At 41.5% G+C, this 1,153,433-nt stretch overlaps 5 protein-coding genes, 1 long non-coding RNA gene, 1 other non-coding gene and 1 pseudogene across 12 annotated transcripts; 6 read left to right on the top strand and 2 right to left on the bottom strand.

Annotated features, from left to right (window-relative positions):
* Positions 1–254,497: 254,497 nt before the first annotated feature.
* Positions 254,498–518,318, top strand: adamts9 (ADAM metallopeptidase with thrombospondin type 1 motif, 9). Its single transcript, XM_080183228.1, has 40 exons — positions 254,498–254,728; positions 254,919–255,274; positions 267,528–267,693; positions 290,482–290,753; positions 291,272–291,355; positions 291,450–291,574; positions 293,032–293,072; positions 293,885–293,990; positions 305,032–305,178; positions 305,631–305,772; positions 306,773–306,877; positions 335,091–335,239; positions 335,466–335,647; positions 335,736–335,872; positions 335,981–336,098; positions 339,151–339,246; positions 353,409–353,575; positions 353,679–353,808; positions 353,980–354,106; positions 356,274–356,484; positions 361,427–361,591; positions 365,781–365,945; positions 371,513–371,632; positions 372,370–372,468; positions 372,705–372,872; positions 377,706–377,984; positions 380,009–380,170; positions 385,964–386,140; positions 448,381–448,548; positions 475,822–475,992; positions 485,387–485,557; positions 490,776–490,976; positions 491,660–491,789; positions 491,926–492,020; positions 492,122–492,216; positions 492,320–492,453; positions 496,438–496,529; positions 498,657–498,761; positions 506,415–506,509; positions 516,068–518,318. The coding sequence occupies exons 1-39, from the start codon at positions 254,647–254,649 to the stop codon at positions 506,502–506,504; spliced, it is 5,730 nt and encodes a 1,909-aa protein (XP_080039354.1). The 5' UTR covers positions 254,498–254,646; the 3' UTR covers positions 506,505–506,509; positions 516,068–518,318.
* On the top strand, positions 470,387–470,578 carry LOC145341667 (U2 spliceosomal RNA). Its single transcript, XR_013886426.1, has one exon. It is a non-coding gene; the product is annotated as a U2 spliceosomal RNA (small nuclear RNA).
* Positions 493,984–494,317, bottom strand: LOC145338824 (large ribosomal subunit protein eL33 pseudogene; annotated as a pseudogene).
* Positions 518,319–523,061: 4,743 nt separating the features above from the next.
* prickle2b (prickle homolog 2b) lies at positions 523,062–804,964 on the top strand. Of its 6 annotated transcripts, XM_080183190.1 has the most exons (10): positions 523,159–523,262; positions 554,483–554,563; positions 563,512–563,597; positions 758,000–758,183; positions 776,737–776,850; positions 780,044–780,181; positions 783,134–783,337; positions 788,281–788,467; positions 801,060–801,914; positions 803,492–804,964. In XM_080183190.1, the coding sequence occupies exons 2-10, from the start codon at positions 554,543–554,545 to the stop codon at positions 804,361–804,363; spliced, it is 2,661 nt and encodes an 886-aa protein (XP_080039316.1). In that variant the 5' UTR covers positions 523,159–523,262; positions 554,483–554,542; the 3' UTR covers positions 804,364–804,964. The 6 variants fall into 6 exon arrangements, with proteins under 6 accessions (XP_080039325.1, XP_080039332.1, XP_080039316.1 ...); XM_080183199.1 differs by lacking the exon at positions 554,483–554,563 and having other exon boundaries at positions 523,062–523,262; XM_080183183.1 differs by lacking the exons at positions 523,159–523,262; positions 554,483–554,563 and adding an exon at positions 539,656–539,688.
* A 120,970-nt stretch (positions 804,965–925,934) lies between these two features.
* Positions 925,935–941,073, top strand: psmd6 (proteasome 26S subunit, non-ATPase 6). The gene is made up of 8 exons (XM_080183165.1): positions 925,935–926,150; positions 928,130–928,335; positions 932,484–932,629; positions 933,283–933,502; positions 939,764–939,872; positions 940,120–940,288; positions 940,593–940,670; positions 940,767–941,073. Exons 1-8 carry the CDS (start codon positions 926,006–926,008, stop codon positions 940,861–940,863), a joined length of 1,170 nt encoding a protein of 389 aa, XP_080039291.1. The 5' UTR covers positions 925,935–926,005; the 3' UTR covers positions 940,864–941,073.
* Positions 941,074–941,202: 129 nt separating this feature from the next.
* Positions 941,203–1,085,001, bottom strand: atxn7 (ataxin 7). Its single transcript, XM_080183152.1, has 11 exons — positions 1,084,836–1,085,001; positions 1,084,612–1,084,680; positions 1,007,127–1,007,231; positions 959,757–959,997; positions 956,786–957,057; positions 954,190–954,272; positions 953,326–953,591; positions 951,047–951,242; positions 950,063–950,184; positions 946,854–947,829; positions 941,203–945,995 (listed from the first exon to the last, which is right to left on the bottom strand). Exons 1-11 carry the CDS (start codon positions 1,084,999–1,085,001, stop codon positions 945,978–945,980), a joined length of 2,514 nt encoding a protein of 837 aa, XP_080039278.1. The 3' UTR covers positions 941,203–945,977.
* Positions 1,085,002–1,088,824: 3,823 nt separating this feature from the next.
* LOC145341375 (uncharacterized) lies at positions 1,088,825–1,117,089 on the top strand. Its single transcript, XR_013886364.1, has 3 exons — positions 1,088,825–1,088,913; positions 1,114,020–1,114,109; positions 1,114,823–1,117,089. It is a non-coding gene; the product is annotated as an uncharacterized LOC145341375 (long non-coding RNA).
* Positions 1,117,090–1,128,866: 11,777 nt separating this feature from the next.
* On the top strand, positions 1,128,867–1,151,133 carry thoc7 (THO complex 7). The gene is made up of 8 exons (XM_080186314.1): positions 1,128,867–1,128,908; positions 1,135,104–1,135,221; positions 1,138,760–1,138,887; positions 1,141,093–1,141,179; positions 1,148,795–1,148,852; positions 1,149,251–1,149,317; positions 1,149,407–1,149,476; positions 1,150,887–1,151,133. The coding sequence occupies exons 1-8, from the start codon at positions 1,128,893–1,128,895 to the stop codon at positions 1,150,952–1,150,954; spliced, it is 612 nt and encodes a 203-aa protein (XP_080042440.1). The 5' UTR covers positions 1,128,867–1,128,892; the 3' UTR covers positions 1,150,955–1,151,133.
* Positions 1,151,134–1,153,433: the final 2,300 nt, after the last annotated feature.

Here is a 1,153,433-nt window from a genome sequence, read left to right as displayed (position 1 = left end):
AGAGAACTGTTTCTCCAGCTAAGATTGATTCAGTCTGTAAAGAGCAAAAATTGATCCTGGCATCTTCAATTTTACAATGCACGATAAGGCCATCAATCAGCCTGACAGAAATACAGTGCATATACATACATTATAACAGTTTGTTTGGAAAGGGATCTGTAAAATATGTTCATCTTCTTATTTATCTTTGAGAACCCTGCTGCTGCCCTTTGGTGTTACTCTCTCACCCGATTAATGAGCCAGATTTTTGTGCCAGGTTGGGAGTGCAGAGTGGGGTGATTTCCTGCATTGGTGAATCTGACCACAGATGTGATTTTCAGTGGGGGTGGGCTGCATCAGTAGTCAAGGTGGGTGCCCTCAGAACAAATTTGCAGTCCATCTGATGTGGAGCCCAGTTGGATGCAAGATTTGCACTTGTCCCAGTGCTGTATCTAAACATATAAAAAGTAATAATAAAACAAAAATGTCCCTGCAGACATCATACTTCAACCCTGCACACACTCACTATGCTGAATCAATGAAGATCTATGCCAATCCCTGCCCCATTACCTCTATATCATTATGCCAACCCATTCCCCCAACGCCCTTTGTCCTTATGTCAACTAAACTAGTATCTTAGACAGTTCCTTGACAGCTTTGACTCTTCATGGATAGCTTTGACAGGCTTTACATAGTTGACATTTCCTTGTTAGCTTTCACAGATCTGACAGCTGGACAGCTCCTTAACATTTCTTTGACAGCTGGGTAGCTGGACAGCTGTTGAAGAGCTGGACAGTTCTTGGGCTATTAGACATCTCCTTGGAAGCTAGATATCTCTTGGATGGCAGGACAGTTCCTGGCCAGCTGGACAACTTCTGGACAGTTGGACAGTTCCTGGGAAACTAGACATCTCCTGAACAGCTGGGCACTTCTTTTAGAACTTGACAGTTCCAATGAATTCTATTTGTAAAAGGTGTGTGATCATGTTCACTTTTAACAATCCAAAAGAGTGCCTTAGGAATTCTAAGTGTGCCTTTCTTCTCCCAAAGGTATCCTGAAACTCTATCCAAAAGGGAAGCCCGGCTATCTCTAAGAATGCACCAAGTTCAGCGTCCCTCTTACCTGTTCTAATCTGCACATTCTGGATTCCATACTCTTGTTCTTCCAAATCTCACATCAGTGGAGGCAGCTGATGACTTAAATAGTCAGTAGCCTCCATCAAACACACGTGCCTGAACCCTGGTTCCACTCCAGCTCCATCCTCCCAAAGATGGGAAATGCCAGGTTCGGAACAGGACTTAGAAATTTCAGCCAATTCCAGGATTTTCGTCAGGATGGAGAGATCGTTTGTCATGATGAAAATACGGGCGGATGTCGCAATTTTTGATTATTGTAAGCACGCACAAACTACAACAAAACGTAATTTGTCCTCAACTCTGTTTTGAATCTGCAACAGCTGATGGCTTGTCTTGTTTATAGATCACAAGCTGCCAAAATAAATTATACAAAATACACCATCACAAATGTTTTAATAAAAGCTTGGTTTCAATGGTCAGTGCTAATAAATTATCCTTTGGTGATGCTTACCTGGACATACAAATTTAAGATGTCCTGGTACCAGAGTAATGTTAGCTACAACAGAGGTACTAATGCCTGCAGGCTATGTTGCACTGCTGGAAGTTCAATGATATTGTGATTCTCAACTGATTTAAGTTAGCAGAACCCAAAAGAGTTTTAGTCTGCATTTTTTTATAGTTGATCATTTTACCATAGCATTTTTCTGCAACATTACTATAAAAAGGAATCATGGGATATGGGGAGATAAGGTAGCTCAGCTGTGATTTTATGGAATAGCAGAGCAGCAATGACGAACTGTGAGGCCTATTTTGGCTCCTATTTCCAATGTTTTCAAAATGTTATCCAAATAATGTCCACAAGCAGACGGATTTTTGTTCTGATAATATATAGCGCATTTCTAATCTCACATAAACAGCTTAAAATGTTCTTTGTTAAATAAATAATTCACACAGAGCTCCATGTCGATTAATTGCCTCCAGAGGAAAGTATTTAATGGAAATTTTGTAAACTGTTTTCACAGGTTTCCACATATTTTGCACAAACTGTGCTTTGATTTTCTTTGCTGTGAGCAATTATGTGAAATGGGCTGAATACTTTGTTTGGTATATCAGTTTTGGCTTTGTGGCAATGATTGAAGTTCTCAGCGAAGTCATTGGATCATGAAGTAAATTCTGTCACCTTGAATAAAATAATCCAAGTGATGGCATCATACGGTTTGTGCATTTCTGCTTTAGATATAACTCCATAAAAGAGGCAGGCTGTGACTAAGAATGCTCAAACATACACATTTTATACATAAACTGCCTGAAAAGCACTATAGGCCATACAACTGACTATAGTCCATCGCATCTGGTCATTTTCTGTAGTTAAAATAAAATCATCTCTTAAAGATTGTAATAAACACAATGGCTGGGATTTTACAACCTTGCACATCCCAAACCCATTAAATCCCACCAGAGGTCAACTGATCCTTCTATTGTCTGCCCCTTGCCCACTCCGATTCCCATGGCAGGTGAGATGGTAAAATTCCAGCCAATATTTCAATGGTGTTTTTTAACACACTCGGAACACTTGAATGTTAAATGAAAGCTCATTCTCTAGGAAACTTATAAGTAGATTTGCAATTTCAGATTAAAGTTTAAAAAAATAATAGTATGATGGTAGTTTGGGATGGCTGATCTGCAATGGTTCAGAATTTATGGAGTAAACTGTCAGGCAGTAAATCAGTGGAGCCCAATCATGCCAACTTTCAAGGGTCAAGCCTTATTGCCAGATGGCTGATGGGTTACAAACACCAAATTGTCGTCCCATTGCAGTCTACTGATCCAGTTTAGGATATCAAGGTATGTTCAGGCAGGGGAATGGGCAGGGGTGATGAAGCAACAAAAGAAATAAAAATTAAAGTTTAAAGCTTAGTATTTCTGCACTAAGTCCTGGTCTTCTGAAGCTGGGGTGTTCAGAACATTGTAGAGTCAAACGAGAGGAAGTTGTCCCATAAGGCAAAAACAGGAGAAGGGAAAAATAAGAATATTTGTCTGAACTGATCTTGTATCGTAAAGAATGGAACACCAGTAAAACAGGGAATTTAGAATACTGGTGCAAACCATTTTTCCTTTCTGCATTTCCTTAACCCAGCCCATGCTGTGAATGCTTCATGATGACAAAGAAAGACGAGGAAATATTGTTCCTTTCCCAGCAAAGACATCCCTTACTGCACTGAGGTGAACAAAACTACAGTTAACATATAATTTAGAACAAGAAATAGCCCGGACTTAATTATACAGAACAACAATCTTCCTTCATCCTTGGTCACCCCTGTAGGCTAATGGTAAATACTGAGCACAACTTCTGCTAACTTACATTACACGCTGCAAGCAAAATTGACTGTGCATCCACAACTAGTATTTGTAGCTTTTGTTGTTTACTGGATGAAATCTTCCCCTGATGACATGATTCTCGTTAATAAATATTGGCAAAATATTTCAAAGAGCTGGAGGAGATTTTCCAGTAGTGCACAAAATGTTGATGGAGTGAGTGCTTTGGCCCACCCACCCCAATCATGGAAGCCATTTTGATGCATGGAACTCAAAATAGCAGGTACAGAGTGCTCCACAGCTTATGGCCAGATTTTGGAGGGAATGAAATTGCTCCTGACTGTCAGCTTGTAATGAGAGGGGGTGGGGGACAGTTGTTGGATTGTGTGGGGGAGTGTCACTGATTCTCAAATAGGTTGACAAGTAGGCTGAACATTTTTGCCCTGAAAAGCATTCCTGCATCAAACATTGAAGGCTTCCTGGGTGATCGTTCAAGTGAACTCGTGTTCAGTGGGAGTGCCTGTGGTGAGGCTGCTTAATTCACGGTCCAACTGAGGGCAGAATGTGCACAGCTTGCTTGTACCTGAAAACTGTAAAACCGAGATGGGATGCCAATTTGCATATTTAAAAAGCCTCCTGACTGATGTAAGCCGGCCAATTGCTTGCCCATTTACAGGGTGGCTGGAAAACTGCAAGTTTCAGCAATAAAAGGACGGTTAAAGTTTTCCACATCTCTGCAGTCTACTAAGAAAATGCGTTCAATAATTTCCTTATCAGTTTTTCAGATCAACCAGAGAGCAAACAAAATCGCAACGTTTCACTTTGGTCTGAAGAGAAGGCCTTAAATCTTTTGCTCTGTTGAAAACCAATTCACTCACGTTGGTAATCAAGCTGTTTAACGAAAATGACTTTATCTTTTCCCTGCAGTGAAGAATGATTCTGAGAATCTTCCTGTGATGGTCTCGCCTGAACTCAATCATCCCCTTTTATTACCAGTTATTACTGTGCAGGGCCAGCTGGCTTTCCTGACAGAGAGGAGAGAAGGTGATTATGCTTGAAGCATTTGTTTGAGGTGCAAAGCTCAAATTCAAGAAAAAAATAAATGTCATGACACAGATAATCATAACCATACCAAAATTGCATGCTGACCTTTTAATGTCACACTGAATAAGTGCTGCATTTACAGAGGTGTGAGCTGAGAATTTAGGTTGTATCTAGGTTAGAAACATCCCTGGGTCAGTACACATTGCTATAACCTGCTGGCACCAGGACCACGGTAAATTGGACTGTTGGTCCCATTAGGTTAGTTTCAGCAAGCCATGGGTAACACACGACTCCAGAGGCAACTTGCTCGTCGCAGGAGAGTTTCAGGGGTTTCCGGAAGGTAAAGCAATTGGAAGGCACAGGACTGTATTGTGGAGCCAGGTAGAGCAATTCTTTTCCTCCCAGCTTCATAATAAGGTAGAATAACTTGAAACTTACATTATGGTTGGCATGCTCCAGTCGCCCTTTAAGAATGGTTGGGTTGTATGGTTCTGCACCATGCGTGCAGCAAACAGTTACAGAGCGATTTCAGAAATTAGCCTAAAGCGAGTGATAAAACCCTGATTTACTTACGCAATGGGCCTAATATCAGTTTCAGGCTCCAGGGCACCTACTGAACTGCCAGCACAATGTGGTGTGTGAGTTATTAATGGTCTGGAAAGAATACGTGCACATTGTAATTCAGAACCAATTAATTATTTTCAAAGTGTAGCCATTGATGTTATTTAGGCAAATATAATAGCCAACTGGGCACAGCAGAACATTCCAATGTCTTACCTATAAATTTAACCGTTTGGTTCCATTAGAATTTAAAATAAAATCCATTCAAAAGCTGCAAAATGAAAGCTCTCAGGCTTTGGATGTGTGCAACTATTGCACTATATTGCAAATGTTTTCTTCATAACAGAATCAGCAGAAACTGATTATCCAAAACAAACTATGGGCTTTACAGACAATCCCAGTTAGTGAAGAATGTAGGAAAATGGGTAATGAGTTGGTGGAGTCCCTTGTTAGATTACTTGGGGTGGCATAGTGGTTAGCTACTGCTGTCTCACAGTGCCAGGAACCCAGCTTCAATTCCAGCCTCGGGTCACTGTCTATGCAGAGTTTCTCCCCATGTCTGCATGGGTTTCCTCCAGGTTCTCCAATTTCCTCCCACAATTCAAAGATGTGGGAGTTAGGTTGATTGGCTGTGCTAAATTGATCCTACTGTCAGGCAGATTAACTGGGTAAATGAAGATTAAGGGAATGGGGTCTGGGTGGGGTTGTAGTTGGTACAGACTTGATGGGCTGAGTGGCCTCCTCTGCACTGTGGGGCTTCTATGAACACTGTATAGTTGAGGTGATTGGCATCTTTGGGGTTAATTTGATTTGGGTCTAAGAACCAGCTCTGCTTTAATTTTACATGCTTTTGTTTTTACCTGACTCACCATCCATCTCTTTATCTATTCATACGCTTGACTTGAATCTATCTTTTCCACCTTTGTTTTGTGTTATTTGGTGACTATTGTCTTATGGTAATTTCACTTTTGCCCATTAACCATCTTCTGGTTTTCACTACTGTGAACAGAGGTTTGTGAATGAAGCCCAGTTCACCACTCAAACCAGCATCCCATCCATTGACTCTGACTACACTTCCCGCTGACCGGAAAAGCAGCCAGCATAATCAAGGACCCCACGCACCCCAGACATTCTCTCTTCCATCTTCTTCTATTGGGAAAAAGATACGAAATGCTGGGTTTACGTACCAGCTGACTCAAGAACAGCTTCTTCCCTCCTGCCATCAGACTTTTGAATGGACATACTATATATTAAGTTGATCTTTCTCTACGCCCTAGCTGTCAATGTAACCGCATATTCTGCACCCTCTCTGTTCCTTCTCACATTTGTTCTCTATGGACAGTATGTTTTGTCTGTACAGTGTACAGTAAATAATACTTTTCACTGTATCCCAATACACGTGACAATAATAAATCAAATCAAATCAAAATGGCCTTCCAAGTTACACTTGAGCAGCTCAAGCTCTGGCTTAGGGTGACATCACCGGGGGTGACAGCTGTCTGGCCGACTGACAGGCAGCAGCAAAGGCACTAATACGATAGTGTCCATGGGAGGAAAAACCTATCATCCTGAAGGTGGACAATGATTTGTGTTTCATGACCACTCCCCTGGGCAAGCCAAGTACAGAATGCTAGCCTGCTTAAGACCCTTTCATGCATTGGTACCCCAAGCCATGATGACAGCAGTAGAACTAGCATGGTAGCTTACTGCATAGTAAGAAGCTGAGATTTACTGACCTCAGTCTGACCTCACACCGCTGCACTAAGAAACTGGGTGGCTTGTGCTGCAGTGGAAGCTAATGTAGCAGTCGTAAAATTCTGCATGGTGCAAGTGTTCTCATGGAGTTGGCAACCAGTTCCATGGAAGCGAAAATGATGGATCCTAAACTTTGCATAAAACCTTAGAACATAAGAACATAAGAACATAAGAAATAGGAGCAGGAGTAGGCCATCTAGCCCTTCGAGCCTGCCCCGCCATTCAATAAGATCATGGCTGATCTGTTGTGGCTCAGTTCCACTTTCCCGCCCTCTCCCCATAACCCTTAATCCCCTCTCTTATCAAAAACCCATCAACCCGCTTCTTAAAAATATTTAGCGAGGTAGCCTCCACCACTTCAACGGGCAGAGAATTCCAGAGATTCACCACCCTTTGAGTGAAGAAGTTCCTCCTCAACTCCGTTCTAAACCGCCTCCCCTTTATCTTGAGGCTGTGCCCCCTAGTCCTACTGTCTTTTTTGAGCGGGAAGAGTCTCTCTACCTCTATCCTATCCATCCCATTCATGTGTCGTGCCAGATTTGTGCTGGACTCTTCTATACTCCTTTGGCAGTGAGAGTAGGCCTTCTGGTAGGCCAACTAATTCACTAAGCATTTCCTTGTGCATTTCCATCTGCCTTTATTTTCATGAAACCCCACTGATGTCCTCACTTGAGCCCTCAACAGCAGAATCTGTGTGCAGCCTGACTCTCCAGGGTCTGGGGAGTTGCCACTTGTGTTACCCTTTCCCCTGCCCTGTCTGGAGACCAATTGTGTCCAGTATCTCACCACATTCAGATTCCCTCATGTTGCTACACCTTAAAGTAAGTGTCACCTCAGTATTGGAGCTAGTGGCTGCAAGTGTGTGATTAAGCAATCATGTTTCTTCATCATCAGTCTCTAGTTCTTCTGGCCATTGGGGTACAGATGTATAGCTTTGCCTGTCCTAGTTTTTACTCCTGCTTCTCTTGCAAGAGACAGGGAAGTACATCAATGAGTGAGATGTCATCTGTTTGGGTGATATGGTTGGCATAGTTGAATAACTGGCAGTGTGTTCAAGCTGTGAGCTGTGTGTATGAAATTTGCTGACATGCTGAATGTGTGGGGGTGAATGTGAAACTATGAATGTAAAGTATGAGTCATTGTTGATAGAAACTGTTAGTAGGTGAGCGTAGGAGGGTGACGAATTGTGCAGTCTATGAAACAAATGGTTTGTTTGTAAGGTTATGGCATTTGAAGATGCATTCACTGACCTTGACCACTCATGTGAAGTTGTAGAACATCCAGGTCCTCGGGGCTGGCATTGACTGAAACAGCTAACTGCTCCTACTGCCTTTTGCAGTGTCTTTCTGGACAGCCCTCTGATCCACTGTAGATAGAGGACCTTGCTTGTCCTGTCCTCATTGACAGCAACACATTCAATACTTCATCACAGAGCCTTGGCACATACTCTCCTCCCTGTTGGGCCATTATTATAGAATTCTACAGCACAGGGGAGGCCATTCAGCCTATCGGAGCTGTACCAAGCACAATCCCACCCAGGCCCTATCCCCATAACGCCATGCATTTACCCTAGCTCGTCCCCCTGACACTAAGGGGCAATTTAGCATCGCCAATCCATCTAACCCGCACACCTTTGGACTGTGGGAGGAAACTGGACCACCCGGAGGAAACCCATGCAGATACAGAGAGAATGTACAAACTCCACACAGACATTGACCCAAGCAGGGAATTGAACCCAGGTCCCTGACACTGAGGCAGCGGTGCTAACCACAGTGGCACTGTGCTGCCTCGCGTCATCTTGAGTTTATTCTGCTTAGGCTCTCTTCCCAGCCACTTCCAGCATCTGCTGCAGCTAACATTTACCTCCTTTTAAGAATTTTATACTGGTTTTAAGCAATACAGGCTAGTTTAAAGTGCTGGTCACTTCACACAAACTTGGCCAATCATGTTGAGGTAGCAGACACTCAACGGTATGCGTGCTACTGTTGTATCAATTATAAAGTTTGTGTGTTGTCTGCATTAGAAGGAGCAGCATAGATTAATTATGTACTATAGTTCCCACAGCTGTTTGCGACCCTTATTGAATTTTTCTACCATAGAATCTTACAGTCAAAAAAAGGAAAATCAACAAATGGACATTTTCCCCTCCCCTTCCCTTTATTCTCTTACTTTATAACTGTTGCTCAGTTGTAGTATCTTCCAATTTTGACAAATGATTCCCACCTGAAATGTTAATTGTGTTTCTCTCGCTGCAGATGCTGTCTGACCTGCTGAGTATTTCCAGCATTTTCCTTTCTGGTTTATATAGATCAGTACTCAGCAAGCATCAGGTAAGGTTGTTGCTTTAGAGCTTCCATACCTCACATTTGAAGTTGAAATAGCCACTGTACTGTACTGTTGTCACTTGGGAAAGATAACCCAATTGTTTTGTCATAGGCATTGGACTGCAAAGTCCAAAAGAAACTGTTACAAAATGTATAACTGTTTGTTTTTAATTGCATGAGATGGCGTGGCTTACTGCATTTGATTTGAACCAAAGTGACCTGCCCAGTCTTACAAACAGTTTAAGAGATTTCATAAATTCAGTTCAGGGGCCAGATTTTTGCAGAGAGAGAAAGAATCAGCAAAGCTTTAAAAACGGTGGGTGGCACCTGGACATGGAAGTCCATGATTCACAAAAGGGGGAAACACAAACTCAGCAGGGCCATTCGTGTGTTGGGATTACCAGGCCACTGTTGCCGTGTCAGAGTCATGAATTGATGGAATAGATGCAAATGCTCTTAAAGGGTGGATGTGGTCTGTAAATCTGTCATGATATTAAGTTTGTTAAGTGCTTTGGTCTTTAAACTTAAAAAAAAAGCTGCAGCTGTCAATGAAAGTTAACAAACATTCTTTGTTGGACTGCTCTGATTGACAAACATAAGTTAGAATCAATGTAGCAACTGATCATGCAATTTCAATAGAGCGCTTTGTTGATATTTCCCAAAATATCATCATGTCTTAAGAATGCTTGGCTGAGTTTCAAAAAATACAATTGCCTCCACAGGGGGTTATAACTTCAAAGTTTGATTGACAGCTTTGAGAATCTATTGGAGGAATAGCTGCCTTGGATGTGGGGTCTTAATGGAAGTTAAGTTTGAGCATCAGGACAACAAATGGTCACACAAAACAGATGGTGGGGCTTTGCACAAGGGTGACTTTTAGACATCTATGTTCAAAAGAAACAATTGCCAAATGGAGCATCTTTACATAATAATCATCCATCATTGCTGCTGGTCTTTGATTTTCTTCTGTAGCATCAGTTTTCTCATCCGGTTCCTCCTCCACCTCTTCTTGTTCTTCGGGATGTGAAATTTGGAAAATGCGGCGCAGGACTGACATTTTCCTGTTAAATTCCATGCAGGATTCCTTGCAGGCAGCCATCAGAGCTACTTAGAAAAGGCAGGACACAGCCATAAGTGATCTCAATACCTACACATATTGGGCGTGAGTCATCATGCTGCTAAATTTGATGATAGCTTCACTGCGCTCACTTCATGCAAGAACAATGGGATGGAATTTAATCCTCTCTAACCGATGCTAGTATTTGTGCCAGCTTTGACAAAGTGTCATCTTGACTCAAAATGTCTAAGTCATTTTCCCTTTTGGGTGCTAGCATTCAATTTTTCTTGAATTTATAATAATAATATTTCAGGGTGAAATTCAATGGTAACCTAATCTTAAAATGTGTATCTTAAAATAAGGTGTGTGGGGTAGCTGAGTTAGCCATGGTGAATGTGCACGGTTTCAGGATAGGATGGAATAAAGGGCCTGGGTAAGACACTCTGTCAGAGGGTCGGTGCCAGTTCAATGGGTCGAATTGTCCTCCTTCTGCACTGTAGGGATTCTATGATATAAATTCTTGACACAAAACAGAGTGGCTACTCTACCAATTGTGGGTGGCCTGCCTCACTCATGGTGCACTCAATGGTGAGTGCATATATTGGCATTCCATCATACAGTGTCAACAACTTACAACCTGTCTAACAATGAGACAGTGGAGCTGAGAGTTATAATTCGCTAATGAAACATCCTTTTTGAGCATCTGTCAGGGAAATGTCACAAACGTCATGGCACAATCAAATTTTGCTTAGACATGATTATTCTCCAATTAAAACCTAGGCATTGGGAATGGGTATTATTTTTTCCTGCAGGGTCTTATCTTGGGTACTCTTTTAAGTTACAGTGACAGCCTTTGTAAGGGAACACCCACATGGTGAGCAAAATATTCTCTTTATCGAAGCAAACATCATTAAAGTATTAGCACTGATCCCTTTTGGCAGCCTTCTGTAAGCACTCAAAAGATGGGATGACTCAGGTTACAGTACCCCATAGGGCAAATTTTGAAAAAAACAATAGGTAGACATGAAGTATATCAGTGAAAACTGTAACAATGTAAGGTGTTAATTTATGTTTTAGGATAAACCCCATCACTATTTCAGGAGCTGGTGGATGTATTGCCAGCACACTGTTGTGCCAGCAAGTTATGTGTAGTGTTAATCAACAAAAAGAACAGCCAAAAAATGCAATCCGCACTATATCAGTGTTCCTGCTGATTTTTCAGGGTATCATTCTGAGGAATTGAGGAGTCTGCCTCAGAATAAGATAGCTATATAAAAGAATATTTTATTGAAATGTAAATAGTGAGCCAGAATATGTTGGAGCAGAACAACTATAATGTCCCCAATTAATTAGATATTGTATTTTCTTGCACCCTTCAGTTCAAAAGCTTTGGCTTTATAAATTGTTGGAAGCGCAAATAGATAATAGCAGTTATTGGGTTTCTTTTTGTTATCAAAGATGGCCATTCCTTGCGTGCACAAGCCACCTGTTGTGCATCCTAATATGGTTGTGGAGCCAGCTGATTATAGAGCTGTATGGCTTTCCATAGCCCCAGTAAGGATGAACTGTTTGATTTTGTTGAGACTGCCTGGTCTTTCTCAATTGCCTTTTGTCTTCAGCTGCCTGTGTTCTTTGCTGTCGAAGGAAGCAGTGCCACTACTTGAGATCTCTTCTCATCTCCTTCTTCCTTATGCATTTTCCTCACATTTCCTGGGCTTCACCTTCAATTATCTTAATCTCGGCTTACATCATAGGCAGCGTCTGAGTCTAAGTCATGATTACATGATGACCTGAGGAATTTTATCATCAGTCGTAAGTACTCCATACCCACTTCATCTGAGCTGAGGTTTGATGAGTGCTTCAATTCCAGACATTTCTGCTCTCTGAAATACTTCACCATTGGGCACTTTAATGCCATGAGGGTCTGAATCCTCCTTCTGTGTAATTGAGCAAATACTAAGCTTGCTTTGGCAATGCTAAACGTTGAGCAGGTCAACATAGACACGCTAGAGTTCCATCAGTTGTTCACAGCATTTCACTTGTATTTGCCTCTGATTTTCATAATCCCACTCTGACTTTCTAGCAGTACATGTTCTGCAATGTGGTTTACCAATCTGTCAAGTAGAACCTTTGCTAGAATCTTACCTGCGATCACAAGCAGTGAGATTCTTCTGTGGTTTTCACACACACATTTATTTTCCTTTTCCTTTGTACACGTGAACAATCGTGGCCTCCTTGAACTCCTGAGGAATGGCTTGTTGGTCCCATGTCCTGTGATATCTGGAGTATCCCAGCTAATTATATCAGGGACAGTCAGCATGGCTTTGTGAGGGGAAAATCATGTCTCACAAATTTGATTGAGTTTTTGACTGTCCCTAATCAGTTCTTGCATTTCTAAATGCATAGATCCTGTCTCTCAAAATACCTTCCAACAATTTACCCACCATAGATGTAAGGCTAACTGGCCTGTACCTCCCAGGCCTTTCCCTGCAGCCTTTTTTAAACAAAGGTTCAACATTTGCCACTCTCCAATCTTCAGGCACCTCACCTGTGACCATTGATGATTCAAATATCTCGGCTAGGGGACCCACAATTTCCCCCCTAGCCTCCCACAATGTCTGAGGAAACACTTCATCAATTCCTGGGGATGTATCTACCTTAATGCGCTTTAAGACTTCCAGTACCTCCTTCTCTATAATATGTACACTCCTCAAGACACCACTATTTATTTCACCAAGTTCCCTAATATCCATGCTTTTCTCAACAGTAAATACTGATGAGAAATATTCATTTAGAATCTCACTCGTATTTTATCTAACTCGCCACAGAAAAATGTTCTCATATTTCTTCATTAACTCAGACAGTCTCCCTTCCCATATTTAGAAGATCTCCATCCAGTTTATCTTGACTACCTTGAGCCAATCACTATTACTACCAGGAGCTGCTACAGGTACTGTGATAATACCTTTTATCTTGATGGTTTCTCCTGTGTAAGTTGTTAGTTTTGCCGTGGTAGCCATCAAAATCAACGACCTGTCTCCTTCTTGTAAATATCAAAATGTGTTTTCTCCTATTACCATGGCAGAGGCTCCAGAATGAAATTCCATCATTTACCAAAAGCATCACAGTGAGGTTGCCTATCAGATTTTAGGCCTGGATCTCACACGCTCTCAGAGTGCTTGCCTTTCTCATCCCCTCCTCCTCTATTCCGTTGGACTGAAAATATTAGCCCATATTCAATGTATTGTGTCCAATCATCCACAAATGCATCAAAAGGATCTATCATCCAAACAAGGGCATAACTGTAAACACCCTTGAGTTTCTCAACATAATCTGAAATTCAACATGACTTCATACTCACAATTTTGGGACCACTTTATTTTCTTTTATCCTCATCGCCAATGTGTTAATTCCTGTTCACCAGTTAGGTAAATAACAACAGCAATGTTTATTGACGTATAACTTCAATACAGAGATCTGTAGCCTCATAGCTGCCAGTCAGCTTCCGAGAAGGTTCTGGAACAGAAACCCAGGTTTACCAGGGTGATCTTTCATTCTGTTCCTCGGCTGGTTCCCTGGATCACGGTAGCCCGATTCTGCAGGTGGATCCTTAAAGAGACAAGCCCCACATCATTCAATGGCATCTGGTATGAGTCAGTCCAAAAATGTGTGCATACATCCTCGAGTGCATCTTGGACACCATACAGTGCCCACGGCATCCAAACAACTGGTGTTATCAATGTGAATGTAACACTTGATATGCCTTTATATGAAAGGAAGGTCAACACAAGGTCATATCCTGAGGTCACATCTAAATGTGCTGCAATAGTTTGGGTTGCACAGATTGGAGAAGGCAGTCCATGGAAGTCTCAAAGAGTCACTCTGTACCACATGCTAATTTTTCAAGGGCAATTTTACTGCAGATTGCTTCTTCCCTGCAGAGCCTGCATCAATATTTACTATGCATGCAGCACATTATCTCTCTTTAAAATTTTATTATATTTGACAGAACAATTCCAATGATTTTTAAAAATTCATCCATGGGATGTGGGCATTGCTGGCTGGCTCAGCATTTATTGACCAGCCCTAGGGAATTTCAGAGTAACCACATAGGGCAGAACTTTCTAAACATGCTCGCCCCAAAACTGGAAAATCCTGCCCGAGGTCACAGACTTTTCCATGGTCTGCCCCTCCACCAGCCACGATTCCTGTGGCGGGCGGGAGTGGAAAATTCCCCCATTGGCTCTTAAATCTCAGGTCATGTGTAGACCAGAATCAATTTCCTAAAGGACACTCGTGAACCTGATAGGTTTTTGCAACAATCGACAACGTTTCATGGTCGTCATTAGGCTTTTAATTCCAGATTTTTTTATTGAATTCAGTTCAAACTCCACTATCTGCTGTGGTGGAATTCGAACCCGAGTCCCAGAGCATAAGCACCAGTCCAGTGATAATACCACTATGCCACTGCCTCCTCATAACCTGTTCAGAAAAATGATTTTGCATGGTAATGTTTGTGAAGTTGGAATAATAACACATCCATCAATTGAGCAGAAACACAACAGGTTGCCAGCAACAATATTATGATAATTGAATAATTAATATGCCTTTTCTGATATTGGTATTTAAGCAATGAATGTCAGATAGGACAGCCAGGAAACTCCCCTGTCTTCTTTGTGATCAACCTTAATCACTGATACAGACAGACTAGACTTACAGTATTTTTGACAATAGAGGTCTGATGATGCAAGGATTGTATCCTTCCCTCTGGGCTAGCTCTGGGTACAAGCCCATTGCCAGAACTTGTCGGCCAAGGAAGGAGCATTCATTACGTCATTCAGTGGGCTGATAATCAACCTGCAAACCCTTCCACTACCTCCCCACTATTCCCCAAAGGAGAAAAAGAATGTGCATGAAGCCCTGGAAAAGCAATTTAGATTATTGGCTCAGATTTCTCAAATAGGACTTCTAGCCACTCACCTGATAACAGGAAGACCAGCTAACCTGGCAATTTGAAATGATGTTCATTTTGCTGCATACCTTTTGACAAACTAATAAGGGATTTAGCCAACAAGAATCAGGAGCTAATGTCTAAATTCTATATTGTTTCTGGACTACCCTAAAAGTATCTTAAACACCAATTTTCACATCTAAAGATAGCCTATTCCCCTTGCCAATAATCTCAGTATGTTGTATTGTTGTTTGTTGGTGTCAGCGCATTGCCATTTAAATTTGAAGGTAGAATTAGAAAACAATATATAAAGTAGCCAAATATATTTTAGAAATCAATCACTTGGCTTAATAGTCCACATTAGTCAAATTTCTAAGATAAAAGCAAAATACTGCAGATGCTGGAATCTGAAACAAAAACAGAAAATGTTAGAACCTCTCAGCAGGTCTGACAGCATCCGTGGAGACAGAATAAAGTCAATGTTTCAAGTCTGGATGACTCTTCATCAAAGCCAGACTTGAAATGTTGGCTCTTTTCTCTCCCCACAGATGCTGTCAGACCTGCTGAGATTTTCCAGCATTTTGTTAGTAGAATTTCTGTTTGCCTGATAGACTGGTACTGACGTGCTTTGTGCTTTCAGCTCCTTTTCCAGCCAGCACCACCATACCCATCAGGATACTGACCGGGAGCTAAGTGAGAATTCCTCCTCTCGGTTATTGGTTCACCCAGCTAGATTGGATGACCAGTTAATCATCAACGGTTTCTTGCTTGACTCAGCCTTTGGACTACAAAATCTGACATAGAGAATTAAGATAAAGAGGTTGTGGAAAGATGAAAAATAGTTTGGGTCCTGAAAAAGCATCTAATTGATGAAAAGAGCTAGATTCTCTGATCAACTTCTTCTCCTTGGTCAATTGTCATGTTTTTTTCACACTCTTTACAACATTAAATGTGTTTTCATTAATAACACTAATGGGATTCTCTTAGTAATCCATTATATTTTCAGCAGAAGTTGGGTGCCAAACACCGAAAGAAAGGAGATAAACTGAAGTTGGAAAAAGAGGTAGAAAGCCGTTGTAGTACAATGTATTCAACTAAAAATGAAGTGTTTGCACTTTGCTGATATCAGCCAGGAGGATTCTTGGAAAGTGCATTCAGTCGCCAAGATGCTTGCTGTTTAATTGGTTTTATTCCAGAATACTGTGGTTTTCTTTGTTTTTTCTGTATTTCCATCAGTGTGTTGGTTTGGATGCAACAACCTTCTGCAGCACAATGGTATTCTTTGTTCTACAGCATGCACATTGGCAGCAGATACTATTCTCTATTTACGTATTCCTGATTTTAAAGGATTTATATACAACAAACCATGTTCTTCTGAATTTACATGTGGAGTTCTTTCACCACTTTCTATCATTAAGGTTTCTTGCATACAAGTGGTTTAAAGCAACACAATGTGATTTGCATATTATGCAAACACAAAAAAAGACCATAATAATATGAAGTGAAATCACTGACCTGAGGCATATCACGTTTTGGCATGTAGAGTGAGAGCGCACAAGTGCTCAGTCTTGCATTGCTTCAACTTTGCAGTGTGATTGCATAGTGGCAAAATAAACTTTAAAAAGAAAATACAATATAAAAATCTTGTATCCATAACTTGGAAATTGTCTTCAATCAGCTAAAAGTCTGCTCTTCACTAATGTTAAAAAATATATATCTGGCATTTGGTTGCCAGTGTGTAGAACTGCACACCTGAGACCTTTCCATTGTCAGAACCGAGGAAATTGTGAAATTGTGTAGCACAGCCTTTACTGTCACTGCACAATGCTCAGAGTGGGCATCAATTTCCAACAAGTACTGCGCCATAAAGGGATTTGAAAATCATACATTATATTCATGATCAGAATTCTAACAATATTTGCTGTACACAAAACATTAAATTTAGTGAAAGCTGAGTAATGGCAATTGCACTTGCACTATTAATTAAATACCCATGAACTCCAGACATACTTTCTTCCATCTTCTTCCATCAGGAAAAAGATACAAAAGTCTGAGGCCATGCACAACCGACTCAAGAACAGCTTCTTCCATGCTGCCATCAGGCTTTTGAATGGACCTACCTTGCATTAAGTTGATCTTTCTCTACACCCTAGCCATGACTGTAACGCTACATTCTGGACTCTCTCCTTTCCTTCTCTATGAATGGTATGCTTTGTCTGTATGGCACGCGAGAAATAATACTTTTCACTATATACTTATACATGTGACAATAATCAATCAAATCAAATCAAACCTTGTCGTTCTCTAGCTGACCCAGGAAAATTTAATGCTGATGCTGGGTGCTTAAAATTCCAGAACATCCCACATCTTGGTGCGCTGAATAATTTTAAAGAATCAAATATTCCATCGGCTACTGAAAGATATAATTAAGTCAAGCTTTAAACAAAATTGCATTGTACAAGATGCAGAACACACAGTCAATCAGAAAATTCTAAACTGAGCTTTGGCTTATGTGAACTCAGGTTTTTAGGCAACTGCTATATATTCTGTTCCTCAGGAGCCAAACCTTCTGCGCATATGTAATATCCACATAATGGTGAATACTTCATAACAGCATGGAATCCAGTGCAAAACATGTCAGGAGATAATATAGTCATCTTCAAATGAAGTAAGTGTGAGGCAAGCACAATTTAGTTTGTCAACATCCAGCTAATAAATAGAAGAATAAAAGTATACTAGTGTGTTTTGAAGCCACAGTGATAGGAACAGTCTTCTTCCATGGAGGATATGAACAGATAGATTTAGAAGGTCTTATCAGACCTACATTGGTTTATTTAACAACTAGACAGTTTTAAAAGAACAAAGGTTAATCAAGATCTTCTTTCCTTATGTGTAGGTATCATATGTATAACCAGGAGGAAATTCCGATCCGTATTGAAATTGTGCCTTTGTGTTGCCTTTCTAGCTATTATCACATAGACGCAACAGATTCTACAGGAAGCATTGTATGCTTCACCAGTACAAGTATTATGAAAAAAATACTCTTGTTTGCCTTTTCAGCATTTAACCTTCTGAAGAAATACAAAGGAACTTTTGTCACAGCTGTTAATTGTTAATAAGAAGCAGATGAAATGCGGAACATATGTATGTAATTAATTTTGTTGCTGGTATCAAACTGTTTCGGTTAGCAGGTGGGGCAACTGAGAATAATACAAAATGTGCAGTAATCTTTGACAGATGAAAAGAATGAGTGAACAGAATACAACACCCATGTCTACTAAGCAATTTGTGTACAGTGTCTGCTACAAGTTTTCCAAACAGCTAGAAACAAACATAAAACCTGGGCATTTCTAACACACTGAAAAACCACAATGAAAAATGTTTATGTTATGGCACACTCCATCCCATAACATGGATCTCGAGGAACGAGCTTCTTTTTATTCATAACAGCAGAAATAATCTTATGATGACAGTAGAGTGTATCCAGAGAACATTGGAATATCCTAGCAACAGTATTATTTTTATATCCTTGTAAAACTAGTCTTCCTGTTACCTGACTGGTATACCCGTTACATTCTCTTGTAAAATTTCTCTCCTCCTGTCACATGATGAGAAGCTGCAGGGAAAAAAAATCACCATTCCCATAGCAACTAGATCTGCATCTCTATGGCAAGTTGGGAGCATCTTAAAGGAAAAGAAACTAAGATATATAAACTTAGATAGTTAATGTATAGCTGTGACATTAGTGGGGGGAAAAGTTGTCACTGTCAAAGTCTTGGGTGGGAATATAAACAATTAAACAGAAGGAAAAACTTGTATTTAGATAGTTCTTTTTACAATTTCAGGATTTCTCAAAACACTTTACAGTCAATGAAGTACTTTTGAATATTAACCACTGATGTAATGTAGGAAAAGCAGTGGTCAATTTGTGCTGAATCCCACAGATAATAACTTAGTAATGTCTAGATAAGTGATTAGCATTGCTGCCTCACAGCACCAGGGACCCGGGTTTGATTCCTGGCTTGGGTTACTGTCTTTGTGAAGTCTACATGTTCTCTCTGCGCCTGTGTGGGTTTCCTCTGGGTGCTCTGGTTTCCTCTCACAGTTCAAAAGACCTGCTGGTTAGGTGCATCGGCCGTACTAAATTCTCTCTCAGTGTACCCAAAGAGGCGCCAGAGTGTGACAACTAGAGGATTTTCACAGTAACTTCACTGCATTGTTAAGTAAGCCTGTTTGTGACACTAATAAATAAACTGTAAATCTGCTTTAACAATATTGATTGAAAGATAAATATTTGCCAAGGTACCAGGCAGAACTCCCTGCTTTTTTTTAAATAATGCCATGGCATCTATCACATCCACCTGAGAGAGAATAGGGCCTTGGTTGAAGCTCTCATCTCAGCACTGCACTGAAGTGTCATCCTAGTTTAAAGCTTTGCAGTGGCCTTGAGCCAACCAACTGGTTTAGAGGTAACAGTGCCATCAAATAAGCCATAGGTGATTTCAACTGTCAAAAATAAATTAATAAACACACAGGCCAGTAATTTCCTCAGGGGGGTGGTTCCCAATTGGTTTCTGTAAATTTGGAAGAAGATTGGTGAAAAGCCTGAGGAAACAGCAGCAATGATCACTGGTACCATTTCTCTAGGGTTCCTGTCGACTCTCCGCTGCAATGGGTTATCAGAGAACTCTGATGGAAATTCAAACACATAATGTGTTCCTCTGACAATTAGGGGGAAATATATTTTGTGCCCCATAATGGTGGAAATGGATGGTAGATAGGCCAGGGAGAGTGGCGCTAAGGGGGTGGCCAGAAAACAATGGATTCTTTTTAGGCTCTCAAAGCCATGTGGGTGATAGGATTGACAAGGGTGAACGTGGGTTTGGTGGGTGGAGTTGATGTGGAAGGTGATGGTGAGGCAGACAAGCTGGATAAAGAAATTGTTGAAGGTAGGAAAGATGATTTCGAGTGAAAACTGAAATCACCAAGGAAGAGAATTTACCCATTGCAAAGAAAAAGGAATTATATTTTACTAAGCAAATTACCTGATGCTCACTTCAATAGGTAGAGTTCCTAAATGACAAATAGGATTTAGGAGCTGCACTCTGAAAGCTCCTGATTCCAAATAAACCTGTTGGACTTTAACCTGGTGTTGAGAGACTTCTTACTGTGCCCAACCCAGTCCGACGCCAGTGTCTCCACATCACAAATAGGGTTCTGTTTGAGGATAAAGTGAGCCAGAGTAATGAGGGAAAATTAGGCTGAAAGGAGATCTTAGAATAAGTGCCATGCTATCAGGATACAATGAGTGCCAAGTAAAGCCGGGGGGGGTGCTTGGTGATGCAAGATATTGAGGTATTTAATTCGGCTTGGAAAAAAGAAAGACTGAGGTTTATGTAGAGCCTTTTACTTATATCTAGACTACAGGATATGCTAAACTACTTTCCAGCCAATGAAGTACTTTTGAAGGGTTGTCACTGTTGTAGAAGATGTAGAAAATACTGCAGCCAATTTACACACAGTGTGCTTACACAAATAGCAAAACAATAATGGCCAGGGAACTTTTTAAATTATATTGCGAGGCCAGGGCACCGGAGATAATAAATACTCTGCTTGCTCTTTGAAATGATGGCACCTACTTGAGGAAGATCAAGCAGAGAATCAATTTAATGTCATTTGTTCTTGATTTAATTTCAGCATCTCCAACAATGCAGCACTCACACAGTACTGCACTGGAGTTTTCAGTCAAGTTCTTTTGTGCTGAGGTCTGAGGACTTGAGCTTATAAACTCCTGACTCAAGAGCTAAGGGTGCTGAAGCTCAAGCTTCCAGTCATCGATGGGAAATGTCTGTGCAAACTACTGGAAATGGTTCTACAAGTTCTATTTCTATACACGCATGGAATTCACGGTTGACATTCACAGTTGGGTGGCACAGTAGTTCGCACTGCTGCTTCACAGCTGCAGGGTCCTGGGTTTGATTCCCGGCTCGGGTCACTGTCTGTGTGGAGTTTGCACATTCTCCTCATGTCTGCGTGAGTTTCCTCCGGGTACTCCAGTTTCCTCCCACAATCCAAAGATGTGCGGGTTAGGTTGATTGACCATGCTAAGAAATTGCCCCTTAGTGTCTAAAGATGTGAAGGTTAGAGGGATTAGTGGGTATAATGTGTAGGGATGTGGGGATAGGGCCTGGGTGGGATTGTGTTCGGTGCAGACTCAATGGGCCGAAGGGCCTCTTTCTGCACTGTGGGGTTCTATGATTCAATGATTTGTGTACAAGGCTGGTTCACAGCTACCTTATATGAGATGATATTTACCCTGATTATCTTCATACATAGAAAGCCATAATTGGTGCAGTCTATTTCCTTTAATCAGCATGTTATAATGATCAAGTAGGAGGGATAGAATGGCTCACTTCTTTCCCCACTCCTCGTTTGACTGCTGCAGGTCTTTTTGAAAGAATGTCCTCGTCAATTCAGTGAGTGTTTAACCATTACGTGCTGTGACTATAAAAGACACACACTGACCTTGCAAGTTTTTTTCAGTGAGAATAGGATTTATTGTACTTCATACAGAATCTACATAAAATAATAAATATGCTATAATTTTCATGCACAAATGCACTCAAGGCTTTACGTGCACACACATATGTACATAATTAAGTTAAAATGCTGTAGGATTGAAGAAGCAGTTTTTAAAATTCATAAAAGTTAGCGATATATGGATCTTGTAGGTGGATAACTTGGCTGATTTTAGCTTAGTCTCAATGGTCCATCAGGATTCAACATTGAGATTTTTTTTGTTGATGGACAATGCACATCTGTTCTTCTTGAGGCAGCAGCTGCTGGGTTCATTCTCAAAGCATTGTTATGTTCTTCTCCTCTTTGTAACTGTACGAATCATAAACAAGAGTCGATGAAACAATGGTGTGGGTGCTATATTTGAAGATAAGACTATATACATATAGAATTAACTAAGAGGCTATGTACAGTACATCTCAACTCTGCCACTGCTGCTTGCATGACATGGAACTAATACATTACATCCTGTCCTGCGGTAGTAATGATTGACAGTAATATAAAGTGCATGCCCTTAAATATGCATGTACACCATGTCACAAAAAAATATTTTTCGAACTACAGGTTTATCTTTCAAGAATTAAACTATTTACCTTAGAGCAAAGGAACATAACATTATGTTTGCATGTTGTCACAGATAGGATTAACGGCACGGTGGCACAGTGGTTAGGACTGCTGCCTCACAATGCTAGGGACCCAGGTTTGATTCCCAGCTTGCGTCACTGTCTGTGTGGTGTTTGCAAGTTCTCCCTGTGTTTGCGTGGGTTTCCTCCCATAGTCTGCAAAACTGATTACGTGCATTGACCCAAAGAGGTGCCGGAGTCTGTTGACCTCAGGCAGGATTTCAGGTTATGTGATGAGTGAGGTCATAAATTCCTGCCTTGTGGGTGGAATTTTACGAAAAAAAAAATTCTAAGTGATGAACGAGCAAAAAAAAAGAGAATCACCTTTTTTTTGGCATGAGCTCCTCATGCAAAAAGAGAGTCAGGACGCAACTCTTACCAGATGGGAGAGGGGAGGAGCCTAAGCTTGCCAGTGAAGCCTGCTGCTTAGTTCTTGGGGCGCCATTGCACAGACATCCAAATTTCCCAGTTTATTGGGAGATTTCCTGCCACACTACCCCCTGCCCCACCCAACAGACATTGGGTCCTCTCCCCATCAATTTCTCCCCATGCCAGTCTCCACACCCACCAACTGACCCACACCCTACCCCAATCGTCCCCTTTGCTGACTTTCATAGTATCTTCATGCCTGGATTGCACATGACTGTATTTTAACAGAGCAGCAAAAGTCCAAGTTTCTGAAACGTATAAGCTTACTTATCCAGTCTTGGTCACAATGATCTTAGCTGGAGGCTGCTTTGTATTTTCAGAATGTTGATTAGGGGTGATTTGAATGTGTTGTGCCTTTGTAATGCCAATAGGACTGCTCAGTGTTCCAGTGTTGCTCTGATTTGCATTTGATTTATCACACTGACATGCCATTTAGTATTTGTACCTACGATTCTTGATTCTGTGCAAATGCTGACAATTTCTGCTGGTTTCCAAGTACCATCAGTTAGGTATCAAACTCAAACTTTCTGTCTGCTTTTCAGGTTGAGCAATTTGTTACCCATTTGCTGGTTGTGGGCATGTTTTACCTTCCCCTGTTTTTCAATAATGTATCAGATACTCCGAGGAGTATCAACAAGTGAAAACTGGGAAATGTTGTCCACTCTTGGCTGCTGAATAATAATTATACACTGGTGCCATTATATGGAGTTTGCAAGTTGGGAATGGGTATACATATTTGGTTCAAACAGTATCGTGTCACCTGTTGGCTGATATTCCGCATTACACTGGCACTTGCAATATCCTCTGGTGTCACAAGCCTTTCACACAGTGTTAAAAGCTGGGAAATTTCTGGGTGCATGTACGAGGCTGCATTTCCCACATTACTTACTTGGCTTGCTGGTACTGGTTATCATGCCAATGGTGGGCAAATTACACATAGCCTGGTAGACTGTGTCTACCTAGTTATATAGCTTTGCATGCCATCTGCTTTGTAGTAATGCTTCCCTGGGCTGGTTCAAAATATCTGTTTGTGCTGCTTCCATTGGGGTAGATGCTATCTCTAAAATGATTATTCTTCGGCTAGTTCTGAAGTTATGCGCTGAAATCTTGCTCATATTCTTGCTGGCGGGATCTTATGTTCCTGTCGATGACATACCCACACCGTGGATTTCCCAGTGGCAAGCGGTATGGTCAATTGGAAACCCTGTTGACAATGGTGGGACTGTAAGATCCCAGCACTAGAAAACATGTGCCATCTATGCAAAAAATGCCACGGAGTGAGAGAAAAAATCCGCTCATTTGGTTATGATCATGCTCATTGTCTCTGCATCTGCTTACTAATTAATCAATGGTCTCTGCTGGTTGTTGTCTGAAAGATATGAATTCCAAATGATGTATTCTGAAGTTAAGTTTCACTTGTAATTGATCGGCAAGTGTCGACTGCACTTATTCTGGATTTCTAAGATAGTCATCGCACAGACTAAAATGTTTAGTTTTGTGAAGGCATTCGTTGCATATAACAATTTTAATGACTTGTTTATCTGGTTTGGAAATACTGAGTTCCAGAAAACATGGTTCACTATGTTGTTAGAACAAGATATATTCAGACAAGATATCCATTGCCTTCCAAATGAGGGTTGAAGATATTGTGGCCATCTTTAGGTTTATTGCAGGATTTTTAATGCTATCCAGAGCTTTGACAGCTATGCAAGTTTCCTTAAGAAGTAGTAATACTTTTAGTGGCCATTGCCTTAGCTGGTCATAGATTGCTGCTTGACTGTAATGCTGGTGCTTTTCAGCTCTTCCTGGTTTTTCTCAAGTCTGCTTAAACCCACAGAGCTGTGATAGAGGCGGGAAGACCTTCTCAAGTAAAAGCAAACAGTAGAAACTAAATTTTATGTTTTTTTTTAGCTGTTTGAAGCTATTATTTGATAGATGCTTCCTCCCAATGCAGTCAGAGGCACCTGCTTTCACTAGATTTCTTGTAGGGACACTAATAATTTCTCCTATCAGTGAAGATCTGCTTAAAGTGGGACATCCTGGAGTCTGCTGTTTTATTTATGTTTCTATTTAAACTTTGTAGTAATAGACTTTAATTATTTAAGCACTTCAATCCTAATGGAACCCAATGCTTGTCCACTGTTGAGGTGCTATCACAGAACAACGAGCCATGAATGTAGCATTCCTATACAACTGCAGAATCACTTACACATGGTAATTTCTTACAGTTGTTTCACTTTCACATCAGTTCTTTTCATCCTCTGAATGTGGAAGGGTTGAGGCTTGTATCTTGCTCAGCCAAATCTTTAAAAGCTGTGCTCCACCATGTCACCATATTATGTTTTTCTTTGACATAAACATACTAGTCATATATAAAGATTTGTGAAGCACTAATGTGGGTTCTTTTTTGAAGATAAGATTATTTACAGACAGAATTAACTAGGAAACTAAGTATAGTACATCTAATCTCTACCACTGCTGCCGACTAGTGTAGGAACTAATACATCACATCCTGTCACAAGGTATATTCATAGTAGTTTAAGATATGCCCTCTTAAAGGCACATGCCCATCATAACACAACATTGCCTGCAGCATGTGGCTGGACAGAACAGCCCACCGGATTTAAGTTTGTAGAATGGGTGAAGGAAGAGAGAGAGTGATCCACTCAGAGTCTTACTTCTTCACTGTCCCTTTTGCTTCTGCTCCGTGGACTAGAGAAAATAACTTCCTTAAGCATAAAAAAAGACAGTTGGTCTTTCACATGATTACTTCTCATCAACTGACCAGTTACCTAAACACGGTCATAGCTTGTTGATTCCAGATTTGTGGTTTACAGGATTAGATTATGGCTGGACAAGTTTCTTTCTCAGCCAGAAGTCATCACCTGAAGTGATTATGTCTAATGCTTGGTCACAACCCAGTTGAGGACATAGGTCTGGGTGTTTTGTGAATGGGTCAGGAGATGGTCCATTCACAGTCCTCTAAGATGATTGTCTATGATGGTGTTTTCATGACAAGCTGACTCCAGCTCAATGGCTTTAGAATTTGTGAGATACAGTCATGCAAATGTCTTAGAAGCCGTTGTTTTAAGTTATATGAATGTTGATTCAGTCCTTTAAAACTCAGTGATTTTCAGCCCAATAAAACTAGAAGTATTTTTTGGTATACAACATGGCTTCATATAACAATATAAGTTTCATGGAAGATGACTCTGACTGCTGATTGTACAGATGAGAAACAGCGTAGCAGAAGGTATAAACCACTTTAAGAAATCTGTGTTGCACTTCATCAGCACAATGTTCCACCTGTAAGTTAATGCTGGGCAACCAAGTACCAGAGATTTCTGCAAAATTGTATTAACTGAAGCTCCAGGTTTATAAATGGTAAAACCTGCAGAGAGGTCTGATTATTCTGCCAGATTGTATCATATTATATTTGAATTCTGACCATAAATAGCAGCTAGGACGATAGCTGGGATTAGTCCTCTCAATTTTGTAAAGAGGAATACATTGAAGTAGCTGTTGGAGACATTCTTACAACGTAGCTGGTTTGTGGAACACTTTGTTTATATTAGATGCACAGGATAATTCCATCTAGTGTATAAAATCGCAACAAGATTTTATTCATTTGCTGTTTTGTACATTAAGCGTCATGTAATCTGATTGCAGTTAGTTTACCTTATATGGAGACGAATGCTTCTATTAATCTTAGAACAACTGATGTTCCTGCTTGTGAATTTTCCATGATCTCTATCTGCTTAAAGAGGTACTCTGTGTTCAGTTAAACCTGTGGTCAGTGTTCATGCTTCAGGCACTTCCCAAGTCATGCTCAAGACAGACAAAAGTAGAAATAATCAGCAACCTTGCCTTCTCTTCAGATCTAGAGTGAAGGATACATAACTAACCATTTAAATGGATGTCACAGGATTTTCTGTAAATAGATTTGACCCACTGTGTAAATATACCATCAAAGCATGAGCAGTTTAAAGCTATACTGCAAATAATCTGTTTTATTTTCCTGAAGAACTTCTCTGCACCCATTGAGCTACCAATTCCAGAAGAGCGAATTAATCATTTAACCTGATGGATTCTGTGCACTGTTTTCAAGAATTCCCTTTGCTTTGAGGCACTGATTGAACTGTGAACACTCACCAGAGCCTTAGTTAGATTTTGTGATCTTCCTGGATGATGCTGATTGGTGGGGTGATTTTCTAGAAAAAAACAAAAAAAAGTAGTCTGATTCAGAACAGAGAACTTGCCACAAGTCTGTGTCTGCATCATAGACATCTGCAAAACAATCAGTTATTATTTTATCAGGAACTTTATAAAACTTAATTATAATTCCCTGATGAAAGGTCATCCTGACTCAAAATGTTGGCTCTATTCTTTCTCCACAGATACTGTCAGACCTGCTGAGATTTCCCAGCATTTTCTGTTTTTGTTCTTAATTATAATTATGTTGTAACATACTATTAATGGGTTGTGGCATGACATCATTCGAAGGAAGTATGTCATGCAATCCAGTTTTAGTTTCACTTTTGCATTAAGAAAATACACAAAGACAGCTCTGCTGTCGATGTGTCTTTCAGCTTTCTACCTTTGTAGCTGTTCTCATAATAAATGAAACCACAATACATATGTGTGATTAGTGCTTTTCTATCATTATAAAAACACAGCAATTCCACCTCTCTCTCAAATGGCTACTTTTGTCGAAAGACATAGACCAGGCCAAAATTATTTTAATCTAGGTGAGTAACTTCAGAAGAATAATATTATCAATGAAGCCCTTACTGTTTTATCTTGACAAGATCAGGAAGCGTTTTCCTAAATTCTTTCCAATAACCCATTCTGTTCATCTCTCTTTTTCTCATTTACGGTGTGAATATTCTGGTGTCTTCAACAAGCACAATATAAACTGAAAAATCACTTTTAACATTGAGAAATATAGCCACAGTACAACAGTATTGGAGAGGGTGAATGTTTAGACAAGTGCAAGTAGGTCCTGGTCAAAGAATAGCTTTGTTCTGGATAATATTCAGATTTTAAAGTGTGACTGCAGTTGTCTCTGAGCACGCTGAGTATAGTCCATCTCTTTCAGACTTAGGTCTTTTAGCTGGTGCAGAGAATTTGAAGAATCATGATGTGAATAATTCACTGTGTAGTCTTTGTCCATCTCTAGTAGTCTTGGTATTTATGTAACTGGTGCAGTTGGGCTTCTTGCTACTGATGGACCCTAGGTTCGTGAAGATGTGGGACTCAGTGACAGTAATACCATTGAATGCCAGGGGCTGGTGGTTAGACTCTATCTTATTGGAGATGATCATTGCCTGGCAAGGGAGTGCCATCAATGTTTCTTGCTACTCTCACTCCAGGCCCAGACATTTTTCAGATCTTGTTCCATTGACCGCTTCATTACACGAGGAATTATGAATGGAACTGAAACTGTTCAATCATTTATAATTTTATGACATTATAGTGAAGTAAAGGGCATGATAAAGTAACTGATGTCAGTTGGGCATTGAACCCTACCTTGAAGAACTCCTGCATCATTGCACTAGAGCTAAAATAATTGGCTCTGATTACTATTGACTTGCAGTTCTGGTCACCACATTACGAGAAGGCTGTGGAAGCTTTGGATAAAGTGCAAAGAAAGTGCACTAGGATGTTGCCTAGTCTTGAGGATGTTGACTATGAGGAGAGGTTGAATAAACTAAGATTGTTTTCACTGGAAAGAAGAGACTGAGGGGAGAGCTGATAGAGGTCTACAAAATTATGAGAGGCGTAGACAGAGTGGATAGTCAGAGGCTTTTTCCCAGGGTGGAAGTGTCAATTACAAGGGGCACAAGTTCAAGGTGAGAGGGGGAAAGATTAAGGGTGGTGTGCAGGGGAGGTTTTTCACGCAGAGAATGGTGGGTGTCTGGAATGCATTGCCAGAGGAGGTGGTGGAGCATTAGCAACATTTAAGCATGGATGGGCACATGAATAAGCAGGAAATAGAAGGATACAGACCAAGTAAGGGCAGAAGTTTTTTTTAGCTTAGTTATGGCATCATGATTGGCACAGGCTTAGAGGGCCAAAGTCTCTGTTCCTGTGCAGTACTTTTCTTTGTTCTTTGTTTGACTTGACTTGTACATTAAAAGGAGGTTGGTAAGTGATAATCAGCAAGAAGTTTCCTTACTTACATTTGACCTGAAACAATGACACTTCATGAAGTCTGAGATTTCCAGGTGCCATGGTGACAGGTTGGGGGTAGGGGGGATTGAAAGGCTGGCAGTATGGTGATGAAGACGTTAGGAGGGGAGCCAATGGGAACCTCAGTCCATCTCAATCCATCAAGTGCTGGTAGCATCCTAGTAAGTCTTCTCTGCACTCTTTCTAGTTTAATAATATCCTTTCTATAATAGGGTGACCAGAATGGCACACAATATTCCAAGTGTGGCCTTACCAATGTCTTGTACAACTCCTGTATTCAATGTTCTGACCGGTGAAATCAAGAATGCCGAATGCCTTCTTCACCACTCTGTCCACCTGTGACTCCACTTTCAAGGAGCTATGAACATGTACTCCTAGATCTCTTTGTTCTGTAACTCTCAGTCTTCCTGCTTCTTCTCAGTGGTACGATGGACCCCTTAGCCAGAAGATTGAATCACTCAATAACGCATTACAGCCCACTTCCCATTCTGCTCCCACTCTCCCACCCACCTCCTCCTGAGATTAATGTACCCAGTTTGCTCATCAGAGCTTAGCTTGCCTTTGAGAACATTCAGCTCCTTCACACTGCAGATTTATTAATTGCTGAGCTGCTGAACCTCTGATTGGACCTTCAGCTCAGGGAGATGGTCTGTGATTCTCAATGGGATGGAGGTAGGATTTCTTCAATTGTGATCAAGTGTGTAGAAATCCCTCAGTGCCATTCCTACATAATGTTAAACCACCAGGGGGGGCCTCATCTCTGGTGGGTTCATTTTGGTCGTGGAATAATACATAATGGTTAATGCAACCAGGAAAAGTAGCATTTTACACAAAGTGGCTTTGAAATCCTTTAGATATTTTACCATGTCCTTAACTCTTGTGCGAGACCAAGGGAACTCTCAAATGGCATACAAACCCGAACATAGGCATTAATACTATAGTTACCAGGAGAAAGTGTGTGCAATTTCAGGGCCAATGTTTCATTTTGATCAGTTTAGCAGTGCTATTTTCCTCATCTTTCACAATAACTTCAGTAGAAAATTGATGGAAGACCTGCAAAAGTGGTGCGATGGTCCTTTCTGCAGAATCTTCTTCTATCCATCGCCAGACCTAGAATGAGATTAGGAAAAATCTCATCAAAATTCTATGTGTTTTTGCTTCACGTACAGAAATCACTCACTATTGCATTAAACCAGCATCAAGTCATGTGGAGCTTCTCAAAAAACACAACTCGCACCTTTAACAACATATTCTTCAATTCACTGCTTGGTGTTAATCAGTTAAAAAAAATGTTGCCAAAAGTACAACAGAGCCATTAGTCAGGAATTTTCTAAATGATGTCAATGAATAAGATCTATGGCACATAATAAATAAACAAAAATCATAACATTTGCTTCCCAGTAATAAATTTGACAACTGGAAAAACTGGTTAACAGCTGAAAACTAAATCTCAAGTGGTAAACTTGCTGCAATTTTTCCCATTGGCACTCAGATCGAAAGCTATTCTGTTGCATTCAAAGATTGCTGAAAAACTGAACAATCCTTCAGCAGCTAACAGATGGCTGAAGACAATTGAATGGGGAGGCGATGGCCCAGTAATATTATCACTGGATTATTAATCCAGCAACTCAGCTCATGTTCTGAGGGACCCAGATTCTAATCCCACCACAGCAGGTGGTGGAATTTGAATTCAATAAAAACTATCTGGAATTAAGAATCTACTGATGAGCATGAAACCATTGTCGGTTATTGGAAAAAGGACACTATGCCCTTTAGGGAAGGAAACCTGCTGTCCATACCTGGTCTGGCCTACATGTGACTCCAGAGCATTAGCAATGTGGTTGGCTCTCAACTGCTCCCGAGCAACAAGGGATGGGCAATAAATGCCGGCCAGCTAGTGACGCCCATGCCCCACGAATGAATAAAGAGAGACAGTTATTGGCTCAGTTATTCCAAATTCTACATTCTCAAAAACTGCTACAAGTGAAGCACTGGCTCCCAAAGTATGACTCGGTCACATACAGGGGTTCATCTTAGTGCTGCTGTGATTGAATTACAGGTACACAGAATGATCTGCTCTGTGGACAGGTACAGCGATTGGCATACTTGGGTATAGAAGTTTGGCAAAAGGGGTTCTGGCATTTGTTGAGATTTGCAGCCTATGAGTTGTAGGTATCTGGCAGCTTGTTCAGCACAAGTATCACATGATTTCTAACCACAAGACTATTCAAATTCCATCCCCCCTGCCACCCACCCAGAGCTTCTCACAAAGTTGGTTACTGACTGCTGATCCAGACAACATCTGTCCAGACTTTTTCCACTGACTAATTCAAGGAACGTCATCTGTCTTTGCATCAAAGCAACTATGGTCCGAATTACTATCTATGTTTCCTGGGCAACAAATGTGTTCTGCTTATATGACTACTCTGAAAAAAAGAAGTGCCTTTCTTAAGTAATGACTAGTAAATACGATGTTAAATTGTTTAGAAACTTCAGAGGACATACTCTTGTTAGTTTATCAGAAAAGATTAGTAATGACCTATAGAACAGACCTGTACTTCGTTTGCTGAAAAACTTCATGCAGCTTGGAAAATCAGTATAAACACAAAATTTAGAAAATGTATAAAGTCACTAATTGAAAATAAATCAGAACCAAGAATTCTCCATCATCATCATCTGTGTGTATGCATGTATTATCCCACTACCTGAATGAACCCACCAGTGATGAGGCCCCCCATGGTGGTTTAATATTATGTAGGAATGGCACTGAGGGATTTCTACACACTTGATCACAATTGAAGAAATCCCACCCCCATCCCATTGAGAATCACAGCCCATCTCCCAGAGCTGAAGGTCCAATCAGAGGTTTAGCAGCTCAGCAATTAATAAATCTGCAGTGTGAAGGAGCTGAATGTTTTCAAAGGCAAGCTAAGCTCTGATGAGCAAACTGGGTACATTAATCTCAGGAGGAGGTGGGTGGGAGAGTGGGAGCAGAATGGGAAGTGGGCTGTAATGCGTTATTGAGTGGTTCAATCTTCTGGCTAAGGGGTCCACCATACCACTGAGAAGAAGCAGGAAGACTGAGAGTTACAGAACAAAGAGATCTAGGAGTACATGTTCATAGCGCCTTGAAAGTGGAGTCACAGGTGGACAGAGTGGTGAAGAAGGCATTCGGCAAACTTGATTTCACCGGTCAGAACATTGAATACAGGAGTTGTACAAGACATTGGTAAGGCCACACTTGGAATACTGTGTGCCATTCTGGTCACCCTATTATAGGAAGGATATTATTAAACTAGAAAGAGTGCAGAGAAGATTTACTAGGATGCTACCAGCACTTGATGGATTGAGTTATAAGGAGAAGCTGAGTAGACTGGGACTTTTCTCTCTGGAGAGTAGGAGGTTGAGGGGTGACCTTATAGAGGTCTATAAAATCATGAGGGGCATAGACAAGTAGCTAGTCAATATCTTTTCCCAAAGGTAAGGGAGTCTAAAACTAGAGGGCATAGACTTAAGGTGAGAGGGGAGAGATACAAAAGTGTCCAGAGGGGCAATTTTTTTCACACTGAGGGTGGTGAGTGTCTGGAACAAGCTGCAAGAGGTAGTAGTACAGGCGGGTACAATTTTATCTTTTAAAAAGCATTTAGATAGTTACATGGGTACGATGGGTATAGAGGGATATGAGCCAAATGCAGGCAATTGGGATTAGTTTAGGGGTTTTTAAAAAAGGGGCAGCAATGGACATGTTGGGCCAAAGGGCCTGTTTTCATGCTGTAAACCTCTATGACTATAATTCTAATTGCTGTTAAACTGGAAGAAGATAATGAGAGAAAGATTCTGATGATCAGGCTAGAAACTGGGATGACATGGGTACAAAAGAGGTCACATGTTGTGAGTGCAGGAATTCTCCCCTGGGTTTGGGCAGATTCATAGCTGCTCAGCATTATCAATAGACCTTTATTGCTTTTAGTCTCTGGTTACCAGTTATTGTAGCCATGTACTCACTTCTACAGGTTGTAGATCTTCAATAATTGTCCGGGCTCTGTTAAAGCTCAAAAGGAAAATAATTAGAGATGTGTGAAATTCTGAATCTAGATTTGAAGAGACCTTCCATGGTTACTACTGCTTAGCCTGGAACTGTATAAGTCAACAGCTGCCATTTTTGTTACATGTTCTCACTTGGCAACAGAAGGAAATGATAGAGCCCTAACTCAAACTTAACATAGAGCAGAAGAGCTATGAAATGGATCAAAATACTATTGCATTTAAAAATATTGTTGGGGGGGAGGGCAAGATAGAGTCAATTGATCTCTTCAGATATAAATTCTGGTGTTTGCCATTACAGTTCCTATGTGAGTTTCAATGGATCAGTGGACTGGAGGGTGTGTATTGGAGATATCCTGAGAGCTCTTACGGTCTGAGGCCCTGACATTTTAAATTTGGTTTTGATTCTAAGTAATACTGCAGTGTATTTTTTAAGCTTCAATTTAGAAATTCTCAACGTTCCTTTAATCTTTAACTTGACATTACAATTTATATACCACTAACACCTAACACGGGCCAGCAGGTTGTGCAATGCAAAGCTATTTAGTTTTGAACCACACAGTTCTATACAACAAATTCAACAGTCACTGATCAAACAGTAAGTATGAAGCTGCAAGAGAGGCTCTCCACTGATGTTCCTTCAAGGGCCAGGCACCCAGATTGTAGGTAAGGTCATTTTACTCAGTGTTCAAAGGATGAACAGAAACCATTGGCCACTCAGCAACAACCCTGTGCTGCTGTTGCTTCTCCCAGCAAAGCTAGGTGTGGTCAACCAAATCCAAGTGAATGGATTCCCAGTCATGAACATTAACCATACGGCTTCCCATTCCCACAATGGTCAAGTGTGTGAGGTGCCCAAAAAATTATGAATGCACTGTTTCCTGGTGACAAACATTCACCTGAGTCAGCACTTGTCTCCTTAAAAAATACAAAAAAATGATGACATGAAATTCATTGCTATAGCATCGCTTTGCTGGGCCTTACTGCATTAGTGGCAACTTCCCACACAGCCCATGGTGTTATCCCAGGGAAAGGACACACAGAGGGATGTCCCTCGTATTAATTCATTCTGAAGCCATTTGGTGAAAACCAGTCACCAATGCTTTTTACTTGATACTAGATTTATTCACAGAATGCAGCATTACAAAGCAGCCAGCATGATTAAGGACACCCACGTACCCCGGACATTCTCTCTTCCAATTTCTTATTGGGAAAAGATACAAAAGTCTGAGGTCACAAACCAACTGACTCAAAAACAGCTTCTTCCCTGCTGCCATCAGACTTTTGAATGGACCTACCTCACATTAATTTGATCTTTTTCTACACCCTAGCTATGACATTTTGCACTCTCTCTTTCCCTTCTCTATGAGCAATATGCTTTGGCTGTATCGTGTGCAAGAAATAATACTTCTCACTGTATACCAATACATCTGACAATAATAAATCAAATTATGTATGTATCTCTCTCCGGACTAACACCAAGTGCCTCAGAAGTCTCTCTTTATATGTGCCTAATCAATACTCTCCACCTGTATATCTTTAACCTTAGCATTACAATTTACATACCACTAACACCTAACATGTGCCAGCAGGTTGTGCAATGCAAAGCTACTTAGTTTTGAACTACACAGTTCTAGACAATAAATTTATCAGCCACTGATCAAACAGCAAGTATGAATCTGCAAGAGAGGCTCTCCACTGATGTTCCTTAAAGGGCCAGGCACCCAAATTGTAGGTGAGGTCATTTTTAAGAAGTTCTGCTATTGCAAACTGGAAGTATCCTGTCGCAATTTTGGAGATGGTGAGCTCCTGGATTTACTAGAGAGTGTGGCTGAATCCTCATAGGGATGGCAAAGTAGGTGATCAATCAAAGTATGGGGTTGGCACTGATAGTGAGATGGAGCAGAGGCAATGGAGAGGATAAGCTCTGCATGGTGCCCTTTGCCATATTGGAGCTAGACTTCTCCATGACAGTGACAGGAGATTGACTGGCAGGCCAGCCAATGCGCCACTCCTTGGACCTTCTCATTTCAGTCCTCCGCATCAGAATCCATCTACCTTGTCACCCTTCTCGCCCCTTTTTCCTGGCCTGCCTTACAACCCCTTTCTAACCTGGTGTTGCACCACGTGCTAATCCCAGCTCTATACTAACCTCATGGAGTGAAAGTGTCTGAGCTGGTGGCTGTGAATGCCTGAACAAATGACAGGGCCATTTTATCAGTAGTGTGGTATTGCTCTCTTTCTTCCTTGTTCTGCTAATGCTGCTTATTTTGGGTGTTTGAAAGCGGGAACTCAGAAGGGGAAGGTTAGGGTTAGGAAGACCAAGGTAGATGGTCAACAATCAATGGCTTGTATATCATGCCTGGTAGCAGCACGAAGGTGAGACAGGACGTAAAAGAGGAACCATCATCCTCAATATTCTGAGCATCACCGGACGCCATGGATACGTTGCAGCCAGCCCTGTGATTCTGAACACCATCTTTCCAGTAGTACTCAGGAGATGCTGTCATCATTGTACCCCTATAATTCAGCTCTACTCCCTCTGTTGTGTGCCCACGTGAGAATGAGAAGCAAAATGTCAGAGGTGGTCTAACATGGTGTTTTGGTGGAGTTTCTGCCATGATTAAATAGCTGGAGGGACGTGAAGACAGTGAGAAATGGGTGTGAACCTGCAGATGGGTAAGGATGAGGTGGTGTATCTGACTGCTGAATATGATTCATGGATACCAGGGGCAGGTAGTGGAAAGGCGATATCATGTGATGATGCATTCATTAACCTTAACCGTGAGCTCATTTTGTTCTGAGGGTGGTCCTTGAGGACCTACTGCCACCTTCCCTCCTCCTTCCTGTAGAACTCTGCTGCTGCTCCACCTACTATTGCCTCAAGTATGGCATCCGATGCCCCAGAATGCTCTGTCTCTACCTTAGCGTTTAATTTTTCAACAGTTAAATCCCATCAATATTATTCATTGCAGCTTCCCTTTAAGAGGGAGACCATCCCTTTAAGAGGGATAGCTTGGTTTTGAGAAAATATTTAGACTAGTCTAAAAACCAGGACACATACATTTCTAATCCTAAACTTTTAGTTCAAATGTTGACATTTTACCACTGGTTGATTTTTACCAATATATTTGTTAGTTTGTGAATAATATGTAAATATTTAAACATTCTATTTGCAGCAGTGCATTAAAAAGATTGATTATGACAAAAACTAATTTGGACTGTCCAAAATTCTAATTCCATTTACGAGTTAAACCTGGTTGGGCTCTCAAAGTAAGGTAATGCAAGGTAATGGGAAAAAAACGAAAACATGTGCATTTTTATTCAGTTTACTTTGAAACCCTTAGGGGAACAGTAACTTTCAGAGGCAATTACCTTTGTTCCCTTCCCTTTTCTGTCAATCACCACAACTTCACATCCAACTACACTGAAAACCACACTCACTTTATTCACGAGAGAGAACTAGTGTGAAATACCACATCCTCCAAAGAATTGTGGAATGGTATTTCTTCCTTTGTTTTTTCTTTCTTCTAATTGTAAATATTGAGATATTCGTTAAGTCCCCACATCCAAAGCAATTTCTGGCCATCTGTAATTCTGAGCTGCTTGACTATGTCGTTGCTGTCATCACTCCTGCTACTCTTGATTCAAATCCATTTAGTCTCATTTGGGTCCTGCTTTCACCATTGAAACCAACTGGTCAATGTCATCAGCAACATTAGGGTGGCACGGTGGCACAATGGCTAGCACTGCTGCCTTACAGTGCCAGGGACCCAGGTTCGATTCCAGCCTCGGGTCACTGTCTGTGTGGAGTTTGCACGTTCTCCTCGTGTCTGCGTGGGTTTCCTCCCAAAGTCCAAAGATATGAGGGTTAGATTGATTGGCTAAGCTAAATTGCGCCTTAGTGTCAGGTGGAGCAGCGGGATAAATATGTGAGACTATGAGGATAAAGGCTGGGTGGGATTGTTGTTGGTGTAGGCTCAATGGGCTGAATGGCCTCCTTCTATGCTGTAGGGATTCTATGGTATCCTTGTGTGACCAATAGCAAAGCACATCTCTCTCACCTTTCCACAACGTTCAACAAGGCTAATTGCTCCATTCTTTTCAACTTTCTCTACTTCATGGTCACTGCCTTATTTAGGTTGTGTACTACTTGTTCCACTTTACTAATGCATCCCTTTTGAAGATTGCAGCCCCTAAATGGTTATCCCCATAGAAACATAGGACTTAGGAGCAGGATCAGGCTACACAGCCCTTTGAATCTGTTCCAGTATTTGATATGATCATTGCTGATCTGGTCGTGGTCTCAACTCCAATTTACTGGCTGCTCCCCATAACCTTTGACTCCCTTGTTTGTCAAAAATCTGCCTAACTCTGTCTTGAATAAATTCAATGAAGCAGCCTCCACTGCTTCCTGAGGAAGAGAATTCCCCAGACTAATGACCATCTGAGAGAAACAAAATCCTTCCCAACTCCATCTTAAAAGGGGGATCTCCTATTTTTAAACTGTGCCTCCTAGTTTTAGTCTCTTGCACAAAAGGAAGCATCCACCTGGTATCCACCCTATCTAGTCCCTCAGGTACACCACTATCTGGAGGTTCCCCTCCAACTCACTCACTATCCTGACTTGGAAATATATCACTGTTGCTGGATCAAAATCTTCGAGCTGCCCCCTTAACAGTGTGACAGCGCATCTACACCACATAGGCTGCAGCAGTTCAAGAAGGCAGCTTACCACACGTTCACAGGGGCAATTAAAGGTGGGCAATAAATGTTGGTCTGGCCAGCAAGGCCCACAATCCCATGAATTAATTAAAAAAAACTTTTACATGTCAACAAGATCAACTCTCATTCTTTTAAATTCCAACGAATACAGACCCAACTATTCAACCTTCCTTCATAAGAAAAGCCCTTGACTGCAGAAATGAGTTGAGTGAACCCTCGCTGAACTGCATCTAAGGTAAATCAATCCTTTTTTCTACTATGGAGACCAAAACTGTGCAAATTATTCCAGATGTGGTTTCACCAAGGTCCTGTACAGCTGCAGTAAAACTTCCCAACTTTTATATTCCCTTTCCCTTGCAATAAACACGATCATTCCATTTGCTTTCTTAATCATTTGCGGTGCCTATATACTAACCTTTTGGTGATTCATGTACCAGAACACACAAATTCCTCTGTACCACAGAGTTCTGCAATCACTCTCCATTTAAATTGTATACCGCTTTTCTATTCTTCCTGCTAAAATCAACAATTCACATTTTCCCAGACAATATCCCATCTGACAATTGTTTGCCCACTTACTTAGCCTATCTAGCTCACCCCACCACCTTCCATTGAGCTCACTTCTATAATGCACCAAAAACAACAGTGCTGCTCACCATATTGAAATGAGCAATCAAGGGTCAGCTAGACTTGTTACCGACACTATAAAATGTTTGGGATGGGCAGTCAGGTGAATGTGGGCAGCCTGATTATTTTAAAAAGTTCTTTGAAGGGTGGGAAAGAAGGGGAGACGTTTGTTCCTTGAGTCTGCCTTTTGCTGAAACAGGAGTGTTCCCCCTGAGATTGAACTCCTCCCCACCCTTTTTGTTCCTACACACCACAGCCTTAAACCCAATATCCCATTCCTGACCTGCTCAAACCCTTCCTGCCCAAGACCCTGGACTTATCTGTTCCAGGGATCCATGAACCTTCTTCCTTTTTCTGCACCCTCAGATATCAAGGCCATAGGAGGTGAGGAACAGGAGCCAATGGGACAGCTCGGTGGCACAGTGGGTAGCACTGCTGCTTCACAGTGCCAGGGACCCAGGTTTGATTCCCGGCTTGGGTCACTGTCTGTGTGGAGTTTGCACGTTCTCCCCTTGTCTCCATGGGTTTCCTCTGGGTGCTCTGGTTTCCTCCCACAGTCTGAACGACATGTTGGTTAGGTGCATTGGCCATGTTAGGTTCTCCCTCAGTGTACTCGAACAGGTTCCAGAATAAGGCAACTAGGGGATTTTCACACTAACTTCATTGCAGTGTTAATGTAAGCCGATTTATGACACTAGTAAATAAACTTTTTAAAAGACTTTGCATCATGTACCCTCCATTTTGCTAATTTTGGTTACCCTGGTGATTCCTGCTCCCATACTTCTCCCTCACCCTCAAATAAGTAACAGTAAAATTAAAGCTGCAGTGCTTCGCAATCACTTTTTTATTCAATTTTCATTACTTCATAACAGGTGAAAATATCCAATAATGCAGAAGCTACGTTTCTTATTCTGCTTTTAGATTGATTCCAGGAACAAATCATATCCATGCTGATAGTCTATGAATCGTCATAGAATCCCTACAGTGCCGTTTGGCCCATCAAGCCTGCACTAACAACAATCCCTATCCCTGTAACCCCTCGTATCCCCCTGACTAAGGGGCAATTTAACATATCCAATTAACCTAACCCACATATCGTTGGAGGGTGGGAGGAAACCAGAGCACACACATGCAGACATGGGAAGAACATGCAAGCTCCATACAGATAGTGACCCGAGGCTGGAATTGAACTTGGATCCCTGGCACTCTGAGGCAGCAATGCAAGCCACTGTGTTGCCCTCTTGGATTACAGGAAGGATGTCCTGGCTATAGAATGAGTACAACAAAGCTTTACCAGGCTGTTTCCTGGGAAAGGCAGGCCTGTCATGTGAGGAGAGATTAAGTCAGTTAGGGTTATATTCACTGGTGTTTGGAAGAGTGAGAAACTTATAAAATTCTAACAGGGTTAGACAGGGTAGATTCAGAAAGAATGTTCCCAATGGTGGGAGAGTCCAGAACCAGGGGTCATATTTTGAAGGTAACGGGAAAAGCTTTTGAACTGAGGTGAGGAGAAATTTCTTCACTCAGAGGGTGGTGAATGTGTGAAATTCATCACCACAGAATGTAGTTGAGGCCAAGACACCTGATTTCAAGAAGAAATTAGGTATAGAACATAAGAACATAAGAACATAAGAAATAGGAGCAGGAGTAGGCCATCTAGCCCTTCGAGCCTGCCCCGCCATTCAATAAGATCATGGCTGATCTGTCGTGGCTCAGTTCCACTTTCCCGCCCTCTCCCCATAACCCTTAATCCCTTCTCTTATCAAAAACCCATCAACCCGCTTCTTAAAAATATTTAGCGAGGCAGCCTCCACCACTTCAACGGGCAGAGAATTCCAGAGATTCACCACCCTTTGAGTGAAGAAGTTCCTCCTCAACTCCGTTCTAAACCGCCTCCCCTTTATCTTGAGGCTGTGCCCCCTAGTCCTACTGTCTTTTTTGAGCGGGAAGAGTCTCTCCACCTCTATCCTATCCATCCCATTCATCATCTTATACGTCTCAATGAGATCTCCCCTCATTCTTCTAAACTCTAACGAGTACAAGCCTAGTTTATTCAGCCTCTCCTCATAGCTCAATCCCCTCAACTCCGGTATCAGCCTAGTAAACCTCCTCTGCACTCCCTCCAGGGCCAAAATATCCTTGCGCAGGTGCGGCGCCCAAAACTGCACACAGTACTCCAGCTGCGGCCTCACCAATGCCCTATACAGCTGCAGCAAGACCTCCCTACTTTTATATTCAATCCCCCTCGCTATGAAGGCCAGCATCCCATTCGCCTTCCTGACCACCTGCTCTTGGGGCTAAAGGGCTCAAGGGATATGGGGGCAAGGGGGATCAGGAGATTGAACTTGATGATCAACCATGATCAAAGTGAATGGCGGAGTAGGCCCGAGGGGCCGAATGGCTTACTCCTGCTTCCAGTTTCTACAGTCTACCAAATGCACAGGAAAAGCAATGAAAATCTGCCAGACTCGACACAAACTATATGATAGCGCTTTCAACATCTGCTGCAAGGATTCAACCAATCTAAATATACATGGCGTAACAACTGCCTTCCATAATCTTTATGTGAGAGCCATGTGTTATTCTTGAGCAATTGTAGGGCAATACAGCTTTAAATGCCTCAAATTATATCTGAATTTTTAAAATGTATATTTTAGCAGTTCTAGCTTGTATAATCCGATTATAAGGAGTGAGACCATATGAAGTTACTTTATGGTTATTGAAATCAGGATTGATGGTGTTTTGATTTACTGTTACAATGTTAAATTTCTGTTTTCATAATTCTTTTTACAGAAGGTTGCATTCACAGTTTTAAAAACTGGGTGATGAGGTCCCAAGACGATCCTTAGGCTATGGTAGAGGACAAATCAATCGATTATAACATATCACCATATATATGACCGAGAGGATTTGCAGTTTTCTCTGAAACGGATGTATCCTGCATAACAGTGAAGATTCCAATGGAATAGAGCCAGTCTTTCATGCAGATAAAATTCTCATGATGAGGATAATAGCATGGATCTATAGAGAACCAATGAGAAGTTCTCCAGATCAGACATAAGCAGAAAATCTTTTAAAAATAGCATTCCACTTGTTAGGTTCAACGTGAGCTCCCATAAGTGAGTTTTTCCCTATCCAAGCTGTTTTTTTTTAACTGGATAAACAAATCTGAAAAGGAATGAAATGAATATTTGAAATAGATGAAGAACTAGCTATTGGGGGAGGAAAGAGCTGGCACAGGTCAGAAAGAATCAGATAACTTTGTGGGAAAGTAGATTAGAGAGTACAGGATTAATGCAGCGATGATACAAGCAGATGGATTGTTTAGTTCTTCAGCCTGTCCAGTTTGGAGTACCCAGCTCTGAAATGGGGTCACTCAACTCATGCAATAGTCAGTTCAAAGTGCTTTTTGAGCGGGGGCTGAGAAGATGTGTGGAAAACAATGTAATAGCTCATTTTTTAAACAGACACATTGATTTTTACTTCATCAGTAATTGGATCCCACAACTTGAATTTTTTTTAAGTTTATTTGTTAGACACAAGTAGGCTTACATTAACACTGCAAGTGCAGTTACTGTGAAATTTCCCTAGTCGCCACAATCCGGTGCCTGTTCAAGTCAATGCACCTAACCAACATGTCTTTCCGACTGTGGGAAGAAACTGGAGCATCCGAAAGAAACCCATGCAGACACGGGGAGAACATGCAAACTCTGCACAGAACTGGGAATCGAACCCAGGTCACCGGAGCTGAGAGGTAGCAGTGATAACCACTGTGCCACCATGCCAAATTTGGTCTGACTTTCCGTTATCTCAGAATGACCCTTTTCCACTTTCCTGTGTGCCATTTGGCAAGAGTGGGTTTTGGGGTATCACTTTGGCACATGGATCTAATGTAGGGAGGCAAAGTCACGTTGATGGTCTGGTGATATTTGATTTGATATTTGATTTGATTTATTATTGTCACATGTATTAGTGTACAGTGAAAAGCATTGTTTTTTGCGCGTTATACAGAAAAAGCAAACAGTACATAGAGAAGGAAAGGAGAGAGTGTAGAATGTAATGTTACTGTCATAGCTAAGGTGTAGAGGAAGATCTCCTCAGTGTGAGGTAGGTCCATTCAAAAGTCTGATGTCAGCAGATCTGTTCTTTCTGTGGACTATTCAAGCATCTCCTGATGCTGAATTAAAAGGCAGAAAGAACTGCACTTCAGTTTAAAGCATTTGTGCTTTAGCACAAGATTAGAAATGGGCTGATGCTGTGTATTTACATTTTTTCTGGCAATTACATGATGCAGCAGTTTGAAGTAATGCATTATGACTGTCATAGAGTTGATAAAATGACTGATTGTAAAAGGAAGCCGATAATAGGTGGTGGTGCTGGCATTGTATCTCAGTCTGAGGGCATTAATCTGGTCTTTTATCCCTTATGGTTCAATATTACTGTACAGAGACACCTCCACCTGAATGGTAAACCAATTTAGGTTTGCTTAAATGAAAATCATGTTTGTTCAGACTGGGTCAGGTACTGAAGTCTGTGGCATAAACTGATTATAACCAGAACTCAAGTTATTTATTGTTGTAAATCTGAAGTGCTTGAGGACACAAAGATCAGTTTCTATACAGTATATAACAAGTTAGCCAATAGGATTATGTTTTAAATGCACACAAACAGGCAAACAAAGGGAGTTTACTTCAGGCAATATATCTGCAGTAGTAATGTCATTACACATTTTACTTTAAAGAAATAGAGATGCATGATGTACTTCAGAAAAGTCACTAAAAGAAACTTTGACCCTGTGAGATTCAACATTTAAGTGTTTTATTTTGGATGTTAATACTTTGGTTCCATGTTACGTGACATGTACACAGATCATGTCCCGATATCAAAGGTCTTGTCAAAGTTCCATACAGTCTTTTCAATATCACTTGACTTTGAGATGAAGATCCTAAATAGGCCTGATAAAAATAACAGATATGGACATCTTCCACACAGCAAGGACAACTTCATAGTCATATTTACCAAATGCCACAAATGTGAAAAATTGACATGATGCAAATCCATGCTTTTCATACAAGCTATATGTGCACTAAGAGGAAATAATCGCTGGAATTCCCAGAACCGAAATCCCCATTGGCCTCGGGCGGGATTTTATGATCTCGTCCGAACGAGGCTGTAAGATCCCAATCTAGAAGTTGCAGTTGGGAGAAAGTGGCTCTGAATAAACTGTTCAGTTTCAGTTCAAAGTATTTGAGGGAAGCAAATTCATTGCAACTATCGTATTGCATTATGTTCTTTGCTGAAATGGAAAATATTGCAAGGCAATACAGAAAGAGCAAGGGAGAGAGAGGTATTAATGGGACTTCTCTTTTATACAGCCAGAACTGGCATGCGGATTGAAAAGCCTCCTGTTGTGTTGTGTGATTATGAAGTACAGAAACAGGGGACTGCTGACTCTGGATGATATCAGGCTATTGAAGTTCAGGTAAATGATTATGGCGGATCTCTTTTTGCATTCTCTGTGATCCTTCGCTTCTATCTGTCTTTATGATGAATGTGTCAACTGCATATTAATTCCTGGGACTTTCCCTGATTGACTGGTTGAAACCTGTAGCCATTTGCCTTGTAGAAGTTTAATTTTTACTGTGATCCCAGCTGGAAATGCAGGTAGAAATATTTAATAATTACATAAAAGAAACAAACCATTCAGTCCAAGCAATCCCTATCAACTGACCAATTCCCAGTTCACTGAAACCCCTTTTCCTTGATCCAATCTAATCTGGAATATCATAGTTTTCGCTATAATCTCTAAGTGAATTCCACAGTCTCACAAGTCTGTGTGTGCTGAAGTGCCCCTTGTTTTCTCTTGTAAATGTCTGAACAGGCTTGTGCTCCACTGGGCGATGACCTATTCTAAGGTTTTAAAATGGTGAATGGAATGAGAGGGTAGACTTGGACAGAACATTGGCACTTGCAGGATGTCTGAGAGCTGGATGTTATGTACTCACTCTCCCCTGCCATATTTGAAGCTGAGTATCTCAAAATAAAGCACTTGGTATTCCCACTCACCCCTGACCTGTCTTTCATATTACAGTGTATAGGGAAGGCATTATGGCAACGTGCCTGCCTATTCTGGCCAGTTAATGGCCACTTGAGGACCTTATTTCACATCTGCGCCAGGGCAGAGTGAATTCAGGTGGGTAGCTCAGCAGCTGTCATTGCGTGGGCAGAAAGGAAAGGTACTCTCCTTGGGGGTATTTCCTCCACCCATCAAAATGACACACCACCTCCCACGAAGATTATACCTGCCCATTATCCTCCCCCCAAATCTCTCTACCCACCCTCACTCCTCCCTCTCCCTCTCCCACTTGCTTGTGTCTGCCAGCCAGACCCACCCAAAATCCAGACATCCAGACACAAACCCAAACCCCAGACATCCGTCTCCGTCAGTCCTGCTCTTTGCGGACTGCCTATACTCTCAGCAGTGTGGCCACTGCTTGATCCTGGTGCTGCTGCGACCAAAGTCTAATAAGCTGGGAACTCTCTAGTTTGGGCACTCCTCCAAGATGGGGATTGAAGTCCCACTCTGAAATAATCATGGCCGCTCCCAGCAAAATCTTGCTGCCGGGCTGCCAGGTTTCTGGTGTATGGTTACAGATGGGGGTGGTGGGCAGGGGAATTCAGTGCCAAAACTGGAGCTTGCCAATATGATATTAATGAATCCAGTAAGGAATCCAGGAGGAACTTCTTTATTTAAGGAGTGATTAGAATGTGGAACTTGCTACAACATGAAGTACTTGTGATGAACAGCAGAATACATTTAAGGGTAGCCAGATAAGTACATGAGAGAGAAAGCAAAGAAGGTCCTGCTGAAAGAGTTAGGTGAAGCAGGGCGGGAGGATGCTGATCTGGAGCATGACAGCAGCATAGAGCTGTTGAGTTAAATGGACTGTTTCTATGTAATTCATATATTTATGGTCTCTCCTTGAAAACCCCTCAACAAATGGAGACAACAAACTTCTATCAACCTTGTCTAATCTTTGTATATCTTTAAACTGTCTCACCTGTTTTGCTCTGATAACAAAGTCTCCAATTTTTCAAGTGTTTCTTTATGTTAATATTTCTTATGGGACTTGGCACTCTCTCTGAAGCTTCAACATCCTGGCTATAGTGTGGAGTCCAAGACTATACACAGTTTTCCAACCAAGGTTTTACTTATTAATTCATTTGGAATGTGAGCATTGCTGGTTAGGCCATTTATTACCCTTTCCCAATTGCTCCTGCCAATATCGTCATGAACAGATGCATTTATGACAGGCCAAGGTCAAGCAGATTTTGTTTTCTTTATGGTTCACTCAATACTTGCCACTGGCCCAGTCAGGCCATTTGTCCATTTTGGTGCGCAGTGAGAGCTTTTTGGTGATGGACACTGAAATTCCCACCTGGAGCATATGCTGTGCCCTTACCACCCTAAATGCCTCTTTGAACTGGTGTTGAACGTGGGAGCACTGATTCTTGAGGGAAGATGGTTGGCGGAAATCAGAAAGAAGCTTTCATGTCTACCATTGGACCTGATACTATGAGACTTCATGGGGGCCATATTCAATGTTAAAAGCTCACATGGTGATGGATGAGTCTGGGACATTAGCATTTGGTGAGTATGACTATATTAGGCTGTTGACTAGTCTTCCAGATGTAGGTGAGGAGGACTTTGCAGTGTCCACTGAGCTGGATGTGCTTTTGTTGTTTCTAGTGACTCGGTCATACTGCATTGTCTGTTTGGTTTTATTCTTAATGAACTTTTCTGCAGCTGTTTGATACACAAATGGCTAGGCCATTTCAGAGAGCAGTTAAAAGTCAACACATTGCTGCGGGTCTGGAATCACATGTAGGCCAGAACAGGTAAAGACTGCAGATTACCTTTCCTGAAGGACATAAGTAAGTCAGATGATTTTTAATCACAATCTGTTAATTTTATGATAATTATTACTGAGACCAAATTTATACTCCAGACCTATTAATTAATTGAATTTAAATTCCCCAGCTGCTGTGGTGGGATTTGAGCTCATATCCCTGTAGCATGAGTTCGGGCCTCTGAATAACTAATCCAGTAACATTGCCACAGTCACCTTGATTAATGTTTTACATAGGCTCATTATTATCTCTTGTCTTTTATGCACTAATAAACCTAGAATTCCATTAGCTTTTTTTTCACAGCCTTATCAACCTGTGATGAAGACTGAGAAGTCCTGTGAACAATAGTCCATCTGCTGCTGCCTCACAACGCCAAGGACCCGGGTTTGATTCCTGGCTTGGGTGACCATCAGTGCAGACTCTGCACATACTCCCCATTTCTATGTGGGTTTCCTCCGTTGCTCCAGTTTCCTCCCAAAACGAGGACATGCTGGTTAGGTGCAATGGCCATGCTAAAATCTCCCTCGGTGTACCCGAACAAGTGTCAGAGTGTGGTGACTAGGGGATTTTCACAGTAACTTCATTGCAGTGTTAATGGAAGCCTACTTGTGGCACTAATAAATAAATACATTAACAGCACTGAGCCTACTTCCATTTACAATTACTGTGGTTTTTATAGTAAAATGGATTATCTCACACTTACTGATATAGAATTCCACCTGCCACAGGTTTATCCCTTTGCAGTTTCTTATAGTTTTCTAAAGAATCTTTTAGGGTAGTACAGCCTAAAAGTTGTCCTCTAGACCAAATCCAAATCATTAATATCTGCAATGAACATAGTTAACTCCAAAATGAGACCAGTGGCCACTTGCCACTGAAAATCTTCTCTTAACACCCATTCCCTGGTTACTTCCTTTAAATCCAGTTTGCTATCCTTCCACAATTCCATACCTTTTAATCTTTACTGATGCCCAAGTTGGAACGCTGTTGAAGGATTTCTTGAAACTATACATCCTCCATCCATTTCATTTGCACCATACTAATTAACTTCTCGACAAAGTCTGGATGTTTGTCAAATATAGTTGTCCTTTTTGAAATACATGCTCATGTTTCTATTTTCTAGTTATCTTGATTAATGATCATTTCATCCTTAATTAAGCACTCCAAGGTTTCTGTGACATATGTGTGTAATTATCTGCACAGGTTTAAGAACTTTGTTAAAAATGGGTAGAACATTGGTTACTGTCCAATCCTCCAAAAGAATAGATCCCTTAAATATAAAGTGCTGGTTCTTGGCAATTTTCTCCTTTCTCCCTCAGGGTCCAAGGACACATTCCATCAGGCCCTGACATCTTGTCTACCTTTAACCAAACTAATTTATCTAAGAGTTTCCATTTATTCATCATTTTGTTGGTCACCTTATTCTCAGCCACTTCAGCTTTACTTCATCCTTAATATATTTCTCATTACTAAAGATCAAAGCAAATTTCTTATAAATAACTCTGCCATTTAATCATCATCATCTATAAATTGGCAATTTTGTCTTCCAGATTGTCCCAGCTTATGTTTAACAATTCTCTTTTTATGTATACATTTATTCATTTTTTTCTGTTTTATTTTCAGAGCCCATTCCAAATTCCATTTCCTAACCACCAATTCCATCCTCCTGTCTAGCAATTATTTAGGATTACATCTGCCTGTTTGTAACATTGGGGTAACGTTTAACCCCAAGGTGAGCTTCTGATCACATCAATAAGATCATGTATATTCACATCTGTAACATTGTCCAACTTTGCTGCTGCCTCAACTCATTTACTGTTCAAACCCTCTGTCATGCCTTAGTTACCTCTAGACTTCATTATGCCAACACTGATCTTCCATGTTTTACCCCTGAGATCGTGCAAAACTCTTCTGCCCATGTCCTTCATCGCACCAAGTTCCATTCACTTATCATCCATGTACTCGCTGACCTACATTGTCTTCCAGTCAAACAACATCTGAATGTTAAAATGTTCTCATTCTTGTTTTCAAAACCCTCCGTGGTTTTGTCCCTGCCCATGTCTGTAATCTCCTCCCTCACTATGTTCTGACATATCTGTGCTCATCTAATTCTGGTTTCCAGATCTCCCTGAATTTTATTATTACGCCATTTGTGTTGATGTCTCAGCCCTAAGTTCTGTAATACAGACGTTTGTGGAACACTACCATCCTTTCTTCCTTTAAGAAGCTCTTGCTACCTTACATCTTTGACCAAGCATTTGACCACCTGACCTAATATTGCCTTATGTAACTCATCTAATGTCACTTGATAACAGTCCTGTGAAAAACCATGAAATGTTTTATTAAAGCTGCTATACGTATAAGTTAAGTGTTACATTGTTATTCTTATACTTCTCATGGGCTCACTTTTAGTGTTTTTACTATACAGTTTTAATTAGCTTTGGACCTGTTTGTTTATCCAGGGAATTCCATTTTTTCAATGGTGTAAAGTTATTCCAGATGGCACAGTGGTTAGCACTGCTGCCTCACAGCACCAGGGATCTGGGTTCAATCCCAGCTTGGGTCATTGCGTGGAGTGTGCACAATCTCCACGAGTCTGTGTGTGTTTCCTCGGGGTGCTCCGGTTTCCCCCCACAGTCCAAAGACATGCAGGTAAGGTGGATTGGCCATGCTAAATATTCCCTTAGTCTCTCAAGATGTGTAGGATGATGAGTGGGGTAAATAATGGGGTTATGGGAATAGGGCCTAGGTAAGGTAAAAAGGTGGGTTGGTGCAGACTCGATGGGCCGAATGACCTCTTTCTGTACTGTCTATGATTTGCCTCTACCATAATTGCCTAATTCTCATTTAGGAAATGGGATCAGCCTAATTCTCATTTACGGCACTACCTACCCCTTGTTCTGCAGTTTTGAGTGTTACTTTCTTTTTCCACTTTACCCACCTCAGCTGGCTCTTATCATTTAAAAATTGCTGCATTCCAATCTGATATTACAGTTTTTATTGACTTTTTGCCTTTCTAGTTGGTCCTTAAATTTTATCACATTGTGAGCATTGCTATCACAGTTAATTCAGTCACCAGACCTAAATTGTAGTCATAGATCGATTTTCAAAGTCTTTGCTCTCATGAGCCCACTAGTTAGTGGAGGAGTTGTATACACATTGCTTTTCTTCACTTACTCCTCTTCCATCGCAATTGATAAATGGATAAATAAAATCTCCCAGAGCAATAATTTTGTTATCCCTACTCATCCTTGAATCCTTTTACAGATTTCTTCTCCCATTTCCTCTCCGTAATACATACAATTTTTACAGATGCATCATAGAAAGCATTCTTTCTGGTTGTATCACAGCTTGGTATGGTTCCTGCTCTGTCCAAGACAGTAAGGAACTCCAAAGCATTGTGAACATGGCCCAATCCATCACACAAACCAACCTCCCAAACATTGATTCTGTCTACACTTCCTGCTGCCTCCGTAAAGCAGCCAGTATAATCAAGCACCCCACACAGTCTGGACATACTCTCTTCCACCTTCTTCTGTCAGGAAAAGATACAAAAGTCTGAGATTACATACCAAGCAATTCAGCTTCTTCCTTGCTACCATCCGACCTATGAATGAACTTACCTTTTATTAAGCAGATCTTTCTCTACACCCTAGCAATGAGTTGTAACACTCCTTTCTGCACCCTCTCCTTTCCTTTTCCTCTATATAAATGAACGGTATACTTTGTCTGTGTAGCACACAAAAAAAAATACTTTTCACTTTATCCCAACGCATGTGACAATGATAAATCAAATTAAATCAAAATACTTAGTTGAAGGGTGAGTCACAAGGGGACACAAGTTCAAAGTGAGGGCCAGATGGTTTAGGGGGACGTGAGGAAAAATGTTTTTACCCAGAAGGAGTGACGGTCTGGAATGCCCTGTCTGAGAGGGTGGTAGAGGTGGGTTGCCTCACATCCATTAAAAAGTATTTGGATGAGCACTTGGCACATCATAACATTCAGGGCTGTGGGTCAAGTGCTGGCAGATGGGATTAAGTGAGAGTGCAGGTGTTGTAATATGATGGTGCAGACTCAAAGGGCTGAAGGGCCTCTTCTGTGTTGTATGATTCTATGAAAATCACCTACTTTTGCATTAAGCCCTTATCTCCTAGTACTGCATAGTTAGTACCTGTCCATATGCACTTCATTTCTGGAGCTTTTTCTGTACAGCGTAGTGTATACCTTCTGTATTCTATCTCTTACCAAGTCGGGTGCCCACAATTTTCTGTACCTTGCCCCTAGAGCTTCCAAATGTACCAAAATCACTTACAGCTGTTTGAAGGGTGCTGGAGAGAGGACAGGATTGGACTGGATTGTCGTGTTATTCATGAATAGTGATCTGCTGGCTCCGATAAAGCATTTATAGGCACAATGGTTGTCTGTAGAACTCTACGATTGCAACTGTAACTTTGCAGGTAAAGTTTTGTTTACTGCTTGCAATCCAAAATTACAGTGCATTGTTTAGCTGCTTTGAACTGCAAATGCCCAGTCAGTTGAACAATTCATAATGTGGAGCAGAGATATGGCAAAGATGGAAATTTTAAATAAGGAACAGAAAATATTGAAAAATACATAATCTGTCTTGCTACATGTGGGAGGCCTACTGTTGAGTGTAATGATGGTTTAATTACATTTTAAATTGGGTGCTCATTCAGTATACGGTAATTGGACTATTGGTTTGATGTGGAACAGACTGGCAGTATTTCACATGTATCATCAGGCAAGTTGTAACAGAAATTCCCAAACGTTTCACTCCTCAAGCAGCAGAAAACAATTGCTGCACATCAGGGGGTTGTACGAGACGATTTCCTCCTTGGACAAGGTGTTGAAAATTTTAGATTACAACTGGAATCTCAATTTTATTTTGTGTAGCACGCAGAGGAGACTTTCCCCAAATGATGTGTGAGTAATACTCTTGCAGCAAAAGCAGATCTGAGATTCTTTTAAAATTGTAACAGAAAATATTTCAGATTTACACCAGTTTCATCAGTCTCTGGAAAGACTGACAGCAGGCTATCATTTCCTGCGAAGGCCATTAACAGAATCATAGAATCCCTGCCGTGTAGAGAGAGGCCATTCGGTCCATTGAGCCTGCACCACCAACAATCCCACCAAGGCCCTATCTCAGGTATTTACCCTGCTAATCTCCTGACTCTAAGGGGGCAAATTATCATGGCCAGCCCACACATCTTTGGATTGTGGGGGGAAACAGAGCACACGGAGAAAACCTACGCTGACACAGGGAGAATGTGCAAACTCCACACAGACAGTCATCTGAGGCCAGAATTGAACCCGAGTCCCTGGCGCTGTGAGGCAGTCGTGCGAAACAATGTGCCACTCAGGGCAAAAGGAAAATCAACTTGAAGGTGGTGTGAAAATTAGGAACTATATCTTCTCTTTTTCAGGATAACCCTTGACTGGACATTTATTTCAGTTGCTGCACATTGGCTACCAGGTTTGCTGCTGACTTCTCCCATTCACGTTTTGCTGAGTGGTCTTCCATTATGCCGCTCTTTTCCTCACTTTCAAAGATATCATGATTGTCTTGGGAATGTGAGATAATTGAGTCACTCTGTAGCATTTAGTTTTGTGCACACAGCATTATTCCTGTAAGCTCTCCGCCCTGTGAGAATCCAGCAGGCAGGCTGGTTGCACCCTTGTGGCCCGTTTGTGTGCATCATGACTTCATCACGAAAATGAATTATTGAAGGGCAACGGCTTAAGAAGACTCGCTGAAAAATGAGCAGGTGGAAAAAAGAGCTTTATATTCTAGTAGTTGTTAGTTTCAACAACAGGGTGATTTTCCGACCTTGCAGTGCCTGGTGCAGATCCAGGAAAATTGTGTGCGGACGTAAAAACCACTTTGTGCCTAACACCAAACAGTTTGCAATCATCCTGGTCCTTTTCTAATGGCACAAACTGGATCGCACCCTGTTTTGGGCATGAGACTAATTAGCATTTTTAAAGTAGTATTTCAGTATGTATTGCCCATTTAACTCAAAAAACATAGAAACTAGAAGCAGGAGTAGGCCATTTGGCCCTTTGAACCTGCTCTCCCTTTCACTTTGATCATGGCTGATCACCTTAGTTCACAGGATCTTCTGACCTTTGGGTGTGGCGTGAGAATGGTGAGAATCATTACTGGCCTCCACCAGCAGGGACCAGACGCAATAGCCGCACGAGGGGACTCGGAGGCCAGTGAAGCCACCAGATGGTCAGAGGTATGGCCGGGCAGGATACTACCCAGCCTTGCCCCTGAACATCCAGAGACATCTGGCAATGCCCACCTGGCACACTAACAGTGCCCACCTGGCATTAAAGAAGCTAAAAGACAGATGCAGAAAAAAACCTTGTTAAATTGGTCAGCAGAGTGAAAGGTTTAATAAAGAAACGTACAGAGTAAAAATAAGAGAAGATGGCTGTGGAGCTGACAGTCAGATGAGCTGCAACTTCACACTTTAAAAACAGGAATGTGAATTTAAAAAAAATGTTTGCCTAATAGAAGGAACTGTTGCTTTAAATGTTTTCAAAGATGGCCGTTAGTTGAAGGGCTGTGCAGTTCCCCACAGCTAAGAATTGCTGCCCGAGCACACAGAAAGCAGTGCTGCAGTGGTCCCTCAATGTTAGAAAGCAAAAAAATCCTTTATGCTGAGTAATGCTTTGTACATGAATCTAGATATCACAGATTAATCTAGAGTATGTGGATGTGTTGAAACTGTGAGAAATCCTCGTGGAATGGGAACATATTGAATAAGCGACGTTGAGCTGGTTCCAAGTGAAAAATGGAAAGAGTTTGGATTGATGGGTCTATAGCAGAATGTCCATTCTTGGATCTTGGGTTTAACTTTAATGTTGTAAACACGAAGGCATTAATATTAATCTGAAGGAGGCTCATTTGCGTAAGAAGGTTGCAGGAGTGGCATTACACGGGGCGGGTAGGGGTGCTTTGCCTGTGTGAAATCCAGAAGTCAGTTTGGAATCTGTGCTCTCTGCTCGGTTGAACCAATTAAGCTTGACTTGTGGGTTTTGCACATCTAAGCGAGATATGAAGGGCACCTGCATGGGTAAATTGAGCTCTATTTAAAGTAATACTTTGCAAATGTAAATTGGAGGTACTCAGGCTGAATAGAGGACTTAGAGAAAGAGAAGGACTTTGACTTGATGATGCTTGGCTGAAATAACTGCTCAGCGCAGCTAGGAACAGGAAGATACACCATTATTCCCCATGATATGGCAGCACAGTGGCACAGTGGTTAGCACTGCTGCCTTACAGCACCAGGGACCCGAGTTCAATTCCGGCCTTGTGACAATCTGCGTGGAGTTTGCACATCTCCCTGTGTCTGTGTGGATTTCCTCCGGGAGCTCTGGTTTCCTCCCACACTGCAAAGATGTACAGGTTTGGCCACGCTAAATTGTCCCTTTGTGTCCAATGACATGTAGGTTAGCAAGATTAGCAGGGGGTTATAGGGATTGAGTGGGTCTGGGTCAGCTCTATCAGAGAATCAGTGCAGCCTTGATGGGCTGAATGGCCTCCTTCTGCATTGTCGGGCTTCTTTAATAAAGAAACCTACTGAGCTCATTAAGAAGGCCTGGTTAAAATGAGCTGAGGAGGTGATTAGCAGTTGCCCAGTTCATGGATACAATCAGTGTACAAAGCAGATTATGACCTAACCAGATCAGAAACAGTGAGTCAGTTTTTTGATTCAAGTACATGCTGTGCTCTTGGCACCGTCACCCCTATCACTCTGTGCTGCTAAGTGTTCTCTATCACATCATTCTCCACACTGGCTCAGCTTACAACAGCACTGTTTTTAGATTCTAGAAACTTCATCACACCTCCCCCCCACACAATTTATTCATTCCCCCAATGACACGTCTCATTCCAAAGCTTGTCAGTGATGCATGTGTTTTAGAATTACTGTCACCAAATGTCCTGCATCCGTTGAATGAATATCTCAGCCTTACTCATTCACAGGCCTGTTTTCTGCCCTGTTGTTGGAAAAGAGAACGATAAACACCAGAGAGAGGGACAGGAATGGAGGTTGACTGCACTAAATAGCCCTGCTCACAGATTTAGAGGATGGTGTGCTGGAAATAAGTGAGTCATCTGCATCTCCCTCAATTGGAGATTGAGATTTAAGAAGCTTGCAGAGACCAGAAGAATTACAAATATCTCTGAGAAGCATACGTTGCTTTTGGTTCAGTAACTGAACTATGAGAATGCTGAATATAGTGGTTGTCAAGAGTTTGACTTTGCCATGATTCACGGTGGCACAGTAGTTGGTACCGTGGCCTCACCGTGCCAGGGACCCGGGTTCGATTCCTGGCTTGGGTCACTGTCTGTGAGGAGTTTGCACGTTCTCCCCACGTCAATATGGGTTTCCTCTGGGTGCTCTGGTTTCCTCCCACATTCTGAAAGACGCGCTGGTTAGGTGCATTGACCCAAACAGGTACCGGAGTGTGGCGGCTAGGGGAATTTCACAGTAACTTCATTGCACTGTTAATGTAAACATTACTCGTGACTGATAAATAAACTTTAAAATTACATCCCTAATTTGTTTCTTTAAAGGGCCGACACAGATATTGTAAGAGTCATATAACAAGTGGCACGGATTGCTTTGGAGAGATTGTGTGAGGGTCACAATCTTCCCCAAGAATTACTCAGCTGGACGCAAAACCTCAGGTGATTTCACTAAGAGGAGAATACCTACAGTACAGAAGGATGCCATTCAACTCATCGAGTCTGCACCAACTTTGGACAGAACATCTTACACAGGCCCTATTCTGTAACCCCACAGCTGGAACCTCACCACTGTTCATGCCAGCATGATTTTCCCATCCTGCCGTAATGAACAGAGATTTGGCTGGCCACCAAATTCTCCAACCTCACTGCAGCGGGGGCATGGCATGAGCAGGCAGTAAGATTGTGCCCCATGTATTTACCTCGCTAATCCACCTAACCTGCATATCTTGTGGATACCAAGGGGCAATTTAGCATGGCCAATCCACCTAATCTGCACATCTTTGAACTGAAGGTACTGACAGATATGCTGTGCATTCCCCCCACAACAGCAAAGTGGATGTCTGATTTAACTTGATCGCTCGGAGTGTATCAGGGAATTGTGTGAATGTCTACCTTTCGGTAGCAATGCCTCCTCAATGCAGCTTTAAACAGGATTCTCAGATGTGTTAATACGGGCAATGACCACAGCTATGCAGAATTTAATTGACTGCTAAGTAGGATGACAGATATCTTATCCATGGCCTCACAGCATGTCACTGATCTTCACCAATCTGGCTACCAGATAGAGCATTTTGTAATACTGTAATGGTGTGCTCCATCTAAAGAGTAAACAGCAGCGACTACACACTGATCCGGAATGTCTAAGTCCTGCTGGATAATGTATAATGGCATCATAGCAAACAGGCCAAATTAGCCAGCCTGTCGACAAGAAAACAATACGTGCTATGAGTTAAGTAAGCTGCAGAACATCTAATCAGAAAACAAAACAAAATAAACAAAAGATAAAAGCACCATTAACATTTTACATGGAGATTAACCTATACATGAACAGAAACAAGGGCTGTCTGAGAAATGTATACAAAACCAATAACATGCAAAGATTGATGCATGGGCAAGAAAATCAGAATAATTATTTGGAGGAAGGTAAAAACTTAGCTAGTCATTTGTACAAGACTGTCAAAAGCTCTACTATAGTCCATGTAGACAACATCCACGACTCTTTCCTCATCAATCATTCTTGTCACCTCCTCAAAAGGTTCAATCAAATCATGTCTCACTAATTTGATCAAGTTTTTTGAGCAGATGACAAAAATGATTGACGAGGGAAGGGCTGTGGATGTTGTCTACATGGACTTCAGTAAAGCATTTGACAAGGTCCCTCATGGCAGGCTGGTGCAAAAGGTTAAATCACACAAGATTAAGGGTGAACCAGCTAAACAGATTCAGAACTGACTTGGCCATAGAAGACAGAGGTTAGCAGTGAAAGGGTGTTTTTCTGAATGGAGACTGTAAGTAGTAGTGTTCCGCAGAGATCAATGCTGAGACCTCTGTCATTTGTAATATAAATAAATGACTTGAAAGAAAATGTAGCTGGTCTGATTAGCAAGTTTGCAGATGATACTAAGAGTGGTGGAGTTGCGGATAGTGTTGAAGATTGTCAGAGAATACAACAGGACATAGGCTGGAAAATTGGGTGGAGAAATGGCAGATAGAATTTAATCCGGACAAATGCGAGGTGATGCATTTTGGTAGAGCCAGTTCAGGTGGGAGCTATAAAATAAATGGCAGAACCATCAGGAGAATAGACACACGGAGAGAGTTGAGAGTACAGGCCCACAGATCCTTGAAAGTGGCAGCACAGGTGGAAAAGGTGGTGAAGAAAGCATATAGCATGCTTGCCTTCATCGGCCGGGGCGCTGAGTGTAAAAGCTGGCAAATTATGTTCCAGTTATATAAACTTTGGTTAGGCCACATTTGGAATACTGTGTCCAATTCTGGTAGCCACCAGAAGGACGTGGAGGCTTTGGAAGGAACACAGAAAAGGTTTACAAGGATGCTGTCTGGTATGGAGGATATTAGCGATGAGGAGAGATTGAATAAACTGGGATTGTTCTCCCTGGAAAGACAGAGGTTGATGGGCGACTGGATAGAAGCTTATAAAATTATGAGGGGTAGAGATAATGTGAAGAGTTAGAAGCTTTTTCCTATGGCAGGAATGATTATTACAAGGAGGCACAAGTTCAAGGTAAGGGGGGAAAGGTTCAGTAGAGATGTGCGGGTAAAGGTTTTTACACAGAGGATGGTGGTAGCCTGGGATGCATTAACAAGTGAGGTGGTTGAGGCAGACACGTTGGCGACGTTTAAGACTTATCTGGATAGACACATGAACAGGCGGGGAATAGAGGGAGAGGGGGTTTGTTCAGACAGGACAATATGATCGGCACAGGCCTGGTGAGCTGAAGGGCCTGTTCAAGAGCTGTACTGCTCTTGAACTGAAGAACGAAGAATGATTTTGGATGTGGTGAATTGGAGAAAATGTAGCTCTCAAGGGATATGCTGGCAAAAGAACAGAGAGAGAGAGAGAGAGAGAGCACAGCAGAAAGCTGCCAGAACACCAGACATGGAGGGATGACAGAATTGTCAAGCAGAAAATTCCTACATAAAAGGCTATGAAACTGGAAGGGAACACATGATTAGTAAAACATGGCTGAATGAAAGGCAGTAGGGAAAGGAGAACAACACATTTTCAGTGAGTTTGAAGGATTGTTATTAATATATATTACCGATTAGATATGGGTTTTATGAAGTTGGTCTCAAATTCATTTTCTTGTGGCACTCAACTTTTTCATTAGGATCATTAGACTCAAGGCAGGCAAGTTGCCACTGTTTAAAAATAATTGGCAGGGGGTCCCTGGATGGGTCAGTGGACAAATGTACTACTTGATGTGAAACTGAGTATATCAATCAGGAAGGCCATAGGATTAGGCTCCAATCTGTATTCATTTAACAGATTTTAACCAGGGTACGAGAATTGGTCTCAACAGTGCTGGAGTGGGAAGGGGTATAAAAATAACTGAGCAAGATTTTCATTCCTCATCACTATCCAGTCATCCTTCCAGTGAAGTGTATTGGTGCAGAGGCAATGACCACTTGGGCACTTTTCCAGACAGATGGTGCCACCCACAGAATTGTATCCAAGCACGCATCGCCATCTTAAAAAGGCATGGGATTAAAAGGAGAGGAAAGTAAGAAAGTCAAACCATTAATGCTTTGAAACAAGCCAGATAATAGATGGATGATTGCCTAAGAGAAGTGGTTTTGAAATATATACAAATGGAATCATGTGATGATATTGTATAAAGTTAGCAAACCACAAAATATTTCTGGTTAAGACAGTAACTATTTATTTCTCTTCTGTCATATTCTGCATTAAACATAATAAGACAGCTGTCTTTATCCTTTGTGTATTCTATTCTATGCTGGTGGTGAAAAAATATTTACAAAGAGTTCCAATTTAACAGCGTACAGTGTTTATGGAGGGCATATGGAGCTGATCCATAATAAGATATCAACAACACATTGTATTGAGAAAGATGTCGACTACTGCATTGAACAAGATGATGTACAACATGCTGGGTACAGCTGTGATTTACAAAGCTAGCATTTTAATACCAAATATATCAGACCACTTAGATTCTCTTACCTGTTATTTTCTAACTTATAATCAAGTGTGTCATATGTGAGATCTTACCAAGCAACATTATCCAAAGAGGACAGCAATGCGCCTTTTAAATGTCTTATTTCTGTGAGTAGCATTTGATCTCTACCCGCTTAAACCCGCTTGTGATGCTATGGCTGTGATCACAACCTATAATGTTGTGCACTCAAGCATTGCCATCCTTGCATTTTTGTTAATGATAATTTCATAGACATTTACTGCACAGAAAGAGGCCATTTTGCCCATTATTTCCACACTAGTCAACAAAGCTCTGACTACACTAACCCAAGTTTCCAATGCTTGGCCCATTGCTCTGGAGGTTATGGCAGTGCAAGAGAACATCTAAGTACTTCTTAACAGTTCCGAGAGTTTCTGACTCAACTATCCTTTCAGGCAACATGTTGTAGCCTCCCGCCAACCTCCAATTGAAAGAGTTTCTCCTCAACTTATCCCCCTTTTTGATTTCTCCTTCTGTCCTTACATCTATGCCCCCAGGTTATTGGCCCCTCTACTAATGTAAAAGGTTAATTCCTATCCACATTACATACGCCCCTCATAATCTAATACATCTCTATCAGGTCCTCTTTTAACCTTTGCTGCTCCAGACTATCTGATCTATCCTCATATCTCAGACTCTCCAGCGTAGGCAGCATCCAGGTAAATCTTGTCTGCACCTTCTACAGTGCAATCACATCCTTTCTATAGTATGGTGACCAAATCTGCACCCAGTACTCTAGCTGTGGCCTAACCAGCATTTCACATAGTTCCAACATGACCTATCTGCTCTTATATTCTATGTCTTGGCTAACAAAAGCAAGAACCCCATATGCCTTCTTATCCTTCAAAACAGTATTTGTATAAAACAGCATTTGTATATAATTTTAAAATACATGAAAATGGAGAAGGCGAAACAAACTTCTATAAAAGACATTCATTGTGCGTTGTTGATAGGGGGAAACTTGCAAAGGTGTTCCCCAAGGATCAGTATAGCGTCCAATCACTCTTAATTTTTATAAATGACCTGGACTCGAGTGTAGGGAACAGCATTATAAGGTTTTCAAAGGTTGTAAAACATGGCAAAATATTAGACAATGCTTAGAATTAACGGGCTGGATAGTGAAATGGGCAGCAGTGTGGTGGATGGAATTTGATAAGGTGCCACACAAGAGACTGATTCAGAAAATTAGATCCCAAGCAGTTGGGGATAGCTTAGTGGCTTGGATTGAGGATTGGCTGACTGATAGAAAGCAGAGGGTTGGGATAAATGGGTCCTTCTCCCAATGGAAATCTGTAACTAGTGGAGTCCCACTGTGTTTAGCTCTCAGCTGTGGGAATAGGCCAGAATTTGGCAGATGGAGTTTAATGTGGATAAACGCGAGGTTATTCATTTTGGCCAGAAAAATAAAAGGGCAAATTACTAATTAAATGGGGAACAGACTTAAAAGGTATCTGTGCAGAGGGATCTGGATGTCCTTGTGCATGAGTCTCAGAAAATGGATATGCAGGTACAGGCTGTTGCAAGGAAGAAAATTGGAATCTTGGCATTTATCGCAAAGGATCTAGAGTATAAAAATAGAGAAGTGATGTTAAAATTATATAAGGTAAGATAAAACCACACTTGGAATATTGCGTTCAGTTTTGATCACCTTTTTTGAGAAAGGATGTGGTGGCACTGAAGGTGGTTCAGAAGAGGTTCATTGGATTGATTCCAGATTTGAAGGGGCTGACATATAAGAAGCAGTTGAGTAGCTTGGCTTTTACTCGCTGGAGTACAGAAGATTGGAGGGGATTTGATTGAGGTATATAAAAACCCAACGGGGTTGATAAAGTAAATGATAACCAAATGTTCCCCCTGCTAGAGCATTCTAGGACAAGAGGCCATAGTTGTAGAGTAAAAGGGGAGAGGTTCAAGACGGAGATAAAGAGAAACTACTTCTCATTGAGGGTTGTGAATCTATGAAATTCAGAATGCAGTGGATGTAGAATCAATCAATGGATTCAGGAAAGAGATATTTGATCAAAAGCGGGATAAAGAGCTATGGGGAAAAGGCAGGGAAATGGAGTTAGGATGAGATGGCGATCAGCCATGATCACATAGAATGGTGGAGCGGGCTTAATGGACTGAATTGCCTACTCTTGCTCCAAATTCCTATGTTCCTATGTCCTAATTCAATGTGGAGAAATGTCAGTTGATGCACTTCAGGAGGATTAATATGGATTATTGTTATATGGATAATTATTAATGTCATAATTTAGAAAAGTATAGATAAGCATAGAGAACAGAGAGGACAGGAATAGTAAAACAAAGAGATTGTGCTAGAACTGTATAAACCACTGGTTAGGCCTCAGCTGAAGCATTGTAGACAATTCTGGGCACCACACCTCAGGGAAAATGTGAAAACCTTTACAAAGGGCACAGAGGAGATTTATGAGGATCGTACTAGGAATGAGGGACTTCAGTTGTAGGGTGGGGTTCGAAAAGTTAAGACTGTTTGCAGGAGAGAAAGGTTAAGATGTGACTTAATAAAGATTTTCAAGATGATGAGGGTTTTTGATAAGAGCCTATAGAGAAAAATGATTCTCTCTAGTGACGAGTCAATAAATAGAGATGATCAAATAATCAGAGATTTGAATTCATTGGTAGCTTCTTTTCACTCAGAGATTTGTAGGGATCTGAAATGCCCCACATGAAAAGCTGGTATAAGCTGCAGTCATGAATAATCTTAGAAGAGAGTTGGACAATTACTTGAGAATGAAGAACCTACAGGATCAAAAAGTAGGAATATGGGACTGAGCATGCCCACTCTTTCAAAGAGCCAACACAGGGACAATTGACTGAACGACCTTGTTAGATGCTGTGGACAGGATTTTATGGCCTCGCTCATCCTGAAACCACAAAATCTCGCCTGAGGTCAACAGACCTTTTCATGGTCGGCTCCTCATCTTCTCCAATTCCTGTGGCAGGTGGGGCAGTAAAATTCCGGCCTCTATGTTTCCATTTAAATGATTTGCCAAAATGGCGGACAAAGAAATAGCAATTCATTTGGACTGTTTTTGGGGCCAACAAAACGGCAATTCCAGTAACATTCACAGAGTAGTTCAGTGACAGAGCACAGCTTCAGTCACAAGACATCTCTCCAAAAGGCAGCTGATAGTTGAGTACAGAAATTGTTTACTATGTGGTCAGAAGATGACTCCTAAAAGCTCTAGTGGCTGAACCTACTATCAGGCACTCACCTTAATGGAGGTGGAAATCAAATAGTGTTATTTTAATCTGCTTTTTGAATAATTGTGTCTTTTTTTTGGGCGGTTGAAGAAATGTTTGAATCAAATGTTCCCAATTTCCCCAAACAGAATTAATATGAGCACTCAAAAAATATATTATTTAGCTCAGGCGTCTACTAAAGATGCTTAAGGAACACCTTATCTGATGTGCTTGTGTGCGCTGTGAAGTTCACAGCTGGAGAACATCCACTAGGCATCCCTGCAGTTGAAGGTGAAAAAGTATCTCTGATTGTTGGAAGCAAGTCACAAGTCAACAAAGTCACAGTCAAAAAGGAAGCAAGGACAACTTCTTTCAGCTGACCGACAGGACCAAGAATCTCCAAACCAACTGCTGAAGTCAGCACCACCGGCATCACCCAATTCAATGGCCATAATGTTTCCTCATCTACTCTTCGTGGATAAGCAAAAGACCTGATTAGTATATCTTTTTTAACTCCTATCTTCGGACTCACTTCTCATTAAATTATGAAAGGAATAGATAAAATAGAAACAGGGTGGTTGTTTCCACTGGCAGGTGAACTTAAAACTAGAGGCATGGCCTCAAAATAAGGGGAGCAGATTTTGGACTGAGTTGAGGAGGAACTTGTTTACCCAAAGGGTTGTGAATCTGTGGAATTCCCTGCCCAGTGAAGCAGTTCAGGCTACCTCATTGAATGTTTTTAAGACAAAGGTAAATTTTTGAACATTAAAGGAATTAAGAGTTATGGTGAGCGGGCGGGTAAGTGGAGCTGAGTGCACAAAAAGAACAGCCATGATCTTATTGAATGGTGGAGTAGGCTCAAAGGGCCAGATGGCTACTCCTGCTCCTATTTCTTATATTCTTCCATTCTTATTTCTGATCTGTGGATGTATGTTGCATTGTTATTATTTTCTTCTTGCATTTTAGTAACTAATAAACTCACTCTTTCTTTAACTCCAGAAAGCCTGGTTAAATTGGCTCCTTTTAAAACATAAACACATTTGAATTGGAAAAAGGTACCCACAAGGGAAGGGATCCCTTTTAAAAATTAAATAAAATTTAAATTACAACCAACTGAGGGGTTTGAATAAAAAGGCGAGCCAGTTTATGCCCCTTCAGCCTTCTATTTGTGTGCGTGTAGTGGGGGGGGGATGGTATGTGGAGATGGGAACAGGGGTTTCATCCAGAATCAGAACACATTGGGAGATCTGGCCTGAGAACCCCTTGTAACACAGTACATTAGCCCATAGCTATATGGCATGTTTATTGTTGCAAACTCTACCAAGGCATTTCACATGGGCATTATCCATCACAATATGACACCAAAACATGGGAGGATATAAGCTGATATTAATTTTGTAATTCCTGAGGAGAGGTGGGCAGGTTTAGGGAAGAAATTCCACAGCTTAGGACCTTGGCAGCTGAAGGCTTGTCGAGCAATGAGGGAGCAGTTATAATCAGGGATTCTCAAGATGCCAGAATTGGAGAAGCACAGATATCCAGCAGGGTGGTGGGATTCCATTTCGTGCCTCAGAGAGATAATGCGACAGGTTTCTATTTTGGAATTTTTCCAAAATTCTTAGATTTAGGAACAATGCCATTTGTTTAGAAGTTGGCAAATGTTACACCGCTTTACAAGAAAGAAGGGAGAGAGTAAACAGTGAATTACAGACCAGTTAACCTAATATCTGTTGTTGGGAAAATGCTGGAATCTATTATTAAGGAAGTGTTAACAATGCACTTAGAAAATCATAATATGATTAGAATAAATAGAAGTGGTTTTACGAAAGGGATATACTTTCCACAAATTGGGTAGAGTTTTGAAGATGTAACTGGTGGGATAGGTAAAGGGGAACCAGTATGTGTAGTGTACCTGGATTACCAAAAGGCATTCGGTAAGATGCCACACAAAATGTTAATGAGCAAGATAAGAGTTGGGGAAATATTTAAGCACGGTTAGAGGATTGGTTAATGGATAAAAAGCTAAAACAAAAACAGGGTTTTTTAAAAAATTGATTCCCCACTTCCTGTGAGTGACCCACTTCGAACCCCACACACCGAGGGCAGCATTCTAACATTCATGCTGGCCTAAAGCAGGCCAGAGCCCTTAAGGTCCAGGTCCACAAGGTCATCTGAGGCAGCAGGACATGGAAGTCAGCAGGAATTTCCAACCTCAGCTGTGGATCCTGGAGAGGCACCTAGACTTAGTGGGAGCGTAAGGAGGGTAGGAAGTTATAGGTACCCAGTTGGCACAGGTGAAAGTAGGACCAAGTGTAGAAAGATCACTATTGTAGCATAGTTATCCACTTTGTTCACCAAGAGAGCTTCCATTATGTCATTTGGTGCCGAAAGCTTTAGAGACTCTTGCACACACCAGGTGCTTCATCCCTGATAAGTGTGAGAATGGCTGCAATATCTCTCCTGCACTGAAGAAAGTATAGATGCCCCACTATAGGCAACCAGCTACTTTCCACATCCCCATTCACTGAAAAGACAATGAATTGGATGTTTTACCTGACACCCTTGGGCAGAGGGGGAGCACTTAACATAGGAAAGGGTGCTCATACTCCAAGAAGCCAACCTCATGAGCCCTATTGAGGTCATTACACAGACTTTTGGTCTCTTGGGGAGTTTAGGGAAATGGTGAATGATTGGGGAAAATGAAGTTGAAGCCTAAGATCGGCCATGCTTGCCCACATCGCAAAGCAGACTCAAACCATATGATATATTCCTGCTCCTGTTGCTTGTGTCTGAAGAGTAGTTTTATTCAGTGTTTTTGAAACGTCTACAGCACAAATTTCCAACATTTTCAGTTTAATTTCTCTTTCTTGCTTGTTCAACACAGGCTTGACTAACAGCGCACAGAGCAGTGACCAATCAACAATCCAAATAATTGAATAATTAAATACAACATAATTTGTGAACTGAAGGGCCTTATTTTAAACTAAAACATCATGAACAACAAGCAACTGAAGATAGAGTCATTTCTTAGAATTCTGCGTGTCAGTTTTCTTGAAGTACAAAAATAGTCTTTGAGATAAGAAGACTGTTGGGATTTATTAACTTGAGGTTGTCCTCCAGCATAATCAGCTTGATTGGTGGGGGGGGAAGATCAACATCGTGGTCACACATCAGAAAAGGAAATGAATCCTTATGATCAATGCTTTCAGATATGCTAGTCTACTTGCCATCAAGCATCTCGCATTCCACTTTGTGCTGTCATCCAACAGGTGGATGACAAATGATTGGCACCAAGGAACTGCTCGACTTGCATTAGTTCAGATAGAGATGATGTGAGCTTGTGGTCACCATTCAGTCATTTAAAGCAAACCCAACCTGCAAATTGAAACCCTGGTCTGCTTGCACATGTTCAGTTGCTGAAGTATCCCTTTGCCTTATCTTGTTGCTTTGCAATTCCTTCCACTTCCACTCTGAAGTCCTCCTTGGATAATGGTTCAAAATGCAAGCAAAAGTTACAACCTGTCACAAGTTCAGTTTATGTCTTTCTGGCCAGAGATTATGGAATGGATCGATAAGTGCGGAGTAGGATATGAATGGATTCAGCAAACTCTTTCCTTTCTGATATGCTTGCTCTCAGACTGTGCTTGAGCACTGTGTTGAATTGTTTGATGCCACCGTTCGATTGTGGGTTCTATCACGCTGTTAGATGGTTCTGAATTCTGTAACTTGCTTGAAACTCTGTGAACTGACTGGAAACCAATTGCAGTTCATTGTCCACAATGATAGTCTCTGGCAATCCCAACTTTATAAACAGCTAGTCTAAAATGTCAGTGACCAAAGTAACTTATTGAATTTATCGCGGTGATTTCTGACCATTTGCTAAGAAGATTTTGAACAACAAGCATTGAATTCTCGGAATGACTTGCACTTCTCTTGGAAGCATAGTGACAGTTTTCTTAGCCTTGGGTTCAGTTATAAAGATGCAGAGCATGGTTGAACAGGTTTTCCACTGACTGTACAAGCTACACAGCTTCTATGTGGCATTCTATTGCTGGCCACCAGATTGCTTCAAGGAATCATTCTTACATCTTAACAAACTTGGATGGGCAAGATGCAATACGTAATCCAGATAACCACTTCAATTCCACATGCGGCACAGCTGTCATCGAACAATGCAACTTAATTGCAAATTCTGTCATATAGGATAAATTTTTTTTCTATTTTGCAAGGCTATCCAGTTTTCAGACGGGTCATTTACTATCTATGTGGAGTTTTCACTTTCTTCTTGTGTCTGCATGGGTTTCCTCCAGTGCTCCGGTTTCCTCCCACAGTCTAAAGATGTGTGGGTTAGGTTGATTGGCCATGCTAAATTGACCCTAGTGAAAGAGGAATAGCAGGGTAAATATGTGGGGTTACAGGAATAGGGCTTGGGTGGGATTATGATCAGTACGACTGGATAGGCTGAATGGCCTCCTTCTGTATTGTAGGGATTCTATGATTCTATGAGTATGCCAATACTGCTTTTAAATCTTCTCACATGACGAGATTCACAGACATGTGAAATCATTGTAATCACATCACCTTTAATGTCGCAAGTCACTTACTGTCTGCAATAATAGATGGTTCAACAATTCAGCTACTCGGTTGTGTGAACCTACGAGATGCTCAACCTTAGTGCTGTAGTGATGAATATCTTCAAACCACCTGTAAATGTGTAAAGATCAATAATCAGATTGTGTCATGGCTAATAATATTGTTACTATTTGGTAATTGGTATGGAGAATGAACTCTCTGTCATAGAAATATATGTGTCAATATGTCAAAATATTGAAACTATTTTCCCAACAGCATTATACCCACACCACGCAGATTGCAGCAGTTCAAGGAGGTGGTTCACCACTATCCTCTCATTTTGGGATCAGCCATAAATGCTGGCCTAGACAAAAACATCCACATCCCATTAAAGAATTTAAAAAATGTTCACAAGCATAGATGCAAACTATTCCATCCCACTCTCCAGTTTATATATTCAGTTTCCCACAATGAGTGTAATGCATAAGTAATTGATGATTTGCTTCCTTCAATATACAGAGAACAACGCCAATTGCATTTCTTGATGAATCTGTTGTTTCCACATTTGCTTGAAATGCATGAAAACTGGCAGAGCTGTCACCTTCATCTGTAAAGTGTCAAATACTATGCGACTGTCCATTTCCAGTATGTATATTTGTATAGTAGTTTTAGAAGAAGCTTTATCATCTCTATATACACAAGAACAAATTTATGATAAAAATTGGTAGTATGGAGGAACAATGCCAATTTTTTCACATTAGATGGGGTTGAAAGTACATGATTAGTCTTGATGTTGTCGCGCGCAGGCTTCCAGTTGCCGTCACTCTGAATCCTAGAAGGTCAATATTGGATGTGGTGAATGTGCATTTGCCCTTGTTGAATGCCAGATTGTGTTGAGCAAGTCAAGTGAGCTCTGTTGATAACCGTTGATCTTGTTCTACTTTGTCCATTCCATGGACAATGATCTTGTCCAGTAGGTTAAGTGTCCCCTCAATATCTGACTAGACAGAAGAAACAATCTTTTAGAGTGTGTTAGGTGCTGAGCATAGTCCACAGGATTTTCTACCATAATGAAATGCACCTCATGAGTAACCTCCAGTTTTAAGATATGGGCTTTACTCCTTCAGCAGTATCTGGAAATAGCTTCGTCCTGTGTCGAGTTTTGTGAAGATTGTGGAGCCGTGAAATGTTGCTGATAGTTCTTTGATTGTCGGAAATAGATATTTTGTCTGGAATGATTGCCTTGCTAACCACATTAAGAGTGATGCATTGCACAAGTCTGCCATTTTTTAAATTACAGAATCACTAGATTGAGATTCACAGCCATGAGTGGCTTCACTCAATGGTATGATTTGGGATTAAATATGAGCTATTACAAAAGTGGAGACTCATTTTTCAGGTGTTAATTGTTGGAGATTTTAAAAAGTTCAGTTTTTTCTCCTTTTCGTTTCTGTCGTTATTTTTCTGCCTTTCTCTTTTCTCTCTCTATTTCTCTCTTTGTACCTGACTTGATATTGAATTCACGAACTCTAATTCCTCCTCAGTCCTTGCGTCACTTATTCCTCAGACCTACAACCTGAATGTTTGAGGAGATACATAGTTGTTTCCCCGGCTCACCCAGCTCCCAGATGCTGTTTCCCATTCTGCCCCATGATCAGTTGGCTGTTTCAACACATTGCCACACAAACACTTCAAAGCCTAAACTTGCAAGGGAAAGTTAAATTAATGCAGCTGGCTTCCGATGCCTTCTCACAGTACACCCTTGGCCAGATTTTTCTTTTGCTGAAAAAATTTACATATGACACAAAAATCTAGAATCTGAGTAAAATAATTTCCATGGGATGTAAGGACCAGAGGTGGCATGCGGATATTTATAGAGTGAATGCTCAAAGCAGTCCTGTGAAGTTTCACTCTCAGGTTTGGTTTAGCTGTTGAGGAAGCTAACAAAAAGATTGGAAATGTTGGCTCGCAAGAGCACTTCTTGGCCACATGTTGCAGTTTGGAGTCCAGGTGATCTTGAAGATGTTTATATTCCAACTGTTTGGGATATACAGTATACTCAGAAAAGAAAAACCTGCCAGGACCTGGGGAAAAGGCAAGGCTGTTGGACTAATTGAATAATTCTTTAGAAGAGCCAGCACAGACACCATCAGTTAAATCACCTCCTCTGTGCTGTCTGATTCTAAGGGCCCTATTTTACCATTTTACTTCTAAGTGCTGGGTGGAATTAAAACTGGGAGTGTTACAGATCCGACTTTGTGACACATTCTCAGGCGCCCCATACTCACTCTGCCTGCAAACATATCAGTGATTCCAAATCGAGCTGCAGAAGCCTGTGGGTGGGGGCCCAAAATCCAGCAGCCCTGATTTGAACCTTCAACTGCGCAGTAAAAGAAATAGAAAAACACTCCCCTGCCACATTGCTTCCAGGCTGGATAACACCTTCCCCCTGGCTTCCAGAGGCATTGACCCACCCCCACAACATTACTATCCCCCTTACCTCCTCACCCCATCCCACAGTCAGACCACCTGCCTCCCTCCTCCCCCACCAATTGTACACAGAGGCTGCGAACTCCCCTCCCCCCCACCGATCACATGCAGATTGGCAGCGGACCCTCCCCGCCGCCACCCCACCCCCCACCAGAGAGCCATCTGACCCGCCTCCCTCCCTTCCCCTCCCCCAACCAGAGAGCCACTTGACCTGCCTCCCTTCCCCCGCCCCCATCCGAGAGCAATCTGACTTGCTTCCCTCCCCAACCTCCCCAACCAGAGAGCAATCTGGCCCCCCTCCCCCTAGCCCCTGCCCCACCCCACCACCACCAGAGAGCCAATTTTAAATGCATTCAAATGCATTTAAATTGCCGTTGCCCCCGTTTTGGGTGTGGTCCCAAACGCAGCCATTTTCAGCCACTGGTAAAGGGGGAATGGCCACAGAGGCAGTCACGGATCATGCTACTCGCCACACGCCCAACTTCACCAAGTTTTTGCATCCGAAAACAGGCGCAACATTATGGTAAAATCGGGCCCTAAGGCTGAATCTCAACAGTAACAAATTTATTCATGGTATTATTTAATGGGTAATATTTGCATTTCTATCTGTTGCATTGTGAATTATTCATAAATTTTAAAAAACACGAAGTTAAGAAAAACTCGAACTGGAAACAATCTTCACATATTTTATATGCAATGAATCACACTTGAATGCTAAACAATAACAAAGGCTCCAATTTGTGAAGTGCCTTCACATAGCAAAGATGTTGATACAGTAAATAATTAAATTCTTTAAATACTTCTTTAAAATGTCCATTATTCAATCAAAATAAATTTCTAAATGAGAACATAAAACATTACATATATATTTAACTTTTTTTTTGTTCAATCAAATCAAGTCCAATTCAGAGTCTCAACAAGTTGAGACATTCCCGATCCAAGCCAACAAGACAGGGCTCTCACCTTCTGTCTTGCAAATTATCTTATTTGCATCTTAGCCAAAAGGCCGAGATGCCGCTTTTAAAAATTGCTTCAAATGAAGCTGAAATGTAGCCTAATGATTTCAACAAAACACAGCATGTCGATACTACACTTGATCTTAGATAAAATATGAAAGTAAAGCAAAAGACAGAGCTAATTTTACTAATGTTAACACACTCATAAAAAACGTAAACTATATTTGGTTGTGGTATAAACTGGTTTAGATAATAGTAAACGATAACATTAAAATTGTCATTTATTTTCTCATGGTAAAATTCCTTTGTTAAAACAAAGACTTTAACTTTGTTGTCTGAAAAGGTTAGTTCCAATGTCAAACCCTCTAAACCACAGCGCATGGTTTGTTATTCCACAAGCTACAAAGTCAGGCATATTTATCACAGATCTGCTTTCAACAGTGAGCCATTTTACCTTGCAACAGCACAGACACTTCTTTTAGTTACACTAATGTGCTTGCACATCTGATACTGAAGCAAGCGCACTAACCTTATCCAAATTTGGAGAAAATGTCATGTTGCTTGGAGACAATTCCTATCCTGGAGACATTCTCCTTCTTTTGGCACTAATTCTGTTATTTATAGGTGTCTCTGCCTTTGCCCATCGATTTTGTGCTCAGGGCAGTGTGTCCTTCTCCTTCACGGTCTTCATCCTTCTCGTCTTCCTTCCTGATGCCAGTGCATTGCCTTTCCTGCATTGGCTGCTGTTCACACCTCCAATGGCTTCACTTTCTGAGAACCAGCCTTCCTGGTGCTCAGGTGAAGTTTAAACACCACTGCCAACTGCCCTGATGCCCAGGTGATACCTGGAGGACGACAACCCCCTGAACTGGCGTAGTCCTGAATTCTGGCTTCTCCCCTGACCTGAATTGGAAATTTAAAACATAGAACAGGATAGTACAGCACAGTACAGGTTCTTCAGTCCTCAATGTTGTGCCGAGCTATGTCCAAACCCAAGATCAAGCAATCCTACTTCCTATCATTCTGCTGTGCTCCATGTGCCTATCCAATAACCGCTTGAAAGTCCCTAAAGTGTCTGACTCCACTATCACAGCAAGCAGTGTCTTCCATACCCCAACCACTCTCTGAGTAAAGAATCTACCTCGGACATCCGTCCTATATCTCCCACCATGAACCTTATAGTTATGCCCCCTAGTAATAGCCACATCCACCCAAGGATATAGTCTCTCCATGTCCACTCTATTTATCTCCTTCAACATCTTATAAACCTCTATTAAGTCGCCTCTCATCCTCCTCTGCTCTAAAGAGAAAAGCCCCAGCTCCCTCAACCTTTCCTCATAAGACCTACTCTCCAAACCAGGCAACATCCTGGTAAATCTCCTCTGCTCTCTCTCCAACGCTTCCACATCCTTCTTATAGTGAGGTGGCCAGAATTGCACACAATATTCCAAATGTGGTCTCACCAAGGTCCTGTATAGTTGCAGCATAACCCCACCGCTCTTAAACTCAAACCCCCTGTTAATAAATGCTAACATGTTATAAGCCTTCTTACGGCTCTATCCACTTCAGAGATCTGTGAATATGAACCCCAAGATCTCTCTGTTCCTCCACATTCCTCAGAACCCTGCCGTTGGCCCTGTAATCCGCATTCAAATTTGTCCTACCAAAATGAATCACCTCACACTTATCAGGGTTAAACTCCATCTGCCACTTTTCTGCCCAGCTCTGCATCCTACCAATGTCTCTTTGCAGCCTACAACAGCCCTCCACCTCATCCACTACTCCACCAATCTTGGTGTCATCAGCAAATTTGCTAACCCATCCTTAATCCTTTAAACTTTTAAATCAGTTTTTGCTTTTACTTTTGAAACTCTTCTCACCTCCATGTTAAGTCACGTGGCTGGTCCGATACCAGAAGCTGATGAACTCTTGGCTGCTTGGCTGAAAATGGAAAAAGAATTGGCTCTTAATGAAACTAAAACAATCTAAGTTGCTTTGTTCATGGAATAGGCCAGTTCCAAGGACTACTACTTTCCATGTTCTTGGGGAAAATAGCAAAGGATGCAAGAACTTCAATCCACACGATCTTGTGGCCAAATTCTCCCGGTTCTTTCCCAGTTCCCGTCATATCAGGGTTGGGGAAACCATCTTGCTGCAATGCTATTGTCAGGGTGTCGAGAGTCTGGGGCTCCTAAGGTCCTTAAAATTATGTGGCAGCCCTGGTGCCACAGCTGGTTTTAAATTTTGAATCTCAAGTAAATTCTCACCGTTTTTAGTGGGACCCTGATCCAAGGTTTGAGTCACTATCAGTAAATAACACAGCGACTGGAAATATGGCAACTTGGGTGTGGGATCCCTGTTGCTAGGAGTTTATTCCTTACCTTTCCTGCCTATTTGGTCAAATGGGCTCAAATCAAGGTCTACAGATCAAAAATTAGGCACATATTACATTGTTTTATAGAACCGTAGAATCCCTACAATGCAGAAGGACGCCATTTGGCCCATCAAGTCTGCACCAACTCTCCAACAGAACATCTTACTCAAGCCCTATCTCCATAACCCCACATATTTACCCCACTAATCCCGCATCCTACACATCTTTGGGCACTAAAGGGCAATTTAACATGGCTAATCCACCTAACCTGCACATCTTTGCACTGTGGAAAGAAACTGGAGCACCCGGAGGAAATCCACACAGATGTCAAGAGAATGTGCAAACTCTACACAGACAGTCACCCAAGGCCGGGATTGAACCTGAGTGCCTGGCACTGTGAGGCAACAGTGCTAACCATGGTGCCACCGTGCCACCTATAACTAGTGCATATCTCTAAATTCAAAGCATATTAAATTGAATCTAAATATTCTGTCTGACCATTGTAGATTTGTGTTTAAAAGTCACAATATGCGGAGCTAATCTGCAAGTTTTTTAAATATATTGCAAGGGGCAGACTAAATAGGCTTTCGTTGTATACCAGAGCTGAAACCTATTTGTTTGTTTTGGAGCTGTCTTTAGTTTAACATCTGTAGTAGCTCATTTTAATATTTAGATTTTAAAGTTGTATTAAAGACGCAGCCATGTTTGGAGTGGAATAGCTTGTAAAATGTCTAAAAATAACTGAAGTGGATGGAGAGGAGTCTGAAAGGATTACAACAGCACTTACAATCAGGTATTTGTGGATTTATGTGACATATTTGGAAATAACTATTGAGAAGGAGAAAAACACACGCCTGTGTGTTTTTCTTTTGTGTGGTTATTTCCAAGGGCATCACAGAAAAATATGTGCGGCAGAACAGGCCCCAGGTTCCTGCTGTCGGTTTCCAACTCAATTTTTGCAGGACATGCATTTTCTCCCCATTTTTTCTCTCCAGCATTCTCCTGAAAGTAGTAACTAATGCTGGGGCATAGTGCCATAGATGCTAGCTGTCGTCCAGTACTTCTTTCTCAAGTGTAAACTATTCTTCATGTGTAAGCCTGGTGAATAGGAGCATTCAACTGTGGAGATATCAGGCTCAAGCCCAACTCCACAACTACAACTGACAATTTCCAGCAACAATAGCAACAGCTTGCATTTATGTAGTAATTTTAACCTGGCAAACTGTCCCTGCGCTGGAGAGAGTTTGTCACTAAACAACATGAGGAGATGTTGAAACGGATAAGCCAAAAGCTTGGTTAACCAAATAGGTTTTAAAGGAGCATCTATAAGTTGGAAAGAGTGGCAAAGAGATGAGGGATAGACATAATGGGCTCCCACCAACTCTTGGAAGCCAGCTTTTCAGAGCTGTTCAGCTCTGCTTAGCAGTGGGCAGGATTTCTGCCTTCCCTTGGAGAACAGTTGACCAATCTGATTGGGCAGCAGCTCTCCAACCTCTCCAGGCACAGCAATACAGTGGATAGGAGAGGTGCTGTACTGGATACAAGTCCCTGGACCATTCCCGAGGTAAATTCTGGGAGTTCCAAGGACAGGGTGGTTGGGGATGCTCTTGGGGGAAGTGGGGGACAGTGGGGGGGGGGGGGGGGGGGGGGGTGAGGTCTGCAGATGCAACATCAGGGGAAAGGCCAGCACAGATTGGAGGGCTGGGGCTCCCAGGTCCTGGAGGAAGGGCATACAGTACTTTGTGAGATAAATATGAATGAAAATTAGCTCCCAGAAAATATAAAGATACATTGCATCTATTTTCCTCTTTTTTTAAATAGCTTCTAAAACATTTATCTTCAGTATTTGAAAGTTCAGTTAAGAAACACAGAAATGTTAAAATCACCAACATCTAGCTGTTTATCTGGTGGCGTGAGATGTGAGAGCAGGAAGAAAGGTCACAAGTCACGGGCTTTTGTTTTGTCTCCTCCTTCCCATCCATGATTAAGAAAAGTTGAAAAATGGATTGCCTGCCTGCCTCTTCTGCCCATGCTGAGACCGAAATATCTCACGGGCAACATAGTATTCTGAGCATTACAGCAGATAAATTTTTCCATTGGCTCCATAATTGTCAGTGGATCCACTGCCAATCCGCGTCTGTACCCACCGACCAAAATATTGTGCAAATGCGGGATTACATCGGGGTGCGTGCCCAACGTCATCATGCACTATTTTACACTTTTCTGATTGGGCACACACCAACCCGGGACAGGTAAAATTCTGCCCGAGAAATTTGTGGAGGAGATTCGAAAGTTTAAGACTTTGGCAGATGACGGCATAGCTGCCAATGTGGCGGACTGATTAAAATCAGGACAATGCAAGAGGCTAGAAGTAACCTAAGTGTAACCTGGAATGGGAAGCTGATGGAAATGTTTCTATTCACCTCATTTGTCTGGGAAACTGAGGCCCATACTACAGCACTACAGATTCGGATTAGCACTTGGGAAACATTTGGGTCTGCACAGTATCATTGCTGCAAGTTCAGTTTACCTATCTAGTTGCAGAAAAGCATACAATCATAGAATGATAAAACAAAGAAGGAGGACTTTCAGCACATCATGCATGTGCTGGGTTTACAGTTGAGTTACTCAATCAATCTCACTCCCCTGCTTCTTTCCCGGAGTACTGTATATTATTTTCCTTTTCAAGTATTTATTCTATCCTCTAAACTTCACATATCAGCAGAAGTGTATGCTATTTTTAATCAATCTTGGATTTCTTCTTCTTTGGTGCAAGCATATTGTGCCTTTTTTCTCTTCAGTGTTATTGGTTGTCAGTTAGAGCCATTACCTGCAATCATAATTACTCTTTGAAGTCAAGATTGCTGTATGTATTTTATTCACTTTGAAATCACTCAGCATCATCCAGAGAATGGCAAGCCTGAGAAATTTGCTACCACAGGAAGAAGTGGAGGCCAAAACATTGAATATCATAGAGTCATAGAGGTTTACAGCATGGAAACAGGCTCTTCGACCCAACTTGTCCATGCCGCCCCTTTTTTTAACTCTTAAGCTAGTCCCAATTGCCTGGGTTTGGCCCATATCCCTCTATACCCATCTTACCCACGTAAATGTCCGAACATTTTTTAAAAGACAAAATTGTACTTGCCTCTACTACTACCTCTGGCAGCTTGTTCTAGACACTCACTACCCTCTGTATGAAATAATTGCCCCCGGGCCCTTTTTTATCTCTCCACTCTCACCTTAAACCTATGCGCTCTAGTTTTAGACTCCCCTACCTTTGGGAAAATCTAGCTGATTTATGCCCCTCGTTATTTTATAGACCTCTATAAGATTACTCCTGAGCCTTCTACACTCCAGAGAAAAAAGCCCCAGTCCACCCAGCCTCTCCTTATAACTCAAACCATCAAGTCTTGGTAGCATCCTAGTAAATCTTATCTGCACTCTTTCTAGTTTAATAATATCCTTTCTATAAAAGGGTGACCAGAACTGTCCACAATATTCCAAGTGTGGCCTTACCAATGTCTTGTACAACTTCAACAAGATGTCCCAACTCCTGTCTTAAACGTTCTGATTGCATATTTTCAAGAAGGAGTTAGATATAGTTCTTGGGGCTACAGGGATCAAAGGATATCAGGAGAAATGAGAACAGCTTATTGAGTTGGATGATCAGTCACAATCATAATGAATGGCAGGGCAGGCTTGAAGGGCTGAATCCTGCTTCTATTTTCTATGTTTCTATGTGGAATAAGTCCTCGAAGGAAGAAGTCCCTTCACCAAAATTCCTTTATTTACAAGATCCAGCAACATTATTCAGAGTGCTCTCAGTATGAGTCGACATCTGGAGTACTAGAGGAACTGACACTCCTTTCAGTACAAGGGATGGAGCTCCCTGATTGAACCATCAATTTGGCCCTTAATCAGGAGGTTCATACTCAAACAGGTCAACCTCCAAAGTCTGATTAAAATCATTACACTATATAAATCTGTTATTAACTGATGTCAATTGTCCCATGGATCTGTTTAGGTTTATGGGGTTGTCAGATTTTAAACCATTTTCCAGATCCCTGAATCTGATAGCTAAACCCTCACAAGAAAACAAAAAGAAACTGAATTAAAATACAAGAATGCCAATGAATGTAAGAGGGAAAAATAATATTAAAAAAAACACAAGCGTTTCAAGGCATTCAAAATCTGCCCTTGACTTTGTCCGTTCTTCCTGTTCTTACACCTCCCCCTACCAGATAAACAACCAGATTTCAGAGATTCTAATGTCACTGTGTTTCTTAACTCTGCACTGCTCAGTAGTGAAGGGAAAATAAATGTTTTAAAAACAATCAAAAAAGAGAAAAATAGATACAACGTGCCTTAATTCTTTTGGGAGCTAAAATTCATTCCCATATATCACACAAAATCCTGTACTTACCTCCATAAGATCCTGTCTTCCCACAAATTTTCAGAGTAAGCATATTGCAACAAATAACAATTGAATAAGATTTAGTATTTTTATGACTTTGCATTTCCCCAATTTCATTAGAAAGGGAATGAAATGAATGCTCTCGGATGCCATAGCCTCAAGGTTCTCTTCAAACATGCCTGCTCTTTATCACTTGTGTCAGCCCTCATCAGCCTGAAATCAGTCTTTTCAGAGACCAAAGAAAGTATTTTTCCCCATTTCACAGAAGGGCCTTGTAAATAAGTTAAACTCATTGCAGATTTTATCCCACTCTGTGTTGAGCTCGCTCCATTGTAGCAGTTCATGTAAAAACCTTAACTTCAGAGGGATTGGTTATGGAAGAAAAACTCAACCAGTGTTCCATTTCCTTTGTTACTCTCCAGGGTACACTTGCCTTGAAACTGTGGCATGTTGGTGTCCAGTTTTATGAATGCTGGTAGACCTCCATTATCTCTCCCGCCAGGGTTGGACAATATTGGCATGTAATAGTTTTCTTGGGAGAAAATCTTATGCTTTATGGTTGGACCCTTGAAGACCTTCCTTTCTCTGAAAGAAAAATTCTCGTTAAAAAATGCTTCTGGTAAATGATCATGTAACCAGGTTGCCTGGGAGAAAAACAATAGGAAAGTAAACAGTCAACAGTAAGTTAATTATAGCAGGACTCTGGTCTCAAGAGGGGTTTAGTTTAGGAAAATCTGACTGTAGAACAAGGAACACCTCTCTCCAACAGAGTTCACTTGAGATTCAGTCACCTGGCTAAAAAAACTTTCTTGTTAATCCTTGTTAATTGATGGACAACTGGCAATGAGTTAGGCTTCTGGGCTAGCCAGCCTGAGAAGAGAAAACAAGAGTAGATTCAAGAGTCTAGAATTAAGTAACATTATAACCAATAGAGTTCTGACCCAAGGTAGTTATGCTTAAAACATTGGCAATGCCTATGTTGAACAAAGAGTCTACAACCAAGGAACCATTGGAGGAGATTTGGAGGGTCAATTTTGCCAAAAGTAAGCACAAATCCCAATGAATCTTAGAACCCAAAGAGAGAAAATGCTGGAAAATCTCACCAGGTCTGGCAGCATCTGTAAGGAGTTGATGTTTCGAGTCCAGATGACCCGTGTCAAAGCAAATGAATCTTAGCCCTTATATCATATTCAAAACACTATTCAGACCAAGAGATTAATTTTCCAATTTCTGAAACTATCTGACTTGATTTATTAGGGTATTAGTCAAGTAGGTGTAGACGTTTCACTAGGCCGATACCGGAGATGAGAGGGCTAGCCCATGAGGAAAGATTGAAAAGACTGGGTCTGTACTCGTTGGAGTTTAGAAGGCTGAGGGGGGATCGTATAGAGACATATAAGGTAATGAAGGGGATAGATAGGGTAGAGGTAGAGAGATTCTTCCTGCTTAGAAAGGATAGCAGAACTAGATGGCACAGCCTCAAAATAAGGAGGGGGGAGGCAGTTTAGATCAGAGTTGAGGAGGAACTTCTTCACTCAAAGGGTGGTGAGTCTCTGGAATTCTCTGCCCATTGAAGTGGTGGAGGCTACCTCGCTGAATATATTTAAGTCACGGGTAGATAGGTTTCTGATAGACAAGGGAATTAAGGGTTATGGGGAGAAAGCGGGAAAGTGGAACTGATCCACTTCAGATCAGCCATGATCTTATTGAATGGTGGGGCAGGCTTGAAGGGCTAGATGGCCTACTCCTGCTCCTATTTCTTATGTTCTTAGGTGTAAAAAGAAAGTTGAATTAAGAAGCTTGGTTAAAGTAAAAGCATTTGAGCTCACTGTGTTCTTAATGTCTTTAGTTTAACTAATTGTTAAAGATAGGAAGTAGTTATTAGAATGCATGTTTTTGTTCTTTTGATGTTGTAAAATTCACTTGAATTAAACTGAGAATGTTGTGGCTTCATTGTTTCGGTGAATACTTTGGCTTTTGGAGTCTAAAAAAATGTTGCTAGTCTCTATTAAAATCATAACAGCAGACTGTGAGGGCATCACACCTTATTCCATTGCTGCATGATCATACTACCACACATATGCACTTCCAGATGTTAGCAAATAAATGTAACTTCTACTTTTATTTCTGAATTGACCAAGAGCAAAAACAATGGCTATTTTTTAATTCCTTCCTCACTAAACCAGGCAAGTTCACAAAAGAATTGAGATAGCATGGAGCAGAAATTAGAAGTTAGAAAATCAGGAGTGATAAAAGGGAAAAGACAGTATTTGTTTTTAGAAGTGGTAATAGCATTGTGGAATGAATTGCCAAGGCAAGTCATAGAGAGAAAATATTGTAATGAGGGATAATTCTGAAGAGAGAAAGGAGATGGTGAAGAGGGTAAATTGAGCTAATATAGTTGGTTGATTGGTCATATCCTGTTCCAAAATTCTTGTCTGCTTATTACACAGGGATTAACTGTAGCAAACTCATTGCTCCTTAAAATGAAGGAAAATTAATGCTTTTAAAGTAACATTAAAAATAAATGAGAAGTTGTAAAAAAAAACATTCAAAATGGTAATGAATCTATTTTTTGTGACAGTAAAATGGAGCAAAAAAATCAAAAGATTTGAAATTCCAAAAAAATCAATGTTCCTGACGTTGTCCCTTAAGAACCACAAGACTGCAGCTCCTTTGTCTAAAAGTTTGCATAGATATGTTTGAAATAGGATAAACTGTTAAAGGACTTTGAAGTTAGATACACAGATGTTGTGGCTAGTGTCTCCCATGGCAAAATTCTAAATAGGATGCACAGAAATGACAGGAAGTTCAATAGACTGCAGAAAACTTGCACCATGGGGACAGCCTAAAGCTACATTATGGTAAAATAAAACCAAATGATCAGACGCATTTTAAACTTTTACAGCTGTTGCTCAGAATTCTTATAACATGCAGTAACAGTTTGAGCTAAACTTAATTTGTAGATACTGTACACAATACTGTGTGGTAACACCAGTTAGGTGAATTCTATGAAATGGTGTAGCCGCATTTATCCGGATGATAGTCATTGTAATGTTTGTATTATTGAGGCACTGAGATAACTGTTTGTGTTTGCACACAGCCAGTAGAATATCTTCCTTTTGTTGCGATCCCATTAAGTTGATCCTTGAAGTCTAGAATCAGCTGGAGAAATCATTTAATGAAACCCAGCTATGCCAAACAGAATATCTGATAAGTTCTCAGTAAACTTGAGAAGTACACCTGGTCCCAGTTGCAGCAGATTGCATTATCTCTGATCTCCTGTGTGATAAGGAAACGAGATTAGGATTCAGTGAACTGAGAAATGTTCATTCAACTTCTGAAGAGCTGCTGCCAATTGTTTACCTTTGAAGAAACCAGGACACCTGTGAGCACTGTAAGGAGACATTCTAATTACTCTTGAGGTTTAACTTAATTCTTCACAAATAAACTCTGTGTTTCTGCTGCAAACTTTGGCTATCCTCGATAACAAGTGAGTCAGCTGACCTCTACATTCACCAGGTGATGACCATTCAATAGCAATAAGACTATATCTTTAAGTCAAAATTTGGATCTTGTAAATTCAAGTTTTGAATAGGAGGGATGCATTCATTTTTCTGGTTATGGGAATGGCAATCATCAAAATCACAATGAAGAATATGCCAAAGTAAGCAGGTGAAGGGAGATAATTTAGAATACTGATAAATGTTGTCATTTTCTCTGCGCTGATTGCACCCTCATATTTACTCCTCTCTCAATTTGACCTAAACATAGAAAAGTATGGTGGCCAAGAAGGCCATTCTACCCATTATGATTGAGCAAGCCGACCTTCAGCTTAAAGCCACTTGCATCTGATGTCCTGAAAAGGTTTCAATTATTAAAATTCTTAGAGTGAGGTCAATAAATATTGACAAATAACTGCAATTTTGTTATGGATTTTTCTATTCTGTTTCTTCTATATTCTGCATGTTTCCAGATTAAGTGGATGAACTTGTGCAAGGGTCACGAGTAGACATTGGAATATATTGTAATAGTTTTCATATTTTTCTACTTATTATTGGCACCATTTAAAATTCTCTTTTGTTTCCCTCTGTATGTATCCTCCTCCACAAATCTAGTAATTTAATCAGTGTTGTTTTCAGTTCATCTTCACTCCAACAGCATCTGGCCCATTGTATTAACTCATTCTGAAGCCAGTTAGTAAAGTAAGAAACCAAAACAAATCTTTTACCTCTCAGGAGAGGTGATGGCCTAGTGGTATTATCACTAGACTATTAATCCAGAAACTTAGTTAATGCTCTGGAGACCTGCCATGGCAGATGGTGGAATTTGAATTCAGTGAAAAATATCTGAAATTAAGGGTCTACTGATGACCATGAAACCATGTTTGATTGTCAGAAAAACCCTACTAGTTCACTAATATCCTTTAGGGACAGAAATCTGCCTTTCTTACCTGGTCTGGCCTACATGTGATTCCAGAACCACAGCAATACTCTCCACTGCCTTCCAAAGGCAACTAGGGATGGGCAATAAATGGTGGCCAGCCAGCAATGCCCATATCCCACGAATGAATAAAAAAAATGAACTTAATACTAGATTTATTTACAGAATGCAATATTGCTTATGTCTGTCTCCTTGCTGATCAACACCCAATGTCCCTCTTTATGCTCTCTTGAGTTAAATCAAATTGACTAATTAACAAACTAAAATGATAGCCCCTTAAGTCTTTCTTTATATGTACTCAAGGTACTCAGTGCGCTTTGTCTTAATAATACAATTTACATACCATTAGCAGATATTAATCAAAAATTTATATACAATTTTTTAAACAATCAAAGAGGAGAGAAAGCGAAAAAAAAGTTCAAATTTCTGTGTATTGTTGGAAGTCTTAAGGTGAAGTTGGTCATGTCCCTGTCTCTAAGCCAGAAGCAGTGGATTCAAGTCCCACTCCAGAAGTTGCTAGTCAAGGATGGTATGTTCATAACATAACCAAACAGGTTGAGTAAATACACTAAAAGTAAAAAATTGCCCAAAATAAGAGCAGGAGAGGTTCCTGATTGACTGTGTGATGGAAAATAAATTGGAACATTTGCCATCACTGTTCATAGCTCTGGACTACAATATACATTTAAAAGTGTATGTTGCCACAGCAACTCAATTCCTTGTGGGAGCTGGTTGGTTTAGGTGACTGGTGTGGATCAGATTTGTTCCAATAGCATGGGACTCGATTTCCATTCTGTCTAGGGAAGGTTCAGGATCCTGTGGTGGAGATCGCAGTGCTGTGAACCAGATCTTCCTTTGGGAAGAGAACTGAAGAAGATACTGTACACCACATCATGATACATTCCCCTTCCAGTCTCTTTGTGCAAACATTCCTTTTTATTCAACTATTTGATAATTGATGGTTTTCACTAACTCATTTTATCCTGGAGATTTTTGTTCTTTCTAGAATCACTTTCACACTAGCAAGGTCAATCTTCAATCTTTTTTTCAATCACACCATCATGCATGTTATTCCACAGGGAGTGATTACCTACGTGACATTCAAAGGCCAAACTATTCTCAGAAGGAATCTTGCATTGAACTTCCCTGAAAACATTTGGCAATTAAAACCTCACTTTCTATCACTTCTATAAAAGGCAGTGTTTCCACATCGAAAGTACTTTCAACCACTCTTTTTATTTCCATAGCTTCCTGAGCCAAGTGACAACATTTTAAATACTCAAGTACTAATACTGAAGACCAGCAAGAGAACTGTTGCTAAAAGGTTACATTTCATGTCCCTTAGTTCCCTCAAAACTTGAGTGTGTACTGCTCTGTATTTATTTTTTGAAATTTTTATTTGGCCTTGAAACAAATTTAATCACAGCTTTACATAATGGTAATTATTTTATTATTTATTATTTTCACAAGTAGGCTTACGTTAACGTTGCAATGAAGCCACTGTGAAAATCCCCTAGTCACCTACTAAAGCACCTGTTCAGGTACACTGAGGGAGAATTTAGCATGGCCAATGCACTTAATCAGCACATCTTTTGGATTGTGGGAGGAAACTGGAGCACCCAGAGTAAACCCATGCAGACACAGGGAGAATGTGCAGACTCTGCACAGAGAGCGACCCAAACTGGGAATTAAACCCAAGTCTCTGGTGCTGTGAGGCAGCACTGCTAACCACTGTGCCACCATGGCCAATCCCCACCCCTTACAGGAAAACTGGCAAGTGATATATAGTCAATTCAATGGTCCAGTCAAGGTTCTTAATTACTTTTCTTTCAATTTTAGCAGTATGATCGTCTTTCTGTAATGACCTAGCACAATTTATCAGGATGCAAGTAATACTTTGTTGATTCAAGCTTACTGCCAACCTATTCCACTTAATATCATAGAAATCATAGAAAACTTACAGTACAGAAAGAGGCCAGTCAGCCCATAGAGTCTGCAATGACCACAGTCCCATCCAGGCCCTCCCTTCATATCTCTACATATTTAAGAACATAAGAATTAGGAGCAGGAGTAGGCCATCTGCGAGCCTGCCCCGCCATTCAATAAGATCATGGCTGATCTGAAGTGGATCAGTTCCACTTTCCCGCTTTCTCCCCATAACCCTTAATTCCCTTGCCTACCAAAAACCTATCTATCCGTGACTTAAATATATTTAGCGAGGTAGCCTCCACCACTTCAACGGGCAGAGAATTCCAGAGATTCGCCACCCTTTGAGTGAAGAAATTCCTCCTCAACTCCGTTCTAAACTGCCCCCTCCCCTTATCTTGAGGCTGTGCCCTCTAGTCCTGCTGTCCTTTCTGAGAGTGAAGAGTCTCTCTACCTCTACCCTATCCATTCCCTTCATTATCTTGTACGTCTCTATAAGGTCCCCCCTCATCCTTCTAAACTCCAACGAGTACAGACCCACTAATCCCACTATTTACCCACTAATCCCTCTAACCTATGCATCTCAGGACACTAAGGGCAATTTTAGCATGGCAAATCAACCTAACCCGCACATCTTTGAATTGTGGGAGGAAACCGGAGCACCTGGAGGAAACCCACGCAGACACGAGTAGATTATGCAAACTCCACACAGACAGTGACCCAAGCCAGAAATCAAACCCAGGTCCCTGGAGCTGTGAAGCAGCAGTGCTAACCACTGTGCTAACATGCCACCCCAATATCTTGGTCCCAAAGACTGACTTTCAATCTTAAATTCCACATTTCTCTTATTTATAACAAATTGCTCAAATTCCACAGAAGCATCCCAAAGAAAGTCATCACCATGCATCACAAAGATGCCTGAGAGTTTTCCTTTGTGGTACTAGAAGAACAGGGCTGGATCTGCTTTGAGTTGAGTACAGGCCACTTTCAATGAGACAAAGCTAATCAAGAGATACAATTTTCTTTGATATTTCATGCAATCTATAAACACGTTTGTTTCATTCCTACAGCTTCCCTTCACCATTGTTTACCTCTTCAAGCAATTTGAAAAACTCTGTTCAGTAATGTTTTCTCCCTGCAAAAATTCAGTTCTTATTTTTTAATGTAGTTTTTAGACCTATGTTCTCATGAGTATGTGCCGAGAGAATTAAGAGCATTTTTGGGATGGCTTTTCCCTAATATCTTGATCCCTTGTGTCTCTTCGAAACACTGAACCATTAGTCTCACTTTAGCTTTGCATCCCATTTGCGAGGACTTTTTTCATAAATCCTATTCCTTCAGAATCAATACCAAATTCCCTCCAGCAATCCAACTCTTTTTATTTTGCCTCTCTTATGAACTTGTCTTCTAATTTGTGGCAGCTACCAAAGTCTCCCGGTCATTAGGGCTTCTACTTTCAGTAGCTGTGCTAGATTGTTCAGTAATCCTTGTTCCATTGCAAAATCTCATTACGCTTCGTCTCTTTATGGTTCTACTTACACTTCCATGGGTCATAACTTCCCAGGTCCCCTTTGTCGGATTTGGGTGATGCCCCATGGAAAAGCTGGGGAAATCGCTCTTGGAACTTCACAGGAAAGCATTTGAATGGTAATTGCCCAGAACTGCCCAGTGCTTGACTCCCCCACCTCCCCAGTTGCCCAGAATCACTTGCTCTGCACTGTGAACCATCCAGAAACGTGATTTAAATTGCAAACTTCAGGTAGTTTCATTCAGGTTCCACTAATGATTACATAGAAAGGAGAACTGAAACCTCTTCTAACTTCTGGAAAAGGATAGTAAAGACCCAGACTGACCCCCTCCCACCCACTCTACACCCGCCCCCCACACACACACACACACACACAACCCTCCGGACCCACAGGTCCCCAGGAGACTTCTCTCATACCACTTAGATGTCACCATCACCACACTCAAGTCGCCACCTCACATGCTATTCTCCATCCACCATGGGGACCCCTCACCACCCTCTCCATGGGCCCATCTCTCATCCTCCTGCTGGACTGGGTCCTCTCTGGCACCCTCCCACCCAATCCAACCCCCACACAGCAGGCATGACTTTATTCCTCCCGCTCTGCCCGCCCAAGCTCTATCCCACACCCCACCCCCTCCCTGGACCCAAGGCCACTCCCCCCAACACACTGAAGTTCAATCAGCTGCTACCTCCTCAACCAAAGCTACAACTGCATCTGCACTCACCAACTTCCAAATACCCTGAGGTCCCACAAACCCCCTGATGTCCAGCACCCTGTCGCCACCCCTCCTGAAGTCCGAAAGTCTGATTCCCCCCCAGCAATGTCTGACCTCCCCCATCCCCAATGTCTGACCTCCCTCAACCATCCCCCAATGTCTGACTCTCCCACCCAGTTACGTTCAACCCTCCCCCCCCCCAGTGCTTGACTCCCCAGTGTCTGAACCCCACCTCTCCCTTCCTTATACCGCTGATGACTGAGCCCTCCCCTTCCCCACCCAACCTCTGATCGTCTCCACCCTACAATCCAACACTCCTATCTGAGGCACTTCTTTCTGGTCTATCAATTTCACTAGACATCTAAACTTACCTGTTTATGGCAGCTAGTGTTGTTTAATAAAAGGTGTTGAGCCTTCCTGCAGTCTGACTCTGCTGAACTGCGACGCTGGGCTTCAGAGACTGCTGCCCTGTCTGGACGTCGCCCAGTCTGAGTCAGATAAACCACGCCTGCCCTGGCGAGGTTCCCAGAACAGAAATCTCCACTAGCCTCAGGCAGGATTTTACAATTGCGCCTGAACAAGGCTGTAAAATCCTGCCCAGAATGTCTGGCGAGTCAGACACGCAAGAAATTTGGCATAGGTAAGTGGGCACAGGATGGCAATCTGGTGCTAATTGCCATTCTGAGCAAGTTATGGCCCTAAGTATTTCTGGTCTACTACCTTGATATCTCTCCTTTGTATGATCAGAGGTTCTATCGCCGGCACAGTAATCATTTCCTAGGTTCAAGATTCTTAGCTGTAGTTGATTTTTGGTAAAAACTTAAAACTAAAACTCTAAAGTATAAAACACTCCAACAAAGAACACTAGACTCTTGCATTTGGCTCCAGGTAATTGCTGTTCTATACAGACTAAAACGTCCCACATTTGGTCTCGGATCAGTTATTGTAGGGAATGATGGTTGGGGTGCTTCATTTGGCCCAGTGCTCCCCTCATTGTTCCTATCACGATCCAGCTAGCATTAATTGCAAATGTGTGTTTTTGAGAAAATGGGCCAATATTTATAAATGGTTGGGGAAGGGGAAATTCCCTGACATTGGCCAGCATGCCAGTTTGCTGGCACATACGCACCTCCAGGCCATTTTAAAAACCGATTGTTGGAGATTGGTGACAACTAAGGCTCTAAAATGGCCTGTAAGGGGCACAGTGCGGGAGCCGATTGAAAAATTCAAGTCAGCAATCACCACCCTACCCACGCTGAGGCTGATCAGTGGAGATGGCCCATGGGAACAGACCACAATGAGGGGGAGCAATACCCCACATGTCATTTTTAACAAACGCCCTCCCACCACTCAAATGCTTCCCTCCACCGTAGAGGCTTGGCACCAATAGATAGTTTTATTTTTTATCGGTTCACATGGTCTTTAGAGGGTACCTGCACCTTGGGGCAACCGCCTCCCTCTTACAGACATCAGCAGTTCCCATCTCTGATGGTGAGCTTGATGATCTCTTGGGTTTAGAGGGATTCCTATTAGCCCTCCAGCCTTGGGAACATACATACCATCCTTAACTAGATGGTTATCTTCGATGCAGGTCACTAATTGGCTGGCTGGTCAAAAATTGACCAGGCCTCATCTGCCAATGCGATAAAGGGTCAGGATGCAGAAATACACTCAAACTCAGGATCCTGACCTTAGAACTAAAATCCAGCCTAATATGTCTGATGAAGACAAGATAAGACACTGTGCTGATAGTTTCTCTGATTAAATATTCAATGAGAACTCAGGGGTACAGATGTTCGAAAGGGATATGTCCAGTTTTCTGGATGTAAAAATGGGTGATTCCAATTGAAAAATATTTTCTGGACATCTGTCATGTTGGATTTCTGCCCATTTTGCATCTGTTCCAATTTTACAATCGTGATTTTAATTGGAGGAGGAAACACCTGGCAGTTTGTGGGGGGAATGAGTGTGTAATGATGTGATGGCATGAGTTCCACAATGTTCTTCCATTTTGTCCACTTCATGGTGTTCTCTGTAGCTGCCTATAAAAACTGGATGTTTAGGGTTATTAGCACTAAGTTCTTTGTGAGGCTCAGATTCCAAACCAGATTGCCACACTTCAAGGCCTTTAATGAGGCTTTTCTTTCTGTTTGTTGCCATGACAGTATTTTAAGAACCTCTGGGACAGCTTCTATTGTGCTGCCTCTCTGACTTCTGCTGTCATAAGCCCAGGATGAATTCTAACTTCTGCACTCTTTCCAGTTCTGCTTTTTAGAACAAGAGGAAAGAGAGGATGGATGGAGGGATGCCAGGCAGGTCAGGGTTCACCCAAAGGTACTCTGCACTCAATCACCAAGACTCCCTGATATACAACCCCCGACCAATGTGAACAGCTGCAACTGCAAGGTTTACAGTTTAGACCCTGACTGAGGGGGTGATGGCCTGGTTGTATTATTGCTAGATTATTAATTCAGAAACTCAGCTAATGCTCTGGGAACCCAAGTTCAAATCCCACCATGGCAGATGATGGAATTTGAATTCAATAAAAAGTATCTGGAAATAAGAATCTACTGATGACCATGAAATCATTGTCGATTGTTGGAAAAACCCATCTGGTTCAATAATGTCCTTTAGGGAAGGAAATCTGCCATCCTTACCTGGCCTGGCCTACATGTGACTGCAGAGCCACAGCAATGTGGTTGACTCCTAACTACTCTCCAAGAGCAACTAGGGATGAGCAATAAATGCTGGCTAGCTCATGTCCCACAGATGAGTAAAATAAAAATTATGCTGCTTGCTCCATCAAAACATGTTGCCAAGCTCCACTCATGATGGTCAAGGTCACTGCAGGAATTCACTGGGATCAACAGCACAAAAAAGCCAATTAGCTGTCCATGAGTGTGTTAAGCTAGTGACTCATGTCTTGTTTGTTGAAGCAATCAGTTTCATTCCCTTACTCATAGCTAATCCACATTAGCTTTCTGGAGTGACAAATTTCCAAATTCCAAAATATATTCAAACGAGTCCACCTACTAGCAAAGAAGCTAGCTTCTTATCAAAATAGCTGATATAAGCTTGTGATTTCACCAGCAGCAATAAGTTAGATTGAGGGAGTACCATATTCTGTGTTCTGAGCAAATATTAAAACTGAGCGAGCCAAGAGGCCTCAGACAATACAAAAATACCAGTGTGAGTATAATTATGGGAAAAAAATCTATGGAAGCCAAACCTAGACTTCTGAATAAAGTTGGCAATAATATTTATAGGTTTTTATACTTTACATTATTATACAGAAAGAAAAATAACATCAAGAAGGGATGGAAATTAGAATGCACTGACACTTCAAGGGCTATATGATTTATCCTTCTCAGGTTGAAGTTGAGCTGTGTCATTGGAGAACGCTTGTGACCCTTGGCAGCACCATTACTCTATCTATGTAAATGGCATGTATTCAATGAGATGATCCAACACTAACATTATGGTATCTGTTGACAGCTCAATTAGCTGTGTGTATGGAAATAGAAACAGCAGATCCACATCTAACCCTGTGGCCCTACGGAGAATGTTTTCACCAGCGAGAAAGGAAAGAGCAAAACTGGGACCAGTAGCAGCAAGATAGGAAAAGTAGACTTTTAGCAATTATTAAAGCGAGGCAGATAGAATATGTGGCATTCCACAAGGACGTCATGACAAGGAGAAGAAGCACAATCAAAGTTTCTCTTGTTTTCACACTACACTCCCATGCAGCCCAGAAGAAGTGGAATTAGTCTAAGAAGGTTCACTCAGTTGATTTCGGGTATGAAGAGATTTTCTTATAGGTTGAGTAATTTAGGCCTGTACTCATTGGTGTTTAGAAAAATTAGAGGTGACCGTATTGAGACATGAAGGATTCTTGGGGGCTTGACAGGGTAGACGTTGAGAGGTTTTTTCCCCCTGTGGGAAAATCTGAGATCAGTGGGCATAACCTCAGAGTAAGGTGTCACCCATTTAAGATGGATATGAGGAGGAATTTCTTCTCTCACAGGGTGGTGAATCTATGGAATTCTTTACTGCAAAGAGGCTGGGCCGTTAAGTATGTTCAAGGCTGAGACAGACTGATTTTTAGTCAGTAATGGAATCAAGGTTATTGAGTTAAGTCTGTAAAGTGGACTTAAGTATCGGGGCAGGATTTTCCAGACGCCTTGGCCCTAAGACCGGACATTCTTGCCTGAACATGGTCCGCTGAATTTTCTGACTCACCCAATAAGGTTCCTGTGGTGGGCAGGTTGGGAAATTTCTGGCCCAAATCAGCCATGATCTGATTGGATGGCGGAGCAGACTCAATGTGCTGAAGTTTTATGGATTCTAAAGCTGGATGGGGAAATCCTGGAAATCATTGTACGATTGGGGACTCTTTGCTGACTAGCAGCAGGTTGGTTTCAAGTCAAAAATAACTTGACGATCTCAGTAACAAAGATTCCAGCAAGTCCCTACCGATCACTCTTTTGGAAATCTTTTAACGTCTAGCTACAGAGCAACATGGGGACCTGAAGGTCATTAATAATTGTTTTAGAAATGATTGAACGTACATGTACCGGTAACTTGCACATTAAACATCCTCAGGACATCCCAAAGTTCTTCACAGCCAACAAAATAGCTTTGAAATCTGCCACTCTAAAGAAACAATTAGTTGCCCTATCCTCAGTCAGGGAGTGATAAAAAAAAAGAGTAAATAAGTCTGCCTGAACAATATACCAGATTTATTTCCAAATATAAATGCTGGCAACTTGGTTAGCACTGCTGCTTCACCAGGGTCCCGGGTTCGATTCCTGACTTGGGCTATTGTCTGTGCGGAGTCTGCGCATTCTCCCCATGTCTGCGTGGGTTTCCTCTGGGTGCTCTGGTTTCCTCCCACAGTCCAAAGACATGCTGGTTAGGCACAGTGGCCACGCTAAATTCTTATCAGTGTACCCGAACTTGCACTGGAGCATGGCGACTCGAGGATTTTCACAGTAACTTCATTGCTGTGTTAAAGTAAGTCTTCTTGTGACACTAACAAATAAACCTAAATTTGGTATTTTTTTGCATTTAATTAAAGTTCTTCTGGAGCCAGATACCAGACTTGAATTTCATTCTGCGCAAATAAAAGTGCAAGACAATGCTTATATCTTCTTGCTATATTTGTGCCCAATATATGGATTGTAGTGTTTGAACTCATTAGGAGGTCCCATCGACTGACTTCAGCACAACCATTTCCAGTACAATTCACTAACAACATGTCTGACTAGTGGTTAGGCCTAACCATAGCATTTTAAGATTTAACCACAATTGACATATTAGCAAAATATGCATCATAGCAGAATACACTCAAGGTCACATAATTAAAAAGCATCTGCTAGATGTGGTGAGGTAAAAAAGCAAATAGCCACATAAGACACATCTGCAACCTTAAAAATGCAAATACAAATCATCCTAGTGCTACATGTGGCCTATAGAAATATATGCAATATAGTATTGTTTAATGCCATATTATTTCGCCATAGCACCAAGGCCAGATACCTAAGCATGGGATGGCATGGTGGCACAGTGGTTAGCATTGCTGTCTCACAGCACCAGGGACCCTGGGTTTGATTCCTGGTTTGGGTCACTGTCTGCGCACAGTCTGCACATTCTCTCCGTGTCTGCGTGGGTTTCCTCCAAGTGTTCCAGTTTCCTCCCACAGTCCGAAAGATGTGCTGGTTAGGTGCATTGGCCGTGTTAAATTCTCTCTCAATGTACCCGAGCAGGAGCTGGAGTGTGGTGACTAGGGGACTTTCACAGTAACTTCATTGCAGTCTAATGTAAACCTACTTGTGACACCAGTAAGTAAACTTAAACTTAAAACTGAGGAGCATCTTCGCTGACATATACATTATTGATGATACAGGAAAATGAGCCAAGTTACAAGATTATTTTTTAACTGGTTTACCAAATTGCCTTCCCCATTTCACAATCCAACTTACAAACTTGCATTGCCTACTTAGTATGGTGCACAGATCAGTCAACAGTTATAAAATATGATTTCTGAATCAGTTGTGAAAAGGGTGTATTGTATTAATTGGCAGATTCAACTAATTGGTATTAATTGGCACAATTACAGTTAATCAATCAACATGCCTAATCTAGATTCAAAAGTTTGGGAACAATGTTATGATCGCTAATGTTGATGGACGACTCAAAGAATAGATGTCATGTTAAAAGTTGTTAATCAGTCCGATTGGCATTTCTTAGTCTTGGCAGATGCTTTTGTTCTGCTAATTCTGGATTGTCAACCAGCACTAAAAATACTTCTTGAGCAGGACATCTAAAATAATGTAAGGATCTAGATAGGCTGGGCGAATGGGCCAGGAAATGGCAAATGGAATTTAATGTTGGCAAGTGTGAGGTGGTCCACTTTGGTAGGAAGAATGGTAGGAAGGACTATTACTTACGTGGCGAAAAACTGCAGCAGGCGACGGTGCAGAGGGACCTCGGGGTCCTTGTGCATGAGTCGCAAAAACCCAGCCTGCAGGTGCAGCAGGTGGTCAGGAAGGCGAATGGGATGCTGGCCTTCATAGCGAGGGGGATTGAATATAAAAGTAGGGAGGTCTTGCTGCAGCTGTATAGGGCATTGGTGAGGCCGCAGCTGGAGTACTGTGTGCAGTTTTGGGCGCCGCACCTGCGCAAGGATATTTTGGCCTTGGAGGGAGTGCAGAGGAGGTTTACTAGGCTGATACCGGAGTTGAGGGGGTTGAGCTATGAGGAGAGGCTGAATAAACTAGGCTTGTACTCGTTAGAGTTTAGAAGAATGAGGGGAGATCTCATTGAGACGTATAAGATGATGAATGGGATGGATAGGATAGAGGTGGAAAGACTCTTCCCGCTCAAAAAAGACAGTAGGACTAGGGGGCACAGCCTCAAGATAAAGGGGGGGCGGTTCAGAACGGAGTTGAGGAGGAACTTCTTCACTCAAAGGGTGGTGAATCTCTGGAATTCTCTGCCCGTTGAAGTGGTGGAGGCTGCCTCGCTAAATATTTTTAAGAAGCGGGTTGATGGGTTTTTGATAAGAGAAGGGATTAAGGGTTATGGGGAGAGGGCGGGAAAGTGGAACTGAGCCACGACAGATCAGCCATGATCTTATTGAATGGCGGGGCAGGCTCGAAGGGCCAGATGGCCTACTTCTGCTCCTATTTCTTATGTTCTTATGTTCTTATAATGATTTAATTTAACCCACTAATGATGGTAATATTTGAAATATGTGGTTGCCATTTGGCGAAGAGTAGATGGCACTGACATGCTGATAAGCCTGCAGTTAGTTCCTAAATAGAGTGTCAGTTGACGCCTTAGAGGATAAAAGACGTTAGAGGATGAAAATGTTAAATTTTCATCTACAGGTTCAGTGGTCTAACTCACCATAGTTGTTATTGAAGGTTGAACATAACAGATGGAGACAGGAATATCTATTGGTTCACTTCCATTGTAATATTATCATCTACGTGATCATTGTTACTAAGGTTGACCACATTGTTCATGGTATCAGCAATCGAATCATAGGATCTAGGCCTGTAGAAAGAGGTCATTTTTCCCATTGAGTCTGCACCAACCACAGTCTTGTCCGGGCTCCATTCCCGTAACCCCATGCATTTACTCTTGCTAGTGCCCTGACACTAAGGAGCAATTTAGCACAGCCAATCCACCTAACCTTTTGGAGAAAACCAGAGCATCTGGAGGAAATCCATGCAGACACAGGGAGAACGTGCAGGCTCCATACAGACAGTGACTCAAGCCAGGAATCAAATCCCGGCCCCTGGTGCTGTAAGGCAGCAGTGCTAACCACTGTGCCACCGTGCCGCTCACATTTCTCTCTGACTGCACAGAAGCAGCTAATGGAGATTGTTGATGGAACTGAATTCTTTTTTAATTGGTTTTCATTCCAATTTGGCATTTTTATGTTTATTAAATGGTTGAAGCCTTGGTAACTTTCATTCCCAGGGAATTGTGTGGGCTGAATGATGCTATGTGATTGTCATAAATAGATCTCTTCAAAAAGGAGGAATACAAACTGACCAAATAACTTGTATATTTGCATGCATTTGTTACTGTATCATTTATTAAAGCCATTTAATTCCATTTTGCATTTCTATAGGGTTAGAATAGCAACTAGCAGCATGTGCATTCTACAGACGTTATGAATGTCTCCAAGTACTTTAGAATGAAACAAAAAACTCCCTGTTGCAGGGAGTGAAAAAATCCATTTGGAATGATGATGGACAAATGTTCCTTAATGTAACAGAGCAGGTGATCTGGAGCTCGACCAAGTCTCTTTAGCATCTGGCAATTAACATGCACCAAAAATAGTGCAAGCAAGATTTTCCAAAGAGGAAACTCCTTACTAGCACTCTTTATTATACCACAGCATTATTTCATCAGAATTGTTTATTTATAAACATTCCTTTATCTTACAAAATGTCATACAACAAACCCCCAACTTCAAAATAGAAAACCTCATCTGTAACAATTTTGCAGCATAACAAAAAGTTTCTATGTGGATGCACTGCATATGAAATCATTCGCAGCCATAAGTGTAACATTCTTTTTGTAGATTTCATTTCATACTTGGCCAAAGTACAAGTACAAAAATGCAGACATGTAGGAGTTAGGTGTGTAAATCTCACTCCTGTGGATTCCACGCAATATAATCTTACTCATAGATTGAAAAATCCCAGTTATTTTATGTTGTTACCTTTTTTGTTAGCTAAAATAAATCTTTTAAATTGCTGTAATTAATCTTTCAACTTGCATTAATGTTATTCCTTCACTAGCTTTCTTAAATCAATTACTCTATTTCAACTCAGTATCATGTTCCTTCCAAAAATGGTGGTAGTCATAATGTAGAAATGCTGGCATTAGACTGGGATGGGAACAGTAAGACGTCTCACAACGCCAGATTAAAGTCCAACAGGTTTATTTGGTATGAGGAGCTTTCGGAGCGCTGCTCCTTCATCAGGTGGGTTCCTTCAGCGCTCTGAAAGATCGTGATATCAAATAAGCTGTTGGATATTAATCTGGTGTGTGAGACTTCTTACTGTTCCAAAAATGAATCGGTGCTATTCCGAACCTAATACAAAAATCAGGTCATTACAAACTTGGATCTGAGTGCTTTCCCTCAGTCTTAATGGTGCAAGGAGAGGCGATGGCCTCATGGTATTATGGCTAGACTATCAATCAGCTAATGTATAATTGACCTTACAAAGGTCTTATAAATTATCCAATCACTGCTTAACTTTTCAGAAAAACATGACAAAGTGTGATCCAGTCTCAAAACATTGGGCAGAACTTTCCCATCCTGCCCGCCATGGGAATCGTAGTGGGCGGGATGAGTATTATGCAAAGGTTCCAGATTTCCGGCAGGATTTTCTGGCATTGAGGTGAGCACGGCTGGAAAATCCTGCTTGTTAACTCCATTCTTTCTCCACAAATGCTACCAGACCTGCTGAGATTTTCCAGCATTTTTGTTTTTCTGTTTGTCAGCTTGGACTCTGATCAGCATTTTCCAACCCATAACTTCCATTTGATTTTGCTTTATTTACAGTTATTATTGTTTTCTTTTGCAGTAAAGTGTTGAACTCTCCTTTTTTTTTCTCACTCTGCCATTTTTGTCACATGATGAATGAAAACTCCCTCTATTGGACAGGATGGACATTCCTAAGAATTATAAGTATGTCAGAAATAAGAGCAGGAGTACACCATTCAGCTCCTCGAGCCACTCATGGCTGAATTTCCCTCCTGCTCCTCATATCCCTTAATCCCCTGAGAGACCAAAGATTTGATTGTCTCTGCCTTAAATATATTCAACAACATACAACCCTCAGCGGTAGAGTATTGTAAAGATTCACAACTTTCTGAATGAAGAAATTTCTCATCACCTAAATGATTGGTCCCTTATCCTGAGATTATGCTCTCACATGTTAGATTCCCCAGCATCTTAATGACTACTGTGCCGTTCCACTTCAGGAATCTCCCCTGCCATTGGGAAGTTAGATGAGATGGTGCAAGGGGAAGCGATGGCTGCATGGTATTATCGCTAGACTATCAATCAGCTAATGCCCTAGAGATCTGGGTTCAAATCCCGCCAGGGCAGATGATGGAATTTCGATTCAATAAAAATATATCTAGAATTAAGGTCTACTGATGACCACTAAACGATTGTCAGAAAAAACCATTTGGTTCACTGATGTCCTTTAGGGAATTTGATTTGATTGATTATTGTCACGTGTATTAACATACAGTAAAAAGTGTTGTTTCTTGTGCGCTATACATACTGTTCATAGAAAAGGAAATGTGAGAGTGCAGAATGTAATGTTACAGTCATAGCTAGAGTGTAGAGAAAAATCAACTTAATACAAGGTAAGTCCATTCAAAAGCCTGACAGCAGCAGGGAAGAAGCTGTTCTTGAGTTGGTTGGTATGTGACCTCAGACTTTTGCATCTTCTTCCCGATGGAAGAAGGTGGAAGAGAGAATGTCCGTGGTGCATGGGGTCCTTAATTATGCTGGCTGAGGCAGCAGGAAGTGTAGATAGAGTCAATGGATGGGAGGTTGGTTTGCGTAATGGATTGGGCTACATTCATGACCTTTTGTAGTTTCTTGTGGTCTTGGGCAGAGCAGGAGCCATACCAAGCTGTGACACAACCAGACAGAATGCTTTCTATGGTGGATCTGTAAAAGTTGGTGAGACAGTAAAAAGTCTGACAACGCCAGGTTTAAGTCCAACCAATTTATTTGATAGTACACTCACTAGCTTTCAGGGTTAGTCCCTTCATCAGGTGATGAAGGGACTAACCCCAAAAGCTAGTGAGTGTACTATCAAATAAATCGGTTGGACTTAAACCTGGTGTTGTCAGAATTTTTACTGTGTTTACCCCAGTCCAACGCCGGCATATACACATCAAAGTTGGTGAGAGTCATAGCTGACATGTCAAATATCCTTAGTCTTCTGAGAAAGTAGTTGGTGGCTTTCTTAACTATAGTGTCAGCATGGTGTGACCACGACAGGTTGTTGGTGATCTGGACACCTAAAAACTTGAAGCTCTCGACCCTTTCTACATCATCCCTGTTGATGTAGACAGGGGCATTTCTCCTTTACACTTTCTGAAGTCGATGACAATCTCCTTCATTTTGTTGACATTATGAGAAGGAAACCTGCTGTCCTTAACTGACCTGGCCTATGTGTGCCTCCAGAGCCACAGCAATGTGGTTGACTCTCAACTGCCCTCGGGCAACTAGGGTTGAGCAATAAATGCTGGCCAGTCAGCGACACCCATGTCCCACAAATGAATAAGTTGCAGAGAAATACTGAGATGGAGGTGCTCCTGCATAGAAGTAGATTGCATGGATCACTGTTACCCAAGCACATGTGTCCATGCACAGAAACAGAGTTCCTTGAGCACGTCAAAGAGATGTGTCTGTTATGTCTATGGGGAGATACTCTGCCATGACATGTTAAAAAATCATGTCACACAGCGTAGAGTCAGCCAGCAAACATTGGGCAGAGGCTGCACTGTTGCATCATTTTTTTCACAGAACCATTAGAATCTGGGTTTCCTGACATTTCATTTATGTCTGCCATTTCTCTAACACACTCATTCTTATCCTTGACAAGGTCTAACGGATATCTAAATTGATTTGAAACTTTATATAGGCTGAAGCCCCAGATGCAGACACCTACCTTGAAATGCACACAGCATTTCCTTTAGTACTGTTGGTCATACATTCTGCCTATCCCTCATTAGGTTTCATCCCAGAGCTGCACCAAAGCTGCACACACACAAATAAATATTTAATCAAATGAGTAAGCCCTGGAAAATGGCATAAAATCAGGTCACCAGCAAGCTGCAACTAAGTAGGTTATGAATAGCTACTTACATTTTATCATAGAAAATATCACATAATATTAGAAAACTGGTAATGTGCAATTTATTCTTCCTCAGGAAAATTGCAAATCTTTCCCTAGAATTTGAATTCAAATTCCCTGTTGCAAATCAGCAATTTTAATAAATACATTTCTATTCTTGTCATTGACCGAAGGAATAAAAGAATGCTAGAATAAAGTTCAAGAATCAAGGAGATTTCCAAGAGTTACTCAAAATTTTTTAATACAATACAACTACACTTACCTCATTTCAAGCAGTAGCACTTCCCAAAAGTTTTACCTATTAATGAGATATTAATCTGATTAAAATTGTACATTCTTGTGCCAATTGTAACTTGGAACAATCGGTTAATGAGGAGACAGCAAGAATCTGGCTTGCTTCAGCTTGCTGACATGGGGCCCGAGCTATTTTAACTTCTGGACTTCAATTAATGTACCAGGCCAGACCCCAGCCTGAACTTGATGTTAATTACATGAGGCAGGCTTGAAGGAGCAGATTGAAATTAGCAGGAGCTGTCATTTGGGACCTGTGAGAATGGTTTCTTGTAGGTTAGTTTCCCAAATTCCCAGTAAATGGATCAGGTGGGTTAAAGAGGTGGAAGCACTTTGCCTATAGTTGAGGGAGGAGAGGAGAAACCTGCTCAAGGGAGGACCCGTTAATTACTCTTACCAGTAGAAAGGTAAGATATCATTCCCTTGATGTTTTGTATGTTGATAATGAACTAAGTATGTGACTGCCTGAATATGCATACTATTATAGAATTCTGACAGTACAGAAGGAGGCCATTTGACCCATCAAGTCTGCATCGATCACAATCCCACCCAGGCCCATTCCTGTAACCCCACATATTTACCCTGTTAATCCCTTGACACCATGGTCAATTTAGCATGGCCAATCAACCTGACCCGCACATCTTTCAGATTCTTTCATATATTCATAATATTCACCTCTAGATTTACCTCAATGTGAAAGAGTTGAAATGTTCACTGTACATTGGCAAAAAATATCGCTTTCGATACTTTGGCCCTTATGCACTGAAGTTATTTACTGTTGACCAGTCAGTAGACCATTGTATCCATCAACCTTAAAATCATTACTAGGTCATATAAATCACATGGAAAAATCCACATTCAGATAATTGCAGTAAGTGCACGCTAAAAATGATACCTATTTTGCAAATGACAATCATTAATTGAAAATTGCAGACTTATTTTTCTGTCAGCAGTGCCATAATTGCATTTACTTAGAACACTTTAAAAGTTGAGTAATGTTTACTTTGAGTAGATCAGTTTAAATTTCAATTTTATGCCTCAAAAATAACAGTAAGCTCTAAATATTATGGAATGGATGTGATGTAAGTTATTTTCAAGCGCTAGAATTATGATCCTTTTTTGAACAGAGGCTGCTGATGTCAAATTTATCTCTGGTAGACTGTTCATATGAGAAGGCGTTGACTGAGACTTTGAGTAAGCTGTTCGGTGAAAGTGAAGAAATGTAACAATACATTTGCATACAGTTGTGGATCAGCTGCCAATGTAAGGTGACTTTTCTTATTTTTAAGAACATTCAGACTTCTGTATTAGTATAAAATGTCAATGTATTTTCTACCCACTGCAATTTGCATATACAATATCAACCTTGATGTTAATAGCATAGATGTCTTTTTCTATGTTAAACTATCCACTTTTGCTCTTTAGTTTTGAAAATCAATACTTAAACCCTATACGTAGCACCACCTCTTACCTTTGATGGTTCCACCCTTGGGTTTTCTTTATCCATTGACCTTCATGGCCCCACACCTCAAGTAGAACTCCCTTCTCCAGTACCAGGTAGCTTACTCTTTTCACTATTACCAATTAATACTTACTTTTTCTCAATAGTGTGCAACTGTTTACAAAGCTCAAGGCTGTGTGATAGGGTAGATTCCATGAGTTAATATGTCTGATTGAGAGCTTCATGCAACAGGAGAGCACATTGGGAATATGGGTGTGGAGATGAATAACCATTCAACATTTTCAGCCCATTTAAATGGAGGTAAAATTGTCTGCGATGGACTGATCTCCATTCCCAAATGCCCACTATTTGCTCCTATTGCATAATCTCTGCAGCACAAGTGCTAATTTGCAAAATCTATTCCTTTGTTCACTTTATCATGGAGACCCCGCTGTCATCTCTCTTGCATTCCTGAACAGCACATAAACCAGGCTTGTTCTCTAATGAGCAATTTCTCTTTCACTACTATCTCATTCCAATCCCCCTCTTACTGCATTACAATCATCCTTATCTTTCTCTATCTTATCAATGCTCCAGTGGCCAGTGCTCTTCTGAACTTTCTTCTCTTCGTTCTACAAATTTTCTTAATGTGTTATTTGTGGGTGCACATTAATTTCATGCATTGCACAGTCTCTTAGCAAAATGTATTTTTCCCAGATTTCAACAGTCAGAAATCCCTTCTCATCATAGCTTTATTAAAGTTTATTTCTTTCTCACAAGTATGCTTATTGCAATTAAGTTACTGTGAATATCCCCTAGTTGCCACACACTGGTGCCTATTTGGGTACACTGAGAGAGAATTTAGCATGGCCAATGCACCTAACCAGCTCGTCTTTCAGACTGTGGGAGGAAACCAGAGCACCCAGGGGAAACCCTACGCAAACACGGTAGAACATGCAAACTCCATACAGATAGTAACACAAGCCAGGAATCAAACCCGTGTCCCTGGAGCTGTGAAGAAGCAGTGATAACGATTGTGCCAAAAATCTTCAGCTATTTAAAAACAATAGCTTGACATCATCATGATTTACTGTGTATTTTCAGCTATTATTCTGAAATTTAGCTTTGGTTGGAATGGGACGTGCTGAATAATATACATTTGCTTTTTTGATCCTTGTGCTTAATTAGTCTACTGAAAAATAGTCCAAATTGCTTTGCAGGTTTTTTTTATACCCATGCTCTGGTTTTCCTGGCTCTTATCAGTTATGGCTGAGGAGATAAGTAGATGGTCTGCATTCTGTGCTCCAGAAATGCCACTCTAAAATGATGCTCATTAGACTTCTGTTTTGTTTGGCTTTTTGCTGGATCAGGGTTGATGGATGTTGAAAGGAAACATTTTGAGTCTTATAGAGGATTCTAAACATGAACATACATTCTACTGATTATCATGAACATACAAAAGGAACTTGCATTGAAGTTGTTATCACGCCATCATGTTAAATATTTTGCAGTGCTCTGTTTTATAAGAAAACATGGTGGCTAATTTGCACAAGACAACATAGCACAGACAGCAAAAAATGAGTGATTTGGTGTTAGAGGGATGAATCTTAGCCAGGGCACTAGGAGAATTCAATGCTGTTCTTCAAATGATGACAATGTTGCGGTTGGTCTTGAGAGCGCAGATGGCATTGTGTTGTGCTTGGGTGATGTTCGGGGCTGTCTTGTGAGGGCGGCTGATGAATTTGATATTGATGCACCTCCTAACGGCTTGGGCATACATGTCAAGTCGAGGGCTGTGGCCTTCCGGGGGAGTCCAATTCAACTCTTTCCTCTTTGGTTGCTGCACCGTGGATCTCTCTGTCGGCTGTTCCGGTTCATTGGCTGTCTCGGTGTGTTTGTTGTTGGCCTCTTGGGGTTTGTGGAAGAACGCCCGCAGCTTCATTCGCCTGATAAATTCCTCTGTGGCTGCTGCGAGACTGATGGAGTCTATTTTGGTAGTGGGGCAGAAATTGAGCCCTCGGCTGAGAACTTTGATTTCACCTGGTTGAAATGTGTAGTCCGACAAGCTGACAGTGGACTTTCCTGCAGTGATACTGCTTTCTACTGTGGTACCGGGGGAGGCTTGGTTGCTGCTAGTGGTGATGCCGAGCTTCTCAAGTTTCCTGTTCTTGGTGAAATGATGTCCTGAGACATGGCACATTGGGGAGACCACGTAGACACCACGACAACGGATGAATGAACACTGCTCAACAATCACCAGACAACAGTGTTCTCTTCCTGTTGGGGAACACTTCAGCGGCACAGACATTCAACCTTTGATCTTCTGGTAATTGTTCTCCAAATCAGCCTTCACAACACACGACAGCGCAGAGTTGCTGAGCAGTGACTGATAACCAAGTTCCGCACACATGAGGATGGCCTTAATCAGGATCTTGGGTTCATATCACACTGTCTGTAACCCCCACGACTTGTCTGGGCTTGCAAAATCTCACTAACTGCCCTGGCTGGGGACAATACACATCTCTTTAACCTGTGCTTAACCCTCTCTCCCCTCACATTTTCTGTTGACTTAGAAGATTTACATTCCAACTATTATTTTGTAAATTGATTTTGTGTCTTTATGTGCCCTGTTTGTGAACTGAAATCTCTCTCACCTGATGAAGGAGCAGCGTTCCGAAAGCTAGTGGCTTTTGCTACCAAATAAACCTGTTGGACTTTAACCTGGTGTTGTGAGACTTCTTACCGTATTAACTACCCTTGCCATTTGCTCCTAATCCCTCTTGAGTTGCATTTGTGAAGGCTTCCTATCCCTTGACAGAAACATGGCCCCCTTCCTGCCATCCACCTTGCTGATCAGTGCATTCAGGATGGTGTTACAGAAGCAGGGCAACCACCCTTTCAAACAGACTGCACCTTTTAAAATGGAAGACTATTGATGGCCTTCTGAATATTACCTAACTCCCTGCACTATGCAGAAGTTGCCAGCGACACAACAAAGACCAGTTTGGAGCAGAACCTATTTGTGACCAGAATGCAATCAGGGAAATGATGTGAATGCATATTTTACACGCTACCCACATTGTTTCCACATGGGCAGGTCACAAATCCTGGCCCCCGCAATCAAAAATTTGGGCAAATAAATTTCTAGCCCAGCATCTTTGACAATGCAGGTCTTCATTACACGGCTTCAAGAAGGAACTAGATATAGTTCTGATTTTAAAAATGGGTTAAAGGGATATGCAGACCATGTGGGAAGGTGGATTTGAGAGCATGAAGAGATCGGCCATGATCTAATTGAATAATGGAGCAGGCTGGAAGGGCTGAATTGCCTACTCTGCTTGTTTCTATGTTCAGTACAGAGCCTAGAAAATGGACGCAAATCTGAACTGAGGCTGGAATACATAACCCCTGATTTGGAGCCAAGATTGTACCAAATGCACTAAATTGACTGTGTATAGTATAGTGAGTATAATATTGTTTTATTAAATTCCATCAATTACTGTGCAGCACAGTAACTTCACAGTAACTTCATTACAGTGTTAATGTAAGCTTACTTGTGACACCAGTAAATTAACTTTAAAAAGCTAATAGAGCCATTAAACTTTCAACCTTTAACGCGTTGTAAAACCTTTCACACAATGGATCATTAACACTGACATTGCACAGCATTTGTGACTTGGTCTTTTCAATGTGAAAGATGGCACATGTGACTCCCTCTCTCTTCAACTCACCACGTCATTATCACCCCTTTCCCGCAAAGCAGAGGCAGCTCTGTGCTCAGCTTTATTCCCAACTCCCCCACCCCACCTGGAATCTGAAGGCCGTAGCCCACCATTTGCATACACTCTCTTTTCCGTATCCCTCGCACGTACTGGCCGGGATTTTCCACATACCCTTGGGCACATGTGTCGCAGCGGCAGAGACAGCCCTCCATTAACCAGTGGTGGGACCTTCTATACCCCATGCTCCCAGGAAACCCATGGTAGGGTTTGACATCAGGGGGACCGGAAGATCCATAAAATTCCGGCCATTCTCTCTTTCCCCCCTACCCACACATATACACTCTTTTCCCACTCCTCATGCACACTCTCTCTTCCCCTTATCCTTATGCACACTCTCTCTTCCTCCCACCCCTCGCACACACACTTTCACACTTTCCCCTCCCCCCACCTCTTGCACACACTTTTTCACTCCACTCCTCGTGTACACTCTCTCTTCCTCTATACCACACCTCTCCACACTCACTCTTCCCTCTCCTCCACCACCAATTGTGTAGTTGAAAATTTTATGATGCGGAGCGCCAAGAAAGTATGTTGGCTTTATACTTTCTCAATCTTCGTTTACATTGTTTCCTATGTAATAATCACTTGAGTTCCCAAAAACTATGCATCTTAAGTGAAAACTATTAGTGCCAGTTGGCATTTTAATTTGAACCATTAATCAATGAATCATTGGTATTTAACATAGTTAAAATACAACAGTTTTATTAAACAGTTCAAGCCTATTGAAACATAAATTAAAGAGCTTTACTTATAGAATAGGGAACAAAGCTGAGTAAACAGTGTTAAGATATGTAAAAGTTATAATGGCAGAACAAGCTCAAGGGGCTGAATGGTCTACTCCTGTTCATATGTTCCTATCTAGATATCAATAAATGGGGTTTGGCATAAGTGTGAAAGCATTCATGCATTTGGCTTTTCCTCCAATCAATTAAATCTAATCTAGATTTCAAAGAACTTTTAGTCAGTTAAATTAATCATAGAATCATAGAAACCCTACATACAGAAGGCAGCTATTTGGCTGGCTTAATACCACTCTGATTTTCTCTGCAGTGTTTGAAGCTAAATGTAATCAGGTCCTGCAACCCGATCAATCTTCAGTGCCTCAAACCAAACTTTATGCATTTGAATTCAAGGACTCAATATCTAAAGTAATTATACCTACTGCTGTATGATCTTCAACAATAAAAATGAATGCAAAGCCAACATTCTTACATTTCAGCAGGCTAAATCTTTCAAAGGAAAAATGTGATTTTTCTGGCCACGAACGTAACTTAGAAAACTTTACCATGGGAATGCCACCGAATCAGTTTTGTTTACAATACATTTTGGCATTCAGTTGTGGTTTTAACAAACTTCAGCTGTATCTGATACCTATACATACAATGTTTTATACTTCATGAAATATTTACTTTTGAGGATACTTTCTGGCTATTTATAACAAATAACTTTTCTTCTTTCTATCACTTATTTCCAACAACCCTCACTCCCCAATCTCCATTTTTGAAGTCTTTCTTTATGTGTGTCAGGATCAGCTCACTGTTGAAGGAACCTGGATATAAATGGGTAAGACACACACACACACACACACACACACACACACACACACACACACACACACACACACACACAGTTTTCATGCCGAGAGATGGAGGGAGGTGAAGGAGGGAGGTGAAGGAAGGTGGTTGGGGGGTGAAGGAGGGTGGAATTGGGAGTGCAGGAGTGGGAATTGGAGAGTGAATGAGTGAAAATTTGTGGGCAAAGAGGGGAGGTGTAGGAGGGGATATAGGGGTGAGGAAAGGGGACTGGGGGATTGAAGGAAGAGGGATGAGGGTGAGGGAGGAGGATTCAGGGGTGAGGGAGGAGGAATGGGTGAGGGAGGGAGAATGAGGGTGAGGGAGGGAGAATGAAGGTGAGGGAGGGAGAATGAAGGTGAGGGAGGAGGAATGGAGTGAGGGAGGAGGAATGGAGTGAGGGAGGAGGAATGGAGTGAGGGAGGGGGAATGAGGGCAAGGGAGGGAGAATGGATGGTGAAGGAAGGGGATGGAGCAGAGGTGGTTAAACAGCTGTGATCCTTGTCCCCGTTGCCCAGGTCTGGGATTTACACATGTACACCTCCAATCCCAGACATGCCCGCTCTGGCTTGCTCTTTCTCAGATTCTCATTCTCGAATGCTGGTTGCCAACCACAGCTGCAGGCATCAAATACAACTCGCATCAGGGACCACGGGCTGGGTCTACCCTGATTGCTCAGTCACTCCTCACTAGGCTGGACAGGGGCACAGTGCCACAAACCACATGGGGAATGCAGTTCCAACTGGTGATTGTGTCAGGAAAGAACTGCCCCCTATTCTGTGATTGATTGACATGTAACTCCATGTTGGAGCCCCCTGTTGTTTGGAGGCCTTGGGTCAGTGCGTGGTATGTTTCATTGTAAACCCTCCCCTGCCCCAAAGAAACATTCCATTTAGGAAAAGAGCAAAACCACTTGATTGGGATATAGTTTGTCCTTCCCATTCTGTTTGATTGAGTGTGTTCATTTCAGCATTTATGTCCCATCACTCAAATGAGCATTAGGCTATCTCGCAGTCTATCGATGCACCACAGTTCTGATATATTTAGCTGACCAACATAAATGGTATGCTTTAAATAACATTGCTTTATTTGTTCTGGCTAGATACTGGGGTATTTGGTTGCCTTTAAAAGTCAGTATGTCCTTACAAATTTGCAAGCAAGCACATATCTTTTGAGTCAAGAAAACACAAATGTCTGCTTGACGATGTTCTGAGTTCCAGAATGAACTAGGCATGCGATAATTGTGGGGTTGATTTTCTTTTCTGAGTGCCTGTCCAATGAACCGTGAGCATATTACTATGGGCTTGAAATGGAAACTGGAACATAGCTAGAAACCTGTGGCTCCACATCATTTCTTCATTCATTTGTGGGACATGGGTGTCACTAGCTGGCCAGCATTTATTGGCCATCTTTTGTTATCCGAGGGCAGTTGAGAGTTAATCACGTTGCTCTGGAGTCACATGTAGGCCAGACCAGATAAGGATGGCAGATTTCCTTCCCTAAAGGGAATTAGTGAACCAGCAGGGTTTCTCCGACAATCAACAATGGTTGCATGGTCATCAGTAGATTCTTAATTCCAAATTTTTTTTAGATTCAAATTCCACCATCTGCCATGGCAGGATTCGAACCCAGAATCCCAGAACATTAGCTGAGTTTCTGGATTAATAGCCTAGCAATAATACCACTAGGCCATCACCTTCCCCAAATCTCAGAATCATGCCTGTACTGGCTCTCCAAATAAGCATTCTGACAGTGCCATTTCCTGCTTTTTCTCTGTATCCCTGCGCATCGTTTCTTTTCAAATAATCATCTAATGCCATCTTTAATGCCTCAATTGAACCTGGCTCTAATACACTAACTGTATGGAAAAGGTTTTCTCTCACATCACGTTTGTTTCTCTTGCAAATCACTTTAAGTCTGTGCGCTTTCTGTCTCGATCCCTTTATAAGCAGGAACAGGTTTACGAACAGACAAATATGTGACCAAGGAGTAAAAGTAGGCCATTCAGCCCCTCGAGCCTGCCATACCATTCCATAAGATCATGGCTGATTTTACAATAACCATAAATCTGCATCCAGCCAACCCCAATAATCTATCACCCCTTTGTTTACAAGAATCTATCGACCACTGCCTTAAAATGTTCAAAGTCTGTTTCCACAACGTTTTCAGAAAGATAGATCCGAAGACTCACGGTCCCCTGAGAGAGGAAATTTTTCCTCATCTCCATTTTAATTGGGCAACTCTTTATTTTAAAAGAGTGATTCTTAGTTCTCGATTCTCCCACACAAGAAACATCCTCTCCATATCCATCCTGTCAAGATCTTTTATATTTTATTCAAGTCGCCTCTTATTCTTTAAACCCCAGTGGATACAAGTCTAGCTTGTCTGATCTTTTCTCGTGAGACATTCCGCACTTTCCAGGTATTAGTCTGGTAAACCTTCTCTGAACTGCTTCCAATGCATTTACATCAATCCTTAAGTAGGGTGACAAATACAGCACACAGTGCTCTAGATGTGTGTGGGGGTGGGGTTGGTGGTGGTGGTGGTGGTGGTGGGAGGCGATACTCTCAGTCCACTGGGAGAAAACCATAGAATCACAGAATTCCTTCAGTGCAGAAGGAGGCAATTCGGCTAATGGCATTAGGCTGCTAAATCCCGCTAAAAAATCCAGCAGGAGCTACTTCCATTTTTATGCAAATTTGGCATTTAGAATTTTTTGGGGAGAAAGACCCCTATGGTCTTGCTAATATTCTGTATAATTTAAGTATAGCTTCTCCACTTTTGTAATAATCCCCCTCACAATAAATATTAACTTTTCTATTCGCTTTCCTAATTACTTGATGTAACTGCATTATAGCCTTTTGCAATTTATGTACTAAAACACCCAGATCCCACTGCACCTCAGAGCTTCTGCAATCTCTCAAAATTTAGATAATATTCTTTCATTCTTACTGCCAAAAGGACAATGTCACATTTTCCCTATATTCTATTTGCCAGATCCTTATCCACTCACTTAAGCTATCTAGATTTTTTTGTAGCCTCCTTATGACCTCTTTGCAACTTACTTTCCTACCTATCTTGTGCCATTAGCACATTTGGCAACCATCCCATCCATCCTTTCGTCCAAGTTACTTACATAAATTGTAAACAGTTGCGGTCCCAGCATTGATCCCTGTGGCACACCACTCAGTATATCCTGCCAACCAGAAAAATACCCACTTGTGCCTACTCAGGTGGGAAGGGTGCGGCAGTGTGGGTCTGGGTATGATACTGAGTCAGTGCACACTTGATGGGCTGAATGGTTTCCTTCCACTGTAGGGAAGCTATGATTCTATGGGTTTGCAGTTGTGTAGTTCTCAGCCCTAAAACATGTAAATGCCCTGCTCATGGCCTGTCTTCTTTGTACTTTCATCAGCAGCTGCCATATAATCCCAAATCTAGCCCTCAAATATTAGGAAGTCTCTGTTGGACTTGCTTGTTCCGTTTCATGTGCCTTTGTCATGGGGAGCCTTGAATTTACAGATCATTTAATTAAAGTCATGGATTAGGACTGAATAGCTGAGGCATTTTGTTTTCATGTGGCACTGTTACTGATACCACATCTTCAACTGATGGATTGGTTGTCTTTATTAATGCTGTGCGGTATCAGTTACAGATATGGAAAAATCTGAAAGGAAAAATACATAGACCATCAAACCACTGAACAAACATAATGAATAGCAAAAACATGAGTGGAAAAAATATCATGGTGTTAGGGTAATGCACAGCAAGGGGCTAGGTTAAAAATAACATGACATTTCCTAAGCATTCATTTTGTTTACTCCCGAGTTAGTTGCTGCAACTTTAATCTGTCAAACATAATGCTGTGACACACACAAAAATCGGTTCACACTGCCTATAGTAATCAGATACACTGATTAGAATTATTGGTGCCACATTCGAATCTACTATTTTTATTTATTTGAGAATAGCAACCCCTTTTCCTAATAACCGAATCAGCTTGAAACAATTGGTGATTCAGGGGTCAGCAGGTGTTACCGTGGTAGCATGTGTCTAAAAGCTATCACTGCTTTAACTGTTATTCACAAAGCCCACTTTCACTGGCACAAAGCACCAATCTACCACCCCTACTATGGCTTTTAGTGCTAAGCCAATCTGTTACTATGGTAACCTTCACACTACCTCATACCGCTCCGCTCTGTACACAGAATAGTTGCAACAATTACATGATGAAAAGGTACAGCTTGTTTTTTAAGATTTAGCAAAATATCATGAATCTCTATAAGAAAAATCTCACAGACCATGGATATAATATTTAATGTATTCATGAAAACGACCTTGTGAGGCTCTAATTTTATTTTCTAGTGAAATATCAATTTCCCACACACAAATTCATTTTATTTGATAGTTTTCTCACACCATGATTATTTTAGGCTAATGCTTTAAATTACCAGATACATTGTGGGAAAATGATTGTTTAAAAAACAAGCTAACCAAATAATGTCAAGCTTGCTGACATGATTACGCCCTACAGAATGTCTGTTCAACTTTACTTTTTTTAAATCCTGAGGAAAAGAAGATGCTTTGCAAGCAATTGTTGATGTTGTTAGCATATCTTCACACCCATTTTTTTTAATCCCTTGGGGAATAATGAAGGAAGTGCTGGAAGGATTTCCGAGCAGATTATCAGCTTGTTAAACTGCGTTAAACGTTCCTTCCAGAGCCAACAAGTCCTGGCACTGGATTTGAACCTGGAAATTCTGGTGCAGCAGTAGATGGTGCTACCACTGTGCCACAAGGCTTCTTTGCAAATAATTAAAACAATGATTTGAATTTAGCCATTCAATTCATAGGTTAGTGTGATACGACATAAACAAGATGGAGTTCAATCATTGACAAGCTTTACTGGTATCTTTTGTTATTTTGTACGTTCCTATGCTAAGGATTCCCTTAGCTGATAGGACTGATCAGATCTGCCCTATGGGTAGTGATATGCATTTGGTGATGATATCATGTAGAATAAGAGTTAGGCCCCAATTTTAACTCCAGGCCAAGAAATGAGGTCAACAGAGAAAACGCTGGACAGTCCCAGCAGGTCTGGCCACATCTAAAAGGAGAGAAAAGAGCTGACATTTGGAGTCCAGATGACCCTTTGTCAAAGCTAAAAGGCATAGGAAGTGAGAGAAATTTATATTGTAGGTTGAGGGAGTGAAAGGCAGCCACAAAAATGAGGGGAAAGGCTAAGAGGTGCTAATGGCAGTCCATAGTGGGATTAGGAGGTGTGAATGACCAAACGGTAGAAAAGCTGAAATCTGAGGGTAAACTGTGACAGATGAAGATGTGTGGGGAGGAGGGAGATGGGTGGAACAGAGATAAAATTGAGAAAAAGGGGGAAAAGGGAAGCAAAGGGGAAAAACGGTAAGAAAAAGGGGGAAAGAGGGGGAGGGAAGAAAAATAAAAAATGAGGTATTTAACTTGAGTCCCAAATCCTTTCCAGTTGGGGAGTGATTGAAAATCATGCAGGCTGGAGATAACTCCCCAGCACGACATCATTGATGGAACTCTTATTCTGGAACTAACTCCCCAAGGTCCTGTGTGTGAGGTAGAAATGGACCAAGTGTATGAATCTGTGACAGGGCCTTGTGTTTTCCAGAACAGAGCCCCACTACAAGATAAAATTGAAGAAAATTAAGGGTCTCTTTTTTAAAAAATCTCTTCTGATATTCTTCACTTCTGGGTTTGCCTGGTGGGCAACTAACTGAATAATAGAATAGAACCATAACATTGTTACAGCACAGTGGAAGGCCATTCACCTATAATACCAGGCTGGCTCACCAAAGTTTATGTTTATTTATTATTGTCACAAATAGGCTTACGTTAACACTGCAATGAAGTTACTGTGAAAAATCCCGAGTCACCACACTCCGGCGCCTGTTCAGGTACACTGAGGGAGAATTTAGCATGGCCAGTGCACCTAACCAGCACATCGTTCAGACTGTGGGAGAAAACCACAGCACCAGAGGAAACACAAGCAGACACGAGGAGAACATGCAGACTTTGCACAGGCAGCGACACAAGCTGGGAATCGAGCCCAGGTCCCTGGCACTGCGAGACCCCAATGCTAACCACTGTGCCACGTTCTGTCACTCTCTCACCTCTCCCCACATTCCCGTCCTTGCAGATAATTAGAAAATTCTGATAAATGTGAAAACATTTATGGCGCAGAAGGAAGCCACTGTGCCCATCGAGTGAGTGCCAGCCAAAAACCAAGCCACCCGGCCTAACTCCATTTTCCAGCACTTAGCCCATAGTGTTGGAGTTTACAGGATTTGAGATGTATGCTCATGCATCTTTTAAAAGCTTTGAGGGTTTCTGTCTCTACAACACTTTCAAGCAGAGAGTTCCAGGCATCTACCTCCCTCTGGGTGAAAGACACTTTCCACAGAGTCGGGGGGAGTTTTCCGTCTGGTAAAACCCACAGGATTATCTAGTAGCACTGGCAGTACACACCCTCGAGCGGGTTTCACAGCGGCGTTTGGTGACATCGATGGGAAATCCCATTGACAGCGGCGGGACTAGAGAATCCGACCGCCACTGAACAGCACACCACCTCCTGCTGCTGAGAAACACACAGTCTGGAATTGCCCTCCTCACCTCCTCTCTAATTCTTCTACCAATCACTTTAAATCTGTAGTCATTTATCTCTCTGCTAAGGGGAACAGCTTCTTCCCATCCACTTTATCCAGGCCCCTCATAACATTGTATACCTTAATCAAATCGTCCATTAGCCTCCTCTGTTCCAAGGGGAACAATTCAAGTCTATCCAATCTTTCCTTATTGCTGCAATTTTTCAGTCCTGACAATATCCCCATAAATCTCCTCTATACTCTCTCCAGTGCAATTACAACATTTCTGTAATGAGCTAACCAGAACTGCAGGCAGTACTCATGATATGAACTAATGATTGCTTCATATAGCTTCAGCATAACATCTCCTGATCTTATATTCTGTGACTGGGCTAATAAAGAATGTATTCCATATGCTTTCTTAATCACCTTGTTAACCTGCCCTGCTACCTTTTGGGATCGATGGACATACACTCTGCTGCCACTCACACACAGTATTGAGTTAAGGTTGTTAAATTCCTATAGCACTCACCAAGCTCAGAATGGAAAAATTATCTCATATTCAAAGAACAAAGAATAAAGAACAGTACAGCACAGGAACAGGCCCTTCGGCCCTCCAAGCCTGGGCTGATTATGTTGTCCTATCTAGACCAACCGCTTATATCTCTATTCCCCATTTGTTCATGTGCCTATCAAGATAAGTCTTGAATGTGGTTAACGTAGCTGCCTCAACCACTTGGCAGTGCATTCCAGACCCCCACCACCCTCTCTGTAAAAAATTTCCCCCGCACTGAACCGTTCACTGAACCGCTCCCCCACTTATCTTCAACTTGTGCCCCCTTGTAATTACCATTTCTGTCCTGTGAAAAAGCTTCCAACTCTTCATCCTATCTATACCTCTCGTAATTTTATAAGCTTCTATCTGGTTGCCCCTCAGCCTCAGTCTTTCCAGGGAGAACAATGTCAGTTTATTCAATCTCTCCTTACAGCTAATACTCTATTCATAATGTCATAGAGTCATACTGTGTAGAAAAGTCCCTTTGGCTCATCGTATCTGCTCCAACACTATCTACCTCTGAAGGCAGTCTGATCTCATTTTCCTGCACTTGTCCCATATCCTTGAATATTGTATTTCAAGTGCTCAACCAAATATTTTTTAAGGGTTATAAGGTTTCCAGCCTTGACTACTTTCCTAGGCAGTGTATTCCAGATTCCCACAACTCTCTGACTGAGAAAGCTTTTTCTCAACTTCCCTCTGAATGCCCTGACCCTTACCATAAAACTATGCCCCTCGTGATTGACCCCCCCCGAACCAAGGGAAACAGCTGTTCTCTACTCACATTGTCCATACCCCTTATAATCCTATACACCTCAATCATGCCCCCCCCATCATTAGCCTTTTCTGCTCTAAGAAAACAATCCAAGCCTATCTAGTCATTCCTTATAGCTCAAATGTTCCATCCCAGGCAACATTCTGATGGACCTCCTCTGTACCGCAGTCCTATCACATCCTTCCTATCGTGAGGTGACCAGAACTGCATAATCAACGTTCTTCACAACTCTAATATTACCTCCTTGCTCTTATACTCTATACCATGACTGATGAAAGCAAGTCTCCCATATGCCTCATCAATTAGTCTACTCACGTGCTCTGCCGACTTCAGGGATCTGTGTATAATTACCCCAGGATCTCTCTGATCCTCTGAGCTTCCTAATGTCCTGCCATTCATTAAACTTTTCCTTGTTTTGTTTGTTTTTCCGAAGTGTATTGCTTTCAAAGTGCATCACTTCACACTTATCGGGATTAAATATCACCTGCCACTGCTCTGCCCATTTAACCAACCCATTTATATCTTCTTCATTCGTAACTACCCAAGAATCTTGGTGTTATATCATTTATGTATATAACAAATTGTATTGATTCATTGTTAGACACCAGCATTCAGTCACTTGCTAACAGCCTTCTGCCACTACCCTTTGAGTACTATTGGGCAATTTTAACTGCCCATATATTTTGCTTTTGTCTGGCTAATAAGAGCTCTAATTGCCCCTTAGCACTTGTAAAAAACACCATGCATTTTATTCAGTCTTTTCACAGGTACTTCCATTATGTTATACCATTGCCCATGACAATTGTCTCAACCCATAATTTAACAGCATCCATTTATCCTGTAAGTATCATATACTGAAAATGTTGATGGCTGTGTGTTGCAACCCACTCCAGGTGAGATTTCCCAAAGCCGTTGATCCAGATGGGACCATTCGAATTGTCATCACCTGGCTGGGATTTTCCCAAATCGTTACAATCCCAGCTAAACAGAGTTGAACTGACTACATTGTCTTTATTCCACATCCTGTATTGGTCCCAACAAAATTCAATCTAAAATGCATTCCTTTTCATTTCCTTGGGTCCTTTTGCTCAGACCCAATAGTCATGTTTTAAAAGGAGCCAGTTTACCCAGGTTTTCTTAAGTTTAAGGTAGGGTGAGTTAATTAATTACTAAAGGCAAGAAAAACATAAAATGTCTGCATGTAAATTCATACAGATTAGAAAAGCTAATTGAGCTCAAAGTAAATAAATGCAGAAAAAGGTATATGGAACATCCCTTGACTCATGAGCAGCAGGTGATTGAGCATTGCATGGTCTTTGCCATAGTCTTTGCTGACTTGGCTGGCTTCTATGGTCAGACAGAGATATCAAGAGATATATCTCCAAAATGGCAATGATTGTGAATATGCTTTCTGGCTTTTAGTTCAATGTCAAACTTCCAGGACTTATTCTCAAAGAGCATACAAATCAATAGATGCCTGGGACAGCTTTATAGCTAAATTTTAACACATGCTTTGTATATTTTGTGGAAGGCAAATCTACAAAGTTCCATCTAGGTATTACACTGGAACTCCTTGGATAAGATGGCCATTATGTTCCATTGTCTCCACCAGAGATGGCAATTAATTTCTGGATTCTTTTAGAAATATCTTATCTGATAAAAGGGTGGGGTTCCATTTTCCCTTACAGAAATGCCATGTAGCAATTCAGCCAGTGACTTGTGTGTCCCATTTTGTTTTGAAAGCTCAGGTTTTATTTAAAATCAAATATTTCCGGGCATAATTCTAAGTTTTTTTCCTTCAGACATGCTATGTAAGTTCAGTCTTTAAGAGGTCATACTGAAGATTGCCAGCATCAACTATGTACCAGTCCAGCAAGCAACAGACTGCAAAATACCATGAAAGATTAGAATCATGACTGATATAAGGTAACTATAATTTAGAACAAAAAAATTAAAGAAATTAGAAACACAGTTTATCGTCAAGAATGACTGAGCATCTGGCAGGGGAGAAAGCTAGTGAACAGAAAATAAAGCTATTAAGGTTGGGTACTGACAGATTAGACTTGGCTGTAATCACTTTCATTGTTGGATTGCTTTGCAGAATGAGGGCCACTTAGATTTAATTTCTGCAGCTTGACACTGGGAAAACTGTATCCCAGTATTTCAGTCAATTCACAAGAGGATGGAAGAAAATAGTTGGAAATAATAGGTCATTATGGTCTTACTACCAATCTAGCATGTCATTCAGAATGACCAATTTTGTCCAATTCCTATTCACTGCAAGGGAATGTTCTATTTCAAAACCGTGTGCATTTCACATGGATATACCAAAAAGAATGAAGAGATATTTAGAATATATTGATTTAAAAGTTTCCTTTCAAAATTGTACATAAGAATTAAAAGAATCTTTGGTTCAATCCTTTACATGACAGTCCTTTCCAGCAACTGGATACAGATTCAACGGCCAGAAGTTTACCATCCAGCCTACCATGCAAATCGGAGCGGGTAAGGGCGGACCATAGTAAGATCTGTTGACATCGGGCACGATTTTCTGGTTTCGGAATGAGCAGGGCCATAAAAGCCCACCCAACATATTAGATTTTAAGAGCCACTATAATATGCAAGAATAACTGGGGCCAGGCTTGGTGGTGCAACTCCCCATTCGAGGGTAGGTGGGGTGCACGAAGAGGCAGGGGGAATCAGAATTCTGAAATTACAGCGTCATTCCCACTGGTACCCATTTTGACCAGCTCAGAAAACATGGTGGGTCATGATCCAACTCACACAAAATTGACGACAAGATTTCCATGATGTCACCTACCTCAATTTTGTACTTCAGCAAGGCAACTTTATCAGGTCGGAAGAATCATGACCCGGGTGTTGTTCTAGAGTTGGGAATCTTCTGTTAAGAGCTGGGGACCTTGTTTGGTAAGTTTAAAATTTGTTGGCAATTTCACATCAGATTTAAAAGCTGTGTGGTAATTTAAGTCTGTTTTTAATGCAGTGATTGATGACAGGGTTTTGTTCTTAAAAGGGAAGTGACAATAGAAATGATTGCATTCTCAAGGTGTTCAGATTCATGAGAATACATGTCCACTGGATAAAGTGCTCTTCCACGTTCAACTGTCCTGTGATTCAGAATTTAATGTATCATTTGGGCTATGTACTTCAATCTTTACGTTAATTGTCAACCCAGCCAACTGTTGAGCCTTTGAAGCAATGGAACAGATCCTTATCTGTTTCAATACTTCAAAGATTTTAATGTATTCATCTCTGAAAGTATTGACACAGCAGTGCAAGCAATCTTATTATAAATACTTGACTGAGCTCCAACCCCATAACTTGGGGCACAATTCTCCCAAAAGTACTGAATTGGTGGGAAAACTGGTCTGGATCATGACAGTTTTTTCAGTGCAACTTCAGACCTGAATCTCCCTGCTCTGTGTGATGCAGAGGTCCCAATCATGAATAGAACCATTGAGTCATAGAGGCTTACAGCATGGCAACAGGCCCTTTGGCCCAACTTGTCCATGCTGCCCTTTTTCTAAACTCCTAAACTAATCTCAATTGTCCACATTTCACCCATATCACTCTATACCTATCTTATCCATTTAACGCTCTAAATACATTTTAAAAGACAACATTGTGCCTGCCCCTACTACTGCCTCTGGCAGCTTGTTCCAGACACTCATCACTCTCTGTGTGACACTTTTGTATCTCTCATTAAGTCTTATTAAAAACCCAGGGGGCAAGGCCTATTTACACAAGAGACTAACAGCTCCAGAACTCTGCGCATGTGCAGTGGCCCCAATCTGTCTATCTGTCCATTTGCTGGCCAGCTCAATCACTGGCCAGTCTGGAACCCCCACAGTGCTGCCCCTCCAGCACCCCCATGGCCCAATTGCAGCTCCCACAACAATTCCTGGGCCAGTCCTCCACCATGGAGCATCTCGATGTCCAGCCCACAACCCCAACGATCACAACCACCCAGTCCCCTCACCTCGGCAGACTCCTACCCCAATGACCCCACTCCCCCAGGGTCAGAACCCCCGCCTGGGCAGACCACGAACCCCCCAGCCTGCCGCAATCGCTGGCCTCCTTCCAGCCCAGACCAATCCTCATGCAGATTAGCAGTGGGACCACCACCCCCTCCTCCCAACTCCCACTGATTGCCCCTAGGCCCCACCCACAATAGGTCCAGCCCCCATGGCACTGCCTGATGCCCGGTTGGCAGTGCCATAGTGACACCTGGGCAGGGGCATTTGCCCCTTGGGCAGCGTCAGAGGGCACAAGCTGGCACTGGCAGGGTGCCCATGCCCAGGGGACACCACCCCCACTGCCCAATCCCCTGGGGGTGTCCCGATTGCCCCCACTTCACTCCGGTAGTGTCCCCACTAGTTCCTTGAGTGTGGGGAGCGACTCTAAACCTCACCAGAATAAAGTACTCCTGGCAGGAAGTCCCAGCATGGAACTTGCCGGCCCAATAATCACATTTAAACTACATTTAAAGTACATTAAAAACAGATTTAAATCATTTACCTCTCTTCCCACCGGTTTCCAGCGCAGTCCCAAGTGCGACTGTTCTCTGGCTCTGGGAAATGAGCGTGGATTGGAAACACATACACTAATTCCGCGAAATGCCCGACACGCGATTCTCCTGACCGGACCCACCAGAAAATTTGTGGGTCGCAATGGGAGAATCACCATTCACAAATGGTCTTATTTTATTTGTTTTTTAGCTGAACAGTGATTGTCGATACAGCTGTCAAGATACCTGTGAACTTTGTTTTGATTGACCGGTTTTTGAATGGCTGTTTGTTTACTTTGATAGTATCACCAGCATCGCAAAGATTTTTTATATTTATTGTAAAATTCAATGGTTCTGTCTATCATGGATTTTAGGTAAGGGGATACGGGGTGGTATGGAACAGGCTTTGAGAGTATGGATGGGGGGGATCTGGGGGTAAAGAGGGGTGATAGAGAATGGGTGAGGGCTAGGATGCCTAACACGCATGGATAGAACTGGGTTGATATCCCAGCTAATGTAGATGAGCCTACCTTCGCTTCCGCCTACCTCCGTTTCCACCTCAGGCCTGTTTCCAGAGGCGGTGACAATGACCCCTGCCTACCAGAGTCCACTATGAAGATAGTTTGGGCACTGCCATTTGGGAGGTGGGATCACAACATCGAAGTGGCACCAGTATCCACCAGAACAAGAAGCTATTCTGCCATGGATTAAAATAATCAAGAAATAGGTATGGATAGTTTCAACTGTTTTCAGGAATAGACATAAACAGGTGGGCATCCTTCCCCTCCCCTCAGTCCTTTCAAAAGCCAAATTGGTGTCCCACTGTGCTATACTCACAATTCCTTACCTACATCTCAAGCCTGTCACTTGCAGATATTCTGAATAAAGTCCAGGCACTTCCCAATGAAGAGGGAGGTAAATGAAAAGACTTTAAGTGCTGCTTTCACACTTTACAATGATTAGTTCAAGAGCAGCATAGGCAAAGTCCTTGAAAACTTAATTCTTAACTAACCTTTGGTTTCAATGGAACAAAAGCACTTCAAGTTAGAGTCAAAATGTAACATAGCACAGGTGTGGAAAAAAGAAATATTTATATTTCAAACATGACCTGTCACTGGGATACAGTCACTGGGAACCAATAATGGAGGTGAAAGTATATTGAATTTATAAAATACTGGAGCATGTTTTTGTATTAATGTGAATGGGATGCTTGTTCTGTGATTTCTATATATTCTCTGGATTTTCTTTTAAGTTTCCAGGAAATTAGTTACCTCAGCACAATAAGCTATCAGCAGAAATTTTTCTTCTGCCACAGGAACTAGGGCCATTGAAGGGGTTGCTTAAAGCGGAAGGAACAAGCTCAGAGTAGGCAATTTGCTTCTTGTGTCATGTTAGAGGGCTTTGGGGAAATGGCACAGAAAGAGAGTTGAGGTCAGCATAGATCAGTCATGATCATATTGAATGGCGGGGCAGGCTTGAAAGGCCTGGTGGCCTACTCCTGCTTTTAGTTATTCTGTTGTAGCAACAGAATTTACAGTTGAAAAGTTTTTATTTGCTGCAGAGCCCTCAGAGAGGGTAATGCTCTCAGTCATATATTGTGTGAGATGAATCCTTTAGAATGTCAGCAATGAACACTCACCCCAAGGCTGGAAAATCTCACCCGAGGTCAGTGCACCCTTGCATGGTCCATGTCCCGCCCACTATGATTCCCATGGCAGGCAGGATGCGAAAACTCTGACCACAATCTTAAGTGGAATAGTCACAAAATGGCAGCATTGCAATTGGGTGTACTAGCTAGCCCTGAGTTTAACTCGTAAAAGTTGCAAGAAGTGTAACGTTGTGATTACCACAACTTAGGGTAATTCTTTCTTTGCCAACTTGTCAATTCTAAATGCCCTGTAATGTTGAAATAAAACAGACACAAACTGGAAGTAAGGAAGCCTCAAAATGAGTCCAGTTTTTCATATATGTTAGCCTCCTTCAAACTAATTCAAAAACACAAAATAATTCCGATCAAGAATATGAAGAGATTCCATCTAATAATATCATGGAATAATACAATCCTGAATCAACTGGAATCAGTTCAGTTTCAGGTGTGCTACACCTAAAAATGAAATGACGTATCTCCAGAGGAGGAAATATTTCAGTGGCAGGTATCTATGACACCTTGTGTGGTCTCCCAGTCTTCATATTCGCCTTTGGTGATTGTGCTTTCATCCAGTTTAATACAATAAAGAGGAGGGACAGCCTACGTGTTTGTATCCGATACCTTGTTGTCTGTTTGAGGGAGGATTATATATTTCATCTCAGGCAGTTTAATGGCAATATATGTGTCTGAGCTGTTGTTGGCCCAGTGACAGGGCAAACCCCAATCTAAGAAGACCTAGTAAGTCTGTCAATATCATCCACTCAGATATTCATCTTTCTGAACTTTATTCAGGATAAGTCCAAATTTCAGAACATGAAAATACAAAACCTGATGATGACCAAACACTCATACATGATATCCATGCAGTTTAAAATAAAAATATGCCTCAATGTTTCCTTACTAAAATTCGTGTAGGAATAGAGGAATATAGGAACTGCTAAACAAAGGAAGGCCAAGGTCCCTGTAATTTACCGACTATCATTCTGCTAGCTGCATGTTACAGTGATAATAAAGTTTTTGGTTAATCAGGGCATCAATCAGAGGAGAGGAAGACCTCCAGTGCTGAAAACCACAGTTACTTGTTCTTCTCAAGTCTGTTAAGGTAAGTGCATGTCATGTCTCAAAGTATAATCAGGTGTGAATTTAAACTTACCCTCCTGGTGGAACTGGGAAGGTAAGCGGTTACATTTGCCCAAGTTACATCATCTCCCATTAGGACCAGACCATTTGAGATTTTAACTTGTGTAATTTGGCAGGCAGCAAGGACAAGCACATAAAGGGTGCTTTGTATTATTTTTATGTAGGCCACTGACTATCAGACCTCAAAACCTCAGAGGATTTCCAGCCAGGCTACTGGGTTCAGATTAGTTTGGGGCCAGAAATGTACGTTTTCTTTTCAATTGCCCAACCACCAGAATTTAGAGGGAAATGTTAAGGCTGAAGAGCATGTGCGTTTGGGGTAAATGCTGGGAACATTAGGCAGGTCAGGCAGGTGAGAAACAGTTAATTAACATAGTTATTTTACAGGATTGTCCTGTCATTGAGCCCACTGTTCCATGTCCTGCAAGCACCAAGACATTTATTTCACATAATTTGGGGCGTGAAATCTCGTGCATATGCATTAAGTGCTCCGCTCCTGTTTTTGCCCTCTCAGAATGCTAGCAGATCATCCCTGCCCTCCCCACTTTCACAGACCTGGGCAGAATACCAACCCCCTCCACCCCTATTTCAGAGTGTTCCTTACTTATGGTCATTCCACATCGATGACCTGTCAAATGAATTGGAACATCGGCCGGGATTTTACTACCTCATGCGGGCAAGGCTCATAAAATATCTCTCGAGGCCAAAAAAGAATTCCGTTCTGCGAACCTCGCCCATCCTGATTTCAGGGTGGGTGTGGCAGTAAAATTCCGGCCATCGATTCTGTCTCCATAGTTGCTGCCTGAGTGTTTTCTGCAATGTTATTTTTCTTTCAGATTTTCAGCGTCTGCTGTATATAGCTTTTGTTTCTGTGTTTGGTGTAAATATCAGTGTATTCAGATGCCAGCTCCAGTGCGGTGAGGCCTGGGTTTAATGCTGGCATGTTCAGCGTATCCCCCTTTGAAGTAAAGGTTTACCAATTTAAATACTGCAATCACTTAATTGAAATAATATTCCAACTGGGGTTTCAAATTTAATAGTACAAGGTTTTTTCCCGCGGTCTCAAAATTTACCATTGAAAACAAATAATAAAAGAACAGCAACGCATAGTTTCATAACAGGCCTTATGGACTCTGACGATGCTCCTGCAACAATGCTGAAGTTTTGTGCTCCAGAACTTTCCATGTCCCTAACCAAGCTGTTCCAGTACAGCCATGACACTGGCATCTGGCCAGCAATGTCAAAAAAATATCAAGATTATTCTGTGCACAGTAAGCAGAAGGCTCGTTCAACAGCATCTTCCAAACCTATACTTCTACTATACAGGAGGAGAAGGGCAATAGATTCATAGGAACACCACCACTTGCAAGTTCCCCTCCAAGCCACACACCATCCTGGCTTGGAACTATATAATCATTTCTTTTTTTTAAAGTTTTATTTATTAATGTCGCAAGTAGGCTTACATTAACAATGAAGTTACTGTGAAAATCCCCTAGTCGCCACACTTTTGTTCCTGGTCAAGTACACTGACGGAGCATTTAGCATGGCCAATGTGCCTAACCAACATGTCTTTCAGGCTGTGGGAGGAGACTGGAGCACCCATTGGAAACCCATGCAAACACAGGGAGAAATTTTAGCCTCCGCACAGTGATCCAAGCCAGGAATCGAACCCAGTCCCTGAGGACCTGTGAGGCCAGTTAGAAGTCTGACAACACTAGGTTTTTAGTCCAACTGATTTATTTGATTGTAAACTCACAAGCTTTCGAGGTTAAACTCTTCGTCAGGTGAATGGAGAGTTACTATCAAATAAATTGGTTGGGCTTAAACCTGGTGTTGTCAGACTTCTTACTGTGTTTACCCCAGTCCAACGCCGGCATCTCCATGCCTGTGAGGCAGCAGTGCTAACCATTGTGCCACTGTACCGTCCTGTCACTTGGTCAAAAACCTTGTAAGCCTTTCCCTAACGGCACTTTCTCCCTAACAGCACTGACACCACATAAGAACATAAGAACATAAGAAATAGGAGCAGGAGTAGGACTGCAACGGTTCAAGAAAGCAGTTTACTACCACCTTTTCAAAGGCAATTAATGAAATGCTGGTCTAGCCAGCAAACCCTCTCGAAGAATGAAAGAAACAAAAATCTTCCTTAAATATGGAGACCAAAACTTCACACAGTGGCCAAAATCTTGCTGCTTTTTACACCTGCGGGATCTTATGGTCCCTGCTGATGGTGCACCCCTTCACCATGGGGTTCCCGGCAGTGAGGGGTGTGTTCAACGGGAAGTCCCGTTGACAACAGCAAGACCATAAGATTCTGCTGCCAGTGAGCAGCAGGCCACCTCCTGCCACTGCAAAACACACCACAGAGGGGGAGGAAAATCCCACCAAATATTCCAGGTGTGGTCTCACAAAAGTCATGCACAGTTATAGCAGTATTTCCTTATTCTAATACTCTCATCCACCTGCCTAAAGGCCAACATGCCATTTGTCTTCCTAATTGCTTGCTGTAACTGCATGCCAGTTTTCCAAGTTCCTTGCACATCCATGTTTCATGTCTTTTAAAAATCATTTTGCTTTTCTATCCTCACTACCTAAGTGAATGACCTCATAATTCTCCACATGCCATCTGACACATTTTGGCCCATTCACATGACCTGTCTGTACCTTTTTGTCCTCCTCAGAACTTACATCCCCATCATGCTCGGTATTGCCAGCAAACTTAGATACCATTACTCTATGTCTCTCATATTAAGTTATGAATACAGATTTAAATAGCTGAGACTCTAGCACTGACCTTTGACGCATATCACTAGCTACAGCCTGCCAACATGAAAATGCACCATTCATTCCTAATCTCTTCTCCTTGCCTGTTATCCAATCCTCTATCCATGCTAGTACATTACCCCAATCCCATGAGCCCTTATCTTGTCTATTAATCTTTTGTGTGACACCTTACAGAATGCCTTTTAGAAATACAAGTATACGACATCTACTGGATAACTGTCTAGTGATAGTCTCAAAAAACTTACGATAAATTTGTCAAACACCATTTCCCTTTTGTAAAATCATGTTGATTTTGTTTGATCATACCATGCTATTCCAAGTATTTTGTTAAAATTTCCTTCATAATAGATTCATTCTCAATGAATCTTAGACTAATTGGCCTGTGGCTCCCTTTGTTTTCTCTCTTTCCTTTTCTTTGAACAGCCGAGTTATATTTGTTAACTTCTCTACCATTGAGACCATTGTAGAATCTAGAGAATTTTGGAAAACCATCACTGCAGCCGCATCTTTGAAGATGTTGGGAAATAAATCATCAGGTCCTCGGAATTTGTCAGATTTTAGTTCCTTAAATTTCTCCCATTCTTTTCCTTTGCTGATGTGTATTTCCTTAAGTTTCTTATTGTATTCAACCCCTTGATTACCCTCTATTTTTCAGAAATGTAATTTGTATCTTTTATTGTGAAAACACGCACAAAATATTTGTTGAATGCCTCTACCAATCTTTCATTCCTCATGATAAATTCTGTTCTCTGCTTCTAAGAGACCAATGCTTATTTTAGCTAATCTCCTCCTTTTTATATACTTGTAAAAGCTCTTACACTGTGTTTTTATATTCCTGGTTGGTTTAATCTCATTTTTATCTCTCTCTTTTATCAAACTTTTGATGCGCCACACCATGCATTCAACACTAAACTTAGAGTAAAAAGATAATGAAAAAAGCTTTTACTACAGCCCAATAAAAATATCAATCATCCAGATCCTTTAAAGGGTCAATAACAAAAAGGGAAACATGCATGGAGCTTCTTTGTCTTGTTAATATGAAATTGACAGCTCTTACTCTCTGATCTGCTCTCATTCAAGCAGTTATTTTTTCTCTGAGATTCAGTTGTTTAGTACTCTAATGGATGCCTGGAATCTCAACTAAGGAAATTATACTGAAGCTCGCTGAGAGCCCAGAAATCCATTAGCCTGTTGAAACACCTGAACCCCAGGAAAGTATTGCTTGATTGACAGGTCTAGCCCTCTGATCAAATAAAAATGAGTCTTTTAAGCAAGTGGAAAGTTGTTTGAGGTTTTCTAAAGCCTTTTTAAACACATCCGACTGTGACTCAATGAAACATTGCTTTCATGTTGTGTATAGTGGGTGAATTGCTATGAAGCTGCCACAGCTTGGCACAAGGCACCATAGGTGGCTAGGGGACCTAGTTTGGATGGCAAGTGGAGGGTTTGAAGAGAAATAAGGAATGTTGGATGGGGCATAGCTTGGCACAAAGGGATATAGGGGCTGTTTGGGTAAGATGTAATACTTAGCATGGGAGCCTTGAGAGTCCATGAGCCCAAAGGGATTGTTTGGGGGGCATAATTTGGCATGGGATGATGAGTGGTCATAGGGGTTACTGGAAGCATATTTTAGCATGGGGGACATGAAGGGCCATAGGAGATGTTTGGGAGGGCCTGCATTTGGGCTGAATGGCCTGCTCCTGAACTGCAAGTGTTCTATGGTTCTATCCTCACAATGAGTCATGTGGGAAATCCAGAGTTCAGGCTTTTGACCCAAACCAGCCTGCACCCTCGAAAGGCAGTCCTGAAAATCAGAATCCAGGAAAGGGGCTAGAAATCCTGAAACTGGTCTCCAGCTATTGCTTTTAAAGGCCTCCCAAGTCATCCCAATTCTGAAAATCTAGCCCCAAGAGTTAGTTTGGGCCTGAAAATTTCCAGTGTTGGGGATTCAGCTTTTTCCAGCAGCAGATGTGCCTCTGTGTTGTTTGTGTATTTTCATTGACTGGTGACAACCAAACAAATTAAATATTTAGTAGCGAACCAGTCGTGTTCAGGCCAGACACAGGTGGTAGATAGAGAGGAGGACCTCACAAATGGTAGGTGGAAGCAGGCTATTAACATTAAAGACTTCTTTTTACGTACTTCCTTCATCACAGAAGTGTTTGAACATTTGGCTAGGGTCCAGCGCTTCAGAAGAGTGAAGTTCAGAGATGCCTTTTTAACTTGCATGGTTTGGTAGAAGATCTGGCATTTATGTAATACTTTCATTATATCAAGCAATGCTTGTTGGGAAAAATAACTTTCAAACAGCAGTCAGTTCTGATAAAAAGTAATCGACCTGCAACATTAACTCAGTTTTGTTCCACGGATATCGCCTAACTGTCTGAGAATTTCCAGCAATTCCTTTTCTTCCATTTAAGGTTAAAAGTAGTGAAATGGGATCTTTTATGTTCACCTGACGGGGTTGACAGGAACTTGGTTAACAATTCATCTGAAAGTCAGCACCTTTAACAGTGCTGTGTTGCCCCCAGGATTTTGCACCGGTGTCTCAATCTTGGATATGTGCTCAGTTTCTGGACACAGAAGTGGCCCAGAAGTGAGGGAGATTAGGGGTCGGACTTTCAGGAAGCAGACTAGTATCCAGAGTTGGGAAAATTTTCTGGCTTCTCAAACTTCCTTCTGTTAGGAAGGACCCTGCCCACCATATCTTTTTTTCCCAGGGTGGCAGGACCAGATGGAATCAGGTCTGTCACTTCGGAGGCAGGCCCAAGGCTGCAATGGATGCAGGCAGATGGTGAGGTTAATGGGCTTTAACACACACTTCCATTTACTGGGACATCAGCCCAGTTGTAATGATGTTTGTCAGGCCCTCAAATCTTCACGTCCACAGGTCCTCCATCCCTTCATGTCCCTTCCATGATCCTGCATATCCTACATGCCCCCTATATCTCCAATGCTCCCTATGCATCCTCCATACTCACTCTCCCAATATTCACTATACACAGAACCAATGAGTCATTGACAAGTGTGGTAACTCTAAAATGCTGCTGAAATTGTCAAAATTAACCTTTTATTTTCTGGATATCCTTTTCTTAAGTTATTTTTGTTCTTTCAATTTCAAGCAGCTCTGTACTTGTTTTATGGTCTGTATATGGAATTTTTAGCATAAATTCCAGTATTCACATTTCAAAGACCTATAGTTTCTTCCACAGATCTTTAGTTATTATTCAGTTTCTGAGGCATACAGCAAAGTGGATAAAATGTAGCATTTTCTGAACTTTTTTCCCTTGTTACAAGATTGAGTTTTCTTGTCGTTAATACATCTTTCATCTTCCCAAAATTACTTCTGGCTATCACAATCCTCCTCCTTATTTTCGTCATCATGTCTACCATCTTCTGTTTGCCCTAAATAGACAAATGTATCTCCTTGTTCCAGTGTCACACTATCGACTTAAATCTTATGTAATACGTGTAACCACCACTGTTTTTTTGTCTTTTTGATGTTTGTAGTTGATCCGTTTTCTATACTTAGAAGGCACAATCTTACCTGCCATTCATACCAGACTGCCCTTCAATGAAGTCGAAGAATTTGGTGGCCAGCCAAATCTCCATTCACTGCGGCATGATGGGAAAGTCCCCAATGACATCAACAGTGGTAAAATTCCAGCTATAGATTTTACTTGATCTAAACTATTTTGTAGGATCTCCTCTCACTCTGCAAGTAATTTATCACCTAAAAGCTGTGCAAGTTCTTTGTATCTTTGCAACTGAGGTGATTCAACTAGGCATGTAATTATCTTAGAGCTTTTCTTTTTAAGGAGCTGCCAGCTTAAGAAATATTTTTCATGAAGTTCCTTCTGAAAATTCCATTCTGGCAAGAGTTGGAAGAGAGGAACAGGGACAAGAGGAAGGAGCAAACAGCTGATGGGTGGAGGAGGCAAGTTCACAGGAGCGGAGATTCTGCCAACAAATGTATAAGCCTAGGCCAGCATACCACAATTCTCTGAAGAGCAGTATGTGAGCAGGCTGTGCTCTTCCATAGAGGCTGTGACAGAATTGTGTTTTCTCCACAAGATTTGCCACAGTTAACATGCCACTACCTGTTGCAGTCAGATCACTGCAACATTAAGATTTTTTGGTCACTGGCTCCTTTCCACAGGGGATATTAGCAACATCAATCAGACTGCAGCTCATGCCAGTACCAAGCAGGTTATTGATGTGAAATCAAACGCTTTTATCACCTCCCCAGTAGACAATTGGAATCTGCGCAATAGATTGCAGACCTGCCTTCCACTCTATTTTCTTGCAATTGTTGTATGAGTACAAGCATCGAGTGCATCATGCTGGTTTATACCCTCTTCCCTGTTTTTCATATCATCACAATCCCATATTTGTAGTAATAAGCCTTGATGGGATTACAACATGCCATTCATTAGAGAGGGAGTGTGTCATGCCATCTAGTTTTAGTTTTGATTTTTGTTTCCAGCAGATCTGACGTCTTCAAGCTTTATATCCACATATATCAGTTCTCATGCGCCAAGTTTTAATAAATGGCCCCACAACATGTTTGTGCAACCCCTTATACACAAATGGTGCCTCTATATCATTATAAAAACATGACAATAGTCAACCCACCCTCCATCCCCAAAGTTGGCTCCTGTACAGTGGTAAAAATCCAACTAGGTAAACATCAGCCATGGTGTAATTGAATGGTAGATCAGGCATGGCCACATGGCCTCTTATATTTGTGCATTATCTCTTACACATCTGGTATGTGACTCCTCTCAAGAACCAAGCTTGATGACAAAACTGTACTACAATCAAACCCATGATTCAAAGCCCTCATCATGGAGAGCTACACTCTTTGTGAACGATTATGCCAATTCCTGAACAGGCGTGGTAACCTATTTTAATTCATGCGTGGGACATGGGTGTCACTGGTTGGCCAGCATTTATTGCCCATCTTAGTTGTCCTTGACTGATATGACTGAGTGGCTAGCTAGGCAATTTCAGAGGGCAGTTATGAGTCAACCACATTACAGTGGCTCTGGAATCACATGTAGGCCAGACCAGGTAAGATTTCCTTCCCTAAAGGACATTAATGAACCAGATGAGTTTTTCTGACAATCGGCAATGGTTTTATGGTCATCAGTAGATTCGTAATTCCAAATATTAATGATTGAATTCAAATTCCACTATACGCTGTTTTGGGATTTGAACCAGGGTCCCCAGGGCATTAGCTGAGCTTCTGGATTAATAATCTAGCAATTATACTACTAGGCCATCACCTCTCGTAATTCAGGAACAGTACAGACAATGAGTGTTTCACATGACTTTCAGTATCTTGCATGAGTTTGATCTTTAATTGGAATAACACAGACAGTCCTAGGTTTTAGTTCCTCAACCCCCATCCAAAGATCTGGGGTCATAATCTGGACTGGCATCACAGTGCAGTACTGTAGGACTGTTGCATTGTCTTTAAGATGTTAAACTGAGATCCTGTTTGACTTTTCAGGTTTGATGTAATTGTTCCCATTTCACTATTCAAAGGAGAACAAGGGCAGTTTTCCAGTTCTTTGTCATCAAATATCTCTCACATACCACACCTAAAATAGATTATAGGTTACTAATCTTATTAGCTGTAAGTGGAACTTAATGGATGCTAATAGCACCACTCCAAACCTTTATCATCACCATTTACATTCCCTTTGTCCTTTAGTCTCTGCCATCCCTCTCACCCTCACAGGATCCTTGTCTTCAGCTCTGACAAAGGGTCATCCAGATTCAAAACATTGGCTCTATTCTCTCTCCACAAATGCTGTCAGACCTGGTGAGATTTTCCAGCAATTTCTGTTTTTGTTTCAGATTCCAGCATCCACAGTATTTTGCCTTTGTTTCATTATACTGCCATGTACAAACTGTCTACTGCATTTGTCTACAAAAGTGACTCTTTGAGTCTGAGCCCGAACTGTGAGCATGTGTATTCTAAGGAAAATTCATTTTTGTCCTCACAGAATCTCAGCACTTGCACACATTCAACAGCAACCACCAGGTAAAAACCGTGGATGTTTTTGTCCTCATTCATCCATTGTTATTAACATTAACTGCAGCATTCTTCCTTCTTAGCATGTAACTTTCATTTCACTGAATATACTTATTCAGCTGTTGCAAATACTCAATTAATATTCTTTTTAAAATGATCTTACTTTATTTCATTTGGTACAACATCAAATGATAATTATAGCTTTCATGTTCCTTATTTAAATAAAATACGCTGGGAACACTTGTGAGACACTTTGTAATGGTAATACCTCTTGAATAACCCTAACATGATTTATTGAATCTTTTGAAGGTGACTCTTACAAAAATTGGGGCAAATTTTCCCATTTTGCTTGCCATGGGAATCAGAGTGGGTGAAGGAAGTGCCATGGAAAGGTCCATTGACCTCAGGCGGGATTTTCCAGTTCCAGGGCAAGCGAGCCAGAAAATCTCACCCAATTTTTCCTAGCTTTTTGGAGTGATGAGTATTATTTACTAAAAATGATTTATTTTGTTCAAATTACTAGCTACTGTTACAGGCCTTCAGATATAGCCAGTGAGAGGTAGAATAAGTCTGGATGCAAGTCTTTTCATTTATTTTCTTAATAAGGGAAGTAGGTGAAAGAATGAAACCAAAAAAAAACACGCGTAAGTGATGGTCATGTTTTTCATGCCTATATTTCTTTAAGAAAATAAAGATTAAAAGTTTAAAGTTTATTTATTAATGTCACAAGTAGGCTTACATTAGCACTGCAATGAAGTTATTGTGAAAATCCACACTCCGGCGCCTGTTCGGGTACACTGAGAGAGAACTTAGCATGGCCAATGCACCTAACCAGCAAGTCTTTGAGACTGGGAGGAAACCAGAGCACACAGAGGAAACCAATGCAAACACAGAGAGAACATACAGACTCCACACAAACAGTGACCCAAGCTGGGAATCCAAACCTGGATCCCTGGCATTGTGAGGGAGCAATGCTAATCACTGTGCCACCGTGCCAGTGTTTTAACTGACAAATATGTTTTCAAATATTCAGAAAATCCTATCTTTACAGCATTTCTTAACACTTTGCAGTGTCAGTGTCTCTTGACTTTTGTAAATTACATGTGAAAGAGCGTTGTTCAGGATAATTGAGTGATTCATATACTTCTATATTTGCGATAATGCATGATTGGATATGGGCCTTTGCTTTTGATTTACAAAAGACCTAGCTCCAAATTTCAGAATGAACTGGCAAATTTGGATGTGTTCGCCACATACAGGAGACTCAACCTCCTGGTGGCACTGGAATGAGAGCAGGTAGACGTCCCACATTTTTTTTAAGTTAGAGAATGGTGCATTGTACAGCAAGAAAATAAATGTTCAAGACAGAATGGAGTTGGAAATGAAACAGCGCTATGTTTTCTCAGACTTAATTGCTGTCTGCACATTATCCAAGTGACACCTCAGCTTTTAAAGAGTTTAAACACTGAAAAGCACGATACAGTTCCAAATAGAGATTCAGAAATAGTCAAAGGATTGTGATTTTCTTTTCAGGCTTCACAAATAAATTCTTTCTAATCCATGATGGGGCAGTTTTGTTGAGTTATTCACTGACTTGCTGCATCCTGTTTGTACAAAATGTCAGAATCACTTACTGTTCTCCAGACCAGGGGAAACACTGTGACCAGAGCAACCTAGATCCTATTTTAATAACCATAAGTTTACAAGCATGTAAAAACAGATGTTGATAAAAGGAGATAAACTGAGCATTCTGCTTAATGTTTCAATGTAAAGCACACAGGAAGAGCATTAAATTGTGTTACTCTCTGTTCATGCAATGGAGATCACAATAACCTGATATTATTTTTAATCTGAACTATTTTTTCCAATCAGCCTTGAGTTGACTAGCTCTAAGAAATGAAGTGTTCCTTCTGTGTTTGAAGACTGTTGCAAGCATTTATTTATTAAAAACTAAAAAGCAACATTCATAAAGGGGAGGAGGAGTTACTGTAGTTTTATTGAAGGCTACAAGTTTTGAATTCACATAAGTCCGTCCTTTTAATTTAAAAGTCAACTCCCACTGACTTCTTAAAAAATTGTCAGAACAAAAGATAATTATGATTTTGAAAGAGCAACAAAGTATGCTTGCTATCATTCTAACAACAGTCAGCTGTGGCCTAACTGTGGCTGTGGCATCACTACATCAACTTGTTATTTTTGAATTAGTTCTTCAGCTGTCCTCACAAACAGTTTTATATTGTTACCACCACCAGTCACAAAGACTTGCATCCTCCAGGTATATGTAGTTCCGAACTCTCAATTTACAATTTTACTATCTTCAGTCCTGATTGTAACTCAGGACAGGAGTGGTGCAGATAGAGCGAAGGCAAGCAGCAAATTGCAAATAGTCACAGCACTGGCAGAGCAACACCCCAAGAAATGGCAGCTAAACGGCAGACTGGAACACAATGTTAGGTGGCGGGGATTCATTACCATGCACTGAAGGAACAGTCCCTGCCACTCAAGCAAGACATGGGAACAGGGTTGGGGTTGGCCTCAAGGCCAAGATATGGCTGTGCTTTCTGCCCACTCAGAAATGGGGGATCAGGAATTGAGGGGTTTCAGAAGGGAATAGAATCTTGGCGAAATCCCATGGGGCCTTTTAATTTGCCCTCCCAGCTGGATTTCACCCCTTTAGTTTAGGCTTTCTCTAAGCTCCTCTTTTCCCCATAACCCCTCCAGCTTCATCTCTTTCTGCACGCTGTTACATTCTCAATCGTTATGTTTTGCTTTCCAGCTATTCGAGTTATTCTGTCATGCTGTTGCTTTTGTCTGTGCTTTAACTTTTACAACTGTTCTTTTGTATCCCTCCCCCTAACATTACACTCTCACCAAAGTCATTGCTTTGTGTTTCACACTAACACTTTCCCACCAGCCACGCAGGTGTTGTCTACAATAGGCTTTGCATTCCTCACCTTTCCACTTTAAATATAATAAAGACCCCGATTGTTTCCATTGACAAATTAATGCTACTCCCAATGGAACTAAGAGAATGCCCCTGTTCTTTTCATTATTCCTGATATAACAAAACCTGTAAAGTAATATTTTTAAGACATCACTTGTTAAACATGAAATAAAAGTTTGCGCGTCATACATGTTTTAAATTTATATTTGTAGTATCCATTTAATCTTATCCTTCTCTGATTTCTTTGCCTGCTGGGCAGTAAGGTCCGTGATTATTGTTTAGAAAAAAAAGGAGGGAACTTTTCCTATATAAGGGAACAAACTGCAATGCCAAATGCTAGTTTGATTCTCAGTATCCTCTATCTGCTTATTCAATACTTAAGTGGATGTCTATATTTCAGTAATTTTTGACAAATGCAGTATGGCTATCTTGTATGATTCTTTTTATAAAAGATATTTAGGGCCTCTGATTTCTGTAAATTTATTTGTACGGGTAGCAGATTATATGCCGGCAGACGTTCCGGGCGAAATTTTACTGTCCACCACGGGAATCGTAGCAGGTAGGTGGTGGTGGTACATTGAATTTGGGCAGGATTTTCTGGTCCTGGGGTGAGCATGGCTGGAAAATCTTGCCCTATATGTGCATACTGGGGGTATGCACAGATCGCACAGAAAATACGGGCCCAGTTCTCCCATCCCGACGCGCATGTTTTTTGGAGCGTGGGGTTGGGAGATGCGCATGTCAGCCATTTCGTGGGATTCATGCATGCATTCCTGACGCACGCGCATCTCTTACAGCTGGAGACCGGGCGCAGTCAGGACTGCACTGGAAACCAGCGGGAAGACAAGTAAGTGATTTAAAGCTGTTTTTAATCTTATTTAAGTGTGGTTATTGCGGCCCGTCATGGAATTCTCTGGGTCCGATAGCATCTCCCACCCCGCCAGGTATATTTTACTCCAGGGGAGTTTAGAGTAGCTCTGTACTTGCAGGGACTAGCGGGAGACCCTGCCAATCAGAGACCCCCAGGGGTTGGGCAGTGGAGGGTGGTGCTCCTGGGCATAGGCACCCTGGCAGTGCTAACCTGTGCCCCCGGCACTGCCCAAGGGCAAAGTGCCCATGCCAAGGAGGCACCTGGACATGGGACAGTGCCAAGTGAGTGTGGCCAAGGAGATGGAGCCAAGAGGCAGGACAAGCCGGGTTAGGGCGTAGGGACAGGGCCCATTGTGGGCAGGGCCGAGGAAATGGGGCCCTGTTCCACTCTGCATAGGATCAGTCGGGGCTGGAGAGTGGCCAGCAATTGAGGTGGGCCGGGAGGGGGGTCTGCTCCCGAGGGCTTCCCCACAAGGGGTCTGCTGGGGAAGGCGAGGGTGATCATCACTGCTGGGGCTGAGGCTTGCTGGAGATTGTGGTTGCCTACTTAAACAGTTAAGGCATTAAATGTGAATGAGTGTAAGGAAAATCATTAGAGTAGCATTGTGGCACAGTGGATGGCAGTGCTGCCTCACAGCATCAGGAGCCTGGGTTTGATTTCAGCCTTGGTATGAAGTTTGCATGTTCTCCCCATGTCTGTGCGGGTTTCCTCCAGTTGCTCAGGTTTCCTCCCACACTCCAAAGATGCGCAGGTCAGGTAGATCGGCTATACAAAACTGACCCTTAGTGTCGAAAGATGTGTAAGTTGGGTGAATTAGCCGTGGTAATTACGGGGATAGGACAGAGGGGAGGGCTCTTTCAGAGAGTTGGTGCAGACTCAATAAGTTGAATGGCCTATTTCTGCACTGTAGGAATTCTATAGATTCTATGTTTCATTTGTGAAGACATTAAAAATGCAGTGGATCTCTCCTGTGGAACTAATGACTATTACTGTCAAAATATCCATTGAAGCTGATATACAATGGCCATGCTGACTTAGGTACTGCAGGATGAAATGCCATAAGACAGGCATGAGGAAAACCATTTTGTCACAAGGAGATACCAAATTTCTAACCTCAATATGTGTCAATGGTAATGCTGTCAGGTTGCATTTCTGTGGACAATGGAAAACCAATACTATAGTCAGCTGACAGAAAGTAGTTGTGGTAAGAAGCACCTTGTTACTTAACATCTGGAGCAGCAACCTATGTCAGTGAATCTGTGAGAAAAAAAGACTAGGGTGATGAGGCCACTCCCAGTAAATGAGAGGACTGTGCCTAGAACCCTAATGGGAAAGGAAGTTTGGGGGACGGGGAGAGGGGGGGCTATCCTTTTACCTACACTATTGATTAGCAGAATGAACCTCCATTTTCTTCAATGAACCAACACAGAAGCGTCAGACTTGCAATTTTTCCAGCTATCATTTCAAAAACAGAATAATAATGATCTTTTGACCCAGTAAAAATCTAAGTGCACACTACTTCTTGTTTTCTTGTGTGAGCACGTGTGTCTTCTATGAATGAATGTGTGGGCACTGCATTGATTACATTCAAAAGTTGAGAAATAAACATTTATTCTTCCTTTTAATTTAAACTTCCAAGAAAGCTTGTGTCCATTCTTGACAGTTACAGCTCTCAAGGGTTTAAATTACTTATTGTTTAAAATACATCTTGTTGCTGTCGGTCAAGAGATAGAAGAAAGGGACACATCACCCCCCTGTCTGGTAACACTCTAACATACCCTTCACTCCTCTTCCTGAGGGTGACAATGCCATCAATCAGTGCTGGAAAGAACATTGTCAACAACTCCTCAACCATGAGTCCATATTGGCAACTGATGCCATCCTCCAGGACACTATGGTGGAATCCATGGGTCAACAACTATCATTGGGAAAGCTGCAACAAGCAATCAAACAAATAAAAAAACAATAAAATCTGCAGCCCTGATGATATTTCAAATTAAGTCTTCAATAGCGGTGGGCTTTTGTTCCCAGAGGTGCCTGCAAAAGGAAAGAGAGATAATTAGGGCAGACGACAGTGAAATAGGAGGCATCACTGACTGTATGGTTGTCGATGGATGTTGTAGTGCAGGATCCTCACTTGGTTGAGTGTCACCGGCTTTACCATCAGCACTGGAATGGTCCACAGCTTAAAGTCAAGGGGATCTTGATTTCAGTGACTCCTCTACCAATATGGGACCGCTTTCTTTTTACTGTAAGCCAGCTTGTCCTGCATGAAGACAGATGGAGAGTGTGAGGAACATGCTTGCGAGAGGAAGAGATTGTGTGTGTGTGTGTGTGTGTGTGTGTGTGTGTGTGTGTGTGTGTGTGTGTGTGTGTGTGTGTGTGTGTGTGTGTGTGTGTGTGTGTGTGTGTGTGTATTTTTTTAAAATATTTTTATGTCTTTACTTTGGTGTTTTCAATCAATAAAATTTAACCCCATTTGATTTAAGCTCAAGAAAGCCTGCCAAAATAGTTTCTTTGAAATCAGCACATAAATGGGTACCCACAGACATTCAGTAAACACCTTCAAGCTTATAAATACACAAAAAACCATGTTCTGGTCAGACTTAGAGTGGTCAGATATGGAAATCATTTTCGCCCTCTTCATCTAACAGTACACTCTGGATTATATTCAGCAAAGTATGTGCCCATATTTTGACAGCCACCTCTCCCAGAAGCCCCACCATTGATAAGGAGATCCAACACTGGATAGCTACACTGGCTCGGTCCTCTATAGACAATGACAGCAATGAGTGTTTGACAACAAGGACTTCTGCAAGTCAACAAAAATCCTCCTGTACAGAGCAGTTGTTATAAGCTTGTACTGTACTGAGATTTGGATGGTGTAGCAACAAGGCATAAGGTTCTCTGACCTCGCCACGCCTGGCGCAGATCGTGCCGATACCAGCGGATAGTGTGTGGGCCTAAAAATTGATTTCACACCTGGCACCAAACATATTGTGATCCTGCTCACCCCCCTTCTAATGGCATGAACCGGAACTGGTCGATTAGTATGTTTAAAATAAGCACAGCCCATTTGACTCTGGCTTTTGGGCACAGCGCAAGAACAGCAAGAATCATTCCTGTCTCCACAAGCAGAGGTCTGGTGCCATGGCAAGCCGGGGGGATAGGAGGCCACTGAAGCCCCTGGGTGATCAGGGCATGGCTGGGTGGTGCCCATTGGGCAGTGTCCACCTGGCAGTGGCCACCAGGCACACCAGCAGTGTTAGTTGGGTACCACCAGTGTACCAGGGCAGTGCCAAAGGGTTGGGGCTGAGGTGGGGCTGATAATGGGGGGGTCTATGAAGGGGTGAGCTCTCTGCCAGGGGTCATGATGGGGCAGCAGGTTGTGGGTCATGGTGGGGAGACCTATCAGGGATTCCCGATGCCCAGATGCTGGCGACACTGCCAGTAAACAGGGACATTGCTGATGAGGGGGTGTCCTGATGTCCATGTGGGTAGTGGGGGTTTCTCAATGCACTGTGAGATCAGCCCTTGCAAAACAGCACCTGATTGCTCTGAAGCCAGGCCATTGGCACGGTTAGTTCACAACGCTGGCATTTCCACATCATGTCTTCCATTTGAGGCATTGAAATTAGTAATGGAAATTAATATCAGGAAGCTTTCCATGGGTGGGCCTCTTCATACACAGTTATCTAACTGGCTAATTCTTTTCTTTGAGTGCATTTGAATTGTCTACTTCCCATATGAGACAACACATCCTGTGGTTCTGCTTTTTATTTTGATGCTTTCCAAAATATTAAAGGTCCACTGAGATAAGTTCATAACTCATACTGACATAATCTTCAGGCTTCTGGTGCCCAGTTAGTCAAAGGTTTAGAGCTTGATTCCAGTCGGTCAGAGGCTGGCTTTTGTCGACTATTCGAACAATGTGTCTCTGAGCAAAGAATTAAAAGATGAATAAAGTTTAAATAATAAATAGAAGTTAAAAAAAACAAACAAGAAAGAATTTGAAGGTGTAGAACCATAGAATCCGTACAGTGCAGAAGGAGGCCACTCGACCTATCGAGCCTGCATCAAAAACAATCCCACCCAAGTTAATCTCCCAGATACTAAGGATCAATTTAGCATGGCCAATCCAGCTACCCTGCACATATTGGAACTGTGGGAGAAAACAGAAGCACCAGAAGGAGACTCATGTAGACACAGAGAAAATGTGCAAATCCACACAGACTCAAGGCCGGAATTGAACCTGGGTCCCTGGTGCTGTGAGGTAACCGTGCTAACTACTGTGCCACCATGATGCCCATAAAAAATATTTCACCTTCTTCACAAGTTTTGATGTGTTTATTTTAGTGGTTGAAGGATATTGCTGCAATACTGAAGTTACTGCTAAAATTCAAAAATCAATATTACAACACGTGCATTTGCCTCAGTGTCACAGAGTGTGAATTACAATGGATAGTCCAGAGCGACTGTAATTTCCTAGAACTATAGGAGTCTTCACTCAGGACAAATGAGAAAGACTATTATTTCTCATGACTTCAGACAAGGGGGCAGAAATCCCATTGGACTGGTTTTCAGGTCTGAAATGGGCACCGTGCGCTGATCATCAACCATAACCAGGAGGCCTCAGGCTGGCTTCAGACTCAGCCTCAAACCTCATTAACATTCTTTAAGTGAGCTGTCAACATACATTGCTTCCTTTCGTAAACGTCAATGTCGGGCTGCTGCCTTATGCTGCTCCTTGTGGATACTGCATCAAAATAAACATAACCTTTTCATGGTAGCTGCCTGCAAGGGCACATCCTTACCTGTTTTATCAGAGGCCCATTAAATATTCTATTTGGAGCAGCTTAGTTTTCCTGAGCAGTCTTAACATACATTTCTCATCAGCCCACACAAAGGTTTTCTTTAGCCAGCCACCCTAAACACTTGAAATTTGCTTTGGTCCAATATCTGGTTGGAAGTTGATCAGATATTCTGGAAGTGCAGGACGCTAGTTCCCAAAATTGGCCCTCATTGCACCCGTTTTAAACCTGCAAATTATATGCAATCAGATTCAATTTCTACCTTATGTCCTATCTATGAGTTCTTTGCCAACTATTGTAAATTCCTGAGGATCAGTCTGCAGAGTTAATCTCTACCTTCACATGCTACACGCCCACAGCTAATTGTTATCTTTGACATTTCAATGGTTTCTGGAGTTCCAGGAACTACAACATTCCACATAATATTTTATTATTTCTGCACTGATTCTCAGAACTATCAATAACAGTTACTCTTTTTTTTAAAGAGTGCTATCCATATTCCATTCCATGGCTCCATGCCTTATAGGGGAAAAAAGTTACTAATTGGAACTCCTTGGAATTCTCTTCCCCAAAGAGCTGTGGATGTCAGTTGTTGTGTTTATTCAAAGATGGGATTGATAGATTCTTGAACTGTAAGGAGTCAAGGAATAAGGGAACTGAGCAGAGAAGTGCCAATGAGGTCGAAAATCAGCCATAACCCTACTGAATGTCAGAGCAGGCTCAAAGTTATTCTTGCTCCTATTTCTTAAACTCATTTGTTCTAAACTCCTTAGTCTCCTTAGGAGGTTTGTTATTTTTGTATTCCTTTACTTCAGCTCTAGCTTGCAGTCCATGGTAAATCTTGTGTGTTAATTCTGTGCTAAGGATCCCATGCACCCCGGACGTTCTCTCTTCCACCTTTCTTCCTTCAGGAAAATGATACAGAAGTCTGAGGTCACGTACCAACTGACTGAAGAACAGCTTCTTCCCTGCTGCTGTTAGCAGGGAATGGACTTACCTTGCATTAAGTTGGTCTTTCTCTACACCTTAGCTGTGACTGTAACACTACGTTCTGCACTCTCTCATTTCCTTCTCTATGAACGGTTTGCCTGTATAGCGCACAGAAACAATACTTTGCACTGTATGTTAATATATGTAACAATAATAAATCAAATAAAATCAAAGCAAAATCAAATCAAATCAATTCAGCTCCTATAATTACCATGGTACATTTGCCTGTCTGTTGATTGTCCAAATGTGCATTTTCAAATCAACTTCCAAATTTCACACTACTACAATGTTGCCCTAACATTATTATACCAAAGAGCTCTTCAGTGTCTCTTCAAATGAGTATACAAGGACTAGGTGTTCTCCCATGAACCAATGCTACCCTAGGCTATGGATATTGCTTTCCTAATCCCAAGAATACATAATAGACATTGCAGAAGAGTCATGTAATTCCCTCAGTACATCTCCAATGTCTGTCAGATCAAGACCCTCTCTTCCTGAAGCTAAACAGAGTTAGCGGTAATAAGATATCTGAATAAGAGGACAGTTCATCCACATTAAGCCCTCATACAATGGATTTCATTTCTCTGCTGTACTCATAATCTTTGGCAAGAAACACATAAGTGACTGGATGGGAAAAAACACACCTCTAATTTAACGAGTGAAGAAAAATAAAAATTGCAATGAACATGCCTGAACCATCTGTCCTCCACTTTCTTGTTGTCTATGAAAGAGGCCTGCGGTGGCCCCTAACTTACTTGGTACTCTAGAGGGATAGTTACACTGGATGCCACTATTTACTGTTGTTATGGTTACAGTCCCTTGAAAGCAAATAATTGACTGCAGTTCCTAAAAAGGCCCATATTGCTGTACAGCTGTTACCTGTGAATCTTGGCTTGAGGATTTTCTTTCCTATTCATTCCTTGACATGGGATGATTTGGAAAAACTTACTTTACTTGCTAGCAAACAATATTGCTGGATGAATTTCTAGTACACCGGCAGAGCACTGAAGAATAGATAAACGTACGTAATATTGGAAGTTTAAAGGGTTATCCTACTTATCAGATTGTTACTCAGCCTCTCTTCCCAGAAAAATAAATAAACTAACCAAAATACTTTCAGGTTGATATTATGTCAGAAAAAAAACTATAAAACTACATTAATCGTGCAGCCATGTCTCTATGGCAGGATGTCTCAAGACTACACACTAATAGACGGTACAGTGGCACAGCTGGTTAACATTACTGCCTCACCGCACCAGGACCTGGGTTCGATTACCAGCTTGGGTCACTGTCTGTGTGGAGTTTTCATGATCTCCCCATGTCTGCATGGGCTTCCTCAAGGTGGTCCGGTTTCCTCCCATTGTCCAAAACTGTGTGGGTTAGGTGGATTGGCCATGATAAGTTGCCCCTTAGTGTCAGGGGTAAATGCATAGGTTTATGAGGATAGGGCCTGGCTGGGATTATGGTTGGTGCAGACTTGATGGGCCGAATGGTCTCCTTCTGCACTGTAGGATTCTATGTCTGATTAGCGCGCAGAAAGATAATAAAAGTTTTCTGCACGATCTACTGTGAAATTTAATGCCACAGCAGTAACAATGATTCACTGGGCCTCACTACAAAATGCTGCAAGCTCACATATTCATTTGCACAATGATTGAGAATGGGGTTAACTCTTGTTCAGTTTTGTCCAATAAACATTAAAGTTGATGTGTTAACCTCGTTGCATACACAGCACCAGAATGATATGCCAGTTTCAAGGGCTCAATTGTGAATATAAAGTTGCATCATTTGGTTTGCATTCCTTTGAATTTAGATAGTTGAAGAGAGGTTGTAAAAGGCACAATATGAATGTAAAGTCTTTCTTTAACCATTCTGTCTCGCAGATCTGTTATAATCATTTTGCTCTTGCCCTCTATTGAGCAATTCTGTATTGAATTACTGTCAAAGCCTGCATCAGATTGCAAAGAGATATCAGAGATGCTTTTAATGTAAAAGATCTGATAGCACTATTCAAGCAGAGTAGGACAGTTCTGATGGCCTGGCCAACATTCCTCCTTCAACCACAGCAACTAAAGCAGATTATCTAGTCATTCATCCATGTGTTGGTTTGTAGGTCTTGTTGTGAGCTAAACTGCCTGGCAACTTACCTTTAAAATGACAATGGGACAGATGTTGACTTTGGATGGCAGGTGATAAAGAGTCGGCAACCTATATAATCTCTCTCAACCATAATCAACGGAAGTAGAAATTGGGAGAGCTGTAAAATGGACAATTGATTTAACTGATTTACACTATGGCACAAAGTCAATGAGCACACATCAATAGAAGTTCATTGGTCACAAAGCTTGCTCTGTTTCCCACTAAGTACATACTGCCTATATATCTGTGAGTACAGTTGAATGGTCAGGCAGTGTTTGCTTTCTTATAAAAATAGCAAAAACAAATAGAATGATCAAAATACTTTTGATTCAGAAAATATGCTGTAAACTTCAGAAGAACCTACAAAGCAGAGAGAGTAATCAAGGGTCCATTAAGAGTAAGGAAATTAAGGTGATTAATATCATCAGCGAAAGTGTACTGGAGAAGTTTCAGGGTCGAAAATCTGCCAGATCTACAGAACTTGATGGCTTATATCTTAGGATTCTAAAGGAGGAAGCTGCAGTTGGTAGATGTGCTGGCAATGATTTTCCAAAATTCCAACAGTTCCAGCAGATTGGTAGTCAGCAAATGTGACTCTGCTACTGAAGAAAGGAGGGAAGAGAAAACGTGAAATTACAGACCAGTCAGCCCGACATCACCGATCCAGAAATTAGAATCTAGTATTAAGGAAATTTTAACAACGCATTTAAAAAACGCAGTATGATTGGAATAAGTTAACATAGTTTTACGAATGGTGAGCAAGCTTTGTGTCCAATGGATTTCTATTGATGTATGCTCATTGCAATAAATCTTGACTTCATGCCGTAATATAAATCAGTTAATCAATTTTCCATTCTACATCTCTCCCAATTTCTATTTTCATTGATTATGGCTGTGAGATTATATAGGCTGCTGTCTCTTTATCGCCTGCCACCCAAAGGCAACATCTGCCCCATTGTCATTTTAAAGGGCAGCGCGTGGCACAGTGGTCAGAGTAGGGCAGTTCTGATGGACTGGCCAACATTCCTCCTTCAACCTGGGTTCAGTTTCTGGCTTGGGTCTCCCTGTATCTGTGTGTGTTTCCCCAGATGCTCCGGTTTCCTCCCACAGTTCAAAGACGTGCGGGTTAGGTGGATTGGCCATGCTAAATTGCCCCTTAGTATCATGGGGACTAGCTACGTTAAATGTATTGGGTTATGGGGATAGGGCCTGGGTGGGATATTGGTTGGTGCAGACTCCATGGGCTGAATGGCCTCATTCTGCACTGTAGGATTCTATGAAATTTAGACAAATTTATTAAGGCTGGAATTCTCTGACCTCACCTGCGATTATCCGGTCCCACTGTCATAAATGGAGATTTGGCTGAACGCCAAATTCTCCACTCTCGCTGGCAGCTGAAGAGGGGGGTGCAAGACTGGAGAATTCTGGCCAGAGTTTTTTGAGGATGTAACTAGTAGAGTTAATAAAGGAGAGCCAGCAGATGTATTATACTTGGAATTTCATAAGGTGCCACAGAAAAGGTTACTACACAACGTTAAGGCTCATGGAATTGGGGTGATATATAACATGGACAGTAGGGATAAACAGGACATTTTCAAATTGGCAGACTGTGATTAGTAGAGTGTTACAGAAGATCAGTGAGTCACAATCTATATTAATGATTTCGACAGACCAAATGTAATGTTACAGTGAGGGCTGTCAATGCAAAGTTAAGTGGGAATTCAAGTCGTGAGGAGGATGGAAAGAGGTTGGAAAGAGAGGTTAAATCTTTTAAAGTTTTAAAGTTTATTTATTAGTGTCACAAGTAGGCTTACATTAACACTGTAATGAAGTTACTGTGAAAATCCCCTAGTTGCCACACTCCGGCGCCTGTTCCGGTACTCAAGGAGAATTTAGCATGGCCAATGCATCTAATCAGCATGTCTTTCGGACTGTGGGGGGAAACAGGAGCACCCGGAGGAGACGCACACAGACACAGGGAGAATTGGCAAGCTCCGCACTGACAGTTTCCTGAGCTGGGAATCAAACCTGGACAACCTGGGGCAGATGGAGTATAATGTGGGGAAATGTGAGGTTATTCACTTTAGTCTTAAGAATAGAAAAGCAGAATATTTGTTAGAAGGCATGACATTTGTAAATGTTGGTATTCAGTGGGACTTGGTATACTTGTACAAGGAAGACAAAAGTTATCAGCCGGTACAGCAAGCAGTTAAAAAAGCAAAATGCACATTGACTTTTATTGCAAAGCAATTGGAATACAGAAATAAAGAAGAATTGTACAAGGCTTTGGTGAAGCCACAACTGATGTATTTATGGTGTCCACATTTAAAAAGGGATATACTTGCACCGGAGACAGTGTAGCAAAGGGTCACAAGATTGACAACTGGGATGAGAGGGGTGTGCTATGATGAGGGGCTGTGTAAATTGGATCTATATTATCTGGAATTTAGAAGAATGAGAGGCGATTGCATTGAAACATATAAGATTATGAAGGGAGTTGGCAGAGTAGATACTGGGGGCAATTCACTGACCTCACCATGTGTTAGTCCTGGAGAAATGCATGCACCAGCCGCCAAACAGTTTGCAAGTCTCCCAGCCCCTTCCTAATGGTGCGGGTCCAGCTAGGGTATTTAAAACAGTATTTAAAAATGCGTAGCCCAGAATTTGCTGGGCTTCAGGCGGATACCTGGTGTAATGGTTACACAGGTGGGCTCAGAGGCCATATTAGCCCTCAGGTAGTCAGGCGCATGGCTGGGTTGTACCCATCAGGCAGTGCTCACCTAGCAGGGCCCATGTGGCACACTGGCAGAGCCAGGCATTGGCCAGCAGACAGCTAGACTATGGCCACTGTACAGCCCAGTGGTGACAATTGGACACCACCAGTGTACCAGGAATGAGCTGAGGATGTGGTGCTGTAAGTGGGGCTATAAGGTGGGGTCTGGTGAGGGGGAATCATGCAGGTGTGGATCATAAAGGCTGTCCCGATATGCAGAATGTCAGCTGTCACGACTTGGGGGGGAGCAGGTTGGACATCGGGTAGAGGGATCCATCAGGTGAGCTCTGATGCGAGTAACCTGTGTCACAGAGGGGGTGGTGAACTTGCTGCTGATGAGGGGTGGATCTCGAAATCCATGGGGTGAGGGAGAAGGTTTCCCAGTGCGCTATGAGGTTGGGGAACCCTTGCGAAACTGAGCCTGAGTGCTCAGAAGCCAGGCTCACTGGCATGTTTAGGCCCCACTTTCTCCAGTACCGAAGTAAAACTCCTAACTCTCCAAAAAAATGACTGAGTATGGGAGGATTGTGTTGAGGTGGGCACCTGAGAGACTGACACAGGTAACTTCATTATTCTTGCTGTTATGCAACTTGGAAATATTTTGGGATCATACTGTTTCTCCTGACCGGGGAACCTAGAACACAGCGGATCACACTTTCAGGATAAGGAGCCAATCATTTAGGTCTGAAATCAGGAGAAATTCCTTCACCCAAAGAGCTGTGGTTCTTGAGAGTTCTCTGTCCCAGAGGGTAATGGATGCTTCATCATTAAATATGTTTAATGTTGAAATTTTTAGTCTCTCGGGGAATCAAGGAGTATGGGGAGTGGGCGTGAAGATGTTCATAGAAATCATAAAATCATAGAATCCTTATAGTGCAGAAGGAGATTATTTGGCCCATTGAGTCTGCACTGACCATAATCCCACCCAGGCCCTATCCCCATAACACTGCTTATTTACCATGCTCGTCCCTCTAACACTTAGGGACAATTTCTTATGGCCAATCGACTGAACGCACGCATCTTTGGACTGTGGGAGGAAACTGGAGCATCGGAAGAAACCCATGCATATATGAGGGGAATATGCAAACTCCACACATACAGTCACCCGAGGTCAGAATTAAAGTCAGGTCCCTGATGCTGTGAGGCAGCAGTGCTAACCACTGTGCCACTGTTGTTGAATTCCAAGATCAGCCATGATCATATTGAATGGTGGAGCTGGTTTGACAGGCTATCTGGTCGTCCTCTTCTCCTATATCTTACCTCCTGATGTTCCATGGTCGGCCTGAATCATTCAAAACCCTTTGAGACAATGGCATTAGACCTAAAGTCAGCTGGGAGGCCAGTGATGTCGATACCCCTGCTTCCCTCCATTCCTGTATCCAGCTATTTAGCAGAAAAGACATGCTTCAGTGATGGTGAGGCCGCCGTGAGAACACTGATTGGAAACTCCGTGGGAATTAAGGTTATGAATGAAAGGGAGGAGAGACTCCTTGGAGCCAAAGATAGTGCACAACCAACAGCCCAAATCAACTCCTGTGGAGAAGTTTTCCTCTGTTTAATATTTGTAGTGGAATTGTAAGTAAAGTTTCTAAATCTGCATTTATGACTTCACGATAAAGCAGCTGGAGGAAGTCTTTTTTTCCAGCAAACTTCAATTAAAACACGTACTCCCCTTTACTTTGTCTGTCCTAAGTTTAACAAATATTATCTCTTCCAAGACTGATAAATCCATGCATAAATTTGAAGTAAGCTTCGTCTTATGTTCAGTTGCATTTGTTTACCATCCAGATTAGTTTGATCTAAAAACAGAAAATGCTGCTACTACACACACCAAATCTCTCAGCTGCTAAATGACAGGTTAATGTTTTAGATAGAAAGACCTCATCAAAATGAGTCTTATGTTGATTTGTGTTGCATAAAATAATTTCTACTCATTATTTGGGAATTCACAATCAATTTATGTGAGGGGGAATTCTCCCAAAGTATTTCAAAGTGCCAAATTTGCGTGAAAACTGGAGTAATTCAGTGGGAGTTCAGAGAATAATCTCCCACACTCTGTGAACTGCGGAGGCCACCAACATGAGTATCATTAAATTTCAGGGGGTGGGACCTATCCCCACTGGAGAGGCTGAAGTCTCTCTGTAAGCGCCAAGATCGACACATGCGCAGTGGCCCCCGCACTGACAGTCTCCTAAGGCCATTTCAATCGCTGGCCAGCCCCGCAAGACTGGCTCTCTGCCCTCCCCCAAGGCCAGATCGCTGTCCCCTGGCCATTTCCTGGCTGAGCCCCAATGACTCCCCATACCCCCACCCCAGCCCGCAGCTGCCCCCTCCCCGATCACCAATAGTAACCTCCCCCAGCAGTAACTCCCCCAGCAGTCCTGACCCACCCCACACATTGCCAACTCCCCTAACAGGCTGACCTCCCCTCCCCCACCGCCAACGTGAATGGTGGTAAGATTTTGGCCATCGTCTTCTTCACAATATTACCATGAAGAGAAGCTTTCCATTATTGGAAGCTATGGGCAATATTATTAATGAAAAATTGAAATACATGAAAAACAGAGGAAACAGGAGTAGGCCATATGGCCCCTCAAGCCTGCTCTGCCATTTAATTAGATGATGGGCTGATCTTACATCCCAATATCATTTTCTTGCACTATTCCCATATCCGTATCACTTTGAGGTGCACAGAAAGTGTGGAACTGAACATCCATTAGGAAGGGGGGTGGTGTAACTGAGCGCCTTTCACTTTCTAAAACAAGTCACTTCACGGTAGCCTGTTCTTCTATTACAATAATATGAAAGCAAAATGCTGCAGATGCTGGAAACTGAAACAAAAACAGAAAATACTGGAAAATCTCAGCAGGTCTAACAGTGCCAGTGTGAAGAGAATTGAACCAACGTTTCAAGTCTGGATGACCCTTCTTCTACACCTGCCCTAAACTCCTAATGGAAGAAAAAATATTCTTTCAAATTCCTTCATAAGAAAGAAGTCTCTATTTCCCTGCTATCAGCTAACTCCCAGAAGTTGAAAGCTTGCACAGATGTGCACTTGGAAATTTATGTGTTCAATTCCTGGATTTTTTTCACGTGATATATTCTCCAAAAAATGCCAAACATTCCAAAAATCCTTTCTGCAACATGTTTTTAACACTATTATTTCTACCAGTTAAATTGCTTATTTGTGATTTCAATCTGTTCCAACCCAGTGTTCTGTCAGTGAGATGGGATTGGGAGGTCAGTAGCTGGGATGGTCCACTAGAAGATTAGAAGCCTGAAGTAACATTTGTTTCAGACAAGAGGGATAAGCTTGTAGCAGCCTTTCCCCTGGAGTGGTCACGGTGTTGGGCATGTATCTAAAGTTACCTTGTGTGCAAACGTTGGAGGGAGCCTTAAGACGGCAGACTCTCTGAGGAGACAATGACAACTGTACTGGCTTCTTGCGGCCCATGGGTGTTGAGCACAGACTCAGGGGAAATCCTGCTAGCCCATCAAGGGAATTAGACAAGCTGAGCTGTCGGCACTGTTTCCCCCCACCAGAAGCTCCTTGAAACCCCCTCCACACAACACACCATCTCACTGATGGCTTTGGGTGCAGGTCAGCAGCCTCCTGCCATCTGAATTTCCATTCCAGGTGATCAGTTGCCACTGCCCACTCTGAGCCAAGGGCTGACTGGCAGTGTGTAAATGAGGCCTGAGTGATAATATTGATTAGGTTTCCTGGTCAAGAGACTGGTGATGGGGAAAGGAGTCTGACGGAGCATTCAACATTCACCCCGTCCCCCAAGCTTATTTTGGTTAAAATTGCCACTCAAGTTGCACTAGGAGTTGATGTTTTACTTAGTAACCAGTCAACAAGCTGTTTCCTCTGTCTGCTTGTGTTTATGAAGTGGAGATGTCGGCATTGGACTGCGGTAAACACAGTAAGAAGTCTCACAATACCAATTTAAAGACCGATAGGTTTATTTGGTAGCAAAAGCCACTAGCTTTTGGAGCACTGGCTGCCCCTTCATTCTGAACTCCCACTCACCTGACGAAAGGGCAGCCAGCACTCCGAAAGCTAGTGGCTTTTGCTACCAAATAAACCTGTTGGACTTTAACGTGCTGTTGTGACAATTCTTACTGTGTTTGTGTTTACACAAGCAAGGAACAATGATGCTGACAGAAAGCTGCAGCAGTCAGGACTCTGGCTCTAGCAGCTCATTTCCCAGTGGATGCCTTCATTTTCTGGCCGTTCACTGTGCCACCCACATCTGAGCCACCGTGGCAAACAAAGGGCGTCTACTGACTGACAAATGTTGTCTACTGACTACAAGGTTCAAGGCTCATGATTCAGGTTCATATGCACACACACGTGCACACATACACACACACACACACACACACACACACGTGCACACACACACACACACACACACATGCATACATACTTGGGCAACATGCAGATAATTCTTGCTGCCATATGAATCATGACAGAGTAGGCCACTGGAATGCCAAAAACACTTCCGCAGTTTGGACTCCTCCAGAGGAACTCTGAACTGCTCAGCAGAGCTCGTGTCAAGATTTGTCATAGTCTGCTGCATGCTACTCAACCAAACCATAATGAGGGCACAACCTCTGCCACCAACTACAGCAGCTAACTAAGGAGGAGGCAACTGACATATCCCCTTTCCAGTCAGTGATTGACCCAACCGACTCTGCTACCAGTAAATATAATCCCAATTCTCTGTTGCCCACACCTTCCCTTTGTTATTGACCATCAGAACATCTTGTTGGCCACAATATAGAAATAAAAGGCAACACACAACAAACACATTTATAAGACAAACCACACCATAATAGGGCAGAATAGTGGCACAGTAATTAGCACTGCTGCCTCAGCGCCAGAGACCTGGGTTGGAATCCTAGCTTGGGTCACTGTCTGTGCGGAGTCTGCATGTTCTCTCTGTGTCTGTGTGGGTTTCCTCCAACAGTCCAAAAAACATGCTGGTTAGGTGCATTGGCCATGCTAAATTTTCCCTCAATGTATCCGAACAGGTACCAGAGAGTGGCAACTAGGGGATTTTCACAGTAACTTCATTGCAGTGTTAATGTAGGCCTACTTGTGACAGTAATAAATAAACTTTATTTGTGTAAAGGGGTACAAACCCTTCCAGAATGACCTGGGGCCAACAAGTATTGACTTCAATCCCCAGCTGGCCACAGAAAGCATAGTAAGAAGTCTCACAACACCAGGAAGTCCAACAAGTTTATTTGGTAGCAAAAGTCACTAGCTTTCGAAGGACTGCACAGAAATCATTCCAGTGGATTGGAATGTCATTTTCTCAGTATGGAAGTTCCAGTATTCTCTGCTCTTGGCAAACCTAACACATAGACACATCCAATGAAGCACACCTGTGAACAGAAACACGCAGTAACATTCCCTTCCAAATAGGTCCTGTCTGGAAATCCGTGCTTTCTTTGGTTTGACTTACACGTGTGCATTTGTGTGCTGGGGTGTTCTGTCTATATGACAAAACTAATAGGTTTTAGTTGTGGCTATTTTAGATTTACAGCGCAAAAAATAAAATGAGGTTAACCTGAGTTTACAGTTGGTGCAATTTTTTAAAGCCACCTGGGCCTGTTGACTAAGATGAAGCTCAGATCCAGGCCGGGAGGGGATGTAATGCCTTGTTTTGTTTTGATCAAGCCCAAGATGGGATGTATATCCCTGTCTTAGCTTGGATCCGGTGTGTCCCTCATGTGGCGACTCTGATTAGACTTAACTGGCTTTTTGATTAGGAATAAAGAGCCAAAAGGTACAAAAAAAGGCATTGTTTTCTTTACCTTTTGAATATAACATTATTATTTAATTGTGCGGAATGAATAATTTTCAGATGCTGAATTTGTTTTGCAATCAAGTGGGTGGGTGACTTAACTGTTTTGAAGCATCTTTCCCCCACCCCCCACCCCCACCCCCCACCCTCCCAATGTCGTTACCCTCCCAGACCGCAGAACCAGCCACTCGTGCCATGATGTCGGGTTTCTGTGACACCAGATAGCTGTGGTAGTCAATCTGACAAATCAGTCTCTGAGAACCTGATGCAATGGCCATGCAAAGAGTGTTGCCAAACCCCTCCTGGTCATATTCCGGGAAACACTGTGGTGGAAATGTTGTCATATGACACTGAGCATCACATCATAGGAAGGACAGAAGGATAGATTGACCTTGGAGGGAGTGCAGTGGAAATTTACCAGAATGTTACCTGGAATCAATCGGGTTCACAAAGTGGGGTTATGTTCCCTGGAGTTGAGAAGGTTGAGAGGTGATCTGATTGACACCTTCAAGATATTAAGGGGAACAGAGAGGGCAAAGGTGGGGGGAGCTATTTCCACTAATCAGGGAGTGTAGAACCAGGGGCATTGTGAGAAAATAGAATCAGACCTTTCAGGAGTGAAATTAGGAAACTTTTCACATCAAGGGTGGTAAAAGATTGGAATTAGCTTCCGCATGTAGCAATTGATGCTCAGTCCATTTTTAATTTGAATATTAAGCTTGATGCACTTTTATTAGCCAAAGATATCAAGGGATATTGAGGAGAAGCAAAATAGAGTCAGAAAATGGAAATAGGTTGCAGATTAGCCATGGCCTAATTGAACGGACTCGAAAGGCTAAATCCCGTTCCCATGGTTCTTTGTTCTGATAAACTTTGACCTCCTGCTGAGGCAAGCAGCCATTCAGCAGCACATGTAATGCTGGCTGCACACAACTACCATGCAAACCAGCAGGCAATAGTCTGTGCATTGCCTGCATTAGAAGCAACAAGTGCAGGTGAATTAGGCATCGCATTACCCCTGCCTGTTTTCTGGCCCTGCCCATGGTGCAGCCGTGATGCTCTTTAGTTCACTATTCCCTGTGGCAAAGTATTCCCTGCTCCACCAGCACTGTGTAAAGAAGCATCTCCTAACCTCTTTCCGTGCAATTATAACTAACCGTCCCTTTTCACTGATTTCACCACTTCTGACTGAAACAACTAATTATCCTTATTTTCACTATCAAATTCCTGCATTATTTTCAAAACCTTTATTAAACGTCCTCTTGGCATTCTCCGATCCAATGTAAATTATTTCAGTATCGTATGACTATTCTCATAACTATAGTTCTTCATCCATGGAGGAGCAACTTCAGTGTATTAGCAGAGCACAGGCATTGTAAGTGCTGTAAATTTTATGATTCTGCAAAGTATTGGCAGTCAAACAATAATTTGGCCTTTGATAGAGTTTTGATGAAGTTGTATTACTATAACATACATTTCTTTAAAATAGCAAACATTGCCACAAATACCAATGTCTGGATGTCAGTTTTGGAAAGTGGAAACAACTTGCATTCACTATAAAGCTCAGAGAATGTTTAATGTTTAAAGTTAATTTATTAGTGTCACAAGTAGGTTTACACTAACACTGCTATGAAGCCACTGCGGGATTCTCCTAATTGCAACACTCTGGCGCCGATTCAGTACACTCACTGAGGGAGAATTTAGTGTGGCAAATGCATCTAACCAGCACATCTTTGGATTGTGGGAGGAAACTGGAGCACCCAGAGGAAACCCACGCAGACATGGGAAGAATGTGTAGACTTCGCACAGACAATGACCCAAGCTGGAAATCGAACGCGGCTGAGGCAACAGTGTTAACCACTGTGCCACACATGTCACTGCAAGTGCAAGTCTTTAAATATGGGGCTTTAGCTAGAATGATGGCTCAGTGAGTTTATCATGTGCGAGTAGATACGTCATAATTTCCAAGCCCTAGGTTTTGTGTTGATACAACTGATGTCATTTGCGATGCTGGTAGAGGCAATACAATTGGCCTCCGTGCCCCTCAATTCAGGAAGAGGCCTAACAGATCAGCTGGATCGCATTTCTGATTCCTGTTCACCAACCTCTTCTTTCAGTGCCTCTGTGTGAATATCACAGTAGAACATGAAAAGCCCCACGGTTCAAGTGACCTTCCTCAAACAGCCTGCTGACACTCACCATTAAAGCTCACACATGAATAATTGTTCCAATTATTCCAATGGATTCCCCAGCCTGTGGATTCACACTGCAGCTCAGAGTTAATCCTTTCAGGAGAAGAAGAGAGAGTCGGGTGGGCCAGAATTGACCAGAAAATTAGGAAGCCTCATAAAAAACAGAACCAGAATGAAAGCTGAAGGAAGAATATTTAACTGGGGCCATAACTGAAGGAGGTTCAAAGTCCTTGTTGCCAAAAAATAATTGTAAACTTAAAGAACTTTGCAACAATGTTACATATTCTTTACTGGGAAAGTTTAATTGTGTTTTAAGAAAAGGACTAAGAATGTCTCCAGTTTGCTCCTATAGTATTCAACAATCAGTAAGACTGATAATCTCTGCAGTAAGTATGTAAGGAATATAGCCCAAAATAATTAGCTCCTGAAAGAAACTCCCTCACTAATCATTGAGCCTAATATATGAAGGTGAAATCTTCTTATTTAGATGGACCCTATGCAAATATTTTTTATTCAACCATGGAACATGGGTGTTACTGGCTGGCCACCATTTACTGCCCATCCCTAGTTAACTAAGGAAAGTTGAGAATCAGCCACAGTGCTGTGGTCCTGTAGCCACATGTAGCCCAGACCAGGCAAGGAGAGCAGATTCCCTTCCCTAAAGGGCATTAGTGAACCAGATGGGTTTTTCCGACAATCAACAATGGTTTCATGGTATTCAGTAGATTCTTAATTCCAGATTTTTGTTTTAAATTCAAATTCCATGATCTGCCGTGGCGCGATTCGAACACGGTTCCCCAGAACATTAGCTGAGTTTCTGAATTAATAGTCTAGTGATAATATCACTAGGCCATATAAAATGTAAAAAGCTGCAAGGGGTAATGTTTTAATTTGCTTTTTATCAGTGGTAGAATTGGTAAGATTATAAAATTCACCACCAAAAAATTGCTGAATGCAAAATTGAACTGTATTAATCCAGATTAACAGGTCTCAGTTACTCATTCAGTTATTCCTTCAGGCTGCCTCTTTGTCTGTGAGTGCGTTGAAAGATTGCAGCTGAAAGCTCCCACCCACCGGCAGTCTGATTCCACTCCCAACAGCACGTGTTACAGTTCCCAATGCTACATATTCAATCTCCTGAATCACTACTTCTGACCTAAAAACAACAAGATGGAACTACCTCGATCAACGGCAGCAATTCATTTTCAAATGCAAGATGGTTTAAGAAAAAAGACAGAAAGTACATTTTGATTAACATTTTAAAACTTGATCGAAATAAATAGGGGGTATAGATACATATTCTTAAGAGACCAATTTAGGCAGAGCAGCTGAGATTTAGAAATGTTAAGAAAAATCATGGAAAGACTATTTTTTAACTGGTTCATAATAAACCACTGAATAAATACATATAAGTACTTGACATTTGGGGAATGACAACAAAATAAACCTGTCACCGCACTGGTAAAATTAACTTCAAATCTGATCAAAGTAAAAAGGTGGAAATTTTATGTTGTGCGTCAATGCTATCATTAATGAAGTAACATTGCTCTATGACAAATTCTTCAGGTTTAGATGACTCATGATCGGATCACACAATTTAGACAAGCAGCTTATAGTCATCTGTAAGCAGATATAGGAAGACCATATTATTCTTTTGACAATTCAAATAACTTTAAGTTATCAATGTAAGTTGAGAGCAAGATAACAAGTAAATATATCCTTGGGCTAGTGGACATTGACCTGGCACATTAGGGAAACAGAACGGAGGATGCGAGTTTGATCATCCCATGTGTTGTGTTCAGAACCAAAATTGCAAGATTGCAGGGGAGTGTCCAGCAAAGCTCAAACACCTTTCACAAAGAGAAGTCTGAAACAACAGAAACTTGCGTACATATAGCACCTTAAATGTAATAAAATATGTCCAGGAACTTCACATGGATAATGTAATAATTTGAGAGCAACTCATTGTGACTTCAAGTTAAGAATGGTTTATTACCACAATATAAATATAAATAAATATTTATATATATATATAAACACACAAGCAAAGGTCAGTCAAAACTAAAGGCACAACTACGCTCAACTTCCTGGCTCCGACTGAGATTCCTCTCTGAACCTGGACGTGGGCCCTTGCTCCAATTTGCTCGGCTTCCTGCCCTTGCTCTCCGTAGGGTCTGGCTCTATCATGTTGCCTTCAAGGATCACTCCCTTAAAGGGGCCACACTACCATACTCCTTCCCCACAACCTCAAAGTTTACCTATGAATGAAACAGAAGGAACGTGATTAAACATCGGCAAGCACAACTCAACAAGACAAGAGGAGGAACCATCAGGAAGATCTAATCACAAATTCAGAGGCTTTCCTGACTCTGAGGTAATATCCCAATCAGGTACTCTGACCTTCAGTGAGTAAGGCATCTGGGCAAGCTGGTGCAATTAATAAACTCATTAGTTGAGGGTCGAGCCCCCCTTCAGTAGCTGTTGTCTCCTCAGTTTCGGCAATCAATGAGTACCCCAGTTCCATACTTATCACAGGGATCCCTGTATCAGCAACTGACAAACTCGAGTCCTCCACAAGACTGCCTGTTGATCCTCAGTATCAACCTCAACTCTCTTTCTCAAATCCATATTTTTTTAGACAACAACCCGGTATTTCTACAATGTAGGAGACTGTGCCAGTTCTTTCCATACTTTTTCCAGGCATCCATGTCAGTCCTGCTGCAACGTCCCTGGCCAGGACTACATCATCAACTTGTAAAACTATATCCTTCTTCCTCGAATCATGGTTTTGCTTCCTGGCACCCTCTCTGCCAAGTCCAGAAGTACTAAATCCAGCTGGGTCTGCAGGCAATGTCCCATCAGTAATTCAGCTGATGTGGCCTCTGTGGTCACATTTGGCATGTTATTGTATGACAGTAAAAAACTTGCTAAACATAAAGACAATGGTCTATTACCTTGCTTTTTCATCGATGATTTGAATGTTTATACAGCTCGTTCTGCTAACCCATTGGAAGCTCGATGATAAGGTGTTGGTGAATACCGTTTGACTTCACAAATTTACAAAATTCCTCTGCTATAAACTCTGTGCCATTGTTTGACACTAAGACTTCTGGGATGTCATGGATGGCAAAATCTGTCTTAACTTATCAATGGTGGCTGTGGCGTTTGTGGTCTTCATTTAATTGGACATCCAACCATCTGGAATGCACATCAACCAAAATGAGAAACGTATGTCCCATGAAGGAGCCTGCAAATCTATGCGTAATCTAGCCCACAGCCTTCCTGGCCATCTCCATGGGTGGCAACAGTGCCTGCTTGGCTTCACAATTTGGGCACTGTGATCATTCTTTTGACTTCTTTATCAATGCCCAACCACCAGACATAACTTTAAGTGAGCGCTTTCATCCTACTTTGTCCTGAGCATGTGTAATGCAACTCCTGTAATAAAAGCATTTAGGTGGCACGATAACATGAACTCCCAAATTAACACGCTGTTATCTCTATTCTATGTTGCTGGTATGGTTCAAGTTGCTTTGACTTATCATATCAGCATCCTTGCATTACCAGCCTCTTAACCTTAGACAGCACTGGGTACAGGATCCAAATCTTTATGTGATTTACTGAAACTGGCAAAGTCTCCATTAAGTGTAATGCCAACACAATTTCTTGTGGTAACTGTGGTGTGGGGAGGGTTTGAAGAAGAGGTAACTGGTTCATTGCATCTACATTTGATATTTGGTTATCTGTTTAAAGGAGTAGCTGTATGCAGTTAGCAATACAGCCCATCTCTGTATCCTCACAGAGACAATTGGTGACACAGGTTTATCTTCTTAGAATCTCTGCAATGCAGAAAAAGACCATTCGGCCCATCAAGTCTGCACCGAACACAATCCCACCCAGGCCCTATCCCATAACGCCATATATTTACTCTTCAAGCCACTGACACAGGGCTCAAGTCAGCATGGCCAATCAACTTAACCTGCACATCTTTGGACTAGGGGAGGAAACTGGAGCACTCGGAGGAAATCCACACAGAGATGGGGAGAATCTGTAAACTCCACACAGACAGTGACCCGAGGTCGGAATTGAACCCGGGTTCCTGGCACTGTTGTTTTAAAGCTGGGAGGAAAGAATTTTAAGTAGATCAATTAAATTGTTAATGTTGTTAGGGTGGCCTATTCTCTGAGCTTTCAGCGTACATGAAGTTCAGGTGCACAGTGTTCTGACAAAGGTTTAATTTGCTTTCAAAAAGACTTATGAGAATTGTATTCTTTTAAAGTGATAATAAACAGAGCCTTTATTATTTTTAATTTTTCATAGAAATAAACTCGTTTTGAAATTGAGGAAGAATCTACTTCATTGGAAATACAATCTAAATGTTATAAATTCAGCTTGAAGTAGCAAATGATTTCTCATTGAAGTATGTAATATTTTACAATAAGTGTTACTGACTTCTTTAATTAATGATTTAAAAGGGTGTTTTGTTACTCCAGAATTAATTACCAAGGTATTTCTGTATAGAATTATAGAATCTCTACAGTGCAGAAGGAGGCACCCCAATCCCACCCAGTCCCTATTCCCGTCACCCCATGCATTTACATAACTAGACCCCCTAACACTAAGGGGCAATTTAGCATGGGCAATCCAGCTAACTGTCACATCTTTAGACTGTGGGAAGAAACCGGAGCACTTGGAAGAAGCCCACACAGACATGGGGAGAATGTTCAAACTCCACACAGACAATGATCCTAGGCCAGAATTGAACCTGGGTCCCTGGCGCTGCAAGGCAGTAGTGCTAACCACTGTGAAACCATGCTTCCCTATGAGATAATCTCATGTAATTTCAGATACATACTGGTTGTGGTATGAAAACAACACAGCTAGCGTTCTTCTGCACTTCTTTTAAGTAAGAAAAATTCCTTGTTGCTAGCAAATTTCCTCTGAAATTTGCTCAAGCAGCAAATTTGACCAAGGGGAAAAAAGGGAAGAAGAAACAAGCATTGATGTCAAATCTAAGCTGTTTGATTGATCCATTACACAGTCACTTTTTCAACCTGAACAATACATTTCTTCAGGCTGACTGTTGTTTCATTTGATTTGATTCATTATTGTCATATAAATTAAGATACAGTGAAAAGTATCATTTTTTTGCATGGTATACAGACAAAACATACTATTCATAGAGTACATAGGGGAGTAGGAAAGGAGAGGGTGCAAAATATGGTGTTGCAGTTACAAATAGGGTGTAGAGAAAAGTTAGTTTAATATACACTAGGTCCATCCAAAAGTCTGATGGCAGCAGGGAAGAAGCAGTGTTTTCAGACTTCTGTATCATTTTCCTGATGATACAAGGTGGAAGAGAGTATGTCCAGGGTGCATAGAGTTCTTGATTATGCTGGCTGCTTTTCTGAGGCAGTGAGAAGTGCAGATGGAGTCAATGGATGGGAGGCCGATTTATGTGATGGTTCCAGCTGCATTCATGACCCTTTGTAGTTTCTTGCGGCCTTGGACAGAGCAGGAGCCATACCAAGCTGTGATACAACCAGAAAAGGATGCATCTGTAAAAGTTATATATTGTCCTACTTTTTGACAGCTGACTTGTCTACTTTTAGAAGGAACAGCCCAAGAGAAGGACATATGATGTAAAATCTATCAGTGAAGATCAGCAGAGTAAAATGCCTTGTGCTATAACAGGTTTTGTCACTCAGACTGCTGACATAGCAGAAGATAAACTGAATAATTATGGGCAGACTGTAAGCTGTTGGTCCTATTTGTTAGATTTGCGAATTAGTTCTCACTGTGTTTCAAGCCCAAACAACTCATATGCGCACTAAGTTTAACGTATGTTACATGTTCTTTTACGGCATGATGATGTCTTGTCAAAGAGCCTTGTTTTCAAATACAATAATTTACAACATTTCCAAATATACACAAACAATTTTTCAGAAGTCTTCGATGCATTGATTGAATCGCTGGCTCAAACATTTAATATCATAGACTAATCTATGAAACAGACTTACACAAATGGTTATTTGAAACTAAAATAATCCCCACTCCTTTTTTATATCACTGTCGTGTGAGACTGCGATTTCCATAGTTCAGGGCATCAATGTTATAAAATTTCCAATCTGTAATCTAACTGGAAATAATTCATTTCATATTTATGATGTATGTAACTTGTTGCAGTGATGTGTTTTTTTTTCTAACTTTTATGCAGCCTTCCATTCTGATCCCTGCTGTTACTCAGAGTTCTGCAGTCTTTCCTCTTGCCTTCCCACCTTCCCAAGCAGATCCGCTCTCTATGTGGTCTCCCCCACTGCCCGCCACCCCCCACCTCCCCTCCCCCTAGCAGCAATGGTCTTTGTTGTGACCATTTATCTGTCTCTGACCACCAACAGCTCTGAAACGTCTCTGCCAGAATGTTTTTTTCTCCCCAGCTGCTCCATGAAGACAGAAACAAATAGAAAAGGCAGAATCAGATAAGGGAGAGAAAACAAGATGACAGAATGTAGACAAAAAGCAAAAAACAGGCATGTATAAAGGCAGAAACAATATTGATTTGAATGTATTATAGTCTGACTGCACACTTATAATAAAAATGAGTCCTGTTATGTTCTTTATTTTCATCCACAATAATGCTGTCATGTGGCTTTTGTGGGCTTTTTTCCAATTCCTGTTTCCTCTCCAGTAAGCCCCAGTGAAAACACCCTTGTAATGTGAAATGAATGATGGATATATTCATTCCCACACAAATTACATGGTAATGTTGTGTATGGACCACTGACTATAGGTGGTACAAGAGCTATTACTGCACAATATCAGCAAAATAGGAAAATCACATCCCAGCAACTGTAAATAAAGCAACTTTAATACCACTTATTCCACCTCACTTACACAACAACATAATAACAAGTGGGGCAGCTTTTTATTGACACAAGATCCATGCATTACAAAGCCACCTTTTGTCTAATAATACACCTTAGAACATGTTCCAACTGTTCAAAATAATTTGTCACAATTATGGCCTCAGAAGGCAGTACTGGATGAATCCCTGAACATTTATGAAAACCAATAAAATCTTTATATCCTTTCTATTCACTTTACCAATATAATCTATGATGTGGAGATGCTGGCATTGGACTGGGGTGGGCACATGAGAAGTCTCACAATTTAAGGTTAACTTAAGGCGAAAGTTCAACAGGTTTATGTGATAGCACGAGTTTTCGGAGCTGAGGACTTTAACCTGGTGTTGTGAGACTTCTACAGTGCCCAATCTAATCTATGGTGTATTTGCAAGTCACAACTTGCAGTGATATACTACTGGGGACGGTGCAGTGGCACAATGGTTATCACTGCTGCCTTAGAGCTCTGGGAACCTGGATTCGATTCTCGGCTTGGGTCACTGTCTGTGCGAAGTCTGCACATCCTCCCCTTGTCTGTGTGGATTTCCTCTGGGTGCTCCAGTTTCCTCCCACACTCCAAAAATGTGTGGGTTAGCTGCTAAATTGTGCCTTGGTGTCCTGGGATGCCTAGGTTAGTGTTATAAATATGTAGGATTATGGGGATAGGGCCTGAGTGGAATTGTTGTTGGTAAAGACTCAATGGGCCAAATGGTCTCCTTCTGCACTGTAGGGTTTCTAAGATTCTAGTATTTTTGTCAGGGACACATCTCAGACCCAGTTTTCAAATGTATTATTTCTTTTGGATCCAATTAAAATTCTTGTGGGAAGATAAGTGAAGAGGTCCAATACACAATATATCAGGGGCGGAAGTCATGGAGCAGGCTACATCCCTGCACAATGGAAATAAGTGCACGCAAGGCTATAATAGTTCAAAACTATGCGCTATTATTTCAGAGGATTTTTAAAATTTATTTTGTTCAAATACAACAGAGTTGAGAAACTAAATTTATATGATTGATTATTGAATGTATATAAGTAAGCTGACTTTGCAAAACGTAAAGGATTCGAGCCAGAATGCTTTTCTCATATGTAATAATTCCTTAATTTTGATGCTCATTTACTATTGCTTTTTGGTCCTACTTCAATGTTATTTAAAAGTAAAGGCACTTGACATTATTAATACATCAAAATGGAAATATGTATTCCTGAAATTTCAGGATCAACAGGAGAACATTTCAGTAAGCCTGGGTGGAATTCTACCATCCAGGGACTAAATCCCGTGGCACGAGCGGGAATGAGGAGTCTTTCCTGTTGTGGAGGCTAAATTTTCCTGCCCCAACCCCATTAATTATGCAGCTAGTGTTTTGCGCCAAATTCCATGGCAGAGCAGGCCTGATGACGTGCAGTCTGCCATCCTAGCCAGGCACCAGATTAAAAAGGCACCCAACATGACTGATCCACTGTTGAAGAAAGAAGGTGGATCTCCAGGAACTTTCTAAGGTGGGAAAATAGATCCACCTGTAGATGCTGCCCTGTGATCTTCTAGGGTCCAGGGTTGCTGGCAACCTTCATGTGAACTCTGGAGGCAGTACCCTAGACATTTTTCAGACAAGAACCAACATCTGCACGCCAACTATTCCAAATGTGTTTTACACTGGTATGTTTTCACGCTAGCGCCATGGAAAATCAGACATGTTGCGGAGGGGCAGTGGTCGGGCAGCCTCTACATGGCTTTCGTGGAATGCAAATGAATTTCACAATGGTCCCCAGCAGGTTTCCTGATCTGTCACGGTGGGTGTCAGAGGAAGATCCTTCAGTAAATTCATGGCAAAATCAAATGAATGTCAGGTTCTCCCAATGAATTCCATTCCCCCCTCAATCCACCATTGACCCACCAGCGGTGGTTTGGGAGAATTCCACCTTTCCTTGTCTCAATTTCAGAGCTGAAAGATAGGGTGCAATTCTCCCCAAAAATTTCTAAATGTCAAAATTGTGGCAAAACTGGAGTAATTTACCTTGTTTTCTTCAGTGGGAGTGTAGAAATTCCTACACTCTGTGCAATGCAGAGGCAACCAGCGTGAATATCATTAGATTCCAGGGAGTGAGGCCAATTCCCACTCAGGAGCCTGAAACCAGCAGGCCTCTGCGCATGCACAGTGGCCCCAAACTGCTTTGCTGACCAGCTCGATCGCTGGCCAGCCTGGGGCCCCTGCAATGCTGCCCCCCACCCCGCCCGCAACTTTCCGATGGCCTGATCGGGACCCCGCGTCCCAGTCCACACCGCCTTGCCCCAGTCTTCAGCCCCCACTCCTCCAGCAATGATGATACCCCCACCAGACAAACCTCCCCTCCTGGCAGATTCCACCCCCGTGCCCTCCCCACCGCTGACCACCTCTCCCCCCAACATGCAGAGTGGCAGTGGGACTGCCTACCCCCATCGATCACCTCCAAGGCCTCTCCCTCAGTAGGTCCTGTCCCCTCAATGGCACTGCCCCTGGCCCAGGCAGCACCTTGGCACTGCCCACTAGGTATGGAAGAGGGCCAGGGGGCACAAGCTCACACTGTCAAGGTGCCCATGCCCAAGCGGTACCATCCTCCCCACTGCCTACCCTCCTGGGGGTCCTGATTGCCCCCTTTTCACTCCAGCAGGGTCATCCCACTAGTTTCCCAAAACTGGGGAGATACTGTAATCCCTTGTGGAGTGAAATACTCCTGGCAGGGTGGGAGATGCTAGCGGGCCTGGAGAAATCAGGCCCCAGCCCGTTAATCACAATAAAATAACATTAAAATAAATTGTAAAGTGCTTACCTCGTGTTCTTGTGGTTTCCAGCGCAAATCAGACAGCGCTGGAAATCTGACAATGGAAGATGTGTGCGCAGCAGGAATGCCCACACGAATCCGGCGTGTGCCTGGACACACAATTCTCCCCTCACGCCGCACTGGAAAATTTGCACGACAGGTTGGAAGAATCGCCCTAATCATAATCTTTGTATTTATCTTTGGTACATATAGGCCAAGCAAGACAAAACCATGGCACATTATATATTTGAAATTTTCATGTACTATGCTTTAAGACAAGTTATTGTCAACTGGGATTCTTTACATTAGCTTTAACTTAATAGAACTGTAGAGATTGAGGTACAATATTGATAAGGAATGAAAACAAAGCTACAAAAATATTTATCAGACAAGAAGAATTTCTGATTGGGATATTTTGGCTATAATAAAAAAAAAGTAAGAAATTGGAAAACCTCCCTCTGTAGCCTTGTGAAGGGTCAAATGAAGCTAAGGATATATTAATGGTGCTGAATTGAAATCACTTGTACACATTCATCATTGTTGGCAAGATGGGCGGCACAGTGGCACAGTGGCTATCACTGCTGCCTCACAGTGCCAGGGGCCAGGGTTCGACTCCCGGCTTGGGTCACTGTCTGTGCAAAGTCTGCACATTCTTAGTGTTTGCGTAGGTTTCCTCTGGGTTTCCAGTTTCTTCCCACAGTCCAAAAGACATGCTATTTAGGAGCATTGGCCATGCTAAATTCTCCATCAGTGTAGCCGAACTGGCACCGGATTAGGGGATTTTCACTTCATTGCAGTGTTTACGTAATCTACCTGTGACACTATAAACTTAAACCATTCTGTGAGCCAATCTGTTTCCACCATCTCCACCCTGGTATTGTAGATTTTATAAAGGTAAAGTCGCCATTGTCCCAGATATTGTGCTCCTCTTTCAGGGGAGAACTGACTGGTGGTGATTTAATCTGAAGGTCACCACACCTCAAGCAAGAGGCAAGGTTGCAAAGGCAGAACCTCGATGAATAATTTCAGTCTGTATGGGAATTGAACCTGTGCTGTTGGTGTTCATCTACATCATGGACCAGCTATCCAGCCAACTGAGCTAAACTGACTCCCAACTAACAGGAGAAAAGGGTGCTGACTGGTTGGCAAGTCAATTCTAATCAGTGATCAAATCAAACACCATGATCGGAATTTTCCAACCGTTCACACCGGTGGGACTTTCCCATTCCATCTGATTTCACTGCAGCAGGAGCATGGCGTGAATCGATGGTAAAATTGCGCTCAGTGTTTCTTCAGTTGTTTGTAATCGCTAAAACACGGACCATATTCAACCAGCCTGTGCTTGCAAATCAAAACAAAACGTTTACTGTTAGATGTAATTCAATGGTTGGACAGTACTTGCTAAATAATACTTGAGAGCACTAATAGCTACAATAACATTTCAGATGGTCAGTTGAGCTCATGATGTGTCTTGTTTATGTTTGCTAGAAGCAACATTTGTTCATATACTGGGACCCACTCTCTACAAACATAAGGAATATGTTCAAGCCTTGCATGTTTTTTGAATTATCCAGGGGCTTGGGAAAACAATAATTCCCAATTGATGGCAAAGAGTCAACTTTTAATAATTTATTTATTCCATCAAAGGATGTGGGCATCACTGGCTCTGCCAACATTTATTGCCCTTGAGTGGTGAGCCGCTGCCTTAAAACTCTGCAGTCTATGTTCTGTAGGAACACCCACTGTGCTGTTTAGGACTGAGTTCCAGCATTTTTACCCAGCAACAGTGAAGGATCAGCAATGGAGGGGAACTTGCATGTGGTGGTGTTCCCATGCATCTGCTGTCCCTGTCCTTCCAGGTGCAGAAGTTGCAAGTTTGGAAGACGCTGTTCAAGGAACCTTGGTAAATTGCTGCAGTGCTTCTTGTGGTTCAGGCTTGTCCAACTTGCTCACACAAGGGGCACATTTCAATTATTTTCTCACTTAAAAGGCTGATGAGCAAATTTTGAAAAGATAAAAAGTTGAGACATGAGGCAAAGCAGCAATTTGCTGACCAAAAATAAAGCAATATCAAAGCAATAACTTGATCATTTAAAAAAATGGAAATTAATAAAGATGACTGTTAGAGTGTGGGAGGGACAGAGTGTCTGTGTCTAGTTCATTCCCAGTCTTAGGGTGCTCACTCACTCACCCATACCCACTGTGTGAGTGGATGCACATCTTGGACAGAATTTTCCTGTCCCACCCGCCATTGGAATTATAGCGGGCAGGATAAAGATCATGCAAAGGTCATTGACTTTGGGTGGGATTGTCGGGCCTTGGGGGCAAGTGTGGCCAGAAAATATCGTCCATTAAATGTGAGGGTGAGTGAGAGCCCTAAGATTAGGAATGAGTCTTTCACACACACACACACACACACACACACACACACACACACACACACACACACACACACACACACACACACACACACACACACACTCTCTCTCCCCCTCATGCGCACACACACTCTCTCTACGTAATGCACACACACACACATATTCATATACACACATCCCCCCTCTCTCTCTCAAATACACACTCCCTCCCTCACACACACATGCACATACACATACACACACACACACACACATACCCCCCTCTCTCTCATACACACACAAACACTCTTTCTATCTAATACACGCACACAGATATTTATACACACACATCCCCCCCCTCTCTCTTTCAAACATACACTCTCCCTCTCTCATATACTCACACACACACACACACACACACACACACACACATGCGCGCGCACGTGCGCACACATAGGGCATGATTTTCTGACCTTGCTTTGCCTGGAGCAGATTGCACTGATCCCAGTGAACAGCATGTGGGCCTAAGACTCAGTTCAGCACTCAGCACCAAGCAGCTTACAATCATCCCAGCGCCTTTCTACTGGCACAAACCAGATCGCATCCAGAAAAGACGCAAGGCCGATTTTTATGAGTTTTTTTTAAGGTATTGAAATATCATAATAAAGTGTGGTTCATTATAGATGTTGTTCCTTTTGGCTTTGGGACTTTGACTAGGATTCCTTGTGCGGACTCTTCTCATGAAGTTTCCTTTGGGATTCAGTCTGCTGGTAGGATCATTAGTTTCCCCAGCAAGCAGGGGGGTGCGGTGTGAATGCTGATCCAAAATTTTCACAATGCCCCCCCTCCTGCCACTTCATGCTGATCTATTCAACGCACTCAAAGTATAACTCCCATCAAGATGGCCAATCTGGAAAGACCCTCCCACACAGGGCTTCAATGCAAATTCCACTTGGACAGATGAATGAGAACCATTGGACATGATAAGCAAGTGAGCAATTCTTCCGATCCTTCTCACAATCACCACTAGCTCAATTTCAGTTTTTAGCAGCTGGTCTTGCAACTGTGATGTAGAAACATAGAAACATAGAACGGTACAGCACAGTACAGGCTCTTTGGCCCTCAATGTTGTGCCGAGCGATGTCTGAACCACAGATCAAGCTTTCCCACTCCCTATTTTTTCTGGTGTGTTCTATGTGCCTATCTAATAACTGCTTGAAAGGTCCTAAAGTGTCTGACTCCACTATCAGGGCAGGTAGTGCATTCTGCACCCCAACCACTCTCTCAGTAAAGAATCTACCTTGGACATCCCTCCTATATCTCCCACCATGAACCTTATAGTTATGCCCCCTAGTAACAGCTACATCCACCCGAGGGAGAGTCTCTACACATCTATTCCATCTATCCCCCTCATCATCTTATAAACTTCTATTAAGTCACTTCTCATCCTCTAAAGAGAGCTCCCTCAACCTTTCCTCACCAAACCAAGCAGTATCCTGGTAAATTTCCTCGGCACTTGCTTCAATGCTTCCAAATCTTTCTTCTACTGAGGTGACCAGAATTGCGCACAATATTCCAAATGTGGCCTTACCAGGGTCCTGTATAGTTGCAGCATAACCCGACGGCTCTTAAACTCAAACCCCCTGTTCATAAACGCTAACACATTATAAGCCTTCTTCACGGCTCTATCCACTTGAGTAGCAACTTTCAGAGAATTGTGGATATGAATCCCAAGATCTCTCTGTTTCTCCACATTCCTCAGAACCCTGCCGTTGACCCTGTAATTCTTATTCAAGTTTGTCCTACCAAAATGAATCTTCTCGTACTTATCAGGGTTAAACTCCATCTGCCACTTCTCTGCCCAGCTCTGCATCCTATAAATGTCTCTTTGCAGCCTACAACAGCCCTCCACCTCATCCAATACTCTACCAATCTTGGTGTCATCAACAAGTTTACTAACTCATCCTTAGGCCCCCTCTTCCAAGTCATTGATAAAAACCACAAATAGCTGAGGACCCAGCACTAATCCGTGTGGTACGCTGCTGGTAACTGGCCTCCAGTCTGAAAATTTTCCCTCCATCACCACCCTCTGTCTTTATGAGATAGCCAGTTACTTATCCAATTGGCCAAATTTCCTTCTATCCCACACCTCCTTACTTTCTTCATGAGCCTACCAAGGGGAACCTATCAAACGTTTTTCTAAAATCCATGTATATGACATCAACTGCTCTACCTTTGTCCACACACTTAGTTACCTCCTCAAAGAATTCAATCAGATTTGTGAGGCAGGACTTAGCCTTCATGAAACTGTGCTGACAATCCCGGATTAAGCTGCATCTTTCCAAATGGTCATAAATCCTATCCCTCAGGACCCTTTCCATTAACTTACTGAGCACTGAGGTAAGACTAACTGGCCTATAATTGCCAGGGGTCATTCCTATTTTCTTTCTTGAAGAGAAGAACAACATTCGCCACTCTCCAGTCCTCTGGCACAATCTCCGTGGACAGTGAGGACCCAAAGATCTAAGCTAAAGACTCCGCAATCTCATCCCTTGCCTCCCAAAGTATCCTAGGATGTATCCCATCTGGCCCAGGGACTTATCGACTCTCAGGTTTTTCAAAATTGCTAATATATCTTCCCTCAGAATATCTACCTTCTCCATCCTATCAGCATGTATCACTCTCTCATCCTCAAAAACATGGCCCGTCTCCTTAGTGAACACGGAAAAAAGTATTCATTCAACGCCTCACCTATCTCTTAAAAGCCTTTGGGTTTTTCTTTATCCGACCTGCCAAGGACTTCTCATGCACCCTCCCCAGCTCTCCTAAGCCCTTTTTTTAACTTATTCCTAGCTACCTTGTAACCCTCAAGCAACCCAACTAAACCTTGTTTTTTCATCCTTACATAAGCTTCCTTTCTCCTCTTGGCAAGACAATCAACCATCTTTGTGAACCATAGTTCCCTCACTCAGCCGTTTCCTCCCTGCCTGACAGGGACATACCTATCAAGGACACGCAGTATTTGTTCCTTGAACAAGCTCCACTTTTCGTTTGTGCCTTTACCTGACAGTTTCTGCTCCCATCTTATGTTCCCTAATTCTTGCCTAATCGCATCATAATTATCCCTGCCGCAATTATAAACCTTGCCCTGTCATGTGACCCTATCCCTCTCCATTGGAATAATGAAGGACACCGAATTGTGGTCACCATCTCCAAAGTGCTCTCCCACAAACAAACCTAACACTTGGCCCGGTTCATTGCCCAGTACCAAACCCAATGTGGCCCCGCTTCTTGTCAGCTTATCCACATATTGCGTCAGGAAACCTTCCTGCACACACTGTACCACCAGACTGATCTCACCAGTGTTTGAATCCCTTAAAGCTGAGTCACACATACCTATCAGGATGCATGTATCTATGCTGATGCTGTGCATGGGATGAGGGTGTAATGCTGTACCCTCTGAGACTCTGTTCTCCACCTTAGAGATTAGCAAAGGTTCCCAGACCTTGTGGATGCTGCTGCCAATGTTTGTCATATGAGGGAAACAAAGACAAGCTGAATACAGGATATCATCATCATTTCAGATGAGATTAAAGAGATAAACATCCTGACAACACACACACATCAGGAGATAGTAGGCACATTTGAACCTGAGGCAACAGTCCTTCCTGAACTGTGCAAGTCTCCAGAGTAGGGCAATACAGTGGCACAGTGGTTAGCACTGCTGCCTCACAGTGTCAGGGACCTGGGTTCAATTCCAACCTTGGGTGTCTCTCTGTGTGGAATTTGCACATTCTCATTGTGTCTGTGTGGGTTTTGTCCAGGTGGTCCGGTTTCCTCTCACAATCCTGAGATGTGTGAATTAGGTTGATTGGCCATGTTAAATTCACCTTAGTGTCAGGGAGGTCTAGGGTAGTAAATACATGGGTTAACAGGGATAGACCCTGGGTTGCATCGTTGTTGGTACACGCACAATGGGCCTAATAGTCTCCTTCTCCACTGTAAGTTTTCTATGATTCTATGTTTGAGTCAGCCTCTCCAGTTTCCAAGACAGCTTGTGCACCTCTCTTTAAGCACAGTTTGAAGGAGAAAGCAATGCACCCAGGAAATCTCACCACATTGGGACCTTCCCCCAACCTTGCTTTTGCCAAAGGAATGGTTCTAGTGATTGGCCTTTAAGTCGAGGTCTTTCTCCTCTAGCAGGGTGAGGATGACCAGATTGGGCTCACTGCCTCTATTACTGGCCCTTTTCCTGTCATTGCGCACTCTCTTCTCCTGGAAATGTAGAAGAACGTTGCAATGACTATGCTGTACTGCAATCATGCCTTTAGTTGCATGGTCATACGTTGTCAGGGCCAACATCAATGCTCCTTGCCAAGCTAACAGGTGTTGCCATGCAGAGAGGCATGATCACATCATCCCACTTACTGCACTTGGGAAATACAACAGGTAACTCCACATCTGAGCCACTTCACTCCATCACACCTTTTCATATAGGTCTATCTCTGTAATGCCTGCACGGTCATCCTGACGGATTGCCCTTTCCCTGCAACACAGCCAGGTTCTCTGGCTGACTCTACAGCTACTCACCTCTGCTGTGACTTCCATCCAGGCTGGTTTTGACTGGATGGAAAGTTTCATCTTCCCATCTTTTAGCATGAGGACCTCCTGCCTGGAGGAGGGCACACAGGGAGTCATCTTCAAACCATGGGGCCTAACTCCTGGCTAGTTGATGGGTCCATTCGGCCCTTCATATATGGAGAGACGTAGAGAGTTATACAACTGAATTGAATCTTCTCACAAAGACTTGCTATTCCAAAGGGGAATGGGCCAGGTGTATTCAAGTGTCCTTTCCTCTCTGGAAAGGGACATGAATGATTCACTACCAGTGCAAGAGTTTTCCATATTTAAAACCAAGCTCTTACCTCCTGCAATAGTTCACAGGATTTAATGTCTTGGGGTTGGGTGGGGGGGTAGTGGTGGTGGGGAGTGGAGAACTTCAGCCTGCAAAATCTGTTTTCCAGCACAGCTGCCATAGTTCCATACCTGGGATGCCTTTAAATGGGTGGCTGTGACCAACATCCAGTTCACTGTCTGCTCCTTGTATCCTGTCTTTACCCCCAGTTGACTTGCTGCCCATTCTAGCACTGGGTTATTCAGCTGCTTCTCTCAGGTAGCCATTAATGGGATAAAAGATACATTATCAGTGTCTTTCAAAGATGGAGGCAGGAACTGGTGATCCACCCACCTCCAGGTCAGACTCCGATCCACTGCCCAGCAGCAGAAAATCCATCCCCTGAAATACAAAGGTACCCCCGACTGCTTTTCATCTGTGGGGAAGGCAGTTTACTTGTAACATTAGTGGTCCAGTGACCCAGACTAACACTTCAGAGAAATCAGTTCAAATCTCACTATGACAACTGGGCAATTTACACTCAACTAGTTAATAAATCTGGGATAAAGTGCTAGTCTCATTAATAATGATCACAAAAATACCAGATTGTTATAAAAGCACATTTGTTTACCAATGTCCTTGAGGAGAGGAAATCTTCTGCTCTCACCAAGTCTGGTCAAAACGTGTGACTTCAAACCCACAGCAATGTGTTCAACTCTTACTGCCTTCTGAAATGGCCGAGCAAGCCAATCAGTTCTAACAAACCATTACAGAAAGGTTTCATAAGAATAAAATTGGGTAAGCCACCCGGCATCGGCCTCGGCATTAGAACTAGCAAGGACACACCTGTCCCTGTCAGCCCTGCCAAATTCTCCAAACATCTGGAGATATGAGCCAAAATTGGCAGAGCTGTCCCACAGGTGAGTCACACTCATTGAATCATACCTTATAGTCAACTTCTTGGACAAGGAGTCCTAATGCATGGTGAACAGATTCACCATGAGTGTAGCCCAGTGATATACAGTTGGGAGGGAATAGTTGTGATAGTGTACTGGGCAGGAGTCCATCAATATTAACTCTGGATCCCATGAAGTCTCATGGTGTCAGGATAAATTATTCTTACTGTCAGAGAGGACTAGGATAGAAAATACATGAGTTAACACAGATAGAGTCTGGGTTGCATTGTTGTCAGCACGTGCATCATGAGCCGAATAGTCTTCTTCTCCACTGTAGGGATTCTATGAATCTATGATTGAGTCAAAAGCCAACAATGCCACCTTCTCAACAGCCTCTCCAGTTTCCAAGACAATCTCTTGGTGTCAGGATAAACACAGGGTTTGAACCTATAACCTTCCAACTCGGGGATGAGTGAGCCATCAACTGAACCACAGCTGACACCAAGTAAAAGAAGCTTACCTTAGACCAATGATATGGATAGATTTAATGCTGATACTGGAAAATTAGAAAAAATTGTTTGCTTTTCACTACTTGATAACTCTCACTTTGTATGCATAAATTTCCACTCCTTTTAACTCTAGGATTACAGCCATGGTAAGCTACGTAACCTTTTCTTGCCATTTCTTTAAAAGTAAAGTTAAAGTTTATTTATTTGTCAGAAGTAGGCTTACATTAAAACTGCAATAAAGTTACTGTGAAAATCCCCTAGTTGTCACACTCCAGCACCTTTTCCGGTACACTGAGGGGGAAATTAGCATGGTCAATGCACCTAACCAGCATGTCTTTCAGACTGTGGAAGGAAACTGGAGCACCCAGTGGAAACCCATGGAGACGTGGGGAGAATGTGCAGATCCACACAGACAGTGACCCAAGCCAGGAATCGAACCCAGGTCCCTGGCACTGTGTGACAGCAATGCTAACCACTGTGCTACCATGACGTCCTATGTGACTTCTTTCATTCATTGCATTAAGATGCCAGAGGAGTCACATTGGGATCTTTGAATGGAGAGAAAACACTTTCACAAAAGACAGTCCTTGGCTGCTCAGCCCGTGGTCCCAGATCCTTGGTGGGTAAATGGTAGAATTTCTGGTCCTGCAGTTTTTGCCCCTTTGACCTTGTCATTTACAAACATGCACCAATTTGGGAATAAGTCCATGCAACTGGTGGCCAGTCATTCTAGAATGCATGGCATAATCTGGAATTACATGACATTATCCTTTCTGATTTGCAGCCCAAATTGCAATGCCTGGCACACGACCAATACCAATTCTTCATCAAAGCAAATTACAATTTTAGAAACCGCATACTTAAAACAAAGAAAAAGATGAAACAGGTAATTGTCACATTGGCATGTGATGCGCTGAATTACAACTTACAGGACAGTCCAAAGCACAGCATTGCATTGAGACCAACTTGACCCTGGTTGTAACAAATTGCATTTATTTCCATTCATGTTTGCAGCTACAGTTTAGCACCATTACATCAGATTTGCTTTGATTTCAACTTCAATAGCTTCACCAGACTATTTAATAAATTGTCAACAATGCAAAACTTACATAAACCTACCACATCAAATTGTCTAAATAAGGTTTTAATTTTCAGATTGTAAAACATGAAAAAATGAGACACTCGAGCTGCATGACATAAATAATCTAACTGGAAAGCTGCTGATAAAGCACAGTAATATGGGACTGTGGAGAAGTGTAAAGGATTAACAAATTAATTCTGTTTGTGTGTTTCAGCGAATTGAAATTGGTGCAGCAATTTGCAAACTGGGAATATTCAATTCAGATACCTTGATATATGCTGAGAAAAATAACAGAACATGTGTTGGTAATACCTTTTGGTGAGGCAGTGAGAATAAAACCTCTTCACTTACAACATTGGTTCAGTGTATTACGAGTGACCCACTGGCAGAATTCCTGCTCTTTAAGAATGCTTGCTTCAAAAAAAAGTTTTAGTCTTCTAATGGTTATTGGCATGGCTTAGTTACTGCTGTGAAAATGTCATCTGCACACAACTAAGGAAGTTATGTTCTGCCAAGTACATCCAATGCAATGCCAGCAGGATTGATTCCAATACTATTCTTGAGAGGAACCTCTGACAGCAAATGAATAGCAATTGTGACCCAGAACGCCAGAGTAAACAGAATGTCACAGAACAAGCAAAGGTTTTGCACAATTGACAGAATGACAAATCTGACTGTGCAACTGCAAAAAAAATGTAGACTTTGAATACATGTATGTATCCTGCTGATGGTATTAAGTTTGTTTGCCTTTTATACAGAGGGCATAGAAATTAAATACATCCCTCAACTTTATTATAAATCAGATTTATTACTTGTGTAAGCCTTTAAAAGTCATTTGTGTCACCTTGACATTGCCTCACTGCTCGATGATTGGATGATAACTATTTAAATGTGAATGTTGTGCTTGTGTCTGGAACAAGCTGCCAGAGGTAGTAGTAGAGGCGGGTACAATTTTGTCTTTTTAAAAGTGTTTAGACAATTACATGAGTAAGATGGGTACAGAGGGATATGGGCAAAATGCGGGTGACTGGGACCAGCGGAGGGGTTTAAAAAAAAGGACAGCATGGACAAGTTGGGCTGAAGGGCTTGTTTCTATGACTTTATGAGTGGTTTGACTGAAATCTATTTAGGTATGTTTAAACAATTCAATCGTATCTGTTGACCATTGTTATTGTAATTGTCATAAGGAGCAGCAAGGAATTATAATCCTTTTGAACTGGTCACTGTTAATTGCAGCCAGTGTGAAAATTGTTCCAGGTAGGCTTCCAGTGTTAGCCTATTTAATTAGAGCAATATTGAATACATCACTTAAAGACTGTCTGTCAAGAATGAAATATGATGCACTAAATTAATAAAAACCAATAATTTAGTAATATATTGTAAATGAGACATAAGTTTATAAATTAAAAAGAAGTCCATAACTCAAACTGATTTCAAACTGTGCTTATTTATCTAATCATAGAATCCTCACAGTGCAGAAGAAGGCCATTCAGCCCATCGAGTCTGTACCAACTCAGCATCTTACCCAGGTCCACCCCCCAACCCTATTTCCATAACCCTGCGCATTTACCATTGCCAATCCACCTAATCTATATATCTTGGGACACTAAAGGGCAATTTAGCATGGCCAATGCACCTAATCCACACATCTTCAGACTGTGGGAAGAAGCTGGAGCACCCAGAGAAAACCCGTGCAGACACAGGGAGAATGTGCAAACCCAAGGCCAAAATTGAACCTAGGCTCCTGGTGCTGCGAGACATCAGGGCTAACCACTGGGGAATAAGATATAATGTATATGTTTGAGTAATTACAAACAGTATTATCTTCTTCTTTTACTAAACCTTCAAACAAGAGATACTCTTTTTTACATTTGAAGATTAATTGCAAGGAATAAAACATTGTCAGATGTGAAGTAGACAACACCATTTCTCAATGGTAGAGTACAATTTGATTTGATTTGATTTATTATTGTTGTCACATGCATTAGTATACAGTGAAAAGTATTACTTCTTGTACATTATACAGACAAAACATACCGTTCATAGAGAAGGAAACGAGAGAGTGCAGAATGTCATGTTACAGTCATAGCTAGGGTGTAGTGAAAGATCAATTTAATGCGAGGCAGATACAATAGATAATAATGTAGAAGTGGAAAGTCTTTTGTACTTTAGAATCTACATTAAAATCCAGACTTAGGAGAGAGGTTGAAAGTCAAATGATTAAGCATTAAAAAGAGGGTAATGCATCTGCTGCACTATCGACTTGCTTGGTGGCTAACTTGGTGTATTACTGGAGTACTGCGAGTAAGCTGTTTTCAACCATTCTGTGGTGCTGAGAAAACATGAACACTGTAGGTCTTTCTTTAAATATACAGATTGGATCCAATGAAACATCCCACCCCAGGCTTCAAAGAAACTCAGGGCACTTACCTGAGAAATGAAATGCTACGCTTCTTGTTTTATTCATTCACAGAATGTGAGCATTACTGGCGAGGTAAGCAATTATTAACTAACTTCTGAAGATGGTGGTGAACTATCTTCTTGCTGGGTTATTTCAGAGGGCAAGTCTGAGTCAGCCACACTGCAGTGGATCCAGAGTTACAACTAGGCCAGGCAGAGCTGATAAGGATGGCAGAATACCTTCTGGAAAGGATAACAGTAAAAGATGGATTTCTATCAAAATTCACTAATTTCATGGTCAGCTTCATTGCTACAAGATTTTTAATTTGAGATTGAACTTAATTAATTGAGTTGAAATTCTCAGCTGTTGTAATGGGATTTGAACTCATGAGTTGGATTTTACTCCAGAGACAGGGAGCTTGAGTCAGGAAATTTCCTGGCTTGGCACACCAACCTCTGGAGAATGGCAAGATCTTCATTCCGGAATGGTGGATGGAATTGTGGGACAAATTCCAGCTTGCCACCCCCCCAAAAAGATCAAAGCCAGCCAAATGCCAAGGAGGATTGTTTAAAAGGCCCATGTCAGTTCTCTGGGGCTTCAATCCAGTTGTTTTGTTAAATGTTAGGCCTTTAAATCCTCACTACTTATACCCCTCACCCTTTATCCACTCTCCATGCCCTCTCCATGCCAACTTACGATAACCAATGCCCCCATTCATCCCAATGACCCCTCACATTCTCTGTGCCAACCATCACCCCCCCACCCATTTGTATGTCTCCTTGGCATATTGGTTAACACTGCTGCATCACAGCGCCAGGGACTTAGGTTCAATTCCCGGCTTAGGTATGTACAGACACATTCTCCCCGTGTCTGCATGGGTTTCCTCTGGGTGCTCCAGTTTCTTTCCACAATCTAAAAGATGTGCTAGTTAGGTGCATTGGCCATATTAAATTCTCCCTCAGTGTCCCTGAACAGGTGCCAGAGTGTGGCGACTAGGGGATTTTCACAGTGACTTCATTGCAGTATTAACGTAAACCTACTTGTGACAAATAAATAAACTTTAAACTTTTGTAGCTACTACGCCAATTTGTCATCAACCCATGACTTCTAACTACTACCTTTATCCTTATACTCTCCATGCCAAGTCACCCATTAGCCAAAATAGGCAGACTTCAAGAGACATGCTGAGATGAAAAAAGTTCTAAATATAAGAGACTTCACTATGTTAAGAAATCACAGTCATGAAAGCCCATTTAATATATTTAAATCTCTTGAAGTACTTACTTCTTTATAAAACATTGATATCCATGACCCCACACTGAGTGTAGCTAAACATTTAATAGAGTACTTGAGCTGTCAATCAAACTGTGAACTCACTGCTTCCAACCATGAAAATGATAGTTGTAGAAAACAGTCAAGCAGTAATAATCCTATAATGCTATCACTGCATATCAACAAACAGCTGTTGCAACTATTAGACCAAATTTTCACAAATACAGATAGATTATTTTCAATTTAAGTAACTGGGCATTTGACCTACACACCTTATCTTAATTTAAGACTCTTAGAATAGAATCCCGACAGTGCAGAAGGAGGCCATTCTGCCCATCAAGTTTTCACCGACTACAATCCCACCCAGGCCCTATCCCCACAAGTCCATGCATTTACCCGAGCTAATCCCCCTGACACTAAGGCAATTTGGCATGATCAATCCACCTAACCTGTACATCTTTGGACTGTGGGGGGAAACCAGAGCACCTGTAGGAAACCCATGCAGGAGAATGTGCAAACTCCACACAGATAGTGACCCTAGCTGGGAACTGAACCTGGGTCCCTAGCGCTGTGAGGCAGCAGTGCTAACTACTGTGCCATCATGTTGCTCTTATCTGCCCAGTAATGTCTCCATCATGAAGCCATGGAAAACATTCCATGGCTTAAAGCTGTTCCTGGAGCTGGTCATCTTGTCCTGTGCACTGAGTTTAAATGATCCAGCCAATCCATAATTCTGGTTTAAATACTTCATCTCTTTCCCCCTTTTCCCTTCCATTGAAAATGGAATCTGCTAGAAATGGAGGCAAGGCTTCCAGGTCTCTGTGCCTTCCACCATTTTTAAATGTCTGCCGAGTCCCCACAACTTTATGCTCATTTTGATTTGATTTGATTTATTATTTTCACATGTATTAACATACATTGTTTCTTGTGTACTGTACAAACAAAACATACCATTCATAAAGAAGGAAATGAGAGAGTGCAGAATGTACTATTACAGTCATAGCTAGGATATAGAGAAACATCAACTTAATGCATGGTAGGTCCATTCAAAAGTTTGATAGCAGCAGGGAAGAAGCTGTCCTTGAGTCGGTTGGTACATGACCTCAGATTTTTGTATCTTTTTCCCGAAGGAAGAAGGTGGAAGAGAGGATGTTTGGGTTGCATGGGGTCCTTAATTATGCTCGCTGCTTTGCTGAGGTAGCAGGAAGTATAGACACAGTCAAGGGATGGGGGCCTGGTTTGCATGATGAATTGTGCTACATTCATGACCTTTTGTAGTTCCTTGTGGTCTTGGACAGAGCAGGAGCCATGCCAAACTGTGATACAGCCAGAAAGAATGCTTTCTGTGGTGCACCTGTAAAAGTTGGTGAGAGTCATAGCTGACTTGCCAAATTTCCTTAGTCTTCTGAGAAAGTTGAGGCATTGGTGGGCTGCCATTGGCGCATATGTGAAAGTTGACTGCTAGGTTTGTAGTGGAATACTTTGAGGACAGCCATGTAGTTAAGGTAGGAGAGGAGACCAAAGAGTTGTTCTTTGGGGACTCTGGAGAAGATAGTACACAATGAGAAGAAAATTAATTGCTAGAGATATTCTGACTATGTCCTCCAACACAAGAAAGGAACCATGTGCAGGCAATCCCACCAAGGTAGGCAACAGAGAAAATGCTTTGGAGGAGAATAGTTTGACAAACTTTATTGAGTATTGCAGAAGGATGAGAAAGAATAATCGACCATGGTCACAATCGCAGAGGATGCCATTTGGGACTTTATTTAGGGCCATTTTGAAATCAGGGGAAGCCAGAACAAAGAGATTCAAACAGGGAGATATGAATAAGATAGATAAGGATTTGGGAGTTGAGGACAAATTCAAATATTTTAAATAAAAAAGAGAATTTGGAGATAGGTTGATGGTTGACAATGACAAAGGGATTGTTTTTGAGGAAGCAGAAGTAATGAATTGGAATTGGGATGATAGCTGATGATAGGGATTCAGTGAAAATGCCAGTTGTCATGGAGGCCAAGACAGGAAATTGGGTCGACTGGAGGTGAATGGAAACAGGTGAGGATTTCCTGGAGAGTTCAGGGGAGAGGTGAGGAGGCACTGCAGAAATGGGGGTAGGTATGAGGGTGGAGAAAGAGAAAAACACATTGGAAGCAATTGTACAGATGGTCTTGACCCTGGAAACAAAAGTGCAAAAAGCTCCTTACTTCTGTAAGAAAAGGAAAGGCAGCAGAATATGGTTTGAGGAGCCAGCTGTGTTATAGGAAAAGGAAGCAAAAATTATTCTTACTGCCCTCGTGATAGCAGATGGATTTTGTTCAGGAGAGTAAGGTGCAAGAGGATTTGATGTGGTAAGGCCAAATCTGGCCCAAGAATCCCTTCAAGAATCCTAACTCATTGCCTGGAGCATTTTTAGCACAGTTATAATTAGGAAGAATACTCTGTAAATGATGGAAAGAGCAACCAAATTTAATAATCAATAATTCAGTCCTACTTATTAAATTGCAATAGTGCACCTTTTTGTGATAAGCTCTGTAATTAATTATATGGTTTAATAAACAATGCAAGCACTACTTTTCTGGCCACGTCATGTTACTGTTGTGGCATTGCAATGATATAACTCCCCTTTCTGGTATCCTATGTTTCTAGTAGCTTCTACTCAGATGAGCGAGAAAGACAATTAATCCTGGTAAGACTACTGGGTTATGTCTGGGCTTTCTCATTCATATACAATCAATTCTGTTCCATTTCTGATAGCTTCATTATAATGAAAATGAAAGGTGCACATTTTATTTCATATTTGCTACTTGTCTTTGGGGATTCTCCCAAAACATTTTCTATGTGTTGAATTCATGTGAAAACTGAAGTAGATCACTTGTTTTTTTCAGTGGGAGTTCAGAGAAGAATCTCCCACACTCTGCACTATTGAGTGCGCTAGTGTGAATCACATTAAAAATGAGTGTTCAGGACATATTCCCACTGGAGAGGTCAGCAACATAGCACTGAGCAGGCCACTGTTCATGCGTCGATCTGTCACTGCCGATCTGTCAGCACATTAGCTCCTGTCTGCCGGCATCCCCATTGCAGGCTAGCTCTGTGACCCCTCATCACTGGCACTCTCACCCGCCCCCCACAGCCTGATCGCTGGCCCTTCAAGCATGCCCGAACCCAATTTCGACACCACCCTTATTCTCCTGCCCCCCCCCCCATTCATCCCCCCCAATGACCCCCACAATGTAGTGCCAGCCCTCCCCCACAGCTCCGGACCCCCCCTCAGCAGACTGCTCCACTACCCCAATGACCAGCCCCGATCACTGACCGCCCTCCCCCACCAATCCCGACTGCAGAGTGGCAGCAGGACCTCCACCCCCACCGATTGCCCCCATGAGGCTCCACCTCCATAAGGCCCCATTCCCCCATTAAGCCCCACTCCTTTGGCATCTCCCTATGCTGCTGGGCATTGCTACTTTGCCCCTCAGATAGTGCCAGGGGCCCAGGCTGGCATTGCCCAGTGGGCAGCCCCCCACCACCCGAACCTCTGAATGGCTCCGATGGCCCCTATCTCACTCCAGCGGGAGTGGCTACCAGCTCCCTGTTAGTGGGGAGCTACTGTAAACCCCGCTGAAGTGAAATATTCCTGGTGGAGGGGGGAGAGGCTTGTGGGCCCAGCACTTAAAATATATTTAAATGAAGCGCTACATAAGTAATGCAGCTGCATGCCTATTTACAGCGCAGAGCTGGGGGTATTGGAAATCCAGAACTGGGAGATGTGCTTGGGGCCAGACGCCCAGTGCAGTTCATGCTAATCCAGCCCCGTCTAAAACTCCCAGCCCACTGTGCTAAAACATCAATGGGATGAGAGAATCACCCCTTTATTTTTTGTGGACAAGATAGTTGAAATAACTCCTCAGAAGTCAGTATCTCTTCACCAGATTCCCTTTGCTTACAAACTTATCTCCACTCCTCAGAGTGTTTCAGGTACAAAGTCAGAATCTGGAGTGCCAGTGGATTTGACACTCCTCATTATATACCCCCGATTAGGCAGACAACCATTACCTCAATCAGGGCACTCATACTCCAATAAGCCCACCTCATCTATTTTTAAACTTTATTTTTGCTCCATTTAGTTCAGCTTCACTAGGACATATACATCAACTGAGGCTGAGAAGACACAAAGATGCCAGCTCCCACCAATCACTGTGAGGTCTGCAAGACTTAGTGACAACATGCTCCATTATATCATTCCCTGAGCAATATGCTGATAGATACCCTCCTTGAAGTTTAGGTAAGAACAGAGATTGAGGTGGTCATAAGTATCAAATGCCTTTCTTTCACTCTTTGATACTGTGGCATTACATTGGTACTCCAACTGCCAACCCCTCTATTTTGTTGCCTTGATAGACATTTTGTGAGATGATGCGTATTGTATAAATGTAGGGATAAAGACTGGGGGGAGATGTAGCACAAAGGATTAACTCTAACACTGAAGGTAAAGTCTTCATAATCTCAGATGACCGTAGGAAATAACTGGTTGTGATTTAACCTGAGGATCACCACACGTCAGGTGAGGGGTAAGGTTGAGAAGATAGGTCTTCATGAATAACCTCAACTGGTACAGGAATTGAACCTGCACTGTTGATGCCACTAACCAGATGTCCAACCAACTGAGTTAAACTGACTCTTTTCTATCTTTAACACTACTCTGATAATAGCTACTGAGCACTTACTTAAGGAGCTTTATCACAATGATGCCACTCAGAGAGAGGCGCATGAGAGAAGCAGCAGCTATGTTCTGTAGTCTTGTATTTAGTTACTTGTGTTCATAAAAGCACTTTTTGGGGAAGATCTTTGGCTCCAGCCATCTCCTACATGTAAGACATGCAACATCTTCCAAGGTAACCCAACAATAATTCTGTTTTTACTTGTCTTTTCCATTGTTATTATTGAGCGGCTCAATGGTAGCATTCACATCTCTTCTGGTTTTGGGTTCAAGATCAACTCCAAACTTTTACCAATGCTGAAACTCAAGTGCAGTGCTGAAGGAGAGCTGCACTGTAGCAGGTGTTGTCTTTCAGATGGCGTGTTAACTGAGCTCTATCCGCCTGCTCAGATGGGTTTTAAGAATCCCATAGCATCATTTCCAAGAACAGCCTGGAATTACCCCCAGTGAGTTCACTAATATTTATCCCTTTGTCAACAGCACAAAAAGAAATGATCTGGTCATGATCACATTGGTGTTTGTGGGAATTGCAAATGGGCTATCATGTTTCTTACATTACAATAGTAGCTACAATTCAGAAGCACACAATTAGCTAGCTGTTAAATGCTTTGAGATATCTGGTGGGCAGCTAAAGTATTTTATAAATGTAAGTCTTTCTTTTCTTTTGTTTTTCCCAACTTATATTTTATTGTTTCTCTATCTCTGCAACATTTTTCTTTACTTTCTAGTTTTTTATCTTCTACTTTCGTTCTATGGGCCCAATTTTACCATCACGTTGCTTGCATTTAAATTGACTCAGTGGGCTGCAAACCCAATGTTACCAGCACTTCCCCTTTTACCACAGGATTCGGCCATCCAGAATCAACGTGAAACAGACATGCTCCACAGAAGTCCAATCCGGGCATTCCATTAGTGAGGAGATAAATGCTGAACATCCAACAGTTCTCTGTTTGAGATCAGTGGGGGGAGAGATTGAAGCTGGGTCTGCTGCCACTCAGCCTGAGATCAGTGGAGGGGTAGGGGGGTCCACTGCCATTCTGCCTGAAATCAATGGGGGGGAAGGGGGGAGGTCCGCTGTCACACTGACTGAGATCAATGGGGGAGGGAAGGGGGGTCCACTGCCATTCTGAGATTGGTGGGGGGGTGAAGGGGCCTGCAATTGGTCTGGGTGGAGGGGGCTGGGGGTATAAGGGGGTCAGCAATGTTGCGGGGTTAGGGCAATGTCTGTGGAAGCCAGGGGGAGGCATTAGCCGGCTCAGGAGGGATGTGGCAGGGGAGCAGCATTCTATCTTTTTTTTCTGCGCATGCGCAGTTGGAGGCACTGATCGGAGCTGCAGGGTTTCGGGCACATTAAGCCCCGCCCACAGGGTTGTGCAGCATGATTCAGAATCACATTTATTTTTGCAGGCAGATTGTGTATGGGGGCGCCTGAGAACAGGTCTAAAAGTCAGATCTGAAACACGCCCAGTTTCAAGTCCCCCCAGCACTTAGAAGAAGATGGTAAAAAAGGGCCCGATATTTTTAAGATTAAAAAGCATTACGGTTGAAGGCATCATCATTTCCATTTGTGTACATCTGAACAATTTGCAAAAGCCACCCATATTAGAGCTTAGCATTCAGTTTCAAGTGGCCGCTTCTTTACTCAGTAAAAGATGAGAAAGCTATAAATGAAATTAGTTGCAACAATGCTATATTTAATAGATGCAATCTGACATTGGATCTGTTTCCTGCTCTATTTATCATACATTTTCTTGAATTACACATAGACTGAACAAAAGAACATTAGAAAAGAAAACATTTCAACTCGGAAAAGGCCCCATATAAGAGACCTTATGAGCTTTGCTCAGATGTTGCTTTCAACTCCAAAAACACAGCACTTTATCCAATAATTACTCCACAAGTCCCAAGAGGGCCAATTGCTTTAAAGAACAGAATGGAAAAAGTGGTGAGCAATCTCTGGAGAAATGTCAAACCAAACTGTTAAATGCTTTGAACTGAAATCAAACTCAAAATATATTTGTGCTTTTTTTAATAATCAGTGTGACCTGAGCCTAGCAATTCTAAAGAACACTTGCATGGAATGTTGGCTGGGATAACGCACAGTTAATGACATAGAGATGTGAAAAATTATTTAATCCTGACAGATTTAATTGAGAAATAACCTTGGAGGAGTAAAGTGAATTTAGGTTGATAAATGGATCCCATGAATTGAGTAAATTGCAAGGACACAATCAAGATTCATTACAACCAGTTATTTTTGAGTGGATTGTGTACAAGAAAGTTACCATTATTGCACAGATGCATATTTCATCCAATTTCTCTGATTTTTTTTTAAATGGCATCACGTACTATAAAACCACGTGGAAAAATTCTTCATCCACTGAGGCTGTTAGGGTAGTATTTTGTAGAGTATACAGAGTGGACCTGTTTTTAACAACATAAGCCTACTTTCCTATGAAAGTTCAGGTTAAAGTTATTTCAGTGCAAGTTGTAAAAAGATATGATTGAAGCAAAAATGTGGAATGAAGGAAAGGTTGTATCGCAGTAGGAACAGCAAACAATCTCTGTCTGCATGTATTCATATTTTCGTTACTTTTCCTTAATGAAAAATGGTTGCTGCTACACATTCTTTGAAAGTCCTTAGTTAATTGGGTAAGTGGCAGAAAACGATGCAGTAAATGACTGTTAAGGCTTCCGCAGTGAAAAGAGTCACTTGTCTTCAATCACCGTCCACTCACATTGACTCCATTTACAAATTAAGCAAATGACTTGTTATCTGAAAAAGAACAATTTGCAGGGGAAAAGGCAGGAGAATGACATTAAGAATGCTCATTCAGAGAGTTGGTGCAGACACAAGGGGCTGAAAAGACCACCTTCTGCATTGTAACAATTCAGTGATCTTACCTTCTTCAGTTACTGACCATCTCTTGGCCAAAATTGGTTGGCATGGTGGCACAGTGATTAGCACTGCTATCTCACAGCACCAGGGACCCAGGTTTGATTCCCGACTTGGGTCTCTGTCGGTGTGGAGTTTGCATGTTTTCCTCATGTCTGCGAGGGTTTCCTGCAAGTGCTCCAGTTTCTTCCCACAGTCCAAAGATGGATCCTCTGCTATTTGTGATTTTTATCTATGACTTGGAAGAGGGGGCTGAAGGGTGGGTGAGTGAATTTGCTGATGACACCAAGATTGGTGGAGTAGTGGATGAGGTGGAGGGCTCTTGCAGGCTGCAAAGAGACATTGATAGGATGCAGAGCTGGGCCAAGACGTGGCAGATGGAGTTTAACCCTGATAAGTGTGAGGTGATTCATTTTGGTAGGACAAACTTGAATGCAGATTACAGGGTCAACGGCAGGGTTCTGAGGAATGTGGACGAAAAAAGAGATCTTGGCGTTCATATCCACAGATCTCTGAATGTTGCCACTCAAGTGGATAGAGCCGTGAAGAAGGCTTATAATGTGTTAACGTTTATTAACAGGGGGTTTGAGTTTAAGAGCCGTGGGGTTATGCTGCAACTATACTGGACTTTGGTGAGACCACATTTGGAATATTGTGTTCCGTTCTGGTCACCTCACTATAAGAAGGATGTGGAAGCATTGGAGAGAGAGCAGAGGAGATTTACCAGGATGCTGCCTGGTTTTGAGGGTAGGCCTTATGAGGAAAGGTTGAGGGAACTGGGGTTTTTCCTCTTTAGAGCGGAGAAGGATGAGAGGCGACTTAATAAAGGTTTGTAAGATGATGAGGGGGATAGATAGAGTGGACGTGCAGAGACTATTTCCTCGGGTGTATATAGCTGTTATTAGGGGATATAACTATAAGGTTCATGGTGGGGGATATAGGAGGGATGTCTGAGGTAGATTCTTTACTCAGAGAGTGGTTGGGGTGTGGGATACACTGCCTGCTGTGATAGTGGAGTCGGACACTTTAGGAACTTTCAAGCAGTCATTGGATTGGCACATGGAGTACACCAGAATGACAGGGAGCGGGATAGCTTGATCTTGGGATTGGACATAGCTCGGCACAACATTGAGGGCTGAAGAGCCTGTACAAGTCTGTACTGTTCTATGTGTGGATTAGGTTGATTGACTATGTTAAACTGCTCTTTAGTATCGGGGGATCGGCAGGGTAAATACATGGGGATTGAGGGGATAGGGTCTGGCTAGGATTGTGGTCGGTGCAGACTCGATGGGACAAATGGCCTTCTGCACTGTAGGGAATCTATGAGGGGTTCTGTGAAAATGCTGAGAAAAGCCGCCATAAAACAAGTGTTTCAAACTAACTTTATCCAGCAAACCATCCAAAATTCATCCTTGTGCACTCTCTTAGTGCCTGCCCTGTGGGTGCCTGTGCTTGGTCTAGTTCCCCTATACTGGTGGAAAGCTGCTTCAGTAGTGAGCCTGTAGGGGGTTTTGCAGAATGCAGTTCTGGCTTACAAGACCTGCCCTTGGACTTCACCATGGGCAGCAGAAATCTGAGCTGGCTGGCTGACAGGCAACAGCAAGGGCAAGGGTGGAGTAGCACTGGTCGGAGTATGAGGATAGCAGGTTTGCGTTCCACTCGGTCAATGCCACTTCCCCAGGACAGTGCCACCACAACAATTCTAATAACCAACTGGAGGACAGGTTGTTGGACTGCTGTGAGAAGTTGCAAGCATCATTGAGCATTGATACCCATAGCCGTGATAGCAGCAGCCTGAGCCTGCCTCACATCAAGCTGCTATAGAATGACTTTAGACTGAACTTCCATGCCAACACTAAGATTTTAACAGCTTCTGTTTGTGGTGGATTGGAAATTGAGACATCAGTAATCTGATGCTGTGCAATAGCAGGTCCATAAGTGTTGTCATGGTGTAAGGTGGTTGTTTTTTTTTCCAGGTCGCTGCAACTTAACCCCTGGATTAACTATCATAGCTATTTGACCCCACATTGTTTAGAAGGCTTTCAGGCTCTTTGCAGTTACATCACACTTCTCCTCTCCACCTCCTCCATCATGACGCCCAGTGCAGAGGCAGAGAACCTTGGAGCACACTCTCCCTATTCCCCCAAATTCTCTCATCTAACTGCTCTGACATGAACAGTTCCAGCACCTGCTCCAGTCAGGGTCCATGTTGCCTTTTAGAAGGGCATACCCAGATCTAAGTGGAGCTAAAAGCAAAATACTGCGGATGCTGGAATCTGAAACAAAAACAGAAAATGCTGAAAAATCAGCAAGTCTGACAGCATCAGAGCTGTGATGAAGGGTCATCCAGACACGAAACATTGGCTCTATTCTGTCTCCACTGATGCTGTCAGGCCTGCTGAGATTTTCCAACATTTTCTGTTTTGGTCTAAGTGGAGCTAGCCTGGCATAAACTGGGACCCCTGCTGTGGCGTGCAAAAACTCACCAGTGCATTTAACACTGACTGCGCATTACAATCATACACATTGGCAGGCAGCATGGAGTGGTATGTTGCCTTCTTCAGAAGAAATGGCTGTGGGTTAATTGTACACCATGAATGCTGCATCTGTTTTTGGAACTATCCAATTTAGCCCTCAATATATCAAAATAGGGTTTCACTTTCTTCTTGTTTCCATTAAATTTCCACTATTAGCCTGGGCTTTTAGTACCAGTTTGAACTTTTCACCTACTGTGTTGCAATCATCAAAATTTACTATTTCCTCAACAGTTTAACTTGATTTTGCTATAGCAATTTTTTGTTTCTGTGGCTTCTAAATCTTCATCTGCGAGATATAATTTAGGCTTGTTTCCCACCACTAAATATATATGTTAAATGCTGATTACTTAGTAGCCACAGTAAATTATGTTTGCTTGTTGTTCCAATAAAATACTTCCTTTGTCCTATCCACTAATCTACTGAATGTATTTTGGAATGCTAGGACTTCCTGTCTGGCAGTGTATAATGATCCTCCAATAATCCCCCCAAAATATTCTTATGTTTCGCACAAAAGCAATCAAATCTCCCACCAAAGATTACATCAAGATAGATCTCTATTGAAACCAATGTCATAGAATAGATACCTCCCAGAATCTTCATTAAAAAGGGTGTTTTCAGGATAAGTAGCATTTGCTAGTCTGTGAAGAGATTTTTATGTCAAAGCTTTTCATTATCAGGACAATTCGCAAGACGCAAGGGGAAACAATTTTTTACTGAATGAGGAAAGAAAATTGTTTCCCTTTGCATCTTGCAAATTTTGGTTGGCAAGTGGTCTCTGATTGATAGCGGTATTGCCATGGAGAATGCACCAGTTGATGGTGACTGACAGTTAACTGTCAATCATTGTTTGGCATTTAAAACAGGCGGTTTGACTCTGATTGGTAAAGGCATTGCCCTGAGGAATGAACCAACAAAATCACTTATTTTGTTTAGCTGAAACAAGCCCAACATATGTACATGTTCTTTTTGTCTGCAAAGAACGAGTCTCTGTGTATTAATAGGAGATTCTGCCTATCACACAAATGAGTAATGTGGTATATAAATTTCAGTGCCAGTGTAATGCTAAGTATGTTGGCCATACATCCCAAAGCCTGGCAGACCATATCAATTAGTATGTCCCTTTCACTGTTTGCAAAGGGCAAAGTACATACAGTACCCAACCAGACTGTGCTCGCAAAACACAGTCTCCAACAATAGATGTGATTCTGCGATTGGACAACATTTGCTAAATAATGTTCAGTGTACTAAGGATTACACTGACAACCAATTTAAAATTGTCAGTTTGGTTCACAGTGTGATGCATTTATTTGTACTGGAAGCTACACCTATTAATAAAGAGAACTGTGTTCTTGGCCAACCAAATATGACACTAATAAATATTAAATTTAAGGAGGAAAATTCACATTCCTCACTTTAACACTTCAGAACTCTCATCTGATACAGTATAAATGTATTATTTCTCCCAACATTGGTATTCTTGCAAAATGTTCTGATAAGTGCAAGACAAAAAACTTCCACAAAACAAAATCTATTTTTCAGCAATACATGAGTAGCATTATTGATGCTTTTATGTCTGCTGCGCATTTCATTCAAACTAATTTCTACAACGAGTTTGTGTAAGATGGTTTACCAGTATATAGATATGAGGGTTTACGGCTGTCATATTCCATACATCTTCTTTACATCCGCTGGACTTTTCTGGGGATTTTCACAATAGCTCATTGCAGTGTTAATATAAGCCTACTTCATAGAATCATAGCATCACTACAGGGCAGAAGGAGACTATTCAGCCCATTGAGCCTGCACCAACAACAATCCCACACAGGCCCTATCCCCCATAACCACACTTCCCCCCCCCTCATGTATTTACTAATCCTTCTGACGCTATGGGGGCATGGCCAATCCACCTAATATGCACATCTTTGGAGTGTGGGAAGAAACCAGAGCATCCAGAGGAAACATCACGCACATGCAGGGAGAATGCACAGACTTCACACAGACAGTTACCCAAGGCCAGAATTGAACCCGGATCCCTGGCGCTGTGAGACAGCATGCTAGCCACTGTGCCACTATGCTGCCCAATGTGACACTAATAAATAAATGTTAACTTTAAGGGGGAAAATTCACAAATTTCACTTTAACAGAGAAACAGGCCATTTGATCCGACGAGTTTGTCCAGGTGTTCATGCTCTGTACATGCTTTATTTTGTCTTTCTGGTCTGTTTTCCCTCATGTATCTACCTAGTTTTCTCTTCAGTGCAGGATTTGGAGAAAACATCATGAAGAATGCCAGACATGTTCTTCCACATTTCCTTTGGCAGTGCTTCAAGCTTAAACAAAGTAGTGTGCAATCTCTGAAATTCAACAATAGAGCCTGTTTTAATAAAACATTTAAACCCAACAAACAGACCAGAATTAAGGTTGCACAGCTACCGAATAAAGACTCGAGTTCTTTCCATCTAGAAAATGAGAAATTAAAAGTTGCCTGGTGGAGGTCTTTGAAATTATGAAGTAGCTCGATAGAGCAGATGTGTTACCTCCTTTGGGGAGTCTAAATCTAGGGGTCATAAATCTTTTATTTCTGCTAAAAGCAGCCAAAGCTAGATTGGATGTCATGCCTCTGACATGCACTTAGTTAACAAACCACCCAATGTTTCCAGGTTTCCCTTAAATTGAGACATGTGTAGAACAAGTGATTTGATATGGGTGACATCTTGCTTATGTCCTCCAGTGCAATTTTCTACACTATGAACTACAGAATTTAACATGCATAATACCAGAGACAGATATCAGTTTCAGTGGATCTGAGCACATCTGGGCAATAACAAATGATTCTCTTTGACTGTAAATTATTTACAATGAAGGCCACCAAAGCATTCAATTGTATTCATTTTCAATGCATCAAATTAGCTTGCTGAGTTAGTTATCACACTGATCCAAAAAAAAGTTGTACTGGTTTATTTTAAGAAACACACTTCTTCTAATAGTAGTTAAAAATCCTTGGTCCTTTAATTTTTATTTCAACGACATACTATCATACCAATTGCAGAAACATCCTCAGCAGAATTCTTATATTTACAACACAATCCCTCTTATGAAGATCTTCGCATTTAGACGTTTATTTTTTCTCCTTTTTCTTTGTTTTACGTAATAATGGTCATCTATTGATATGCAGTTGCTTACTGAAACCCATTATTTATCATAATTTCATCATATTTCAAGGATTAATAATGGTGGAATTATCCCATCCTGCCTGCCACAGGAATCATATCAGGCGGGGGGAGCGGGGGGGGCAGATCATGCAAAGATCCTTTGACCTTGGGAAGGATTTTCCGATTTTGGGGTGAGCACAGCCAGAAGATCCCGTCCAATGTCTTTGCTCATCAGTTCATTGGCAATCCAAGAGCTTTGGATCAATTATTTTCCAAAATTCATATCCTCCAATCTGAAAACTGGGGCCATCCATCAAACCGTGTTCCATGTGTTCTGAGTCTGATATTTCTCAGAACTCTTGAGGGATTTCATAAATCCAGGGATGATCCATGGTGATTAAAACCTATTGACCCCAAATATGTGCTCTGTAGTTCTATGAATATATCTAACTATCTTCCTACTCCCACTCGAAGAGCAGGCGTGTGGTTTACGAGACAGGGTCCCCTAGTCTTCAGACAATCAGGACAATTCCAATGTTACTTTTTTAAGTACCCTATTTATAAAAAATATATATAATCTACAGATACCCTTGAAATAGATCATTCACTTCCCCTCCACCTTGCTTTAAATGATCATTACTTCTTAACAAGCTTTAATCTTTTGCAATAATGACAAACATGAATAAACCTCTTTTTTGTTCTTTGCCTTATACAGATAGACATTAAATTGTTATGACGACATTTAATTCAGCTGTATACAATTACATTTTATTCAACTGTGTTGTACTTACTCAGCGAACCGGGTATTTAAATCCTAGAATAGAAATGTTTTGCAAAGTGAATTGAACAAAAATATATCCAACCAATTCAATCCAAACCAAAAGCAATAAAATAACTTGGCAGTACACTCTGGGGTGCACTGCCAGAGTGGTATCAGTTGTGGCTTTAAAAGGAAATTGAGTCATTATCTGGGAAGGAAAATTGTGCAGAACAATGGGTAAAAGGCTGGGGAGTGGCACTATGCAAATTGCTCCTTCAGTGAGCCTACACAGCCTCAATAGGCCAAATGGCCTCTCCCTGCTGCACCTATTCTATGATTTTATGAATTGTGACATGCTGCTTAGTTATTGTAAGTTGTAACTTAAAATTCAATGCTTAGCATTTAATTGTGCTTTTCATTTATTAGTGGGATAGTCCCATCAAGAAAAATTGTTGGAAATGTCATTGTTCACTTAAAAAAGTATAAAGTATTGAGAGAGATCATGTTGACATTCAGAATCACAGCAACTGCTCACAGTGATGCAAATAACATGAAATTCTGTCCTCGTCCAAACAAGGGGCGGCATGGCGGCACTGCTGCCTCACAGCACCAGGGACTTGTGTTCAATTCCTGACTTGGGTCAGTCTCTGTGTGGAGTTTGCATATTCTCCCCGTATCTGCGTTGGTTTCCTCCAAGTGCTCCAGTTTCCTCCCACAGTCTGAAGGATGTGTGAGTGAGGTGGATTGGCCATGATAAATTGCCCCTTACTGTCATGGGAACTAGTCAGGGCAAATGCATGGGGTAATGGGGCATTGGGTCTGGGTGGGATTGTGGTTGGTGCAGACTCGATGGGCCAAAAGGCCTCCTTCTGCACTGTAGGGATTCTATGATTCTATACAGAAATACCTTGCTAAATAATTCTGGAGGAACAAAGCACCCTTTTAAATCATTTGGTTAAAAAAGCCAAAACCGTCATTGTAAAATATTACATACTTCAGTGAGAAATAATTTGCTACTTCAAGCTGAATTCATAACATTTAGATTGTATTTCCAATGAAGTAGATTTTTCTTTTATTTCAAAAAGTTTATTTCTATGAAAACTTAAAAATAATAAAGGCTCTGTTTATTATCACTTTAAATGAATAGAATTCTCATGCTTTTTTTTAAGAGCAAATTAACCCTTTGTCAGAAAACCGCGCATCTTAACTTCACATCTGCTGAAAGCTCAGAGAATAGGCCACCCAAACAACATTAACAATTTAATTGATCTATTTAAAATTCTTTTCTCCCAGCTTTAAAACAACATTAAAGAAACTCAGTTAACAAATCAAATAACAATGAGACACTTGCTGGCCCCAGTTAACGCAAAGATATTTAACTCAGTTTCACTATATTAGTGCTGTGGTCTCTAACTCAGTGTTAGCCTTGCTCATATTCACACATTAAGTTCATCTTCCTCTTCAGGGTCTATTCCATAGCCATTCTCCAACAACCATAACTCTTCACAAGGGTACAATGTCCAATTTCGAATTCTTACCTTCTGGTCTCTGGCTCCCCTCATGGTATCAAGGAGTAATTGATTTGCTGATTTGCAGACCTTTTTTGCAATTATATGAGAGAGAGAAAGCTTGAATGAGTCCCAATTATAGGTATGAGGATTATGATGTGTGACCAACCAAGCCCGTTCTTGCAATGCTGCCTGCTGATTTAAATGGTAGCAGCAGACAGCACAATACCCACGTACCCACTGAGTGCCTCAGTCGGAGCTCTGTCTAAGATCCACTTATCATAGCATGCTGAGTGGCTGAAAATTGTGTAATTGCAATTGTATTGAGGCATTTCAATGCTGTGTGGGAAGAACTGAATCTGGATTGCGCTTTTGGTAATGTCCAATTGGAAGTGTTACAGATATAGTTGTGCAGTTTTTTATCAGTAAAATGTAATTTTGCAAAAAAATCTGAACTCAAAAAACTGAAAATGGAGCAAGGAGGAACCGAGTATGCATTAAGGGTCTGTGATGCAGCACAGGACGTCTTGATAAAGGAGCTGGACAGGAGGTGACGGCCTCCACCTGCAGTGGGCCAGAAGGCCCTCAGGCAAACACTCAGGAGGCAGTGGAAGGAGATAGTCAACGCTGTCAGTGCAAGCAGTGTAGCCTCGAGAACCTAATAAAAGAGCTTAATCACCTCCCCTATGTGGTCAAGGCCAGCGAATGCATCTTCAAATGTCATTTCATACAAATGAACCTCTAAATGAAGGCTCCTTCTTTTCTCTCCCTCTGTTTTCCCTTCATCTTCCTCCTTCTCCTCCTCCTTTTCCTCCTCCTCAGTTGGTTGCCATAGAACCGGTGGTGTGAACTTGTGCATTATGCAGCAGACCACCACAAAACATTGCACGCATTCAGCCGAGTGGGTTCCTCCAGAACTGTCCAGGCAATGATAGCTTTGCCTCAGCACACCAATGGTCTACTCTATCGCATTTTGTGCAACAATGTGGCTTTTATTGTATGTTCGCTGCCCAAGTCCAGGTGAAATGCACACTGAAGTCATGAACCATGCTGTTAAAAGATAGCCTGACTCACCCAGTGGACACACGATCATTTATTGTTGTGGCTCAAATGCAGCAAATTTGCAGAATGAGGAAGCATGACTGTTCTCAGCATACCAGGCCTTGATCTTCATACTTCACTGTGTGTGGGCACACACTAAATGGATGTAGAGGGCCATGGTAATACATCTCAAAGTTGACATGCAAAACTTGTAAACCAATGTGCGAGCAGTCAATGACACCATGCACACTGGGGAAGCCTTCAAGCCTTTGCTTCTCTCTGGTAAGAGAGAATGAAATATATTCAGCTCTCTCTGGATACATTCAGTTATCTCCCTTGTGTAACAGTGAATGGCAATCTGGTAAATGTCGCAAACATTAGTTGCTCCAGCTCAGAAGAAGACCCTTATTTCTTCATAATTTCTTCTGTTCAAATTTAACAACCTGGCTTCAGATTGTAATTCCTCGCTTTCAAACATGATAGGGGAGATTTTGAGACCACGCTCACCGTGTGTGAGAAAGCCGGCAGGGGCTCAAGATCTGAAAGTTTTAGATCTCACTGGCAAGGCTGCGATCTTGGGCCTTCCCCATGCCTTGCCAGTGATGTCATGCATTCTTATAAATTTTAATATCATTAACCTGCCCCCTTGCCAGGTATTGATGACCCCCCCCTTGAGTTTTTTTGGCAGTGTGTCTTAAGATCTTGTGAGAAAACTGACCAGTTCTCTAAAGGGAAACATACCGGTTTTCTCCCCAGAACAACACTTTTGTAAGATTTTGCCAAATGTAAAATTCTATCACATTCTGGTCATTCATCCTTAAAGGTTCTTTTATAAGATTGTTAATAAATTCTTTCTCGATACACTACACTAGATCGGGAATAGTTTGTTCTCTAGTCAGTCCCTCAACATACTGCTCTAGAAAACACATTCCAGAAATTCATCCTCTACAGCATTAGTGTTCATCCTATTTACCCAGTCTAATATGTGGATTGAAGTAATCCATGATTACTGTATTACCCATGCTACATGCTTCTCTAATCTCCTGATTAATACCATCACTACTGGCCTATAAACAGCTCCCATCGATGTTTGCTGCCCCTTGTTGTTTCACAGTTCCATCCAAACACATTCCACATTTTGCTCTTAAGATTTTTAATCCAGCCTCACAAATGTACTGATCCCATCTCTTCTTATCAGTGCAAGAACATGTCCTTCCCCTTTTTCGAGTGCCCTTCCTAAATTTTGAATATTCTAAATATTCAGTTCCCAGTCTTGATCACCCTGTATCCATGTTTCCACAATGGCAATTAGATCATATTAGGACCAGTCAGGTGGCACCCTGCAGTAGAGCCCCGAGACGGTTTTGTGTATCATTGTGGTGAGCTGCACCCTCAACAACCTGGTATTGCAATGGGGCGAGAAGCTGGAAGAGGAGGAGATGGACAACTGCAGAGGAGGGTGCTGCAGGGGTTCATAGAAATCATAGAATAGAAATCATAGAAACCCTACAGTGCAGAAGGAGGCCATTTGGCCCATTGAGTCTGCACCGACCACAATCCCACCCAGGCCCTACCCCTATATCTCTATATATTTACCCACTAATCCCTCTAACCTACGCATGTCAGGACTCTAAGGGGAAATTTATAGCATGACCAATCAACCTGACCCACACATCTTTGGACTGTGGGAGGAAACCGGAGCACCCGGAGGAAACCCACACAGATATGAGGAGAATGTGCAAACTCTACACAGACAGTGACCCAAGCTGGGAATCGAACCCAGGTCCCTGGAGCTGTGAAGCAGCAGTGCTAACCACTGTGCTACCGTGCCACCCCATTATGGTCTCCATTCATGGCTCTGCCTTTGTAGCTCCAGGGGCTGGCCGGGGTGAGGGAGTTAGGAGGGGGTTGGAGGTGTGGAGGTGGTGGGCAGGAGACTCCTCATTACCAGGATGATACCAGCTTTACTGTGCCCTGTCAGTGAGGGAACCAATCAGCTGACATCCTCACAAACAGGAGATGGAGATGGCACTGGGAGTGAGAATCCAGTCTTTACATGACAGATGGCAGGGCATGCAGCAATCAGATAGAGCTTGCAAAAAGTGACATTTAAGACACAATATAAGTGCTCACATACTGACATAAATGCTCACTATGAAATTGTGCCAAACATCATCCACACTGTGATGCTATACTTTCTTAACCTTCCTAACCACCATGTTCTGGTGTTGCCCCAGGATCCATAGCTGAGGTGGAAGTGGCCTATCTGCTACACCCTGTTGTCTGCAATGACTTTGGAGGATGTCCTCTAGCGGGCCAAGACCTGGAGAGCACAGCCTGCTTTTGGGGTGAAGTAGTGCCACCCTCCTTGGCATGCAGGGCTTGAGATGTGTTGGTCACAGGAAGGGGGAAATCAAATGGGCTGGACACCCCCAGGTTCCCCTGGGTGGAAGACCCTAGTCTATGCATCAGCTGATCTTCCTCCAACGGATGCTTGGGAGCCCCTGGTGTCCTCCATGGGAGGGACAACTGGAGTGGGATCCAGAAGGCCTGCCATCCTATGGCATTTCGCTTGCGGATGCCCACACGTTCCTGCGCCATGCAGTTGATGCTCTCAACCATAAAGTTGACATCCCATGTCACAGAAAGAATTTCACATGCTAAGGTTTTCTCTGTAGATGCCACCTTTGAATGATGGCACCAACTCCTCAGACAAGTGGTGTTGCAGCTATTCCAGCCTGCCTTGAAATTTGGGGAGTGTAGCTGACATCCCCTCCTGATGTTCATGATTCTGCCTTTGTAGCTCCAGGAGCTGAGGAATGACCAAGTCAAGGAGCACATCACGCCTGCCGGATTATTATCCGGTTCCCTTGCTGAAACTGGCACTCAGCCAAAATAACAGAAAATTCCATCCATAATGTAGAACACAGTTGTAAGACAGTGGATTGGCACCTGAGAAGTCACCATGGTAAGATTGTATTAGCTACAGAGTTGAACTATTTTATAAGTTTAGTGATTCCTTTTTATACACGTTCATAACAAAAATTGATTGTGTTGTGATTCATTATCCTTAGAGAATCAGCTTTGAGCCACCAATTTCACCATTGTTACAGTCATTGCCTGCTGCATGCAGTTGCATTGAGATAAAAGCAAAACCAATGTTTAGAATGCACTTTTCAGAATGTCCCAAATTGCCTTACAGCCAACTAAGCACTGTAAACAATGTTATCAAATGGCAGAGCAGGCTTGTAGAGTGAAATGGCCTACTCCTGCTCCTAATACATATCTTCATATATAATTCTGGAAATTTAAGATGAGCTGGGCTAAATGGCCTTTGTCATTCACAATTATCTTGTGAATATAGGCAGGAGTTCAGTTTAATTTGTTGCCAATATGCCCACATTGTATGAGGTGAAATTGCCAGAACAGGAGAACGTAATGGGCTCATTGTGAATCGGTAGCACATTTTACACTGCATAAAATTCTCAAGAGTATTTTCCATTGATTTCATTCTTGTCATTAGATCTACTTACCTATTGTTCCCACTTTATCTTCATGTTTTTAATGAGTTCTTCAGATAATCAAATATTGGGATAAAGTTGTGTTGCAGAGTAGATAATGGGAAGATATTGGAGTGAGAAGTAATAATCAGCAAAGTCAGACTTGCTGATCCAGAAAGCACAGATACAATTGTCCTCAGGATGGCTAAGAGCTCCAATGCTTCTCACTGACATTGAACACCTGGGTTGATCAGACATTCCTCTTTAGATAAAAGCAAAATACTACGGAGGCTGGAATCTGAAACAAAACCAGAAAATGCTGGAAAATCTCAGCAGGTTTGACAGCATCAATGGGGAGAGAATAGAGCCAACTTTTCGAGTCTAGATGATCCCTCTGTCGGAGAGAAGAGCTGTATTTCTTCAGGGAAGGCAATCGTTGGAGAGAAGTGGCAGTGAGTTAAACACTAAGATAAAAGCAAAATACTGTGGGTATCGATGGGGACAGAATAGAGCCAACGTTTCTTTATTCTCTTCCCACAGATGCTGTCAGACCTGCTGCAATGACTTCAATCCGGCCTTTGAGGTTGGCCTATTGGAGTATGAATTTCCTGATTAAGGATCCAATTAATGGGCAAAGGGAGTCTTTGCCTTGTAATTAACCAGGAGTGTCAGTTCCTCTGGGACTCGAGGTAGACTGCTAACTGATAGCAGCTGTGTATTTCGGTTAGAGTTGTAAACAAAGGGATTTTTGGTGAAGGGACTTCTGCCTCTGTAGACTTATTATACCTGCTGAGATTTTCCAGCATTTTCTGTTTTTATTGAACATTCTTCTTTGTTGCTCAGGAGTTTTTTGATCAGCCTGTCCTGTGAGGTTAGTAATAAAATAAAATCCAGTTACACCATTTGCATGAAATAATTATTTTGAAGAATATCATGCACCCAAGTAGAAGAAAGGCTTCTTCTTCTTCGACAGAATGGAAAAGGTCTTGCACATTTTTTTCCTGGGTTGCAAATACTGAATCTTTCCACAAGGATGAATTTATTGCCAAATGATGCAATGTGCAAAACATTTAATGAGGACTGAAGCAGTCACTAAAATCAGTGTAAGATCTGCACAGTGTTATAAATAACTAATAGGATATTTTCCTACCAAATTAACAATATTGTGCAAAGCTGTTGAGGTAAAATTTAAACTCTTTGTTTGTTTAATAGACAAGGTGGACACAAACTAACACTGCATTACATTATTGCTGCTCATAATATCCCAAAATTAGCTGAGAGGCAGGTAGCACAGGGTGATGTTAGAGGTTGTTTCTGTGACTGGAAATCTTTTTCCACTGGGATTCTGCAGGGTTCAGTGTTGGGGTCATAAGAACATAAGAACATAAGAAATAGGAGCAGGAGTAGGCCATCTAGCCCTTCGAGCCTGCCCCGCCATTCAATAAGATCATGGCTGATCTGTCGTGGCTCAGTTCCACTTTCCCGCCGTCTCCCCATAACCCTTAATCCCCTCTCTTATCAAGAACCCATCAACCCGCTTCTTAAAAATATTCAGCGAGGCAGCCTCCACCACTTCAACGGGCAGAGAATTCCAGAGATTCACCACCCTTTGAGTGAAGAAGTTCCTCCTCAACTCCGTTCTAAACCGCCTCCCCTTTATCTTGAGGCTGTGCCTCCTAGTCCTACTGTCTTTTTTGAGCGGGAAGAGTCTCTCCACCTCTATCCTGTCCTTCCGATTTATGCTCTACCTTAATGATTTAGATTCAAATCTGACAAGTTCATAGATGATACAAAATTGGTAGGTTGGTAAATAATGAACAGGATAGCTGTAAACTGTGCAAGGGTATCAGTGGACTGGTCAGGTGGGTAAAGTTGTGGCAATTGGAATTCAACCCACAAAAATGTGAGGTAATCCACTTCGGGAGGGCCAATTAGGCAAAAGATGGTAGGACCCTGGATAGTACTGGATAGGACATCAGAGTGACCTTACAGTGCATATCCATAGGTCCCTGAATGTGGCAGGGCAGGTGGATAATTGGGTTAAGGAGGCATATGGGACACTTACCTTTCTTAATCAAAGTGTAGAATACAAGAGGAAGGAGGTAACACTGGAACTGTATAAATGCTGGTTAGGCCACAGCTGGAGAACTGTGAGCCATCCTAGTCACCACATTGCAGGAAGGGTGTGATTGCAGTGTAGAGGGTACAAAAGAGATTTACCAGGATGCTGCCTGGGCTGGAGGATCTGAACTATGAGGAAAGATTGGATAATCTTTTGCAGCTTTCCTGGTGCACTGAAGGTTCAGAGGGGACCTGATAGGTGTATAATATTATGAGGGCACAGATGGGGTGGATAGGAAGGGGTCAATAACCAGAGTGCAAAGCTTTAAGGTAAGAGACAGAAGGCTAAGAGAGGAGTTGAGGAGAATCTTTTCAACCAGAAGGTGGTGGGATTCTAGAACTTGCTGCCTGAAAGGGTGGTTAAGTCAGAAACTCCCGTAACATTTAAGAAATATTTAGATATTCATTTGAGCTCCATGATCTCCAGAGCTTTGCCCAAATGCTAGAAAATGGGATTAGTTTAGTCAGATCATTGTTGGCTGGTGTAGATACGATGAGCCAAATGGTCCCCTTCTGTGCAGTAAATGTCTATGGATCTATGAATATTAATGACCTCTGCTGCCGATAGATCAGACAATATTTGTCATCCGATGCCCACAATATCTGTTGTCATTTTACTAGGACTTTTCTGTGATCGTATGGTGAATCTTGAAAGGGAAAAAATGTCATGCATGGTCGGGGGAAGGACTTAAAGTGGGAAAAGAGAATAAAGGATGCAGAAACAGGAGACCCACCAGATACCAACAATTTCTCTCCCTGGCTCTGGTTAGTAATGCTAAACTTCAAAATGACACTGCTGGTGTCAACTCAGCATTATGTCTGATTGATGATACTGTCTGCTTACCCAGCATACCTCAGGCAGACATTCCCAGTGCGTACACTAATGCTCCCACTAAAAGACCTCCAACATAACTTGCATCAGAGGTGTTGGCAGGCAACCAAAAAGTTTATTTATTAGTCACAAGTAGGCTTACATTAACACTGCAATGAAGTTACAGTGAAAGTTCCCTCGTTGCTATACTCCGGCGCCTTAATGGGTACACTGAGGGACAATTTAGCATGGCCAATGCACCTAACTAACACATCTTTCAGACTGTGGGAGGAAACAAGAGCACCCGGAGGAAACCCATGCAGATACAGGGAGAATGTGCAAACTCCACACAGACAGTTACCCAAGCCAGGAATCAAACCCAGGTCCCTGGCGTTGTGAGGTAGCGGTGCTAACTACTGTGCTACCATGCTGCCCCAATGCCATTGTAGAGCTAAAACAGCACTCCTAGCACAAATAATTGAGTGCTCAGGTCCAAATTTTGCAGCCCATTAATCCTGGTTAAACAATCTACCTGCCGAGTTAATAAACTAATTCTTCAAATTGTCATTGATAAGTCAGATGGTTATCAATTTTTTCTTCCGTGCAGACAATGCAGTAATTCCTTCCTATCTAATTACCACATAAATGATTTGAAATGATAAATAATCCTGAAAGTAATTTATTCTTCAATAACCGTCATTAATAGCATGTGTTTGAAAAGAAGTGCATGACTTGGCCAATTTCTTCATGACTCTCAGCAACAAGACACTGATAAATTTAGTCTTGCTCTACTTTACCTGTTCCAAAATTTCTCAAGGAATTTTGACAATTTACATCACAACAATAGAAAGAATGATGGGAACTCACTGTCAGATACATTTCAAAGGTATGTGACTCCTGGTGGAAATTTTAAACATTCATTGGAACACATTATAATGCTTTTGACCTCATTTATCTTATTGTACATAGTTTTGGTTTTCACAAACATACAAAGTTAAACAGATAGCACAAAGTTAATATTTCTCATTTTATAATATTTCTCAATATTATCATCATGTTATAATAATATTATTTTGTAGAAGGTGCGGGTTTCCATCTAGTTTTGATTGAATAGCCAGCATCTAATTCAACTCTTATAAAAGACTCTTTAAAGCAATATTCTCTCATCCACAGAGTCCAATGCGACTGTTTCTTGAGTCTAGAACGTTAATACAAATGGTATGTGTGCAACCACAGAGAACCAGATCACTGACACTGCTTATCTCAGAATCCCAAAAGAATAGATAACCAGTATCAGGATATAAAAACAAAATACATTCTGGAAACACTCAGCAGGTCAGGCAGCATCTGTGGAAGGAAGAAAAGTTAACATTTCAGGTCATAGGGTCCAACATATTAACTCATCCTTTTCCCATGGATATTTCCTGACCTTTTCAATGTTTCCAACATTTTCATTTTTGTTATGGGCTCCCTACATTTATATGATTTTACTTATTATTTGTAGCATCACAGTACAGTTGTTTCAACATTCATGGACATCCTATAAACACATCTGGTTTATCACCACGACACACAGAACGTTCCCAAAGAATGTGTCATAATGATGAGGAAACCAGAGTGATCTGCGCCAGTCTGGTCTGAACTGCAATCGTCCCTTTCTTTTGGGAGAATGGTGAGTTGCACACTGGTTCTGGGAAGGGCGAAGCCTAAACACGTAGGTGAGCCTGGTTGCAAAGTGATCGGGCTCCATTTTCAAATGGCGCACTGGAAGACCTCCCCCTCCTCAACCCATGGACATCAGAACCCTACCCCCTCATCTGCGGCATGTTTCCCCACCCACTACCCAACTCAGATCGCCAGCAATGGGGCACTGGAGCCCTCTCAATGGGTTCCCCTTCATGACCCCATTCATGCCCCACTCCTTTACAAACCCCTCTCGATGTCCCCCCTTCATGGCCCCCTTCATGCCCTACACTTTCATGACCTGCTCCTCATAGCCACCCCATCATAGCTCCCGTTCATGTCCCCCACTCAGGTACCAACCTCTTGGCACCAGCGCAGTACACTGGAGTGTCCAACTGGAACTGACAGTGTGTCAGTGGGCACTGTCAGATGAGCACTGCCCAGTCATGCCCCAACCACTGGGGGCCTTCAATGGCCTCCGAGCCCCTGATGTGGCCGTCATGGCTTTTCTCTGTTAGTGAAGATCAGTAGTGATCCTTACTGGATTTGTGCAGTGCCCGAGTGTCAGAAGATTCCAGGAGCTGGGAGAATCTGTCATTGAATGCACTAAGCATATTTAAATGCTACACGCACACTTTCTGTCAGTGATTCAGTTTGCACCAGGAGAGAGACTGGGATGATTGCAAACCGTTTGGCGCCAGGTGCAAAACTGGTTTTTAAGCTCGCATGCTATTTTCCAGGATCAACACGATCTCAGCCAGGTGTGGCGAGGCTGGAAAATCACCCCCTGTAATGTTATACCATGTAAAAAGTCTGACAACACCAGGTTTTAGTCCAACCTATTTATTTGATAATATTCTCACAAGCTTTCGAGGGGTTACCCTCTTCGTCAGGTGAATGGAGAGTTCTGGCCATGGCATGTTTAAATTATTGCATGAGCATGGGCACAAAGCAATGCAAATTGATAATATGAAAAAGCTGCATGGATTTTAGCTCCTTTAACCATTCTATGAAAGAAGATTGTTTGTGCAGTCTGTAGCTCAGTGAATTAGTGATATCATTGGCGCTGGGGGGTTTTTTTCTTACTATATTTGAAATGGTTTATTAGCCTAGATGGGTGGCGTGGTGGCATAGTGGTTAGTACTGCTGCCTCAAAGCGCTAGGGACCCAGGTTTGATTCCTGGCTTGGGTCACTGTCTGTGTACATTGTCTGCGTGGGTTTCCTCCAGGTGTTCCAGTTTCCTCCCACAGTCTGAAAGACATGCTAGGTAAGTGCATTGACCCGAACAGGCGCTAGGCTGTGGCGAGTAGGGGAGTTTCACAGTAACTTCATTGCAATGTTAATGTAAGCCTTACTTGTGACTAACAAATAAACTTTACTTTAAAACTGTTTGGAATCTGAATGGAATAGTCTTTTGAAATGGAAAGAAAGTGGTCAGCATATTTTTGTGAAAATTACACGGACCCCAATCACTAGTTCCATATTAAGAGTAATAGAATGGTGGCCAGTTGAGAATTCCTTGACATCCAACTGCTATTCTGTATGGCCATTAAATTGTCTAATACTGGATTTCACTGAATGTCTGGATGCTTCTGTTTATTTAGAACATAGAACATTACAGCGCAGTACAGGCCCTTCGGCCCTCGATGTTGCGCCGACCAGTGGAACCAATCTAATGACCCTCTAACCTAAACTATTCCAATGTTATCCATATGCCTATCCACTGACCATTTAAACGCCCTTAAAGTTGGCGAGTCCACAACTGCTGCAGGCGGGGCATTCCACACCCTTACTACCCCCTGAGTAACGAACCTACCTCTGACATCCGTCCTATAATTACCACCCCTTAATTTAAAGCTATGTCCCCTCGTGATAGCCATCACCATCTGAGGAAAAAGGCTCTCACTATCCACCCTATCTAACCCTCTGATTATCTTGTATGCCTCAATTAGGTCACCTCTCAACCTCCTTCGTTCTAATGAAAACAACCTCAAGTCCCTCAGCCTTTTCTCGTAAGACCTTCCCACCATACCAGGCAACATCCTGGTAAACCTCCTCTGCACCCTTTCCAATGCCTCCACATCCTTCTTATAATGCGGCGACCAGAACTGTACGCAATACTCCAAGCGCGGCCGCACCAGTGTTTTGTACAGTTGCAACATGACCTCACGGCTCCGAAATTCAATCCCTCTACCAATAAAAGCTAACACACCATATGCCTTCTTAACAACCTTATCAACCTGGGTGTCAACTTTCAGGGATCTATGCACATGTACACCAAGATCTCTCTGCTCGTCGACACTATTTATGTACCAGAGATAAAGGCTAATTCCAAGAATAAGCTTCACTGATGTGAATGAGTCATCATTAGGTCTATCCTGGTATGAGATTTTTAAGATTCAGCAATACTGTGTGCCTTAGTAACTGCTGAATGTTAATGGAATAAAACAACTTATAACAATATTTCAACAGCAGTAATAAGTGTTTGAAAAAGAAAATAGCAGTCTTGGCTACTCCATTAACCTACAAGTAATATTTCAGACCTACTCCAGCCACAGAAAATAATAAATATTGGTAGTCTGACATCTCCTCCCTTCAATATTTCACCAAGATAACATTTTAAATTATTGAACATTAACTAAAAATCAAGGTATATTCTCACAGAAAGTTTGCCTCCGATAGTCAGTTAACTCTTGATTACAATACAGTTCTATTGGTTGCTGTGTAAATGCAACCATGGTGGCACAGTGGTTAGCACTGCTGTCTCACAGCTCTAGGGACCTGGGTTCAATTCCAGCTTTGGATGACTGCCTGTGTGGAGTTTACCACATTCTCCCCATGTCTGCATGGATTTCCTCCGGGTGCTCCGGCTTCGTCCCACAGTTCAAAGATGTGCAGGCTAGGTGGGATTAGTGGCACGACTATGTGGGGTTATGGGAATAGGACCTGGGTAAGATGCTCTTCTGGGGAGCAGGCTCGAAGGGTTAAATAGCCTCCTTCTGCACTGTAAAAATTCTATGAAATTTGTATTTACCTGTATGTTATATCTGCTGATAGCCTGATGACTCACCTCATTAAAATAGTCAGTGACTGAACCATATGAACCAGGAATTAATATGGTTCATGTTTGATCCAAAGTCTATGCTGAGTTAGTTGATTTCTGACAAAGTAGAGCTACCGGTGAGATTTTCCAGCCCCCCCCAGGCATATTTTCTGGTGGTGAAGGTGACTTGCCATTGGCTGCTGATGATATTTTCCAGTCCTGCCATCCTCTGCAGCATTTTGTGTGGCTCATCTATCCTGCCACCAGGGAACCAGCTGTCACATTACCTTCAATGGGACTGGAAGATCCTGCTGGCAGGAAAGGCCGGAAGATCTTGCCTGACAATTGGTTTCAGCAGCTTGACAGGGAGGGTAAAAGTTCAGGATTCTCGTTTGTGTTTGCAGTCTAATGAACCTGACTGAATGCCTCCAAATATCAAGACAGGGCATAGTCTAATTTCTTGCTGACATCCACTGTCTTTGCACACTTGTGAGGAAGGGTCACTTACAGAACCTATTAAGAAGTGTCCCACAACTAAGTGTCAATGCCTTCAGAGGAAAGTGGCAATAGAGACACTTCATAGAAATCATTAAAAAAAGTCATTGTTAATTTCCCAGTTGGGCATTTCAAGTAAGATTCATTACTAGTGAGAATCATTGAATGGGAAATTGAAAACACAAAGAATTGAATTTTCAATCCATTAAAATGAATGAATGAAAAATCAGGCACTCTATTCCCTGCAGGTTATGCTGCTGTCCAAAAGTAGCAATCAGCACTTCTACCTATCACATCTCTATGCATTAAGAGCAAAAACTCCTCAAAAGTTGTAACATTTACAGGACATGCCCTCAGTGTTTCTGACTTGCCCAGGTAACACTTCAATATCTAATTTTATGCTTTATTAAAATAATTAATTCATTCATGAGATGAGGTTATTGCTGACAAGGCTAACATTTATTGCCCATCTTTATTTGCCCTTGAGAAGGTGGTGGTGGTGAGCCACTTTCTTGAACAACTGCATGCATTGTGCTACTAAATAAACCTGTTGGATTTTAACCTGGTGTTGTGAGACTTCTTATTGTGCTTACCCCAATCCAACGCCGGCATCTCCACATCAGAACAAAGACAAGCAGAGTATCAAAGGACAACATGAAACAGATGGGTGAAAAGGGTAAAAGGTGGAGAGCAGGGTAAAAATATGGGATGGGAAAATGTATCAATGGAAGAAACAAAAATAAATTGATGGAAATTTTAAAAATACAATGGAAGTGGTGGAGAGAGTTCATGCTCTAAAATTATTGAACTAAATGTACAGGCTGTAATTGGAGGATTAGTTGATGTTCCTTCAGTTTGTTTTGGGCATTTCCAGCAGTTTCTGTTTTGTTTCAGATTCCAGCATCCACAATAATTTGCTTTTATCCAACTCTGGCTGGACATATTCTGGGAGATGTCATCACATGATGTCTTACCTGTAACTATCCCTTTGAATTGAGTTGATTTATTTTGTCATGTGTATTGGATCCAGTGAAAAGTATTGTTTCTTGAGAGCTGTTACAGACAAAACATAACATTTATAGCGTCCGTAGAGAAGAAGGATAAGATGCAGAATATAATGTAGTTACCAATAGGGTGAAAAACAAGATAAACTTACTGCCTGATAGGTCTGTTCAAAAGTCTGATGGAAGGAACTGTTCTTGAGTCAGTTAGTATGTGTTTTCAGACTTTTATTTTTTTTCCTAATGGAAGAAGGTGGAAGAAAGTATGTCCAGGGTGCATGAGGTTCTTGATTATGCTGGCTGCTTTCCCGAGGCAGTGGGGAGTGTAGATGGAGTCAATGGACAGAAGGTGGGTTTACGCGATGGATTTGGCTATGTTCACAACCCTTTGTAGTTTCTTGCAGTCTTGGTTAAAGCAAGAGCCATACCAAACTGTGATCCATCCAGAAAGGATGCTCTCTCTGGTGAATCTGTCGATTGTAGGTGGACATGCTGAATTAGCTTTCTGGAAAGTAGACGCATTGGTGGGCATGCTTAACATTAGTGTTGACGTGGAGGGACCAGAACTAGATGATTTGAACATCTAGAAACTTGAAGATCTCCACTTCATCACCTTTGATGTAGACAGGGGCATGTTCTCCGCTATGCTTCCTGAAGTTGATGACAATCTCCTTCATTTTGTTGATACTGAGGGAGAGATTATTGTCATCACATCAGTTCACTAGATTCTCTGTCTCATTCCTGTAAGCTGTCTTGTCATTTTTTTGAGATCCGACCCATTATGATGGTATCATCAGCAAATTTGAAAATCAAATTGTAGGGGAATTTGGCCACACAATCCTTGATGTATGAGGAGTATAGTAGGGGGCTGAGAATATAACCTTGTGGTGCACCTATGTTGAGAATGATCATGAAGGTGTTGTTGTTGCCCATCCTTACTGATTGTGGCCTATGGGTTAAGAAGTTCAGAATCACCAACTTCTACAGATGCACCATAGAAAGCATTCTTTCTGGTTGTATCACAGCTTGGTATGGCTCCTGCTCTGCCCAAGACCATAAGGAACTACAAAACATTGTGAATGTAGCCCAATCCATCATGCACCCCATCCATTGATTTTCCCGCTGCCTCGGCAAAGCAGCTAGCATAATTAAGGATCCCACTTACCCTAGACAATTTCTCTTCCACTTTCTTCCATCAAGGAAAAAAATACAATGGTCTGAGGTCACACACCAACTGACTTAAGACGGCTTCTTCCCTGCTGCTGTCAGATGTTTGAATGGATTTACCTTACATTAAGTTGATCTTTCTTTACACCCTAGCTATGACTGTAACACTACAATCTGTGCTCTCTCATTTCCTTTTCTATGAATGGTATGCTTTGTCTGTAAAGCACACAAGAAATAATACTTTTCACTGTATGTTAATAAATGTGACAATAATAAATCAAATCAAATCAGTTGCAGAGGGGGGAGCCAAACCCTGGTCCACAGAGTTTGGAGATTTTGTGGGGATAATGATGTTGAAGGCTGAGCTGCAGTCAATAAAAAGGAGTCTGACATAGGTGTCTGGGTATTTCAGGGTTGAGTCTGGGGCCAGGGAAATAGCATCTGCTGTTGTCCTCCCCCAAGCTCCTGCCATTAGTCAACCAACATGTGTATCATCATGTGGCCCCACCTTCCAAGGCTTAGTTTTGCCTTTTGAAGATCTGTTCACACTGGGTAGCCTTGATGTTGCTAAGAAAATGTAGCACCTTGAAAGTTCGAATGGAAAATAGGAGAGGTCTGAAGTGGTATCTATCTTTGACACTCGTGGTGAGACCATTACATTACTTTCTGCATTGCTGCCAGGCTTTGGAGCTAATGATGCTGTGTTGATTAACATATATATATGGGTGACATAAATGGCAGCTAGATGGCTTTTTTTTAGAAGAAGCTGTGCAAGTTTTAGTCTGAAACTGTAAAGTGTCAAGTTATTGACTTAACACATTAGATGTCCATTGAAGGTTGAAGGACAGGTGAAGAAATCAACAACACATTTGTTCCACCAGCATAATAAGATTCTCTAATTATTAGCAGCAGATGTATTTTAGTTTTACAAAAATATTTAGATGTCCCTAAATAATAGCTTGCAGTGTGAAACTTGCCAAATGCTGATCATACCACAGCTGTTCTAATGCAGCCTGTTACATGAAACTAGAACAGACTTTCCTATGTCTTTGGTTACCTTTAGCATGCCCTATATTATTTGCTTCTGAGGCCAGGGCACTCAACCTGTAATCATTAGGGTTAATGTTACCATAATATTAGACTGTTTATTCAATTAGTGCTTACATTACTGACCGTCTCTTCATTCAGGAAGTCGTAAGTGTCGGAATACTCAGATGCAGCGCTAATTCCTTCAAACCCACTCTCCTTTACAAACTCAGCCTTCTTGTCCATATGCCTGGCAACTCAGACATGTGTCAGTTTTTTTTTTCTCAATCTCTTAAAGATATATCTCTTCCAGCAACTTACTTGGGACGTGCAAGAATCTGTAGTGCCATAAGCATTCAGAGTAGTTTTGCAAAAAATGGTATTTTCAGCAGTAGTGTATGCTTTAATTAAAAAAATCTGTGTGCAACTGTACTTCTATAGTACAAATGTCAGAGTGCTGTGTTTTATCGCATTGTGTAGATGAAGAAACATATTTCAGGAACCCCTGATACTGTTTCCCCAGAACCACCTCTCATTACGGAAAAGTTAAGCAGCCAATCCTTATGGATCAGATTGTCTTATTATTATTCAATTGCACCAAACTAAAGAACTGTTTTATTTGAGAGAGCTATTTTTGTTAAAATTACTAAAACAACAATATAAGGATACTTGTGGCATACTGGAAAATAATTTTCCTTGTGATCGTTGACATTCATTAATTGTAAATCAATCAGATAAACCTGTATTCACATTTTAAAAACATCTTATAAAACTCCTTTTCATTCTCCGTTATTTGCATTGTGTTAATTCTATGAAAGATCTAGGGCTGAATATTTACCTGGGTATGGAGACATGTTTTGGTGGCACAGTGGTTAGCACCGCTGCCTCCCAATGCCAAGGACCCAGTTTCAATCCCAGCTTTGGATGACTGTGTGGAGTTTGCACGTTCTCCTCATGTCTGCGTGGGTTTCCTCCCACAGACCAGAGATGTGTAGGTTCAGTAGATCAGCCATGGTAAATGTGCAGGGTTACAGGAAAAGGCAGAGGGTGGGATGTTCTTTTGGAGAGTCAGTAAAGACGTGATGGGCTGGATGGCCTCTTTCTGCACTGTCGGGATTCTATGGTTGTATGGTTCAAAGGTTCTATGCAATAGCCGCGCACTTTGATTTTGGTTGGAGGAAATAGAATTTTCTTCCATTTCTCCAATCCCGGGCCATTTTCCACTGTCCTTTGCGTAGGTTGGGCATACAAAATCCTGCTAAGGGTAAGTTGGCCATTTAGAATGGGGAATGAAAATAAGATTTTCTCCTGCACACCATTTTCATCTGGTGGCGTAGGTTTATGAAGCCCATTAAAAGTACACAAGCTTAGGAGTTTGTGAAGACAATAGGAAATTTACTGAGGAATTAGGAACATTCCAAAAGATAACTGTAAAGCATTTTCAAATATTAAAATGTCAATATTGGGTACTATATTGTAATTCAGATGTGGTTTAAATGCAATGATTCATCATAAGGATTTGTCCTGTAAAGGTAAGTTGACGCTTACATCAACCAGCATTATGTAATTGCTCACATGCATTGTAGTACTTTTCCAATGGAAAAAATACCATCATGCATTTGAAAAAAAAATCCTCTGCTGTCATGTTTTTGTGCTTTAATATAATTGGACTGGTAGATCCAGCTTTTTTTTTAAATTCACTGCTTCTGAAGGTAAACAAATGTTCTCACACTCTCCAGATTTCACAGAACCCGCAGTATAACTGCAACTGGTAGAAAGCCAAATCTTTGATCTTGAATGTTCTTACATCCTTACATTTTTAATGCTAGCTGCAGCCTAACTGTCCTACTTTTCATCATCATTAAAAATGTTGTTAGAGTATAGGGGAGAGTGACTAGTTCTTGATGCCTGCAGCCCTGATGTTCTGAATTTTTTCAATCTCAAGAGCAATGTGGATCAACAGGGGTGGCACAGTGGCACAGTGGTTAGCACTGCTGCCTTACAGTGCCAAGGATCAGAAATTTTATTTTACTTCAGTCAGTTGTTTCGAACAGGTGAATTAAAATACATTCTAGGAAACTTATAACTCCAGTCCAATGTATATTTGATTTGATTTATTATTGTTACATGCATTTGGATACAGTGAAATGTATTGTTTCTTGCGAGCTATACAAAGTATACCGTACATAGAGAAGGAAATGAGAGAGTGCAAAATATAGTATTACAGTCACAGCTCGGGTGTAAAGAAAGATCAACTGTATATAAGGTAAGTCCATTCAAAAGTCTGATAGCAACAGGGAAGAAGCTGTTGTTAAATCGATTGGTGCATGACCTCAAATTTTTGTATCTTTTTCCCGACGGAAGAAGGTGGAAGAGAGTATGTCTGTGGTACATGGAGGTCCTTGATTATGCTGGCTGCTTTTCCGAGACAGCAGGAAGTGTAGGTGGAGCCAATGGATGAGAGGCTGGTTTGTGTGAGGGACTGGACTACTTTCAGAACCCTTTGTAGTTTCTTGCAGCCTTGGTCAGAGCAGGGGCCATACCGAGCTGTGATACAACCAGAAAGGATGCTTTCTGTGGTGCATCAGTAAAAATTGTTGAGAGTCATAGCACTGAATGCAGTACTTAGAGCAAAAATAAAACATTCACTAAATGTTTATAAATAATTATAAATACAATGGCTTGCACATGTATGTTTCAGAAAGTAGGTTTATATTTCAACCCATATTAGTTCCTTTTGGCCTCTGATTGATCCAGCAAAGAATCAGTCACATGTTCAAAATTGTGACTTAGTAAAATTTGAACCAGTAATTATAATATACTCTTGCTTTTAATTAACATTATTATATAGTCTATTTAACTGATGTAAGTAATTTGTGAGTTGAATCTAAAATCTCAATCTTATTTCAGACCTATAATTTATATGTTGGTTTTGATATTTGCTTCCTTCCCCGTCTAAGCTATATCGAGTGTAAATCCTCAGAATGAGTGTGTTTCTTAAGTATTGCTGGAAAAGGTTTTTACTGTAAAAATCTGACGAAAAAAGTGCCAAGTTCAATTTTTGTAAATTCTCAATAAAAGAGTTAATCACCCAAATTACTTACTGGGAAGTGCAGTGAGGAGGATTTTTTTGGAAGACTTCTTCTAATTTTCTTATTGATTTATTCACATACTTTTTTTTTGGTTAAGTATTGGTAACATCTTTTCCTCACGTTTTCTAATTGGTTTGCTACTTTCATAATCACATCAATCATGTTGCATAAAACTCTTCAAGTCTCAAACATTCCTCCAATCACTTCCAGCAAAAGTGTTTTTTTTATATATAATTCATTCATGGGATGTGGACACTGTTACCTGGGCCAGTTTTGAGAGATAGCTGGGTTTCTTCACCTGCTTCTGAACACTCAAATGTTTAGAATTGCATGTTCTCTCCTAAAACTACCAATAAAGCTGACTTAGTCAAATGATTGAAGTGTTTATAAGATCTACATAAGCAGCAAGCCATTCGTAGTTCATAATTACATCACAGGTAATATTACTCTTCTCACCATTTCTACCACAATTAGGCATGTTTATTAAATTTAAGGTATGTCTTTTAATGAAATAGGAGAAAACTGTATAGAAGTTTTTTGATGATAAACCTCAGTTTTCAGTATGTTATAAGGTTGCCTCAATTGTACATGAACTATTATTACTTTGTAATAATACTTTGTAGCTGTCAGTTTCTGCATGTATGATTCACCTGAAATGTGTGCAAAAGTGTTACATGTTTAACTTTACATAAGACTAGTATAAGCAGCATAAAATACATATAATTTGGTATTTAATAGCATTTTATGACATTACCATGGTGACAAGAGTTACAAAGAAATCAGCTGACACTGAGGAATTTTCTGTCTTGTCCATACTTAATTACTACATCCATTTTTTGTTGATTAGTTTACCAATTTCAAATTCATTGTACATAGTGTATAGTTCTTTCATTCAAGTGGAATAGGATCTCAAATATAACAATGAGAAGGCAAAAGTTAATCCTTGGAGTAAAAGAAAACACTGACAATATTTTTTCCGTACTATACACAAAGGCTTTGAACCCAAAAGCACAATATTATAGCGTGAAGTCTAAGTAAATGAAATTGATTGAAAGTGCTGAGTTCAAAGGAGCATTGGCAAGGAAAATAATTTCCATATTTAATCAGGAATCTTGTTTTTAGTAGTGGCAAACCCTTTAGGGTGTTTCATAGAATCACTACAGTGCAGAAGGAGGCCATTCAGCCCATCGGGTCTGTACCGACCACCATCCCACCCAGGACCTATTCCCATAACCCCACATATTTACCCTCCTAGTCCACCTGACACTAAGGACAATTTAGTCAATGAACCTAACCCGCACATGTTTAGACTATAGAACATAGAACATAGAACATTACAGCGCAGAACAGGCCCTTCGGCCCACGATGTTGCGCCGACCAGTTACAAAAACAATGACCCACTAGCCTATACCAATCCCTTTTCGTCCATAAACCTATCCAGAGATCTCTTAAACGCCCCCAAACTAGACGCATCTACAACTGCAGCAGGCAGGGCATTCCAATCCCTCACCACCCGCTGGGTAAAGAACCTACCCCTGACATCCGTCCTGTAGCTACCCCCCCTTAATTTAAAGTCATGCCCCCTCGTGCTAGCTTTCTCCATCCGAGGAAAAAGGCTATCACTATCCACCCTATCTAAACCTCTAATCATCTTATATGTTTCAATAAGATCCCCTCTTAGCCGCCTTCTTCCCAACGAAAACAACCCTAGATCCCTCAGTCTCTCCTCATAGGACCTCCCCACCATACCAGGCAACATCCTAGTAAACCTCCTCTGCACCCTCTCCAACGCCTCCACATCCTTCTTGTAATGCGGGGACCAGAACTGCACACAGTACTCCAAGTGCGGCCGCACTAGAGTAGTGTACAGTTGCAACATTACACTGCGACTCCTAAATTCAATCCCCCTACCAATAAACGCCAAGACACCGTACGCCTTCTTGACAACCTTATCTACTTGATTCCCAACTTTCAGGGATCTATGTACACACACACCTAGATCCCTCTGTTCATCCACACTATTCAAAGTCCTCCCGTTAGCCCTATACTCGACACATCTGTTGCTCCTACCAAAGTGAATTACCTCACACTTCTCCGCATTAAATTCCATCCGCCACCTCTCGGCCCAGCTCTGCAACCTATCTAAGTCTCCCTGCAGACTATGACACCCTTCCTCACAATCTACCACACCTCCAACTTTGGTGTCATCAGCAAATTTACTAATCCACCCAACTATACCCTCATCCAGATCATTAATAAAAATTACAAACAACAGTGGCCCCAAAACAGATCCCTGAGGCACACCACTCGTAACTGCACTCCATGATGAATATTTACCATCCACCACCACCCTCTGTCTCCTATCTGATAGCCAATTCCTGATCCAACTTCCTAGATTACCCACAATCCCATACATCTGCATTTTCTGCAGAAGCCTACCATGGTGAACCTTATCGAACGCCTTACTAAAATCCATGTATACCACGTCAACTGCCTTACCCCCATCCACCTCTTTGGTCACCTTCTCAAAAAACTCAATAAGGTTAGTAAGGCACGACCTACCTGCTACAAAACCATGCTGACTATTTCTAATCAATTCATTACACTCCAAATAACTATAAATCCTATCCCTAATAATTTTTTCTAAAACCTTGCCCACAACAGAAGTAAGACTCACCGGTCTATAATTCCCGGCAAAGTCTCTGTTCCCCTTCTTAAACAATGGGACAACATTCGCTATCCTCCAATCCTCCGGGACTACACCAGAGACCAATGACGACCTGAAGATCTGAGCCAGAGGCTCTGCAATCACCTCTCTAGCCTCCCAGAGAATCCTAGGGTAGATCCCATCCGGACCAGGGGACTTATCTATTTTCAGCCCCTCAAGAATTTCCAGCACATCCTCTTTATCAACCGTAATACTGTCTATTTTACACCCCTGCAACCCAATGTCCTCCTCAGCTATATTCATGTCCCCCTGCGTGAACACCGAAGAGAAATATTGGTTCAATACTTCTCCAATCTCCTCCGGTTCCACACACAACTTCCCCCTGCTGTCTGTAACTGGCCCTAATCTTGCCCTGACCAACCTTCTGTTCTTGACATACTTATAGAACGCCTTAGGATTCTCCTTAATCCTATCAGCCAAAGTCTTCTCATGTCCTCTTTTAGCCCTTCTCAACTCACTCTTCAACTCCCTCCTAGCCAATCTAAAGCTTTCTAGTGCACTATCTGAGCCCTCCAATCTCATCCGAACATAAGCCTCCTTTTTCTTTTTAACCATCGACTCAACTCTTTTAGTGCACCACGGTTCCCTAGATCTACCAAATCCACCATGCCTGACAGGGACATACCTATCAAGGACTCGCAGTAGCTGCTCCTTGAAAAAATTCCACATTTCAGATGTTCCCAGTCCCTGTAATCCCCTAATCCAATCCATGCTTCCTAATTCACTCCTGATAGCCTCATAATCGCCCTTACCCCAGCTAAAATTGCTGACCCGAGGTTCACGCCTATCTCTTCCCATCACTAAGGTGAACGTAACCGAATTGTGGTCACTATCACCAAAATGCACACCAACTTCCAAGTCTAGCACCTGGTCTGGCTCATTTCCCAGCACCAAATCCAATATAGCCTCACCTCTAGTTGGCCTGTCTACATACTGAGACAAAAAACCTTCCTGCACGCTTTGTACAAACACTGACCCCTCTAGCGAGCTAGAACTATAGCAACTCCAATCAATATTCGTAAAGTTAAAGTCCCCCATAACAATTACCCTATTACTTTCACTCCTAACCAGGATTGTCTCCGCAATCCTTTCCTCAACCTCTCTAGAACTTTTAGGAGGTCTATAAAAGACTCCCAACAGGGTGACCTCTCCTCTCCTATTTCTAATCTCCGCCCATACTACCTCAACTGACAAGTCCTCATCAAACTTTCTCTCCGACACTGTGATACAGTCCTTGACTAGCAATGCTACCCCACCCCCCCTTCTACCTTCTTCTCTACTCCGACTAAAGCATTTGTACCCCGGAACCTGCAACATCCATTCCTGACCCTGCTCTATCCATGTCTCAGAAATGGCCACAACATCAAAGTCCCAGGTACTGATCCACGCTGCAAGTTCATCCACTTTATTGCGAATACTCCTCGCATTAAAGTACACGCATTTCAAACCCTGCTCCGCCCCACCCCCACTATGCCGTGCCTTGCATTCCCCAACTATGCCCCCCTCACTTTCACCCCCTTTCCTCACTATCCCTCCCCCCCTCCGAATCAGTTTAAACCTTCCTGCATCGCTTTTGCAAATTTACCCCCCAGGATATTGATTCCCCTCTGGTTCAGGTGTAGACCATCCCTCTTATAGAGGTCCCACCTTCCCCAGAATGAGCCCCAATTGCTCAAGTACCTGAACCCCTCCCTCCTGCACCATCCCCTCAGCCACGAGTTCAAACTTTCCCTCTCCCTATTCCTCTCTAAACTATCCCGTGGCACAGGCAAGAGTCCAGATATAACTACTCTTTCTGACTTCGCCTTTAGTTTCCACCCCAACTCCATAAATCTTTGCTTAATATCCCCTTCCCTTAATCTCCCTATGTCATGTGTCCCCACATGAACTATAACTTGGGGTTGATCTCCCTCTCCCCTAAGAGTCCTGAATACTCTGTCCGATACATCCTGGACCCCAGCCCCTGGTAGGCAACACACCAGCCCAGAGTCCCTACCCTTACCTCCAACTCTCCTATCCGTCCCCATAACTGTGGAGTCCCCAATCACGAGGCCCACTCTCTTACCCCTAACCACCTGAGGCTTGCCAATAGGCTCACCCCCAGAGACCTGCTCCCTTTGGCTATCCCCAGTTGATTTCTCCTCAACTGTAGCCTCCAGGACCGAGAACCTATTTTGGAGGGGAACAGCCCCAGGGGATTGTCCCCCCAACTGCTTTTTGCCCCTCTTCCTGGCAGTGACCCAAGACTTATTCCTAGGAGTGACTATCTCCTTATAACTCCTTTCTATGTCTGCCTCCACTTCCCGAATTATACGGAGCTCCTCTAATTCCCCTTCCAGCTCCTTTACACGCTCCTCCAGAAACTGCAATCTAACACACTTCCCACAAGTAAAATCACCTGAAACACTGTGGGAGTCCCTCACTACATACATCCCACAGGAGATGCAGCTTACAGCCTGAACTGCCATCCCTGAATCAATTACCAGCAGAAAAGTAAAAATATAAAAAAAAACTTCCCTCACACTTATAATTAGGTTAGAGGAGGTGGAAGGGTGGGATTCTCTACCAGTGTAGAGAATCGGGAATCCTCTCTGCACTAATTTATAGTGTTAGGGGCACGAGAAAAAAAAAACTACAACTACCGGTAAGCGTCCTAGTGACGACTTCCGGTTTCTAACTAATTTAAAAAAAACCGCCGAAACTCGCGACTTAACACTAAAAATAAAAAGTTAAACGGAATAAACAGAAAAATATACCTTATTTTTGCCTCCTCGCACGCCCAAAAATCGCTGCCTCTCGACTCAGCTCCACAGGAACAATGAGGCCGAGACACGGAGGTAGGTGTTTTTAAACCCGAAAAAAAAACTACAACTACCGGTAAGCGTCCTAGTGACGACTTCCGGTTTCTAACTAATTTAAAAAAAAACCGCCGAAACTCGCGACTTAACACTAAAAATAAAAAGTTAAACGGAATAAACAGAAAAATATACCTTATTTTTGCCTCCTCGCACGCCCAAAAATCGCTGCCTCTCGACTCAGCTCCACAGGAACAATGAGGCCGAGACACGGAGGTAGGTGTTTTTAAACCCGAAAAAAAAAACTACAACTACCGGTAAGCGTCCTAGTGACGACTTCCGGTTTCTAACTAATTTAAAAAAAACCGCCGAAACTCGCGACTTAACACTAAAAATAAAAAGTTAAACGGAATAAACAGAAAAATATACCTTATTTTTGCCTCCTCGCACGCCCAAAAATCGCTGCCTCTCGACTCAGCTCCACAGGAACAATGAGGCCGAGACACGGAGGTAGGTGTTTTTAAACCCGAAAAAAAAACTACAACTACCGGTAAGCGTCCTAGTGACGACTTCCGGTTTCTAACTAATTTAAAAAAAAACCGCCGAAACTCGCGACTTAACACTAAAAATAAAAAGTTAAACGGAATAAACAGAAAAATATACCTTATTTTTGCCTCCTCGCACGCCCAAAAATCGCTGCCTCTCGACTCAGCTCCACAGGAACAATGAGGCCGAGACACGGAGGTAGGTGTTTTTAAACCCGAAAAAAAAAACTACAACTACCGGTAAGCGTCCTAGTGACGACTTCCGGTTTCTAACTAATTTAAAAAAAAACCGCCGAAACTCGCGACTTAACACTAAAAATAAAAAGTTAAACGGAATAAACAGAAAAATATACCTTATTTTTGCCTCCTCGCACGCCCAAAAATCGCTGCCTCTCGACTCAGCTCCACAGGAACTATGGGAGGAAACCGGAGAACCCAGAAGAAACCCATGCAGACATGGGGAGAATGTGCCAGCTCCACACAGACAGTGATCCGAGGCCAAAATTGAACCCAGATCCCTGGCGCTGTGAGGCAGCAGTGCTAACCACTGGGCCACCATGCTACCCGTTTCATTGACTCGATTCCATAAGGAATAACAAAAAATTCTGTTTGATCCTTTTCATTCTTAATATTTTTTTCACATCTTTGTTTTTCTTAATATTTGGTTCATCCATTACAGTATCAAGATTGTTAAATGGAGAACAATCGAATGTAAAACGTATTAACTTTTAACACATTCCATTAGTGTAAACTCTTAACATTTCTTCATTGCTTGTATTTTTCAATTTCTGAACCACAGTGTAAAGTTCTTTGATGCTATTGCAAAAATACATTATTTGAAAACTTGTTTCCATTTGTCTCTCATAAAATGTTTAATTTAAATGAACAATGAAACTTTCTTCCCTTGGTGGAGGGATCAATCACCAGAATACATGGACTTAAACCCAGGAGCAGGAGGCTGAGAGGGGTTGCGAGGAAAGACTTTTTCATCCAGAGGGTAATGGGAGTCTGGCATGCACTGGCTGAAAGGTTGGTGGAAGCAGAGACCCTCATAACATTTAAGAAGGATTTAGATGTGCACTTGCGATGCTAAGGCACACGAGGTTATGGACCAACTGCTGGAAACTGGAATTAGAACAGTTGGGTGGTTTCTCTTTGACCGGCACACACTTGATGGACCAAACGAACTTATTCTGTGCCATAGATCTCTATGACTCTGTTTTTTGATGTGATATGTAGAGAAAGAAATTTGTGACCTAAGATACCTTAACAGGAATAAGGAATCCGACTCACCCACACTTGCAATTTTCTCCCACAGCTGTGGAGTGCAGGGTCTTGTTATGGGTACCCTTCTTGAGGTTAAAGACTAGAAAAAGGAGGTAGTGCATGCATGGGGGAGTAAATGTAGCAACACAACAGCATTATAAAATAAATTTAGAATATAAAATCATTTTACCAAGTTTGCTGAATTTTCTGATTTATTTATCAAATGTTAATTATTTTTTATATTTTCCAAATATGACATTTTATAAGAAACACATTAAAAAATAATACTTTGGGGAAAGTCTGACCAAATATTGGCAGAATGCTGGTTCTGGCAGGAAAACCAGGATGTATGTCCCAAACTGATCAGTTTTCTCCAATCTATAGGAACTACTCCAGAGTCTAGGGAATCTTGGAAGATGACCACAAATGCATCCACTATTTCTAGGGCCACCTCCTTAAGGACTCTGGAATGTAGATTATCGTTATGGGATTTATTGGCCTCCAACCATCCCAACTATTTTGAATTCAAACACAAAGTGCTAGAAATACTCAACAATTTTGGCAATATCTATGAAGAAAGAAATAGGGTTATCATGGTACTGCATCAAGCCAAAAAGACTTTCTGCCCATCTTACAAATGAGTAATGAGTATATGAATTTCAGTGCTAGTGTGATGTCATACGTCCCAAAGACTGACATATCAAACAGCATGTCCCTTCCACTGTTCACAAAGGACAAGGTACAGGCTGTCCCCAACCAGCCCATGCTTGCAGAATTCAAAACACAATGCCTAACACTAGATGTGATTCTGCGATTGGGCAACTTTTGCTAAGAACATAAGAAATAGGAAATAGGAGCAGGAGTAGGCCATCCAGCCCTTCGAGCCTGCCCCGCCATTCAATAAGATCATGGCTGATCTGTCGCTGCTCAGTTCCACTTTCCCGCTTTCTCCCCATAACCCTTAATCCCCTCTCCTATCAAAAACCCATCAACCCGCGTCTTAAAAATATTTAGCGAGGCAGCCTCCACCACTTCAACGGGCAGAGAATTCCAGAGATTCACCACCCTTTGAGTGAAGAAGTTCTTCCTCAACTCCGTTCTAAACCGCCCCCCTTTTATCTTGAGGCTGTGCCCCCTAGTCCTACTGTCTTTTTTGAGCGGGAAGAGTCTTTCCACCTCTATCCTATCCATCCCATTCATCATCTTATACGTCTCAATGAGATCTCCCCTCATTCTTCTAAACTCTAACGAGCACAAGTCCAGTTTATTCAGCCTCTCCTCATAGCTCAACCCCCTCAACTCCGGTATCAGCCTAGTAAACCTCCTCTGCACTCCCTCCAAGGCCAAAATATCTTTGCACAGGTGCGGCGCCCAAAACTGCACACAGTACTCCAGCTGCGGCCTCACCAATGCCCTATACAGCTGCAGCAAGACCTCCCTACTTTTATATTCATTCCCCCTCGCTATGAAGGCCAGCATCCCATTCGCCTTCCTGACCACCTGCTGCACCTGCAAGCTGGGTTTTTGCGACTCATGCACAAGGACCCCGAGGTCCCTCTGCACCGTCGCCTGTTGCAGTTTTTCACCCCGTAAGTAATAGTCCTTCCTACCATTATTCCTACCAAAGTGGACCACCTCGCACTTGCCAACATTAAATTCCATTTGCCATTTCCTGGCCCATTCACCCAGCCTATCTAGAGCCTTCTGCAGACTCTCCACACCCTCCGCACAATTTGCCGTTCCCCCAATCTTGGTGTCATCAGCAAATTTCGACACTCTACACTCGGTTCCCTCCTCCAGATCATCTATATAAATGGTAAAAAGCTGAGGCCCCAGCACCGACCCCTGGGGCACTCCACTAGTCACCATCCGCCAATCCGAATAGCACCCGTTGACCCCCACTCTCTGCCTCCTATTTGACAACCAATCCTCTATCCACGCTAACACCCTACCCCCAACTCCATGTCCCTCGACCTTCTGCAATAACCTCTTGTGAGGCACTTTGTCAAACGCCTTCTGAAAATCTAAAAAGACCACATCCACCGGCTCTCCTCTATCCACCGCCCTAGACACATCCTCATAGAACTCCAGTAAATTTGTCAGACACGACTTCCCTTTAATGAAACCGTGCTGCGTCTGCTCTATCAAGCAATTCCCTTCAAGATGCCTCGCAATTTCCTCCTTAATGACAGATTCTAACATTTTACCTACCACAGACGTTAAACTAACCAGCCTATAATTCCCCGCCTTTTGCCTGGCACCCTTCTTAAACAACGGTGTAACATTAGTCGTTTTCCAATCATCCGGCACTTCCCCGGAATCCAGCGACGTTTGGAAAATAACCACCAAGGCATCCACTATCAGCTCCGCCATTTCTTTCAGAACCCTCGGATGCATTCCATCCGGTCCTGGGGACTTGTCCACAATCAGCCCCCTCCAGTCTGTCGAGCACCGCCTCTCTAGTAACAGTAATGTCATTAAGACCCTCCAGTCCTACCACCTTTCCATCGCTAACACCCGGCAAATTATTCACGTCCTCCTCCGTGAAGACAGAAACAAAAAAGTTATTCAATACCTTAGCCATATCCCCATCCCCTACCACTAGGTCCCCTTTCTCATCTGCTAAAGGACCAACATTCACCCTAGCCAGCCTCTTCCTTTTTATATATTTATATTAAGTAATCCACAGCGTGCTTAGAATTATGCTGGCAACTAACTTAAGATTGTGAGTTGGGCTCATAGTATGACACATTTGCAAATACTGGAAGCTGCATATATTAATACACAAACCCCTTTCTTTTTCAAATAGAGAGAACATGTATATACATTGCACTTGTTCTGCTAAACAAAATACATGATAGCCGTTCACTGGTTTATTCCATCGGCCTTGACTGATCAGAATCAAGCTGTCTGCTTTAAATTTCAAACAATGCTTGGCAGATAATTATCAGTCACTTCAACTAGTGCATTCTCCATGGCAACGCCTCTACAAATCAAAGTCAACTTGCCAACAAATCCACACTCGTTCGTCATACAGTATGAAGTTGTTGTTTCCCCTGACATTAGTATTCTTGTGATTGACCTGATGAGTGCAAGACAAAAACTTTGACAAAATGTCTTTTTCCAGCAATACTCAAGTTCTGTACTACTGAATGACTATTTGCTTTTAAGCCCTCTAAAATGTTTGCATTGGAAACCCAAATAAACCTGTAGCAAACAGCACTAGCTTTCAGAACTGGCTGGTCCTTCGTCAGGTAGGACCCACCTGACGAAGGAACAGCCAGTTCTGAAAGCTAGTGCTGTTTGCTACAGATAAACCTGTTGGACTTTAACCTGATGTTGTGAGACTTCTTGCTGTGTTTACCCCAGTCCAATGCCAGCATTTCTACATCAGGAGCAAAATGGGGCAGAATATTCAAAGTACATTCCAAAGACTTGTGCGACATAATGATAATGAGGAGGACGTTAATTTATTTGAGGCAGCCAGCGTTGTGGGATATTCTTCAGTGGGATCAATAAAGGATGCCCCATTGGTGATCCCTGTGACACAGCAGAAGCGTCAGTATGAGAATTAATTTCTCCCTGAATGCGCTTTGCATTGACTTAATGGTTCCAACGATCACAATTTGTTAATGAAGTACTAAGGCAGTCACAAAGGATATTGTTTATTAAACTATGGCGGATGTCATACTCCCCACACTGCTGCCAGCGAGAATGGAGAATTTGCTGCTCAGCCAAAACTCCATTCGCTGCAGCTGGACCGGAGAATCCCAGCCAGTTGGAGGTTGGAGAATTCTGGCCATTGGGTTTATGTTGGAAGGAGAAAGCTTTAGAGTGGTCACAATTAAGATTTTTAAAGATTTCTTCAGACTGGTTAGCTAGGTTATTGTATGTACTGCGATGGCAGGCCATAATTACATAAATATGAATACTGTAGGCGCTAAGATTGAAGTTGAATAGCAGGAAATATTTATTTTCACAATACTCTGGAGCAAGCTACTAAAATATGTGGTGGCTATAAGTTTGCTGCTGTCCTTTAGAAAGAGAAGCTGATAAGTTCCTAAATGAAGAGGTTGTCTCCAGTTATTAATTAACCAGTACAATGATGTTTAATGGCCCACTTCAGTCTCCTTGCTTGATTGCAGCAAACCATTGGATAGAACATTCCCAGAATTCAACTTAAGGCACAACTTTATTGTTTGTTGCCTCGCCTAGGGGACTGCATGATTCAGAAGTGTGTGAATACTGTGTGTGAGTTGTCTTTTCCCGTGTTCACCTATCAGTTAGGTGAAACGATTGAAGGTTTTCATAACATTGCTGTGGTTACTTAACCGAGAGCTAAACAAAAATGTGTTACATGTTGAATTATTGCTTTCAGCTTTAACAGATAACCTAATATTGCCCCAGGTTACACAGGCCTGTTCCAATTCTGTTTACACAAAGTTTCCCTTGTAATTAAAATTGGCATGCTTGCCTTTATTTGTTGGGGCACTGAGTACAAGAGTCAGGATGTTATGTTGCAGCTTCATAAAACTTTGGTTAGGCCGCACTTATAGTGTTGCATTAAGTTCTGGTTGCCACAATACAGGAAGGATGTGGAGGCTTTGGAAAGAGCTCAGTGGAGGTTTACCAGGATGCTGGCTGGATTAGAGGGTATGAGCTATAAGAAAAAGCTGGATAAACTAGGTTTGCTTTCTCTGGGGCGGTGGAAGCTGAGGAGAGATCTACTAGAAGTCTATAAAATTATGAGAGACATAGAAAGGGTTGACTGTCAGAATCTTTTTCCCAGAGTTGAAATGTCTATTACTAGGGGGCATGAACTTATGGTGAGAGAGGGAAAGTTCAAAGGAGATGTGAGGGGCAGGTTTTTTACACAGAGCTGGAATGCGCTTCCAGAAGTGGTGGTGGAGAAGATGGGGACATTTAAGGGCCTTTTGGCACATGAATATGCAAGGAATAGAGGGATATGGACCTAGGGCATGCAGAAGGGATTAGATTAATTTGGCGTTATGTTTGGCACAACATTGTGGTTGAAAGGTCTGTTCCTGTTCTAAGAAATCATTTTGCATAATAACATCCTGAAGGGAATTTTAATTCCAATCAACCCATCAGAAACATGGAGATAGAATGGGTGGGGCAGAGGACTCTTCATTTAACATGGAGGTAGCAACCTTGCGAACCTATTCTTGCTGGAATCTACCGGCCATCATTTTACCTACTGGCTGCACTTTGATGACTGAGTGGCACAGTAGCACAGTGCTTAGCACTGCTGCTTCACAGTCTGTGTGGAGTTTGCACATTCTCTTTGTGTCTGTGTGGGTTTCCTCCAGGTGCTCCATTTTCCTCCCACAGTCCAAAGATGTGTGGGTTAGGTTGTTTGGCCATGCTTAAAAAAAGAATTGCACCTACCGTCCTTAGATACGTAGGTTAGTGGGATTAGCGGATAAATGTGTAGGGATATGGGGGTAGGGCCTAGGTGGAATTGTGGTCAGTGCAGACTTGATAAACAAATGGCCTCTTTCTGCACTGCAGGGTTTCTATGATTCCACTCTTCAGAAGCAGGAAGATGCATCAAAGATTTTGGTTAATTGAAGTCCCATAGGGAGTTGTAATGAAAAAAATGTTACTTTTTATCTGTATATTCCGAATTTTCTATACAGGCATCAGATTTATAATGTCACAATATCTTTTTGTTTGTCCTACATAATACTAATGGTCTGAAACTATTTGGTATGCATGGTTTAAGCAATATACGCTGCAGGACATACATTGTAGGTGAAGCAGCTAGCACTAGAAATTGCTTCGACACTAATCTTCCTGGCTGAATGCTCCTTACACTAATACAATTTGAATCACAAGGTAGTAAATGTTCTACCAAGTTTATCTGTTTATTAAAAATAGGTCAGACTTAACATACCAACTGTAACATTCTGTTCCCTTTAATCAAATGCAATTTCCTTGTATGCATTGAAGTTCTCAATGTCACCTGCATAGTGAACCATGTCACTGCAAACTAGAAACTATTTTGATCAGCGTACCCATCTCCTCACCATATCCTTCAATCCTTTAAATTATGAGGTCATGCTGTATAAGTTTGGATCGTATTCCCTTAAGTTTAGAAAGTGTGGGGTGTGGGTGTGCAGTGTTTAAAATGGATGAAGGAATAGCGATCTGGACATCTAAGTTTCTCCTTGACATTGTTAGGAGGCACAGCACATTATATGGAAAGAAGCAGGAAGTGAAAACGGATACAAAGTACTCACTTAACAAGTCTGCCATTTCCTTAATGTCAATTATAGTCTTGCTTGCATCCGTCTTTAAAAGTTCACATTCTCCTTTACCATTCTTTTTCACACTGCAGTTATAACGGAAATGTTGCTGTTACGTTTGATATCCAATGTATGTTTTTGTTCATACTTCTTTTCATACCTCTCTATACTTTATTTGTCTCTCTTTGCTTTTTATAATTCTTCCAGTCTGCTGGAATTTCATTTCTCACTGAATTTGTGAATGTTTCTTTTAGTTTGATCCTATCTCTTAGCTTGTTACTCACAAATGGAGCCTTTGCCTTTTAGGGTTTTTTTTCATTGGGAAATATTCAAATAAGTATTTCGTACAGTACAAAACCAATGTTTAGCAGTAGATTCACCCATTAAATGTTCTGCCATGTGTGCAATAGTTAATTTATTTCTCATCCCCTCAAAGTTTGCCTTACTTAAGTTTAATTTTGGTTCGTGACCTAATGTCAAATTCAATCATATCAAGTGCATTATTTGCCAGATGCTGTCTTAATGTCAAGTTGTCAATTCATTCTGATGTATCGCTCATGATTAAATACAATATGGTCTGTTCCCATGTCAGTTCAAGAACTCACTGGCCTGGATTTTGTGGTAAGAATAACAGTGAGGCTACTGGCACTCTCCTTACTCAGTATGTATGTCCTTAAAATCAAAAATCAAGCAACTGTGATCCAATGTGCCCTGTTCCTCCAAAGTTTTGCTACACCGTTATCTTATCCAGAAACTCAGTACTCACATAATTAGTGAAAACCACAAACAGAATTTCTCAGTCATCTATAAATGGATTTTTAATCATGTGATCAGTCTTAATTTGGAGAGACAGTGAGACCCAGGGTAATGTTCTGGGGACCTCTGAAATGGCTACTCAGTTACAGGGCAATTAGGGATGGGCAATAAATGCTGGCCCAGCCAGCAAGGCCCAGATCCCATGAATGAATGGGAAAATAAACTACAACCAAACAGCTCATATGGCACAGCAAATTTAATAAGGAGTGGGATCTCACTCCTTCAAACTTAATACTGTGGGAAATTTTTAAAAAGTGAAAAAAAAACTTTACCCTGTCTCTTCTATTTCTTTTTCACCCTTTCTGTGCATGATTTTACATTGAATGCTGAATTAAATAACCTATGAAAATGGGCATGAGGATTGTGATGTGCAATTATCCCTCGCCTGTTTGATGTGATGCAGGCAATGTAGCATTGACGGGGTGCCGGCTCAATTAGCATGATTGCAGCATGGAGCCTGCATTAGCCATGCTTTGACTGCTTGCATCAGCAGGAGACCAAAACAGCTGCCAGCACTGCTTAGAGCTAGCCTGCACCTCTGAAAGGAGGCCTACAGTGTTGTTGGAGAAGGTGATACGAGTCCTTTATGAGCTGAATCTGACCCCAAGGTACCCTCTGCAGAAGCATCCAGGTTTCCCAATGTCACAAGGAAGGTCCTGGTGGTGGAGGTGCAAAGAAGACTCATGCCCTGTAACCAAAGAGGGCCAGGTGGCCCTCCAGACCTAGAGCGAAAAGGCAGTGGGGAGCAGATCGCTGTGCCAGTCAATGTCAGAGATTTAGCCCAAAGAATCAGGATGCAGGGCCACAAGAGTTTTAAGGAGCTTAGACAAGTGCCCAAGGTCAAATAATTCCATCCCCTCCGAATTTCACCATTAGTCCCTGCCCACTGTCCAATGCCTCACATTCCACTGCTTACCTATCAACACTATTATCAATCCAGACTCACATCTTATGGAGATGCTTCACTCCATCCTCAGGTACTTAACACTGTTCCAAGCCTGAAACCCACATATTATAGATTGTACATACTGTCACCAATTCCACCATGACAACCAGATAGCCAAACATATTGCATCACACTCACTGACTTCTCTCTCTTGCTGGTGTGGTGGTGCACAACTGAAGGCTGCAGAAGGTAACCAGTGGGACTTGCTGAGCATCCATACCACCATGGTGACTATGGTACTGGTCATTATTAGAAAGGCCATTTCAATGTCTGTGACCAGCAGCTTAGCAGCATCCACTGGAGATTATGGTATACTCACATCCAACCCTTCTCCTCCATCTCACATCTGTCTATCTTCTATCAGATACCCAAGAACTCTGACCGGGCCAGGAAGCAGAGGAACTGGTGAACTAAAAGAGCAGGAAGACAATGATGAAGGAGCCATGCCATCACTTTATTTCACACTCTCAGCCATCAGCTCAGATACTGACACTAAGCTTTGCTGAGGGGAAATAATAGAGATGGGATCTGCACATAGCGAGACATGGACACAAGAACACTGCAGCTTGGGCAGGAGGCAGGACTAATCCAGGTGCCAGCTCACTGGAGAATGAAGTCGCACATGAGATCGGCTATGCTATAGAAGAAAGCTGAATGTATGTACACATTGAAATGCTTGGTGTATTGAGAACAGGCTTTCAGGTTAAGGAGCTTGAATTAATCCGTTACCAACTTGGCAGAGGACTTTGGCATGTAAGGGGATTTTCTCAGGGCATTCCACTAGGGAGCCTTGTATTCAGCCAATTTCAGCAAACACAAAGACTTATGAAAGATAGTACACAGTTAAAGACATTCTTTATTTGACCAACACACTGGGGAGAGTTAGTCAGAGGATTCCAATTTCTTTCTGAACTTTCATCATATGGATACAACAGATATACATTTCTGAAGATTTGATACTATCACCCAACCAGGCTGGATGGTCCAGTTAATACACTTTACTTTGGCCAATAGCAGTCAAACTTCCAGCAAAATTAAAAATTCATTAGTCAACTGAACACAGACGTTCTTCCCTCCTGTACGTAGTAACCTTACCTACGCAAATCTGGTAAACTCAAGGGTCGCCCCTAACTCCTGTCCTGGGAGCAAAAAGGGAGTCATTCTCCCTATCTGTTTTCTGTCCCCTTATCATGGAGGTTGAATTGCAGTTATTCATTACAGCTAAAAACTCAATCATTCCATTCATTTCAATAACCTTGGCTGCTTATAGCTCCCTGGCCTTACCCCTGATAATAGGGTATATGCTCTTTGCTTCATTGTTCCAAAAGAATATGGTCTGTCTAATTAAAATTATTTCCCATTATGCTCAGAGGTAAATTGCTTGTTGGCCAAAGTTCACAGGAGAATGCAAAAATATAGTTTAAATCTTCAATACTTGTTCAAAGTGATTATATATGTGCTTATACAGACAATACCTTCATATGAAATATAAGTGAGGCACATTGTGATAACTTTGATATATAAGGTACACCATGGTCCCTATTTTAAACTATTCTATTTGTTTTAATAGTCTTAGAAGCAGGTATTTCTGTGTCCCTTGCTGCAGGGCAGAACTTGTACCCATTCTATCCAACATGGAAATGGTGGCTAATTCCATCCACACACATGTGAACCTACCTATGACGCAGAGTCCAGTAGCCAATGTCTCCATTTCCATTACAGTAACTTACACAGGAAACATGAGTGCTGGTGAGCTTGGACTGGGGTCATGCCAGGTCAGAGTGCTGTCATTATGACTGCAAGCATCAGTGTTCAAAGGGGATTGCAGAACTACAATCCACTGCTCAACAGATTACGAGGATTGTTGAGGTGATGTCCTGAGCTATGTGGGAGTGGGGTGGGAAGGAAGGAACAGTATATAGTGACCCCGTGGACGATGGACCTGCTCCCTCAAGCTGTCCGCATTCAGCCTCCCATCCTTGCCACAATACCAGTTGCCAGTCCCCTGACCAGCTCAGGCTGCTGCTGCTCATGCCCAGATGGTGCAGTCTGCAACCAGTTATGCTGCTCTCACTGGGGTAGCACTGTGTAGGAGCACTTGGTCGGGCAAAGTATACAGAAGACAGGCAAAAAGACAATGCCAAGATTGATTAGTTTCCGTTTAATGCAATACAGCAGCCAGAGGCTAGGTCTTCTTGCTGTCCCTTCTGTCGAATCGCTGGTGTCTGGTCCTCCCTCCCTGTGCATTGTTCTTCCCTCATATTTCACTCTTCCCCCACACACCTCACCACCATCACCTGCCTCTGGCAACCAAGCCTGATAACATTCTGGCCATTACATGCATGCTACACATGTGCACATAATTTGTGAACTGGAGGAGTTACAAGCTATGCTTTCAGTATATTGTCCTTATCATTCAGCCACTCTTTTGTTTGTTGTGTTGGCTGAAATATAGCTGATAAGGCAGGCTATAGCAAAATAATGGCATCATGACTGCTGCCAGTATACCACACGTTCACTGCATAACTCACTGGTTAAATACCAAGTAGATGTTGAGTCAGTAGAATTGCTTTTGGTTCCAGAATAGGGCTGAGTTGATAAGCAGTGCCACAAAGTGATGTCTGAGCAGCCAGTGACACTCTGCACCAGGGGGCATCCGTGCAAACCCTCATGCTCACTCTGGCTGCTTATCCCAAATGAAAATAAAAATTGAGTTATTTCTCTTTGAATAAGATAGCTTCAGTGAGCTCTCTCATGCAATAGTGGTTGGAAATTGTAAAGATATTGCTGATATTGCCACAAGCAGCCTGGCAGCGTGCCTAACGTGTAAAAATTCATAGCTGCAGTCATCTTCACAACCTCTGCCCAAGCGGTTCTCGCCCTGCTTTGCGATCGGATTTGTGGCTGCAACAAGCAGCAGATTTCGGTCAAGACCTTGTTACGAAACGTTGACATCTCAAGCATTGGTCAGATGTATACAACAAGTTGTTGATAGCCAGTCTGGAAAGCTAATGGCATACATACACCTGAGCTCAATTTCTTGCCCTGTGTGAGTAAAGATTCTTCAATCTGGTTGAGGAGACATGCTATTGATTACTCAGTTCAGGCAGGTCCCAGGTCCCCTCTTTCAAATCTCTGGAGTACAGTAAATCGCAGTGTAAAGGCCCAGGGAAAGTCTGTGGCTAAGTGTATGTACAATGATTGGCTGTGCAGTTCATTTTGCTGATTGCTAAATCCAAACCACTGTGTTGGATACGTGCTGGAATTGAATTGCCTTTTCCACTTGGAAGTGTTTTGGGCCAAGCCGGGATAAGGTTAGGCTTACAAAACCTCAATGACCGCCACTCCAATGGTGGGAATCACCATTTCCTTTGTCGAGATGCTTTATGCAATCATGTAGCTTGTGCTGCCTCTGGTTACATGTTACCTTGTCCTGTAAGAGGAAAATGTGCGTGACAGGCAATGTGTCTGAGTGATATTGCTGTCATGGGGGCAACAGCTGGCAGTGTGTGCAAACAGTGAATTGTGGGTGTCAGACTAGCAGCAATGTCAAGTCTGTGAGGGTGAAGTGAAACTATAAATGTTAGGTATGAGTGATGATTAATAGAAATTGGAGGTAAATGAGTAATGACGAACTGATGCATAGACAATGATGTAATTGGTGGACTATGGCATTTAATGATGCATTAGTGACCTTCACCACATGTGCAATGTCACTGAACTTCTTGCGGTACTCCATCCAGGTGCTTGGATTTGACTCCTGGCATTGATCACCACAATGTGGCCTGGCTGCCTTCACACTCTTTGCGTGGGATTTTCCAGCTATCCCCGCTGGCTGTATCTTCTTTTCTGGGGGGGAGTCGGTGACGGTTCCTGCTTTTTTCAAGGTTTTTAGGAATTCTAATTGAAACAAATGTCACATTGCACCTATACTCTTGTCGATGCTTTTTGGTCTCAGTCAGAGGTAGGTCAATGGATCTTATTTCTTATCATTTTTTTCACTTTGTTCTTGAGTAAATTTATAAGGTGCTCCATCCATGTGTTTGCACGATTACAAATTTCAAGGTTTCGGGTCTGGATGTTTTCACTAAGTTTTCTGTGAACTGGGTCAAAATCTTGGAACTCGCTCCTTAACAGCTCTTTGAGTGTACCGACACCACATGGACCTGGGGACTCATTACTGAAACAATGTATGCAGATTACTATCCCTGCTTTCGGTCCATTCTCAGTGGTGTCAAGTTGGAGGTTGTGGCCTATATTTTTCAATTTGCATTATTTTAAATTTCCATTGAACATAAATGTGCATTTCCAGTGGTTCACATCATTGCCCTTATGTGCTGAAACAGATGGCCAATCAACTGTTTCCTTCAGTTGTGGTCGGATTTTAAATGGCTTATTTTGGATACAGTTTGGAGAGTGGGATTCGTCGCAGTTCATCCCAAGCAGCTCTGGGATGTTGGACTCTGTGCTTTATGAGCTGTTCCCAGGGACACACACCAAGACAAACATCAACTGCTGCTGGAGGATTATCAACTCGGTGAAAGATGCTCTTTGGTCTGCTAGTGCAAATAATTGTCCTTGACTGAGCATTGCAGACTGGCACATTCCAAGGTCCAGCACTATGTGTTGAGAGATGCACCCAGGCTTGGGGCAGCAGCTGCCAAGGCGCAATGGGGAAAGGCCACTGTACACCAAGGGGCTGATAACAGTGTAAAGCCTCTCCGGGCTGTGTGCTTAATCCTAACGGTATATAACTATAGTGAAGCACTTCAGAGTGCAACATGTATATAATTTGAATAGAATTGTAGTGAAAAATATTGAAAAGTTTGTACTATTCTTATTACTGAATTAAAGCACCTCAGAATGCATCTTGATCTCTGGAGACAATGTGAGTATCATTGTGCTTTCCTATCATAACAATTTGAAATGTCTTGCAATTTAAACTTATAAAATTTAAACTTTTTCTTAACATGAGCCCGGGTTTCAGAGTTACTTTCATTAAGTGCTAACCCATTTGGACAAACTAGAATTGATAGGAAAATAAACATCGAAAGAACTAATAACTATATCAAAAAAGTCAGAATTTTATGTTAATGGAAGTATGAATTCATTTAATAAAGAAAGTTGCTAGTAAATCAGTAATATAATTGGCAATGATCAGTTGGAATTCAGTATGGGAAAAGAGGATCCACACACTATTTCATTGTCCTTGCCATCTAGAGTAAAGTTATGAATGCTACGTTTAGCCTGTAACACTATATTGGTTTAATTATGTGAACTGATTCACCATGGAGAGAAATAATGGACTGCAGTGTGTTGTAAACCAACTATTCCATCCATTAGCCTGCTGCAGAACATTCCTTTCCCCACAGAGAATCCATCCATATTACAGATCAAAAATGTGAATATCTAAGACTGCAATTCAGCTTTTATTCACCCACATGGATGACATCTTATAAAAAAAACTGGTACATCATACAAGATAAATAAAATGGACAAGCTGCTAATGAAAGCAGAAAACAGAAAGTGCATTGGGTAAAGCGTGAATAAATCATTAATTTTCTAGAAACAGTATTTTCTTGGAACTTTGCAGGCCTCACCACCTAGACTTCTTAAAACTATTGTACAAACACTTGTCCGATTCAATCAAAAACACTATAAATGCAAGCCTGGTCAACAACTACTTCCTGCCTTTGTCCCAAATATGGTCGTAGTTCAAAAGCTGCAACGCTGATGCTTTATTTTGTCTTACTCATTTCATTTTCTAATACCGGCATGAAATCAACTACCTCCATTTCCTTCAGTAATAATAACAGTTTAAAGCTTTCTTTGGCAATCTTTTTCTTCTGATGAGGTATTACCATTGTATAAAAGGCTCAATTGTTAATAGATGTCCTGCAATGAAAGTCTAGTACTGAAACTTTAAAAATTGGAGAAAGCACTCCATCCACCATGGAATTTTGCTTAATTCCCGTAAAATCCATTTTTTGATCTATGGGAATAGAAAGAAGCACCAAATATGGATCCACTGAAACAAAAGGGAAATCAAAAAACATTTTACGGGGAATTAGGGGGCTAGTGCTTGGGTGGGAGTTTTCATACAATCATAGAATTATCATCTGTCGGTGCAGGCTCGATGGGCTGAATAGCCTCCTTTTGCACTGTAGGGATTCTATGATTTTGAGCTGCTCTGAAATATCTTGTCATCCTTAAGCAAATTTTAGCAATTATTTTAGAAAAATTTCTTAAGGTGTTTTTATTAATTAACTTAGTTGTCCTTTTTCACTACTTTTTTCATTAAAAACTACATGCGCTATAACTCCTTACATAAAGTACATCATGGTTTCTACTATCTGGTGTCTTAATGGCCAATACATGTTTCTGTATGGGAAGCAACGCATCTATCACATAGCAATCATTCTGCTCAACACAGAGGCGAGCCTTGTGAGCAGTTGACCTTCTGGCTTAGGAATCTCCTAAATATTTTTACTTAAATAAAAGCAAGATACTGGAGATGCTGGAAATCTGAAAGAAAAACAGAAAGTGCTAGATTAACTTAGTAGGTCTGGCAGCATTTGCGGAGACAGAAACACAAGTTTGAGTCCACTGACCCTTCTACAGGACTGAAAAGGAATAGAAATGAGATCAATTACATGGGGTGGCACAGTGGTTGGCACTGCTGCCTCACAGCGCCAGGGACCCAGGTTCGATTCCCGGTTAGGGTCACTGTCTATGTGGAGTCTGCACACTCTCCCCGAGTCTGTGTGGGTTTCCTCTGGATGCTCTGTTTTCCTGCCACAATCAAAAATGTGTGGGTTAGGTGGACAGGCCGTGCTAAATTGCCGTTTAACGTTGGGGGAACTAGCTAGGATAAATGCATGGGGTTATAGAGATAGGGCCTAGGTGGGACTGTGGTCAGTGTAGACTCAATGGGCCAAATGGCCTCCTTCTGCACTGTAGGATTCTAAGATCGGTTTTTGATACTGGGAGGGGGAGCTGAGGCAGAATGGAAAGTGTCCTTTAACTTGTCTCACTTGCTGCAAATTAATTATGAGTACCCACACAAGCCCCAGTTATGCCTCTCTTTTTGTGTGTTATATGGAACATTCCACGTCCTAGTCCTACTCGGACTCAGTCCCACAACTCTTTCTTTGTTATATCAATGACTGCATTGGTGCCACTACATGTTCTTGTCTAGACCTGGAAAAATTATTTTGCTTCTAATTTCAATCCCTCTCTCACCTTCACATTGTCCATTTCCGACAATTCCCTTCCTTGACCTGCTGTCTCCATTTCGGACGATAGTCTGATCACCAATCTGATCACCACAAACCTGCCGACTTACATAGCTATCTCGAATACATATTTTCACACCCTGCTTCCTGGAAGAACTCCATCCCATTCTTGTACCTGATCTGTCAGCTCTTTGCATTAAAGGGAATATATTTGGTTGTGTCCTCAGTCCAGGTAAGATTGCACCACATCTCCGTGTCAACTCTTATGTGGTAACAGAAATTAATAACATTGGCCGAGGTACTTGTGCCCTTGTTGCCACTTCAAAGCCTTCATGCATGCATTAGCCCACTGCCTCAGAGTGACAAATGAGTAAGAGCTGAACAAACATGGGGAAGATTCCATTGCCCAGTGCTTAGGAAAGTGTCTCAGCCCCAGATATGTCACATGGAAAAGTGTAGATAACAAGGGAGAGAACAGGAATGAACTCCCGCATGCTTTCTTGAGATCAACAAACACTTGCTTGTACTCAGAGGCACTCCAGTGAACCAACAAGGGGCCCAGCATACCAAATAGAGGGGAATAGCAAAGCCAGAAACAAAAAAGGCAACCTCAGCCAAGAGGCCCCAGCTAAGGATCATTTCCCCTGAGGACCAGCTTCTGGATTGACAGAAAGCTCTGAAACAAGATTAATCATGATAATTCAAATGGACCGCAAATGGGGTGGACATTAAAATAGTATTCCTAAACTACAAGTTCACAACCTTTATGTTTCTGATTTCCCTCTCTCCCATATTACTAACATCCTCCTGTGACATAACGCAAGTATTTCTTCTGCATAAAAATTAATGATATAATTCAATGTTATTATTGTTTTATTTAGTGTAAAACATACTGATAGTGCTGAACCCAGGCTCCAGCTGCAACAAAAGAGGAATGTTCAAATTTAATGCCTTGAATTTCACAATCTGAATTCAATGATTGTTTGGTCAGAGAATTTTGCAGATTGGAAGGTAATTTTGAGTTTCACGTTCCACCAAAAGCAATCTCCCTTGGCAACAAATGCAAAAACCCACTTAAAAATATGATGCCAGATGGGTGACAAATAGATTCTTTTGTAAGATCATGGATCCCTATAGTGCAGAAGGAAACCACTCAATCCACTGAATCTGCACCCACTCTCTGAAAGGGTACTGCATAACATGCTCTATCTCTGACACCCTTTTTAGCAGTTAATGGATCATTTACCATAGACAGTCCACCTAACCCACACATCATTGGACTGTGGGAAGAAACTGGAGCAGCCGGAGGAAACTCACGCAGACTTGGGGAATATGTGCAAACTCCAAACCCAAGGTTGGAACTGAACCCTGGTCTTGGTGCTATGAGGCAGCAGTGCTAGCCACTGTGACAAACTAGAAGAATTATAGGGAAGATATTCCAAGCTCAAGTTGGCACCTTATAGAAATTATATATATATTTCGTCTCTTCAAGGCAGCCCTAATGACTTGCTTCCTCTCCCATTCGATGAGTTCTGGCATGGCTGATAAGTCCAGTGTGTGACTTTACTGCAAGTAGATCTTGAAGGATTGAATAGACGGACAGTTTTGGATGTTTGTGCATTTTCTGATGCCTCAACTCTCTTTCCTCACATCCCCAATACAATCTCTTAACATGAACAGTATCTTATTGGGATGAGTTTTTTTGTTCGGTTTCAATTTAGAAACTTCCACGAGTCAATGGGGTTGTTTGATCCCTTCAGGGAAGCTTTGAGGACATCCCTAAAGCTTTGATGTACATCAAGAGTAGTCATTCAAGGGTGAGGAGGTAAGAGGATGGTGGGGGTGGATTGTTAGTGTTGAAATTATGATTCAAGAATTGGGAATAGGGATCCTGGGTGTGGGACTATTGTAAAGGAGAGTAAGATTCTGGAAGAATGCCAGAAAAGTTGCGGAACATGAGAGACTGTGAAGATGTTTCAGGATTAATGGGGATGAATCAGTATAAGAAATCTCCAGGTAGAAACTTGAATGCACATGATAGCATTGCATTATGAAGCTACTTTTAAAAATAAGAGGCAATTTAGCCTCTAGACTATGACTCTTGGAGGATTAAAATCTATTACTAAAAATCTAACCACAATTTGATTCACAAAATTACAGAGTTTCATCAGCACAAAAGACAAGCTGGAACATCACACCTGCACTGGCATTTTAGCTTCACTTCCCTGAAAATTGCTCCCCTTGAAGTATTTATCCAGTTCCTTTTAGCAAGTTAGTCTGGCATTTTCTTCCACCATGTTTTCAGGCATTGCATTCCAGATTATATCAACTATAAGTGTTTTTTTTATTCTTTTCCTCTAACTGCTATTTTGTTTTGTTAATTACCTCGAATCTGTGTACCCTGGTTACCAACTTTTCTGCCATGGAAACAGTTTCTCTTTAGGAATTTGAATCCCTCTGTTTAATTTTCCCTCCAGCTTTTTAACTATAATGAGAACAATTCCAGCTTCTCTGGTCCCTCCTTGTAACAGAAGACCCTTGCTCCCAGTACGTTCTAGTAAATCTCCTTCTCTTCTAAGACTTTGTCATCCTTCCTGCAGTCCAGTGTCCAGAACTGATCATTATAGTCCAAATAAAGCCTAGCCTACAGTGTCTAAATGCTTTGCATTGCTTCCTTTCTTTTGAGCTTGATGCCTCAACTAATAAAGTCATACTTACTTGTGCTGCCACCTTCAAAGATTTCACCTATAAACCATCAGGCCAATTGAATCATTTATGTTATATCACCTCTCCTCCTCCTTCCAAAATGCATCACTTCATCTTGCTCTGAATTGAATTTCATCTACCAACTGTCTCCTCATTTCACAGATGTCCCGCTGGAGTCTGCTGCTATCTTCTGCACTGCTTGCTACTTTTCTGAGTTGTGTGCTAATGAGAAAGTATTGACACCCTGAATACCAAATTCAGAAAAATAGCAAACAGCTTATATATAGTTGGACAACGCCTTGGATGAGATGCATTCATTCCTGCAAACTCGCTTGGGAAAACATATTAAAATTATTGGTTAGCATGCTGACTCATTTGGACTCCTACAGGGCATCTTATAGAATCATAGAGCCCCTACAGTGTAGGAAGCCATTCAGCCCATCAAGTCTGCACCAATTCTCTGACACAGCATCTTGCCCGGCCCACTGTCACCCTATCCCTGTAACCCCACATATTTACCCCGCTAAACCCCTTAACCTACACATTTTAGGACATAAAGGGCCAATCCACTTAAACTGCAGCACACAGAGGAAACCCATGCAGACATGGGGAAAACATGCAAACTCCACACAGACAAGTCTGGAATTGAACCCAAGTCCCTGGCGCTGTGAGGCTGCAGTGCTAACCACTGTGCCACCGTGCCATTCATCTAAACCATATTGACAATAAATGTATTCGTATATCATCAAATTATTTTCCAGGAAGAAATATTAAAGTGGATTCAAGTATGACTTTGGCTGAAGGTCACTTTTAATATTGGTTTTAAACTATGATACCTCTGCCTTCCATTGTACAAGTAGAAAATACAATTAAATACAAATTAAAATGCAATTAAACTATTCATCATGCCACACTATTAAATATGTATAATTAACAATATTGTTTGGCAACTAAAATATTTCCAAAATATCACCTACTGGTTACTTCCCCTACACTTACTTCCCTTATAATTGAAACAAGAGTTCTGATATCCAAGATCCAAGTCTATGGTGAAAGTACTTTTACCATTAGCACTGGATGCAATATAGCAGTTCAATACCTTCCCCTCATTTTCTCTTATATTCAAGTGAGCATTGATTGACTAGTGACTTTCTAGCACATGCCTGATGTTGCCCTGAACATAACTGGAAAAACCGTGAGACGATATTGATAGTTAATGCATTGCGTAATTCTTAAATATAATCTCAATGATTTACAAAGACTAACAGACTAACAATTATTGCTTTCCAAGTGAGCCTTGTAATTAATAACAAATTAAAAAATAGTAATTTCAAAACATTTTGTACATTTCAAAAGTACTTCACTGTGAAGTAGCCTGTCGTAGTGAAAGCCTCTTTGTAAATGCAGATAATTATTTTATGGTTTATTATCACCTTATCTGTGTGTAGTTTTTTTATTCATTTGTGGGACATGGGGGTCACTGGCTGGCCAGCATTTATTGCCCATCCCTAGTTGCCCTTGAGAAGGTAATTGAGAGTCAACCACTTTGCTCTGGAGTCACATACAAGCCAGAACAGCTAAGGATGGTGGACTTCCTTCCCTGAAGGACATTAGTGAACCAGATGGTTTTTTTCCCACAATCGACAATGGTTTCATGGTCATCAGTAGGTTCTTAATTCCAGATTTTTTTTATTGAATTCAGATTTCATCATCTGCTGTGGCTGGAATTGAATCTGGTTCCCCAGAACATTAGCTGAGTTTCTGGATTAGTATCTGCAATGATACCACAAAGCTATCACCTCATTATGCCGTATAAGCAATTTGAATGAGTTTGGAAAGTTGTTATTGTTGCACAGTTGTCACAAAATTGCAAGTAAACAATTTTCTACTGCTTTGCCCATGCATTAGGGGTATAATCATTCTGGGAGTACACATCATTGTGACTGAAGCAGAGTGGAAATTCTAAACTTGCGTTAAAGAGAGCTTGGATTTGCAACATTAAATCCACTTAATTGCTGTAAAAGATAGGTTCTTATGTTGTAAACATCACTGAGTTTGTTTTCTCATTGTCAAACTTTCTTTTGTTAATGTGACATTGTGTATTTTCCTTCCAGAGAGCTTCAAAGTTTAAGTTGCATCACACCCTTCTGCTTAGTTTCAGTAAGGTTTATGGAGAAACAATTGGCAAATTAAAGAGATTTGGGGGGAGCTCAATTCCTGGAATGAGCCTCTCAGAAAATTGTTACCGCAGTGGCTCTGGGCCAAGTATGCACTATGGCAGTGATATTTATCTGCAGCAATATAAATTGATGCATTTTTCTGGTTCAGCTGAGTTTTTAAATTAATAATGTAATCAGATTGCCAATGTATCCTTTTACTTTAATCAAAGATACTACCACATGAGAAAAGCCTCCTAGAATGTTTTAGCACAGTCTTGTCTATTTCTAAGTACTGTTCCTAATAATTAAAATGTTCTCAATTTATTAGTTGGTAAATCAACATTACTTGTTTAATATTGTATCTGCCGATTTGATAACCATATCAGAGTCTCATCAATCATTCTTGTTCTGGTGAATCTTACCTTTTGCCGTCTGATATTATTCTGTATTGGATCCTCCCCAGTATTGTTTCAAATGGTTTTGTAATTCATTGCCTATTGTACCTAATTGACCATTTTGTGGCAGCGAAGTAGCTCGGTGTTGATACCACTGTCAATCTCTTTTTCTCATTGCGCCACATATCGTGATAACATTACTATTTATTCACAATGTGTTTCACCTTTTAAGCAGCATATTTGATGTTAGATTATTTTTCTCTTTCACTCCATTAATATCTCAACAGTCTGCCATTTATCTCAATATCTAGAAATCTGATATCTTGTATTGCCTGCTCTGAGGATTACTCATAATGCATTACATAAAGCAGTGACTGTAGACAGTGCACTGCTTATTCGCATCAACGTCTGAAATGTGAAAATACCATCCAGTCTACCCCACTTAAAGATCAAGCCCCAATTGTTTTACCCTCCCATCTCAATTGAGTTGTAATGAGGAATCACACTTAAAAAGGTAATTTCCTTCTGATGGTGTTGAATGAGTTGCTGCAAATTTTCAACATCTCTTGTTTTTATTGTGCTTCATTTACTGCCTTTAATCTGTCCAATTTACCTAATTTCCTAAGAAATGTGGAATTTTAAAAATAAGTTATTTGAAATTTCACCTTCACTTCAGAGAAGCATCCAGATGTTGGTCTAGCCTCGCAATTGGTATTATTCGGTTTTGATTAGATATTTCACACATGACTCACCATGGATATTTTCCGTTCCAACAACATGCCTTCATATCATGCAGTATTTATTAATTGCATTGTGGTATTTAAGAACAAATTAAACTCCTAGCAGAATTGTTCAATGTGTAGAGCAGCAGCAGACCACTGCTGTTTATTGTATTTTTACTATGCCTGCCCACTAAGTCTTGTTCCCTCCTAATTGCTCCCATAATCTGTACATTATTTGGTGTTAAAGTATTCTAACATTATTTTCTCAAGACATTATTCATGGGTGGTCTGGGGTCTGCTTACTTTCAGGCTCAGAAGCACAGTATAGGGTGAGCGAGTGCAGGAGAATGGGACTGAGGCGAGCGTGGAGCGAAGAATAAAACACAGAGGGGCAAGAATTTTAAAGTAAAACCTGCTGGATCTTGACAGGAGTTTTTTTTTTCTAATTATCAGCTCCTGACATGGCAAACTTTTGACAACTGCTCTGCTAGGAAAAAAAGTCCTGGATTTGATTGTTCTGTAACTGGGAGAAAAAGCTTGCTTTTGCAAATCAAAATTTGTATGTGTCATTAAAGCATTTTTTTTTATGATTGGCTGGTCCAGGTAAATATTTAGTCAATGGTGACTTCTTGGATATTGATGGTGTGGGAGTCAGCAATGTTAATACGGTTGAATTTCAAGTGGAGATAGTCATTGCCTTGCACTTGTGTAGTGTGAAGGTTAGATGCTACTGAACAACGTAAGTCTTAATGTTGTCCCAGTATGGTTGCAAGCAGGCATAGACTGCTTCCGTGTCTGAGGATATTGCAAATGTTACCAAACATTGTTCAATTTTTGGCTAATATCCCCCCTTCTTATCTTCTGATGGAAGAGATGTCATCACCAAGTAGCTGAAGGTGATTGGGTTTAGGACATTGCCCTGAGGAACTCCTGCAGCAATATCCTGGAGTCCAGATGACTGACCTCTAACAACAACCTACGTCGTCCTTTGTGCTAAGTCTTACTCTAGCCAGTGAAGAGATTTTCCCCTCCATTTCCATTGACTTCAGTTTGGCTGGGGCTTCTTGATATCACACCTGGTCAAATATTGATATCAAAAGTCATCACTTTCACCTCTAAATTCAGTTAATTTGTTTATGTTTTAGCCAAGGTTGTGATGAGGTGCCAGAAAATGGCAAATGGAATTTAATGTTGGCAAGTGCGAGGTGGTCCACTTTGGTAGGAATAATGGTAGGAAGGATTATTACTTACGTGGCGAAAAACTGCAGCAGGCGACGGTGCAGAGGGACCTCGGGGGTCCTTGTGCATGAGTCGCAAAAACCCAGCCTGCAGGTGCAGCAGGTGGTCAGGAAGGTGAATGGGATGCTGGCCTTCATAGCGAGGGGGATTGAATATAAAAGTAGGGAGGTCTTGCTGCAGCTGTAAAGGGCATTGGTGAGGCCGCAGCTGGAGTGCTGTGTGCAGTTTTGGGCGCCGTACTTACGCAAGGATATTTTGGCCTTGGAGGGAGTGCAGAGGAGGTTTACTAGGCTGATGCCGGAGTTGAGGGGGGTGAGCTATGAGGAGAGGCTGAATAAACTAGGCTTGTATTCGTTAGAGTTTAGAAGAATGAGGGGAGATCTCATTGAGATGTATAAGATGATGAATGGGATGGATAGGATAGCGGTGGAGAGACTCTTCCCGCTCAGAAAGGATAGTAGGACTAGGGGGCACAGCCTCAAGATAAAGCGGGGGCGGTTTAGAACGGAGTTGAGGAGGAACTTCTTCACTCAAAGGGTGGTGAATCTCTGGAATTCTCTGCCTGTTGAAGTGATGGAGGCTACCTCGCTAAATATTTTTAAGACACGGGTTGATGGGTTTTTGATAAGAGAGGGGATTAAGGGTTATGGGGAGAGGGCGGGAATGTGGAACTGAGACACGACAGATCAGCCATGATCTTATTGAATGGCGGGGCAGGCTCGAAGGGCTAGATGGCCTACTCCTGCTCCTATTTCTTATGTTCTTATGTTCTTATGAGGTCTGGTGCAAAGTGCCCCTGGCTACAATTATGTCTAAAGTCAGTCAAATGGTCCTGGCAGAATGCAAACTTAGCAGGTTGTTGTTGTTTGATAGCACGGTCGACAACTTGTTCCATCACTCTGCTAACAACTGAAGGTAGAACTGATGGAGTGGCAATTGGTCAAACTGGATTTGACCCTCCTTCTTTGTGAGTAGGGAATACCAAGTTTTCCAACTTAATTTTTCACATTGTCAGTTATAAACAGCTAATTCTGAAGCACACATCTTTAATATTACAACCGGCATGATGTTGGGTCACATAATCTTTGCAATGTCTAATGCATTGAGTCTTTTCCTGATTTCAGGCAGAGTGCATTGAATTTGGTGAAGACTGGTATGTTGATGTTAAGGAATCCAGGAGAAGGTGGAGATGGTTCATCCACTCAGGCTTGTGGCTGAATATGGTTGTGAATGCTTCAGCCTTGTCTTTTGCACTCATTGAGAATGTGGATGTTCATGGATCCTTCTCTTCCCTTCAGTTGTTTAATTGTCCACCACCATTTCATGACTGGATTTTATAGGACAACACAAGTTTTGATCTGTTCTGTTGGGTTGTGGGATTGTTTAACTCTACCGCATGCTACTCCCACAATTTAGGGCCCGATTTTCCCATTGCATCGTGCCCATTTTCGGGCACGAAAATGTGAAAAAGTTGGGTGTGAGGCCATTAATGCACTCTGCGCCCGCATAGTTGGCCACTTTACCAAGGCCCGGGAATGGCCGCGATCTGATTTGCACCCAAAACAGAATTAATGAACTGCCTGCTCAACTTTATCAGCATTTCCCCCTTTACCACCGCGTTCGCCAATCCGGAATCAGGCCTAAATGGGCATGCTAAATAAAAACCTGTTTCGGGTGCTCCAGCTGCTGTAGAGGTAAGTTCAGCACTTCCAACGGCTCTCTGACTCAGATCAGTGGTGGGGAGGTGGGGGGATGGGCCAGATCATTTTCTGGTATGGGGGAAGGGAGGAGGGCCCTGTTTCGGGGTGGGGGGAGGGCAGATTGTTGTCCGGTTGGGGGGGAGGGAGGCAGGTAGGTCATCCTCTGGTGAAGAGGTGGGGAGTGAGTAGGAGGAGGAGGGTCAGATGTACTTCAGAGAGGGGAGGGATGGGAGGCCGGATGGATCTCTAGAGGGGGTGATGGGGAGGGGACGGGGGGGTCTGCTGCCACTCTGCGGGTGGTCAGTTGGGGGGGGAGGGGACAAATGTTGGCGATCAGTCTGGGTAGCGGGGGGGGTGGGTGGATGAGGGGGACAGTGATGTCTGTGGGGGTCCTCGCTCCCGCTTTTTACTCCTGGGCCGCTTTATCCGCCTTCTGCGGCCTGGGAGTGATCTGACACGGGCGCACTTTTTCAAATTTTCTTCTAACTGCACATGCACAGTTCAGATCTCCGATTGTTTCAGGCGCACTGCGCAATTCAGACTCGCAATTTTTTTTTCCAGACTAAGTGCCAACGGGGGCCCCTGAAAGCAGATTTCCAAGTCGGATCTGAATTGTGCCCAGATTCAGCACTTAGAATGAAAATGGTAAAATTAATATACATGATATGTAGCTTCACCAGGTTGGCACTTGTTTTAAGGTATGCCTGTTGTTGCACCTCGTATAATCTCCTTCACTCCTCTCTGAACTAGGGTTGTGCTCCTGACTTGATGGTAATAGTAAAGTGAGGGATAAGCCAGGACAAGAGGTTAGAGATTTTACTGGAATACAAGTCTGCTACTGATGGCCTGCAGCACCTCATTGGATGCCCAACTTTTGAATTGCTGGAATCCATTGGCCACTGCGGTTGTGCCACAATGTTGGGTGTCTTCAGGGTGAAGATGGGATTTCAGACAAGATGTGGTCACTTCAGTGAATACTGGCTTGGACAAATGTATCTATTACAGATAAGTTGGTGAGGACAAGGCCAAGTAGGTTTTTCTTTTATCACTATTTCATTCAAGGGATATGGCCTTCATTGGCTCATATTAGTCCACATGTCCCAGACCCCGTCTGCCAATTCTGTGTTTCAGACTTGGCCAGCACAGTCAGTAGTGGTGCCACTGAGCCTCTCTTAGTGATGGATATTAATGTTTTCCAGCTGAGAGCATTGTGTCCCTTTGGAACCCTCTGTGCTTCTTCCAAGTGGTGTCCAACATGGAACAGCACTAATCTATCAACTGAAGGAAAGAAGCAGGACACTTTCTCTGTCCATGTTTAACCTGATGCCAACAGCTTTCATGGAATCCAGAGTCATTGTTGAGGACCGCCAAGATTAATCCTCTCGACTATACACCACTGTGCCATCATCTCTGATGCGTCTTTCATGCTAGTAAAACAGAACATAATCAGGGATGATGCTGCAGAGGTCTGAGATATTACTGAATGACACTGCTGCATTCTGAATCTCTGCGGCTTGGTTAAATTTCTTAAATTGAACAAGTCCCAGATGCATAAAGATAGCTGAGAACGCAGCAGAAATGAATCCATGGACTACAGATGAAGTGATAGGTATAAGGACAAAAGGACATAAGAACCAGGAGCAGGAGTAGGCCACCTGGCCCCTCAAGCCTGCTCTGCCATTCAATAAGATCATGGCTGATCTTTTCCTGGACTCAGCTCCATTTATCCACCCACTCATCATAAGCCTTAATTCCTTTACTGTTCAAAAATCCACTATCCTTGCCTTAAAAACATTCAGTGAGATAGCCTCAACTGCTTCACTGGGCAGGGAATTCCACAGATTCACAACCCTTTGTGTGAAGAAGTTCCTCCTCAACTCAGTCCTAAATTCCCCCTTCTTTTGACACCTTGTCCCGCCTAGTTCTAGTTTCACCTGCCAGTGGAAACAACCTCCCTGCTTCTACCTTATCTATTCCTTTCATAATCTTATATGTTTCCATAAGATCCTCCCTCGTTCTTCTGAATTCCAATGAGTATAGCCCCAGTCTACACAGTCTCTCCTCATAAGCCATATGAGAGATGGAAGCTTCTTGAGCGCACCTCTAACATTCTTTGATTTGATTTATTATTGTCACATGTATTGTCATCCAGTGAAACTATACTTGTGCGCTTTACAGACAAAGCATATCATTCTTAAAGAAGGAAACGAGAGAGCGCAGAATGTCATGTTACAGTCATAGCTAGGGGGTAGAGAAAGATCACCTCAGTGTGAGGTAGGTCCATTCAAAAGTCTGACGGCAGGAGGGAAGAAGCTGTAATTTTATGAGTAGTTTCATGAAGGACTGCTAAAATTGTATGTTATATAAATGGTTTTCAGAAGTACATTTTCAGCTGGGTCAGAAGCCAAGTTGATGGTTGAAACAAACTTGGAAAAAATAAACTACATCATGATTGCTTGCATTGTATTTCTTTCAGACAGATAATTTTTCAGAAAAAATGGAGAAAAGGAATTGGTTGCTTTTTCCTGGACTGTTCAACCCTGAAGAAGGTATCTTATACAATGTTATAATCAGAGAAGTATGATTGTTGCATTTTTCTACAAATACTCAAAGTGTGACATAGGCCATACATACAACTTCTAATTATACATATATGTATATTTTCCCATCTCAATTGAATATCAGGTGCATTTTTTTAATTCTGTGCTTATAAAGAGAGTTAAATGTCAATACCTGCCAGGAATTCTACTGCTTTGTTTGAAATATAGGATCATAGGATTTCACATATTAGAGCAGCACGGTGGCACAGTGGTTTGCACTGCTGCCTCACAGCACCAGGGACTCGGATTCAATTCCCAGCTTGAGTCACTGACTGTGTGCAGTTTGCATACTCTCCCCATGTCTGTGGGTTCCCTCTGGATGCTCCGGTTTCCTCAAAGATGTGTGAGTTAGGTGAATTAACTATGATAAATTGTTAATTCATGCCAGGGGGATTAGCAGGGTAAATAAATGGGGGTACAGGGATAGGACCTGGGTGGGATCATTGTTGGTGCATACTCGATGGGCCGAATGCCCTCCTTCCACACTGTAGTGATTCTATGATTCTAGTTTGTGTAATGGCGTCTATATATCATCACTTTAATACATAATTATCATTCCTTTCCATGAATATTTATTATATCACAATTTAGCACTGATTTTTATCCATTTACATCTACCCAACTTCGCATTCCAAGTTGTGTACAAGAGCATTTACACAGTGACCTAAACATAAAGCTAAATGCACTGCATGCTGAAAGGTTAGCGAAAAATAATCTGGCCTTTCTAACCCTTCCTGGATATTAGATTTGGATGTAGTGCATTAAACAAACTAACAAATTCCTAACCATGCAATCTCTTTGAAGAGGCAGGAGTTCTAATTCAACATTTACTCCTGAAATCTATAAAATGCATCATAAATTGCAAGAAATCTTACTGCTTCAATTCAAAACAATTACAGAAGAGACTGTAAAAATCCATTTGTGAGCATTCACAATCTCTGCCTTGAGATGTGTGTGTGTTGGCTTTTTTAAAATCTCTCTGCATTCTTGCTGACATGTTTTATGTATCTTTGTATTTCTGATTTCATTTTGAGTCTATATTTCCCCAGTTACTAAGATATATGCAGCACTTTCACTGTTCTTGCAGAGTGCACAGCATGTATGTGTCAACTGTGGCTCAGTGGCTAACCTCAGAGTCAGAAGATTGTAGATTTATGCCCCACTCCAGAGATTTGTTCGTAAATCTAGGCTACCCTCCCAGTGGCGTGCTGATGGAATGCTGCACTCTAGAAGGTGCTGTCTTTCCAATGATGACTACAACTCATGGCCGTACCTGCCCTATCAGGTGGAGAGTATTTGAAGAGCAGAGGAGTTACCCCAACACCCTGGTCAGTATTTACCCTTCATCCAACTAAACAACAGTCCAATATTTGGCCATTGTTATGCATTTGGCTGCCAAATTTATAACATTACGACAGGGACCCGGGTTTGATTCCTGGTTTGGGTCACCATCTGTGTAGTTTTACACATTCCCCTCGTGTCTGCGTGGGTTTCCTCCAGGTGCTCCGGTTTCCTACCACATTCTGAAAGATGTGCTGGTTAGGTGCATTGACCCAAACCAGCGCCGGACTGTGGCAACTAGGGGAATTTCACAGTAACTTCATTGCAGTGTTGATGTAAGCCTTATTGTGACTAATAAATAAACTTTACTTTGAGTGTAGCCCCATCAGATTACACAATTTGAAACCTAGACAAGCAAACAAAAATATATTTTCATGTTTGATTAATTGGTGGATTTTTTTACCGATCTCACCTTACTTTATGTCTATGAGCATTTGATTTGATTTATTATTGTCACATGTATTAGGATACAGTGAAAAGTATTGTTTCTTGCATGCTAGATAGACAAAGCATACCATTCATAGAGACTGATCAATAGTTAAAAGATTATTTCCACTTATTAAAGAACACAGATTGGCTTTATAATTAGTGTTAGAAACATAATGGTGAGGTAGGATTTTTTTTCAGGCAAAGGTACATTAAAATCTGGAACACATTAGAAGACATGACTACCAATTCAACTAGACCATTTAAGTAAGTAAGTAAACACTTGAAGGGTATATGGGGAAAGTTCAAGGAAATTGGATCTTTTGCTTTGCTAGATGACACAAAACTTGTAAGTAGAGTTAACCGTGAGCAGGATAGTTATAATATTGTAAGAGGACATAGATAGGCTAGTGGAGCAAGCATGTGTATGGCAGACAAAATATAATGCAAAGAAATGTAAAGTAATTCACTTTAGTAGCAAGAAAAAGAGAAGCAATATAAAAGATACAAATCTAAAGTGGGTGCAGGAACACAGAGACCTATGCACAAATCATTGAAGGTAGCTGGGCAGGTAGAAAAAGTGGTTCATAAAGTAAACTGCACCTGGACTTTATAAATAGGGGCATAATGTAAAAATGAGAATGTTATGATTGACCTTTATAAAACACACGTTCAACCTCAGCTGAAATATTGGCCTGGATTTTCATTCCCAAGGCACGTGCCTAGACTCAGCAAATTCCCTCACTGAAATGCCTGCCTCAGTACTTTGGCACTTTGTTCCAGTTGTACAGTTGAACATTTAATTAGGTCCTCTGGTCTTTATCCTTTACTTCTCATCCCCATTCTCCCCACCCTATTGCCCCTCAACCTCCAATGGCCCCTCAAAGCCACCTGTATCCCCACTTAATCCCATGGTTTCTTATAGCCCTATTGCCAACTTAGTACCAACTCATGCCAATCCGTGACTACCACCTTTTGACCTGAAGCCTTCCATGCCAACTCATCCAGTATCCTCATTGGCAGACCTGAGGAGTGATACTGAGGTGAAATAGAAATGGTCTAAGTATCTATTACAGACATCACTATGTAAAACAAAGTGATAAAAGTGCTCATTCAATATATTTAAATCTCCCTGCAAGTGCTTGATCTCTTTATAAAAATAAATATTTAGATTCATAACTTCACAAAGATAACTAATCTCTTAATAATCTCTTGAAGATGTTAATCAAATTGTGAATTTAACACTGTGCCCACCACCCCCCTCCCCCACGATGATCACAACAGGTTGAGACACATTTAAAGTGGTATTAATATGCTAAGATTTGCCTTTGAGGTTATGTCAACAAATAGCTACTGAAATTGCATGGAACATTTTTTCTCAGTCAAGTTTTTTTCAAAATTTAATGGGCGGGGGTTTAAATATCCTGACAGCTTAACTGTTCTTCATACTTATCTGCATTTTGCAAGCATTTACATCTACTCTTAAAAATCCTAACTCACATACTGAGGGATAAGGCCCTTACTCTTGTAAAAATGAGGGCTGTTTGAACTCAACACTGTATTCTAATGGCCCTGCTGGCAGTAACATCCTGACCCCTTTCCCCTACCAGCAAAAGTAGGATCTGTCAGAATGACAAGTGGGAATTCTGGATTTAGGGTCACAATGTCATTTGGATGACGTGTAGAATCTTTAGGAATCCAGAGAATCAAGCCATTGAATCTAATTCTGGGCATAACATTTTAGGAATGATGTGCAGGCATTTGAGAGGGTATGAACAGATTTAGTAGATTAGGTCTATGTACCTTTTCCAAGGATAGGTTGGAAAATGTGAGGTTCATCACCTGAAGGGAAGATTAAGAGGAGATTTTATGAAAATGTTCAAAACCAAAAGGAGATTGCACAGAGTTGATATGGAGAAATTGTTCTCATTGGTAGAAGGCTCAAGACCAGAGGATGCTGATTTAAGTTGACTGGCAAAAGAAACGATGGTGACATGAGGTTTTTTTTTATACCGCGTATTATTAGGATCTGGAATGTTCTGTGTGAGAATGCAGTGGGGGCATTTGAAATCAAGGCATTCAAAATAAACTTTTGTTAATTACCTGAAGAAGAAATACTTGCAAGGCTATGTAGAAAAGGCGGGGAAGTGGGATGAGGTGAATTGTCTTTGCAGAGAGCTGCCATGTATACAATGGGGCAAATTTTCCGGTTCCACTTGTCACAGGGATTGTAGCAGGCAAGGGGGCGGACCATGGAAAGGTCCATTGACCTCGGCAGAATTGTCTGGTTTTGGGGTAAGCGTGGCCAGAAAATCTCGCCCAATGAGAATATAGCTTCCTTTTGAGCTGATCTATGTTTCCATCCAGTAAAACAGCTCCAATGTGCAGCCTACAAGATGGGCCATAATGATCTCCTTCTGGACTGAAGTACTGATGACCCAGTGATCATAGTTTCCATATTTTTGTATTTGTGTTGAGAGCATCGCTGGCTCAAACATAACGATTAGATGTTCTAGTAGCATAACTTCATTACTTACAATTCAGTAGACGCTAATCTGGAAACTTACATAGTGACTCCTGTACATAAATACAGGTTACAATGTAATCAAAGGATATCTAATCAGAGATTAGTTATGCTCCGGAGATAGAAAATTTGTATTTAGGCTATTTGCGGTCTGGAAGTAGTTTACAGGATGGCAGGTTTGCTGAAAACTGATTTAAAGTATAACTTTTCAACAAACTAATTGCTGGTTGTACTGCAAATATGTAATCATTTATATCATATACATGGCAGGTCAAACTGTTTTTTTAGGGCTGAAAGCAGCACCATTGTTAGTAATTAGTATTTTATTAGCAACCCCAGAGCATAATGTTACTGGTGGCAGTTGAAAGAGTGAATTGTCTTTTTTTCTGCATAATGTTTTTTTCTCCCATTTCTTGATATCGATGTGAAGGTTCAACATGAGTAAATACAGCTAATTGCACTTTTTATTAAAAAAATTTATTTATTAGTCACAAGTAAGGCTTACATTAACACTAAAATGAAGTTACTGTGAAATTCCCCTCGTCGTCACACTCCCGTGCCTATTCAGGTCAATGAACCTAACCAGCACATCTTTCAGACTGGGAGGAAACCAGAGCACCTGGAGGAAACCCATGCAGACATGGGGAGAATGTGCAAACTCCACACACTGACCCAAGCCAGGAATTGAACCTAGGTCCCTGGTACTGTGAGGCAGCAGTGCGAACAAGAGTGTGGTGACTCGGGGATTTTTGCAGTAACTTCATTGCAGTGTTGATGTAAGTCTGCTTATGACCATAATAAATGAACTTTAAACTTAAACTGTAAATTATGCATTTAACCGTGTGTAAATGCCAGAAATTACTGTCAGATTTCCCCTGTAACAATGGCGAGTGCTGAAAGCATTGCTGTTATTATTACAGTAAAATAAGGGCCATTGTTTGTCTCAGTGGGACAGTTTAAACATTGTTAAATTGTACAACTCAGTGGGGCACCCTTGACAAATACTTATTACAGTGCCACCTACTGGGGTAACAGGTACTTCAGGCTGTTTCAATGACATTATTAATCACATAGCAAATTTAACATTGGGTTGAATTTTGAGGTGCCAGTCTGGGCAATGCATTCAACGTTCACTGCTACCGTACGCCAAAGATATGACAGTCGGTTGATTCATCGCTAATTCATTCAGATGGTACGCCAGTTCCATGATGGCATGATGGCCAGATACTGGACGGCAGAGAATCCTCGGAGGCATTCCCAGTCACCAATGGCATTAAACAGGGCTGCGTGCTCGCATTCACACTGTTCAGCATAATATTTACTGCCATGCTGAATGATGCCTTCCAGGGCACTGTTGCTGGAATCAGCCTCCTCAAGGAAGCCAAATTCTTGCTCTTGGGATCAGTTTTTCGGCCGTTATACGATAGATAATGCAATTCAGACAGATGCAGATTAGAGCATCATTTAGCACCAAATGGAGGATCTTAGCACATTATATGTATAGAGAGAGAGAGTAAAATAATAGTCAATCCACACTTTAATGTCTGAACTATAGTAACCAATCATGGAATCCCTACAGTGCAGAGCAAGGCCATTCGGCCCATCAAGTCTGCACTGACTCTCTGAGTGAGCATTCCAACAGATCCTATTCCCCTAATCCCATGGATTGAGCCCACTACTCCCTATCCTACACATCTTGGGACCCTAAGAGGCAGCTTGACACTTGGCTGCAAACTCATACCTGCACCTGCCATCTTTCTCTTCAACTTGGCATGGCACTTAGAAAGAATCCCTACTGTGCAGGAGGAGGCCATTTGGCCCATTGAGTCTGCACTGACTCTGAAACAGCATCTTACCCAGGTCCACCATCCACCCCCAATCCCTGTAATCCCATGCATTTGCACTGGCTAGTCCACCTAACCTAGGCATCTGTGGACACTAAGGGGCAATTTAGCATTGCCAACTCACCTAACCCGCATATCTTTAGACTGTGGGAAGGAAGGAGTTTTAGATGTTTCCATTCCTTTGCATTGTACATCTATGTTGTGTGATATCTTTATTTCTAATTCATTTGGTAAAACATATAATAGTTTGCCCATACAGTTACAGTCTTAGTAACATGCTATCAAAAGACAAATGTGATCTTATGTAATATAGGATCTTAATAGCTGTATACTGGCATTACAGATTTCCAGCAATGCTAAATATACATATGTACAAACATAAATGAATGGAAAAATGTCTAGATGACTTGTGCCCTTCCTGGAGAGAAGCAATTATAGCATCGCAAGATACAAAATAGTTGATAATTGTATTGCTCGTGTGAAATGCCTCTATCCAAATGAAGAATTCATTGCTAACTGCGTTCAACACTTTAAATCCATCTCATTAGCAAAGGAAGCAGCTGCATCTGAGAGTGAGGATCCCAAACAAGCGCCAAGGGCTGTTTCTGATGCAGCTAATCTCACTGAGTGTTATGAGTTCTCTATTCCAACCACCAGCAAACATGAGACTTGAATCTGTTGTTGGCGTGGTTAAGGAAGCTCTAATGTACAATTGCTAACCAGTGAGGAAATTGTTGCTGCTGTGTAGGTGGATTCTGCTGCAAGTGGGAGAAAGCAAGGAAGAGGCCCAAGCAAGGAGGTAAAGAAACCAGCTCCCACCATGATGATGGTTTCCAATCTGAGTGACTGCTGAGGAGGTGGTTGGCAGCCAAATCACATCTCCCAGTCAAACTTTTCTTTGTGATAACTACTTTGTAGACAAATGTTCTATAAGCAGGAAGCAAATCACAACATTTTCCAAAATGACCGAACATTACATTTCATAGTTTATTCTGTGCTTAAGTTGTGACAGAAAATGCCACAACAAATGTTAGAACGCAAAAAAAAAATTCTTTCCACAAAATGAATGAGTTTGCTTTTTTTGGGAGTCATGGCTGCAGTTCCCATAGCGTACTCTGTGGTAACATGACTGAAATCTATCCTAAATTCGGGCAAAAACTATAGTTCAATGTGGCAGCTTATTCACATTTTGGCTCTTCCCTGATATTTTCACCTGAATGCAATGGTGTGTAATGATGTGGTTCTATATCTGTTGGTTGCCCTCCGTTGAGTGTGAGCGTACAGTGAATACCGATACTGGAGTTATTTAGGGGACACGTCATTACTGCTGAGGTCCAAGCCTCATCACGTTGAGGCTTCACTTACCAACATCCATCCACCACAGGCTACAATTATTCTAGAATCTACTTCAGGTTCTATCCACCTCAACACCCATCCAACTTTCTTTATGGCCTTCACGAATGAGCTTGAGCTGTACATCTTTGCAAAAACTATACCTTCCACTCTTATGACACTGCCTATTTCTTTGCCCAATTCCTCTGTTTCAGTGCTGCCAACCATTCACTCAGTCATTATATAACCAGCTTTTGAAGCACCACTCTCTCCTAAAATACCCCTGCTCACCATCTCTAGTGCTGATCTGATCCAGCCATTAATTTCCAGATCTGCCAAGATCATGTTCAGCACAGACGTCATATTAGGCTCAACCTCCTACTATTTCAGACCACCCAATAGGGAATGCTTCGTTTATCCTCTATGTCACAATGCCTCCTCAAATTACTTTCCAAGCACCTTTATTCTTCTCTTCATCCCAAATACTAACTGCAAAAATTTTCGAAATTTCCCCTCTCAGATTAAGGCCATCTATGCAGTTGCATCTACCAAAGATGACCAAAGCTACTCTTCCTCCTGCTCTTGATTTGCCACCAGTCAATTGTCAATTCTACCTTTCAGTGCACATTACTTAGCAATTTCTCCCACATCTGGATTTGGCCTCTCAAGCTCAATTCTTCCATGAGACCCCAACTCCTGTTCTTTTGATTTTCCCCCCACTCAGGAACCCCTCCTTGCCCTCAGGTTGCTGTCTAGAAATTACTCTTTGTTTCAGATACCATTCCTTCTCTTTTCAAAAACTACATTATCCTCTTCTGCAGAAAAAAAGTCCATTCTCTCTGGCCACCATCCCATCACTAATATCTCCCTTTCGAAAGGTGTTCTAATACATTGTCACCTTCCAGCCCCCTGCCTATGTCTTCAAAAGCTCATTGTCTGAATTCATTTGGTCCAATGTGTACTCTTTTTGCAGTATCAATACTATTATAGTCAAAGTCACACCTGGGGTTTTTTTTTGTATAGATCCAATTCAATCCAATCAAAGTCCAATTCAAAGTCTCAGCAATTGACACATTCCAGATCCAAGCTGATACTTCCTGTCTTGGACTGATCTACATGATCCGAGCTGATTGGGGCAGATATTGCACCTTCTCCAAGGCTTGACCTCATTTGTGTCTTAGCCAAAAGGCCAAGATGCCGATTTAAAAAATTGCTTCAAATGAAGACTCAGCGCAACCTCGTGACTTCAACCAAGTGCAGGATGCCAAAACTACACCAAAGTCACACCTGAAATTGGGATATGAGTTTGACTGTATTATCCCTCCTTGTCTTCCTCAACTTTTTTTAATGCATTTGATATGGTTAACAGATGTCTTTCTGTCCAGCTCCATAGGACTGTTTTGCATGATTCCATCCCTATTTGTTTGAGTACAACTCATGCTTCTCCATTAAAAGCTTTTGTTCCCATCTTTACGCTCTTCTGAAGATCTAACTTTCATTGTCTTATTTTACATGATGCCCATACGATTTTTGCAACCTCATTTGGTCTGGTTTTTCCATGTGTCCCCAACTCCTGCTCCTTTGAATTTTTCCCTTTGGTCCTCCTGCTCTGGGCATTGATACGTTCCCCCATAATCTTTGCCTCATGTGTAATAGAAATTATCTGGAATACCTCCCTTAAACCCCTCAGTTCCCAAAACCTACTCAAAATTAATCTTTTCAACAAATCTGTCATCACCAAACTCTTCCACACAGCTTGGTCTCAATTCCTTTTAAAATATATTTTCTTTTCATCACAGTATACCCACCTTCCACCTGCCATTAAATAATAACTGCAAGTTGTTGCCATTGTACATGGAAAAATCTTTCCCGAACAAAATGTTAAGTGAGCTCAAAATATATACAGAATTTTAATTCAAAGAGAATGAGGTATCTAATGAAAATATTACTTAGGCAAGTTTATAGACAAGAACTGGCCTAGGGGAGAATTCTACTCAGTTAATTAGTCAAGAAATGAAATGACTGGTTGATTGGTGTTTGTTCCTTGCTTAGTGAAATAAGTTGACACATTAATTTGCGTCTTCATCATTGTTTGAATAGTTATAGGGTACCACTACGAAGTTAGAACCATTTAGTTTTTTTTCATCACCAAGCTGTTTATTGAAAGTTGCTGAACTATTAATTACATTCTTACACCATTCTTGAATACTTTTAGTGAGCCAACCTTGAAATATTGCAAAACTTAATAATTTCATTTTAATTTTAAAAAGCCACTGTTTTTCAAAGAAAATGGCAATGAAGAATTACCCTAAACCCGAAACTCGGAGGTGTGAAAAAGGTGAAGACTGGTGGAATTATCAGGGGAATTAACTTGAAGGAGTTAGAGTCTGACAAATGCAAAGAAAGATAAATATTCCCAATTGAAGCTGAAATGTTCTGAATTAATGATGTGTGCAACTGCTGATATTAATTCAATTCTGTCAGCACCGTGCTCGTTCCAGAACTCCAAAGCAATGACTCCATTGTGATATCATGACAGCATGCTGAAATTTAAAAAAGCAGAAAAATAGAGATAAATGAAAGGCATTGCTATTCATGGTAACGTGGAATGTGTTTTAAAATGGTGTTCACTAATGAGTTTCATTGCAGTTGCTACTTGAACACAAAGTTGGCTTCTTGAACTTGTGCTACCATCCAATTTGTGACAAGTCCTGTTTACAAAGTGCATGATCTTTTTTCTTTTATAATTATCTCCTGATGCATCAAGTGGAGACCATAAATATCAATAGGGGTGGTATACCAGCTATGATGTGATGGAATCATAATCTCTTTAAGTGCATTGGCATTTCAGTTGTATGAAGGCAGAACAGGAACATTTGTTTTTGCCTGCAACGTAACAGATTATTTAATGAATCTAAAATTCATGCATGGAATACTGTAAGATATATAACTTAAGTCTTCTGAAAAAAGAAGTGATGGCAATAGATGGTAGCACTGCTGCCTCACAGCTTCGGGGACCCAGGTTTGGGTCACTGTCTGTGTGGAGTTTGCATGTTCTCCCTGTGACTGTGAATTTCCTCCGGGCGCTCCGATTTCCACCCACGATCCGGAAAATGTGCTGGGTAGATGCACTGGCTATGCTAAATTCTCCCTCAGTATACCCGAACAGGCGCCGGAGTGTGGCGACTAGGGCATTTTCACAGTAACTTCATTGCACTGTTAATGTAAGCCTACTCGTGACACTAATAAAACTTCAAAACCTAACAGATTATTTGATGAACCTCAAATTCGTGCAAGGAATACTGATAAGATATATAACTTAGGTTTCTTTTAAAATAAAAAAACTCACCACTAACTAAACTTTAAACAAAATCCTTCTAACATTTTGAGAAAACAACAGGACCACACTTTAAAAAGTATATATTTTAGGTCCCTCGAGAAAATAGATAACTGGCTCTTTATACAATCGAGGAAGACAATGAATAGTAGTAGTGACCACCACCCACTCTAATCGCATCAAGGTCGTGGTGCATCCTGCCGGCAATGCACTGGAGATTTCAGGCGTACAAAGAGGAAATGATTATTGGGCTGGGAACTGGTAAATTATAAGGTGCCCTTGTTGTGTCCAAGCGCTGGTTCGCGTAACGTATAAGCATTTCCTGCAATGCAAGATCTATTCAGACAAAGTCAAGAGATAACGAACAAGTAAACCGTGTCCTTTGCCATTTTTATTTTGTCTCTTGGAGTTTTAATTACTTATGCATCTATGATCGTTAAAACTCTCGATCTGTTAAACCAAGTGTAATATAGACAGCAGTGTAAAGAAAATGGCACTGTTTCAGATTTTAACCTTTTTAAAGTAGGCGAAATTAAGTTTCTGAGGAAGAAAAGATGCTAAAGCTTATACAAAGTTCTTGATAATAAAGGAAATCCGTATTTTTTTGACAGTGAGAGATAGTGGCAATAGCTAGTTGGGGGGCGGGGAGGGGGCACAGAAAATCTCACTTTAAAATATTTGACTTGGTAAATCTAAAGAATTAACAACTGCCAGAAGTATCCACAGCTGAGATAGTTTCCTTGTTCCAGAGACGTGCAGACTGTTCTTGCATATTTCTGCACTTTTTGAGGCTGGAGAAGGAAGGTTCATAAAAAAAGAGAAGGGGCGGGGGGGGGGGGGCGGTGGGAAGTACCAGCGTTTGATTAGTATCCGCCCGACAAAGGCAGGCTGACATACCATTGGCCTCGATAAGGAGGAGGGGGGAGGTCTCTGGGAGACGTCAATGGTTTTCAGATTAGCAGGGTTGAAACTCTTGAATCCGCCGAGCCGTCACCGCCCCCAACCACCACCACCACCCCCCCGCCCCCCCAACTAAAAAAGATCAAATCCTCGAGTTCACAGGCACTGGGAGTAATGTAAAAAAAAACTAGCCAGCACTGACTTTCACCCCCCCCCCACCCACCCCCCCGTGTACCACCTCTTTTTACATTATGTTCTCTTACCTAATATTACGCCAACGCTTTCGGATGCTACGTTCGCCAAGCACCGACTCTCACAGCACTGCTCAATCGAGGATAAATTGAATGAAAGATCCCGAGTGCTAAGTTACAGTGGTTCTGACCTGTGGTGAGGGCTCTCTTGGTGCACAGTCGCTAATCATGCATCCTGTGTTTTGGGTAGGGGTAACGTTACTTTTCGCCTGCAGTATAGAAGGAACACCAGAAATGTACCAAAGACAAGGTAAATACCTGATTGTGTTTGTGTACCGTGCATTATTTACCTTGCGTTGCAAAAAGAATACTATTAAGCCTTTTTAAAAAAATAAAGGGAACAGCACTTATCAAAGTGGATCGTTAATAATTCTACACATTTAGGCATGACTTTGTGGTAACATCCCATGTGTTAAATCAAGATTTTTATCTTGTTTCAGCCAAACTACGAGAGCAGCTGACGGTCTATGAAATCGTGACTCCCACTCGAGTGAGTGAGTGTGGGGAACCTTTCCCAGACACCATGCATTTTAGGAGGAGAAAGCGAAGCGTAGACACCGATCACTGGGCCTCCGCAACCCACTACAGAATTAGTGCATTTGGGCAATTCTTTCACCTCAACCTGACCGCTGATTCTGGATTTATCGCGCCGATATTTACCGTTACACACCTTGGGATACAAGCTAATGTGACAGACTTTCACCAGGAGGACACTGACACGAAGCACTGCTACTACACAGGGCAGGTCAATGCTAAACCAGAGCACACAGCTGTGATCAGTCTCTGCTCAGGACTGGTAAGTAAGATTTTTAAACCTCGCCATGCTGAACTGTAACTTTTTTTTGGAGTTTCCAAATCACTGTTCTGTATTTTAGTGGTGATTTAAAAAAAACGAAGTTGTGAGTGTTTGTGTGTAAAGAGGGGGACACAGATGATATTTAAAGTCTGAATTTGGAAACATAACGATATTGATACAATTCCACACTGACTGCCAATGGGGAATGAAGTTTGGATTAAAAAGTTCATCAGTGCTACAACGTGCTGACCCTCCAGCAGCCAGCCCACACTGGGAAACACAACGTACTCCTCTGGGTAATATGCGTAAATCGTCATATCACATCCCTCCTCCTCCCCCCCCCCCCCCCCCCAGTGAAAAACACCTTCAGATAACTATCGCTAAATAAGGTTGGATTAGTGGTACAGAATAAGATTGCAGTTTGCTCAGTTCGCACGGTGGAACACGGGGCTCCGGAGATCCTGGGAATAAGTTTTTTTCTTTCTGAGATCGACGTCAAGAGGGTAATAACTCCAGTTGAAAGACGCCTCTTTTTACGTGTACACTCAGCAAAAGGCACCCCCCCAACACAACACTGAACTGAAAACCTACAGCGCCAAGGCGGAGTCAGCACTCTTTCTGGTCAAAATCCACTTGATTTCCCGGTTTAATTCTTTGCCCAGACTGATAGCTTGGGTTTAAGCAGATTTCCCCACAGCACTGAATTACTGGGGAGTGGTTTTGCTTTGTAAAGTTTTTTCCCCCCAAATTTAAAGTAATGCACACTAATCATTCTTGACCTCAGTTGCATGTTGCTAAACTTCAAAAGTTGCCCATTCAAAAGGCACCCGAGTGGAGATGCTTGCTGCTGCTGTAGTTTTTTATATATGTATAGGGGCTGGGTTGCTTACAGTGCCTTGCTTGCAGATCTAGAAGCAACAGTTCCTGGACAAACCACCTTTTTTTTGTTTCATTTGCTTACCTCGTGTTCACTATTTGGGAGTGCTCTCCCCTTGAATTATGTGGGGTGCCCTTTGAATGTGACGCCGCGACCCCAAAGCATTTTTTTTGTTTTGGTCACTTAAATCTCCAACAGCGACGAGTTCTTGAGGTTTTTTTTGATTGGGGGCAGAGGAGGGAAGAAGATTATCGGAGCAGTCTCCATTTTCATCAGTATAACCTGGATCGCCCGTATATATAGGCAGACAGCAGCTAACCCCTTTAATTTATCAGCGTGACAATTGTTTTGCTGGGTTGTGGGGCGGAGCTGGGTTCTTTGCTCCAGAGGGTACGGTCACTTTTCTTAAGGCGGTCGAGAATGCTGCTTGTGCATCCCTTGGCATCTTTACGTCGAACCAAAAAAAAACAAACGTGCACCGTGGATATAAAAGGTAGTAAAAGTTTGAAAGTGCTGTGTGAAGAATAGTGCACTTTTCTTGCTTTTGACTTGTGCCTTTCCTTTATAAAGTTTGGAAAAGGCACCACTGTTGGGATCCACCTTTAAAGAGTGGTGCAGAGAGCCCTGCTACCTTCACTCGGCCAAGAGCATTTGCTATAGAGGCTGAGGAACTCCAGCGGGGTATCCATATACAGCCCCCACCCCCACTCTGGGCAGGAGTGGCGGTGGTGGTGGTGGGGGGGGGGGGGTTATTGCCGACAGCCGTCCTCATCTGAACTTGGCACCGGGGGTAGGGTGGTCGCTTGGCAACATTCACTTAAGGGGAAATACAAATATGCAATCTTATCTGTCAAGATTTCGGCTGCTGTTCTTCAAGTTGTGCAGAAAAGTTGTCCAGCAGTGCTGCACACTGACCCCATCGCCCGAGCAAGCGGGAAAAGTGATGAGCAGTTCTGTCACTGCGAGCTCACTGAGAGTTCCCGGGACTGGGAGAACACCAGGAGGCAGTGAGATTCTCAGGGACATCTCTCTCTCTGTCTCCCTTCCTCCCCCAGCTTCAGTACCTGTCCTGTTACAGACCATTGCAACTCTTGTTCTTCCGTGGCTTGTTACTTTTTCTCTCTCTTGCTGAGGCATTGGTCTGTGACAGTAGCCAACAGATTTTGCAATCTCCCCGAAGTTACAGAACAAAAAGCCCTTTTCTTCCATCACCTGCAAATAACAGGTCGAAAGTGAGTTTTCAGCATCCCAAATGCTTGCTCAGTCAGGGTAAGGATTTTGTAGTGGTTAGCAACCAGATTACCAGCATCTCCAAGAAGTGAGCGCTTTACTTACTCCCCAGGAAAACATCATACAAAGTTCTTGGAAAACATAGACTGTGTTCCATTATTTCTGAGTGGTGCATAGCTAAGATCAAATATAGCATTGCTTCTCTGCCTTTTGACTAAGATCAAGTGTGTCGGATCAAGCCCAAGATGGGGTGTAATGCCTTATCTTGTCAGTTTGGATCTTTGCCTCCCTTGCAGCAACGATAAGCTGGATTCAGTTTGAATTTGGGTTTTGGAGCAAGCAAAGATTTGGGTTTGGCTAGTCCATTCTGAGCATTTGCTATGTAACTGTAAGGATGGAGTAAAGCATTTTAAAAGAGTGCTGCACACAATGTCAAATTTTTCACATTGACAATATGCTTTTGTTAATAGTGCTGATCTCTGCATTCAGTCAGTGATGTGCTGGGGAGTCACTAATTTTAAAAAAATGCTGTTTGAATAGTTTGGAGGTTAATGACTCCTGCAGTGACCCACTTGGGTGTCTGGAGGGCTTCTATGGTATGAAGGTTAAAAGCTACACTGATAATGTGAGTCAGTGCAGAGTAGCTGTTTATTTAACTATTTCTGGATTGCACACCTCATACACAACACTTCTGATAAGCTGTTTCTTTGGAATGCAATTCAGTGACTGTTGCAGTGTATTCCCTTTGTTAATTGGGTTTGTAAGTGCTGTACCCTCAGTGGCCACTCTGATCCCATTTGCCTTTGGTTGCTGGTGAATTATGACACTGTTCCTTCTGCAACTTTGAGATACCTACAAGGTCCACTGTGTGACCTTTTTCTAGGGCAAGCCGTGCTAATACATGCAAATCTTATCCTCCCCTACATTTGACCACTTCCATTCTAACTGGCAGTTTAGGTCACAATTTATTTCCAGAGATGAGTAGAGATGCATTTTTGTAACTGTTTTGTGTGTGTGTTGGAGGGGTGGGTGGGGGGGGGGATGCTTGCTTATATACAATGGTTACAAAAAAAAATTCTCACACAAACCTCTCTTTCCTTTCAATTGAGATATGTGTGTTTTCGCCATCTCTTAAGCTGACATGCTCTGTTGCAAGGATAAACCTTTTGATTCATGATGAGCAGCACCAGAGGGGAATCACAGAGCATAAAAGGAGCCTATTATCTCATTTGATCATTGATATCTCTACATTTGCACTCAGAATGAAATCCGGCAATTAGTGATGTTTCCGTTTTGCAAATGAGATGTGTTACAATAGGTTAAATTCGTAATCAGAACTTTTAAATCAAAGATGCCTTGATCCTCCTGCCTGTACAAATTACCATCCCATCTTCAACCATCCTATCCTTTCCAAATTCCTTGCACATGTCGCTTTACAAATCTGTGCGCATCCTTAACTTCGAAGCATTTCAAAGTATATGTATCTTAATCTAGTGTGTAACGACACTGACAATCCGATCAGGTTTTTGACCTGGTCATAAAATTGAGACAGCCGTTGTTAAATGACATTCTTTATGACTGTAACAATGAAAACTATTCTTCCTCATCTTTCTCAACCTATCTGAAGCCTTCAATATGGTTAACTGCACTAACTTCCTTCCATACCTCACCTTTGTCTTCCAGATGGGTGGAACTGCCTTCACTGAGTTCCATTCATATCAATTGATATGTAGCCAGATAATCATCTACAGTAGCTTCTCCTTCCAGTCTTGTATTACTGTTGGAATCCCCCAAGGATTTATCCTTAGGCCCCCTTCTATTTCCCATTATACTACTCCTCTTCGATATCATCTGAAGATACAACATCAGGTTCCATATGTATGCTTACGCCATTCCGCTCTATCTCACCTCTTTTGACTCCTCCATTGCCCCTGATTTGTCACACTGCTTGTCTAATACCCAGGGTTGGATGAGCAAACATTTCCTCCTTATTAATACTGGGAGGACTGAAGTGATTATATTTGGTCCCTACCACAAATGGCAGTCCCTGCTCAGTGTTTTCATCCTTGGCGTTGGGCCCAGAAATAAGATCGCAACCACATATCCACGCCATCACCAGGACTAAGTGACTGATTTCTATCCCCATAACATTGCTTTATTTTTATTCTACCAAAGTTCATCTGTTGCAGAGTTTTTCATCCAAGCCTTTGTTACCTCTAGATGTAATTGTTCTAATACTTTCCGGGCTTGCCTCCCATCTTTCTCCTTACGTAAGCTTATGTCCACCCAAAACCCATGTGTTAACTCACTCCAAAACTGATTAATCCATTACTCTAGTGCTTGCTGATCTGGTTCCTGACCTGACAAAAACTCCATTTTAATATCCTCATCTTTGCGTTCAGACCCCATCTAGGGTCTTGACCCTTTGACCTTTGTAGCGTGCACCAGTCCTGTAAACTCTTAAGGTCCTTGTTCTCATCCAGTGTTGGCCTCTTGTACATCCCCGATTTTAATAACAGCTTCATTAGCAGATGTGCTTTCGGCTGCATTGGTGACAAGCTCTGAAATTTCCTCCCTGAACTTCTCTGCCTTCTTTTACGATGCTCCTTAAGGCTGACCTCTTTGTGATCATGCTTCATGTCATCTGTCTTGGCTTTTCCTTCTGTGACTGTTTCCCCAATCGATATCGCTCTTGTTAAGTGCCTTGGGATATTTTACTATGTTAAATACACTGTACGAGTGCGAGTTGCTGTTGAGTGTTTTTTATTCTAAATGAACAAATCTTCATAATTGTGCTTATAGTGCAGATAATCAATACTGTCAGTGGGAATGGTGCTAGCATATTCTACTGAACAAGGTCTGGAGACTTGAATTAAAACAGGAATTGCTGGAAAAACTCAGCATGTCTAGCAGCATCTGTGGAGAGAGAAACTGGGCTGACTCTTCTTAGGAACAGAACGTTCTCTATGCTTTTTTTTCAGATATGATCAGTAAGTTTACAGATGACACTATAATAGGTGGTATTGTAGACAGTGAGGAAGGTTATTAAAAATTGCAGCAGGATCTTGATCAGCTGGGGAAGTGGGCCGAGAAATGGCAAATGGAGTTCAAGACTGGTAAGTGTGAGGTGTTGCGTTTTGGAAAGTCAACTCAAGTTAGGACTTTCATGGTGAATAGTAGGACCTTAGGGAGCTTCGTGGAACAGAGGAACCTTGGATTTCAGGTGCACGGTTCTCTATAAGGTGGAGTCACAGGTAGATTGGGCAGTGAAGAAGGCTTTTGGCATGCTGGCCTTCATCAGTCAGGGCATTGAATATAGAAGATGGGATGTTATGTTGCAGTTGTACAGGATGTTGGTGAAGCCACCCTGGAGTATTGCATTCAGTTTTGGCTGCCCTGCTATAGGAAAGATGTTATTAAACTGAAGAGGTTGCAGAAGAGATTTATAAGACTGTCGCCAGGACTCAAGGGACTAAGTTACAGGGAGAGATTGGACCGGCTAGGACTATTCTGTTTGGAGCATGGGTGATCCTGTAGAGGTATATAAGATCGTGAGGGCATAGATAGGGTGAATGCAGTCTTTTTTCCTGGGGCTGGAGAATCGAGAACAAGAGGGTATAGGTTTAAGTTAAGAGGAGAAAGAATTGATGGGAACCTGAGGGGCAATGTTTTTATACAGAAGGTGGTATGTATGTGGAATGAGCTGCCAGAGGAAGTTGTTGAGGAAGGGACTTAGACAACATTTAAAGACATTTGTACTGGTACATAGATCGGAAAGGCTTAGAGGGATATGGGCCAAATGCAGGCAAATGGGGTTAGCTTAGATGGGCTTTTTGGTCAGCATGGACCATTTTGGGCTGAAGGGCCTGTCTCCGTGCTGTAGATTCTATGATTCTGTGATTCAGTACCCGCAGTATGTTGCTTTTATTTTAAAATTTAAGACACTTGCCGTTTGCTGCTGTTGACTGTTGAAGTGTCTTGCAGTCATGCTGGTGATGCAGTTTTGTAGTTTAGTTGGCTCTCCTCTGGTGTTAGTTGTCCCCTTGTTGCTTGCCACATCTCCTGCAAGAAAAGTGCAAGTGTTCGTTTACTTCTGGGCAATGATTTGCAACATGAATGGGCCCATTTACTGTGGTGTTCATGATGAAATGACAAGTGTAACCAAAAGGGAAATGTCATTGTGAGGATGTAAATGAAAGCAGAAAGCATGTATTTATCTGCTGACTCCCATTTTACTGACAATCCTGAGGCAGAGGTAGGATGTTTGAAGAGCTCAGAGAAGTATAGGAAAATTGTGAAGGGAGTTTTACCTTCGTAATTCTGGTGAACTAATTCAATTTTGTTCTCACATTGCAGTCAGGTCCTGATGAAACTCATGACGACATTTATATGTTGTTCGTCTCACTCTGGCCTACATGTGACTCCAGTCCTATAGCAAAGTGTCCACTACAACTCTCACCAATGTTTACAAATGCACCGTAGAGAGCATTCTTTCCACCTATTTCCAAGGTATCCATTTGTAATCTATTTCTCAGAGGAACTGATTCCTCTTGTTCACTTGCACCACCAGCATCCCCATGGCATTCAAATAGTTGAGCATTCTGTCGAATGTTGCCTTACATTCTTGCAGCTGTTTCCCAAAAAATGTACCTGAAGGAAAAAGTTGTTTCAGGAGTTTTTTGATATTTGTTCATGGGATGTGGGCATCATTGGGCCAGCATTTATGCCCATTCCTGAGGCCAGTTAAGAGTCAACCTCTTTTGATTTGACTTGACTTATTATTGTCACGTGTATTAGTATACAGTGAAATGTACTGTTTCTTGTGCGCTATACAGACAAAGCATACCTTTCATGGAGAAGGAAAGGAGAGAGTGCAGAATGTAGAGTTATAGTCATAGCTAGGGTGTAGAGAAAGATCAATCTGATGCGAGGTAGGTCCGTTCAAAAGTCTGATGGTAGCAGGGAGGAGGCTGTTCTTGAATCAGTTGGTACGTGACCTCAGACTTTTGTATCATTTTCCTGACGGAAGAAGATGGAAGAGAGTATGCTCGGGGTGCATGGGGTCCTTTATTATGCTGGCTGCTTTTCTGAGGCAGCAGGAAGTGTAGAAAGTGTCAGTGGGTGGGAGGTTGGTTTGAGTGAAAGACTGGCCTTTGTTCATAATCCTTTGTAGTTTCTTGTGGTGTTGGATAGAACAGGAGCCATACCAAGCTGTGATACAACCTGAAAGAATGCTTTCTACAGTGCATTTGTAAAAATTGGTGAGAGTTGTAGCGGACACTTTGCTATGGGACTGGAGTCACATGTAGGCCAGACCGACTAAGGACAGCTGCATTTTTTTCTCCAAAGGACATTGTAAACCAGATGGGTTTTTATGACAATTGACCATGGTTTCATGGATGCCATTAGACATTTAACTTCAGATTTTTATTGAATTCAAATTTCACCATCTGCCATGGCAGGATTCAAACCAAGTCCCCGCAGTGCTACCCTGGGTGTGTGGATAATAATCCAACAACAATACCACTATATCACTTCCTCCCCATAAATTGAGAGCAGGGATTGCATTGCGGGGTTAACCAGTTCATGTTTGTAGTAACGCAGGCAGCATTCAGTCCCTTCCCCTTCCATACCTGGTAGTGGAGGGAGCATGAAATTGCATGGATGGGATTCTTTCCAGGTTCCAACCTCTCCAACCTGGTTGGCGTTTCCTTCTGGGGCAGGCAGACCCTCAGACAGGAAGCTCATCCTTGCTCCAATCCTTTTCCCATCAAGCCTCAATTTGTAGCCTGGTGGGTGGATTTCCAGGAGGGAAGGAACCTTCTGATTGGAAGTGCCCCACCTCCCTCCCTGAACTATCCCTTGAGACTCTGGTCACCCCCTTCACTAGTCTCCAAACATTCCCTACCCTTCCTCTACTGGGACCCCTGTTACTTACCTGTCCACTTATCTGGACTTGGTTCCAGGCAGTTCCCTGCAGTACCTCCACTGGCCACTGCAGCACTGTGCTTAGAGGGACCGGAGAGCAGATGGCCAGTCAGATTGGCCAAAAACCCTCCAAGGCAGGGCTTGCTCCCGAGGGAGGCTGGAAGACACATCTATGCCAGTCAAAATTCATTAGAGCATAATGTGGCATCAGGGCTGCTGGAGTTGGCAGGGATGTGTTTCCCATCTATGCTTCAGATGGTGGGGCTGAGACCCACCATCCTATAAATTCAGGGCATATTGGTGTGCAACCGAGAACCAAGTGTGATTATTAAGGGGTTGCACACCTCAACTTGGGATTCCAGTTCATGCAAGGCTCAAACCACTTAAAGCCAGCCTGCACCTCCTGAACGCAAGGTGCGTTTTAGCCAGAGCCGCTGCTGGTGCTGATTCAGGAAGAGTGTCTGATCAGAAAAAGAGATGCAAATGGAACAACAACATGTCACTAGGCTTTCTGTAGCCATGGAGGCCTTGATTCAGAAGTTGGACAGGAGGAGAGAGATCTTTCCTTAGGGAGGCAGGTGTGCCCTGCCCACCACAGACACATACTCAGAAGGAAGTGGACAAAGAGAAAACAGACAGTAGGATTCTCAGGATGACAGACTGTAACTAGTTGGGCACCCACGATGATTAGCGCTGGGGCCATAGCTGTATACAATCTGTATAAATGATTTGGATGAAGGGACCAAATATGGTATTTCCAATTTGCTGATCTGGGGAGAGGTTAGAGGGATAAACTCAGCAACAAGAGGCCAGGCAGATGGTGCCCATGTGCTGTGTCTGCCCGGACGCTGTGTCTCACCCACATGCCTGTATGTTGTCCCTTGCCTGCATACCCACGTGCTGACTGCTGCGAACATTTACTCTCTCCCTCTCTCTCCCAAGCACACACTTACTCTCTCCCTCTCTTGCGCTGCCCCTCCCACATGGGCACTTCTCTCTTTCTATCTTTCTCCCACATGGGCATTTACTGTCCCTTCTCCTCTTTCAACTCCTCTGTTGCCCTGTCCATCTCTCTCTCATGTGCACGCTGTTTTCTTCTCTCTCTCTTGTTCGTGCACACTCTGACCCCCCTCTCTCTTGCTCATGTGCACACCATTTCTCTCTCCCTCTCTCACCCTCTTTCATTCTCCCTTTGAGCGAGGACTCCGGAAAGGGATGGTGAGAGGGAGGAAGCAAGTGAGGGAGTTGGGAGACAGAGTTTTAGGAAGCAGAAGAGGCTGCTCTGAAATAGAGCTGATCAGGTTACACGTGCTCCAGCTCTGGTAAGAAAGAAATTCAACCCCTCAAAAATATTACATCCTTTTTTTTTCCCAGAAATTTAGTCTCAAAAAATCTCTACTTGTACACAGTAATTGGATAGATCTACCAAAGAGCTGGCACAGACATAGAAGACCGAATAGCCTCACCCTGTGTTACATCGTCCCAATCTTTGATGAGAATGGAATGGATTCTCTGCTGTTTCACCCAGGCTGATGCCGTTTCTGTCCTGCCCAGCTTCCCCAGATTCTCAGTGAGTGACCACAACAGCTCTCAATGGCTCTTCTTATCAAGAACTAGTACATCCTGCAACTGACAATCCTGTGGGTAATAAAACTGTATTTGTGATGCACATTTCCTGCCAATAACACTTCTGTGGTAAATTGAGATATCTGTCAAACGTTATTTTGCAAATATGTTTTGGAAGGAATAACACTCCTAATTTCCAAACCACCTTCCCAGCCACTTTTTAAAAATTATCAGTCAGAATTCTGAGCTGCAGCCTGGCGAGTAATTAAGCTGCAATCTCATCTAATGGAAATTGGACTTTGTTGTCTTAAAGGTAGACCACTCCGTTTTCCAGCAGAATAACACATGGTGTAACAGTTCTATCCTCGATAAACAGAATATCATGTGTGAGAAATGCCGCAGTCTTATACTGATATGGGCCAGAATTCCCCAACTTTACCCACAGCTGGGATTATCCAGTCCCGCTGCTGAGCACCAAATTTTCCGTTCTCTCTGGCAGCAGTATTGGGGTGTTAGAGCCTGGAGAATTCAGGCCATCATCTGTTTAAAGCATGTTCCAAATATGTATTTCCGTTATGCTTGCAAATTCAGGGAGCTCACATGAATAATAGTACCGGCCTTGACCTTCATTTCCATTTTAGCTTGGTTACTGTACGTGCGCCAAGAACTGTGTTTTAACGGCACATGCTCAGTCTTTTGAAAAATATTTTAAGTTCCCACTGCTTTCCCATCCCCTTGCTGTTTCTCACTCTCCTCTCCCTCCCCCAGCTCACAGCTTCTCCCTCCTGACCATCCTCACTGTTTCCTGCTCGCTGCTTGTCTCTTCTGCCTCATTTGCCCCTCCCTGCTCCTGACTCCTTGCTTCTACCTACTTGCTGACCCACTCCTGATCGTTTTGCTGGTTCCTTTTCACCGCCCTCTCCCTTTCACAGAGTTTTACTTGCTGCCCCCCCCCCCACCCCCCCACAGCTTCCCTCTCCTGAACCCCTTACTTGCTTCCTGCACATTGCCTCAATCTCTGTCCCTCCCCAGAGCCTTCTCTGTGAGCGGGAGGGAAGGGTAATGAGGGAAGCAGTAGAGGAGCACAGTGAGAGGGAAGCACTGAGGGGTTTGGGTGAGGGGCAGTGAGGGAAGCAGCGAGGGGTTTGAGTGAGGGAAGCAGCGAGGGGTTTGGGTGGGGGCAGTGAGGGAAGCAGCGAGGGGTTTGAGTGAGGGGCAGTGAGGGAAGCAGCGAGGGGTTTGAGTGAGGGAAGCGGCGAGGGGTTTGAGTGAGGGAAGCGGCGAGGGGTTTGAGTGAGGGAAGCAGCGAGGGGTTTGAGTGAGGGAAGCGGCGAGGGGTTTGAGTGAGGGAAGCGGCGAGGGGTTTGAGTGAGGGAAGCAGCGAGGGGTTTGAGTGAGGGAAGCAGCGAGGGGTTTGAGTGAGGGAAGCAGCGAGGGGTTTGAGTGAGGGAAGCAGCGAGGGGTTTGAGTGAGGGAAGCAGCGAGGGGTTTGAGTGAGGGAAGCAGCGAGGGGTTTGAGTGAGGGGCAGTGAGGGAATCGGCGAGGGGTTTGGGTGAGGGGCAGTGAGGGAAGCAGCGAGGGGTTTGAGTGAGGGAAGCAGCGAGGGGTTTGAGTGAGGGGCAGTGAGGGAAGCGGCGAGGGGTTTGAGTGAGGGAAGCAGCGAGGGGTTTGAGTGAGGGGCAGTGAGGGAAGCAGCGAGGGGTTTGAGTGAGGGGCAGTGAGGGAAGCGGCGAGGGGTTTGAGTGAGGGAAGCAGCGAGGGGTTTGAGTGAGGGGCAGTGAGGGAAGCAGCGAGGGGTTTTGGTGAGAGGCAGCGAGGGGTTTGAGTGAGGGAAGGAGCGAGGGGTTTGAGTGAGGGAAGCAGCGAGGGGTTTGAGTGAGGGGCAGTGAGGGAAGCAGCGAGGGGTTTTGGTGAGAGGCAGCGAGGGGTTTGGGCGAGGGGCAGTGAGGGAAGCAGCGAGGGATTTGGATGAGGGGCAGGGAGAATGGATGGGTAACACAATGGCACAGTGGGTAGCACTGCTGCCTCACAGTGCCAGGGTTTCGGAGTCAATTCTGGTCTCAGGTCAGTAACTGTGTGGAGTTTACACATTCTCCTCATGTCCACATGGGTTTCCACCCGGTGCTCTGGTTTCCTCCCACAGTCCAAAGATATACAGGTTAGGTGGATTGGCCATGGGGTCAGTGACAGGCATTAGCCTGAGGCCATTAATGGGGCCATTGGCTGGGGTTATGGGGATGAGAGGGATGCCTGGGCAAGATGCTCTTTTGGAGAGTTGGTGCAGACTCGATGGGCTGAATGGCCTCCTTCTGCATTGTAGGGATTCTATGGATTCTCAGAAGTAGGAAGGGGATTCTGTGAGGGGCAGTGAGGAGACCGGCAAGGATTATGACCGGTTGGTGGGAAGCGGCAAGTGAAAGGTAAGTAGCAAAGGTAGTGAGCAGAAAGGGAAATTTTGGGCTGGTCAGAGTCAAGGCAGCCAATTGATTTTTAATGTAAAAACCCAGCTGTATTGCATGATTTTCTTATGGGAAGTGATTTTCATTTGGCATGTTTTAGTTTAGCATGTCGTTTTTTTTTAGGAACATGGATACGAAATGAGGGAAAGCTGTACTGAGTTTAATAAATATGTTTTCAATTTTTCACTACAGCTTGGCACCTTCAGGTCTCATGATGGAGAATATTTTGTCGAACCTCTTGTTCTACCTGATGGGGAAGAATATGATGAAGAGCACAATAAACCACATCTTGTGTACAAACAAGATGCACTGAAGACTGAAGCGACAAGGGAAGTCATGAATATTTGTGGCAACTCAGGTATGCTTTATAACATTTGAACCAGTATATGAAAGCAGCACATGTACTCAAACAAACAACAGGAGATGGAAACGCAGGAGGTGAAAGATTTGTGTTCCTACGTTGCTGGTGGAAAAGTAATCATTGCAACGAAAATGAGAAGTGTTGACATTTTTAAGTAACATTTTAAGGATCTGATTTCTCTCTCTGGAAGGAAAATTTGCGTAAGAACAATTTAATAGAATTTGAAATAGGAAAGCATAATTGCTACTTAAAAATAAGTAGGTGATGACAATTGTGATCAATATGTGTGTGTTTTGATTGTTTTCATGACTGGAATATTTAATTGAATGCACCACTCTAGTTCTTCAAGGCATTTTGTTTTACATTCGTAAGTGTTTAATTTGGTTAAAATGAACAGGACAATGATTTTCAGATTATAATTCATGAAATTAATATTTTTAGTTATGAAAATAATTGTTGGTGCTCTTTAATGTCACTGTATATTTCTTTCCTTTCTCTGCAATATTCTGGACCGTGTCCAGTTTCTAAAAGTGTACAACGTTTTAATAGAAATGAAACTTTTTACTGGGGGAATGTTGTAACTGTACAAGAAATTGGATAGTAATTTTGCTTATGAAAACTGACAACTTTGTTGAAATCTGTGTGGCGAGTGTAACTGCAAAATCGCCTGATATTCAGGCCAACTATTTTAAAAGTTTTTTTTTGTTTTGTTGAAATTCTTTTCATGACTAGTGGAGAACCTCTGATTAAGCGTTGCAAGCTTTTGTAAAAGTTCCAAGTCTATTTTTATGACTTATAGTGAGTGGTGAAAGAGGCTTGGATTAGTGAATATGTTACATTGCAGAGAGATAGGCTTGCAAAGGTCAATTACATTGTGATATATGCACCTATTTTGCAATAATTATAATTCTCAACTGTGGCTTAGATGTCATAATCTTAACGTCAGTGTGTGTCACAAAGTTAATATCAACAATTGTATGAAGTCACAATTCCAGGAAGTAAGCTATGATATGGCCAAGATAATCTTGGTTCCGAGAATTGATTTGGCAATTCTTTGAATATTGGCAATTTTTGGATCATGACCAACATCTACTGAGATGTAATTACAGTCTTGGGAAGAGTACTGTAGCTCTCCGAGCAGAGTGCCAGCAAAGAAGTCAACGAACAGTGCCTCAAAAATTAGGCAACCCAATTAGTTACACGGTTAAGTGAAACAGAAGGCTGCCAAAGGTGTTAATGATATGAGCAGTGACTATCTAAGAATAGGTTATGAGTTCTATTCTTAGCTTTTGTCAAGAGAATATTTCTAAAAATACTGGCATTTTCAAAGTAGGTCAAGACTTAGCACAAAGCCAGCACTGGGGTTAGCCAGGAAAGTCAAACTGGAGGCTGAGTAAGGGGGCTACTTATTGTGAAAAATTAACACTAGATTTATTTTTTTCATGTAAGTTTTTAATCTAGGTGGATGGCTTCAATTTTCGTCCTCAGGTGGAATTTTCCAGTCCCATCCATCACAGGAATTGGAGCAGGCGAGACAGGAACCATGCAAAAGTCTGTTGACCTCAGGCGAGATTTTCCAGTCTTGGAGCGAGCATGGCTGCAAATTCCTGCCCTAGCCCTTCATGCTTGTTATTGCACAAAGAGGATGGAGGGAACAGAAAGGGTGATTTTATGTAGATGCTTTTGTCATCAGGAGAAGAAGCTCTGGTTGTGTTTTTTCCTTTTGGGTCTTTTAATTGGAAAGTTTTGATATTGTTAAGTTTTTTCAGAATTATCTTCTTTATCAGAAAAACTGTCAGCAAGATCCAGGACAAAATGCACCATCTGTATACACAGTAAAACATTGAAGAGTCTTACTCAGATGTTTAAAGGATAGTATTAACCATTATCGCGTGTTTTTAAACTCTGGATCTTTGCCTGTTTAGTCTGTCAGCCAATGTTGCTGAAAACTCTTATCCGTATTTGTCATCTCGAGCGTCAACTTTGTACAATTTTATTTGCCAAATTCCCACTTCCATTCTTCACAAACCTCATCTCATCCTGAACTCTGTGGTGTAAGCCATCTGGCTATCCTCACTAAGCTTCAGTGATCCGTATTCCAGTTTTTAATTTCACGACCCTAATCTTCAGATCCCGCTATATGCTTGCTTTTCCTTCTCGAGGAAATCGTTATCCAGCCCTGTGTCCCAGGCCATATTCTCTCTTCCTGTACCTGTGGATGACTGGGTCTTCCTCATTGACACTGCTCCACCATCATCAGAGGTTAATCTTCCAAACAATATATTTTACCCTTTGATACTTTCTTTCAAATTTACTTGTACAGGTTTCCCACCATTTAAAAGCTTTCTAAAATCACAGTCCCAGATTTTTCGCTTCCTATCCAATGGTCACCTCTTCCCCAACTGCTTGTATTGTACTGTACCTCAAAATATTCTCTCAGGTGATGAGTGCTATTTAAATATAGATAGTAGCAGTTGTTAAGATCAGTTGACTGGTATCATTAAAATAATGCTCAGGTATTGATTTATTTTTCCTAAGCTTGTGCAAACTAAAATGTTAATTACGGGGCCTTAGGAAGTGTCCACGCAAATCTCTTGATATGTTTGGTGCCTGGGTTTGCTAAGCATTGTTGTAATTATGCACAGCTGTTGCGCAGTGAATAGGCCACTGCCAAGTTTTGGTAAAAGAGATAAAACGTTTAGCTTATTATTTTACATGGATCTGCAAGAAATTTCATTGAGGCATGAGTTTTATATAAAAAAAGTCTGGAGATTTAGTTTTAACAAGTTATGGGTTTAATTGCTTGGCAAAATACCCAAGCGTTGCCCGATCAATTTCCAGAACACATGTGAAGCTTGGTTAATGGTTGGGAAAGGGCTAACGTGTTAATAACGGGCATCATTAAAACTTATTATGCACTTTTTAGGTTATAAAAACATGACTGCAATAATTAATAATCCAAGTTACATTACATTAAATGCTGTTAGTACTGCAGTGAGTCCACATCATTAGGCAATAAATGTTGGCCTGGAAAGCAATGTATACGTGAATAATTTTTTTAAAAAATGTGTAATGAGCGGTATTAAAGGATTTCAGGATGTCCAGTATTTTGGCGCTTGTAACCGAATACTCTGCAAACGTGTAGGTTGAAGATATTTAAGCAATAATGTCCAAATGAAAGACAATTTACCCTCCACAGCTAAAATTTCCCTTCAGCTTAGGACAATTAAATATTCAGTCCAATATTTAATTGCTCTACTATGCTGATAAATTTACTTTTGCCAGCAGTATTGGCCACATGAATTTAGCCATCCTGGGAGAGGACAGCACCTTGATACCCAACAGGTCACTGTCACTCTGCAAAGGTGATGTATACATCAGTAAATTGCTGGTACACATCACTGGACTGTTCTAAGACCCAGCATGCCCCTTTGAACAAATGGTGACAGGAGTCTGAATCTGCATGGCATGACTCTCTCCAAGCTCTGTGCAGAACCTAATGCCAAGTTGAAGACAGAATTTCCCATGCTTCTTAACAGTGACAAGAGGCTCTGTAGTAGGCCTGCCAATGTATCCTGTGCGCCAGTCCATCTACATGCTCTTGTACACCCTCCCATCATCAAACGTAAGATAGTTGGACGAGAATGGTGGGAATTGAGAAGGAATATAGACAGGAACGTACCATCATCCTGAAAGTTCTCTGTGATGAACTCAGCTACATCTGGACCCATGATGTGATACATTATCTCCTTCAAAAGGCAGGAGAGATGCCGGCTTGTTTGTTTATTTTGTTCTTCCTCATGATGCAGGTGTTGTGGCTAGGCAAACATTTATTGTGCATCCCTAACTGCCCTGAGGTGTTGGTAAGCCACCTTCTTGAACTGCAGTCTGTTAGGAAGTGAGTTCCAGGACATTGACCCAGCAGCCATGAAGGAATGGCAATATAGCTCCAAGTTATGACGGTGTGTGACTTGGAAGGGAATTTGAATGTGGTCCTGTTCTCAGGCATTAGCCGCCCTTGTCTTTCTAGGTGGTGAGACCATGGGTTTGGAAGGTGCTGCCACAGGAGTCTTGGTGAGTTGCTGCAGTGTGTCTCATAGATGAGATACACTGCAGCTACATTGAGTTGCAAGTGGAAGGATGAATGTTGAAGGTGGTGGATGGGATGCGAATCAAGCACACTGCTTTGTCTTAGATGCTAGCAAACATCTAAAGTGTTGTTAGAACTGGAATCACCCAGACAAGTGAAACTTATTCCATAACTCTCCTGACATGTGCTTTGTAGACAGGCTTTGGGGGGTTCAGAGATGAGTTGCTCACTGCAGAATTTCCAGCTTCTACGCGCAGTATTTATATGTCTGGTCCATTAAGTTTCTGGTCAGTGAGAACCCTAAGGATGTTGATAATGGGGAAGTTAGCAAAGGCAATGCCATTGAATGTGAAAGGAAGAAGATTAGAGTCTCTCTTGTTGGAAGTGGTCATTGCCTGGCACTTGTGTGATGTGAACATTGAAATTTTTCAGTTTTGATGAAAGGCCACAGCCTGGAAACGTTAACTCTGTTTCTCTCCGTCTGCTGAGCATTTCCAGCATCTGCTGTTTTTGCCTCTAGAAACTTTCCCATGTGCTACTATAGCCTGAGTGTAGCTCTCCTTTCAGAGGTCAGGTTGCCTTTAAGAAGTGCAGGTTAACCATGCATCGTGCTCTCCGTGTGTGTACCTGGACCCCTGCTGAGAGGGCAGTTAGTTGACAGTGCATTTCATGCTTGGCTGCACATTGCAATCCGATTGATGAGCAAGCAGCACAAGAGTTTGTGTGCTTCCTGCCTCAGTGGGACAAGGCAAGGAGTAATGTGCATCACTTTCCCACGCCCGAGATGGTCCTAATCAAATCTTTCCTCCTCCATGTTTACGAAAGGGATAAACTAAAGTGAGCTGAATGGCTTTCTCATCCAGATTTCCCTTACAATCTTGGCCAAATTAATACTTTTGAGTTCTGATGGAACATGCTGATTCCTTAATGGCTCCATGTGACATGGATTCAACTAGGCAAATAATGTGCAAATAGTTTCTAATTGAAACTTTTAAAATTACAGAAAGAATGCTACTAAAAATATATAAATCTTCATGATATAAAGATTAAGTAACTGTCCATGTATTGGTATCTGTACCTTTCTGACTGCCTTGCTCTGTGTCAAGTCACCCTCTCCAAAACTGAAGACAGGCACATGGGGTATTGCTGAGAAGAGAACGGTTGTTGGTAAATCTGTTTCTAGCTTTCCTCCTCAAATGGCATCAACCAGAATTGAGTGTCCTTAAATTTGTACATACAGTCACAAAGATAAATTATGAGCATTTTTCTTAAAGATTTGAATGAGAAAAAGGCTATGTGGTAAGGACCAGGGAATGAGACTAGCTAATTTATCCTTGCAGAGAACCAGTATGGGCTCCTTCTGTGCTGCAACCATTCTAGGATTGTATTGTATTTCACAAGGACCCATCCAAGAGAAGTCATAATGATAAAACTAGCACATCCTCGTATAGAAAGTTGTGGTGCTCCCTGCACCCATTACTGCATCGCACCTTGCTACCACCTTCCTGGGCATTCACACTTTGTCTATGAAGATGATTTTCCTGATATTGTTCCTGGGAGACGTAATGGGGCAACTTTCCCCATTGCTTCTCATCTCTCCGTTTTCCACAATGAGATGTGTTTTAGAGGCAGTGTTTTAAATCTTTTTGTGTTGTGATTTTCAATTTTTAAAAAAGAGAATGGCTTTCAGGTAAGTTTAAATCAAAAGATATGATCATGTTTATTCACACAATATCTCAAAATGTAGATGCACCATAACACAGACACACTCCCTCATGCACACAGACATACTCACAAGTAAAGATGGGTTCCAGAGAAAAGGCACATATTTAGGTTATTAACAAAAGAAGTAAATTGTGTGTCCAGGTTTCAGTCCTTTTAAAAATGCACGTGTAGCAGCCTCTGAGTGGCTCTCACTTGGTTATTTGGATTAATGCAAGTTAGAAGCCTCTGGATGCCCAGACAAAGTCATGGCCAAATTTTGGAGATGCAAAGCACTCTTGCTGAAAATGAAGTCATCCCTCTCTCTCACTGCCTGGATTGACTAGTTGTTAGGCATGGTTCTGTTCTTCTTGCTAGAGGACGGCCCTTGTCCTTTTGCTTGGCAGACTGCTCTGTCTCTCACGGGTTCACAGAATAAAATAATGTGTGATCGGAAGTTGGTCTTGGTCATGTGGTCTTACCTTCATTATCCACCTTATTGATTAGCGGTTAGAAGCCACTACTGCACAATGATGTTTTAATGGCGGCTGTTCACGCCTATGTGTGACGAATTGGTTTCTCTGCACCTTTTTTTGTTAAAGATCTAGTTCACAAACGCTGCATCTGGGAGAGCTTTTGATTTATAGTTTTGGTAAATATCCAGTCAATAAGAGGTGCCAGTGCACAAATGGTTTCGCATTGTAAATGTGTATTCCTGGACGGGCATTCCATTCATTCTTATTTATATTTTAAGAACTTTCCAAAATCATGTGCCAACGTGGATCTGTGTGCAAAACTCACATAAGGTCATCTGACCCTTGGCATGTAGCGACACGGTGGCAGACTGGTTGCCTGATAGCGCCAGGGACCTGGATTCAAATGCTGCCTCAGGTCACTGTCTGTGTGGAGTTTGCACATTCTCCCCATGTCTGCATGAGTTTCCTCTGGGTGCTCTGGTTTCCTCCCACACTCCAAAGATGTGCGGGTTAGGTTGATTGGCAACACTAAGTTGACTCTAGTGTCGGGGGACTAGCAGGGTAAATATTTGGGGTTATGGGGATAGGGCCTGGGTGGGCTTGTGATCGGTGCAGATTTGATGGGCCAAATGGCCTCCTTCTGCACTGTAGGGATTCTATTGATTTTGTTTTTGAAATCCGCATTGATTGAAGTCTATATCTTGAGGTGTTGGGAAGATGATATCCTTGCAGGCACAACGTGACTGTCAATGCCCAAAACTTCCCTTTTGCTAGTTTCCACTTGTGTCTCGCTGTTATGAGGCAATGCCCATTTACTTCTGAAAATATAATTTTTTAATTTTCAAGTGACTGGGAATTTTGTAGTTTAAACTGAGATGGTGCAAACTGACTTCAAATGCAAGGGTACGTTCCAAAGTGAACCCTTGGGAATGTGAAGAGAGAGAAAATTCCTATAATCCAGACACCTATCAAAACTTGTCACCATTCTGTTTCCCTTTCATCTCCTTGCAGTGTTACAGGGTTTCATTTCTTCACTCTTTTTGGCATAATTAATTAATCTCTTGACCAGAGTTTGAATCCTTCTACGTGCCTCAGGGACTAGAACTGAACATAATAGTTGAGGTATGACCTGACCAGAATGAGATATAGCTTCAGTAGAACTACTTTACTGATTTGGGAACCTAGTTCAGCATTTGATTAAACTTGTTGGGAATTCATTATAGCTTCCCTGCCAATATTGATTTTCTAACGAATATTTACTACAAGCTAGTTTTCAGGTATTTCTTTACCTTCATTTGGCTTCTATCTTGGTTAATCATTGCTTTAAGTTCATAGAATAGAGTCTCTACAGTGCAGAAGGAAGCTGTCACGTCTGCACCGACTTTCTGTAAGAGCACCCCACTTAAGATGAGAGAGGGAGGCTCAAAGGAGATGTGAGGGGCAAGTTCTTTTACACAGAGTGGTAGGTGTCTGGAATGCGCTGCCAGAGGTGGCGGTGGAGGCAGATTCAGTAGAGACATTTAAGAGGCTTTTAGATAAACACGTGAATATGCAAGGAATAGAGGAATATAGACCAAGGACAGGGAGAAGGGGTTAGATTAATTTGGTGTCATGTTTGGCACATCATGGGCAGAAGGGCTGTTCCTGTACTGTACTGTTCTATGTTCTAACTTTATTTTCTCTGGAGGCAGGTATACTAACCATCTGGCTAGTCAACAGCCACTTGGACTGCCACTTCCTGACCAAAAATATGAAGTTGATAAGACCATAAAACATAAGAGCAGAATTAGGCCACTCAGCCCATCGCTCAGACAGGATTCTCCCTTACTGAAACTATGAATGCTATTTAATAGAATATTCTCATAAGGTTAATCCCTAAAGATCAGGAAAATAATGAAATCAGATGTTGCTACAAGACCTTATCCATAATTACCTAAGTTTATCATTATTTTCAAAAACCTACCCAGTGTAAATGCATTATTCCTTGTATTAATTGATCCAAGATGGCCATAGCAATTTATGGATTTAATCCTCAATGAAAGCTTCAAGTTTTTATGTGTCCAGAACACCAACAACCTGTCCTGGTCCCCCAAGGCTGATACAATAGTTAAGAAAGCCCGCCAACGCCTCTACTTTCTCAGAAGACTAAGGAAATTTGGCATGTCAGCTACGACTCTCACCAAATTTTACAGATGCACCATAGAATGCGTTTTTTCTGGTTGAATCACAGCTCGGTATGGCTCCTGCTCTGCCCAAGACCACAAGGAACTACAAAAGGTCGTGAATAAAGCCCAATCCATCATGCAAACCAGCCTCCCATCCATTGACTCTGTTTATACTTCCCGCTACCTCAGCAAAGCAGCCAGCATAATTAAGGACCCTCCCACACCCCGGACATTCCATGAGGAAAAAGGTATAAAATGCTGTCACATACTAACCGACTCAAGAACAACTTCTTCCCAGCTGCTGTCAGACTTTTGAATAGATTTACCTTGCATTAAGTTGATCTTTCTCTACACCCTGTAACACTACATTCTGCACTCTCTTGTTTCCTTCTCTATGAATGGTATGCTTTGTACAGTGCACAAGCAACAATACTTTTCCCTGTATGTTAATACATGTGACAATAATACATCAAATCAAATTAACGTCACACTCATGTATATATTATCTACGGCCTTGGGATTTATTGAGTTGGTAAGAAGCTCATTATGAGTGATGTTAGTTCTTAAGTTCGGTTGTAGAATCTCTTCTGATGAGTGACAAGCTACTAGTGTCTTCCCTAGAGAGCATTCTCAGGAAGTAATCACTTACCATTTCTACTCCATCCTCTGCCTCAACCCCTTTGTATCCTGAAGCATTCCTTTGATAATCTTCTTCCTACTATAACACGGAAATATGTTCTTCCTGATGTATTTGTTTCTACAACTCGATTCATTTTTTTTTGCTGTTTTGATTGCTTATTTAATTTCTTGAAGGTTTATTGTTTCCTTGTCAGTGGCTTTTTCAGAATTAGTATTAGGTATTTCATTTCACATTGGCTTTGGAGTCACTCACTTGTTTAGTCTGCGCATATAAGTCCTTGCTGTATAAATATGTGTATCTATTTATACCCTGCAGGCTAAAAACAATATCCTTACGGACATTGGGGAAAGATTTGTGGAGTTGGGAAGTTTCTCTCAATCTCCTGCTTTAACTTCAGTGGGAGATGGACAGGAAATTCTGAAGAAGTAATGTAAACAGCTGTTTATGACCTTTCTTCAGTGTTTCCGTTAACATCATGGTGGTAGATTGGAAGAATCCCTATGGGATGCTCTGCCCTCGGATTCATCCACAGTTAAGGTTTTCTTGGCCACTATTCTTTCCTCCAACCACCCCACTCCCCTCAGTCAATTTGATTGAACTGATGCCACATCCTCATGAATTTTAACTGCTTTACACATCAATATTGATTCATTCAAGATTATGCCAAGTTTTTGGGTTGAATTTTCATCCCGTGGCGATCCACCTGAAAATAGCAGCTAATTAAACATTTGAGAGATCATCGCTGGGCTGATTTAAATTTTTCAGGGGAAACCTGTCCAAAGAGATGAAGTGGATGCAGAGCAAGGAACCATTGAGAAAGCTGGGAGCTGTTCCCTGGTGCTGCATAAGTGGTGGAATAATCAGACAGGAGCTTTTGCATTGACTTGTAGTGGTCACTGAGTGAGCAGAGTTTGCAGAGTGCTGTAGATGGAGGAAGGGGGGTAGTTGTGACAGAGTGCACCTGCAGGGAATAGTGGGGCACAGCACTGGTGGTGAGGGAGATGGGGGTCCAAGCATCTGTTCCATTGCAGTCTCAAAACGGACACACATCTACACTTTTATCAGCATGATAATGTCTTGGCTTCAAATTTTGATTGCGGAGCACCTGTAACGTTAGCACCGGCTGCCATTTCGGGCTGCTTGGTAGTGAGGGCACTGGGATTGTGTGTTGGAAGTGTGCAGATTGGGCAGATCATGACATCAGTCAGTGCAACACTGATTTGGTGCCTATTATATGATTTTTGTCTTTGATGCTCCACTAATACTCTTTCTTAACCTTGCACAGTTGAACACCTATTCAGTGGCAGGAAAGACCCTTCATCATCACTGTTAAAACAGATCATCAGGTTTGATTGATTTTGACTGGCTGTTGTTGCATTAGTAGGAAGTGTTTGATGGCTCCTACTATTACACGAGATTGGTGAAATCTATGAGGAGTGGGGTTCCATGTGGGGAAGGCCTTACTTTTCACCTCAGGGATTCCACTCACAACACTTGCTCCCGTTTGTGGGTGCTGTACTTTAAATCCTTCTTGGCCTGCAGTTTAACTCAGGGAATCAGCAGAGGTCACACAGAGGCAGACAATCAGCTTGAAGAGGGAAGAGGAGGAGGGGTGAGGGGCTCTCAGCAGGAGGTCATAGTCAGTCAGGGTTCACAAGGATCAGTTCTCTTACCCAAACCTCAGGGAGGAGTGCTTAAATGTCTCCATTTTATGAAGGAGGTGCTTGCTGGAGTTGACCATCTCTTGCAGGCAGACCTGCAGCATCCATGTAAGAATGGCATTGCCAGTAGCTCTTAAGGTGACTATGTGCATTGGCCTCCTTCCAGACAGTTGCAGAGGATACAGCCAACATCTCAGTTCACCATCCATTGCTGTAACAAGGGAGGTGATGCCACTGAATGCAAAGACAGAGGAATAGGTTGTCATCTCTCTTCCCGGAGATAGACAGGTGGCATCCATGTACCTCTACCAGGAAGTGGGCTTCTCCGAGATGCCGGCTCCCATTGACTGCACGTGTGCTTTGGTGGCATTGCATTCAAGTCCAGAGATGTGGCTCCACTTACTTAATGTGCAGGTGGTTTGTGACCATATTCAGCTCATAATGCTTGTCAATATCCAGTATCCACATAGCAAATATGATGTTTAAATATTGTGCCCATCTGCTGTAAAATCATGAGAGACCAGAGGGTGGATTCTAGGTGATGAAGTCTATTCACTGACCAGCTGGTTCAGGACTCCAGTGTACACCCCATGTAGATCTGGGTAGTGTTCATACAACGTGGGCTCTGCTGCAGCACAAAATATAAGCGGGTAAACCACTGGCGTCCTTGAGCAATATCTGAGCCGCTCTAGAGTAGCCCTGTGATGCTCACTAAAAAGTGTGTTACAATTTGTTCTGGTCTACTGCATCCTTCACAAGCTCACCATCAAGACAGCAGAACCCTAACCACCAGGTATATGACAATCAGCTGAGGAAGAAGAGGACGAGGTAGAGAGAGAGAGAGGAGGAAACCAACTCTTCCCCTTTCTAGCTGGGCTCTCTGTGATTGGCTCATGCAATTGCAATGCCAGTAAGTACAACCCCAATTCCCCATTCATCAAGACTTACACCTCACTGTGCTCCTATACAGAACGTCACTTGGCCTCAATGCCAAAATAAAAGCCACCACAAGACTAACATTCCAAACTAACATTAGATTCAAACCATCCAATATTCTGTACAAAGTCAGCGAATCAACCTCATTTATTCCCTTACTGCCCATCCTCCGTGTGCCTTTGGGTGTGCTCCTACATAGTGTTACCCCAGTGACTGCAAAAGACTGCTGATATTTGGTGAAGTAGACAGTAGATGGCTTTTCATGATAATCTTGAGCAGCTTTGGCCCAATAAGACCTGACTTTGGGCTGTACCACATGCACATGCATAGCATGGCCACTGGGTCACTGGCAGAAGCATGTAGACGAATGCTGTTGTCCTGAGAGAAGACTTTAGGGTTGTGCTGTGCAGAGCCACTGTCACTCCCCTGGTTCCTGCTGCTTCTGAATGTGGGCCACTTTGTCCTGCAAGAGAGAGACCAGTGTGTTAGTGAATGTTTGTTTGTATAATGGGTCTACCGGGGTGGGGGTTGTAGGGGGAATTGTCACTGCTGGAGGGGGGGGGGGCAGTGCTGGAGATTGGGGCGCTCCCGGATTGGGGGCGAGGGGGGGATTGTTGGGGGTGGCCCGGGAATGCTGGTGGGGGCCGTGATCGGGCCGTGGGGTGGGTTGGTAAGGGCAGCACTGTGGGGGTCGGGGCTGGCCAGCAATCGAGCTGACCAGCAAACTACAGGCTGACAGTTCGGGGCCACTGTGCATGCACAGAGTTCCAGAGCTGTCAGTCTCCGGCCCCTAACAACACCCCCCCCCCCCGAGCTTTTAATGATATTCACGATTATGACCTCTGCATTGCACAGAGTGCGGGAGATTCGAGTCAGAACTCCCACTGAGAAAACAATCATGATTTACACCAGTTTTCCCTCCAATTCAGCACCTAGAATTGTTTTGGGAGAATCACCCCCGTAACATTCAAATCAGCTCCGCTCTGATTTCTGGTGTGGAGTTGATGGCAGTGGCAATCTGGTGGCTGGAGGCTCACAGAGGTCGCTACGTGGCCCCTGCTTACGTCTCCCTGCCCGCTGTGCCACTAAAGCAGAGCAGCAATAAAACATTTGCTTCAATTTCTGTGCAGCACTTTGTCAGAGTTTGGAAACAAATTTTATTGGGGATGTACATCCTCCCTGCCTCAAATAGCGTGGTAAAAAGTCTCACAACACCAGGTTAAAGGTATTGTGAGACTTCTTACTGTGTTTACCCCAATCCAACGCCAGCATCTCCATGTCATCAAATAGCGTGAGCAGCCCTGTATTGGATTGTCAAGTTGATGAGCACATTCTCACACACACCGCAGATATTGTGCTTGATATGCAAAATATGTCCCACTGTTGTATCTTATTGACTTCACAAAACTGCTGAACATGTTTAGAATGTAACAATGAACTAGTGGTGTGAAGGAATAAGGAGTAAGAAGGAATAAAATTCCTCCACTGTTGAAAACCTTTTCAGCCATTAAGAAACTTTGTAAGGAAAATAACGTATATGGGCTGGATTTAATGCAGCCAATTGCAGTGAAAACCATCATGGACCAAGTCCACTCGATCACGGGTGAGGCCCTGTACCAGATGGTGGACAGAACCTGCTACAATTGAGGGGGGCGGGGGGAGGTGAAGGGACAGACAGGATATCAGGCTAAGGGGTGGCGGGATGTTAGTTAGAATTTTATTGATTCCTGTATCTTTGTTGTTGGCAGCTACCTGCCAATGTCACTTTAGTTTTAGCTTGGCAGTTCTTATTCCCTCACACCACCAGCTCACTGCTGAACACCTGGGCCAGATTGCCCATCCTGAATCGGGACAGAATGAAGGTGGGATGGTAAAAGGAAGATGGGGTTTGTGGCCTGTGATCTTCCCTGTCCATTCTCGACTCTGTCACCTATCCCAGGGGGGTGGGAGAGCGGGGTCTGGGATCAGGTTGGAAAGTGAAGTCACTCACCGCGTTAGTTGGGGCACGTCGAGGTTATTAGGGAGTTCGTTTAGATGTTGCCTTCTGATTTCCTGGGGTTTTCATGGGGGCAGGTGACCTTAAGGAGCTTTCTGAAGTTGACCATCCACAAGTTGATGGGAACAGAGGCAGCAGCACTGCTGGGGAACAAAGTGAAAGTGAGGACAAAAATGACTACAGAGCCCCATATTAATGGTACGGCAGTCAGTGGAGCTGAATGTCAGAAAGGGCATGCAATGAGTGACTGATCCAGTATCACCAGTTTTGTGATCCCACCCAAGACTAATTTCTGCTTCATAGGGTTGCCATGCCTTATTTCCTAACTACCTTAACCTGACTTTGGCACAAACAATTTTATGTGCATCTTTGTTCCACAATCTCTATGTTACCTAATTTTTGTACATATCTTTGAAGTTTTTTTGTTTCTCATTTCTGTTTCAAGAGTATTTAAAACTACATCAAGGTGCATAAATGGCAAGAAACAAAACGTAGCTCATAGAAATGAGTCCATGTATATGAACTAACCCATCCCCACATTATTGTAGAGTGGGACTGAAGTTGTTTGAGAATGGTCATCTCTATAAATTGTGCATTTTCTGTGTCATCGTTTTAATATTTTTCAATATGAAACACAACCTGGCACTTCTGCCTCTCAGCACTAGGGACCCGGGTTTTATTCTGGCCTCAGGTCACTGTCTGTGTGGAGTTTGCACATTCTATCCGTATCTGCGTGGATTTCCTCCAGGTACTCCAGTTTCCTCCCACACTCCAAAGATGTGTGGGTGAGATTGATTGGCTATGCTATATTGCCCCTCAAAGTCAGGAGGACTAGCAGGGTAAATTTGTGAATTTACAGGGCTAGGCTTGGGTGGAGATGTTGTCAGTGCAGATGAGCCAAATGGCCTCCTTCTGCACTGTAGTGATCCTATGATTCTAAGCTAATTTAACTGTGTAGAGGAAAAATAGCCACCAAGGGACCACCTCAATGGGACTTGAGCCATATTAAAGGGGAAGCAACGTGCAGTAGGGTAAGAATCAACAGTCAAAAGAGGAAGATTTTCATCTGGTCAGGAATTGATTTGTGTTTTTCCTTTGAAGAACAAGTTGTCTAGAGTTCAATTTGCCAGTGTCATACGGGTAGTACAAGAAACACACTATCACCTGTACACCGAGGCAATTGTTGAAAGATGCTTCAATTTATGTGAATTTAGCTTGGCGTCATAAAAGCCATTGGACGGATTTTGTGGAGAGGGTGGTTGATGGTGAAAGGCTGGCGTTGGCTGTCATTATCCTCTCCGAAACTGGCTGCGACTTCAGGGTTTAGGGCATGTCTTAAATCTGCAGCCAGGGTTCTGACACAGGCTGCATGGTGGGCCTTTCCCTGAGTCAGTAACCATGGAGTCAGCAAGAATTTCCACTTCCCCACTCCCTTGTCACTGTTTGAATCCTCTTACACTGTGATTAGTCAGGTGTAACTGTGTTTTTAACAGAAATGTAATTAATAAAATTTGAACAACAAAGATGGTTCTAAAAAATACAGTATTACAATGAGGCCATGCTTTGAAAAGATTAATTAGATATTTTTCAATATTTTACCTTCTAGCTTCACTCTATTTGGTCTGTGTAAAAAAAAAGTGATTTTATTTTAGTGCTTTTAGTTTGTTAGTTTAGTGCCTTTGATGTGGTTATTTGCTTGGACATTCTGTTGACATCCGCTTGTGTTTCATGTTGAAAAATATTAAAACGATGACAAAAGTGCACAATTTATAGAGGTGACCATTCTCAAACAGCTTCAGTCTCACTCTACAATAATGTGGGGATAGGCTGGATCATACACATGGGCTAATTACTGCGAGGTATGTTTTGTTTCTTGCCATTTATGCAGCTCGATGCAGTTTTAAATACCCTTGAAACAGAACAGAAATGTTCATGCTGTGAATGCCTAGTAAAGTACCAATGCACAGCAATAGAAGTGAAGTTTTCACCAGAGAGATCACTTGACCTCTCAGCAATGTTTACACCATGGTCAGCAGGCAACACCTTTGCTTCATCATTGATTGCAAACTCCATGTCTTAACTTGTAGCCCTAAGGAATTCTGATTTTTTGTTTTATTCAATATTGCTTTTATAACATCAGTCACAGTTTACTCCTTATGATATGGTCATGTATCCCAGGATAGCCTGGACTACCTATAAATGAACAATTTTGCCATAGTAGCAATAATTTAAATCAAATGTGTGTGTTTTGGATTATGCATGCATTTGTGTAATTAAAAAATGCTACAACATACACTGTAGGTCAGGCCATATAATTTAACCTTTGAAGTCTCCAACTATCCTTCCAAAATTGGGGTTGACTTGTACGCTAAGTATTAAATGTGAACTGCCAGTGTAGGTGGTTGCCAGTTTCAAAAGTAAAAAAAAACTTGTAATTCGTACTAATTTAACGTTGCATTTTTTTTTGCAGGAATTAATTGTGCAACGACATCCTTAACCGCAAAGTGTTTTGGAACCATCAATTTCATTGTCTTTGGCACCCAATGCCAAGAGTTGATTGGGTTCATCCTGGCTATGGTATCTTTGTAAGGGTACAACCTTCTCAGATTTGGAACTTTCAGCTTCATTGTCGTCCCCTCCACATTCCACTCCATTGATTGAATGGGATATTCTGCATTTTTTGAACGATCTGATTTTAGTGCACTGATGGCATCCCTTGATTTGATAACAGACAGTACGCATACATCCACTCTTTGCAAAGGTTTTGTTTCATCAACAATCCATCTATTCCAATCAACGTGAACATGATCCTTGAATTGCTTGTTGAGGCACACATCCAAAGGTTAAACTATGGATGTTAGATCCTCTGTACAGCAGCTGAGTGGGCGTTATTTCATCTCTTGATCTCATCAATTATTGAGAATCTAAACATCAAGTCCTAAAATCGTAGATTCATAACAGCACAGAAGGAGGTGATTTAGCTCATTGAATCAATGCCAGTTCTCCCAAGAGCAATTCAGTCAGTCTCACTTCCTCACTCTGTCAGTCTATTTCCCTCACGTAACTATCCAATTTCACATTTTAAAATCATTCATTGTCTCCACTTCCATCCACCTTATGGGCAGCAAGTTCCAGGTCATCACCACTAAATGCTTAAAGAAAGGTTCTGCCTCAGATCCTCCCTACATCTCTTAATCTGTGTCCCTGAGTCGTTGCACTATCAACAGATGGGAAGAGCCTTTCTTTGACTATCGTATCTAAACCTGACATAATTTTGGACACCTCCTATCAAATCTCTCCGTTGCTCCAAGGAGAACAAGCCCAACTCCTCAGACTTAACCTTGAAGCTAAAAACCCTCATTCCTGCATCAGGGCTGCAAATCTTCTCTGTACCTTTTTAAGGATCCTTACTCATACCCTTCCTAAAGTGTGGTGACCAGAACTGAACACTATATTCTGAGTTGTGGCTAGCCAGAGCTTTATGCAGATTCAGCATATGTATCCTGCTTTTGTACTCATTGCTTCTATTCATGAAGACCATGAATCCATAGGCTTTGCTAACTGCTGTCTCAATATGTCCTGCCACTTTCAAAGGGCTATGCTCCTGAACACCCAGGTCCCTTAATCCCTGCACATTATTTCGGACTGTGCCATTGAATCAATATTACCTCTCCCTATCCCTCTGCCAACAGCATCACTTCACACTTCTCGATCTTAAATTCCAAATGCAAACTTGTCTGCCCATTCTGCTAACCTATCTTATTTCCAGTTGCAGTCAATTGGTATCATATTCACTGTCAGACACATCTCCAAATTTGGTATCATTAGCAAATTTTGAGATTTTACTCTGTGTTCTAATATCTAAGTCATCCATGTATATCAGTGAAGCAAATCCACTGTCTACTATTCGCCAGCCTAAAAAACAACCATGACTCACTCTTTCCTGCCATTTAAGCCAATTATTTTTACTCAAACTGACATTGAACCGCTTATTCCATGAGCCTCCGTTTTGTTAGCCAGTCTTTCCTTTGTCAAAAACTTGCTTAAAATCCATATGGTTAGCCACCATTGCAGTCCCTTAGTCAATCTTCTCCATTACTTTATCGAGTATGATTTATTCGATTGTCCCATATTAATGAATTGCACTGGAACATCTGTTCCACACGCATTCGATCCATAACTTCACTCTATCCTCATCTAACCGTTGTCATGGACATGGGCAAAAGCTCCTGCGGGGAGCTTAATTTTCAACTCCCTGTTTTGCATTTAAAAATCACCAAAGGCTTTAATCTTGATCCCTTGGTCATGCACGCAAGTCCCACCATGAATCTTGTCTTCTCATTTCCTGTCATTTTCACTAAAACTGTTTTTGAATTTTTCCACTCCGCAGTTTAGTGACTGCGCACGTTAATTCATGGGCATTTCATCCATAATATTGTCAATGTGACTTAATGGGTGCTTGTGTTTTTGCTGTGATGCTGGATCGCTGGAAACTGGTCATTTTGGCACTGAGATCTTTTAGTAGTCGATGATCAATTTAGAATTTTTGCCACAACATTGGGCTGTTCTGTTCCATAAAGTGGCTACACCAACAAGCTGTTGCTGTGAAATCTTTGGAACTCAGGCTTTGATTCGGCTTACTTAAGTGCGCATATACACATTGCATTTGGGCAGACAGAATTCTTTCACTAAATCAGTTATTTGACAAGTTGGCAAATGTTACCACTTTTAGCTTGAAAACAGCTTTGTACTTGTCATTTTGTTGGTGTACCCATTTCTGTTTGGCACTCGTCAGGCCATGTTCTCTCTTAAACTTTTGTGTAAAATTTCGCAGCACAACCCTCTCCTCCATTTCATCCCATGCCTGACTCACAGTATATAAGATAAGTAAAACATGCATTCCTGTGGTGAAAAATTGATGCTGATTATTAATGTGAGTATGGTATTTTGTAGCTGAAAAAGGAATCAACTTATTTGCCAAGTATATGTAAAAGCATGATTTTTGGACCAAAAATGGGATTGTCTTATACACTGGATCAACTTATTACAATCTACAGTATCTGTTATTTTTCTCAATCTGTCAGTGTTGCCCTGTTATTTTTCAAGATCGAACACCTAGAATTATCCAGTGGGCATGCATTTATTTTTCTTTAAATATGTGCCTAATTTACATATTGAACATGGTGACCTGTACATTGGATTTCTATCCATGTTTAGGAAATGACGTATACTTAGCGCTCACATTGTTATGGTAAAACTGGCATTTAAGTAAAAGAAGTTGGTTCTAGGGATAAAGAACATATGTTTGCGTCTGTTGAATGTAAGATATGAACGATTTGTCCTGTATGGGATATATTGGTAGTAGTGGTAAAGAGACTCTGGCTGGACTGTTCCTTATTGGCTTTGTGTCAAGGCATGATAACTGGAAAACATTGATAGCACACACTGCATCAAGAATCTACATCTTTCAACAATTTTGCCATAATGTATCCAGTTATTTGGAAGGGGTCTTTGCGGGAGATAATTAACTCTGAGATAAAGTTGCTAAAAAACTGCTAGCAAGTTACTAAAATTGCTCTCCAACAATTTTAGACTGAATAGGCTCACAATCATGATTAATGTTAACTTTTGTTCTGGTTATTTCAGCTTTTTAAAGATATCTTTTCATGGAGTTAAGTCTCATGTCTAGTATGCATCCATAGGCCTCGTAATGCAGAGGATGATCCTCAGAGAGCCGTCATTTGTATGCATGTTGCTGGAACCGCGGTCTATAGATAGCGCTTTTGCTACCTGCAGATCAGCAAGAACCAATGTCGCCAGCACCTGTGCATTGCAAGGGAGCTTGTCGCTCATATATGCCACCTTCTGCAGGATTTGTCGCGAAGGGGACTTGGACAGCATCCGCTACCAGTGGCAGTGAAAGTAACTGCAATTCTACAGCTATGGTTCCTTCCAGGGGGTCCCCTGGGGGACCAAACAAGCTTTCACTCATAAATGCATCCAGGAAGTCACAGATGCCATTTTTGCTGAGGCACACAACTTGGCCAACTTTGAGAGAGATTAGACAAGCCAGGAAGTAAGAGCGCTGGAACTTTCTGAGATTTTTAATCTCCCACAAGTGCCATCAGCTACACTCATGTGGCACTAAAATCTCCATGGCAATAGCATTTCATTGTGCCAACTGCAAAGGCTTCCATTTGCTCAGTGTTCAGCTGGTCTGTGACCATAACAAATGGATCATGCATGTTTGTGGCAGATACCCTGGAATTGTCCAGAACTCCTACATCTTCAATACCTCTCAGATCCTTGATATCTTCGAGGGTACACACAGGCTGCAGTGTCAGTTCCTTGGGGACAAGGCCTACTCTCAAAGGATGTGCTTGATAACGCCTGTGTGGTGGCTCCAGAGTCCTGCTGAGGGAAGATATAATAAAGCTCAGGCTATGACCCAGACTTTGGTAGGGCACATTATTGGGATCCTAAAAATGAGGTTCTGGTGCCTCATTAGAGTTGGTAGAACACTCCAGTATGCTCCCCAGAGGGTGGCGTGCATCCTCATAGTGATGCAAAGAGATGGGGACTTAGATAAGGAGGAGATGGAAGAGTTGCATGTCAATCCGATGAGGAAGGGGTTGAGAGTGATGAGCTCCAGGAAGGTAAGGTTACAGGTGATGAAGCCATTGCACTGGCTAGATAATGAGACCCTCTTTGCCGCAAGGTTTCATGAGATGGATGTCAAGGTGCAGGGAGGACACTCCTGAGATCATCATGTTGCAGTTGGGAAGACCTGTTAACCATCTGGCTGAGGGCAGTGCCCATATGCTGTGTGAAGTGGCTGATATCATGGAGACGGTGCTAAGATAGAACAGCTATGTGGACTTTAAGAGAACTTGACCTTTTGACAGGCATCATCATCTATTCCCTTCAGCACCACAACTTAACCTGTCAGCAATGCTGGCAAGATGGAGGGGCCTCCAAGGTGCCGAGAGCAGACAGAGAACATCATGGAACTGTGTGACTCTTTGGTCTGAGATTCCTGCAGCAAACACAATTTACATCAAGGTGCAAGCATCTCTGATCTGGAGAGTAACTTTCAAATGGATCACTCACTGTGGTCAGGCACTGGACTGTGACATTTGCCTCCAGTTTGTGCAGCAACCAGAGTTTTACATCTGATCGCCAGGAGCACTGCTCATCGTAACAGGGGACCATAAACAAGGAGACATGATTGGGCATAATCATCAGCATTCTGTGCAAGTGTTAATACCCAAGTTGTGTAACTACACCTTAATTTTCTAAATCTGCCACTACATCTCAGTGCTCCCTAATCTTATGAACATCTGCGTCTGCTCCATTATCTGTTGATCATTCTATTTTATATTCATCTCCATTGACGACCGCAGATAAGGTGGAGGCGACCTGCTGACTGCTACTCCCTGTTATCTATGATGATCTTGTTGGCCATCCTCTGGAGGGCTAAGACTTGGAGAGCCCTGGCCTACTTCCAAGGACCTGCTGTGTGGCAGCTGTACCTTCCTCAGCTTGTGGAGCTGCAGTTGATGGGGTCACAGGAAAAGGGGATTTGGATTGGCCAATAATTCAGTCACATGGGTGGACAGCCCCAGGGTGTTGAGCTACTTTGGCTGACAATTGAGGAGAAGAGACAGCTGGAATGAAAATGAGATGTTGTCCCCAGGTACCTTACATTGACTCAGAGCAAGTGCTCTGAGATGGACTGTAGCTCATGCAGCAGTGAAGGACCAATGTCCTGGACCAAGGTCTCCCCAGACACCACCATCTCATGATCGGATGGCATGCCGGTGCTATCACCTCAGACTGAAGCAGCCAGATTCCTTCATTGTGACTTACAATTTGAGGAATGTAGTCCTTTCTGATATTCCTGAGCTTGTCTTTGTTACACCAGCTGAGGTAGAAACAAGACCAGAGGCTTGTCATCTGACTTGGACTCAGCAGATTCCTCTTCTCCAGGTGTCCTCTGAGTCCCAGCACCCTGGGGTGTCTCTGTCACTGCCTGCTCTGGATCAGAGAGTAAGTTGTGCTCACCTGATTGTGACCTTGAGCCTAGTCTAAAACTAGGTCCCACCTATGTGTATACGCAGGTGTGGATAAGCAGCATGGCGAATCTTCAGTTAGGGTGCCATCACCCAATGACACTGGAGGAATGGCGATATACTTCCAAGTCAGAATGGTGAGTGACTTGAAGGAAAATGTCCAGGTGGTGGTGTTAGCTGACCCTGTTTTTCTCAGTGGTAGTGGTCTTGAGTTTGGAAGGTGCTACCGAAGGAGCCTTGAGGAATTCCTGCAGTGCATCTTGTAGATGGTACACACTGATGGTGAATAGACTTTGGGAGACAGGAGGTGAATTACTCCTCGCCTCTGACCTGCTCTTGTAGCCACAGTATTTACATGACCAGTCCAGTTTCTGGTCAATGGTAAACATCAGGATGTTGATAACAGGGGATTCAGCGATGGCAATGCCATTGAATGTCTAGAGGTGATAGTTAGATTCTCTCTTGCCGGAGATGGTCATTGCCTGGCACTGTGTGGCACAAATGTTACTTGCCCCTTGTCAGCCCAAGCCTGGATATTGTCCAGGTCTTGCTGCATTTGGACATGAACTATTTCAATAACTGAGGAATTGTCACTGGTGCTAAATGTTGTACAATCAATAGTGAATAATCCCACATCTGAGTTTATGATGGAAGGAAGGCAATTGATGAAGCAGCTGAAGATGTTTGGCCCAAGACACTACCGATTAGACATTAAAAAATGTTTTGTTCTTGCGTACTGAATTCTCAGCAGCACAAAAGCCTGAATTGTAGGAAAAAAGATGGATGTACTGAATTAACTTTCTACCTAACAATTGGGCTAATGATTATTCAGACATATTTAAATATGTTTTGACCAGGAATGTAGTGGATGTCATAGAAATATTTTATTTGTTTCAACTTAACTTTCCCCTGTCTTGAAGGTGTTGGTGTACCCTATTTAACATCAGCATAACTAGAAGTTGAGTGTTTTGTATTGTTCTACTTCACATGAAAATTGGTTTAAAAAGTTTTCTTTAGGATTTTTTTTCTCCCTCTCTTTGGATCATAGGTCATAAACATAGCCAAAATAAAAACAAAAGGAAATGGAATAAAGGACTATCCAGCAATATTTTGTCTGATCTGAGCAACCTCAGAAATAGTATTACAATGCACAATTTAGCTGGCATGGATAACAATACCACTGGAGCAGCAAGTCACAAACGAACAAAACGGTTTCTGTCATACCCTCGGTATGTTGAGGTTATGGTTGTTGCAGACAGCAGAATGGTTGAACATCATGGAGCAAATCTACAACATTACGTTCTCACGTTAATGTCCATTGTAAGTATTGCTGTCAGTACATCCTTAAATGCTTTATTTATGTTGATATTTCCTTCAATACTCTATTTCTGTTTTTCATTTTACAGGTACACATTTTGAAAGGCCAGCAGTAGATGCCTTTAATACCAGTTAAACATATTGATCTCTGACGTACTAAATCAAAAAATATTACCTTTTATTGGCTGTTTTGCAATTCCTATTTAATATGTCAACCTGAATCAGCCAACTTGTCTGATTAAGTTTGACACCGTTCCAAAGATCAACCTCTTTGAAACTGTTCCATAGGAATTATTTTATATCTTTTTTTAAAATGTAACTAGTTCCAGATGAAAAACTTCATGTTATTCTGACGTTCTAAAATAGATATATTTTAAAAATCTGGAAAATGCTACAAAACACAGCAGACCTGTCAGCAGCTTGAAACAGAAACTACAGAGTTTACTCATTCAGCTGTACACCCTTTTTTATTTTCATTTAGTGTTACCTCCTGACGTTTAACCCTTTCTTTATTTTTGCAGGTGGCTACTATCTATAAAGATCCAAGTATTGGAAATCTTATAAATATCGTAGTTGTGAAACTAATTATTATAAATAGTGAGCAGGTAACATTTTAATTAGATGCTTGTACATTCAAAATTTAATTAAAGTGCTAAAATAACAACGATTTTCTTGATACTCTTTCTTTATCATCTTTAGGATGGTCCATCTATATCATTCAATGCTCAAACAACATTAAAGAATTTCTGTATATGGCAACAGAAACAGAATAATCCAGATGAAAACCATCATTCTCATCATGATACAGCTGTACTTATCACAAGGTATTTCAAAATATTCTTTGCGTTATTTAAAGTAATGGGTTCCTTTTGTGAAATGGCCTAAGCAGTCACAGGAACATGGAACAAATAAACCAACAGGTTCTGCAAAAATACCCCAAGTTGAACATTGAGCAGGATTCTCCGGCTGCGCTCGCCTCAAAACCAGAGAATCCCATCCGAGGCCATGATCCGCCCCCTCACCCACTACAGTTCCCGTGGCGAATGGGATGGGAGAATTCCCCCCATTATATGAGTCCATAACTGGTATGAATGAATAGTGAAATTTCCGTACTGTATTGGCTGGTGTATTCTGTTGCAATTGGACTAGAGTGATAGTTTGGGAGCCATATAGAGAAAACGCTGCTCAATGTTTAATTTGGCCATACCTCAGCACAAAGTTACGTTTGTGATTGATCAAATTATTTCTCGAAATTGTTTTAATTGTGTTGCTGATTTATCTTCCAACTCCCTTTCTATAGACTTAGGATTCACTGAGGCTCTTTCCTACTTACCTCTTTGTTCTTTCTTCATGCCAGTCATCATCTTAATTTATGAACTTATGACCTTATGAGCCTTCGTGTCTGCCCACTTATCTGTTGATCATTCTATTTTATGTTCACTGACATTCGATGGCATACTTTGAGTGAATACCAACTCCGGCCCACTTCCACACACTGAGGTGGCTGAGTAACTGCATCTTGATTTCCCCCATGGCCTTTGATGGAATAGTGATTGATAAATGAGGTGTACTTTGAAAGAAATTCATTTGCAAATGTTAGGAATATTCAAATTAAACCAGGACACTTTGATTGAAGGTTTCCTGTGTTTTATGCTCCTGTTTTGAAAAGAAGATTGGATTTTTGATGGAGGATATCGTAAATATCGATGTTGTCTTTCTCAATTCCACTGCAAACAAAGTGATTTTTTAAAAAATATTTTAAATTACTTCAAGCACTATTAAGCCACTGAAGTTAACATTTGTAACAACACTTCCTAACTTGATTTAAGGAATAGAAAATGATATCATAACATTGTTTTTTTTCCCCGAAATGGTTTTTCCTCATTTGAAGTGACTTGCCTTAAAAATTGATCAAAAATAAACTAATATTCTGTTTTCACAATCAATACTGTTGCTAGTATTATACAAGCTCCATTATTTTATAAATTTGTAAATGGAGATTAAGATTGAAGACTTCAGAGGAAAAAAATCCATTTTGTGAGAACTATTCTCGTAATCGTGGAGAAAACAGATGGTTTAAATTTTGTACTGGCCATTCAAACAACGTATGATAATGAAGGCCAAATTTTCTTCCCACTTTTTGAAAGTGACTCAAAAACCACTTCAGACGTGCAATAACTTTGCATAAAATTAGTACATGCATTTTGCATAGAGAGAATAAAATTGTTTTTACTCAACCTCTGGGGACACAGTTTTCAATTAAATGTGTGTTTTCCTTTAGGCAAGATATTTGCAGAGCTCGCGATAAATGTGACACTTTGGGTAAGTATTTCTGTCTTTTGATAGAATTCTCTTATTGGTCTTTAATGACTCAGCGAGCTGATCTATTGAATTGCTGATTTGTCTGAACAAGGAAGCTTCCAAGTCTATACTAAATTAGAGGATTCAGCAGGTGAAATAGTAGGGATCCTCTTGAATTATGGAGAGAAAGATTCTCCTGACATTTAATATGGTGGCACAGTGGTTAGCATTGCTGCCTCACAGTTCGATTCCTGGCTTGGGTCACTATCTGTGCGGAGTCTGCACATTCTCCCTGTGTCTGCATGGGTTTCGTCTGGGTGCTCCAGTTTCCTCCCACAGTCCAAAAGATGTGCTGGTTAGGTGCATTGGCCATGCTGAGTTCTCCCTCAGTGTACCCGAACAGGTGCAGGAATGTGGGTACTACGGGATTTTCATAGTAACTTCATTGAAATATTAATGTGAGCCTACTTGTGACACTAATAAATAAACTTTAAGCTGAAGATTCCTATGACTAATGTCCTCTTGGGCAATATCCTGATGGGCACCTGCTTTTGGGGAGACATAACCCAGGAATAGGGTACAAAACCCAAAGAACAAAGATTTTTAAAAAATGTTTTGGGCTCGTTTTCTACATAAGAGAAGCGCAAATTTATGTCTTTAATTTTGGAAATAATTTAAATCAGTTAATTGTCTGTGTAATCATTCACCCATCAATTTTTATTATCTCTGACAAATGCATTTTTTCTTATCTTAAGTTTAAGTTTGGTGCAGTCACTGATGCTTCAGCATGTGGAAGGATTAACAAATAATTTACCTTTCTGGATTTTGTATAGGTTTGGCTGAACTTGGTACTGTATGTGATCCTTATCGAAGTTGCTCCATTAGTGAAGATAATGGATTAAGTACTGCTTTCACAATTGCCCATGAGCTGGGGCATGTGTAAGTCTTACATTGGTATTTTATGCACCATTGATATTGTGATCTGGAAACTGTCTCACTATATCAAATACACCGTAAATGCAGAAGTTTGATATTTTATGTTAGGCTGCATGATTATATATGTGTAGTAACTTGCATACAGATCTACATGTTTTGATGTTTGAATTAACTTGGATTATTCCATTCAATACTAATATTACAACTTTATAACAAATTTTCCCTTTATGCTTATGTGTGAATTATGTATCATTTATTTTAAGTTGCAATAACAATGTGCTTTATATGGGATGGCCTTTACTGTAATATATGCCCTGAAGCATGTCCCAGAGATAGAATTTGAAAAAAAACAGATAACATTATTCACTTTTATTTAGGAAATGTAATCAAAAACTTGGTTAGTGTGGTGGTTTTATGGAAGTCATTATAGAAAGGAAGGCTGGTGTAAAGGTAAAAGAGTTTGGGAATGGAATTCCGGAGTTTAGAATGAGGCACATTTGAAGACCGAGCTAGTAATGTTGGGGTGAAGGGAATATCAAATTTGGGCTGGGGGAGATGGGCATTTGCATTAATTGGATGTGTAGAGATAAGGAAAATCAAAGCCATTTAAACATGAGGATGAAGATTTTAAATCTGAGGCTTTGGGTTTCTGGGAAGACTGGAAGCCAATGTAGGGAAGAAATAATGCTGTGAATGTTGCACAGTAACTTTCCATCTAGTTTTAATTCTTTCCCCAAACACTTTTCACCAAAGTAAATATGCCCCAACAAAATTGGGTCTTCACTCAAAGGGTGGTGAATCTCTGGAATTCTCTGCCTGTTGATGTGGTGGAGGCTGCCTCGCTAAACATATTTAAGACACGGGTGGACAGGTTTTTGGTAGACAGGGGAATTAAGGGTTATGGGGAGAAAGCGAGAAAGTGGAACTGAGCCACTTCAGATCAGCCATGATCTTATTGAATGGCGGGGCAGGCTCGAAGGGCTAGATGGCCTACTCCTGCTTCTATTTCTTATGTTCTTAATAACTTTGTCGTGGTACAGCTGCCATGGCAGTTTCCTATGGTGTAAAAACAAAACATAGAACTCTTTAAACAGCTAGGAAAATGAACCATGTGAGGAACATCTCTCCATTTCCCTGTCCCATCTCTTCAATTGTTTCAGCAACTCATTTCTCCACTTTGCTGCTTTCTTCTGAATTTTTCCTTATCTCTTCCAAGCATTCCTTGAATGTGAAGGCCCCATTCTCTAAATAATTCCTGCTCCACCAACACTCCTTATAATATCAACTCATTCTCAGCTTTGTCTTTCTAAGTGCCATCCCACTCTCAACACTTCAGACCTCTGCATGATCCCCAATCCAATTTAAACATTCCTCCTCATTTATGCGCGTTCCTGATGCTGTCTTTTTTTCTCCCCTCCTTGTTTCTAAAGGTATAATGAATATGTTGAAACTCCAATTTAATTTCAGTTCATCTTGCAAGTGCCCGTAATGAAAATATTCATACAAGTAACCAAAAATACAGTTAATTGCGATTTCACACGGCGCGTTTTGCTCATAAAGGAAGTATAATTACATTGCCTTGAGTTTTCACAGCTTTGTTTCGGCAAGTTACTATTTTTGCAGACCACTTCAAAAGCAATCACCTGATTGCCTTGTGTGTTTTGACCTTCCCATGACTTACCTGCAGAGGCCTGGGCCGTCTCATTTCCATATATTGTAATGAGGCCAGTATCACTTTAGCATTGGGATTTCATGCTTTCATTTAAAAAGCATATGGGTAAGTTAGAATGAGGATTATAAGGAGCGGGTGCTGCAGGGGCATCTGAAACAAGTGAGCTCCAGAATCTGAAGAGTATAAGAGGGATTGAATTGTGACTTATCCAGCCAAGGATAACATTTTCAGTGTTTTATTTACCATTCCTACATGGCCCTGGAGTTGCGTCTATCAGTGTTAAACCACTGGGAGATTATCATCACCAACACCCTCACCAGCCATCTCCTGTCCACAGCAAGAGAAGTCACACTACCAGAAGGTCGTGGAGGCTTTAGCAAGCGAGAGTGCAGAGGAGGTTTACCAGGATGTTGCCTGGTATGGAGGGTCTTAGCTATGAGGAGAGATTGGGTAAACTGGGGTTGTTCTCCCCGGAAAGACGGAGAATGAGGGGAGACCTAATAGAGGTGTACAAAATTATGAAGGGTGTAGATGGAGTGAACAGTGGGAAGCTTTTTCCCAGGTCGGAGGTGACGATCACGAGGGGTCACAGGCGTAAGGTGAGAGGGGCGAGGTATAACTCTGATATCAGAGGGACGTTTTTTACACAGAGGGTGGTGGGGGCCTGGAATGCACTGCCAAGTAGGGTGGTGGAGGCGGACACGCTGGCATCGTTTAAGACTTACCTGGATAGTGACATGAGCAGATTAGGAACGGAGGGACACAAATCAATGGTCTAGTTGGACCAATGAGCGGCACAGGCTTGGAGGGCTGAAGGGCCTGTTTCCTGTGCTATACTGTTCTTCTTTAGAACAGAACAATTTCACTAGAGAGCTGCCCAGGACTTGGAGTATGCTGTTGGCAAACCTTTTTTTTAAGCTTATTCATTAGTGTCACAGGTAGGCTTACATTAATACTGCAATGAAGTTATTGTGAAAATCTCAAAGTTGCCACACTCTGGCATCTGTTCGGGTCACTGAGGAAGAATTTAGCCTGGCCAATGCACCTGACCAGCAAGTCTTTTGGAACGTAGGAAGAAACTGAAGCACCTGGAGGAAACCCACGCCGACATGGGGAGAACGTGCAGACTCCGCACAGATGGTGACCCAAGTCAGGAATCGAACCCGGGTCTCTGGTGCTGTGAGACAGCAGTGATAAGCACTGTACCACCTATTTGGCATTATCAGAGAGAAGGAAGAGCAGCAAAGGTTGGAGCAAAATGGTCATGTAGTATTTCGAGAAATGGAGCCACTGATACCAATGTATACATGCAATAGAAGTCATCTTAATGAATATATATATGTAAGATACATAGATATATGTTCACATACACACTTTGCCAAAAGGACAATTTTACCAAGTACTCCATGTGACTGTGAAACCACAGTCACCTGCCTGCCCTGCTACTTTCATAGTTATTCAACTTATACGGCGCCGCTTATTTCAAGCATCTACGGAGATGGGTGCAATACGCTGGTAAATTCTTCATTCAATGGCATCCACATAATTTTACAAAGTTATAACAGAAAGTGATTCCACTCTGAGAATTAAAGGTTGTAAGTGACAACATTCGAATGGCCTGTCAGTGTGACATCAAATGGAAGTTATCACGATATATTCATCTTTTGAAACTTGGCTGTCCTTTGACACTTCGGGGAGGAAAAAGAGGGATGAATTCTGGGTAGTAAAGCCTTGCCTCTGCTCCCATGAATAATGACCCCACTAAAAGTGGTCTGACCAACAACAGAGGAGCACCACACAAAGGCATAGATCTCTCCAAGATTGCTCACCAAACAACTTCCCTTCACCAAAATGTTTGGACAGTCACATTGCGGAGAGGTGGTCTTACCTACTTTAGAAGCAGAGAAAGGTGAAGGACAGCACTGATGATCTTCACCCAGTGGGATCCCCTGTGACTGTTATAGGGAGCATCAGGACATCACCTATCAGTGATGTTGTCTGTTCTGTATAACAGTCTACCTTTGACACCAGAACACTTCTTTCTAACACTTCCAAAGAGAGGAAGATTCCCTCAATCCTGTTCCCTTGTAACAGCATGCCAACACTTTCACCTTCTTTTAACTTGTATAAATGCACTAATAATCATGACTTAATTAACTAAAACTATCACAAAATAAATGTACTATTTCCTTTCTGTATGTATCCAACTTACATGAAAGCAAAGTGGACATAAGTGCACATCCAATGTAACTACTCCTGGAGTGTAAGCAATGGACTCCCAAAGCTTTGCTATCATTCTCCCTAGCAACCTGGAGTACATGTCCAAGTTCTGTTACATTTGAATTCAAGGGCTGCTGCTTAAATCATTTGGACAAAGCTTTATTTTATATTAATTAAAATGCTTTATTTTAATGTATCTAAATTTCTATAGTCTCACTTCTGATTTTATTTCCAAATTCCGGCATTATCATCCTTGCAATTTGAAAGATATTTCCATTCGATTGATGCACATTTTGTAGGTTCAATAATCACCTAAAATAAAGAAAACATATTTTGCCAGAAATGGTGGCCTTCTAAAATAAATACTCAGACTATTTTTTCAAAAAATTGCTGTCAACTTTCATAGCAGTAACTATATATTTTTTTAAATATCTACTATTTGAAAAGAGGGGCCCCTTGCTCACTTTCCCTTTAAATTAAGTCTCTGGGTACATACCCTAATCCTTTTACTGTCAGGGTCACTGGCCCCACTATTTGCTATCCCTGCCAGGCTTTCAATCTCTCTACAGGCCTCCATTTCCAGTAATATGCTGAAACTTTATTCCATACAGTGAGTGATGCTTTCACATTCATTAGCTGCTTCTTCACCACATCTATTCTGTTCCTGCCACCTCTTGCCAAAACACTCACTCACTTTGGCACTCCCTGCTAGATTTTGCATTGCTTTGCAGGCCAGTTTTGTCACTTATCACATTACTTAATCAAATTGTTTGTTTGTTCTTCTCTGTTTCAGCTGCCCGCCATCCTCCTCCACCCCCCCATCCCCCTTGCACTCCACCCCCACTCCATCCCCTTAAATGGTCAAAAATTCCATATAATGTTTGAGTGAATGAAAATCCCACGTGGCATCATTCCTCCAGAGGGGATCTTTGTTTATGCAAGCCTTGGCTGATCTAGCTGCAGCGGACAGAGGCACACTGCCTGGTGGATCAATCGGGCAGTAGCTTGTCGTGCATCCTTGCATGCGATCATCTTAACTCCCGCAATTAAGGACTGTGGGAGGGGAATAACCTGGGAGAGAAAATTGAAAAATAAGTTTAATGCAAGCTGAGAGATGTCCTTTGAAATAAGGAAACACGGAATAAACAAACATGTTACAGGCAGGATTTTACAGCCTCACTTGGGCAACACCAGAGATTCTCCACTCGAGATCAGTGGAGATTTCCGTTGTCGGACCTTCGCCCGCGTCGATTCCACGGCAGGCAAGGTGGTAACGTTCTGGGTGTTACGTGCACAATTGCAATCAATTACATTTTTGATTGGAATTTATTTGCAGAAGTTGCAGCTTGTATGTTTGCCTTTTAAATTGACCTAACCATTCAGCCAAAACAAAATTGCATTTAAGAACAAAATTGTCTTCAAGGCAACGAACAACTTCAGTCCCTCGGAGATTCAGAATTAGTGCAGGATTTTGTGTGTCTTTGCTGGGCGTATTTTTGGCTTTGAAGGGGTGTGGCCTGTAAAACCCACCACTTTTCCACTCAGCATCATAGATAGGCAGGTGCTGAAATTGGCAGCCTGCCCCCTATATGGAAATAAGTAATTGGAGATCAATTGAACTTGTTAACAAGGCAGTTGACTGATAATGCACCCTCCACACCATGATATGGTTGGCATGGGCAGGCAAGTGGGAGGGGGCAGCCTGTTTTTAGAAAAGGATTTTAAAGGGGGGTGGGGAGTGGGGAGGAAGAGGGGATAATATCGTAAGGGGTCTGGCTGCCACCCCCCAAGATATTATCCTCCTATTTCCTTTGTACCTACTCCTGGCAAACCCACCCTGTTCCCCTCCCTAAGTTGGCCAGTCTCTCTCAGCCCAGTATCCCAGATTGACCTCACTCTGGGATTTACTGGAGTCTTTTCCTTGAGACTGCATGCAGTCCTGGCAGTGCCCACTACTGAGCTGTTGGTGCTGCTGGGTCAAATTGGCCACCAGCTCCTTGTGAAAAGTGGAAATCCCACCATGAGCCACATCACCCTGCCTGGAGCAGAGTTGACCTCTAGTTGCCCTTCCTTTGGGATTATCGGGGGTGGGGTGGTCAGATATAGGTGCTGAACCATGGAAATTATTCCCCCCCGCCCCAGTAAAATGCAGTCCTCAGAGTATTTCATAGGACATGACGGGTACTTTCTTGTAACAATGTCAGTGTGTGTTCTTTACTGCCCCAAAGATAGCACTGCCCATTTTTCAAGAATTAGAAAGTGTTGGAAAATTTATCTGTCTGAGAAAAATAATTGAGGTAGACATTGACTTTACGTAATGATGTGAAACTGGCTGCTGACTCAGTTTTATACTATCTCACATGCAAGACAACACTAAATGTAGGTGACAGTATGTTCCTGTCAGATGTTCCACCTCACCCTCATCCTGCTTTGTGGCCTGGTTTGAGCTGTAGTTGGTGTGACCATGGGTCTTGTTTTCCAAACCTCTTCTGCATTTCTGGCTTCTTCCACCTGGCCAGCCAGTGAAGAGTCATTATGAAGGGAAAGAGCTAGAACTGACTCCTGATTTTATGATCTGACAGTTGCAGTTCACGTTAGTGATACTCTGCAAGCTGTACAGGATTGTACAGATTCAGGATCAGTGGGCAGTGAATCAATGGATACAATTGGGCTGCAACCAGACTATAGAAAAATTGGTGTGCCAGCACACTAGATGGCAAAGACACAGATGAGGTTCTGTCCTAAGGGATTCGGCGAGGACTATTCTGGAGCGGCGTACAGGAGAACTAATAGACATACGCATCTAGATGCTTGGTGCATTGACTGCAATGCCACAGAGCTTACTGTCATTGCCAAGGGGCATGGCATTGTCCAGCTCCAACTTGACACAGGCCTTCACACAGAGTGGATGAGGTAGTTACAGCCATTGTATCACCATTGCATCCATAGGCTGTGGTGTCTGATAGCCAATGTTTCAACTTCCATTGTACCACGGATAGAAACCAGCTAACCTCTCTGTGTTGCACTGGAAGCTCAGACTGAAATCATGAGCTCTGTCTTTGGTGTCATTGTGGTTCAGACTGCTGCCACCATGGCTGTAAATATCAGTGCTCAAAGAGATCCACAGACAGTCCTAGCAGTCCTGCAAACTGTGCTCCAGCAGGGAATGCCAAAGCGCCTTCCTGAGGGGGTGTCACTGGCTATATGGGGCACAAACCTGCTGTCCTCTCTCATGATGATGTGGAAATGCCGGCGTTGGACTGGGGTAAACACAGTAAAAAGTCTGACAACACCAGGTTTAAGTCCAACTGATTTATTTGATAGTAAACTCACAAGCTTTTGAGGTTTCCCTCGAAAGAGAAACCTTGAAAGGGAAAGGGTGTATTGTCTCCAATATACATCTCTTTAACCTGGGATCAGTGCTCATTCCACTCACATTGTTAGCCACTTTAGGACTTGAACAGCAGGTTAGGTGTAAAGATTTGCATTCTAATCAGTAATCTGTAAACTGTCTGTGCTTTATATGCTCTGTCTGAGGCCAGAAATCTCCATTCACCTGACGAAGGGGGTAACCTCGAAAGCTAGTGAGATTACTATCAAATAAGTTGGTTGGACTTAAACCTTGTGTTGTCAGACTTTTTACTCTCTCATGATGACAGCATTTGTACTCCCACCACTGTCGCTCTGCCAGCCAGCCAGCCCCGGGTGGTAGAGAAGAGTCATGAATTAGGTACATAGAGGCATAAAATCTAAGCAGGAGGAGGCCATTCAGCCCTTTGAACCTGCTCTGCCATTTATTGCGATCATGGATGATCATCAAATTCAATATCTTGATCCCACCTTCCCCCCCTATATCCCTTGATCCCTTTAGCCCCAAGAGCTATGTCTAATTTACAAAGTATAGCACACATTCCTGACTTTTTTCTGATGAACCTTCCAACTCATTGGCCCTCCTTGTCAAGACTCAGTATCACTCCCTTGTAAATGCAAAATGCTTAACTCAGTGCTTTGAGTAATTCTGTACAAACAAAAGGAAATCACAAACACTTCCACTGGAACGTAAGAACATAAGAACTAGGAGGAGGAGTAGGCCATCTAACCCCTCGAGCCTGCTCCGCCACTCAATAAGATCATGGCAGATCTTTTTGTGGACTCAGCTCCACTTACCCGCCCGCTCACCATAACCCTTAATTCCTATATTGTTCAAAAATGTATTTATCCTTGCCTTAAAAACATTCAGTGAGGTCACCTCAACTGCTTCACTGGGCAGGGAATTCCACAGATTCACAACCCTTTGTGTGAAGAAATTCCTCCTCAACTCAGTCCTAAGTCTGTTCCCCCCCTTTGAGGCCATGCCCCCTAGTTCTAGTTTCATCCACCAGTGGAAACAACTTCCCTGCTTCAATCTTATCTATTCCCTTCATAATGTTATATGTTTTTATAAGACTTCCCCTCATTCTTCTGAATTCCAAGGAGTATAGCCCCAGTCTACTCAGTCTCTCTTCATAAGCCAACCCTCTCAGCTCCTGAATCAACCTAGTGAACCTCCTCTCCACCCCCTCCAGTGCCTGTATATCTTTTCTCAAGTAAGGAGACCAAAACTGTCCACAGTACTCCAGGTGTGGCCTCACCAGCACCTTATACAGCTGCAACATAATCTCGCTGTTTTTAAACTCCATCCCTCTAGCGATGAAGGACAAAATTCCATTTGCCGCTTTAATTACCTACTGCACCTGCAAACCAACTCCTTGAGATTCCTGCACAAGGACACCCAGGTCCCTCTGTTTGGTCACCAAGCTGGAGACTTAGACATTTAAGTGTGTCACTCGTAGAATGTCTGTCATGCAGCTGAATGACTGTCTAGTTGTTGTTCGTTCATCGTCATCGATGAGGACCTCAACACCATTAGTCATTTTGAGGCTGGTTGAGGTGTGTCCGAAGCTGACTCACTGTCTAGAGAGATTAAGAGAGGGCATTAACTGGGCCTCAAGTCCAAAATTACAGTGTTATATTTCCAGTCTTACAAGTTGTTCAATGCCATAATTTTCTCACTCTGCATGCTTTTGGCACGCATGTGGCATGCTTGCACTAGCAGTTTTGCCATAAGAACAAATGATAACCTGAGTGGCCAAAAGCATTTGAGCTGACAAATTTTGACCTTGTGGTTCCTGTGGTATTGACACCTGGGGCTCTATAGAGCCTAATTTTATGGCCTTTGTCTTTTATTCCCTCATTCTTCCTGTTAGCTCCTGATAATATCACATTAAGTATCTCCTGTTCTCCACCAAAGCACTTTATAGATTATTTTATTACTTTTTCTGTTGTTTTTGCGATTTTTTTTCTTGTTCCCTTCCACTATCATTTGCTGTGTTCTTTTTCAAATCCTCCTCACCGTAGTTTTTGTTCCTGAGGCGGTATTAACTCCTGTTTATCCACAGTTATCCTCTGACCTGCTCGGTGTTTCCAACATCTTCTCTGTTTTTATTTTCAGATTAGCAGCACCTACATTGTTCTGTTCTTTTGAAGGCTGAAACAACTTTTCACACTTCTGTCCCAACTGCTTTGTTTATCAGAGTCTCCAGTGGGAAAATCAAAGGAGGAACTGAAAAAAAACTTGTCATCTGGCTTTAATTTGCACTCATTTGTCAAATTTATCTCGCTTTCTTTGACTACTGAAATTCTAAGCCCCTGCAAAAAAACTTTTGTGTTTCCACTTGGAAGAAGTTAGGAGGAGATTGTTTTATGGAACTATTATGTGACTGATGTATAAGCAAGCACCAATTGGCTATAAAAGTCTTCCAAAATTCCATATAAGCAACATCCACATTGGACATTGGGAAAGATTTTCTTTAAAAAGTGCATTATTTGCATGAATTTCTGTTGTAATACATCTCAATTTGAACTATTGAAGATATTTTGTTCAGAACATGATAGCCCATTTTCTGATTTTGTTGATCTATATACTTTGGGGCTGATTTCTATCCTATTTCTATCCCATTTATCAGCATGAACAAACTTTATTTAAAAACTTTGTATAGATTTTGAGAGGACCTCAATTTAGGCAACCAATGGCCCCATTCAAGACAAGGATGAAAATTCATTTATTTTAAATCAGTGTTCTGTGCTGTGTTTGGAGCCCTAATCCAATCTTTAATCTTCCAGCAGTGCAGGAGAAGCATGAATATTTAATTCAGTTCCACCAAAGAAATCATCCTTTGTCTCCACCACCACCCCTGGCATCAAGGTGTCCATACGAGCTCAGCTCAACTGCAAGACCTCCCAGCTTCCTCTAGATTTGCAAACTCAGTAATTCTCATTGAATGATGTGAAATTTCAGAGAGTCAGTGCAGAGTCAGGCCAAATGGCTTCTTTTTGTATTGTAGGAATTCTAGGATTATAGTGCGACTCTTTGGAAAATCGTTCAGGGCTTCCATTGACGACTGCCCATCCATCTGTTGTCCAAAGTTCACCTGAATTGAAAAGCACTGTGTGTGTGTGTGTGTGTGTGTGTGTGTGTGTGTGTGTGTGTGTGTGTGTGTGTGTGTGTGTGTGTGTGTGTGTGTGTACATGTATACACACATATATATAGATATACATACATACGTATACATATATGTATGTAATTTATTTTATAGTGACTTGCATCAATACTTCGGGGTCGAATTGGGCTTCACATGAAACTCAGGGGTGGGATTTTCCACTGACACCCCCCACCCCCCGTGACGTGCTTCGTGGAAGTGGAGGTGGCCCGTTCACTAGCTGACGGCAGGATCTTCTGGTCCTGCAACTGTCAACATGGTTTCCTTTGTTTGGCATTAACGATGAGAAGACCTCCTTATGAATATCCTGTGCTGTTCGTGTTCAAAATAACATAGCAAACCTGTGCAAACATTTAGTCTTAATATAAATAGTCCTGTCACAAATGTTCATACCACAATCTGATTTAGGAACCACTAATTCAAGAAATATTGCTATATTCCATAAATGGAAACTGTCAACATCAGTTCTGTATAGTATAAGCAGATCTCAAATTTCATAATATATTATGATGTGCATCAAATATGAAGCCTCCAGAATATAACTCAATGATCAGTGTTTAATGGAACCAAGCAGTTTGCTTGAATAACAAAGCTCTGATTTTATTTTAACTAGGTTTAATATGCCTCATGATGACAGCAATAAGTGCAAGGAGGATGGTGGCAAAAATCAGCAACACGTTATGGCCCCTACACTGAACTATTATACCAATCCCTGGATGTGGTCAAAATGTAGCAGAAGATATGTTACTAATTTTTTAGAGTATGTTGGACTTTTGATCTAATAAGTCAATGTTGAACTGTTCTCTGGGCTTCTTCATAGATTTAAATTTAGTGATTGCAAAGTACTTCCCAAGTATCCCATTTTAATTGGGATGTTGTCATATTAAAGTAAAGTTTATTTATCAGTCGTAAGTAAAACTTACATAAACGCTACAATTAAGTTATTGTGAAATTCCCCTTGGAACTTGGGGGGAAAAAGCTGTAGCAAGGCGCCCATCTGGCAAAACCATGTTCTACACAAAATAATGTTGTCAGTCAAGTAATTATCTGAACTTTGTCAATGGTTTTCAATTTAATAGACCTGATTAGATTTGTCAAAACTTCATTTTAATGAGTTAATGACACATTTTTTGTGTTATGATTTTATTATATATCAGAACAATGGGAAAAATGAATGCTAGGATTCTTTTCTTATACTTTATTTCTTTTTAGTACAGGATATGGTGAATGTTTACTTGATGAACCTGTGACAAGAACATATACACTCCCTCATCAGCTCCCTGGTCAGATTTATAACGTTGACAAACAATGTGAATTGATTTTTGGACCTGGTTCTCAGGTGTGCCCCTATATGGTAAGTATAATAATAGTCTCTGACAACTGAGATAAATATTTATGTGCTGCAAATTGAATTGAGTAATTTTTATTTTCTCTGTAAGTTTTTGCAACGTGATTAATCAACATAAGAACATAAAACTAGGAGCAGGAGTAGGCAATTCAGCCTCTCGAGCTTGCTCCGCCATTTCATAAATCATGGCTGATATTGTCTCGGCCTTAACTCCACTTTCCTGCGCGTTCTCCATAACCCTTCAACCCATTACTAATTAAAAATCTGTCTATCTCCTTAAATTTACTCAATGTCCCTGTTTCCACCACACTCTGGGGCAGTGAATTCCACAGATTCACAACCCTTTGAGAGAAGTAATTCCTCCTCATCTCTGTTTTAAATCTTTTACTACTTATCCTAAAACCTCTCATTCTATCTTGCCCCACAAGAGGAAACATTCTCTCCACATGTGCCCTGTCTTAAGCTCTTATTTATTCCTCAGTTAGATCAAATCAAAAGTATTAATTCCAAACCACCAATAAATTTGTTTTCATTTTTACAAAGTATGCAGGCTACTTCAGATCAGATCATAATCAAATTAATAGATTGAAAATACAATTTTGTTTTGTTTTGTTTCATTCAATTGTTTGCCATACTTTATTAGGCTGCTATTATGGGGTAGATTTTTAACCTATTGCCTGGGTGTAAAACTGCCAGGATGGATTTAATGGAAATAATAGATGGGCAGTCAATCCACAATGGCAGCAAATTTAAAATGATTTTCATTGGCGAAATCCTTTTTGGCAAATAAGATAATTGGAAAAAATAGTTCCACTATATTACTGAGAGCATGGTACAAAATAATATGCTCTTAACATTATAAATAGATATGAAACCTTAATGTGAATGATGGACTAAGCTTGAAGGGCCGAATGGCCTACTCCTGCTCCTATTCTCCATAAAACTACATTTCATCACTGTGAAAGTAAAGGCTTTGACAGCATCGAAGGATTTTTTTGTTGTGTAGACTCAATGCAGACGGCTTTGGTGTACAAGCACTGAAGGAGTTCAGAGAGGTTGTAGAACTCAGCATATGCCATGGGCAGACGGGACAGAGTGTGAACCTGGAAAGGTAAGTGCTTCTAAATCCTTCTTTTAATAAAGCCTGGGCCAAGTCAAAATATTTTACCAGCAAAATCAGTTTTATGCAAATTAGACTTGTACTCATGATTTAAGTGACTACTTGTTTTGCAAGTGTAATATGTGACAAGCCACTGTGTTCACAAGTTTTTGCTGTTAAATTGTTGAATTCTTCAGTCTCCAGCATGTTTGCATCTAAGCCAGTTTTAAAGAGGCGCAAAAGGAATGTTTAAGCAATGAGCATTGTTAAACTTCCTGTGGGAGTGGCTCTTCTTACGAGGTCTGAATTGGCACTGTTCAGCTTTTGAAATTCATGTCCCTCCTCCAACAGCTGATAGGAATGTAAGGCAGTAACAGCCTTAAAGCAGTTTTAATGACATGATTCGGGTACACTTTCCCATTCATTATCTAGGTTGGTATATAATTATTACTTTCCTAACCTAAACATGCTGTTAAACTTAATTTTGTTTTGTGTATAGTTCTTCAGCAGTTTTTGAAATGTCATGGTACCTTTTTTCTGTGAAATTGACATATAAAATAATTTCTCTTCCACATAGCATAATTTTCAGCAATTTCTTTCTGAATTTTTTTCTTCATTATCTTCCTTGCCTAGCGTGTAAGGTTACAGATTTCACGGATGCATTACACTTTTAAGGTTTTCAGCCTAATCCACGTAACTACCCATGTCCTGCATCCCACATATGGTGTTCTCATTAGATCATGTTCACTTCCTTTCCTTCTACTGTATTGTTAACATCAATTACATTTGCATTGCTGTCGTAAGTGAGAGAGTAAACCCTGGGGAGGTGGGGGAAGAGAGAAAATGTTGTGACAAGCTGGATAAAAAGAATCCAAATACACGATTGTCAAGAACTTCTGAGTGGATATTGGAAAAGGTTCAGAGAAAAACAGTGACTCAGGGTTTTAAGTTAGGAAGCTAAATTCACAAAGCTTTGCAGGGCAGCATGGTGGTGCAGTGGTTAGCACTGCTGCCTCACAGCGCCAAGGACCTGGGTTCAATTCCCAGCTTGGGTCACTGTCTGTGCGGGGTCTGTATGTTTTCTCTGTGTCTGCGTGTGTTTCCTCCAGGTGCACTGGTTTCCTCCTACAGGCTGAATGACATACTGGTTAGGTGCATTGGCCGTACTAAATTCTCCTTCAATATAGCCAAACAGGTACCAGAGTGTGGCAACTAGGGGATTTTCACAGTAATTTAGTTGCAGTATTAATGTAAGCCTAGTTGTGATGCTAATAAATAACCTTTAAAAAACGGAATGGATGTTCGTCACTGAGTGGGATAATAATGCAGCATTTTTTAAATGTTAGGAAGTAGAGATAATGGAGGACACAATAAGATGTTTGATATTCACAAGAAGATAAAAGCACAACATTAATAAGCATCAAACTTGACTAAAATTTATAAGACCAGGTCACCAGTCCCCCCCCCCCCCGAGGGCTGCATATATGTGCAGCAGGATTCCAAGAGAAGTATTTCATGTGCTGATCAATGTTTGGAGCTAAGGATGGACAAAACAATTAATTGAAATTGAATTTTCACAGTAACTTCATTACAATGTGAACATAAGCATACTTATGACTAATAAATAAACTTTAACTTTACCTTTTTAATTGAAGATCATGCGATAACTAAGACAGATAGGAAATGAGGAAAGAGAAAGGATGAAGTTAGTGTCTGACAGATGTCAAGTCGGAAATACAATGGAGAATCAGGCTGAATATAGAAAGATCAGAGATGTTGTGAAAAAGCTAGAGAGAGCATGAAAAGAGACTGGCAGCTAACATAGAAAGGGATCCCATTGTCTTCTCTAAGCATATAAATAACAAAAGGGTAGTAAAAGAAAGAGTATGGCCAATTAAAGATAACAAAGTTGAGGGAGGAGAAATAGGGGAAGTATTAAATGAGTACTTTGCATCTGTCTTTACAAAGGAAAAAGATTCATTCCCCTGCCCCCCACCCTCCCCCCCCCCCCCCCCAACCCCCAGGCCACAGTGAAAGAGAAGGTAACTGGTACACTCAAAGAATTTATAATTGAAAAGGAGGAGATGTTAGAAAGGCTACCTTTACTTGAAATAGATTAAATATCATGACCGGTTGCGATACACTCAAGTCACGAAGTGTAATGTTCTTCCGGAGCATCAATGCAGACCCTATGGGTCAAATGATCTCCTTCTCCCTTGTAAAGATTCTGTGATTGATAAAAAGCTCCACAGAAAATAATAGTTCCTGTGTTCTCAGAGGATAAAACTTCATAGAAATAGTTTGGAGATTATGGACAAATAATACTAGTGCAAATACTGAGGGAAGTGAGAGTGGAAATTATAAAGGCGGTGCCAGAGGACTGGAGAATTGCGGATGTTACTGCCTTGTTTAAAAAGGGGTGCAGGGATAAAGCCAGGAATTACAACCCAGTCAGTTTGACTTCAATGGAAGGGAAACATTTGGAAATTATTATTTGGGACAAAATCAGTAATCGCTTAGACAATTGGAGGATAATGAAGGAAAGTGGCATGATATCATCAAAGAAAAGTCATACTGAACTGAATTGCTGATATTTTTAAGGAGATAACAAAGATGGTTGAGAAGGGCAGTACTGTTGATGTGGCATATATGGATTTTCAAAAGGCATTTGATATAGTGCTGCACAACAGACTTGTGAGCAAAATTCTAGCTTATGAAATAAAAGAGAAAGTGGGCACTTGGTTAAGAACTTGGCTAAGTGATAGGAAACGAGTAGTGATAAATGATTGTTTTTCAGAAGGTTTATAGTGGACATTCACAGGGGTCAGTGTTGAGACCCTTGCTCTTTTGTTTTCATTCACTCAAATGGACACCACTGGCCAAGCTATCATTTATTGTTCATTCCTAATTTTCCTTGAGAACATGGTGGTGAGCTGCTTTCTTGAACCACTGCAATTAAGGGGAAGTCGTGTCTGACAAATTTACTGGCGTTCTATGAGCATGTGTCTAGGGTGGTGGATAGAGGAGAGCCGGTGGATGTGGTCTTTCGTTTGACAAGGTACCTCACAAGAGGTTATTGCAGAAGGTAAGGGGGCATGGAGTTGGGGGTAGGGTGTTAGCGTGGATAGAGGATTGGTTGTCAAATAGGAGGCAGAGAGTGGGGGTCAATGGGTGCTATTCGGATTGGCGGATGGTGACTAGTGGAGTGCCCCAGGGGTCGGTGCTGGGGCCTTAACTATTTACCATTTATATAGATGATCTGGAGGAGGGAACCGAGTGTATGGTGTCGAAATTTGCTGATGACACCAAGATTGGAGGAACGGCAAATTGTGCGGAGGGTGTGGAGAGTTTGCAGAAGGATCTAGATAGGCTGGGCGAATGGGCCAGGAACTGGCAAATGGAATTTAATGTTGGCAAGTGCGAGGTGGTCCACTTTGGTAGGAATAATGGTAGGAAGGATTATTACTTACGTGGAGAAAAACTGCAGCACGCGATGGTGCAGAGGGACCTCAGGGTCCTTGTGCATGAGTCGCAAAAACCCAGCCTGCAGGTGCAGCAGGTGGTCAGGAAGGCGAATGGGATGCTGGCCTTCATAGCGAGGGGGATTGAATATAAAAGTAGGGAGGTCTTGCTGCGGCTGTATAGAGCATTGGTGAGGCCGCAGCTGGAGTACTGTGCGCAGTTTTGGGCGCCGTACTTACGCAAGGATATTTTGGCCTTGGAGGGAGTGCAGAGGAGGTTTACTAGGCTGATGCCAGAGTTGAGGGGGTTGAGCTATGAGGAGAGGCTGAATAAACTAGGTTTGTACTCGTTAGAGTTTAGAAGAATGAGGGGAGATCTCATTGAGATGTATAAGATGATGAATGGGATGGATAGGATAGAGGTGGAGAGACTCTTCCCACTCAGAAAGGACAGTAGGACTAGGGGGCACAGCCTCAAGATAAAGGGGGGGCGGTTTAGAACGGAGTTGAGGAAGAACTTCTTCACTCAAAGGGTGGTGAATCTCTGGAATTCTCTGCCCGTTGAAGTGGTGGAGGCTACCTCGCTAAATATTTTTAAGACGCGGGTTGATGGGTTTCTGATAAGAGAGGGGATTAAGGGTTATGGGGAGAGGGCGGGAATGTGGAACTGAGCCACGACAGATCAGCCATGATCTTATTGAATGGTGGGGCAGGCTCGATGGGCCAGATGGGCTACTCCTGCTCCTATTTCTTATGTTCTTATGTTCTTATGTTCTAATCCTTATGATGTAGGTCCACCCACAGTGCTTTTAGGGAGGGATTCCAGGATTTTATCCCAGTAACTGTGAACGAACAATGATTTATTTCCAAGTCAAGATGGTGGATGGCCTGAAGGGGAACTTCCAGATACTGGTGTTCCCTTTCTGATGCATACAAATAATCTAGACTGTGGTGCTCAAGGCATGAAAATTTGCAGAGGATACAAACATTGAAAATATTTTCAATAATGATGAGGATAGCACTGAACTTCAAAAGGACATAAATATGTTGGTGGATTGGGAGCCAAATGGCAGATGAAGTTCAATGTAGAAAAGTGTGAGGTGATTCATTTTGGCAAGGAGAATATGGGGGGACAGCATAAAATAAAGGGAGAAATTCTAAAGGCACAGAGGGAACTCCATATATGTTATATGCCATTGAAGATGGTGGGGCATGTTGAGAGTCCAAATAATGGAGCATTTAGTATCTTAGACTTTCTTAATAGGAGCATTGAGTACAAGTGTAAAGAGGTCATGTTGAACTTGTGTAGGACACTAGTTAAGCCTCATCTGGAGTTCTGCATCCAGCTCTGGATACTATATATGAGGAAGGATATGAAAGCATTGAAGAGAGTGCAGAGGAGATTCAGAAGAATAATTCAAAGGATAGAGAACTGTGGCTATGAAGATAGGTTGGAGAAAATAACTTGATAGAGGTTTTCAAGATCCTGAAGGGCACGGACAGGATGAATAGTGAGAAATTTGAGACAGAGTTTTACAGCACTGAGAGAGGCCCTTTGGTCCATCATGCCTGTGTCAGCCTTCAAATAGCTAACTCCATTTTCTAGCACTTGGTCTGTAGCGTTTTGTCGAAGCTTGCTATTTTTGACGCTTGAAAAGAAGTACATTATGTATACCTCGGGGTGGTACGGTAGCGCAGTGGTTAGCACCGCTGCCTCATAGTGCCACGGACCCGGATTCGATTCCCGGCTTGGGTCACTGTCTGTGCAGAGTCTGCATGTTCTTCCCATATCTGCATGGGTTTCCTTCGGATGCTCTGGTTTCCTCCCACAATCCGAAAGATGTGCTGGTTAGGTGAGTAGGCCATGCTAAATTCTCCCTCAGTGTACCGGAACAGGTGCTGGAGTGTGGTGACTAGGGGACTTCCACAGTAACTTCATTGTGGTGTTAATGTAAGTCAACTTGTGACATCAGTAAATAAACTTTAAACAAAAGGTTTAATGTTAAAGCACCAGGCGAAGCAAAGGATGAAATGGAAGTGTGGATCAGGATAGTTTTGAAATGGTGGTACATGGCTTTTGACTCGGGGGCAACAAGAATATCAACTTACAGAAAGATCAATAATCGTTGGTGGATTTCAAACAAAAAGGAAAGGATTTCAGTTGAAATCCGCTTGGAAGGAGTCAGAGCCCGACACAGCCAAGTTTGACTGAAACTTGAGTTGGAAAATAATGAAAATGAAGAAGAGTAAAAAGAGACAGAAATCCAGTCAGAGAGAAGAAAATAACTTCTTTATGTTGGGTATTGCTTGACCAGAAGTGAGAGTGAATTAAACTCCAATGCTACTAAGGCAAAGCACTGTGACTACTGATAAACTGAGAACAATCTGACTCCACTGTGTAATGGCCCAGTCCTCATGCTCAGCAATAGAAGCTGCAGAGGACAGGACAGCATCTTCCAGTAGACACACGGACTCCACCATCAGGACAGCCCCTCCACTTGCTATCCACCATCTGGAATTCGAACCTTCACCAGCTGGCGCTCAAAGATCTACATTGGCCAAATTGCCCATTAGCACTGGGGACTAGCAGGCTTAATGCATGGAGATTATGGGTATAGAGCCTGGGTGGCGTTTTGACGGTGCAGACTCGATGGGCTGAATGGCCTCCTTATGCATAAGGAGGCCATTCTGTGATTCAATAAAAGCTGCTTCATTGATGCCAATGAAGAAACTTGCACAGGTTAGCAGTCTGTAGCATTGCCTTCCCCTGGAAATGGATGCAAGACTGCGTAATGGCTCTTCAGAGGCGCTACTGGATGGATCTTTTCCTCTTTTTAAGCTGAACTCATTACATTGCTTTAGTATCCTCGTACTTCAGCAGTGGAAATATCAGCTGTCACTCCCTGGTGTTTTATTATCTGATGATAAGCAGAGAAAATTGCAAAGACTATATCATCAATATGGGACTTCCAAATTAATAAAAGACAAAGCAGAAAATTTGGAATGATATTCTCAAACTTAAAAGCACAAATGAAATCTGCTATTATTCAAAAAAAAGGATAACCCTGGAGTCTGGATCTTTAAAAATTAAAATTCTTGGCATGTACAACTCTGCGTTAATATTCTTGCATTCTGCTGTATCGGCAACTGAAAACAAAAATCACATTTGACTGAAATAGCAACAATTTCTATTTGATTCACTTCCCTGATATGTAGTTAGGATGAGATTAACATGTACAAATCCATAGTTGCAAAACTGCATCACGTAACTCTGAGCCACAACATGTCGAGGCAACATGGTGAGGCAGGCTGTCTTTTGAATTACAAGCCTCAACACTAAGCAATGGAAGACAACTCAATTCCGCGGGGACTGGTGATGTCAGTGAAGTGCCACATCGGATCCAAGGCCAATTGGTCATGTGGTTCAAAAGCACAGTTGTAAACATGCAATCACGTGGAGATGGCACCCATTTCCTCTAGAACAGCAGTTCCCAACCTGTGGTCTGCGAGGGTATTGCAGGTGGTCCATGGGTGCTAAAAATACCATTATACATGTAGACAAAGTTATATGGAAGTGAGATAAAAGAAAATGTTGCAAAAGTATTCAGTGTACTTAGTGCTGTGTGACAAGGAGAGATCTCAAAGAGTCCGTCGCTGGAGAAGGTAAGCAGGACAGATTGAAAGGCCATCTACTGCAGACTTAAAAAAACGTGAAGTATTTTGAAAGATGTCGGAATGACCTCAGCCTCTAAGTACTGCAGTGTTGTCGTGCCCGGATCTCATGACACTGCTTATCCATACACCTCCCCTGGTTCTGCAAAAGAAACTACAAAAGCCTGCTACTGTGTTCTCACATGTGGAGGTGGTTCCTCTGCCTTTAGTGCCACGGCTGGCTGTCTCTTGGTATCTAAGGGACATGAGCAAACTGAAACCGTGCTGTCTGATTCGAAAGGGATGAATAACAAATGGATGGAAGGTGTGCAGAGCTTCGCTGCAATGGCAGACAACCAGTTATGTGATTTGAGTTGTGCTGCTGGTGGGACCTTGTACAGCACAGAGGATGTAACTGCAGAGAGATTTGACAATTTTGAAGAAATTGTTCCTTATGTAGCCAATACGATTGAAGAACAGAAGCAAGAGCTGCCAAACTCGCTTTATAATAAAGAAATGAGCATGGTTGAAAATGCATCAGTGGCTACTAGGTCCCAGAGGCAGATAGACTTCTCATTTATTACCTCCAGTAAGCACATACAGATAAGCAATGAGTCAACACAGCTCAACTTCCTCAGGACTGTTGACCAGTCATCTGATCAAAATGTAGAGATTGCATATGAACTAGAAGTGCCCACAGTAATGGGGGTCCCTGAAGGGAACAGAACTGCTGGGTTAAATGACAGATTGTTTCCCAGCTTACAGCTGGAAGAAGTCACATCAAGTAAGTACACAGATAAAGATCGTGATGAACCCCCCATCGTGGACCCACAGCTCGATTTCTTCATGGCGTGGATTGAATGGGAAAATTGGTATGAAAGGTCAAAAGAGAATGAGCTGAAAGCAGGTCCAGAACTGACCACAGCAGCTACAATGAGCTCGACCTCCAATAGAAACATAACCTCGTCACTGTTCAGAGTTTGCAGATGGTGTTGAAAGGACCCGCCAGAGTTCAGCATCAATCCACATGTAATTATCAATCCTGGGCTGTCAAACAGTGACTCCCAAACTGCAGAAACCCTCAAGCAATGATCTTATTGCAGAATCAGTGTCAGTTTTTCTAATGCAAGACAAAATAAAGGTGATGATCAAGAAAGTAGTCAAACCACTTGATAAATCAAATTACGAATCCTTTGTCAATCTGCCAGATTTTTTGGCCAAAAGCAGAAACACAGCTTCCAAACGGGGTGCAATGTGACGTCAGAGACCACCTGCAAAGATCAGAAACACAGCTACACGAGCACTTCCCTGTTCCGGACATAAGGTTTAAGTTTATTTATTAGTGTCACAAGTAGGCTTATATTAACACTGCAATGAAGTTACTGTGAAAGTCCCCTAGTCTCCACACTCCGGCGCCTGTTCAGGTACACTGAGGGAGAATTTAGCACAGCCGGTGCACCTAACCAACGCATCCTGGATACAAAATCCCTTGATTTTGAGTGAGCCTTGATGATGACGTCATCTTGAGAGCAAGGCAGCCTTTTGGAGCTGTCCTGTGACAGTGCATTAAAGCTAGAGTTTTCTCAGAACTACCTGACTGACTTTTGGCTTAAATTTGCTTCGGAATACCTGGAACTGTCCGAGAAGGCAGTAAAGTTGCTGATGCTTTTTCCTATAACCTACCTTAGCGAAACTGGGATTTCAGGGCTTGTCACATTGAAGATCAAATATTAGAATAACTTAACATTGAACCAGATCTTCGATTGAGACTGTCATCCCTGTTACCTGACATCCAGTGTTTGACGTCAGTCAAACAGCATCAGCTTTCTCGTTAGATAAATGTTATCTGTTTCTGCTCAGGCCTACTGCAGGTGAATGTCCTGTAATGAGTGCAAAGTACTTTGGAGTGTCCATCATTAACTATTAGAAATAGCTGCGTTTTTAATACCCAGTGCGATATAGTTTTGACTCCTGTCAGCCATATGCTATATAAAAAAAAGTGTTTAAAACAGCTTGTGTAGGATGTAGTTCGCAAAAGCTTTTGATGATCCTGTGGTCCGCATAAAGGAAAGATTAGGAACCACAGCCCTAGAAGAATACTTCATGAGGACGATTCTCCCCAAAAAATTCTAAGTGTTGAATTCATGTAAAAACTAGAGAAAATCACACTGGTTTTTTTTCAGCGGGAGTTTCAAAATGAATCTCCCACACACTGTGCACTGCAGAGAGCACTAGTGTAAATCAGTCCAAAACGCTGGGGGTGGGGCCTATTCCCACCAGAGTGGTGCATGCACAGTGGGCCCGCAGTACCGGCCTCCTGATCACTGGCCAACTCCACAACCCCCCACATTGCCAGCTTGGACCCTCCTCACTGCCCTCAGCCTGCCTCGATGCCTTCCTCCCTTCCTGTAGCCCCATCCACCCGATTTTCTCTTCCCCACACTGATGGCCACAACGATTCTGCTTTCTGCTCCTTGGCTCCAATATCATCCCTTGCTACCACCCTGATGCTATCCTCAATCAGCAGAGCTACGCCCCCCCCCCCTTTTCCCTCCCGCCTATCCTTCCTAAACACTTGATACCCCTGGACATTCAGCTCCCAGCAAAGGGAGGAAGACGCTGGTGGGTGTCGTCTATAGGCCCCCGAATAATGATCTGGAGGTGGGGCGGGCTGTTAACGCGCAAATAAGTGCGGCGTGCAGGAATGGGACGGCCGTAGTTATGGGGGATTTCAATCTGCATGTAGATTGGTCGACCCATGTTGGACGCGGTGGGCTCGAGGAGGAGTTCTTGGAATGCTGCCGGGATAGTTTCCTGGAACAGTGCGTGTTGGAGCCGACGAGGGAGCGAGCTATCTTGGATCTGGTGCTATGTAATGAGGCGGGTAGAATTAGGGACCTTGCGGTGAAGGATCCTCTTGGGGAGAGTGATCATTGTATGGTGGAGTTTCTGGTGCAGATGGAGGAGGAGAAAGTGGGTTCCCGGACGCACGTCCTTTGTTTGAACAGAGGGGAGTATGGTAGGATGAGAGAGGAATTGGCGAATGTGGACTGGGGGAGCGCGTTGGAAGGTAGGTCTGCTGAGGAGCAGTGGAGGATCTTTAAGGAGATCTTTCTTGGTGCTCAGCAGAAATTTATTCCGATGGTCAAAAAGGACAGTAGGAGGAGAGGTAATAAGCCGTGGATAACGAAGGAGGTGAAGGAAAGTGTTAAATTAAAAGCGGAGGCGTTTAGAGTAGCTAAGAGTAGTGGGCGAGGAGAGGATTGGGAGAGGTTTAAATGTCAACAAAGATTGACAAAGAAGTTGATAAAGGAGGGTAGGAGAAACTATGAAGCTGGGCTAGCGCTTAATATAAAAAAGGATAGCAAGAGTTTTTATAAATATATAAAAAGGAAGAGGCTGGCTAGGGTGAACGTTGGTCCCTTAGAGGATGAGAAGGGGGACTTAGTGATAGGGATGGGGATATGGCTGAGGTCCTGAATAACTTTTTTGTTTCTGTCTTCACGGAGAAGGACGTGAATAATTTGCCGGGTGTTAGAGATGGAAAGGTGGTAGGACTAGAGGGTCTTAATGACATTACTGTTACTAGAGAGGAGGTGCTCGACAGACTGGAGGGACTGATTGTGGACAAGTCCCCAGGACCGGATGGAATGCATCCGAGGGTTCTGAAAGAAATGGCAGAGGTTATAGTGGATGCCTTGGTGGTTATCTTCCAGACGTCGCTGGATTCCGGGGAAGTGCCGGAAGATTGGAAAGCGGCTAATGTTGCGCCGTTGTTTAAGAAGGGTGCCAGGCAAAAGGCAGGGACTTATAGGCCGGTTAGTTTAACGTCTGTTGTAGGTAAAATGTTAGAATCCATCATCAAGGAGGAAATAGCGAGGCATCTTGAGAGGAATTGCTTGATAGAGCAGACGCAGCACAGTTTCGTTAAAGGGAAGTCGTGTCTGACAAATTTACTGGAGTTCTATGAGGATGTGTCTAGGGCGGTGGATAGAGGAGAGCCGGTGGATGTGGTCTTTCTTGATTTTCAGAAGGCATTTGACAAGGTACCTCACAAGAGGTTATTGCAGAAGGTCAGGGGACATGGAGTTGGGGGTAGGGTGTTAGCGTGGATAGAGGATTGGTTGTCAAATAGGAGGCAGAGAGTGGGGGTCAATGGGTGCTATTCGGATTGGCGGATGGTGACTAGTGGAGTGCCCCAGGGGTCGGTGCTGGGGCCTCAGCTATTTACCATTTATATAGATGATCTGGAGGAGGGAACCGAGTGTATGGTGTCGAAATTTGCTGATGACACCAAGATTGGAGGAACGGCAAATTGTGCGGAGGGTGTGGAGAGTCTGCAGAAGGATCTGGATAGGCTGGGCGAATGGGCCAGGAAATGGCAAATGGAATTTAATGTTGGCAAGTGCGAGGTGGTCCACTTTGGTAGGAATAATGGTAGGAAGGATTATTACTTACGTGGCGAAAAACTGCAGCAGGCGACGGTGCAGAGGGACCTCGGGGTCCTTGTGCATGAGTCGCAAAAACCCAGCTTGCAGGTGCAGCAGGTGATCAGGAAGGCGAATGGGATGCTGGCCTTCATAGCGAGGGGGATTGAATATAAAAGTAGGGAGGTCTTGCTGCAGCTGTATAGGGCATTGGTGAGGCCGCAGCTGGAGTACTGTGTGCAGTTTTGGGCGCCGTACTTACGCAAGGATATTTTGGCCTTGGAGGGAGTGCAGAGGAGGTTTACTAGGCTGATGCCGGAGTTGAGGGGGTTGAGCTATGAGGAGAGGCTGAATAAACTAGGTTTGTACTCGTTAGAGTTTAGAAGAATGAGGCGAGATCTCATTGAGACGTATAAGATGATGAATGGGATGGATAGGATAGAGGTGGAGAGACTCTTCCCGCTCAGAAAGGACAGTAGGACTGGGGGGCACAGCCTCAAGATAAAGTGGGGGGGGAGCGGTTTAGAACGGAGTTGAGGAGAAACTTCTTCACTCAAAGGGTGGTGAATCTCTGGAATTCTCTGCCCGTTGAAGTGGTGGAGGCTGCCTCGCTAAATATTTTTAAGACGCGGGTTGATGGGTTTTTGATAAGAGAGGGGATTAAGGGTTATGGGGAGAGGGCGGGAATGTGGAACTGAGCCACGACAGATCAGCCATGATCTTATTGAATGGCGGGGCAGGCTCGAGGGGCTAGATGGCCTACTCCTGCTCCTATTTCTTATGTTATGTTAGTCCCAATCGCTGACCTCCCTCACTTTGTCACTCAGCCCAAATGCAAAGTGGCAGTGGGACCCTCCCTACCCCCACTGATTTACCACCCTCAGAGGACCTGCCCCCTGCCCCCCCCCACCAGTCCCCACCCCATTAGGCCCCGCCGTCTTGGCACTGCCCTATGCTCAGTGAGCAGTGCCAAGTCTGCCCCCAGGTATTGGCACTTTGCCCTTTGGAGCAGTGCCAGGAGGCCAGACTGGCATTGCCAAGGTATCAATGCTCAGTGGGCACCCTCCCCCCATGCCCAATCCTCTGGCTCCAGAGAGGTCAGGTCGGGCCCACTAATAGTAGTTAAAATACACACAAATTAGAACTTGCGTGAATTATTCAGCTCCATGCCAATTTCTGGCGCGGAGCTGACGGCTGTGGTAATCTGGCTGTCGGAGACATGTGGAAGAAGTGGCACCCACAAGACAACCTCCGTTCGAGTCCCCTGACCTGTTACGCTACAAAAGCAGTTCAGTGGGATGAGAGAATCACCACCCCTTATCAATGGTACAAAGTCAATAATCAAGCATGTGACAACAAAGAACAACCCAGCACGGGAAACAGGCCCTTCGGCCCAACGAGCCCGCGCCACCGCATCCTCCTACACCTACCCTGCCCTGCGTGTATGCAAGTGGAACCCCTAACTTAGCCAGATTCAGGGGAGAATAGTGTCAATTTGGTAAACCAATCAGCCTAAGAGCACATCTTTGGGGTGTGGGAGGAAACCGGAGCGCCCGGAGGAAACCCACGCAACCACAGGGAGAATGCGCAAACTCCCACAGACACAGGCCCAAATCCATGTATCTGCACAGCCAGCAGTGCTAGTCACTGAGCTGTTGCGGCGCCCGTCTACCGGTCCAGGATCAAGCACACACACTGACATGAAGTACTAGGCCACTCCCGGAACCTCCAAGAGCAGCCCACGCACGACCCACCGTGTGCGTGCCCCTTGTTTGACAACAAGGTGGACCTCCACCTGCGGAATAAAAAGACAAAAACGTTAACATATAAGTCTGCATTTCCAGTGTCTCCCGAGGCTCTGACCCTATTTAATACCCCCTACTATAACCCTCCATCCTTGTTTCGCTCATGTGTCTATCTAAGTAAACCTTAAACAAGTCCAACGTTCCTGCCTCCACCACCCTACTCGGTGGCGTTCCATACCCCCACGACCCTCTGCGTGAAAAACCTTCCTCTCACATCCAAATTATACCTCTCCCCCCTCACCCTTAGATCATGACCTCTCGTAATTGTACCCAATCTAGGGAGCAGCCTATCACTATTGACTCTATCTATTCCCTTCAGTATCTTATATACCTCTATCATGCCTCCCCTTAATCTCCGTCTTTCCAAGGAGAAAAGTCCCAGTTTCTCCAACCTTTCCTCGTAACTCAGTCCTTCCATGCCAGGCAACATCCTGGTAAACCTCCTCTGCACCCTCTCCAGAGTCTCCACGTCCTTCCGGTAGTAAGGTGACCAGAACTGGATGCAGTACTCCAAATGCGGTCTAACCAACATTCTGTACAACTGAAGCATTAGTCGGCAGCTCCTATACTCTATACCCCTTCCTATAAAGGCTAGCATTCCATAAGCCTTCCTAACAACCTTCTCCACTTATGTCGCAACCTTCATAGACTTGTGAACCTGCACTCCCAGGTCCCTCTGTATTTCTATACTCCTAATCGGTCTACCTTTTATCACGTAGCTCCTCTCTGCATTATTCCTTCCAAAATGCATCACCTCGCATTTGTCAGGATTAAATTCCATCTGCCACCTATCTGCCCAATGTACCAACCTATCTATATCCTGTTGTATCACCTGACATTCCACCTCAGTATCTGCCAACCCTGCCATCTTGGTATCATCCGCAAACTTGCTGATCACACCACGTACGCTCTCTTCCAAGTCATTTATGTATACTACAAAGAGAGGTCCCAGTACTGAGCCCTGCGGCACACCACTGGTCACTGGCCTCCGGCCCGAAAAGGTCCCCTCAACAACTACCCTCTGTCTCCTATTGCCCAGCCAGTTCTCAATCCACCTAGCTACCTGACCTCGTATCCCATGCGCCTTAACCTTTTCTACCAGCCTACCATGAGGGACTTTGTCAAACGCCTTACTGAAATCCATATAGATGACATCAACGGCTCGCCTATCGTCAACCGTTTTTGTCACCTCCTCAAAGAATTCTACCAGATTCGTAAGGCAAGACCTCCCTCTAACAAAGCCATGTTGCGTATTCCTAATCAGATCGCAACGCTCCAAATGCTCACACATCCTACCTCTAAGTATTTTTCCATTAATTTTCCTACCACCGATGTCAAACTCACTGGTCTATAATTTCCAGGGTTATGCCTACTACCTTTTTTAAACAGCGGTACAACATTAGCTACCCTCCAGTCTTCTGGGACCTCACCTGTGTCCAAAGAAGAGACAAAGACCTTTGAAGAGTTATTGCAAAGCACTTCCAAATAATAGCATGTTAATTTTAAACATTGTTGGCTGTATGTTTTGAAGAACGTTAAGTAGTTTACCAATATTAATTTGTGTTATAATTAAAACTGAAATACAACTTGTAGAAACTCCCAGCCAGCTAAAGTTTGTAAGAAAATGCATCCTTTGGGGATTACAGGACCATGTCAACTACTGAAACACAGTAGTAATCCATGTCAATTCAGGATTACTACTGTGTTTCGCAAATCCTGTACGCTAATTACCTTCAATTCATTACTTTAAGGCCAAATTGTCGGATCTGACTTCTCGTACTAAACCTTAGGAATACTTGGCACAAAATATAGTTCTCTGCAAGCTTGTGAAACACAAATAATAACAAGGAGATTAAGATCAGTGTTGTCAATACAAGGCAACACTGGGAATAAAAAAAAATTCATAAATCAGTTCAAGAACCATCCAAGTCCTCCCAAAGTTGATACCATATAATTAAATTACTGAAAATCTGTCCATAATTTACTCAGAAATGTATTACAGAGCAGTAAATTAACTTCTGTATCCAAAACATCCTTTTCTACAGGAATAGGGGAAATACGACCCTGCTATGATCCCCATAGAGACCGATAACTTCAAAAAGATATTAGAATTTCCAGTGATTGTTGAAAGAATCATAAGACAAGATTTCAAGTTTTAAGACTCTTACTGGTACAAACAAACTAAAAGCAACTTGGTCTAAATACAGCAACAGGATTAATGCAAAATACTGCAGATGCTGGAATTTCAAACAAAAATAGAAAAATGCTGGAAAGTCTCAGCAGGTCTGACTGCATCTGTGGAGAGAGAATAGAGCCAATGTTTCGAGTCTGGATAACTTTGTCAGAGCTGGTCTACACACCATTCAGTTGGTAACTTTACGCCGAACAACTAAAATATTGCCCAATTTAACTTTTAGAATTGCCAAAAATCCCCCCACCTTGTTACACTTTACTCTGGCCCTTATGTAGACACGTTATTCTCCTGGAACCAGTCGAAAACTGCTCTCCGCCCACTGTAGAATATTTCCTTTTTCCTTTCCAGCTGGTTAATTTTTAATCCCCAACCCGACTGACTTCCATGCTGAGGTTATCTGAAGATTCTTCCCTCTAGCCAGAGCTAGGCAAACTCTCCAGCCAGATTTAAATTCTCACCGACTTAGTATCTTCAATCTGATTGTAAGCTCCTACCCAATCTCCATGTGGTGAATAATAAGGACAGCATTTTCTTTGCTTCAGGTGTAGGACTGGTTGCCTCTCTCTTTCTATTTGCTCCTTCTCATTCAGGCTCTTGAAGACTGAGCTTTCTCTGCCAGTTTCAGTGATATCTTAAAAAGAAACTGCTGCCCACTATCACAATGATTTTTGATTGATTTTCCTTCTAAAAGCCCATTCCCATGGCAATGTGAATCATAGGGGTCTTGTATCCAGTTAGAAACCTAATTGGCTCTCGAGAATCCCCAATTCCAATCTGTCTTGGATGTAAGTAGACAGTGTAACTGTTTATAAAACCTAACTTTCTCATCACCACCTTGTGAGAATTGGAGACTAACCATTGTTATCATGGATGCCCTTGTCATTGTCAACATATGTGAACATCTTTCAACTTCATCCCAGTAAAAAAACCTGCCTCCCCCAACTTAACTGTTAACACCCAAACCACTCAAGCTTGTTGTCGGGCAGAACTTAGAGTATTCCTTCATTCACCCTGAAGTAAAGAACCTGAAAACACAGCAATTTTATAAACCTTGTATTTGCAACAACTCTCAGAAACTTGAGTTGATGACATTAGAGTAGGACTGACTTAAATAATAGCTAATTCAATGACAGGAGTTGAAGACAACATGAAGTTTTTTTTCTCCATTTTTCTTGGTGATGATAATCTATTTCTGAAAATTAAAAGTTACAACTTCTGAAAATAAAATGTTAATTTTGGTGAGCAGATCACTTTTGGCATTGCTCATGATGAAACCATAATATTTTACAGGGATAGTGATTTACCAATGTGTAGATCTGAGAGCACTGCGAAGTCCAGTACCTGAAAAGTTTCCAGGTCCAGTTGGATTTTGGGAATATCAAGATCTAACAATACTTGAGGAAGGCTACCATAATGCTAAGATTATTACAGACTCAAAAAGTACTGGGCAATTTTTCAGATTTGGGAACTTTGATGGGGGATACATGGCCTTGGATGGTTAGAATCACAGAATCCCTACAGTGCAGAAGGAGGCCATTCAGCCCATCAAGTCCACAGCGACCACACACCCTATCCCCTTAACCTCACGTATTCACCCCACTAATCCCCCTGACACTAAGGGGCAATTTGGCATCACCAATCAATCTAACCCACACATCTTTGGACTGTGGAAGGGAACTGGAGGAAACTCACGCAGACACAGGGAGAATGTGCAAACTCTACACAGGCAGTCACCCAAGGCCAGAATTGCACTCAGGTTCCTGGTGTTGTGAGGCAGCAGTGCTAACCACTGTGCCACTGTGCTGCCCTGGTTCTGGGATATTATCCTATGACAGTCATGTTATGCCCGTAAAGTTCAATTGAGAAATGTTGTTCTCCAGGAGAGAATCTTTCAAACCTGCATCATTTTTAAACACCATCTTAAGGACTGAAAGAAGTGACCCATTTCTCTTTTACTTCTAGTGATTTACATCTCTAAAAATCATCTTTTTTTATGTATTTGTCTGTGTGTTTAGGTGTTTGGTGTTTGTTGTGCTTACATTTCAGGTGTTGTGAAAGTAAACATTTATCCTTTCTCTTGATTTGATCTTGAAAGCAAACCTGCCTGTGTCACAGTCACAGCACTCAAAAGGGTTAAAACCTCCTTCACAAAATAACATCTTGCTGCGGTCAGCCCAGCGATAAGTAAAAGCAGAGAATTATCTTTCCCCATCCTTAACAATCCCAACCTTGGTATATTATCCAGTTATCCATATTAAGTAATATTTGCCACCAGCCTGTGCTTACCCAAGTCTTTTGCACCCTCTCTTGTTTGCCAAGCTTACTTCTTTGTTCATTGAATTTTGCTGTTGTGCTCCTTTAATTTATCTGGATAGAATAATAGAATTCCTGTAGTGCAAAAGGAAGGCATTTAGCCCACCAAGTGTACACCGAATACATTCCCACTTAGGCCCTATCCCCATAACCCCACATGTTTACCCTGCTAATTCCCCTGACACTAAGGGGCAATTTAGCATGGCCAATACACCTAACTCGCACATCTTTGGACAGTGGGAGGAAACTGGAGCACCCGGAGGAAACCCACGCAGACACAGGGAGAACGTGTAAACTCCACACAGAGAGTGACCCAAGGCCGGAGTTGAACCCGTGTCCCTGGCGATGTGAGGCAGCAGTGCTAACCACTGTGCCACTGAGCTGAGAAAAGTTGACTTTACACCGAGCTTTGGACATACACTTTTTTCATCCCTTCCCCAGCCTGACGAGCAATTTGCCCAAACTGATTGCTTGTCACACAGCATATCTGTGCTGCTGCATCTTTTATGCACCATTTCCTTTATCATTTGGTTAGCTCTCCAAAACAATCAATATTGACCAGGACACTTGCGAGAACTCCCCTAACTTTTGGGAAGTGTCATGGAATCTTTCCAATCCACCTGAAAGCACAGAGGAAACCTCAGTTTAACACTTTATCCAGGCAATGACCCCTCCAACAATGCATCAATATATTGTTAGCCTGGATTATATACTCAGATCACTGAAATAGACCATCAAACCCACAAGAGAGAATACCATGCAGCCAACACCCATATTGAAAAGGCTAAGACTGAATGAGAAAAGAAAATGCTGGAAAATCTCAGCAGGTCTGACAGAGTCTCTGAAGAGAGAATAGAGCCAACATTTCGAGTCAGGATGACCCTTCATCAGAGCTGAGACTGAATTAGCGTGGGAGCTGAAGACATTGATCAAGCAGTATGCTTGATAGATCTACCTCACCCACCATGAGAATTAATACTTCAGAATTTAGTGGAATTTACATGTGCTGGAAACTCTTAGTTCCGTGAATCAGTTACTTGTGTGAGTAAGAAATGAGACTCTGTGAAGATGTAAATTATTATGTAAACTATTGTCCACATTGCTTTAAAGGAAAATTGTAGGTTAATTAACCGAATAATCCTTGCACCATGCTTTGCGGCTCGGATGAAAGCTATAGTCTGATAGTTATGTTAATTTCTGATTTTTTCTTTAAAAAGTCATATATTCTCTACACGTAAATGTGAGAGATGTTTGGACTGGAAAATTGAGCATTCCTCTGTTGAACCTCAGCAGCGCAGAACATTCCCAGGCCACATATAGAATGACTTGTTAAGAGATCAAAACATGTTCTACGCTGTTTTAATAACGTCGTAACTCCCACGAGAGAAGAGCACCCTCTAGTGTACTTATGTGACATTTCAGTTTCCTGTGCTGGCCTCCCTGAACAGAGTTTTTCACAACTTTCTCAATTTTGTGTTGGTTTATGCTTTGAGAATAGCGACTGAAAAAGAATTGGTTTAAGACTAAATCTGAGTTCATACAAATGTGAAAATGTCAAAGCGAAAAAGTCAAGCTGGCCCATCTAGCATATCCCACATTAAGTGCGTCTCCCCAGGCATCACAATACAGACACTCCCAACTAGATCCATGTAATCTCCCAAAAGATGGGAAAAAAGTAAGATAAGACCAGATCAGATGTTGATGGGGTGGGGGGTGGGGTGGGGGATGGGGAGGTAAAGGAGCCTAGAAAATCCCCCTCATTGCACTTGAAGACTAAACTGAGAGAGGGAGAGTTTCACCCAGTCAGTTTAGATTAAATTCAAATTGCACACCAGAGTTAAATGAGTAACCAGTAGCCCACTGCATTTTGCAGTCTCCATCCTCCCCAGTGCCTTGATTGCAAAGGCAATCCGTTCTTTGAAAAGTAAGTGCTTTGTAAGAATTATGCATGCTATTTGCTGGATAATATGTGCCTAAAAGTTGACGTGTACTATTGGACACTTTTTCAATGAAGATCAGATTCACTTCTGAAATTTCTCACTCTTCCCTTTAACCCTTGTCCTTTTTGGGTTCCTTTTGCAAAATAATTGTGTGATACAGATTTATTATATCTTCAGGATATAATATAATTCACCCATTTTACCAGGTTTATTGTTAAAGTTTATTCACTGATGTTAGGTCAAGCATAGGAAGGGCAATAATGGCTGGATATTTTGTGTGTAGGTGAAATTTAAAAGGGTGGGAACAATTAAAGATGAGTGTCACATGAGATCAGGAATATCAGGCAGTATTCTGAAAGACCTTAGGGTCAAAAAGGATGACAACTCATTTTGCTGCTTTTGGAAAGGATAATGGATCAGAGGTTTAAGAAAACTCTTAAACTGACACAGTAGCACTGTGGTTAGCACTGTTGCCTCACAGCGTCAGGGACCCAGGTTTGATTCCCAGCTTGGGTCACTGTCTGTGTGGAGTCTGCACATTCTTCCCACGTCTGTGTGGATTTCCTCTGGGTGCTCCGGTTTCCTCCCACATTCTGAAAGATGTGCTGCATTGACCCGAGCAGGTGCTGGACTGTGGTGACTAAGGGAATTTCACAGTAACTTCATTGCCGTGTTAATATAAGCCTTACTTGCGACTAATAAATAAACTTTACTTTAAATGAAAGGCAGTAACAAAGACAAAGGAAGCTTCTTTTGCAAGCTGGGAACAACACCTGACTGCTTGCTGTGCTATCCTTATACTACATGTCAGAAGTAATTGTCCTGACAGCAAATGACACAACCTTGCATCTAGATACAATATCCCTGACCATGTTGAGGCACTTCTCCACAGGAATCTACCAAGTGGCTGCTACGGTGCTGAAAATATGATTGGTGCTATCTTGACAGAGGTGACCAAACAAGCTTTGCTGATTGTTGTACTTCATTTCATTAAATGTCATGACTTCATGAGCTATATCCAGCATAATGTTGCATCATTTATGCTTCTATCCTTATCCTCATCCACAGAGTTACAGACAATGATAAACTGAACTTTTTTATTTTTCTCGTCATCTGTAAGCAGAGGTGCTTTGTTTTTTAAAATAGACTGTGGGATGTTTTCCTAAACCCTCTGTCTGTGAAGTGAGATTTAAGATGACTCGCGACAGTCTCTCTTTAGGCTAAATCAAAGGTTCTTTTAATTCATGCATGCAAAGAAGGGAAATGATCATTGCTACTACATACACACATACAAGAAGGAAATGGGAAAAAAAGACTTTCATAGCTAGGGATAACTTTAAAAAGAAAGAAAGAGCCAAAGATATGGATGTTATTTCATATAAATGTCAAAGTACAGTGAGGATTCCATCATGTAGGAGACAAGGTTCAGGTAGGCTCGGCTGCTGAAAATAGGAATTGTAGAATCCCTTCAAGATTGGTGATAAGAACATAAGAACATAAGAACATAAGAAATAGGAGCAGGAGTAGGCCATCTGGCCCTTCGAGCCTGCCCCGCCATTCAATAAGATCATGGCTGATCTGTCGTGGCTCAGTTCCACTTTCCCGCCCTCTCCCCATAACCCTTAATCCCCTCTCTTATCAAAAACCCATCAACCCGCTTCTTAAAAATATTTAGCGAGGCAGCCTCCACCACTTCAACGGGCAGAGAATTCCAGAGATTCACCACCCTTTGAGTGAAGAAGTTCCTCCTCAACTCCGTTCTGAACCGCCCCCCCTTTATCTTGAGGCTGTGCCCCCTAGTCCTACTATCTTTTTTGAGCGGGAAGAGTCTTTCCACCTCTATCCTATCCATCCCATTCATCATCTTATACGTCTCAATGAGATCTCCCCTCATTCTTCTAAACTCTAACGAGTACAAGCCTAGTTTATTCAGCCTCTCCTCATAGCTCAACCCCCTCAACTCCGGTATCAGCCTAGTAAACCTCCTCTGCACTCCCTCCAGGGCCAGCAACAAGATTGATACCCAGAGACATGGTCCACTCTACAGGTAGCGGCTGGAACATTACCAGGAACAAGGCTTCAAAAAGGTTTTGACGTGAAGAAGGCTTTGTTGTCAGATGGAGTTTGGCTTTGGTGTTGACAGACTGGATGCTGAATAGCAGACTACCCTGGGAGTCCAGATATATAACATTAAATCAAAGGAACTTAGATCATGTGGTGACCATTGTTTACCTGAAACTGATTAATTAATCCGGTTTCTTCCCACTGTCCAGAGACGTGCAGGTTAGTTTGATTGGCCCTGGCAAATTAACCTAGTGTCAGGGGTATTAACAGGGTAAATATGTGGGGTTGCAGGAATAGGGCCGGGTGGGATTGTGGTCGGTGCAGTCTCGATGGGCCAAATGGCCTCCTCCTGCTCTGTAGGAATTCTATGAGTGAGTTTCTATGTTTCTAGTCAAAATCCATTGTTCACCTTAGGATATAGATGGTGCCTGTTTGCACCTCCGCAGGTATAACACATTTTGATGGCTCTCTTTGTCATAAGATCACACTGGGGAGACAGACTGTCTGCTGCTTCCTTGTTTTGTTGATTGTAATGAATCCATGCATTGATAGGTGTGAGATTTCACAAGGATTAGGGTTGAGCTTTGTCCTGTAATTGCTGCTAGAGTTTTCCAGCACTGTGGCCAACTTGCAAATCATGTGGCCTGTAGCAGTCATGTTTTTGTCCAGCAGAGTGCAATTTTTAAACCAGCAGAAACTATGGGTTTGATTTGCCCAGTGTATAATATCTTGCATGTCTTATGGGTATGACAACAATGTTCTTGGAAAGTGTGCTTCTAGTACTAATAATGAATGAAGGCCCCACTTTACTGGGTCACAACTCCTTCAGGTTTGGGCTAATGCCGCAGAAAGAGAGGGACATTCTGAGTAAAATCAGGAATAATGCAACTGTAATTTTTTCCTATTGACCTTCATCCTAACCATTGTACATGGAAGATAACAATTAAGAGTCCAAGGACAATTGCATTTTAAAGATAATCCAGTCTTCATCATTGATAATTTTTTGAGAAAATATGTTTCATTTAAAGGAACAATAAAACCAAAATTTGATTTATTTCATTTATTTATTCATGTCACAAGTAGGCTTACATTAAAAACTGCAATGAAGTTACTGTAAAAATCCCTTAGTCAACACACTCCAGCGCCTGGTTGGGTAAACTGAGAGAATTTAGCATGGCCAATGCACATAACCAGGTGTCTTTTGGAGCACCCGGAGGAAACACATGCAGACATGGGGAAAACATGCAGACTCCACACAGACAGTGACCCAAGCCAGGAATCGAACCCGAGTCTCTGGCACTGTGATGCCACTGTGCCACCATGTCACCCTAGAATTTGTTTTAAAAACATTAAGTATGCAATTAATTTTTTTTTTAAAGAATATACTATGGTAGGTATTGTGGCAGTGAACTAAGATTCTTGGTAACACCTGGCTGAATTCAATGAACTGAAACAAGTAGAACTAAATTAGTTTTGCTTTTGCATGTTATAACCGTCCACATCGTCTTGTCTCTGGATGGTCTGAGATGAGATGGACACTGGGTAATGCACGTCAGGACCTGACAAAGTCCTGACACGCAGACATGTATGGGAATTGCCCAGGAAGTTTAAACTTTTAATAGGCTGACTTCCACTGCCAGGGGCTCTGACCCTGTGTTTAGGACACAAACTATGGCTAGATGCACCAAATCTACTTGCATGCTCACCCTCAAAATTTTAGACACTCAAATGGCTGGTCTAGCAATTGTGTAACTCAGCTGAACATGACATCTGCGCCCCCCATGACAAAATCATGCCAACCATCCGACTACCAGCCTCCTCCACAACTTTCTGTCCACCCAATTAACTCCCCCCAACTGGCCTCTCTTGGCCCTGGTTAACCCCGAGTACCCAGCTGTTCCCTGGCTACATCCTGATCACCCCTACACCCCACCCTGATCAAATCCAACTACCCACCCTGCCCCAACCAGACCCAACCACCTAGTTAATCCCCAACCAAAGCCAATGACCTGCCTACCACTCCTGCCCTGCCTGCCCAGCTCACCCATTTGTCCAGAATCACAGAATTGGCACAGCATAAAAGGAGGCCTTTTGGCTCATTTTTAATGCACTAGATCTCCGAATGGGCAAATCATCTAGTGCCATTCTCCTGCGTTCTCCCTATTATCCTGCATTCTTTCTCTACAAAAAGAACAGTCTAATTCCCTGTTGAATTCATTGATTGAACTTTCCTCCACAAGTTTCTCCCCATCTATTCTGTCCAGATCCCTCAGAATGAACACCTCAATTGAATCTCCTCTCAGCCTTCTTTTCTACAAGAAAATCAGTCCCAACATGTCCAATTTATCTTTATTATTGATGTGCCTCATCCCTGGAATGATTTTCATCTATGAAAGTATTTTTTGTGAATCATTTCTGTAAGGTGCAATGTTCTAACACGGTCTTTTTCAAAATGGGGGTCGCGATCTGCAGATGGGTCACAGGATGCTGAAAATTGGTTGCCAGAGGAAGGCGATGGCGTAGTGGTATTATCACTAGGCTATTAATCCAGAAATTCGTTAATGTTCCAGGGGCCCAGGTTCGAATCCCCCCACAACAGATGGTGGAATTTGAATTCAATTGAAAATATCTGGAATTAAGAGTCTACCGATGACTGTGAAACCATTTTCAATTGTCAGAAAAACCCATCTGGTTCACTAATGTCCTTTAGAGAAGGAAATTTGCCATCTTTACCTGGTCTGGCTGACATGAGACTCCAGAGACACAGCAATGTGGTTGACTCTCAACTGCCCTCATGCACTTAGGGATGAATGAATAAAAAAAAACCCTATCAATTGATCCTACTCAAAAAAACATTGGATATTCTGTGATCCTGTTTAAAAAAAAACATAGGATGTTCTGTGATCCTGGTTTAAAATTGAGGGTGTTGTGTTTATAACGCACATTTGTAGAAGGCAGTATGACAATGAGTCCCTCTCAGGTGATGACATAGTCAGCATGAGGATTCTGAGGTGGAGGAAAAGCTTAGTATTGTTTAATACAATTCAAGTGATGTGCACTTTATGAACTGAAAAGATAAGATTTAGGAAAAGGATGTATTTTTAAAAGTACAGTAAATCCCATTTAGATTGTGACTGTAGCAAAAGTGCTGCAGTTTGCCTGGTCAGCGGCCTCTGCTGTGAAGGCTGGTTATAACTTTGGAGTTTGACAAGTTTAGTCATTATCTCACAATTCAACTCATTATTTTTCCCCTGCGAGCATAAAAATATTTTGTTATTGAAGCAATTTCAAAATGAAATAATGTCTGAAAAACAGGAAAACTGTTGTGATGTTTTATTTTTTAAAAAAATGACGGCTGTGAGTGAGAAAGGGTAATCGACATACCAACCACAGACTTCATTGGATGCTGCAAAATGTAAGTTATTGGTGTGACATATTCCACCTGCCAGAGAGGCTTATTGATGGGATGATAACAGGCAGAGATAATTGGCTATTTAAAAGCAGCATGTTGATCTGGTGAGCTCTGCATTCCAAAGGTGCATCTTAAATAAAAAACATGTCACAAATAAACGACTGTCAATTTTCTGTGGATGGTGGACGCACAATAAATGAGTGTATTGTGTGATCTCGGACGTTTGTTTTGAATATATGAGTTGACGACAGGAGTTTGCAAAACCAATTTCTTTTGTGCTGGAATATGGCCCAAATAAATTGGAAAATAGATCTGAAGCTGACCCCCTATGTTTAATAACTGTATAAGTTGGTACAAAATGGAGAGATTGTATTTCATTACACATCCCACGTGATGTTTGGTAAAAGTCAGTCGCTGGGAAAAAAGTTTGAAAACATTATTTTAACATCCTTGTTAAAGTGCTGTGCCCAGAACTGGACTTCAACTGGGTTTCAAGTTTAAACATTATTTATTAGTGTCACAAGTAGGCTTACATTAACACTATAATGAAGCTACTGTGAAAATCCCCTAGTCTTACACTCCAGCAGCTGTTCAGGTACATGAAGGGAGAATTTAGCATGGCCAATGCACCTTACCAACACATCTTTCGGACTGTGGAAGCAAACCCACGCAGACACCGGTCAGATTCCGCACAAACAGTGACTCAAGCCAGATATCGATCCTGGGTCCCCGGTGCTGTGAGGCAGCAGTGCTAACTACTGTAATGCCATATGCAAGTGCAACATAAACCTCATTACAGTCACATTCTATGCCACTATTAATAAAGCCTAGGCTTCATTAACCATGCCTTTAACCTGTCATGCCACCTTCAGTGACTTACGCAGATAAACACCCAGGTCCCTCTGTTCTTGCACTCCCTTTAGAATTGTACCCTTTTTTAAATATTGTTTCTATATGTTTGTCCTACCAAAATGAATCACCTTGCATTTCCCCACATTAAACCTCATCTGCCACCTGTCTGCTGATTGCACTAATTGTCTATGTCCTTTTGAAGTTCTACATTATCCTCCTCACAGTTCATAATGCTTCCAAGTTTTGTATCATCTGCAATCTTTGAAATTGTGTCCCACACACCAAGGTCTAGATAATTAACATACATCAGGAGAAACAAGGGATCCCAACATTGACTGCTGGGGAACTCCACTACAGACCTTCCTCGAGCCCAAAACGTATGCATTAGCCGCTAATCTGTTTCCTGTTACCTAGCCAATTTTGTATCCATGTTGGATCCCTTAGTTGTAACTTTGCTCACAATTCTGTTGTGTGGTACAACACAAAATGCTATTCTCTCACCCACTCATCCACTTGTGCATCCATTCTCTCAACCACTCATCCATTCACTTATTCACTCCCTCATCCGTTTATCCACCTGTTCATTCACTCACCCCTCCATTCACTCCTTCATTCACTCCTCTGTTCACTCATCCGCTCACCCAATTATTTACCCATCTACCCACTCATTCATCCACCCACTCACTCATCCATCACTCACTCACTCACTCACTCACCCACATTCATTAATCAAATGACTTGAACCTTTAAAAACACACCTAAACATGGCAGCTACTGTCGGAAAAATGGGGCCTGCCCTTTCCTCCTCCTGACTCTCCCACAATATTTGGAAATATCCTGCAGCCTCTGAGCTGATGCACATTTAGCCTCACTCAGAATTGGGAGCCCTAGCTGAAAATGGGCAGCATGGAAAACACTTTGAGGATGCTGTTGACCGGAGGCGGTCGGCCACTATATACTTGTTCCCATGTTCTTATTAAAAGTCATTTTTCGTTCATGTTGTGTTGATCTTGCATGTTCTGTCGCAATTCAAGGATGCCAAGCTTTACACTGGCACTGATCGATCTGGGTGGAGTGAGCTAGTGGGAGGTTAACAGCAGAAAGACGCTTTGGGATATAATAAGCAAGTTCAAAAATAATGTTTCTTGCCTCTTTTTCCAACGTACACATTCATTTATGCATCATGGTATCAAAGATTAGGAAAATGGAGTGAGCACGAAACAGGATGGTCAGACTACCTAACCATCCACACCACTCTGTTCATTATGCCTAAAGGCTATGATTTCAAAAAATATATATTATTTTGATTTAAAAAGACAAAACAGCACTTCTAGTCCAGTGCAAATAAAATACTTCAGAAATTTAGAAGATACATTTTGTCTCTAAAAGAAGAGTGACAGTTTGTTTTTGCTAGTGAGCCTGTAACCATTAATCAATCCCATTTGACATTGATAACTGTTTAGATGCTAAATGTGCCCTTTTCACATTTGAATGTTATTAATTGTTTGTGTACCCCATCTCGGTTCAGTGACAGGTAATTTGTCTTTACCCTGTCAAGCGTTAAATGTGTAATGTTCAATATGCAAATGCATTTACTCAATTAAGGGATAGAGCAAATGGTTGTGGTATGTCGCAAAGCATATCAATCCATGAATACCTACACTTATATTTACTTGTAGTATTAGGTCATTAAAATGAAATCATGGTGGCATAGTGGCTAGCAGTGCTGCCTCACAGTGCCAGGGACTCGGGTTCGATTCCCGGCCTCAGCTCACTGTCTGTGTAGAGTTAGCACATTTTCCCCGTATCTGTGTGGGTTTCCTCCAGGTGCTCTGGTTTCCTCCCACAGTCCAAAGATTTGTGGGTTAGGTGGATCGGCTGTGCTAAATTTCCCCTTAGTGCCGGGGAGGGGTCTAACTGAGATAAATGCATTGGGTTATGGAGCTAGGGCCTGAGCGGATTGTGGTCGGTGTAGACTCAATGGGCTGAATGGCCACCTTCTACACTGTATGATTCTATGATTCATTGAGGTTACTTTCTAAAACAAATTTTTGGTTTGTGTACAAAAGACAAAAGTTAATTTCTCTCCAATGATTGTCCCTACAGCACTGTAAGCATGGTGTTTGCATTGTAAAGGATCCTGCGGAAAACTCTGTAGTAGATGGGACTTGGGGACCTTGGAGTCCGTTTGGTTCCTGCTCCAGAACTTGCGGAGGTGGCATTAAAAATGCTGTTAGAGAATGCAACAAACCAGAGTAAGCAAACATATAGAGTGCAATAATTACTTTATCAAATTTCAAAAGATAAATAAATTATTTTTATCTGTTTGTCATTGTGTCAAAATTTGAATGGATTTAACTTGTAACAACATGAAATGTGGTATCTTATTTTTAACGACAACCTTTCGCAGTACGGAAATTGCATATTCAAATTTACTTCTTACGTGGTGGAAATGGAAATGTTTATTACTTTTCATTTTAGGCCCAGAAATGGAGGAAAATACTGTGTTGGCCGAAGAATGAAATTTCGATCTTGCAACACGGAACATTGTCCAAAGCAAGAGAAAGACTTCAGAGGAGAACAATGCGCACAGTTTGATGGAAGACACTTCAATATTAATGGCCTACCTCCAAATGTGCGTTGGGTTCCTAAGTACAGTGGAAGTGAGTATTTCCATTGGGAGAGGGAAAATTATTATATTTTACATTTTAATCGAAATCGTTAAACCAAGGATTTACCTTTTCTTTTCAGTTTTGATGAAAGACCGTTGCAAGTTGTTCTGCAGAGTTGCTGGAACTACAGTTTATTATCAGCTCAGGGATAGAGTTATTGACGGCACACTTTGTGGGCCAGAAACCAATGATGTCTGTGTTCAAGGACTTTGCCGGGTACAAAACTGATTTTAAGGATTTTGTGTGAACTTTTGAAGTTACAATTGCTCTTTCTTGTTGGAACCTTGCAAAGCTGATTAAAATCAATGTATACTTCCCCCACAGCAAGCTGGATGTGATCACGTATTGAATTCAAAAGCGCGAAGAGATAAATGCGGTGTTTGTGGTGGTGATAATTCTTCATGCAAAACTTTAGCAGGCACCTTTAATATTGTTCACTATGGTAAGAATTGTACTTATTACTATTATTGTGAGGGTATAAAGGGTACAAACAGGAACTGTTTAATGCTCATGGAAATTATATTTACTACAATACATTTGGAGAAATATTCGTTGACTGAACTACACTGCTATTTGTTTAAAAAGACTTGACAGTTGTTCTACTTCAGTGAGAAATAACAGGATGAATAAAGGCCAGAATTATTTAACCTTGCATGTGGCTGGAATTTTCCTGTCCCGCTACAGTGAATAGAGTTTTGGCTGAGCACCAGATTCTCCATGCTCGCTGGTAGCACGGGTCAGTGAATGCAATAAGAGAATCCTGCCCAGCATTGATTGCTCTGGTTGAAAGGGACCAGTTGTCACCTATCTAAAACAAGCAAAAACTTGAGTATTTACAAGTGTGTGCCTTTATAAACTGTACTTAAGAGTGTAATAAAACGACACTGAACAGCCATCATTTTTAAATTGTTTTGAATTACTGAAGTAACCACTTCCTGGAAGTTCTTGCTGTTAGTGAATATATTACTCAGTATTTTTGGCTGGCATTCATCTAATGCTAATAACAACTGCCTACAGTTGGTGTGGTGTCACAGCAGTTAGCACTGCTGCCTCACAGCACCCAGGACCTGGGTTCAATTCCAGCTTTGGGTCACAGTCTGTGTGGAGTTTGCAAGTTCTCCCCGTGTCTGCACGGGTTTCCTCCAGGTTTCTGGTTTGCTCCCACAGCCCAAAAATGTGTGGTTAGGTTGATTGCCCATGCTAAATTGACGCTTAGTACCCCAAGATGTCTAGGTTAGAGGGATTAAATATGTGGAGTTATGGGGATAGGGTCTGGGTAAGACACTCTCGCAGAGAGTTGTTGCGGGTGCAGTGGTCTGAATGGCCTGCTTCTGCACTGTAGGGATTCTGTGATTCTAATACTTTGGCACTAGCAAATACCCGATGAAGAAGAGTGCAAGGAAAAAAGTAATGTAAAATTAGCAAAATTATAAAGTTGTCTGCTGATTTTCCATTGAGTTAACGTTTATGCTGTCCAGTGAAAATAACCAGGACATCTGAAATGCAATTATCTCATGGCCTTTAGCTTTGAGGATTATGCACTGTTGGAGCACTGTTACATGTTTTGAATTTCAAAACATAAATTATTTCATCATGCCATTGTTTTAAAATATGACTTTAGAAACTTTTCTCTCCCTTTGCTTTAACAGATTATAAGCTAGAAGTTTTATTATAGGACTGATGGATAAACCCAATGTATTAAAGCAAGATTTTGCACCATTCACATTTCAATACAAACATGCTTCAATCTTACCTCCACATTGCTTCAGTGTAGTTCACTATTTTTATGGTGCTGTTCACGGATGGGTGGTGTCCACAAAGTCCATTATTATTTTGTTACAGTTTTGATCAAAACGAACAAGTGGCTTCTTTATTTGCATTGCTTCATGCAAAGCCATTTATTGCCCTGTTGAATTGATTTTGTGACGAATAGCTGAAGATATGTGCAAATTGAGCGATCACTATAACCTTGTGGCTTGGAACAGTGCTTTGGCATGTACTGAAAATCAACTTCAGCCAGTTAAATAATTCCAATCATTGTGTCTCAGCTGTAATGAGACTTATCAGGGGTGATTTTCCGGTCTCTTGCAAGAAGGTTATAACAGGATTGGCGATGGGGGGATCTCAGTTTGAGATTTTCCCTGTCCCCCTCATCCTGTGATGATGTTATTAGGTTCCCGCCCAGCAAGGGTGTGAACCTGATTACCATGAATTAACAGATATTTAAATATTCAAAAATGGCTTTGTGCCTTTGTTCCTGGTTCATTGTACGCTCCCAACCACCCTCCTACCCCACTCTTCCCATGTTGGCATGATGTCACGCCAGCAGGAATCACTACTGGTTTCCAAAAATGGGGATATAAGGATCAAGGGATATGTGTGGGAGGGGGGATCAGGATATTGAATGTGATGATCATAATGAGTGACGGAGCAGGTTGAAAGGGCAAAATGACCTACTCCTGCTTGTAGTTTCCCTGCTTCTATGTTTAAGCTTTTATGAACGCACCAGGGCTCGGAAGCCAAATACCCCCTACGATGGTCAGGGACATGGCAGGGTACTGCACGGGGTGAGGCATATTGGGGACATAGCCTAAAGGCAATCCCATAGAGGGTATAAGCTTCACAGTAGGGGCCATGGAGGCACCAGTGCTCTGATGCTGGTGAATGGGAGGAGGCGTGGCCCTGAAGACCCGATATCAGAGAATAGGGCTGTGGGAGGGTCTTCAAGGCCATGCCCCCTTCCATTCGCTAGCATCAGAGCACTGGTGCCTCCATGGCCCCTAGTGTGAAGCTTATACCCTCTATGGGATTGCCTTTAGGGCTGTGGGAGGGTCTTCAAGGTTAATTTTAGATCAGGGTGCCCTACAATCCCTGTGGAGCCAGCCTTGCTGTCGTCCTTAGGCCCCACTCCTCACAATGATGGCACAAGACATGCCCACTGTTTTAAAATGGCAAAGTGTTAAAAGATCTGGAGGGAAAAACTTGCCCGTTTTCATTAAGAACCTGATGCTGCCATTTTTGGGAAATATTCCATATATTAAAACCAATAATTTTCAAATGGATATTGTATTGCAAATTATTTCCTTATATCATATTTATGGGGAAGTAATGGCCTCCTGGTATTATTGCTAAACCAGAAACTCAGCTAATGTTCTGGGGTTCTGGGTTTGAATCCCATCTTGGTTGATGGCGGAATTTGAATTCAGTGAAAGAAATATCTGGAATTAAGAATCTACTGATTACCATGAAACCATTGTTGATGGTCAGAAAAAACTATCTGGTACACTAATGTCCTTTGGGGAAGCAAACCTGCCATCCTTACTTGGTCTGGCCTACCTGTGACACCAGAGCCTACAGCAATGTGGTTGAGTGTGCTTTATGGGATCACCTGCAACTAGGGATGGGCAATAAATGTTGACCCAGCCAGCCACACCCATGTCCCACGAATTAGTAAAAAAAAGTATATATTTAAAATTGTGTTTTTCATTTCTCAGGATATAATGTTGTTGTACAAATACCAATTGGTGCTACAAATATTGATGTGCGACAGCACAGCTATTCAGGGAAACCAGAAGATGACAACTATCTTGGTAAGTTCATTTTGAAGCAGTGTAAAGTAAATCTAATTTGATACATAGAATAACATTAGCTGCTCATACTAATTATTCCTCAAAACATTCAACTTTGTTTTATGTGTTGTGTACAGTGGACTTAATTAGTACTCTAACTACTTACCTTCCTCATTACTTATTGAAGTGTGGTGGGCATTGCATAGTCTGCTGACACTTATCTCATCCTGTACAAACTAAGGTAACATCTGTTTATATTTTTATTGTATTCATCTTGACTGTGTGCCTAGGCCATTGTTACTCCTAAGAAGCAAAGTTTAGGCATTGTCAGTTTTCTGTCAATGTCTTTGTACACAGTGGAAATCCTCCCATTATGGCACAAGTTAGAGGTTTGATTGCAAAATAATACATTTTCCTTTCTGGATATTTTAGATCATGATTTTTTTTCTTAGTTTGGGAAGAGAGATCAATATTGGTGAATGCAATATTTTCCAATTCTGAGATGTAGTGCCAACATGACATACATCCTGGATAAGCAAGACTTGAGACAAGCTAAAATGTCAGATTCCAATCTCCACAAAGCTCTGCAGTAAGTGTTGTCACTCAGGATTCATCAAGTTTCCTTCACCAAAGATCCATACATCTGACAAAGAGACAAAACTTTATTTGCATCATTCTGAAATCAATTTGAATCCAGCCCCAGGGAAGACTGCAAGGACTGTAACCAGTGCTATGTGCTAGCTGGGTGATATTGTTAAAGGAGTAATATTGCAATGTTTTCTCCTAATTAAATGATATTCAATACATAAGCTAACAGAAGCAGCATAAAACTTGATAAGGCTACAAAGTGTGCTAACAAAGTTTGGGCTGATATATGGTGCTAATTTATAGGTGAACCTGATTTGATTTATTATTGTCACATGTATTAGTATACAATGAAAAGTATTTTTTCTTGCGCACTGTACAGACAAAGCATACTGTACATAGAGAAGGAAAGGAGAGAGTGGAGAATGTAGTGTTACAGTCACAGCTAGGGTGTAGAGAAAGATCAATTTAGTGCGAGGTAGGTTCATTCAGAAGTATGACAGCAGCAGTGAAGAAGCTGTTTTTGAGTCAGTTGATCTCAGACTTTTGTATCTTTTTCCTGATGGAGGAGGATGGAAGAGAGTATATCCAAGGTGCATGGGATCCTTGATTATGCTGGCTGCTTTCCTGCGGCAGTGGGAAGTGTAAATAGCATCAGTGGATGGGAGGCTGGTTTGAGTGATGGGCTGGGCTTCAATCATGACTCTTTGTAGTTTCTTGCTGTCTTGGACAGAGCAGGAGCCATACCAGAAAGGATGCTTTCTATGGTGCATCTGTAGAAGTTGCACCATAAATCTGTCAAATACAAAGGGAGGAAGGGAATGTTAGATGGAGCACACTTGGCATACTGTGGGCGATTCTGATTGCCACGTAACAAACAGAATATTAAAACACTGGAGAAAATACTGAAGAGATTTCCAAGCAAGTTAGCAGAATTGAGAAATTGTGATTACCGGAAGAAGTTGAGTAGCTGGGTCTCCAATTTCTGGATAAGAAATGAGGCTTCATATGGAGGAACTACATCTACTTAGAAGATGGCCACTAACTGAACAAATAAAGAATAAAGCAGGAATTTCTAAACGTGGAGTGGTGATAATTGGGAAGTTGCTATTACTGTGAAGTACTTGGAGCAGATCGCATTGAGGCCTTTAAGGGGTGGCTTGATGTATACATGAGAGAAAAGGGAATAAAGTTAAGTTTATTGATTAAAGTCACAAGTAGGCTTATATTAACACTGCAATGAAGTTACTGTGAAAATCCCCTAGTTGCCACACTCCGGTGCCTGTTCGGGTACACTGATGGAGAATTTAGCATGGCCAGTGCACCTAACCAGCACATCTTTTGGATGATGGGTGGAACCCAGAGCCCCCAGAGGAAACCCATGCAGACACAAGGAGAACATGCAGACTCTGCACAGTGACTCAAGCTGGAAATTGAACCCAGGTCCCTGGCGCTGTGAGGCAACAGTGCTAACTACTGAGCCACTGTGCCATAAATAAATAAATATAGGGTCGAGTAGGGAAGAGGTAACTACAATGAGAGGGAAATTGTGCCCAGTTTTAACATATGATATGGACTGCTTATGCCAAATGGTTTGTTTCTGCAATCTATATTTAGGAGGGAGACAGTGACACAGTGTTAATGTCACGAGACTTGGTAATCTAGGGGCCCAGGCTGAGGCTCTGAGAGCATGGGTTCAAATCCCACCATGATAACTGGTGGAATAATAAAATCTGGAAATCGAAGCCAATTTCACCAACAAAACAGGGCTGGCACGATTGAGGTAGGTGAGAAACCGGGTCTTGTTTCTCATTTTTCACCTCTCACACAATCGTATCATTTCGTCTCACCAAAAAAAGAACAGGACGAGGTCACAAGGTCGTGCCCAGTTGCTTTGGTTTTCCCAATATTTAATTGTAGAAGATTTCTGCTACTAGATGCTAGATATGCAACCTGACAATTTAGAGATGGGAGGAATTAAGGTAGATGGTAGTGAGATAGAGCTGTTTGTGTGAATATAGGACTTGCATGTTTTTGGATAATTGCTGCCAAGGGGAATATGTATATGAGGAAAAGGCAAGAAGCAAGAATAGATCCTTGGCAGACAACAGACATAATGATGTGGAAGTGGGAAGAGAATCCATCGCAAGTGATTCACTGGTTCCGATGAGATAGATAGGAGGGGAACCAGCTACACAACAATGAAGGGACATTGGAGGACGATGGTGATCATTCATACCTCAGGCTGCAGACAGATCAGAGGACAACGTGCACATTTTGTCTTGTCACAGTTATATCAAGGTCACATTTCGTATAAGAACCAATTTGGAAATGTGGCAGGGTTTGGAAACCTGACTGTAGGGATTAAAAGATGGAGCTTGTAAAGTTGAGGGCCCAGCTAAAACGGTGTAGGAAATTGTTGTTCTAGTCAACTGTGCCACTTAGGCGTTTAATTTGTAACGTCTCCATTATGTCAAACTGCACTGACATTTTATAGTTAAAGGGAAACATTAATATGTAGAGATGTGCTTAAGCAAGTTTAATGCTAGAAAAAAGGCTTGAAATACAAAACAGGAGGCACAGTGGAAACCTTCATTATTACCATTCCCTCTAGATATCAGTAGTCTGGGAATTCAGTTTGTTACCAGGCTTTACTGCCTGCTACTCAGCCTGTTGGGTCACTTGTTCCATGACTTTATCTATGAATGCCTGTTAATGCAGATGCGTGAATAATGGACTCCTGCTGTTTTACAGTTAACTGTTAGATCAACTGCTTTTTATCCCCCTTGTCTGTGTGCACCAATTTGCTTTGATGCTGATCCAAGGTTGTTTGTACCCTAGATTAGGTTGACCCTACTTAAATGACTTTATGTAGTTACATTATACAGCAAAATGTTGTAACTTGCCAACTTGTGGTCTCTCTCTAGGATAGCTTGTTTCCTTTTCAAATCAGCCTGTGGATATTTCCAATTAAGTCAGACTTGTGGTATTCTGCAATTAGATGTATTGATTGTTGAGTTTGGATGCAATGTCATAATGTTCTTAATGTGTCCATGTGTTATGGGGAAATCTGACTCACCAGTGTAAATTTAGTGACCGAATGTGTTTAATCAGAGAATTCTGTTTTTCTCCAAATTAGTTGCTCTTTTTAAAAATAACGATTTATTATGGTACTAAATTCAGACCAATCTTTTTATGGATCAACTTATTTTTGATGCTTAATCTAACTCAGAAAAAATTGAAGCGAAAATGTTAAATGCAAAAGAATGTTAAGTACTAAATAAAAAAACATACATTTAATGCTTGAGATTGACTGAGTTTAAAATCCGTACATTTGCTTATTATTGAAATGTATTTACATGGGCTCACTTAAACTACTGTATAGAATAGGATATTTAAAACTTATACACATGGATGGGAGCAGTGAACTTGCAATAGTCATCGAATATTAAGGTTGTTCACATGCAATAAAGATATTGCAGCAATTCTTAAAATTATTTCATGGGATATCAGTGTTGCTGGCAAGACTTGCATTTGTTGCCCATCCCTAACTGCGTTTGAGAAGTTGGCAGTAAGTTGTAGTCTTGAACCGCACCAGTCTATGTGGTGTAGGTCCACCCACAGGGCCATTAGCAAGAGCGTGCCAGGAATCTGATCCAGCAGCAATGAAGGAGCAGCAGTATAGTTCTAAAGTCAGCCTGGTGTGCGACTTGGAGGGTTTGGGGCTTTAGCCTCTTCTACAACAATGAGCAAAAGAATAGTTTGCCATACCTTAGATTACAACAAGTCTGAGTTCATTAAGGTAGGTGTCGCTTCATCACAGTCTAAGGTGGAAGAGGGGTAGAATCCTATGAATGCCTCTGATGATGTCACAGCATGTCATGTGACTAATCACAAAGCGATGCATTGCTTTACAATGCATAACAGGGGGAACACGCAGGTTGTGGTGTCCATACTTCTGTTATCCTTCTTGGTGTTAGGATTTGTGCTTTTGGAAGGTTCTGTCATCGGAAGTTTGACAAGTTCCTGCAGTACATCTTTTATATGCTGCTGCAACTGTGCGTCAGTGGTGGAGGGAGTGAATTTGGTTCTGACCAAGTGAGCTGCTTTGCCTGGATGGTGCTTAGCTTCTTGAAAGGTGCTGGAACTACACTCACCCAGGCAGGTGGAGAATATTCCATTATACTTCTGACTTGTGCCTTGCACATGGTGGACAGTCTTGGGAAGTCTGGTAGTGAGTTACTCACTGATCTGCTCATGCAACCACAGTATTTATATGGTTGGTCTAATTAAATTTTTGGTCAATGGTTGACTCCAAAAATACTGATGAGGTGGGATTCAGTGGTGGTAATGCCATTGAATGTCAAGGGTAGATGGTCATATTCCCTGTTGTTGGCAATATACGTTACCCTGCACTTGTGTAACATGATTGTTACTTGCTAGTTATCAGCTCAAGCCTGAATGTTATCCCAAAGGCTGTCCACCATGTGCAAGGCACAAGTCAGGAGTATAATGGAATATTCTCCACCCACCTGGGTGAGTGTAGTTCCAGCACCATTCAAGAAGCTAAACACCATCCAGGCAAAGCAGCTCACTTGGTCAGCACCACATTCGCTCCCTCCACTACTGACACACAGTTGCAGCAGCGTATAAAAGATGCACTGCAGGAACTTGTCAAACTTCCTGTGGGCACGGACTACTTCATTATCTGAGGAATAACGCATGGTACTGAACATTGTGTATCAGTGAACATCCCTACTTCTGATCTTATGATGAAGGGAAGGTCATTGATGAAGCAGCTGAATATATTGAGCATAGGATACTGCCCTGAAGGAATCATAGAGCTGAGATGCTTAACCTCCAACAACAACAACCATCTTTCTTTGTGCTAAGTATGACTCCAACCTGTTTTCCCTCTGATTTCAATTCTGCCAGCACTCCTGATGCCACATTCAGTCACATGCTGCCTTGATGTCAAGGACGGTCACTCTCATCTGCAAAGGCAAAAGATGATGGAGGAGGAGTAGGTACAATTCTCATTGCAAAAATTTCAACTCCTCTGCCTGTTTTGGCAGTGGATGGAATTGATTCCGTGGGGTGCAGCTCATGTTCTTCTATTCATTCGTGAGGCATGAGCATCGCTGGCTGGCCAGCATTTATTGCCCATCCCTAGTTGCCCTTGGACTGAATGACTTGCTAGGCCATTTCAGAGGGCAGTTGAAAGTCAACCACATTGCTGTGGCTCTGGAGTTACATGTAGACGGACCAGGCGTGGATGGCAGATTTCCTATAAGATATATATAAGCATATATATTCCTATGTGCATGAATATTTTAAATTTTTGGGTATGTTTAAAATATAGCTGGTTGACCTGTTACTGCTTCTTTGTAGATAACCCAGTTGAATGTAAAGGGATTAGGTGAAGGCATCCATGTGAATTTAAGGAATGAAACTTGCAGTCTGTGCAATAAAATGTAAATCAGCGGCTATATGTTATTGGAGTACTGGCGCTGAGGTCATGGTAATCACCAGTTAAAAGGTAGTACATACAACTTATCAATTTGCAGTGATGGCCCGAATTTAAGGCTGTAATAGAGAAATTGTCAGCATTCACCATCATTGAAGCCACAAAATTGACAAAAAGCTCTGCTGTGTGCATGTACACAGTTAAACTCAGAAAGTGGTTCCTTGTTGCTCGTAGATCATAGAATCCTTACAACGCAGAAGGAGGCCAATTGGCCCATCCAGTCTGTACCAACCACAATCCCACCCAGGCACTATCCTCATAACCCCATGCATTTACCCTTGTTGGTCCCCCTGACACTAAGGGGCAAGCTTAGCATGGCCAGTCCACCTAACTGGCACATGTTTGGACTGTGGGAGGAAACTGGGGAACAGAGAGAAAACTCTCACAGACATGGGGAGAATGTGCAAATCCATACAGATAGTGACCCAAGCTGGGAATTGAACCCTGATCCCTGGTGCTCTGAGGCAGCAGTGCTAATCACTGTGCCACCATGCTGCCCCTCAAGGTAAAGCTGTTGAAGTCTCTGCAAATGGTAATCTTTAGAAATCAGTGCAAACTTTCCCTTTTTAAACAATAAGATTGCTATTATAAACTCCTAAGGAGGTTATGCCTTATTGAATGAGGTGTAACTGCGTTTTAACTTGCAGAACAATCTGACTCTGAAAAACTTCTTACTTTATATTTTTCGCAAGTTTCCACATTGTATAAATTCTGTAGGTTTTTAATTTAATTGATCTTTCACATTTTTGTTCGTGACAATTCAATTTATGTCCTGCACTTCACCTCACTTTCTGTAAATGAGTGAGAAAAAAGTACAATCTAAGCAGTGCATCTTACTTCTTGGTTAGCTGTCTGTGAGAATTGCACAGTGTTATTGGCTGTTTACTCCTGCTTGATGACATTACTGTTGCTGGATGCCTGGAGATCTCCTAGACCTCGCAGCAGAAAATGGAGAGCGATGCCACAGAGATCAGTGGGCAGCATTCAACTGTTGTCACTTTGCTGAAGAGGGCAAAATCCAGGCTATTGAGCCAGTGATGATCCATGCATTACATTAACACTTGCTCATGGACTTTTCATGGGATTTTGCACTCACATTTGCAGAGATTTGAAATCAGTTTTGGTGCAGAGCCCTCCACAATGGATTTGGGACCTGTGTGAACAGGGTAAGGTACTGAGTACCTCAACCAAACAGATTAAAAAATCTTTTGCTAAGCACGCAGAGGATGAACAAGAAAATGTTGGTTAGGATAGTTCGTTCGATGTCAACTCGTATAGAAAGTAAAATAGAGAGAAGAATTATGGGAGAGAAATAAATCTTTAATTTTTGAAAAATCAACAACTATACTTTATATTTGTAGGTATGAGACTCCACACTTGTAAAGGGTAATTTTTGGTACCAGAGCGATTGTTTGACAATAATTATGACTTACCATAGACTTAAAAATCCCTTAAGCTGAAGGACAAACCCTAACTTTTTCTGGCAAGTTTAGTAAGCACTTGTCACACAGCTACAGCACCTGCACACTCTCCAAGGTGATTCAATGCTGACCCTCTCAGCAAGATGCTGCTATAGTGCAACACGAACAATAACTTTGTAATTTCTGTGTGTGTCCGCCAGATTGAATGTCCAGTTTGCTCTTTACGAACAGTTAATGCTGACAACTTCACTATTATTTTTAGTGGAAATTCCAGGCAACTGTTGGGGTAATACCATTTCAAGAAGCGCCATTAACTATGACTTGTGTAAATTGGGGAGGCATTGGTACTATGGTTGTTGCTGGACTAGTAATCCAGAGACCCAGGGTAATTTACAGTTTGTTTCACTCGTGTCACAAGTCGTCTTACATTAACACTGCAGTGAAGTTACTGTGAAAATCTGAGTCGCCACATTCCATCACCTGTTTGGGTACACTGAGGGAGAAGTTAACATGGCCAATGCACCTAACCAGCACGACTTTCAGACTGTGGGAGGAAACCTGAGCACTGGGAGGAAACCCACGCAGACTCGGGGAGAATGTGCAGACTCCACACAAACAGTGACCCAAGCTGGGAATCGGACCTGGGTCCCTGGAGCTGGAAGGCAGCTGTGCTAGCCACTACGTCACTGTGCCACCCTGGGACCGTGGGACATGGGTCCAAATCTGGGTTAAACTTAAGGAGGAGTTAGACTGATTTTTAATTGGTAATGGTTGAAAGGTTATGGGGAGAAGGCAGGAACATGGAGATGAGGACCATATCAGCCACAATTGAATGGTGGAGTGGACTCAATGGGCCAAATGGCCTAATTCTGCTCCTATATGAATCTCTTATGAATCTTACCATGGCAGATTGAGAAATCTGAAATCAATAAAATCTGGAATTTAAAGTCTAATGATGGTCATGAAACCATTGTCGATTATTGGAAAAACCTGTAGCACAATGGCACAGTGGTTAGTGCTGTTATCTCACAGTTCCTCGACCCTGGGTTCAATTCTGGCCTTGGGTGACCATCTGTGTGAAGTTTGCACATTCTCCTGGTGTCTGCCTGGGATTCCTCTGGGTGTTCCAGTTTCCTCCCACACTCCAACGATGTGCAGGTTAGGTGGATTAGGCATCTAAATTGTCCGTTAGTGTCAGAGCAATTACAGGGTAAATATGTGGTGTTACGGGGATAGGGTCTGGGTGGGATTGTTATCGGTGCAGGCTCAATGGGCTGAATGGCCTCTTTCGGCACGATGGGAATTCTATGGTTCTATGTGATTTCAGATCCACAGCAATGTGGTTGATTCTTAAATGCCCTTAAGGATGGGCAATAAATGCTGGTGTAACTAGTAACCCCCACATCCCATGAATGACAAAAAGCACTGAATGAAAAAGCATAATAAACAACAGTTAGTGATATTCAGATTTTTATATTTCAAGCTCTTGAAACTGCTGTGTTTGATTTTTGTATGTAAGTGTATCTTTTGACTTTAGATGTTTCAAAATATTCTCAAAATGAGGTGCTTTCTATGAGATATCTCAGGGTAATATATGTCATTTAATGTTAAACTATGTGTGCTAAAATGGAGTGATTTGCCGTAGTCGTACACAACATTTAGTGTAGTGATGAAAATCTCCTTCAAAATGTCTATTGAGAATAACATTTTACATGCTTATTGACAAGTGACACAAGATTAACTTCCTTCCACTTTGTGCACATATTGGCAAATACATTTCATGCAGTCACACAAGGCCTATTTTAGCAATGGATCATTTTGTGGGTGAGAGGAACAAAGAATGGTGATGACAAAGTGGCCAGGCTATCAACAGGGGACAAAGAACAGGAAATATGGCACCACCTTTGTGGAGTCTGTATTCATTTGGATTGGGCTCACTGATGACACACAGCATCAATACTGAACTGCTGGGGAACGACAGAATACAGTCATAATGGTTATGTGCAGTTGTGGAGGTGCTCGGTCTTCCAGCTGGAAACAAAATCCACAAGTTGATACTGATGTAGAAAGCTGTGATGCAATGAAATCTGATCTGAAGTTTTAATCAGAGCTCCCCTTAAGTTGCACAAGCCACACAGCAACTCCAAACTTCCACTGCATGCCTCACACAACTCAGTCCCTTTAAGTTACTGCACAACACTTGTAAAGGTCTCTCATTAGGAGTGGCACAGTCGTTAAGCATTGCTGCCTCACAGCATCGGGGATCGGGGTTCAATCCCCAGCTTGTCTCTGCTGTGTCTGCATGTTCTCCCTGTGTCTGCATGGATTTCCTCGAGATGCTCCGGTTTCCTTCCACAGTCCAAAACAGGCGCTGGTTAGGTGCATTGGCCAGGCTAAATTCTCCCACAGTGTACCTGAACAGATGCCAGAGTGTGGAGACTAGGGGATTTTCACTGCAGTGTTGATGTAAGCCTACCTGTGACACTAATAAATAAAACAAATTAAATTAATCAGCACATTTCTCCAAAATAAAAAAAAACTTGCCTTTCATTCAGTTCATCCCCCATCTTTGTGAAGATAAAACTGCTGTAATGAAAGTGTAACTTATTCACTGACAGGCTCTGTTCTTTGTTATTCAGTCTGACGAAACAACTGTTTATGTCCCCGTTGGCACAGTTACTTAGTTTGCTGCAGTGACAGAACTGGAAAGAAAGTTACCCTTCCATCATGGCTTTCTATTCACAGTATTTCTGAAAAATTATTTTACCTGGTGGATAATTTTAGCCTAAATCAAAAGACCTCTGAGAGAAATTCTGGTGAAACATTTGATAAAAGGACAGCCTTCATAACAGAAAAGAGTCCAGACTGTAGCCAAAAGGGAAGAGTGAACTTACTGCATTAATCATTGTAAAGCACTCAAAGCCAAGAGGATACTTGGAAAAACATCACAATATGTTCAGTCCTGTAAACTGAATGTTATTAATGAACATCCAGTTAAAGATTCATTTCTTGTATATTGTTCAAATTGGATAAAACTTTGGCAAATGTTGTAATCATCAGAAGTCCATTTTTTGATTTGGTTGGAAAAGTCTTCCTGTATGAATTAAAACTTGAACACTACATCCTAGAAATCCGGGCCGGAATTTTACCATCCTGCCAGCCATGGGAATCAGGGCAGGCGTTGGGAGGGGGGAGCATGGGAAGCCCTGTTGACCTCAGGCGGGATTTTATGGCTTTGGGAGGAACAAGGCTGTAAAATCCTGCTCCAGGTCTCACTCGCTGATGTTAAAGAGTCATGTAACTGTCCCACCTGCTGAGCAGGCAGAGCCCACATTTCATACAAGTTCGCATGCACTGCCAGCAGATTGCATTGGGCAATGCATAAGCTTCAGGATGCATACCAGAACTATCCAAGATTAAAGCCGTGAACTTACAACTTTGTCCCACCAGTGGCACCGTAGCTCAGTGTTAGCACTGCTGCCTCACAGCACCAGGGACTCATGTTTGATTCATGTCTTGGGTTCATACCCAGATTTTCACCTCTCTCAGTCGTACCGACACCGTTTTGTTTTAAATATTAATGATATCGTTTGAATGCCATTAGCAAGTCCCAGATGCTATCATTCAAGTTTAATTACCTTAATCACCTCACTGACTGAGGTTCTCCCTGACGAGGATCACGTGTGGTCCCCACCAAAGGGCTCCAGATGTGATGGCCTCGCCAGGGGGAGTGGAGGCCATTGAAACCCACAAATGGTTGGGGATTGGGCCGGGCAGAGGCCATTGCCTGCCTGGCACCCTGGGGGAGCACTGTCTGGAGTGGCGATCGAGGAAGGCAGGAACTCTACAGGGGGACGATCGACATGGGAGGGTGGCAGTGTCCTCTGGCCTAGAGTCAGTTACAATATTATCCAGATTTGTAATTTAAATCACTTTGAATTAATTCATCTCTGGAAGAGAGTGATCATCGTTGCAATCCAGTGTTCATACTTGCCTTGCTTACTCAATCGAGCTAATGAATTTAATTAGAATGTACTATAAAATTCTGTAAGTATTGTAGTCATCTATATTAGACAATAAATCATATTATACAATAATGAAAATGAACAATGTATTGTGATACAGTAGTTTCAGTGATTAACAAATCTGAGCGCCCACAATTTACTTAACAGGGGCAGGGGTGGGGGAAGGGCGGCGTGGGGGTGGTGCGTTGGGAAATCCTTCCCAGAAGTTCCCATGTAAGGGTTTGCCCAGCAATTATCCACAAGGACTAACCTTCCCTGGACAATTGCATTGGGTTGGTTGGGATATTTTTTGATGTGGAGATGCCAGCGTTGGACGGGGGTAAACACAGTAAGAAGTCTCACAGCACCAGGTTAAAGTCCAACCAGTTTAATTGGTAGCAAACGCCACTAGCTTGACAAAAGAGCAGCGCTCTGAAAGCTAGTGGTGTTTGCTACCAAATAAACCTGTTGGACTTTAACTTGGTGTTGTGAGACTTCTTACAGGGATTTTTTTCCAGTTTTACCCTGATTGTTACTCTGAAAGAATTAGAAGGCAAAAAATCCCTTCCAGCTACGGAGTAACTATCTAAAAGAGTAACTATCTCCAAAGTTATGCAGGTTATATTGATTGGCCAGGCTAAATTGCCCCTTAGTGTCAGGGGGACTAGCAGAGGAAATACTTAGGGTAGTGGGAATAGGGTATGGGTGGGATTGTTGTTAGTGCACAGTCAATGGGCTGAATCCACCCTCCCCCTGCCCGACTTAATGAAACCTACCTACTCCCTTGTCCCTTTAAACATTCCCTTTATGGCAGCTACTGCCATACTTTCCTGGCTCAGCCCCAGTTACCCCACACATCCCGATGCTGCTGGGCTCGTGCTGCACATCTCCTGGCTCTCCCAGCCTGAATGTGGACGTTGGGCGAGACAGAAGCTGTGCATTTTCAGCAAAGGTAAGTTTGCCAAAAGTGGCAGTCCGACAGAGATGGCCACTCTGCAGAGGTTATGGGCCTATATTAGTCAGCCATAACAAGTTGTGTCAAGTTAGTCAAACAGCCGTGTTATTCTGATGGACCTTAAAGCTAAACAAGTAAACAAGGCATGACTACATACAGGGAAATAATCATCTTAGCAAAGCAGGTGATCTTCACTTCATGCACAATCTTTATGGCTTTTCGGTTCTGGGGTTTTGAGATCCTAGTGACATGAGAGCGAAGTGGCGGAAGAAGTGCATGTGCAGGCTGAAGCGTAAAAGGCAAAAGGTGAGACGGAGGTCCAGGTGAATGACTGCTGAAGATGCAGTACTGACCAGGCTTTGTTAAATTTTATACGGCAAATGGACTCTGACGCTTCTGTTTATACATCTTTTTCTAAGACCATTGGTTTAGAGGCACCTCGGATGCTGGTCATGAGAAAATCTTGTACATTGTTCCTGATAGAGGTTTATAAAATGTTGAGAGGAATAGATAGGGTGGATTCTCAGAGGCTATTTCCCAGGGCTGAAATGGTCGCTACGAGAGGACACAGGTTTAAGGTTCTGGGAAGCAAGTACAGAGGAGATGTTACGGGAAGGTTTTTTACTCAGAGGGTGGTGAGTGAGTGGAATCAGCTGCTGTCAGTGGTGGTAGAGGCGAACCCGCTGGGGTCTTTTAAAAGACTTCTGGATGAGTATACGGGATCTAATGGCATTGGCAGTTACAGACAGTTCTATGGCTTGGGAGGTATAGATGTGATCGGCGCAACTTGTGGGCCAAAGGGCCTGTTTGTCCTGTAGTGTTCTATGTCCTATGTTGTGGTACTCAGCCTTATGTACAGTAGTTGCGAAATAAAATGGGATAACGAAAAAAAGCTTTATCCATTTTATGGTGTGACTGTGTGGTCTTTGTTATGGTGAGAATAGTAACAGCTATTTTGAAGGGAATGTGACACACCTTCAATTCCAGAGGCGTAAACACTGCTTTTTTTAGTATTAATGATTTGCACAATCGTGTTTCAGTTGTAAAATCTTTGAACACTTGCTTATTTCTGTTTCAGAAGTTGCTTACATATTTAGCTGCATAACAAGCGCAATTCTGACTGCTGTGAAAGTCACTTGCGTTCAAATGAAGTCGCTTCCTGCATTCAGACTCCAATTGTCCTTATTGGAGCCAATATTATACCTTCCTCCAACCTGTCAGTGGTTCCATTTATAGAAGTGTCAGCTATTCCATTTCTATTTCCCTTCTGTTGTCTCAACCAAAGAGATGGAATTATGCAGCAATTAATGAAATGATAGGGTGCAAACTCAGGAAATTAGCTGAACAATCACATCAGTGTGAAGTTGTGTGGCGTGTTACTGATTCACAGGAAACTGCTTTGTAGGCATTCACACCAAAGCTTTAAGTTCCCACGAGACTTGTTAGTTATTTGCCCCCTTTAATGAAGGTAGAATATGTCACTGGGAAACAACAGACAGGAAATTGTTTAATTGTATCTAACGCTATCAGATCGTATCAGAAACTGCAAATCTATTAACAGGATGTTTCTGAACAAACTGGGGCAGATATGCAGAAAATGCATTAATGTTATACATGGGTATAATAGTTATGGAACCTCTAGGTCCTTTGCATTGAGATTTTGTATATTCTTGTTGTATTTCTTTTTGCAGCTTTGGCGAACAGTCGAGGAGAATTCCTTTTAAATGGAGATTTTGTGGTTAGCATGTTTAAAAGGGAAATCAAAGTAAGAGGTGCTGTAATTGAATATAGTGGGTCTGATAATGGAGTGGAAAGAATCAACTGTACTGATCGAATTGAGGAAGAACTAATCGTTCAGGTGAATTAACACACATGGTTCAATCCTGTGCATTATGTTGTCTTTTGTCATACATTTTCACTAATAATTGATTAGCTTTGTTACGTTACATTTTCCATTCAAGGTTCTGTCTGTGGGGAACCTGTACAATCCTGATGTGCGTTACTCATTCAACATTCCCATTGAAGATAAAGTGCAACGTTTCTTTTGGGATCAGTTTGGCCCTTGGCAGGATTGCAACAAGCTTTGTCAAGGTAATGCGTAGTGTTAGTGGTAAAACAAACAAAGACAACACCAGCATTTGTGTCCCTTTTCTATCGGTTGATACTGGTTGATAGTTTTGAATCATGTGCCGAAAGACACTATACTTGCTGTCATCATACTTTTAGTATTGCTCCATAATGTGATGCTGTGTTTTTAAACAGGTGAAAGGAAAAGAAGACCTATTTGTACCAGAGAAAGTGACCGGCTGGTTGTCTCTGATCAAAGATGTGATCAAATTCCACGCCCAGCTCCAGTCACTGAATCCTGCAATACAGAATGTGAAATACGGTGCGAACCTTTCAAGAATTATTTTCTTCTCAAAATTATTTCCATTTGATCAGGAGATCAGTTGGAATATTATATAAGTTCCTTACTGAAATGATGCTAACACCATTGATTGGCTCGAAACTGATCTTCCATATTTCATGGTTATTAGTTTATCTTGTCTGTGGACTAAGTGTCACACTTCTACCACAATAGATATAACACAGGCTCGGGTTCAACTTTGCATTCCTTATTGTTACTGCCCGTGTGTTTTTATTTCTCACCTATCTTTCTGATTGTGGCACAGTGGTTAGCACTACTGCCTCACAGCTGCAGGGACCTGGGTTCACTTCCTGACTTGGGTCACTGCCTGTGAGGTTTGCGCATTCTCCCTGTGTCTGCATGGGTTTTCTCTGGGTAATCTGGTTCCCTCCCACAGTCCAAAGATGTGTGGATTAGGTTGATTGGCCATCCTAAATTGTCCCTTAGTGTTGTGGATGCATAATTAGAGGGATTAGCAAGGTAAATATGTGGGATTATGGGGATAGGGCCTGGGTGGGACTGTTGTCGGTGCAGGCTTATGGGCCAAATGGCCTCCTTCTGCACTGTAGAGATTCTATGATTATTGCCTAATTATCTAGAGCAATAGCTGCAATTTGCACACCTAGCCACTACCATTGGCATCTCCCAATGATCTGTTCTTTATCCTCTCCATTCGCTCATTGCCTTAATATCTCTTGTTGACATCGTCCAGAGATATGTGGTGGGATGAACTTTTAAACAAAACTTCTGCTGCACTTTTAGCAGCAAATCCAGTCCAGGCTTTTACACCAACCCTTTCTGGATTTCTTTGTTTTGACTGTTCTATAAACTGTTTACAATTGCACTCGATTTCCAGACTGTAGTAAAATTACATTAAATATTTCGTTTAACTCTGTGGTCAGCTGTCCCACTTTAAATCAGGTGACTGCAATTGTCACTTCAACTCAGAACATTTTGTTTACTCTTCCTTGAATTCTCCTGAACAATGCCTTGGCCTCTCTTTACTTAATTTCAGTCATCTTAAGACATTCTTTTTATTGCAATTCCCTGGTTATCTGGACTGTAACCTGTTTCTTTGGAATCCTACATCTTTGCAACTCCCTTGTCCTGTCCAGCTTCTTCTGGCTGAGTTACAAGGTGTTCAGTCTCCAACTATAATACATCTAGCTAAAACTAAGACTTAAAAGCTTTTTTACCCTTAAGGCCTCGAGTTACTAAACAGCGCCTGCATGGGCTATTTATTTTTCACGTCATCGCCCTCTCTAAGCATAATGGAATCACAGTTGGATTAGAAACCAACCCCACACATATAAACAGCTTTATCCAACATGAATCTAACTCTGGGATTTCTTTTACCCTTCCAGGTATAGAAACATTAAGCACACTTAAAACTGTGCCTCATTTCTAATGTTTATCAATGCAAATATAAATCCTGTAAATCCTTTATTTTTCTAACATATAAAATCATAAAATGGATGACTAGCAAACTTGTCTGCAATGGGTGAGCACTTTATTAAAATGCTCCAATCAGGGTTTTGTCCAGTTCTGAGATTCAGATTTGATTTTCAAATGCTAATCTGTTGATTGTTACCATTTGTGGAATGGCCTAACCAGCAGTCCTTGAAAAGAGAAAGATTTGATTTTAGGTAATGTCTTTCACAACTTTAGGACTTCCCAAAATGCTTCAGAGTTACAGAAATACATTTGAAATGTGGTCATTGCTGTAATGTAAGAAATGCGGTAGCCAATTTATACTCCTGCTAAAAAAAATTGTATCGATTGAGGGATCGATATTGGCCTAAACGTCACGAGAGGCAGATGGGACCTTGGTTTAAGTGTTTAATCTGAAACACCATACTTCCAATACTGCAGCATTCCCTCAGTACTGCACTGGAGTGTTAGTCCTCAATTTAGTTCTCAAGCCTCTGGAGTGAGATTTACCTTCTGATTCAGAGATGTGCAGCTTTTCAGGGCATGCTGAAAATATTAAAGTAGTGCACTGTTCTGGCGGCAGGAAAACATTGTAGATTATTGTTTCCTTCAGTCGCAATTGTATAAAAATAAATAAAGAGCAGCATGTACTAGTTTTAACCTGAGTTCAGGAAGGCCGAAGCTCCAAACTTAATACATTATACTTACTCTCAAACAGATGGCATATAACCAGGAAAAGTGAATGCACAGCTCAATGTGGGCCCGGCTATCGAACTTTGGACATCTACTGTGCAAAATATAGTCGGTCAGACGCAAGGACGGAAAAAATAGATGAGAGGTACTGCAGCTATCAACCAAAGCCAGATAATAAAGAAGTGTGTCACGGAGATTGCAATGTAGGGGGGTGGCGATATTCATCTTGGTCAGAGGTAAGCTAGTTCCTAAAATGCACTTTATAAGTATTAACAATAAGGATTCTATAACAATGCAATGCAATGAAAAAAAATCAGTTATATTTAATCTCTTGATATAATAGTTGCTGTAAACTGCAATTTAAAGGACCATTATTTCCATGGATATATGTTTAGCTATCTTTTATGACTTAGTTCGCATAGCGCACATCAGCAGATAAGTTGTATCAAATCACTCATAATTAAAATATACCACATAGTTCTTCTTATTACCTGAAGAAAAGCTTGTTAAATATTTCATCATGAGGCTTTGGCACCATCAGCAAAAGAAATTAGATCAAACCAAGTGTGAATTTGAATCAGTGCTTATCATAGTCATAGAATCCCTACAGTGCAGAAGGAGGCCTCTCAGCCATTGAGCTCACACCAACAACAATCCCACTCAGACCTTATCCGGGTAACCTCACCTATTAGCCCTGCTAATCTTCCTGACAATAAGGGGCAATTTGACATGGCCAATCAACCTAACCTGCACAACTTTGGACTGCTGGAGGAAATGGGACCACCGGGAGGAAGCCCATGCAGACATGGGGAGAATGTGCAAACTCTGCACAGGCACCTGAGGCTGGAATTGAACCTGGGTTCCTGATGCTGTGAAGCAGCAATGCTAGCCACTGTGCCGCTTGAGATAACTGTACCTGTATATCAATGTGTGATATAATTATGATACTGTGCTGTTAATGTGTAGACATAGTTATTTCAATATATTAAGACCATGAGTAAGTTCCAATCGACTTTTTGAAGTAGCTTCTTTATCCAGACTTCAACCTGAAAACAGGTTGCTCATCTTTAAAAGAGTTTGCTGGAGCTTAATGCTGCGTATTTTACCTGACATCCAAGTAACTGATACCGGGGAGCAAATTAAGAGCTCCTAACGTGCAGACTCACTGCAATTTCCACAAAAAGAAATCATGGACAGCAAACCTGCAATTTTCTGATTTGAGTATATTGTACCCCACATCCAGAAAATATACCACAAGTAGAAATTATTCAAAGCTGACATTCTCCACATATCTTACACACAAGACTGAGATCTTAGAATATCCATTACAGCAGTTTTCATATGAAATTTAAATGGAGCAAGCATTCATCCAAAAGTGGCACATTGGTTGCACTGCTGTCTCACAGTGCCGAGGGTATTTGGGTTCAATTCTGGGTTTGGGTTCATGCCCGTCTCTGCTTGGGTTTCCTCCAAGTGCTCCGATTTCCTTCTACAGTTCTAAAGATGTGCAGGTTAGGTGGATTGGCCCTTAGTGTTAGGAGGACTGGCTAGGGTAAATACATGGGGTGGATAGGACCTGGGTTGGATTGTGGTTGGTGCAGACTCGATGGGCTGAATGGCCTTCTTCTGCACTGTAGGGATTCTCTGAATTCTATGGATTATGTGAATTCTAAAATTGCTGTCATCTGCGCATAAGCTACAAATTTCTACACACAACTGCCCTTCTTTTCATACAAGGAATAATATCGGATGCAGAAGATAGCATTAGTTTTTTGTCAAAGAGTCATGCATATTATTAATGTATGCATTTTTCTCTCCCATTGTATTTCTCTCATGCACATTATGAGGGAAAGATTGGATAAGGCCCATTTTGGGGCAAGGGGATGATGATGTATGATTACCCTACGCAACTTTCACGCTGTCTGCTTATTTCAATGATGGTCACATACAGCCAACTGCAAAATGCACTGCTGATTGACTGCTTGTTCAGTAGGGAACTGAACAATGTGAATTGTTGGAAGGAGATGCAGCTAACCTGGACCTCTTTAGCCCACCCCTCTTAAACAGGAGATGCACTCATGAAACTGAAGTTGCTGCAATAGTTTCAGGAAGACTTGGCTGGAAGAGAAAGGACAGCAAATGGAGTAATAGACCAGAGGGAGGACTGCTAGGTTTTGAATGTGCACTGGAGGCTTTACTGGTGCAGCTGGAAAGGAGGAGAGATGCCATGTTCCCACAGATTTTTCAATTCATTCTTGGGATATGGGTGTTGCTGGCTGGCCAGCATTTATTACCCATCCCTAGGGGCGCACAACGGTTCGCATTGCTGCCTCACAGCACCAGGGACTTGGGTTCGATTCCCGGTTTGGGTCACTGTCTGTGTGGAGTTTGCACATTCTCCCTTGTCTTCGTGGGTTTCCTCTGGGTGTTCCGGTTTCCTCCCACATTCTGAAAGATGTGTTAGTTAGATGCATTGGCCACGCAAAGTTCTCTCTCAGTGTACTCAACCAGGTGCCAGAGAGTGGCGACGAGGGGATTTTCACAGTAACTTCATTGCAGTGTGAATGTAATCCTACTTGTGACTAATAAATGAAATTTATCTTTAACTTTAGTTGCCCTTGGACTGAGTGGTTTACTTGGCCATTACAGAGGACAGTTGAGAGTCAACCACATTACTGTGGCTCTGGAATCACATTTAGGCCAGGCCAGATAAGGACAGTAGATTTCCTTTCCTGAAAGACATTAGTGAACTAGATGGGTTTTTTCGATAATTGACAATGGTTTCATGATCATCAGAAGACTCTAAATTCCAAATATTTTTATTGAATTCAAATTCCACCACCTGCTGTGGTGGGATTCGAATCTGCATCCCCAAAGCATTAGCTGTGTTTCTGAATTAATAGCCTAGCAATAATACCACTCGGCCATCATTAAGGCATGTTGCCTGTCTTTTCTTTGGTACTGGGTTGATGGTCGTCTTCTTGAAGCAGGTAGGAACCTCAGATTGTTGCAAAGAGGGGTTGAAAATGTGAGTATCCCGCTAGCTGGTCTGAGCAGAACCTGAATGTTCGTCCGGGTGCCCCATCTGGGCCAGTTGCTTTCTGTGGATTGATTTTTGAGAAAGCAATGGTGATCTCAGATAAGGTTTGTTCAAGGCTTCTGGGATGAAGGGCGTGCTCAAAACAGCCATAGAATATGTTGAGCTCACTGGGGAGAGGTGTGTTGGAGCCGGCAATTTTACCTGTCTTCATCTTGTTGCCCGTTATGTCTTGCAGACTTTGCCATTGTCCTTGGGAGTCCGTGTGGCTAGCCTGGGACTCTAGCTTGGTCTGGTACTATCTTTTGATGGATCTCTGTAGCTGATATCTGGCTTTCTTATATAGGTCAGTGTCACTTGACTTGAACGCCTCAAACCTGGACTTCAGCAAGCAGTGCATAGCCCTGTTCATCCGTGGTCTCCAGTTGGGAAACATGCAAAAGTTGTTCTTTGGCACACTGTCTTCTACACATTTACTAATGAAGTCAGTTCCTGTAATGGTGTACTCGTTCAGGCTGGCCGCAGAGTTTTTAAGTACTGACCAGCCCATTGATTGAAGCACTCCCATAGGAGATCATCCCATTCCACAGACCAACATTGCATGATTCTTTTTGATGGATTTTCCCGTTTCAGTTTTGCTTGTAAACCGGGAGCAAGAGCACAGTCTTGTGGTCTGATTTACCAAAGTGTGGGCGGACTATAGAAGGGTCAGCATTGTTGATATTTGTGTGGTGGTCTAGGGTGTTTGGGCCTCTGGTGGAACATGAGATGTATGGGTGGTATCCAATAGATGGGGCTCCACATCAGGGGACCAGCTGTATCAGACTCCACAGCACTTAGCTACCCTTCTAAGACAATGGTGCATTTTTATTCTGCCATGTTCTGAAATCTCTCTTCACTCTTAACCTTTTATCCCATATGCACTGTAAGCTTCAGGTGGTCTGACCGTGGACCTTTTCACTTTCCATTCCACCCATCTTCCCTTATAACCCGAACCCTACCCATCCACATTATTGTTTTCAAATACTCAAGAACTGCCACCTGACTCACTGGTGCAGCCTCATCATGAAGGGTGAGGCCTGCACCAGACCTGTGATGAAGAAGCACCATTACCTGATCTGATCCTGACAACCACCAGTGCAAACTCTAGCAATGCACAATGTTTAGAGGGTAATAGAGAGTTGTGATTAAGATGCAGTGGACATGAATGGGCCACACCCAGACCAAGGAGGGAAGGATAGTTTTTGTGCCAGCTCACCTGAGGGCCAGGTCACACACATGTTCTGCTGCAGAGGGCTCAGATGAAGACTTTGATGGCATAACACAGTAAAATGCTAATGAATATGCACACAGCAATACTTGGGGCTTTGGGACGCCTGCTACAGAGTCTTTTGTCACTGTCAAGGAGCTTGGAGGTGTCAGTTTCCAATTCGGCACAGAGTTTTTTTGTAGGGCTCGCAGCCTTTTCTTTCCAGCATGGAAGTAGCGGCCAACTTTGCGACAGCAATTGTGGACTCAGTGGTGCAGTAGCCATGGGTCAGCTTCTATAGCAGTGCAGGCAGAAGCCAGTCAACCTCTCAGCACTGCAGTAGGAGCTCAAACTGAAGTCAGCAAGGCTGCAGATACCAATGTCAAAGGAGCTTGCAGGTTCTAACAGAGGTCCAGAAATCTCTCCTCCAACAGCTGACTAGGATTGCTGAGATGTCAGTTGGGATAGTGGATCCATGGTGCTCCCACCACTGTCACTCTGCCAGTACCTTTGCCTATAAATCTGATGCCCGGCCAAACTGCTGCCAGCCCTGCTGAGGGATAGCAACCTGAATCTGGGCCCACAAGACCCAAGACCCTCTTGAAATCGTTCTGCAAGGCCTCTGTAATCCACTCCAGGGAAAGTTGTAAGCAGGGATGGAGGCCAGTTTCACAACCAGTGAATCCTTTACATAGGATTGTGTCATACCCAATTATAGCAGGGCTGTACAAGCACTAGGTAGTAGTTTAGTTATTTATATTAACTGTGCAATTGTATCGTCATGATCAGATGGAATCCTTTTTGAATAGAAATAAGATTAATTTTACTGTCGCTGTGCAACTTTAGAAAAATTAGATTGAAGTTAATCTAATACCTGTTTCTTTGTACAAAGTGTTCAAAGAGTTGTGGTGGTGGTTCAAGAAGGCGGAATGCTGTTTGTGTCAATTCTATGGGTACGGTTCTTGGAGACGGTAAATGCAGTCAGCAGGAAAAGATAATTGTCCAGCGATGCAACGAATATACATGTCCTGTGTGGAAAACAGGTGAATGGTCAGAGGTTAGTTCATTTTGTTCTTAATGTTTTCACTTGGAAAATTAAAGACGGTCACACACAGCTGAATTTTACCATCCCGCCCACCATGGGAATCGGAGGGGTGGATCATGGAAAGGTCTGTTAACCTCAGGTGGGATTTCCTGGTTCCAGGGCAAGCGAGGCCGGAAAATCCTGCCCACATTGTATAAATTTGAAATATTTTGTCCCAATTGAATGGCAATTCAAATTATTAATAAATGTCACAGTGTTGAATGTTATTTGTTTACTCAGCCAGTCACATTCTGAAGGATATATTTTCCTTTGGGGCCCTTGCTGGTATGCAGCGTGCACCTCTGAAGAAAATGGGGGGCTGAATTTTGCCACCTTTGTTCTTGAAAGGGAGACAGCTTTTTCTGGGTCCATAATCCGGAGGTGAGAGGGTCTGCCTCTCCGTTCACCCGTCCAGAAGGCATCCAATTAAGAACCCACCTCTGGGATTGCTGGTCAGTTAGGGGTGAGGGGCAGATTGAAGGGGCAGGAGGCTGAATCAATGCAGATGATGTCCCCAGCAGCCTTCCTAGTGGCTGCAATGAAAGTACCGTTAAGAGTAATGGCACAAAAGTGGTGCAGAGTGAAATGGGTGGGAGATGAGACTGAGCACTAGCTGTGTTAGCAGTTGAAATGAAATACTTCTGCAAATAGCCTACCATTTTCTCCATTTTAAGTTCTCGCTGCACGTCACTTTCGTGTCGTCCGACCTCCCGCTGTGTACTTGCCTCCTATGAGTTGATGGGATCCAAGCGGTGTTCTAGGCCACTGCTATCCGACAGGCAACATCACACACAAGTCACCTCTGGGAAAAGCAGGAGGGTCCTTTTTTCCTGATTCTATCTCCCACCCCCCTCTCCACCCCACCCCCTCCACCGTTACTAAACCTGCTTCAAAACACCTGGGAAAACGTCCCCAAGCGCAGTGTCTCTGACTATCAGGACTCAACTGTTTTACTAGGTCCAGATGAATTGCCAGCAGAAGTCTTCCTTGTGCTGGAAAGCAGGATAGGAAACAACAGGAGCCCAGAGACCTCCAGCTAGAAAGTCCGGTGATCTTAAGATTGTCCTGATCAATGGGAGTAAATGAAAGTATCTGAACAACTTTATCTCAGTCGCCAGTTCCATGATTAACTTGACTACCAGTATTTTATTTAACATCATAACAACAAGTAGCATATTAGAGACAAGAGTCTTTTTGATGCATTTTGCAAAACCAATTTTTCTGGTTATGGCCATTATAGATGATCGGGAAGTTGTGTGATCTATAGAGTTGTGGGCCAATTGTTTCCTTTGTATAGCCTTCATGACAGATTTAAATACAATGTCACTTGATGGAAACTTGACTTTAAAATATTAATGTAAACAACAATTTTCAATGGAAAATACCAGCACTGTTGAAATAGTGGCCAGAATTCTCCGACAGTTCACACCCCGCTTCCGCTGCCAGTGAGAGCGGAGAGTTTGATGCTCGGCCAAATCTCCATTCACTGCAGGAAGAGCGGAGAATCCCAGCTGCAGGTGAGGTGGGAGAACCCCAGTGGATAATGTCAAAGACTACAAATGAAGTCTAATTTTCTTCTATTAATTGAATGGCTAAAAGCATTTTATAGCAGCAAGTGCATTCACTACCTCGGAGCAGTACTGTTCCCCTTTTGTGTTAAATAATGCATTGATAGTCTCTATTGGGCTATAGGAGGACCAATAGAATGTAAACGTGACTATTGCACACACCCAATGACCATCCTCATATAAAGACAAGATCCAGAAACTGGTCCTGTATACAAATGGTGTGCTCTGGTATAGAGTGCTGCTCATCTGCTGCTGATGGCATATTCTCTATATAAACATAATGGCCCATAAATTCCAGGCTGTCCAGCATCAGATTTAGTGGGTACCCCAAGGGTGTGCTGGAGAATCCCTCTCGGAAGTCCCCAGGTTAACAAAGAACAAAGAAAATTACAGACAGGAGCGGGCACTTTGGCACTTCAAGCCTGCACTGACCATGCTGCTCGTTTGAACTACGCTTCTGGGGACCATTTCCCCTTATTCTATCGTATTCATGTATTGTCCCTTGAAAGTCACTACTGTATTTGCTTCCACTGCCTCCCCCAGTAGTGAGTTCCAGGCACCCACCACCTCATACATCTCCTTTAAACCTTACCCTTCGCACCTTAAACCTATGCCCCCAATCGTGGGCAATAGCTTCTGCGTAAGGTTAGGGTTAAGAGCTTGCGCAACAATTGTCAGAGGCACTAACTTCCCCTGGGCAATTGCGTGGCGTTGGAAACCAACGACAAAGCAATTGCAATCACTAACTTTGGATGGTTCTGCCAGTGTTACACCAAGGACAGAATGTTCCCCTTTCTTTCACCTCAGGCCGGAAAAGCAGTGTGTAGCCAGCCTGCTGAATTTTCGAACACTCTGGAAAAAACTCCAGGAGGCAGGTTCCACAATGTCACAGTGGCAGCAGCAACCTCAGCTTTTTAAAGATCAGGGCAACCTTTAAAAATAAAAGGTTAGAGAAAACACAGATCCCACGGAAACACAACCCCCAGCACCATCTCAAAAATCTCAACTCCCCATGGACACAGAACCCCCCTCCACCTCTCCCATGGACCTCGGCACTGCACGGGCCATGGACAGTGTCGGGATACTGCCCGGGCATGACCCACTTCCCACCCTGGGAGTTGAACCTACTTGTGTGTGCCTGGCTGGCCCTGTTCATCAGTTCCACGTTTTAAAAAACCGGTTGGTTGTAAACCCTGCTGACACAATGTCACACGCTGTTACAGCGGGGAGGCCCGCTAATCATATTTCAATGATTTCAGATGGGCTGCCCGTCATTGCGTGGCCATTGCCACTCCAAGGAAGTCTTGGCCCGATATCAACCAACAGACACCATGGGTGGGAATGGCTGGTCTTCTGCCATGTGATTCTCATGGCGGGAGGTGGAGCGCCACTTGCCGGTGGCAGGATCTTCTGGTCCTGTCGCTGTCAGTGGGATTTCCCATAGATTTTACCCCGTGGCACTGGGAAACCTGTGGTGGGGGGGTTTCGTCAGTGGGACCAGAGGCTTCTGTCAATGTTGAATTGTAGCCAGCAATTCAAAATCCATAGTACCATCTTCAGATAATTGTGATGTTGTTGAGAAAGAAGGCAAATAATGCAATGCTCATTTAAGTGAAAAAAGAGATTTACATTTATACAATGTCTTTCAATTCACTGGAAGTTCCAAAGCACTTTACAGCGAATGAATTACTTCTGAAGTATAGCCTGTGTCATAGGAATTGTGCACCACAAATTTCTACAAACAGCAAGGTGATAATGACCAGATAACCTGGTTTTATGATGTTAACTGAGGGATAAATATTGGCTTGGATAATGGGAATAACTTCACTGCCATTCTTTGAGATAGTGCCTTTGGATCTTTCACATCCACCTGAGAAGGCAAATGCGACTTTGGTTTAACATCTCAGCCAGGAAAAATGGCGCCTCTGACAATGCAGCACTTCCTCAGTACAGCACTGGAGTATCAGCGTAAGATTGTTGTGCTGAATCCTGGAGTGGGCCCTGAATCCAAAACCTTCTGACTCTAGTGTGTTATCCACTGAGCTACAACTGGAGAAATGTTTAAGCATGTTAATAAGCTTAGTTCAAAAATTGTTTTAGACAGTGGATTGTCTGACTCAGACAATCTAATGAGCTTTTGTTGTTTCGGTAGATCTTGCTTGTCTGTACATCAGAGGAAGAGTTCCTTTTATATGACACCATATCTGCTGTTGATCAATTTCTTTTGATGGAGATAATGCAAAATACAAGTTGCAAGAATGAAAACAGTTAAAAATCAGCCATCCAAATACGCAGAAGAGTCAGCAGGATGACTCCGAGTTAATATTCGTTATCATTTGTTGTTTGAAGATTGATGGGCAATCTTTATTATACAGCAGTACAAAATAATTTGAGCCAATCACGGAACCATTTTTAGCATTGTCTTGGAACTGTGCAGCAGAGTTCACATCCTTCCAAGTACATTTGCTCGGGATAGTAAATCATTCAGCCACAGAAAGTTCACGAAAAGCACATTCAATTACTTACATGTTCCAATGTTAAAATTGTGTTTTAGTGAGAAAAAATATATTTATTCAAATTGGTGTCAATTACAGTGCTTAGTGACATGTGGGAAGGGATATAAACATCGTCAAACCTGGTGCCAAGTTGGAGAAGAGCAATTAGATAATGGATTTTGTAACGCTGCAACGAAACCAGCTTCAGCTCAGGCATGTCAACAGCAGGAATGCGCAGCATGGCAAGTTGGCCCGTGGGGACAGGTAAAAACATCAATGTTGTTGTGCTATCATTTTGTCAGTACTTTGTATTCATTTCACCATCTATTTTTATTGAATGTCAGACTTTTTGCACAGACTTAAGAACAATTATCCTCATTGTATCTGCAGAATATACAGCAGATGGAGAATTCAATGACTGAAAACATATGATTCACAGAACAGGATAATTCAGGCAGCACAGTGGCTAGCACTGCTGGCTCAGAACACCAGGGACATGGGTTCAATTCCCAGCTTGGGTCACTGTCTGTGCTGCGCCTTGCACATTCTCCCCATGAGTGTGGGGGTTTCCTCCGAGTGCTCCAGTTTCTTCCCACAGTCCAAAAAACATGGTGCTTAGGTACATTGGACATGCAAAATTCTTCCCCAGTGTATCCAACCAGGCACTGGAGTGAGGAAACTAGAGAATTTTCATAGTAACTTCATTGCAGTATTAATGTAAGCCTACTTGTGACTAATAAATAAACTTTTACTTTGCTTTCTAATTTTCAATTGAGAGTCACAATTCCTTGCTTCAGAGTTACTATCACAAGCTCCCAATGGCAATTCAATGCACTTTTAACTAAAGCATACTTGCATACACATTTTTCATAAAGAATCATAGTCCAAAAATGAGCCACCAACTTTGCACCAATGTTCTGTACTTGATTCTTCATCTCATTTGCTATCAACCTTCATTTCTAACTGAATTTAACAGCAGCTTGTGGCAGGGAATTTCCCATTTCAACCAGCATCATGTAAAGGATATGTTTCCTAACCTCCTTTTGATTGTAAGCGTAAGGATGAAAGATTGCAGATTCAGTCAGATAAACACCTAGAACAGAATGTTCAATCTCGGCCTTTTGGCTAAGATCAAGTGTGGTATCGACATGCTGCACTTGGTTGAAGTCATTAGGTTACACTGCAGCTTCATTTGAAGCAATTTTTAAAAGTGGCTTCTCGGCCTATTGGTTAGAATGCAAATGAGATCAAGCCTTGGTGGAGGAGCTATGCCTACTCCAATCAGTTTGGATCATGTGGATCAAGCTCAAGGCAAGAGGTAAGAGCCCTGTCTTGTCAGCTTGGATCGGGAATGTACCAACTTGTTGGGACTCTGAATTGGACTTGATTGGATTGAATTGGAAAAAAAAAGCAAAAAAAAAGAATGTTCAATCGTGAAGCTGTTGGATTTGGAAGCGGGCACATTGGCAATTTTGAATACCAGCTGGTGTACTGATCTGCTAGCATGTCTGTGCTCTCAGTCTTATCTCGGCAAGTGACAATTTACTGTACCATAATCCTTCATAATCTTGAACATCTTTGAACGCCACATTTTAACCTTCTCAACTTGAATGAAGAAGATCTTTTTTAAGAAAGTATGTCAAAGAACAAACAAAGAACAAAGAACAACCCAGCACGGGAAACAGGCCCTTCGGCCCAACGAGCCCGCGCCGCTGCATCTTCCTACACCTACCCTGCCCTGCGTGTCTGCGAGTGGAACCCCTAACTTAGCCAGATTCAGGGGAGAATAGTGTCAATTTGGTAAACCAGTCAGCCTAAGAGCACATCTTTGGGGTGTGGGAGGAAACCGGAGCGCCCGGAGGAAACCCACGCAACCACGGGGAGAATGCGCAAACTCCCACAGACACAGGCCCAAATCCATGTATCTGCACAGCCAGCAGTGATAGTCACTGAGCTGTTGCGGCGCCTGTCTACCGGTCCAGGATCAAGCACACACACCGGCATGAAGTACTAGGCCACTCCTGGAACCTCCAAGAGCAGCCCACGCACGACCCACCGTGTGCATGCCCCTCGTTTGACAACAAGGTGGACCTCCACCTGCGGAATAAAAAGACAAAAACGTTAACATATAAGTCTGCATTTCCGGTGTCTCCCAAGGCTCTGACCCTATTTAATACCCCCTACTATAACCCTCCATCCTTGTTTCGCTCATGTGTCTATCTAAGTAAACCTTAAATAAGTCCAATGTTCCTGCCTCCACCACCCTACTCGGTAGCGTTCCATACCCCCACAACCCTCTGCGCGAAGAACCTTCCTCTCACATCCAAATTATACTTCTCCTCTCTTACCCTTAGATCATGACCTCTTGTAATTGTACCCAGTCTAGGGAGCAGCCTCTCACTATTGACTCTATCTATTCCCTTCAGTATCTTATATACCTCTATCATGCCTCCCCTTAATCTCCGTCTTTCCAAGGAGAAAAGTTCCAGTTTCTCCAACCTTTCCTCGTAACTCAGTCCTTCCATGCCAGGCAACATCCTGGTAAACCTCCTCTGCACCCTCTCCAGAGTCTCCACGTCCTCCCGGTAGTAAGGCGACCAGAACTGGACGCAGTACTCCAAATGCGGTCTAACCAACGTTCTATACAACTGAAGCATTAGATGGCAGCTCCTATACTCTATACCCCTTCCTATAAAGGCTAGCATTCCATAAGCTTTCCTCACAACCTTCTGCACTTGTGTTGCAACCTTCATAGACTTGTGAACCTGCACTCCCAGGTCCCTCTGTATTTCTATACTCCTAATCGGTCTACCTTTTATCACGTAGCTCCTCTCTGCATTATTCCTTCCAAAATGCATCACCTCGCATTGGTCAGGACTAAATTCCATCTGCCACCTATCTGCCCAATGTACCAACCTATTTATATCCTGCTGTATCAGTGCTGTTACACCTCATGCCTCGTAATATCATATAATCACCTTTTCACGCTGATAGAACACAGGAAATAAATATAAAAAATTATCTGCTGAAATATTATCTAACTTGCTTTCTCTCTCTGTCTCCAAATACCCCTCAAATCTTGGCAAGCCCCCAAGGAAAGTTGTTAAGGGAGGTTTAAAAATAAAGCAAGTATAATAACTCCAGAAGTCAGTTGTAAAAAACAATGCTTTATTGTACAAAATTAAGTAAAGCAAAAAAAACCACAAGCCTGTGTTGAACACAAACAATTGGGACAATGAAATAATGGACCCACTCAGGGGCCTGCTTTATACAGGGCTCGGTACATGAGCTCCACCTGGTTAGTTAATTACCAGACCCCAGGGAGCTCTTATTCAATGAGTCCCACAGAGAGGTCAGTCAGTGATTCCCCCGTGCAATAAAATGGGGTTTATCACACCAAGTGACAGTGGAACAAGGAGGAGAGAATGGTAAAATGAGTAGTTCAAAAGAGATCAAGAATTGGATTGTGACAGGAATTGAGATGGTAGAGAGGGAAATGAGTCATATGAAGGGATATGTGATACAAATGGAGGAAAGGAGTGTTGGGAGCCTATGTGCTTGGGATATGGAATGGGAAGGTAGTTGCTGTGGGTCACATTTTCCTTGAAACCGCCAACTCTTGTGCAGTCTGCATTTATGGGTGACTCAAGTTTCCTGCCAATACATAAGGTAGCCATTCCAATGAAATCAGGTGTTTGAGGACAGATAATATGCACGTTCATTTTTATGTGACATTTTGCCAAATTATATTATTTTTAAAAAGATAATTGCATAAAAACATAAATTTGTAATCTTGAAACAGTTTGTATTCTTTTCAAGTACCTTCCATTATTTTATAAGCCCAATGGATCAAATAGAATACCTAAATTGAGAAGCAGTACAAAGTGAAAAAAAAACACTGAATTTGTTCTGACTGCCAATTACATAAAGTACTTATTTCCACACTTTCATATTTTAGATCAGCAGTAAATCATGAAATATTAAACAATCTTTTTGTTTGCAAGGCCAGTGAAATTATGTGTAAATGTTCTATAACTAGACTTGTGACATAGATTTGGTTTGAAATCACATGCCATGATTGCAAACCAACAAAAGAGTAATGGTTTGAAGGCACTAAATGAACCATATGTACAAACCATTGAACTGGCCCTTTCCCAGTACATCCTGGAAGTCAGTCAGATGTGATCAGATAGAAAGAAATTAATATATTTAGCAGGTTTGCAAATGCATATTGTAATTTATGATTAATATTAGATACAATGTTCTGAAAATATTACGTTGGAAGTACTATAGAAATATAAGTTGTTTTTGCTAAGTAAACTGTTTAATCTTTTTGTGCATTGGTTAATCTGAAACCTTCTTAATTAAGATGTGTTTCTAAATCACAGAACTAAAGGGTTATTCTGCAAGCACGCATTTTTTCCTTCTAAACTTTTCACTTTCATCTTTCTTAATTATCTCTTTTAATCGTTTGATCAGTTACATCTGGTGTATTCAGCCTTCACCCTTTTTCAGTTATTTATGTTCAGATTTTTTCTGTTTTGTTGTGATGAACTTTTGCCGTCACCAGCCGGACAGTAATTTGGCGGAACCTGTCCTTTGTAGAATGCACCTAATTTTCATTCCGCTCCAGCAGATTACCACCCAGGCATTGAAGGTAATAATTGCCCCTTTGTCTGTCTTCCTTTATCCATGCATCAGGCAAGGCGACCATTCTGAGACATTCTCCTGCTCTGTCTGTGCTAGTACAGTAAGTGTAAGGATGAAAAATTGCAAATTCAGACAGATAAACAGAACAGAATGTTCAGTTGGTGAAGCTGTTGGGTTTGGAAGCAGGTATATCTGCAATTCTGCAGTACCAGCCGGTGTGCTGACCTGCTAGTATGTTGCCATGTCTGCCCCATTTTGAGGGTGGCTGCATCCGGGGGCGTGGTGACATCTGTCCACCTGCCAGTGACAGGTAGCCAATTAGACTAGCCTATTGAAGGCACTTTTCACACACTGTCTGGACTTGCCGTACGGGCTGAGGCTGAAGTCTGTCTGGTGGACAGATGTGGCCTCCTGGAAGCAGCTTTTCCATCCAAAATGCTGACTTCATAGTTCTGGTCACATTTTATTTTTGAACTTTCTACAGTTTTCAGAAGCTTCTTCCAACTTAAGGAACTCTCTCTTCCTCCTACCTACATCACAGGCCCCACCTTTTCCAGTGGAGCTACTGGTTTCCCTGAACCTCACCAATCCGTTTCTTTGCAGCTATGGACTGGGCTCCTGGCAAGAAGCCACCTTCTCCAAAATTTCCCTCAGAGTCTTGTTGCAGGCAGTGGTATAGTGGTATCGTTACTGGACTTGTAATCTAGAGATCCAGGACGGTCACTATGGACCCGGCTTCAAATCCCGCCATGGCTGATGGTGAAATTTTAGTTCCATAAAAATCTGGAAATAAAAGTCTAATGAAACCATTACTGATTGTCTCAAAAGCCCATCTGGTTCACTAATGTTCTTTAGGGAAGGAAATTGGCCATCCTTACCCTGGTCTGGTCTCCAGAGCCACAGCAATGTGTTTGATTTTCAAATGTCCCCTGGAATGGAGGGCAGTTAGGGATGGGTAATAAATGCTAGCCCAGTCAGCACCATTCATGTCCCATAAAATGAATTTAAAAAATCTATTTCCTAACTTCCATTTCATCACCCTAATGGCAGAATCGAGACCCAGGAATAAAAATCTAGTCCATAGTATTTTGTGGATAGTATTTTGTTTTTCAAATAATAATATTACTTAAGTTTTGATTTTATTGTGGCTTGCAAGAATTAACAACATTTCTTCTTTATAGTGTACGGCGACATGTGGGACAGGCTATCAGATGCGAGCTGTCAGATGCCTTGCAGGCTCATATGGCAATGTTGTCAATGATAATGAATGTAACGCTGCCACCAGGCCTACGGATACTCAGGTAATTATAATGAAGATCTTCAAGCAGTCAAACTAACTGGTCTTTCAGTTCATTGATGTTTATAATATCTTGTGCTACATACCTTATCTGAGGAAGGATGTCCTTGCTGTAGAGGAAGTACAGCAAACGTTTACCAGGCTGATTCCTGGGAAGGCAGGTCTGACATATGAGGAGAGACTAAGTCAGTTATGACCATATTCGCTGGAGTTTGGAAGAGTTAGTGGATAGATTCAGAAAGAATGTTCCTGATTGGGGGAGAGTCCAGGACTAAGGGTCAAAGCTTGAGGATAAGGGGATAAACCCTTCACCCAGAGGGTCGTGAATGTGTGGAAGTCACTACCACAGAATGTAGTTGAGGCCAATACGTTGTCTGATTTCAAGAAGAAATTAGATGTAACTCTGGGGCCAAAGGTATCAAGGGATATGGGGGAAAGGGGGGATCAAGATATTGAACTTGATGATTAGCGGTGACCATAATGAATGGCAGAGCAGGTTTGAAGGGCCGAATGGCCTCCTCCTGCTTCTACTTTCTCTGATTCTATAAACCAGGCACTGCCAGCTTAACACCCAAAGACGTTTGCTGTGTTTGAAGTGCCTTGGACTGTTCCTGAAACGTGTGATCGGGTTCTCAGAATTCAAGTTTCTTTTTGTTATTTGCTAAGTACTTGCATTTTCTTAAAGTGTTTTTAAGACTTGAAAACATTGATTTCCTTTCAACCTTATGCTTTATGTTATAGGATTGTGAATTAGCTTCTTGTCCTGATATGCAGCCGGGGAGAAGAGTACCCAATCCTATGACCTATGGAACAGAATGGAGATTTGGATCCTGGACTCCTGTACATAGATATAATCTTAATATTGATATTAAATAATCATCAAATGACATAAGAAGTAACTATTAATCTGACAGCTTTGAATAATTTACGATACTGATGGTGAATTAGTCATTCCTGCCTATTTAGAATCAATATAAAATATATATCTGCTCATTTTTTAGTAATTGTACTTCAAATTTTATGAAAACATGAGCAATATTACCAGTAAAATATTCATTACCACTCTTATTCAACAGTGTTCTGCCACCTGTGGGAAAGGTACCAAGGAACGTTATGTTAGCTGTCGAGATCTCCAAGGTGGTGTAGCTGACGAATCTGCTTGCTCACATCTTTCAAAGCCACCATCTAGAGAGGAGTGCATTGTCATCCCATGTGGACGTTGGAAGACTCATGAGTGGACACAGGTTAGAAATATTGATTAGACTTCCATCACAGCTATAAATCCATGTAGACATCAAGTTAAAGTTTATTTATTAGTCACAAGTAGACTAAACTTAACATTGCAGTGAAGTTACTGTGATATGCCCTAGCCACCACACTTCAGCGGCTGTTCAGGTACACTGAGGGAGAACTTAGCATGGCTGATTCACCCAACTTGCACATCTTTGGACTGTGGGAGGAAACTGGAGCACCTGGAGAAAACCCATGCAGACATGGGGAGAACATGCAAACTCCACACAAGCAGTGACCCAAGTCAGGGGTCAAACCAGGGCCACTGGCGCTATGAAGCAGCAGTGCTAACTACTGTGCTACCATGCTGTCCCTACAGTGAAATAAACATTTCAGTTACATTACAAGAAGCAACATATTCAATGCATATGTGAACTTCTTAAAATAAACTATGGGCAGGATTTTCCAAGTAAAAAGTCTGACAACACCAGGTTTTAATCCAACCGATTTATTTGATAGTAAACGCACAAGCTTTCGGGGTTAGTCCCTTCGTCAGGTGAATGGAGAGTTCTGGCCTCAGACAGAGCATATAAAGCACAGACTGTTTAGAGATTACTGATTAGAATGCGAATCCTTACACCTAACCTGCTGTTCAAGACCTGAAGTGGTTGACAATGTGAGTGGAAGGAGCACTGATCACAGGTTAAAGAGATGTGTATTGTCTCCAGACAGTACAGTAAGTGAGGTTTTGCAAACCCAGGCAAGTCACGGGGGTTACAGATAGTGCGACATGAACCCAAGATCCCTGTTGAGACCGTCCTCATGTGTGCGGAACTTGGCTATCAGTCTCTGTTCAGCGACTCTGCGCTGTTGTGTGTCGTGAAGGCCGCCTTGGAGAATGCTTACCCGAAGGTCAGAGGCTGAATGCCCATGACCACTGAAGTGTTCGCCAACAGGAAGGGAACAGTCTTGCCTGGTGATTGTCGAGCGATGTTCATTCATCCGTTGTCGTAGCGTCTGCATGGTCTCCCCAATGTACCATGCTTCGGGACATCCTTTCTTGCAACGTATCAGGTAGACAATGTTGGCCGAGTTGCAAGAGTATTTACCATGCACCTGGTGGATGGAATTCTCACGTGTGATGATGGTATCCATGTCGATGATCCGGCATGTCTTGCAGAGGTTGCTGTGGCAGGGTTGTGTGGTATTGTGGTCACTGTTCTCCTGGACCACAATGTCTTCACATTCAACAACCAGTTTTTCATCCAGACACACGGAACAGCCATGGGGACCAAATTTGCACCTCAATATGCCAACATCTTCATGCACAGGTTCGAACAAGACTTCTTCACTGCACAGAATCTTCAACCAATGCTGTACACTAGATACATCGATGACATTTTCTTCCTTTAGCCTCATGGTGAACAATCATTGAAACAACTATATGATGATATCAACAAATTCCACCCCACCATCAAACTCACCATGGACTATTCCCCAGAATCAGTTGCATTCTTGGACACACGCATCTCCATTAAGGACGGTCACCTCAGCACCTCACTGTACCGCAAGCCCACAGACAATCTCACAATGCTCCATTTCTCCAGTTTCCACCCTAAACATGTTAAAGAAGCCATTCCCTATGGACAAGCCCTCCGTATACACAGGATTTGCTCAGATGAGGAGGATTGTGACAGACACCTCCAGACCCTGAAAGATGCCCTCATAAGAACAGGATATGGTGCTCGACTCATAGATCGGCAGTTCCGATGCGCCACAGCGAAAAACCGCACCAATCTCCTCAGAAGGCAAACACGGGACACAGTGGACAGAGTACCCTTCGTCGTCCAGTACTTCCCCGGAGCGGAGAAGCTACGGCATCTTCTCCGGAGTCTTCAACATATCATTGATGAAGACGAACATCTCGCCAGGGCTATCCCCACACCCCCACTTCTTGCCTTCAGACAACCACACAACCTCAAACAGACCATTGTTCGCAGCAAACTACCCAGCCTTCAGGAGAACAGTGACCACAATACCACACAACCCTGCCACAGCAACCTCTGCAAGACATGCCGGATCATCGACATGGATACCATCATCACACGTGAGAATTCCATCCACCAGGTACATGGTAAATACTCTTGCAACTCGGCCAACATTGTCTACCTGATACGTTGCAAGAAAGGATGTCCCGAAGCATGGTACATTGGGGAGACCATGCAGATGCTACGACAACGGATGAATGAACATCGCTCGACAATCACCAGGCAAGACTGTTCCCTTCCTGTTGGCGAACACTTCAGTGGTCATGGGCATTCAGCCTCTGACCTTCGGGTAAGCATTCTCCAAGGCGGCCTTCACGACACACAACAGCGCAGAGTCGCTGAACAGAGACTGATAGCCAAGTTCCGCACACATGAGGACGGTCTCAACAGGGATCTTGGGTTCATGTCGCACTATCTGTAACCCCCGTGACTTGCCTGGGTTTGCAAAACCTCACTTACTGTACTGTCTGGAGACAATACACATCTCTTTAACCTGTGATCAGTGCTCCTTCCACTCACATTGTCAACCACTTCAGGTCTTGAACAGCAGGTTAGGTGTAAGGATTCGCATTCTAATCAGTAATCTCTAAACAGTCTGTGCTTTATATGCTCTGTCTGAGGCCAGAACTCTCCATTCACCTGACGAAGGGACTAACCCCAAAAGCTTGTGCGTTTACTCATCAAATAAATCGGTTGGATTAAAACCTGGTGTTGTCAGACTTTTTACTGTGTTTACACCAGTCCAACGCCGGCATACCCACATCAGGATTTTCCAAGGCAGAAAAATCATGCTGAAGTCAACCAACCTTTATGCTTCATTTAGATTCCAATTTCAAACTATATATTTCAATGAGTACTGCAGGAATAGGGCAGCAGGATGGCACAGTGGTGAGCACGGCTGCCTCTCAGCACCAGGGATCCAGGTTCAATTCCGGCCTCAGGTGACTGTCTGTGTGGAGTTTGCATGTTCTCATCATGTTTGTGCGAGTTTCCTCCAGGTGCTTTGGTTTCCTCCAAGGATGTGTGGGTTAGGGTAATCGGCCATGTTGAATTGCCCCATTGTGTCAGGGGGATTAATAGGGTAAATACATGGGGATAGGGTCTGGGTGGGATTGTTGATGGGCTGAATGGCCTCCTTTCGTACTGTAGAAATTTTATAAAAAAAAAGCACTGCACTTATATCTGTACACTTCCAGCACAATTTATGTTGAGAATGCATCAGCTTCATTTCATACAACTTTATAACATGGTGCTCTGAGCCATATGTAAATAATAAACTGACATGTCTGTGATCGGAAAATAATACAATAGTTGCCATACAATGTGCCTGTTCCAAGAGTACTTCATGTGAGTTGAGTTTGTTTTCCTTAGTTTCACTGTTCTATTTTTCTGTGTTTGATTTTCTGAAATGTAAGCTTCAATTATTTTGAACTGTTTTCTTTGCATAAAAAACTTGTTCCTTATTTTAATTGTTATAATTTGGCAATGCAGTGCAGAGCAGCAGTATCTCACTATTTCTTGGCAAATTCATACAAATTTAAATCTCCGCCACACACTGGGTTCTTTCCAACTGTCCACAAGCAACAAATATATATATTTACGTTTTGCAAATGTACCCTCAAGTTATACGTTGAAGATATCAGATTTGCAAAAATACCAACACAAGTGCCCAGTTAAAAGCTCTTTGGAAATCAATATTAAATCAGCACAGACACAAGCCATTTGATATATCAAGCCTGAGAATATATTTCCTCTTTTCTGAAGCAGCTGTAAAATTCCTTTTTAAAATAATTCATGGACATCGCTTAACAATCAGGACATTACTTCTGGCTTTCCAGTGTCCGATTTGAGGGAGTTCTCTAAAGATGTGCTGGGAAATCCCTCTAGGATGTTCCCAGGTAAGGGTTTACCTTGTAATTGCTTAAAAGGGACTAACTTCCTCTGGACAATTGCACTGGGTCCGTATTCTCTGGAGTTTAGCAGAATGAGAAGTAATCTCATCATACAAAATTTGCTGGGAACCGTATGACAAAGCAATTTAAATTGCTAACTTTTGAAAGTCCTACCAGTGTAGCACTAACGGTTACTCTGAAAGAGTTAGAAAAGTTTCTAAATTCAGAGTAACTATTTAAACTCCCAGACCAAGCTCCACAAACAGCACAGCCTGATCCCATAGGGGACCCACCCCACCACACATCCATGGTATTCCCCACCTATATAGGATTCCCTGGTCACCTTCCCTCCCCCCAACACCTTTGATCCCACACTCCTCCAACCCAAACTCACATGCTTTACAGAAGCTAGAGCAGTAAAATGATGCATGTCCCCCTTTGCTCGGTTCCTTTTGCCCTTTTCCATTTCAATGCTGGAACAGTGGAAGCTTCTTCAGTCTCACCAGCCCTGAGTCAGGAACGTCAGATGAGACAGGCACTTTTCATTTTAAGCACAGGGACGTTGTTCTCTAGTGTAAATCCATGACTGATTCCCATGCGGGGATATTAGGAGCCAATGTGTCAGGTTGAGCATTCTGGAGCAGATTTGTATTTAATTTTAAATTTATGAATGAAAAATACCAATTTGTACTCCTTTTCAATTCTCCTGTCTTCTGGCTGCCCTGCAGCTGAACTCGTTCAATCTGTTTGAATTTCTTGTGACTTCAGACTCTGGAGCTTTTCCTGCCTCTCAGGCAGTAGATTCAGGCTCATCCACTCTACAATGCCTGAAATAAGATATTGCCTGTTGATGTTACTTAGTTTCTGTAAAGATGTAAACTCTTCTATTTCCGTTTTTCCACTGTAGTGTTCTGTGACCTGCGGTCAAGGTAAAGCAACACGTCACGTGAGTTGCATGAACTATAAGAATCAGATTGTGAGTGAGAGTGAGTGTGACCTTGATGATCAGCCACTAACTGAGCAAGAATGTGCTATGCCATCTTGCTCGCCGCGCCGGCATGACTATGATAGATCTGGACAGAGCAATCACCAATTTCCTCGGGCCAAGATCCTGCCGACACACGGTGACTCAGATCGTACCCAAATACCTGGAGGCAGTCAGTGGAGAACTGGACCTTGGGGAGCAGTAAGTGACTGTTGGATTATATTGATTGTTTGAAATTTTGCACTGACTCTAATAAAAGCACACCTCCATTTAGTGATTATTCTTCTTTAATTCATCATTTTTCTTGCTGGAACTTGCATTTTCACTCTTTTTTGGCATTTCACTCATTCCCTCAACCTCAATCTTAACTTCAACAGCCAAATCCTTAGCTGCCAGCGGAACATAAGAACGTAAGAAATAGGAGCAGGCGTAGGCCACCTAGCCCCTCGAGCCTGCCATGCCATTCAATTAGATCATGGCTGATGTGATAGTGGTTTAGTTCCACTTACCCACCTGCTCCCCATATCCCTTAATTCCCTTATTGATCAGAAATCTACCTACCTGTGACTTAAACATATTTAACGAGGTGGCCTCCACTGCTTCAATGGGCAGAGAATTCCAAAGATTCACCACCCTCTGGGAGAAGAAGTTCTTCCTCAACTGTGTTCTAAATTGACTCCCCCTTATTTTGAGGCTGTGCCCTCTAGTTCTTGTTTCTAAGAGGTAGTAATCTCTCCGCCTCTACCCTGTCTAGCCCCTTCATTATGTTATATGTCTCTACAACCTATTCTTTCAGGCCTCCGATTCTCCACGTCTCTTGTACTACAATTTGTTCAAATGTCTTCTGTGTTTATCCTCTCAGTTATCCTCCAAGCTCTTAACTGGCATACACTGGTTACCTAACCCCACTGCTTTCAACGTCACATCCTGGTCCTCACCAATACAGACTTACCTCACAGCATATCTTCAATTGTCTCGAACTGTCAACCCACTTCTTCGTTTCCCCTCTCTTCATCAAAATACTGGTGGCTGATAATTCAGTCATTACAGTTCCACTCTTTGAAGTTCCCTTCATTAACTCCTCTATCTCTACATCTCTTGCTCCACGCTTTAAAAACCTCCTCAAATCTCTACCCTTTGAACAAACTTTCCTTCATTGTATTAATCTTTTCCACTATTGTTTGACTTCAATACAAGATAACCGCAACATCGTTTTCAGTTCTTTGGTCTGAATTGCATTATTTAGAGTCACAGAGGTTTACAGCATGGAGACAGGCCCTTCAGCCCAACTTGTCTATGCCACCCAGTTTTTACCACTGAGTCAGTCCCAATTGCCAGCAGTTGGCCCGTATCCCTCGACACCCATCTTACACATGTGATCATCTAAATGCTTTTTATAAGGCAAAATTGTACCTGCGTCTGCTTCCACCTCTGGAGCTCGTTCCAAACACTCACCACCCTCTGAGTGAAAAAACTGTCCCTCTGGATCCTTTATGACTCTTCGTTTGATATTTAAACCATATCGAATTGATGGTTAACTTCTCATTTCAACACCTATTATGCAACCTGCAAAGACTTTCACGTGCACATTCAGAAGAGCCAAGGAGCGAAAGGTAGCGTTTTGGACAAGTGCACGTTGAGATGTTTCATTTCTGCAGTGTGCAGTTGTTGTCATTGACAGAATCCCTGCCCAGATATGAGGATAATAGGCTTTGTTTCAATTAACAATAACCAACATTTTAAATCACCCCACTGACATAGCAAAACACCCCAAAACACTTTAAAGATGTATTCTCGAACAAAATGTGACACCAAGCTACTTAAAGGAAAAAAAAAGGAAGATTTGTATTCATGCAGCTGTATTCACAGATGCCTCAAAGTGCTTTATTGCCAATGAAGTACTTTTTCACGATAAAGATTGGTCATGGCCACTGAGGTAACTCCCCTCCAAAATAATGCAATGAGATCTTTTACGGGCACCTGAGCAGCCAGCCCAGTTTAATGTCCCATCTGAAATACAACAACTCTGACAGTGCAGCACTTCCTCAGTACTGCACTGGAATTTCAGCCTTGATTTTTGTGCTCAAACCCCTGGACTGCTGAACCAGAAGCAGAAGCCACTGTGTTAACAACTGAGCCACCATTGATAAGTAGACATTGAATAAGCTTGTTGTTATTTGATTGGTTCAATACTGTTTCAATTCCTGTTTTGTTTCTTTTTGTAGTGTTCTAGTACTTGTGCTGGAGGGTTCCAACGACGGGTTGTGGTCTGCCAAGATGAAGATGGATATGAAACCAACAATTGTGCTGAACAGGCTAAACCTCTTGAAATGAGGTCTTGTGAATCCGGCCCTTGTCCTCAATGGATTTATGGCAGCTGGGGAGAGGTAGTGTTACTTCTTCTAATCGTTTTCTTATCTTTTTCTTTGAAGCATGATATCTGACTCATTGACAAAATAGAGATTTAAGTTTTTTTATTAGTCGCAAGTAGGCTTACATTAACACTGCAATGAAATCCCCTGATCACCACACTCTGGCGCCTGTTCGGGTACACTGAGGGAGAATTTAGCACGGCCAACGCACCTAACCAGCATGTCTTTCAGATTGTGGGAGGAAAGTGCAGCACTTGAAGGAAATCCATGAAGACATGGGGAGAATGTGCACAGTCCGCACAGACAGTGACCCAAACCAGGAATTGAACCCAGGTCCCTGGCACTGTGAGGGAGCAGTGCTAGTCACTGTGCCACCGTGCTGCCCATTTTAAGATATAGAGATGCAACGTGCATATAGTATCCTGCTATTAAGTTGCAGAGTAAGTACTGCAAATGAAATTATCTTTGCATTATTAGTTTAATCCCAGTATTAAAGTAAGGAATTAAATCAGATTATATGATGTCCTATCTTTTAAATGGGATTTGTTCAAGTGCTTTCCCAAGTAAGGGCTGTACATTCAATTATATTGGGAAGTTCAGCAAACAAGGACAAATCAAGGAAGCATAATTCCTTCAAGATTGATGAGCCCAGGAAGATTTTCCATTCCTTTTGAAGACATTTTGACAATGAAGTACATTACTTTCTCTGTCTACCATGAATGAGAAACAATATGTTGATATTATTGTGCACTGGGGATAAATCTAAGTCCTGTCTTGGATCACAGCCAAGGGAATGGTCACCAGAACAAAGATAACTCTTCAAGACAAGGGTTTGATAGGAAGTGCAGATGGAAAAAATGGACAGAAGGCTGGGACAGGGAAAGCCCATGGGTTCTTTCTTGAGACCTGAAAGAACTAGATTACCGAATCCTTACAGTGCAGAAGGAGGCCATTCAGCCCATCGAGCCTGTAAAGGCAAGAACGTTGTACCTGCTCCCCTGCCTTCTCCTCATAACCTTGCACATGCTTTTTTTCAGATAGCAGTCCAATTTCCTTGTCTGAACCTGCCTCCGCCACTCTCTCGGGAATTTTGTTCCAGAGTTCAACCATCTCTGGATGAAAAAGTTTTCCCTTGAATCACTTCTCCCTTTGCCAATTATTTTGAATGTGTGCCCTCTACTTCTTGATGTATTCTTGAGATTGAACAGTTTCTCACTATTTTCTTGCCCATACCCGTCCAGATCTTGGATATCTCTATTAAGTCTCCTCTCGGCTTTCTTTTCTCCAAGGTAAACAAACACAAATGCTCCAATATGTTCTCATAACTAAAATTGTTTATCCCTGGAATGATCTTGTTAATCACCTCTGATTTCTTCACATCCTCAAGTTTGGCATCCAAAACTGGATGCAGCACTCTAGATGAGGCCTGACTAGTGTCCTGTACAAGCTCAACATGACCTCCATGCTCTTGTACTTAATGTCCCTATTAATAAAACCTAGGATACTATATACTTTATTAACTGGTCTTTCAGCATGCCCTGCCACCTTCCATGACATGTGCATATACACCAATGTCCCATTGTTACTGTACCTTTAAAAGTTTTTATCTTGATTTATACTGGCTGTGCACTTTTGTCGTGCCAAAATGAATCAAGTCACATTTTTCTATATTGAACGTCATTTGGCACTTTCTTGCCTAATTTGCCAAGTCTATATCCGGTTGAAGTTCAAGACCATCCTCATAAAAATGCTTCCAGTTTTTATGTCTTTGTAATCAGGTAGAGCAAATAAATGATGTAATAGTTAAGGATCATCTAGGGAAGAGTGATCATAACATGCTAGAATTTCAAACTCAGTTTGAAGGTAAGAAAACTGGAGTCCCACACTAGCATGCTAGATTTAAACAAAGGAAATTACTTCAGCATGAGGATAAATGTCACCCTAGTGGACTGGACAGGAAGACTACAAGATAGGATAGCTGATGAGCAGTGGCAGATATTTAAGGAAATATTCAAATCTTCCCAACCAAAATACATTCCAGAGAGGAGGCAAGGTAGCAAGAGGAGGTAAAAGATACCTACACTATGTAAGGAAGCTATGGATAACATAAAGACAAAAACTAAGGCATCCATATTGCAAAGGCTAGTGGCACATTGGAAAATTGAGAAGCTTTTAAAGATCAACAAAGGGTCACTAAAAAAGTAATAAAAGCAAAGGTAAATTATAAAAGTAAACTGGCATAAAATATAAAAGCATGCAGCAAAAGCTTCTATGAGTTTATAAAGGGGAAGAGAGTAGCTAAAGTCAACGTTGGTCCGTTGGAAGATGAGGCTGGGGAGCTAACAGTGGGGAACACAGAAATGGGAGACTCTGAATCAATATTTTGTCTCAGTTTTCATGGACACGAGTACCATTCCAAAAATAACAGCAAATGCAGATGTTTTAGAAAGGGAGGAACTTAGAACTATCATTGTCACTAGGGGAAAAGTACTGAGGAAACAATTGGGATTGAAGGCAGGCAAATCCCTAGGGCCTGATGGCCTATGCGCTAGGGTCTGAAAGGAGAAGGGAATGGTTCTGATGGATTGGAAAATGCTAATATAATGCCCTTATTCAAAAAGAAAGGAGGGCAAAATGTAGGGAACTATAGGCCAATTAGTTTAACATCTATTCTATTAGAATCTGTTATAAAGGGAGTAATAACAGGACATTTAGAAAGTTAAAATACAATCCATCAGAGCCAGCATGGTTTTATGAAGGGTAAATCATGTTTGACTAATTTGCTGGAGTTCTTCAAAGATGTAACAAGCAAGATGGATAATGGGGATACTGTAGATGTAGTGTATCTGGACTTCCAGAAGGCATTTGATAAGGTGCAGCACAAAAGTTTAATACACAATGTTACTCCACATGGGATTAGGGGTAATTGATTAACTTGGATAGAGGATTGGCTAACCAACTGAAAGGAGAGGGTCGAGATAAATGGGTCTGTCTCAGGTTGGCAGGATGTAACTGGTAGAGCACCACAGAGTTCGGTTCTCGGGCTTCAACTATTTGCAATCTATATTAATGACTAGGATGCAGGAATAGTAGGTACCATAGCCAAATTTGCAGATGGTACTAAAATAGATGGGATAATAAGTTACAGTGAGGAAATAAGGCATTTACAAGTGGATATGGATAGGTTCAATGACTAGAGCAAAATTTAGCTGATGGAGTTTAACACATATAAGTGTGAGGTCACCCACTTAGAAAAAATTATCCATCTAAATGGAGAGAAACTTTATAATGCTTCAAAGCAGAGGGATCTGGGTGTTCTTGTGCATGACTCACAGAAAACTAGTATGTAGGTACAGCAGATAATAAGGAAGGCAAAGGGAATCTTGGCATTTATTACTAAAGGAATAGATTATAAAAGTAGTGAAGTGTTGCTGCTACTGTACAAAGCATTAGTGAAACCGCACTTAGAATATTGTGTACAGTTTTAATCCCCTTACTTGATGAGAGATGTGGTTGCGTTGGAGGAGGTTCAAAGGACGTTCACTAGATTGATTCCAGAGATGATGAGTTTGCCTTACAAAGAGAAATTGGATGGATTAGGCCTTTACTCCCTGGTGGTGTTCTGCCGGCCTATGTGGGAGGGTGATATTTTAGCCAACAATTGGTTGCAGAGCCCAGTGATAGCTGATAGGTCTGTGCATGTTCAATGGTGCCCTCTGCTATAAGCTGCTGGTTTTTGGGTGAGCATAGGTCCAACCCTTCCCCTGCAAGCAGGAAACAGATCTTGCTGCATGTTTTTCCTCAGAGTGTGATAAGATTGGATTTTTAACTCGCCCAAAAAAGCAACGTGATTCTCTCCCATTTTCACACTCATTCAGTACTTAGAGTTGTTTTGGTAAGGTCGACTCCAAAGAACCAATTTCTTCAGTGAGGAATCCAGAAGAAGACGATACAGTTTTAAAATTAGGAATGTTTTTGTGCGAAGGACAGAAGAAATTTGAAGCATTCTGTGGATATGGGGTTGAGTCAAATTTTTACGGTAGAGATCAGTTTCTATGTGTTGGAGTAAATATTATCAGGAGATTTAGATGCAAGGCCAGTAAATTGAGATGATCAGCCATGGTATAATTGAATGGCAGATCAGAATCAAGGCACTGCATTACATATTCTTGCTGCTACATTGCTATTTGCATCAGACATTCTTATACACATAGTTCCCTAATGTATGAATATAGCTCACTCCTAATGGGTACATAAATAGGGAGGGAATGGAGGGATATGGACCAAATAAGGGCAGAAGTTTTATTTTAATTTAGTACAGGCATCATAATCAGCATAGGCTTGGAGGGCCTAAGGGGCTGCTCCTGTAATTACTTCACTTTATTCCTTGATCTGTGTTCCCTTTGTATCTCTTTGTATCATGTGTGATAATGAGAAACTTTCACAGCTGATAATAGCTGTTGCTTCCCTTAATTATTGAAAAAAATGTGTTCCTGCATGAATTGTCACATAAATGATTGTCCTTTGAGTTCATTAATTACCCATTCTTAGTTTTGATGGAACAGTCATAAAATAGAAGGTACGTAACAAGCACTAAATTCATATTGTACACGTGATATTGTGAACACTACATTCATCTAAAGAAATGATCTGCCCACTCAGTGTATTAGAACTATTTTGACCAATTTTGAGTAAGCTTCTTTGTGTTTTCTCATTGCACGTTGGGCACCCACCTGGTCTGGGATAGATTGGTTCAAAGTTTATTTATTAGTGTCACAAGTAGGCTTACATTAATATTGCAATGAAGTTACTGTGAAAATCCCCTAATGGCCACACTCCAGTGCCTGTTCAGAGAATTTAGCATGGCCAATGCATCTAACCAGCACATCTTTCGGATTGTGGGAAGTAACCAGAGCATAGAACATAGAACATAGAACATTACAGCGCAGAACAGGCCCTTCGGCCCACGATGTTGCGCCGACCAATTAAAAAACAATGACCCACTAACCTAAACCAATCCCTTTTCGTCCATAAACCTATCCACGGATCTCTTAAACGCCCCCAAACTAGGCGCATTTAAAACCTCAGCAGGCAGGGCATTCCAATCCCTCACCATCCTCTGGGTAAAGAACCTACCCCTGACATCCGTCCTATAACTACCCCCCTTAATTTAAAGCCATGCCCCCTCGTGCTAGCTTTCTCCATCCGAGGAAAAAGGCTATCACTGTCCACCCTATCTAAACCTCTAATCATCTTATATGTTTCAATAAGATCCCCTCTTAGCCGCCTTCTTTCCAGCGAAAACAACCCCAAATCCCTCAGTCTCTCCTCATAGGACCTCCCCTCCAGACCAGGCAACATCAAACCCCCCGGAAGAACACGGGGACAACATGCAGACTCTACATAGACAGTGACCCAAACCAGGAATCGAATCTGGGCCCCCAGCCGTGTGAGGCAGCAGTGCTATCCACTGTGCCACTGTTTATTAATAAGTTAGCCTGTCAGTTAAAAGGTTAGACATTGTTCCAGGTATATTAAATTGCAAAGGCTTTATAACATAGAAGAATATTTGAACCTTTAACTGGGGGATTTTCACTGTATCTTCAATGCAGTGTTAACATAAAGTTACTTGTGACACTAATAAATAAACTTAAAAACTCTTAGCTATTTCTTCACTTCCAACCCTTGACATTTCCGAGTTGCTTTCTTTAATTTCTGAACGCAACTATTTCATCGCACCTTTTCTGTCCTTTATTAATGCAAAATGATCACCTTTTAATGGATGTGGTGTTGGTGTTAAATTTATAGTGCACCCAGCTGTGTGGTGGCGGAGCAAGAACAAGATTAGTTATTTGTCAGCTTCCGAATGGTCAAAGACTAAGTGATCAGAACTGTGAAATTCTTGACAAACCTCCTGATCGTGAACAATGCAATACTCGAGCTTGCCCTACTGATGATGTCTGGCACAGAGGTCGTTGGAGCTCGGTACGATAACCCTTCTATTTATATAACGTAGTTCAACAGTCTGTGGATATGTCAGTTTATAACAGTTCTGCTTAATGCCAGGGTATAGTCTTGTAAATGTTCATCTTTTTGTGAGTTTACATTTATTATTTCCTAATTGAATCCATGCTGCTGTTCATTACATGAAGGCCAGTAATATACAGTACACAGTTATGTACCTCAAATCACAGGCAGTTGGTGCAAAAATATTTATACAAAACAACCTGGGAGCTTGTATGTTACTATATTTAGGAGGCTTAAGGTTCTAACTAGCCCTTGACCTGTTGTTGGACAGGGGGTATTAGATTTATGTTAGGGTATGTAAGGCTTATTTATCTATGACCCTGTCACCAACCTGTGGGGATGAAAATCAACTTCAGGAGAGGAGAAAAATGGGTGGAAGTAGATTGATTTAAATGGAAATGAAAATTGGCTGGATGGAAAACAGGCAGCTGATCCACTCCTGGCAAAATTGAATTTTATCCCTGCTTAGCTAAATGCACCCCTACGTTTTAACCCGGCTTCAAAACCTTTTAGCAAAGACTAACATAATATTTACTGTATGTCATATTCTGAACTCAACATTTCTCTCTAACAAGTATATAGCGCTACAGTAACTTGCAAACATTCCAACAAACTCTGACCAAGCTATTGAACAGGCAGCTTGTTGCTGGACTGGTCTACTAGAACCATCCTTGTGTTGATAGGAAAGAATGCATCAGTTCGATAATCAAGGAAGTAATTTCGAATTGCCTCTAAACCTTTGAGGCGAGTTCCTTTTACCGTTCTCCAGTTTCTTAGCAAAAACCAGTTAGGCTAGGAAGGACCATTAGATTTGTCACTACTCATTCTGTACTTGAACACCAACTGATCACCTCAATATCATTAAAAAAACAGTATTTTAATAAGGGAATTTTCTGATACAATTCTTGGGCATAGCTTAACCTTCTTATTTTTAGGTGCTTATCTGAAAATGTAAATAAGTGCAGTGCTCCTCTTTGCGTTTACATTTAAAACTATGGCGTTAAAATGCTGGTGTACAGCCCCGTTAATGCTGCCATTCAAATTTGTTACTGGTTAATGTGATGTGGGCACAGATAAGAATGTCCACAGCAGGTAAGTGAGTGCGTAGCCAATTACATTTTTGTTTTGTAATCCAAAGTCGCAAATATATGTACTCTTTTTGAGTGTAGGATTGTTTTTTCTTGATCCCATCTCCTGTCTTGGTAATTTCTAAGTTGCCTCAGGTCTGAACAATGTGACATTTGTTGAGTTTGGGGAGAAATTATGCACACTGAGCTTACCTGGTTTCCTTGTTATTTTACTTTATCTATTTAAATTGCCTTTGCGTACTCACAAATAATAAATCAGAACATGATGCCAATTTGCACATATACATTTGAAAATTCATAGGGAGATTGCATTCAAAATACAGGTAAACATGGATAAAATGTAAATATGCCCATGCACCTTACCCTGAACAGTGGAAAGTATTACCCTTGGTGACTTCCAATTTTAGGTCAGGTGGATTTTCTTTTAACCTACATATCGATGTATAAATTCATAAACACTGACCTGTGGCCTCAGTTTATTTCTAGCCAAACTCGTAAGCTACCTTGCTATGATAAGACACCTTGCTATTATCAGATACTTTTTAATGGGTTAGAAACCCTTATTCGAATTACAAAAGTGGGGTGGGTGGAGGGGGTAATTTTGAGTTTCTGCTGCTGGTGAGCCATGATCCCTGACAGCAATGCACACATATTGAACAACCCCTTTACTGTAAAATGCACATTAATAAATAACATACAGGTGCTAAAAAGGAGAAACTTCTTCTGTAGTAAGATAATTGTGCTAACTATTTACAAACAAGGTAGTGTTAATTTGCAGCAACATTTACATTTTATTGCATCATTCTGGCTCCCCTATAAGATTCTCCATCAGTGGTATATATGGATCAGAGACTTCATTAATCGTATTTCTAGTGTTTTACTGTCTTCATAGTTAATAAATTTGGGTAAGAGTATTATCAACACTATTTGTCTTGGATAACTGCTTTTATATGTTAGATACCCTGGCAATTTAAGCATTTACAATACTAAAGAATAATGTACATATTGCTAAAGAGCTTAATTTATTAATGAAGTATTTGCTCACATTTAAAATGTGAAAATATTTTATGGTGCACAGTAAATATTATTATTGTGACATATTCTAAGCAGATGAAATGTTTAATTATGTTTTTTCTTTTGAGAGAATTCTGGTGCTAAATTGCCAACATCCACATAAATGTATCTTCTATATATTTGCTTTAATAATATGTACAAAAGAGTTCTGTACAGTTAACAGGTTTATATTAAACCTAAATATTAAACTATGTTTTACAGTGTAAATTCAATCTTAAGTGCAAAAAAAATCTATTTGTTCATCCTCTCCTGCAGAAATATCACTGAAAATCCAAATCTAGTTTTGAAAGATTTTGGCCATTGCGTGATAAGTGTGAAAATGTTAATCTCTATAATGGATTTTCTTAAATAACATTTTTTTGTATAATACAATTTCCACGCAAATAGAGTTGATTTGTCATTAAGTATATAAATTGAATCTAATTGAAAGTGAAAACAGCTTAATTGCGGATATAAATAAAGGGTTGCAATTACACTACAGACAAATCTATTCGCTCCTTTACCACTGTCTAGTGAACCTTGCTTTATTCAATTATTGTCGGTTACTATCGTCTAAAAATACATTCGGTGCAATGCTGTGCTGCCTTTTTAGATGATATATATTTAAGTAGTGAATTGAATGCAAATGAACACATCAGTGATGTGGCTGAAGACTTTGGTTAGACTTTTGCTGTACTTTGCTGTCACATAATGTGTTGTTACAAGTTATGATGCATAGTGTAATTATTCAAGCAATGAATTATAGAAAGTATTTTGCATCTCAGTGTTTCAAGTTCTGTTGAATGTAGTGTCATCCATTTCATCATAGCTTTAGAAAACTAAAATATTATCCAATTTTCATGAAATTGTGATGGCAGTTTCATTACCAGTACCCATACTTTCTGTGGATAAATTTGCAGTCGTTCTTCACAATATGCAATTGAACCATTCTGATATACATTTGAGATATTATAATTTATTTGCACACTACTTCATTTAAAATTTATTGTCAAACATTGACGCAGAGAAAATGTACTATCATATATTGAATTTTTTTATAGCTGTTTAAATGATGCTGTTTTATCAGTAAGACATTGCAAGCATTAAGGAATTGGATCCTTAGTGTCACAGCAATCTGTTTTTGCTTTTATTTGAGGATTTAGTACTGTAGAAGTGTTTTATGTGAACCACAAAGTAAATGGATGCTTGCAATAATTCAAGGTGATATCTTAAGTATGAATTCAAGCAACTCGCCGTAGTATTTAGTATTGTCCAAATCGCTTAGTCAGAAGTCTGTTAGTTTTTGCATCTTTGCAGGTCGTTATTAACACCCTTACAAACATTATCTAAAAATTAGGCTAATATGAGCCTTCTTAAATATGAAGTTGTACCAGTCTATCAAAACTGCTGAGGAAATAATGCTGTGAGTTTGTTTTCTGTTGTGCTGTTGAATGGTTCTATTTGTATGAAACCTATTGTAGACACAATGGGGTACATTTCCATCTTCGCCATCATGGTAACCTAATGAGCCATATCAGATTCTGCTTATACAACCCATATCAACATCAAATCAGATGCATTATATAGAGAGCATGGGATCCACTATTACTACCCATGTGAAAATAAGAAGGTACTTTGATGTTTGTTGTTCGTGTTGTAAACATCATACAACTAATTATGGGAAGTTGGGCCATCTGCTGCAGAATGCATGTGATAAAAATGAAAACCATTAAGTGGCTTTAATATTTTACCTTTTTTTTGCAAAATATGTCCAAGAAATTGTTCAGTTTAAAAGAAAAAATTCAGTTTATCTTAGAATTAATGAGAAAGAAGAGCTTTGGAGAAATACAGAGGTAGATGTACTAGTGTTTTGGCTGCTTTTGCTTAGCAAATAGAGGAAAAGCAGCTAGGGAGGTTTACACACCTGCAGTAGAGCCTGTCTGAATGTCTATTCATTTAAATTAACCAATTCTGAGCCCTCTAGCTTGTATATTCTGTTGAATAAAATTAATAATTCACTGAATACGTGTTTAATCCTGAGTATTGATAGTTTAACACATAAAATATCATTACTTTAAAAATTATTCTGGATAATGATCATGAATAAACATAAAAGAATTACTTATTAAGAGGTACAGTAGTTATTGGGAATATGATTCAGTTTTCGCAGAGGTACAAAGCTCTGCAAATATCTTTTCTACAGATTAATGCTTACTAAAATTGCCATGGGGAATATCTCTTCTGCTGCCACAATGTAAACGTAGCTTTGAATTTAGAGCAAAGTTGAGTTTTGCTGTGCCATTCTGCACTGCACTTTTAGAAATTAGAGATTGATTTTTACCTCACTATCCCCTCGTCCAGCACGGCCCCTAATGTTTTTATGTTTATTGGAGTTTGAGCTCTTTCTGACACTCACCTGCATTTACAAATCATCATCAGAGCCATTAAATTATGTGGGGAATTCCCTCATAATTTGAAGAATTTGTTCAATATCAGAGCACAGGGATCCTAATTCCTTAATAACAAGTTGAACAGCCTGTTCTTATCTAACGGGACTAAGCTGATGTGTGATGACTCTCCTGTGTGATATGTTAGAAACCTGTTGCGCAGGATATATTCTGTGTGGCATCATGCTAAGAGGTTTCAGTTCCTCTGGCAGTTATTAGGTAGTCAATAGAAATTACACATTTTTTTGTACAAACAACTCATATCCAATGTACTGTTATATCTGTATTATCTGTATTATTGTTATATTGAGTTGCATTCCCACTTTTGAGCACATGATCTTGATGTAACAACGTAGTGCAATTTTGAGACAGTGCAGCATTGAAAGTTAATTTATTTGTGTCACAAGTAGCCTTACATTAATACTGCAATGAATTTACTGTGAAAATCCTCTAGTCACCACACACCAGTGCCTGCTCGGGTATGCTGAGGGAGAACTTAGCATGGCCAATTCACATCTTTTGGATTGTGGGAGGAAACCGGAGCACTGGAGGAAAGCCACACAGACACGGGGAGAATGTGCAGGTTCTGCATAGACAGTGACCCAAGCTGGGAATTGAACCCAGGTTCCTGGTGCTGTGAGGCAGCACTACTAACCACAGTGCCACATTGCCAGCCCATTATTGCAGTTGCATTGTTTGCGTAGTCTCATGGGTCAGGTGGGCGTTGAAGATGCCAAGATACTTTTAATGAAGATCAGGAAGATCTCTTGGAGCAAAGATCTTGCTTTATGCAAAATCAGTAAAAAAGATTAAGTCACCATTTAATTTCTTGCTGTTTGTGATAAATTGTCCAATAAACGTTTAGTTGGTTTAACAACAAGTGGATACTCTTACTTTAAACTCTCTGAACACTGTCTCTGGATAAAACATTCTGCATGAGTCATACAATCCCTGACAATACAGAAGGGGGCCATTCAGCCCATCAGAGCTGCATCAATTCTCCGATGGAGTATCTTACCGAGACCCTATCCCTGAAACCTCACATATTTACCTCTTTAATTCCCACAACCTACACATACCATAAATGAGTTTTTTTTTAATTATCTATACATGACATGTGTGAAGCTTCTAATGGGTGTCCAGGCAGGAAATTACAAACACAAAGATTCCAACAGGACTAGACAGAGTAGATGCAAGAAGGATGTTGCCGATGTTGGGGCTATCCAGAACCAGGGCTCACGGTCTGAGGATGCAGGGTAAATGGTTTAGGACAGAGATGAGGAGAAATTTCTTCAACCAGCGAGTGGTAAACCTGTGGAATTCACGACCACCGAAAACAATTCAAGCCAAAATATTGAGGGGGTGATTTTGCCACTTCCGATCAGCAGGACAAGCCAGTAAAATGGTATGAGATCCGAGAAATCAGGTTTGTGCCCGATTTCTCACATCTTGTGATCTTACTGGCACTGGATATCTGGCGCATTCAGCTTCATACCCATTTCCGGTGAGAGGCTGAATAAATTATTTAAACCAAGTTTGAATGTATTTAGCACTCAAATGGGGATTTAATGAGTCCGGGATGGAATTGTCTGGGTTCACTTGTCTTTGCTGCTTTGTCGGGAAAGGTTCTTTCCAGCAAGGATCACGTATGGTTCCACAAACAGGGCTAGTCATGATGGCCTCACCGGTAGAACCAGAGGCCATTTGAACCAGAGGCCATTGAGACCCCCCCAGGAAAGTCAGGGGCAAGGATGGGGATGCTCCTTGGGCCTGCCCGGGCAGTGCCATGGGCAGGGCTTACAGGGGCAGGACTAGGCCAAGGCAGGCCGCTGTGACTCTACATTGTGGTCGGGAGGGGGGGAGTGATCGGTCTGGTCTGGGGGAGGCGGGGACAAGGCCGGCTGTAGCAGCAGAGGCCTGGCAGATCACTCTGCTGGTTGCCATTGTGCATGTTCAGTCACAAAGGTCTGAAAATGTGCAATAGGGCCTTCTGTTGCTACAGCAGGCTAGCTGGTCATTTAAGCCCCGCCCCTTCCCTTACAGGCGAGGAGTGGTTTAGCCCATCTTTTCATGCACTAAGTGCATAAAGTTCTGAATTTGAACTCGCCCAAGAAAATGGGTGAGAAACTTCCGTTTTCCCACCCGGCCTGGACTTAGAATTTTTAAATATACGTGAGGTTACAGAGATAGGATCTGGGTATGATAGACCCTTGAATCTTTTCGAAAAGCATCTAGAAATAGTACTTGAGGGAGAGGGGATCATAGGATATGGGGGAAGGTGGGATCAGGCTATTGAGTTGAGAGATAAATAACAAATTAACTTTGCCCTTCGGGATTTCATGGTAATAATAACCACTTCCAACAGTGACTCCAGCAATAGTAATAAAAAAGTAAATTCGGCAATTAAATCAGACAGTAAAATATAAAATAAAATAAAGTGTAACATTGTCCCAGTAATATGCTGGAAAGATGTATCTGCCAAACCAAGAATCATACTGAAAACCACACGCAACTATTTTAAAATCCAAACAGTTGGAAGGTTTCCTTCAGCTTTGAGGGTATATTTGAGCAGATACACCATTGGGTGAGCTGAGGCCAGTAATTGGGAAATAGAAGATAATATCTCAAGCTCATTTTTAACATCGTTGGGTTTCACAACTTTCTTCATCGATCATGATGGAGATTTCACATCCGGGTATGGAGTATAACAATATTCTGCTTTGATATGCCTGGAATAGATGGAGCACTTACAATTTCAGAGGAGATGTAATAGCTGCTTCCTTGTGAAAAGCCATTAGTGATAAATCACACTTAATATTATCATTTGGCAATAGCATCCAAAAGCAATAGATCAAAACAATTTTTGTAATGGATCCATATGACACTTCCACAACAAATCATCTGCCAAATCAAAAAGGTCTAATCTTGTGTTTAGATTCGAGGTGGGGGGTTGTTTGGGGGGGGGGGGGGGGGGTGCGATCTTACCAAAAATGTTGGAAGTGCCGAACAAGTGTGAAAACAGGAAAGTTTCTGATCTCTTTTGGGTGAGGCCACAAATGATATTTTTCTCCCCCTATTTCAAGAACTGATGCATGATCTGTTTCCCACCAGTAGGGAGAGGGTGGTGCCTAAGATTGCCAGAAAGCTGGCTGCTCACAGTACAGTGCACATTTGTGCCTGTGCAGATCTCTTCATTCTGTTGCACAGAACTGAGATCTGTCAATCACCTCCGTCCCCTTGATATTGCCTGCCTTTTCCCCATTCCCATGATTGCTGTCCTCCCGAGACAATCATCGCCCCCCCCCCCCGACCTCGTGGATATTGCAAACGCACACCGCCCTTCCCCAACACACCCCCCCCACAACCCGGGTGGGATGAGCTGGTAAGATTGCTCCCAATTTTTTTTTTCCATTTTCCATTGGAAACCGTGACAGAATATTCTTTCTCTAACATATTTTAGAATTGATGAACAGGCATTACAAAGCTTTCTTCATAATTTTTGTAATTTTCTTCTGGTGAGCAACATGGAAGGTAATTAAGAAAGCAAATGGAATTTTGTCCTTTATTGCTAGAGGGATGGAGTTGAAAAACAGTGAGGTTATGTTGCAGCGGTATAAAGTGCTGGTGAGGCCGCGCCTGGAAAACTGTGTACAGTTTTGGTCTCCTTACTTGAGAAAGAATATACTGGCATTGGAGGGGATGCAGAGAACCACTAGGTTATTCCGGAGATGAGAAGGTTGGCTTATGAAGAGAGACCGAGTAGACTGGGCTATACTCATTGGAATTCAGAAGAATGAGGGGAGATCTTATAGGAATAGATAAGATAGAAGCAGGGAAGTTGTTTCCACTGGCAGGTGAAACTAGAACTAGGGGCCATAGCCTCAAAATAAGGGGGAGCAGATTTAGAACTGAGTTGAGGAGGAACTTCTTCACACAAAGGGTTGTGAATCTGTGGAATTCCCTGCCCAGTGAAGCAGTTGAGGCTACCTCATTGAATGTTTTTAAGACAAGGATAGATAAATTTTTGAACAGTAAAGGAATTAAGGCTTATGGTGAACGGGCGGGTAAGTGGAGCTGAGTCCACAAAAAGATCAGCCATGATCTTATTGAATGGCGGAGCAGGCTCGAGGGGCCAGATGGCCTACTCCTTCTCCTAATTCTTATGTTCTTATGTAGTAAATTAACCAAGGAGATATTCTTGCTAAGTTCTAATGCCTGATTCCAGGATCTTGTCACGTGTTCTTTCAAGAAATTCTGAATGTACATGTGACTTTCTCAATTTCTTCATTTCACCTTGAGGCCTAAAAACTACAGTGGGGGATGGTGAAAAGTGGTAATGGCACTGGACCAGTAATCCAGAGGCTAATGCCCTGGAGATACAGGTTTAAATTCCACCACCATGGCAGCTGGTGGAATTTAATTTCAATTAATGAAATCTGGAATTGAAAGCTAGTCTCAGTAATGGTGATCATGGAGCTATCATCAATTGTAAAAATCTGTCTGGTTACTAAGCTCCTTTAGGGAAGGAAATCTGTCATCCTGGCCTGGCCTACGTGTGGCTCCAGACCACCGCAATATGGATGACTCTTAAATGGCCTGATGAGCCACTCAGTTCAAAGACAATTAGTCATGGGCAACAAATACTGGTCTTGCCAGTGATGTCCACACTCCTTTGAAGAATAACAAAGAAATCTCTTGAATATTATTAAAGCAGCGAAAGGGTGGAGAGAGTGACCCCTGCAGCTGAAGATAAAGGATTGCAAAATACTAGTTCTCAGGCCGGTTCTACATAATCAGTTTCAATACGTCAAGTCACCACGGGCAGCTCACCTGATGGAAGCATGCAATGTCAGACAACCTGGGGTAGGGCCTGGGTGGGATTGTGGTCGGCGCAGACTCGATGGGCCAGATGGCCTCTTTCTGCATGTTGGGTTTCTATGATTCTATAAGAACCTGTCTCATTTGCAACAGTCCTCTGAGAAGTCCCAGGAGGAGGGAGGGTAATGGATTGAAGTGTGAGCAAGGAGGAGAGTTGTTGCTTCCCCTGGTTCCACAGAATAGCTTCCCATTTCAATAACAATCATATCTATCTTTTAAAAACACAGCTTGATGTTTGCTTCACTCAAGATAGTTCCCTTTCTAATAAGGATCCTTAAACAGATGTAATGCCCCTCATTAACATATACCTGTTTTAGGCAGCCATTCCAGGTAATTGAAAGGTTGGACTCTTTTCAGATGTGCTTGGGCACAAGATGTTGCATCTTTATATTGGCCCTTTTTAAAGCTGTATTGTGGCAGTAAAAGAAATTGAAGAGAAACGACATGAATTAAGGAGGGAGAAGCAGAAGACAGACTGAAACACAAGAGGAGACACTGAGAGAAAACAGCACAGGTGTCTCAAAAACAAGTAAATTTACAAATGCCATCAACTTATAAATCTTCAAAACTAATAGTTTACTGCACGTGGTTTAATTACCAGCCATCTGAATGAATGAGGACATAAGTCTGACCCTTTTGTTCAAAAGAATGGTACTGATTAAGTAAGAATATTGAGAAAATAAAATCTGATGCCAAGAAAAGAAAGTGAAGTCAGATCCACACTATAGGTTTAATGAAATTCAACTCTAACATTATCCAATTCCTTAAAATTTTCAAAATTAAATATCTTCAAAATATCATAAGTATTGAAAGACCAAACCAATTAAAACATTAGGGCTGACAAAGAACGTGTATTAAAACAAAACATTGTATATTTCTTCACTAAACAGAATATTTTTGTTATTGAATGTTAAATTTATGAAAATTTCACAACCCTAATCACTGATTTGTTAGAAACAAATCCTGGCTTTATTATGATCTCTTAATTTTAGATGACTATTAGATCTATAGGCAAGGAGCAGATAAATATTCAAAATCATGCTATTAAATCTTTTTGGAATTTTGTTTGACTTTGAGAAATTTATATCTGTGTGCACTTGTCGTTATGCCAATGACTGCACTTTGCTGTGGTCATCTTTGATTTTCCTGAGACATATGGCTTGTCCTGATGTCGATAAAGAAAATAAATGTTTGCTTTCTCCAATTTCTGCAATTCTATAAGTCATTCCGATTGTTGTTGTTGTTTAGTCATCTTGCAGCTGACTCAAAAATAGCTTCTTCCTTGCTACCACCAGACCTTTGAATGGATGTACCATGCATTAAGTTGATCTTTCTCCACACCCTTGCTATGACTGTGACTCTTCCCGCTCAGAAAGGATAGTAGGACTAGGGGGCACAGCCTCAAGATAAAGGGGGGGTGGTTTAGAATGGAGTTGAGGAGGAACTTCTTCACTCAAAGGGTGGTGAATCTCTGGAATTCTCTGCCCGTTGAAGTGGTGGAGGCTGCCTCACTAAATATTTTTAAGACGCGGGTTGATGCGTTTTTGATAAGCGAGGGGATTAAGGGTTATGGGGAGAGGGCGGGAATGTGGAACTGAGCCACAACAGATCAGCCATGATCTTATTGAATGGCGGGGCAGGCTCAAAGGGCTAGATGGCCTACTCCTGCTCCTATTTCTTATGTTCTTATGTAATACTACATTCTGCACTCTCCTTTCCTTCTCTGTGTATGGCATATTTTGTCTGTATAGCGTGCAAAGAACAGTACTTTGATTTGATTTATTATTATCACATGTATTAACATACAATGTAAAGTATTGTTTCTTGCGCACGATACAGACAAAACATACCATTCATAGAGAAGGAAATGAGTGAGCGCAGAATGTACAGCTAGGGTGTAGAGAAAGATCAACTTAATGCAAGGTAAGTCCATTCAAAAATCTAACAGCAACAGGGAAGAAGCTGTCCTTGAGTCGGTTAGTATGTGACCTCAGACTTTTGTATCTTTTTCCCGAAGGATGAAAGGTGGAAGAGAATGTCTGGGGTCCGTGGGGTCCTTAATTATGCTGGCTGCTTTGCCGAGGCAGCGGGAAGTATAGACAGAGTCGATGAATGAGAGGTTGGTTTGTATGATAGATTGAGTTACATTCACAACCTTTTGTAGTTTTCTTGCGGCCTTGGGCAGAGCAGGAGCCATGCCAACTGTGATACAACCAGAAAGAATGCTTTCTATAGTGCATCTGTAAAAGTTGGTGAAAGCCATAACTGACATGCCAAATTTCCTTAGTCTTCTGAGAAAGTAGTGACGTTGGCAGGCTTTCTTAAATATAGTGTCACCATGAGGGGACCAGGACAGGTTGTTGGTGACCTGGACACCTAATAATTTGAAGCTCTCGACGTTTTTAGTTTTCACTGTATACTAATACATGTGACAATAATAAATCAAATTTAAAAAATCAATCAAATGTATTAGTGGCAGACTGTACTTCACTGATGGGTAACATGCACAATGTGATATCGATGACAAATATATTGCATCATGTAACCATCACCGTTTTACTGCCAGAGTGGGATTCTCAGTAAAAAAAATTAAAAAGCAACTGTTTTCCATCAGTTGTGAGCAGTGGATTCCAGATGCTCTTGTCTTTGCCATTTTATTATTCATGCAGAGCTTCCCTTTGGTACATCTTAATGGAAGATATAAACATAGTGAATGCTGCTCTGACAACCTTCTCTGTGTAGCACTAGTAGGGGACAACATGTTGGGTGGAATTCTCCAGTCTTGTCAGGTGGCTAATGGGAATCCTGATGCACCCACCGCACCCCCCTACCCACCCCCACCCCCAAATGTGGCATTGGCCAAAAATCGGGATTCCCACCGAGTGTGAGGGCTATTGGGATTTACCCGACCCGTCCCGATTATCCCGACCGGGTTTCTGCCCACAGCGGGCAGCAACCCAATTATTATGCAAACCTGCTAATTGTACTATTGTTAGTGGGTTTGATGGCTCATTTGCTGAATCCCACCATGTACCCAGCACCCCCTCAGCGGGAAATGCACCAGGTGGGCTTTGGTGCTAGTGATGACCAGTGTGGACCTGGTGTCCTGGACACTGAGGGTCCAGGGGGAGCATCACTAACCTCTCAACAAAAAGGGATATCCCCCCATCGCACAAATAACAGGTCACTCCCCCCTCACAAGCCATGCAGGCATGAGGGTAGCCTGACCCGACGTGCCTCAGACCACCACTCAGGCCCACCTTCAGGCACTAACACTCTGGCCTGGTGCTTTGGGCCCCGAGGTGGGTGGGGGGGGGTCAAGGCGGTAAGCCCATCGTCTCTATGCCACTCTGTTGCTGCCAGGCTGCAAAGGAAAGCTTCGTCAAAGGTCCAGGGTGTTGGAATGGCTCGGGCTATGGGGCAAGGGGTTGAGCTTGTCATTATTCCACGAGATGGGCATGTTGTGGCTGCACTGCCACTTCTAACCACCCCCACCAGGATAGCACAGTAGCACAGTGGTTAGCGATAGGGACCCGGATACAGTTCCTGGCTTGGGTCACTATTTATCACTGCTTATGCCATTTGGCACCCAAGTAATCCTGTGTTGTAGCTTCACCGGGTTGACACCTAATTTTTAGACATGGTTGGAGTTGCTCCTGGTGTGCCCTCCTGCACTATTCATTCACTGTTCCCAATTCATCCTTTGGCTTGGTACTAATGATAGAGTCAGGGATGTGAGAAGCCATGAGGTTACAGATTGTGGCTGAATGCAATCTACTGCTGCTGATGGCCCACAGCACCTCATGATTGCCCACTATTGAGTTGCTAGTTCTGTTTGAAGTCTGTCCCATTTAGCATGGTGGTAGTGCCACACAACATGATGGAGGGTTTCCTCAATGTAAAGATGGAGTTTTTCTCCACAAGAACTGTGCAGTGGTCAGTCCTACAAATACTGTCATGGACAGATGCATCTGCAGTTGGCAGGTTGGTAAGGATGAGATCAAATATATTTTCCTCTCCTGTTGGTTCCCCCACCACCTGCTGCAGACCCAGTTCAGCAGCTATGTCCTTTAGGATTTGGCCAGTTCAGTCCGTGGTAGTGCTACATTCTGTGCCCTTGCCACCCTCAATGCTCTGTCCCCAGTGGTGTTCAACATGGAGGAGTATTGATTCATCAGCAGAGGGGGGTGCGCTGGTGCCAGGCATGGCAGTGGTATGTGGTAATCAGCAGGATGTTTCCTTGCTGATAGTTTACCTGATGCCATAAGACTTCATGGGTTCGGGAGTCGATGTTGAGGACTACACCTGGGCATCTCCCTCCCAACTGTATACTATTGTGCCACCACCTCTATCAGTGGAACAAGACATACCCAGGGATGGTGACATGAGTGTCTGGGGAATTATCTGTAAGTTATGATTCTGTGAGTATGACTGCTTCACTTGTTTATGGGACAGCTCTCCCAATTTTGATTCGATTTGATTCATTATTGTCACATGTATTAGTATACAATGAAAAGTATTGTTTTTTGCGTGCTATACAGACAAAGCATACCGTACACAGGGAAGGAAAGGAACGAGTGCGGAATGTAGAGTTACAGTCATAGCTTAATGTGAGATAGGTCCATTCAAAGGTCTGACGGCAACAGGGAAGAAGCTCTTTTTGACTCAGGTTGATACGTGTACCTTTTTCCTGACAGAGAAGGTGGAAGAGACTGGGGTGGGTAGGATCCTTGATCATGCTGGCTGCTTTTCTGAGGCAGTGTCAATGGATGAGAGGCTGGTTTGAGTGATGGACTGGGCTTCATTCATGACCCCTTGTAGCTTCTTGCAATCTTGGACAGAACAGGAGCTGTACTAGGCTGTGATACAACCAGGAATAATCTTTTCTGTGGTGCGTCTGTAGAAGTTGTAAGATTTGTAGAATCTGTACAATTTTGGCACAATCCCAAAAGGAGGACTTTGCAGTGTCGTCAGGGTTGAGTTGGTCGCTGCTGTTTCCAAAGCCAATGCCAAGTGGACATACCAGTTTCATTCCTTATAGCCATCCTAGTGCTTTGATATAACTGAGTCACTTGTTGGGCTTTTTAAAACAGCATTTAAGAGTCAACCACATTGCTTTGTGTCTGGAATCACATGTAGGCCAGACCAGGTAAGGATGGCAGATTTTCTTCTCTGATCATTAGTGAACCAAATGGGTTTTTGCAACAATTGTTTCTTTAATTTCAGATTTTCACTGAATTCAAATTTCACCATCTGCTGTGGTGGAATTTGAACCCAGGACCCCAGAGCGCACTACCATGTGTCTCTGGATTTCTAATCCAGTGACAATAACATGGAGCTGCCGCCATCAGCACCTCCTCCGAAATAAATCAGCATGTGTATTCAGTAGTTTTTCCTGACATGGAGTTTGTTAACTTTTTAATATTTTAATGTTGTGAAGTGCCCATGTAAGGTTAAAAATGTGCTGTTTGACAAATGTAAATAGAGAAAAGAAATGCTAAAACCAAAACAAAAAGTCTCTTTAAAAAAATCATTGTCAGTTTGTGCAGAGTGCAGGCTGCAGAAGCAGGTTTTGCAACATTGAACCAAAGCCTAATAGTCAGTTTTCCAATCTCTCCAAAACAGGCTTTTGAATTTGGACCAGTGAGTTTAAAGCAAGCATGCAGGGACATAGAACTAATAGAATTCAAATGTGAGAGTTGTTGACAGCCTCAAACTGGAATACAGCAGGAATACTGAGATAATATAAACACAGGCAAGGGGGGATAACTTTCAGAGTCTGCTTGCCATCTCTTGAGTTGGAAGGAGGGAAAGGCGAGGCTCTTGTGTAAATACTGCAGTTTCATGTATGTCTTCGTAAAATCACTGTTTAAATAGAGAAAGATACCAACTCAAAGTGTTCCAAACGTGAGCATTACTGGAGAAAGTTCATACTTCTAAGAGCCGCCTGTTTGCATATTAGTTGAGAGTGAATTAGAATCCCTATAATGATTTATTTCATTATTCCTGAAGAAGTCTTATAATATTCGAACAGCATTCTATTGGGATTTTATTCAGTTTGTTGATTCTTTTGATAAGGTTGTCACCAGTCTTAAAGACCTGTTAATTGGTCATGATAGAGAGTGTCAGATCCTGATTTAATTTAACAAAACGCCCGACTCCCTACTACACACTCATACAAGATTACAAGGTGAGGTATATCCCTTTGGGTGGTTGCAAAATCAGGCAGCGAGAAAAACCTCCTCTGCATCGTAACATTAAGTTAAAATGGGGAAAAGGGATTAAACAATATTTAAATATTTTCTTTTAGCACCATTGAGTGCAAACTTTGATATGAAACAACTCTATGAAAGCGAAATTTAATTAGAGATACAGAAATCAATGGCCTAGATTTTACAGTGTTATAGCAAAGCGTATTTATTAATGAGGAAAAACTGTACAGAGGCTGGCCAATATTTAATAGGGTAATATGTTGAACATTTCCAAAATTCCTTCTTGCTATATCCAATGCTGTCTTTTCCGATACATGCCATGTACTTCTGATTTAAAAATAATTCCCTAAATGTGTGGTATTCTATTAGATATAGTCAATGCACACAAATATTTCAAGTGTTTTTCTTACCCTTTTTTTAATTCATTTGTGGGACATGGGCATCACTAACTGGCCAGCATTTATTGCCCATCTCCTGTTGCCCTTGAAATGGTGGTAGTGAACTGCCACCTTGAATTCCACGTGCTGTGAGTTCACCCACAATGCTGTTTGGGAGGGAATTCCAGGATTTTGATCCAACAACTGCGAAGGAATGGCGATCATATTCCCAAGTCAGCATGGTGATTGGCTTGGAGGGGAACTTGCAGGTGGTGATGTTCCCAGGTATCTGCTGCTTTTGCCGTTCCAGATGGAAGTGGTCATGGGTTTGGAAAATGCTTTCTAAGGATCTTTGGTGAATTGTTGTGATACATCTTGTAGATAGTACACATGCTGCAACTGAGCATCAATGGTAAGGGGTTTGAACGCTTGTAGATGTGGTGCCAATCAAGCAGACTGCTTTGTCCTGGATGGAGTCAAGCTTCTTGATTGTTGTTGGAGCTGCACCCATCCAGGCAAGTGGGGACTATTCCATCACACTCCTGACTTGTGCCTTGTAGATGGTGGATAGACATATGATTATTCTAGAATGTTCTGGGTTATTTTTTGGAATTGTTTTTTGTTCATTGGGTGGAAACATGCTGGCAAGATCACCATCCCTAATTACCGTGGAGAAGTGGTGGCGAATTGAACAACTACCTGGATGATTGACACTACTGCAATAGCAGTAGCGCCTACCATCCATAAGATGCACTCCAGCAACTCACCAAGGCTCTTCCCTACTGTGTAACCACAGCAGTTATATGGCTGGTACATTGACATTTGTGGTCAATGGTAAGCCTCAGGATGTAATGCTACTGAATACCAAGAGGTGATGATTCGATTCTCTCTTGTTGAAAATGATCATTACTTGGCATTTGTGTGGTGCGAATCTTACTTCCCAGTTATAAGCCCCAATCTGAATGTTGTCCAGGTCTAGCTGCATGCAGGCAGGGATTGCTTCAGTATCTAAGGAGTTGCAAATGGTACACAGAATGTGTAATGATCATTGAACATCCCGACTTCTTACCATATTTTGGATGGTCATTGATGAAGCTGCTGAAGGTGATTAGACTAAGAACGCTACCTTGAAAATCTCCTACAGCAATGTTCTGGGGCTAGGTTGATAGGCCTACAATAAACACATCCATGTTCCTTTGTGCTGGGTATGATTCATCCTTATAAAAATTCAAAATAAGAGATTTGATCCTATCGTCCTAATGGTGCATCTAAAAATGTATGTTAAATACATGATTGGACAGTTGTGATCCAACCACTAATAGTTTGTGTGTTATGACGGATATTGCCTACTGACAAATTGTACCACATAAGTTGTTAGGTTTGAACTTACTGAATTTAAAATAAATCCACACAAAACAAAACAAACTGCTCCTTTAGTCTTTGGTCTTTGAAGAAATAAAATTAACTATTAAAAATTGCAATGCAAGAATAGAAGTGCAACATCACTAACTGTTATTCCCAGATACTTCTGATCATCTTGTGGAAATAGAGTTTGGTCTGATGTACAATATAAAATAAAAACAAAAAATGCTAGTAATATGTGGAAGGTCAGGCAGCATCTGTGGAGAAGTAGAGAGTTAATGACAGAATTCAGTGCCCTCTCTCAAGACTGGTTTGGTGGTGGCAGCATTGAATAAAATAGGAATGTGGCAGATGGAGCCCTGCCAACTTACTGCCCCCACTCTGATTTAGCCCAAGGCGGAAAGACCCATGGGCAGCCTTTGTACCCACCACCATTTGAGGCCTTTAAATGGACAGAAAATGTCCAACGAGATTACAGGCCTTGTCTCCTTAGTGGCGTTGTTGTACAGTCGATGGGCAGGAATTCCAGCCCCAGAGTGCATGATCCAGGAGAAGGCTCAGTCCAGTTAAATGACTGAGTGGCTCATAATTCCGCAGATCTTCGCACATTCAATTTAAGGACAGGAAATAACGAACTGTTCTATTTGAGTTTAAGGAGTGCATACTTAAATTTCCTTCAACTGAGTTTAAATTTGGAAAATATTTCATAGCCTGTCTCATTGCAACTAAGTGTTTTTTGAATCCATTGGAGGAGACAGAAAGGCCAAAGAGATTATGTGGATGTTATGCCGTGAGCCACTATGTACAACTTAATATTCAGATATTTTGCACCTAATCCACTTCATACTAGAGTTTACCACAGAATGTTTAGATGGCTTGGTTTCTAGGACTCTGAGGTAAAATGGTTAATCCTGTAATACTGAAAATGCACTTTGTGCCACTGCCTTTGTTTATTTCCCAATTTACTATTTACCAAATCTGTTTGACAGTTGTTACCCTAAGGCACATGCCAGTAAAGTATTTATTTTATCACCTTCTGAAATCTAGAAGGATCATGCGAGGCCATGTGAATACAGGCAGTAACCAAAATATCGTGTGGAGGGGTTTCTGTTCAACCTTGAATTGGCTGAAAATCAGGTAGATATTGAGTTGATAAAGGCATTCTCTGGGCCAGAGGGCATGATGAATCCTCAGATAGTCCTGAGAGACTAAAGCGAAGAAAAATATCTCGATTAAAACTCAAAAATATACCAAACTGAAGTTTTCAGCTGAGGCTTGGTGGTGTGTTCCTCCGCCTTTCAGAACAATATTCTTCATGTGAGCACTGTGCTGTCCTCAAGTCGTTGAATTTTTGCTTCATGGTAAAGAAGATTACAATAAATAGGAATGGGATTAATGGAAAATGACTTAGGTGGATTTAGAGCTGGCTTGTAAAGATAAAGAGAAAGGGCTTTGTACGAGGGACAATGACTAGAGAATTTCTGTAAGGGTTTTTTCAGGATATCATCCAATTTACAACATTCATAAGCTTTATTGTAGACGGTAATTATAGTGATCAAGGATTTACTGATTTCTTTAAGTGACCTGTGTAAAGGAAATGGATAACATTCAAAAGGACTTCAACAAATTAAGTAGCTCTGCCCAAGTCAACATTTGCAAGATAATGCACGTCAGTATAGGCAGGCACACAATGAATGAGTGACAATTAGTACGGTAGTAGAACAGGAGAAACAAGTTGGAAATATTTATCATCATTCCCTGAATGTATTTAATCATATGAAGCTGTTACTCACAAAGTCAATTAATCACTGAACTGCTGTTGACAGCATTTGATTGTCACAGCTTTACTCAATAATATTTAGAACCTTTCCACCAATTTTGGATATGTTATTATCTGAAGGATATAGGTGCACTTTGCAGGGTTCAGAAAAGCACAATGTAAACGATTTCAGGGCTTAAAGCTCGCAGCTATTACAGCAGAGTTTACAGCCTAATGCCAAGATCCAGTTCTTTTGAGAAGCTGATAGAAAAGGCTTTCCGGATAAGCAAGTTAATAAACTGAACCAGTGGACACATTGGCAAGTCACAATGCTGCAGATGTTGGCCACAAATCTCCCGAATTGGCTTGAAATGCCCATGCCAGCTGGAAAACCAGAATGTTTCCCACTAGTGTTAGCAGTGGCAACGTGGTGGGTTTTTCACACCAGATCAATGAATACTTTTAAAAGGTGTCCTGACCTCCACGCTGACAGACCCCCTACACACACCCCTTCCCCCCCCCACACATACCCTTTGTGCCCCCCCCCCGACACGCGCACATACACACACACCATGCACACACACATACATACACACACACACGAAGAACGGGTCTTCATTCAAATCGGTAGTTTTGCACTGGGTAGGAGTCTGATCAGGGCCAGCTGGGCAGTCCGTGTGAATGTCGACGTGTTTGATACCCACCAGGAATCTTGTTTTAGCCTCGACACCCCATTCAGTGGGGCACAGGGGTTTCCACCAGCTGTGGGGCTGGTGAATCCCTCCATTACGTACAGATTCCCAACAAAATTGCTTCATACAATCTTAACATTCATGCAAAAATGACTGGAAAATTATTTGACCAAAAATAGGATTAATGGGTGTGTTTACACTGATATGAAACGTTGGTGGAGAAATTGAGTTCATTAGCTTCCATTTTTGGGTGCTGTGTGGGTCTTTGTGACTCTAATGACATGGAATGTACATGTAAATATCAAGACTATTGCAATTGCTTTGAGGCACCTCAGAGTGGAACATGATGTATGGAGAAAAGTTGAATTTTATTGCAGTTTCTGTAATACTCAATTTGAAATGTTTAGTAATGTATTTTTACAAATTTTATGAATAAAGTATTTTTTGGGAAAAGGGATTGAACAAGGTGAGAGGAATGGGGGGATCGGTTAATGAATGTCAGCAACCAACAGGATTGAAAACCTTTAAAATATCATCAACTGATAGCTGCTTCTTCACCTAAATGAAAGGCTTTTGCTCACAAGGCTTGTTCACTTCTTCAGCGGTGGTTTGCAAGTCTTTGGAGGTTACTTGTGCTATCTTGGATTTTATTTTGTCTTCGATCTACACTTCTCAGCTGTCAGCTTTCTTAGCATCATGGGTGCAGTGAATGCAGGTTTACCTTTTGGACCCTGAATGAGAAACAAGAGGGGCAGTGCTAACAGCATCAGCAGCAACACCAGGAGCAGTCATGGCTGCTTTCCCAGCCACTCCACAGGATAAACTTTCAGCTCCATCGTTCAATACCCCCAACACAGGGTTTACGGACAGAGGATGATTAGTCTGGACAGGAGCCTCAGACTTTCTTGTCAGGTCATTGCTGGCATTCATAGCTTCCTGGAACAGTGGCCTTGTTCCAGGTGGGTAAAGTGTATTGCCAGTTGGCTAACCACCGCAGTCCTGAGTTTCAATGCCTCCTGCTCCGTGTATATCTGAAACAGTGGTATGGAAAGCAGAAATTTTGCTTCGTGGTCTATTGATGCCAGTACCCGAGAAAGAAAGAGCTGTTGCATTTGAATGGGCTCCTTTTAAGCTGGACTGAGCTGCAAACAGTTCCTGGTGACAGAGCCAGGAGATTTGACAGGGCTTTAAACTATTAGAGGTGGGTTGGGAAAGTCCCGAAAGAAGCATAATCAAAGCAGCAAGGGGAATACATTTAGCTTGTTTATTTGTGTCACAAGTAGGCTTACAATGAAGTTACTGTGAAAAACACTCTAGCGCCTGTTTGGGAACACTGAGGGAGAATTTAGTACAGCCAGTGCACCTAACCAGCATGTCTGGTAGGAAACCAGAGCACCTGGAGGAAACCCGTGCAGACGTGGGGACAACATGCAGACTCTGCACAGACAGTGATCCAAGCTGGGAATTGAACCTGGGTTCCTGGCACTGTGAGGCAACAGTGCCACTATGCATCCCCAATGTAAAAAAAAGCCAAAGATCTGGAGCAGAATAATATTTTGGATAAAGAAATAAGTTGGGAAGTCAGACAGGGACAGAAAGAGTAATAAAGTTAATATGATAATAGTGAAAATGCAATGTTGGAGAATATTGGATAAAAATTAAAGTTAAAGGCAATGTACCTGAACGCATAAAACATTTGCAACAAATCTGATTAATTAATAGTATTATAGATAGGTTGGATCTTATTAACTTTATGAGGATGTGGCAAAGTGACCAAGGTTAGGAACTAAATATTCCAGGATACAGAATATTTAGAATAGTTATACAAAATGGAAAAGAAGGAAGGTCAGTCCTGATAAGAAAGGATGAGACAAAGGTACTACAGAGAAAGAATCTTAGCTCGGAAAATCAAGAAGTTTAATCAAGAAACAAAAGGAGCAGAAAACATTGTTTTTTTTTATAGATTCCTAATTGTATTTGCAATGCAGAATACAGTATAAATCAAGAGACAGAAATTGTGGTTCATTTCCTATATCTTGGGAACTTCCTCTCGATGAAGGTAGACAGGTGACAAAATTCATCACCTCCTAAATGTCAGCTCAACTTTCAGCTGGCTGGAGAAAAGAGTATTTGAAGATCAGAATCTCAAACATGAGGCTAAGGTCATAGTTTACTGGGCAGCAGTGATCCTCAAGGTTTCTATCTGCTTTGGAGACTTGGATAGTTTACAACTGGAGAAGTACTATCAGTGATACCTTGGTAAGATCCCCCAAACTCAGCTCCCAAGTGTTGTGTGGTGGGAGCTGGTTGGAATTAGTTTTGAAATGTTCTCATTTGCTACAGAAAAGGAGTCAACAATGATCTGGAGCTCAGTTTCTGAGTGAGATTCACTGAACATTAAAGTCATTGACTGAAAAGTAGTTTTGGTTTGGGATTAATCTGTTTCCCATCTGGGTGCAACAAGGAAAATACAGCTGTCATGAGAGACTTCAATCTTCATCTAGACTGGACACACTAAATATATAGTAGTGTGAAGGTTGAGTTTTCCAATTTAGGATGTGGATGAACAACTAAAGAATAGGCTGCTCTGGTCTAGTATTATATAATGTGAAAGAATTAGCTAATAATTTTGTGGTAAAGGGGTCTCTAAGGAATGCTATGTTGGTCAGGTTCAACATGCAATCGTTTGCCTGGTGTGTCCAATGCTGCATGCAATAACTTCTCTGTCCATTGGCCCGACCTCTGCACAAAGATCTCAGACATCATGGCACTTGTGCTAGAGATGAACTCCTCCAATGTTCCTAGAAATGTTGACAGAAGTTATATATTTTCTGCTGCTGCTCCAGAACAGTCTGCCTCTTCAGCAACCCACAAGACTCAACATCTGCACCCTCCAACAGGGACTGTCTGCAGCTGTCCCCATGTTCCACATCTGCTCCTGCTCACTTGTGATGTATGGCTCATCACGTGACAACACTAATTAACTTGGAGACTCCACCAAGGCGTATGCATCAGATCTGGTATAGCGTATGAATAAGTCAAGAGATGGTGCTTCCTCCAATTGCGAATCCTACTCTGAGGAGCCTTCTTCCTCCTCTGCCACTGTCTCTTGGATGACACTCGAAGGAACGATGTGAGACATGAATTAGAAATGACAAAGTGAAAGTGTTCAAGATCATCATTGTGCAGTCATCGTATTTCAGTGGCTGCTGACATGGGGTCAATATGGGAATGTGTTGCGTACCATTGTATGATGCGATTCTGTCACTAGATAGAACATAGAATATAGAACATAGAACACTACAGCACAAACAGGCCCTTCGGCCCACGAGTTGCGCCGATCACATCAACACCTACCAACCTACAGACCTATCTATAACCCTCAATCTCATTAAACCCCATATACTCATCCAGAAGTCTTAGATAGCTTGACGACTTCCATTTCTCCATTGCCAGCAGAGACTTGCCTTAACTCCAGTGTCTCATCCTCCATAATGGTCAGGTTGGTTATGACTGGACCAGCCAACCCTTGTGGCTGTCTCTCCCTGATATTCTGCAGCTTCATTTCCTACAAGGAGAGTAGGAAGAGAGTCATGAAAGTGAGAAGTGGAATGTGCTGAGAGGGATGATGACAAAATGAGGGTGAGTGTTAGTGGTGGCTGGTCAGATGGGGGTATGCCTTGAGAGAGGGCTATGGATAGACATGCAAGATGCGTTGGTCTGATGACTGCAGAACAAGGCTGGTGAAGTTAGTGAGGAGGCTTTGATTGTGACATGCCACTCACTTTTATATGTATATGAGAGAGGGACCACATTCATGCTGCACACCTCCTTACTTCAGCCGCAGGTTTTGAAGTAATCGTCCTCCTCCTCCCCACTGGAGCAAAATATCTTCAACTCTTTGTATTCTGCAGAATAGTGTCTGGGGCTGCCTCAGAGAACCATGGGGAAACCTTCCCCCATTGAGACTCACATCACTTGAGTTGCTGTCTGTCACTTCCCAGTTGTAGAAATGGTTTCATTCGGTCTCTTTAAATACTGAAGCTTCAACAGCAAGGTATAAGTCCTCATCGAATCCACCCCCTCCAAGGGCCATTAAAGCCAAAAATGGGATATGAATACCATGGTTCAGTATAAAAGCTGCAGAAAAACCCTTTGTTAAATCACCTGGATTTCCAGCACTCTTCCATTCTTCCTTGCTTTGAGTGGATTGGAACATTAAAATTCAGCTCATAGTCTTCTTGGTACTCACCTCACTTGTCAGTTCTCAACAATTGACAAGTCTATGACAATTGTTCACCAGGTTCTGAGGAAACCTTCAAGATCAAGTAATCTGGTAGGTTTTGTCAAAGTTAATCTATACAAACAGAAATATATTTGTCATTTAATAGGGGAAGATGGCTCATATTGGTTTCCTGAATCATGTGTTTAAATGAGTTTTAATTGGTTGGTTTCAGCAAAGATATTATTTTTTGATTGGCTGCCTTTTGACCATGAAATAATTCAACATGGTTAGTCAATTGTAAAATCAATGATTTAGGTTCTCTACAATTAAGGTTTTAGACATTGGTTATGACCCATTTTGGCATTTGTAACCAATGGCACACTTCCAACACATGCCCTTACCTGGAAGCTCGCTCCTAACCTGAAATTGAGCCTCCGGCTTCATTGCGATCATCTGGGTGAACTGACAGCACGTGTTGCATTTCAACAGGAAATTCACTAATTTGAAAAAAGATAAATTCAGGCCAATTGCCTCTGTGGTAATCACAGGGAAGTAAATCTGGTCAATCCTGCTCTGACAAAGGATCATCCAGATTTGAAACGTTGGCTCTATTCTCTCTCCACAGATGCCGTCAGACCTGCTGAGATTTTCCAGCATTTTCTGTTTTTGTTTCAGATTCCAGCATCCGTTGTATTTTGCCTTTATCTTAAATAAATCCTGGAGACAGAGGGCAATAGTGAGCATCAGACTGTGGAACTGTGGGAGTGGCTGTGGTCCATGAAGCAAAAATCTGTTTTAAAATAACATCACAGTTCGGAGAGGGGTTTAATTTAAACTGCCCTGATTTCTCCTCTCTCAGCCTATCCGTAAACACAAAGACCTTTTGATTCTGATTTCTCCCTTTTTTAAATGGTGGAATGTTTATAGCAACGCCTCAGTTTCAGCCTGATCCAATTCTCTATTAATTAACTTGAAAGAGGGTAAAATCAGATGGTTAGTTTATTTGCACACTCAAACACAAGAGGAGGGTAGCTTCCTTTTCATTCATACAGTAACCAAAGGCTAAAGAACAGAAAGAGGTATTGGGGCAAAGACAGCAGTGAAAAGAATGAAGGTTTCATGTGAATCAGATCAGAGATCCAATGGTGTATTCCTCCCCAGAGGCTGAGCTGTAGAGATGACTTCCACAATGAGTTGGGCACGCAGAGGCGAATTAGTCTTGTAGACAATGGTATAGAAGTCCTGGTACAAACAATGCAGATGTGAGCCAGGCATTTTAATCCGGAACAGAGCTCTGGTTCTGAGTTGCTGCTTGGTTGATGGAAGATGGCAGACTGTTTTACAACCTAACAAGACTGCTTCTCCCAGCAAGAGGGGTCACTTTAGGAACTGGAGATAGTTTTAAGGAAGTTGTTCCTGTGGGTGTTAGGAGTAAGTTATAGCTTTGAGCGTAAGTTTTAGCTTTAAGTTTAATTTGTATTTGTGTGTTAAGAGAAAGGGAACCTGAGATTTGGTTTTATTTTATGGCGATGCCTGCAAGTCTGTGGGTTTGTTTATTCCCCTGCATTTTTCATGAGGTTTTTAAAAGTAGAAAAACTTGTGCTGTTGCTTAGCAACGGGGAATCAGAGAGAGAGAAAAAAAAACCATCAGAGATGCAAGGTGATCCAGAGGAAGAAACATTCTGCAGAAACTGCTGCAGCAGGCAAGATAGGAACTGCAGACTTCAGATTTCACAAAAGAACAGCAGAAAGGGCATCCAAAGAGGACCTTCTAGTAAAAGAAAACAACATGAATCTCAACATGAAGGTCATGTTAAGTGAAGTGAAGAGTGAGGAGCAGAGGAAAGGGCTCTAAGTTAAAAGACAGAGGTGCAGGGAGCAAACTTGGGCTTGCAAGAAGCCAGAAGATCTGAGGAAATAGGCAAAGGCTGGTGACTGTTTACAGTAGGCCTGTGGAGCAGTGGTGTTCTGCTGAAACCTTTGAATATCTGAGAGTGTGCATGGAATCTTAAATTTGAATGTACACGGGAGAGGAACACCAGAAGGAGAGATTGAAATCCTGGAGGTAGACCCTTGTAAAAGACATAGGGGAGAAAGCATCAATTGGGAAAAGGTTCCAAGGTGAGTACTTTAAGTGTTGAGAAAGTCAAAGTTCAGTCAGATCTGTTGGCTCACTGCGATATGAGCCTGGGGGAATAGATGAGCGATCCATAGCGTCTGGGTGGCAATTGTGACTTGGCTTCAAAGTGTAATGTGTCTTACCAAAGGTCACCTATTAGTACATGGACTGTAAACTTATTGTGAACTCCAAAGATGTGCAGGTTAGATTGATTGGTCATGTTAAATTGCTCCTTAGTGTCAATGGGACTAGCAGGGTAAACACGTGGGGGTATTGGGATAGGGCCTAGGTGGGATTGTTATCAGTGCAAGCTCGATGGGCCAAATGACCCCTTGCAATGTAGAGATTCTAGAATGGACTTTGAATAGATAGAATTTATAACCTGTGCTATCCTTATGAATCTGTATTTATCTGTAAAGTTATAGCTATGGGTGAAGGAATAGTTAATGTACTTTTCTCTTATTTAATAAATGTTTTATTCTTTTGTTAAAACCTCATCAACAGACTCTCATGAGCAGACTGCTGTGACCCTGTTCAGTAGCCACTTTCCACGTTTCTAAGCAAAAAAAAATAAAAGTTAGGATCTATCAAAGCAGGTTCCATCCTAGAGTCTAACTTGTTTAGCCATAATATCAGCTAGGATCATAATAATCATGTGATGTGACTCCCACATCTCCACTTTGGTTTGGACAAGGGATGTATTTGCCTATGTTTGGATTATTGAGATGGTTAATGTTTCAATCAATGATTTCAAAAGAAATTTCAAAGTCTTTTGTCCTACCAGGCGTGTGGTCCTCATTGACCAGGACTGGCCTTACAAATGGAAATGGCAATTCCCTTGGAATTTGTTTTCTGCAGTCATTGGGTCTGTTGCATTTTTTCAGAGATGACAAGGTGGTAGCTGTTCTAAATTCCAGAAAATTCATTTTGTTTGCGTCATAGTCACCAGTCACAGCTTCAGTCATTTTAAAGCCTTTGTCCACTTCTTAAAAGTATATATATGTTAGCCATGATGATAAATATGTATATTTTATATATAGTTTTAAAAATAGAATAATGTCTAAGCCCCTGACAATAATAATTTTCTGGCGGTGTCTACTGCTTAAGTCACGAAGACTCTGCAGTTTGTCTGCACTGTAATATGCAATTTTCCAGCATAGGCATATTAGACTTCATATTTACCCATGTAAGAAGCCTATTTAGGCAACTACCATAGAAGTCTGAAGAAATGGTTTGACCCAGCATTAGGTTAGATGGCTTCCAGGCATCCTTTACATGTAGGAGGTTGGTCCCTAACATGGGCTTTCAATGTGCCTGAGTTATGCAACTGCAGTCAATTTCTAAGCCATACACTGATACATTTCTCCATATGTATGTTTGCTTTCTTAATTTTTCAATAGGATAAATATGTTAATGAAAGTTATTTTGAAGTACAATTCTGTTTTATATTTCTGTTTTGGAATTAGAAACAATTTCAGTACAAGTTTGTTTTGAATAGCTGTCAACAATTATTGAATTCTTCAAGAGCATCACGGTGGGACAGTGGTTAACATTTCTGCCTCACATTACCAGGAACCCAGGTTCAATTCCAGACTTTGGTCAGTGTCTGTGTGGAGCTTGCACATTCTCCTTGTGTATGCGTAGGTTTCCTCCCACAGTCCAAAGATATGCAGGTTAGGTGGTGCAAAATTGCCTCTTAGTGTCAGGGGGATTAGCAGGGTAAATATATGGGGTTGCAGGGATAGGGCCTGAGTGGTATTGTTGTTGATGCAGGCCCTATGGGCCAACTGGCCTCCTTCTGCACTGTAGGGATTCTTTGACCTCTGACCAATATTTGCCATTAAGTGATAAATTACTGGTTAAAATATGAATGGATAGATGGCCAATGGATAAGTTGTTTGCTTAACTGAAGTTAGGTCCCATATAAATGCCTCATAATTGACCAAAGGGGCCCTACACCACATGTTATGTGTCATTTTACTGAAATATTTATGTTTCATGTATCGCCACACAGCTAGTTCATATAAAGCCTGCATGAGAATCGCATCATTAACACTCCCACTGTCAACAGCTGCTTTAAAACCCAAACCATAAATGTGGATAGTGCACTAATAAACTCAAATATTACCGCTTCACCAAACTGAATGTACCCAATTAGTTTTAAATGGACAGTAAAAGCAAAGTGCATCATAAGAATTTTTATGACATTGTTTATCTTCTATTTGTGATGCTGGACACGAGTCAGTCAGTCCCGCGGGATGAATGTCATATTTCACATAACGTCGTGTGTCTTCTATGTATACAGTCAATGGAATTTAAAGTTTTATTTGTTCAAGCAGATATTCACCATAACAGAATCTGACTTTTTAAAAAATAATAAAACATGTCAGTTTGATTCTCCTGGTCTCCCTTTAACGAGTGTCTCCATTTTGTACTGAGTATGATTCTGAAATAACTAATATTTCTCATTGTAAATAAGGCTTGTAAATGGGTATCTGAGGAGAGAGTGGAGGGGTGGGTGGACTGGTGCTATTTAAGACAGAAAAGCTCCACACTCTGGAGCTTCAACTTGATTCTTGAGTTTCTACCCCACAGTGAGCAATTTCTTTTCTTTGCCACATCCTTGCTTGCAAGTTGACCTGAAGGACGAGCTCAGCTTCCAGATAGGTGGCGAACTGCAGAGTGCGCTGCAATCTCAGGGAGGGAAGTTGCAGCCACTACAGGATATTTGGAGGTGGAGTTATCAGATTCCTGACCCTGGGAGGGGAGTGGTCCAATCTCTAGCCCCAGGGTTCTTAATGGGAAGGGAGAAGTTCCGATGTCTGAGCAGCTTTTGGGGCGGGGGAGGTGGTGAGGGGCATGGAAAAATCCCTCTGTTCCTCCTGACTCACTACAAATGCTGTCAAGCAGGGGTAGGGGGGCCAGCATGGTGACATAGTAGTTAGCTCTGCTGCCTCACAGCACCAGGGACCCAGGTTTGATTCCCAGTTTGGGTCACTGTCTGTATGGAGTTTGTACGTTTTCCCTGTGTCTGTATGGGTTTCCTCCAGGTGCTCTGGTTTCCTCGCACAGTCCAAAGATGTGTGGCCATGCTAAATTCTCCCTCAGTGTACCCAAACAGGTGCCAGAGTTGGTGACTGGGGGACTTTCACATTGCAGTGTAAATGTAAGTTTTCTTGTGACTGTTAAATAAACTTTAACTTTTAAGACACTTATCCCGAAGCCGTGCTCATCTCTGTTCAGCTGTTGAGTTTCCAGAGCCTGGAAAACTCTGCCAACCTCAAATATAGTTAAACTGACAATCTGCCTTCTGTACCTTTCTGAAGCTTGGATGTGGATGTATTGGGCAGAAGTAGGGTTGAGGTTTTAAAAATATTGCCAGCTCACTAAACCTGAAACCATCTGTTTTTGGGGTTAAAATTCATCTCCAGGTCTGTGTTTTTTTTCACTATTCATTGCAAGATTCAGATAATTGTGCTGAAGTATTTGAGTGCAGCTTCTCAACGGGAGCACAGCATGACTGAATTTATCCTGCTATGTCTGCTCTTAAAAGAATTACTCCCTCATATTTGTGTAACTTGACTCTCACTTGCTCCTCCTTTATAAACAACTCCTTTATATTGTTCCTATCAATCCCAATGGCTTCATTTTTAAAAATTGGATTATTTCCTTAATGTAGTTTTTTTTTTGCAGGAAGAATTGATTGAGCATCTTTAGCTCTCATAACAGTCCTAAAATCTGAAACAAGTTTTGAATCTTTCCCACTTTCTTTATGCACAAAATCTTGAGGAGGCAACAAGGGTCTTGGCCACTGGATGGAGAGCCACAAGAGACCTGTATTGCCTCTTTTCAGGAAGGTCCGTCACAACTGGTCCCACTTGTGCACTTGGCAGGGCCTTTCCCCTGGATACAGGACCCTGGGAGTGCAAGTTCTGCCAATTGAGAGCCATCAGCCAAGCAGAGCCTAGCAGTTCTTTTGAACAGCAGTGCCACTGGCAAGGCCTAGTACTCTGGCTGGAACCCAGACCAGAGGTGAGTGAATGCAGGAGAGGAATTGCAGGGCGATAGCACTGGGCGAGGGGCTGGCAGCAAGGAAGGAGGGAGGGGCAGTTGCTCTCAGCCCTCCTCATCCCAATGCCAGGTCCCTCGATCAGGCTTTAAGTGCCTTTGGTTGAGGGACACCCTCAACCAAAGCCACCAGGCAACCTCATAAGCGTTTGGTTGTCATGCTCCCCATATGGTGAGCCGCTACCAGCTGCTGGCTTCATACCAGCAGTGGCAGAATGAGGTCCTTATGTGGACATTAATTATCCACTTAAGGGCCTGAATTGGCAGTAAGTTGGGAAAGTCATTCATGGACCCTCCCACCCTGCACTTAATCCCCTCCCATCATCAAACCAGACACACATTAAATTCTGCCCAATGTCTCTGATTAAGGAGAGGGCAGCAGATGCATGCAAAAGACACCATGTATAAGCTCTCCTCCTAGTCACACACATCCTGAATTAGCAATGTATTACCATTCCTTCTTCATTGCTGGTTCAAAATCCTAGCACTCCCTAATTAAAAGCATTGTGGGTGTACCTGCACCCTGCAGACAGCAGTAATTCAGGAAGGCAGTTCATCACCACCTTCTCAAGGGCAATTAAGGATGGGCAATAAATGCTGACCTGGCCATTGATGTCCATATCCCATGAATGACTAAGAAAAACAGAAAGAAATATTATGTTATTAGAATGTACATGTAATTTAAAACTCCGATCAACTTTTGAATAATGAAGGACAAATATTCCCAACAGTTCTAGGTGAACATATTAGACAAGAAAAGAAAACATCTATGGAAATGTTTGGCAAGAAAAATCCCAATTTTTTTTTACTTCTTTACCATATAACATAAAAGATACATTGACAATAAGATAAAAGTAAAATACTGAAGATGCTGGAATCTGAAAAAAGACAGAAAATGCTGGAAAATCTCAGCAGGTCTGATAGCTTTTGTGGAGAGAGAATGAAGCCAACGTTTCGAGTCTAGATGCTCTGACAAAGGGTCATCTAGACTCAAATCATTGCCTCTTTTCTCTCCCGACAAGTGCTGTCAGACCTGCTGAGATTTTCCAGCATTTTCTGTTTTTGATACATTGACAGTAGTTCTTTCCAAAAGCCTTGAGGCAAAAATTCCAAAGAAAAATAAGGCTATTGTTCATTTATTGGGACATGGAGCTGCTTTTATTTATATTGGTTTAGCCTGGTCAATTTGAGAAGCATGCCTTATCTCCCATCATTTTAATTTGTGTAACAAGAATGTGTTCTAAGGCACGCAGCAGCTGTTTCACTAACTTCGTGGTGATGGTGGTTTCTCTGAGCTTGCAGCAATTCTGAAGGATATCTCTGAGGCGCTGATAATCATTAATAGTGAGCTAATGGACTCGAAAATACCAGCCAACTGGAAATAGGCTTATCTGGTGCCCAAATTCCCAGGTCACATAGGCCATCAGATTTACTTTGATTCTGTGTAAGATCAGAGGTTCTCTGCTCAGCCATAGCCCAGAAAACAGCAATTAGCATAACTTTGAAAGACAAAACTCTGCCAAATCAAACCTTTGGGGTTTTTTTTCAAGAACCTGTATGGACTGTGCAAAACAGGACTTAGACTGCTGAAAGGAATTTGATGAAAGATAACTAGCAAAGTTCAACACTTGTGGATATTCAGGATGAAATATGGGTATGAATAAGAAATTGGTCAAAAGGGAGAAAGAGGCTGTCTTTGTTAGAGGAGTGAGGGAAGGTACTAACTGGGATTATCCAAGTTCAGTAATACTACTAATTTATATCAGTGACTCACACTAAGCCATTTAGGAGTGCAATCACTTCCTTACAAAAAGATCATGAAAATTTTAAATTCTCCATCTCAAAAAGCAATAGATACTAGGTCAACTGAAATTTTCAAGACTGTGATGAATTAAATTGTGTGAGAAAAGGATATGAAGGGATCTTGAGCAAAAACAGGTAGATGAAATTGAAGAATGATTCAACTACAGAATTATAGAATGCTTTAGCACAGAGGAGACCACCTGGCCCATGGAGCCCAGGCTGGCTCTCAGCCATCATCTAATCGAATGGCAAAACAGACTCAAAGGATTGACTGGCCTCATGATCCTGTGTTCATAGAATCCTACAGTGCAGAAGGAGGCTATTCGGCCGGTCACTGACCACAATCTCACCCAGGCCCTATCCCCATAAAACCCTTGCATTTATCTTAGTTTGCCCCCCTAACACTAAGGAGCAATTTAGCATGGCCAATCCACCTGACCCGCACATTTTTTTTGGGACTGTAGGAGGAAGTTGGAGCATCCGGAGGAAACCCCTGCAGACACGGGGAGAATGACTCAATGCTCAAGATATCCCACCTATGCAGAGCTGCAATTAACAATAACAGTAGCTGTCAAACTAACTAACTAAATTAATAGAGTGCAAGTCAAAGGAAGTTGTGATCAAGCCATTTAACATGTTGTTGAGAATGTGATACCCTCATAATGCCAAGGACCCGGGTTCAATTCTGTCTATGTGGAGTTTGCACGTTCTCCCTGTGTCTGTGTGAGTTTCCTCCAGATGATCCGGTTTCCTCCCACACCCTTTCCCTTCAGTGTCAGGTGTAGATATTTGGGGTCGCAGGGAGACATGGGACTGATGTCTGGTATCATATGCCTGAATTAGGTGGAAACAAAGGAGGACCTTGTGCTTTTCACTTGGAAATTACGTTTCTGAGAAATGATCGTGTGGTCAAGGGAACAGAAAAGATCCAATCTAGATAACCACTACAAAATAAAATTTTAGTTAAGATGAGGAAAAAGCTGTTCAAACTATAAAAGATAAAGTTAAAGCTGATGTCAGGAAGTTAGAATGGAACACTTGGAACAGATTTCCATGTAAGAGGAGTGGAACCAAAACCACTGGAACTTTTTGAGAAATAATTTAATTAAATAAAGTAAAGCTTATTTATTATTCACAAGTAGGCTTACATTAACGCTGCAATGAAGTCACTGTGAAAATCACCTAATCACCATACTCCAGCACCTATTTGGGTACACTGAGGAAGAATTTAGCATGGCCAGTGCACCTAACAAGCGTGTCTTTGGACTGTGGGAAGAAACCAGAGCACCCAGAGAAAACCCATACAGACACGGGGAGAACATGCAGACTCCACACAGATAGTGACCCAAGCAAGGAATCGAACCCGGATCCCTGGCGTTGTGAGGCAGCAGCACTAACCACTGTATCACTGTGATCAATGTGTGATGGGAGGACAGTATTGTCTTTCTGGATGGATGAATTGTTCTGGGCTAGTTTTGCTTTCATGCTTAAATACCTTGTAGCTTCGTACAGTTTTAATTGGACACTATGGGGGTGATCTTGACCCCACTCCAGTTGTCCAATAAGAACATCGATGGGGGCTCAAGTTCCAGAAGTTGCCGATCTCACCGACAAGATCGCAATTTTGGATCTTCCCCAGCTTTCACTGGGGATGCCATCAGGTTCATGTCCATACATTCATTGTAACACTATTATCATGTCCCCTCGCAAGATATTGACCCACACTCCTGTATTTTCAAAACGCACCGATGTGACATCATGTCAGTGTGGTTTTCAACAGGTTCACGTGTGAATTTATCATGGGGATCCTCCTGGGGGACACCCCATAGGACCCATGGCAACCTGGCAGTGCCAGCCTGTCCCAGGCCAGACCCTGTAGAAGCCTCATTGCTGTCCCAGGGCGCATTGCACCCTATAGAAGCCTCAATGGGGTACGGAGGGGGGAGGTGATCGGAGTCAATGCTGGCTACAATCAAGGAAGAGATGGGGAGAGTCCAAGAGACCTCTGTATTGGGCTAGGGGGAAATTGGGAGGGAGTAGGTTCCTTTAAACATGGCGCCACAATCTCAATGCGGCTGGGTTTGCTGGTGTGTTGAGGCCCCACTCCCATGCATGATTTTTATGGCAGAGTGTTGTTACATTTGGAGAGAAAACCAACCAGTTTCTCTGGAGAGAAACAAACTGCTTTTCTCGCTGAAAACATCACTCTGCCATTTTTTTGGTAAGATTTTAACCCAAAGGCCGCCTTCTCCTAATTTTCCACTGCAACTTCAGCAAAACCTCTGCGGCATGGGGCACAGAGGTTAACACTACTGCATCACAGCGCCAGGGACCAGGTTCAATTCCGACCATTGGTGTGGAGTCTGCATATTTTCCCCGTATTTTCCTCCGGGTGCTCCAGTTTCCTCCCACAGTTCAAAGATACGTGGCTTAGGTTGATTGGCCATGCTAAATTGACTCTAGTGTCAGGAGCATTAGCAAGGTAAATGAGGGTTATGGGAATAGGGCCTGGGTGGGATTGTGGTTAGTACAGATTCAATGGGCTGAATGGGCTTGTTCTGTACTGTAGCAAATCTATGAATACATGGAGAAGTGGCATTTAACATTAAAAATAGCTATTTCCTCTGTTTTTTAAGGGTTTCTTCCAAATATTGAACATAAGAACACAGAAGCATAAGGACTAGGAGCAGAAGGACATTTGGCCCTTCAAACCTGCTCTATCAGTCGATTAGATTCTGGTTCATCTGATCATGGCCTTAATTCCACTTTGCTACCAACTCCTGCCATTACCCCATCTCCCTAATAAATCAACAATCTGTATAAATGCAAATGCTCTGGAGAAATACTTTTCTCCACCAACAACCTCGATAAATCAAGGCTGGAATTCTTCAACCTCTTTTGTGGCTGGGATTCTCCAGTCCCGCTGCTGTGAATGAAGATTTAGCTGGGTGCCAGATTCTCCATTTTCACTGGCAGCAGGGCATGCGTGATCAAGAGAATTCTGAGCAAATGTATTGAAATATCTTTAGTTTAAAGATGAAAGAAACAAATTCAGCAAAAACAATCAATTCAAGCTTGATATTTCTAGGTTAAGATTCCAATAGGGATCTTAAAATTTATTTTGCATATACATGTAGGATTAATATGTTTGCGCCCAAATCTGCTGAAATCTTAACAGAGTGGTGACACAACGGCCAGCAATTGGAGCGTGAAAATATTTTATAAAATATAAACTAATTTATAAAATGGCCCCGTAACATATTTCTGGTATTGCAAATGAACAATCTGGAGAAAAGGGAATAATCCTTGTGGTGAATCTGTTTAGTTGGCCACATAAGTGTACTGAACTTTCTGATTAATATGGAATATGCCACAATTGCTTTTGGTATCATTCATGCATACTTGCGCAAACAAAATGTGTTTTTAGTTTATGTGAATCATGCTGTCAGTTTTTCTCTGGAATTAAATTAACATGTGGGATTTGTGCTATGAAGCTAGTTTAAATATAAGGTCTGCAGGTTCCCCTCCATATCACACAGCATCTGGACTTAGAGCTACATGGACATTCCTTCACTGTCACAGGGTCAAAACCCAGGTGCCCTCTTCCTAACAGCACCGTGGGTGTACCTACACCTCATGGATAGCAGCAGTTCAAGAAGGCACCTCACCACCACCTTCTCAAGAGCAATTAGCAATGGGCAATAAATGCTGGTGTAGCCAGCAGTGCCCACATCTCAGGAGTGAATTTTTTAAAAATTCAGTAACTTATGAATTAATTTTTAAATAAATTTTGCAAGTGATTAACTTTATTTATCAGATAAGGAGGCCTTTTCAGCCTGCCTCATCAAGAATATCACAAGCATTGCATGTATTAATGATGAATAGACTGTTTCCAAATGAGTAATACTGAGTTTCTGATTACATGTGCACTGATAGCTTGAAATTCACCATTGAAATAGGAAAATAGTGATGTGAAAGTTCACAAGAGGGCAGCCTTCCTATTAATAACTCCCCCTCCTGTGTGCGTGGGGAGGAAGAAACTGCAGAGTCAGTAAGTTCTAGAAACTCCCAACCTGCTGGCTTGTGAAGAAAACCAAAGGTTGCGCTATTCATGTTTTCATTTTGGCTCCTTGCCAAAATAATTTCCATGTCATGTCCAATACGGGTGGAAGAAAAATACACCTCATGTGTGTCACATCAATTTTTAAAAAATGTTAGGCTTTCAGTCTTTTTTAATTGACATGAATGGTCATCTCATCCCTATCCAGCAGTAGAGCTGGAACTTTTGTGAAAAATTCCAGCAATTTTTTAAACTCACTTCAACCAAGATTGAATTGATTGTGTTCATTAAGCATTACGGTTTATAATAATCCTTGAACACACATCTTAAGCAGTATTGTATTCGGTACAAGAGTTCTAAGTAAGGCACTACTTTACTTTAGTGCAGGGTAATTGCAAATATTCAATTAATTGATTTGTTTTTCTGTACACCAAATAAACTTGGCTGTTTGAAGTATTGTTCTTTCCACTAATAAAAACTTGTTTAACAAAGTACTTCACACCAAAATTATTTACAGTCACAGTTCAGATTGGTAAAATTAAGAGAATAATATTTATGTTACCAGACTAGTAATTTAGAGACAGAGATTAATGATTTTGAGGCATGACTCAAATCCCACCATTGCAGCTGGAAATTAAAATTTAGTAAATTAAATAGTTCTGAAATCTCGTATCAATAACAGTGACAAGGAAACTAACAGGTTGTTGTTAAATCCCATCTTGTTCACTCATGCCCTATAGGGAAGTAACCATTGTTCCAATTCCTGTAGAGACTTAAAATAATTGCACAATTTCAAGTTTTAAGATTTTTGCCCTCACAAACTAAAATCAAAATTGACTAAACAGTACTTATTCAGCTACGAATACTCTAAACCTCAGAAAAGATATCCCTTATTAGGTTCTTAACATGACCAGTAACTCCATTTCACTTTTATATCTTACACCACATCCTCAGTAGAATTGTTGTCTTTTTAGAAACCAGACCAAGGTCACTCCCAGCGTCCAACAAACTCGCTTCTCCCTGTTTCGTTTCCCTCAGTCTTCTGAGAATTTCAGACTGACCTTCAGCAGCAAGGCCCAGTCCATCTTCCAATTATATCAGGGTGAATCTTCCAGTCTTCCAAATCTCTGCAGATTCCACCTCTTCAACTAGAAGACAAGCTCCCACAAGCAATCTGCCTGGAAATCTTTTCCTCTGCTTTTCACAACCTCTCTTGTTTTCCAATATCTCTTTGTCTCTTCCTCCTTCACTCTCCACTCTCCCCTCTACCCTGCTCTCTCTCTCTCATGTAGATCAAGCCACACAGGTTTATTGGGCAGATCTAGTAGCAGGTTGCATTATTAATCTGTTTTAGCTTGAATTAAAGAAACAGTTTGAAACATAACTATCTTTAAAAATCTAACGGCCATAACAACTTGATGTCTTTAGGCAGTCTAGCAAATACATGACTCCAGAGTGACATGAATTAGATTGATTGGTAACTGCCCTCTGAAACGGCCTAGCAAGTCACTCAGTTGTATTCAAGAAGGCAACTCACCAGCACCTTCTCAAGGACAATTAATGATGACAGTAAATGTTGGTTCTATCATTAACTTTTTTTCAAAAATAAGGAAATACAGTCCCTCAGGTTTTAGGTTTTAACCATTTAAAGATGCATCACTGAGATATGAATATTAAAGAAATGGATACTCAAAATACTGTAGATTATCTTTTACCTATATAAGTACTTACGTCAGGTGCCTGGGAGTAGGTTGCTTTCCAATCCTGTCAGGGTAATGTGCGTGATGCAAAAGTAATCAAAGGACAGAGGAAATAAAATTGAGAAAGTGGATGAGTGACTTTTTTAAAAAGATAAGAACCTTATGAGTTATTCATTGTTTTAGTACCACAACAGACTACAATCTTCTCCTGTACATTTCTAACTACATAAAGTATGCTGTACAGCATATACTGCATGTTATAATGAAATAGCATTTTACAGAATAGAGAGAAAGCATGAGGGCCAACACTTAATCACCCACCTATTCTGTTTCTCATTATAAAACTCAATCCCCTTCTGTCTCCAGGAACAAAGTCTGTTTAGCTCATTATAACCATGCTCTTCAATGATTTTGCCTGGTAACTTATTCCACAATATACGTGGATGAAAATTGATCTCAAATTCTCTTCTGCATCCAACCTCTTAATTTTTGACTAAGGTGTCGTGGTTTTGGAATCCCTTACCATTATAGACCATTACCTTAGATCTATTATGTTAATTCCCTTCATAATGATGGGATGCCTTGACATTTCCTTTGGACCAAGGGAAACAATCCTTACTCAATTAACTTTCCTCTGAACTTAAATTCTTTGTAAACAATCATTTCTGTTTCTTTAGAAGAAATAAATCTTAACTGACTATTCGTAGACATTTTTTTGAGAAGATATAATTTTGTATCGATGGAAGGTACTCGTGACAGCACATTTAGACCTCCAGGGTATGTCTGTCCCCTGAGCTGGACTCGGGGCACTATTTACACAAAATCCCCTGGCACTATTTTGAAGAATATTATGTCCTGGACAATATTTACCCCTCAACCAACATCTGATTATCTGCTCATTAAGATATGGATTTGTGGAAGCTTGCTGTGTGTAAATTGCCTGCCACAACAGTGAACAACATGATTGATTGCCTGTAGAGTACTTTGGGATATCCTGAGGTCATGAAAGATGCTTTGTAAATGCAGTTTTTTTTTCCTTAATTCAATAGCTATTGTGCTAAGACATATATGTGGTAGTAACTGCTAACAAAGAAAATGGTTTGGAAAAGCAGCGATAGGAAATTGTAAATCACTATACAGGAAAGTGGTGAGTGTAGTAATTCATGTCTAAGCAGGAACTTTATCTGTTCTTAATGTAGATTCATGACCTAGAAAGTAATAACGAGAAAGACATGTGTTTTTATGCTGTCTGTCATGATTTCCAAGATGTCCCAAAGTGCTTTACAGCCAGTGAACTACTTTTGAACTGTAGTCACTATTGTTAGATAGGAAACACAGCACCCAATTGCTACATACGCATGCAGCAAAATGAGTTTGATAAGATCATTTATTTTTGGTGATATTGATTGATGGATGAATATTGGTCTGGATGCCAAGGGTAATTTGTTGCTCTTCTTTGAAAGATTTTTTACTTCTACCTAAGAGGACAGGTTTAACATGCCAAAAGAAAAATAGCATTTCCAAAAGTCCAGCACCCATTTGTACTACACTGAAGTGTTAGGTTGGATTTTTGTGTTCAAGCCCTAGAGTGGGACATGAAACCCATTACCACTGAATGCAGTTGTGAGAGCAGTATGAAATGAATAACAGTGAATGCCCTCAATGTAAACTAACAGCTGAAAGACAGGGGTGTGAAATGTGAAATTCACTGGAGGTGGGGGAGAAGTGGTGGGGGTGGGGACAGGGATTAAGAGTAACTGAGTCCAAGAAGTCAGGCAAAACTGGATAGTAAAACACATGACTCACCTGAGGAAGGAGTAACGCTCCAAAAGCTCAGATTTCAAACAAACCTGTTGGATTTCAACCTGATGTGAGACTTCTTACAGTAAAACACAGGCTTTGGAGAGACCTTCAAGTAAGGAGAGATGTGGCAGGATGGACTCACTTTGGAAGAGAATTCCAGAATATAGGAATGCTTAAGGCTCAGTAAGTAATCCAGGATTAAAATAAGAGTATGCACAGCAGGCCAGCATCAGGACAGGACAGGCCAGGTGGATTGTAGGGTTTGAGAAGGAGGAGAGGCATTTTTAAACTAGCATTTTGAATATCAACACCCTGAGCCTTTGGAAGTTGGTGAGATTCGAAAGGAGGTAAAAGTTGGTACAGTAGGAAAAGACCTGTGGGTGCTAACTGACTCACCGGGAAGTAACAAAGAGTTTTTGAGAGTAATGCAGTTGATGTAGTGTATGTGAATGCCCAGAAGGTGTTTAACAAGTTACCAGTATAACAAGTTTCTCAACAAGTTAAAAACCATGGAATAAAAAGCAAAAATGACAGCATGGATGCAAACATGGCTGAGTGACAGGATCAGAGAGCAGCGGTGAGCAGTTAATTTTTTGGTTTGGAGGTGGGTTTAGTGTGAGATGCTCCAAGGGTTAGTATTAGAATCACTGCTTTTCCTGATCTATATTAATGACTTAAACTTGTGTGTCCAGGACATAATTTGACATTTTGCAGACGAAATTTGCAAAACTTGGAAGTACTGTGTAAAGTGAGGAGGATACTGATGGATTTCAGGAGGGCATAGACTGGTGAAATAGGTGAACACGCAATACAGAAAATATAATGCAGAGAAATGTAATTTAAGTGAAATTTAATGTGTAGTGTGCAGTTATACATTTTGGTGGGAAGAATAAGGAAAGGCAACACAAACTAAAGGGTACAATTCTAAAGATAGCTCCTATAAACCCCACTGGAGTGAAACATTCTGGCAGGTGGTGGGAGGGGGAGGGGGGGAGGGCTGGGGAGACAGAGGGGGAGGGAGGTGCTAGCGGGCCTGGAGACTTCAGTCGTGGGCCCGCTAATAGCATTTAAATTATTGTAAAATTAGGATTTAAATACTTACCCTGCCTCTCCGCCGATTTCCGGCACTGAGCGGACACTGACGAGAATGCTGTGTTGGAAGATGTTGTCACAGCAGAAGAACATGCGTGAATCCCTTGCAGCGCCCAAGTGGGATTCTCCCGTCCCACTACTCTAAAAAAACTAGCGCAGCAGGTTGGGAGAATCGCCTCCACCCACAAAGGATCTGGACAGAGTAGTTCAGGAGAAACCAGTGACACTGATTTAAGGTGAATGAAGTGACACTCCACTCGTCTTGATTTACTTTTCTCCATTTCCTTATTTGTTTTCTAAAATCCAATAAGATCACGTCAGACAATTGTTGTTTGCTGAAAAGACTCAATGTAAGCGAATAATCAATCTCCATTGATGTTATTGAGGTGTAAGCCCCATGCCTTTATATCAAGCATTCCTTTCGTCTATTGGAACTAATTTCAAATATTGAATGGAAAAAGCACAGATTATTGAAACAATATCTTATTTCTACATTTTCAATTTGTAAAACTCATCAGGCAGTTAATCTGCTGTACTGGGATTGCTGTTTCTTCAATCAGACTCTGCAGTACAAGGAAATTTACAAATCTACAGATGAAAATGGAAAATGTTGTAATTCCGTCTCCCACGGCAACACAGTGGTTAGCACTGCTGCCTCACAGCATCACGTCCCCGCTTCAATTCCCACCTTGGGTCATTATCTGTGCAGAGGCTGCACTTCCTCCCCGTGTCTGTGTGGGTTTCTATTGAGTGCTCCAGTTTCCTCCCACAGTCCAAAAGACTTGCTGGTTAGGTGCACCGGCCGTGTTAAGTTCTCCCCCAGTGTACTCAAACAGGTGGCAGAGTGTGGTGACTAGGGGATTTTCACAGTAACTTCATTGTAGTGTTAATGTAAGACTACTTGTGACATTAAGAAATAAACTTAAAACATTGATTTCCAGAAGTCATTTCTAAATCAATGTTCATGTATCTGAAAATATGATCAGAACATTACTTATTCATTGAATGCTTGAACAAGAAATTAGGAATTGGTTAATGATTTTTAAGGAGATGTATTAAAAATAGTAAAGAACAAATTGAACCCACTGTCAAAATATGTAGAAGTTTTCAGCACCTGTTTCATTTCCAGTGTCTGCATTTTGTCTCGCAACCCATTCAAATGTTTACCTCTTCAGATTCATTTCTGATGTCCAGGCCAGTTTTTCACATTAAGATTTCTTCATGCTGTGTAGAAAAGGTGTTTCTTGTTCTTGGAACAGCCTAGGTATCATGGTCTCCATGCCTAGGATTGAATACCTCCAAAAGATGTTAAACTTGGTCAGCAATTTATTCTTTTTTTCAAAAGATTATTATAGACTTAGTGGATCAAAGTCAGTGGTATCTACAAATAAACTATTGTTGATTTAGAAATTCATGTCAATTATTATTTGGTTCATGTGTAAAGGAAACGAGACTTTCATGATTGCTCAAATCTGTGTCCGGTATGGTTAAAATATGCAATATAGAATTAATATAGAAATATTAATGTACAATTATGGAAATTTTAGTGCAAGTGCAAACTATCTTGCCTGTGCAAGGTCAGCCTCACAATATTGGATCATTTTAATCCCATTTTATTGAATTTTAAGAATTTTATTCAACTGCCTCTGAAATCTTGTGATTAACTTGGATTTAATAGCCATTTATGATAATGTATTCTACGTTTTAGTTATCTTTTGCTTGAAAAATGTCTTCTAACCTTTCCGTTTCATGTTCCCTTTGCTGATCCTTAATGTATGCCCCCTTTTTACAAATTCACTGAAGAATAGAAATGATCTTTTGTTAGTTATCTTCTCAAATCCTTTAATATTTTCAGTCACATTTACCACTTCTTCTGGTGAATTCAAGTCTCTCATGATAACAATGTTTCCTATCTTCTAAATTGTCCCAGTGAATCTACTTTGGAACTTCTCCACACTTCAGTATCTCATTTAAAACCTTGGACAGAATCATTATTGCAGCCTTGTTTATGAGTTCAAGACCTCTGTTCATAAACCTAGGGTCTCATTTGCTCTTGGTACACCTCTTTCTATTTCCTGCATTTTAGAATTTATGAATCTGCACCTTTATCTGCATCTTGGGGAATAGGGGACGTTTCTTTGGCTATTAATGTAGCTAGTCTGTTGAGATAATTTTTGTCCCCAGGTAGTTAAATGTTTTAGCATTGGCATCAAATAATTTATAAATATTAAAAATCATATATATGAAGGAAGTTCGTGTCCAAAAGTGCTATTTTCTTTCATCATGATAGTTGTCACACTTTTATGTAAATATTTAATTCTCTATATAATTGCTTATAATTGTATTTCTTTGTGTGAACAGTTCTACATCATGTTATTGATGAACGAATCAGATAATTCAAAATGATTTTCTAAAAATGAATTAGCCTTTTTTTCATAATTAACTGAATTTATAACATCTAAAATAGATGTTTAAACAAATGAAAACATTCAAATGACTGACTTCATGTTGATGCAATATTTCTTCATTGAATTGTCTTTGCTTTCACTTAAGTTTTTACTTCAAGCCCTCAGTCTGTTTCAAAACCCACAGCTGCATCAGGGAGCTTTTTTTTGCTTCCAGTCGTTGAAGAGAAATTTTAGCTACATCTTTGCATTGAATGTGTGCAGTTTGGAGAAATTTCTAGCATGCAATCTGTCCAACAGCAGTTTAAGAGCAGCAAGGTTCTGCACATTCTGTGATTTTTGCTTTTTCAAGCAGCTTTGATAGAAATTAGAGAGGGAATTGTGAAAGCTTTTTGAGAGGCTGCACCCCGAGTCAGGCTGTTCCAATACAGCTGCTATAGCATTGGCATCTACCCAACGCTATGGAAAATTGCCCAGGTATGCCCTGTCCATAAAAAGAAGGATAAATCCAATTACTGTCCTGTCAGTCTCTCAATCATTGACAGTGCTACCAAGTGGCACTTACTCACCATTAACCTGCTTATCGATGCTCACTTTTGGTTCCAGCAGGACTACTTGACTCTATGCCTCAAACACAGGTCCAAACACAGATAAAAGTGTTGAAATTCAGAAGTGAAGGGAGAATGATTGTCCATGACATCAAGATACCAGCTGACTAAGTTTATCATCAAGGAGCCATTTCAAAATTGAAGTCATAGGAATTAGGGGGAAAAATGATTGAAGTTATTTCTAGCTGTATAAGGTACTGGTGAGGCCACATCTGGAGTACTGTGTACAGTTTTGGTCTCCTTACTTGAGAAAGGATATACTGGCACTGGAAGGGGTGCAGAGGAGATTCACCAAGTTGATTCCGGAGTTGAGAAGTTTGGCTTATGAGGAGAGACTGAGTAGACTTGCACTATACTCTTTGGAATTCAGAAGAATGAGGGGAGATCTTATAGAAACATATAAGATAATGAAAGGAAATAGATGTGATAGAAGCAGGGAAGCTGTTTCCACTGAAACTAGAACTAGGGGGCATGGTCTCAAAATAAAGGGGATTAGATTTAGGCTTGAGTTGAGGAGGAACTTCTTCAACCAAAAGGTTGTGAACTTGTGGGATTCCCTGTTTAGTGAAGCAGTTGAGGCTATCTCATTGAATGTTTTTAAGGCAAGGATAGATTTCTTTTGAAAGTATAGGAATTAAGGGTTAAGGTGAGTGGGTGGGTAAGTGGAGCTGAGTCCATGGAAAGATCAGTCATGATCTTATGGAATAGTGGAGCAGGCTCGAGGGGCCAGATGGCCTACTCCTGCTCCTAGTTCTTACGTTCTTACATTCACATAAGAAGATGGTTGTGATTGTTGGGGCCAATTATCTCAATCCTAGGATATCAATACAGGGGTACCTCAGGGTAATGCCCAAAGTCCAATCATCTTCAACTATTGCATCAATGACCTTCTCACCAGCATAAAGTTAGAAGTGGGGATGTTCTCTGATGTGTACATGGTGTTCATTACCATGCAAGATTCTTCAAAAACTGAAAATCAATTAGACCCCCAGTTATGAATGTGATTGTTGGAATTGATGGGGGCTGTTAGAGTACAAATTGACATAAAAGCAAATTACTGTGGGTGCTGGAATCTGAAACCAAAAGAGAAAATGCTGGAAAATCTCAGCAGGGCTGGCAACATCTGTTATGAGAGAAAAGAGCTGACGTTTCGGGTCAGGTGACCCTTTGTCAAAGGGAAAAGACATAGAAAGTATGACTTTGGACATGTTCAGAATATACAAATCCTATCATGCAGGGTGGCTGCACATATTTCAAATTTAGAGAGTCGCCGTTGTTTTTGAAGCTGCATCTGACCAGAAATTTGAAAAAAAAACAAATTTTCAAGAATACCCAAAGACTACCAACCACTAAACACTTCAGTAAATGCACTAGGCCTGGCACAGCCATTCTCCATGACACCAGTTAGGCTGTGTAATGGAAGAGGAGAGGAATGGAATCCAAAATCCAGCCAGGAGTCTATCAAAAATATTCAAACTGTTCCCTGAACATTCTCAGCATCAGGAGGCAAGAAAGAGGTAGATGTAGTTGCTACTCCTCTCATACCAGCAGTGACCAGCTAAGAGTGCATTCATGAATGTAACAAACAATGACCTGGATTTTGTGATAATTTGAACAGTGAAACTTCAGTATTGATGTAATCACTTCTGGAGTGAACATCTGTACAGTTAATTGTGGAGATTCAAAAGTTACTGTCAGTGATTCTATGCTTCTTCAGAGGATGCAATGTTGAAATCCCCACAGACTGCAGTCAAATAGAAATCACTGAACTGACAACAATTACCCCTTTATACTGTTGATCCTTCTCTAAAAATCCTTGAAAAAGTTACACTTTGTTGAATGAGCTAAAACAGGGTTTCTAACGATGCTCTAGGTTCATAATTGATGCTCAACATCATGGTCCTAAAACACTAATTTAAACTTCATCCTTTTTCCCATTATGGAACAAATCAATTATTTTAAATAATAGTTTTTATAACACACTTATAATACTTTGCTATTACCTTAATCCCAATTTTTATTTCACTCTCTGAACATTTTGAAATATAAGTGAAAAAGTGTATTTGAACACGTGGGGTAGGATTTTCCAGCCCTTTCTGCTGGTAGGACCTTCCAGTCCTGCTGAAGTTGACAGGTTCCCTGGTGGCAGGACTGGAGATCTCACCAGTGCAAGCCACTTCTGCTGCAGGAAAACCCACTGCTAGGCAGGAATGGAAAATTCCAGCCCTGATTTCTGCATGTCTTAATACTTCAATGCAATTTGCTGCTTATCCTGCTTGCTGCCGTTGTTGTTGTTGAATGCATGGAGATCTCCCTGACTTAGATCCAGGTTCAAACTAATGTCGGGAAGGAGGAATTCCATGCCACAGAGGTCTCTAGATCCTTGTGGACAGCATTCTTTAAGGTCTGAGACCATCCTGTCATTTCACCACTGACTGTGAGATCTGAGCCTTAACACTGAAAACAAAACATAAAACATGCATTATAAAGAACAAGGAAGTCATATAAGTTTTAGCAGGAGTCGGAATAAAAGCAGTCCAGATGAATTAGTTCAATAAATGCACAGAGCAATGCAGAACGCAAAGCCCTCTGCTGACCTAACTGTGTACTTCAGTTAGCCAGTTCATGTATTGCTTTATGCTGTAAAGGGAAGTTTTAACAGTTTCTCCCACTGTTTCTTTCATGAGGGCATTATTGAATACAAAAAACAGAAAATGGCATTGTATTTATACAAAGCAGTGATTAGGTGATGCTTGAAGTATTGCAGAGTCCTGCTCACACCATTATGAGATACTGAAGTATTGCAGAGTTCTGCTCATTCCGTCATAAGACATTATAGAGCCCAGTGAAAATGACAGAATAATACCAGAACTGATAAATTATGGTTGTGAGAAAGGCTTATAAAAGGAAGCATTTTCTGCAGACAGATTTTTAAGGGAATAAATACTGAACCATAAACACCAACAACAAACCTAAAATATCAGCATATTTCTAGTTTGAGGATCTTTTCCAAGCTGCCCCAAAATGTCACTACTAATATTCTGTACATAGACAAAACCATATGTACACAAATACTGACATCTTACAGGTACACATTGCTGCCATGTGGGACACGACATATATATATATTCCTGGATGCATCAATCAGCAGAGTTGCGCGATCAGGTGATATGAGCATGTTGGTCTTGTACACATTCAGTAACAGGCTCGGGTCAGGAATTTATTTTTTGGAAGTCCCAGGATAGAATAAGGCCCACAAAAGAAAAAAATCCAAACATATGAATTAGTGTCAGCTGTGGCTCAGCTGTTAGCGCTTTCTGAATCAAAAGGTTGTGTGTTCCAAGTCATGAGCACAAAGATCTAGGCTGGTTGTCTAGCACAGCATTGCACTGTCAGAGCTGTCATCTTGTAGAAGACATGTTAGTTGGAGGCCCCACCTGTCCTCTGAGATGAATGTAAAAAGTTATATGTTGCAGTGGAGCTATTCTTAATGTGCTGCCCAATATTTATGTCTCAGTCAACATTACCAATAAAACATTTGGTATATCGAGTCTGCACTGACTCTCCAAAAGAACATCTTACCCACATCCGTAAGCCTGCACATTTACATTGGCTAATCCACCTAACCTGCACATCTTTAGACTGTGTGAGGAAACTGGAGCACCTGGAGGAAACCCACACAATCACGGGGAGAATGTGCAAACTCACCACAGACAGCTGCTCAAGGCAGCAGTACTAACCACTGCGCCCCCTAATGCACATCCTTCTTTCTCTCCTCTTGTCTTCTCCATGGAGGTTAATGGATAAGAAAATGGAAACATGTAAAGTGAACAGTTAATTTGATTTGGTCAGTTTTATACTATTGTCAGAAGTTAAAATGACCCCTAGAGAAACTATCTCTCCTACCAGGACATTAAGGAGCAAAATAAAGAAGAACTTCTTCATGCAAAGACTATGGAAATCTGGGACATTTTCCTTTTAAAAAGGTGGTACTTGAGGCAGGTTTTGGGATTCTCTGAAAAGAGGTTGATGGTGAAGTGCAGGCATTTGTCGTAGAATTCCAGAGTAGAACCAGCTGAAGATATGGCTGCACAAGAGCCAGAGTGTAAAGGATAGAGAGTCTAGGGAAGGTTATCAGACTGGAGAATGTTATAGGGATAAGGAAGAGCGGGGCTTTGCAGGTATTTAAATGCAAGGATGATTATGTTAAATTTAAAACATTTGGGGTACCATTGTAGGTCAGCAAGCACTGGAATGATAAGTGAACAAAATCTGGCACATCTAGCGGCACTGCAGTCACAGAGCTTATAATGCACTGACATTTACGGAGGATATGAGCCCATTTAGGATTAATGGAGAAATCCACTAATGGATTCTTCACCACTGGCTACCACATGCTTAACTTCACTGGTTAATATACATGTTGGGATTCATATAGTACCACACACTCAAAGATTGGCCTGATCAACAAGCTTGTAAATAATTCCCTAGCCATTTATTCACTCTGCAGGCTTGACGCAGAAGGAGAATGCATCAATGATTCCCTCTGGGACAGTGACTACCCTGATCAGATTATTGTTCACTATGTATCATGCAAACTCGCAGATGGGTTAAAAGTCCTCATTTGGAACTGAAAAATGCCTGGTCCACCTCAAATTATCCCAGAAATGTAAAGTATCTCAAAACTTTGAACAACAGGCTAAGCAAGTCATTTCACACTGCTGTTATGCAGCGGCTATGCTGGTGGTATTTTTCCCTAACATGATACCTCCAACAGTCCAAAAAGACATTATGTCCATTAACAATCAAGTGACAGCTCCAGTGCTATGCCAGATATGTAGGCCGTATGCCTCAGTGATTGGCTCATTGAATTAAACAGCATGTTCCTTTGATTATTCATAATAAACAGAGTACAGATCATACCCAACCAGCCCACGCTTGTAAAACCAAAGTGTTTAGATGTGATTCCACAATTGGGTAGCACTTGCTAAAAAACATGCCGAGTGCGCTAATAGCTACAATAATGGAGTCCTGCTATGGCCTAGTGGTATAGGTCACTGACCTGGTAAACTCCAAACCTAGAGCAATCACTTTAGGTTCAAATCTCGCCATGGTTTTAATCTGAATTCTAAAACAAAGCAGCTACAATAACAACAAATTTATGATGATCAGTCAATCTTGTAACATGGCCCATTTGTGCTTTCTAGAAGTGGCACCTCCATGTCAAGATGCCCTTGAAACAAGTTGTTTATTTGTGTGCCTTGTGGTTGTGGTTGTGCATCCTCCAGCCAAAGTGCAGCGGTCATGGCAACAGCCATTTTCAATGGGGAGGCTTTTTTGGGCAATAGATCAGCCATGTTCTTCTCTCACTGGGAGCCTTCAGTAAAATGGTGACAGTTTGGAAGTGGCCCTTATGTGGGGACTTAAGTGACTTCATTGGGTGTCTGGTGGGTGACTGTGTCACTGAGGTTCCTGCTTGTAGTAATATCCCATGCCGGCGGGCAGACATTGGGTTTGCCTTCCATCACCATTTTACATGGCATTCCACTTCCCAGTCTATGTCCAAATGGCTGGTAAAATGCAGCCCCATGTTTATGAGTGATGTCAGAAAATAGATACAGGTAGATCGGGAAGAGAAGGGGCCCCTTGCATGGATGCTAGGGAGACTCCAGAATAATAGTTTAGCGGGGGAAAGGAAAGCCACTGGTGAAGATGCAATGTCTAAATTCTGAATGAAGGACCATTGGATCAAGCTGAACAACAGTGGAGGAGTGTTAGAGGAGGATGACACAGTCAGCTGTGTTAAGGGCTGATAAGAGGTTAAGGAGGAGTGCAGAGAGAATGCATCAGAGTCACAGAGATTATTGCTCATGACTTTGCTTGGTGTTGTTTCAGTGTAATGTGAGAAGTAGAAAGTTGCTTTGAGGGATTCTGCATGTGGCAGCAATTTTATATCTTGCTGTTGAAGAAAGATGAAACTTAGCATTCCAACTGTTACAGATATGGGTTTGTGTGGTTGCAATTAACTTTAAACTGTTACTAGTGCTTATTGCCTGGAGTCAGCTTCATTTTAAATGTAAAGTTACCTTCTTTTGGCTCATTTTTCCCAATAAATCAAACATTTGAAACATCTTCAAAAACTCAAACTTGCTTAATCACTGTGCAAACTGCTATGGTATCACATTTTGATCTGAGTACAATGTATACATGCTATCTATTAAATCGTAATTGCCATCATTTTTGATGGTTTCAGATCCACAGCTGGACACAGCCTCAGCAAACAAGGGCCAGCACTCCATGTATGTCTGTAAATGTAGCCATGCCTCTTCTCTGCTTAGTAACTGGCTCCTCCTGCTGTGTGCCACCTTGTCCTGCAAGAAAGAATGAAATGTATCAGAAAAATTTGTACAAGTGGTTTGACTGTCATGATTGGATAGCTAGTAGTGAGCGTGAGATATAGCTGTAAAGTTTGTAGAATCCTAAGTGTGTGAAGGTGGTGCATAGGAATATCAGGTGTAAGCTCTGGTGGGTAGAACCTTTTGGTAGGTGAGTGTTGGGCAGATTTTTTAAAAATCGTTCATGGGATGTGGACATCGCTAACAAGCCAGCATTTATACCTTGTCCTAACTGCTCTTAAGATACTGAGCAGTCTTCTTGAACTTCTGCAGTTAATTGTGGTGTAGGTACATCCAGAGTGCTACCAGGGACCATGCTATTAGGAAGGAAGTTCCAGGAATTTGAACTTCCAGCAGTAGTGATGGATTCAGTGATGATTATGCCTTTGAATGTGAAGGAGAGATGGGTTAGGTTCTCGTTCATTAGAAGTGGTCATTACCTGTCCTTTTCCGGTGCAAATGTTATTCATCACTTCTAAGACTGAATGCTGTCCAAGTCTTGTTGTGTACAGGCAGGGGCTACTTCAGTATCTGAAGAGTAACTAATGGGTATGAACACTATTCAGTGGTGCATTGGGCTGTGTATGCTCGTGGCGCAGCTGGTGAGATCTGGCATGTGAAGATACATGAGTGGTCTTGACCACTCACATGAGGTTGCTGAAATCTTTGCAGCACTGCACCCATTTCCTCAGGGTTTGGTTCCTAGCATTGACCATGGCACAGCCATCTAATCCGAGTGGCTTTGTCAAGTTTGTCTGGAGAAACTCCAGATCCCGTCTGGATAGGTCACATCTTTCCCTCTCTCCACTTTCTGCACCAAGGTGCCCAGTGAACATTAGAAAACCTCAGAGCATCTTCTCTTCCATATTGCATCTTAATTCATTCCTCTTTTTTCTTAGACTTTGCTCCACAACTGTTCCAGTAATTGCTCCAACCGGAATGCACCATTCTTTTCAGCAGTGCAGGTCAGCTTCAGATAGTGCAGGCTAACTTTGAAGTGTTGCCAGTCTGGTACAAAGTTGTGCTGTGGAGATGCCAGTATTGGATTGGGGTGGGCACAGTAAGATATCTCACAATATCACGTTAAAGTCCAACAGGTTTATTTGGAATCATGAGCTTTTGGAGCACTGCTGTTTCATCAGGTGACTGGAGATTAGTTCACATACATGGCATATATAGGCAAAGTCACAATTGCAAGATAATTACAGATTGGAATGTGAAGAGTGGTTGGAATGCGAGTCTTTATAGGTAATCAAGTCTTTATAGGTACGAACAGTATGAGTGGAGAGGGGGATAATCACAGGTTAAAGAGGTGTGAATTGTCTCAAGCCAGGACAGTTCATAGGATTTTGCAAACTCAGGCAGTTTAACTGCGGTTACGTCTAGTGTGACATGAACCCAGGATCCCAGTTGAGGCCATCCTTGCGCATGCGGAACATGGCTATCAGTTTCTGCTCAACGATTCTGTTTTGTCATGTGTCTTGAAAGCCGCCTTGGAGAACACTTACCCCATAAGCTATACAACTATTCGACAGCAGTTGCTGCACACAGTGATCATATGAACTAGCAGGCAACACAAGTTTGGTGTCCTTCTTCATCAGAAATCAGTTAATCGTTTCCAGAATTTTTTGAATTCTGCACGCCCTGCCTCACCACCACCACCAGAACAATTTTGAAACATGATATCCCATATGAAGTCATTTAAAAGAGATCAGTTTAATTCAGGCTACAGGCAGCTTTGGATCCAGATCAAAACATGTTGGTGTATATAGACAAGGGTAAAAAAACATAGTTGGTATAATAGTTAACATTTATAGAGGCATATGCATATCCTTTGCATTAACAAGCACAAGTAGATAAATTCAGAACCAAGTGATCCAATTGGCTAAGTAGCAGACAGTGAAGCACGGTGACAAACTGAATTCCTGATATATATAGGAATGGTAAGAATGAAGCTTTCGGCTGTGCTTCATGCTTCTGTGTTTTAAGCATGCTGCAATATATATTGCTTGGGTATCTGTTGACTCAACCAATCTGGATAGACTGGTTGAATCAAATATTTTTCAAAATAATACATTCGAAAACTACCCCATCATAACCAGAACTACTTAAAAATGTAGGTGTTGTTTCGAGAGTTTTATTTATTTCCAAATTCATTACTCATTTGTTTGAAGATATTTCATTCAAGATATGGGGAAATGTAAATCATCAATAAATTCAGAAAGAATGTGTTTGAATGATGTAGTCCTGGAAGCCTGTTCCAGGATCTTCATTCAAAAGAGGCTGTTCATTGTGATCCAGCATAAAGGATGGCCTTCCCTAAAGTGGACAAGGCTCCTTTAACTTTCATGGTTCTTTGATGCTGAGTTTCCTATACCACATTTAATCCATCATCAACACCTTTACAGCATTGCATCAGTGCACCCCTACTTCATTCTGAATCTGTGCCTTATCATTTCAATTTCTCCACTGTTCTACAGTCTGTGTCCTGTTCTGCATGAATTGCTGCACATAGATTTCTCACTTCCTGCAGGGTCTAATGGCTATGATTTCCAAATTTCTTATTACCATTTTCAGATCTCTGCACAACCACACTGCTGGGTCAACCTTCATTAGGGATATTTGCAAGCCTGCAACTACCATATTTCTGATGCCAGATTATTTGTTGACTCCTTTACTCCGCCACTGGAGGTTGCTATTTCACCTGTTACACCCCCTGCAACCTGTATTTGAAAGCAAATCAGCTGCACCTTTGAGTAAGGATCTATACCCTGTACCCCTCATTCATACAAGAGCAAAATACTGCAGATGCTAGAAATCTGAGATAAAAACAGAAAATACTGGAAACACACAGAGAGTCAGGCAGCATCTGTGGGTTGAGAAACAGAATTGGTTTTTCAGGTTGATGACCTTTTGTCAAAACTGAAAGAGGTTGGCGCTACTTATTTGCAACACAAGTGGGTTGGCCTCCAATTCTAATTGATCCCCTTGGAGAACAAGGCAAACCAATAGTTTGTTGGGAATTGAGTAATTTGATCATGCCTAGATGCTGCAGAGTGATTTTAAGCTATCTGCATTATGTAATTGGATCCAATCATTTCCAGGCAGTTCTCAGTGCTAACACATATTCACAGACTGGGCAGGGCTCACACTCCTTGTCAGGAGCACACACAACATTTATGCTACTAAGTTCAGTGCGGGCACTCACACTACACCCTCAACGTGCCAGCGCCCTCCCCCTTCCCCATCTACACCACCAACCTACCTGCCCTCCCAATTCCTGCAGGGAAAAGTCAGAGTGTCTGACCTTTTCCAGACAATGTAACTGGGCTGGGAAACACTCTGGCTAGGCATGCTAAAGTTATGTTAATTATAATACTAATGCTCAGGGTATACAGGCATTGATTGATGAAGTACCATGAACATACCTAAAGAGAGGCTTCTGGGACACTGGTGTTGATTAGGAAAGAAACAGTCTTATATAATGTTGCATTCCGTAAATAAATCTAGTTTTAAGTTAAAGTTTGGCATCTCATTTTCTTCTCCACCATCTGGCTTCAGATTGAAAAAGCATGGTAGCTGAGAGTGGTTGCCTGAAGGTGAAGATTAGAAAGTAAGAAACATTTTTTTCAGACAGGAGAAGATAAGCTGAGTTGCTCTCAGTTATTTTTGGCAAAAGTAAGTATAAATTGTCAGGGCACAATTACCCACCAATGTTCTCTGAGCCTGAACCTTGTGACCAGTATGGGTGGATATATGGACACAGGTTAAGTCTTCACCGTAGAGAAAACAAAGTGTGGCCTTGGCATTGTTGCTTCCTAACAAAAGTAAAAACAGAAGCAAAGTTTTTTGTTAGCTGGATGCTAGTCAGTTGGATATTGATGAAGACTTGGATCTTCTATTAAGCTTCATGGATGAAATTTAGAAGAAAGATGATCTTGTAAATACCGATGTGACATGGTTAAATTTTAAGCTTTGACATAGGGTCATCTGGACTCGAAACACCAGCTCTTTTCTCCCCTTACAGATGCTGCCAGACCTGCTGAGATTTTCCAGCATTTTCTCTTTTGTCTTCCTTACCTGTGGTTGGTGCTTTACTTTGGGTGGTCACTCATTTTCATCAATTTCTACATGATGTTGCCAGATTCTGGTGAGGGTACTGATGGTTACATGGTGCTTTTGAGTTGCAGCTGATGGTCCACAGGACTCTTTTCTCTATGAAAAGAGAAGGTGGCATCTTACTTTGAATGTACAACAATGCTTCTTCAATTTGTATAGTGCATTATTTTGCATTTGTGCATGGTTGAACAATTCCAAGTAACGTATACCCTGCAAATGATAAAACATGATTGATAAGATATTAACTGTAGGTTATGAGAGGTCCTTTATCTTCACAGACCCAAGGTTGTCAAATATTTCTCCCTATCAAGTCTAGCTTTCATTCAAATCGTGTCACCATAGTCCAATCTATTATATATGTTTTCCTTTTACTGCATGATACTGGATGCAGACATAATGATAAAATTGGGAAAAGTGTTCCACAGTGAAGTGATAGGATTCTTCACAATCACAGTGAAATTGCAATGATTCAAGGAGAAGTTGATGCAGCAAGCGGAATATCATGGTGTGAAATGGAAAGCAGACCTTATGAAGGAGTGAGATTGTAAACTGTGAACAGATTGAATAAAGACTTTTGCACACATTTACTGCTTTACTGTGTTTTCATTTAGCATTTGAATCTGTTGTTTTTGACGTGACTGTAGGCATATCTAATTACATAAACTTGCATTCATGTGGGAATAGGACCTCCTCAATTATCATGATGCTCTGCTTGACACAAATCTGTAGGTTGATCCCTTGGGATTTGTCTCCTCAGGATTTTATTGTAGGTGAGCATACTGTTTATTCAAAGATAAAGAATAAAACGAGTAACTTTGGGAACGTTTTGAGCCTTATCGTCAATTTCCTCTTAAAATCAGTAGAAAGTTGTTGGTATGTCTGTGCTGTCCTGTAAGAATCAGTGTTGAGTGATCTGAACAATTTTTGAGCTCAAACCTCATTTAAATAAAACTGCAGTTTCTGTAAGGCTGCTACAGTTCATCCAGTTGTGGAAGGGCAGAAAAATTAGGCTGCTGCCAAGCTGAGATGGCTGGCAGTTGAAACTAGGAGGGTTGGGGCGGGGAGGTGCAGTGTGGAAGGGTGAGGGCAGAGGTGTGAGGAGTGGGACCTGATCATGACCAGAATTTTTGGGAGTCATGCAGAGGGAAGACTCCTGCTCCTTCTGCTCCTCCTCCCCCCGCCATCCCCCCAAAAATGTAAAGTTTCTCCATTTAAAAAAAAGACTTCTAGCAGCCTCTTTAAAAACCACACGTTGGCCACTCATCATGTTTTACAAAAGAGTGGAGTGTACACCAACCAGCTGTGTCTGAAGATTACAGTCAGGGTTTGACAACCAGTATTATATCCCAATATATATATTTGAGTAGTCTCAAGGCAGGAACATCCAGGCAGAAAAAGCTGGGCAATGCACAGGCCCCTCCAATGTGCATGGGCACTTATTTTATCATATATTTTCATTTTGATTTCAGAATTTGCCCCTTCACTAACATCAGTCATTATGCATAAATTAATATATTCACTCTCATCATGTGTACCTCCTGATATAACTTGTGCAATGGTAACTGGTTTTATTTATGTAAAACTGAAAATCAATAGAGTTGATAACGTCTACAATACATTTTGTAATCACGTGCTGTTGTAAAGACATCTTCCATGCAATGTACAAGTTATATCAGTGACTTTTGTTAAGTCCTAGATCTCTTGAACATAAATAATTTGGTTAACTAACGAAAGTAATGTTTATACACAAATCTGCCACATGAATTTTCATATGCTATCAAATATCAATAAAATATCACCTCGGAGGCATTAACATTTAATTGATATCACCTAAAGGACATTAGTGAACCAGATGGGTTTTGCTGATAATCAGCATGATCATAAGTAGATTCTTAATTCTCAATGTTTTTTATTGAATTCAAATTCCACTATCTGCAGTGGTGGGATTTAAACCCGGGTCCCCAGAACATTAGCTAAATTTCTGGATTAATTGTCCAGCAATAATACCACTAGTCACAGCAATGTGGCTGAATTTCAATTGCCTTCTGAAATGGCCACTCATTTTAAAGGCAACTAGGGATGGACAATAAAAGCTGGCCCAGCCAGTGATACCCATGTCCCACAAATGAATAAATTAAAAATAATATCTAAAACATAAATTTAACTTTCATTATTACAACCTTAACTGTTACAGAATGCAATAAGACATTGAACATATGTATCCAATGGAATTCAGAACTATAGAAGCATCATTTGGTTATATTTTGTACTGCAGCTTGAAATGATTCTTTATATTTACATCTTACCCACGAATCATGCTTGGCCAAGTGGTAATGACCTTGTGGCTAAGCTTATAACTTCCTCTGACTCAAAGTGCTAAGATCATCCATCACTGTGCTAAAGCAAAAAATATATTTACTTATCTTTATCCACTTTATTCAAACAAGACTCACTGCATTTTCTCAATCCTCAATTCTCAACAAAAAACTCCTTAGCACGCAGTTTCAGTGTATCTTTTTTTCTTTGTTCACTTGTCTTGCCTTTCATGTATCATCCCTAGAGTAATGGCAATGGCCTTGATTAATTAGCACTTGGAATGTGAGGCCGTTTGAGAAAAGACATTTTTGAATGAAACCTATCCCTGAGGGTTTCCCTTGACGTAGAAAGAGAATATTACAGTGACAATTAAAAAATAATGTCGGTTATGAAAACATAATTTATTTCATTTCTCAGGAATTCTGCACAAGGTTTATTTTCGGTGTTTCATGTTAAGTCCTTTGATTACAAACAAGGCAAACATTTTGAATGACGGTATTATGCTGGCAACTGGAATTGTAACTTTGCAAATTGAGGAGACTCTGGGCCCGATTTTACCATCGCGTTGTGCCTGTTTTTGGGTGCAAAAACTTGGTAAAATCGAGCGTGAGGTGATAACTGCGATCCGCGCCTGCCTCTGTACTGGTTCCCCCTTTATTAAGGCCCCAAAAATGGCCATGATCAGGACTGCGCCCGAAGCGAGTGCAACGGCCATTTAAGTGCATCTGAGTCCATTTAAATTGATCTAATGGGCTGTACGCCCAACCTTACCGGCACTTCCCCCTTTACCACTGCGCTCGCCCATCTGGAGTTGGTGCAAAACAGACATGCTCCATATAAATCTGGTTCAGGCTCTCCAACAGTGAGGGTTAGTGAGAAGGTAGGTGCTAAGCATCCGACAGCTCGCTGCTTGAGATCAGTGATAGAGCTGCGGGGGAGCAGGGACAGTAAATGGGTCCACAGTACTCTGCTGGAAATCGGAGGGTGGAGACAGGGGGTCCATTGCCACTCTGCCTGAGGTCAGTCGAGGGGAAGGGTGGGGGGTCCGCTGACACTCTGCCCGGGATCAGTGGAGGGGGAAGGGGGATTAGAGTCATAGAGGTTTACAGCATGGAAACTATCCCTTTGACTCAACTTGTCCATGCTGCCCTTTTTTTTAAAACCCCTAAGCTAGTCCCAATTGCCCGCATTTGGCCCATTTCCCTCTATACCCGTCGTACCCGTATAACTGCCTAAATGCTTTGTAAAAGACAAAATTACACCCTGTACAAAATTGAGCCTAGTGGGGTTCACTGTCATTATGCCTGAGATCAATTGGGGTGAAAGGAGGTCCACTGCCACTCTGCCTGAGATCAGTGGGGTAAAAAGGGATCCGCTGCCACTCTGCCTGAGATCAGTGGAGTGGAAGGACGGGTCCACTGCCTCCCTGTCTGAGATTGGTAGAGAGGAAGGGGGATCTGCTGCCACTATGCTTGAATTGTTGGGAGGGGGGGAGGGGAGAGGGGCCCAGGATTGATCTGGGTGTCGGAGGATGGGGGGATAAGGGGGTCATTAATATTGAGGGGGTGGGACAATGTCTGTGGGGCCGGGGGCAGGGTCTGGAAGGATGTGGCAGGGGAGCTGCACTCTATCATTTTTTTTCTGTGCGTGCGCAGGATTTTGGGTACGTTAAGCCCCGCCCACAGGCTTATGTAGCACGATTCGGAATCGCTGATATTTTTTTCAGGCTATGTGCATATAGGGCGCCTCAGGATGGGTCTAAAAGTTGGATCTGTAACACTCCCAGCTTCTAGTCTGCCCAGCACTTCGAATCAAAACAGTAATATAGGGCCCCGTGTTCAAGGAAATTTACAGTTCCTGCTGCTCTGCCAAAGCCAAGCAGTGTGTAGGATGAAGGTGCGACAGATATAGGGATTATGACTTGAGCTCTACTATTCACATTACAGCTGGTGACAATTGATCAAACACTTTGGCATTACTAAGCAAGAGCTTTACATAATAAAATGTGGATGGCAATGACCTGGTGTCTGGCTCACAGATACTTTCAGCAACCTTGTCTATAATTGAACTATGGTCCAAAACTCAATAGGTTGTGATTCTGAGTGAAGAGTAATCATGATGTGACATTTGTTTAAAAAATGTCTTCACTGGGCTCCTCAAAGAGTTGTAGTTTAACATATCAGATCTTATTTGTATGAAGTAATCTCTCTGCAGTCAGATCAGTAGTGCAAATTCCATATCCTTTGGACACCCTGCCTTAGGAGCCCAGCCAACAAACAAGTCAGAGAATGAAGCAAGGGGTTGGACAATCTTCCTGCCCAGCTCCTCAACATTGGTTTGTTGTGCTTGGTCATTTAATACAATCAGGGTTTATTTCTGACTAGTTATGCTCACACTTATAGATACAGGTACAGCAGCTGTGCTCATTAAAAAATATATTTTCCTGAATCTGCACATGTGTGCAGTTGTTCACTGATGTACAAGTATCAGAAAATCAGGGAGATTAGACTTGCACATCTGTGAAGAAACAAGACTGACTTCCCTGTCATCCATTTAAATGCAGATACAGGAATGTCTCCCACAATGCGTTTTACTATTAGCACGCCTTTGTCAACAATAATTAGATTTTACTTTGTTCTCCAATGAGCTAAATAGTGCACTTGTTGATGTTGGTTGACGTTTTCCACTTTCAGAATTTTTTTTTTACTTTTCATTGACATAATGTGTGCAAGACCAGCAATCATTGCCCATCCTTTACCTTTGAGAAGGTGTTGGTGAGCTGTCTTCTTGAATCGCTACAGCCCTGTAGTGCTAATACTGAGGGAGTTCACGGATTTTGGCCCAGTGACAGTGGAGGAACAGCAATATATTTCAAAGTCAGGATGATGAGTGATTTGGGCAGGAAATTCCAGGTGATGGTGTACCCGAGTATCCACTGTGTTTGTCCCTTTAGATAGATAGTAGCAGTTGTGTGTTTTAAAGATGCTACCTAAGGAGCCTTGGTGAGTTCCTGCAGCGCATCTTATAGATAGTACACACTGCTGCCACTGTTCAGCAGTGGGGGGATTATATCCAGGTTGATATCCAGGCTCGGGCTGAGACGTGGCAGTGGGGAGGAGTGAATGTTTGTGAAAGGGGTACCAATCAAGTGGGGCTGTTTTGTCCTGGATGGTGTCCTGCTTCTTGAGTGATAATGGAGCCGCACTCATCTAGGCGAATGGAGAGTAATCCATCACACTCCTGACTTGTGCCTTGTAGATGATGAGTAGGCTTTGGGAAGTCAGGATGTGAGTTACTCACCACTGGATTCCCTAGCCTCTGACCTGCTCTTTAGCCACTGTTTTTATAGGGATAATCCAGTTTGGTTTCTGCTCAATGGTAACCCCCAAGATGTTGAAAGTGGGGGATTCAGCAGTGGTAATCCCATTGAATGTCCAAGGATGATGGTTAGATTCTACCTTGTTGGAGATGGTCATTGTCTGGCACTTGTGTGGTGTGAATGTTACTTGCCACTTGTCAGCCCCAAGCCTGGATATCATCCAGGTCTTGCTGCATTTGGGCCTGGACTGCTTCATTGAATCCAGTTTTTCCAGGGTTCCTTGATGCCATACTTGGTCTCTGAATGGTAATATAGTGTTGTTGACTTGAGGGGGATGTTGGTTTATTTTTTAGTAAAATAATTTCTTCTTTTGACCTGGGTAAAGAAATAATAAAGCTTTCTTCCTACGTTAAGCACTGAGAACTGCTAATTCAGCGCAACCAAGGGAATTAAACAGAATGTTCTTGGTATCATTTTGTTATTTTGCTAAGGACTTGGAGGACATCAGTTGGTATAGTTTCTTCCGTTCTGATTGTTTTTCAGTAGTGTTTTTGCTATGATCTACTTTTCAAGCTTCACACTACTCCACTGCGATAAAGCACTGCCGAATCTTTGACAATCTGAATATGTCAGTAGGATGTATTCCACAGTCCTTCAGTTCTTCGTCTTTTGGGGAAAACATCTTCATTTCTTCTCCTCAAGACAATTACTTTGCTACTTGAATGAAGAACTTAAGTGTGTGAAATTTCTGGAACTGATGTTGAACAATGCCAAGGCATAATAGGCCATCTGATTACAGCACTGCACCAATTTGTTACTCTTCAGGTTTTTAGCTCATGCAGTTTTGAAATGTTTTAAACCTGATTTCTGCAAGGCAGTAAGCTTTTTAATCCTGGAATTCCAATGGTCTGCTGCAAGTTTGATTAGAATGTGGAACTCGCTGTCACAAGACATGATTGAAGCATTTACCTTAAATGCTTACAAAAGGAATCTAGGTGGTGTATGAGAGGAAAAGGAATAGAAAACTATACTGAAAGTCTGAGTTGACGTAGATAGAATGCAAGGTGTGTGTGGAGTACAAACACTAACATTAGTTGCGCTGAATGGCACGTTTCTGTCTGCATATTCTATGCAATTTTATGTATTGAGAATGATGAAATGAAACAGTTTAGTTGCCCTGCTGTGAAATGCGTTGTATTCTGAATACTTGCCATGTTAAATATTTGTCACCATTTCACTCTTCCTTTGATTCTTTGATCTTTCAGTAGTGCCTAATCTGAAATCAAAGTGGGGTTGTCAGATGTCTGTGCTTGAGACGCACTCAGACAATTGGTAGTTCAGTGAACCTACTGTAAGAAGGTTGACATTGGTAGCTTCAAAGTGAGGGCTAAATGAGTGCTATTTTCCTTTATGTTGATACTTAATGTCATTTTTCCCTATGCTGGTCCAAATGGGTGGAATATTTGAATCTTCCTTCTTATTTCCTTGACAGTTGCTGCACCACATATTTGTTTTCTTTAAGGATTTGAAAGTCTATCTTCATTTCATACTTAGTGCATTAAGAAAATGAATCATATTATATCTTTGTGTAGATATTAATTATGCATCAAGGCACATTAATTTTGCACATTTGGGGGAGGAATGGAAAAACTGGAGGGAAGAAAGGGAGGGAGGATGGTGGGAAGTAAAGAGGAAGAGTCATGTACACCTTTCATGACCTTGAAACTGAGTTACACCAGCTTGCCTGGATCCTGGGCAGCAGAGTGGCGTAGTGGTTAACACTGCTGCCTCACAGTGCCAGGGACCGGGTTTGATTCCCGGCTTGGGTAACTGTGGGGAGTCTGTGCGTTTTCCCTGTGTCTGCGTGGGTTCCTTCTGGGTGCTCCAGTTTCCTCCCACAGTCTGAAAGATGTGCTGGTTAGGTGCATTGGCAATGCTAAAATTCTCCCTCAGCCACCAGAATGTAGTGTCTAGGGGATTTTCACAGTAACTTCATTGCACTGTTAATGTAAGCCTACTCGTGACACCAATAAATAAACAAAACTAAGCATGGAATATTGAAATAGTGAACAGGTTAGAGATAGTTCTAAAGAAATGTTCATAATTGGTTTTCTTCCGTTCACAAGACTGGAGGTAAATTGAATGTGCACCCTTCCCCTCTGACTCAGCTGATATATTGACTACACCTAGACGATCAGTGGTTCCAAAGAGCAGGGTCAGGAAAATCACCCCTTCAAACTGTAAAGAAAAGTAAACTCAAACAAAAAGTAATAACTTCTATAATTACTTTATTTACAGTGCTCCATTTCCTGTGGGAAAGGAAGTAAGTATCGCACTGTTTACTGCATGACTAAAGATGGAAAGGAAGTCGAGGAAGAGAATTGTAAACATCTGGAAAGACCTAAAACACACAAACGATGCCGAGGAGGTAGATGTCCGAAATGGAAAACGGGAGACTGGGCACAGGTGAAGTATAAAACTTCCTGCAATGACAGAAGTTGTTTGTTTTAGCACTCGGTTCCTCTTTTCAAGAGGGAGATTTAACAAAATTATAGACTAAGCCAGTCTGTCTTTTTGAGAAAATAAGATGTTTTTCCTCATCATCGTCCCAGTGTTCCAATGCTAGACAGGACAGCAGAACATGAACTCAGTTTCCAGAATCCTAGCTGCTGTGGGCAGATATCAGGATTTCTGACTCCCATTTGAAGGTTGGAGGTCCTGCTTGGATTTTAACATTGGGAGGTTGGAGAAACGCAATTAAAAACTGTTTAGCACAATCCCATAATCCAGGAGATGTTCTGGTTAGAAACATTGGCCATGCTAAATTCCGCCTAGTTGTACCTGAACAGGCACTGAAGTGTGGCGACTAAGAGATTTTTACAGTAACCTTATTGCAGTGTTAATGTAAGTCTATTTGTGACACAAAAAATAAACTTTAAACTTACCTAAAGTTCTTCCACTTTCTCTCAGGCCACAGTGGCTCTCTTGTTGGTTGAGGTAGACTATGGTGGCATCACGCTACCTGTGCAAAGGGTTCACATTGTATTGACACTCCTGGCAGTGATGCTGCTGTAATGCCTTAGTTTTATTTCTAACTCCTCAAGCTATACTGCAGAAATGCTTGTACAACAACCAATTATATTTCTTCTTAAATTCCCATACGTTATGGTGTCCAACTCTAAATCATAATGTAAAATCAAAATAATATCTAGAAATAAGGACAGGATGCATAACTTTAGTATAGGTATTGAATTCCATTTGTGCACCTTGGTCTAATTACAGCCTGTCCACTAACCCCATTTCATCTAAAGATGAAACTTTGGGTTAAAATTTAACGCACTAGAGCATGTGAATTTGGGAATATGTGGTAGGTTAAAATGGGGAAAGTTAACTGCATAGGGCTACATGTGAGCAACCCCCTCAAGAGAGAGATGGGTCATCATTTCCCATGTGTTAAGCAGTCTGATGTTAATCAGATTTTGGGTCTATGGGTTTTCCAGGCTTCCCGGAACTCAAAAATGAAAATAAAACAGCTGAAGACAAGATGGACAAATATGCCAATAAGTACTGACTGCTTACATGTGCCTTCTTGCCTGCTTTTGTGAAAGGCTTTGTTTGCGGTACTTCTGCTGAGAGGTATCTTTGACAATTTGGAGGGTTTAGTCATTTGATCTACAATTTGGGGGATCTGATCTAACAGACTAGTATGGGTGCCCTTGTTGTGCATTTATAATAAGATAAAGACACCAATCACACATGAGGGATTGGGTAAACACTTTGTGGGTTCACTTATTAAGACGAAGCTCATGAGAACAGATATACATGGATATTAGGCTTGCAGATACCAGCAGAGTTGTCCGTCTGCATGCTCTGCTTAAAAGCAAAAACGAAAGTGAAACTAAAACTGAGTCACATGGCATACTTTCTTCTAGTGATGTCAGGCTGCAGCTCTTTAGAGATATATTAACATGCCCTCCTTTCTTTTCAGAAACTTCCCCCCCTTCCAAAGAACTATTTGTGATGCATGTTCATGTTTAGTTACTAATATATAGATCAATTGGTCTGATGAATCTATGGGTATCTAAAGCATGGAGGTAATCTGCTAGTATGCCCAGATCTTGTAATGATAATCTTGTCTGGATGCTTCTTTAATTACTCACAATGATCAGTTGCATTGCTATTGTTGGATGTTGTTACATTTGGTTTCCTGTCCTTAACATAATAAGACTGCACAGTGGTTGAAGAGCTATAATGAATCTGATTTGCCCTTGGTTATGCTTCATCCTTGCACCATTGTATGTAATGATATCATTGGACCTTGGGTGTGAACAAATCCTTGTCACCTCGGCTGGTTGCCACTGGTCTTCAATGGGATTCTGGATGTGAACTTGTTGTCCCAACTGTAACTTGGCAATTCTGTGCCTACTATTTTATTATGCAAGTTGGTCATCTTCTCTTGCAGTTTTAAAAGTTGCTGTCCAACTTCTGAGAGAGTAGAATGGGTTAGATAAATTGGCAGACACTAGTCTGCCAAATATGTGGTCTGCTGGAAATGGAATAGTTGTACATAAAGGTCTCGTTCATAGATGTAACATTGCAATGTTCAGATCTTGCTTGCCCTATCTGTTTGAAAATTAGGGATTCCAATGTGGAAATAATTCATTCAGCTAGGCTGTTCAGCTAGGGTAATAAGAAGAAGTAGTATGATCAATAGCTATATACCACTTCTCACACATCCTGAAATCAGTTGCCAATAAATTGCTGACTGGTATCCGTAATGATCTCTCTAGGTACACCAAATAAACTGAAAATCGGAGTTAGAGTGTGTGTGACATATTGTGCAATTGTCAAATAATTGGTAAAATAAAGGGGTACTTGGTAAATTAGTCAAAACTGCTGATGAAGTCCATGGAAATGGTTCAGCTGCAATTTTGGATCAAGAATGGATAGGAGCCTCCTGTGGAATCAGTGGTTCTCTGTGCTGTTTTAGCATATGTTCTTTACATGCCTCACAATTCTGGACAATGACTTAAATTCACTGTTCAAACCCAACCAATTGGCTGTCTCTCTTGCGAACCTTCTCATTCAGTCTGTGCCCATGTGTGAGTGATGAAGTTGTTGAAGAATATCATGTCGCAAAGATTCTGGTGTGATGACATATCTGCCTTGAAAAATGACCCCCGCCTTCAGGAAATGTATAGTTCATCCCCATAAGGCCAAAATGCTGTCATGTATTTGCGGACATATTGAATCAAACCAGGCTATCCTTCAGTGATGCTTTCCCTCAGTTTCTATAATGTAGAGTCTCTCACCAGTACTTCTTGTCGTTGCTGGCATTTGCATTGCACAAACTGTACCAGATCAATTGACAGGCTTGTATTCTCCTGCAAGTGTAATATTGTAGCTCCCCTGAAACTGCTGGTTGTTTTGAAACATTCAGGTTATTTTGATGATGGGTCATAAACAAAGGTGGTAGGCATAGTTTTTGAGGTTGATCCGCCATGTGAAATCTGAATGATGCCATGAATTGTCACTAGTGTGAGGTGACAGCATGCTGGTAAACCTGCAGTCATCAGGCTTTTAGACTCCACTATGTAGACCATCTGTCATACCCAGGAGGATTGATTGTACTTGCAGTCTAGGACGATGTATCTTGCACATGGAGTAAGTGAACTGTCATATGAAAAATTGCACAGCAGCAGGTTTCACCATAGTTTTTTATGTCTGTAGATACATGTATTTCAAAATCTGCCCCCATGTCAATCTTGGCCGATAACAAATAGTTATCAGCAGTCTTTTGAATTGTGGAAAACATTTTAGATGGTGTGACGCATCTATGTTTTCCAAGTGATTGATAATGTGAAATCCATGTTCATCGCTCTTTGTCTCATTGTGTGCATAATCATCATTATCTGGCTTTGTGAATCACCTTAAATATGTGTTCCTGAAGAGATGCCAGATGGCCATTCTTACAGTTTGAAGATACCCACTGAGTATGGTCAGTGTAGATCAGTGGATGGCTCTATGTAGCTGCATCAGCCTTTGCTCCAGTGCAGTGCTGCTGCCAATGGCTCTTCTGCTACAAACCTTGCAGATTTGCTGGAATTCTGGGGGTTAACTTGGTGCCTGCAGAATGCCACACCTTCTAAATATCTTGCTAGAGTTAGTTGTTCTCATTAGTGTGTTAATTAATAGAGTTGTTTCATGGACCTACGAAGATGGCTTTATGCCAACATCCATCTTTATGTAGCTGAGGGTGGGATTTTTCTACCCCACTGTGCTAGTCAGGTGGCATAGCGGACAGGAAATATGAGCCAGAGCTAAAAAATCTGGCGTGTAAAAAAATCACTTCTCCTGATATTGCCAGCCCCGTTCTGCCAGTGAAATCAGCCTCATGCCTGGGAATTCACTAATTACATTCAAATGAAGTTTGGAATATTGAAATCAGAATCAGTTTCTCGGGTGAAAAGTTGATTTTGCCAGCAAAACAGTGCCGGTAACATTGCAGGAGGTGATAAACTGGTCATGGACCCAATTTTTCACCTCTCACCTGATCTTACAGACTTGCCATGGGAATCAATCAGCGGGACAAGCTGGTAAGGTCAGCCCCAAAGTCTCTCTCCCAACTCCCAACACCTGCTAAGGTAGAGGGGAACAGGCCGTCTTTTGCTGCAAGTTGCCACCATTCAGCCCATAAAAGATCAGCATAACATTGGGATTGGTGTCTGCTATCGGTGGGAGCAATATGTCACCTGAGGTTAAATATATTTACCTCCAGATGGCAAAAGTGGACCCCATTATGCCAGTCAAGCCAATGAAACAGCCTGGACCCTAAAGTTTAGGGGAAAAAACCTATTTTGGAGTAGTTATTTTACAATGTGGAGATGCCGGCGTTGGACTGGGGTAAACACAGTAAGAAATCTCACAACACCAGATTAAAGTCCAACACAAGCCACAAGCTCTCGGAGCGCTGCCCCTTCATCAGGTGAGTGGGAGTTATGTTCACAAACAGGACGTATGAAGACACAAACTCAATTTACAAAATAATGATTGGAATGTGAATCTTTACAGATAATCAAGTCTTAAAGGTACAGACAGTATGAGGGGAGAGAGGGTTAAGCACAGGTTAAAGAGATGTTTATTGTCTCCAGCCAGGACAGTTAGTGAGATTTTGCAAGTCCAGGCAAGTCGTGGGGGTTACAGATAGTGTGACATAAAGATCCCAGTTGAGGCCGTTCTCAGAACTTGGCTATTAGTCTCTGCTCAGCGACTCTGCCCTGTCGTGTGTCATGAAGGCCGACTTGGAGAACGTTTACCCGAAGATCAGAAGCCAAATGCCCATGACCGCTGAAGTGTTCCCCAACAGGAAGAGAACACATTGCCTGGTGTTTGTTGAAGCAGTGTCTCCAGATGCAATTTTACAACTCATCCGCTTCATCCTGAACCACAATGTCTTCACTTTCAACAACCAGTTCTTCATCCAAACACACGGAACAGCCATGGGGAGAAATTTCACACCTCAATATGCCAACATCTTCATGCACAGGTTTGAACAAGACCTCTCCACCGCACAGGACCTTCTACACTAGATACATCAATGATGTTTTCTTCCTTTGGATTCATGGTGAACAATCACTGAAACAACTATATGATGACATCAACAAGAACCATGCCATCATCAGACTCACCAGGGACTACTCTCCGGAATCAGTTGCATTCTTGGACACATGCATCTCCATTAAGGATGGTCACCTCAGCACTTCACTCTACCGCAAGCCCACAAATAACCTCACGATGCTCCACTTCTCCAGCTTCCACCTTGAGCACATTAAAGAAGCCATCCCCTATGGACACGCCTTCCGTATACACAGGATCTGCTCAGATAGGAGGATCGCAACAGACACCTCCAGACGCTGAAAGATGCCCTCATAAGAACAGAATATGGTGCTCGACTCATCGATCGACAGTTCCAACGTGCACAGCGAAAAACTGCACCGACCTCCGTAGAAGACAAACACAGGACATGGGGGACAGAGTATCCTTTGTCATCCAGTACTTCCCCAGAGTGGAAAAGCCACAACATCTTCTCTGGAGCCTTCAGTAAGTCATTGACGAAGACGAACATCTTGCCAAGGCCATCCCCACACCCCAATTCTTGCCTTCAAAGAAATGCACAATCTCAAACAGACCATTGTCCACACCAAACTGCCCAGCCTTCAGGAGAACAGTGACCATGACACCACACAACCCTGCCACAGCAACCTCTGCAAGACATGCCGGATCATCGACACAGATGCCATCATCTCACGTGAGAACACCATCCAGCAGGTACACGGTACGTACACTTACCAACATTGTCTACCTGATACGCTGCAGGAAAGGATGTGCCGAGGCTTGGTACACTGGGGAGACCGTGCAGTCGCTACGACAACAGATGAATGAACACTGCTCGACAATCACCAGCAAAGAGTGTTTTCTTCCTGTTGGGGAACACTTTAGCAGTCACGGGCATTTGGCCTCTGATCTTTGGGTAAGTGTTCTCCAAAGCGGCCTTCACGACCCACAACAGCGCAGTCGCTGGGCAGAGACTGATAGCCAAGTTCTGCACACTTGAGGATGGCCTCAAATGGGATCTTGGGTTCATATCACACTATCTTTAAACCCATAAATTGACTGGGCTTACAAATTCTCACTAACTGTCCTGGCTGGGGACAATACACATCTCTTTAACCTGTGCTTAACCCTTTCTCCACTCACATTGTCTGTACCTTTAGGACTTGATTACCCGTAAAGACTCGCATTCCAACCATTATTTTGTAAATTGAGTTTGTGTCTTTAAGTGCGCTGTTGCGAACCGAACTCCCACTCACCTGATGAAGGGGCAGCATTCTGAAAGCTAGTGGCTTGTGCTACCAAATAAACCTGTTGGACTTTAACCTTATGTTGTGAGATTTCTTACTGTAGTTATTTTACACAGATGGTGAAAGGAAAGTCTGCAAAAGTCACCTGGGTTAAGTCTGGGTGTCCACATGAAGTAAGTGGATGTCCAGCACATGTCCGTGGTGCCACATATACCTCCTTGGCCCATTGTGCATACCCCACAAACACTATCAGGCTCAATGCTCCAAGCACATACCCGGTTAACTCTCTGGATCACAGCCCATTGATCTTTTCAGGGCCAGCAAGTAGATTTTTTTTAATGTCAATCTCATTACAAACAGAGCAAACATTTTTCTTGATCCCAGTGGATGTGTCATTACAGTGTGTAAAGCAGTGCAATTTTTTGAGATGGACTTCTGATAAGAACTGCATTGATGCTGTGTTTAAGACTGTAATAATTTGCTTTGACTACATTTTCCAAATAGTCCAATCAACTTCACAATATCCTCACATTTCTCAAAAGTATTATTCATAGTTGCAACATTAACTTTGTCAATAACCGATAGTTTTAATGATAACTATATATCTTCATCAGTTTAGTTCTGTTACTTGCTTGTGGTTGGTATGTTATGATTATTTCCTTATCTATGTCCATATAGGGCTTCATTAGATGCAAGCAACAGGCAGCTTCCTTTCCTAATCTCTCACGAACAGATAGTTACTCGACTCCAGATTTCTGGGAAGTGCAGAGCACACAAGCAGCTTTCATGATTTCTTCTCTCTGCCTTCCCCTAATACCCTCTTTGAAGTTTCAATGGTATTGGAAATTATAAAATTCAGTCAAACTCATTGAAAATAGAAACCTGTCAACATCATAAACACTACAACTGCCTATGTGAGTAACCTTATACCATGGGAAAGAAAACATTTGACCTTGGAGACTCTGAACAAGGCAGTGGAAAATTAGGATTCTTGCTCCTGATCATTACCAAATGACATTTGCAGGGAGTGCATTAGATTGTATGTAAAGATGAGTTTAACTATGATGCTTTCCATTGTTATTCAACTGACCAACATTCATTGTACAGTGGTTAGCACTGCTGCCTCACAGTGCCAGGGACCTAGATGCGATTCCCTGCTTGGGTCACTGACTGTGTGGAGTCAGCACATTCTCCCCATGTCTGCATGGGTTTCCTCTGAGTGCTTCAGTTTCCTCCCACAATCCAAAGATGTGCAGGTTAGATGGATTGGCCATGCTAAATTTTCCCTCAGTGTACCCGAACAGGTGCTGGAGTGTGGCGACTGGGGGATTTTCAGAGTAACTTCATTACAGTGTTAATGTAAGCCTACTTGTGATTAATAAATAAACTTTACTTTATTGTCTGGTGTCATGTCTCAACTGTGAGTGATTGAACAAAATAATAAAGTGTCACCGGTACGTTTGGAGCCATAGTCAGCAAGAATTGCTACCATCAGAAGTTCAGAAGCAAGGACAGAACATTGCAAAAAAACTAATTTGATAATTTTACATTTCTTGAAAATCTTTGGCCTTCCTTAGCATTTAATCATACTGTCCTGTAAAATTACCGTGTCTAACTCCTTCTAGTAATGGTGCTCTGCTGATAATAGTTGGGGAATTCCAGGATTCTGACCTATCAGTGGCGAAGGAACAGTCTAAGTCAAAATGGTGATCTTGGAGATGACAATATTCTCATGATATTGCTACTCTTGGCTGTAAAGTTGCAGGAGTATGCTGTTGATGTAACTTTATGTGTTGCTGCAAATCACTGTCTGTTGGTGGCAGAGAGTATGAATGCTAAGTCCACTGACAGAGGACAAGATCAATTGAATTGCTCTGTCCTAGATAGTGTTAACATCCATCACACTGTTGGCTTCAGTCTCTAGATAGTGAAGGAGCTTTGAAGGGTCAGGAGATGAGCTATTCATCACAGAGAATCCAGCAGCTGTCCTGTTTGTGTATTTATGATTTGGCATGACTGATTATTTAAGGATTCTGGGTCAATGGAGACTCTTAGGACTTTGATTATATGCGACTCAGCTACTGCAGTGTCATCGGCTATCAACAGGCACTGGTTGAGCTATCTCTTGTTCCAGGTGTTCATTACCCAGTATGAAGTGAATTTTACCTGCTAATTGTCAACCTATGTTTGGATGTTACCTGTTGTGCACTACCTTATTATTAGAAGAGCTGTGAATGGAACTGTTCATGGGAAGTGTCAGCAAACAGCCTGTTCCTGGCCTTATGACACGGTAGGACATTAATTGGGTCTAACATGCTTGTATGAGAGATATTACAGTGGTTTTCCAGGCTATGATGATAGCCACCATTTTCTTAGTTTCAACTATAACTCTGAACACTGGCATTTTTTAATCTCGCCCCATGCCCCATTGACTTCAGTTTTGCTACGGCTCCTTGGTGCAATACCAACTTTATGCCAACTTTACTGAAAAGACAATAACCAGAAGACATTGATTTAAAGTGTTTGACAAAAGAGCCAAAGGTGACATGAGGAAAAACTATTTATCACTAAGTGGCTAGGATTTGGTATGCACTGCTTGATAAGATAGTGAAAACAGATTCAATAGTAGCTTTCACAATTAGCTAAATACTTGAAGGAACAACATTGCAAAGACCCGTGGAAAGATCTGGGCAATGGGACTAACTGGACTGTTCTCTGAAAGAGCTGGCACAGACTCGATAGACTGAATGGCCTCTTCCTTTGCTGTATTGTTCTATTCTTTGACAATTAGTTCTAGATAAATGTTTTGGCAGAAATAGTAGTAGGAGGGATTATTATTTAAAAGGGCGAAAAGCTGCAGCATGCTACAGCGCAGAGGGACCTGGGGGTCCTTGTGCCTGAGTCACAAAAACCCAGTCTGCAGGTGCAGCAGGTGATCAAGAAGGCAAATGGAATGCTGGCCTTTATAGCGAGGGGGATAGAATATAAAAGCAGGGAGGTCTTGCTGCAACTGTACAGGGCATTGGTGAGGCCGCATTGGTGTGCAGTTTTGGTCGCCGCACTTGCGCAAGGATATTTTGGCCTTGGAGGGAGTGCAGAGGAGGTTCACTAGGCTGATACCAGAGATGAGGGGGTTGGACTATGAAGAGAGACTAAATAGACTGGGTCTGTACTCGTTGGAGTTTCAAAGGATGAGAGGGGATCTTATAGAGACGTATAAGATAATGAAGGGGATGGATAGGGTAGAGGTAGAGAGATTCTTCCTGCTCAGAAAGGACAGCAGGACGAGAGGGCACAGCCTCAAGATAAGTGGGGGGCAGTTTAGATTGGAGTTGAGGAGGAACTTCTTCACTTAAAGGGCAGTGAATCTCTGGAATTCTCTGTCCGTTGAAGTGGTGGAGGCTACCTTGCTAAATATATTTAATTCACGGATAGATAGGTTTTTGATAAACAGGGGAATTAAGAGTTATGGGGAGAGAGTGGGAAAGTGGAACTGATCCACTTCAGATCAGCCATGAACTTATTGAATGGCGGGGCAGGCTCAAAGGGCTAGAAGGCCTACTCCCGCTCCTATTTCTTATGTTCTTATGTTATGATGAAGTCTGATGCCAACTGACTGTTGATAACTCCAAAAGTTACTATGATTATGTTCTATATTACATATCTCTGTGTGCAAATATTTATTTAGGACTCAGAGTAACTGAAATATTGATGGCACAATTTTTGATTAGATATGTATTAAGATGCACAAAATGTTGTTCAGGTTTACTCTTTCTTGTGTGTATTTGTACAATTATTCAGCTATTTCAGACATCTATGGAAGTAATGGCATCAGATATCAGGATTTTAAAAAGTCAGCATCATTTAGTCATGTGGTATCGGGGCTATAAATGCAGGATAATGTCTGAACAGCCAATAAAATAATGGGGAAGGTGTCACTGGGTATATCTAATTAAATAGAAGAATGTGGTAAGGGTGCATTCAATTATTCAGCCAACTAAGCTTGGTCCATCATTTGAAAACATGTTTTAAATTTATAATTCTGTGACTGATTCTCATCTCCTGATTCTGTTTGAAGAGTTTGTGCATTCATACCAGTTGTCTTAAGGAGTTCAAAGAGTTTCATATTATCACTTCTGATTTTTAGTTGCAGTTCACACTGGAAAGATAATTTAAAGGTTTCCTTCACTGACCACTTTAATATTTGTGCTGCCACAAAAACCAACATTTTTGTGTCTTATTTTGGGGTTATTCTGATCACAGCCCAAGTTAATCTAGTTTCAGACTAGCTGTTTTTTTGCAAACCATATGTGTTAGTTGCTTGCTTCCATGGGAGAAAGGGTAGGTAAATCTCCTAAGGATGGTTAATTAGAAGAACGGTTGTTCTCAGCCCCGATGGTTGATTGGAGTTGCAGTACTTTCAGGTCGTTAAAACACGTCAATGTACAAAACTCACAAAAGCTGATGAACAACCTACATGAAGTAGAAATAGCCCCATAATATTGGTAATCAAGAAAAACATAGTACAACAGGGAGCACAACCCTAAAGGTGACAGAATATATTATTGTACTCTTTATTGTATTGGATTTTAAGATTGTTATTAGTACTTTGGGATCATTACAACATTTTGTAATTTAATTTATTTTTCTATGAAATCTGAAGCCCAATAGCTTTGTGAATAATATGCAAAAAAAAAATTATTGCAGTGGGAATGTAGTGAAACATGAATTACTTAAACTGCAGTTGTAACCAATATTTCATCAGTTATATTAAAGGGAACCATATTAAATGAACCCTATATCATTATAACTTTACTACTGGGATACAGAAGTACAGTTTTTGCAGTTACAGACGCACATGTTTTTGAAGCAATGGCGATATGATCAGCTATGGGAACAGTCGGGGGTTGGGGGTGGGGGTGGGGTGGTTGAACAAGCTGTGAGAATCAGAGGAGCACAGTGCTCTGGGGCAGGGATGGGGCCACATGTTGGGCCAGGGAATATTGCAGAAAGAGGAAGATGGAAACTTAAGTTGATGCTGTTGACAGTTAATTATTGGGTATGATGCAAATGCCTATCAATTAATAATTATATTTTGAGGTTGGGGTTTGCTTAGCTCAGTTGGCTGGAATGTATTGCAGTATGACGCCAATGGCACGGGTTCAATCCCCGTATCAGCTGTGGTAGTTTATGAATTCCTGCTTCCTTACCTTGCCCTGTGCTTGATATGTATGGTGTTCCTCAAAGTATTTTACCACTTGTCTCTAACAGAGAGAGATGTCTATAGTCTCTTGCGGGCTGATTCCTTATCTACATGTTTTGAGAAACTGCTGAAGGCACAAAATTATCCATTCAGATTTCACCTTGAAATCTGTGGTTCATCCACTGGAATGTAGAAAACTCTACTTAAGGGACGCTGCTGCATCTCAACAACCACAGTTAAAGCTTTGATAGGACACAAAAAATTACTCATAATATAATCTAATCATAGAATACTACATCACAGGAGAAGGCTATTTAGCTGGTAAGTACTGGTGTTGACTCTTTGTAAAAGCAATACCATTTTTTCCATTCCTCTGCTCTTCCCTCATTCCAGACTATTTTTTGCTCAATCAAGTATTTATTCAATTGTCTTTTGAAAGCTATTAATGTACCTCCAAGAGCCGGTTTGTTCAGTTGGCTAGACAGGGCGTGGTTCAGAATGATGCCAACAGCGTGGGGTTTGATCCCATTCTGGCTGAGATAGCCTAACTCCTTGCCCTCCCCACGGTAAAAAGCACAGCAGTAAGTCCAATTGAATGATTTCCATGTAATCGCCAAGGGATCTGAAGAGCACGCATGATGATGATGGATGAATTTTTGTCCACCACCCTATAGGGTAGCACTTTCCAATTCCTAACCACTCATTGCGAAAAGAGATTTTCCCTCTCATCGATCCTAGCTATTTTACCAATCAGTTCTGAAAGAAAACTTAAATACAACAGTTGTTGGAAATCTGAAATAAAAGCAAAAAGTTGGAAACACTCAGGAGATGTGTTAATATCATTATGGACACATAATGGGCACATTCACTGCAATGAAAACAGTTAATGTTCCAACCTTGTTTAAACAATACTAACAGTGCTTGAAAGACTGAGTTTAAACACAAAAAAAGCTGAGAGCTGGCAGCTATAATTTAGTAGAGTATTCATAAGAATGGACAAGAAGAGTAAGTACTTATAAAATTATGGAATCAGATTGGTGACCACAAATCAGAATCCACAATGTTACCTTTCAGTCATTCAAACAGCACCGCTTTCTCAAGGGCAACTAAACATGGCCTGTTATTGCTGGCCTAGCCAGTAATTCTCACATCCCATAAACATTTCCTTTAATGCCTTTGGTGGGGGGGATGTCAGAAATATGAATGAAGGCTTTCCTCAAAGGAAGTTAAGGAGATTGACTGTATTGTGTGGGTCTCTTTCGCACAATCATTATGAAGTAATATTGATTGATGAATGCAGGAAACTTGGTCCTTTCATAGAATGAAAATGTATTTGCATGGGTCGGGGCATGTGCTCCTGGCTTGAGAAAGAGCAGGCAGTTTGAGTCCAGCTTTGCTTTTCATTGAGCCTTGGATCTATGTTCCCACTGGGATATCTGGTCTAAGAGCTGCTATCAAACTATGAAAACATTGAGGCATGGCAGTTGCCATGCTCCAGAAGCTGTGATCTATGCTATCCTCCTTAACTGTCCTTTGTTTCCTCCTGAGCTGTAATCTGTAGTTCCATGACTGATCCCTGGCTGCATCTCTGTTGGCAATCTGCTCTCGATTTCACTCCAGCTGCCGCTGTGGCATTGGTGCCTGTAAGGAAGACAAAGGTTCCTTGATGTTGCTGTAAAGTAGGCACGACAATGAAACAAAGAACCTGAGCCTTTCACACATCCAGACATCCAAAGCGTTTTATATTTTTTTCGGTATTTTTAAAATGTAGTCATGGTTATGCTGTAGTGAAGCATAGCAGCCATTTGTATACAGCAAGGTCCTATAAAATGCAGTGTGATGATGGCCAGATCATCTGTTTGCAGTGGCATTGGCCAGGGCACCGCAGAGAATTCCAGTGCCCTCTGTAAAATAATGCTGCAGGATCTTTCACATCCACCTGAGAAGGTTTGATTTAATATCTCAACTCAAAGGGATTAGCGGGGTACGTATTTGGAGTTACAGGAATAGGGTCTGGATGGGATTATTGTCAGTGCAAGCATCTCTTTGGTATTGCATTGAGATACCATCCTAGATTTTATGCTCAAGTGTCTAGAGTGGGTCTTGAACTCATGACCTTCTAACTTGGTGGTGAGAATGCAACCAGTGAGCCACAACTAACACTTCAAGCAGCAGTTCCATCTGACATTTGCTTCACTCCCCTGGGAGATTGTTCTCTGAGTCTGTAAATATCATACTGACATTCCTCAAGCTCACCTTTCCAGATGAAAGTCCATGAGCTCTGAGTCTCACAACTTCAAAACTATTGGTAACCATCGCTTCAGCCTCTGCTATGAAGGATAGATACCTTTGCGTACTTTCCACTCTTCCATGTCCCTCTTGCTCAATGAATCACATTGTACCAAATCATGGTGGCACAGTGGTTAGCAGTGCTGCCTCAGTGCCAGGGACCTAGGTTCAATTCCAGCCTTGGGAGTTTGTGTGGAGTTTGCATATTCTCCCTGTGTCAGTGTAGGTTTCCTTCGGGTGCTCTGGCTTAGTGTAGATTAGGGGGATTAGCAAGGTAAATGCATGGGGTTATGGAGATGGGGTAGGCTTAGGTAAGATGCTCTTTCAGAGTGTCAGTGTAGACTCAGTGGGCCCAATGGCCTCTTTCTACATTGTGGGGATTCTATGCAATCCCTCATTATTTAACTCCTCATCATGAAAATCACTAAGCTAATCTGTAGGAGCCAAAAAACAAATGTCGCAGGTAGTAACAAAGTGGCGCAGTGGTTAGCACTGCTGCCTCACAGCTCCAGAGGCCTGGGTTCAATTCCTGGCTTGGGTCACTATTTGTATGGAGTTTGCACGTTCTTCCCATGCCTGAAAGGTTTCCTCCAGGTGCTCCAGTTTCCTCCCACAGTCCAAAGATGTGCAGGTTAGGTTGATTGGCCATGCTAAGTTGCCCCTTAATGTCCCAGGATGCGTAGGTTAGAGGGATTAGCAGGGTAAAGATGTGAAGCTACAAAAATAGGGTCTGGATGGGATTGTTGTCAGTGCAGACTCGATGAACCGAATGGCCGACTTCTGCCCTGCAGGGTTTCTGTGGTAAGTTGGAGCGTTAGGACAGAGGAAAACAGGTCAATGTGAAGCAGCTGGAAATGTGAGTGGGCTAGTCTATATTCTCTTCATTATTATCATTAGGTGCCAATAGAGAAAAATCTCTTCTGGTCCTTTTTATCATTGTTATCTTTCTCTTGCTGTGTCCCCGGTTTCTCTAATGGATCCTAAGCAAAGAAGATGGAAAAATGGGTACACATTATTTCTTTAGAATTCAACAGATATAGGTAGGGAATGAAAGATTGTACATTTGTGTGACATTTCAGAGGGTAGCCAGTGTCAATCACCAATTACTAACCTGATTCCGGCAAGATGTCATTGACTGTGTCAACAAAGTAGCTAAACGCACGACTATTAGCTACTTGACTTTCTCCTCAAAATGGATGAGGGATTTCAAGAGGTACCCTCTCTGGCAATCTACCTTCAATGAACATTGTGGAGCAACAAGTCTTGCAAAGAGTTAAGTGAATTAAGGTCAGGCTTGTAGTGTGTGCTACGTGACACTGAGAGGCATAGTAAGGGATGAGGATATTAAACCTATGCTGATGACAAATGTGGCTTGCCATTGGTGGTGTGGAATTAGTGTATTTACCCTGTAATGCATGGCACAGTAGGCTTCAATCAATTTGAGAGAAGACTCATTTTAAAGATAAAGTCAAAAATATGATAAAGTGGAAGAGATTCTTTTTGGCACATATGGCTTCATAACTGCAGTCCTGTAGTCTATCATTTACCACTAATTCATTCCATAGATGTAAAACATATTTCAACACTTTTTTATTTGACACCACAGGAAACATCTTACGTTTTACTGGCTTTGAATACTAGCTCTTCCCGTCAATCATTAACATCCAACCTATAGAGCTTCATTAGTTCTTCAAGTAGAAAAGTGCCATTGAGCAGCTCTTTACACTTGGTTAGTGTGGCTCATGAATCATAAAGAAGGTTTCTACCCAGATTGCTAAGGTTCAAGGATGAAGCATGGTGACAGGCCACCTCACAAAATAGAAAATGAGAAAAGGTTTAAATTTTTCTTCACTTGTCAATGGAACATTTTTACGTCTTTCCTCTTAGGCAGTCCTTCAGGATCAAGGAGTGCTTCCACTCCAGTGCAATGGCTTCTGAGATAGCTGATCAGTCAAGTGTGTGATCTGCGGACTCTGCTACATGCTGGGGAGTTGGTGTTCGGAGGGTTGAGTAGATGGGTTGTTTGGAAGTTTGTCTACTCTCTCTCTCTCATGCCTCGACTTCACCTCTACACACTCCCAAAGAAGTCTTTTGTTGTATTCGGTTCTTTCTCGGATGAGCCTTTTGAATTTTTATTCACAAGCCAGGAACTCCCGTGAGTCAGCGGGCATGTTTGACTTCTTCACGGATGCTTTGAGGACATCCCTAGAGCAGGTCCTTGTCCTCCTGGGAGTTCTCTGCCATTACCTGAGCTATGCAAGTCTGATGCCGGCATACAAACTATAATGTCCTGTGCAATGGAGTTGGTTTTCAATGATTAGCATCTCAATGCTGGACATGTTGACTTGGGAGAGGATGCTGCTGTCAGGCTGTCTTTCTAGCCACTGATTTAGGGGATCTTACAAAGGCAGTATTTCTCCAGTATTTGCTGTAGGTCTAAGTCTCTAAAGTATATAGAAGCTTGGGAATCACTGTGCTTGGCAGACTATGACCTTAACCTCGAGTTTGAGTTTCTGGTCTTCGGCTGTTCTTTTCCCCAGCTAGCCGAATGCTGAGATTGTACATTGGACACGATGATTAATTTTGTTGTCTGAGTCTGCCTGTCTCAAGTGGAGGGTCCCAAGATATGGAAAATGGATCGCATTTTCCAGGATTTCACTGTTGATTTTAATCAGTGGAGTGATGTTGTGTTATGGGAGCTAGCTGGAAGAGAACCATAGTTTTAAAAATGTTTAGTGAATGGCCCATTTTCTCAAATGTTTCAGAAAGGAAGTTGGCAATGACTTGAAGTTCAGATTCTGTGCAAACAAGTGTCTTCTACATGCTGAAACTCAATGACTGATGTTAGGAGCGGTTTTGGATTGAAGACATAGGTTGAACGATTTCCAGTCTGTTTAGACCTATGGACAATTGATGGTGAGGTGCAGTATTGCAGCAAGGAAAATGGATAAGACAGTTTCGTGCGGTGACTCAGCCTTACTTGACTCCCAGTCTTCACTGATGCCAGGTTTGTTTGTTCCATTGGTCAAGATCATAGTTTATCTGTCATCATAGAGTAGGTGGAGGATGCTGCCAAATTTGAGGAGGCTGCACCATGAATCCTAATGGCTGATAGTGTCAAAGGTTTTTGTGAGGTTGAAAAACTCTGTGCATGCCATTCCTTGCGCTGTTTTTGAATTTGCCACGCAGTGAAGATCATATCTGTGGTGCATCTCAATGGGCAAAAACTACATGGTGACACTAGAAGGAGGTCCTCAGCCACTAAGAGAAGGCAGTGGAGGAGGAACCTTGCTACAGGATACTCCTCTGTAGTTACCTGGGTATGGTCATGATCTTACGGCTTACTGAGATTCCCTGCCATGTGCTCTGCTTCCCAGATGTGGAATATGAGGTTGAGCAGCATACTAGGAGTGTATTTCCATTGTTTCAGAATTTCAGCCAGGATTCCATCTACTCCAGAGGCATTGATATTTTTCACTGTCATACGACTTTATCTCTGGATCGGGAAAGTGCTGAGACAGAGCCAGACTGGGTATTCAGGACATTCAAGTCAAAGACAGAGTCCTGATTCAGGAGTCCTTCAAAATATTCTCTCCAGTGAGCACTGACTGGCTCCCTGTCATGACCTCCCCATGCTTGGCTCTCAGCAGGGTGGGCCCTTGAGTGTTAGGCCTCAGATCATCTTGACGGCACTGAAGAAACCTTGCCTGTCATTGGTGTCTGTATGTTGTTGGATGTTGTGCACTCTTCCTGCCCACCATTTGTTGTGTACAGGTTTTATGCTGTACCACTGACTTCAGCCATCTAGGACCATTATTTTTCTCTTGAGCCATAGTGAAGCTTCTAGTCAATCTAAACATTGCACTTACACACCTCAAGAAGGCACTTTCTTCTTTGGACCACACTGGCTATACCATAAGACCTAAATTATGTCTCCCAAAACAGTTCAACTATATCAGTCTACTGCTCTCCTTCCAACAATGCAATGAGTAAGGGTCTTTGGTCTTCTACTTGAGCCTGTGTTAGGTTACCTGGTCAACTGGTTTTCAGCTTCACTGCACTCCTGACCACAGGCTTCATATGCATCTGCACATCATGTACAGAACATGCTAATGTCTCCTGGCAGAGCTTAGCCTCCACTCATCTTGCAATTCCCGAGCCATTGGCCCAGGGCCACCCTCTGCCAAGACCATGTGGTATTTGGGATGCAACACCACCCCATGTTTAAAAATAAATTGCACTCAGCCATCATGCACTTGTCAAAATGAAGTTTGGAAGCTGGAACCTCAGGATCCTCATGGCAATCCCAACAGTGAGAGACCCGTACACCACACTGCCTTCATAATGTGGGCACTGTTGGACCTGGACATTAACAATGCCGCTCTTAGTGGGACGTGATATGTAAGAGAAGGAAAAAGACAGCGACTACACCTTTTCTTGGAAGGGTCTTCCAGAAGAGGAATGACTCCTCCCCAGGTGAGCTTCATCAACAAGCATGTGCTCGTCTGGTACCTCAGCGACTCACCCTCTGGGAAAAACAAGCGACTCATGACTGAACAGCTCACCCTAGCAAGGAATAAGCATGCTACTGTCATCAGTGCACATTCACTGAGTTAACAGAGGAGACCAAAGAGGGGTTCTGCACTGAAGGAACACTTAGCCCAAGGTCCCAGCAAGCAACAAATTGATCCTCTTCGGAGATGTCAATGCCAGATTCAGGAAGGCCTAGAATCTCTAGAAGGAGGCAATTAGCATTGAAGGAATAGGGAAAGCAACCTCCAAGAGATCCTTCCAACTAAACATCTAGGACATGACCTTGTCAGAAGCAACATCTTTTCCCACCAGCGAGATTGTGGTTGTAGAGGATTGTTTTTCAAACTGGAGGCTTGTGACCAGCAGTGTGCCTCAGGGATCATTGCTGGGTCTACTGTTATTTGTCATTTATATCAATGATTTGGATGAGAATATAGGAGGCGTGGTTAGTAAGTTTGCAGATGACACCAAGCCTGATGGCATAGTGGACAGTGAAGAAAGTTATCTCCGATTGTAATGAGATCTTAATCAATTGGGCCAGTGGGCTGACAAATGGCAGATGGAGTTTAATTTAAACAAATACATGATGATACATTTTGGTAGATTGAACCAGGATATGGGACTTACTCAGTTAATGGTAAAGGTTGGGGAGAGTTACAGAACAAAGAGATCTAGGATTGCATGTTCACAGCTCCTTGAAAGTGGAGTCACAGGTGGACAGAGTGGTGAAGAAGGCATTCGGCATGCTTGGTTTTATGGTCACAACATTGAATACAGGATATGGGACATCTTGTTGAAGTTATACAAGACATTGGTAAGGCCATACTTGGAATACTGTGTGCAGTTCTGGTCACCCTATTGTAGAAAGGATATTATTAAACTAGAAAGAGTGCAGAAAAGATTTACTAGGATGCTACCTGGACTTGATGGATTGAGTTGCAAAGAGAGGCTGGATAGACTGGGACTTTTTTTGTGGAGCGTAGGAGGCTCAGGGGTGACCTCACAGAGCTCTATAAAATAATGAGGGGCATAGATAAGATAGATAGTCAATATATTTTCCCAAAAGTAGGGGAGTCTAAAACTAGAGAGCATAGGCTTAAGGTGAGAGGGGAGAGATACAAAAGTGTCCAGAGGGGCAATTTTTTCACACAGAGAGTGGTGAGTGTCTGGAACAAGCTGCCAGAGGAAGAAGTAGAGGCAGGTACAACTTTATATTTTAAAAAGTATTTAGATAGTTACATGGATAAGATGGGTATAGAGGGATATGGGCCAAATGCAAGCAATTGGAATTAGCATAGGGTTTAAAAATAAAATGGCAGTGTGGATAAGTTGGGCTGAAGGGCCTGTTTCCATGCTGTAAATCTCTATGACTCTGAGATGAGCACAAGACCTAATGGCAACACCTCAGTCCAAGCACTGGCACTTACACCACTACTTCACATCGATGTCAACATCGCCTATGTCATGATGGGTACTGCCAGCTGCTGGGCCTTATCTGTTCTATGATATCCCCATCAGTCTAGCTCACAAACAGTGATGGCAACAGAAACAATCCTGCAATAAAATGAACATTGAAGACATCAAATATTCCACCAAGGTGGACCTTCTCAGGCATTGCCTCACTACCAACCTCTCCACCTCCAATCACCAAGAGCTACCTTGTGCCCATAGTGTCCAGTGAAACCTAAAATCCACCATAATAAGCACTTATGAAGAGCCCTTGCTTCCTCTATCAGGAAACATTGTGACTAGTTTGATAAAAATGACCAAGAGATACAGTGCCTAATGTTATTAAAAAACTCGGTATGGAAGCACATAATACTAAAACCAAACCAACTGCGGAATCAGCATAATATATTTTGGGCCAGTTTTTCATGGTTAGCTCTCGGGAAATGCCTGTTCCCAAGTATAAAGCACAGGAAAGAGTACAGTGACAAACGTGAGATGTGTACACCACATGATGAAGAGCATGGGTGGTTCAAATGAACCCACTAAATTGGAAACAGTTTGTGTTCCAAAAACCAGAAACTCAAGCACCAGTTTAATTTCCACATATTAAATTGGGACTAAGTTAGAACATCCTGTTCTGACATAATAACACGTTATTTTCATACATTAGTGCTAACCTTGTATTGGAAACTGATGTTTCATTTTGGAAAACAGATTGCCTTGTGAAAAAAAAAGTTATAATGCAATAAATCCTAACCCTCTGATTGCAAATCAGTTGTGAAATAGGCAAATTTGGTAATTGATAAAGAATATGCACAGGATTGGTATGTGCATTACGTATCTGACAATGTCTGTTTTAGATCTCCCTTGGACATTAGTTATCGTAAATCAGGAGTCAGGCTTGCTCTGCTCTTTGGCAGTTGCCATGGCTAACTCTGAGCAACAAGGGATATGTTCTTTTTTTAAATTGCTGCGAATCTCTGCCATTCCCCCATTTTCAGGTTTGACGGCCACAACAGTTCACTTCCTACAACTACCAAAACCTCTGAAATAAAGAAAATCCAAGAAGGTGGGAGTGAAATTGGGAAACATTTCCGCAAGGAGTGGACCAGGGAAAGCATTGCTGCTCATCCAGGCTGACATGGGTGAGGCGGGGTGGCGGGGGGGGGGGGGGGGGGGGGGGGGTGGATTTTCTGGCTGCGCTTACCCTAAGACCGGAAACTCCTACCCAAGGTCAACAGACTTTTGCATGACCCACCTTCCTGCCCGCTACAGTTCCAGGACAGGAAAATCCCACCCAGGGTTTCTCTACAACACACAGATCTGTTCGAGCCAGCTGCATCTCTCTCCATCAGGTGCCAGATTTCTCAAGCCCTGAAAAAGCCGGCTGGCCAGCAGCTGTACAATTTAAATCAGGCTACCAACTGCACTGTGGAGAGCCTATTTAAATATTGCATGAAGCTTTCTGCCTACCCAGGACAGGGCACGAGCATGCCACACAACTTGCCACATAAAGATGGTGGGTTGAGAACATGTTTCCTGATTTTTAATCCTTACCCAGTGCCCTTATCCATTCCCACCTGTTGTGAGGCGGTTAAAACAACCCTGATAAAGTGAACCTGCTTTTCCAAGTGTTTCCTTTGCAATTACAACAAGTATTACAGTCTAATGTAATGACATCTTACTAAGTGTTGAAGTGGTGGAGGCTGCCTCGCTAAATATTTTTAAGAAGCGGGTTGATGGGTTCTTGATAAGAGAGGGGATTAAGGGTTATGGGGAGAGGGCGGGAAAGTGGAACTGAGCCACAACAGATCAGCCATGATCTTATTGAATGGCGGGGCAGGCTCGAAGGGCTAGATGGCCTACTCCTGCTCCTATTTCTTATGTTCTTATGTTCTTAAGACAGTGTTAAGAATATCATGTGAAATTCACTCTAAATTTCCATATATCATTGGCTAGCGATTCCTGGATCGCTTCTCGGCCTTTTGGCTAAGATCAAGTGTAGTATCGACATGCTGCACTTGGTTGAAGTCATTAGGTTACATTTCAGCTTCTTTTGAAGCAATTTTTTCAAGTGGCATCTTGGTCTTTTGGCTAAGATGCAAATAAGATCAAGCCTTGGAAGAGGAACTACACCTACTCCAATCAGCTTGGATCATGTAGATCAAGCCCAAGACAGAAGGTGAGAGCCCTGTCTTGTCAGCTTGGATTGGGAATGTCCCAACTTGTTGAGACTCTGAAATGGCTTTAATTTGACTTGATTGGATTGGAATAAAGTAAAGAAAACAAAAGTGATTCCCTGGACAGTAACATTTTAACTATTGCCTGGAAGTGATGTTGCACCGTTTTCCTCCCTGAACATTTGTGAGGGACTGATTGACACAAGTTTTAGACCAAATTTTCTTGACTTTTTGCATCACTTTCAAGATCTACCCACCAAACTCTCTCTCTCGTTTACATAATTATATATCCCAATGCGCGAGACCATTTGGGTTTCCTCAATTAAAAAAAGCTAGTAAGTTAGCATACATAAACTCCCTGAGATTTAGGTAGAGTAAGATCTGGAGTCATCTGATAACTGTAACTGAAATTTAAGGCGATTAAAGCCATTTTCACTGCAATGGGGAGGGTATGCCTGGAGGTTTCCCACATGGCAAAATGCCCGCTCACTAGTGTCAGTGGGAAGAGACCCATACGACCTTAAGTAGGCACTTAAGGACCTTGGGCCTAAGGTCAGCCACGCCACGTGCCATCTTACCTGGTGCTGGCAAAATGTGAAATGGGCCACCCTCGCCCCCACCAATTTTACTCCTATGACACCCAGCCTGCTCTGTGTGACCCCATAAAGTCCCAACCCAGCAATCTTTCCAATTCTACCCTGTCCAACCCATTCATAATTTAAAGATCTTTATCAGGTCCATCACCTCTAGGTTTTCAGTTCTCTGTAGTACAAAGCCACAACATGTTCAATCTTTGCTAGTAACTGTAACCCTTCTGGGATCATACTTGCAAATCTTTTTCACACTTTCTCCAGTGCTATGTCCTTTTTTAGCATGGAAACCAGAACTTTATACAGTATTCTTAAGTATAATTCGACCAGCAGACAGTAAAGAAGGCAAATGGTATGTTGACCTTCATAGCGAGTGGAATTGAGTATAGGGATAAGGATGTTTTACTGCATTGTATTGGACATTGGTGAGGCCACACCAGGAGTATTGTGTGTAGTTTTGGTATCCTTGTCTGAGGAAGGATGGCTTGGCTATAGAGGGAGGACAGCGAAGGTCTACAAGGTTGAACCCTGGGATTTCTGGTCTGTCATATGAGGAGAGACTAAATTGGTTAGGACTATATTTGCTTGAGCTTAGAAGAGTGAGGGGGAATCTCATAGAAACTTACAAAATTGTAACAGGGTTAGACAGGGTAAAAAGAATGTTCCAAATGGTGGGGAAGTCCAGAATTAGAAGTTATTGTTTGAGGATAAGGGGTTAACCTTTTAGAACTGAGATGAGGAGAAATTTGTTCACCAGAGGGTGGTGAATGTGTGGAATTCATTACTACAGAATGTAGTTGAGGCCAAAATGTTGTCTGATTTCAAGAAGAAATTGGATATAGGACTTGGAGCTAAAGGGATCAAGGAATATGGGGGGAAGGGGGATCAGGATATTGAATGTGATGATCAGCCATGATCAAAATGAATGGTGGAGCAAGCTCGAAGGATCCAATGGCCTATTCCTGCTTCTGGTTTCTATGTTTCTATGACCAACAACCTATACAAGCTTAACAAAACTCCACTATTTTTGAATTCCAAGCTTCTCAAAACAAATTTCAATGTTCCTTTAGCAATTTTAGTTACTTTGTGGACCTGGAATGCTGTTTTTATTATAATGATGGAAGAGGATGAGTTAATAGCCAAAACAAGATCTCCTAAATGTGAGGCATCATAACAGAACACATCTGCCCACTTGCCATTATCCCAATAAATGGCACAGCATTTACACTCCGTTGTCACTGGTTTCTATGTTCCAGGACAAGCAAATGAGCACTGCAGGAAGTTTTGTTGTAAGTAGAGGTGCAGAAACTAGCGTAAAATTTGGGCCTAAATCTCCTGGTTCCGTCTGCCGTGGGAATTGTCGCAGACGGGTTGGATAATTTGACAACCAGCAAAAGGTTTGTTGACAAGGCGGAAAATCCTGTCCTTAGTGTGATTTCTGCATGAGATTAGGAAATTATGGGCATTACGTATAATAATGGAGCCTTGAAACATTTTATTTACAATATAGTTTGGACTTAATACAAGTTTTTAAGATCGGTTTATTGTTAATTTTTTTTTCAAGCAATACAAAGTTGAATGTTTTATGTCGGGTGCCAATATAGGATTGTTTCTTTGCCTTTTATTTCCTTTTTCACTTCTCTTGAAATCAATTACGTGCAATTTTTCACTTTTCATGGCACAGTTGCTATGACAACCAACGCACTGAGATATTTCACTTTCTCTGTCTAAGCACATAAATTGACATGGAACAAAATGCATGAATCAGAAAGTCAGAGTGACTGCAAATTTCAGTTATATGTCACTGATGGGTGAGGTATCTTTCCACAGGCATAGACTTGGACAATTTAGCATTAAATATTAACATACATTCTGAATGTAAATGCATTCCCTGTGGTACGTGAATGTACATTAGCATTATCATGGCACAGCAGAACCTTCAGAGCGAAGTATAATTATACAAGCGTACAGGTACTGTGGAACACGGAAACAGGAGTAAACCATTCAGCACATCAAGGCTGTTCTGCCATTCCATTAGATCATGGCTAATCAGTACTTTAACTCCCGTTATGTACCTTTGACCATATTCCTTAACAACCTTCATAGAATCATAGAATCTCTATAGTGCAGAAGAAGGCCATTTGATCCATCGAGTCTGCACTGACCATAATCCCATCCAGACTCTATTACCATAATCCCACATATTTATCCTGCTAATCCCCCTGACACTACGGTTAATTAAGCATGGCCAGCCTACCTAACCCGCACATCTTTGGAATGTGGGAGGAAAATGGAGCACCCAGAGGAAACCCATGCAGACATGGGGAGAATGTGCAAACTCCACACAGACAGCGACCTGAGGCCAGAATCGAATCTGGCTCCCTGGCACTGTGAGGCAGCAGTGCTAACCACTGTGCTACCTTGCCTACAAAATGTGAATTGTACAGGGATGAGACCAATTGAGGTCATATTGGTAAACTGAGATTTTCCCAAGTGTCACCAAATCCATCCTCCTCTCCCAATAATGTTCTATAGTTGGATAAGTAAACTTTCCAAACTTGCTGAATTTAAAGGGGAGATGCAGAGGGAGGGAGTGCTGTTGCTCACCCCTGCCCTCTTGCCCTTCAGAAAAGTCAGTCACAACTGACTGACTTTAAATAAGGCTGCCCTGCAGCAGGAACGTGCTGCGGGTGACCTTACCTACTCGAGAGTGGGACTTCCATCCCTCAGTGGAAAGAAGTCTCACCCTCGATTTTATTGATCAGCAGCTTTGTAAATTCCAGCAACGCCAGACCTCAGCAGCATGCACTACTTGAACAGTTCCATGAGAAGACTGATGGCAGCAGGACCTGGGTAAGTCCTGGGCTTTTAGGGTGGCAAGGGATTGGCATTCTAGTGGGACAGGGGTTTGGCGACTTTCGGAGGCTAGGTGGTGAGACACAAAACGCCAGAATTCTACAGCACCACTCGCCATGGGAATCCGTCCAGAAAGGTCTGTTAATCTCGGGCAAGATTTCATGGTTTCAGGATGAACGAGGACATAAAATGCCGTTCAAAGTGTGGGGGGGGTGGGGGTGGTAAATCTTAGGGGATGCCCCTCATGCACAAAGGGCACCCCCAAAGGTTGTACCACCCTTTTATTCCCGCACTAACACTCACCTGCCTCCCACCATCAAGCTTATTATGGCAGATGAGGCATATTAAGATCCTAAGGTGACCATTAATATCCATTTCCCATGTTATGTGGACCAGGTCAGGAAGGGATGGGTGACCCATTCGTCATCTTTTAGGTGCCCCTTTCCAAAAAATACATCCTGCAGGGGCCAGAAAATGCAGCCCCAAACCCTATTGGAGATTCAAAATGATTGTTGCCGTTTCTTTAATGCTACTGAAAACGTATTCTCGGGAAATGCACCTTACAAAATTTCCATGATTTCTTTAATAGTAGGTTGCAAATTACTATGGAGTATAAATACTTCACCCATTATTTGAGAAAAATACACTTGACACGTGGATAGCTGGACACCATATATGAGTTTGAAATTAAATGGCCTTTCTGTTTTAAAATAGAGTTTGGAACAAATCAGTATGGTATTCTATTTACACTTTTAAACATCTTGTTTCAACCTTTCTAAAGAAACCCATGCTACTTGCACTTTTGATAGAGACAAGACTGCTGCTTTCACATGTAGTGTGCCAATAGTTTTGAGGAAAATTACTGAGAAAACAAACCTATCATTAAATTCAAAACATCATTAGTACTTTGAGAAGTAAAGACTACAGAGCATATAATCATTTTAAATCAGAAAACGTAATGTGTTCCACTTGAAACATTTAAGAACAACTTGAATTTTAATTGTTCAAAAAGAAGTTGTGAATTTGATAAGTTTTACGTGGCTGAACAGACTCTTACTTCAGAAACATTTTCCCTGCCCTGGGAAAAAGACCAAAAAGCACTTTTCCCCTCCCCCATGTATTGGGCAGAGTTCCCAGATTCCTGACTGATATAAATTACAGCAGTGATTGCAAGTTGCTGAAGTAATTTAAGTAAGTGCTCTTAAACTATTGATGTAAGTTATTCTAGTGTTTATTAATTTAATTCATGTTGAAGTACATGGTTAATATCACAGAAGTTCGCTCTGCTGATTTTAACGAATTGAATTTTACTCTGCCCAAAAGCCAAGAGTTCCGAAAAAGGGCAAAAGGCTGTGTAGAACCCTGGTCAAACCCATCTTAGCTTTTAAAAGAGACTTCATAAAGGCAAATGAATAATGCTGCATTAAATACTTATACGTAAGGTAGGACCATATAGTTACTTAGACGTTCATACCTCAATAAGATAAATTAATGTATAAATTAATTTTCATAATACTATTTATATTTGTTAATACTGCTGAATTTTCTCAGATTTGTTCTGTTTTCCAATCATTGTTGTCCCTTTCAAATGTTATAACGAGAATAGTAATATAGTATGTCTCAGTAGACCAGATGTACCACATTAATACAGTAAAGAATCCGGAATTTTAGTTTATGAAGTGCATAATATAGCCAATTCACTAAAGAAAAGCTTCAAGTAAGTTTGCATTAAAGTACAATAGGTTTCATACCAACACTTACCTTTACAAATTCCGCAGTGCTCAGTCTTATGTGGGAGTGGAATTCAGCAACGAGAAGTCTTCTGCCAGATCGCAAACCAGAGCATTGAAGATTCTCACTGCAGTCAATCTACGAAACCTGCTTCAGTTCAGCACTGTCAGATGGGAGAATGTTTGCATTATAGCTGGCATGTCGGAGAATGGCAAAAAGTAAGTACAACAGCTGCAGCAGACAGCAAAAGCACTGTTCAGAATAAACAAGAGAAAGGCACTCTTCCTGGCATGCACCACTCTTACTTGAGGTGTGATTTGTAAACTAGGATCAGATGGCTGGCTTCATGTGGTTCGGAGGATGTTTGACATCTGGCCAAGGAGTGAAAAAGTTAGGGGAAAGAAAAACCCTGCCGCAGAGAAATTAGGATAAATCCAATTCTATCTCACTTTAAAGACTATTTAAGTGAAGGAACAAAAAATTACATATTTTTCAGCTTATAAAATTAGTTCAACCTAACATTTCTCAGTTTAAAATTTAATAATATCATGGTACATTCTGAATATAAAATACCAGATTACCTATGCTCATCTATTTAATGAAACATATTTTCAAGATTTCAAACTGTACAACTTATTGGCATGAATGATTGTGGCAAAAACCTTAAATAAGAACTAGTTCCTAGAAAACTGTTAAACTGTGAAAGTATTTTGTGAATGTAAATTACATTTATCATTTTAACAGCATACAAGAAATTGCAGTTCATCTCAAAGTAGGTCACAAACCAGTCTAAAGTCCATATTTTGAATACAAGCTAACTTTTTAAGTGAGCTTTTATCTCCCTCCATTCTCTCCCCTCAGTCTCATTTCGCTTCCAACACCTGGAATCAATTGTGGTGGGGTATGTTAGATGTCACATTGCTTTGTTAAAGAATTCCAGGCTGCAAGCAAATTCATCCAAGCTCTGAACATTTGTAACATCTCACAGGCATATTTCCAAAGAAAGACTTAAAACAGCCATGGCCACAGTTTAATCTGTTTTTTTTTGCTGGAAATTTGTATTAATCTACTGCAGATATGCAATATGCATATAACAACATTCTTAACTAAATTGTTGTATTTATGCCCCATTTATTTGAATAAATTGTATCCTTATCTAAAGATTATTAACAATGCATTGAGCGAATAAGTTAAAAAATACGAAATGCCCATTTTGTGTACAGCCAATATTTTTGGAGAATAAAAAGAATATCAATCTCAACTATAACCACAACATGAAAATTTTCCTGCAGATTCAGGCTTAATCTGTAAGGAAATGATGTATAGGGTTGTGCTTTAAAAATGTTAAAAAATGACATCAAGGTCAGAGTAACCTGACATGCAATGTGATCCTAGGTCTGTTTTTAATTTGACCACACTTAGTTTCTTAAAGAACAGCATCTGACAGACCTCAGGCTTTTAAGGGATAATGCAAAGAGTTAAAATCAAAAGGACTGCAGAAATCATTATTAAAAAGTGAAAAAGATATTATGAGCAAAACTATAAAATTAAATGCCATTTTAATGGCTCAGATAAATGCCAGTAGACGAACAATTATTTGCATAAGAAAGAACAAATCTATTCAAAATAATGAAAGTTATGAGAACAATATTCCTTATACAAATTCGGCATTAAACTACTCCTCCAAAAGCATATCCAGATGGAAAGTAAAAGATGAAAGAGTGTGAAAACATGTTGGGTTCTGTGTATTGAATTTAATGGCTACAGTGGTCACCCTGTCCACTGGCCCAAAGGTTGAGGGCAACCACAAAGCAATCACTTTCAGCAGCTCCAGTGGAATTCAATGTCGGTCAGATAGTTAACTGCCTCCCATCATAGCTCTGTGCCTTTAAGAACGGTGGTCCTGCCTTGAAAGCTGCCAGCCAAACAAACACCAGCAACTCTTCAGTCCTTCCAGGGACTTCAGCCTACTGCTGGAAATACAACAGGTCCTGGAGCTGTCAGAATGGAGGTGGCCCCACAGTGCAGGTAGTCAGGCAGGCCTTGGAGAGGAATGGCTATGGGAGGGCGGTTATCAGCAGAGAGACCCTTATGCCAGTGGGGGCCCTCACCACTGGGTGCCTGATCAGGAAGGCCTTACCCAAGCCCGGAGGGAGGGTGGCTTTTGCCACATATTGTATGCCCAATTAATGGCTATTAAGGACTTCAGTTGAGCATCAGGCCTTATGTGCGAGTGGAATTTAACGAGACGTCTTCTGCCAGATCACAAACCAGAGCATTGAAGATTCTTACTGCATTCAATATAAGCATTTCCTAATTTCAACTTAATTTCCCTTTCTTCGGTGCAAACATGCCAGGCCAGATTCTCTGACCTCGCCACAGCTGGGATACTCCAGTCCCTCTGCAGTGAACGGAGATTTGGCTAGGTGCCAAATTCTATGTTCTCTCTGGCAACACAGTGAGAAGTCTCACAACGCCAGGTTAAAGGTTTATTTGGTAGTAAACACTACTAGCTTCGTTTGCTACCAAATAAACCTGTTGGACTTTAACCTGGTGTTGTGAGACCTCTTAGTGTGTTTACCCCAGTCCAACACCGGCATCTCCGCATCATGTCTCTTTGGCAATGGCAGTGGGAGTGAACAGCAGAGAATTTCAACCACCATCTTAAGTTGTAATTGTACCTTTATATGACTTCCTGAATTATGTTTCAGAAGAGGTGAGTGATTCTGCAAAGTAGTTCTTTATTGCAGTAATGAATAACACTAGAGGGCAAGATATGAATGTATAGTAATTTTCTGCATTCATGGAATGCTATTATGTTTGCTGACAATTTTATAATTTCTCTGGGGAGTATTTTTCTTTGATGAAAGATAAGGCATTAAACTGGCATTAACAGTTTTCTTTCAGTTTGTTAAGAATCAATTAAAGATGAATTTTGTATTTTTGCATCATTGCCCTTTAGCCCACATAATCACAAAACTGCAATGAGCTGCATCTGCTGAGTGTACTCTTGACCCAAAGAAATATTGTCTTATTTTCCCGTTGGTTTTACTGATAACTATGCTGTGTTTATTCCCACTAGTTTTGAATTCTCCCAGAGTGGAAATATTCTTTCACTATTTATCCTGTAAAACCCATTTGTAATTTTGAAGACCTCCATCAGCTCACCTCTAAGTTTTCTCTCATCTAAAGCTGAAAGCCAAATCCTATCTAATCTTTCCTGACGCTTGTACCTTCCCATTCTGATTCCATCCCTGTAAACTTTTTCGTACTTGCTCCAGTATTTTATGTATTCTGTATAGTAAAACGGTGCACAGTATTCCCAAGTGCAGCTTGATCAATAACCTATACAAATTTAACATCACTTCAATATGTTTGAATTCTATACCTCTGGAAATAAATTCCATTGGTCTGTTAGCATTTTAAGTTGCTTTTCTGACCTGTGAGGCTATTTTCGATGATTTGTTCATCTGTAAGCTTTCTACCCAATTTAGTTTATTTTCTGAAGCATTGGTAACATTTGGCCTGCCAAAATGCATCACCTCTCACTTATCAATGTTAAGGGTAACTTGCACTCAATTGCCCAGTCTACAATCTTTCCAATGTTGTTTTGTATTATGTCGCATTCCTCCTAGTAATAGTTTGGTATCATCTGAAAATTCTGATATTGGGTTACAAAGTCCAAATAATTCACGTAAATTATGAGCAACAGTGGTCACAACATGGAGTATGACTTTCTACTTTCCTCTGATCTGAATTACTACCCATTGCCTGTGCTCTCTCTGCTTTCCATTTTCTAGCCAATTTGCTATTCGATTCAGCCATTTGTAGCTTGACATGTCATGAACCTACTGTGTGGTACTTTATCATAGGCCTTTTGAAAACACATGACATCTGTTGCACTACTCTTGTCTATTATTTCCATTACCTCTTAACAGAATACTATCAGGTCAGTTAAGCATGAATTTTGGACTCCATGCTCGCTTTTAAAAAAAATCATGGCCGGAATCTTATCACCATTCATAGAAACCATAGAAAATTACAGCTCAGAAGCAGGCCTTTTGGCCCTTCTTGTCTGTGCTGAACCATTTTTTACCTCATTCCACTGACCTGCAGTTGGACCATATCCCTCCACACCCCTCTCATCATGTACCCATCCAAGTTTTTCTTAAATGTTAAAAGCAACCCTGCATTTACCACTTCATGCCAGTGGGATATTCCTATCCCGCTGCAGTGAACGGAGATTTGGCTGTCCTCCAAATTCTCCGACCTTACTACAGTGGGAGCATGGTGTGAACAGCAGGTAAGATCCCGCCGTGTATTTCTAGTCTCTGCATGCTGTTCTATAGTTTTTTTTTGTACGGATTCTACTTGCCTCCCATTACCTTCAAAGTGACTGCTCCTTGCTTCCCAGGTTTTGTTCTAACTCCTCTTTTGTACATAAGAACAGCATTAGCAGTCAGCCAGTCCTCTAACCCTGGCTGAAATTCCCTGTCTGGTCCCCTCCCTTTGCCCCACTGTGGACTTCCTGGCAGAATGGGGTGGCCTGAATGGAAATTCCCATTGACAGTGGTGGCACCAGAAGATATCACCGCCAGTGATCGCTGCACCACCTCCCACCGCTGGGAAAATTACTGAGCAGTGGTCAGATAATCTCACCAAAATCTCCTCTCTTATGAAATTTTTATATAAAGCAAGTGCCACCATTATCTCCTGCCTATTTTCCTTGAGTTTATGTGGGAATGTGATCTATAAACCTAGTGATATCACCTCTTTTAGTTCGGCTGGTTTGTCAATTACTTTTCTTTTCCCTTCTATCCCAATTTTATTAAAATTCATCCTATTCAGTTTATTTTATTTATTCTCTGGATATGAGTGACACCAGCATGACCAAATTTATTATCCCACATTTGTTGATTTGAGAAGGTACTGGTGGACTTCCTTGAACCACTCTTGTGGTGATATTACTTCCACAATGCTGTTAGAGAGGGAGCTCCAGGATATCAATCCAATGATAAAGAAATGTCTTAAGTTAGAATTGTGTGCAACTTGGAAGGGAACTTGGAGGTGATGGAGTCTCGGTGACATTACAACTCTTGTTGGCCTTGATGCTAGGTATAGAAGTGTTGATAAATAACCCTGATGAGTTGTTGCCGTGCACATTATATGCCATACATAATGTAAACCCAGTGTATCAATGATAATGGATTGGTTCTTCTAACTGTATGGTTTGATCCTCAAGTGTACTTCCTTAACATCTGATGCCGGGAATATCCTATCTCCTGTTGCATTGTTTGATACCTGAAAATGTCTAATCCATTTAATCTGTGCATCAGCAAACTCTTCCATGCTTGACTAATGCCAGGCATGACCTAGGGTTCACTACTCAATTTTCATTAAATAATTCTAGGTTTTCTACACAAGTCTTTCATCACTGGTTTTTAAAAAGTAAATATCTGTGTTTCTTGCTCATTTGCATGAACCAATTTTAACAGTTGTAAATTTTGGAGGAGTGTAAGTGTGAATGAATCAGCTAACTCGCAATGTTTTACCACTATAAATTAGTTTTTGTAAAAATGAGTTATTTGCAACCAGAAAGAAATGTGGTGCCTTGTGCTTACTGACAGAATGCACTCAATTTTCTCCCACTTACTCATTTAGATGAAGGGGGCTGTAGGCCCCTCATGCACCCCCACTGACTGCACATCAATTACTCTAGATTAGTTCCACACAGCTTTTATCTAAACTGAATTTCTTTCATCATTCAGTGTTGTACAAAATAAGGAGTTTAGCAGCACAGCATGCTCATTAATGAGAGTTACTCATTGGTGATTTACTTTACAAACTATGCAGACATTTGTTAGCACTTTGAAGAATCTATTTAAATATACAAAAATTTGATAAATTATATAGTGATATATTGAAAATAAGTTTTTTAATCTAATAAGCACTTAACAATAGTACAGTGAACCTTATTGTTCACAAAGTAAGGATTGGTCCTATTAAATTTAAAAAGATACCAAAGAAAACATTAGCTTGCATCTTTTTTTTATCACCTTTGTCTTTACTGTTAACATTTGAGCCAAGATAGCGTTGTGTGATTAAGACAAAATATTACTCTAAAATCTTTGCAAAGCCCAATACAAAAAAACTATACATTATTATGACAGGTGGATTCAAGTACATCTTAAACCAGAAAAATAGAGGTAAAAATTGTGGACCCTATTTCAATCTGTCTGCAAGAATTTTGATTAATGTGTTACAGGTGCTGGAAGGTCTGTAATTGTTTGTTTAATGAAGACCTTAAGGCTAATGATACCACTCAGGATATTTGAACTCAGAGCCAAACACAGTGGAGTAGTAAGAGGCCTGAGGATTAATGGAAATGTGTTCCTTGGGCCTCTTCTGCAGACTCTGGGCAAAATATTGGCACTGCTTTCACCCCCAAAAGTAGCTTGGCCTTTGGGCCACCTGCTTTGTGGGAAGCAGCTCTCACATAATTTCTGAAAGGGGAAGTGATATTGGTTGGAGCAGACATTGGGAGAATCGGTTGTGTCTCCTTGGAGGTAGAAGAGCAAATCTGCTCCTAGTTTCAAAGACCTAACTTTTAGTTGGTGATCGTTCAAAGACCTCAATGTGCTGAATATTCAAGGAGTCAGGGAGACTCCACAGACCTTAAAACGTGACAAGCAGAACATGGCTCCAGAATTTCCGAGTGCACCCAATTCAGCACATGTTCAGAGTGTGAGCTGGTGTGAGTCTTGAGCCCATACCCTACATTCAAAGGACAAAGAAAAGTACAGCGCAGGAACAGGCCCTTTGTCCCCCACACCCCCCAAGCCTGCGCCGACCATTAAACTACAAAAAAAACCCTCTGCCCTTACTCTGTCCGTATCCCTCTATTCCCTTCCTATTTATGTACCCATCCAGATATCTCTTAAATGTTGCTAATATGCCTGCCTCCACCATCTCCTCTAGCGCCGCTCTAGCAGCATTCCAGGTACCGACCACTCTCTGCATTAAAATCTTCCCCTGCACATCTCCCTTAATCTTTCCCCCTCTCATCTTGAACCTGTGGCCCCTTGTAATTGACGCTTCTACCCTGGGGAAAAAGCCTCTGACTATCCATTCTGTCTATGCCTCTCTGACTTTTGTAGAACGCTATCAGGTCTCCCCTCAACCTCCATCTTTCTAGTGAAAACAGACCTAGTTTATTCAACCTCTCCTCATAGTCAATATCCTCGAGACCAGGCAACATCCTGGTGAACCTTCTTTGTGCAATCTCCAAAACATCAACTTCCTTCTGGTGTTGTGATGACCAGAATTTTGTGCAATACTCCAAATGTGGCCTAACCAAGGTCTTATATAGCTGCATCATGATTTCCCAACTCATATGCTCAATAACTGTAATCATAATGGAACCATTAGGACAGGTTTTCTTTTAGTTTGACAAACCGATTTAAGTAAAAATAATAAAATAAAGTAACAAGAATAAAATACTTAATGGACGCTTGCATGCGTGTGCGCGCACACACGCATAAACACACACACACACACACACACACACACACAGCTTACAGGGTGGAGAAGGATAGGTTGGTCAAATTAGAGTCCATTGAAAGAGTATACTGTCTAGAGTTTAGTAACTTCAAGCTGCATTTGATGGTCTTGATGCTTCATGATTAAAGATGTGCATGTCTGAGTTAGTTGGTTGTTCTTTGGGCGATGACAGTTCTGGGTTGGATTCTTTTAAAAAATCTGTACTTGTAGCAACCGGGACCAGACGTGATGGCCTCACCAGTGGGACTGGAGACCATTGAGGCTCCCCAGAAGGTCAGGAGCAGGGGACAGTACCCCTTGGGCAGTGCCAGCCTGGGACCCAGGCGGTGGCAAGGGGGTGGGACCTGGTGGGGCAGAGCCAGGTGGGGGGGGAACGTAGCAGAGGAAGAAAGGGTGACTGTGCATCATGGGGTAGGGTTGGGAGTGGGGGCTGGTGGTAGAGCCAGCCATCGGGGAGGGGGTGGAGGGGTGTGGGTGTCAGGGCTGGCCATCAGGAAGCCAGCGATATCCGGGGAAGGGGGTGTTGGCTGTAGCCAGCGATTACGATGTTCGGGGATGGGGATGTCAACTGATCTACTAGTACACTGAACAAATGGCCCCCCCTGAGCATTCTGCTGCCAGCCTCTCCAATGGGTTTAGGCTCCATCTGTCCTGCTCTGGCCCTACTACCGGCATGAATCACCTGACTGATGGCCTCTGTGTTGTACAGAGTACCATAAATTCATGAAACTCAGGGTTTTCCTGCCTTTGGACACTTGGATTTTTTGGGGGAAAATCATCTCACATCTGTTTCTTGATTCTGCAAACATTAAGCTACCCTTTACTTCCTTTGTTACCATAACATTTGAGGCAAGTATCTAAAATTCACGTAATTGTTTGTTAAATTGGTTCCTGCCGTTGTTTTAGGCACAGACAGAGTAGAATGTGCTCTGCATGTTAAGCCAAGGACCTCTGAAATTGGTCCAGAGGCCTTATGTTAATAAATGCACTCCTGCAGTTTGCCTATGCTAAGGAAGCAATTTAAGACGGCCTACTTTGCCTGCAATGGCCCTCAAGTAGTTACTGTGGGGGTTTGAGGCTGGCAGTATCTCTCAAATATACTTAGACCCAGGAGGATCATTCCTGTTCATTTTAGTTTCACACCAAGTTATTGTTAGAAAACTAAAGCCATGTTGAACTGAACTTCCCAACAAAACATTTACAGTCCAAATGCTTTTATCATGTATCTCGTCACGTTTTAACCAGACTGGATTTTGCTTTTTTTTAATGTTCTATTTAGTAATACAGTTTTTAGTATTTTATTCTCTTCAGTTTTGTACAAGTTTCTGAGAAACAGAACCCCAAACGATTGTGTGATGTTATCCTTATTCATGGCACTTTGTTTCCTAAAAGATTGATCATCAGTATGTATAATATTCTGTTTAAATATTTAAGTCAGAGATATTTATGTACCATGTACCATTCCACACTATTAATTGTATAGAAACAGGCCCCTTGATCCAACCATGCACATAGTTATACTCCACACAAACCTCCTCCTATCCTTTTTCCAGCCCCATCAGCATATCCTTTGGATCCTTTCTCATTCCTGTGTTTTAACCAGCTCTCCCCCTTAAATGCATATGTGCTGTTAGCCCCAGATATACCTTGTGGTAGCAAGTTCCATATTCTCACCACTCTCTTGGTTAGGAAGGTGTTCTTGGATCCTTCATTGGATTTATTCTGACTATCGGCCATTAGTTCTGGTCCAGCTTGCAAATGGAAAAATCGGCCAAAAATTTCCCAGCCCGCCCACCAGGGGAATCATAGCAGGCAAGATAGAAAATGCAACAGACCATGTCAAGGTCCTTTGAGCTTGGGTGGGAACTTCTGATCTTGGGGTGGGCATGGCTGGAAAACCTCACCCAATTTCCCTTTTTCTCCCCTATCAAACCCTTTCATAATCTTAAAGAACTCTACCCAGTGACTCCTCGGTGTTTTTCTTTCTAGTTAGATATTAAAATGTGCTAATATGATACAATAAAACATTATTTTCATTTGCCTCCTTTACAGTGCAGTAAGACCTGTGGTACTGGAACAAGGAATCGTAAAGTAACTTGTATCAACCAGAATTCTGAAGAAGTTTATAGTATTGAATGTGATGCAAGGAAACGGCCATTAGATGTGGAGCAGTGCAATACTCAACCTTGTGAATACATATGGATTACAGGAGAGTGGTCTGAGGTAGAACATTTTAATTAATTCATGGCTTTGCAAAACTGGCAAATAATATCTGATCCTCATTGGGCTTAAATGCATCAGGTATCAGTGTCACAATTCTTAAAAAAATCAACTGCTTTTAAAGTTTTATAGAAAATGCGTTAAGCTTTAAGGGCTAGTGTTAAAACTAATGTTACCGCTGGAATGTTGTTAAAGTACGTTATTAGCTACTGGTATCCAATGTCAAATAAATGTCTGAGTTTATTTTTCAACCTGTATAGGTAGCAGTTTAGCAGGTCCTCCATTTTTAATAAGGTTAGATTCGGAGAATTCTTGCTCCATTTTCTACCTTCTTTCAGTCTGTCTTATTACCTTGCTGTGGTTTGCTTTCATCTCTCCTGCTACCTTGGTTCTTTTTTTTTGGGGGGTGGTCAGGAAATATTGCTTTCTCTATGTAATTTTGGGCACCATATTATAGAAATGCAGGAATAATTTTTACTTCTCATGACAATGCAAAATGAGCAATACCAGATCCTGCTCTGCTTATAAATCCTACCAAAATCGCCTTTCCAATGAAGTTAATGGGAACCAGATTTTATATTTATTTGGTTATACTTCTGAAAGTTGAAGCTAAAGTTTTAAAGTTTATTTATTAGTGTTACTAGGAGGCTTACATTAACTCTGCAATGAAGTCTCAAGTCGCCACACTCCGGCACCTGTTGGGATACACTGAGGGAGAATTTAGCATGGCCAATGTACCTAACCAACACGTCTTTCAGACTGTGGGAGGAAACTGGAGCACCTGGAGGAAACCCACACAGACACAGGAAGAACGTGCAGACCCCACACAAACAGTGACCCAAGCCTGGAGTCAAACCCCTAGCACTGTGAGGCAGCAGTGCTAACCACTGTACCACTGTGTTGCCCCAAAACGTAAAGGATATCGGACAGAAGTTTCCCCTCGACCCGTTTTGTGGCAGGCAGAGCTGGGGAATTTGGAAAGAGCAAAATTTGGGAAAACAATTTGGAACTTTCCCCTCCCCACTTTCATGACGGGTTGAAGGCAGGTTGGACTTCCTGTTGATCCACATCAGGAATTACCATCTCATGAATGCTCATTAAAAACACCACTTGCCAGAATCATATAGCATCTCCTAAATTGGTGGAAGATTAGACCTGTCTAAAACATGTTTGGATATAAGTGAAATGCAGCTGGCAGCTCATGACTTTGAGGTGAGTGCTATATTCAAAGCCAACCTACAGTAGCGCCACTCCACGTTCTCATTGAAGCCAGGGAGGCAGCAGGCTGGTGGGCGTGTAGGTTTGTGCACTTCACTGCCTTCCACCATTAAGTGGGAGGGTATTATTTGGGGGCTCAGTCATGGCAGTAACCCAGACAGACATCAGCGCCACGACTGGGGCAGGTGGACAGTTGTGGAGAGAAGAAGTTGCAGAGTTGAGGGTGGAGTTGCTGGTAAGGAGAAATGGAAGACAGAGGGCAAAGATGGGGTTGCAGGAGTTGGGGGAGGGGCAGTGGCAGCCTGAAGGGAGATGTGGGAGTGGGGTGGGAGGAAGCTGGAGTCCAAGTTGAAAGACCGGAAGGCAGGCACAATAAGGGGTGGCATGGCAAGAGACCTGCATGAATTGGTGTAGAAACATGCAGACTCAGGAATATGAGGGGAGGTGGTGTTGATTTGTCACAAGGGTAAGGCTTGCATAAAGTCTCATCAGGGTCGGAGAGGGGAAAGGATCGCACATAACGTAGGGCTTGAATAAAAACTCATGGAAGGCAGAGAGGGTGGGGGACAGCCAGGGATGGATGCCATTGCAGAGGAGGGACAGTCTGTCGCCAGCAAACAGGAAAATATGGTAGAGCAAAGTGAAAGGCAGTCATACCCCCTGATCTGGAACCAAGTAGTCAGGATGCCAGAGGGAAGTCAGTCCTAGGCTTTGTGGGCCATGATACAGGGTCATGCATGGCATACATGCTATAGTTCCGCCCCAGGGAGGGGCAAAAGCTGTACTGAATTGCGAATAGACATGGACTGGTGTTCGGTCATGGTTTTAATGTTGCTGGCCATGATCGTGTCTGACTTGGTACTGGGCTGCAGATGGGATGATTAAGGTTAGTCTGGAATCAGCCTTACAAACATTAAATGACCCTGTTTCCACAGCTGTCTGGGGAAGAGAGTTCCACAAACTCACAACCTTCTGAGAGAAGAATATTTCTTCTCTTCTCTGCCTTAACTGAAAGACTCTTAATTTTTAAACAAGCTCGAGTCACTTCCACAAGAGAAACATCCCTTCAACATTCGCACTGCCCAGGTCCTCTCTGGATCTTGTATGTTTCAATAAACCTCATTCTTCTAAACTCCATTCCTCCAGGAATCAGACAAGTGAACCTTCTCTGAACTGCGTCAAATACAATTATGTCTTTGCTTAAATAAGGAGACCAAAATTGTACACAGTATTCTAGATGTGATCTCACTAATGCCCTGTAAAACTGTAGCAAAACATTCCTACTTTTATATTCCATTCCTCTTGCAATAAACAACATTCAGTTTGCTTTTCTAATCACTTGCATGCTAACTTTTTGTGATTCATGTACCAGTAACATCCAAGTCCCTCCATATCAAAATTCTGCAATCTCTCTGTCCATTTAAGTAGTATGCTTCTTTTCATTGAATGTTTTTAAGGCTAGAGTAGTTAGTTTCTTGATTAACAAGGGAGTCAAAGTGGGTGGGCAGAAAAGTGGAGTCGAGGTCACAATCAGATAAGCCATGATCTTATCACATGCCAGAGTAGGCTCAAAGGCCCAGATGGCTTATTCCTGTTCCTAATTTGGATGTTAACTTCCACTTTTTTGGTCTTCATCATGCTGTGAAAACACTTGAAAGAAGAATACCTGTTGAATAGGGTACAGTTGGATTTTTAACCATGTACATGATCATAAACTACTGATAAATACACCCATTCACACTGAAGATGTAATTTTATATTTATTGAATGTCAAATGTCTTCATTATGATGAATTCCATGGAGACGATCTCACCAAAGTGTGAGTTTCAGACCTGTTTCTTTTCGGTGAGAGAAGAAATCAAATCTTATGACACTTAGGAAAAGAACTGAGGCAAAGTGTGACTTTTGCCAGTAAGGAGAATAGACAAAGTCTATTCAGGCCAGGAAGCCAGCTGTTGGATGCTGGAGTATGCTATTGCACATGCACCCTGATCTCCCAGTGTAGTGTGTCAGAAGTACACAGTTCACTGGGAGATTGTCACTCTCCCTGGACATAGCTTCCCCCAACCCCTCCAATCATGGCTCCCCTGATCGTCACCTCTCCGCGCACTGCCCCTGATCACATCCCCCCCCCCCAGCCGATTGCCACCCATCAGCAATTCTCGATGTAGATAGCACGCACATGCTACCTTCCCCCTCAGTCCCCATCTCTCCTCTTGGAATCTGTCCCCTCCCCATGGGCCCTGACCTGTAGCACTGCCAAGTAGACAGTGCCAAGGTGCCTGGTAGGTACTGCTAAAATGCCAGGTTGGCAGTGCCAGGGTCCCAGTGGGCAGTGTTAGGGTGTCAGGCTGGCACTGCCCATCCTTGCCCCCGACCACCCAGGGGGCTTCAATGACCTCCGGTGAGGCCATTTCATGAGATCCCCTCTGGTGATGGACCATACGCGATCCTCACCTGTGAGGAACTTCACCAACGAAGCCATTAAGACAAGTGAGCCTGGACAATTGCATCCCAGGCTCACTAATCATTTTTAAATTAACTTACAAATACTTAAATCAGTCTTGCGCCCTTTCCGGGTGCAAGGCTGTTATGCTGGCTTAACAGAGTCTGGCATATCGTGAGAGCCAGAAACCAGGCGCAAAATCAGTTTTTCGCCTCCCTTGCCATCTTACTAGCTCGCCACGCTGATCGACCAGCGCGATGAGCCAGTAGGATCACTTCCCCCAAAATTGTTAAAATAGTGTTTTCAAGTTTTGTTGAATATTTTTAGCTTCTACTTGTAAGTCATATATATGTCCCAATCATTTGAAGGGATTCAGTTGTATATGCTTCCTAGTTTGCTGTTTGTGGGAATAACTTAATGTGATTAGCTGGTTACCCTGGGCTGAACCTGGAGATCCATCTTAGCTTGGAGCCAGGTTCAAAGTAGGCCAGAATTCTCCAAAAAAATTCTAAGTGTTGAATACACATGAAAACTGGAGTAATTCACGTTGGTATTTTCAGGGGCAGTTCAGAGAAGAATCTTCCACATTCTGTGCACTGCAGAGACCACCAGCATGAGTATCATTTAAAACTAGGAGGTGGTCTATCCCCACTGGAGAGACTGAAATTAGTGCCCTGAGCAGGCCACTGTGTATGCACCAATCTGTCAGCACCGAAATTGATACCTGCACAATGACCCTGCACTGATGGCTTCCCGATTGCTGGCCAACTCAATCGCTGGTGAATCCCGCAACACCGGCTCTTGCCCCTCCCACAGCCCAATCACTGGCCCCCCAACCATTACTGGGCCCAGTAATGAAGTCTCCAGGCCCACTAGCACCACTACCCTTCTCCCCCTCCCCTGCCCCGAAGTGGTGAATGGGCTCCATAGACATATGTTGAACAACAAATAACTAAATTGTTGTCTGGCTGACCAAGTTCATTTCAATTCATTTTCTCAAATTGCTTTGATATTTAACAGTCCAATATAGCAAAGATTTAAATATATCAAAAATTCATAACATTGTAAATATTATACGCTGGAGCTCAATAAACAGTAAGCTAAAATTACATTTTAAACATAACAGACATGAATTATGGGCTAATATATTTCCATTCCACAAAATCGATTGCACACAGCGCTTATTTTAGTTAAATTTATTTTCGTCAAATTCTTGTGAACGAACCTTCTAGTAAGTCTTGCTATAGATGTGAGTATTGGAGAGACCACATCAACAATAAGATCCAAATGAGGAACTCGACATGAGCAAGTCCACGAACCATATTCTGCCATATGATAAAGTAATGTCTTGAAAATCCAAGGTGTTCTCCCCACTGTGCCATACTCTTTAACTGTTATTTCCTCAGCAGACATACAGTGCCAAAAAAAGCTATTAAATACAAATTTGTGGTATGAGATTATAACAGAATTAACCAAAGTCATTTCTCATAATTTTTGAGTCCAACATTCATTATGTTAGAAGAGGAAATCAGATTAACAATTTGGCTTTATTTCCAGTGCTCAGTTACATGTGGAAATGGATACCAACGGAGACTTGTTTCCTGCAGTGAGGTTTATAATGGTAAGGACCTCTATGAATACGGCTACTATCATCAGATAACAACTAACTGCCCTGGGACACAACCGCCAAACATCCGTGCCTGCTCTCTTGGCGAATGTCATATTACTGCCTCATGGAGGGTTGGAAATTGGGGAAGTGTAAGTTCATTTCAAAACTTTATCAGGACACACGCTGTAAACCTGAGCAATTGCATTGTATTTAATTTGATGCAAACTTAACAGCCTTGTAACCTTGTCTTAGTGCTCTAGTGTCAGAATTTTATATAAATTCTTTGAATCATAATGAGGGATTTATTCAGAATATATTTAGCAGGGCAGTAAATTCTACTGCACAATATAACCTAGTTACTTTTCTCTGCTGCCCAATAAAAGAATTTCTACCGTCATAAATATTGTTAGATACTAACAATATGGAAGAACATTCATAATCTATAGGTGAAGAGTTTCTACTTATAGTAACGTTTCCATGCCTCTACTATATTTTCTCTTCATCAAATTTCTCTCTCAATTGCTTTCAGTATCAATAGATCTTTTGTCAAAGAAGTTTTGTGAAGTTAAGTTTCTTTGCAGTTAAATTTCTAGTTAAATGATTTCCTTTCCCATACTTTGACATGACAATAATAAAATGCCATTTGCCTTAAAATATAAATCATGGTGAAAGTATTAGATGTTATTTTAAATTCAAAGTAATAACTATAGCTAATCATCAGATCAATATGTCCATACATGTTTTGCAGCATGAAAATACTGGTTTGATCATGACTGACAGTGATTTACATTTAGTGCTATTTAATTTCCTCTTTTTTCAATTTTCTTGTAAGTGTTCAGTGACTTGTGGAATAGGAGTCATGCAACGCTCAGTACACTGCTTAACGAATGATGGGCATTTCAGCAACTTGTGTAGTTTGGACATTAAGCCAGAAGAGAGGAGAACGTGTCAGAGTGGAAAATGTAAGCATTTGGATTATTCCGTCCATTCTCACATGACCATAAAATATTGCCATCTGTTTCCTGTTAGCAGAGTCTGTTTCTGATTGTTCAAAAGTACATTTTCTAAATTCTAATGAAAAACATATTTTGCATGTAGGTGAATTTCCAGAAAGTTGTAGAGATGTACAGAGATTGAAAGGGTTCATGGAAGATGGTGATCACATTCTTAACATACAAGGGAAGCGAGTGAAGGTACTTTGTTTAATTACTTTAAAAGAGAAATGCTGATTTGTCATAAAGGTAACATATTTCCTTATTTGATTTATTCCATCAATACTCATTTCTCATTGCAGATATATTGTGCCGGTATGCTGTCGGATAGCCCAAGAGAGTATGTTACACTGGCAAGCGGTGATGCAGAAAATTTCTCAGAGGTTTATGGCTACAGGTATGGAAAGGCAAAATATTATTATGTTAACAATGTGTTCACTTTACAGATGGTAATTTTGTAACATCTTGGAAACATGCTTTAAACATTCTGTTTGACTTAGGCTGCATAACCCAGCTGAATGTCCATATAACGGAAGTAGAAGAGATGACTGTCAGTGCAGAAAAGATTATCTTGCTGCAGGGTTTTCAACATTCAGCAAAGTAAGACTGGACATCAGCACTTTGCAAATAATAAGTGAGTAAAATCTTCCTTACTGTTATGCTTTATTAATCATATTGATAAATTTTCCTCGTTTTCTGAAACCAAAAGCAAACAAGGAATTAAATGGATAATTGAAAAAGAATATATCCAGTTACATTTTGTTTTACTTCAGGGGAAATGTTAATTCTCCGTGCCCAACAGATACTGGGCAGGAAGTTAAAATTACTCCAGAAACTTGAAGGCCAACATCCTGTTCTCTTCCCACGGTTTTCAATTTTAACCTGTTCTTTTGAGTAGGTGGGAATGATACTAGAAACTATCCAGTTCTTTCTTTAAATATATGCTATTGGCTCCAATAACATAATCAAGACCAAACTACTATTTTACCTATGATTTGAACAGGTGAAGGGAGAGGCTGAAAAACTGGGAACAAAAATGGCCCAGCGAACTGAATGTTTCTATCCCTGTGTTGCTAGAAGGAGTAGGGCCAAGAACAATATTTTCAAATCATTTTACTTGATGTTGTAACATAACTAGGAAATATAATGGATTATGACTTTGTAATGTATGCAGATACCATAAAAGCACTACAGCAACCTAAGGCTGCCCCCACCAAGGATATTTCTCAAAACTTCAGCATTGTTGGTAGCTGGAGTCGAACCAAGTTTGAGTCATAATGTTAGGATAGGAACATGAATTGAGTTGAGGCTGAAATTGAAACTCTGTTGAATCTCTGACGTGAGCACATCTATGGGATAGAAAAACTGAAAAACAATATATTTGCCACTTCCTCCTTGACCATGCAATTACTGATGCAGTCTACATCTCTGCCCATTTGGCTGCCCCATGTTCTCTCAACCTTTTCTTGCCTACCTGCTTCCTCCTGCTCTTAGGATTGCCAACCCACCAGGATTGACCTGGAGTCCTCAAGATTGGAAGATCTTCCTGCAGGATACTGCTGTATGTGAAACCCTGAAGAAAAATGATAGGAACATTAAACAAAATTTTTTTTTTGTCATTCCAACTCTCTTTACCAGTTACAGAAATATTGGAAATGGGAGGATAAAGACAGTCAACAACATCATCTAGTTGGATAATGCATCTTTTTGCTTGGCATAGGAAGGCAATATGTCACAAGGATGGATATGTTGGCTAATGAATGGCTAGAACATGGAGGCAAGTCATGTGATGAAACCTCCATGAAACTGTTTAATCACAGTTGGTGGCTCTAACTGTTCCAATTACCTTGTTCGCCATTTCTGTCATGCAGTATTTCTAGCGTAACACTCACCATTGCATTAGCCTTGTTTGAAGTAGGTCCATTATGCCAGAGTTTGTTGGATGATGGCCCACTTGTCTCTTGCAGATTATTAAATGAGCTCATCAAGTTTCTCATATTCCAGAGAGTCACCACTGCTCAGGTGTAGTCTGAGGTTTACCACCTAAATTAAACCATAACCTAAAAAACTGCATAATCATTGAAGGATTATAGCTGGTTGGCTGAAGCAGTGATTTTTTTTAGATCATTTTACTATTTATTGTCAATTTATGTACAGCTGCGCTTTAGATCCTTGATGGATGCAGCATCGTACGAATCCTATGCCCAATAGCCTTAGCGGGCAGGTTACTGCTGGCCTTGGCACGCATCATGCCACATTTACTATGGGCATGGGTCACTTTACCCCAAAAGACATGAGTCTTGTTTTGTTTACCGCCAGGAATGACAATATTGTTGTTTGCTTTGTAGATGTAAGCAAATCTCTTGCCCAGGTAAAATTCTGATTTCATCACAGCAATAAATAGTTTCAATTTTCAGGAGAACAATGTGCTCTCTTTGCTTTCAAAGACCTTGTTTATAGCCAGTAAACACAGCTTTGCAGCATAATCTTCTGGGCATCGCGAGAGCTCTTGGGGCAGCCAGATCATCAGTTCAATCACTTGGGCTGAAGGGCTGTATATCTTCTTCAGATCGGTTATAGAGATCTGAGCACAGATCCACTGTGCTCAGATAGTATCCAGTTGATGAAATTTTAACTGTAGCTGTAAAAGGAAAATAGTTGCCATAATCCATTAAAAGATTGCATATATGGTGGGAATTCTAATTCCTTCTATTGGGGCAAGAGCATCATGGATGAGATGCTCATCTGCGAGATAAAATGAAAGAGTTTTATTTCCCATACCATTCATGCCAATCTACAATTTTAAAGCCATTGTTTTTTAGGCAGGCTGAGGTGTCTGCTGAACTCAGTGGAGAGTTACATACATAAACTAAAGCTGGGATCCTGCGATGTGAAAGGGAATTGAGGAGTGTAAGTTGACCGCATAAATCGGAGGGAGGGTTGGGAAGAGAGTAATAATACCAGCTTAAACTGAAGGCATTATTTAACCAAAACCATGTCAGCTTGAACAGGAGCTGGGAAAAAAGAGCTGCAAGTTGAATGTGGGGATAGAAATGGGGGAGGAGGAGAACGAGGAGATCTTGCAATATGATTCTGAGATACTTTTTATAAAACACTTTGAATTTCCAAAAGTGCCATTGAAGGAGCCTTGGGGCTTTGCAGCACTGCTTCTTATGGATGGTGCACATTGCTGCCACAATGCGCTGGTGATGTAGCAGGTGAATGTTAAGGTGGGGTATTGGTGCACAGCAAGCGGATTGCTTTGTCCTACATGACATCAATCATCTTGAATGTTGCACTTATCCGGGCAAGTAGAGAATGTTACAGTACACTTTTGACTTGTATCTTGTAGATGGTGCACAAGCTTTGGAGAATCAGGAGCTGAGTTACATAAGAACATAAGAACATAAGAAATAGGAGCAGGAGTAGGCCATCTAGCCCTTCGAGCCTGCCCCGCCATTCAATAAGATCATGGCTGATCTGTTGTGGCTCAGTTCCACTTTCCCGCCCTCTCCCCATAACCCTTAATCCCCTCTCTTATCAAAAACCCATCAACCCGCTTCTTAAAAATATTTAGCGAGGCAGCCTCCACCACTTCAACGGGCAGAGAATTCCAGAGATTCACCACCCTTTATCTCAGCCTCTGATCTGCTGTTGTAGCCAAAGGGGGTTTCTCCAGGTCTGCTAGCTCTGATCGTGAAATGCAATTGCCCAGAGAACCAGAGGTCGATGGGAAAGCAGCTTTTGTGCCAGGCACCAAACCCGCTGTGACCCTCCCAGGCCGCGCTGCTGGCCCCAATTGAGTTCGGCCTGTAGCAGGCTATTGAAGGAGCCTTGGGGAACCTGATACATATTCAGAAACAAAAATTTAACTATAATTAGTGGAATCTCACATGATCGACGTTGCTAACGCCAGCAGGAAATGCTCCAGGTTTCGTGTTGGTGTGGGCTTTAAGTCCCAATTCGGGAGAATAGTGGACATAAATTCTCCATGCAAACATCCCCACTCCCTGACAAATACATCTGGCAGCTCATATAGTACTAACCCACAGAATGCAAAAGGCATCGGTTTGAATGCTCTGTGCTGAGTAAGCTGATGTCGATGGTAGTTGCCAGTGTGTCCCTGAGCTATGGAGGACAAAATATCAGCCAGATGATTGCTTCTGTGCTGCAAGAATGGATATGAATGGAAGGACAGGATTACTTTATTTATGACACCCCATGTCATGTTTCACCAACAGAGATCAACAAACGTCAGCACAGACCAGGGTATTAATTCCTGGGTATTTTCTGGCCTGTATGATTGAGCACTATCATGTGGTCGTTAAAAGTAATTCTTCAGCCGACATGATTTGAAACTGCTGAAAAGCACAAAAATAGCTTTACTATTTTTAATAATCCCACTGCTCATGCCACTTCCAGCTGCTACACTGGCAGATTAATCCCCATTCATATAAGGCACAAAAGATAAATATCACTTGAAAAGTATATTTTAAGTTTGTATAAATATGGTATATTTTATTCAGAATTTGAATTATCTATGTTATTATTGTATGTTATCTCTTCAACTTGACAATTTTGCACTTTTTCAACATCTTGCCCATTTTCACTTTTATAGCAACAGACTTGTATTTTGCACAGACGCATGAAGGTCGATCAGTTCCATTTGCAACAGCTGGAGACTGTTACAGTGCTGCCAGATGTCCACAGGTGACTTACCTATTTAGCTACTCAATATGGTAATATTACAAAGAGTCAGAAAGTGTACATTGAAAAAGCTAACAAATGAGACTGCTATTATTTAAAGTGTATTATTGTATGTACACAAAAATCTTGTACCATCCATACATTCAACCTGGAATTAATGAGGTGTCTTTACATTATATTCTATCTACACTTTTGTGAGCGATTTGGCTACAGATTTGAAGTGTTGCTGTTGATTGTGTTTAAAGTGGAATTTATTAAATTATAGAAATTTAATCTGCATGTTCTGACATAAGAGTATCAAATACTTTTGGGAGCTAAAGTGCCACTTACCCATTATAAACAAGATGTCAGGATATGAAATTATAATATGATGAGAAAATAAGTGTTAATAATTCAGAATGTTCACTTGGAAACAAATCACACAGAGAACTATAAAGCACAAATGCACAAATTAGCAAAAAATCCAAAGCATGAACTTCTTGCATGTGCGCTACAAGAACTCCTGCAAATACTTGTTCATTTTTGGGACATAGGCATCAATGCCAATGCCAAGGCCACCAGTTATTGTGCATCACTAGTCAATCTGAGAAGGGGGCAGTGGAATGCCTACAATTTCCTGCAGTTGGTTCATACGACTCAATGACTTGTTTGGCTTCCTTTTCTTAAGGATATTATTGAACCAGTTGAGATTTTGTGACAACTCAAGAGCCTCACTGATATTCACCTTTCACAGATTTTTAAAATGGAAGTATAATTTTCAAACTGCCCTGTGAGGATTTGAACTTAGCCACTAGATTATTGGTCCAAGATCCCTGCAAAATAACCATTATACTATTGTGTGATGTCTTTAGGAATAATTACAATAATATTGCATTGTCAAACTACATTATAAAAAAGAAGCAAAATAATTGTATTAGTATTATTAAAGCATGTCTTCTCTAATAAATATGAGTAAAAGACCTACACTGCCATATGCTGAATATATTCCAATGACTATAATTTTTTTTGCAATTTGTTCTGGCTTATCAAAATTTAAATGACATCAAATCACAATTTTATATCAGCAATTTATTTTGAAATATTTTCTCTCATCCCATCAGTTTAGACATTATCATTTGTGAACTTTTGTAGTGTTCTTTCACTTGTTATTGTTTAGATTCCTATTTTAAAGAAATTGGTCAATAACAACAGGAAACTTTAACATTTTGGCAATGAGAATTTTGCATGATGTAACCAGATTAGTATTTCTACTAATACTTTTAGCATAATCAGAATGTGGTAAATGAGCTATAAATTCCAGTTATAGAGTACAAGATTAAATGAAAATAACTTAATTGGTTAAAATTACTGTGCACGTAAATAAGATCCACTAAATTTTCCATGATGATCACTTCAGGGCAAGTAATTGTTTGCTCAGTGAAAAGTGGTCAGTTTATTATGTTGCCTTAAAAAAGAGTTTGTGTGGTACTGTCGATGTATAAAATGTAACTTGTAGGTATTAGTTGAGAATATTTATCTGAACTATATGTGACTATTTGCAAACACAGCAGCAGTGCCCTCTACAGATAGTTCTGAAACAATGCTGTTAAATATCTCCCATATGATTAAAATTACAAATATAATCAGTACAAATTGTACAGCACACACTTTATTTATCATGGATTCGTTAATTGATTATAACTATATTGCTAGACAGATCCAAAATTGCACCATAATATTTACTAAGTACTAACATGGTTATGTAAAATGTTGGCTTCGTTGTTCTACATGCTGAATCTAGATAAAATAATAGTTAAGGATACAAACTCAAAACATAAAATTTTTATGAATAAATGCATCACAATTTATTACCATTATTCACTAATAAATTCATTACAAAGTAATAAAATGAGAAAGACTACTTGTATTAATCTGTAGGTTTTTTTTGTTCATTTTTATCTACAATATCTTATTTCTAGTTTCAGGTGGGCTGAAGTAATGTTTTGTGCATTGACATTAGAGACTTGTGGAAATCAAACTTCCGTTGGCTTATGTGTATTAATGGACCAGCTCTATTTTAGACCATGAGATTTGAACGAATATAATGTGATTTTTTTAAAAACCTCCTATCAATCTGGCATTATTTTTCAGGGTCAATTTAGCATTAATCTCTCTGGAACAGGACTCCGAGTGTCTGAATCAACGAGGTGGATTTCACAGGGAAATTACGCTGTTGTAGAAATACAGTGGTTGCTGGTAAGTACGTGATTGAAAATATGGCTAAATATTATTTAGCAAGAAGTAATTTTACTGAGGTTAATGTTATTTTATTAAAGTAGTTGTGCCTAAATTCTGAGTGATATGTTAACTGGTACAAAACAGATGACCTCTAACCTGTGTACAACTACTTTTCTGTATGATATATGGCTGACATTGTTCCAGTAATGCTGGTAGCAATAATACATATGGCTGGTAATTCTGAAGTATAAAATAATAAACTCATTTTTTAAGGTCTTCAATTTTAGCCAAAGAGAGTGTGGTCTGGATTTCAAGAATCCAACATCTGGAAGATTTCTGTGTCCTGAGCCCATGCCTCAGCTCTGTCATATTTGTAGTGCTACTTTTTTATATGCTAATGCCTCATTGGGCAGGAGGCAAACTCAGCCATTTGCAACAATCTTAAAGAACCGTACATGTAAATAAATCACTCCTGCCCTCTGAAAACAAAAAATAGGAGGAGCATTGAGTGAGAGGGCACACTGAATGGAAACACTCTGAAGGATACGGGTGAGCAGAAATACTTGTAGGTGTTATGTATGTAATTGGGCGTATACTTAGACCTCACACTTAACAAGAAGTTCAAGTGCGTAATTCCTTGAAAATTCAAATGCAGTTAGGCAATTATCAGACCACAGGTTGAGCACTGCATAAAGTTTTGGATGCACTAATACGGATGAATAGTAAATCTATGGAGATCATACTGTACAAATTCACTAGATGATGCGAGGGATGAAAACTATAATTATGAGAAGAGACTTGAGATACTGGGAATATTTCTGCTGGAGAAGAGCAGGCTAAGAAGAGTCTTTGAAAATGCATAATGCTTTGATGAAGGAAATATTATGTTTTCTTGTTAGGAAGTCAATGAGGGATCATCAGTTTAAAAATGACACTAATAATATGGTGAGACATTTCTTTAAGCAGAAGGTTGTTGAATCTTTGCCACAGAAAGTTCATTGTATTTATGAAGGGAAGTGGATAAACACTTAAAGATAAAGAGTTATTGAAGGGGCATGCAACAATAGGATTAGTTTTCGATTGACGTATCAAAGACATGGTCTGTAAACTTTTATGACATAATAGAACATATAAAAGACTATGGTAAAAATAGTGATGCAGAATTTTAAAAGTCTAATTATGCCTCCTTGAGAGTCATAGAATCATAGAGGTTTACAGCATGGAAACAGGCCCTTTGGCCCAACTTGTCAAAACCACTCTTTTTTTTAAAACCCCTAAACTAATCCCAATTGTCCGCATTGGGCCCATATCCCTCTACACCCCCATCTTACCCATGTAACTATTTAAATGCTTTTTAAAAGACAGAATTGTACCCACCTCTACTACTACCTCTGGCAGCTTGTTCCAGTCACTCACCATTCTCTGTGTGAAAAAATTGCCCCTCTGGATGCTTTTGTATCTCTCCCCTCTCACCTCAAACCTATGCCTTCTAGTTTTAGACTCCCCTACTTTTGGGAAAAGATATTGACTGTCTATCTTATCTATCCCCTCACTATTTTATAGACCTCTGTAAGGTCACCCCTCAGCCTCCTATGCTCCAGAGAAAAAAGTCTATTCAGCCTCTCCTTATAACTCAAACTATCAAGTCCTGGTAGCATCCTAGTAAATCTTTTCTGTACTCTTTCTAGTTTAATAATATCCTTTCTATAATAGGGGTACCAGAACTGCACACAGTATTCCAAGTGTGGCCTTACCAATGTCTTGTACAACTTCAACAAGACGTCCCAACTCCTGTATTCAATGTTCTGACTGATGAAACCAAGCATACCAAATGTCTTCTTCACCACTCTGGCCACCTGTGACTCCACTTTCAGGGAGCTATGAATATGTACCCCTAGATCTTTGTTCTGTAACTCTCCCCAGTGCCCTACCATTAACTGAGTAAGTCCTGCCCTGGTTCAAACTACCAGAATGCATCACCTCGCCTTTGTCTAAATTAAACTCCATCTGCCACTCGTCAGCCCGCTGGCCCAACTGATTAAGGTCCTGTTGCAATTGGAGATAACTTTCTTCACTGTCCATTATGCCACTAATCTTAGTGTCATCTGCAAACTTGTTAACCATGCCTCCTATATTCTCATCAAAATCATTGATATAAATGACAAATAACAGTGGACCCAGCACTGATCCCTGAGGCACACCGCTGGTTACAGGCCTCCAATTTGAAAAACATCTCTCTACAACCACCCTCTAGCTTCTGCCAAGAAGCCAATTTTGTATCCATTTAGATATCTCACCCTGGATCCCATGAGATTTAACCTTATGCAACAACCTACCATGTGGTAACTTGTCAAAGGCCTTGCTAAAGTCCATGTAGACAACATGCATTGCCCTCATCTACCTTCCCGGTTGCCCCTTCAAAAAACTCAATCAAATCTGTGAGACATGATTTTCCACTCACAAAGCCATGCTGACTGTCCCTAATCAGTCCTTGAGTCTCTAAATACCTGTAGATCCTGTCTCTTAAAATACCTTCCAACAATTTACCCACCACAGATGTGAGGCTTACTGGCCTGTAGTTCCCAGGCTTTTGTCTGCAGCCCTTTTTAAACAAAGGCACAACATTTGCCATTCTCCAATCTTCAGGCACTTCACCTATGACTATCAATGATTCAAATATCTTAGCTAGAGGATCCACAATTTCCTCCCTACCCTCCCACAATGTTCTGGGATACACTTCATCAGGTCCCAGGGATTTATCTACTTTGATACACTATAAGACTTCCAGTATCTCCTCTTTTTTAAATTCCTTAACTATTTTAAATTCAATTAATTTGAAGTTAATGGATAGTAAAAAGTGCAGGTTGTAAAATGAGCAACCAATCCAATTCTGCTAGGTTTCTGCCATGTGACTTCAGTTAAAATTATCACCCTATGAACGAATGACTCAGTCATGCTTTATCTTTCCTTTCTTTGACTGAAGAAGAGCCTGACATGTACCAAAATACAGGGCTGGGTCTTCAAAGGGTCAGGTGTGGGCGAGATTTCAAAATCTTGGGATCCCAACACCTCCCAACAGATTTGGATTTTCAAAGGGATGGCAATAGGGAGGAAGAGGGAAATGTGCTCCCTACCAATTAATGGCCCCTTAGGCTCCTTAAATGGCTTACATAAGAACATAAGAATAAGAACATAAGAAATAGGAGCAGGAGTAGGCCATCTAGCCGTTCGAGCCTGCCCCACCATTCAATAAGATCATGGCTGATCTGAAGTGGCTCAGTTCCACTTTCCCGCTTTCTCCCCATAACCCTGAATCCCCTTGCCTACCAAAAACCTATAAGAACATAAGAAATAGGAGCAGGAGTAGGCCATCCAGCCCTTCGAGCCTGCCCTGCCATTCAATAAGATCATGGCTGATCTGTCGTGTCTCAGTTCCACATTCCCGCCCTCTCCCCATAACCCTTAATCCCCTCTCTTATCAAAAACCCATCAACCCGCATCTTAAAAATATTTAGCGAGGCAGCCTCCACCACTTCAACGGGCAGAGAATTCCAGAGATTCACCACCCTTTGAGTGAAGAAGTTCCTCCTCAACTCTGTTCTAAACTGCCCCTCCCCCTTATCTTGAGGCTGTGCGCTCTAGTCCTGCTATCCTTTCTGAGCGGCAAGAACCTCTCCACCTCTACCCTATCCATCCCTTTCATCATCTTATATGTCCCAATAAGATCCCCCCTCATCCTTCTAAACTCCAACGAGTATAAGCCCAGTCTATTCAGCCTCTCCTCATAGCTCAACCCCCTCAACTCCGGTATCAGCCCAGTGAACCTCCTCTGCACTCCCTCCAAGGCCAAAATATCCTTGCGCAAGTGCGGCGACCAAAACTGCACACAGTACTCCACTAGTGCCCTGTACAGTTGCAGCAAGACCTCCCTACTTTTATATTCAATCCCCCTCGCTATGAAGGCCAGCATCCCATTTGCCTTCCTGACCACCTGCTGCACCTGTAGGCTGGGTTTTTGCAACTCATGCACAAGGACCCCGAGGTCCCTCTGCACTGTAGCATGCTGCAGCTTTTCGCCCTGCAAGTAGTAGTCCTTCCTACTATTATTCCTACCAAAGTGGATAGCCTCACACTTGCCAACATTGTATTCCATCTGCCAGGTCCTTGCCCACTCGCTCAGCCTATCTAGATAAATTGTTAAGGGCTCTCTGACTAACATTGTAATTTTCAATTCTTTTGATGCTGGGTTCCCCACGAGGCCAAATTTGAGGGGCCAACTTGTCCCAGGATGAGCACCGCACCTAAAGTTGTTGACCATGGCCACGTTCTATCCATTTGACCTCCTGGCCTTCTGGGGAACTATCTACTCTCATCCAATAAGACAGCAATAGCCCCCAACAAAGCTGTGCCTGCGTGCGATATAGAACCAGTTTAAACTTTTAAAGTGAAAGAATTCTAATTGTGAAAAAACGGTGGAATACTAAGGGAAAAACAGACAACATAAAGCTATAAGAAAAATCACACAGTAGTACAAAACATTGCACAGATCCAGTTGACTAGAAAAGATACAAAGAGCAAATGGTATAAGCTACAAAATAGGGGTTTAAAAAGAAACTTGCGAAGGTTTTCAAAATCAAAAATTTTTTATGAAGAAATTAGAAAGAAATGAGTGATCAGAAGCGAGGTGGGCCACTTGAAGATGGATAACGGTAATGTTGTCAAAAATAAGAAAATTATGACATGCTAAATAATTACTTGACATGTAGTGTAGAGGAAGATGTGGACATGCCTGACATCTCAAGGAAACTACTATTGAACTGGGGACCAGGCGCCGTATGTTCATCTGCGTATGGGAAAACCTGACCTGAACTTTGCAATTCACAAGATGCGCACCCACCCATGGTTTGACTGTGAGAAGGATTTTTGTCTTTTCACATAAGTCAGATTTTCAGTGCATTTTGTGAACTGCAATGAGTATAGGTGGGGAGGAGGACCAGCTAGTAAGCTCAATTTAGTTCCCTAACACAACAGCTCAGCTCCCAGCATTATTTACAGACCATTTCAACCTCACCTCTCATTCCCGCACCCTTCCTGTTGTCATCCCATGCCACTTCATGTCCCCAAATATTGTCCATTGCCACTCACTCAGGTGCAGTGGCCTGATAATTAGGTTTAAATTTAATCTAAACCATTGTATGTCAGGAATTCTGTCATCTCACTGACAGGAGAAGGGGCCAATCACAACAGGACTGCCTATTAATGTTAACGTTTTGGGCTTATTGTGAGATTTTGCACTCCCATTGCCATTCATACCTGAGGTGAACAGGAGTGCAAAATCCAACTGTAATCTGTTATTATAAGATCATAACATTTTTGATAGTTCTTGGATCATCTGCTGAACTAAAGCTTTTGAAACTCAGCCAGTCATTCATAATTCCAAAAGCTTCCATCTCTACTGATAGATGTCCATTTCCATTTCAAAGCAGTGTGCCTGTCAATCATTAGAAGGAACAGATGCACATTTATTCCACCTTCAGAAGCAGGGTGTTTTCTAAATTGTTAGATCTGCCATTCCAACTAAATCAAAGCCAGAGAATTTGACAACAGAACCCTATTTTTTTAGTTATTATGGTACTTTTTCCTTTGAAAAAGTACTATAATACAAGCGAACAATTACAGAATGCTGATCAATGTAAGTGTTAGGAAGTCTTTGCAGGAAATATCCCTATGAGGAATCACTGCATTAAAAGCACATTTACATTACAATACAGCAGCCAGCAATGATATTTGAAAATCTCAACACATTTTACATTTGCATCTCAGAATATTCCAGACTCCTCAGCAGACTTTCCATTCTCTAAGCAAACTCTTTAGCCTGTGTGCTTTTAATGGGCTTTGAAACTGTCCACTGCCAGATGAAAATAGTGACTGGGAGGAAATCCAATCTTTGTCCCCATTTAAAAAGTGAACAAATTTCAGTGGGGGAATTTGCACACTAGGTATTACTGACATGCAAGAAGAGCAGAGGAAAAGGGAGCAGGGTCAGGAATGCAGAGGAAAATTGCATTTCTTCAAAATAAACCAATGTCTATCCAGTCAAGCACTGAAGTGCACCTCCCCACCCAGATGAAAATTCAGCCCAGGCACTGAACAAAATGAACTTATGAAAGATGACAGTATTGAAGAAATTAGTGGCATAAAGGGCAAAAAAATCCCCAGGATCAGATAATTTCTATCCCAGAGTTTTAAAGGAAGTATATGATAAAATTACAGACACTCAAAACCATAACCATACGAAGTTCTCTGTTTGGCACCACTTACTTAAAAAGGAAAATTGTATCAATCACTCGGCTATTTATGATAATGACAGAAGGAAACCAGGAAATTATAGACCAGTCAGTCTAGCATCTGTTATCAGAAATTGCTACAGTCTATAATAAGGACCGGATGACGGAACATCTTGAACATTTTCAACTGATCAGAAATAATCAGCATGAATTTATGAAGCTTTAAATGAGTTTGACAAACGCAACTGACAATTTTGAAAGGTGATGCAAGTAGTGGACAGTGCAATGTGTATGGATATTATTTATATAGACATCCAAAAGATTTGTGGTAAAGTTCCTAATGAAAGACTGTCAGCTAATGTTGAATTTCATGGAATTGAAAGCAAATTATTGACCTGATTAAGAAATTGACTGACTGGAAGTAGGTTAATGGGCAGCACTTTAATTTGTAGAATGTGTTCAGTGCTGTTGCACATGGATCTGTGTTGGTGCCTCCATTATTAACTGTATTGATTATTGATTTAGATAATGGGACAATATGCAGCGTAGATGAAAGGATGAAATTACAAAGGGATTAAGTAAATGTGAACAGCTGTGGAAAACTGATTTCAATGTAGGCAACTTGGTAATAGAGAAGCCATTATAACACACAAGATGGAACTATAAAAGCAACTTCTGCACGGGAAGACTGACTCAGTAGGAGCATTCAAAATAGAACTGGTGGAACTGCTAAATTGTCCCTTAGTGTCACAAGATGTGCAGAAATTGATGGATTAGTCATTGGAAATGTGTGGGTTGACAGGGATGTGGGTGGGGGAGAAAGCTTAGGTAAGATACTTAGCTATCAGAGAGTAGGTGCACACTCGATGGGCCGAATGGTTTCTTCTGCACTGTAAGGATTCTATGAGTTCCTGATCCTGTGAGAAATGGAACCATTGTTTGATGTGGTAGAAGTGAGAAGAAAAAGAGTTTAAATAGCAAAGTGAGCTGGAAGGTTTGCATGGTTTTCATTCTTACGTTCTCAAGATCAGATCATGATTTTTTTTGATTGATTCTTCATTATTATCTTTGCGTACATTCCTAAATTATTTTGTATTTTCTTATTGGTGTGCACAAAAAAAGTATGATATTCATCAAATGAGTGATTGAAGAATGTCACATGGTCAGTTTCTTTGAAAGACGTGTACTTATGTATGCTTTTTTTAGGTCTATTTCATATGAAGTTATCGAGCAAGCATTATTAAAATCATTATCATCTGTATATATTGCAGAAAACAGTCACATTGGAATGTTCTTTCATACTATAGATTTAAACAGTTTCATTAACAACTTTAGAGATTATTGTTCATCAGCCATGGTGATGTAAATTCCATTCCATCCACAGAATGGCGCCAAAGTTACTGGGAAATGTGGAGGATACTGTGGCAAATGCATCCCATATTCAGGAACAGGACTACATGTACAATTGCTTTAGCTCAGGTATTTATTTTTTAAGTACTTCCTCAAATTTAAAGTAATTACTGTCGGCTTCATATTCCACAACTACCATCGTGTTGGACCAGTAATGTGAGATTATATAAGCCTCAGACACCAATACTTCATGCTATTAATATCAATGTTTCATCATTTTTCCTTCTCTGAAAGTTACACCATAAAATCACTAGTAAATAAGGCAAGATATTGGCCCAAGTCCTTTTCTGTCAAAAACTGAAATTCCTTGAATCCAGCTCCACTCCCAAAAGTCTGGCAGGGCAGGAATTCTAGCTGCCAGTGAAGCTTTTTTCTGTCTGTGTCACGAATCCCAGAAACCAAATCATCAGCAGAAAAAAAGCAGCTGAAGAGTAAATTGTTTTTGTCAAAAAGGAGCTAATAATTGATCTCTAAGGAAAGCCAATTGCTACACATATGCTTTTGATTGCCTCTCGGAGACCAGGATGAGATCCTCACTGTCACATTCATGAAGTAAGCATGTCTGCTTCCTGCTGGTGTACCATAACATAACTGCATGAAAAGCATAGCTGGTGAGATTTCTGGCAGGGAATGGTGTCAACATGTCAATCCCATTTCTTTGAATAACTGCAGCTGGGGAAGGGGAAGGTATCTGCTTGCCTCCTCCTGTCAAATTTTCAGAAAATAAAACAGGAGTGTGAAGACCCAATCGCGTTAGGATTCATTTCAAGTTTTTGCCATCTCCCACATGACTTGCATCTTCACTGTGTGAGTGCCATGAACTGTGCCCCCCCCCATCCAAACTTCACTCTCTGTCTCTGTGATTGGCATTATTCTTCCATTTGGCCTGCAATCTGAAGAACAATGCCTTTCAGAAAATGCCTCAGCCCTTGTAGCTTTTTATTCACTGTAGCTTTAAAATTGATTTTATTAGTGTCGCAAGTAGGCTTACGTTAATACCACAATGAAGTTACTGTGAAAATCCCCTAGTCGCCCCACTCCAGTGCCTGTTTGGGTACACTGAGGGAAATTTTCTCATGGCCAAATTACCTAACAGCATGTCTTTTGGACTATTGGAGGAAACTGGAGCACCCAGAGGAAACCAACACAGTCATGGGGAGAGCATGCATACTCTGCACAGATAGTGAGCCAAGCCGGAAATTGTACCTGGGTCCCTGGCACTGTAAGGCAGCGATGCAAACCACTGTGCCACTATACCTATAGTGCATGAGTGTTAAGATGATGAACTATGTTTATGGGTCATCAGTGCTGCTGTGCACATATTTCCCTTATGGTCAGGATAGTGCCTTGTTGCCTTAAGATGTCCTTTTCCTTTGCATTCTAGTCACTAGTAAGCAGGAGGAATGCCATCAGGGTCTATCTTTGAACTTGCCTTGCCAGACCTAAGCAGGTCATTAAAACATTTTCTGCACTGAAATCATTTCCTCCTCACCACTCTCTGCTGGTGACCTCATGAGTTGTCACCAGCCAAGCCTTCTGGTCTGCCTTGCAAGTATTCTCATGGAGGGCAACAGATATTTCGCCATGAAGTCTCCCCTTCTAGAAGCACTTCAAGTGAGATGTCATTAAAGGAGGGTGCCCTACTGACCCACTGCCACTTCTCAGTTCCTCCTCCCTTCATTCCTTCTGGGTGATTGGTGAGCACAGCAATGGCTGCTGCTTGCCCTTTATGTTGGACCCACTGCTTCCTGCATCTTCCAACTGACCCATTGCCGTCAGTTGGAAGATGCATGCAACACTGGGCTAATAAAATACATTTTCAAATAAAATAGCAATACATCTGCATTGCCAATGCAGAGCAGGGTTGGAACCTAGAAATGAATGTGACTTTGGGAATCCCTGCCCCAGAAATGAAATCCCACCCCACAGTTTTCTGTTGATTAACCTAATGTGAAGAGGTCATGCATCGTGGCTTTTGGGTGCCACAACCTACATGCTCTATATCCTGTTTTGCATCTGAAAACTTGAAGCTTTTTGCTGTGAATACTTAGTTGGAAAACTTAGTATTCCTATTTACCAAAAGCAAATAACAAGCACTTAATTCAAAATAAAAGTCAAATTGGTGCTTATTAGAGACCAATCATAAGAAAATTATGCACAAGTAAGTAGCTGAGGGGAGTGATTGAAAGGCGATTATTTAATTTTAAGCTAGATCTAGAATTGACAGGTTTAGTGAATGTGATGGTTTTAAAATATCAACAAGCAATGATGGAAGTGAATAGCAGTCAAGAGGTTTTTATGTCATGATAGCTGCGACCTTTTCCACTTCCCCCTCAGTCTGACAACCACTGGAGGACACATCAGAGGTTAATCATTTGGAAATTTAGCTGCAATATACCATTGATCTATCACAATAAAATCAGCTCCCTGGGCAAAACTGAGCGAGGCCTTTGGTCCTTTCTGATAAGTAGGGAATCCTCTGCATAATCCGAACAATGTTTCAATCTTCGGTATAGCATTAACCTCATTAGTGCCTGCGAGTGATGTATAGCATGTTGAGTGGAATCTTCCAGTCCTGCCAGCAATGCAAAGCCCAGTGGCCATCTGCTCCCCAGAACCCTTGATTCCCTTGTCTAACAGAAATCCACCTAAATCCACCTTGAATTAATTCAATAACCCAGCTTTGCCCAGGTGCATCTTCTGAGGCATTGTCCACAGAGGTGGGGTTAGAGCTGAAGCTGTAGCTGGTCTCCGTTGCTGGCCTCCCTCTTTTTTTTGCTGGTACCTGGATTGGGGAAAAGAAAGATTTAGATAATACCTAACAGCCTCCTTAATTAAACTAATGTATTACTCTGTGGGCACAGTGATAACTGCAGACTGTTGGCGTCCTCATTGGCTTTCTGGGGGTTTCCTAACCTTTTTTCAACACAGGAACACCTGCTGTATCTGGAATATCTCAACCACATGCCTCTCATAAGGTTTGAGGACTCTAATGTCCAGAATGCCACCTCAGGTCTTGCTGTGGACACTTTTATCTTGCAGAATGAGAGAAGGATTTATTGTCTTTTTGATGCTTGAGTAAGCGGTTCAGGAGCATGCATGTCTTTGGCAGCTGCTGTGCCCTCCCCAATGAGCGATGAACAAACAAGATGTCCCGCAACTGATATAACATTGAGAGCATAAAGCAGCTGCATTCAGTGCAGATGTCCCATCTGCTGGTTTTTGCTGCAAGTAAATTCCTGTGTGACATCCCTATGCACTCAGACAGCCTGATGCCCTTATGAGTATCACTTACCAGTGTGTAGACAGTGCCACTTACCCTGGTGGCTTGCAGCAGATCATTCATCCTCTTCCTACACTGCTGGGTGTTTCTATAGGGTGCCCACACTTGATAACTTCCACTGTGTCCAAGTCAGCATGATCAGACATGAGAACCTCCTGCTGCCCTTCCAGCAAATCAGTGTCTCTTGCCTTTCCTGGACTGGATGAGAATCTCCAGGGAGGCTTTGCTGCATCTTGGGACCGCACATTGGGTGGAATTTTACTGACATGTCCGCCCGAGTTTCATATGATCCCACCCAAGGTCAACAGCCGTTCTCCGAGCTTTGCCCACCCCTGGAATTGGGGCCAGCGTGCCGGTAAAATTCCAGCCATTGTCTTTGCAACATTCAGGTTGATGCAGAATAGAGAACTCCTAGCCCGCAATGAGTGAATGACTGTCTGGGTGTCCTCCTAAATATGGCACCCAAACCTTTAACCCCATGAGGAAACTGTGAGACTTGGCAAGCGTCTCGTGAATGCGTAAGTAATGATTTGAACAGCAAAAGATTGCACATGATTGGTTGCTACCCCCCCCCCACCACTCCAAGGGAGTCACTCCCACTTCCATGCCTGTGATTGAACTTAAACTGCAGAACAGAAGATTTTGGATGTCGTTCCTCCGTCCTACCTAGCTCTATCCTCAACTGCTACCTTTCAGCAAGAAGCACAATAATCGTTTACGTTTATACAGTACCTTTAACATTGATTAACATCCCAAGGTGCTCAACAGAGTGATCAAAATATGGATGCTAAGCTTAAAAAAGGAGATATTAGAAAGGTGACCAAAGGTCTGGTTGAAAGTTTTGGTTTTGGGGTCTAGGGAGAGGCAGAAAGAAATATGACCTGGAATTTCAGACAGCTTCATTAACATAATATTGTATATACACTGTAATGCCAATCTTAAGCATAAAAGATTATGGTGTAAGTGACTTGCGACTGGTTTTGCACCATGCCTGAATTTCCCTCATCTTTTATGTTAAATGTACAAAACGTCCACCAAAACCCTGTACCATCATTAATATAGTTCCAGCAGCTGACATGAGGGTTTAATTTTAACTCCCAAAAATGGGTGAATTAAGGTTCAGTCAAATATAATGATGCAAGAAATCTGAAACTGGAGCCCAACTCACCCACTTCCAGTTTTAACAGAGGTGGGATGAGGGACAGGCAGCCAATCCATTCATGGGAAGTGGGTAGATAGTTTAAATATTTCAGCGAGGCTGCGAGCCTTCATTTTAACAATCATTCCATTTTTAACCACAGGCAGCCAGGTTTCCCAGGCCTCGGGAAATTTGGCAGCTTAAAGGCGGCGAAAGGGGCTGAATCCATGAGGTAAGCTGCGTTATGGTACCACTGTCGTGCACCAGGAGGAGTAAAAGTGTATCCTCTGGGCGCAACATACTATCCAGTAAGCTCTCCCCTCCAAACTTAAACCCTTCAATCTGTCTGCTCCCCACTCCAATTATCATCAAATTCCCCGACCTGTATCTAACTTCTCCCAACTACCAACTACTCTTCACCCTGATTATTGTTGAAGCACCAAGGGTCCCTTGCAATCCAATCACAATTACTCAGAATCCCCCCCCTCCCCTTTCCCCTTCCCACCACCATTCTACTTCCTTTCTGATCCAGATCCTGTATTCTTCACTGTCCCTCTTCACTCACCACAAACAATGAGGATCACACTCATTTCCGCAAAGCACGTGCTTGATCTCGTAGGCTTCAGCCCAATAAAGTAGGGTTTCTGCATCAAACACCTCCAGCCTGTGGGCAGGAATCCTACTTAAAGGCACCCTGTAATTTAAGTCTGCATAACATTTGGGAAACTCATTCTTCTCGGCTTTCCAACCTTGCAATAACCACACCACACACACACACAAACACACACCACTCATACCCGTACAAAGCTGCCTTCAGGTTAAAATCCAGGTCAGTTCCAGACTATACAGCAGCTTGAACAAGCAATCAATTTATGCCCAAAATTTGGGTGCAGCAAATTCCAAGGTCATTTTCCCACTGCCTTAATATAATTCCTTTGAGTAATCTTTAAATTTCTCCTCATTGATACCTGCAATGTATTTTCGATACATTTGAATGCAAATTTAAGGAAATAGAATGATTCACAGTCAAAAGTTGAAAATATTCTGCAACTTCACTTTCTTAAACAAATTCAGCTTGTTTTATGGCTCCAAAATTTAACTTTCATGCACAAGGAAGGGCTTAAATGAGGTATGTAACGTAAGCTTGATGGTGGGACAAAGGGAAGAGTGGAAGGCAATGTAAATCCACTAGAAGTCAGAGTCAGAGGATCAATGAATTTGAAGGAAGTGTTGTCAGAATTGAGGCGATTTTAGAAATAAGAACAAGCAAAGAAGGATTTAGACACATGGATGAGAATTTTCAGTTGGAGACTTTGGCAGATTGGGAGCCAGTATAGGCTGGATTTTACAGGATGCCAATGTGTGACCACCCCAAACCAAAAAGTCAGAATGCCCAACCAAGGGAAGAATAGTTTTCCATTGTCACTTGATGGTCAATTGTTTGTTAATAGACTGAAGGTAGGATTTCCACCCTTCAGGCAGAAAGTCTTCCTTAAGCATCTCCTTAATTGGGTGCCTCCTGGAAGATATTGGCAGTCCCATTGCTGCAGTAATCAGGGTCATGACTTAAAAATGGTTCCGCCATTACAAAATTCAGCCCAGTGTTCCAAGAAGTAGCAGAGGGTGGAGAATAAAAGCCTAGCCAGGAAAGCAAGGGAATAGCCTGGGGATGACAAAGGCATGGGTGGGAATTCCAGCAGCAGGTAGGCTGAGGGAGACTGGCAGAATTACAGCATTAGAAATAGGCAGACTTTGGGTTGAAACTTCACCTTGAAGTTGAATAGTACAACAAGGATGTATTCAGTTTGCTTCAACCTGAGACAGTGGTAGGAGAGGGGATGGAGTCAATCACAGGGGTGTAGACATGCTTTGGTTCACCTTGTTCGTCCTCAGAAATGATGCTGACAATATCTCTGCAATGTTTGTTTTTGTGCTGATGTCTTTCTTGAGTACAGGTGTTCACTCTTGGTATTCTGTCAAGTGGTACTCTACAACTTCATCTCACGGGCAACTGAATTCTTCTTGCTTCATGAAAGCAGCAGTTGATATATCATGAACACAAGAAATAGGAGCTGGAGTAGATGATATAGCTCATCAAGTTTGCTCTGCCATTCAGTATGATCATGGCAGATCTTGGACTGACTTGAATTACATTTTTCTTCGCGGTCCCCGTATCCCTTGATACCCTGAAAGAACAAAAACCTGTCTATATTAAATATATTCAACAATATAGCATCCACAGCCCACTAGGATAGAGAATTCCAAAGATTCAGCTCCTTTTGAGGGAAGCAATTTCTTCTAACCTCTATCCTAATTGATCAGCCCCTTATGCTGAGACTGTGCCACTTGTTTTAAACTCCCCAACTATTGAAGAAGGCATATGGCATGTTTGCCTTTATTGGACGAGGCATAGAGTGTAAAAGTTGGCATATGATGTTGCAGTTATATAGAACATTGGTTAGGCCACATTTGGAATACTGCACCCAGTTCTGGTTGCCACACTACCAGAAGGACATAGAGGCTTTGAGAGAGTGAAGAAAAGTTTTACCAGGATGTTGCCTGGTATGGACGGTCTTAGCTATGAGGTGAGATTGAGTAAACTAGGGTTGTTCTCCCTGGAAAGATGAGGTTGAGGGACAACCTAATAGAGGTTTATAAAATTATGAAAGGCATTGATAGGGTGAACAGTTGGAAGCTTTTTCCCGGGTCAGAAATGACAAACGCAAGGGGTCACATGTTCAAGGTAAGGGTGGGGGTGGGGGGGACAAGGTTCAATACAGAAAGACGGGGTATGTATTTTACACAGAGGGTGGTGGGGGCCTGGATTGCACTACCAAGCAAGGTGCTTGAGGCAGACACGCTAGGATCATTTAAGACTGATCTAGATAGCCACATGAACAGACTGGGAGTAGAGGGATACAAATGGATGGTGTAGTTAGGAACACATGATTGGTGCAGGCTTGGAGGGCTGAAGGGCCTGTTCCTGTGCTGTATTGTTCTTTGTTCTGCTAAAACAGTCTTTCAGTGTCTAGCCTATCAAGCCCCTTCAGAATTTTGTAGGTTTCAATGAGATCACCTCTCATTCTTCTAAACACCAAATAATATAAACCCAATTTACTCAGCCTCTCATCATAGGACTCTCATTCCAGGAGCCAATTTAGTGAACCTTCGCTGTAACACTTCTAATGCAAGTGTATCCTTTTTTATATGTGGAGATCAAAACTGCACATAGTATTCCACGTGGGGCCTCACTAAAGCTCTGTACAATTGCAGCAAGACTACTTTGTTCTTGTACTTAATCCCCTTGCAGTAAAAGCCAGTATATTATTTGCCTTCCCAATTGCTTGTTCCACCTGCATGCTAACTTTCTGCTTCCTTGTACAAGCACATCCAAGTTTCTTCAAGCATCAACACTTACAAGTTTCACACCTTTTAAAAAATATTCTGCTATTCCACTCTTATGACCAAAATGAATAACTTCACACTTCCCTACATTATAATCCATCTGCCATCTTGTTGCCCACTCACTTAATTTTCTATATATCACTGCAGCCTTTCTGTGTCCATCTACAGCTTACTTTCCCATCTACCTTGGAAACATTACCAAATTATTAATTAACCCTGCTTCATAACACAATACTAGATCTAAGATAGCTTTATGCCTCGTCAGTTTCACAACATATTGCTCACAAATAAATATGTTCACTAGTTCATTTATTTACTGCACAGTAAATTACTGTAGGGGAAGGACACTTTTTATTACACATGCAAATCTTTGATCAACTTGTTTATATAAATAGCATTTGTACTGGTGAAGAGTAGCTTGTTGTTATTTGAGAAGTATACTTCTTCTTGAGTTCTCTGCCCAAAGGCAGGTCCTTGGTGAATATTCATCAAAATGCTGTGATTCTTGGTTTTTAGTACAGGTAGGACACGAAGGAAGGCCTGTACGTACTTCAGCTAAATTAGAGATGGAACCCTGTGCTACTGGCATGAATATCATCTAGCCAACCGAGTTAAGCAAGCCCCTCTTGAATATTACAGGATCATTATTGCATTTAATGAAAATAGTGAATTACAATGCGATGGATTGTTGCCTCACTTTAAGTAATATAATAATGTTTGACAAACCATATAATCCTAAATGATGAATTATTGGAATTTTGTAAATAGATTATAAACTTCAATGAAAAAAAGAGTTTTTCTCTTTCTCTTTATTAGACACTATAAGGGACAATGGGTTGTCTAATACAAATGCATTAACATCACCAAAATTGTGATGGGATGGAGATAGAGAAGTAAAAGATTTCAGCACAATTTCTTAAAACTTTAGACATCCTGAATGGTTGCCATTTGAAAAATGTTTGTGAAAACATCTCTATTACCAGTACGAGAATTGCTGCAACAAACACTAATACAGAAATACTAATGTACTACTTCTGTGACTGTGACCAAAATTTTGCAGCCCCACTGGCATGTTATCCGGTGGTGGAGATGACTTGCTATTGGCCACTGGTAGGATCTTCCAGTTCCACTGAAGTTAATGGCAATTTGCATGGCTCGCCCGTCCTACCATCAGGAAACCCACAACGAAGTCATCTTGGACACAACCAAAAGTTCCTAGTGGTGGGAAAGGCTGGAAAATCTCACCCTTTGTTCAATTTTCACTAGATGTGAAAACTTATATGCTATGTGTGCACCATTTATTTTCCATTTTTTGGTAACAGTTTGAGGTGTACCATTTCTACATGTATTATTTTTTCCTAAATGAGTTTCTCTAATAGTCTATTTTGTAAATAATTTTGAAAAGCTTAGAGTGAGATTCTCCAGCCTCCCAGCCATGTAGTCCCTGCTGACAGGAGGTGGCGCATTGTTTGTTAGCAGCGGGATTCCCTGGTCCGGCCACTGTCAATGGGAATTCGTACTGACGTCGTCCCACATTGGCAGAAAATCTGCGAGCGGGGATGCATTGCCTGTGGGATTGGAAAATCCAGCCAGCGTGAACAGCCAGAGAATTCTGGCCATAATTTCCCAGAAAAATCTATTTTTGTAATATCAGTGCAGATTTTCTCTTAACACATTTCAGGTTATCTTTCAGTGATTTTTTTGTAGACTGTTAATTTTTTCATAATTTTATTAAATGTTGCTGTAGAAGTTTTTAACTTAATGATTTGGCTTTGACTGAGTGATCATTTATCCTTTTTAGTAGGTGTTCATGGTGCGTGGATTATTAAAGAGGTGAAACGTTACATGAGACAAGCTGGAACAAGATGAAGGGCAAATTCATACATACCTCTGTGATCTATGTCTGTAGATAAATCTGGACATTTTGGTGTATAAAATTGTATTTATGTTCCATGTTTATATTTATTTCTCAAAATGTTTTGTGAAAGGATGCTTCTGTGTTTTATCTTCAAGTCTAAGACTCCAGCAGTGTAAAGCACTGTTTGTACATATAGTACACAGTATGTAGCTTTGTAAGATAAGGACATTTTATTGACACTGTTTTTGAATTGTTTACTTATCACTACACATCTGTTAAACCAAAAACCAGCTGAAAAGCCATTTTTAAATGGTGGTGCTATGTACTATATTGTGAGTGTTTTTATCTTGGAATTTACCTCTGCACTTTTTAATCAGGAAACAGATGAATATGTACTGTTATCACATTATAAGTAATTTTGATAAAGGTTATGTAAATATATGGGTATTTGCAGCTTTATGTTATTGCACTGGTTAACTTTCATTAGTCCTTACTAACCAAAATGAGTACACTGGTAGCAAAATGTTAAATAGAAAGAGCTAGATTCTATAAGATCAGTGTGACAAAAAAGGGGGAAAAAATTGGGCTCACAAAACAGTTAATCTACAGTAACAGTGACCTATTTTGTACATTAAGGTGCTACTGCTGGTAATGGTATGCCAAGTATGATTGCATGCTCTGACCATCTTGATGCACCTTAATTTACATAAAGATGTAATTCTGGCTGGTTCACTTGTATTAAGGTGATTTTAAAAGTTGAAATAGAAAACCACTTGTTAATTAAAATAGCAAATGAAATTGCTAAATATAGAGCTAAAGAACACCCAACACAATATGTAAGAAGATTTTTTGTGAAATAGCTGATTGTTTTTATAAAAGATACAGCAACTTACTAAGTTGTTGGATAAAAAAGGGAATATCAGAAATCATATTGATGTTTTAAGGGCATAAAAATCTTTATGGTGCTATTCATGGTGCAAGCAAGTATAGGTTTAAGATATATTGGGAGTATGGTCAAGACACATTAATTCTGTAAACATGCTGCTAATTTTAGTTAGTTTGCCAGTGTGTTCTACCCTGTTATGTAAGTGTATGCATCAAATGATGAATAGGTATAACCTAAACTGTTACATCATTCAAAGCAACATTGCATAAAATATGAACTGAAGTAAATCAGATACAGGTAATTTTATGATTGTGCTAATATATTTGATGTTGTAGCATTAAACATTATGCAGTTTAAGATTCTGTGAAGCTAAACTCTGAAAATACTCCCAAAAATCTACTGCAAAATGCGTACTTTAGCAGGCTGCTAAGGCATGTTAGGTTTATTAATACTATATATCAAATCAATTGACAAATTGCAGCTGTGTATTTTACTACGGATTCGTTTTGTTAAAAATGCACCAACAAAGCATTATACTAACGTGAGGGTAAAACAATCAGTCAACATTAAGGCTACGCTGTGCAATGACAAATAAAATACCATTAAAGAACATCAAAATAAATTTATAGACAGGTGACATGAATACTTTTCAGGGTTTATCAGCTGGGCAAATTACCATTTTCAATCACTATACTAACTTCATCTAATTGTAGTAGTTTCACAGTCTGAGTAGATTAGTTTAATTTTTCATACCAAAAATTAAATAAAGTACGAAAGGTGTTTACCGTTATTGTAAATTACACATCATTGTTAATTTGCAATACCACAGATTTGTGTAGTTTTTCCATCCACCATGTTTGCAATATGTTTTAATGTATTCCCTAAAACCAAAACTCTGCTTACAAGTATTACTTTATGTGAAAGGGAAATTTTGAAGTTTTTGCATCAAATCCAGGGCAAATCTTGCACTATGTGCCTAAGCTTCAATGCATAGGCATATTTTAACTTCACGATATGCAAAACGTCTTGGATATATAGCACCTACAATGATATTAAAGATGTATGCAGTTCAGCCATTTAGTACAGAATATCTACTCAGTTAATATTAATCATAGGTGTTTTAAATTCATTTAGAAATTCCACCGGTTGTACTCATTGTTACTACAAAGAAGAAATTGATGTCACTCTTTAGTAGTGTTTCACCATGCACTACAGTATAGTAAACCAATGTTACATTATTAAAGATGTTATTCATAGTTTAAATGTATTTATGACAAGTATTAAAATATGCACTGGTAACTTAAAAATTGTTCACTCTATAACAAATAAATTATTTTGCTATATGTTATGAAGTTTCAAGTTTTTATAAATGAAGCCTTAATTAGCTTTACCTCAAAAGAATACAGACTTTACTTCAAAAGGTTCTAGAAAGGTGAAAATGCATTCAGTGATGAATACATACAGCCCAGTAAAGAGGTCAGAATACACAAACAACTGTAGAGACATATGGCTTGCACTCTCTTTGAGTGAATTGATGAACCTACCCATTCAATAATGTTTCATTCACAAATCTCAAGAATCCAGAAAGGGGGATTTGTATCCCCATTTTTGGGTGAAATCAGGAACTAGCACACTCAAAAATATAGCATTCAGCACCTCATTTCTGATTGCATCCAAGTCATTGCTATTTAAGATCCTTGAAATGAGCAGCCCAGTAATCCACTGGAACAAATAGGCATCTCATTAGCCCAAGCAAATTGGGTCCTATGATGACGAGAGGATCGCAATGCAATTCTTAAGTACCAATGGATAGAGCATGCCATTACAGGAGATGTATTTCCATCCTTGCTTGAGATCAGATAGTGTCCTGAGATTTTGAACAGTGTGTTTAAGCCTGAAACACTGGACAGAATGATGGTTGGAATGGAGGCAAGGACAAAATCTGTGGTGGGGTTAAAGACAACATTTAGCTGGAGAAAACTGTGGCTCATGCATGATGAGGTGCCAGACAAACAATCTGGCAGTGCAGGATTTAGACAGGAGTTTGCGGAGTAGTGCAGAATGTCACTATCATACAAATGGAAGCTGGCTCTATGTCTGCAATCATTACCATTTGTAAATATATAATCACAAGCATATATACTCAACTTAGTGATCACTAATTTCTGAACATCTTTGAAGTATAAGAGATTGCCTAAAATGCCAGGGAAATCTGTCTGCTAAATCCATGCTTTCACTAGTTAAGAGAAATATATTTTAATTAACTGTTAATAACTTGAAAAGTTTAATGTTGCATACATGAATCAGGATTATGTAACTATTAATTTATTTCTGAGGAAAGATCTACCATCTGGCAGTATTTAACAAATGTGAAACCTAACTTCCTAACTCTCAAAAGGTGTTGTGGACTTTTTGGTAAGTATAAATTCTATACTTCCGCCTCTAGTTAAATCAAAATATATACAAATTAGTTATGACATTTGATTTTTCCAAAACGATGGACTTTAATAATTTCACAAACTCAAGCACAAAAACTGATCATGTTTAATGATTGCCACAAACCACCTATGTCTTAATGTATGGGCTCACACTGAGGCAGTTTGAGAGTGTACTTCTTACAGCACAATAAATGTAGTTGGAATGGACCCTATAATAGGAAGGGTCATAGAACATAAGAACATAAGAAATAGGAGCAGGAGTAGGCCATCTGGCCCTTCGAGCCTGCCCCGCCATTCAATAAGATCATGGCTGATCTGTCGTGGCTCAGTTCCACATTCCCGCCCTCTCCCCATAACCCTTAATCCCCTCACTTATCAAAAACCCATCAACCCGCGTCTTAAAAATATTTAGTGAGACAGCCTCCACCATTTCAACGGGCAGAGAATTCCAGAGATTCACCACCCTTTGAGTGAAGAACTCTGTTCTAAACTGCCCCCCCTTTATCTTGAGACTGTGCCCCCTAGTCCTACTGTCCTTTCTGAGCGGGAAGAGCCTCTCCACCTCTATCCTATCCATCCCATTCATCATCTTATACGTTTCAATGAGATCTCCCCTCATTCTTCGAAACTCTAACGAGTACAAGCCTAGTCTATCCAGCCTCTCCTCATAGCTCAACCCCCTCAACTCCGGCATCAGCCTAGTAAACCTCCTCTGCAATCCCTCCAAGGCCAAAATATCCTTGCATAAGTACTGCGCCCAAAACTGCACACAGTACTATTGGATTGAAATTGGCAGAAGTGTATTTATGGTGATACATATAATCAAGTATTAGCGATAACAGTTATAAGGTTATTCACTGATGAACCATAGATGTGTGATCTTTGACAATTTATCTTTCTTTTAGCCAATGGCATTATGGTTTATTAAGATATCTGTCAATTAGGTTTTCCACTATATTACTTTCCAGGATCAACTCCACTAAATCTTTCTAAGTCATAAGTAAATGAAAATAATCTGTGCTGGGTACTGTAAGTAATCTTTTGGGGTTATAACAAGTGGAATTTGGCCAATAATTATAGCAGTGAGAGAAATATGTTCATGTTACTTATTATAGAGAAGGATAGATATTAGGAATGGTTTCCCCTTCCTCACCTCTCAACTGACTAAAGACAGATGTACTCTAAAAGACGAGGTGTCTTGACCCCCCTTGGTGCAGTAATTGTCCAGTAGATGAATGACAGGTTTTCTTGTATGTTAAAAGAAATACGTTTATTATTCAACAAAAGAGAAAACCAACCACACCCACTCGCACACTCATATAGACACACACATTCAGGAAAATATTTTGAGTACAAAAGGTAGCATACATCCGGGCGATGGAAGTTCAAATAGTAATTCCTTTCTGGTCCACCGAAAAATAGTTTCTGGAGGTTTAGGAAAACAGGTTTGTTCTCGTTCATTGCTTGCAGTGGCAGATCTCTCTAATTTCACTCTTCTTGAAATGCAGTCAAAACCCTGTAGCAGCATACAGGGTTCCTCAAATGGAGGAGTCAAGGCTAACCCGATGTCACTGTCTATCGATGGATTAAACGCAGGGTGGCGTTCCCTCACTAGTCTGGACCATTCTCCTTTTGCTTCTCTAAAATTGTGTCTTATTAAATATCCTTATCCAAAATAGAGTTTTAGTCATGTTACCAAAGTACTTCAGTCCATTGTCCTTATCAATGGTTTCTGACAATGAAGTCATTATCAAATATTGATGTGCGAGTTAAACCCATTCACATTCCATCATGATAGATTAAGGTTTTTTTTCAACACCTGTCCTCTGGATTTCAACTCCAAAGCTGAGAAGTCTGTAGGTAATATTGTGAAACAATTTCTTTAATGATTTGAAGATGGGCAGCCATTAACCAGAGGAAAGGTTTGTTGTATTTAATGATTTCTCAAAGATAGATTCTAAGACGTTGTTCCTATCTTAACGGCTTGGCCAGATATGAAGGTTAGCAAGGGGTCTTATGTCGTTCTATGTGTATTGACAGAAAAAAAAATCACCTGACCTCTCAAATTGTCCGTTCTCCATTTGTTTTAATGTAAATTTCGAATTTATACTCGAAGTCCATATTGCGTAATGACATACTTAAACATGTTTTTAAGTTGTATCTCAGTTGTATAATTTACGTTACTGATTTAATGTGGAACTTTTTTATATAGAGCTCTCGTGGTTATAGCTATGAAAACAGTATGTTAAAACACACAAACAGACTTTCGTCTGTGGTAGAGAAAACAAATATATTTTAAATTGATTGTTTACAAATTACTGAATTAATAAGTAAACGAATATATTTATGATGTACTGTTATTGCAAATTATTAGACGCACTCCCATGTAATTTTAAAAATAGCTATTATCTTTTTGTACTACGTTACTAAACATACTTCAAGTGATTAGTAATCGAGGTAGGGTTAATTTCATGTGCCCACTTGGACACAAAATCGCTGAAGTAAATGTTGAATCAAACATTGGTTTGTTCTGTTTTTGAAAGAGTTACTCCACACAAGGTTGGATCCACCTTTTTTCAGGCACCTGTTCCACAGAGCCTTAAGGGAAGGAACTGTCAAATACTTGGCTTGCTTCTTCATCTTGCGTTCAGTAACCTTAACCCGTTATGATTTATTCAATACACACGTTTCAGTCTGTTAATATGTTATACTTTGCCATGTTGCTTCAAAAAGGCAACTGCAGTTTATTATAAGGATATTTTTATGACTGTTGTCACTCACAGTAAAATGAACAAGAGGCGCCAACATTCAACCAAAAATTAATAATCGAGTTAGAGTTAATTTTATAGGCACATTCAGATTGCCATTATTTTTAATTGGAGAATAAAAAAGAGAACATCAGCTCTTTTTTTTAATTTGCACTTTGTTGGCCAGGCACCTATTGCACAAAGCCAGTGCCTTATCGCACATGGTGGTGGGAAGAACAAGCGCACTTGTTGCTTAATCAGTGGGGAAGGTGAGATGGTTTGAAACAATTTGCCTCAAATCGGATGTGCAAAGGGAGGGGAAAGAGTGTTGCAGCCGTAAGGGTTTCCATAGCACCGGGATTCAGGGGCGCTAAAAGCAATGCGATGGGGCGGGCGGTTGCTTCAAGATGTTCCGCAGTGTCCGGATACCATGCGTGCCCAGTGCAGAGCGTGCTGAATGAATGGTGTGTATTCAGTGGGGGATGCGGGTGGAATGGAGACAAGGAGGTGCCATGGTGGATGTAGGCTGGCAGTAGTGCTATCTGTGTGGGAGCGGATGCAGGTGCTGACTGACAGCTGCAGTGTGTGTGTGTGTGAGATGTTGCAGGTTATGTAACCGGGGGAGTGCAGCGCTGCCTCAGGTGCCGCTCCGTGTGAGGCGCGCGGGGACGGCACGTGGCGCGAGCGCGTGCCTGCCTGCCTCCCTCCCTCCCGGCCGCGCGCTGTCCTTCAGCTCGCGCCGCGCCCACAGGTAGGTCGCGGCCGCTCCGCCAACACCGACAGCTAACGGCGTTCACTCCGAAAAACATTCCGTGTCATATACCTGTCTGTCTGTCTCCCCCCCCCCCGCCCCTCTGTCTCTCCCTTCATTTCCTATCGTTTGCCGGTGGTCCACAGCCCCGTTTATTTTTTTGGGTGGGGGAGAGGAGGTGTCCCTCAGAGAGAAAGAGAGACCAGTCCATCCAGAGAGAAGCTGCCCGTTTCTTCCCCATTCGAGGACAACAACAACAACAAGGTTTCATTTTCTTTTCCGCCGACCGACTGTTGCTGATCTCGGCTGTTTTCAGGTTTGTGTTGATGTTGTATTTCGCTGACAGTCACCTTACAGCCTCGAGGATCTATCTATCTATTTGTGTGTGCCTGTGAGCCTCCCTCCCTCCCTTTCCCCCGTGGTGTCACAGCTAACGGCCCCTACCCCACACATTGGCACCGGCCGGGGTGAGGCAGAGCGCAGCTTTGCACCAGCTGCTACACAGCATGCAGCTGGTACAAGCAAGCTTGTCCACCCACCCATCCACCTTTCACAAACCAGCCGCCCCCCGCCACCTCAACCATTTAAAACACCCAACCTGCATTACCAGAACAAATATTTGTGCATGCTGTAAAGCACGGTTTCCCCCTTTTAAAATAAACGTCTAATGGTGTGATGATTTAAAATGGAATGTAAGTTATTTTCACAGAGGTCATAGAATTCCTACAGTGCAATTTGGCCCATTGAACCCACACCAGCAACAATCCCACCCAAGCCCTAACCCCACACACTTACCCTGCTAGTTCCCTTGTGGACTGCCTAGTGGTATTGCTGCCTCATAGCACCACCTGCTTGGGTCACTGTGTGGAGTCTGCACGTTCTCCCTATGTCTGTGTGGGTTTCTTCCAGATGCTCCAGTTTCCTCCCACAGTCAAAAAGACCTGTTGTTAGGTGCATTGGCCATGCTAAAATCAGGTTTACTAGGCTGATACTGGAGTTGAGGGGGTTGAGCTATGAGGAGAGGCTGAATAAACTAGGCTTGTACTCGTTGGAGTTTAGAAGAATGAGGGGAGATCTCTTTGAGACGTATAAGATGATGAATGGGATGGATAGGATAGAGGTGGAGAGACTCTTCCTGCTCAGAAAGGACAGTAGGACTAGGGGGCATAGCCTCAAGATAAAGGGGGGACGGTTTAGAACGGAGTTGAGGAGGAACTTCACTCAAAGGCTGGTGAATGTCTGGAATTCATTGCCCGTTGAGGTGGTGGAGGCTGCCTCGCTAAATATTTTTAAGACGCGGGTTGATGGGTTTTTGATAAGCGAGGGGATTAAGGGTTATGGGGAGAGGGGGGCGGGAATGTGGAACTGAGCCACGACAGATCAGCCATGATCTTATTGAATGGCGGGGCAGGCTCGAAGGGCTGGATGGCCTACTCCTGCTCCTATTTCTTATGTTCTAACTGAACAGGCATTATATTGTGGCAACTAGGGGATTTTCACAGTAACTTCATTGTAATGTTAATGTAAAGCCTACTTGTGACACTAATAAATAATCTTAAAAAATTTAAACTTGACATTAAGGAGCAATTTAGCATGTCAAATCCCCAAACCTAACACATCTCTGCGTGTCAAGGATTCTTCAGGTTTGCAACTGTCCACTTTAAGGGCACATGGGTTTTGCCCAGGATGCTTTAACATATACTATAATTTATTGCTTTTAAATAAAATGCCCCAGTGTTGTAGAAATTCTCATTTTTTGGTGTTATGAACAATGCCAAGTATCTACTTGAAGTGAATTAGGCACACTTACAGGAATGGAAAATAACTCATTTTCACTCATTCCTCTTGAATAGTTTGAGAAGGTGATGTGGTAGATGGGGTTGTTATCTGGGGTGAATGATGCCCACAGAAACACCAGCATGTATAAAAGTCTCAAAGTTTTGCTAACCACAAGATCAGATAAGTATTTATTCTTCCCTACCATGAAGTGTATATTCTCTTAGAGAATGGTTGCCAGTATTCTATGCTCATAGTCTAGGTAAGATTATGCTACGTAATAGGGTATTGGGTGGTGGAGTTAATTGGAGCCAAGTGATAAGAGCCTCCACTCTAGATGACAGACTGAACCAAGATAACTTCCAATTTTCCCTGCAGATTCACTTGCCTTAGAGAGTTGACTTAATTCCAGTTGCTAAGGCCAGATTTGTCAACTTGAAACCACAACCATCCTCCCTCAAGGAGGGACATTTTGCTGCAGTTGTACAGACCTTGGTGAGATCTTATTTGGAATACTGTGTCCAGTTTTGGACTCGTTTGACAAAAGATATAATTGCATTAGAAACAGTTCAGAGAAGGTTCACTTGACTCATTCTTGGGATGAGGGGCTTATCTTCTGAAGAAATCACTAGAGAGGTAGTGCTTGATAGACCAATGGGACTGAAAGTGGACAAGTCCCCAGGACCGGATGGAATGCATCCCAGGGTTTTGAAGGAAATGGCAGAGGTGATAGTGAATGCCTTAGTGATTATTTATCAAAATTTACTGGATTCTGGGGAAGTGCCGGAAGATTGGAAAACGGCTAATGTTACGCCGCTGTTTAAAAAAGAAAGCAGTCAAAAGGCAGGGAATTAGAGGCCAGTTAGTTTAACGTCTGTAGTTGGAAAAATGCTTGAATCCGTCATCAAAGAAATAGCGAGGCACTTAGAAAAAATGGTTTAATAGAGCAGACGCAGCACGGATTCGTTAAGGGGAAGTTGTGTTTGACAAATTTATTGGGTTTCTATGAGCATGTGACTAGTGCGGTAGACAGAGAGGAACCGGTGGATGTGGTGTTTCTAGATTTTCAAAAGGCGTTTGATAAGGTGTCTCATAAAAGATTGCTACAGAAGGTTAGGGTGGGTGGAGTTGGGGGTAAGGTGTTAGCGTGGATAGAGGATTGGTTGTTTAACAGGAAGCAGAGAGTTGGTATCAATGGGTGCTATTCTGATTGACAGTTGGTGACTAGTGGAGTGCCGCAGGGATCGGTGCTGGGGCCTCAGCTATTTACCATTTATATAGATGATTTGGAGGAGGGGGCTGAGTGTAGGGTGACGAAATTTGCTGATGACACGAAGATGAGTGGAAAAGCAAATTGCGTGGAGGGTGTGGAAAGTCTGCAGAGGGATCTGGATAGGCTGAGCGAGTGGGCGAGGACCTGGCAGATGGAGTACAATGTTAGCAAGTGTGAGGTTATCCACTTTGGCAGAAATAATAGTAGGAGGGATTACTATTTAAAGGTCGAAAAGCTGCAGCATGCAACGGTGCAGTGGGACCTGTGGGTTCTTGAGCACGAGTTGCAAAAACCCAGTCTGCAGGTGCAGCAGGTGATCAAGAAGGCGAATGGAATGCTGGCCTTTATAGTGAGCAGGATAGAATATAAAAGCAAGGAGGTCTTGCTGCAACTGTACAGGATACTGGTGAGCCCGCAGCTGGAGTAGTGTGTGCAGTTTTGGTCGCCGCACTTGCGCAAGGATATTTTGGCCTTGGAGGGAGTGCAGAGGAGGTTCACCAGGCTGATACTGGAGATGAGGGGGTTGGACTATGAAGAGAGACTAAATAGACTGGGTCTGTACTCGCTGGAGTTTAGAAGGATGAGGGGGGATCTTATAGCGACATATAAGATAATGAAGGGGACAGATAGGGTAGAGGTAGAGAGATTCTTCCCACTTAGAAAGGATAGCAGAACTAGCGGGCACAGCTTCAAGATAAGGGGAGGGCAGTTTAGGAGGAACTTCTTCACTCAAAGGGTGGTGGATCTCTGGAATTCTCTGCCTGTTGAAGTGGTGGAGGCTACCTCGCTAAATATATTTAAGTCACGGGTAGATAGGTTTTTGACAGACAAGGGAATTAAGGGTTTTGGGGAGAAAGCGGGAAAGTGGAACTGATCCACTTCAGATCAGCCATGATCTTATTGAATGGTGGGGCAGGCTTGAAGGGCTAGATGGCCTACTCCTGCTCCTATTTCTTATGTTCTTATGTAAGAAATGTTGGAGTTTAGAAGGATGAGAGTCCTCTTATTGAAACGTACAAGATCCTGAAGGGATTTCACAGGGTAGACAGCTGGGGGACAGACAAGAACCAGGGAACACAGTTTAAGGATGAGGTTTACCGTTTAAGGAAGTGATGAGGAGTTTTTTTTCACAGAATCCCTACAATGCTGAAGGAGGCCATTCGGCCCATTGAGTCTGCACTGACTGCAATCCCACCCAGGCCCTATTCCCACAACCCCACATATTTACCTGAATAATCCCCCAGCACTAGGGTCAGTTTTGCATGACCAAGCAACCCACACATCTTTGGATTTTTTTCTCTCGTAGGATTGATAGAATGTGGAATTCTTCCACAGAAATCAGTGGATGCTGGGTCATTTAATTTATTTAAGGTGGAATTAGACAGATTTTTGATAGACGATGGAGTTGAGGTTATGGGGAGCGAACTGCAAATTGAAGTTGAGATCATAACCAGACCAACCATAATCTTATTGGATGACAGAGCAGGCATGAAAGGTTGAATGACTTACTCCCACTGCAAAGTTCAATGTTTGAGCAGAAATCCTTGAAAAAGGTGTAAATGGTCTTTTATACTTTTTTTCTTGGGTTTCCATTGATTTTCTAAATATACTTGTTGTTGGAAAGCCTCTACAGAAATTCTACTTCCATAAGGCCTAAGACTTAGGAGTAGAAGTAGGCCATTTGGCCCATTGAGTCTGCTGCACAACACAATGAGATATGACTTATCTAATGTGAACAAGATCCTCAACTGTACTTTCCCTCCTTATCCCATCACACTTGATTCCCTTACTGATTAAAAATCTTTTTATCTCAGCCTTGAACATAATGATTCAACCTCTACAGCCCTCTGCGGTAAAGAATTCACTACCCTCAGAGAGAAGACATTCTTCCTCATCTCAGTCTTAAATGGGTGATCCCTTACTCTGAGATTATGCCCTCTGGTTCTAGACTCTTCCACAAGAAGAAGTAATTGCTCAATATCCACCCTATTAAAATCCCAAGAATCCTATTTGTTTCAATAAGGTCACCTCTTGTTCTTCTAAACTCCACTGAGTATAGGCCCAACCTACTCAACCTTCCCCCATAGGAAAGTTCCACCATTACCAGGATCAACCTTCTATGTTTTAATATTCTCTTTGTATCAGTTTTTAAATGAAAGTTGATATGAATATTTCAAAGAATACTACACAACTAGATGTAACAATGTAATGTTATCCTGGCCAACTTTTCCATTTTAAATTGTTTTTATTAATTTTTTTTAAATATAAAAACATACTCCACACCACTGTTGCAATTTGCTACCATTTTGTACAAAAAGGCTTGAGCAATTAGGCTTAACATCCTACTTAACCTAACTCTATCTGCATCACATCCCCTGCACCACCACATCCCTTTCACTTAAATACACGTTTCCTTTAACATGCAATTTAACACGTGTTGCGTCACCTTCAGTTTCATAATGTCATAATGAATCCTCCTTTCAGTTCACTGCAGGATTAGTTTATAACATTATTTGAAATCAAAATCTCTCAATATTTATATTGATGTTCAAAAAATTACATAACTTTCCTGTGTTTTGGAAAGATTGCATTGAGTGAGCGAATGCCATCTTTCCACAGACCCATATGCAACCTAATCTTTACCATGCTCGTTTTATTTCCCAAAGGAAGAGTCTGCATAAATATTTCCAACTTAAATCATCAGAATTCTGATACATTCAACAGTCTTTGTATCTTTGTTAACTATGGCCTGTTCATCAAAAATAAAATTTCTGCACCCCAACAGCTTAGGACCTGCAGCGAAAATGAATCTATTTATTCCTTGGACAAAGGAACAAAGAGATCTGTGACTACAGATACATGCATCACAAAAAATATCAAGTTAGATTGATAAGACCATAAAGACTACTAACAAAATACTGGAAATGCGGAGGAGCTGGACACCAAAGCAATGAGGATATTTTAAAATGGTATGGAACCTTGACAAGACCACATTTAGTGTCGTGTCCAGTCCTGGTTTCCATATGAAATAGAAGCAGAAGTAGATCATACCACCCTTTCAGCCTGCTTCCTCGCCCAATAAGATTAGCACTGAACTTACATGTTAACTCTATTTTCCTGCCCTTCCCCCAGATTCCTTGATTCCCTTAGTGCCTATTGATCTCGGTTATGAATGTGTTAAATGACAAAGCATCCAGAGGCCTATTGAGTAGAAGGATATCCAAAGATATACAACCTTCTGAGTGAAGAAATTTCTTCTTGTATCAGTCCTAAATGGTTGACCTCATCCTAAGATTATGACCACTAGTTCTAGATTCTCAACCTGGCGAAACAACCTCACAGCACCTTCACTGTCGAGCCTTTGAAGAATTTGTACATTTCAATGAGATCACCTCATTCTTCTCAACTTTAGAGGATATAGGTCCATTCTGCATTCTTCATGTTGCAGTAGGATATTAACAATGGAGAAAGTGCAAATGCTACCCAAATTTATATGGTGCAACCAGCAGGATAGAATGAGGAAATCGGGAGCTTTTTTTTATCTAAAAAAAAATCAAAATTCATGTTGTATTCCAGGAAGCCAGTTAGTTAAAGACAGGTTTAACATGCCTTTACACACCTTTAAGAGGTACACATTAAGAGGATAGACTTCCTAACCAACCACTACAGTTTTAATCTGTGCCTATTTATAGAGAGATAAAGTGATTGCCCGGTTTGTACCCACTGCTTGCATACAATTAACCAAATTAATATACAATTAACAGATATGATACAACTCAAAAATTAATTAAAGATTTTGATGACGATCTGGAGAAACAGTAACTGTGAGAGTCCAAAGCAAGTGGACATAAATGTAAAATAGCCACAAAACAAATCAAAAGATAATTTAAGAGAATTTTATTAATGCAATGGCAGATGGAGTTTTGAAGGAGATGATCATTAACACATTTAAGGGAGATTTGATGCAAACAAGCAGGAAATAGAGGAATGGATAGAGTAATAAGAACTAACTATATGAAGAAGAATCTTTTCTGATGTATGTGCTGAAACTCCTAGTTCCATGCACAGACTCTATGAAATAATTTGACAAGTTGAATTTATGTCTATTCTGGACCCTTCAGTCAATGCTTCCACCAAGTTGCATGTGCACAGACCTGGCACAAGATGTCTCCTTTAAGATACATAGAAAATAAGAGCCAAGAACTATATTTTACTTCCTCTTGAATACATGTTTTGGAGTGGCACGGTAGCACAGTAGTTAGTACTGTTGCTTCATCGCACCAGGGACCTGGGTTCGGTTCCCAGCTTGGGTCACTGTCTGTGTGGAGTTTGCACGTTCTCCCCGTATCTGGGTGGAATGCTCTGGTTTCCTCCCACATTCTGAAAGACATGCACTGGTTAGGTTTATTGACTCGAACACGTGCCGGACTGTGCCAATTAGGGAAATTTCACAGTAACTTCATTGCAGTGTTCGTGTAAGCCTTACTTGTGACTAATAAATAAACTTCAACTTCATGTTTTGGCCTCAACTGCTTTCTGTGATAGCAAATTCCACAGGTTTATCACTCTGGGTGGATAAATTTCTCCTCATCTCAGTCCTGAAAGGTTTACCCTTTATTTTTAGACTATGACCCCTGGTTCTGGACACCCTCATCTTGGGAAACATCCTCCCTGCATCTACCACGTCTAGTCCTGTTAGAATTTTATAGGTTTCTATGAGATGTCCGCTCGTTCTTTTGAACTCCAGCAGAATAATCTTAATTGACTTGATCTCTCCTCATATATCTGCCCTGCCATCTCAGGAATTCATCTGATAAACCTTTGCTGCATTCCAGCTACAGCAAGAACTTCTTTCCTCAGATAAGGGGACTAAAACTGTGCGTAATATTCCAAGTGTGGCCTCACCATGGCCCTGTACAATTAAAGTAAGACATCCCTGCTGCTATACTCAAATTCTCTGGCTATGAAGGCCAAATGTACCATTTTTTATTTTTACAGCCTTCTGCACATGCATGATCACCTTCAGCAACTAGTGTATGAGGACGCACAGGCTTTGTTGCACATTCCTCTCTCTTAATTTCTAGCCATTCTGCCTTCCTGTTTTTGCTACCAAATGGATAACCTCACATTTATCCATATTATACTGCATCTATCATGCATTTGCTCAGCTTGTCCAAATCACACTGAAGTATCTCTGCATCCTCCTCACAGCTCATCCTCCCACCCAGCTTTGTGTTATGTGAAAATCTGGAGATATTGCATTTAGTTCCCTCATCTAAATCATTAATAGATATTGTGAATAGCTGGAATCCTTATATTGATCCCTGTAGTATCCCATGAGCCATTGTCTGCCATTTGGAAAAAGACTAATTTATTCCTAATCTTTGTTTCCTGTCTGCTAACCAGTTTTCTATCCATCTCAATACACTACCCTCAATCCCATGCACTTTTATTTTACGCGCTAATCTCTCATGTGAGACTTTGTCCAAATAAACCAAATCAACTGGCTCCCCCTCGTCAACTACTAGTTATGTTCTCAAAGAAATCAGGTAGATTTTTCAAGCCTGATTTCTCTTTTGTAAATCTGTGTTGATTCTTTCTGATCCTGTCATTATTTTCCACGTGTTGTGCTATTAAATCCTTGATGATGGACTCTAGAATTTTCCTCACTACCAACTTCAGGCTGACTGGTCTATAATTTTGTGTTTTTTCTCTACCTCCCTTTTAAAATAGTGGTGTTATATAAGCTACCGTCTAATCCCTAGGAACTGTTCCAGAGTCAATAGAACCTTGGAAGGTGCCCACCAATGCATCCACTATTTCCAGGGCAACTTCCTTAAGTACTCTGGGATATCGATGATCAGGCCCTGGGGATTTATCAACCTTCAATTCCATCAATTTCCCCAACACCATTTCAGTCCTAATACTGATTTCCTCAGTTCTTCCCTCTATTAAACTTCGTGTTCCCCAACATGTCTGGTACGTTATGTGTATCCTCCTTTGTGAAGACAGAACCAACCAAAGTATGTATTTAGTTGGTCAGTCATTTCTTTGTTCCACATTATAAATGTCCCTGTTTCTGACTGTAAGAGACCTATATTTGTCTTCAATCATTTTCTGTTCACCTATCTTAGAAATCTTTACAGTCAGTTTTTTATGTTCCCCATAAGCTTATACTCGTACTCTATTTCTCCTTCTTAATCAATCCCTTGGTACTCCTTTGCTGAATTCCAAACTGCTCCTAATCCTCAGGTTTGTTGTTACTTCTGGCCGGTTTGAATGCCTCTTCCTTCGATCTAATACCATTGTATGCCATGGTGTGTCATCTTTCCTGTTTTACTTTTGACTAATCAAAAGTTGGACTGGGGTAAACACAGCAAGAAGTCTCTCAATACCAGGTTAAAGTCCAACCAGTTTATTTGGTAGCAATAGCCTCTAGCGAATACTCTGAAAGCTAATGGCTTTTGCTACCACTAAACCTGTTGGACTTTAACCTGGTGTTGTGAGGCTTCTTACTGTGTTCACTTTTGACTAACCAGGAATGAAAAATTGTTGCAGTTCACCCATACACCTTTTTGAGTGTTTGCCATTGCCTATCCACCATCATCCCTTTTAAGTAATGTTTCCCAATCACTCGTAGTCAACTCTCACAATACCATTGTAGTTTCCTTTATTAAGATTTCAGACCATAGTCTTAGAATCAGCTATGTCACTCTCATCTTGATGAAGAATTGTATCATAATATGGTTGCTCATTGCCAAGGGGTCTTGCACAACTAGATTACTAATTATTTTCTCATTACACAATGCCCAGTCTAGGTTGGCCTGTTCTCTCATTGGTTCCTCAATGTGTAGCTACAGAGAACCATCCCCTACATATTCCTGGAATTCTTCCTGTAAGGTACAGTGATAATTTGATTTGCCCAATCTATATGCAGAATAAAGCCACCCATAAATACAACTGTTCCTATATTTCATGCATCTCTAATTTCCTGTTTAATGCCATTCACAACATCACTACAATTTGGGAGTCTGTATACAAACCCCTTCTGCCTGACTGTTTCTCAGTTGTACTCATACAGATTCCACATCATCTGAGATAATTTCTTTCCTCATTATTGTGTTAATTTCTTCTTAAATCAGCGATGCAACTCCACCGCCTCTTTCTTTTTGTCTGCCCTTCCTAAATACTGAACACCCTGGATGTTAATTTCCTATCCCTGGTCACCCTGCAGCCATATTTCCATCATACCCATTTACATCGATTCTACAAGATTAGTTCATCCACTTTATTGCAAATGTTCCATATGTTAGGGCTCAAAGCCTTGTCCCTTTCCCACTATTTTTCACTGAGGCACTGTTTGATTCTGGCCTTTTATTTATCCTTCTATCACTTATTTCCCCTGCTGACTTTTGTTTCGGTCTTTGATTTCTCCCTCCTCTGACTCCTTCCCCTATCATTTTAGTTTAAACCCTCCACAACTACTGTAGCAAATACTCCCCCAAGGACCTCAGTCCTGAGTCTTGCCCAGGTGTAACCCATTCAATTTGTACTGGGCCCACTTTCCCTAGAACTGATCCCAATGTCCCAGGAATCAGAAACTCTCCCCCTCGCACCATTTCTTCAGCCATGTCTTTATTTGAGATATCAAACTATTTCTATTCTGCCAGCATGTTACATTGGCAGTGTTCCTGAGTTCACTACCTTTGAGGTTCTACTTTTCAACTTACTTCCTAACTCCCTATAGTCTGTTTTTAGGACCTCATCCCATTTTTAACATATGTCATTTGTATCAATGTTTTCCACAACCACTGGCTATTCACTCTCTGTCTTCAGAATGCCCTGTAATCACTCCAAGACATCCATGACCCAAGCATCAGGGAAGCAACATTCCATCTTGAAGTCTCATTTGCAGCCACAGAGATGCGTATCTATTCCCCTTACAACTGAATCACCTGTAACAATTGCAATCCCTTTTTACTCCTCCCTATGCAACTAGAACTAACCGTAGCTCAACAAACTGAGTGGTTGCTGCTCCCCGCTTCCCCTAAACGAGAGGTCATGCCCCTCAATAGTATCCAAAGCTGTGTATCTTTTTTTTGCAGGGGAATAACCACATGAGATTACAGCACTGCCTGCCACATTCTCTTGTTCTGCCTGGTGATCACCCATTCCCTTCCTGCCTGTGGAATCTGAGTCTTCAGTGTGACCACCTCTCTATAAGTGCTGTCCAGGATACTATTGACCTGGATGCTCCACGGTGCCCCAGCTGTCAATCTAGCTCTGAAAACCAGGCTACGGGACCTGCAACTGGAGGCACATCCTGCATGTATGCTGGCCACTGGCACTGGAAATGTTCCTGACTTCCCACATAGAGCATGAGGAGCACATTACATTATTGAGTTCTCCTGCCATGACTTGCCTTTTTAAATTAAACCTTTTGGGAAGATGCTTGGTATCAACTAATATCAATTAGTCTAGGGCCCTTCTTTTCTGATCCTCTCTACAGAATATAGTTCTTAGAAGCTTAAGACCATGAAAAAACTTACAAATTATAAGTGATAAAAGCAATAAATACTTACTCAACCTTACCCACTACTTAACAATTGGCTCTCTCCCTTGTAATCTCCATTCCTGCTGTAGGTAAGATCACTCTGAAGATTAAAAAGTTAGCAAAAAAAATCAAAAAATGACCTTTCCCCACCGCACCAAATTCTGAACACTGCTCCTAATTTCCCAGTTAACCACACTCATTCTGGCTGCCTCACTTAGGATGTGTTCTCTCCCATTGCTTGTCCACATGTGTGGCCACGCAAAAACATTTACAGGTACCACAAAAAAAAGTGGATGTTAGCTTCAAAACTGTTCCCACACAAATATTTACAAACTCCTTTTTGAAGGAATTAATGTATTCAGCCTTCACTATCTTTTGCTGTAACCAATGCCTGCTACTCTGGACAAAAAGTAAATACATTTCTTTAGGTTTATTCATTGTTTTAAGCCTATGCCCTCTAATTCTGTGCCAGCAAAAACCAAAACATTATATTTGAATGTGTCATCAATGCCTCCCAACATTTTAAAGTTCTACATCATTTGTCTCCTGTGTTTTCTGCAGTTAAAATAAAGTTCAATGCAATGTCTTTCCTAATAACTAAAGGTTTCAAATCCCAGAAGATATTGACCTTGCATATCCTGCCATTTACATAGACAAATAATTGGTAGGATTTAAGTCTTGCAGTCTACAGTAAGAACTTAGAGACTGCAAGTAATGCATCTAAGTTTGCTGACTATACAAAGCTAGATGGGAATGAAGCTGTGAGGAGAGCATGGAGACTGCAAAAAGATGTAGACAAGTGAATGGGCAACAGGGTGACAGGTGAGGTATCATGTGTAACTGAGATTATTTATTTTGGCAATAAGAGTAGAAGAACAGAATATAAGGCATGAAACTTGTAAAGGTGGAATTGGGAAGACAAAGTTGGTATGCAGGTATAGCAAGAAATTATGAAAGCAGATGGCATCTGGGTGTTTTTTGCAGGGGAATTTGAATCCAATGATAAATGTTACTACAGGTGTTGATGAAACCACACTTGGAGTGGCGTTCACAGATTTGGTCTCCATATTTTAGGAGGGATATACTTGCATTGTAGGCAGTACAGTGAGGCATCACTAGATTGGTTCCCAAGATGAGAAAGTTGACTTATGGTGAGAGGCTGAGGACTTTTGCTTATATTTCTAATGTTTAGACGAATGAGAGATAATCTCTATGCCTGGCATCTATCCATCTTGGGACATGATGGAGGGAACTGTGATGGGGAAACTGGGACGGAGGAGGTTCGCTCCCAGGTAGGGGAGGACCGCAGGCAGTATGGGAGGGAGGTTAGACAGGCGGTGGAGATGGGAAATGCCCAGACTGAGGGGCTGAAGTGTATATATTTTAATGCAAGGAGTGTAGTGAATAAGGTAGATGAGCTTAGGGCGTGGATTGCTGTTTGGGATTGTGATGTGGTGGCCATTACGGAGACTTGGATGTCTCAGGGACAGGACTGGGTACTTCAGGTGCCAGGCTTCAGGTGCTTCAGGAAGGACAGGGAGGGTGGCAGAAGGGGTGGTGGAGTGGCTCTGTTGATCAGGGACAGTGTCATGGCTGCAGAGAAAGAGGATGTCGTGGAGGGACTGTCTACAGAATCTCTGTGGGTGGAAGTTACAAACAGCAAAGGGTCGAAAACTTTGCTGGGTGTATTCTATAGGCCGCCCAATAGTGACAGGGAAGTTGAAGTGCAAATAGGGAAACAGATTCTGGAGAGATGGTTTAATAACAGAGTTGTCGTGATGGGAGACTTCAATTTCCCAAACATCGACTGGAATATCCCTAGCGTAAGGGGTTTGGATGGGGAGGAGTTTGTTAGGTGTGTTCAGGAAGGTTTCCTGACACAGTATGTGGATAAGCCTACGAGGGGAGAGGCTGTACTTGACCTGGTACTGGCGAATGAACCAGGGCAGGTGATGGATCTTTTGGTAGGAGAGCATCTTGGAAATGGTGACCATAATTCTATCTCCTTCACAATTGCGTTGGAACGAGATAGGATCAGGCAGGCTAGGAAGGTGTTTGTCTGGGGTAAGGGGAGATACGAAGAAGTCAGGAAGTTACTTGGACAAATAAACTGGAAGGAGGCGTTCTTAGGGAAAAGTACCGAAGGAAGGTGGCAGATATTCAAGGAATGTGTGTCTGGAGCTCTGAATGACAACGTTCCGATGAGACAAGGGGGTTTTGGTAGGTCGCGGGAACCGTGGTGCACAAAGGCTGTGTTGAACCTAGTCAGGAGGAAAAGGACGGTGTACAAGAGGTTCAGGGAATTAGGAGAGGTCAAAGATCTTGAGGAGTATAAGGACTGTAGGAAGGAACTTAAAAGGGAAATTAGGAGAGCCAGAAGGGGTCATGAGAAGACCTTGGCGGGTAAGATTAAGGAGAATCCCAAGGCCTTCTATAAATATGTGAAAGGTAAAAGGATAAGAAGAGAAGGGATAGGACCTATAAAAGGTGAGGGGGGAAAGGTTTGTGTGGAACCAGAAGAAATGGCAGAGGTGCTTAACGAGTACTTCGCCTCAGTATTCACAGTGGAAGCCGATCTGGGAGATTTTGTTATGGATTTGCAGCAGATGGAAAAGATTGAGTACGTGAATATTAAGGAGGAGGATGTGTTGGAACTTTTGAATTCTATCAAGGTAGATAAGTCGCCGGGACCAGATGGGATGTACCCCAGGATACTGTGGGAGGCGAGGGAAGAGATTGCAGAGCCCCTGGCGATGATCTTTGCGTCGTCAATGGAGACGGGAGAGGTTCCGGAGGATTGGAGGATTGCGGATGTAGTTCCTATTTTCAAGAAAGGGAACAGAGATAGCCCGGGAAATTACCGACCGGTGAGTCTGACCTCAGTGGTTGGTAAGCTGATGGAGAGGCTTCTGAGGGACAAGATTTACGAACATTTGGAGAGGTTTGACATGATCAGGAATAGTCAGCATGGATTTGTCAAGGGCAGGTCGTGCCTTACAAGCCTAGTTGAGTTCTTCGATAATGTGACTGAACACATTGACGAAGGAAGTGCCGTGGACGTAGTGTACATGGACTTCAGCAAGGCGTTTGATTAGGTCCCCCATGCAAGACTTCTTGAGAAGGTGAGAGGGCATGGGATCCAAGGGCCTTTGGCCTTGTGGATCCAGAACTGGCTTGCCTGCAGAAGGCAGAGAGTGGTTGTGGATGGGGCTTTTTCTGAATGGAGGTCAGTCACCAGCGGAGTGCCTCAAGGATCTGTTCTGGGACCCTTGTTGTTTGTCATTTTCATAAATGACCTGGATGGGTAAGTAAGTTCGCTGATGACACGAAGGTCGGTGGTGTTGTGGATGGTCTGGAAGGATGGCAAAAGTTGCAGCAGGACATAGATAGGATGCAGGACTGGGCGGAGAAGTGGCAGATGGACTTCAACGCGGATAAATGTGTAGTCGTCCATTTTGGCAGAACCAACGGGATGAACGAGTACACTGTCAAGGGCAGAAGTCTGAGTAGTGTTGAAGAGCAGAAGGATCTTGGGGTCCGGGTCCACAGGACTCTTAAATCGGCCTCGCAGGTGGAGGAGGTGGTCAAGAAGGCGTATGGTGTACTGGCCTTCATTAATCGAGGGATTGAGTTTAGGAGTCGGGAGGTAATGCTGCAACTTTATAAGACCCTTGTCAGGCCTCATTTAGAGTATTGTGCGCAGTTCTGGTCGCCTCACTATAGGAAAGATGTAGAAGCTATTGAGAGGGTACAGAGGAGATTTGCAAGGATGTTGCCTGCACTGGGAGGCATGCCTTATGAAGTTAGATTGAGGGAGCTGGGACTCTTCTCCCTGGAGAGACGAAGGTTGAGAGGCGACCTGATAGAAGTTTACAAAATGTTGAGAGGAATAGATAGGGTGGACTCTCAGAGGCTATTTCCCCGGGTTGAAATGGTTGCTACGAGAGGACACAGATTTAAGGTGCGGGGAGGGAAGTTCAGAAGTGATGTTAGGGGTAAGTTTTTCACTCAGAGGGTGGTGAGTGAATGGAATCGGCTGCCGTCAGTGGTGGTGGAGGCGAACTCGCTGGGGTCTTTTAAAAGACTTCTGGATGAGCATATGGGGTTTAATGAGATTGAGGGTTATAGATAGGTCTGTAGGTTGGTAGGTGTTGATGTGATCGGCGCAACTCGTGGGCTGAAGGGCCTGTTTGTGCTGTAGTGTTCTATGTTCTATGATGCATGGTGCCCAGGATGTCATCTGTTTTGGCTGTAGAGGCCAATTTGAGCGTAGCAGTCTCCATGCAGCTAGCTCAGACGAATAGCATTGGATTATATACTATATAAGAGGGGGCTGGAACTGAGTAGAAGGTCAGTGGTTAATGAGAGCTAGGAGAGATTACAATAAAGATGTAGCAAAATTTTAAGAACATGTGACAGATGGCCTGGTGGGGGGGAGGGTGAGCGAGGATTTTGAATTAGGACAGAAATGTTTGGGATATATTTTTAAAAAAAATTAAGATGGAGGACAAGTGTCAGAATCTAAAGTTATTGAATTAAATGTATATATTCCAAACATTTTTTGTTCAAATGCAAAACCCTCTCCCCCACCAGGCCCTCTGTAATTTATTCATAACTTTTGCTACATCTTTGTTGTAATCTCTCCTGGCTCCTAAACTGAGAAAATCTACAGTCCTTTACTACTCTGCTCCAGCTTCTTGAACAGTATATAATCCAACACATTTTTCCCTCTCTTCAGCTCCAAAGAAGTCACAAGGACTTGAAATGTGAATTGTTTGTTTTCCCTACAGATGTTGCCCGATCTGCTGAGCTTTTTCAGCATTCTCTGTTTTTGTTTCAGATCTCAGCATCTGCAGTTTTGCTTTTAAGAGACTAAAGGGTCTTGATTGTTTTCCCCTGGCTGAGGAATCTAGAACACAGGCACGGTCTCAGGCTACAGGACTGTTCATTTAAGACTGAGGTGAAGAGAAGGAATTTCATTGTATTGGCAATGTTTGGAATTCTCTAAACCAAAAGTTTTGGTTGCACCATTGCTGTCTATGTCAACTTTAAACATATTCAGATCTGTGTAATCTTGGGATACGTGGAGCAGGCAGGAAAGTGGAGTTAAAGTCCATGATTGTATTGAATGTGGAACAGGTTTATGAAACTGTATGGTCTACTCCCATTTGTTCTTAAATTTGAAATATACTTCATAAAATGAATTGAGGAAATCTATAATCCTTTAGTAGTGATGTCATTGTCACCGAGAATTCAATAAATATAAATCACTAGATCTGTCACCCTTTTAGTATTAGCAGTCCTTTATTGACACTTTTTTGTAACCAGCACCGTTTAGTGCAGTTGTAACCATGCCCATTAATCATTGACTTTCACGCCTTAAATTATTTAATTGTCTTTGTTTTCCGGTTCAGATTTCAGAAGTTTCAGAAACTGCAAGCAGGCTTCATTCACTGCATACTTTCTAGCAGCCCCTCTGACTCACTCACGTTTTGAGGTAGATTTTGCATTTGTTTTTATTTTCAATTTTTTTCTGTTCCTTGGTTCAGACTGATTATACTCTTAAGAATGGGGAAACTTGCAATTTTTCTGATTTTCCATGAGTACAAATCTAAATTTTCTAGTATCCATAACTTACCTGTTAATTCCTGACATTTTTCTTTGCATGACTGATTTATGAAAAAATTTGCAAATTGCGATCATGGCACAAATTTGGTCACATTGTCTAAATCAATAAATATACACATAAAATATGTGTTATACGGGTAACTACCCTCTTGAATGCTAATACTGCATGTTAAAATTGGAAAAAGTATATAAATCTGAAATAAACTACAACTTTTAAAAGACAAAGGCATATATAAATTTAGAATATTAATTTGATGCTGTTGCTTGTGTGTTTTATTAATCACATTTGGGACACTTTGAAGTGTTTCATAAAATATTTCTTAGGGTTTCCAGCTCTCAGAAGTAGGCAGACTTGTTTAACCCAATCTCAATTATTCCTTGTTTATTTTGGCCTTGGTTGAAGATGTGCCAACCTCATTAATTTTGTACTATACTTGGTTCTGTGCAAAAATGCAAATTAGATTTATTTATTTTAAAACACATTTTTCAAAGTAGCTTTGAAGAATTGAGTTGTGGTCATTTGATAGTCAGATCGACACAATTGTACCATGGGATTATTTTTCTATTTCGTTTTGGTTAAAAATAAGTAGACAAAGAAGTGTTGTTGCCAGCTCAGTTGCCTTCTAGCCATTTTGAATTCACCCTCATATGCTTGAATAATATTCAAAGGCGTTTTTTGTGACTGTGATGACTTCAGCCAGGTTAATGAGGTTGGCTTGCTAGATTATGAACTCCCTGATGAGTCCTAATTAATGGTTAAATCAGGGAATTTCACGCTCCCTATTTAAAGCAGGTGTGTCAGTCTCCCAGCCTGCATTTAGCAGGGAGCAACTGGAGAGCTGACTGTGTACATAAAGTAACTTGGTGATAGGACTTTCGCCTCTGGAGTTATTACAGTGGCAATGAGGAGAAAGGAGTGATCTGAAGGAACTTGCTGAATCACCGCATGTATTGAGGATAAGCCATTGTTGAGAAAATATGCTGCTGTTGGAAAGTTGGACTCACTTGACCCCACAGGGGAGGACTGCGCCCAATACATGGAAAGGATGAAGTATTTCTTCAGGGCAAATGACATAACCTCAGATGAGAAGCAAAGGGTTATCCTGCTGACTGCATGTGGACCAGCAGCTTTTGCGATGATGCGCAGTTTAATTTGCCCAGAGGCACTGGACACAAAGTCCTTCCAAGACCTGTCAAACTTAGTTCAAGAATATTATGACCCTGAGCCACCCCTGATCCTGTGGAGGATGTTTTTACTCCACATTTTGGGAAGTGGGGGAGTCAATCACCAATCTCCTAACAAGGCTAAGATGTCTGGTGAAGGCTTGGGAATTCGGGGGACACTAAATGAGATGCTGCAAGACCAGTTGGTATGTAGATTATTGATATGACTATGCAGAACTGTCTGTTTCTGGCCCAGTTTGACTGTAAACAGGTATTATAGCTGGCTTGTTAGAAAAATTGACAAGGGGAACGCATGAGCTCCAAGGTATCCTGATGGAGGTAGAGGCCAACACCAAGGATTAGGGGTTAGGGGATTACTGCTACAGGGCAGGCCACCACATAGCAGCCCTCCAGAAGGATACAAGGGGGCCCAAGTCTGCCTATAGAACTGCACCTAGACAAGGTCATGTTAAAGCCAGAGTGACAGCAGTTTCTGTAGAGCCCCGCCCAACACAATATTACAATGTTGGTCAGTGACAGGATGCACAGAGGAAAAGCAAGTCCCCTAAACCAACATGGCCAAAAAGAACATGTAGGCCAAGGGACAGGAGAATGCACAACCTCTGCAGAACCTGGATGAAGTTCTCAGGAGATTTGCAGCAACAGGAATGCGTTTGAAAAGGGAGAAATGCATCTTTTTAGCACCACAAGTAACCTACCTCAGATACAAAGTGGATAATTCGGGCCTATAACCTCCTGGAGGATTGGGTGCAAGTGATAAAAGATGTCCCGGCCCCACAACCGTCCAGGAGCTACAGTCGTTTTTAGGACTGTAACGTACTATGGGAAATTCACACAGAATACATTCTGGATCCCCTCCACTAGTTGCTATAAAAGGGACAAACTTGGGAATGGTCGGCCCATCAGGACATGGCCTTCAAGAAAATTACACAGCAACTCTCATCCGACAATGTATTAGTGCATTATGACTCCAAGAAGAAATTGGTACTCAGCTGTGACGTGTCCCCAGATGGAGTTGGCGCAGTCCTGGAACACAGGTGGCAGAATGGACAAGAGCGGCCAGTAGCATATGCCTCCAGGACCTTGGCAATGGCAGAGCAAAGATGTACCCAAATTGAAAAGGAAGAACTGTCAAAAATATTTCACCAGTATTCATATGGGCGAAAATTTATGATCATAACAGATGATAAACCCTTGCTGAGCCTACTGAAGGAAGACAAAGCAGTGTCGCTGATGGCGTCAGCCCGGATCCAGCGTTGGGCATTATTGCTGGCAACATTTCAATATCGATTGGAGCACCAACCAGGGACAAGAGTGGCAAATGCCAATGCCTTAAGCCAGCTACTGTTACCGGACTCCCCACCATTAGTACTCAGAATGGAGGAGACTATGATGACATTAAACTTTCTGGATACCCTCCTGGTGGATGCACACAATATATGCCAGTGGACACAGGAAGACCTTGTATTGGCGAAGGTAAGCACCTAGTGCTAACAGGACAGCTGGAAAGACCAGTCCATCCACAGTTCCACCCATAGTGGAGCAGAAGGGAGCAGATAGCAGCATCCCATCTTCTACTGTTACGTGGAGCATGGGTCATCATCCCAAGGCAAAGCCGTTGGGCCATACTGGCCGAACTACACCATGGGTACCCTGGAGGATCAAAAAAGGAGGAGTTACATCTAGCGGCCTGGTCTCGAAACTGGTAGGACAGTGCCAGAAGGGGCAAAAGGCACCACCGGCAGCCCCACTGCATCTGTGGGAATGACCAGGTAGACCATGGTCGCAACTCCATGTCAATTTTGCAGAGTCGTTTATGGCGTCCATATTTCTGGTGATAATTCATGCCTATTCTATAAACTAAACTCGGCAACACGATGGCAACTGTTGAGAAAGTGTGTACCTTGTTCGCAACACACGGGATCCCAGAGATATTAGTTTCCAATAATGGTTTAGTGTTCATCAGCGTAGAGTTCACAAAATTTATGAAATCAAATGGGATCTGTACATCAAAACAGCACCTTACCACCTGGTGTCAAATGGGCTAGCAGGGACAGCAGTCCAGACATTTAAAGACTGGGTTGAAAAAACAGCCAGAGATCTCATTAGAGACGCAACTCTCAAATGTGGTTATTTGACTATAGGACCATTCCACATGCCACCATGGGAACTGCGCCAGCAGAGCTATTGGTGAGCAGATGGCCCCATACCAGACTGAGCCTGTTGTTGCCAAACCTGGGAGGAAAGTTGGAAAGATACCAGGAAACCAATGCAAAGGCCATAACAACACTTGCTGAGAGAAGCACTTTGAAATGGGGGAGAGAGTTTGGGTTAGAAATTATGTAAATTGACCTGCCTGGGTAAATAGAACAGTCAAATTCAGGACCGGACCGGTATCCTACTGAGTACGGGTAGGCGAGTCAGTGGTAAGGAAACCCCTGGACCAGATCTGGGCCTCAAGCTCTCCACCAGTTCTGGAACCGAGTCCACCCTGCAGCCCTAGTCCCCCTTGATAAGCCAGTACTGCCTTCCCTGCACCCTTGATGGGGACCTCGGGATCCGAAATGGACATGGGATGAAGCTGCAGCGATATTTTTTTTTCTCTACCACCTGAAGTGGATGAGGCACCTCCAGCGTTGGCTGCAGAAGAGACGGGCACCCAACTGTCACACACTGCTGACATCAGAGGCCGAGTTGGAGGATCCTGACCCGGCACTCAAATGAAGGAAAAGACACCTGAGGGAAGCAAACGGAGAGGATTCCTCGGAGTTTGGTGGTGGGGTGGGAGGAATGTAATGACTTCAGCCAGGCTGATGAGGTTGGCTTGCTAGAGAATGAAAAGAAATATCTAATGAGTCCTAATTGATAAATCAGGGCGTCTTATCAGCCATGATCAGCCATGATCTTATTGAATGGCAGGGCAGGCTCGAAGGGCTAGTTGGCCTACTCCTGCTCCTATTTCTTATGTTTCTTATGCTCCCTTTTTAAAGCAGGTGTGTCAGTCTCCCAGCCGGTATTCAGCAGGGAGCAACTGGAGAGTTGGCTGTATACAGAAGTATGACGCAAATAAAGTAACTTTGTGATGGGACTTTTGCTTCCATGGAGTTATCACAATGACCCTTGTAGCTCTTGTACATACCCTTGAATAAAATATACTTTAAATTGTGCCATGATTTTAACTTTACTGGACAATCCATTGATGATTTGGCCAACTATAATGTCATGGGACTGAACTATGAAGAATGACAATTGAACTTGAATCTATTATCCTTGAGAGGGATGGTGGTCACTAAAATGTAAACTCATTAACTTACATTAACCCTGCAATGAAGTTACTGTGAAAATCCTCTCGTTGCCACACTCTGGAACCTGAGGGAGAATTTGCATGGCCGATGCATCTTTAGCTCTGTGGGAGGAAACGCACAGACATGGAGAGAACATGCAGTCTCCGCACAGATAGTGACCCAACCAAGGAATCGAACCCAGGTCCCTGGTGCTGTGAGACAATAGTGCTAACCACTGTGCCACCTTGAGAAAACCACATCAAACTGAATATCACATGAGAACAAATAAATAAAATGCAAAAGCAGCACTGATGTATGAAAAGTAGTATTTGGACAACATAAGTATACAGCTTTAGGAAAAATAGGATGAAAATTGGAGGTTGGGGAAGGTATTAGTGATTGTGAATTTAAAATTGTTCCAACAAACCACAGAATCATAGAAAATTACAGCTCAGAAACAGGCCTTTTGGCCCTTGTCTGTGCTGAACCTTTTTTTTTGCCTAGTCCCACTGACCTCCACTTGGACAATATCCATCCACACCCCTCTCATCCATGAATCCGTCCAAGTTTTTCTTAAATGTTAAAAGTGACCCCGCATTTACCACCTTTATCCGGCAGCTCATTCCACACTCCCACCACTCTCTGTGTGAAGAATCCCCCCCCCTCCCCCAATATTCCCTTTAAACTTTTCTCCTTTCACCCTTAACCCATGCCCTCTTTTTTTTTCTCCTCTAGCTTCAGTGGAAAAAGCCTGCTTGCATTCACTGTATCTATACCCATCAAAATCTTAGAAACCTCTATCAAATCTCCCCTCATTTTTCTACGCTCCAGGGAATCAAGTCCTAACCTATTCAATCTCTCTCTGTAACTCAACTTCTCAAGTCCCGGCAACATTCTTGTGAACCTTCTCTGCACTCTTTCAACTTATTTACATCCTTCCTGTAACTAGGTGACCAAGTACTCTAAGTTCGGCCTCACCAATGCCTTATACAACCTTGCCATAACACTTCAACTTTTATACTCGATACTCCGATTTATAAAGGCTAATGTACCAAAAGTATTCTTTACGACCCTATCCACCTGTGATGCCACTTTTAGGGAATTCTGTACCTGTATTCCCAGATCCCTCTGTTCAACTGCACTCTTCAGAGTCCTACCATTTATCCTGTACGTTCTACTTTGGTTTGTCCTTCCCAAGTGCAATGAACATACTCTGCATGCAGACAGTTTTGACACAGGAATACATTTTAAATTAAGAGGATCAAGTCTAACAATGTCAAAATGTCAGTCACAAAGAAATCACTTAATTCCTGGAAGTCCAGGAGATTTTTTTTTCATTCGTGGGATGTGGGTGTTGCTGGCTAGACCAGCATTTATTGCCCATCTCCATTTGCCCTTGCGAAGGTGGTGGTGTACTATTGCTTTGAACCACTGCAGTCTGTGTGTTGTTAGAACATCCACAGGGTTGTCAGAAAGAGAGCTCCAGGATTTTAACCTAATAACATAGAGAGAATAGCAACATAGTTCCAAGTCAGGATGGTATGAAGAAGATCATGCAGGGTAGTGGTGTTCCATTGTATCTGCTGCCCTTATCCTTATAGTTGGTAGAGATTGTTGCTTTGGGAGGTGCTTTTGAAGGAGCTTTGGTGAGTTTCTGTTGCTGCAGTGCATTTTGAAGATGGTACACATTGCTGCTACTGTGCATCAGTGGTGGAGGGAGTGAATGTTTGATATGGTGGAGTGGCACAGTGGTGAGCACTGCTGCCTCACAGCGCCAGGGACCTAGGTTCAATTCCTGGCTTGGGTCACTGTCTGTTCTCCCCTTGTCTGCGTGGGTTTCCTCCCACAGTCCGTGCTGGTTAGATGCATTGGCAATGCTAAATTCACCCTCAGTGTATCCGGACAGGCACTGGAGTCTGGCGACTAGGGGATTTTCACAGTAACTTCATTGCAGTGTTAATGTGAACCTACTTGTGACCCTAATAAATAAAACTGAATTAAACTTGAAACTTGTGGATGGGTGCCTGTCAAGTGGACTGTTTTGTCCTGGATGGTGTTGAGCTTCCTGAGCGTTGTTGGAGCTGCACTCATCCAGGCAAGGGGAGAGTATTCTAAACACTCCTGATTTGTGCTTTGTAGATGGCGGACTGACTTCAGAGGGTGAGGAGATTGATTTACTCGCTACAGAATTGCTGGTCTCTGACTTGCTGTTGTAGCCACAGTATTCATGTGATTGGTCAAGTTCAGTTTCTGGTTAGTGGTAACCCCCAGGATGTTGAAAGTTGGGGTTTTAAATGATTGTAATGCAATTGAATGGCAAGGGGAGATGGTCAGATTCTCTTGTTGGAGATGGTCATTGCCTAGCGCCTGTGCAGCGTGAATGTTAATCACAACTTATTACTCCAAGCCCGAATATTCTTCCAAGTAGTGCTGCATATGTACACAAACTGTTTCAGTATTGAGGAGATCTCCACCTTATGAGAGAGGGATGGTCATTAACAAAGCATTAAAGATTGTCCACCCTGGGACACTACCTTGAGAGCTTTTAGAGTGATAGCACATACTAGTGGCATCTTATCGAGCAGAATATGGAATATATAAAGTCATTATTGGACTTTCAAATGTTAATGTTACAGAGTTCAGATATAGATTTCATTTAATTTTCAATGCTTCACATTTTATTGTGGCAAATAAAGAATTTTTTTCCAGTTGATTGCTGCCTGTTTGATTATAGAAATGAAGTATAGGTATGGTGATTATGCTGCAAAGCATTAGAGTTCAATGTTGTAATCCATGTTTTTACTTTAGTAATTTCAATTTGAAACTTAATTTTGAAAAACTCTGGTAAAATTCAAAATCATTCCTAACTCAGAGCAGCAGTTGAATCTAAGGAAACAAAATATTTCATAGAATTACACAGAATATACTGCACGTTCGTACAGCATTCGTAACAATCAGTTCTTAGAAATCTTTTATGCTCTCCAAGAACCTGATACCATATTTTCACCATCCTTCCACATTTATCAGCATAACATATCTTCCCTCCACCCTTGTATGCTTATCTTATCTGCCCCTTTAAATGGATAAAATGTCAGTGGATAAATCAACTACAGATTAAATTAAGGCAGGTATTTTAATATAATACAGTCCATGAAAAGGATGACAGCCCATGAAGTTAAGGATTAAGTTGAAGATGAACAAGGTGTTTTAGTAAAGTCATGTTGAGCACTCCACAGACAATAAAATGTTGAGTTTTACTGCCAAACCCAGATGTTAGAGAAAGTCCTATTCAAACTGCACAATGCTCTATCAAAAAAAAACTTTTTATCTGATCTCTGGATGAGGACATTGCTGACAAGGCCAGCATTTATTGTGCATTTCTAATTGACCTTGAGAAGGTGATGATGTACGATATAGTTCTAAATTAGGATGGTGAGTGACTTGCAGGAGAATTTCCAGGTCTTGATGTTTCCTTGGGTTTGCAGTTTGTCTTGTTGATGATACACACTGCTGCCATTGTGTGCTGATGGTGGGACGGGTGCTGATCAAGTGAGCTGCTTTGTCTTGGATTGTATATTCTGGACAGCTTGGATGGAGCTTCTTGAGTTTTTAGGAACTGCATTCATCCTGGCAAGTGGAAAGTTTATTTGGTAGCATGAGCTTTCAGAACATTGCCCTTTCATCAGGTGAGTGAAGAGTTCAGTTCACAAACAGGGCACATTTGGACACAAACTCAATTACAAGATAATAGTTGGAATGTGAGTTTTAACAGGTAATCAACTCTTTACAGGTGCAGACAATGTGAGTGGAGAGAGGGTTAAGCACAGGTTAAAGAGATGTGAATTGTGGCTCTTGGGTCACTCGATCTGTAACCCTCACGACTTGCCTAGGTTTGCAAAATCTCACTAACTGTCCTGGTTGGAGACAATTCACATCTCTCTGACCTGTGCCTTAACCCTCTCTCCACTCGCATTGTCTGCACTTGTAAAGAATTGATTACCTGTTAAGGTGCGCATTCCAGCCATTATCTTGTAATTGCGTTTGTGTCTATATATCCCCAGTTTGTGAGCTGAGCTCTTCACTCACCTGAAGAAGGGCAATGCTCCAAAAAGCTCATGCTACCAAAGAAACCTGTTGGACTTTAACCTGGTGTTGTGAACATGGATTCCAAAAGGGAAAATTTTGCTTGACCAATCTTATTGACATTTTGGGAAGGTAGTGGAAGAGTTGGGTGTAGATGTAGTGGAAGATGATGTAGAAGGTGTAATTTATCTAGATTTTCAAAAGACCAAAAGAAGAATGAGGTCAAAGATTGTGCGTCAAAGGACATATGATAGCTAGCTGGCTTCAGTCCAAACAGTGTGGAATAAAAGTGAGTTATTTAAGGTGGCAAGTAAGGGATAGTGTTCCATGAAGATCGGGTCACTGCTGATTACAATTTACACTAACGATTAGGACTTGGAATCAAAAACACTTTTAAATCTGAAGATCTCACTTTTTTGGGGAGGGGAGGGAAGAGAAGTTCATTACTGAAGAGAATTGCAACAAATTATTGGAGGACAAATGAAGTTTAATATTGATAAATGTGAGGTAGTACATTTTAGTAGCAAAAATAGATCATGGAGCAAAAAAACAAAAGGGATCTTAGAGTATAAATACATCAATCATTAAAAGTGCTGCAACTTAGTGAGACTGTACATAAGTACCATTTTCCCAGAAGCAGTTCAAGGAAAATCTATAATTTCTTTAAAAGGCCTGAAATCTAATTGTTTTTAAGAATATTTGTTTGAAAAGGACTTCAAAAAGTTGCATCAATTGTAATTTTCTTGGATAATCAATAGTACAACGTGATCTGGTAACCATTGACCTGGAAGCAGTACCAAAGAAAAGTAGGTTAAAAAAGCATCCACCTGGCTGGCAGACACAAAGGAGGAGTTGGAGAGTGAAGGTGATCAGACTCAGAGAAAGCAGACAATCAGAAAGAGGAACTCTGAATTCCTGTGAGAAGAAGCAAATCCCGTGCAAGAAAGTCTGTTTTTTGATGCCAGAAAAAGTGACAGGAACTTTTGGAGGTGGCTTAAAAAGCTCTAAACTGAGGAAATCTGTGTGAATAACTTGGAGACACTAAAGAGCTGTGTGTTTTCCCAGAAGTGGTCAGAGCATGAACTGGTATGTTACTAACTGGTCAGTTGTAAAGGAACACTGGAAAGTTATACTATCAGGGCTATTGTGATGTGAAGGAGCAGACCATTTGTAATGATGTGCCTTGCAGATAATCATACCTGCAAAAAGTATGAGCTATTGTCAGTTCGGACTTCTGTCATATCCTGTGTGAATAAGGACCACCATACTGTAAAACAGTGTAGTGCAGCGTCTGTGTGGGTGCGATGAAAATGCTTGTGGTTACATAAGATGTACGGTTGTATTAACTAAAGTGAAATTTACCTTTTTTGTCTGAAGTTTAATTTGTGTTGGTTCTGATTTGTGTTAAAGTAAAAGCTAGAAAAATTGGAAACTTGGTAATTCTTTCCATTGGGGTCTTTCAGTAATTTGATTAGTTCATAGCTTACTTACAAAGATCATTACATTTATTTAAAATAAAACAAGCATGAGATTTTATTTCTGGAAGATAGTTTGATCTCCATGGAGACAAGTTGAAAAATTGAATTTCTTGTGAATAATTCATAGTACATAGGCCATAAGAGCAGGAAGAGGCATCCAACTCAGCCAACGTGCTCTATCATTCGATAAGATCATGGCTGATCTGATTGTGGTATCAACTTCACTTTTCTGTCTGAACCCACCCCCCCCCCCCCCCCCCAACTCTCAACTTCCTTATCTATCAAAAGTTAATTTCAGCCTTAAATAAATTCAATGACCTAGCCTGCTTTCTAGGGAAGAGAATTCTGAGAGGAAAAAAATCCTCCTTTAAAAGAATACCTCTTATTTTTAAACTAGTTTTTAGTCTCTGCCAGAAGAGGAAACATCTACCTCAATCAACGATCATCCAATTTAAGTGCCCTCAGGATCTTAAGTTTCAATAAGATCACCTCTCATTCTTAACTCCAATGGATGCATGCTGAACCTGTTCAACCTTTCCTCATAAAACCCTTTATCCCAGGAAGGAGTTGAGTGATCCTTCTCTGAGCTGCTTATAAGGCAGTTACATTCTTCCTTGGGTTAAGAGACCAAAACTGTGTGTTCTTACCAAGGCGCTACACAGCTATAGTAAAATGTTCCTGTGTTTAATGGAACGCCCCTTCCTATAAATGCCAAAACCAATTTGCCTTTCTAATCACTTGTTTTAAGTGCATCCTAACTACTTGTGATTCACATACCAGGACACTGAAATCTCTCTATACTACTGAGTTCTGCAATAAGAACATAAGAAATAGGAGCAGGAGTAGGCCATCTAGCCCTTCGAGCCTGCCCCGCCATTCAATAAGATCATGGCTGATCTGTCGTGGCTCAGTTCCACATTCCCACCCTCTCCCCATAACCCTTAATCCCCTCTCTTATCAAAAACCCATCAACCCGCGTCTTAAAAATATTTAGCGAGGCAGCCTCCACCGCTTCAACGGGCAGAGAATTCCAGAGATTCACCACCCTTTGAGTGAAGAAATTCCTCCTCAACTCCGTTCTAAACTGCCCCCCCTTTATCTTGAGGCTGTGCCCCCTAGTCCTACTGTCCTTTCTGAGCAGGAAGAGTCTCTCCACCTCTATCCTATCCGTCCCATTCATCATCTTATACGTCTCAATGAGATCTCCCCTCATTCTTCTAAACTCCAGCGAGTACAAGCCTAGTTTATTCAGCCTCTCCTCATAGCTCAACCCCCTCAACTCCGGTATCAGCCTAGTAAACCTCCTCTGCACTCCCTCCAAGGCCAAAATATCTTTGTGCAGGTGCGGCGCCCAAAACTGCACACAGTACTCCAGCTATCTGTTGTTTTTTCTTTATTGCTTTTCTATTCTTCCCACCAAAGTGAACAAGTTTACATTTTCCTACATTATACTCCATCTGCCAAATTTTTGCCCATTCTCTTAACCAATCTATATCTCCTTGTAGATGCCTTACGTCCTCAACAATGTACTTTCCAGTCTGTCTTGGTATTGTAGGCAAACTTAGCATTCATACCTTCAGTCCCTTTATCCAATTCATTGATATAGATTGTAAGTAGTTGATCCTTGTGGCACTCCATTAGTTACAGCTTGCCAACCCAAAAAAGACCTAATTATTCCTTCTCTCAATTTCCTGTTGGTTCGCCAATCCCTTATCTGTACTAGTACGTTTCCACTTGCACTATGATCTTTTATTGAAATTCAAAGGATCGTAAAAGATGTCACATTAAGACTTTTACTGTAACAAACAAAACCCAGTGTAAAGTAAACATAATCGGCAATACATTAAACTACAGAAATGATATTGCTGTTAACTTTCTAAAGCAACTGACAGCTGCATGTCACCTTTATATGCTAAGCGGCACTATCCACTGAATTTTAGTCAATACAGAAAACAGTCTAAAATTACTCCTAGCTTCGAACAAGTGCATTTTGACGAGTTTCACTGAGTTGTATTGTCCAGAATCTGTGGAAAAATCTTTGTCATAGAATTTCTATAGTGCAGAAGGATGCCATTCTGCTGCACCCACTCTGACAGAGTATCAGACCCAGGCCCTCTACCCTGCTCTATCCCTGTAACTGTAACCCCACACATTTACCATGGCTAATCCATGCCTTTGGACAATGTAGCATGGCTAATTAATATTCTGCACATCTTTGGACACTTAAGGGGCAATTTAGCATAGCCAATCCACCTGATCTGACCTGCACATTTTTGGACTATGGAAGGAAACCAGATCACCTGGAGAAAACCCATGCAAACACAGGAAGAATGTGCAGACTTCACACAGGTGCTAAGCCAAGGCTGGAATTGAACCTGGGTCCCTAGTGCTGTGAAGCAGCAGTGCTAACCATTATGCAATTGTGCTGTGCCATGCGCTTCACCAGCAGCATGCCTGGAGGCTAACAGATAACAGCCTTTTTTCCTCTGCTGCTCACAACAGTTGCTGTCTTCCCTCTCTCTGGGGCATATGCACTCTGTTCCAGTCCTTTAAGTTAGTCTGACACAAGATCAAATGCCTCTCTCACTACATTTTACTTTGAATTCAAGGAAACACTTTGTACCCAAGGATACAGTTGAAAAGTAGGAAGGTTATGCTACACCTATATCACACCTTGGTTAGGATGTGGATATGCCGGCGTTGGACTGGGTTAAACACAGTAAAAAGTCTGACAACACCAGGTTTCAGTCCAACTGATTTATTTGATAGTAAACTCACTAGTTTTCGGGTTAGCTCCTTCATCAGGTGACAAAGCTAGTGAGTTTACTATCAAATAAATCGGTTGGACTGAAACCTGGTGTTGTCAGACTTTTTACTGTGTACACCTTGGTTAGACCATGCTTTGAATACTGCATACAATTGTGATTGTCATATAAAGAAGTTGCAGAGAAGATTTACAAGTATGATGTCAGAAACACAAACACACATACGCACCAGGTAAGGAGTGACAGAACATAAGAACATAAGAAATAGGAGCAGGAGTAGGCCATCTAGCCCTTCGAGCCTGCCCCGCCATTCAATAAGATCATGGCTGATCTGTCGTGTCTCAGTTCCACATTCCCGCCCTCTCCCCATAACCCTTAATCCCCTCGCTTATCAAAAACCCATCAACCCGCGTCTTAAAAATATTTAGCGAGGCAGCCTCCACCACCTCAACGGGCAGAGAATTCCAGAGATTCACCACCCTTTGAGTGAAGAAGTTCCTCCTCAACTCCGTTCTAAACCGCCCCCCCTTTATCTTGAGGCTATGCCCCCTAGTCCTACTGTCCTTTCTGAGCAGGAAGAGTCTCTCCACCTCTATCCTATCCATTCCATTCATCATCTTATATGATACATTTCCTCTTTGTAAAGGAAAAGGCTTGGGGATGACCTAAAGAGAGGTCTTTAAAAATCTGAAAAGTTTTGATAGAATGGATGCAGATAGAATTTTTCCTCTTTAGGGGAAGAGCCTAACTCGAAGATGTCAATATAAGATAGCCACCAAGAAATTTAATATGGAATTCAGAAGAAGCTTCAGCCCCAGTGGTGAGAATGTGGAACGTGCTACTGCAGGGAGTGGTTGAAATCAATAGTACAAATACATTTAAGGGGTACCTAGACAAGCATATAAAGGATTAGCTAATTCTCACGGCAAATTTAGATGGAAATGATGGGAGGAGATTTCTGTGGAGCATAAATACAAGGGTGGGCTGTTAGGTTAGACGGAATGGCTTGTTTCTGTGCTGAGTGTCAAATAACTGGCAGCCATTGGTCTGGTTAGCTATGCTCCAGCGCCGCCTTAGAGCCTTTTAGTGCCTTCTCCCTCACATCCGTCCACCATCTTAAAATATACTTTAACGTTAAGTTTGGTCAAGCCCTCCTCCAAGTCTCTGATGCCCTCCAAGTCTCTGATTCGATCTGATTGGCCGCAGCATCAAACAGCTTAATATAGTTTTGACATTTAAGATGTGAGAAATGTGACTTGGTATAATGTAACTGTAGAGCGGGGGAAAACATTTTTTCCAGCCACAGGAGTTTATTACTGAGTAATATGATTTATCCAAGAGAATGCAAACATAAACGGAGTAATGCTAATAAGTTAATTATTTGAGAACAATTCACACAAAAACCAATCGCAGTAGTAACGTTATAACGTACTTACTGAAGGACGGTAAAAGGGCGTATTAATAATATATTTCAGAAATTTGAAGCTACCTTTTGTAAAATATCTCTTAGAAGTAGCCATCTGGTGTGCTATGGAATGACGCACTGCCCAGCTCATACGGAGACACGAGGATGGAAAAGTTTGATAACCAGGTAATCTTCACGAACATATTAACACAGCGTGTGCATCACTGACATCTGCTTCTGTGATTGATGTGAATTTTGATCAACTTAAGTTATATTTTATAAGAATTAAATAATGTAAGTTTAACCATTTTTGTACTTAATCGAGTTCTCTGGCACAGGGGCGGGAAGGCTCCAGTAAAACCGACAATAGGTGTCTATAAATCTTTTTCAGTCGCCTAGCAACTAATACAATGAAATTGAAAGTAAGAAAGGAATCGGTGTCAGTAATTACAATGGTTTACAACTGCAAAACTCTGCATTTCTTAACGCATGTTTCGGCATTTGAAATTGCACGTTATTTGGAAAAGCGTTCACTCCCAATAGTTTATTAATAAGTCACCCTTGCGTGACTATCGGTTTATCCAACAGAAGGTAGATTTCCAAAGGAATTTCCACTGAATTTACCCTCGGCTACTTATGGTCTGATTAAGCTTAATCAGTCCCAATAATCATGTAAAGAACATTTAATGTAAACAGTTATAATACTTGACCGAAAACATGTTGCTATCAAAGGATGGGTCTGACAGTTTCGAGCTATCGCTGTCGCTTTAATCTTGTATATATGTTTTACCAGTGTCCCACGGTGCAATACGCCTGACGACCGTAACACGTGATTATTGACTTTTGGTCTGGCTGCTACCATAATGTAAATATTTTATAAAATTACATAAAGATGTCGCATTTAGAATGAAGTGGTTAATGGGAGCGTCTTTATTTTCAGCAATTAATTGTAGATTTGAGAATCAGTGCACTAGCAATATGCAACCAAGAGGTGTATTAGCAAGGCAATGTATAGCAAATTGTATTTCGAATGAAAAGCGCCACCAGCAGCGTTTACACAACAAATGTCCTATAGCTTCGAGTAGAAATTCTAAATATTTAAGGTGGTGGTGTCTGTTTGAAAAGTTGCTATCCATTGCCGACTCTGACATTTTTGGCTTCACCTTCAATCCATTTTCATATTGTTCATTTTTCTATCTGGTTTCCCTATATTTATTTAATTGCTGAAGACATCCCCAAAAGGCTTTGTTTCCTTTACTGCCTAGCATTTTTCGTCTCAGCAATGCTGATTGTTTGAAATGCAGATCCTCCCACGGAAACATCTCTGCCCTTCCGACTTTGATGGAATAATGAATGGGAAGAACAAACATAAATTAACAATGCATTCTCCCACAAATGTTTAATTTGATTCCAAATCCACCTATGAATTTTATAATTGCCGCTGCCGTCCCTTATTAATTTGCTGTTATATCTCTGTTGCTGTTTGGAAACTAGACTTTGTCATCTGGCAGGTGATCCCCTTTCTACAATCTTCCTCTTTTATCAATGCTGCATAGCGGACTGTGTTTCTCAAAACTTTCCCATGCTGTGCATTCTTAATTGTAACGATTTATTCAGTCTCCGGTTCTAATTCATTATTTCCCAGGACCTCAAAACGGGACCCCATGATTGTCCATTTCCTTTTGCAATCCTAAAACATCAGTTGAGGGAAAATACTTTTCGGAGCACTATTATAAGCCTTGGTCCTTCACTTTAGTTTCTTAATGTAAAGGACATGGGTATTATCTTCTCACTCCCCTATCTGATTCATTTGAAGAATAGCTGTCTACCTCCCGTTGTATATCGAGGAAAAGCAGTTTGCCCGTTACCACAAAGTGTTTTGCAACGATTAGAAGGAAGAAAAGTGAAATCCTGTTATTATTTCAGAGCAAAGTGTAGCACCAAATCTAAAATGAAAATGCCCTTTCTGGTGAAGAGTGTTGCCTCGATTAGTTGCGGGGCGGGGTGAGTGACCGGAAGACGGGGAATTTCCATTCACAATATTGTTGGGAGTCGGTAGGAACTAGAGCGCCGCTCTCAGGAGCAGTAGTTACGGAGTCAGCTAATTTCTCTTAGAATCGTTCCTGACTGCTCTCCGATTAAGCGGCACTGACATACTTTGACATGTTTAGTCGTAACTCGAAAAAGCGAAACTCAGGCAGATGGGTGAGTATGTTGGATCGAGCTGGGTTGTGTGTATTCGGGTGACCACCTTGCGCGTCGGTGTATTGCAGGGGCATCGTGAAACCGCCCTCCCCCCCCATCGTGAACATGACCGGGACCGAAAAAGCCCGCAAAGGTTAAGAAACCGTCCGGTTACAGCACGAAGTCATCGCTGCAGGAATCGATCGCCCTTTTTTTTCGGAAAATATGGGGGCCCGCAAGTGGAATTTGGAAAGCACGAAATAATATTGGGCTGCAGAAAGAGAGCGGCTGTTCAAACCTGCAGCTCTACCTTTCCCTTCTGCTTGCGCTAGCAAGTTTTTTTGACGCCGTGGTATCAACCTTTCATGTACTCACCTTTCACTGGTCTGCCTTTGTTTTGTGTATTGGGTTAATGGGCATGAAATGTGAGTCTAGTTCTAAGAACAGGCAGTTGCTTAGGGAGTAGTACAGTATGTCAATCAGGTTCAGCTGTCGGAGACGGCTTCAGTTGTGGATTGGAACGATCCCATTAAGATGTCTGGGAAGCGGAAAAAGATCCTATTGCGTGCACAGTACGTGCAAATTGTATTTTTGAGATGTAATTACATTATAGTTACATTGTTTGCACTCTTGCTGTGAGCTTTGCAAAAGGATTTTTTTTAAATAAACATACTGTCACTTCATTTATGCCATAAAATGTTGAAGTCGGAATTTTTAATATTAAAGGCTCTGCTGCATGTTGGAAAACTGGTGATTTTTTTTCGGAAGAAATAAAAGTTTGTTGGCTGTTTAGATTGAAACAAGGTTTTAATTTTATGACGATCCGATCTTGCCATGAGTGATAAAATCCATCTTCTTTTCAAGTCATTTGTGTTCATTAATCTAATTAGCCTTTCAAGATGGAGTCTTTGAAGTCAATGTGTATCAAAAGTGAGAGGGAAAAAAAGTTTAAATAATTCGAATTTATCGGCAACACAGACATTGAAATTCAAGACGATAATATGCGGAACCCCAGCAGTGAAGCGAACCTGTACTTCAGTTTTGGCTAAATGCAATTACATCATAATTAAGGCAGTGATATCCCATTACTAAAAAAACAGATATACCTATCCAGACGGACGGTAAAAGCAATTGAGTTACGTCTTTGAAAAAATAATTAGTACGTTTAGTTTATTTCTTGCCTAAATATCTTGCTTTGACAGATAAAATGAGTAATATATTTTGTCTCTTATTCTCTCCAAATTAATCCGTCCAGCCAAGTGGATCTTTTTTGTTTGCTTTGGAGTCTGACCACTATGGTGAAAATCTTAGACATAAATGGCATGTATTGAACAGCTAAGGTTGATCTCATTCGAACTTTTATGATTGATAGATTTTGATGTCATTATATGCATATTTTCTAATAATCCTATCCCATTTAAAATTAGTTCTGCATTTGTTGTGTTTTTCTGATTTTTTTTTTATCCTCACTTCTCAGGAATGTTCCCCTTCATGGGGGCAGAGTTAAGGAATTTTGTAAAGGATATATTCCTAGATCCCATTGTTACCATTTGGTTAGGGACTGTTAACATTTAAATAGAAAGCTAAACATCTCGATGTAACCAGTAAAACTAAACCAGCGATCACAATTCTTAAATGAAGCACAGACTTTATTTTATATAGAACAAATTAAACAAAGTGAATGTGATCAAGGTTAATACTGTAACCTATCACCAAATTTTCCTTTCTAAATTTCCCACTTGTGCTTCCCTCATTCCGTTTTCTATTTTCAGGTTGGGTTTGCCTCAGAAAGACAAATTTGAAAGCGTAGATTTCATCACTGCGTGGCCCTAATCTTTTAAGTAATCAACCCCAAACTTGCTTTAATTGCATTTACTTGCATTTTATAATTCAAAAAACTAAAGGCTATATACTGAAATACATGAACAAAGCACTAAAGGGGCACAGAGGAGATTCACCAGGATGTTGCCTGGGATGGAACATTTGAGCTATAAGGAGAGACTGGATAGACTTGAATTGTTTTCTTTAGAGATGAGAAGGCTGAGGGAGACATGATTGAGATGTATAAGATTCTGAGGAGTATGGACAGGGTGAACAATAAGCAGCTTTTAGGGGTCAGTCATGAAGAGGCAAAGTATTAGAGTGAGGGGCAGGAGATTTGAGAAAAATAAAATTCAGTCAGAGGGTGCTGAGAATCTGAAATGCACTGCCTGGGAAGGCTGGGGAGAATGCAGTAAGAAGTCTCACAACACCAGGATAAAGTCCAACCAATTTATTTGATAGTAAGCTCACAAGCATTAGTTTACTATCAAATAAATTGTTGGACTTTAACCTGGTGTTGTGAGACTTCTTACCGTGTTTACCCCAGTCCAACGCCGGCATCTCCATATAAGGCTGGGGAGGCCAGAAACCTCATAACCTTTAAAAGGTATTTGGATGAGTATTTGAGATATCATTACATTCAAGGATATGGGATAAACATGACTTTACTGGTAGTTATTGATGGTGCAGACTTGATGGTCAAGGGGCTTTTTCTACGATGTATGACTTTATGACTATGAATGAGATATATTTGCAATACCATCAGCATGGTAAGGATATTTGTTCACCTCCAGTCAATTTTTGGTTTAAGAAAGAACGTGAATTTATCAGAGTGGTTACAGCACAGAAGGAGGCCATTTGGCCCATCTGCAAGAGCAAATTGATTAATTTAACCCCCTCATCATGTCTCTCTAGAATCCTAGAAAAGTTAAGTTACAGAAAGAGGCCATTCATCCCATTGTGTTCTGTGCCAGCCAAATGAGAAAATAAAGGCCAGTCATTCTAATGCCACCTTCTGTTATCTGGCCCATAGCCTTGCAGTTTACAGCACTTCAGGTGTAGATCCAGATACCTTGTACCAAATCAGTTGAGGGTTTCTACTTCTTCCAGCAAACCGAGCAGTGAATTTCAGACACACACACCAACCTTTGGGTGAAGAAATTCTTCCTAATTTCACTCTAATTCTTCTACAAATCATTTTAAATCTGTGCCATCTGATAAATGACCTCTCCTCCAGGGAAAACAAAATTTTCCTGTCTATTCTATCTAGGCTTCTCATTATCTTGTACATCTCTAGTATATCACCTCTTCAATCTTTCCTCATTGCTGTAATTTTCTAGCCCTGGCAACATTCTTGTGAATCTGCTCTGTGCTCTTTCTAGAGCAATTATTTGCTTCCTGCAACATGGCGGCAGGAACTGTATGCAAAATTCCAGCTGCGGTCTAACCAGCATTTTATACAGTTCCAGCATTACATCCCTGCTTTTTTTTTCAATAAAGGAAAGCATTTTGTTTGCTTTCCTAATTATCTTTTCCACCTGTCCACCACCAAATTTGTAGACATTCACTCCAAGATGTCTCACTTCTTTTATCCCTTTCAGTATCCTCCTGTTTGTTGCATATTCCCTAGCTTTGTTTGCCCATCCCAAAGCCAGTATGTCTCACTTCTCTGGATTGAATTCCACTTGCCACTTTTCTGCCCACTCAACCGAATCATTGATATAATTCTGGAGTTGACAGCTGTTCTCTTCGCCATGAACTACACTGTCAATTTTTGTGTCGTCTGCCAATTTCCCAATCATGCCTCCCAAGTCCAAATCATTAATATACCACGAACCACAAGGGACCCAACACTGAATCGTGTGGAACACCACCAGAAACTACTTTCCATTTGTAAAACCATCCATCAGCCATTAATTATCCTTTGTTTCCTGTCACTGAATCAATTTTAGATTAACTCATCACATTCCTCTGTATTCCATGGGCTTTTACTTTTTTGACTAGTCTGCCATGTGGGACCTTGTCAAGTGTCTTAGTAAATTCCGTGAACTACCTTCATCTATCCTCCATGTTAATGCCTCAGATAAATGCTTAAGTTAGTAAGACACGACCTTCCCATAACAACAAAACCATGCTGACTATCCTTGATAATCCATGCCTTTTCTAAGTGACACTTTATCCCCAAAATTGATTCTATTAATTCGCCCACCACCGAAGTCAGACTGACAAGTCTATAATTAATTAGCTTAGTTTATCCTTTGCATCATTTTTAAAATAATGATACAAGTTTGCAGACCTCCAGTCCTCTGGTACCTTGCCTGTATCTGGTGAGGATTAGAAAATGATCCTTGGAGCATCTGCTATTTCCTCCCTATCTTCCTTCTTCAGTAATTTATTCACATTCAAGGTAACAGTTCCTCCAGTATTACTTCTCTCATTATGCTGATAGTATCTAATATTTCACAATCCTCCTCTTTAACTAGAATGTCTGTATCATCCTTCTACAGAGACCAAGTATAAGAGCCCACATCTTCTGCAGTGATGCATAAATTACCTTGTGCATTCCTGATGGGCCCTACCCTTTCCTTGGTTATCCTCTTGCTCTTAATGAACTGACAAATCATATTTGGGTTTTCCTTGATTTTACCTATCAATATCTTTTCATATGCTCTCTTTTTGCTTTCCTAATTTCCTATTTTACTTCATTCCTGCACTTCCTATGCTCCTAGGCTTGCTGCAGTATTAAGTTTATGTGACTGTCATAAGCTTACTTTTTCTGCTTTTATCTTATTACGCGTGCATTCTTCTGGGGGCTCTATACTTGGCAGTACCACTCCTTTCCTTTGTGAGGACACGTATACACTGTGCCCGTAGAATCTTACCTCCCACTGATTTGACACTGATTTTCTTTCAAGTATTTATTCAGTTCACTTACACCAGATCACTTATCAATTTTGTAAAATTTACCTTCCCCTGTTCTTTTACTCCTGTTCTGTCTTAGTCTTTTTCCATAATAATGCTAAATCGAACTGTGTTGTGGTCACTATCTCTAAAATGGGCACCCATTCACTTTTTGCCTTCACTCCCACACTCTCAATCAAATCTGCATCTCCCACACTATCAGGCAGTGCATTCCTGATCCTAACCACTCGCTGCATAAAACAAAGTATTTTTCTCATGTCGCCTTTAGCTTTTTTGCCATTCATCTTAATTGGCTTTCTCTGGTTCTTGTGTCTTCTGCAAATGGAACTGTTTCTCTCTTCTCATGACTTTACATAACTCAATCAAATCTCTTCTCAATCAATTCTCTTCCGTAACTAGAAAAGCTACAGCTTCTCCAATCTGTTCAATTAACTGAACTCCAAATTCTTGGAACCATTCCCTTAAGTCTTTTCTGTGCCTTTTCTAAAGTCTTCTCATATTTTTATTAATGCTTTCTTAGGACTAGGGGCTAAATTGATTTACCTATATTTGGAACTATCTTTGCACCTTTTTTGAATAAAGGTGTAACCCTTACAATCTTTCAGTCTTTGGCACCACCCCTGTATCTAAGGGGGATTGGTTTGGAAGATTATATGACTAGTGCCTCTGCATAGTCTCCCTTACTTCCCTTGCTATCCTTGATAAATCTGATCTTGTCATTGTGACTTATCAACTTCAAGTACAGTTTTTTAATGTCAATTAATTTTATTATCAATTTTAGCCCATCCAGTGTCTCAATTACCTGCTCTTTCACAATAACTTCAGCAGCATTATTTTTCTTAGTAAAAACAAATGCAAAATTCTGATTTGGTACCCAAGCTATGTTCTTTATCCCCATGTATAGATCTCCTTTTTAATCCCTACCCCACCTCTTATGACCTATTTATAATTTATACGCCTATAGAAGGTGTTTGGGATTCCATGTTTTATTAGCTGCCAATTTCTTTCCATACTCTCCCTTTGCCCTCTCATATTTCATCTCTCTTCCTCACTGAACTTCATACGTTCAGCCTAATTCTCACTTGTATCTATCAACCTGATAAGTGTCATATACACATGCTTTCTTCTTCATCTTACTCTCTTTTTTGTCATCCACTTGCTTGCCTACTTACTTCTGTTATGGGAATGTACCTTGACTGTACCTGCACAATCTCCTCTTTATAGGCAGTTCATTGTTTTGTTATGGTTTTGCTTGCCAATCTTTGATTCTGACTTACCTGGGCCAGATCTATTCTTGCTCTTTTTTGAAATTGGCCCTCTTCTGAATAAGTATTTTTATTCTAGTCCTCTTCCATAGCTAATATCTAACTTATGGTACAATGACACTGTTCTCTAAATATTTCTCAGATGGCATTTGACCCATCTCATTCACTAGAACCAGATCTAGCTCAGAAACATGCTGATCAAGAAAATTCTGAACATTTTTAAAAACCCTTCCCCTCCGCTCTTCATAGTATTACTGCTCCAGTTTATATTAGAATAATTGAAGTATTTGTGCTCCTTCTGCAATTTCCATGTAAATTTGCTCCTTTTTTCCCATTAGTTTGTGCCTGTAGATTACATATAAAGTACCTTATCTGTAACACTTCTTGCAACCTCAGGATGTTTCAAAGCACTTTGCAGCCAATCAAGTAATTTTGAAGTGCTGTCACTTTCTGCTAAAGATTATAGAATTCCAACTATTCAGAAGGAGGCCATTTAGTCCATTGAGTCAGCACCAACTTGCTGATAGAGCATCCCACCCTGGCTTTATCCCAATAATCCCCCTAACCTACACCTCTTGGGACACTAGTGGACAATTTAGCATGGCCAGTCCACCCAATCTGCACATCTTTGGACCGTGGGAGGAAACTGAAGCACCCGAAAGAAACCCATCCAGACAAGGGAAGAACGCGCAAACTCTCACACAGACTATCACCCAAAGCCGGAATTGAACTCGGGTCTCTGGCACTGTGAGACAGCTGTGCCAACCAAAGGTTCTGACCACATGGGGATTATGGAACTAAACTGCAAATGGCATTTCACGCAATTAAGGAGTCTTCCTTTGCTGTTGAAAGTTTCTTTTAATATTTTTCGTTTTTGTCTTCTATTTCTTTAATATATTGGAAAACTCCTCACAAGCTATATTATTACATTGTACTTTACAGCTCTCTGCAGTGGATGACCCAGAGAAAGGGCAACCCTGTAATGTATGTGGAGACCAGTGTCCTGGGTTAACATTACATAATTGGAGGTATTAACATTTTTGGTCCCTTTGGACATTATTTATAAATAAGCAGCTCATTTGTTATATTTGCATAATAATTTATCTCAGTTGTCTTTTATAATAAAATTCTAATGTTCTTAAAAATCAACAAATGAGGATGGTATGAACGAAAATCATCTTTAAAAAATGAGTACTTCTAATTTTTCACTTTTTTCTGTCCTTGGATTCATTAAAGTGCATCAATGCCACTCTATACTGGAGCTAAATTTGTGAGGAAGTAAGTGGGTGTTCTGTTTAGTGAGCTACAGGAGCTGTATATAGATGGTTGGCTCTTTGATTACAAGCCAAGTTGTGCATAATAATTTTACTCTGCCACAATAATAATGAAAAAAAAATCAAAATTTTAGTTGCATTTCTATCATAGTTTTCAATTTTTTCCTAAAAGTTGTGAATTCTCGGTGATATAATGGGCAGTTCCTGGTCATTCTTTGACACTTTGGCATTTGTGTTGTTTAAGGAAGTTGTATCTTGAAAAGAGCTAATATTGTATATTTGTATTGAGATTTGTTCTGTATTGTGTCACTTCAGTTGTAGTGTGTGGTTTATCAGATACCTGGTAAATATGCATGGATTACTTTGTATGATCTAGATAAAACATGGAGATAAGAGAGAAGAGTGAATATACAGCCTAACTCTAGTTGCCATAGCTATTACAGGAGCAACATGCCCTCCTTTACACAAAGGAAAACATAAAAACAAAAAATAATGCTTTAATGCATTCTACACATGTGAAGGAATCATGAACAAGGTTTTAAATCTGAGGCCAACACATATATGTTTGCTTTACTCTGAGTAAAATTTAATTATTAAAGATATTTATACCCTGTGTATTTTGGTGTACCTTTTGAGAATCTATTTACTTTCTGTATATTGAGGTTGAGAAATGGTTACTGGATTTTAATGGATAACTTTCATAGGGCAAAGAGCAATGCAATGCTACACTAGTCAGCACTATTGACAATAGACATTCCTCGGATGTCTAGGTAAAACAAGTTGTTTGTTCATCATTTCTTTTCCTCCATGACTCATAGTATTTAGAAATTATGTAATCATCTGAAAATTATTTTTGAATATTTGCTCCTTCATCCCAACACTTGCCTCTGTAAATCTTCAAGTATTTAAAATGAATCTTCCAATGATCATTTTATAAAGTTCTAATTTATGCACAGAATAGTGCAAACAAAATGTTGGATTTGTTTTACGCTTCAGTTTTATAATGAGCTTCTAAAGGTCCAATTAAAAAGTATTACCAGCAACAAACTTCTGTTTACTTTTTTATTTCTGCTTTAGTTTAAATCTTTTAGTTTAAATCAGGAGCCCTGGAAAGGCAATGTTATGTTTCTATTTATAAGTTATACCATAAATTTAGAGTATAGTAAATGTATGCTACAGAAAAGATTTGGATCATGATAAGTGTTGAACTGTGCTGCATTATGAAAAACTGATGAAAAATGTACAATTCAGGAAACCAATTGAAAGTGTAATGCTTTTTCCTTGTTGAAAGATAGTTGGCTTTTTAAAGACTTTGAGAGGCTAGTCGGGTCAGTGAACTGATTAAAAATGTAGACTATTGTACTGATTTAGTGTAGTACTAATGAATTAACCTCCATACTGCACTTTTTCGTTCAAGATATTTAGACAATATTGGTGAAATATTGAAAAGCTTACAATGGCAATACTCTTTCTTACCATAAGAGCAAAACAAGAAGTGTCAGATACTTAAATCTCTACTGTGATTTTAAAATCTGAACTCATAACTTACTACAAATCAAGTGTGAATTCTTTTTAAAAAAAACTATAAACATTTTATGGTTATCAATGGACACAAATGTAACACTGGGAGGAAAGCTGCATATGATTAAACCATTTTCCAACTAATAGAAAGTTATGTCAAGCCTACTCCAAAGTCGTTCATGAAAAGCTATACAAATACAGCTTAAAATCAAGTTAATGTCACATTTATGCCTTTAGAATAAGTCTCTGGCCTTTGCATGATTGCATGGATGAAACTAGTGTACAGCTTGTAGGAAATTGTTCAATATCTGTTATAAGAAGATTGTACAACATTGAAATTCTCCATGTGAGGAATCTTGGTCTGGTATGGATCCCCATTACTGGACAAACATGATTGAATAATATTGGTGTCATTTTGAAAATAATTATGTATTTTTCATGGTACTGGCATGGTATGTTATGATAGAGTTGTGCTCATGTTTAATGAGACTCATTACAACTAGTTCTGGCATTAAAAAGTTGCTATTTGATCTGCATTATTTGATAATTAGGAATTAATCTAAATATTTGTTTATAACTAGCTTGATTGTATGTCTAGAAGCATTAGTTTTCTTTTAAACTGTGTGGTCTATTGCATAGTAGAACATAAAGACAGATTATTCAAATATTAATATTTATGTTGGTGTTTGAAGAAAATATACGAGCTATTATTTAAATAGGCCATTATGCAAGTTTGTTTTATATCCCCGTTGTGAAGATTTAACACGTGCTTCTGTGACCCTTTTCTCTCTGATGCAGTGTCAAAATGTCATTCATTTGGAACGTTCCAAGTTTTTTAATCTTAAATGGCATGCTTACCAAAGATGCAAGACACTGTGGTCTACACTTGTGACTGTCATGGTGCCAATAGAAGATTGCGTAGCCTACATGAACAGAAGCAGTTACTATTTCCTGTTCAACCAATATGTGACCAGAGGCAAAAGAATCTGTTGAAGTATCCTGACAGTCATTCATGCATAAATAATGAGGAAATTGTGCAACAAGTTTGATTTGCAAATTCAAGGCAAGTCATTAGATGCCTTCTCAACAATCTTAAGGATTATCCTCCAACTCTGGATCCTCGTAGTCATGCTGAGGAACATAGGAACATATAGGACCAGAAGTAAACCATTTGTCCCCTCCAGCCTTCTCTGCCTTTCAATAAGATCATGGTTAATTGTAACGTTAATTCCACTTTCTGCCTGTCCCCATAACCTTGACTTCTTTAGAGATCAGAGATCTGTCAAACTCAGCAGAGGATTTATTATAACACCGAACTCAACCTTAAATATAGTCAAGCCTCTGCTCTCTGGACAATTTCAAAGATTAACAACCCTCAGAAGAAATTCCTTTTGATCTCAGTCTTAAATGGAACCTCTTGTTTTGAAATTGTGCATCTGACTCTAGATACCTACATAAGGGGAAACATCCTTGGGTGTCACTCCTGAAAAGTCCCCACAGAAGCTTATTTTAACAAGATTAGCTCCCATTTTTCCAACTCCAATGGATACAGACTCAACTTGCACGACCTTTGCTCAAAAGACAATTCCTTCAACCCAGGAATCAGTCCAGTGAATTTTCCTGAACTGCTTCCAATGCAAGTCTATCCCTCCTTAAATACAGAGACCAATCTGCAGTAGATCATGTGTGACCCCAGCAATGCCATATAAAGTTGTAGCAAAATGTCTCTATTTTTTACACTCTTTCTATTTGCAGTAAAGGTCATTTGTCTTCCTAATTATTTGCTACATCTGCATGCTAACTGTTATTCATGTCCAAGGACACCCAGATCCTTCTGAATCTCAGCATTCTGCCATCTCACTTCATTTAAATAACAACAGTTGGCTCTTCCACACTTCCCATCAGAGCAGACAACCTCACATTCTCACACATTATATTCTATCTGCCACATCTTTGCCCATTGACTTAACTGTGTCCTCCTCACAACTTGCTTTTCTTTCCATCTTTATATTGCGAGAAAATATGGCGCACGATGGTAAAGTGGTTAGCATTGCTGCCTCAGCGCTAGGGACCCAGGTTCAATCCCATCCTTGGGTGACTGTCTGTGTGGAGTTTGCATGTTTTCCCTTTTATTTGCATGTGTTTCTTCCGGGTGCTCTGGTTTGATGTGGAGATGATGGTGTTGGACTGGGATAAACACAGTAAGAAGTGTTGAAGGAAACGCAGTAGGAAGCGCTGCTCCTGCATCAGGTGACTAAGTCTATGGATCGCAACTGCTTGTATATTATCTTCTCTTCCCCCCGACTGACCCCATAAAGTGGCACTTTAATTCCATTCGTGCCACTTACTAAAGTATCATTCTGTTTCTAATTCCTCCCCTGGTCACCTATGATGCTGACTGCCTTCTTGTTGTAGAGTCAAATTGTGTTTGTTTTCTTTTCCTTTTATAGATCTGACTTTTTGCAATACATATCTAGTTGCAGTTGTTTCAATAGGAAGCATTACCGTTTGTTGTTGATCTTGCATTATTTAGCAGGGCAGTAGATAGATTGCCAGCTCTGTTTGAGCACTGATATTTTATGAAGTCTATGGACAGCACATGAACTTCGAGTCATGATTGTGTCAAAGGAAGCACTTAAGAGGTGGTGTGTGGAAGACCTTTAGTGGGCTATTTTTATCAAGTTAATCATATTTTTCAGCATTAAATTAGTGATCTGCAGGTTGCAGAGGTGGTACCAATCGCTCCAGCCAGCTGCCCACACCCTTCTGTACCACTAATGTAGCAGAAGACTATGTACAAAAGAATGCTACTTGCCTTGCCCGCTTGCTTCCAGTAGTAGCTGTACTTCACTCATTGTTTAAGTTGGAGGCTTACTTTCCTGTAGGTCATCTGTCATGGCTTTTCAGTTCCTCTTTTCTCATTTTCAAATGCCTCCCTCTTTAAACTGCTACTGGTTCTTAAGCCCTGCAGCAATGTGCCATCAATTTTGGGTGGAGCTGCCAAAATATAGAATAATGGACTGACCTTGGAAATCTATTATGGTTAGTGGGTGGACTGAGGTGCAGTTGCTGTGCGCTTCAACAGAGAATTGGAAAATGGAAAAATTGTGCCTGTAATATTTCAGTATTAATTTGCGATACCCGCATTGTAGAGCATATATTTTATATTGTGTATGTATGCAACATACATACCTCTAACTTCAATTCCAAAATTGGAATGAACAGCAACAAAAGCTACATTAATAGGAACAGATGCACGTGATGTTGTGGATTTGGATAGGGTTGTGTTGAAAATATTCTTCTGGTTTGTATTTCCATACATTTCTCTTGTATCTAAATTGACATTCCTATTACATTTACCCCTGGAGTGTCTCTTAAGTCATTGAATTTGGTCAGTTTATAGGACCAAGTGCTGGTAAGGTTTTTAAACGATGTATGTTGTACTATTATTCGTCTTTTTGTACCTTTTTTTGGAACTTTTTTTTACTTGAAAATAAAGTAGCATCAAAACTGCAGAGAAATCCAGGGTCTCCTACTGGATTTTGTCAGATATTTATTGTGTGCTTTCAGACATTTCAGTTCTAAAGAAATTGGTTGCTTTTATGTGTACTCTGTCTCAGATGACCACTATTGTGTCTTAGGTGACCACCATTTGATTTGGAGATCCCTTGGGCTGATGTTGGTGTCATGTTTACGTAAATGATTTATCCTAGGTTTTTTTATAATCTTGATAAATGTTTTCCTGACAACGATGCAAAGTGTTCTTGAAAGAAAGTAGCACTTCTCAATGCCTGGCTGTTGAAACATGATAACAAAATTACAGTTCATGCAGTTCTACGTGACACACAATCAGGGAATGGTTATAGCACAGAAGGACACCATTTGGCCCATTATGATTCTATTCTATGAAGTTGGTGCCAGCTCTTAGGAAGAGCAGCTCAGTTAGTCCCATTTCTCAGCCTTTTCCCCTGCAAATATTGTTTCTTTATTTAATTATTCAATGCCCTTTAGAAAATCGATCAATCTCCACTCCTCTCAGGGAATGCATTCAAGAAACTAACCACTTGCTCATTAAAAATGTGTTCACATGTTGCCTTTGTTTCTTTTGCCATACACCTTAAATTAGTGACCTCTGGTTCTCTTTTTTTGCCAGTGGGAACAGTTTCTTATATCTACTTGGCACAAAATTGTCATGATTTATCAATTTTCTTCTCTAAAGTTGTCATATGCTTTCTAAAGTGTGTGTAGAATTGAAGATGCTACTCCAGTTGAGGTCAAATCAGCATTTTATAAGATTCACCATGGGCAGACTTTTATGTTCCCCTGCTGGCATTCCTTCCACCTGATCCCCTGCCTGCCTGCACTTTTACTTGAGGCAGCCTCAGTTGTTTTGAGGCCTTTAAGTGTCCAATTATTGACCACTTAAGGGTTGATTGGTTGATTCCTGCCCAGCATCAAATTTGAGGCTGGGAGGAGAGATTCGTGGTTGAAGGAAGACTCCTTCAAGTGCCCCTTTTCATATCCCCCCTTCCTTAGATACTAATAAGTCATGTAGATGATGTATCAGTGACATCAGCAGTTCTCTCTCATGAATGTAATATTCTATACTCGAGAGACTTACCTAGTCTACAACCTGTCTTGAGGGGTAGCATGATGGCAGTGGTTAGCACTGCTGCTTCACAGCACCAGAGACCCAGGTTCGATTCCTGACTTGGATCACTGTCTGTTTGGAGTCTGCATATTCTGCTGTGTCTGTGAGAGTTTCCTCCAGATGCTCTGGTTTCCTCCCACAGCTGGTTGGCCATGCTAAATTCTCCTTCAGTGTACCCAAACAAGAACCAGGGGATTTTCGCAGTAACTTCATTGCAGTGTTAATAGAAGCCTACTTGTGACTAATAAATTAACTTTAACTTTGTACCTAGTGTTAATAAAACAGTTTAAAGCAAGTACCTGAGTAAGACCACAGTGTACTAGGGAAGATCGATCTCATATACCAGAAGCCAGGAACCACACCAAGCGTACATAGAACTTGTGGCAATACAAAGAATTATAGCAGCTGTGAGGAAAGCAATTTAGCCATTAACAGAACCATAGCAAGAACATGAAGGAAAATATGATAGCAATTCATGCTTGCAACCTTACAGGAGGCAAACTGGAAATAAGAACGCTATCCATACCTAGTGAGCAATCACTGTCACTACCCTGCTGTTTAAATGTCACGAGGGCTCACAGAGGCCAAAAGTGGGAGTCATGGACGCCCTTCATTTTGAGCAACATTGGGCCTTCACGTTAAGGAGCAGGAGCACCAAGTCAGTTTGTTTCTTCATGCTGTGAGTTCAATAGCAAATGACATTCTCCTAAGGCAAGTAGGGGAAAAGCTCTCTGCAGACTTCAACACTGTCTTCACAGCCTACAACACATATTTTTGTCTGCCATAGAACCTCACTTTAGATCAAGTGGCTCAATACACAAGACAGGCTAAACTTGGAAATAAACTGAGTTTTATAGGGGTCTGAATGACTCTGTTAACTGGGTAAGTCCATGGGCAGTACTCCCACATTCAAAAGCCTGTTAAAATGGGTGAAAGGACAAGAAACCCGATAGCAAAAATTTTAAGATATTTACATTGTGACGCAAAGAAACAACAGACACCAAAGCTTCCTAGCAGGGCACAAGGAAAGTCTCCACTGTGGGAAGACTGGACATTTCAAGCACTTCTGCAAAGCTAGCAACTTAATCAAGAAAGAAGACGAGAATGTTTATGAGACATGCTCTAAGAAATTGGAAATCAAAACAGAGATGAAGCTACACATTCTCTCAAGGAAGTGAATGCTCTTAAGACTACTGATCAGTTACTGTGCAAATTATAGGTTTTGATGCCGACTTTAGAATTGATAACAGAACTGGTGTTAACATTCTGACTGATATAGAATTGGCTTCAGCCAATAACCATTTATCCATCTGATACCAAATTGCAAGGTCCAGGTGATGCATCTTTCAATAAAAGGCAGGATAATTGCTCCTTTTGGAGCAACAGACTGTTGATTCTCTATGTTGCTCACAATCAACACAAATCTTAATTGAGTGCTATTGGGAATTCTGGAAGAAACAGATGACTAGTTTTCATCAACTCCATATCTTTCATGAACAATCTTTGACGTAAAACCAGTGGATTTTCAGCTTTCATAGAAACGTAGAAGATAGGAGCAGAGGAGGCCATTTGGCCCTTCAGCCTGCTCTTGCCATTTATTACGATCATGGCTGACCATCCAACTCAATAGCCTTATCCTGCTTTTTCTCCATAATCTTTGATCCAATTTGTCCCAAGTGCTATATCCAGCTGCCTCTTGGATACATTCAATGTTTTGGCATTAACTACTACTTGTGGTAATGAATTCCACAGGCTCACCACTCTTTGGGTGAAGAAATGTCTCCTCACTTCTGGCCTAAATGGTCTACCCTGAATCCTCAGACTGTGACCCCTGGTTCTGGACCCCCCCCCACACACATCGTCAGAAATACCCTCCCTGCATCTAGCCTGTCTAGTCCAATTAGAATTTTATAAGTCTATATGAGAACCCTCCCTCATTTGTCTAACTCCAGCAAAACAATCTTCACCTAGTCAATATCTCCTTGTACATCAGTCTCACCATAAGAACGTAACTAGGTTCAGGAGTAGGCCATCTGGCCCCTCGAGCCCGTTCCATCATTCAATAAGATTATCAGCTCCACTTACCTGCCCCCTCGCCATAACCCTTAATTCCTTTACTGTTCAAAAATGTATCTATCCTTGCCTTAAAAACATTCAATGAGGTAGCCTCAACTGTTTCACTGGGCAGGGAATTCCACAGATTCACAACCCTTTGTGTGAAGAAGTTCCTCCTCAACTCAGTCCTAAATCTGCTTCCCCTTACTTTGAGGCTATGCTCCCTAATTGTAGCTTCACCTGCCAGTGGAAACAACTTCCCTGCTTCTATCTTATCTATTCCCTTCATAATCTTATATGTTTCTATAAGATTTCCCCTCATTCTTCTGAATTCCAATGAGTATTGCCCCTGACTATTCAGCCTTTCATAAGCCAACCATCTGAACTCTGGAATCAACTTTGTGAATCTCCTCTGCACCCCCTGCAGTGCCACTATATCCTTTCTCAAGTAGGGAGACCAAAACTATACACGGTACTCCAGGTGTGGTCTCACCAGCACCTTATACAGCTGTAACATAACCTCGCTGTTTTTAAACTCCATCCCTCTGGCAATGAAGGACAAAATTCCATATGCCTTCTTAATTACCTGTTGCACCTGCAAACCAAAGAACAAAGAAAATTACAACACAGGAACAGGCCCTTCAAGCCTGCCCCAACCATGCTGCCCGACTTAACTAAAACTCCCGACCCTTCGGGGACCGTATCCCTTTATTCCCATCCTATTCATGTACTTGTCAAGATACCCCTTTAAAAGTCACTACTGCATCCGCTTCCACTACCTCCACCGGCAACAAGTTCCAGGCACCCCTTACTCTCTGTGTAAAAAAAAAAACTGCCTTGTACATTTTCTTTAAACTTTGCCCCTCACACCTTAAACCTATGCCCCCTAGTAATTGACTCTTCCACCCTGGGGAAAAAGCTTTTGACTACCTGTCTTTGCCTATCATAATCTTGTAAGCTTCTATCAGGTCTTCCCTCAATCTCCGTTGCTCAGGAATCCTTGAGATTCCTGCACAAGGACACCCTGGTCACTCTGCACAGCAACATGCTGCAATTTTTTACTATTTAAATAATAGTTCATTTTGCTGTTATTCCTACCAAAATGGATGACCTCGCATTACCAATGTTGCACTCCATCTGCCAGACCCTTGTCCACTCACTTAGACTATCTATATCCCTTTGCACACCTTGCTCTGCTAGCCATCTTAGTATCATCTGTGAATTTTGACACACTACACTTGCTCACCAACTCCAAATCATCTATGTAAATCAAAAACAGTTGCGGTCCCAACACTGATCCTTGAGGCACACCACTAGTCACTGATCACCAGCCAGAAAAACACCAATTTACTCCCACTCTTTGCTTTCTGTTAGTTAACCAATCCTCTGTCCATGCTAATACGTTACCTGTAACACTGTACACCTTTATCTTTTGTAGCAGCCTTTGCAGCACTTTGTCAAATGCCTTTTGGAAATCCAGATACACCACATCCACAGGTTCCACATTGTCCATTGCACATGTAATGTTCTCAAAGAATTCCAACAAATTAGTCAAACGTGACCACCCCTTCATGAACCCATGCTGCTTCTTACCAATGGGACCATTTATATCCAAATGTCTTGCTATTTCTTCCTTGATGATAGATTCAAGCATTTCCCCTACTACAGAAGTTAAGCCAACCAGCCTACAGTTACCTGCCTTTTGTCTACCTCTTTTTCTTTGAAAACTGGCGTCACATTTGCTGTTTCCCAATCTGCGGGAACCACCCAGAGTCCAGTGAATTTTGGTAAATTACACTAGTACGTTTGTTATTTCTCCCGCTTTCTCTTCTAATACCTTGGGATGCATTCCATCAGGACCAGGAGACTTGTCTACCTTTAGCCCATTAACTTGCCCAACACTACCTCTGTCATGATAATAGTTTCTAGCTTCTCACATTGCCATAGCCTTCCTGTCATCAATTTTTGGCATGTTATTTGTCTTCCACTGTGAAGGCCAACACACAATACCTGTTCCTCGCCTCAGCCATTTTCTCATTTCCGGTTATTACATCCCCCTCCTCATCCTCTAAGGGACCAATGTTTACTTTAGCCACTCCTTTTCATTTTATGTATTTGTAGAAACTTTTGCTATCTGTTTTTATATTCAGAGGTAGTTTACTCTCATAATTCATCTTACTTTTCTTTATAGTTTTTTTTCGTGACTTTCTGCAGATCTTTAAAGATTTTCCAACCCTCTAGGTTCCCACTAATCTTTGCCATTTTGTATGCATTTGCTTTCAATTTGATACCCTCCTTTATTTCCTTAGATATCCATGGATGATTATCTCTTTTTCCACAGTTCTTACTTATCACTGATATACTTTGCCATCCCCGGAATCAGTCTAGTATTGGTACTCCCTCGAGCAAGAACGTCCTTCCTCAGAAAAGGAAACCACAACTACACAATACTCTAGATGTGGTCTCACAAGGCCCTGTATAATTGCAACAACACATCCCTGCTCCTGTGCTCAACCTCTTGCAATGAAGGTCAACGTGCCATTTGCCTTCTGTACCGCCTGCTGCACCTGCAAGCTTACCTTCAATGACTGGTGCATAAGGACACCCAGGTCCCACTGCTCATTCCCCCCTCCCAATTTACAGCCATTCAGGTTGTAATCTGCCTTCTTGTTTTTGCTGAGGAGGTTATTTGATCAGCAGTGATATCCTTTCCATCACAGAGACTCCAGGCAAATTTTGAGGTTATGGATCACTCCATTTGTTATGAAGCTAGGCCAAAGGTGACAGATACAAAAGGCACTGTGGCAGACAGTGACCATTTGCAAGAAGACCATTTGGACATGAGTTGGCTCTTTCCTGAACAAGGAAATGAGGAGAAGACTGTTGTATCACAGAGTGACCTGTTAGAAGATGAAGTCCTTGAAGTTTATTCATTATTCCAATGGACAAAATGCACCATTTGAAGTCTGTTGCCCTTATCAAGGAATCAGTTGTGTTTCTTACAGCAGAACAACATTCAGATCTTCACTCTTCTGAACTTACAAATGAAATACCTTGCATGTTGCTGGAAGAAGAATATGCATAATTCCAGGCTTGAGACCGTAGAGATTATATTGATAATGTCTTTTTCTAGGGATGAAAGTCAGTTGATGCCCATACTTCACCAGCTGAAAATCATCACCCCACTACAGCTATTCTTCACAGATGCTGAGCCAGACTCTTCAAAGCTTCTGAACTTTTGATTCTTCTAAGAAATTTGACTTAATATCATCGTAGAAAATTATCTCATTATAGAACATGGTGTTTCCTCACGTTCCCAGTACCCACAGTGGAACAATCTCACATATAAACAAGTGACAATATTACTGTCTTCAGAATGTAGATATTCTTTCTAAAATGTCAAAAGTGAAAGTCATCATCTCTTTATTTCCTGGGATTATTATGGGAACTTGTTTTTCTTCTCATCACCTGGAAGCAATAGAATCTCAGCTCTTCAATGCCTTTTTCATCATTGATGCAACATGAATGATGTAGTTGTGAGAGCCTTCATTGGAGTTAAAGATCATTTGTCTTCTTTAGTCTTTATTGCGTGCTTTGACGGAGCTGACCATTCCTCAAAGAGTCGTAATTTTTTTGTTCCAGTTCAAGTTGATGTCATTCCATCTTCTCTTGGATCAATCTTTTGTTGATAAAGGACTATTGTCCTTTACAGTTCAGCAGTCCTGAAATCTACATTCCAATTACCCAGCAGTCCTGTGAAGTTGTCCTATTTCGCTGATGATTATGTTCTCCAGGGCAAAGAATACAAAACAGATTTCCAAGACATCTTCCCCAGGGGCCAAGAATACAGTAGAAGATTGAATCTCTCAACAATGGGGCAGGGTAGAATCTGGGACAGTAAAAGGGAGTTACAGAAATGCAATTTATTTGATTGAAACGTATTGTTAAGAAATCGATGGAGTATTTGGAGGGCAGGGCTGGGGAGGGATACTGTAATGGGCCAATAGAATGTAGAACAGTGATGTAGATAATGATGTATAGGAACATGTGAATTAGGAGCAGAAGATTATTGACATAAGCAGCCATGTGCCAGATTCTTGAGAGAGAGCGGTTGGAACATACAGGGAGAAATATATGCTCTGTAGCTTGTCTTGTATATGGTGTTAATAAACCAGTTTAAAGCAAATGTCAGAGTAATGCTATAGAAGGAAGATAGGTCACACATACCAGAGGTTAGGAACCATGCCAAGAGTACACAGAACGTGGTGACCGTACAAAGCCGTTTCAGTCTGTGCAGTCTATATTACGTAAACCTTTTAGCCTTTTCAGACATTGTCTTGAGTGAGGAAATGCAGCTTTACCAGAAAGTTTGAACTATTGTAAATTTCATATTTTATATTTAAATTTGCCATTGCTGTTGAATCACAAAACAGCGTGTTGAAGTCAAATCTAGGCAATTTCTGCTGATAGCTATGTAGGATTAGATGGTTATGGTATCACAAATGCATGTCCCATTGCACGTAGGATAATATATCAGGTAATTGCCTTTGGCAATCAATTTTTCTATGGTTTATAGCTATTTTTTAAAATGTTGCATATGATTGAATGTAACTCTTAATCTCCATCCCAGCCATTTATTTTTAGGTATAAAATATGCCAATTTATTTGGCGGAAGCATTTTATCCCTCCGTTGGCAGCAGTTTAAAATTCTGCATTCATGTATATTGTTTATAAAATACTCACAGATATAGGACTTTTATGATTTCCGGACACCCTAAAGCACTTTTCAGATAATTTTTAGTCATTGTTGTAATGTAGGAAATACAGCTGCCAGTTTGCATGTAGCAAACTCCCACAAACAGCAATATGATAATGACCAGAAAATCTATTTTAGGGATGTGTGACGATACAATGGATAACTGCCCTGCTGTTCTCATACAGTGCCCTTGCATCATTTACTTTCACCTGAGGACAGATGGGGCAGTAGCTAATATCTCATCTGAAGAATGGTCCTTAAAACAATGCAGCATTCCCTCACTACTACACTGGACTATCAACTAGATTTCTGGCCTCAAATCTCTGGAGTGGAACTTGAACCCACAATCTTCTGGCTCAAAGGCAAGAATGCTACTAACTGAGCCAGTGGTTTTCAGCCAAAAAGTCCATGAGGAGGATTCAGTGGATTCACTGTGGAGGAGGGAGAGAAAGTTCCGTCAGCATCCTCACACCATTTGCAAAGGCGTCCCTTGATGGATCTAGACTGCTTCCTCCTGCAACAGTGACACTGCTTTAGCCTGGGTTTCTGCTCAGCATGCTTTTGAGGTTGAGCCACTTGGTGGAGACTAACCTGATCTATGCCACCTTTCCTCATTGTTGGCCACTCATGGGTGACACTGGCACAGCAGTTAGCACTGCTGCCTCACAGTGCCAGTGACTGTGTAGAGTTTTGCACATTCTCAGCATGGGTTTCCTCAGGTGTTCCAATTTCCTTCCATAGTCCAAAGATTTGCTGGTTGGGTGAATTGGCCTTGCTAAATTGCCCCATAGTGTCCAAAGATATATAGGTTAGGTGGATTAACCATGGTAAATGTGCAGGGTTATGGGGATAGGGCAGGGGCTGGGCCTAGGTAAGGCCCAACTTTCCCTTTTGATAGAGAGTAATGCTTTCCAGTCAAACGCACACCATTTTGTGATGTGATCGAAAGGCATACCGGGAACTACGTGGCAGTCGACTTCAGGAAGTGTAGTGGAGGGCGTGCCCTTGTCTATCTCAATGTGGGCGAAGTAGAACTTCAAGTTTTTAAGTAACCAGATCATCAACAACCTGTCCTGATCCCTCTAAGGGGTTACTATAGTTAAGAAAGCCCGCCAGCACCCCTACTTTCTCAGGAGACTAAGGAAATTCGGCATGTCTGCTACAACTCTCACCAGCTTCCACAGATGCACTATAGAAAGCATTCTTTGTGGTTACATCACAGCTTGGTATGGCTCCTGCTCTGTCCAAGACCACAAGAAACTACAAAGGGTCATGAATGAAGCCCAGTCCATCACTCTCATCCATTGACACTTCCCACTGCCTCAGAAACGCAGCCAGCATGATCAAGGACCCCATGCACTCCAGACATTCTCTATTCCACCACCTTCTGTTGGGAAAAGATACAAAAGTCTGAGATCATGTACCAACTGACTCAGACAGCTCCTTCCCTGCTCCACCAAACTTTTGAATGGATCTACTTTGCATTAAGTTGATTTTTCTCTATACCCTAGCTATGACTGCAACACTACATTCTCCACTCTCTCTTCCTCTGTGTACAGTATGTTTTGTCCCAAGAGTGTGCAAAAAAAAACTTTTCACTGTATACTAATACATGTGACAAAAATAAATCAGGTGCTGTCGTCCTACAGATATCTGGGATATGTCAAACATTGTCCACACTGGAACTCTGTGATCCCTGCCTACTGTGTCACAAGGACAAGACAGCAACATCTTGGACAGAAAAACATGCCAAAAAAAACTTAAGCTATGCTGAAGGTTTATTTTTAAGCTGGCTGTGGACAATATTGTTGTAACTTCAAACACAAAAGTGTTAGACCTATTTAACATCACAGTAAGAAATTAAAACAATAATATATATTTAATGGTATAACTAATTCTTATGCTTAAAATTGTATTGCGTTACAGGGGATCCATGGAACTTTTGTATCATGGGAGGAGGGCCTCAGAAGTAAAAAAGTTGGGAACCCTGAACTGAGCCATGGAAGCTTGACCAGATTACGATAATGCTCTAGTATGATTAGTAGTCTTGCCAAAAACTATTGCAACATTTAATGTGTGAGAAATGTATGCAGCACAGCAATAAAAAAATTGAAATATGTAGGAATTGCCAGAGTTCTTCACAGTGCAACTAAATGGATAATTTCTTTTTTGAAAGGCAAGGAATTTTCTTCTATATCAGTAATATTCCACATTTGAGGAGAAACCATGAAAGGAAACATTTTTTTCTAGATTTGATTCATCAACAGTTGGTAAAGAAATATAGAAAAATAAATGTGAAATTCTATGTAAAACAAGCAAATTTGGGACATGACCACTTTCTAAACATTAGATGAAAGTAGTCTGTTTCTTTAAAGAATATGAATAGTCTTTAAGAAATCATTACTTATCGACAAACGACAAAGCTAATGGTAACTTCAGCTGACAGGAGAGAATGTACAGCTTTTTCTTAACATAGCACAATTGGTGTGAATATGCAGATTTCTGGGGTACTGAAAGGTGACAAATGAGAATGTTAATTATGGAATAAAGCTTATCCTCCAGTGAAAAACGGTTTTTATGTGAGTAAGCTCTTGTCCAGCATGCAAAACGAGTTTCAAGGATCCTTTAGCCGTACCTTCAATCCTCCCCTTGCCTGAAGACTTTGCTTTCACAAAGAGCCTTGTATTTGCTAGAACCAGAATAACAAATGTTCAGAAGTATTCATTTCTGTGATCTGATGCTTTTGGAATGGAGCCCTTTTGGCTCTCTCTTTATGATTTTGGTTGGTATTTTTTCATCTTTATTACATTCGGTACTTTAAAGGTACAACACTTTGGAACATTTTGTCAACTGCTTAGGCATTCCCCCCAAATGCAATGGTTTTGTACATTAGTACTGTAATTTCTGTAAGTGCGTACTGTGCAACATCCTGGGATTTCTTTTGAATGGAGAAAATAAATTGAGATTTTAGTTGGTGATTCCAAACTGTTCCAAGATCATTGCTAGTACTGAAGAGAATTTCCTTCATTTTGTCAGTGTCGGCATATGAATATGATATTGTGACAATCACCCTCAACCTCTCACCAAATTTTTGATTTAATGATGCTTTTAAACATAAATTATATTGTGTATTTAATCAACTTTTTGGTTTATTTGTTAATTTTTTTTATTGTAATTAAATCTTTCTAAATGGTCAATTATTTTCCTTATTTTGATCAGGCCTGAGTTGCATTTTATGTTCAGGTTTCATTTGTTAGGTTTGAATATGATGTCCTACCATTCAGCTGTAGTTCTTCAACTATGTTGACCCGCATTTCAGTTTTCTTGTGTGATCTGTGTCGATGAAAGGAGTTCAGTTATACACTTAAGATGGTTTATCTTGCACTACATTTTCAACAACAGATAAAACTTGAATTCTTAGTTTCCTTTTTCAAAAGAAGAACCTTTCTGAATGTGGTCACATTTGCAGGGATTGTCATAGCATTCATAGGCGCTGTTGAAGCATACAGTCACACACAAAGGAGAAATTCATGGGAGACAGTGCTTTGGTTTCTAGGAAATGTATTGAAGAATGTCCCTTTTTAAATGGATCTCCAGGAGGATGCGTAACCAACGTGTAAAATGACGGTATTCAAGCCAGCACAAGGTGATTTCAACATTGTGTTGGTATAGTATTGATATGAAAATTTAAGGTAATCTTTTAATTACTCTGTACACTGTTTACGTCACAATATTGCTGAGAGAGATAGGATATTGCTGTGTGAAATGTTTTCTAGAACTTTTCTCTCTTTTTCTATTGTAATTTTGATTTAAAACTGTTTATTTTTGGCATTACCAGGCTCTGCCATTTTGAGTTGCTTTGTCCAAAGCTGTTTTAGTAGCATGCTTATTTATCTGAATAAGATAATTTCAGCAACAAGGAGTAATTTAAATGCAAGTTAATTTTACTAGCACTCTCCTTAAGTTAGGTAATTGTTTCAGATTTTGTAATCATTGTTTTCATGAATCAAACCCAATATATGAAGTGTCTTAAAAACATGCTGTCAGCAAAAGCAAGTCTAAAAATGGTAGTCTATTTCCACACAATCTGATGCTGTGTTGTCGATCTATTGCAGTGGAAAGATATTTTAAACATGGAATAGGCTGTCGTGAAGTGTTCTCAAACAATGGCCCATTCCTTAGCAATAAATGGTTACTTTGGAGACAAATAGCACCTTGTTTTCAAATCAACTAGTATTTGAAAAGAGGATTCAAAAAAAATTAACATCACAGAAAGTCAGTAAAGGAGCAGAAAGCTGTGACAGGAATAGGGCAGTAGAAAAGTAACATCTGAATTGAGTACAGAGAGCAAAGAGAAAATGGGCTTGACTTTGAAGACAGAAGTGAAGCAACAGCAGTTGTCACTTACTTGGAAAAAAAAGCTTCTGTGATGTTGATTTCTCCTTTGCTAATAACTGAGTCAAAGTTATCGCCAGGTATCTGGCAGTGGTGATGTCAACAAGCCAAGTAAACAGGCAATCTCATTTTCACAGATAAAAAAACCATGAAGTTACAAGCACATTATCCTTCAGTTTGTTTTATTTTTCCAGATAACAAAATAAATGATTCATTTGATTTAAATAGAAACTCAATTAAAAACTAAAGCAAATTATAAAAATGTTGATATTTTTAAAAAAGTGTTGATTTGACATTCCACAAATATAGATTTAGCTTTTCAGTAAGATTGTATGTTGTAGTTATAAAGTTAGTATGCAGCTTACTAACTCAGTTCTATCTCATTCAACAAAGTATACTGAAGTTATTGGAGTATAAGTTGACCATTGAAGCCTCTCAAAATCCCTCCAAAAATGGATCAACTTTTATGTTCTGACTAAAATTGAACCATCGGTATAGGCAGTCGCCATTTTAAAATATTATTGGCATCCAATACAGAGTGGCATGGCCGTAAGCTTCCACATATCTTTACACCATAGCCCATGTTGCCTGCTTGATCACTTGTATCCAGTTATAAGGAACTGATAAATGAAATATGAAATTGTGGGGTGAAAAATTGACTCTCACTACTAATATGAGTATAGCATGGGATGGCTGAAAAAGTGGGGGTCGATATATGTACCAAGTATCTGCAAAGACATAATTGGAAATATCCGGTGGAATTGTACGTTATGATTTGGGATAACTCTTTCATGGGTTTTGTGTAAAAGTGCAAGTGTTTGTGAATTCACTACTTTGAAATTGCATTCTTGAGAGACCTCAACAGCACATCTTCTTGGAGGAGTACAGAATCACTGGCAGCAACTTCTGAATTTCTGCATTATTCTGCACGTGTTCAAACTCCAGAAGCTTCTGTCAATTTCAGTAAAATACTGATAGCAAATGCTGACAGTTTGGTGTCAGTACCAGAACAAGATCCAGGCCTGTATTAAAGGAAGTAAGAATTCCCAATACTTGTATTTTATTACTGGTATCAGAACAGAAATTGAACTGGTGCATTCACCTTATTCTGCTCTGTACATAGAATAAGCAGCTAGTAAACCAAACCAAACAATACCTAATAATATTAACTCAGTCTGCTGTTGGAGGGTTTAAAAGATTGCTTGTGCTTAAGACACCGTAGATCAGAAGGCAGTTTCATTATTATGCTCCTGGGAACTGCTACTGCACAAGCAGAGACAGGGCAGTGGGGATCGAATTTTCTAAAAAGCGCAGGCAACCAGAGTTCTTGAGGAGAAAAGAATTGCAACAGACCTGAATTTATAACTGGGCCCTCTTCCAGAATCAAATTTATTTCCCTTCCCATGGAGACTCCTAATTCTCAACTGTGGAATTAGCTGATACTGCATTTTATTTTCTCAAGCATTTATACATTAAGATCTAGAAACTTGCTTATAAGTCATGTAGTAGGAATTTGTTCAGTTGATAACAGCTGATCAGTTGGTTTTGGGGGAAAGGGAATTATCATCAATACATTCATACTAAAAAAAAGGGTGGCTGCTGTTTCACAGTGCCAGGGACCCAGGATCTATTCTGACCTTGTGTGACTGCCTATGTGGAGTTTGCATATTCTCCCCATGTCAGTGTGGATTTCCTCCCACGGTCCAGTGTTATGTTAATTTCTCATGATAAATTGCCCTTAGTATCGGGGGATTGGCAGGGTAAATATGATGCAGAAACAAAAAGTGAAGATAACTGAATAGATAAACTGGGAGTTAGGTGGGTGCAATACTGTTTGGCTGGACTACAGTGAGGAAATTTGAAGGAGATGGTGTCATTAACTGTGCTGAAGGCTGCCAAGTGGCTGAGAAGAATAAGGAGAGATAGTCGTGGATTGGAGTCCTACTCCGGGACTTGATCTCAAAAATCAAGGCTGATACTTCAGTGCTATACTGAAGGAGTGCGACACAGTTGGAGAAGCCACCTTTTGAATAAGATGTTAAACCATTTGTCCCCCTCAGGTGGACATGAGATGCCATTATTTTGAAAAATGGGTAGTTATCTCTGATGGGCTGGCCAATATTTATCTTTCTATGAATATAGAACAGATTATCTGGTCATTACCGTCAGCCTGTTAGCGCGGGCTTGCAATATTTCCTATATTAGAACAGTGACTAACTTCAAAAATGCTTCACCGGTTGTAAAATGCTTTATAATGTGCTTTGGTCATCATGTAAATGTAATGCTTTCTTTTAGATGGGATTTAGAAGATGGTTTGTAGTAAAGACATTGTTAGATATTATCTTTGCCCTCCAGATGATCCTGGATAATTTGAGTAGTTTTGGCAAATGAGAAAAGGTTTGCTAGTACTTGGTGTTCCAGCCAGACCTGGTGGTGAATGGCTAACTGTTGTGTGTCTACAGCATCTGTTCAATTCTGTGTCCTTTGAATTTCAGCAACAATGAAAGCTATAGCAGGAGCAACACAGGCTGAAAAAGTAGTTGTTTTAATGAGAGTTAGGGCATAAAAGATGGAGGTGGAAGTATGGTTGAGTATATTGTAGTGTCTTGTTGAATGGAAGACCAAAGGCTAGGTGGTTAGGATTTTGAAATTGCAGTTACAGTATAAGTGAATTGGAGGAGAATTATTTTCCATGGTGGGTAGAAGAATTTAATTTGGACAGGAGATATAGGTAGAGAATAATACAAAAAAGTGATTGACACAAAGATATTAGTGAAGGCACTTGAGCTGGCAAGCTTGTGTGGCCTTGAGTATAGGTGGAGAGTTCATAAGGAGGCTGTAATTCTGGGAGATCATAAGGCCAGAGGGAGGACAAGGATGGAGACTGAAATCACTGAGGATTAAAACTTGCTCAGTGCAGAAGTTGAGGGAGCAAACCAGTGAAGATATCTTAGTGAGAACATTTTGGGTGGGTAGTAGAAAATAAGGGTTTTAAAACCCGTTAAATAAGGGTTTTAGCAAAGGCCAAAGAAGCAGAGGCCCGAGAAAGTTATGATTTGTTGCTGAGAGCCACACTGTCAACATTGTGTGGGTGGCGTAAGTGGTGGAAGATCTTACAAGGTGGGGAGGTACATCTACATCATTGGAACCCTTGAAAGGTACAAATTAAAGGGGAAATAACGGAATAAGTGATTTATTCCATACGATTATGCTACTTTATACTTTTGTGGAACTTTTACATACCATCAAAGCAATTATCATAGCAATTGGCAACTTTACCAAAAGTAATGGTAATTTCAATTTTCTGCATTAAGCCAGTTTTCATACCTCTGACACTAGGCCTTGAATATAATGGTCAAAGTGACTCGGTTGTTAAAAATGTTGCAAGCATTAATTAACTACGAGTATCGGGCATTTTCAGTTTTAATATTAGCATGCCATATATTTAGAGTTCACAGATTTTAAATTTTCCCTTTCTTTATTTCCTCAGCGTTTGACCTCATTAAAACCACATAGGTGACACATATATATTGTATACTGTCATTTTCTTACATCTTTGAACTACCAATGCCTCAACACAATTTATGGTGTACATTGCCAATCTTATTATTGCAGGAAAGTATAGGCCTAAGATATTGCACACTAGTGCATTCGCATTTATGTTTCCACTGAAACTGTCTGTTTTTTTTCAAATTTCATTTACCTGTTGTTGCATCTTAATGTGTAGTTCCTAAGTGATCTTAGACGTAGCATAATACAGAGAACATGGGAAAAGTATTGTCGACAAGGCATTAAAAGAGCTTCCCAAATTGCATTTTCTCTTCGTTGTATATTCTATCATTATTCTTGTTTCTGGATTCTATTGAAGCTGACTTTCCATAATGGGTAACAAAACCATATAAATTTACATGGCCTTGCAGGTGTAATGATATACGGTACTTTGAATTTAGTCAGGGTAGTAATCTCCTGGCATTAAGCCTAGTTCACGTTTTATACTTCACTGAAAAGAGTGGGCTGAGTATATACCATTAGCCAGAATGAAATACAAGGGAGCTTTGTGTTCTTCAAATCCTCGTCTTGCAGCACAACCCAAAACAAGCTGATAAAGTTCAGGACTTTAGGTAGCTGTATGATTAAATTGCATGTGGTACACCATGGTTGTACTTAAATGACACAGAAACCTTAAAAACAGTAGCCTATTATGTCTTTTAATAGTACATTTTTCAATATTTTCAAGACTATATTTAGTAACTTTGGTGACATATAAGAAGTTTTATTAGCAGTACCTATTTATGTAAGGAACTGAGCTTTCTTAAAAAAAAGCAAGAGACTGGTGCAGCCAGAAGTGGGAAAGAATGGGCTCTCATAACTTTTGCGTTCAATCCGTGTACTGTTGTAGATTACAAGAAATTTTTTGAAACAAAATCTTGCTTCCATGAAAATTAATGTGGTCAAGCATGCTGCATTATGAAGTATTTATTAGCAATTACAATAACTTCACTGGTATTTTTAAGTATTTACAGAAGAACATAAGAAATAGGAGCAGGAGTAGGCCATCTAGCCCTTCAAGCCTGCCCCGCCATTCAATAAGATCATGGCTGATCTGTCGTGGCTCAGTTCCACATTCCCACCCTCTCCCCATAACCCTTAATCCCCTCTCTTATCAAAAACCCATCAACCCGCGTTTTAAAAATATTTAGCGAGGCAGCCTCCACCACCTCAACGGGCAGAGAATTCCAGAGATTCACCACCCTTTGAGTGAAGAAATTCCTCCTCAACTCCGTTCTAAACCGCCCCCCCTTTATCTTGAGGCTGTGCCCCCTAGTCCTACTGTCCTTTCTGAGCGGGAAGAGTCTCTCCACCTCTATCCTATCCATCCCATTCATCATCTTATACATCTCAGTGAGATCTCCCCTCATTCTTCTAAACTCTAACAAGTACAAGCCTAGTTTATTCAGCCTCTCCTCATAGCTCAACCCCCTCAACTCCGGTATCAGCCTAGTAAACCTCCTCTGCACTCCCTCCAAGGCCAAAATATCCTTGCGTAAGTACGGCGACCAGAACTGCACACAGTACTCCAGCTGCGGCCTCACCAACGCCCTATACAGCCGCAGCAAGACCTCCCTACTTTTATATTCAATCCCCCTCGCTATGAAGGCCAGCATCCCATTCGCCTTCCTGACCACCTGCTGCACCTGCAGGCTGGGTTTTTGCGACTCATGCACAAGGACCCCGAGGTCCCTCTGCACCGTCGCCTGCTGCAGTTTTTCGCCACATAAGAAATAGTCCTTCCTACCATTATTCCTACCAAAGTGGACCACCTCGCACTTGCCAACATTAAATTCCATTTGCCATTTCCTGGCCCATTCGCCCAGCCTATCTAGATCCTCCTGCAGACTCTCCACACCCTCCGCGCAATTTGCCGTTCCCCCAATCTTGGTGTCATCAGCAAATTTCGACACCATACACTCGGTTCCCTCCTCCAGATCATTTAATTGGCTTTGCACTTGATTATGCCCACAATAATGACCATACTATAAGATAGTTAATGCAATAAGTTTTAACATTGAATTTGTCTCTAATTTTTAATAGTGTTTGTATATACACTGCTTCACAACCTCCGTGTGATGTGTCTGCGTGGTGTTCCCAGGCTGCTCTGGAGATTTTGCTTAATATGCCTACTTAGGAATAGGATTAGTCTATTTGGCCCCTTGAATCTTTTCCACCGTTCAGTATCATAGACTGCTCTGCAAAGTACCTCTGTACACCCCCTTTTGCCCCTTAGTACCTTAATACTATTGGTTAACAAAAATCTAAATCACAGTTTTAAAATTTTGGCATCAATTGTTATTTACGGAAGGTAGTTCCAAACTTTTACAACTCTTTGCAAAACACCTCTGAAATGCTTGGGTTGAAATTTTTGATTTTGCCTTTTAGTCATGGACTGCTCAACTGGTGGAAATAGTTTCTCCCAAACTGTCATATCGGTTTTCCTTAACAACTTAGAAAAAACTTTGACCAAATCAATCTTTAACCTTCTAAATTCCATGGAATGCAACCCAGGTTTGTTTAACCTTTCTTTGTGGCTTAACTTTTGGAATCTATGTGTCATTCTAGTAAACCTTCATGATACTGTCTCCAAGTCCAGTACATCCTAAGGTGTAGTGTCCAGAACTTCTCTGTGAACTGTGGTCCAACTAAAGTTTCGTCATAGAGGTTTACAGTGTGGAAACAGGCCCTAAGGCCCAACTTATCCATGCCACCTCTTCTTTTAAACCCCTAAGCTAGCCCTAATTGCCTGCATTTAGCCTGTATCTCTGTATACCCGCCTTACCCTTGAAACTGTCTAAATGCTTTTTAAAATACAAAGTTATAAACCACCTCTACTACTACCTCTGGCAGCTTGTTCCAGACACTATCTACCCTCTGTGTGAAAACATTGCCCCTCTGGACTCTTTTGTATCTCTCCCCTCTCACCTTAAACCTATGCCCTCTAGTTTTAAACTCCCCTACCTTTGGGAAAAGATATTGACTAGCTGATCTGTGCCCCTCATTATTTTGTTTTATAAGTCTCTATAAGATCACCCCTAAGCCTCCAATGCTCCAAAGAAAAATGTCCCGGTCTATCCAGCCTCTCCTTACAACTCAATCCATCGAGTCCCGGTGGCATCCTAATAAATCTTTTCTGCACTCTTTCTAGTTTAATAATATCCTTTCTATAATAGGGTGACCAGAATTGCACACAGTATTCCAAGTGTGGCCATACCAATGTCTTGTACAAATTCAACAAGTTATTCAGTGCTCTGAATGATGAAGCCAAGAATGACAAGTGCCTTCTTCACCACTCTGTCCACCTGTGACTCCACTTTTCAAGGAGTTATGAATATGTACCCCTAGATCTCTCTGTTCTGTAACTCTCCCTAACGCCTACCATTAACTGAGTAATAGTAAAAAGGAAACCAAATGCAATATCATTTAAACACTTAAAAAAAAATGAAGTTCTTATAATTTGACCACATTAATTTTCATGGACATGATTCTGTTTGAAAAGATTTGTCATCTATAATAGTACACTAATTGAATGCAATGTTTCTAGCTTTTTTGACATTTAGAAAGTATTCCATCCTATCTAATTTCACATTTGCATCAGTATTGCTTACAATATCATTCATTTGTCCCATTGATAAATTTGGTTATGTGGCTTTCTTGTCCATTATCTAAATTTTTGGTAAATTTGGTAAATAGTTGACGCCCTAAATCTTTGTAGGACAGTTTGAGTTGCATTCTGCCAATTGGTGTACCTGCTCATCATCTCTATTCACTTTGTGTGTCTGGGACATTATCTGCAAGGTATGATTCCGCAAGCATGATTATGTTATGCTATTGTTTGACCAGTCTGAGAGACAGTACTCCCAATTTTGGCACAAACATGGTGGTCAGTTCTGAGTTTGTTGTTACTTCCAGTGCCAAGGATAATGTCAAGTGGTCCAGTCAGTTTCATTCCATTTTGTTGTCTTTTTAATGGTTTGATGTAACTGAGTGGCTTGCTGGCCATTTCTGAGGATGTTCAAGAATCTACCAAATAGTTATGGATGTGGAGTCATATGAAGGCCAAATCAAATAAGGATGGCAGATTTCCTTCCCTAAAGGTATTAGTGAGTCAAATGCATTTTTTATGACAACAACCATGGTTTCATCATAATCATTGGACTTTTAATACCACTTGCAACTTCCCAGAACGTGAAAGGCTATGAATGCATGTCATTTCCACCATAAGTTTATTCGCAAGTAAGTAGTATGCTATACTTGTATAGCAGTATAACATTTCATCTGTCAGTCTTTTGTCAATTACAGATTTTTGATCACTTTGATAAAGAGGCCCATACAAAATTTCAACTAATGTGGCTCCTGTACAGATAATGCCAGACTTGCTGTATGCATGGAGGCTGAGCAAAGGACAAAATGGTATTTGCTTGTTTTATTCTCTGATTTTGTTCTCTGCAAATTTTGATATTGTTACTTCATACCAAATTTAGTCATGTATCTATGGAGATTTGTAGAAATTGCGTTAACACTACTGTTTAAATCCGTCCTGTCCAAAAACATCTATTAGTCCATACTGTTTTGTCATTTGCTGAACTTTGCATTTTCTGGAAAGATTCAAATCCTTTCTCCCAGTTCCTCTGACTCTATTGTATTTGTCATGATGCCATCTTCCAAACATTTATTTAAAAATGTCATTTTTTCTTTAACCGAAAGTTTCTCTCCACTGTAAAAGACACCTCCTTGCCCCCCTACGTCCTTTTCACCCCTGCCACATTCTATTGAAATTCCTCCTGTTCTTCCTTCCACCCTGTCAACCAAGTACGTAATGGCCCTCGAGCCATAATCTTGACTTGAACAACTTTAAATCTCAACTATAGTTCCAATTTGCCTTTGGCAACTGGTGCTAGCAATGTAGAATAGGCATACTGAATTTTCAAGGTTGGGAAAATGGATAGGTCCTACTTGGGATGAGTACTTTCCATCAGATAGCTTTTTTCTACTATTGTGTTGCTGGAGCCTTCTCTACATGTCTTTTTTTTGCTCTTGATCATCAACTACCTCTAACATAATCCATCTTGTATATGTCTTTTTTCCTGTGAATTCTCTCATGCCTCCTATTATGTCATACTAATTTTTTCCCACTTAAAGCACATTATTGGCCATTTTATTTCCTTTTCTGTATGCAGACATGGGCATGTAAGTGCAAGACTACGCTTGAGTCAACTGGGTTGCACGGTGGCAAAGTGGTTAGCACTGCGGCCTTACCCGAGGGACCCAGATTCAATTCCCGGCTTGGGTCACTGTCTGTGTGGAGTTTGTACATTCTCCCTGTGTCGGCGTGTATTTCTTCCAGGTGCTCCGGTTTCCTCCCACAGTCCAAAGATGTGTAGTTTAGGTGAATTGGTCATACTAAATTGCCCCTAAACGTCATGGGGACTAGTTAGGGATTAGGGCCTGCGTGGGACGGTGGTCGGTGCAGACTCGATGGGCCGAATGGTGGCTTCCTGCACTGTAAGGATTCTATGATAGATTGAATGATGAGTTGGGAACTTCGTTCAGGTGGGAATTTCTGGTAAAGTTTCCATAAATTCAAATTTAGATTGTGTTAGGTTCTTTGTTTTAAGCTTTGTTAGTTGAATAGCCTAGTTAAATGGGGAGCTGCCCAAAGTGCCAGTTATTTGTCACTCATCTGAAAATAGTTGCCCCCAGTAGGTGTTAATTACTGTATCAGAAAGCTGAGCTGCAAATTGAGGCATCAAACACTCTATAAAAGCAGAAAGGTTTTAAATCCACATACACAAGGAAGAACGCCAACATGAAAGTAAAACATAGGTTATGTGAGAAGTTGGAAAATTGGTTGCAAAGGGGAGAAGAGGTGCTCCTTTTCCTACATTTTTTCAGCTTCCAATGGTTGGTGAGTTTCCCTTCTTGTCATCAAGCAAGATGAATGCAACTTTCTATTACTTTACTTGTGTAAATTTATCAACAAATTGGGCAGGGTTTTCCACGCAACAAGACAGCCAGCCATTGGCCAGCGGCAGGATCTTCTGGTCTGCCATTGTCAACGGGATTTCCTATTGAAAGCGTGTCTCTCCACCACGAAATCTGCGGCAGAACTGGAAGATCCTGCCGATGTAAATGGCTGGAACATTCCAGCCATTGACTAACTAAATAAGGTTTGACAGAAATGGCATTCATGTGGAAATCTGTAGAATGCAGTACAATCCTGGACAACTACATCTGCAAAAAGTGTCTGCAGCTTAGGCAGCTTCAGTTCTGAGTTAGAACATAAGAACGTAAGAAATAGGAGCAGGAGTAGGCCATCTAGCCCTTCGAGCCTGCCCCGCCATTCAATAAGATCATGGCTGATCTGTCGTGGCTCAGTCCCACTTTCCCGCCCTCTCCCCATAACCCTTAATCCCCTCGCTTATCAAAAACCCATCAACCCGCGTCTTAAAAATATTTAGCGAGACAGCCTCCACCACTTCAACGGGCAGAGAATTCCAGAGATTCACCACCCTTTGAGTGAAGAAGTTCCTCCTCAACTCCGTTCTAAACCGCCCCCCCCCTCCTTTAACTTGAGGCTGTGCCCCCTAGTCCTACCATCCTTTCTGAGTGGGAAGAGTCTCTCCACCTCTATCCTATCCATCCCATTCATCATCTTATATGTCTCAATGAGATCTCCCCTCATTCTTCTAAACTCTAATGAGTACAAGCCTAGTTTATTCAGCCTCTCCTCGTAGCTCAACCCCCTCAACTCCGGCATCAGCCTAGTAAACCTCCTCTGCACTCCCTCCAAGGCCAAAATATCCTTGCGTAAGTGCGGCGACCAAAACTGCACACAGTACTCCAGCTGCAGCCTCACCAGTGCCCTATACGGCTGCAGCAAGACCTCCCTACTTTTATATGCAATCCCCCTCACTGTGAAGGCCAGCATCCCATTAGCCTCCCTGACCACCTGCTGCACCTGCAGGCTGGGTTTTTGCGACTCATGCACAAGGACCCCGAGGTCCCTCTGCACCGTCGTCTGCTGCAGTTTTTCGCCACTAGGGGGAGTTGCTGAGCTGGAGTCTGAGCTACAAACATGTGGAGCATTAGGAAGGGGGAAAGTTACCTGGACACTTATTCCAGGAGCCAGTCATTCCCCTTAGGTAAGCAGAACCGTTGGTCAATGGTCAGGGACAGGAGCTTCAGCCTCTGTGTCCAGCAAGTACACGGTGCTTGATACCTGTGTGAATGGGAAGGAATGTGAATGGGAAGGATTACAAAATGGATGAGCAATTGACCATGGCACCATGGTAAAGGATGCCAATCAAGTGGAGAGAGTGAAATAGAATATGGTTGTGATTGGTGACAGCATAGTCATGGGATAAATAAATGTTCTCTGGCTCACTTGCCTATGCAGCTTCGCCAGTGAAGGTTCTGTCCGATGAGGATCATGTGTGGTCCCTATCAATAGGAACCAGACATGATGGCCTCACCTATAGGACTGGAGACCATTGAGGCCTCTCTAGGAAGTCGGGGGCAGAGGGGGAGTGCCCCTTGGATAGTACCAGCCTGGCACCATCCACCTGGTACTGGCAGTGCCAAGGGGATGGGGCCTATGGAGAAGGGAAAGGCTAATTGGCTGGGACATGCTGCATGCAACACCGATTGGGGAGGGGGGCTGCGCGCTGTGTAACCAGTGATCGGTCACTCCATATGTGGGGAGCTAGGGGTGGGTATGTTTGGCTGTGGAGCCCCACTATAGTGGGGGAAATGGGGGGGATCGAGTGGCCCATGGGGTGTGGGGGGCGGGAGGGAGCAGTTGGCCATAGAGGCCTGTGATAATTTGGGGGAGTGGGGGCAGTGATTCACCAGAGGCCAGCAGTGAATGACATTTCTGTGCTGCGTGAACACAGATCTGAGCATGCGCAATGACTCCCTCTGCTGCTATCTGCTGGCTTTCAGCGAGCTTCGGCACCATCCCTTGCGCCTGCTGATGGAAAACAGATTTTGCTTCATCTTTTTCAGAGTGACATGAGATTCCATTTTTAACTCTCCCAAAAAAAGCATGATTCTCTCCTTTTTCATGCTGGTTTGGCACTTCGAATTTTTTTTTGGTACGATTGCCCTTCCGTAACTGAATGCATGTGTTATTTGAAACAAAACAGAGGAATTGTTGATGCAAATAGAAATAAATATCTAAGAGCTGTTGTAGAAACATGGCTGTAAGATGATTTAGACTGGACCTGAATATTGAAGGGTAGGTGTCATTTATGAAGGACAGAAAACTGGAAAAAAGTGGAAACGTGGCTCTTTTAATTAATGATTTTCATAAGGGATGACTGAAAGTCATACAGGTTTACAGTATGCAAACAGGCCCCAAGACCCAACTTATCCATGCTACCCCTTTGTTTTTAATCATTAAGCTAGTCCCAATTGCCCATGTTTGGCCCGTATCCCTCTATACTCATCTTACCCATGCCTCCACCACTACCTCTGGCAGTTTATTCCAGACACTCACTACCCTCTGTGTGAAAAAATTGTCCCTCTGGACCCTTTTGTATCTCCCCCCCTCACCTTAAACCTATGTCCTCTAGTTTTAGACTCCCCTACCTTTGGGAAAAGATATTGACCATCCGGCTGATCTATGCCCCTCATTATTGTATAGACCTTTATAAGAGCATCCCTCAGCCTCCTACGCTCCAGAGAAAACAATTCCAATTTATTCATCCTCTCCTTTATAACGAAAGTCATTAAGTCTCGGTAGCATCCTAGTAAATCTTTTCTGCACTCTTCTTTTAGTTTAATAATACCCTTTCTATAATTGGGTGACTAGAAATGTACATGGTATTCCAAGTTTGGCCTTACCAATGTCTTGTACAACCTGAGATCACACAACCAGGATGTAGAAGCAATCTGGGTAGTAATGAGAAATGATAAAGGCAAGAAGTCACTTGTGGGAGTGTTGTACAGGTGCCCCAAAAGTGAGTATACGGTTGGATGAGGAGCTTGTCAGAACGGTACAGCAGCAGTCATGGGGGAGTTTAATCTACATATGGGCTGAAAAAATCAGATGGGCATAGATAGCCTAGATGAGGAATTCATGTTTTCAGGATAATTTCTTGGAACAGCACAGAGAACAGGCTGTACTAGACTGGCATTGTGCCAAGAGATAGGATTGATTAATGATCTCCGTGAAGGCACCCCAAGGTAGCAACAATCATGATATTGAATTTTACCTCAAACTGAGGGAGAGGAGAGTGAGTCTAAGACTAAGATTTTAAACTTTAAACAAGGGCAATTATGACTGCATGAGAGTAGAACTAGCTAAAGTGAACTGCCAAATTAGGTTAAGGGATAGGTCAGTAGAGATGTAATGGTAGATATTTATGGGGATATTTCAGAATACACAGAATAGATAGATACACCTTCCATGGTTCACTTAAAAAGTTAAAGATAATATCACACTTAAAGGAAAAGCAAATAATTGCACAAACTTGGATGGCAGGTGAGAAGATTGGACAGAACATTACAAAATCAGAGAATGACTAAAAGGTTAATAAATGAGTTGGTCTTATTGAAAATTAATCTGGGGAATTAAGAATGGAAAATAAGGAGATTAAAAATAAATTGGACATGTATTTTGCATTGTTCTTTGCCATAGAAGATACCCATTACATCACAGAAATAGCTGTAAATCAGAAAATGAAAGGGAGGGAAGAACTCAAGACAATTATGATCACCAGAGAGGTGGTATTTAGTAAATTGTTGGGGTAGCAGGCTCAAGTCCCTGGATCCTGATGGATTTCATCAGTGTCTTAAAAGAAATGGCCCATGAGATAGTTGATGTATTGGTTTTAATTTTCCAAAATGACCTAGGTTTGGGGAAGTTCCATTTAGTTGGAAAACAGTGCATACAACTCCTCTATTAAAAAAGGGAGGGAGACAGAAAGCAGAAAACCACAGGTCGGTTAGCTCAATAGCTGCCCTAGGGAAAAGGTTAAAAGTTATTATTAAAAATGTTACAGCAGGGCACTTCAGAAAGTTCAAGGTAATTGGGCAGAATCAACATGGTTTTATTTAACCAATTTATTGGAATTGTTACTTTACCACTTAGGAGTCAGACTTAGAGGTTCAACAAAACAGTTTTATTTCAGACAAAGCTTTGGGAGAAAGCGCTGGTATTCTGCAGTATTTGGCAGCTACCTTCTCAACTACACAATGGTAGTTTTAGATAATAGTACGAACATTAGCTGTTAACATATCGTTACAAGTTGAGTGGGCAGATATGGACATCGACAGTTAATACGTTGTTACAAGCAGACAGATACGGACATGGACAGTTAACACATCATTGTACGTAGAATGGATAAATTTATGCAGTTATGTTCTCTATCAATGACTGGTTTTGGTATATACATTTATGTATTTATATCCGCATCAGTGGCTGATCTCGTAATATTTATGCATTTATGTCCCCATCAGTGGCTGATCTTATTATCAAACTCATTGTTCTGGATCTGTTTTTATCTCAAGTCTTAAAGTGCCCCCGGTCTGACCAGTTTCCTGCAGCAATTCAGATACGGCAGATTTTAACTCTTTGTGTAACTGTCTGTGCCCAAAGTCAGTGTCTTTTAATGTCCTTTTCCAGAGTCCATTTTGTGTGCCAGGTAACCATTTTGTGTCCATCGCTTTAGTTTCACCGTAACAGAATTCATTGCAGAAGGAATATGTGCTGTGAGTAAAGGGGAACTGGTGGATGTACTGTACTTTTGATAAGGTGCCACATCAAAGATGATTGCTGAAAGTCAAAGCTCATGGTGTAGGGTGTAACATATTGACAGAAGATTGGCTAGCTAACACGAAACAAAGTAGGTTTAAATGGGTCATTTTCTGGTTGACAAAAAGTAATGAGTGACGTGCCACAAACTATATTGCAAGTGACTTGGATGAAGGGACCAAAGGAACAGTTGCTAAGTTTGCTGGTAACTTACTTTTCTACCTATCTTGTGTTACAAAGAGGCTACAAACAGATATAGATAAATTACATTAATGGGCACAGATCTGGCAAATTGAATATGACGTTGGAAAATGTGGAATTGTCAATTCTGGCAGGAAGAATATGGAGAAGCATATTATTTAAAGGTGGACAACTGCAGAGCTCAGTGGGATCTAGATCTTGCGTATGAATCACAAAGGGTACTTGCAGATTCAGCAAGTAATTGGGGAAAAAATAGAATATTATTGTTTATTGTGAGGGGAAATTGAAGACAAACGTAAGGAGGTTATGCTTCAATTATACAGGGCATTGAGACCACATCTGGAGTACTTTGTACAATATCAGTCTCCTTGTTTGAAGGTGGATGTAAAATGCTTGGAAACAGTTCACAGAAGGTTTACCAGATTAATACTTGGAATTGTGAAGGTTGGCTTATGAGGGAAGTTTGGACAAGCTAGGCTTGTATCCATTTGAGTAATTTGAAAAGTAAGAGGTGACTTGATTGAAACATATAATGTCCTGAGGGGGCTTGACAGGATGGATGGAAATGATGTTACCCCTTGTGGAAGAATCTAGACCCTCAATCACTATTTTAAAAAAGTGTTGCCCATTTAAAATAGAGATGAAGAAATTCTTTGAGGATCAAGAATCTTTTGAACTCCCTTCCTCAAAAGGTGGTGGAAGCAGTCTTTGAATATTTTTAAGGCAGTGCTCGATAGTTTCTTCTAACAAGGGGCTGAAAAATTATAAGGGTAGGAAGGAATGTGAGTTGAGATTGAAATTAAATTGGCCATGACCTTGTTGAATGGCCTGGCAGGCTCAAGGGGCTGGGTGGCCTACTTTTACTCCTAATTATGTGTTATAAACGTGTACTTTGCATTGATGTTTACCTAGGAAGAGGACTTTGCCTAAACAAGGGAGTGAATGTGGAATTGAGGTGACAATCAGATCAAGCCATGATCTTATTGAATGATGGAGCAGGTTCGAGGGGCTGAGTGGTCAATTCCTCCTCATTCATATGTTGTACTTACTAATCACGAAGTCTATATAATTAGTCAGATCTAGAGACTGGCAAGATTTAGATTTTTTCTGACATTACATCTTAAGCTTCAGAAATCAGGATATTTTGCTGGATAATGGGGAGAAGAAATAGAAAAATAATAAAACTTGGTATTGTATGAACTGTTTATAATAAATCAAAAAGTGTAAATGAGCATGTAATATTCACAATCTGACATTTTCTTTTTAGTTTTTCTTTACGATTTCTGTTATTCACTATCATGTTAAATGCTGATGTTCTACCAAGCTCAGGGTAATTTCTTGAATTATTGATGTTCATTGGGAATATGGAGCTATATAACCCGGGAATTAAACAGGCTGAAAATACCGTTACTTGAGTTTGTTTTCCTATATATGATTTGTTTAATTAAATGAAATTAATATGTAATATCAGTTTAATAGTTGTGCAGGAACTAATTATTTATAATGAAATGCTGTAGAAATCAAACTCAATTTTCCAGCTTTAGGATGTTTTCAAAGTTCAAAACAAAACAATATTTTCTGTGGAGTTTTAAAATGCATGTAAGATGCTAATACAGCCTTTGACTTTATCTTCAATAACGTTGAAATGCAATACATACAAAATAGTTTCCTCATGATGTGCATTACTATTGACATAAGCCTGCTTAATCTTCATTTGAATTTCCACAGCTATTTTACTGAAGAACTTGAAATAAAGGCCAAAGGAATTTCATATTGCATTTATCATTAAGATGTGAATGTTCAGTTTAATTTCAAGGCTTTGGAATCCTGAAATAATAAATAATACAAAATGATAGAATTTTCACATTTTTCAATGCATACAAATTGTACTTGGTGCTTTTAATAAGTTTTAGCAATATTTCCAATATCAAAAAGTGTCCAGTTAGGCTTTGTGATAATTTACACCTTTTTCTTCAGAGTGTAATTTGTACTACACAAATATGCTGAACAAACGTATCCAAGCCTGTCCTATAATAGTATATACGAAGTCTCAGGCTAGCCATGTGAATGCCCATCGATTCTGGCAAGGTCTACATGACAGTAGGCTACAAAGTGATGGGGTGTAAAATCACCAGCAACAATGCACCCCTCCCGACTGAGCTCAGCGCATCCTATGCCTATTTTGATCAAGAGGTCAGCGAGATGATGTCATCCACCCCTGAAGTCTTGGCAGAACCGGTATCCGAGGTCACCATTACAAATGTCAGATTGGCCTTCTTGGAAGTCAATCCACGAAAAGTGACTGGCCTTGATGGGGTACCTGGATGAGCACCCAGATCCTGCGCAGACTAACTGGTAGAGATATTCACAAATATCTTTAACCTCTCCTTACTCCGATCTGAGGTTGCTACCAACTTCAGGAAGATGACCATCATCCCTGTACCAAAGAAAAACCAGGCAGCTTGCCTTAATGACTACTGGCCAGTGGCTCTGACGTCCATTATTATGAAGTGTTTCAAAAGGTTAGTCATGGCACACATCAACTCTGGTCTCCCAGATTGCCTGGATCCATTGCAGTTTGCCTGTCATTGCAACATGACCACAGCTGATATCATCTCTGTGGCCCTACACTCAACTTGGAGCACCTGTGTGACAAGGACATTTGTGTCAGACTTGTATTTATTGACTACAACTCAGCCTTCGCCACCATTATTCTTACAAAACTCATCTCCAAACTCTGTGGTGTAGGGCTCGGCTCCTCCCTCTGCGACTGGATCCTAGACTTCTAACCACAGACTGCAATCAGTAGGGATAGGCAATGACACCTCCTCCACAATTATTCTCAACAGTGGACCCCCACAAGGCTGTGTTCTCAGCCCCTTACACACCTGCGACTGGCCAAATTCCACTCCAACTCCATTTTCAAGTTTGATGACACCATTGTAGTGGGTCAGGTTGCAAACAATGATGAGATGGAGTACCGGAAAGAGATAGAGAATCTGGTGAAATGGTGTGACAACAATAATCTCTCCCCTCAATGTCACTAAAACAAAGGATAGTTATCAACTTCAGAAAGCATAGTGGAAAACACCCCTGTCTACATCAACGGTGGTGAAGTGGAAATGGTCATGAGCTTAAAGTTTCTAACCAGCCAGATCACTAACAACCGGTCCTGGTTCCTTCAGGCTATAATTACGAAAGCCCACCAATGCTTCTACTTTCTCAGGAAGCTTAGGAAATTCGGCATGTCCGTTGTGACTCTCACCAATTTTTACAAGTGCACCATATGAAGCTTCCTTTCTGGATGTGTCACAGCTTGGTATGGCTCCTGCTCTGACAAAGAGTTGTGAACATAGCCCAGTCCATCTGCAAACCAACCTCCCATCCATTGACTCCATCTGCACTTCCCACTGTCTCTGAAAAGCAGCCAGCATAATCAAGGATTCCATGCACCCTAGACATACTGTCTCCCACCACCTTCCATTGGAGAAAAGATGCAAAAGTCTGAGATCACGTACGATCCAACTCGAGAACAACTTCTTCCCCACTGCCATCAGACTTTTGAATGGACCTATCATATATTAAGCTGATCTTTCTCCACACCCATAAGACATAGGAGCAGAATTGGGCCACTCGGCCCACCAAGTCTACTCCATCATTCAATCATGGCTGCTATTTTTCTCATCCCCATTCTTCTGCCTTTTCCCCATAACCCCTGATCTCCACATTAATCAAGAATCTATCTTTCTGTCTTAAAGACATTCAGTGACCTGGCTTCCATAACCTTCTGCAGCAAAGAGTTCCACACATTCACCGCTCTCTGGCTGAAGAAATTCCTCTGTTTTAAAGGATCGTCCTTTTAGCCTGAGGTTGTGCCCTCTGGTTCTAGTTTTTCCTACTAGTGGAAAGATCCTCTCCATGTCCACTCTATGCAAGCCTCACAGTATTCTGAAAGTTTCAATAAGAGTCCCCCCACCCCCGCAATCCTTCTAAACTCCAATGAGTGTAGACCCAGAGTCCTCAACTGTTCCTCATATGACAAGCTGTTCATTCCAGGGATCATCCTTGTGAACCTCCTGTGGACCTTTTCCAAGGCCAGCACATTCTTCCTTAGATACAGGGCCCAAAACTATTCACAATATTCCAAATGATATTGGGCCTTGTGGAGCCTCAGATGTACATCCTTGCTCCTGTATTCTAGCCCCCTCGACGTGAATGCCAACATTGCATCTGCCTTCCTAACTACTGACTGAACCTGCATCTTAACATTGAGAAAATCTTGAACAAGGACTCCCAAGTTCCTTTGTGCTTCTGATTTCCTAAGCATTTCCCCATTTAGAAAATAGTCTGTCTCCATTCTCCTTCCAAAGTGCATAACCTCACATTTTTCCACATTGTATTCCATCTGCCACTTCTTTGCCCACTCTCTTAACCTGTCCAAGTCTTTGTGCAGCACCCCTGCTGCTTCAATGCTACCTGTCCCTCTACATATCTAGTCATTCTAGCTGTGATTGGAACACTATATTCTGCACTCTCTCATTTCCTTCTCCCCACGTACTCTGGTGTGTTTTGTTTGTTTAGCGCACAAGAAACAATAGTTTTCGCTGTCTCCCAATACATGAGACAAAAATAAATTAACTATATTGGCTACTGTTTAATCAGTTTTATTTTGTACATTTGAGATTTGTTTGCAAGATACACTACAATGTACACCATAAAGCAGAGTTGAAATCATTGGATTTATCCAGTCTGCATATGATTGACGAACAAATTTTAATTATAAAAACTAGATTGATTATTTTAATTCTTGTCTGTAAGTAAAGTTTAATAGCCAGTTGCTGAACGGTGTGAATAGTGTTTTTTTTAGAAGATGATACTGCAATATGCATCCTGGAGTCTATAGATTTCATTGAGGCTTGTAAAATGAAACCAACTCCTTTTCCAACTGGAATTGTAAGAAGATTTATTTTAGATAGGAAAAATAGAATGGAGCACAATACTTACATGATGGCAGATGGGAGAATAATCTTTATTATTCTACCTATTTTGTGAAATAAATTATTCTGATTTGACAAGCTGGTATTTGTTTATTTCTTTCTGATTTTGAGTACTAGGTGCTTTGTAATATCTACAAATTGAACATTTCTGCAGGAATTCTTTATTTTAAACATTGCTTATGACTCTAAGAGTAAAGCAATAATTTCTCTCTTGCACACCATTACTTCTGGAATCCCTTGTGGATCTATGCTTCGCTAACTCCCCTTAATCATCTACATGCTAATCCAAGACAACACCATCCACTGAAATGGGATCAGTATCCACATTTAAACAGTCACACCCTGTATCTTTTCTCCATCACCTTTCAATTTGCAATGTTTCTTTACTGTCAGACTGCTGGTTCAGCAACCGGTCTTTGCTGAGCGACTGTTTCATCCAACCTATACATTTGGAAGACCAAAGTTGTTACCTTCAGCCCACGTCGCGTGCTATGTTACCTTGCCATTCCCAGTCACTGACTTGGATTGCACCAGACTGTTTGTACTTCCCACATCAAATTTAGATTGCACTTCTAATCCCATGTCTCCCTCTAATTCTCTGCCTATTACTTATCTGAGCCCATCTACTAGCCAAACCCTCAACTGCCTTTGTCATTTCCAGAATTGCCTAATCAACTTGTATTAGGACCATAGAACACTACGGCTCAGAAACAGGCCTTTTGGCCCTTCTTGGCTGTGCCGAACCATTTTTTTGCCTAGTCCCACTGACCTGCACATGGACCAAATCCCTCCACATCCCTCTGATCCATGTACTTGTCCAAGTTTATCTTGAATGTTAAAAGTGAGCCCACATTTCCCACTTCATCTGGCAGCTCATTCCACACTCCCACCACTCTGTGAAGAACCTCCCCCCCCCCACCAATATTCCCTTTTAACTTTTCCCTCTTCACCCTTAACCCATGTCCTCTAGTATTTTTCTCCCCTAGCCTCAGTGGAAAAAGCCTGCTTGCATTCACTGTCTATACTCATCATAATTTTATACACTTCTATGAAATCTTCCCTCATTCTTCTACATTCCAGGGAATAAAGTCCTAACCTATTCAACCTTTCTCTGTAACTCAGTTTCTCAAGTCCTGGTAACATCTTTGTAAATCTTCTCTGTGTTCTTTCAACCTTATTGATATCCTTAATTTCCTAAAACCTTATGTTCTCGTATCTTTAATTTCATAAATCCTTATGTTCTGATCCTTTGTTCACCCTCTGCTTAGTTCAGCATATCTAAATTGTTTCCATAATATTATTTCATCTGTTTGTCCATCATTATATACAGGATGAATCCCAGCCCTTTGCCTCAATTTAAAAACCCATCTTCATTGTAAAGTTCCTTCATGAACTTATTTCCCCATATCTCTAATCTCCTCCATCCTCTCAACCAATATCCTCCTTAAAAAAACACAAGTCAAAAAAGGATTTATGAAAATAAATAATTATACATCACTGATAATTATCTGTCTGAAAGGTATAGCCTGAAATTCTATGATAGTGTTTTGTTTTAAATGCAAAGCAACACACCTCATTTAATTTTTGTGTTGATTGATTGTAAGGGTAGAAAGAGACTTAGGAGTGGCTATAAGTTGGGTTGGAGGGATACACACACTCTTGGTGGAGGGAGGTGAAGTGGAGTGGCTAAGAGGAAGACACTCAAGATGGGGAGGAAGGAAGGGAAATAAGGAAGGGAGGGCAAAGTGATTCACTAATTTTTAAATAAATAAAAGTTGTTGCCTAACACTTGGAAACAATGCCATCATAGAGGTTCAGGATACATTTTTCAACATATATTTGTTAGTGATATATAATTATTTGAATAAACTTTTTTGTTGAATGCTTGTTGCCTTCTACAGGTAACTGGTAAGATATTTATTCCAAGCTATTCTGCCCTGAAGTCAACATTGGATGATTCTCCATTCAATTGAGAATGGGTTACAAATATTTTCTTCCCCTTCTTTACTGAAAAACAAAACCCTTTCAAAACTGAATTGCAGTCAATATAACATGTTACTATTTTACCTACTATATGTTAAAAGAGTGAAGCTATTTTTTAGAGGCACAGCAGAGGGTGCTACCTACTTTTCATGAACTAACCTGAATCACGCTTTGAAAAGAAGAAAAGCTGAGTGAAGGTATCTATTTCCTTTTCATGGCAGTATTTTCATCATTTTTCACGAAGGGGATTTTTCTTTTAATTGCATTGATGATACAGATCTTTCAGTTTGCTTCCATGCTTTGGAAAGCTCTGGCTGGGTTTTTGTGATCGGCTATGGGTTGATGAGGATATTAGATGTAGTCTGTTTTGCAGTGAATGGTTGTAGCCTGACTATTCTTTCTTCATTTTAAAATTGCTGCATTTGTTGATCATTATGACTCTAAGATGGGGTACAGTGAGCATTATTGTCAGGAAAGGTCCAAAATTCTAGAATTGAATAATCGTGAGGTACATGGCATTTATTACCAATATAAAGCTAACAAAGCATTATTTAAGGAATAAAGGGCATATTTTTTGAATCCTTTTGGAAAACTTGCCCTATAATCTTAGAGATTCTTTTTTCTCTATTTTATGTAATCTGAAAAGTCAATTGTACTACTGCCTTAAGATTTCTTGCATTAATTATTCTCCCTGAGGCACTTTAAAACAAATGGGTGTTCAGTTTTGCTAATGCGTAGAGAATCATTAGTTGTAGAGCCTGCACAGAAATAATATTGTAGTCCCACTCGAGACTTCAGCATATAATCTAGGCTTACACTTCAGCTCATTGCTGAGGAAGTGCAGCATCCTTCAGAAATACCGTTTTTCAGATGAGACTAAAAATCAATGTCCTGTCTGCCTGTTCAGACTTGTGTAAAATAACCCAGGGCACTGATGAAAAGCAAATTTCTACAGATGCTAGAATCTGAAACCAAAAGAGAAAATGCTGGGGAATCTTAGCAGGTCTGGCAGCATCTGTAAGGAGAGAAAAGAACTGATGTTTTGAGTCCAGATGACTGTTTGTCAAAGCTTTGCTAGATCTGCTGATATTCCCAAGCTTTTCCTGGTGTCCTGACCAACATTTGTGATCAGCCAACATTAACAAAACAGATTTAACTACTCAGTTATCTCATTACTGCTACAAAAGCCTTGCTATGATTTGTAGTTTACCAAAGAGAGGTTAGGACATGGTGAAAATTTTCCAAACTGTTTGAACCAGTATGGCAAGAAGGCTAATATATACAGGAAATCGTAGTTGGAAAGCAATAGCTGGAGAACTCTATATCCTTGCTCCTGTGCTCTATTGTAACACAGGCCAGAAAGTTGTCACCCTGCAGACTTTTATAAATTTTGAGATGACTAAGGAATAGGTTTCTAGATTTAAAATACATATCTGAACAAATTACAAGCATATAATATGCTAAAAATTTGGGAACTGGAACACAGGAACCTAGGGAGAGGGAGAACTTAAGCAGCATGAAAGTATCAAACTGCTAACCAACTTGAAAATGTACATCAAATTTACATCATATGTTTATCATAAATTTTAACCATTCCATCTTAAACCTAATACCTAAGAATATCCAAGCAACAGGGCAATTGTTATGCAATCTTCCTGCAGTTATAGAAAATGACACTGATAAACTTAGATATTTTTATGTATGGTAATTGCATTACAGGTTATAGCATGAGGTTTCCAGTAAGTACTGGCAGTTTTCTTTGCTTCTGAAGCTTTTTTCTGTAGTTTGTTAGTGTAGTAATAGGCACTTGAATCAGAAAATGTGTGAAACTGATGTGTGACAGGAAATAACAGTGTCGTTTTTATATGCATCAACCCATTTCCCTTCAGTTGGAAGGGGGTGTTCCTTATGGGACATTGTGGAAGATGCTGTGGAAGTATTTCACATAATAGGAAAAGTGATGTGCAGGGAACATTTGGGGAGAATAAAGGATGAGGATGGCAGGCAACCACGAGAACAGTGGATTCTTGAATCTGAAACTGGCAGCATTGGATTTATAGGATTATATTTTGTACGTTGTATATAATTTGTCAGTTTGATAATGCATAAGCAGAGGAAATGTTTTGAGTAGTTAATGTATGAAGGTTTGCAGTTGAATCAATTGTTTCAAAAAAAAATTTGTTTATTTGAGGGGTGACCTTATAGAGGTCTATAAAATAATGAAGAGCATAGACAAGTCGATACTTTTTCCCAAAGGTAGGGGAGTCTAAAACTAGAGGGCATAGGTTTAAGGTGAGAGGGGAGACATACAGAAGTGTCCAGTGGGACTATTTTTTCACAGAGGGTGAGTGTCCAGAACAAGCTGCCAGAGGTATTAGTAGAGGCGGGTACAATTTTATTTTTTTAAAAAGCGTTTAGATAGTTACATGAGTACGATGGTATAGAGGGATATGGGCCAAATGTGGGCAATTGGGATTAGCTTAGGGGTTTTAAAAAAAGGGCAGCGTGGACAAATTGGGCCGAAGGGCCTATTTCCAAGCTGTAAACCTCTGACTCTATCTAACTTTCCTTACCTTCTCATTTCTCAAACTAATCATCTCTCTGGGAAATGATGTTTGTTGGAGGCCTGTTAATGATAGGATAATTGTGAAAGCTTTCCTCAGTTTTATTTAAAAGTCAGAATTTATGTTAAGACTAAGACAATGCTAAGGTCCCTTCCAGGTTTAAGATTCCAAAATGGAATTAATTTAATTATTTCTATAATTAACATAGTATTGCTTTTTAAAGCAATTTTGGCTTTGCAAGTATTTTGATAGGCTTGTCCCTACTGTTTTTGACCTATTTTTGGTGTATTGAACAAAGGCTTTGTGTAATGTTAGACACTGACCTTAGGTTAAAGGACATTAATTTGTCACAATGATGCCACTGTTTGCATCAATAAGTTGCCAAGAGGTCAGTGGTATGAACGTGGGAATCATTTGTGAATTACTTCAGCCAAAGCTGATTTCTGAACTTCTCACAGGCACACTTTATGCTAAGCCTCTGTAGCTGGTAACCAAAAATTCCATTCCATAAAGCTGGACTACAGTACTAACATCTGTTCAGATGTTTAGAAAATCAGGAAGTATATAGTCAGTGATGCAACTAAACACAAAAAATCTTTTGAGGAGACAATTGTGCAGATCTAATGCAATTATTTTAATTTGCTTTTGTAATCTTGTTAGATTCTATTCATGGATTCTGGAGACTATAAGCCTACTGAGCATTGATTCTAAAAGGATGGTTTAACCCCTGTTTGGTTGTGAAACAAATCAAGATTAAAAGAATTTTGCCCAGTTGCTCCAAGTTCAAGTCTACCAGTATCATAAACAATTGCAGATGACATAAAATGCATATGTTACATGGTTTCAGTTACCCTTAGCCTGAGGGACCATCTGTAAGACTTACTGCAGCAAAGATACCGATGGTCTTTTTTGCCGGCTCCTATATACTTGGTGGTCTTTGTAGAGCATCCAGTATCCAGTCCTTAACATTGTAATTACATTTACAGTTGTGCTTTATGACGATCTTTTGTGTATGAATAGAATTCTAATGAACTGAAGAAGTTGATACCACAAAGAAAGGAAAAGTCCTGTCTGGACATAGCTTGAAATTAAGTTATAACAAACTTTAGGACTTGGTTTAGGGAAGTTTTACCTATCTCTAAGCTCCCCAATATTGACATGTCATCTCTCTTGTCATTGAATCCATCCCTTTCCATTACATTCAGACTGAACTAAACATTTAGCAGTCTTGCCAACCTTGTCATCTCTGAAATAGACTTTGAATTACATATCTGATCCAAAATCAGGATTTCTTGCTCCGCATTTCTACAAAAATGCCTGTTGTGCCCTATTTCACTCCCTATACTGCTAAAACCTTCATGTATTTTTCGTTGCCACCTCCAAACGCAACCAACCTCGATGTTCTTGCTGGGTGTCTGTTCTTCAGTTCTGCAAAAGCTCCAACTTGCTAGGACACTCCTAAGTTTATTCTATCATACACGTGTGTAAAATCCCACTCATCACTCATATAGTCATTAATCTATACTGGACCCCTGTCCTATAGTTTACTTTAATCTCAAAATCCTTGCCCTTGTCTCTGAACACCCTACCTTCCCTAATCTGCTCCAAGAACCCAAGAAATAGGGGCAGGAATAGACCATTTGGCCGATCTGACTTGCTCCACCATTCATTGATTCATCTTGGGCTTCACCTTCACTTTCCTGCCCACATCTATTGATACCCTGAAAGATCAAAGGTTTATCTGTCCCAGCCTGTGGAGCATCCACACCCCTGCTGATAGAGAATTCCAAAGATTTAATGCTTTTTGAGAGAAGTAATTTCTCTCCATCCCAGTTCTAACTGATTAGCCCCTTATCCTGAGACCCGCCCCCATGTTTTAGATTGCCCGATCAGTGGAATTAATCTCTCAGCCCTTTCAGAGATTTGTAGGTTTCAAATATATTGCTTGTCATTCTTCTAAACTAAATATAAGCCCAATTTACTCAGTCTCTTGTCTTAGGTCACCACCCCCCCTCAATCCAGGAACCAATTTAGTGAACTTTCATTGTAGTGCAAGCATCTTCTTTCTTAAATGTGGAGAGCAAAACTGGATACAGTATTCTAGATGTGGTCTTGCCAAAAGCTTGTACAATTGTAGCAAGACTTATTTATTCCTGTCCTCCAATCCCCTTGATAAAGGCCTTGATAAAGGCAATTTCACTTCCTATTTAAATGCTGCAGCTGTGTGCTAAATCTTTATCCCCTTCCTGGATGCTTCATTCCCCCAATTCTGTGTGCTGTTTGTTAATGCTTCATGATGTTCAGAAATGTAAAGTCTCCAAATCATCCCTAATCTCACTGGTGGATATAAGACTGAAAATGACAAAGTTCAAACTTCCAAATATGAAGAACAAACTAGAGGAGATTTGGATTAATTTAATGTCACTTATATCCACAGGACATCCAAAGTGGTCCAGAGCTCCCATGATCAGTGTCATACTTTGAAGTTCACTTATTGTTGTTTTGTAGGGTAATGCACAGAGTAAAATCCCCAACAAAAAGCAAATTAAGTATACGATCGGTTAGTATGTTTTGAGTGATGCTGGTCGAAGAATAAACTTTAGACAGGACATTGGAAGAGCTTTCCTGCATAATAATGTGGAATTGTTTAAATCTACATGAATCAGCGCACAGGGCCTCAGTTTAACATCTTGCTAAATAACATTTGGGTACTTCCAGACAGTACAGCACTTCCGCAATGTGCAGAATGTAGTGTTATACGTCATCTTATATGTCATTGAGACATATAAGATGATGAATGGGATGGATAGGATAGAGGTGGAGAGGCTCTTCCCGCTCAGAAAGGACAGTAGGACTAGAGGGCACAGCCTCAAGATAAGGGGGAGGGGCAGTTTAGAACGGAGTTGAGGAGGAACTTCTTCACTCAAAGGGTGGTGAATCTCTGGAATTCTCTGCCCGTTGAAGTGGTGGAGGCTGCCTCGCTAAATATATTTAAGATGCGGGTTGATGGGTTTTTGATAGGCAAGGGGATTAAGGGTTATGGGGAGAAGGCGGGAAAGTGGAACTGAGCCACGACAGATCAGCCATGATCTTATTGAATAGTGGGGCAGGCTCGAAGGGCTAGATGGCCTACTCCTGCTCCTATTTCTTATGTTCTTATGTTATAGTCATAGCTAGGGTGTAGACAATGATCAACTTAATGTAAGGTAAGTCCATTCAAAAGTCTTGACAGCAGCAGGGAAGAAGCTGTTCTTGAGTCAGTTGGTACGTGACGTCAGACTTTTGTATCTTTTTCCCAAAGGAAGAAGGTGGAAGAGAGAATGTCAGGGGTGCATGAGGTCCTTAATTATGCTGGCTGCTTTGCTGAGGCAGCAGGAAGTGTAGACAGTCAATGGATGGAAGGCTGGTTTGTGTGATGGATTGGGTTACGTTTACAACCTTTTGTAGTTCCTTGCAGTCTTGGGCAGAGCAGGAGCCAAACCAAGCTGTGATACAACAGAAAGAATGCTTTCTATGGTGCATCTGTAAAAGTTGGTGAGAGTCATAGCTGACATGCCAAATTTCCTTAGTCTTCTGAGAAAATAGAGACATTGGAGGGCTTTCTTAACTACAGTGTCAGCATGGGGGGGGAACCAAGATAGGTTGTTGGTGATCTGGTCACCTAAAAACTTGAAGCTCTCGACCCTTTCTACTTTGCCCCCCTTGATTTAGACAGGGGCATTGTTCTCCTTTTACGCTTCCTGAAGTAGATGACAATCTCCTTCGTTTTGTTGACATTAAGGGAGAGATTATTGTTGCCTAATTAACCAGATTCTCTACTTTATTCCTGTACTTTGTGTTATAGAATTGTAATTTTTTTTATATATAGATTGAATTCTACAATACATCTATGTATAATCTATGTCCAGTTCTTTCAGAATGCTGATTTCACCTTGAATATGGAGGAGTATTGCTGTTAAGGTAGCTCCAGGGATGATGCACTGTGCCTTGGCTTTGGAAAAGACATTGAACATCTGGGGCTCAGTACCAACTCTTCAAATTTTAAATATCAAGCTTAGTCAAGCATAAATCCACAAGTTCCTCTGATACCTACAGATGCTAGTGTATTGTCAGAATGGTCAAAGTATCAGGTTTTTATCATCAATAACTTTCGTTGACAACTAGTTGGAGGGATCTGCACTGTATTATGAACATCTTGCTTGGCATTGGTTTACAATAAGAGGTAACTCATTGTTGATAAATCCCTCTTTATCGAAAGGACGTTTTCACCTGAGGTTTGCAGACACCTGGCCTTCTCAGGAAGTATGACTTTTCTGATTGACAATCCCTATTTGACATTACCAAAGAGCAGAGGAAAGTCATGCAGCATTTAAAGAGGGTGGACACCCCGGTGCCAACACCCCCCTCCCCTCCACTTCCGCAGAACTGCATTTCTTCATTGAATATACAAGCAGCAGAGATCATAACAAGGACCTTTATGACGAGATGTATGAAAGAATATGTTTCACCAGAGAAGCAATATGGCAGATTTGCCACGTGTTGTATTAATGTGGACCCTGTAACCTAGGCCATCACCTATGAATGTGACAAATGATCAAATTTTATAACTAAGGCTCACTTCAGGTAGCATGGTTTATAGAATCGCATAGTTAATATAGAATCTTATAAAGTAATTAAGCCATTTGAACCATTGCGTGTGTACTGGCTCTTTGAAAGAGAGATCCAATTGCTCTGAGGCCCCAATTCCTTCATACCTGTAATATCAGCCAGGTACAATACAGGAATACATTCTGCAGGTGATTGGTGCAATTTCTGGAGAGCTGGGAGCTCTAATAGCATCATTTATTGGATGTGGGCATCACTGGCTAGAGCAGCATTTGTTGCCCATCTGTAATTATCCTTGAGAAGGTGAGGGTGAACTGTCTTTTTGAACTGGTGCAGTTCCATGTTTTGTAGGAACTTTACAGGGTTCCAGACTTTCCAGGATGCAATCAATGACACCTAAAAGCTTTGAAGAATTATAAATCTGCCTTAATCTCTGGGCATGACTGATAATGGCAAGGAACATTTATATCACAACTGTCAGGCAATGACCATCTCCAACAATGTGTCAGACTACCTCATCTTGACCTTCATTTGTATTGCCATCATTGAATACCCCACTAACAAGTGGCACAATTGACTGGAAATCTGAACGGATAGATCACAAATACTATGGCTGAAAGATTATGTCAGAGGCTGGATATTCTGTGATAAGTGACTCACCACCTGATTCCCAAAAGCCTGTCTACTATCAAAAATACCTTCCCAGCCATAATGTCTTGGTTTGTTGATCTGCAGTGTGGTCTTTCGCCCTGCCCCTGTCCTCACTAGTAGCGACAGGACCAGTTCCTGTGGTGTCTCCTTCTCAACCTCTCTCAGATCCCTGTAACCCAGTTTCCAATCAGTCAAAATGCTCCTTTTCTTGAAACTTTGTTTTCATTTGAGGTGCGAGACAACTCTGGATTAAATTATCCAGAAATTCCTTCACCTCCCTTGTCAGAGTCTTTCTAACTCATTCCAGATTAATAACTGTAAGTCAGGCAGCATTTTCACAGTCCACAAACTCCCACATTCTGCAATTCAGTTACACAACCTGCTCTGACCATATTTTAGACTAACCATATTTATTTAATTAATTAAAGACTTTTTTAAATAAATGGCCATATGAAGTAGCACAAATAGTTCAGTTATAGATTTAGTTTAAAATATGTCCTCGATTAGAGGATGGAAAACTCCTGAACCAACCAATTATCTGCTTAGCTAATTAATGCCTCTGGACTTCAACTCTCCGATCTTGCTATTTCCTATTCCCTCTCTTCGACAACTCCTTATTTGTAAAAGACTAGAATAACACTTCTTCCTACAATGCGCCAAACCCAAAATCTTCTAACTTTGAGGCAGAAACACTACCCCGAATCAAGGCTGATATCCGTAGACTGAATTACAAGGAAGAGAGCAGTCTTCATTGAAACATGCAGAAACGTATGAAACTCCCTGTCCCTCTTTTTTTTCTCTCTCCATATAAAATCCAAAAATGCTGAAAATACTCAGCAAATCTGGCAGCATCTCTGGGGACAGAAACAAAGTTAACACTTCAGGCCAAAGATAGAATCTATTTTGCATTCTCTCTGCCTCTCCCCAACCCTGCTTCACCTAAAATAAAAATCAGTTTCCTGTTAATCTTGCCATCAAGTTGAGTATCAGATCATTTGATTACTAGGTTCTCACAATTCAGAGTGATTTCTAAAATTAATTCATTTGCTTTCTAATGTCAAAAATAAGTATGTTTTACCTTTTATATTTTTATTTTTAACTATTTTGTCTTTTATTACAAACCAATGGTTAATTTCCTCATTGTAATTATATTTCATTCTTTAAGAAATGCATTTTAAATGCTGGCTAAGAGGGCACACACAGGATACTTCCCTTATTAGCTGAGCCAGGAAGGTTAGGCCACAGCTAGAATCTTATGTACTGTTTGAATCACCATTTTACAGGAAGATGTGATCGCACTGGAGAATGTACAGAGTAAATTTATAGGGATGATGCCAGAAATGAACGATTTCAGCTATGATGAACATTTGTGGATAGGCTGGGGTTATTTTCTTGGGAACAGAAGAGGCTGAGGGGAGACTCAGTTGAGATGTATGAAATTGAGGGACCTAGAAAGAGTCAACAGGAAAAACTTATTTCCCTTAGCACAGAGATCAATAACTATAGGTCTTAGATTTGAAGTAATTTGCAGGATTAAAAGGGAGTTGAGAATTTCTTTCACCCAGTTATGGTGGGGATGTGGAATTTGCTATCTGAAAGGACCATAGTAGCAAACCCACGTTGCATTTTAGTGCTATAACCTACAAGACTACAGACTCAGAACTGGAAAGTAGGATGAGGCTGGATAGCTTTTTCTCAGCCAGGTTAAAGATGAGGCCAGATGGCCTCTGTTTCATAAAACAAATAAAGCTGAGGGAAAGTAACAAGAATGTAGAGAGGGAGAGGAAAAGGAGGGTACCTGCTTGAGAGTAATGGAACCTTTAGAAAGCAGAACTGATGTTGGGAGTGATGGGATGCATGGGGAACTCGAGATTGTTGGGAAAAGTTAGTAAGAATTTGTTGAGGTCAAATTTCCTCAAAACCAATAGGGAATGTAAGCTGCAGTTGATGGCAGCCCCTGCCCCCAACTCACCCTCCCATTACTCACACCACATCCCATCTAACAAGAACAAAGAAAAATACAAATAAGCAGAAGAGATTTGAGGGAAATGAACAAAGAACTAAATAAGATATAGGTGATTGGTTAGACAACAACATGCAACAGATGAGTGAATGTATTAGCCCACCTAACATGCAAAACCGTTCAAGATTGACTACTAATGTATTAAAAATCTTACATCGACGCGTATGCTCTGTCAGTTTTTCCAATTAAGCTATTAAGATTAGACTTATAATGTAAACTCTCTTTTGTACATTTGTCATGCTATAAGTTACATTCTCACTCCACTGGCAGGTAGGTGCAGTATTAGGTATCTCAACTTTTTACAATCTATATTATTGACTTGGATGAAGAGACTGGAAATAATGTACCTAAGTTTGCTGTTAATACAAAGCTTGGTGAAATGGAAGCTGTGAGGACAAAGAAGCTGCAAAGAAATATGGTGAATGGGCAACAAAAAAGCAGATGGAGTATCATATGCAGAAATGTGAGGTTAGTAAGTTTGCAGACAATACGAAGGTTGGTGGTGTTGTGGATGGTCTGGAGGGATGTCAGAAGTTGCAGCGGGACATAAATAGGATGCAAGACTGGGCGGAGAATTGGCAGATGGACTTCAACGTAGATAAATGTGTAGTGGTCCATTTTGGCAGGACCAATGGGATGAAGGAATACAATATCAAGGGTAGGAGTGTTAGCTGTGTTGAAGAGCAGAAGGATCTTGGGGTCCGGGTCCATAGGACTCTTAAATCGGCCTCACAGGTGGAGGATGTGGTCAAGAAGGCGTACGGTGTACTGGCCTTCGTTAATCGAGGGATTGAGTTTAGGAGTCGGGAGGTAATGCTGCAACTTTATAAGACCCTTGTCAGACCCCACTTGGAGTACTGTGCGCAGTTCTGGTCGCCTCACTATAGGAAGGACGTGGAAGCTATTGAAAGGCTGCAGAGGAGATTTACAAGGATGTTGCCTGGATTGGGAGGCATGCCTTATGAAGATAGGTTGAGGGAGCTGGGACTCTTCTCCCTGGAGAGACCAAGGTTGAGAGGCGACCTGATAGAGGTTTATAAGATGTTGAGAGGAATAGATAGGGTGGATTCTCAGAGGTTATTTCCCAGGGCTGAAATGGTCGCTATGAGAGGACACAGATTTAAGGTGCAGGGAAGCAAGTACAGAGGAGATGTTAGGGGTAAGTTTTTCACTCAGAGGGTGGTGAGTGAGTGGAATCGGCTGCCGTCGGTGGTGGTGGAGGCGAACTCGCTGGGGTCTTTTAAAAGACTTCTGGATAAGTATATGGGATCTAATGGGATTGGGGGTTATAGGTAGGTCTGTGGCTCAGTAGGTATAGAAGTGATAGGCACAACTTGTGGGTCGAAGGGCCTGTTTGTGCTGTAGTGTTCTATGTTCTGTTCACTTTGATCGTAAGAATAGATGTGGAATATTTTTAAAGGGCTTGTGGAATTTATAAATGTTGATGTTCAGAGAGACTTATGTGTCCTGGTACAACAGAACACACAGTGTGAGCTTGCAGATACAGCAAGCAATTAGGAAGACAAATTGCATGTTGGCCTTTATTGCAAGGAATTGGAGTACACAAATGAAGTCTTTTTACAAATATACCAAGACGGCAATGGAAGCTGCAGCAGATGGTGAGACCACACTTAGGACACTGTGTGCAGCTTTACTTTCCATATTTGTGGCCGCATGGTGGTTCAGTAGTTAAAACTGCTGTCTCTCAACTTCAGGGACCTGAGTTCAATTCTGACCTTGTGTGACTCTGGAGTTTGCACATTCTCTCTGTGTCTGTCAAGGCCGTTCAGAATCTTGTATGTTTCAATGACATCTTCGCTCATTTTTGTAAACTTGAGAGAATTTAAGCTTAATTTATTCAGCCTCTCATAAGACAACCCCCTCATCCCAGGGACCAATCTAGTGAATCTCCACTGTACTGTCTCCAATGAAAGTATATTATTTCTTAAATATAATAGAATCCCTACAGAGCAGAAAGAGGCCATTTAGCCCATCAAGTCTGCACTGACTCTCTGACAGATCATCCTATCCAGGCCCTATATTCTGTAACCCCATGTATTTACCCCACTAATCCCCCTAATCTTGTTTCCTTCAAGTGCTTCAGTTACCTCACACAGTCCAAAGATATGCAGGTCATGTGGATTGACCATGCTAAATTGCTCCTTAGTGTCCCAGGATGTATATTAGTGGGGTAAATACATGAGTTTGTGGGGTTTAGGGCCTGGATAGGATGATCTGTCAGAGTCAGTGCAGACTCAGTGGGCCAAATAGCCTCCTTTTGCCCTGTAGAGATTCTATTATATTTAAGAAATAATATACTTTGGAGGCAGTACAATGGAGATTCACTAGGTTGGTCCCTGGGATGAGAGGATTATCTTACGATGAGACGTTGAGTAAATTAAGCCTAAATTCTCCCACGTTTAGAAAAATGAACGATGATGTCATTGAAATGTACAAGATTCTGAAGGGCCTTGACAGATTAGGCACTGAGAGGTTGTTTCTGGGAAATCTAAAGTATGGGGACACAGTCTCAGGATAAGGGGAATGATCCTTTAGGACTGAGCTGAAAAGTAATTTCTTCATTCAAAGGATTGTGAATCTTTGGAATTCTCTTCCCCAGAAAATTATGGCTACTCCATTGTTGACTATATTGAAACTGGGATAATAGTTTTGGCGTCTGAGAATTGAGAGATATGGGGACCTGGTGGGAAAGTGGAGTTGAAACCCATGATTAGCCATGAAATGGCAGAATCATGCTCTGAGTTGTTCGTACTACTCCTGCATTTCTTATTTTATGTGTTCATTCCGAGTTTACATAGCGGTTTCTATTGTAAGTATGGGCATAGAGATTTATGGTGACATTGCAAAAGTAAAGATAGAATTTATGAATTTAAGATGAAGATTTAATTATGTATGTGTGTTCAAATTGAATCAACCCTACTTTCATCTGTAGACTATTTAGACGTCTTGGGAGCAACTTTGACTTTGGCGTAAGAACTGGCAGTATTAATGTAGTCACCTGTTATACACCAACCCCCCAATTTTAATTTCCACTGATTTAATCAAGAAACAAAACATGTAAGAATATGAGACCATGTAATACTGTCAGTAAAGTGCTAAATGTGAGAAGGTGTAATACTGTCAGCATAGTGCTAACAAAACTAAAGTGAGAAAAAAAAGTAACCCCACCTGTGGCAATATGAAAGGAAGTCAGGTAACTAACTTTAACAGGTTTACTAACTTTGAATTTTAATCCTACAAGAAGGGTGCATCAAATGTAGCATTCCAGGTCACAAGCAGCTCATAGTAATAAAAGAATTTCAGAATTATCAATTGGAATATCGAAGATGATGTTTATATCAATGGTGAAGAAACACTTGATGGTTTTTTGTCGATCTTGGAATTAGCTCAGCCATAACTTCAAACTCTGCAGCGCCGGTTTGTGGGGACCCAAGATGTTCTGGAGAATCCCTCTCAGAACTTACAAGTGAGGGTTTCACAGCAATTGCCCAGAAGCACAAACTTTCTCTGGCAAATCTCCCTTCGCTAGGAACCATCTGAAAATAAATTGCAAACTTCATATGGTTCCAGCAGGGTTACACTAATACTTACAGATAATCCAGCAAGGTCACGTTCTGTTGTTAGTATGGACCTTATCATATATTATATGCACTAACTACATTGAATTTTGAAATGTTGAGATAATTTGGTTATTTTGTAAAAATACATTGCTCCACAATCTTGATGGTAATAGATGGTTAGCAACGGAAAAACTAATGTTCCTATTCACTTGAAGTCTAATAATTTTACCTATTTGGAGTGCCCTAAAAATATTTGCATTTCATTGCAGATCACAAAAAGTACTGTAATTACATGGTTCCTTGTCATACACAAAAAAGAATCAGATATTTTATATTTGGCCACTAATTTTTAGACCTATTTGTCTTTGGCCATACTTGTCTATGGTTTAGTCTCAGTCAGTTGCCAGGGCAAGGGATCGAGTAGGTAGGTGGGAAATGGACTTTGGAACAGGAACCAGAAACAATTGTTTAGTCTTCCCAGTATTTAATTGGACCAAATTTCTGATCATCTGGTACTCAATGTATGATGAGCAGTCTGATAATTTGACAACAATGAAGTAGTTGAAATGTAATGGTGAGTTTAAAGTTGGGTGTGATCAGCGTACATATCAAACTAATGCTGTGCTTTTGGATGATGTCAGCAAGGAGCAGCAGGCAGCACGTAGATGAGAAGTAGAAGTGGCCCAAGGATAGATCCTTTGGGAAAGGGCCAGAGGAGGGGGAAGGAGACTGGCATCAGAGCTTTACATTGCAGAAGCAGGAAGAGAAACCATTTCAATTGAAAGTCTGTCTACAATTAAGTAAGAATGGAACCAGGCACCAGCAGTTCCATTAAGCTGGATAACGGTGGAAAGGCATTGGAGAATTATGGTGTGATCAACCATATGAGCATCGAGAAGGACAAGGAGGGATAATGTACCTTTATCACAATCACAAAAGATGTAATTTGTGATTTTGAAGAGCTATTTTAGTACCAAGGCAGGAGCGGACGCTGACTGGAGAAATTCAAACATGGAGGTCCATGAAAATCATAGATTTGGGAGGCGGCAGTCTGGTGAAGGACTCTGATGGGTTTGGAGATTGTTCAGTAGTTTCCAAGGACAATGAGGGGTCAATGGTCTTTCTTGTGAGGGGAGCAAATTTAAAGGAGAGAAGGACAACACCTGCAGAGAGAGAACCATTAACCATATCAACTAACATGAGAACCAATCAGGATGTCAGCAATATAGTGGAAATCGGATTGAAGGAGCAAGAGGTGGATCTCATGGAAGGATAAGTTTGGAGAGGGCATGAGGAGAGATGAGAGAAAAAAAGGTGAGAGTTAAAGACTAGGGTGGGGGAAGCTTTAAAGGAAGCGTGACCTGGTGGGTTAGTAGAAGGAGGGGACATGACAGTGGCAGCTGATTTGAGGCAGCTAATTGTAGTGTCGAAGAAATCCATGAGCTTCCAGCATTTATTGGAGATGAGGATGGAGGAGACAGAAGAGAAGGGTTTAAGATAGTTTGTAGCAGAGAAAAAAAGCTGGAGGCTAAATTTTACATTCAAGGATGAACCTGGACTAGTGAGCAAAAGAACATAGGACCTGATAGTGTTGTATGTAGTCCAGCGAAACCTGGTGGTGGATAACTAAATCAGTTAGTTGTATGTCATATTCTTTCAGGTGTCTGCCCCTTGGACTAAAGGCAGTAGAGGTGAGACAAAGTAATGGCTTTATCGGAGACTGGAGCATCAAAAGTGGAGATGAGATTGAGTAAATAAGTAGCTACAGAAATGTTGTGGTGAACAGAGGACCAAAAACTAGATGGTATACTAAAAAGTGAATTGCAATTGAAGCCTCAAGGGGGATCTAGGTGGTGAGTGATACAATGAAGAGATCAAAAATGGCTCTTATCTGTGGTTAACATGATGGAACCACCAAGACCACATGAAATGGCAAGGTTGCAAGTGGAAAGCAATGTAATTATGGACCTGTGCCATGAACCTTTATATGGCCTTTGGAGGATGCCAAGTGAGGCATCTTCCAAATTTGTAGGCTTTTTTATATGGCAATCAAGCCTGAGGCAGTAGCGAGAGAGCAGGAAGGTCAAAATATAGGAGTAAGAATACAAGGTTATACTACCTGAGAACAGAAGTGAAAGATAACATGACCAGAGAGGATTAGTAAAAGGAGTGAAGAGGAAACAAAATATAACTGAGGCATATGTTGAATTTGCCATGCCTGATGCCCTAATTCAAAACAATTAATCCAATGAGTTATTGGAATTAAACCTGAATCTACATTTGTGATACACGGTTTCAAAACCTAAAAATACTGGTTTACAGTATAAAACTTTTATACTAGCTGTACATCTCAATCATGTTCTATTCATAGTTAAAAGAATTAATTTGTTTTTAAAACGAAGACTGGTGCCTGAATGGTCAACTTGATAATGGCAGAGGTAATGCTTTTGCTGTTTGACATCTGCTCATGCTAAATTAAATTTGCTTTGTGTTTCTCAGCACTTGTGGCATTGAATAATTTAGCCACCCAGTTTTATTCTATGCAGCACCAAGCATTTGAGCAATGAGCTCCGATTATTGTTTTTTTCATGGAATGGATCTCTGATGGTTCATCCTCTGATCTAGTACAGTTTGAAAGACTGACAAAAGGCTGATAAGATTCATGCCAAATTCAGTGGATATTTATGACCGTGAGTTTAAATTATTGCTTTTCAGACTAGTAACAGCTGAAGTTATTGCTGTTCCTTTTGGGAATTTACATTTTAACCCAATTTAATGCCTGTTCCTCTGATAATCTGAAATACTTCATTCTTTGACCTTGTCATTGTTGCATTACACCCTGTTTTACATTTATTGATCAGCTTTGAATAACATGGGTGAAAAGTTGCAGACTTGTATGTAAACTGTCAGTAGTGATGATATAAAATGATTGATTGCAAGAGATGACCTATCCAGCAGGGTTTTGTTTGGCTAAAGCTCTAGGGGTACAAATCTCACTATGAAAGAACAGTTTAAGCTACCAGATTTGAAAAATGCATCGCCCTAATGTGAGGGGTGTATGTATTTAGCTGACACGTTACCAGATGGGCCTGCCTTACATACAAAAGAGGGAAAAAATGGGAGATTTCCTTTTATCGCCTGTGTGTTTGTCTTTTGTTGCTTGGTGGATGCTAAATCAAATGAGCATCTGATGAGAACAGCATGGTTTTGTTTTGATTTTCATGGGTACTCTTGCTAACTCATTTGATTCTATTGTGCTTTAGAAAAGAACATTTTGTGTCACAGAAGTGGGGGTTGGAAAGTAGTTTTAAACTTGCATCACAGATTTGTTTGTTTCTGTCCTTGCTCTCTATTTTCTTTCTGTCTGTGTTTCTTGTTTTTTTTTCTGAATTTGTTAATCACACGCACACACATTCAAGCACACATGTTTAAAATTATGAAAGGTTTCGACAAATAAGATCCAAGTCAACTGCTGTACTAGGTACAGAATTTAACCGCAGGGGGCAATTTTTGCAAATTAAGGCAAATATAAGAAATACAGAAGAAAATTATTTTACTAAGAAGTGATAAATATGTGGAACAAAATATGGACACAGTTGTTGGATTAAGAGGTCTTAAAAGGTTTCAATATGGAATTAGACAGCATCTTGTCAACAGATGGAAATCAGGGTTCTTGGAAATGTACCATGGGAACACTATATAGGTGGGCTAAAGAAACAAAGTGTATTCTATCGTCTGAAATTATTACTTCGCTATATAAAGATCTTAATTTACAACAATGAATATGAATAATTGTTGTTTACCTCAAAGAATGATAGACTGGTACAGCATCATAGAAAACCATTCAGTTCATTTACTCTGCACTATAGCTTTGAAAAAGCAACCCAGTTGGTCTCATTCCCTGCACTTACCATATCCCTACAATTTTTCTCTCTTTTTGAAGACCACTATTGAATCTGCTACCCTATCAGGCACTGGTTAGCACTGCTGTCTCACAGCACCAGGGACCTGGGTTTGATTCCTGGTTTGGGTCACTCTGTGTGGAGTTTGCACATTCTCCCCATGTCTGCATGTGTTTCCTCTGTGTGCTCTGGTTTCCTCCCACAGTCCAAATATGCATGGAATAGTGGATTGGCCATGCTAAATTGCCCCTTAGTATCAGGGGGATTAGTAGAGTAAATATGTGGGATTATGGAGATAGGACCTGGGTGGGATTGTTGTTGGTGCACATTCGATGAAGCAAAAGGCCTCTTTCTGCACTGTAGGAATTCTATGATACTGTGTTCCAAAGCCTAACACTCGTGACAGGAAAATCTTTCTTTATGTCACTTCTGGTACTTTGGCCATGTTAAATTTGTACTCCTTTGTTATCTACCCATCAGCCGTTGGAATACGATTACTGTAGTTATTTAATCTAAACTGGTGGGCAGAACGGTGGCAGTGGTTAGCACTGCTGCCTCATAGCGCCAGGGATCCGAGTTCAATTCTGGTCTCGTGTCACCGTCTGTGTGGAGTTTGCGCATTCTCCTGTGTCTACGTGGGTTTCCTCTGGATGCTCCGATTTCCTTGCACAGTCCAAAGATATGCAGGTTAGGTTGATTAGCCATGCTAAACTAACCCAAGCGTCAAGGGAATTAGCAGGGTAAATATGTGGGGTTATGGGAATAGGGCCTGGATTGGATTGCCCCATAGAATGGTTCCATCATGGATGTCTTGGACTAACAGGCTCCAAAAGTAAAATGGTTTCCTTTAGGGTGAAATGGTTCCCTGGCACACAAAATGGACTCTGGGAAGGGACATTAAGAGGCACAGACATTTATGCAAAGTTAAAACCTGTAATGTTTAAATCGCTGCAGGAAACTTGAGATAAGAGCAGACCCAGAACAATGAGTTTGAACAAGCAAATGTATATAACAAAACCAGTCATTGATTGAGGACATAACTGCATAAATGTATCTGCTATATGTATAATGATGTGTTAGCAGTCAATGTCTGCACCTGTCTGCTTATAACACGTGTTAACTATTGCTGTCCATATCTGTCTACTCAACTTGTAACAATGTGCTAATGTCTGTACTGTCTATTATTTAAAAAGTATAAAAGATGCTCAGCTACCATTGTGTCGTTGAGGAGATGACTGCCAGTACTGCAGAATACCAGTGCTTCTCCCAAAGCTTTGTCCGAATAAAACTGTTTTGTTGAACCTCCAAGTCTGACTCCAAAGTGGTGAATTTCCCACAACAAATTGGAGTAATCGGGAAGGATCTCACTACTGGTAGTAAGTTTGATCGATTAGCCATGACCAGCAAACCGGGGTAGAGATCATTGAATCTGTGGGCGTCAGATGGAGTCAGTAATACAGTTTAAAAGGGGTAAAATTGAGGGGTATTATAGAGATAAGTCCTGACTGTTGATGGTATAGTAATAAATATTGATTGACTATTACTTGTGCTGACCGACTAGAGGACAAGGAAGTGTCTGTCTCAATCACGCAGCCTTAGACCGGTTATTAAGAAGGGAAATCCCCTGCACAGAGATCAGGACCCTGAAGTGGGCATAGAGGCACCAAGGGCACTTAGGATCGTGAAGCACAAGTGACAAAGGTTGGGTAACATCAAACTCTGTAGTGATGTACAAAGTCATGATGTGGAGATGCTGGTGTTGGACTGGGGTAAACACATGGGTCCATGTCGCACTATCTGTAACCCCCATGACTTGCCTGGGTTTGCTAAACCTCACTTACTGTACTGTCTGGAGACAATACACATCTCTTTAACCTGGGCTTAATGTTCCTTCCACTCACATTGCTGGCCACTTTAAGACTTGTATAGCAGGTTAGGTGTAAAGATTCGCATTCTAATCAGCAATCTGCAAACTGTCTATGCTGTTATGTGCTCTGTCTGAGGCCAGAACTCTCCATTCACCTGACAAAGGGGCAAACCCCAAAAGCTTGCGAGTTGACTATCAAATAAATTGGTTGGACTTGAACCTGGTGTTGTCAGACTTCTTACTGTGATGAACAAATGCAGAGTTTGCCACCTATTTGCATGAAAGTTTGTATCGTTGGGTACTGGACTGTCAATGTTGTAAAGCAGTGTGGAAGAGGATCAACTCTGACGTAGAGCCAGACTCCGAGGTGGTAACAGTGGCTGTGAGTATAAATAGAAACCCTGAAACGGTAGAGAAACACATTGCTAGGAAGTAATTGTGGCCGTACAGTGTATGAAACACCTTGCCAAGGAAGCAATAGTGACTGGGGGTAGGAAAGTCTGAGATGGCAGATAAAGAAGTTAAGAGAGAACCTGCAGGATCTGTTATTGAAATGTACATGACAGACAGACACGCGTTAATAAAGAGGATGGCTGGGATGCTTCTCAGACCTTCGAACAGCAGAGAAAGTGATAGATGGAGAAAAGAGAGACAAGACGAAGAAGGCAGGGTATTATTAGTACATCAATTAGTGGGACTAATTGAACAAGTAGTCGCTTCCATCAAAAAGTGGAGTGAAGATTAAGAGAAGATTGGAGAGTTAGAATCCAGAGTAAGGGAATTGGAGAAATAAAACCAAGTGTTAGAGGAAAATCAATGGGGAGGAGAAACTGTTCTTCTACCCCCTTATGAGTCCACACAAACAGGGACCAACCACCCCTCCAGAGGAATGGGAAGCGCTAGAACACAACTTAGTGCTGGTAACCTGAGGGGGAACAGATGCGCAGCCAAAAGTAAATTATAAACCATTCACCCCAGGTGAAAGAGCAGATAATGGCTTCCCTGGGTAAACTACAACCTAGAAGTGCAAACAATAAATTCTGGGAAGAATTAGATGCAGTTTGGGTAGGACACCAACTACACCTGAGAGACATACACCAAGTAGTCAGGGCAGCCTGTACAGCAAATAAGTGGAGGCAGGTAGCAGGAGGACCCGCCACTCCTCCAGAACACGATTATAGTGGGGGATGTTGGACACTTATAGTCACCCAAACAGCAGAAATAGATGCCCAACCCTTCACCCAGTTTAAGATAGAAGTCCAGAGAGTTTTAGGACATGCTCCTACTAACAGGAGCAGAATTACAATGACCAAGCAGCAAAAGTGGGGAGGAGCTTTTGAATACAGGGAGCAGTTGTTCCAAGTATACCAGGAATGCTCAGGGCAAGGGAACCAGGCCATGGAGATCGAGCGTTCATCCAAGTTTTCAAGGATGGGCTCTCTAGTGCTCACCAAACCATCCTAAAAATGGGAATGATTATGCCCCAGGATTATGATGAACTAGTGGAATGGGCTAGTAGCGTATTGGGAGGCGGAGTGGAGAAATCCCAGACAGGAGTAAGCTAAGAAAGAGTAGCTGCTTACAGTAACGGGAACGGGATTAAGCCCAAACTGACTTGTCACAATTGTGGCTGACAAGGGCACTTTGCAAGGGATTGCGGGGTCCCAAGGAAAGGAAACAAATTTGGAAGCAGTGGGAAATGTTGTAGTCACTGTAATAAAAATGGACACACAGAAGCAGTGTGTTGGGACAAACATGGGAGACCCCTGACCCGATCCATGACGTGGGTATGCCGGCGTTGGACTGGCGTAAACACAGTAAAAAGTCTGACAACACCAGGTTTTAGTCCAACCTATTTATTTGATAATCAAATTTGATATTATCAAATAAATAGGTTGGACTAAAACCTGGTGTTGTCAGACTTTTTACCGATCCATGACCACAGCAGAATCGGAGGAACCAAGGAACCTCTGAGGTCAGCAAGATTGACGGCCTGCAGCCCCTGTTCATAGGGTAAGAAAGAGGGAAGGATTTATGTGCCTTGACTAGGGGGCAATGTGAGATGCTGGTGGACACAGGAGCATTCATATCTGTCACCGACCTACCCTTACCCAGTACAAGTAGGATGATTTACAGGAATGGGAAGGAACAAAACACCTGTCTACCTGAGCGAAACCACGTTAGTAGAAATAAATAATTTGTATATACCGATGAGGTTCTTTGTGTGTAAAAATAATGAGGATACAATAATGGGAAATGATTTAATGAAATAATGAGATTTTGATACTCTGTAGAAAGGGAGAATTAATCTGGCCAAAACGTGACACAGTAAAAAGTCTGACAACACCAGGTTTAAGTCCAACCGATTTATTTGATAGTAAACGTGACAGTCAGAAAACTAGAATAGGGAAAGTCACCTCAACTATTAAGGTTAATAGTTGAGGTGACTTGTAAGGTTAATTAAGAGATTGGGAATTAGAGACAGGAGGGTTCGGAGCCATCTGTGCCTCCATCCCTGGAGTATGGGCTGAGACAAAATTAGATACTGACTTAACCAAAATGGACCCAATAAAGGTACCTGGACCGGAGTGTAAGCCCCACCGACAATACCCAATAAAACCAGAAGCAGAGACAACTGTAGTGGAGATAGTTAAAGGATTGGTGGTAAAAGGATTTGAGGGAAACCACAAGTACCGCTAACTCCCCAACCTGGCCGGTGAACAAATCTGACGGAAGCTATAGGCTCATGATAGATTACACAGGGCTTCGTAAAGTCATGTGTAAGTTGCACCCCATTGTAGCAAGCCCCTCAACAATCCTGAATGGACTGTCATGGAGCACAAAATATTTATGGTATTGGATATAGCCAATGGATTCTGGTCCCCACCCTTGAATCCTGAATCCCAAGACAGTGGGATTTTACAGTGGGAGACAAACAGTACACTTGGACTTGTCTACCGCAGGGATTCCACAATAGTCCCGTTATATTCCATCGAGTAATGAGTGACATCCTGAACAGGATAGAATTGCCAGAGGGTAGCATGATCCTACAACATGTAGATGATATCATAATAGCTTCAGAATCTGAGTCAGGACATCCGGAAGCACTGTACCTAGTATTAAACGAACTAAAAACCACAGGGTTAAAGGTGAGCCCCAAAAAGGCACATATCAGGAAAACACAAGTCCTGTACCTAGGACACTTAATATCCCAAGGGCTTGAAGAAATGCTAACAGACCGAAAGAAGGTGGTGCAACAAATGCCATGGCTTCTCACCATAAGGAGTCAGGAAGGTGCTGGGACTGTTTAACTATAGCCGAAGTTTTATCCGTGAAGGTTAGCAAGCTAATGATGACAGGGAATATAATCCTCCACACCAAACACACCTTGGTGGAAATGCTGAACATGGGAAAGCTAAGGTCCATCTCAAATGTGAGAAGGGCTAAATGGGAAGCAGTCCTCCTATCTCCAAGCAAATCAGATAATAATAAGTGACACAGGAGATAACCCAGCAGAAGGAATTCTAGACACAGGAGAGCCACACAATTGTGGAGATATAAATATGGACGTAGAAGAAAGTAGGATAAAGGATGTACCTTTAACAACAGTTGAGGAGACCCTTTTTGTAGATTTCATACAAATATATGGAAGGATCACCCTAGACAGGGTGGGCAATAGTAAATGACAAATTAGAAACCGTAAGGTCAGAAAGAATTGACGGAGGTCTATTTGCGCAAGTGGCAGAACTAGTTGCATTCTCAAAGGCACTAGAGTTATCTGAAGGCAAGACGGTAAACATATATACGGATAGCCGATACGCATTTGGCGTAATAGATGCCTATGTGACAGCATGGGGTAGAACGGGGTTCGTAACCACGGGAGGAACTTCTATTAAACACCAACAAAGGATTGAGGCATTGCTAAAAGCTAGTGAGAAATCCCGAGAAGCCACAGTAATAAAAATTAAAGCGCACCAGAAAGATCCAGGAAGAGAGAACCCAGATTGGTTACATTTCAAAGGAAACTAAACCACAGATAGAGCAGCACAATTAGCCTTAGAGCAGAAGGCAGTTGGCGAGCTGCCAATAGCAGTAACTGGACAGATAGGAGATGAAATAGATATTCGGGACTTACGTGAAGATACCTCGAAAGAGGAAAAGGGGAAATAGGAAGCACAAGGATTGAGCAAAGGGACTGATAACATTTGGAGATAGGATGATAAGGTAATGGCACCAGAGTGCATAGAAAACACTCTCTTGGAGCTACACCATGGACTCTCTCATGCGGGAAGAGAGCCCATGGCAACTAGTATAGGAAAGGAATGGTGGTGGAAGAGACATAGCCCAGCACTGTCACCAATGTGTGACGTGCACGCAACACAACCCTGGTTGACCCATAAAAATTAAGATGGGACATCAGCCCCGACCAAAGGGACCCTGGGAACATCTGCAAATTGATTTCACAGGGCTGCTAGCACAATCCCATGGCAAAACCTATTGTCTGGTTATTATAGACCAGTTCACCAGGTGGGTAGAAGCGTTCCCTGCTACAAATTGTACTGCTACCACAGTAACTAGACTACTGGCAGAGGAAGTAATCCGTAGATGGTGAATACCCCTACAAATCAATTTGGATCAAGGGACAAACTTCACTGGAAAGGTGGTAAACCAGTGTGCCAATTGATGGGAATAAAACAAAAATTCCACATCCCTTACCACCCACAGAGTTCTGGAATGGTGGAACATGTGAACAGAACCCTTAAGAATGCCCTGGCTAAAGCCATACAAACGTCAGGAAAAATGTGGACAGAAGTATTGCCCACTATATTCATGAGGCTAAGAGTTACCACAAACCGGATAACCAGATTAACCCCTTATGAACTAATGACAGGAAGGGTGATGGAATTACCAGAAACTGATAAAGGTCCACTAAATATAAAATCAAAAGATATGTTTTGGAACTAAGCGCCCAACTAAAAAGGATGTGTAAATTAGTAAAAGATTTTCAGGAAGAAAGATGCACAGAGAGAGCTTGAAATGCTCCCTGTTGTCCCAACAGCAGGAAGTCACGTCCTAGTAAAAACATTACCCGGAAAACCAGGGTTTGCACCAAAATGGAATGAGCCATATGAAGTTGTAATTAGTGGAGACACCTGTGCCTGTCTAAACATAAGAGGGAAAGGTGTATGGAAAATTGGACCCAGCTGAAATTACGCAAAGAAATAAATGAATTAAAGTGACCAGAGTGCTTTCCCCAAAACAGGTGATGGCTGCAAGCAAGACTAACTGATGCATTCAGGTTGATAATATCATGCTTGGAAAATTGTACAACTGAAAGTAATAAGATTGATATGTGCTTGATGTGGACATGTATAAGATCACGTATGTAATTGTATTACTTTGTGTTGTTGCGACTGTAAACTTGACTGTGCTAGAGGATAACCTATGCCTTAGTCCCTAAGAATGATTCCTGTGTATAGACGCAGTGTGTCCATCAGTGCTTTCGGGTAAATAGGGGTCAGTTTAGTTGCACCTGTGATAAGCAGAAATGTCTGAATGTAACTGCGGGGAGGCAGCTCATTTGTGGACAGTGTAATGGGACTCATGTCAGCTCAGCAAAATGGACATACCTGTTTGATACTTACCAGGTGGTGGGATCAAACAGGGAGTCAAGTAAACTGAACAATTGGCAGTACACACAAACCAATAATCAGGACACTAAATGCTACCGGGCTAAGAAGGGATTTGTATTCCTCTTCAATGGCACCTACATGACAGCAACACCAACCCTCCCAATCCTTTTTGCAGTAGGAACAATAGGACCACTCACTGTTCTATGCCCTTAGAAAGGGCATATCTGGAGAAAGATAATAAGCCAGGCCATCAGCCCGGGTTATTGCACAGAATTCTGTGCTCGTTGGAAACCGCGGGCACAATGGGATCATCACTGGGATACAGATTCCTTGGAGCCCTATCTCTGGGATGGGCAGCAGGAGTAATTAGTGCCAAAAATAAGAACCATATTATCTGTGGACTAACAGTCCTGGGAAACAGCACATCAAAAGCACTGGAATCTGTCAACAAAGAAATGGCTGAATTAAGGTTATACACATAGCAGACCCGATATGCAGTAGACTAGCAGTTAACCCAGCAGGGGGTAGTATGTACAATCATAGGAGACAAATGCATAACACATGTCACAGATGAATCCTATAACATCACCCAAGTCATTAATAACATAAGAGTACAGCTTGATAACTTTAGAAAAGGACCCAAGAAAGGGAGTAGCTAGCTGGAATGGCTAGTGAGGGGATCCTAGGGATCCTATTTAAAGCATGGACTGATCATTCTCATTGCGATAGTAATTGTCTGTTACCTAATTGGATGCTTTAATGTCTGTTGCAAAGTAATGGTGACACGAGTTGTGCCAAGAGCCAGTGAAGATATCAAGAGCTACGAGAAAGAAAAAGAGATGAACATCTACCTGTGAACAATGCTGCTGTTGTTGGTCTGTGGATTATTAAATAATAATCCTGACAAAAAAGGGGAGCTATTAGAGTGAAATCAAAGTGGTGGACACAAAATGGTTACCGGGCACACACAATGGACTCTGGGAAGGAACATTAAGAGGCACTGACTTTGGGCACAGACATTGACACAAAGAGTTAAAACCTGAAGTGTTTAAATTGCTGCAGGAAACTGGTCAGACTTTGAGGCACCTTAAAACTTGAGATACAAGCAGACCCAGAACAATGAGTTTGATAATGAAATCAGCCACTGATGGGGACAGAAATGTATATAACAAAACCAGTCATTGATAGAGGACATATCTGCATAAATGTATCTACTCTATGTACAATGATGTGTTAACTATCAATGTCCGTACCTGTCTGCTTATAACGATGTCCGTATGTTTACTCAACTTGTAACAATGTGCTAATGGCTAATGGCCGTACTGTATTATCTAAAATGTATAAAAGATGCTCAACTGCCATTGTGTAGTTGAGGAGGTGACTGCCAGTACTATGGAGTACCAGGGCTTCTCCCAAAGCTTTGTCTGAATAAAACTATTTTGTTGAACCTCCAAGTCTGCCTCTGAAGTGGTGAATTTTCCACACAGTACTGTCCACAATGCCCTGCAGCAATGAAAAGGTGTGGCAGTTGGCACAAGTGAACCTCAAAAGCAGAGGAGTTAGTTAGTTTGGTGCTTTGTCCAAACTTTAAATAGAACATTGAATGAGAGCAACAACGAGAAATTTTGCAGTGCACTTATTTACGTTCCTATTTGAAAATGTAAAGCTTATTGATGAAACTTGGAGTTTCCATACTTTTTTTCTCTAAAACAACAGACTCAATAGACTGAATGGTCTCCTTCTGCAATATAGGGATTCTATGATTTTATTCTATGAACGCCTTATTATTTTAAACACCTCTAGCAACTCTCTGCTGTAAAGAGTACAACTCCAGCTTCTCCAGTCTATTCATGTTAATGTGCATCCCCAGGACCAATCTAATTAATGTCTTCAAATACTTTACAATGTACCTAGTGTGGTTCCCAGCATTGGACGCAACACTTAATTTGAGGCCAAACTAATCTTATGAAGATTTAGCATAACTTACTGGATTTGCTTCCTTATAGAACTATTTATAGATTCAGGATCCCATGTGCTTTATTAACTGCTTGTTATTTTCAAAGATTTTATAGCCAAATGACTCCATTCTCTTTTTGACTCCACTTTAATTTTGGGACTGTTTAAAATGTTATATGTTTCTTTATTTTTTTTTGTCTAAAACAATTTGATGTTGAATTTTATCTGCCATGTGTCCACAGTTCCACCAATCTGCTAGATCCTCTTGAAGACTCTCTCTTTCTCATCCTATCCAATAGTTGCATGTTTCCCCTGCTCTTTCTCCCATCTCTGGAATTTCTTTCTCCTTCAAGCATTTATCTAATTCCCCTTTAAATGTTTGTACCTTCAACTCTTAGCAGGTGATGCGTTATGATATCTAATTATAAAAACGGGAAGTGCTGGAAAAACTCAGCTGTTCAGGTAGCACCTGTGGAGGGAAAGATAAAACTAATGTTTCAAGTCCAACATGACTCTAAAGAAAGGTAGAAACCTCTCTTTATGCTGATGAAAAAACAGAACGGGTGGGGGTAGAGGCACAAGTGTCCAAAATATAAGGTCACTGATAAGTTAGAGGATAGGGGAAATTAATTTACAAAAATGTCATGGAATAAAAGCCAACGAGAATGGTAATGGTGAAGGAACAAAGCGTTGGTCCAGAGTTGGTGTTAATAGCCAAATAGAAGTCAGTGCAGTCCAAAAGCAAAACATGAAAACACAAGGGGAGAAAATACCTCATCTCCCTTCCCAAGGACAGAGTTCATGGTCTGAAGTTGTTGAACTCAATGTTAGGTCCAGAAGCCTGTAAATTGCCTAATAGAAGGGAGCTGGGGGTGATGGTGATGGCTATTCCTCCAGCTTGCTTTGGGCTTTGGAACATTGTACAAGGCCAAGGATAGAACTGTGAGCTTTGAGAGCAAGGTGATGAATTGCAATGGCAAGTGACAGGAAAGTCGGCATTCTGCTTGCAGACTGAGCAGAGGTGTTGTGAAAAGTGGTCACCCAGTTTGTGTTTGGTCTCTCCAATGTAGAGAAGACTGCGCTTTGCAGAGCAAATACAAGAGACTAAATTGAATGTGCAAATTTCATCTGCAAAGAATGTTTAGGGCTTTGGGCACTGAGGATGGCAGAGGTAAAGGGGCACATCCTATGATTGCATGAAGGTGCCTTGGGAAGGGGAATGGGGTATTGGGTTGGTAGAGGAGCAGACCAAAGTGTGGTGTGGAGAACAATCCCTTTGGAATGCTGATAGGGTGGGTGGCATCATGCTGGGTTGGTAGAAATGATGGAGGATTGCCCTTTGACTGCAGAGGCTGGTGAGGTGGAAAGAACAAAGGGAACTCTATCATAATTATGGGCAGGAGGGGAAAGGGTGAGAGCAGAAGTGTGGGAAATCGGTTGGACACAGTTGCAGGGCCGGACAGATACAGTTACTTGGTGGGAGGAGTCCTCAAATGAAGACATGTCTAAAGCACCGTTGTAGAAGTTAGCATTATCAAAACAGATGCAATGGAAACTTGAAACCTCGGAGAATGGACTGGAATCCTTACAAGAGGCAGGGTATGAGGTGGTGTAGTCAAGATATCTGTTGGATTTGGTGAGCTTGTAATGAATATTTGAAATGGAGACAGATAAGTTTAACAAAGGAAGGGAAGTATCAACATTTTGGCATAAGTGGCATAATATTCACTGTACCAGTCCTACTTGAGCATCTCCCACAATGCTTTTCCCAGTCTAGTGACAAATGTATCAGTGCTATTTCATGCTCTCATCTGGAAGTGGAAAAAATAAGCAGTTTTGCTTGCAATATTCTCCCTTCTCTGACCTTCACATATCCTTTTTCTGACATTTCCCATCTCTAACTTCAAGGAGGACTGGGAAGTGTCAGTGGAGTAATGGTATTGTTACAGAATTAGTAATCCAGAAACCCAGTATAAAGCTTTAGGGACTTGGGTTCAAATCCCATCTTGGCAGCTGGAGGAATTATAATTCAATTTTAAAAATCTGGAATTAAAAATCTAATGATGACCATGAAACTATTGCCAATTGTAAAAGCCCACCTGGTTCACTAACATCCATGGCAATCTGCCATCCTTGTCTGGTCTGGCCTGCATGTGACTCTAGACCCCCAGCAATGTAATTGATTCTTATCTGTCTTCTGAAATGGCCTAGCAAGCCACTCAGTTCAAGGGCAATCAGGGATGGGCAATAAATACTGGCCTTGCTATTCCACATCCCATGAAAGAATACAATTTATAAGAAGAGATGTTTGTGCACAGCTTTGTGAATCCCATGGAATGTAGTTTCAGGAGGGAGATTGAACCATTTGGAAACTAAGCTGTCATTGAGGCAGACAAAACCAGAGCGGTTTTAGATGGAATTCAGAGTCCAGGTCTTCAAAAGTGAAGAGTTGAAATCCACCATGTTGGAGACAGGATTTTGTTAAGATTATTTGAGTCACAGTGGTCACTGATGTCTGGGTGGATTGTTGAGAAATCTATGGGATCTCTGGTCACTTTAATGTGCAGTGTGATGTGTTTGACCACCGTTTGCTTATTAATTCATACTTACCTTGCTAATTCTGAATGTTATAATGTGAGATTGGAGAAACAGTACCACCAACATTATGATGTAGTGAGCCAAATGGGAGCACTCAAGTATAAGAGTGAGTCTTGTTGAAGCCAGCATGAAGGTAATCCCTAGTTGGGATTATATTTGTATACATACATACTTATGTATTGTTAATAAACAGCTTTTGTTCAACCAAGCAAGCCTCTCAACGTCTTCATGAGACAATATAACTTGCAACAAATTGTTTTACATTTGACTTTGTATAGTAAAGTTTATTTTGTTTGGTTGAAACCACAGAGTCTTGTGACATTATTTTCCTTGTGGGTAACTGGAATTCCGAACTACTTTAAGGAAAAGATTACAGATCCTTAAACAGATCATAACAATTCCAATTCCTAATCGTCTTCACATTTTGAAATTGTGGCGTGTACATTCACGTCCTAGGTATTACTGTATATTGAAAACAGAATTGGTCTTAGTGCTGAACCCTGGAGATCTTTATTTTATACTCTCTCCTTTCCCCACCCAAAGAAAAAACAGCTATTCACAAGAAGTGTTTCCCATCCCTTAACCAATTTTGTGTCCATGTTGTGACTGCTCCTTTTAATTTTGCCAACAGTTTCATATATTGTACTTCATCAAATATCTTTTGAAAGTACATATATAGAACATCCCCTGTGTTATGACCAATTCAGTCAAACGTAATTTCACCTGAACAGATGTGTGGTGGCTCTCCTTTATTAATCCATACTTACCAAGTAGCTGTTAACTTTCTGCTGGATTATCGCTTCCCATCACTGACTTTCAATTGACTGACTGACTGTAATTGTCAGGTTTCCCATTCTGCCTTGCTTTCAATCAAGAACAAATTTGCAGTTCCCCAGTCCCCTGGCACCATCCTTTAATGGTGAAGAATTGGAAGATTAAGACCAGCACCTCCACAATTTCCACTCTTGCTTCTCTCAGCAAACTGAGTTACATCCCATTTGGAACAAGTGATTTATTCAATTTAAGTACTGCCAACCTTTCTTGTACCTCCTCTTTGTTTACCTCGAGCAGTATCCCAGCAACTTCTTTTTGTTTACTGTAGATTTGGCAAAGTCCTCTTCCTAGGTAAACACCAGAGCAAAATGCATGTTTAAATATTGCAAACATATGAATTGGGAGCAGGAGTAGGCCCCTTGAATGGCAGAGCGGGCCCAATAACATCATGGCTGATGTAATTTTTACTTCAACTTCAGCTTCCTTCCTACTCTCAATAACCTTTAGCCCTGGCTTATCAAGAAGCTATCTACTTCTGCTTAAAGAAATTCAAAAACTCTGTCTTAACCTCCTTTTGAGGAAGAGAATTGCAAAGTCTCTCAACCCTCAGAGATAAATATTTTCCTCATCTCTGCCTTAAATGGGCAACCCCTTATTTTTAAACAGTAGCCCCTAGTTCTAGATTCTCTCAAAAGAGGAAACATGCTATCTACATTTACCTTCTCAAGTCCCCATCTTGCCTTAGGTAAGGGAACCAATATTGTATGCAGTGTGGCTGGAGCATAACCTCCCTACTCTTGTATTCAGTTTCCTTTGCAATAAATGATAGCATTCTATTAGCTTTGCTAATCACTTTCTGCACCTGAATCCTAACCCTTTTGAGCTCTCTGCACTACCACCCAGATCCCAGTGCATCTTGGAGCTCTTTAACTTCTCTTTTAGATAATAGGCTTTTTTATTCATCTGACAACCACTAATTTTCCCAAATGATACTCATTTGCCAGATCATTACCTGCTCATCTAACCTTTGATTTGATTCAATTTGATTTATTATTGTCACGTTTTTAGTATAAAGTGAAAAGTTTTATTTCTTGTGCTATACAGACAAAGCATGCCTTTCATAGAGAAGGAAACAAGAGAGTGCAGAAGGTAGTGTTACAGTCATAGGGCGTAGAGAAAAATCAACTTAATGCAAGGTAAGACCATTCAAAAGCCTGATTGCAGCAAGAAAGAAGGTGCTCTTGAGTTGGTTGGTACGTGATCTCAGACTATTGTATCTTTTTCCAGATGCAAGAGAGTATGTCCGGGATGTATAGGGTTCTTGATTATGCTGGTGCTTTGCTGAGGCAGCGAGAAATATAGGTAGTGTCAATGGATGGGAAGCTGGGCTTCATTCATGACCCTTAGTAGTTTTTTGCATTCTTGGGCAGAGCAGGACCAATATCAAGCTGTGATATAACAAGAAAGAATGCTTTCACTGGTGTATCTATAAAAGTTGGTGAGAGTTGTAGTTGACATGCCAAATCTCCTTAGTCTTCTGAGAAAGTAGAGGCGTTGGTGGGCTTTCTTAACTATTATATCAGCATGGGGGGACCGGGACTGGTTGTTGGTCATCTGGACGCCTGAAAACTTGAAGCTTTCGATCATTTCTACTTCGGCCCTGTTGATGTAGAAAAGGACATATCCTCCACTTGAAATTGTTTTGTTAACATTGAGGGAGAGATTATTTTCGTTGCACCAGTTCACCAGATTCTTTATCTCATTCCTGTAGTCTGTTTTGCCATTGTTTAAGATCTGACCCACTACAGTGGTGTCATCAGCAAACTTGAGAATCAAGTTGGAGGGGAATTTGGCCACACAGTCATAGGTGTATAAGGAATGTAGTAGGAGACTAAGAACATAGCATTGTGGGGCACCAGTGTTGAGAATGATCGTAGAGGAGGTGTTGTTGCCAAACCTTACTGATTGTGGTCTGTGGGTTAGGAAATTCAGGTCCAGTCGCAGAAGAAGGAGCCAAGGCCCAGGCCACAGAGTTTGGAGATGAATTTTTTTAGAATAATGATGTTGAAGGCTGAACCTATCTATATCCTTTTGTAGGATACTTATGTCTTCTTAGAAGTTACTTTTCGACCTGTCTTTGTGTCATTAACACGTTTAGCAACCATTGGTCCCTTCATCCAAATCATTTGTACAAATTGTAAAGAGTTGAGGCCCCATCACTTATCCCTGATAACTCATCACAGTCAGAAATTGACCCATATGCCAACTCTGGCTTACTAGCAGGAAACAATTTTCTCTCCATGCCAGTATGCTATCCCTGATAATTAACTAATTTAAACTTTTCTGTAATTACTATTCCCAAGATGCTGCCTAACTGCGATGTTCATCATTTAACCCAGTTCATTTCCCCAGACTGCATCCAGCATTGCCTCCTTCCTTCCTTGGGTATGAATTGTACAGATCAAAAGAATTGTTCTTGGTACACTTCAGAAATTCATATAGGGTAGGTGAGAAAAATAGCAATATGGAAGTCAGAGAATACCAAGAAGGGGCAGAGAGAAAAAAAGCCTACAAGTGCACCAACAATCAAGATAAATGTTATAAAGGCTCTAAGTAAATGTGCGAAACATTTATAACGAAGTAAGCAAATTGATAACTCGCACTGAAGTAAATAAATATAACCAATTAGCCATTATGGAGATATTGCTACAGGGTGACAAGAATTGAGTCCTGAATATTGAAAGGTATATAGCTTCAAGAAAAATAGAAATTTAGATAGAAGTAGAGGGATAGCACTGTTAGTTAACGGTAGCATTTGTGAATTAGAGATTATCTTGATTCAGGGGATCAGGATGTAGAATTGGTTTGTGTGGAAATGAGGAATGATAGGGGAAAGAAGTCACTCGTGCAAGTCTAAATGTACCGTAAAAGTAACCACAATTTAGAGCAAAGTATACAAGGAGAAATAATGGGTGCTTGCTATAATGGGACCCCAATAATCTTTAATCTACATATAAACTGGCAATTGTAGCCTGGATAAAGAATCCATAGAATGCCTTTGAGATAGTTTATTAGCACAGCCCATTCTGAAACCAACCAGAGAGTAGATTATATTAATGTGATCAGATTAAGTAATGACCTCAGAGTAAACATAATGGTGACCATATGATTCAATTTTATATCCAGTTTAAAAAGAGTGGATCTAAAGCTAGTATTTTAAACTTAAATAAGAACGACTGTATGGGCATGAAAACTGAGTTAGCTGAAGTGAACCAGGATACAATGTTAAGGGATAAATCAATAGGGAAACAATGGCAGATATTAATGAGGATATTTCTGAATATGTAGAATAAATATATTCCTACTATAAAGAAAAATTCTAAAGGGAGGACCACCATTCCAGGTTAACTAAAGAAGTTGAGGAAAGCATCAGATTTGAGGAAAAAACATGTAACTGCGCAAAGATGAGTGGCAGTTCAGCAAATGAAGAATGGCAGAAATACTAAAAGTTTAATCAGTAGAAAGAAATTCAAGTGCGAGAGGAAGATAGTTAGAAATGTAAAAATGGATAGCGAGAGTAAGTAAAGTGAGAGTTTGTCATCTGAAATGTAGGAATGAAGAATTAATGGTGTAATGAAATGGCGGATGAAATGAACAAATATTTTGCTTCTATTTTCACTATAGAGGATAGAAGAAACATTACAGTAATAGCTGTAAATCAGATGATGAAGGGAGAGAGGAATTTGTTGAAAAATTATAATCTTCTTAGGAAGAGTAATGAACAAGCTGCAGACTGACAACTCGCTGGGTCCTGAAGTGATTAATGAGGTAGTAGTGTTAATTTTCCAAACTTCCGTAGATTCTGGAAAGGCTCCATCAGACTGGGAAGTGGCAAAAATAGTCCCCCTGCTTAAGAAAGGAGGGAAGCAGTAAACAAGAAATATAGGCCAGTTAGCTTGACCTCTCATGGAGAAGATGTTAGAATCCATTATTAAGGAGGTTATAGCTGGGCACTAGTCATGGTAATTAGGAAAAATCAGCATGGTTTTGCAAAAGGGAAATCATGTCTAACTCATGTATCAGAGTTCTTTGAAGGAGTAGCATGTGCTATGGATAAAGGGGAGTTTGTGGAAGTACTGTACTTGGATTTCTGATAGGAATTTGCTAACATGACAAAGACAATTGCAGAAAGTAGAAATTCTTGGTATATTTGCCTGGATAGAAGATTAGCAGGATGGCAGAAAACAGAAGGTGGAACCATACAAGAATCTGGCAGTGTGTCAGTTCTAGTAAGAAAACTGGCATGGAACTGTCCAGCTCCAGTAGCCTGTCCCTTTAACTGCAAATAAAAAGTGGGTGTGGTTTGTACCATCACTCTGGCCTGTTCTCTCTGCACCTTACTTTCCTACCTAACATTGTATTATCAGGAAACTTGATATAATATGCCAGGTCCCCACACCTAAGTCATTTATATAGATTGAGGTCCAAGCAATGATCTTTTCAGCAGTTTATCTCCTGTCATCCTTAAAACAAAATTTTCCCCTCTGAGTCTTTGTTAACCAATTCTCTCCTCATTCTATTACCCCAAACTAATTAGCGTTACTCTTGTGAGACACCTTATCTAATGGCTTTTGAAAATCCAAATACACTAATGTACATCTACCTAATGGTTCCCACATATTTGCTCTTTCAGTCTTATCTCAATAAACTCAAATAGATTTGTCAAACACTATTTCCATTTTATCCAAATGTGTCAACTCTGCCTAATTTGTGAAGGGCTGAGTGGATGATCCATCTCGGCCTTCTCTCAAGGTCCCCAGCATCAGATTCACTCCATGTGATATCAGGAAACAGTTAAAGGCCCTGGATACTGAAAAGACAAAACCTGACAATATTCCAGCAGTTATCCTGAACTTGCTTCTTAACTTGCCACACTCATAGCCAGCTCTTCCAGTATGGCTACAGCACTGGCATCCACCCAGCAATGTGGAAAATTGCCTCAATATGTCCAGTACACAAAAAACAGGACAAATGCAATCCAGTCAATTACTGCCCTATCAGTTTACCCTCGATTATCAGTAAACTGATGGAAGGGGGCCAACAACGGTGCTATCAAGTGACACTTAGCAATAATGCAGCGAATGTGGGACTGTAGAGGAATTGTCACTGAACTTGTAATCCACTGACACAATGTAATGCTCTGGGCACCTGGATTCAAATCCAATTTGAATTCAGTGAAAGAAATCTGGAAGTAAAAGTCCAATGATAACCATAAAAACCATCCTTACTTCGTCTGGCTTATATATGACTCCAGATCCATAGCAACATGGTTGACTCTTAAATGCACTCTGAAATGCTAATCAGTTCAAGGGAAAATAGGGATGGGCAATAAATGCTGGCCAAGTCAGCAATGCCCACATCTCATGAATGAATGAAAACAAAACAATCACGAACAAAAGAGCTGAATGCCAGAGATGAGGTAAGAGTGACTTACCTCATCAAGACAACAGTTGACTGAATATGGCGTCAAGGATCTGTAGCAAAACTGATGTCAATGGGAATCGGGAAAACTTTCTGTTGTTTGGAGTTATACCTAGCACAAAGGAACAAGATAGCAGTTGTTGGGGGCATTTCAGTTCCAGGACATCACTGCAGGAGCTCCTCAGAGTATAGTCCTAAGCCCAGCCATCTTCAGCTGCTTCATCAATGATCTTCCTTCCAGCATGAGGACAGTAGTGAGGATGTTTGCGGCTGATTACAGTGTTAAGCACCATTTGCTGCTACTCGGATACTAAAACAGCTTATGCCCAAATGCAGCAAGACCTTGACAACATTCACACAATGCCAGGTAATGACTCTGTCTAACAAGAACAAATCTAACCATCGCCCCTTGACAGCCAATGACATTATTATCACTGAATTCCCCATTATCAACTTCCTAGGGATAACCGTTGTCAAGAAACTGATCTGCTGTAGTAACCATAGTATTTATACATCTAGTTCCGTTTAGAGACTAAGAATCCTGCGGCCAAAGTGGTAGCAGTGTGTATCATCAAGAAGGTGCACTGCAGGTACACCCCCAAAGTTTCTTAGACAGCACCTTCCAAACCCATCACCACTACTATCTAGAAGGACATGGGCTGCAGATGCATGGGCACACCACCACCTGGAAGTTCCATCTAAACCGCACAGCATCCTGACCTGGAAATATATTACTGTTCTTTCACTGATGCTTGGTCAAAATCCTGGAACTCCATCCCTAACAGCACTGGTTATACACTACATGACCATCGATAGTTTAAAATGGTAGCTCACCATCATTTTCTGAAGGGAAGTGAGGGATGGGCAAATACTGGCCTAGCCATCTCATGAATGAATAAAAAAACCATAGCACCGTACACTTATAGCATAAGCACAAGTCTCCAGCTACAGACCTCCACACCCCAGAAATGAATTAAAAAAAAACAAAATTACGGTTAATAAAATATTGTCATTTGTTTAAAATCTGTACATTGATTACATCGTATGTTTATAGTGAAATCCCAAGGTGCTTCATAGATTAAAATGGACATCAGACAGTTGTGCAGCAGGTTATAGAGATGTGAAAAAAGCTTTAACAGATTGTAATTGAAGAGGTTTTTATGTGTCATACCCAATTCATAGACTCCACAATTTTCAGTCATTATTTTTAATGGTGAACATGTGGGCTGTAATTTGGATGCACTAACCTCCTCACCTGACCTTTGATAAGTTCTTCTGCTCTACAAAGTTCTGGAACCAGAAGCGTGAAATTCAGTCCTATATAGTTTAGTTTACATGTTTGGACATATTTGCCAATACAAGGAAGGTATATGTGATATGCCTGATAAAATCATGAACCTCCTAATAAAGTGCTGGCTTACAATCAGTTGTATATAGCTCACAGGAAATGTTTCCACATCAGTTTTGATATTTGAAATACACAGCAAGCAGTATTTGTTATACAACAGGCAAAGCAAGACAATTTTACCTTGCTGTACCAACTTCATAATGGAATTTAACATTTTTGGATGTTGTGAATAGCCTTCAGTGAGTGATTTCATACAGTGAAAACCTATCATCTTTTGATGTTTATTTAAGTCCATGACTTCTTGACGCCCAATTTCATCTATGAAGCACCATGGGTTGTTTACTCCACATGTATGTGCCATTAATTTCTTCCATTAAATGCCTTTGGATGTTTTTCCACACACAGTATTTAAGTGTAAAGCATTATGTACAAGTAACATAGTTCAAAGATGTAAATATTGATTCCCGTTTTGTCTTTAGTACACAACATGTAATTCATCTAAAATCAATACATCTGAAATGTTTGAAATACCTCTGCTCATATCTATAATTTGAAATATAGCATATTCAAACTTTTACACGGAGTATAATAAACCATTTTGGCAGTTTCAATATTAATGTGTACATTATATTAGACATTTCTGAATAAACAGATCTGATGTCAAACAAAGTATTTCGCCTTTCATCATGACAGTGCAAGAACATAAATTTCAAAGTGAATAACAATTTATTCTGGATAAGAAAAAGTGCTAATTTGTTTGCTAGTGGACTCGAGTCAAGGCATTAACATAGAGAACAGTTATTCCCCAAACTTTTGTTCAAATTCAAAAAAAACTTGTAACCTCTTGGGCGAAGTGTTGTCCTGAGGAACGCTGCAAATAATACTTGTCCCCATGCTTTTATATAATAGAAAAAGATGCAATGACTGGGCATATTCTTTCTGTTTGCAAAAAACAGGGCCCTGCATATATGTGTAGCTCTAGCAAGCTAGAAATGAACCACACTGCCAGCTCAACTGTACACTTAAATTAGTTGTTAGCATAATTCTCAGTGTACTCGAAATTGTTCAGTAAATGTTGTCCAATGCCAGAAACACATCTAATATTGGACACTATGTTCTCAGTTTTGTACAGGATGGCAGCATGGTGGCACAGTGGTTAGCACTGCTGCCTCTCAGCACCAGGGACCCAGGTTCAATTCCTGGTTTGGATCACTGTCTGCACGGAGTATGCACGTTCTGCTGTGTCTGTGCAGTTTCCTCCAGATAGTCCAGTTTCCTCCCACAGTCCGAAAGACATGCGGTAAGGTGCATTGACCGCGCTAAAAAATTCTCCCTCGGTGTACCCAAACAGGTACTGGATTGTGCGATTAGGGAATTTTCGCCGTAACTTCATTGCAGTGTTAATGTAAGCCTATTTGTGACACTAATAAATAAACTTTAGGCTGGTTGCAAAATTCAGAACAAAATTTATTTTTACTTATTTGTTTACGGAATTTCAGCATTTATTGCCCGTTCCTAATTGCCCTTGAGAAGGTGGTGACAACTGTCTCCTTGAACTGCTGCAGCTGGGATTAGGTGGGAGTTCAGGTCTTTCTAATGTGTTGGTGTGGACTCGATCGGCCAAAGGCCCTCTTCCGTGCTCAGTGATTCAGTCCATGTGCTGTAGGTACATACACAGTGCTGTTAGCAAGTGAATTTGAAGATTTTGACGAAGCAATAGTGAAGAAATAGCAATATACTTCCAAGTTAGAATAGTGTGTAGCTGGGAGGAGTATTTGTTGGTGGTAGTGTTCCAAACATCTGCTGCTGATGCCCTTCTAGGTGGAGACATCATGGGTTTGGAAGGTACTGTTAAAGGAGCGTTGCTGAGTTACTGCAGTGCATCTTCTGGATGGAACACACTTTTGCCATTGTGCTTCAGTAGTGGAGGTCATGGATGGGGTGCCTATCAAGTGGGCTGCTTTGTTCTGGATGGTGTCAAATTTCTTGAACGTTGTTAGAACTGTAGCCATCCAGAAAAGTAGACAGCATTCCATCTCTGTCCTGACTTGTGACTTATAGATGGTTAACAACCTTTGAGAAGTCAAGGAATAAGTTACTCACTGCAGAATTTGGAGCCTTTGATTTGCCCTTGTAAACACTATTTGTGTGGCTCTTCTGTTCAGTTTCTGGTGAATGATAACTCCCAAGATGTTGATAGTGGGGAATTCAGCAGTGGTAATACCATTGAATGTTAAGGGGAGATAGTTAGATTCTCTTTTGTTGTTAATAGTCATTGCCTGACACATGTGTAGCACAACTGTTACAAACCAGCCCAATTCAGAATATTGTCTTTATCTTGCTGCATGTAGACACAGACTGCTTCGGTATCTGAAAAGTCCAAAATTGCTCTGAATATTGTGCGATCAGCAGCAATGTCCCAGGAGTGAAATGATTGACCGCTAACAACCAGAATCATCATCATTTATGCTAGATATAATCCTAACCAGTGGAGAGTTTCCCCCGATCCCCATTGATTTTACTTTTGCTAGGATTCCTTTCTGTCACTCTCAATCAAAAGTTGGCTTGATGTCAAGGGCAGTCACTCTCATCTCATTTCTGGAGTTCAGATCTTTTGTCATGTTTAGGCCAAAACTATAATGCTGAATGACCCTGTCAGAACCCAAAATGGGCATCATTGAGCAGGTTTATTCCTGAGCAAGTGCTGCTTGGTAGCATTGTCTGTGACTCGTGCTATTGTTTGCCGTTGATCAAGAGTACACTGATGGGACCATAATTGGCTGCATTGGATTTTTGTGGATAGGACATATACTTGATCAATGTTTCACATTGCTGGGTTGGTGCCAATGTTGTAACTGTACTGAAAGGTTCCCCATGGCAGTGCCTCCACTGATCAGAGTCGACATGCCATTTTTGAATTTAAACAAAAGCTTGGGGAAGAACTGTTCCCAGGTACATTCTCCATGGCAATGCTTCACTTGCCAACAAATCAGTATCCTCTTCTCATGCAATATAAATTGTTGTCCCTTTGAAATTTGGTCTTCTTGCATCTGTCCTGATGCATGCATAATAAAAAGCTTGATTGACATCATGTCTCTTTATTTCAGCAATGCTCAAGTTCTATATTACAAACCAAACTATTTATTTCTAATAATTAATATTTAAACTCTTGTGGTAATGCAAATTTGTAGGAATGCATTGTTGCACAGGGAAAATGAGAGTGTAAACTGTACCAGTTTTCCAAGTAAAGTTTGTTCTGCTAATTTATAGGTGTCTGAGTATATCAAATATATATGAATATATATATACGTTCTGCATTTGGTAGAACAGCTAGTAGTTTGTATCCAACATGCTAAAAAAATGTGTACTCTTCAGAAAGAATACTTATCAAAATTAAGTTGGTGCAATATATTGTTAGGTCTTTTTTTAAGACATATAATTATAGTGCTGTTACTGGAGATGGGCCACTGCAAAGATTATAACAAATTCAAGATATCACTCATATAAAATGTCTTTACAAATAGTTTTTCAAAAAGCTAAATCTTGAAAGGCTTTAGCCTGAATTGTAATTTCTGTCATATATACTTCTGCAATAGGTGTTGGAAGAAAATAGCAGGGAACAATATATTTAATCAGCAGAATATGGTAAGATTCATATGCTCAGTTTAATTTCAAATATTTCGCCACAGAAGCAAATTTGTATTGTCTGGTTCAGACAATCTATTAAATTGTGACTGTAATTCCAATTGTATCTATAAACAATCTTTATTGACTTTATGTCTGATAGCCCCATTTCCCTTGTCTTTGCAACACTCCCACCCAAAACAAAGCCAAAAGACAACCAGAGCAATACTGAATGCACTAGGGAAAAAAAGGTGTTCAAATTTAGCTTTTCATAGATTTTGCTTACCCTCTTAAGTAAGCCATTCAAACTTGTTTTTAAATCGTGTGCAGTAAGTCAGTACAGTAGCAGATTGCAATATATGTAACAGGCCCATCAGTAGGGCTATACAACACAACACTGTTGCTGTGGAAACAAAAAAAAGGCACTAGCTAAAACCACAGCAATGCCTTTATGTTGCTGTTGTTGCCTTTTTCATTATGCAAAAAGCTTTAAGTATGAGTTCCTATATCAGTACTGTTTTAACAAGGAAAGGCGGTGGCGCATTAGTATTGGCATTGGGCCAATAATCCAGAGACTCAGGGCAAGACCCGAGGACCCTGGTTTGAATGATGACCATGAAACCATTGTGGTAAAAACCATCTGGTTGACTAATGTCCTTTAAGGAACAAAATCTACCATCCTTACCTGGTTTGGCCTACATATGACTACAGATCACAGTAATGTTGGTTGATTCTCAACATCCCTCTGAAATGGAGGGCAGTTAGGAATGGCAATAAATACTGGCCCAGCTAGGGATACCCACATCCCATAAATCAATTAAAAAACAAAATTATGGTGGTTAAAGCATTGTCATTTGTCTAAAATCTATGCATTGATTACATTGTTGAGGTTGTTTATACAAAAATGCAGATCCCAATCTTGTTAGAGGGCTAAAGTTTCAGAATTAAAGTAATGGAAAACTTCAAGGTGCAAGGTATTTCAGAAACCAGTCTAAAGGGAAGACTCAAGTGTGGATGTGCAGTGGCAGTGGAAGATGCAGTGGTGACAGTCACATCCACAGTCACAAATAATGAGGATATTTTGTTGTCTTCCAATTCAAGGATAAATGAAGTAATAGAGAAAGTGTATTGGTTTGAGAGAGTTGGCTCAGCCTGGTCACGCTTCATGTTAGATAGAGAGAGGCATGATGCAGGCTCTGAGGGGGCAAAGAAATTGGGATTTGGGTCTTGGAATTATTTTGAATGCCACAAGCTAACCAGTACAATAAAAACTGGAATACAGACATTTTCAACTATCAATCTGCCATTTAAGAAGGAGCTTCTTGTGGAACGGTTCTCACATTACCCTGCCAGGATAACCACCTTATAAATCAGCAAGAACTAAAAAGAATAGCTATAATGGGATTTAAGAACATAAGAAATAGGAGCAGGAGTAAGCCATCTAGCCCTTCAAGCCTGCCCCGCCATTCAGTCAGATCATGGCTGATCTGAAGTGGATCAGTTCCACTTTCCCACTCTCTCCCCATAACCCTTAATTCCCTTGTCTATCAAAAACCTATCTACCCGTGACTTAAATACATTTAGCGAGGTAGCCTCCACCACTTCAACGGGCAGAGAGTTCCAGAGATTCATCACCCTTTGAGTGAAGAAGTTCCTCCTCAACTCCGATCTAAACTGCCCCCCCTTATCTTGAGGCTGTGCCCTCTAGTTCTGCTATCCTTTCTCAGCGGGAAGAATCTTTCTACCTCTACACTATCCATCCCCTTCATTATCTTACACGTCTCTATAAGATCCCCCCTCATCCTTCTAAACTCCAACGAGTACAGACCCAGTCTATTTAGTCTCTCTTCATAGTCCAACCCCCTCATCTCTGGTATCAGCCTAGTGAACCTCCTCTGCACTCCCTCCAAGGCCAATATATCCTTGCGCAAGTGCAACGACCAAAACTGCACACAGTACTCCAGCTGCAGCCTCACCAGTACCCTGTACAGTTGCAGTGAGACCTCCCTACTTTTATATTCTATCCCCCTCACTATAAAGGCCAACATTCTACTAGCCTTCTTGATCACCTGCTGCACCTGCAGACTGGGATTTTGTGACTTGTGCACAAAGACCCCCAGGGTCTTTGATCTGGAGGAGGGAACCGAGTGCAGGGTGTCGAAATTTGCTGATGACACCAAGATTGGGGGAAAGGCAAATTGTGCGGAGGGTGTGGAGAGTCTGCAGAAGGATCTAGATAGGCTGGGCGAATGGGCCAGGAAATGGCAAATGGAATTTAATGTTGGCAAGTGTGAGGTGGTCCACTTTGGTAGGAAGAATGGTAGGAAGGACTATTACTTACGTGGCGAAAAACTGCAGCAGGCGACGGTGCAGAGGGACCTCGGGGTCCTTGTGCATGAGTCGCAAAAACCCAGCTTGCAGGTGCAGCAGGTGGTCAGGAAGGCTAATGGGATGCTGGCCTTCATAGCGAGGGGGATTGAATATAAAAGTAGGGAGGTCTTGCTGCAGCTGTATAGGGCATTGGTGAGGCCGCAGCTGGAGTACTGTGTGCAGTTTTGGGCGCCGCACCTGCGCAAGGATATTTTGGCCCTGGAGGGAGTGCAGAGGAGGTTTACTAGGCTGATACCGGAGTTCAGGGGATTGAGCTATGAGGAGAGGCTGAATAAACTAGGCTTGTACTCGTTAGAGTTTAGAAGAATGAGGGGAGATCTCATTGAGACATATAAGATGATGAATGGGATGGATAGGATAGAGGTGGAGAGACTCTTCCCGCTCAAAAAAGACAGTAGGACTAGGGGGCACAGCCTCAAGATAAAGGGGAGGCGGTTTAGAACGGAGTTGAGGAGGAACTTCTTCACTCAAAGGGTGGTGAATCTCTGGAATTCTCTGCCCGTTGAAGTGGTGGAGGCTGCCTCGCTAAATATTTTTAAGAAGCGGGTTGATGGGTTCTTGATAAGAGAGGGGATTAAGGGTTATGGGGAGAGGGCGGGAAAGTGGAACTGAGCCACAACAGATCAGCCATGATCTTATTGAATGGCGGGGCAGGCTCGAAGGGCTAGATGGCCTACTCCTGCTCCTATTTCTTATGTTCTTATGTTCTTATGTCCCTCTGCACCGTAGCATGCTGCAGCTTTTCGCCTTTTAAATAATAATCCCTCTTACTATTTTAATGGGAATGAGAGTTATAGATAGGCCTGCTAGGTATGGATATGATCGGCGCAACTTGTGGGCCGAAGGGCCTGTTTGTGCTGTAGTGTTCTAGGTTCTATACATGTATTTCCAATCTTGTGCCTGCATAATATTTCTAACATATACTGATTTTTTTCATATTAGCTGATTGAAAAACAGAAAAAACAGCTGATTGAAACTGAGTGCAGATGAGCACACACTTACAAACACTCGTTAACCTCCTGGCCCAACAGAAATGAAACTGTAAAAAGATCTCATCTTGAGCAGACTCCTTCAGGATACTGGTTAATTCATTGAATTCTCACAGTAGCTGGGCAGAGCATATGAGGCACATATTTAGCCCAGTTGCGAACCGACATTTGACACTTATTTGCATATGCAGTATACCTAATGCTTATTTTAGGCAAGCAGTGACCACACTTGGAATTTGCAAACTTCTAATTTCCGCCTCACAATGCCAGGGACCCAGCTTCGATTCCCGGCCTGGGTCACTATCTGTGCAGAGTTTGCAAGTTCTCGTGTCTACGTTGGTTTCCTCCCGGTGCTCCAATTTCCTCCCAGAGTACAAAAGAAGTGCTGGTTAGAAGCACGCTAAATTCTTCCTCAGTGTACCCAAACAGGTGCCAGAGTGTGCCAACTAGGGGATTTTTACAGTAACTTCATTGCAGTGTTAATGTAAGCCTACTTGCGACAATAATAAACTTTAAACTTTAATTTGAAATATTCGAGAAAGTATAGAGGTTTGCGAAAGTTAGCTCAGCTTGGTCATGCTACAAGTTAGATCGAGAGAAGCAGGATTCAAGTTCTGAGGGGGAAAATAATCTGGGAGTCTTGGAATTAATTTAAGTGCCACAGCTAACCAGACTGGAGTATAGACAGACGTTTTCAACCATCATCTGTGGTCCTAGGTCTTTTATTCTCTGGGCAATCAGGCCCTGAATTTCATAACCCTAAATTCATACCTTGAATCTCACTTTAGTAAAAAGTGTCATTTACTCCATGCTTGTTTTAATTATGCATCATCAATCATTGCTCACATCACTAAAATAAATGAAAGCATGCGGTTGACTACAAAAGCTAGCAGATTTCTTGGATTATGTGATTCTTGACTCAGATTCAATCAATTTGAATTCTATAAAATGTGTTTGATTTAGATACTATCAGTAAAAGCTTGATAAAATTGCCAAGGAATTGCGCATGATCAAAATTTTTAAATTTTTATTCCATTTTAACTGCACAAACCCTGATGACGCTCATACTTTAACACCCCCCCCCCACCTCAACTGCTATTGCAGAACCTGCTGGAGGAGTGTATACACCTCCAAAATTAGGCCAGTAAAAACGTCTCTGTCAGCGTGTAGCCTAGCAACAGCCAGATGCATATAGGCAGGTCATGTAATACATTACACATAGAGCTAGTACAGTCAGTGGCTTTTTGCCAATCTGCAGACCACATTGCTATGAATCCAGTGATTTAGATCTATACTAGTTTTCCCATGACTGATGTACTTCCTTTCAAAAATGTTCTTCAGTGGTGAATCCTTTGTGGTGCTATGTCTTTCCCACCTTTGATAGGGAAGACTTTATAAATCTTTAACCAAAACACAGTTATGAGATTTTATCATGTACACTGAAATATAAAATAAAATGATACAACAGTTTCTTATTGCCGTGCATTGGTACTAAATAAAATTGCACTGCCATTACATTGCAGAAGCATACACATAGTGGTTGAAACTTTCAGGCCTTTCATTGTCAGCGGAATCTTTGGGTCCTGCCAATGGTGCAACCCCCCCACATTTTTCCCTGTGGCAAGGGTGTATTCAACAGGAAACCCCACTGACAATGGCAGCACCAGAAAATCCCGCCACCAGCCAATGGTGGGCCACCTCCGCATCCTCAAAAAACCTGGCACGTTTCACGGAAAATCCCACCCATTTATTTAGTTTGGTTCAAATTGCATCTTTTTTTTGGATCCTGCTTGGAATGCTCCTTGGTCATGGTTGAGTTTGGTTCTCTTTTTTTTATGTGACCTATTGGCCTTTACAACGTAAAGTTTTACAAGATTTAGCATTTCATAGAATCCTGACAGTGCAGAAGGAGGCCATTCAGTCCATCGAGTCTGCACCAACTCTCTCTGACAGAATACCTTACCCGATTTCTTTCCCTGACCCTATCTTTGTAACCCCAGAGATCTACCATGGATAATCCATCTAACCTGTACTTCTTCGGACACTAAGTGGCAACTTAATATCGCCAATCCACCTAACATGCACATCTTTGGACTGTGGGAGGAAACTGGATTTTGCCCCTTCCGTCATCAAGGAGGAAATAGCGAGGCATCTTGAGGGGAATTGCTTGATAGAGCAGACGCAGCACGGTTTCATTAAGGGGAAGTGGTGTCTGACAAATTTATTGGAGTTCTATGAGGATGTGTCTAGGGCGGTGGATAGAGGAGAGCCGGTGGATGTGGTCTTTCTTGATTTTCAGAAGGCGTTTGACAAGGTACCTCACAAGAGGTTATTGCAGAAGGTAAGGGGGCATGGAGTTGGGGGTAGGGTGTTAGCGTGGATAGAGGATTGGTTGTCAAATAGGAGGCAGAGAGTGGGGGTTAATGGGTGCTATTCGGATTGGCGGTTGGTGACTAGTGGAGTGCCCCAGGGGTCGGTGCTGGGGCCTCAGCTATTTACCATTTATATAGATGATTTGGAGGAGGGAACTGAGTGTATGGTGTCTAAATTTGCTGATGACACCAAGATTGGGGGAACGGCAAATTGCGCGGAGGGTGTGGAGAGTCTGCAGAAGGATCTAGATAGGCTGGGCGAATGGGCCAGGAACTGGCAAATGGAATTTAATGTTGGCAAGTGCGAGGTGGTCCACTTTGGTAGGAATAATGGTAGGAAGGACTATTACTTACGTGGCGAAAAACTGCAGCAGGCGATGGTGCAGAGGGACCTCGGGGTCCTTGTGCACGAGTCGCAAAAACCCAGCCTGCAGGTGCAGCAGGTGGTCAGGAAGGCTAATGGGATGCTGGCCTTCATAGCGAGGGGGATTGAATATAAAAGTAGGGAGGTCTTGCTGCAGCTGTATAAGGCATTGGTGAGACCGCAGCTGGAGTACTGTGTGCAGTTTTGGTCGCCGCACTTACGCAAGGATATTTTGGCCTTGGAGGGAGTGCAGAGGAGGTTTACTAGGCTGATACCGGAGTTGAGGGGGTTGAGCTATGAGGAGAGGCTGAATAAACTAGGCTTGTACTCGTTAGAGTTTAGAAGAGTAAGGGGAGATCTCATTGAGTCATATAAGATGATGAATGGGATGGATAGGATAGAGGTGGAGAGACTCTTCCCGCTCAGAAAGGACAGTAGGACTAGGGGGCACAGCCTCAAGATAAAGGGGGGGCAGTTTAGAACGGAGTTGAGGAGGAACTTCTTCACTCAAAGGGTGGTGAATCTCTGGAATTCTCTGCCCGTTGAAGTGGTGGAGGCTGCCTCACCAAATATTTTTAAGATGCGGGTTGATGGGTTTTTGATAAGCGAGGGGATTAAGGGTTATGGGGAGAGGGCGGGAATGTGGAACTGAGCCACAACGGATCAGCCATGATCTTATTGAATGGCGGGGCAGGCTCGAAGGGCTAGATGGCCTACTCCTGCTCCTATTTCTTATGTTCTTATGACAAGAGTGGGCTGGAGATCCTAATTATTGAATCCAGTGCAGAAAGGGGCCATCTGGTCCATCAAATCTGCATCGACTCTTCTAAAGAGCATTCCACCCAGGCACTTCTCCTCTGTCCTATCCCAATAACCTTGTGCATTTACCCTGGTTAATCCACCTAACCTACACTTCTTTAGATGCTAAAGGGTAATTTAGCATAGTCAGTCCACCTAATCTGCACATGTTTGGGCTGTGGGAGGAAACTGGAGCACCCAAAGGGAACCCACGCAGACATGGGGAGAATGTGCAAACTATGTGCAGACAATCACCCAAAGCTAGAATTGAACATGGGTACCTGGCGCTGTAAAGCAATAGTGCTAGCCATTGTGCCGCCCTAGTGAGCCAGTTCTTCAGAAACCTCATGTTCTGCTATGCCAAGACCATAACAGTTTGTCACGTGTCTAAATGTATCTCTATGCTCATTGTCTCTGGATATGTCACATAATTTATGCATTAGACCTTCACAGGATAGCCTTAAATCCCAACCTCCAACCAAATTGAAAATGCTGAATGCTTCACTTGTCCACTGCAGCTTTGGAGATGTGTTGCCTTATCTTGGAATCACATGTTGACATAAAAATTCAAATTATTAATAGCTTGACAACCAATAATAAAGCCACATCTGTCTTCAATTTAGTTTCTAGCATAGATTGCAGAAAACTGCAGAATTCTGTCATGGCCTGTCCAGTGAATCAAAGGAAAAAGTAATCCTCAAGAACATGGGGTTAGGACTGGGTGGAAGGTAAAAATTATTGATGTTTTAGAGTGGGAGCACAAAGCAAATAAAAATTATTGATGTTTTAGAGTGGGAGCACAAAGCAGCACCAGTGTACCTACTTCCATGATTAATGGGATGTGTTTGGATGCTGTGAGAAACTTACTGATATTAGGAGTTTCCTGGTTGGTTGCTGCCGGCTACCTATTATGGCAACTAATGTCCTTTGGTGATGTTAATGAGGTAATTAATGCTGTTTTTAACTTGGCACCAAGTCTTAGTTGAGTATTTCTGGTTTCCTGGGGCTCGAGAAACTGACAAGGGAAATGGAGATGAGTTTAAGGAGTGCTTCAGGTGATCGCTTAAACTTGTCATTGCCTCATCTGAATAAATTCTAACTTTTATTGTGGTTATTGTCACAGCTGCCTCAGGCAAATATCTGGCAGAGAGCACTTGTCAATTTGAAATCTTCAAACCTAAGATCCAGAAGAAGGGTAATTTAATAGTGTTTAAGGGTGTTTAATAGTGTACAGAAAGAGGAAAACCATCACTATCTACAAGAACAAGAATGTGCTGTAATGGAATTAGCAATAAACAGGGGAAAGCTTTTCAAGAGGAGGAGGACAAAGTGATTCTTCATTCATCTTCAGATGAAGAGAACATAGACCCGTTGCTAGACCAGCCACTTAGATTGCTGCTAAGGATGCCTCAATATTGCAGATGCACCAAGAGTGAGATATAAGTAAAACCACCCAGCTACATTACCAGTTCCCACCCCTGCCCTATGCACAAAATCATCTTTTAATCAGTGATCCCCACCAATTTTACATGCATCCAATGAAACCCATCATTCAGCAGCAAACAAGTGGAAGGATGGAATAAAAACAGAAAATGCTGGAAATACTTAGCAAGTCTAGCAGCTTCCCTGCAAAGAGAGACAGAATTAATGCTTCCGGTTGATGACCCTTAGTACCATTAGTTATAACAAAGGGATTTAACAGTTTTTGAGGAAGGCAAGGAAAGAGAGGAGAAGGGGAGGAAAGAACAAAAGGAAGATCAGTGATAGAGTGGAAAGCAAAAAAGATTAAATGACAAGAAGAAATGAATGAGAAGTGTAGGAAAGGTACTGTAATAATCCTTTAATCTGCACTTAGATTAGGGAAATCAGATTGACAAAGGCACCTGAAAAATGTGTTCATTAATGTATTCAGGACAATTTCTTGGAGCAATAGGTTCAGGAGCCAACCAGGGACATACATTCTAGATCTGGTAATGTACAATGAGACAAAATTAATCAATAACCTCATGGAAAAGGAAACTCTAGGTGACAGTATTCATAACATGATAGAATATAACATTCAGTTTCAAGGGGAGAAGTATGGTCTAAAACCAGCTTTGTAAACCTAAATAGAGATAATTATAAAGGTATGAAGACAGGGTTAGCTAACGTGAACTGAGAAACAAGGTCAAAAGATAGGACAGTAGAGGTGCAGTGGCAGACTTATAAGGAGATATTTAACTCTTAGCAAAGGTTCATCCCAATAAGCAGGAAAGACTCTTTGAGAAGGGTGCATCATCCATGGCAAAATGTGAAAATTAAGTGCGGTTGCTTGGCCACAAAAAGGTAGTCAAATGTGTGACATTCAATTTTCTTATAAAAATATCGAGATAAGGTACAGCATCGCCTGGAGGCAGCTAGTTACACAAGCCCCTCGCGGTGAGGCTAAACTCACGAAATCCTGTGCTACTAACATGACTCGCACATGTTCATACCCACTAAAGACATTTCAAAGGGGAACACGCTTATTATAACACTCTACAACACATCTCCCAATTAATTTCAGTCCCCCTGTAAGGGCAGAAACAATGAAACTTGTAATTCAACTATACGTCATGAGCTTTGCAACTATGCCGTAATCTATGCACTATCACTGGTGACTCCATAGGCATTGGTGAAGCTAGTTTCAGTGTAACTGGACCTGTGGGTCTAAGAGTAGGTTGAGTACCTGTGCATGAATGTCCCTCATCCCCTTCAGGAGGAGTAACACTGGATAACCTTGTACATCAGGAACCATCGAACGTCCACAACAGCACTTCCTTCTACCGTGTTATCATGGCATAGACAAATGTGATCGTGTTGTCTGCGAATGACTCTTGCATTGTCAATTTCACCACTAAAATAACTGGACCCTGGACTCTAACCATCAAAATTCTGGGAGGAGCACATGATTTACCACTGACCAGAACCTGAACTGAACCAGCTAAAAAAAACCTTGGCTACAAGAGCAAGTTACAGATCACAAATTCTGCAGTAAATAATTCACTCCTGACATCCCAAAGCCATCTACAAGGCACAATTTAGGAGTGTGATGGAATGTTCCTCATTTGGCCAAATGAGTGCAGCTACAACAAGCTTCATGAAGTTCAACAGTACCCAGGACAAAAATTCCATTTGATCAACAGCCCAGTCTTCTACACTAGTGCATATTGGGAATGGTGTCTATGAAATGCAATGCAGAGCCTCACCCTGGCGCCTTTTACAACACTTTTCAAAGCTGTAGTCTTTACTACCTGAAAATATGTGTACAACAGGCGTGAGGGAACGCCCCGTGCAAGTTCCCTTCAACTGCATAGAATCTATAAGCTGAGTGCAGCTGCAAGTTGATATGATAGAGAAAAGGGCATGAGGGGTTTAAAGCATAGAATTTATTTGAATCAGAAAATATACTCACTTTTCCTGACCTGGTTAGTTCACTAAATTGCTTTCTACATTTATCCAAGATCTGGACACGTCAATCTTGCTGCTCTCCTCCTCACTATGCTTTCTTGGTGAGCAAAGCAGGCTTCTACCTTGTATCATGGAGGATAATGGGTGAGATTCTCCCAAAAAATTTTCAGTGTCGAATTCTCGTAAAATAAATCCCGCTGTTTTTTCAGCGGGACTTCCGACATGAATCTCCCACACTTTGTGCACTGCAGTGCACTAGTGTGAATATCATTAAAAATTGGTGGGTGAAGCCTGTTCCTGTTGGACAGGCCGGCAGCATAGTACTGAGCAGGTCACTGCGTATCTGCCGATCTGTCATCTGCAGTGCTGGCTTTCCAATTGCTGACCAGCTCGCTCACTAGCCAGCCCTGCAACCTCCTCATCGCTGGCTGTGCAACCCAACCCATCTCCTCTGGCCCTGCCCCCTGGCACTGCAATGCCTGGTGTGCAGTGCCAAGGTTCCTCCTGGGCATTTCCACTTTGCCCCTTGGACAAGGCCAGGCTGGCACTGCCAAGCTCACAATGCCGAGGAGCCATTCCCTTATCCTGACCTCGTGGGGGGCCTCAATGGCCCCCATCACTCCAGCGAGGTCGGGCTGCCAGCTCCCCAATAGTGGGGAGCTATTGTAAACCCAGCTGGAGTGAAACACTCCTGGTTGGGAGGGAGATGGAGAGAGAGACTCTAACAATCTCGGAGACTTCATTCCCAGGCCTGCTAATTATATTTAACTCAGCCTTTAAATAACTAATGCAGCTCTGAGCCAATTTCTGGCATAGAGCTGACAGCACCAGAAATCTAGTGGCTGGAGACAAGCAGAGGCTGTGACGTCCAATAGGAAGCCCACTACACAGCCTTCACCAGAGTCTCCCAACCCACCAGTGGGCTAGAAGAATCGCCCCCAGTACGTCTCCTGCTCCTGACTGCGCACAGCAGTGGTTCCAGCAAGGCATAAGTAAATCCAAATCCTTTCCTTGTTCTATGTTCAACATCCATCCTGAACGTCTGAAATTTCCATTTATGGACTCATCATGCAAGTGTTTCAGAGCTTGGAGATAAAAAGTCTGGTATAATTTGAGTTGAGATAAGAGATTCTGGCCCACTCAGTTGACTTGGGTTTCCCCCATACAATTCCACTACCCCACAGGGAAGCTGCCTTTGTGCAGATCGCTTCAGTCATGTGAAATTTGAATGCCTCAATCTATATATACTTGGCTTTCATGCCTGCACTGATCCTGCTCTCCCCACTCCAAACATAGAGAGATGGTCAGTGGGATAACTGGAAGTGTTATGTATATTGGGTACAATTTCAGTTGCCTTGATAAATACCTACAGATGAGAGAAGAATTACAGCTTTAGAAAGAATCGTCAAGGTCTAGTTCTGAGTGTTAAGTAGGTTCATGGTAAGGTGTGTTGCTTTCCTGCTGCTGCAGAGAGCAAGCCCAGGCTTTTTTTTAACTCTTGGACCTCGTTAACATGCTGCTGATTGACACATCTGAGTTGAAATGACTGCCAGCAGGGAGACAGTGACTGCTTATAAGCTTGATGGAACAGGTCCATGGAGAATCTTGCTGTGGGAGAAAAGGTAGTGTGAAGTCCAGAGAAGCATCCTGACAACTTGGCAACACAAAGTAAAATAGCTAACTTACCGTTTTGGGGTGCATCATTTCCTGGTCGATTTTTTTTTCTGCCTGGTGGGAAATCCACATTGCTTAACTGCTTAGCCTATTTTAAGCTTTTAACAGGACTGGATCCTAATTTTAAAAACAAAAGATTGTCTTTAGCTTTGTACAGATGACTTAGCTGTCCTTCCATGTGAGTCGTGTGATGTTGTGACACATCTGATTTCCAAAAGGACAGCATCATTCTTCATGTTATGGATAAATAAGGTGGTTGTTGTTCGTCCATTGTCATCGATGAAGACCTTGATACCATTAGTCATTTTGAGGCTGGTTGCGGTGTGTCCGAAGATGGCTGATCAGGCCAATTCGGGCACGGAATGTCCTGGCACATTGGACAGACTTGTGTAGGCATTGCAGTTGTTGTGCTGGTGGTTCTGGACTTGCGCAGCTTGTGCTTAAGTTGTGCTTCAGCAATGAACCTTGCTTTGTAAACTTGACAGCCCTTGTGAATATGGCAGCGCCAGGTAGGGTGGTTTTGTGCCGGCGTTTCCCAGGTGGTTGTGTCTATGTCCAACGACTTCAGGGAGGCCTTAAGTGTGTCTTTGAAACGTTTCTTCTGCTCTCCATGCGAGCGTCTTCTAGCAGAGAGTTCTCCAAAAAGGAGCTGCTTGGGTATGCGCTCGTCTGGCGTTCAGATGACATGACCTGCCCACCAGGTTTGCGCTCTCATCAGCAGCGTGTGGACTAATGGTAGGCTTGCTCTAGAGAGAAGTTCAGAGTCTGGTACTTTGTCTTGCCATCTGATGCATAATATTCTGTGAAGACAAATCATGTGGAAATGATTGAGCTGTCTTGCATGCCTTCGATACACAATCCACGTTTCGCAGGCGTACAGTAGGGTAGTGAGTACCACAGCGCTGTGGACCTTCAGTTTTGCTGCTGGGCTGATTCCTCGACGTTCCCATACAGTGGAGCGCAGTCTACCAAAAGCAGAACTTGCCTTTGCTATTCTTCTGTATCTTCTGTATGCAGTTAACTTCTGTATCAATAGTCACTGCTTGGGAGAGGGTGCTGCCAAGATAAGTGAACTGGTCCACTGCCTGTAGTTTTTGCCCTTTGACTGTGATTATGGGTTTTGTGTACAGTGCATGAGGAGCAGACTGGTGCATGATTTCGGTCTTTCTAATGTTGATGGTGAGTCCAAAGTTGTCACAAGCTGTGGAAAACTTGTCCATACTGACTTGCATCTCTGGCTCTGAGCCAGCATACAGGGCACAGTCATCGGCAAAGAGGAAGTCTCCCAGAACAGTCTCCTTCACTTTGATAATAGCTTGAAGCCTCCGCAGGTTGAAGAGCTTCCCATCCACTCTGTACTTGAGGCTTATTCCAGCAACACTGACCTGGAAGGCATCATTCAGCATGGCAGTAAACATCATGCTGAACAGCGTGGGTGCGAGCACACAGCCCTGTTTGACGCCATTGATGTCTGGGAATGCCTCAGAGGATTCTCCGCCATCCAGTACTCTGGCCATCATGCCATCATGGTGTTCCATCTGAATGAATTTGGGAAGGCAGCTGAACTTTGACATGATCCTCCACAGGCTTTGTCAGCTTATAGTGTCGAAGGCTTTCGCAAGGCCAACAAAGGTTGTGTAGAGCTCACGGTTCTGCTCCTGACACTTCTCCTGAAGTTGGCATGCAGCAAGAATCATGTCAATAGTCCCGCGATCTTTGCAGAAGCCATACTGTGACTCTGGAAGCAGGCCCAGCTCCAGATGAGTGACCAGACAATTTAGCAGGATTCTTGCGAAGGCTTTTCCTATGATGGAGAGCAGCGAGATTCCTCGGTGGTTGCCGCATACTTGCTGATTGCCCTTCCTCTTGTAGAGGTGTACGATGGAAGCATCTTTAAGTTCCTGAGGAATGGAACCCTGCTTCCAAAAGGACTGGAACAACTCAGTGAGCTTCTCAGTAAGTACAGGACCAGCAGTTTTGTAGATCTCTGCAAGTATGGCATCTGCCCCAGGGGCTTTGCCACTGGATAGCTGGCTGACAGCTTTCATGACTTCGGTTACTACCAGTGGGTCATCCATGGCACTGTTGATATCAACCTGGGGAATCCTGTCTATTGCCTCATCGTTAATAGATGACGGTCGGTTGAGGACAGCTTCAAAGTGGCAGCCCATCTCTGCAGGATCTGAGCCCTCTCTGTAATGAGAGTTGTACCATCTGTACTCAGGAGGGAGGGATCTCCCGAGAGATTGAGGTCCGTCGAGAGTGTTGAGGGCTTCATTGAACCGTTTCAAGTCGTTTTTGTCAGCATATCCCTGTATTTCATCTGCCTTGGTGCTCAGCCAGGCAACCTGAATTTTGCGCAGTTTATTCTGGACTGTCCTGTGAGCACAGGTAAAAGCATTTTTCTTGGCAGCTGATGATGGGTCGTTCTGACAGGCCCGATGAAGACGATGCTTTTCAACAAGTAGGGCCTGTATCTCCTCATCATTCTCATCGAACCAGTCATGCTGCTTACAGGTAGAGGGCCCGAGCATCTTCAGTGCAGATGTATGGACAGCATCCCTGAAGCATTCCCAGTCATTCTTCGCACTGCTTGCAAGGTGTATGTCAGCAAGCTTGATTTCTAAGTCTTCAGCCAGTGCTGAAGCTATGCTGGAGTTCTTTAGCTTGGCCGCGTTGATTCTTTTCATAACCTTGCCTCCTTGTGTTCATAACCTCGCCTCTTGGGTCTGATGCTGAGCCTCATTTTGGAGACAATGAGCCTGTGATCTGTCCAGCAGTCAGCGCCAAACATGGCCTTGGTCACTCTGACATCCTGCCTGTCTTTTCTCCTGACAGTGACATAGTCGATAAGATGCCAGTGCTTACAGCGGGGCTGCATCTAAGAGGTCTTGTTACGGATAGGCAGACAGAAGGTTGTGTTGGTGATGAGGAGGTTGTATGCTGCACAGGTCTTCATTAAGAGTAGGCCGTTACTGTTACACTTGCCCACTCCATACCTCCCAATGACTCCCTGCCAGGTTGCAGAGTTGCACCCTACTCTTGCATTGAAATTGCCAAGCAAGATCAGCTTGTTGGTACTGCTCACTGCTGACAGCAGGGCGTCTAGTTCTTCGTAGAACTTGTCTTTCATCTCATCTGGGTTGTTCATTGTGGGAGCATTGGCGCTGATCAGGGTGGCTTGACTTCTGTAGCGGAAGCTGTAATGTCATAAGCCGGTCGTTCACACCCTTGGGTAGACTATCAAGTTTCCAAATAAGGTGATTCCTAATGGCGAATCCAACTCCAGCATCACGACGCTCTTTGCTGCCGCGACTGCCCCAGAAAAAAGTATATCCACCTCCAGTTTCAGTCAACTGACTTACGTTGGAAAGACGCGTTTCACTCAGGGCTGCAATGTCAGTGTTATACCTTGCAAGCTCTCTGGCAATCAAGGCTGTTCTTCTCTCTGGTCTGTCTGCTGTGGCATTGTCCAAAAGCGTGCGCACGTTCCAAGTGCCAATGGTGAGCGGTGTCACCTTGTGTTTTATTTTGTTTGTTCGACCACAAGATGGGATCCCCGCCAGCAGTGGTAAACTGGCCAGGGTATAGTGAAGCAGGCAATGTTTAGGGCACCTTTTCTAGCCCCTTCATCATTCTACGGAGGTGAGCAGTGCGTTCCTGAAGAGGACTGCTCAGTCGCTCAGGTAGATGCCGAGTTTCACTGCTGCTTCAGATAAGTAAGGTATCCACTGTATAAAAGCAAGCTACAAATGATGTGGGGTGGTAGACACTTGAGACATGAAGTGCCATTGTTCCCACTGAGCCCATGCAAGTGAAATAATCTCCCACTTACCCTACATATTCTTGCCAAGGTCGTGTAGAAAATTTAAATTTTTATTCAGGAGTGGGAGGGATTTCAGTTTGATGCTCGTTTTACACCCTGCCCGATTTGATGTTCCAATGACCTGGCAGGTTAGTTTAAAATTACCCTTAAGTATCTTTACAGATCTCTCTTTGAAAAAATGGATATAAATATGAAATAACATTATGTTTCTTCTTAATCTTTTTGGCATATTTTCTATATATTTTGAACATTATGTAGAAGCTTACAAATCTAATGTGGCTTCCAGATTATCAAGGTTGGATTACCTATTTATTTTTATTAAGTAGTACAAGGACACTGCATTTGGAAATAGTCAGTTATTCTTTGCACAGTGATCTAATAACTATATACTGCTGCAGTAGCTTTAGTACAGTATCCCTTTGCCCTTTGCAGGGAGAGTGAGTTACCTTTTTTGTGTTGAGCAACAACGAAAAACCCTCTAAAACTGAACCATATGGAAAGTTACTAGTAGTTCCTCTCTTCTTCATGGTATTGTATTTAGTATTGTAGTAGATCAGCAAAAATGCAGGAACTGCATTCATCTGCTGTGGAAATAAAAATATGCCTGTTAGCAATATTGCATGCAGGATGTATTACAACAATTAAAACCAGATGTGGAGAACTGATCACTTTGAATTTAGAACTGGTAAATTATGTGCAGCTGTCAGGATTAAAGGTGCTCATTGCATAGATTTTATACACTTCTAATATTTAAAAAATGAAAAATAAACAGTATTATTGGGATTAAAAACGTGTGAAAGAAACACCACAACATTTCTAATCCTTCTCGTAAATAATATGTGATATTTGTGTCATTCCTGGTTGATTTATGCAGAGTAGGACCTTTTCCAGCTATAAACCCCTCTAAAGCTGAAGGAATCGAGTTCTCTAATAAACCAGTTCTGGATGGAGCAGTGGGTTTGGCTTAAACTGATGACTTTTGCCAATAGGCTGGAGGTTAGCTGGGTGTCTCGACAAACCGGAGGGAGCCTGCAAAATCTCCCTACCAAGTGACCTGACTGGCATTCTTTATTACACAGTCCTTGAATAGCAAAGCCACTGCAAATGGCAGTTCCACAGTCTGTGTGAGAATGCTTCTCCACCTCTTGCTGAGTACCCCACAGGGCCTCGACAAGCAGTTTCTATTTAATGCAGAAGGCAGACTTTTCTTGTTAAAACGACATTGAAAATACTTCCCTGTTTCTGCTACAGTGGTTATTAGATACAAACAATTCTAGTTAAAGGTAAGTGTTTTTTAATTTTACATCTTGTATATGCAGAATAATTTACATTGTTGCCTCAAATGTTGAATTTCGCCACTGTAATACTTGAAGATTTTTCTGAAGCTACTTGATCCTAAGCAATGTGGTGCTGCAGAATATAAAGTAGAAGTTGTCTTTTAAAATCCTTTCCATTAAAATGTAATCTATCTTGCTTTTTAATTTTACTGCTTCTGCTTGTCTTTTGGCATATTAAATTACTGCAGCTAGAGTTGTATAATGGCAATTGTAACATCATTTGCAGTGGGCCCGTGTAACTAATTGGATCACACCATGGAAGCAGATCGGATTTTTATTAATTTTTTGAGTTACTGCACATATTACATGTTCATTAAAATTGGGTGCATGCATCTAGTTTGTATATTCATCTCTTTTTACAAAAAAATGAGCACATTTGATAAGCATATGTGTGGCATTCTAGACACAACTAACCTTTTTCTTTTTTGGGTCAACATGGATCTCTAACGGGAAGCTGAATCTGTGGGAGTCTGAGGTTTATTTAAGCTTCTGAGCAGAGCTGTGTATGTCAATTCAGCTGTTGTTAGGATTTAAGAGAAATGACAGAATGCAAATGGTGAACCTTCTGACACCTGGTATTGCAGTAGGTTAAAGTTTTCTCAAGTCGCTTCACAAAATCTCTTGTATATTCTGTTGCTAATGATCTTTTTAACTGTTTAATTTCAGCAATGTTCTACCTTTTATAATAAATGCTGCGCAAGTGGTGTCAGCAAGGTCAAACTTTAGAGAGCTAACATTGAAGAGGGCAGGAACATTAGCAGTGTATAATCAGCATTGTTATTTGCTCTGTAAACTGAACTAATTAAAGTGCTTTAATGTTAACATTGGTCTATCTTAATTGGGTTTAATTTTATCTTTTGTTAGTATTTATCAACATAGCTTGTTTGCAAAAAGCAAAGTTGCCTGCATGTGAACAGATGTTCTGTCCGAATGTCTAGTAGTTAGGAAATACATTATTGGCCTGTTGTACTCCATTTATACAGCCACTGTGCTTTCTGCAGTAGATTTGCTATGTACTACTCAAAGAACTGCTTTATATCTTTACAACCCTGAGAAGGAATTATGAAATGGCAGTGGTTTATATTCACAGAACAGATTGATGGTTAATATGTGGTTTGAGAATTTCTTATATAAGCTACAAGACATTTTGCTTTTGAATTATTTTGTTTCTATTTTTTCATTAATAATAACTTTCAGAAATGTAACATTAAAAAGCTAATTAACAGTTTTTCAATACAGTTCATATCTTAGTTCTTCAAGGCTAGCATTTATTGTCATGCATTTTTAGATTGATGCAAGCTTCTTGAACATTCAGACTTGATTATGTTACCCAGCGTATAAGGAAACCAACAAAAACATCATGAAGTGGTTTCATTAATAAAAATTAATAATCATATTTGTACAGAGTTTGAGTAATCAGAATATTGCTGCAGCATGACTTGTTTTGCCTTCAGCCATTGTCTGCTATAACATCTGAGTTCAACCAAGTGCTTTGACTTCAGAAACATGATAACACTGCTGGTCTCAGCAGTAATTTAACTCACATAGATGTGAATAGTTTGATACTTCTCCATGGTTCAAAGGGGTAGTATGACGAAAAATAATTGACTAGTAGATCGAAAGGTTTTTGCATCTAGTGAAAGATGAAATAGTTTAATTTGTGCCATATTCTTTTCAACCATGAAAAACATTTATCATATCCAGTTAATCATCTAGGACGCCTTAAGACCAGTGTTCTGTTTCTCTGATTGTGGACTGAGAAGGCACATGTTCTTGAAGCATACAAGGGAGAACAGAGATGTACTACTGTAAGTTTTAAGACTCCTGAGACAATTAACTTCAATTTAGATATCTATAATTACATCCTAACAGAGTATGTGTTTGTAATTGTAAATCAAATTTTCATCATTAAACAGAATAGTGGTAAAGATTTTTGTTGTATTTTAGTAATCTTCTAGTTACACAATGAATCTGCAGTGTAAAACATCTGTTTTGATGTATAATTTAATATGGAATGGGTCAGACAAATATAGATATTAAAATTAAACATAATAACTGCTAAAAAGATCATTTTTGCTATATGGAATAAGCCTTTTATCTCTGTTCTGCAAAGCTCTGTGGATAAAGATCTGCATTTCAATTTGTAAAAAAAAAACTGAATATGTATTTGGCATAGTTTATTCCCTGTTAGTGAATAACTCATGGCTTCATTATTTCTAAAGTTGATGAACGCTCACACTAAGTGTAAGCGGTTGTGTCTGAAAGGCAATTGTCGCTAAACTTTGTAATAGTGCACTAAACAGTGTCTTGCAAGCCACTGCCTTTATCCAGTTGTGCTGAATGTTTGATTGGTGATACACATTGGATAATTTTGTGACTTTCGTTTTGTTTTTCAATTAGTTATTAATTTAACAGTTTCAAGAAGTACACTTTGTTTCATTTATGCTTCTTTTCAACTAGTTGTAATGGGAAAAAACAGTATTTGTTACTCTTATTTCCAAGCTTTAGTTCCATAATTACAGCAAAAACATAAATCCCAAAAACAAAGGAAAATCCCACAAAGTTTATTTTTTAAATTATACATTCAAGCCATGTCTATAATCAAATTATTGCTTTTATATATCATACATATTGGATGACTTAACTACAGTACAAGGCCAGTTTGATTTGCTTACACAATACTTTAAATTTACTCACTGGAAACAATGACCCTGGTATTTACAGTAAGGATACAGGGGTGCATGATAGTGCAAAGAAACCCAAAAAATCTAGAGATGTCGAGGTCCTGTCAAATTTAATAGCAGAACCTCATGATTTTCTTCTGTTTCCAGCCGGCAGACAGCCAGATTCTCAAGTAAGGGATTATGCCCAACAATTACAAGAGAGAAATTGAGGCTTGGGTGGTGGGAAGAGGTCTGGCATGATCAATATTAGTAGAGGCTCTGTTGAGCAGAAGGGAGGCCTAAAGCTTCTTTGATGAGTTGGCTGTATCTGTGGACCTCAAAGTGATATATAAGTATACATACTTGTTGAAGCCTGAAGTTGGGTTTCCAATTACACTGTTGAAGTTTGATTAAATATAATGAAAGGTGTCCCACTTCTTTAAGATGGGACACATGGATGCATGCTGCTGCTTTAAAAAGTGGCAGCACGCTTGTGCATGTCCGAATGGCAACACATTCCTGGAATTTTACTTTTGAATTCCTTGCTCTCCTACCTAGTTTGAAGGGACTAGTATTTTGACCCATGTATCTGTGATATGAGATGATGATACGTTCTCTATTGTGTTCATGAAGCATCCATTTCCCAATATACCCAAGATCATACCATCTAACTCTGTACCTGAATTTTGTTGCAGTTATGAAGTGCACCTTCTCTGTGCGCTTTCACTTTTTCACAATTGGCATTGGGAAACAGTCATATTTGTTCTGGAATTTACTCTATAATACTGTGACCTAGACTTGCAGGTCTGCTTTTTGTGGTGCATGATTTGGATACCAAAATGGTACGTTCTTGACATGATGAAGTGTGGTTGCTGGAGAGAGAACATCAGTTAGTTGTACTCTTGCAATGTAAATGTTTCTTTGGTTTAGTTAACAAGTATGTGCGATATTGCAGGTAATTAAGTAAATACATGTCAGTAAGCCACAAGTGCACAGAATATTCCCTTGATTAAAAGCATAAATTTTTCTTGATAGCATGCATTTGCTATTAGTCTTATTCACATTTCTGGTCCTCTATCTTTGTTGTACTGCTGCCATTGATGCACCTTTAATGCCAGTCCCAGCTTTAACTGTAGAACCACACACAAATGAGATGTTATCAGGAAGGAATCCAAGAGCCACTTTGGAAGGTGCTTTGCCAAGGACAACATCACTGTCCAATCAAATTGATAAAAAGCAAATGTTTTTTTTTGGTGGCTGCACATCTTTTCCAAGACATTTGGGAAGGGCTTTGGCCATAAAGTTAAAGTTATGAATATGATTTTTAAGCATTACTGATGACATATAGAATAACAGAGATTAATTCATAGTACAACAATGGTCAGTGCTTTGATACTCCCTATTGTGAATTCTAAGCAACCTCTTCCCTGATCCTTCAGCATCTGACCACCATTTTCAAAAAACTCATAAAATAACAGCAGCCATCTTAAAGTTTAATACGCCTTGATTTTTCGGAGCTGGTATTAATTTTTAACTTCATGACGTTAGCAACAAGCTTTAATATCTTTTTCAAATTTAGCTTAGCTGTCATATAAAAAGAGAAGCCATTCTTGCTACTTCAGCTTTGTACAGCAAACCATAATTATAGTGCCAGTGCTATGAAAGTGCCTGAATATGGCAGAAGAGTACTTATGTGCATCTCATGGGGAAATAATTGCTGGTATGCTGGCTGATGACGTGGCATCTGTGGAAATCTGATTTTCATTTCCACAGTCAGTAGACCACACAGAGTTACACACCTTTCACCACCCATTTTGAAATGTAGCCATTTGAAATTTCTGTAAGATATCTGTCAGTTACAGTTTAAAAAAAGTTGTATTTTATAATGAGTTAATGTGCCTGTTACTGCTAAGGCTTAGTTGACTCCTTAGTGAATAGATTGTGTTTTCAGCAAATTGCAGCAATCAGTTCTGGGTGATGTGAAATCTTTGTTTGAAATTAGCTTTTGGAATATTTGTAGAAATATTTTAAAGATAGTTTTATTTAAACTACTGAATTCATTGATTTTATGCATTCCTAATTCATGGCATGCCACACAACTCTGAAAAGATCACATAAATGTGAAATAGTGAGGAAAAAAAAAGAGCGGAATTCTCCATTTTTGAGGCTATACGACTCTGGCACTTTTCCCGCTGGCCAGAATGGCAGTTCCTGTGCCAGATTGCACTTGGAACCACATTAATTATGCAGATGTAAGTTCCCCTCCAAATCTCCCGATGGGCAGGGTACAATGGTCCCAGCGCCACATTTAAATATCAATCTAGCACATGCATTTCGCTCTTTCCAGCCCACCTGTCTTCACTAGCAAGCAACTGTGCATTATATGAGCAGCTCAGAGGGAAAAGGCCAACAGGCTTAAAAAGAGGTTTGTTAAATGATTCAACCACCCTCTCCCCAAAGTCATCACCTGTGGGATGCCCGTGCCCCATTTAGATCTCTACCCACCGCTCCTGGGGAGTCTTGGTGCATTTCCTTCCAGTAGATAATGTGGTAGTCTTTTGACTGCCCGTTTTGTTAACTTTTAGTGCAGCGTTGTCCGGGCCTAACTTCCCTCCCCTTGGCCTTCCCTCAGCCTTCCATTGATCATCTTCTTTATCCACCTCCTTGCCGCTCTGCCTGCAATTGCGATTCCTTGCACTTTTCTCTTCTCCTTTTTGTGATGCTCCCCTTGTCTTTGTCAGGCAACCCCACTCCCTGCCCTCACCTCGCACTCCGTTCCCAGTTGTACTTCAGACCTTTTTTGTAGTGGCCGTGTGAGTCCCGTAATCTAGATAAACACTGGTATGTGGCACCAGGGGGAGGGAGATCCCTATACTCCCCAACCTCATGTGCTATAATGATCCAAGGTGGTGACACAGGAGGGTTCATGCATCCAGCAGCACAGTGTGGTCCATGAAGACCAGCTCAGCTTGCAGATGGAGGGCGCAAAGAGGTCTGCTGCGCATCAGAAGCAGCGTGGCACTATGGTAGAAAAGCTTTGTTGCACTCAGCCCGAAGTCTCTTATGAACTGAGACCTGCCTTTTACACACTACTTTTCAGCAGTTGGATTTTAGACTGACATGATTTCACTAAGATTGGAAGACCTGATAGGATACCAGTGGCCAGCTGTTTTAATGAGCATTCATGAGATGGGAATGAATGTAAATGGAATTCCTGTCAACAGCCAGTGGGAGGATTGACTCGCCATTGGGAGAATTGCAACATTTTTGTACGCCAGGAGGCTTCTGACAAGTGGCCATTTTGTTTTGGAGGTCAGGGAAACAGCATAGAGCTGTCTGGCTTCATTAGGAATCTACAACCAATAAAAATTATAGATTTCAGGCTGTAGAATTTTCAAATCCATCAAATTCAGGCAGAAAATGAACTCAACATGTGTTATTTAAATAGCAATAGTGGTCATGTAAATGTTATTTAAAACTACTCCTCATTTTAAAATATCATTGCTCATTCACGTGAGCAGTTAAGATGGCACTCCCTTTAAAAGTGAATCGTAAAGAATAATAGCTCTCTATCCCAATTCAAAATAGTGCAATTAAATATGCAAATATATTTGTGCCTAATTCTGTTTTAGTACTTCTGAATTCTGAAAGATGAATAACTAAGATTAGTGGTCTGTCCAATCACATTTGCTATATTACATTATGTGATAAGATCATCAGTATTTGTGTGAAGTAAATTTTCACTTTCTTCCTTTTATAATGAAAAAAATATTAATTTGGTTTCCCTTGATAAGTTTAACCAGTAAAGAACCAAATCATACAGACCAAGCAGTTCCATGTTTCATCTCTGGTCAGTGCTGAGTTGGTGATCTCACCTAGGGCAGCAGGGGGTTGCTAAAATTGGCCACAACACTGTTGGATTAGGGAAAGGAAAATTAGCCACAGTTGATTGCTATCTAGCAACCCTACTGGAAATGAGTGTGTGGGTGTGTTAGGCTTAGTTCTATCCCCTGTAATCAAATAGCCTGTGGTTAGTGTCAAACTTTGCAGATGCATGATGGTCATTTGGCTGAGGTATGTGAGGGTGAGCACTATCCATGGAATCACATGGAAAGAAGGGGAGAAATTTTTTTATGTTTGGAAGAGAGAGCAATGCCCAGAAACACTTCAGTAATTTGGTTCAATTGTATTATACATTTCAAGATATTTGTGCACAAAACTGTCTTAATTATAACATGTTTTTGAATTCTTTTAAACAAGACAAGTGTGAATTGTGATAATACATACAAATCTCTGTAGCAATATTTTTCATTTCCTTCAAATACCTAATTTTGTCAGGCCGTCATTTTACATGCTGAAGTGGTTACAGCAGGAAGAAAAAATGTTGCTCTCTGGTTTTGTAAGAATCACAGCACAGTAATTAGCAAGTCTGCCTTTCACACATAAGGCAAGTATGATGGTATGTTAATAGCCTTGTGGGGAGCCTGCTGAAAGGAAAATAAAGGCACAGATGCAAAGCAGAATGTTCCAAATCATTCTTAAATATATTTGGTGCAAAGGACTGCATCACCGATGATGCAGACATTCTGAGATCCAAACAAACGTTATGCAAATCCAAAATATTTAAAGCTAGCACAGCTAGAAGAAAAATATGAGTATTGTTAATGTGATGGAATGCATTTCTTTTTCTGCATTGAATGCATTTAGATTAAGCTTTGATAAAGCTGAATTTGCAAGAATCTACACGGTTACGGATGTAGATAGATTATCATTCCCAAATGACTATATCAGCCCACAGAAATGAAGAAAAATTGAAAGACCTTTTGAGTACTGTAAGTGATTCAGTAATCATTTCGACACTGTTTTCTGTCTCTTAGTCCTGCATTTGTCTTCCTTAGTTAGAATTTGTCCCTTTTTTGATGCTATGCTTTCATTGTACAGTTTGGCATTCTGATTAATAATGGTTGCAAGTGCTTAATTGTTTTTGCTTTTCATAACGAAGCAATGGTATCTACGTATTCATGTTAGATGTAACGTTTTCTCATTTAGAGCAAGGGTTACTGTTTAGATTGTAGGTTATCTTGTTTTTTAATTGTTCTAATATTTCAACTAAATTAGTATTTAGTTTTTCAGCTCAGTTTCTTTCGATATTTGGTGGATCCATAGGAATCATAAACATTCTGTATTTGTGCTGTCGAACTAAATACGTGTTCTTTTCGGCCATTGTGGGTCACTTGTGTGTGCAAGTTATAGAGGATTTTTACAAATTAAATACAAGGCAGAACTTACCATAAAATGACAGCTCTGAAAATTCCATACAAAAGCACTGAAATATTCTAATTACTATGTGGTGAAATCAGCACCATACACTGGCAATGACAACCATGTTGTTCACAGCAGAGTTTAGTTGCATAAACAATTTCCATACGACCATTATTTCTTACATTTTTTATCAATTGTTAAGGTAGCCATGTGGAACCCTGAATTGTGATAAGCCATACTGACAGCTACATCCTTAACGTTTTGTATAATACATCCTTTGATTTATGGTGTATTATATTATCTTAGCTGCCAGCTCACCTTTCAGTATATAGTTTCTTGTTACAGTGGCAAATAATCACTTTGACAACACAATGTAAAAAGGGATTTTATTAATGTACAAGTATTCAGGAAATGTTAAAGTAAGAGAATGACCTTGATGGGACTTTGTTTGGAGTAATGCCAGGATGTTTATGGTATCATTTTAAAAGGCTCGCATTTCTGGAATGCTTAAGTATACTTCTTTATGATGAGCCTTGTTTTCACTGTTAGTGAATGTAAAGCTAAATATTACTGTTTATTAACTGCCAGTGTATAATGCCTTCACATGTCTCTGACTCAATTTAAAATTACAAAATAAGGTTGTCTAGACCATGGATGAATCTGGCTATTAATGTGATTGAGTGTAGTGGCATCAATTTAAATTGAATCCAGTTTCTTAGCACTTAAAACTGTGATTTTCTGCGGAACAGTATTGCAGACTTAAGTGGTTCCATTTCATTAAAAAAATTAACATAGTGAAAACATAAATTAAAATCATTATGGAGAAATCTTTTGTAACATGTTAAGTATAATTTAAGTTAGTACCATAATTAAATATAAACGTATTAGTAATTGTGAATTGGTATGGACAGTAATAGAATTGTACTTTAAAGCAGTCCACTCACTTTCTACTTTGCAACAAATTTGAAATTGCCTTATGATCCTGAAGAAAGCAATCTGATGGTTCTATACTGACGTTTAATTCAGATCAGTTTTAAGTTTGGTATAATCAACCCACTTTTTTGCAGCAAAATTTCAATTGGCTTTATAAAAGAACAAATTTTGGATGAAGAGATTGATTGAATGTCTCATAACTAAAATTGTCAGTGACACCAACATAGATAGGAAACTAAGTTGTTAAGAACCTACAAAGGAATATAGAAAGGTTAAGCTTGTGGATAAGATTTTGGCAGATGGAGTATAATGTGAACCTGTCCGCCTTGGCAGGAACAACAGAAAAACAGTGAACTCATTAAATAGAGAGACCTTGCAAAACTTGGTGGTACAAAGGGATCTGGGTGTCCTGGCAGATAAATTGCAAAAGGTTAGCATGCAGGTACAGCAACTGAATAGGAAGGCAAATGGAATGTCGATGTTTATTACAAGAGCAAGGGATTATAAAAGTAGAGTGAGACCACAATCATCCGCCTTGATCTTTTTGAATAGCAGAACAGGCTCAGAGGGCTGAATGGCATCCCCCAGCTCCAAAATCCTATGTGTCTGGATTTGTTCCAATAAACATTACTTTCAAAAACTAAATACTGCTGTTGCTGGAAATCTAGAAACTCTCAACAGGTTATCTGGTATCTGTTGAGAGAGTAACAGTTAACATTTTCGGTCGATGGTCTTTCAGCAGAACTGTAAAATGTTAGTGATGTAAATGATTTTAAGCAAGAGTGGGGGCTGAACAACAAGGCAAGTTTTAAATTGGAAGACATGAAGATAGAATGACAAATGGGATGATGGTGCAATTAAGACAAAACAACAGTCATGGAAGCAAACGATGGTTGTAGAGGAACTGCCCTTGAGTTCTTTTGCTCCCCAATGCTGTTTGTACAATTGCTTTACCTGTTCACATCTGTAACTTTGCCCAGTTTTGACTTGAAATGTTGCCAAATATTTCCAAGCGTCAGATAGTCAATAAAAGAAACGTGCCAGTTCATGAACTGGACAAAATGATTCCAATGTTTTTGAAGCTTGTCACTTTCCAGAGTGTTAGCATGTAACGTTTATCATACCAGCTGCATAAAATTGGCCATGTGGATATTTTCAGCAGTTTTTTTTAACTTAATAGGTGACTAAAACACAATATATTATCAGATTGTTACAGCCTACAGGTAGAAGACACTTAGAATTGTAGAATGGTGATGAAAAGAAGGAGGCCAGTTTCATCCCTGCTAGCTCTCTGTAAGACCAACTCAGATAGTCCCATTCTCTCCCTTTCCCAGTAGCTCTGTGATTTCCTTTTCCTCTTCAGATAATTAATTTCCCTTTTGAAAATCACAATTGAACCTAGTTCCACCACATTGATGACATTTCCTTCAGAATTTGGTCGTGGGTTGTTTGATGATGATTAATACTGAGCTATCTGCATTTGCGACTCCTTCAGGTACTAAAGCAGTCTATCTGCATGGACCAAGACCTGGACAACAATCAAGCTTGAGATATTAAGTGACAAGTAACATTCGTATCATACATGTGCTAAGCAATGACCATCTCCAACAAGAGACAATCTAATCATCTCCCCTTGTTTCCAGGAGCACTACTATTGCTGAAACCCCCATCATCAACATCCTGGCAGTTACCATTACTAGGAACTGAACTGAACCAGTCATATAACTATTGTGGCTGTATGAGCAGGTCAGCGACTGGCAATTCAGTGGCACATAACTCACTTCCTGTCTCTCCAAAACCTGTCCATTATCTACAAGTCCCAAAGTGGAGATGCCGGTGTTGGACTGGGGTAAGCATCAGCAGGTGGTCAGGAAGGCGAATGGGATGCTGGCTTTCATCGCGAGGGGGATTGAATATAAAAGTAGGGAGGTCTTGCTGCGGCTGTATAGGGCGTTGGTGAGGCCGCAGCTGGAGTACTGTGTGCAGTTTTGGGCGCCGTACTTGCGCAAGGATATTTTAGCCTTGGAGGGAGTGCAGAGGAGGTTTACTAGGCTGATTCCGGAGTTGAGGGGGTTGAGCTATGAGGAGAGGCTGAATAGATTAGGCTTGTACTCGTTAGAGTTTAGAAGAATGAGGGGAGATCTCATTGAGACGTATAAGATGATGAATGGGATGGATAGGATAGAGGTGGAGAGACTCTTCCCGCTCAGAAAGGATAGTAGGACTAGGGGGCATAGCCTCAAGATAAAGGGGGGGCGGTTTAGAACAGAGTTGAGGAGGAACTTCTTCACTCAAAGGGTGGTGAATCTCTGGAATTCTCTGCCCGTTGAAGTGGTGGAGGCTACCTCGCTAAATATTTTTAAGACGCGGGTTGATGGGTTTTTGATGAGAGAGGGGATTAAGGGTTATGGGGAGAGGGCGGGAATGTGGAACTGAGCCACGACAGATCAGCCATGATCTTATTGAATGGCGGGGCAGGCTCGAAGGGCTGGATGGCCTACTCCTGCTCCTATTTCTTACGTTCTTATGTTCTTATAGTAAGAAGTCTTACAATACCAGGTTAAAGTCCAACAGGCTTATTTGCTAGCAAACACCACTAGCATTCAGAACGCTGCTCCTTCGTCAGGTGAGAAGCACTCAACTGATGAGGGAGCAGCGCTCTGAAAGCTAGTGGCGTTTGTTACCAAATAAATCTGTTGGACTTTAACCTCATGTTGTAAGACTTCTTATTGTGTTTACAAGTCCCAAGTCAGGGGTGTGATGAATACTCTCCACTTGCCTGGATGAATCCAGTTCCAACAACTTTCAACAAATTTGATACTATCCAGGCCAAAGCAGCACACATGATCAGACCCCTAAACACTCATTCACACCACCTCTACAAGATGCACTGCAACAACTCACCAAACTTCCTTAGACAGCAGCTTTCACACCCTTGATCATAGGCAGCAGACTGATGGGAACCCTACGACCTATGAGCTCCCTTCAAAACCTCATGCTATCCTGTCTTGGAATATATTGCCATTTCTTAACTGTCATTGGGTCAGAAACCTGGAACCAACCTCCTAACACCACTTCGGCTATACCTACACCACATGAACAGCAGCAGTTCAAGAAAGTGGCTTACTATCACCTTCTCAAGGGCAATCAGAGGTGGGAAACGAATACTGGCCTTTCTAACGATGCCCACATCCTATAAATGGATAAAAATAAACACTGTCTGGCAGTTCATGTCAGATCCTAACCATTCATTGAGAAATAAAGTTGTTCTTTGTGCCAACTTCAGTCTTTTTACCATTCACCTTAAATCTATGTCCTCTGCCCTTGACCCTTCTGCCAGTTTACTCTGTTGGCTCAGTCGTGATTTTGAACATACAATTTGAAGGGAAAGGTTTAACTGTGCAATCATTGAAATAGTATTGAACTTTGTTGAGTATGGAAATGTCATCCCGTCATTTTCTAAAATTCATCTAATATTTTGGATAATATAGATTTTATTTTACTGATTTGATCTTCTATAAATAGTGAATAACACCAGTATTGGCCAAGGCCATTAATTTGCAGAGTTCACAGAAAATGCTTGGAACTGCAGGATATGATTGCCAATACATTGCTAAAATTCTCAGCAGCTTCCTGTAATCCGTGTAATGAAAATGTTTTTTGACTTATTCAGCAGTCTTAATTATGAATGGAAGTGATCACAGAATACAATCCCCAAAGCAACAGCAAACGTTTCAGAAGACCATGTAATAAAAACAGAATTTAACTTATTTCACCTCTGTAAACTGTTTCTAATTCATTTCTATGGGTGCTTGTTAGACTTTCTGCATACCATTAGAATGTGAATGTAACTAAGAGGCATATACATAAATTGTTTCAGAATAGTAAGTGATGGACAACCCACAAGAGCCCAGAGCAGCAAAATTAGTGCCCAATGCCATATGTTTGATCGTTGTTTTGTCCATGGAAATTCATGGTAAAATTTGCTGCAGATCTAATTAGTGTGCCATTGCAAGAATAATGAATCAAAAATGGTGAAGTCATTGGCAATTAAACTGATTATTGTTCATAAGTTAGGGTTGCTTTGGTGAAAAATTGGTCTTTGTTGATTTCGTTGTTGTGCTATTGACTTCATCCTGGTCTAAGAAGGCACTAATTTTAGAAAAGGAATTTACTTGTATTTTTAACTGTTCATTGAAGGAACAAAGTTATTGAAGTCATAGAAAACATTAAGCTTCAATGAGAAACATAAATACAAACATATACTTAAGAGCAGGACCCTCAAGTCTGCTCTGCCATTTGAGAAGATCATGACTGATCTGATTGTGGTCTCAACTCTATTCCTAAAGCCCTTTGATTCTCTTGTCAATCAAGATATATCGAACTTAGCCTTAAAAATATTTAATGACCTGCCTCCACTGCCATCTGAGAGAAAAAAAACTCTCCTCATCTTTGTCTTAAAACAGGAAATCTCTTATTTTTAAACTGTGTCCCTTAGGTCTATTTCCTCCCTTAAGGGGAAACATCCTCTCAACATCCATCCTGTCAAGCCATGTCAGGTTCTTGTTTATCTCAGTAAGATCACCTCTCATTTTTCTGAACTCCAATGGATAGCTTGTTTGAAATTATCAATAAATTTATCACATTTAGCAATGATTTCTCTAATACACTGACAATATTTGCTCATTTCATTGCAAGAGAATCAACACTTCTGTGGAGTCAGGTTATTGACCCGCCATTGCTTTGGCAGTACAATTTCCACAAAGACAGTAGGGAAACACCTTTCCCGACCTTTTATCAAGACTCCTTCATAAATCAATACAAAGTATAATGAACTTCCCGCCAACAATCAAATCCAACGATAACATTGGTATTGAAAATGTAATTATGCGGAGTAAAATCAGATACAAGGGATCTGAGGGCTGTGTAATTAATAGTATTTACTTAATGAAACCTTTTTTAAAACTCACACTTGGCCATAGCATTTTGTTTCCAATAAAAGATACATGTTAATAAAGTTAATGATAGATTCACAGCTCCAACCTGATTGATGAAACTAATCTAAAACTCTGAAAGTGAATGTGCAAGTGAACTAGACTGCATTGATGCTCCAATATGTTATGGAGGTATCCCTTTATAATTGTAATAATTGCAATTGTTACTGTATTCGCGTAGATATTTAAAAGGGAAGCAAAAACTCAATGTACTTCCTGATATTTATTTGAAATTACATGAACATTTCTTGCATTCACCTCCTGGGGTCATATAAATAGACTCTTTAAAACGGATAGAACAATGGGCTGTGAAAAACACCACTACCATATCTCCAGGAGCCACCAACTTCTTTATTTCAAAATATAAATGATAGTTATGATCAAACTGATCAAAGTGGCATTAGTTTGGATAATTGACTGTTTTACTGTGAACAGAGTTTATTCACTTTGCAGTCTTCAGTGAAGATCATGGAAAAACAGTGCAGAAGTCCACGAAAATTATGAAATAGTGTAAGTGATGGCGTTTGTTACTTATGTTAACATTTCCTCGAACTTTTGTGCTACAATAATGGTGTATGATAATTTTCAGGAAGTTGTGAGCCAACATGCTGATTGCAAAATTCAGTTCACAGGAACTGGAAATATAAAAGCAAGCATATTGTCATTTCCATCTCTTTATTATTCCTGAGTCATATATACCAACATCATCTGAGGTTCAAACCTCACCTGGTTTGATTTCTTGATGTACTTCAAACTAGCCATGATACAGTTGGTGATCATACAGTTGACCTTGAAATCTCTGGGTTATGAGCTAAAAATTAGCCAAAGCTCATGCTCATGATTTCTATCCACTAATCCCTGCTGGAGTTGTATGCAAGGGATCAGATGAAGACAGAAATGGGTTCAGTTGTGATGAAAGACTGTCCCTCCAATGGAGGAAGGAAGAAAATTGGCAAGAAAAATAAATTAAAACAGATCTTAATTATCACAAGCAACTTAAAATTATTTCTTTCAAACTGACTGAAATTGAAAAGCCTTATGTGTTATTGGGGGAGATGGTGGTATAGTTATTCTCATTGGATTATTATCCAGAAACCCAGGGTAATGTTCTGAAGACTAGAGTTCACATCCCACCATGGTGGAAATTGAATTCAATTTTTAAAAATCTGGAAATAAAGACTAATAATGACCATGAAACAATTGTCAATTGTTGTAAAAACCCAACTGGTTCACCTTTAGGGAAGGAAATCTGTTGTCCTTACCTGGTCTGTGACTCCAGATCAAAAGAATTGTGGTTGACTCTTAACTGTCCTCTGAAATAGCCTAGCAAGCCATTCAGCTGTATCAAACTGCTAAAAAGAAATGAAACCAGGCGAACCATCCAGCATCGATCTAAGCACTGAAAACAACAATGGCAAATTCAGGCCTGTCAACGGTTCAAGGTACTCTTTACTAATATCTGGGGGCAAGTGCCATAATTGGGAGAGCAGTCCCACAGCCTGGTCAAACAACAGCCTTGCAGATAATGCCCCAGACAGCACAAACCCCATCCATGAATGTACCCTATCCCACAAGCAGGAAAAAATCAACAGAGGTGGCAGAACAGTGGTATACAGTCTTGAGGGAATTGCCTTGGGAGCCCTCAACATTGACTCTGGACTCCATGAATTCTCATGGCAGTATCAGGTCAAACATAAGCAAGAAAACCTCCCAACCATCTTTACCTGCTTTATCAGTGATCTTCCTTCCATCACCAGGTTAGAAGTGGAGATTTTTGCTGATGATTACAGCACCATTCGCAACTTTTCAGATGCTGAAGCAGTCCATGTCCAAATGCAGCAAGACATGGGCAATATCCAGCCTCAGGCTGACAAATAATATTCACATCACACAAGTGCCAAGCAATGATCCTCTCTAATGAGAGAATCTAATCAGTGCTTCTTGACATTCAGTGGCATTACCTTCACTGAATCCCTACTATCAACACCCTGATAGTTATCATTTATCAGAAACTTAACTGATTATTCATACAAATACTGTGGCTGCAAAAGCAGGTCAGAGGCTAGGAAACCTGTGCGTAGTAACTCATTTCCTTACTTGCAACACCACTTAAGAAGTTTGACATCATCCAGGCCAAAGCAGCGTGCTTGACTGGCACACCATCCACAAACATTCACTCCTTCCACCATCAACATGCAATAGCAGCAGTATGTACCATCTATAAGATGCACTGCAAGAACTCATCAAGGCTCCTTCAACAGCATCTTCCAAGTCCACAACCATTAACATCCAGAAGTTATAGATGCATAGAAATCCCACTACCTGAAAGTTCCCTTCAAGCCTCTCACCATCCTGACTTGGAAATATATCTGCATTCCTTCACTGTCGCTGGGTCAAATACTGGAACTCCCTGCTTAACTGCACTGTAGTCATGATGTGTACGCCGGCGTTGGACTGGCGTAAACACAGTAAAAAGTCTGATAACACCAGGTTTTAGTCCAACCTATTTATTTGATAATATACTCGCAAGCTTTCGGGTTAGCCCCTTCGTCAGGTTAGGTGTAAGGATTCGCATTCTAATCAGTAATCTCTAAACTGTCTGTGCTTTATATGCTCTGTCTGAGGCCAGAACTCTCCATTCACCTGACGAAGGGGCTAACCCGAAAGCTTGCGAGTATATTATCAAATAAATAGGTTGGACTAAAACCTGGTGTTGTCAGACTTTTTACTGTGTAACTGCACTGTAGGCATACCTACACCATATGGACTGCAGGGCTGGAAGAACACAGAAGTCTCACAACTTTATATGCTCCTTTATAAGGCACTTTTATATGCTCTGTTTGTGATCAGAACTCCCCACTCACCTGACAAATGGGAAAAGCCCCAAAAGCTAGTGGCATTTGCTACCAAATCAACCTGTTGGACTTTAACCTGGTGTTGTGAGACTTCTTACTGTGTTTACCCTAGTCCAACACCGGTATCTCCACATCATGGGATAGAAGAAGACAGCTCACCACCACCTTCTCAATAGCAATTAGAGATGGTCAATTAATGCTGGCTAAGCCAGCAAAGCCCATTTCCCTTGAATGATTAAAAATATATTTTTTTTCATAGTCCTACATCTCAAATTGTTTCTTTGCAGCATAACCAAATGAAAATTTATGCAGATTTGAAAACTTTTGCAATAGTATAAATTTTATGCAAGGCATGTAACATCTGAGTTAAGCTTTTTATCTCTAATTATTTTTATATCTCCGATTAGTTTTGACCAACCATAATGACATCTCCTAAAATGGAGTATATGTGCTCAAAAGCTAAGAGAGGACATCCACTAAGAGGATAATTGACTGATAGTATCACCGATGGCTGCTATTAATCAGTCTATTCAATATATTCATTGTTCATAGCTATGGTATAAATCTTTTAATATATTAGGGCCATAATCTCCTGGTAGATTATGAGACTAATGGTGATTATGTGCAAATGATACAGCAACTTCAAGCAAGGTACATATTTGCAGTTAAACTGAAAAATTCAAAGGTTGCTGTCAAATGTTGAGTAAATCCACTATAACCTTTAAAAAAACGACATCTTGCCGGCCTCACCATTGAATTGCATTTGAATCTCATGAAATTGCTGTATTTGCATTGAATTTAGTTGCTCTAATTTACGCCTCCTCCTCAGTCCTTATGCTGTTCATTTCACAGTCCTTCAACCTGATTGGTTAAGGAGATACACAGTTGCTTGCACTTTTCACCCAGGTCTCAGATGCCCTATTGCCTTCACTGATGTTATCAGCTACATTTTCAGCAACTTGCCATGCAAGGGATTTTAAAACCAAAATGCAAGGACAATCAAATATTAACTGTTAATAGCAGATGTCATTAGGTGCCTGTTGCAGTGCATTATGACCCATTGCTAAATTGCTAATTCCCCAAAACAAATGTAACTGATGCATTGTAATTTGCTAGTGCATCTTCAGAATTGAGTAACCATATTTAAGACTTAGCATTTCTGATTGCCCTTAATGTCTTGCTGCAGTACTTCCCATTAAGAGATAGCTTTTGACAGGCTAATTTATGTTTGTGGGCTATCTGCATTTAATTAGCAAGTGGCAATTTTCATCTAATCATTAGAAATAAAAAACTTGCATTTATACAGCACCCTCAGACCTCAAGGATTTTAGTCTTTTGTTCAAATAACTTCAGATATTAGACTGCTTTCAAATATAACGATGTGTAGAACAGGACAAAGAATGTTGTTAGCAAATTTAAAGAGCAGCATTATCCAGGTGGATTATTATTCTATTCTGTTCTATTATATGGTCCAATACATAATTCATACAGTACAGCCCATCAAAGGCTGCACCAAGAAAACTACACTAAGTCTTCACTAACCCAACTTCCAGCACTTGGCCTGTAGCCTTGAACATTATGTCATTTCATGTGTTCAACCAAATGCTTTTAAAGGTTGTGAGATTTCCCATCTCTAGTACACTCCCAGGCAGTACATTCCAGACTCCCACCACCCTCTGGGTGAATATCCCTTTCCTCAGGTCCATTCTAAACCTCCTGCCCATCACCTTAAAATAATGCCCCCCTTATTATTGACCCTTCAACCAAGTGGAGCAGCCGCTTCCTATCCACCCCGTCCATATCCCTCAATCTTGTGGACCTCAATCTTGTGGACCTCAATTAGGTCCCTCTTCTGTCTTCTCCACTCTAAAGAAAACAACCCGAGCCTTTTCATAGCTCAAAAGGCAAAGCCGTGGTGAATCTTCTCTGCATCCTCTCCAGTACATTCACATTCTTCTGTGGTGAGGTGGCCAGACTTGCACACAGTACTCCAGCTGTTGCCTAACCAAAATTCTGTAGAGATCCTGCTTAATCCCCACCCAACTCCCCCCATCGTCCACCCACTCTTATACTCTATGTCACCGCTGAATAAAGCCTCATAAGCCTTCTTAACTACTGTCTTAACGTCCTTCCACTTTATGGGATCTAGGGATAACAGAATTCCTCTTAGGTTCCTAATGTCCTGCCATTCTGTGGTAATGTGTTCCCTTTAAAGGGGCAATCCTTTGAGGGCCACCTGAGTGGACTAGACCCTATGGAGAGACTGCATAGAAAGTCAAGCCAATTGGGAGTAAGGGCGCACATCATGGCACAGGAAGGAACGAAAGTTATTTGGAACCAGGGAAGAGAAGAAAGTAGGCTTCTGTATTAGTTCTGTCAGACCGTTGAATTTTGTATATCAATATACAATATTATTGATATATTGTTCATTGTTGAACTCACGACTCTCCTCCAATTTTACTACACCTTCATTGAGTACTCCCTTGTCACCTCTTCCAAAGTGCATCACCTTGCACTTTTCAGGGTAAATTCCATCTGTCACTGTTCTGCCCATCTGATCAACCCTTCTACATCTTCCAGCAAACAAAGAGCTCCTTTCTCACTATTAATACCTTCCCAATCTTTGTGTCATCTGCAAGTGTACTTATTATCCCTCCAAAGTTCTCATTTATAGTGTTTATGTGTGTGTATATATATATCATGAACAATAAGGGACCTCGCATTGATCCCTGTGGTATGTACTGGACACAAGCCTCCAATCACACAAAAACCTTCTATCACCACTCTCTGTCTGCTACTAATGAGCCAGTTTTGGATCCAACTTGCCAAGTTACTATGAATCCCATGTGCTCTATTACCACTAAGTGTAGAGAGAGGTAAGAAGCAAGTCCACAGTAGATGCCATCTCACTGGCCCTGCACTCAACCCTGAAACAGCAAGATAATAAGGACACCTATGTCAGACTCCTATTTATTGACTACAGCTCAGCCTTCAACACCATTATTCCCACAAAACTCCTTGGCCTGTGCCTTGGCACCTCCCTCTGGACTACATCCTGAACTCCCTAACACACAGACCACAATCAGTAAGGATAGGCAACAACACCTTCTCCACGAACATTCTCAGCACCGGTGCCCCACAAGGCTGCATTCTCAGCCTTCTACTATACTCCTTACACACCTGTGACTGTGTGGCCAAATTCCCTTCCAATTCGATTTTCAAGTTTGCTGACAACATCACCATAGTGGATCAGATCTCAAACAATGACAAGACAGAGTACAGGAATGAGATAGCGAATCTGGTGAACTGGTGCAGCAACAATAATCGCTGTCTCAATGACAACAAAATGAAGGAGCTTGTCATTGACTTCAGGAAGCATAAAGGAAAACATGCCCCTGTCTACATCGATGGAGATGAAGTAGAAAGGGTCGAAAGCTTCAAGTTTTTAGGTGTCCAGATCACCAACAACCTATCCTGGCTTTCCCCCCTCCACCACGCCAACACTATAGATAAGAAAGCCCACCATCGCCTCTGCTTTCTTAGAAGACGAAGGAAATTTGACCTGTCAGCTATGACTCTCACCAACTTTTACAGATGCACCATAGAAAGCATTCTTTCTGTTTGTATCACAGCTTTGTATGACTCCTGCTGTGCCCAAGACCGCAAGGAACTACAAAAAGTCATGAATGTAGCCCAATCCATCACGCAAACCAGCCTCCCATCCACTGACTGCCTACACTTCTCACTGCCTCAGCAAAGCAGCCAGCATAATTAAGGACCCCCACGCACCCCAGACATTCTCTTTTTCACCACTTTCTGTTGGGAAAAATATATAAAAGTCTGAGTGACGTACCCACCGACTCAAAACAGATTTTTCCCTGCTGCTGTCAGACTTTTGAATGGACTTGACTTGCATTAAATTGATCTTTAAATTAAATTGACCCTAGCTGTGACTATAACACTACATCCTGCACTCTCTCGTTTCCTTCTCTATGAACAGTATGCTTTGGCTGTATAGCACGCAAGAAACAATACTTTTCATTATATGCTAATACATGTAATGATAATAAATCAAATAATTCTAAGTCAGTATTTATGCAGAATGCCACCAATGAGAATTGATTAAATTTAATGATTCGTAAAGATTTGGAGATTATATCTAATCTCTATGCCTAACAAATGACAACACTTCAAAACAATGAACTGGGTGTCCTAAAATAACGATGAGACACAATAGAAACGTTACAATTTTTCCCCCACTTTAGGTGAAGAGAACTACCAAAGAAGCATTCATTGATCTTTTGAATAGATTATCAGGGCAGACTATATTAGGATAAGGAAATGACTGCTGAATTAAATAAATGAAGCAGAGGACGTACCAACTTCATGTCTGTTTTCAGCAACTGCAATATCAAATTGTCCACTGATTTGCTATTGGTTTGCAACAGCTATTTTTATCTAAGGCCTAGGTAGTGATAGAAGCACATACAGCACAGAAGGAGGCCATTTGACCCTTGTGCCTGTGCTGGTCCATCTATTCAATTAATCCCATTCCCTTGATGTTTTTGCATAGCCAAGTAATTTATTTTTCCTTTAAGTATTTATCTAATTCTCTTTCAGGTAATATATCCCAGATCACAACAACTCCCCTTACATAGAAGAATGTTTCCTGATATTGTCTCTGGTCCTTTTGACAATCACTTTAAACCTGCTCTGGTGAAGGGTCATCTAGACTTGACGTTGGATCTATTCTTTCCTCACAGATGCTATCAGCCTTGCGGAGATTTTCCAGCGTTTTCTATTTTTGTTTCAGATTCTGGCATCCACAGTATTTTGCTTTTACTTTAAATCTATCCTCTGCTCACCAACCCTTCTACCATTGGAAACGGTTTGTTCTTAATTGCTGCATCAAAACCATTCGTGGGTTTGAGCAACAGGATATTGAATACCTGTAACAAATCTCTTCTTAGCATCCTTTGCTCTAAGTAAAACAATCACAGCCTTTCCATATAACTCATCTTTGGCATCATTCTGGTAAATCTGTTCTGCACCCTCTGAAAGGTTTTGGCACCTCAAGTGTGTGCTCCATGGTCCCAGTCAACACTGGGGCAAGCTTTACCAAGTGATGGGGAGGAGTGTGATTGGATACATGTGCTGTGCATTTTTATCCCCACAACTTGCATCTTCTTCCCTATAGGACCTTTGCACAGAAACCAGCCTGATGGAGGATCTTTATCTGTCATCCATTGCTCTTTGTAAGGAACTCAGTAAGAGGGAGTCTGAAGGAGGTGTCTAAAACTACAAGGCAAAATGGGAAGGCAGGATGGTTTGGGGAGATGGTGCTGAAGGATGGGCTATGCTGAATATGAGAAGCAGATCACAAGTCAGAAGACTGACAGTATAAGCAGAAACTTTGAAGTCAGTGTCGTTGGAAATGGCCATCCAGCAGTGTTTGGCAAGAATGGAGGTGATAGGTGCATTGGGACTTTGTCCCAAAGAGCCCAATACTATGATTTTTTTTCACTGATTTCCCTTAATCCATTTCTGCTGGAGACTGTTCCTGCAACTTCCTGGTTTGGCAATATTCTCCAAACCATCCAATTTGAATGACCAGGTAGGTGCTGTCCACGTTCCATTTTGTCAGTAAGCAAACTACTAACAAGGCTCATCCATGAAGATTGGCCAAGCACTCTGCTACCACTCCCATATGTGACTGGTCACTTGCTAGGCTGCATTCTTACCCAGGAATAAAATTTATACTTTGGGTTGAATTTTTACCCAGCTGACATACATTGGATTTTATAACAGATACCATATTGCTATGTTGCAATTTGCATGTGGCTAAATTGGATGAATGAATGAATCAGTCTTTGTTAGATGTAATTTAATGAAAACAAGTGCAGTTGGTTATGTTGTTTCAATGGTTCAGTAATTACTGCATCCAATTCTGCTCACCGCAGTACCAGAAGGACGTGGAGGCTTTAGAGAGCGTGCAGAGAAGGTTCACCAGGATGTTGCCTGGTATGGAGGGTCTTAGCTATGAAGAGAGATTGGGTAGATCGGGGTTGTTCTCCCTGGAAAGACGGAGAATGAGGGGAGACCTAATAGAGGTGTACAAAATTATGGAGGGTATAGATAGGGTGAATAGTAGGAAGCTTCTTCCCAGGTTGGAGGTGACGATCACAAGGGGTCACAGGCTCAAGGTGAGAGGGGCGAGGTATAACTCCGATATCAGAAGGACGTTTTTTATGCAGAGGGTGGTGGAGGCAGACACTCTGGCATCGTTTAAAAATTACCTGGATAGTCACATGAGCAGCCTGGGAATGGAGGGATACAAACGAACAGTGACTAGTTGGAACAATGAGCAGCTTAGGCTTGGAGGGCCGAAGGGCCTGTTTCTTGTGCTGTTCTGTTCTTTGTTCTTTGTACCAGGAGGTGTAGATTTAAGGTGATTGGTAAAAAAGTGAGGGGACATGAGGAAGAATCTTTTCACCCGGAGGCTTGTATGCATGTGGAATTCACTAAATTGGTGGTTCAGGTGAAAACACTAAAATCATTTAAAAGGTACCTGGATCTGCATCTGAAGTGCTGTAACCTGCAAGGTAATGGACTAAGTTCTGAAAATTGGATCCTCTTTTGGCTGGCGCAGACACGATGAGCTAAATGGCTTCTTTCTGCACCATAACTTTTCTATGTTCCATTGCGCGTGGGACTAGGAAACTATAGGTATGTTTCGTTAAGAATTTCACTTAAAGTTCATCAGGAAAGAAAGTTGAGGATTCGTGATTAAATACTTTGAGTACTTGTTAATGGTGCACAAAATGTGTGAGTTACAGGAAAGGCAAATAGTGTGTTGGATAATTTTGCAAGAACTAAAAGAAAGTTTCTGTACTTGGCAGCATAGAGCTTTGATATTAGAGTTCTTGTCCAGTTTTGGTTCCAGCATTTACTAATGAAAGTTAAGGCTCTAGAGTGTGTGCAAAGAAGAAAAACCAGGATGATACCAAGTCTTAGGCTACTTATTTATGAAAGCAGGACCCAAAAGTTAACGTTAATTACTTTAGAGAAGTATAGGCTGATGTTAAATGGATTCCTAGCCAGATGGTGAAGTATGAAACTAGATACAAATCCTTTTCTTTATGTATTGAATTCAGTATTACATATGTCTGCCCCCGACCTACTAATCCAGTTTTTTCGCAATCTCTCTTCATAAATGCTCTAATGACATAATTAAACAGTGCCCTTCACCTGGTTATCTTAATTTAATTAACATCCCATTACCAGTAAGACTGGATTTGATTAAAATTATTAAAATGATGAAAACCTTGATTAGAGTTCAGTTAAATAAACTATTTAAAGTTAATCTGGAATGCAAGTCTTGCAGTCATGCCTAGAATCTATTGACAAAGAGTTAGAAGTACACTCAGCATGCTACCAAAGTTTGAATTCAAAGTATTTTTAAAAGTCATTATTGGCATATGCGTGTCCTTATAGCAAATCCCCATTTTAAGTCATTCGTTTTATTGTCAGTCAGTCAGTTAATGGGCCCCATAATCACATTTAGCATTGAGAGTTTTGTTTTTAAAACATTTCCAACCAGGTGTGATGAAAGGTCATGTGACCCTATTGGCAACATTTTGGAGTGACCTCTCATGCTTCCTGACCCTCATGATTGCTGCTGATCCTCTGCCGCTTGGCCTCCCCAGCTCCCTTCTCAGTTGTGTCATTCTCACTGCCTCTGCAGCTGCAGTTGACCTGCAAGTCAAAGTTGATCTTCTGCTTCTTGCCAATTATCTCCTGAGCCATCACTCTCAGCAAGGAAGAGAGAAACGGCAAGAGGTGGAAAGCACAAGGTTCAGTGAGTGGAAGGGTCAGAGAGCAGGATGCGTGGTTAAGCAGGAGATTCAGCAAGCAGGATCGATGGAAATCTGGAGATGTGGGAGCTGGAAAGGGAGGGTCAGAGAGAAGGATCAGCAGTAACAGGGAGGATGTTACTAACATTACCAATATAGGAATGTAGCAATGCATTTTAACTTATAGGTTTTTTTCTCTATAACTGCAGCTTTAACATTGTTTTTAATGAGAAAATCTGATTCACTTGAAATTGGGCTTATCAGGAATGCAACTACACTGTAACTGACAAATTCTTGAGAGAAGAGGATATTGCCAAGTAGATGATTGATTAATTTAGATTGAGATGGGATTTGTGCAACTGATGGAGCCTGATGATTGCAACAGAGAATCAGGAATTTACCAGAGATTCCGTGACCAGCCAACATCTGCTTTTCCCCCTTTTTTACTGCCTGCTCCAAGAGACAACAGAGGTAATTTTTATCTGACTTTCCAAGTGAAAACCCATAGGTTTGAACAGAACCATGAATTTACATCATAGCCATTATTGAAATCAGATATGATGTAAAACCAGCATTGCTCCAAATCCTGTCAGTTTTTTAACTGATGAGTTAGTTTAAAATTATTCCCACAGTTTTGGGTGGGGGCGATAGGTTTTACGTCATTTGACCAATTGGTGTCTTTTCATTTCCTATTTCAATGTTTGGAGATCACTCAATAAGAATTTTTGTTCATATTGGGAAATTAAGTTTCTGTTGATGGTTCTTAGGCATAGCTTATAAGATGTCAATATAAAATAAAGCTGTGCTAAATCTGTGATTAAATTGGCTGCATTATCTGAGAAGCCTTATTATAATATGGGAAGGGTATTATAGTTCAAATTTATTTAAAGACTTTGTTGAAGAGATAGGGAGAGCATTCCATTATAATATATTATTTAAAAAAATTCAGTGATTGTATGAAAAGTGGATACTGTTCTGACTAAATAATTTTGCTTTTTATAACATTTTGTATATTTGCCAGAATATTTTCAATACATTATTTCAAATTAATTGGACTGCTCTTATGAAATACTAGGGGCAGGGGGTCTAGCACGAAGGAGGAACTGAAAGACATCCTTATTAGTCAGAAAATTGTATTGGGGAAATTACTAGGATTAAAACCCGTTAAGTTCCCAGGCCTGATGCTCTGCATCCCAGAGTACTCAGGGAAGTGGCCCTAGAAATATTGGATGCATTGGTGGTGATTTTGCAGCATTCTGTACACTCTGGAAGAGTCCCAGTTGATCGCAGGGTAGCTAATACAACCCCACTTTTTAAAGAATGAAGGAGAGTGAAGATCAGGAATTATAGACCGATTAGCCTGATAGCAATGGTGGGGAAAATGCTGGAATCAATTATTAAGGATGCAATAGCTGAGCATTTGGAAAACAGTGACAGGATCAGCCCAAGTCAACATGGATTCACTAAAGGGAAATCATGCTTGACAAATCTTCCAGAATTTTTTGAGGATATGACCAGTAGAATGGACAAAGGTGATCCAGTGGCTGTTGTGTATCTGGACTTCAAAAGGCTTTTGACAAGGCCCCACACAAGAGATTAGTAAGCAAAATTAAAGCTTATAGTAACGCAGATGATGTATTGATGTGGGTAGAGAACTGGCTGGCAGACAGGAAGCAGAGAATGGGAATAACAGGTCTTTGTCAGAGTGGCAGGCAGTGACTAGTGGGATAATGCAGGGTTTAGTGCTGGAACCCCAGCTATCCACAATATAAATTAATGATTTTGACAAAGGAATTGAATGCAATATCTCCAAATTTGCAGGTTACACTAAGTTGGGTGGCAGTGCGTGCTGTGAGGAGGATGCTAAGAGGCTGCAAGGTGACTTGGACAGGTTGGCTGAGTCGGCAAATATTTGGCAAATGCTATATAATGTGAACAAATGTGAGGTTATCCACTTTGGTGGCAAAAACAGGAAGGAAGATTATTATCTAAAATGTGGCGATTTAGGAAGAGAGGAAGTGCAACGTGACCTAGATGTCATGATGGAATAGTTGCTGAAGGTTGGCATGCCAGCACAGCTGGCGGTGAGGAAAACTAATGGCATGGTGACCTTCATAGCAAGAAAATTTGAGAATAGGATAAGGATGTCTTGCTGCAGTTATACTGGGCCTTAGTGAGGCTATACCTTGAGTATTGTATGTAGTTTTGGTCTCCAAGTCTGGGGAAAGACAATCTTACTGTAGAGGGAGTCCAGCAAAGGTTCACCAGACCGATTCCTGGAATGGCAGGACTGATATATAAAGAGAGATTGGATCAACTGGGCTTGTACTGAGTGGAATTTAGAAGAATGAGAGAGGATCTCATAGAAACATATAAAATCCTAATGGGACTAGACAGGCTAGATGCGGGAAGAATGTTCCCGATGTTGGGGAAGTCCAGAATGAGGTGTCACAGTCTACAATAAGGGATCAGCCATTCAAGACTGAGATGCGGAAGAACCTATGGAATTCTCTACCACAGAAATCGGTTGGGGCAAGTTTGTTAGATATGTTTAAGAACATAAAAACATAAGAACATAAGAAATAGGAGCAGGAGTAGGCCATCTAGCCCTTCAAGCCTGCCCCGCCATTCAATAAGATCATGGCTGATCTGTCGTGGCTCAGTTCCACATTCCCGCCCTCTCCCCATAACCCTTAATCCCCTCTCTTATCAAAAATCCATCAACCCGCGTCTTAAAAATATTTATTAAGAGGGAGCTGGACATGGCCCTTGCGGCTAAAGGGATCAAGGGGTATGGAGAGAAAGTGGGAGTGGAATACTGAAAGCGTATGATCATGTTGAATGGTGGTGCAGGTTCAAAGGGCAGAATGGCCTACTCCTGCACCTATTTTCTATGTTTCTAAGAGAGAAAGTAAGATTACAACACAAGCAATACTAATGTGATTAATGTGATTCAATGTATAGTGAAACCAGTAAATAAAAGGATTAATTTAAATTGAAGACTGGAAATGGCCATAACTGCATCACTATAAACTTTATTTGGAGTTATTAAAGTAGTGCCTAGATATATGATAGACAAGGTTTAAATTACTATTATGTAAATGACGATATCAAATCATTATGTTTCGAATAAAAGTAAGCTACTTATTTACAGCTGTGACTTGTGAATTTTTATTACAAAAAGAACGAGAGCAAGGAGAAATTATAGTTAAGACAAATTAATTTATACCGTACTACTATCCATCTGAGTTTGAAGAATGGTAATATTTTAACCAAACTTGTAATTAATAGCTGTTTCATAGTACACGCTTTTTCTTCACAAAAAAACCTTCTGTATGGCCACAGTAAAAATTGAAAACTTCAGAGTTGTCTTATTCTTGTCTATTGTCTTTCTCCATATAAAAACAAAATTGATTCCAATAAGTGCTGTTGTACTGTTGAAGGGCTGTCAACCTATTTTTAAAGTCACATGGAAGTAGTGACTGTTTGGAACCATTAGTTACCTTCACTTTAAGGGTCAGATGTTTTATTTTCAGTTGCCCCTAGTATTGATACTGAAATTTCAGTTGTACTATATGCTGAGCTGAATTTTGGAATCAGACATTCTTACTGTAAATGGCAATATGTTATAATAAGTAGAAAGTCTTAATTGATAAGTATAGGGCATTTTGGAAAGATTGTTGTAATTTCGTGTTAGCAACAATTAGAACATAGAACATAGAACATTACAGCGCAGAACAGGCCCTTCGGCCCACGATGTTGCGCCGACCAGTTAAAAAACAGTGACCCACTAACCTAAACCAATCCCTTTTCGTCCATAAACCTATCCACAGATCTCTTAAACGCCCCCAAACTAGGCGCATTTACAACCTCAGCAGGCAGGGCATTCCAATCCCTCACCACCCTCTGGGTAAAGAACCTACCCCTGACATCCGTCCTATAACTACCCCCCCTTAATTTAAAGCCATGCCCCCTCGTGCTAGTTTTCTCCATCCAAGGAAAAAGGCTATCACTGTCCACCCTATCTAAACCTCTAATCATCTTATATGTTTCAATAAGATCCCCTCTTAGCCGCCTTCTTTCCAGCGAAAACAACCCCAAATCCCTCAGCCTCTCCTCATAGGACCTCCCCTCCATACCAGGCAACATCCTGGTAAACCTCCTCTGCACCCTCTCCAAAGCCTCCACATCCTTCCTGTAATGTGGGGACCTGAACTGCACACAGTACTCCAAGTGCGGCCGCACCAGAGTTGTGTACAGTTGCAACATGACGCTGCGACTCCTAAATTCAATCCCCCTACCAATAAACGCCAAGACACCGTATGCCTTCTTAACAACCCTATCTACTTGATTCCCAACTTTCAGGGATCTATGTACACATACACCTAGATCCCTCTGTTCATCCACACTATTCAAAGTCCTCCCGTTAGCCCTATACTCAACACATCTGTTATTCCTACCAAAGTGAATTACCTCACACTTCTCTGCATTAAACTCCATCCGCCACCTCTCGGCCCAGCGCTGCAACCTGTCCAAGTCTTCCTGCAAACTATGACACCCTTCCTCACAATCTACCACACCACCGACTTTGGTGTCATCAGCAAATTTACTAATCCACCCAACTATACCTTCATCCAGATCATTAATAAAAATTACAAACAGCAGTGGCCCCAAAACAGATCCCTGAGGCACACCACTCGTAACCGAACTCCATGATGAATATTTACCATCAACCACCACCCTCTGTCTCCTATCTGCTAGCCAATTCCTGATCCAATTTCCTAGATTACCCTCAATCCCATACATCTGCATTTTCTGCAGAAGCCTACCATGGTGAACCTTATCAAACGCCTTACTAAAATCCATATATACCACGTCAACTGCCTTACCCCCATCCACCTCTTTGGTCACTTTCTCAAAAAACTCAATAAGGTTAGTAAGGCACGACCTACCCGCTACAAAACCATGCTGACTATCTCCAATCAATTCATTACTCTCCAAATAACTATAAATCCTATCCCTAATAATTTTTTCTAAAACCTTGCCCACAACAGAAGTGAGACTCACCAGTCTATAATTCCCGGGGAAGTCTCTGTTCCCCTTCTTAAACAATGGGACAACATTCGCTAACCTCCAATCTTCCAGTACTATACCAGAGGCCAACGACGACCTGAAGATCAGAGCCAGAGGCTCTGCAATCACTTCTCTTGCCTCCCAGAGAATCCTAGGGTAAATCCCATCCGGACCAGGGGACTTATCTATTTTCAAACCCTCAAGAATATCCAGCACATCCTCCTTATCGACTGTAATACTGTCTATTCTACTCCCCTGCAACCCAGTGTCCTCCTCAGCTATATCCATGTCCCCCTGCGTGAACACCGAAGAGAAATATTGGTTCAATGCCTCTCCAATCTCTTCCGGTTCCACACATAACTTCCCTCTGCTGTCTATAACTGGCCCTAATCTTGCCCTAACCAACCTTCTATTCTTGACATACCTATAGAACGCCTTAGGATTCTCCTTAATCCTATCAGCCAGAGTCTTCTCATGTCCTCTTTTAGCCCTTCTTAACTCACTCTTCAACTCCCTCCTAGCCAATCTAAAGTTTTCTAGTGCACTACCCGAGCCCTCAAGTCTCATCCGAACATAAGCCTCCTTTTTCTTTTTAACCAATGAATCAACTTTTTTAGTGCACCACGGTTCCCTAGCCCTACCAATTCCTCCTTGCCTGACAGGGACATACCTATCACGGACTCGCAGTAGCTGCTCCTTGAAAAAGCTCCACATTTCGGACGTTCCCAGCCCCTGTAATCTCCTAGTCCAACCTATGCTTCCTAATTCTCTCCTAATGGCCTCATAATTACCCTTTCCCCAGCTAAAACTACTGGCCCGAGGTTCATGCCTATCCCTTTCCATCACTAAGGTGAACGTAACCGAATTGTGGTCACTATCACCGAAATGCACACCAACTTCCAAGTCTAGCACCTGGTCTGGCTCATTTCCCAGCACCAAATCCAATATAGCCTCACCTGTAGTTGGCCTATCTACATACTGACTCAAAAAACCCTCCTGCACGCTTTGTACAAAAACTGACCCCTCTAACGAGCTAGAGCTATAGCAATTCCAATCAATATTAGTAAAGTTAAAATCCCCCATAACAATTATCCTATTACTTTCACTCCTAACCAGGATCGTCTCCGCAATCCTTTCCTCAACCTCTCTAGAACTTTTAGGAGGTCTATAAAAGACTCCCAACAGGGTGACCTCTCCTCTCCTATTTCTAATCTCCGCCCATACTACCTCAACAGACAAGTCCTCATCAAACTTCCTCTCTGACACTGTGATACAGTCCTTGACCAATAATGCTACCCCTCCCCCCCTTAGAACATAGAACATAGAACATTACAGCGCAGAACAGGCCCTTCGGCCCACGATGTTGCGCCGACCAGTTACAAAACAATGACCCACTAACCTAAACCAATCCCTTTTCGTCCATAAACCTATCCACGGATCTCTTAAACGCCCCCAAACTAGGCGCATTTACAACTGCAGCAGGCAGGGCATTCCAATCCCTCACCACCCTCTGGGTAAAGAACCTACCCCTGACATCCATCCTATAACTACCACCCCTTAATTTAAAGCCATGCCCCCTCGTGCTAGATTTCTCCATCAGAGGAAAAAGGCTATCACTATCCACCCTATCTAAACCTCTAATCATCTTATATGTTTCAATAAGATCCCCTCTTAGCCGCCTTCTTTCCAGCGAAAACAACCCCAAATCCCTCAGCCTCTCCTCATAGGACCTCCCCTCCATACCAGGCAACATCCTGGTAAACCTCCTCTGCACCCTCTCCAAAGCCTCCACATCCTTCCTGTAATGTGGGGACCAGAACTGCACACAGTACTCCAAGTGCAGCCGCACCAGAGTTGTGTACAGTTGCAACATAACGCTGCGACTCCTAAATTCAATCCCCCTACCAATAAACGCCAAGATACCGTATGCCTTCTTAACAACCTTATCTACTTGATTCCCAACTTTCAGGGATCTATGTACACATACACCTAGATCCCTCTGCTCCTCCACACTATTCAAAGTCCTCCCGTTAGCCCTATACTCGACACATCTGTTATTCCTACCAAAGTGAATTACCTCACACTTCTCCGCATTAAACTCCATCCGCCACCTCTCGGCCCAGCACTGCAACCTGTCTAAGTCTTCCTGCAAACTATGACACCTTTCCTCACAATCTACCACACCTCCGACTTTGGTGTCATCAGCAAATTTACTAATCCACCCAACTATACCCTCATCCAGATCATTAATAAAAATTACAAACAGCAGTGGCCCCAAAACAGATCCCTGAGGCACACCACTCGTAACCGAACTCCATGATGAATATTTACCATCAACCACCACCCTCTGTCTCCTATCCGCTAGCCAATTCCTGATCCAATTCCCTAGATCACCCCCAATCCCATACATCTGCATTTTCTGCAGAAGCCTACCATGGTGAACCTTATCAAACGCCTTACTAAAATCCATATACACCACGTCCACTGCCTTACCCCCATCCACCTCTTTGGTCACTTTCTCAAAAAACTCAATAAGGTTAGTAAGGCACGACCTGCCTACCACAAAACCATGCTGACTATCTCCAATCAATTCATTAGTCTCCAAATAACTATAAATCCTATCCCTAATAATTTTTTCTAAAACCTTGCCCACAACAGAAGTGAGACTCACCGGTCTATAATTCCCGGGGAAGTCTCTGTTCCCCTTCTTAAACAATGGGACAACATTCGCTAACCTCCAATCTTCCGGTACTATACCAGAGGCCAACGACGATCTGAAGATCAGAGCCAGAGGCTCTGTAATCACTTCTCTTGCCTCCCAGAGAATCCTGGGGTAAATCCCATCCGGACCAGGGGACTTATCTATTTTCAGACCCTCAAGAATATCCAGCACATCCTCCTTATCAACTGTAACACTGTCAATTCTACTCCCCTGCAACCCAGTGTCTTCCTCAGCTATATCCATGTCCCCCTGCGTGAACACCGAAGAGAAATATTGGTTCAATGCCTCTCCAATCTCCTCCGGTTCCACACATAACTTCCCTCTGCTGTCTATAACTGGCCCTAATCTTGCCCTAATCAACCTTCTGTTCTTGACATACCTATAGAACGCCTTAGGATTCTCCTTAACCCTATCAGCCAAAGTCTTCTCATGTCCTCTTTTAGCCCTTCTTAGCTCACTCTTCAACTCCCTTCTAGCCAATCTTCTACCTCCTTCTCTACTCCGACTAAAGCATTTGAACCCCGGGACCTGCAACAACCATTCCTGAGCCTGCTCTATCCATGTCTCTGAAATGGCCACAACATCAAAGTCCCAGGTACTGAATGAAAAAGTTGTGTAGTTAATTCAGTGAAGGACTGTGACAACATTCAGAAAATACATTTAATAAACTTGCAGGATAGTGGTGCAATTGGCAAATTAACTTAAATTGGTTGTGAAGTTGAGTTTGCAAAGTTGTAAAGAATGTTTATAAAGAATGTAAAGTACTAGAAGAACAACAATAGTGCATAGTCCCTTTAAACGCTGATTTTGGGTTCGCTGTGATGTTTAAAATGCAGAGGCATACAGATTGCAATGATGGCAACATTTGTTGCAGAGACTAAAACATCAGGGTTGCCTTGGTAACAGGCTCTGCAAGTTCTTACATTCTGACAGCCTGTGAGTTTAAAGAAGACACTCTGCGATCAGGAACCTATCAAATTTGAATTTGCTGTTGTTGTCAACCTCAGGCTAATTCGGGCAAAGAGAATGGATAGGCCATCAGGAGTATAAACAGGAAATCAACTGTCTGACTTCAGTTCAGTTGAGAGCCAGCCAGAACAGAAGTCCATCTCTTGAGCGGTTTTCCACCCTGTCAGCTGACAAATTATTTCTGAAGAGAATTCTTCATCTATCTAACAACAGATATCAAATCAGAAAGACCTTACGGACAGAAAAATTACCAGAAAAAAACACAAAGCTTCTGAAATACCATCAGACCCGGTTGTATATAGTTTTTGAGAGTAACAAAAATTCTGTTATTACTGTTTTGGTACTGGATGGTCCTTGTGTTTATTTGAACAACATTTCAGTCGAACTTTCCTATATTTAATATGTTCTTTGTTTAATTAAAGTTCTGGTTGGTTAAACAAAATAACTTGTTAATTATTCACTTAAAGCGCATGTCAGGTCTCTGTATTAATGAACTTCTAAACGTTAATAGAATAGAAAACATTCTCCCAAACCAGATTACGAAGTGAGGTAAAGGGGATTAACGTTGGCATCGTAACAATCTAGATAAGTGCAATGTGGCATATTTCGGAAGGACGAGTAGGGAGGGCACATAGCACTTGGAAAATATGTGACTTAATGGGGCACTGGAACAGATGAATCTCAGATACAGATGCACAATTTACTAGAAGTAGCAACAGAACTTAATAAAACAGTTTTGAAAAGCAAACAAAGCATTGGGGATTATTTCCAAAATGTTAAAATTGAAAAGCAGAGAATTTCTGTTAAATCGGTATAGAACCTTGATTTGACCGTGCCTGAAATACTATAAGTAGTTTTAATCTTCATTTTATGTGAAAGGTTTTGAGGCTCTGGAGAAGAGATTTACTGGAATGATTCCAGAAGTGAGGGATAACATCTAGCAGTGAAGATTGAATAACCTGCAGCTCTTTTCTCCAGAAAAAATACTGTAAAGTGATCTGATGAAGGTATTCAAAATTATGAAAAACTTTGACAATGTAAACATTGGGAAGATGCTTCGATTTTCAGGCAAGATTGGAATTGGGGACCAAAAATATAAGTGCACTACTAACACAGAGAATAGGAGCTTGTAGAACTTGCTACCACTAGAACACAAAGTGAATAATATTGATGCATTTAGGGGAAGCGACATAAAAATAACAAGGAGAACCAAATTAAAAACACATATTGATGGGGTTAGATGAAGAAGAATGGGAGGAGGAGGAAGCTTGTATGAAGCATAAATACTGGCATAGACATGTTAGGCTGATTAGCCTATTTCTGTGCTATAATTATTTAATTATTGTACAAAGATAACATCTTCATCAGAAAAATAATTGTTTCCTTACATTAGGCTTTGGATATATTCTATTTCAAGAGAACTACCAAGTTAGGTTTCAGGCACGCGCAATGGGGATTCCCATTCTACATGATCCATATATTGGAAGCAGAGGGTCAGCGGAACATTCAAAAGAACGTTGCAAAAATTGGAAAGATCATGGAGGGATTTGAAGAGATTCCCTTTCATAAAGTGTAGGAAGGTTTTCTGATGTTTCTACAGGGGCCAACCTCTGTGATATGTCAACGATGAGACAAATTTGTTACAGGTATCAGGGCAGCAGACTCCACCATTATGCTATTTGCTGCATATTTTTGGAAGAGCCATGCATGTGTATCTGATATTCTGCTTATATTTGTCTCTTAAGGCAAAGTGCTGAGTTCATCCACAGCTCTGCTAACGTGCCGCATGCAAGCTACCTAAAGAGACTATAGGTCATGCTTTTACGGAGTGGGAAAGCAAAGTGGTGGAGAGGTATCAGGAAGTACTTCCAGAGCTTGAAGCCTAGGCAACTGAAGACTTGCCCACCAATGGTGGAGCAATTATAATTGGGACACTGACTCCCAACGGCACTGATATCACAGAGGGTTCTGGTCTTTGAGGAAATTACAGAACTAGAGAAGGGCAAGGCTGTAGTTGGATTTGAACTCGAGAATGAAAATTTTGAAGCCAAACCATTGCATGACCAGAACCAATGTATGTCAGCAAACACAAAAGTGCTGGACGAACAGGATTTGCTGTGAGCTATGACACTGGCAGCAGAGTTTTGGATAATCTTAAGGTTATGGAGTGTGGAATGTGGCAGAGCAGCACAGAGTGTGTTGGAATAACTGCGCCTGGAGGTAACAAAAACATAAATGAAGTTTTTAACAACAGGTGAGCTGAAACAGCATTATTGAGGTGGAGCAGTCTTAGTGAGCACAGATCTAAAGCTCTTCTCAGGATCAAATATGTCACGAGGGTTCTGAACAGACTGGCTCAATCTCAAGGCCTGATTTTGCTGCTGCTGATTTTAACCCAGCGGCAGAGGTCGTGCTATGTGAGTACCATGACAAGCAAAGTCTGTCTGAATTGCTTGCAGGCTCCTGGGAGAGGGGAGGGCTTTGTTCAAAAGCACGCAGTGCCTTATCAAGGGACCTCCTCAAATCAAGAAGGGGGTGCCTCCTGAGAGTCAACCTTGGCCCTTGTAGGCCTAGCAGATGACTCCTTCACAACCTCCACCCTGCAACACCCACCCCACACCCTGCCATTACTCACCTATGGCCTGTGATTCAGTGACAACACTTGGCGTTGGGGAGTGTTTTATTGGCCATAGACACTGACTCCCAACGGCACTGTTATTCATTAGAGCTGTCAGCTTCTGAGAAAGGCCTGCTGTTATATAAGTGACATGTAATTTTGTAGACCTTCCCTAAAACAGGCAATGTGGGGCTCTCACCAGCTCTCCAGCCATTAGGCGAGATTCCTGTTCCTTCATTAAATACTGCCCAATATGTTTAAACTCATCTATGATTTAATCAGAATTAAGTTGCGTTAATATATTGTATGACCATGACACTGTTGACACCAAGAATGAGTCTTTATATAATTGCAATCAGGGAATAAAAAGTGGTTACAGTGATTTTTAATTATTAAACTGCAAAGCTGCAAGATAACCATGCTGCCATGTTGAATATAACTTTAGCTTACAATGCTCCTACATACAAAGTTTTTAGTCATTTTTGACCTTTTGGCTGCTGTAACCGCCCTGCTTCAATTTGTTCCCTAATTACTGATTTTTTTGTTAAGTAACAAATACAGTGCTGCCTAGCTACAGAATTTGAAATGTATCAGCGTGTCTTTATTCAGAAGTCTCACTCCACAACATGAGTAGATAATCTAGGCTAACAGTTCAATGCAGTAGTCAGAGATGCTGTCATTTTGATGAGATATTAAACTGATGCACCTTGATAGGTAGTTGGTGTTATGGTATCCTGGTTAACATTCATCCCCTAACTAACACTGTCAAAACAGATCATCTTATCATTCATCAGTTTATTCATTTACTATTTGTGGGATGCTACAATGTTCAAATTGGCTGCAATATTTGACAACAAAATACTAATGATTAATCTTGCAAAGTTAATGAATTGACAATGAAACGCTCTGGAATATGCACCCTTCTTCCTTTAAATTTACTTCTTCGTGGGATATGGGTGTCACTGGCAAGGCCAGCATTTGTTGCCCATCCCTAATTTCTCTTGAACTGAGTGACTTGTCATGCATTTCAGAGGGCTGTTAAGAGTCAATCTTCATCTGATGTCACATTGGTGGCACGGTGGCACAGTGGTAGCATAGCTGCCTCACATCACCAGAGACCCAGGTTTAATTCTGGCCTCGGGTGACTCTCCCCATGTCTGCATAGATTTCCCCCCACACTCCAAAGAGGTTAAGTTGATTGGCCATGCAAAATTGCCCCTTAGTGTCAGGGGATTAGCAGGATGATTACGGGGATAAAGCCTGAGTGGGTTTGTTGTCAGTGCAGCTCGATGGGCCGAGTAGCTTCCTTCCACATTGTAGGGATATTTATTCTACACATAGGCCAGGTCAGGTACAGATAGTAGATTTCCTTTCCTAAAGAACTTGGTGAACCAGATGGGTTTTTACAACAATTGCCATTATTGACACTAGCTTCTCAATTCCAGATTATTAATTGAATTTAAATTCCATCAGCCGCTGTGGTGGGATTTGAGTCCTTTTATCCAGGACATTAGCTTGGGCATGTGGATTACTTGTTTGGTGACATTGCAACTGTGCCATGGTCTCCTCTTCTTGCCTTTCTTTATCTCTGTTTTATCTTTATACATATATTTATATTAAGCATGATTTTAGTTTTCATGAAATTTAGGTGAAGTAGATGAGAAAAAGCATAAAAAGGGATGAAATAAAATTATGAAGTTTAGATTAAATGGCATAAAGCTTGTATTTTAAAGACTGATGACAAGAGGAGAAGGAACAATTAAAGAAATTAAAAAATTAGGCAGTTTTGAGATTCTGTGAATAAGTGAGTTGAGGTAGAAAACTGAGCAATCAGTCTTCACTTGTAGAAAGTTGTAGAAAGGAGGACTGATTAATCTCATTGGAACACCTGTTTCTGGAATGCTTTGATGCTGAAAAAGGGACCAGGTCTCTGTTCTGCTAAAACTTGATATGCACTGCTAGCAAAATAATGATGGGGCCAGCAGCTTTATATCTGAGGCCTGAAAAGGCAAATAGATGCATGTTAATAACATTGAATACTGTTTGGCGATTTTCATTGTCTCTTTCCAATTTCAGTCCTGTGCCTGCAGATCAGAAAACAACTCCCACAGTTAAACCTTGAACTTGCACAATTGCTAAGCTTTAACCAGCATAGGCAAATTTATTTAAATGACCAAAAGGAAACTTCCTGTTCATTTAAGGCCATTTGTAGCCCAACTTAATTTTCTTCTTGCAATTTGTTCTGGGTATTAATCCAGGAAAATTAACAACGGAACCAACAGATAATAATAAGAACATAAGAAATAATCAGTTGCTTCATGTATGTATAGCAAGGCAAAAAAAGCGTGGTTCCAAAATTCCTAGGTTGGTGGAGGGCATAAGTCATGCTTCATGCTTTTGTGGGGTTAGAAACATCTGATGAGGCCTGGTACAGAAGCTTCCTGACACAAATTCTGTTCACTTTTAGATTGTGCTGAAGAAATACTTGCCCTCTTAGTGGCAATGACATGTAAATAATGATGTTAGGACAGGAGGATGTCATCCAAAGCAAATTCCATGACATAAATTCTCAAAAATGGGTGTGAAAGCGTGCACTATTATTTAAGAGGCATAATTTATCAGGATCCTTTCATTAAGTATTCTGTTAGAGAGGTACTACTCAATGAGTTGAAAACAGAAAATGCTGGAAGTATTCAGCATGTCATGCTGCATCTATGGAGAGAGAAACATAATTAACGTTTCAGATGAATGACCTAAATGGGAAGTTGGGAGTCAGGTCAGAGGTTAAAATTCAGAAGGAAGGCTAATGGAATGCTGTCTTTTATTTCAAGGGAGCTGGAGTATAAAAGTATAGAGGTGTTCTTGCAGCTGTATAGGGTGTTGGTGAAGCCTCACCTGGAGTATTTTGTGTAGTTTTGGTATCTTTATGTGAGGAAGGATGTCCTTGCTATAGAAGGAGTACAGCAAAGGTTTACCAGGCTGATTCCTGGGATGGCATGTCTTAAGAGGAGAGACTAAGTTGATTAGGATTATATTCATTGGAGTTTAGAAGAATGAGAAGGGATCTCATAGAAACTTATTCTAACGGGATGAGACAGGGTAGATTTAGAAAGAATGTTCCCAATGATGGGGTAGTCCAAAACTAGGGATTATAGCATGAGGATAAGGGACTGGAACCTTTTAGGACTGAGATGAGAAGAAATTTCTTTACCCAGACAATGATGGATCTGTGGAATTCACTACCACAGAAAGTAGTTGAGCCAAAATGTTGTATGGTTTCAAGAAGAAATTAGATATAGCTCTTGGAGCTAAAGGGATCAAGAAATATGGAAGGAAGGTGGGACCAGGATATTGAATTTCATGATCAGCCATGATTAAAATAAACAGTGGAGCTGGCTCAAAGGGCTGAATGGTCTACTCCTGCTTTTATTTTCTATGTTTCTATGTAGCTGTGCAAGTTATTAGTGAGGCCACATTTAGAAAACTGTGTACAGTTTTGATCCCCTTATTTAAAGAAAGAAATATTATCATTGAAGGCAGTACAGAGCAGGTTTACTTGGATGATCCCAGGATTGGAGGGACTGCCATATGAGGAAAGATTGGACAGATTGGGTCTTTACTCCATGGAATTCAGAGGAATGAGAGGTGACAAAATTGAAACCTGTAAGATTCTCAGGGTAAATGTTGGAAGGATGTTTACACTCATGGGAGAGCATAGAACCAAAGGACATAGGCGCGGAATAAGATGGGATACTTATTTAAGATGGATTTGAGGAAAAATTTCTTCTCTCAAAGAGTGGGGAATCTTTGGAATTCTTTACCCCAGGAAGCTGTGGAGGATGAATCCTTGAACATTTTCAAAGCTGAAATCGATAAGTTTTTAATCAAGAAGAGAATTAAGGATTATGAAGAAAAGGCAGAAAAGTGGACTTAGTGAATGTTAAGTTAGCCATGATCTTATTAAATGGCAGAGCAGCCTCAAAAGTGCTGAATGGCATACTCCTGTTTGCATTTCTTAGGTCTTAAATTCAAACCAGGATCCCAAGTTACCTCAGACGTATCCATTTCCAGTTTTAACAGAGCCAGGATGAGGTGCCAGGCAATCATACCATTCACTGGAGATAGTTTCACTGTAATGAGGCTGGTGGGATCCTGATTCCCACCTTCCTCCCATCTTAGCAGGCACTTTTTTAGCTGAGTTTCCCAGACCTTGGGAAACCTCACAAGCAATAGGAGGTTGGGAGAGCTGAATACTTCAGATGAATGCCTTTTCATCACTGCTTGTGAGTAAGAAGGAGCAGGAATATTTCTGTGCACCCGCCCGCCACCCCGCCCCTCGCCACCCCGCCCCTCCCCACCCCCCCCCGCCACCCACCCCCCCCGCCACCCACCCCCGGGCCACCCCTCCCCAACCCATCACACATACCGTGATCTGTTCCACTCTCTCATTCAACCCTCCTGCTTTCAGCCCAGTTCTTCTGTGCCCTGGTGCTGTAGGAATTCCTGCCTGACAGACCTCTAGTGAATCCGGTTGGCTGTGGACAGAAAACATACAGAAAAAATGTAATGATAGACTCCAGGATATTCAGGAAACCCAAACTTCCAGATTTTCCAACCTCAAAAGGGAAATCAGCAAAATACTGCGGATGCTGGCATGTGAAACAAAAACAGAATGTTGGAAAAACTTACCAGGTCTGGCAGCATCTGTAGGGAGAGAAAACAGAGTAAATGTTTCAAGTCCCTTTCACTGTTAATCAGATAAAGAGTCAAGCAAACTCGAAACGCTGACTCTGTTTTCTTTTCGTGCAGATGCTGCCAAACCACAAAAGGGAAACCTATCCGCTCCCATCCCCAGCCTCAAAGGTGAAATCCAGGTTACTTCTTTCTCCACATTACCTGCCCTGCTGAGTATTTTAGGCATTTCTGTTTTTGCTCCCAATTTCCAGCATCTGTAATATTTGCTTTGGTCTTCCTGCGCGACAGAGATTTCTTGTGGAGACATTGGCCGTAACTTTGGATTCACTTCAAATATTAGAAAATCACTTTACTGTTAAACACTGGAAACTTTCCTTATGTTCTGCATTTGCCTTGGGAACCATTATGTTTCCTATGAGTTACTGAATTAGGATCTGAAGATTGGACAATGAGCTTCCCAAAGGGAATGTCACTTCAACTCATCTATATATTGGAAGGAGAGAGTCAGTAGGAATTTATAAGGAAAATGAAATAATGCTCAAAGGAACAATCACCACAGGAAGGTAGGTTAATTAGCCAGCACCAGAGAGTGCCAGACCATCCCAACATTATGAATCCTGCAAGATGTATACAGCCAAGCACAGATTCTGAGACCTTTACTAGGAACTTGGTCTCAGGCAGGTTTGGATTTACAATGAAACCCACCACTCCGGAGCACGGGGCCCTACCAACTGTAAATCTGCCACTGTTATCAAAAGGTCTTATGTTGTCATGAAGCCTTTTTCATTGCCACAGCTAAGATCGATGGCACAGACAATTCAAATTGTGGCAGTGAAAGTGTTCACATTTTAGTGAACTACCATAGACTTTTGCCAGATCTGCCATTTTGCTGTGCATTCTGTTATAAGGTGGGTGTGCTCTCTACCAGAGCACTTCAGCTTATAAAATTTGACAGTGCATCAGGTAGGTAACTGAAAGTGCTTGAGATCTTCTGAAACTGCTGGAGCCCCAGGGTTGGGCACATTGGTTGTATTCATGTGGCATTTCATGCTCCAAATTTAAACCCTCATATTTATAGGAACTGAAATGGTCATATTTTTTAAATCCACAACTCATGTGACCATCTGAAATAAGAGCAAGAAGTAGGTCATTCAGCCCCTCAAGCATACTCCACCATTCAGTAAGATCATGCAGGTCTGTTTCTGTTTTAAATTCCACATTCCCATCTACCCCTGATTATCTTTGATCCCCTTGTTTAACAAGAATTTATCTACCTCCGCCTTAAAAATATTCAGCGACCCTGCCTCCACTGCCCTCTGAGACAGAGTTCCAAAGTTGCATAACCCTCAGATAAAAATTCTCCTCATCCCTGTCCTAAAAGGGCAACCCCTGATTGTAAAACCATGCCCCCTAGTTCTGGATTCAGGCCCAAAAGGAAGCATTTTTTCCATGTCTACCTTGTTGAGACAGTTCAGGATCTTGTATACTTCAGTGAAGTCACCCTTCACTGTTCTAAACTCCAATGGAAGCAAGCCCAATTTGTCCAACCTTTACTCATAAGACAATCTATTGATTCTAGGTATCAATCTAGGAAACCTCCTTGGAACCCCATCGAGTGCATTTATATTCTTAATCCATAGGAATCTAGAATCCTTAACAAAGATTTTATAGCAGAGCACTTGGTAAGCAGTGGTAGAATCAGATGGAGTCAGCATGGAGATACGAAACAGAAAATTTGACATGCTTGACAAATTTACTGGAATTCTTTGAGGACATAACTAGTGGAGTTGATGAAGGGGAATCAGTGGATATAGTTTATTTGGACTTTCAAAAGGCTTTCGACTCATCCCACACAAGAGATTAGTGTGTAAAATTAAAGAGCATGCAATTGGAGGTAGTGGATTGAGATGGATAGAAAACTGGTTGGCAGACAGGAAACACAGTAGGAATAAACAGTTCATTTTCCAAATGGCAGGCAGTGACTAGTAGGGCACCACAGGGACCAATGTGAGGACCCCAGCTATTCATGATATATAGTAATGATTTATATAGCTGGGTGTGAGGGTGAGCTGTGAGGAGGATGCAGAGATGCTTTAGCGTGATTTGGACAAGCTGAGCAAGTGGACAAATGCTTGGCAGATGCAGTATAATATAGATAAATGTAAGATTATCCACTTTGGTACTAAAAACAGGAAGGCACATTATTATCCAAATTACTATAAATTAAGAGAGGGGAATGTGCAACAAGACCTGGATGTCCTCATACACCAGTCACTAAAGGTAATCATGCAGGTGCAGAAGACAGTAAAGAAGGCAAATGGTATGTTAGCCTTCATAACGAGACGATTCGAGTAAAGGGATAGGGATGTTTTGCTGTAGTTATATAGGTGAGATCACACCTGGAATAACGTATGCAGTTTTGGTCTCCTTATCCAAGGAAGGATGTTTTGCTATGGAAGGAGTGAAGAGAAGGTTTACCATTCCTGAGTTGGCGGAATGATGTACGAAGAGAGATTGAGTCAGTTAGGATTATATTCGCTGGAGTTCAGAAGAATGAGGGGGGTTCATAGAAACCTGTCAAATTCTAACAGGATGAGACAGGTAGATACAGGAAGGATGTTACCCATGCTGAGAGTGAGAGTGTCCAGAATGAGTGGGTCATAGTTCAAAAACACTGGATAAATCGTTTAGGGCTGAGATAAGGAGCAGTTTCATCCAGAGAGTAATGAACCTGTGGAATTCGTTAACTCAGAAAGCAGTTGAGGCCAAATTATTGTATGCTTCTATAGCCCTTGGGGTGAAAGAGGTCAAAGGATATGGGGAGAAAGCAGGATCAGGCTGTTGAGTTGATGATTAGCTCTGATCCTGATGAACGGTGAGCAGGCATAAAGGGCCGAATAGCCTATTCCTATTCCTATTTTCTATGTTTCTATGTTAACTCAATTATGAAAACCATATCACCTTGCACCTGAATTCACAACATGCTGTGAGCAATCACACTGCTTTTGTAGTTCATCATTCAAGCATTTCATCTCTGCTCAACAACAAGATGGCTGCTAGGTAACCAGAAATATCCATTACTTCCATAACTTATGAGGCCTCTTTGTAACCGCGCCAGTGTTGAAGGGGAGCATTATAACAATGCAATGAGAATCAAAACTTAGCAAACTATTGGAATGCTCAAAGTAAAGTGTTTAAATGATATGAGCTGGGGTGATGGGTGGGCTAGAGGGGGTGGGGAGTGCGGAGAGGTGCTTGCCACATGCATCGAGTACCATCTCATGAATGATGGAGCTGTGTGTTGTGTGCTTTCTAACTTAGCAATCGGGAAATAACTGATGGCAGATAATATCTGAGAGGATGTCTAAGAACCTGGTGCTGTAAATCCTGAAGACACAGAACATAAAAAATATGAAGTAGCTACAGTGGGATGGCTATTAAACATCATCTAAGCAACTGAGTCAATCCGCGCACCTTCACAAATAAATATTATTTGGATCTCCCAGTCCTTCTTGGTAAGATTCTTGGTAAGCAAGGGGATGATAAGTTATTGGGGGTAGGCAGGATGCGGGTTGCAGGTTACTATCAGATCAGCCATGATCTTTTAAATACCAGAGCAGGCTCAAGGGGCCAAATGGTCTGCTTCTGTTCCTTGGACTTTCGTTCAAGTATCTGCCTGTTCTGATTTAATTAAAATTCTAAACATTTTACTTGTCTAAATTAGGATGAACCAACATTGCTACCATGATATATAAATTCCATTTTAACCACCAACATGGAGTTTTTTTTAGCCTCCGCCTCACTGGGCACAGATGAATTGGTGAACTTGGAGATCAATACCATAGGCTTCTTCATCACTAAGATTAGGACTTGCCATTGAGCTACACCCTGCCTTAGATCAGAACCTGCATCTTTCTCCATTTTCTCTTTTACCTCCTCTTATTCCTTTTCTGAGCTCATCAGGGGTGATTCTCCCATCCCGCTGCCCTGATTTTTTAGGACAGTGGGATGGGAGATTTCTACGTTGGACGTCTGGCCCCAAGCGCATCTCCCAGCGCCAGATTTCCAGCACCCTCAGCTCCGTGCTGGATATAGATGTGGAGTTGAATAATTCATGTCAATTTGCATTTCCATGATATTTAAATGCTATTAGTGGGCCCTTGATTACACCCTTCCCACCCCCCACTCTGCCAGGAATATTTCACTCCAGCAGGATTTACAGCTCCCCACTTTCAGGGAGTTGGCGGCCTGACCCCGCTGGAGTGAAGGGGGGCAACCCGAGCCCCCCCAGATGGTCAGACACCAGGGGGTTGTTCCTTGGTCATTGGCACATTGGCAGTGCCAGCCTGGGCCCCTGGCACTGCCCAAGGGGTAAAGTACCAATGCCCAGGGGGCACCTTGGCACTGACCACTGGGCATAGGGCAGTGCCAAGGGGACAGGGCCTAATAGGGATGGGGCCTGACAGGGACAGTAGATGGGCATGGGCGTCCCGCTATCACTCTGCTCTTTGGGATCTCAAACAGATGAAGGGAGGCCAGCAGTCAGGCCTGGGCATCGGGGTATGGGGGGTTGGGGGAGATCAGGACTGCCAGGGTGGTCGGAGCTGGTGGGTGGGGCCCAGGGGGGTGTCAGAGGGCTGGGCCCAGGCAAGCTTGGAAGGGCAGCAATAAGGCAACAGAGGACTGGAGATGTGGGCAGCAGAGGTCTGGCCAGCAATTGAGTTGGCCAGCAACTGGGAGACTGGTAGACAGAGGCCACTCAGTGCTGACAGATCAGCGCATGGGCAGTGGCCTGCTCATGCTATGCTGCCGGCCTCTCCAGCAGGAATAGGCCCTGCCCCTGGATTTTTAGTGCCGTTTACAGTAGTGCACTCAGCCGTGCACAGAATGTGGGAGATTCTTCCCTGAACTCCCACTGAAAAAACCAGCATGATTTACTGCAATTTTCATGCAACTTCGGCACTTAGAATTTTTGAGGAGAATCTCGGGCCATCTTGTCCACAAAACCCATCTTGACTCTATTGCTACTAAACTGCTGACTATCTAACTTGTCTTGTTTGAACTTGTCTGATATTGTAAGTGGTTCCCACTCCTGGGGCGTTGTCCATCACACATTAAAATATGCTGCCATCTCTGAACCCCTACATCATCTCAAAAGGCCTACTCTTGATCCCTCTGTTATTGCAGTGTACCAACCTATCTCCAATCTTCCTGTCCTTTCCGAAGTCCTTGAACATGCTATCACCTCCCAATTCCATGCCCACTTTCTCTGTAGATTCATGTTTGAACCTGTCCAATTCCTGACTTTTCCCAGCAGTGAAGCAGCACCAATCAAAGTCACAAGTGACATCCCATGTGACTGTGAATATGATATACAGATATGAAGATTACAGCATCAGAAGTGACATACAGAGAAACTGGGAGAATTGGATGGATTTCTTACAAGAATGAGGGTAGAGGAAGTACCGTTGAGGCAGTTGTGGGAGTCATTTGGCTTTAAGTGAATATTTGTTGACTGTCTTCATGTCTGACGATAGAGAGGTTGAGGATAGGAAGAGTTAAAGATAGATCATGTGAAGTTGAGAGAAGGGTGGAAATTGGAAATAAAGTTAATGAAATTTTGTAGTTCAGAGTGAGTGTAATCATCAGTGTACTGGTGAAAGAGGATAAGAAGGAGAGCCTGAATAGGACTGGATCACAAATGTTCCACAGATCTTACAAAAAGGCAGTAATAGTTAGGATCCATGTGAGTGACTATAGCAACGCCTTTTATTTGGAGGAAGTGAGTGGAGTTAATGGAGAATTTACGAAACAGACTTAATCAGACAGTGGAGGATGATAATTGGTGGAGACTGGACTTCAAGAAGAAAGTGGAAGCCATTTGACTGCCATAGTGGGCATTGACAGTGTAGAGAGATTGAGTATTCAAGGCAAAGAGGAGACAGAGCCAGGAAACTGTGATTCACAATTCCAAACAATCTGTATATTTCTGTCGTTGCTCACAATGCAGTCTCTACATCAGTGTGACCCAAGCTTCCTATCAACTGTCATTTTTACTTTTTCATCTTACTCCTATGCTGACCCCTGTGTCTTTGGCCTCATTGTGTTCCAGTGAAGCTTAACGTATGCTCGAGGAACAAGTTAATCTTTCAGTTAGACACTTCACAGCTATCTGGACCTAATATTAAGTTCAACAATTTCAGATTGTAACTTCTTTGCCCTTTTTTGTTTAATTTCCCTTTGCAGGTTTTAATTTTAACTCATTTTTTCTGCTTATTGTTTTCAAACAGCAGCTGTTCAACATCCTGACATTCACACCTCTAGACACTTACTTTGTTTCTTTACTTGTCCCATTACCATTCCCCTCGACCTTGCACCACCAACTATTTTGTAATTTAATTTCTCCTGTCTTCTTTCCTCTCTCAGATTTTTTCCCACAGTCCCCACTTTAATTTGCTTGAAATCTATTGCATTCCTAGCTTTTCCTAGTTCTAATGAAAGGTCATTGACCTGAAACATTAACTTTATTTTGCCTTCCACAACTGTTGTCTAAGGTGCTGAGTACAGTTTTTCCAGCATTCTCTGTTTTTATGTCATATTTCTAATATCCACAATATTTTGCTTTTGTATTGTGTTATTGTGATGTCTTTTGCTGGCAAATACTACAGGTAATTTGCATACTGAAAAGTTTAACAAACAACAATGAGCTAAATGACCCAAAACTTTGTTTTGATTGCGTTGGTTGAGAGATGAAGGACTCTGGGAGAACTCCCCAGCGCTTCAAAATGTGCCATGAGATGTTTTATATTTACCTGAACAAGCAGCCATCACTGAGCATAATGCTTCAACTAAAAGATTGTGCTTCTGACAGTGCTGCACTAAATTACCAATCCAGGTTATATGCTGAAATCCTGCGTGGAGCTTGAACGCATAACATCTTAACTCGAGTTGAGAATCCTCCCACTAAATCAAACTGTCATTTAAAGTGACAAGCCTTTATGACTCCCTGATGCTATTTATTTGTAGTGTTGATTTTTCCCAATATTCTCCTAATTATGAGTTTACTGTAAGAAACACTTAATGTGACAACCTTTCCATAGCAACAAGAAGTACATATTTTCAACAACGTAAGAAACATTAAAATGTCATTAAAGGCCAAGTAAAGCACATTTAGGTTCCCTGTCTGGAATAATAATAGTGGGATTAGAAGGAGAATATTTATTCTACAATTTTGAAAGGAACTTTATCATTTCTTCCAAACATTCTGGGCATGAGACCAATCCAACAGAAGATGTATTGCCTCCTCCAGATCCCCATATCTCCAACATTATGAAAGAGATTAAGTACCCTTACTGTGAAATCTGCTGTGAGCAGTATAAAGTCCATTCATAATCTAAAAATGAAAAGGAGAATATTGTAGATCACACAAGAAACAGTGTAAGTGTGCCTTTACAATATAGCATTGAAGCTTACGAATTATAGTCATCTTAATTTTGAAGGTTTCCATCGAATATGTTAGATTTTTATAGAAAAATTATTTAGGCACAGGTATTGTTCCTTGTCTATTTAGTTTAGGGCATAATGGAAGGGGGAGAGAATTAAGAATTGTGGTAGCTATTTCTATTGGGAATATTAATGTGCATCACCTAGGACCTGTAACCTTTTTCGTGAAAAATTACAAACACTGTACATACCTAGGAGCACCCAGTAACCAAAGCAATTGGTGTTTCCAGGAACATCGACCCAATACAAAGTAATTGACATCTCAGACCTGGATCATCTTTTGAAGGAAAATTAGATGGTATTGTCCAAACCCATAGCATCCACTCAGGTAAGAGGAAGATCTGACAGATACAAGCATTTGTCATTTAAGCTAGAATACAGCATTTGAGGAAACCGGCTAAAATCATTTCTCAAGGAACTGTTAGTGAAAGGAAATGACAGTAGATGGATAACATTGACAATTCAAGATTGAAATGTAAAGGAAAAGTACAAATTTTGATTACATACTTTGATGCACTCTGGGATGCCACAAATATCAACTTCTGAATACGTAGGAAGCATTTAGGAAGCATTCATACCATTACAAATCATAGACAATTTGTTTAAAAAGAGAGGAACTGATGCACCAACTAATCTTTTCTTCTTCCATTTATATCTATCTTGATGTTTAATTTTTATTTGTATTTGAACATTGAGGAAACTTCAATGTTGCATTTGGTGAGAAAGAATTCACTGGGGTCTGTCAGCATGTGCAGATTATTGGGTTACAGAAAAGGATGTCATGGGGATATGAATAGAGTGTTGGAATTAAGGTAATTTTAACTTAGAAGTGTTCAGTAGTTTTTAATTTGGTTAATTAAATGATGGATGATTCATCCTGTTCTTCTGATGCTTCATCATCTTGGATGAAAATCTTAGGCCAATTCAATTCACTTCACTTGATACCAAGAAATGGCTGAGTGCACTGGATAGAGCAATGGCTATGGGCCCCAGCAACAACATACTGGCTGTAGTGCTGAAGAGTTGTGCACCTGAACAAGCCACAAGCCTAGCCAAGCTATTCCAGTACAGGTACAATATGGACATCTAACTGACTAATGGAAAACTATCCAGGTATGTCAATCCACAAAAAACAGACACTCAATCCATCAACCTAATCATCAGCAACGTGTTGGAAGATGTGCTATTGACCGTGCAGTTATTTACCAATATCCTCACCAATGCTCAATTTGGGTTCCAAAGAGCTGAATTCCCAGCGATGAGGTGAGACACAGTCTAGAACAAAGTGGTCCATTTGAGTGGGTCACCATCCTTATCTTAAACACTCACTCCTCCATCACAGACACACTGTGGCTGCGTCCACAAGGTGCAGTGCAGCAACTTGCCAAATTGTCTTCACAGCAGCTTCCAAAATCCTGATCTCAACCACCCAGAAGAACAAGGGAATTAGGTGAATTTGAGAACGACAACTTGCAAATTCCACCCTAAAGTCACAATCTGGCTTGGAAATGCATCACCACCTCTTCATTGTCGCTTGGTAGAGATTCTAGAAATCCCTAACAGAAACAAAAACAGAAAATGCTGGAAAATTTCAGCAGGTCTGACAGCATCTGTGAAGAGAGAATAGAGCCAACATTTTGAGTCTAGATGACCCTTTGTCAGAGCAAAGAGAATCAGCAGAGATTTATATTATGAGGGTTGGGGGGGGGGAGGCGGTTGCGAATGGGGCAAAGGGAATATAAGTAAGGATACAGAAGGCTGAGAAGGTGCTAAAAAGTGTCCATTAAGTGATCAGAATATGTGATTGGCAGTCCAGAGGTGCAGAATTGTTAAAAGGACTGCCTGAGGAATGTGTTGTATGTACCTCTGCCACATGGAGAGCAACAGAAGCCAGCACACCAACACCTTCACAAGGGAATTAGGGATAGGCAATAAATGTTGGCTTTGCCAATACACCCACATCCAATGAATTACTTAAAAAAAACAAGATAGCTTGAATCAAACAAATCAAATTTTGACACAGTAGCAGAATCTAGCCCAGGTGGCTCAGTTGGTTAAATGCTTGCCTGTAAGCTGGATGTGCCTGAGTTCAAGTCCCACTCCCAGACTTGCTTGCTACAAAAATAATGTTTTTGTGGCTCAAATCAGCCTGCAAAATCCTTCCAGGATTCCACAGCACTCCAAGGGAGAAAAGAGTGTGAAAATATGCAAAACAAACACATTACCACAGAATGGTATGTTTTAACATTTTTAATACTGCTGGAAACTTTTGAAAAGTAGACCAGAACTTTACATATGTAGTTCAGGTGCATGCCCAACTTGGATACGTGTAAAATCAAGACTCGGGCGCATATCTCAATGTCATCACACCGTTGCATGATATTTCTATTGGCTGGTGAGCATGAGTGTCTGAAGTGCTCACGATAGAGAAGCCAATTTAATGGGTGGCACAGTGGTTAGCACTGCTGCCTCATAGCACCAGGGATCTTGGTTCAATTCCCGGCTTGGGTCACTGTCTTTGTGGAGTTTGCACATTCTTCCCATGTTTGCGTGGGTTTACTCTGGGTGCTCCAGTTTCCTCCACTGTCCAAAAGACTGGTTAGGTGCATTGGCCATGCTAAATTCTCCTTCAGTGTACCCGAACACGCATTGGAGTGGCCACTAAGGAATTTTCATAGTAGCCTATTTGTGACCAATAAATAAAAAAAACTTTAAGTGATTTAAATACCAATTGACTGGATTTTACATTGCCCATCTGCCTTTACAATTGGCAAGGCAGCCTTTATGTTTAAGTTGCAACCTCGATCCAGGCAGGATGAAAGATCAGGTCTCAAGTAAAATTAATAAATGCGTCTGGAGACTGAAGTCTGTGTATGATTGTATTGCCTAAATACTACGACATTGTTTTAACATGGTTACTTATTTTTCAGAGGTCAGTAGCTCCATGAGATAATTCCACAGTAGCTGTGTCCATGAAGGAACACACTGGAAGCGCCAGCCCACGTTCTCCTTTCTCATGGCACACATCCTCTTCCCATCCTCCTGGCCACACTTAGCCATTTACACAGCACTTTTCATGTTGGATGGCTGTTAGTTGGCTAGCTAGTGGGAACTTGTGCTCCGGGACCAACCGCAGCAGGAATGTGTTCGGCATCCACTTCTAGGCCCGCCGAATGCACGTGCACAATGGGTGAAAAATTCAGGCCATAGTTTTATTATGCTGTGCATCAGGATGGTTCTTATTTTTGTGCCCATTATTGTGAAAGTCAGGTACCCAATGTCAACATCAATTACTCAGCAGTCAAGAAAAGCAAAACCAGAATAAAGCAATACATAATGGCAAAAGCCTCCATTTCAATCACAAAAGAGCACTTAATATACTCCCTGTGTCTTTTTTTTTGCCTATTTAATACAAGCCATCATGTTGCATTACAGATTTGAGGGTTGGAGATTGATAGCCTAGTTTATTATTGTAGTCACTTTCCCATTATGAATTGGACTGATGCTTGGAATATAACAGAAAATGCTGAAATATGCAGCAGGTCAGGTAGCATCTATGGACAGAACAGGGTTAACTTTTTTTATTCATTTATGAGACAAGGAGTGACTGGCCAGCCAACATTTATTGCTCTTCCCAGTTGCCCAAGAGCAATTGAGAGTCAACCACATTACTGTGGCTCTGGAGTTACAATGTAGGCCAGAACAGGTAAGACAAACTGTTTTCCTTCCCTAAAGGATATTAGTGAACCAGATGGTCTTTACTGACAATCAGAAAATGGTTTAATGGTCATCAGTAGATACTTAATTTCATTTTATAAAAAATATGACTTCAAAACTGAAGAAAGGTATTGAATACTATTGAAAAGGATGAGGGGAAAAGAACAAATGGATATATTGGGGAGGTGAGATTAAATGATAGATGTCACAAAACAGAGGGATCTTGCGGGACAGTGGCAGCATCCCCACCTCTTGGCTGGGGGGAGATGGTAGATTAATTTGTATGTGGTGGTGGCCAGGATTGACATAGGAGCTGAGGATGCCAGTGATGGCTGTTTTGGGGGTGAGGGCTGGGTTTCGGCACTGAATGGGGAAGAGGATCCAGTGCAGCTGGGCTTTCCTGGAGTGGTTAGGCCCCGTCCCCCTGCATAACATAGTGAAATCTCCCCAGCTGTTTTTTTGACAGCGTATAAGATCTGGAGAGAAAATCGATCTTTTGCCGGAGTCAACACTCTGCCAGATTCTGATAAGATCGCTCCATGCTGTGCACATCATGTGCCTAAATAGGTTGGTTTTCAATTTGTATATACTTCAGATACACCTGATGACACGCAGCATCTCAGTTTGTTAGTTAAAGCTACATGACAGCATTTGCCACTTAAAGAGATGCCAACATTAAGACTTCTTAACATATCCCAAAATTCACAAATTATCCCAATATATATAAATTAAGAGTTTACACCACTAAATTTATGTACTGCGCAACCTAAACCTTATTAATACACATGCATTATGAGGTGAAGTCTAATAAGATGTTATTATGTGCTCAAGAAGTCTGGAGGCATACTCTGCCCCATTACTATGGCAGGGCAGGGCCTGATAGAACCAGCAACGTTAGGCTCCACAGAGATCGGGGTGTACCTGAGTATGCTTGTATGTGAATCATGCAGCTGACAAGCAGGAAGGCAAATGGTATACTAGTCTTTTTTTAACAAAGGGATTAGAGTAGAAGAATAAATAAATCCTAATCTAATTGTATAGTGCTTTTGGTGAGGCCACACTCAGAGTACTGTGTGCACTTTTAGTCTCCTTACCTGAGGAAGGACATTATTTCCCTACAGGGAGAACAACGGAGGTTAGTCTGGATGTTAGCTTCTAATATGTCTTTTTCCTCAGCCAAAAATTCACCCACCCCATCCCCACTTGCGGGGCCCACTACCATGTCTTGCACATCTGCTGTCACCCCTTCCCCTCTCTCTCCCAGAACCATAATAGATTCACCTTGCCTTCACTTTTCACTCCACCAGTTTCCACATTTAAATGATGATTCTTTCCTTGCCTGCCATTTCCAGCATGATGCAACAACTAAACACGTCTTCCCCTCCCTTCCCCTGTCAGAATTCCAAAGAGGTCATTGCCACCATGGCACACTGGTCCACCTCTCAATCAACCCCAACACTTCTTCCCATGAAATCACAGGAGGTGTAACATCTGCCCTTTTACCTCCTCTCTCCTCAACATCCAAGGTCCCAAACACTCATGGGTGAAGCAGCAATTAACTTTTACTTTTTCAATTCAGTATACTATACACTGCTCACAAACTGACCTCCTCTATATTGGGGAGGTCAAACGTGGATTAGGTGACCATTTTGTGGATCATTTCTGCTGAGATTGCTAGGATGTCCATGAGCTTTTGTTTGCTTGCCATTTTAAGTCAGCACCTTGCTGTCGTATGAATATATGAGTTAGGAGCAGGGTAGGCCATACAGCCTATTGAACCTGCTCTGCCCTTCAGTGAGATCATGGCTGATCAGATTGTGGCCTCAACATCACTTTCCAGTATACCCCAGTATCCCTAGACTCTCTTGATGGTCAAGAATCTATCAATTTCTACCTTAGAAAACCTGCCTCCACTGCACACATTTCTGTCCTTGACCTGTTGATGTGTTCAAGTAAAGCTCAACACAAGCTCAAGGAACAGCAGTTCATCTTCTGTTAAGGCACTTTACAGCCTTCTCTGGATTCAGTATTGAGTTCAACAATTTCAGGTGATGAGTTCAGTCCCCCATTTTGACTTTGCTTGTATTTGGCATGTGCCAGTTCAAATCTTATTTTCTTATTTTTGCATTTGAATGTTGCTATTTATTTTCCTGGCATTTACATTCGTCCTGGACAAATGCTTTGCCTCTTTGCTACAAACATACCACTCCCTTTATCTTTTCTTCCATGACCTCTCCCACCCTCTAACCTATCACAGACTTTCCCTTATGTTCTTCTTTACCGCCCCCTCTTGATGGCATATAACCCATCACATTTCTCCCAGAAGATGCAAATTCAACTCAGAACATTAACTCTGAGCAGATTTCCTTCCCCTTCCACAGCATGTTTCATGTCAGCAGGAGGTGGTGCATGCTCGTTAGTAGTGGAATCTCATGGTCCTGCCATTGTCAACAAGGTTTCCCATTCCCCCCACCATCAGAAAACTCACGGTGAAAGTAGACCATCGGCAGGACCACAAGATCCTACTAACGTGAAAAGCAACATGATTTTTGTTTCTCTGTCCACAGTTGCCACCAAACCCTCTGAGTATTTCCAGCACTTTGTTTTTAATTCATATTTCCAGCATCAATAGTATATTTCTTTTATTTCATTAGTCTGGTTCCTGAGATGAGGGGATTGATGTACAAGGAGAGATTGAATAGACTAGGCCTATATGGCCTGAAATTTGGAAGAATGAGAGAGAGTTGATCTGATTGAAACATGTGAACAATTTTAAAGAGCTTAACAGAGTAGATGCTGAGAAAATGTTTCCCTGGGCTGGAGAATCTAGAACACAGGGTCAGAAATATCTCAGATCATTTAGGATTGAGATGAGGAGAAATTTCTTCACTCATAAGTTTATGAAGCTTCGGAATTCTTTACCAAAGAGTGCCAGGGATACTGTATCACTGAGTATTCAAAGCAAATATATGGATCTTTAGGTATTAAGGAATATGGGGATAGTACGGGAAGAGGAGGATCAAATAACATGAACTTGTTAAATGGCAGAACAGCCTTGGTAAACAAAGTGGCCTACTGCAATGACTAATTTTACGTCATGCTCTTAAGACATGTTGCGTTTTTGTTGTCTTATTACTGTGATCTTTTGGAGGTGGGGAAGATGTAAATGAATATAAATTCTTCATGACTATTTCCACCAAATTGTTTAAACCATTTTTCTGATCTTCAGATATTTATGTGGTCATATTATTTGAAGCTTCTTTCTTGTTAGCCTCTAATCTCATCAGGGAACTTGAATTCCACAGAGTTTGTAGGAATAGAATTTTGGAGTATGGCAGAATTGGTATCACATACCAATAAATTTGTCTAGAAACCAAGTAAGCAACAAAATCCTCACTTATGAAAATTGAATTGAAATTTCAAAATAGGTACTGATTTTGCCTGATATATTTCAGTTTGGTTATCACTGAGCATACTGTTTAGAATTTGCAGGGACAATTCTGGCTTGGATAGAGTTATAAAATATTTTCAGGAAAACAGCATGGTGATTGACTGGGCCCCCAATATGTTCTGATCACAGTTCAGAATTTGCTTTGAAGGCTGGATATAGTATACTTTAGAACATCTGAGCCGTCACAGTGGCATTTATCAAACAGTTGGAATCATTGAGTGGTTTTATTACAGTTTTAGTTCTGAGTAGGGGAAACAGAAAGGCTGCTCATTGTACTGATGTAATGACGTTGACTTGCTGACATCACTATCTGCTTTAGCATTCAGAACATGCATACAGTGTAAAGCCAAGCACTTTGTCTCAGTTGCTCAGCTCACAGCTGTCAAGGATGGCAGATTTCTGCCTTAAAATGTTATGCTTAAGAGTTCATGAAAAGTAAAATAAATGTAATTTGACGTCCAATAGGGGTTATGCCATTGATACAAAGAGTTTGAACCCCCGCTTTCATTTGATATCAGAAGAACACAAGGTAGGAATCAAAGCGCAAACTCTTTATGACTCGTCACAGTTTGGCATGTTCTCTGTTCTGTTTAAACAGAACACAACGTGTATGTCTTGCTGGTTCTTCGCTGGGCAGATTTTCCTTCAGAAAACAGATTGTGCAAGCTTATTTTGTCTCGAAGCATGTCAAAAAAAAACTGCTCTTTAATCTATGTAAGCTACAGCCACAATGTGTCATAGTCTTACAGATGGGTGTGATTAGAATGGTTATCACAAAGCAGCCTGCTGTTCAAAATGCCTGGTGAGGAGGAGTGAACTGTGAAAACTAACAAACTATAGAAAGTATGCCAATTTGGCTGCTGTTCTGGCTATAATAGTGAAATTAGTATCTTCTATAGTTTCATTTTATTAGTACAATTAACGTGACATTAATAAACTATTATTTAGTACAAATGGACTTAAAGTTTGTGCAGTATCTATGAGAGAATAATTGATATTTTATTAAATAAGGAGTTAAAAGATGTACTCGTATTGAAATTAGATGACAAGTGTTTAAATTAGCTCCACAAAACTGTTCAACTTGGCCTAACAAAAAGAGAAGGCACAATGAAAGAAATCAGTTTCCATGGATGGCAGAGGAAACCTAGTTGATGCTTGGGATGAGGAATAGTAAATCACCCCCCTCCTTCCCATCACACCCTACACCTACTGCATCCCCTGTCACTCCGGACTCCTGCGCTCCCTTCACAATTCTGTGCTGGTGGAGGGACTGATCTTTTCCCATTCACCAGCTTCTTGGGCTATTGGATTCTCCTTCACTTTGCCAATTTTTCATTGTTCCCATTTTACTTAATTTGGCTGTCTTTGGCACTTAGCATATCATCTGTCATTTTATATTTTTTATTTTTCTTGCTATGTTTTAATTTGCCACCTTCACATATATTGTCACCACTGCCAACACACTTTCAGGTCATTCTGTGTGTGTTGGAGTCATAGGGACGGGTGGAATCCATATAGTCTATTCTGCCATTCTGTGAGATTGTAGTTGATCCATGATCTAACTCCATTTACCCAGGTTTCCTCAATATAAAGTTTAAAGTAAAAGTTCATTTATTAATCACAAGTAAGGCTTACATTAACACTGCAATGAAGTTACTGTGAAATTCCCCTAGTCGCCACAACCCAGCACTTGTTTGGGTCAGTGCACCTAACCAGTACGTCTTTCAGAATCTGGGAGGAAACTGGAGCACCCGGAGGAAACCCACACATACACGGGAAGAATGTGCAAACTCCACACAGACTGTGACCCAAGCCAGGAATTGAACCTGGGTCTCTGGTGCTGTGAAGCAGCAGTGCTAACCACTGTGCTACCGTGCTGCCCAGTATCCCTCAACACCTTCGGTAAACAAAAATCTGTCCATCTGCAATTTAAAATTAACGATTGATCTAGCATCAGTTGTTGTTTGTGGAAGAGGTTTTCAAACTTAAACCATTTTTGTTCAAGGAGGTATTTCTTATTTAACGGAAAGTTCCAGTTCTAATTTTTAGACTATGCTCCTAGTCCTAGATTCCTCAAATAGCCTAAATAATGTATCTCGATTGCTCTCTGTATCTGGTACCCTTAATATCTTTGATCAAATCACCCCTTAAACTTCTAAATCCCAAGAAATACATCCGTAGTTAATGTAATTGCCCCTCATATTTGGAGTCCAAGTATCGTTCAGGTAAACATAGGCTGCAATCCCTCCAAGGCCAGTATAGCCTTCCTAAATTATGTCCAGAACTACTCACTGTGCTTCAGGTGTGATCTACCCGGGGCCAAATATAGCTGAAGTATGATTTCCGTCTACTTGTTTTCCAGTCTTTAAGCTATAACAGCCAATATTCTCTCAGGCTTTTTGATTATTTGATCAAGGGGGATTTTGATGTGTATTAATAGTGGGTAAACCTAATTAGTACTAATGTTGTGGAAGATAAATCTTTAGAATGTTTGCAAGTGTGTTGAGAAACCAACTAAGGAGGGGGTATTTTACATCCAGAATTGCACAATGAAAAAGGGCAAATTAATTATCTTATTGTAAAAGAGCATTTAACAAAGAATGACCATAACATAATAGAATTTTACATTAAATTTGAAAGTGATGTATTTCAGTTAGAAACTAATATGTTAAACCAAGGCAGAGGAGACCATGAAGGTACGAGTGGCAAATTGGCTATGGTGGAATGGGAAACTGCATTAAAAGGTGTGATGTACACAGGAAATGGCTAGCATTTAAAGATCTAACACATAGTTTACAACAAAAATACAGTTCCGCTAATGGACAAAAACCCAGGCAGAAAATGTTTCATCTAGCTTGTAAAAGAAATGTAGTAGGTCAGAGAAAGAAGCATATAAAGTTACCAATAAAATAGTAAGCCTGGGGATTAGGAGCATTTTAGAATTCTGCAAAAAAAGACAAGGCAAAAAATTAAGAAATGGAAATTAGAATATGAGAATAAGCTAGAGAGAAACATAAAAATGGACTGTAATAGGTATGTAAAAAGGAAAAGATTAGCAAAATCTTTGCTAATGGACTCATTATAAAGTCAATAGCAAGTGAAATCGGGAAAAATTATAATGGGGAATAAGAAAATAGCAGAGAAACTAAACAAATAGTTTGTGACTCTCTTCAGGGAGGAAATCCCCTTGACCTGATAATCTCCACCCCAGAATGTTGAAAGAGGTGGAGATAATAGATGGTTTGGTGGTCACCTTTCAGAATTCTATGCACTCAGGAACAGTTCCTGCAGATTCAAAGATGGAAAATATAACCACCATGTAAGAAAGAAGGAAGGGAGAAAATGGGGAACTACAGACCAGCTAACTCAACATTAGTAATAGGAAAAATGCTAGAAACTATCATAAAGGATATCATAACAAGAACTTGGAAAATAATGGTAGGATTGGGCAGAGTCAACATGGGTTTATGAAAGGGAAATCATGTAATTTTTTGAGCATGTAACTAGCAGAATAGAGAAGAGGGATATTTATGCAGTATATTTAGATTTTCAGAAAGCATTTGGTAAGGTCCCACATAAAAGCTTGATAAACAAAATTACATGGAATTGGGGGGATATATCAGCATGGATTGAGAACTGGTTAATGGACAGAAAACAGTAGGAATGAATGGGTCATTTTCAATTGGCATACTGTGATGAATGAGGTACCGTTAGGATCAGTGTTGGGCTCCAGCTATTTACAATTTAACGCAATGATTTTGATATGGGAATTAAATATAGTATTTCCTAGTTTGCAGATGAAACAAAGCTGGATGGAAGCATGAGCTGTGAGGAGGATGCAAAATGCTTCAACGGGCTTGGGAGAGGCTAAGCAAGTGGCAGAACAAGCTTGAAGGACTGAATAGCTTACTTCTCCTATTATGTTTTTTAATCTATATCACTTTATAATTTTATGCTTCCATCTACACCAACAATATAGCTTATGTTTGTTTGTATTATCTGTAAAGTTGGTTATATAGCATTCAATTCCATCACCTAAGTTAATAAAAACTGAATTGTTGAGGCCCCAACACAGATCCTTGTGGATATCGTACCTCACGCCAGTGAAGCATCTGACCAGTACCTCTGACTTTCCCATGCCTTAGATTCAATGAGTTTCAACTTTAGTTAATAGTCTCTTATGAGATATTTAACAAATGCCTTCTGGAAGTCCATCTAAATATCATCCATGGACATTCCTCCAACCACTAGTTTAGCCACCTTTCAAAAAAAATTCAATTAGGTTCATTTGGCACAACCTGTACTTTGGAAATTCATGCTAGTTCTCTCTGATCTTCTTAAAAATGTCAAGGTGTTCAGCCAGCCTGTCCTTATTTGTAGCTTCTAGCAATTCTGTAACAACATTGCTGGGCAAACTGATCTAATAATTCCCTAGTTCCCTCCACTAGCATTCGCAAATGGTAAAATGATGTATGTAATTTAAGCCTTAGGAAATGATTCCAAAATTAAGAGAGTTTTGGGAAGATTACAATTAGCAATGTTCTAGCTCACTTCCTTTAAAACTCTGGATAAGAAATTACCTGGTCCTGGAGATCTGTTGCACTTTAATAATATTATTTTCTCCATTTTGTTGAATCCCTGTCATTAATTCGATATTAGTTTCCAAAAGGGAAAATGCTGGATAATCTCAGCAGGCCTGGCAGCATCTGCTGAGATTATCCCTTCGGGTCATTTGGACTCAAAATATCAGCTCTTTTCTCCCCTTACAGATGCTGCCAGACCTGCAGAGAATATCCAACATTTTCTCTTTTGGTTTCAGATTCCAGCATCTGCAGTAATTTGCTTTTATTCATTATTAGTTTCCTTAGAATATCGAGCATGCTGCTTCCTTCCACTCCTATAAATATTGACACAAAGTAATTATTTAATGTCTCCACCATTTCCTTATTTTCTTTGCCAGTATCACAATAATCATAAGGAGCTCATATTGCTCTTGATCACCTTTTTTTAAGACGGTGAGAAAATTTGTTTTGGTTTTGATATTCTGTGCAAATTTTTATAGCTCTTACTTTCTCTTTTGTCTTCCTTTGCCCTTCACTGATCACAGTGAACGTGAAACATACAATGGGTGTTTATTTGCTTTTTTTTAATAGTTTTTCTTTTAATGTTATATTGTCTCATCAGTCATTCACATGTTCTTGCTCTTTTGGTTCTATATCATGTTAAATTCCTTTTTCAATTTTTCCCACTAATCTTAGGGAGGTGGAGTCTCTGAACTAATAATCCAGAGACCTGAACATGGGTGACATGGGTTCAAATCGTATAATGATTTGATTATATCAAATCATGGCAGCTGGTCAAATTTAAATTGAATTAATAATTTGTGCAGGACGTGGACATTGCTGACACCCCTAATTGCCCTTAAACTGAGTGGCTTGATGGCCAATTTGGCAGGCATCTAAGAGTCAATTAGCGTCACATATAGGCCAGACCAGGCAAGGATAGCAGATTTCCTTCCTCAAAGGGCAGTAGTGAACCAGATGTGTTTTTTATGACAATTAGATTTTTGATTCCAGATTTTCTTTTTATTGAAATGAGATTCAAACCCGATACTCTGGGCTTTACTCTGAGTATCTGTTGCTAGTCCAGTGACAATATCACTATGCCAGTTCCTCCTCTGGAATTCAAAAGCTAGAATCAGTAATGGTAATCGGGAAACTCTCACTGATTGTCATAAAAACCTGTCTGGTTCATTATGCCCTTTTGAGAAGGAAATCTTACCTGGTCTTGCTCATTTGTGACTCCACACCCTCAACAAAGTTGTTGGCTCTTAACTGCCTTCTGAAATTACTTAGGAAACCACTCAATTCAAAGGAATGGGAAACAAATGCTGGCTTGCCAGCGATGCCCACGTCCCAGTAAATATTTTAAAAACTGTAATTTTACCCATTAATAGATTTACCCAATTTACTGCGGTCTCTGACCCATCACATTGAAGTCAGTCCTACATAAATCTAGGTAATTTACATATTTTCCCATCAAGCATTAGATTGAATTTGATATGATTGTTATTATCATAATCAAGGATCATAATCATTAGCAAATCAAGGACCCCATGCAGCTCCAGACATACTATCTTCCGACGGGAAAAAGATACAATAGTGCAAGATTATCGTGTAAGATTAAAGCACATGGGATTGGGGAAACTGTATTGAGATGGATAGAAAACTGGTTGACAGAGGGGAAGCAAAGAGTAGGCTTTCAAATTGGTAGGCAGTAACTAGTGAAGTGCCACAGGAATTGGTGCTGGGACCCCAGCTATTTACAATTATATTAATGATTTGGATGAGGGAACAAAATGTAACGTCTCAAAGTTTGCAAATGAAAATAAGTTGGGTGGGAAGGTGAACTGTGATGAGGATGCAGAGATCCTTCAGAATGATCTGGACAGGTAGGGTGAGTGGGCAAATCAATGGCAGATGCAGTATAATTTGGATAAATGTGAGATTATTCACTTTGGAAGCAAAAACAAGAAGGCAGATTACTACCTGAATAGTTGTAAATTGGGAAGGGGAGTGTGCAGCAGAACCTGGGTGTCCTTGTTCACCAGTCACTGAAGCATGCAGGTGCAACAGGTAAAGAAGGCAAATGGCATGTTGGCTTTCATTGAGAGTGGTTTCAATTACAGGAGCAGGGATGTGTTGTTGCAATTATACAGGAGCTTGATGAGGCCACATCTAGAGTATTGTGTGCAATTTTGGTTTCCTTTCCTGAGGAAGGATGTTCTTGCTCTCAGGGGAGTGCAGTGAATGTTTACAAGGCTGATTCTGGGGATAGCGGGACTGATTTATGAGGAGAGATTGACAAGGTTAGGATTGTTTTTGCTGAAGTTCCAACGAATGAGGGGGGATTTCATAGAGAGTTATAAAATTCTAACAGGACTGGATAGGGTAGATGCTGGGAGGGATACCTGATTGTGGGGAGCCCAGAACCAGGGGTCACAGTCTGAGGATTTAGGATAGACCCTATTGGAGCAGAGGAAACATTTCTTCACCCAAAAAGTGGTGAGCCTGTGGAATTCATTACCACAGGAAGTAGTTGACGCCAAAACATTGAACGTATTCAAGAGGCTGCTGGATATAGCACTTGGGGTGAATGGGATCAGAGATTATGAGGAAAAAGTGGGATTAGGCTATTGAACTGGATGATCAACCATGATCGTAATGAATGGTGCAGCAGGCTCGAAGGGCCAAATGGCCTCATCCTGGTCCTGTCTTCTATGTTTCTTTGTAAAAGTCTGAGGACACAAACCAGCCTTGCTTCTTCCCTGCTGTCATCTGACTTTTGAATGGATCTACCTTACATTAAGTTGATCTTTCTCTACATCCTAGCTATGACTGTAATGCTACGTTCTGCACCCTCTCTTCTATGTAAGGTATGCATTGTATGTACAGCGCGCAAGAAACAATACTTTTCACTGTATACCAATACATGTGACAATAAATCAAATCAAATATTAGATGAATATTCATGCACCATTACAATGTTAACTAAATCTTGTTTATTTCTAAGTTTAATATGGCCCACCCCCTTATTGCTTCCCATTCAGATTGCTGCTGGAACTGTCTTAGACATGCTGAAGAAATTCACTACCTTTCACTACCTTTCTAACAGTCCAAAGATGTGCGGGTTGGGTGGATTGACCATGCTAAATTGACCCGTGTTTCGGAGGCATTAACAAGGTAACGTGCAGTTATGGGGATAGAGGCTGGGTGGGATTGTTGTCAATGCAGGCTTGATAGGCCAAATGGCCTCCTTCTGTACTATAGGGATTCTGTGATTTTGACATGCTAGTCTGCCTATCCTAAACTGTATGAAAGTTAAAAATTCACCATTAAAACCACTTTGCATGTGCTACATATGTATGCAATTTCTGCATTTATACAATCTACCACCTCACAGCTGCTATTAGGGGGCCAGTGCCTACATCCTCACTGTTAAAGTTGCAATCCTGTCACTATGAAGTGCATGTTCTGATTGTAAGTGAAAGCAACTGTAACTAAGTGGGGAAATGTTAGGACATTATTCTAAAGAGCTGGTTTCCACATGGATGGTGGGGAAAAGATGGAGATGGAAAAAGAAGGGTGTACCTATGTTCTGTGGGTCTTGTGAATTAATTTATGTTGAGGAAAGACTCACTGCAGACTATTCCTTTATTCAGTAAATGCGCAACACAAAATAGCAAAGAGGGTAGTATAGTAGCAGAGAAGGAAATCAAGCACTGGTGGTCAGAAGCTGAATAAGGAATTTTATCTCTAGCTTCTGACAAAAGTATTGCTTCTAGCAACCTCTGGTGCAAAATGGCTGAGGCAAATTCTCAAGCTTTAATTAACCACCAGTTTTTCTGGAGTCTGAACCCTATGAACAGTGAAAAATTAAGTGGAAATTCATTAAGTGGAAATGTGGACTCAGGTCACCTGAACGCTAATTGCAGATGTTAATGCAAAGACAAAGTTGCTGATGGGTGGTCTGAAGAGAGTTGCCCCTTTAACCAGTTTGGCAACCATAGGCATCTGAACTCGAGAAATGTATAGGGAATGATTAAACCCTGTTTTCATTGTGAGGCACAAAATAGGGCCTTTGAAATTGAATGTGAAATGGACAATGATGATGTGAGAATGATGAGGATGACTGACCCGAAGGAATTGTGTTGCTTACTTGAAGCTCGAGTCTAGTACTGAATGGTTTGGATGTTGATACGTTCAAATGTGCGGTGTTGGTTGTACTATTTGAAGTTTGTGGGTGGACTTGCTCAGTTGCTACTTGCAATCCCTTGATAAGGAAGATCAGAATAAGTTTAAAGAGGATGAAAGCTCCACCCAGTTTTGAGGGATGACAATACAGTGACTCTTTCAAGATTGGTCATTTCATGCAAAATAGCTGGGACAAGTCTCTGAAATTCTGAATTGGTCTCCTGTGAGACACCTTTATTGTTAAGCAAGTCCTCAATGAAAAAAGCGCAGATGAAACTAAATATGGAAAATGACAAGGCACTTGTATTCGGCAAAGCTGTGGATTTACATTTCACTCAACTAAGACATTGCATATTATTAAGGAAATAAGAGTCTTGTAGAGTAGCTGAGGCAGTATTGTTGACTTCAGATGATAAGAGTTTGGCTGACAAGAAAAGAATTATTTGGAAATTACATAGGCAATTCCTCACAGAAAATAAAAGCTCTACTGTTTGGTGCTGGGCAGTCAATAGGGAATATGAAACTCTTATTGAGCAAATTACGCCTCGGTGTGTCATTTATGTCAATTATCAAAGGACACCAGCATATCCTATTGTAAGTCTTCAGTTGGTCAGAAAACTTAATGTGGCTATGGATCTAAAGGAATGGGCCAAGGATTGAGGTTCTTTTGTTTTGTTACACTTGACAACAGACCATTGGTGACAAGGTCAGTAAAAAAGTGAATTGTTATTGGACTTGGAACTCCAACAAAATATTTGATGAATAATGGAGGAAAATTCGCAAATTATGTATTTTGAAACATGAGGAATACTTTGACTGAGAGACCATTCAGCAATGGTTTATCTGAGTGGAATCATGCAGTAGTTGATGAGATGCTGCATAAGATACTGTCCAATCAATTGGTTTGCAAGTTGTGAAGAGCACTGGTGTGGTCAGTACATGCTAAAAATGATTTGCAAATGGTTGCAGAGTGGATATAGCTTGTTCCAACTAGTGTATGAAAGGAAGTTGAACTTGCCTTCTGTGCTGTCTGATCCTCCCCCTGCCCTAGAAGAACGTAAGAACTAGGAGCAATAGTAGGCCATCTGCCCCTCAAGCCTGCTCTGCCACTGAGTAAGATCATGGCTGATCTTTTCGTGGCCTCAGTTCCATTTACCCGACCGCTCGCCATAACCCTTAATTCTTTACTGTTCAAAATCTACCTACCTTTGCCTTAAGAACATTCAATGAGGTAACCTCAACTGCTTCACTGGGCAGGGAATTCCACAGATTCACAACCCTTCGGGTGAAGAAGTTCCTCCTCAACTCTGTCCTAAATCTACTACTCCTTACTTTAAGGCTATGCCCCCTAGTTCTAGTTTCACCTGCCAGTGGAAACCACCTCCCTCCTTCTATTCCCTTCATAATTTAGTATGTTTCTGTAAGGTCTTCCCCCGCTCATTCTTCTAAATTCCAATGAATATAGTAGTCTACCCAGTCTCTCCACATAAGCCAAACCTCTCAATTCCAGAATGAACCTATTGAATCTTCTCTGCACCCCCTCCAGTGTCAGTACATCCTTTCTCAAGTAAGGATGCCAAAACTGTACACAGTTCTCCAGGTATGGCCTGGAGGAACCAGTATTAACTATAATCTTCTCTGCCTACTTGAATTCATTACATACAATTAGAAAAGCTTTTATAATTCTGAAACTTCAGAAAGAATTCAAAAAGATTAAAGGCAACATTGCAAAAGAGAACCTGAGATAGACTTTAGTTTTGGTGATCTGGTTGATTGCCAGAGAGAAGGACATAGAAAATGGAAAGGTCCAGGGAAAGTTATGGGATATTTTATGGCCCTATCACAGAAGGGATGGAGTTGGAAAATGTGGCAAGCCATTCAAAAATCCATTGACTTTGGTGGGAGTGGAAATATTGGTGGAAAATTGTATCCATGAAGGGGAAAACAGCGATTGTCCGATATAGGAACCAAACAATAAAAGCCCATTTTTCATGGATCATTGGAATGAATCATAAATTTTCATTCATAAGTACTGACTGTGTGATAGATGATGATGCACTTATGCATCACATATTCATAGATTTTGCCAGGTAGACCCAACAGGACAAACTATGATAGATCAAGGGTTAGATACCAGGAGAGAAAATGTTTTCTTAGGAATGTAGGTCAATAGACATTAAAGCTGCACTTGTGCAGAGTGAAGTGTTTCTCCAACCTAGTAAGGAAACATGAAATGTAGAAGGAAGATTTTGATAATTAAATACTTATCTACAGTTTGAACAATGCTTCCAGTGTGTGGTACTTTTCAGTTAGATCAGTTCTGTGAAAGTTAAGTCTCCAATTGAAGGCAGATCCTGCCACATTTTTATGGTACTATAGCAGAAAATTCTTGGGCAATTTTATTATGTAAATAGATGACTTTTGTATATACTTGCGAGTTCCAAAACAATGGAGAGGATTTTCCAGCCCTTCCCACTGGTGGAATCCACCAGTGGAAGTGCAGGCAAAATGTACAAAATTCCATATACTTCCATGGGAAAGAAGAACCCCACTGATGTTAGATGTGAGGGTATCCCAAAACCTGAAAAGGTTACTTGGAATACCGATTCTTAGGAGTGTTTTATTTTTCAGTTTGGTATAATGTTAGAATAAATATGCAGATCAGTGAGGGAAAAGTCCAGTCTAGTTCTTATCACTGAAAAAGAAGAGGTTTTATTAACAGGTAAAACACACAATGAAAAAGGCCACAATACAAAACAAAGATACACTTAACTACAATAAGGGCTAAATACACATACCTGGAATTAACCCCATTCCCATCTTTCTAAGTTCCAAAATTCTACAAAATGTCCCTTGTCTCAAAATAGTCATCCCATGCAGCATAAACTCTAAGCTAAATCCAGCAAATAGTTAGCAACCATGAATTATCTTTGCATTTACAAAACCTTCTTCAGTTCAGCGTAGTTTTCCTCTGATATTTTCAAATCAGCTGCTTTTAGCCTAGAATTCTGCCTTCTGTTTTCCAGATGGGCATGGCTGTGATCGTAATAGTTTTCCAGCTACTTCTCTTCTTTCTCCTTTCCTCTCTTCTGCCAGTACAGAGCTACACAGCAACTGATGTACCATATTTTCCTTTCGATCTCCTCTCTAAATTACTCGGTTTAGAAGTTAGGCACTTACTGTGAACTGTATCCTCATATCTCCACTTGAACTCATCTGTTCAGCAGTTTTAACACCTAAAATTCTACACTCTATTGTTCCCCACTTCACTTAAGTAAATATCTATTTACCTTGCTTTGAATTTGTGGAGTCCGTGGACTATGTCTGTGTTTCATATCTTAGATTCCACTCCCTTTTTGTTTTCCTGAAGAGTTTTTTATTAATGTTTTGTTTGTACTTCAGTTCCATGCTTCTGATTTACGGACACCCGGTGCAGAGAGGGGCGGGTCAGGATGGCGACCTCCTTGTGAGCCTGATCCTGGGCCTGGCAAAACGTGCCATTTACAGGTCCAGGCAGCTGGCGATCAAGGGGGCAGTCCATCCTGACTGTCTGCCCTCTACTGCGGCTACGTTCATGGCCAGGTGCCTCTGGAGAGGGAGCATGGGGTATCCACGGGCGCAGTTGACACCTTCCGTGCCCGTTGGGCACCACAGGGGTTGGGGTGCATTATCGACCCTAATAATCACATTATAATTTGATGTTTTCAAGTTTCCTTTGTACTTTGATTTTGTTTGGGCTGTTGCCCCTCCTTTTGGGGAGGCGCCCCTTTTACTTTGTCCTGATTTTACTTGAGTTTGTTTATTTGGGTTTGACCTAAAAGAGGCCCATCTAATTCACAAATCCAAACCTCTTCAGACAGTTGCACTCATCAATTCCTCTTCTATCCCATTCTTCAAACTTTATTTTATCTTCTTTAATCTTTATTGTATCCCATTCTTAAATCTTTATACTTTATTCAAGCCCTTGACAGCAGTCAAATGGTGAGCCACCTCCTTCACTGGAAAACATGACATGGGGCAGGGGCTAAAAAATTCCTGGGTATGTTATTAACAGGATTAGGACAGAATTTAAGATTGGGGCCTTTAAATATATTGGATTGGAAATAAGGCATGAGAGTCTGATGTTACTTTACATCAACAGTCATACTTAAAAAGTGTTAACCCTATCACAGTCAATCATGCCAGGCCATTGCAAAAAGATGCAGATGCTTCCAAAGCTGAGATGGAGCAGCTGCAAAGTCTAATTGGTCCATTAAATTGGCTAAACACACAGACAAAACCAGATGCAAGTTTTGATGTTTTAGAACTGAGTACCGTAATGAAATATCCGAGTATAAAGGACATTTGATGGGTGAATAAAACATTAGAAAAATTAAAGATGGAGATAGGTGTGCAGAAATTTCCATCTTTGGGTGATCCTATAACATAAAATTAATTGTTTTTAATGACGCCTCTCATGCAAACATTTGTGGTGAGTTTTCAAGTACAGCGAGTTTATAATATTTCTTATGGAAGAAGGTGAGAAATGTTGTTCCTTAGCTTGGGAAGCCAAGAAATTAAGAAGAATAGTAAAAAGTACCCTGACTGCTGGAACTCTTGCATTTGTTCAGGCAGTTGCCGTATCATTCTTTCTATATAAAATAATAGGGGAAATTCTATATGAGGGAGATGCCAAATAACCTATAGGATGTTATTTGGAATCCTTTTGTTTCATAGAACATAGAACACTACAGCACAAACAGGCCCTTCGGCCCACAAGTTGTGCCAATCACATCGATACCTACCAAGCCATAGAACTATCTGTAACTTCCAACGCCACTAAATCCCATATACTCATCCAGAAGTCTTTTAAAAGACCCCAGCGAGTTCGCCTCTACCACCACCAATGGCAGCCAACTCACTCACCACCCTCTGAGTGAAAAACTTACCCCTAACATCTTCTCTGTACTTGCTTCCCAGCACCTTAAACCTGTGTCCTCTTGTGGCGACCATTTCAGCCCTGGGAAATAGCCTCTGAGAATCCACCCTATCTATTCCTCTCAACATTTTATAAACCCCTATCAGGTCACCTCTCAACCTTCGTCTCTCCAGGGAGAAGAGACCCAGCTCCCTCAACCTATCTTCATAAGGCATGCCTCCCAATCCAGGCAACATCCTTGTAAATCTCCTCTGCACCCTCTCAATAGCTTCCACATCCTTCCTGTAGTGATGTGACCTGAACTGCGCACAGTACTCCAAGTGGGGTCTGACAAGGGTCCTATAAAGTTGCAGCATTACCTCCTGACTCCTAAACTCAATCCCTTGATTAATGAAGGCCAGTACACAACATACGCCTTCTTGACCACATCCTCCACCTGCGAGGCCGATTTGAGAGTCCTATGGACCCGGACCCCAAGATCCTTCTGTTCTTCAACCCAGCTAAGACTCCTACTCTTAATTTTGTACTCCTGCATTCCGTTGGTCCTGCCAAAATGGACCACTACACATTTATCCTCGTTGAAGTCCATCTGCCACTTCTCCGCCCAGTCTTGCATCCTATTATCTCACGCTGCAACTTCTGACATCCTTCCAGACTATCCACAACACCACCAACCTTCGTATCATCGGCGAACTTACTAACCCATCCCTCCACTTCCTCATCTAGGTCATTTATGAAAATTTCAAACAGCAAGGGTCCTAGAACAGATCCTTGGGGCACTCCACTGGTGACCGACCTCCATGCAGAAAAAGACCCATCCACAACCACTTTCTGCCTTCTGCAGGCAAGCCAGTTCTGGACCCACAAGGCCAAAGCCCCTTGGATCCCATGCCCTCTCACCTTCTCAAGAAGTCTAGCATTGGGGACCTTATCAAGCGCCTTGCTGAAGTCCATGTAAACCACATCCACCGCTCTTCCTTCGTCAATGTGTTCAGTCACATTTTCAAAGAACTCAACTAGGCTCGTAAGGCATGACCTGCCCTTGACAAAGCCGTGCTGACCATTCCTGATCATTCTAAACTTCTCTAAATGCTCATAAATCTTGTCCCTCAGAATCCTCTCCATCAACTTACCAACCACTGAGGTCAGACTCACTGGTCGGTAATGTCCCGGGCTATCCCTGTTCCCTTTCTTGAAAATAGGAACAACATCCGCAATCCTCCAATCCTCCGGAACCTCTCCCGTCTCCATCGATGATGCAAAGATCATTGCCAGGGGCTCTGCAATCACTTCCCTCACCTCCCACAATAACCTGGGCTACATCCCATCCAGTCCCAGTGACTTATCTATCTTGATAAAATTTAAAAGTTCCAACACATCCTCTCTCTTAATATCCACATACTCAATCTTTTCAGTCTGCCACAAACCTGTAGTACAACCTCCCAGATCACTTTCCACCGTGAATACCGAGGCAAAGTACTCATTAAGCACCTCTGCCATGTCTTCCGGTTCCACACAGACTTTTCCCCCTTCACCTTTTATAGATCCTATCCCTTCTTTTCTCATCCTTTTACTCTTCACATATTTGTAGAACACCTTGAGATTCTCCTTCATTTTACCCGCCAAGGCCTTCTCATGTCCCCTTCTGGCTCTCCTAATTTCCTTTTTAAGCTCCTTTCTACAAGCCTTATACTCCTCTAGATCCTTAACATCTCTTAGCTCTCTGAACCTTTTATACACCTTTCTTTTCTTCCTGACCAGGTTCACCACAACCTTCGTGCACCACAGCTCCCGCGACCTACCAAAACCTCCTTGTCTCATCGGAACGTTGCCGTGCAGAGCTCCAGTCAAACATTCCTTGAAAATCCGCCACCTTCCTTCAGTACTTTTCCCCAAGAACACCTCCTTCCAGTTTAATTGTCCAATTGTCTGCTTGGTGTCATCATATTTCCCCTTACTCCAGACAAACACCTCCCTAGCCTGCCTGATCCTATCTCTTTCCAATGCTATTGTGAAGGAGATAGAATTATGATCTCCATCCCTGAGATGCTCTCCCACCAAGAGATCCGTCGCCTGTCCTGGTTCATTAGCCAGCACCAGGTCAAGTACAGCCTCTCCTCTCGTAGGCTTATCCACATGCTGTGTCAGGAAACACTCCTGAACACACCTAACAAACTCCTCCCCATCCAAATCCCTTACCCTAGGGATGTTCCAGTCGATGTTTGGGAAATTAAAGTCTCCCATCACGACAACTCTGTTATTACTACATCTCTCTAGGGTCTGTTTCCCTATCTGCACCTCAACTTCCCTGTCGCTATTGGGCGGCCTATAGAAAACACCCAGCAAAGTTATCGACCCTCTGCTGTTCCTAACTTCCACCCACAGAGACTCCGTAGACAGTCCCTCCACAGCATCCACCTTCTCTGCAGCTATGACACTGTCCTTGATCAACAGTGCCACTCCACCACCTCTTTTGCCCCCCTCCCTGTCCTTCCTGAAGCATCTGAATCCTGGCACCTGAAGTACCCAGTCCTGTCCCTGAGACAACCAAGTCTCCGTAATGGCCACCACATCACATTCCCAAGCAGCAATCCACGACCTAAGCTCATCTACTTTGTTCACTATGCTCCTGGCGTTAAAGTAGACACACCTCAGACCCTCGGTCTGGGCACTTCCCTTCTCCATTATCCGTCTAACCTCCCTCTCATACTGTCTACAGTCCTTCTCTACCTGGGAGCTAACCTCCTCGCTCTCAGTCTCCTCATCTCCATTCCCTCCCCCCAACCTTTCTAGTTTAAAGCCCCCCCAATGGCCCTCGCCAATCTTTCCGCCAAGATATTGGTCCCCCTGGGATTCAAGTGCCACCCGTCTTTACTGAACAGGTCACACCTGCCCCTGAAGAGGTCCCAATGATCCAGGAACCGGAATCCCTGCCCCCTGCTCCAGCCCCTCAGCCACACATTCACCCTCCACCTCATTCTATTTCTGCTCTCACTCTCCTGCGGCGCAGGCAGCAATCCTGAGATTACTACCTTCATGTTCCTCTTTCTCAGCTGTCTACCTAATTCCCTATAATCCCTTTTCATGACCCCTTCCCTCTTCCTGCCTATGTCAGCGGTACCTATGTGAACCACAACCTCCGGCTCCTCACCCTCCCCTTTCAGGATGTCTGGGACGCTTCCAGAGACATCCCGGATCCCAGCTCCAGGGAGGCAAACCACCATCCGCGACTCCCATCTGCGTCTGCAAAAACACCTATCTGATCCCCTCAGTATGGAGTCCCCTATTAACACTGCCTTGCTGCTCTTTTTCTTACTTTTTTGAATCACTGCGTCAGGCTCAGCTCCAGAGACCTGGCCACCGCTTCCTCCCCCAGGTGAGCTGTCCCCCCCACCAGTACTCAGACAGGAGTACTTATTTTGAAGGGGGACATCCACTGGCGTGCTCTCCATCATGTGAGCTTTCCCCTTCCTAACCGTTACCCACTTGCCTTCTTCCCGTTGCCCTGGTGTGACCACTTGCCGGTAGCTCCTGTCAATTACCTCCTCATTCTCTCTAATGAGACGAAGGTCCTCGAGCTACAGTTCCAGCTCCTTAACCCGGTCCCTTAGGGACTGCAGCTCCGCACACCGAGCACAGATATGGATGTCTGGGAGACCAGGAGCCTCCATTTCCTTTAGGATAATGTGCAGTCCACAAAGTGTTTGAGTTAGAAGAGATTAAGAATTGTTGTTGCGAATCTGAAACAAATGTTAAAGAATAAGGAAATCTCCAAACTCAAACTCAAGACACAAACCATCAAGAGTCTGATTGTTTTACCAAAAGGAAAGCTTACAGGGGGAAGTTATTGGGGGAATCTTAGACAAAGGATGACTCAAGATACGAGTTGTGAGAGTGTAGTCTGTTTCTGTTGCTTTGCCTTTGTAAAATTGTGTCTGTCAACATGTACCTCATTCAACTTGTTCCTAAATTTCCACGCATTTGGATAAGGGGTGCCTCTTTGAGTCATGCACCATAACTTATCCTCCTGCCGCACTGTTTCCTCATGTTATTTCATACTTCTGGTTTAATTACTTCACATCCTTAATTATTTTACATCCTATCCCAGTTCTGATGGAGCCCATCCCAACCGTACCATCCTTCCTGTTCAAGTACTGGTACCAATGTCCCATGAAGTTAAACCCCCTTTCTCACACCATTCTTTCAGCCACATTTTCAAATGTCTGATCTGCTTATCCCTACACCAGGCTTGTCCAGACACTTGTGGGGGTGGTGGTGGTTGCACTGCTATAATTCAGGTCAGAAACTCAATTGTTTTATGAAGTCTGCCTGAATCATAAATTTTGCAATTTGAATTTGGTTTGGGCAAGCATGAAATGTTTCATTTCAGGTATGATTCAAATGACCTAACTAGGGAGCTTTTATCAACAAAATTAGCGAGAACTTTTATCGATTCCAAACAAAAAACAAAACAATCACTATAATGTATAATCCTTAACAAAGATATTTAATGCATTTCAATCAAACCAAAACCCTTGCTGTAGGCAAAAGCCTTTAAACAGGTTCAATACAGCAGAGTCTACTGCTTATGTGATAATGGAAATTGAGTCCTTTGGTTGAAATCTGTAGTTTTTTGGGTTCACTCTGAATAGTTTGAAGACAAGACATCTTTCCAAAGACTCTGGTCCAGCCCCCAACAACAGAAGATTTTCATCCTTCAGAAAAACAACAGAATTTCCAAAGAAAAAACAGGGAGAGAGAGAGACTTCTCTTTCAGATCGCTGTCCCTGTTAAAACTCAACTCTAACTCAGAACTGAAAATGAAACTTTAAACTCACTGGGAAAAAAACCAGTCCGAAAACACATGGCCATACTCCTAACAATGCAGGATTGTAAAACTAATCCCAGAATAAACACAAACAGCCCCATTTAAGCCACTTAAGTATCAATAAAAGAACATTTCTAGTCAAGCTGGCAACAATGACATCACTGAAACTGTGTGCTAAGAAACCACTGAAGTTGGGAGAGCTGCAGAAATCGTGATTTATTAAAAAAAACTTTTTAAAGCTACGTTAACCCCATGGGTTCAATTCTGGCCTTGGGTGACTGTCTGTGTGGAGTTCACATGTTCTCCACATCTGCCTGGGTTTCTTCCGGGTACTAGTGTTTCTTCCCACAGTCAAAGATGTGCTGATTAGGTGCATTGACCATACTAAATTGCCCATTAGCATCAGGGGGACTAGTAGGGTAAATACATAGTGTTACGAGGATAAGGCCTGGATGGAATTGTTGTCAATGCAGGCACAATGGGCCAAATGGCCTCCTTGTACACTTAGGGATTTTATGATAAACATTTCAATTTTTTTTATTCATGGGGCCAAGGAGTAAATTTTAGCAACATAAGGTTAAGCACAATGTTAAATATGATTTTTTATAAAAATCAATGTCAAAGCAATAAATTGATCATTTTAAAAATGCAATTAATGGCCATTAAAAAGTATCAAGCAGCACAGCTAACCAATAAAACCATAATTAATCTTTTTGCTTACAAAGCAGAATTAGAGAGTCTAGGACCTAATTCCTGGTCAGCAGATTTGGCGGGGGGGGGGGGAGGGTGGGTGTGTGTGCGTGCGTGGGGTGGAGCTTGGTACTGTGTTCGGCTAAGGAGTTGGGTTTAATTAACTCTGGCCTTGTAACACTGATCTTGTGTTAGCCTTGGTGGAATTCAATTTTGAGTTTCTATTCTGTAATTTAGCTTTTAGTTCCTGGTGCTTTTCAAAGTGACCTTTTACCTACATTTCCATATTTTGTCAAATTTGACATGGATCACAACAACTGCATCCTCCCTCTCCTGCTTCAATATCCTTTCAAGCTGGGTCAAGAAACACCTACCCTAACATCAGAAATTCATCAGGAGGCAATGGCGTAGTGGTATTGTCACTGAACTTGTAACCTGGACATCCATGCTTTAGGGACCCTGGGTTTGGATTCAATAAAAATCAGAAATCAAAGATCTAATGATGACCATGGTCAATTGTTGTAAAACCCATCTGGTTCATTAATGTCCTTTAGGGAAGGAAATCTGTCGTCCCTACCTGATGTGGCCTATATGTAACTCCAGATGTGGTTGATTCTTAAATACCCTCAAGGATGGCAATAAATACTGATCCAGCTAGCGATGCTCACATGCCTTGAACGAATAAAAATAATGCGCTCGATCATGCTTACAGGGGTTTCTACCTGTCCCCATAATTATTGTCTTCCCTATAACTACCACATTACACTTTCCCTCTTCCTTCTACTCCTCTTTCTGACAGTCTGCTACTCAAATGTAGCAAGTCAGCAATCTGGCTATACTTCCGATAGTCTTTTGTCTTCACAGAAAGCAACATTTTGCAGATCCTTCTTCTGCATCTCACCTAGGTTTCCATTAGTTTGCACATTATTGATCTCATCAACCCCATTTTGAACCAACTTGTCTCTGTGAGGTATGAACGAAGTATGAAGGCAACTGCCTAAATACATCAAGTCCTCCCTTATGTGCCGTATCATCTCTGCCTTGCATTCCTGCTCAGTTATTCAAGATGGCGATATCAACTGCAGATTTATTTATTTGGGACAGTCACGATGTTCACAAGTTCCCACATTTTGCAGTCCAGACACACAACCTGCTCTGCTATGTCTTAGCCTTGATTATTTATACCTACCTTTCAGTTCTAAGTTTTTTTTCTCTTATCACACATTAACTTGCTCCAAGCACTAAATCACCAAACAAAAACTTTTATACTTAACTGCCCCAAGCTGATTGGAACCACTATAGGTACTGGAGGCAAATGCAACACCTCTTTCCCCCTACTGCACTAAATTCCCATTCTCACAAGTTTTCAACTTTTGTGCTTCTTTTACAACCATTGTTGGATTTTTATTTCACTTCTTCCTTTTCTAGCGTTTTGTTACTTCTCAAATGCTGTTCACTGTAATGCCAGTTCTGTGCAATGGTTTTATAGTTGAAAAATCAACTGTCTCATGTTTTCTCTACGGATGCTGTTAAATATCCCTGATATTTTCTGTTTCTGTGTCAGATTTCCAATTTGCTGTATTTTAGCTTTTTATTCCCAGTGTTTTGTGTTGGGTTAAATGATGTGGTCTCCAGGTTAACCCAATTTTACCCAATGACATGGATAGTGCAGACATGCTAAATCTTTCAAATCTATCACGAGCCATGATTTCCAAGTAAAATTGAGGTCACTTGCAAGAGGGCTCTGTAATTTCTGGATTTTTGATTTACATTGGTCGTTTATATTGGTCGTTCTGTGCATGTCTAGAGCTACCTGGATCTTGAGACCGAGTTGTGCCTGATTCCCAACCCTTTCTCCATGCCGACTTCCTGAACTGCAGCGCAGAGGTGGGGCTGGGAAAGCTTCAAGTGGTTCTGCCACAGTCCCACCACCACCACCACCACCAACAGCCCCCCCAGCCCCCCGCCCCGAGGTGACATACTTGCTTTCTGATGATGACTCCTCCGACTTGGCTGCTCTGGCATTTTTCTTGTGCTGAACTCTGCTAGTAGCCAGTGAACAAGAGCCACCAGTGAAGGCTGCTGCTTGATGGCAGTATTGTAGGTACAAGTTACTGCTGATTCAGTCAGTGAGAGTTGAGCTGTCATTTGAAGTAAGGAAGAAACCAACAAATACATTCTAAAACAAAACAGAGATGCACACAAGTAAATTAAAAAATAACAAATATAAGTATTTTGATAATTAATGCTAGTGTTCACAAAGGCATTGAAACCTAATAGTTACAATCCAATTCATTTAAGCTTCAAAGAGATTTAACTAGCAGGCTGATGCATATAGATGCATTAATCTGATAATGGATCCTCTCCTCTCCCAGCCAGGCACCCAACAAGTTTGAGGTCCAAGTTCTGCACCATGCCTTGTGCTGCAGGTGAATTGGCCCTTGGAAAGAGAATGTGGACAATGGTCATAAATGAATAACAGGATTTGTATTTCAAAGGCTTTTGTAAGGAATTTCCTGACACATTAATGTACCTTTTTAAAGATCTATTAAAGGTTCATTAAGTTATTTTTAAGGTTTCTAAACTGGCTGTAAATCTATATTGGCTGATGTTTGAAAATCTATCAACTTATGATTTTTACATTTCTCTTGATTTTAAGCGTTCATCTATTTTACGGTATTACTGATAGTATGAATATAGTCATTAGCCTATTAACCTCAAATAACATCAAGTTTTGAGATAATTTCCAATTTGAATTTAGACTGGTAAGAATTGAAGCTATTTTACCCTTGTATCTTTAAACATAATTAAATATTAAAAATTTGAAAAATGCAGGTGCTTTCCTATGTATTAATGCATTTGAGATTGAAAATAGTGCAATTAAATTAAAGTCCATCAGGCCTGGCTTCAATTCCCAGCTTGGGTCACTGTATGTGTGGAGTCTGCATGTTCTCCGTGTCTGCATGGGTTTCCTCTGGGTGCTGCTGTTTGCTCCCACAGTCTGGAAGACGTGCTGGTTAGGTGCATTGCCTAAATTAACTCTCTCTCAGTGTGCCCAAAAGGCACCAGAGCGTGGCAATGAGGAGATTTTCACTGTAACTTCATTGGTGTGTTAATGTGACACTAATAAGTAAACTTAAATGGAAAATAATGGGCAAGCTAGACAAGTATTTGCAATATAGCAGGATTTTCAATGATTTTGGAGAGGAAAGAGAAGTTTTTCAATGACAGAAGAACCAAGGTAATTTTTGAGGAGAAAGTTGATAACAGCAAGTTTTGAGAGGAAAGGGGTGAAGAATGGGAACCATTTACAGTATTAGTTAGCATGCAGATTAGGAAGGGAAGTTGTGTCATTGGTGTGGAAATTTGAATATAAAGGATTTGATGCTGATTTATTCAGTCAGGTGATAATCATTGGCTAATCATGCTGTGGCATGTTGGGTTGGTGTTTTTGTGATGTTCTTGATGGACACTCAGCTGAAGGACTGATGGAAGGACAGTGCATGCAGACATATGGAAACATGCAAATTCCCCTCCAAGTCTCACACCTAGACTTGGAATTACACTTATGGCTTCACTGTTACTGAGTCGAAAACCTAGAACTCCTGTTCTAGCAGCACTTTGGTTGCACTCACACCACTTGGACTGTAGCAGTTCATGAAGGTAAATCACCATCACCTTCTCAAAGGCAGTTAGGGATGGACAACAAATGTAAGCCTTGTTCGTGATGCTCACATCCCATGAAAGAATTAAAAAAAGGAAGGAAAATGGAATTGTCTAATGTGCCTCATTATCATTAGTTTGAAGATACAGTTGTCAGTTTACATGTTCTATATATGTGCGAGTGCAAAAGGATTAACGCTATCTTTACTGTGATGAACCAGTCTAAATGCTTCTTCTGTTTAGCGTAGGAAGTAAAAATAATTCACACAAAAATATTTCCTCAAATACATAATTTAATGTTTCCAGGATTGGCAGCACTTCAACATTTTCAAAAAATATTCAGAATAAACTCCAAATGATGAGCCTGTTCTCCACTCCTATTGATTTTATTCACTGATTTTCAAAGTTAGTTTTTAGAATTGGGTAAAATAATTTTAGAATGCAGGTTTGCAAAAGAAAAACAGGGTTTTCACCCAAGCGTTCCAGATTTCCTGTTGGAGAAGGAAGGGAGGGGGTGGGGCAGAATAGAGCAGGAGCCAGATGTTTACTGTTTGAAAGGAAGAACTATATAACTTGATAAATCATTCTGTACACCGTACATTCTCTCTCACTTCCTAATAGCTGATTCACATCTGTTCTCTCATTACCCCATCAAACAATGCCTTATATGATGCGAGGGAACCAGCTAGGCCATACCACCTTGGCAGCATTCTGCAGCCAACCTCTGAGATTTGCAATAATGAGCTGAACATCAACAATAGCCATCTGGCACCCAAGCTGAAGCCACTAGGTGAACTTCTCAAAGGAGTGCACAAATTGGACAATACCTGCTAAATGATCCTGTTTGTGCTAAGAATTACATTGAAAACCAATTTAAGATTGTCATTCAGACTCTCAGTGCTAGAAGCCACAGATATTCACACGCAGGACCCTATACTTTGCAGACCTTTTTTCAACTAAACAAAATCTTAGGGAAGAGTCATTGTTTGGTTCATTCCATGGGGCAATGTCTTGACCAGAGTCAGCCTGCCCAATTTGAATTAGAACAAAGCTGGGCAGTTAACTGTTCCATGCTGCATTCTCCATGGCAAGGCTTCCAGCAATCAGAATCTACTTGCTGACCAGTCAGCACTCTCTTCTTATGCAGAATAATTACTGTTGGAAAATTCTTCTGAGCTATCCTGATGAGTAAAAAATGTTGTTCAGCAATACCCACACTCTACTATCAAACAACTAAGTGCAAGAATATTCAAGAGGTGCTTAGGAAAATATTAAGAGTTAAATACAGGTGAAAATATTTTTTCGCAAATATGTCAGCCATTAAAATTGCAATCATTTATAACTTATGACTTTGTCTGCATTGTGATTCTATTATCAATGACTTTGCACAAGCAGGGATAATCCATGTCAATGATGGTCAACATTTGAAAGTACTTTGCTGTTGAGTGGAGGACTGATAGATCTGGAGAAAAGGAATGTTAATGTGGGAGTGATGGAGTGGTTCAGCTAAAGTATTAGTAGGTAGTAGTGGAAGCGGGTACAATTTTGTCTTCTAAAAAGCATTTGGACACATACATGGATAAGATGGGTATAGAGGGATTTGGGCTAAATGTGGGCAATTGGGACTAGCTTATGGATTTAAAAGGAAAGTGCGGCATGGACAAGTTGGGCCAAAGGGCCTGTTTCCATGCTGTAAACCTTTATGACTCTAGTGTTTCCAAAGTACTCTGCCTGAAAGTTGGTGCTACCACCATCCTGCTTCTGCCACCTCCTCCCTGTCACTGGGACATTCTTCATCAGAGCACACAGTGTACTTGATACTGAGGCCCATCAGCTGTCTCCATTGCAAAGCTGTGCAGAATGCAGCAGATGGCCATAATGTGTGAGACTATTTGTAGACTGTCCTAAAATAAAAATGCCATTACTGTCTAGGCATCGAAAGCAATAATTGAATCAGTGTTCGATGATGGTACTAGTGCTTCAGATCATGTATCACCTTTCCATTGATGTGTCAGTCTTGCAGATGTATCAAAAGCAGGTATAAATAGGTTAGCCAGGCCTTGACATACTGAGAGACATTAAAGGATAAGCGGCTGTCAGCACATTGCCTGAGAGTTGGGATTTATCTGGGAGTTGGAGAGGTAATGGACTGGCAAGGAACTAGCCCGGAGCAGGAGAATACAAATCAGAACCAAGGCTCAGACCTCCACTTACCTGGGAGTCAGTGAGACATATCAGTTCACTGCTTAGAACAGGCCTCACACTGAGGTCAAAAGAAGAGTACAAAAAATAAATGGTGACATCACAACAAAGTTGTTGGTTGGGGAAGAAGCTTGGAAAGTATTTTGTAGACGGTTAAGGTCTATTCCATCGCAAAAGTTTAAAATAGTACAGGAATTGGTGGTGAGAGTTGTAAAGCACTTAAAAAGCAAAATAAATAATTGAGTAGCTATTACAATGCATTAAAGATGGCAGGGAAGGTCATATGTCAAGGTAGCATTAGATTTTTTTGTGATCTAGGGCAAACAGTTCTGCGGTAAGTTTATTGGTTTATTACCTAAGCCATGTGCACATCGGCATATGGCAAATAACATTAGAGAAATTAATGGGTGGTTCAAAGACTGGCATGGGAGAGGTGGGTTTCATTTAGGAGCGCACTGGCACAGTGCTGGAAGAAGTGTGAGCTGCATCGTTGGGGTGGTTTTTACCTGAACCACACTGGGGCTGGTGCTCTAGTGAGCCATATAACTAGGGAAGTAGCAAGGGTTTGACACAAAATAGTGGGGGGCAAGGAATGAAATTTGAGAGAATATGGTAGCCCAAAGAAACAAGGCGAAAAGAAAGGGTATTAATGTTAGAAATAATAAACAATGTGATAGGAAGAGGTAGAGAATACAAACCTAAGAGTAAATCAGCAATCAAGACTAGATGTAACAATAATAACAAAATTAAAGGCTCTGTATCTGCATTCAAAACAAAGCGGATGAACTGATTGTGCGGATGAGTATAAATAAGTATGACCTGTTAACCATTGCAGAGACATGGCTGCGTAGACATTAGAGAGTCATGACTGCATTATGAGGTTGACAGGAATCTTTAGTTTGAAGGTTATATAACATTTAAGAAGTCCAGAAAGCTAGGTAAAGGTGGAGGGATGGATCTGTTAATTAATGATGACTTAGCAAATTAGAGAGAGATGATTTAAGTTCAGGAAACCAGGATGTTGAAGCAGTTTGGGTAGAGATGAGAAATGATAAAAGGCAAAAAGTCACACAGGGGAGTGGTGTACAAGTCAATAGTAACCACTCAGTAGGACATAGTATAATGGAGGAAATAATGGGAGAAAGGTAAAAATGATGATTAAGGGGCACTTTGGTTTACATATAGACTGGAAAAATCAGGGGTGGACTTCTCCCAAAGTGTTGAATTCGCGTGAAAACTGGAGTAAACCAAGCTGTTTTTTTCAGTGGGAGTTTAAAAAAGAATCTACCACACTGTGTGCACTGCAGAGTACAATAGCCTGACTCACTTCAGAATTCAGTGGGTGGAGCCTATTCCCACTGGAGGCTAGCAGTGAGTGGGCCACTGCACCTGTGCCAATCTGTAGGCGCCGAGATCAGCGCATGCACAGTGGTCCTGCATTGCTGGCCTCCCAATCACTGGCCAGCCTCGCAACCCCTGCAAAGCCGGCTCTTCACCCACCAACAGACCGATCACTGGCGCCCCATGCATGTCTGGCTCAGCCTTGACACCATCCCCCCACCCCTGCAGCCCCAATCTCCTCCCCCGTTCCCCCGTCCAAATCATTCCCTCTCACTGGCAATCCTGAACCTCATTCCCGCCCCCCACCTTCATGGCCAGCCCCAATTGATGGCCTCCCTCCCTTTCCCCCAACCCCTCCCAAACAATCCCTATGCAGAGTGGCAGTGGGACAATCCCTGCCCCTTGGCACTGTCCCGTGTCCTGTGAGCATTGCCAAGATGCCACCTGACGAAGGAGAAGTGTTCTGAAAGCTGGTGGCATTTGCTACCAAATAAACCTGTTGGACTTTAACCTGGTGTTGTGAGATTTCTTACTGTGTTTACCCCAGTCCAATGCCAACATCTCCACATCATGTCAGTCATGTAAGACAGAGATGAGTAGAATCTTTTTCGGAGTGTAGCCTTTGAAACACTCTTCCTCAAAGGGCAGTGGAAGCAGATTCTTTGAATATTTTTAAGGCAATGCTAGATAGATTCTTGATAAACAAAGTGGTGGGCAAGAATGTGGAATTCGGATCAAAATCAGATCAGCCATGATCTCGGGCTTGAGCAGCCAAATGTCTACTCCTGCTTCCTAATTCGTATGTTTGATTGTACAGTCATTGTGATAGCAGTCAGGAAAACAGGCATGGACTCAAAGTGAGCATTATGAATCTAATTTTTGTAGGCATGATAAAAAAATCTTACTAATATTGTTGACATCATGTACTGGAACTTGTAAAAGTTGAAATTGAATGGTACACACAATGTTTGGTGAGTTGAAAGTGATTTTCAGATACTGCCATAGAAGAGATCCAAAGTTTTGTCACTACCTTTCTGCAGAAGGGCATACTCCCCTGGCTCTATTTCTTGAGTGAGTGGAAACAGTGAGCAATGGAGCAGAGGCCAGAGAGGTTTGGAACAAAATTAAGAGGTGGAAACTAGAACAACTCAGATCAATGGTACTTGGCCCAGACTAAGGAAAAATGTTCAAACAAGTGAGGGAATGTAACTCTGTTGCATCTTCTGCAGTCCCACCAATCTCCCCAAGATTGGATCTGTCCCTCTAAGCCAAAGGACGAGTTTGAGTCTATAGCATGCATGCCAACCATTTAAATTCCACAAAAACTTCAGCACAGACTCCAGCCTGCGGATGCAATGAGAACTCACTTCATCCTCAACAGAGCTGATAAAATGCCTTGTTCCCAGATAAGCTGCCTGTGCCCCTGCCATAATTTCCTGCTGCTACTTAGTGGTAGTGGGTATGTCATCATGTGCACGAACTTGCTCCCTAACCCAGCTTAATTGCCAATTTCAGTGCTGCTGCATGAGAATGATTCAGCTGACGATGGTGTCTCCTGAAAAGAAATCAAGTCCTGAAATGTTTTTTTCTATAGCTATTAAGGTGGACCTCTAGAAGAAGATTAACATAATGCTGATAACTTGGACAGTAACGAGTGGCATGCATTGAAATGCACATTAAGGCAATTAATGCATAATTGTGCATTTTTCTGAGATCCACATAAAGATCCATATGATGTTATAGAGATCATTTTTGTAACAGGGGAGGCCATGGCCTAGTGGTATTATCGTTAGACTAATCCTGAAACTCAACTAATGTTCTGGGGACCTGGATTCAAATCCCGCCACAGCAGATGGTGGACGTTTAATTCCAGATTTTTTTCTTATTGAATTCAGAATCTACAGATGACCATGAAACCATTGCCAAATGTCAGAAAAACCCATCTCCTTTAAGGAGGGAAATCTGTTGTACTTACCTGGTCTGGCCTACAAGTGACCCCAGAGCACAGCAATGTGGTTGACTCTCAACTGCCCTCCAAGGGCAATTAAGGATGGGTAACAAATGCTGGCAAGCCAGCGACACCCATGTTCTGTGAATGAATAAAAAAGTCTGTTTTATTCTGACACCTCTGACATTCATTGCCAGTATTTGCTTGTCCAACTCAATAAAGTATGTAAAGTTGGCAGGTGCTTTGTCTTTTTCCTTTCCCTTATGTTGTGCACTATCCATGTGAAGTGTAGATATTGGGGCTTCTATTTGTGCAAATATTAAATATTGAATAAAAGCAAATAGAATTAAGTGGGTTGAATGAAAAGCATATGTGAGAATTGAGTGATGAGAGAAGATGCTGATTCTGCAAAGGCAACCACATGAATCAAGAATGTTGCCAATAAAAGGTAAACATATATGTAATGAGATAATTTTCCCCTGTAAGGAAAACAGAAAATTCTACTTTTAATTTCCATCATTCATAGTATTTGGCATTTTTGTTTTCCCTGAAATGAAGGGGAGGGAATTGTTGGGCACTGGAGGAAGAGAAAAGGGCTGTTGCTGTGTGATGTTACAAAGGATGGAGAAATGAGCTACACTCACTCCAGTTCCCTTGTGAGCTCTTTGAAATGCATCCTGTACTACATCCAAATCCAGGTGGTCATATTCTTGCGGCTAACAATCGCATGCCTGGTAGTTTGTGTTTTGAGATCCTCCTCCCTCTGACTGGAAAGAGACTTTGTGCTTCATCCTGATCTGTTCCAATTGGATCTCCAAGAAAGCTTCAGAGAGCCTCATGTTCGAACCCGGTTTCGTCCTGCACCACTGCAATGTGTAATTTTCCAGAAGTAAATGCAACTTTCTTTAAGAAGTACATTCGTCTTTAAATAGATTTCTGGCTTATGCAACAGTAATTGAAGTTTGAGAGTAGGCAGATTTCCCATTGTGTCAGAGAATCAGATGTGAAACCACCTGTGAAATTGTAATGTAACCCAGGAGTTAACATACTCCAGGCCTGTTATCTATCACACAGCAACTGAGTTTCAAATTCACCCCATTTCTAACCCATCCAAAGCCCACTGGAGGTAAAATCAGAGTCACTGTGATGGCTTGACAGAATTATGGCTAGAAGCTAGAAATTAACAGTTCTGTCCTCGCACATGCTTTTCATTCAACAACTCCTCATCTTAATTCTATTTGCCTCTAGTCGCATAAAATGTCTGCACAACAAGCAGAAACTTGTTGAAAAAATTAATGAATCTCAACATTCATTAACAAAACCTTTCCTTTTCTGAAACTACTTCAGTAAGTAGAAGTGTTGTATGGTAAGTCTTTGGGTCTCAGGTTATTGAAAAGTTCTCAACTGTTGTGGAGTTGAAGAAAGCAGATAATGTAGTGAATAATAAAGAAATATCATGAAAATATAAAGAACAAAGAACAAAGAACAACCCAGCACGGGAAACAGGCCCTTCGGCCCAACGAGCCCGCGCCGCCGCATCGCCCTACACCTATTCTACCCTGCGTGTCTACGAATGGGACCCTACTCAGTCAGATTCAGGGAAGAAATAGTGTCAATTTGGTGGAAACCAATTAGCCTAAGAGCACATCTTTGGGGTGTGGGAGGAAACCGGAGCGCCCGGAGGAAACCCACGCAACCACAGGGAGAATGCGCAAACTCCCACAGACACAGGCCCAAATCCATGTATCTGCACAGCTAGCAGTGCTAGTCACTGAGCTGTTGTGGAGCCCGTCTATCGGTCCAGGATCAAGCACACACACCGACATGAAGTACTAGGCCACTCCTGGACTTCCAAGAGCAGCCCACGCACAACCCGCCGTGTGCATGCCCCTCGCTTGACACGAGGTGGACCTCCACCTGTGGAATAAAGACAAAACATATTAGTTATACAGCCTGCCCTTCCGGTGTCTCCCGAGGTTTACCCTATTTAATAGCCCCTACCATATCCCTCCATTCCCGTTTCACTCATATGCCTATCTAACTGCATCTTAAACGAGTCCAACGTGCCTGCCTCCACCACCCTACTCGGTAGCGCATTCCAGACCCCCACAACTCTCTGTGTAAAGAACCTTCCTCTTACCTCCAAATTATACCTCCCCCCCCTCACCCTTAATTGATGACCTCTTGTGTTCGTACCCAGTCTAGGGAGCAGTCTCTCACTATTAACTCTATCTATTCCCTTCAGTATCTTATATACCTCTATCATGTCCCCTCTCAATCTCCTTCTTTCCAAGGAGAATAGCCCCAGTCTCTTCAGTCTCTCCTCGTAACCCAGTCCCCCCATGCCAGGCAACATCCTGGTAAACCTCCTCTGCACCCTTTCCAGAGACTCCACGTCCTTCCGGTAATAAGGTGACCAGAACTGGACGCAGTACTCCAAATGCGGTCTAACCAACGTTCTGTATAACTGAAGCATTAGACGGCAGCTTTTATACTCTAAGCCCCTTCCTATAAAGGCTAACATCCCATAAGCCTTCCTAACAACGTTCTCCACTTGTGACACAACCTTCATGGATTTGTGGACCTGCACTCCCAGGTCTCTCTGTACATCTATACTCCTAATCGGCCTACCTTTTATCACATAACTCCTCTCTGCATTATTCCTTCCAAAATGCATCACCTCGCATTTGTCAGGATTAAATGCCATCTGCCACCTATCTGCCCACTGCACCAACCTATCTATATCCTGTTGTATCACCTGACAATCCAGTTCTGTACCCGCCAACCCTGCCATCTTGGTGTCATCAGCAAACTTGCTGATCACACCACCTACTCCCTCTTCTAAGTCATTTATGTAGACTACAAAGAGGAGAGGTCCCAGTACCGAGCCCTGCGGCACACCACTGGTCACTGGCCTCCAGCCCGACAAGGTACCCTCCACAACTACCCTCTGTCTCCTATTTCCCAACCAGTTCTCAATCCACCTAACTACCTGGCCTCGTATCCCATGCGCCTTAACCTTTTCTACCAGCCTACCGTGAGGGACTTTGTCAAACGCCTTACAGAAATCCATGTAGATGACATCAACGGCTCTCCCATCGTCAACCGTTTTTGTCACCTCCTCAAAGAATTCCACCAGATTCGTAAGGCAAGACCTCCCTCTAACAAAGCCATGTTGCGTATCCCTAATCAGATCGCAACGCTCCAAATGCTCATACTTCCACCCCTAAGTATTTTTTCCATTAACTTCCCTACCACCGACGTCAAACTCACCGGCCTATAATTCCCAGGGTTATCCCTACTACCTTTTTTGAACAACGGGACCACATTTGCTACCCTCCAGTCTTCTGGGACCTCACCTGTGTCCAAAGAAGAGACAAAGATGTGCGCCAGAGGCCCAGCAATTTCATCTTTCGCCTCCCTAAGCAGCCTGGGATAAATACCATCAGGCCCCAGAGCTTTATCCGTCCTTACGCTACCTAAAAGCCCTAGCACTTCCTCTCTCGTAATAACTATATCCTGCAACTGAACCTCCGCTCCCTCCAAGAGACCGCACGATTCCGAACCCCTCTCCTTCGTGAATACCGACGCAAAGTATTCATTCAGGAGCTCCCCCATTCCCTCCGACTCAATACACAACTCTCCACTCTTGTCCCTAAGAGGACCAATTTTCCCTCTAACTACTCTCTTGCCTCTAATATAGGAATAAAATGCCTTAGGATTATCCTTAATCCTACCGGCCAAAGCCATCTCATGCCCTCTCTTCGCCCTTCTAATTCCCCTTTTTAGCTCCCTCCTACTCTCTCTATATTCCTCCAGCGCACACTCTGTACCCATTTGTTTTGACCTATCATACGCCTCCCTCTTCTTCCTAACCAAGTCTTCAATATCCCCCGTAATCCACGGCTCTCTAATCCTACCTTTCCCATCCTTTCGCTTAACCGGAACAAACCTCCCCTGCAACCATTTCATTTTGTCCCTAAAAGCCTCCCACTTGCCAACCGTGGACTTACCAGCTAACAGTCCCTCCCAGTCAGTTTGCTGCAGCTCCCTCCTAATCCTGCCATAGCTCGCCTTTCCCCAGTTCAGCACACTCCCGCTTGGACGGCACTCGTCCCTTTCCATTTTTATCCTAAAGTAGACGGACTTGTGGTCACTGTTTGCCACATGTTCGCCTACCTCTACCTCACCCACCTGCCCTGGCTCGTTTCCCAACACTAAATCCAGTATAGCCCCTCCCCTAGTCGGGCAAGTTACATACTGTTCTAGCGACCCTTCCATAACACATTTCTCAAACTCCTCTCCCTCCGTACCCCCAGCTCCAGGCCCCCTCCAATTCACTCCGGGAAAATTAAAATCACCCACTACAACCACTCTATTCTTTCTGCACCTGTCCAAAATGCCCCTGCAAATTCCCTCCTCCACTGACTTTGGGCTGTTGGGTGGCCTATAGTACACCCCTAGCAGTGTGATCTCTCCCTTTTTATTCCTCAACTCCACCCACAGCGACTCAATCCCTATCTCTTCCATATCGCCCTCCCTCTGCACTACTGTGATGTTTTCCTTGACTAACAGTGCCACCCCTCCACCTCTCTTCAACCCTCCTCTGTCACACCTAAAACACCTGTACCCAGGAACATTCAGCTGCCAGTCCTGCCCTTCCCGTAACCACGTCTCCGTTACAGCCACCACATCCAACTGCCTCACAAACATCAAGGCCCTAAGCTCATCCGTTTTCCCTGCCACACTCCTAGCATTGAAACAGACACAGTTCAACCCACAAATGTCCCTCGGAACCACCTTCTCCCTTATAATTTTCCTTTCACCCGTCTCTCTCCCAGCCACCTCCCCACCCCCCCTCCCTATTAGTTTAAATCATTCCTGAACACCCCAGCTAACCTCCCTGCTAAGACACTAGTCCCCCTCCCGTTCAAATCCTCCCCACCCCTCCTGTACAGTTGCCTTTCTCTCCTAAACACCTCCCAATGATCTACATAAGTAAACCCCTCTACCCTACACCAGTCCCTCAACCATGCATTCAACTGCACGATCTCGTCATTCTTAGCCCTGCTCATACTGGGCAGCAACCCAGACAGTGCCACCCTAGAGGTCCTGCCCTTTAGTTTGGCCCCCAACTCCCTAAATTGCCTACGGACCTCTCCCCTACTCCTCCTTCCTATATCCCCCTCCCCTACGTGTACTATGACCTCTGCCTGGGTCCCTTCCCCTTTCAAAATTCCCTCTACCCTTTCCATTATATCTTTTACCCCTGCTCCAGGGAGGCAGACCACCATCCTGGAGTCGCGCCCTTGCCCACAGAACCTCCTATCAATCCCTCGGACCCTCCCATCCCCTACCACTATCACCTTACCAGACCCTTTCCGTCCCTCTAAATCAGTCTCCCCTTCCTTCCTATTTTTCTGTGCCCCTGCCGACGAACCTTGGGGGGCCTCCGGGGGACCCTGACTACTCTTCTTCTTCCTCTTTCCCCTCCTAACAGTCGTCCATCCTCCCTTCTCTTCCGCCCTTGAGACCTCCTCCTGCTCATGTTTCCCAGCCATTATCTCCTCATTCTCCCTAACTAGAAACGCATCTTCCAGTCGCCCCTCGAGTTGCCTGATCCGGGCCCTCAATCGCTGCAGTTCTAAACATTTACTGCTATATTAAATATAGTTTTGCATGACAGACTAACTCAAAAATTTGGACAACAACAAACCCAGTGTTACTTTGTTTTGCTGGTTGTTAATTAGCACTTTCAAATTGGCATATAAATCATCATGTATACGCTGAAATATTGCACACATTGTGTCTGCAAAGAATATGTATACACATGGTGCCTGTTTCAGCTAAACAAAGTGAGTGAAAACCTTTTGCTGGCTTGTTCTACAGGGCAATGCCATGACCAAGCAGAGTCAAGCTACCTGGTTTAAATTTCAAGCAATGCTTGGTAGTTAACTGTCATTCTCCATCAGCTATTACATTCTCCATAGCAACTGCTCCACCAGCATCTACTTGCTAACCAATCAGTAGCCTGTTCTCATATTGTATAAAGCTGTTGTTTCCCCAAAATTTGTATTCTTGTAATTGCTCTGATGAATCATAGAATCCTACAATGCAGAAGGAAGCCATTCGGCCTATCGAGCCTGCACTAACAACAATCCCACTCAGGCCCTATCGTTGTAACTCCATGTATTTACCCTGCTCGGCCCCCTGATACTAAGGGGCAATTTAGCATGGCCAATCAACCTAACTCTCACATCTATGGACTGGGAGGAAACCAGAGCACCTGGAGGAAACCCAGGCAGACATGGGGCGTATGTGCAAACTCCACACACACAGTGACCTGAGGCCAGAATTGAACGTAGGTCCCCAGTGCTGTGAGGCAACAGTGCTAACCAGTGTGCCACTGTACTGTCCATGAGCAAGACAAAACAGAATGTCTTTTTTCATGTTACGAAATGACTAATTGAAAAATGTTGTTTTGGCCCACAAAAATACATTCTTCTTCCTTTATTAACAACTGGTTCTTTTTACTTTGATTCCGTGTCACACTTTGCTAACATTTCTCAATAGATGCAGCATTTCTTGCACAATATGTCTAACAATTAAATAATACAAGAAAGACAAAAAACTGCTAAGACTGGAAGCTTGTAATAAAAATAAAAGCCAAAAATTTGTTTTCAAAATGACAGTGAAGCTAACAACTCTCCACGTCAAATGCAAATGCCACTGCAACTTCAGGCAAGGACCGATACATAATTGAACCCAAAAATCAAAATGATGCTATCAAAAATGTGCCCCTCTGCTGTTCATTTCATGAGAAAGGATGTCTCTCCATTCAAATGCATTAAATGGCTTAACATTCCTGTGTTTGCACTATAGAAATGAAATAATGTCTCCACATTTCAAGCCAAAGGACCCTTTTAACAATGACATGTCTCTCTGGCACAGAAAATAAAGTATTACAAGAGATTTTTGCAAATATGAAATTCATTGTCTCTTTTAGCTCTCCCTCATAATCCATTCTTTTGTTGCACTCCTTTTGTACCTTGACATTGAATTTATCATTCTAACTTTCTTCCTGGTCCTTGCATCATTAATTTCTCAATCCTCCAATCTGATGATACGTTGAGATAATAGACAACCCGGGATTTTTATTTCAATGCGAGTGCTGGAAAGGAGGCGTGTAAACGCCTAACTCCATCCTTTGAGTCAACGTGCCAGTTCCCTGGTACCAAAGTAAATACAAAGTTTAAAAGGCTCTAGGAGAGTGGGAACAGAACATGCTCAAAACGTATAAATGGCTAGATATGGTGGCTCATTACAAGCTAATTTGAAATTTTCTTATTAAATCATAGCATTCAGAGAATTTGAAACTCAACAAGGAGGAGAAGGCAGTTACATAGCAGTATGTGAGTCTGAAGGGTGGGAGAACAGTGAAAGGCATCAATTTGTAGGGAAGACTCAAAACAGGCTGTCATTCATAGGCAAGCAGTTGCACAGCATCAGGAGAAATGTCTGTAATATGTCTAATAGGGCATTTTGGGGGAGGTGACTTTAAGATTTGGTGGCTCTTTCTGAATACAGGCTTCACGGATTCATGAAAAGGGTTCAAGAAGTCTCCACATTCCAGTTGAAGGAAAGGATATAACTGGAAATGGATTAAGCTACTCCCAAGACACAATCAACTAGCAATGAGCAGCAGGAGCAAAGGCAGACTGCTGGACATCAGGAATGAAAAATGAGAAACAGTAAAGCAACAAAGATAGGAACATAGTATTTAATGCCAAAAGAAAAGCTACCTGCATACGTCAGAGTGTCAGTGCCGCAGAAGGCTGCACTTGTCCAGGCAGATGATTGCTGACTTATGTGCTATCACTGGGAGTAATCCGGGAGCTTTCAATAAGGCCTTCCCATGGCTATAAAAGTCACAGTGGCTTTAAACTTTTTTGCAACTGGTTTGTTCCAAGGAGCAGCAGCAGGTATTGGTGGCATCTCACAGGCAAGAACATGTCATTGCATTAAGGAGGTGACAGGTGCTTTGTTTGAGAAGGCATGATATTGCATGGAAATCAGGTATGTAGTGGCACACTCAAGCTCGAAGGGCAGTGGGATTTGCCTTCTTTGCCGGATTCCCCCAGATGGAGGACATCATTGATTGTCCCTGTGTGGCCACCAAGACATTGACGATCAGCCAGAAAGATCCCTCAACGGGAAAGGATTCCACTCCCTAAACATTCAGCAAGAACGCAACTGTAGCAAGTGTATTATGCAGATGTGTGCACCCTACTCTGGAAATTGCCATAATATCTTTATCCTCAGGCAATGGCAGATGTCACAACTCTTTATCAGAAAACATTGGATGGCTATTACTGGATAAGTCTTCTCCGTTGAAGACTGGTTGATGACACTGGAATGTAGCCCTGCCATGGAGGCTGAGAGATATTACAATCGATGCTACTTGAGCACAGGAGTCATCGTTAAGCAGGTTATCAGCCTCATGAACATGAAGTGTAGGTGCTTTGACTGGTGAGGAAGCACACTCCAATTTACTCCCTCAGTGGTCTGCTGCAATCTCCTGAAAGGTGTGGACCTTGAAGAGAGAGAAGCACTGAAATAGCACAGCTCATCACAGGAGAAAAACTAGGAGGAAATAACTGAAGCAGAACTGGAGAACATTCCAAATGCTTTGTTATAGTGAGCTCAGGAGTCAGAGTGCTAATCAAAATGGCGGGGATGCAAGGGCCATTCTGACTCACATACATTTCATCTGAGTGATACCAGTCAGTAAGACATTTGGAGATGTGAGGCTAATTCATCTAACTGCAAGAATGTCAGGCAGATACAGGAGATTGTGGTACTGATTTAAAAGGTCAGCAGTAGACACTGCTGTGATTAGTTTGTTTCAATAAAGGAGGAGCTGAGCAGAGACCAGTGGTTAGGGAGGAACCTGTGCCAGGGCAGTCTCAGGTGTTATTGGTGGAGTTGACATCATGGAGAAATATTATTTTCCCTGCCATCACAGTGCCACACGTCACACACTGCAAGGCTCCAGAGTATGCTTGTGATACATGCTTCCCTAACACTTTGCGAACACTTATTTTTCATTCTCCTGCCTTTCAACAATATGCCCTGTGCTTTATTGCATAATGGTCTGACATCATTACAGAAACACCTAAGTGACCTATGGGTAGCACGGTGGCATAGTGGTTAGCACTGCTGCCTCACAGTGCCAGGCTTGATTCCCAACTTGGGTCACTGTCACATTCTCCCCGTGTCTGCATGGGTTTCCTTCAGGGGTGCTCCGGTTTCCTCCCACAGTCCAAAGATGTATGGGTTAGGTGCATTGGTTATGCTAAATTGACCCTTATTGTCAGGGGGGACTAGTTAGGGTAAATGTGTGGGGTTATGGGGATAGGACCTGGGTGGGATTGTGGTCGATGCAGACTCAATGAGCCGAATGGCCTCCTTCTGCACTGTAGGATTCTATGATTCACTATGACCCACAAATTGATATCACTGCTTAGTCAGTCCTATGAGTTGCTCGCTCTGTAACTTAGAATGAGGTGACAGCAGACTTCTTACCAGTACCTGAATAAGGTGAAGATGTCAGTGACAGTTGATTTTGATGTAGAAGTGCTGTGTGATTGGAGGATGTGAATGGATCACCACCAAAGGCTGCTGCACGACACCATTGCAGGAGCAGCCTCTGTAAAAGGATATTTCCTCCATCACAGGGGACTTGGACATAGATGGTGATGATCTCTGAGCCCCATGAGGTATGTCTTCCTAATCACCATCATCAATACTGCTGTGGTCCTGTGATCAGTAGAATTCTATATACCCACACGATTCCCTTCTCCCTTGTGTTCTGGTGACTTCTGATCAGGGAAAGTGCCATCTCAATCTGTCATTGGACTTTGCCAGACCTAAACAGGTAATTGAAATATTTTCTGCACTGGAAACATTTTGTTCCTCACTAATCCTCTGCTGCTGACCACATGAACCACCTCCAGCCATACCTCCTTAGTCTGCCTTGCAGATGTTCTCACACCGATGGCAGGGAAAATAATATTTCTCCATGATGTCAACTCCACCAGTAACACCTGAGTCCGCTCTGGCACAGGTTCCCCCCTAACCACTGGTCTCTGCTCAGCTCCTCCTTTTTTGAAACAAACCAATCACAGCAGTGACTATTGCTGATCTTTTAAATCAGTCCCACAGTCTCCTGTATCTGCCTCCCTTGCAAACTCATCTTTACCAATTGGATGCTGAACGTGACTCTGGGCCAATTAAACGATTTTTCAATTCAAATTGCCACCACGGTATGGGGTTAGGACCTAAAATGAGCGTGACAAGAGGGTCCTGACCCTGGAATTAAAATCTCACCCACGTTTGCTTGCCATGTTCACTCAGATTTCAGATATCCTGTAGAGAGAGCACCTTTTCTGCTTCACGTGCTGTGAAAAACACGAATTACATTAAATGAGCAAGTTAAATAAAAGCACGAACAGTTTATTGCCCTGCGTCAGTAAAATGTTTAGTCAATATCTATCTCCGATGCTTCTCCTTAGCTTTATGCTATACCTGAAGTTGTGCGCCTTGTTTCATCCAGCCTTTCAAATGATAGAAATTGAGGCTGCAATTCAGTTGGGCTTACAAACAGTATGGACTGTGGCCTGGAGACCTAAGGCTGGACACATAATAGGCTTCTGGTCTTACTCAAATAATTAGCCAAACTGCTGGTGCCCACCATGTCTTTACAGTACTTCACCTGTTTAGAAGAGGGACTTCAGGCCACTTGCTTTACTGACAACAGCTCACAGGTGTTGTGGGAGTGAGAGAGGACAGTGAAAGTGGAGCTCACTCCACAGAGCTAGAAAAAGAAAACTTACCTTTTTGATGGTGGCCAGTTCCTAGGCCACATCCACATCAGTACTAATGAATGAAACAGACCTAACTCTTGGTCTGCTCAGGACAAGCAATTTTCAGGGTCATAAAACAACCATGAGATCTTTAATCAACTTATGCAAGATGACTGTTGTAGAAAGCTGCCTTGGAGACCTGACTATCATTCAAGCCAAAATAACTGTGGATATATTTGTAAATTCCTGGGGTGCAGAGCATTTTCCTGCCAAATGAATAATTTTTCTCCTTGTCTGGGATTTTATGCACCCCCACTGGCAGGTTTGAAAGTGAGGGGACTTGTAAAATGAAGCAGGTAGCTTCCCTATCATCTACTCGGCCAACCTGAATGGAGTATTATAGAGGTGGTGGAGACGTCTGGTAGACTATTCACCTGTGTGCCATTAGCAACCCATAAGTGACCACCTAAAGCTCTCATCCCACCCCCACAGCAAGTTTACTCATGGTTGGGGAGACTAATTCCAATTGGGTATCCCAGTAGCTTTGGTTTCATGAGCAGGCATTAAGCAAGTGCTGGGGGTGGGGGGGCGGGACGTCCTTCAAGAATCTCCTATACTCATTGGAGGTACACCCCACCCAGGGTCAAGATCACAGTCGTTCATGCACCAACTCCCCCTCAATATCCACTTTGTACTCAAACTGCCAGCCTCTCAAACCCAACCCCCTCCTTCATTGGGACTTGCCAGCCTGACCCCAGCAAAATTACCCCCATCCCCAACAACTTATCTTGATGTCCATTTGCAGTGATGATCTCCATCGGGGACAGCCTGTAGTCCCCAGCAGTGACAATTGCTCCCATCTAACAACGCTGGGACTTCAAAGTAGCTGACCATTTGATTGGCCAACAGCTCTCTGAGACAGGACTTTCCGTGCCTGAGGGGTGGAAATCCCACTTCCAGACAATTAATGGTTTGGCTGATAAATAAAAGCAGAGCAGCTATTCTTCCCGTGGGTAGCCGTCTCCTCGTATTTTTTGCTGGAGGAGCGAGGGCCATGGTGTCCCATAAAATCCAGCACCTCATTTTCCATCTGGGACATGGTTGTAATGATGGCTAATTATTTCCATGTTCTCTATGAGACATTGCTAAGCTTCTGCTGTTATTGCACGAGCTATCCTTTCATATCAAAATGCGTTGCCTGTTTAATTGCTGTGCGCCTTTATATTTGAGAGTCTTAATAGTGCAGTCGAATTCTTCCCTGTTTTTATGTTCTGACATTTTCAGTCAGCAACAATTGAGCATTCTTTAGCTAGATTATCAAACTTTTAGGCAACTATAATGGTTAACTGGATTTGTGCTTGATTATTTATGTTGGGACTGGCTGTTACTTTTTAATTGCTTTTTTAAAAATTATATTCCTGTAAGCAGTATATTTGAAAGCTGTGTGCTATTGTATTATTTTCTGGGAACAGAAATATTTTCCCTTTTTGTAGTGAAATGACCCAGTTTGCAAAAAAAATCTGTTATTTAATAAGAGTCCTCTACTGCATTGCAAGCCTCCAGCTGTTGACCAAAATTTCTGTATTATAACAAGGTTGACTTGACTTTGAAGTCATGATATATTTAAAATTATATTCTTACACTTCAAACAATTAGCATATCATTTAATAGCATGCTTTAATGTTTGTATATAATAAAATACATTCAAGTCTGAATTGTTGTGTTAGCCTCAATTAGACAATTATTAACTCTGAGCACTTAATGTCTTTCTGAGCTTTAAAATAATTTGTTAAGTGCATGTTAAATGCATTGCTGATCTTTCTTTAGCTTTGAAATGCAGTTTTTAAGCAATACCTCCAAATATTTCTATCACTATGTAAAATAATTTGACATTACATTCCTTGTCTATTGAAAGCATTTTATCCAGTACTCTCAAAAGACCTCAGTTTAAGAAGCATTACCACATGCAATTGTTTTTACATTTTTGCTACAATTTAAAGTATATGAAATGTTCATGCCTGCACAGCTGTAGAACTTTCCTTTAGCAACTGTCATTTTAACCCTTATCCTGCCAAAAATAAGAACTCTGTACTGTTAGTAATAACAGATGATGTGACTAGTACTTTCAGGGTTTTAATTAGTTTTGATAATTAAACTTTTTAACTGGGTTCTGTTTTTCAAAAGGCAGGAACTGTGTGCTAAAATGAGTCCCCATGCTGAGTGGATACAAACCAGATGCCCATTGTCTGTTTGGGTCTATGTGCATTCTTGATCTAATGAATAGCAGGAAATTGGGAAAATCTGGCATAAGTCCATAGTCTTAAGATAAACTATTCCCTTCTATGAAGATATCTAATAAAAGCAGCATTGAAGCTGGAAAACTTTTTTCCTTGCAGTTTGCTTTCCTGAACTTTGTCAAATCTACTTGTATTTATTCAAAACCAGGCGACCAAGTGTTTATCAGTAAGCCAAAGAACTGGTTAATTTTTTGCGTTGTTTAAATTAATTCATGAAGAGCATAGTTTTGAGCTTGAACAGCATTGAACATGTCTATTCCAGCAGGGTGTCATTTTTGAAATCTTAGAGCCTTTGAGATTTTTTCACTTGATTCATGCATTGCAATAGCAAGTCACTTCACATTTGTAGATAGACTAGCTATTCAGTGTTTTGCTAATTGAATTGATTGTTCCTGGCAGCCTGTTTCCCTGACAGCAGAACCAACTTAGCTCTGACAGCTTTAACAACCTGACTATAGCCTTAGAGTCCCTGACCTTCTTAGGTTGTGCAACATGTATAGGGCTATAAACCACAAAAGGCACACACGCAAGAATATAAAACTGGCTTGAATGCTGTCAGCTACTGCCAGAGGCTGGTTGCCAAGTATGTGTTTATAGTTAAGTATCCAAGCTTGCAGCTTGACAGTGATCATTTCTGTAGTTTCCCTACTGCAGTGAGCTTACCAATGGCTATTTCACTTTTCACAGAAAGATCTGTCTTCACTGCAAGTGCCCACGCGAAGAACACATAGTGACAGTGATGCCTTTAGAAATGGAGAAGACTGTGAACAAACTTATGTATGATTTTCAGAGAAACTCCACATCTGATGATGATTCTGGCTGTGCTTTGGAAGAATATGCCTGGGTTCCTCCTGGTTTGAAGCCTGAACAGGTATTGCTATTTTGCTACTGACCCCACCACTTAAATCTTGTCTGCAGTATTTTACTTGCTATAGGCCTGAAACCTAATTTGTTTAACCTGGTACAGTATGCAGTGTTAACTGCTTTGCTTAGTTTATACACGGCACTCTGATTTCTTTGTAAATTCTCTTTGTAAATTCATGCTAATGGAATATCACTTTCCAAAAATAAGGTCTCCCTATTTAAAATAGATTTACTACGGCCTTGATTTCCACATCAGAATGCATGAGGAAGGCAGGGGCTCAATATCCAAATTCTGTACAGCTCAGAAACAGTAGTCTCTATTACTCCCAACCATTATCTGGGGATCAATTAAATAAATGTCTAAAATATGTAGTTTACTTTAAAACAAATACAGTTTCTGAGCTTATGTATGCTAGTTACTGTTTTCTATTTTAGTATGGTCATTTCTCCTCGGTGTTAATTAGTTAGTCAACACTTGATAGCTGATTGATGAAGCAAAAAGTCCACTTTGTAGAAATAAGAGCTCATTTTGGTAGGAACAGAATAGTCTTATATCAGCTTCTAGGGCCCCATTGAATACTCATGTTTTAATGGCAAACAAAACTCCAACCTTTATAACAGTGAGTCTGATGACGATGAATTAGCAGCATTCACGCTGCAAGATTTCCACAGTTCTTCCATCAAAATTAAAGCAGGGAATGGCAGAAGCCCTCAAAATTATGTGCCCATCATGATCTATTTCATAAACGTTTTAAATTTAATCTGCCATTCTGTTGAATATGGTGTTTTACAGTAATGCGTACAGTTTGCTAAATTATTCTGTGATGGATTACTGAAAGCAACGGATTGGAGTAAGAGCTACAACCTGAGAAAGTATCAAGGACAAGAAAAGCTTTTTGGCTCATTGAACCAATAGAATGGCAAGATGACTTTAAAATCTGTGTGGGGGTATAGCATAGTTATAGAATGGAATTTCTTTTGATATAAATGCAGATTTGATGATCTCTGTAGTTTAACTGATAGTCTCATTATCAGTCTGCATCTTGACTTTCTCTAATGCTCTTGATTCTACCTGGTAAATCATTCCAAACATTTATCATTCTTTCAATAAAGGATTTTTTTTTTCAAAGATTTGTTTTAAATCTTCTTTTCACAAATTTCAATTATATTGTTTTATTTTACTGGCATAATCGAGTTAATTTTATCCACAACAACATACATTTATTGTTACGATCCATGTGGAGACTGATCACTTTAAAAGGATTTGAATTTCCAGTGACCAACTGAAAGGATCACACAAAATTTCAAGTTTTAAGACTTTTATTGTAACTAACAAACCAAAGGTCATATCGTATTCAGTAGGCAACTATTCATAGACAACTTGTAAATTGCAGACCAAAAATTCCCCCACTTAACTTTTAATGCTACCAAAAATTCCATGCATAGCAAACTTTATGCATCCTTTAAGTGGACATTATTCTCCCAAAACCAGTCCAATATTATTCTTAGCTCTTGATAGCTTGCTTCATTTCTTTTCCTTTTCACTGTTTCGGGTGCAGGACTTGCTGTCTCTGTCTCTTGCTCTCAGCTCCTCAGATTCTTGCATTCTGACTTGTATCTGTGAAGTTCAGTGATACCTTAGAAATCTTGAAACTTTCTATGGACCTTTCCCTTCCCAACATCCATCTCTATGGCAACATGAATCATATGGTCCTTACATCCAGATAGAAATGCTGATCTGCTATCTTCTAGACCCACAACTCCATTCTGTCTTAGAATTAAACTGACAGTTAAAGTATAACTGTTTATAAAGGCTGACATCCTAACACCTTCCTGTGAGATGTAGAGATGACCAGTCTACCCACTGTCAGAATAGCTGCTCTTGTCTTTGTCCACAGGTATGAACATCTTGCACCTTCTTCCCATTAAATCAATCCATGCCCCTCTCTTGTCACCATAACAACCAAGCCACCCAGGTTTGTTGTCAGGCAGAATTTCAAGCAGGTCACATGGTCCCTTTCATTTCTCCATTTCACCTTAAATTAAAGAAACAGCCCAAAACACAACAATCTTATAAACTTCTATTTATAGCATTAAATACCCCTTTCAACATCCATATGAAATCCCATAGCTCCCGCTGAAAACAATCCAGATCCTACAAACTGACAGCTGGCAGCACCTCCCCTCAGTGGTGCACCTCCTGGTTGACTACATGTATCACCAACCACAACCTGGTAAGTGGGCTGAATGGTGAAGTCCCAGTTTTCAACCATTCATGGAAAATCTGGATGATCTTCAATCATCTGAGGACTGGCCAGGGAAGATGTGTCCACTTGTTTCACAAGTGGAACATGAGGAACAACTCAAATTGTGATTGTGGCCATCCAAGTCAGACCATCGCAAACATACTGAGAAATCCAATCCTGTTGGCATCTCAACCATTCACACTGCTTCTCCAGCCATCTGAAATATATAATTCTTTGTAGTGCTTTCCAGGAAAAGTCAGGACCAAGCCAGAGCCAAAATGAATCATGACTAAGAAGAGACGAGCATATTCTGAGATTGAAGTTTTAAAACTTCTGGAAGGATTTTAGAAAGAGAATGGGGCATGATGACCAGTGGCTGCCAGTAGTGGAGCATTGAAAGCAGGAATCTGAAGCAGTCCAGTAGAAGTAAAGTGGGTGATAGGTACATTAACATGCTGCTGGAGTAGATTTCAAAAATGGGTTAAAGGTCATGGAAAGATTTGGACATAAAAATCAGGATTTGAAAATGGATCCATTTGACCAATGGAGACCAGTTTAATTCAGTAATAATTGATTTAATACAATGACATTTAATACTCCTCGTACCTTATAAGATGTTGATTTCACTAGCTCAGCGAGCAGACTGTTAAGCTCTAATAATCTGCACACTCTCAAATGCAAATATTGACCTTCTGAAATGTGGTAATCACAACTGTGTGCAAGATTGGTCTAATCAGTAAAATTGAAACACTGTATTCTTAACCTCTGACATAATCCTTGTTGTAAAATCCAAAATATTGCCATATTTTTATGACTTTACCTATTGTACTCGCATAGATTTAGTTTATTGAACCTCCAGGATTTATTCATATTGTTCAACATCTTGCAATTAATTACTGATATCTTGCACCTAACCGCTGAGTCTGCAAATCTATATGTGCCTATAGGCATGGGTAACAATTTCTCTCTTCCTTCTATCCCAGTTTAAGCCGAGCAATGTGATTTTCTCAAACGTTACTTGACCTCTACTGAAATTTTAAAGTTCAGTTTCTTTAAAGCATTTGTTTCCTGTCCATCAATCAACTTTTTATCCATGCCACTATTTTTCCCTTGTACAGCCATATGGCTAAATATTTCTACCTTGGGAGATGCCTTAATGCATGATTCTAGAAAATCCATGTACACTAAATTTAGTTTATTTCTATTACCCAACCAATTTGTCATCGCTTCAAAAATTCTACTAAATTTGTAAAACACAAATTTCCTTAGAATAGAAGTTGATTATCCTTGATTAATTCCTGCATTTCTGTAGTATAAGGTGAACCATTAGAAAAAGCTCTTCATTGTGGCTAACTCTCAACTGCCCTCTGAAATAGCTGAGTGAGACACTCAGTTCAAAGATAATTAGGGATGGACAATAAATACTGACCAGCCAGCGATGCCCATGTCCCACGAATGAATTAAAAAAACTGGTTTATCACTGTGGATGGAATTTTCTCAATTTTTTTTCCCCCAAGTGCTGTCCCAGGTGGGAAAGGTAGGGATACGTCTACCAATTGTCTTTTTTTAAAATTTTTTTCTGCTATATTTTCGAACACTTGGGGTTGGGTGGTGGGGGGGTGGGGGGGGGTGGGGGAGTGGGGGAGCGGTGTTGGTGCATGGAGTTAAGGGCCATGTCCATAATCAACTGCGATCAATGAGAGATTGCGAAAGATTGGAAAATGGCGCCCTGATCAAAAAACGTGCCCATGACCGCACACCCAACCCCCACCTTGGACATGGGATCCCCCCACATACCTTGAATTATCCCCAGTGGAAGCCTGCTGTCTCGAGCAATGCCCGGGAGTGAAGGCAGTGTTGGGCAGAGTGCCATGGTATTGCCCAAGTATAATCCCCTGAGGCTCCACCTCCCAGCAGGGACCATTTGCCAGGTCCTGTTGCAAACCCCGTCAATGTGATATAATGCTGGCTGGGGTGGGGAATGGTTTAACATGAAGTGATAATACAATGGTGAAGCCCACTAATGAAATGTTGATGTATGGTAATGGGGTTCCTGCCCTTTCGTGGTGGGAATCACATTGCATCGTTGATGAAGAGAGGAGTGGCAAAGACAATCTGAATAGGAAATCCTGTTAGCATTTTGAGGGCTCCCATTGGATTCTCAGCCACAACAGCTTTCCCACCTGCTGCAAACAGAGGCAGAGAATCCCAGCCTATCTGAAGAAAGTATTAGTTGATCTCTTGTGGTGTTGATTGTTGTGAGGCTAACCTTAACTTATCTCTGTGTGCATTGGACAATGACACTAGAGAGCCCAGAGGATTCAAAACATTGAGCTTTATTTACAGATGTGTCTTCTCTTACATGGCTGCTTCTTGTCTGCCTGTTTCCCACATTAGGGACTTGTGATGTCACTTCTGGAGAATCAGCTAATTCAATATAAATGGAGCTAGTACCACCAAATCATAGCTATCTCTTCACTGGGATGAGTGGCTGACCGATGAACTCTGTTGACAATGCACCAAAAGACAAAATTCAGTCTTGTAGTGGAGCTTATGTACAGTTTTCAAGTTAAGGGGAGTTAAAGGCAGAGAATAATCATACTAGAGGTGAAGTTGGACTGCAATGTGCAAAGGGGGAAAGTATAAGGGCAGGAGCGAAAATGTGGAGGCAGTTAGGGCTGGGAGGGCAGAGACTATAAGAGTAAGGAAAGTGAAAAATTTGGAGTGAAATATAAGTCAAAGCTAGGATAAAATGACTTAAGATATCCTGTGGGGTGCAAGTTAGGGAAAAGAATTGAAGGTCACCAAAGGATATTATCAGGGTTGTATTTAAGAATGATAGCTACACTGAACTTGTAACACAAGTAATTTAAGGAGTGAAGAGCAGGGAAAAAGGATGGAAGAAGATGTAGGGAGGTGAATCAAGGTGTGGAGAGGGTGGGATATGCTTAGAAGTATATAAATTGTAATTAGATAACACCCACTGGTCTCTATCTCTTCTCAGGCAATCTCTCGAGTTTGGGGATGATTTGCTTCCATTGAAGCTCAATGACTAAAGTTGGAATGATTTTGGTTTTGAATTGAAGGTGGCATGCAGCAGCCAGGTCATATGAACATAAGAACATAAGAAATAGGAGCAGGAGTAGGCCAACTAGCCCTTCGAGCCTCCCCCGCCATTCAATAAGATCACAGCTGATCTGAAGTGGATCAGTTCCACTTTCCCGCTTTCTCCCCATAACGCTTAATTCCCCTGTCTATCAGAAACCTACCTACCCGTGACTTAAATATATTTAGCAAGGTAGCCTCCACCACTTCAATGGGCAGAGAATTCCAGAGATTCACCACCCTTTGAAGTTCCTCCTCAACTCTGATCTAAACTGCCCCCTCCTTATCTTGAGGCTGTGTCCTCTAGTCCTGCTATCATTTCTAAATGGAAAGAATCTCTCTACCTCTACACTATCCATCCCCTTCATTATCTCATACGTCTCTATAAGATCCCCCCTCATCCTTCTAAACTCCAATGAGTACAGACCCAGTCTATTTAGTCTGTCTTCATAGGCCAACCCCCGCATTTCCGGTATCAGCCTAGTGAACCTCCTGTGCACTCCCTCCAAGGCCAATATATCCTTGCGCAAGTGCGGCGACCAAAACTGCACACAGTACTCCAACTGCGGCCTCACCAGTACCCTGTACAGTTGCAGCAAGACCTCCCTACTTTTATATTCTATCCCCCTCGCTATAAAAGCCAACATTCCATTCGCTTTCTTGATCACCTGCTGCACTTGCAGACTGGGTTTTTGCGACTCATGCACAAGTACCCCCAGGTCCCTCTGCACCGTAGCATGCTGCAGCTTTTCACCTTTTAAATAATAATCCTCCTACTACTATTTCTGCCAAAGTGGATAACCTCACACTTGCTAACGTTATACTCCATCTGCCAGGTCCTCGCCCACTCGCTCAGCCTATCCAGATCTCTCTGCAGACTTCGCACACCCACCATGCAATTTGCTTTTCCACTCATCTTTGTGTCATCAGCAAATTTCGTCACCCTACACTCAGCCTCCTCCTCCAGATCATCTATATAAATGGTAAACAGTTGAGGCCCCAGCACCAATCCCTGCGGCACTCCACTAGTCACCAACCGCCAGCCAGAATAGCACCCATTGATACCAACTCTTTGCTTCCTATTAGACAGCCAATCCTCTATCCACACTAACACCTTACCCCCAACTCCATGCTCCCTAACCTTCTGGAGCAAGCTTTTGTGAGGCACCTTATCAAATGCCTTTTGGAAATCTGAAAACACATTCACCGGTTCCCCTCTGTCTACTGTGCTAGTCACATCCTCGTAGAAATCCAATAAATTCGTCAAACACGATTTCCCCTTAACAAATCCATGCTGCGTCTGCTCGATCAAACCATTCTTTTCTAGGTGCCTCGCTATTTCTTCTTTGATGACGGATTCAAGCATTTTTCCAACTACAGACATTAAACTAACAGGTCTATAATTCCCTGCCTTTTGTCTGCTATCTTTTTTAAACAGCGGTGTAACATTAGCCATTTTCCAATCTTCCGGCACTTCCCCAGAGTCCAGCGAATTTTGATAAATAATTACTAAGGCATCCACTAACACCTCTGCCATTCCTTTTAGCACCCTGGGATACATTCCGTCTGGTCCTGGGGACTTGTCCACTTTCAGTCTCATTAGTCTATCAAGCACTACCTCTCTAGTGACAGTAATCGCATTTAGGCCCTCATCTTCTACCATCCTTCTATCTTTAATATCCGGCAAACTATTCGTGTCCTCCTCCGTGAAGACCGAGGCAAAAAACTTATTTAAAGCCTCCGCCATTTCGTCATCGCCCACCGCTAAATCCCCCCTCTCATCCTCCAAGGGTCCAACATTCAATTCACTCTAGCCAGCCTCTTCTTCTTTATATATTTGTAAAAGCTTTTACTGTCATTTTTTACATTTAGTGCTAGTTTAGCTTCATACTCTATCTTTCCTTTCTTTATCACCTTCTTAGTCATTCTTTGTTGATTTTTAAATCTTTCCCAATCTTCTAATCGCCCAAGGTCCTGGTGGAGTAAGTGGAATGAAGAGCCAGGATCATCAGCAACCTTAAAATACTTACTGAATGACAATTGAATGGTTTTCTTTTGCCTCTCTAGGTAGATCTCTCTCTATCAGTCAATTAAATTATTGATTCCCTTGTTCATTTTGGCACAGCATTCTGTTTGAGTCTCTGCCATGATGATTTCCACTGCTTCTTCAATGAGCTGGAAAGCTTTTGACAGTCATCTTCTTGACAAAATTCAAGGCGGTGATGTTACAATGTGATCTTCCTCATCGCCTTGTTGACTCTCTCGCTGCATCAAGTCTTCATTGGATAATTCCACTACATGGGATGCAAAAAATTCCACGAAGTCAGCATCACCAACTTCATTAAAGCCAGCCTCCCTCTCAAGGTGATAATTTCACACTGAATATCAGAGACAGCATCATGAGATTCTCCTTAGCTACTGGCACACTTGGGCCACAATTTCTGTTACGTGTCATTCAAACACAATGACTTTTCATTCCATGAATCAGCAGTATTGTTGCTTCCCTTGAGGACACTATAGCCACACCAAAATTCCCTGCCTGATGGCACATTCTCATCATTTGCTGACTTGATGAGCCAGAAGAGGTCACAGTGTAGCTTGTAAGCCTTGAATGCTGCAATTGCTCCCTGATTCAAGGGCTATAGTAATGAAGCTGTGGTGGGTGACAGGAACATCACCTTTACATTTTCAAACAATTCATCAAGGCTGACAGGATGATCTGGGTAATTATCCAAGAGGAGCAATATCTTGAAGGCCTCCAGGCAGGGATGGCACACAGAGAGAAACCATTCTTGAAAGAGAGCTCCAGCATCCAGGCTTTCTTGTTTGAACATTAAATATCACACAGATGTTCCTTGGAATAAACCCTCAATGTCCGTGTGTCTCAGATTAGTGGTATGCCAGTAGGGTTTAAATTTAAAATCTCCTGCAGCAATTCCACCAGATGGAACATTCAGATCATCTTTGGCAGTTTTAAGTTCTGGCATTGTCTTCTCCTGTTTTGAAATATATGTTATCTGTGGCATGCAATTCCAAAAGTACCCAATCACATCAACTTTAAAAACTTGTGTCGCCATTTTCTTGAATGACTCTGTTCAAATGGACAGGATATGCATTAGCTGCCTCTGTATAAACTGCTCCTCCAGAAATGTTAATGTTGTGCAGATAGGAACACCAGCTGAAAAACTCGAACCATCCATGACTAGCATTGAAGCTTTCTGACTGAGAACTTTCTCCTTGATCTTTCTGTAAGATTTCATACGTTCTTTTGGCTTTTTCTTGCATGACCATCCAACTAAGGCACCTAGCGCTGTTCTGATCTTTGATCTAGACTGCCAGAAGCTTTTTCATGTTCTCCACTGTGCTGCTTCTAGTCCAACTCACCTTGCTAGCGCTTAAAGATGTGTCATAATTGTGTACTTTGTTTGATTTTGTAGATATTGCTAAAGATTGTTCTCACTGACATAGATGATAGCCCAAGTACTCAAGCAATATTTACTGCTCATTCTACAGCCTCAAGACATTTTAACACATCCAATTTCACTGCTAGTGATTATTATTCCATTCTTTGCAGCACCAGGCAAACTATCACTACTTACCACTCGTTTTTGTCTCACGTTTAAAAGTGATTTAAAAGTCTCATCCGCAGCAAGCACTCCGGGAACTCTAAAACTTAAATCAAATTTAAATCTAGCTTTTTGCTTGGGAATGAAAACGACTCTGACTTTGGATGCCTCTGGGTTTTTTGTTTAAAATTGTTTTTGCCTCAAATACAGTGCAAATAACTGACTCAACAATGGTGCCAATCTGGACCTGACATTACATGAAGGGTGTGATGATGTGCACTGCGCTATCATGACAGGCGGCAATGATATGCATGCAAATGAAAAGGGATGTAATAATTCATGTGCAATGTAAACAAATAGCATTGACATGCAGCATCTACGATGATGACACTAAACAATGCGCAAAAAGATGTTGAAGTGCAAATCTCAACTTAATTCAGGGAAACAGACCTAAAACAAAGATGATGTTAAAAACTTCAAGTGGAGCAACTTAAAATGGAAATGTTGGGGCTGGGGTGAGCAGCATAATCTGAACAAATTGCGGAGAATGTTAATTAGAGTTGTGGGTTTAATAAATTGAATAGACATTTGGCTATCACCAGTATTAGTTAAAGAACTGGGTCTTATTGAATGAAACAAATTAATGATGGAGGCTTCTCTAGGGAAAATTAAATGCAAAGTTGACAAGGTGTACTCCCTCTGGTTACCATAGGGCTATCATAGGCACTGAAGGCAAGAGACAGAGTTACAATGCTCAAAGCCAATGGAGTTGGCACATAGTGAACAATCATGTGAGGGCAGTGAAGCAACCAGCCAGTCCAGCATCCAAAGAAACTTTTTAAAAACTGCTGGGGGAACAGAAGCAGAGTGTCAGGGCCAATATTGCCATGAAATGAAAGTGCTGGTAAACAAAACGGAGGATAGGAGTGGAACTATCTTAACTCTGTAATAAACAGAAAGGTGTATCTCCAGTGAACATAATAGACTTACTTTTACTTGACATTTAATGAGATGTCCACAGTTTCCCATGAGTGCATTTCTACAGCACCACTGTGGCAAAAGTAAAGTTACAATTGATATTTAGTTCAATTGACTGATGGTCACATAATGTTGGATGGTATAACATTTTCCTCAGTTCTACCTGCATGTGCAATTCCATGAGAATGTGGAAAGCACTGACGTTCAAAGTGACAGGCAGGAAAAGAGCAGCTGGTCCACTGAGTCTGCCCAACACTCATGATAGCTAACGTACCATGACTGGACACTTCATGCCCCTCCCCACTCCTATTGCCTCACATCAATCTTCTTAACATTGGCACAGATTGGGAGAGGCAAAAGACAGAATGAAATCTGTGGGTTAATGAAGGAAAAATAACCTGGAAAATTTCTCTCAAGTTCCTAAAGTGATCTGGAGATCAAGTTGACCAGGTGTTATTTGTTAGTTCATTACCTTCCATATGACACAATCTAAGGCCCAGTCAAAAACTGGTCCATCTCCCTTTAGAAGAGATGTACAGTATCAGCACCCACTGCACCAGCCAAAAGCTCATTATTCTCTGGGAAAGGGAGGGACTATCTGACATCCTGCCTATTTCTTTTAATATTTACTTTTGCTTAGTTTAAGCTCTTGCCCCTTTGTCCCTCATCAATGTGTTAAAATGGAATAATCTTTTCAGTAGGCACATGATCTAGCCTTTCATTTAGTAAACTCTATCTACTCTATTCTGAAAGCTTCTTAAACCTATCTAAGTACAGTTCTTTAACCACACAATCATTAACATAGCTTTCCTCTAAACCTTTCCCAGGACCATTCCATAATCTATTTTGTGAGGGGAGCAAATGGGTTCTTGTTACTTGATAAAAGAGATCTGTTCAATTAGGAACAAAATAGCATCTTGATTATTTACATCTCACTCTGTAACAATGTTTACTGTTTGTTCATCTGTTTCATGTAAATAAGACCACTTGTTAGTTCAAAGCCTGTGTCCCAGTTTGGTAAGAGTGATTATTCAGTCTGCAATATAGTAGCACATATATGCTCAGCAGCTTGTATACAGAGCAGAAGTTGTCTGGTAGGATTCCTGGATCATCTTATTTGCCTTGATATTGGACTAATGCACCCTCAGCTTATCGCAGAGGCCAATAGTATTGAAACTGAGAAAATATATTGTGTAGTAATCCAATATGATGACATATCCGGATTCTCTGCAAAGCTTTAACCCTGCCCTACTATACTAATTTTAAAATCACCTCCCAAGTTCAAACGGCTTAAGAACATTTTCCCTACCCAAGATATTGCCACGTCTACTACTATATGAGAAATAATATGGGTCCAAGAATCGAGCCATTCTATATTCTGCTTGACACCTGTCACAAGCTCTGTTTAATATTCATAAAAGTAATGACTTATCTCCATGTCCTATCTGGATTTTTGTGAACTTAGCTATCGTCTGACATGTCGGACTTCCTCATGGACATTCTGGAATTCTAAATAAACTATATCACAGTGAAGTACACCATCTGATTTATTGGTAATATGCCCAAGTTTATTGTTATACAGCTGCTTCTTCAGCCTGTTACTTAGTTTAGTTCCGATAATTTATCTGGTATGATTGTATAGTTAATGGACTTTCTGTTACCTAGAACAAATTTATTCCTCCCCTTAAATACGGGCACCATGGACCACATTTTCCTCTTTGGGGTGAGAATCAGGAGTCAAACCAATACCTGACATTGCTATTTCACCCCGAGTGGGCATGCCTGCTCATCATATTTTCATTCCGCAGAGTTAGGAGTGGCTGGAGCTGGGGCCACCACCTCCTGAAGCAGAACTGAGGTCGGTGGATGGCAAGATGAATACCCGTCTCTGTTCACTTGAACATCAGCCCAGTTCTGTTGACGAGTATAAAGCCCCCTGATTCTTGAGCCCTACAATAATATTGGGACATATTTGGGATGCTCATAAAACTGTTAGGATAAACAAACAGTCATTCAAAATCCACTTTAAAAATGCATCACCTTATTGGTCATAAAACAGTCAAGGTGCACAAATAGTCATCCAAAAGCTACTTCTAAAAACATTATCCTCTTAAGTGATCATACATCAGTCAAAATAAAACACTCAGACAACTCAGTAGCTGCATCAATAACCCTTGTTGAGATGAATTAATTAATGAGGTTTGGAACACAGCCAAGTATTGATAATGGGATTCCATTGTACAGCTATATAAACAAACTTTCAGAGCTGAATACATTAATCAGGTGGGCTGGGAGGGGAGATGTTTGTGGCTGGATCTAGGAATGGTCGGGGAGCCAGTGATCAGGCCGTGGGGTGGGGGGCAGAGTGCTGGCAATGTGGGGGATCGGGACCAGCAATCGGAAGGCTTTTAGTGCGGGACCACTGCGCACGCGCAAGTCTTGGCACTGATGGATCGATGCATGCGCAATGGCTTGCTCAGTGCACTGATTTCAGCAGGACTAGGCCCCACCCCCTGAAACTTAATGATATTCACACTGGTGGCTCTGCAATGCACAGTGTGTGGGAGATTCTTCTCTGAACTGAAAAAAACAATGTGAGTTACTCCAGTTTTTACATGAATTCGACACTTAGAATTTTTTTAGGAGAATTCTGCCCCCAGTGTTCCCCCATTGTTCACAACACCTCTGAACTGGCATGAACCACATTGCCTTCAGAAGCTAGCCTGACTTCAGTCCCACAATGGAACCAGTAATGTCAGGTCTTCTGCATGTGACTTGCAATCCACTCAACTTCACACCCCATTTAAAATTGCCTGTAATGGGAATGAAAGTGAGATTTACATATGCAGGATACACCTGCCTAATGTGAGTTGCCCCATGCTACCTTATTACCAACCATTAAAAGGCAAAAAAAAAGTAGACTGCATCGGGGATACCTTTGAACTGATACTTGAAACTTATAGATCTGATGTGCTAAGTGTAATTTTACAAGATGTATATTTTAAATTTAAACTTTATTAAAACTGGATAAATACAATATCCATCTTCACTGTCATGCCTCCTTTTCATGCACCTTCTCATGTTGCAATCTCTCATTTGTCTCTTGATAGAGTTGTAAGGATAGATGTCCTCAGGTTTCTGTTTATGCCATTGTTAGTATAGAGATTCTTGTCTGTGGCACACCTGGAATCGTCTGAACTTTTCTTGCCCACCCACCTCTTTTCATTCATGTTCTGTTTTTCACCAGGTAACTAGGATAAAATTAAAATGAGTGAACCTGCCATTCTGTATAAGGTGTTCATCTTCGACTGCCATCATTAACATTAATGTTGGGTGTCATGTTGGCACACTGATTAGCGCTGATGCCTCACAGCGCCAGCGATCTTTGTTCTATTCCAGCCTTGGGTGGCTGTCTGTGTGAAGTTTGCACTTTCACTACGTGTCTGCTTGGTTTTCTCCAGATGCTCCAGTTTCCTTCGACAGTCCAAAGATGTATGGGTTAGGTGGATTGTCTGTGCTAAATTGCTCCTTATTGTCAGGAGGATTAATGGAGTAAATAAGTGGTGTTATGGGGATAGGGCTGGGTGGAATTGTTGTCAGTGCAGGCTCATTGGACCAAATAGCCTCTTCCTGCACTCTAGGGATTTTATGATTAGTGCACTAAAATACACCTATTGAGAATTAATATCGCTATCCATCAAAGCCCTGGATCAATATCCTGGAACTCTATTCCCAACAGCACAGGTGTACCTGCACCAAGTGGATGGCAGCGGTTGAAGAAGACAGTGCATAACCACCTTCTCAAGGGCAATAGAGATGGGCAACAGTTGTTAGCCTTGCCAGTGATGTGATACCCACATCCAATGAAAGAAGTTTTAAAAAGTGCTGACTTGCTTATCAGTCCTGTCAATAAATGACTTATCACTCCAAACATTAGTTAATATAGATCAAATGATTATGCCAGGTTCCAAATAATTATGTCAAGGATCATTTCTGTTATTGAAATTTTCTTTGGAACGTCCTGGAGTTCTCTCATTTTTTCTAGAGGTCCTTCTCTGTTACATCAGTAGCTGATCATTAGTATTACTTTATATATTGTGGCATGCAACTCCAAAAATGTGCAGATTGGGTGGATTTGTCATGCTAAATTGCCCCTTAGTGTCAGGGCAATTAGCAGGGTATGTACACAGGGCTATGGGGATAGGGCCTGGGTGGAACTGTTGTAGGTGCAGACTTGATGGGCTGAATGGCCTCCTTCTGCATTATAGGGATTCTCTGAACCTTCTTCACTTGCAGTTTATTGAAAGTTTCTCTGATGCTGGGAGCGCAATGTAATGGCAGTTCTTTCTACTTAGATTTATACGTCACTTTGTCTCAAGATAAAAGCAGGATGTAATAATCAGCAGCTCTTTTTCTCATGACACAAAGAAAACTCACCACCACCTTCTCGAGGGCAACTAGGGATGAAACAATAAATGATGGCCAGCCAGCAACGCTATGTACCATGAATAAAAAAAAAGTGGAGAGAAGTACACAAGCAGTGCTCTGTGGTAGATGAGTGTCATATAGATCAGTAATGTGAAATTTGGCAATTCCAGCTAAGTAAGCTGCCAATAAAAGTCTTAAGGAATTGCTATAACATGTCTGCATCCATGACAGCTTAAACCCATGAAAACAGAAGAAAAACACAATAATGTGGCAATGAAGGGCAACCAAGGTGTCATAGCCATAAACTTAGCTAACATTTGATTTCAGCAATGCAACTCTCATTAAGGTTTGAAGCAATTAAGCATTATCTCAAAGTTTGTATCATAGAATTGTATAAATATTTCATTTCTTTTTTTCACTAACCCCACAAGAGGTACAGATACGAATGTGAAATGACATAGTATTCAACTAGGTATTTGTCGGGTCATGTATAATCAGTTTTGATGATTCTGATTGAGTAGATATTCTTTTGTATTTAATTTCTAGATTTCATTGGACTTATGACTAATTTAGTTTGGATTTGTCATCTGGTTTATTGCATCATTACCAATAATTACCTTTCTGCTACTATGAGAAATACAAACATCTATAAATATGTTTTTAAGCTTAAATGTTGTTTCCTGTTGTTCGGTCAACTTCTTGTACAGTGTCCCTTTAAGGCCACATGTCTTGTTTTATCAAACCTCTGATGTTGCACTTCATAAAGTGCCTTTTGAAATCCACTTGTGGGATGTCCTTTTCATTTCCTTTATAAATGCACTTCATCATTTCTTCAAAGGACTCTATTAATTTTGTCACACACAACTAGCACTTTACAAGCATCATTTCCACTATTCAGTGGTCTGTAATTCCCAGTGTGAATTACAGTTCCTTCTTATTCTTTAATTCTCTCAGAATAAACTCAGCTTTTGCATCCCATTATGTCATTCTTATATTCAATTTAATATATTTTGATTAATATAGTCACCCCTCCTCCCTTTTCCCACATTGATGAACCAACTTAATAGCCCTAAACGAAGCGATGTTTAACTATCCTGCAGCATTTCTAATCTCTTTGCCTCAGCAAAGCCTTTGCAGTCTTTCCCTTAAAAATTCTGATGTTCTTGAAGCTGTCCTCTGAGAGCAAATTTCCTTGCTAGCTTATGCCCTAGCTTCCCAACCAAGAAAAGATTAAGGGCATTGTCATACAATGGATGTAAGGTGTTTTTTTTATTTCTAAAGCAGGTTATTAGCCTGAATATTTACAGTCACCAACATCACAGCTAGCTGTTTGGCACTTGGTCATCTCAGCCTTTTAGCTTACTTGTCTGGATGCTACATGATTTTTAAAAATCCAACATTAAAAGTATCTTTTTATCCCATCTTTTGTATGGAAAATCTTAAACATGTCAGTGTCTCCAACTTACCAATTTTATCCTGAATAGTTTATGTATTCATTACAACTCAAATCTGCCTCTGCCTGTTCAACAATCTTAATTTTATTCCCTCTTTCCTCTGGCCTATTCTTCTATTATTTTCCTTATTTTTCTTTTCTTTCGACGCATCTTTGCCATATTTACTTTGTTCTGCCTTTTGAATTGTTCTTTTGACTGCCATTTGCCCAACATCATTCATGTACCATCTCTCCAGCCATCCAGTTATTTTCTATTTCTCTACTGGTAAGTGCATTACCAGAAGTCATCCTGATGTCAGTGTTCTTATTATCCAGACCTTTATTCTATCTCCTGCTGATCACAGATTGCCACTAATCCCATTCCCCCTTCAGCTGATTAATCAGTACACCTCAATGTTGAACGTCAATTGGAAAAAGTATTGAGCGTAACAAAACCATGGAATATACTCTGGATTGAGGGCCTCAATATCAATCACCAAGAGGGATTAATTAGAACAATCCTGACCAAGCTCGTTGAATCCTAAAGGAGCTAGATCGGGCCTGTGCCTAATGATGAGGGATCCAACAAGAAGGACCGTGTCATCACCAATCTGCCTGTCGTAGATGCATCTGTCTATGAAGGTATTGCTTAGGAGAGCCCACAGCACAGTTCTTACAGAGACAAAGTCCTGGCTTCATATTGAGGAATACCATATATTGTGTGTTGTTGAATTAACATTGTGCTCAATGGCTTAGATTTCAGACAGATCATCTGAAAACTGGGCATTCATGAGGCACTGTGAAACATCTGCAACAGCAGAATTGTGCTCAGCCACACTATGTAACCTCATGATCCATCTTATTGCTCATTTTATCATTATTGTCAAGCTAGGGGAATCACCTTAGTTCAGTGAAGACTGCAGGAGGGAATGGCAAAGGCAGCACCAGATGTACCTAAAATGAGGTGTCAACCTGGTGGAGCTACAGCACAGGACTGTTTGCATGCCAACAACACCCATATCCCATGAAAGAATTTTAAGAGTTCCTCAGTTCCTTATACATGATTCCAATTCTTTTTTTTTCTTCCCTTCATCATTGGTTCAAATCTGAATTACACAGTGTAGTTGTTCTTGTGCTTTCTCCAGAGTATCTTGCACCAACTCCATAGATGATAATTATCGCATTAAAAGACAACATAACATTCTTTTGAGTGCTGCTATGAAATCATGTTACCATTCTCCAAACTATGGAATTTTCTTTCACTATTGCATTACTGCACTTGCTTCAGCATTCAGCAACTCAGTTTCTTCACATTGCCATAATATTGCTCATGGTTTTTGTATAGTTCACATGTCAGTCAAAAACTCTAGGGATACAGAAGGTGAACTGTGGATTTAAATGGATCTAAGTCAATCAGGAATACAGATCATTTTCAGGGTAATCATAAGGTTTTATAATAATTCCATTATGTCACCTGTTGGTGAAAATCTCAATAAATCATGTGAGGTATATCTTCAGATTTAACATTGGTTATGTAAACACTTTCAGAGGGTGGTAAATGAAAGACTTGTAATATGCGTCATCTTTAATCATACAAATGTCAGTTGAAGAAACATTGCTACCTTGCATAGCGCAGCTTGATTTAATTATAGCCAGTGTCAGTGGGAGAACAATTACACATTACGACCATGCCTGCAGTTTTCAGTTAAAGTCTCTGTGGACTAGAATAAATTAAGCAGCCTTTCTTTTTTCCAGTCAGAGGACGTTATTGAGGGTATGCCTTACTTTCACATTTATATTTTTATTTAGTTGCATCTGTTAAATTCAAACCAGCGAATATGCAAAAAATTATTGATAGGAATTATGAAGACCATATAATGATCAGATGGTTAGGAAATATTTGTAAAGCGGCAGTTAAACTGGAGAGGCTACTTACTGAAGAGTTAATCTTATTTTGTGAACAAAGACCAATTCTGCCTGGAATCCCAGTCAACTATATCCATGGGGAAAATTGAGTGTTTCTTTATCACTTCTATTACCAGGAAGTAAAAATGCTTTATGTGCTTCACATGTGTAACGTGGTTTTCCCTCTCTAAGCATTCAATGTTCAAGCGGAGGTACATTTCTACCTCAGTATCTGAAGTGGTAATTTATAATGATGGCATATACCTGTCAAGAAATAGGTGCCGGTAATGATCGAGTCCTGGAAATGTCCTAACATTGATCAAATTGTCATAGGGCAATAAAGCATAAGATAATAATGTTCTGATCATTTAATATTTTGAAACCAGTAACAAAGTATTGTCATGGCATGTGAAATGTACCATGTGTTAAAGATTCCTCTAAATGACCGTACACTCCCAAAAGAGCAATTGTGGCAAAGATTGTATTTAAAATATAAGTGTGTATCTTATTCTTTGAGCTGGATGACTGTAGGATTAGTCATACACTGTAACAATCAGGAGACCTAGATTGAAGGAGGGAAAGAGGATTTGCAAAGATGTATTGTAGAACAAAACTATTTTCTGAGATAAGAGAAAAATTGCAAATGTTACAAACTGAAATTAAAAACAGAAAATGGGGGAATGCACTTCAGGCATTAAAGCTTCTGAAATGAGAAGCTTTTGTTTCAAACCTGTCTTTTCTCTTTTGAAACACCGATTGACTTACTGTTATTTCCATAATTAACTGGTTTATTTGCAGCTCTTCCATTGATTATTAAAAGTACAAATATAACTCTTCTTATTTTGCTAGTATGATAAGAATGAAGCTTAACATTTCTCCTAACCACATTGTCATGTGCAGGTTCACCAATACTACAACTGTCTCCCAGAAGATAAAGTTCCATATGTTAACAGCCCTGGAGAGAAGTATAGAATTAAACAGCTGTTACATCAACTACCACCGCATGACAATGAGGTAATTGTGATATATATAGCCTGGTGTATGCATGCTATTCAATACATTGGAAAGTAACATTAAATGTGTCTTTAAAATATTATGTTTCAAAATTTCTGAGTTCCCTACACAATGTCTTAACTACATTGTTCTGGTGTCAGTTGAACTTCTAGGAATTTGATAGCACCAGAATTTCTCTGGATAGCTACCATTAGTTATGAAGCACACAACGCGCTACCACTATTTGCAAAACTGTTGGGTGCTCCTGCAAGCCCCATCCCCAATGTATCCAGTCATCACTATCCTCCTTTAAGCGTCTCAATGGCTTCCACCTGTATCTTGTCTTCAGGCGCATATCGTAATAGGATTTTTATGTAGCAACTGACGAGCCTACAAAGTGGCATCATGAGTTATACTCATTGCAAGTATCTCCTATCAGCGAGCAGTTTTCCTGCTATTGAAGCAGAAGTACACAACTGAATGGACAAAGTGTAACAGAATCATGGGCATTCCTAGCATATTATGACTTGATGTACAGGAAGTGGTGCCCATAGTCACAGATAATTTGCATATTTAGGGAGTGGTAGTCTTTGCATTTTGTTTAATTGTAGGATTTACATTGTAATTCTGGTGGGATAATTAAATGGTCCCCGCAATCCTGGAGAATTTGGAATTTATTTTAAAATATTATATCATACTCCTATCATACTCATGTAAACTAAGCTGCCTTGGGAACAGAGAATTGATGACTTTCCTTATGGGGAGTATATAGGAAACAGCAAGAGTAGAGTTCCTCCAGAGTTTCATGATTGAAGACAAAAGCTCTGTTGTCAAATGTTTCAAAGCATACTTTGGTCAGTAGATCCATGCTGGATGGCTAGTGCTAACGTGTCCTGGAATCCCCTGGCATTGTCTCATTAAAATAACTTGTCTTGTTGCCTTCTCCTTCCCTGTTCCTCAAATATATTTATCATGTACAGTGGGATTTCCATTAGGAACCTCATTGTGCAGCTTTCAAATATTTGTTCAGTAATTCTCTTTCGAAACAGTGTTTTTCAAGGGTAATACATAATAAATGTAGGGGGATACTTCTTGAACAGTACAGAAGTTTTCTTTTCTCCCACCCAGTGCTTGCAGTAAATCCCAAGATATGGTCAAAAGTCTGCAATCTCAGTTCAGCAGTTTCTTTCCAATCAAACGCTTCCATCTTGGTGAGCAGATCCTGGCAGATTACACTTTTGAAATAATAGGATGTGTTCTTATGGGTGGTTGGGAAGGTGGAAGTCACCAAATTTGACATCACCTCACCCTAAGAATGTAATTTGCATGTGGCTGCAAATTATTTGGGGAAGGTCTCCATTTCTTCATTGCCCTGAAATTCAACAATAACATGTCATTCTGGATCAGAACCTCAGTGATGTCTCACAGCACCAAGAACGCAGTTCAGTTCCGGCCTTGGGTGACTGTATGGAGTTTGCATGTTCTCCCCGTGTCTGCGTGAGTTTCCTTGGGATGCTTCGGTTTCCTCCCACAATCCAAGGATGTGCATGTTAGATGAATTGGCCATGTTAAATTGCCCTTTTGGTGCCCAAAGACATGTAGGTTAGGTGGATTAGCCCTGGTAAATGATGGGGTTACGGGGATAGGGTGGCGGGGGCCTGGAGAAGATGCTCTTTCAGAGAGTCAGTGCAGACTTGATAGGCTGAATGGCCTCCTTCTGCACTGTAGAGATTCTGTGGTTCTAGCTCCACAAAATTGAGTTATACATTAATGCAGGAAATTTAGGTGTATGACACATATACTTTTAATTTTTAAAGAAATGTCAAGGAAAATTGTTACATGTTTCTATCATGAATGTCATTAATTTTTCTTATCAAAACATATTAGAGATGTTTGGAAACTGATTTTATATGGAGTTGGTAAAAATCTCTTTGATTATGGGATAATGTATTGCTAAATTCCTATTGATTAAGAATCAAGCAGTAATATTGAAGAACCAGCTAGATAGCCTTGGCCTATTTTAAATTTATGGGTCGAGTTGCAATTTACTTCAGATACAACATTCTTCATTGAACATTATTCATATTTACAAGTTAATAGAGCTCTGTAACCTCACAGACCTCATTTTTATAATTTTAGCCTTGCATAAACAAGCATACAAAAATAAATAATTCCTTCCTCCGCTACTATGATCTTTCCAAATGATGCAATCTTTCCAAACAAATTCTAAGTGTTGAATGAGCAAGAAAACGGGAGAGAATTTTATCAACGAGTCTCAAATCACAATCTTGCAGCACTTAATGCAAAATAAGAGCCCGGGTGCAATTCAAGTGAGTGGTTGGGGGTGGGGGTGCCTAAGCTCACCCATGAAGCCGGCTGCAGTGCTTGGGGCACCCGATCTCCTAGTCAACTGGGAGATTATATGCCAACCTCCCCTATCTCCAACATCAGCTTCCACCCTCTGCAAATCGCTCCCTGTGCCAGTCCCCCGCCGCCGCCGCCACTGATCACCACCCCTGCAGAGCTCTACTCTTCCCTTGCAGATCTCCCTCCCCTCACCCCTGAGGAGATCCCCCCTTAATGCCCCACCCCCACTCATGCCTAGTGGGCAGTGCTGAGGTGCCCACTGGGCACTATCCGGCCTTGTCCTGACCAACCATGGGCATCCGTGGTCTCTGATTTCCCCCTGCATGGCTATCATGCTTGGTACCCTTCGGTGGGGACCATGAGTGATTCTAGTAGCTGAGGAGGAGAGATTCTGGGAGACTGGAAATGGCTGTCGTGGCCCAGTTAATGTCATTTAAATGATGACATTAATATTTAAATCGACTTGGTGCTGGCAAAACAGGGCCGGGAAAATGGCTTTTGGCATGGGACTGCTTCATGTCCAGTGCAGAATCCTCGCATGCTATCTTCCTGGCTCACTGTGCCAGTCGATGGACAATAGGCCCAAAAGATCATATCCCACAAGTCAATTCAGTACGCTGCTTCTGATCTTGTTCAGAAGCAATGTCCAGTAAGAAGTCTCACAACACCAGGTTAAAGTCCAACAAATTTATTTGGCAGCACTAGATTTCAGAGCCTCAAGCTCCTTCATTAGATGAGTGTTCATCAGAAGCAATGTAGTAAGTTAGACTGAATTAAAAGGGGTTTTACTATTGGGCACAATATTTCTTTCTAACTTCACTTTGATTATCATATGGTCAATTGTCAGGTTCGGTACTGCAACTCACTTGATGAAGAAGAAAAGAAAGAACTGCGTCTTTTCAGTACTCAAAGAAAAAGAGAAAATTTGGGAAGAGGCACAATTAGACCGTTCCCTATAACCATGACTGGTGCAATTTGTGAACAGGTAAACATTTATATTTGAAATGGAGCTCATGCTTAGTAAACCTTAAAATTAAAGTTGTAGTTGATACCATTTCATTTTTCTATTTTTAATAAATATGTTGGGAGGAGACTTGTGGAGTATAAACATCTAGATAGACATTTTCGACCGAAGAACCTGTTTCTGTGCTGCATATTTGATGTAAATGTCATTTTTAAAAATACACGATTTTTTAAACTTTTATAATAACTTTTGGCAGCATTGTAATATTTTGGTCCTTTTCTTCCTCTCTATCTAGGGATAGATTCAGGGATCTAGCTGTATGTGTACATAGATCCCTGAAAGTTGGGAGTCAAGTAGATAAGGTTGTTAAGGTTGTTAATCCCTATTCAGGGATCTAGGTGTATGTGTACATAGATCCCTGAAAGTTGGGAGTCAAGTAGAAAAGGTTGTTAAGAAGGCATACGGTGTCTTGGCGTTTATTGGTAGGGGGATTGAATTTAGGAGTCGCAGCGTCATGTTGCAACTGTACACAACTCTGGTGCGGCCGCACTTGGAGTACTGTGTGCAGTTCTGGTCCTCACATTACAGGAAGGATGTGGAGGCTTTGGAGAGGGTGCAGAGGAAGTTTACCAGGATGTTGCCTGGTATGGAGGGGAGGTCCTATGAGGAGAGGCTGAGGGATTTGGGGTTGTTTTCGCTGGAAAGAAGGCGGCTAAGAGGGGATCTTATTGAAACATATAAGATGATTAGAGGTTTAAATAGGGTGGATAGTAATAGCCTTTTTCCTCTGATGGAGAAATCTAGCACGAGGGGGCATGGCTTTAAATTAAGGGGTGGTAGTTATAGGACGGATGTCAGGGGTAGGTTCTTTACCCAGAGGGTGGTGAGGGATTGGAATGCCCTGCCTGCTGCAGTTGTAAATGCGCCTAGTTTGGGGGCGTTTAAGAGATCCGTGGATAGGTTTATGGACGAGAAGGGATTGGTTTAGGTTAGTGGGTCATTGTTTTGTAACTGGTCGGCGCAACATCGTGGGCCGAAGGGCTTGTTCTGCGCTGTAGTGTTCTATGTTCTATGTTCTATCCTGAAGATATTGATTATTGATCAGGGTACAGCACCACTAGCACTGAGAATCAATTAGAAAATCATTTTCATACCTCCTATCTCTGTTCAATACTCTTACGACAAAGCAGCTAAGATAAGAAACTCAGCAGCATGTTGAACTGAGACGAGCGTTACATTGGTTTTAATATCGTACCTGTTTTCAAAGTACCTGAAACCATAAGCAAAATGTGCCTTGAAGTCACTATAAGGAGTGTAACCAAGGTAAAAATTAATGAATCTGTGAGGGGATAGAAGCAGGGGCTATTGCCTTAAAGAAAATGTTTGTAGGCATTACAATGTAGGGCATGTGAGTGTTTTCTTAGCTTTTACTTGTTTTTGAGATTTAGTGATGCTCAAAATAAAAGACTGATTTTCTTGGAATTCACCGAGCCTTTTCTTCCTGGCATTTTTATGCTAAAACTGAAAAGAAGCCAAAAACTCTTGTGTTTTAAATTAACATTAAAACTGACTTTTGAAGTTCTACGTTCAGACCTGATTTTACCATCTACAGTTAAACACTAGCTTCTAAATTACAAAAGAAACTTGTGGAACTTTTCCTCAATTGGTTAAATAAGTTGGGTACAATCCACGATAGAGCATCTTATATGCTGCCTGTGCAAGGTCATGTGGCAAATCATTTTTTTTCTCAATCTTCTGAGTATTCTTTGTATATTTAATTCTTATTGAATTGACCAATATTTGGAGATTATCCATGACCCAAGCATTATTACCATAGCCTAATAATTTAAGTATAGCAAAATTGCAAAGCTCTAGACTGACCTGAAGGTATAGACTTCTCCAATATATCTCAAGTCAGTGGAAAGCAGATCCCAATACACAAAGCTTCTATTCAGCCTCCTTCCAATGTCCCTTTCTTCTTAAAAGTTGCTTAATTCTTGTGAATATTTCATGGCTTTTGCTATATTTTTGTAAAATTAATTTTGTCTCCAAACAGTTAAAATGATGACAAAGAATGAGATGTTTGCATATGAGAGTAGTCATGATCAAATTGGGAACATTCTAGCCTCCCAGCCTTGTGGGATGATAAATAATTCCACTTATACATGGAGATTCAATGTCTGCTAATGATTAGGAAGTCCATACCTATGGATGGTATCATATCATTTAATTGCCATATACAAGAAAAGAAGAAAGGTCTTTCTGATTCCCTGTGATGTTTTGATCCCTCTGGGGTCTATTAGCCATGTAATCACATTTAGTGGCATTGATCCCAACAAACAGGAAGCCTGTGACCAAATTATAATACTTTTGCTCATCTCCCCATTGATATCTCTGGGCTAGGAGTGACTCAGTTGTAAGTCATTGCTCATAAATATGGAAGTTCAAGTTTTATTGTTCAGTATTTATTTCAAGATTAGCTTAGTTTAAAGAACAAGTATAGAGTCAATATCAAGGAAAAGGCTAGAATAAAACCTTGAAAATATGCTTGGGAGATGGGCTCATAACAGATCGTTCCAAACAAAAGGATTTGTCTAAGAGACTAAAAATATTCAGGAGCTAATGAGCTGTCCTCACTGTCTGCTCTATTTCACTGGCATAAAAATGATGCATAATTAATTTTAGTTAGCAGTACATTTATGACAAAGGCCATAACTAAGACTGTCAGCAACAAAAACACATGTATGAGTTATTATCATAACCAATAAATTACAAATCCATCTCAACAATTGGGAATGTTACTTTTCAAGGGAAAAAGGCACGCAACCAGATTATGTTTACTAAAATGAGTGGCATTTACCAAGGTTGACCACTGGCCACTTCACTTCATTTTTTTTGTTCATTTGCTGAGATTTATTAGATACTCCTCTAAATGTCGAATATACCTTAATTTAACTTTTAATTTTAAATCAGTGCGGAGGACAGATCAATGGAGGAGACATTGCTGTATTTGCGTCACGAGCAGGCCATGGAGTTTGCTGGCATCCTCGATGTTTTGTCTGTGCCACTTGCAATGAATTATTGGTGGATCTGATTTATTTTTATCAAAATGGGAAGATATACTGTGGAAGACACCATGCTGAACGTCTGAAACCCAGATGTGCAGCATGTGATGAGGTGAGTTTACAAAAGCATGGTCCATGTTTTAGTTTCTGAAAATAGAGAACATTAGATTAAAACAAAATAAAACTTTAAATTTAAATATGATTGCATGAATACTATGAAGTTGACATGTTTAACCTTTCTTGTAATTAACAATTACAGGAGAAAATGTCATGCCTTTTCCTGTCCTGTACAACTTCAGAATTCCATTTCTCAAAAGATGTGGCAATTAAGTGAACAGTGTGTCAAAAGGATTTTGTTTCTCAACTTGTAACTTTTTGCAAGTTATATAATATTAAGCTTTTAGCACTTGCTTGACTATGTTTGGTTTCTTCTTTGGGCATTTGCTATATCTAGAAATGTGTTTTGCATGAATAAAATTGTTACTTCATTGCTGTATTCAGTAAAATTCAGTGTTATGGATATTTCACAATTATGGCCACTTGCCTATTGCTTTTAATTAGAAAAAATATCCCAGATTGCAATCAGGAACACTATCAAAAATTGACCACTGAGACCAAAAAAAATAATAGGAAGAATGTTCAAAAGACAGGTCAGAAAAATGGATTTTAAGCGGCAAGGCTAGGAAGAAAATTGTAGAGTATGGGGCAGTGATCCCTCTTGATTATATGGGTGCATAGTCATGGAACAATCTGAAATTTGCCGTGCCATGTAACAAACTGTATACAACAAATAAAAATCAGAAAGTATGTTGGTCTGGAGCCTACATAGCCAAAGTGGTGGGGTAAAAGGATGCGGTTGCACAGTTAGAGGAACAGGGAGTTCAAACCCAAAGTTGCGATCTAACCCATTTCCTCATTTTCTGTATCCTTCACAGTCTCATAAATAGAGTTTTTTCCACTTGCTGGAAAAGAATTTTAAACTTGGAGATGAAATTTATTTTTGATATGTACACAGTGTGCACATGTGAGCGACAGGCAGCTGATACCCTTCTGCTTGCTCTTTTTTGCTCTCATCAAAATTAAATTTTACCCCAGGGAATCTGGTTCTGTCACGTGCCCGTCCCAAGTATAATGGGCTACATTTACCTGCAAATAGAAGCCAGAATTACAATAATTCTTTAAAAATCTGCAATAATACACAAGTATCAGCTTGTCGACATAGTGGATATGATTGCACTTGCATGAATTTAAGCCACATTTCATGGGAGGCTGGTTTTCAACTGAATGCATATAAAGGTGTGAGTGAAGAAACATTTTCAAGAACAGGGTGGGAATACGTGGGGCCCTTCACTGCAATGTGGGCATTTCTTGTAAGATGTGAAAGTACTGTAAGACAATGTAGGAGGAGACTAATGTTAAGTCGTTTCCATGCTTTGTATACAACTTTAATGGAAGATCACAGTAAATTACCTTACCTTAACAAACCTCATTAGATCGTTAAAATTTTTCCTATATTATATCTGTACATGCAAGGTTATGAAGGAGATATTAACATTTGCAACTACATAAGAACATAAGAAATAGGAACAGGAGTAGGCCATCTAGCCCCTCGAGACTGCCCCGCCATTCAATAAGATCATGGCTGATCTGTCGTAGCTCAGTTCCACATTCCTGCCCTCTCCCCATAACCCTTAATCCCCTTGCCTATCAAAAACCTATCAACCCGCGTCTTAAAAATATTGAGCGAGGCAGCCTCCACCACTTCAACGGGCAGAGAATTCCAGAGATACACCACCCTTTGAGTGAAGAAGTTCCTCCTCAACTCTGTTCTAAACCGCCCCCCCTTTATCCTGAGGCTGTGCCCTCTAGTCCTACTGTCCTTTCTGAGCAGGAAGAGCCTCTCCACCTCTATCCTATCCACCCCATTCAACATCTTATACGTCTCAATGAGATCTCCCCTCATTCTTCTAAACTCTAACGAGTGCAAGCCTAGTTTATTCAGCTTCTCCTCATAGTTCAACCCCCTCAACTGCGGAATCAGCCTAGTAAACCTTCTCTGCAGTCCCTCCAAGGCCAAAATATCCTTGCGTAAGTGCGGCGACCAAAACTGCACACAGTACTCCAGCTGCGGCCTCACCAGTGCCCTATACAGCTGCAGCAAGACTTCCCTACTTTTATATTCAACCCCCCTCGCTATGAAGGCCAGCATCCCATTTGCCTTCCTGACCACCTGCTGCACCTGCAGGCTGGGTTTTTGCGACTCATGCACAAGGACCCTGAGGTCCCTCTGCACTGTCGCATGCTGCAGTTTTTCACCACGTAAGTAATAGTCCTTCTTACCATTATTCCTACCAAAGTGGACAACCTCACATTTGCCAACATTAAATTCCATTTGCCAGTCCCTGGCCCATGCGTCCAGCCTATCTAGATCCTTCTGCAGACTCTCCACACCCTCCGCACAATTTGCCGTTCCTCCAATCTTGGTGTTATCAGCAAATTTCGACACCATACACTCGGTTCCCTCCTCCAGATCATCTATATAAATGGTGAATAGCTGAGGCCCCAGCACCGATCCCTGGGGCACTCCACTAGTCGCCAACCGCCAATCCGAATAGCACCCATTGACCCCCACTCACTGCCTCCTATTTGACAGCCAATCCTCTATCCACACTAACACCCTACCCCCAACTCCATGCCCCCTGACCTTCTGCAATAACCTCTTGTGAGGCACCTTGTCAAACGCCTTCTGAAAATCAAGAAAGACCACATCCACCGGCTCTCCTCTATCCATCACCCTAGACACATCCTCATAGAACTCCAATAAATTCGTCAGACACGACTTCCCCTTAACGAAACCGTGCTGCGTCTGCTCTACCAAACAATTCTCCTCAAGATGCCTCGCTATTTTCTCCTTGATCACGGATTCTAACATTTTTCCTACAACAGACGTTAAACTAACCAGCCTATAATTCCCCGCCTTTTGCCTGCCACCCTTCTTAAACAACGGCGTAACATTGGCCGTTTTCCAATCTTCTGGCACTTCCCCAGAATCCAGCGACGTTTGGAAAATAATCACCAAGGCATCCACTATCACCTCCGCCATTTCCTTCCGAACCCTTGGATGCATTCCATCCGGTCTTGGGGACTTGTCCACAATCAGTCCCTCCAGTCTGTCGAGTACCGCCTCTCTAGTAACAATAATTTCATTCAGGCCCTCCACTCCTACCATCTTACCATCACTAACACCCAGCAAATTATTCACGTCCTCCTCCGTGAAGACCGAAACAAAAAAGTTATTCAGGGCCTCAGCCATTTCCCCATCCCCTACCACTAAGTCCCCCCTCATCCTCTAAGGGTCCAACGTTCACCCTAGCCAGCCTCTTCCTTTTTATGTATTTATAAAAACTCTTGCTATCCTTTTTTATATTAAGCGCTAGCCCAACTTCATAGTTTATCCTACCCTTCTTTATCAATTTCTTTGTCATTCTTTGTTGACATTTAAACCTCTCCCAATCCTCTTCTCGCCCACTACTCTTAGCTACTCTAAACGCATCCGCTTTTAATTTAACACTTTCCTTCACCTCCTTCGTTATCCACGGCTGATTACCTCTCCTCCTACGATCCTTTTTAACCATCGGAATAAATTTCTGCTGAGCACCAAGAAAGATCTCCTTAAAGATCCTCCACTGTTCCTTAGCAGACCCACCTTCCAACACACTCCCCCAATCAACATTCACCAATTCCTCTCTCATCCTACCATACTCCCCTCTGTTCAAACAAAGGACACATGTCCGGGAACCCCCTTTCTCCTCCTCCATCTGCATCAGAAACTCCACCATACAATGATCACTCTTCCCAAGAGGATCCTTCACCACAAGGTCCCTAATTCTACCCGCCTCATTACATAACACCATAACTAGCTGCTTCCATTAACTCAGTCTGTACTTAATTGGAATTCAAGAAGTCTACGTGACAAAGTATAGCTTCTTTACCTGTTTGCCTTCCTTAGAAACATGATCTCCAGCTATATCAGAAACCAGGCCTCCCTGTAACCTACTCATTTCTGGTGCACATTCCTTTTGTCTCACAAGTTTGTTGCTTAAATTTTCAAGAAACTAAATGCCTATAAAACTGGCAGCAATTGACAATTTCCTATCCACAGTAATCAATCTCCCAATGAGGAATCTTTTCCATAACTGGAAGGTGACCATTATGTTCAGGTTAGTGCTCTTTGAAAATTTGCATTTAATCAGGGCACTACTATTTAAGTGGATGCAGTGCACCTTTCATTACTAATGGCCAGAATTCTCCAGCCACCACTGCCAGTGAGAACGGAGAATTTGGCGCTCAGACAAATCTCCATTCACTGCAGCGGAACTTGAAAATCCCAGCTGCGGGTGAGATCGAAGAATTCAGCCCAATGTCTGATCAGGCTTGCACCTAACAGGGGAATCAGGCTAATACTTCCCAATTAAATTTGACATTCCAAAAAAGGGATTACCAAGTTTTGCTTAAATTTTAGCTCGATTAGTTTCCATGAAAAATGCCCAAGCCAGCAACCTAATGACCATTGTCTCCCACACCTAGTTGCACCCTAAAGGCAAACATTCAAACATCTGTGGCTTCCAATGAAAATATCATGCAATTAAAATATACAACATTCATGAAATTTATATCTGTATGCAGAGGTCAGAATATACCATTTTTTTTAAATGTGGGAAATTGAATTGTGAATGGTCAGTGCTGATGTAATCATATATATGTAGTGGCTCAGCTACTGTAAAAACTGATTTGGATGTGAGCAAAATAATATTTAAAGATTCAGTCATTGTGCAGTTTGTGTCAGATTGGGAAAGGTGAATTCTACTTACATGTTCAGAAAAATGATTATTGGGAAGGAAATTACCTTAATTTGTTGCGCATTCCCAATTCTTAGCTCAAAGTTCCATAAAAGTTAAAGGTTTATAAATCTTGTGTCGATCCTCCCCAACTGTCAAGCAGTGCAGGATTTGGCCACTCATCAGGCTCTATTAAAAAAATATATTTTTTTCATAGATCATCTTTGCAGATGAGTGCACAGAGGCTGAAAGTAGGCACTGGCATATGAAGCATTTCTGCTGCTTTGAGTGTGAAACTGTCCTCGGAGGCCAGAGATACATCATGAAAGAAGGTCGACCCTATTGTTGTAACTGCTTTGAGTCTCTTTATGCTGAATATTGTGATACATGTGGTGAGCATATAGGTAAGTCTTAACATGCTTGACAAAATAATAAATGCTGGTATGTTTTGTGTTTTCACCAGACTTATTTTGAATATTAAGTCATAAAACTTTGTAAACAGAATATGACAAGTTGTGCTATCGTGTTGCTGATTTTTTTGTATCATAAAATCCCTACAATGGTAGAAGAGGCCATTTGGCACATCAAGTCTACGCCGACTCACAGACAGAGTATCTTACCAGGTCCTCTCCTCCACCTTGTCCCTATAACCCCATAAATTTATCATGGCTAATCCATCTTAACCTACATGTTTTTGGACAATAAGGAGCAACTTAGCATGATCAGTCCACCTAACCTGCACATCTTTGGGCTTTGGGAGGAAACTGGAACACTTGGAGGAAACACGCACAGACACAGGGAGAATGTGCAAACTCCACACAGGAGTTGAACAATTCTAAAGTAATGCCTCTGAGTACACCCACCTCATAGGCCTACTCATTTTTTTTGTTTAAAGTATTCATCTAATTTTCCTTACAAGAAGCATTGGTCTCTGCCTCTTCATGGGAAAACACTGCATACTCCAAAAACCCTTTGTAATTAACTTTCTCCTCCAATTTCCTAGTAACAGTTTTAAACTGTTAATTCCAATTCGCCAATTCTTTAGCTGGAGAAAATAGTTTTTCCCTATTTATTCCATCAAACTCATCATAATTTTTTAAAGTTGAATCTGCTTTTGGTCTCTTCTTCTCCAGTGGAAATAGTCACAGTCTGACAAACCTAGTGACCAATCCCTATATCATTTTGGTGACTCTTTGCTGGATGTTTTCCATTGTTTTCAAGTCATTTTTCTAATAGCTACAAAACCACATACAGCATTCTAACTGCACGTATACAGTGTTTTTCTCATGTATGTCCAATTTATTAAATCCAAATCCCTATTGACCTCCTCACATTCTATCCTCTGTGAACTTGAGGTCATCCAAAACACTGCTGCCCATGTCTTAACTTGCAGCAAGTCCCATTCCCTATCACTAGTGTGCTCACTGACCTACATTTGCTTTGGATCAAACAACACCGTGATATCAAAATTCGTATCCTTGTTTTCAAATGCCTCCAAGGCCTCACCCCTCCCTGTCTTTATAATCTCCTCCAGTCGGAAATACCTGAACTCCTCTAATATTGGCCTCTTTTGCATCTGCATTTGGAATTTCTCCATCATTGGTGGACCTGCCTTCAGTAACCCCACCTCTGGAATTCCCTCCCTGTACCTCTCCACCTCACTTTCCTCCTTTAAGACTGTCCTTAACACTACATCTTTGACTAAACTTTTGATCAACTGACCTAATAGCTCCTTACATTGGTTGGTGTCATACTTTTTTTCATATTACTTCTGTAAAACATCTTGGGATGTTTCATTACATTAAAGGCATTATATGAATATATGGCCTCATATATTTGCATTTGCACCTATCTTTGTCCATTTTCACCCAAATCCTTAATTTTGATTCTTCATTGCCCTTTACTATTCTTATGGAGAGCTTAGTTATACTGTAGTCACTCTTTACTATTTTTCTCCAATTTCGACTTTTGTTTTTGCATCACTTCATTTCTCATAGTTGTTTTAATGTACTGCAAGAAAAATCAAACAGGCTTAACTCAATATATTTTAATGCCATTCACCTCTGGAAAGTAGTTATTTAATTTTAGTGCTTTCTGGGTGCAGACAGCTTTATGGAGGTCTGATGCCATGCTATTCTGAAGCTGCTTGAATGTGTATTGTTCTCTTGAGAAGGGCAGCCATACAGGCAGACCAATGTGCACTGCAAACCTGTGAAGGAGTGCTATCCTGATGTCACACAGTTTAACCAGCTGATGTGATGCCAGGATATCTCTTGTGGACCTCACAGGTCTTGGTCAATTAATTTATGTGTCACTGCAAACATCAAGCACCAAGTTGCAAGATGGGCCCCGCAGTAGTGTTTCTTAAAAGGCCATGCACCTAAATTGCAGCTCAGGTCATTTTGAATAACTTCTGCAATTTCAAATTCTCTGGAAGTACTCTGGAGTGTTTTGAGGCGTTGTGGTGAGTTCCTGGATTTACCAGAACGTTGCTTCATCCTGACAGGAAGAGCAGGGGATTTAGTGCCCTGTCCACACAAAGGCTATAATAGGAATGGCAGCAGTAGTGAGAGTGCATCTGAGCCTGCTGCATGGTAGGTAGGTGGAGTAGAGGCTGTGGAGAGAGCAAGGGCTTCTGCAATATACAATCTTCAAATTTGGAGCCAGATTCCAAACTCCTTGACAGTAACAGGAGATGGGGTCATAATAAGGTCGACCAAGTCATTAATGGATTTTCGAAGGATTCCTCCCCCTCTTTTGCTTCTCTTCTGGCCATTCAATGCACTTATGAAGTTCATGTCCATCAGCACTTTCCTGCATGGTGTCCCATCAAAGTCCTCATCTGAGTTTTCGGCAGCAGAACCCATCTGCGACCTCGCCTCTAGTGAATTGCAATACAAATCACTCTTTCCGCCTTGCCTGGTGCACCCCATTCAAGACTGGTTGATTCACCCCATGCTGATCCCAATTCCATGCTAGCCTCAATATCTAAGCTGATGGCTTGTGATTGTCAAAATAAGTAATGAGGACTCTTCATCAATGCCAAGCAGCTGCTTTCTCCTTCATGTGACTACTATAGCTGAGCAAGTGACAGTTCTTTGGGGTCAGGGAATGGGGGTGAAGTGGAAAGAAAGAAGCACCTGGCCACACCAGCAGCAGCTTGTTCATGATTCCAGGTAGCAGGACCACAGTATGTCAGAATTTGAGAAAGGACATGTTTTCATCCTCAATGTTCTTGGTGACATTGGATGCCAAAAACCTTTGCCAGAACTCTACCACCTAGCCCATCACGGAATCGGAGTGGGTGAGAAGTTGACAATGGAAATGTCCTTTGACGTCGGTGGTAATTTCCAGTCTCGCTACAGAGAGACTGCAAAACCCCATTCCTTGTCCCAGCTAGTCTCATGATGCCAGGAGCCATCTGCAAGGCTTAGGAGATGTAACCAACCTTGTCCTGTAATGATTCTTCTCTGCTCCTTCTATTTTGCACCACATTGACTTGCTTGAAAGAGGACAGAGATGCAAGAGATTGTGTTTCAGTGTATTGGGTAATGTACCTGCCATACCTGAATAGCTGGAGGTATGTGGATGCTGGGTGTGAGACTGGAACCATTGGTAGTTTTATTTATTAGTCACAAGTAAGCTTACATTAACACTGCAATTAAGTTACTGTGAAAATCCCCTGGTCACCACCCTCCAGCACTTGTTCAGGTACACTGAAGGAGAATTTAGCTTGGCCAGTGCACCTAACCAGCACATTTTTCGGACTGTGGGAGGAAACGGGAGCACAGAGAGGAAACCCATGCAGACACTGGGAGAACGTGCAGACTCCACACAGACAGTGACCCAAGCTGGGAGTCGAACCCAGTCCCTGGCGCTGTGAGGCAATAGTACTAGCCATTGTGCTGCTGAGTTGGCAGCATATCAGGAAGTTAGGATCGACTTCAATGCCAGAGGGAGCTGATGGGCATGTTGAACTTGTGGTTTATTCAGTAGAATGAGGGATTGATTGGTATTCGGCACATTGGTATTGATATCATACAAGGATGCCATCCCTATCCCTGGCCACCTGAGTGAGGTCATTACACTTCTTCTGGCATTGGTGTCAGGTGCTGGTGGCTGGGAGTTCACATCCCTGGCCACCTGCTCCCAATCCTTTCTGAGTGGGATCCTGGAGGATCTGCTGGTCCCCCACACAACCATGGCATCTCGCTGTCTGCCTACTCCCACCAATAATGCATCCAGTACTGCAACTATTAGTCTCTGATCTCTACTAACCTAGTATTGCAATTTCCATGCTTTTAATTATAGCAACATTATTCACCGCATCTTCCCTTTAAGAAGGAAAGACTGCTTTCAAGAAGAGCAGACTGGATGCATCATGTGCTATGAGCAGAATACTGATTGCCCCCAACTGAACATAGTAGTAGCTGGCAATACTATGAGGCAGCAAGCAGTGAGGGAAAGCACTTAATTCATGCTACAGTCATGGTAATGACACAGCAGCATCAAATTTGCACCTCCCACAGAGCCAGTGACAAACTGTGACCCAAACCAGGCCCAAAAAATTGGGCAAACACATTTCTAGCCCTCTATGTTGAACTTTATACACCAGGTACATGTATCAGCAAAGATGTTGATTTAAAAATGTGGCAAGCACCCAAGAGTTATATGTTCCTTAGCATGTTAAGCCAAGTGTAAAAAGGCAAAAGAAGGTTTACCCGTGTGCAATGTCAGTTTAAATACTTTTCAATTTAACAACTGTTTCTTGTCTTTTCCCCAAAGAGCAGGACATTAGGCAGTAAAATAGAAAGGTTAAATAAAAATTTACCTGTTCAATGGTTGATTTTGATTTTTATGAAATGTGAGGAGTGCGAAATTATTTGAGATTCCATTTGCACATGCACAGCTGGTCTTAAAAGTGAGGTCAGAGCTTATGAACTCTCGGTACCAAGTATTGAATTCCATTTTGTACATGGCAGTGAATGGTGGCACATGGAATCAGTAACAAAATATACATGAAAACATATACCTGTGACGTAATTCAATGCAACTTGCAAAAATCATGGGAGGAAGTGAAGAGCACATTATCTCTTTCTTCACCTGCTTCATAAAATCAATATTAAACATCAAATGGGTAGGTTCCCATTACAACTTTTGATTTTATTTTGTAACATTGCTCATTCAAAATAATGTGAGATTTTCTGGCCTTGCAATGCCAGCTCTATGAATAACAAATCTAGTCAAATTTACAGTTTGTAGCTGTTTTAAAGCAATCTACTGACTGTTGCACATGTAGCAAAATGGAGACAGTAATGCCCAACACTGTGCTTCATCTGTTTAGGTATTGTAAATCCAAGTACATAGAGAAATTAAGCATTTCACCTCTCCTGAGAATCACGTTGCTTCTAATTCAAAACGTGAAGAACTGTTCAAACCTTTAATTCTAACACAGCACTATTCTTAAATGCTTGTCCCTTAATTAAAGCGGGCACGATTGAAGTTCTAGTCCTACAAACAAGATTGCCATTGAAAATGTATTGACATTATCCTTCATTGGTTTATTGTAAATGGTCTGAAAAGTTTTTTAACTGATCGTGGCTAATGTACCTTTAGATCTGATTGCAACTTTTGTATAATGAGGTTTGAACGCGTAAGTGTCAATTCCAGCTCTGATAATGATATGATGTATCCATTTAGCTATAGTGTCAGTAGTGGTTCTTTGGTAAATGTTTTTCTCACTGTTTTGAAGGCGTTAGTTATGAAGCAAATATTCTGACAATTGTTCATCAACACATAAGCATGATGAAATGCCTTCAACACAAATTGGCAACAGTTTTCCCTGGTTTGTTTTGTTACAAAAGAATATTCACTTGAAATGTAAAAGACAGAGGATAGTTTGCACGTTGTTAGTGTCTAGGAGATGCATGGTCTATTGATGCTGTACAGACACCAAATCAATCAACGTACATGTTTTCATTGACAATTCTTGATGATATAGTGACAAAAACAGATGAAAGTTGTGGGAGGTAGCCTAGCACAGACTTCACATTCCGCATAGTATTTTGTATTGGCACTGGTGCTTTGAGGTTGTACACTCCTCTCATAAAATGAGTGACCAGTGGATGTGAGCCCAAAGTGTGCTTATCTGGCAGCACAACAAAGACAAATCTTACTTTGTTGTGTTCATGGCATTGTAGCCTGATGAAGTTAAAAATTTCTAAACATTGTCGACAGATATTTGCAGTGGATTAATTTATTGTCCACTGCAAAAATCCATCCATTTCTTGATGCAAATAGTGTACTGCTTCCAGGTCGATGGCCGCCAGGCAGATAGGATGATGTTGGCAGTTTCTGCTGAAAACTCCTTGTCTTGTAGGTTTTTTTTTGAAAACCTGTAGAGTATAAGGTTAAGACACTCATAAAGTGGGGTGATATAGTTTTGAAGTAGGTTGAGAAATTAAATTAATTGTTGGGAGTATCACTGGTCCTTGCACTAGTGCAATAGATATGTTGGCCATCTCAGTGCTATCATAAAACCATCAACTTCCTTCTTTCAATTTTCTATAAACATCCCCTAATGAGGAATAAGTGGGGAAATACATAAAAGAAATGGATTTGGCAAGTGATTAAAAAAGCGTCTGTTGCCATGGCATCTACAGTCTGGTAATCAAAACACACAGTATTCTACCAGTGCATTTAAACATAATGCAACAAGATCAACGTCTGATTTCCTACAGCTGTAGATAATTAATCCCACCTAACTTCCATTCCACCTGGTCGTTGAATTTTCTTGATTTTTCATCAGCTATTTGATTGAAGAGATTAGACAAATGTTTTGGAGTGACTCAAATATGTCTAGGTTGACACCATTTCCAGAAAATCTTGACTAGTTTGTTTCATGCCTGTGATTTTGTTCCTCCTATATTATTTATGCATCCCACTGTAGTTATGTTATCTAGTTGCATAGCTGTTAGGTGTACAAAAAGCTTTAAAGGCAAAGAAAGTAGCTTTCAGTTTCAAGTAATTAATGTCACTTTTTTCTGCTCATGCCTTCTCTTCAGCATTCCATCTTTCTCCAACGTGTGTGGGGTACCATTGGATACATCCCATCCTAAATCATTGCTTGTGATGTGTACTGTTGATCCTTTATCACTGGTGCTGACTGTAGTTGACACCAAGTTAGCTCATCATATGCTGCAAGGGAAAGAATCACTTTCTATCAAAATACCTTTTTGTTGTCTTTCAAAATCCATTTTGTTTCCTTTTCGAGCACCATATTGTACACCATAGAAAAGCAGCCACCAATTTGCCAATCACAGAGGAAACTATTTGCATTGATGGTTGATGTGAGGCCAACAACATATTTCCTCTGATTTTTCTTCAGTGAGCCTTATTTTCATTGTGGAGTTCAGGATATAGCTTAAAAAAGTAACACTGTGTACTGGGTCAAGTATAGATCTATATGGGTGCATGACAGAACCAAAGGCAGACAGTATCATGGCTGTTTCTCTGACTGCATCAGATTGCTCCCTATTTTGCTTTGCCAACAAGGAAGGTATCATCTTTCTATACCAGTGCAGTATGGTGATCTTTGTTCCTCATAATTGCAAATAGTGGTGTAGCTCAACCCATTTGGTAAGGCTCTAAATTGCCATTTTATCTCTTTCCATCTGAATTTTAGGTATTTTCTCTGTCATCTTGCAATTGGTATTGTTCTATTAAGGCCATGAAACAGCCATTGGTAAGCTCTTGTACAGCAATGTCTAAATTGTCCATTTTAAAATGATAGTATTTTCTATGTTTAGGCAGATTTAAAGATCTAGAATCATGTGATAGCCACCTTTTTCCCGCTGAGTGAAAATACTTGATACATAGGCTGAAATGTTGCAGCCATTCATGCCAGTGGGATTTTACCATTCCTGCTGCAGTGAACAGAAATTTGACTAGGAGCCAAGTCCTCTGACTTCACTGCAGTGGGAGCATGGTATGAACAGTTGGTAAAATCTTGCCCTGAGTCTCCATGCTCGAGCATAATCTTTTCAAACACATCTTTGTATTGAAAGTCTAAATTTTTTTTCATAAACAGCTTTTATTTCTTCACTGTTCAATTTGTAAAGTAGAGGTATAAAATTTGCTCAACTGAGCCATTTAATTGTAATTCATATCCAGAATCAATGTTTAAAATGATTTGACCCAGTGTTCTTTTTTCCAGCATCTTTGTGGCTGCTCTGTCGACCTCTGATATGCTCAATTTCAGTTGCAACATGAAAATAAGACCGCGTTCTTTTACCTACTTGAGATGCCTCAGTACAGGCTGTTGAGGTTGAAAGTTTTTCTGGCTCAGCTGGAGTTTGTCTGCCAGCTGATGGGTGGCAGGTGGTTTCTGCAGTTGTTTCATGGGGAATCTTTGTACCTGTCCATGGCTGTTCTGCAGATACTTTGACTGGTTGAAAAGATGTTTGTCCCTTAAAAAAGCCTGTGGTTCTTTCCCCTTGGATGGGACCTTGCTATTTCTGATGAGAAAATGCCTGCTTGCAATACTGCAATATATGTTGTAACATGCTTTGAACTGAGTGCAGTTCCTCATCATATGTTCCTTGTCCATTTCTTTCACAGTCCTACTGAGATAACCTCCAAAGGGCCATTGTGCAGATCAGTCATGATAATGAATGGCAGAGCAGGCTGAAGGGACCAATTTGGCTTACTCCTGCTCCTAATTCTTACATTCGCACATGTTATCTTTAAACTCTGTTTGCACCATGTGTGTATCTCAAGCTGTGATCAGACTTTATTAGATTATTCCTGAGCTGGTTCAGCTCGAAGCTTGCATTGGCTAGTAGAACAACAGCATCCAGTTCTGTTTCACTAAGCGAGCCATCATTTGTAGATTTCAAGAATGCTGTGACCAACCACCCCCACCCCCGCCCCTCACCCCTCGCCCCCCGCCCCCCGCCCCCCTTTACAATGGGCCTTCACCACCTCTGAAGTTCCATGTCCAAATTGTGGACTGAGTGATTCTGGTTTTCCCAAATGAAGTGATTCATTCACCTTTGGGCATACTAGATTACAACGACCTGACCTGAGGTACTTCTAGCATGTTTCTAAAATGTACATCTCCTCCAGGGGACTTGTTTTAAATACTCTCATTCTCCACACTTTCATCACTCAGTGGATCTCCCTCCTCAGAGGTGGACACAAATCCCAATGTGAAACCGATTGACTGTTTTTCATGCTGTTTTGTAGTTTCGTCACCAACAGCTGATTGCTTTTCCATGGATGGTCCATTTTTGATCAGAGGAGTACTGTCAGAATCTGGATCTGGACTGCTCCACTTGAGGTCGTGAATGTAACCCAATCCGTCATGCAAACCAGCCTCTCATTCATTGATTCTGCCTACATTTCCCACTGCCTCAGCAAAACAGCCTGCATAACTAAGGACCCCGCACACCCTGGACATTCTCCCTTCCACCTTCTTCCTTCAGGAAAAAGATACGAAAGTCTGAGGTCACATACCAACTGACTCAAGAACAGCTTCTTCCCTGCTGCTATCAGACTTTTGAATGGACCTACATTGCATTAAGCTGACCTTTCTCTACACTCCAGCTATGACTGTAATACTATATTCTGCATTCCCTTGTTTCCTTCTCTATGAATGGTATGTTTTATCTGTATAGCATGGAAGAAACAATACTTTTCACTGTATGTTAATACATGTGACAATAAATCAAATCAAAATTGAGGGTATGAATCAATCATACTCATAATCAGTGCTTTCATATTCCTGTTTAACATACTCATCATAGGAGATTGAGTCACAGTATTGCTCATAATGAAGTCTTCATGCAGGCCTGCTTGAATGTGGCGAGTTCTTGTCCAATGCGACTGATTATGCCATTTGCACCCCCTACTGCCACTGCCACAGTTATTCGCACATAAAATTTCAACCATAGTTTTTCAACAGCTGCTTTTTCTCTTTTGGCTCCAAGAAAATTGCCCCAACATTCCATACGAGAGTCAATGAAAGGGATTTCTGTCTCTCAGAGTTCTTGGGTCTGGCAGCTTTGACTTTAGGTTTCTCACCTGTCTCCATAGGACTGGCTGTTGTGGTGTCCTTTTGTTTCCCTGAGCCAGCACGTGCTGGCCCACCTTGGGGCCTGCACTTAATGTTGCTTGCTGACGTATTGCCGCAGGGTCAGGCTTGCTGTGACTGAGTTGTAATAATATCACTGGAACCCTCGAACTCTGCTTTTTATATAGCTTTTATCTCTCCATCTTTCAGAAACAACACCTCCCAATTATTAACAATATAGCAATGTTTTTCACAAATACTTTGGATGAATTTCTTCACATTAATTGCGCTGACTTAACATGATAGGTTTTGCACGTCAAGGACGAATTGGTTGCACACACCAAACAGGATCTCATCATTACAAAATAAAAATATATTATTAATCATAATATTTGAAAAAAAAGTTGACATTTTATCCTAAGTACAAAACACAAATTTGAATTTTAAAAAATGCCAGTAGTTTTGCTTTTCTGCAGATGGAAGTTTTCAAAGTTTAATTATTAGTGTCATAAATAGACTTACATTAACATTGCAATGAAGTTCCTGTGAAAGTCCCCTGGGAAAGCAAATCAAAAAAAAAATTGCATTAACGGGGCAAAGACAAAAGGCAAATGGGATGAGAGTAAATAGCTCTAATATAGAGCTACTATCATCACATTGGATCTGAAAGTTTTCAGATTCTGGGAAAATATTCATTTTTAAACTAGATATTTAAAATTTATTTAATTGTGTCTTATTATATTGTTTTTGTATGATTTAATAATTATTAAAGTATTATGCCACTTGTATCTTCTGAGCTGTCCAGCATCAGTTTTGGGGTGTACCCCAAAGATACTTGGAACTTCCCAGGCAAGGGTTTGCATGGCAATTGCCCAAAACTCATTTTCTCTGGGCAATTGCCCTATCCTGGGACTTATCTGAAAATGTGATCTAAATTGCAAACTTTGGATGGTTCCGGCTATGTTACATGAATAGGTACCCAGAAAAAGTTAGAAGAATTAAAACTTCCTCTAATCCTGGGTAACTGTTGTAAGGACAGACCAGCCCCATCCCAAGGGGCTCTGCCACACCCCAACCCCTGAAGGGGCACCATCCTCCCTCAGTGGAACTCCCCGACTCCCAATGGGATTGTCCCCATCCCCCAACACCAATGTCCAACCCCTTCCTCCAATGTCCGACATGACCTGACCAGAACCTGCCCCATCTTACACAACTGTACCCCACTAATGTCTGACCACCTCATGTCTACCCTCCCCCACCCCTTGAACACCCCCCACCCCTCCCCTGCTCCTCCTGATGTCCAGCAACACGTAATAATAGACTAGAAAACCCATTAAGACTACTAGATGACTATTCTGTTGGCTGAAACAAAAAAAGAGTCTGCATTTCTGTACAGCCTTTCCAAGCAATGAACATTGTAGTCACTTTTATTATGATGGAAGTAATTAAACCTGGTTGGTGCATCGTCTACATGCAAAATTATAACGAAGGACTCTTTAAATTTAGAATCATAGTGAAGATCTACAGTGAAGAAGGAGGCCATTCGGCCCACCAGGTCTGCACCGACCACACTCCCATCCATGCCTTACCCCTATAACCCCACATATTTACCCTGTTAGTTCCCCTGACACTAAGGGGCAATTTAGCATGGCCAATCCTCCTAACCCACACATCTTTGGACTGTGGAGGAAACCAGAGCACCCAGAGGAAACTCACACAACGCAAGGAGAATGTGCAAACTCCACGCAGACAGTGACCCATGCTGGGAATTGAACCCATGTCCCTGGCCATGTGAGGCAACAGTGCTAACCACTGTGCCACCGCGCTGCTCATAATACAAAAAAGCTATAGAAATGGAAGGTTGAGCCATTTCTTTGGATTCAGTAATGTTGCATTCAATGGTTTACCATATCACATAATTTTACTACAAATCAAAATGTTCATAATATTGGGAGTGCATTAAGAATATTGCATAAATCTGTATTGGTCATATGCTTTTCATAGTTCCAGTAGACTTATTGAAAAGATAATCGACTAATGCAATATGAAATCTGTAAATCTGTCCAGATGCCTACCAATTCGATACGATTTTTGTACAAACCTATACAGATTTACTCTCTGAAAAATCTATACAGGCAATTTAGATTTCCTAGAAATTGAATAGTCAGTAAAAGAGCCACATCGGCCAAGAATGTCTCAGACTCAATCTCTGGCTTGTGCTGGGTTACAGCGAGGGTGATATAATTGACAACATTGCCCTTAGGTTAGGGAAGAGAAAACTCATCCAGGGCTGCCTCTCTTGAATATTATCTAATGATTCTTTCAAGAATTGTGAAATGTGAACGTGGCTTCTGGGTGGGGACTGGACCAGACTTTACTGTGAGAAAAATAGTCATAACATATGCTGACTGTCAAGTCTTACACATAAATAATGGTGACAGAGTGCAGAAAGGCAGTTATGCATGTAGAACCATATTCTATGAAGACGTCAAAGCTTCCAGGGAAGTAGAACAGTGATAGGTAGAAATTACTATATGAAACAGAATTGAAGAATGGCTTTATGCAAATCTTGCATGCTAAGATTTCTTTTGCCTTTTAATTCTGATTATTCAATTGTGTGTATTTTGGAACTTGATTAATATAGTAGAAACTACATTTTATCACAAAAGGAATATTAAAGTAATATAGTTTATAAAGTGAATCACAAAGAATCAGAATTGTGTTCACAGTTCTTTATTTCTCACAATTGTAAACTTTTTACTAGACACGTTATTAGTTGTGCATGTCCTCACAATTGCATTATTCATGTAATTCAATTATGTGATCAAGCAAATAATGTAAGCAGGTTAAAAATTCAAAATTGATGTTAGCTTTGTACAAACCTTAGGTAGTGATCCAATGAAGATTTTCTTTATTTTATTAAGGTATTGACCAAGGACAGATGACATATGATGGTCAACACTGGCATGCTACAGAATTGTGTTTCTGCTGTGCACGTTGCAAGAAGTCATTACTTGGACGACCTTTCCTACCAAAACAAGGACAGATATTTTGTTCCAGATCCTGCAGCATTGGGGAAGATCCCAATGGCTCTGACTCTTCAGACTCTGCCTTTCAAAGTGCACGATCAAGAGAATCCCGACGCAGTGCTAGAATAGGTAGGAACAGCAGTAAAGTAGAAGATAAAGGCCTAAGACCAACTATTTCACAAGCGGCAATGAACAGGTATTCTACAGATATTGATCCACTTTCTCAACAAATGGATATGCTAAGTCTTGCTGGTCAAGCAGCCAGTTTGAACAAAGAAACACTTTGGAAAACCAGAGACGTCTACCAATATGATGATGATTCTACAGAAAGGGCAAAGTATACAGAAAGACCTACTCAACCAATCAGTCAGTACAGTGTAAGGAATGAATTTAATCCAACACAGTGCATAAGCAATCAGACTGATATATGGGGGAAAGAATTCAATACAAAGAGAAGTTCAACTGCTGCCTTGAAAGATCATAGTGATAGTTTTATCCAAGAGGACAAAGAAGATTATTATCCTTCAGCAGTCAGAACTCAAGAAAGCTTTAGCAGTGCATCGAGCCATAGTATACCTGAATCTCGATCAAATCCAACTGTACAAGGATATGAGATGGAAAGAGAATTGATTTCTCATCAATGTCGAACCAGACATCCAATCAGTGCACTTAGTTTTACCGATCAACTCACCTTTCTTGAACAAACCCCAAGGGAATCAATAGAATCTCTTGCACTTTCAAATGCAACAGGTATAGTATATTTGTCATTAACTATTATTTAATATAAACCTGTTAGATAACCAAAGATAGCAAAAGTAGAAAGGCTAGTTCATATCCAAGCCACAGTGCTATCCTAGGTGCGATTTCCGATCCATGCTAAGTTTGGTTATCTCAGCTAAGATGGCTGGAAAAAGATCAGTTGCTACATTCTCCTGATGACTAGAGCATCATGACTAAATACTTCCTAACTCCCACAGCCTTATAATCTCCTGGAAGGGGCATATAAAATTAAGACAAATCTAAGATCCATAAGGAAACAATAAACACTGAAGAAAATGTTTACAGGCCTACTAGGGTGATGGAAACTAGCTCTGGAGATCTTTTCTTTTTATCCATTTGTGGGAATGGGTGTTTTTGGTTGGCCAGCATTTATTGCCCATCCTTAGTTGCTCTTGGAGGTAGTTGAGAATCAAGCACATTGTGTTTGATATTTGTTAATCCATTTACCTTTAATGGTGCAATTTCTATCCCAGTCAAAAACCAGTCTATATAACTGAAGTGGACCAGACATTTGAATACTAAGACAACAAGAGCAGGTTAGAGGTTGGACATCCTGCAACAATTAACTCAGCTCCTGACTCCCCAAAGCTTGTCCACTATCTACAAGACACAAATCAGAATCTGATGGAACACTGTTCACTTGCCTGGATGAGTGCAGCTCCACTCAAAAAGCTTGATAGCATCCAGGACAAAGCAGTCCAGTTGATTGGCATCCCATCCACCACCTTAAACATCCACCACTGTACACAGTGACAACATTGTGTACCATCTACAAGATGCACTGCAGCAACTCAGCAGGGTTCCTTCAGCAGCACCTTACAAACCCACAAGCTCTGTCATCCAGAAGGACTAGGGCAGCAGATGCGTAGAAATACAACAACCTTCGAATTCCCCTCTGAGTCACACACTGTCTTGACTTAGAAATATATCGTCGCCAGTCCTTCACTGTCAATAGATCTAAATCCTGGAATTCTCTTCCTAACACCATTGTGGGTTAGACTGTAGCAGTTCAACAAAGCACCCCTCCACCACCCTGTCAAGGCAGTTAGGGATGAGTAATAAGTGCTGGCCTAGCCAGCAATGCCCTTATCTCATGAACAAATAAATCCATTGATCCTCCCCAATCTGACAAACTAGAATTATCATTACTGCTACTGAAAATATATGTTTTGGAATTATACATTTCAAAATGTGAGTTCCCATCTGCCACTTTCTCAACACTGACAAAAAAAAAGCGGGAAGGAGAATGGTCACGCGACCTGACACTTTGCCACACCATTTTATCAGCCTCCTTACCTTCAAGAACATCCCCAAAGATCTCAGCAAATTCTGGCAAAGGAATACCAAGTCAACAAAGGAAGCCATTTTGGGCGTTCACATTTTAAAACTTGCTTAACATTAATTTGTCTTCTTTGGATTTTTGTCTTTATTTTCAGGAGGAGTTTCTTTTTTTCTCAAACACATTTGAGACTTGTTATATTTAATTTTAAGACCAGCTGTTCTTCATTGTTTTTTTAATCTTGCCAATAAATAATTATATTTTTCAGGAGCTTCTGTGGAAGGTGGTGCCAAACGCCAAGAGCATTTGTCCAGGTTTTCAATGCCTGACTTGAGCAAAGATTCTGGCATGAATGGATCAGAAAAACTTAGCAACATGGGTACACTTAACTCTTCTGCCAGATTTAGAAGCACAGAGTCCATTCGAAGCCTGAACTCTGCCCAGCAATACCAGGATCTGCAGCCACCTTTAGATAGACTCAGGCACCCTTTGCAGTATAGAGAACTATCTAGTCAAGGAAGACTGCCACCAGGATTTGACTGTCCAGATGGAGCCATTAGTAACAGAATGCAAACTAGTATGAATGCTAGAATTGCACCCATGAGTGAACGAACCCAGAGACGTATGCATAATCGGGAGAATAATTCTCGCCATCATCGCCACAGACCAAGGAGATCTAGAAGATCTCGTTCTGATAATGCTCTTCATCTAGCTTCAGACAAACGCTATCAAATGAGAGACAGGTCTCAGATGTTTTCAAGTGAAGATTATGAACAATTAATGATGCGAAGAAGAAGCAGGGATGCATTTGGAAATGGTCAATTGAGAGATCCATATGGTCGGTATCCTCGAACTGCCTCTGACCTTACGTTACAGAACCAAGTAGGTGACAAGTTGCTCAGACCTTATTTTAATGACCATGATGATTGGTGTTCTACCTGTTCTTCCTCATCAGAGTCTGAGGAAGAAGGATACTTCCTAGGGCAACCCATTCCACGCCCTGTTCAACTTCGCCCCATTACTAGTGATGAATTTATGTATGGTTATAGCTCACCTGTTCCTATATCATCCAACCTGAGTGGCAGGTATCAATCACATTACAGGAAGAGACAAAAAAGCAAGAACTGCATTATCTCATAACATTTTGCACAATTTATTTTCAGTAAGAATGTAAATTACAAAAAGTTGCACTCAAATTAATTATTAAGAAATTAACATTGGCAAAGGCAATATAACTTAATCAGTATTTAAAAATTCTTACAATATTCCTGAGTTAAATGAAGGGTTCTTTGCTTGCTTTTTTGGTTAAATTTTTTTTTTGTAATATAATATCATCTAATATACATTCTCCAGTTATAGTCACCGAATGAGTAGTGTACATTTTACTAGAATTTCATCTACATAGCTGTGAGCATGTTTACAACTTAAGATATTGTTTGTGTTCTTATATTGTGTACTGTATTTTTCCTTCCACTGCCACAGAAAGTTATATCAAGCTTAACAATCAATATGTTATACCAAACAAAGTTACAGAACTGCTTATCCTGTCGTGTTTTTAAATGCAAGTGTGTTGTAATTAAAATTGGAAATTCACTAAGTTAATTATATCTACTGTATATATCATGCAAATGGAGGATTTCTAAGAAAGTATTTTTATATTTTGTATTGTAAAAAGTGTTTTGAAGTAGTAGTCCATGCATGTTCACTTTATTTGTGTTGTTTTCAATGGAAATTTATTAAAATGTTGCATCCTTTAACGGAATGTTTTTTAATTCTTTTTGACTTAAAACATTTGAGTGTGTTTTCTACTGATCGCTATCGAAAAATTCATGCTTCTCATGAATGCTAATTTAAATCATAAACTTAGTGCAGCTATACAATTCATGCTGATCCAGCTTGATGAATTTTTTGTTCCTCATGAGAAATTGTGGTGCAAGAGAACCCATAATTATCTGTGAAGATGAGTGGCCAGGATGAGTTTTTCTTTACACATTCTCCTTTACACTTTAATCAAGAACTGGAAACCAATGTTCTAGCACTATTACAGAGAAATTGGGTGAAAAATTAAGTTGTAATATTACAGACATACAATTCTTTAACTGTAGGCTTTAATTGTAATCAGAAACAAGTATTGCATTAAAATGGTGTTCAACGTACTTAAACAGTGAAGCAATCTGAATGATTAGTTTTCCTACAGATTCTTTATCAGTGAGGGAATCAGCTTCAGAAATGGTTGACGGTGTTCTCTATGCTGCATTGACCCTACAATGCAGTCAGGCTGCTCTTATCAGAAAGCAGAGAGTAAAGGATAGCTTCCAGAATGTTCATAATTGAGACTTTGGAATCAAAAGTACAATATCTAAGTTTGCATCTGACACCAGTTAGAGAGTAGGAGAGCCATGGTTGTGGGGAATAGTCAATACTGAGAACTGTAAAAAAAATTACAAATTACAAACTTACAGAATGGATACATAATTGACAAGTGAATTTCAACATAGAGAAATATTAGGTATTACATTTTTGGTATAAAAAGTAAGACGGTCATATTATTTAGAAAATAAGAATCTAAATGGGGTAGCAAAACAAAGGGAACAGAGGACAAATACACAGCTCACTAAACGTGGTGACACAGGTTAGTAACGTTATTAACAAAAGCCCATAAAACCACTAGGATTTATTTCAGGAAAGATAGAATTGAAAAATAAAGTTATGCTAAACTCATATTGAACCTTGATCAGACCACACCTGGAGTGTTGTGTCCAGTACTGGTCAACATTTTATTAAAATAAAATGATAAAGAGACACTAGGGAGGGAGCAAAAATGTTTTACAGTGATGATACTGAAAATATGGGCGTATATCTCTCATGGGAACAAGCTTTTCTCTTGGAAAGGGAGAGCTGAGTGATGACCCTAATAGAGGTCATAGAATTATGAAAGGTTTTGATTGACTTGATACAGAGAGAATATTTCCACTTGTGGAGAAAAGCAAAACTAGAGGCAGTCAGCATAAGACAGCCACCAAAAATGTAAAAGGAAGTTCATGTTATGACCACAGCAGATGTTAACTGTTGAGCAAACAAAATTCCAGAGGGAAACCCTTCCTTGTTTATTCTGAAAACATGAAGAAAGCATACTAACCTTAGCAGCAAGACATTCAGTAACACTTTTGGGATTTTAAAACTTAAAAGTGAAAGGTTTATTAACAAGAAGAAAGAAACTTAAATACACAAGATCACAGTTACACAGTTAAAAATAGTCTTACAAAACACTCCCCCAAAAGATTCCCTACTTGGTCAGACCAACATGTTAACATGTTCCAGGTGACACTCCCTTATAAATGTTTAACTGTAAAAATCCTGTCATAAGAACCAAGGCAAAACTGCTATTGCTTTAATAAAGGTATATCACACAGACTCTCAAACTCACTTACATTATGCTGTGGAAATACAAGAAACATCAGAACAAGAATACGCTTTGCAGCCCAAGACTATTCTGGCTTGAATGGATGGGTAGTTCAAACTTGACCTCCCAGCCCAGAGCTGTTTCTAGGAGGTCTCTCCCATACAGTCAACACCAAATCAGCTCAACATATCTCCTTACGTATCCTTTTTCCTATCATCTTTGATCCCATTGTTTCTTCAACTTAACTTTTCCAAAACATAAAAAATGTTCATGCCTTTCCTGTTGTCTGCACTTACAGGATCAAATAAAATTTAATAATCTTTGCAAGCTGTAAATGCCCTTTGCTCCCCTTTGAAATGTGAAAGCTGAAAAAGCTAAGTCCCTCACTATCTCCTAGTGCAAACTTCTAGCCTTATTTACGTATAAAACCACTTGACCGTATCTTAATTACAAATGTATTAATTTAGCACTTTCACTCCTTTCATCCTTTAAACTTTTCCAGACAAATCTACACATACACAGCCTTCTTTACAGAATAACACAATGTTTCCCAAAAATATTTTTAAAAATAACATCCATTCTCACATTCAGATGAAACTTCTTTTATCAGGTGTGATTAAAGCAAAACATATAGATGCATTTAGGGGGAACACCAGGTAAGCATGTGTGGGAGCAAGAAATAAGAGGTTAAGCTGACAAATTTAGCTGAGGAAAGACAGGAGGTGACTGAAGTGAGGCTTAATTACCTGCATGAATTGGTTAGGCCAAATGGCATAAATCCTATGTACTATCCACTGTACTTTTTTCCAGGTAATATACATTTATTCCAATTTATTTTACAATAAGGTGTCCAATGAACTTCCCCAGAAACACATTTCAGGAAAGCACTTTCAAGTTATTTTCATCAATTGGAGGGATGCCGAGCTCCTTATCAGTCCACTGGGGGGATTAGGATAAGAAAAATGACCAATGACTGCATCAGGATCATGCAGTAGGTGCCAAAAAATCTAGGACCACAGAAAACCACTGAGAAACTCGGAATGTAGTACTTAATTCTTGGTCAGTTGTGGATACTGTCAATATTGAGGTTCAATGTAGGCCCCATCACCAGCTCTCCTGACTGGAGCTTTCCATGAGCTGTGAACCTGGAATAGCTGTAACCCACTCCACAGCAAGGCACACAGCACCCTGACTGAGGACAGTGCATCTTTCGATGTTTGAAATGCCTCCAGTAGTTCAAGTATTACAGTGCAAAGCAAAGTTTAATGAATGCATCTTAGGAAGTTGCAGATGTGGCCATTGTCCATTCTGATGTTAGACATCCTGTGGCCTCTGTGAGTATGATTGCTAATTTAGGAATAGTTTTATGCCATGTGAATGCCCAAACATGCTGGGAACTGCATTTCTACCCTTCAAAGCCATTTCTTATAGGTGCTTTCTTCCTTACAGTGTTTTTGTGTTTCACCAACAGGAATCAAAATTCTATTTCCATTAATACTGTTTAAACACTTCAAATACAGTACAGTACTAGACTAACTCATGTATCTCTGGCTTGTACAATTGCCTTCCTTCTCCCCCAATAGCTCATGAAAACATGACCTAGGTCAAACTTGTGGGAGGTGGAATTGGAGATGTACATGACATAAGCTCTTGGGAGCTTAAATGGCTGAAGGCCTATTTGCCCTGATAAAATGAATACAGCTTTAAATTCACTGATATTACTGAAGCCATAGTTTCTCTTGAAAAAGTTCAAACTCCTGATTATTATTTCTTGAAATGCAAGGAGGCCCTTGTGATTCTGGATAGAAGGAAGCAGATGGAAGTAAGGGAGGGAAGGAGAGTTGGGGAGGGGAGGAGAGAAAGGGTGTGGAAGCAAGGGATGGCGGAGGAATAGAGTCTGGGGAATGCAATTCAATGAATGGAAGAGAGAGCGAGACTAGGGATAGGAGTCTTTGGGCATCAAGCAGGGACGGGAGAGGTGGGGGTGGCGTCTAAGAAAGGGAGAAAAATCAATCCCATAACAAATGGCATTAACTACAAGACCATATGATATAGGAACAGGGTTAGACCATTCAGCCCATTGAATCTGCTCTGCCATTCAATCACAGCTAATGAGTTTCTCAACCCCATTCTCCCGTCTTTTCCTGTAACCTTTGATCTCCTTACTGATCAAGAACCCATCTATCTCTGTCCTAAATATACCTAGTGACCTGGCCTCCACAGCCTTCTGAGGCAATGAATTCCATAGATTCACTCTGGCTGAAGAAATTCCTCCTCATCTGCATGCTAAATCGTCCCTTTATTCTGAGGCTGTGCCCTCAGTTCTTAATCTCGCCTAATGAAAACATCTTCCACATGTCTACTCTATCTAGGACTAAGGAGCCTAACCATTCCAACTTGTGCAGTACAAGAGGGTGTTGGCTATGATTTCCAGGTGAATATTGGTAGTTTTTTCCTTATGCATTAATAAGTTAGCTTACTAATACTTACAAATGATGGTGAGGAGAATTTGAATGTTACTGGTATTACTATGTTATTGGTGCAATTTCAGGAACTTATGAGTTACAGATGAAGTCAAAGTTCCTCCCATCTCTTCGCCTGTCCACAGATCACCTCCCACCCAGTTCTTAGAATTTCTCACACAGCATTGCGGCATGAAACATTGAGCTATTGTATTTATTTCTACACTGCAACAGTAATTATATTTCTAAATTGTAAAACACTTTGGAACATCCTGGAGTCATGGAGATATAAGTTTTTTTTTCCCAAGTGATCAGGCACTAGATGATTAAATCGTCAAGAATGTCTCCAACCAAAGTTGACACTCTAAGCGACAGATTGAGTTTTATCTACCTGAGTCAGTTGGAGCTTTCTCTATTCGTGCAAGCCAAAGCCTTGTGTTAAAAGCATCCTCAAGGCATATTAACCTTCACAAGAAGGTTGGGCCCATGCAGCAGCTGTCCCAACAGCAACAAACTAGTCAGGCCTGCAAAGAGGTTCACAATGACTTTATCCTCTTCACCAGCAGTGAACACAGTAGTGTGTGCCATCTACAAGATGCACTGCAACAACTTGTCAATGCTCTTCGAAAGCAGCGCCACATTTATGCTCTCCACCACCTAGAAGGATAAGGACAAGAAACACATAGGAATAGCGCCACCTGCAAGTTACCCTCCAACTCACACACCATTGTGACTTGGCAATATATTGTCATTCCTTCATTGTTGTTTGGTCAAAATCCTGGAATTCCTCCCCAACAGCACTGTGGGTGGACCTAACCACATGCACTGTTGCTGCACAAAAAGGTGGCTCATCATCACTTCCTCAAAAGCAGTTAGCTCTGGGCAATAAAAGCTGGTCTTGCCAGTGACATCCATTTCCCATGAACAAATAAACAAAATGGTTCTGTGAGCTAAGTTTAAAATTTCCCATTGTGGGGCCAGAAGGCGCAGGTCAGGAAATGTGGCCATCTCAAACCTAGATTGATATACATTGTATAATATTTATACAAAAGCAACTTCAATGGAAAGGTAAAAGACAAGCACCTTCAGCGATGATTCTTAAACATCAGTGTTGATGTATGATTTATAGGTTTCTACTTTTGTCTCTCTGAAGCTTCTGCATTGGAAAGACTGGTTTTTACTGGGATAAAGGAAATAAATTACAATGCCAATGTTATACTCATTCTAGGTCAATAGACAGAAGTTATGTGTGCTATTTGTACAGAAGAAATGCATTCACTGAGATTTTTAAATTGCTATTTTTATCAGTATAATTATAGAAGAAATTATCTATAACTGTACTTTTAACTGAGCCTAATCGGCCCTGTCCTGGCCAGCTAATGTTTCTGACCTGAATGCATACCTACCAAGTGATCCTGCAAATGGAAGGTGCTTTATCGGAAATACCAGATAAAGTAGACAACAGCTGCATTTTGAACTCTCTCCCCATGGATTTCAGTGGACAGCTGTATGCATGATAAACACTCCAAAGATGTTGTGGTTGGCACTGAGTCAGTAGTTATGCTTATCAGATGTGGGAGTTGAAGCTGAACATTCTTTGTAAGACTCAAAGTCAGATTTTTGTTTCAATGCAGCAAAAATCACTTTTTGTTTTTACGTGTAACTATTCTACAATAGCTAATAGATAACCTTCACACTTTCATAAATACATGCAAGACTCAGATTGAAGCATCCTGTAAAATAAAAAAAACCTTTCTACAGCGTGTGTTATCCGGTGCTGCTTAGAAAAGAAGGCACCATGCCAAAAAAAACTCTTGCAACACAGAAAATGCTTACAAATATCAAACAATTTGTAGACATGAATTCCTCTGTAACTTTTGTAATAATTCTGTCATTTCAAGGAATAAAGATTGCATCTTTGAAAGTTCAAGAATGTCCCCTGTGTGGGCTTAAAGGCTCCTTTAATAGTTAATATGCACTAACAAAACTTAACCACTACCTGCATGGGTGCACTGAATCAACTAGTGAAATGTAACAAGGCGTATTTTGCAATGTAATAACTAGAAATAAGTCTGTTGGCCTTTTTAATGGGAGTGTTAAATGTTGTTAATAGATTACTGTCACGAGCCTTCTTTAAGCATGTAACATTTTCTGTTTGCATTTTTCTTTTTCTCTCAAATTTAGTCTTAATTTTCAACTTTCTCTAAATGTTCACGCTTTCTTTAACACTTTGTTTTCCTTTTTTTTCTTACGATTCTAAAATATTCTCATATTGAAATTAACAATTTATCTTCTGTGTTTTGTCAGTCAAAATTCAACCTCATTGGGGATCCTTTAGTCAAGTCTTTTGGTTTAAGAAACAATATTGGGTGAAATATCCAGTGACTCTCGAGTCTGTCCTCCCATTAAGCTGAGAGGGGAATTTACATCTTTCCTTCCCCTGGACACTTACTATCAGCTCAAGCAACACTGATATGAATTTTGGGGTAGTGCCGGTATTTCGAGATGGATTAGTGTTTGCAATTCTGCACTGCTGAGCTTTGATGTCAGCTGCTCGTAAGAAGATGCTGATTGAGGACAAGTGCTTTTCCAGGGGGTGAAAAGGAAATAGAAGGCATAAATTTCCAAACAACCTTTTTTACACTTCCTGGTTTTGACAGGATCACCCTGGAATGCAAAGATGCCCTCCAGCTTCTTTTCTCTACTGTAGATTATCTTGTTAAACCCCATTCCCTGCCCCTTTCATCCTCACCTCCAATAAATGCAAGGAGCTCATGGACTTCTTTCTCACTAAGATCAAGACCATATGCTCAGCTGCCATTAGCCAACTGGGCCGTACTTTCTCTACTGATGCCCTGCCCTAGCCCTGAACTCCCAACTTGTTCCTGTTTCTCCAATTTCACTTCCCCAAGCTCATTTTGTCCATGTGGGCCACCACCTGCTCCCTCGACCCTATTCCCAATAAACTACTGACCACACAACTAATTCTCCTGGTTTTCACATTAGCCAATATTTTTAACAGATCTCAACAGGTGTTGTCCCTCTGTCATTGAAGTCTGCTGTTAATCAACGAATCAACCCTTGACCCTCAGATCCTGACAAGTCCCATTTTCGAGATCCCTTTCTGACAGCCCTTAAATGTGTTGTCATCTCCCAAATCCATGCTATCTTTGCCAGAACTCCATATTTGAACTTTTCCATCTGGTTTTCACCCTATTGCAGTGCTAAAGCAGCTCTTGTTGAAATCACAAATGACATCCTCATGACTCTTAAAAGATAAACTATCCCTCCACATCCTTCTTGACCTCTGTAGCATGTAGCCTTTGGCAGGCTTGATCACACCAATCCTCCAATGCTTCCCATTGTCATCCATCTGGGTGGGACTGTTTTCATCTGGTTCCAATTATATCTATCCTATCATAGCCAAAGTATCATTGACACTGGCTTCTCTTCCTGCTCCCACATTATCTGTCCTTGTACCTCCATCACTATCCCGCAACCAATTCTCATCTATGTACTGCTACTAAGCGACATCATACAAAAGCACAATGTTTGTTTTCACATGCCATCCAGCGTGATCTCACCACCAACTCATAACTCCTTCATTATAACTGACTTAGCAGATTGCTTATCCAAAATCCAGAGCTGGATGAGCAGAAACTTTCCCCCATTAAATATGAAGAAAATCAAAGCCATTGGGTGGGATTTTCCGGCTGCACTCGCCCCAAAACAGGAAAATTCCATCTGAGGTAAACGGACTTTTGCGTGGTTTGTGTCCCACACACTACGATTCCTGTGGTGGACAGGATGGGAAAATTCCACCCATTGTTTTTGGCCCCCCACTTCAAACTCATTCCCCCAGCTACTAACTCCATCCCTCTCTCTGGAACAGACTGTTCATAACCTTGGTGTCACATTTGACTATGAAATGAGCTTCCAACCTCATATTCATCCAGTCACTAAGTCTGCCTATTTCCACCTTTATAACATTATCCTACTTTGCCACTGACTCCACTGCTAAAACCCTCATTCACTCCTTTGTCATCTCTAAACCTGTCTATTCCAATGCACTCCCAGCTGGTTTACCACATTCTAGCCTTGATAAACTTTAGGCCTTTCAAAACTCTGCTGACTAAATTCACATCTAGTCCCATTCACCTATCATCATTTTGCTCACCAAACTACATTGATTCCCAATCAAGTAATGCCTAAATTTTAAAATTCTCATCCTCGTGGCCTTCTCCTTCCTTATCTCTGTCGACTCTTCCAACTCCACAACCTTCGAAGATCTACGAACTCCTCTAATTCTGGTCTCTTCTTCACGCCCAATCAGAACTATTCACCGATGAAGGCCATGTTTTCAGTTACCTAGGCTCCAAGCTTTGCAATTTCCTCCCCATACTGCTCTGCCTCTCTATGACACTTCCTTCCATCTTAAAACATACCATTTTGTCCCAAGTTTTTGTCATCTGTCCTAACATATGACTCAGTGTCATACTTTGTTTTATAAAACCCCTGTGAAGCCCCTTAAGATTCTCATTGTGTTAAAGGTGCTATATAAATGTAAATTACTGTTGTTATTGTAATCTCCTCCAGCCTTCCTCGATTTTTGTATTCATCTAATTCTGGCCTCTTGAGCACCCCAATTTTAATCTCTCCACAGCTGGCAGCTGTGCCTTCAGTTGCCCAGGCCTTGGCGCTGGAATTCCTTCCCTACACCTCTCCTTGATGTCACATCCCTCCTTTAAGACACTCCTTAAAATTGCCCAAGCTTTTGGGCAGCTGACCTAATAGCTTTTTATGTGGCTTGGTGTCATGTTTTGTTTGCATACTTCTATAAAGCACCCTGGGTTTTATTAGATGAAAGGCATTATGTGAATTTAAGTTGTTTTAGGTAAAGATCAGAACAGCCCTTAGATAGGTCAGCCATGGATGATGCTTAATAAGTAATGGACAAGATGGAACTAAAAACAGGAATTTCTATTTTTTTTGTTCATGGGATGTGGGCATCCCTGGCTGGGCCAATATTTGTTGCTAACCCCTGAGGGCATTGAAGAATCAACCATTTTGCTGTAGATCTGGGATCATGTGTAGGCCAGACCAGGTAAGGACGGCAGATTTCCTTCTCTAGAGGACATTAGTGAACCAGACGGGTTTTTACAACAATTGGCAATGATTTCCTGGTCATCATTAGACTTTGAATTCCAGATATTTTTTACTGAATTCAAATTTCATCATCTGCTGTGGTGGGATTCAAACCCAGATCCCCAGAATGTTACCCTTGCTCTCTGGATTAATAGTGCAGGGATAATATCACTGTGGCCACCTACTAAAATGAATAAATCAATAAAGAACATTAAAATATGAAGAATCAGAAAAGCAGCACAATAAAATATATGCTAATAGCAGAGACCATATTAAAGAACAGAGGTCCCCATCAAGATCCAAAGTAACTTACATGAAGGCAGCACAGGTTTCAGAGTCTAGTGACCAGTAATATGTAAAATTAATAGGTGCCCATTCAAAACACATAGATGGCTGCAATATGCATGCATTGGACAATCATTGCAAAGTTTGCTGCCACAATAACAATGCAATGGACAAAGTGCTGGATTCACATCTCAGTTCATAAACCCTGAGATACACTTTCAGTTTGGTGGCTGCCAAAGGAAATGAAAATAGAACTAGGCCATTCAGCCCCTCGAGCTTGTTCCACCATTCAACAGTATAGTTTTAATAGAATTCAGTCCCTCGTGTGGCTGGCCCATTTAAATTTCACCAGCCGTAACTTTCCAGCACGAGTCTCTTGCTGTTTGCTGGACACATCTTGGCAGAGATGCTGGATCTGGCAACGAGAAGAGGCAATCTGTCTAACCCAAATGTACGGAGAAGTTCAGCTTGCATAGCCTTGGTGAGCTTTTCAACCAGATACATTGCAGGAAGGCCAGCAAAAAGCATATTGATCTCTATCTCTACTCCATTTATCTGCCTTAGTTTCACATCTGTTAATCCACTTATTGAACCAAATCTTTGCCAATCACAGTTTTGAAATTGCCAATTGACTTAACCTAACAGATTTCTGAAGGAGAGGTCCAGACTTTCACTACAAGTGTTTTCTGGAATCACCCCTGAACATCCTTCCTCTCATTTTAACATTATACCTAACTTTCCCCACTTCTGATAAAAGATCACTTACCTGTTTCTCGCCATAGATTCTGGAAGACTTGCTGAGTATTTCCAGCATTTTCTGTGTTTCTTTGAGTTTATACTCTCTTGTTTTGGATTCTTCCATCGGAGGAAATAGTTTCTCCGTCCATTATTGCATCTATTAAAAAATCTGACAAGTCTGACTGTAGTAATGACAAGGGAATTTCCCTGCTATTGGCTACAGGGACGGTCATCACAAGAATCCTCATCAATCACCTCCTCCCAATGGCTGAAGATCTCCTCCCAGAGCCCCACTGCTGATTCCGCTCACTAAGCACAATGGTCAGGATCTTCACTGTGCAGCAACCGCGGGAGAACTGCAGAGAACAGCACCAAGCCTTGTACATGACCTTCTTTGACCTTACAAAGGCCTTCAACACTTAACTGCAAGGATTATGGAACATCCTTCTCCTTTTCAGCTTCCCCCAGAAGTTTGCCACCATTCTCCAGCTGCTTCACGATGACATGCAAGCCATGATCCTGATCAACGGATTCACCACTGACCCAATTCACGTTCAGTCTGGAATTGAGCAAGGCTGTGTCATCACACCGATGCTCTTCTCAATCTTCCTTGATGCAATACACCATCTCACCCTCAGCAAGCTCACTGCTGGAGTGGAGTTAAACTACAGAACAAACAGGAATCTGTTCAACCTCTGCTGCCTTCAAGCCAGATCCAAGGTCACCCCATCCTCTGTCACTTAACTACAGTATGCAGCCAATTCTTACATCTGCACCAATTCTGAGGCTGAGCTTCAAGCTATTGTCAACACCTGCAGCGAGACATATGAGAGCATGGACCTTGCACAAAACATCAATAAAACACAGGTACTCTATCAGCCTGCTCTGTTCACACAGTACTGATCCTCCAGTTACCAAAATCCACAACAAGGCCTTGGACAACGTACACTATTTTTCATACCCTGGGACTGTCAACAAGGGAAGACACCAACAATGAGGGTAAACACTGCCTTCAGTGCGCCAGCACAGCCTCTAGTCGTCTGAGGTACCAGCACCAAGCTCATGATGTACTGAGCCGTTGTGACACCCACCCTCGTATATGGCTCAGAAACAGTACCACCATCGCTGCCTCCACAAACCCATTGGCAGGATAAATGCACAACATCAGTGTTCTTGCTCAGGCCAACAACCCCAGCATCAAAGCAATGACCATGTTTGATCAGCTTCACTGGGCAGTACACATCGTCAAGATGCCTGGCACCCAAAACAAGCGCATCACTTAGAGCTTCACCACAGCAAGCAAGCCCCAGGAAGGCAGAGGAACTCCTTCAAGAACACACTCAAGCCTCCTTGAAAAAGTGCAACATCCCACCCCACGCCTGGGAATTCCTGGTCCAAGACTGCCTGAAATGAAAGAAAACATTCTTGAGGGAGCAGAACATCTTGGATTTTGTCACTGAGGGCAAGCTGGAGCCAAGTGTCATCAAAGAAAGGAGCAAGGGAAAAGGAGATAACAAGGATGCGTATGTCAGACTCCCATTTATTGACTATGGCTCAGTCTTCTACAATATTATTCCCACAAAACTCATCTCCAATCTCCTGGGCCTCGGCACCTCCCTCTGCGATTGGATCCTGAACTTCCTAACTCACAGATCACAATCAGTAAGGATAGGCAACAACACCTCCTCCAACATCATCCTCAACACTGGTGCCCCATAAAGCTGTGTTCGCAGCCCCCTACTACATATACACCTATGACTGTGTGGCCAAATTCCACTCCAATTCGATTTTCAGGTTTGCTGACGACACCACCGTAGTGGATCAGATCTCAAACAATGGTGAGACAAAGCACAGAAATGAGATAGAGAGTCTGATGAACTGGTGCGGCAACAATAATCTCTCCCTCAATGTCAACAAAATGGAGGAGATTGTCATCAACTTCAGGAAGCGTAAAGGAGACGATGCCCCTGTCTATATCAATGGGGACGAAATAGAAAGAGTCAAAACCTTCAGGTTTTTAGGGATCCAGATCACCAACAACCTGTCCTGGTTCCCCCATGCCGACATTATAGTTAAAAAAGCTCACCAATGCCTCTATTTTCTCAGAAGACTAAGGAAATTTGGCATGTCAGCTATGACTCTCACCAACTTTTACAGACACACCATAGAAAGCATTCTTTTTGGTTGTATCACAGCTTAGTATAGCTCCTGCTCTGCCCAAGACCGCAAGGAACTACAAACGGTCATAAATGTAGCCCAGTCTATTTCGCAAACCAGCCTCCCATCCATTAACTCTATCTACGCTTCCCTCTGCCTCAGCAAAACAGCCAGCATAATTAAGGACCCCACAGAACCTGGACATTCCCACTTCCACCTTCTTCATTCAGGAAAAAGATACAAAAGTCTGTGGTCACATACCAACCAATTCAAGAACAGTTTCTTCGTTGCTGCTGTTAGACTTTTGAATGGACCTTGCATCAAATTGATCTTTCTCTACACCCTGGCTATGACTGTAATACATTCTGCACTGTCTCGTTTCCTTCTTTATGAATGGTATGCTTTGTCTGTATAGCGCACAAGAAACAATACTTTTCACTGTATGTTTATATATGTGACAATAATAAATCAAATCAAATCAAAATGTGGCAACCCAGGCAACTTAACCCATCTCACCTCCAATCAGCATCTGCCCAACATGTGATGCGACTGTAGCTTGCACATTGGAATCATCAGTCACCTGAGAACTAATTTTTAGTGTGGGGGCAAGTCATCCTCGACTGCAAGAGACTGTTGAAGAAGGTTGTATCCTTTGATGACCTTAAACACCTCAGTAAGATTACCCTCAAACCATGTCAATGGGAGTTTGAGGCTAGCCTATGTAACCTGTCCTCAACATTTGGAATTCTTTGATACAATATTTGTATGTTTTTTTTAAACTAACTCACTATCCTATTACTATTTATGTGTTTTCTGCTCACCCTTTAAGACAAAGTGCAGAGTGGGAGTGCAATTTATTTTACTTCCTAATACTTAAACAGTTTTTTTTTCTTTTTGAAGGAGTTTGGACCATCAGGAGAGAAGTTATCTAGCTTGTGAGCCCAGCCAATCCTCAATATCTCACCCATTGCAAAGTGCAGGCCTTCTAAATAACTGATAGAGATTATCAAGGGAGTGGACAATGGGAAACCTGATAGCTTCATGCCAACCCAACAAGGTAATTGTCTGTTTCTGTGTTATATTCATCCTAATAACTAACAATCAATGACTAATGAGTATCCACTTCTGCTAAAACATGTTAAACTTCTGACTAAATGGGTCATCAGATATTCTAATTAATAGCCAATAACTGATCTTTGAAGTACAGTCACTGTTATGCAGGGAAATGCAGTAGTCAATTTGTCCAAGCTCTCATAAGCAAACTGCAGATGAAATAAAATAACCGACCTGTTTTCATGGTAAAAGAACTCCAGTTTTTCTTTGAATAATGTCATGGAGTCTTTTACGTTTGTTTGTTTGAGCAAGGTCTCAATTTAATGCATCAACTGAAAGCTGGAACATTGCCATTGTCATATTCCCAGAGTGTTGCATGTAGTTGTCAGCCTAGGGAACTGTGCTCACCCAATGCTCAAAGCAATCACTCATATACAAAATGCGGTTGAGCAATTTAATCAGTCCCATTCAGCCATTCTAACCCCATAGCCTTGCCAATTTATTTCCCTTAACTGCCTGAGCAATTTTCTTCTTAAATTATTCATCATTTCCACTTTGACCACGTTCTTACGCAGTGAGTTCCAGATCATTTCCCCTCCTGCATAAATGAATTCATCCTCTGATACTCTACAGTGCTTCACCAAAACCTTAAATCTGTGTCCCCTATTTCTCGTCCCATCAACTAATGGGAACAGCTTGCACCTCTAACAAAATTGCCCCTCAATCTCCTTTGCTTCAAGGAGAACAATCCCAGCTTCCGTAACCTAACCTTGTCATTGAAGTCCCTCATCTCTGTGGAACTGTTCTGGTAAATTTCCCCACATCCTTTCTGAAGTGTGGTGACCAGAACTGGCTGGAATGCTGCATTTTAGTTGAGATTTGACCAAATCATTATTCAGCAGAATTTCCCTGCTTTTGTACCCAATATTTCTATTTATGAGGCTCAAGATCCATTTGCTTGCTAACTACTCTCCCAATAGGTTCTGCCACCTGGAAAGTTCTATGTACAGCACCCCCAGGTCCCTCAGTACATTCTTTAAAATGATGCCATTTATTCCATATTGCCTCTCCCTATCCCTTCTACTAAAATGCATCGCCTTACAATTCTCTGTATTAACTTCTGTCTGTCTCTTGCCTGCTCATTCTGTTAGTTTATCTAACTCCTACTGCAGTCGATTAGTATCAATCTCAATGACTATCGCTCCTCCACGTTCAGCATCATTGGCAAGTTTTAAAATGTTACTCCACATTCTAATATCCCAGTCATTTATCTTTACATATATCAGGTCAAATTGTGACCCTGTTAGTGAATCTTGGGGAACATCACTGTCTACCATCTTCCATTTAAAAAAACAACCACTTACCACAACTTACTGTTTTCAGTCCTTAAGTCACATTTTTATCTAAACTGATACTGTTCTTGGCTTCCTTGTCTCAAGAGACAGTGGGGTGCGTGCCAATGGGTCACTAATTGGTTTGGCACCATCTGGTTCTCTCTCTCCCTCTTTGTGGTGCCATCTTTTTTCTTGCCAGCTGCTGTATCTCTTCACCTCTTTTCACTCCCACCTTCTCTGCTGTCCACCAGCTCTGACAATCGCTGGAAACTTGCTGCCAACACTTATGGTCTATGTCACAGACCTTCATGTCATGTTTGCAGACATCTTTGAAGTGAAGGGATGGACAGCAGATCAGTGCAGTACCAGTGGTAAGCTCACTGTGCAATTTGTCCTTGGGATAGAAACTTAGAAACTAGAAGCAGGAGTAGGCCATGCGACCCTTAGGACCTGCACTGCCATTCATTTTGATCATGGCGGATCACCAAATTCAATATCCTGATATCCCCCCTTCCTCCCATATCCCTTGATCCCTTTAGCCCCTAGAACTATATCTATTTCTTCTTGAAATCAGACAATGTTTTGGCCTCAACTACACTCTGTGGTAGTGAATTCCACACATTAGCACCCTCCAGATGAAGACATTTCTCCTTAAAAAATTTACCCCTTATCCTCAAATAATGACCCCTTGTTCTGGACTCCCCCACCATTAGGAACATTCTTTCTACCCTGTCCAACCCAGTTAGAATTTTATAAGTTTCTATGAGATCCCCTCTCACTCTTTTAAACTCCAGTAAATATAATCCTAACCAACTTAGTCTCTCCTCATATGACAGACCTGCTATCCCAGGAATCAGCCTGGCAAACCTCTGCTATACTCCCTCTATAGCAAGGATATCTTTCCTCAGATAAGGACACCAAAACTGCACACAATACTCCAGGTGTGTCTTCACCAACGCCCTATACCATTGCAGCAAAACATCCCTATTCCTATACTCAAATCCTCTCACTATGAAGGCCAACATACCATTTGCTCTCATTACTGCCTGCTGTACTTGCGAGCTTCCTTTCAACAACTGATGAACGAGGTCACCAAAGTCTTGTTTAGTATCCACCCCTCTCAATTTACATCCATTCAAGTAATACTCTGTCTTTCTATTATTGTGACTGAAGTGGATAACCTCACATTTATCCACATTATACTGCATCTGCCATGCATATGCTCACACATTCAGCCTATTCAAATCACACTGAAGCATCTCTCCATCCTCTTCACAGCTCACCCTCCCACCCAACTTTGTATCATCTGCAAATTTGGAGATAATAAATTCAGTTCCCTCTTGCAAATCATTAATACATAATGTGAACAGTTGGGGTCCGAATACAGATCCCTGAGGAACCCCACTAAACATTGACTGCCAATCAGAAAAAGACCCATTTTGCCATCCTCCATGCAGCTCACATGTCCAAGCCAGCTCAAGCGCTACTGGCTCTGTATGGCATATATGCTGGCAATGTTACCCACCTCAGGGACTTCTGTGTTGGAGATGCAGTCCGCCCACCTGATAGTGAGAAAGACTTTGAAGATGGAATGCGTTGAAGTTCATTCTTGGCAGGGCATACATTGTCCTGGTCTCACTGCCCTAGAGCAAGATACTGAGGATGCAGACTTGAAACACTCGAACATTTGGGTTCTGTATAAGCATGCCATTTTCTCACACCCTCTTGGTCTGTCTGCACATATCAACAGGCGTTTTTCCGATGTACCAATTGATTTCTGCATTGTGCGACAGGTTGCTGGTAATGGTAGAACCCAAATAGCTGAACCATTGAACCATCTCCAGAATGTGATTAATGATGTTATTGGATGAAGCAGTTCTGACATTTCTGTCCCATGATGCTCATTTTCTTGAGACTGATGGTTAGGCTGAATTTGTTGTAAGCAGCACCAAGCCTGTTGATGGGTTTTTGCAGATACTCGTTGGTGTTGCATGTTAGTGCAGCATTGTCAGCCTAGAGTTCCCTGATGCAGACTCTCCATACTGTGTCATCACTCTGAGACAGGCAGGATTGAACATGCCGCTGCCATCTGATCTTGTGTGGAGGAAGATTCCTTCTTCTGGAGACTTGCACAAATGCGAGAGCAGCACTGAGGAGATCCCAAACAGTGTGGGCATGAAAACACAGCCCTAATTCACGCCACTCAAGATGGGGAAGAGGTCAAAGGGTGATCGTTGTGCTGGACTGTGCCTTTCATGTGGTCAAGGAGATGTAATGATGCTTAGAAGTTTTGGTGGACATCAGATTGAAGAGACCATGGTCAAAGGCTTTGATGAGACAATATGAAGGCAATGGAAAGGCATATTCTTTTTCTGTGGCTTTTCTCCTGTAAGTGGTGAAGGGAAAACAGTATGTTGATAATGGCACGAAAACTGCACTGTGCCTCAGGGTAGACACAATCAACCAGTTTCTGAAGTCAGTGTAGAGTGACTCAGACAAAGGCTTTCCTTATTGTGCTGATCAGAGAGATTCCACAGTAGTTCCTTCAGTCACTGCAGTCACCACTGTTCTTATAGAGGGTGATGATGTTGGCATTGAGCATGAGACGTGGGCCCACTTGGTTTCTGCACTCTGTGGACAGGGGTGTTTTGAAGGATGTTTAAGAGAATTGAGGAATTCCTGTGTCAGCAGTGGGTGACAAATTCTGGTAGTGTTAATGCAAGCGACCATTTTGCTTCTTTGGCTCGAATTTGCAGGTCACCAGAGACTTGTCAGTGTTGTGGTTTGTGCTGTGGAAGCAATGTGTAATGAGAACACTGTTTCTAAAGGCTGACCTGATGATACTGAGGAGCAGCTAGTGCCATTGCTTTGATTTGATTTATTAGTGTCACATGTATTAAATACAGTGAAAAGTATTGTTTCTTGCGCGCTATACAGACAAAGCATACTATTCATAGAGAAGGAAAAGAGTGCAGAATGTATTGTCTCAGTCATAGCTAGGGTGTAGAGAAAGATCAACTTAATGCGCGGTAGGTAAGTCCATTCGAAAGTCTGATGGCAGCAGGGAAGAAGCTGCTGTTGAGTCGATTGGCACATGGCCTCAGACGTCTGTATCTTTTTCCCAGTAGAAGAAGGTGGAAAAGACTATGCTGGGATGTGTGAGGTCCTTAATTATGCTGGCTGCTTTGCCAAGGCAGTGGGAAATGCAAACAAAATCAATGGATGGGAGGCTGGTTTGCATGATGGACTGGGCTTCATTCACAACCCTTTGTAGTTTCTTGCAGTCTTAGACAGAGCAGGGGCCATACCAAGCTGTGATACAATCAGAAAGAATGCTTTCCATGGTGCATCTGTGAATGATGATGAAAGTCGTAGTGAACATGCCAAATTTCCTTAGTCTTCTGCAAAAGTAGAGGCGTTGATGGGCTTTCTTAACTATAGTGTCAGCATGGGGGCACCAGGACAGGTTTTTGGTGATCTGGACACCTAAAAACTTGAAGCTCTCAACCATTTCCACTTTTTTCCATTGATGTGGACAGGGGCATGTTCTTCACTATGCTTCCTGAAGTCGATGACTATCTCTTCTGTTTTGTGCATGGCCCCTTGAAATTTAGCCACAGGGTTTGATTTGAAAGAACAAGTTAGTGATGCAGAGGCTGTGGTAAGCACACAACTCCAGCATCTATGGCTATTCTACCCAGTATTCCAATAACCAACTCACATTAATATCTCAGGAAAAGTGGTAATCCTGTGATTGAATCATGGGGAACTCCACTGTCCATCATTTTCCATCTTTAAAAACAACCACTTCCCACAATTTACTACTTTCAGTCCTTAAGTCACATTTTCTAAAGGTTACGTACACAAGGCCCCCAGTTTTCATGTAAATTATTCCATAACATGCTGTTAAGAGAAGCAAAATATATCCTGACACTCCAGCTGAGTGCCTCCTTGCCCATACAGGAAAATTATCTCATTCGGAGCAGGCAGTGAGCATCTGCTCAGCGACTGCTGGTCTCTCACACTGATCATGGTACTCATGCTGCACCACGAGTGATGCATTTGGACAAGATGTCATTTTGTAGAATGAATGCACCAGCTATTATCTATCAAGGTCAGTTCATTTATGTGCAGATGCAAGACACATGCCAGTGTCAGTGGCAGAAGCACCAAAATGGGCTGCTTCATCAGTCCCTTAAGAGAATTTTCATCAGATTATTCGTGTCTATAAACAATACAAGGGGTCTAAAAGCCAGTGGGATTCAGTTGACCAAGGTACTATGGTGCCGTATGGTTGGATCATATGAATGACCAAGTTTCCAAAAGCTGTAGCATATGTCTGTGTTACAATACCCCTGAGCAGATAGCTGTCACTCACAATCACTTTTCAAAGGCTCAATGGACATGAGAGATAATGGCTGCCTATCCATGTCAGCGACTACCCTCCGTACACACACACACCCGTGAGACAGCAAGCACAAACAATGAGCTCGCATCTGCTCTTTTGACACTCTTTGACACCTGCCTGATAAGAATTTTCAAAATGAAATATTTATTGTTCAACAAAGTATGAATAATGTGCTTAGCAGGGTTCCCCAGGCTGTGGAACAATAGCTTCCCCAAGGGAATTGCTAGCTGAAATCTGCTTTAAAACTCCTAAGGCACTGACCTACATAAAATTTATGTGAAAAATATATATTTGTGAAATTCTTACAGTGTGAAAATGGCACTGTCCTCAGGTTTGTCACAATTGCAATTTATGAAGATAGTTTCTAACTAGTATACCGGTAATGCAAGTAATTAGGAAAACGAATAAAATGTTGTCATAGATTGTGAGAGGAATTGATTATAAAAGTAGGGAGTTTGTGCTTCAGTTGTACAGGACATTGATGAGACCACATCTTGAGCACTGTGTACAGCACTGGTCTCTTTATTTAAAGAAAGATGAGTTAGAAGCAGCTCAGAGAAGGTTTACTGGACTAATACCAGGAATGGGTGATAAAAACAAAATACTGCGGATAGTGGAATCTGAAACAAAAACAGAAAATGCTGGAAAATTTCTGCAGGTTTGACAGCACCTGTGCAGAGAGACTAGAGCCAATGTTTTGAGTCTGGATGACCCTTCGTCAGACCTCTAAGTGAGTGGGTTGTCTTATGAGGAAAAGTTGGAGAGGTTAGGTTTGTACATACTGCAATTCAGAAGATTAAGAGGGGACTTTAAGATCCTGAGGGGTTTTGACAAGGCAGATGTGGAGAGATTGTTTCCTCTTGTCATATGTCTAGAGTTAGTGATCGCTGTTTAAGGGGTCTCTCATTCAAAACAGGGATGAGGAGAATTTTTTCTCTCAGGAGATTGACAATCTCTGGAGTTCTGTTCCTCAAAAACCATTGGAACAGAGTGTTTGAATGCTTTTAAGGCAGAGTTAGATAGATTCTTGATTAACAAGGGAGTGAATAGTTACTGGGGGTAGGCAGCAATGTGGGGTTGAAGTTGCAATCAGATCAGCAATGATCTTATTGAATGGCGGAAGAGGTTCGATGGGCTGAGTGGCCTACTTTTGCTCCTAATTTGTATATTCGTATGTTCCTATATTCTGTGGATTTGGAATCCTACACTTCTTGCAGTAAGGTGCAAGTTCCAGCCACCAAAAGTCTTGAGACATTTCACATGGCTGAAATTTCACAGCAACACCTTGCTGTAGATTCACATAGCAGGCATGCTGTAAGAGAAAACAAATATCCTGACACTCACATCTTCCCTCCATATTGGAAAGTCACTTGGTGCAGGGCAGCAGCTAACATCTACTCAGTGACTCAGTGGGCTCCCTTCACTTGATTCATCTGGAAACTGGCATTTGAAGTAGTTGTGGGCCCAACTTCCATGGGACTGGGATCTGGAATTTTAGGCTACTTGTATCATGCAGAGTTACTTAGCTTTGTGAGCAATGGAGAAATATATTTTTCTCCTAGTTTTGACTCTTCTGATGGCATTGGATGTATCATGAATCTGTGGAATTTTCTATCCTAGTCTGCAGCGAAAGTTGGAACACTAAACAAATTTAGGGAGGAGCTAGGTAGGTTTTTATTTAGTAGTGGGATGAAGGGTTATGGGGGGTGGGCAGGAAGGTGGAGATGAGATCAGTCATGATCATATGGAATGGCGCAGCAGGCTTGGGGGGCTGAGTTGCCTACGCCTGCTCCTCATTCTTATAGTCTTATCTATATTTGGCAAAGAAGGTGATTTATCCTTAAAGGCACAAAGCAAAGCTAGGATCCTTAAAGAGTATGCTTTAATCAATGTTTACTAAGGAAGAGGATGCTGACAAAATATCAGCAGAAGTAGAGGTAGTAGTGGTAGTGGATGGGTAAAAATTGATAAGCACTATGAACTGGAAAGGCTGGCTATGTTTAGAATGAATAGGCAGCACAGTGGCACAGTGGCTAGCACTGCTGCCTCCCAGCGCCAGGATCCCAGGTTCAATTCCTGGCTTGGGTCATTGCCTGTGGAAATTTTGCACGTTCTCCCCATGTCTGCATGGGTTTTGTCTGGGTGCTCCGGTTCCTCCCATAATCCAAAAGACATGCTGGTTAGGTGCATTGGCCATGCTAAATTCTCCCTCACTGTACCCAAACAGGTGCTGGAGTGTGGCGACTAGGGGATTTTCACAGTAACTTCATTGCAGTGTTAATGCAAGCCTACTTGTGACATTAATAAATGAACTTAAAAAAAAGTTACCTGGTCTATATGGCCTGCATCGCAGGATGCTAAAAAGGAATGGAGTGGAGATATTGGAGAGGCGTGCCATAATCTTCCAATCTTCCTTACTTTAGCAGAGGTGTCAAAAGATTGGTGAGCGACCCTGTTTTTTCAAGAAAAGTTGTAAAAACATTCCTTGTAACTACAGGCCTGTTAATGTGACATTCATGGTGGATAAGGCTTTGGAAATAATAATCAGTGGAAAAAAATCAACAGGCACTAGTAGATGTTTGAGCTAACTAAGGAAAGTCAGCATGCATTTGTAAAAGGCAGATCATGCTTGATTAATGAATTGATTTTTTTGATGCAGTGACAGAGAAGATTGATGCTGACAGTACAACGAATGTTGCCTATATGGATTTTAATCTTTGACAAAAGGCCTGATTAACAAAATTGAGGCTTATGAAATAGGATAGTCAGTGCAAGCTTATTAGATTGGCTCCAGTTTTGTATGTGTGTTTACTGGTCACATTGTGCTACTTTGGCCTCTTTGGGTATTTTATAGACCTTATGATTTTGATTTTACCTGCCCTTTGGGCATGGGCTGGAAGGTGTGAAGGCTGACAAGATGCCACAGGAAGGCAATAAGTGGTTTGCCCATCGTCTCCTGCTGTATGCCATTTTACCAGCGGTTGGAAAGGTAGCAGACAGCCAGACCACCCGGAACTCAATTGAAGAACCAAAGTGACTTACCAAGGACTAATAAAGGTCCCTTCCTGCCTCCTCTGGCATTTAACCAGCAGCAGTAGCTGTCTGTCATGTAGGGAAACTGCCAGATGAGCTTGCAGGCTCTGGACAGGCCTTCCTTTACAGGCACATGGTGTGCTTTGAAAGACAAGGAATCCACTGGTGGTTGCTAGCTCAAAAATCTTGAAACTGTTGAATGATAGAAGTGTAAAAGTTAACTGAAGTGCAGGTATAAAAACTGATGCTACTTCTGAAAGGTTATTAATAAACGTGGATTAGTAGTTTTAGCCTAAATCCATTATCAGGTAGTATGGTTTTGTTTTGCTAAAAGCCCATTAAACAAGTTTTAATAGGGAAATTCACACTTCCCATCAACTCATTTATTTCCTCATCTATGAAGTAACAATGATAATACTATACAGGGCTAACAATTAATCCTTTTAAGGTGTGAAGCAGAAATAAAATAGGTGGACACAATCCCTACTGTGTAGGAGCAGACCATTTGACCCCACACCAAAAACCCTACCCAGTCCCTATCTCCATAACCCCATGCATTTAACCTGCTAGTCCTCCCCTACACTAAGAGGCAATTTAGCATGGCCAATCAATCTAATGTACACATCTTTGGAGTGTGGGAGGAAACTTGAGCATCTGGAGGAAACACACACAGTCTCCCAAGGCCAGAATTGAACCGGGTTCCGTGCCACTGTGAGGCAGCAGTGCTAACCACTATACCACCATATTGTTCACAGTGTTGTCTCGATAATATTCAGGTTATCTGGTTGTCCCTATTGAATCATTTCTCTTTTGCTGCGAATGCAGCATGTTTTTCATTAAAACACAGCTCTGAGCCAATGCCAACATTGAGCTTCTCGAATGGAACATGACATCAGCATTTGATTTGAGGTGTAGAGAGACTGTTAAATCTGAAGCAGTAACTAGCTGCTTAAGATCATTCAGCTAGCAACTGCATCCAGTCAGATAGAAACTCAATATTTCTTTCGAATCCCAGAGAAAGATTTGTTTACACTCAGTTCAAGCGTCGGTCAGATGAGCCAACTTCTTCGGAGTTCTTTTAGGTGATCTGGGAATTTGGTCAGTGCCCAAGCAGCTATTATCCTGAGAACCAACAGGCAAGCTGATATAATTAACAATTACGCAAAAGAAAAGCAGGATAGCGACAGCAGTCAGTTTATTTTGCCTCCTTGCCAGTCCTTGTGGTTACAATTGGATTTGCCAATTAGGACAATGATGTACTGGTGATGGATAATTGAATTGTGTTGATTGGATCTGACAGGTAGATAAAATTGAATTGTCAGCATATGGCAGATGTTAAGCTGTTACCAATCGGGCCTTTCACTCCGTGAGGAGAAACTCTATCCAAAAGATTCCAAAATCGCCTGATTTAAATCTTGGCAGGAGGAGGTGCCAACTCATGTCTGGAATATATGCCACCATCTGCAGTACAGTATCACTGAAAGACATCCTAGTTGGGGATCGATGCAGACACACTTAATGGTTAGTATTTAACAAATTGGTCACAGGATTTATAAAAACTGCAGCACTTGTAATGGATGACAAATTAACCCGCAGGCCACCAACATTTATACATTGTAAATTTATAATCTGTGTATGTATAAACAATCCTGCATGTAGCTGGCTACCCACAATCTCAGTCACACTGTTCCTGTAAGTCTAATTTCGACAAAATTCAGAGAGAGGGAGAGAGAGGCGGTCCAGGGAGCGATTAATAGGAACCCAACTCGGGTGGTTTCAGTTTTGAACTGAAGAAAAACATGGCTTCAGGGATTATATTTTCGCTGACTGAACAGTTCGACTGTGCTTCATTTGGCGCTTGGTGCCAAGAAAAATCTTTGCTGGAGCCAGCTATGCAACTCAGCTGGATACTACTCTTGCCAACTTTTGACACGAGCTGGAAAATACAGAACGTGTGTGAAAGAGGTGAAAGGAATAAAGCTAATATGCGGTGAGAAAGAGAGACGTATTGGACTCCTTAAACTGAGAGCTGGCAAACAAAACTGGCTGAGGGAAGTGAAAAGCTTTGAAGCAGTAGATGTAATAAGATCCTTGTGTATGAAGAGGAAAATGGTTTTTATCCTGGCAGTTCATATATATCTTCCTCCGTTTCAGAAAAAATGCTTTCCTCTTTTCCTGAAATTCTTGACTTCCTGCTATAATACTGGCTCTGTGGAGATTAGACACCCTTCAATGCCTCGCCAACAATGTTATTCTTGTCTGAGCCTAAACGGCAAAGCCCCAGGATTCAAACTGTGCCATTGCACCATTGGGTCTGAAGTGAGGTGGGGCAAGAGTTCCATTGCCTTGAGGTCATGGTGCTGAATCTGTTAGTGCATTGTGAAATCAGCCAATATACAAAGAAGTACAGGATGTTTAAAGGCAGCCAGGAATGGCTTAGATAAGCCAGGAGCAGATGGGGAGAGAATTCTTGTAGATTTGAGAATTGAAACTCAAATGAGTTCTGAGTGGGAGCTGGGTGGGGGCAAGAAAGTGGATGTAATGGCAGGGGGTAGGGAGAAGGGAGGGTATGTGAGGGGAGATAGAACCAAAGAATGCAGGAAAGGAGAGAAGAAAATTCCTGGAGGAAGTGGCAGCAAATGCTGGAAGGAGGGAAGCAAATATGTGTAAGTGTGGATGGAAAATATTTGACAGACTGATAGAAACAGGATATGACAGCAGGATTCAGGATGTACTGCTGCTTAAAGGGACAATGTCCACACTAGAGGAAGCAGGCACAAAATGGGTATAGATGAGCGAACAGCATCATCTGTGGACTTCAGTGGCACTGTACTGGTATAAGGGTCTGGCACATATAGCGTTAACATGGGGCTGAGTACAGTACCATGCACCCAATGACACCAGAGAACACATGACCTGCACCCAGGGCCAGTGTAGTGTTAGACAAAGCCATGTGCACAAGCAAGACAGCACTTAGTCTGAGCTCTTCTTTGGTTCAGAGTATATGAGCTGGAGGCTGAACTACAAAGATTTCGGTGCATTAGGGAAAGGGAGGGTACATAGATTTGATGTACAAAGAGACAGTCACATCCCTTAGGACAGGGTCTTCTGATTTGGTCAATGATCAGGAACAGGAATGTGTGACTGTGAGTTGGGCAAATAAGGGGATTCAGAGAGTTGGATCATAAGAGCTTCAGGGTTTAGAATCATAGAATCCCTACAGTGCAGAGAAGGCCATTCAACCCATTGAATCTGCACCAACTCTCTGAAAGAACATCTTATACAGGCCCACGCCTTGCCCTATCCCTGTAACCCAGTGAATTTTCTATGGTTAATCCACCTAATTTACACATCTTTGGACTGTGGGAGAAAACCGGAGCACCCGGAGCAAACCCACACAGAACGTGCAAACTCCACATAGACAGTCACGCAAGGCTGGAATCAAACCAGGTCCTTGGCACTGTGGGACAGCAGTGCTAACCACAGTGCCACTGTGACACCCTACAATTGCCCAATAGGTTTGAGGTATTTTCAGCTTGTTTGGCTGAGAGCTGCAGCTGCAGGTCAGTGAGTTAACTGATCACAGCGCTGTAGTAGATGAAGCCATTCAAAAGGAAATGTAGTGGTAATAGGGGATGATATAGTCAAAGGGACTGACACCATTCTCTGTAGCAAACTGCGTAAGTCCAGACAGCTGTGTTGCCAGCAGAGTCCCAGGATTTGGGACATCTGCTCAAATCTGGAGAAGAACTTGCATTGGAAGGGGGATGTACCAGTGATATATGTAGGTACCAGTGACATAGGCAGCTCAAGAAAATAGCAAGGCATCTTGAGGAGAATTGTTTGATAGAGCAGACGCAGCACGGTTTCGTTAAGGGGAAGTCGTGTCTGACGAATTTATTGGAATTCTATGAGGATGTGTCTAGTGCGGTGGGTAGAGGAGAACTGGTGGATGTGGTGTTTCTTGATTTTCAGAAGGCATTTGATAAGGTGCCGCACAAGAGGTTGTTACAGAAGGTTAGGGGGCATGGAGTTGGGGGTAGGGTGTTAGTGTGGATAGAGGATTGGCTGTCTGGCTGTCAAATAGGAGGCAGAGAGTGGGGGTCAATGGGTGCTATTTGGATTGGCGGTTGGTGACTAGTGGAGTGCCCCAGGGATCGGTGCTGGGGCCTCAGCTATTTACCATTTATATAGATGATCTGGAGGAGGGAACCGAGTGTATGGTGTCGAAATTTGTTGATGACACCAAGATTGGTGGAATGGCAAATTGTGCGGAGGGTGTGAAAAGTCTGCAGAAGGATCTAGATAGGCTGGGCGAATGGGCCAGGAACTGGCAAATGGAATTTAATGTTGGCAAGTGTGAAGTTGTCCACTTTGGTAGGAATAATGGTAGGAAGGACTACTACAGCATGCGACAGTGCAAAGGGACCTCAGGGTCCTTATGCATGAGTCGCAAAAACCCAGCCTGCAGGTGCAGCAGGTGGTCAGGAAGGCGAATGGGATGCTGGCCTTCATAGTGAGGGGGATTGAATATAAAAGTAGGGAGGTCTTGCCGCAACTGTACAGGGCACTGGTGAGGCTGCAGCTGGAGTACTGTGTGCAGTTTTGGTTGCCGCACTTACGCAGGGATATTTTGGCCTTGGAGGGAGTGCAGAGGAGGTTCACTAGGCTGATACCGGAGTTGAGGGGGTTGAGCTATGAGGAGAGGCTGAATAAACTAGGCTTGTACTCGTTAGAGTTTAGAAGAATGAGGGGAGATCTCATTGAGACGTATAAGATGATGAATGGGATGGATAGGATAGAGGTGGAGAGGCTCTTCCCGCTCAGAAAGGACAGTAGGACTAGAGGGCACAGCCTCAAGATAAAGGGGGAGCGGTTTAGAACGGAGTTGAGGAGGAACTTCTTCATTCAAAGGGTGGTGAATCTCTGGAATTCTCTGCCCGTTGAAGTGGTGGAGGCTGCCTCGCTAAATATATTTAAGATGCGGGCTGATAGGTTTTTGATAGGCAAGGGGATTAAGGGTTATGGGGAGAAGGCGGGAAAGTGGTACTGAGCCACGACAGATCAGCCATGATCTTGTTGAATGGCAGGGCAGGCTTGAGGGGCTGGATGGCCTACTCCTGCTCCTATTTCTTATGTTCTTATGTTCAAAGAAGGAGGTTCTGCACAATTAATTTGCGGATGTAAGAACCGAATTACAAAGCAGAAACTCAAAGATCATAATCTCTGGATTATTATCTGAGCCATATGCAAATTAGCATAGAACAAATCCGATTAGAGAGATGAATACATGACTCAAAGGCTGATGTAAGAGAAATCGGTTGCAGTTCATGGGGCATTGGCACCAGTACTTAGCAGAGTAGGACCTGTACCGTTGGGACAGTCGAAAACTAAAGCACCTTAGGGCTGGTGTTCTTGCGAGCCACATAACCAGGGGAGAGATTGTTTCATCTCCCAGCTCACTGGACAGCAAGCTTGCAGCTGAAATTTGCTACAGGCTCTCAGATCCCAGGAACTCAATGGCATGGCATTGAAGAGGGCACAGATGGGCATGCCCACCAAGATTCTGGATGCATTGGCAGGTCTATCAGACAGCCTTGTCTTACTGTGAAGGATGAAGGAGGAGTCCAGACCCAGCTTGGCAGAGGTCCATCATGTCGACCTTGCCTTCTCTGCAGCCTCTGCTTCACCTTCTTGTCACAGGGGCTTTATATCGGCAGCCCCTCTATGTGTTGCAGTCTTTGGCTAGAAAGGTTACTGAACCCTCTGTCCTTCTTGTGAGGATGCAGCAACATACCCTGGCACATACCTCAATACCCTCAGAAACACTCCACAATACTTCCACAGACTTTGCAACAGCAGGAGTTCTTGTTCGGTTTCTGGTCCTTTACGTACTGTTTGTGCCGAGCCCAGCTCAGCATTTATAGTTTACAAAATGACAAGCAAATCCATAAGATGGAAATGAAATATCCCAGGGTCACATCAGTTGGTTGGGTTTGGGTTACTCTACTTCAGTGGTTTCAGAAGATGCTGAGGACATGAGCACAAGCATCCTTCTGAAGAGGGAGGAGCCACGTGGCGGTGCTGTACGCCCCAGCAAAATGGCACTCTGCTTGAAAGATAAAATTCTCACCTCTTAGATAGTAATCCAATTTTTTTTAACATCTCTCTCTCTCTCTTTCTGTCTCTCTCTCTATGGCAATAAGATGCTGTGGCTGTACAAGTGACAGTCCTTGGGTGTCTGAAATTGGAAGGGAAAGAGAGAAAGCAATATGCATACACACCACATGCACGCATGCATGTATACACATATGTGTGCACATATGCACATACACCATCCTAGGACTTGAGCAGTTGATAGTGACAAGACTTTTGGGCATTAGGAGAATTAAGGGCTCTGGGGATATTGTGGAAAAGCCGAGTTGAGATAAAAAATCAGTCATGATCTTGCTGAATGACAAAGCAGCCTTAAAGGTCCCAACGACCTAGAGTCATAGAGGTTAACAGCATGAAAACAGGCCCTTCAGGCCAACTTGTCCATGCCGCCCCTTTCTTTTAACAACTAAGCTAGTCCCAATTGCCCGTGTTTGTCCCTTATCCTTGGATAGCCATCTTACCCAAGTAACTATCTAAATGCTTTTTAAAAGATAAAATTGTACTTGCCTCCACTACTACCTGTTGCAGCTTGTTCCAGACACTCACCACTTTCTGTGTGAAAAAATTGACCCTCTGGACCCTTTTCTTATCTCTCCCTCTCACCTTAAACTTACGCCCTCTAGTTTTAGACTCCCCTACCTTTGGGAAAAGATATTGACTATCTATCCAATCTGTGCCCCTCATTATTTCATAGACCTCTATAAGATCACCCCTAAGCCTTCTGCACTCCAGAGAAAAAAGCCCCAGTCTATCCAGACTCTCCTTTTAACTCAAACCATCAAGTCCCAGTAGCATCCTAGTAAATCTTTCCTAGACTCTTTCTCGTTTGATAATATCCTTTCTATAATAGGCTGACCAGAACTGTACAAGTGTGGCCTTCCCAATGTCTTGTACAACTTTAACAAGACGTCCCAACTCCTGCATTCAATGTTCTGACTGATGAAACCAAGCATGCTGAATGCCTCCTTCACCATTTTCCAATTCCAGTTCCTCTTTCATATATTGTTGGCTAACAGTTCAGTGCAATTCCTTCAGTACCAAGGAACCACCATGTCCATCTGAAGAACTACCAGGAGTGCCAGAGATTGTTTGATGCAAGTGATAAGATGTAAGATGTAAAATGATGCATCATCTACTCTCTTGTGTGGATGTTCAAAATCCCAAATTACTGTCTGAACAAGGGATTTCCTCTGGTTCTGGTCCTGATGTCCCTCAACAAACATCATCATCTGATCACCTAGCACCTTGCTATTTCTGATACTCTGCTGTGCACAAAATGGTTGTCACATTTCCCTACATTACAAGTGTGACACCACATTTAAATGATCTCATTCAATAATTTTGAGATTTTCTGAGGTTGTGAGTAATGTATCATATATACTCCTGTAAATGTTGACCCCTTGTCAAGAATATCGGTTTCAAAAATTCAACTTTTACACAAGTAATGTTTTCAAGGAATTTACTTTTGAATAACATCCTCCTAGCACATTTTTAATTTCTTTATTAGTGTCACAAGTTGGCTCACATTAACACTGCAATGAAATTACTGAAACTTTCTTAGTCATCACATTCTGGCACCTGTTCAGGTACACTGAGGGAGAATTTAGCATGGGCAGTGCACCAAACCAGTATATCTTTTGGACTGTGGGTGAGAACTGGAGTACCTGGACGAAACTCACACAGACACAGGAGAACGTGCAGACTCTGCGCAGACAGTGATCCAAGCCAGGAATCAAACCCAGGTCCCTGGTGCTATGTGGCAGCAGTGCTAACCACTGTACCATCATGCTGCCTTTCTAACACATCTAATACAGTTCTCAGAAGAATCCACATGAGACTGGGAGAAACTCTTTACTGTCTTAGCATGAGAAACTTAGTGCAAGAACACTAAGTGGGATCTCTTTTTGGGGCAAGGGCAGTGGGAAAGTACACGTCCTGAGTGAGACACAAGCCAAAGTGTGCTTTGAGAATTTGGAGCACAATGGGAATTGAACTGGTAAGTCTGTTTTTTACATTGTAAGTTCAGTAGTCTTGCTGGAAGGTTGATAAAATAGCTGATTAGCAGTTAATTGTCAATTACCTGGAGACTGATTAGGGCTTCAATAGATATTGATTATTACTGAACTTAACTAGTGTGTGAGTCATCACAGCTCACCTCTGCTGCCCTTAAGAAAGGAAACACATGATCAGTAAGCTTTGTACACAAGCAGTGGGAGAGAGAGCATATCCTGAGTGAGACACATTGGTATGGTTATCTGGTATTTGGAAAGTCAGTGGAGAGGAGAAGAGGCTTTTTTTGGCTTCTGAACTTGTTAATCTTCAGAAAGTGGTCTTATCCTGCTGCAGAGAAGTGGCTACAAGGGAGAGATCTGATGGATAAGCAATGGCAATGGTTCTGTAAGAATTTACCTGTTTTGTCTCTTATAGTTTATAAAGTCCTTTTTGTTGTTTATAGTTTGTAAAGGCTATATTCTGTAGTAACAAGGACCAGGGAAGAAGGGCACTAGAATAATTGATATTAAGTATCTTCCAAAAGACTTAAATTAAAGGGATAAGTCATGGCAGGAAAGCACATAGTTGTGGTGTGCTCTCTGTAAGCTGGGAATTGGGCTGTTGCTGCTTTCCCTTGAGAGGCTGTTCCCACCCCCCTGCAGCATCCAAAATGGTATACCTGTTTTGCAAAGATTCCTGCACTGCCTATCCGGTCCCCTTGCTCTGCCTGGTGGTCACCCATTCCCTTCCTGCCTGTGGAGTCTGAGCCTGCAGTATGAGACCACCTCTCTACATGTGCTTTCCACAATACTTTCTGCCTCACAGATACTCCACTGTGTCCCCAACTGGTGCGCCAGCTCTGAAACCCATGCTCCTGATCCGTGTAGCTGGAGACACTTCCAGCACATCTGCTGGCCCTGGGCACCTTTCTGCTCTCCATACAACTAAGCATTAGAAAACTGGAACTATTTTTAAAGTAATGTAAAACACTCATAGAGACAAAGACCTGTAATCTTCCTTATAATCCCACTGTAACTTTTCCAAAAGAACTTAGAAATGATCCTGATTTATTCCCACTCCCTCCCTCCAACAAGACCTCCCATTTAAGAGCTGGGTGGTGCTGAGACAGGGGCACCTTACAGCTGGTGTTCCTGTACCTCTTGGATTTAAGAAGGTCTTGATGTAAGGTTGTCTAAAGAAGGCCCATGTAACCAAGCACTTCAAGCTTACTGCCTCTGAATAGTGTTTCCCTGGAGATTGGGTCTGTGATTTTTGCCTGGGTCCCCATTCAAAACAGCTGAATTTTTTTTTCAAATAATGTGGAATCCTAATCTCATTACAAAGAGCCACCGGTGTGGAAAATTAACAGTAGTTTCTGAGCACTCCCCCTGCCTCCTCAGATTATTTAATTCCACTGGGCTTTCCAGAAAGATGTGCAGATTAGGTTGATTGGCCATGCTAAAATTGCCCCTTTGTATCCTGGGATGCTTGGGTTAGAGGGATTAGCAGGTAAAATATGTAGGGATATGGTGGTACAGCCTGGGTGGGGTTGTGGTTGGTGCAGACTCGATGGGCCGAAGGGCCTCCTTCTGCACTGTCGGGTTCTATGATCTATAAACGTGCCTGAGAGTTGTCCTTAGTGGTGTGGCTGCCCACCGTTGATTTGAAAAGCAAAGGGCCTCCCCTTGACCACATTAACTTTCACTGTCATCGCATTGGAAGTCCCAAACAAGCAGCTTGGAACCTGTCTTAAGGAATTTTTGATCAGATGGTTTTTGATTCATACATCGCTGCTTCCCAAGCCAAGCTTTTTCAATATAGCAACAAAACTGGCATCTGCCAATGTGGAAAATTGCCCAGGTCATGTCATGTCATGCCTTGTACACAGAAAGCAGAACAAATCCAACCCATCTAATTACTGCCTCATCAAAATCCTGGAACTCCCTTTCTAACAGCCCTGGGTGTACTGACACCACATGGACTACAGCACTTCAAGAAAGCAGCTCACCACCACCTTCTCAAGGGCAATTGGGGATTGGTAAATAAAGGCTTGCCTAGCCAACAACATACATATCCAACAAATTAAATAAAATAACTCTAAGTTTTGTCTTGATGTCCTATCAGCCCAATAATATATTTTAAAAGATTCAGCTTTTGTTGTTCAATGCCAATTAATCCTTGAATGGGTGATTAATTACATTCTTAAATGTAACATTTTCTTTTTGACTGGAAATGCCACCTCTTTGTTTTGAAGCCAAAGGAGTGATCAAGGAAAGAAGTTCAAAGAAGCAGCCTGTTAATATAACGTTGTAAAAATTTTATTAAGTAACAGAACTTCAAACTAAAAAGGGTCATCTTAGCCTAGCTTATCTAATGCAAAATTGCCAGGCTCAGACTTGAAGCCAATGGAAAAATAAAATCGTGCAAGAGGTAAAATGAACAATTGAGCAAAGCCTGTCCACTGGGTGGGAGTCAGCTCATTTTATAGTAACTTTAGGCTAGTCAAAACAATTTACAATATTTATCCTCAGGTCATGTTGTCTTATGTGAATTTTAGTCCAACACCATTTATGTGAACGTAGACACTGTAAAAATACCTTTCACTATATTATCATTTTTTATTTACCTTCTAAAAATGAAACACAGAACACTTGTAGGACAGTACTCAGTGATTTCCTAGTTACATCAGAGTCCTCTGAGGGAGACATCAAAAGGACATAATGTTCTGCTCACACAGAGAATCTGAAGATTTAATCAACACGTACAACTCCGAGGAATGGCTGATTATAGAAACGTAGAAAATAGGAGCAAGAATAGGCCATTTGGCCCTTTAAGCCTGCACCACCATTCAGTATGATCGTGGTTGATCATGCACTTTCAGTATCCCACTCCCGCTTTCTCTCCATGCCCCTTGATCCTTTTAGCCAAAAGGCCCATGTCCAGCTCCCGCTTAAACATATCTAACAAACTGGCCTCAACAGATTTCTGTGGTAGAGAATTCCACAGGTTCACACTTCTGAGTGAAAGGGTTCTTCCTCATCTGAATCCTGAATGGCTTACCCTTTATTCTTAGACTGTGACCTCTAGTTCTATTCTTCCCCAACATTGGGAACATTCTTCCTGCAACTGGCCTGTCCAGTCCCATCAGGATTTCATATGTTTCTATGAGATTCCCTCTCATTCTTCTAAATTCCAGTGAGGACAAGCCCAGTCAATCCAGTTTCCCTTCATATGCCAGTCCTGCCATTCCAGGAGTCAGTCTGGTGAACCTTTGTTGGACTCCCTCAATAGCAAGAGCCACCCGTTCCCAGAGATCTTCAGATGTGTCACTTCCCTGTGAACTGTTATGCAAGTTGGAGGGCGGGCCACATTTCACTGTAGAAATAATAGTGAAACTGACCATGCTCACCAGAATATAAATAGGACAACAACTTTGGGTGACCACACGTGCAGTTATGCATGGATATCTGGAAGTCCCAAGTGTCCTGCTCTTCCAGGAGCTATGCTATACCCATACCTCATCAAGAGATTGACATTGAAATATATGGGCTGAGCAAGTTCCTGTACTTGGGTAGTAGATACTCACTACAGCTCAGCAATTCCAGTGTAAGTAAATTTGTGATTTCATGATGAATCTTAATTACTCTCAAATACTAAGCCAAGAAGTATAAGTGTGACCATTTAATTCGTTGTAACCAAAATCAAAATCAAATTAAAATGAGGAAAAGAAAGATGGGATTAGAAGAGCAAGAGATAAAAAGAAATGTAATGTAATTTAATATTTAATATATCTTTAATATTTAATATTGCTTTGCTGCTCAGCACAAAATCTCAGCCACAATCACATTCTTTGAAGCTCTCCAGTTGTGCCCATGATATATGGTACATTGCCTGAGAAGCAAAGTTGTTTCTATTATTTTTTGATCTAGTCCAAGTTTTCATAGCTCTGTGTGAAGCTGCACATTGGAACTGTTGTATTCAAACATAAAAAATACAATAAAACTCTTCAGGGGTCTCTCAAAGTGGGGTGACGCAGTGGTTAGCACTGCTGCTTCACAGTGCCAAGGCCGGAATTGCTGGTTCAATTCCAATCTTGGGTCACTGTCTGTGTGGAATTTGCATGTTCTCCACATGTCCTGTGTGGGTTTCCCCTGGGTGTTCCAGTTTCCTCCCACAGTTCAAAGATGTGCGGGTCAAGTTGGTTGGCCATTCTAAATTGCCCCTTAGTGTCAGGGGGAGTAGCAGGGTAAATTGGTGGTATTACGGTGATAGGACCTGATTGGGATGGTTGGTGGTGCAGGTTTGATGGGCCGAATTGCTTCCTTCTGCACTGTTATGATTCTAAAAGGATCATCAGAAAAAATTGGTTGGCTGACATAAATATAGAGTTGAAGTGGTTGGGTTGCATCCCAAGGGTCAGAGTGGGATATTGTGTATTCAGTATATATAAATGATTTGGACTTAAATATAGGGAGGGCTATCCTAGGGATTTGCAGATAACACCAAAGGAGAAGTTTTAGGAAACAGTGTGGAGGACTGAGGTTCTTTAGGACAACATGGGTTAACAGAACAAGCAGGGAGGTGGAAGATGCAATTTAATGTGGCAAAGGGTGAAGTAATACATTGAAAAAACAGTAAAATCAGAAGAGATTTAATACAACTGACCTGATCCTGCCAGGTTCAACCAGATGGGTTAGTTTAAAAGTACCTCTAAAGAATGGGAATATACTCTTAATGGAAAGTCATTAAACGGAACAGGGAGACCTATAGGTTCAAATACATAGCTCCATAAAAACACTAGTGCGGTACACAAAGCCATTAAGAAGATCAGTAAAGTTTTGGGATAAAATAATAGAGCATAGAGAACAAGAACAAAGAAGTAATGATTAATAGCTGTAAAGGAATATCATGTGAAAAGAACTGAAGGTGACATGACATTTTTGCACAACGTATGATTAGGATCTGGAATTTACCACCTAAGTGTGGTGGAATGCATATATTCATGGTTTTTGAAAGGGAACTTGGATAATTATCCATGTTTTATTATTTGGCAAAAAATGAGAAACTGGGATTAACTGATCTATTCTTGCCAGCATGGCTATAACCAGTCTCTTTCAGCGCTGTAACTATCCTGTAATTCCACGGCTAGATTGTTTAGTGACTTGATGGGGATGTGGAGTCAGAACCAGAAGTGGTGGTGAGAGACCTCCTGCTCTGACCTCCCCATTCAGAGTGATCCAAGCAGCTGAATCCATTTTGAGGAGACTGAGGGGCGACTCGATCATCTCAACGTGACTCCTGTTATAGTTTTCCTCTGTTTCAGTTCTTGGTTCCTCACTGGTATCAGCAACAAGCTCTTCGGTGGGTAGACATTGCTGGCAAATATCTACCCTTGCAGTTCCCAAAGGGGTTGTGGTACTTGGGAGTAAGCACTGTAAGAAGTCTCTCAACATCAGGTTAAAGTCTAACAGGTTTATTTGGTAGCTCAAGCCACTAGCTTTCAGAGCGCTGCTCCTTCATCAGGTGAGTGGGAGTTCTGTTCACAAACAAGGCATATATAGATAAAGCATGTTAGTTTGTATCTATATATGTGCCCTGTTTGTGAACAGAACTCTCACTCACCTGACGAAGGGGCAGCGCTCCAAAAGCTTGTGGCTTGTGCTACCAAATAAACCTGTTGGACTTTAACCTGGTGTTGTGAGACTTCTTACTGTGTTCACCTCAGTCCAACACCGGCATCTCCACATCATGGGTACCTGGGAGTACCAGAGAATGAAAGCATCCTGGCTGCGCCTGGGTAATGAGTACACATCCATAGGATCTGCTGCTGGTGGCCACTGCTGGACATTGAGGGAGTGAAATCCAGTTGATGAAAACCTCTGTTTGGCCTATGGGAGCTTTGATGGACACATGCATGCGACTTTGCACCTAGAGGAACCCAGCCATCGCACCAAAGCCACTGACTCTCTCAGCCTGACTATCCACACCACAAGTTAATGTACCGAGCAATGTGACTGTCCTCTGTGAAGTCTCATTTAGGTTTGGGACCATATTCTGATAGTAACAGGAATGAAAGGCAATGCCAAATAATGCGTTAAAATAATTTTATTAAATAATAATAGTAGTAATTATTATCAATTATAATTTATATTAAAGATTAACTTACTACACATACTATTTTACAGATATATATTATACTACAAATGTTAACCACAAACTGGTCTGTTCTTGCAGCTTCCCAGAATGGATAGCCCTAAATTAGTCTGTTCTGTGACAGGAACATAATTCAGTAAAATTTTCCCTTTGTTCATACATCACCACATGTCCAAATACTTGCAACAGGTGGACACTACATTCCGTCACTCCATTCCTGGCCCTTCCTCCTGTCGTCCCCAGTCATTGACCATTCCCCTCTGGCTACAACAGCGAATCCAGTGTCCCTTTCAGGCATAATTCTAGCTTCATTCCAGCTTTTCAAAACCTTGTTCAGACATTCTCAAAACAGTTCAGGTAAATGTACGTCCTATCGATTCTCATCACTACAGGCTTTTGTAGACTTTGCCATATTCATGTTGTTTACATGAATTTGATCTGCCAGCAATCAGGCTGGATGTCCATCCATCAATCTTCATCTTCTGATTCCACACCATGTGAGGTTATCTGTTGTCCTGGCGTGTTGTCCAAAGGTCATCAAATGCAGTAAGAAAAATGATCTTTGAATAAAAAAAAAACAACTTACAAAGGAAAAACAGAGACGTAGACCAAATACCAGATGGCCAATATAGAAAACAGTTTTGGGAAAAGATGTCACTATAGATTAATAATGAAAGAACAATCATAGCTTGGTCAAGATCAATGTCCACAAAGTAAGATTCAAAAGAGTCCTGTCTTCTCAGCTTGGATCAGGAATGTCTCACTTGTTGAGACTCTGAATTTAACTTGATTTGATTGAATTGGATTAAAACAAACAAAAAAACTTTTAATATTAAATATAGGCTTAAAATTAAGAACAAAGCAGAAATAAAATGTAAAAATATAAAGTTGTAAAAATGAGTGGCCTCCTTGAGAAGGTGAGGGTGAGCCACCACCTTGAACTGCTGCAGTCCATGTGGTCCAGATACATGATGTGGAGATGCCGGTGTTGGACTGGGGCAAGCACAGTAAGAAGTCTCAACACCAGGTTAAAGTGAGTTTGTGTCTTTACATGCCCTGTTTGTGAACAGAACTCCCACTCACCTGATGAAGGGACAGCGCTCCCAAAACTTGTGGCTTGTGCTGCCAAATAAACCTGTTGGACTTTAACCTGATGTTGTGAGACTTCTTACTCCAGATACATCCACAGTGCTGTTAAAAAGGGTCGATTTATATATCAGCAAATATCCCCACATCTGACCTTATCATGGAAGAAAGGTCATTGATGAAGTTTCTAAAGGTGGTTGGGCCTAGGACATAAGAACTAGAAGCAGGAGTAGACCATCTGGTCCCTCGAGCCTGCTCCACCATTCAATAAGGTCATGGCTAATCTCTTCATGGACTCAGCTCCACTTATCCACCTGCTCAACATAACCCTTAATTCCTTTATTCAAGAATCTATCTATCCTTATCTTTCAAAACATTCAGTGAGGTAGCCTCAACTGCTTCACAGGGCAGGGAATTCCACACATTCACAACCCTCCTCATCTCATTCCTAAATCTGTTTTCCCTTATTTGAGGCCATGCCCCCTAGTTCTAGATTTACCTGCCAGTGGAAACAACTTGCCAGCTTCTGTCTTATTTATTCCCTTCATAATCTTACGTGTTTCTATAATATCTCCCCTCGTTCTCCTGAACTCCAATGAGTATAGCCCCAATCTACTCAGTCTCTCCTCATAAACCAACCCTCTCAACTCTGGAATCAACCTTGCGAATCTCCTTTGCACTCCCTCCAGTCCCAATATATCCTTTCTCAAGTAAGGAGACCAAAACTGTACACAGTACTCCAGATGTGCCTCACCACCACCTCATACAGCTGCAACATAACCTCGCTGTTTTTAAACTCCATCCCTCTAGCAATGAAGGACAAAATTCCATTTGCCTTCTTAACTACCTGCTGCACCTACAAACCAACACCTTGAGATTCCTATACAAGTACACCCAGGTCCCTCTGCACAGCGGCATGCTGCAATTTTTTACCATTTAAATAATAGTCCATTTTGCTGTCATTCCTACCAAAATGGATGACCTCACATTTACCTCAGGACACTACTCTGAGGAACTCGGCAGTGAATTGAGATGATTGCCCAGCCATCTCCTTTGTGGCTGGTCTGATTCCAACCAGTGCGGAGTTTTCCCCAATTCCCATTGATTCCAATTTTACAAGAGCTCATTGATGTCAAGGGCAGTCACTCTCGCCTCACCTCTGGAGTTCAGCTTTTTTGTCCATGTTTGAATCAAAGCTGCAATGAGATCAGGAGCTGCATGACCCTGGCAGAACCCAAAGTGAGGTTCAGTGAGCAGGTTATTGCCAAGCAAGTGCCACTTGATAGCACTGTTGCTGACCCTTCCCATCACTTTACTGATAACCGAGAGTAGACTCTTGGGGTGGTAATTCGCCATGCTGGAATTGTCCTGCTTTGTGTGTACAGACATACCTGAGCAGCTTTCAGGTAGATACTAGTGTTGTAGCTGTTCTGGAACAGCTTGGCTAGGGACGTGGCAAGTTCTGGAGCGCAAGTCTTCAGTATAGTTACCGTAGTTCTTCTACATATTAGAGATTGGGGGCTTTGAAAAGTGTCAAAACAGCATTGGTGAGTATCTTGTATCTGTTACATACCACTACCACTGAACATCTTGTAGTGGAGGGTCTTTAAATCGGGGGATGGGTGGGCCTTCAATGCTTCTCCCAAGTGATATTCAACATGGAAGAGTACTGAAACATTAGCTGTGGGAGGGCAGTAAGTGGCAGTCAACAGGAGTTTTCTTGGCCATGTTTGATCTAATGTCATGGGGTCCAGAGTCAATATTGAGGATTCTCATGACAACACCCTCCCACTCTGCCCTTATTTCTGTTGGATCTGTCCTGCTGGTAGGACAGGATGATGCTGATGGACGAGTATGTGACATTTGGTGAGCATGACTATAATCAGGCTGTTGCTTGACTAGTTTGTGGGGCAGCTCTCCAGACGTTGGCACAAGTTTCCAGGATGGACTTTGCAGGGTCAGTTGGGCATGTTGTACTGTTGTTGTTTTACTGTGCCTTAATTGGTGTCAGATGGTCCATCTATTTTCATTCCTTTTTGACTTTTCTGTAGAAGTTTGGTGCTACTGAGATGTATTAATTTGTAGATCATTTCAGAGGGCAGTTAGGAGTCAACCACATTGTATCATGTGGGCCAGATTCAGTAAAAATGGTAGGCTTTCTTCCTCTAAGTGTTTTTATGACAATCCAATAGTCTGACGGGCATCATTACTTGAGACGAGCTTTTGATTAATTATTAATTAATTGGATTTAAATTCTACCAGTTGCCATGGTGGAACTTGAACCTATAATCCCCAGAACATTAGCCTCAGCTAATGGGTTACTATCCTAGTAGCATTATCATTAAGGCATAATTTCTCCTCTTGGATTTTCCACTCAATAATAAAAGAAAAACACCAAATTACAGCTGGAAATATTGAACTTCGAATAAGATCTGTGAGTTTTTTTTTGAAGTGGACATACAGCCAAAGATGGCTGAGGAATTAAAGTCAATCACTGACTGAATTGATGGCAGGTGATGTTCAGAGAGACAATGGAACCCCACCCTGTTTCCAGACAAAATATTTCAAAAGCGCACAGAAACTAATCGCCATCTCCAGTGGAAACAAGAAGAAATAATGGGCGGCAAATTTCGTCTCAGTAAGAAATGTCCTATGTGTATGTCCCAGACGGATTTGTGGATTTTTGCTTCCAGAAATATGTAAAGCCTGGGTTAAAAGCCAGCTGAAAAGCTTCCCAAGTGTATGTGAACTAGTGCTGGAGGTGTCAGAGGATGTATGACATAGAAGCAAAAAGCTAGCCAGCAACACCACCCCTGCAAAAAGCTTTTAGCGGGTCTCTCTCTCTGTCTCTGATTGTGGAAGTAAATCAAGTCACCAAAGACCACAGCTCCAAAGAAAATCAGGCACTGGGAATCTCAAAGCAGGCTATTCGCCTGCTGAAGTCAGTGCTACTAGAATCTCAAATCCCAACATCTGCAATGCTTAATCATCTACTTTTCACGAGTTAAGGATATGTTTCATATTTTTTTTAAACTCACTGACTCACTAAGTGAGTCGGAATTCTCTGACCTTTCCCACAACTGGTTGCTCTGGTCTTGCTGGCAGTGGAGCATGTGAGACCAGAGAATTCTAGCCCTCATTTCTAGTCTGTGAATCATTTCATTTTTGTTTAGTAGTTAATAAACTTTAGCTCAAGAAAGCCTAGTTAAATTGGCTCCTTTTGAAACATAAATATTGGCTCGGGGGAAAGGTATCTGTGAAGGAAGAGATTCTTTTTGATTAATCTTGTTGCGATCCACAGAAGGGGTTGAATAAAGGAAGGCGGCCAGTTCATCCCTCCTTCCCTGGGGCATAACAATTTAAAGGTTCTCACCCAGGTGAAGACATTTGCAGAACCTCATCTGGGGACCGGTCATAACAGCCACTCCAGGATGAACGATGCCCATATCATTTGGGTGCTGCAGAACTAATGGGCACATGCTTCCAGTAGGTACTGCAATGCTGCCCAGATTGCACCTCTCACCGGCTCTCTCCAGTGATTTCCCCGCTCTGAGCACAAAGGGTGTTTCACCCGAATAAATGGCCACCCTTCCTTGGAATGGAAGTGAAAAGCCTTACTGCATGGTTGTCCCATTGGCACTCTTTTAAAAACTGCCAATGATCCTGTCACTCGTATTTTAATCAAAAATTCAAAGGGGCTCATAAAATCAATTGGCTTCTTAAGCACCTAGCTTGCCTGCAAGTTGCTTGTTTTCAAAATGTAAGCGGAGACCCCACATGGCTTGCCATATATCACACAAACATTTATGTTCGGACATGATGCCAGGGGCTTGACCCCATTGCTATCTTGTCATTTTATAGCCCTCAACACCACGTCCCCACCAATCCACAGCCTCCATTGCTTAGTTAGAATACAATACCACGTGCAACTTTCAGCACACCGTAACAGCAGTGATACATCACCAAGGAATCCAATTGGGAATTCTTCACCTGAATGCTGGTAAGAATGTGGAACTCATTATCATAGGGAAGTGAATCTTGGAGATGCATTTAAAGGGATTCTGGGCAAACATCTGAGGAAGAAGAGAATAAATGGTTGTACAGTAGACTTAGATGATAATGGATGGAGGTTTGAGTGGACTGGTTGGCCAAACAGCTTGTTTCTATGCTGTATATCATATGACAGTAACACCATGGAGAGCATGCATCATGTCACAGTGATGCCGTGGGTGGGAAACTATAGTTATGAGCAGAAACTTGAGAAACTGAATTTTTTTTTTTGCTAGAGCAGCTGAATCTAAGAGGGCCTTTTATAAAGATTATGTTAGATTATAAAGACGTTTGATGGAGTAAATCACAACGTTGTTGGAGCGTGGCATGTTTTGGAACAAGAGCTGGTTTAGAAATGCAAATCGATTACAGAGGAAGAACAAGCATGAATATTTTTGGATTGTTCTAGTCGAATGGGTAAAGGCACCATGTCCTCCTTGCATACGTGACTTCCAGTGTTCTATGATTCTAATTTCCTTTTGAATAAATATAATTCAAAAATGCTTCAAAATGTGCACTCTTCAAAATGTAGGGGGCTCCCAAAAATGCTAAATTGGCAAGAAAACTGGTCTAAATCCAGAGTGTTTTTTCAGTTCAACTTCAGACCCAAATCTCCCAGACTCTGTGCAATGCAGCAGTCACAATCATGAATATCGTTAAACGCTCAAAGGTGGGGCCTACTTATGCCGGAGTCTGACAGTTCCAGGCCTCTGTAAACACGCAGCAGCCCCAATCTGTCAGTCTCCTGTTTGGCCAGCCTGTGCATTGCTGTCATTCCACTCCCTCCTCCCCACCCTCCAGCCCTGATTGATCCCCATGCAAAGTGGCAGCAGGCCCTGCCCCTTGGCACTGGCCAATTCCTGGTGGGGAGTGCCAAGGGTGCCCCCTGGGCATGGGCACTTTGCCCCTTGGGCAGTGCTCAGGGCACAGGCTGACACTGCCAGGATGCCTACATTGAGAGGGCACCACCACCCCCCCCCAGCCCAAATAGGGAGTTGGGAATTGAAAACTGAATCAAGAACTCTTGTCCTTTGGCTACCTTTCAGGACACTGAGGTGATCTTTAAAATGGGAGGCCTTTCATGCAGCAGGAGCCTAATTGCCTTAGCAAACCAAAGTCCACCACTCATTGTACAATGAATGGAGAGTGCACGTTATACACTCAGGCCAGGTGTGGAGTGGCCTAACTGGCTGCCTGGAATGGTAATACAGCAGGCCCTTCCACAATGTGGATGTTTCAAATGTGGAGGTCATTTTACTGGGGTCAGGAAGTGTATTGTGTTGTTCTCTCTGACTAATGACATCCCTGAATTCATCTATCTGGACTGACAGGGCTCTGTTGGAGCTCATGGAATCATAGAATCCCTGCAGTGCAGAAGGAGGCCATTCAGCCCATCGAGACTGCACCAAACACAATCCCACCCAGGCCCTATCCTGTAACCCCACATATTTATCCTGCTAATCCCCTGACACTAGGGGCAATTTAACATGGCCAATCAACCTAACCTGCATTCTTTGGACTGCTGCATTTCTGTTGTTCTTCAGTCAGTGAGCTGTTTACGCATTTGAAGCAACCCTTTAAAGGTATGGAAATGAGTTTTGACTATGAGAAATGCTCAGGCCTCTCACAGCAGGCATTTCATTCGGGTGAACGTTCAAATGCCCCGCTAACTGTGTGTATTATTTTCTGATCTGAATTGATTGAAGATTCTCTTAGTTATGCACCACGTGTGATTATAAATGTTGGCTGTCAGATTTGCCTCTTTCACACATGAAAGTGGTTGTGCGCAATCAGTAACAGCCAAAAGCACAATATTCCAGCCTTGCGTATTTATATGTTACTCAAAAATAATTGTCTCATTTTACAAATTCCACATTGTTTGTAATTTCGGAGCGCTAATTCTGGCTTGCTCTCTGGTTTAAAAACTCAAAAATGCAAGAAGTACACCTTACCTGACAGTGATTGCTGGGTGGAATTACTAAACGTACACTCATTCCTGGTTAGAAGTTCCCAAACCCAAAATACTGGGCCGGCTTTTCTGGCCTCGTTCACCCCGAAACCAGAACAAATCCCCCCTGAGGTCACCAACCTTCTCACGGTCTGCCCCTCGCCCGCTCCGATTCCTGTGGAACAGGAAAATTCATCCCCTTGAGTTAGCACTGAATGTCAAAGTTACTTTATCGAAAGAAAAGGTAAGGTCATTTGTAGAACATGGTGTACTTCTATCGGTATTAATATTTCAGAAGTAGAATGCACAAGGGAGATGGTGAAGAACAAAATCACATTGCTACGGTGTATAATTTGTTGCACATTCTTCTTGCTTGTAACCCTGCAGTTCATGCATATGTATATATTTAAATGAGCTTGTGTTATCATTCTGAATGAGATCTTGTGCTATTGGAAAATAATGGGGGCGATTTTGAGCCCGGACTCATGGAAATCGTGTTCAAAATCCAGAAAGTGCCATTCACGCTGTCGAGTTTCCGAGTTCCGATCTTACTGCCCCTCACTGGTGGAGTGAAATGAAATATACTGCAGGATTGCTGAAAGCTTATTTTAATACATTAGCATATCACAAGTCAGCACTCTCTCCAGGACATCCCTCCTCGCCAGATAATCAGCGGGGGGGTGCCCATGCCAGCACCATTTACAACAGTTCCACAAGCATGAACATGGTGCCTTCACCTCCAAGGGGAGTTCTGAGGTGAGCGCTCAGGCAGCCAGCATCCCCCTGGGTGTTCACTGCTCAGGGGGCACTGGAGACACAGATAAGTTCAACCAGGGAAGAGTATCCCAGAATTGTCAGCAGGGGTCACTTGCAGGTCTTGCCTTCCCTTCACGTCGGAGTGCCCCTTACATCAGAAGGGTTGTGTAGGCTGATATGGAGGCAGCATTTTCTGTGTTCTCCTTCCTGAGTTCCTGTACATATCTCAGCTGAGGGAGTGCCCTTCCTTAGTGGGGGCTGGCCTACTCTCAGACTCCATCAGAGTGAGAACAGTGGTTCTCTTCTTCTCTCTCTCCTTTCCTCCCCCGCACCCCCCCCCCCCCCCTCCAAACTTCGTGGCATGGACAGACAAGGTGGAGGCTGTGTGGGTGAACAAAGTGAAATTTAATGCTAAACATTCAAAATAAAATGGCGACCTATCTACGCTAGTGCCTGTATTCACTCGAGCCTCTGGTTTCTTAATCTTCCTGACCTTCTCACTACGTCCAGATCCATAGCTGAGGTTAGGTGGCCTGATGACTTCCACACTCTTACCTGAGGTGACCTTGGCAGGTGTCCCCTGCGGGTTGGAACCTTGAGGGCCAGGTTAGCTTTCGGGCAGCACAGATGTTTGTCTGCTTTCCTCCTCGATGTCAGAGGCTGGAGGTGTCTCAATCACAGCTAGTGGGATGTTAGATGGGCTGGAGGCACCCAGGCTGTACTCCTTCCAATCCTCTTGCCTTTGGGTTCTCGGGGGGCCTTGTGCTCCTCCATGGGATGGAGGGGCAGCTAGAGTGAGGTCCAGAAGCTCCACTGCCCTCTAGTGCTGACACTTGTGGATTGCCACCAGTGTCTGAATCATGCACTTAAAGTTGGGCACCATGGTCCAAATATCTCCTGTCATGGAGTGCACGTCCTGCACCAAGTTCTCCACTGCAGATGCCAACCTCAGTGTTGGCTGTGGCATGCTGCAATGATGGCATCATCTCCTCAAGGGCAGCACAGTGGTGAGCACTGCTGCCTCACCGTATGAGGGACCTGGGTTCGATTCCAGGCTTGGGTAACTGTCTGTGCAGAGCCTGCATGTTCCCCCTGTGTTGGTGTGGGTTTCCTCCAGTTTCCTCCCACAATCTGAAAGATGTACTGTTTAGATGCATTGGCCATGCCAAATTCTCCCTCAATGTACCTGAACAGGTGCTGGAGTATGGCGACTTGAGGATTTTCACAGCAACTTCATTTTGGTCTTAATGTAAGCCTGCTTGTGACTAATAAATAAATGCATTTTAAAGAAGATGATGGGACTCCTTCAACTGACCATGCACTCAGGAAGGGATGACAGCAGCCCTCCCAACTAGCTGTAACTCTGTCTTTGCAGCTCCAGCAGCTGTGGACGACCAAGTCCAGGAGCACATCATCGGCAAGGGGCTCAGCAGAATTCTGGGCTCCATCATCTCTCTCTGAGTGCTGGCTTCCTAAGATGTCCCTGCCTCCGCCTGCTGTGGATCTTGGAGGTTCTCACAGTGACCCAGCTGAGAAGGCCGTCTCCTGGAGCGAGGTTGACTGTGTCCCACCCCTATCTGCTCCGTCCATCGTCCTTGTGAGGGTGCCCTCTGTAAAGCATAGTGCTGGCTTCTTGTTGCCAACTCCTGCAGTAGTTGTGGAACAAGTGAAGGGGAGCCATTAATATGGAGCTCCCCAGTGCTTACAGCAGTTAAATCATTGCAGGGGGAACATGCCGAGGGAAAACATCAAAACTTGTGGGCATAAAAATTATTGCTAAAGAGACATTATATTTATTTCATATAATCCATGTTTCTGGATTAATGGTTACAAGATGTTTGATTTGATTTATTGTTGTCACATATATTAACATACAGTGAAAAGTATTCTTTCTTGCGTGCTATACAGACAAAGAATACTGCTCTTAGAGAAGGAAACGAGAGAGTGAAGAATGTAGTGTTATAGTCATAGCTAGGGTGTAGAGAGAGATCAATTTAATGCAAGGTAAGGCTATTCAAAAATCTAACAGCAGCAGGGAAGAAGCTGTTCTTGAGTCGGTTGGTACGTGACCTCAGACTTTTGTATCTTTTCCTGAATCCTTAATTATGCTGGCTGCTTTTCCGAGGCAGCGGGAAGTGTAGACAGTGTCAATGGATGGGAGGTTGGTTTGCGTGATGGATTGGGCTACACTCATCTTTTCTAGTTTCTTGCTGTCTTGGACAGAGCAGGAGCCATACCAGCTGTGATACAACCAGAAAAAATGCATTCTATGTTTCATCTGTAAAAGTTGGTGAGAGTCATAGCTGACATGCCAAATTTCCTTAGTCTTCTGAGAAAGTAGAGGCGTTGGTGGGCTTTTTTAATGATAGTGTCGGCATGGGTGGGACCAAGACAGATTGTTGGTGATCTGGACACCTAAAAACTTGAAGGTCTCTTAATGTTAAGCCTAGCTATACTTTGACATTCAGTAAAACCAGCAAAATGCCTGTCACAATAGTAAATTAAAAATTCCATGGTTTTTGCCTCCACCATCCCCCTTAAGTCTATCCTCAATGTTAATCACTCTGGAGTAAAAGTAAACATTGGCAAAGTAGTTGGTACTGCTGCCTCGCAGCATCAGGGACCTGGGTTCAATTCCCAGCTTGGGTCACTGTGCAGAGTCTGCATATTCTCCCCTTTTCTGCGTGGGTCTCCTCTGGGTGCTGCGGTTTCCTCCCACACTCCAAAGATGTGTGGGTTAGGTGGATTGGCCATACTAAATTGCCCCTTAGTGTCAGGGGGACTAGCTAGGGTAAATACGTGAGGTTATGGGGATAGCGCTTGGGTGATATTGTGGTCGGTGGAGACGCAATGGACCAAATAGTCTCCTTCTGAACTGTAGGATTCTCAGATTAGTCTTAAATTTGCTGTTTGTCAATTTGAACTTGTGTCCCTTTCATCCTTTGTTTTACCTGAATGTAGTGTGGAGGATGAAACATTTGTATTCAATCTACAAGAGTTCCTCATTCACAAGTCTGCCTCCTCCTTTAATGTGAATAGGCCAAGATTTTTAGTCTTTCCTCATAGTGCAGGGCCCAAGGATCAAAGGAATGTATTACCTCCAGACTTTGAATTTTTTTTATAATGTTCTCTGATTCTGTTCTACACTTGAGCACCGTTTGTATTTCTTATTAGTGACTAGCAATGTGCATGTTGAGAGTTGATGTTACCAACTTTCAACATCGTTCATGAGTACCCTTCCATCTATTTTTGTATTCCGGTGAAATATTTTACATTTCAATGTACGAGACTTCATGTGATCTACTTCTATCTTGATATCAGTTTGGGTCAGTGATCGTACTCTTTCTACAGACTCAACATGTTGCAGGTCCAAAGCCGAAGCATATGCCAAGATGACATTTCAGTGTAGCCCAGTGAATATGCTGCATTGTCAATGGTGCCATATTTCAAAAGAGATGTTAAACTGAGGCCCTGTCCACCAGTTCTGGCAAATATAACAGACCCTGTGGCATTTTTCAAAGGAAACCAAAGACCTGGTGTGATGTTCAGTCCAAAACCAGCTCAGTAGGCTAATTGATGATTCATCTTGTTGAACCTTGGGGTTTTTTTTTGCAAGTTAACTGCTACAAAACAATGGTGACTGCCATTCAGAACGTAATTACTGCTTGTGAAGAACTTTACGATGATCTGAGGATGTGGAAAACCCTATAAATGCAAGTCTGTTTGTCTTAATTCATCTTTCCCACTCTACGTTACAACAGTACTACATCTTATCAAGCTCAACTTGGATTCTTCTTTTTGATCCTATTCTAAGATATAGTGTACAATTTTTTTCTAAGTAATCTTAAAGAACTGCTCCTGCACCCAGCTAACAATTTATTCCATGCATTCACTATTGTGGAACATTTTCCTGGCTTGTGCATTTCAAATATTTAGATCGTAATGCTCCAATCTATTATAAATAATTTGCTGGTTTCACTTTAGTTTCTTTCTTTAGATACTTCTATCAAGTCTTCTTCAAGTACATTTTAAACAAAAATACCCTCAAGGTATCTTCATGTGAAGAGCTGGGGAATAAACCTTGAGGCTTTTATCTGTGCTTGTTATGAAAGTATCAACATTTTTAAAAGCCAGGAGACAACTAATTGGAACCTTTAGTTTAAACATAAGCTATAACTTAACTTATAAATAATATAGTGATGCCATTTCCTTCTCTGGTATTGTACTTAATATTTTTCCTATAAGCCCCAACAATTTATTTGTCTTATTATTTAGCAAACTATTTCTTGGTACTTCCATCTATTCTATATTGTTTTAAAATAAATGAAGGCTCAATTGATTTAGAAATTAAAGTGGATGGAATCTTACCGTGCAGAAGGAGGCCATTCGGCCCATCAAATCTGCACAATTCCACCCAGGCCCTATCCCCACAACCCCTTGCATTTACCCTAGCTAGCCCCCCAGACATTAAGAGGTAATTTAGTTTGATGTTACCTGCTCATCTTTGGATGACAGTAATTAAAATATGAACCAGAGGAAGGTGTTTAAAAACAAGTGCATTTATTTCAATTTGCACTCTGAAGTAAAATCCTGTTCACACAAATGATTGTGTGATAGGATTTCCTTAGCGAATCGACTTAGTTTGGTATGATGACAGTCAACTAGCGAATGTGAAGAATCTCATCAACAAAAATAGTGCAATTCAGCACTTCTTTTATTCGTTCATGGGCCATGTGCGTTGGTGGCTGGCTAGCATTTATTGCCCATCTGTAGTTGCCCAAGGGCAGTTTGAGAGAGAACCACATTGCTGTACCCCTGGAGTCATATGTAGACCAGACAAAGTAAGGATAGCAGACTTCCTTCCCTGAAGGACTGTAGTGAACCAAAGGGCTTTTTACAACAATTTGACAATGGTTTCACGATCATTAGTAAATTCTTAATTCCTGATTTTTTTTTTAATGAATTCAACTTCCACCATCTGCTATGAACATTAACTGAGTTTCTGGATTAATAGTCTAGCAATAATACCACTAAGCCATCATCTCCCCCCAAGAACAAGGGCCAAAGTTAAGTGTTTGAGTGTCCTCAGACCAGAAGTATCAAGTTAAGATCCTACTTGGTCTTCTCTTAGGAGCCCCAGGATTTTAGTTGCCAGTGTTCAACCAACTCCATTCAGTCCAAATGCAAGTAAGAAGAGGCTAAGTACACTGGATATAGTGAAGGATGTATTCAGATAACATTTTATTTGTAGTACCAATGAATAATATTAAACACCAGAGCTGGCAGGTCCCATGGTCAAGCTATTCCAACATTTCTAAATCATAGAAACCCTACAGTGCAAAAGGAGGCCATTTAGCCCACCAAGTCTGCGCTGACTCTCTGACCGAGCATCTCACTAAGGCCCACTCCTCCCCTATCTCCACAACTCCATGTATTTACCCCATTAATTCCCCTAACCTGCACATCTTGGGACTGTGGGAGGAAACTGGAGCACCCAGCGGAAACATACGTAGACACGGGGAGAACTTGCAAATTCCACACAGACAGTCACCCAAGGCCGGGATTGAATCTGGGTCCCTGGTGCTGTGAGGCAGCAATGCTAACCACTGTGACACCCACGCCACCCATCTTTCTACTCAACAGATATACCATCCATTAAAGAAGAAAATAAGTAAAACTATCCAATTATTGTGCTCTAATCTTCACCCAACCATCAACAATAAAAGCAGTCACCATTGGTATCATTGAACAATGCCTATTCACCAAAACTTGCTCATTGGCACTCCACTAGGAAACTCATCAGAGCATTGATCCAGACTTGTGCACAAGAGCTCAAGTCAGCGACAAAGTAGCCACTTTAAACATCAAGGCAATAAATTGACCGAGTATGATGCCAAGCAGTCAGAGCAAAACAGGCATCAAAGAGGAAAAACCTCCAGTGGATTCCCATCTGGAGCACAAAAGAAGGTTGCGGTTATTAGAGCCAATTGTTAATGGACATCGCTGTAGGAGGAGAAATCCTCAGCTCAGACATTTTCAACTGCTTTATTATCAGTTATCATTAAGTAAACAGTGTAGCTATTTGCTCAAAATCTCAGAGTTCAGTTGCTTAGATACATAAGAGCTGGAATAGGTCATTTGGCCTTTTAAACCAGTTTGACCATTCAGTAAGATTATGGCTGATCTGATTGTGATCTCAGCTCCACTTTCCTGTCTGCATCCCTTTTTAATAAACATCTATCTAACTCGTGCCTTGAATTTATCCAATGACTCAGTCTCCGCTGCTTTCTGGAGAAGAGACTAACAGCTCTCTGAGAGGAAAAAACAATTCTCCTCATTTCTGTCTTAAAACTCTTATCCTTAAGTGGTTTCCCCTAGTTCTGGTGTCCCCACAGGAGGAAACATCCTCCTGGCATCCACCCTGTTACGTGTCCCCTGAAACACAGATGTTTCAATAAGATCCATTAGCAACTTCTGCAATAAGCAGCCCTTAGTGACCTACAGCACAAGTTGGATAACATCCAGACTGGTACTGACAAGTGACAGGTAACATTTATTGCCACAATAAATGCCTCCAATTCGATTTTCAAGTTTGCTGATGACACCATCGTAATGTGTCAGATCACAAACAATAATGAGACAGAATGAGATACAGAATCTGGTGAACTGGTGCGGGGACAATAATCTCTCCCTCAATGTCAACAAAACAAAGGAAATTGTCATCGACCTCAGGAAACGTAATGAGAACATGCCCCTGTCTACATCAGTGGGGATGAAGTAGAAAGGTTTGCGATCTTCAAGTTTTTAGGTGTCCAGATCCCCAACACCCTGTCTGGTCCCCCCCATGCTAACACTATAGTTAAGAAAGCCAACCAAGGACTTACTTTCTCAGAACGCAAAGGAAATTTGGCATGTCAGCTACGACTCTCACCAATTTTTTACAGATGTACCACAGAAAGCATTCTTTCTGGTTGTATCACAGCTGGTATGGCTCCTGGTCTGCCCAAGACTACAAGGAACTATAAAAGGATGTGAATGTAGCCCAATCCATCACACAAACCAGCCCCCCCATCCATTGACTCTGTCTACACTTCCAGCTGGATTGGCAAAGCAGCCAGCATAATTAAGGACCCCACGCACCCCATACATTCTCTCTTCCACCTTCTTCCATCGGGAAAAAGATACAAAAGTCTGAGTCGTGTACCAACCAACTCAAGAGCAGCTTCTCCCCAGCTGCTGTCAAACTTTTGAATGGACTTACCTTGCATTAAGTTGATCTTTCTCTACACCCTAGCTAAAACTGTAACACTACATTCTTCACTCTCTCGTTTCCTCCTCTTTGAACAGTATGTTTTGTCAGTACAGTGCGTATGAAACAATACTTTTCACTATATACTACAGGTGAAAATAATATATCAAATCAAAATCTCAGCCAAGTCCCCATGATCTTCAGTGTATCACCAATGTCAAGCCACCCACCAACAGCATGCAGGGACTCACAATTGGTCAGAAGCACTTGAATCAACACCATAGATACAAGGACAGGGACAGTGTCTGGGTATCTTGCACGTCATGTCTATCTCCTGACCGTTCCATCATCTAAAAGGGTCAAGTAATGGGTATGATGAAATATTCATTGCTTAACTGGATGATTGCGATTACAGCAATACTCAAGAAGCTCAACAACATTCAGTTTATTTAATCAACTAGAGAAATATTCATCCTTTCCACCAGTGCACCTTCAGAATGTAACAATCTACAAGATGCGCTTCACTAACACATCAGGTTACTTTGACAGCACTGACATCCCTACCATAAATAAAAAATGAACAGCAAAGTCATACGAACACTATCATCTCTAAGTTACCTTTCAAGTCATGCACCATCCTGTCACAAACACGTATTGTTATTCCTTCATCGTCAATGGGTCAATATACTGGATTTCCCTAACAATATTGTGGAAACATTATTATCATTAGCAGTTCAAGGAGCCTTCTATCATCTTCTCCAAGCAACTGGGGTGAACAAAACATGTTGGCAAATCATGTACATATTGAGAAGAAAAAGATCATATTCATACAGCGCAGAAGAGACCCTTTGAGTCTGCACCAACACATTAGAAACACCAGAACTCTCACTTAATCCTATCTGCCAGCAGTTGGCTCTAGCCTTGAATGTTATAGAAAGATAGAGTAAGCCATTTGGCTATTCCATCATTCGTTTTGTCACGACCGATCATCAAATTCAATATCCTGATCCTCTCTTTCCTCCTATATTCCTTTAGCCCAAAGAGCTATATTAATTTTTTTCTTGAAATCACACAATGTTTTGGCCTCAACTATATTCTGTAGTAGTGAATTCTACACATTCAATGCCCTCTGGTTGAAGAAATTTCTCCTCACCTCAGTTCTAAAAGGTTTACCCCTCATCCTCAAACTATGACCCCTAGTACTGGACTCCCTCACCATTGGGAACATTCTTTCTGAATTCACCCTGTCTAACCTCTATAGATTTTTATAATTTCTATGAGATCCCCACTCTCTCTTCTCATCATAACTGACTTAATCTCTCCTCATATGACAGACCTGCCATCCCAGGAATCAGCCTGGTAAACCTTTGCTATACTCCCTCCATATCAAGGACATCCTTCCTCAGATAAGGACACCAAAACTGCATACAATACTCCAGGTGTGGTCACACCAACACCTTATACAATTGCAGCAAAAGATCCCTATCCCTTTACTCAAATCCTCTTGCTATGAAGACCAACATACCATTTGCCTTCTTTACAGTCTGCTGTACCTGCATGCTTACTTTCAGTGACTGATGCATGAGGACTCGTTGGGTATCCACCTCTCTCAATTTACACCCATTCAAGTAATATGATGTGTCAAGTGTTCATCCAGATACTTTTTAAAGGATGTGATGTAACCCGCCTCTACCATTCTCCCAGGTAGCACATTCCAGACCATCACCACCCTCTGGGTAACAGAAGTTTCCCTCACATCCCCCTCCTAAACTTCCTGCCCCTTACCTTGAGCCTATGCCCCCTCATGACTTGACCCTTCAACTAAGAGAAACAGCTGCACCTTATCCACTCTGTCCATGTCTCTCATAATCATGTACATCTCAATCAGGCCGCCCCTCAGTCTTCTCTGCTCCAATGATAACAACCCAGTCTATGCAACCTCTCTCTATAACTTACATGTTCCATCCCAGCCAGCATTCTGATGAATCTCCTCCGCATCCCCTCCAGTGCGATCACACCCTTCCGATAATGCGGCGATCAGAACTGCATATAGTACTCTAGCTGTGGCCTCACCAAAGTTCTCTACAATTCCAACATGACTTCACTGCTTTTATAATCTACGCCTCAATTGATAAAGGCCCCCTATGCCTTTTTCACATCCTACCAACATGCCCTTCTGCTTTCAGAGATCTGCGGACAAACACGCCAAGGTCCCTTTGTTCCACAGAACTTCCTAGTGTCCTACCATTCATTGAGTACTTTCTTGTCAAATTACTCCTTCCAAAGTGTAACACCTCACAATTATCAGGGTTAAATTCCATCTGCCACTATCTACCCATTTGACCATTCCGTCAATATCTTCTTGTAGCCCAAGACATTCCACTTCACTGTTAACTACCCATCCAATCTTTGTGTCATCTGCAAATTTACAAATCCTGGCCCCACATAGTCATCCATGTCATTTTTATAAATGATAAATAATAGGGGGCCCAACACAGATCCCTGTGGTACGCTATTGGATACTGGCTTCCAATCACTAAAGTAACCTTCTTTCATCACTCCCTTTTTTCTACAACTGAGCCAATTTTGAATCTACTTCATCAAATTACCCTGAATCCCATGTGCATTTACCTTCTTTGCAAGTCCCCCATGAGGGACTTTGTCAAAGGCTTTGCTGAAATCTATATAAACTACATCGATTGCTCACCTCCTTAAAAAATTCAATCAAATTTGTTAGTCATGACCTCCCTCTGACGAAGCCATGTTGACTACTCCTGATCAAGTTTTGCTTCTCCAAGTGGAGATAGATGCTCTCCTTCAGAATTTTCTCTCATAGTTTCCCTACCACTGATGTGAGACCTACTGGTCTATTGTTTATTCTACAACCCTTCTTTATTAGGGGAACCACATTAACTGTTTTCCAGTTGCCTGGCACCCTCCCCGTGGCCAGAAAGGAATTGAAAATTTGGATCAGAGCCCCTTAAATCTCCTGCTTTGCCTCCTACAGCAACTGTATGTACGTGCCTTTTCATGTTAACCCAGTCTACTATGAGAAAGCATGAAATTTACGAAAACATGCATCATTTCTAAGCATGTATCAACAAAATGTGGACTTGAGATAGGGAGAGTTCTTCATGAGTTGCCTTTATCACTTACCAGTTGATCTTTCTTACACCCTAGCTATGATTGTTACACTACATTCTGCACTCTCTTCTTTCCTTCTCTATGTACGGTACGCTTAGTCTGTATAGTGCACAAGAAACAATATTTTTCACTGTATACTAATACATATGACAATAATAAATTAAATTAGCAGTGACACTGTGAAAACTATCCAATTCTATGATCACATTATACAAATGTTAAGCAATCAACACCTAACTCAATTAATTTTTATTAAACAAAATAAGTTATTTACATTTGCAACTTAAATTCTTAAAATTCATAGTTAACCATGAAAAATACCTAGGGTTCTATTGCTTTCTTAAGATGACAACTTGGAATGCTGAAAGTATATTGTAAGACTGCGATAAATGAATAAGGGCGCATGATTTCAAGTTCATTCCAGAAAACTTTATATTAAGACTTACTTTGTGGCTCTGTACTTACTGTTAATGCACGTTATAATCATTAAAAATAAATACAAACCCATATTTTTCCTATGTAAGAAACTTGAAAGCTGTAAAGGGCATTAAATACCCAAAGGACCAAAGAGAAACATTGGATAAGATTAACTGATGTGGATGTAAAATCTTTAATGTGCAGATAGAGGTTTTTAAGAAAAGTTATATTTAAGGGCAATCCCTAGTTTGCCTCTTCACTGATTTTTCTGGTTCAGGTACCGAATAGGAATTTGAAAAAAATAAAGTCCCACTCAACATCATCTAAACAGTTGTATATCATGTCTACAAGATACAAGATCTTAGCAATTAAAAGAAAAATAGAGCTACAGATGTGTAACCTATATTTTTCAGCACTGATCTATCCCTATTCATTGATTTGTCAAATTTAGCTTGAAGGAAGTGTCAGAAGAAAGTGAGATAGGGTGAGCAAGTGGTTGATGAAACTGTGTTTACAGTAGCACAGAGGTTAGCCCTGCTGCCTCACTGCATCAGGGACCCAAGTTTGATTCTCAGCTTGGGCCCCATTCTGTGCAGACTCAGCACGTTCTCCCCATGCCTGAGTGAGTTTCCTCCGGGTGTTCCGGTTTCCTCCCATAGTATGAAAGACATGTTGGTTAGGTGAATTGGTCATACTAAATTCTCTCAGTGTACCCACGCAGGCGCCAGAGTGTGGTGACTAGGGGATTTTCACAGTAACTTCATTGCAGTGAGAATGTAAGTCTACTTGTGACACTAAAAAATAAACTTTTAAACCTGTTATCAATATTTATTCCATTACATCATTGTGCACAATAGAGTCAGCAGTGGCCAGAACCAAAGATGGCACTGCTCATATCATTGCGGCTGTGTATCAGGCGGCATTGTTTAATTCCTAATTACAGTGAATTGGTCGGGGGGGGGGGGGGGGGGCGTGGTGGTTCAGTGGTTTGCAGAGGAGGGGGGTTGAGGGAGAGAGGTAATGAGGAAGGGTGAGAAGAAGGAGGATGGTGAAGAAGCAAAGGGGGAAGTTTGGATGGATTGTGCGCGAGGGCATGCTGACATCTTTGACACATGAGTAGAGGGGTACTGGCAGGCTGGGCACATTAGATGTATCCACACGAGCAGACCAGTGTGCAGGTGCAGATGGCTATCTGCATTGGCGAGAGATACAATTTTTTTATTTAAGCAAAATATTGAGCTCCATTAAAAATGGACTAATAATTAAAACAGATTTTGGGGGGGAAAAAAGTCACTTCTGGTAATGGTGTAAAAGAATGAGAAAACAGCATAGACACGTAACAGCCGCACAAGCCCATGAGCCCCAGGCCAAAGTTAAATTGATGGGAGTGTGAGAAGTCTATGTAACACAACTTTAATAATGAGGCATGGCTCTCATCAGTCACTGCCTGTCAAATATTATGGCTTTGAATCAATCTAATAACTCTTCAAAGGGATCCTTGTCCACTTAGGCTGAAATGCCATTCCTGAGCAGTATATCATGGTATTGCTAAATTCAAAATTACTATACGTTGAAGGTACAAATATTATTTTCTGAAACTGCCTTCTGAATGACCTTTGAAGCAACACTGGTCAAATAATTGTCATCCCTGGGAATGGCTCTCAAATCTATGTTCGAGATTACTCAGCTAGCTTGTAGCAGCGTTGGTGTAAGTTTAACCAATGATTCATAATTTGATGGCAGGTTTAGCATATTGTCTCAACCACTGCTCTGACACCATCCTAGGATAGGTAGGTCTGATCAATGACTAAACTCCACAACTCAGCTTGCAAGCAGAAATCCGCCTCATCTTAAAGGCCGTTTTCCAGCTCATCAACAATATATTAGTTGTACAGAGGGATTTAAATGAGAGTGCACATTCAGTTGTGCACCTTTGTGGATCACGTTTTACAATTCTGCATTTAGGAAATGATGAAGTCTGTAAGATTTTATATGTTGATACATTCAACAGGCCAATATGGTATCCTAACTGCTAAGCAATAAGCAAAAATCATTTCACTACAGGGAACATGCACTGGAATGTTCCTGTCCCGCCCACCAAGAGAATCACAACGAGTCGGGGGTGGACTATGCAGAGGTCCATTGACCTCTGGCAGGACTTTCCTGTTTTGGGGCGACACAGCTGGAAAATCCTGCCCATCATCTATTTGTTCTGTATCTTGTACTGAAAATAAAACACAACATTTTCAGATTTTTCATGGAAATTAAAGAATTTTATTGGCAGCTTGGGTTACTATCTGTGCGGAGTTTGCACTTTCTCCCCGCATCTGCATGGGTTTCCTCTGGGTGCTCTGGTTTCCTCCCACAGATCAAAGATGTGCAGGTTAGGTGGATTGGTCATGCCAGTTTGCCCCTTGGTGTCCCAAGCTGTGTAGGTTAGGGGGATTAGCGGGGTAAATACATTGGGTTGTGGGGCTGGGCCTGGGTAAGATGCTGTGTCGGAGAGTCAGTGCAGATTCAATGGGCTGAATGGCCTCCCACTGCACTGTAGGGATTTTATGATTCATTCTAATTTTGTTCACATTCTGCTCATCAAAGAAAGGATGTCACTCTCTCAGAGAAAAGAGCACTTCACGATCAGGTCAGTGGGCACATTAGATTTTAAAATATTAAAACCTTCCACAAAACCTTCTTAATGTTACCAGAGGGGAAGTGGAAAGTGGAGTGATTATTCTGTACTCCATTTGGGTGGATTCTGTCAAGGTACAACAGCTGCTTTCCTCTTTCTCTTGTCATTGTTGACAAGAATAGCTGAGATTCTTTTCCAGCTACCAGAAAGAATGGTAATAAAATACTCTAAATCTTAGTGTGCAGCTTTTAAACCTTCCATCTGAATGTTTGTGGCAGCCTGATGCTGCAGAATATTACTAACTAAAAAATATTAACACAAATGCTCCCTGTGGTAGGTGCTGCAGAACAAGGACAGCATTTCAGTCACTCTTTAAAGAAAGACTATAAATAATGCCTTTTAGTCACAATGGGTGTCTAAGGAAGTTTGTCGGTTAAGGTTTGTCATCCTGACAAGATGTATATTTAGTTAGCTGTTAAGAATTACACCCTATAGCGTTAATAAATTGTTGTGCAAAGTATTTTACAAGTATACTCCATCTCTTTTTTTTTCTCAGCTTTTATTCAATGAAATTACAGGTATAAAAAAAAAAGTGACCCCAAACTTAGTTGTCATTTTCACCACCTTCTGATATAAAATCAACATAGCTGTGATTATGGGCAGGCCCTGATGCTATCCCTGCACTGGCTGGGGTTTTCACCCATTGTGCTAGGCCTAAACTTCAGAAGCACTCCGGATTCTTGCATGTGTGTCGAAGGTTTGAATTGGTGCATGAGACGGAGAAAGTTTCTGAAGAGGAGTGCTCCTCCTAGGCTCACTGCAGTCCCCTGTAGTTCACTGCAGCCAAAAATCTGCTGTCCCCTCTCTCTCCTGGCAGGTGCCCTCCTCCTTCAGCCGGTCATAACCACATCCCTCTCTCAATTGCTGCTTTTCTGTCTCCCAATCATGGGCCTTTCCTTTTCTCAGACACAGTTTTCTCTCCCTCCTCCCAATCATTTGGGTGGCATGGTGGCACAGTGATTAGCACTGCTGCCTCACAGTGCCAGGGACCCTGGTTTGATTCCCAGCTTGGGTCACTGTATGTGCAGAGTCTGCATGTTCTCCCCATGTCTGCATGGGCTTCCTTTGGGTGCTCCAGTTTCCTCCCACAGTCCAAAGATGTATGGGTTAGGTGGATTGGCCATGGTAAATTGCCCCTTAATGTCAGGGGGACTAGATAGGGCAGTGTTGTTACCCAGGAGTTAGAACCCATGTTAATCCTTTTCCCTTTCCCTTGGTAATGCTTCTGGTAAATTGGAACTATCTGAAGTCTCTGACTCTAACTCAAAGTTTTAGAGGGTTCCTTAGCCAGAGGAATTGTCAGCCAGAAGTCCAAACCAACTGGGAATTCCTACATGGTCAGTGCGCTGGGACCTCCAAGGCTTCCTCAGACTAATCTAGGTTTTTCAGACCATCTGAAAGTTGGAAGTTCTGGGCCAATCACTTTACAAAGTGAGTGGTTACTGAATAAAACACCCTGGCAGAAAGAGGACTTAAGCTTCACAGACATGCAATGGAGAACTGAGTGGAGGAGGTGGACAGTTGGAGAGATGACAGGTTTCCGCAGAGCCCCAGGAGACATTTGAGGATAACCCTTGGGACAGATTTGGAACAGTTTACCATGAGTGTCCATCTCCAGTGTCTAGATTTAAAAACCTGTCAACGCTGTCACAAACAGTCTAAAGATCTCATGCAGGTAGTGGATGTGAGTGAATGTAATGTCTCCTATCCACTGCTCCACCAACCTCTCTCACTGATCAATGCCCACAGTCCCACCATTCACCCAGTATTACTGTGTGGCATTCGGGATGCACACAGCAGCCTGATACTCTACCTCATCCAAACATATTACAATAAGTACCAGCCTCATACCTATCTCTCTCACTGCCTCCGCATACATCCAGCTATTCAACTAGGGCAGACCCATGACCCAATGTTTTGCCCTCAATCTTCCAGTTATGGTTGTGTACAATGGAAAGTTGCAGAGCAGAACCAGGGAGCTTGCATCCCCTCAGTCCATGGAGGTGACGGTTCTCTGCATCACGGAGGTGGCTGTGACAGAGCATCTGACATCGTTGAGAACATTAAGGATGGTGGAATGTTCCTGCTTCATCCTTCTTCACAGCTTTCAGTACACTCTCATCCTGTGCTGTGATATAATGAACAAGCTGCAAATAGTGTAGCCTTGGACCTCTTACCACCGCCGCCCCCCCCACCCTTCCCTCACTCCAAACTGCCCCTTCTGATTTCCCACTTTCCGATGCCCAAGAACTGCTGCCAGCCCAGCTACAGTAATTCCAGGAATACAGAAGAAAGCAGCAATTCAGCACCAATGTAGAGTGCCCCATCACTCACAGCTACCAACACAGATATGGGCACTGCATGCAAGTTAAAGGCAAGAATAGAGTAAGGATCTGCACCCAGTGAATCACCAAGAAAAAGCAGGAGGAAGAAACTAGTTATAGACTTTAGCAAAAAGCCTATTAATGATATTGTTCCTGTGAAGATCCATAATATAGACACTGGAAAAAGCACTAACTACAAGTATCTTGGTGTCAAAGTAGCTGATAAGTTGAATTGGAGGGAACAGTCTGCAGGTTTGGTGGCCAAGGGATATATACAATTATACTACCCAAGAAAATTAAAATCCTTTTGAGTGGATCCTACAATCACAGAATTCTTCTATCCAGCTGTAATTGAGAGTGCTATCATTTTTGGATGTCTGGTCTAGTAGTGTTGACTTAGAAAAGCAGATACTTAAGAATACAAGAGATAATTGAATGAGGCAGGAAGGATATTTGATGAGCAGATCTTTCTTGCTGAAGTCTACTTGTGAAGAATGTTGATGAGAGTAAAGAGTGTCGTGAGCAATTAGAATCACACCTTGTCTCAGTATTACTGTTGGATGGGTCAGGGAATGGAATACAATTAAGCAGATACGGGTCAGATCAGTTCCTGAATTGATCTATGCCTTTCTCTATAAATTTTATGTATGGACAAGGATATGCACTCAGGCTGGACTTGCTGACTGATTACTTATGTTTTGGAATAGTTTTAATACATATTTTAATTAAAGTTTCTGTAATAAGATAATTTTCTTTCTTTCCTAGTTATTATTCATTTACATGTAATTTTTAATGTAAGAGCAATGTTAGGCAAAGTAAATTTCTGTAGAGACAATAAAGTGGCATTGAAATGGAAATAGAATTGAAGAACAGTTTAATTGTCAGCTCACTGAAGGGTGAGTTCTCCTGCAGAGGACTCCAATGAGAACCTCAATGGAGTGAATTTAGGAGAACACTGATGGCACTGGGTGCATCGGCTGGCCTGCCAGACAGCTTTGTGTCAATGTGAGGGAGTCTGGCTTCAACTTGGCAGAGGACGCTTCCCTCTCCACACTGTCTGCTTCCTTTACCTGCCATATTACTGATCCAGAGGCAATGCAACTAGAGGTCCCATACCTGGTGTAGCCTTTGAATGAACAAATCAGCAAATCTCCTGGCTTCCCTGTGAGGATGCAGTAACACTGCTTGCCAAACCCAGGAACTCACCAAAACACCCTCAAAAACATTCCAGATTACTTCCAGAGATTGCAGAAATTATTCAACATTATCTTAACCACAAGTTGGGCTCCCGGTCTTTTAAGTAATGTTTGTGCTCAGTCCCTCTTGCAGCTGAATAAATGTTCTTTGAGTGACAAATATACATGTTTAATGGACCTGCATTGTCCAAATTTGGGATCTGCGTACTAATCAGTCATCGGGGAGGTTTGAATGATGTTGTGTCAGCACCATTTCACATCTGACTGGCTCATATTGGAGAAGTAGTAGGTGTGGTGCACAGTGCTAGGGATCCCTGTTCAATTCCTGGCTTGGGTTGATGTTTTTGCAGAGTTTCCTCCCACAGCCCAAACAACATGTTGATTAGGTGCATTGGCCATGTTAAACTCTCCCTCAGTGAACCTGAACAGACACTAATAAATAAACTTTAAACTACAATGCAGCATGGCATTTAGCTTCCTTAGTATCAGAAAGCTAAATGCCATGCTTCCTGCAGTTTAAAGGAAGTGCTACAGCTTTTACATTTCAGGCCCAGTGGGATAGAAACTCATCTTAGGTAGCAGTGTTCAATTACATCGGCTACTGGTTATACTGCACGCAGCATATTCAATTCTATTGACTTCAATTGAACCGAATATCAGACAGGTTGTATAACACAGTGATGAGATATTGTTACGTGCGACCAACCAGGATAAGACGCTCCAATAAATCTCTAAGGATGGCTTAACAAATGCAAGCAATGCCAGAAACATTCAGTGAAAGGAGCGCCCACTAGCAGCACCAAATAGGATATAAATCTACAAAACAGTGAGCATGCAATCCATAATTGGTTAATATCAAAGACCAAAATGGAAATGGGCCCAGAGAAATAACAGGGTTTGTAGACAGAAATACTGGATACATTTAATATTACCAGCTGGATACTGTTGACTTAAGATTTTAAGACATCTTTATCTTGGAATAGCTGCATATGTGGATACTGGAAGTGTATTGTTTTAGCCTTAAAAAGATCATAGAGCTGTTCCCAGATGTTTCAGCTGGTTAATAAAGTGACCAGCTGAGCCATTCAAGCCAAGGAAGATGGAGCTTGAATCATTCTCTGTGCTGAATTAACAGATCTGAGTCAGAGAGACAGTGAGCAAACAGCCTCAGTAACACTGCATTCGGGAAAGAAGAATTGTGCTGCATTATCATTTCCTGTTGTTATTTTGTGTGTGTGGGAGTCAGGTGAAGGCTACGATGCAGCTTCTGGACAAATAAATTGCGAACATTCCTCTTCTTGGCTTGAATGTAAAGAAGGAGCACTTCAGTAACGCATGAAAGGGTGTCTGGCAATTACAGAACATTGGACTGAACTTTACCAGCTCTTTGGGGATGGCTGTTGGAGGGAAAGGCTGGCAAAATGGCATGGAAAGGCAGGGAGGTAGTATTTATATCATCTTCCCACCACCTTGCCATCTTGTCAGGGGCAGGAAAGGTGGCAGACAGACTCCTTGCCCAGAACCCAATTGAGTCCAATTAAATGGCTAGGTTAACGTCTCTTTCTACCTCTGACATTTTACCAAGTTCTTGGATTGAAGACCGTTGACACATGGGGAAACCATTAGGTAAACTTAGGTGACTTTCCAGCTGCCTCCAGAAGGAAGTGGGCTTCTCCTGTTTGCATTCTCTTTTGCCTACAGATGGCTGCCCCCATGGTAGCAGTGTCACCTGCCCTCAGTGCTTCACTTCACTGGGAACTGACTGCATAGCCCTCGTTCCTTCAAACCCCACGACACCACCTACCCCAACACCCAAACTCAATTTACCCAACTTTGAACAAAGAAATAATTGTGATGCTCATGTTATACTTCAGGTTAGAAACTCCAAAGTATTTTATGAAGTCCACCTGGACCATATGTTTTTCAATTTGAATTTGACTGGGGTAAGCATGAGATGTTTCTTTTCAGGTATGACTCAACTGACTGACTAGGGAACTTTTATCAAACAAAGTTTACTTAAGAATACAGTTAACATATATGGAAAGAAAATTAGCAATAAATTTTACAAGAAAGAAAACAACTATGATATTGTATAAACCTTAACTAAATACCATTCAAATCAAATAAATCCCATAAGCAAAACCCTTGCCACATGTTTAGCACAGAAAATACGAATGCTCATGTGATGGTAGAACTTAGTTCTTTGGTTGGATGTTGCAGCTCTCTTGATGCACACAGAAAAGCTTGAAGTCAGGACAGCTTCCCAAAACACTAGGGAGAGAGAGATAGGAACTGTAGTTACTAGCTAGCAAACCACCAACGGAATAATTTTCACTGCAGAAAGACAAAATCTACTTCCAGCTCACCAGCAGAATTTCCAATCCCAGGGAGAGAAAGTGAGAAAACTTGCCTGCTACTTGACAACCAGGACAGCTCCTGACTCTAAAATCAAAATGGAAAATGAATCCTTAGATTCTTATGGGGATGAGCCACCTGACTTTGACTTATCATTCTTCCCCCTCACAATGCAGGGTCATAAAAAAAATCCCAGAAAGTATCTGAGGTCCAAAGTAGAAATAAACAAAACCCCATTTAAACCATTGAAGCAGCAATAAAAGGACTTCTGACAGCCAGCTCGGCAACAATGAAAACAATCAAAAGCTTGCTTATAAAGTGCAGAGAACATGATTTCAGAAACAAAAAATACATTTCTTAAAGGTAAATTCATGCCATGCTAGTGTGCCTTTAAGAAATGTATTTTTAATCATGTTCTCTGCAATTATAAGCAGGCCCTGAGCTGTCTGCTAGAAGTCCTTTTATTGCCGTTTTAAGTTGTTTAGATGGGGTTTTGTTTATTTTTACTCTGGGCCTCAGGTACTTGCTGGGATTTTTATGACACTAAATTGTTGGGGAAAGACTGATGGATTGATCAGGTGCCTTTGGACTTTTTTTTTCATTTTACTGTCAGCTGCTGGCTGCTGTGTTTTGATTAGAAGCTACTTGGACATCAGACTGAAAAACAGTGTTTCCGTGTCACTCTCCCTAGAATTATAAATTCTGCTGGCTAGCTGGAAGCAGGTCTTTTTGCCTTTCTGGAGTGAAGGTTCTACCGTTGGTGGTGCCAGCTAGTAACTAGCGTATATCTATCTCTTGAAGTGGTTTGCTGGCAAAACTAGTGCCTAGCAGTGGCATGATCTCTACCTCAAGGCCTGCAGAAGTTACAAGGCTGGGAAGTCAGAGCTTCAATTCTCCAACCAAAGAGCATCCTTATTTTCTGTGTTAAACCTGTGGCAGGTGTATGTTTATAGGTAAGTTTGTTTGGTTAGAACATTTCATATCCTTGTTGAAGTTTATACAATATCATGTTTTTTTCTTCTTGTTTGTAATTGGTAAAAGTTTTGCTAATTTTCTTCCTATACATGTTAACTGTTTTCCTAAATAAACTTTGTTTGCTAAAGGCTCCCTAGTGGGTCAGTTGCATCACACCTGAAGGGAACCATCTCATGCTTACTCTAGCCAAATGCAAATTGAAAAACTAATGATCCAGATGGACTTCATAAAACACTTTGGAATTTAAAGCAGAACAGACCAGCACAGGCCCTTTGGTCCACCAAGCATGCACCAACGTATGACACCTTTCTAAACTAAAGACCTTTTGTCTCAACATCTGTATCCCTTTATTCCCTGCCGACTCATGTATTTGTCAAAATGTCACCTAAACATTGCTAATATATCTGCTTCTACCATCTCCTCTAGTAGTGCATTCCACCCTCTGTTTAAAAAACATGTCTCTCACATCTCCTTTAAACTTTCCCCCTTTTATCTTAAACCTATGCCCCCTAGTAATTGACATTTCAACCCTGGGAAAATGACACTGACCTCAATGAGTGTAGCTGGCTGACCAGCAGCCATGTCATTATCTGCGGCTGACAGAGTGAGGCCCCATAGTACTTACCACTGTAGTATGTTCTCACCTCACTTTTGACTCTGCTGGGGCATAACATTGAATGTGACTTAGGAAGCAGGGTTCTACTGTCAATGAGTTAATGGATTCCAGGGAGGAGGGTGCAGTGGACATTGATACAAAAGACAAAAAAAGCTGATGGGGAAGCCATGAAAGAATTTTCATTTAGAAAGCACCGTGGTGACAGGATGGTCATGTCACAGCTGAGGAAATTGAAATCTGATCATTGTTGTAATGTAAGGAAATGAGGTAGGAAATTTGCACTGAGATAAATGACCAAGTAATCTATATCACTAAAGGTTAACTGTTGGCCAGGTCATTAAGATAACTCTCCTCCTCTCTCTCTCACATAGTTCTAAAGCTCTTTCACAGCCATCTCAGGGGACAGGTAGACAATAGGTTTAAAAGTTTAAAGTTAGAGTTTATTTATTCGTGTCATAAGTAGGCTTACATTAACACTGCAATGAAACTACTGTGAAAATCCCCTAGTCGCCACGTTCCAGCGTCCATTCAGGTACACTGAGGGAGAACTTAGCATGGCTACTAAACAGTACGTCTTTCAGACTGTGGGAACAAACCAGAGGAAACCCATGCAGACACAGGGAGAATGCGCAATCTCCCCACAGACAGTGACCCAAGCCGAGAGTCGAATCTGGGTCCCTGGCGCTGTGAGGCAGTAGTGCTAACAACTGTGCCACTGTGCCATCCAACATGTTGTGAAAATTAAAGATATTCAGGGCATCAAAGGAGAGCTACTGAGAATTCTACTGCAAAACAATGATTCTGTCTCCATAACTGAGATGTTCCACAAAAGCAATTCAACCCTATCAAATCTGAAATGAAAACAAAAAAATGCTGAAAATACCAAGCAAGCCTGGCAGAATCCGTGGAGGGGAAGAGAGTTAATCTTTCAGATCAATAACCTTGCGCCAGTTCTTAATCCAAATGATGGTAGGTCTCTGTAGAGATGCCGGCACAGGGGCAGAGTTTTCCTGCCCCGCCCTGTCACAGGAATCGTAGAGGGCAGGGGGCAGACCATTGCAAAAGTCTGTTGACCTTGGGTTTGATTTTCTGGTCTTGGAGCGAGCGCAGCCAGAAAATCCCGCCCAAAGTGTGGGCTAATCCATCGCTGCTGATAAAGGAGTCCACCTTTAGGAGCTTCTCTCTGCTGCCAACTGCACTGAGGCTAATCATAGAATCACAGAACCCTATAGTGCAGAAGAAGGTCATTTGGCCCACTGATTCTGCACCAGTCACCAATCCCACCCAGGCCCTATCTCCATAACGCCATGCATTTGCCCTAACTAGTCCCCTGACACTAAGGGGCAACTTAACATGGTCAATTTACCTAACCCGCACATTTTGGACTGTGGGAGGAAACCAGAGCACCCGGAGGAAACCCACACAGACTTGGGGAGAATGTGCAAACTCCACACAGACAGGGAATCGAACCCGGATCCCTGGTGCTGTGAGGTAGCAGTGTGAACCACTGTGCCACCTTGCCACCCAGGCTCCCAAAGATATCCCAAAGTCTTTTACTTTTAAGCTTTCTCAGGGGTGAACCTGGATGGATTATTGACTGTTGTGTTAATGATCTGATAAATAACATTTTATAAATTATCCTTATAAAATGTTGAGTTCTGTCTCTAAACCATGGGGGGGTGAGAGAACAGCCGTTAATGTTATCCTCCTGCAATGAACTCCTTGTGGTTTCATACATACATTCTGCCTTTGATTCAATGGGCCTTAGAATTTCCTTCCCTTATCTCATCTCAAACCGTTCTGCCTGATTAGTTGCATCCGCCCCAGAAACATCCCACCTCAGGCCTTCAAAGATAACTTGCAGAAGTTTCATTATTTGTACCAGTTCTATTTTCAGTTATTTATGACAACTGGGATCTTGGATTCATGTCGCACTATCTGCAACCCCCATGACTTGCCAGGGCTTGCAAAATCTCACCAACTGTCCTGGATGGAGACAATACACGCCTCTTTAACTTGTGCTTGGCCCTTTCTTCACTCACATTGTCTGCAACTTTAAGACTTGATTACCTGTAAAGACTCGCATTCCAACCATTATCTTGTAAATTGAGTTTGTGTCTGAATATGCCCTGTTTGTGAACACAGTCCTCACTCAACCTAACCCGCACATCTTTGGACTGTGGGAGGAAACCAGAGAACCTGAAGGAAACACGCAGACACGGGGATAATGTGCACACTCCACACAGTCACCTGAGGCCAGGATTGAACCTGGATCCCTGGTGAGGCAGTCGTCCAACACTGTGCCACAGTGCCGCCCAAGAGGACCAAATTAAATTGTTGAAAAAAAAACTTTGAACATCTGCCATTTTGATTCCTCCATTAGGCAGAGAATTTATTGCAAGAAATAGGAAAATAATTAAAATTCCACTAGAATCTAATTTTCTACATTTGAAAAGCCTCCCATAACAGTTTCTGTCAGTGACCTAGTAATTCCTAGGAAGCCTTAAATTTGCGTTTATTTGTCTTCCGGGTGTCTTCATATCAATTTAAAGGAATTCCGACAGGTCCAGCAAACATTAGCTCCAAAAGCAGCAGCATAATATGGATGAGTAGTCTCGGAGGAAGTACTCTGCGTGCATTCAAGGCTGTTTCTCTTGTGTGTCTAATTAACAGAACCGTATTGACGAGCAGAAGGGGGGAGGGTTTAGGTCAACAGCAAAATTAGACATTGACAGAGCGTTCCATGTGTTGCTGTTTTTAGCAGCCTACCCTCCTCCACTTCAGCATTTCAATGCAAATTACTGCAGATGAAAGTCCCCCGGGGGACCTCAGTGTCCCTGGAATTTCTATGCTTACCCCCCGTGATAGGACTCCCTTAGACCCTCCCCATTAATATCAGTCCAGTGATTTCAGAACAATGAAAGTAAGCAGAATTATTTCAATAATGCTTCAGGACAAGGTCAAGCCAGAACTCTTCAACAAATGTTCAATTCTTCAAGGAGTCTAAAAATTAATCTTTTTAGCGTTTGGATCACCATTTAACTGGAAAATACCAAAACCGTACCGCAGGTTTCACACTACCAACAGAAGCAAGTCGACTTGCAAAAACACAAATGTTAAAGTATTCTTGCCAGATTCTTCCCAGAATAAGTCTACAATCAATATTAGTATAACAAAGATGTCGAGACATGTTTGCAGATCTTTAATTGTTCTGAACATTGCTGGTACATGACAAAGGGGATCAGAACACAGAGTAACCAGGCCTTCTCAAATTAGACCTTCCCTATTATTGGTACCACTCAGATCGAATCAGCTGATCAGCACCACCATCAGGAATAGAGACTGTACTGCAACCAGTTGTAAAGTCCATAGTAAGATTACGCAACATTACATGGCAACAGTCTTCATCGCAGAGATTGGGAGTGAGCCTGCAATGATAGGGGTGTGAGGGGGTTTCTTGCACAAAATAATTATGAATGCCCAATCAAGGGCTGGAATGTGGGCACGGAGTCTATTGAAGAGCAGGTGAGGAAGAAACAGATAGTCAACTGCTGGAGCCATTTTTAAAAGCAAGACAGCAACACGGGATAATGCAGCAATGCTGAAGGGATCAGTCAGTAGGAGCAGCACTGCACTGAGATTTGAAGGAAGTTGAGCTTTAGATGGTATACATGTCTTGGGGAGGGGGAGTATCGTTTACTGTGGGCATTTGGCAAGTTGCACCTCCATCGCTATCCCCCGTTTCCTCTTCCTCTCTGTGCCTTTCCAGGATCCTGCCCCTCTGCTTGTTGCTGCCTTTCACCTTATGGCTCCAGCTCTTTCCCTCTCTGATGCTTCTCCTCATTGGAAGTCTTGAAGTTTGAATGAGTGCCTTCTCCTCTTCTTAAGGAGTCTCTCAGAATTGAGGATGACTTGCTTCCACACAGATGCAATGGGTTGCTTAACCTCTGCCAGGATGCTTTGAGGACATCCCTGAATTGTTTGCACTGTCCTCCTGGGAGTTGAGTTACGGTTGGGGCAGTTGCTTTGGAAGTCTGATGTCAGGCATACAAACAACATATCCCTCTCAGCAGACCCTCCCCAAAACAACATCCCATTGGTTTTATCATGAGCCAACAATTACCACACAGGATTTGTAGCTTTCTTTTGGGAACCTTTCTTCCAGTTTAGAGTAGAACAGACTTCTGCTTTCTTTTCAATTGCTTGATACTCTGCCTAAGACAGCTCTGCTTTGTTACTGGGGCTGGCTATGATTTAGGTCCCTAGAATGCTAGTTCCCACTTTTCTGAACAACATATCGGTTTCACCCTGCTACCAACCTAATCTTTATATTTATTAAAAACATTGTTTTTATTGTTATTTCTTCTCTCTACATATTGAATTTTTGGGTGGTTGGAACTTCTTTACTTGACTCCTATTAAAAAATATATTCTCTGTTCCATGTTTTCCAAGGACATAACCCCAATGAATGGCAGGATTTTACAGGAGTTACTCACAGCTCAAATAATTAAATGTTCCTTAACTGAGCTCCCCTGTGAACTTTGTCTAAACAGACAATTCCTTTGTGTTCTCAGTTGCAACATATTGCATACCATTCAATATGAGACAATGACCTGAAATATCCTGGGTTGGATTTATGTAGAAGTTGCACTGAAAAGTTTCATACAGAGCTCAGGTCTCTGCTGGTGCGAAGTAAGCCTAATATCACTATCAAGTTCCAGAAATCTCTTTGTTATTAGGTAAACTCAGACTGTTACGTATATATTTTTGGGCATTGTGGCCAAGTGGCAATAGCCTGAAAAGCTAGGCCAGATACAGCATTGGACAATTAGATTAAATAGCAGCCAACAGCCTGAACAGCCAGGCCAGATGGGAATTCAGACAGGCCAAGTTTAAATACAGACGTACGTCAGAGGCAAGCAAGGGCAAGCTTGGACTTGACCTGGAAGCTAGGACTGGGGGTGCCTGACCCTAAGCAAATAAGGATATTGTGTATTTATCAGTATATGCCAGACTTACTGGCATTTCAGTTACCATATAGGAAAAGGGCTACGTGCACTCTGTGCACCGGACAGACAGACACCTATGGTGCTCCTGGCATCTGTTATATATGGAATCAGCAATCCCGTTGGGTATTGCGAACCCTGCCTGAAGGCCTCATTGACCAGAAGCCAGAGAACATTCCAGAAGAGCGAGAAGATGGAGATAAGAAGAGACACAGAAGACGATCCCCAGCAAAGACTCGACCACCTCGCAAAGACACAGGGATGATGGAGGAAGGCATGCAAGGCCAGCCTTGGTAAAGAAGACCCTGAGCTCAGAAGCAAGATCATTGGAATCAGCAGAACTCAGTGAAGACAAAGAATCATACCTGGCGGAGGTACGACTGACAGTAGGGTGGCACGGTAGCACAGTGGGTTAGCACTGCTTCTTCACAGCTCCAGGGTCCTGGGTTCGATTCCCAGCTCGGGTCACTGTCTGTGTGGAGTTTGCACGTCCACCTCTTGTCTGCATGGGTTTCCTCCGGGTGCTCCAGTTTCCTCCCACAGCCCAAAGATGTGCAGGTTAGGATGATTGGCTATGCTAAGAAATTGTCCCTTAGTGTCCAGGGATGTGTAGGTTAGAGGGATTTGTGGGTGTAATATGTTGGGATATGGGGGTACGGCCTGTGTGGGATTGTGCTCGGTGCAGACTTGATGGGCCGAAGGGCCTCTTTCTGCACTGTAGGGTTCCATAATTCTATGATTCTAAGTTAAACCATACAGTTAGTATCAGAGTTTCAGGTGGCCAATACATTGTATTAATAAGTTCTGTTCAGAGTTGAGTTTTTTTTAAATAGAATTTTGATAAGAATGTTCTTTAATTAAATTGGGTTGAACATGAATTGACTTCTGTACTTTGTTCATCTCATGAGTAAGAGCATCTGGGTAAACAGGTTTTAGTATAAACTTGTCAAAGTGTCTAACAGTTTAGATAACAGCGTAAATGCAAGAAACTAACCTGAAATTATCAACTGTTTATTCAAAGTAGGAAAGCACTAAAGCCTTTTCAGCCCATATTCAAATGCAGCACCAATCAGGTTTGGGCTAATAAGAGGCAAGTAACACACATGCTACACAAATGCCAAGCAACGACCATCTCCAGCAAGAACAAACCGAACCATCTCCCTCTGACAGTCAATGGCATTACCATTGCTGAATTCCCCATTCTCAAAATCCTCAAGGTTGCCATTCATCAAAAACTGAACAGGACCAGTCACACGAGCAGGTTAGAGACTAGGAATTCTGCGACGAGTAACTCATTTCCTGACTTCCCAAAGTCTGTCCATCATTTACAAGACACAAGTCAGGAGTGTGACTCTGCTTGCCTGAATGAGTACAGCTCCAGTAACACTCATGAAGCTCAGCACCATCCAGGATTAAACAGTGTGCTTGATTTGCACCCTATTCACCACCTTAACTAATCATTCCCTCCACTGCCATTGCATAGTGGCAAAAGTATGTATGTACCATCTACAAGATACAGTGCAACAACTCAGCAAGGCTCCTTCAACAGCAGCTTCCAAACCCATGACATTTACTACCCAGAAGGACAAGAACAGTAGATGCATGGGAACACTACCATCTACACATTCCCTTCTAAGTCACACACCATCCTGACTTGGAATCATGTCGCCGTTCTTTTACTATCACTGGACTACAACAGTTCAAGAGGGCTGCTCACCACCACCTTCTCAAAAGCAAATTAGGGATGGCCAATAACTGTTGGCCTAGTCATGAGATCATAGGCTGAGTCACCTTTCCAGAACCCAAACTGAGCATGAGTGAACAGGCTATTGCTAACCAAGTGCCACTTGATGACACCATCAATGACCCTGTCCATCACTTTACTGATTTTTGAGAGGGGACTGATAAGGAGTAATTGGCCAGATGAGATTTGTAATCATTTTGATAATCAGATTTGTCTTACTTTTTGTGAATGTACTTGGGCATATTTTCACATTGCCAGGCAGATGCCAGTGTTGGAGCTGTATTGGAACAACTCGGGCTAAGTGTACGGCCAGTTCTAGGGCACAAGTCTTAAGTACAAGTGCTGGCATGTTTTCAGAGCCCATCGCCTGTGTAGTAGCCAATGATTTGGCCATTTGAATGTGGGATAAAATTTTGTTTTTGAATATTCCATCCGAGATAACATTTTACAACATTTATATATATGAAATATTAAGTTTTGGTTTGCATAAATGCAGTTTGCATGTTCTGGTTCAAGCTCTCTATCTATTTGAGTACTGTCAGTATCTGCTGACTGGCTGTCATTTTGTCAGAGTGCGTACTTAAGATGTTCCTATTGAAATGTTCAAGTGACCGGGTGTTCAAAGAAAGGGATGCCATTTTCATAAGTGCTGTTTCTTTAAGCGGGTCTTCTGCTCATGTAAACTCTTTACTGGATTAAATCTACTCTCATCGTGACTGAACATGCTGTACTCAGTGAAAATCAGAAAATTGCATTGGATGAATCTACTGCCTTGGAATTGGCACTTAATATTAGACCTGTAAAGATTCAAAAGACTGTAACAGCATAATCTAACATTAAACTGAGGCTTGCCAGATGTTGCCATCCACAGGCTGCCAAAAGGCCTCTAGCCCATTTGTACAACACTGTTGTCCCTGGAAAACAGAAATCAAATCATTCCAGAGAAACCATGATGTTGTTCACGAGGAGAGGCTGGATAAATTGTGTTGTTTTCTCGGGGATGGCAGAGGCTGAGGGGACGATCTGATAGACATCTATAAAATTATGAGAGGCATGGATAGGGTTGACAGTCAGAATCTTTTTCCCAGAGTTGAAATGTCTATTGAAATGGTGTGTACTTAAGGTGAGAGGGGCAAGTTTTTTTACACAGGGAGTGGTAGGCATTACTGCCAGGGGTAGTGGTGCAGGCAGATACAATAGAGATATTTAAGAGCCTTTTAGATAAGCACATGAATATGTGACGAATAGAGGGACATGGACAAAGGGCAGATAGAAGGGACTAGTTTAATTTGGCGTCATGTTTGGCACAACATTGTAGCTGAAGGGCCTGTTCCTGTGCTATACTATTCAACGTTCTAACCCCTTTACAGATGCTTCATCATCCAGGTTCCTTCAGCAGGATTCTTTAATGGAGCTCGTCAAACAGAATCACCACAAAATGATGTGGGAGACACAATAAGAACATTCTCATGCCATTAACACTGCTTAAGTGCTTCCATTGGAAAAAGACAGGAATTTCACAACCGTGTCAGCCATTCCCCAGGAAATGTATGTTACTCATAGTCATTAGTCTCCATCCCTTCCTCCTCTACCAAACACTGGTTACTAATTCACAGGATCACTCGTCTGACGAAAAATTGGCTTCAACGAGTGAAATAAGGCATGAAAGAACAATGAATGATTGAAAGCAGATTGTATCTGCGCATGACCCTTATTCACAGAAAGAGCTATTCGAACCAGAGTGGTAAAGAGAGGCCAACCAAGACCAAAACTTCCAGCAATGAACAGATTTCTCAGTCTACATCAACAAACCTTTTAAAAGTGGAAAGTGATTATTTTCTGCAGTCAATTTTGTGGCTTACTTTCTGCGATAAATTTCCATGCTGGGAGCACTTTGGTGTTACACCAGCTTTTGCTGTCTGAAGATATGAGACATTTGTTTTTTATTGCAGCAGACGGCCTGTCTGCATTGTTCATCGTGCTCTGAGGTTGTTTTAACAGGTTTTTAACTGTTTGTTAGGAAAATGTGTGCTGGGAACCGGAAATAACATTTGCTTAGATCAGGGTTTGTGAATGTCACATGAGGCTGAGCTAAGATTACATGAGCGTTTGTAGTTATAAATAGTGCTGCCTCAGCATGGTATCCCACTTATCTTATTTAGCCTTGTCTTTAGCCAAAAACATGATGCATAATGCAGCACATTCATGCAAGCCTGTTGTTTAATAATATCCCTAGCAGAAGAGAATTTTTTAATAAAATTCTTTCATGAGGTGTGGGCATCACTGGTAAGATCAGCATTTGTTGCCCATCCCTGATTAAAGGTGGTGGTTCTTGGCATAGATTCACTCATAGATGCCAGTAGTCTACCTGCTTTTATTCCTTTCTGACTGATTTGCAGCGGTTTGGTACAAGTGAGTAGCTTGCTAGGTCATTTCGGAGGGCAGGTAAGGAACACCACCTTGCTGTTGGTCTAGAGTCACTTATAGGTCAGATCAGGTAAGGATGGCAGATTTCTTGATAGTTTAATGGCATCATTACTAGCTTTACATTCTTTACATGGTAGATGGTAGAATTTGAATTCAATTTTTAAAGAATCGACTGATGACCACTAAACCATTGTCAAAAAAACCCATTTTGTTCATTAATTTCCTTTAGGGAAGGAAATCTGCTGCCTTATCCGGCCTATTTGTGACTTCAGAGCCACAGAAATGTGACTAATCCTTATTGCCTTCTAACCGACGACAACTAGGGATGGGCAATAAATGCTGAACAGCCAGTGACACCCATGTCCCATGAATGAATAAATAAAAAAATTCTGGATTTTTGTTGATTAATTGAATTCAAATTCCACCAGCTGTCATGGTGGGATTTGGACCTAAGTCTCTGGATTACTAGTTCAGTGGCATTAACACTATGCCCCTTTCCTCATAGGATTCATTTTTATTATATTACTGATCTTAACTTGGAGATGATGTGAGGGTGAGGATTGGTCTGATATCACATTGAATCACTAAAGGTCAGCGGTATTTTAATACAGCAAACTCATTGTCATGTTACTCCCCAGTTAGGTGTTGATTGTACAGCACAGGGTTTGATGAGGATCCACACAACTCATTCTCAAATCTAGTATTCAAAGAACCAATCCAAAAGTGAAATTTGGACAAGTTGACAAGAAGAACTTTGATTTTGGATTCAGGATAGCCAAGAGCTACATCCCACTCCCATGATGCAGCTGCTGATACTATTGTGGGCAGTGAGGAGCTGGCAATAGGAGGACAGAATGTGCTGTTGTCACATGTGGCAGGAGATGGCCGAAGAGGCAAGCAGCAGGATTATTGTGCATTGGCTCTGGATTCAGGAAGTGCAGGAAGGGCTTTAATTACCTAACCAGATCAAGAAATGTGAGTAAAGGTGTACATTTAACTACATCCAGATGCCGACGTCATCCTTTACCCTCACATTGTCTTGCCAAACCTATTCTATCAATCAGTCCTCACACAAGCACACCCATCCTTCTCATTCTGAGCGTTTCCTCACATCCTCATCTATCCATCCAACACTGCCACTCATCCTCACCCTTAGGAATGTGATACTGCTACCTTCTCTGAATGCATACCACCTATCGGGTGAAAACACAGTCACTCATAGCTCTGTACCTCCCCCCATTACAGCAGAAGACAACAAAGACCACTAGAAAGAAGGAGAGAACCAGAAGCGGTCCTTTGCATGTTTCCCAGCTAACAACTGCAGAGAAGGAAGTGGTATTTCAGCATCCCTGGCCATTGGAGATGTACAGACTGGGGCTTTACAGCTCCCTGGTGACAGAAATAAATATCAGCATCCCATCATTCTACAATACAATACTTAGTCATGTTGATTTCAACAGTTAGTGAAATGTGATTGTGTTCATAAAGAGATGTTGTAAAATTTCTGTGGGGGTCATTGCGTTCGCAGCAGCAGGCAATGGACAATGATTCCACAGAGGAGCTGAATCTATTTGATGGTGCAGCGTCACAGGATTTATGCTTCACTTGGACCAGATCAGATACTCACCTTTCAGTGGGACCAGCAGACAGTTGGGTTTTCACCTAGTGGCTCTCACTTCATAAGTGAGCAGTAGCAGATGGTGGGAATCAGGGATAGCAGTAGAAAGCCCACATCAGAAAGTACAGTTGTCTTCAAGTTCAGCTCAGCTGCACACAGATGCTATGCTCTGTCGATGTAAAGAATAATCACTGAGAAGCAGCAGAGAACGTGTGACATTGCCATGAGAATGGAGGAATCGGCCACAAACAATGTCTCAGCGGATTATGAAGATGTCTCATTGTACGGACAGAGTGACCAACCCTGGTGGACATTAAAGGTGGCAAACAAATGAGCACTTGACCACAGCTGTGCAGATTTTGGATACTAACATGTTCCCCTAAATAAGATAACAGATACCACAGGCTTCGCACTTCAGGACCATGATGATTTTTAATATTATGGGATGTGATCATTACTCCCTAGGCCAGCATTTTTTGCCTGTTTCTAATTGCCCTGAGAAGATGGTGGTGAGCGACCTTGTTGAACCGCAGTCCATGTGGTGTAGGTACACCCACAGTGCTGTTAGAGAGCAATCCACACAAGTACAAGGTGTAGTGTGAGAAAGATAATGCTAAAGGGGCACATAGAAGTAGAAATTCCACCTCTCACCTGTTGCTCCCACTCTGTCAGGAGCCCACCTGATACCTTGTTTTGAGAGGCCGATTCTATCCGTGCGAAGCAGCTTTTATGAGGCCTTCACGGGCTCCAAAAGCAAGGATTTGTCAGAGCAGGAATTAGGGCAAAATGCTGCAAATGGTGAAAATCTGAAATAAAAGCACAAAATACTAGAAACAGGGAGAAGATAAGGCAGTGTGTGTGGAGAGAAAATCAGAGTTAATGAGTTTTACCAGTCCCCACCAGGCACGTTTCTGATTTGGGGGGGATGTGTGTAAAATAGGTTAGGTAGCTAGCCAAACATCTTCCTGTTCACCCCTGAACTCACCCAAAATCAGCAGCCTATGTAAATAAGGAAATCAGTAAGGGTCATTTAGGCTACTAAATAAGCCTATTGACCTGAATAAGGCATTTCCCACATCATCACATAGAACCAGTGTGGAAGGAGGCCATTCGGCCATCTATCCTGCACCAACCCGCACATTTAGCATGGCTAATCCACCCAACCTACACATCTTCAGATATTAAGGAGCAATTTATCATGTCCACCTAACCTGCACATATTTGGAATGTGGGAGGAAACTGAAGCACCCGGAGGAAACCCATAGAAATCATAGAGACCTTACAGGGAAGAAAGAGACCATTTGGCCCATCAAGTCCATACTGACCACAATCCCACCCAGGCCCTATCCCCACATATTACCAACTAACTGCTCTAACCTACACAACCCAGGACACTAAGGGACAATTTAGCATGGCCAAATAACCCAACCCGCACAATTTTGGATTGTGGGAGGAAACTGGAGCACGCAGAGGAAACCCATGCAGACACAGGGAGAACATGCAAACTCCACACAGACAGTGGCCCAAGCCGGGAATCGAATCCAGGTCCCTGGAGCTGTGAAGCAGCAGTGCTAACCATTGTGCTACCATGCTGCCCATGCAGATATGGGGTGAAAGTGCAAGCTCCACACAGTCACCCAAGGCTGGAATTGAACACAGGAACCTGGCACTATGAAGCAGCAGTACTAACACTCTGCTGCCCCTGCTTGGCTTGCGTAAGCAGTAAAGCAGGACTGGGCTGGCTGTTTTATATTAACAAAGGTGGGAAGGAAAAGGGGTACCTCATTTGGAAGGAGCAAAAGGGTCATTCCCCTTGGAGCTTCAAAGTCAAGTCCTGGTCACTGTTGGGATGACGAGCAGGCACTAGAGTAGAAATGTCATGGACCCTGGACTTCAGGCACATCTGGGAATTTCGGACACAATGGGAAGTGAGGCTGTGTTTTAGAGGCTGGGCTGGAGGCTTAAAGTAGTGATCCAATCTTGGAGGAAATGTCTCCAAAGGGCATAGGGGACCTCGCAAAGGAATTTTCCCTTTCTTTTCCAATGGCAGCTTGTGCAGTGGAAGCTGCTGGTCTGCCTCCACGTTTGCTTGCCACAGAAAATATAGTGGCAGAGGCAAAATGAGGCCCTTAAGTGGCCATTAATTGGCCGAATGGCCTCAATAGGCCCACGGGTGGGTGTGCTGCTAATGCTTCCCCACCCACCATAATATAGGAGGCTGGTCAAGGATGGGCAAGAAGACATTGAGTAGGCCATTTACTTTATGAAAATCCCGCCTTCAAATACGCCGCTGGAAGGTTGAGTAAAATTCAACCCAAGATTAGTATTATCTTATTTTTTTCTGTTTTCTTAACACTCTTGGTGTTAACACATTAAAAAAAATATTGTTGACAGTGCACTCATTAAGATGAATCTGTACTTGTCATTTTCTCAATCAAGCAGAAATAATTTTGTAATTCAAATGCGTGTCATCTAATATTCAAAGATCACTTTGGTCTTGAGGCTGTGCTGTTTGCTGACCTTTCATTTAAATTTGATTTAAATTTTTTTTCCCTTGGACATACAGATTATTCAATCTCTGTGAAATGTGTCACAACCGTAATAAATTGATGTCTCTGATACATTTTAAGATTAAGTCAAACTGGAGATCATAGGTTTTATAAAATCGAAGATGGTTAAAATGCATTAAAAAAATCAAATAATGCAGTTCAAATAAAAATTACAAATTTTCTGGATTGAATAGCCTGGGAGGAATTGCAAGCCTATGGTGCAATATAACTGACAAATAAGATATGGTTTGTCACCTCAAATATCCTGATTGATGCATTTATCGTTCAACTAGGAAATGCAAAGAACTTGTTTCCTTTCTTGTTAGCTCAGCAAGTTTATTCAATCAGAAGCTATGGCGCACAGATAACAGAGGGCCCAGATTTGATTCTCATGCTGGGTTTGGCTCAGATCAGCTGGAATGGGGATATTGGGTGAGGATAGGGAATGGAAGCATGGTTAGAATGTTACTGGATCAGTAATCCAGTGACCAGACCAATGCTCCAAAGACAAATCCCACTTTGCCAGCTAGGGGAATTTAAATTCAAATAATAAATAAATCTGGAATAAAATGTTAGTCTCAGTAATGGTTATCGTTGCTTAAAACTTGTTTGAAAATTATTTGAATGAAACCATTCTTGGCACAGCAGTAATTTCAGTGAGATGGATTTCACAAAATAATTGATCAAGCTTGCCTCGCATTTCACCCCAATTCACAGTCAATAGGATTGAATCTAATCTTTGGTCCTTGATTGTTTCAATCAGTGAAAAGTAATCTGTAGGAACAAAAACTAACAATCCAAGTAGCCAACATAGATTGAGACTGACCGGTTGAATAAGGAAACTGTTTAGTTATTCTCCACTCTCTGGTCTTGTTGATAAAGCCTCTCAATAGGTTTAAATGATCTAACCTATTGTTGATTGCTATGTCAATTTGTTTACTCCATGTTTTCTTCACTGACGTTACTCCAATGATTCTATTGTATGTCTTTTAGAATTCCATCTTTAACATAACATGAGTGAGCCAGACTGGGAAGTTGTTTACTGTTTCATGGATAAAGCAGTACATTAATATCATGAACGTATTCTACAAATCTTTTCCATTGCAGTCATCCTGATGCTCAACGCTCCTCAACTTGAATTGACATGGTGGCACAGTGGTTAGCATTGTTACTCCACAGTGCAAGGGACACGGGTTCAATTCCGGCCTTGGGTCACTGCCTGTGTGGAGTTTGCACATTCTCCCCATGTCTGCGTGCGTTTCCTCTGAGTGCTCTGGTTTCCTCCCACAGTTCAAAGATGTGCAGATTAAGTGGATTCACCATGGCAAATTGACCCTAGTGTCAGGGGATTAGCAGGATAAATATATCGGGTTGTGGGAATAAGTTCTGGGTGGGATTAGGGTTGGTGCAGACTCAATGGGTCAAATGGCCTCCTTCTGCACTGTAGGGTTTTGATTTTTCATGAATTCTGTTGCTTTTGAAGCAAACATTTTTTTGCAGTGTGGCGATCGCCCCTTTGAGAATCAATCTGCAGAATAAGGGTCACCTGACCTGGGGAAACACTCAGGGAGTAGGGTGGGGGAAATCATCCTAGTAAGTAGACATTTCTGCCCCAACCTTCTTGGGAGCTGACTGCAGCACAAGCCTACAAGCCTTTGTGTAGCTTTAACATGTAAAAATAAATGTGTTGTTGTTTTTCTCTTAACTGGTGAACAAGAATTATTACATGTAGCTGAACTCAGAATCCAGGAAGTATTGCCAGTTTTTTCCATCCAGTATTCACTACCTCAAATTAGAATGAAAAATATATGAACTTTGTAAAACTGAGGTTTTAGTGTTGATGATACACTGTCCAACATTCTGCTTGATGTAGGCAATGTAATTATTATTTTTGGAGACCTGCCAAAATATACACACTCCTTCAGCTTTTCTATATCTATTCAGTCACGGTGATATTTAACTGTTTGGAATAAGGTGCTGAACAGAATAATTGAACTGAGATATTTAGTTGCTTGCAATCAGTGAGTAGTATTTCTGGTGGATTAATACGCTCTGCTATTCAAATATTCCTCAGTAATCAATTGATTCAATTTGATTTATTATTGTCACATGTACTAGCATGCAGTGAAAAGTATTGTTTCTTGTGTGCTATACAGACAAAGCGTACCGTTCATAGAATTTTAGGGGAAAAGGAGAGAGTGCAGAATGAAGCGTTACTGTTCAGGGTGTAGAGGGGGCTGGGGTGTAGAGAGAGGTCAACTGAATATAAAGTAGGTCCATTCAAAAGCCTGATGGCAGTAGGGAGGAAGCTGTTTTTGAGTTGGTTGGTATGTGTCTTCAGATTTTTGCATCTTTTTTCCGATGGAAGAAGGGGAAGATAGTATGTCCAGGATTCATGGAGTCCTTGATTATGTTGGCTACACTTCTAGAGGTTTTTTACTGAGTTTGACACTTGTGTCCAATTATTTATAATCGTAGTTTGGGTCTGTCGAACAGGATGAAGGAACTAAATACATGACACATGTAGATTAACTTGGAGTCTCCTAAAAACTTTCATCAACTCTGATTGTTAACCATGCTGCTAAATCAGTCTACTTCTGGAAATGGTTTTACTAACTTCAATCAGCAAATTTACTTTTGCCCCACATAAAAAAAGATTGTCTCTTATTTGCCTCTAATCCATTGAAATTATTATGGGGTGTAGGTTTGATTTTCTGAAAAACCTGGAATTTGAAATCAATGCTTTTTTTTAAGATGTGCAGATTAATTCCAAAGAGCCTTTGATGTCTGATAAACTCAGTACAGTTAAACTCCATTACTTGGACTTGCAGGTCAGCAAAACATCTGGTAAAAATGACAGTCAAAGGAAAGACACTCATGTGAAGTATTTTCTATGTCAATGCATTAACTTTCCAAACCTCAAAAAGACAGCTGGACGCACTCGGTATCTCAGAGAAATTGCATTCATAATTGACTTGATAGAAAATATGTAGGCTAACGTGTGAGCAATTTTCGGGTTTCTCGGACTTCAGGAGATAAGAAAATGCCTGGTTTGTGATTCAGTTCAATCAGCAAATGCAAAGTAGTGTCTGTGGAAAACAACAGCAAGGGGCAGAGCTGTCACATCTGTTAGCTCCTGCCAGAACTGGAAAAACTCAGGAACACGTTCTACTGGGAATTCCATCCAAGTTACCAACATTAAAGATGGAATTTGATGGTCAAGATCAGTGGGTAAACATTATTGTGGTTTTCCTGTGGATTACATGGAAGGAACAAACTGCTGGCTGCAAAATGGTGAGGGGAAAATGATGTGGAAACCAAATTCCTGAAGCACAGTTAGCATTGAAGACCAGGTTAATTTTATTTTATAATTTACAACAAATAGTCACATGGAAAAGCAGCTGCCCGCTCTCTCTAGGCCAATATACCCACCAACTGACAACAAGCTTTGGAGGAGGATGTATACAGTCGGGATGAAAAAACTTGGCGGCGAGGGGGTTGGGAGATGAAGAGTAAAGAGTTAACATTGAGAATACTATCAAGACTGGCACAGTGGTTAGCACTGCTGCCTCACAGCGCCAGGTATCCGGGTTCAATTCCAGCTTTGGGTCACTGTCTGCATGGAGTCTGCACATTCTCCCCATGTCTGTGTGGGTTTCCTCCAGGTGCTCTGATTTCCTCCCACTCTCTGAAAGACGTGCTGGTTAGGTGCATCAACTATACTAAATTCTCCCTCAGAGTACCCAAACAGGCACTGGAGTGTGGCGACTAGGGAATTTTCACAGTAATTTCATTGCAGTGTGAATATAAGCCTACTTCTGACATTAATAAACTTTATACTGATGTAACCAGGATGCAGTGTCACATGACTAGGAGCCTGCAGTCCGCAGAGAAGCAAAAGTTCAACCTCATGTGGAGTATTGAAGTGTATATAGATCTGTAATTAATACAGGCTTTTATGGATAACTGTCCATGATAGCATTCTTAGGATAAAAGGAAAACCCTAAAGTAACCCCATCTCAATCTCAAACCCAGGACAAAATATAATGATAGTTTGGGGTTTCCGCTGACTGTTTGCATGCACCATCCCAAACATGATGGTAGTGGTGGTAGCAGACAGAGAGTAAAGACTCCGAAAAACTCTAATTGAAGACCACAGGCCTGGAGGACCTACAAATCCTTGGAAAAAGGACAAGAAGGAAAAAGATTCATCTAAGAACAGAGCAGTAAACACTCCCCAGCCACTGCGAAGATATTACAAGAAATTAAGCAAGCACGACAGCAGAATAATGAATATCAAATAAAAGGCTATTGCCAAAACGGATGGCTGGATTATGATCCTGATAATCCAGCACTTCACCAATACTTCAAACAGAGAACTATCTCACAACGACTTCTTAGGATGGGATTTTCCAGCACTTTCTGTCGATGGGATCTTCCGGTTCTGCTTAAGTTGACCCCTGCCACGGTGGGATGGGCTAATCATGTAAATTGTTATTGACCATCAGTGGAATCAATGATGAGCCACTCCTGCCCCAGAAAAACGCACCATGGGGTGGGGGGATAGAGTGGGTGCGGGAGAGCCACCTCTGCCCCAGAAAAACCCAACGTAGGGTGCCGGAGGAAGGGGGACGGGTGGGAATTCAGGCCTTGGTTTTTAACGATGCTTCGACCTGACAGTCTCCAAAAATATACATGACATGGGAATTTCAAAATGTTGAGCAAGAGACCAGCAGATGGTCAGACGTCAATCACGCCATTGAATAGTTAATCTTCAATTGCCTTGCAGTGAATAGCCAACAGCAGAGCGAAAAACTGGCACGCTCCATTGTAGGATCAAGGCAATGTTTTTTTTATCCATTCACGGGACATGGGCATCACCGACTGGGCCAGCAGGTCTTGCCCATCTCTAGTTGCCTGAGAGCAGTTGAGAGCCAACCACATTTCTGTGGCTCTGGAGTCACATGTAGACCAGACTGGGTAAGCATGGCCAATTTCCTTCCCTAAAGGACATTGGTGAACCAGAAGGGTTTTTCTGACTATCGACAATGGCTTCACGGTCATCAGTAGATTCTTAATTCCAGATATCTTTTATTGAATTCAAATTTCACCATCTGCCATGACAGGATTCGAATCCAGATCCCCAGAACATTAATTGAGTTTCTGGATTAATAGTCTAGCGATAATATCACTAGGTCATTGCCTCCCCCCCCCCAGTGCTCATAAATGAATTTATTTGAATTTAGAAGCAAATTTGACGAGAGCTCCAGTTGTTTAGAAGTAAGTAGACGGCACAGCAGCTTAGTGAAAGCAGCTGTCGCTGAGCAGAATCTTCGGAGCACATAGCATCCCCTACATCATGGTGCCAGACAGAGAACCTCAGTTTTCTAATGAGCTGTTCTCCAACTTGTCACAGGAATATGGTTTAATTCATGTGACTAGTTCATCTCAATGTCCTCAGTTGAATGGAGAAGAAGAAAGAGGAACTTGAATAACCAAGGAATTGATGATCAAGAGTGAAGATATTAAAAAAAGCCTTCTTAACTACAATACCTTACCATGAGCAAACAGATTCTCACCATCAGAATCATTGATGGAAAGACAGTTGTGAACACAACTTCCACCCCTACGGCAAACACCACAACCTAACGTTACCTCAGAGGATGGTAAGAAGGTTAGGAAGGGCGAGTCAAGATTGTACTTTTACATCCAGAGTATAATAATTGAAAGTGCTACAGCCTGGGGAGGTGTGGATACAAAATCAGCAGAAAGAGGGCATTGTTATACAAAGAGCTCCACAGTCAAGATCTTATAGAAAGAAGTCTCAAAGCACCAGGTCAAAGTCCAACAGGTCTATTTGGAATCAGGTTTATTTAGTGATTACAAATAAATCTGTTGGAATTTAATCTGGTGTTGTGAGACTTCTTACTGTGCCCATCCCAGTCCAATGCCAGCATATCCACCTCAAGATCTTAAGAATCGATCAGAAAAGGAAAATATCAGAAATATCCGAAGGAATCAAATCATAGAATAGGGTCATGGAAGATGATATTGGGAAGGAAATCAATCAAACCTTAGACTCTGGATTAAGGCAAGGGACCAGAACCAATAGGAGTTTGATCCAGACACCACAGGGATGATTAATGATTAACTTGGAGTCTCCTAAAAACTTTCATCAACTCTGATTGTTAACCATGCTGCTAAATCAGTTTCCAGCACTTTAATGGTTTTGCAGGTCGTGGGGCCCTGTGTTCAGCTTCATCTTTGCTCCACACCCACCTCCAACCCTGGGTTCTGAAGGCCAAAGCTGACCCCTCAAACACACTGTCCTCTCCTCACCCCTTGCACACACACTCTTTCTCCCCACATCTCACAAACACACTCTCTCTTTCCCCACGCTTCACACACTCTCTCTTCCTCACCTCACACACTCTCCTCTCCTCACAACTCACGCGCTCTCTCTTCCTCCGCCCCCCACACACTTTAAATCTAAAGTTTCCCTTTGAAAAAAAAATGTACACTGGGCAATTCAGAGAGTTTCACTTCTAGAAATGACTTTACTTCCTGTTGAATCAATGTATTTATAACTGGGTGATATAAAAAAAGAATATTTCTCTAAATTCCTTCAATGAACACACACCGGAGCTAGAAAATAATAAACTCAGATGTTAATTGACCCCCAGGTGTTTTTGGGCATCTTTCATCAGTTGTTATCAGAGGACCAGAAGTAATCGCTCAGCGAGAAATCTGTGGAATTAGAGAGAGACTAAAGGAAGAAATATTTGAAGATTATTCAATCATTAGGGAATAAATCAAACGCTCTTTTTAAAAGATATACCACACGTGTCTTCCTAAACTATACCCAGAGTATAGAAGCAAAATGCTGTGCATGCTGAACATTTGAAATAAAACCAGAAAACGCTGGAAATACTCAGCAGGATGGGCAGCATCTGTAGAGAGAGAAAAGCCGAGTTAACGGATGGTATTTTCCAGCCGTTCCCACCAGTGGGATCTTCTGGTCTCGCCAATGGTGACACACCTCCTCCCCCCAAGGAGGGCTGCCTGGTGGCAGAATGAGCCAGCCACACAAAATGCCATAGACGTTGGCGGGTCTGGAAGATCCCACCTGTGGTCAATGGCAAGCTGCCTCTGCCGCTGGAAAACACACCATTGGGGGTGAATGATTCGGAAAATCCCACCCAACATTACAGGTCAACAACCTCCTGTTACAATTAGGTAAAGTTAGAGATATTAGAAGTTTGAAGCAAAGGCAGGAATGGGGATCGGACGGATGGGGTGGGTGTTGCGGGGAAAAGTAGGAAAGTTCTAGGATCATGTGGATGATACGAGAGATTGAATGACAAAAGGGATGACGGTGCACGGCAGAAAAGGTGGTCATGGGAAAAACAGGGAAACAAAAAATGGGATCTGTGGTTGTGACCTGAAACAGTTAAATTCAATAAAGGTTGTAAAGCCCCCTCCCTCAGGATGACTACATTTGTGCTCCTTCCACTGCCGCTCTGCCAGTGCCCTTGCCACTGCATGTCCAGAATGAGATGAGTGAGTCAGTGAGTGTCTGGGAGGTAATCGGGATTGGGTGAGGCAATCTGGAATGAGGAAGATCAGGACAGGAGGGAGATGATTAGAAGAAGATTGCTAATTGTCTTCAGTTCCCAATCAAGTTTTTTCTTATAATTTACCTCAGTAAATTATACTCTAGTGTTCCCTTAACTGAGCTAAGCTAAAGAGCCTGACATCTGTTCTGAGGCACAGGCTTCAGTCTTTGTCAGTATGGTGATGGCCTCACTCCTGGCATGGAATATACATGTGAGTATTAACATGTCTGCTTAGATGCCCATTTTACGTCAGTAAAACGGGTGTGTGCCAATTAATTTCTAAGCTTTTTAATCTTTCTTAAGGAAAAAAATCATACTCTAGAAAGCTCTAAAGTGCAGTGAGTGTATAATACGTGCACTGCTTTAAACCAGCAAAACTGCCTCCCTTAAGGCATTATGCCACCTTAAGAAAAATGGCCTTGCTGCATCCAGCACACTTATAAGAAATCTGCTCCCTCTTTTGCAGTGCAGCTCAAAATGATGTGACAAATAAAGAGCATAGGCCCAAACATTTACGTCACAGCAAAAGGTGTTTACATCCCTCAGTGAGTCACTGGTGTATTTTTGTCATGATTTAAACTGAATAAAATCTATCCTGGTACCAGCAATTTCTAAATGCGTTTTAAAATTTCTATCATTTAGCTTTTATAGCTCCTGATGATGCAATAGCTATCTAGGTAATTATTCATGAGCAATCTTTAATATGCCAGTAGGTATGTTACATTTAGTGATCACAGCTTCTGCCTCCATGATTCAAATAGAATGATCACAGTTTAATCAATTTCAGTCTTATTAAAGGCAAGGTTTCACAAATGTCACCATCAAAGAATTGAACAGGTGAAGATATCTTATTCCTGAGTGCATTGAAAACAAACCTTGCCTTTAGCTGTATTCTGCCAAATAGGTTTGAAATGGAAAAGCAGAATACTGCGGATGCTGGATTCTGAAATTAAAAATAGAATGAGAGAAAAGCTCAGCAGGTCTGGCAACATCTCCGGACAGAGAAACTGTTAAAGATTCACTTTGATGCAGAAGCGATTTACAGGTCGTGGGGCCCTGTGTTCAGCTTCATCTTCGCTCCACACCCACCTCCAACCCTGGGTTCTGAAGGCCAAAGCTGACCCCTCAAACACACTGTCCTCTCCTCACCCCTTGCACACACACTCTTTCTCCCCACATCTCACAAACACACTCTCTCTTTCCCCACGCTTCACACACTCTCTCTTCCTCGCCTCACACACTCTCCTCTCCTCACAACTCACGCGCTCTCTCTTCCTCCGCCCCCCACACACACTCTCCTCTCCTCACCCCTCACACACACAGACTCTTCTCCCACAGCTCACACACACTCTCTTCCTCCCCTCACACACACTCTCCTCTCCTCACCCCTCGCACACACACCCTCTTCCCCACGCCTCACATACACTCCTCCCCCACGCCTCACACACACACACACTCTCTGTTCTTCCCCTTACACACACACTCCTCTCCTCACCCCTCACACACACTCTTCTCTCCTCGCCCCTCGCAGACACTCTCTCTTCCCCCAAGCCTCACACACTTTCTCTTCCTCCCCTCAAACACACACACTCCTCTGCTCACCCCTCGTACACACTCTCCTCTCCTCACCCCTCACACAGACTCTCTCTTCTCCCACACCTCACACACACTCTCTCTTCCTTCCATCACGTAATTCTCCTCTCCCCGCCCCTCGCACACACTCTCTCTTCCCCCACACCTCACACACTCTCTCTCTTTCTCCCGTCACACACACTCATCTCTCCTTACCCCTTGCGCACGCTCTCTTTTCCCCCACGCCTCACATACATACTCTTTTTCCCCATGCCTCACACACTCTCTTCCTCCGCCTCTCACATAAACTCTCCTCACCTTTCACACACCCTCTCTCTTCCTCTGCCCCTCACACACACTCTCCTGTCCTCACCCCTCACACAGACTCTCTCTTCCTACATCACACAATCTCTTCCCTCTCCCCTTACATACAGGGGCTGATTCTACCGTTGTGTTGCACCAGTTTTCAAGTGTGATGCAGTGGTAAAGTTGGGTGTAAAGCACTTAGCCCGATTGGTGCCAGTTTTCACAAACGGCGACATTTTACAAGCGCCGGATTTCCGGCACAGTCAGCCCCTCAACAGAAATGGGCGAGAGATAGGTTAATGTAATACTGTTTTACATCTGCTTAACGAGCCAATCGTCTGGGCCCATCCCCCTTTATAACCTTGTCAGGACAGGTCCACGCCAGCAGGGAATAGACACACTCCTCATGACTGGGGAGCAGTCGACTTGGCCTCGCCAGTGGAACCAGTGGCCATTGAGCCACCCCGGGGAGTCCAAGGGCAAGGAGGTTGCCCCTTCACTTAGGCAGTGCCAGATTGGTGGTGCCACCCTGGCATCTGGGCAATGTCCACTGGACGCCTGGGCAATGTCCACTTGGAAGTGCCAGGGTAATGGGAGTGGGGCCAGCTGGTGGGGGGGGGGGGGGAGGTGGGGAGTGGTAGATGGGCTAATGGGGGAGGGGACCAGCTGCCACTCTGCAACGATTGGCCGGCAGATCCATGATTGGTGAGGGGAGGAAGGCGGATCCGCGATCAGTCTGGGCAGTGGGGAGGGGGGGTGCATTGTATCTCAGGCTGCGGTCCTCCGCGATTGCAGGGATGGGGCGAGGTGCTTCAGGCAACCTGCACCAGCAAGGCCTGACAGCTCTCTCTTTTCTCTCAGATCTCTGCTATTGCTAATGTGCATGTACAGCATTAGAGGCCTGCACATGCACACTGCCTCCCTCTGCAGGCTTTCGGGTGGGTTAAGCCCTACCCACAGGCTTCTGCATCGAGCAACAGTCTTACTGAAAAATTTTGTGTATGATGGGGCCTGAAAACATACCCAAAAAACGGATCTCAAACTCTCAAAGTTTCAAGTCCGTCCAGAACTTGTTAAAAAATGGTAAAATGACCCCTTCACTCTTTCTGCCTGCACTTCTCGCACACAATCCTTTCCCTCTCACTTCACACACATACTCTCCTCTCCCCATCCCTCGCACACTCTCTCCTCTCCCCATCCCTCGCACACTCTCTCCTCTCCCCATCCCTCGCACACTCTCTCCTCTCCCCATCCCTCGCACACTCTCTCCTCTCCCCATCCCTCGCACACTCTCTCCTCTCCCCATCCCTCGCACACTCTCTCCTCTCCCCATCCCTCGCACACTCTCTCCTCTCCCCATCCCTCGCACACTCTCTCCTCTCCCCATCCCTCGCACACTCTCTCCTCTCCCCATCCCTCGCACACTCTCTCCTCTCCCCATCCCTCGCACACTCTCTCCTCTCCCCATCCCTCGCACACTCTCTCCTCTCCCCATCCCTCGCACACTCTCTCCTCTCCCCATCCCTCGCACACTCTCTCCTCTCCCCATCCCTCGCACACTCTCTCCTCTCCCCATCCCTCGCACACTCTCTCCTCTCCCCATCCCTCGCACACTCTCTCCCTCTCACCCTCGCCTTCTGTGGGCGAATTTGCAATATATTTCTGTAGCTGATTGGTTGTCAGTCACATGCACCAGTGAAGCTGGGTTTTCAGGCTCCCTGGGCACAGTGTACTTATCTCTAAATCCTGCCCTGTCTTTGGGTGCTCTGTACCTGGGCACAGTGTGTTTCACTGTAAATCCTGCCCTGCTTTTGGGAGCTCTGTACCTGGGCACAGTGTGTTTCACTGTAAATCCTGCCCTGCCTTTAGGAGCTCTGCACCTGGGCACAGTGTGTTTCACTGTAAATCCTGCCCTGCTTTTGGGAGCTCTGTACCTGGGCACAGTGTGTTTCACTGTAAATCCTGCCCTGCCTTTAGGAGCTCTGTACCTGGGCACAGTGTGTTTCACTGTAAATCCTGCCCTGCCTTTAGGAGCTCTGCACCTGGGCACAGTGTGTTTCACTGTAAATCCTGCCCTGCCTTTAGGAGCTCTGCACCTGGGCACAGTGTGTTTCACTGTAAATCCTGCCCTGCTTTTGGGAGCTCTGTACCTGGACACAGTGTGTTTCACTGTAAATCCTGCCCTGCCTTTAGGAGCTCTGCACCTGGACACAGTGTGTTTCACTGTAAATCCTGCCCTGCCTTTGGGTGCTCTGCACCTGGACACAGTGTGTTTCACTGTAAATCCTGCCCTCCCTTTGGGAGCTCTGTACCTGGGCACAGTGTGTTTCACTGTAAATCCTGCCCTGCTTTTGGGAGCTCTGTACCTGGACACAGTGTGTTTCACTGTAAATCCTGCCCTGCCTTTAGGAGCTCTGTACCTGGGCACAGTGTGTTTCACTGTAAATCCTGCCCTGCCTTTAGGAGCTCTGTACCTGGGCACAGTGTGTTTCACTGTAAACCCTGCCCTGCTTTTGAGCGCGCTGTGTGTGGATACAGTGTGTTTCACTGTAAATTCTCCCCAAGCTGATGCCCTTTCAGCTAATGAACTCAATTCTGATGATATGTTCAAATGAAGTCTGAAAGTTTTAGTGGGCACATGAATCCATGCAACTTCCCTACTTGGCTCTTAAGGTCCAATTTCTCTCATGTAAGAGCCACGCGAGTGGGGGCTGAGAAGGAAGGCAAACCATCCTAACCTCAGCACTGTAAGTCCCACAACTATGTAAGACCCATCAGCCTCTTGTCTGAACTCAACTTGCACTTTGGAACCTGACCAGCATGTGACCAGCGAAACGTCAACCGGTAGAAGGGGACAATCTTTGGCATAAGAACATAAGAAATAGGAGCAGGAGTAAGCCACCTAGCCCTTCGAGCCTGCCCCGCCATTCAATAAGATCATGGCTGATCTGAAGTGGCTCAGTTCCACTTTCCCGCTTTCTCCCCATAACCCTTAATTCCCTCGCTTATCAAAAACCCATCAACCCGCTTCTTAAAAATATTTAGCGAGGCAGCCTCCACCACTTCAACGGGCAGAGAATTCCAGAGATTCACCACCCTTTGAGTGAAGAAGTTCCTCCTCAACTCCGTTTTAAACCGCACCCCCCCTTATCTTGAGGCTGTGCCCTCTAGTCCTGCTGTCCTTTCTGAGCGGGAAGAATCTCTCTACCTCTACTCTATCCATCCCCTTCATTATCTTATACGTCTCTATAAGATCCCCCCTCATCCTTCTAAACTCCAACAAGTACAAACACAGTCTATTCAACCTCTCTTCATAGTTCAACCCCCTCATCTCCGGTATCAACCTAGTGAACCTCCTCTGCACTCCCTCCAAGGCCAAAATATCCTTGCGCAAGTGCGGCGACCAAAACTGCACACAGTACTCCAGCTGCGGCCTCACTAATGCCCTGTACAGTTGCAGCAAGACCTCCCTACTTTTATATTCTATCCCCCTCGCTATGAAGGCCAGCATCCCATTTGCCTTCCTGATATCCTGCTGCACCTGCAGACTGGGTTTTTGCGACTCATGCACAAGGACCCCCAGGTCCCTCTGCACCGTAGCATGCTGCAGCTTTTCGCCCTTTAAATAGTAATCCCTCCTACTATTATTCCTGCCAAAGTGGATAACCTCACACTTGCTAACATTATGCTCCATCTGCCAGGTCCTCGCCCGCTCGCTCAGCCTATCTAGATCCCTCTGCAGACTTTCCACACCCTCCACGCAATTTGCTTTTCCACTCATCTTTGTGTCATCATTGGCCTGTTGGTTAGTGATTGGAATGGGGTTTGAGAGGGCTTTGCAGTTACTGGAGTGAAGCAGGGAAGCCGGATATTCCTTATTATGCATGAAGGAGCTTTCCTGCACCTCTTGGCCCCACAAGAAAAGCGAAAGAAAGGAAATCACATTTTTGACACCTTAAGTGTTTGAAATCTATTTATTAGTGTCACAAGTCGGTTTACATTCTCACAGTAACTTCATTGCAGTGTTAATCCCATAGTTGCCACATACTGGCACCTTTTTGGGAACACTGGGGGAGGATTTTAGTATGGCCAGTGCACCTAACCAGCACGTCTTTCAGAACAAGGGAGTAAACCAGAGCAACCAGAATAAACACACATAGACACAGGGAGAATGTGACCCAAGCCGGGAATCGAATCCTGGTCCCTGTCAACGTGAGGCAGCAGTGCTAACCACCGTGCAGCCCCTATGCTGGCAGCTTTCACCATTTGGATGCCCTGGCAGCATCCCTGAACAGTCTGTAGTGAAGTATTATGTCACTGGAACCTGCAGGTTTCAGGCCTACATAAAACACGGTGCCAAGGGCGGCACACAGGCACAGTGGTTAGCACTGCTGCCTCATAGCTCCAGAAACCTGGATTCAATTCTCAGCTTGGGTCACCGTCTGTGCAGTATGCACGTTCTCCCGATGTCTGCATGGGTTTGCTCCAGTGCTCTAATTTCCTCCTACAGTCTGAAAGAGACGCTAGTTAGGTGCATTGACCCGAACAGGTCCGGAACGTGGTGACGAGGGGAATTTCACAGTAACTTCATTGCAGTGTTAATGTAAGCCTGCTTGTGACTAATAAATAAACATTAAAAGCAGATTTAAATCAAAACCAGCAGGGAGATCACTGGACCATGATGTTAAATCCAATGGACAATATTAAATGTCTGCCCCCTCTGTTTCTGCTGGGCATGCTAGCTTACAACCACCTCTTCCATATGCACTTTAAGCTGAGTAATAATGACTGCTACTTTCTGATGACCTTGCTGTAAAGATTCGTAAGCAGGAGAACAGTCTCAGCTTCTCCAATCTATCCATGTAACTGAAGTCTGTCATTTTTGGAACCGTCCATGTAAATCTTTTCTTCACTCTCTTTAATGCCGACACATCCTCTTAAGCCTGGAGACTAGAACTGAACATACTGGTGATGATTTTACATCCTTCCCTTCCCTTGTCCGGGAGTAGCAGGGAGGTGGCGGGGCATAAAATCAGGAGGGATGGCAGAGGGCTGCCTTGTTGAGTTGCTTTCAGCTGTTGCCTCCTAGGCAGTGGACTTAGCCCAGTTGAAACTTTTAAGTGACTTATTATTAGTATTTTGCAAATGGCAAATAGGCACCTCTCCACATGGCGAGACCACCCAGTGAAAACCGGCAGCCTCCCTTCAGGTTTAAGTGGGAGGGGTGCCCTCCTGATTGGACAACCTGTGGCCCACAGGGGACACCACAGTGGCAAGTGCCAACCCTGGAGGAAGACCTCTACCTTCCCACTTTACCGAGGCTTGCCTGATTGGTCCAGGTGATTCCTGACCCCAATTTCCACCACTCCAGTCTTCCTTGATGATTGGTGCTCTGGGACCTGTTGCAGTTCCAGCACTAACCACCTGTAGCGCTGTTGTGACTGAAGAGGCTCTGGTTCGCTGATGAGCTGGCAGTTCTTGGGCATGGGACACCTTGCCTTGGAGTGATGACAGCCCTATCTCCGGGCAATTAATTACCCACTCAACAGTTGATGGAGTTGTGGTTTTCAGGATTGGTGAATGTGCGTTTGCTAACTCTCTCCACCCTCCCACATCCACTTTCTGACCAGGAGTCAGACCCAGCACTGTCCCATAAAATCCTGACCAATCTAATTGGGGTTGGATCAGTATTCTATTGACTTTGAATTCTAAGCTCCTGTTGATAAATCCCAGAATCCCAATGCCTTCTCAATTATTTCCTCAACCTGCTCTGCTACGTTCACTGATTTGTGCACATTTAAAACTTGTATCCTTTATTTTATATTGCCTGACCACATTTTTCCCATTAAAATATATCACTTGATTGATTGATTTATTACTATCACATGTATTAACGTACAGTGAGAAGTATTGTTTCTTGAGTGCTATACGGACAAAGCATACCGTTCATTGAGAAGGAAACGAGAGAATGCAGAACGTAGTGTCACAGTCATAGCTAGGGTGTAGAGAAAGATCAACTTAATGCAAGGTAAGTCCATTCAAAAGTCTGACAGCAGCCGGAAAAAAGCTGTTCTTGAGTCGGTTGGTATATGCCATCAGAGTTTTGTATCTTTTACCCAACGGAAGAAGGTGGAAGAGAGAATGTCTGGGGTGCATGGCATCCTTAATTATGCTGGCTGCTTTGCCGAGGCAGCGGGAAGTGTAGACAAAGGTTCACGATGGAGAATTCACTTCACAATAGAGAATTCTTACTTTGATTTGGTCTGTTATTTTGGTGCATACAGTGATCAAAGTACTTTTTCAAGCAGATTTTACTTATTCTTACAAGTTAAGATTCAAAGTGAAACACATTGCAGCATTCTAATGAACCTTCAATCTATTTCCAAAAATTTTCTCTATAATTTACACAGGGGCACTGTTGTATATCAGCATCAAACCTCAGAGCAAATAATTACAGTGTACTCTTATATGGGTCCCATGAGATCACTTCATCAGAATGTCACAGTAAGTAAAATGGCCAAGCCACTCACCACAAGATAGATTTAGGTGAAAAGAACAGTGAACTAATTCCAGACCTACCAGATTTCTACAACTATTACTCAGTTATTTCAGTGTGCTCACCTCAATCACCCTTCCTAGCAATGCATTCAAAACCCTGTCACCCTCTGTGGAAAGAAATACTTCCTCTGCCCATACAAAAATGGCCTTTGACAATCCAAATTTTACTGTTTTGTCTCAACTTATCTGAAAAAACTTATTGAGTTTACAGACGTTGTCAAAATCTGCTTTGCAACTTCCAGCATTTTCTGCTTTTATTTCAGATTTCCAGGTGATTTCTCAAGGTGTTTAATAAGCAGCTGATTAATTATCACCCATTTTTCTCCATCACTGCTATTTAAAATCATAGATTTCAAGTCCTGCACCATGGAATTTATGTCCCGCTCTGTGGAGCGCATGTCCCGCTCTGTGGAGCGCATGTCCACACCGTGGAGCGCATGTCCACGCCATGGAGGGCATGTTCCTCACTGTGGAACACATGTCCTGTTTCATGGAGAAGTGGCTGGGGAATGTTGGAGCAGTCTTTAAATGGAGCACTCTGTTGATTGAAGCACTGAGGTGATGGTGGGAGGTGAATCAGAGGCTTCCCGAACATGGAGGCAGAGTGAAACCCATGCAGAAAACTTCCCTCCCATCCTCCCACCCCAGTGTCCCTCAAATGTCACTTTTCCCATCCATTAATGCACTCAGCCAAATTCTGGGAAGATTCCGCCCATTGCATCATTCAACAAGGCTGTTGTGCAACAGGATCTGTGGTTCCATAGTCAACAAATAACATAAAAAATAATTCCTTGAGCTTATACGTTGAAGAGAGAACAGTAGGAGAATTTTAGCCATTGTTATTTTTATGTAACAGAGTGTTTAGTGGCCATTCAGTAGTCTGGCAAGACACAATGCAGTGGAAAGGTTCTCCTCAGAAGCTCTTTCGGCCACTATTATTTCCATGCTGTTTACTTTGTGTGACTTTGACATTATCACTGAAAGCACGCCTGTAACATTTATGTGAAATAGAATTGGAGCATGGCTAACAGCTCCCTTGCCACCCCCTCAGCCCCCAGTATTTCTTTGCATTTGCCCCCATTTACCATCCCTACTAACGGTACTAAAGCAAAGAAGGAAGGTCAGGATAATGTCACCTCAGGCCTCAATTCTGCAAAGCTGTCTTGGCTGGGAATCACTTAGATAATTTTGAAGGTGTAGTTTCTGTGGATTGAAAGGTATTTGATTAAACTTGTCGAGGGTTTAAAGTGAGTTATGCGTCGCAAAGAGATTTGATTCTCGGGATTCCATCGCTCCTGTGCCCTCTGGAGTAGGATTCTTTAGAAATTCCAATTGCCAAAATTCATGTATGAATGCTTAACTTTTCTCTTTTTAAATCCTTTCATAGTGCCATTGGCATTCATTGCCCACAACTAGTTGCTTTTGAGAAGGTAGTGGTGAACCACCTTCTTGATCGCCCTCCCCCGGCATTCCATGTAGTGTAGGTACACCCACAGTGCTGTTAGGAAGGGAGTTCTAGGATTTTGACCGAATGTCAGTGAAGAAACAGCAGTGATGTAACTCCAAGTCAGGCTGGTGTGCAGCTTGGAGGTCAACTTACAGGTGGTGGTGTCACCATGCATCCGCTGCCCTTGTCCTTTGAGGTGGTAGAAGTTGTGGATTTGGCAGGTGCTGTTGCAGGAGCGTTGGTGAGTTGTTACAGTGCATCCTGTATATAGTACACACTGCTGCCATCGTGCTTTGGCAGTGGAATGTTTAAGGTGGTGGATGGAGTGTCGATCAAACAAGCTGCTTTGTTCTGGATGGTGTTGAGTTTCTTGAACATTGCATGTGGAGAGTATTCTGTGACACTCCTGACTTGTGCCTTGTGGATGATGGATAGGCGTTGGGGAGTCAGGAGGTGATTTACTCACTGCCAGATTCCCAACCTCTGAATTTGTACAATGTTTCAATAAATGGTCATTTTATATTTACTTATTTGGAATAAATGCGTCAACCTTTCCTGAAAAATAGCTTGTTCAGGGAAGAACTTTCTTTTTGGAATGCATGGCAACTTCTTCAGTAATTCTCCCAATTGGCTACCATAACTCTGTTGGAAAATTAGCAGAAAGCTCACCTGAGATATTCCAGATTTATTTGAGGATGGAGCTGGAGACTGGCAAAATGGTGAGGAAAGGCTTCAAATGGTGTGCCCAAGGCCAGCCAATGCCTTCCCATTTTGGCAGTGGCAGGAAAAGTGGCAGATGTTTTATCCACCTGAACCCAATTAGCTCCTTAAATGACAAATTAAGGGCTTCTTTCCATCTAAGGGTTCCATTAAGGTTTATGGGGGGAAAGTGGGAAAGTGGAACTGATCCACTTCAGATCAGCCATGATCTTATTGAATGGCGGGGCGGGCTCGATGGCCTACTCCTGCTCCTATTTCTTATGTTCATATGTTCTTATCTCTGCTGAAACTTTACCCGTGACAGGATGTCCTCTGCCATGTGGAGAGACTGTCAGGTAAATGCTGACTGCCTTCCAACATTCTCCTGAAAGCACTCCTTTTATGGAACCATTTAACCAACAAAGGAGTCCCCACTGGCAGAAATGGCCGGCCTGTGACAGAGGTGCTGCCTTCCCTCAGTGACTCATCCTCTCCACCTCTTCAGTGGCCAGAGTGTGCCAAACAGACCCCAATTCCCTAGGCTCTCCTTACTTAGCTGTGAGGGTGCTTATCCACTAATGTGTCCTGTTCCTCCAAGTGCAGCCTCAGCAGTGGTCACCTCTCCTGGTGGTGCTGCTGAGAGACAGGTTGACATCCTTCACGGGGAAGGCAAGCCCAGGTAACAGGCACTAAATTGGCTGCCAACTATAAAGAGTGGTGTGGGATTCAATCATCCTGAAGGGGGGGGGGAAATCACCCTCCTTGTATTGGCTAATTGGCTGGTTCATGATGCAGAATGACACCAACAGCGTGGGTTCAATTCCCGTGCCAACTGAGGTTATTTATGAAGGCCCCAACCTTGCCCCTCACCTGAGATGTGGCTATCCCCAGGTTAAATGACCACCAGTCAGCTCTACCTCTCAAAGGGGAAAGAAGCCTATGATCATCTGACAACTTTATCTCTTTTTAGCTTTGGAAACCCGGCGCCTCTGAAAAATCCCAACCCCCAGTTAGATATTGCAGTCACAGGAGGTAACTAGGAGAGACGCTGATGGAACTCCCAGCAACTACCCAGTTCTTCCATCTTTTCCCTTTAGTATTTTTGCTACTCTCTTAACCCTCTTAGTCAGATGCCAGCTTCAAACAGCTCACTGACTGTCACCCACCAGACTCTCATTGTGACCTAGAACTGACCTTTTAGTTCTGATTAACATTGAGTTTAATCTCTCTGTCAGTTGACTCCTTAATTGCGTTATGCTTATTTATTACAATTCCTGCTAGTTGGAACTTGCTTTAATTACTTAGCTTTGCTATTTTTCTGTATGTTCCATTTCCCACAATTTCTCAACAGGAGTCTTATTTTCTTGTATCTCATTGTCACCACCATTAGCTCGAATACTCCACAATTTCAACCTAGGGTGACATGGTGGCAATAGTGGTTAGCACTGCTGCCTCATGGCGCAAGGGACCCAGGTTAAATTCCAGCCTTGGGTCACTGTCTGTGTAGAGTATGCATGTTGTCCTTGTGCCTGTGTGGATTTCCTCTGGATGCTCCGATTTCCTCCCACTGTCCCAAGTTGTGTGAGTTAAGTTGATTGGTCATGCTAAATTGCCCCTTGATGTCAAGGGGACTTGGAGGGCAAATATGTGGAGTTACAGGCAGAGGACAGGACTGGGTGGGTTTGCTGTCAGTGTAGGCTCGATGGGCCAAATGGCCTCCTTCTGCACTGTAGATTCTATAATTGTCTATCTGTGAGGCTTAACTTTCTCTGTCAATTTTGACTTTTCAATATTATTATCCAAAAAGAGAAGTCATTTTATAGGACATTTGTACTCATGTGAACAAAAGGCTTTAAGTTTTCCATTTCTGTGATGTGATTGTTAATGTGCTCATTCTGCAAGTAGAATTATTTTTAATGCAGATTCTATCAAGATCTACATCATCATACATTGATAGTCCACAAGCAGAGATGTGATTAACTTGCATATGTTACATAAAGAAGTGTATGAATAGAATATAGAAGTAGGAAAGTGTTGCTGCAACTGTACAAGACATAAGTGAGAATGCACCTGGAGTATTGTGTACAGTTTCGATCCCTTGAGGAGGGATGTAGTTGTATTCGAGACAGTTCAGAGGTGGTTCACTAGATTGATTCCAGAGTGAGGAGTTTGTCAGATGAAGAGAGATTGAGCAGTTTAGGCCTATACTCTCTAGAGTTTAGAAGAATGAGGGGAGATCTAATTGAGGCATGTTAGAATCTAAAGGGAATTAACAGAGTAGACATAGAGGGGACGTTGCCTCTTGTGACGCAAGTTAGAATGAGAGGTTATAGTTTTAGGATTAGGGGTGGCAGATTAAAAACAGAGATGAGGAGAAATTATTCCTCTCAAAGGCTTGTGAATATGTGGAATTCACTGGCCCAGAGTACAGCCAAAGCCGGGAAATTGAGTAACCTTACGGAGAAGATAGACAGATTTTTAATTTGTAATGGGTTGAAGGATTCTGGAGAACAGGCAGAAAAGTGGAGTTGAAGCCAAGATGAAATCAGCCATGATTGTATTGAATGGCAGTGCAGGTTCGAGGGGTTGATTTGCCTACTCCTGCTCCTAGTTCTTATGTTCTATGTTCTTATGTGTTTACCTGTTTTGTTTTATTTGTATGATCCAATTCCTTGTAATGAGTATATGGACAATAAAGCTCTTTGTTTTCAACACTAGTTTAATTACCCACTTCTGGTCCAACACAATTGTTATATGAAACAGGCCGTAATTTCCGAGTTACAAAGAAGTACAGGGACGGGTTAACCCAAAAATGTGCCCCACTCAGGCCTGATTCCCAAATTCTCCCTACCACCCCAGACCAAACTCCACTTCTACTCCATCGTCCCTGGCTCAACTCAATTCTCACCCAGCCCCCAGGCCTAACTCCAATGCCATTATAATAGGGGGCATGACCTACTTACTTGTGATGGAGCTGCCCTTGACTGCAGACACCGGGGAGTGTGCTGCACTACACAGATCTCTACTGGCCTGACTGGGATTTCCAGGTAAGTAATTTTGAGCAGAGTGGCAATTTGACTCAATTGTCCCTCCACCAGAAGTTATTATTACTCTGGAGGCACTTAGTATTCACAAGATTCTGCAAAACTGATTCATATAAATGCATATTGCTAAATATACAGACCATCTTGTGGCTTTCCTCTTTGATATTTGCAGTTATGTTCTGTCAGCCTCTCCCTATTAGTAACTGAATTGATATTGTCCAATCTAAATTTACCTGTGATTCTTACAGGCCGACAACACCAGGTTTTAGTCCAACCTATTTATTTGATAATAGACTCACAAGCTTTCGAGGGGACTGCCTCTTCGTCAGGTGAATGGAGAGTTCTGGCCTCAGACAGAGCATATAAAGCACAGACAGTTTAGAGATTACTGATTAAAATGTGAATCCTTACACCTAACCTGCATTCAAAATGCTTTGCATTTTAATCAGTAATCTCTAAACAGTCTGTGCTTTATATGCTCTGTCTGAGGCCAGAACTCTCCATTCACCTGACGAAGAGGCAGTCCCCTCGAAAGCTTGTGAGTATATCATCAAATAAATAGGTTGGACTAAAACCTGGTGTTGTCAGACTTTTTACTGTGTTTACGCCAGTCCAACGCTGGCATACCCACATCATTCTTACAGGCAGCAGACAGAGAGGACTTCCGCTCCACTGTCCTAAGCTCAAACCGCAGAAGCAAAGGGCTAAGATCTAGCCATTGTACCGCCCAGTTTCATGGTAATACAATTGGAATTAAAATGCGAACAGAATCATTTTGAGCAGTTTCTGAAAATATTCATGAGGTTTAAATTAATGAGCCAGTAGCAGACATCATGGGATGGTCGGCAGTGAAGAAATTGTTACTGTCACGAATAGAGTTAAACCAGAAATCTTAAAATCAATCATAAACATTTTGTTTTAAGGTGACAAAATACTGAACAAACTTCACTGCAGAAAGAATTGATGTTGTAATTTGCAGCTTTTACTGTTCCCATTTCTGTCAAGTAGCTTGTGGTGTGACTATTGCAGGTACAACCACATGTGACTTTTGGCAGAAAGGTCCATAATAGGAAACATTTTTCTAAATATCCTGAACAAGTAGGTGTTGCCTGTTGCATTGCTGAATTTAAATTTTGGGTCACTTGCGTTGTTATCAGGTATGTTTGGGAGGGAGTAAGTAAAATGGAAGGGGAAACAATTCCACAGCATCAGGGAACTAAAGTATTTCTGATTTGTTTTGATTTTGATTTATTATTGTCACATGTATTAGTACACAGTGAAAAGTATTTTTCCTTGCACACTATACAGGCAAAGCATACCGTACACAGAGAAGGAAAAGAGAGGGTGTAGAATGTAATGATACAGTCACAGCTGGATGTGGAGAAAGATCAAAGGATGATTCTCCCAGAAAAATTCTGTTGAATTTGCGTAAAAACTGAAGTAAATCTGTTAGTTTTTTCAGCAGCATTTTAAAAATCAGTCTCCCACACTCTGTGCACTAGTGTGAATCATGAGAAAAATCAGGAGAGTGGGGCCTATTCCTGAAAGCATAGCACTAAGGGGCCACTGCGCATGTGCTGATCTGTCAGTGCCAAGATCAGCGCATGCACAGTAGCCCCGCACTGCCGGCCTCCCAGTTGCTGGCCAGCTTGAGATAGGATGTGTCCCGGCCACTTTGACATTCCCCTGCCTCTGGCCCGCCTCGATTTCCACACCCCACCATAGCAGTCCTGATCTCTCTCCCCCACCCCACCCCTCACTGCCTACCCCAACACCACCCCCGCCCCAAATTCTGACCTGACCCCTCCCCCTCCCCCCGGCAGGCTGACCCCTGCCCTACCCCAATGCCCAACACCAATGGGTGGCCTCCCTCCTTCCCTTTGTTACTGATCTCTCTGCAGAGTGGCAGCAGGACCCCCCCCCCCCCCCCCCGCCCCACCGACCACCCTGCCCCCATTAGGCCATGTCTCCTCTGCCCCTGACCGTTCACACTGCCTGATGCCTGGTGGCAGTGCCAAGGTGCCCCCCAGGATTTGTCACTTTGCCCCTTGGACAATGCCAGGGGGCCAGGCTGGCACTGTCAAGCTGGAAATGCCCGGGGGCACTCCCCATTACCCCCAGCATTCTGGGGGAATTCTAAATGGCCCCCTTCACTCCAGCGGGATCAGACTGCCAGTTCCCTGCTAGTGGGGAACTATACTAAACCCAGCTGGACTGAAACACTCTTCAGTCCCGGGCTTGCTAATTAAATGTTAATTATATTATAATATTGATTTACATAATTTATACAGCTTCGCGCCGATTTCTGGTGCGGAGTTGACAGCATTGGAAATCCAGTGCCCGGATACTCGCAGCGACTGTGGCGCCCAGCGGGGACCTGCTAAACAGCCTCTACCTGAGTCTCCCGGCCCACTGCGCTGCCAGAATAGCACAGCAAGCTGGAAGAATTCTGCCTCCCCCAACTTAATATAAGATAGGTCCGTTCAAAAATCTGATGGCAGCAGGGAAGGAGCTGTTGGTAAGCGACCTCAGACTTCTGTATCTTTTTCCTGACGGAAGAAGATGGAAGAGAGAATGTCTGGCATGCGTGGTGTCCTTAATTATGCTGGCTGCTTTTCCGAGGCAGTGGGAAGTGATGACAGAGTTAATGGATGGGAGGCTTGTTTGCGTGATGGACTGGGTTTCGTTCGTGACTCTGGAGCAGAGAAAAGTACATGTGTTCTTCCAAGCTTCTCTCTTTTTTCAACATTTCCACACCTGAAAGTACAAACTTTCTGTTTCTGTAGCTAATTATTCCTGGAACAGGTTGCTCATCTGTTGCCAGACTTTCACACACAGGCAAACTAAGGGAGAATTTAGCATGGCCAATCCATTTAACTTGCACATCTTTGGACTGTGGGAGGAAACCAGAGCAGCCAGAGGAAAACCACACAGACCTGGGGAGAATGTGCAAACTCACAAAGAGAGTCACCAAAGGCCGGAACCGAACCTGGGACCCTGGCATTGTGAGGCAGCAGTGTTAACCACTTTGCCACCATGCCGCTCCCTCCAAGCTTTGCAGGATCACTAAAATAAAAATTGCAGAAACTAACCTTTTGTAGATAGCCAATGTTTACACTACAGCAGATGCTGGAGTAAGATAGGCCAATCAACCTAACCTGCATATCTTTGTGCTGTGGGAGGAAACCAGCGCCCACCCCAGAGGAAACCCAGGCAGACACAGGGAGAACGTGCAGCCTCCACAAAGACCCGAGGCCGGAATTGAACTTGGGTCCCTGGCACTGTAAGGCAGCAATGCTAATCATGGTGCCACTGTGCTGCCCAAAAAAAAACCTTTTCTTTACAATCTTTTTTTTGTGTACAATAAGGTTGGATCACTTTCCTTATGTGTAGCGGATTAATGCCGAAACATACATCAGACGAGACACCAACTGGATGAGGCGGCCCTGCAACGGGTAGCAATGCATTTTTCTCTCTAGTAGCACCAACTCACCCTTTCTCAAAGCTGTACTTGTCCCCAGTTCCTTTTTATTCTTCATTTGTTTGGCACCTTAGCAAGAAGCTTTTTCTTTTCCTTTCGGCTATTAAGGAATGAAACCTCCAAAAACTACCTCACATCAATGCCCATCTGCGACCTTCCACACTTTCCCATCCCTCTGACCCTATTCCTTCCTTTAATCCCAGCCCTTGCCAGGTATTCACCATCCCCTCTGATCTTCCCCTCTCTGATGCTGAACACTCCGTACTCAGCAACAAACTCAGTTTCATCCCCTTATATCTTCACCTCAGTGGATTTTGGACTTGGCAATGAGTTGAACTCTTCTTCTGTCACCATCTCCATGCTCAGTTCTTTGGGCAGGTGTCTCCCTTGTTCAACAGATCCTTTCACCCGTCTCTATATTTTCCCTCTACCTGGACCCTTCCCCCTGGCCTCCTACCTGCTCTCAATCTTTTCATTGTGAACTGGAGGTGTGACTTCAGCCATCTCAATTTCTCTGCTCCTCCCACCCACTCTAAACTGTCTTTTTCTGAACTAACTGCACTTCTTTCTGTCAGCTCCAACCTGATCTTGTTATCAAACCTGTCGACAAATCTGGTTCTGCTGTTGTCTGGTGTACTGATCTCTACTGGATAGAGGCTGAGCACCAATTCTCAGACACTTCCTCCTACCTCCCCTGAACCATGACCCCACCACCGTACATCAAGCCATTGTTTCCAGGATGGTCACTGACCTCATCCCCTGTGGAGATCTTTCCTTCAAAGCTTTCAACCTCATAGTCCCCAACTCTGCAAAGCCCACTTCTACCTCCTTCCCAAAATCCACAAATTGCCCTGGTAGACCCATCATGTCAGCCTGTTCCCACCCCATGGAACTCATTTCTTCCTATCTTGACGATCTCCCTGCTCTCTTTGCCCAGTCTCTTTCCACCTACATTCGCAATTCTTCTTAAGCCCTATATTAAATTACCAATTTCCTGTTTCTTGGCCCTAATCATCTCTTCTATAGACAGGGGTCTCCTTAAGACTAAGTGCAGACTGGGTAACCACTTTACGGAATACCTTCGCTCAGCCCACAAGCACAGCCACAACCTTTCTGTTGCTTGTCATTTTAACTCAGCAGCTTGCTCTCATACTGATATATCCATCCCTGACCTGCTGCAATACTCCAGTGAAGCCCAGTACAAGCTGGAAGAGCAGCACCTCACTCCCCAATTAGATATGTTGTAGCCATCAGGACTCAACATTGAGTTCGACAGATTAAGACTGTGACCTTTCTCCTCCGTCTTAATCCCCCTTTTTTTATATCCCATATATTTTCTGTTTCAATGCAAACCCTCCCACTGGATCCGGGCAGTCTATAATTTGCTCCTATATTTGCAACATCATTGTTTTAATCATTGTTCCAGCTATCTTAACCCCCTGCCCCATCCAACAAAATATTCAACACATTTTCCCTCTCCTTTAGTTCTAACAAAGAATCAAATGGACTTGAAACGTTAACTCTGTTTTCTCTTTCCCTACAGATGCTGAGTTTTTCCAGAATCCTCTGTTCTTGTTTCAAATTTCAGCATCTGTAGTAATTTATGGATTTTGATTTTTTTTTATTTTAGGTAACAATGCACTTCGCACAGTCTTCTAAAGAAAGAGGCTTTGAATATTAACAAGTTCAGGTTGTCCAATGTACTGACAAGCAGGCTTTAACAATTCTCAATCTGCTACTATTTCATTAGATTTTTTACAATCACTAAAATAACTCGTCTCTTTCTGGAGGCTGGTGAGCAGAGAGCAAACAGCATGTGTTTGAGAATTGCAGTATGATCTCACCTTGCTTCAGTTCACAGTGATGCAAGTAGGCAGTGCAAATATGGCTCTCCTGAGGATGAAGCTTATACTGTATCCAATATAATTTGCATACCAATATGTTTTTCTGTAGATTTGTGAAACTGATATTACAAACTCAAACTGGACGCTGATTTGTGTGTGTCTTAAGAATAAACACAATGTGACAGTCTTGCAAATTGAGTGGTACAGCAGAGGTCTTCTTTAACGTAACACAGTCAAACGTGAATAAAAGAAATGTGCAAGATCTCATGACCCTGTTCACCTTTGGCGCAAATCCTGTAATGGGGATTAAATCTTGCGAGAGGGCGGAAATGGGATTTGCGCCAGCAAATGTTCCCCGTCCCTCGCCGCTGGTGTGGTCAGGCTCATGTGCCGATTTACGTGGTTTTAAATAAATTTTAATATCATTAAACAGCTTGACTCTGCAGCATTAAACGGCCACGCTCAATCTTCCCCCAACCCCGACCCTCGGTGTGACATCAAGCCAATGCGAATCACTTAATGAAAACCTATTACAATGACCAACGGTGCAGAGGCCCCTGGAGACCCAGAAGGTTGAGGGACAAGATTGAGCATTGCCCCCAGGCTTTACCCCAGCACTGCCCTCTGTCCTGAGGATGCCACATATGAAAATGCTGCTTCTAACATTTCCCCCCAGCCTCAGCTGGGCACTCAACTGGGTCTGACCCATTTTCCCCCACCTCTGCCCTCACCCCTTCCCCTCCCTCCCAGAACATGATAGGGTTCTCCTTGTTCCCATTTTCCATCTCACTGGCCTCCACGTTCAGAAAATCATTCTCCACCATTTCTGACAACTCCAAACTATACCACCACGAAACACATGGCCCCACCACCCCCCCCCCCACCCACCCACCCACACAATCCCTAGTCAACAGGGGGCATATGAAGGGGGCTGTGAGAATGGGGTTCTGGCAGAGGGGAAGTGGGGGAGCGGTGCACATGCTCCCCCGATATTGCCATGATAAGGGAAGATCATCATAATGCCTGTGAGGATGGGGGGAATTGGAGGAACTAATTTTAAACATAGATTGGGATGACCTGTAAAGATGTTCTCTGTGAAGCCAGCCTTGCCAGCTCTATTAGACCATGCCCCATGAGAGTGACGGTGTTAACCAACGAATGTCTGAAAATCTGATCCCAAAACTGGAGCAGTTTTTCTGGAGGGAAACACACTGGTTTCAGTCAGACCCTGACACTGTGCAATTTTTTGGGTAAATTCTGCCCAATGTCTCTTTTCAGACTCTCTTTTTGATACAGCTGGTAAGCCAATGTGTAACTAAGCTAAAAAGATCAGAAAAATCCCAGAGATACGATTGCCGAATTCCTTATAACAGTCTGGGTATCATTTAAGGGCTCCTAAAATGGCAAAGCTGGATTGATCCTGATAACTTTCCAGCAACTTGTGCTGGATAAGATCAGGATAGAGTCCTGATGACTGTGATGACTTTGTTGTCAACTAGCTGACCAACATTGGGTAAAAGCAAATTACTGTGGATGTTGGAATCTGAAACCAATAGAGAAAGTGCTGGAAAATCTCAGCAGGTCTGGCAGCATCTGTAAGGAGTGAAAAGAGCTGATGTGTCAAGTCCAGTTGACCTTTTATCAAAGAGCCATCTGGACCTGAAACATCAGCTTTTTCCTCTCCTTACAGATCCTGCCAGGCTTGCTGGGATTTTCCAGCATTTTCTCTCTCAGCTGACCAACATTGTCCCAGTTCACACATGAGAAATAACCAATAGATCAAAAGCAAGAAATATTCCTGATACATCTAGAAATGTACCCAAAGAAGGTAAATATAGGGTGGCACACAGTGGTTCGGACTGCTGCCTCACAGCGCCAGGAATCCTAGTTTGATTCCCAGCTTGGGTCACTGACTATGTGGAGTTTGCACATTCTCCCCGCGTCTGTATGGGTTTCCTCCAGGTGCTCCAGTTTTCTTCCACTCTCCGCAAGATGTGTGGGTTAGGTTGATTGGCCATGCTAAATTAACCCTAGTGTCAGAGGGATTAGCAGGGTAAATATGAAGGGTTATGGGAATAGGGCCTGGGTGGGTTTGTGGTTGGTGCAGGCTGGATGGGCTGAATGGCATCCTTCTGTACTGTAGGGATTCTATGATTCTAAGATAACTTGCAATGTTACCAAAGCCTATGGCTGAAACTCTCAACTGTGCCAGGGCAGCCTGAGTAATAAAGAACTGGCCATCCGTTATCAGCCTGCTCAATTCTTCCCACCTATTTCCTCCTCCCATTCCCAAGGAGGGTGCATAATGGGTGGCTCATCCACTCCACCCAATAAAGTTAGAAGTTCCCATCTGTAAACATCTACTCAAGTGAAATAAAAAATACTATTTAGTGCATCTCAAAAAAATCTCTGCAAGTCATTTACTGCTAATATTAATAATTTTCAGCATTATCTGTCAGGTTAAGATCTAAACAACTCATCTGCTTTGAATATTTTGATATATAAGCATTGCCTTTGTGCTATTTATCATTGATCCCACTGCAAATGCCAAATGAAGTTTCTTGTGATCATAGCGCCACCTTATGACCATTCAGGATAATACAAGATACTCCCAAGTCATCACTTAAGGGTAAATATCAATGTGAGAATGGGGAACTTAATTACTCATATCTGAAACACATCTCTATTGTGGTGAAATATGGCCATGATTGAAGCATTTTCCAATTGCCCTTCTCTGTTAATGCAAGACAAAAGCAACTAGGAGCAAGGATTATCTCTTTAAAGGTGGGTGAGGATGAAGTCAGGTGTGAGGATTAATTTAAAATGGCAACCTTGTGTGGCATCAGTGGATCCTGAAACATCCTAAACATGACGTGATTTTCAAAGGGAGAGTGGGGTGGCAGAGGGAGGTGGGGGAGCCAGGGAGCAGGCAAACCAGATTCCTCCAATTAACAGGTTGTTGATCTCATTGTGGGTGCTCTCCAACAGTCTTTGGAGTAGCCATTTGAAACCTTCAATTGGGAGGAACAGGGAAAATGGAGGGTCCGGAACAAGTTGGGGGCCACAGGAGGGTGCCATGATTGCAAATGAATGCTGTTCGACATATTTAAGAAGAATTATACTCAGCTGCTTATCACCGGCTGCTTAGCACCAGCCACTGGCTCTCAGGCTTATATTTGGGAGGAATGAATGGTAGGACCACTGAGGGGCATGTGTTTGGTGCTGGCAGCACTTGGGTGAGTAAGGAAGCCTTGGCGAATAAATGAGTGCCAGCTAAGAGAGTTGAAGTGTGAGTAGACTACATTCACATTGGACAAAGCAGCAAGGAGGAGTTTCAGTAGATCCTTCTGGTCAGAGAGAGATCAGAGGAGCGCAGAGGGGATCCAAGAGGAAAAAAGTGCTACCAATACATCAACTGTACCACATGGTATATTTAGTTCCAAGTCTTACCATCTTGCAATTAATGTCTCAGTACTGCCTACCATGTTATACCCTCAATGTTGAATTTTCACGTGCAATTCATTCAAATTGTTCCTTATACTCCTATTTGTTTGTATAAAAATTATTACTTGGACCACACATCCTCACCTGTTATTTCACTCATATATCTCTTACTTCTCTATTCTGTTTAATTACTTAATTTTTTTTAGTATCCCTTTACTTGACATGCTGAAAATGTAATTTCTAACTCTAACTCTTTTCTCCGTATTATAAAGAATTAATATTAAATATGTAAATATACATATCATCTAAGATCTTAAGACAACAGAGCATGGAGAGATATAGTTTTACATAGAGTCTCATGCTGAGTCTGTATCATAAATGGTTAGTATAATGTCCAATAAGATATAGAGTTTATTGACAATCTAGTCTCCAATATTGTCTCTACGTCCAGACCCACAACTGCACCATCTAAGACCCACAGCCATAATAACTGACTCTCTTCCCTTACTTTTGTTTTCGAACCATCCACCTCTTTGTCACTAGGAAGGTTGAGATGGATAGCATGGATGATGTAAAGGTGAGCTGGAGGAACACAGAAGGGAGAAAGGAATGGAAACATGGACGACTTGTTTGGAACAAAAACACTGGCACGGACCATTTAGGTTGAGCATTCTTTTCTCTGTTATATATTCTATGGCGTACAGATGTTCATGGGACTTAAGTGTCTCGGTCATTTGTCAGTGGACTCCTTGAAGATTTGTTTATTACCTCCGTAATTTGACTGGTGTGCTGCTGTGAGGGAGAAGCTGGAGGCCTGGCATGCACTACCACAGTACCATGCAGCTACAACCCCCGGGTAGTTTGGCCCTTGTCTTCCTGTTCACAACCTTCCTCCCTGTGTGTCACTTTTTGTTGTGATAAATCTGCAGGGAAGGAATGTAAACGCCAAGAATGGATCAGCAACCTCCCTGTGAGGCGAAGGAAAGACTGAGAAGGAGCTGGAAGGTTGTGAGCGTGTGCTGCTTCATTAGGTTGCCAGGGCGACAGGTTCGGCTCTTAGTCGGTAGGCACATGAATCATAGGCATGCAATATAAAGAGCTTTTATCCATCAATTCCATATAACCCACTGATACACTTTCAGAATAGTGAAATTTAATTTTGATCAGAGATTAAACGACTGGAAAATGGTTAGTGACTACAAACAGAAGAAAGATTTCTACCAACAAGAGCTGGAAAGATAAACGGCATTTAGTCTGTATAAATGTAATCAATATTTATGACAGTCAGTTATTTAGTCTGCAACTTTGAGGGATAATATATGGAAATGCTGCATCGCGCATGTCAAAATAAGATCCTAATGCTTTTGAATTTCCCGTTATTTATTTACTGTATGAGCCATTAGGAAGTGGGTGCATTGGGCTGGATTTTTAAAGCAGATTCAGAAATCTGACACCCCCATCAATTCCAGTCCTGATTCAATCAGTCCTGATTCTATTCCTGATGATCATGACATGATTTTTCAATGTGAATGGACTAATCGGCCCGGAGCTCAGTGCCCCATTAGAAGCTCCAAGCACCTGCAGGAAGTGGGAGCTGCCTGCCTGACACCAGTGAGCAAAGGCCAGGTGGCAACCATGTTGGGGGTTGCCATTTGGAGCAGACAGCTCCTGGGAAGGGCAGGTGGTCAACACGCCTTGCACAACAAGGTTAAGATCAGCATTCAAGCCAGTGATAGTTGACCTCATGGATTTGTTTCTAAGACAAATACATTGAAATTTATTTGAGCTCTGTGACAAACCTGAGAGATGTCCACTGATTGCACAAGGTTGTTTGGGCTCAAGCCTGGATAACAAACTGCTGAGGGAGCATAAGTGGCTTTTAATTTGGTGGCAAGAACCTTACCCACTCCCATCTCCTCTGCTGGCTGTTTGAAAATTTGAAAATCTCCCGAGGCATAGAAATTCTGATTAAACTCCAGGACGGTGATTTCCAAATCCTGTCTATATCAAATCCTGAGCTGAAAATTCCTGTCTTTGACTCTGTGAAATCTCTTTACTGCTGCTACATAGTCCTCCATCCTTGACATGTGGCAGCCATGTGTACCATCTGTGCAGCAACTTACCGAGGTTCCATAGGCAGAACCTTCCATGCCCACACTAACTACCATCTAGTAGAAAGACAGGGGCAGCAGATAACTGGGAACACCTCACCCCTCCAAGTCACTCAGCATCACCATTCCTTCACAGTCACAGGTTCTAAATCCTGGAACTCCTTCCCTGACAGCATTGTGGATGTACCTACATTTCAGGGACTTTAGCAGTTCAAGAACACAGCTCACCACTACTCAAAGGGCAGGAAGGGATGGGCAATAAATGCTGGCCTAGCCAGCAACACCCACATCTCATAATGGGCAGCACAGTGGCACAGTGATTAGCACTGTTCCTCAGAGCACCAGAAACCCAGGTTCAATTCCGGCCTTGGATGTCTGTGTGGAATTTGCACATTCTCCCCGTGTCTGCATGAGTTTCCTCTCGGTGCTCCGGTTTCCTCTCACAGTCCAAACATGTGTGGATTAGGTTGATTGGCCATGCTAAATTAACTCTAGCATCAGGAGCATTATTAAGGTAAATATGTGAGGTAACGGACATAGGGTTTGGGTAGGGTTGTTGTCGGTGCAGGCTCAAAGGGCCAAATGGCCTCCTTCTCCACTATAGAATTCCATGATTCTATGATTCCATAATATAAGTTAATAAAAAAATGTATGGATGGTGAAAATCTATATTGAAGTGATTCATCTACATTCTTATGAGTGAACATGCAACAACCATGTGAAGATACATAAATTCTTTCAGCTAGGACCAGACAGAAAAGGAGCAGAGTGCATTAATCTTACTCGTCCCATTGCGTTGAACACACTATAATTAGTATTTCAGTAATTACTTCTTAGATCAAAATGCACCTCTACCGTTCTACAATTGATTTAAAATATACATAATTGGAGGACTGGGTAGTGTAACACCGTTGGGATTGGTTTTAGAGTCCAGCCCAAGCTAATAAAATCATAATTATTTCGAAGTTGGAGTATGTGTTCCAAGCGAAATGTCGGAATCCAGTTTCAAGTAGTTGTATATTCACAATATAAAAATGCACCATTCATTAAGTTGTGAAATATGCCCAACTAAAATTACCCTTGAGCCTACACATTATAATTACAAATGATGCAACACAGTAAGGGAACAATCTATATTTGATGGTGAAAGTAGCAGTGTTATACAGTACATAATAACTGTCCTTTTATTAATTTACATATCGCCCCCAGTCTGTTAAAAGGAAAAAGCTGAGAACTATATACTTGCTGTACTTGAGATTTTTTTAACAGATGAAATCGCTAAAGCACATATTAAATCTTAAAACCCATCAAGGCAGATAAATCCCGAGACCTGATGAAGCATATCCCAGGAAATTGTGGGAGACTAGGGAGGAAATTGTGGGTCCCCAAGCAGAGATATTTGAATCATCAACCATGGGTGAGGTGCCTGAAGATTGGACGATGGCAAATGTTGTAGCTTTGTTTAAGAAGGGTTGCAGGGAAAAGCCTGGGAACAATAGACCGATGAGCCTAACATTTTTAGTGGGTAATTTGTTAGAAGGTATTCTGAGAGAGAAGATCTACAGGCATTTAGAAAGGCAAGGACTGATTAGAAACAGTCTGCAAGGCTTTGAGAGTGGAAAATCATGTCTCATGAATTTGACTTAGTTTATTGAAGGGGTAACCAAGAAGGTAGATGAGGGCAGCACCATCAATGCTGTCTACATGGACTTTAACAAGGTCTTTGACAAGGTACTGCATGATAGGTTGTTGCATTAGTTTAAATCTCACAGTATCCAGGGTGAAGTAGTCAACTGCAAACAAAATTGGCTTCTTAACAGAGCCAGAGGGTGGTTGTGGAGAGTTGTTCTTCAAACTGGAGATCTGTGACTAGCAGTGTGCCTCAGGGATTGCTGCTGGGTCCACTGTTATTTGTCATTTATATTAATGATTTGGATGAGAATTTTGAGACATGGTTAGTAAGTTTGCAGATGACACCAAGATTGGTGGCATAGTAGACAGCAAAGAAGGTTATCTATGATGCAACAGAATCTTGATCAATTGGGCCAGTGGGCTGATGAATGGCAGATGGAATTTAATTTAGATAAATGCACGGTGATGCATTTTGGTAGATCGAACCAGGGCAGGACTCATTCAGTTAATGGTAGGGTATTAGGAAAAGTTATAAAACAAAGAAATCTAGAGGTACAGAGTCTACTGAATTTTGGAAGATGACCACCAATGCATCCAATATTTCCAAGACCACTTCATTTTATACTCTGAGATGTAAATGACCAGGCCCCAGTGATTTGTCAGCCTTTAACTGAATCAAATTCCCCAACACCATTTTCTTACTAATGCTGATTTCCTTCAATTCGTTTCCTAGATTCTTGATTCCCCAGTGTCTTTGGGAGGTTACCTGTGCCCTCTTTTGTGAAGAGTGTCTTCTTCTGTATTTCTTTTCTTCCCATTATCATTTCATTGGCTTCTGACTATAAGGGATCTATGTGTGTCTTCACTAATCTTCATCTCTTCACATTGTTATAATTCAGGTCAGAAATTCCACAGTGTTTTCTGAAGTCTGCTTGCATCATAAGTTTTGCAATTTGAACTTGACAAGGGTAAGCATGAGATGTTTCCCTTCAGGTATGATTCAAATAACCCATTAGGAAGTTTTCATCAAACAAAGTTTATTTCAGAATACTGTTAACATATAGCAATAACTTTTACCAATTACAAACAAGAAAAGAAACAACCATGATCATGTAGAAACTTCAACAACTCTATGAAATGTTCCAACCAAACAAACTTCCCTTTAAACATACAGCTTCCACAGGTTTAGTGCAGAAAATACAAATGCTTATGTGATGCTGAAACTTAGTCCTTCGGTTGGAGAATTGAATCTGACTTCCCAGTCTTGTAACTTCCAGCAGCCCTTGAGATAGAGATGATGCCACTGCTGGCCTCCAACTTTCAGCCAGTGAACCACTGCAGGAGACAAAATTCTCACTCCAGAAAGGCAAGAAGGCCTGCTTCCAGCTAGCCAGCAGAATTTACAATACCAGGGAGAGAGAAAAATGGCAACATTGCTTTTCAGCCTGATGTCCAAGCACCTGCTAAACTAAAAGCAGCTGTCAGCAGCCCAAAACTGAAATGAAAGAACTCCTGTCACCTGACCTGTCAATCATTCTTCCTCTAACAATTCAGGGTCATCAGAAATCCCAGAAAGTACCTGAGGCCCAGAGAAAAAGTAAACAAAACACCATTTTAACCACTGAAGTAGCAACAAAAGGACTTCTAAGTAGACAGCACAGCAACAATGAAAAAAATCAAAGCTGTTTGTGACTGCAGAGAACGTGATTTTAAAAAAAGTTATTGAAGGCACACTAGCATCACAACCTTATACAGCCTTTTTTTATGTTCCATTAAGTTTTACTCTTGTACTCTATTTTTCCTCTGCACATGACATTTTCTGTCCTCATTTGGTGAATTCTAAAATCCTCTCAATCTTCAAGCTTGCTGCTTTTTCTGGTAATTATGTATGCTTCCTCTTTGGATGTAATATTATCCCTCATTTATGTTGTAGATCATGGTTGAACCATCTTTCCTCTTTTATTTTTGCACCAGACTGGAATGAAAATTGTTGTAATTCACACACACGTTCTTTAAATATGAACCATTGCCTATCCATCGTCAACACCTTTAGGAAAGTTCCTTGCCAATTTACACCTCATACCTTTTATTTAGATTCAGCTTCAGGTTCGACTACTTTGCGCTCCATCTTAATGAACAATTCTATCATCTTATGGCTGCACCTCCTCAAGGGACCTCACACAACACGGTTGTTAATTAATCCTTTCTCATTGCTCAATACCTAGTCTGGAATAGCCTGTTTTCTGGTTGGTTTCTCAATGTATTGGCCTAAAAAAAACCATCACGTACACACTCCAGGAACTCTTCCTCCATGTTGTAGGTAAAATAATATCTGAGACAGTGAGTCAAAATACAATGGTTTTTATTCGAAAGCTTTGGGAGAAACTGGCTCTGATTAAGGCTTACCAGACTTCTCATAGAACACAAACACAAGTGGGTATTTATACATCATGAGCTCCAGCAGGGATCACGATTCAAAGTTCCAATTCCTACCAGACCTCCAGTTCTTCCTTCCTGGGTGGTGATGCAGCCCCAGAGTTAATCAGGAATTACAGTCCTGCAGGCAGGACACAGGAAATTCCTTCTGCAGCAGTACCGGCATCCCTGTCTTTGAAGTTACTTGTGTGATCGCGGCTGTCCCAGCAGGACTCTTCCTGTTAAAAGCCAAGTATCATGATCTGCCATTAGCAGCTGTTAAAAGCTGATATCGTGAACTACCATCTGTGTAACAATGCCTAACAAACACAAATAGGTAAGATTTACAAAGTCTACAAAATAACAGCCACATTAAACTCTCTGTCTTTATACAAATGAGTGTTAAAGCATGTAAGACATGAACAAATAACTTATATTAATGTCAGGATCAATATAAGCCTGGGAAGATCAGCCATGATGAAGGGTTATGTCTGTGACATATTCTAGGCACAAAATCCATTAACCCTTTCCCTTCAAGTACAAAATGCATTCATCCTTTTCCCTACTTCACTTCACTATATGATTGCTAGTTTGGTTTCTGCAATCTATGTAAAATTATAGAATCCCTACAGGGCAGAAGGAGGCCATTCAGCCCATTGAGTCTGCACCGACTCTCTGAAAAAGCATTATACTCACATCCTTTTGTACCCATTAAACCTCCTAATTTACACTCTTGGGGCACTAAGGGGCAATTTAAATTTAGCATGGTCAATTCAACTAACCTGCACATCTTTGGAGTGTGGAAGGAAACCAGAGCACCTGGAGGAAACCCATGCAGATACGGGGAGAATGTGCAAACTCTACACAGACAGACACCCAAGGCAAGAATTGAACCCGGGACTCTGGAACTATGAAGCAGCAGTCCTAACCAGCGTTCCACCCCATCCAATCATTTAAATAAAAATTGCAAAAAACTAACCGTTTGTTGGTAGCCAATGTTTAGATTGTGGCAGATGTTGAAGAATTTGAGTGAGATGGGTCTAACACTCATTCCATTCAGCCATACAAATTCCAATAAGATGGTGTTTAAGACAGTCATACACCTTCGCACAGACAGTCATCCAAGATCAGCATTGAACCTGGACTTGGGTGCTGTGAGCAGTATAAATTAAAATCTCCCATGATTATAGTTCACAGAATCATAGCATCTCTACAGTGCAGAAGGAGACCATTTGGCCCATCAAGTCTGCACCAACAACAATCACACCCAGACCCTATCTCTGTAACCCCACGTATTTGTCTTGTTAATCTACCTGACACTAAGGGCTAATTTGTCATGGCCAATCACTCTAACCTGCACATCTTTGGAATGTGGGAGGAAACTGGAACACCCAGAGGAAATCCACACAGACACGGGGAAGACTGTGTGCAAATTTCACACAGTCAGTCACCCGAGGCCGGAATTGAACCTGGTGCTGACCAGGCAGTAGTGCTAACCACTTCCCTTTGTAGCATTATTGCAGGCATCTCTGATTCCTTATTGAACACCTTCCCTTACATCTCTACTACTATTTGGGGGCCTATAGACAACACCCAACAATGTTTTCTGCTTCTCGATGTTTCATATCTCCAGCGAAACAGCTTCCACATCATGGTTTTCCGAGCCACTGTCCTTCCTCACTATTGCATTGATTTCCTTTGAAACTAACAATGGCTATCACACTTCCTTTACCTTTGGTTTGTCGTTCCGAAATAATGAAGACCCCTGGATGTTCAGTTCCCATCCCTGGTAACCCTGCAGCCATGACTGTGTAACTGCAATTATATCATAATTGTTCATATCTATTTATGCTGTTAGTTTATCTACCTTTTGCAAATTCTCCATGCATTAAAACACAAAACTTATAGACTTGTCTTTTAATCTTGTCAGTCATCTTAGTTTCATTTTGTATTCTGTCCTTGTTTTTTCTGCCTTCCACTTTTGCTTCTTATAGTTCTGTCTTTTGTTTCTATCCTTGTTTCTTTCTTCCTCCTGTCTCCCTGCTCAGATTCCCATCCCCCTGCCATTCTAGTTGAAACCCCCGACAACAGCACTAGCAAACACTAGCAAACTCAGCAGAAATATATTCCGATGGTAAAGAAGGACTGTAGGAGAAGGGATAATCAGCTGTGGTTATCGAAGGAAATAAAGGAGAGTATTAAATTAAAAGCTGATGTGTTCAGAGTGGCTAAAAGTAGTGGGCGAGTAGAAGATTGGGAAAGGTTTAAAAATCAACAAAGAATGACGAAGAAGTTGATAAAGAAAGGAAGGATAGACTATGAAGCTAAACTAGCACTAAATATAAAGAAGAACAGTAAGAGTTTTTACAAATATATAAAGAAGAGGAGGCTGGCTAGAGTGAATGTTGGACCCTCAGAGGATGAGAGGGGGGTTTTAGTGGTGGGAGATGAGGAAATGGCTGAGGCCTTAAATAAGTTTTTTGCCTCGGTCTTCACAGAGGAGGACACAAATACGTTGCTGGATATTAAAGATAGAAGGATGGTAGGAGTTGAGGGCCTGAATGCGATTACTGTCACTAGAGAGGTCGTGCTTGATAGACTAATGGGACTGAAGGTGGACAAGTCCTCAGGACCGGATGGAATGCATCTCAGGGTTCTGAAGGAAATGGCAGAGGTGATAGTGGATGCCTTAGTGATTATTTACCAAAATTCACTGGATTCTGGGGAAGTGCCGGAAGATTGGAAAACGGCTAATGTTACGCCGCTGTTTAAAAAAGGTAGCAGACAAAAGGCAGGGAATTATAGGCCGGTTAGTTTAACGTTTGTAGTTGGAAAAATGCTTGAATCCGTCATCAAAGAAGAAATAGCAAGGCACCTAGAAAGGAATGGTTTGATAGAGCAGATGCAGCACGGATTCGTTAAGGGGAAGTCGTGTTTGACAAATTTATTGGATTTCTATGAGGATGTGACTAGTGCGGTAGACAGAGGGAAACCGGTGGATGTGGTGTTTCTAGATTTTCAAAAGGCGTTTGATAAGGTGCCTCATAAAAGGTTGCTACAGAAGGTTAAGGTGCACGGAGTTGGGGGTAAGGTGTTAGCGTGGATAGAGGATTGGTTGTCGAATAGGAAGCAGAGAGTTGGTATCAATGGGTGCTATTCTGATTGGCGGTTGGTGACTAGTGGAGTGCCACAGGGATCGGTGCTGGGGCCTCAGCTATTTACCATTTATATAGATGATCTGGAGGAGGGGGCTGAGTGTAGGGTGACGAAATCTGCCGATGACATGAAGATGAGTGGTAAAGCAAATTGCGTGGAGGGTGTGGAAAGTCTGCAGAGGGATCTGGGTAGGCTGAGCGAGTGGGCGAGGACCTGGCAGATGGAGTATAATGTTAGCAAGTGTGAGGTTATCCACTTTGGCAGAAATAATAGTAGGAGGGATTATTATTTAAAGGGCGAAAAACTGCAGCATGCTATGGTGCAGAGGGACCTGGGGGTCCTTGTGCATGAGTCGCAAAAACCCAGTCTGCAGGTGCAGCAGGTGATCAAGAAGGCGAATGGAATGCTGGCCTTTATAGCGAGGGGGATAGAATATAAAAGCAGGGAGGTCTTGCTGCAACTGTACAGGGTATTGGTGAGGCCGCAGCTGGAGTACTGTGTGCAGTTTTGGTCACCGGACTTGCGCAAGGATATTTTGGCCTTGGAGGGAGTGCAGAGGAGGTTCACTAGGCTGATACCGGAGATGAGGGGGTTGGACTATGAAGAGAGACTAAATAGACTGGGGCTGTACTCGTTGGAGTTTAGAAGGATGAGGGGGATCTTATAGAGACGTATAAGATAATGAAGGGGATGGGTAGGGTAGAGGTAGAGAGATTCTTCCTGCTTAGAAAGGATAGCAGGACTAGAGGGCACAGCCTCAAGTTAAGCAGGGTGGGAGGGGGGGAAGCAGTTTAGATCAGAGTTAAAGAAGAACTTCTTCACTCAAAGGGTGGTGAATCTCTGGAATTCTCTGTCTGTTGAAGTGGTGGAGGCTACCTCACTAAATATATTTAAGTCATGGATAGATAGGTTTTTGATAGACAGGGGAATTAAGGGTTATGGGGAGAGAGCAGGAAAGTGGAACTGATCCACTTCAGATCAGCCATGATCTTATTGAATGGCGGGGCAGGCTCAAAGAGCTAGATGGCCTACTCCTGCTCCTATTTCTTATGTTCTTAAACATTCCTCCCGCACACATCCACCAGCCCCACACACATTCACCCACTCCCCCCTCACCCCACCCCTCCCACCTCCCGACCCCGATCTGCTAACATTGGTCCTAGTCCTGCCCAGAAACAACCCAGGCTGCTTGTACTGGTCGCACCTTCCTCTGAACTGGTCCCTCCCTCCTACTCATTTCTCCAGCCATGTATTCATCCGGTATATCCTATTATTTTAACTCTGGCTAGCATGTGGCACTGGTAGTAATCCTGAGATTACTAGCTATGACGTCCTATCTTTCAATTTACGTTTTAACTCCGTATATTCTGTTCAGGGAGTTAAGACTTTTTAAGTAACAGAGGAAGAGCACACTTAGAAATGGACACTGCACCATCACCCATTGAGCCAGTGAAGAAGCAGCACAGTGAGCAGCACGCAGAACATGGAAGGGGTTCTAGGCACCAGGAGAACGCAGCAGTGAGACGGGTGCAATGCAGAAGGAGTTACTAACTAGAGCACAAAATCTACCAAGTGAAGCTACCTAGACATAATGGAAAACCAATGGGGAAGGACATGGCAACTCTTGGTAAAGTTAAACGGTGGCACAGTAGTTAGCACTGCTGCCTCACAGCGCCAGGGATCCGGGTTCAATTCCGGTCCTGGGTGACTGTCTGTGTGGAGTTGACACATTCTCTCTTTGTCAGTATGGGTTTCCTCTGGGTGCTCCGGTTTCCTCCCACACTCTAAACATGTGCGGGTTAGATTGATTGGCTACACTAATTGCCCTTTAGCGTCCCAAGGTTAGGGGGATTAGTGGGATAAATATATGGGGGTTATCGGGGTGGCGGTAGGCCTGGAAAGGATGCTGTGTTGGAGAGTTTTTACATGTCTTAATGGGCTGAATGGCCCACACTGTCAAACAAACGAAACATTTTTTCCTGTAGAAATTGCAAGAAGACGAGGAAGGACAATGAATCGTGATCACAGTGCTGATGATGTGAATTATGATGTTGGTTAGAGTTGTTTAGTTACTGTGGCTGGAAAACTGACTCAAAGATTCAACATAAAGTGGCAGGAAAGGTGGGCACAGATTTGGAAGATGTCAACACGCTGTAGGAATAGGAGGAAAAAGAGGTTTGGAGTTGGAGGGGTTTGCATGATCCTCGGCCACAATTAAGACTAATAACACCCCATTCTCAGATGCCACCACCTGCTCTACAGATTGTGCATGAGCAACTCTGCAGCGATGCCAGCTGGAAAGAGACGGCACGAGGCGTTACTGCAACCGCACTCCCCTGGGCCAGGAGACGCTGGTGTGGGAGTGGAAGCGGTACTGCAAGCTCACTCTCCTGCGCCAGGTGCCGGTGCTGCAGGCGCACTCCTCTGCGCCAGGTGGCGTTGTTGCGGAAGTGGAGGCGGTTCTGCAAGCGCACTCCCCTGCGCCAGATGCCGGTACTGCAGGCGCACTCCCCTGCACTAGGTGGCGGTGTAGCGAGAGTAGAGGCGGTATTGCAAGTGCACTCCCGTGCGCCAAATGTCGGTACCCCGGGAGTGAAGACGGTGCTGCAGGCGCACTCCCCTAGACTAGGTGGCGGTGCAGAGGGCGTGAAGATGGCGCTGCAGGCGCACTCCCCTGCACTGGGTGGCGGTGCAGAGAGCGTGAAGACGGTGCTGCAGGCGCACTCCCTTACACTAGGTGGCGGTGCAGAGGGCGTGAAGACGGTGCTGCAGGCGCACTCCCCTACGCTGGGTGGCGGTGCAGAGAGCGTGAAGACGGTGCTGCAGGCGCACTCTCCTACACTAGGTGGCGGTGCAGAGGGCGTGAAGACGGTGCTGCGAGCGCACTCTCCTACACTAGGTGGCGGTGCAGCGGGAGTGGCGGCCTCGGCTCTATGAGGTGAGTTCACCGGCTGAGCTCGCAGTCCGGAGCTGTGTGAAGGGAGAGAAAATGCCGCTGGAGAACCTGGAGGAGGAGGGCCTGCCGAAGAACCCCAGCTTGGGCATCGCGCAGGCCAAGTTCCTGCTGACCTTGGACGGCCACAGGAATGACCCGAAGATGCGGAGCGAGCTGATGGAGTCGGTGAAGGAGAACAGTGAGTGGCGGGAGCGGGATGTGCAGAGTCACGGTGCAGGGCCCAGGCCCAGAGCCCGGGGCTGCGGCCACACAACTCCGGCTGGAGCTGCTTAATCTCTTGCTGCTAAGGTCGGCCCCGAGACTCATTTTGATGGGAGAACCAGGGGCTCCCAGTCAATCTTGCCCCAGCGGTGGGGCATCGATATCGGTAGCACCAGCTCCTTTCCCCCCCCCCCCCCCCCCCACCGCAGCTCCCTCCCAGCTCCCCCCGCCCAGCTCTCTTCCCCCCCTCCACCCCAGCTCTCTTCCCCCCCCCCTCCACCCCAGCTCTCTTCCCCCCCCCCTCCACCCCAGCTCTCTTCCCCCCCCCCTCCACCCCAGCTCTCTTCCCCCCCCCTCCACCCCAGCTCTCTTTCCCCCCCCACTCCACCCCAGCTCTCTTTCCCCCCCCACTCCACCCCAGCTCTCTTTCCCCCCCCACTCCACCCCAGCTCTCTCCCCCCCCCAGCTCTCTTCTCCCCCCCCCCACTCCACCCCAGCTCTCTTTCTCCCCCCCCCACTCCACCCCAGCTCTCTTTCTCCCCCCCCACTCCACCCCAGCTCTCTTTCTCCCCCCCCCCACTCCACCCCAGCTCTCTTTCTCCCCCACCCCCCACTCCACCCCAGCTCTCTTTCTCCCCCCCCCACTCCACCCCAGCTCTCTTTCTCTCCCCCCCCCACTCCACCCCAGCTCTCTTTCTCCCCCCCCCCCACTCCACCCCAGCTCTCTTTCTCCCCCCCCCACTCCACCCCAGCTCTCTTTCTCCCCCCCCCCCCCACTCCACCCCAGCTCTCTTTCTCCCCCCCCACTCCACCCCAGCTCTCTTTCTCCCCCCCCCCCAACTCCACCCCAGCTCTCTTTCTCCCCCCCCCCCACTCCACCCCAGCTCTCTTCCCCCCCCCCCCCTTTACAGGACATAGAAAAACTACAGCACAAACAGGCCCTTCGGCCCACAAGTTTCGCCTATCGTATCCCTATTTACTAGCCTTATGTATAACCCTTAATTCTATTAAGTCCCATGTACTCATTCAGAAGTGTCTTGAAACACCCTATCGAATTCGCCTCCACCACCACCAACGGCAGCTGATTCCACTCACCCACCACCCCCTGAGTGAAAAACACCCCTGATATCTCCTCTGTACCTGCTCCCCAGCACTTAAAACCTGTGTCCTCTTGTAGCAACCATTTCAGCCCTGGGAAAAAGCCTCTGAGAATTGATGAATGCATCTCTTCCTCCAGCCACTCCAGCCACCCCCCAATCTCTTCCTCCCGTCTCTTCTACCCTGCCATTTGTTATTCTTTTTCATGTGTCTCATGACACTTAGGCCAGGCAATGTGTTGAGAATGCGGGGGAAGAGCAAAGAAGGCAAAGTTAATTGAAAACGTTCTCTTAATACTTTGTTTTGTTGTCTGTATGTCTTGTTGGGTCTAAAATGACAGTTACAACTGACTGAAAAGTTTCTGTCAAAGTTTGCCATCTGCCCTCACTATTCATTTGTATTTCATTCTTATTCTCTGTAGTAATGGGCAGTATCTAAGCAACTGTAGAATACAATTTACAATCCACGTGGATTAACCTGAAAAGTTATCACTTGGCAACATGTGTAAAATTAATTTTGTTTAGCTTAAAATATACCATGAGTGATTAATGCTTTTGGTTAAAACTGACATCTTTTGAAGGACAGATTTTTGGTGTGTTCTGTTGATGTCCCTAAACCTTGTTGCTGATTCTTTGGCATGTCATTTACAGAAAATCTGAAAAATCTTTTCTGGAAGTACCATTGTTGCAAAAATAATTGTATATTTAAAATGAGTTCCTTGTGTCTGAGACACTATGTGCTGTCGTGAGTGCATGTTCAACTGATGCAAAGTTGTGTGTTCCTATTCTATATACATCATGGCAGGCTGAAGATGAGAAGGGTAACAGCCCTGAACTCCAATGCCTTGGTTTTTTACAGATATGGCACCCTATTATGAACAGCTTTGTAAAGATGTTGGGTGGTCAGTTGACACTGATTTGTTGAACAAAATGAAAAAGGCAAATGAGGAAGAACTAAAACGTCTGGATGATATTCTGGAAGATGCAGAAAAGAACCTTGGGGAAAGTGAAATTAGAGATGCTATGATGGCGAAGGCTGAATATCTATGCAGAATTGGTGACAAGGTAAGAATCTACCATTCTTCACACAGTGATTATTTCAATTTTTGGGCTTGCCTTCCATTTGAAACATGGCCTGACTAGATTAATCAGCCATGGAAACTAATCTTTAGCCCCATCACACTTCTTGGGCGCTCATAATTGAAGTAAGAAAATGGGTTGAGTTGAAGGATGTGTTAAATCTTTTAATGCCCAGGCTACCTTATTTAATTAAAATAAATAAGAAATGTAAGTATATAAATGATTCCATTATGAATCATTTCTTTTTTGTTTTGTATATTATGGTGTATTTTGTTGCAATTCAGTGATGAAACATGGAATAAAAATAATTACCATTTTGATAGGATGTAAAATTGAAGACAGGTTGGCTCGATGAAGCTCATCGTTCAGTTCTCCCATGATAGCATTTTCTGTTATATGTTGCATATATTTTTTCTAATTGGAAAACAGCTTTGGGAACTAATAATTGTCCAGTAAAATCAGACACTTTTGGGATGCTGATGTTTATTTACTCTAAACCTTGGGATATTTATACAATCCAAAAGGTTTGTGTGGCTTTAATTTTACACATGCCTAGCCAGCTTTAGTCATAATATAAGCATGTACAATGCTTCACGATTCACAACAAAAGAACTCATTAAACACATCTTGGTTTACAGTCATTTAAAAACATAAGAAATTATGAAATCCTTAAAGATCCATATTCTGTTTAGCTTGGTGTTTTGTGAGGAGCAGCGTCTATTCTTCTGGTTCCGCCCTCCCATTTTATATTGGGATTCTCCACAGGTCTCCTGCCAGCTAATAGGATAAATAGAAGAAGTAATTCCAGTGACCTATCTGAAAAATTAATAGGACAGGGTAGACACTGAGAAAATGGGTGAGATGTTCTGGCTATTCACACTGATGGGATCTTCTGGCCCTGCTGATGGTGTACCCTCGCCAAGTGTTTCCCAGCAGAGTGGAGTAGAATCAATGATAAATCCCATTGACAGCAGCGGGAACAGAAGATCCTGCCGCTGGCCAATGTCACACTGCTTCCTGTTGCCATGGTGAGTCATGATGTGGCGATGCCGGCGTTGGACTGGAGTAAACACAGTAAGAAGTCTTACAATACAGGTTAAAATCCAACAGGTTTATTTGGTAGCAGATGCCACTAGCTTTCGAGCACTTGCTGCTCTTTCGCCGTGGGGAGGCCAGAGAATCCTAGCGAATGCTTCCCCTAGCTGGAGAATCTCAGTCTCAGAATGAGTAATGGCCGTCTAGGACTGATATGATAAATTTAAGAGTTGTATATCTTTGGAATTCTCTAAGCCTGGGAATTGTGGATGCTCAACCATTAAGTATATTCAAAGTACAGGTCACAATCAGCAAAATTGTCAGCGTCCTCTGAAACTGACAGCAATTTCTAAAGTCCACGCATGCTCAGCTAAACACAGAAATCTAGAAACTTTCTTTTCGTTCTTTCATTGGACGTGGACAAGGTCAGCAATTGTTGCCAGTCCCTAATTGCCCTTGAACTGAGCTAGGCTATTTCAGAAGATAGTTAAGAGTCAACCGTATTGCATCGGTCTGGAGCCACATGAAGGGAAGATCAAGTAAAGGTGGAGATTTACTTCTCTAAAAGGCCAGATTGTCTTTTTAAACGTCATTCGATAGTAGTTTGAGACTAACTTCCAATTCCAGATTTTATTCACTGAACTTGAATTCCACTTGTTGCCATGGTGAAATTTGAATTTGTCTTCCCCAGAGCATTAGTCTGGGTCTCTGGATGACTGGTCTAGTGACATTACCCCAGCACGGTCTCCCTGATGGAGTTGTGGGCAGTGATTCTACATCATTCTAGGGGTTGTACTGTTGAAGCCCTGCCCTTCATGCAGTTGAAAACCTGCAAACTGCTAAGAATTTTCACTCTTGCTCTTAGCCTTGGTGTCAAACCCCTTAAAAGTTACACCCTGTTGAATGAGGTGTGACTTGTTTATAAACTGTGTGCTAAGCTTATCATTCCTGTTAAGCAACGTCACTGGCTTTGAATAGGTAATGTTATGTTTATTAAATGCCAGATTTGAAGTTTGGAACTCTGTTCTGCAAAAAGCAATTAATGCTAGATGAATTGTTAATTTTAAAACAGTTGATTTTTTTTTGTAGCAATTAAGGGAAATGGGACAACGGTGGATAGAAATTAGCCATGATCTCACTGAATGTTGAAACAGACTAGAATTGTTAAATCTCAGCAGGTCCAGCAAAATCTGTAAGGAAAAGAGCTGATTTTTCAAGTGCAGATGACCCTTTGTCAAAGCTTTGACAAAGGGTCATCTGGACTCAACGTCAGCTCCTTTCTCTACTTACAGATGCTGCCAGACCTGCTGAGATTTTCCAGCATTTTCTCTTTTGGTTTCAGATTCCAGCATCCACAGTAATTTATTTTATAGCACTGTTAAGTGGCTTACTCATGTTCCTGTGTTATGTGCAGGAAACCTAGTTGAAGGATATTCACACCCATTTTAAGCACCTATTTATAGAAGTACATATTCCATGCATGCACCTCGCAATACAAGAACCAGCATTTCAGTCTGTTCTTTTCACAGGGATACAAGTGAATCCCCATTTGATTATCACCACCTGCATAAAGATTGTTCTTTTTTTTTCAAATAAAATAGTTTGTATGTACAGCTAGAGTTTCAAAAATTAAAGACAGTGCATTGTGTGATGTAGCACCTCTAAGATCACTGGACACCAGCATATCCCCTTGATTTGACCCCAAAGAAAACCTGCTATTATGAAGATCACTAGGTCTTCGTGGGCAGCTTTCTTTGAGTCAGCAGCAGGAATAGAATTGTGGCAGGTAGTACCTCAATTTTGTTTTTTCCTTGCCTGTTCTGCAGAGAAGCAGGGAGGCTTCAGTCAACTGTTTATGGTTCTTAAAATACCATAACTTTTGCAATTTAATTAAATTATCATGTAAAATCCAAGTGTTGTTTGGTATAAGAGCTGACTGATTATTAATTTACATTTTTGTGCTCTAGTGACATGATCCTGTGCCTCCTAATTAGTTTTCACCTGAAGACTACACTTCATCTTTGCTTTCCCCTTTTGGTACCACTAAAGATTGACAAGTCCCATTTTCATTTTATATTGTCGTTAATAGCACCTCTCATATAAATTTGTGAAGCAGAGTTGCTTGAGTCTTAAATTTTCTACAATGCAAAACTTAGGCAGTATAGTATCACCAATTTACAAAGGTAGATATGATTATAAGATAAATAAGTGCCAGATTTGGGGAGTACCCCAGAGATGTGCTGGGGAATCCTTTTGGAAGTTCTCAAGTGACGGTTTACCTGGTAGTTGTCCAGAAGCACTAACTTCCCTTGGGACAATTGCATTGGGCTGGGAACCATCTGACAGTGATTTAAATCACTGACTTTGGATGGAACTGCCAGTTTTACCCTCAGTCCTGATGGTGCCCCTGTCCTGCTGCCTCTGCCTAACGTCCCATTCAGTTATCTTTGAAAGTTAACTTGTACCTTTTAACCTTAACTGCTTTACAGCAGCTGGAGCTGTTGATAAGAAAGGGGGAGGGGTGGGTATGCACTCTTTTGCTCCACTCCTTTGCACTTCACTACTGGAGCCCCCAAGCTGCTTTGCCGTTTCACTTTCACCTGGTCTGTTTCTCGGCCTTTTGGCTAATATCAAGTCCAGGATGGGGTGCAATGCCTCATCTTGTCAGCTTGGATCTTGTTTGTCTCTTTTGTGGGTACCATGACTTGGATTCAATTGGATTTTGATTTTGGTTTTTGAAGCAAGCAAGGAATGGATTTGGGTTTGTCTGGTGCACTCTGAGCATTGGCTTTGTAACTTTACAGATTGGGTTTAAAAAAAAGTTTCAAAATTCCTGAATCAGGAAATTTGGATGAAACAGGTGCTTTGGATTTCAAGCAGAGGTAAGTCGCTGTGAAGTGACAATCGACTACTGATTGCCACTCTGAGGGAGCAATGGGAATTTCCCACTTTATAACAGTAAAGGAATTAACTGGGCAAGTGTTAATAAGTAACTTCAATAGTTAATATTCCTGTTGAACAATATGAAACATGCCCTGTGTGTGACAAAAAATGGTACAATTCTGGATCTCAGTGAAGTAAAAACTTTTTTTTCCAAGGATGGTGCTTTGACAGCTTTTCGGAAAACATATGATAAAACGGTGGCTCTGGGACATCGTCTGGACATTGTGTTTTACCTGCTAAGAATTGGCTTGTTTTACATGGATAATGATCTGATCACACGTAACATAGAGAAAGCTAAAAGGTACTGGATTTATGTGCATTTATTTATTTTGTTTTGGCACACATACATTCTGTAGCATGCCCCCATCCCCTCATATTGACACTGAGCTGTACATTTGATTTGATGTGTCATATTTCCCCTCAGACATCTTCAGGTGCAGTGTTGCCAAGTGTTCACACATCTCTTTCATTTGTGCTTCTTTGCAATTGTTCTTGAATTTAATGTTGGGTATTTGGGCCTAGTTTCCTGTAACACATTAAAATTGAACCTACTTAAGGAAAACAGTCATTTTCTTTAATGGTATATAGAATGTGTGGTTCATGCAGTTTTGAGTTTAGTTTATGAAGGTAGTGTAGTATGTAAGGGTAAGAGATTTTGCTGACTGTACTATTCATAAATGTGTGGTGGTTGAAAACTGAGGGCAGAGCTACTAGCTTTGAATGCCAGTGGAACCAATAGACCCTCAAGATTCTGAGACATAATTCAGTCTTTTACAGGACTGTATATGTTGCGAGATGTAGCTTTCTGACCTATAGTGATTCTGATGTAACTGACTTAGCTTGCAGTTAATGGCTGCAAAAATGACATTGGCAGAAAGGATGTTAAAAATTATTTGCAGAGGAGACAAAAAATAATAGAATATTAAATTCAGTGTTACATATGTTCTCTTGCAGTTTAATTGAAGAAGGTGGTGACTGGGATAGAAGGAATCGTCTCAAAGTTTATCAAGGGATGTATTGTGTGGCAATTCGAGACTTCAAGCAGGCTGCAGAGCTATTCTTAGATACCGTCTCTACATTCACTTCCTATGAACTCATGGATTATAAAACCTTTGTAACTTATACTGTTTATGTCAGCATGATTGCACTAGATCGGCCTGACCTACGTGAAAAGGTACGTGATATATGGTAAAATAATTCGGGGACAAGTACATTTGCCTGTGCATGGGGAAAATTGAAACGTTTATATTTGTGCTTGTACTGTAAATGTTTCAACATATGATCCAGATTGAACTTGTTAACTCCCTTTTCAACTCCTGGCATTAATGTTTTACCCCTATGCAGAACTTCTGCTCTTCATAATGCCAAGGCTTTCCTATCTGAATTTGTCCTCTGATTTAACGTCTGTATTGTAATGGAAAAATGTATTGCACTGTTGTGCTGGAGGCACTCACATCCAGGTAATACAATCAAAAGTGCAAATTATATGTTGGTACCGGTAGAAAGAATCCACTAGTTCTTTTTTATTGCATTTTTTGAAATGGACACAAATTAGAACCAAAGTCTTTGCAATCTAAAACTGTCTATCCACTTACATTAGTTCCCATTACAGATAACTGTTTCTTCTTGCTAGAGTTTAGACAGTGTTAGAATCTAAACTCTGCTTATCGATATAAATGAGAAAAGGGCCAGAAGAAATATTTTGTTCTTGCATGGCCTTATTGAATAAAGTTGGGAATCTTACTTTGGCTCTGCAATTTATGAATGGAACAATTTGTGCTATAGGATAATTCTTGGCACAGTTACTGTTGGTCATAAAGAATCTAGTGGGGGAATTCTTTTTAAAGATTGAATCTTTTATTGAATGGAAATTCATTAACTTAAATCAGCTCTTTATTGCTCATGGTTAAATTCAGTAATTCTCTTCAGGCTTACTTCATTGAGACAGCAGTCCTGGACAGAGCTGGTGAAGCAAGTGATAATTCTTGTCACAAATAGTCTTATTCAGACCAGAAACAAATCAAAAATTGGTTGTTCATTTCGGCAATTGATATTCATTTGAGTATCTTATGTGCACTGTAGCAAATTAGCTCAGTCTAATTAGGTTTTTAGGATTACCACGTTCTAAGCACGCGTGGCAAAATTTATTTCATAACTTGCAGCTTCAGTAGGAGTTCTCTGCAATTGTTTCACCTCCTAGAACTGGTATTTGCAGTTTACGAATGTTGTGGGATAAAATTAGACTGGCACTTGGTAAGTTTGCTGTGTTAACTATTTCCACAGGCTGAAGTGGGTCCTCATGAAGGTAGTCTGGAAATTTAAAAGTGCTGAAAAAACCCAACAGGTCTGGCAGCATCTGTGGAGACAGAAACAGGCCTGCTAAGTTTTTCCATAATTTTGTTTTTTGCAGATAATCAGCAGTTGTTGTGACTGGGGGACAAAGCTTCTTTCAAACATGTGGGCACCATAGTTGTGAAGTGACTCCTCAAAGTAGAACTCAACATCTTGGCCATAGCCCAGTAGATTGTTGACTCAGAAGAAAAAATTCAAATGTGCTGTAGATGTGTTGCAAGAACCAGTCTCTGTAGGGGTTGTTCCAGACATCCAGCTAAAGTTTCTGTGAACTTGCAAGGAGAAAAATATACAGTGTGTCTCATTTTAAAAAAAAACCTAATGTCTCAGTTTTCCTGTATGATAGATATCTCCATTGTCTGGCTTTGAGCTCAATTATCCCAGAACAAAGATAAGACATATTTCCACTCCTAAAATTAAAATTTGAGGATAGATAGGCTACTCCATCTGTAGTCAAAAGCTTTAAACAAGGCTAGATGGTACCAGCATTCCTTGCAGCTTTCTGTTGTCTGTGATAACCTATTCTGAGGTTGAAGAACTGAGACTTCATGGGTAGCCATTAATCTGGAATATGACAGGTGCTGTAGGGTAAACTCCCCTGGATATTCTGAGGATAGGGCCAGGTTACCAGCTTTTGTTAGTTAGCTTAGTTGATACTGCTCACTAATCTTAAGGTTGTGGTTCATGAGCCATGCAGACTGGGATATATAAGCTAGCCTTCAGTGTAGCACTGAAATTGTACAGCATAGTTGATGCTACTATCCTTAAGGCTTTGATCTACCTGTAAGTAATGCTTTGGCCCAATTTCAAGAGCAGTGGGTTTGTCCTAGCCAATATCTTTCCCTCAAAAGGCACCAGAGCAAAGTTTGATTATTCATTCATTTGCTACTTGCATAACTGTTGGATTAAAATTAGCTGCCACATTTGCAGACTTGAATTCAGATTCCACTGTGGCAGTTGGACAATTTAAATTCGATAATACAAATCTAGAATTTAAAACAAAGCCAATATCAGTAACTGTGACCAAGAAACTAGTAGATTGTCATTAAAAACCCATCTGCTTTACTAAGGTTCTACATCTTGCCTAATCTGGTGTTGACAGAAACTTTTATCTATCTTTGTCATTTGACCAAGAAACATTTTGCTCTGTTCAGAAATCTTGTATTTATTCTGCAAAAGGGAGAATGCATCATGGCACAAAGTTATTTGAAAGCACGCAGTGGCAGGAGACATCTTTGTGGTTACCAATGCACAATTCATTATAAAATTTTCATTTGTGTTGAACAAATGTAACGCTGCAGATTTCTTAAGCTGCCATTTGACTCAGTATCTTTGGTTAAGAAAAAAGTCAGTTGTCTCCTTAACTATCCACCTCAATTGCATGACTGTCAAATACTTTTCTGTTAGGTTGGGGAAAATTACCTTTAGGGGAGACATTGATTTGAAATAACTTAAAACTGATGCACACAAAAATGGGGATCTCTGCAGCTGCCTCACAATCTACCTGAGTATCAAACCTGAGGAGCATGGGAATTTGAAGCAAATGTTTGTGTCTTGCATGAAACCTAAGTGTGCAGGAACAGAGAGAATGTGTGTACGTGCATATATCTGAAAGTGGCAGTTAAAAAAAAAGACATCTTTGGCTTGTTTAGAGGCGTAGAATGCACAGGTAAGGAAATTCTGTTAATCTTTGTAAAACATTAGTTGGACCTCAGTGAAGTGTTGTTCATTTCTGGACACCTGACTTCAGTTAGATGGCCAAAGGCCTTGGCGAGGGTGCAAAAGACATCAGAATCGTACCAGTAATGAGAAACTGTACGCTTCTCTATAGAGCAGATTTATTAAGGTTTTCACAGAAAATGAATGATTTGATAAGAATGAATAAGGGGAAACTGTTTAAGAGTAGAAGAGCTGGTAACCAGATTTAAGGTGATTGCCACAAAAATCAGGAGCTATTACCTGGTTCCAATTTTATCTGTGTAATCACAGCCAGCACGTCAGTTCCATTGGCTTCCCTTCCTATTCCACACCATTACCTTTGGTTTCTCCCCCACCCCAAGCATCTACTCCATCGTATTTCTCATTTTACATGCTGTTTCGTGGTGACATCATCCAAAAGCACAGCATTACCTTTCACACATACACTGACGACACTCAGGCCAACACTTCTCATCACTCCTCCACTGTTGTTAAATTATCAGATTGCTTATCTGACAGCTAGTACTGGATGAGCAGAAATTCTTCCAATTAAATATTGGGAAGACTGAAGCCATTAATCTTAATCCTCACTCCAACCTCCACATCCTAGTAACTGACTCTATCCCTCCCCTTGGCAATAGTTTGAGATTAGGTCAGTAAGTTCACAACCTTGGTGTCACATTTAATTGTGAGGTGAGCTTCCAACCACATACTTTCATTGTAAGATCCCCTGACTTCACCCCAACTCATCTGCTGCTGAAGCTCTTGTTCGTTGTTTTGTTACCTCTAGACTTGATGGTCCAACATATTTCTGGCTGATATCCCACACAATTTTCATAAACTTGAGGTCATCCAAATCTCTGCTGCCTGATTCTTTGACCAAGTTTCTTTCATCTATCATCCCTAAGCCTGCTTACCTACATTCGCTTTGGTTAAGCAGTGTTTTGATTTTAAAATTTGAATTTTCAAATCCCCTCCCTCTTCCCCCCCCCCCCCCCCCATGGCTTTGCTCCTTATTCAGTACCATGGAATCCTACAGTGCAGAAAAAGGCCATTTCGTCCATCGAATTTGTACCAACCACAATCTGCTGTGCTGTATTCCAGTAACCCTATGCATTTATTCTAGCTGGTCCTCCTGACACTAAGGGCAATTTAGCATGACCAATCCACCTAACCCCCATATTTTTAGACTGTGGGAGGAAACCAGAGCATTCAGGGGAAACCCGTGCAGACACAGGGAGAATGTGCAAACTCCACAGTCAGCTGAGGCCGGAATCAAATCCTGATCCCTGGCGCTGAGGCAGTAGTGCTAACCACCTTGCTGCTCTGTAATTTCCTCCAACTCCATGTGTATTGAGATATCTGTGCACCTTTCCTTCTGGCATCTTGCATGTCTCTAGTTTTAGTCACTCTGGCATTTAAGTTGTCTGTGTTCTTAGCTCTGGAATACCTTCCCTACACCTCTCCACCTCACTTTCTCTCTTTATTCCATTAAGGCACTCCTTAAAACTTACCCTCTTTGATCAAGCTTTTAGTCATCCAACCTAATATTCCTTATTTGACTGGTGTTGTACTTTGTTTTATAATGTTCCTGTTGAAGTGATTGGGATGTTTTCTTACATTAAAAACACTATACAAAGATATGTTATATCATTACTAAAGAGCTGGCATGGACCTAGTGAAGCAACTATCCTCTTCCTGTTCTGTTTCAGTCTGATTCCATCATGAAAAGGGTGCATCTTGCTGAATGCTTGGAGGTCCAAAAAAAGGCACATTCTAAAGTAGCATTAAAGAACACTCTTCACGTGTTTAGTAAAGATTGTTTAAATGTCACAAAACAGGGACATTTCTCTGACAGAGCTCATCACATCTTATATTTTTAGTACAGCTTAAAACAGCATTTGAATAAAGAATGAAAATCCTACTGTTTAGGAAGTTTCTTATTTTGTAGACATACCTGTCATTCATAAGCATGATCTTTCCCAGAAGGCCTTATCAAATTAATAATTTTGTCTTGTTAAATATGGGTCAGCTTCTGGTCAAAGGAACCATTAATGTTGGATAATCATTAGGGTTTGATCAGTAGGCCATGTACATTGCCATCTAGTGATTTTTTTTTTTAAAAATTGTTTTGACATTTGATTCCTTAGAACCAGTGGAACATAGATAACATGATTTTAAGAGTATTCTGAAAAATGATCCATTATCTAAGGGGGGGTGGTAATCTTAATATTTATGATATTTTCTTGAACTGGCATCACGCTGTATTACAAAAACAGTGCTGGAAAAGCACTGGGTTTAATGGCTTATGATGGCACTTGTGGTAAATTGTTACCATTATATAAGAACAATTTATTAATCAGCAATAAACATGGGATGATTAAAAATGTGCAATTCTAGATCATCAAAAACATTTGCAAATTTGTAAGGATTTTTTGGCATGTTCAGATATTTAACAGTTGAACAACACAGATTCTGCAACAGAACAGTAAGTTTTCTGTGCATACACAACCAATTTTGAGGGGCCAGGTAAGGAAAGGGGAATAATTTAAATGAACAAATGTATATTAGATTTGAATATCACATTTCATTGCATTTGACTTAGATATTGTCATTCAATGTTAATTTATACCTTGGTTCCATATTAAGCATCAAAAGGAGTTCATCTGAATTTAGAGTTCCCTTCCTTTGTAACTAGGCATACTGGAACAACCAACACTTTAAGGAAAAACTCATTAAGAAGAAATGTATAAACACTTGGTTTATCTATGATGCCTTGTTCGTAAACTGGTGCTGTATCAATGTGCAAAAATCCAACATAAATCTGTTGCATGTTATTCTCTACTCAAACATTTTGCCTGTTTTTATTGATGGAATTTAGTGACTTGTATTTCTAACATGTACATGTGAAGGTAATTCCACTTTGATCAGCTCTGATTTTAAATGTGGCAGAAGCATTAGTAAGACAATAGAGTGGTGGGCTGTAACTAGCAGGGTACCATAATAACCAGTGCTTGAGCCTTGATTATTTATCACCTGTAACGGTGATTTAGATGAGATGACCAGGTGTACTATCAAACTTGTAGTAGTGTTTGAACGCACCATGTTCAAATTCGGTGAAAGCACTACCAACTGAGTCAACTTAAAAGTCTGGAAAACACTATGCTGCTAATTGATTTATCTTGTTGCTTTCCTACTGAATTTAGACTAAGTTATTGGAAGAATTTATCCAGCACGTTAAAATATTATCAATCTTCTGTAGCTCTAGTCTTTAATCTTTGCTTAATTATAGAGTTGATTTTAGAGACAGTGTAGACAGACCACCACATAATGCAAGAGGAAATGATTTTAAAAAGTTCATCTCAAATTAAATATTTAAATCCAGGTCATCAAGGGTGCAGAAATTCTTGAAGTACTGCACAGTCTCCCAACAGTCCGGCAGTATCTGTTCTCATTGTACGAATGCCGGTATGGAGTATTCTTCCAGTCTCTTGGTGAGTGTCCCTTTAATGTTATGCTTCTCTACTTAAGACTAAGTCATAAATGAAAAGTTGCTAATTGGAGACAGAATCATTCACATTGATCAAAGTAATTTTGTAAAAAAGATTTCATCAATGCAATAAATACTAGATTTTTGTGTTGAGCCATTTTGCATGTTCTGTACTATATAGTCTGGTTTTAAGAAAGAGATTAATGAAAAAACATAAGTTCCTATTAACATTTATTTTTCCCTCTTTTCAGCTACTGTAGAACAGGAATTAAGAAAGGACTGGCTCTTTTCTGCTCACTATCGCTACTATGTACGTGAAATGAGAATTTTGGCATATAGTCAGCTCCTGGAATCTTACCGTTCATTAACACTTACCTACATGGCAGAGGCCTTTGGTGTTGGTGTGGAGTTCATTGATCAGTAAGTTGGTTTTTATCTTAAGCTTTTAACAACGTGAACTTGTCATCCTTTAACATGTAAGCTTTTGTCCAAAGCCTAAGTTGGATTTTGCTTTTATTTTTCTACTGTTCCTGCAGCAATTATGATGCTTTCTTCAATGAACTATTTTGGATGCGATAATCAAATAAATGGTAAAATTCATGACATGTAGAAAGCAATTTAAACCTCCATTTAGAGTTTTAAGTCAGTTATAAAAATAGGGGTTGTTATCCTTGAAAGAGCTTTGGTTGGTATCATTTGTGAAAATTTTCCATTTGATTTGCAGGGAACTGTCTCGTTTCATTGCTGCTGGTAGACTACATTGTAAAATAGATAAAGTGAATGAAATAGTAGAAACCAACAGGTATGTAAAAATTGATGCAACTTTTTGAACTCGCACTATTTAGTTTAAATTTTTTTACAGCATTTTAATTGTTAATTTTGACCATTATTATTGCAGGCCTGACAGTAAGAACTGGCAGTACCAGGAAACCATAAAGAAAGGAGACCTGCTATTGAACAGAGTCCAAAAACTGTCACGAGTAATAAATATGTAATCTGTTAAAAAGATGCTAGTCTCAGCATATGCAGTGGTCATTTAGGTTTTGAACTGTTCTAGTAATTTTCTAAACTAGACCTTTTAATATTTACAAATGATGGGTTTAGTTTGTGCCATTATGTACATGTAATCTAAACTTTATCATTTACTAAAGTGTAAACATGTGAGCAACTGTATATAATAAACATCCAAAGCATGTTTTTGAAATTTGTGTATTTCAGAATTGGTATATTTAAAGATTGGGTTGGAATTCCAATACTGATAAAGGATGTATTAACTTTGATACACTGGGAAATTAAGTGTTTTCTATTGTCTTTGTTCACTTCATAATTTATGGTGAAACAACTTTTATAGCATATTTGCCAACAGTAAATGGAATTGGTTGGGGATATTAAGTAGCAAGGAACTAATCTTTTAGTTTCTCCTCAGGACAACCTAAAGGCTGGAAACGAGATAGAGAAAATACTTTTGTACAAACAACAAATTACATAGTGCAAAACTTTACCATGGGTTGTTTGATTTGGTTGCTCCCCTTCTCATTTAAATTATTGCCATGTGAGGTATGCTGCTAGATTAATTGTACAGTAAGTCATTATTCCTTACAGAATAGGTAAATGGAATGAATACTGGGAGGTGCCATAAATCCTACTGTCTTAATGTCATAGCTAAGCAAAGAGATCAAGGGGTCAAAACTTGGGCTATAAACTGTTCTTAAATGTAAATAGAACACCACTTTGGTGTGCACAGCTCTGGTCTCCATAATATTAAAAAGGATAGCAACATAAGATGCAAGAGATTTCCAACCATGATACTTTACCTGAATTGGTTAGAATGTACAACGAGTAGTCACGACATATCTAAAAGAATGATATACTTGTAGGGTTGGATGAGGTCCACTGGGAGGAAGCTGGTGGAACATTACCATGTTTTTGTGGTGTAAATTCAGGTATGTTTGAATTCCAAGGGTAACCAGTTGTCAGTCAGAATTAGTACCACAATTATGAGAAGGTTGACAGACCATCCTCTCAAACAAGTGTGAACTTATAACTAAACCCTCCAAGGGAGTTAAATTGGTGGATATTGGTGTATGACTGAAGTGACTCAGTTTTGTCTGTGTTACTTACAATGAAGCATATACTGTAAGCTCAGATTCAGATAGCTGTTACAGATATCATTATGGACTGATGTGGCCTGTAGTGGTGTAAAATTAGTAATGTTAAGCTATTAATTCAAAATGGGTAGAAGCTAAAGACTTAAGTATAATTAGATATTCTTGCACATCAAAATTTCTCCTTTTCTGAGGAACCACTGTTTTTAGTAAAGTGAGGAAATGAGATGGAGAGTGACCTGTTCATTGGCTGTGTATAATACATATGCAGCCAGGGACACATTCTGTCTAAATGCATCAAAAGATGAATCAGATTAATCATAGTAAAATCTGACATTGACAAATAACAAACCTACTTAAATTGTATCTATTCCAAAATGCAGTAAAAAAGTTAATCTAGGCAATGATCAATTTCAAGTTTCCCATCATGCCAAATTAACATTCCAGCAATTAGGATGAATTGTTCAGGCTAATCCAAAGCTTTTGGTGCATTTTGTACCACAGTATTTAAACATTGCCCCTTTCTGCACTGTGGAGACTCTATCAAGTCTGCAACTCTCCAAGCTGCAACTCTCCAAGAGCATTTCACTCAGACCCTTCCCTTCTGCCTTATCCCAGTATATTTACCATGGCTATTCAACCTAGCCTGCACATATTTGGACTGGGAGAGGAAATCTAAGGCCAGAGTTGAACCTTGATGTCTGATGCCACCATTAGAATATCTTAATTCTCAAATGACAAAGAATCAACAACTGCTTTGTTATAAATAACAGTATAAATTATTTTTATTTACAGAACTTGTTACAAAACAAATAGACTATACATTTTCAAATATCGAAAGATTCTGACCCATGACATTTGTTCATGAATTATACAGCAGGCAACACAAAGTCCAGCTGATACCATAGCGACCAGGTGCGCTTGATTATGTGTACTTCTGAAACTATTCACACTTTACACAGGAGGTTGCTTTTAGAACCAGGCTCAAATAACGAGCAGGAGAAAGATGCTTTGCTCTCAGGCTTACATTCACGTTTGAGATGTGTAGTGTTAAAACTCTTCACTTATGTCGCTATTGCTTTTGTCTTTGCAATTGTTTAAATTCCTTACATTAGATAAACCTGAATTAACAGGTGAGTGCCTATTGTAAGACAATACTTCTCTCCTATGTTCAGAATATTTAACTCAGATTTTCTATCTTAAAATAAATTTCATTTGAATTTGCAGTATTATTAGTATAAGATCCTGTCAAGGATTTTTATATATAGGAAGACTTACTCCTGAAACATTGCATTTTGTGACTGTATTAATCCACAAAGAATTTTAGGAGATACTCAGTGAAATCCAAGATATTTCCTTTCCAAAAGGCACCATCACCTTCAAAATATAGTCAGGATGAGATTATTTACATTCTAGTATTAGATACTATGGGTCAAACTCAGAAGTACAATTATTTTAATGAGTCAAGTTATACAGCAATAGTGCTTTAGACCTCTTCACTGTCAAAATTATTTAAAATTCAATGCTTCAATGGTACAGAAATGTAAAGGCCTTTTGCTTTTGGCTGGTGGTAGAAACACCCGCGTGCGCACACAATCGAATTTGAAAGAAATTGGTATGATCAGTCCAAATTAATTTGTTACGGTTTAAGCATAATGAGAAACCTTAAGAATCCACAGGTGGAAAAAGCAAGCTCCTAATCAAAAACTGAACATTCAATATTTTATCAAATGCTCAATTTAAACAGTCGTTTTGAAGCAACTATCAGGCACTTTAAATTTTGACTAAAAGCTGCTAAAATTGAGTTAAAAATCAGTTTTTCAGATACTGGGTCTGGGATGATTTTCTACTGAATGCAATTGCTACACTGGGAGTTAGGCAACAAATGAGCATTTTATTACAGTGAAATAGTTGAGGCTCTCTTCTTTTCCCCTCCCCCCACTTCCAAAAAATAAATCATTTCACTCCCAAATTCCAAAATGGACAAAAGTTTTATAAAAAAGTGCCCCACAAATTTTATACTGTAGGTATTTTGTATCATTGGCTGGGCAGTGAATCTCTAAACAATAAGGTACTTTACCTGTTATTTATTAATTCCTAAATAAATAAATACCAGATGATTTCAAAATTGTACCAAAACTGGATATAAGAAAATGACCTGTGCAAAAATACGTATTTAATATGTACAATTTTAACAAAATATGCATTCTGAAATAGGGATCGTTCCATACGTTTGTATAATCCATTAAACAAAATTCAAAATAAAAAGTACAAAAATTGTGACACTCTTTAGTTTGTTGAAAATTGGGGTAAGAAAACTGAGTTACAATTGATAACTGTCCCAAAGGAACAAGTAAGCTTCAGTAAAAGCCAGTCTTAAAAATATCTACTTGGATGCAGAAGGTGTGCCATTTTATTACAGCAGAAAGGAGTAGTTTTCTTTAATAATTTTTATAGAAGCCTTTACAACCCAAAAAGGAAATGGCATTATTACTTGGTCACCAACTTAATCTGTTCTGAGAAATTGCATATGCAACAGATGGCTTCTTTAATTATTTTCCTGCCATTTTGCACAATGATTCCAAGAGTATTTTCAACTATACACTTCCTTAAATCTTTCTTTATAGAATTCACTACACTGTCCTCAAAAATCTATTAGAATTAATGTAACAGATTGTGTTAGTGTATGCTCACGTTCTCCATACTGTACACACATTGTTCCTTACATCTAGATTGGGGAGAAAGTGAAATTTGCAACATTAAATTGACATTGCAAACATTTGCTTTCATCTGATTCCCCAATTTGTAGACTAATAGGGAAAATGTTGAAAAGTGCCCAAATTTTCAATAAAGTGGTCATTTTAAACATTTTTTGTGGAATTCTCATTTTGAAATCCCTGATTTTACACATACTCTGACATGAAACTTACAACTGTATCCCTTTTTATTAAAATCTATTCCAGAATAATTGCGAGTACAGATATAGTCTATTAGTGCAAAAATTATGTGGACTATAGATAGGCCAAAAGGAGAGGAAGCAGCGTACACTAAATTCATTTTTATTTTCTTACCATTTTCTAAAGGCAAGACCAAGCTGCAAATGCCACTGAGCCTCAGTAATTTGTACCGCTTTAATGGTACAAAATTGATTAATTTAAGCAAACGTGAATGTTTTATTCATAAGGATAAAATTTGTTGCATCTATACTCCAAACATGATGCAATTTTCTTTCAGCTCACCAGTCTGCTGTATTTCTAACCAGAAAGCAGTTAGAATTTACACACAATTCTTAAAATTACTACCATAAACAAAAACACTAGCATTTGCTGGACTGTAACTTCCCATTTTTGTCATTTTAGTTCCACAATTGTTTTTCTGCTCAGAAAAGCCAAGTTTTGCGGATTCAACAAAAATAAAACAAAAACTTCAAAAATAACTACCTGACACAAGTCATCATACTTGGCAACTGTTTAGCTCAATTGTAGACACTGTACACACAAGTCTAATGAAAAAATAAATACAACATATCTGCTTTGTGATACAAATTTCCAGTAGATGCCAAGGACCTTTAGAACAAAAACATCCCATTAACTTAATTTGTCATTATGCTTATACTTAAACTCTTGGCAGTTCTGAATCCAAAACTGTTCAGCAATGCACCTGTCAGTGGAAAATAGTTTAAAACTGCATCTTTGCATAAATCTCAGATCAGTAGTCATTCTATCACCATACCTAATGTTTAATACTGATTTGAACAGTTGCTGCGGCCAAATTTTATCTAGATGTCCACGTCAATTCAATTTGAAAAGTGCCACTATAGAAGGTGGCATTTCCACAAACTTAGCTTCAGAACCTGTATACAGTTTTGATTCTGCTGTCCACAGTACCTCCAGACCTGAGGAGCAAGGGAAGTTGAGATAATTCCAAGGCCTCTTACAGTTCAGAGTGCCTGTTTAAAAAAAAAACAAAAAGATGTCCAGTTTTTTCCAGAAGGGCATTCATCATCAGGGTCGAGCCTTTGGCTGCAAAATAAAGAATAGCTTATGAAACACCAAATTCATACTGTGACAAGGCCAAAGTAGCCTGACATCTGGTAAAATTGTTGGTCTCAACAGATATATTTTATAAATGGCTGCATTAGTGTACAGTATTATAAATAATAGACAATATAAGAAATGTTCAACAGCAATGGGAAATAACCCCATTGATGAAACATTCATGCCTACATAACAATCACACATTTAAATAACAATTCAATTCATGAAGTTTCCACATAACTTCAAGTATGGCTGAATTTTCTCCTGGAAAAGGGTCCATCTCCCCAACTTGTCCTCATCATCACCTTACTGCTTTTGTTAACGGCAAGGTGATGTGGGGAAGGCACACAAATGTTAAAATTTGGGTATTTCAGTTTGACATTCAAGGATCGAGTCCTTTTAATTCTTATCTATCCAAAAAAGATTAGGAGGTAATAAGGTGTAATTTTGTAGTGTATAAATCCATAAATAAAATATTCTATTAGTTTTATATACTTCAGTCTGCTGTACAGAATACAGAGTAAATAACAAGTTTACAAAATTATACATGAGTAAATAATGGGCAGGTGAGCTTGTAAAATGTTCGAATTATAATACTGATATAATGACTAAGAAAGATCATCCTTGTTGGAATCCAAAGAATTTGTAGATTGCTCTAGCAACAAATAGCTAAGTATCATCAGTCCAGAACAGAAATTCATGAGGACAATTTCAAGAGTAATAGCATTTGCACAATTATAATGCAAATTAATATTAAACTCAAAAGACTCAACTAATATTCATCAGAGAGAATACAAGTTTAAAGCACTACAATTCATGTTTTCATTCTTCAGTATTTCATACCTGATGAAGAAGAGTGTTGTTTGAAAGCCCTGGTGTTCCTGGGATCACATTGGGATGTTTTGAATGCACATTGTTTACCACAGGTGATTTGGCAATCTTGTTCGATTTGTTACCACTGTTTATGGTACTTGAACCTGGTGAGCTCTTCCGTTTTTTACCTTCCAGTTGGACATGTGGATGTGAAAAGCCACCATGTAAATTTGGAGTCTGCTCATTTGACTGATGAACAAATGGCCCTAGTGAAAGAGTGGAATCACTGCTGTTCACAACCACACTCATTCGCTTAATTGATTCGGCAGGGATCCCCAGTTGAAGCCCCTTTCCTGATTGGTCATGCTTGAGGCCTAAAGAGTTCATCTTGTTCGTACAATTTAGGCCAACATTGTGCGCGCTGCTATAAGACGATGAGGTGACAGGTGAGTAATAAGAGGTCCCCAAGCTCCCAGAATTCGCACAATTTTTCTTCAGAGACTCTGTGGAATGAGTGGAAGAAGAATGCAGTGGCAGTGCAGAAATATTTTTTCTTTTCTTTCCAGAACTGCTGCTGTTACTGTTGCTACTGGTGTTGCTGTTACTATTACTGCTGGTAGATGATGGATCTTTAGGTTTAAAAGATTTGCTGGGTTTCACTTTTTGAGGTTTATTAAATATGGGTGAAGGAACTGAAGAAAGCCCAGAAGGCATCACAGAAGTTGAAGACACGTGTCTAGATTGCATACAATAAGCAGGGTCCATGACGCCCAAGGCAGCAGGGTGAGCATTTAGAGTAGTTGCATATGATAGCACAGATTTACTTTCAATGGGTGACATAAATGGAGAAGAAACCAACACCGGAGACGCCAATGATGAGGACATTGATGTAGAGGAGATAAAACCTGCAGCACTAACACTGTAATGTGACAGTGTTGAGTTTGTGCCAGTGCTATGTGGGTTTGACTGTGCTGATGTAGGGCTATCCACTGCAGGAGGAATTTTTCTGAAAGAAAAAAAAAGTTTTGCTCAGGTATTAATACTTTTTAACAAAGGGAATGCAACTTTTGATCATAAAAATATCTATTCAAATTTATTTTACACACCACATTACTCATTTAAGATAAAGCTACAGCCTTTGAAAACTATTAAATTTATAATATCCAGATATAATTTAAATTTAAGCTTCACATTTTTGTTCTGAAAAAAAAGACATACTGTCCACGTTTTTGTCTTGCACCCAATCATAACTGATACACAAGAGTGCCAACAGAAAAGGGAATAATTTATACTGAGTGAGAAAGACCGTTCATTGTTGGACAAGTTGCCATGGAGAATCCACCAGGGAACAATTAACTACGGAGCTTCTGTTTAAATTATCAGGCAGATTGACTCTGGTCATGGCAATGCCAAGGGGAATGAACCAAGGATGGTTCCCTCACCTCCCCCCAAGCTTTTTTTTTCCAGCTGAAAAAGATGCAATGCACAAACACGCTCTGCAAAGGGCTGGGCCTGTACATGAATATATGTAACTTCTAGCACACAAAAGTGAGCCACACAGCAGGTCTGACTGATTATTAAATTGGCTGTCTGTGTAGTTGTTTGCACAATTAGGATTATTAAGCAAGTGTTATCAAATCGTGGAATAACATTGAAGGTTGCACACTTTTTGAGTTTTGCAACCATGGACTGGTTGGGTATGGTCAATACTTTGTCTATTGTGACCAACCGAAGGTGTTTGCTAACCATATCCACCCAGCTCTTGACTTCAAAATTGAAAACAAGTGTGGCTTACTCGCGTGTGCTAGCAGCTATATACATTCACACACATAATCCTGTCCTTTGCAGTGAGGAGGAACATTTCCATACATCGTGCCTTTTTCAATTCAGCAAAAGCTTGGGAGACTGCCATTCCCTGGTTCATTCCTCATGACAATCCCTTGACCAGTCAACCTGCCTGGTTTGAATTTAAACTAAATTTGCCAGTTAACTGTTCCTTGGCGCATTCTCCATACAATGCCTCTACCAGAGTCCAAGTACCAGTCAATTAGCACTCTCTCATGCTGTACAATTGGTATTCTTGCACATATGTCCCAGTGAGTTTCAGAACAAAAAGCTTTTAACATCTCTCTTTACAGCAGTACTACCAAATGGTATCTTCACATTTTTGTATTTTATATAATTTATCATTAAATTATTCAATTAATCAAGCTGTAGTTTAACTTTACATTTTCAGAATTCTTAACCTGAATTAATTTCAAAGCCAGTTTCACTCTCCCTACATTTGTACTATCTAACCTCCTCCAGCTTCATATCTTTGAGATGACAGTGCTCATATAATTCTGGCTCTTCAACACAGCTGAGATGGCTGTGTTCAATACCAAGGCCTAAGCTCTGGAATTCCCTCCTTGTACCTCCACCTCACTCCCCTTGTTTAAGGGAAGCCTTAAACGCTACTTTTGACCAAGCTTTAGGTCACTTCACTGAATATTTTCTAATGTGGTTCAAAGACATATCTTGTTTTACAATGCTCCTGTGAAGCACTTCAGGGTGCTTTCTTATGTTGCTTTATAAATACAAGTTGTTGAAAGATCTTCCACCCTCAGCAAAACCAATACTCAGCCCCTCCACCAGAAGATGGATTTAGTCAGGAGTAGGTTTATTCCTCACTTTTTTTTGGGTTAGAATTTCCATTTAAGGTCATTTATGGCAGTGAATCAGTAGCAGTGTTTAAGTAATAACTAAATACTTTAAAATTTAAAGTGCCAGTCTTTGCTTAGTAGTAGCACTCTTCCCCTTTTCCTTCCTGTCAGAAAGTGGGGAGTTCCAAGTCTCACTGCAAAGACTCATTCACATTACTTATGCTGATACTCAAGTGTATTACTGGAGTGCACTGACTGTTGGAGGTTTAACTTTTAGCCGAGGTATTAAATCAAGGTCCCATCTGCCTTCTCAGGTGAACCTGAAAGATCCCAGGGTATAAAAGAAAGAGCAGGGGAGTTTTTGTTTTCTGGTGGCCAAGCAACATTTATCCTTGAATCAACACAAGGCAATAAAATTTTGGTCATTATCGGACTCCTAATTTTGGACCTTGCTGCGCACAAATTGCCCATCCTGTTGCCCAGCGTTAACTACAAACTGTTTTACAAGTGCTTTCTTTCAAAGAGGTGTTTTGCGATGCCCTGAGCTCATGAAGGGCTACATTGGTGCAAGTTCTTAACTACCTGTTTTATACTTACTTCCACATCTGTGAATTAAGATGCTTTTCAACCATAGAGCTAAGTGCACATCGAAAGCGGTCCCATCGCCTGTCAAAGACAAAGCAGCCATGGCCAACTTGCCGGCTTCCAAAGGTGCAAAGCTAATTTAAAACAAAAATGTAAAGGAAAATTCTCAAAGAAATGCAAGAATTGGAAATAATTTATATGGTTGATTATGTATAATACAATTGTAATGACAACAGTCATAAATAACAAAAATACAATACTTGTCCTTAATATATGTCCTATATCTGAACTAAGAGTTTCTGCTTTGAGTGCATTCAGTGATTTGGGTAGAAATTAAGCCTAAGGCGACACTAGTTTTGAGAAGTCTTCTTTCTCCATAGTTTCTACTCAAATGCATCTGCCTATCACCAAACATTGTGCTGATGGCAAATTTAATCATCTAGAGTTTTAAAAGTTTTCTTCTAAAAAAGGCTCACAAAATATTTTGCTTCATACAGTTGAACATGAAGATAACTACAATAACTTATCACAAAAAAAATCTTTAGTTAGTGTCAATTTTCCCAATTTAAATGGCCAAAAATCACTTAAAATAAAATAACAATTTGTTAGTTATAGCGGGTTACATTACTAGTGTCTTGGCAAATATACAAAAAAAACTTAAATCTAAAAAAAAGTTTCAAAACAAAAGCTTAAAGCTGTGAAAGCCTGCTAATGCACGGCAATTAATAGGAACTCTCAATAACAATGAATTCATCCTGGTTGCAAGGCCAGTTTTGTACGTGGGCAAGCAAGGTTTTTAAACCAGCAATTTAATTTTGCAACAGTTACAGCAAAGGCAGGAGAATTATGCCAAAAATACCAGCAGAACCAAGCAGAAACAATAGCTATCACTGAGGGATGCTAAGTAGATTCCACAATGTTTGTTTAAAAAACTACCTGCACAGTTAAAACATCAGAGCAAACTTATGAATTTCATTAACAATTTGTTGAACTTACAGCTGCTGGTCGAGGATGATGTCCAGAATAATGACAGTCTAGTTTTTCTGCAGATTCCTCTTTCTCATCACATTCTCCCTCATCACTAGACAACCTGGATGCTGAATCTGGTCCTACTACTGAGGGGTGAGATTCATATACCGCTGCAGCTTCAGTAATGTTATTGCCGCTGTGCTGTAATGTACAACTGGCAGGCCTGAAAAAAAAAATCAATGAATGATCATTGTTGAAATCATGGTTCCTCTCCAATATGCCACAAGCACTTGTGAGTAGAATAAACATCACCGAAACATATCAGTTTGAGGGGGTTGCATTCATTGAATTCAATGCCTTTCCAATTATATGCCTCAAAACTGCGCCAACTACTATACTGTAACAGGGGTGTTAGTTGTGTTCATGTATTAATGGTGAAAGAGAAACTGCCACTAAACTGAATGTTTAGCAAAATTAAAATGTCAAAACGATCCTGTGTTTGAAGAGCAGGACTTGCAGAAATCAGCAAGATTCCTAGAATGAGAACAACATTTTGTTCTGAGGTCTTAATTCCACACCACAGTACACCTCTTTCCAGCAGATGTATAATCAAAATGGTACACAAACGAAAGTAATCAAACTGGATGTACGAAAAATGAAATAATTAATGTCAATGTAATTTAGTGACACAAGATGTTTCACATTGGGGAAATATTTACCCCCATTCTAGTGTCAAGTGTGAGATTCTCAAATTAAATTTTTATGCAGTTTTTGGTTCAGCGGTACCTGAATTTATGCCATGCAACATCCCTCCCTGTCCCATTATTATGTAACTCCTTTTAATTGGAAAAACACAACTGATAACTTTCAAGGTAGAGTGGCTTGTCACTGAAGTTCCAGAACATCCATAGACATGTAGTATTTCAATTTAATATACTATTATTTGTCTTATAACCAAAAGTGTCCAACAATACACATTATAACACTAAATTATGATCACTACCTGTATACTTGAGACAAAAATGTTCTTTGAAAACAGGCAATAAAGATTCCTATTATTTCATTTGTACAACAATTTTCATAAAGTCATGAAGTGAAATTAGAGGGAACATAATGAATCATTAAACATTTCACACTGAATTATGTTAACAATGATGAATGTGTTGCAATCCTTGAATTGATAAGGGTTTTGAATGTGTCTGAAGAATCAGGTGACAGAAATGCAGAAGGTTATCAACTAGAGTTTCAAGATTCAAGCAATTCTCAAGATAAAAGTCCACTCCAAAGAATCCTACAGTGCAGAAGGAGGCCATTCTGCCCACTGAGTACACCGACCACAATCTCCATAACCCCATGTATTTACCCTAGCTAGCCTCTGGACATAAGGGGCAATTTAGCACAGCCAATTCACCTAACTTGCACATTTTTGGACTGTGGGAGGAAACCCATGCAGACACTGGGAGTATGTGCAAACTCCACACAGGTAGTGTGCAAACCTGGAAAATAGTTAATTATTAACATTTTTTAAAATGCATAATAAGGAACTATAAAACTCATTACAGATTGAAAACTATAGAAATATTCAGAAATAAAAAGCCCCACGCTGGAACAACCAGTCATATATGAGCACATTTTAATAGTCTGAAAATGTAAATAATTGGTACTATTCTCCACAATACCCCACTGTGACTGGCAAGGAATAAAATTTCAACAGTGCAAGCTCTAAATTTCAAGTTTCTACTTCTATCTTCCATCACAAAAACACTGCTTTAGTTGCATGCTTCTGTGCTGTACAACATCCACACTAGGAGTGCCAGCTCTGGTTGGAGATTTCATTACTGGATAACCACACTTCACCTCACCCAAATAACCCTTTACCTAATCTCCAACCCTGTCTCTGATATATTTATGATTAACAAATAAAAGTCCTGTAACAGTTTAAACATTTATCCAACCATTTTCAATGGTCAATTTTTCTCCTAGGTTACTCACGACAACAAGGAAGAGATTAATCTTTAACTCCAGTATGGTTGGAAACCCATATTCTACACATCCAGCTACATTCACATAGCTACAACTTTGAAGGGCATGCAGCACTGAGATCAAATGACTGGAATTCAGTTATGCATTAGTCACACTGTCCCAGAATTATCACTTTTTTGTTTGCCCCATGTAAACATTTAGGCACCAATAATGTCATGCAATTGTCACAAAAAGCTTTCATTAGTTTTGTCCACACATGCTGCACAGCATTTTTTCTTTATTTAAAAAGGCCACATTCAAATTAAAAAAAATGTCACCTTTACCTTGGAAGACTTGAATTGTGAAGTTTGGTTTTGCCAGACACCGTCTGTTTTACATCCGATGCAATATTTCCATGGGAATTCTGATGCAATTCCTGGGAAGCCTTAGATGGTGAGGGATGTGATTCCCTGAGAAGGGGTGCCTGGTGATGATGCTCAGAGATTCGATGAGATTCTTTTTCCCTGGGTTTGCTTTTGTGCTCAGCCAACAAAAGGTCAAAATGTTTCCTACGACCTGGTACTGCTCTTCGTTGGCTCAAGGAATGTGTCTGCATGTTTACAAGAACAAAAATATTTGCCCAACACTTCCTTTAAGTATAACATTACAAAGCCCTTAAATGTGTTTATCAAAGCATTTTTGCAAATATTGAATGCTTAATGACATTTTCATAAATTGTTTCAATGTTTTTGTACGTAAAGAATTGCTATTAGAGAATGAACTGACAAATTTCAAATAAGCCACTAAATGTGCAAAACCAAACGGAAAAGCAACCCCTTCGCTGTGTACAAACAATACCAAGCATCTTTCACATGATTTATTTTTGTAATTGTTTTCCCTCAGGATTTCAATACAATTTATCCAACATATATTTTAGGATAGCAGAAGGAAAGGAAGTTGCTGGAGTAGAAGATTTTGAAATCCTCATTCAGCCTCTCGTTTTTTTTGCAGTCCCAACCAGGCTTCAGCTGCTATTTTATAAAATGAAATAATACCTTGCATAAAACTTCAACAGAATCAACTCAATTCTTTGCCACTAATTAATCAATTTCAGAAAATCTAATTACGTTCTCACAATAGTGACCATACAAGTCAAACTGTTATGAATCCTTAGCAAAAAAAAAAAGCTCTAGTCAATAGTAACCTACCTTGCATGTCAAAGATCTTGTACACGGTTTCTTGGTTTCAGGATCGACAACACCACAGTGTCTATTTGGGTCAAACTCCCGTTCTATCATAAAATGGAAAATGTTACGTGCATTACATATACACTGTTGTCTACAAAATATCCATACCAAAAACCTGCTGCCAATCTGACATTCTAAAGATTAATTTTCCCACAAATATTTTGCTGATCAATGGAACATTTGTGATGCATCTCATGCTACCCAAAATTGCAAATGGTTCTTTCTCCTCAGACAACATCCTCTTCACTCTTTATTAAAATCCACCCCTCCCAATCTCAAAACTGAAAATCCATCTGTAGCTCTTCAATCTATCAAAACAATCACAGGTGTGTCTCAAATAAAAGCAAAATACTGTAGATTTTGGAAAGCTGAAATAATAAAAAATGGTGGATAAACTCAACAGGTTTGGCAGTATCTGTGGAGAGAAACAGAGTTAATGTTTCAGAACTAAATGATCTTTCTACATAACTCAGCTTTGTGTCTCATTTAATAAAGTGCTTCTCAATAGTCTATTATAAAATTGGCGAATGGAAATGTGACAAGTGCAGTACAGGAAAAGTTTACATCATTTAGTTTGACACTGGGCAGAACACATTTCAGATTTGACAGGATGTGACATTAACTTATAACAGTGACTGGTGATCATTAGCCAGAAAGCAAATCTAGTGCAAAACCTGACAACTTTGATAGAGGCTAATTGTAACAATTGTACGTCAGCCTGATCAGACATAATTCAGCACATGCTGGGGATCAAATTTCCTGAATAGTTCAGCAGTACAATGATTAGTTGGTTAGTGCACTGAGCTATCAGAGCTCACTACATATTTCTTTGATCTCTGTGAAAACATTTCGACGTTTAGGGTCTATGATAAATTAAGTACCTAGTTTAAAAAAACATGAAAGACTTGCACTTATAGCTTGTGCATTCTACACACTTCCAACCTTGTAAAAATTTCAATTAAGAAGCCGTCTGAATTTCAAGAATTCAAAAAATTTGGTATTTTCCAGGATAGTCCAAGTTGCTAATACAAAGTAGTGTATGTATTCAATCGATAGAAAAGATATATGCTCATCAAAATTCTACTTTAGAAAAATGCTGGGTACATTTTATATAAAATTATAATTTTTAAAAATCAGCAAAGCAAGACTGAATTTCTTGTACATTATATAGACACAACGGGGGGAAAGATGTGCCTTGCCAACTTTGCAGTGATGAAACCGAGAGAAGTGTCTATTCCCTATCCAAGAGGAAGCACAAGACCAGTTTCCAGGCATTTTGCAGTTTCTGTTGCTGCTCTTGATCCTTCTGAAACACATTTTTGTGTGTTTTGGGTAAAACTACTTGCAGAATTTTCCTCCTTCTCCAGAAACATCAGCCCTCCACTCTGCACTCCCTTAATATCAGAATTACCCAGAGTATCACAGGGATACACTCCTAGGGAATCATCTGATTTAATTAAGACTTTTGTTTTATAGCTTTTAAAATAGTTATATCTTTTATTCTGATTTCCTTGTAAGCCATATTTTCATACGATATTTAAACCATCCAACTAGCCTTCTTACCTACCAAACTTTAGAGACCCCCTTGTGAGTCTATGATGTTAAAGTCATATAACCCTTGTCCTTTTCGAATTTTTAATGCATGACCTAGACCCAGCTAGATTTGAGAGTGATCTTAGTGTTGGTACCTCTACTAACCTAATTGACAGTTAAACCAGACACCGTGCAAAAAAGTTATTTGAATAGCCATTTGAGTACTTCACTAAACCAAAAGAAAAATTTACATTGTCGGATCCATCAGGCATGAAACAAATTAATATCCTGCCTTTCCTACATTAAACCCACTTACTTTTTTGTACTTAAATCACAACCTCTAGACTGTGATAATTGAGGGTTGGTAATTTGCCTCCTTGTCACACTGGGTACTTTTCTAGAGGTTTGCTGTATATTTGCAATGCTGCTTCCATGTTACTCCATGTTTATTTTCCAAAAGTCTCTGCCAACTTCTACAGTGGCAAACTCAAGTTAAAAGTAATTAATGATTCAAAACATATTCGCCCATATCATTAGAAACTAGGAACAGGATGAGGCCATTCAGCTCTTCAAGCCTGCTCCACCATTCATGATCATCCAAATGAATAGCCTGATCTTGCCTTCCCCGCATATCGTTTGATGCCCTCTTGCCTTCAAAAGGGAAGCTATACCATTGCTAACCTATATTTCACACACATCTGCCCTGCATAATTAGTGCCAATAAGTGCAAAGCACCGAGTCATAAGAGTTACTTCCCCGAGTACAGAATACACTTACTTTACCCACAATACCTTCAAAAAAGTTATAGTATTTCCAGATAATGATTTTTTTTTTCCTGTTTTATAAACACACTTAAATAAAACATTGCATTAGAAAAAAGTGATAGGGTTGAGATTTTAAGTCCTAACTGTACTCTGCAACTTCTCGTCCAGTATTCAGTTAATGAGATTTTTATAGCATAGTTACTGATCTGACAAACAGTTACAACAGTTTCACTGTGCCGTAAGTCTATATTAGGACTCACCTGACAGTCGCTTATGAGAAGAGGACTTCTTGATATTTTTAGCATCTTCAAGTTTCTTTTCTGAGGCTGAAGGAGTTGACAGAAGATTTTTACCATTGGGTATCTGTCCAGAGGAGGGCAGGGGTGCCTTTGGTATTGTAGGACAATTAAGGCCAGTTTTTACTGAAGCATTCACAGTGGTGGAATTAACAGGAACTGGCATCATTTTCAATGACGTGCCATCAATCTTCACATTGGGATGCATCTTCTCTGTTTTAACCACTGAAGTCATGCTGCAGAAAATGATGGATTTTTTTTTTTTAAAATGGAATACATGCACATTCTGAACTTCAATTTAAAACAAAAAGCCTAAGATAACCAGCTCCTCTACTAATTATTTGTTCAGAATTTAAATTATATAGATCCTAACTAGAACTCTCCTCATAAAAATGTCTACTTTAAAAATACTCACTGTTTGCTAACCTTGTAACCAAAGTCACTACTCCATAAACATTCAGCAACTAAAGGGTGTTGTTCCAGCAAGGAAACAGCTTAGCCTTACAACTTCAAAACTTTAGAGACCCCCTTGTGATTCTATGATCTTAAAGTCATACAACCCTTGTCCTTTTCAAACTTTTAATGTATGACCTAGGGCAACGTGGTAGCACAGTGCTTAGCACTGCTGCTTCACAGCTCCAGAGACAGGGGTTCAATTCACAGCTTGGGTCACTGTCTATGTGGAGTCTGCACATTCTCCTCGTGTCAGGCACTCCGGTTTCCTCCCACAGTCCAAAGATGCGCGGGTTAGGTTGATTGGCCATGCTAAAAATTGCCCTTAGTGTCCTGAGATGCACAGATTAGAGGGATTAGTGGTAAATATGTAGGGATATGGGGGTAGGGCCTGGATGGGATTGTGGTTGGTGCAGACTCGATGATCCAAATGGCCTTTTTCTGCACTATGTGATTTTATCTAGTTAAAACAAATATTGACAATAATTTTACCTTTATATTTTTTGGATAGGAATGTACAAATTACTTTCCCTTTAAACCTCTTGCCACCCCAACCCTATCTACCTCCAGTGGTACCATGGGCAATGGACCCTTTGTAACTAAAAGATTACAGTGCATCTATATCTTTGCTATCAACACTGCTAACGTGATGAAGATTCCTCATCTGATTTTTTTTCCTCCATTGGCAGTCAGTGCGTGTGATGTTGTGGATACAGCGTAGCAGAAGATAATGGAAAAAACTTGGGGAAACAAAACCTAGAATAAATACTTAACAGAAGCTGAATATGAACAATCATTCTTGAAATCTAAATAATTGCTGGAAATCCCTGTACAATAGTACCATGCACAAGTGGTTATACAAACCAACAGGTGCTGAGCACAGATGACAGGCTCAAATCAAATATTTAATCTTTTTATTCAGAGCCACAATCACAATGAATACCACTCATAAGAACACTTTAATACTGTGCTACACAGTGATAGATATGAAGATGTGCTCCTGATTAGTTAGTGTTATGTTAAGGTTAGACTTCTCCTAGGTAATGGTGGCAAGTCGTCGAGCACCCCAGTCACTAGCACAGGTCCTAGCTAGGGATATAGAGAAGCACTGCTGGAGTGGGAAAATGCAATGTGTGATAAAATAGAGAAAAGGAAGGCTAAGAGGGATGGAAAGGAAGGCAGAAAGACATATCATTTGCTTTCCTTCTGTTCCATTTTGAAGTCTGCCTTTCTTTTTTTTCTGCTCTCTTCCATCTCCTACTCCAATACAATTTTCTATCTATTGCAGGGCTACTCAAAAACATAAGTAGGGACCTCCCTGCCTCAAAACAAAAAACTGCAACTCCCTCAGAGTTTCTTAAGGCAAGCACTGGGATAGCTCAATGTCAGTAATATTCCCAGATTTTTTATTAGTGGGAAGCAGAGCACAGATGAAGCCGAACCCAGTTTACAAGGCATGAAAGATGACTTTTTTTAAATACAAGAACACAACATTTATAAAAATCATGCAATCTCTCTCTGAGAAGCTAACCTCCGGGAAAGCAAAGAACATGGCATGGAATACTTCCAGCAATGTTCCGAAATGTGAGTACTAACAAATTCAGCAGTGTGTCAGCAGAATTTTACAGAAAGAGATAATGTTGCAAATACACAATAGGTCAGTCAGCAACAGTAAACAGAGAAGACATAATACTTGGGATGTAGTGCTTTATTTTGCTAGCATTTTGAGTTTCCAGATTTCTACTTCTATCTTATTTAAAACTTCATATCATCCAACTTTATGGAAAGAAACACTTTGCAAATTATGATATTAATTGTTTAAAAGATTAAGAATGGTGTGAAAATTTTAATTTTTATCAACTAAACTTAAAACCTCAAATATAAGCCAACAATTTCAATATTTCAAGAGGTTTTTTTAAATTGCAGTGGCACTGTATGAAAAAGCTCATTTTAAAGCGTTCTAAGCATCTAAATAAACTGTTGTAAACAATCTTTCAAATGCAAACTACCTCAACGTACAACTTAGTTTGCTCAGTGCGACTGACTGGGGTCTGAACATATCCAAATGCTTGCACACTATTTTTTCTTTTCAGCGGGGATGGAGGGAGCAGATAGAAGTCATCAATTAAACATAGACATTCTGTATAGTAATGAACTATGATTAAACTTCAGGATGTTTCTGCACTGCTAAACCATAAGGATGTGAACAAAGATAAATCAGTTTGACAATCAAAGGACCAAAGCTGCTGAATGTTCAGGAAAGGACCACAGTCATCTTATCGGATGAGGTAGTTCAAAAGTTAATTTAGAAATGTTCATCCAAACTAACTATTTGCAAATTGTAGCTGTGCCAACAATTAAATTAGAAGTTGTTGAGTTAAATAATCTGAAACTTGTCGTGTTAAAAATGGAGGAACACAATGCACAAGAAATATTTTATGAAACCAAAACACAGCAACCAAAAAGAAAAGCATGCACTAACTTTTTATCATGGTGCATCTTGCCATGGTGAACCACGTGAAGTGGTCTGCTCATACCACTGATGTGAAGCTTTTCTTTGGGGGATTTTTGTATCTTAGAACTGGATGAAGCACAGTTTCCACCAGAAGAGCGACTGTTCGCACAATCACTACCACTTCTGTTTTTTGAGAACGTGGAAGGATAAGAGTACGTAGAAGATGGAGGAGTCACAGGTGGTTTACTTGATGTACCGTGTCTTCTTTCTGTATACAGAAAAAATAATTTAGTTTCTAGCCAATAATGGAACAAAAACTAGATTTTTCTATATCCAAATTGCCGTCAAAATATTAATCCCAAAAATAAGCCTTGGGACGTTTCATCAGCTACAATAATAAAGCTGGAAGATTTTTTAACGTTTTCCATGTCATAATCAGAAGCCAAACATTATTAGTCATTAAATAGTAAGGTGTACCCAGATCAAGTTAATCATTCCTAATATTGCATAATTTTTAAGAATTCTCATTTTTGCATACAACATATTCTCGAAATGCAAGATTTTTCCCTTTCTGCTTATCCAATTACAGAATGCACTTTCAAATAGTGCTCAGATTTAATTCCACTCCCTTCACAAACCAATACGAAAAATTAAATTTGAACCAGGTTCTATTTCGGCCTCGGGTCACCATCTGTGTGCACATTCTCCCCATGTCTGCTTGGGTTTCCTCTGGGTGCTCCAGTTTCCTCCCACAGTCCAAAGATGTACAGGTTGGGTGGATTGGCCATGCTAAATTGCCCTTTAGTGTCAGGGAGACTGGCTAGGGAAATAAGAGGGTCACAAAAAAAAAAAATCATTGACCATCAGGATTAAGGAAAATCCCAAGGCTTTTTATACATATGTAAAGAGCAGAGGGTGGCCAGGGAGAGGGTTGGCCCACTCAAGGACAGGGGAGGGAATTTATGCATAGAGCCAAAGGAAATGGGCGAGGCATTAAATGAGGACTTGCTTCAATATGGTGGATGAAGAATCTGGGAGGGGTATGTAGGTAGCTTGTCATGTTGAGATCTAAAAGGAGGTAGTATGGGGGTTCTTGAGAACCATTAATGTTGACAAGTCCCAGGCCTGTTGGGATTTACCCCAAAATACTGAGAGGGGCAAGGGAGGAAATTGCTGGGCCTTGAGAAATCTTTGTGTCCTCCTACAGGGGAGGTCCCAGAGGATTGAAAAATAGCCAATTTGTTCCTTTGTTTAAGGGAAGCAAGAATAATCCAGCTAATTACAGGCCGGTGAGCTTATGTCAGTGGTAGGGAAATTATTGGAGAGGATTCTTCAAGACAGGATTGACTCCCACTTGGAAATAAGTGGACATATTAGCGAGAGATAACATGGTTTTGTGAAGGGGAGGTCATGTCTTACTAACTTGATCGAGTTTTTCAAGGAAGCGACGGAGATGATTGATGAGGGTAGGACCGTGGATGTTGTCTACATGGACTTCAGTAAGGCCTTGACAAGGTCCCTCATTAAGAAGTCTCACGACACCAGGTTAAAATCCAACAGGTTTATTTGATAGTAAACACCACAAGCTTTCGGAACGCTGTTCCTTCGTGAGGTGAGTGGAAAGTTCTGATCAGAAACAGGGTATATAAAGGCAGACATATGCCTTTTTATGCCTTTACATGCCCTGTTTCTGATCAGAACTTTTCACTCACTTGACGAAGGAACAGTGTTCCCAAAAGCTTGCGGCGTTTACTATCAAATAAACCTGTTGGACTTTAACCTGGTATTGTCAAACTTTTTACTGTGTTTACCTCAGTCCAATGCCGGCATCTCCACATCAAGGTCCCTCATGGCAGACTGGTGCAGAAAGTGAAGTCGCACGGGATCAGAGGTGAGCTGGCAAGGTCGATATAGAGCTCGCTCGGTCATAGAAGACAAAGGGTAGCAGTGGAAAGGTGCGTTTCTGAATGGAGGGCTGTAACAAGTGACATTCCTCAGGGATCAGTGCTGTGGCTTCTGCTCTTCATAATATACACACAATATATGAATGATTTGGAGGAAATTGGAAATGATGTGATTAGTAAGTTTGTGTTTGATACAAAGTTGGTGGATACAGCAGGATATCGATAGGTTGGAGGCTTGGGCAGAGAGATGGCAGATGGAGTTTAATCCGGAGAAATGCGAGGTAATGCATTTTGGAAAGTCTAATACAGATAGGAAATATACAGTAAATGGCAGAACTCTTAAGAGTATTGATAGGCAGATAGATCCAGGTGTACAGGTCACTGAAAGTGGCAATGCAGGTTGAGAAGATAGTCAAGGCAGCAGAAGGCACGTTTGCCTTCATCAGCTAGAGAAATTTGGTTTGTTCTCACTGGAACGAAGGTGGTCGAGAGGTGACCTGATAGAAGTCTACAAGATTATGAAGGGCATGGACAGAGTGGATAGTCAGAAGCTCAGGGGCACAGGTTTAAAGCACGAGGGGCAAGGTTTAAAGGAGATGTACGAGGCAAGTTTTGTTTTGCACAGAGGGTGACGGGTGGCTGGAACTCACTGCCAGGGAAGGTCTTGGAAGCGGATGTGATAGAGGGTTTTAAGGGACGTCCTGACAAATATATGAATAGGATGAGAATAGAGGTGTATGGTCCCGGAAGGGTAGGAGATTTCAGTTCAGTTAGGCAGCATGGTCGGTACAGGTTCGGAGGGCCGAAAGGCCTGTTCCTGTGCTGTAATTTTCTTTGTTTTAACTGCATGGGGTTACAGGGTTAGTGCATGAGTAGGATTGTGGTTGGTGCAGATTCGATGGGCCAAATGGCCTCCTTCTGCACTGTAGGATTCTATGAATTAAATTCATTCTATAAAATTAGTGAAACAAAGCCTTTCTTGAAGTTACCAAGAGACCTCAGGATTTAAAACTGGCCAGACCATTCAAAGAGGGATGCTTTTATTTTGAGATTTTGTTGATAACCCGCAACAGAGTTGGCAACACCAAAAAGTGACTTGCATCAGATACTCCAAAACCTAGCAAGTGCCAGATCCACTCTTCAGTTTCAGGCAGGCAAGGTGAGTTTCTAATCACTTAAAGGTGGACCTCCAGCAGCCATCAGAAAAAGGTTCAGCAAGCAGAAATTTTTGAAATGCAAATTAACAATCACATATGCTCAAGCTTAGCTTATTCACTCGATGGAATCTGTGCCACAAAAAAAAACTAAAGTTTCCATTTCATCGGGTACACTTGGCATTAAAACACAGGTTCTTGAAGTAATTGGTAACATCAGCGTAAGACTTGACAGGTTTATATTAACAGCAGTGTGAATTCAAGAGCCAAAGCATCTTTAATTATTAAATATTTGAATTGATGATTTTTCTGCTCCAGAAGATTTTTAGTCACAATTGTTGGGCAAATATCTGGATTGTTGATATCTGCCCGCAGTATAATGTTTCAGGTGCTGACAGGTAGTAAATATCTGCTTCAGATGTGTGAATGGTCAATTGTTTCAACGCTCACTCCCTTGAAAACTGAAAACTTAAATTATTCAAGTATCCGTTCAAATTTTCTTGGGTTTTGATTTTGAAAATAATAAGAACTAAACAGCATCTAAATTTCTCTCTTCTTTTCATCTCCCTTCCAACAGCAGCTTTCCTATAACCAAATGCAGAAAAATGATCATTCACAGTTCTGCTAACATCACTCTTCATCAATTAAGTGAGAAGTAGTTAATCCACTAACTCCCCTTTTTACAGGAAGCATCTTTGCCTTTGCTCATGGCTGCTCTGGTAGCATGGCCAAATTTAGGAAGTCTGCAGATTCATAAGTACGTATTAAAACATTTCCTATAATTCATCGTTGTGTAATAGCCACGTGCCAAGTCACCTGGATCTGCAGGCTCTTAAATTCATAGCATTTGGAATTTAAACAAAAGCCTGAATTTACGTGTCACATTAGCACATCTTAATTGCTTAAAAAAAAGTTCAAGTCATGAGTTACTCTGGACACAGTTACTTAGATCGTGCATTATGAAGTGTAATTTTAACATGTACTTTTGACAGTGTCGCTTCAAGTAGTAACGATGTATCCATGGGAAAACCCAATTTCTTTGCTCCGATTCATACTTTGTGGAACATTGTATTTAAAGCTGGATAACCCCCAAGCCATGACAGGCATAGTAATTCATTGTGGCATAACTGCCCTATCCACCACTTTACCCCTGACATCCCCACCCCACCAGCCCCCCACCAAAAAAAAAAGCTGCTGACAGTGTATTTTAAAAGGCCAGCCTGTCACTCAGCTGTTCCAACACAAGCCGGTCAAATATCAAAGTTCAGTTTCTTGACTGATCCTTTGGAATCTGTTTTTAAACTAGCTTTTCAGTCAGTCAGGCAGACAGAATTTCAGAAATGGGTCCCAGTTCCAGAATGGAGCAGAGATTGGTGGAAGCATAAAAGAGATAGGGTTTAATATGTGAGGTTAACAGTAAAATGCAATAGCGACCACACTAAAAAAATGAAAGGCTTATTTTAATTTGTATATTACAGAAATAAAATGTCTGTGTTTAAAGTTAAAACAATTTTCTCTACCATCCTTTCTCCCCAGAGCATTAACAATTTGCTTCCAATGTATTGGTCAATATGTGGCTATTATTCATCCTTTAATTTCAGCCAGTCATTTGATCAAATCAAGCTCCATTTTCTCAGCTGATATCAATAAGTAATCTTCCAACATGAATTGTCCAACGGTCATAAGGAGGAGCCTTCAGTCCCTAACCAGGTGGCCAGATTTGGCAGAAGCTAAATCTGACATACTACTGTCAATCTACTACGTACAGACTGAAGATCAAACCCCAGGGGGTTTTCTGGCCTACGTGCCTTTGTTATGTGCACAGACATTTGAATCAGGAGAATCTTTGGTGTGACAGTAATTTAAAAGAAAAAATAAAATCGCTGCTGAAATTTTAACAGCCAGAAGATTACAAAATTTTCTGGAACTGCTAATAGGCCAATGATTCCAAATACCATTTTGTAAGATAGAAAGTATGCCACAAATACATTAGAATCTTTAATTTTCAGTTATGAGAATGTATGCAGAAGAACATTGTATCATGTCACTCACTTCTACTTCCGGGATACTACAAACTTTTCATGGTTGTCATATACAAGTCAGCTCACGTCAAATATATCTTAACTATTTCATCTGATTTAATTTTTTTAAAACTTAACATAAGAACTCGAAGCAAGATTATGTCATGCTGCTCTCTGAGCTTTCTCATTGGCCAATCTTCTAACTTGACTCCAACTTCCTACACCCGCCATATTCCTCTATTCCCTGAGTATCCAAGAATCTATATTTTGAATATACTCAGCAGCTGACCATTCGTTGCTCTCCGTGGTAGTGAATTCAAAGGATTCAGAATCCTTTGAGTGAAGAGATTTCTCCTTACCTCAAGTCCTAAGTAGTTGATTCCGTATATCGAAACTGTGACTCCAAATTCTAGACTCCCAAGGAAAATGATCCTCTCAATCAACTCCTTAAATATTTTATGTTTCAATGCGATTAACTCTCACCCTTCTAGACCCTAAGGAATATAGGTCTAGTCTACACAATCGTGCCTCATAGGTTAATCCCTCATCCCAACAATCACTCTAGTAAATATACATTGCACTTCCTTGAAATATATCTTACCGTGGGTAAGGGGACCAAAACTGCATAGTACTCTCTCTACAAGGCCCTAAACAACTGCAGTAAGACATTTTATTTTATTATAAAGAAATTGAAGTGTAACATACTATTTGCTTTCCTTCTTGTTTCTAGTACGTTAACTTTGTGATGTGCGCACAAGGACGCCCAGGTTCCCGTAAGTACCAAAAGCTCTGTATAGCTCCACTTAAAATTTATTCTGATTTTCTATCTTTCCTACCAAATTGCATAACTTCTCACACTATATTCCATCTGTTGCATTCTTGTCTTAACCTGGTCCAAAACCATTTGCTACCTCCACAAGTATCCGAAAGAACTCCACTAGAATCTTCATTATTGGCCGAAAAGTGGCAAATAACATTTGCACCACAGAAGTGCAATGACCATGACTAACAAGAGAATCTAACCATCAGCCCTTTACATTTAATGGCACTACCATTGCTGAATCCCACCCCATCACCATCCTGGGGGTTACCATTGATCAGAAACTGAACAGGAGTAGCTATATACAGTAAAAGCCCACCACTCACAGGGGTCATTATGAACCTTTGCAAACAGTGAAGTAACAGACTGGTCAAATCTTTGAGCTCACTGTTGTACAAGGAGAACACACTTCAGACTCATCCACTCTTAAAATCCAATACATGTCTTGGATGTTATTTGAGACCATCCTCATTTCAAAAAAACATGAATCTCCTCAAAAATTAGCAGACAAAGCAAATGCGTGAACAGGAAAGTCACAGAAGGCAGGAGTTTACCGCAAGTGCTGTTGATACAAGAGCAGGCCAGTTCCTCAGAATTCTGCAGCATGTAACTCATTTCCTGATTCCCCAGAGATCGACAAGGCACAAATCAGGAGTGTGATGGAATACCCTCCAATTACTGGGACGAGTGTATCTCTAATAACACTCAAGGAGCGTGACACCATCTAGGACAAAGCAGCCCATTTAACTGGTACCACACTCAACACTTTCAAAATTCACTCTCTCCACAGTAGCAGTGTGTACCATCTACAAGGTGCACTGCAGGAACTCAACAAGCCTCCTTCAACAGCATCTTCCAAATGTGTGACCTCTGCTACAAAGGAGGACTGAGGCAGCAGACACATAGGAACACCAACACCTTCAAGTTCCCCTCAAGCCACTCACCGTCACTTATGCAGGCAATAAATGCTGGGCTAGCAAGCGGTAGCTGCAATCCATTTTTTTTGTCAAAAAAGAAAATCACAGAAACACATGATTCAGAGAAAAGGTCATTCGGTTGACTATATCTTGCCAGCTGACCAGTCATCCAGTTTATCCCATTTTCCAGCTCTTGGTCCATATAGGATAGCAAAGTACTTTTTAAACAAAGTACTTTTTTTTTAAAATGCAATGAGAGTTTCTACTTCTACCACCATTTCAGGTAGCAAGTTCTAAACCCACCATTTGGGTGAAAGGATTTCTCAACACCCCTCTATTCCTTCCACCACTAATTTCAAATCTATGCATCCTGGTTATAGATCCTGCTAACAAAAATAAATCCTTTTTATCCATTCCATCTGCAACCTAATTGTATAAACCTCTCCCCTGCCCCAAGTCTCCTCTTTTCCAAAGACGCAACCAATCCCAGCCTCTTCAATCTTTTCACAATCACAGCTATGTTTTTCTAGTCCCGGCAACATCCTCTTAAATCTCTGTACTGTCTAATGCAATTACATCCTTTTCTTGTGTTATCTTCACCACAAGTATTCCTTGTATCTTCTTTACTATCTTATCCCCCTGTCTGATTACTTTCCCACCTGTGCATGAGCAGCAAACTTGTATATATTAGTTTCCTTTTTGATTTGATTTATCGCACGTATTAGTATACAGTGGACAGTACTGTTTCTTGCTCACTATACAGACAAAGCAGACCATTCGTAGAGAGGATAAGAGTCCAGAATGTACTGTTACAGACATAGCAAAGGTGTAGGGAAAGATCAACTTAATGTGAGGTAGGTCCATGCAAAAGTTTGACGGCAGCAGGGAAGGTGTGCCTGAGTCGGTTGTTATGTGTTCTCAGTCTTTTTCCTGTAAGAAAGTGGAAGAGAGAATGTCTGGGATGCACAGGGTCCTTAATCATGTTCGCTGCTTTTCTGAGACAGCAAACGTGATTAAGTATAAACAATGGATAGGAGAGTGGTTTGAGGGATGGACTGGGCTTTGTTCATGACCCTTTGTAGCTCTTGGACAGAGCAGGAGTCATACCAAGCTGTGATACAATCAGAAAGAATGCTTTCAACAGTGCATTTGTAGAAGTTGGTGAGAGTCTCTGATATAGAGCACTGATTCTTACTCTGCTCCTTTAATTACAATCTGCCAAACTGACAATCTTGTCAATGGCACTCAGTTTCCCAATCAAAATCCAGAGAAAGGATTACCTATGACAAGAATTATTTTCAAAATCAGATCAACCTCAGAGCTGGGCAGACGATGCATACTCTTGTGATGCCAGGTCAAAATCTAGCCAAATCCTCCACCGCCACTCTGCCTCACTTGTAACTTAAAAGGTGGTGCACATTGATGGACAAGTTCTCTTCATTTTAAAATGACTGACAGCAAGATCCTCAAAGTAATTCATATCAATGTTATTGTGCTTCAAGGAGAGCTCCAGAGTGTCTTTAAAGTGCTTACTTTAGAAAGTGTTGCCAAAAATGCCTTGGTGACCTTTGGAAGTGTATTGTGTAGATGATACACACTGCTGCCACAATGCACTGATTGTGGTGGAGTGGATGGTGTGCAAAACAAGTGGGCCGCTTTATCCTGGATGGTGTTGAGCTTCTCAGGTATCGGAACTGCACTCATCCAGGAAAGTGGAAAATATTCCAACACACTCCTGACTTGTGCCTTGTAGATGATGGACAGGTTTTGGCAAGTCAGGGGAGGGCTACTGTTCGCAGAATTCCCAGCCTCTAACCTGCTGTTGCCACAATATTTAAATAATAAGTCCAGTTCAGTTTCTAGTTAAACGCAACTCCCAGGGTGTCAATGGTGGTGGTGGTGGTGGTGGGGGTGGGGGGCAGCGGCGCTCAGCAATGGTAATACCACTGAACGTCATGGGGAGATGGTTGGATTCTCCAATGTTGGAGATGGGCATTGCCTGGCATTTGTACAGCATGTTATTTGCCCATTATCAGCCCAAATCTGAATACAGTCCTGGTCTTGCTGCTTTTGGACATGGATTCCTTCAGGATCTGAAGAGTCACAAATGGTACTGAACATTGTGTAGTATCATAGAGTCAGGAGGTTTACAGCATGGAAACAGGCCCTTTGGCCCAGCGTGTCCATGCTGCCCCTTTCTTTAACACCTATGTTAGTCCCAATTGCCTGCATTTGACCCATATCCCTTGATAGCCATTTTACCCCATGTAACTGTCTATACACTTTTTAAAAAGGCAAAATTGTATGCACCTCTATTACCATCTCTGGCAGCTTGTTCCAGACGCTCATTACCCTGTGTGTGAAAAAATTGCCCCTCTGGACCCTTTTGTATCTCTCCCCTCTTACTTTAAACCTATGCCGTCTAGTTTTAGACTCCCCTATCTTTGGGGAAAGATATTAACTATCTAGCTGATCTGTTCCCCTCATTATTTTACAGATCTCTAAATATTTTCAGGACTCTTTCTAGTTAAATGATACCTTTGTAAAGTAGGGTGACCAGAGCTGTACACAGCATTCTAAGTGTGGCCTTGCTGTGTAAGGCCAGTGTAAACTGCGACATTCCCACTTCTGGCTTTATAAAAGGAACCTCATTGATATTTAAGATATTTGGACCTAGGACACTACACTGAGGAACTCCTGCAGTAATGTCCTGGCACTGAGATGACTGACCTTCAAAAATCAAAACCATCCTACTTTGTACCAAATATAACTAACAAGGAGAGTTTTTCCCAATTTCCAGTTTTGCTGGAGCTCCTTTATGCCATACCTGATCAAATGCTGCCTTGATGTCCAGGGTAATCACTCTTTCAGTACCTTTAGAGTTCAGCTCTTCTGCCCTTGCTTGGACTATGACTGTAATGCAATCAGGAGCCAAATGGCCCTGGCAGAACCCAAACCAAACGGTGAGCAGGCTATTGCTAAGTGCTATGTGATAATGCTATTGATAACATGTTTTATCACTTTGCTGATGAACAATGATGATTAATGGAGTGATAAATATCGGTTCCAGATTTGTCTCTCTTCTTTTGTGGACAGGACATATCTGGATAATTTGCCACATTGCCCAGTAGATACCAGTGTTGCAGCTGTACTGGAACAGCTTGGCCAGTTGCACGGCTCGTTCTGGAGCAGAAGTCTTTACTGTTATGTGGGGAAAATGTTATTTAAAAAATATTTTTAGAGTCTGCTGTGCTATTCCAAGAAGCAGGTTTGTGTGTGCATGTGTGAGTGTGACTGATTAATTAAACTAAAATGTGTCTACAAAGACGAAAACAAAGAGGCAAGATGTGAAAAGTATGCACTTGAAGTAGATACAGCCACGGTTGGATGGGCTACAGGGAAATAAGACATGGATTGCAATTTGCATTAGGTGATAGGCAAGTTGGGCCAATCAACCTAACCCGCACATCTTTGGACTGTGGGACGAAACTGGAGTACCCAGAGGAAACCCACGCAGACACAAGGAGAATGTGCAGACTCCACACAGACAGTGACCTGAGCTGGGAATCGAACCCAGAACCTTGGAGCTGTGAAGCTGCAGTGCTAACCACTGTGCTACCGTGTGTCTGGATTTCAGTTGTTAACTTTCAAAGGGAAGTTTTACAAGTTGGGAAAGGTCTAAGTAAACTTGGGAAAGATTAAGTTTTTTTATTTGATCTAAGGGTGAGGGCAATAGCGAAGATAAAACATTTTTATATTTTGAAGACAGTTAACTTCAAGAGGATGTTGCAAACAATGATTTTAAAGATGAACGAAGAAAAAGATACACTTAGAGAACTGTGTTTGAGGGAGTGAACACAGTAAGAAGTCTCAACACCAGATTAAAGTCCAAAAGGTTTATTCTGTAGCAAAAGCCAGTAGCTTTCAGAGTGCGGGCCCTTCATCAGGTAAGTGGGAATTCTGTTCACAAACAGGGCAATATAAAGACACAAATTCAATTTACAAAATAATGATTGGAATGCGCGTCTTTACAATTCAAGTCTTAAAGGTACAGACAATGTGAGTGGAGAGAGCATTAAGCACAGGTTAAAGAGATGTGTATTGAATCCAGACAGGACAGTTAGTGAGATTTTGCAAGCCTAGGCAAGTCGTGGGGGTTACAGGTAGTGTGACAATGAACCAAAGATCCCGGTTGAGACCAAAATAGATCTATGACAAAGTACAGTGAGCTGTTTGCACCAACCCAGAAGAGGATCTGTGGTTTTCAAAAAGAAGGGTTTTATTATAAAGCTTTCTGGAGTTCTCCACAGCAAAGGGAGCAAGAAATCCTGTGACACATCTTCCCTATAGCAACACTGGGTGCCTTGTGGCAATGTTACTGGAGTTTTTATACTTTAAATATCTATATATTTGCCTAAAGGAGTGTGATTTGAGAGTCTAATCAATTAGAAATCTTTTTGGGGTAAATGTTATGCAAGACTAGTTTTAACTGTGTATATGTAATCTTCTGTCTTCAAGTTAATAAATATTTTAATTTACCATATAAAATCTCTAAATTGTCAATGAGCACTCATCATCTTAGCATAATATAAATTGAAGATTGTTGCAATAACTTACCAGGTTTTCCACTGGGATTTGGTTAACACGGCAAATTGTCATGTACTAGATTATGACGATTGCCAGACTGTTGTCAGGACCAATAGCATTTGCAGTACGCAATGCCTTCCGCTGTTACTTAATATCTGGTACAGTGCACCAAATTAGCTGAAGAGTAGCATCTGTGATGCTGGCGATCTCAGGAGAAGGCAGAGATAGATCATCCACTCGGTGCTTCTGACTGAAAATGGCTGTAAATGCGCCAGCCTTGTAGCTTGCAACAATATGCTGGATTTCTTCATCAGAGTGGGTATATATGTGATACTTCTTCCTTCAATAAGTTGTTTAATTGTCCACCACCATTCACAAATGGATGTGGCAAGACTGCAGAACTTAGATCTAATACATTTGTTGTGGAATTGCTTATATATTGCAATATATAATTGCAATATACATTGTATACTGTTTGCCACTTATGTGTCACAGGATTTCTCTCTCCCTCTCACTCTGCTGTGAGGCACAAACACTCCTCAGTTGTATCTTCACCAGGTTAATACCTCATTTTTAGGTGTGTATGACATGCCGTCTTGGCGACAGACATTGAAGTCCCTCGTCTAGGGTATGTTCCACCCTTGCCACCCTCAATGCAGCCTCTAAGTGTTGTTCAACATGGAGGAGGAGTGCCAATTGCCCTGTTTGATCTGATATTATACAATTTAATGGAGTTAAGGGATGCTGAGGATTCCCAGAGCAACTCTCTCTTGACTATGTACCACTCTGCCACCAACTTAGGTGGGTTTGTCCTGTCAGTGGGACAGGACATACCCTAATTTTTTTTTAAGGCTTATTTATTAGCGTCACAAGTAGACTTATATTAGCACTGCAGTGAAGTTACTGTGAAAATCCCCTAGTTGCCCACACTCTGGCAACTGTTTGGGTACACAATGAGAATTTAGTATGGCCAATGCACCTAACCAGCACATCTTTTGGACTGTGGGAGGAAACCCATGCAGACATGGGGAGAATGTGCAGACCTATACAGACATTGCCCTGCCAGGAATCGAACCCGGGTCCCTGGCGCTGACATTGCCTGCAAGATACGATTCTGAGAGCATAACTATAGCATGCTGTTGCTTACTAGTCTGTGGAATAGCTCATCCAATTTTGAAACAAACCCACAGACGTTAGTAAGAAGGACTTTGCAGCATCCACGGGACTGGATTGTTCCTGCTCATTTCCCGAGCCTAGGTCAATACAGAGTCACCCGTCACGTTTCATTCCTCTTAGACTTTGTAGAGGTTTACCACAGCCAGGCCCTTTCAGAGGGCATTTCTGCACATTGCTGTAGGCCTGGAATCAAAGGACAAGAGGTTTCCTTCCCTAAAGGACATGCGTGAACCAGATAGATTTTTTTTTACAACAATGTCTTCATGTTCAACAATGGTTTTATGTTCACCATCAGGCTAGCTTTAATTCCAGCTTTACTAACTGAATTTAAATTCCACCAGCCGCCGTGGTGGGATTTAAAATCTTGGTCTCCAGAGCATTAGCCTGAGCTTCTGGTTTATTGGTTCAGTGACGTTACCACTACACTGTCAATTCCTCTTCAATTTACAGTAAATGAGAGCCTTAAAGAGCGTATACAAAGTTAAAGAAAATCTTATAACCACAATAAAATTAACCTGAGGACACCATTTTAAAGCTTCAAATATTACTCTGAACAATTAAATCAAAATTAAGGGAAACAAAACACTACACCAAGGACTGCAGACTCAAATTGGAATTGCATGCACGAAGAACATAAAAAGGCTATATTCAACACACTTCTGTATTCCCAAAGTTGACCAGTTGTATTTGTGGCATATATATTCTGTTATGGTGTAAATTCTTCAAAAACTGCTCATGTATCTGTACTAGGTGATACTAGTCAACCTCATCTTAAAGTATAAGAACTGTTTAGTGTTTCACCTAATTCCCTCTTCCTCCAATGTTTCCAATTTTACTGGCAAAATTGTAATTCCTGCATAATCGAAAATTTTAAAAGCAGCTTCCCCTCCTCACCCTCCCAATAGGTTAGAAAAATTTTGCTTCTTAGTCCTTTAAATTCCAGTTCGCATTCTTACTTAAAATGTACAAAAGAATCTCCGACATACATTTGCTGAAATACTTGCTTTAAATTGAGAAGACTGACCAGATCAATTTTGGCTATTTCTTCAACCATTAAGACCAGGAAGAACTTTAGAACGACGAGTAACCCTGCAATCTAAACTATTTCTCAAACCATAAAGCACTGCAGACAGAAGGATGGAGAGTTAAAACTCGGTCAGGATCAATGAGATTCATCTTTTGGATCACAAAATATCTAGCACCCTGAATGCACTTTCATTCTGTTTAATTTTAAACATCTTCAGAACACTGACTTACCACAATATGGATAGCCTTTGCTTGATTCCTTACAGCTCCCCTTGCATTCCCCATGCTACTTCATTTTTCTCTTGCATTCAATCATGTTATTACTTGTGTTTAGCAATCCGCACCCTCAGTCTATACCTGATCTTGCTTTGCCCACGGAGGTGAAGAACAGAAGTTTCCAATGACAAAGTACTTTGAACACAAAAGGGGGAGTACAAAGATTCATCTACTTTGTGAGCATATGAAAAACTAAAATCGGATCTTCTGCAACAGATATTAGGTGAAAAATCCACAAAATACCCTATTAGGCTTCCAGCATGGGATTCCAATAGTAAACATTTGGAAAAACAAAGTGAATCTTCCCCAAGACATTTCAAGCAAGACATTTAACAGAAGCTTTTAATGAGGAGTGATATACTTTAGATCAGCACTACAGAAGTTCAGCGTACATCAGAAAATGTACTGAGCAAAACAGAAAGCACAATTTAAAACTGGGGCAACTTTGGTTGATGCATGCAGCTGCATTATTGAGTCCAATCAGCACACCCATAATAAGCATTGACTGTTTCCTCCTGAATGATCCAATAGCAGCCCTAGGATCAGCAATCAGGAACCTCATCACAATACCATGGACTGGCATCCCAAAAGGCCCACTGCATGAAATTCAGTCAAATAGCTGATAAAAGTATATTTTTCCCATGTTCAGTTACTAATTTTTATGGCTCAGGAGGCTGAAAACCTAGGATTACACCTAAAATCATTCAACTTGATAGGTGCCCACTTTAATTTTAAAAAATTAGGCAAAGCTGGTCAAGCCACATTAACTGCCCATTTTTGACTGAATTTCCATAGTAACTTTCTCCTCATCTTTCCCACAAGTTACCAGATTTATTGAATTCAGTTTCACAATCTGCCATGGTGGGACCCAAATGAGTGACTATTGTTGTGCAGTATCAAAAACACTGCACTATTTTATCCAACCAAGTGTATCTAGCTTTAAATTTAGATGAGGAAGACCATGAGGTCTTAAAATAATCCGTCTCAAAATTGTATTTGCTCCAATTTCTAATACAGCAGCAAACAACACTGACATAATCTTGTGAAACTATATGGTTTAATGCACAAATAGCTTCTTCCACAGCAACTAATTTTGCAAGAAATGTTACTAAATATCAATACTTGCTGGAAAATCAAACTTTAAATGAATATGCCGAGTCAGCATATTTGATTCGAAACACACACAAATCAGCATGGATAGAATAAAATTTGCAAATTACAGAGAAACTGGCACTGCCCACAACTGCAGCCTCTCTGCTTACTAGATATCTTTGCCTAAAACTCTTATCCTCAGCAAGGATCCACTGACTATACAGAGGCTCACAGAATTAGAGCTTGGTCATGAAAGAACTGACCAGCCACCAAAAAGAGCACTCAGCAAAACACATTTCCAAAAACCAGGAACAAAACAAGAAAAAAATGCTCTCACCCACAAGTGAACAGATTTGGCAGCAATATAATCAGCAAGCCACAAGCCAGCAGATTCCCAATCACCTTAAAATAGTACAGCATGATTCAAACCCGTTCAATTTACTGCTATTACTCATCACATTGCACTCCATAAAACCACTGCTACCATTTCTGAAAAAAATGTTGCCTTGAAGTAGCAAAACTCTCCTGAAGACAACTGAGGAAGCACAAGTAGTACCTTGGATGAGCAAGTATAAAATGTTACGGCTGTAACCTTAAACCAATTCCAGATTTCACAACAGGGCTTGATGTGGCAATTTACTTCCTCATTGTGGAATGCTGCCAGAGCAGGGACTTGGATTCTCAGAAAGCCTCTGGTTGTTTGGATCTTTTCCCCAGTGAATGTTTTTTTTTGAGGGGTTGAAAGTTCCACAGATGATGCCAGACCTGCCTGAGTTTAACCATCATTTTCTGTTTTTATTTCTGGATTCCAAATTTTCTAGTTTTAACATTAAAGCCAACAATTTATTTTAACATGAGACAGAACACCAAAATGCATCCTTTGAAAAGAATGGGCTCATCCCTGACTAACATACTGATTAACTTAACAGTTATCGACTTGGTGACTGGATTTGGACCTAAGACCCTCCCTTTTTGACGACAAACAATTGTCTTGCATCAGAGTACCTCAGCAGAGTTAAAGCCCTCGTTTTACAATTGTATTAGTACTATGGTGGCATTGAAGGAAAACCTCCAATCATGTTTTACACAAGATCCCACACTGCAAAATTAAGAAACTGCAGCAAGAAAAATGATGCTTTCTGAAAGAACATAAGAAATAGGAGCAGGAGTAGGCCATCTAGCCCTTCGAGCCTGCCCCGCCATTCAATAAGATCATGGCTGATCTGTCGTGGCTCAGTTCCACATTCCCGCCCTCTCCCCATAACCCTTAATCCCCTCGCTTATCAAAAACCCATCAACCCACATCTTAAAAATATTTAGCGAGGCAGCCTCCACCACTTCAACGGGCAGAGAATTCCAGAGATTCACCACCCTTTGAGTGAAGAAGTTCCTCCTCAACTCTGTTCTAAACCACCCCCCCCCCCTTTAGCTTGAGGCTGTGCCCCCTAGTCCTACTGTCCTTTCTGAGCGGGAAGATTCTCTCCACCTCTATCCTATCCATCCCATTCATCATCTTATACGTCTCAATGAGATCGCCCCTCATTCTTCTAAACTCCAACGAGTACAAGCCCAGTCTATTCAGCCTCTCCTCACAGCTCAAGCCCCTCAACTCCGGTATCAGCCTAGTAAACCTCCTCTGCACTCCCTCCAAGGCCAAAATATCTTTGCGTAAGTACGACGACCAAAACTGCACACAGTACTCCAGCTGCGGCCTCACCAATGCCCTATACAGCCGCAGCAAGACCTCCCTACTTTTACATTCACTCCCCCTCGCTATGAAGGCCAGCATCCCATTCGCCTTCCTGACCACCTGCTGCACCTGCAGGCTGGGTTTTTGCGACTCATGCACAAGGACCCCGAGGTCCCTCTGCACCGTCGCCTGCTGCAGTTTTTCGCCACGTAAGTAATAGTCCTTCCTACCAAAGTGGACCACCTCGCACTTGCCAACATTAAATTCCATTTGCCATTTCCTGGCCCATTCGCCCAGCCTATCTAGATCCTTCTGCAGACTCTCCACACCCTCCGCGCAATGTGCCGTTCCACCAATCTTGGTGTCATCAGCAAATTTTGACACCATACACTCGGTTCCCTCCTCCAGATCATCTATATAAATGGAAAGATGAACATTGGGCAGGATAATGATAGAACTCCATGCTCCTCTTTGAATACTTCCATGGAACCGATAATATTCATCCTTACCACCAGAAAAGATGGAGATGTTACCATGCCTTGGATGATAGTGGTTTCATTTCTGCACCCGCATTCACTGCGAATGGTGATATGGATGCAAAATATCACGAAACTTAAAAATTGAGATTATTACCAGCAAGATCCAATTTCACATTTTTCTCATCCCTCAATAGTGATGTTAAGAGGTTCCCACCCAGGAAGGTAAGGAATCTCATTTCAATACAGTCACATCTCATAAGCTTACAGAGGAACTGCCTGCTAATCATGGATTGCATAATTGAGCCTCGCTGGCCGGTACCCGAAGTACACATTTATCTGTCACACTGACTGAGGAGAGGGCCTTGAGGTCTTGTCCAGTTTAGTATGAAAATGGAGCTCAGTGAGAAGGTGAGCACAGCAGGGGAGGCAATATCCTAGCTATCACTAGACTATTATTCCAGAAACTCAGCTAATGCTCTGGGGAACAAGGTTCGAATCCCGCCACGGCAAATGGTGGAATTTGAATTCAATAAAAAAAAATCTGGAATTAAGAATCTACTGATGACCATGAAACCATTGTCGATTGTTGGAAAACCCCACCTGGTTTACTGATGTCCTTTAGAGAAGGAAATCCTCTATTCTTATCTGGTTTGGTCTACATGAGACTCCAGAGTCATAGCAATGTGGTTGACTCTCAACTGCCCTCTGAAATAGCCTAGTGAGCCACTGAATTTCAAGGCCAGTTAGGGATGAGCAATCAATGCTGCCTAGCCAGCGACGCTCATGTCCTATGAACGAATAATAAAAAAACAGCAGTCACTGACACTAGTGGAATGCTCCCAGGGTTGAATGGGCAATGTGTCAGGACATAGACTCACTCATTCTCTTTATTCCCTTTTAGATATTTCAGATGCAAACAAACACAGTGCCTGTAGAGTTGGCAGTTATCCTAGTAGCAGTGAGGCAGAAGAATTGGCGCCGGGTCAACATGTGGCCATATTGAGGAAGGAGCAGGTTCTGAGGAGGAAAGGAAGATAGGGCCTACCCGGGTGCACCACAGAGAGTGGTTGATTGGGGGTTAAATTACTGGGCCACAGCTAACAAATGGAAAATGACACACCAAACCGGTGTAGGAGGAGAATCCGAATGTTCAAGGACAGAATCACTCAGCTCTGCCGGGTTCTAAATTACTTGGTGCTACATGGCCTTGGAGGCCGCTCACTGCTCGTCATCCTGAAGTTAACAGCCACCCTAAATTCCTATGTTAATGGCTCCTTTCAGGACCCCACCAGTGACCTTTCCAGCATCTCCTAGATTGCTGCACACAAGTACATCTGGGAGGTTAACAATGTGCTTGGCAAAAAGGGCACACAACTACGTTAATTATGACCAGGACACCAGTGCCATGGGGTTTGCCCACACAGCTGATTCCGTAAGTCCAGGGAGCCACAGATTGCATGTATGTGGCTCTTTGTGCCCCATGGTATTAAGGTGTCTCCTTCATAAGTTGCAAGGGTTCCCACTCCCCAACAATGCCAACCACTTCATGCAGTTGTGTGGTTGGTTCCCAAAGATAGCTACATCTTCGGCCGCTGAGATACACAAGGTATTTGAGGGAGCTCAGCAGCTACGTGGTTGACTCCTTTGGAGCAAGGAATACCCCCTCAGGATATGGCTGATGATACCCGTGCAGAGGCAATAACAGTACATCAGAGACCTGTTACAATGAGGCTCGTACTGCAACTCCCGTGTTGCAGACGATCAACATCCTGAAGATGAGATTCCAGTGCCTGGACTGGTCAGGTGAAACCCTCCAGTATAGTCCCAGGATGGCTTCATGTGCATTGTTGTGGTGTGCCAAGCCCTCCGCAACCTGGCTCTGCAACAGGACAAGAAGCTGCCAGAGGATAAGATGGAAGAGCAACACATCTCCGCTGCTGAGGACGATGTCGAGGAACTCCCAGAGGAGGCAGACGGCGGCCATCAGGTAACGGTGAGGACCTGATTGGGGAGGAGAGCCTTGGAACACACCTACAATCAGGCACAGGGTGGTGGGCAGTGAGGTCAAATCATGGGTAGAGACCCTTCCTCTGTATGGTGGCAGCTGACCACAGCCCTGATATTGCTCCTACCACAGGAAGAATGCAGTTGTCCATGGCCCACATGATGCAGGAGCATGATGACGTGCAGTGAGGACAGAGCATGACTCCTCAAAAGATCAATGGAAAACTCAAGGCAGCTAGTGAACTACCACAAACTAGGGTAATCTCAGGGCATTGATACGTGGACAGACCCATCTCTGCTGATGCTCCTTTGTTACGATGCCAGTGCAGATCTGTCTCATTAGTCCAAAACATGTGCTGGTTAGGTGCACTGATTATGCTAAATTCCTGCTCAGTGTATCCAAACAGGTACTGGAGTATGGCAACTAGGGGATTTTCACAGTAACGTCATTGCAGGTGTTAAAGTAAGCCTACTTATGACAATAATAAATAAACTTAAACTTAGTGCCTGAGAAACAGCTTTCAAGGATAAAGCCACTGGATTAGTTATGGAGAGATCAGACTTTCCCAAATGGCTGGGCTCTGATGTCCTTGGCCACTACGGGCAGGTAGGAGAGCCTCATTACCAGGATAACATTTGCACCATTGCATCTAGTCAGTGAGGGAAGGCCAACCAATCAGCTAACATCCTCACAGACAGGAGATGGAGGTGGCACTGATAGTGAGCATCCAGATATGACAGATGGCAATACATGCAGCAATCACACAGAGGGTGCAAAAAGTGACATTTAATACACAAGTGTTCACAAACTCACATAAGTGTTCACTATGTAATCATGCCAAACATCATCCATGCCCACATTATGATGCTATACTTTCTTGACCTTCCTAATTACCATGTCTTGTGTTGCCCCAGGATCCACAGCTGAGGTGGAGGTGACCTATCTTCCACACCCTATTGCCTGCAATGACTTTTTGGGTGTGGGGGTAGATGCCCCTGCCAGGCCCCAGCCTGCTTTCAGGCATCACGGTGTGGCGATGGCACATTCCTGTGTGCTGGGTTGGAGCTGTGTTGGTCAGAGAGAGGAGATTGTCAGATGGGTTGGACACATCCAGGGTCTCTTGGTGGAAGGCTCCGGGCTGTGCTAATCTTCCTCTCTATGAGGATTCGAGGTTCCCCAGGTTCCCCCAAGAGATAGAGGGGCAGCAAGACTGAAATTCAGAAGGCCTTCCATCCTCTGGCAGTGGCACACATGGATGACCACAAATGCCTGCACTATACAATTGATGCCCTGAACTATGGAGCAGACATCTGCAGCCATGAAATGAACATCCTGCACCACAGTTGCTGCTGTGCATGCCACCCTCTCAATGTTGGCCTGTTTGCCTCAGAGTGCCAGTACCACCACCTTAAACAGAAGGTGAAAGAATTCCCCCAGTCGGCCTTGTAATTCAAGCAGTGTAGCTGTCATTCTTCCTGCCTTTGTAGCTCCAGCAGCTCAGAGGGCAACCAAGTCTAGTGGCATGCCATCTGACTGGGCTTGGCAGCATCTTCGCCACCAATGGTCTTGAGTGTCAGATCCCTGGAGCATCTCTGTCTTCGCCTGCTGTTGGGTCATTAGAAATGAGTGTTGACAAGTTAGTGACTCAGAAGCCTGCCTTCTATTTATTCCCACCGAGGTGAGAGTCTCAGCACTGGTGGAAGGTGCATGTGATAGCTGCAATGCTTCTTCATGCAGGACGTCAGAAAATTTTTCGGAGTTGCTCTCCATGATGTCCTATGCCCTACTGCAGGATGGATCAGGTTGGTCAACTAATTTACCTGCCATGGGAAGAGAGATGGAATTAGTGCATGGCAAGGGCATAAGGATAGGAGAGGTACAACTCACATGAAGCTGGGGAGATGGATGAATATGCTGAAGGTCCTCACTTCTGCTTAGTATCCACCTCACCTTCAACGCAGGAATGGTTGTGATTCACCCTGGCCAGAACCTGGGTTCTCTCCTCAAAAGTAGTGAGGATTTTTAGGTTGGGCACTGTGATGCTCATCTGTGCTTTATTTTTAAATTGTGAGCTAACTTGTCCTGCAAGGAGACAGACGGAGAGTGTAAACAGGCTGTGTGCTGGTCAGATGGCAAGAATGTATGGCATCTGTGGTTGGAGAGTGGGATTTGGGATGTGATGAGGAGAGGAGCTATAAGGGAGACAAGGACACAATGCAGGGGGTGGGGAGTAGGGGCGAGGGGGCACTGAGGTGGCAGTATGTGACTTTCCAATGGATGAGTGATAGGCATGTGAGAGTGAGTTAGTAGTGACCGATGAGGAGTTACTTACCCTGGCTACACGAAGGATCTTTTCTCTGCACTGACCATCATGCCAGTGCTTCCCATGCAGGGTCTGTGACCTTACTAGATAGTCTCCGGTCCATTTGAGGGTACAGCACATCACGCCGTTTCTCCATCACATCAGGCAATCTGGTCAGAGTTGAGAATCGTGGTGCTGGCTTAGTCACTGCCATCCTTTTGGCTGGATGATGAACAGGGGAGGTGTTTAAATGTAGCGTCCCCTTGAATGAAATGCTCAGCTGATCCCCGGATGGGTAAAGCCATCTCATCATGGGCATAGTGTGAATCTTGTAGAAAAAGTTTTTTTTGGAAAAAAGCCCAAAAAATAAATCATTAAATTCTGCCAACAGGGCCAGCACAATTCTCTCTGGTTTTCTTACCCAAAGGAACTGCCAAAATAATGGAAAATTCTGCCTAGTATCCCTGAAACACAGCATTTAGTCCTTAGTCTTACGTAAAGTCCTCGATATGGAACTACTGTGATGACATTTTGGGGGGCTGGGGGTGGGGGAGGGAAAGAGGCCCCCGCCAGGTCCCAGCGTGCTTTCGGGCATGATGTGGTTGATGGCACGTTCTTGTGTGAGGGGTTGGAGCTGTGTTGGTTGGAGAGAGGAGACTGTTGGATGGGCTGGACACATCCAAGGTCTCCTGGTGGAAGGCCCCGGGCTATACTGATGCTCCTCTTCACAAGTACTTGAGGTTCCCCAGGTCCCCCCATGGGATAGAGGGGCAGCAGGAGTGAAATCCAGAAGCCCTTCCATCCTCTGACAGTGGCACACATGGATACCCACAAATGCCTGCACCATACAATTGATTCCTTGAACTACTGAGCGGAACCTGCAGCCATGAAGTGAACACCCTGCACCACGGTTGCTGCTGCGGATGCCACCCTCTCAACGTTGGCCTCAGAAGCAAGAGCTCTATTAACTGAGACGCTGTTTGTTATGATTTAGTATTATACTGTGCAGTTCTGAATGAAATAAGTATCCATAGTAAGTTTGGTAAAAGCTAAAAGTAAAAGCCCTTCCAAATGTTCCACAAGGGATTCATTTCAATAGATTAATTTATAATTAACCAAATAAACGTAATGACAGTAACACCAGTTCTCACACTGCAGAACTGCAGTCAGGAGATGGGGCAGGAAAAAAAGCAAATATGGTCAAAGACTTGCCTTAAACTTCCTTGCCTTTGTAAGAACTCTGATTGTTTCAGCAATACACATGGATGCAATATTTGCTGAAAATTGCAAGAACACAATTTCAAATTGTTGGCCCTCAGTATGTGTTCAAATTTACGCATTCACATTGCAAAGACAATTTTCAAAAACAAAGAAAAAAACAAACATAACACACAAAAACTAGACAGCTCACATTAGAGGGGAAGGGAACAGCTTGTAAGCAAACCTTCCTGTGTGTTCATAGTGTTTCCTGTGTCATGAAACCACAGATACCACTGCCTTAAAAGGGCTCTTAAAGAGTCCAAATATCTAAAATCCCACTCATTAGAATTTCACTGCTGTAAGTAATTGCATCCGTTTGCTCGATCCTACATGGGTAATGGTTTGCAGCACTGAGAGCGAGAGATTTATTTATCAGTGCAGACCTCAGCACTCTGGCACAGTTCAAGCTCTGCTCCATCCGCTTTTGCCAGAAGTACTCGAATAACATTTCAGAGTGGCTTATATGCAAGATTGGTCGCAGCAGTTAATCCCTCATTTTGAGATGATCTACTTTGATTCGCTTACTCTACTTAGGCTGTTAAGAGGAACTTCAACAACATTCAGCTACAGATTAGTCTCGGTAACAGATAACAGAACAGATCTGAACACGGCCGCTTTAGCTTCATGCAGTGACAGTAAAGTAGCCTACACTAACCTTCTGCAAACGCCATGCAGATCTGGGCGTTCTGCCAAACTCCTTTCATTGAAAGCTACACAAGAAACTCCAACTACAGCCTACGGCCCAGCGTTAAAGAGCAGAAGCCGATTACAGGAATCTCTTTATTAATTCCCATTTACAATTTACTTCCACTTTGATATCGAGCTGGCGTGGAGGCTTCACATCAGTTGCCCATTAACCAACAAACATTACATTTGGGATTATGTAACTGGCACTTGTTAACAGCAATATGCTTGAAATACAAAAGGTCCTGGAAGATAGATACAAATCAGAAGTATCCAATGTTCTCTTATTTGGTCATACCACAGGTCCCTATTGGAGGAACTGTCTGTACTGAAGTAACTTATTAAACTATTAAAGATTCATCTTCTATCTTCAAATTACTGATATTACCTTTTCCCTAAGTCATAAAATATTTTGTGAATTGCTAGATTACTGACACTATCTGTGTCCTTCATTCCTGCAGTAAAGAAGATTATCACTGGTTGCAGTACTACGCAAGATATAAAATAAACGACCATGAAACCAACTAAATCCCTGTAAGCATGCCAGGTTCCTGAAAAATAAGATTGAACATATGGGAGGAATCTGCCAAACATCATTTTCAAAAAATAAATTTAACAGGATAAACAAAGACAATTAACTTGTATTATTCCCTCTACAGATGCTGCCTGATCATGAGTGTTTTCAGTATTTTGTTTGATTTAGTACCAACATCCTTTTGTTTCCTTTAGTCAATTTCTATTAATTAACAAAAAGATAAAACCGATGCCAGCAATGGAGACTATTGCTCTCCAAACCCCACAATAATGCAACGGAGCAGTATTGTCACTGACTAGGTTAAAGTGCCCTAGGTAAATAACCATGCCTTTGAAGCAAATTCCACAATTACAGTCAATCATTGATGAAAAGAAGAACAACTTCTCTCAACACTTTTATGGAAACAAAATACTGAAAAAAGTCAAAAGGTGACTATATTAGAAGGGTTGACTAAAAAGCTTGGTCAAAGCAGCATCTTTTTCTCCCCCTCATTTTTGAATGCAACACGGTGGGCGGCACGTGGCACAATGGTTAACACTGCTGTTTCATAGCACCAATAACCCGGGATCAATTCCCTGTGTGGGACACTGTAGAGTTCTCCAGGTCAGCATGGCTATTCTCCATGCACCACTTTCCTCAGTCCAAAAGACATGCTGGTTAGGTGCATTGGCCATGTTAAATTTACCCTCAGTGGGAGTAACCGAACAGGCATCGAACTGTGGCAACTAGGGGATTTTCAAAGCAACTTAATTGCATGTTAATTAAGCCTACTTGTGATACTAATAAATGAAAACTAAACTAACAAAGAGATGGCTTTTAAGAGGTGATTGAGAGGGGAGTTCGAAGGTGTGAATTCTAGAGCATTAAGGCTTGTATGGCGAAAGATTTAACTGCCAATGATGGAATGAAGGACTTGGAGCTCTGTTACAGCAGAACAGCAGAAATGCTTTCGCCATGTCCTCAAAGCATACCGATCGACTTATGGGAGTCCCTGGTTTGTCACCGACCAACATGGAGGCGGTTTACTTAAGGCGGCATCAAATGAATCTGACAACATTTTTGGGATCATGCCTAAGGAGATGGTGGGAAAATGGGGGAATCCGTGTCCAAAGTCAATGGAAGAGTTTTTCCTGAAGGTTACAGATCTGCAAGAGAAAAGGGAAAGACCATTAAAAGCAAAAGGAGAAGAATTTCAAATTTGAGGCATGAAGGGATCAAGAGCCAACATAAGTCAGTGTGCATATAGTCAATGGCTGAATGGGATCTGATGTTGGATAGGGTACAGACAGCAGAATATTTGGACAAGCCAAAGTATATGGAAAGTGGAGATACCAGCCTCAAGAGAATTAAAAGCATCAAAGCTGGAGATCACAAAAGCATGGATAGGGTTTCCAATAGCAGATGGGTTAAGGGAAGGATAGATGGAGACAGGCAACGTTTGAGGTGGAATTTGGCAGCTGCTTCTCAATGGAAAGGGCATCAGTCAGAAGTTCAGCTCAGGGTCAAAGAAGATACCAGGTTTGTGAACAGTCGAGTTCAACTTCAGACAGTGGCTGGGGAGGGGTGTGGAATCAGCAGCCAGCATATAGAATTTGTGGTAGGGCCAAAGTCCATAGCTTCTGTCTTCCAAAAAAGTTGAGTTTCAAGTTTCATGCAAGGGTGCCCCAAAACACACACAAAAATGTAAAAATACTGGAAATGAGGAATGAGGAAAGAGATTGGCTTGTATCAATTGTTAGGGATCAGATCAGAAACTTCAAAGGTATATTATGTAGCCGGCCTAGACCAAGTTTTTTTTGCTTTTGGCATTAGGGTGAGCACAAGACGTTTCGCTCCAGGTATGATTTGATTGATCCATTAAGAAGCTTTCATTAAAACAAACTTTTTAACACCACAGTGAAAATATAACAAAAAGGATTAGCATACTTAAACATGACAAGGTATAATTCTTAACAGTTAGCTATATCTATAGTTCCAATTTAAGCAATATCGTCACAAACAGAAATCCTTCAGAATCAGTTAGCACAAAAACAGGTATGCTCATATGGATACGACATTTCCAGCCTTCTAATCCCTCTGCCTTAATTAGGAAGGCAGAAAATAATCACTCAAAGCAGTAAAAATGATATTACAAGATCAAAGGACGTGGAGGCTTTGGAGAGAGTACAGAAAAGGTTTACCAGGATGTTGCCTGGTATGGAGGGTCTTAGCTATGGAGGAGAGATTGCGTAAACTGGGGTTGTTCTCCCTGGAAAAACAGAGGATGAGGGGTGACCTAATTGAGGTATATAAAATTATGAAGGGCATAGATAGGATGAACAGTGGGAAACTTTTTTCCAGGTAGGAGGTGACGAACACAAGGGGTCACAGGTTCAAGGTGAAGGGGGCAAGATGTCAGAGGGACGTATTTTACACAGAGGTTGGTGGGGGCCTGGAATGCACTGCCAAGCAAGGTCATAGAGGCAGACACGCTGGGATCGTTTAAGACTTACCTGGATAGCCACATGAACAGACTGGGAATGGAGGGATACAAACGAACAGTCTAGTTGGAAGCATGAGCGGCGCAAGCTTGGAGGGCCAAAGGGCCTGTTTCCTGTGCTTTATTGTTCTTTGTTTTCCTTTGCTCAAAATTTTGAGAAATGAAATGCCAAAATCAAAACAGGCAATCAAATCTTAAATTCCAGTCCACCCAAACAAGCTGAATAATCTCCCCCTGCTGGAAAATTCTATATGATTGGTAATTTATAAATTAAATTAGCAAACCAAAGACAACTACAGATATATCAGTACAAAAGGTGGAAATCTCTACTAATCTTGGTGATTTTGTACTTCCTGGTTTTGTCTGCCTTTAAATTCCCACAAAAGTTCATCAAGGAAATAAAATCATGCAATTAAATCATTGACCATTTAAAATATACATCGTACCCACCTAATCCTGGAGTTTTCAATTCTATCAAGTGCTTCATAACAAGCGCCTTTAGATCACAGCCATGAGCAAGATAATTGCAAGGAGGAGGAAGCCATTCAGCCCATCTTATTTAATTCAGCAAGGGGTTCTAATGACTCAATCCATTCCTTCATCACTTATTGTAACATCCATTTAGTTAATTCTGGATTTTTGCTTTCATCGCTTGTTCAAAGCCTTGATACTAATTGATTTCTTGTAATTACTTCCTGCAAATTGAGCTGACTCCCAATTCCATGCTTTACACTATTTTGGTACCAGGTGTGCAAATTTGACCACTTTATAGAGAGTTTCCAAATCCAAGTCGCTTATGCAGATTTGGAAAAGTCATAGCCTAACCATGTTCTTCACCCTCATTTCACGACTGCCTCCTTCCATCATCAGCATGGCGCCAATCCTTCATCATTTCCTGTGATCCAGCCAATTTCATACCCATTTCCATGACCCCAAAGCCAAAAGTTTAATTCAAGAACTTTTAAATAGGAGCTTTGACAAAGTTCATTGAATTCTGAGGCACATCATGTCCTAACAGCTGAGGTAACTTCCTCAAAGTAAATAAAGTAGGACCTGCCACTTCTGAATCCAAATTGCCGCTAAATACATTGGTTCTCAATTTTACATAGTATTGAGGGAAAACTAATAGGTCTGCAGTATCATCATATCTATTGTGATTTTTTTTATTTGAATATGGACAGATCAGGCAGTTTCCCATCTATTGGTACCTTTTCCAATGTCGATTAAATACCTCAATTTTTTAAATATTAATTTATGGGAAATTCCCTAGCTGCTGCGTGAGATTTGAACTCCTGACTCTGGATCATTAGTCTAAATTCAGATTACCAGTCCAAAAACTACTGTGGTATTGTAACTTTACATCTCTCACTAGCATTTATCCAGGTGCAACCTGATGCTATCTGAGTTTGAGAATTGAATCAATTTAGCTTGTCTAGAAATTCACTTAAAAAGTGACAATTATACTTTCACTTGACATAACTTTGCAAGGAAAGATACCCATCACATACCTTGATGAGGCAAAGATAAAGATAGTAACCAAAATATTATTTAAAATGAATTGCTGCTGGCAAAGACAGCATTTAATGCCCAATCCTCAAAAGTAGTAATGAGCCACTTTCTCGAACTGTGGTGAAAATACCCCCAATACTCTGTTAGAAATGGAGTTCCAGAATTTTGACCCAACAACAATGAAGGAACAGTAGTGTATTTTCAAGACAGTATGGTGTGTGACTTGGAGGGGAATTTGCAGGTTATGGTGCTGTTCCAAAGTAACTGCTGCCCTCATCATTCTAAGTAGTTGAGTTCACAAGTTTTGAAAATGCTGTCCAAAAAGCCTTGGCAAGTTGCTTGCAGTGCTTCTTGTAGCTAGCACTCCATGCTGCCGTGGTGCACTGATGGTGGAAGGCATGAGTATTTAAAGTGGCAAGTGGAGTGTCAAACCAGTTGTTTTGTCCTTGGTGGTATTAATCTTCTTGAGCATTGTTGTAAATGTACTCATCCTGCCAAGTGGAAAGTATTCCATCATACTTTTGACTTGTAAATGGTGTACAGGAGTCAACAGGTGGTTATTTACTGCAAAATTCTCAGCCTCTGACCCTGCAACTGCAGTATTTGTGTGGTTGATCTATTTAGGTTTATCAATAAATACTCTGCTCATTCTCAAGCCTATTAGTAACTTCCATGGTTTTCATTACTTTGCTGACTGCTCTCTTTCCATTATGACTCTAATGATTTTTGTTTATTGAACTGCCACCAAGAGCTTCTGAAAACAAAAAATCTTCAATGCCCAGTGAAAAGAACTTACCAATGAAAACAAATAGAAATGGTGAGGGAGAAATGGTTGTGGGACAAAACTTTGAAGCAATCACATCGAGATGTTTTTAAAAATAATTTGTCTGCTATTTGTACCCTCAATAACTGGAATGTGTCCAAAATTATTATTTTTTTTAAATGGCATATTTTGCAATAACACTACTGCATTTAAGCACAGAACTATACCTTCACTACAATTTTATCTGAAGGGTTCAGACAGTCTCCTTTGGCTTGGACTTTGCTCAGAACTGTGGTTTTACTAGTTCAAGACAAAACACTAACTGAGTGCATGCAGTTTTTGTTATATTCATTCCTGGTGTGTGGGTATTGCTGGATCAGTCAATTTGGAATGACCAAGAAGGTGGTGGCGAACCACCTTCTTGAACTGCTGCAGTCCATGTGCTGTATAAATACCCACTGTGCTAAAAGGGAGGAAGGTACAGGACTTTGACCCAAATGCAGGTGTAAATTTGAAGGACCCCTTCCAAAAATAAACCCTATTCCAATACATAGGATACCCAGTCTTGTGAGACATCGCTCAAATTAATCATACTGAAGTATTCATTGCACTAGTCTCAAACACCATCCTCCAATTTGGGCAAGCTACCTTCCCTTAGTGTTCCACACCCAGTAGCTCTGCAAGTCTGCTATCTCTCCGTAATTCCAGCAGTGTTAGAATTTGTAATACTTCATAAAATTTTAGCAGCAGATTGTTAATGCATGATCTGTAATATTTTGATTAATTTAAGGTATGAATAATGTATTGTAGCAAAATCTCCTCCCTCTATCATGGTAAAGATATTAAAATGTATATTACACAGAGCTATATCACTTTTAAGCTTCTGCTAAAATTATTCAGCAACAATAACTTGCTCTTATTATAGCACGTCAAGAACATAAATTTTTGAGTCAGTTGGTTTGATATACTTAAGAACTTACCAACCGAGTTATTAGGAAAAACTAAGTCACAACAGAAGTTTCTCATTATTTAATATGGATCATAGAATTTAGGAACACACACCATTTACCTGACTCCAAAACTGTAGGCACAGGTTGGCAAGACAGTTGCCAAGTGGCAAAAAGTGCAGAGGTTTAACCAGCTAAAGCTGTGCAGCTCATCAGACCACTGGTAATCTTCTTATGGCTTGTCAAGCCATGGCCACCCTATTCGTTCAGACCCTGGACTGCCAGGTTATCTGGAGCAGAGTGGAAACAATCCCAATGGAACACAAAAAAAAAGGAAAGTCAAGAAAGAGTTAAAAAAAAAGATGCATTTCCTCCACCTTTTCAAATAAGTAGGTAAACAAGGAGTTTTCTCGATTTACCTAACCAATAAGGAGGCAACGGATTAAGGAATTCCTAATGATTTACCGAGGCACAAATTCATTCTGGCCTTCAAAACAACAAGTTAAGAGAGCCGTAACAGGTGCAATGTGAACAGAACATAAGAAATAGGAGCAGAAGTAGGCCATCTAGCCCTTCGAGCCTGCCCTGCCATTCAATAAGATCATGGCTGATCTGTCGTGGCTCAGTTCCACATTCCCACCCTCTCCCCATAACCCTTAATCCCCTCGCTTATCAAAAACCCATCAACCCTCGTCTTAAAAATATTTAGCGAGGCAGCCTCCACCACTTCAACGGGCAGAGAATTCCAGAGATTCACCACCCTTTGAGTGAAGAAGTTCCTCCTCAACTCCGTTCTAAACTGCCCCCCCTTTATCTTGAGGCTGTGCCCCCTAGTCTTACTGTCCTTTCTGAGCGGGAAGAGTCTCTCCACCTCTATCTTATCCATCCCATTCATCATCTTATATGTCTCAATGTGAGGGATGCTGCTCCTCCAAGCACGTGGCACTGGTATGACTGTTTGGGGGTGGGTGATTGAATTATTCAGCCAATATTTTTCTCATTATATAATTCTGACACCATCTTGTAGAAAGTTATAGTTATATCAATTCAGGACAAAATTATATTCTTCAAAAATATATTTCCATGCTAATTCAACCCTAACATTATGAAAAGATTTTAGTCAATGTCCTGAAAATATTCAATTTAATAATCTCAATCTAATTTGTTCCCTCTGCTGCATTTGCTCCTTTAAAATGCTTTAATTCAAATATTGAAATAATGAGTTACATGATAAAAGTCTAACATCACAAACATTGTTTTCAACAAAGCAAAATGAGCCTACGTTCTTGGATATTTAAAAAAAAGAGGTGACTTAATCAATAATATAAAAATTCTTGACAGGAAAATGCAGGGAGGCTGGTTTCCCCTAGTTGGAGCTTTTAGAACAAGAGGTCAGCATGTCAGAATAAAAAGGTCAGTGGTTTCAAACTGTGACCAGGAGAAATTTCCTTATACAGGGTTCAGTATTTTTGGAATTCTCTACCCTAGAAGGATGTGGGTGCTCGATTAATTTAAGGTTGAGAATGGCAGATTTTTAACAGTAAGGGAATCTCAGGATAGGATGGGAAGAGAGTTGAGTCAGGTAGCTAGCCATAAACCTTTTTAAATGGGACCAAAAACTTCAATTTCTTAAGTGCAGAGCCAATTTGATAGGCAAATTGACAGTGAAATTCTACAATTGAGCCAATTATCCTGGATAATTTTCAGTTCATAATCTTTATTATTGTCATGAAATGACTTCTATGTCATAGTACCAGCCATCAGGAAGTCCATCATCCCAAGTATGCACCATTGAACAGCTAAATTTACCAACATAACTTTTGTCCAATGCATGATTTACGTTGCAAATTGTATTTGCCCATCTACAAAGGCACTAACATTCCCTCTGCTATAATGAAGTGCATCAGCCCTCGCACTTCAATTCCAAGCTCAACAGCTGAAATATTTCCAATGTTGCCTCAAAAACTAAACCCCACACTAGGGATCAGTTTTTCTGAGATAGGGTTTCTGCATGACTTAAGTATTGAATGAATGTGAACACACTCATCATTCTTCCAGTTTTACCTATTTTAGCATAATTCATAGAACAGATGCCATCTATTTACAAATTTGAACTTGCCTGTATTGTTCTGTGCACAAAGATATTTATCTAATGTGTTCCATAATTTGAGCTGCTTCTTCTGATACTACTGCCCTTCTAATATAGCATCACCTGCCAATGTGATTGCTTGGCACAGATATTCCAGCAATAATCAACATACACTGTCAAAACAGTGAGGGCAATATTGGCTAAAATCCACTGAATACTGGATTACACAGTTCTCTTATGAAAAGCTTGTTAAATTTGACTTTCAGAATCAAAGTCCTTTGGCTTAACTATCTGAAGTTAGGGCTTTGAGGAATTCAGTGACAGTCACATCATCTTTCCATTACATCTGCTTTCTCCAGTCATTAATTCATTTCCATCAATTGGGATAGGAGTAAAGGTTGTGGTGGGTGAGCCATACAGTCTTCAGAAGATTGTAAAAACACGGATCATGCTTCTCAACTTAATGTTGCAATTCATCAACCTATTTCACCAGTCGTTCAATGTATCTCTTAAAGCAAGCTGGAGTTGTGTTTTACAGGTTTGAGGTTTAATTGTTGACTGTGGGCTGCTGAGCTGCATGTGTGAGCTGTTTCTGTTTGAGAAGGTGGGAGATATCTGCATCATTCGCATCAATCCAGGTCACTGTATTGGCACTTGCAGTATCCCAGGACATCTTGAAAATCTGATTACCAAGTGGTCTCCATTAATTTTCTATGTCACTTGAGGGAGAAAGAGCAAACTTCAGTGCGGTGCCAAAGTGTATAGCAAGGTCTAAGGCAACAGTTTGTGAATAATTTGGGACCTAGCTTTGGTCATGCCTGGTGGGTTGATTTAGTCTTGTCGCTGGATCCAAAACATGAGCCTTACAAACTTCTGCCTGGCAGACCACCTCTCCTTGAAAATCCGGCCCATATGGAGGCAAGCACTGCAATTTGGTTTAGCATGTTGTTTAGAATTCACAATCTGCAAATGTGCTCTGAGGACAGCCGGAGGCTGTGCAGCTGCAGAAGTTCCCCAAGGACCAACAACAATACATAAACTACCAGTTCTGTGGATGTCTACACCAATTCTGTATTAGACTCTTCAGTTATAAGAGGATGCATAGAAGAAATCATTCACTTCAACAAGGAGCCCATCTCTTAACGGACTTCTTTCCAGAATCAGCTTGTTCTGCCATCAGAAGTGCAGTAGTAATCATCTAATCTCACCTAAATTCTGAAGGTGCATTCCCATCACCTCTCAGAAATGGAAAGATAGCAGTTAACAACAGCTGACAGCAAAAACGGGAAGGTTTCCCTCAGCTTTGATGAAAGGTCATTCCCACTGGCCCAGAATTTGATGGGAACATAGTGAGCTTAATGTGCATGCTGTTCTGAGGCATTTAAAAACCCAGCAATTTGAAGCAGTGAAGAAAAATGATGCGAGTTGCAAATCACTACCAATTACCAGATGATTTGTACATAGAAATGCAGAAATAGGCCATTTGGCCCTTCAAGCCTGCTCTGCCATTCATTATGATCATGGTTGATCATCCAACTCAATAGTCTGATCCTGCCATTCCCCCATATCCTTCGACCTCCTTCACACCAAAAGCTATATCCAACTTATTCAGCTTTATTGTTCATTTCACAAAAACATAAGGACTTTTAATGACCATATTTATTGCACAAGGGTCTGATACATACAGGGTTAACAAGGGACTGAATACAGTACCCCCTCACTCAGTGATACAAGAGAACACATGACCAGCATCTATGGATCAGTATAGAGTTTGACAGAGCGTTAGAATGTAGAATGAAGTAGAGAGTCAGCTCTGAACTTGGGCCTTTACTATACTTATGTATTTGGTTGGAGCAGTTCGTAAATACTTAATGCTGAACTACTAAGACTACAAATACTTTAATAAGATCTATAAACAAACCACATCCAACACCTTTCAATAGTGACAGTGAATGGGGCATCTTAAAACCTTGCAGAAACTGAAGAAAATTAAAATCCTGGAAAACTGAGGAAAGATCAAAGCTGTAATCTGACCTAAGAAAAGTTCAAGCAGCAAAAGCACCAAAGGAAACTGCCAGCTCGAAAACCAAAGGCCGAAACTAAATTCTTTCCTGCAGCAGTAGACTCCGCTGAATCCCCTGGAAGTCCAGCTTCAATACCCAGTGTGTGCAGAGTTTGCAGACCTAACAAGGGCGATTTAAAATTCAAAATTGCTGGACAGCACAAATCCTGAAAATGGTTAAATACTGCAGTGTTCAGACATTGTCTTTTAAAATTGCAGTCCAAAAAAACTGATTCTCCATCAGCACCTGAATATGTGGCAGTCAAGCTCACTCTGAAAAAAACAAATTAAAAATGAATCACAACTGAGTAGACAGTTAAAAAAAAACAGTAAAAGTCAGGATCAGCTGCTTTGTAAACCTGAGAACATAGCGCTAATGCGGAAAAGACTCTCTAACTTGTTAATCCAGCCATTACTGAACACTTAAATGCTGAGACTGTGTACACCAATAATGCAGCAGGCTGCCAAAAGTGGCGGTTGGACGAAAACCTGGTGCTGTCAGACTTTTTACTGTGTTTACCCCAGTCCAACGCCAGCACATCCACAAAGTGGCAAGCACAGGGAAAACCATTTGCGAAGAAGCACATGGTAGAGCCATCTTGGATTTTTGGAAACCTTTTAAAACATGTTATTAAAACATTTTGACCATGGATCAGAATTCCACTCTTCCAGATCAAGAGACTTATCCAAGGCTCAGATCAAATCACAAAATTGGGAACTTTAGGAAGATTAGATTCCTTAGATACGTGGTTCCTTCAGATCTGGATAAAAGGACAGAAGCGGAGCAAGTTCAAACACCATTTTATTCAGTAGGTTTGGTAGCCAATTATATAATAACTAATCAACAAATCAACTGCAAAATTTGATAAACATTGAATGTTTCTAAAACCTTATGTTCATAAAAGTGACAAAATCCTGGAACTGGCCAAGTTTAATAAATCTGTTGACTCCTTCATTAATGAGTTGCCCAGAATGGCTGATGGTTGTGATTATGATGACCTGAAATTTGAGCTAATCAGGGATAGAATAATTGTGGCAACAGCAGACCCCACACTCTCAAACATGTTTCAAACAAAAGAAGGTCTAACCCTTGAGAGGACCATCCAGATTGCCAGGTAATCTGAAACCGTTTTCCAACACAGATCCACATTAAAGGGGAGAAAACAAACCATGGTACGAACTACATCTCACTGTCCAGCTAATGAAACAGCAACACTCCTGGCCATGGGAAGCAATACCTTAACTGGCCAGTAGATAAAACATGCCAGTGCTGTGGAACAAATCTTCAGACATCATTGATGTCTATCAATTTCAGGCTTTACATTTTCAACACAACTGAATAGGATCCTTCAGAAGAAGTTGTGCAAAGCTCAAAACATCAAAATGCACAAAAAATTCCCAGAGGACCTAAGAGGTCGAGACTGCATACTGAAAAGGTCACAAACTCTACTTTTTGGGTGAGGTCAAATATCCTGGATGTTCCCAGGAATGCATCTCAGTTAATGGTCTCCTCACAAATTTTAAACTGACAGCAGCCAGTGTTACAGTTCTATTAGACAAGGAAGTATGGTTGAGACACTTCTGTCTACAAACAATACACACCATTTCAACAGCTCAGAGGAACCAGACTCCTAGTCATAGGCATGATTCTGGAACTACAAGGTATGGCAGCAAACCAATCTTCAAGCTGATGTATGTCATCCGTAACCAGTCCTTTCTCTCCTCAGTGGAGATGCCTGTGCAGCCCCGAATCTCCTCAATACACCGGAAGTCAACAAGCGTGGATAGAGGATTGGTTGTCAAATAGGAGGCAGAGAGTGGGGGTCAATGGGTGCTATTCGGATTGGCGGTTGGTGACTAGTGGGGTGCCCCAGGGGTCGGTGCTAGGGCCTCAGCTATTTACCATTTATATAGATGATCTGGAGGAGGGAACCGAGTGCAGGGTGTCGAAATTTGCTGATGACACCAAGATTGGGGGAAAGGCAAATTGTGCGGAGGGTGTGGAGAGTCTGCAGAAGGATCTAGATAGGCTGGGCGAATGGGCCAGGAAATGGCAAATGGAATTTAATGTTGGCAAGTGTGAGGTGGTCCACTTTGGTAGGAAGAATGGTAGGAAGGACTATTACTTACGGGGCGAAAAACTGCAGCAGGCGACGGTGCAGAGGGACCTCGGGGTCCTTGTGCATGAGTCGCAAAAACCCAGCTTGCAGGTGCAGCAGGTGGTCAGGAAGGCGAATGGGATGCTGGCCTTCATAGCGAGGGGGATTGAATATAAAAGTAGGGAGGTCTTGCTGCAGCTGTATAGGGCATTGGTGAGGCCGCAGCTGGAGTACTGTGTGCAGTTTTGGGCGCCGCACCTGCGCAAGGATATTTTGGCCCTGGAGGGAGTGCAGAGGAGGTTTACTAGGCTGATACCGGAGTTGAGGGGATTGAGCTATGAGGAGAGGCTGAATAAACTAGGCTTGTACTCGTTAGAGTTTAGAAGAGTGAGGGGAGATCTCATTGAGACGTATAAGATGATGAATGGGATGGATAGGATAGAGGTGGAGAGACTCTTCCCGCTCAAAAAAGACAGTAGGACTAGGGGGCACAGCCTCAAGATAAAGGGGAGGTGGTTTAGAACGGAGTTGAGGAGGAACTTCTTCACTCAAAGGGTGGTGAATCTCTGGAATTCTCTGCCCGTTGAAGTGGTGGAGGCTGCCTCGCTAAATATTTTTAAGAAGCAGGTTGATGGGTTCTTGATAAGAGAGGGGATTAAGGGTTATGGGGAGAGGGCGGGAATGTGGAACTGAGCCACAACAGATCAGCCATGATCTTATTGAATGGCGGGGCAGGCTCGAAGGGCTAGATGGCCTACTCCTGCTCCTATTTCTTATGTTCTTATGTTCTTATAAATTATATAGCGATGCAAGGTCTTGAGCACTAACAAGATTCCCTCACTGGGACTTTAGCTCTCAATTGTTTTCTGTCTTTGCAGAACAGGTTTGTCTACTTTCATGCCAGAAACCCATCATTGGTTAGATCAGCCAGTTGGTTACCATGACACCTCTAATAGATGACAATGATGATCCAGCAACAAGAAGAGCCTTAACCTCTGGCTGCAACACCATTTGGAGAGATATAGCCAGGAATTACAGGGCAGATGCTATAATCCCCATCCAGCTTAACTGTACCAGCAAATGAGTAGCAGCCATCCATTGACAAAAGTACAGCACACAACCAGGTGCAAAGATAAGCTTCCTCCTAAGTCACACCATCAACTGGAAGAGCTACCTTGCATCCCAGCATACGTCACAGTGAGCCGCACGAAGAAAGAATAAATACTGTACAGACGAGCCCAAAGTTCATCCATCCTATAAAGAATGGGATAAACTAACCACCTCTACAATTGGGGAATCAACAAAGAGGGACTAAATGCTAATGAATTGAAAGAAGGGATGAAAAGATACCCAGGTGCCAGAACAACCTCCCATTCAACAGAACCTACCACCCCTCTAACAGTAGTGAGGGAAGGTACAGAAGGGTTAAGGCCTCCAGACCACCTGTACCTACAAACTCAGAAATGAGGCGCGGGGGGGGGGGGAGAGAGAGAGAGAGAGAGAGAGAGAGAGAGAGAGAGAGAGAGAGAGAGAGAGAGAGAGAGAGAGAGAGAGATGCATGGGAGGTGTTAGTGTAACGGTCTGGGACTGAGTATGGTATCACCCACAACGATAAGAGAACACATTACCCTCAACTAGGGGTTAGTGTTTCATTTTCTCTTTCCATATCCAACTTGACTAATTCACAGAATTGAAATGGCTTTTCATCCACGTCACAAATAACATCCTGTGACTGCGACAAAGGTGAAATATCCTTCATCTTCCTTTATGACCTGTTTGCAGCCTTTGACACATGACCACACCATCCTCTTCCAATACCTCCCCATCGGCATCCAGCCGAATGGGACTGTTTACAGCTGGTTCCTTTTTCATCTATGTAATCCTACTGAGTGTATCAGCGGCAGTGACTTATCATCCTGCTCCCACACTATTACCTTTGGTGTTCTCCAAGGATCAATCGTTGGTCAGCCTCGTATTTCTCATTTACATGCAGTTTCTGGGTGACATCATGCAGAAGTGCAGTGTTGAAGACATCCTATTCCTACGTCTCTCTTCATTCCTCTGCTGTTTTTAAATCAGACTGATTATCTGATATTCAGTACCAACGAGCAGAACTTTCTGCCAGTTAAATACTGGGAACACTGAAGCCATCGGTTTGCCTGCACTGAACTCCATTCCCTCTACTCTCTCTATCAACTGCTTTAAATTAAACCAGTCTGTTCGCAAACTTGTTGTCATATTGACCAAGTTACCATTTGTTCATGCCACCACTGGATTGATAACTTACACCTCCATAACATTGTCGAATTTTGCCCGTCTCAGCTCATCTGCTGCAACTCTCACCTATGCCTTCATTACCTGTTGACATGATTGCAAATCACTCCTGGCTGACCTTCCATATAAATTCTACCCTTTGTAAACTGGAGGTCATTCAAACTCTGCTGGCTCTGCCTTAATTCACACCAAATCTTGTTCACGCACCATCCTTATGGTTACTGACTGAAACTGGCTCCCTGTCTTGCAACCTCTTGATTTTAAAATTCTCATCCCTATTTCCAAACACCAACAGGAATTTGCTCTTTCCTATTTCTACAATCTCTTCCAGCCCCACAACCGTCCAAGAAATCTGCGCTCATCTAATTCTGGTTTTGAGTATGCCAATTTTAAAATCATTCCACTACATTCAACTGTCTAAGCCCCAAGTTCTGGTGAAAGGTCACTGACCTGAGATGTCGTCTCTTCCTCCGCCATTGCTGCCTAACCTGAGTATTTCCAAACCAAGGTGTTTTAGAAGATTTATTTGGTTTGCTGTATTAACATGGTAAATGGACTTATATTTACGATTTCACTATAATTAGCAATCAAACAAGAAAACACCTTCCTTCTACATCTCTTCCCCAGTTTGAATTCAAGCAATTCTATCCACAATTCAATTTTAATATGCAAACTACATTAGTTTCTAAACGAAGCCTTTCCAAAATTTGCACTTACATATTGTTAGTCTTTCCTGCTGCAAAGGTTTGTTTTATCTAAAATGTCTTAGTGAAATTAAACATCTGTAAGTGAGGTAATTGCTATTTTCTCAGAAATAGGGGAGATATTAAAGTATACTACAGAATAAACACATCCAAATAGTGACTGTAGAATAAAGTGAATTCTTTAAAAACAGACCTCCAAATTGGGAATCAAATCTGTACAGTAATTATTAAATTCTGAGTATTGTCTTGTAAGTTCCAAAACTAAATAGAACTGAACAGCATAAAATAACAAACACACACATACTTAAAGACAATGTCTCCAAACAAAGCACCATTAATTACAACTTAACATTCTCTAAAGAAGCATATTTAATATTTTAAACAAAGGAGGACCTTCAGAATGATGATCAAAATAGGAATTTAACATTTTGAAATAATTCCTCGAATTGTTAATTTACCAACCCCCATTAATAGGGGAGACTCCGATTGCATGTGTAATACTGCTTAGCAAAGCAAACAATGCTCCTAACAGGACTGGGATTATAGAATGTTTGCTCTCAACATTTAATGGATTTGAAAAACCATCCTTCAGGTAGATAAGGAATTTACAATACGTGTAGTTAGAACTCACAATCAACAAGATTGAGGTGACAAAATTAATGAGGGAGCAATTCTATACTTCCAGAGAATTGTTTATTTATGAAGTTCTTGCCTGGAGGTGAAAAGCCCATTTTAAAAAATGAACAGGGCTCCTCAGTGAGACGTCCACATTAACTGAAGCAGCAAAGTCAAATTGACATAAGCCATAGGTCTATACAGGACCAGGTTCGTTGCTTGCTTATACCATCACAGCTGGTTTATTTAAAGGATTGATCCCTTCAATTATTCACTATATGCTAGCTTTGTGGTCTTAGTAATGTGAAACTGGGTGATTGCCAGGTAGTGCTTTGCCATGCAGGAATGAAATCTGGAGGAGTGCGCTTGTACAGAGTATATTAATAGTTGGAAAAAGATGCAGAAACCAGCTCTACTTTAAAACAGTTTTAAAAGGTGGTCAATTTTTTCCTGCCCAAAGAGTAGGTCTTTTTTTTTGGGGAAGAGTTATAGTTCGATGTTGAGGTTAACAATCCATTCAATAACTACGGCTGAGAATGGATCTCTCAGAGCAGAAGTTCAGTGTGTGAGCAATGGTCTAATCTAGATAGTTACCTTGTGTTTCACTTATGGAACCAATGAACACATCTTCCCAGCCTGTCCTCAAGTGGATTAGAATTGTCAAGATTTATCAACAAGATTGAAACACAAGACTTCACCACTGTCAATTATCAGGTTGTATTTAGTAGTATTTGTAGTCAACCATCTGGTGAACCTTTGAGATTTGGGGCCACTGACAGGTTGCATGGTGTGAAGTGTGTTTCAGTAGGGACTATGAGAACTTCAGATGGAGTCTGTGGACATTTTTCAGGTCCTGAGGTGGTTTTCCCTGTGGACATCAAGAGGCTTGATATGTGCCAGCACAGGAAGCCACACCATCTGTGCTGGGTCTCAACATTCCAACGATAATCGTCAAGACTTCTGGAGGTGAATATCCTCTGCATTTGTGTGCAGCTCCTAAGCCAGATTGAGCAGCAGTAAACTCTGCTGTTGGGGAGACAGCAACCTTCACATGGTTCTCAAATTTTCCAACTTGAAGCCTGCAAATTAAAACTGCCAAGGAAACAACAAAACCCTGGCTATCTGATTCCTGGTCCAAGCAGTAGAATTCACTGCAAATGTTCTCTATGGAAAATGATAGTGCCTACAAATTTTGCAGTGCAGTTTCTTTTAATGAAAAAAAATGCAAACACAGAATCAAGCAAAGAACCTCCAATACAGCATCTAAAAGCCAAGCAACAGAACTTTAAGTTACCTTCTTGGAAAACTCATTTTATGCCATAACCAGAGCGTTTAGTGACAAATTGCAATTTCAGCAATAAGGGGATTCTGGCAAGTATTTCTACATTTATTCTGTTGTTCGTAAAACTGATATTATAAACAGAACCCATTGATGAACTGAAGATACAACCGAATACCATGAGGGAGTAGAGCGAGACATGAACAGGACATAAAGAACTCTTCTTGGAATGCATGGGCCATATTCTAATCAAGAGTTTGAAAACAAAATCAAATTTTTCCTCAGGAGAGTAAGTAATTGATTAGTGAAGATTTCTTCTCTTTTCCATATTTTTCACTCTAAGCTCGAGCTTCGGTTGAAACTTGGGAACAAGGAAATTAAATTTTTCATTTGGAGCAAGTAAAACAGCAAGTGAATTAATGGAAGTATTAGCTCAACTGCTTCACACTGAATGCAGATTTTACCAGAACACAAGGCAATTTGGCGAGTGAGTGAATTTGTTGAGGTGGGAGCAGGAGATGCTGCTTGCTATATAAAAAGGTTAAATTAGGATTTCAGCCAAGTTACAGAAAGGTAAAATCTAAAAACATATACTAAATTTAATACATTAAATAAGCTTATCACTTCAATTAAAAGCCATAAATAGATATCTGAATGATATTTGAAAACTTGAAAAAATTAAAAATAAAATAGAGATGGCAGGCTAGGTAATAGTTTGCAGCTGCAGAATATGAGTGTATTGGACATTTGTGTAATCAACATGGGCAGCAAGCATCTGTAGCTCAATGATTTCAGCTCAAGAGTTTGAGACCTGGCATGGAAGCTTCAGACTGCATTGCATTAGGGAGGGAGAAAATTGCCTGGACACTGATTCAGGAGGCTGTCAAAGCCCATTGGTTAAATATTTCAGCTCAGGGACAAGAAGGTGCGACTACAAAAATGGGTACCCAGAAGATAATTTTAGAGAATCCTCATTCTTGCGTTCATTCAAGAGGTACAAAGTTCTTGCAGCCTGTGTGGATAGAGCAGGGAGTGCAGTTAGGATGAGCAAAATGACCCCAGCATTGCAGTAAAGGTCAGCATTCAAGTTTAGAGAGTAAGGGACAGTATTGTTAGTGGGATAGATGTTGTTCTCTGCATCTGAGAATGAGTCCCAAAAGCTGTTATCTACCTTGTGTCATATGGTGCTGGAGAAGAACTTGATATTGGAGGGGAAAATATACCTTCGTAGAGGCCCAAGTAGGTACCAATAACACAGGATGGACTAAGAGAGAGGTTCTGCTGGTGAGTATGATCAGCTTGGGGCTAAACTGAAAAGCAGAATTACCAGGCTGATAATTCAGAGTTTATCTGAGCTACAAGCAAATTAGCATGGAGTCAATAAGGTCAGAAAGTTGAATGTGTGGTTCAGACTTCTGTGGGAGAAATGAGTTTCAATTCATTGGGAACTGGCACCAATACGGAAGAAAGAGGGAAATGCTTCATTGGACAGACTTCATTTGAACTATTGAGACTAGTTTCCTGGAGAATCAAATAAACAGGTCTGCAGATAGGCTTTAAAATTAATAATAGTGGGGGAAGTTTGAGTGAGAGAAAATTTAGAAGTTAGGAGAGAAATGGTAACAGCTCAGGGTAGTAATTTGAGTAGATAAGCAGGATAGGACAGGACAGAAGGGACAGAGCACACAAACAGAAAAGTGCACCAGTAAATAGCAACATGAGTGGGGGAAAAATGGTAAAAGAGAAAAGGCTCAACAGAATGAATGCAGTATTTGTAATGGAATAAGTGAATTGAAGGCATATATAGAAATAAATGGGTATGATTTGATAGCTAATAGAGATGTAGTTGAAAGGTATCCAAGAACTGAGATTGAAGATTGATGGAAAATTCATCTTTCTGCCTATTCTTAAAAAAAAATGTAAACGGAAATGGGCCAGTTCTGGTAAAAAGGATGAAATCAGTACAGTAGTGAGAAATATTTGTGGTTCATAAGATCAAGATGTAGATTCAGTGTGGGTGGAGATTACAAATAGCAAGGGAAAGCAGTCACCAGTGGAGAGTAGTCAATGGGCCTGCTAACTGGAGCTACACTGCAGTGTAAATCAATAAGTAAATGGCAGCTTGTAAGAGAAGGTACTGCAATAACTTCCACTTCGGCTCGACAAATCGAACTGCCAATGATAGCCTTGAAAAGAAATTCAGAGTGAGTGCGTGTGTGCATACGTATGTGTGTGCACCATAGTTTCTTAGAGCAATACACTGTTGCACCAATCAGGGATCAGGCTGTTTTACATCTGATCATGTGGAACAGGAATAATTAATGATCACACAATCAAGGATCCTTGCTGGAAGGGTAGTCAAAACATGACAGAATTTAAATACCCAATTTGAGGGTTTATACATTTGTAATCATACCCAAAATTCAAAGACCATTAGCTAAAGTGGACTGGGGAAATAGATTGGTACAAGCACTGGAAAACGTTGAGATATTTCTTAATTCTCAAAGATCTAATCCATTGGAGGAGAAAAAGCACGTTGCCAAGATTAATGGTAGACCAGAAAATCGGGAGGGGGGGAAAAAACATCAGTAAGAAAAGACCAAGGATGACCAAAAGAATGAGAGAAAAAATATTTTTTATATTTCATAGTTTACTCTAAGGACTTCAAACACACGAGAGTAGCTGAAATAAATATTGGTTCCTTGACTGAGGCTAGGAATTGATAATGGGAGACAAGGAAAGTGAGATTTTGTATCCATCTTCACAGTAGAAGACAAAAAGCATCCGAATAATAGTAGAAAATCAGGGGGTAAAAAGTTTTTATCATGTTAATTTTAAACAATTATCACTACAAAAAAAAAGTACTAAAAATTCAAGAGGCTAAAGGCCGACAAGACTTCTGAGCCTAATAGCCTACATTCTAGAAACTGAAAAGCAGTAGCTGCAAGGATAGAAGATGCATTGGTTGCAATGTGGCAAAATTCACTGCTTTCTGGAATGGTTCCGGTGAATTAGAAATCTACAAGGTTAACAGCTGTACCGAAGAAAGGAGACAGACAGAAATCAGGAAACTACAGGTCAGCTAACCAAATATCTGCCATTGGGAAATTGTTGGAATCCATTATTAAAGAATTACTGGTGAGACATTTGGAAATCATATGTGTCAACATAGATTTGTGAAACAAAAATAGTGTTTAACAAGTGTATTAATATTCTTTGGGGAGGTAACAGGAGGGTAGGTAAAGGGGAACCAGCCATGTATTTGGATTTTCAAAAGTAATTCAATAAGGTGCCACATAAAAGGCGGCTGCACAAAAAGACCGCACGGATTCAGCAGTGGCTAACTAACAGAAATCGGGATGTTGGGGTAAGTGTGTTATTTTCAGGTTGGCAAACTGTGACTAGTAGCAGGGATCAGTGCCGGGGGCTGAACTACTTACAATTATATCAATGTATTGGATGAAAGGACTAAATATAGGGGTTGGTGAAGGAATGGTGATCAGTCTGGGTATTGGGGGTTGGACATGGAGGGGGTGGTGGTGGTGGTGGATAAGGCACACACACGACAACAATCACCCACCCGCACCCCCCCACCCAGAGATACATCTGACCCACCTCCTCCTCCTCCCCCCACCAACCAGACAATGATCTGACCTCATTCCCCTCCTCCCCCCTCCAACCAGAGAATGATCTGACCCACCTCCACCCCCACCCCTACCACTGATCCGAGTCTGAGAGCCGTGCCGCGCTCTTCAGAGGCTGCAGTGCCTGACTCAGACTTTTATTCAGCAGGTCCCCAAGAACGTGGTTCCAGATTGGTAAACAGGGAAATGCTGATAGAGTTGGGTAGGCAGTTTATTAGTTCAATTTAAATACATGCAAATGCATTAAAATCATCGTCGAGCTCGATTTGGGCACGGAATGGATCCCTGCCATTCACAGATCTCGGTAAAGTGGCGATCTGCGCGCACTCAGGTGCAGATTGCAATAAAGGCCTCACACCCAACTTTACCATGATTTTGCACCCGGAAACAGGCACAAATTGTTGGTAAAATCAGGCCCGAAGTGTGCAGAAAAAATTGGCAGACGGGAACACAATGTGGAAAAATATGTGGTTAACAATTCTGGCAGGAAGAAACACAAGATATGATTTAAAACAGGAGACAGACTACAGAATGTTGTTCCATGGAAGGATCTGGGTGGTCCTGGCACATGAAACATGAAAAATTGGCATGCAATAAAATATGAAGGCAAATGAAATGTTAGCCTTTATGGTGAGGAGAATGGAATGGAGAAGTAGGGAAGTCTTATTATAGCTGTACAGGATGTTAGTGAGACCACACCTAGATTATTGTGCATAGTTTTGGACTCCTTATTCAAGGAAGGATGTACTAACATTGGAGGTAGTTCAGAAGGTTTATCAACCTGATTCCTGGGATGAAAGGATTGTCTAATAATAGGTTGAGTAGGTTAGACCTATATTCATTGGCATTTAGGAGGAGGTGGTGATTTTATTGAAACATACAATATTGAGTGGGAATGAGGAGGGTCATAAACCTTCGGAATTCTCTCCCCAGTATTCTTTGGAGACTGAGGTATTGAATACATTCACAGTTGTGATAAGACAGTTTTTTAAACTATGGGGAGTCAAAGCTTATGGGTGACAGGTGAGAAAATGCAGTTGAGGCCAAAATCAGATCAATCATGATCTTACTGAATAATGAAGCAGGCTTGTGGAGCTGTTTGGCTTGTTCCTGCTCTTATGTTCTTACATTATTTGTGGATAGGTTTACACCATCTAGTTTGCTATGCTATCCATTTTTTAAATGTCCCAAAACTAGAACCACAAGTCTTTGAAAAGTCTCTCCAACTGCAACAATCAAAATACTTGCAGCATGTCGACAGAGGGGAAGTAAACAGGAAATGCTGACATGTAGCAAGAGAGAAATCAAAATTCACAATTAATAAATTCTCTACTATCCATGTGCAGGAGGTTTTTTTGAAAATAGTTAGGTTAAATGTTTGTCAACACATTGGATTGACAGCTAACTGACTTACCCACGACTGTAAAAGTCACTGCAACTTGTTTTGTTCCAATAGCCTAACCAGCAGGAAGTGCCAGAAGCATCATCCAAGCTGCAGTTTCTTTAATTAGTATACGCAAACCATCAGTGGGACACAATTATTATTTTACATAATAATTGGACTTCCCAGTGTAGTGAATTATACACTGAGACAGACAAGTTCTGCTGTCAACAGTTTTACAAGCATACAGCTAATGTGTGATAACCCCAAAAATGTGTCACCTCCTGCATCAGTCCAGCACATCATGTTGACTTTACAGGAGACAGTAATTCAGCTAAAAACCATGGCTCATCATCTCAAGACATCTAGTTATGATTCTAATGGTACTGAGTCAGAAGTGCCAGACAGAAAGAAATCTAAGTGTCTATTATACAGACATTTTTGGATTGTTGAAGTAACTTTGATTAGTCTGGTGATGCCTTGAATATTTTAAAACACCAATGACAAATCTGTGCAACATATCAAAAAAAGCCTTAAATCAAAATAGTAATGGAGCAGAAACGTGCAGATCATATTTTACAATACACTGTCTCAGCTAAAGCAGACTCTTCCATCATGAAAGGAAGCTAAACCAACCTCCAGAAGTCACCCTATTACAGAATGAAGACAATCACAGAACAAAGCTTGGACCAAAGAACAGAAATATTGATAGTAGAATGACTCAGTTCCACAAATTTGAGAGAAAATTGTTGACAATCAAGTTGCCCACAATTTAGGAAAACTACTTGCAACTTTTTTCCCCCCTTACAAAATTTATCATTAGGTTTCTAACTTACCACTTGGCTCTTCATGATGATTCAGAATTCTCAAAGGCATTAGGGAAACCATGTTCACAAAATAGGGCGGAACATGATCACATGAACACAGAAAATTTTGTGCTGCTCTTAAAAATATTTTTCATAGGAAATGATTCACCAGCAAAGGTTTTGACAGTGCCTTAGGAACACGCTTTAACGTACATTGAACCCCAGCCGATTTGCTATGGGATGGTAGAGCTTCGTGGTGGACACGTAGGGTGATCAACGTGGGGGCACTGGGGGGGGGGGGGGGGCAGTGAAGAGGGGAACGGCTTACATTAACTCCTTCAGGAATGCATCCAGCCACAGCTGGCAAGTCTACATGTAGGATATTCCATCAGAGTAAATCTCATGGTCAAGTTCAATACTATAGTAAAGCATTTGCAAAACTTCTATTCAGAATTAAACCTGATGGCAAAACTTGTACTTATTCAGAAGCCCTGCAAAATTACCTGAAAATACGGCTCCATTTAGCCACCAGTTGGAAGTAATTCTGAATTGTATATAGTTCTGATTAATTTTGGGAAATGGATCCACGTTGAAGCAAAAAAAAAGCAACCCATGTCTAAAATCATCTCTAACAATTTTCCATTTTTAAGTTTTTCTGCCCTTCATGGTAGCAATTTATCAAGGGCAAGCCAACTAAGCAGGTGAGTTTGTAAAAGAACAATGGGTACACAATGTCAGAGGCAAAATATCATGTGGGACATCTTGCATTGAAGATACAATGTTGAGTAAAATATGTATTGAGTAAACTTTTAACTCACCAAAATGTGCTTGAAAGGCCTGGGGCTTTACAACCTGATTACAATGATTACACATCACCAGATAAAAATCATCATGCGCTGGACAGTGACCAAATATTGGCATATCTGTAAAAAGATAACCAAAATTAAATTATATTTTATATTATAGCTACAAGTTTCCATATCATGTTCAGAAATAAAGACCTGCAGTGTCAACCAAAACTGTAATTTGTATTTTATTCAGCAATAAATTACATGCACATTAATTTTAAGGTAACTTTATATTTTAAAAAACACAGCTGTTATTCCAAGATGACTGATAAATGGTATAGTTTGTCATTTCATAAACCAGTTAATAGTTTAAAAACAGTTATATTGTAAATAGAGCTAAACACTTTTTCAGGGCAATGCCAGCTATGTTCTTAATAAAAGTAAATTACTTCAAAAATCAAAACTAGGATAATAAAAACATCAGATTCCACATCAAAATAAGATGATCAACAAGCACAAAAAACAGCAGATGTTTTGTGGATTCTTCAGTGAATACCTTCTCTCCTATCTCTCCAACAAATAAGCCAAAATACTAACTACTAAATTGCTGCTGTAAATAACCTCACCAGTAACAGTCACGTGACCATATTATCCAGGTCAAACACTGCAAACAGCAGTTAAACCTTGGTCCTACATAATGCCAAATGAATCAGATGAGCTGTATTGTGCATGCACGTGAAAATACATTACAGTATTGTAGGAAACCTGAAGATGAAAGCTAAAGGCTGCAATTCAACATTAATACACAAACGCTTCAGTTTTGCTCAAGGTTTAAGGAGATCTAAATCCCAAAAGGAACTCCTTGATACAAAGTAGAGGTATATTCTTCTGATCATTAGCACAAGCAATACTGAATATTTGACCTCCGCTAAAAACAAGGCTTATCTGGCATTTCACTGATGCACTTTTGCTTACTTATCACGACAAATACAGACCTGGGAAAGGACAATGTAATGAATCAGCAATCTTTTTTAAAAAATACCTGACTGAACAGGGCATAGCAGTGCAAAAAAACTAAAATGAAATATTGAAAACTTGCTGTTCTAAATTCAGACAGGAAGTGATGGTGATGGTGTACTGGATGAGGCACAGCAATGAGCTGGGATAATTTACTTAAAATAAGCAATGGATATTATACACAACATAATAAATAGACACATAGCAAGCCTGATTTGTAAAAATTACAAAGTGATCATGATTATTAAGACAGAAAACTAAACTATGGTTGTGGGACATAGACAGAATTAACAGAGTGTAGATTTATTAGAGAGAGTTTGCTGGGTGTGGAAATCCTTGGAGAAGATCGTATGGTGAGAGAACAGTGGAAATATAACTGCAAGTATTAGGCACATTTCCTGGTTAAAAATTCATCAAATCTGTTGTGTTTTTACTATTTCAGCACCTCAGAGCTAAGTGATGGAACAGCTGGAAATACAGTCACAGTGGCTTTATGTTAGGAAGATATAGAAGAAAGGAATATGAAGAAAAGAGCATGGGCACTTGGAATGGAAGAACAGCACCACCTATTGTCCTTGGGGACAGACTGAAACTCTAGATTTTAAACTGTTACAGATGGAAAAAAAGTAACAAGAAAAGGACAGGAAACAATTGCAACATTTACAGGAAGTGCATGCCATATACCAGGCATTTGTACTATAAGATACAAAGACACATTATACTGAGATAGACAAGGAAGGAAAGAAAAAAATTCATTCAAAAGCAAAATATTATGGGATTCTGGAAATCAAATAAAACCAACAGAAAATGCTCAGTAGGCCAGTCTGCACCTACAGAGAGAGTAAAAGAAGTTGCAAACAAAACATGATAGGTCATCAAACTGAAATACCAATTCTTTCTCTATCCAGATATTTGATCTTTCGTGTTCTGGCATTTTCTTTCATTCTTTCATGAAGTTTGAAGATCACTGGCAAGGCCAGCATTTGTTACCCACTCCCAATTACCATTAAATTGGAAGGCTTGCTAGGCCATTCAAGGGGGCAGTCAAGGGTCATATTGCTGTTGAGCCAGGAGTCATAGATAGGCCAGACCGGATAAGGATGACAGATTTCCTTCCCAAAAGCAATTGAACTAGATGGGTTGTTACAACTAATTATTGTGGCCATAGTCATCATTATTGTGATAAGCTTTATATTCAAGATTTATTAACTGAATTTAAATTCCAGCAGCTACCGTGGTGAGATTTGAACCTGTATCTTCAGGGTATTATCCTGGGCCTCTGGATTACTAATCAAGTGACATTACCACGACACCACCATTTTCACTTCTTATACATACGGTAAACATACATATATGTACAGGTAATGAGGACAGATCAACTAGCATAACAATGAGCTGAACTGAAGCATTAATCTACATAAAACAATTAGGCTAGACAGGTACCACATTCAACAAATCAGACCTCTTAAAACACATTCAAAAATCAGTCATGATGTCCGTACTTGAAATAAAATTACTTACAATGAAGAAAGGCCAGGCAAACATGCTTGCTCAAACTGTGATATTAACACCATGTTACATTAGAATCTATGATTTATCATTTTAACTAGAACCACCTAAAATTTAATATCTTCATGTTTACACATATAATTCAGGTTCTAAATGGACTTATTATTAAAAAGCTTTCCCTGCATTCCAGCAATGAACTGTTAATAGCTCCAAATGAACATCAGTCTGCAAGCTAATCTTTTAATCCCTGCACACCTGCTGTACATTAGTGCCTATTTTATTTCACATCTTTAGATAAATATCTAATACATTTAAATAGCAGCCATTTATGAAGCTTTCTTAAATTCTCAGACATCAGCGGATAACGATTAGCAAGAGGAACTCTTGTACAAAAGACAAACTGAACAGCAGAGGCCAGCAAATACTGCTCAAAGGCCAGTTCATTTTGGCTACAGCAGTTTGTTTCAAGGCCAAAAGATCTGGCACCACAGGAAAATGCTGAATTTTCCAATGAGTTTTTCCCCATACAGCCTTGGTGTTCAGTGTAATTTTAGGACAGAATACTATAACCTACACGATGAACGTGTCACCAAAAAGCACATTAATCATTCAGCTGTCAAAGTTGTTTTTCACTACCCTTCAATCTGACATGCATCTTTACCTAATTTCTCAATCTCCAAGTTTGAATTGTTCCATTCAGGTCTCAATCCATGTTAATATACCAAAACTTCCCTGATAAAAGTCACAAATGATATCCTCTTTGACAATAATGATGCTGTGCACCTTCCAACCACATCACCCACACATTTCATCAGTTTATTTTTATCCTCACTTGGTTCCAATCTTGCCTATACAGAGTATCTCCAGCAACAGCCTCGCATTCTACATCATTGTCTATTGTTGGCCCCACTTCTTTATCATCTAACTGCTGCCTCATGTTGACATTATCCATGGCCATGGGGTAAGTTCCATTATGTACAATGAAGACGCCCACATCACTCCACCAGCTACCTCAATCTTCCACTGACAAACACCCTGACTTGGATAAGCCACAATTTCTTCAATTAAACATTGGGAATGTTGAAGCCATCAACTTCAGCTGTCACTGAAAATTCCGCCAAACCTTGCCAAGGGTGGCACAGTGGTTAGCACTCTGCCTCACAGCTTCAGAGACCTGAGTTCAGTTCCCAGCTTAGGTCACTGTGCAGAGTTTGCATGTTCTCCCCGTATCTGGGTTTTCTCCAAGTGCTTCATTTTCCTGCACGGTCCAAAGATGTGTGGGTTAGGTGCATGCCATGCTAAATTGCCCCTTAGTGTCCTGGGACGCATAGAGGGATTAGTGGGGTAAATGCGTGAGGTGACAGGGATAGGGCCTAGGTGAGACTGTTGTTGGTACAGGCTCAAATGGCCTCCTTCTGCACTGTAGGGTTTCAAGTGGTTCTAAGTGTTCTATTCCATTCTCCATTCACTGGCTCAAACTGACCTAGACTGTTCACAAGCTTGGTGCATTAAATCACCATACCTGAGCTCACATCCATTCCATCAAAAAAAGTCACCTACTTCCAAAGTATTGCCTACATCATTAGTCTCTCATAGCCTTGCTCCAATCTTGGAAATGAACCCATTTCCAGAAAGGAAGGGTAACTGTCCTTGGCATCAAGGCAACATTTGAGTTGAGTGTGGCACCAAGTTAGTAAAGGAATGAAGAGAAAACTAGAATCATACCTGGCACAAACGAGCAGGAACAAAGGATGCCTGGTCATCAGTAGACTGTGTTCTATGAAAGTGGGGGCATGAGGGACACTCTTGGTCTGCATTCATGTAAATAATTGTTTAAAAACTTGCTCACTGCAACCACATGTACTACTAGTTTTATTACCTCAGGGAACACCACAGTGCAGGGGGAGTTGAGGGTGGAGTGGGAAGGGTTTACCTTCCCCAATACCTCCTTAATCAAGAAAAGGGAAGAAGACATTGTCTATTAAACTTTTTTGTCGTGCATAGCTTCTTTACTGCACTGCATAATACAGGCTACACTGCTGTAGAGCCACGTAGCAGCATAGCTTAGAGGGAACACTAATGTTGGACTTAAAATTTTTACTCAAAAAAAACATATTAGCTAAACGAAATTCATTTTTCCATGGCTATCATGGGTCATTCTGGCATCAGATTAGCTTGTGATCAATTGGAGGCAACATGATCAACAGAAGTCCTGTCTTCACAATGAGGATACCCTCCATTGTATTGTAGAAACATAGAACCATAGAAAGGTTACAGTGCAGAAAAAAGGCCCGTTTTAGTTTAAGTTCAGTTAGTAGTGTGACAACTGGGCTTACATTAACACTGCCATGAAGTCACTGAGAAAATCTCTTAGTCACCACACTCAGGCCACTGTTTGTGTGCCCTAAGGGAGAACTTAACTTGGCCAATGCATCTAACCAGCATGTCTTTTGGATTGTGGGAGGAAACCGGAGCACCTGAAGAGAACCCATGTGGACAAGGGGAGAACGTGCAGACTCTGCACAGTGATCCAAGCTGGGAATCAAACCCCGCTCCTTAGCGCTGTGAGGTAGCAGTGCTAACTACTATGCCACCATGTCACCTATTGTGTCTGCGCCAGCCAAAAAAAATATACAAATGCTCATTTAAATCTCACTTTCCAGAACCTGGTCTATAACTTTCAGGTCAGAGTATTTAATATGCAGATTCCAGGTACCTTTAGAGCGTTTCAGCCTCAACCACAATGTAGGTAGTGAATTCCAGACTCCCAGCACCCTACCCTCTGGTGAAAAAAGGTCTTCCTCATGTTCTCTCTATTTCTTTTACCGATCATCTGAAATCAATACCCCATGGTAACTGACCAGTCAGTTATAGGACAAGTCATTCCTGTCTTCTGTGTAGGCTCCTCAAATTTGCATGTCTCAATGAGGTTACCCCTGTGCCTCCTCTATTCCAAGGAAAACAACCCAAGTTTATGCAATCTCTCCTCATAGCTCTATTTTTCAAACCCTAGCAACATTTTTCTAAAACTCCTCTATCCTTTCTCCAGAGGAATTATGTCTTCCTGTAATGAGATCAAAACTGTACACGAAATTCCAGCTGTGGCCTAACCAGTGTTTTATATAGTTCCATCATTACATCACTGCAAGGTCTCTCACTTCCTCAATCCCTCAGTATTTTCCCATTTATTGAGCATTTCTTTGCGTGTTCCCCTCAAATGTATACTTCACACATTGAGACTGAATTCCATTTGTCACATTTGCCTACTCAATCAAACCACTGATATAATTCTGGAGTTGACAACCATGCTCTTCACTAACTAACTACAGAAAGAAGTCTCATAACACCAGCTTAAAGTCCAACAGGTTTATTTGTAGCAAATGCCACAAGCTTTTGGAACATGCTGTTCCTTCGTCAGGTGGGTGGGAGTTCTGATCACAAACAGTGCACAAAGACACAAACTCAATTTACATGAATAATGATTGGAATGTGAGTCTTTACAGCTAATCAAGTCTTAAAAAGGTACTGACAGTGAGAGTGGAGAGAACTTTAAGCACAGGTTAAAAGGATCTGTATTGTTTCCAGACAGGAAAGTTAGTGAGATTTTGCAAGTCCAGGCAAGTTGTGGGGGTTACAGATAGTGTGACATGAACCCAAGATCCCAGTTGAGGCCGTCCTCATGTGTGGAACTTGGCTACTAGTCTCTGCTCAGCGACTCTGCGCTGTGTGTCGAAGGCCACCTTGGAGAATGCTTACCCGAAGATCAGAGGCCGAATGCCCGTGACTGCTGACGTGTTCTCCAACAGGAACAGGACAGTCTCGCCTGGTGATTGTCAAGCTGTGTACATTCATCCATTGTCGTAGCATCTGCATAGTCTCCCCAGTGTACCAAGCCTCGGGACATCTTTTCCTGCAACGTATCAGGTAGACGACGTTGACCGAGTTGCAATAGTATGTACAGCGTACCTGGTGGATGGTGTTCTCACGTGAGATGATGGCATCTGGTGTCGATGATCCAGCATGTCTTAGAGGTTGCTGCGGCACGGTTGTATGGTGTTGTGGTCACTGTTCTCCTGAAGGCTGAGTAGTTTGCTGCGGACAATGGTTTGAGGTTGTGCGGTTGTTTGAAGGCAAGAAGTGGGGATGTGCAGATGGCCTCAGCAAGATGTTCGTCTTCAATGACATGTTGAAGGCTCTGGAGAAGATGCCGTAGCCTCTCCGCTCCAGGGAAGTATTGGACGACGAAGGATACTCTGTCCACCGTGTCCCATGTTTGTCTTCTGAGGAGGTCAGTGCAGTTTTTGACTGTGGCGCATCGGAACTGTCGATCAATGAGTTGAGCATCATATCCTGTTCTTATGAGGGCATCTTTCAGTGTCTGGACGTGTCTGTTGCGATCCTCCTTATCTGAGCAGATCCTGTGTATATGGAGGGCTTGTCCATAGGGGATGGCTTCTTTAACATGTTTAGGGTGGAAGCTGTAGAAGTGGAGCATTGTGAGGTTATCTGTGGGCTTGTGGTACAGTGAGGTGCTGAGGTGACCATCCTTAATGAAGATGCGTGTCTCCAAGAATGTAACCGATTCCGGAGAGTAGTCCATGGCGAGTCTGATGATGGGATGGAACTTGCTGATGCCATCATATAGTTGCTTCAGTGATTGTTTACCATGAGTCCAAAGGAAGAAAACGTCATTGATTTATCTAGTGAATAGCATCAGTTGAAGGTCCTGTGCGGTGAAGTTTTGTTTGAACCTGTGCATGAAGAATTTGGCATATTGAGGTGCGAATTTGGTCCCCATGGCTGTTGCGTGTCTGGAAACAATACACCTGTGTTTAATGCTCTCTCCACTCACACTGTCTATACCTTTAAGACTGGATTAGCTGTAAAGACTCACATTCCAATCATTATTCACATAAATTGAATTTGTGTCTTTGTGCCCCGTTTGTGATCAGAACTCCCACCCACCTGACAAAGGAACGCCGTGTTCCGAAAGCTTGTGGCATTTGCTACAAATAAACCTGTTAGACTTTAAGCTGGTGTTGTGAGACTTCTTTCTGTTTTTACCCCAGTCCAATGCCAGCATCTCCATATCTTCACTAACTACACAGCCAATGTTTGTGTCATCTGTAAATTTTCCAATAATGCATATCGTGAACAAGGGTTTTAACACAGAGCCCTGTGGGACACCACTGGAAATCATTTTCTATTTGCAAAACATTCATGGACCATTACCTTTTGTTTCCTGTCATTAAGCCAATTTTAGATTCAACCTGCCACCTTCCTCTGTATGCCATGAGATCTTACTTTTCTGACCAATCTTCCATGTGGGATATGTCAAAAGTCTTTCTGAAATCCATGTAGACAACGTGCACAGCACTATGCTCATCAATCCACCTTGTTACTTCCTCAAAATAATCTATTAAACTAATAAGATGCAATCTCTCAAATAAATCCATGCTGACTATCCCTGATTAGCTGTGCCTAAATGAATAGAGACTGACCGACCTATAGTTTTCTGGCATATTGCTCACACCAATTTTAAAAATAATGGTATATTTGCAGACCACCAATCCTCTGGGACCTCACTTGTATCCAGGGAGGGTTGGAAAATGGTCCTCAGGGCATCTGCTGTTTCCTTCCTGGCTTCCTCCAACAGCCTGAGGTACAATCCATCAGGTCCCAGTGATTTATTCACCCTCAAGTAGGTCAGTCCCTCCATGCTTCCACTCTCACTATGCTTATTGTATCTAATATTTCACACTCGCCTTTAACTAGAAGATCTGCATCATCCTGCTCTTTGATGAGGACAAAGGCAAAGGCAAAGTACTTGAGAACTTTGCATCAACCCAAAAGCTACCATCTACATTGCTTGCTCTTAATGTACCGGTAAAACATTAAGATTTTACCTACTAATAATTTTTTGCATCATCTTAGCTTTCCTAATTTCCATTTTTACTTTATCCCTGTACTTTCTACAGTATTAAGTCCCTTGTGACTGTTATAAGCTTTCTTTTACTGCTTTATCTTGGTCTGTAGGCTTCTGAATAACCAAGGGGTTCCAGATTGGGCAGTGTCACCCTTTTGCCTTATGGGGACATATCTACACTATGCCTGTAGAATTTCACCTCTGAATGCCTCCCAGTGATTTGACAGTTTTTTTCCTTTGAAAAACCTGTATCCTGTCCACTGTTCACCTGAGCTCTGTAAAATTTGTCTTCCCCCAATTTAATTCTGTTCTACCTTTGTCTTTTTCCATAATGATGTGAAATCTACCTATATTGTGGTCACTATCTGCAAAATGGTTCCTCACTGCCACTTCATCCACCTGCCCATTTCCCAAAACTAAATCTAGAAGTGCAACCCCTATGACGACACAAGTGCAAACACAGCCAAGTGTTTGTGTGTTTGTTATGTGCTAAGTATCATGTGACGGTACCACCATGCTAAATGGGATAGATTTCAAACAGATCAATAAGACTAGGCAACCATGCTATGTAATGAGGCGGATAGAATTAGGGACTTTGCGGTGAAGGATCCTCTTGGAGAGAGTGATCATTGTATGGTGGAGTTCCTGGTGCAGATGGAGGAGGAGAAAGTGGGTTCCCGGACACGCGGACTTTGTTTGAATAGAGGGGAGTACGGTAGGATGAGAGAAGAATTGGCGAATGTTGACTGGGGGAGCACGTTGGAGGGAGGGTCTGCTGAGGAGCAGTGGAGGATCTTTAAGGAGATCTTTCTTGGTGCTCAGCGGAAATTTATTCCGATCGTCAAAAAGGACAGTAGGAGGAGAGGTAATAAGCCATTGGTAACGAAGGAGGTGAAGGAAAGTGTTAAATTAAAAGCGGAAGAATTTAGAGTAGCTAAGAGTAGTGGGCAAGAAGAGGATTGGGAGAGGTTTAAATGTCAACAAAGATTGACAAAGTAGTTGATAAAGAAGGGTAGGAGAAACTATGAAGCTGGGCTAGCACTTAATATAAAAAAGGATAGCAAGAGTTTTTATAAATATATAAAAAGGAAGAGGCTGGCTAGGGTGAACGTTGGTCCTTCAGAGGATGAGAAAGGGGACCTAGTGGTAGGGGATGGGGATATGGCTAAGGTATTGAATAACTTTTTTGTTTCTGTCTTCACGGAGGAGGACGTGAATAATTTGCCGGGTGTTAGCGATGGAAAGGTGGTAGGACTGGAGGGTCTTAATGACATTACTGTTACTAGAGAGGCGGTGCTCGACAGACTGGAGGGGCTGATTGTGGACAAGTCCCCAGGACCGGATGGAATGCATCCGAGGGTTCTGAAAGAAATGGCGGAGGTGATAGTGGATGCCTTGGTGGTTATTTTCCAGACGTCGCTGGATTCCGGGGAAGTGCCGGAAGATTGGAAAACGGCTAATGTTACGCCGTTGTTTAAGAAAGGTGCCAGGCAAAAGGCGGGGAATTATAGGCCGGTTAGTTTAACGTCTGTGGTAGGTAAAATGTTAGAATCCGTCATTAAGGAGGAAATTGCGAGGCATATTGAAGGGAATTGCTTGATAGAGCAGACGCAGCACGGTTTCATTAAAGGGAAGTCGTGTCTGACAAATTTACTGGAGTTCTATGAGGATGTGTCTAGGGCAGTGGATAGAGGAGAGCCGGTGGATGTGGTCTTTCTGGATTTTCAGAAGGCGTTTGACAAAGTACCTCACAAGAGGTTATTGCAGAAGGTCGAGGGACATGGAGTTGGGGGTAGGGTGTTAGCGTGGATAGAGGATTGGTTGTCAAATAGGAGGCAGAGAGTGGGGGTCAACGGGTGCTATTCGGATTGGCGGATGGTGACTAGTGGAGTGCCCCAGGGGTCGGTGCTGGGGCCTCAGCTTTTTACCATTTATATAGATGATCTGGAGGAGGGAACCGAGTGTAGGGTGTCGAAATTTGCTGATGACACCAAGATTGGTGGAACGGCAAATTGTGCGGAGGGTGTGGAGAGTCTGCAGAAGGATCTAGATAGGCTGGGCGAATGGGCCAGGAAATGGCAAACAGAATTTAATGTTGGCAAGTGTGAGGTGGTCCACTTTGGTAGGAAGAATGGTAGAAAGGACTATTACTTATGTGGCGAAAAACTGCAGCAGGCGACGGTGCAGAGGGACCTCGGGGTCCTTGTGCATGAGTCGCAAAAACCCAGCTTGCAGGTGCAGGTGGTCAGGAAGGCGAATGGGATGCTGGCCTTCATAGCGAGGGGGATTGAATATAAAAGTAGGGAGGTCTTGCTGCAGCTGTATAGGGCATTGGTGAGGCCGCAGCTGGAGTACTGTGTGCAGTTTTGGGCGCCGCACCTGCGCAAAGATATTTTGGCCCTGGAGGGAGTGCAGAGGAGGTTTACTAGGCTGATACCGGAGTTGAGGGGGTTGAGTTATGAGGAGAGGCTGAATAAACTAGGCTTGTACTCGTTAGAGTTTAGAAGAATGAGGGGCGATCTCATTGAGACGTATAGATAATGAATGGGATGGATAGGATAGAGGTGGAGAGACTCTTCCTGCTCAAAAAAGACAGTAGGACTAGGGGGCACAGCCTCAAGATAAAGGGGGGCGGTTTAGAACAGAGTTGAGGAGGAACTTCTTCACTCAAAGGGTGGTGAATCTCTGGAATTCTCTGCCCGTTGAAGTGGTGGAGGCTGCCTCGCTAAATATTTTTAAGACGCGGGTTGATGGGTTTTTGATGAGAGGGGATTAAGGGTTATGGGGAGAGGGCGGGAAAGTGGAACTGAGCAGCGACAGATCAGCCATGATCTTATTGAATGGCGGGGCAGGCTCGAAGGGCTAGATGGTCTACTCCTGCTCCTGTTTCTTATGTTCCTATGAGGTTGAATTGTACTCGACCACAATCTGTAACCTCACGACCTGGCATATCCTCACTCTGCCACTGCCACCATCTCAGGGAAGTCAACTCTGGTTCAAACAAGAGTGCAGGAGGATACGTTAGGAGCAATACCAGCCACACCAAAAATGGGGTGTCAAATTGCCTACAACACAGCATTACTTATATACCAAACAGCGGAATCAGCATGCATCAGACAGAAGTAATTGCATAACCAAGGGATCAGACCTAAAGGTCTGCAGTCCTGCCACATCCAGTCCTGAATGGTGGTGGACAATTAACTCACTGGGGGAGGCGACTTCACAAATATCCCCATTCTCAATGGCGGGAGAACCCAGCACATCTGTACAAAAGATAAAAGCTGAAGCTAAAGGTAGTTGTGAGTGGGTGATCTATCTCAGCCTCCTCTGGAGGTCCCCAGCAATAAGGATCGATCTTCAGCCAATTCGATTCATGCCATGTGATATTGAGGAACAACTGAAGGCATTGGATATTGCAAAGGTATGGATTCTGACAATATTCCAGCACTGTGCTCCAGAAGTTAGCACACCCAAAGCCAAACTGTTCCAGTGCAGCTATAACACTGACATCTACCTGGAAATGTGAAAAGTTGTCTAGATATGTCCGCTACACAAAACACAGAACAAATCCAACCCTGCCAATTACTGCCCCATCGGTCTATTCGTGATCAAGGTTTCAGAAGGGATCAATAGTACTATCAAGCAACACTTGCTTAGCAATAACCTGCTCGCTGGTACTTACTTTAGATTCCATCAGCACCATTCAGCTCCTGACCTTGTTACAGCTTTCATTTAAACAGAAAAAAAGCTGAACTCCAGAGGTGAGATGAGATTGCTACTTTGAAGTCAAAGACAGCCAATTAATTGACAAGTAAAATTGGAGTCATATCCAGCACAAAGGTAGATGGTTGTGGTAGTTGAAGGTTACAGTGGCTAGCAATGCTGCCTCACATCTCCAAAGCCGACTGTGTGGGGTTTGCACATTCTCCTAGCACCTGCATGTGTTTCCTCCATTGGCTCTGGTTTTCTCCCACAGTTCAAAGATGTGCAAGTTAGATGGATCGGCCATGCTAAACTGCCCCTTAGTGTCCCAAAATGTGTTGGTTAGGTGCATTAGCCAAGGGGAATGTGTGATGTCACAGGATAGGACAGGGGAGAGGGCCTGGGTAAAATACTCTTAGAATCAGTGCAGACTCAATGAGCTGAATGGCCTCTTCTGCACTGTAGGGATTCTATGACCTCAGCTCCAGAATGTCACTATAGGAGTTTCTCGGAGTTCTCGGCCCAACCATCTTGAGCTGTGTTTATGATCTCCCTTCCATCATAAGGTCAGAAGTGAGGATGTTGATGATGCATACTGGAACAGTCCATGTCCAAATGCAGCAAGACCTGACAACATTCAGTCTTGGGCTTGCAAGTAACAAGTACCAGGCAATGACCATCTCCGACAAGACAGAATCTAACCATCACCACTTGACATTTAATGGCATTATCATTGCTAAATCCACCACACACCCCAAGGGTTTCCATTGACTAGGAATTGAACTGAACTAGCCATATAAATACTGTCGTTACAACAGCAGACTAGAGGCTGGGGATTCTGAAGAGTAACTCAGTTCCCGACTCCCCAAAGCCTATCCTCCAGCTTAAAGACACAAGTCAGAAGTGTACTGGAATACTCTCCACTTTCCTGCACGAATGCAGTTCCAACAATACTCAAAAAACTCAAAGGTATTTCCATCCAAGACAAAGCAGCCCACTTAATTGGCACTCCATCCACAAACATTAACTCTCTCCACCACTGATGCACAGTGGCAAAGTGTGCACCATCTACAAGATACACTGGCGGAATTCACCATGGCTCCTTAGACAGCACATCTTCCAAACCCATGGTGCTACCATCTAGAAGGACGAAGGCAGCAAAGGAAACACTACTACCTGGGAGCTCCCCTCAAAGCCACTCGTCGTGACTTGGAATATATCACTATTCCTGCACTGTCAAAATCCTAGAATTCTCTCCCTAAAAAGCACTATGGGTGTATCTACACCACATGGACTGAAGCAGTTCAAGTCAGCAGCTCACTACTACATTCTCCGGGGCAATAAATGCTGGTGTAGCCAAAGATGCCCATATCCCATGAATAAATAAAAAAGGCCATTAAAAGTTGAATATTTTGTCCCAGATTTTTAGTTATTGGAGAAGCACAGATATACTGTGCTGGTCTCAAATGAAGCAGTGAAAATTGTAGCGCTCTCTGCATCCTTGACATGCAATTGATTGCAGCATTGTTTTATGGGGATTCCCAGGGTTGAGCTTCAGGTGATGTCATCAAGCTGTCCAAGCAGGCAATCACAAGGAGAATTGTCAGACCGCATTCCAGGAAACAGCTCCAGTAATGGCCTCTTTTCACCATTACGCTTGTTGGTCTCCACTTCCTCATCTACTTGCTGCTTCTTGCAACACCAATAATGAAATCACCTAAATTAGAGTGTAGAAAGCTTGGGACATATGCATGGAGCTAAATTGGCAACTCAAGTATCGTGAAAAAATCTCTGATGATTTAATTCTAGTAATTAATATAATAGAGACATTTAACAACATGCCACAAATGTAAAATTACTTTTTTCAGGGCCAGATCAGTTGTTCAGCAGTAGCTATTACACAGTGCTGTTTAAGACAATGACATCTCACTGAACAATGACCAACTATCTATAGGTTTATTAACTACGATGAGAACAAAGGGGGTGGAATAGTTCTGCAGAAAGGTTATATGGATTCAAAACATTGACTGTTTCTCTCTCCACAGATGCTGACTGATTTGTTGAGTTTATCCAACACTTTGTGTTATTGTTTTAACTAACTGATGATTTGGGAGAGGGGTGTTTAGAGCAGTTGTGATGCAACGGAGCATTGAAAGAAAGGCTACAACTTCAGATTTATACATCATGAATAAGGAGGCACAGATTTAAGGCAATTGGCAAAAAGAAGCTATGCAGCCATGAGGAGAAACTTTTTCACAGTGAACGGCTATATCTTGAATACACTGCCCAAGACGGAGATGCAGGCAGGTCCAACCAAGGCATTCTAGAGAGAACTTGATGATCTGAAAGGAAGAATGTACAGCGTTAGAGCGCGAGAGCCAGGGAAAGGCACCAGATGAATTGCTCAGACAGCCAGCTCCGTATTATCACATTTGTGATTAATCTGCACTTGTGCCAAATATGGAAGTTGTGGATTCGGATATACTGACTGTGAATGCTGTGAAAGTCAAAATCAGAGAAATATTGGGTCTTTTATACTTCCTAGAAGTCTTTATGGGCTCACGGTTTTGCTATTGGTAAAAACACTATAGCCAAATTCCTTATTTAAACTTAACCAAAACACAAAAATGGAAGCATCATTCTGGCATATAATCATTAGGTAGATTAGGTATTGTTACCTGATCACAATTCAATAACAGGAACATTTGCTCCTAATCCATTAACCAGAATGGGCCATTTAACATCCATTTCATACTGTGTTCATAGCGTTTTAAGAGGTACACAGCAAAGAAAACATCCCCTCAGCTTACGGCGTCTGCGCCAGTCAGACAAAAAAAATCCCATTTTCCAGCTTTTGGCCTATATGCCTTATGATGCTAAGGCATACATGTGCACATCCAAATACTTCTTAAATGTTACGTTGTTGAGGGTCTCTGCCTCCACCACCCTTTTAGGCAGTGAGTTCCAGACTCCGATCACCCTCTGGGTGAAGGATTCTTTCCCCCCATCCCATCTAAAACTCCTGCACCTTACTTTAAATCTATACCCCATAGTCACTGATCCCTCCAGCAAATGTATAAGTTTCTTCTTGTCTACTCTATGCCTATCATAATTTTATACATCTCAGCCATGTCCTACGCTCAGTTTCCTCTGCTCAGAGGAAAACAACCCCAGTCTATCCAATTTGTCTTCATAACTAAAACTCTGCAGCCAGGCAACATCCTGGTAAAGCTCCTCTACACCTTTCCAGTGTTATCACATCCCTCCCATAACTTGGGTTCCAGAACTGCACACAAAATATCAGTTAGGTCATAGCTAAAGTATTATGTAGTTCAAGCATAATCTCCCTGCTCTTAAACTTTGCGCTTTGACTAATAAAGACAAGTATACCATACGCCTTCAACACTTTATCCACCTGTCCTGCTACTTTAAGGCACCAATGTACATGCGCACCAAGGTCCCTCTGATCCACAGCGCTTCCCAGGGTCCTGCCATTCATCATATATTCCCTTGTTTCCATGTGCATCACTTCATACTTATTCAGATGGAATTCCATTTGCCATTGATCAGCCCATCTGACCAGCCCGTCTACATTCTCCTGTAATCCAAAACTTTCCTCCTCATTATTTACCACCCTACTAATTTTCATATCATCCACCAACTTATTGATCAACCGTCCTACATTCTAGTCTAAATCATTTATATAAACCACATATAGCAAAGGCCCCAACACTGAACCATGCGGGAGCCCACAACACTGATTCCTATGGGAGTCCACTGGACACAGTCTTCCAGTCTGAAAAACCCCTCAACAATCACCCGCTTCTTCCTGCCACTCAGACACTTCTGGTTTCTATTTGCCAAATTTTCTTGGATCCCATGAGCTCTTGCCTTTGCTATCAGTCTTCTACGTGGGACCTTATCAAAAGCTTTGCTGAAGTAAAAGACGACTACTGCATTGGCAGAGGTGATAGTGGATGCCTTGGTGGTTATTTTCCAGACGTCGCTGGATTCCGGGGAAGTGCCGGATGATTGGAAAACGGCTAATGTTACGCCGTTGTTTAAGAAGGGTGCCAGGCAAAAGGCGGGGAATTATAGGCCGGTTAGTTTAACGTCAGTTGTAGGTAAAATGTTAGAATCTGTCATTAAAGGAGGAAATTGCGAGGCATCTTGAAGGGAATTGCTTGATAGAGCAGACGCAGCACGGTTTCATTAAAGGGAAGTCGTGTCTGACAAATTTACTGGAGTTCTATGAGGATGTGTCTAGGGCGGTGGATAGAGGAGAGCCGGTGGATGTGGTCTTTCTAGATTTTCAGAAGGCATTTGACAAAGTACCTCATAAGAGGTTATTGCAGAAGGTCAAGGGACATGGAGTTGGGGGTAGGGTGTTAGCGTGGATAGAGGATTGGTTATCAAATAGGAGGCAGAGAGTGGGGGTCAACGGGTGCTATTCGGATTGGCGGATGGTGACTAGTGGAGTGCCCCAGGGGTCGATGCTGGGGCCTCAGCTTTTTACCATTTATATAGATGATCTGGAGGAGGGAACCGAGTGTAGGGTGTCGAAATTTGCTGATGACACCAAGATTGGGGGAAAGGCAAATTGTGCGGAGGGTGTGGAGAGTCTGCAGAAGGATCTAGATAGGCTGGGCGAATGGGCCAGGAAATGGCAAATGGAATTTAATGTTGGCAAGTGTGAGGTGGTCCGCTTTGGTAGGAAGAATGGTAGGAAGGACTATTACTTACGGGGCGAAAAACTGCAGCAGGTGACGGTGCAGAGGGACCTCGGGGTCCTTGTGCATGAGTCGCAAAAACCCAGCCTGCAGGTGCAGCAGGTGGTCAGGAAGGCGAATGGGATGCTGGCCTTCATAGCGAGGGGGATTGAATATAAAAGTAGGGAGGTCTTGCTGCAGCTGTATAGGGCATTGGTGAGGCCGCAGCTGGAGTACTGTGTGCAGTTTTGGGCGCCGCACCTGCGCAAAGATATTTTGGCCTTGGAGGGAGTGCAGAGAAGGTTTACTAGGCTGATACCGGAGTTGAGGGGGTTGAGCTATGAGGAGAGGCTGAATAAACTAGGCTTGTACTCGTTAGAGTTTAGAAGAATGAGGGGAGATCTCATTGAGACGTACAAGATGATGAATGGGATGGATAGGATAGAGGTGGAGAGACTCTTCCCGCTCAAAAAAGACAGTAGGACTAGGGGGCACAGCCTCATGATAAAAGAGGGGCGGTTTAGAACGGAGTTGAGGAGGAACTTCTTCACTCAAAGGGTGGTGAATCTCTGGAATTCTCTGCCCGTTGAAGTGGTGGAGGCTGCCTCGCTAAATATTTTTAAGACGCAGGTTGACGGGTTTTTGATAAGAGAGGGGATTAAGGGTTATGGGGAGAGGGCGGGAAAGTGGAACTGAGCAGCGACAGATCAGCCATGATCTTATTGAATGGCGGGGCAGGCTCGAAGGGCTAGATGGCCTACTCCTGCTCCTATTTCTTATGTTCTTAGGCATTGCCCTCATCTACACACCTGGTTATCTCTTCAAAAAATTCAGTCAAGTTGGTCAGATATGACCTCCACCTAACAAAACCATGTTGACTGTTCTCGGTTAATCCTTGCCTTTCCAAATGCAGATTAATTCTGTTTCTCAGAATTGTTTCCAATGTTTCCACGCCATTAAGGTTATACTTACTGGTCTGTGGTTTCCTAATTTATCCCTTCCACCCTTCTTGAATAATGGTACCACACTGGCTGTCCTCCAGTCCTTTGACATCTTTCCAGTGGCCAGAGAGGAATTGAAAATTATTGCAAGTGCCTCTGCTACTTCCCCCTTTGCCTCACTTGACACCCTGGGATACATTTCACCCGGCCATGGAGATTTATTTATTTTTAAGCCTGCCAAGCCACTTGGTGTTGATCATCTACTGTCAAAACTGATACTTTAAATAGATGTTGGCAGTTTTACAGTGGGTTGCACATTAAAAGCTCAAAAAACTGCAAATCCAGCATTTCATGAGCATACTTTTTTCTGCACAAAGTCTGAAGGGTGCACACCTGTGGGATGATGTTTAATTTGGAGTAACAGAGATAGCTAGCTGTTAGGATCTAAACCTCGAGTTATGTTTAAATCTTGTACGTGGTAAAAATTATGCTAATTCTTTGTTATGTTTTAACTGTGTTCTTAAATAAACTTTGTTTGTTAAAAGCTTCCTAGTTGGTCACTTGAATCATACCTGGAGTGAAACACCTTACGCTCACCAATGCCAGAGTCCTGGCTAACTTCATAAAACACCTTGGAGTTTCTGGTCTGGATCTTAACATAACCCCCTAATGATTTTAATAGATACAGGTAGTACTCTTTAATGTCTTGACACATGGGTTTAAAAGCCAACATTACTCAGAAAACATGCCATAGTTTATTCCTGATGATAGCTGCAACAAGTAGCCAGTTGCTTCCTCAAGTTAAGGATTAAATTTGACTTTTTTTTCCCTCAAATATTCAATTTGAATACAAACATTATAGGGAACTGGTCTAAATTATATTTGATTGCCAGCGTCACAGAATTTTAACAGATAGTTCTTTAAAGCTAGTAGACATTTTTCATTATTTTTCAGTCTGCCTGGCCAAAATTAGACGAACCATCTGAAAGTTTCAGGGGATAAGGGCCAGCCAAGAGTTCGAACTAGAAGATTATGGCTGCCTGGCTTTGTAAGGGGTTCACTTACCACTAGTAGTGGAGACAGTTAAATGGTAATGAGATGTACTTCTAAAAAATATAAAACATGAGGTTTTATAGCAGAAGGCTGCCAACTTTCATCAGTTCCCCCAAAGAATGCTTAACTTTATTGTTCAAATTGCTAATCATATAAAATCTTTTGCTGCCAATACGGAGAAAGCATTCAGCATGGCTTTAAACTGTCAGGCCAGTTAATTAAGACAAAACGCAGACAGAATACAGAGTGTGGGCCGCAGTTTAAATATTAGCAGCAATATATCTGCTCATTCCTTTTCACCAAGGGCCAAATCAGCAGACATCATACATTTACATAAAATACGAGGCTATTAAATCCTTTGAGAATCAACAGGAATAACGTGACAGACCTGGAGCTGCTAGCCCTGAGAAATGACTGAATTTAAGACAGATCTGAATTTCAGACACCTCAATTGTACATGGCTAAGCAAGGATAGCAAACTTGACGGGTTGGTAGGGTGACTATCTTTACCAAGAAATAAAAAAAATGTAGAATGAGGAAATATTGTAAATGGAGAAATTTGCTGGCTCCAACTGAAATTCATTGGACTGTTTGTTCTTACAGATTATGAAACAAGAAGGGAAAATAGATATGCAGTTTTATCACTAAAGTAGCCAAAAAAAGGAAGCTCACGATGCACTTTAAACATTTGAACTAGAGTCACCAATACAGTGCAAGAAACATGCAGCCAATTTGTGTACAGCAAGATCCTCAAAACTATACTGCAATAATAACCACATAACCTATTCTGGGTGATTTCACTTAAGGATAAATATCAGCTAAAAAGGAAAACTTCCTTCCTCTGATAAAGCATCATTTTACATGCACTGAAGGGGCAGATGGCACCTCGATTTAATGCCTCAATCACCTCTGACAGTACTGCAATCCAAGTTGCAAGAATTAAATATGCACAATAACATTTTAGTATTAAGGGATGGGCCAGTCATTAGATGACCAGACACAGGGAAACATCCCGGTGATTCAAGTCACTCCTAAATAAATTAAAATACAGTTGTAAGTTCAGAGCTTACAGTATACTGGTGCTACATGTTCAAAAGACAGTTAAGTGGCAAAGTTTACTGAAGATTAGTGTGTGCGCACAAGGGAAGTGGCACTTCAAAATAGTTCTCGTATGAACATAGATTTCACAATGAACAGAGTGTACAAAGGGAGAAAACCATAATGGGTTTATGGGGTGTTATGGCAAGTTACAGCAAAAAGGAATTTTAAAGACTTGTGAAAAACTGAAGAGTATTCTGGACAGAGACAGGTACAAAAATAGTTTATGAATCAGACAAAGTTTAGTTAGAGAACAAAGAACTTCTTCAGGTAGCAAAATAGGACAAATGTTGGATACAAGGGCCAGTAAAGCAAAACACCTGAGGAGTAAAAAAATCTTGAGATAAATTACTTGAACTTGAAGAAGACAAAATACCAAGGAATACATGCTGTAATCCTGGGAAATAAGGAGGGAATTTCCAAAGGACTAAAGTACTTTAGGGTTCCACTGATTTGTGAACGTGCTCTGAAGGGCTGGACATCTGCCAAGCTGTTTTTAGAAAAGACCTAATCAACCCAGATAATTAGTTTAACACAAGTGGGAGGATGTTATGGAATCTTTAAGGGCAAAATTATTACATGTCTGCATTGAGGGGAAAAAATGAATTATAAGCTAGCAATATAGCTTTCAAAATGATGATCAAATTTGACAAATCTCAGTTATTGTTATTGAGTTGTTAAACATAGTAGATGGAGAAAATTCAGTGAATGTAACGTACATGAACTTGAGGGATCAAGGAAAAGGTGGTGGAGTGACATTGCTGGTTAAAGAGGAAATTAACACAATAGTGAGTGAGAAAGGATAGTAGTGATGTTGGGAATGGTATTAAGTGCAAGATTAAAGATGCATGTAGGAAGGGAATATCAATGATCATGGGTGATTTTGATCTGCACATAGATTAGGCAAATCAAAATTAGCCATAATGTTGTAGAGGAGGATTCCTGGAGTGTATATGGAATGGTTTTCTTGACCAACATGTGGAGGAACCAGCTAGAGAGCAAGCCATCTTAGTCTGGGTACTGTGTAATGAAAAGGGAATCATTGTCAATCTAGATGTACGAGACCCCTTGGAGATGAACAACTATAACACAATAAAACATTCTATCAAGATGAAGAGTGAAGTAGTTGATCAGAGATTAAGGTGCTGAATCTTAATAAAGGAAACTATGAAGATATGAGGCATGAGCTGGCCTTCCTTGATAGATTGGGGAGAGTTACTTAAAAGGAATGACAGCGGGTAAGCAAACATTCAAAGAACATGCAGAAGAACTGCAACTGTTTATTTCTGTCTGGCACAAAAGCAAAATAGGCAAGAGGGCCAATCTATGGCTTACAAAGGAAATTAGAGATAATATCTGATCCAAGGTAGAAGCAAACAGATTGGCCAAGAAAAATAATAGGTTTGAGGATTGGGAGCAGTTTAGAATTCAGCAAAGAAGGACCAAGGGATTGATTAAAGGGAAAATACAGTACAAAAGTAAGCTTGCAGGGAACATAAAGACTGACATTAAGAATTTCTATAGACAAGAGAAAGGCAGTGAATACAAATGTAGATCCCCCTACAGACAGAAATAGAGGAACGTATAATTGGGGACAAAGAAATGGCTGAGCAACTGAATACATATTTTGGTTCTGTCTTCACAAAAGAGGACGCAAATCAGATACTGGAAATGTTGGAAGATTTAGTGAGAGGGAAGAACTGAGGGAGATCAATATTAGTAGAGAAATAGTGCTGGGAAAATTGATGGGATTGAAGGTGGTTAAATCCCCAGGTCCTGATAACGTAATCCCAGAGTACTTAAGGAAGTGGCTCTAGAAGTAGCAGGGGCATTGGTGGTCATCTTCCAGGATTCTATAGACTCTGGAACAGTCCCTGCAGATTGGAGGGTTACTAATGTCACTCCAATATTCAAAAAGGGAGTTAGAGAGAAAACTGGAAAATATAGACTGGAAAATATAGACCAACATCAGTAGTAGGGAAAATTCTTGAATCCATTATCAAGGACTTTATAGCAGGGCATTTAGAAAGCAGTGGCAGGATCAGACAGGGTCAGCATGGATGTATGAAGGGGAAATTATGCTTGCCAAATCTGTTGGAATTCTTTGAAAATGTAACAAGTAGAGTTGACAAGGGGGAGCCAGTCTATGCGGTATATTCGGACTTTCAGAAAGCATCTGACAAAGTCTCACATAAGAGATTATCGTACAAGATTAAAGATTAAATGGGATTGGGGGAAGTGTATTGAGATGAATGGGAAAGTGGTTGACAGAGACGAAACAGAGCAGGAATTAATGGATCATTTTCAAATTGGCAGGCAATAACTAGTGGGGTGTCACAGGGATTGATGCTGGGATCCCAGCTATTCACAATATACATTAATGATTTGGATGAGGGAACAAAATGTAACATTCAAAGTTTGCAGGTGATGCCAAATTGAGTGAGAGGGTGAACTGTGACAAGGATGCAAGGACCCTTCAGCATGATCTGGACAGGTTGGGTGAGTGGGCAAATCAATAGCAGATGCAACATGATTTGAATAAATGTGAAGTTATTCACTTTGGAAGCAAAAACAAGGTGGCAGATTACTACCTGAATGGCTATAAATTGGGAGAGGAAAGTGTGTGGTAGGTCTTATGTGTCCTTGTGCACCAGTCACGAAAGATAAGCGTGCAGATGCAACAAGCGGTCAAAAAGGCACATGGTATGTTGGCCTTCATTGCGACAGGTTGGGTACAGAAGTAGGGATGTGTTAAAATTATACAGGGCTTTGGTGAGGCCACACCTAGAATAGTGTGTGCAGTTTTGGCCTATTTTTCTGAGGAAGGATGTCCTTGCTCTTGAGGGAGTGCATTGAAGGTTTACCAGGACTGATGCATGAGAAGAGATTGACTACGGGGCGGGGCGGGTGTGTGTGTGTGTGTGTGTGTGTGTGTGTGTGTGTGTGGGTGTGGAAGAGAGCTCAGAGATTTATAAAATTTTAACGGGACTGGACAGGGTATATGCAGGGAGGATGTTCCCGATGGTGGCAGAGTCCAGAACCAGGGGGCACAGTCTGAGGATTTGGGGTAGACCCTTTAGGACAGAGGTGAGGAAACATTTCTTCACCCAAAGAGTGGTGAGCCTGTGGAATTCATTATCACAGGAAGTAGTTGATGCCATAACATTGAATGTATTCAAGAGGTGGCTAGATACAGCACTTGTGGCAAATGGAAGAGAAAGCAGGATTTGGCTTTTGAGTTGGACGATCAGCCACTATCGTGATAAATGGAGGAGCAGGCTCGAAGATGGCAAACTGAATTTTAAATTAGTTAGAAGCTAGAAAACTTTAGAATTTAAGGGCATTTTACACAGCCAGTAGAACTCAGTAGTGGTGTTTGGTTCTGGGAGGACTTTTGTTCACTGGAGTAGATCAGTAAAAGGGATTATAGGCCAATGGGAGAGCTATTGAAATTGGACTAATTAAATATACCTATTGTTTAACAAGGCCAAAATTAAAAACTGTAGGAATGAGCTTTAAAAGGGCAGGTGAAAAATCAATGTAAGTGCAAGATGAAACATTTTGGCAGTCTGAGTGAAGTAATGCTGTGGAAGAACAGAAAGGTTTGAGTGCACAGGTTCAAAGGGTATTAAAGATGGCTGATAAGTTTGGGCTGATAAAGGCCATGAAAACATTAATAGGTTTTATTACAAGGTGTTAAGAATATCAAAGGTAATGGGGATCTAACAAATATTAAGATCAGAGATATTGTACGTAGCACTGGTCTCCAAATGAAATGAGAGGCTACACCACATTCAATATGCTGTTGATTGCTATGAATAAAGAGACAGTTTAGAAAAATTAGGAGCGGGATTCCTGGCTATTCACACCAATAGGATATTCCTGTCCCACTGCGGTGAATCAAGATTTGGCAGAGCACCAGATTCTCCATCCTCGCTGGAAGTGACACGCGCATAGCTGGAGATTCCAGCCTAGATCTTTGCTACTAGAACACTACATTATGGGCCAATATCCTAAGTGTTTAGGATAGGCAGAAACAGGTTTCTTTATGCAATAGAAGCTATGGAATTCACTTCCAAGATGAATGATTGAACCAGAAATTGTCAACGTTCCAGATTATATTGAGTAAGTGACTGCATAAAATCTAGAGACACTTGGGAGCAGAACAGGTAAATCTGCTCAAACGTAAGGACCATTGTAACTTCTATGTATTCTGTGGCAAATAGCCTTCTGTGGAGCTTACACTTTAGTACTTCAGACATGGAGTTATTTAGATCTTGGGAGCTCGATAGTTGACAAGTCAATATTGGGTGCAAAGAACAGTTATTAAGAGCCATTCTACAACTAGTACTTCTCACAGGAAAAGCACCAACAGAAAATGAAAAGGAAGATCAGCATATAATTACCTTCCTTCATCGCAAAAGAAAATTGTACAAAGCTGTTACTTGTTATCCCTCACTCAAAGCAACTGTGATTCAGTAATGGAAATGCACATGTTTAAGTTGTTCAGAAGGAACATAATCATAGAACTACTATTGCTCAGAGAAAAAAATTCAAATCTCGGTAATTTTTGCTATCCTCAGGTAGAGAACAATGTTCCCTCAAGCCTCTATACATATTACGCATAAGTTGTCCCCTTTAAACTGACACTCATACATGGAAACTTTATTTTTGATTTAAAAGGAGTTAAACATTTAAATAACTCGTGTTCACTCCAAACAGATAATAGAGGGGTACAGTAAAAGACAGACTCAAAGATACTTCCAATGTATTGGTTGCGCACACGGAGACATTTTGTGAAATAAATACGAGCATCCACATTCTTGGAATGCTAATAGGATTGTGTAGTTTTCATATTATGTATACTTTGGTGCAGTTTTCAGGAAAGCTAGCATGTTTTTCTACTGAAAAAGGAATCTATTGAACATGTGGAACTGGTTGCCATGGGTGGTAATGATACTGAATGTCTGAGGAAGCTTTTGCATTTGCAGTGTAGCACAGAAAATATTTTAACTGTAGGGCCAACAAAACAAAAAGCTCAATCTTTGAATAATTTTTTAACCTGCTTTTTGCTGGATTATAAAAGGTGACATGTCAGTATTTGTGAACACTATCCAGGGCAAGAGGCTAATAAAAATATACTTGTAATTTTGCAATAACACAAATGTGTTCAAGTAATTTGTCTGAATAAATAATTTCGAATAATTCCATCGTTAGTGGCAATGCAGCACGATAGCAAGGTGTGATGGGATGATTTATAACATTTAAACATATAAAATAAAAGTAGGCTTTTCAGCCCCTTGAGCCTGCTCTGCCATTCAATAGGATCATGGCTAATCAGTATGTGTTTCAAGTTCCGTATTCCCATCCACCCTGATGAGCTTTGATTTGCCTAACAAGAGTCTATCACAGTCTTAAAAATATTCAATGACCTTGCTTCCATCACTGTCCGAGAGTGTTTTAAAGTTGCACAACACTTGGAAAGAATTTTTCCTCATCTCTGTCCAAATGTTAAATCAATGCTCTATAGTTCTGGACTCATCCAGAACTGGGAGGGGAATTCCAGGATTCCCCTCCACGGAAGGGACATCCTTTCCACGTCCTCCTTGTTTTTTTTATTCATTCATGGGACGTGGGTTTTGCTGGCTGGCCGGCCTGTATTTATTGTCCATCCCTAATTGACTTTGAAAAGGTGGTGACGAGTCACCTTCTTGAATTGCTGCTGTCCACGTGCTGTGGGTTGACCCAAATGCTATTAGAGGGAATTCCAGGATTTTGACCCCGTGACCACGATATATTTCCAAGTCAAAACAGTGAATGGCTTGGAGGGGAACCTGGAGGTGGTCATGTTCCCATGAATCTGCTGCTCTTGTTCATCTAGACAAAAGTGGTCGTGGGTTTGGAAGGTGCTAAGGACCTTTGTGAATTGCTGCAGTACATCTTGTACCGAGGTACACGCTGCTGTTACTGAGCATTGGTTGTGGAAGGAGTGGATGTTTGTAGATGTGGTGCTAATCGAGCAGGCTGCTTTGTCCTGGATGGTGTCAAGCTTCGAGTGTTGTTGGAGCTGACCCATCCAGGCAAATAAAGGAGAATGCCATCACGTTCTTGACTTCTGCCACGTAGATGGTGGACAGGCTTGGGAGAGTCAGGTGGTGAGTTACTTGCTGCAGTATTCCTAGCCTCTAACCTGTTTTTGTAGACAGTGTTTACATGGCGAGTCCAGTTGAGTTTCTCATCAATGGTAACCCCAATGATGTAGACAGTGGGGGAATTCAGTGATGGTAACACCTTTGAACGTCATGGGGTGGTGGTTAGAGTGTCTCTTATTGGTAATGGTCATTGCCTGGCATTTGTGTGGTGCAAATGTTACTTGCCACTCATTAGCCCAAGCCTAGATATTGTCCAGATCTTGTGACATTTGAACATGGACTTCTTCAGTATCTGGGGAGTCATAAATGGTGCTGAACATTGTGCCGTGAACATCCCCACTTCTGACCTTATGATGTCGGAGGGATGGTCATTGAAGCAGCTGAAGATGACTATTCAGGATCTTATATACTTCAATCACCTCTTATTCTTTTAAACTCCAGGGGAAAAAGAGTCCAATCTGTCAAACCTTTCCTCATAATTCAACCCACTCATTCCAGTAATCAATCTGGTAAACCTCCTCTGAACTGCTAAAGCTTTGACATCCTTCCTTAAATAAGTCCAAAACTGCGCACAGTATTTGGGATGCAGTCTCACCAATGCCCTGCACAATTGAAGCACAGCATTTTTACTTTGTGTTCAATTTCTCTTGTAATAAAAGGATCGCATTCCATTAGCCTTAATTACTTGCTGTACCTGCATGCTAACTTTACTCGTGCATTAGAATGAGATGCCTCTGCACCTCAGTACTTTGCCTTTTTAATCTTCCTGCCAAAGTGAACAATTTCATATTTCCCTAAGTTATACTTCATCTGCTAGATTTTTGCCCACTCATCTAAATCTCTCTGCAACCTTACACCCTTCCTTGCCTATCTTTGTCGCATCTGCAACTTTAGCTACCAGGCCTTCACGCTCCTCATCTAAGTCATTGATATCAATTATATGCAAATCTCCTACATTTCTCACTTACCGTTTTTACTTACAACAATGGAGAGGCCCTTCGTGGAAGGGAAAGTAACTCAACTATAATTTGGCTTCTCCCAAGTATCACACACCCCCTAAACAACCCTCTTAGCCACAGACAAGGAGCAAACCACAACCAAAAAAAAAACAGTAAAATTAGTACAGGAATTAAACTTTAAAAAAAATCAAAGAGATAGCACAGATTACATCTGGATGTGAATCAATGTGTTGAAATCTTTATTAATTTCGGATGTAATAATGTGACAGCAATTCCCCATTATTTAAGAGCTCTACAAAGATTTTTAAAATAAACACTTTCTCACACCCTACAAAAGATTCTATCAAATTTTATTTTGCAAACTTCTAACCCAAATTCTACATTTGTTTGTGGAAATACCCATTTGTGAAATAGTTTTCCCCATTTCCTTACTTCAGAGAATTTATAGTTCTGGTTTAACCTGTGACTGCTGAAATACTTTGCCAGGAGGATTTATCATCATTAAATCACGTTGGTCGGATCTTAAGTCATCGCTCAACATGGTCCACCTGGGGCTCAGTCCTCACACATCTCCAGACCAGAGTGCAAACCATCAGCAACATGCATTTTTAATAAATATTGTGTTTGCTACGTTAGAAATTACACTGTAGTTCTTCAGATTGCTGATAAAAACAAAATAGAAGATGATACTCTTCAAAGTATTTTGGCGAACTCATTAGATCCCTTTCTTCTTCGCCTTTTTTTTTAAGTCATTGACATAGTGCCTGAGAGCTAAATCAGAATACCATTCTCCTGTCCCCTCACCATCCCCAAATATGGAAAATCTGAAGAAAAGCATGATCCAGGTTTAAAAGGAGGCAAGGACAGATGAGAGTGAGAATATGATCTAGACAAGAATACAAATCATTATCTCCCCATTTTGAGACTTGGATCATATTCTGTAGTAACCTTCCCCACACCACCCTCCCCCCCAATCCTCTTTCCTCTCCCCTTCCAAAAGATCTGGATCAGAATGGCAAGGAAGAGAGTGAGTCGATTTCTCGGGAAGCCCGACACGTATGCAGCAAGTGGCACCATTGGACTGGCTGAAAATCGCAACACTGTTACTGTTCACTCTAATGCAAAAGGGCTCCCCCCTACACTTTCTACCCAATAAACCTGTTAATGTGGCTTAACATACTATACTCCATTGGTCAATGCAACTCTCAATCTGAGGTCATCAGCTCCATGGAAAGATCAGAAATAGTGAGAGCAATTTTGACTTTTGATCAACCTGTGATCTCAGGCTGCATACAAGCCTGGCTGCTCAACGTAATTCTCAGCACATTCTAAAAGTCTACATATGGCCCTGTCAATGATATCACTTGCGATTTCACATTCATCAGTGCTTATTGAATGAAATACGAATCATTAAAACAACGACTCAAACTAAGTGAAATGCTCAATGCTGTACATGTCAAAATTCAATCGCCAACTTATGAGGTCACATTTTTAAAGCCATCCCCTAATTTCAGTGAAAAGTTCAGTTGCTTACAAGCACAATGATCCAATTTACAAAGACAGGTATCTCGTATGGTTTCTTAACTGCCTTATCAGCTTGCCCTGCCACCTTCAAAAGGATTTGCAAATAAGTACTCACAAACCCCTCTGTTCTTACATGCTTCTCAAAATACTAGAGGGAACATAACCTGAAACTGTATTTTGTTTTCCTCCCAAAAGTGTATCACTTCACATTTATCTATACTAGATTGTCTGTTCTCATTTCACCAGCCTGTTTATATTCTTCTGAAGTCCAATTGCCCATCATTTCTATATCAATCACAAACTTTGAAACTGCACTCCCTAAACCCAAGTCCAGGAGATTTACTGAATGTGAAATCATGTACAGAAAGTAAACAAAGTGAAGGAAAGAAAATAGCATAAAGAGAGATGGGACACAGTAACTTTAATATCTCCAACAATAATTAAAATCTTGAGAACAAGATTCCACATGTATAAAAGTAAATTTTCAATGTCAGAGAAGTTGCCTTAAGTAATTAAAACTGGAAATACACTCACATCTGAATGGACAAGCATCAATCTTTTCTGGTATTTAATTAACACGTATCACAACTTCATATTTTAATGCCTCAATCTCAGAATGTAATGAATTTGTGGAAGAACAGGACAAATCAGATAGCAACTTCATGGTTCCCACATTTAACTGCACAAATATGAAGAGCCGCAGCTGTGAACAGTCAATGCTGCCATTGTTATTATTACCTCATATTATTGCCTGACTATTTGCAATAGAGTAACAGCAAAACTGTCACCACTATTACACTGGGTAAAACGGACAGCAGGATCCGCATGTGCTCGGTTAAATGCAAAAATCCAGAAGTTTGCTTTCAGCGGTGTCTAAAGGAATGAGACTCTTATAAATAGGAGCTTTTTTTGAAAAAGGTATGATTTCCAACACATTATTTAAAATATTTATCTCAATCTTATGTATGCCCCAATCTTTATTGCATTTCTGATCAAAATGTGAATACTACTCCATTTTTTTTTAAACTTCCTGCTTTGATGTCATTGATCTCACTGGCTGAACATCCTGCCTGCCAAGTTGTTGCTGGATGTCATAGCTTCCCTGTAAGTGACGCCAAATTCAAGCTGTAATGTCAGAACAGAGGAAATCTATGCTTCAGAGATGAACCTTTATGGAAAACTTTATTAGAGGTTATAGGAGAGTGCTGTCTCTTTGCCACTGACAGCAAAATTCAGATCTTTATCCCAATTTTGATTACGTGGCTAACAAAGTAGATCTATACGACAGGTCAACAGGGACTCTTTACACAAGCTTACAGCAGATCTTGATAGATCAGTGTACCAACCAATAACCAGCCCCAACATGTACAAATTACTTCATAAAACATAGGAAATGACTTTATTTGACAAGTCAGTTTATAAAATGTGTAAACTGTCTCCAAACTACCTTGCCACTGTTGATCATATCTCGTAAAAAATAGAGCCCCAGATAAAGACTAGAAAGGATTTTAGCAGCTTTTTACACCCTCAAGAGATCCAAAGTGTTTTACAACCAATGATTTATTTCTGAAATTACATTTTATTACAAAATCGGAAAATGTGCCATTCAGAAAGACCTCTCAAACAGCAAACGAGACAAATAAGAAAGACTGGTACACATATAGTGCCCTTCACAACCTCAATGTCAAATAACAAATTAATGTGTTTATTTTGGTGGAGATGGTTGAAGAGGAGTGGTCACCAAGAAAGCCAGCACTGCCTGCTCAGTTTCAACTAATACAACAGAACCTCTTACATTAAACATTTGTTCAAGCTAATCTCCCTTCTCAAAAGACATCACCTTGAGCAGCACAGCAGGCCCTCAGTCCTCTACCAAAGTACTATTACTGGAAGCAGCTTGAATGGGATATAACAGGTACCCACTTCCTCAAAAGGCAAAACATGCTATAAGTTCAGAGACAAAGGTTGCCTATAAGGTTTTATGTACAAATTAGGTGCTGATTGAATAGTCATTGGTTTTATATTTGTGGGAATTACTGTAATTGTCAAACATTAGTAATACATTCAATACTGATAAACGTATCACCTTTTATTAATTGGATTTTGACCCTTTCAACTTCTAAAGGCATTTGAATAAAGACAGCTCATTGAAGAGTATTTTGTTGATTAACTGTCTAGCAGACTGCTTGCTTCTCAGCTAACAAAGCAATTCTCTGTTTAAAGATTGTGCTGGCCAGCAGGCATGAGATATCAACTTAAGAAATTTCAGTATATTTCATAATACAAGAAGTGAGTTTGTTTTCTGCTTTAAAATCTATGTTTACAGAAGTGAATAGTATCTTTATTATGTTATGTATTGATACACAAGAATCTCAAATGCAATCCCTGTGTTTTGCTATTTTTAAAATCTAGATATTGGGATTGAAAAGGGATAATCTAGATCATCGAGATTGTGAAGTATATTTATGGATGATGACATTGCCGCAGAGAAAATATCTAGCATAAAACCCAAAGTATTATAAAAATTTCAAGATTGCAGAAAAGGAAATATTTTAAAAACTGGGCCATTTTGTATGACATATTTTCATCCAATTTGTATATGATGAAGGCAATAATTTATCAATATATTTATAGGTCATCACACAGAATATCTTGCATTTCTCAAAACTACTTGGAATTCCGTAACAAGGCAAATTCAGAAAATAAAGGGAAGAGAAAGCCCCAGAAATCCAACAATATGCTAACCACAAATGGCCAGGGCCAACAACAAAACAAGGTCAAATGGACAAAATCCCCTTGAATCACAGGGTGGCGTTTCTTTTCTTAAGGATGACAATACTATCCGTCAACATTTTAAAAAACATTTTTCAACAACTCCTCTACCACAGTGGCAGCTGATGCTCTCCAGGGTATCTGCCAATACCCAGTGATAGAATCCATAGATGAACACAACTAGGAGCAAGAGTAGGCCATCTGGTCCCTTGAGCCTCTTCCGCCATTCAATAAGATCGTGGCTGATCTTTTCGAGAACTCAGTTCCATTTACCTGGGCTGCTTACCATAACCCTCAATTCCTTTACTGTTCAAAGATTTATCTATCCTTGCCTTAAAAATATTCAAAGCCTCAACTGCATTATTGGGCAGGGAATTCCACAGATAAACTACCATCAATGCAAGAGCTACAAGTGATCAAACAAATGAAAAGCCCCAGTGGTATTCAGCTCAGATTTTCAAAGTTGGTGTGTTTTTGCTCACAGTAAGACTCCATGCACTCATCTTATAGATTTTCGAGAAAAATCTCTGCCTCCAGGAATGTGGCAACTGCAACAATCTTCAAGAGGACAGCCAAATCATGCTGTGGAAACCACTGAGATACTTCCATTTTATCTGTAGCTGGGAAAATTCTGACATACATTTTCCTGAAATGCCTACTTTCTGAGGCTAAGGAAATCTTTCCAGAGAGTGTGAGCTTTAGATGTTCCAAAGGAACCTTCGACAACATCTTTGCCAGACAAATCCAAGAAAAACATCGAGAACATCACCTGGAACTTTTATTGCATTTAGCAAACCGACCAAAGCATTTGACTCAATAAATCACAAGACTCTGATTGTGCTCCAAAGATTTGGACATTCAAGAAACATCATCACAATCATACAATTGCTTGAAGAACATATGACTGCAACCATCTGGAGTGGAGATCTGAAATAGACCCTTCAAAATTCAGACCGGGGCCAAGCAAGTTGCGTGATAGTCCTTGTACTATTTACTCGACGGTGGCTATTCGCTTCAAAGATCAACTGTCCTGTGACATTAGTATTAAGTTACACTTGGATGGAAACCTCTAACCATCTACATCAAATCTAAACTGACTACCATAGATGTACATGATCTACAGTTTGTGGATCATACAATTATAGAATCCCTACAGTGCAAAGAGGCCATTCATTCCATTAAGTCTGCACTGACTCTTTGAAGAACATCTTACCTACGCCTCTCCCCCACCCTACCCCATAACCCCACACATTTTACTATGGTTAATCCAAATAACCTACACATCTTGAGACACTGAAGGGGCAATTTAACATGACCAATCTACCTAACCTGCATATCGTTGGACTGTGGGAGAAAACACACACAGACACTGTGCAGTTTGCAAATTTACCCAAACATCTAAGGCTGGAATTGAATCGTGGATGGCTACAGTGTCGCAGACATTGATTTTTTTTTAGGCCATTCTTGATCTCTTCAATTCTGCATACAGAAAGTTGGGCCTGATCTTGAATGTTACCAAAACGAAACTCACATGAACCTACACCTAGTCAGCCAAATATTCCATCTCCCACATATGTTGAAGGAGACACTCTGGAATATCTTGGCAGCCATTTCTCTTAAAAGGCTACTATTGACAAGGCAATCCAACACCTGAGCAGCTGCACCAGTTAACCTTCTATAAATCACAGCAGTGAATGCTTGACAACAAAACCTCTGCAAGTCAACAAAAATCCTTGTGCACAGAGCAGATGCTGTCACCACACTCCTGTACAGCAGAGGCCTGGACTGTGCATCAGTTAAACACAGGAGTGTTACAGAAATTCTGTCAGCAATGCTTTATTTATTTTCCAGATTCAATGGGAAAAGAAACACTAATGACCTTCCTGAAGTCAGTTCCACAGATTCAGGTAAAGCTCATTCAAAATCAGCTTCAATGGATGAGACACCTTATCTGAATAGCTGAAAAGCATTTTCCCAGCCTGGTCCTGTTTTCTCACTTTTCAAATGGCAATGCTACAGGGCAGGATTAAGAAATCGTTTCAATGCTCTGAAGTTCTCCTTAAAGCACAGCAGCACTGTCATAAAAGACGGGGACAAACTTTCTACTAATTGTTCAAAATGGCAACAACCTGTCCATCAACATTCTATAAGCCACATCATCTTAAATGATGCAGAGCAGTGGAAGATAATAAAATAAAGCAAATCCTGCACTCCAGATCAAACTACCTCATGGAACATGCTGCTTCATGTGTCCAAAGATTTGTCGGTCAAGAATCTGTCTGTTCAGTCATATGATGACCCGTGGCAAAAATTGATTATCCCAAGTTAACATCATTCTCAAACCAAAGGATATCAGATGGTGTGGGCAAACCATTTTGCATTCAAATAATTGTAACAATGCTGTTGATTATCAATGTTGATACATCAATAATAAGTTGCCTAATTAATGTTTATGCTAACGTCAGTTGAGGGAAGAATTTCAGCAAGTACACTGTGAAAGTTGTCTTTTTTAAAAAAATGCCACTTCATCGTATCTTTAGAGGTGTACTGACCCCACAGGACACGAGTTGATCCTTTGATTTTAAAGTTTGCTTTCAAGGATGGAATCCCCAACAATGAAGCACCTCTTCCATAATACAAAAGAGCATAAGCATATGTTAAAATGCTCAAACCACAGACCAGGCCTTCCTGTTCAAAAAAAGGTAAATGTGCTACCAGAGGAGTCCAGCTGACAAATCAAACATACCCTAAATAGATAATGCCTGATTCAGTCTGTTGAGTACTGAAATAGTGAGGAGAGAGGAAAATTCTAGACAAAAATTAACCATCAGAAATAATTATTTAACAGTGCCGATAGTACAGAAAGTACAGATCAACTCAGAAGTACAACTAAATCCTTACACAAAACAGCTACCTCTCCTAAGATAAGTGTGAATATTTCCTATTACAATATTTCAGACAGCAGATTCAACAAAGCATTTTGAGCATGTTCCATTTCCATAAGAGGAGTTAATTTGGGAACCCAAAACCCTCCACATTATAATTTGCAGAGGAAATGACAAATACAGCTTATATGACAATACCCGTCTTCTACAAGTTAATAGGGAATCTGAAACTAAATATTTTTAAGATCAGAGTGAACCATTAACACACAAAAAAACTTCAGATTTACAGGATCTGCAGAAGAAGCAAAATGTGGGAAGTATTTGGCAGGTCTAACAGCGTTTGTCCAGATTAAAAAAAAACAAACTTCATGTTTCAGATTGACGACCATTTATCAAAACGGGAAAAAAGATGGAGATGGGACAGTTTTTAAGCAAGTGGGGCAAGGAGTGTGGAAAGAAGGGTGGGGAGCAGGGGATGGAGGGAAAACAAGCAAAAAGGAAGATGGGATAGGCAGGAGAGATTAAAATTAATAGGATATACAGCACAAACAGATCAGACCATTCAGGCTCACCAGCTCATGCCTGTTTACATACTCCACAAGGCTACTGGCAAAGGGATGAGAGAGAAACTGGGAGAATGGGAGAGTGCTTATGAGAAGCTGCAGGAGGAAATGTAGTCAAGTACCCATGCAACTCAATGAGCTTAGGGCTGGAAATTGTTACAGTGGCAGACTGTCAAATAAGCTACGAATGTCAGTGGAAAGAGACTGGACATGGGGTCAAATAGAAGTTGAGATGGATGAAAGTTGGTTCTGTGAGGCAAGGATAACACATCTACCAGGGCAGTCCTGTTTGTAGGTCTTGGAAAGGAAGTTGAAGAGGGCTGTGAGGCTCGAGATCTCAAGTGAAGAGGAAATTCAGTCAATGATAGTCTTCAAAGTGATAGCAACAGTGAACCAGGTGGTTTATACTGACTAATGGACAACATACTTAATGGGGCAGGGGGGCGCGGTTTGGAGGGGAAGGAAGAGAGTCAAAAAAGGAAAGAGGCATATACATGGTATGGGGTAGTGCGGAGAAAATGAGTGAAACACAAAGTGGGGAAGCACGGAAAGAAACTAAAGGCACAGGAACTAGAGGGAAAATAAATTAGACGAACTGCAGACAGAGAGGACGCCACAATTCAAACTGATGAGTTGAACATTGGAGCAGGGATAGGTTATTTGGATCCTCAAACCTACTCCACCATTCAAAAGGACTGATCTGGTTTGGTCTTAACTCCACTTTCCTGCCTGCCCCTAATAACCTTTGACTTATTTCTAGACCACCAATCTTACTCAGCCTAACTACGTTCAATGACCTAGCTTCTACCACTCTCTGGAGTGGAAAATGCCTCCTCTTCTCCACTTTGAACAGTAAACCCTTTATTTTGATAGTGTCCCTAGTTCTAGATCCCCCCACAAAACGGAACTATCCTCTCAGTATGTGCCCTGTCAAGCCCCCTCAGAATCTTATACGTTTCGGTAAGATCACCTCTCATTTGTCCAAGCTCTACTCAGTGTAGCTCAACCTCATTCTAAGATCAAGAACGCCTTCATCCCAGGAATCAACTTTGTGAATCTTTACTGAACTTCAAGGCAAATACATTCTTCCTTCAATAAAGGAGATGAACACTGTACAAAATGCTTTAGATGTGGTCTCACCAATGCCATGTAGCAATACTTCCTCTGCCATGCAATAAAAGCCAACATTCCATTTGGCCCATACCTACATGTTAAAAGTTTATGCTGCCCTGCACTTTATGCTGTTTTACAGGCATAGTCAGACAACTTTGGTACTTCAATGGACTCAGCCTCACCTCCAGGAAGCTGGACTTCAGGATTATGCTTTGGGAGTGAGTGAACTGAATCTGGTTCTATTTATTATTTTTCTAGCTTACTGAGCTTTGTAAGAAAGTAATTAAATTGTCCAAGAACTTAGATTTACTTATACTGATGCTTTTGTTTGAGTGTTCCATATTGCAGTCCATATTGAGTGTTCCATATTGTATGAACAAAAAAGTTTAAATTTTGACATTAGTTCTTAAATTTTCTAATATTTAATATACATTGATGCATAAATGTTGTCCTTCATCTCACTAAAATTAGTCAAATATTTTATTCAAGCTTGCCGAAGCTAATGCACTCAAAGCAACATAAATGTCATAACATTAGCAAACAGTGGACAACTATCAGATGATCAAATGCCATGTGAGTATCACATGAATGTCACGTGATTGAATTCCATGTGATTAAATCTCCAGGAACACATCAACCCTAACCTCAAAAACAGGAGCAAAGGCAAGAAGCAGTGAATGGAGGCAATGGTTGCAATGCTCAAAAAAATCTAACTCTTAAATGACCCAGCCTCCACTATGTTCTGGGAAAGATAATTTCACATACTAATAACCCTCATCTCCACTCTTGTAAAACATGCCTTCAAGTCCTAGTATCACACACTTTAAAACATCTTCCTGGTATCTATACTCTCAAGTCATTCCATCCTTTTTCCCACCCACCCCTTACTCAAAACCTATTTTCAACTGCCCTCATAGGATCCTCTCATCCACAACTCATTTGATCTGATTGACTCTCAGTCTGCAGCAGTCAAGCCAGTCACCCTTTTCCTTTGTGTCCATATTAAAGTTCACACCAAACTTTGAATACTTTTTGACTCGCACCCATCTCCATGGCAACCAGGCCATGTGGGCTTATGGCCAGGCGAAGTTCAGCACAACTTCACACTATCTCCCCATTCCAGGGCATTCTCTTCTACTTAAATTAAAAGAAGGGACATCTTAAAACAATCATAACCTCATTAAGCAGATTTGATTGGAATCCAGAGTGTCTTGGGTCTCTATATAACTCAAAACAGCAGGAAAGGATCAGGCAAGAGGTTAAAATGTGAAAAGAAATGATGCTTTAAATGTAATTTAAATTCTCAGGGAGACTCCCATGTTGTCTTCCTTTAGAAGAACTTCCACGTCACTGTCATGAACAGATGCAATTCCACACCCTCCCACTAAAATCCAGGCCCTATCCAACATTCTGCACCAGCTAATCTCCAAAGTTGGGATGTTTTAAGGGAATGCTAGAGAAAAAAAATTAATTTTCTCAGGTGTGAAGGAACACAAGCTTCAACAACTCTTGGTTACCAATACCCCTACAGATTTTTTCTCTCCATTTTCCTTTGATGCCATCCATTCTTCCAATCTCAACTTGCATTTATATTATGTCCAGTGTTAAGAGGGCAATCAGGAGCTCAGCAAGAGCCTCAATTTTATTCTCTTATGCCCGACATTAATGAATTTCAAACTTGGCTCATGAATGAGTTCTGATTATCTGCACCTTTATGTCTAACTTTTTGGTTAGGAGTTTTGTCACAATAGAGCATTTATTTTCATTTCATCTTCAATAATCTTGTTCCACCTGGATCCTTTCTTCAGGCTACTTCACTGACAACTTCTGACATCAGTCACCTCAATATATCAATTCTCTCTCTTTTTTAACCCACTCTCCTCTGAACTTCCAGTACTAAATAGGTTTAACGACTTAGGGTTGAACAAGGATGGCAATGTCAATGCTTGGTAAAGTAAAAGTAAAAGTTTAAATTATTAGTCAGAAGTAGGTTTACATTAACACTGCAATTAAGTACTGTGAAAATCACCTAGTCGCCACATTCCAGCACCTGTTCGGGTCCACAGAGGAGGAACTTAGCATGGCCAGTGCACCTAGCCAGCATGTCTTTGGACTGTGGGAGGAAACCCACGCAGAATGTGCAAACTCCATACAGGCAGTGACCTAAGCCAGGAATCAAACGCAAGTCCCTGGCCCTGTGAAGCAGCAGTACTAACCACTGTGCCACTAGTGAATCAACCTCTACGTAGCTGAGGCTAAATATCAACTATCCAATACCTCCATCTATGTCCTGGATGACAATCCCACCACTGAACATCTAACCCTAATTTCCAAGACTGTTACAAACCTCAACTCTTCTGGAGATCTTCCCACTAGCACACCTCACTGCTTTCCAACCTCCCAAGATCATAGTTTCAACCTGCTCCTGCCCCACTGAACTGATTTTGTTCTATCTTGAATTATTTTCTCCCCATGGCAAATCTCTTTTCATTTGTACCCACAATTAATGTGCCACCTCTGGCACTCTGACTGTTTTCAGGTCCCATCTGCTTTTCCCCACAGATGCTCATTCCTCCACATCTCCAACTTTCACCATGGCAGCCACTGCTTCCTTGAACTGAGCCAATTAGCCTTCATTCAGCATCACCTTCCTCCACATAGCTGAACAGGTTCTCATTGAGAAACTTCTCTAACTGCACTTACTGTCTGCAAATAAAAAAGGTGTTGCTGAAAGAACCCATGTGTGTCTTAACTCTACGTTTTTTTTGGGGCTATATGGAAGATTCTTTGGTCCAGTCCAGTCCTGTCCTACTCACTAACTTCTTGTTAACTGATATGAACATAATTTCCTGTTTTACCCTGAAATTTCATCAACTTTCCTTCCAATTTCCCCGTTCCCTCACCTTCAAATGGTCCAGCTCTGACTCTTCCCCAGCTGGTATTCTGAGGAAAGGCTACCAATTTCCATTATAAGCCACATTCCCGCAACCATCCCTTACTACAATTGCTGCCAGGACTCTTCCATACTTCAATTATGGATTTCCCTCCATCTATGGCTGATAAGGCTGTGACTGCATCCATTCCTTTTTCTACACTTCTGCTCTCACTTCTTCCCCTCTCCCAGAACCATGATTAGATTCCCCTCAAGCTCATCTTCCAATCAACCTCCATATTCAACAGATCGCTTTCTGCTACCTCTACCACATCCAGAGTAATGCCAAACATCACTCCCCTCCCTTTTCAGCATTTTGAAGGGATGGTTCCCTCTGCAACATCCTGGCTCATTCCTTCAATTATCCATTCTCCTTCCCATGGAAGCACAGGAGATGCAACACCTGATCTTTTAATTTCTTCAGAACCAAACACTCCTAGGTGAGTGATCAATTTTTCTTTCAACTTAATATAATTCTCCTTCAATATTTTCAGTGCTCATAATGCAGTCTTTTCTACATTAGAGAAGATGAAACACTGAGTGATGATTTTGCAAAGCATCACCATTCAGTCCAAATGCATGATCACGAGCTTCCAGCTACCAGTCATTTTAGTTCTTCATTCCATTTCCATCCCAATCTCTGTCCTTAGCTTAAATCATTCTAATGAAGCTCAAGCTTGAGGAACAACACCACTCAGCCATACACTACAGACTTCCAGAGTTAACATGAAGTTCAACAATTCTAAATCATAACCTCTGCCTGCCTCCAGTTTTTTGAACAGCACCCCTATTGATGGTTCTACAATTCCAGATTACACCTCCTCTAGACTTGCTTTTATTTTTGTCCAATTGCTTTGCACCACCCAGTCTTTTGTCATTCATTTTCTTGTTTACCATTCCATCACATCCTTTTCCCTTGTGTGTGTGTCAGCTGTGGCTCAACTGGTAGTATGCCGAGACAGAAGTTGCAAGTTTGAATCCAAATCTAAATAGTCACTTTGGTGCGGCACTGTTAGATGTGCTGCCCTTTGGAGGAGATGTTAAACTGAGGTCCCATCTGCTCTCAAGTGGACATGAAAGACCCCATGGCACTATTTCAAACAGCAGGGTAGTTACCCCAGGTGTCCTGGCAAATATTTATTCTTCAAACAGCATCACAACCAGATATTTGGTCATTTTACATTGCACACAGCAAGTTCCCATAAACAGCAAAGTGGCTGACATGTTTCTTGTATTACAACAGGGACTACAGTTCAGAAGTATTTCATTGGCTTCAAGTTGGTTTTGGACATCCTGAAATATGAAAGATGCCATGTAACTGTAATGTTTTTCCCCCATTTCCCTTTGTCCTTGCTTAAAGCTGTTGGATCCCTACTTCTAGTTCCAAAGAAGAATCAACCTGAAATGTTCCTCTCTCCACAACTGCTACTCAATCAGAGTAGCACTTTGTTTTATCTGAGATTTCCAGCAGCTGCAGCATTTTGATTTTTTTAAATGTTCCTGGACAATATTTTAAGAATTATGTATAATTGGCGATCAATATTAGAAAATTTCTAGTTTTAGAAGTCAGTGGCAATCTCCAACACATGAATATGAGCTGCTACACTGGTCACTAGAACCCTGCTAATTCATAAGAACATAAGAAATAGGAGCAGGAGTAGGCCATCCAGCCCTTCGAGCCTGCCCCGCCATTCAATAAGATCATGGCTGATCTGTCGCTGCTCAGTTCCACTTTCCCGCCCTCTCCCCATAACCCTTAATCCCCTCTCCTATCAAAAACCCATCAACCCGCGTCTTAAAAATATTTAGCGAGGCAGCCTCCACCACTTCAACGGGCAGAGAATTCCAGAGATTCACCACCCTTTGAGTGAAGAAGTTCCTCCTCAACTCCGTTCGAAACCACCCCCCTTTTATCTTGAGGCTGTGCCCCCTAGTCCTATTGTCTTTTTTGAGCGGGAAGAGTCTTTCCACCTCTATCCTATCCATCCCATTCATCATCTTATACGTCTCAATGAGATCTCCTCTCATTCTTCTAAACTCTAACGAGTACAAGCCCAGTTTATTCAGCCTCTCCTCATAGTTCAACCCCGGTATCAGCCTAGTAAACCTCCTCTGCACTCCCTCCAAGGCCAAAATATCTTTGCGCAGGTGCGGCGCCCAAAAATGCACACAGTACTCCAGTTGCGGCCTCACCAATGCCCTATACAGCTGCAGCAAGACCTCCCTACTTTTATATTCAATCCCCTTCGCTATGAAGGCCAGCATCCCATTCGCCTTCCTGACCACCTGCTGCACCTGCAAGCTGGGTTTTTGCGATTCATGCACAAGGACCCCGAGGTCCCTCTGCACCGTCGCCTGCTGCAGTTTTTCGCCCCGTAAGTAATTCCTGGATATCATTTTAAGAAAAATAGGTATCTAACCAGATTTCACAAGGAAAGTTTGATTCAGATTAATACTTTGTCTCCAGCAGCAAGTATAATAGGAAGATTGGTAGCCTGAAAGCTGCATGAAATTGCAGCGGTGGCTTTCAACTGAATGATTAACTGTGCCTCGCTCACTACATGTTTATAGTGTGATAGTGCTTGCAACATATACACATACTGACCTATCTTCTGGTAATCTTAATATTCTCCTTTGTATGCACACAACCATTTCCAAAAAAAGCCAATGCCAGATCTGCAATACTAATCACCTTTAGTTTGCATGTCAACTGTTAACACAGAACACTTTATTTTGGTTGCTACAATACTTGCTTCAACGTGAAGCACAATATCAGTGTAAATAATCTGAACAAAGTAATTGCCAAATTTATGCCACGCTCCTTCAAGTCTGTTTTCTGCGTGAAAATGAAAGTTTGAAACCAAACATTAATATTTGGCATAGCACATTTGCAATGTGTGGAAGTTTTCTTTTTTTTCTCAAATGCAGACTATTCTAGCACCATAAAAAATGTAAAATGCATTCGAAAGAACAGAGAAGAAAAAGCAATGAATCCAATTACAGCTAACAACACACATTACACTGCATTTTCACTGCCGCTTTGGAAAAAGTTTGGAGGAGGAGATTCCAAGCCACACTTCAGGAATTCACATAAAATAGCCAGTTGTTTCCAGCCTGAATAAGATCAGAAAAGGCTGTCAATAACTTGGTTAAGACTCTCTAAAGTGATACTTATATTTGTGAGGCATTTGATTGGTTAGGAATAGAATCTGCTCAATGCTTTAAAAAGTTCAAAATAATGTAGGATAGAAAAATAGATGGTGACAAATCTGAAGTATGGTTAATACTGTTGCCTCAGTGCCAGAGAGCCAGGTTCAATCCTCGTCTTTGGTCATTGTCTGTGTGGTTTCCTCTGGGTGCTCCAGTTTCTTCCCACAGTGCAAAAGATGTATTGGTTAGGTGCATTGGCCATGCTAAATTTTCCCTCGATGTATCTAACCATGTGCCAGTATGTGGCAATTAGGGGATTTTCACAGTAACTTAATTGCCGTGTTAACGTAGCCTGCTTGTGACACTAATAATTAAACTTAAAAAAAATTAAAACAGTCGACTAGATTCAAATGTGTCATATTAAAAACATTTCATTACGAGGAAACGCTGGATGAACTGCCTTATTTGTTGAATTTATATTTATTTTATTTCACTAAGTTGTCTTACTAGATCCAGCTTTGTGGATTTTGTTTACCTTTAGTATTGCCATGACCTTCTGAACATGACCAGTACCATAAGTTGTTCTCTACTCAGAGCCTGCATAATTGACTGACGGCTTCTAAAAAAGGTACACACAGATCTCTCATTACTACACTTCAGAATTAAAGAACTTGGAAGGTCCTTTAGTGTTTCAACAAATGTAACTAGCTTCAGAGAGTAGGGACCTTCCATTTGTTAGGCAAACAGAACCACTACAGAAAATGATAGAAAAAGTGTCACTGATGGTACTAATAAGCATCATTTACTCACAGCCAATGTTCCTGTCAAGTTGTGCGTGCATGTATTAATTACTGCCATAAGCAGCAACTACATCTTCAAAAAGGAGCATAGCTGTTGAGACCTAGCTCTTTCAACACTTCCATCTCAAAACTGTAAGTCTCCTTGTTTGATGTCCAATCCAAATCAATAGAAATTTCCTCCAATTAGGAGAACCAAGGTCCCTGCCACAAACTCAGTTTCAAAGTCATCAACTTCACCCCTCTCCCCGGCAATTCTCTGAAGTTGAGCATGATTGTTCTCAACTCCTGTTTTAGCTTACCCAGAAAATGAATTTCCTGCCATATATTCACACCACCAAGGTAGTTTCCATTATAACATTACCACAGATCCATCCTTGCCTCAGCTCATACGCTGCTGAAATTCTCATCCATGCCTTTTAGAATTGCCTATTCCAACAATTTCCTGGCCAATCTTCCTCCATAAACTTGTGATCCAAAATCCTGCTGACCACATCATAACTTGCAACAGGATTGGTTGCTCCATCATTCACTCCTGAACTTGATGATTGGCATTAGCTCTCAATTAAGTAACACCTCAACTTTAAAAATCCCATTCTGGTTCCTCATCCTTGCCCAGTCCCATCTTTAATCTTTCCTATCCCCACAATTCTACAAGACATTTGCATGCCTCTAATCTGAACCTCTCAAGCATCTGATTTTGATTGTTTTACCACTGGGAGCCATACCTTCAATGGTCAAGATGAGGTGACAGTGACTTCCTATGACATTAGAGCAGCATTTGACAAAGTGTGGCATAAAGAGTTTCAACAAATTTAAAAGATCAAAGAAAGTCCACTGCTGGAGTTATATCTAACACAAAAGAAAAAAGTGACAGTGGTAGTTGAAGGCCAATCATCTAAGCCCAGGGCATTCCTGCAAGAGCTACTCAAAGCAGTGCCAGATCCAACTCCCTTCAGCTACATGATGTTCCCTTCAATACAAAGTCAGAAATGATGCTTCTGATGACTGCAGTATTCAGTTCCATCTGCAACTACTCAGATGGTGCTTGTAGCAAGACCTAGATGGCACTTAAGTTGGACTGACAAGGAAATGGCACTCACACCATGAAAGTGCATAGCAATGACCAGTTTCAACAAGAGAGAGAATCCAATGGCATTACAATCACTGAATCTCAGCCACTAATGCCCTTGGGATCACCACTGATCAGGAACAATTAGTGTCACTACAATAACAGATTAGAGGCTAGGAATTCTGTGGCAAGCTCCTCAAAGCCTGTACACCATCTAAAAGGCACAAGTCAAAAGCGTAATGAAATACTCTTCACTTGATTGGGTGTTACAGGAGCTGATTTAACCAAGAAAACCAAGTAACACACAGAATCCATGATAAGAGTCTGAGTAAACTGGGTTTATGTTCTCTGGGAGGTTAGAAGAATGAGGTAATCTCAATGAAAGGACCTGAAAGGGTAGATTCAAAGATTGCTTTCCCTGGTTGGTGGATCTAGAACATGAGGCACAGTCTCAGGATAAGCAGCTGATCATTTAGGGTTGAGATGAGGAAAAATTCTTCATTCAAAACATTGATGAATCTTAGTAATTCTAAACCCCAGAGAGTTGTGAATGCTCCAATGTTAAATATATTTAAGCCCGAGAGAAACATCTTTCAGAGTGGGCAGGAAAGCAGAGTTGAAGCCAAAGATCGGCCTTGACGGTGGTGCAGGCTCACTAAGCTATATGGTGTATTTCTGCTCTTATTTCTTATGCTTTTTTGTTAATAATTTGCTTTCCACTCCATGAACTTCAATTTTAGTTAGCAGACACTAACAAAGGACTTCATCAAATGCCTTTTTGAAGTCCAATTAAAAATTACCCCCTCCAAGAGAAATGGACTCCTTCAGCTTTGTCAAAAAGGTAAAAAGGCAGTACAGACTCCAGATCACAGCAAAGTTACAGATCAAATTTAACAAACCTTTAGAACCTACGTGAAGATCAAATTTTAGTAAGCAATTAGAGGGTAATTAACAGAAATTTTATTCCAGGCAAGGCAATCTATAGATAAATGTCATGTTGTGGATGTTACGTATATGGATTTTCAAAAGATGTTCAATAAAATGCCTCATAGGAAGCTTGTTACAACATCTGAGCTTCTGTGCTCAACTACACACCAGAGAAATTTCACCGACTCCAACTCCAAATCACCACCAGCAAGCTATTTTGTGCAACTGTGACAGTGAAATCAATTGTACAATGAACACCAGATAGCTTGTTCTCCTGATTTGTCCTTTCCACAAAAGGAAAAAAAAAGACAAAACTAATCAGACTAATTATAATCAACAGAATCATCAGTAAGGCAATTAAAAGAATCAACTGTTCACCAATGGTTTCCTTGCTGATGGACAGTTTAGATACTGCCAGAACGTTTAAGCCTTACAGCTTTCACTCAAACATGGATGTGGACACTAAATACCAGTGAATTAACGAATCAAATGTATTTAATAGACATTGCTTAACTGGATATGGCACCACGATCCAGTGAAACTGAGTTAAAAAGGACAACACTGTAGGGAATATACCCAGAAAAGGAAAATGGTGGGCCCAGGGAGCTCCTTCCCACAACTTGAGCCCCAACCAACCAACTCCCCTCAGAGTGGAGTGTCATCAAAATCACTCCCAAATCTCTCACTTACACTGGTGGACGTATCTTTCAAAAAAAATTCTAAATCCCCTAACAACGTAACAAACAGTCTACGGCAGACTCTAAGTGCACTAGTACCCAAAGGATTTCAATTACAGCATATTTTGAAAGATACACACATTATAAAAGTATCTGAGCAGTTTTAACTGATTCATTTCAGTTGGAACAACATGCTATTCAAATAGAAAGAATAAGTACCACTTAAAAAGATTTCCTGGGTTTTTTTTGCACACGCACAATATTTAGGAAACATTTAAAATACTGAGGCAACTCAGCATTTTAATAAAGGGTTATTTTTCCCTTTATAAAATCTACTTTAAGCTTCAACTTGCTGATCTACAATTTATGAACTTTTGTAACATACATTTTTGAACTGGCTTATTGAATAACTCAATTGCCAGAAGTATCCAATCCAGTGTTTAATAAACATCATATCTGCAAATTACACAATTGTCAAGATACAGCAGAAAGGCAGGCCATTCAGCTCAACTAGTCCATGCTCCACTAGAGTTTCATCCCATCCTTCCTTACCTAGCTATCGGTGTGACCCTCTGTTCCATAGGATAGGATATATGGCCAATTTACCCAACCTGTCCATATCCATGCTCCACTCGAGCCTTCTTCCATCTTTTGTCATCTAAATAACCATCAAAACCATTTTCCTCAAATGCTTATCTAGTTTCCCCTTAAATGCACCACACCGTTTACTTTAACCCTCTAGTAGAGTTCTACATTTTTCACCATCACAGCTCCCCCTATGACCCCACCACCCCACCTACAGAGAGAAGAAAGCCAATATGCCAATCGTTCACCTACACATTTCTGGTATCATCCTTGTAAATATTCTGCACCCTCTTGTGCCTCCATATCCTTGACAGTTGCCGTAAACAGTCCAAGCAGTGTTCAACTCAAGTCTAGGCTTGCACCTGCTGAGTAATAAGTAACCCCCCCCATTCTTCCTACCAGAATCTACTACTTCACGTGTGTTGAATTTAATTTAACAATTATTTGTCCATTCTGTAAGTTCTTAATGTCCTCCTGTATGTAATTTGTTACAATCCTCCTCAGCAGTGACTATTGTACCCAACTGGTTATCATTAATAAATTTAGAAATTGTGCTTTTGATTCCACAGTCTAAATCGTTACCGTTAACTATGAACAGCAATGGTATCAGTTCTGGTCCTTGCAGAATGCCAGTTCCATCTTCTACCACTGAATAACTCCACTTCCCTTTGTTGTCTTGAAGCCAAGTAGCAATTCATTCTGCCACTTGTTCACTGATTAAACAAACATTCTATGACCTTAGTTATTAGTCTAATGCAGGGCACCTAATCCAGATAAATTACATCTGATGGATTACAACTATGTACTCTTGTCACCTTCTCAAAGAATTTCATAAGTTTGATCAATCCCCTCTCAAAAGATTCCACAAGTTTGATCAAGATTTTCCTTTTTTAAGAACCTATGCTGACTTTTCTTTCCTCCTTTAGGGTGGCATGGTAGTACAGTGGTTAGTACTGCTGCCTCAAAGCACCAGGGACACGGGTTTGATTCCTGGCTTGAGTCATAGCATGTGTGGAGTTTGCACATTCTCCCTGTGTCAGCGTGGGATTCCACCCACAGTCCAAAGATGTGCAAGATAGGTGAATTGCCCCTTAGCGTCAGGGGGACTAAGGTAAATGCACAGGGTTATGGGGATAGGGACTGGGTGGGATGGTGGTTGGTGCAGACTTGATGGGCCAAATGGCTTCTTTCTGCATTGTAAGATTCTATGAGTCTAGTAGTAAGGATTCCATTATTTGTTGTATTATTGATATTAAGCTGACTAGCTATAACTTCCTGAGCACATTCTGACTCCTTAAATATAGAAATTACATTAGCTAGCCATCAATCTTCTGGCAGTGCATCTTTTTCTAAGCTTCGCTTTCCAATTCTTCTCTAGTCAAAATGCGATACCCTTTATTCTAGCGCCAAGTAGGCAACACACCTTCAGAATTCTTATTCTGTGGTAGGCATAGATTCTTTGCTTCTCCCTCACATGCTTACCTAATTTCCCATTAACTATGTCCGCACTCTACCTCAACCATTTCTGTGGCATCAAATTCACACTACTCCCAGGGTAAAGACATTTCTTCTGAATTTCCCATTTGAAGATGGCCTCTCATTTTGCACTTCCTCAGAAACTAAAACAGTGTCAATTCCATCAAAACCTTTAATCATTTTAAAGGCCTCGCGTCAGTCTTTTCAAGTGAAAGGGACCGTACCGAACATCATTCCTTCTGTTTAGTATAACCTTACGGCTCTGGACTGCAACTAAAAATTGGGGAAAAAAATAATTTGAATTCCAAAGGAAAACATCGAGGGAAAGAACAGAGAAAAAGTTTGAAAGAGAAAAGGCCAGGAAATTTGAATTAGACAGGGAAAGAATGATTAAGTGAATGAGGAAAAGGTGGCAGATTTGACAATGAGTCAGATTTAACTCTTGGTTTAGATTTAGCAAAGAATGGTTAAAATGAACAAGGAAGGTTTGAAATCTATCACATATCATTTGAGAAAATTCCACAAAGTGACAATGGCCACAAGAAATATGAACAATCCAATTATGAAGTGTTTTGGTAGGAATGATGGGATGGCATGGTGGCACTATGGTTAGCACTGCTGCCTCACAGCACCAGGGTGCCAGGTTCAATTCTGGCCTTGGGTCACTGTCTGAGTTTGCACATTCTCCCCATGTCTGCATGGGTTACCTCCAGGTGCTCTGGTTTCCTCCCACATCTAAAGATGTATGGGTTAGGTTGATTTGCCATGCTAAATTAACCCTAGTGTCAGGAGATTAGTAGGATAAATGTGTGCGGTTGCGGGAATAGGGCCTGGGTGGGATTGTGGTTGGCACAGACTCAATGGGCTGAATGGCCTCCTTCTGTACTGTAGGGATTCTATGAGAGATTTATTCAATACTTTTAGATGAATAATCTGCAAATTATAAACATAGTTAAAACTGTGTGCTTAATGTATATGAACATATTCCAGAAACTAACAAAAAAAATTATAAAAAGAGATAGAAACAGACATTCACAAAATTTGCAGCAATAGTATAGGTCAATGAAGTTTGAAGAGAATTTTGAAAACCTTAGAGATGCTGCTCCTTGAGGAATTTAAGAAGTATTCCTTTAGGAATTAAGTCCCACCTAGAATATCAAAGTTTTTAATACAAGGGAGGCAGCTATTTTAACTGTTAGCTCTGACTGACCACACAAGCACACAGATGACAGCAAACATTTGTTTGCAAATGCACACGGAAGCTAGCTAATTAAATGAGTCGACAAGTGAATTATTTCAATGCGGGGGCTGGCAAAACTAAAAAGACAAATGCTCCTCAGGATAGTGAAAGAGGCAATGTTGGAGGAAAAAATTACTCAAATGGACCATCATGTTTGCTTTTACTACAAGTCAAGGCACGTAAAAGCAGGCTGCTGAAAGTTAAGACCAAAGCCAGTAGTTTTTGGGGGCCTAAGGTTTCTTCAGAGAATGCTGTACCAGTAGTTAGAGCTGGTGACAAACTGATACTATCTAATTTATTTATAGCGGCTATAAATTGCGTCATAAATACAAAACTCCCATAATCGAGGGTGAAGTAACTCCATTCTTGTCTGATAATGAAGTTTAAAAACAGTTAATTCTTAGGGATATGCAGTCAGCTCAAAAACAATCTTAGCAAAAGATATGATTTTTCTCAGAAAATTCTCTAAATAAAACCGTATGATACAGACCACTGATGGTAATGGTTTACTATACCTGTTCCACTCCATACAGTGAATTTAAACTGTGCTTTACTCAATTATTCTGTTATTGCTGGAGTGGTACCCAACTTGCCTATTGATAGACAACTTGGCCCCCAAATAGTAATAGAGATGCGGAGGAGGAAATGGCAAAGCAGATTATGGATAGGTGTGGCAGTCACAGGGTAGTTATCATGTGCAACTTTAACTTTCCAAATATTGACTGGAACCTTTATAGGTCAAATAGTTTGGATGGGACATATTTCGTACAGTGTGTGCAGGAGAGTTTCCTGACAATATGTGGATAAGCTGACAAGAAGTGGGGCCACATTGAACTTGGTACTGGGTAATGAACTGGGCCAAGTGTTAGATTTGTTTGTGGGAGAGCACTTTGGAGATGATGACCACAATTCAGTGTCCTTCATTATTCCAATGGAGAGGGATAGGGTCACACGACAGGGCAAGGTTTATAATTGCGGCAGGGGTAATTATGATGCGATTAGGCAAGAATTAGGGAGCATAGGATGGGAGCAGAAACTGTCAGGTGTGGGCACAAACGAAAAGTGGAGCTTTTTCAAGGAATAAATACTGCGCGTCCTTGATAGGCATGTCCCTGGCAGGCAGGGAGGAAATGGCCAAGCGAGGGAACCATGGTTCACAAGAGGTTGAATGTCTTGTCAAGAGGAAAAAGGAAGCATATGTAAGGATGAAAAAACAAGGTTCAGTTGGGTCGCTTGAGTGTTACAAGGTAGCTAGGAATAAGTTAAAGAAAGGGCTTAGGAGAGCTAGGAGGGAGTGTGACAAGTCCTTGGCAGGGCGGATGAAAAGAAAACCCCAAGGGTTTTTACTCTTATGTGAGAAATAAAAGAATGATCAGGGTGAGGTTAGGGCCAGTCAAGGATAGAAGTGGGAACTTGTGCATGGAGTCAGAAGAGATAGGCAAGGCACTGAATAATCTGTAAACTGTCTGTGCTTTACATGCTCTGTCTGAGGCCAGAACTCTCCAGTCACCTGACAAAGAGGGTAACCTTGAAAGCTAGTGAGTTTACTATCAAATAAAATCGGTTGGAGTTAAACCTGGTGTTGTCAGACTTTTTACTGTGTTTACCCCAGTCCAACACTGGCATATCCACATCATGTATCATAGAAGACAGAGGGTGTGGTGGAGGGAAAATATTCAGACTGGAGGCCAGTTACCAGCAGTGTACCACAGGGGTCAGTGCTGGGTTCTGTGCTTTTTGTGATTTTTATCAATGACTTGGAAGATGGGACTGAAGGGTGGGCTAATAAATTTGCTGACGACACCAAGGTTGGTGGAGTAGTGGATGAGGTGGAGGGCTCTTGCAGGCTGCAAAGAGACATTGATAGGATGCAGAGCTGGGCCAAAAAGTGGCAGATGGAGTTTAACCCTGATAAGCGTAAGGTGATTCATTTTGGTAAGACAAACTTGAATTCAGATTACAGGGTTAACGGCAGGGTTCTAAAGAATGTGGAGGAACAGAGAGATCTTGCAGTTCATATCCACAGATCTCTGAAGGTTGCCACTCAAGTGGATAGAACCGAGAAGGTGGCTTATAGTGTGTTAGCATTTATTAACAGGGGGTTTGAGTTTAAGAGCCGTGGGGTTATGCTGCAACTATACCAGATGTTGGTGAGACCACATTTGGAATATTGTGTTCTGTTCTGGTCACCTCACTAAAAGGAGGATGTGGAAGCATTGGAGAGAGCGCAGAGGAGATTTACCAGGTTGCTGCCTGGTTTGAAGGATAGGTCTTATGACGAAAGGTCAAGGGAGCTGGGGCTTTTCTCTTTGGAGTGGAGGAGGATGAGAGGCGATTTAACAGACGTTTATATGATGATGAGGGGGACAGATATAGTGGACGTGCAGAGACTGTTTCCTCGGGTGGATGTCGCTGTTACTAGGGAGCATAACTATAAGGTTCATGGTGGAAGATATAGGAGGGATGTCCAAGGTAGATTCTTCATTCAGAGTGGTTGGGGTGTGGACTGGACTGCCTGTTGTGATAGTGGAGTCAGACACTTTAGGAAGATTCAAGCAGTTATTGGATAAGAACATGGAGCACTCCAGAATTATAGGGAGGAGATAGCTTGATCTTGGGATTGGACATAGCTCAGCACAACATTGAGGGCCGAAGGGCCTGTACTGTGCTGTAATATTCTATGTTTCTATGATAATATCAATTTCATACCATCTTCAGGTTCGTAGACAAATCCATTGAAACAGACAACATGCACAAAACAAAATCGGAGTAGATGAAATCCTACTGTGGAAATTACTGCTTCGATTACAGGTGTCCAGACAGTAAAAAAAACCCTTGAAACCTCTAACTGGCAAAGAAGAGTTAATGTCAAATGCAAACAAACTGAATCTGTCAGCTTTGAACTTGCCTGTAGATCCTAAACCACAGGTGTCAAAACAGAATATAAACAGCAGTGCTCCAGGTTTACCAGAGAAAGACTATTTAAAGTCAAAAGGACTTAGTTACAAATAAGGCTGCTGTACTACATTAAAAAAACTGGAGCAGAAAAATCAAAATTCAAATGAAGCTGTGGCTCTTCCTCGAAAAGAACTGTACAAAAAAAAACTGTACTGGATGGGAGAACAAAAAGCCTCAAGAGCTGATTAAAAAGGAATATTAAGAATTCTTAGAACATAAACATAATATCAATGAGATTCTTAAAGCAACGAAGGAGAACCATAATCCTGTGTTTTACCAGGAGGAAGATGACTGGGATGGTTGCCTAGCAGAAACATACTCTGAACATTAAAAAGCCCACAGCCATGAAAGAAAATGGAGATCAAATGTTGAAACTTGGGCCAAGTGGTTCACAGAGTGATTCTAAAGGAAAACATAGTGAATGTGGATGGTAAAGAGCATCATAACAAAGAATTTATTCTGAATCTACAATTTACACTTACTCAAATTCAAAAGCCAGAGCGACAATCATCATACTGTTCTTGACAAAGTTTCCTACACTAAATCAATTGTGCCATCTTTTAAATCAAGGATATGGAAACAAAATTGAATCATGACAAAGGAGCTGCTAGCAATGGAACTGCATCATTGTCATACAAGAGGAAGGACTTTAAAAACCAGCACTAAAAAAATTTAAGATTTTAATTGTTACATGCATTTGATTGTAACAGGTTAAATATTGTGACACTACCAAGATGGGCTGTTTAATGGACATTTGTTACAAATTGGGGTCAATATTACTTGCACTCTATGTGCAAGTTAGCTGTTAAATTACATAGAATTAAAGTAGATATAGTTTGGATAATATTTATGAAAATTCACCACTATGACAAATTTTCATGTGGGTGGGGGTGGGAGAGGGAGAGAAAAGAGTGGTGTTATAATTGAGGCTCCCTGATCCCTTTCTATTTGGCCATGAAACACCTGCACAAGTGCACTCACTCCACGGTGTGGCTGCCAGCATAAGTGCAACTGATCCCAACACGCCATCAGGCAACAGGAGCAGAGGGGCATGTACACACAGCTTCAGAGCATCAATTTCCACTTTATTAGTGGGAAAAAAATTGCTGACATTGCAAATGCAACGCAATATTCAAAATGAAAATAGTGACTGTAGGTTTAAGTAATGGTCTCAAAGCAGGTTGAAAAGGCTTTGTGGAGGCAATTCCCAGCTAGCACAGTTGGTGGTTAATAGGGCTCTTAAGCTCAGTCACAGTCTTGCATCCCACACTGGGTGATGATTTTAATTTAATGTTGCTTATTTATTTCCCAAAGAATGCATTTATTAATAGAAAACAGAATAAATCCTTTTGATAACATCTGCAAAAGTCCTAAAATGTAATACCCTGATGTATTTCTCATTATGTGAACTTTAATAATAATGATTGACAAGTGAACAGAATATTTTGGGGAACAGTCGATCCTAATATGATTACATTTTAATTTACTCCTTAATCCAGTTGCCAGTTTGCATCTCAAAAAAAAAAACTTAATTTAGGATGTTGGTCTAGTTGCAAGTGATACAGTCTCTTGATTTTTCACTGCAGCCGACTGTCTGTCCATGTGCAGGAAGTACACCTCCTGCACAAATAAATGCAGCTATAAAACTATTATATTTTGCCGCTGTAACTTTATATTTGGGGTAAATGAAGTCACATGATCCATTATGCAGGCTGCCTACCAGTAATCCTGAGTGCTTTGATTATGGAGGTCAAAAGATAAGCTTAGACTGTTTAACTGAGAAGTTGCAAGGTATTTCCATTTTGAGACAAAGGCAGTAGAAGGAGTTTCCCAAAGTCCCAGAAAGGTGTTACAGCTATCAGGGTCATGAACAGTTGCACTGTAAACTTCTAATTTATTTTTAAGTTGAAAGAGAGTGGGGTCAAGGATAGTCAATTAGTATTTCTACCTGAATGTAAGGTTAATGTGCTTCACATTGCCAAGGGAAAGGGAGTAGAGGAAGCCAGCTATGAGATCAGGTTACAAACTTCCCTACAAACCAATGAATATCCCAGACAAAAAGCAGTATTGTGTAGTCAGAGAGAAGAGGCTGTACTGGTTTTGTCAACCACTATGTGGAGATGCCGGCGTTGGACTGGGGTAAACACAGTAAGAAGTCTGACAACACCAGGTTTAAGTCCAACTGATTTATTTGATAGTAAACTCACAAGCTTTCGGGGTTTGCCCCTTCGGCTGACAAAGGGGCAAACCCCGAAAGCTTGTGAGTTTACTATCAAATAAATCAGCTGGACTTAAATCTGGTGTTGTCAGACTTCTTACTTTGTCAACCACCACAGCTGGGCACAAGAAGGAGACACACTCTAGTTGAAAAGATGTATGCTGCAGCCGTCTAAGGATCCCATGAGATTCAGCCTGAAATAGTCAGGAGGAAGAATCATAAGTCCACAAGAAACTTGTGGCAGAGGTATTCACAGACATCGTCAACCCCTCTTTACAACAATCCGAGGTCCCTATCTGCTCCAAGACGATAACCACCATCCTGGTTCTTAAGAAAAATGCAGCACGCCTTAAAGACTATCAGCCAGTAGCTCTGACATCCATCGTTATGAAGTGCTTCGATAGGTTAACATGGCACGAATCAATTCCAGCCTCCCGGACAACCTGGATCCACAACAGTTTGCCTACCGCTGCAACAAGTCCACAGCAAACGCCATTTCCCTGGCCCTACACTCAACCCTGGAACACCTAGATAGCAAAAACATCTATGTCAGATTCCTATTTATTGACTACAGCTCAGCCTTCAACACTAATATTCCCACGAAACTCATCTCTAAACTCTGGCACCTCCCTTTGTATCCTGACCTTCCTAACTTAGATCACAAATCAGTAAGGATGGGCAACACCTCCTCCTCCACGATCATTTTCAACACTGACGCCCGACAAGGCTGTGCTCTCAGCCTCCTACTGTACTCCTTATACACCTATTACTGTGCAGCCAAATTCTCCTCCAATTCGATTTTCAAGTTTGCTGACAACACCATTCGGGTCAGATCTCAAACTATGACGAGACAGAATACAGGAATGAGAAAGGGAATCTGGTAAACTTGTGCAGCAAAAATAATCTCTCCCTCACTGTCAACAAAACGAAGGAGATTGTCATCGACATCAGGGAGCGTAAAGGAGAACAAGCTCCTGTCTATATCAGTGGGGACGAAGTAGAAAGGGTCAAGAGCTTTAAGGTCACCAACAACCTGTACTCCCTAAAAGACAAACAAAAAACCTATCCTGGTCCCCCCATTTGACACTATAGTTAAGAAAGCCCATCAATGTCCCTACATTCTCACAAGACCACGGAAATTTGACACATCAGCTCCGACTCTCACCAACTTTTATAAATGCACCATAGGAAAGCATTCTTTCGGGTTGCATCACAGCTTGGTATGACTCCTGCTCTGCCCAAGACTGCAAGGAACTACAAAAGGTCATGAATGTAGCTCAATCCATCACGCAAACCAACCTCCCATCCTCTGGCTCAGTCTACACTTCCCACTGCCTCAGCAAAGCAGCCAACATAATTAAGGACCCCATTCTCTTTTCCACCTTCTTCCTTCAGGAAAAAAAGATACAAAAGTCTGAGCTCACATACCAACCGACCCAAGAACAGCTTCTTCCCTGCTGCTATCAGACTTTTGAATAGACTTACCTTGATTTAAGTTGATCTTTCTCTACACCCTAGCTATGACCAAAACACTACATTCTGCACTTTCCCATTTCCTTCTCTATGAACAGTATGTTTTGTCTATACAGCATGCAAGAAACAGTACTTTTCACTGTATGTTAATACATGCGACAATAGTAAATCAAATCAAAATCTAAAAACTGAGGATAGAACCTGGGGACGGTCAAAGTTATTACTCAGTGAGAGGAAGATACAGAAACCCCTTGGAAGGCACTATGGACTGTTTGCTAAAAGGATGGCGATTTCACAGATGAGTGAGAAGTATAAAAGCAGAATGTTTCTCTGTAGTTTAATGTCCTAGCTGCCCACAAAAAGAAACTAGTGTTCAGTCAATATTGCTGAAAAAACAGAAACGTTGCCAAAGTTTTTTGTCTTGCACTTCTCAGGAAAAATGCAAGTGTCGACCTACCAACCAATTAGCATCCTTATCATCTGCAGCATTAATGGTTGCGATTGTTTGAAATTTGTCCTGATGAGTGTGAAACGAAAAGCTGCAACCACACGTCTTTCTTTGTAGCAACATTCATGTCCTATACTACCAAGCAATTTTTTTGTTAATTTAGTCAATTATGGTAAAAGTTTTAAAACATGAAATGTCATTAATTACATTAAAGAAGATACAAATGTCCAATTGCTAATCGGTTTCTACAGTCATAGGTTTACCTAGTAATAGGATCCAGAATTAGTAAAGGGAATAGTGGGACATAATCTACCTAGCAACAAGGGAGAATCTGCCAGTAGCTCACATTAAGAGGCCGATGAGATGCACCCTGTGCCCAGTAACAAGCTTAGTAGCCATCTAGATAAGATCAAATATAAAACGGCCCCATCAGCAGTTTACTGAGATGACAGAGGTCAGAGGAGGCATACAGATGACAATTTGAGGAATGTACTAGAGACAGACAGTCCAGTATACAGTGAGCGGAATCAGAAAGAGCCAGGGGTATAACTGTCAACTCCTGCAAAAGCACAGAGGCCAATTTAATACCTCACTGGAAGGCCAGGGTAATCTCTAACAGCAAGCCAGCTAACAATAGAGGTCCTTTGTAAAGTCCTACAGCTAAGTTAATGCAGAAACCTTTCTAAAGGCAGTTTACTTTTCCTCAGTGAACCAGGTAAAGACACTTCCCAGGCTGGGTCATTCTCCTGGTATTGTGTGGTAACTATAAGCTGGGTTTAACTCACGTGTATAGAATGGAAGTTGTGTGGAGGAGAACAGAAAGTTTTACTGAGTTCAGGTATCGGGGATATAGCTTGGAACAAGGGATGATTTCTAGATAAAACTGTAAGTGTATTCCCTCTGGTGTTTGTGTGTCTTATAGAATTATAGCCCTGTTCATATGTATGTCTTTTCTTTCATTTAATAAATAGCCTTTAGTAATTGATACACTACAACTGGGCTGCTTATTCTCATGAGTGGTTTCACGTGTCCTCTCACATCATTTCAAAACCAATAATATACACCACCATGACCCAATGTCTCACGTTGAGGTGCCCTCACAGATAACATCAGCATGGTTCATCACACTACAGAAATTATAACATTTATATCATCAGCATGCTTCAATACATTACATTTGGTCCTCTCACTTAATTGTTATACTACATAAATAGTGACGCTCAAGCATTGATCTTTGTAGTATCCCATTCATTACACTCTGCTAGTACAAAAGAAATGACTCGTTTATTCCAATATAAAAAAAATTGGATCTACAATCTCAAAAAACTCAGATCCAACAAACACAATTTCCCTTTCATAAATCAATATCAATTCAGAATATTTTATGATTAAGCAAACTACTTTGTTAACACCATCTCCATAATAGATTCCAGCATTTCCCTTGTTACTGATTGTCAAGTTAACTGGCTACAAATCCCAGTATTTTCTCTCCTTTCTTGAACTATCAGATTACATTTGCAATCTTCCAAACCAGGGAACCATGAAACTCTGGAAGATTAAAACTAGTGCCTCCATTATCTCTGTAGCTACTTCTTGAAATCCCAGGATGTAGGCCATCGGATCCAGGTATTTTGTCACATGATTTTCTCCAGTACCATTACTTCACGCTCATTTTCACTGCACATTTGGGTTCCCCCAATTTTTCTAATTTGTTTATCTGTCTTCATGGTAAAAAGACAAAATATTGTTAGCATTTCTTCCATTGGTCATATTCTTCATCCTCTTCAGTACTATCATCCATAAATTTAGAAATTAGATTCCAACATCCAAAACTTTGATGAATTGTGAAGAACTGTGTTCCCATTATTGATCCTTATGAAGCTCCTCATTTCACTTTGACCATTGCCTCCTCCCTTCTTCCCACCTTGCTATCCATCTGCTACTTTCCTCCACATGCTTGGAGAATATTCATTAGCCTGTTGTAATGTTGGCACCTTAAAGTCATTTTGGAAATTTCTTCAAAGGATTCAATGAGGTTGGACAATCATGACGTCGCTCTTTGAAATCAATTCATGCTAAGTATTACAATTGTTTTGGTTTCTAGATGTTTGTCTATTTTTCTCCTTTGTAAGGATTCTACTGTTTTAACAAAAAAAACACTGAAGGAAAAGAGGCTGTTATATGTAACTATGATCAAAAAAGTTACGTTGAAAAATCTGCTGACATGAAATCATTATGATGTTAAACGATAACTTGTACAATTATGTATATTAGGCATGTTCTCACTGGCAAAGAGGATTGAGAAATGATTAGAATTCTGCAAACTGTAATCATAAAGGACAATATAATGCAACGGTAATAGGCTGTTTCACCTTATCTGGATGCATCACAACCAAGGACACAGCCTGTATTTGAAGCCGCATGAAGAGGAGGATTTAAGTTCAAAACTTTTGCAGAAAAGAGATTTCAACAAGTGAGTGGTCGATCTATGGAACAGGCCTCCAAGTGAGATAGTTAACATTGATTCATTCAAAAGTAAATTACACAGATCTCTTTCAGAAAACAACATTTTAAGGTGCAGCACAAATAATCAGAGACTTGACATGATATTGAATCAGCTATAGTTCTATAACACCAAAGCTCTCCAGAACTGTGGTTATTCTTGCTTTAGTATTTGAGTTTGTTGGAGACCAATTGCAATTGATTGCTATGATCGGTCACCAATTCCATCATTATATCATGGGATGGATGAAGGTGAAATAGATTTTTTTTAATCTAGCAGTTATGTTCCCATGCAATGCAAAAGCTTTTGCAGAAATCAGGGGAAAAACAAATCTGACCAAACAACCCAGAGGAAAAAAAAACTCATCACCAAGTCCTATTTCAGTTTGATGTTGCTTTATAAACATATTTTCTAAAAGGTGTCATTATTGGTTGAACATACTACAACTTGCAGTAACAAGATGCAAGTTCACACTTGCAATTCCTCACAGTAAGTTCCTAATTTTAACAATGAAGCATTTATCCAGTCAGGGTGAAATCTGCTGGGACAGGGGCGGAACAGGGGAAAAGACTAGTAATTGAATATTTAGTCTCATTGTCCAAAGTAACTGAAATTAACAGAAACTCTGGTGCCATCCATTTGCATGGCCATTGAACTAGAGTGAAATAATGTGGAGTACTACTGAATGTAAAGAATCAATACTAAGCCACCCAAGTAACTGTGACAAAAAATTATTGGTATCTTATAAAAATTCATTAAGCACATGTAAACTTATTTTTATTGATACCGTTGTCAATAGTCCAAGAATAACATCAAGTGACCATCATTTGTGAAGTAAACTATTGCCATTCCATGGGGGAGGCAGGGTGGGGGTCACTCGGTGCCATTCTTTCCCCAATCCAGGTACTCAGTCTGTCTCCTTTAATACCAAGTATCCTAATAGACTTTCAGAAAATGATACCAGATATGTACCAGTAGCCCAGCTAGCTCAGTCACTAGTGCAGAGACTCTTCATTTCAGTTTCGTGAATTTGAGCCCCACAGAGCGCCATTATTTTTGGGTGGCACAGTGGTTAGCACTGCTGCCTCATAGCGCCAGGGACCCAGGTTCAATTTCCGACTTGGGTCACTGCCTGTGTGGAGTTTGCACATTCTCTCCATGTCTGCGTGGGTTTCCTCCAGGTGCTCCAGTTTTCTCCCACAGTCCAAAGATGTGCAAATTAGGTCGGGTGGCCATGCTAAGTTGTCCATTAGTGTCAGTGATTAGCTGAGTAAATATATAGCCTTGCGGGGATAGAGCCTGGATGTGATTGTTGTTGGTGCAGGCTCAATGGGCCAAATGGCCTCCTTCTGCACTGTAGGGATTCTTTGATTCTATAAATGCAGGTATCAGTCCTTTTAAGCATAAAAATTAAAGAGTCATATTTTAACTTGTTCCTCTTTACAAAATGGGATTTAAGCTGGGCAGCACAGTTAGCACTGCTGCCTCACAGCACCAGGGATGCAAGGTTTGATTCAAGCCTTGGGTGACTGTCTTGTATGGAGCTTGTACATTCTCCTTGTGGCTGTGTAGGGTTGCTCTGGGTGCTCCAGTTTCTGCCCATATTCCAAAAGGTGCAAGTGGATTAGCCATGGTAAATGCAGTTACAGGGATAAGGCAGAGGGGAGAACCTAGGAGAAATGCTCCTTCAGAGAGTTGGTGTAGATGGCTGGGTGGCCTCTTTCGACGCTGTGGAAATTCTATGATTTAAAAGGCAGGCTGTTTCTAACACAGGCAGTTTCTCCTAATTTTCTAACAGGAAAAAATGTCATCACAGAAAGCACAGAACTGATTTTGTCTTAACTAATCTATACTGCAAGAATCAGAATTACTGAAGGATCTGATTGAATTGATCTTGTTACTTATTCCTAAATCTATATTATTTGGATGAAGGCCACACATTTGGAAATGCTGCAGGAGATTCACCATTCCACAATATTCAGGTGTATGATCACAGAGCTAAATTAGAATCAAGAAAAATTAAAAATAATAAGCATCAATACAAATGTGAATTTTTTCCTTTCATGAAATTGCTAGTGTCCCCTAATTAAAAAAGGGTAAAATCTTAAATGCAAAGCTCCAAGCAGCAATACAGAACCAGGGTTTTAAAAAGCAACACTTTTAAGTGTCCATCAACTCCTTTCACAACACACCAATACACCCGAGCACCAGACCAGGTGGGTGAATACGTGCAGGTGTGTAAAAAAAAGTATAGAGTGGCACCTTGATCAGTAAACAGAAGAGGGTTCCTCCCATTTTTTGTGAATAATGAAACTCAGATATTTCAGCATCTCCATCTACCCTCTGCCCCATACTCCATGGTTCATCTGACATGAGCTTTTAAGCTAGTGATTCCACCAAGTATAAAACTAACTCTGACTCCCACTAAGATTCCTATGGATAATCAAGAAAATATGCGTCCTGAGTTGTGGTTTGTCTATTATTCAAACTTTGAGTTCTCCATCCCTTCCCCCCACCAAACATCATACAGCTAACAGCTATTAGAGGATTTTTCAAGTCGAGTACAGGTTTTACCCCTCTAAACTTAGAATTTACAGCACAGGAGGAAGTCAATTGGTCCCTTTTATGAAACTGTAATTTTGTGGTATACATTTTTATAGACAAATGGCAATGAAAAAAAGCAAACTTCTCATTTTGTCTTGACTGAAATCCTATCTACACCTCCTTCTCAATAAAATGGCAAATTCTAGAAACAAGCTTCTACTATTAACCCTCCCAAACTCCAAAGTTGGACAAATCACATGAGAATCACCCCCTACTTTTCTACCCCACACATCTTTAAAGATTTTTATATCTGAGCCGGCATATTATTGTTTCTCCAGTATTCAGAATCCTACCATTTACTGTAAGCTTCCTTTTTCAAGAAGTATTGTTTCACATTTCTCAAATTTAATTGTGCCTGCTACTTTTCTGTCCTTCTATATTTACCACATATTTTGGTATTCCCCTAATTTGTGCCACAGATTTCAATACCAAATTTTTAATTTTCAAATAAACTAAGAAAGACAGAAACAAAATCCAACAAAAAAAATCAGATTGATATTTTTCAAAACTGAAGTAACTTTATGAAGTAGAGTATTTATTGAAATAAAAATGACAAGCAAGGCTAGCGACATTAATAAATCAGTAAAATAATTTAACTGCTATAAAAATGGCAGGGCAGGTGACATGTGGAGGCTGCAGAGTGAGAGATACCTGTGTAATCTAAAGCAAAAAAACCTGTGCAAGTGTCTTTGGCTACAGTTATGTAGCCTCCAGCTCAATATAACACATAGGGGGCTCGCTAGCCCCCAGACACAAAGCAATTTGGCATGACCAATGAACTTAACCTGCACACCTTTGGACTGAGGGGGGGAAACCAGAGCACCCAGAGAAAACCCATGCAGACACAGGGAGAACATGCAAACTCCAGTCACCCAATGCTACCCTCCGAGAGAATAAATTCCTCTGTCAGTCCAAAATGGCTTGCCCGTGTCACCTGGATCTTGCAATAAAGACCAACATCTTAGTTGCTTGTTGCGTTTGCACTTGAGCATCAATGCTTCTCACAGAAAAAAATACTCTGCGCCACCACTTTTCGTTTTACAAGTGGGTGACCTCACATGTATCCACATTATATTCAATTTTCTTGCTAATTCACGAAGCCTGTCTAAATTCACTTGAACCATCTTTGAGTTCTCCACACAACACACTTCTCCACCTAGTTTTTGGATGATATAAAATTTAAGTACATTTAGTGCCATGTCCAAATCACTAATATAGATGTGAATAACTGGGCTTTGGCACCCACAAGTCGCAGTTTGTCAACCTGAGAATGACCCATTTCTTCCTAGTCTGCTTTCTGGTTGCCAGTGAGACCAAAGATTTGCAGATTAGGTTGACTGGCCATGCTAAATTGCCCATTAGTGTCAGGGGAATTTTCAGGGTAAATGTGGGGTTACAGGGATAGGGCCTGGATGGGATTGTTGTCAGTGCAGGCTTGATGGGTCAAATGGCCTCCATCTGCATTGTAGGGATTCTATGATTCAATCCATGCCAGGATACCATCTGCTACTCTAGTGCTGTAGTTTTGTGTGGGACCTTAGCGGAAGCACTCCAAAAATCCAACTACACCCCATCTGGTGCTTCCCACTTATCCATTCTGCTAGTTACATCTTTACCATACTCAGTTTGTCAAACAATTTCCCATACATAAATCCACGTTGACTCTGCCTAATCAGCTTATTTTCCAAATGTCCAGTTATCACATCATTTATTAGATTCTAGTATTTTCTCTGCTACTGACAGCAGGCTAACAGGTCTGTGGTTCCCCACTTTCCTTTCTTAAGCAGCCCCAATCCTTCCAATGGCAGACATTATCCCAGAATCTATAGAATTTTGAAAAACGATCATCAATGCATCCACCAACTCTATAGTGACCTCTTTCAACACACTACCTTGTAAATCCAGGGTCCCAGGGATTTATCAATCAACCGTCAACATCCTTGGGGCTACCACTGACCAGAAACTCAACTGGACTCACTTCATAAACATACTGGCTACAAGAGCAGGTCAGAGGCTAGAAATACTGCAGTGAGAAACTCATCTCCTGACTTCCCAAAACTTCCAACATCTACAAGGTACAAGTCAGGGCTGTGATGGAGTACTCTCCACCTGCCTGGATGAGTGCAACTCCAACAACACTCAAGAAGCTTGACACCATCCAGGACAAAATAGCCCACTTGAATGGCACCACATCCACTCCCTCCACCACCAACGCTCAGCAGTAGCAGTGTGTGCTATGATCCTTAGACAACACCTTCCAAACCCATGACCACTTCCATCTAGAAGGACAAGGACAATAGATGCATGGGAACACCAATGCTGCAAGATCCCCTCTAAGCCAGTAAACATTCTGACTTGGAAATATATCACTGTTCCTTTGCACTCGCTGGGTCAATATCCTGAAATTCCCTCCCTAACAGCATTGTGGGTCAACCTACAGCACATGGACTGCAGTAATTCAAGAAGGCAGCTCATCATCATTTCCTCAAGGGCAACTAGGGATGGGCAATAAATGCTGGCCAGCCAGCGATGCCCACATCTCATGGATGAATAAAGTCCCAATAATTTTTCAATGTTACTTTCTTAAAACTAATATTAACTTCCATCAGTTCCTCATTCTCACTAATCCAGTGTTCATTATTTCTGGGGGATTTCTTGCATCTTCCTCCATTAAGACAGACACGAGGCATTTATTTAGCTTCACTGCCATTTTCCTATTCTCCATTTTAAGTTCTTAGGTCTCCACCTGTAATGGGTCCACATTCGTCCTTGTGATAACTGGACACTGAAAATAGTAGGATTGAGCAGAAACAATATGGATTTATGAACGGGAAATTGTGTACGACAAAACTGTTGGAATTTTTTTTGAGGAAATAACTAGCAGAATAGATAAGGAGAAACTCAAGCAAGGCTGGGGAGATGAGGTCGTCTACCTCCTAATCAACACCTATACCTGATGTTAAAATGCCACCCCTACTATCTTCCACGTGAGTTCACCTCCATTATCCTGATGGCAGTTTATATCCCACTCCAGGCCAACCTAAAGATCACTGGATGAAATATATACCACTACGAATAGCCTCGAGACGAAATATCCTGAGACCTTGTTCATCGTGGCCAGGAACTTCAATCAGGTCAAGCTCAAGAGTGTACTACCAAGTTACCAGCAATGTCTCCTGTTCCATCAGAGGCCCAAACATCCTAGACCACTGCTACACAAATAACAAACATGCCTACCACTATCACCCACCCACACTTTGGCAAATCAGACCATAAGGCTATGCTCCTGCTCAAAAACAAAAACTGAAGTGGGAGAATCCAAAGAAAGTCACGCATGTTGGTCTGAGGAATTGGATGAACCCCTACAGGGCTACTTGGAGTCAGCAAACTGGTTAGTATTTAAAAACTCTGCAACCGGCCTGAACGAGTACACCACAACTGCAACTAACTTCATTAGTAAGTATATAGAAGACTATGTACCAAAGAAGCAAATCCATGGAAACCATGGATGAACAGGCCTATCCACTGCTTGAAGTCCAGGTCTGAGGCATTCAAGTCAGGTGATACTGACCTGTACAAGAAAGCCAGATACAATCTAAGGAGATCCATCAAATATGCCAAAAGACAGTACTGGACCAAGCTAGAGTCCCAGGCTAGCCACACCGACTCCCACTGACAATGGCAAGATCTGCTAGACATAACAGGCTGCAAGATGAAGGCAGATAAAATCACCTGCTCCAACACACCTCTCCCTGATGAGCTCACTGCATTCTATGCCCATTTTGAGCAAGAGGTCAGCGAGGTCATGCCCTCCACCCTGAAAGCCCTGGATGAACCTCCACCTGGGGTCACCATTGCAGATGTCAGAGCAGCTTTCTCAAAAGTCAACCCACAGAAAGCAATGGGCCTGAATGGGGTATCCGGACAAACACTGAGATCCTGCGTGGATCAGCTGGCAGGGGTATTCACGGATATCTTCAACCGCTCTTTACAACAATCTGAGGTCCCTATCTGCTTCAAGAAGATGACCATCATCCCGATACCTAAGAAAGACCAAGCAGCATGCCTTAAATAACAATCGGCCGATGGCTCTGACATCTATCATTACGAAGTGCTTCGACAGGCTAGTCATTCCACGATTCAATTCCAGCCTCCCGGACTACCTGGATCCACTACAGTTCACCTAACGCACTACAGCGGATGCCATCTCTTTGGCCCTGCACTCAACCCTGGAACACCTAGATATCAAAGACACTTACGTATTGACTACAGCTCAGCCTTCAACACCATTATTCCCACGGAACTCATCTTCAAATTCCGTGGCCTGGACTTCAGCACTTCCCTCTGCGACTGCATCCTGAACTTCCTAACTCACAGGCCACAATCTGTTAAGGATAGGCAAAAACACCTCTTCCACAACCATCCTCAACACCAGTGCCCCACAAGGCTGTGTTCTCAGCCCCCCACTACACTCCTTATACACCAATGGCCGTGTGGCTAAAATCCCCTCCAATGCGATTTTCAAGTTTGCTGACAACACCACCACATCCCAAACAACAAGGAGACAGAGTACATGAATGAGATAGAAAATCTGGTGAACTGGTGTCGCAACAATAATCTCTCCCACAATGTCAACATGAAGGAAATTGTTATCGACTTCAGGAAGCATAAAGGAGACCATGCCCCTGCCCACGTCAATGAGGATGAAGTAGAAAGGATCGAGAGTTTCAGGTTTTTTAGGTGTCCAGATCACCAACAACCTGTCCTGGTCCTCCCATGCCAACACCATTATTAAGAAAGCCACCAACTCCTCTATTTTCTCAAAAGACTAATGAAATTTGGTACGTCAGCTACGCCTCTCACCAACTTTTACAAGCGCACCATAGAAAGCATTCTTTCTGGTTGTATCACAGCCAGTATGGTATTGTTCCTGCTCTGCCAAGGCTGTAAGGAACTACAAAAGGTCATGAATGTAGTCTAATCCATCACGCAAAACTAGCCTCCCATACATTGATTCTGTCTACACTTCCTGCTGCCTCGGCAAAGCAGCCAACATAGTTAAGGATTCCACACATTCTCTCTTCCACTTTCTTCCGTCAGGAAAAAGATACAAAAGTCGGAGGTCATGAACCAACAACAGCTTCTTCCTTGCTGCTGTCACTTTTGAATGGACTTACCTTGCATTAAGTTGATCTTTCTTTACACCCTATGACTATGACACTACAATGCTACGACTCTAATACTACATTCTGCACCCTCACGTTTCTTTCTCTATGAATGGTATCCTTTCTTTGTTTAGCATGCAAGAAACAATACTTCTCATTGTATGTTAATACATGTGACAATAACAATAAATCAAATCAGTGAACCTGGTGCATTTTCAGAAGGCTTTTGATAAGGTGAGCAAGCAAAATTAGTGCAATGGGCTTTGGGGTAATAGACTGAGAATTGGTTAATGGACACAAATTTAGAGCACATGGAACAGCGAATATCTGGTATGAAATGAGAATTAGTTAACAGTCAGCAAGAGACTAGGAATAAATGAGTCATTCTCCAGTTGGTGGGCTGTGACTAGTGGGGTACTGCAAGGATTGGTACTTGGGGCCCAGCGCTGTTTGCAATCTATATCAGAAATTAGGACATGGGGACCAGATGTTGTATTTCTATGCTTGCTGACAACACAAAATTAGGAGGGAGTGGGTGTTGTAAAGTAAATGCAAAGGGGTAAGCGAGTGGGCAAGAACATGACAGATGGAATAAAATGTGGAAAAATGAAGCTATCAGCTTTGGTAGGGGAAACAGAAATGCAGAGCGTTTCTTAAATTGAATGATTGGAAAGTGATGTCTACAGGTACCTGGGAGTCCTTGGTCACAAGTCACTGAAAGTTAACGTACAGGTGTAGCAAGCAATTAGAAAGGCAAACTCTATGTTTATTGCAAGCGGATTTGACTACAGAAGTAAAGAAGTCTTGCTGTAATTGTGTAGAAGCTTGGAGAGACCACATCTGGAGTATTGTGCGCAGTTTTGTCTCCTCACCCAAGCAAGAGAATCAGAAGGAGTGCAGCAAAGGTTCACTACACTTGGAGAGATTGGAAACAGGACCTAGAGAGGAATGAAAAGGATTAAATGTCCAAAATTTAGAGGGCAAATGCAGGAAGAACCTTTCTCCTAGCTGTGGGCTGTAGCAGTCTCAGAATAAGAAACATGTCATTGAAGACTGATACAAGGAGGAATTTTACCACTCAGAATGATGAATCTTTGAAATTTTCCTCTCCAGACAGCTGTAGAGGCTTACTGACTACATTCGAGAGGTGAATAGTCTTCTAGATATTAAAAGACATCAATGTGATAGGTGTGTAAAATGGCATTGAGGTAGGTCAGCCATGATCCAGTTGAATGGCAGAGGGGCCAAATAACCTACTCCTGCTCCTATTCGCTATGTCCCTATCCTTAAAATACATTAACGACTGAGTTTTCATCAAAGAAGCATCCATTCACACCTACTTTCTTGACAGCCACATAGCTACACAACGATGTTCGACATACCTTAAATTTTAAAATCCACTTGCATAACATTTCATGAATCTCTAAAAAAACCATACATAATTGCCACATTCTGTTAAGTCTTGCTTTTTGCAAATCCATGCTGACAGTCCCTAATTATTCCAGGACTTAAGTGTCAACTCTAGCATGATACCAACATGAAACACATCTTCCCATCACCCTTTTCCAACAGCATTCCACAAGCATTCCCTCCATGACAACTTGGTCCACTACTCTATTGTCCCTTCAACCATTTCCCCTGTAACTGCAGAAGCTGCAACATCTGCCCCTTTATTGCCTCCCTCCTCACAGTCCAAGGGCCCAAACACTCCTTTCAGATGAAATTGAAGGAGATGCACTTGCCCAATATTTCAGTCACTTGCCATTGCAACTCAGCATCTTACTCTCACACCTCTATGTCCACCCTTGGACTGCTACAATGCTCCAGTTATGCACAATGCAAACTGGAGGAACATCACCTCATTTTCTGATTTATTGTGTTCAATTTTAGACTGTGAATTTTCCTCTCCTTTTTGTTTGTCCTTGATTTGTCCCAATGCAAACAGCATCGGTCATTTGTTCTTAAATTTTGCTTTCACTGAAGACAGAACTTTGTTCTCCTATTAACATATTCTGCCATCTTACCTTTATGTCACAATTAGCACTTCTTTAGTCCTTAACACTACCATTAATATTCCCTTTGTCTTCTGTCTACATCATTGTAATCTCTCCTTAGCTCCAATCTCTGACTTTCTACTCCACCCCACCTTCTCCACCCCATTGTCCAACTATATAATCCATTACACTTCTCTCCTTCTTCGGTTCTGAAAAATCATATTGACTCAAAACATTAGTTCTACAGATGCTGCCAGACTTGCTGAATTTATCCAGCATTTTCTGTTATTTCAGATTTCCGGCATCCAGAGTATTTTGCTTTTATCACTTCTGCACTGTTTTGCAACAAAGGTTTGTGGTAAATATTCTACATTTAAATCACTTGTGAAATAAGTTAATTTTTCATACAGGTCCAGTGTCTCAAATACAGCTGAAACTAGAGATGTCTATTTCTATAAGCTGCCATCCACAAATTTTAATTCTCATTACATGTAAAGTTACTTACTAGTTTGTTAGGTTAGGTGCTGAATTGGCATGGTGGCATGCCAAACTAAACATCAGCTTCACGTGCTAGTCTTTTCTGGCAGTCCAAGATGTCTGGAGCTGAGGAGTTTAAAAAAGTTGGACTTCAAGTTTCCTTATATAACCAAGTTACTGGTAATATCCCTGAGAAATTTCATTATACCATCCATGGCTTCTCCATCCTCTTATAATGGGCTGTAGTCCTTATTCCTCTACACGATGCACTGCCAAAGTCCTCAGTTGGAAATCGTTGGAAAGTATCACTTGAATTAATGTGAATTCACACTTTTTATGCACTAATTTTACTGTAAACCAACCTGCATCCTAAAGTTATGCCTTGTCGAATGAGGTGTAATTGGGTTTTTAAAAATGCATCAAATCTTAACTACTGTTGACAACTTCCCTGGCCTTGTCACAGGCCCAAAACACTGCACTATTAGGTCAAATTGCAATTTATTTTACTACTTTCAGCTTAGTATACTGCCTTCACTGCTATCAATGCAGGGAAATCGAATGTAGATCGGGCAACGGCTTTGTGGAACACCTCCGTTCCATCTACAAGTGAGTGTCCAAGAGTCTGGTTACTTGTCATTTTAATTCTTTAGCTCACTCTGGGACATTTTAGGAGGCAGGGGTTAATGAAACTCAATGCAAGCTTGAAGAAAAGCATCTCATCTTTCAAAAAGGTACTTTGCAGCCTTCCGTACTGAGTTCAATAATTTCAGACCATGACATCTGTCTCCCTTTTTTTTGGGTGGCAGCTGTTGATGATCCCACATTTCCCATTTACACCTTCTCTAAACCCATCTTTTGTTTTAAACAAAGAACAACACAGCATGGGAAACAGGCCCTTCGGCCCAACGAGCCCGCGCCGCCGTCCCACTGTCTCATGACCTATTCATGATTTTAGTCTACGCCTAATGTAGGAGGATCAGGGAGGTCCAATATAGGGACAATTTGTTACCCAATCAATCAGCCTAAAAGCACATCTTTGGGATGTGGGAGGAAACCGGAGTACCCGGAGGAAACCCACGCAACCACGGGGAGAACGTGCAAACTCCCACAGACACAGGCCCAAATCCATGTGTCCGCACAGCAACAGAGATAGTCTCTGAGCTGTCATGTTGCCCTCGAGATGGTCCAGTTTAAGCACACTAACGACATGAAGCAATAGGCAACTCCCGAAGCAACGTCCAAGAGCAGCCCACTACAACCTGCCGCATGCATGCCCCTTGCTTTAAGTCACGGTTTCTAAGAACATATTGACTATTTAAAATGAGGTGTTTTGTTACTTGCCCCGCTGCCATCTTCTTTTGCCTTGCAGCATCATCCCTTTTGTTGTTTAAATTTCTTCTGCCTTCAACTCTTTATCTTAGACTCGCCACTTTGTTTTGCTCTGCCTCTATAATTGTTAAGATCTGATAAAACTCTTCCCAGTTCTGACAAACAGTCATCAACTCTATTTCACTCTCCGTACATGCTACTCAGCCTGCTGAGTATTTCAAGTCAATTTTAATTCCTGGTTCGCAATCCAAGAGATTTTATTTCAATCCAAATGGCTGCTTAGCCTCCTTTATGACCTCACTGTTTCTGGATGCCAGAGATCCCTTATCATTGGCCCGCAATCAAACTAAACACTAGGAAAAAGGTGAAATAAAAACAAACCGCTGCAAATACTCAGCAGGTTTATCAGCAACAGAGAAAAACAGAGTTATTGCTTCAGGTCAATGGTGATTCTTTGTTCTGATGAAAGGTAGTCATCAACTTGAAGTGTTAGCTCTGTTCCTCTCCACAGATGCTGCCTGACCTGCTGAGTATTTCCAACATTTTCTATTTTTGTTGCATATTTGTAATATTTTGCTTTTGTACTTGGAAAGGTGATGTCCATGCCATAGAGATTAGTAGATCTTTGCTCACAGCTTTCTTCAAGGTCAGCAACAAAACACAGGCCAATAATTAACTTTGCAAAAAAAAAACAATGGTCCCAAAAACACAGTGGCACAGTGGTTAGCACTGCTGCCTCACAGAGTCAGGGACCTGGATTCAATTCCCAGCTTGGGTCACTGTCTGTGTGGAGTTTGCACATTCTCCCATGTCTGCATGAGTTTCCTCCAGGTGCTCCTCTTTCCTGCCACAGTCTGAAAGACATACTGGTTAGGTGCATTGACCCGAACAGGTGCCCGAGTGTGGTGACTAGGGAAATTTCACAGTAACTTCATTGCAGTGTTATTGTAAACGTTATTTGTGGCTAATAAACTTTACTACATTACTAATAAAAAGTCTGGAAGAGGGAAAGGCTTAATAATTAACAAGAAAAAACAAAGAGGCAAATAGATGCTAATCTGTTAAGAATATCATGTTTAAATTTCTTCAAAATCTGACTGAAGAGTTTTTAATATTAATATCAAAATATTCACTAGTAAGACAGCAAAGTCAGAACACTTTCCTCTACTTGAAATAATTTTCCATCAAAATAGAGATACATAATCTAGGTTTTTAAAAACTTACATTACTCTACAATTTATTTTTTTCTAAAGTAGCCAGTTTCATCCAGGGAGCAATGTGGCTGATCAGAAAAATATAAATCATGAATTAGATTCTTGGCTTAAATCAAAGTTTTTTTTTAATTTTCTGAAGCTTTATTATAACTAGATGAGAATCAGGTTAAAAACAAGTTTCTTTGTTGCAAGCATGTTTGTTCAGGATTTTGAGGTGTGTGTTGATCTGTGTTAAACACGGAGCTAAGAAAATGTATTTGCCTTTGAAACTACTTTAAGCTAAAGGAATTAAGGTGGCATCACAGCAGAAATTGCTGGAAATAAACAGTAACTCAGGTAATGTTTGTGCAGAGAGAGAGGGAGAGTTTACATTTAGAGTCAGTTACACTATCAGAACTGGAAAAAAATGTAATGGGTGAGAAATTTGAGAGAGGTGGTGAAGCTGGATTTGTAAGGGCAAATGGGAAAATCTGTTACAAGATGGAAAGCAGAAGAAACAAATTGACAAATGTTGATGATGCAGCAAAGGGAGATTGTTGATCAACAAGCAAGGAAACAAAACATGAGTCTAGAGGTTGTGTGTGTGAGAGAGACAGAGAGAGTGCGAGCACTGTAAAGTGCTTCAAAGACGAGGTGGAGAGAAGTCTAGGTAGGAACATGGGAGAGAATTAAAATTATAGATGATCCAAAGCGTGAGGTCACACATACAGACAAAACAGAAACTTTCAGCAAAGTGGTCACCCAATCTGCATTTGGTTTTCCCAATGCAGAGACGATCACACTGTAACCACTGAATACAGAATATAAAGTTGATGGTACAAGAAAATCACTTCCACCTGGAAGTAGTATTTGGGACCCTGGAAAGGAAGTAATAGAAGGGAAGGTATTGCATCACCTGCATCGCAGGAGAAGGTACATGAGTGGAAAAGTCCATTTGGAATGCTGAAAGAGCAGAAGATGTACTAGGCAATAGCATAAAGTTGAAGGTGGTGTAAATGGTGAGGATAAACACAGAAATGGGTGGAAGATGAAGACAAGAGGAATCCCATTTAGGTTGTTGGCAAGTGGGGAAGAAACGAAAGGTCACGTGCAGGAAATGAAATGTACATGGTGGAGATCCTGACAACCACAATGGCGGGAAATCCTCCGTCAAGGACTGTCCTGGACTCCCCAGCGTTCCTTGCAAATCAAATGATTTAAGTGTACTCCTTACAGTGTCAAAAAAAATGCCTGTTATCCAGCATTCTCCAGGAATGATCATGCACGTACTGAGGTCACACAAGCAGTCCGGGAGCACAGCGGCACTGAGATAACATGGTGCTGCAGAACAGCGGGAAGCCGAGACAAAAGCAACGGTAGGCTACCAATAATAACCAGTGTTTGATATCTCTAGTAAAATAAAAAACAGATTCAACCCCAGAATTTTGGTCAACAGAAAATTCCTGTTCGTAGAATGCCATGTAACAGAAATTTTCCTGTAGTATAGCGTGCCCAAACTCTCAGTGCAGTCTTCACCAATGCCCTATACAGCTGCAGCAAGACCTCCCTACTTTTATATTCAATCCCCCTCGCGATGAAGGCCAGCATCCCATTCGCTTTCCTGACCACCTGCTGCACCTGCAAGCTGGGTTTTTGCGACTCATGCAGAAGGACCCCGAGGTCCCTCTGCACCGTCGCCTGCTGCAGTTTTTCACCACGTAAGTAATAGTCCTTCCTACCATTCTTCCTACCAAAGTGGACCACCTCACACTTGCCAACATTAAATTCCATTTGCCATTTCCTGGCCCATTCGCCCAGCCTATCTAGATCCTTCTGCAGACTCTCCACACCCTCCGCACAATTTGCCTTTCCCCCAATCTTGGTGTCATCAGCAGCTGGAGTACTGTGTGCAGTTTTGGGCGCCGCACCTGCACAAGGATATTTTGGCCCTGGAGTGCAGAGGAGGTTTACTAGGCTGATACCGGAGTTGAGGGGATTGAGCTATGAGGAGAGGCTGAATAAACTAGGCTTGTACTCGTTAGAGTTTAGAAGAATGAGGGGAGATCTCATTGAGACGTATATGATGATGAATGGGATGGATAGGATAGAGGTGGAGAGACTCTTCCCGCTCAAAAAAGACAGTAGGACTAGGAGGCACAGCCTCAAGATAAAGGGGAGGCGGTTTAGAACGGAGTTGAGGAGGAACTTCTTCACTCAAAGGGTGGTGAATCTCTGGAATTCTCTGCCCGTTGAAGTGGTGGAGGCTGCCTCGCTAAATATTTTTAAGAAGCGGGTTGATGGGTTCTTGATAAGAGAGGGGATTAAGGGTTATGGGGAGAGGGCGGGAAAGTGGAACTGAGCCACGACAGATCAGCCATGATCTTATTGAATGGCGGGGCAGGCTCGAAGGGCTAGATGGCCTACTCCTGCTCCTATTTCTTATGTTCTTATGTTCCTCTACATCGGGGAAATTGGATTGGATGACTGCTTTATGGAACACCTCAGCATGGCCCAGAGTTTCTGGTCGCCAGTTATTTTAATTTTCCAGTCAACTCTCACTTGTTCTCAGCCTCAAGCACTGTCCCAAGAACAACACATCAATTTTCAACTTTACAATCTTCCAGGCTCAGTTTAATGATTTCAGATCATAGCTGCTGTCTCCATCTGTTTCTGCTATTCCCGTTTACACTTTTTGTTCTTAACATGCTTCTTCCTTTCAACTTGCAACAGCATCTTTTGTCATTTAATCTCTCCTGTCTTCCACTCCATCAAACACTCCGTTTTGTCCATCCTCATCCCTCACCATCTTTTCTCGTGGTTCCATATTAGCTTAAAACACTTCTGACGAAAGGTCATTGACCAGTGTTTCTCACTCCACAGATGCTGCATGATCTGGGTATTTCCAGCATTTTCTGATTTTATTTCAGATTTCTCGCATCTGCAATATTTTGCTTTAGTATCACAGCAAGCTGGACTTGTTGAATGCCTTGTATGTTACTGAAATTTTTTTAAAACTATTACTGAGAGCCGACTGGGATATAGCAAGAAGAGATCAGGGTATACCTACATTATGTAGATTTGAAATGGCTTTAAAAATTTACATATACAGATTAAACACTAAGTAAATTTCACAAAATAGATTATGTATTAGTCTTTGTTTGGTGTTGAAGAAATAAGATAGTCGAGCTTCACTGTGTGCATTTTACAATAGATTAAATGTGCTTAAAAGTTATAAACATTGCTACCACAATTAAAGCATTATATGCATGAAGGAAGAGAATGTCTGAACTTCTGAAACAGCAATTTATTTATGAACTGGGCATAGGAGGGTTCACATCCCAGTCTTTCAACTTAAAAACTACTGACAAAGGGTTTCTGCTGCTTCAGCATGAAAAAACTGGTTTCAAAAGTCTTTTATACACCTTGTCCAATTTACCTTTAATGGGAAGAAAAATCAACAGATTGTATGACAGGCTTATCTGTTACCATTATAATTTAGTTTATTTTTCCCCTGGCAGTAGAAACTATCTTTGTGCTTTAAGTCGTATCTGGTGTGTATGGATTTATCAAAAATCTGGTGCTCAAAGATCACGAATCAGTTAATAAGGAGTAATGACTAATGGAACAGATATTGGACCTTTCCTGCTGCTTTGAAAGATATAAAGCTGCAAAACAAATGAACTTCAGTAAATACAATGGATTTGATTGCCTCATCAGTGACACTCAATTACAGTACAACATGCAACTCTTTCCCTTTTGGAAGATTAATGTAACGTCTTCTCTATCAAGCCACTATAATTGTCATTAAACTTCAAAAATACTTCAATGGCTGTCAAATGCTTTGGGATGTTGTGAAGGCATTACATGAACCTAAACCTATCATATAATGCATACACGGTAACAATGACTATCTTAATGTATGCATCCATACAACATGTAGACAGGGGACATAACATTACATTACTCTGGTGGAAGTGAAACAGTAGCCTGTTTTTGAGTGTCATTTACCAAACAAGGCATGCAAGCATATCAGGAATCTAAGCAAATTTAGAAAGCAAGAAATAGCACTCACAATCCCATCTCAAATAATTTAAGGTTACAGTGTTTAATGACCGTCCATTAGGCCAATTCAGGCTCTTGTACCCACAAAAGACTATAGTCAAATCAATGGAAACCCGGCTTTCAGTATTTTTTTAAAAAGTGTCATAGAATGGTCTGGTAATATCCATTATGTCATCACAACAAAGTTAAACTCAGGCTCTTGATTGACCATCACCTCCTTCCAGCCAATTAGAAGTGAGTGAATGATGCCATATTTGATACTTGCGCCTCTATCCAAAATGGTTGGAAGAAACCACAAAGAGGACAATAAAAACAGTTAAGACTACTGAAAATTGATTATAAATACATTACATGGAAAAATGGCTAAATAAATGACAATTGTAAAACAAAACAAAAACCAAGTCAAAATTTTTTTTAAATGTTATTTCAAATTTATACAATGTGTTTTCGGTAGTCCTATGAGTGTCATACCATTCTAGGTGGATGTCATTTCCCTGCTAACAATTGACAGATTAAATGCAAGTCATTTTCATTTGACAGCATAGTGAGAGCCACAGTATAACACCGCACTAATCTAATATCAAAAAAGTCATATCTCACAGCATACGGAGCTATCAACAAGGATACAAGAAACATTAGAGATTTTCCCATTACATAATAGCATTTTTAACTTTGATATTTGACTTTTGAAATTTAACTACTTGTTTACTAAATATTGCACTGACATTCGAACCTGGGAAAACAAAGTGCTGTTATGACATCTCACATCTATCAAATTATTTAAGTGATGGTGTTATGGTAAAAAGCCTTGTAAGACCTATTAGACATGTTTCATGCCCACACACAAGTGTGCAATGAGATTACCAATGGCACCTGGTTTTACAGATTCAATAAAATTTAGTTACAGATAAAACAGTACTGAAAAAGTTTGCACTGCAGAATAATTCCAGAACCTGACGAAGATTCACAATAAAGAATGGGACTCAACTTAGTCAGTACCAGCACAAACACTCATATCAGGTACACAGAGCTTTCCCTGAACTATCGCAAAACAGACTTCAATCCCAACTCAAGAGCAAAACTATTGCCTCAGTGTAACTTTTCCAGTTCCTACATCAACAATGTGGCCTCTATCAAAGTCAAATTAGTGTTGAACTATGGACAGTTGTATGCCATGATCTTATCATTATTGTCTTGGAAAACAGAAAGACTGTCCAAATTAATTTTATTTTAAAACCCTTACAGCCCACAGAGGAATCTTGCATTAACTAGATAGGTTCAAAATGCAAGTATCAACGCATTTAAAAAAAGTATCTGTGTATTGTAACAATAGCCAAAAACATCCATCAGCAGCATGTTTTTATACTGAATTTTAAGGATATTTCAGCAACACCTGTTCTAAATTTAGCAAAAAAAAAATGAAATTTGAGTCTTCTTGTCCAATTTCACTAATTTAAAATGGCTGAAATTTAATTCAGCACCTTTATCTGAGGCCCTACACAGATTGGACAGCATAGAAGCTAAATGTCTAAACAATGTCTGAAGGACATGATCCAAGATGTAGCAAATAGAAAGTAAAGTGGGTAGATTCAAATAGCAATGTTACCCAATAGTCATTTCCACCATTTATGATAGAGATTGTTACAAAATAATATGGAGATTTTAAAATTAGTTTACATGGTAGAGTTCAAGATTGCTAAATGCAAATTTACAACTTTTCTATCCAAAGTTTAAAATTGGATTCAATATTAATATGTCAAACAGGCTGAGGTAATAACTTAGTAGCAGGGTACATTACTCATCCACAAGACAGCTTGACATAAATGAAACCAAGAGTAGTTAGCCTTAACCTCTTGAAATACAACTCAGTATTGTGATCAGCTTCTGCAGAATCATCCAGACATAGCAGGATGGTCAATCACAGTGAATTATTATTCGTAATGTAAACTTTCAATAGCTCCAAAATACTATCTAGAACCACTCCCTCATTACCTGACAAACAAGATAGCAATTGAACCTTAACACGTAGACCGGGGGGGGGGGGGGGGGAGGAACTTTTCAAATAAATAGGATTAGGAAATCATTGCTGGGGAGGAGGAAAGAGTGGGAACTTTGGACGTTTTGTTGGTTAACCCAGTTGCTACAAATATTTGGGCAAACCACGAGTAGTTGAGAATGCATCCATGTAACAGGCCCCCCTTTTGGTCTAGTTGCCTGCGAAGCGGAGTCACTCACCCAGCCCGCGGTTGAGAGGCTGTACAACAGGCAGGCAGGAGGCAAGAAGCACAGCAAAGTTTGAAGCCGCCACTCACCTTCCCGGCTCAGCCGCATGACCTCCCGGTTTTTCCCGCACTCCTTAAAAGTTTCTTCCAATTCGGTGCCTGTGTAACAATTGGACACATCAGTCAGTCAGTCAGTCACTGAGTTACACTTGCCTGCCTTGCCTGCGCCAAGTCGGCGCACAAACATCCCGGGGCCCGCTCCGCCGCTCGCCGCTAAAAGTCTTTTCTAAGGTTAAAGAGCGCTTTGGCCTCACCGTCCGCCCCGTGCTGTTTGGCGGCATCGATCCAGTGGGTCCAGGGCTGTCCCGCCAACGCCTCCGGACTCGGTAGTCTCCTCTCCACAGTCGCCATTGCTGATCCTTCTTGCTGCCCGGCCGCGCTTCGGGCCGCGCTGACGTCAGCCTCGGCCGTTTCCGCCATCTTTTCGCTACATTGTGGCAGGAATTTAACCCTCCCCTTTAACTGCAGTCCCCATCCCTTTAAGAGGAGGCGCTGCTGGGACTCAGCAAAGTTCCCTTACCCCCACTGCAACTCTACAACACACGCGCTACAAACTCATCCAATGCTGAGTTTATCCAGCATTTTCTGTTTTTTTTTTAATTTCAGATTAATTCCCTGTCTGCCAGGAAGCAGATTCAGCTGTAACCTTCAAAATGGTAACTGAATAAAGTATTTATAGGGATACCTTTCATTTATTATTGTCACAAGTAGGCTTACATTAACGCTGCAATGAGGTGACTGTGAAAATCCCTTAGTCGTTACACTCTGTTCGGGTACACTGAAGGAGAAATTTAACATTGCCAAAGAATCTAACCAGCATACCTTTCGGATTCTGGGGGGAAACCAGAGCACCCAGAGGAAAACCATGCAGATACGGGTAGAACGTGCAGACTGCACAATCACCCACCCATGTCTTTGGCACTGTGAAGCAGCAGTGTTAATCACTGTGCTGCTTGGGGTACAGTCAAAAGTATTGAATTTGATTTGTTTTATTATTGTCACATGTATTATTATTCAGTGAAAAGTATTGTTTCTTGCATGCTATACAGGCAAAGCACATTGTTCATAGAAAAGGAAATGAGAGAGTGCGTAATGTAGTGTTACAGTCATAGCTAAGGTGTAGAGAAAGATCAATTTAGTATGAGGTAGGTCCATTCAAAAGGCTAATGGCAGCGGGGAAGGAGCTGTTCTTGTGTCAGTTGGTACGTGACCTCAAACTTTTGTATCTTTTTCCCAATGGAAGAAGATGGAAGACAGTATGTCCGGGGTACGTGGGGTCCGGAATTATGCTCGCTGCTTTTCCAAGGTAGTGGGAATTATAGACAGAATCAATGGAAGGGAGGCTAGTTTGCATGATGGACTGGACTCCAATCACAACACTTGTAGTTTCTTGTGATACAACCAAAAAGAATGCTTTGTATGGTGCACCGGGAAAAGTTGGTGAGAGTCATAGCTGACATGCCAAATTTCCTTAGTCTTCTGAGAAAGTAGAGGCATTGGCGGACTTTCTTAACTATGATGTTGGCATTGGGGATGGGGGGGTGGGGGGGGGGGGGGCGGGGGTGGCCCAGGACAGATTGTTGGTGATCTGGACAGCTAAAAACTTGAAACTCTCAACCATTTCTACTTAATCCCCATTAATGTAGATAGGGGCACAATCTCCACCATGCTCCCCAAAGTTGATGACTACCTCCTTATTTTGTTGACATTGAGGGAGAGATTACTGTTGTTGCAACAGTTCATCAGATTCTCTACCTCATTCCTGTACTCTGTCTCATCATTGTTGCGATCTGACCCATTATGGTGTGCGGTATACAGACAATGCATACCATTCATAGAAGGAAAGGAGAGGGTGCAGAATATAGTGTTATGTCACAGCTAGGGTACAGAGAGAGATAAGCTTGGTATATGGTAGGTCCATTCAAAGTCTGATGGCAGCAGAGGAGAAACTGTTCTTGAGTCGGTTGGTACATGATCTCAGACTTTTGCATCTTTTTCCTGATGGAAGAAGGTGGAAGGGAGTATGTCCTGGGGATGTGGGGTCTGATGGTTTTGCAGAGAAAAGAGCAAAGGGAAAAGCGGCGAATTGTAAAAATTCATTCTAACAGGACTAGACATGGTAAATGCAAGAAGGATGTTCCTGATTGTGGGCTGACCAGAACCAGGAGGTCACAGTCTGAGGATATAGGGTTTACCATTTAGGACAGAGATGAGGAGTCATTTCTTCACCTAGAGAGTGGAATTCGCTACAATGGAAAGCAGTTGAGGCCTAAACATTGATTTTTTTTCAAGCAGTTAGATATAGCACTTGGAGTGAATGGGATCAAAGGATATGGGGGAAGGTGGGATCAGGCTATTGAGTTGGATGTTCAGCCATGATCATAATGAATGGCAGAGTAGGTCAAATAGCCTTCTCCTGCTCCTAATTTCTATGATTCATAGATTCCCACAGTGCAGAAAGAGGCCATTTGGCCCATTGAGTCTGCATCAACCAGAGTCCCACCCAGGCCCTACCCCCACATATTTACCCACTCTAACCTGTGCATCCCCGGATACTAAGAGGCAATTTAGCATGGCCAATCAACCTAGCCCGCACATCTTTGGACTGTGGGAGGAAACCGGAGTACCTGGAGGAAACCCACGCAGTCAGTAACCCCATCCGGAAATGGAACCCAGGTCCCTGGAGCTGTGAAGCAGCATTGCTAACCACTGTACCACCATGCCGTCCATGATCTACGAAAAGCCAGCACAGATACATGGGCTGAGTGGCCTCCTGTGGTGTATTATTTTATATAGCAAGACCCCTAAATCGAATCCAATTGGGTGGTTCCTGATGTTATCCAACATTGCCTGGAAGATATTAATTTGCAGGGCTGGGGGAGGTTTAGGGGAGTGGTGGTACAGTGGTAGTTAATGTTCCCCACCTCTGAGCCAGGTTAAAATCCCACTTCAGGACTTGATAGCCATAGAAGATGCATTCATAATAAGGCCTAATAATTTTATTATCTACTTATAACTCCTTCTTATACGCCTATGACAAGTGGTAAGAGCAGGAGACTCTCTGGTCAGCCCTCCTGGAGTGGTGCTTCTCAAGCCACATTCTCTAGTGACAGGCTAGTGACCTGTTCCAGGAAAAGCAAACTATGGAAGCCGACATAAATATCTTTTTGTCTGCTTCGTGACACTAAACATGGGAGAGAAAAGGGCAGGGGAGTTGAACTAGCTGAGATGCTGTTCGCAAAGAGCCAGTTCAGATGCAATGGGCTGAATGGCTTCCCTCTGTGCTGTAACCATTCTATGATTATATTGCCCCTCCTGCCATTTGTTCCAACGCAGTCATGATCCGTGAGATGGAAAAATGTCCCATATAAATGCTAATCTTGGTGTTCACAACCCCAACTGAAAGCATTTAAAATTGTGCCAGCCATTCTGAGAAATAACAGCTAATATATGGCATCAACCCACTTATCACCAACCCCAACAGCAGAAATCACTGGGCTTTTCGAGCTCCCTTGAAAACAATTGGCAGCTCAACGGAATCTGATCAGGGCATGGTGAACACGGTCATCTGTTCCCTAAGTGGAAGATGTGAAATGACCTGAGGTGTGATTCTGGCTGTGAATGGCAGACCATGGACCAAAGCACATCAACCTGCCCACTGGAGTCAGTTCATCTCCCTCCACTCGGCACCTCAGAAGCCACAAAAGTCATGGTTCATCAAACCGGACGGCCCATTACCAGCTTCACCAGTCACACACAAAAAAATAGTAGTACTGAATTCTGAGAGCCGGCATCTGGATTCCCTTCTCACCAAACTGCTCACACCAGGCTACAAACCCGTTACCTGGTTGGATTGAAAATAAGTTTAAGGTTGCAGCTCAATGGGGTTTTGTTTCTGGGCAGTGCAAACGCTCGGTGCCGCTGCATTATTTACGTACTTACTCTCCAAACAAGTGGTTACGTTTGTTTGCTCGGGTGAGTGGTTTATTTTAGCTGCTTGCTAAGGTGACATAACGTTCAGGAAGAGGGCAAAAAAAAACAGGCAGGGCAAACCATACAAGTTAAGAATGGTTACACTCCTCTCAATGTTTTTGAACTGCCAAATACCATCTTCCCTCCCCCTCTATATGAATTGTACGGGGAGGGGAGCTGGAGAATAAGTACGGCAGCGCTGCACTTCCTCAAACGCGGGGACGTCAGACACCAGGCACCCACGCTGCAGCCCAGCGTCACTGCTGGAGTTCCAGCCCAGTGCGGGAGACCTCCAGTACACCCAAAATACTCCCATCAACAGTCAAAACAAACAGCTGGAGGGGTTGACACTTCAAACGGGTAAGTCAGTTTGCAAATATTAACAAACATCTCAATCTACTGATTACCGATGCAGCTTGTCTCCGTAATGCTCCAGTAATGACTGTATTATCCGAGTAAAGTGGATTCTTCCCCATCAGCGCGAACATGTCACTTTTTTTCTGTCCCTGATTCAGATCATTATTTTTGTTTCTCCCCTCGAACGTTTTACAGCGAGCATCTATTGTGTAAAACATAAATCATTCGCAAAAAAGAATTCGTTTTAATATCCTTGTGTTTGATGTGTTGTTCTGCCCTGGCCGGACAGATAGCATGCCTGTAGGTCACTGACTAACAGAATTAAAGCTGCATTAGCGACAGTGATCCACTGACATTTGCTCAATTAAGTCTTAAAACTAGCTCCGTTCATTGGGGTATCGTCGACAGTATATAATAAAATAAAACACAATTCTCAAAATTAATGACACCTCTTCGCAAATGCCCTTAAAAGGATTCTTTCACATGGGGCCCTCATCCGTGAGAATTTATTTCAAGAATATAACCCATATTGTTTTTTTAAATGACAAATTCAGTAGTTCATGGAAGGTACAGCCCTAACTAGGGAGCATGTTTTGGCGTATAGTGTTTTTTTCAAGTAAGGCATTGAGAAAGGGGACAAGGTAGAACCTTGTTCCAGAATATTCCTTCAGGATTTTGAGTAGTATGTGGTGGAGAGAGAAAACAGGTCATCCTCATGTAATCAGTTGTCATTTGAAGTTTGATCTGATGATTGTTTTCCTCTCTGGATAGTTCAAACAAAGTGATTAGAGGATGGGGTTATTTAAATATTCCATTCTTTTTTGTCCTCTCCCCATTCTTGTCCTGCCTTCCCATTCATCCAACTGCATTACACCTCTCCACCCTCCTGCTCTGATCCCCTCTTCCAATCCCTGCCTGCCACCTACTCCTTTGCTTTGTTTTCCTCCCATCCTGCCCCCCTATTGCCCTCCCGCAGCCCCACCCCCACCACTGATCTCCCACATTTCTCACTCTCCTTTCAAACCTCACCTTATTCATAATCTCCTCATTTCCAGGTATTCATTTGTTATTGTCATTATCCTCAGTTACCTTCCCCCAGCTTTTATCATAGGACCTCTTCATTGTATGGATACCTTCTTCTCACCTTCCTGTGCCCCATCCCCTCCCCACTTTCTTTTTCTCTAACCCTGTCAATCTGAGTATTGCCCCTGGTCATAACTCCCCCTGTATAATAGCACAAGTTCGTGGAAATGGAGAGCTGAAAAATATGAAGATCAACTGCTTTGTGTGTATATCCTAAACAAACAAAATACAATGCTAGGATCATAGATCTTGATAAAATTATTCATATTACTGAAAAAAGAGACATGTTGCTGACAGTTTTGATCATGTACTCATCAAGACAAGTGCAAGAATATCAAATTTCAAATGATCACAGCAATATATACTTCAGGAGAAAGGGGTTGGCAGTTTAAGGCATTGTTATGGGGAAAGTAACAAGGACCCATAGGTGCTAAACTCCCAGGTAACTCGAAAAAGACGCAAGGCTTGAACACATTCCTTTTGTGTGCAGAGAGTCAGTTAGTCCCTCCATATGATTGTATGTTGCTTCTAGCAAGTGTAAATGAAACGCATTATAAGCTCAACTGATTATCTTAAATTAGCTTCTAGTGTAGCTATTGACGCACTCAGTTTAAAAAGTTTAAACTACCAATTTGTTTTAGTTTTCTCCATGGCAACACCTCAGCCAAGTAGCACTGACTTGCCAACCAATAAGCATTCATTTCTCCTATAGCATAAACAGTTGTGATTGTTTAAAATTTGGTATTCTTGCATTTGCCCTGCAAGATTAAAGTGCAAGATGAAAAGCTTTGACAATGTGTCTTGCTTTTCAAAAATATTCAAGTTCTGTACTGCTAAGCAGGTTTTATAAAACCACATTTTTCTCTCTAATCCCCTGATGATTATATGATGCATGATTGGTGTAAAACCCAATCTCTCAACACGCCAGAGCACCTGCAAGTTCCCTTCCAGGCCACTCAACATCCTGACTTGGAAATATATCACCATTTCTTTGCAGCCACTGGATCAAAATCCTGGAATTCTCTTCCTAACGGCACTGTGGGTCAACTCACAGCACATGGACTGCAGTGTTTCAAGAAAGCAGCTGACCAGCACCTCCTCAAGGGCAACTAAGAATGGGCAATAAATGCTGGCCAGCCAGTGATGCCCATGTCCACGATTGAATGAAAATAAACTACAGCTAATGAATTCCTTTGAAGCGTACTGTCCCAGGATCTTTACATCTACCCAGACATTTGACGGTAGTGCATTCCCTCAGTGATTTACTGGATTTTTAGTGTAGGATTTTGTGCATCCATCTTTTTCAGATGTTTTTCAGGGTTTCAGAAAGGACAGGGAATGCTAGAATCCGTCATCAAAGAAGAAATAGCAAGGCACCTAGAAAAGAATGGTTTGATCGAGCAGACGCAGCACAGATTCGTTAAGGGGAAGTCGTGTTTAACGAATTTATTGGATTTCTATGAGTATGTGACTAGTGCGGTAGACAGAGGGGAACCGGTGGATGTGGTGTTTCTAGATTTCAAAAGGCGTTTGATAAGGTGTCTCACAAAAGGTTGCTGCAGAAAGTGCACGGAGTTGGGGGTAAGGTGTTAGCGTGGATAGAGGATTGGTTGTCTAATAGGAAGCAGAGAGTTGGAATCAATGGGTGCTATTCTGATTGGCAGTTGGTGACCAGTGGAGTGCCGCAGGGATCGGTGCTGGGGCCTCAGCTGTTTACCATTTACATAGATGATCTGGAGGAGGGGGCTGAGTGTAGGGTGACGAAATTTGCTGATGACACGAAGATGAGTGGAAAAGCAAAATTGCGTGGAGGGTGTGGAAAGTCTGCAGAGGGATCTGGATAGGCTGAGCGAGTGGGTGAGGACCTGGCAGATAGAGTATAATGTTAGCAAGTGTGAGGTTATCCACTTTGGTAGAAATAATAGTAGGAGGAATTATTATTTAAAAGGCGAAGAGCTGCAGCATGCTACAGTACAGAGGGACCTGGGGGTCCTTGTGCACAAATCACAAAAACCCAGTCTGCAGGTGCAGCAGGTGATCAAGAAGGCAAATGGAATGTTGGCCTTCATAGCAAGGGGGATAGAATATAAAAGCTGGGAGGTCTTGCTGCAACTGTACAGGGTACTGGTGGGGCTGCAGCTAGAGTACAGTTTTGGTTGCCACACTTGTGGAAGGATATATTGGCCTTGGAGGGAGTACAGAGAAGGTTCACTAGGCTGATACCGGAGATGAGGGGTTAGCCTATGAAGAGAGACTGAATAGACTGGGTCTGTACTCGTTGGAGTTTAGAAGGCTGAGGGGGGAACTTATAGAGACGTGTAAGATAATGAAGGGAATAGATTGGGTAGAGGTAGAGAGATTCTTCCCACTTAGAAAGGATAGCAGGACTAGAGGGCACGGCCTCAAGATAAGGGGGGACAGTTTAGATCGGAGTTGAGGAGGAACTTCTTCACTCAAAGGGGGGTGAATCTCTGGAATTCTCTGTCCGTTGAAGTGGTGGAGGCTACCTCGCTGAATATATTTAAGTCACGGGTAGATAGGTTTCTGACGGACAGGGGAATTAAGGGTTATGGGGCGAAAGCGGGAGAGTGGAACTGATCCACTTCAGGTCAGCCACGATCTTATTGAATGGCGGAGCAGGCTCAAAGGGCTAAATGGCCTACTCCTGCTTCTATTTCTTATGTTCTTATGAGGGAGGTAAAAGAAGAGGGAGAGTGACACTATTGATCAGGGATAGTGTCACGGCTATAGAGAAAGTGGACGCCGTGAAGGGATTGTCTACGGAGTCTCTGTGGCAGGAAGTTCGGAACAGGAAACGGTCGATAACTTTGCTGGGCATTTTCTATAGGCCACCCAATTGTAACAGGGATGTTGAGGAGCAGATAGGGAAACAGATCCTGGTGAGATGTAGTAATAGCAGAGTTGCCGTGATGGGAGACTTTAATTTCCCAAACATCGATTGGAATATCACTAGGGTAAGGGGTTTGGATGGGGAGGAGTTGGTTAGGTGTGTTCAGGAGGGTTTCCTGACACAGTGTGTGGATCAACCTACAAGAGGAGAAGCTGTACTCGATCTGGTACTGGCTAATGAACCGGGACAGGTGTTGGATCTCTCAGTGGGTGAACATCTTGGGGATAGTGATCATAACTCTATCTCCTTTACGCTAGCATTGGAAAGAGATAAGATCAGGCAAGTTAGGACAGTGTTTATGTGGGGTAAGGGGAAACATGAAGCCATCAGGAAGGAAATTAGATGAGTAAATTGGAAAAAGTACCGAAGTAAGGTGGCAGATTTTCAAGGAATGTTTGTTTAGAGTTCTGCACGACAACGTTCCAATGAGACAGAGAGGTTTTGGTAGGTTACAGGAACCTTGGTGCACGAAAGTTGTAATGAACCTAGTCAAAAAGAAAAATAAAGCGTACAAAAGGTTCAGAGAGCTAGGCGATGTTAGGGATCTAGAGGAGTATACGGCTTATAGAAAGGAACTTAAGAAGGAAATTAGGAGAGCCAGAAGGGATCATGAGAAGGTCTTGGCAGGTAAGATTAAGGAGAACCCTAAGGCGTTCTACAAATATGTGAAGAGTAAAACGATGAGATGTGAAGGAATCGGAACTATAAAATGTGAAGGTGGGAAAGTTTGTACAGAACCGGTAGAAATAGCAGAGGTGCTTAATGAATACTTTTCATAAGAACATAAGAACATAAGAAATAGGAGCAGGAGTAGGCCAACTAGCCCTTCGAGCCTGCCCCGCCATTCAATAAGATCATGGCTGACCTGTCGTGGCTCAGTTCCACATTCCCGCCCTCTCCCCATAACCCTTAATCCCCTCTCTTATCAAAAACCCATCAACCAGCGTCTTAAAAATATTTAGCGAGGTAGCCTCCACCACTTCAACGGGCAGAGAATTCCAGAGATTCACCACCCTTTGAGTGAAGAAGTTCCTCCTCAACTCCGTTCTAAACCGCCCCCCCTTTATCTTGAGGCTGTGCCCCCTAGTCCTACTATCCTTTCTGAGCGGGAAGAGTCTCTCCACCTCTATCCTATCCAACTCATTCATCATCTGATACGTCTCAATGAGATCTCCCCTCATTCTTCTAAACTCTAACGAGTACAAGCCTAATTTATTCAGCCTCTCCTCATAGCTCAACCCCCTCAACTCCGGCATCAGCCTAGTAAACCTCCTCTGCACTCCCTCCTAGGCCAAAATATCCTTGCGTAAGTACGGCGCCCAAAACTGCACACAGTACTCCAGCTGCGGCCACACCAATGCCCTATACAGCCGCAGCAAGACCTCCCTACTTTTATATTCAATCCCCCTCGCGATGAAGGCCAGCATCCCATTCGCCTTCCTGACCACCTGCTGCACCTGCAAGCTGGGGTTTTGCGACTCATGCACAAGGACCCCGAGGTCCCTCTGCACCGTCGCCTGCTGCAGTTTTTCTCCACGTAAGTAATAATCCTTCCTACCATTATTCCTACCAAAGTGGACCACCTCGCACTTGCCAACATTAAATTCCATTTGCCAGTTCCTGGCCCATTCGCCCAGCCTAGCTAGATCCTTCTGTAGACTCTCCCCACCCTCCGCACAATTTGCCTTTCCACCAATTTTGGTGTCATCAGCAAATTTCGACACCCTACACTCGGTTCCCTCCTCCAGATCATCTATATAAATGGTAAATAGCTGAGGCCCCAGAACCGACCCCTGGGGCACTCCACTAGTCACCATCTGCCAATCCGAATAGCACCCATTGACCCCCACTCTCTGCCTCCTATTTGACAACCAGTCCTCTATCCACGCTAACACCCTACCCCCAACTCCATGCCCCCTTACCTTCTGCAATAACCTCTTGTGAGGTACCTTGTCAAACGCCTTCTGAAAATCAAGAAAGACCACATCCACCGGCTCTCCTCTATCCACCGCCCTAGACACATCCTCATAGAACTCCAGTAAATTTGTCAGACACGACTTCCCTTTAACGAAACCGTGCTGCGTCTGCTCTATCAAGCAGTTCCCCTCAAGATGCCTCGCTATTTCCTCCTTGATGACGGATTCTAACATTTTACCTACAACAGACGTTAAACTAACAGGCCTATAATTCCCCGCCTTTTGCCTGGCACCCTTCTTAAACAACGGCGTAACATTAGCCGTTTTCCAATCTTCCGGCACTTCCCCGGAATCCAGCGACGTCTGGAAAATAACCACCAAAGCATCCACTATCACCTCCGCCATTTCTTTCAGGACCCTTGGATGCATTCCATCCGGTCCTGGGGACTTATCCACAATCAGCCCCTCCAGTCTGCCGAGCACTGCCTCTCTAGTAACAGTAATGTCATCGAGACCCTCCAGTCCTACCACCTTTCCATCTCTAACACCTGGCAAATTATTCACGTCCTCCTTCGTGAAGACCGAAACAAAAATTTATTCAAGACCTCAGCCATTTCCCCATCCCCTACCACTAAGTCCCCCGTCTCATCCTCTAAGGGACCAACGTTCACCCTAGCCAGCCTCTTCCTTTTTATATATTTATAAAAACTGTTGCTATCCTTTTTTATATCCTCGGTATTCACAGTTGAAAAAAGATCTGGGTGGTCGTACTGCAGGCTTTCGGTGGACTGAAAAGATTGAGTATGTGGGCATTAAGAGGATATGTTGGAAGTTTTGAATAGCATCAAGATAGATAAATTGCTGGGACTGGATGGGATGTACCCCAAGTTACTGTGGGAGATCAGGGAAGAGATTGCAGAACCTCTGGCGATGATCTTTGCGTCATCGATGGAGACGAGAGAGGTTCTGAAGGATTGGAGGATTGCGAATTTGGTTCCTATATTCAAGAAAGGGAATAGGGATAGCCCAGGAGATTACCGACTGGTGAGTCTGGCCTCAGTGGTTGGTAAGTTGATGGAGAAGATTCTGAGGGACAGGATTTATGAACATTTAAAGAAGTTTAGTATGCTCAATAGTAGTTAGCACGGCTTCATCAAAGGCAGATCGTGCTTTATGAGCCTGGTTGAGTTCTTCGAAAATGTGACTAAATACATTGATGAAGGAAGAGCGGTAGATGTGATTTATATGGACTTCAGCAAGGCATTTGATAAGGTTCCCCATGCAAGACTTCTTGAGAAAGTGAGAGGACATGGGATCCAAGGGGCTGTTGCCTTGTGGATGCGGAACTGGCTTGCCTGCAGAAGGCAGAGAGTGGTTGTAGATGGGTCTTTTTCTGCATGGAGGTCAGTCACCAGTGGAGTGCCCCAGGGATCTGTTCTGGAACTCTTGCTGTTTGTAATTTTCGTAAATGATCTGGATGAGGAAGTGGAGGGATGGGTTGGTAAGTTTGCTGACGACGTGAAGGTTGGTGGTGGTGTAGATAGTTTGGAGGGATGTCAGAGGTTGCAGCGTGACATAGATAGGATGCAAGGCTGGGCAGAGAAGTGGCAAATGGACTTCAACGCGGATAAATGTATAGTGGTCCATTTTGGCAGGTCAAATGGGATGAAGGAGTATAATATCAAGGGTAAGACTCTTAGAAGTGTAGAGGATCAGAAGGACTTTGGTGTCCGGGTCCATAGGATTCTTAAATCGGCCTCGCAGGTAGAGGATATGGTTAAGAAGGCATATGGTGTACTGGCTTTCATCAATCGAAGGATTGAGTTTAGGAGTCGGGAGATAATGTTGCAGCTTTATAAGACCCTAGTCAGACCTCTCTTGGAATACTGTGCTCAGTTCTGGTCACCTCATTACAGGAAGGATATGGAAGCTATTGAAAGGGTGCAGAGGAGATTTACAAGGATGTCGCCTGGATTGGGTAGCATGCCTTATGAGGATAGGTTGAGGGAGCTCGGTCTTTTATCCTTAGTGAGACGAAGGATGAGAGGTGATCTGATGGAGGTGTATAAGATTTTAAGAGGTATAGATCGGGTGGATTCTCAGAGGCTTTTTCCCAGAGCTGAAATGGTTGTTACGAGAGGACACAGGTTTAAGGTGCTGGGGAGTAGGTACAGAGAAGATATCAGGGGTACGTTTTTCACTCAGAGGGTGGTTGGTGAATGGAATCGGCTGCCGTCGGTGGCAGCGGAGGCAAATTCGATAGGGTCTTTCAAGAGACTTCTGGACGAGTACATGTAACTTAATAGAATTGAGGATTATAGGTAAGCCTAGTAGGTATGGATATTATTGGTGCAACTTGTGGGCCGAAGGGCCTGTTTGTGCTGTAGTTTTTCTATGTTCTATCTGGAATGGGATTTGAACCCATAATTTTATGGGCAGAATTTTCCCATCCCGCCCGCCACAGGAATCATAGCAGGCGGGGCAGAAAATTTGGCAAAGGTCGGTTGACCTCAGGGGTAATTTCCAGCCTTTGGGCAAGCACAGCCGAAGAATCCCGCCCTGTGAGTCACAGCCAAGAGTGCTATCATGGGGCCACAGCTGATATATCTGAACTGTCATATGGATAGTTAAATAGGCTAAGTTTGGAAGGAAGTCAATAAACATAGGAACATGGCAGTCAATTATTTTCAGAATGGGACTGAAACCTGACAGAATAAGTTTGCATAGTACAAGGAATAACATTCTCAAGGTCACGATGCTCAAAATTTGTATTTGCAATAGGTGTGACATCTTGCATGTGCTAATTTGTGAAATGTGTGCTTCACTCAAATATTATCGTCTGAAATATAAACAAAATAATAATGTTATATAGTTACAGAGCAAAATTTAACTACTAAATCCTACTCATATAATGATATATTGCACAATTTATTAAGTCAACCTGTGAGAATTAGTGTTTTGAATTAAAAATCAATATACACCGATAACAGTGATACAATGTTGGGTGTATGTTGGTGTGTGCAAGCTGATTGTGTGAGGTACTAAAGTATATATGTTCTAATTCAAGCACGGACTACTAAGGCATCAAAGCAGTTTCCATTCACTATCATGGTATAGAATTCCTGATTCTAGCGCCACACTTGAATAGAAAATCATGATCCAAAAGATGTTAATTAATGCAGCAATAAAAATGATCTTTTTCTTAACACGCCATGCAATAAATATTGAAATCCATCTGCTGCAGAATTTTGCAGAGACCAGGACATTTTACAAATCTAATCACTTCTGAGAAAAATATTGTTTTCTGTTGTTAGATTTTATCTGCTAATCAGAGAAGATAAGATAAGAGAAAACAATTAGTCATAATATTACTGTGTTCAGTTTTATATAATAAACATGAAGGTCATTAAAGCCCTATTAATTATACTTTTTATTGTGCTGTGGTTAATCCGAAAATTGATATTCTACAATGAAAAATTAAATGCTGATTTTAGTATAGGAAAATGTGTTGAATTAAGTCAACAAATCATATTTTTTACACTTTAACCAACGTACCCACAAAGATTCTCCCAGAAGTGATAATGTTATTGAAACAAAACAGCATAATTCAAGGTCATACCGATATTTTGTTAAATCATCTGTATTCAATCATGTTTTAGCCATACAAGTTGACTGAATACAGGAGAGCATACTATGAAGTGCAAAAGTACATAATCTGTTTAGATTGGGTTTTTAGCAGGGACCACTTCAGAACCATAAGCTGTACTGTTTATTAGAATTGTGTTGCCATGTCGAGAAATCATTGTCATTTGATAGTACAGAACCTGAGTATTGCTGAATAAAGGGGCATACTGTCTAAACTTTAAATTTTGCACTCATCAGGGCAAATCACAAGATTACTAACAATAAATGGAACAACAATTTATATTGCACAATTGACTCAGGTCAAGGCATTGCTATGCGGAATGAACCAGGGAATGGCTGCTCACCAAGCTTATGTCTAGTTGTAAAAATCACATTGTGTGGAATTGCCACTTCTGTCTGCAAAGGACTGGGCACTGTGTGTGAATATTATGATACATGAATTTCAGTGCTAGGTAGGTAGGCCATACATCTCAATGACCAGTGGATCATATCAAATAGCACTTACCTTTGACGGTTTGCAGCAGGCAAAGTACTGGCCATACCCAACAAGTCCATTCTTGCCAAACTCAAATCATAGACTGGAATTTTACCGGTCCACCAGGGGAATCATGGCGGATTAGGGGTGGACCATGGAAAGGTCTGTTTATCTCAGGCGGGATTTTACAGTTTTGGGATGAGCGAGGCCGTAAAAGCCCACCATAGAGTTCAACATTAGACGTGATTCTGTGATTGGATAACACTTGCTAAACAAAGTGCTGACAATTACACTGAAAGCCAGTTTAAGATTATCAGTCAGGTTTGCAGCATGGTTCACTTATGCATGCTAGAAGCTATGTTTATTTAGACACAGGACACTGTTCCTTGCAGACAGAAGGATCCTATTCATGCATTGCACCTTTTTCAACTAAATAAATGTTCTGGGTACAGCCATTCCTTGATTCATTCCCATGGCAATGTCTCAACCAGTCGGAGTTAATCTGCCTGGTCTGAATTTGAACAATGTCTTGGTAGTCAACTGGTCCCTGCTGCATTCTCCATGGCATCGTATCTACCAATCAGAGTCCACTTGCCAATCAACATTCTGTTCTCATGCAGCAATATTGTGATCTGTTTTGATGAGTATAAGATGAAAATCTTAGATAGGATATCTCTTTTCTGTAAAATATAGTCAGTTAATATACATACAAGTCCTTCCTGTGTGTGATTATTGTGTATTAAAAAGGATAAGTGTTCTTGAGATTTCACAGATATTGTACCTGAAAATTTTCTGCAAATGTAACATTATATGACAAATTGCAAATAACAGACCACCACCTAAACTTAAATCTGAACAATTTCCTATCATTTGTTCTCTAAAGAATTCATGATCACAGTTCTTCAAATTGACAAGAGCGTGTTACAAATCAGAATAAGTAACATGAATTTGGTTTCCCTTTGTTTAAAGCAAATCTGAAGGAGCCAGAAGTGATTACACCTTGTCAAATCATGAGCAGGAAATCACTTAAAGGTGCCTGCTGAGAACTGGCAAAATGAATAGTGTGGAGAAAAGGAAAGCAGATCTCTTGTCAATGCAAACTGACAAATGGCAAACCCATACCAGAGGCCATGAAATCGAAGAACTGATTGCTATGCAATAGCGATGGGAAAAGAAGTAAAATGGAATAGTAACAGTGTAAAGTCCAGGTGGCTGTCTTCTCCAGCACATTTGAAGAACCACAAATGCATCCATCACACACAGCAAGAATGTCACTGGCAACCCAATGGCCATTGTTGAATTAAAATTGCATCAGATCAGAGGCAGATATGCGCATAGTGTGCAGGGGAATTAGCTGCAGTAATGTTGATTTGGCAATAATGGTAAAAGAAAGGGAGGAAGTGACCATTTCAACACAGCACCTTTTCCGATGTCGACAATATAAACTGCAAAGTGAAACAGAAACTTAAAATAATGATTTGGGCCGAGCTCCTTCTTCTGACAATATTGATACTATAGCAGTGTTGTCTGCCCCCAGAGTCAAAAGGTTGTGAGTGCAAATCCTACTCCACCCATGTAAACACACAATTTAGGTTGATACTCAGTGCAATACTGAAGTGATGTTGCATTACTTGGCATATGGTCATTCTGAGATGTTAAAACAAGGTTGTGCCTGCCCCTTCAGTGTACCTAGAAGATCCATAACACTACCTTTATAGGGAGTTCTTGTTGGCGTCGTAGCTAATCACTTATCCATTATAATGTCTTATCTGGCTATTGACGTTCATGCGTTGTTTAAGAAGGGTGGCAGGCAAAAGGCAGGGAATTATAGGCCGGTTAGTTTAACGTCTGTTGTAGGTAAAATGTTAGAATCCGTCATCAAGGAGGAAATAGCGAGGCATCTTGAGGGGAATTGCTTGATAGAGCAGACGCAGCACGGATTCGTTAAGGGGAAGTTGTGTCTGACAAATTTATTGGAGTTCTATGAGGATGTGTCTAGGGCAGTGGATAGAGGAGAGCCGGTGGATGTGGTCTTTCTTGATTTTCAGAAGGCGTTTGACAAGGTACCTCACAAGAGGTTATTGCAGAAGGTTAGGGGGCATGGAGTTGGGGGTAGGGTGTTAGCGTGGATAGAGGATTGGCTGTCAAATAGGAGGCAGAGAGTGGGGGTTAATGGGTGCTATTCGGATTGGCGGTTGGTGACTAGTGGAGTGCCCCAGGGGTCGGTGCTGGGGCCTCAGCTATTTACCATTTATACAGATGATCTGGAGGAGGGAACCGAGTGCAGGGTGTCGAAATTTGCTGATGACACCAAGATTGGCGGAACGGCAAATTGCGCGGAGGGTGTGGAGAGTCTGCAGAAGGATCTAGATAGGCTGGGCGAATGGGCCAGGAACTGGCAAATGGAATTTAATGTTGGCAAGTGCGAGGTGGTCCACTTTGGTAGGAATAATGGTAGGAAGGACTATTACATACGTGGAGAAAAACTGCAGCAGGCAACGGTGCAGAGGGACCTCGGGGTCCTTGTGCATGAGTCGCAAAAACCCAGCCTGCAGGTGCAGCAGGTGGTCAGGAAGGCGAATGGGATGCTGGCCTTCATAGCGAGGGGGATTGAATATAAAAGTAGGGAGATCTTGCTGCAGCTGTATAGGGCATTGGTGAGGCCGCAGCTGGAGTACTGTGTGCAGTTTTGGTCGCCGCACTTATGCAAGGATATTTTGGCCCTGGAGGGAGTGCAGAGGAGGTTTACGAGGCTGATACCGGAGTTGAGGGGGTTGAGCTATGAGGACAGGCTGAATTAACTAGGCTTGTACTCGTTAGAGTTTAGAAGAATGAGGGGAGATCTCATTGAGACATATAAGATGATGAATGGGATGGATAGGATAGAGGTGGAGAGACTCTTCCCGCTCAGAAAGGACAGGAGGACTAGGGGGCACAGCCTCAAGATAAAGGGGGGGCGGTTTAGAACGGAGTTGAGGAGGAACTTCTTCACTCAAAGGGTGGTGAATCTCTGGAATTCTCTGCCCGTTGAAGTGGTGGAGGCTACCTCGCTAAATATTTTTAAGACGCGGGTTGATGGGTTTTTGATAAGCGAGGGGATTAAGGGTTATGGGGAGAGGGCGGGAATGTGGAACTGAGACACGACAGATCAGCCATGATCTTATTGAATGGCGGGGCAGGCTCGAAGGGCTAGATGGCCTACTCCTGCTCCTATTTCTTATGTTCTTACGTTCTTATGCACCTTGTTTCTTTTGATGCGTAAAAAAAAACTTTTGCCTCAATCCTTTGTTTTACCAAAGATGACCTCAGAGGTCATAAGGCACTGTACTGAAAAGGCAAAAGTGTACAAAGACATTTCTCCAAACATCCCCCTTATCATAAAAAGAAAAAAAATGCATAGTCTATCATTTGCAGTTACAAGTTACCCATGTCCATGGTTTGTAAATAAAATCATCAGACAGAAACAAAAATCTGTTTGTTTTTCCTAGTCTTTTCTGAGATGTTATGAGTCATGAGCAGTTCTTTAGTTTGCATGGCTTGATGTTCCTTACAAGCACAGCACGGGCTGATGTGGTCCTTAATCTCATTGCTCATTTGAGTAGAGCACTTTTCTTGTCTCCCTTAAACCAGGCTCAACTCCTTGATGGCTTGCATCGCTGCACTTCACATCTCTTTTCTTGTCTCCTTTAGGAATAATGACTCCAGTTCCTTTGTACAAGAGGCTATCTTGGGCAATCTTGTATATCTAATTCTCTTTTATATCAACAGGTCTGTCCTTGATGGTTTCTGGCTATCCTTCCATCACTACTTTCTGCTGCACTTTGGGGGTTGCATCTCATTGCATAATTTGCTTGATCTGAGCAAGATACTTATCTGTTAGATTCAATGTGTCTGTTGGGTCGATGACTTCTGGATGCAAACTGAGTACCTCAGCATTGCCATTGTTCTCACTGGTTGCTTGATGCAAATGAAAGTTACTATTTGTTCTGTGCCCCACCAGGATTAAAATTCCTTTGCAATAAACTTGCATAGGGTTCACACTCAGAGGACAAATTGGGCAAGAACTATGCTATGTAGTTCACAACTCAACAAATTATTTGTCTGACTTCACCATCTGTTCATTGCTGTATCTCAGTCACAGCTCACACCTTATCAGGATCAGGATATAAGTTTGCTGTCAGTACATGACCATAGTACTTGACTTCAGTCATCTTCAGTTGCAGTATTTTTCTTGTTCAGCTTCAGGTTCATCTGGTGAGTTCTCTTCTCTCTAGCAGTCTCACTAGATTCTGATCATGGTCTGTGTTGGCTTCTTTCATTGTATATCCATATCTGTAGCTAGCGTACTGTTCATGATCACAGAATCACAGATTTATTATGGTGCAGAAGGAAGCCATTTGGCCCATTGTGTCTGTTACAGCTGTACAAATGAGCATTATGACTTAGTGCTTTTCCCCATCCTTTTCCCTTTACGCTTCACATTGTTTCTATTTTCTATTAATCATCCAATGCCCTTTAGAATCCCTTGATTGAATTTGACTCCACCACAATTCCAGGCAATGCATTTCACATCCAAATCAATCATTTGGTGGGATTTTATGGCCTTGTTCATCCCAAAACCATAAAATCCCACCCGAGGCCAACAGATCTTTCCATTGTCTGCCCCTCGCCCGCTCCGATTCCTGTGGCAGGTGGGTGGCAAAATTCCAACCATTGTGTGAAAAGGTTTTTTCTCACATCACAATTACTTCTTTTGCAAATCACTTTAAATCTGTGCCCTCTCATTCTTGATTATTTTACAAGCTGAAACAGTTCTTCCCTATCAATTCTGTCCAGCACCCTCATGATTTTGAACATCTCTATCAAATCTCCTTTTGGCCTTCTTCTCTTCAAGGAGATCAGCCCTAACCTCTTCAACCTATCCTAGTAATTGAAGTTTCTCATCCCTGGAACCATTCTTGTAAACCTCTTCTGCATTCTCTTCAGTGCATTCACATCCTTGCTATAGTGTGGGCCCAGAACAGTACACAATATTTCAGCTGAGGTCTAACTAGTGGCTTGTCTAAGTTCAGCATACCTGCCTTGCTGTTGTACTCTATGATGTATGCACATACACACCCAAGCCCCTCTGCTCCTGCACCCCTTTCAGAATTTTACCCCTTATTTTACATTTTCTGTCCATGTTCTGCCTACCAAAATGCATCACCTCACACTTCTCTACATTGAACTTCATCTGCCACCTTTGTGCCCACTCCACCAACATGCCTCTGCCTTTTTGAAGTTCTACACTGTCTTCCTCACAATTTACAATGCTTCCAAGTTTTCTATAATTCACAAACTTTGAAATTGTCCCCCACATACCAAGATATTGACCATTAATATATATCAGGAAGAACAAGGGTCCCAATACTGACCCCTGGGGAACTCCACTACAAACCTTCCTCCAGACTGAAAAATATCCATTGACCATTATTCTTTGTTTCCTGTTATTCATCCAATTTTGCTTCCAGATTGCTACTGTCTCTTTTATTCCATGAGCTATAACTTTTCTCACAAGTGTGTTGTGTGGCATTATATTGAACGTCCTTTGAAAAATCCATGTACACCACATAACAGAATTACCTCACTGATCCTCTGTTACCTTCTCAAAACACTCCAAGAGTTAGTTAAACACAATTTTGCCTTTAGAAATCCATGTTATCACTCACTAATCAAACCATGTTTTTCCATTTGACTACTAATTGTATCCCAAATAATTGTTTCTAGAATTTATGCCTGCATATTACCATTGAACTTGATTTCAGTCATCTTCAATTACAGTTTCTAGAAGCTTCTAGAAACTTGCCCACCATTGAAATTAAATTGACTCGTCTGTGATTGCTTCCACTTCTGGAGAATCATTGACTATCTCGTGCTGTCTGTATTAATACTTTTCCACAGCAGTAGAAATGCCAAACAATATGTACATCCAGCATCAGAAAATTGCTGCTTTATCCAGTTTCACTTGCTGGTATCCATCTCTCACATCTGTGGTGGTAAAGATCTCTGACTTGGCAAGTTGCAGCACATTTCTTCAATGGCATGGGTAGTGAGCGCTCTTCAGTGTTTTGAGATCCTTTGGATTAATACACGTGCTCTCAGCTTTCCAGGTGTTTTCGCTGAGACCATGCTGCTAATCCAGTCTGGAGGAGTTGTCACTTTCTTGATTTACATCTGTCTTTTCAAGCTGTTGTCTTTAAGGCTGGACTCGAGAGCAGCTGGAACTCTATTTGGAAGATCTGAGTTAGTCTCACACCCTCAGCTACTTTGAGATGACATTCAATAGGAAGACATCCAAGATCTGTGAGAATATCTTAGTTTTAGGATCAGTTCAGCAGTCGATGGCTTGGGGCTTTGGTACATTGAGGGTTACCAGCGCAGGTTTTTGACTTGTTTCAGCTGAGGTAAGTGAACCCTTTGCTTAAAGCCTGCTACCTGAAACTGCAGATCTTCTTTCTTCGTTCTACATTGGCCTCTCAGCTTGTTTGTCTTATTGGGATGAAGATTGTTCTGTCACGTTATCTCAACTTTGCCGTCAGCATCATTTTTGAGTCACCATCTTGAGCCACATCACACAGGTCTCTGAAGCTCATGATGTCACAAGTTGCTTCGGTGTCTATCTGATACCTCACATTAACGAGATGCTCTCCTCTTACAGTCATCATTCCAATAGTCACAAACCATTTTTTTACCTTGAGATTTGAAAGTGCCAATCTGTTCTAGAGTGTGGAGTGATTTGTCAGAATCATTGTCCAACATCTTTCCAGTAATCATTTTTATCAACTAACTTTTCTTCTTTCAAACAAAAGGCAGGGGGCAGTGCTGGGCAGTGGAGATGGTGTTGGGGGAGATTCCTTGGCTGTGGTGGGGGATACTATGATGGGGGGGAGCGGGTGGTGAGACTGGATTCTGTGGTGGTGGGGGGTGGTTTCCCTCATTCTATTCTTACTTTTCTGACAAAAGACAATCTCTGAGATCAGTGAGCCCACCCTGTCAGCAACGTCGGCTCTTCACAGATTATCTTTTGTCAGAAAGGTAAGGTAGAATGAGGGAAACCACCACTCACCTCCTTCACCACCCCTTCCCCCACCTCCCACCACCAGTGTGATATTCTGCGATTCATTTCTTTAGCTTTTTTTGCCTAAGTGTCAAAAATATGGTAAGAAAAGCTGGCAGTGGAGCCGGTTGGCGGGCAACACCCTGCCTAGGTTGATACTTGATCAGTAAATGAGAAAACTGCGCCCCATGGTTCATTTGGTGTGTAAAGTGACTTCTATCTCAATCATTTGTAACAGCAAAGGTGACCTTGGGATCCTCTGACTATAGCAAGCCACAGTACTCAAAAGGCAACAGTGCACAAAGGCATTTTTCCCAACAAACATTGTGCAGGTTAGCTGCCACAGTTTAAAACATAAGAAATAAGTGTAGTCCGACAACTCTGTCATTCAGTAGGATGATTTTGGCTTCAACAACTCTTTTCTGCCTGTTGCCAATAATCTGTGACTCTCTCTAGCACAAAAATCTATCTCAGCCTTGAATTTATTCAGTGCCTCAGCCTCCAATGCTCTGTGGGAGAGAGAATTCCAAAGTTTCAAACTTGCCAAATTCCCTTTAACTCTGGTGAAATCAATATACTCAGTTGAAGCTGTTCTGTGCTAATACTCTTATTTATTAATTCAGTTACTATTTTACTTATTCCAATTTAAAACTTTTATTTTCCTGGCTCTTCATTTCAACCAGTGTCTGAGTTTAGAACATAGAACATTACAGCGCAGTACAGGCCCTTTGGCCCTCGATGTTGCGCTGACCAGTGGAACAAATCTAATGACCCTCTAACCTAAACTATTCCAATGTTATCCATATGCCTATCCACTGACCATTTGAACGCCCTTAAAGTTGGCGAGTCCACAACTGCTGCAGGCGGGGCATTCCACACCCTTACTACCCTCTGAGTAACGAACCTACCTCTGACATCCGTCCTATAATTACCACCTCTTAATTTAAAGCTATGTCCCCTTGTGTTAGCCATCACCATCCGAGGTAAAAGGCTCTCACTGTCCACCCTATCTAATCCTTTGATCATCTTGTATGCCTCAATTCGGTCACCTCGTAACCTTCTTCTCTCTAATGAAAATAACCTCAAGTCCCTCAGCCTTTCCTCATAAGACCTTCCCACCATACCAGGCAACATCCTGGTAAACCTCCTCTGCACCCTTTCCAATGCCTCCACATCTTTCTTATAATGCGGCGACCAGAACTGTACGCAATACTCCAAGTGCGGCCGCACCAGAGTTTTGTACAGTTGCAACATGACCTCACGGCTCCGAAATTCAACCCCTCTACCAATAAAAGCTAACACACCATATGCCTTCTTAACAACCTTATCAACCTGGGTGCCAACTTTCAGGGAGCTATGCACATGTACCCCGAGATCTCTCTGCTCGTCAACACTACAAGAGTCCTTCCATTAGTCCTAATTCTGTACTCCTGTTAATCTTACCAAAGAGAATCATCTCACACTTTTCCGTCTTAAACTCCATCTGCCACCTCTCGGCCCAGCTCTGCAGCTTATCTATGTAACATCCATCCTCACTGTCTACAACTTCTCCGACTTTGGTGTTGTCAACAAATTTACTAATCCATCCTTCTACACCCTCATCTAGGTCATTTATAAAAATGACAGACAGCAGTGGCCCCAAAGCAGATCCTTGAGGTATACCACTTGTAACTGAACTCCAGGTTGAATATTTCCCATCAACCACCACCCTCTGTCTTCTATCAGCTAGCCAATTCCTGATCCAAACTGCTAAATCACCCTCAATCCCATGCACCTGCATTTTCTGCAATAGCCTACCATGGGGAACCTTATCAAACGCTTTGCTAAAATCCATATACACCACGTCAACTGCCTTACCCTTATCCACCTCTTTGGTCACCTTTTCAAAAAACTCGATAAGGTTTGTGAGGCACGACCTACCCTTCACAAAACCGTGTTGACTATCCTAATCAATTTATTTCTCTCTAGATGATTATAAATCCTATCCGTTATAATTCTTTCCAAAACTTTGCCCGCAACAGAAGTAAGGCTCACCAGGTCTATAATTCCCAGGATGGTCTCTACTCCCCTTCTAGAACAAGGGAACAACATTTGCTATCCTCCAGTCTTCCGGCACTATACCTGAAGCCAATGACGACATGAAGATCAAAGCCAAAGGCTCTGCAATCTCCTCCCTAGCCTCCCAGAGAATCCTAGGGTAAATCCCATCCGGCCCAGGGGACTTATCTATTTTCATACTGTCAAGAATTACCAACACCTCCTCCTTATGTACCTCAATCCCATCTAGTCTACTACCTGGTATCGCAGTATTCTCCTCGACTACACTGACTTTTTCCTGCGTGAATACTGACAAAAAATATGTATTCAGTGCCTCTCCTATCTCTTCAGGCTCCACGCACAACTTGCCACTGCTGTCTCTGACTGGCCCTATAGAACATAGAACAATGAAGAGCAATTTAGAGCAACGAAGGGCAAACTGGGCTGGTGAGTGGGCTTCCTGAGTGGTCCTTCTTCAATGGGTGCAAGATTGAAATCAGGCTTGTTCACTAACCAGAGAATAAGATCAAATACATTTAACATACATCAAATAATTCATAATGAGTTATAGAAAATGCTCAATCATTTATGTATTAATAGAACTATCATCAACTTCAAATGGTAAAAACAAAATAAATATTTACTTTGGACCCAAAGGGAGCACATGGCTCTCATAGTCAACATTGTGAGCAATCGGTATGCACTTCACTTCACTGCCTTTGCTTTATGTGTATACCAATTCATATCGGTAGGAAACAATTACTTGGACAGAAATCAGTGGAATGTGGCAACACCGCAAGGGGACATTTCTTTTTGATGCCAACCAAATAAACCAAATGAAATAAACTCAGGGACAAAGCAAGAAGGGAAGCCCCCAAAAAAGAAGGGAACCGCCCGAAACAGGAAACAAAGCAGAAAGGAAACTTAAAACATAAAATCAAAATGTAATTAAAGGGGTTGATGATTCACTGCGGTCCCTGCGACGCCCAATAAGCATGGTAGGACACCGCATGCTCCCTTTCCAGGGACACCTGGCTGTGAATATAAAGCAGTCAATAAAATGCCTAGTAAGCTGTACTCGGAACTCAGATGGCCTGCATGTGGCCCCCAGTCCTTAGGTTTCCCACCACTGGTTAGAGAAACGAAGGTAGGTGGAAAAGAAGAGAAATACTCACCAATCAATCAGTGTTCTGTTTTCCTGAGACGCCACTTTGATCTTTTTTTTCTAAACTCTTGATTTTTGAACGTGGCACATCCATCCCTGACGTGAGTAAACACAGTAAGAAATCTCACAACACCATGTTAATTTGGTAGCAAAAGCCACTAGCTTTCAAAGTGCTGCCCCTCCATCAGGTGAGTGGGAATAAGAACATAAGAACATAAGAAATAGGAGCAGGAGTAGGCCATCTAGCCCTTCGAGCCTGCCCCGCCATTCAATAAGATCATGGCTGATCTGTCGTGGCTCAGTTCCACATTCCCGCCCTCTCCCCATAACCCTTAATCCCCTCTCTTATCAAAAACCCATCAACCCGCTTCTTAAAAATATTTAGCGAGGCAGCCTCCACCACTTCAACGGGCAGAGAATTTCAGAGATTCACCACCCTTTGAGTGAAGAAGTTCCTCCTCAACTCTGTTCTAAACCGCCCCCCCTTTATCTTGAGGCTGTGCCCCCTAGTCCTACTATCCTTTCTGAGCATTTTAACCTGTGCTTAACCCTCTCTCCACACACATTGTCTGTGCCTTTAAGACTTAATTAGCTGTAAAGACTTGCATTCCAATCATTATAAATTGAGTTTGTGTCTTTATATGCCCTGTTTGTGAATAGACTCCCACTCACCTGACGAAGGGGCAGCAAGTGCTCTGAAAGCTAGTGGCTTTTGCTACCAAATAAACCTGTTGGACTTTAACCTGGTGTTGTGAGAATTCTTAAATCCATTCCCAGCAGAGCTCTTGATATCCCACTCAGGCTTCACTTAATTCCCACTCTTCCTGACCTTGGGGCTCTGCTGTCACTACTTTGTGTATCCCATCATTCGTGGTTTTGGGCTTCTTTTGTTGCCGCTCCTTATATTCCACTCTAGTGTTGCTCAGCTCCCACTCTTCTAACATTACAACAGTGACCAGACTTCCAAAATGCTTCTTGGCTGTAAAATGCTTTGGCACATCCTGAGATAAAGAAAGCTGCTATTTAAATGAAAGGGCTAAATGTGGACATCCACGGATGTGTTTTATATAACTTCAGCCAAATCTGCTGCTGAACATTTCGCATGTGTTTCAGCCCAAGGTACAGACATTAATCCAGGAATTACATTTTTTCCACAGTGAAAACAAATGTGAAGCCACAAACATCATGGTGTGCAGGGGAAAGAAAAAGAAAAAAACTTCAGGGTTACTAAAATATTTCATCTTATTGCACTTATACATTTTGTTTCATTGGTTCAAAGCTGCAGTTCACTGACAGTGACATTTGTGAAGCAAGTTTAATAGATTGCTGCAAAAATTCAAACTCCAGAAACTTCTGTTCACAAATATATTTTAAAAATCCTTTTGCACAATAAAAATTGGCATATTGTCCCACCTCAAACCCTGTGGAGTTCTGAGTCATACATATCTGTGGCTGAACTAGACTGTTTGCAACTTTGGTGTCATTATTGGCCCTGAGATGAGCTATTGGCTACACAATCTGCTTCATCATCAAAACTGTCTGCATCACCTCCATAACATAGCCCAATTGCATCCCTGCCTCATCTTGCCTGCTGCTTAAACGCACATTGTGTTTTTATTATGTCTTGGCTTGTTTATTCTAATGTTCCGCTGGCCAGCCTCCCACCCTCCTGTGAGTTTGAGTTTATCCAAATCTCTGCTGCCTATATCCTAACACACACCAAAGTTTCATCTACCCATGCCCCTTGTGCATAGTGACCTATATTGGTTTCTAGTCCAGCAATGTTTTAAAATTCTCATCCTTGTTTTCAGATCCCTACATGGCACTTGCCCCTCCCCTTTGTCTACACTATTCTCCTGCCTTAGAACATTCGAAGATCTCTGCGCTCTTCCAGTTCGGCTTCTTGCACATCCCTGATATTAATCACTCCATCATTGGTAGCCATAACTTCAGCTAAAGCCCTGAACCCTGAATTCTCTCCATAAGTTTCTCAATTTCTCAGTTCTAGCACCAGGACCTGGGTTTGATTCCCAGCTCAGGTCACTGTCTTTGTTGAGCCTGCACTTTCTCCCTGTCCCTGAGTGGGTTTTCTCCTGGTGCCCCGGTTTCCTCCCACAGTCAGAAAGATGTACTGGTTACGAGAATTGGCCATGCTAAATCCTCCCTCAGTGTACCTGAACAGGCACCGGACTGTGGCGACTGGGAGATTTTCACAGTAACTCCATTGCAGTGTTAATGTAAGCCTACTTGTGACACTAATAAATAAAACTGTAAACCTCTCCATTAAGATGCATTTTAAAATTTATCTTTTTGCTGAAGCATTTGGTCATCCGTTCTACTATATCTTTACGTGACTCGGTGTTAACATTTGTTTGATAAAACTTCCCTGAAGTGCTTTGGGACGTTAAATGAAAGGCATTATATAAATGCAATTTCTATAATGCTGTGGATTCCACAAATCACTGACATGAAGGACTTCCAATAGAGATAGTTTATTCCTGAGCTCATACAGTACTTGTATTCTGCCCGAGATCCCACAAAATTACCTCTTATGTAACTGTGTCATCATGTTCTCACATGACCACTCGGTCTAGATCTCCCCTGTTTAGTTGGGAGATCCGGCAACATGAGTTATAATGATATCCGCAATAGGAAAATATGTATAGACCATTGTGTACATGCAGTAAAACAAACTGACAACGCATTACTATTTACATATAAGAACATAAGAACTGGGAGTGGGCCTTCTGGCCCTTCAAACCTGCTTCACCATTCAGTAAGATCATGGCTGATCTTTTCATGGACTCAACTCCACTTACTTGCCCATTCACTATAACCCTGAATTCCTTTACTGTTCAAAAATCTATCTTTGCCTTAATCTCATTCAATGAGGTAGCCTCAACTGTTTCACTGGGGAGGGAATTCCACAGATTCACAACACTTTGGTGAATAAGTTCCTCTCAATTCAGTCCTATATCTGCTTCTCCTTATTTTGAGGCTATAAACTCTACTTCTGGTTTCACCCACCAGTGGAAATAACCTCCCTGATTTTATCTTATCCATTGCCTTCATAATTTTATATGTTTCAGTGACATTCCCCTCTTTCAAATTCCAATGAGTATAGTACAGTCTACTCAGTTCTGCTCCGAAGACAACCCTCTCAACTCCGGATTCAACCTAGTGAATTTCCTCTTCACCCCTTGAGTGCCAGTACATCCTTTCTCAAGTAAGGAGTCATAACTGTACACAGTACTCCATGCGTGGCCTCACCAGCACCTTACACAGCTGCAACATAACCTCTGTGTTTTTAAACTCCATCCCTCTAGCTATGAAGGACAAAATTCCATTTGCCTACTTAATTGCCTGCTGCATCTGCAAACCAAATTTTTGTCATTCATGCACAAGGATACCCAGGTCCCTCTGCACAGCAGCATGCTGCAATTTTTTACCATTTAAATAATAGTCCATTTTGCTGTTATTCCTATCAAAATGGATGACCTCACATTTACCAACATTGTACTCCATCTTGCCCACTATCTATATCCCTCTGCAGACTTTTAGTGCCCTCTGCACACTTTACTCTACCACTCATCTTAGTGTCATCTGTGAACATTGGACACACTACCAAACCAATGCCAAACCATCAATGTAACTTGTAAACAATTGTGGTCCCAACACTGATCCCTGAGGCACACTACTAGTCACTGATCACCAGCCAGATAAACAACCATTTATCCCCACTCTTTGCTTTCTGTTAGTTAACCAATCCTCTATCCATGCTAATACATTACCCCTAATGCCGTGCACCTTTATCTGATGCAGCAGTCTTTTGTGCCGCACCTTGTCGAATGCCTTCTGGAAATCCAGGCACACCACATCCACCAGTTTCCCATTGTCCTCAAAGAATTCCAGAATATTCATCTGTGTGTTCGTCAGGTACAGAAATAGTTACATTGGCCTTTGTAGGAGTCTATGGCTGGAATTTTACCGCCACAACCGCCCTGGAATTGGGTGGGAGCAGCTCACAGAATGGCATTCTCTATTGGCCTTGGGCAGGAGCTTACAAGTCCTGGGAGGGTGAGACGGTAAAATTCTGGTATATGTATCTGCTGGTGCAGAGCGCTGGCGCCATGGGTCAGATGACTAAATATCTGTTGGTGACAATTTTGCTGCTTGCAAAAGGTGATGGCAGTTGTGTACAGAGTGGGCACCATCTGAGGCTACCACATAGCTATTTGGTCGAGGGGCATTACTGTGTACCACCATCAACTGGCTATGGCCATGTACAGTGTGAATCCTGACTATTTGACATGGTGTTAGAGTGCTAAGTCTATGGGCATCTCAGCCTCTTTCACATTAGTTTCAGGTTTAGGGTCTGGTGTGACTGAATAAAAGTCATTGTCTGACAAAGGCAAGCCCTGTTGTGTAGATTTTGCAGGCTGAGGTGTGCAGCATATTGGTCTGTGTAATCCCATGCACATTTCTCGAGAAAATGCTTGGCTGAACGAACAGCCCGTTCTGCCAAATTGTTTGGCTGTAAATATAGAGGCCTGCTCGTGATATGCTCAAACTCCCATGGGTATGCAAAATTGCAAAATTCACTCAAGGCGATTTGGCCAGTGTTGTCTGTCTTAAGTTCCTGTAGGGTGCCATGTGTGGCAAAGTATCTCTTAAACTTGATGATGACTGTTTTAATTATCATGTTTGGCAGGTTGTCAAGTTCAAAATACATGGAATGTGAATGAACTAATACTGACTGTTGTTTACCATTCTACTTGAAGATATCAGCTACTGTGAATGCCCTTGGGAAGTCTGGGACCTCATGGAGATGCAGTGATTCCTTTGCTGATGCAGCTTGAGTGCATTGCACGGTGAGCACCTGGAGATTTTCCTTGCTATGTCTGCACACATGGAGAGCCAGTGTAGTGCTTCCTTGAACCCTGTATCCGGCTTGCTTCCAACCCAGGGTGCCCTGGGTACAGTTGTTGTGTAAAGTATCTCTGAAGAATAGAAATGATAATAAATCGCTGGCCAGTTTTGTTCTCATTACTTAAGGAATGGTGTAAATGTATTGGAAGCAGTTCAGAGAAACTTTATTTGAGTAATTTTTGGAATGGACAAGTTATCTTATGAGGAAAGGTTGGACAGGCTAGGCTTGTATCCTCTAAAGTTTAGAAACGTGAGAAGCAACTTGATTGAAACAAAGGATCCTGAGGTGACTTCACAGGGTAGAAGTGGAATGTTTCCTTTTGTGGGAGAATCGAGAACTAGGAGTCATATTTAAAAATAAAGGGTCATCTATTTAAGACAGAGATGAGGTGAATTTTTTTATCAGAGGGTCATGAGGTTTTGCAATTCTCTTCCTTAAAAGGCGATTGGGACAGAGTCTTTGAATATCTTCGCGATAGAAGTAGATACATTCTTGATAAGCAAGGGGGTGAAAGCTTATTGAGGCAGGCAGGAATGTGGAGCTGAGGTTAAAATTTGATCAGTCACGATCATATTGAATGGCAGAGTAGGCCTGAGAGGCTGAGTGGCCTACTCCTGCTCCTAATTTGTACATTTGTATAATTCCTTACTGCAGGTCTTTAGAGAAGTGGTGTTCTGCTTGAGACAGATGAAGATCGGAAAATGTGTTTGGAAGATGTATCTTGAGTTACACATGGAAATCCAGGAGAAAAGAATCTCAAATGACAACAGCAAGCCCTTGGGGATGAATAATGATTGAAGCCATCCAAGTGGCAGCAGCATTTGAAAAGAATTCTAAGGCAAGTTCTTTGAACGTGGAGATTGGAAACCCTTGTGAGAAAGGCAAAGTTTCATTGAAACCAGTTGGCTCACTGTATAGTAAGTGTCTGGATGGGTTGTTGAGAAATTCATAGAATCTGTCTTGGTTGCATTGGTCATCTAATTTAAGTGTGGTGTGTCTAACCAAAGTTTGTCAGTTGGTTTGCATGTACCTTATACCCTGAATGTTAGAGTATGAGATGGATCTGTTAAATTGATTTATCTTCCTGAATTTTTATGTGTCTGTAAAGACGGAGCTAGGGTGAAGGAATAGTGAACACTTCAATCACTTTCTTGTTTGTATTGAGTTCTTTCTAATCTTTTTGTCTGATGCTTGTTTAATAAATTGTTAATAACTGTTTTATTCATTGTGTTATAAGTTCTTTAGCAGACTCCTGTGAATTTGTTCAGTACCTTACCTCCATGGTTTCTTTAAAAAGAGTTAGGATCCATGAAGCCAGGTTTCACTCTGGGATCTGACTCATCCACTAGGAACATCAGCTGGGATTATAATAATATACAGTTGGAAGGGAATGGCCCTGAGTGCCCTTAACATCAACTCCAGATCCCATGATGTCAGATGACATTGCAGGTCAAACATGGTTAAGGGAATCTACTACCACCCTCCCTCAGCCGATGAATAGGTGCTCCTTCATGTTGAACAGTTCTTGCAAGATGCAATGAGAATAGCAAGGGGTCAGTATGCAGTCTGGTTAAGGGACACCTTTTCTAAAACAAAATCTATCATGGAGCATGGGAACCGCTGGCTAGGCCAGTATTTCGCAACATTCTGCAATCATTACTAGCAACGCTGGCTGAGTCAAAACGACATATCTGCCATTAAAGGCCTTCAGCAGATGACGTGAGAAGCAACAAGGAGGAAAAACTTACTTGACCTCATCTTCACCAATCTACCTGTCACAGATGCATCTGTCAAAGACTGTAGTGGTAGTAGTGGTCACTGCACAATCGTAGCATGGCACCACCATTTACAAGTTCCTTTTGAAGCCACATACTATCCCGGAATGATGTTGCTGTTCCATCACTGTGGCTGGGTCAAATTTCTGCAATTCTCGTTCTAACAGCATTGTAAGTGTGCCTACACCAGATCGTCTACGTGATTGAAGAAAGTGGCTCAACTCCACCTTCTCAAGGACAATTAGGTGCGAGTAATAAATGCTGGCCTTGCCAACAACACACAAATCTCACAAAAAAAAATATTATGGCTACAAGTGCAGATCAGATGTGGAAATTCTGCAGCCAAAAACACGACACTTGACTCCACAAACCCTGTCCAGGCAGAAGCTTGATGAAATACTGTCCATTTGCCTGGATGAATCCAGCTCCAAAAGCTCTCAAGAAGCTTGCCACCAATTTAGGGTGAAGCAGCTTTCATGATTGACACCCCATTTATTATCTGAATCATTCTCTCCCTCTAGAACCAGCAGTGGCAGCAATGTGTACCATCTACAACAGCCTCCTTCAACTGCACCTTCCAAACCCATGACCTCCACAACCAAGTAGGACAAGGCAGCAGATGCATGGGAACACCATCACCTATAATTTCCCTTCCAAGTCACACACCTTCCTGACTTGGAAATACATTAGTTTTCCTGCACTGCCATTAGGCCAAAATCCTGGAACTCCCTTCCTAACAGCACTGTGGGTGTACCTACACCATATAGCCTAGAATGGTTCAAGGAGGCAGTTCACCACCCTCGTTTCAAGGGCAGTTAGGAATGGGCAACAAGTGTTGGCCTCATCGGTAACATGGTCATGTCCTTTGAGTGAATAAAAACGTCTCCCATAGATGTCACTTTTAGGATTGTCTGCGCTCTACAATTATGCAGTTGCATTGTTTGTTTGTCAATCCACAATTTAATTAAAATCAGATTCTACCACTGAAACAAAATATGAACTTCCAAATGTTTTAATATGTACTAATCATAAGTTTTCTAAAGCACAGAGAAATATTCTGGGTTGTTTTAATGTTGTAAATGTAAACAGAATGTCAGCTAATCAATTTGCTTTCTGCCATGTGAAAACAGAACATAGATAAGGACAATAAAGGGGCATTTTTCCTAAAAAATTGTTACCTTTTTCTTTCCCAATATAATTTTATGTTTTAGTATATTTAATATCATTCAACATGTTTATAAGTAGTGTACAGAAATAAGTATAAGAACTTTTCTTTGGTAGCAACTTTAAATATACCAAATGTAAGCATTTTTACTAAAAGTAGTAAACATTGCAGGGTACCTGAATCCCGCACAATTCAATTCTGAGCTTGTGTTTATCTACTATATTTCAGAAAATGTCAAAAATTTCACAATTTAAGTGCAAAACAATGTGAATTAGTCACCTTTTAAGGTTTCTTAAAATTAATTTTTGTTTCCTTTTAATCCCATGCATCTATGCATCAGAACAATTTTACAATTTCTTCCTTGCAAAAGGAAAATTTGAATTCTAAATCAAAACCATTCACTATCTATCTGTATTTCCAAACAAACCATCCTAATCCTTGGTTAATTTAATAAAACACATTTTCATCAGAAATCCTTGGTTCACTTAACACATCTTCATCAGAAGCAATGTTACATTACATTTAATATTTTATTATTCTAATCATATGTAAAATATAACAGTTAATTTTGGAAAGTTAAGTGTCTTGGACATGCTAAATTCTCCCTCACTGTACCCAAACAGGCAACTAGGGGATTGTCATAGTAATTTCATTGCAGTGTTAATATAAACCTAATAAATAAGATTAATATATCTCAAGTTGACCCTATTTGATCTTGTTGGCACACCAAATAGCATAAACCTAATGTTTTTGAGTTATTAAATCCTTGTGTCAACGTACATCATTAGATGAACTACAAGCTCTTTAATATCAAACTTTAATATCAAGTGTTTTCTTGGATAGAATGACAGCATACCATTGGATTCAGAAATAGTTGCACATTCCCCATTTATATGCAGATTGGCCACAAGGGAAGGAGTGGAGTGCATGTTGCATTGCACGGGAATTATAAAATCAGCAGCGTGTGTAACAAAACCTCCCCACAAGAAGGCAGTCTCCATTCATCATTCAGCAGATGGTTTCAATGCTGCAACACCATTTCTGTACCATTTCCAAACACTCTGAAATTGAAAGCTATGGCTCAATTCATCTAACAATATTATGAGATTCATATAACATTAGGGACATCTTATTGAAGATGATCTACATAGATGATTTACATCTACATAACCCTGATGACAAATTTGTGATTTGGTTAAATGGAAAATATATCCCTTCCCAAAGATGACATAGAGTAGAAAGTAAGTGAATAATTTGAAAGAATTAATCAGTCCTTTAACTCGCAACTTCTACATTATATCAAAAAAATCACAACTTTCAATATTAAATAGACTGAAAGGAGACAAAAATCATTTGTGATATAACCAAATAATGAAAAATAGATTGCAAGATGTAACCTGACAAATGATTCGCTCAGAAAACAACTCATTAGGCTCCCTGTTAAGGGTTTGCATAGCAATTGCCCAGAAATTCAAACTTCCTCCAGGCAATTGCCTGGCCCTGGGAACCACCCAAAATGTGATTTAAATCACAAATTTTGGATGGTTCAGACTGTGTTACCTCAATTATTATCCCAAGAAGTTAGAAGATTTAAGACCTTCTAGTTCACCAATGTCCTTTAGAGAAGGAAATCTGCCATTCTTCCGTGGCCTAATCAGCTAGTGCTGTAAAAATAGGGTTCAGGGTTTACTACACTTCGATTTTCCAGCTGTTTGACTCTAATGCACTGCGCGACACAGATCTTGCCCGCTGGGCACGGTCGGGTAATATAGGAGCATCGGTATTTAAGGTAAGAACTTGCAAGTGGAGTTGCAGTTAGACTCAATTGCCACTCCATTGAAAGTTCCAGCCAATTATAGAGTCAAATGGACAGCATGGTAGCACAGTGGTTGGCACTGCTGCTTTACAGTGCCAGGGACCCAGGTTCAATTCCCAGGTTGGGTCACTGTCTGTGTTGAGTTTCATGTTTGTGTGGGTGCGCTCCAATCTCCCCCCACATTCTGAAAGATGTGCTGGTTAGCTGCATTGACGTGAACAGGTGGTGACTAGGGGAATTTCACAATAACTTCATTGCAGTGTTACTAATAAATAAACTTTAACTTTTAAATGGCTGTGTAAATTGACCAAGCTTCATGCCCAGCCTGCCTCAAGGAACCACTAGGGCTTTTAAGTGAATTTTAAGAACAAGCTATAAATGGAAAAGAAATTATTTACACAGAGGCACAATCAATTGACTTCATGAATATATTAACCAAGAAAGTAGTTGGATTAATCAGACCACACAATAGCATGTGTAAATTTGATTTGATTTATTATTTCATATGTATTGGAATACTGTGAAAAGTATTGTTTCATGCGAGCTATGCAGACAAAACATACTGTTCATAGAGTACATCAGGAAAATGAAAGAAGAGGGTACAGAATTTGTTATTACAGTCACAGCTAGAGTGGGGCAAAAGATCAGCTTAACGTATGGTGGGTCCATTCAAAAGTCTGCTGGTAGCAGGGAAGAAGCTGTTCTTGAGTCAGTTGGTACGTGATCTCAGGCTTCTGTGTCTTTTTCCCCGCTGGAAGAAAGCGGAAGAGAAAATGTCCGAGGTGTGTGGGGTCCTTGATTGTGCTGGTTGGTTTTCTGAGGCATTGGGAAGTATAGACAGAGTCAATGGAGTGCTGGTTTGCGTGATGGACTGGGCCATGCTCATAACCTCTTGTAGTTTCTTGCGGAGTGGGTCAGAGCAGAAGCCATACCAAGCTGTGATACATGTGATAATCTGGAAAGGATGCTTTCTATGGTGCATCTGTAAAAATTGGTGGGAGTCGTAGCAGACATGCCAAATTTTCTTAGCCTCCTGAGAAAGTAGAGGTGTTGGTGGGCTTTCTTAACGTAGCTAACTGATCATTGCACTAATGAGCTCAGACTTTACAAGATTTTCAAAACAACTCGATTTTTGAATCAACTGGAAAGAAATGACTATCACAAGATCTGGGTCAGTTTCCTCATATTTTGAAACTGTTAATATTGCTATGATCCTGCACCAGACCCCAAAGCTTTTGGTATGAGTTGGTAATCAGTAACATTTTGTTTGAAGTAGACATTTGAGATTCAAGACACTTGCAAAGCCATAAGATTCCATGTGTTTTGAGCAAACAAAAATAAACTTTAATATACAAGATGAAGAATCATGAAAACAATATATATCTTGTACTCTGACATTCAAGGTTAGCATGAGGTACATGGGAATTAACAGGCAAACTGTGGTTGAATACATGACACAGCACCATAAATGGCAGATGCAGCCAACACAGATTTCATGGATTTCTATACAACCCATCCAGAGATCAATAACACTAGGGGCAGGATTTTACAACCTCCCTTGTCCCAAAACTGTAAAATCCCACCCAAGGTCAACGGATCTTCCCACGCTCTGTCCCTTGCCTGCTCTGATTCCCATGGCAGGCAGGTAAAATTCTGACCTGTAAGTCAACCAATCTCACTGAAACTCCATCTCTCTCACAAGGGATTTCAGCCTTCACCTTTGAAGATCTCACAAATTCTCTTCTGAGGTTGTTCCGACTCAGATGGTCTCAATGACAGCCCACCTCATAGGGCTTCAATCTTGTCTCCCAATATTTTCTTATTATAAGAAAATAATAAATCAGCAAACTAATAAAATACCAAGAACTAATAATATAATAACAGACAATCCCTTTACAACAATAGAGTCCATTGTAAGTTATTTTGCAAGATTCTGGGGGCTTCCCCTTTAAGGTTATTATTATATGTAACATATTATACATATAATTTATACCACATACTTTATATACTATATAAGTATATATTACATATATATATTTATATAACTGTGCAAAAGATGGTAAGGGTGAATACTTTTGACATTCCTGCCAAAGACAGTCTTTGCTTCACACGCCAACTAGTAGTGCTCAAGAAGGTTACATTTAAAGTGAAATTACAGAGGGAACACATGAATCAAATGTCAGTATAACAACCATGAAATGGGTCACTATTTGCAATGAATTATGTGGAAGATTTCCAAAGGTTTCTTGAAAGTTTTGGAAGGCTCAGCAAAGATTGCCTACAGTTCCTTGGCATTTATCAGCCATTATTCCAGAACAGTTTTATATATTGAAAAGAATAGCAATTCAGCATTAAAAGGACAGAAATTTTAAACATGTCTTACTGAATGAATGTATATTCAGCTTAAAATTAAATATTCATAATTTACAAAATAAAATTAGTGAAGGGTGCAGTTGAATTTAAAAAGGCTCCCAGGCCATTTCCACCAAAGTTGTGCAGGTTAGGTTGATAGGCCGCGTTAAATTGCTCCTTAGTGTCCCAATTTGTGTAGGAGGACTAGCGGGATAAATACATGGGGTTATAGGGATAGGGTCAGGGTAAGATGCTCCATCAGATAGTCAGTACAGATTCAATGGGCTGAATGACCTCTTCCTACACTGTAGGATTCTATGATTGCATTTTCCTGTCAATTGTTTGCTCAGATTCATAAGGACCATGTCCTTGGCCTAAAGGACTGTAAATGCTCTACCGTGCGTCCATTGTGTTACCCTGCGTTGCTCATGACCGAAAAACCCTACGGCATACTGAGAGTTGCAGCTCTTAGCCTCCAGATGATGAGGCAAGATGGATAAAAACAGAAAATATGATAAGCTCAGTGGGTCTGGCAGCATCTGTGGAGACAGAAACAGAGTTAACATTTCAAGCCAATATGACTCTTCTTCAGAAGCTTCTGAGATGGATTTGAAAACAATATGAAAATTGTTGATGGAGTGAAAGGCATTCCCCATGCTATTAACCTGTTGGTAAGGCCAGAAATTTGACCCATCAGAACACCTTCACGTAATTATGGTTAAACATCAAACAAGATCAGGACATTTTTTAAAAATAAAAACAGAAAATGCTGGAAATACTCAGTAGGACTGGAAGCATCTGTGGAGAGAGAAAGTAAGAATTACTGTTTCAGGATGATGACCTGAAACCTAACCCAAGAATATTTCCTTGTGTAATAATCGACTATTCTCTGACCAAGGATGGGGAGGTGATCAAATGAAGAAGTGGGGCTGGTGTTTTGGAGGGGTGGGGTGGTGGCATCATTTCAATCCCATGTCTTAGATGTGCTCTCTGTATTACACATAAGAACATAAGAACATAAGAAATAGGAGCAGGAGTAGGCCAACTAGCCCTTCGAGCCTGCCCTGCCATTCAATAAGATCATGGCTGATCTGTCGTGGCTCAGTTCCACTTTCCCGCCCTCTCCCCATAACCCTTAATCCCCTCTCTTATCAAAAACCCATCAACCCCCGTCTTAAAAATATTTAGCGAGGCAGCCTCCACCACTTCAACGGAGAATTCCAGAGATTCACCACCTTTTGAGTGAAGAAGTTCCTCCTCAACTCCGTTCTAAACCGCCCCCCCTTTATCTTGAGGCTGTGCCCCCTAGTCCTACCATCCTTTCTGAGCGGGAAGAGTCTCTCCACCTCTATCCTATCCATCCCATTCATCATCTTATATGTCTCAATGAGATCTCCCCTCATTCTTCTAAACTCTAACGAGTACAAGCCTAATTTATTCAGCCTCTCATAGCTCAACCCCCTCAACTCCAGCATCAGCCTAGTAAACCTCCTCTGCACTCCCTCCAAGGCCAAAATATCCTTGCGTAAGTACGGCACCCAAAACTGCACACAGTACTCCAGCTGCGGCCTCACCAATGCCCTATACAGCCGCAGCAAGACCTCCCTACTTTTATATTCAATCCCCCTCGCGATGAAGGCCAGCATCCCATTCGCCTTCCTGACCACCTGCTGCACCTGCAAGCTGAGTTTTTGCGACTCATGCACAAGGACTCCGAGGTCTCTCTGCACCGTCGCCTGCTGCAGTTTTTCTCCACGTAAGTAATAATCCTTCCTACCATTATTCCTACCAAAGTGGACCACCTCGCACTTGCCAACATTAAATTCCATTTGTCATTTCCTGGCCCATTCGCCCAGCCTATCTAGATCCTTCTGTAGACTCTCCCCACCCTCTGCACAATTTGCCTTTCCACCAATTTTAGTGTCATCAGCAAATTTCAACACCCTACACTCGGTTCCCTCCTCCAGATCATCTATATAAATGGTAAATAGCTGAGGCCCTAGCACCGACCCCTGGGGCACTCCACTAGTCACCATCCGCCAATCCGAATAGCACCTATTGACCCCCACTCTCTGCCTCCTATTTGACAACCAGTCCTCTATCCGTGCTAACACCCTACCCCCAACTCCATGCCCCCTGACCTTCTGCAATAACCTCTTGTGAGGTACCTTGTCAAACGCCTTCTGAAAATCAAGAAAGACCACATACACAAAAGTGTGCATTTAATGACAACTTGGCCAAGCTAAAACAAAACTGCGGGCATACCTCATCAGTCATAAGGTGGCAAAACCTCTCTGAGTGATCCTTGAGGTAAATTGACGTTTGAAATTAAAGACAGTTAAATTGAATAGTGTATATAGGTACTGTTTGAAATTAAAGGCAAAGGGAACAGTGCTTTGACATTTGAATGTTATCTGTAGTATGGTCAACAGTTAAAAGAATAGCAATTTCTACTGAGTTGAGAACCCTGGCCATTTTACCCCACCTGGATGGCCTCAAGTTGGACTCTATAATTAGAAGACAGATATGGGTTTATTCACATGCAATGTTGAGCAGTTAATTCACAATGGAATCTTTCTGAAATAAATAATAGTTTTCCAGGGATTTTACATGAGAGAAATGCAATCATTAGTTTCCAGGTTAAATGGTATACATATTCTACTATGCAAGACATATCAATATTGCATTACATATTTGGGTGTCTTGATTTCCTTCATAATTAACAGGACCCATGCAACACACATTAAACCTAAAATAAAAATGAAATACTGTGGATGCTGGAAATTATCAATTAAAAGAGAAAGTGCTGGAAATTCTTGAAAAAGACCCCTGTTCAGTTGTTCTCAGCTCTGAAGAGGATATATTGAACTCAAAATATCCACTCTGTTTCTCTCTCCACAGATACTACCAGACATGCTGAGTATTTCCAGTTCTTTCTGTTTTATTTCACATTCAGCCTAGTTGCTAGTGCATAGTTGTCGGATATGTGCAAGTATATGAGTAAAAGGTTACGGGAAGAAAGCAGGAAAGAGGAACTGATCCACTTCAGATCAGCCGTGATTGTATTGAATGGCGGGGCAGGCTCGAAGGGCTAGATGGCCTACTCCTGCTCCTATTTCTTATGTTCTTATGGTATTACCTTGGTTCCCATTTATTGCACTTGACATGATAAAATAATTTTTAACTAGAGATGGACCCCCCCCCCCCCCCCCCACATGTTTGTAGCTTTTGTTTGATATGAAAGGGGGGATGTTTGGGTTTTGAAACATCATCAATCTGATGTCACTTTCAGCTGTCTGCATGTGATGATGCCATGGGACTATCTCTCTGGGGGCAGCCATCTTAGAATCCATTCAATAAAGACCTCTCAATGGTACAGGCAGAGAAACCTGTCATTAAACCTGAAACATAATGTCAGCAAGTGAAGGTAGAATAGATTTTTCAACCCTGGAAATGTTGCAGAGAAGACAACTCAAAGAAATGTTTAAATCTACAAAAAGGTTGCTGAAAAAGAACTAAGCTACACAAAACACAAATAAATACTGGGTTTGTAAACTTTCTAATTTCAGTTGAAAGGAACTGTGGAGGAATTGACAGTTTTTCCACTTGCATTGGCAAAACTACAAGCTAACCATAGAGTTATGTAATAAGCTGGAATCAATGAGAGTAGCTACACTTCTCACACTGCTAGAGAGGGGCTGTTAAAAATGTGTACCACTCTAACTGTAACTAATGAACAAAGAAAACAGACAGCAGAGATGTTGAAAGCTTTGGATGAATACTTTGAACGCAAGTGAATGCTACTTATGAATGCTATGTACTCAACACTAGAGTTCAATGTGAAAATGAGACCAGCAAGAAGTATGTGACTACTGTGACACAGCTTACAAAATCCTGTGAATTCGGACATCTAAGTGATGATCTGATTAAAGTTTCAAATAGTCCTAAGTGCATGAGTCATTGCAATGAGAGATATTCTACTTAACGAGGAGGAACTTACACTCAGGAAAGCAATAGCGAAATGTGGATCTTGTGAAACGTCGATTAGAACACATGTATGGAACAGTATACCAGCAGATATATTATGCTGAGAGACATTACAGGCCAATAGAGCAGGGCAATTGAAGACCAAGGGCAGGATGTAAATATTGAACAGGATATCATACAAAGGAAAAGAAGGATTCCCAGTATAGACAAGGCAGTTTTTTTTTGTAAGAAGCTGAATCATTTTGCACACAAGTGCTTGGCGAGCAAAAGAAAATGCAAGCATATACATATGGTCACTGGAGAGATATCAGCAGAAAAGTCTGATCAGGAACAATACAAGTTGGTTCCATCATGTTTATAGATTATAAATGATTTGTAACTGTTGCAATGTTGCCTACAGAAGGAGAGTATCAAGCTAATAATAAGTGACAATTTCCCCGGGTTGAAATGGTCGCTACGAGAGGACACAGATTTAAGGTGCGGGGAGGCAAGTACAGAAGTGATGTTAGGGGTGAGTTTTTCACTCAGAGGGTGGTGAGTGAATGGAATCGGTTGCCGTCAGTGGTGGTGGAGGCGAACTCGCTGGGGTCTTTTAAAAGACTTCTGGATGAGTATATGGGATTTAATGGGATTGGGGGTTATAGATAGGTCTATAGATTGGTAGGTGTTGATGTGATCGGTGCAACTCGTGGGCCGAAGGGCCTGTTTGTGCTGTAGTGTTCTATGTTCTATGACAAATAGACAGGGATGCTTCATGCAATCCAATGTCCTTCACAGACCTATGCCAATTGGCTCAACATGAAGAATCAGTCATAAAGCCCTCAAAAGTAAGGTTGAGGTGATATGATGGCATGAAACACATATTAGTCTGACAGCCCAATGCAAGGGCAAGAGGAAAATGTAGACTTCCACATCATAAATGGAATAACAACAGTTTACCAAGGCAACAAAAGCCATGGGAGCTACACTCTCCACACTAGGAATATCACCCAGGTGATTAGCCAATATCAATGTACCTTAAAGAGACGTGCAAGATTTAAAGACTATGAATGTGAGGTATATACAGTGACTGACTAGTAAAATAAATAGTTCTTAATGCATGAGAATAGTAGATGTATGGTGGACAACTTGGGTAACTCAGTCACAGAAGATTGTACATGTAAATGCGAGTTCTGTTTGCTAGGAAAAGGGGGATGTTTGCACTTTTTGCTTAATATAAAAAGGGGGATGTTTGGGTTTTGAAATATAATTGCTCTGATATCATATCTGGCTTTCCATTGTTGTGTGACTATGCCATGAGACTGTTTCTCTGGAGGCAGGCATCTTAAGATAAGTTCAGTAAAGAACTCTTGCTGAAACAGACATTGAGAACCCCTTCTGTTTTTAAACATGAAACACCCAACATCCCTTAGCTCAAATCCTCACTCAGATTGACTTCTCGCAAGGATTGATTTTCCCTCTAAGTTTATGCTGTCATAATGGAGAAAGAGTTGCACTGCAGATAAGAGGAGAATCAGACAGCATGGCAGGAGGATGGAAACTGACCAGGTATAATCCTCCTCGACACGTGTACAGATCACATATAACCCACAGGAAATTATTTGAGGAACTGTGCATCTGACAACTGCATCTCTCCGAGGATGCCATTGCACACCCCTGTCAATTTTGTTACAAAACTTTGTTTCTTGCTCCAACCCCATTGCCGTTTTTGAGTCATAATCACCAGTGAGGTGACAACAGCCCTCAACATTTATGGTTCTGGATTGTTCCAAGCTGCCACAGGTGACCTATGCAACACTAACCGAGAATACATCTGGCAAGGGACTGGAACTACCTTCTATAGAACCAGAAAATCACAGAATTGTAACAGTGCAGAAGGAGGCCATTCAACTCATGGCTGTACCAGCTATTCAAAAAGCAACTCCCTCACTGCCATTCTTCTGTCTTTCTTCCATAACCCAAAACATTCTTCCTTTTCAGACAACAGTCCGATTCTCTTTTGAATGCCTCGGTTGACGCTGTCCTCAAACTCTCTCTCAGAAAGCGCATTTAGATCCTTTAGATTTTTCTCATATTGCTTTTGCTTCTTCTGCCAATTATTTTTAATCTATATTCTCTCGTTCTCAATCTTTTCACGAGTGGGAGATTTCTCCCTTTCTAAGCAGTCTGGATACCTCATTATTTAGAATGCAGATCCCAAAAACTCAGACAATCAATGAATTACAAGTTATACTCAGGAATTTTTAGCTTTTCAATTCCCCACTCCATTCACCCCCACTTGCCCAACTCCAGTTTCCCCTTCCTTTTCCCCTGCCATTCTCCTCTTTCCCGCCCTTCAAAGCCCCCTCTCCCGCATTTCATATTCCCCCTCCCCATATCCTCAACACCTCCTATACCCTCAACCACCTTCCCTTCCTGTTCCCCCTCAAATCCACACATATTACCCCCTCTCCACCCCATATTTCTCCTACATATTCCCCCTTTCTATCTCCATGTCCCCAATATTCTCCCCTCTCCCTCCCCATCCAAACCCCCTTGCCAACCTCATATTCTCCCCTCCCCAACCAACATCCCTCCATATCCCCCTCCCCATATTCCCCCCCCGTATCCCCCTTCCCATATTCCCCCCCGTATCCCCCTCCCCATATTCCCCCCCCGTATCCCCCTCCCCATATTCCCCCCGTATCCCCCCTCCCCATATTCCCCCCGTATCCCCCTCCCCATATTCCCCCCCGTATCCCCCCCATATTCTCCCCGTATCCCCTCCCCATATTCCCCCCCGTATCCCCCTCCCCATATTCCCCCCCGTATCCCCCTCCCCATATTCTCCCTGTATCCCCTCCCCATATTCCCCCCCGTATCCCCCTCCCCGTATCCCCCTCCCCATATTCCCCCCCCGTATCCCCCTCCCCATATTCTCCCTGTATCCCCTCCCCATATTCCCCCCCGTATCCCCCTCCCCATTATCCCCCTGTATCCCCTCCTCATATTCCCCCCGTATCCCCCTCCCCATATTCTCCCTGTATCCCCTCCCCATATTCCCCCCCGTATCCCCCTCCCCGTATCCCCCTCCCCATATTCCCCCCCGTATCCCCCTCCCCATATTCCCCCCCGTATCCCCCTCCCCATATTCTCCCTGTATCCCCTCCCCATATTCCCCCCCCATATCCCCCTCCCCATATTCTCCCTGTATCCCCTCCCCATATTCCCCCCGTATCCCCCCTCCCCGTATCCCCCCCATATTCCCCCCCATACTCCCCCCCCGTATTCCCCTCCCCGTATCCCCCTCCCCGTATCCCCCCCCCGTATTCCCCTCCCCGTATCCCCCTCCCCGTATCCCCCCATATTCTCCTCGTATCCCCCCATATTCTCCCCGTATCCTCCCCATATTCCCCCCCGTATCCCCCCCATATTCTCCCCGTATTCCCTTCCCCGTATCCCCCTCCCCGTATCCCCCCATATTCTCCTCGTATCCCCCCATATTCTCCCCGTATCCTCCCCATATTCCCCCCCGTATCCCCCCCCATATTCTCCCCGTATCCCCCTCCCCATATTGCCCGCCCCCCGTGTCCCCCTATTGCCCCTCCCCCTCTCTAACTCCTCCCCCTGGTTCCCGGGCCGGCGCCGCCATGTCGGTGACAGACGGTAGGATCTATCTCTTTCTCCCTCCCCGCTTACCCCCCGCGCCTCTGCTCCCCGGCACCCGGCTCTCTCGGGTTTAGTTTCCCGGCCGCTAACGGGAGTATGGCGGCGGCCCGGGCCCGGGCCTGGGCCTGGAGCCGGCTGCAGCCCCGGCCCCCGGTTGTGCTTCGTGCCGGGGAGAGGTCCCGGCCTCTGGCGGTCTGGTTGCCGGTCAGGGAGCCTCCTGGGCTGCAATCCCGGTTAAGGGGCGTTCATTGGGGCGGCGGGGCCTGAAGGAGGCCGATAAAGGAAGGGGGGGGTGATTCTGGTGAGAGAGGCTGATTGAAAAGCTTCACTCCTCACATGGTGCCATCACCAAGACTGCTCACCCCCATCTAACCTGTCCCAGTGTCTTTCTACCTGAGGCTTGATTCGGGCAGTACCTTCTTTAACTTATTCCCATTTTCTAGAAATTATTCCTAATGCTGCAATTTCCTTCTCATTTGCTCAAAGTCCTGCTCTCATCACCAGACATGTCCCACTGAATGCACTTGAAGATTCTCATCTACACTTCCAGACTCCTTCATTTCTGTTCTGGTGAAGGGTCGTATAGGCTCGAAACGTTGGCTCTATTATCTCCACAGATGCTGTCGGAGCTGCTGAGATTTTCCAGCATTTTCTGTTTTCTTTTTCATATTCCAGCATCCGCAGTATCTGGCTTTTATCATTCATTTCTTTGCAGTACCTGAATGCAGAAGTGAAGGGTGATCTGATGGGAATGGATGGGTCAGTTGGGCTGAGTCTCAAAAGGATGAGGGGTTTGGTGGGCAGAGTCCTTGCAGAGTATGGGTTTGGGGGAGCCCTGTTGGGATGTGGTGAGGGTCTGTGGAATACTTACCCAGAAGTTAGAAGTGGCTTTAATCGGTTTTATGGGTAGCTACTGAGAGGTCATAAGATATAGGAGCAGAATTAGGCCATTCGGCCTATCGAGCCTATTGTGTCATTCTGTTATGGCTGATATGCTCCTCATTGCCATTTTCCTGCCTTCTTCCATAACCCTTCAACCCATTACCAGTTAAAAATCTGTCTAATTCATCCTTAAATTTATTCACTGTCCCAGCATCCAGTGCACTTTGAGGTAGCAAATTCCACAGATTCACAACCATTTGGGAGAAGTAATTTCTCCTTAACTCTGTTTTGAGTTTGCTACCCCTTATTCTCGGACTTTGACCTCTCGTCCTAGAATGTTCCACCAGCGGGAGCATCTATTACACGTCTACTTTATCCACAACTTTTTATCATCTTGCAATTTGATCTCCCCTCATTCTTCTAAATTCTAGAAAGTATAGACTTAAACTATTCAATCAATCTTCATATGACAAACCCCTCATCTCTAAAATCAATCTAGTGAACTCTTCTAAACTGCCTCCAGTGCCACTACATCTTCCCTCAAATAAGGGGACTAAAACTGCACAATACTCCAGGTGCGGTTTCATCAATGCTTTGTATAGTTGCAACAATACTACTTTGCCTTTATATTCTATTACGTTAGCTATAAATGCCAACATTCTATTTGCTTTCTTTATTATCTGCTGTACCTGCATGCTAGTTTTCTGTGACTCATGAACGATGACACCCAGATCCCTCTGCACTGGAGCACCCTGAAGTGTCCCCCCATTGAGATAATAAGTCCTGTTTTTCTGACCAAGATGCATGACTTCAGACTTGTCCACGTTAAACTCCATCTACCACATTTTGGCCCAATCTCCTAACCTATCAATATCAATTTGTAAAGTTCTTATTTCCTCATTGTAACTTATTGTCCCGCCTATTTTTGTGTCATCTGCAAATTTGGCTATAGAGCCTTCTATCCCTGTATTCCAGTCATTAATATAGATTGTAAATAGCTGGGGCCAAACGACCAAACCCTGTGGCACCCCACTAGTTAATTCTTGCCATCCAGAAAACAATGCATTTATGCCAACTCTCTGTCTTGTATCCATCAGCAAGTCACCTATTCAAGCTGATAAATTACCCCATATCCCTCGTGACCTAACCTTGTGAATTAATCTTTTGGATGGCACCTTATCAAATACCTTACAGCAGCTCAGATATACTACCTCTACAGGATCCCCATTATCCACTTTGCTTGTTACATCCTTAAAGCACTCTAACAAATTAGCCAAACATGATTTGCCTTTCATAAAACCATGCTGACGCTGATGGATAGCATTTTGACTTTCCAAATGTCCTGATATTGCTTCCTTAATAATTGATTCTAACACTTTCCCAACAAATGTTAAACTAATTAGTTTGTAATTTCCCACATTTTGCTTTCCTCCTTTTTTGAATAAGGGCATTATGTTAGCATTTGTCCAATCCAATGGAACCTTTCCTGTGACCAGGAAATTTTTGAATGTTATAACCAATGGATCCACCATCTCCTTTAATACCCTAGGATATAGACCATTAGGCCCGGGGAATGATCTGTCCTCAATCCCAATAGTGTGCTGAGTACCTTTTCTCTATCGATGTTGATTGTTCTAAATAACATACTTGGAACCATCTGAAGTTTGCGATTTTAAATCTCATTCCCAGTTGATTCCCAGTGCTGGGCAATTGCCCAGGGAAAGTTTGCACATTACCTGGGAACCTCTGGGGCGGGGTGCTTGCCCATTGCATCTTTGGGGTACCCCCTGCTCCCCAAATACAACACCCTGGAGTTTAGAGATTACAGTCCACTATGCATGCAATTCTTTCCTTCTCTGTTATAAATTATGTCATCTACACCTCTTGAAGGTTCTTTGCTTATTTTGACAGTTCTTACTGCTTAGAGCCCCTAACTTTCCTTCATATTTCCCCTTAGCCTTTCTACTCTGTTTCTAATCTGTTGTGTAACCTTCCTCCATTTTTTTACTACCAGTTTCCATTATTACTGGGTCTGTAAGTGTTAAATTTAAAGTGGCTCTTCACCTTTGTGATTCCAACTTTTGGAATGGTCTTTTGTATTGGCTTACCTGGTCGTGTAATCTTTCCGTCACCTTCCTTTAAGTATTTTCCATTGCTGATCTATTTCATTTGCCAATATTTTCTTCAATTAAGTCTGAATGGAATACTCAAAGAAGCTTTTAACCTATTTTCTTTTTCCAGTCAAGTATTCTTGTCCTGGAATTTATTGCTCCTGTTTGTTCTTGCATTAACCTTGACAAATGTGAGGTGATACGATTTGGAAGATCTACTGCAGAAGTGTATAGTAAATGGTAGAGCCCTTAGAAATATTATTATACGGAGGGATGTAAGTGTTTCCGGTTTGGAGAGTATGGACTATGAAGAAAGGTTGACCAAACTTGGATTGTTTTCATTGGAGCACTGGAGGATGAGAGGGAACCTGATAGAGGTTTACAAGATTATGGCAGGTTTGGATAGACACAATCTTTTACCCAGGGTCGAAGGGTCAATTAATTGGGGGCGTAGGCTAAGAGTGAGAGGGGGAAAGTTTGAAAGGGATGAAAGAGGCAGGTTTTTCATACAGAGGGTGGTGAATGCCAGGAACATTTTGCTGGAGGAGGGAGTGGAAGTAGATTCTATAACAACGTTCAAGAGGCATCAGGACAGATATATGAATAGGGAATAGAGGAATATGGACTACGTAGAGGCAAGAAAATGTTAAATTCAAGAGGCATGTGTCAGCATAGACTTGGTGGACCAAAGGGCCTGTTCCTGTGCTGTACTGTTCTTTATTCTTTGTAATCTTAATCATGATGGTTGTCACTGCTTTCAGTCTGTGTCCATCCATACTTTTAGGTTGCCCACTTGAACTGCATTATTACTTAGAATTGGGTCCAGCACTGCTTCGTTTATTCAAGTAGAAACATGTAGGCCAGATTTTGTGGTCAGTGATGAATGAATGGTGTTGCCATTGATTCATACTTGCTCGCAGGCTTTCTCAGTGGGCTTTTGCATTAGACTTGGAGCGATTAGAAATTCATTTCAGTGCAGGGCCTTCCATGGGACAACTTGAGTGAACAGGGTAAGACTGCAAGATATAGGAACAGAATTAGGCCATTCGGCCCATCGAGTCTGCTCCATCATTTAATCATGGCTGATATTTTTCTCATCCCCATTCTCCTGCCTTTTCCCCATAACCCCTGATGCCCTTATTAATCAAGAACCTTTCTACCTCCGTCTTAAAGACACTCAATGACTTGGCGTCCACAGCCTTCTGCTGCACAGATTCACCACTCTGAGTGAAGCAATTTCTCCTCATCTCTGTTTGAAAGGATTATCCCTTCAGCCTGAGGTTGTGCTCTCTGGTTCTAGTGTTCCTGCCAGTGGAAACACCCTCTCCACACCCACTGTATCCAGGCCTCGCAGTATCCTGTAAGTTTCAATAAAATCCCCCCTCATCCTTCTAAACTCCAATGAGTACAGACCCAGAGTCCTCAACCGTTCCTCATATAACAACCTCTTCGTTCCAGGGATCGTTCTTGTGAACCTCTTCTGGACCCTTTCCAAGGCCAGCATATCCTTTCATAGATATGGGGCCCAAAACTGCAAAAATACTCCAAATGGGGTCTGACCAAAGCCTTCTACAGCCTCAGAAGTATATTCCTGCTCTTGTATTCTAGCCTTCTCGACATGAATGCTAATATTTCATTTGCTTTCCTAACTGCCGACTGAACCTGCATGTTGCTCTCAAGAGAATCTTGAACAATGACTCACAAGTTCCTTTGTGTTTCTGATTTCCGAAGCATTTCCCCATTTAGAAAATAGTCTATGCCTCCATTCCTCCTTCCAAAGCACATAACCTCACACTTTTCCATGTTGTATTCCAAATGTCACTTCTTCGCCCACCCTGCTAACCTGGCCAAGTCCTTCTGCAGCCCCACTAGAAAACATTGTAGCTCTTTCACCCAATCAGGTTGAAGACTTCTTAATGAAGAGGCTGCATAGAGTCTGAACTAGCAAATATAAGTCGGAACAGTTAAAACCAAGTCATGTACAGAAAGTGAAACAAAGCAGGATTAGGAGAGAATGAAGTGATGGAAGAAAAAGAAACACTGTCTTAAAAGATATCCAACAATATTTAAAATCTGATGGAATGAGACACCATACTTTTACAAGTTAATTTTTAGTGTTTGGAGTTGTTGTTTGGCTGTATATCTACAAATTACAACTCCTAAATTTGCACTTTTTAAACTATTTTATCAGGTGCATTAGTCATTGTTCAGTTGGTAACTCTCTCACCTCTGGGTCAGAAAGTTGTGGGTTCAATCTCATTTTAAGACTAGAGCTGAAAAATCAAAGCTGACATTCCAGTGTGGTACTGAGGGTGTATCACGCTGTTGAAGGTGCTGGCTTTCAGCTGAGGCATGAAACTTTCCCTTGGCATTACTTCAAAGAACAGCAATAGGAATATTCTTATTGCCTGGCTAATATTTTGAGCTCAAAGCAGATCATTTGGTTATCTTAACATGACTACAGATGCTTGGTTTGTGTAAATTGGCTGGTTTTAAGACTTGTGCTTAGGTAGGTATCAGTTCTGCCTACATACAAAGCAAAAAGTCTGACAACACCAGGTTTTAGTCCAACCGATTTATTTGATAATACCCACAAGCTTTCGAGGGGACTGCCTCTCCATTCACCTGACGAAGAGGCAGTCCCCTCGAAAGCTTGTGAGTATTATCAAATAAATCGGTTGGACTAAAACCTGGTGTTGTCAGACTTTTTACTGTGTTTACGCCAGTCCAACGCCGGCATTCCCACATCATACACACAAAGCTACAATGTTTGAAAACTTAAGTAGAAGATTTTCCCCAGGTACTTTAAGTAGGGGGCAGGGGTGGAGATAGATGCTAAGCGTGTTTGCTTTGAATAAGAATGGGTTTTGTTTTAAAGTTATTTTGTGATTTAAAAAAAATACTTCTTGAGCTAACCTAATTCTTGACTTTTGAATGTCCTAGCAACATATTTTAATCCTAGCATGCCAAGAATATGCATACAAGTATTTGAAAAATAACAAAGCAAGCTCCCTGTATTCGAATGGTTAATTTCATGAATGATGTATTGGGGTTGAAGAGAGCACATTAATAAAATAAGAACTAATGATTACAAATGCTTTGAGTGAAGTCAAATCTTATTAAACTGGGAAAAGTATTAAGTGAAACCAATGAGATTGGAAAATTGTGAAGATTACCTCTCAAAATGTTTCCATTTCAGATGAAGTTATACGTAAGCGGCTTTTAATTGATGGAGATGGTGCTGGTGATGATCGGCGCATTAACCTACTCCTGAAAAGCTTCATTAAGTGGTGTAATTCAGGATCACAAGAGGAGGGGTATGTGATTAGTTTTAATTGAGTTAAATATATCTAACAATGACCTCTGAGTAAAAGGATCACATATGGAAAGGTTATTTGCAATACCTTAGATTCAATTTGTAGAAATTTATGCCTAATACAAACTGTATAATCATATTTACTATACTCATTCAATTTAAAAGCCAAGTACATTTTGTGTATTTCAACTTATGGTCAGTTTGACTACCAGTAAAGAATCATTTCCAGAATTTATGATGATACAGATAAAAGTATTTGTCCATAAGTACAAAAAGTCAAATTATGATTCGTCCAGCATTTCGAGATAACAAATGTAATACCTTTGTGAAAAGAACTGTCTTGTTTTATTGATCTAATTGGTTGTTAACAGGGTAGAAATAGTGCTCCATGGGTGGCTTGGTCTTGATGTACAAGCAAGTTTTTTTTAAGGATAGGACATGAATAGAATAGTTTCTGTGTTCTGCAGCTGCATCAATGATATTCTGTTACTTGTGCTGGAGACTACTGGCACTTTAATCCTTTATTCAATTAAGAACTTGTGCAAGTCAATGGTTTGATTGCTCGTTTATGCATTTAACTTTGGGAAATTAATGTTGATTTAATGGTTTCCACTCTACACTGATACTAAATCTGCATTGTGTAAGTAATGGTCAGGATTTGTCTTCCAGGGATTTTACTGTACTTGGGTGTCACATTGAGCTTTGATTTTGAACTTAGGCTGTATTTGCACTGTAACTTTAGTGTTGTTGTGAATTCACTATAATTGTAGCCCAAACTTACTCTTGTAGATAAAGAGACATGGTTGTGTTTGTTCTGTTTTGTGAACATATGAATTAAGAGGAGTAGGCTATATGGCCCATGGAACCTGTTCTGCCATTTTACAAGGTAAAGGCTGATCTGATTGTGGCCTCAACTCTACTGTTCCTTCTGACCCTATAACATTGGATTCTTGATTTACAGGAAAGCCAATCTAATTCAGTCTTAAAAATATTTAATGGCCCTGCCTCCACTGTTCTCTGGTGAAGAGAATTCCACATATCAAAGACTGAGTGGAAAAATAAATCTCATCATCTGTCTCAAGTGGGAGACACTTTTGTTTTAATTGTTCTAATATATCCTATAAAGGGAAACGTCCTCTCTGCATCCCTCAGGACTTGTATGTTATGATAAGATCATCTCTCATTCTACATTCCAGTGATCACAGGTCTAACTAATGCAATCTTTCCTCATAAGACAACCCCTTCACCCTAGAAACCAGTCAAATGACCTTATCTAAGCTGCTTCTAACAAAACTGTTTATTTTCTTAAGGAGATCAAAACTGTACATGATACACCAGATGTGGTCTTGCCCACTCTCTGTACCATTGCAATAAAACCTTCCTACTTTTGAGCTTGGTTTCCTTGCAATGAATGCCAACATTTATTCCATTTGCCTTCCTAATCACAGAACAGTACTTGCATGCTAACTTTTTGTGATTCGTGTACCAGATATATCCATGAGGAACCTAGATTAGATTTTGTAAGCTCTAATTAAATGGGAAAAATAATTAAAAACTGTTAATGACATGTACTTTATTGAGTTTGAGAACTATTGTTATAGACTTTTCTTATAGACATAGTTTTAAAGCACATGTTTTCACTGTGACTTATCTTTCGTGTTCTAATTTACACTTCAATATGAAAACTGTGATGGATTGCAATATGGATCCAATGCATTAAACATGGTTTTCTCATATTTCTCTCTCCAAAGGTGTTGAGTATTTCCAGCATTTCCTGTTTATATTCCATCTAATTCACTATTGCTCACACTCGTGTCCAGGGCACATACAGACAATTGTCACCTCTTGTTCGTGTGTTGTTATCCCTGTATTAAATTGTGTATCAGCCTGTATGAATATTATAAAACTGAATCTGCTGGATATTGTTTGTGTATTAGCACTACTTGAGTACAGAGTGGGTTTCCTTCACCTCCAAAATTTCAGGGAGCTCTTTTTGTTTTTTGCTTTGCACAAAGAATCTGTCTGCTTCCATGACTTGGTTATGTGCATACGAATAGCAAAGAGAGGAAAAGAACAGCTAGTGCTTTGAGAATGTCCCATACTATTGTGCTGCTAGTTCTGTGCATCTTGTGGCCCACACATATTATCAACTGTCCAACCTCCTGGAAAAAGCATGAAAGATAACTATAGACCAATGTAGCTAAAGAAAAACTCGAGGAAATTCCTCTGACATCTAAAGGCAATCAAACAAGTTCTAAACTGCAGTAGTTATTGGACTCAGGGTCTGAAGATTCAAGAGACTGAATCAGATCTTTTTTTGTTAAGATTTCACTTAAATCTTCTTGAAGTCTTAATTTTTGTAGGGTTAAAGCCTATTGTGGTAATTGAGGGCCTTTAAACTAACTACCAATCAAGTAACCCTCTTCTGAACCTTTTCCCAGGCCTCTGTCACCCACCTCGTGAGGGGACCAAACTGGACACTTTTCTAAGTGAGGCCAAACCAAAGCTTTTATAGACTATTGTAATTTTTGTTTTGTATTTAATGTTTAATTTTCATGATTTTTCAAAATTTTCTTGTGTATCCTTTCACTACACTTATCCACTGGCTTACAATTAACAAATAATTCAATTAAATTTGCTAAATGTGATTACTTTTTGTTCATGCTTAGACTTATTGGTTTTGTTCACTAAACTCATTGAATTCCTTGCAGATTTCAATATTTGCTTACCTAATAGCAAAACTGAGGATCATAATTCTGGCTTTTATTAATAACTAAGATTAAGTTTGCCCAATGTTAATGTCTTTATTTGAAATGGACTTTGCAGTAAATTTTGTATCTCATTTTGCTGCTATCCTGAATTCTTTTAGTACTGAATTGTATTATACACAGACTTGGTGTTTTATACCTTTAAGTAGTTCAGCTGGAACTGATGGTTCAGAATGAGCTTCACAGGCTAATCATAATATTAGTAATAGCTACTTTGACTGTATTGTTAACAATTATATAACAAAAATGTCCCATGTTGTGAGGTCAGGAATGAAACTTGTTATTGGGAAGTAATTGCAGAATAACAATGTTTTCTTCTTTTGGGGGCAAAGCAAATAATAAATTGAAATGTAATCAGATATAACTTTTTAAAACTCAACTAGACCTTTGATATAGATTTGTTTTGCTACTTGTTTTTCTCTCACCAAATTAAAACCATTCTGTCCAAGGACACTGGTTCCTTGTCTGCACAATATCTTTTAATACCTTGCACGACTGGAACCACCAACTAATTCCGTGCTGATGAAGCCTTGGGTATCTGTTGGTTCAGTTATTCACAAAATAAACATTCTAAGCAACAAAGGAGCTTTGATTTTGATTTAATTTTAAAGTTTGGGCTTGCTAAGTGAAATGAGATATGAAATTGTGCTTTTGGGATTTCGAGTGGCAGTCGTAGTTCATGACTCATTACTCACCATATTGTTCAGTGGCTGGTTATGTTGAAAATAGACTGTTTCATTGAAATACATTTTTCACCTTATTACTTTCCAGGTATAGTCAACACCAGCGTATGCTTGGTACACTGGGGCAATGTGAATTTTCTATGGGAAAAACATTGCTTGTGTATGATATGAACCTGAGGGAAATGCTGAACTATGAGAAAATATCAAAAGACATAGGTAAGAAAAAGCCTAATAATGGTACAGTGAAAATAGCCTATTTATAGAGGTAAATGGATAATGCTGATTAGCTTTTCAATGAGTTACTTCTTGGAAATACATATTTGAGATGTCTTCAATGTAAGGCAGTACATTTTCTGTGTAATTTCAGCATTGTTTACAATGGAAAGATTCGAGTAAATTTTGTTGATCCTTTCTGGACAATTGAATGCTTTATTTTTGCAATGCTTTATTATCCAATTTTAAAAGTTTAATAAAATTGGATCTTTAAGGAATGAACTAATGCTGGAGAAGTTACATAGCTGGGAAAGGTCACATTATAGGAATTTAAATGCAAGGCTGCAGAGCTGGAATCTGAGTCATTGAAAGAGCAGGAGGTCAGCAAGACAGGGCTAATGAGTGTTGAGACTTGGTGCAGAACAGAATATGTCACAAGAACATTGGGTATCTTAAATTTTTGGAGGGTGGAGAATGGGAGGCTAGTGTAGAGAGCATTAGAATAGTTTAATCTGGAATGACAAAGAAATTAATAAGAGCTTCAGTAGCAGATGAGCTGAAGCAAGGCCAGAGGTGAGGGATGTTGCAAGGTTGGAACAAGGCAGTCTTTGCACCAGTGAGGATATAAAACTGGAAGTTCAGCTCAGGGTTGAAAATGGGTGCTAAGACTGCAAAATGTCTAGTTCAGACTGAGACAGTGGTCAGGAAAGGGGATGGAGTCAGTGACAAGGCGACAGGGTTGATGGAAGGAATTGGAAGCAACGACTTTTGGTGTTGCCAGTGCTTAACTGAAGCAAATTGCAGCTGATCCAAGACTAGAGGTCAGGTAGGAATGGGTTTCATGTGTAGTTGTGAAAGCTGACCTCATGTTTGGATAATGCCATCAAGGATAGACCAGGAAGAGTGTGTAAAAAAAAATGGATGATGAGGTGACAGTGTGGCAATGGCAAGAGATGCCATTGATAGAACTATTCAGGTTATAATTGGATAAGTAAGTAAGGGCAGTCCCATCAATCTGAATAACAGAGGAGAGATGTTGGGTGAAGATGATGTGATTGGCCATGTCATGGGCTACAGAGACTTCACAGGAGGATGATGTACTGTGCTCAGAGTTGTAGAAAGCAGTTTGTGACTTTGGCTAGGCCATTTGAATGTTGCAGAAGTACCTGAATGGAGGCATTTGAATATGGAATGTGGGAGAGATGGACATAGATCCAGGAGGAGACGCTGTGTTCAAGAACTTTGGAAGGGAAAGAGAAGTTAGGAACAGCAGCCTGCAAGGCCTAGAGTGCACCTGAAATTGCTGTCCAGCTGTATCCACCAAAATACTAGGGGTAAATTGTAAACTCATAACGCTGGTGAAGCCTATTGACACTTGCTGTCGACTCATGCTGGAAGCATAGCCACTTGTGCAAGGACTGCTAATAGCCCTGAATATGTACCCAGCACAACCCGCCTCCTTTAGGAGAGGAGACCCAAAAACATAATGGGTGGCAGGTGAAGGAAAGAAGAGGAAATGGTGCTTTGCAGTGTGTTTGGTTTTTCTGGAAATTTAAGTTGGGACTTTCAGTTTTTAATATTGTCCATTATTAGCATGGTCCAAATAGTTTCCTTTAATATTGGGTCCATAAAATCCCTATAGTGCAGAAGGGGTCCATTTGACCTTTCAAATCTGCACTGATTCTCCAAAAGAGCATCTTGCCCAGGCCAACCCCTCCATCTATCTCCGCAACCACACATCTTTACCATGAGTAATCGCTGTAACCATGTTTGGACAGTGAGGACACAATTTAACATGGCCGATTCACCTAACTTGCACAACCTTGTACTGTGGGATGAAACCGGAGGAAACCCAAGCAGACACAAGGAGAAGGTGCAAACTCCACAGACAGTCACCCAAGGCCAGAATTGAACTCAGGTCTGTGATGCTAGGAGACAGCAGTGCTAGCCACTGTATTGTCCCTGCACCCTTCCAAATTTGGATAGTTAGCAAAAATTCAAAGCTTGTGCCAAACATTTCTGAAAAAACACCCTGCAAACAAATACACAGATTGCTAATAGCTCACAATTAAAGAATAACCATTTATTTTTTTACCATAACCTTGACTGCAGTGGAGTCAATTTTTCTGAGAACTGTGTTCAAGAAAATTCATGAAGAAATGTTTTATTTTATATTTGTGTTTGCCAAGAAATTTGTATTATTTTCAGAAAGTAACATTGCAGCCGCACATGACAAGATCTCAGAATGTAAAAAACAGATCTTACAAGCGAAACGAATTCGGAAAAATCGACAAGGTAATACTTTTACGTTTTATTCACTTGTCATAGGTTTTAAATGGGTTGTCCTTACTAAACAAAATTGTCTAATACCATAAATCTGCATAGTTACCTGAAAACTTATACAGTAGATGTTTGTACACCATTATTAATGGGCAAACTGGTCAGCAAATTCAAGAGGTTAAGAGATACATCACGAATTGTGAATCTCCAGAATTGCTGATCAGTTTATGTCACATTGCCATTTGCATAGCAAAAATATCATCTCGCCCTTAGCCTCCCTGTTATTTTTCAGAGCTCATGGATTTAAATGTGAAATGCCCTAAGCTAAATTCAGGAATCAAAGAGCATGAACACTTTATGATGTGGTAACTGTTAATGTGATGCTGATCAACCTCTCTGACCCTGAAAGGAAATAATTTAAATTGTTTAATTTCGGTTCTTCAGGTGGTAGGTAACTTGTTCTTAGAGATTTTATGAATGCCAGATTCTGAATTTAATTCTTACTTTCTATTTCTCTGTCTGTCTGTTCATTTCTTCAATTTGACTTTTAATTCACCTTTTTTCTCTAGTTCCCCTGTTTTTCTGTCAATGGTTACCTATCAGTGCTAGGGTCCTGCCATTGTAGAGGTCCCAGATACTCATTGCCCTCAGCCTGTTTTCAGTTTGCAATTCCAACAAGTTAGACTAGTTTTAAAATTGGACGGTGCAGAGAAAAGTTAATAGTACCATGCCCTATTGCAGCAAGATCCATTTCAATATCATGATAGTGCGTACGCTGAACATCTCTGGATCTTTCATTTTCAAGATAACATTGACCAGGTTTAGTTCTTTAATATATTCTTCAGAGTGTAATGCACATTGTGCTTACCTTAGTTATTCTTTTTATTTCTAGTATGACCTATTAACTTAATTGGGTAGAGCGTGATGCTTGATAATGACAGCATGGGTTAAGTCCACGTACTGGACAAGGCGGTTCATTGGCCTTGCTCTTTTACGCGTTCCACTGTAATATCATGGCAAACTGCTAGGTATAGTGATGTTTTGGAGAACCATGACACCGAGGATGCTAAATGAAGGGAGAGAGATTTATGACCACAGTTTGTCATTTAGGTGTAATTCTCTTATGCTGAGGAATATCAGTTTGATGCCTAAAGATACTAAGCTTCTCACCATTGATTCACTAAAATAACTTCTAGTAAAGTTAATCTTCTAATCACAAATCAGAATTTTTAGAATTTTCCTGTTGATCAAACAAGCATTCTTGTATACTACTTTTAGCCTTTTCTGTCTGATTTGTGCAGTGACATAAGCAACCGCTCAGAAATAAGAGTATTAAATAAAATTGGGCCTGGAAGTTACCATACCTGAATAACAGCACACATAATTTTCCTGGCATTAGTACACGTCATTCAACACGCTAGTTAACTTAGCCTTAAAAAAATTCAATGACCCTGCCTTCGCTGCTGTATGGGGAGGAAGATTCCACATACTAATGACCCTCTGAGAGAAGGAATTCTCCTCATTTCTATCTTAGATGGGGGTCACCTAGTTCTAGTCTCCCCCACAAGCAGAAACATCTTCTCGGTCTCCACCCTGTCAAGTCCCCCCAGGACGCTTCAGTAAGGTCGCCTCTAATTTATACACAACCCTTCCTCTCACGATACATATCTCAGCCCTGGAATCAGTCAAATGTACCTTCTCTGAACTGTTTTCAATACAGTTATATCCTATTTCTAATACAGTTATACCCTTTCTTAAATGAGGTGACCAAAATTGTACACAGTACCCCTGATGTGGTCTCTGTATGGCAGAGCTTTGCAACCTCTCTTCTTTTAAATAATATGCCTGCCAAAGTGGAAGAGGTCACATTTTGCCACATTGAACTCCACCTGCCAAAGTTGTGTCCACTCACTTAACCTATCTACATTCCTTTGCAGATTCCTTATGACATCTTCACAACTTACTCTCCTACCTATCTTCAGTGTCATCAGCAATTTTAGCACTATAGGTTCAATTCCTTCCTTGAAGTTATTGATGTGAGTTGTAAACAGTTGAGGCCCTGGCACTGACGCTTGTGGGGCTCCATAGGTTACATAAGAACATAAGAACATAAGAAATAGGAGCAGGAGTAGGCCATCTAGCCCTTCGAGCCTGCCCTGCCATTCAATAAGATCATGGCTGATCTGTTGTGGCTCAGTTCCACTTTCCCGCCCTCTCCCCATAACCCTTAATCCCCTCTCTTATCAAGAACCCATCAACCCGCTTCTTAAAAATATTTAGCGAGGCAGCCTCCACCACTTCAACGGGCAGAGAATTCCAGAGATTCACCACCCTTTGAGTGAAGAAGTTCCTCCTCAACTCCGTTCTAAACCGCCTCCCCTTTATCTTGAGGCTGTGCCCCCTAGTCCTACTGTCTTTTTTGAGCGGGAAGAGTCTCTCCACCTCTATCCTATCCATCCCATTCATCATCTTATACGTCTCAATGAGATCTCCCCTCATTCTTCTAAACTCTAACGAGTACAAGCCTAGTTTATTCAGCCTCTCCTCATAGCTCAATCCCCTCAACTCCGGTATCAGCCTAGTAAACCTCCTCTGCACTCCCTCCAGGGCCAAAATATCCTTGCGCAGGTGCGGCGCCCAAACCTGCACACAGTACTCCAGCTGCGGCCTCACCAATGCCCTATACAGCTGCAGCAAGACCTCCCTACTTTTATATTCAATCCCCCTCGCTATGAAGGCCAGCATCCCATTTGCCTTCCTGACCACCTGCTGCACCTGCAAGCTGGGTTTTTGCGACTCATGCACAAGGACCCCGAGGTCCCTCTGCACCGTCGCCTGCTGCAGTTTTTCGCCACGTAAGTAATAGTCCTTCCTACCATTCTTCCTACCAAAGTGGACCACCTCACACTTGCCAACATTGAATTCCATTTGCCATTTCCTGGCCCATTCGCCCAGCCTATCTAGATCCTTCTGCAGACTCTCCACACCCTCCGCACAATTTGCCTTTCCCCCAATCTTGGTGTCATCAGCAAATTTCGACACCCTGCACTCGGTTCCCTCCTCCAGATCATCTATATAAATGGTAAATAGCTGAGGCCCCAGCACCGACACCTGGGGCACCCCACTCGTCACCAACCGCCAATCCGAATAGCACCCATTGACCCCCACTCTCTGCCTCCTATTTGACAACCAATCCTCTATCCACGCTAACACCCTACCCCCAACTCCATGTCCCCTGACCTTCTGCAATAACCTCTTGTGAGGTACCTTGTCAAACGCCTTCTGAAAATCCAGAAAGACCACATCCACCGGCTCTCCTCTATCCACTGCCCTAGACACATCCTCATAGAACTCCAGTAAATTTGTCAGACACGACTTCCCTTTAATGAAACCGTGTTGCGTCCGCCCTATCAAGCAATTCCCTTCAAGATGCCTCGCAATTTCCTCCTTAATGACGGATTCTAACATTTTACCTACCACAGACGTAAAACTAACCGGCCTATAATTCCCCGCCTTTTGCCTGGCACCCTTCTTAAACAACGGCGTAACATTAGCCGTTTTCCAATCTTCCGGCACTTCCCCGGAATCCAGCGACGTCTGGAAAATAACCACCAAGGCATCCACTATCACCTCCGCCATTTCTTTCAGAACCCTTGGATGCATTCCATCCGGTCCTGGGGATTTGTCCACAATCAGCCCCTCCAGTCTGTCGAGCACCACCTCTCTAGTAACAGTAATGTCATTAAGACCCTCCATTCCTACCACCTTTCCATCGCTAACACCCGGCAAATTATTCACGTCCTCCTCCGTGAAGACAGAAACAAAAAAGTTATTCAAGACCTTAGCCATATCCCCATCCCCTACCACTAGCTCCCCTTTCTCATCCTCTAAAGGACCAACGTTCACCCTAGCCAGCCTCTTCCTTTTTATATATTTATAAAAACTCTTGCTATCCTTTTTTATATTAAGTGCTAGCCCAGCCTCATAGCTTCTCCTACCCTCCTTTATCAACTTCTTTGTCAATCTTTCTTGACATTTAAACCTTTCCCAATCCTCTTCTCGCCCACTACTCTTAGCTACTCTAAATTCCTCCGCTTTTAATTTAACACTTTCCTTCACCTCCTTCGTTATCCACAGCTTATTACCTCTCTTCCTACTGTCCTTTTTAACCATCGGAATAAATTTCTGCTGAGCACCAAGAAAGATCTCCTTAAAGATCCTCCACTGCTCCTCAGCAGACCTACCTTCCAACGCACTCCCCCAGTCCACATTCGCCAATTCTTCTCTCATCCTACCGTACTCCCCTCTGTTCAAACAAAGGACGCGTGTCCGGGAACCCACTTTCTCCTCCTCCATCTGCACCAGAAACTCCACCATACAATGATCACTCTCTCCAAGAGGATCCTTCACCGCAAGGTCCCTAATTCTACCCGCCTCATTACATAGCACCAGATCCAAGATAGCTCGCTCCCTCGTCGGCTCCAACACACACTGTTCAAGGAAATTATCCCGGCAGCATTCCAAGAACTCCTCCTCGAGCCCACCTCGTCCAACATGGGTCGACCAATCAATATGCAGATTGAAATCTCCCATAACTACTGCCGTCCCATTCCTGCACGCCGCACTTATTTGCGTGTTAACAGCCCGCCCCACCTCCAGATCATTATTCGGGGGCCTATAGACGACACCCACCAGCGTCTTCCTCCCTTTGCTGTTCCTAATCTCCACCCACAACGATTCCACGTTCTGCTCTTTGGCTCCGATATCATCCCTTGCTACCACCTTGATACTATCCTTAATCAGCAGAGCTACGCCACCCCCTCTTTCCTCCTGCCTATCCTTCCTAAACACTTGATAGCCCTGTACATTCATCTCCCAGTCCCTGTCACCTTGCAGCCACGTCTCTGTAATGGCCACCAGATCGTATCCATTTGTGTCGATCTGCGCCACCAGCTCATCCACTTTATTCCGAATGCTTCGTGCATTCAGATAAAGCGCTTTCATCCCAGCCTTCACCTGGACCCTATTTGCCGTAACGCCACCAATTGGGACATCCTCGGCCTCTTCCCTTACCTGTACCCTATCCTTAACTTTAGACCTCGTAGCGTCACCTACCCTCGCACCCTCCCCCCCCCTAATTAGTTTAAAGCCCTGTCTACAGTCCTCTTTACTCGATTCGCCAACACTCTGGTCCCAGCACGATTCAGACCAACCCCATCCCGCCCGAACAAGTCCCACCTACCCCAATACTGGTGCCAATGCCCCATAAATTCGAACCCATTCCTCCCACACCAATTCCTGAGCCACCCATTCACTTCCTTTATCCTGTCAACCCTACGCCCGTCTGCACTCAGTTCAGGCAGTAGCCCAGAGACGACCACCTTGTCGGTTCTACTTTTTAATTCCATTCCCAGCTTCTCATACTCCCTCCCCAGATCCTCAGTCCGCACTTTGCCTACGTCGCCGGCACCCACATGTACTACAACGACCGGGTTCTCACCCTCCCACTCCAGGTTCCTCTGCAGCCCAGCTGCGACATCCTGTACCCGAGCACCAGGCAGACAACACACCCTTCTGTGCATTTGTCATTGTGACAAAGGACAGTGTCAATACTCTTCACCCCACTATCTCCAATCACTACTACGTTCCTTTTCCCCTTCTCTTTGCCTATGTCCTGCTGCATCACTGTACCGTGTGCAGTTTGCTCACCAACCTCACCTGCCTCGTCCTCTTCCAGAGTGGAAGCAAGAACCTCAAACCTGTTATGCAGATGTGCCCCTCCATTATTCACTGTAATTTTTTATGGGGAAAAAAATTTTTTTCCTTGTTTCTTGCTGTAGCAGTTTTGAAAAAATTTTTTTTCCTTGTTTTTTTTTCAAACAAACTCACCTGGCCTTTTTTCCCTCCAGCCCTTTTTGATATTAAGCCCTATTAACTCACTCTGCTTCCCCCTCACTCCGCTGCCCGCTCAGACGCTGCCCGCTGTCTACACCAGGCCTCCTTTTAAACCTGGCGCTGATTTAAAGCAGGCTGGTCCACAAATGCCTTTTCACCACACCCTCAGAATTCTTAAAGCTGTAAATACAATAAATAAATGCTTTTAACAGTTCTACAAAGAGTAAAGTGCTTTAAACTTATTTTAAACAGGTTTTTAACAGGTAAAATCTTAGCTCTCTCTCTCTCTCAGCTCCAGCAAACAATGGAAGGCTTCACCGTGTGGCCCCTTGATAATTAAAGCAGGCTGGTCCACAAATGCCTTTTCACCACACCCTCAGAATTCTTAAAGCAGTAAATACAATAAATAAATGCTTTAAACAGTTCTACAAAGAGTAAAGTGCTTTAAACTTATTTTAAACAGGTTTTTAACAGGTAAAATCTTAGCTCTCTCTCTCTCTCAGCTCCAGTTACAGCTTGCCAACCTGGAAAAAACCCATTTATCCCTACTCTCTGCTTCCTGTGAGCTAATGAATCCTCTATCCATGTTAATATTTTACCCCATACACCATAAGCTCTTGTTTTGTGTAGTAACATTTGATATGGCACCATATTATATCATTTGGAAATCCAAGTACACCACATATGCAGGTTCTCCTTTATCCACCTTGCTTGTTGCTTCTTCAAAGAATTCAAATGAATTAGTCAGACATGACTTCCCCATGACAAACCATGTGGACTCTGCCTGATTGCATTTAGCCCTGCAAAAACCTTGTTAATAAATTCTAGCATTTTTCCTATGACTAATGTTTCCTGCAGTTTCCTACTTTCTGTATTCCTCATTCCTTGCTATTTTCCAATCTATTGGCATTTTTCCAGAATCTAGGGAATTCTGAAAAATTAAAACCAATGCATCTACTATCTCAGCAGCCAATTCTTTTAAAATGTTAGAATACAGACCATCTGGTCCTGGAGACCTGTCAGCCTTTAGTTCTAATAGTTTTCTCAGTACCCTTTCCTGGTGATTGAAATTGTTTTAAGTTCCTTCATCCCTTTCACCTCTTCATTGACAAGCATGTGTGGGATGTTATAATGTTATTGGTGTCTTCTACAGCCAGATCTCCTGAAAATCCCCAACTTCTAGAATGCTCTCAGAAGCACATTTACGGCTCAGTTATGACACAAAGCACTCAACAAAATAACTACACGACAGTTGCCACAAACCACTGCATGACACAATGATTACCATAACACATGCAATTATGTGAAACTGAATTAGAAGCATCCAAGCAACCAGGCTACAATTTCTAGAAGTTATCACACAGACTGTGGTCTACATCATACCTGTACTTGCAGCCTCAAATTCTAGATTTTGCCAAAGCATCTATATTTTACTACTGTCTCCTGATCTTAACACTGACATGGCTTCGATCCACTCTCCACCACATTAATCTCTTTCCTGTTGCTGCTTCTTCCAACATGAGTTTCACTTCCTCTACTCCCTTCTACTTAGGGTTTCCTGTCACCCTGACCTCAGTGCTGATTCTTTCTTAAGTTTTGGGTGTCAGTTTACCTCAGTTTTTTTTTAGTGCTTAGGTTAATTTATTGAGAACTAATTCACCTTTTTAATTTTCTCCAATTCATTTGTGTTAGCTGAAGCGTTCATTTTAAGTTTTCTCTGTATTCATTTTTACAGAGTACGATGCATTAGCAAAAGTGATCCAACAGCATCCCGATAGACATGAAACCTTACAGTAAGTGTTTTCTTTACTTAAACACTCTGCACATTTCAGTTGTGTTCTTAAATTTTTTAAAAAGTGGCAGAAATTCTGCCATTGGGTTGATGGTCATGCATGTGACAGCAATATTTGCTGATATTGGCCCTTCTAGCATTGGTTAATGATGCATACTAATGGTTCCACCAGGTGGCAGTTCTGCATTTGTGACAATGTCAATCAAATGGACCATTTCTTCCACTTCATTGAAAAAGATCATAAAAGGTGCAGTCAAAATGCTTTGGAAGAGGAAAGTTGAGAAGAAATGACAGAATACAATAAACATCACAGAATTAGTTTTCAAAATATCTGCAGAAAATATAAAAATGAAGTTTACTCATCAAAAAACATTTTCTCCCCTTCTCTTTAATTTCTAGACAGCTGGAGGCACTGGGTAAGGAATTGGAACACCTTTCTCATATTAAAGAAAGTGTTGAAGATAAGGTAATACTCAGCCCTTATCCAAGTCTTTAATATTTTATTTGTTTCCATTATCATTTAAATTAACACTTTGACCATTCTGTTATTGCTAGCTTGAACTAAGAAGAAAGCAGTTCCATGTTCTACTCAGCACTATACATGAACTACAACAAACATTGGAAAGTAAGTATTCCTTGGTTTACAAAAGAAAATTTGTACCGTTTTCACATGTGCACATACAGTAGCATAATACGATGCCTGACTGGAATTAGGACACTTGGGGTGCAGCTGATCTATATTATCTGGTTCTAAGACCTGTTTTGTGGTCATTACATTATAGTATGAGGTAATGTGTTGGGAAAAGTACTTGAGACTTCTAGAAAATATTTTGTGATATCCTTTTCCATAATGCAGTTGTAGCACTAGAAAAGCACCATCAAAGCTGAACAGCTTTATATCACGTGGTATGTATGTATTCAGCCCTGTTGATCTCTGCTCCACAAAAGGGAATCTGCTCATTAGTCATATTAATACCTGCATGTTGACCCAGCAGTTTCATTTTTAACTTTATAGTGTCCTAAAGTTCTGATATTACAACCATTCAAATCTTAAAACTCCACTCCATCTGTGGACATTAACCCTAAGGAAGAAGCAATGCAGGAGTAGAGCTTGCCTGCAGTTCAGGTTAGATTAGGTATACAAAATGATTGGCTCTTGATTCATCTGGCATAAACATCATCTGTGAAGTGCAATCATCAGGGAGCAGGTGGTGAAGAGATGACCCTGGCTATCAGTCCCCAAATATAAATCTGTGAACATGTAACCTGAACATTATGTTGTGTGTGGCCAGTTTGTGTTCCTTGCCACATTTCCTGAGGCTCAGGACAAGTGCATTGATGTGGCAGCTACATGGAATGCTGTGTCCCATGTGTAGTCTGAGTATTTTGTGCTTCACACTGCCATATATTGAATTGTGTGATGGCATTACCCAGGACGTAACAATATCGTTCTCTTTTGAGCCAAACTGGATACTTGTGTATTTTGCTTCTTTAATCTCTCTGACAGCTGAATAAGTAATCACTCAGTGAAACAAGGCCAAACACAAAGTCATATAGCCTTTATTTTGTAGAAAGGTGAATGTATGAATAGCAGTTATGATTTGGTTACAGGTGAGAATGCTCACTCTGCTACCTCCCATGCAAGATGCTTTGGAGCTACTCCTTACGGAAGAATACCTGTCCTCTTTAATGCTTGATTCAGTAGAATTTCCAAAGTTGCATCCAGACTTTCTGCAGCCATCTAAAATCTCCTTAGTAGCTGTGCAGCTTTACAATAAACTGCTGCTGCCAAATGAACGCATCTTTCCTTCATGCCCTGTACATTGGGAGCACTGCAGTATTTTACAAAACAGCTGACTTGCATTACGAGGTCAGTTCATAAAAGTCTAGTTACATGCAAAACCAAAGAATACTGCTGTTGCTGCAACAGCATCAGGTGTTATCAACCCCATAGGAAATAGGGTAGAACGAATAACTAAACTCAGATCTATGCAGAAAATATTTATTATAACCTAACTCTATTATACTAATTCAGGTGATGAGAAGTTGTCAGAAGGTGAGGATTCGCCAGAGACTCGCATGGAGATGCAAAATGGACATTAGTGGAGCTGCAGCTGAGAACTTTTAAATTCCAATAAAAAATGTTATTTTTTCCAAAAATGAAGAAAACATTTCATGCTTACCTCAGAGTTCCAAAAATAAACTTTTTACGTACAATTTTTTGAAATCAAACATGAGAAATAAATGTTGAATTCATTAATAAAAAAAATCTGGAATTGAAAGCTAGCCTCAGTGATGATGCCTTGAAACTATCATTGATTGTTATAAAAACCCAGATGGTTCAGTAATGTCCTTCAAGGAAGGAAATCTGCCACCCTTACCTGGTCTGCTCTACACCTGACTCCAGACCCATAGCAATGTAATTGACTTTTAACTGTTCTCTGAAATGTCAGAGCAAGCCTCTCAGTTGTACCAAAATGCTATGGAAAAGTCAAAAAGAAATAAAACCAGATGAACCTTGTGGCATCGACTTAGACACTGGAAGCAACAATGGCACACCCCATCTGTCATCTCTGTGAAGTCCTCTCTACTAACATACAGAGGCTTGTGCCAAAATTAGGAGAACTATTCTACAAACTAGTCCAGCAACAATCTGACAGTCATACTCAAGGAATCGTATTTTACAGCCAATGTTCCAAACACCAACATTACCATCCCTGGATATGTCCTGTCCCACTAGCAAGACAGACCTAGTAGAGGTTGTGGCACAGTGGCATACAATTGGGAGGGTGTTGCCCTTTAAACATTAACTCTGGAACTCGTGAGGTTTCATGGCATCAGTTCAAAAATGGACATGGGGGCTTTCAACTTATCATCTACCGCTCTCCTTCAACTGATGAATGAGTAACCCTCTAAGTTGAACACCAGAAGAAACACTGGGAGCGAAGAGGGCACAGAATGTACTCTGGGTGGGAGACTGAACCAAGAGTGACTTGGCAGCACCATCAGTATTCGCTGAGTCCTGAACAACATATCTACCAGACTGGGTCCTCAGCAGATGGTAAGGGAAGCAATAAGAGAGTAAAATCTACAAGATCTTGTCCTGACCAATCAACCATTGATGCATTTGTCCATGATAATACAGGTAGTAGTGATCACTGCATCGCCCTTATGAAAACTAAGTCCTGCCTTCATGCTGAGCATGCCCTCCATTGTATTCTATGATGCTACTACTATGCTAAATGTAATTCAGAACAGATCTAGCAGCTGGGACTATGCATCCAGAGATACTGTAAAAAGTCTGACAACACCAGGTTTTAGTCCAACCTATTTATTTGATAATATACTCACAAGCTTTCGGGATTAGTCCCTTCGTCAGGTGAATGGAGAGTTCTGGCCTCAGACAGAGCATATAAAGCACAGACAGTTTAGAGATTACTGATTAGAATGCGAATCCTTACACCTAACCTGCTGTTCAAGACCTGAAGTGGCTGATAATGTGAGTGGAAGGAGCACTGATCACAGTTTAAAGAGATGTGTATTGTCTCCAGACAGTACAGTAAGTGAGGTTTTGCAAACCCAGGCAAGTCACGGGGGTTACAGATAGTGCGACATGAACCCAAGACCCCTGTTGAGACCGTCCTCATGTGTGCGGAACTTGGCTATCAGTCTCTGTTCAGCGACTCTGCGCTGTCGTGTGTCGTGAAGGCCGCCTTGGAGAATGCTTACCCGAAGGTCAGAGGCTGAATGCCCGTGACCACTGAAGTGTTCGCCAACAGGAAGGGAACAGTCTTGCCTGGTGACTGTCGAGCGATGTTCATTCATCCGTTGTCGTAGCGTCTGCATGGTCTCCCCAATGTACCATGCTTCGGGACATCCTTTCTTGCAACGTATCAGGTAGACAATGTTGGCCGAGTTGCAAGAGTATTTACCATGTACCTGGTGGATGGTATTCTCACGTGTGATGATGGTATCCATGTCGATGATCCGGCATGTCTTGCAGAGGTTGCTGTGGCAGGGTTGTGTGGTATTGTGGTCACTGTTCCCCTGAAGGCTGGGTAGAGATACTGTCAGCCATCAGCAGCAGCAGGATTGAAGTCAATCACAGTCTATAACCTCATGGCTCAGCGTATCCCTAACTTATACTAATACCAAGGGATCAGCCTTGGTTCAGTGAAGAGTGGAGGAGGGCATGCCTGGAGCAATGCTAGACTTAAAAATGTGGGGTCAAACCTGGTGAAACTAGAAAATATAGCACTACTAGCAGCAGCAGCTGTATGCAATAGATAGAGCTAAACCATCCCACAATGAAAGCTTTACAGTCCTGTCACATCAAATCATGATTGGTGGTGGACTATTAATCAAAGAGTAGGGGCAGGAGGCTCCACAAACATTCTCATCCTCAAAATGGAGGAGTTCTGCACCGCTGCAATTGGCGAGGCTGAAGCATTTGCAACCTTCTTCAGTTGTGTAAATATGAATAAAATTATTCAAAATGAATATTGAAGGAAAATTGGAGTTATTTCCAGATGTGAGGCAATAAATTTTGCTTCTTGAAAATGATTCTCTATTTAATGTGTTT

Source organism: Carcharhinus amblyrhynchos, chromosome 3 (assembly GCF_965287045.1).
Source record: "Carcharhinus amblyrhynchos chromosome 3, sCarAmb.v2.hapA, whole genome shotgun sequence".
NCBI classification, from domain to species: Eukaryota; Metazoa; Chordata; class Chondrichthyes; order Carcharhiniformes; family Carcharhinidae; genus Carcharhinus; species Carcharhinus amblyrhynchos.
This window is presented reverse-complemented; position numbering and strand designations above follow the sequence as displayed.

Coding starts and splice junctions, on each gene's coding strand:
- atxn7 (XM_080183152.1), bottom strand. CDS start 1,085,001: ATGGCGGAAACGGCCGAGGCTGACGTCAGCGCGGCCCGAAGCGCGGCC. Junction 959,998..1,007,126: donor GGCCTTTCAAGCACATTTTG/GTGAGTTAAAAG, acceptor TTCTGTATACAG/AAAGAAGACACGGTACATCA. Junction 951,243..953,325: donor CACAATTCAAGTCTTCCAAG/GTAAAGGTGACA, acceptor TTTTTTTTTCAG/GCCTGCCAGTTGTACATTAC.
- adamts9 (XM_080183228.1), top strand. CDS start 254,647: ATGCATCCTGTGTTTTGGGTAGGGGTAACGTTACTTTTCGCCTGCAGT. Junction 291,356..291,449: donor TTATTATAAATAGTGAGCAG/GTAACATTTTAA, acceptor TATCATCTTTAG/GATGGTCCATCTATATCATT. Junction 353,576..353,678: donor AGGAAGAACTAATCGTTCAG/GTGAATTAACAC, acceptor TTTCCATTCAAG/GTTCTGTCTGTGGGGAACCT.
- thoc7 (XM_080186314.1), top strand. Junction 1,135,222..1,138,759: donor TCAGGATCACAAGAGGAGGG/GTATGTGATTAG, acceptor ATTACTTTCCAG/GTATAGTCAACACCAGCGTA. Junction 1,149,477..1,150,886: donor ACTACAACAAACATTGGAAA/GTAAGTATTCCT, acceptor ATACTAATTCAG/GTGATGAGAAGTTGTCAGAA.
- prickle2b (XM_080183176.1), top strand. CDS start 556,541: ATGTTTAGTCGTAACTCGAAAAAGCGAAACTCAGGCAGATGG. Junction 556,583..563,511: donor AGCGAAACTCAGGCAGATGG/GTGAGTATGTTG, acceptor TGTACTTTACAG/CTCTCTGCAGTGGATGACCC. Junction 758,184..776,736: donor CTGGTTTGAAGCCTGAACAG/GTATTGCTATTT, acceptor TGTCATGTGCAG/GTTCACCAATACTACAACTG.
- psmd6 (XM_080183165.1), top strand. CDS start 926,006: ATGCCGCTGGAGAACCTGGAGGAGGAGGGCCTGCCGAAGAACCCCAGC. Junction 933,503..939,763: donor GGCCTGACCTACGTGAAAAG/GTACGTGATATA, acceptor ATTTAAATCCAG/GTCATCAAGGGTGCAGAAAT. Junction 940,671..940,766: donor GAAATAGTAGAAACCAACAG/GTATGTAAAAAT, acceptor TTATTATTGCAG/GCCTGACAGTAAGAACTGGC.